The sequence below is a fragment of the Scyliorhinus canicula genome, chromosome 10, assembly GCF_902713615.1.
Source record: "Scyliorhinus canicula chromosome 10, sScyCan1.1, whole genome shotgun sequence".
Lineage (NCBI taxonomy): Eukaryota > Metazoa > Chordata > Chondrichthyes > Carcharhiniformes > Scyliorhinidae > Scyliorhinus > Scyliorhinus canicula.
The window spans coordinates 40,703,066-41,564,325 of NC_052155.1; the positions used below are offsets into that span (position 1 = coordinate 40,703,066).

Here is an 861,260-nt window from a genome sequence, read left to right on the forward strand (position 1 = left end):
TCTCTCCATCCCCCCTCACCTTCAAAACCGGCTCTCCCCACACTCCCCCCACCCCCCTCACCTTCAACACCAAGGCTCCCCCCACCATCAGGACTCTCCCCATACCCCCTCACCTTCAACACCAAGGCTCTCCCCACACTTCTCCCCCCTCACTTTCAACATCAGGGCTCCCCCCCACCCCCTCCACCATCAGTACTCTCCCCATACTCCCTGACCTTCAACACCAAGGCTTTCCCCACACCTCCCCTCCTCAACACCAAGGCATTCCCCACACTGCTAGCCTCACCTTCAACAGCAAGGCTCTCCCCTCACCTTTAGCATTGGTGTTCTCACCACTCTGCAGCCCCCCCCCCCCCCCCCTCCCAAAAAGCATCTGCAACGGAGGTTCCTCCCCCCCCCCCCCATCCCAGCAAACATAATGTGAACTCCGTCCCCAACTGGATTCCCCAGATGGTCCGCCCCAACACTGTCCCGGCACAGACCGGCGTTGACAACCTGGCAATATGATGCCATGTCAGCGAGGTATGCCTATTCAGTGAGGGGGGGGGGGGGGGGGTGGTCATGTGGAGAGGGGGCTCGACAAGTATATTTCAGTGTGGATCCTACCATTTCTGGGCGTGAACCTCGTTATGTCACCGGCAAGGGGCATGAAAAATCGGAAAGTGTGAACTCAGCGGCAAGAATCGCACTTTCCGAGGGATTTTCCGCCCGCGGTGTCGCTCTCACTGACGGCTGACGCAGGTTCAACAGCGCCTCCATGAGTTTGGTTTTATTTTTCGAAAATAAAACTCAGTGATCTCCTCTGAGCTTTCAGGAATGTATAGGATAATGTTCACTATGTTGAAAGTTTAAAGTTCCGGAAATCACAAGTTTTAAGAATTGGGGAGCTGGAAAAAAGGAGGTAAATCTGGACAATTTTGTCACTCAGAAGATAATGGAATATGTTACCAGGGAAAGACACTAAAGGGAGCTCATCAATCGGTTCAAGTGACACCATAATGTATTTCTAGACAGCATTGGCTGCTGGAATATGATGATAGTAAAGGTAATCAAGCAAAGTTAATCATTAAATAAGGATTACATTTGAGCAACTGTTTCTTTTTTTGAGAATTTATATGCTTTGAAGTGCCTTAAAATAAAAGCTCACACAAGACCTTTCAAATTGCATCTTTAATGTCATGGGTACTCTTATAAGTGGAATTAAATAGATTTTCTTTATTAAAGTATTCCTTTACATATATAGTACTGTGTCCCTGATAACAACTTTTAGACTTTTGTTTCATTTCACTTTCACTGTGTTGAAGCACCATCATGACATCATTATACAGTGCAACTAATTCACCCCATGGACTTAAATTAACCGAAGGGGACAGGAGAGGGCATAATGGGCGGGATTCTCCGTCCCACCCTATTTCTGGCACAGTGCGCCCCAGTCTGCTGTCGGGAAACCCGAGGGCGTGGGTGCGCTGCCAGCGACACGGAGGAACCTGCCAACAGAAAATCCCGCAGCATATGCATGATGAATATTCACCCACAACTCACATTATTTTACTTTCAACATTTTTTGTTTGTTTACCTCTGTCCCACCAATCTCTGAGTGCTTTCCATTCTTAGATTGTCATCTTTTACCAGGGGTAAGGGGTGAGGACCATGGCTCAAGTTTGAAGTTTGAGTTGCCTGCTTTAAAACTCAATTGAAAAATCTGGTAAGTAATGTTACATCATGGCAAGATGTGGGGTGGGGAGGGGGGAGCACCTTCTATGTTAAAGATTAGACCTTCAGCACCTTGTATTGAATCACAGAAATACGGATTATATAGGCCAAGAGACAAATCACAATGATCAAAGGACAGCACCAAAGAGGTCCCTTTGGATGTTTATCCGTACGCTGTTTATAACTTGAGCACTGACTGTAGTATTGCCCTCACCATCTCCAAAAATCCACCATGTCATGAACTGGGGCTAAAGCATTTGTAAAGGAGTAACCTTCTTCAAAAGCAAAGAAGTGATACCTTACAATCTAAAGTAATCAATCATGCATCACCTCTATTAGAGGAATAACGATGCACATCATTGTTCATCTGTAAAATACACCATCTTAAGGAAACTTGGCTCAACTGCATCCATTTTAGTTCACTATTGATCATGGACTTAAATAAATGTTTTGTTTTAGCAAAGGAGTAGATGACTGAACCTTGCAAATTGGATGTCACTTTTTAAAAATAAATTTAGAGTAGCCAATTCACTTTTTCCAATTAAGGGGCAATTTAGCGTGACCAATCCACCTAGCCTGCACATCTTTGGGTTGTGGGAGTGAAACCCATGCAAACACGGGGAGAATGTGCAAACTCCACACGGACAGTGACCCAGAGCTGGGATCAAACCTGGGACCTTGGCGCAAATTGGATGTCACTTTAAAGGAAGAAGTGCTTTGTGAGGTGCGTACGTTGCAACAAATATCTCTGCTGACTCTGGCAAGGCCTTAAAGGACTGCAAGATTGCTTCTGAATCTGAATGCTTTGATAACATCTTCTGAACTCTGCAGCTCACTGGAAAACTTTATCTTTTTATTTATTTTATTCACAACCAAGGTTCATAGAGGGTAGATGGACAATTTTAATCTGTTTATCTCACCCTTTTGTTTGGAAGTGAATAGCTCCAAAATAAGCAAGTAAGCCTTATCAGTATAAATGTTTGCCTGGAAAACACTCACTTCAAACAAATGCACTGACTGTGAACTTCAGGGTGACTAAAGTGCTGTGTAAGTAAGAGCTTTTGGCCATTTCTCAACTCAGAAGAGGTAGATTTCGCCTGGACACATGGCTAAAATAATTAGTTAAAAGTTTTTTTGGGCTCCTTTGCATTCCCATCATTTTAATTAATTATTTATTTTTCCCATGTGCAAGGAGAAGGGGAGTGCTGTTTCTCTTGCAATTAGCTGACATGGATACAGTGGGGAGAATGGCCTTCATCAATGCTGTAACCATCTATGATTAAAACAAAGGGGCAATCAGTTTTACACAAGTGCTGAGCAACGGCACATAGATCAGGGGCAAACTGGGAAATGTACAGAGGAGCTGTGCTGTGCTGGGCTGATTGACAGGTAAAAGCGTGAGTTTTTCCTTGTATCATTCTGATCCCTTACAAGGGCCAAGGAATAATCCTCCCCAAAGTTTCTATGGGAATGTAGTTTTGCAAATAAATCATGCCACGGAGTAATAAGGACAAAAACAACCTTGATTGTTAAATAAACTTTGCCACCTGGATATTCACAATGATGTCGAGCTTCTCCATGTTTGTGAACAGGGTGGAAGAGGCTGAAATCTGGAGGTCCCATCATCGAATACAGCACCTACTATTTCTGTGGGGGAGGGGTGGACTCGCCTGGGTTAGAATTTCCACACATGCATCTCGCAGAGGTAGCTGTCCATATAAAACAGCAGCTGCCCCCAGTCATATCTGATTTTCGTTGGCCAGGGGTGGGAGTCCTTGGAGAGGCAAAGCATCCTTTTGGAGAATCAGGTCCCAGGACACCTTTGAGGAGGTCAGGTGCTCCTTTGAAGAGGTAGTGTACCCCTTGGGATTATTAAAAGTAGGCATGCATGTGTGTAAAAAGTGCATAATTAATTGCCTAGCTCACCAGAACCATCGAAAGTGTTAAAATGAACTATCAAAGGCAAATGTCACGTTGTCAATGCATTTAAAATTTCTGCCCTTTAAATCTTTGAAAAAAAAAGTCCGGAAGGTTTAAAAAATATTACTTTGCTATTTCACACAATTTGTTGACATAAGCCTGAACGCTACTATTACTGGAGTGACTTGGACTGATGTCACAACATTTTATTATCATGGTAGGGTACCTTCCATTTCATAATTTGATTGATAGTTTTGGGTGACTCTTTGAAGTGGCACTATGAATTCCAATGTTTGTTTTCATATGGGATTAAGCTCTTGAATGAAATGTTTGTTTTTATAAGGATGTAATTGAAGGAATGTAAATGTTATGAGTGAGTTTTACGAATGAGAATTTTAAAAAATAAAGTCCGCAATCGACACTTCAGACTTTATTGCATACAGCCTCAGCACAGGTTCTGATGTCTGCCATGGTAGATAATGGGCATGTTGTCATGGTAGGTGTGAGGGAAAAGAGTGCTGGTTGGAGGTCATTATTTGTCATGGAGGTTACAAAGAGCCATGGAAGGTGGGTTTGAATGCATAGGTTCGCATAGAAGGTATTGGCCCATAGTGGGTGCGTGAAGAGGCAGAAAATGGCATGTGTTTACATGGGTGGGGCATGAGGAGTGAGTGTGGGTGAGGGGAATGAGCTATGAGTGCTTGAATGTTTTGTAATTTATTGCTCTTTTTAAAACTCATGGTCACAGCACTGGAGTCCAGAGGAAGGCCCTCTGCTCAGTCCACCTCTACACCCAGCAGCCTCTCCTCTCATTCTGGGGTCATCGGGCCCGACCCCAGAAAACTCTGTCACCCCAGAATGAAAATCCCAACATCCGGAGCACTTTTTCCTCGGCTGGGTTTATGGAGATGAGAATTGTCCTGACTATATGCTCGTGTCCTGAAAGGGGAAATCCAGGCCTACATTTTCTGAGTTTTAAGATCAAAGATCTGTACTGAATGAATTGATCTTAGTGTAAGAATGTAATAGATGCAGGAATGGGCCACTTGCCCCTCAGGTGCAACAACTGAACTATAGCTAACACCATTAGATGTTAATAATACCATGGAATCTTAATACTTTACTTGAATGGGAAATCAAGGAATCAAATTAAGTTTTCAACTGAATAGCTGAAAATTGCGCAGCAATATATGCACGCCTCTGAGCAAATAGGTTTTTAACAAGTCTCTGTCTTCAGCTTTGTAATGCAGAGGCTTGGGGTGGGATTGTCCGGTCTGCCAGCCGCGTTTTCCAGTGCGGCGCACCAATGCGGCAGTGGGAGTCTCCCTTCCTGCAGCCGGCCAATGGGGTTTCCCATTATGGCCACCCCATGCCATCGGGAAACCTGAGGGCGTTGGTGCACTGCCAGCAGACCGGAGGATCCTGCCGATGGAGATTTCCGCTGATGATTCCTACCAAGGCGGTCTTGTTCAAGTCCCGCTCTGGGACTCGATGGCCAAGTAAGGTGTTTCCATAATGGCAAAATCCTTCCAACGCACAGCAGGTGGCAAAGGTGGGAGACTCCTGGTCAGCCATGCTTGATGTGGAATGGTGCCTCTGGTGACAGGCTAGCGACCTGTCTCAGGAAGAACCTCGCTCTGGGAACAGATGAAAGTCCGCCTTGTGCCCACTAGATGTCGGACAACCAACAACAGTGATCCCTACTGAGAAAGTGGTTTAAAGACACCAGTGCGAAAAATAAGAAATGGCAGGCTACTCAGTGGAATGCATTTCTCTTTTAAGGCAATTGACTAAAATATTAAAGTGACAGCACATCAAATAAAGTTTTCCTCATACTTTCTGTTCGACATTTTCAGAGATGAAATAAATTTGCTTCTTTAGTAGAAAATGCTAATTTCTTGTAATTTTCAGGCAATTAACTCATGGGTGGCAGGTTCAAGATTGCCATCGTTTCCTCAGGGTAAAATATGTTTTCCTCTTTTCCTACTTCAATTGTCAGTCAATCGAAGAACATACATTCTTAAAAGCTTAATTTGCGATTTCAGAGTAGGTGGGATAGTATGACAGATCTGCAAAAATGTCATTGGGGTTCTTGCATCTCAAATTGCAGTAGCAGGAGTTTATCCACATCAGATTCTTGGAGAAGCCCAGGCCGTCGGGGCAGTCAAAATTCACCTCGATGGTCTTCGACTTCTGGGGCGTGCAGCATCGGTCGTCCGTGCAGACACCGCAATACTTTGGCTGGTAGGTGCGGCGGCTCACACAGCCAGACAAGGTGAAGTTCATGGGTTCGACCTGCTTCAGGATGCTGAGGCACTTCTTCCCTTCCTAAGGAGAAAAAGACACCCACCACAGTGAGCAATGTGCTTTGAAAATCTTCTGTCAATTCCCCTCACAAACTGGAGGAGCTCTGTTAGACCAATCCAAAACTTTCCTTTATCCCCCAACAAAACACGACCAACTTCCCCGACCACAACTCATTGCAGTTATAAGTGACATTGTTTTTTATTATTTCTCTCCCCCCCCCCCCCCCACCCCCCCCCCCCCCCCCCCCCCCCCCCCCCCACCCCACCCACAGAACCAACAAGATCAATTAACGTCAAACTGATGGGCCATTGGAAAGCATTGCCGATCTTCTGACCTATCTTCAGGATGACAGCGATATGTTGTAGTCATTCTGATTTGTGCGCAATTTGAATGGAATTTCTGATGTTTGAATGAATGGCGATGATATTTAGGTCAGGTTGGCCTTCATGGACATCCGGTGGCGGCTGTGAAGACACAGGGTGGCTCCTGTTTGAAGGCATTGGTTTTGGCCCCTTTTATCCGAACTTGGGGGAATTTTGGCAGAAACATTGTGCACAGTGTGGCGGGGATCAGTTCTCGCCCAGATGGACATTTCTGTGGGTTACCAAACCCGACAGAAGACACAGAGTTAGCTAAAGAGTTGGAGGAGGCTCGTGATGCAGCTTCAATTGCAAGCGTGGCAGAGAGGGAAAGGATTGTCCTCGATTGGAAAGCTGCCAATGAAACAGTTGATGAGTTTCATTAAGGACGAATTTTGACAGCATCATACAGAAAAGCAGAGTGACTGGTCAACAACGATTGAGGGGGGAGTGACACCTCTTCGCGGGACTTTGGAATGGGTGGAGAAGAGCCTGAAGGTGCAGGAGGTGATGATCCAGGAGGTGTAGAGGGTAGTATCTGACCAGAGATTATGTCGCTGGAAGCAGAGATAGCGATCCTGGGGGACATGGGTAAGACACTGAGAGCAAAGATGGAGGACCAGGAGAACAGGTCCAGGCAGCAGAACCTTTGGATTGTTTGCCTACCAGAGGGATTGGAGGGAACGAGTACTATGGGCTATATCACGAGGTTGCTGGGCGAGAAGGTGCTGGACAAGGCCCCCAAGGTAGATCGAGCTAATACTTGTATATAACTTTGGTAAGGCTGCACTTGGAATATTGCACACAATTCTGGTCACCACACTACCAGAAGGATGTAGAGGCTTTGCAGAGGGTGCAGAGAAGGTTTACCAGGATGTTACCTGGTCTGGAGGGTGTTAACTATACGGAGAGGCTGAATAGACTCAGACTATTTTCATTAGAACAACGGAGGTTGAGGGCTGACCTGATAGAGGTCTACAAGATTATGAGAGGCATGCATAGAGTGGATGGGCAAGCACTCTTTCCCAGGGTGGAGGGGTCAGTCACTACAGGGCAGAGGTTTAAGGTCTGTGGGGAAAAGTTTAGAGGAGATGTGCGTGGCAGGTATTTTACACAGAGGGTGGCGAGTGCCTGGAACGCGCTGCCAGGGGAGGTTGTGGAAGCAGATACATTAACGTGGTTCAAAAGGCATCTTGACAAATACATGGATAGGATGGGTATAGAAGGATATGGCACAAGGAAATGCTGAGGGCTTTGGCCAAGGGTGGTATCATGAAAAGTACAAGCTTGGAGGGCCCAAGCTGTGTTGTTCTTTGTTCTTCTTTGTCCCTGAGGCAGGGGCCAAAGCATAGAGGCCGCTGTGGGCGTTGATTGTGCGTACACAGGACAAGGAAGAGATTCTGAGGTGGGCCAGAACACAATGGATTGCGATTGGGAAGGAAACCAAATCCGGATTGATCAGGACATTGGTGCGAAGCTGGCAAGAGATGGGCAGGGTTCAACAAGGCCAAGGCAGTGTTGTACCGGTGCCAGATTCAGTTTGGGGTGCTGTACCCAGCCAGACATTGGGTCACTTTCAATGGCCAGAAATATTACTTTGGGGCCCCAGAGGAGGCAAATGACTTATTTAAGGAACTTAAACGGGGGGGGGGGGGGGGGGGGGGGGCAGAGCAGAACGGGGAACATGGGGGAATTTCTGTCTCTGTAAAATTTTGTTACCTGTTTCTGTTTGGAGGAGGCTGATATGGGTCGGTTTTTAGATGGGTTGGACTTTGCAGAGTTGGAGGAGACAGGTGCTGGAGGAGCCAGTAGGGCTGAAGGAAGTGATGGAGTGTACTGGCATGATACAGTCCGGTAAGGTGCCGGGGCCGGATGGCTTCCCAGTGGAACTATATAAGCAGTTTGCAGTGGAGTTGACCCCACCTTTTGGGCATGTTTAATGAAGCAGTAGAGAAGGGGGAGATGCGGCTACGCTGGCGCAGGCACTGATTTCACTGATCCTGAAAAAGGGGAAAGATCCATTGGAGTGCGGGTCCTATAGGCCCACCTCGCTGCTGAATACGGATGTGAAAGTCCTGGCAAAGGTATTGGCAAGAAGGTTGGAGGGGTGTGTACCGGAAGTGGTCTCGGAGGATCATACGGGGTTTGTGAAGGCGAGGCAGATCTCTAGTAACATTAGGAGGTTGTTAAACGTAATAATGACCCCGTCAGGGGGACGAGTCCCCAAGGTGATTGTGTCACTGGACGCAGAGAAGGCCTTTGACCGGGTAGAGTGGAGGTATTTGAAATCCTGGGGAAGTTTGTGTTCAGGTCGAGGTTTGTGGTGTGGGCTCGGTTGCTGAATGGTAAGTCTGCGAACAAATGAGATGAACTCGGGGTATTTTGAGTTGCCCGGGGGACCGAGGCAGGGGTGTCCATTGTCCTTACTGTTGGTAGCGATGGGGGGGAGGGGTGGGGGGCGCAGATTGGGTCAGGTTAGAGGAGGAGGCTTGCAAGTGGATGAGTAATCCACTCTGTTTTGAGTAATACAGAGTAATGAGCTCTGGTAATGGCCCGACTGCTGTTCACCCTGAGGCCATATGTGAGGAGTCCGGTGATGGAGTCATCTATACAAATATTGCAACCAGCTGAGGAGGCACTTTAAACTGGATCACATGTCAGTGATGACTCCGCTGTGTGGGAATTATAGCTTTATGCCGGGGGGAATGGATGGGATGTATAGGAACTGGAGGGAGGAGGGTTTAGTGCGGATCAGGGGCATGTTTGCGGAGAGGAAGTTTGTTGAGTTAGAGGAACTGCGGGGGAGATTCGAGCTACCAAGGGGGAGTGAGTTTAGACATTGGCAGGTGCGGGTCTTTGCACGCAAGCAGCTGCCTTAGTTCCCTCAGGCACTGGAGAATAGGCTTTTGGACAAAATGTTGCTCCCGGATGAGCGAGGTGGTGATAGGATTGGAGACATATATGGATGTTTGGGAGAGCTGGGCACAGCCTTAGTGAAAAGGATCAAGCAGAAGTGGGAGGAAGAGTTGGGAAGGAGGATAGGATGGGGACCTTGGTGCAAAGTAATGTGCCAAGTGAACTCAACCTCCTCCTGCACAAGGATGAGTCTTATACAACTTAAGGTGAGATGTGAAGATGCTGGCGTTGGACTGGGGTGGGCACAGTAAGAAGTCTTACAACACTAGGTTAAACTCTAACAGATTTATTTTGAAATCACTAGCTTTTGGAGCGCAGCTGAGGAAGGAGCTATGCTCCGAAAGCTAGTGATTCGAAACAAACCTGTTGGACTTTAACCTGGTGTTGTAAGACTGCTTACAATTTAAGGTGGTGCACAGGGTTCACATGTCCCGGGCCCGGATGAGTGGGCTTTTCCCGGAGGTAGTGGATGGGTGCGAGAGGTATGGAAGGGGGCTGGCGAACTATGCCCTCATGTTCTGGTGGCGTGAGGAGTTGGAGAGCTTTAGGGAGACGGTGTTTGGGATCCTATTGAGGATTGTAGGGGCTGAGATGAAGCCAGACTCTATTCGGTGGCGATCTTTGGGGTGTTGGAGATGCCGGAGGGGATGCGGGTCGATGTTGTAGCCTCCGCCTCTCTAATTGTCGGGCGACGGATACTTGGAGGTTGGCCACACCGCCGGGGGTTGCGGCATGGTTGGGAGACTTGTACGAGTTTCTTAGGCTGGAGATAATTAAATTTGCCTTAAGGCCATTCATGGCTATATTTGAGGAGCTGTTTGTCATGAGGGGGGGGAGTAAATGGGGAAAATGTACAAAGTGTATTCTCTGTTGGCTGCTAAGGCTGTGTTATTATGTTGAATATGTTTGGAATAAAATATCTTTGAAACAAAAGTTGGCCTTCATGGTAATACAACATGCCATTTCAAGGTTGAATCAATGAACACATGTTAGGATTTTTGTTGGATGGAGAAATGTGCCTGGTTAACCAGTGGCAGATTAACATTCCACCTGACAAAACAAACAACCGATTCCATCAGTTCCCAATGGGCAACTTGGGTTGAAATAATCCCCAAGGTAACACCCGCTTGACTGTGAGATTTCTCGTTTGATGGCATGGGGCGATAGATGACCACAAAGGGGAGGGGGAAAGTTTTTTCTATCTTGGTGGGGGAGGGGGTGGTGATAATGGTCATTTGTAAGCCATGGCAAGCATAGTAAGCCACGAGATAGACATATTTCTGATTTTAAAAATGGGTTAAAGGGATATGTTGAATAGGCAGGGAGGTGGATTTGTGACCAGGAAGAGATCAGCCATGATTCCACCTTAGTCGTGAAAATCCAGGCTCCGGAATCTTAGATCTGAGCATGCTCATAAAGTTTGTTCGCCAAAATGATTTATTTTATATTGAGAAATTTTTGCGATTTGATGATATTATCCCATCCTGAGTGTTCCTATTGCCCAATCTCTCCTCGAGAGACCCTGTCAGGAAAGGAATAAAGTGTTCCCCGCGCTCCAATATTCATCCCGTTTTTCCAATTCACCTCTTCTTTGTTTAAGATATTGCCTCCTCTTGGGGTATTCCTCTGCTGCCACTGCAAGCCTTCTAATATCTTGTCAAAATGTTTGACCAGTCTGAGGGAATGAGGCTATCTGGGAGAGTATCAGCGTTGTCTTTGGGTCCAGCAACAATCACTGGGCAGCAATTGAGCAGTAATCCTGCCTGATTATTCCTTTGTGAAGATGGTGGATGGAGTTCCCAGGTCAGCTTCTTTAATCAAACAAGGAACCCTTCTGGACTACTTATGGATCTGAACCATATTTCATTTACCCAGCAAGACACTAGGCCCTGGGAGTAAGAATTTAATGAAATATAATAAGGGAATGTTACCTTGATATGCTTCGTAATGTCAACATTGCAGGGGCGTAAGTAGCAAAGGCGTCTTTCTTTCATCAGTTTGCACTGGCCATTTTCATTTGAAATCCTTGTTGATATTCCCATTCCACAAGATTGTGAGCAAGTGCTCCAAGGTGTAGTTTGCACTAAGCAGTTACGGCGCCACTCTTCCGATTTACCTGTGTAAGCTGGGAGCGGGTAACATGGAGAATTAGTATTATTCTCAAGCCAGGCCTGAAAAAACGTTTTCTGTTCTCTGCTTCCCATATCACTAAAAATGGGGCAACAAGACATCGACTAAGTTTATGATGCAAAACAAATGGTGCCAGAAAGCTTTGCTGAAATCTCGGCCAATTGTGCGGCACTTAGTGCTGCATCTGTAGGTGGTTTTGTAATGCTGATGGAATAATAGTCATACAGCACAGGAGGAGACAATTTGGCCACCATACCTCTGTTGGGTGTTTGAACAATTAACAGACATCCAAGAGCTATCCAATTAGTCCTCCTGCCTTTCCTTTTCCCCATAGTCCTGCAACTCTTTTCACTTTTGAGTATTTATCAAATTGCCTTTTGAACCAAAAAGAAAAATGCATGGTATTCTCCTAAGTCAGGCCGATAAGGAATGTCAGCGACTGACACAGAGCAGAACACCAGGAGAAGGACTGAGGATCTTGAATTTAAGGCCATGGTACCAAAGGTGGAAGATGCCAAATTTAACAATGAAACATGTACATCTCAGAAATATACAAAGTATTTTAGTCTTTCTGGACGGTGATGTGGTCAATTGGGATTCAGAGGGGTCAGTAAGGCAACAGAAGGCTTAGCCTGAGCAACTGGGCATTCAAATATTCAGATCTGCACTTTCACAGTCCCGTGCATGACAGAATCAATTATTGATTGTTCCCTTTATCCCAGATGTCCACACTCTCTTCCCATCCTGATTTAAAACAAATAGCTATATTAGATCTACCACCTTTAAATCTTTATTTTGGACAAGTATTAATCCAGATCTTTTTAAAGGCATCAATTAACCTAAAATTAGTTCATTTTGCAGGTAATCTGTTTCACATCTAGACATATCACTGACATCAGTTATGTCAAAAATATCTTAAACAGTCCAGTTTTGCAGAGGTTATACTTCTCTGGAATGTAAAATTGAGAAACACAGACTGGGAAGGTCCCAGGTTTGTGTCTGGTCTGCTCAGTAAGCTGATCGCAGTTTGGACAAATAAATTGTTGCAAAACTAGTTTCAGAGCCTCTGGCAGGCATGGACGAACAGTCCAGGATTTCCAATTAGAATTAGAATCCCGTGACTTGCTGACACGTGTACATGAGTGGTATCTACTGCAATTATGTTCAAATTAGAGGTAATTTCCCACCCTTGCACCACCCCGCCTGTCAATTGGCCCACGTAGGCTGCTGTGAAACACTACCACCATTCACAAGTGTCGCTTGCACAAGGTACTGGAAGATACTAAAAAATCACTCCAGCAAGCAATAGTGCCTTTAGGGTAAAGCAGCAAAAATGGAGGGGCCGGGGAGCAGATGAATTATAGAGTTGTAGAATGGCACTGCTTAGAAGGAGGCATTAAATGCGCTGTACCTGTGCCAATGCTTTAAAAGAGATCAGTCTCAATGCCCTGCGGTCCTATAAATCTTTCAAGTGTATATCCAATTCTCTTTTGAAAAGTTATTATTGAATCCACTTCCACTCTTTCATTTCTCAGTTTGCAAAGATCTCCAGAAAGCTCCAATGAACTGGGACATGAGTATTCCGCTTCCTGCTTGAATTCTCCTACCTGACATGGACACATGACGAGGGGCAGTCTTTCTGAGCTTCTTCGATTCATCACAGATCCACCGCTCACAGCATTTCCCTGGCATTTTAACACGTCTGGGATTCTGACACCAGACAAGTGGGGGTCGGGACTGTCTGCACTTAGGGATGCAGCCAATAACGCCATTTAAACATGTACATTTGTACTTGCAGTTGGGTTGAAAGCCTTGGCCATTGGCATACCAAACTCCATTGAGCTCACACCCGACTCCAACCGTATCTAAGAGTAATAAAACAAAAGATTAATTTTAAATCTATGAAGTAAGCTCACGTATTACTTACCCTTTAACAATGCAGACAATTAGTTTATTTGATTTGTCATGGTAGTGATAACAGGTCATTCAAATTGATGGTAACAATGATAATTTCTGCTATTCTTAATTCCAACAGAGGATGGCACTATTTCCACTAGGGAGTGGAAAGTAACCTTTTTACGGGGTTTAACAAAAGGACCTCCAGCCGTGAGGACCCAATACGTCCCTGTTCCTGCCCAGAGAAAGGTTCCCTCACTCTTTTAATCCTTTGCTTTACAGCCCCTGATTCTCTTAGATTCTCCAATCTGATGGCAAAGGTGACAACACTTCCCACCAATTTGTTCAGCGACCCTATCAATGAGTCCCAACAGCACTCTGACTGGAAAATGAGGTGGGAGCAGTCACATTTGTTCATCAATGCAATGTGTGCACCTGTTATCACTGCACCCTTGGGCGAACTCTCATAGTTCAAAGTAATAGGGGAGGGCAGCTGCTGTCACAGCTCTCTGTCACCTTGTCCATTCCTCCGTATCTGGGAAGTGCATGTCCTCAGGTATGTAGGAGAGAATTATTCAGGTCACAAATTAATTTGGCTAACCCTGTGCCATGGGAGATTGCCTAATATGGTTTCAGATACAGTATTTCCTGCTTTTTCATTCTTGGGATGTGGGCAAAGCTCATAATTATTGCACATTCCTAAATGCCCTGAGAAGGTAGTACTAATCTTCCCTTAGCTTGTGTTTGATATAGCTGACTGATTGCTAGGCTTTGGAGAGGGCAGTTAAACTCAAACACCTTAGAGTAGGCCTGGAGTCACTTATAGGTCAGAACAGGTGAAGGAAACTGAACAAATTAGTGAATCAATGAGTTTTAATGACATGCTCAACGAATACCTTAAAATGTTTTACACCATTAAAGGTGCTACATATCGCGACACATAATTAAAAAATAAAATTTAGAGTACCCAATTCATTTTTTCCAATTGAGGGGCAATTTAGGTTGTCCAATCCACCCATCCTGCACATCTTTGAGTTGTGGGGGCGAAACCCACACAAACACGGGAAGAATGTGAAAAGTCCACACGGACAGTGACCCAGGGCCGGGATCGAACCTGGAACCTCAGCGCCGTGAGGCAGCAGGGCTAACCCACTGCACCACCGTGCTGTCTATCTTGACACATAAATAAATAAATAGCCAGTAGCCAGGGAGAAGTAGCCAGGACAAGACAGAAAGAGGAACGTGAGGCAGAACCGGGGGGGGTGGTTGGGGGGTGGGTGGGTGGTTGGGTGGGGTGGGTGGGTGGTGGGGGTGTTTGGGGGGGGGGGGGGGGTGAGGTAACAAAACCCGGCAACAAATAAAGAATGGGGAGCAGCAGTGAAGGGAGGGAAGGGGGTTCATGGAGAGGGGAGTTGGGTGGAGCGGGGTGGGGGTGGGGGGGGTGGAGAGAAGATTGTACGCTGAGCCAGACAGACTGTAAATAGAGAAACCTAAGAAGAAGCCTTTCAGTACAATAAATGAGAGCGAACAGCAATGTATATAAAATCGAAAATGCCAATAAAAAGATTCTTTAAAAAAGGTGCTATATATCTAACTGAACAATGGGCAGCCTTTAAAGTACAAATAGTTTGTTCACAGCGAAGGTATATTTCCCACAAAGGGGAAAGGGGAGGCAAACAAATACAGAGCCCCCTGGTTAGTGAAAAAGATAGAGATAAAGATGAAGCAGGAAAAATCATGATGCTCATTTTGAGAGCTGGTAGAAACATAATAGGCCAAATGGCCTTCTGTGCCGTAACAAAAATAAACATGTGTTCATACCAGATATGATACAGACAGAACCAAGCTGAATATTGAAGGCTCACAGAGGAATTGAGAAAGCAAATAAGAGAAACAAAGAAAGTGTATGAGAAGAGACTGGCAGCTAACATAAAAAGTGAATCCAAAAGTCATATAAATAAGTAATGGGTGGAAGAGGTGGCATGAGGCTGATTAGGGTCCAAAAATTTACGCATGGAGGCAGGGGGTACGGCTCTCGCTATTAAATGGATACTCTGTGTCAGTCTTTGTCAAGAATGCTGCCCAATCATGGTGAAGGAGAAGGTCATTTGGACACTTAACGGGTTTAAAATTGACGAGGAGGAGGCACTGGATGTACTTAAGACAGCAGGTCTGGATGGAAGGATGCTGAGAGAAGACAGAATGGGGATTGCGGAGGCACTGACCATAGTATTTCAATATTCCTTAGACTCAGGGGTGCCAGAGGACTGGAGAATAGCACATAGAACACAGAACATAGAACTAACCCTGTATTCAGCGTTCAAATTCGACCTTCCAAAATGAATCACTTCACATGTTACAGCTTTGTTTGAGAAAGGGTGTAATGATAAGCTTAATAACGACTGATTCCTTTTTGTCATTTGTTTATGTTAACATGCGGCCTAATGGTGGGAGGATGAGATCGTTGTTATTGATATGGGGATTGACATTACATTCGTTGCTGATTATTGTTTATTGTTGGGTGTAAATTTGGGAGAAAATGTGAAAAAGGAGGAGAATAAAAAATATTTAAAAATAAAATAACGACAGTTTAACATCAGTGGTGGAGTAGGTTTTAAAATGATCATTTGGGACAAAATTAATAGTCACTTGGTTAATAAAGGAAAGTCAGCACGGATTTGTTAAGGATAAATAATGTTCAATTTACTTGCTTGAGGTTTGTTGAGGAGATAACAGGGAGGGTTAATTAGGGTAATACGGTTGATGTCATGTACATGGACTTGGTGGCTTCAGGGCAGTCTCCAGACCAAGGTCAAAGGACAAAATCCCCTTCACCCTTCATCAATGACCTCCATGATTAGATCAGAAGTTGGGATGTTCACTGATGATTGCACAATATTCAGCATCACTCACAACTCCTCAGATAATAAAGCAGCCCATGTCCAAATGCAGTGAGACGTGGACAATATTCAGGCTTGGGCTGACAAGTGGCAAGTAACATTCGCACCACACAAGTGCCAGGCAATGACCATCTCCAACAAGAGAGAATCTAAGCCTTGACATTCAATGGCATTGCCAATACCGAGTCCTCCACTATCAAAATTCCGGGAGTCACATAGAAACTGAACTGGACTAGCCACATTAATACTGTGGTGACAGGAGCAGATCAGAGGCTAAGAATCCTGCAGCAAGTAACTTTCCCCCTGATTCCAGAAAGCCTGTCCACCAACTACAAGGTACAAGTCAACAGTGTGAAGGAATAGTCTCCATTTGCCTCGATGGGTGCAGCTCCAAATATACTAAAGATGTCCAGCACCATCTGAGACAAAGCAGCTTACTTGATTGGCACTCCATCCACAAGCATTCACTCCATCCACCACCAATGCACAGTGGCAACCGTGTGTACCATCTAAAAGATGCAGGTACTCACCAAAGTTCCTTAGGCAGCACCTTCCAAACCAATGACAACTACCATCTAGAAGGACAAGGGCAGCAGACTCATGGGGACACCATCACCTGGAGATTCCCCATCAAGCCTGGCTTGGAAATATAATGCCATCCTTTCACCGTCGCTGGGTCAATGTCCTGTGATTCCCTGCCTACAGCACTGTGGATGTACCAACACTACACGGACTGCAGCGGTTCAAGAAGACTGCTCACCACCACATTCTGAAGAGTATTTAGGGATGGGCAATAAATGCGGGCCTAACCTGTGATGCTAAAGAATTAATTTTTAAAAAATGATCCCATTGGTGGAAGAATCAAGAGGGCACAGATTTAAGAAACGATGGTGTCATGATGAAAATGTTTTCCTGCAGTGAGTGTTTAGGATCAGAAACGTTCTGCACTTCCGGTGGCGGCTATAATGGAGTAGGTCGCACATTTGGTGGTTCCCGCTCGGGTCGGACCTTTGGACCTTTTCCCCCGATTTGTTATCGGATTTGACTTGGAAAATTGATGATAGAGGCAATTGTGGAGTGGATTCCCAGATCGGTGCATGGAGAGGAGGACTAGCAGTGCTCGCAAAGGAAGGAACAGACGAACAGAGAAGGCCTGGGCTGAAGCTGCAGCGGGAGAAAGCATGGCAGATGACTGGGGCCCTGATTTGTCGACCCAGCGGTCAATGGAGCAGTTTATTCAGGAGGGCTTCGCCAAGCAGAAGCAGGAATGCTTGGACCCGATTAAAGAATCAATTGCGCGGCTGGAGCTCAGATTGGATGCCCAAGATCGGGCGACCCAGAAAGTAGAGAAGGCACTTGCTGAGCAGGAGGAACATCAAACTGCAGTGGAGCTGGAGGTGGGGATGCTGTGCGACCAGCAGAAGAAGCTCCTGGAGAAGGTGGAGGACCTAGAGAATAGGTCCCGCTGGCAGAACTTGATAATCGTGGGTCTCCCGGAGGTGTCCGAAGGAGCGGACGCTGGGGCATACATAGCGGGCATGTTCGAGAAGTTTCTGGGGGATGGGACGTTCTCCCGATCCTTGGAGGTGGACAGGGCTCACACAGCGCTCGCGAGGAAGCTGCGAGTGGAGGACTCCTCGAGGGCAACGGTGGTGAGATTCCACAGGTACTTGGACAAGGAGTGTATTTTACGGTGGACCAGGCAGACACGGAGTTGTAAATGGGAGAACAATATCCTGCGGATCCATCAGGATCTGAGTGCAGACGTGGCCAGGAGAAGAGTGGGGTTCAATCAGATAAGGTAGACCCTTTTTAAGAAAGAGGTGAAGTTTGGACTGCTGTATCCGGCCCGTTTCTGGGTCACGTATGAGGAGCAACATTTTTATTTTGAGTCGCCCGAGGAAGCGATGGACTTCACGAGAAGTAAAGGACTGATGGCGGACTGAGGACTTTGAACATTGCTGCAGCGTTCACGTTAAAAAAGTTTCTTGTTTTTTTGGTCATTATTTGTAATGCCGTCTGTACTGATTTGGGGCCCGTTGCAGAGCTCAGTGAGTTAAAGTTTACATTTGCACTGATGGGGATGGAGGTGTGTTTGTTAGATGCTGGATCTTCTGCTTGATCTTTTCTTTGTTTATCGGAATTATTTTTGGGGCAATTGTGTTGGGGCTGGTTTTGGTTTGAATATGTGTGTCTGAGTGGGGGTAGGGAAACATAGGTGGGAGAATATCTGGCGCCACGGGCGGGGGTCACCAAGCTAGCTGGGCGGGCTAGCACAGTGGGGGGGGGGGTGTGTAGATGTTATGCTTGTTGAAGGGGTTGGTTTACATCGTGCTGTTACTGAGGGGGGAAGGGGGGAAAACGTTCTGCTGACAGGGGAAGGACTTTTGCTGTGGGACAGAAAGGATGTCGGGGGCGGAGGCTGCCTGGGGGTGGGCCAGTGGAGGCGTGGGTCACAGGCTGGACACTGGCCCAAGAAAGGTGATGGCTGATCGGCGAAGGGGGGTTCGATGAGCCCCCCAACTCGGCTGATCACATGGAATGCGAGAGGGCTAAATGGGCCGGTTAGAGGGCATGCGCGATTTGAGAGGACTGAAGTCGGACGTGGTAATGTTACAGGAGACGTACCTTAGAGTCGCTGATCAGATCAGATTAAGGAAGGGATGGGTCAGACAGATTTTTCACTCGGGGCTGGACTCGAAGACTAGAGGGGTCGCGATCCTGATTAATAAGCGAGTGGTGTTTGAGGTGGGAAGAATAGTTACGGATGTGGAGGCTGGTACATCATGGTCAGTGGGAAACTGGAGGGGTTGGCAGGTGGTACTAATAAATGTGTATGCAACAAATTGGGATGATGTGGAGTTTATAAAGAGGATGCTGGGGAATAACCCGGACCTGATTCGCATAAATTGGTCATGGGAGGGGACTTTAACACAGTTATTAACCCTGGGTTAGACCGGTCAAGATGGGCATGGTGCCAGCAATGGCAAAGGAGCTAAAGGGGTTCATGGAGCAGATGGGGGGGTGGACCCATGGAGATTTGGGCAGCCAAGAGTGAAGGAGTTTTCCTTCTACTCGCATGTGCATAAAATGTACTCCCGGATTGACTTTTTTATCCTGAACAGGGCCTTACTGACAGGGGTAGTGGACACTGGGTATTCAGCAATCACGATCTCGGTCTATGCCCCGCATTGGGTTGACCTACAGGTGAGCAAGGAGAGTAGCCAGTGCCCGCACTGGAGGCTGGATGTTGGACTTTTAGCCAATGAGGAGGTGTGCGGGCGGCTGATGAAATGTATTCGGAACTACCAGGAAGTCAACGACACGGGTGAAGTTTCGGCAGCGGTGACCTGGGAGGCATTAAAGGCGGTGATTAAAGGGGAGATGATCTCGGTACGGGCCCATAGGGAGAAGGCAGACAGGGCAGAGACAGACCGGCTGATAAAGGAGATATTGCAGGTTGATAGGAGGTATGTGGAGACCCCAGAGGCAGGGCTTTTAAGGGAACGACGGAGGCTACAGGTGGAGTTCGGCTTGTTAACCACAGGGAGGGCGGTGGAGCAGCTGAGAAAGGCGAGGGGGCGATCTATGAGCATGGGGAGAAGGCCAGCAGAATGTTTGCACAGCATCTTAGAAAGAGGGAGGCAGCCAGGGAGATAGGGAAAGTAAAGACTGGGGACGGAAGCCTGGTTGGAGACTCAGCAGGGGTGAATAAGGCGGTCAAGGAGTTTTACAATAGGCTGTATGAGTCGGAACCCCCAGCTGGGCCGGAGGGGATGAGGCACTTCTTAGGGGGACTGAATTTCTCGACAGGGGGTTGGTAGAAGGGCAGGGGGCCCCGATCGGGTTGGAAGAGATAGCGGAGGGTCTGAAGGCCATGCAGTCGGGTAAAGTCCCAGGGCCTGATGGGTACCCAGTGGAGTTCTATAAAATGTTCTCTGGGATATTGGGGCCGCTGTTGATGAGGACATTCAATGAGGCAAGAGAGCGTGGGGTGCTTCCCCCGACGATGTCACAGGCCACAATCTCATTGATCCTGAAGCGGGCCAAGAACCTGGAGCTGTGTGGGTCTGACAGGCTGATATCCCTGTTGAATGTGGACGCCAAACTGCTGGCCAAAATCTTGTCCTCTAGGAATGAAGATTGTGTTCCGGACGTTATTGGAGAGGACCAGACTGGGTTTGTTAAGGGTAGGCAGTTGGTGGCCAATGTAAGAAGGTTGTTAAATGTGATCATGATGCCCCCGGAAGGTAGGGAGGTGGAGGTAGTGGTCGCAATGGATGCAGAGAAGGCTTTTGATCGGGTAGAATGGAATTATCTGTGGGAGGTACTGGGACGGTTCGGATTTGGGCGGGGCTGTATTGACTAGGTCAGGTTGTTGTTTCAGGCTCCTGTTGTTGCGAGCGTACGGACGAACAGGACAACATCGGACTATTTTAGGCTGCATCGGGGGACGAGACAGGGATGCCCCCTCTCCCCACTGTTGTTCGTGTTAGACATAGAGCCGCTGGCAATTGCGCTGCTGGAAGGGGCTGGGGGGGGAGTGGAACACAAAGCCTCGCTTTACGCAGAAAACCTGCTCCTGTATGTATTGGACCCATTAAAGGGGATGGAAGAAATTATGAGGATTCTGGGGGAATTTCTCCAGTTTTCGTGGTATAAACTAAATATGGGGGAAAGTGAGATGTTTGCGGTCCAGGCAAGGGGGCAGGAGAGGCGATTGGGGGAGCCGCCGTTTAGGGTGGTAGGAGGAAGCTTTTGGTACCTAGGCATCCAGGTGGAGCGGGAATAGGAACATCTGCACAAGTTAAATCTGGCCCGACTGGTAAACCAAATGACGGAGGGTTTTTGGAGGTGGGACACGCTCCCGTTGTCACTAGCTGGGAGGGTGCAGACAGTGAAAATGACGGTCCTCCTGAGATTCCTGTTTGTGTTTCAGTGTCTCTCCATCTTTATTCTACGGTCCTTTTTTAAACGGGTCAATAGGTAATCACTGACTTTGTATGGGCGGGTAAGACACCGCGAGTAAGGAAGGTAATGCTTGAGTGGAGATGGTGGAGGGAGGGCGGGCTGGCACTGCCGAACTTCAGTAATTACTATTGGGCAGCGAATATAGCTATGATCAGGAAGTGGGTGGTGGGGGAAGGGTCAGTATGGGAGCGTATGGAGGCGGCTTCATGCAAGGGCACCAGCTTGGGGGCGTTGATAACAGCGCCTCTGCCGTTCCCGCCGGCACGGTACTCCACCAGCCCTGTGGTGGTGGCGGCCCTGAGGATCTGGGGGCAGTGGAGGAGGCATGAGGGAGCGGAGGGAGCATCGGTGTGGTCCCCAATCTGTAATAATCACCTGTTTGCCCCGGGAAGGCTGGATGGAGGGTTTCGGAGATGGCAGATAGCAGGGATTGAGAGGATGGGGTATATGTTTATAGAGGGGAGCTTTCCTAGCCTGAGGGAGCTGGAGGAGAAATTTGGATTGGCGAGGGGAAATTAATTTTGGTACCTGCAGGTGCGGGACTTCCTACGCAGGCAAGTTTCAACCTCCCGCTTCTACCACCAAGGGGGATACAGTTTCTGGGTGGGCGAAGGGAGGGTCTCTGACATTTGCAAGGAACTCATGGGGTCAGAGGAGACGCAGACCGAGGAGCTGAAATGCAAGTGGGAAGAGGAGCTGGGAGGAGAGATAGAGGATGGTCTCTGGGTGGACGGGTTGAGTAGAGTGAACGCGTCCACAACATGTGCCAGGCTCAGCCTGATACAATTCGAAGGTTGTTCACTGGGCTCACATGACAGTGGCCATGATGAACAGGTTCTTTGGGGGAGAAGATAGGTGCGCAAGGTGTGCGAGAGGGCTAGCGAACCATGTCCACATGTTCTGGGCATGCCCGAAGTTTAGGGGATTCTGGGAGGGCTTTGTGGATGCCATGTCCAAGGTATTAAAACAAGGGTGGCACCAAGTCCAGAGGTGACGATTTTCGGAGTGTCGGAAGACCTGGGAATCCAGGAGGAGAAAGAGGCAGACGTCCTGGCCTTTGCTTCCCTGGTAGCCCGGAGATGGATACTATTAGTTTGGAGGGACTCAAAGACACCGAAGTCGGAGACCTGGCTATCGGACATGTCTAGCTTTCTCTGTTTGGAGAAAATCAAGTTCCCCTTGAGAGGGTCACTGTTAGGGTTCGCCCGGAGGTGGCAGCAGTTTGTCGACCTCTGCGGAAAATTAACCGTCAGCAGAGGGGGGGGGGGGGGGGGGGGGGGGGGGGGGGGATGGCTGCTGGGGGTTAGCTTAGTTTACAGTAGGGGGTTAGTAAAGATGGGACCTGTAAGGGAGGAAGACGGCTTTTGCACTATGTTTATAAATTCATGTGCATTATTTATTTTCTTGTCGTAAAACCATAAATGCCTCAATAAAATGTTTATAAGAAAAAAGAAAAGTTCTGCAGCAGAGTGTGGTTGAGACAGGGACAACTGAGGCTGTCAAAAGGGAATTGGATCATGATCTGAAAAGGAAATAATTGCAAGGTAATGGGGAAAAGGGAAGGGAGTGGCACGAGATGAATTACTCGCTCAGAGGGCCAGCACAGAAATGATAGGCTGAATGTCCTCCTTCTGTGCTGTGATGATTCTATAAATCTGTTTATATTTTGGATTTATGAGCATGTCAATCCTGCATGATGTTGGAACATGGCTGTACTTCATCACGATTGCTTATAAACTGCCTGAGCTTCGCCCAGACTAGTCGTTTGAAAGATCAAGTAAAAATGCTTAAGGAAGTCGCAAAGCATATAACTAGATCAATGAAAACCAATAACAGATCGATGAATGTCAATTTGACCAGCCCAGTTTCAGAACAAACAGTCCGTTTTTAACATTTCCATGCAATCTCTTCCAGGTCAAGGTTCAAGTCCTGATCTCAACTAAATTAGATAATCTTACCCAGAACAGTCATACTGTTCATGCTGAAATAGCTTATCTTACCGAAGATAGCCTAAATGTTACACTCATCATTAGAGGTGGGTGGAGGATGTAGTGTGTGGTGAATCATAATAGCATAATTCACACTGTTATCACACATGTTGTACCATGTCTCTGTAAGCTCGGCACACGAGCAGTGCGCGGCTTTGCCCCTAGGGGGAGGTGTACTGGGAATGTACAGAAGTTTGTACTGGGCTCCACCCTTGGCTCCGCCCATGACTTCTCCCCCCCCCACTGGTTGTATAAAGCTTGGCAGCCGGAGCCTGCCTGCCAGTTCATCTAGAGTTCATCTCAGTCACAGGCAGGCTCTGTAGTAAGACGATTAAAACCACTGTTCACTTCTAACCACATGTCGCAGTGAATTGATGGTCTCATCAATTTAATCGTCTTAAGAAACAGTAAGGAACGACTATGGAATCAGCCCTCAAGCCTGATCGACTGGAACTCGACCCACAGGATGCAGAGGCGAAATAAATCTTTTCGCATTGGCTCCGATGTTTTAAGGCCTACCTGGCTGAAGCAAGCACCCCAGAAACGACGGAGGAGCAGAAACTCAGCCTACTGCACGCAAGGGTGAGCCATCGTATATCTACTCAGTTAAATTGTACCGGCTCACATACAGAGGCCTGGCCCTACTCGACAAAATGTATGTGAGGCCCGTCAATGAGGTCTACGCGTGCCACGTTTTTACAACTCGCCGCCAGCACCCCACAGAATCGCTAGAAGAATTTCTAAGAGACTTAAAAACCTTTCCCGGGACTGTAATTACCAGGCAGTAAATGCTGCTGAACATAGAGAACTTGCTGTCCGCGATGTCTTTGTTGCAGGCCTTAGATCGAATTACGTGCCCCAGCGACTGCTGGAGAAAGGGGCTCAAAATTTAGAAGAAACTGTTGAACACGTTACAACTATGGAGGTCTCGTTTCATAGCCTCACCTCGTTTCCTGCGGACTCCGTGACCCCGTCATGGGCCCCCAAACAGCGACTGCCCCAGGCCTGCGCCGCGTGGCCGCCCAGCCACCATGCTGCCCCAGCCTGCCACATTTATGGCCAGTCCCAGCACCCGTGGCAGCACTGCACGGCCCACAACGCGACCTGCAGCAGCTGCAGGTGAAAAGGTCACTACGCCAGAGAGTGTCTGGCAGGGAAGGCCCCAGCCCCTAACCCTCCCGCGGCACAAAGCAACCACTCTCTGCACTCGCAGGCCCGCAGGCCCCGGAACGCTGCGGCCTATACGCCGACTCCGCCCCCACCCACCACGTGCGATCCATGGGGGCCGCCATCTTGATGGACCCCCACCACGCGGCCGACCTTGTGCGACTCATGGGGGCCGCCATCTTGGACGGCATCTTCCTCGCTGCCCACCATGTGCGATCCACGGGGGCGGCCATCTTGGGCTCCATCCTCTCCAAACTCGGAAAATTTGATTGAAGACTGCGACCTCAGCGGGCACTCATCGCGGGGCCATCCCAGCGCAGCCGACTGAGCTGCCGGCGACCCGCAGCTCAACGCAGTTACACTGGACCAATCGCGCCCAAAACATCTCCACAACTCTATGACGACGGTCCAAATCAACGGGTACAGTACACCGTGCCTTTTCAACTCCGGGAGCACTGAGAGCTTCGTACACCCAGATCTGGTAAGACGCTATTCGCTCCCAGTTTTTCCTGCACGGCAAACTATCTCCGTCGCTTCGGGTTCCCACTCTGTCCACATCCAAGGACGCACCGTCGCGACTCTAATGATCCAAGGTGCTAGTTACTCTAATTTTCAACTATACGTCCTGCCCGAACTCTGCGCCCCACTCTTACTGGGACTCGATTTTCAGTGCAATCTCAAGAGTCTCACCCTCAGCTTCGGTGGACCTCTACCCCCGCTCACTATCTGCAGCCTAACCGCGAATCCCCCCCCTCCTCTCTTTGCCAATCTCACTCCGGACTGTAAACCTGTAGCCACTCGCAGCAGGCGGTACAGCCTACAGGACAGGGTGTTCATTCGAACCGAGGTCCGGAGGCTCCTACGTGAGGGGATCATAGCGGCCAGTAACAGGCCGATGGCCTCTTCCACTTTCTCCGGGTTCCTTTTGGCGTCACAAATGGGGTCTCGGTGTTCCAATGAGCAATGGACCGAATGGTGGACCAGTACAGGCTGCGGGCCACCTTTCCGTACTTGGATAACGTCACCATCTGAGGCTATGACCAGCAGGACCACGATGCCAACATCAATCGATTTCTCCAGACGGCCCAGAAGCTTAATCTCACGGACAACAAGGAGAAATGCGTTTTCCGCACAACCAGACTAGCCATCCTCGGCTATGTCATGGAAAACGGAGTCCTGGGCCCCGACCAGGACCGTATGCGCCCCCTCTTAGAACTCCCTCTCCCTCATTGTCCCAGGGCCCTCAAACGGTGCCTGGGGTTCTTTTCATATTATGCCCAGTGGGTCCCTCAATATGCGGACAAAGCCCGCCCACTCTGTAAGGCCAAACTTTTTCCCCTGTCAGCTGAGGCACGTCAGGCCTTCAACTGCATCAAGGAGGATATCGCCAAAGCGGCCATGCGGGCGGTGGATGAATCCGTCCCTTTCCAGGTTGAGAGCGACGCCTCAGAGGTCGCTCTTGCAGCCACATTAAATCAGGCAGGGAGACCAGTCGCATTTTTCTCCCATACCCTCTCCGCTTCGGAACTTCAACACTCCTCGGTCGAAAAGGAAGCACAAGCCATTGTGGAGGCTATTCATCACTGAAGGCACTACCTTGCAGGTAGAAGATTCACCCTCATCACCGACCAAAGATCGGTTGCCTTCATGTTTGACAACTCGCAAAGGGCTAAAATTAAAAATGATAAAATTCTGAGGTGGAGGATCGAGCTCTCCACCTACAAATACAAAATTTTGTATCGACCGGGGAAGCTCAACGAGCCCCCAGATGCCCTGTCCCACGGCACGTGCGCCAGCATGCAGAGCGGCCGCTTAAAAGCCATCCACAATGACCTCTGCCACCCGGGGGTCACCCGGCTCGCCCACTACATCGAAGCCCGAAATCTGCCTTTCTCCACCGAGGAGGTAAAAGCCGTCACCAGGGATTGCCCGATCTGCGCGGAGTACAAACCGCACTTTTATAGACCAGACAGGGCCCACCTGATCAAGGCTTCTCGGCCCTTTGAACGCCTCGCTATCGATTTCAAAGGGCCACTCCCCTCGACTAACCGGAATGTGTACTTCCTAAATGTCATCGACGAGTTCTCCCGATTCCCTTTTGCTATCCCGTGCCCCGACATGACCTCCCACACAGTCATTAGGGCCCTGCATAGTATCTTCACCCTGTTTGGTTTCCCCAGCTATGTACACAGCGACGGGGTTCGTCCTTCATGAGCGACGAGCTGCGTCAGTACCTGCTCGACAAGGGCATCGCCTCGAGCTGGACTACCAGCTATAACCCCAGGGGGAACGGGCAGGTGGAGAGGGAGAATGCAACGGTCTGGAAGACCGTCCTACTGACCTTCCGGTCCAGGAATCTCCTGATCTCCCATTGGCAAGAAGTCCTCCCAGACGCGCTCCACGTTATTAGGTCCCTCTTGTTTACCGTCACCAATCAGACCCCTCACGAGCAGCTCTTTACCTTTTCCAGGGGTACTACCATGGGGGTTTCGCTTCTAGCATGGTTGAAGACACCGGGCCCAGTGCTCCTCAGGAAGCACGTCAGGGCACACAAAACTGACCCGCTTGTGGAAAATGTGCTCCTCCTACACTCAAACCCCCAATACCCCTTCATAGAGTTCCCTAACGGGAACCTAGCGCCTGCAGGATCAAACCCCACCACTACCACCGCCAAGGTACCTCTCACACTACATCCCACCCAACTCGCAGCACCCCACGTCCCCGCGCCTACCAGTTCACTACACATGTTCCGCGCGCTCGCACCCACAAGCTCCCAGTGCCCCCACTCCCCAGTCGAACCAGACGGGTACGAAGCTCGGACAGAATCACCCCGGAGTCCGTCATCGTACCCCACCCGACCGTGATCATCCAGCCACCAGAAGAGACTTCAACCCCGGTGCTCCGCCGATCACAACGGACAACTCGACCACCGGACAGGCTCAATCTGTAAACCATCACCCCCGCCGGACTTGATTTTTTTACAGGGGGTGAATGTGGTGAATCATAATAGCATAATTCACACTGTTATCACACATGTTGTACCATGCCCTTGTAAGCTCGGCACACGAGTAGTTGCACGGCTCTGCCCCTAGGGGGAGGTGTACTGGGAATGTACGGAAGTTTGTACTGGGCTCCACCCTTGGCTCCGCCCATGACTCGTCCCCCCCCCCACTGGGTGTATAAAGCTTGGCAGTCGGAGCCTGCCTGCCAGTTCATCTAGAGTTCATCTCGTCACAGGCAGGCTCTGTTGTAAGACGATTAAAACCACTGTTCACTTCTAACCACATGTCGCATGAATTGATGGTCTCATCATAGTGATTTGTATATTGATGAGACCATCAATTCACAAGACACGTGGTTGGAAGTGAACAGTGGTTTTAATTGTCTTACAACTGAGCCTGCCTGCGATGAGATGAACTGGCAGCAGGCACACAACTGCAGATCTTTATACTTCCGGTTAGTGGGAGGAGCCATGGGCGGAACCATGGGCGGAGCCAAGAGTGGAGCCCAGTACAAACTCCTCAACTCCCCCTATGGGCAGAGCCGCGCAACTGCTCGTATACCGAGCATACATAGACACAACACATACAATATAACACAGTGTGAATTACTAGGGTTGTGATTCAGCACATATATATAGAGACATGTAAAGGGTTAATGATTACATTATCGTGTAACACAAGAGGGCAACCCTAGATTCCACTATATATATGAGAACTCAAAGGATCTTGGGTCTCTTCCAACCAGGAGTGACCAGCCAACAGAGAGTTAGAGAGATAGATCACAGCATAGTTAGAACGTGTAGTTTAAATTAGTTAATACTTTAATATAGATTACTTGATTACTAGTTATAGTTCTGTAGATAGTGCAAACTCAATATTAATCAATTTGTAATTCAATAAATCTGTTTTGCTTTAAGTTGAAGATTGGTGGTTTCTTAAGAATTACACCATCAGACCATTCTGGATATATAAAGCAAAGAGTAACGATATATTACCAAAGAGTAATATAACAGAGGAGACAATGATAAGGCTGGGTTCCTGCTACTGATCACTATCTAATGACCCATGCTGTAAAATGTGTACATGTGTGAATATTTGGTGAGGCCATGATTGAGGTGAGAGGCTCAAGTGTGAGGCTTTCTATGGTTAAATAGCCTGTCAATGGTCATTCATATAAATGAAGGCATGTTGCTATGGTGATGGATTGGTGGGCTACCAGAATGGCTCCAGTAGCAGTTGACATTTTCAGCAGAGGACGTCACTAACTTTAATGGGGGGGAGGTGGGGGGGGAAATATCCTGATGAAGGGGCTTGATAGGGAAGACAGAGTGAAGATATTTCAATTTATGGGGGAGACTAGGGGCCATGAATGTAAAATATTCATGACTAAATCCTCTCAATAGAAAATTCTGAAGAAATGTGTTTACCGAAAGAGCTGTATAAATTTGGAGCTCACTGACACATGGAATGGTTGAGGTGAATTTTCAGTGGTAATGGGAATATAGATAAGCACATGTGAGAGCAAGGAATTGATGAATATGTTGATAGGGTTAGAGAGGTGGGCGGAAATTTGAGTGGAACATATGCACTGGCATAGACCAATTGGCTCAGGTCGTGGTGTAAATTCTGTACGTTATAGCCAGTTTACACTTTCTGACTGCAATGGCTCTGCTTTTATTCCCAGGTCTCCTTAAGCCTCTTCCTTCGTTAGTTGAAAACCATTCAGTAACTCTGCATCCCATTTTTCCTTCCAATGTGTTTCTGAATCCCGGTTGCTTACACAGAGCAGGAACAGTCAAGGCTGTAGCATCAATGACCAGGGAACCTTACCCCTGCAGTTCCTTAGCCCGAAATCACACCCTTAATTCTGCACCCCTTCTTTCAATGATTTCCTTATCCATGTACGAGTTTACCCAGAGGTTCCCATTGCCTTAAACTATGTCGCAAGCCTTTCATGTAGCATTCATTGAAGGTTTACTGAAAGTTGATAAGTAGTTAATAGTTGCCACGTCCAGCCTTTGTTTTTTTAAATAAATTTAAAGTACCCAATTCATTTTTTCCAACTAAGGGGCAATTTAGCGTGGCGAATCCAACTACCCTGCACATCATTGGGATTGTGGGGGCGAAACACACGCAAAAACGGGGAGAATGTGCAAACTCCACATGGACAGTGACCCAGAGCCAGGATCGAACATGGGACCTCGGCGCCGTGAGGCTTCAGGGCTAACCCACTGCGCCACCGTGCAGCTCCTGAGCCTTTCGAATTAGCACTTCAGATTGACTGAACAGCCCTTATCCCCCAAATGTGACGTATTCCTTTAAATTGCTCATATATGTTTTGATTTTGTAAGTTACCTGTCTATATATTTCACTTACATGCACAAAGTCCTACTTCGTATTTAGGGGCGTCCTGACTGTAGTCACAGTACAGTCCTTTGTGGTAATCACAGGTGTCTGCTTCTGTGCAGTTCTCCCGCAGCTGCTTGGCACATGCCTTACAACACTCGCAGCCATCCATCACCAAGCTCACTCCAGGTGGACACCTAGGCATACGTTTCGGACACTGGCAGGGCCAGTGACAATATTGCGTGCGGTTATACGGGTGGACAAAGTCTATTGAGTTCTCGTTGCCCTCTGAAGCTTCCTTGGAATTCTGGGTGAGACCCTGTGTGGAAGAGATAACAGAGTTAAAAACGGTGAGGTGTTGAGCTGCAACAGAGCCTTCAGTGACAGCTCAGTCCCTGGAACATGTCAGGTTGTATCCCTAGCCTGAGTTAACTAATATCAGCTGGGTTCAGGAATTGAGATTTTACAAACCATAGATCTATTGAGACTGTGAAAAGGGGAGGGAGAGCAGGTAGGATGATCACTCCTGATCATGATCCAGAGTTATAATAGCACAGCAGGAGGCCATTCATCCCATCAACTCCATTGTGGCTCTCTGTAGAGAAAACCAATCAGTCCCATTCCCCCACACTCTCCCTGTAGCTCTGTAAGTTTATTTCCCTCAATTACTCGAGTTTCCCTTTGAAATCATTCATTGTCTCTGCTTCCTGCACACTCGTAGGCAATGCCACTCACTGCATAAAGTCAAATGCCACATAAAGACGTTATTGCACCATTTTAAGTAATGATCATTTCAATGAGGTACCAGAAATTGGTTGGTCATCTTCCCTCGCACGACTCAACATCTATAGAGGAAGAGAGGAACTAGGAACAAGAGGAAGGCTGAGTATCTAAATTAAGTACCGGGCCCAGTGTTCATCCATGGCCAGTGAGTAGAGCTCCTGCCTCAGAGTCAGATGGTTCAGGTCCCACTTTGGAGACTTGAAAATAAAATCCATTCTAGTGATGCTTCGAGTACACAGTCAGAGTATTGTCTTTCAGATTAAGCTTCAAACCGAAGTTCTGTCTGCCCTCTAAGTGGACACTGTTTCATGATGCTTGTAGAAGAAGCGCGGTAGAAATCTCCCCAGTGTACAATATTTATCTCCACAACCAACATATTCACATTGAGGGATAAGGTGGCATAATTACTACCTGTCCTTTCACTTCAGAATCCAACCCCGACTTTTTCCCTGTGGTTCCTCTGTTAATTTTTTAAAAAATAATTTACCAGATGTGAGCTTTGCTGGCTGGGCGAGCCAGTACTGCCCAACTCCAACTGCCCTCCATTTCAGAGGGCACGTCAGAGTCAACCACACTGCTGGATCTGGAGTCATTTGAAAACTGCTTATTGTCACAAGTTGGCTTCAAATGAAGTTACTGTGAAAAGCCCCTAGTCGCCACATTCCGGCACCTGTTTGGGGAGGCTGGCACGGGAATTGAACTGTGCTGCTGGCCTGCCTTGGTCTGCTTTCAAAGCCAGCGATTTAGCCCTGTGCTAAACCAGCCCCTAATTGTAGGCCAGACCAGGTAAGGTAGACAGATTTTATTTCCTAAAGGACATTAGTGAACCTGACACGTTTTTACAACGATTCACTATGGTCACCATTATACTTCTAAACTGCAGATTTTTAAATTCAATTCGGATTTCACCATCTGCCGGGATGGGGTTTGAAGCGGGGTCCCCAGATGTTTCCCAATTGTCTAGTGACAATACCGCTATTCCACTGCCTCCCCTTTTATAAATTCGTGCAGGCTCCACCCAGTCTTCACATCACAAAACTGTGCTCAAATTTACACTAGAGCTGTTTCAGGGAATATATAGGAGGCAATTATCCAATATGGAGCCCAAGTGTTCGTGCCGTCGTGAACGCCGTCGCGTTTCACGACGGCGCTAACCAGGCCCGGGTACGACCGATTCTGGCCCCCACAGGCCGCCCTTGGTGAATGAGCCCCCCTCCCCACAGGCCGCCCCCCGACCGTTCGCACAGAGTTCCCGCCGGCAGCGACCAGGGGTGAATGGCGCCGGTGGGTCTCTGTCGGATCTGCGCGTCCACTCAGCCCATCCGGGCCGGAGAATCGGCGGCCCCACCGAATCCAGCGGCCCACGGCCGGCATTGCGCCAAACCCGCCGGCGCAAATGGTGCCGATTCTATGCACCTCTGGGAATCACGCGCCGGCGTCGGGGCGTCGTGGCGTGGTTGCAGCGATTCTCTGGCCCGGCGCGGGGCTCGGAGAATCGCCCCCATAATCTCAGATTACCACTATTATTGTGCCAACACAAATTCCCATACCAGTCAGTCTGAGTCAGATAGGGTGATGTGGAAGCTGGTAATGTCCCACTTGTGCAACAGTGGGTATTCTTAACAGGGAAGTGGGACAGCGTTACTCAGTGCTGAATATAAGAGTGTTACTACCTGACCTGGGAATGTTTGATGCTGACAGAAAAATGTCTGAACTTCCATTCCCCACCACTGATAACTTTAATAAGCATAAACAGATAGATAAAACTCCCATGTGACTAGAATGTATCAGTTCACGCCTGCTCTGTTTATGAAAGTAATGTAACAGATAATAACTGCCTATGTTCACCATTGCACTATTCTGCAGTGCACTGAAACTGGTAACCTCTATCAATCTGAACATATGTCCATGCGAAACAGAAGCAGAAGTTGGCTGTTCGGCCCCTCAAGCCTGCTCTGTCATTCAATAAGATCATGGCTGATGTTTTAAAAATAAATCTGGTAATCCTGATTTTGTTCGGGTTAAATTCACATGGTAAAATGAATAACACCTTGGTGTGAGGGTTCTGAGAATTGACGTTGCAGGCTGGTGCACCTTGCAGCAATGGGGTAATGTTCTGGTCACGGATAGAATTGTAAGGACCCCAGTTCTCGGATTCACTCTTTATTCATAATTTTGAAGGCATGAAAAAGATTTATTTTTATAAAATGTCACTAAAGATCATACAGTCACTGCTACATTTTGATTTGATTTATTATTGTCATATGTATTAGTATATAGTGAAAAGTGTTGTTTCTTGCATGCTGTACAGACACTGCATACCCTACATAGGGTAGTAAGGAGAGACTGCAGAATATAATGTTACAGTGATAGCTAGGGTGTAGAGAAAAGATCAACTTAATACGAGGTAGGTCCATTCAAAAGTCTGATGGCAGCAGGGAAGAAGCTGTACTTGAGTCTGTTGGTACTTGACCTCAAACTTTGGTATCTTTTTCCTGACGGAAGAAGGTGGAAGAGAGTATGTCCAGAGTGCGTGGGGTCCTTAATTATGCTGGCTGCCTTTCCGAGGCAGAGGGAATAATAGATAGAGTCAATGGATGGGAGGCTGATTTGCATGATGGATGGGGCTACATTCACATTCCCCAGCAAAATCTGTTGCCACATTCAAATATGGTCCCAGTGGCAGGACTTGTCCTCCGCCCAACTGTGCCATCGCCTATTAGCTGGCACATGATTCCAAAACCCTTTTAGATCTGATGCCCGAAAAATCCAGCTGCAACGTAAAATTGTGTTGTGGACAATCTTAATGACTCATTAATTCATTTTAAAAAATGGCCGGAGGGCTAATTTCAGAGTCTGCCCCACTCCCGTACTATCAGAGGCCAGTTGGCAACCCAACATCATCACGCCATATTTTACATAAGTATTGGGAGGGGAAATGGGTGGGAGCGCGCTCGACATCCAAACCTAAAAATGCACCCTATGACACCAGCTGCTGATTGAATTAGAATGATTTCAATAAAATAACAAGAGTTTTATTTGATTGGGTGTTCCTTTCACTTGGCAGATGTAAATGGTGGAGATGTGCGTCAACATTAGTGACAGCAGGCTCTTTGGGTCATTGTTTCATTTTTTTCACCAAATCATTCTGGTTTTGGCTCCTTATCTGCAATGAGTGAGGTGATCTCAGTCAGGTCACAATGACTTGGCCTCAGTGCCTCTGGCCTAGGGAGGGCAGAAGGAAGAAATATTCAGAGCTCCCCTATCTCTAATTGTTATCTTGTTGACTTTGTGTGAGGACATTCCAAGGCTTCAGGGAGGGTCAAGAAAACTGGGAATAAAAGCTGAATCAACCTTTGCATAAAAAAAGATTGCAAGTGCATGGAAGAAAAACACATTGGACTGGATTGTGGTCCCCCATCTGCCTGATTCTCAGCGGCACGCCATTCGCTGGTGGCGGGATTCTCGCTTCCCGTCACTTGTTAATGGGATTTTCCATTGAAGTTACCCCATGCCGCTGAGAAACCCGTGGACGGGGTTGTGCTGCTGCCAAGAAAAGAGAATCCTGTCGTCATTAGTAATAAGTAGATTTTAATTTTGCATTTATAGACTATTGTAGTGAATACAGAAAATGCAATCCACTGAGGAATGGCAATGACTACATAAAATCATTCAGCAAATATGTAAGAATAGACAGGATTGAGCAGACAGCCCCAGCCAATCTCGAAATTGTTACAAAAAAATTACAGACTGCACTATCTCTGCTAGCTCTCAATTGTGTTCCAGGGTTTGACCACATAATTGAGGCTATTTGGTGCTGTATTGTTGAAGGTGCCACCTTTCAGCTGGGATGTGAAACTTTTCAGGTGGATAGAACAGCTGAGACTGCAGAGAAAAGCCAAACTAGAGGTTATTGTATAAGATGGTCACCAAGAGAGCAAATAGGGAATCCAGAAGAAACCTCTTTCACCCAGTGAGTGGTACGAGTGCGGAACTTGCTACAGCAAGGAGTGAAGGTGAATAGTACAAATGCTTATGATGGAGAAGGAAATTGACTGATATGGAGGAGGTGTGAGATGTGCAAGATGGCCAGCAAGGACTTGTTGGGCCTGCTTCTGGGCCTGTTTCTGTGCTGTACATTCTATGCATTTCCATGTAAAAAAAATCCTAAGGCACTATTCAAAGAATATCATCATTCATGAAAAGCAAGTGGCACTCCTTCTTGAATTACTACTTCAAGAGTAAAGAGGATGGCAACTATAATGAATGCCATATTTTGCAAGGAGGTCCTTGTGTAGACATATCCATAGGATATAAATTTAAACACAAAACAGCCCTGGTGAATTCTGTGCTCATGAAGATGCGATACTTAAGATGGGAAATCTAATGTTTTCTCAGCTTCTGCATTCAGTGTCAGAGTCAAGCCAGAATCAAGGGGCTGGTTTAGCTCACTTGGCTAAATCGCTGGCTTTTAAAGCAGACCAAACAGGCCAGCAGCACGGTTCGATTCCCGTACCAGCCTCCCCGGACAGGCACCGGAATGTGGCGACTAGGGGCTTTTCACAGTAACTTCATTGAAGCCTACTCGTGACAATAAGCGATTTTCATTTCATTTCTAGAACAAATAGAGCATAAGTTAGCTGCAGAGTGAAGCTCCCTCGACTTTATCCTTGCAATGTGGTAAAGCTATAAACTCAGAGAGCATCACTTATTGTACTAACATTAAATAGTGCCGTTGAGTACAAAACCAGGGAAGTTATGCTGAATATTTATAAAGCTCTGGTTAGGCCACAACTAGATTATTGCGTCCAGTTCTGGTGACCGCACTTTAGAGAGGATGTGATTGGGCAGCATTTAGACAACAATCTGCTGCGTGTTTTATGGTGGCCGGAGGCAGTCCTCCATTGGCTGGGGAAGGGATCTCCTGGTCCTGCCGATGTCAATGGGGATTCCCGTTGAATTCACCCTTGTCGCCAGGAAACCCGTGGCGATCGTGCGCTGTCGGCGGGATTGGGAGATCCCACCAGCATGAGTGGCCAGAAAATCTCGCCCAATGTCTTTGGGAGGATGGAGAGGGGATTGACCAGAATGATTCGAAGGATGAGGGATTTTAGCTCGAAGGTTAGGGTGGCAAAAGTCCTTGAAGTAAAGAAGATCATGGGGGAGATCTGAGAGAGGCATACAAGATTATGACAGGTTAAGGTAGCCAAAGAAAAGCTGTTCACAAAGTGCATGGACCAGAAGATACAGATTTAAGGTTTTTAGGCAAGGGATGCGGGGGATGTGAGAGAAAGCCTTTTTTCTGCAGTGAGTGGCTATGACCCTGAACCTGCTGGCTAAGAGGGTGGTGGATGTGAAGGGGAAGAAAGCTACAAGAGTGAAAATATTGTGCTATAAAAGAGCACTGAGCGCATGACTCGTTTGATGATTCCTCAGGAACATTGAAACCACACTTGTACCACCTGTACTGGAAAGCTGGCTGAGAATGGAGATGATTGACTAAGGAGAGGAAAGAGAAATTCACCCAGTCTCCAGTAGATTCCAGGCCAAATGTCTGTCACTTAACTTCGTCCATGAATAAAATTCAGTCAGTCAGGAAGAAAACCATAGATCCCCATAGCTGATCAGAGCCAAAAACCACTCAAAACACTAACCTGTTTTCTCATTCAGATCCTGACTCATCAGCTATGAATTGCCAATATTTGCTGTGCATATGGTTTATTTACAATCCAATGTGTTTGAGCTGCATCCTGACACAGCCAGTACACAATTAGCTTGAGGACACAACTTGTGACTCTGCCAGTACTGCTGATCTGCTGTACTCCAATTGGCCAGTAGCTCTCGAGGTGGGAGTTCCTACTGGACGGGGGCAGAGCTCTTGTCTCATAAGAATTAAAAGCCTGTTGGCCAATAAATTAAAGGACACGCCAGCTGTTTGGAGCTATGCTCATTCTTGTCACGGGTCGTGGCTAGCCCACCCTCAATGTTTAATCAACTGTTATTTCTGTTTCTCCGTCCACAGATACTGCCTGACCTGCTGAGTGTTTCCAGCATTTTCTGTTTTTCTTTCAGATTTCCAGCATCCACAGTATTTTGCTTCCATTATAAATCCGCCCTGTTGCTGTCCTCTGACATGGAGCTGTGATTTTGTATCCCCGGTGCTTTTGAATTTAATCTCAACCCATCTTCCTCAACCTCCAATTACTTTTGTGTCTTCTTCACTTCCTTCAACTTCATCTTCCAATTCCACTCCTCGCCCATACACATACCCCTCTCCTGGATCTCAATAAGGCACACGGGGTCTGAAATCTCGAAGATCCCTTTCACTGATGGAGTTCCCATAGAGCAGGGGATCTATAATGTGGATTATATAACACTGGTTTGACTCAGGTAATGGTTGCGAATAATACAATATTTCACAAATTCCTGTGTCATGAAACTGAGCTTTTGACAAATAATGCTTTTTATTCCCCTGGCAGGAAGAATGAATTGACACTTTAAAAACAAGCTTTTCAAAACACATACAAAAGGTGGCTTGAGATCACAATCTAAGATGGGCGGCACGGCGGCACAGTGGTTAGCACTGCGGTCTCACAGCTCCAGAGGCCCGGGTTCAATTCCTGCCTTGGGAAACTCTCTGTGTGGAGTTTGCACGTTCACTCCGTGTCTGTGTTGATTTCCTCCGGGTGCTGCGGTTTACCCCCACAGTCCTCCCATCGTAATTAATTCCAGATAACATCTCATTGTTTTTCCTAGTACAACAGTTACTTCTGGGTCCTACGTCTGTGGGCTGGAACCTCAAATGCACTTGATAAGCAATCAATCTAGTTTGAGCACCTCAAGATTTCTTATTATTTCTTCTCCAAGACCAAGTCAAACATTTCCCCCCTTATTCAGCCACTTACCTTTAAGTCATAAAATGTTACCAATAAGGAGGCCATGCACACTCTCCTGTTCAAATACGGAGTAACAATACCCTTAAATGTCTTATACTGATTCCGGCGTCTACCTTGGATGTTAGCTAGAGTTCATGTGGTTTACTTAACATAAACTGAAGTCTATTCATATTCTATGAAATTTAATAGTTATTATAAATATATACTACCTGAAAATAAAATGATAATCACTACATATTACATAGAATATTCAGTTACTCTCCATAAATTGAAGGAAAATATATATTATATAGATGGCTGAGTTATACAATATCAGTGGGGCAAATAGGTACTATACTTGACTTGAAGTTTCCCAGACTTCAGAGGGAAAAGTACTATATACTGCACCCAGCCATGACTACCTTACTGCTGGTTATGCAACTTTGAAAACATCCTGCAGCCATGCAAATCATGAATGAAGGCCCAGAGGCAGTGATTCTGTGCAATTCTATGCCACAAATGAGTAGCTGGCTGTCTGAAAGTCAGCCCCAGGCCATAATTCAGAAGTAGGGTGAGAGAGCAGCGTGCAGTAACAACAAACACAGAATAGAAGAAAACAATACTTCAAAGGTGGGCGTGGAGAGGTGGTGATGTCAGAATTAAGCTTGCGGTGAAATCCATTAGTGACCTGCAGTGTCATTTAACATCTACATCTGTTCCGTGTTTCATGCAACTGTCAGTAAATCTCTATCAGACCGGAGCAGATTAATCAAGACAAAGGTCATCAAGCAAGACAGTGATTAGTTATTCCACCATTATTTGGTCACTCCAAATAATTTGCTTTCATTTAGGATTAAGAGTCAGAAAACACTGGTCTTCCTGACCTAGTGATGCACTAAGGTAGACATTCATCAGTTTCCCTGCTTGGTATCCCTGGAACAGGTTGCTAGTCTGTTGACGGAAGTTTATAGCTTGAGGGCCGCCAATCTGCATCAAGTATGGCTGACCAGGAGTCTCTCCCGCTCTTACTGCCATTGGTATGCTGGAAGGATTTGCAGGTTGACACTCAACCTGTTTGGCCGTGTTACGAATACACCTTCCTTGGCCATTAAGTCCCGGAATTGGACTGGAACCCAGAGCTTCTGGCTGAGAGGCAGGGGCACTACCCACCATGCCACAAGACTTCCCCAGAAAATACTGGTAGAATACTATAGGCCCCCCTAACAGTAGTTATATTGTTGGGAAGAGCATTAATCAAGAAATTATTCGAGCCTGTAAGGAAAGAAATATAATAATTCTGGAGGACTTTTACCCTCATATAGACTGGGACAATCAAGAATGGTCTGGAAGATGAGTTTGCAGAATGTTTCTGTGATGGTTTCTTGGAGCAGTATGCAATGGAATAGACGAGGGATAAACCAATCTTAGAACTAGCATTGTGTAATGAAGTTAATTAGAAATGTCATAGTAAAAGATCCACTAAGAAATAGTGACCATAATAACATTCAATTCCAAGTAAAGTTTGAATGTGAGACACTCCAATCGCAGAGAAAAATCTTAAATGTAGCCAAAGCCAATTACATAGCTATGAGGTGAGAACTGACTAAGGCTTATTGGGGAAATAGACTGAAATGTATGAACAATGAAATGAATAGTGGGAAGCATGTAAAGATCAGGAAACCTGCTGTTGGCTGATGTAAAACTGATTGCATCCCAATAATAGGATGCAGATTAAGGCCTGACCAGAATCTTCCACCACACCCGATTCTCTGTGACACCAGTGGGAAAACAAGTTGGTCCATAACATGTCTGGAACAACATGGTGTGTGGAAGTTGGGACTTATCTGACCAGTGCCTGAGACTGCCTCCAGAGGTCAGGAAGGAGGCCACCAGCAACCCTGGATCCTGGAACACAACAGCAGTAGATGGGGGAGCAGCTTCTTTTTCAATCGGTGGGGGCAGCACGGTAGCATTGTGGATAGCACAATCGCTTCACAGCTCCAGGGTCCCAGGTTCGATTCCGGCTTGGGTCACTGTCTGTGTGGAGTCTGCACATCCTCCCCGTGTGTGCGTGGGTTTCCTCCGGGTGCTCCGGTTTCCTCCCACAGTCCAAAGATGTGCGGGTTAGGTGGATTGACCATGATAAATTGCCCTTAGTGTCCAAAATTGCCCTTAGTGTTGGATGGGGTTACTGTGTTATGGGGATAGGGTGGAGGTGTGGACCTTGGGTAGGGTGCTCTTTCCAAGAGCCGGTGCAGGCTCGATGGGCCGAATGGCCTCCTTCTGCACTGTAAATTCTATGTAATCTATGTAATCTATGTAATAGGTCCATCTTCTTTCTTAAAAGGTGGGTCGGTGATGTCGGGCACTTTCTCAATACGACATCCAGATATGATGGCGGAATGTGCCGTGGAAAAAGACGCAAACCCCCAGGTACATAATTAATGACATTGGGGTCAGATGATATGATCTGGATTCCCACCTTCCTCCTCAGTTCCCGCCTCTGACACAGGACTTAGTCCCAGAGGGAAGAATTCAGCTTTGCTGTCTGACACAAGGGGCGGAATTCTCCGACCCCCCGCCGGGTTGGAGCATCGGCACGGCGCCGTGCGAATCGCGCCACGCCGCCCCGATGCCGGGATGCAATTCTCCGCAATCCAGAGAATTGGCCGGTCAGGGTATGCACTGACTCTCCATCCTGGGCTGGTGCCGTTCTAACATCCTCTGAACCGGCGGGACCCCGGCGTTGAATGGTCCGGGTGCGGCCTGTGGGGGAGGAGGGCCGTATGACCCGGGGTGGGGGGGGGGGGGGCTCCGTAGTGGCCTGGCACGTGATCGGGGCCCACCAATCGGCCGGCCGGCCTCTCTGCCCCCCGGCCTCCTTTCCTCCACGCTGGCTCCTGTCGCCCTGCGCCATTTGACTTCCGGGCCGCCACGGGGAAGTAGGCCACTGTGCATGCACTATTTGCCGCCGGCTCAACTGCGCATACGCGGACCCCGCGGCGCCGGGTTCAGGCTGAGATCGGCAGCTGGGATGGCAGAGACCGCTCAGCGCTGTCCAACCCCCCTGTGGGCCGCAGAATGGGGTCCCGGAACGGGCGCCGACGCTGGAGTAAAACACTCCCGTTTTTACTCTGGCGTCGGCACTTAGCCGCCCATTGGGAGAATCCCACCTAGGTTCTATACTAGAAACAGGGCATAATATATCAGAAATAACCTAGGGCTAAAAAGACTGAGGATAACAGCAGAGATAAAGTATTGGGGAAACATAACTGACAAAAATCTGACAAATCCTCAGGTCCCAACAGCCTACAGCTTAGGGTTCTGAAAGAGATGGCTGCAGAGATAATGGATGTACCAGCTATGAGTTTCCAAAATTCCTTAGATTCAAGGATGGTCCAACTAGATTGGGAGTTGGTAAATGTTGGTAAACTCCCAATCTAGTGGGACCATTCTGCTTTTCAAGAAAGGAAGGAGAGAGAAAGCAGTGAACTACAGGCCAGTTATAGATACCAAAATCAGAAAATGCTATAATTTATTATTAAAGAAGTCTCAGCAATGCACTTAGAAAAGTATAATATGATTCGAACAAGCTAACATGGTATTGCCAAAGGGAAATCCTATTTGGCAAATTTATTAAGAGTTTTCAGAGGATGAAACTAATAATAATCTTTATTATTGTCACAAGTAGGTTTACATTAACACTGCACTGACATTACTGAGAAAATCCCCTAATTGCCGCACTCAGGCGCCTGTTCGGGTACACAGAGGGAGAATTCAGAATGTCCAATTCAGCTAACAAACACATCTTTCGGGACTTGTGGTAGTAGGGTAGATAAAGGGGAATCAATTTAGCTCACTTGGCTAGTCAGCTGGTTTGTGATGTAGAACAAGGCCAGCAGTGTGGGTTCACGTTCCTCGACCAGCAATATCCATTCTCAACCTTACCCCTCACTTGAGGTGCGGTGATTCTCAGGTTAAATCACCACCAGTTAGCTCTCCCCCTCAAAGGGGAAAGCAGCCTATGGTCATCTGGGACTATGGAGTCTTTACCTTTATAGATGTAGTATACCTGGATTTCCAAAAGGCATTCGCTAAGGTGACACACAAAAGAGTAACAGGCACAATAAGGGCTCACGAAGTTTGGGGTAAAATATTTGCATGGATAGAGGATAGTTTAATGGATAAAAAAAGAGAGTGGGAATAAATAGGGCTTTTTCAACTTGGCAGGCAGTGAATGGTGGAGTGCCACAAGATCAGTGGATCGAGCCTTAGCTATTTACAATCAATATTAATGACTCAGATAAAGAGACAGTGAGTGATGTATCTACGTTTGCTGAAGATACCAAACAAGGTAGAAAGTAAGCTGTGGGGATCACACAGAGGCTGCAAAGAGACATGGACAGGTTAGGTGAGTGGGCAACAAGATGGCAGATGGAGTATAATATAGTGAAGTTATTTACTTCTGTCGTAAGAATAGAAAAGCAAAATATTTTTCAAAGAAGGGTGAGAAATTTGTACATGTTATTTTTCAAAGAAACTTGGGTGTGCCAAAAGAAGGAACGCAATCAGTTAGCTTCAGGTGCAGCAAGCAATCAGGAAGGCAATTGGCACCTTGGTCTTTATTGCAAGGGGATTAGAGCACAGGAATAAAGAAGTCTTGCCAGAGTTGTACAGGGTTTTGGTGAGAATGCAGCAGGAATACTGTGTGCAGTTTTGGTCTTCACGTTTAAGAAAGGAAATACTTGCATTAGAGGTGGTACAAGTGAGGGTTTACTAAATCAGTCCCTGGAGTGAGGGTGTTATCCTGTGATGAGAGGCTGAGTAAATTGGGTTTATTTTCTCAGGAGTTTAGAAAAATGAGAGGCAACTTCATTGAAACATACAAAATTCTGATGATGCTTGACAGGGTGGACCCTGGGAAACGGTTTCCATTGGACGGGGAATCTAAAACACAGGGCACAGCCTCAGGAGAAGGGGCTGATCATTTAGGATTGAAATGAGGAGAAATGTCTTCACTTTAAGGGTTGTGAATCTTTGGAATTCTCTGCCCCCCGGGGGCTATGGACGGTCCAATGTTGAATACAGTTAAAGCTGGGATAATAAAGGTTTTGGCCTCTCACAGAATCGAGCGATATGGTGAATTGGCGAATCAGTGGAGTTGGAGACGAAGATCAGCCAATGATCATATTGAATGGCGGAGCAGGCTGTATGAGCCTTGTGGTCTACTCCTGCTCCTAATTTATATGGCCTTATGTTCCTAAAAGTGTAAACCAGTGCATTGGGTGAGCACAGTGAAATACATTAAGCTTAAAATTAAAATGTTGTACAACACTTTGGACTCCAGCATTCTTCCCTTCTTGAAGGTGTAGATGCTTCACTGCAGAGTGGTCCCACAGGAGCTAGCTGCTATCTAGTATTTCACACCTTCTTCCTGCATGTGGCAGCCTGTACCAGCGTGGATGTAAATGGGGAATGTAAACCACACCCGATATCTACACACTTTGCAGCAGGGATCACTGCGTGAAGAAAAGGAGCAGAAACCGTATTTAACTCTCATCTTACTAATGCACAGACCATGGTCAATGACAGAACTCTGAACCTGGGACCTTACTGATCTGACTGGTTGACCCACTCACTGAGCCACTGATGGATTGGAGCATTCTTGTTTTAACAGCACTATCAGCGCGATATCTTTATTTTGTTCTGTGAAGAAGCGATGAAGCCTTTGGCAACTATCCAGGGTAATGCGTTTGGAATCAAAAGTTCCGCACTTGAGGTCATGTTGCTCCACAGTGCAATGTGTTCAAGTGTCCTATATTACAACAATACTTTATTGGCTGCAAAGTGCTTTTAAAATCTGGAGCTAGTGAAAGGTGTTATATAAGTACTAATATTTACTTTTCAGATTTTAACTATCCAGGGATTAATCCATCTTAATCCAGGTTCCTTTTATAATCAGTGGCACGATTTAACCTTGTCGCTCCTGATTTGGTGTCGGAATTAGGCTGTTGAACCTCGCAAAAGGCGAGATTTGTGACGCTCAAAATGCCTTTAACAAAATCTCTTGAGACATTAAGATCTGGACCTCGCCCTCACTGGGTGTGATCCAGATCTGCCCATTTTAATGATCCATTATACTAATTTAAATGTGTTTGCGGGATACTCCCAGCGCCTGGGACCTCACGCTTGGAGACTTCAACGGGCGCCATTTAGTACTGGTTTCCACAAATGTAGACCAGTCATAATGGCACTGGTTTGGGGGGGGCCCTCGGATCATCAGAAACCCTCGGCTGGTCGGGGACAGGGCCGGGTGGCACCCCAAAACACTCTCTGGCACTGGGCACCTCGGCACTGCCAGCCTGGCACCCTGACAGTGCTACCCTGGTGTAATATGAGACATGCAATGGTCAGTTTGTTCATAGCAAGGTCACACAAAATGTAACAGCAAAAGGACCTTATTATCTATTCCAGCAATGTTGATTAAGGGGTAACTATTGGACAGCATATTATGGATTGGCCAAGATACTTTTTTCTTTTAATAGTGCTGTGGGATCTTTTGCACTCACCTGAGACAATAGACAATACCTCAGTGTGCTTTGTACCTGAAAGGTGGCATTTCTGACAGTGCAGCGGTTCTTCCTGTACCCCATCAAACTGTCAGCTTAGACATTGCACTCAAGTGTCTGGAAGTCAGCTTTGATCTCACAACTTTGGACTCAGGGGAAAGAGTGCTCTGACTGAGCCACAGTTCACACAGCTTTTGAAGAGTTTAACAAAAGACAATGCTGTGAAGTGACTAAAACATCCAAATTGAGCCTGAATTCTGCTTTAATCTGAATTGGCCTAATTAGGCTTGGGCCCACATTTTGGAGGTTAATGCAGGTGTGGTGTAAACGAAGGTTTGACAGCTCGCCCAGATAAACAGGCCTTTTAGTGCTCACGGTGATTGATGTAGTTTAGAAGTCTCGCCAAGTCTGTTGGCATCAGAAAAGCATATGAATCAGGAAGTGTGAAATTCCTCTACTCAAACACATCAGATAAAGGTTTGGATTTTGCCAGCTAGGAACATCTATTTTACAGCATTCGACACAAGAGCTTTACATCTGGTGATAAATGAGTTCCAGTTTTTAATGGGTGGAAACAATTAGGCACTTCTCTGAGTTCTGATAACGACTTAAACCTCAGCTGCCCAGTTTTAGAAATTCCTCTCAGATACATTATTGGCTGTGGTCGAGCTGTGCAGTTTTGCGCTCCATGGATTCTTCCTTATTAATCTGTCCAGAATCTCATTTCATCAAAAAGCCTTACAGTGGGATTTCTGGTGACGGGGATGCACTAAGTGGACGCAGGAAAGGTGGCCCTCCTTCTGGAAGTTTGAATTTCGAATTTTTAGCTCCAAAATAGGTTATTAAGTTTGTGAAAAATTCTCCCATCGTCCTTCAAGATGATCACAGGTACCGAAAAATGCCCTCAAACAATTCTATTGGGCCGAAAAGACGGCAGGATCAGTAAAAGCCGGGAAAGCAAGGAAGGGCCGATGTGACAGGTACGTGGAGTGGGACGGAGCTGGTTGCACCCGAGCAGGCTGAGTCACCAAGGCACATGGCCGACTACCCCCGACAAGCGAATGGATGGACCTCCTAATGCACAGGGACACCATCAAACTAGAGATGATGACAACAGTGAAAGTGACGGTTGCGGACACTCTGGCCCCCTTCAAGGTGGTACTGGAAAAGACGGAGCAATGACTGGAGGCACAGGAGGCAACCATCAGGGAGCTGGAGAAGGCAGCAACCGACCAGTGCAACCAGATCGCCTCATCGGAGATGGAGGTGGCAAAGTTGGTGGCAAACCAGGGGATGCTGAAAGAGAAGGCCGCGGATCAGGAGAACTCACTCTATGCAGACGACCTGCTCCTCTACATCTTGAACCCCCTGGCCAGCATGGAAGGAGTAATGAAACTCCTTAAGATGTTCGGACCCTTCTCAGGTTACAAGCTTAATCTTAGTAAGAGCGAAAACTTCCCTGTGAACACTCAGTGGGGAGGAGCAGAGCTGAGGGGACTGCCAATTCAAACTGGCCCAGACCAAATTCCGCTACCTGGGGATCCAAATAGCCCATGACTGGACACAGATCCACAAATGGAACCTGACCAGTCTGGCGGAGGAAGTTAAAAAGATCTGCAGAGGTGGGGCCCACTGGCATGCTCCCCTGTAGGCAGAATGCAGACGATCAAGATGAACGTGCTGACCAGGTTCCTCGTTCTGTTCAGATCCCTCCCAGTCGACATTCTCAAGGCCTTTTTAACACAGTTGATAAGTTAATCATGCCGTTTGTGTGTGTGTGGGAGAGGTGGGGGGGAGGGGGGGGGGGGCGCAAAAAGGCCAAGGATTAGGACAAAAGTCTTACAAAGGAGGAGAAATGTGGGAGGCCTGGCCCTCCCGAACCTCTAGTTCTACCTCTGGGCGGCCACCACAGAATTAGTACGGGGATGGGTCAAGAAACCGGGAGCAGAGTGGAATCAAACGAGGCAGCACTTTGGACTAACTGAAATGTGCACTATGGACCCCATCTGCAATAATCACAAGTTCACTCCCGCAAGAATGGACGCCTCCTTCATGGGGTGGAGACAGGACGAGGGGACACTGACCGTTAGGAATATGTACACGGATGGGAGAGGAGCTAACCTGGGACAGCTCATGGAGAAGTTTCAACTCCCGAGTGGGCACGACCTGATGTACATACCAGTCAAAAAAGTCCTCCACAAGGAAGCGACGACTTACCCCCAGGTACCAGAACAGTCACTATTAGAAAGACCACTGAGCGGGGGTGACCTAGGGAGGGGAACTGTCTGGACGTGTGTGTGGACGACTGTTAGAAGAGGTACGCTCACCCCGGATTAGACAAAGAAAAAGTGGGAGGAAGAACTAGGCATGGAGATAGGGTGAGCTCTATGGACCGAAGCACTGCACAGGGCGCACTTCACCTTCACATGTGCAGAGCTGAGCTGAAGGGAGCTAAAGGTGGTGCACAGAGAGCACCTAACCAGAACACGAATGAGTGGGTTCCTCCCGGAGGTGAAGGACAAGAACATAAGAACTAGGAGCAGGAGTAGGCCATCTGGCCCGTCGAGCCTTCTCCGCCATTCAATGAGATCATGGCTGATCTTTTGTGGACTCAGCTCCACTTTCCGGCCCGAACACCATAACCCTTAATCACTTTATTCTTCAAAAAACTATCTATCTTTATCTTAAAAACATTTAATGAAGGAGCCTCAACTACTTCACTGGGCAAGGAATTCCATAGATTCACAACCCTTTGGGTGAAGAAGTTCCTCCTAAACTTAGTCCTAAATGTACTTCCCCTTATTTTGAGGCTATGCCCCCTAGTTCTGCTTTCACCCGCCAGTGGAAACAACCTGCCCACATCTATCCTATCTATTCCCTTCATAATTTTATATGTTTCTCTAAGATTCCCCCCTCATCCTTCTAAATTCCGATACAGTCCCAGTCTACTCAACCTCTCCTCATAATCCAACCCCTTCAGCTCTGGGATTAACCTAGTGAATCTCCTTTGCGCACCCTCCAGCGCCTGTACGTCCTTTCTCAGGTAAGAAGACCAAAACTGAACACAATACACCAGGTGTGGCCTCACTAACACCTTATACAATTGCAGCATAACCTCCCTAGTCTTAAAATCCATCTCTCTAGCAATGAAGGACAAAATTCCATTTGCCTTCTTAATCACCTGTTGCACCTGTAAACCAATTTTTTGCGACTCATGCACTAGCACACCCAGGTCTCTCTGCATAGCAGCATGTTTTAATATTTTATCATTTAAATAATAATCCCGTTTGCTGTTATTCCTACCAAAATGGATAACCTCACATTTGTCAACGTTGTATTCCATCTGCCAGACCCTAGCCCATTCACTTAATCTATCCAAGTCCCTCTGCAGACTTCCAGTATCCTCTGCACTTTTTGCTTTACCACTCACCTTAGTGTCGTCTACAAACTTGGACACATTGCCCTTGATCCCCAACTCCAAATCATCTGTGTAAATTGTGAACAATTGTGGACCCAACACTGATCCTGAGGGACACCGCTAGCTACTGAATGTGAACTGTGCCATGGAGGCCCAGCCAACCACACCCACAAGTTCTGGGTGTGCCCCAGACTTGTTGGGCACTGGACGTCCTTCTTCGAGGCCATGTCCAGGGTTGTGAGAGTGAGCCCAAAAGTGGCAGTCTTTGGTGTATCAGAGCAGCCAGAACTCTTCATGGGGAAGGGGGCTGACGTTCTAGCCTTTGCCTCCCTGATCGCCTGCCAGAGACGGTGGCAGGGGAGGTGATGGCGTAGTGGTATTGTCGCGCCCAAATTAACGCTCTGGGGTTCCAGGTTCAAATCCCAACACTGCAGATGGTAAAATTTGAATTCAAGAAAAATCTGGAATTAAAAGTCTAATAATGACCATGAAACCATTGTCGACTATCGTAAAAAGTCATCTGGTTCACTAATGACCTTTAGGGAAGGAAATTTGCCATCCTTATTTGGTCTGGCCTACATATGACTCCAGACCCACAGCAATGTGGTTGACTCTTAACTGCACCTCAAGGGCAATTAAATATGGGCAATAAATGCTGGCACAGCCAGGTGACACCCACATCCCATGAACGAATAAAAAGACTCCTTCTCGTTTGGCGATCGGCAGCACCACCAAAGGCTGCAGATGGGCTGTCCGACCTGGCGGGAGAAGATAAAGTTTGCCATTCATGGGTCGGAAGAAGTCTTTCACACGACGTGGAAGCTGCTCACCTACTTGTTTCAAGACCTGTTCGTAACCAGCAACCAGTAAAGTAGGGAGGAGGGGCGGGTGTGTGTGGGACACGGAGAACATTATGGGACAAGGAAGATGATGACTGCACCCAAGGTAACATGGGAGACAGGCAGAAGGGAGGGAATCCAGAAGAGACCAGGTTACTGGCAAATTAATGCATGAACCACAATATACATAAACTACTGTGTTTTGGCCAAGTCTGTCAATGTAAAATCTGCAGAAGTATTTTCATTAAGGGGAGGCTATTGTTACAGTTAGAACATAGAACATAGAACAGTACAGCACAATACAGGCTCTTCGGCCCACGATGTTGTGCCGACCATTTATCCTAATCTAATATCAACCTAACATCCACCCCTTCAATTTACTGCTGTCCATGTGCCTGTCCAAGAGTCGCTTAAATGTCCCTAATGACTCTGACTCCACCACCTCCGCTGGCAGTGCATTCCATGCACCTACCACTGTCTGTGTAAAGAATATACCTCTAACATCTCCCTTATACCTTCCTCCAATCATCTTAAAATTATGTCCCCTTGTGACAGCCATTTCCGCCCCGGGGAAAAGTCTCTGACTATCCACTCCATCCATGCTTCTCATCGCCTTGTGCACCTCTATCATGTCGCCTCTCTTCCTTCTTCGCTCCTGTGAGAAAAGCTCTAGCTCCCTCAACCTTTCTTCATAAGACATGCCCTCCAGTCCAGGCAGCATCCTGGTAATCTCCTCTGCACCCTCTCCAAAGCATCCACATCCCTCCTATAATGAGGCGACCAGAACTGGACGCAATATTCCAAGTGTGGTCTAACCAGGGTTTTATAAAGCTGGAGTAAATCCTTGAGGCTCTTGAACTCAATCCCCCTGTTAATGAAAGCCAACACATCATACGCTTTCTTAACAACCCCATCAACCTGGGTGGTAACTTTGAGGGATCTATGTACGTGGACCCCAAGATCCCTCTGTTCCTCCACACTGCCAAGAATCCTGCCTTTAACCCTGCATTCAGCATTCAAATTCGACCTTCCAAAATGAATCACTTCGCATTTATCTAGGTTGAACTCAATCTGCCACTTCTCAGCCCAGCTCTGCATCCTGTCAATGTAACCTGCAACAGCCCTCAACATTATCTACAACTCCACCAACCTTTGTGTCATCAGCAAACTTACTAACCCACCCTTCCACTTCCTCATCCAAGTCATTTATAAAAACCACAAACAGCAGAGGTCCCAGAACAGATCCATACGGGACACCACTGGTCACCGACCTCCAGGTGGAATAATTTCCATCCACTACCACTCGCTGTCTTCTTTCAGCCAGCCGATTTTGTATCCGTACAGCCAAATTTCCCTCTCTCCGGTGCCCCCGGACTTTCTGAATGAGCCTACCATGGGGACCCTTATCAAATGCCTTACTGAAATCCATATAGACCACATCCACTGCCCGACCTTCATCAATGTGTCGTGTCACATCCTCAAAGAATTCAATGAGGCGTGTGAGGCATGACCTGCCCCTCACAAAGCTATGCTGACTATCTTTAATCAAACAATGTTTTTCTAAATAATCATAAATCCTGGGCGCGATTCTCCGCTCCCCACTCCGGGTGGGAGAATCATGGGAGGGCCGGGCGAATCACAACACGCCGCCCTGGCACCCCCCGCGATTCTCCCACCCGACATGGGGAGCGGAGAATCGCGCCCTGGATTTATGATTATCTTGGGTATATCCTGTCTGGTCCAGGGGACTTATCTATCCTGATGCTTTTCAAAATTTCCAGCACATCCTCCTTCTTAATATCAACCTGTTCGAGTCTATTGACCTGTTTCACACTGTTTTCATGAGCAACAAGGTCCCTCTCTCCAGTGAATACTGAAGAAAAATATTCATTTAGGGCCTCCCCTACCTCCTCAGACTCTAGGCACAAGTTCCCTCCACTATCCCTGATCGGCCCTACTCTCACTCTGATCATCCTCTTATTTCTCACATAAGTGTAGAACACCTTGGGGTTTTTCCTAATCCTTCCTGCCCGGGCTTTTTTATGCCCCCTTTTAGCTCTTCTAAGTCCATTTTTTAGTCCCTTCCTGACTACCTTGTAACCCTCTAGAGCCATGCCAGATCCTTGCTTCCTCAACCTTACATAAGCTTCCTTCTTCCTCTTGACTAGAAGCTCCACTTCTCTTGTCACCCAAGGCACCTTCACCTTACCATTCCTTACTTGTCTCAGTGGGACAAAACTATCTAGCACTCGCAGCAAGTGCTCCTTAAAGTTGTCGGCTGGAACATCCTCTTGTTGTTGATATATGTAGTGGTCTTGTGAATGTGAGATATAAAATGTTAAAAACTCAACAAAAAATACTTTTATAAAAAGCCTGACAGTGACCTAAATGGTTCAAACTTCACCACAGGTTGATGTAGACACCTGGAATGTCCTCTTCAGTCAATGTTACGTGCACAATATTTAGTTTGTAAACATTCATTAGAAAGTTCAGCAATAAGATGAAAAGCAATCAGATCCAGGCATTGCCTCCCTGTCACACTAACAGGAAGAACCACCAGAGGTGGGACACTTATACATGGCAGCCTGACAGTGACCCAGAGTCCACAACATTAACTATGGACTTCAGCAAGTCTCATGGTTTAGGTCAAACAACATGAAAGAATACCCTCCCCCAAACTGATGAATTATTACTCTTCCATGTGACATATCACTTGAAGTAGGCTCTGTGGGGCTTACAAGGGGATGGTGGATCTTAGATGTGGTTCAGTGGAATTGTGTTCACAATGTTTCACACAAACGGAATAATTCTAAACAGACCAACAACCTGCTTCCTCCCAGTCATCAGTAAAGTAGTAGAAGTGGTCATCAATACTGGCATCAAGTGACCCAATTTCATGAATAATCTGCTCGCTGAAGCTCAATTCAGATCCAAACTACCTAGCAAATGCCCTTGATCTAGTTTGGGTATAAGCATTGACTCACATGAGGTGAAATGACATCATGAGGTCATCTGAGATTAACTAAATTGATGAACCAGGATTTTTGTTGTTTTTATTTGTGCTTCGGACTTGTGCATTGCTGGATAGGCCAGCATTTATTGCCCTTCCTTAATTTCCTTTGAGAAGGTGGTGGTGAGCTGCCTTCTTGAACTACTGCAGTCCATCTGGTATCGGTACATCCACGACGCTGTTATAGAGGGCGTTCCGGGATAGTGACCTAGCAAACAGTGAAGGAATGGCGATATGCTACCAAGTCAGGATGGTGCATGGCTTGGAGGTGATGTTCCTATGTATGTGCAGCCCTTGTCTTTCTGGGTGGTAAAGGTTTGTAAGGTGCTGCTGAAGCACACTCAGTGAGTTTGTGCAGTCCACCACTGACCCATCGGTAGTGGAAGAGTGAATATTTAAAGTGGTGGATTGGATGCTAATAAAACGGGGCTGCTTTGACCTGGATGGTATTGAGTTTCTTGAGTGTTGTTGAAGCCGCACTCAACCAGGCAAAGTGGAGAGTATTCCATCACACTGAAGATGTTATGACTTGTGGATGGTGGACAATCTGTGGGGAGTCAGGCAGTGAGTTTCCCATTGCTGATATTTTCAGTTTCTGACCTGCTCTTGTAGCTTTGCCAAAGCAAGAAGCAGCAGAGAGGCATCTCAGACCTCATGTGACAACAGCAAGTCAGAGTACAGGAGGGAGATAGTGGCAATGACAATAATCTAATGCCTCAAAGTCAGCAAAATTAAGGAGTTGGTCATCGACTTCAGGAAGCAAAGTGTCATACATATCCTATCTGCATCAATGGTGCTAAGGTGGAGATGCTTGACAGCTTCAAATTCCTAGGTGTAAACATCACCAACAATTTGTCCCTGTCCACGCACATCAGTGCTTTGACCAAGAAACCACAACAGCGTCTATACTTCCTCAGGAAATTAAGGAAATTCAGCATGTCCACAGCGACTCTTTCCAATTTCTATAGATGTACTATAGAAAGCATCCTATCTAGCTGCATCACAGACTGGTTCGGCAACTGCTTGGCCCAAGATGGTAAGAAACTACAGAGAGTCGAGAACACAGCCAGTCCATCAAGCGAGCCCGCCTCCCATCCATTGACTCTGTCTGCACCTCCCGCTGCCTTTGGGAAGATCCCTCCCACCTGAGTTAGTCTCTCTTCCAACCTCTTCCATCGGGCAGAAGATACAAAAGTTTGAGAATACGCACTAATAGTTTCAAAAATAGCTTCTTCGCCACTGTTACCAGACTCCTGGGTGGCCCTATTATGAACTGAACTGATCTTTCTACACATCTCTACAATTGTGGCGCTATATACTGCATACTTCACCCCCGCTGTCATGTTCATGTATTTTCATTATGTATCCTTATGTAATTATCGTTTGTTCTATTTTTTCATGTATGGAACAATCTGTCTGGACTGTACACAGAACAATACTTTTCACTGTACCTCGGTACATGTGACAATAAATCTAAACGGGCCTCACGGTAGCATGGTGGTTAGCATCAATGCTTCACAGCTCCAGGGTCCCAGGTTCGATTCCCGGCTGGGTCACTGTCTGTGTGGAGTCTGCACGTCCTCCCCGTGTGTGCGTGGGTTTCCTCCGGGTGCTCCGGTTTCCTCCCACAGTCCAAAGATGTGCAGGTTAGGTGGATTGGCCATGCTAAATTGCCCGTAGTGTAAGGTTAATGGGGGGATTGTTGGGTTACTGGTATACGGGTTACGTGGGTTTAAGTGGGGTGATGATTGCTCGGCACAACATCGAGGGCCGAAGGGCCTGTTCTGTGCTGTACTGTTCTATGTTCTATGTTCTAAAACAGGACTCATTTTTAACTTGTTCAGATTAGTGTATGTGCTCTTGGTTTTTTGACCACAATTACTGCAGTAGGAGAGAGATAGTTAAAATATGTTACATTTAAGGGAGATGTTTTTTGGTGACCAGAATTGGGAACTGTGTTAGGAAGGACAAACTTCTAAGACCATATTTTATACCATGATGCACCGAGAAATGCTCACTTTGAAACAAGAGGTATGTGTGCTATTTTATGTTGGAATGGGCTCGATTGATGGAAAGTTACCAGGAATAAGAAAGTAAATTCTAATCGGAGACAAGCTCCTCACTGAGGATTAATATTTGGATATAAAAGGATCAGATTTGGAAACCAGATTTGCAGTGAAATATGCAGTGAAATATGTCCATTATTTTAATTTGCTGAATGCCATATGACTGTTTTATACCTCTGGACATTGGGCCTCGCCCCCTCTCTCCCTCTGGACCTTGGGCCCAGCCCCCTCTCCCTCTGGACATTGGGCCTCGCCCCCTCTCTCCCTCCCGACCTTGGGCCCAGCCACCTCTCTCTCTGGACATTGGGCCCAGCCCCCTCTCCCTCTGGACATTGGGCCCAGCCCCCACTCCCTCTGGACATTGGGCCCAGCCCCCTCTCCCTCTGGACCTTGGGCCCAGCCCCCTCTCCCTTTGGACCTTGGGCCCAGCCCCCTCACCCTCTGGACATTGGACCCAGCCCCCACTCCCTCTGGACCTTGGGCCCAGCCCCCTCTCCCTCTGGACATTGGACCCAGCCCCCACTCCCTCTGGACCTTGGGCCCAGCCCCCTCTCCCTCTGGACCTTGGGCCCAGCCCCCTCTCCCTCTGGACCTTGGGCCCAGCCCCCTCTCCCTCAGGACCTTGGCCCAGCCCTCTCTCCCTCTGGACCTTGGGCCCAACCCCCTCTCCCTCTGGACATTGGACCCAGCCACCTCTTCCTCTGGACATTGGGCCCAGCCCCCTCTCCCTCTGGACATTGGGCCCAGCCCCCTCTCCCTCTGGACATTGGGCCCAGCCCCCTCTCCCTCTGGACCTTGGGCCCAGCCCCCTCTCCCTCTGGACCTTGGGCCCAGCCCCCTCTCCCTCTGGACATTGGGCCCAGCCCCCTCTCCATCTGGACCTTGGGCCCAGCCCCCTCTCCCTCTGGACCTTGGGCCCAGCCCCCACTCCCTCTGGACCTTGGGCCCAGTCCCCTCTCCCTCTGGACCTTGGGCCCAGCCCCCACTCCCTCTGGACCTTGGGCCAAGCTCCCACTCCCTCTGGACATTGGGCCCAGCCCCCACTCCCTCTGGACATTGGGCCCAGCCCACTCACCTCTGGACATTGGGCCCAGCCCTCACTCCCTCTGGACCCTGGGCCCAACCCCTCTCCCTCTGGACATTGGGCCCAACCCACTCTCCCTCTGGACCCTGGCCCAACCCCCTCTCTCTCTGGACCTTGGGCCTAGCCCCCACTCCCTCTGGACATTGGGCCCCAGCCCCCACTCCCTCTGGACATTGGGCCCAGCCCCCTCTCCCTCTGGACATTGGGCCCAGCCCCCTCTCCCTCTGGTCATTGGGCCCAGCCCCCTCTCCATCTGGACCCTGGGCCCAGCCCGCTCACCCTTACAGTCCTGGGCCCAGCCCCCTCACCCACTGGACATTGGGCCTAGCCCCCTCTCCCTCTGGACCTAGGCCCAGCCCCCTCTCCCTCAGGACCTTGGGCCCAGCCCCCTCTTCTCTGGACATTGGGCCCAGCCCCCTCTCCATCTGGACTCTGGGCCCAGCCCCCTCTCCCTCTGGACCCTGGACACAGCCCCCTCTCCATCTGGACCCTGGGCCCAGCCCGCTCACCCTTAGAGTCCTGGGCCCATTCCTAATTTCTTCCGGACCCTGGACCCAGCCCCCTTTCCCTCTGTATCCTGGGCCCAGCCCCCTCACCTCTGAGTCCTGGGCCCATTCCTCATTTATTCTGCACCCTCTGACCTGCCTTTGTAGCTCAAGAAATAAAACTTCATAAGTAACATTGCACAAAAATGCCATGGAATACAGGTTCTCTGCTGGTCTACGTTAGTGCAGAACTTTCTGTACTGCACTGTTAAGCCAAGGATCGAATCTGTCTTGCAAAAAACAAAAATGCAATAAATGGTCTCTCATATTTCTTTTCAGAAATAGAATGTATAAAATATGCCAAACTTATTATAGTAGCTGGAACTCAAAGGTGGTCTTGACAGTAGAATGAAAAACAACAGGACAGGCATTTGGAAAAGAAACGCTCGCAAATCATCGAGTTTTCTTAGGAAAGCAGAAATGAAGCACCCAATTAAAATCATTTTTATAGTTTTCCAAGGAATCCATGCTTTCCCTCCCCTCACTGCTTACTTGCAAAGAAAAAAAATGTCTCATCTGCTTCTCATATTAGGCAGAGGGCCTGATGTTCAGGGTTTCTGCCTGGCTCTCTGGGAAGACATTCCTGTCAAATCACCGACTGAAAGTTTTACAATTCCCATAGAACCTCTCCCATCACAGCTGCTTCACAGCATGTTGGCAGTTGTGAGATTATTTGCTTTCATTTAAATGACAATAAAACCTGACCAAAGATGACTTTGTTAATGATCAGGTCCGATAAGGTCTCTAATGGGAAGGTTTATCTCTCACCACAGATGCTGCCTCGCCTACTGTGTGTTTCCAATATTTCTGCATCCATATATGCAGGTTTTATCTACTTGTATCACTTCTTTTTTTAAAAATGGAAACATTGGGATGGAATATTGTGGGCACGATTTAACGCGCAGAAAGGAGTCCCGTTTAGGGTATGTATAGCGGGGTGTTTCTCGGCGCTAAAACCTACCCCACTATCTAACGGGACTCTTCCTTAAAGAAAATTACGTCCAGAAGACAAACACTCTGTTTGCAAGGCATGTACTCGCCACTCGCGTACAACTACCTGGTGAGTCGATTGAAGACTTCTGGCGGGCCCTTATCCCTCTAGTACGGGACTGTGACTGTCAGGCCGTCACAGCCACGGAATATTCCAATCTCCTCATGCGTGATGCATTCGTGACGGGGATTGCATCGGACCCCATCCGGCTATGACTGCTGGAAGGGGCCGCACTCGACCTAACGGCGACAAAAACTTTTGCGCTCTCCATGACGGTCGCTTCCCGTAATGTACAGTCCTACCCCGCCCGTCGCTCGGCCCACCCATCCTACCCCTCGTGGACCCCGCAACCGACCCCCCCGACTGGAGCCGTTCCCCACATTACGCCTGCGCTGCTCGCCACACCGCGCACTCTGTGGGTCCCCGCTGCTACTTCTGCGGCCAACAGAAGCATTCCCGCCAGCGCTGCCCGGCCCGCGCCGCCACCTGTAAATCCTGTGGCAAGAAAGGCCATTTTGCGGCGGTGTGTCAGGCCCACGCAGTTGCCGCTATCGCGCCGGACTTCTCTCCCTTCCATCGGCCGATCGCACAATGGCCGCCGCCATCCTCTGCTCCCGGGCCCACGTGCGACCAGTGGGCGCTGCCATCTTCTCCCCCCAAGTCCACGTGCGGCCCATGGGTGCCGTCATCTTGCGTCGCCCCCACAACGTGCACACCATGGGCGCCGCAATCTTCCCCCTCCAGGTCCACGTGCGGCCAGTGGCCGCTGCCATCTTGCCCCGCCCCCACAACGTGCGCCCCATGGGCGCCGCCATCTTGCCCCGGGCCCGCAACGTGCGCTGCATGGGCGCCGCCATCTTCTTCCCCACAGGTACTTCGGACGCCGCCATTTTGTCCTCCCCTCGGGACTGAACCGCGGGACCCGGGTCGCTGCTGCTCCTCGTCGGAATCCTCGGACGATCGCCTGCTGTTCGCTTTCATGAAGCTAGACCAGTCCCGTCCTCACAACCTGGCTACCGCTTCGATGACGGTTCTCATCAACGGCCACGTGACTTTCTGCCTACTGGACTCCGGTAGCACCGATAGCTTCATCCACCCGGACACGGTATGGCGCTGCTCCCTCGCGGTCCATCCCGCCAACCAGCGGATCTCCCTGGCTGCCAGATCCCACTCTGTCCCGATCCGGGGTTTCTGTCTGGTCAACCTCACCGTACAAGGCGTTGAATTCAGCGGTTTCCGCCTGTACGTTCTCCCCAACCTCTGCTACACTGTTACTGGGCCTGGATTTCCAATGTAACCTCCAGAGTCTCACCCTCAAATTCAGCGGGCTCCTACCCCCACTCACCGTTTGCGGCCTCACGACCCTCAAGGTTGACCCTCCCTCTCTCTTTGCCAAACTGACTGCAGATTGCAAGCCAGTCGCCACCAGGAGCAGACGGTACAGCACCCAGGACAAGACCTTCATCAGGTCCGAAGGCCAGCGACTGCTTCGGGAGGGTATTATCGAGGCCAGCAACAGCCCCTGGAGAGCCCAAGTGGTGGTGGTTAAAACTGGGGAGAAACACAGGATAGTCGTGGACTACAGCCAGACCATCAATCGGTACACGCAGCTCGACGCGTACCCCCTCCCTCGCATGTCTGATATGGTCAATCAGATTGCACAGTTCCGGGTCTTCTCAACGATTGACCTTAAATCCGCCTACCACCAGCTCCCCATCCGCAAATCGGACCGTCCCTACACTGCCTTCGAGGCGGACGGTCGCCTCTATCAATTTCTTAGGGTTCCCTTCGGGGTCACTAATGGGGTCTCGGTACTCCAAAGAGAAATGGACCGAATGGTTGACTGGTACGGACTGCGGGCCACATTTCCGTACTTAGACAATGTCACCATCTGCGGCCATGACCAACAGGACCACGACGCCAACCTTGCCAAATTTCTCCACACCACATCTCTCCTCAACCTCACTTATAACAAGGAGAAGTGCGTATTCAGCACGAACCGCTTAGCCATCCTCAGCTACGTAGTCCAAAACAGACTCCGAAGACCCGATCCCGACCGCATGCGCCCCCTTATGGAGCTCCCCCTTCCCCACTGCCCCAAGGCCCTCAAACGCTGCCTGGAGTTCTTCTCCTACTACGCCCAGTGGGTCCCACAATATGCGGACAAGACCCGCCCACTGATATAGTCCACTCACTTTCCCCTCATGGCCGAGGCACAACAGGCCTTCGCCCGTTTTCGCTCAGACATAGCCAAGGCCGGGATGCATGCAATAGATGAGTCACTGCCCTTTCAAGTAGAGTGGGACGCTTCAGATGTCGCCCTTGCCGCCACTCTAAACCAGGCAGGCAGAGCCGTGGCATTCTTTTCCCGCACACTCCATGCCTCCGAAATTCGACATTCGTCTGTTGAAAAGGAGGCCCAGGCAATCGTTGAAGCGGTGCGGCACTGGAGGCATTACCTGGCCGGCAGGAGATTCACTCTCTTCACTGACCAGTGGTCGGTAGCCTTAATGTTCAACAACACGCAGCGGGGCAAGATCAAAAATGATAAAATCTTGAGAGGGAGAATCGAGCTCTCCACCTATAATTACGAGATCTTGTATCACCCCGGCAAACTGAACGAGCCCCCAGACGCCCTCTCCCGAGGTACATGTGCCAGCGCACAAGTGGAGCAGCTCCGTGCCCTGCACGACATCCTTTGCCACCCGGGGGGTCACTCGGTTGTACCACCTAGTCAAAGCCCGCAATCTGCCCTACTCCGTCGAGGAAGTACGGACAATCACCAGAGACTGCCAGGTCTGTGCTGAGTGCAAGCCGCACTTCTACCGGCCAGACCGCGTGCGCCTGGTGAAAGCGTCACGACCCTTTGAACGCCTCAGTGTGGATTTCAAAGGGCCCCTCCCCTCCACCGACCGCAACACATATATCCTTAGTGTGGTCGATGAATTCTCCAGGTTCCCCTTCGCGTCCCATGCCCAGATATGACGTCTGCCACCGTCATCAAGGCCCTCGACTCCATATTCGCTCTGTTCGGTTTCCCCAACTATGTCCACAGTGACAGGGGATCCTCTTTCATGAGCGATGAGCTGCGTCAGTTCCTGCTCAGCAGGGGTATAGCCTCCAGCAGGACGACCAGCTACAACTCCCGGGGAAACGGGCAGGTAGAGAGGGAGAACGGGACGGTTTGGTGGGCCGTCCAGCTGGCCCTACGGTCCAGAAACCTCCCAGCCACTCGCTGGCAGCAGATCCTCCGGATGCTTTGCACTCCATCCGGTCTCTACTATGCACCGCCACGAATAGCACGCCCCATGAACGTGTTTTTATCTTCTCTAGGAAGTCTACATCCGGGGTGTCGCTCCCGACTTAGCTCGCAGCTCCAGAGCCGTTCTTACTGCATAGGCATGTCCGACTCCACAAGGCGGACCCTTTGGTGGACAGGGTACGCCTGCTCCACGCAAACCCCCAGTATGCCTACGTGGAGTTCCCCGACGGCCGGCAGGATACAGTCTCGCTCAGGGACCTGGCTCCCTCGAATGCCGATCCCACTCCCACACACCTCCCCACCCACGCGCCATCCTCCCCTCCCCCGGCGCTCCCAGCATCAGCCCCACCAGGTCCATCCCTCCTTCCCCTGCCACGCTAGAGGACATGGAAGAATTCGGCACGCTCCCGGAGTCATCCAGCCACTGGCCAGCACCAACACCGCCAGCACGGACGCCGTCGATGCCGACACCGCCTGTACAGACGTCGCCACTACTGCTGCGTCGCTCTCAATGAACCGTCAGACCACCGGACAGACTTAACCTCTGATGGGCACCGGGTTGCAAGATGGACACTTAATTTTTTCCCCCTCCCCTCTGTAAATAATTCACTGATTCTGTATATAGTTCCACGTCACCCCCGCTGGACTCATTTTTAACAGGGGATGAATGTGGTGATCCACCACTGTGTAATTGTATGTGTGCCTGTATTAGGGGATGTACAGCAGTACCTGTATTACAGGTTCGTCGGTAGCCCCTGCCAGCTAGCTCCGCCCACAGGGAGCCGTATAAATATATATGAGTTCTCCTGAGCTGCCATTCTACCAGCTGCAGTCGAAGGATAAACATCTCACTGTAATAAAGCCTCTCTTGTACCGATTCGAGTCTTTAAGTGCAATTGATAGCGCATCAGAGCTCAGCTCAGCTTGTCAGTGCAGGAAGAAGACGCGCGGATCAATGCACCGTTTTTAAAGGCTGCTTTATCTTTCGACCCCCCCTCTGCTCCTCCACAAAGGTCTCCGGACACACCAACTTAACTCTTAGGGGGTCCTTGAGCTCCCCCGTGCCCAATTTCTTAAGGGCAGGGCACCCCTCGGCCCAATGCCTGGAAGGGGCAACCTGGCTCTTGGGCACCTTGACATTGCCAGTCTGGCACCTTGGCAGTGTCCCTGGCAGCCTGGCAGTGCCAAGTTGCATCAGTGCCAGGGGGAGTGCCCTGTCCACAGCCCGACCACCCAGGGGCCTCCAATGATCTAACTGACCCCCCCAGGTGCCATTAGCCTGGTCCACGTTTGTATGGACCAGTGCTAAACGTTACCATGGTGAGGTCTCCCAGGTGAGGCCATTAGTTCCCAGAATCTTGGGCAAATCCATCAGAGACATACTTAAGTGAGCCTTACGGTTCACTTAAATATGTTAATCTTGACCTTACCCAGTGAGGGCGAGATCCAGATCGTGATGTCTCGTGAGATCTCATTCCGAGTATCACAAAATCTCACGAGAGGCCTATCACGAGATTTAACTGCCTCATCGCTTCACCAAGTCGAGTGTGACTCATTGGACCGTGCCCTGTTTTACTTGCACAAATGGTTTCACGAATGGGATGATTTTAATTTACACTTTCTGCATTCATAGCAGTAGCATGCAGTTTCCAATATGGTTCGGTACACTGAGGTAGATTCAAAGAAGTAGCCACCCACATTTCACACAAAGTTGGAGTGAGACTCTTTCTGATGTCCCGGGTGGTTGGCAGGGGGGTGGGGAGGGAGGGTAGTGTGGGGGTGGTGGGGGTGATAAATACCTGTTTTTAGCACATTTGGCATCAAGATTCACCACCGTTATATCTTTAGAAATTCATTCTTGTGAAGTGGCCATCATTTATTGTCCATCCTTAGCTTCCCTTGAAAACGTGGCAGGCAATGTTCTGGTGGTTCAGTGGTAAGCTTACAGCAAATGTGGCAAAGTGTCCAGTTTTCCATTTTGGCCACAATAATCCTAATTCATATCGATGGCCAGCCTTTAGCACATTCAACCATTGGAAAGGTCTGTGACTATTGCAAGAAATTTGAAGTTTAAGAATCATGTGGCTCCTGCAGGACAGTGGGCAAAAACTGTTTTTGAACGCTGAATGCATCCTTTTTGAGTCAGGATGTTAGTGTTTATCTTAAACTCTATAAGCAGCTGGTACACCCACATCTGGGGCGAAATTCTCTGACCCCACGCAGGGTCGGAGAATTGGCGGGAAGCGGCGTTATTTCCGCTCCCGCAGGTTTTCGAATTCTCCCGCCGGTAAAAAACCGGCGTTGTGCAAATCCCGCCGGCAGCCTGTGAAAACAGCTGGCGGCGGCGGGATTTCATTTTTTTTGCACTGACCTTAAATCTCCGGCCCGGATGGGCCGAAGTCCCGCCGACGTGGCCACGGGTCACGTCGGCGAAAATCACAGTTGATTTAAAACGGCGTCAACCATTGATGATGGTTGACGCCGTTCAGTGTCGGGGGTGGGTTGCGGCATCGGGGGGGGGGGGGGGGGGGGGGGCGGGGGGTGGGTTGCGGCATCGGGGGAGGGGGCGGGGGGTGGGTTGCGGCATCGGGGGGGGGGAGTGGGTTGCGGCATCGGGGAGTGGGTTGCGGCATCGGGGGAGTGGGTTGCGGCCATCGGGGGAGTGGGTTGCGGCCATCGGGGGAGTGGGTTGCGGCCATCGGGGGAGTGGGTTGCGGCCATCGGGAGTGGGTTGCGGCCATCGGGGGAGTGGGTTGCGGCCATCGGGGGAGTGGGTTGCGGCCATCGGGGGAGTGGGTTGCGGCCATCGGGGGGGGCATCGGGGGAGTGGGTTGCGGCATCGGGGGGGTTTGGGGGCAGCGGCGGGCAGAGAGGGGGGGCGACGGATGCCCGGGGCCAACGCACCGTCGCCCCCCCCTCTGTACGCCGCTGCCCCCTACCCCAACCACCCCCCCTCACCACCCCTACCTCCCTCCAACGCCCCTACCCCCCTCCCCACCACCCCTACCCCCCTCCAATGCCGCCCCCCATCTCTCGCAACGCCACAACCCCCCCCCCCTTAACACCGGGTCCCCCCCCCCTCAACGCCGGGTCCCCCCCCCCCTCAACGCCGGGTCCCCCCCCCCTCAACGCCGGTACCCACACCCCGTCCCCCTCCCTCTGAAGGCCGGTACCCACACCCCCCCTCTCTCCTCCTCCTCCCCCCTCTCTCCTCCTCCTCCCCCCTCCTTCCTCCTCCCCCCACTTCCTTCCTCCTCCCCCCTCCTTCCTCCTCCCCCCTCCTTCCTCCTCCCCCCCTCCTTCCTTCCTCCGTTCCCCCCTTCCTTCCTCCGTCCCCCCCCTTCCTTCCTCCCCCCCTTCCTTCCTCACCCCCCCCCTTCCTTCCCCCCCCCCTTCCTTCCTCCCTCCTTCCTTCCTCTGTTAGTGGGGGGGGGTGCGGCGTTAGTGGGGGGTGGGGGGTGAGGGGGGTGCGGCGTTGGAGGGGGGTAGGGGTGGTGAAGGGGGTAGGGGTGGTGAGGGGAGGGGGTTGGGGTAGGGGCAGCGGCGTGCAGAGGAGGGGGGCGACGGATGCCCGGGGCCAACGCACCGTCGCCCCCCCTCTGCACGCAGCTGCCCCTACCCCAACCCCCCCCCCCACCCCACAAAATGCCGGGTCTCACACCCCCCCCAAAATGCCGGGTCTCACACCCCCCCCAAAAGGCCGGGTCTCACCCCCCCCCCCCAAATGCCGGGCCTCACCCCCCCCCCCCCCCAAATGCCGGGTCTCACACCCCCCCCCCCCCAAATGCCGGGTCTCACACCCCCCCCCCCCCAAATGCCGGGTCTCACACCCCCCCCCCCCCAAATGCCGGGTCTCACACCCCCCCCCCCCCAAATGCCGGGTCTCACACACACCCCCCCCACCCACCACCCCCAAAATGCCGGGTCTCACACCCCAACCCCCCCAAAATGCCGAGTCTGTCTCTCTCCTCCTCCTCCTCCAAAAAACGCCGGGTCTCACCACTTCCGCAGCTGGTGAAACTGACGCGTATCGCGTCAGTCAGCTGCTGGCCCTTCCGGGACCGGAGATTGCCAGCTTAAAAGAAGGCCCGGACGCCGGAGTCATGCGCACCGATTTTTTTCGCAGGCAACCCGCGTTATGAAGGCCTACGGAGAATCCAGCCCCTGGAGTGTGCACCCACAGTTTGGAGCCCACACTTACAGAAAGATTATACAGTTTATAGAAAGAGTGCAAAGACAGGTTACCAGGAAAATGGAAGGCGTGGGGGGAATAACATTTGGAGAGCATTTAAGAATTCTTGAATTACAATCTTTAAAGAGAAGATTGATTTTTGATCTAGTTGAAGTTTATAATTTAATACATGGCCTTACTACCACTAAGCCTGAAAAGTTCTTTGATCATAATTACAGTATTTTGCATTGTCATCAGCATAAAGGACACGGTAGCACAATGGTTAGCATTGTTGCTTCACAGTGCCAGGGTCCCAGGTTTGATTCCTGGCTTGGATCACTTTGTGTGTTTCTCTCTGCGCATTCTCCCTGTGTCTGTGTGGGTTTCCTCCAGGTGCTCCGGTTTCCTTCCACATGTCCGAAAGGATGTGCTGTTAGGTGAATTGGATATTCTGAATTCTCCCACTGTGTACCTGAACAGGCGCTGGAATGTGGTGACTAGGGGCTTTTCACAGTAACTTCATTGCAGTGTTAATGTAAGCCTACTTGTGGCAGTAATAAAGATTATAATATTGATTATTATAAAACTACAGATAGTTGGTTCACGTCTTACTATTCGTATAAAAAAACGTTCACATAGAATTGTTGATACTTGGAATGATTTGCCTGATCTTGTTGTGAATGCTGAAAATATCATGAATATAAACATCTAGCTATGATCGATAGGTCCTCACCACATCAAGAGAAAAACAGGAAGTGAAAGAATTTATTTCCTAGCATTTTGTTATGGTCAGTCTTATGCCAACTGGATTTGAGATCACTTCACTTCAAGCAGAATTTCTGAATCATATCTGATGCAAATCAGATCTCAAAACAATTAGTTTTACTTTGCTGGAACATCAATTCCCTTGTGCCTTCCAAACCCCACACTATTTTCAATTGGCCTTTTGGTGGCCCAGGAAGGCCTTGGGTGCGAAAAGCACATGCACTTCGTTCAAAGTCGGGGTCCTCAGTGTGAGGGCTGAAGGTAAACTGTATCTCCTCCTACACTCTAATTCTGTGTACTACTGTGGGTGTTGAAATACCTAATAAAATGAACACACCGCCTTTCTGAAAAGTAAGTGTAAAATGTTCTTACACCTTCAATGTTAGATGTTATATTGTAATGTAGATGTGTTTTTAATGCATTGATTTATCATAAGGATCTGTCCTGTAAAAGTTAGCTGACCCTTACATTGACCAACATTGTGTATTTGTTGTCATACATCATACAAAGAACAAAGAACAACACAGCACAGGAACACACCTTTCGGCCCTCCAAGCCTGTACTGGTCATGATACCAACCTTTGCCAAAACCCTCAGCACTTCCTTGTGCTGTATCCCTCTATACCCATCCTATCCAAGTGTTTGCCAACATGCCTTTTGAACACCGTGCTGCTGGCCTGCTTGGTCTGCTTTGAAAGCCAGTGATTTAGCCCTGTGCTAAACAGCCCCGTCCCTGGCAACCCATTCCAGGCACGGGGCTGTTTAGCACAGGGCTAAATCACTGGCTTTCAAAGCAGACCAAGCAGGCCAGCAGCACGGTTCAATTCCCGTAACAGCCTTCCCGAACAGGTGCTGGAATGTGGCGACTAGGGGCTTTTCACAGTAACTTCATTTGACGCCTACTCGTGACAATAAGCAATTTTCATTTCATTTCATTTCTCACCACCCTCTGCATAAATAATGTTATAATTTTCTTCCAATAGTCAAAAGTGCCCAATGCTTTAAAACATGTAAATAAAAGTCCTGTCAGCCTCTGTAATCATGTTTTGTGTTTTCATTTAAATCAGCTGACACCGTTGGCTGTTTAAAAAACACTCTGATTTTGAAAAGATGAAGAAAATCTCTGACCTGTTGGCCTCCATTGATTGACAGGCACTCTGCTTTGAAATGGAAATGAGGCATTGTTCCATTCCCTCACTTGTAGCAAGCTAACCTGAAAATTTAACCTAATAGGCACTTAAAACGATTACTGTTTTCTCCCCCTTTTCAGTATCAAGTGTGGTGGAATTCCACAATTTTGTTAGATTGAAAGAGGTTTAATTTTTTTCCATTATTAAATTCTCCCTCAAAATAATGAGAATTAGTGGTTTTCATAATGAATGATTTGCAAAAATGCATTTTTATTAAAAGTACCTTAATTACAGAGATTCTTATAGTTTTTATTAAAGGAGGAATTTCACCCCTGACATGCCAGTTGGAGACACTGCATTGGACTTATGTTTTTGTTCTTGTCTGTGTGTTACTGGGAGCTGGGTTCTCACTGAGGAGATTGTACTTTCCTAAGAAAATATACGATGTAACTGCACGCATAAGTGAATATGTGGAATAGCCTATCCAGGGATGTAAAGGAATGTTGTAACTGTTTGAAAGGTGACGATAGATTTATGGCAGACAGAGCTATCGAAAGAGCTAGAGAGGAAGTGGGTTATGAAGTCAAATCATTTTGGAATTGATCCAATTATAGTGGCGACCTATGCTGGCCCTGTGAAGTCTTCTGTTCTTTTTTTAAAATGTATTTTATTGGGTTTTTTGTACATGGTATATTTACAGGTGTCCACAAAGCGAAACAAAAAATTGAGGATAAAAAAAACACAATATAGATTAAACAAAAACACATAAATAAAAAAACCAAGGCGTGGGAAAGAAAAGTCTTCTGTTCTTAAGGTCATTGGGGTGTTTTGAAGTGGAGGTCAGCTGACCGTAAATCATAATGTTTTTAAAATCCACAGGCTTCTGGTGAAAGCATAATCTCTTGTGAATCGGGGTATGCTGCAGAGGAGAGGAAAATTTAGAGCAAAATTAAAATAAAATGCTAGTTAGCAAGGTTAGGCCATTCCACGACCAGCTGAAGGCAGATTGTTGATTCTCCTATCCTACTTCACGAGGTCTTCTTATCACTAATAATGATAATAATAATTTTTATCATTGTCGCAAGTAGGATGACATTAACGCTGAAATAAAGTTACTACGGCGCCTGTTCGGGTACACTGAGGGAGAATTCAAAATGTCCAATTCACCCAACAGCACGTCTTTCAGGACTTGCGGGAGGAAACTGAATCACCCGGAGGAACCCACGCAGACACGGGGAGAACGTGCAGACTCCGCAAAGGTAGTGACCCAAGCCGGGAATCGAACCAGGGATCCTGGCGCTGTGAAGCAACAACGCTAACCACTGTGCCACCATGCCGCCTGAATTCCCCTTTGACTGAATTTATATCAATACTCCCATTGATCCTGTTATTACCTATCACATTTACGGAAGTCGTCTCACTATCATTCCCATTTAACAGGTTCCAGTTGGAGCTGGATTGGGCATAAGAATATCTGTTGAAAGGGTGATAAGAACGAATAAGGATAATAGAGGAAATAGCTGTCAGAAAATGTAAATTGTAACTTAAATGTAAATATGATTCTTTTTCATGTGTTATTGCAAAAAATAAACAAATGTGTTTTGAATTGGAACATCCTTTACTTACACACACACTACGCTCTGCCCTGTCCATGACATTGAACATTAGCAGAAAGATACATGCTAGTCTCTGAATATGCCAATTACATTTTGTTTAATTCATTTGTTCATGACATATCGGCATTGCTGACTGGGCCACCATTTATTGCCCATCCCTAATTGCTCTTGAGAAGATGGTGGTGAGCCCCGTTCATGAAGTGCTGCATACCATGTTGTGTAGGTACAGTGCTGTTAGGAAGGACAGTGAAGGAATGGCGATATAAGTCCAAGACATGGTATGTGGCTTGGAGAAGAACCTGCAGGTTGTAATGTCCCATGCACCTGCTCTTCTTGTGCTTTGGGCTAACATGTGTTGCAGGTTTGGAAGGTGCTACATAGATATATAAACATAAAGTGCAGAAGGAGGCCATTCAGCCCATTGAGTCTGCACAGACCCACATAAGCCCTCACTTCCACCCTATCCCCATAACTCAATAACCCCTCCTAACCTTTTTGGACACTAAGGGCAATTTAGCATGGCAATCCACCTAACATGCACATCTTTGGACTGTGGAGGAAACCGGAGCACCCGGAGGAAACCCACGCAGACACGGGGAGCACGTTCAGACTCCGCATAGACAGTGACCCAGCGGGGAATCGAACCTGGGACACTGGCGCTGTGAAGCCACAGTGCTATCCACGTGTGCTACCGTGCTGCCTGTGTTATTGAAGGAGCCTTGCTGCAGTACATCTTGTAAATGGTACTGTGGTGAATGTAACTCTGTAATTCACACTGTGATATATATATATGAGACCGTACGATTGTAAGCGCAGTTGTGTTGCCTGACCACTAGGGGGAGTAGCTCTGGGAATGCTTAGGAGTTTGTACAGGGCTCCACCCTTGGCTCCGCCCACGGCTCCTCCCCCTGGACTGCTGTATAAATATCGATGCCCAGAGCCAGCCGACCAGTTCATCGAGAGTTCAACATGTAACAGGCTGGCTCTGTAGTAAGTAGATTAAAACCACTGTTCATATCTCAAAGCACATGTCTAGTGAATTGATGGTCTCATCAATTTAATCTACTTAAGAAACAGTCAGGATCAATCATGGAATCAGCCCTCAAGCCTGAGCGACTGGAACTCGACCCACAGGATGCAGAGGCAAAAGAATTTTTTTCTCATTGGCTCCGGTGTTTTAAAGCCTACCTGGCGGAATCAAGCACAGCCGAAACAACGGAGGAACAGAAACTGAGCCTACTGCACGCGAGGGTGAGCCACAGAATCTCTACTCAACTAAACTGTGCCGGTTCGTATACTGAAGCCCTAGCTCGACAAAATGTATGTGAGGCCTGTTAATGAAGTCTATGCATGGCACGTGTTCACTATTCGCCGCCAGCGGCCTACGGAATCGCTCGCAGAATTCCTGAGAGAGCTTAAAACTTTATCTAGTGACTGTAATTACCAGGTGGTTACCGCGGCAGAACATAGAGAATTTGCTGTACGCGATGCCTTTGTTACGGGCCTTAGGTCAAATTACGTGCGCCAGCAACTGCTGGAAAAGGGGGCCCTAAATCTTGAAGCGACTGTTGAACTTGCTACCACTATGGAGGTCTCCTTCCGCAGCCTCACCTCGTTTCCCGCGGACCCGGCGACCCTGTCATGGGCCCCCGACCAGGGACTCCCCCAGGCCTGACCCGTGCGGCCGCCCAGCCTCAATGCTGCCCCAGTCTGCCACTTTTGCGGCCAGAATCAGCACTCGCGGCAGCACTGCCCGGCTCGCATCGCGACCTGCAGCAGCTGTGGGCGAAAAGGGCACTATGCCAGAGTGTGTCTGCCTCTAACCCTTCCACGGCTCAAAGCACTCATTCCGCACCAGCCTCTAACCCTCCCACGGCTCAAAGCACTCGTTCCCTGAACTCACAGGCCCGCAGGCCCCGAAATGCTGCAGCCTGTATGCCGACTCCGCCCCCACCCGACAGGTGCGACTCATGGGGGCGGCCATCTTGGCAATCCTCCTCCATGCGACCGGCCATGTGCGACTCATGAGGGCAGCCATCTTGGCAATCCTCATCTATGCGGCCGGCCATGTGCGACTCATGGGGGCGGCCATCTTGGGATCCATCCCCTTCAAACTCTGAAACTCACCTCGACGACTACGAACTCAGAGGGAAGTCATCACGGGGCCACTCCAGCACAGCTGATCGAGCCACCGACTACCCGCAACTCAGCGCAGTCACTCTGGACCAATCGCGCCCGAAGCATCTGCGAAACTCGATGGCAACGGTCCAAATTAACTGGTACAGCACCCCGTGCCTTTTCGACTTCGGGAGCACTGAGAGCTTCGTACACCCAGATCTGGTAAGACGCAGTTCACTCCCCGTTTTCCCCGCGCGGCAAACTATCTCCCTTGCTTCGGGCTCCCACTCTATCCAGATCCAAGGGCGCACCACCGCGATACTCACAATCCGTGGCGCTAGCTATGCCAAATTCCAGCTCTACGTCCTGCCCGAACTCTGCGCCCCACTCTTATTGGCCTAGATTTTCAATGTAACCTCAAGAGTCTCACCCTCAGTTTCGGCGGGCCCCTACCCCCACTCACTATATGCAGCCTAGCCACGCAGCGAATCTGCCCCTCCTCTCTTTGCCAATCTCACTCAGGACTGTAAACCCGTAGCCACTCGCAGCAGGCGGTACAGCCTGCAGGATAGGGTGTTCATCAGATCAGAGGTCCGAAGGCTTCTCAGGAGGGGATCATAGAGGCCAGCAACAGCCCCTGGAGAGCTCAGGTGGTGGTCTTCAAGACCGGGGAAAAATTCCACATTGTCGTAGACTATAGTCAGACCATTAATAGGTTTACGCTCCTCGACGCGTACCCCCTCCCCAGGATTGCAGACATGGTAAATCAGATCGCCCAGTATTGGCTCTTTTCCACGGTGGATCTGAAGTCTGCATACCACCAGCTCCCAATCCGCCCGGCAGATCGCCACTACACGGCATTCGAGGCCGATGGCCGCCTCTTCCATTTCCTCCGGGTTCCCTTCGGTGTCACTAATGGGGTATCGGTGTTCCAACGAGCAATGGACCAAATGGTGGACCAGTACGGGCTGCGGGCCATGTTCCCGTACTTGGATAACGTTACCACCTGCGGCTATGACCAGCAGGACCACGACGCCAACCTCTACCGTTTTCTCCAGACGGCTCAGAAACTAAACCTCACCTATAACAAGGAGAAATGCGTTTTCCGCACGACCAGACTAGCCATCCTCGGCTATGCCGTGGAAAACGGAGTCCTGGGTCCCGACCCGGACCGTATGCGTCCCCTCTTAGAACTCCATCTCCCTCATTGTCCCAAGACCCTCAAACGGTGTTTGGGATTCTTTTCGTATTACGCCCAGTGGGTCCCTCAATATGCGAACAAAGCCCGCCCACTCTTTAAGGCCACACTATTTCCCCTGTCAGCTGAGGCGCGCCAGGCCTTCAACTGCATCAAGGAGGACATCGCCAAAGCGGCCATGCGGGCGGTGGATGAATCCACCCCCTTTCAGGTTGAGAGCGACGCCTCAGAGGTAGCTCTTGCAGCCAATTTAACCAGTCGCATTCTTCTCCCGTACCCTCTCCGCTTCAGAACTCCGACACTCCTCAGTCGAAAAAGAAGCACAAGCCATTGTGGAGGCTATCCATCACTGGAGGCACTACCTCGCAGGTAGGAGGTTCACCCTCATCACTGACCAAAGATCGGTTGCCTTCACGTTTGCCAACTCGCAAAGGGGCAAAATTTAGAATGATAAAATTCTGCGGTGGAGAATAGAACTCTCCACCTATAGCTACGATATTAAGTATCGACCGGGGAAGCTTAACGAGTCCCCAGATGCCCTATCCCGCGGGACGTGCACCAGCGTGCAGAACGACCGCCTGAAAGTCATCCACAATGACCTCTGTCACCCGGGGGTCACCCGGCTCGCCCACTACATCAAAGCCCAAAATCTGCCTTTCTCCACTGAGGAGGTAAAAGCTGTCACCAGAGACTGCCCGATCTGCGCGGAGTGCAAACCACACTTCTATAGACCAGACAGGGCCCACCTGGTTAAGGCTTCTAGGCCCTTTGAACGCCTCGCGATCGATTTCAAAGGGCCGCTCCCCTCAACTAACAGGAACGTTTACTTCCTAAAAGTCATAGATGAGTTCTCCCGCTTCCCCTTTGCTATCCCATGCCCTGATATGACCTCCCACACAGTCATTAGGGCCCTGCATAGTGTCTTCACCCTGTTTGGTTTCCCCAGCTACGTACACAGCGACCGGGGTTCGTCCTTCATGATCGACGAGCTGTGTCAGTACCTGCTCGACAAGGGCATCGCCTCGAGCAGAACTACCAGCTACAACCCCAGGGGGAACAGGCAGGTGGAGAGGGAGAATGTGACGGTCTGGAAGACCGTCCTACTGACCCTCCAGTCCAGGAATCTCCCAGTCTCCCATTGACAGGATGTCCTCCCAGACGCGCTCCACGCTATTAGGTCACTCTTATGCACCGCGACCAACCAGACCCCTCACGAGAGGATCTTTATCTTTTCCAAGGGCACTACCATGGGGGTCTCACTCCCGGCATGGCTGAAGACACCGGGCCCTGTACTCGTCAGGAAGCACGTCAGGACGCATAAAACCGACCCCCTTGTTGAGAAGGTGCGCCTGCTTCACTCAAACCCCCAGTACGCCTTTGTAGCGTTCCCTGACGGCCGTCAGGACACCTCCGGGACCTAGCACCCGCCGGGTCCAGCATCCCCTCTATCACTGCAGAGGTACCCCTCACTCTACACCCCACCCAGCCGCCCCCTCGCGCTCCTGAGCCCACTAGCTTGCTACATTTGATTTGCGCACCCGCACCGGCTAACCCCCAGCGCCCCCAGTCCCCAGTCGAACCAGACGGGTATGGAGCTCGGACGGAATCACCCCCGCAGTCCGCCATCGTACCCCAACCCACAACACCCATCCAGCCACCACAAGAGGCTGCAACCCTGGTGCTCCGCAGCTCGCAGTGGACAACTCGACTTCCGGACAGACTCAATTTATGAACCACCACCCCCGCCGGACTTGATTTTTTTTGTAGGGGGTGAACGTGGTGAATGTAACTCTGTAATTCACACTGTGATATATATATGAGACTGTACGATTGTAAGCGCAGTTGCGTTGCCCGACCACTAGGGGGGGGGGGGGGTAGCTCTGGGAATGCTTAGGAGTTTGTACAGGGCTCCACCCATGGCTCCACCCATGGCTCCTCCCCCTGGACTGCTGTATAAATATTGATGCCCAGAGCCAGCCGACCAGTTCATCGAGAGTTCAACGTGTAACAGGCTGGCTCTGTAGTAAGTAGATTAAAACCACTGTTCATATCTCAAAGCACGTGTCTAGTGAATTGATGGTCTCATCAGGTACACACTGCTGCCATTGTGCATTAGTGGTGGTATTGTACTGAGGACAGGTGGACATAGGGCAAAAGACATATAGGCCGAAAACTGGAACTACCAAATAAGGCACTAGCTTGAATGGATATTGGCCATCTGCCAGAGCACTCAAGTCAGCACAGAAACTCATTATCACTAAATGGAACTTCATGATCATCCAATTACAATATTTACCACGTTAACACAAAAGGACAAATAAACATGCTATGAATATGTAACTAACTTTGAGACAGTAAAAAATAACTTTGCAAGAGGAAAAATGACAAACAAAAAGGGCATCTGGCTTCATAATTGGCTAATGGCTGTCAGGCATGAGTGTCTCAGAGGGCAATGGATCTTGATTAAATCACCCTGATTAAACAGGTTTATTTCTACTGATGAGTTTAAGTCTTGATGAGACAACAGAACTCAGGCGAAGTGTGTATCATTTCTCAACAATAGCAGAACCTGGATAAAATAAGAAGCATCGGGACAGATCGTCACGGACAACCTAGGAACCACCATCGCAGAGGAGGAGCCCTGAGCGCAGAGTTTAGATATGAAGAGATCTACACTGAGTGATTGGAGCCTAACCAGCCTCCTTCACTAGTGCTGGAAATACTTAGATCTCAGCAGTGAGTCTGATTTGTCTTTGTATTATAGTTTCAGAAATTACGATTATGCTAGTTCTTCTGAATAAAGTATATTGTGCTAAATTCAGGTATCTTTATTGTGTCTGTCTAAGCCGATCAAGTAGGATCTCGGTGAACAGTGGAGAAAGTGAATGTTTAAATTGGTGGATAGGGTGCCAATGAAGCAGGCTGCTGTTAAGCTTCTTGAGTGTTGTTAGATCTGCACTCATCCAGACAAGTGGAGAGTATTCCATCACATTCTTAAGTTGTGCCTTTTAGATGGTGGTCAGGCTTTGGGGAGTCAAGAGGTGAGATACTGCCCTCAGAATTTCAAGCCTCTGCTTTTGTACCCACAGTATTCATAAGACTTCAGTTCAGTTCAAGATTAAAGGGAAATGGTTAGTTTCTCTCTTGCTGGAGTTGGTAATTGCTTGGCACTTGCGAGGCGTAAAGTTTACTTGCTGCTTACCCACCCATCCCTGATTGATGTCCAGGTCTTGCTGCATATGGATAAGCACTGCTTCAGAATCTGAGGAGTTGCAAATTGTGCTGAATATTGTGCAATAAATAAATTATTCAACTTTGAACTTCAATAAAAGAAACTGTACGTTTTAAATTGGTTGCTATAAGATTCAAATTATTCAATGAAGAAAGCTATTCTTGGAGAGTAGCTCAGACTTCCTGTTGTGATTTCAGTCAATAAATATGTTCTTGTAAACTAACCAAAATATCTGGCTATTTTGGTGTGTTTTCATAAGTTACTTCACTTGACTGTTATGACGATGTGTTGATTGTATTTAGAATACTAATCTTTAGCTCCATCCACTGGTATAATGCCTTGGATTGTTTGAAATATGGAAACAAACAACGAGAACTGCAAAGACTGTTTTTAAAATGGTTGGAGAAGCCACTTTCAAATTGGCCAACTTTACGGAACTTTGAAATTGGATTGTTAGGGGCACGTCTGGGCAGTTTCCCTGATGGGCATCACCCCTGTCACTATCTAAACTCTGTGAAAAACATACGGACAATAGGCACCGGACTTCCTGACTCCAGAAATGGCCAAGAACAAAGAAAGTCTAATGAAACTCATGATGTAATTTAATTGGTGATGGGTTGAAGGGCTATGGAGAGCGGGCAAGACAGTGGAGTTAAGGCCAGGATGAGATCAGGTGTAATCGAATGGCGGGGCAGACTCGATGGGCCAAATGGCCTAAATCTGCTCCTATACCTTATGTAGGGAAGGTACCAAGGGTCCCTGTTTCAATGGCAGCTTGATAGCTTTGACAATGGGAGATCGAAGCTCCTTCATTAATATGGTTTGTCTTCCATTGTGTGTCAATAGCCAGCTGCCACATAATCGAAACACCACTTGTGAAAAGCTATGTTTAAAAGCTTGTCTGTTTGTTACTGCAGAGGTGAATCTGTAGAATGCAGCAGTAACATTAAGAAGATTGCAGAATGTAGCATTACCTCTCTCTCTAATAGCCTCAAGTTTGGGACCCTATCACTGTTACATTTCTGAATACATCACAGAGATGGAGAATTTTAAGCAAAAAGAATATCAAAGTTACGCCTCACATTGCACCCACTTTGAGAAAAGATGGATTACAGCTTAAAAGAGATTTGTCGCCAGAAAAACAACCAGCTTTCATCAGCCACAACACCACTGGGATTTCAAAATCACCAAAGGAACATTGAAATGTATATTTCTTTTTTTTCTTATGGACTTCAACTTTGTTCTGTTTTTCACACTTGTGCATGTGAGAAACATCTGCAGCACCAGGATACATCAAAAAAAAATCATAGCTGAAAGTCTTCTAATGCAGCCAAAGTACTGCACTTGTTCTAGCTTATTAACTGTTGCGGGGAAAATTTTCATCAGTGCATTGCGGTCACCGTATCTTGAAGGTGGTTTGTGGAGGAGCTGTTGTCAAGGGGCGCAGTGGTTACTGAGTGAGTGCTTGCTGAGAAGGGGAGTAAATTTAAAAAAACTTACTGTTGGGAGTTTCCAGCTGAATCCGGTCGGAATGAGGACAGAGTGACTGCTGGGTAAGGAGTAAAGATTTAAATTGTTTGCGCGGACCCATAACAGCTGATTCCTGTTATTGTGCGGGGTGCAGTGGTTGCTGGTTAAGTGCTTTGCAGTGGTTGCTGGTTAAGTGCTTTATTTTTACCTGTATTTAAGTTGGGCGGTTCCTATACCCGAGCCACTACACTTAACCTAAGGGGTAGAGTGAATAACAGGTAAGCTCTTTCTTTTTCTTTTTTTTATCTAGAGGGGATGGCAGGGAAGGCAGTGCAATGTTCCTCCTGCAGAATGTTTGAAGTGAGTGACGCCGTCTGTGTCACTGCTGATTTCACTTGTGGGAAGTGCACCCATCTCCAGCTCCTCAGAAACCGCATTAGGGAACTGGAGCTGGAGCTGGATTAACTTCGGATTATTCGGGAGGCAGAGGTGGCCATAGATAGTAGCTTCAGGGATGTCGTTCCTCCGAAGAATCAAGATAGATGGGTGACGGTGAGAGGAGCTGGGAGGAAGCAGTCAGTGCAGGGTTCCTCTGTAGTCGTTCCCCTCAGTAACAAGTATACCGTTTTGGATACTGTTGAGGGAGACGACCTACCAGGGGTAAGCCACGGTGAACGGATCTCCAGCACTGAGTCCGTCCCTGGGGCTCAGAAAGGAAGGAGAAAGAGAAGGAGAGCAATAGTTATTGGAGACTTGATAGTTAGAGGGAGATATAGACGGTTCTGTGGCAGCGACAGAGACTCACGGATGGTATGTTGCCTCCCGGGTGCCAGGGTCCGTGACGTCGCGGACCGTGTTTTCAGAATCCTTAAGGGTGAGGGGGAACAGTCACAAGTCGTGGCACACGTTTTCATCTCTGGTTTCTTGCCGGTTCCACATGCTAGTGAGGTGAGGAACAGGGAGAGAATGCAGATAAACACGTGGCTGCAGGAATGGTGTAGGAGGGAGGGTTTCAGGTACGCGGATAATTGGAACACATTCTGGGGAAGGTGGGACCTGTACAGACAGGACGGTTTGCACCTGAACCAGGGGGCACCAATATCCTGGGAGGGAAATTTGCTACAGCTTTTCGGAGGGATTTGTCAGGGGGCTGGGAAAACGAGCTATAGTCCAGAAGCCAGTGTTGAGAGTAGTGAGATACTGAGGAGGGTATCAATGTCGCAGGAGTGTACTGGCAGACAGAAATGTGAGTTGAAGTGTGTCTACTTCAATGCAAGGAGCATCCGGAATAAGGTAGGTGAACCTGGAGCGTGGATTGGTACTTGGAACTACGATGTTGTGGCCATTACGGAGACATGGGGCGAAATTCTCCGACCCCCAGCAGGGTTGGAGAATCGCCTGGGGCCGCCTAAAATCCCGCCCCCGCCGTGGCAGAGATTCTCCGCCACCCGGGAAGTGGCAGTGGCGGGAATCTCGCCACCCCGATCAGCGAGGCCCCTGCGGTGATTCTCCGGCCCGGATGTGCCGAAGTCCCGCCGCTGGGAGGCCTCTCCCGCCGCTGAGGTTTGAACCACCTGTGTAACGGCGGGATCAGCGGCGCGAGCGGGCCCCCGGGGTCCTGGGGGGGGCGGGGGGGCGATCGGACCCCGGGGGGTGCCCCCACGGTGGCCAGGCCCACGATCGGGGCCCCCCGCTCAGACTCCAGGCCAGTGCCCTGGGTGCACTATTTCTCTTCCGCGGCCGCCAAGGCCTCTGCCATGGCAGAAGCGGAAGAGAAACCCACATCGCGCATGCGCCGACCGGCGAAAGCCTTTCGGCCAGCCCCGCTGCCGGGGGCGCCGGTTTTTTGCGCCAGTCTTCTGGTACAAACCGCTCCGGCGTGGGGCTGGCCCCCAAAGGTGGGGAGAATTCCCCACCTTTGGGGAGGCCCGACCCCTGAGTGGTTGGCGCTACTCCCCTACGCCGGCACCCTCCGTCACGCCGGGTAGGAGAGAATGCCGCCCCTGGTTAGAACAGGGACAGGAATGGTTGTTGGAAATTCCGGGGTATAGATGTTTCAGTAAGAGTAGGGAAGGTGGTAAAAGAGGTGGAGGAGTAGCATTGTTAATCAAGGATAGTTTAACGGCTGCAGAAAGGCAGTTTGAAGGGGATCTGCCTACTGAGGTAATATGGGCCGAAGTTAGAAATAGGAAAGGAGCGGTCATATTGTTAGGCGTTTTCTATAGGCCCCCAAATAGTAATAGAGATGTGGAGGAAGAAATTTCAAAACAGAGATTATGGATAGGTGTGGAGGTCTCAGGGTAGTTGTCATGGGTAACTTTAACTTTCCAAATATTGATTGGAACCTCTATAGGTCGAACAGTTCGGATGGGGCAGTTTTTGTACAGTGTGTGCAGGAGGGTTTCCTGACACAATATGTGGATAGGCCGACAAGAGGTGGGGGGCACATTGGATTTAGTTCTGGGTAATGAACCAGGCCAAGTGTTAGATTTGTTTGTGGGAGAGCACTTTGGAGATAGTGACCACAATCCGGTGTCTTTCACTATTGCACTGGAGAGGGATAGGGCCATACGGCAGGCAGGGCAAGGTTTATAATTGGGGGAAGGGTAATTATGATGCGATTAGGCAAGAATTTGGGAGCGTAAGATGGGAACAGAAACTGTCAGGCAAAGGCACAAATGAAAAGTGGAGCTAGTTCAAGGAACAAATACTGCGTGTCCTTGATAGGTATGTCCCTGTCAGGCAGGGAGGAATTGGCCGTGTGAGAGAACCATGGTTCACAAAAGGGGTTGAATGTCTTGTCAAGAGGAAAAAGGAAGAGTATGTAAGGATGAGAAAACAAGGTTCAGTTGGGTCTCTTGAGGGTTACAAGGTAGCAAGGAATGAGCTTAAAAAAAAAGGGCTTAGGAGAGCTCGGAGGGAACATGAGAAGTCCTTGGCGGGTCGGATCAAGGAAAACCCCAAGGCTTTTTACTCTTATGTGAGAAATGAAAGAATGACCAGGGTGAGGTTAGGGCCGGTCATGGACGGTAGTGGGAACTTGTGCATGGAGTCAGAAGAAATAGGAGAGGAGTTGAATGAATACTTTTCTTCAGTGTTCACCAAGGAGAGGGGCCATGTTTTTGAGGATGTGAGAGTGTGATACACGCGGGTAGGCTGGAGGAGGTAGATGTTCTGAGGAAGGATGTATTAGCAATTTTGAAAAACCTGAGGGTCGACAAGTCCCCTGGGCCAGATGGGATATATCCAAGGATTCTTTGGGAGGCAAGGGATGAGATTGCAAAGCCTTTGGCTTTGATCTTTAGGTCCTCACTGTCCACGGCGATAGTGCCAGAGAACTGGAGAGTGGCAAATGTTGTTCCTCTGTTCAGGAAAGGGAATAGGAATGACCCTGGTAATTATCGGCCAGTTCGTCTTACTTCGATGGTCGGTAAGTTAATGGAAAAGGTCCTGAAGGATAGGATTTATGACCATTTGGAAAGATGCAGCTTAATCCGGTATAGTCAACACGGATTCGTGAAGAGTAAGTCTTGCCTCACAAATTTGATTGAATTATTTGGGGAGGTAACTAAGTGTGTAGATGAAGGTAGAGCAGTTGATGTTGTATACATGGATTTTAGTAAGGCGTTTGATAAGGTTCCCCATGGTCGGCTTATGAAGAAAGTAAGAAGGTGTGGGATAGAGGGAAATTTGGCGAATTGGATAAGGAACTGGCTATCACATAGAAGACAGAGGGTGGTGGTGGATGGAAAATATTCAGACTGGAGACCAGTTACCAGCGGTGTACCACAGGGATCAGTGCTGGGTCCTCTGCTATTTGTGATTTTTATCAATGACTTGGAGGAGGGGGCTGAAGGGTGAGTCAGTAAATTTGCTGATGACACCAAGATTGGTGGAGTAGTGGATGAGGTGGAGGGCTGCTGTAGGCTGCAAAGAGACATTGATAGGATGCAGAGCTGGGCCGAAAAATGGCAGATGGAGTTTAACCCTGATAAGCGCGAGGTGATTCATTTTGGTAGAAAAAATTTGAATGCGGATTACAGGGTCAACGGCAGGGTTCTGAGGAATGTGGAGGAACAGAGAGATCTTGGGCTTCATGTCCACAGATCTCTGAAGGTTGCCACTCAAGTGGATAGAGCCATGAAGAAGGCTTATAGTGTGTTATCGTTTATTAACAGGGGGCTTGAGTTTAAGAGCCTCGGGGTTATGCTGCAACTATACATGACCCTGGTGAGACCACATTTGGAGTATTGTGTGCAGTTCTGGTCACCTCATTATAGGAAGGATGTGGAAGCATTGGAAAGGGTGCAAAGGAGATTTACCAGGATGCTGCCTGGTTTGCAGGATAGGTCTTATGAGGAAAGGTTGAGGAAGCTTTTCTCTTTGGAGCTGAGGACAATGAGAGGTGACTTAATAGAGGTTTATAAGATGATGAGGGGGATAGATAGCGTGGACATTCAGAGACTATTACCTCGGGTGGATGTAGCTGTTACAAGGGGGCATAGCTATAAGATTCAGGGTGGGAGATATAGGAGGGATATCGGAGGTAGGTGGAATCGACTGCCTGCTTAATTAGGCGGTCTCTGGAGCAAGGGTCACTTTAATTGGGGTGGGGGGAGGCGGAGCGGAGCGGGGTGTGACCCAGAAATTCTCTGGGGTAGGGAGCTGAATTGCATTAATGGGGGAGGGGCGAGGGGGAACCCAGCCGACAGACCATGCCACCAGGCCACCCGTTCAAAATGGTGGCCCCAATAGCAGGATTCTTTAGGAAATTTCTCACAATCCTCACCATGTAAAAATGTCCAAGACTAAGGATTGGGAATTGCCTCCTGATTTGCGCTCCCAGCGTGAGCATAAATCAGGTGCCATTCAGCTCCAGCGGGAATAGTTTTGCAAACAGATTATCCTGTCCTGTGTCTTCCATAGTCTGTCTCATTGCCGATCGGCTAATTTGTGTCACAAATGCTGTCGGGAAGGAATGTTTTCCCAGGAACATTTTTAAAGCCTCTGACATTTGTTCCAACAGGATGTGCCTTTCTGCAAATTTAACTCTTCTCAAAACCAGAAGCCTATTCATTTTTGTAACTTTAGTACAGTCTAATAATTTAAGCGCCAGTACTGATTATGGGATTTCTTGATGGAATTTTTGAAGTCTAGTATATAGTCTGCTGAATTCCATTATATACTCTTCTAAGGAGGTATTCTCTTACTTTCTAAATCTGACCAGACCTCATAAGACGTCCTTTTGGCAAATTCTATCCACAAAAGTTATTAATGTATCCAAACCTTCACTGAGCCCGACTGATCTGAATCCAATTTAGAGGATACCTTGGGCGAAATTCTCCCAACAGGAGACTAAGTGCCGACGCCGGAGTGAAAACCGGAGTGTTTCACTCGGCGTCGGAGGCCGCTCCTCGCCCCCTATTCTCCCACCGCCAGGGGGCTAGGAGCGTCAATTACGCGCGCCCGGCCTTGGCGCCGTGGCTGGCGGCGCTCAAATGATGTCACCCGCACATGTGCGGTTGCCGCCCTCCGCGCGGGCGCCCCGCAAGACATGCAGGATTGATCTTGCAGGGTGGCGGTGGAAAAGAATGCGTCCTTTAGAGACGCCGGCCCGCCGATTGGTGGGCACGATCGCAGGCCAGACCCCTACTGAGCGCCCCCCTGGTGCTCGATCCTCCCCCCCCCCACAGGCCGCACACGCGGCGTTCGCGCGCTGTTCACGCCAGCAGCGACCAGGTGTGGTTGCCGCTGGCATGAACCCCTCGGATTGGGCAGGCCGCTCGGCACATCCAGGCTGGAGAATCGGCGCTCGCCTGTTAGAAACGGCGAGCGGCGTTTCTCCGAGCGGCGTGTCGTGAAACGCCATTTTGGGGGGGGTGGGAGAATCGCGTGCGGGTGCCAGGGCGGCGTGGCGGAAATCGCCCGGCACTCCCGCGATTCTCCCACCCGGCGTGGGGGTCAGAGAATCGCGCCCCTTGCAGCTTATTTGGCTTTTGCATGGTAGGGAAAGTACAAGGGCCATTCCTTGTTATTTCTTGGACAAGGACATAACCCATGACCACATGGTGGGTGGAATTCGCCGACCACACGCCGGGTTGGCGATTCGCGGCGGGTGGGCGCAGTGACCGGAGAATCGGCGCCATCGCGTCCAGCCGGGGTCTGTTGAAAGCGCCCCCCCCCCCACCCCGGCGATTCACATTGTGCGATGGGCTCACCGAGTTAGGCCGAGTCTCGCCGGTGTCGTTCTCGTATGGTCCTACCCAGCGGGACCTTGGCATTCATGTTGCGGGGGGCGGCCTGGTGGAGGGGGAGGGGGGATCCAACCCCGGGGGGGGGGCTCCACGGTGGCCTGGCCCGCGATAGGGGCTACCGATTGGTGGGCGGGCTTATCCTGATGGGGGCCTATGTTCCTCCCCACCGGGCTCCTGTAGCTATCCGCCATGTTGTGTCAAGGAAACCCACGCGCATCTGCAAACTCGCGCCGGTCATAGAACTCGCGCTGGCCATTGCGCACATGCACGGACCAGCGGCGCCTGTTCTGATGCCGGTATCAGCAGTTGGAGCAGCGCGAGGCTCCCCAGTGCCGTGCTGGGTCTCTGTGCGGCGCAGGATCGCTGATCCTAGCGGCCAGATGATGCTGTCGTAAAACGCTTCAGTGTTTACAGAATCCCGCCAGGTAACTTCATTCTTCCATTGGACAGAGGGTTGACACTCATCAAACAAGGGTTGGTCGTCATATTCTGACATTCTACAATTGAATTCAGCCATTTGATTTCCAAGTTTATCTAAATCACCTTTCTGGATTCTGAATACATTCTTTCATCTGAAGATCTTAGTTTGCAATCCTTTTTACTTACTGGCAGAAACCATCCTTTGTTGCCATTGTTAAGACCCAATGCTATCACTGTAATAAGAACTAGAAAGCAAGATTTGATTTCTTCAACTCAAAATTTGTGTTCTACAATCTCTTCTCTTCCAACCTCACAGTGTCACCTGTGTCCCCTTATATATATATATATATATGTGCGGTCTATCAAACAATCAGTGTGGTCTATTAAACAATTAAAGCTCTGATGGAACCATCAATTCACTAGACACGTGCTTTAAGATATGAACAATGGTTTTAATCTACTTACAACAGAGCCAGCCTGTTCCACGTTGAACTCTCGATGAACTGAACGACTGGCTCTGAGCATTGGTATTTATACAGCAGCCCAGGGGGAGGAGTCGTGGATGGAGCCAAGGATGGAGCCCTGTACAAACTCCTAAGCATTCCCAGCGCTATTCCCCCTAGTGGTCGGGCAACGCAACTGCGCTTATCAATGCATGGTCTCATGTATATACAATACAGTGTGAATTACGGAGTTACATTCACCACAAGCTCCAATTCTAATTTAAGCATCAGGGAACATTAACTCTTTCCTAACATCAAGTTCACCTGGGACCCAACCTTCTGGTTCTTTGGCTGCAAGAAGCTTTGAAGTTGAATGAGAATCCTTTTTTTCTGAAAGACCTTCATACCAACTCAACTAAGAAGATGACAAAGAACAAACAAAAAAGAAAACTACAGCACAGGAACAGACCCTTCGGCCCTCCAAGCCCGTGCCGACCATGCTGCCCGTCTAAACTAAAATCTTCTACACATCTAGGGTCCGTATCCCTCTATTCCCATCCTATTCATGTATTTGTCCAGATGCCCCTTAAATGTCACTATCGTCCCTGCATCCACCACCTCCTCCGGCAGCGAGTTCCAGGCACCCACTACGCTCTGTGTAACAAAACTTGCCTCCTAAAAGAACAAAAAGACAATTCCATTTTGCTAATTACGGCTTTAACTTTATCTCACACACAAAGAGTAGATACAGAGGGTATGAGTGAGATGAGTGATTGAGATGTTGGGTGTGACTTTATGGAGCTGTTAGACGTGGGTGCAAATCCTGTAATGGCTCCAAACTCTCGTGAGAGGCCAAAAATGCGATATGCTACTGCAAGATTTCCCTTTGCAATGTTCCCAGGGAGGGTGAGAACCTGATTTGCATCAAATTGAATCAATTGAGTGGCATGGTGGCACAGTGGTTTGCACTGCTGCCTCACAGCGCCAGGGACCCGGGTTCAATTCCAGCCTTGGGTCACTGCCTGTGCGGAGTCTGCACGTCCTCCCCATGTGTGCGTGGGTTTCCTCCGGGTGCTCCGGTTTCCTCCCACAGTCCAATGATGTGCGGGTTAGGTGGATTGGCCATGCTAAATTGCCCGTAGTGTCCTAATAAAAGTAAGGTTAAGGGGGGGGGTTGTTGGGTTACAGGTATAGGGTGGATACGTGGGTTTGAGTAGGGTGATCATGGCTCGGCACAACATTGAGGGCCGAAGGGCCTGTTCTGTGCTGTACTGTTCTATGTTCTATGTTCTATGTTCTCCCTGTCTCTGCATCAGTTTCCTCCGGGTGCTCCGGTTTCCTCCCACAGTCCAAAGATGTGCACGTTAGGTGGATTGGCCATGATAAATTGCTCCTTTAATGTACAGAAGGATTGGTGGGGTTACTGGGTTATGGGGATAGGGTGTGGGCCGAGGTAGAGTACTCTTTCAGATGGGCTGAATGGTCTCCTTCTGCACTGTAGGGTTTCAATGATTCTATGAACTTCAATATATATTCGCGAGTTTATAGTTGATTCTCCTGACCTAATTGAATCTTCCCGCCCACTAGTGGGATGTCACACAGCGTGATTCACTACTGCTTCTCAAAAACAGGAACCAGTCATAATGACCACGCCAGGGGTGGGGAGATGCCTGGAGATCCCGGGCTTGCGAGCAGAGGCTGGGAAGTACCCCTGGCACCCTGACTGCCAGGGTGTACAGACGGGTGGCAAACCATTCTCTATTGGGGGAATGGGGTCTTCCCCTTATGTCTGGTGAGGGGAGGGGGTGCATGCCGGAGTACGTATGGGGGGGTGGGTAGAAAGAATGCCCCTCATTACATCCATGGTGGGGGGTGGTCGACCCAACACTTGTGGGAGGAGTCCTCCATGGCCATAGGGGGTGCAGATTGGGGAGCATTTTAAAGATGGCACCCCGATCTCTGGGTTCTATGAGGTCCTGACCTCCCCACCAGAGTGACGGCGCTAAACATGCCCACTGATTTTTTTTTTTTCCCGACAAAATGTCAGAAGATCTGATTATGGATTGGCAGGAACCATACAAATCCTGTCCGTAACACAACCTTAACCCAAAATGTTTAAAATAAAATGGGTTAGGTTTGATCCATGCTTTGTATTGAATAGGTTAACCCAGGACAGGATGGAAGGAGCAGCATTATATTTAACCTCAGTAGCTCTATACGGGCTGCAAAAGCAGCCAGACTGCTGTTCTTTATTGTAGTCTGGTGACTCTCAGGGGAAAGGTGCAGCTACGTGAATGTTGGGTGATGTCATTATGCCTTGATATAGATTGAAGGGATCATTCTGTCTAGCCTCTTTCTCATCAACTTAACTTGTTCTGCAGCATAGAACATAGAACAGAACATAGAACAGTACAGCACAGAACAGGCCCTTCGGCCCTCAATGTTGTGCCGAGCAATGATCACCCCACTCAAACCCACGTATCCACCCTATACCCGTAACCCAACAACCCCCCCTAACCTTACTTTTTTTTAGGACACTACGGGCAATTTAGCATGGCCTATCCACCTAACCCGCACATCTTTGGACTGTGGGAGGAAACCGGAGCACCCGGAGGAAACCCACGCACACACGGGGAGGACGTGCAGACTCCGCACAGACAGTGACCCAGCCGGGAACCGAACCTGGGACCCTGGAGCTGTGAAGCATTTATGCTAACCACCATGCTACCGTGCTGCCCCAGGCTTTGCCTTCTTTTGCTTTCTGTGCCTTCTCTTGCTTTCTGTTCCTTCTTCATATCAATAACTCCTGGTGCATATCAATAAATTATGTACACCCGCAGTAAATCAGTGCCACAACCTCCTGTTCTAAGCGCCAAGACCAGCTCATTATTTTTGACTTCCTCCATGTCCTTCCATTCAGCAGGAAGATCTTGTTCTATTCACCAACAGCAATGGGGAGTCACTGATGGTGCCCCTCCCACCAGCTCCCCCAATATCCATGTGGGTGCCTGAAAGCAATTGTGGAACTTCTGCATTCTAAGTCAAGTTTATCACAGGGCTCAGATGCCATGAGGCAAATGCAGCCTCAATCCTATTGCTGCCCTGTAGCCAGCTTCCTCACTTACTGCTGCCAGGACCCAGCACTTAAACAGCCCATCACATTAGTCAAAAGGACATAGTCAGCCTTTCCTTAGTGGCAACTTTTTCCCTGTGAGTCAGAGACGTCTCCTCTCGAGTTCCACTCCAGACATATAAATTAGGCAGGCACTTCAGTACCAATGGGGACTGCACTGTTGGAGATGTCATCTTTCATAAGACCATAGGACATAGGAGCAGAATTAGGTCACTTGGCCCATCGAGTCTGTTCCGCCATTCAATCATGGCTGATTTTTCTCATCCACATTCTCCTGCCTTCTCCCCATAACCCCTCATCCCCTTATTGATCAAAAACCGATCTATCTCTGTCGTAAAGATAGTCAGTGACTTGGCCTCCACAACCTTCTGCGGCAAAGAGTTCCACAGATTCACCACTCTCTGGCTGAAGAGATTCCTCCTCATCTCTGTTTTAAATGATCGTTCCTTTAGTCTGAGATTGTGTCCTCCGCTTGTAGTTTTTCCTACAAGTGGAAACATCCTCTCCACATCCACTCTATCCAGCCACGGAGTACCCTGTAAGTTTCAATAAGATCCCCCTTCGTCCTTCTAAACTCCAATGAGTATAGACCCAGAGTCCTCAACCGTTCCTCATACGACAAGTTCTTCATTCCAGGGATCATTCTTTTGAACCTCCTCTGGACCCTTTCTAAGCCAGCACATCCTTCCTTAGATATAGGGCCCAAAACTGCTCACAATATTCCAATACTTTCAGATGAGAAGTTAAACTGCCCTCTGAAGTGGTGCAAAATAAAATACTGCGATACTATTGGATGAAGAGCAGTTAAGTTCTCACTGGTGTCCTGGGCAACGTTTACCGAGTGAGAGCACATGGAATCGGAGGCAACGTATTGTCTTTGCTAGGGAACTGAGAAGGAGGTAGGAGCTAGAGAGCAGGTACAATGAGGATGTGCTCAAAATTGGCAATATGTTGTAGCCACCTGGGTTGGCCACTTCCCGACTTTAAAATGGAGATTCGCTAAGAATGCAGGGAAATTCAGCCAAGGACAGAAAAACAAGCAGGTGCAAAATCTCCTGTATATTAGAACTTGCAGAACCCAGATAGCACTGAAACTGACGGCCATCTACATATTGATGAGCGATCCCCGGGAACAATTGAAACAGTTAAGATAATCAAGGCCAAGCCAGACTCCTCGGCGCCAGCAGGAGCCAAGACAAAGGAAGGCCAACGGACACTTAGGAACCGCCCAGCGATCAGGGAACAGCTCCAGTATTGGAGAAATCAATTCAAATGATCAGAACTTAGTCCTATCAATTGGAACCAGGTACAGGGTCCGCCCACAAGTGCACGAAACCCCTGGGGACTATAAAATAGAGTCCCCAAGTTCAGTTTGTTCTTCTTGGCACTTGGCTCTCAGCGAGGAGAGACCGGCCTAACAGCTTCTTGGCAGCTCTCAAAGAACTCTTGACTGTGACTCTCAACTCGGAGAGACTTGCCTAGCAGCTGCACCAACAAGTAAGTGTCCAGTCAACACACGCTACGAGATAGGCGCTCCTAACCATTAGTCCATACTAGCTGGAAGCACTTGAACTTGAACCTCGTGGTGGTATCATAAAGATACCTGGCGACTCTAGAGCAAGGTGATTAAACAGAGAAATTAAGTGTAAAGCACACTTAGCAAAATTAGCAACAATGTGACGCAGTATTTCCGAGGGATTTACTCTGAGGCCACAACTTGGACAAATAGTATGTTTTATAGCTCAGTGGGCTGACAACATAGGTAGGGGGGCACATTTAAGTAATATAGATGGGAGCAGACAGTCACATTCAAGTGAATGTGAAAAACTGTAGCAGATACAGTTTACTATAGAATGCGTGAGATCTTCCATTTTGGACCAAAGAAAGATAAATCAGAGTATTTTCTAAACAATGAGAAGCTACTGACTGCAAATGAGTGGAAAATGTGGGGTCTAAGTACAGAAATCATTCCTTGTTAGTGAATAGCTACAATAAAATAATTGAAAAGCTTTTGGAATGTTGGTGTTTATATTATGAGGACTGGATTACGAAATGGTGGAAGTTATGTTACAGATGTAGAGAGCTCTGGTTAGACCACATCTGGTGTACTGGATTTGGGTCTGGGCAAAGCACCTCAAGAAAGATTTATTGGCCTTTGGTGGGGTACAGGCATATTCAACAGAATAGACCCTGGGCTAAAATAATCAATTTATGAAGCTATGTAACAAGGATTAGACTTGTATTCCCCTAAATGTAAAACAATGAATGAATTAGATGGGAAAGATGGAAAGAAACTTTTTATTTGGTGGAAGAGTCTAGAAGGAGTTCTTGCAGTGGGTTGCATCGCATGCCTCTGAGCTGTAAGGATCTGGGTTCTAATTCCACTCCAGGGCTTAGTGGCCAGGGAAGATGTGTTCATAACATGGACCAATAAAGTTGAGTATAGACCTGCAATTCCTTCCATTTTCTCCATGTCGTTTGTGTAATTTTTCTGGGCACGATTTAACGCCCAAAAAAGAGTCCCATTTTGGGCATGTATAGCGGGGTCTTTCTCGCACCTGTGTTGCTGAGCATGACCCCCACTATCAAACGGGACTCTGTTGTTTTTTCTGGCCTCTGTCAGGAACATCCTGCCGAGGCCACAATTACTTCATTTCCTGCACTGATGAGCTTGGGGTGCCATTTTAAAATGGCATCCTGATCTCTCGACCCCCCCCCCCCCCCTCGGACACTACACCGCGGCCTCCGGACTCCCCCACTGCCCCAGCTTACTTGCCAGGGTAAGCCTCACCCCACTTCTTAAGGGCAAGGCATTCCCGGGTCCGATCCCAGGCATGGGCAACCTGGCACCTGGACACCTTGGCATCCTGTCAGTGCCCCTGTCAGCCTGGCAGTGCCACCCAGGCACCTGGCAGATCCCCCACCAAAATGGCCTAGCTGCCCACTCAGAACCAGGGCAAATATGGATGGGCAACAAATGCTGGCCCAGACAGCGAACCCAAGAACGAATATTTAAAAAAATACATTGCAGCATGGTGGTTAGCACTGCTGCCTCACAGCGCCAGGGATTGGGTTCAATTTCCATGTGTCTGTATGGGTTTCCTCCAGGTGCTCTGGTTTCCGCCTTCAGTCTAAAGATGTGCAGGTTAGGTGGTTTGGCCTTGCTAAAATTGCCCCTCAGTGTCCAGGAATGTGCAGGTTAGGTGTGGTTACTGGGTTGCAGGGATAGGGTGTATTTCTGGAGCGTTGGTGCCGACTCGATGGACCAAGTGGCCTCTTCACTGTAGGGATTCTATGATCATCAAGCTTTACATAGGGCTCCTGTACAAGAGCTGCACAAATCTTGCTGGAGCTAAAAGACCCTCTTCTGCTGCCTCCTGATGCTCGTCCACCTCTGACGGTTTCCTTCCTGCACCCCACTGCCTCCATAATGGATAGAGGTTGTGGAGAAGGTTACAGCACAGAAAGCAGACAGTGACAGTCCGGGCAATCCTCTCTATCCTGTATTGAAGGATGGTGTCCAGTGTTGCTGAGGCCATTTAAAATTCAAATAGTCCAAAAGGCCTGCAGAATCAATCACTACAATTCGTTCTTCTTTCACCTCTGGTCTCTGCGGCCTACAGCACTTAAACTTTGACCCTACCCACACTCCTTGGTTGAGTCCATGAACCTGGCTGAAAATGCGTTAATGGTGGGTTTGGAAGAAGGCCGGGTCTTTGGAGCAGGCAGAGGTGCTGCTGCACCAGAAATGTGTCCCTATGCAGAAACCCCAGGCATCCATGTGGTTATGGGCAGGAAGATAATCAGGCTTGGTCGTGATGGCCCCATCAGTTGAACAGTCTGCCGGCTCTGAATGATAAATGTGGAATGGCCCCTTGCGAGAGGTTGTTACGAGCGCTGTTCAAATATACAGAGAAGGGAGGAAACGTGGGAAAACGTAATTGACTGACGATTTCAGAAAGGGAATCCTTCATCCATTTATTCCCCGTTTTCTAATTTGAGGTCTGGGCTTAGCTCAGTTGTTTGATTCCCATTCTGGCTGAGATGGACTCGGGTCTTACCTTTGCCTCCCAAACAGAGAAAGAAAAACATGCCCCTTTCCCATGGTTCAGTAAATAATCTCCATGGACCTGCTTTCAGGCATAGAGCTCAAGAGAAATTCTAGAAATAAAAACAGAAAGTGCTGGAAATACTCATCTGTAGAGGAATGCTGTCAGACCGACTGACTATTTCCAGCGTTTTGTTTTAGATTTCCAGCATCTGCAGTATTTTATTTTAATTATTAAGAATTCTAGGTTGAACTTCTCGACTAGACCATCAGAGGGCAATGTTGTCCAGGAGCTGAAAGGGATCCAAACCACAAGAATTTTAGTTGGAGATAGGACCATATTTTCATCTGTTTACCAGTTAATGTTGGTGTGAAGTGGTAATACTATGTTGGATGGAGCTATGCCTTTGCTCAAGTAAAGAAATAAACTTACCCAATGTAACTACTAACTGTCTGAGAACTGAGATGAACATTCTGCTTCAAACACCTGGAAACCGAATAAGTTTATTATTTGCGCAAAGACAATCTCCAAAAACACTGAAAATGAAGTAATGGGGAGGTGAGAGTGACTGCCTTTCACATCAAAGCAGCCCATGATCTAGTGAGGCATCAAGAAGACCTAGGGGTCAATGGGAATCAGGGAAAACTCTCCACTAGGGTGGCACGGTAGCACAGTGGTTAGCACTGTTGCTTCACAGCTCCAGGGTCCCAGGTTCGATTCCCGGCTTGGGTCACTGTGGGGAGTCTGCATGTTCTCCCCATGTCTGCGATGGGTTTCCTGCGGGTGCTCCGGTTTCCTCTCTCAGTCCAAAGATGTGCAGGCTAGGTGGATTGGCCATGCTAAATTGCCCTTAGTGTCCAAAAGGTTTCGGTGGGGTTGCTGGGTTACGGGGATGGGAGGAGATGTGGGCCTAGACAGGGTTTTCTTTCCAAGGGCCAGTGCAGACTCGATGGGCAGGGTGGCCTCCTTCTGCACTGTAAATTCTATGATTCTAGTTGGGAGTCATGGCTAGCACAATGCAAGATAATTGTGGTTGTTGGGGGGCAATCATCTCAGTCCAGGACATCGCTGCAAGACTTTCTGAGGATAGTGTCCCAAAAGCTGAGCATTTTGTTATACCTCCCTCTCTGCTGCCCTCTCCCTCTCTGCTGCCCTCTCTGTTGGGGAGGTGCAAATGCCTGTGAGGAGGGAGGATTGATTCCCGTGAGAGGAGCACCCCAATACTTGTGTGTTGGGGGTGGGGGCGTGATGCCCTAACACTTGCCTGGGGGTGGGTGGGCCTGATACTTGCATTTTGGGAGCTGGAATGTCTTGATTCTTTCGGGGTCTTCCGTGTCCACGAGGGGGTGGGGGGGGGGGGGGGGGAGGGAAGCTTATTCTCAGAGCAGATTGGGGTGCGCTTTGAAGGTAATGCTCCAATCTCTGTGGAGCCGGCCTTGCTGGCTCTATCAGGTCCTCCCTGCCCTGCCCCACCAGAATGATGGTGCAAATCACACCTCCAGATTTTCTGTCCACTGATTACCAGAACATCTAGAGTGAAAACTCAGCAATGCACCTGGGGAAATACACACCGGCTTTCAGTACATGACACTTGACCAGGTCGTGGGAAAATTCTGCTCCGTGAATATGGTGACCGAGAATGATACTTACACAATGCCAACTAGTGAAGATTTGTTTATTTTCAAGTTAGCAAACGGAAAGGTATTTGGTAAGAGTGTTGTCAATTGCATATTTACAATTAGAATTAACTGACAAGAACAAGGAATTGCTCACCATTCATGCACACAGAGGGCTGTGCCAGTATGAAAGGTTACCATTTGGGGTGTATGCCGGTCCTGCGGTGTTCTACAGCATAATGAATCCGGGAGCGTGCGCTTCTTAGATAACACACTAATTACCAGTAAGACAGAGAAAGAACACCTTGTAAAGTTGAATTAAGCCCTCGATCAACTTCAAGAGAGCGGCAAGGTTAAAAAGCACAAGTACTGCTTCATGCTATCAAGTGCAACAAAGAAGATTTAGAACATTCAGAGAGATCATTGTGTATTATTCCAAGTTCATCCCTGTTAGACGACCCACCTCACTCCATTGTATCAACTGCTTGTTGTGAACCACTGTGCACCTGTATTAGGGGATGTAAGGTAGGACCTGCACTACAGGTTCGCCGGTAGCCCCTGCCGGCTAGCTCCGCCCACAAGGAGCCATATAAATATGCGTGACCTCCTCCTGATCAGCCATTTCACCAGCTGCAGCAGGAGGCCACGCATCTGACTGTAATAAAGCCACAGTTGTACCAATCTGAGTCTTTCGTGCAATTGATCATGCGTCACTGCTCAAAGGTGGAGTAGGTTGGGAGTGGCATATGCAGTGTCAGAAAGCATTTGAAAAAGTGAAAACATATTGGCCAGTGATGCTGTTTTGATCACTGTGATCCTAAGAAAGACCTGCTGGTTTTAGCGTGTGATGTCTCACCACAGGGGTTAGGTGTGGTGTTGTCTCATGCACTGGAAGGTGTTGTGGAGAAGCAAGTTGCAGATGCTTCATGTACTTTAACGAAGTCAGAGTAAAATTACTCAAGCTGAGTAAGAGGCATTGAGTGATCACTTATGATGTTACTAAGTTCTGCAAATACTTGTAGAGTGGGAAGTTCACTTTGTCAACTATCACCAGGCCCTTACTATTATATTCGGTTCAAAGAAGGGAGTGCCATCCCGGTTTTAGAGATGGGCATTGATTTTGATCAATAAATTCATGACCATAAGGTGTAGAAGCAGAAATAGGCCATTTGGCCCATCGAGTCTGCTCCGCCATTCAACGAGCTCATGGCTGATCTGATATAATCCTCAACTCCACTTTCCGTCTTTTACCCACAACCCTCAATTCCCTTACTGATTAAAAATCTGCTATCTCAGTCTTGAACATACTTAATAGCCCAGCCTCTACAGCTCTCTGTGATGAAGAATTCCACAGATTCACTACATTCTCAGAGAAGAAATTCCTCTTCATCGCTGTCTTAAATGGCTGACCTCTTATGCAATATTAAATTTCATCAGTGAGCAGATCTTGGAAATACAGACAGTCTTTTGAGAATTAAAACCATTTTATGGGATGTGTGCATCACTGGTTAGGCCAACATTTATTGCCCATCCCCAGCTGCCCTTCAAAAGGTACTGCCTTCTTGAACATCTGCATTCCCTGAGGTGTAGGAACACTCACAGTGCTGTTAGGGAGGGAATTCCAAGAATTTGACCCGGAACGGTGAAGGAATGGCGATATATTTCCAATCGGGGTGATGAATGACTTGGAGGGGAACCTCCAGGTGATGGTGTTCCAGGGTATCTGCTGCTCTTGTGATTAGTGATTATGGGTTTGATAGGTACTGCCGAAGGAACCTTGGTGAGTTTCTGCAGTGCAGGGCTGGTTTAGCTCAGTGGGCTAGACAGCTGGTTTGTAATGCAGAACAAGGCCAGCAGCACGGGTTCAATTCCCGTACCAGCTTACCCGAACAGGCGCCGGAATGTGGCGACGAGGCACTTGTCACATTTAGGGGCTGGTTTAGCTCACTGGGCTAAATCACTGGCTTTTCAAGCAGACCAAGTAGGCCAGCAGCACAGTTCGATTCCCGTACCAGCCTCCCCGGACAGGCGCCGGAATGTGGCGACTAGGGGCTTTTCACAGTAACTTCATTGAAGCCTACTCGTGACAATAAGCAATTTTCATTTCATTTTCATTTCATCTTGTAGATGGTACACACAGTGCCACTGTTTGGCAGTAGTAGAGGGAGAGAATGTTTGTGGAAGGGGGGGCAATCAAGCGGCTGCTTTAGCCCGATGGTGTTGAGCTTCTTGAGTGTTGTTGGAGCTCCACTCATGCAGGCAAGAGAAGAGTATTCCATTACAATCCTGACTTGTGTCTTGTTGGTGGTGGACAGACTTTGGGGAGTCAGGAATGAGTTACTCGCTGCAGGATTCCTAACTTTAACTTGCTCTTCTAGCCACAGTATTTATATGGCTAGTCCAGTTCAGTTTCTAATCAATGGTAACCCCCAGGATGTTGATGGTGAGGGATTTCGCAATGGTAATGCCATTGAATGTCAAGGGGCGATGATTAGGTCCTCTCGTGTTGGCAATGGTCATTGCCTGGCACTTGTGTGGCATGAATGTTACATGCCACTGGTCAGCCCTAAACTGGATATTGTCCAGGATTTGCTGCATTTGGACACGGACTGGTCAGTATCCGAGGAGTCGCGAATAGTGCTGAACTTTGTGCGGTCATTTGCATGGATGGAAGGTCATTGATAAAGCAGCTGAAGATGGTTGGGCCTGGGACGCTACTCTGAGGAACTCCTTCAGTGATGTCTCGGAGCTGAGATCTTTGACCGCCAACCACATCCATCGTCCTTTGTGCCAGGCATGACTCCAGCCAATAGAGGGGTTTCCCCCAGATTCCCATTGACTGCAGTTTTGCTGGGGCTTCTTGATGCCATACTTGGTCAAATGCTGCTTTGATGTCAAGGGCAGTCATTCTCACCTCACCTCTGGCATTTGCTCTTTTGTCCATTTCTGAACAAAGGCTGTAATGAGGTCAGGAGCTGAGTGACCTTGGCAGAACCCAAACTGAGCATCCATGAGCAGGTTATTGTTGAGAAAGCGCCGTTTGATAGCACTGTTGACTCCTTCCAGAGTAGACTGATGGGGCAGTAATTGGCCGAGTTATATTTGTCCTGTTACTTATGTACAGGACATACCAGGCAGATGTCAATGTTGTAGCTATACTGGAACAGCTTGGTTAGGATGGGGCAAGATCTGGACCACATGTGTTCAGGAATTTTGCCAGGATATTGTCAGGGCCCATAGCTCTTTGTGTACCCAATGCCGTCAGCCGTTTCTGCTATCACGTGGAGTGAATTAAATTGGCTGAAGACTGACATTGGTGATGCTGCGGCCTCTGGAGGAGACCAAGATGGATCATCCACTTGATACTTCTGGCTGAAGGTTGCTGCGAATGCTTCAGCCTTGTCTTTTTCACTGATGTCCTGGGCTCCTCCATCATTGAGGATGGGGATATTTGTGGAGCTGCCTCCATTGAGTTGTTTAAGTGGATTGGTTAGGTGGATTGGCCATGATAAATTACCCTTAGTGACCAAAAAGATTAGATGGGGTTATTGGGTTACGGGGATAGGGTGGAATTGAGGGCTTAGTGGATTGGTGCAGACTCGATGGGCCGAATGGCCTCCTGCACTGTATATTCTATGTTCCATGTTATGCTGTTTGGCATAGAACATAGAACATAGAACAGTACAGCACAGAACAGGCCCTTCAGCCCTCAATGTTGTGCCGAGCCATGATCACCCTACTCAAACCCACGTATCCACCCTATACCCATAACCCAACAACCCCCCCCTTAACCTTACTTTTATTAGGACACTACGGGCAATTTAGCATGACCAATCCACCTAACCCGCACATCTTTGGACTGTGGGAGGAAACCGGAGCACCCGGAGGAAACCCACGCACACAGGGGGAGGACGTGCAGACTCCACACAGACAGTGACCCAGCCGGGAATCGAACCTGGGACCCTGGAGCTGTGAAGCATTTATGCTAACCACCATGCTACCCGGCATGCCAGCTGTGTTGTAGCTTCACCAGGTTGACACCTTTTTAGCTATGCCTGGTGTTGCTACTGGAATGCCCTCCTGCACTTTTTTCATTGATCCCCTACCTTGGCGGTAATGGTAGAGTGGGGGATATGCTCGGCCATGAAGTTGCAGATAGTGGCTGAGTACAATTCTGCTGCTGCTGATAGCCCACAGCGCCGCTTGGATGCCCAGTCTTGAGTTGTTAGATTTGTTCAAAATCTATCCCATTTGGCACGGTGGTAGTGCCACACAACACAATGGAGGGTATCCTCAATGTGAAGATGGGACTTTGTCTCCATCAGGGCCATGCGATATTTGCTCTTACCTATATTGTCATGGGCAGATGCATCTGTGGCAGGCAGTTTTGTGAGTATCAATGGGGCGCGATTCTCCGCCCCCCACGCTAGGTGGGAGAATAACGGGAGGGCCTCCCGACATTTTTCACGCCCTCCCGCTATTCTCCCCCCCCCCACGCCATGAATCGCCGCTCGCCGTTTTTTACGGCGAGCGGCGATTCTCCGAGGCTGATGGGCCGAGCGGCCAGCTCGTCACGCCCGTTTCACCACGGCAGCAAACACACCTGCTCACTGCCATCGTGAAACGGGCAGCAGATGCCCGTTTGGGGCATCTAGAGGCCCGATTGGCACAGGAGCACCACGACTGTGCTCGGGAGGGGACAGGCCTGCGATCGGTGCCCACCGATCATTGGGCCAGCGTCCAAAACAGACGCACTCTTTCCCCTCCACCGCCCGGCAAGATGATGCCGCCACGTCTTGCCGGTCGGCTGAGGAGAAAGACGCCAACTGCGCATGCGCGGGTTGCCGTTGTCCAACCTGCGCATGCGCAGCTGACGTCATCGGCCGTGTCATCCGCCGTGACGCTTGACGTGCGGCCTTGACGACGGTCGTCAAGGCCGCGCCGCTGTGACGCATGGGGCCGCGCTCCTAGCCCCGCCCGGGGGGGGAGAATCGGCTCCGGAAGTGGCCGTGAAGGCTGCCGTGGGTCACGGCCTGTCCCACGGCAGTTTTTACGATTCTCCGCATTTGCGGAGAATCTCGCCCACGTTTTTTCCTAGTTGGAACAAAATAACATGATATGATCGGCCATTGGTGCAGCCAAATTAACAATCTATCCTATCAGCCTGTTGAGTGAACATCTTTCCAATGAAACTCTTGATTGTTTGTACCTTCATGGGCTGCAAGGCTTTCCTATAAAAATACCACAGGGCTGGTTTGACGTTGTTGTTTCCGGTGCCTAGGTTAATACTGGGTGATTTATCTAGTTTCATTCCTTTTGTAGCGGCTGGATACTATTGAGTGACTTGCTAGGCCATTTAAGAGTTAACCACATTGCTGTGAGTCTGGAGTCCAGACCATGTCTCTAAAGGGGGTTAGTAAACCAGTTTTTACGACAATCGACTCATGGTCACCATTCGACTTTTAATTCCAGATGTTTTATTGGGTTTAAATTCCACCATCTGCCATAGTGAGCTTTCAAACTGAATTACCCTGGGCCTTTAGATTACTAGTCCAGTGGTAATACCACTGTGCCACCACCTCCCCATAGGTTAACCATAAAGACTGATTAACTTCTAGCCACTGAGTTATCTGTGAATTACTGTACATATACAAATGACATGTGATTAATAAGGGGATGAGGGGTTATGGGTAAAAGGCAGGAGAACGGGGATGAGAAAATATCAGCCATGATTGAATAGCGGAGCAGACTCGATGGGCCGAGTGGCCTAATTCTGCTCCTATGTCTTACAGTCTTATGGACATGCCAGTGTCTGCCACAAAAACTAATGAAGAAACTCATAAGGGCATAGTGCTCAGTGAAGTGCTCAATATTGTCATCATGGCTGGCCATGTAATGATGACGAATTGCATGTGTGCATATGTGAAACACTAAAAGTCATTATTCTGCCAAGAGTTTCAGAAAGATTATTGGAGCACCTTCATTAAATGCACAGGAATAGTCCATGTGACAACAACGGCAAGAAACTAATTTTGGTATCCAAAGGTAGATAGAGATATTGAAGAGCTGGTGAAAAACTGTGTAGTGTGTCAACCAAGGTTCCTTTCGTTCCACAGTCAAACACAACAAAGCCGTGGAAATTAGTACTTGTTCATTTATCTGAAGTGGAAGAGAAAGAGTACTTTTTTTTGATCGATAGCATCAGCAAATGGTTAAATGTTGAGTCTATGCCCAATATCATGTGTCAAAACTATTTTTGTTTTGAGAAGTTGATTTGCAATTTATGGTGCCACAGGTGCAAGAGATGCTGATGCCAGTTAATGGTCCATAGATAACATCAAAAAACTTTGATATATTTCTGTGCAAGAGTAGATTTAAACACATTCTAAGACCACATATCAGCCAGCATAAAATGGTGCTGCAGAAAGAAATGTACAGATTGTGAAGAGGTATTTGCAGATGTGACAAGCTAGGCAGTAATTTACATGTTTCACTTTGACACAGGCTAGGCGACTGTCTGTCCTCTTGCAGGATGATCCCACAGTCTACAACAGGTATCCTCACCTTACGAGTTAGTTTTAAACATGCTCCGAGGACAAAGGGTAGTTCATTTAAGCCTGATGTCAATAGAAAAGTAAGAAAAAAGCAAGACAAAGTGAATGATAAACGGACATGAAGCTTAGAGAGTTCAGTGTTGGTCAGAGGGTCATGGTGATACGGTGAAGCAGTTGAATGGAGTTGCTACAAAGAAACTTGGAAAGAGTCTCTATAAGTGTCATGTAGGTAATTTGCTTGAAAGAGGGCACGTGGCGAAGGGAGAGCATGAGAAACATCCAAATTCCTGCTACAATCCCAAGGAAAAGTCAGAAAGAAAGCAAAATCACAAAGAAACTGAAAGTTTGCCAGTATCACAAAATCCACTGGTGCAGAAAAGTGAGTCAGGGCTTTGATTAAGACTATTCAACCATTGCCACAGTCCTAGACATTAAGTGAAGCTGCTAATCAAAGTTCACGGTTCACACAGTCAGGGATATTGAGAGAACAGAGTTGAGCAAGGAGAAACCCAGTTAGAAACCCAGTTAGAAAGAGAAGGAAGCCAGATATGTTAATTGAATGTATGTAGGAAGGAAGAATAAAAGGCTATTCTTTTCATTCCTTGTTAAACATGTACTGGTGCTGAGGAAACATTTTCTTTAAACATGTAAATTACTCTGGTAATCTTGAACTTATGTGTTTTTTGTGAAATTGTATTTTTGGAAATTATGGCATGTACCATTTTACATTTTAATGTACAAGTTGTTTTGTAAGTTTGGAAGAAGTATAATATATTGTAATAGTTTGTTACCATTTCCAGCAAGACCTGGATAACATTCAGGCTCAAACTGATAAGTGGGAAGTAACACAAATGGCAGGCAACAGCAGAGAATCTAAACATCTCCCCTGTCATTACCATCCCTGCCTGGAGTTACCACTGACCAGAAACTGAACTGGACCAACCATAGAAATACTGTTGCTACAACACCAAGTCAGAGACTGGGAATTTTTCAGAGAGTAACTCAGATCCTGAATCCCACCGCCCCCCTCTCTTTCCCCCAAAAGCCTGTCCACCATCTGCAAGGCAAAAGTTGGGAGTGCAATGGAATATCTCCACTTACCCTTGAGTGCAAATCCAACAACACTCAAGAACCTTGATACACTTGGAAGCATAAGGACTGAAAATGTAAAACTACCAAGGACCGTCTTGTTTGCTTTCTACCATCCTTGTAGTGGTGCAATATAATCAGAGCAATCTAATTCTATCATTTTTTGTACAACAGGCCCAACCACAATGGTTGTATCAGTGTGTGGGGAGTATTCCTGGATTCAATGTTTTTCCTCGAAAGCTTCCACTATAAATATAGCAGCCCAAATGTTCGGCACCATATCCACCACCAGCATGCACTCGTTCCACCATTGACGCACAGTGGGCTGGTTTAGCTCAGTGGGCTGGACAGCTGGTTTGTGATGCAGAACAAGGCCAGGAGCGCGGGTTCAATTCCCATACCAGCTTACCCGAACAGGCGCCTGAATGTGGCAACTAGGGGCTTTTCACAGTAACTTCATACTTGTGACAATAAAAGGTTATTATGACAGCGGTGTGTACGATCCACAAGCTGCACTGCGACAACTCACCAAGGCTTATTTGACAGCACCTTCGAAACCCGCAACTGCCACCACATACAAGGACAAGGGCAGCAGGTGCATGGGGTTACCACCACCTGCAAGTTCCTCTCTTATGGAACCACGTTAATCCATTGTTGGTGGATCGATATCCTGGAACTCCCTTCCGAACAATGCTATCTCACATCTCAAGAATGAATATTAAAAATAATATTGACTTGACTCATTTTTCCTACTATTGTATAGCATTGGCACCAAGTAATAAATTATGAGTTGTAACATTGGTTTAATCAATGGCTAGGACAATCAGATCTAAACCCTCTGGTGCTTTTCACAACTTGCGCAGTGACTCAAAGCTCAAGGATTGAAGAATGACTGACCTTCTACTACGTAAACAGATTTTAATGTCTAATGTTATGGATCATGTGAGTTCATTATTCCTAAGAAAACAAGTAACGGGTGATCCCTCAACCAGGGTCATTTCCTTATATTCCCATCAGGAGAGTTCAATGGGGGTAGGGTCTGTTAATGCACTAGCTATGCTCGTGCTCGTTCTGTCATATCTCTACCATTTGCAAAAATATAGCTCCTATTAACATATCGTGACTTTAAAAGAAAAACAAGCCGAGCTCATGTGCAAAGCTGGCGTGTTGCCTGCCCAGAGCAACTCTTCTCTGTGGGGCCCCCACTTACATTGTTTTCTCTCTCTTATAAAATGGATTGCAGCTTTAATGAAGGGTCACACTTGAAACATGAAACGATCATTGACTCATGATCTTTATGAGCCTGCTGCACACCCACATTTTCTATTTTCATTTCAACATTCACGTAAATGCTGCTCCCAAGATTGCACCCTTTGCATCAATACTGATTTTCTTTCCAAAAAGCTGGAGATTGCCTGTCCAAAGAGATATCTCTCTCCCTGTTTTCCTCTCCTATCATTTCCTCTGCTCTCTTTGCTTTAAAAATTGGTCAGAATATGTTACCTCCTGTCCATGAACTGTGTTCGATTGGCATCCCATTAGTACAATGTTGATATCTCGATCATATTGGAGCTTGGATCAATGGAGTACCTCACTCTGCTCAAGGACTCTAGTATAGGTCATTTATTCCTGAGTGGCGTGTCTCTTCTTGTGAGCTCTGATATATTTCACAAAGCCATGGAGTAGTGTTGTTTCCCTTTCTTCCTGTTACACAAGGATCTTACTATATTTTTTCAAACTGTCAGACTCAGACTGAAAACCAGCTACTGCACAGACCATTTTTCACTCCAGCCTCTTTGAGGAAAAAAAAGAGTGGCCGTGGTTTACACCAACATTCTGGCGGGGTGGAGCCAGCACTTGGCTCCATCGATATCGGGGTGCCCATCTATAATGGGTGCCCCGATCAGCACTGAAGAGCAACTTTGTCTCCACTCCTTTGCCCCAACTACTGAGGTATCGGGGGCTCCCGCTCCGACCCCAACAGTTATCACGGGTTCCACCCTATCACCACCATGGAGGTATCGCCAACATTACCCCCTCAGTGCCCACAAGTACCCCCTCATTGCCTGTTCTCCACCTCCCCCACCCACCACACAAAACTGGAAACAACTCCACCCCCCATGGGAACCCCGGCACTGCCCTTGCACAGATTGGCACTGGAAGGGTGGCACTATGCCAAGCTGTGCCAAGGAATAGTGTCAGGGTGCCGTGTCAGGGAGCAGTGTCAAGGGGCAGTGCATGTTCCGCTCCCCTGGGGGCTTATACCTATCTTTGTGGGCCCCCCCCCACCCAAAGAGATCCCTTTGACTGAATCTCATCTTTCAAAACCTGTTGCAAACCTCGCTGACGTGATGTCACGTTGGCGAGGTTTCAATATTCAGGAAGGGGGGAATCATGTGGCGGGGTGCGGCAGGGTAACGATATTTAAATGTATTCAAATCCATTAAAATAAGGTTCTCACCCATTCTGGGCATGAACCTTAGGACGTTACCAGCGAGGGATGGGGAAAAATCAAATCAGGAAACGCTATCTCTCCTGATTCTCTCCGGATTCTCTGCACGCATGGCCATTCTCTCTGAGGGAAACATATGCTGAAAACCACCCCAAACGTCATCCATCTCTTGTAACACAGGCTATTGTGTTATAAACCACTCTGCAATATTCTAATTTAGGATGAGGTCCAAAGTATTTGCATCGGCATGAAAAAGCTGGGTATGTCAATTCTCCCAATATACATTAAACACAGAGGAAAATCAAATGAGTTGGTTTAATTCAAGTTATACAATACCCTTGGCTATTAGTTCAGGGCTTTGGCTGGATTAAGATCTTCAATCTTAGATCATTCTTTTGAGGTTTCTTTTGAAGTACATTGTATAATGGTAAACGGTAAGATTTTTTTTTAATAAACAATTTTATTGAGGTAGTTTTTGGCTTTATAAACAATTACAGACATCATCAGAAAGAAAGCAAAAAAGGCAAAAATGTGCAAACATCCACGTACTTTCAATACTTCCATCGTAACATATTGCACAAGCCCGCTCCTCTCCCACCGGTACTACCTCCCATATTTTCCCTCCTACTCTACTCTACTCCCCCCCTCCCCCTCCCACCCCCCTGCTGACGCTCACTCTCCCGCAAAGAAGTCAATAAATGGTTGCCACCTCCGGGTGAACCCTTGCACAGATCCCTCAAGGCGAACTTAATTTTTTCCATCCCCAGGAAACTCGACATGTCCGCAAGCCACCACTCAGTCTTCGGGGGCTTTGAGTCCCTCCACGCCAATAATATTAGTCGCCGGGCTATTAGGGAAGCAAAGGCCAAGACATCGGCCTCTTTCTCCCCCTGGATGCCCGGGTCTTCCGAAACCCCAAAAATTGCCACCCCTGGACTCATCACCACCCTTGTTTTTAGCACCTGGGACATGACCCCCGCAAATCCCTCCCAGTACCCCCTCAGCTTAGGGCATGCCCAAAACATGTGAACATGGTTCGCTGGTCCTCCCGCGCACCTAGCGCATTTGTCCTCTATCCCGAAAAATATGCTCATCCGAGCCACCGTCATATGGGCCCGGTGAACAACCTTAAATTAGATCAGCCCAAGCCTAGCACATGTCGCGGTCGTATTTACCCTACTCAGGGCCTCTGCTCACAGCCCATCCTCCATTTCCCCGCCTAGCTCCTCCTCCCATTTAAGTTTCAGTTCCTCTGTCTGGGACCCTTTCTCCCTCATGAGCACCTTATATATACCCGAGACTCTGCCCTCCCCTTCTTCCCTCCTAGAGACTATTCTGTCGAGGATTCCCATTGGCGGGAGGCGTGGGAAAGATGGGACCTGTCTACGAACAAAGTTCCGCAACTGTAGGTATCTAAAATCATTTCCCCTTACCAACCCAAATTTCTCCTCCAAGCTCCTCAAACTCGCGAAGCTCCCTTCCAGGAACATATCACCCACCCTTCCCGCCCCTGCTCGCTGCCATACTCGGAACCCCCCATCCATACTGCCGGGGGCAAACCGATGGTTGTCGCAGATTGGCGCCCAGACAGACGCCCCCATCTCCCCCACATGCCTCCTCCACTGGCCCCATATCTGCAGGGTCGCCACCACTACCGGGCTGGTGGTGTACTTGGCCGGCGGCAGCGATAGAGGAGCCGTGACCAGGGCTTCCAAGCTGGAGCCCCTGCACGAAGCCGCCTCCACCCGCTCCCAAATAGACCCCGTACCCACCATCCACTTCCTTATCATAGCGATGTTGGCCGCCCAGTAATAATTGATCAGACTCGGCAAAGCCAGCCCTCCCTCGCTGCGGTTCCTCTCTAACATCGCCTTCTTCACCCGCGGGGATTTACCCGCCCAGACAAAGCTCATGATCAGCCCGTTAACTCTTTTGAAGAAGGACTGTGGGATAAAGATCGGGAGGCACTGAAAAATAAACAAAAATCGAGGGAGGATTGTCATCTTTACAGTCTGCACCCTCCCTGCAGCGCCGGCCCTAGGGTTGCTGGCGCCCCGGGCAAGCTGAACTTCGGCGCCCTTGGGGGGGGGGGGGGGGGGGGGCCGAGAGGGGGTGCCGAGAGAGGGGGGGGCGGGGCCGAGAGGAGGGGGGGGGCCAAGAGGAGGGGGGGCGGGGCCGAGAGGAGGGGGGGCGGGGCCGAGAGGAGGGGCGGGGACCCGGGGGGGCGGGGACCCCAGGGGGGCGGGGACCCGGGGGGGGGAGCGGACCGAGCGGGGGGCGGACCGGGGAGCGGACCGAGCGGGGGCGGACCGGGGGAGCGGACCGAGCGGGGGCGGACCGGGGGAGCGGACCAAGCGGGGGGCGGACCGAGGGGGGGCGGACCGGGGGAGCGGACCGAGCGGGGGGCGGACCGAGGGGGGGCGGACCGGGGGAGCGGACCGAGCGGGGGGCGGACAGAGGGGGGGCGCCCTGGGGGAGGGCGGCCACCGCGCATGCGCTGGTTGGCACCGGCCCAACTGCGCATGCGCGGGACCCGAGTCTTTGGCGCCCCCTAGCACATGGCGCCCCGGGCGACGGCCCGTGTTGCCGGTGCCTTGAGCCGGCCCTGCCTCCCTGCCAGCGACAGCGGGAGTGCATCCCATCTCCGAAACTCTCCCTTCATTTGCTCCACCACCCTGGCCAAATTTAACTTATGCAGCCTGCCCCAGTCTCGTGCCACCTGGATTCCCAAATACCGGAAATTTTTCTCAACCAGCCTAAACGGTAGTCCTCTCAATCTGTTCTCCTGGCCCCTTGCCTGTACCACAAACATTTCACTCTTGACCGTATTTAATTTGTATCCTGAGAACTGGCCGAACTTCCTCAGCATTCCCAGTATAGTTCCCATCCCGGCCACTGGGACCGACACGTACAGGAGCAGGTCGTCTGCATAAAGAGAAACCCTGTGTTCAACCCCGCCCCTCACCATCCCCTTCCAACCCTCTGCGGCTCTCAGCGCAATCGCCAGCGGCTCTATGGCCAGCGCAAACAGCAGCGGGGAGAGCGGGCAGCCCTGTCTGGTCCCATGGTACAACCTAAAGTACTCCAACACTTCTCTGTTGGTCCTGACGCTGGCCCTCGGGGCCTGATATAATCATTTGATCCAATCCACCAATCCCTCCCTGAACTCAAACCGTCCGAGCACCTCCCATAGATAGTCCCACTCCACCCGGTCAAAGGCCTTCTCGGCGTCCATTGCCACCACTACCTCCACCTCCCTACCCGCCGGGGGCATCATTATCACATTGAGCAGTCTCCTCAGATTGGCCGCCAGCTGCCTACCTTTCACAAACCCCGTTTGATCCTCCCCAATCACCTCCGGTACACAGTCCTCCATTCTACCCGCCAGTACCTTTGCCAGGAGCTTGGCGTCTACATTAATCAGGGAGATATAAAACTCTACTGGGTATCCATCCGGCCCCGGGGACTTCCCCGACTGCATGGCCTTTAGGCCCCCCAATACCTCCTCTACTCTAATCGGGGCCCCCAGCTCTTCCACTCGCCCCCCACCAACTGTTGGGAATGTTAACCCGTCCAGAAACCTTTTCATCCCCTCCGGTTCTTCCGGCGGCTCCGAAGCATACAGCTTACGAGAGAAGTCCCGGAATACCCTATTCAATTCTGCTGGGTCCTCCACTTTGCGCCCCCCCTCGTCCCTCACTCTACCTATTTCCCTGGCCGCCTCCCTCCTCCTGAGTTGCTGCGCTAACAGTCTGCTAGCCTTTTCCCCATGCTCGTACACCACTCCCCTCGCCTTCCTAAGCTGTTCCACGGCCCTGCTCGTGGATAGTGCCCCCAGTTCCGCCTGTAGTCTCTGCCTCTCCCTGAGTAAAACCTCCCCCAGGGACTCCGCGTGCTCTTCATCTATCCGACCCATTTCCCTGACCAATCTAGCCATCTCTGCCCGGTCTGCCTTGGCTCTATGGGCCCCAATTGAAATCAGCTCCCCCCGCACTACTGCCTTTAGCGCCTCCCACAGGGTCGCCGCTGAGACCGCCCCCGTGTCATTCACCTGCAGGTAATTTTTTATACATTTCCGAAGCCTCTCGCAGATCCCCTCCTCCGACAGCAGTCCCACATCTAGCCTCCATTGCGGGTGTTGATAGCTCGCTCCCCCGAACTGCAGGTCCACCCAATGCGGGGCATGGTCTGAAATGGTAATTGCTGAGTATTCCGTGTTCTTTACCTCCCCCATACAGTCCCTGCTTAGTACAAAGAAATCTATCCTGGAATATGCTTTATGGACGTGCGAGTAAAACGAGTAGCCCCTTCCTGTTGGCTGTCTATCTCTCCAGGGGTCCACTGCCCCCGTTTGCTCCATAAACCCTTTCAGCTCCCTTGCCATTGCTGAGAGTCTACCCGTTCTGGGACACGACCGATCCAAAGTCGGGTCAAGGACCATGTTAAAGTTCCCTCCCATTATTAGCCTGCGAGAATCCAGGTCCGGGATCTTCCCCAGCACTCTTTTAATGAAGTCCAGCGGCACGGTAGCATTGTGGATAGCATAATTGCTTCACAGCTCCAGGGTCCCAGGTTCGATTCCGGCTTGGGTCACTGTCTGTGTGGAGTCTGCACATCCACCCCGTGTGTGCGTGGGTTTCCTCCGGGTGCTCCGGTTTCCTCCCACAGTCCAAAGATGTGCAGGTTAGGTGGATTGGCCATGATAAATTGCCCTTAGTGTCCAAAATTGCCCTTAGTGTTGGGTGAGGTTTATGGGGCTAGGGTGGAGGTGTTGACCTCGGGTAGGGTGCTCTTTCCAAGAGCCGGTGCAGACTCGATGGGCCAAGTGGCCTCCTTCTGCACTGTAAATTCTATGATAATCCCAGTTCGGGGCATATATATTCACCAGCACCACTCTTCTCCCCTCCAGTCTGCCCCGTACCATCAGGTATCTGCCCCCCCTGTCTGCGGATATGCCCTCTGCCTCAAATTGCACGCGCTTGTTGATCATGATTGTCACCCCTCTGGACTTCGAGTCCAAGTCCGAGTGGAAGACCTGGCTAATCCAGCCCTTCCTTAGCCTGGTCTGGTCCGACACTTTCAGATGTGTCTCCTGCAACATAATTACGTCTGCCCTCAGGGCCCGCAAGTGCGCGAACACCCGCGCCCTCTTAACCGGCCCATTCAGTCCCTTGACGTTCCAGGTGATCAACCTGGTCGGGGGGCACATCCCCCCCCCCCCCCCCCCCCCCCCCACCCCCCCCCCCCCCCACTTCGCCGGTCAGCCATAGCCTTTCTCGGGCTGGCCCCTGGCCCGTGCGTCGCGCCATTCCTGGCCCGCCCTTTGGCTGCCTCCACCCTCGACCTCCTTTCCAGTGCCTATTTCAAGTCCCTCTCCCGTCAGCAGAACAACCCCCCCCTCCCCTAACCCCATCCCCCGATACCCCCACCCCTGCCATCTACTGGCTGTAACTTCAACGGTAAGATTTTAAACAAAATAGAATAGAGATATTTGTGTGCAGAGACACAGCGTCTATAGAAGCGAATCACAAAATGGAATTCCTGGTTTTCTGATCAGAATAAAAATTGAGGAGGTAATTTGGAACTGTAGGAAATCTTAGTTGGGCAGTGGCTGGAGTATCACATACAGTTTAGCATTCCATTATAGGAAGGATATCAGAGTTTTAGAAAAAGTGCATGTTGGATTCACTAATTGTTTGGGGTTGCAGTCATAAATGAGTGGAGAAATACGTTTTTTTTTTCATTAGGTCAGTGAAGATGTAGCGTTGACCGAATGGAGGTTTTCAATTCAAGATTAAAATAGACAATGGTGGACTGTTTCTGTCAGTGACGAGAAGATGCCAAAGTACCAGCTGAGAGTTTGCAATGATTACAATGCCAGCATTACTGTCATTACTCCACTGAAACTGATGGACATGAGTGAGTCCGCACATGCTCAGAACAAGCCCGTCATCCAGAAGGGTAGGCGGTGGCGCAGCGGTATTGTCACTGGACTAGTAGCCCAGGTTCAAATCCCGCCACTGCAGATGGTGAAATTTGAATTCAATAAAGATCTGGTATCAAAAGTCTAATGATGACCATGACAACATTGTCAATTGTCGTAAAAACCCATCTACTGCACTAATGTCCTTTAGGGACTTACTTGGTTTGGTCTACATGTGACTCCAGACCCACAGCAATGTGGTTGACTCTTAACTTTCCCCTCAAGGGCAATTGGGATGGGCAATAAATACTGGCACTGCCTGTGATGCCCATGTCTCATGAAGGAATAAAAAAAAAGTTACTGTCCATGTTTCTCCAGATAATGTACTGTTGAGACAGCCCAGACTGCAATCAATGGGAAATCTGAGAGTGGATGGGAACTTTCAATCTTACTCCTGTTAGTCTCACTGTAAAAACCCTTGGAAAAGTTACATTGTGTTGGATGACTTCATAACTTTATTAACTTCATAAATACTTCTAAAGACCCTCCCTGGCCTTGAAAAGCAAACTCTATATTTGTGGAACGCCAGTTTTCTCCATAATGGATAAACATTCCACATGTTAAAATAATGATAAATTAAAAGATTTTTTGCATTGATATTTTAGCTTCTATCTAAATCCAATCATTACCATTTATTTCACTATCTGAAAACTCCAATTGTAAATGAAGAGTAAAGTCATTTTAACTTATTGGTTTGCTGATTGTGAGAATAATTCAATGTGATTGGCTGCTTACTCAGCTTGTTGATACCACTGCTGCTGCACAGCTGGAGGACCTCCTGATTTAGGCGCCAGATTTGCTATTGTGAAAGGGGAAATCCACACCAACAAGACCACTCGATCTTGGTGAGCAATTTTCTTCAAGACTAGTGGCGATTGTTGCTTCGTTGCTGACCGTAAATTCAGTGGAAGAACGGTGTAAATGGCACAGGTGTTCGTTCTACCCCCATCAGGACAGCTGGACAAGGTGAATATACAAAGAACAAAGGACAATACAGCACAGGAACTTCGAAGGGCAATATAGCCCTTCGGCCCTCCAAGCCTGTACCGGTCACGATACCAACCTTTGCCAACACCCTAAAGAGATGAACAAAGAACAATACAGTTGCTTGATTAGAACTTAAGAACAGAAATAGGCATTTCAAAGCCTCTAGACTGTTACATCATCCAATCACATCACAGCTGATCTGTACTTCAACGCCATTAATTTGCCTATGATGCTCTTTCCTAATAATTTTTAAAAGAATCTTTGTCTTTATCACAAAGACTGTGGAAATTGCCCAGGAGGAGAAACAAAAGTCAACCACGATTTCCATTTCTGATCACTTTCTAGTGTCATGTGTTGGACCAGTTCACATGCGAATTCCAGGTGAGGCCAAAGTCAGGGAACAAGTGAGATGCCCCCCTCATAATTCCCCCAAATTAAAAGTTGCCAACACCCACAATCAAGGAAGAGAGAGGAATGATGGTGTCAGGAGATGTTGGGATGAAGTGTAGCATTCCCTAACGTAAGGCAAAATCAACAACTGTTGTAGAAGCGATGCCCATAATGGAATCATTTATCAACTCCCGAGTGGAGGTACGTTTGATCGGCTGATGAGCTTTCCTCGCTTCCTATTTTAAAATGGCTGTTTCAGGAGTGCTGCTGATAGCTGTAGAACCAAACATCAATCCCATCTTTAGGAGTCTGAACAAAAACAGAAGATAAAGGAGAAGCAGAGGCTTCTCAATTTTCATTTCTGAAATACTTTGAATAAGTTGGTTACTTTGTAATCCCAACGAACAAGCATGGTTTTAACCTCAGCAGCTCCCTCATCAACCATCCAGTGAAGTTACATCCAGTGAGTACATATTTTGTTTGATCTTACACATATACATATCTATGATCTGTGTTCATTTATATGTTTCTTGTCACCACTAAATATTTGCTGTGTGTCTGGTTATAAAATATGCCTCCCTTGTATCAGCTGAACAGAAGGAGGGACTTAACAGGAGTGCAAAGTTGAAGGGTTAGACGAAGAATTTTAAAAAGTAGCGAAAATGACAGACAAATAAATGCTGTGGTGAGTTAGAAATTGTTCTTGTGGCTCTACGACCTGGTTCAGAATCTAATCCTCGACAAATTGATCAAGTTTCCTGTGCTTAATGGCTATATTAGCCCTATGTTAAGTGAGTATTGGCCATCTCAATCCAGTCCCTAGTGTTTGTGGCTCAATACTGATTGGCAAACTTTGTCGGAGAAGCCACAAGCTGGTTGGTGTGGGAGTCAGATTGCCATAAACTGTTTAATAGAAACATAGAAACTAAGAGCAGGAGGAGGCCATTTGGCCCTTCAGGCCTGCTGCATCATTCATTATGATTATGGCTGATTATCCAACTCAATAGTTGGAATGTGTTGAAATCCTGTCATGGTACAATCATGGGGGAACACAATTAATTCATCTATTCAATGAAATAATAAAAATCTGGAGTTGCAATATAGTTAGTTTCATGGCACCAAGCACCAACGTTGAGATTAATATTGATTGTTGTTAAGAACTCATCTGGTCCACTAATGTCCTTCAGAGAAGGAAATTTGCCGTCCTTACCTGGCCTCGCCTACTTGCGACTACATTTGACACAGCAATGTGGTTGACAGCAGATGCAGCGTGCATAAACAGAGTAAAATGATCCCATAACAAATGGGTCGATTCTAAGCCCTGCATCCTGCCACATCCAGTCGTGAATGATGGTGGACAATTCTACAAGTAACAGGAGGAAGAGGCTCTACAAATATACCCAACCCCGATGAGGCGGGGGGTGGGGGGGTGGGGGGGGGGGGGGGGGGGGGGGGGGGGTGAGACCCAGCACATCATCGCATTTGCAACCACCTTAGACAGATGTTCCATCTTGGCCTCTTCCTGAGTTCTCCAGCATTACGGGCAACGGTCTTCAGTCAATTTGATCCCCTCCAAATGGCATCAAGAAATGGCTGAAGGCACTGGATACTGAAAAGGCTATGTGGCTCGACACATCCGGCAACAGTACTGAAGAAATGTCCTTCAGAACTAGCTGTGTCCCTAGCCAAGCTGATCCAGTACAGCTGCAACACTGGCATCTATCTGTCACTGTGTAATTATCCAGCAAAAGCAGGTTAAATTCAATCCAGCAAATTACAGTGTGAGCAGCAAAGTGACGAACAGCTGTGAACAGTGCGATCATGTGACGCTTACAAAATTGTGGAGGCTGGGTCTTTAAATTTAATTAAGGCACGGTTCTTTTTGTGATAGACAAGGTTTATGGGGGGGGGGGGGGGGGTGTAGAGAAGGTGGTGGAGCTGAGACTACAGCCGGATCAGCCATGATCATATTGAACGGGAGAGCAAACCCGAAAGGCCAAATGGCCTACTGCTACTTGTAATTCCTATGTTATATAACAATAACCTGGGTCACTTGGTTCCTGATCCTATCATGGCATTGTCCAAACATGGACAAAAGGGCTGAATTACAGAGAGGGTCGAGAGTGAATGTCCTTGACATCAAGGTAGCATTTGACCGACTGTGGCATCAACGAGTCCTGATAAAATTGAAGTCAATGGGAATTAAGGGGAAACCTGGTTGGAGTTATAGCTAGCACAAAGAAAGATGATTGTATCATGGAGCCATATAGTTTTACAGCACAGAAAGAAGACCTTCAGCCCATCGTGTCTGTGCCGGTCATCATGCCGGCCATCAAGCACCTACCTAGTCGAATCCCATTTTCCAGCACTTGGTCCGTAGCCTTGTATGCTATGGCATTTTATGTGCTCATCAACATACTTCTAAAACATTCTGAGGGTTCCTTTCTCTATCACTTTCAGGCAGTGAGTTCCAGATTCCCACCACTCCCTGGGTGAAAAAGCATTTCCTCAAATCTCCAAATCTAGAAACTCATTACCTTAAATCTATGCCTCCTGTTACTGACTCCTCAACTAAGAGGAAAGTTTCTTCACAACTTTGTACACCTCAATCAGGTCCATCCCCTATATACAAGCTGCACTGCAGCAACTCACCCAAGGCTTCTTGGACAGTAACTTCCAAACCCAGAATCTCTACCACCTAAAAGGACAAGGGAAGCAGACACATGGGACCACCACCACCTGCAAGTTTTCCCCCAAGCCACACAACAATTTGACTTGAAATATATCCATGTTTCTTCTCTGTCACTGGTTCAAAATCATGGAACTCTCTTCCTAACATATTACATCATGGGGACTACAGCAGTCAAGAGGGCAGCTCACCACTACGTTCTCAAGGACAATTAGGGGTGGGCAATAAATTCTGGCCTTGCCAACGATACCCATCCTGACACTGAGCAGAAATAAAGTATGGCAATTGTCTTCTGCATTGATAAGCTCACCTGTAAATATTGCAATGTACAATTCCAGAAGAGAAAAATTGCACATCTGTATTTATTGTAGTTGAGAATGTTGACATAAATGATATAGAACCAAATGTTGTTGGTTGATTGGTAATTGTTCCTCGAGACCGTTGAGGTTTTTACATTGAATATCTTTGCTAACAACATTTTACTGCATCAAGAATGAATTGGTTTAGCTGTGCTGTTTGACAAGAAATTGCAATTCCTGGTTAACTTGCCTGGTAATACTCGACAATGTAACGGCTCCTAGATTAGATGACTTCACTTTTTTTCACCCTAAATTCAATCCTAAATTTAATTATGTTGTGCAGGTGAACTGGAATGAATGGCTCTAAAATAACCCAATTCAGTGATCAGGTAGATCTTGTCAGATTAGTAAACTGTGGCCAAACTATGTCACAGATTACAGGGCAATCTGTCACATTGCCACAAGGTGCCAAAAGTGGGAAAGAGAACCATTCGATGGTGCTGAAATCCCTAGGTTTGAAAAGGACACAGGTGCACAAAAATATGTTCTCTACATTAAAAATAATGGGTTTCAATCTAAATACAGTGCACACTCGCACAGAAATAACAACTAACTTTTCCCTAGCATTTTGGACATACTATCCAATTGATTGTTTAAAAAAGGCATAACGTTTGATGTATTTTGACAATAATGAGAAGATGTCTGCAGTGGGTATTTATGTTGGCACAAGTGAAAAATGGATATTAAAGCCAATGTATTTGACTTCACTATTGAGCTCAGACTATATAATTGCCTTTTGGACTGAATACTTTTAGCCCCATTATCTGCTCGTTTCTTGAATTCATAGCTGTCAAAATGAAGCAGAATAATAAAGCAATAAGTATGACGGTATACGAATTTGAGAACACAGCTAAGGGTTTTCTAATGCAAAAGATTTCATCATCATTAGCCATAAGAGTCTAATTACTAGCTAATATCTTCATGCCTACAATTTAAGGCCAAGCAAACAGATGGAACGAGAGTCCGAAAACCAGCTGAGGGTACAGCTTTTGAGTTGAGACCTGGCAGAACGTTTGCACATTTGATCATCAGAGTTTTCCAAGAGAAACATCAAGTCACCACAACAGTGAGTGATGGCTCGACCCAGGGAACTACTCTATGGTGAGTGGTTTGAACAATCCAAAAGGAGGGACTGGGGAATACTATTTTGTTCGCTGTACAACCCCAATATTGTGCCTTAGCTGGAACCCAAGAAAATCTCCCTCTACCTCATCAGTGGGAATTATTTTATTTTCCAACCAATGGGGCTGAATGAATTGCCTTAATGTCAATTTTTGGACCAAATTGAATCATGCTGTGGAGCTAGTTTGGAAATGCCTTTAACTTTAACCAGAACCCTCGCAACGGAAATAAAAAGGATCAGAATGTAGAAGCCATTGTCACTTCAGTGCGAAGTGTATGGATGAAATCAATTACACTCAGTCCACACCATAAACTTGGCTGCCCTGCTGCTAAGTGGATGCGGTTTGTGAGTTTGCATTGCAATAGTTATTTCTTCTTGTGTAGTGAAACCTTTCTGGTGGATTTCATTTTGCATTTAGCTGAGGTTTAATCTGGGGCACATGACATTGCAATACTGCATTTTACTTAATCCGTTCTCCACCTTCAACATGAGGTCTCAACTTTTGACTGTTTTGGACACTCCTTTGAAACTCTGTAGGCTGCCCCATTACATTAAAGGTGTTGTGTAGTTGTAAGTTGTACTAACTCAGGGGCATTGATTTAATTTGGTAGTGATCTGGTAAATGCATTCATGTAAAGTTGCTGGGCTGGATTCTCCGGTCGCCGATGCCGAAATCACGTTCAGCGATCGGCTGGAGAATCACAGTTCCCAACCAAATCGGGGTCAGTGCCACTTTCGTGATGCTCCGCCCCTTCCAAAGCGGCGTACTCGGACAGTGCGCCATGCCACGTATCAATTGCCTTAGGACATTGCCTGAGGCCCGCCCCTCCCCTGATGCTCTGCCCCCGACCGGCCAAGTTCCCGACGGCATCGGTTGCGTGTGGTGTCATCCGTCGGGAACTCTGCATGGCGGCTGCAGATTCAGTCCAGAGCCCATGGTATGGCCACTGCCATGCGCATGCGCGGCCGCAGACCCGGAGATTCTCTGAGCCGTACCGGCAGCTAGAGCCGGGTGCTCTGCGCTGCCGGCATGCTAGCCCCCAGCAAAACGGGGATCAGTAGCTGTTTTACATCATTTTCTCTGGGGTAAAATGACGCCTTTCCCACGCCGGGGTGGGGACATAGCCTCAGAATCAGAGAATCCAGCCCCCTTTATGAGCTACTTCAATTAAGTAGTCAACTCATTTGCAGTGACCGCACCAAACACCCCTTTTCCAAGGATGCTCACTTGGCTTGGGCTCTGGAAGACTGGTATTCAAGAGCCAATTTATGTTTACGATGCCCTTAGCCTGACATGGTCCAGGTTCTTTTCGAGGGCTTCTAATTCTGCCTGCATCAGGGTAGCTAGTTTTAGTCATGTAAACACATGAAACTGACTCACAAACACGTGCCTTTCAGAATCCAAACTTAATCATAGAACATAGAACATAGAACAGTACAGCACAGAACAGGCCCTTCGGCCCTCGATGTTGTGCCGAGCAATGATCACCCCGCTTAAACCCACGTAACCCGTATCCCAACAATCCCCCCATTAACCTTACACTACGGGCAATTTTAGCATGGCCAATCCACCTAACCCGCACATCTTTGGACTGTGGGAGGAAACCGGAGCACCCGGAGGAAACCCACGCACACACGGGGAGGACGTGCAGACTCCACACAGACAGTGACCCAGCCGGGAATCGAACCTGGGACCCTGGAGCTGTGAAGCATTGATGCTAACCACCATGCTACCGTGAGGCCCCATGTTGAAATAAGAATAGCACACCCAAAATATTTTGGTGCTGGGATACCAAAGCAAGCTAAAGCTCTCAGTGTGCTCTGCCAAATGACAATGTGCTCTCCGCAGGCCCATATTGATAAGCTCCCTCCCAAAACTATTTACTAGAATGCCCCCCCCCCCCCCCCCCCCCCTTTCCAGTAACTCAATTGTGGTTCGATGTCAAATTTAATCATGCTCGTGATGCACTTTGGGACGTTTTACTGCGTCAAAGGTGCTATACAAATGCAAGTTGTTATTGTGTGGCATATTATTAACACTTTTAAGAAGCAACTCATATCCTGGGTGCAATAACAATCTTGCTCATATTAACTGCAGATCCCACAGCAGCTGCAATTAGAAATGTGCACATGCGGCTATTTTTTAATTCATGAGTCTTCATAGTTGTTTCTGCCCACTATGGTTTCTCCAACAGGAATGCAAGATCACATAAGCCAGCAGTCAGTCAGTCAGCAAGAACAACTACCTCAATCTGCGTTACCCTTTTGGTCTTCAACTACCACTTAACAAAAAGCAGCTCAGGAAAAGGCAATTTAAAGCTAAAACATGCTTGCTATTTTAGCATGGCTCTGCAGTAGCATTCCCAGGCTTTGCCTCAGATGGTAAAGGCTTTGAATCCCTCTTGATATAGTCCTGGCAGGAGACCGGAGATTCTGCTCCGAATTCTGGGCTTGTGCCCCGCTGGGTGAGTGGCTCCCTCCCCATTTAATGGACTGTGGAAGCCCAAAAAACCCACCAGTGTGAACATAAGAATACAAGAACTAGGAGCCAGAATAGACCCACTCCACCATTCAAAGTGGACATGTCTGATCTTGGGCTCAAACTCCATATTCGCACCTGCTCCCCGTATCCCTTCATTCCCCGAGACAGCAACTATCTGCCTTATCCCAGCCTTAAAATGTGTTCAGTTTCGGAGCATCCACAACCTTCTGGGGTAGAGCATTCAAGAGGAGCCCATCAACTGGTGTAAAGATGGCAGAGGTCACGCTGCAGCCTGTCACACTGTTGATCAGTCTGTGAACCTTTCCACTATTCTCCAAAAGAATGTGACGGCATATTCTATTAGCCAATAGTCAGCCAAAGGCGTCAAAAAGGTACACAAAAGAATCGCACAGAGAAATGTCAATTACTAGCTAATATTCTATTTTTTTCTGGACTTCATGTGTCTGATGCCTTTGATATGTGTCGCCTTAAGAAGGACCTGAGAAACTAATTATGTTGCTGGGTCTCTCGCCCAAAGACAGCATGCTATTTTGTTTATTTTACTGCACTGTTACCAACAGTAACGCCATAGTCAGTAGCAGTGAGCCAAAGTGGAGCTCTGTTAAAGATCTTAGTGTTTATGAGGGTGAAAAAAAACACATCTGCATTGTTTTACAAACAACATCATTTAAGTATATATGTATTTGTTCTTGGGTGACAAGATCTCATTTATTGTCCACTCCGAAAATATAAACACTGTTGGACTCCTCACCCCAGGCAACATCAGTGGCAGGAAGAAAAATAGCTCTGGTTTCTCCCACTCGGAACTTTTCCATGTATCACTTTTCCCTCCCTTAGAAAAGATCAAGCTGCACACTAGCAGGATTAAAAGTTCAGCTTGTACAGCACACACACATCACATATTCTCCATGGGCTCTCCTTACTTTTGTTTCCTGCCATGAAATATTCCACTAAGGAATTTTTTTGAGGGTGAGTCTCGATTGAAAAAAACAACGGTAATGAAGGCATTAAATCACCCATGCCCGTTGAACCACTGGGAAACTGAGGTTGAAGCTTGGCCGTTTTAACAAGTCCTCCGGCAGACAGCTGTGACTGCCCCAACCTGGCAACCACACAGAGCACTTTACACAGATTTCCAAGATACTTTTCAATCCACCCTCCCCGCAAGAATAGTCGAGGAATCCAAATACTTCCTTGACACCAATTTAAATCGGAAAGGGCATGACATCCAGTAGCCACTAAATCTTCCTGATTTAATATTTCCCCAGATAACAATGTTGCCACTTTAGTGCAATTGAAACATTCCTCCAGGCGGCGTGCCCTTACACTCAGCTTCACTCTCCAGCTCTTCTGTCAGATCCTCCAAGTGATAGCTAATCCATTTCTCGATGTTGTCCCCCTCCTTTTATAAAAACTAATCTCGACCCCCCCCCCCCCCCCCCCCCCCCCTCCTCCCCGCCATCCGTCACCTCGAATCAACTTCTCTGCAATGAAACTTTGTTTGGACAGAGGGACTCCCAGCACAGGACACCCACACTCACCTGGATGATATTGCTTGCCACTAGAATCCAGAGCAGCAGCCACTTCATTCCTGTACAACGGTTGTAAATTCATTGAACCTTGAAGTTGAGACTTGTGCAGGTTCACAAAGTCAGGATTGCAGCAGTTTGCATTGCCGAACACGCAGTGTGATGAATGCAAATCCTCCCTGAATTTCTCCTCTGCAAAGTTAGCCTTTATTAATTCTCATGTGACGTCTGGATAACTGACGAGTCTACATACATATATGTACCCCCCCTCTCTCTTCCCTCCATCTCCCCTCCCCTCCCCTCCCCTGGGTGTCTATCCCGCTCTACCCACCTCCTGTCACACACTCGGTGCATTGCTGAGAGAGCTCGGACTTCTTAAAGGGACACCGCGCCCAGCAAACGGGGACGGACTGTTCCTGTTCTGGCTGCAACTGAATTGGAGACAGATTCCGAACGGGAGACGGACAAGGGAAATACCTGGAAAAGTTTGTCTTTTTTAATGTATCGAGAAAGTCCGGCAAATTAGGAACGGGAGGTTAAGTGTGAAAATCACAGGCAGGATGAGGTATACACACATTGTCCACATCTAAAAGGTGCAGACACACACATCTGACCAAATGCCACTTGCGTTAGGCTATGTCATTGTTCCTGTGCCCCTCCTGATGTCGGTACATCTTCCCCAACAGTGAAGGGAGGCGACCGGTGCCTCAACCACGTTGCAGCAAGTGGAAAATATTCCCGGCAGGATCCAAATGTTGGTGCCGGCAGAGCCTCAAGCGGCTGGGAAGCTAGTTAGTGGGATGTCAGGTAGGATGAAAAATCAGGAAAGTTAAGGCTGGAGTGGGGGTGCGAAGGGGGGGGGGGGGGGGTGGTGGTGTGAATTAAAGAGCGAAGGGAGTGCGATGGGGGGAGTGGGGCGGCAAATGGAGGGATGGAGAAAAGGGCGAAGGAAAAAGTACAAACACAAACAGGACCGAGGGAACAGAACGTGAAGGGTGAAACGGAGAGGGGGAATGATGAATGTGAAAGAAATGGAAGGCAAGAGGTGACGAGATAAATGGAGGAATGAATACAACAAAATACATTTTATTTAAAATCTGTTAGAAATGATTTTGTTTAGTCCTCCCAGCCGGGACTGTGATGGGGAGAGGAGACTGCACAGTCCCCGCTGTCTGCCTGCTCACCCCCCACTCAACTGGCTGAAGGCTGCATTTTCTCGGCAGTTAAAAAGGCGGTAACTCAATCTTGGAGGAAGAGAGGAGGAATAAAGGGGGAAGAGAGGGGGACGAGGAAGAGAGGGGGAAGGGGAAGAGAGAGGGGAGGAAGAGGAGAAAGGAGGGGGAGGGGGAAGAGCGAGGAGAGGAGGAGGAAGAGAGGGGGAAGGGGAAGAGACGGGGGGAAAAGAGAAGGGGAAGAGACAGGGGAGGAAGCGAAGAGGGGGAGGAGGAGGGAGAGAAAGGGGAGTGGAAGGGGTAGTGGTCACACCAGTGGCAGGGAACCTGCCGCCCAAGGTGTGTATTTCCATGAACCCTCTACAGGATCATCACATTCTAATTTTCCAAAATTGAAAACGTTTTTAAAATTAGTCTCCAATACGATAAAACATACTCCATGCTTTAAACTGAGAAGTTTTCAAATTCTATGTACGGCTTCTAAATGTGTTCAGGAGCAGGAGAGTTAGTTTAGGGAACATCTCCAAAAATAGTCCCATCTCTTCTGTTAAAGAAAAGGCGATCAAAAGATTACCTTACTGATTGTAATCCCTGGGGACGATTCGACATAAAACGGGAATAATAAACGTTAAAAGTAAAAGGGCGCCGGTTCCAATCGGTGAAACCGCCCACCCACATGAACATCATTTGGAGACGTCCCCTTGCTTTACAGCTGGTTATGAATCGAAGAGCTCACACATTTGAAATGATTTTTGTGTCAGCCTGGTCAGAAACAGTACACGCTCCTGTCAAAAAAAAAGGCTGGTGGGATTACTTCTCTTTCAGCACTCTCAGTGCTAGCAAATCCCACTGGCGATTTAAGCACAAATTCTGTCCTACTGAGGGAGCGCCTTTGAGGCGAATTGTGCTGTCTACCCTCTGAGATCATTGTAAAATATCCAATAGAGCTATTTTGAAGAAGAGCAGAGCAGCTCTCCTGTGCCCTGGTCAACCTTTATTCCTGAACCAACACCATTAAAACAGTCTTTCTGGCTATTGTCATGTGATTGTTTCCAGGACTTTGCTGTGCCCAAATTGACTGCCATATTTCCTACTTTACAGGGCAGCACAGCGGCGCAGTGGTTAGCACTGCTGACTCATGGCGCTGAGGTCCCAGGTTTGATCCCGACTCTGGGTCACTGTCCGTGTGGAGTTTGCACATTCTCCCCGTGTTTGCGTGGGTTTCGTCCCCACAACCCAAAGATGTGCAGGGTAGGTGGATTGGCCACACTAAATTGCCCCTTAATTGGAAATAATGAATTGGGTACTCTAAAAATTTTTTTAAATGTTTCCTACCTTATAACAATGCCAACACTTCAAAAGTATTTCATTGGGTACAATTATTTGGGGAATCCTGAGGCCAATAAATGCGGGTCTCTTTTTGTCAGAAATCGTAAGCAATTGTATGGGAACAAACACAATAACCAATAAAGGGTGGAAAACAAAGGGGAAAAATCCCCTTTGCTCTTACAGTACATAATCCTTAGTAAAGCACTTCCAGGGTTTCCCCGTCAATTTCTGGGAATTAGCTTTCGGGTTAACACCAGTGTCTGAATCAGAAGGTCTACTGGCAGTTTTGAATTGTGAAATCTGAAATATAAACACAAAAAGGCTAGAAGTACTCAGCAGTTGAGGCAGCAACCGTGGAGAGAGAAACAAAGTTAATTTTTCAAGTTGATGATCTTAAGAGCAACTCTTAATTTTGGTTTGACATCCATTTTCAGACTTCCCTCTCTGGCTATGGATGGCAGCTCCTCACTGAGATTTAGTATTGGTCGTGGGAGGGTGTAAGATCCCCCACCCCCTATCTACAACTAACTACACTATTGGCTGGTATAAAGATGGCCATAGAGGAATTATTTCTCTACTTCACACAATTCTCCAAGGGGAGTGTGAAGAACACAACAACGTGCACTACTATCACGGAAAGCGTGGCGATTACCGTTTGTCTGAACATCTGTGAAAAACATGTAACTAGTAACACATAATCAACTGAGGGCAGGCACCCCCTGTTTTTAAGAAACATGCAAATGCATAATATATTCTGTGCCATTTGTAATGCTATTTTCCTGCTGAATTGCAGATTACAGCTTTGCATTAATCATACATTATATTTAAGTTGTGTGTCAGCTACAAGATGTTGCTGTGCACTATGTTGCCTTCTTAATCCATTGATTAAGAGGGAAGCAGCACCATCAAATAGTTCAGGTGGCAGTAGTTCTGATTAAACTAAAAAAAGAAACCGGAGATGTTTCCTGAGTATTGATCTCTAGTCAGAAGTGGAAACTGAGATATAAGAAGTACAGGCTGTCTCATTTTCTGATTTTTAGTGCCGACAAAGAGTACGCACCCTAGATGTTGGTCAGTTCAGGATCTCAGCTTTGCAGAATAGTGCCTCTCCATTCATTCCAGCCTTCTAATTGTTTCTAACACAACTCAATCAGGGAGGATTGGATGAAGTAGAGTGTAAGCTGCAAATGGTACGGTGGCCTGAGCAAATTGCACTTTGATTGCTATGTCCACGGAGATGAGGTGGAATTTCCTCTCTCAGACGATTGTTAGTGTTTGGTATTTACTACCCCAGAGAGCAGTGGAGGTGGAGTCAGACAGAGTTTTGATACACAAGGGAGTCAAAGGTCAAGGGGGGCAAGCAGGAAAGTGTGGTTAAAGCCACAATCAGATTAGCTATGATCTTATTGAATGGCGGAGCAGGTTTGAAGGGCCAAATTACCTATTCCTATTTTTTATGTTCTAATGTTCTTAGTTTTGTTCAGTGAGTGACCCAAGTTCTGAGGAAATTCAAGAAAGAGCCACAGGCTAATTACTAATTTCACATAGGATTAGGTTACAATGGACTACTGAAGAGAGGACATGTGGACATATGAATTAGGAGCAGGAGTAGGCCACCCAGCCCTTCATGCCTGCTCCGCCATTCAATAAGATCACGACTGATCTAAGTTGAACAACAACTTCACATTCCTGCCTCCTCCGTGAACCGTTCACACCCTTGCTCATCAAGATTCTCTCTCCTGTGTTAAAGATATTCACAGATACTGCTGCAACTACCTTTTCCAACAGAGAATTCCAAAGTCCCACACCCCTCTGAGAGGAAAAATCTCCATTTGTGTCTTAAATAAGTGACCCCTTATTTTGAAACCATTATTCACATCCACCCTGTCTTGTCCCCTCAGGATCTTATAAGTTATCTCTTAGTCTTCTAAACTACAATCCAGTCTGCCCATAGCCCGCTTTTCCAAAAGGGAGGTAGAGAAAAAACAGGAAACTATAGACCAGTGAGCCTAACATCAATAGTAGGTAAGTTGCTGCAGTCCATTATCAAGGATTTCAGAGCACAGCATTTGGAAAACAGTGGTATAATCAAAGTCAGCATGCATTTACAAAAGGAAAATCAAACTTGACAAATCTACTAGAACATTTTGAAGATGTAACTAGAAGAGTTGACCAGGGAGAACTGGTAGATTTGGTTTATTTAGACTTTCAGAAGACTTTTGACAAGATCTCACATAGCAGATTAATATGTAAAGTTAGAGCGCATGGGATTCCGGGTAGTGTCTTGAGATGGATAGAAAGCTGGTTGGCAGAGAGGAAGCAAAAAGTTGGAATAAATGGGTCTTTTTCTGATTGGCAGGCAGTGACTACTGTGGTACTGCAGGGATCTGTGCGAGGACCCCAAATGTTCACATTATATATTAATGATTTGGACGAGGAAACTAAATGTATTATCTCCAGATTTGCAGATGATATAAAGTTGGGTGGGAGGGTGAGCTGTGAGGAGGATGCAGAGATGCTTCAGTGGAATTTGGACAGGCTGAGTGAGTGGGCACATGCATGGCAGATGCAATATACTGTGGATAAATATGGAATTATCTGCTTTTGTAGCAAAAATAGGAAGGCAGATTATTATTTGAATGGGTGTAAATTGAGAGAGGAGGATACTCAGCGAGACCTTGGTTACCCATTCATCAGTCACTGAAAGTAAGCGTGCAGTTACAGCAGGCAGTAAAGAAGGCAAATGGTATGTTGGCCTTCATAGCGAGAGGATTTGAGTGTAGAAATTGAGATGTTTTGCTCAATTGTGTAAGGCATTGGTGAGGCCACAGCTGGGGTATTGTGTGCAGTTTTGGTGTCCTTATCTGAGGAAGGGTGTGCTTGCTATGGAGGGAGTGCAGCGCAGGTTTACCAGGCTGATTCCCGGGATGGGGGGACTGTCATATGAGGAGAGACTAAATCGGTTAGGATTATGTTGATTGGAGTTTCGAAGAGTGAGAGAGGATCTCATAGAAACTTACAAAATTCTAACAGGATTAGATAGGATAGATTCAGAAAGAATGTTCCCGATGGTGGGGGAGTCCAGAACTATGGGTCGCAGTTTGAGGGTAAGGACTAAACCTTTTAGAACGGAGGTGAGGAGAACTTTCTTCACTCGGAGAGTGGTGAATCTGTGGAATTCGCAGATTTCACAGTTGTAAAGTAGTTGAGGCCAAAATGTTGTGTAATTTCAAGAAGGAATTAGATACAGCTCTTGGGGCTAAAGGGATCAAGGGATATGGGGAGAAAGCGGGATCAGGGTATTAAACTTGATAATCAGCCATGATCATAAGTATGATAGAGGAGGCTCGAAGGGCTCAATGGCCTCCTCCTGCTTCTATTTTCTATATTTCCATGTTTTCTCGTAAGACAACCTGCCCATTCCAGTCAACCTTCTCTGAATTGAGAAAGGAATTATTGGCTATCTAGTGCGAGACCTCTTGGGGATGAGCGACCATAATATGTTAGAATTTTTCATCAAGGTGGAGAGTGAAGTAGTTGATTCTGAGACTAGAGCCCTGAATCTAAATAAAATAAACTACAATTACATGAGGCACGAGTTGGCTATGATGGATTGGGACACGTTACTTAAAGGAATGACAGTGGATAGGCAACAGCAAATATTCAAAGAGCGCTTGGGTGAACTGCAGCAATTGTTTATTCCTACCTAGCACAAAAGTAAAATGGGAAAGGTAGTCAAACCATGGCTTACAAAGGAAATTAGGGATAGTATTCGATAAAAGGAAGAAGCATACAAATTGGCCAAGTAAAAAAACAGACTTGAGGATTGGGAGCAGTTTAAAATTCAGCAAAGGAGGACCAAGGGATTGATTAAGATGGGGAAATAAAGTATGAGAGTAGCTTGTGGGGAACATAAAAACTGACCGTAAAAGTTTCTGTAGGCAACTGAAGAGAAAAAAGATTGATGAAGAGAAATCTTGGTCCCTCACAGTCAGAATTGGGAATCTATAATGCAGGAACAAAGAAATGAATGACCAACTAAATACATACTTTGGTTCTGTCTTCACAAAGGAGGACACAAATATCATTCTAGAAATGTTGGGGAGCACAGGGTTTAATGAGAGGGAGGAACTGACGGACATCATGAAAATGAAAATGAAAATCGCTTATTGTCACGAGTAGGCTTCAAATGAAGTTACTGTGAAAAGCCCCTAGTCGCCACATTCCGGCGCCTGTTCGGGGAGGCTGGTACAGGAATCGGACCGTGCTGCTGGCTTGCCCTGGTCTGCTTTCAAAGCCAGCGATTAGCCCTGTGAGCTAAACAGCCCCTATCAGTATTAGTAGAGAAACGATACTTGGGAAACTGGTGGAAATGAAGGCCGATAAATCTCCAGTGTTGATAATCTACATCCCAGAGTACTTAAGGAAGTGGCCCTAGAAATAATGGATGCATTGATGGTCATCTTCCAAGATTCTGGAACAGTTCCCACAGATTGGAGGATAGCTATTGTAACTCCACTGTTTAAAAAGGGAGGTAGAGAGAAAACAGGGAATTATAGACCAGTAAGCCTGACATCAGTAGTGGGGAAAGTCCTAGATTCAATTACCAAAGATTTAATAGCGGGGCACTTGGAAAACAATGACAGGATTGGACAGGGTTAGCATGGCTTTACAAAAGGAAATCATGCTTGATAAATCTACTGGAATTCTTTGAGGAGTGATAGTAATCAACTATTTCCTGATAGATCTGATAGGTAAAAGAAGGCTATTTAGTGTAAATATTAAGCCCCCCAATTTTAATACCCATTTTAGAATGAGGATTTCAGCACTCATAACCTCAGGTCATGATAAAACACAACAGCTTCAATAGAGACACAAGAAGCCTGACACATGTATAAACTAATTGAAGATTAAAACAACATATTTACCAAGCAAGATGACAAAGCTATTGTTCTAATAAACATATTTTCAAAGACAGTTTGACATTAAGAAATGAGCTGTACCAGTAATCAGATCAAGGACGAAGCAGGCATCATAGCAACACAAAGGCACCATTGTTCATAATGTGGATAAAGCAAAGTCAGCAGAAAACCGGTAGAAACCAGTCTTGATAATAGCGCAGAATCGCATTCCATAACATACACAAATATTCAAACATGAAACATCCAGAACTTATGTTGCGCATTAAGGATTGACAGCTAACCATCAAATCAAATACATTTGATTCTCCCCAAACCAATTAGAATGACATAGAGGTGTAGATAGATGGCTCAAGACTGATAAGATTTCCTATAAACATGATGGTCCGTGTGAAAGCCATCTTTATTCCGGGATCATCCTATACTTTGACCTAACTATTCGCTATCTCTATTTTTCATATTTTCACTTTTCCACTCTAACTCTTGAAGTAAATGCAAGCTGTTTTACCATAAGCAAGAAACCATTTCTGTATTATTTTGAAAGTTAAATTGTGTACAAGTTATTTCTCTTTAAGTCCTTTCGCTAGCCGTCCTTAATTGAGATTAGATTTAAGTTTCTCCTAATCATAATCAAATAGAGAAAATAAAGATTCTAGTTTGCATCCGAGAAGTTTAACTCAAGAAGTTTTAGTGTCGCAAGACCTCACTAATTCCGCGTGGTAGATCTGATCAAGGATGTAACTAATAGTGTTGATGAGAGGGAGCCAGTGGATGTGGTTTATTTGGACTTTCAGAAGCCTTTTGACAAGTCCCACATCAGAGATTAATGTGTAAAATTAGAGTGCATAGGATTGGGGGTCATGTATTGAGATGGATAGAAAGCTGATTGGCAGATAGGAAACAAAGAATAGAAATAAACAGGTCTTTTTACAAATGGCAGTCAGTGACTAGTGGAGTACCGCATAGAACAGTGCTGCGAGCCCAAATATTCACAAAATATATTAATGATTTAGATGAGGGAATGAACTGTAATATCTCCACATTTGCAGATGAAAGAAAACTGGGTGGGATGGTGAGCTGTGAGGAGGATGCAAAGATTCTTCAGGGTGACTTGGACAAGTTAAGTGAGTGGGCAAATGAATGACAGATGCAGTATAATGTGGATAAATGTGAGGTTATTCACTTTGTTGGCAAAAATGGGACGGCAGATTAGTATGCAATTGGCCGAAAATTAGAAGGAACATATAACGAGACCTGTGTGTCCTCGCAAACCAGTTGCTGAAGGTAAGCATGTCGGTGCAATAGACGGTAAAGAAGGCAAATGGTATGTAGAGAGAGGATTCGAGTACAGGATCAGGGATATCCTGCTGCAATTATAACAGGGCCTTGGTGAGGCCACAACTGAAATAGTGAGAGGGATTTACTAGCTGTTCACACCGGTGGGAAATTCCGATCCTATGCTGGTGCATAGGTTTCCCGGCGATAAGGGATGCTGTCACCAGGAAATCCCGTTGACAACGGTGAGAATTGTAGATCCCACTGGTGGGTCACCTCCGCCGCCAAATCATGCGGTGGGGTGGTCGGTAAATCCTGTTGGTCGTTCTGGGTGAGTGTGCTTAACACTCAATTTGGCTTTGTTTCTTTTCTAGGCTCTGGAGTCGTCAGGTGTCGTTAAGACACCGCCACAAGCTTCAAGGTGAAGTTCAAAGAAATAAAACCGTACACCAATTAGTAAGTCCAAACAACTGAGTTTATTATAATATAATTATAATAACTACCCATGCACACGCTTAAAGGATGAAACTTATTCCTACCGCTAAATAAACGAATACTTATCTCGAAGGAACTGCTGGGTCAGGGAACAAGGCCTCTTGCTCTGCTCTGGTCTGCAGAATTCAGGTTGGTATAAGTTAAAAGGGGTCAGGAGTGCCTATCCCTGGTAGCGATCGTTGTGAGGCACTTACTTGTTGGCGGCTGCTGTTCGAACCCTCTCCTCTCTCTCGTTCAAGATCTTCTTGGCAAAAGCTGGTCCACGGAGGAGTGTTGGTCAAAGAGAGAGAAGGGCTGGAGGGCCGGATCAGAAGACTGAACCATGTGTGGGACCTGTCTTTTATAGGTCCCAGGGGATCCGCACCCCTTTGGGCGGACTCCTTTACCTGCTTGGAATCGATTGGGTCTCTTCCCAATCGATATGTTTGAACCCCCCAATCATGGGGCAGTTCCTCGGTCACTGGGGTGGTTCTTGGGACTTATTGTTTTGGGCTTCTCTGGCGCCGAAAGGTCTGGCCTTCCATTCAATGTATCGATTTGTGTTTAACTTGTTTCCATTGTATCTGGGGATCGCCCGGTATCGCCTCATTAGTATGTTAACTGGTTTCTTTTCACAGTGCTGTCTGGTTTCTGCAGCAGTCAAAACTGGTTTCTGCAGCCGTCCCAATATACAAGCGCTTTGCAAGCTGCTTGCTTTACAACATGTCCATTTTCCCTGCATTCCTTGCAATCTTCCATTTTGTGTTGGGCAGTGGCCACCCCAGGTGGCTACAATCCGGCCCATTGTGTGCAGTTTTGGTCTCCTTATCTGAGGAAGGATGTTCTTGCTATAGAGGGAGTGCAGAGGAGGAGGTTTACCAGACTGACTCTTTGGATGGCACGACTGACATATGAGGTGAGATTGAGTCGGTTAGAATTGTATTTGCTTGCCCTTGTCCCTATTTATATCTGTAAAGAAGATTTCTAAAAGCCATACTCCAGGCAATTCTTCAAACTTCAGCATTGCTGTTTTAACACTTTGCTTTCTGGTATGTGAGGCATCTCCCTCATTGTGACTTTGCCTATGCTCTTCCGGTGTCGGCGGGGACTTCCAGTGGCGGCAGGCGGGAGGCAGCCGCACAATGGAGGGCTCCCATTCGGGAACGGCATTTTCGGAGCTTTAAGACCGGTCCCAGGGTCCACTGAGGCGGCAAAAGCAGGGAGAAGGCACAGAGGATGCACAGTGAAGGCACATTAAAGGAAAATGTGAGCAAAAAAACGGCCGTAAAAAAAAACAGCTGAAGGTCCGTCGGGGAGTGGAAATGTCACCGCGGGGTCACCAAGGAAAATGGAGGCTGGAGCACCAGGGGAGGCCGCATTGCTTACGGCTGAAGAAATGACTAAGGTGATGGCTGCGGAATTCGAAAGGCAGTTTACAAAACACATGAAGACGATGAGGGAGGTTTTGAGTGTGCTGGTGGAGGAGGCGATTTCCCCGGTGACGACGGCGGTGGCAAGCGCAGTGGCGGAGGTGCGGGAGCAAGGGGAGGCGCTGAAGGAAGTGGAGGAGACATTATTGTAGCACGGTGATCAACTTACCTCGATGGGGAACGAGATGCGGAAGGTGATGGAGATTAATAGGGATCTGGGAGGAAAAATGGAAGACCTGGAAAACAGATCTAGGCGACAGAATTTGAGGATTGTGGGGCTGCCCGAAGGAGTTGAAGGACTGAGGCCGACTGAGTATTTTGCCTCGATGCTGGCAAAACTATTGGGGGAGGGGGAGGATCCCTCCCGATATGAACTGATCGGGCTCATCGGTCATGGAGGCCTGTACCAAAGGTCAGTGAGCCGCCAAGGGTAGTGACTCTGTGCTTCCGTAGGTACAGTGTGAAGGAGAAGGTCCTGTGCTGGGCCAAGCAGAAGCGGGTGGCGCAGTGGGCTGGAGCTGGTATACGTGTATACCAGGACATTACGGTGCACCTGGCGAGGAGGCGGGCTGCCTTCAACCGGGTGAAGAGGGCACTGTACATTAGCAAGGTGCAGTGTGGCATTGTATATCCAGCGAAGCGGAGGATGACTTACAAGCTCAAGGACTTTTATTTAGGAACGGCGGAAGCAGCGGAGGAGTTTGCGAAGGCAGAAGGACTGTGGCAGAACTGATAATTGAGAAATGGCCATGTGCCAATGTAACCTCATGACTGTATTTTCTTCTTTTTTTGTTTCACTGCGTGTGGGTGTATGGGCTAAATGAACCAATGTTGTATATATTTGGACAAGGGAAGTGATGGGACTTTCACTCAAAATGAGGGCTCTTTGGCTGTAGGTGGATATGCGGGGTTTGTGTGTTAAAAGGGGATTTCTGGGCTTTCCTAGGGCCGGGCAACGGCGAAAGGGTCCCGGGCGGGGACCTCCACGCTGCCCGGTTTAAGCCGGTCAGTGAATGGGAGTGAGGTGGGGGGAGGGGCTGCGGCCATCGGAGCCTGGCAGAACAGGGTCCGAGGGGTCTAGCCAGGAGGGAAAGTTGGGGGGAAGGAACCGAGGTTGAGGGAGTTTTACAAGAGGCAGTGGAGGGGAGGAGTTGGAGAGGGGGGGGGGGGGGGTGTTTACAACTCTTGGGTATCATGTACGGTACTTTTTCAGAGGCTGGATGGCATTGAGTGTGGGGGTGGTGGGGGAGTGGACTCTATAGGTTAATGGTGACCATGGGCGGTCCCGGACTCCTTTTTCTTTTTCTCCTTTGTTTTTTGTTTCCACCGTGGGAGGGTTTGTTTTGTTGGATGCAGATATTGACAGATGGGCCATTGTTTGGGGTGGTGGGAGGATGGGATCGGTGTTATTGTTAAAGGGATTGATTTTGTATTTATTACCATTTACTGTCTGTTGGTGGGGTGTAAATTTTGAAGGAAAATGTGAAAATGGAGAATAAAAACATTTAAAAAAAAAAGATTTGAATTTGCTTGAGTTCAGAAGAATGAAGGGGGGCATCTCATAGAAACCAGTAAAATTCTAACAGGACTAGACAGGGTTGATGCAAGAAGGATGTACCTGATGGTGGGGGTGACCAGAACAAGAAGTTATAGTCTGAGGATACACGATTTAGGTGTGAGATGAGGAGAAATTTCTTCAGCCAGAGAGTGGTCGGCCTGTGGAATTCACTACCGCAGAAAGCAGTTGAGGCCAACACGCTGGACGAGTTTCTCCGTCCTGACGCACCAGATTTCTGCAATAGTTTTTTGATGAGGCAAATGCTTTCGGAAATCTTTTAAAAAATAAATTTAGAGTACCCAATTCATTTTTTCCAATTAAGGGGCAATTCAGCGTGGCCAATCCACCTAGCCTGCACATCTTTGGGTTGTGGGGGCGAAACCCACGCAAACACGGGGAGAATGTGCAAACTCCACACGGACAGTGACCCAGGGCCAGGATCGAACCTGGTACCTCGGCGCCATGAGGCAGCAGGGCTAACCACTGCGCTACTGTGCTGCCCAGCTTTTGGAAATCTAAATACAGCACATCCACCGGTTCCCCTTTACATGTTACTTCTCCAAAAAAAACAATATATTGTTTAAAAACAATTTTCCTTTCACAAAACCATTTTGACTCTGCCTGATTATATTGAAATGATCCAAGTGCCCTCTTATAACATCTTTGATGATAGCATCTAGCATTTTCCCTCTGACAGATATTAAGCTAACTGGCCTGTAGTTTCCTGCTGTCTGTTCCTATGCCTTTTTGCATAAAGGAGTAACCTAATGGCATCTTCCCGGAATGGAGTGAAGTTTGGAAAATTAAAACCAACTCATCAACTATTGCCCTAGCAACTTCTTTTAAGACCCCAGGTTGAAGAGTGCCCCCTGATACTTCTGTGGTGGGGTGGGGCATTACACCGAAGCTTGAGGTGGGCAGGACTCCTCCATGGCCATGGGGGTGGGAGGGAGTTAGCCGGGCTTGTCAGCTTATTAAGCCCCGCCCCGCCACAGTGATGGTTATAACCATACCCCTGGTTCTCTTTTCGATGGAATGTCAAAGAACTGGGGTGGGATTCTCCATTACCTAACGCCGAAATTGTAATCGGCGATCGGATGGAAAATCCCTGCTTACGACCGAATCGAGGGTGGTGCCTGTTTTTGGATGCTCCCTTCCCTCCAAAACGGCGTCATCGAGGAGTGCGGCGCATGCTGTTGGGATGGCCTCAGGACGTTACCTGAAGGCCCTCCCCCGATGCTTCGCCCCCATGGTGCCAAGTTCCTTACGGTGCGGAGGACGTGTGCTCTCAGTTTACGTGAACCCAACATGACGGCTGCGGACTGCGTCCAGCGGCGCCATAGTCAGATGGGGAGCCATGCTGCTCGCCGGGGAGGGCTTCGGCGAGGGTTGGGGGGACTGGTGGGAGGTGGCCTGGGGGTGACGAAGGGGTGTCCGGGGGGCACAATCTGGCAGATCTGGTCCACGCACGGCCCTCGCCAAGGCAGCAGTCCCATCCTGCCTGACGAAATACACATCCTGCCCAATGGTGGTAGCCACACTGAGGACATAGATTCTGATGAGGCAACATGTCGGTCTGACCAAGATAGCCCCCATTTGTGGAAACATAAGTTCCCACCAGCCATGCTAGACACCAAGAAATGGAGACAGAACGGGGGTCGCTAACAGTCAGGAACGTTTACATGGGGGACAGGCTAGCGACACTGGGAGAACTGACGGAGGAGCTGGAACTACCAACTGACGGAGGAGCTGGAACTACCAACAGGACAAGAACTTAGACACTTACAGGTAAAGCACTTTCTCTGCAAGGAGACAGTAGGATACCCCAGGCCCCCGGAGACCACATTACTAGGAGGCCTGATGAATATGGATAATAAGGAAGGGGTAAACTGCGGGAAAATGTACGGACAGCTACTGGACAGGGCTTGAATGCCACTGAACGAAGCCAGACAGAAATGGGGAAATGAAATGTGAACAAAAGTGGGCTGGGGACTCTGGAGCGAAGCACTGAACAAGGCCAACTCCACCTCCTCCTGCGCAAGGCCCTGCCTCATGCAGTTCAAAGTGGTGCACAGAGTGTACCTAACCAGAACCAGAATGAGCAGGTTCTTCACAGAGGTGGAGGATAAATGTGAACGGTGCCAGAGAGGCCGGCCAACTACACCCACATGTTTTGGGCCTGCTCCAAACTTGTAGAGTTCTGGACAACCTTTTCCGAGGCAATGTCCAAAGCTGTGGGGGTGAGGGTGGAGCCATGCCCAAGAGTGTCAATCTTCAGGGTATCCAAACAGCCAGAATTACACTTGGGGAAGAGGGCGACGCCCTAGCTTTCGCTTTCCTAATCGCACACCGGAGAATCCTACTCGGCTGGCAATCAGCAGCGCCACAGCTGCAGACTGGCTGGCAGACCTGGCAGAATTTCTCCACTTGGAGAAGATCAAATACACCATCCGAGGGTCAGAAGAAGGCTTCCGCAAAGCATGGGGACAATTCGTCGGTCTGTTCTGAGACCTGTTTGAAGTAAACAGCGAGTAGGAGAAAAAGTGAGAGATGGGAGAAGACAGACAGGAACACACAACTCTGGGGGAAGAGGGGAGGAAGAGAGAAGGGAAGTCAGGGGAACTACAGGGAGAAGCACAGAGGGAGGGGGAGGGGCAGAAGCCCCCCCCCCCCCCCCCACCCAAACCCGCAAGGCAGGCGGCTGAAAACATAAAGGAAGGGGGGGGGGGGGAAGGGGAGAATAGGAGCCAGGGGACAGTACACCCTGAATGAAAAAGGGGGTTCCAAGGATGGGTGGGGGGGGGGGGGGGGGGGGGGAGACGGGAAGGGGGGGGGTGAGGAAAACACATCAAGACGGACAAAATCAATATGTATATAGGAACCACACGGGGTGCAAATATTAAACGTAAAGTGTAACTGTGTATAAGTTGAAAATAACAATATTCTTTACAAACATGGATACTCATTTACATGCATCATTGCCATCTAATGCAAACATTTCATCTGGCAACACATTTCACTTTCCCGTCAATCACTATGTGAGTAGTTGTTTGGTCTGTTGGTGTTTTGTTTTTAATTCTGCGCATCCTAACTAACCTGTTATGATTTTAAAGAACTCGATCAGCTATCCCCTGAGGCTTCTCTTTTCCAGAGCAATAAACCTCCAGTTTACTCAATTCATTGTCTCAGTTCTTATAACATCCTCAGGAATCGTTCCTGCATTTTCTCCAGTGCTTCATTATATTTTTTATAGTATGACAGTCAGAACTAACAGCGTGACTTAATTTATTAATTTATGATTTGACATTAAAACAACTGAAAATTTAACCACTGTACAAACCAGTTTGGGGTCTAATATTATTGTGTCAATGATAAAACAACAATCTGAGAGAGATTGCAACATGGAACATCACAGAATTATTTCGTGCACATTGACCTTTGAGGATGGAGGCTTGGATGTTTACACAACATGAAACTCCGGAGGTCTGGAGTAGCCAACTGCTTGGAGATGTCATGTTTACTCAGTTTAACTTGGAATCAGGGTACCTCTTAAATGTCTGAGAATTCCTTACACCACTACATAGTTGCCAGTTTTCCTAAGTTGTGCGTTACCCAATCCAAAACACAGTAAAGCTTTGAAGGGTATAGAAGGCCAACAAGCGCATCGAGTGAAGTGAAACTTCAAATCAATAATTATGCTTGTATAACTGACTTTTCTTTCTCTGAATTCCTTCCTCTCTGGTCTAAGGGCAGCAACTTATGCTGGGTCTCCACGGTTTGTGTTGGCTTCCATGTCATAGAGTTTTAGAGTTTTTACACCATGGAAAGAGGCCCATCACGCCGGCCATCAAGCACCTCTTTACTCTAATCCCATTTTCCAGCACTTGGTCCGTAGGCTTGTATGTTGTGGCATTTCATGTGCTCATCTAAATACTTATTAAATTTTGTGAGGGTTCCCACCTCAACCACACTTTCAGGCAGTGAGTTCCAGATTCCCACCACCCTCTGGGTGAATCATTTTTCCTCACATTCCCTCTAAATCTCCTGACCCTTACCTTAAATCTATGCCCCCTGATTAGTGACCCCTCTGCTGAGGGGAAAAGGTCCTTCCTATCAACCATATCTATGCCTCTCATAAATTTATACACCTCAATCAGGTCCCCCCCCCCCTCCCCCACAGCCTTCTCTTCTACAAGGAAAACAACCCCAGCCTATCCAGTCTCTCTTGACAGCTGAGATGCTCCAGCCCAAGTGACATCCTGGTGAATCTCCTCTGCACCCTCTCCAGTGTAATCACTTCCTTCCTATAGTGTGGAGACCACGGGATGGATTCTCCACCGGCGGGATGCTCCGTTTTTCCGGCAGGCCGGGGGTTTCCCGACAGCGTGGGGTTGCCCCACAATGGGAAACCCTATTGACTAGCCGGTGTAACGGAGCACCTTGCCGGCAAGGTGAAACAGAAATGTGGCACGGCGGGGTGGAGAATCCAGCCCCAGAACTGCACACTGTACTCCAGCTGTTGCCTAACCAGCATTTTCGACAGCATTTCATACATGTGTCATGGTCGAGACTGAAAGATAAAAGAATGTGTATCAGCTGGACTATTTTATAAAGTCCTTTTTTTGTGCTTTTTCAAAATCGACGCTGACCCTCATCAAACCTCGAGATTTACTCGTTCTACGTTCCTTCTCAATTTCCGTTCCTTCTCTTGTCGTGATAGACTTCCTCTGGGAAAATGGCACATTCTACAATCAACCAACCTTCCCTCAGACGGAACATTCCAGATGGCTTCTAATTCTTGACTCTGGTCACATATAAAACCCTTACTTGTATTTTATTGGGGTGATTGATGCGACCATCAATTCACTCAGAGACACGAATTGAAGTAAACTGTGGCTTTAATCGGCTTACAACTGAGCCTGCCTGCGACTGTACTGAACTGAGGACGAACTCACAGGACCACAACACTTATACTTCCTGATGGGGGCGGAGCCAAGGGCGGAGCCCTGTACATGCTCCTCATCTCCCCCTGTGGGCAGAGCCGCGCAACGGCTCACAGATAGAGCCCACAGGGACACAGTAATGTACAGTGTGAATTATAGTGGTTACACATTCACCACAGTGATGTATGAACCCCCTTCCTTTTCCCTTTTGCCCCATTTATTGTGTCAGTGTAAAAAGGGGTAAACATTACAAAACCTCCTGTGTGTGTGTGAGTGTGCGTATGAGTGTGTGTGAGTGTGTAAGTACAAATAAATCAACCCTTTTGTTTTTACCTTACCTCGAAAGTGCTGTGCAAGTTATTAATAGAGGATTGTAACATTTCCAAATTTAAGAGATGGGGAAATTGCACCATGTATAAAAGGGGAAATTGAAATAAAAAAAACCTTTCTGTTACGGCTCGGAGAGAGTGGGTAAATCAGGGCAGTTTAAATTGACACCCCTCCTGACTGTGACAGAAACTAGGGGCTTGTCCGGGATGTATCCAATTTGGATTTGAGCAGAGTTCAAATTAGGAGACAACCAAAATTAGGGAGGAAAGAACCAATTGGAAACCAGGGAAACTCAGTGGCTGGAATTTATTTTAAGAAAAGTAACAAACTCTTTTAGAGCAACTTGAAAATTTATATTACAAATGGGTATGGAGGCACAAACCAGTGAAATCCTACTATGCCTAAGTCAGGGAGAATTATTGTTTTTATCCAGGAAACTGCTCATTACCTTTTCTCCTGTGCCCCAAAATCTGAAATACTCCAATTACTTTTGGAGAAGTTAGACCTCAGTCCCTCTCCAAAACAGGTAGGAGAATCAGAAGTGAGCAGTGATTGGAGACCTGTACTCTGGCCGCAAAACGGTTGTTAGAGTTGGGAAAGAGGGAGCTAGTGAAAGAGTTCCAGAAAAGATAAAGGGAAGCTCAAGAGAGGGAAAGAGAGAGAGAGAGAGAGAGAGACAATGGGCTCACCAGCAAAGGATGGAGATGATATTAAAAGTTCCAGGAGCAGAGAGGAAATTCAAAGAGGTGATGAGGGAGATAGCTAAAATGCAGGAAAATGCCTTGGTGAGGTCCCAAGCTTTGTGCCCCAAGAAGCCAAAACAGTCCAAAGAGACTGAACAACCCGGCCAATTGCAAAAATATTCTGCCATGTGACAGAGAGCTGGAAAAGGTCCGGAGGCCCTGCAGCGAGTGAAAGAGCCACTCAGAAGGTTGCTCCTCGATTTTAAAAAGCTGTGATTCCAGCAGAAAAATTAATAGAAGCCAAGACCCAGCAGCAGAAATCTGCAGAAGAGCAGAAAGCTGGCAACAGTCAAGCACCACTAAACGGTAGGGTAGCCTCCATAGTCCTTGGACGAGAGCTACTCCCTGGGGCAGCAGGGTAGCATGGTGGTTAGCATAAATGCTTCACAGCTCCAGGGTCCCAGGTTCGATTCCCGGCTGGGTCACTGTCTGTGTGGAGTCTGCACGTCCTCCCCCTGTGTGCGTGGGTTTCCTCCGGGTGCTCCGGTTTCCTCCCACAGTCCAAAGATGTGTGGGTTAGGTGGATTGGCCATGCTAAATTGCCCGTAGTGTCCTAATAAAAGTAAGGTTAAGGGGGGGTTGTTGGGTTACGGGTATAGGGTGGATACGTGGGTTTGAGTAGGGTGATCATGGCTCGGCACAACATTGAGGGCCGAAGGGCCTGTTCTGTGCTGTGCTGTTCTATGTTCTATGTAGCAAGGCCAATTCAAGGTCAGAACATTTAAACCAGGTCAAGAAAAGGTCCCTAGAGTCAAAAATCGTTTTTCCAATAATCCCCAAGCTGAATAAGGATCAGAGAAGTCCTCTAGCGGGGGAAGATATAGTGAGGTAGATGCCCCATATTGCCAAACAACCAGCCAATTTTAAAAGAAGGAAGCTTGTACCCCTGCTGGAGAAGCAGCAGGTCTGGCTGTCCAACATCTTCTTTTCCTTTTTAGAAGCTGGAGGTCTGGAAAGTTCCTGAAGATATCCTCATTTGGTGGGGAATGCACCTTGCCCAGAGTCAAAACAAAGGAAGTCCGTACCCCTCTTGAACTTGCAGGAGGTCTGGCTCCCCAAACCCACCTTTTCAAAGTTGGAGGGACGCGTGAAGGGTTCCCAAATATCCCCAGATGGGGTGAGGAATCTGCCTCCGCCTATTGAAAAGCCCCCAGAGAACAAAGCTGGGGCTACATCTCCACTAGAGGGCAGTGGTATGCCAGGAGCATGTTAGAATGCACCCGCTTCAAACCCAAAGGCCCTGGCCAAGAAGCCAGTGACGGATTTTGTAAATCACTTTGAGGCGACGATAACTGTGGAGCTGAAAAATTCCCAAATTCATCCAGGAGTGAGGGTGACACCTTCCTTAATTGATAAACCACCTGGAGGTACAGCAGGGGCTCAATGTTCCCCAGAGGACAGTAGTGTCCCCAAAGACACAGAAACTATCAGCTAACACGCCAGCAGAAGGACCCCAACCAGATTGGACCCTATGTTTACCCCATCAGGTTACTGCACTGTGACCATGCCCAATATGGATAAGGGAGAGACCCTAGCCAGAAGGTCCTCTACTTGTCAACCCACCTCAGAAAGGATGACCCAAGTTCAAGGGCCAACTAACACCATTCTCTGATTCTGCTAGCTCTTGAACCGGGATCCCCTAAAGCGGTCAAAGGCCCTTTGAATTCTCCCACTCTCCTGACATTAGGCCTATCTCCCGTCCATGGGTCCAAAGGTCATCCAAGCTAAGTAGGACAAGAGCAGTTCAATCCTATGATCCCAGGGCCTTGCAACTGCAGAGTGAGATGTCCAGCATTCCCCTATGCATCACGCAGAGCAGCTTAACCCACAATTGACCCCTCAGGGTTCATCGCCCTGGAAAACCCCAGACCCAGTTGAAGATACAGGAGGGTGAATTGCCTGACCTCCCCAACAGACGGAAGTCGAAGTCAGAGTTTTTCCACTAAGTAGGCTTCAGCAGGCGGATGAAATTCAAATCCTCCCCTGATTACTTACCTTGCCGAAAAGAACAAAGCCTTTGCACACGCCCAGAGTCTAAAGCTCAAGACAACGATGCAGTGGAAACTGCTATTTTTGCTGTTAACTGAGTTTTTCAATTTCCTGTGAGAATGGAGGCATGCCTGTGTTCTAAGTAAGTTCTAAGTTTCCTTGTCCTTCCTTCCTATGATCGCACTGGGAAAAAAAATGAAATGAAATAGAATTCATTAATTTTCACAAGGGGAAAGGTGTGTCATGGTCGAGACGTGAAAGATAAAAAAAAATCATCAGCTGGACTATTTTATAATGTCCTTTTTTGTGCCTTTTCAAAATGGACAATGGCTGAGTGGACAAAATGGTTTAGACGGTCACTTGATGTCTTGAAGCAGTTTTAAAGTAACAAAGGCTATGTGAATGGTGAGTTTGCTCCAGCCACATTTGAACAAAGATAAACCCTCACAGGCTTGACCTCCCATAATGGTGCTAATGGCCGAAGCATTAGCAGTCCTAACACAATGATTTTGCCATGAGAGTCTGTTTAGCAATGAAACCAGTGTCGCCGGGAACAAAGGCATCCAAACTCTAATTAAACACCTCAAGATTCCAGCCATGGGGATATACCACCTGTGCCCAACATTGAGGAGGTATGTCACATGACCTCTCCCAAGGTGTAATGTCATATCATCCAGTGGAACTAAATTACAGCAGTTGCTGTCTGATCCCCAACGTGAACAGAACTCCAAGAAACAGCATGTGCTGTCTACCAGCAAGCCGCTGACAGGGTCAAAATCCTGGAATAACCTCCCTAACAGCACTGTGGACGTACTTACACTTCAGGGACTGCCGCGGTTCGAGAAGGCAAGTCACCACCACTTTCTGAAGGGCAACTAGGGATGGGCAATAAATGCTGGCTGAGCCATCGATGCCCACATGCTGTAACTGAATAAAAAAAGGCAGTAAGAACTCTGACCCTTGTCAACCCTGCCAATTGCTGGAACCTTGAAACTCGTGCCTCCAGACCAACTCATCCGACATTCCTTCTCATGTTGTGGAAGTCTCGCTCTGGGAAGACGGAGCATTCTACAATCAGCCAACTTGCCCTCGGAAGGAAAATTCCAGTTGGCTTCTGATTCTCGACTCTGGACATAAGTAAAATCCATACTTGAATATTATTGTGATCTTGCCCTGAACCCTCTTCCTTTTTCCTTATCACCCCATTTATCATGCGATTGTAAAAAGGGGTGAACACTGCAAAACCCCTCTCGCACGTGTGTGTAAAAATAATCCAACCCTTTTATTTTCATCTTACCTCCAGTTTGCTGCACAAGTTTTTCATAGAGGATTGGAATGTATCCAAATTTAAGAGTTTGGGAAAATATGTCAATATTTATAAAGAGGGAATTTAGAATAAAAACACTTTCTGTTCACAGACGGTGGGAAATCAGGGCAGTTTAAATTGACCCTCGTCCTTTCCGTAACACATGTGGGGCTTCACATATTAGACTTATTAACATTCTTCTGAGATTCATGCCCAAGTGTAGACTTGCCCTCATTCTAGTCCTTCTCAAATATTAATTTCTTTAGTAATCTGGAGTGGGACACTTCGTAACCATTCCCTTCACCAGGCCCAGGCTCCAAAGTGCCTAAGCTGGGAAAACTGTTATCACCTGTACTGCCCCATTGCAGTCTCACCTAAGATTGCCTATCTCAATTCAGATTGAGGAAGTTTGTACCTCAGGACCACAACATGTAGTATAGTTAGGCATCTATCTGATCTCCAGGGAGTAAGAGAAGATCGACAGGAGGGGAAAATGATTAATTTTCTCAATGAAGAAAGATGCCCAGTGTCTCCTATGCCAGTTGCGTTGAGATGAGAACTCACCATTGGTGAGAAATTGTGAGCCACCAGGGGTGATTTTCTGTCACGTCCGCCATGGAATCCTCAAATAAGATTCTCGCCAGCGTGATCTCGATTCCCGATTTTCCCCGATTTTCCACGCCCCATGCTGGTGTTGCAATGAAGTTCCCACCCATAAAGGGCGAGAACATCAATGTTACACATTTAAATAAATTTTATATAATTAACAAGCACACCCTCCAAACACCTTCACTTCTTATTCATTTCGAACAGTTATATAAAGTTGTAAATCAGTCAAAGGGAGTTTAGTTTTAGTTGCGTTCTGTGTCCCCTTTAAAGACCCTTTAAAGATGGCGCCCCGATCACTGTGATGCTGGTCTTGTCAACTCTATCCTGCCCCGCTCCACCACAATGATGGCGTAAACCATGGGCGGGAGTCTCCGATCCTCCGAGCCGAAATCACGCGCGGAGCATGGGCGTCAGACCCGCAATCAGGTCCAGGTACCGGAGAATCGCAGCCAGTACTGTACGCGCAGTCGACGCGGTGCAGGTTGGGAGCCATTGAAAGAGGCCCCCGTGGCGATTCTCCACCAACAACTGGCCGAGTTACCACCAGCGTGGTTCACTCATGGTTCCACCTAGTGGGAGCTCGGAGTAGCGGTTGCAGACCCAGTCCGTGGCCACCCTGGTTGGGCCTCCAGGAAGGCCAGGCCCACGATCAGGCGCGCACAATGTCATGGGGCCTATATTGTAGAGGCCAGTCGGCAAATTCTTTTGTTCAGAGTGTCAGAAGATCTGGTCTGAAAACTTAATTGTGTATGTGGAGTGATATACGCCGGTTTTCAGTCAAAATCTGACAGTTTTGCCTAATTATGAGATAATTCCATGCAGCATTTCTACGTTGGTAATGGATTAGTAAATCAATCTGATTGTGCTGTTGGGCTGCCCATTCTCCAGGTTTATGTATAAATCTCGATGTTCACCAGCCCATCTATGCAGAGCTGCCAACAAGAATTGCCTCCTTGGGTTGGCTTGCCAATTAATGATGGTATCTTATATGCTCGGAATGAAATGAGCAGAAACACTGTGGCATGCTGTGGAGCTCCCAGTTGGAAATTGGTTGGTTGTAGGGGGGACGGAATGTAGACGGAGTCCTCAGTGAATTACCCCGGCTGACTGATGATCTGGGATTCCATTATCCGTTCCTAATCCTTTGCATTTTCTGTGTTATGGATTGTGGAAATATCCACAAGCCTGTGAAGAGTAAACAATTAACAATTGTGGAAAAGAACATTATGAGGACAGCTGTGCCTTGAGAGTGATGCCAAAATTGTGCCAAATTTCTCAGCAGACTCTGTGTAATTTTGTTTGGCCATCTCAGTATGAACATCAATTGTACAGTTTACTGTGTGCTATGGATAGTGTAATGTGGAAAGGAAACAATCCAGACATTGGTTAGATAAATATGTTGATATGCCACTTGAACATGCACCATTGTTCCTCAATGAACCCAATTTTAGGAGATTTTTCCTTGTGCTGGTGAAATAGTTGCAATACTTGAGTTAGTCATGACTTACGGGGTGCAGTTCTCTAACTGTGAGAGATGGGAGGCCTGTGACATTTCCATCATTCCGGATGACTCCATCTGCAGGAAGTGCACCCAATGGCAGCTCCTCACAGACCACGTGGTTCGGTTGGAGCAGCAATTGGATGCACTTGACAGCATGCAGATGGTGGAAAGTATTATAGACAGGAGTTATAGAGACATGGTCACAACCAAGGTGCAGGCAGACAGATGGGTGACAGCTAGAAAGGGCAGGCAGTCAGTTCAGGAATCCCCCGTGACTGTCCCCCTCTCTAGCAAGTATACCGTTTTGGTACTGTTGGGGGGGCTGACCTATTGGGGGAAAAGAATAGCAGCGTCCAGAACAGTGGCACCACGGCTGGTTTAGTGTTCAGCAGGGAAGGTCAAGACGCAGACGAACAATAGTCATCGGAGACTCCATAGCCAGGGGCACAGATAGGCCCTTCAGTAGTCGTGATCAGGAATAGTCAGCATGGCTTTGCCGAAGTTAAGTCATGCCTAACAAATTTGATTAAGTTTTTTGAGAACGTGACTCAATGTGTTTAAGGTGAGGGTAGTGCAGTTGATGTAGTTTACATGGATTTCAGCAAAGCATTTGAAAAGGTCCCACATGGGAGACTTATAAAGCAGGCACATGTGATACAGGGGAACTTGATGTGGTGGATTCAAAGGTGGCTGAGCTGTAGGAAACAAAGGGTTGTGACAGACGGCTGCTTTAGTGGCTAGAAGCCAGATTCCAGTGGCGTACCGCAGGGATTTGTACTAGGTCCTCTATTGTTCGTCATTTATAAAAATGACTTAGATGACCATGTGGGAAGTAGGATCAGTAAGTTTGCAGATGACACAAAGGTAGGCCGGGTGATTAACAGTGAGGCTGAGAGCATATCATGTTGCAGACACACACTGATGGACATACACTGGGACCAATCAACATGCACAAACACCGCAGCCAATCACCAGTTAGAATACACACACTATAAAGTCAGAGGGCACCACGGTTCCCGCTCATTCTGGGTGCTGCCTCTCAGTAGAACAAGAGCTCATCCAGCCCAGCACAGACTCACACCACGTGTTGAGAGATTCAACTGGTTCGGATAGGCTTAGGTCTCTAGTTAAACTAGCATCGTTTAAACCCACAGTTCTCGCATGTCGATTAGTTCATAATTAGTTAATGAAATAGAGTTGAATCTTCCTCAGTGTTGGTGGTATATGTTAACCTCGCAAGTCTACATTACCCAACACTTCAAGAGTCTTGGGTTACAGGAAGATATAGACGGGATGATCAAATGGGCAGAAAATTGGCAGATGGAATTTAACCCTGAAAAGTGTGAGGATTTACACTTTGGAAGGAGTAATTTGATGAGGAAATATTCAATGAATGGCACCACACTAGGGAGTCCTGACGAACAAAGAGACCTTGGCGTGTTTCTAAATAGATCTCTGAAGGCAGAAGGGCAGGTTAATAGGATGTTGAAAAAGGCATATGGTACACTTGCCTTTATCAATAGAGGAATAGATTACAAAAGCAAGGAAGTCATGTTGGAGTTATATAGAACATTGATGAGGCCACAGCTGGAGTACTGTGTGCAGTTCTGGTCACCACATTATAGGAAGGATGTGATTGTGCTGGACCGGATGCAGAGGCTTTCACCAGGATGTTGCCTGGGATGGAACATTTAAATTATGAAGAGAGGTTGGATAGGTTTGTTTTCGCTGGAGCAGAGAAGACTGAGGGGGCGACCTGATCGAGATGCACAAGATTATGAGGGGTAAGGATAGGGTGGATAGGGAACAGCTGTTCTTAGTTGAAGGGTTGGTCACGAGAGGACACAATTTCAAGGTGAGGGGCAAGAGGTTCAGGGGGGATTTGAGGAAAAACCTTTTTACCCAGAAGGTGGTTACGGTCTGGAATGCACTGCCTGGGAGGGTGAGAGAGGCGGGTTGCCTCATATCCTTTGAAAAGTACATGAATGAGTATTTGGCATGTTATAACATTCAAGAGTGTGGACCAACTGCTGGAAAATGGGATTAGGATTGGCAGATCAGGTGCCTTTCATGCGACGGTGCAGATTCGATGGGCCGAAGGGCCTTTTCTGTACTGTATTTTTCTGCGATTCTCGGAATGAGTTATCAATGTTTTAATTCATGTGAACTTGGTGCAAAGGCCAAGGCGGGTGAGGTGATAGTGAGAGGGGTTGAGTTGAGTGGTAGTAAGGGGAATAGCCTACTGCAGTGGCTCCCAAACCTTTCCTTTATGTGGACTATAGATCGTCATCAAACGCTTTTGCAGATCACATCATATGCAAGCTATTTTTAACATTATTAACATAATTTAAGGCTGACAGGAGTCAAGGAAGGTGGTGATGTAGTGGTATTGTCGCTGGACTAGTAATCCAAAGTCCCAGGATAATGACTCAGCCGCAGTCTTCAATGGCATGCCCGGTCTTTGAATGACAGGCGCTGCCGATATACGCAAGGCCTCATGCGATGCCTCCTTTGCACCTCCTCCTCCTCGGTCTGTTGGGCGTCTGGCTCTCCAATCTGACCTCATTACAGCCTTGGTTCAAACATGGACAAAAGAGCAGAATGCCAGAGGTGAGGTGAGAGTAACGGCCCTTAACATCAAGGCAGCATTTGACTGAGTATGGGATCAAGGAGCCCTAATTAAACTGGATCAATGGGAATCAGGGGGAAAACTCTCCGCTGGTTGGAGTCATAGCTGGTATAAAGTAAGACGGTTGTGGCGGTTCATCTCTGACTTGGAAATACATCACCCTTCCTTCACTGTCGCTGGGTCAAAATCCTGGAACTCCCTCCCTAACAGCACAGTGGGTGCACCTACACCTCAAGGTCTGCAGCGGTTCAAGAAGGCAATTCACCACCACCTTCTGAAGGTGCAACCAGGAATGGGCAATAAATGCTGGCCAAACCGGCGACACCCACATCCCATAAATGGATTTTAAAAAGTCAAGCTTTGCTTTGTATACGTGATTTTTATGCTTCTCAACTCATTCCTAATTGATGATGTCCTTGCCACCTCAAGGACATTTCCCACTTTCCAACACAACAGTGTTGCCACCCCACTTTCCTTTTTTCCTTCTCCATCTTTTCTGAACACTTTCTATTGTTGTCGTTGTTTATTACGAATCATAAAACTGCTACAGTGTAGAAGGAGGCCATTCGGCCCATAGAGTCTGCGCTGATCCTCTGAAAGAGCACCCGACTTAGGCCCACTCCCACGCCCTATCCCCACAACCAAACCTTTTCATCCCTGAATACTAAGGGATCAATTCACCTGACCTGCACATCTTTGGACTGTGGGAGGAAACCGAAGCACCCGGAGGAAACCCACACAGACACGGGGAGAGAGTGGAAACTCCACACAGTCTCCCAGGGCCAGAATTGAACCTGGGTCTCTAGCACTGTGAGGCAGCAGTGCTAACCACTGTGCCACTGTGCTGCCCTCTCCTTTCTATCCCAACCTACCCTCATTAATTTTAAGCCACAATTCTGTTATTGCCACTACATCATACACCTAACTGTCTATCTGCGATTTTACCTCACCAACCTTCTTTATCACATTTGGTGCCTTTACGTACACTCAATGTAATCCTGAGTTTGGATTCCTCACATTCCTTCTTAGTCTTCTGCAATCTACCATGGCACTTCTTCCTTCTGTAGTGCTGTCCAACAATCTCACTTCATGCACTTTTCAATTTCTATACGTTGGTATCCACGCCCTTACCAATTTAGTTTAAACGTACCCCAACTACACTAGAGAACACCCCTGCAAGGATATTCGTCCCAGTAATTTTGAAGTACAACTCGTCCCTTTTGAATAGCTGCTGTCTGTCCCAGAACTGATCCCAATGCCTCAATAATTCAAAGCCCTTCCTTCTGGACCATGCTTCAATCGACAAAGTTATCCTCCCTAATTCTACCCTGGCTAGCACATGGCACTGGGTGTAATCGGCAGAGGTTCTACTTTTTTTTATCTTCCTCCCTAACTGCTGAAAATCTGGGATTAGGATGTCAATGACTGCTATGTTGTTAGTACCAATGTGTTCACAACTTCTGGCTCACTCCTTATATTCAGCATCCGCTCCATGATGTCTTTGCAAACAGGGAGAGTACACATCATGCAGACCTGTGATGCCAGTTACAGAAATGCCTGTCTGTCCCCCAAACAATGGAATCACCCATAACAACAACATAACTCTGCTTTCTTGTTCCCTCCTGTACAGTCACTTGTCCGTCAGTTTGGACTGCAGTCCTTCGGTTATTATCATTCTCAGCTATCTCTTATATAGAGTGGCCGGAGTTCATCAGTTGGGAGACTGTGGGCCGGATTCTCCGAATCTACAGCTATGTCCGCACGATCCGTCTGGTCTTACCACCAAAAAGTCAGCACCGCCCCCGTACCGATCCTCCACCCGGTGGGGGGCTAGCAGCCGCGCCACATAAAGCCCCAGCTTTACCTGCGGATATGGCTGCAGAATGGCCGGGTACGTGGCCGCGCATGCGCACGGTGGTGGCCTGCGGCTCGTGGACCCAGCATGCCAAAAACTGCCCCCCCGTAACCGCCCTCGCCACCCCCGGACTACACCCACCAGTCCCCCCACCCCCCTACCGAAGCCCCCCCCCCCCCCGCCAGCGGAGCGGCTCCCTCCCGACTGTGGCAGCACTGGACACAGTCCACTTTTTAGGGGGCGGAGCATCACGAAAGCGGCGCCGCCCCTGATTTTGGCATCATCGGGGATTCTCTGCCCTCTCGCTGATTTTGGCGTCGGGGAGAAAAGAATCCAGCCCATGGTGAATCAAGTAAATCCAAACCTGGGTCCAGAAAATAAGGGATCTGGCTCAGTGAGTAGGTCGCAGTGTCACAGCAAACCAGTTTACTCCTTGTAACCAGTTTAATAAGGATACAGGGCATCCACACCAATAAAATAAAAGAAACAACATTTTTATTTACAGCACAATATATACACAGACTGGTAGATTCCTACCAGCTTCGTTTCTCATCGGTGACTTAGGGGCCAACCTTTTATACAGTGGGCAATAGAGTTCCCTCGCCCCTAGCCGGGGAGTCCGTCCTCTGCAAGGGCAATGGGAAGATAATCATTCCCACCTCGCAGACCCTATGTGGAATATCACAGTGAGATCGAGTAAACTCTCATCCTTCATGATGTTCTGCAATGGCTCCAGCTACCCCACCAGTTTGGAAATCTTGAGCTCAAGCTTAAGTAACTGAACCCCCTTCCTTTTTAAAAATAAATTTAGGGTACCCAATTATTTTTTCCAATTAAGGGCAATTTAGCGTGGCCAATCCGCCTAACCTGCACATTTTTGGGTTGTGGGGGTGAAACCCAAGCAAACATGGGGAGAACGTGCAAACTCCACACAGACAGTGATCCGGGGCCGGGATTCGAACCCGGGTCCTCAGCGCCTTAGGCAGCAATGCTAACCACTGTGCCACCGTGCTGCCCCCGAACCCCCTTCCTAAGCACCAAGTCACCCAAGACATGTGAAGTATTTTGAAGTTGCCACATGGTGCAGGAATTGCGAGAAATGGTCTCAGAAGGCCATCCATGATGCAAAAAAAAACTTTGTTCCCAGTTTATGCTCTATTTGACAATAAGTAAATACCTTCAGTTAAGCTCCGTGTTTACACTCATTGATTCACTTCCTGTGCTATTAACCATGTTTGTATTCTTTTAGTTTTGCAAATGTGAATGAGGCCACAAGTTAGAGAGAAAAAAGATGTCACATTTTGATTTTCGATAGAACATAGTTGGTTCGTCATGAATCTAAAATCTCACCCTGCTCCCTCCCACCCTGCTCCCTGCCATACAGCTCCCTGTCACACTGCCCCCCCCCACCCTGCCCCTTCACACTGCCTCCCACCCTGCCCCCCCACCCTGCCCCCTCACACTGTCCCCCCACCCTGCCCCCTCATCCTGCCCCCCCACACTGCACCCCCTCACCCTGCTCCCCCCACCCTGCTCCCTGCCATACAGCTCCCTGTCACACTGCCCCCTCACACTGCCCCCACACCCTGCCCCTTCACACTGCCCCCCCCCACCCTGCCCCCTCACACTGCCCCCTCATCCTGCCCCCCCACACTGCACCCCCTCACCCTGCTCCCCCACCCTGCTCCCTGCCATACAGCTCCCTGTCACACTGCCCCACTCACCCTGCCCCCCCCACCCTGCCCCCCCCACCCTGCTCCCTCCCACCCTGCTCCCTTCCACCCTGCTCCCTACCATACAGCTCCCTCTCACTCTGCTCCCCTCACCCTGCCCCCTCACCCTGCTCCCTCACCCTGCCCCCTCACTCTGCTCCCCCTCACCCTGCCCCCTCACCCTGCTCCCCCACTCTGCCCCCCACACCTTGCTCCCCCCACCCTGCTCCCCTCACCCTGCTCCCCCTCACCCTGCTCTCCCTCACACTGCTCCCCCTCACCCGCCCCATCACTGCTCCCCTCACTCTGCCACCCTCCCTTACCCTGCCCCCCTCATCCTGCCTCCCTCACCCTGCCCCCCCACCCTGCCCCCCTCATGCTGCCTCCCCTCACCCTGCCCCCTCACCCTGCCCCCCTCACCCTGTCCCCCTCACCCTGTCCCCCTCACACCCTCACCCTGTCCCCCTCACCCTGCCTCCCACACCCTGCCCACCCCTCCCTACTCCCCCTTACCCTGCCCCCCACACTGCCCCCTCACCCTGCCCCTTCACCCTGCCTCTCACACCCTGCCCAACCCTCCCTACTCCCCCTCACCCTGCTCCCCCTCACCTTCCCCCTTCATCCTGTTCCCTCACCCTGCCCCCCTCAGCCTTCCCCTTCACCCTGCCCCCCCTCAGCCTTCCCCCTTCACCCTGCCCACCCCTCCCTGCCCCCTCACGCTGCTCCCCCTCACCCTGCCCGCACTCACCCTACTCCCCCTCACCCTGCCCGCACTCACCCTGCTCCCCCTCACCCTGCCCGCACTCACCCTGCTCCCCCTCACTCTGCTCCCCCTCACCCTGCCCCCTCACCCTGCTCCCCCACTCTGCCCCCCACACCTTGCTCCCCCCACCCTGCTCCCCTCACCCTGCTCCCCCTCACCCTGCTCTCCCTCACACTGCTCCCCCTCACCCGCCCCATCACTGCTCCCCTCACTCTGCCACCCTCCCTTACCCTGCCCCCCTCATCCTGCCTCCCTCACCCTGCCCCCCCCACCCTGCCCCCCTCATGCTGCCTCCCCTCACCCTGCCCCCTCACCCTGCCCCCTCACCCTGCCCCCTCACCCTGCCCCCCTCACACTGCCCCCTCACCCTGCCCCCCTCACCCTGCCTCCCACACCCTGCCCACCCCTCCCTACTCCCCCTTACCCTGCCCCCCACACTGCCCCCTCACCCTGCCCCTTCACCCTGCCTCTCACACCCTGCCCAACCCTCCCTACTCCCCCTCACCCTGCTCCCCCTCACCTTCCCCCTTCATCCTGTTCCCTCACCCTGCCCCCCTCAGCCTTCCCCTTCACCCTGCCCCCCCTCAGCCTTCCCCCTTCACCCTGCCCACCCCTCCCTGCCCCCTCACGCTGCTCCCCCTCACCCTGCCCGCACTCACCCTACTCCCCCTCACCCTGCCCGCACTCACCCTGCTCCCCCTCACCCTGCCCGCACTCACCCTGCTCCCCCTCACCCTGCCCGCACTCACCCTGACCGCACTCACCCTGCTGGCACTGACACTCAGAGAGTGATTGCTCCTGAAGGATTTTCATGTTTATCTTTGTTGTATATTGGAAAGAAATGCTTTAAAGTTTCCAGAGGGCGTGTTTCCTGTCATCAATGTTAAACAACTCTGGGACCACTTTACACGATGCTTCATTATTAAGTTAACATATTTGAGCAGATTGTCAGCAGCTTGGTCAAAGTGGTAAGTTTTAAGCAGCATATTGAAGGAGGACAGAGTAGTGAATCAGAGAGATTTATGGAGGGGATTTCATTTGAAGGCCTTGTCAACTGAAAGCATGATTGTGGAGTGGCTAAAATAGGGGTTGTGAGACAGGCCACAATTGGAAGAGTATAATAATTCTGGAGGGCTGGTTTTCCGAGAGGGGGGGGGGGGGGCGGTTGTGACAGAAAGAAGGACAGACAAGGCCAGGGAGGAATTTAAAGTAAATTTCTGTTCATCTGGTGCTGGAACAAGCAGCGTGGCAGATCAGAGATAGTGGAGGCGTCAAGGGTGTAACGGTGTCATCAGTGCACACAAACATAGTTGCTGTCCTCAATGTATATGCGGAACATAATGCATTTCCATTGATGTTTCCAAGGGGCAGCAAGCAGATAAGAAATGCAAGAGGGTAGAGGTTAAATTCTTGAGGATACCAGAGGTAGCAGTGGGAGTGTGTTTGGGAAGAGAATCCAGGCGGTATTCTATCTACAACAATAAATAAAATTGGAACAAGGTGGATGCCGTCTCATCCAGCTGGATGATGAAGTGGTTTTGGAGGATGAAGAGTCCTGTCAATATGATTTATATATATACATTGTAACAGCTCCATAAAAATCAATACAGCGCAGAAGGAGGCCATTCGGCCCACCAAGCCTACACGACCCTCGAAAGAGCACCCTACTTAAGCCCACTCCCCCGTCCTATTCCCGTGACCCCACCTAACCTGTATATATTTGGACTGTGGGAGGAAACCAGAGCACCCGAAGGAAACACACACAGAGAGGGGAGATATGCAAACCCCAGACGGACAGTCACCCAAGACCGGAATTGAACTCGGGTCCCTGGTGCTGTGAGGCAGCAGTGCCAATCACTGTGCCACCGTGCTGCCCTCTGTGCCGCTTCTGCCATGTTCCAAATGTCAATGGGCAATGTATTCCCAAATGACCCATCGCATGTTAACTGGATGACTTGATTTTGACAAGAGCGGATGATTCAGGACATCTGCCAACTCGAAAGCCCTATTTAGCAGTTGAATAATTGCCCAATACAATTTGAAGGACGAAAATGCTCTGATCGTGGAAGCCCTTCCGTTCAGAAGCTGAGATTTATTTACATCTGAAGAAGACTGAAGCTGACTTGGAAGCAGCTCCACATGAAAATCTAGCACAAATAATCTTTGCTTCAGCATTTGAATGACTACAGCATATTCTTTCTGAATTTGTCAGCTGGCTCTCTTAGTGGTTTGCTTTCAGACCTTTTGTTCCTTTAGTAATTTTCAGCAGTGACAAGTTCTGTACACACTGGAGCAATGGCTCCCTCGTGCCATATTTCATTGTACATACTTGAATACTGTAGCATGTTTATCTCAAACACTGAACTTTCCAGAAGTAAATTACTTATGAGCTGGAGAGGAAGCAATAGCTGCCTTATTTGGTTTGCAGAAATTGCTTGTTTAACATCCAGCACTGGGTAAGTTCCAACGTACTGCAACTAAACTATGAGGATATCTGTCTTACAAAGACATGAGTGAGGGAGCCTAGCACAGAAGACAGTGGAACAGCAATGGCAAGGGTTTTGGGGGGTTATTCAAGAGTCACAACAGAAATGCATCCCAAGGATGAGGAAACATGCTAAGGGGAGTTTGAGGCATCCATGGCTGACGAGGGAAGTCAAGCATATAAAGTGCGAGGATTAGTGGGAAGCCAGAGGATTGGGAAGCCTTTAAAAGTGAGCAGAGGACAACTAAAAAAACAATAAAGGCGAAGAAGTTGAAAATATGAGTGTAAGCTAGCTAGTGATATAAAAGAAGATAGGACAAGTGTTTTTCAATATATAAAAGGTAAGAGAGAGGCAAAAATAGACATTGGATCACTGCAAAATGAGGCTGGAGAAGCAATAGGAAACAAAGAAATGGCAGAGGAACTGAATAGTTACTTTGCACCAGTCTTCACGGTGGATGACACCAGTGGATGCCAGAGTTCCAGGAGAATCGGGGGCAGAGGTGAGTGCAGTGACCATTACTAAGGAGAAGGTTCTGGGTAAACTGAAAGGTCTGAAGGTGGATAGGTCACCTGGACTGGGTGGACTACACCCCATGGTTCTAAAAGTGGTAGCTGAGGAGATTGTGGAGGCATTGGTGGTGATCTTTCAGGAATTACTGGAGGCAGGGAGGGTCCCAGAGGACTGGAAAGTGGCTAATTTAACACTGCTGTTTAAGAAGGGTAGGAGGCAGAAGATGGGAAAATATAGGCCGGTTAGCCTGACTCCGGTCATTGGTAAGATTTTAGAGTCCATTATTAAAGAGGAGATCGCGGAGTTCTTGGAAGTGCATGATAAAATAGGACTGATTCAGCTCGGCTTTGTCAAGGGGAGGTCATGTCTGACAAATCTGTTAGAGTTCTTTGAGGAGGTAACAAGGAAGTTAGACAAAGGAGAACCAGTGGACGTGATTTATTTAGATTTCCAGAAGGCCTTTGACACTGTGCCGCATAGGAGACTGTTCAATAAGTTCAAAGCCCATGGTGTTATGGGTAAGATACTGGCATGGATAGAGGGTTGGCTGACTGGCAGAAGATAGAGAGTGGGAATAAAGGGATATTTTTCAGGATGGTAGCCGGTGACTCGTGATGTGCCTCAGGGGTCAGTGCTGGGACCACAACTTTTCACAATATACATTAATGATCTGGAAGAAGGAACTGAATGCACTGTTGCTAGGTTTGCAGATGAGACAAAGATATGTAGAGGGACAGGTAGTATTGAGGAAGCAAGGGAGCTGCAGAAGGACTTGGACAGGTTAGGAGAGTGAGCAAAGAAATGGCAGATGGAATACAATGTGGAAAAGTGAGAGGTTATGCACTTTGGAAGGAGGAATGGAGGCATAGACTATTTTCTAAATGGGGAAATGCTTAGGAAATCAGAAGCACAAAGGAACATTTTGAGTCCTTGTTCAAAATTCTCTTAAGGTTAACATGAAGTTCAGTCGACTGTTAGGAAGGCAAATGCAATGTTAGCATTCATGTCGAGAGGGCTAGAATACAAGACCAGGATGTACTTCTGAGGTTGAATAAGGCTCTCGTCAGACCCCATTAGAGTATTGTGAGCAGCTTTGGGCACCGTATCTAAGGAAGGATGTACTGACCTTGGAAAGGGTCCAGAGGAGGTTCACAAGAATGATCCCTGGAATGAAGAGCTTGTTATATGAGGAACGGTTGAGGACTCTGGGTCTGTACTTATTGCAGTTTAGAAGAGTGAGGGGGGGGATCTTATTGAAACTTACAGGATACTGCAAGGCCTGGATAGAGTGGACATGGAGAGGATGTTTGCACTTGTAGGAAAAACTAGAACCAGAGGACACCATCTCTGAATCTGTGGAACTCTTTGCTGCAGAAGGCTGTGGAGGCCAAATAACTGAGTGTCTTTAAGACAGAGATAAATATGTTCTTGATTAATAAGGGGATCAGGGGTTATGGGGAGAAGGCAGGAGATTGAGGGTGAGAAAATATCAGCCATGATTGAATGGCGGAGTAAACTCGATTGGCAAATTCTGCTCCTATGTCTTATGGTCTTCAGCCCCTGTCAAAAATCTGTCCTCTCATCACCAACTCCAGCCTGCCCTGTCAGGCTGAAGTGAATTTTGGCGACTCTGATGCCTTGTATGACCTTAAATGAAGTTTTCAAACTCAGATTTTCTCCATTACAAAGCTCTTATCCCTGTCTGACCTCTGCCCTTATCTCAGTCTATCTGCTGCCAGAGTCTTTGTGCACTTCTTTGTCGTGTCTGGATTTGGCAAATCGAAGGATCCCCAGATCCACCTTTCATTTTCTGCCTTCCAGAAACTTCAGCTCACACAAAGCTCTACTGCCCTTTACCTATCCTGCAGCAAGTCCCACTCATCCATCAGTCTCATCTTCACTGGCTTACATTTGCTCCTGATTCCCAAAACGTCAAATTTAAGATTGTCATCCTTGTGCCTAATTGGATGACGCCTTCTCCCTTTTAATTGCTGTAACCCTCCTCCACCCTGACAATTGATCTGCTTCCACTTTCGGACGTGAGTGTTGCAAATTGTCATCAGCCCATGCCAGATTCTGGTCAGGAAGGCAGTAAGCAGATTTTGTGCTGTCTCCTCATTTAATTGATTGGAGTGCCAGCTGAGTGCAATCCATGCTGCCGACTAGTTGGTTACTCAACAGGGGCCCAGCAGCATGTGTGGTGAGCATATATCTCAGCAAGCAACTGCTTAACCTCGTACAGAATCTACCGCTGTCTCCCTTGTGCGACTGGCTCGATGGAGAATGACTCCAAATGGAACAATAACAAAGAGAGTGTTCCTGGATTATAGGACGTGACCCTGGAGGCCTTAGCTTGGGATACAACAGAATTAAACAATCCATGATTCCACAGGAGCCAAGAGGTCCACCTGGAACATCCTGAGAAGGGAATGTGAGCTGATGGGGAAGAGAGGTCAAGCCTGGGAGTTAAATGCCCGGCGTCTCTTCCTAAGAACATGGCTGAAGTGCCGCAAGACGTTCAATGACCTCACACAAGTGGTGAAGGTCAGTGGATGCATCTTCAAATGACACCTCCTGTCCACCACAAAATCATGTTGCTCAATGCACCGCACCTCTGCCATTGAGCCTTTATTTGTTCCCAGCAGTCAGGGCTCTCATTCAGATGCACCAACTCACCTCACACGCCCAGCAATGTTTCCAGCCTCACATCCAGCCTCTCGCTGCTTCCACGTACCTCCAGCAACTCACCTGTAAGTGGCACACCACCCATTGTCACGCACCTACTTCTATTCTGCCTTCTCCCTTGGTTTGACTGAGGTAGTTACACTTGGCACCACCGAGAATATTTTGAATGGTAGTATATTCCTGCCTCTTGGCCATTCACAAATCCCACCTCACTCTCATCCTGCTATCTGAGCTGCAGATTGTGTGTCAATGGACCACTTGTTTTTTGTCCCACCCACCTTTCCCTTGCTGAATTTCTGCTTTCAGATACCGGCCATCCACAGCAGCCTCATGAGGAAGAGCAAGAGCAGCACCACATGTCTGATGAAGAAGCAGCAACACTTGATCTAACACTCACAGCCACCAGCACAGGCACGGACACTGCATGCACCTCACAGGGTAGTACAAAGTCAGAACGGTCACATAGGGAGTCATCACGTATGAGTGGGGAGAAAGGGCAGTTTGTTTTCCAGTCCCCCGGAGGGTGAGGTTGTACACGGGTTCTGCTGCAGCAATTTGGAGGATTTTCATAGAGGAGAATGCTGATGACCAGGTTCACTGAGATTTTTGGTGCATTGTCAGGACTGCCATCCACCCTCTTGTCATGATCAAGGATCATGGGCAAATCCAGCTCCAAATTGGCACAGGGCTTCCTGCAGAGCTTAGAGTCCAACCTTTCCAGTGTGGATTTGGTGGCCAACTCCATTGTGGCACTTACGGACCTGGCAGGAATGCAGCACCTGGTGAACAATTTCGCAGCTACCATCGCAGAACAGGGGAAAGCCACTCAATGTCTCAGTATTGTGCTGGTAGCAAAGATGGAGATCATGAGAGCCATGCTTGGTGTCACACAGGCTCAGACATGTTCAATGGAACATGAATCCTCTTGTCATCTCTCAAGATGGCAGAATTTGTGCATCTACTACTCCGACTGCCCCCTTGCTGTTTACTATAGTCAGCAGATCCTGACTGCTGCTGCCCATGCTGAGGATGTGCAGTCTGAAGCCGAGCTGACAAGGCCCAAAGCTGCTTGAGGACACCCTGCAAGGTCAGCTTGGCAGCAAGGTGGCAGTGGTTAGCACTGCTGCCTCACAGCGGCAGATACCCGGATTTGATTCCGACTTTGGGTGGCTGTGCGGAGTCTGCACGTTTTCCCCGTGTCTGCGTGGGTTTCCTCCAGGTGCTCCGGTTTCCTCCCACAGTCCAAAGATGTGCAGTTTAGATGGATTGGCCGTGCTAAATTGGCCTTAGGTGGATAGGGCAGTGAGTTGGGCTTAGGTAGCGTGCCTTTCAGAGGGTCGATGCAGACTCGATGGGCCAAATAGCCTCCTTCTGCACTGTAGGAATTCTTTGATTCTATGATCTGTAGTCTCAACTAATGAAAGTCAACAACCTTCCAACAGCCATGCTGCAGCTACTGGGCACAGTGGAGGAAGCAGTAGGCCAAGCAAAGCCAATAAGAGAGTGCAGAGAGTAAATAGTTCAAGTTTTGGATGCATAATTGTATACAGTGTTGGATACAGCTATTATGGAATCATTTTTATTGGTGCTGCTTATTTTTGCTAAGAGGATGTTGTGATGGGACATTGCAGATGGTTTGAATGGTGGGGAATCGTGGAACAATGGTGGTGATAGGATGACACCCTAAGTGAGTTAGAGTTTCAGTAGGTTGTTTCTTCCCTACCTCCTACTCCTTCCTCTTCCTCCTCCATTCACTTCCTCCTCCTCCTCCCCAAGGCGACCTCTAAATGACTGGTAGCAAGGGCTGAGTGTAGCCAATACAGAGAAAGACAGCAGGATTCTGAGAGTGCAATGCTTGGCGAATAACATATTCAATACACAAGGCTAGGAAAGGCCTTTCATTTGTCAAGCTAAGTCAGAAAGAACCCTTTCATGACTCACTCTATAAAAGTGGTATTGAGACTTCTATAAATAGGAGCTTAACAGTTATTTTTCAACAAGGGGGTCATGATGGCAAGCCTCTTTAAGACGTGCAAAACAGTTATTTCCTTGTTGGCTCACAACACAAAGCACTCCAGATACTTTCAGTATATATTTGGAATGGAGGTAAAAATATTGCCTTCTCCCTGTGCCATGTGGAATTCAGAATTTATCATGTTTATAGTTGGAGAATTTATTTCTCTCTCTCTCTCCAGTTTGCCACGAAGGAATGTTTTGCATTCCTTTCTCATCTTCTGCGATGAGCAATTGAGACCGATGAGGCCCTGTTGTAATATAAGAATTTGGACAGGCTGCGGCCTCACTTTCAGCCTCGTCTTTATTTTCAGTCTTCTTGGCCAATTTCTAAGCATGGAGTAAATGAGGCCAGGCCACGTAAACACAAAAGAGAAGAAATAAACTAATCCAGTTTCTGTTGGAAGTCAACATGATTTACTCTCAGAAAAACTTGCCAAACCTATTAAATTGTGGTCAAATTATGCGGAAAGCTTAAGGAAAATTGTTGACTTTGAGATGACCTAATTTAAGTGTATGAAGAGGATTAACAAAATTGATGCAAACAAATCACTCACTTTGATGAACGGTTCCAATACTGAGGGGAATAAATTAAAAATCAGGAAGCTAGCAATAAGAAGTGAAGTTTTTACCTAATGCAGTTGGGAAATAAGTTATCAGGGGACGCCACCAAAATAGAACATAGAACATTACAGCGCAGTACAGGCCCTTCGGCCCACGATGTTGCTCCGTCCTGTGAAACCCCTCTAAAGTCCCTCTACACTATTCCCTTATCGTCCATATGCCTATCCAATGACCATTTGAATGCGTTTAGTGTTGGCGAGTCCACTACTGTTGCAGGCAGGGCATTCCACGCCCTTACTACTCTCTGAGTAAAGAGCCTACCTCTGACATCTGTCCTATATCTATTGCCCCTCAATTTAAAGCTATGTCCCCTCGTGCTGGACATCACCATCCGAGGAAAAAGGCTCTCACTGTCCACCCTATCTAATCCTCTGATCATCTTGTATGCCTCAATTAAGTCACCTCTTAACCTTCTTCTCTCTAACAAAAACAGCCTCAAGTCCTTCAGCCTTTCCTCCTATGATCTTCCCTCCATACCAGACAACATTCTTGTAAATCTCCTCTATACCCTTTCCAATGCTTCCACATCCTTCCTATAAAGTGGCGACCAGAACTGCACACAATACTCCAAATGCGGCCGCACCAGAGTTTTGTACAACTGCAACATGACCTCATGGCTACGAAACTCAATTCCTCTACCAATAAAAGCTAACACACCGTACGCCTTCTTAACAACCCTCTCAACCTGGGTGGCAACTTTCAGGGATCAATGGACATGGACACCGAGATCTCTCTGCTCGTCCACACTACCAAGAATCTTACCACTAGCCCAGTACTCTGCCTTTCTGTTATTCCTTCCAAAATGAATCACCTCACACTTTTCTGCATTAAACTCCATTTTCCACCTGTCAGCCCAGCTCTGCAGCTTATTTATGTCCCTCTGTAACTTGTAACATCTGCACTGTCCACAACTCCACCGACCTTAATGTCATCTGCAAATTTACTCACCCATCCTTCTACGCCCTCCTCCAGGTCATTTATAAAAATAACAAACAGCAACGGCCCCAAAACAGATCCTTGTGGCACACCACTAGTAACTGGACACCAGTCAGAGCATTTCCCATCAACCACCACTCTTTGTCTTCTATCAGCTAGCCAATTTCTGATCCAAACTGCTAAATCACTCTGAATCCCATGCCTCTGTATTTTCTGCAATAGCCTACCGTGGGGAACCTTATCAAACGCTTTACAGAAATCCATATACACCACATCAACTGCTTTACCCTCATCCACCTGTTTGGTCACCTTCTCAAAGAACTCAATGAGGTTTGTGAGGCACGACCTACCCTTCACAAAACCATGTTGACTATCTCTAATCAAATTATTCCTTTCCAGATGATTATACATCCTATCTCTTATAAACCTTTCCAAGACTTTTCCCACAACAGAAGTAAGGCTCACTGGTCTATAGTTACCGGGGTTATCTCTACTCCCCTTCTTGTACAAGGGGACAACATTTGCTATCCTCCAGTCCTCTGGCACTATTCCTGTAGACAAAGATGACTTAAAGATCAAAGCCAAAGGCTCAGCAATCTCCTCCCTAGCTTCCCAGAGAATCCTAGGATAAATACCATCCGGCCCAGGGGACTTATCTATTTTCACACTTTCCAGAATCGCTAACACCTCCTCCTTATGAACCTCAAGCCCTTCTAGTCTAGTAGCCTGTATCTCAGTATTCTCCTCGACAACTTTGTCTTTTTCCTGTGTGAATACTGACAAAACATCCTCATTTAGCACCTCTCCTATCTCCTCGGACTCTACGCACAACTTCCCACTACTGTCCTTGGCTGGCCCTACTCTTACCTTAGTCATTCTTTTATTCCTGACATACCTATAGAAAGCTTTAGGGTTATCCTTGATCCTACCTGCCAAAGACTTCTCATGTCCTCGCTTGGCTCTTCTTAGCTCTCTCTTTAGAGCCTTCCAACTGAACCATCACGTCTCATCTTCACATAAGCCTCCTTCTTCCTCTTGACAAGTGATTCAACTACTTTAGTAACCCATGGTTCCCTCACTCGACCACTTCCTCCCTGCCTAACAGGTACATACTTATCAAGGACACACAGTAGCTGTTCCTTGAACATGCTCCACATTTCCATTGTGTCCATCCCCTGCAGTTTTCCTCTCCAGGCGATGCATCCTAAATCTTGCCTCATCGCATCATAATTGCCTTTCCCCCAGCAATAACTCTTGCCCTGCGGTTTATACCTATCCCTTTCCATCGCTAAAGTAAACGTAATCGAATTGTGGTCACTATCACCAAAATGCTCACCTACCTCCAAATCTAACACCTGTCCTGGTTCATTACCCAGTACCAAATCCAATATGGCCTCGCCTCTTGTTGGCCTATCTACATACTGCATCAGGAAACCCTCCAGCACACATTGGACAAAAACGGATCCATCTAAAGTACTCGAACTATAGTGTTTCCAGTCAATATTTGGAAAGTTAAAGTCCCCCATAACAACTACCCTGTTATTTTCGCTCCTATCCAGAATCATCTTTGCAATCCTTTCCTCTACATCTCTGGAACTTTTCGGAGGCCTATAGAAAAGCCCTAACAGGGTGACCGCTCCTTTCCTGTTTCTTAACTCAGCCCATACTACCTCAGTATTCGAGTCCTCATCAAATGTCCTCTCAGCCACCGTAATACTGTCCTTGACTAGCAATGCCACCCCTCCCCCTCTCTTACCACCTTCCCTGAACTTACTGAAATATCTAAACCCCGGCACCTGCAACAACCATTCCTCGCCCTGCTCTATCCATGTCTCCGAAATGGCCACAACATCGAAGTCCCAGGCACTAACCCATGCCGCAAGCTCACCCACCTTATTCCGGATGCTCCTGGCATTGAAGTAGACGCACTTTAGACGACCTTCCTTCCTGCTGGTACACTCCTGCAACTTTGAAACCTTACTCATGACCTCACTACTCTCAGCTTCTTGTGTACTGGAGCTACAATTCAGGTTCCCAATCCCCTGCTAAACTAGTTTAAACCCTCCCGAAGAGCATTAGCAAACCTCCCCCTGAGGATATTAGTACCCCTCTGGTCCAGGTGTAGACCATCCCGTTTGTAGAGGTCCCACCTACCCCAGAATGAGCCCCAATTGTCCAGGAATCTGAAACCCTCCCTCCTGCACCATCCCTGCAGCCACGTGTTCAACTGCTCTCTCTCCCTATTCCTCGACTCGCTAGCACGTGGCACGGGTAACAACCCAGAGATAATAACTCTGTTTGTTCTAGCTCTAAGTTTCCACCCTAGCTCCCTGAATTCCTGCCTTACATCCCTATCCCTTTTCCTACCTATGTCGTTGGTACCTATGTGGACCACGACTTGGGGCTGCTCCCCCTCCCCCTTAAGGATCCGGAAAACACGATCTGAATTTGTGTGAACACGAAAAATCGAACAACTGGAGTTGGGTTCAATGTCTAGGTCATCGGTCTCCCTCCTTTTGCCCTTTCCAATTGCCTCCCCCCTAGGACCAATATCAGGGCGAATATCAGTGAAGCAGTAGCCTTAGGCCCAGTTCTGATTTTGCGGCATGCTTCCTGAGGACTTTGGCTTATTGAACTCCTTCAAATGAGGCCTCTCTTTTCCAATGCAAACCAATTTCTAGGGAAGGTGATCCTGATGCCCTGATAAATATTTTCTGCTCAGCGTCAAAAATGCTGACAGTGCTGCAAAATTCTGGAACATTCCGGGGCCTGCTCTCTCAAGGTGGGAAGAGGCCGATTTCTGACCTCTCGGAAAATATGTCCCTTCATGCTCTCCTTATATGAGGATAATCCTACTGTCAAGGATTCTTGAAATCAGGTGTTGTCCTCCTGGATTTCTCTTTTGATGAATTTTGTCTGTGCCCCTGGAGGCAAGATGACAGTCCAATTTCCCACGGCAATGTACTCTCCTTGAACACATCATCTGAATGGGCACTGCAGGGCAGTACTGAACGATCACTGCACTAAAGAGCTTTTGTCCTTCAGCTGAGTCATTAAACTTAGATCCCAATTTGTCCTATGAAATGGATGAAAATTATCTGATGGCACTAATTCAAAGAAGAGTAGTGGAACTCCCAAATATCCTGACCAATAGTTATCTCAACAAACTTTACTACAAGGAAAGCTATTACAGACTCTACCTTATGTTGTTTATACCAATTAGGAGCAGGAGAAGGCCATTCGACTCCAGGAGTCTGCTCCACTATTCCATACGATCAGAGCTCATCTGATTGAGGCCTGTATTTTCCTGTCTACTTTGACTCCCTTGTCACTTAAGAATCTATCTAACTCAGCCTTAAAAAAATTTAATGGCCTGGTCTCTACCGCTCTCTGGAGAAGAGCATTGCAAAGATACATTACCTTCTGAGAGAAAGTAATTCTCCTTGTTTCTGTCTTAAATGTTGTTATGACATCCTGGGTGAGTACACGGTGTAGCCACCTGGGGTGGCCACTGCCCAACACAAAATGGAAGATTGCAAGGAATGCAGGGAAAATGGACATGTTGGAAAGCAAGCAGCTTGCAAGGCGATTGTATATTGGGACGACTGCAGAAACCAGCTTTGACTGTTGCAGAAACCAGACAGCACGTGAAAAGAAACCAGTTAACATACTAATGAGGCAATACCAGGTGAGTCCCAGATACAATGGACACAAGTTAAGCACAAATCGATACATTGAATGGAAGGCCAGACCCTGTGGCGCCAGAGAAGCCCAAAACAATAGGTCCCAAGAACCGCCCCAGTGACCGAGGAACTGCCCTATGATTGGGGGGTTCAAACATAATCGATTGGGAAGAGACCCAATCGATTCCAAGCAGGTAAGGGAGTCCGCCCAAAGGGGCGCGGATCCCCTGGGACCTATAAAAGAAAGGTCCCACACATGGTTCAGTCTCCTGTCTCCTGTCTCCTACTCCAGCCGTCGAGCAGCAGCCACCAACAAGTAAGTGCCTAACGACGACCACTACCAGAAATAGGCACTCCTGACCCCCTTTTCAATTGATAACAATCTGAAGTCTGTAGACCAGAGCAAAACAAGAGGCCTTGTTCCCTGACCCAGCAGTTCCTTCGAGATAAGTATTAGTTGTTTATCGGTAGGAGTAAGTTTAATCCTTTAGCGGGTGCATGGGTAGTTATTATAATTGTATTATAATAAACTCTAGTTGTTTGGACTTACTAATTGGTGTACGGTTTTATTGCTTTGAACTTCACCTTGAAGCTTGTGGTGGTGTCTTAACGGCACCTGGCGACTCCAGAGCTTAGAACAAGAAACAGAGCCAAATTGAGTGTTGAGCACACTCACCCAGAACGGGCAACAACGGTCAATTCCAGCCCCACAGACCCCGGTGTCCACAAGTGAATTAACCAATAATTTGTATAAAGTTTCTGAGAACCTTGGCCCTTGACTGCTCCAATGACTTACAGGCACCAGGTTTGTAAGTGAAACACAACAATAGTGTTTATTTATAACAACCATAGAGATAAGACATGCAACAATTATAATAGAATAATAGCCAGCTAAACTACTACTCTTCCCTTTTACCATCCGACGGTCTACCTAAACTCACACAAGACATACACACACACAGGAGGGGAATAATAAAAAAAAAGAGGATTATTATGGGATGGAAGTTGTGTGTCCTTGCTTTGGATGTTGAAGTTGTTTTTTTCAGCAGGCTGTTCTTCCAGGTTGGATTGCTAATGAGGATCTTCTGGATGCAACATTCAGGCAGAATGTTCAGGCAGAACTCCTAGGCTGAGAGATCCCCTCTGGGGAATTGCTTTAACTTTTATTAACCTGGGCCTTCATTCAAAAGAACAGCCTCAGGCCTGTATAATTCTTTTTTTTTACTTTATTTTTTCCAATTAAGGGGAATTTGGTGTGGCCAATCCACCTACTCTGCACATATTTGGGTTGTGGGGGTGAGACCAATGCAGTCACGGGGAGAATGTGCAAACTCCACAGTGACCCGGTGCTGGGATCGAACCCGGGTCCTGTGGCGCTAACCACTGCGCTACAATGCTGCCCCAGGCCTGTATAATTCCTATTTGCTTCCAAATCTACCAGAGTATCTAACTGCTGGAAAGACTCAGCAGGTCTGGCAGCATCTGTAAGGAGGGAAACAGAGTTAATATTTTGCGTCCTTATGAATCTTCTTCAAGGCAAGAAGAAGAGCTATACATTATAATGTAAAGGTGTTCAGCCAAGAAAGCGTTAACATAGGACTGGGGAGGGACACCACCCTTGATGTGATGTCTGCAGTCACATAGCTAGAGACTCTCAGAGAACAGTTCTGAAGCAATACTCTGTAGGCAGCCAGCCTGCAGGGTGGAGCACCACCACACATGATCATACTTTAGAAATTTAAAAAGTGAAAGCCTACCAATAAAGTGTAAATGTTTAAGCACACAAGTCTAAAGATCTCATCAATGAGCCACCACCGCACCAGGGCTGGGATTCTCTGTTGCGAGTCCACCCTGCTACTGTTGCTAGTGAGGACGGATAATTTGGCACTCAGCCAAATCTCCCATTCACTGTAGCAGGTCCGGAGAATCCTGCTGCTGTGAATGGATGGAGAATCCTGCCCCTCATCATTATAATTTTTTTTAAAATTTAGAGTACCCAATTCATTGTTTCCAATTAAGGGGCAATTTAGCGTGGCCAATCCACCTACCTTGCACATTTTTGGGTTGTGGGGGCGAAACCCACGCAAACACGGGGAGAATGTGCAAACTCCACACGGACAGTGACCTAGAGCCGGGATCGAACCTGGGACCTCGGCGCCGTGAGGCCGCAGTGCTCCCACTGCGCCACCGTGCTGCCCCTCTCATCATTATAATTGATATCAGTGCCCCAGCACTGATCTCTGTGGCACTCCATTTGTTAAATCTGGCCAACCCAAAAATGACCCAAATATGCATACTCTCTGTTTCTTGTCAGCTAAGCAACCCTTTATCCATGCTAATATATTACCCCTTATAACACATGCTCTTATTTTGTGTCGGAACCGTTGGCCTATGAAAACTTTCTGTGATCCAGTTAACACTCCAAGATATTTTATTGGTTGTAAAGTGCTTGGGAAATCCCAATGTCATGAAAAATAGAGTACAAGAACAAACTTTATTTCCTTTCATGCCCTATAGACACAACAATGCAAATCTTGGAGACCCATCTTTTGATTATTTCCATGTAAAAGTTTCCATTATCAGGAATACCATCTCGGCAGGTCATGCCTAGTTTAGCTATCACTATCCATCTAGATGTTGGTGGAATATGGATGTTAGTCTGTGATGCTGACACGAGTAAAGCAAAGTAGAAACAGAAGGGCCCTCTCCTTCTGAGAAGCCAGCTACTGTTGAATATGGATGAATAATCTGTGTAGATATAAAAGTGGCTGAAGAACGTATGATTTTAGATTGGAATGATCTGAGGGAGTATTTTAAAAAGTAATGCAACCTAAGATGAAGCACACGATTACTTTATGGAATGCATAGTATTGAACCATAGCCATGTGATTGATTCATTCTGTGGTGGGTCTTTGGCAGACATGTAATTATGAACCTTCGATTTCCTTTGCTTGAATTCCACTCATGCAATTTCCCCAAAATGTTTTTTTTAAAATAAATTAAACTCATCAAAGCCAGCCGCCTGTTGGCACACCAGCTGAGCAAAGCCAGCCGCCTGTTGGCACACCAGCTGAGAAAGCAGGCAGCCACCAGAGAAATTGGGCAAATCAGGGGTACCAGAGGCTCGTTACGGGGGTTTGATGGCTAGCTAAGGCCCAAAACCAAACTAAATAAATGCCAATAAACATGTTGGGGAATGTAAAATATGTATGCCGGCGAAAAGGGGGAGGCCACAGTTATTACTACGAAGATGCTCACCTGTAAATATATATGTTAATTTTTGCGTGTTCTTTTTTTTTTCTCTCTCTCTAACAATTTGTAATTTGTTCAATATAAAACATGAAAACTGAATAAAAAACATTTATAAAAAATAAATAAATTAAACTTATGAGAACATTTACACTTCTTGATCGCCCATTGCCAAATACGTTCAATTTGAAATTAAGAAGTTACAACCCTCTCATCTTCTCCCTTCACCTGAATGTTAATTTTCTCCCTGTCTTTTCCCTTCGGTTTCTACATTCCTCTCCTGTAGATGCTGACTAAGGTTGCACTGCATCGACACTCATTTTACACATCATCCAGAGCATTTCTTCTCTATGTGAGAGATCACCGACAGGCTACAAACTCTGGGGGGCATCACTGCTTAGATCAATCCTGTATGCTATACAGTGCAATCTGTGTATTACTCACTCTGTCCTGTGTTTGATCCTGTCTGTATTGAACTCTGGCCTGCATTTTTTCTCTGTGAAACACATAACAACCTGTATTCTATCCTGTATGTGATATACTCCAGACTTTGTGCACATTTGTATACCTGTAGTGAATTAGTTAACTGGTATGGACACATGAGTTTCATTCTCTTATCAGCTTTGTCAGGCTTCAACATTAGATTACGTTAGGATATACGGCACAGAAACAGGCATATTTCTTCATCTAAATCTAGCCATTATTCCCTTCTCCCTCAAATGTATGTCTAGCTTCCCCTTTTATCCATCAACACCATTCACTGCAACTACTCCCCATCTAGTGAATTCCACATCCTCACTACTTTTTTTTGAGTAAAGAGGTTTCTTCTATTGGACTACTTGGTGACTATCCTATATCGACCAACTAACCAGTTTCAGGTTGCTAAGTCTCCCTAACTGCCCCAGTTAGGTTCCTAGTCCCACTGCTGAAAACCATGTTGGTGTCTCTATGCCCCTCACTAAGTCTGGTTATTGTTTACATGCATCGCTCATACATTCAGAGCAATGACTTCTGGGTACAACAAATTCTGACTCCACCACATTCCAAAGCAGCAACTCTTTCCAGGCTGCGACTCTGACTGATTAAAATTCTAAAAATGTGATAAATGTCACGTCAAATAATTAAAAGGAATAATATAAGCAACATAAGGTTCTGCAGAGGCCTATTGCTTTATTCCAAGTATCAGTCTGCAGTTCTAAGAATGTTCTTTGGCTCTTTAATCATGGAGGATAGTTTTTTGGGGTCCAAATGTTTCCTCGTTTAGGAGCATAAGTCATTGAATAGTGATTAGGAAAAAAGATGATTTTTTTTTTGAATATATAAAATAGGAGCAGAATAGGCCATTCGTCCCTTCGAGCCTGCTCTGCCATTCAATAAGATTGTGGCTGATTTGTTTGTGTTTTGAGTTCCACATTCCCATCTGCCCCTGATAACCTTTGATTCCCTTGCCTAAAAAGAATGCATCTATCTCTGCCTTAAAAATATTCAGTGTCCCCGCAACCACTGCCTTCTGAAGCAGAGAGTTCCAAAGTAGCACAACCTCTCAGGGAAAAAAAAATCCCCACCTCTGTACTATATATATACCCCTAATTTTAAAACAGTGCCCCCAAGTTCTGGACTCACCTGTTGTGTTTCGTCTGCTATACCTTACGAAGGACTCCACCAAAAACCTAGACTTGTCCAAACCAGGATATTTATTGAGTCTCTTGTGGTAAGATAGCAATCTGTTACAGAGCACGTTATCATGGAGTCTACTTATTACTCCTCTGGAACTATACCTATCATCGACCATTCACTTGTATGTCTTACTACCATCTGCAATCTTCTGATGATGGCCGGATGTGTCTCCCCTTATATGGGAGTCACTGGTCACATGACCAATGCCTTGAGACTGCATGGGGTGTCTGCACCGCCACCTGCTGGTTGGATGCAAGCCACCATCCATCTATGTTATTGCCCATAGTCATATCACCACATCACCCACAAGATGAAACATCTTTTCCATGTCCACGTTGTGAATACCTTTCAGGATCTTATATTCTCCAATCAAGCCACCCCCTCACTCTTCTAAACTCCAATGGAAACAAGACCGGCCTTTCCAACCTATCCTCATAAGACAACCCACTCATTTCAGGTATCAATTTAGTAAAAATCCTCTGAATCACCTCCAATGCAATTACATCCTTTGTTAAATAGGGAGATCAAAGCTCAGTATTCAAGATGCTATTTCACCAATGCCCTGGGTAATTGAAGAATAACATCCTTACTTTTATGTTCAATTCCTCTTGTATTAAAGGATAGAATTCTATTAGCCTTATTGATTGCATTCTTCTCAATCATAGTGTAAGTCAAGTCACTTGTTTTGTTCCAAATTTTGCCTTCTGAGATGACCCTTCTGAGCATAGGGTGTTACATCATACTATGGAGCAATTTGATCATGTACTCGTTGGAGTTTAGTAGGATGAGGGGGGATCTTATTGAAACTTACAGGATACTACGAGGCCTGGATAGAGTGGATGTGGAGAGGATGTTTCCACTTGTAGGAAAAACCAGAACCAGAGGACACAATCTCAGACTAAAGGGACAATCCTTTAAAACAGAGATGAGGAGCAATTTCTTCAGGCAGAGGGTGGTGAATCTGTGGAACTCTTTGCCGCAGAAGGCTGTGGAGGCCAAATCACTGAGTGTCTTTAAGATAGAGATAGATAGATTCTTGATTAATAAGGGGATCAGGGGTTATGGGGAGAAGGCAGAAGAATGGGGATGAGAAACATATCAGCCATGATTGAATGGTGGAGCAGACCCGATGAGCTGAGTGGCCTAATTCTGCTTGTATGTCTTATGGTCTTATAAGGGATAAAGATCTGGTAATGCATTGCAGCTAGCCTGATGGTGCATCCAGAGTCAGAGTCAGAAGATTACGGGTTCAAGTCTCACTCCAAAGAGTGAAAATTAATTGAGGAAGTGCTGTTGTGAAGCACCAATTTTCAGATGATATAAATGAGGATTCTGATTCTGATTTTCGCTCCTTAGGCAGGGGTGCAGAATTGGGAAAATTCCTGGCTCAGTGCACCCATCTAAGGAGAAGCAGCCACGTGCAGCTGGTTTACTAGTCCAGTGACAATACCACCTGCCCCAAATTTGCTCTTATTTATTTGTTGATTTTTCTACCCTTTCCCTTACACAAATAAAAGCAAACATTTGTATTTAGAGTCCCATATGAAAGACAACTAATCATATAACTCCTTTCAGATGTTAAACAAACTGTGAATTTACAGGCCCCCAACAGTGATAATGACAAGTTGTGGTAGCAGTCAAGCTATGATATAGTCCTTAGAGTTATGTCAACAAACAGCTGTTGAAATTGAAAACGCCATTTTGTTCAACTCAGTCATAGGAAGCTGTTTTTTTCTGAAAATTTAAAGAGCAAGGGTTTAAATAACATGACAAGTTGACAGTTTCCCGGCCATGCCCATCTTTTATGCACGTTCATGTCTATTCTCAGGAAACAGACCACTTTCCAGCAAGTATGGGTCTTTTTGAACTCAGCACTGTGTTCAAAAGGCCCTGTTGAATTTGGGCTTCCACCATGAATGAATTACATCCTGCCACTTCCCCCGGGCAGGATTCTTCCGTAATCGGAAGGGCGGGCAACTTGGCGGGACAGAGTGGTATGAACCACTCCGGCGTCGGGCCGCCCCAAAGGTGCGGAGGATTCCGCACCTTCAGGGGCTAGGTCCGCCCCCGGAGTGGTTTGCGCCACACCGGCCGGCAGGAAAGGGGCTTGGCGCCACGCCAACCGGTGCCGAAGGGCCTCTGCCGGCCGGCCGGCGCGAGTTGGTGCATGCGCGGGATGCCAGCGCGTGCTGGCGTAATCCCTGCGCATGCGCAGAGGGCTTTGTTTCCGCACCGGCAATGGCGGACTGCTACAGCCACCGGTGCGGAACAGTAGTGTCCCTACGGCACAGGCCCACCCGCTGATCAATGGGCCAGGCCACTGTGGGGGCACCTCCCAGGGCCAGATCCCCCCATGCCCACCCCCCCCCCCCCAAGAACCCCGGAGGCCACTCGCGCCGCCAGGTTCCGCCGGTAAAGCCCTACTCCAATTTACGCCGGCAGGACTGGCAGAAGATGGGCGGGACTTCAACCCATCACAGGCTGGAGAATTCGGGCAGCCCTGGGGCCTATTTAGTCGTGCCGGATCCCGCCATTCTCCGAGGCGGGCGGCGCGACTCACGCCGGGCCCATTTTGGGGGGACGGGAGAATTTGGAGGACGGCGGGGGCGGGATTCACACCGACCTGCAGCGATTCTCCGACCCGGCGGGGGATCAGAGAATCCCGCCGATATATCAGAAATGAGGGGCGGGACCTCTGGATCCATTTTGACGAAGGCGCTGTGACACCATAAAAAGATCTCAAGGCTCTATCTGAAGAAGAACCAGACGCATTTACCAGGTTGCTGGTCAACATTCAATCCTCTCTTTGGTAGTAAATGGTGACTCTCATTACACAGAAAATCTCAGACTCTATGATGTACTTAGAATGCTTAAAGTGAATCAGTGAGGAGCCATGGGCTGCGCCAATGCTGATTTTCCCCAGCTACTGAGGGAAGATCTAGTAACTGGATTCCAAAATAATTCAACAGAAATCAGGAAAGAGAAAAGGCGTTTAAAACTCGAAAATCTCAATTACAACATCCTTCCCATTGTGTCATCTCATTGTATTTTGAATAAGTAATTTATGGTAGATTATTCCAAATGGTTCCTTCTCTTTTGAGTATTTTTTCCTTCTATTTGTTTTCAAAAATCTGTTTTTAATTAATTCCGTTTTACCCTCAGGTTATACTGTCTTAAGATAAGTAATAACTGAGTTTTTCACATCTACACCACAATAAGATACCAGATATGTGGTAACATTGCCTGCATGCAGTCAGAGGAGATGAAGAAATGTGACAGGAATTAAGTCTGGTGTTTGTAGAGAGTTCACACTATTGACAATGTTTTATTAAGAAAAATATAGGTTGGAACAGGGGTAAGCCATTCAATCCCTTGCAGCCTGTCTCTTCATTTAATTAGATTGTAGCTGATCTGTATTTTAAATCAATTTGGCACCCTCACCCTCCCCCCAACCACCAAACTTGGTTCTATCCTCTAATCACACAGGCCAACAAAAACCGAAAACCTATGAGCTTCAGTTTTGAAATTTTCAATTGGCTCAGCCTCCACAGTTTTTTGGAGGGAAAGAACTCCAAATTTCCACTTGTGAAACCATTTCCTGGCATTATCCCTAGCTGGCTCTGAGTTTAAGAGCCCCTTGTTCTTTGCTCTCCCACAAGTGGAAATAACTTTTCACTATTAAATCCTACCATCATCTTGAACCTCAATTCACCCTTAATCTCCTATACTCAAAGGCATACAAATCTATGCAATCTCACCTCATAGTTTAACCCTTTTAACCATGGCAGCATTCTGATAAACCCACACTTCACTCCTTCCGAATGCGACATTCCCGTTGCCAGTCTAACCAACCTTCTACAAGCGTAATATAACTTTCAATTAGAACATAGAACAGTACAGCACAGAACAGGCCCTTCGGCCCTCGATGTTGTGCCGAGCATTGTGCGAAACCAAGATCAAGCTATCCAACTCCCTGTCGTTCTGGTGTGCTCCATGTGCCTATCCAATAACCGCTTGAAAGTTCCTAAAGTGTCCGACTCCACTATCACAGTAGGCAGCCCATTCCACACCCTAACCACTCTCTGAGTAAAGAGCCTACTTCGGATATCCCTCCGATATCTCCCACCCTGAATCTTACAGTTATGCCCCCTTGTAACAGCTACATCCACCTGAGGAAATAGTCTCTGAACTATCTATCCCCCTCATCATCTTATAAACCTCTATTAAGTCGCCTCTCATCCTCCTCCGCTCCAAAGAGAAAAGCCCTAGCTCCCTCAACCTTTCCTCATAAAACCTATCCTGAAAACCAGGCAGCATCCTGGTAAATCTCCTTTGCACCCTTTCCAATTCTTCCACATCCTTCCTATAATGAGGTGACCAGAACTGCACACACTACTCCAAATGTGGTCTCACCAGGGTCATGTACAGTTGCAGCATAACCCCACGGCTCTTAAACTCAAGCCCCCTGTTAATAAATGCTAACACACTATAAGCCTTCTTCACGGCTCCATCCACTTGAGTGGCAACCTTCAGAGATCTGTGGACATGAACCCCAAGATCTCCCTGTTCCTCCTCATTCCTCAGAACTCTGCCCTGTAATCCGCATTCTAATTGTTTTCTACCAAAATGAATCACCTCGCACTTATCAGGATTAAACTCCATCTGCCATTTTTCGGCCCAGATCTACATCCTATCAATGTCTCTTTGCAGCCTACAACAGCCCTCCACCTCATCCACTACTCCACCAATCTTGGTGTCATCAGCAAATTTACTGACCCACCCTTCAGCCCCTTCCTCCAAGTCATTAATAAAAATCACAAATAGCAGAGGACCCAGCACTGATCCCTGTGGTACACTGGTCTTCAGTCTGAAAATTTTCCATCCACCACCACCCTCTATCTTCTATGTGATAGCCAGTTACTTATCCAATTGGCCAAATTTCCCTCTATCCCACACCTCCTTACTTTCTTCATGAGCCAACCATGGGGAACCTTATCAAACGCCTTACTAAAATCCACGTAAATCCATGTATATGACGTCAACTGCTCTACCTACACCTACACACTTAGTTACCTCCTCAAAGAATTCAATCAAATTTGTGAGGCAGACTTACCCTTCACAAATCCGTGTTGACTGTCCTGGATTAAGCTGCATCTTTCCAAATGGTCATAAATCCTATCCTTCAGGACCTTTTCCATTAACGTACCGACCACCGAAGTAAGACTAACTGGCCTATAATTACCAAGGTCATTCCTATTCCCTTTCTTGAACAGAGGAACGACATTCGCCACTCTCCAGTCCTCTGGCACTATCCCCGTGGACAGTGAGGACCCAAAGATCAAAGCCAAAGGCTCTGCAATCTCATCCCTTGCCTCCCAAAGAATCCTTGGATATATCGCATCTGGCCCAGGGGACTTGTCGACCCTCAGGTTTTTTTCAAAATTGCTAATACATCCTTCGTCAGTGCATCTACCTCCTCCAGCCTACCCGCCTGTATGACACTCTCATCCTCAAAAACATGGCCCCTCTCCTTGGTGAACACTGATGAAAAGCATTCATTCAACGCCTCTCCTATTTCTTCTGACTCCATGTACAAGTTCTCACTACCGTCCTTGACTGGCCCTACCCTCACCATGGTCATTCTTTTATTTCTCACATAAGAGTAAAAAGACTTGAGGTTTTCCTTGATCCGACCAGCCAAGGACTTCTCATGCCTCCTCCTAGCTCTCATAAGCTCTTTTTTTTAGCTCATTCCTTGCTACCTTGTAACCCTCAAGTGACCCAACTGAACCTTGTTTTCTCATCCTTACATACTCTTTCCTTTCATCTTCTCAAGACAATCAAACTCTTTTGTGAACCATGGTTCCCTCACACGGCCATTTCCTCCCTGCCTGACAGGGACATGCCTATCAAGGACACGCAGTATTTGTTCCTTGAACAAGCTCCACTTTTCATTTGTGCCTTTCCATGACAGTTTCTGTTCCCATCTTATGCTTCCTAATTCTTGCCTAATCACATCATAATTACCCTTCCCCCAATTATAAACCTTGCCCTGCCATATGGCCCTATCCCTCTCCATTGCCAAAGTGAAAGACACTGAATTGTGGTCACTATCTCCAAAGTGCTCTCCCACAAACAAATCTAACACTTGGCCCGGTTTATTACCCAGTACCAAATCCAATGTGGCCTCCCCTCTTGTCGGCCTGTCCACATATTGTGTCAGGAAACGCTTCTGCACACACTGTACAAAAACTGCCCCATCCGAACTGTGCGACCTATAAAAGTTCCAATCAATATTTGGAAAGTTAAAGTCACCCATATTCCATTTGCCTGAAGATAAATATTAATATTCCATTAGGATTTGTTTGTGTGTACCAAGCAACTAGTTTCTAGCGATCACTGTACATATACCGCTAAACCTCTCCACTCTTGCACAGTTTGTAGCTTCTCACCATTTTGAAATTTAATCTAATCTATCTTTTTTCCTATTGAACTCATATTAGACTCTTACTTAATCCATCAGTGTCCCCATTGTAACTTTCTGTTCTCACCCGCACGACTTGCCCTGCCACCTTTCTTGGTACAGTCAGGATGGGAAAAGACTGAAAATGAACAAATCGTCACACCCTCAAGTCTTCAGATAGTCTTTCAATCAGCGGTATCAGCATTGGTGTTTCAGTACCTCTGTTTGAAGGCATGTATCGCACTGCATCTGACCTGGGTGCACTTGGCAATGCCATCGGGTGAGCAGAATAAAAATAGTTTTCTTGCATTGATGTGGCTGCCACTGATAAAGTGATTCACACAGAAAATAACAGGTGGCCATGTTAAATAAGCTCACCGCTCCGTGAAAGTGAGCTACTTTTCCATTACGTACTTTCCAATTGTGCTCGATTTGTTTACCTATATTTTCAACTCTTAATCACACGGCTTGCTTGAATTGTTGTTTGGAAACCTGTTATCAGTGTTTTAGACCATCTGGCATATAGCAGTGGGTGTCACCACACCCACATAATGGGCTGGCAGCTTTGCAGATAGATGAACAAGTGTGCAGCATTAAAACCTCCATTCCTCGGATAAAAGATTCTTCTTCAGAGATTTTCTGAATGTCAGCAAATCTGCAAGACTGCAACTGTTAGCATTTAAATTAGCTTTGGTTAGTTCAAAATCTGACAGATATGTCTATGTATATATTCTTTTTGTATATTTTTAAAAATAAATTTAAAGTACCCAATTATTTTTTTTTCCAATTAAAGGGCAATTTAGCATGGCCAGTCCACCTACCCTGCACATCTTTGGGTTGTTTGTTGGGGTAAGACCATGCAGACATGGGGATAATGTGCAAACTCTACATAGACAGTGACCCCAGCAGGAATCGAACCTGGGTCCTCGGTGCTGTGAGTTAGCATAGCTAACCATTGCACCACCCTGCCGCCCTTTCTTTACATGTAATATTAAATGTAATGCCATTAGATCCATGCTTGGAAGCTTTGAGTCTTTAGTATGCTAAGTCATTAATATCTATTGTTCCTAATTTAATATCTAAGTCAAGGGCCAAGGCCATGACGAAAGTGATGTAATAGCTTTTTAGTTCAGTTTAAAATACAAGAAAATTGTAAATAAGTTAGCAGGAGGAAGGGAAGGAGGAGAGAGGGAAGAGAGAAAGCCAGACTCAGCTGGCTGTAATATGCATTCTTTTGCATCATATCTTTCTGAATCTTCATGTTTGTGCATATGTACAGACTCCACCTCAAGACCCTGGAGAGGTATCATCCACTCTGTCTGAGAGGAATTTTCCGCATGAACTGTCAGGACAGGTGTACTAACATCAGTATCCTTGAAGGAGTCAAAAGAACCAGCATTGAAGCTATGATCAGCTGAAACCAACTCCACTGGGCCGGCCACATGCTTAGGATATCAGAGTCCTGACTGCCAAAGTAATTCTTCTCTTCCTAGTTTAAGGAAGGCTTCCAAACAAGAGAAGGACAAAGGAGATGCTTCAAAGACACCCAGAAGGCATACCTCAAGAAATGCAACATAGACATCAACGCCTGGGAGACCTTTGCTGAGAAGAGACCTACTTGGAGGAACCTCCTGATTGAAGGGACACAATTCTTCGAGGACCTTTGATGTTTGTAGTATACATAAATGATTTGGAGGAAAATGTAACCACTTTGATTAGTAAGTTTGCAGACGACACAAAGGGTGGTGGAATTTCGAATAGCAATGAGGACCGTCAGAGGATACAGCAGGATATAGATTGGTTGGAGACATGGGCGGAGAGAAGGCAAATGGAGGTTAATCTGGACAAATGTGAGGTAATGCATTTTGGAAGTTCTAATACAGGTGGGAAATATACAGTAAATAGCAGAACCCTTCAGAGTATTGGCAGGCAGAGGGATCTAGGTGTACAGGCCCACAGGTCACTGAAAGTGGCAACGCAGATGGAGAAGGTAGTCAAGAAGGCATATGACATGCTTGTCTTCATCGGCCGGGGCATTGGAGTTTAAAAATTGGCAAGTCATGTTGCAGCTGTATAGGACCTTAGTCAGGCCACGCTTGGAATATAGTGTTCAATTCTGGTTGCCACACTACCAGAAGGATGTGGAGGCTTTAGAGAGGGTGAACAAGAGGTTTACCAGGATGTTGCCTGGTAAGGAGGGCATTAGCTATGAGGAGAGGTTGGATAAACTCTGTTTGTTCTCAGTAGAACAATGGAGGTTGAGGAGCAACTTGACAGAAGTCGACAAAATTCTGAGGGGCATGGACAGAGTGCATAGTCAGAAGCTTTTTCCCAGGGTGGAAAAGTCAATTACATAGGGTACATAGGTTTAAGGTGCAAGGAGCAAAGTTTAGAAGAGATGTGCAAGGGAAGTTTTTTACACAGAGGGTAGTGGGTGCCTGGAACCCACTGCCGGAAGAGGTGGTGGAAGCAGGGACGGTAGTGGCGTTTAAAGGCTGTCTTTACAAATACGTTAATAGGTTGGGAATAGAGGGATAAGGACCCCAAAAATGTAGACGGTTTTAAGTTAGATGGGCAGCATGGTCTGCACAGGCTTGGAGGGCGAAGAGCCTATTCCTGTGCTGTACTTTTCTTTATTCTTTGTTTTTTGACACCTAACAGCAAGAGTCCCATTAAAAGAGCCTGAGAAAAGAATACCAGCGATCTAGAGTCCAAGGGCCAATCCCACCTCCTGGAAACACCTGCCAAGTGTGAGGTTAAAGATATGGCTCTAGGATTGGGCTCATCAGCCATGTGTGAAGAAACATAACCCTTGACTATTAGCACAGAGTTTCTTCAGTGGACAATCAAACTCGTCAGCGAGTGATCACTGAAGAATAAGACTAAACTGAAAGCATTTATACCCAAACATTCATGTTTAACATATAAGCACAGGACACCAGCCTTTGGTTGAATAAACATGGTTTGTTCTCACTGGAACGATGGAGGTTGAAGGGCGACCCGATAGAGGTGTACAAAATTATGAGGGGCATAGACAGAGTGAATAGTCAGAGACTTTTTCCCAGGGTAGAGGGGTCAATTACTAGGGGGCATAGGTTTAAGGTGCGAGAGGCAAGGTTTAGAAGAGATATACGAGGCAAGTTTTTTACACAAAGGGTAGTGGGTGCCTGGAACTCGCTGCAGGAGGAGGTGGTGGAAGCAGGAACGATAGTGATGTTTCAGGGGCAATCTTGACAAATACATGAAAAGGATGGGAATAGAGGGATACAGACCCCGGAATTGTAGAAGATTTTAGTTTAGACAGGCAACATGGTCGGCGCAGGCTTGGAGGGCCGAAGGGCCTGTTCCTGTGCTGTACTTTCCTTTGTGCTTTGTACAAAGATACACACCCAAAAAATGACTGCCTACAGGTGAAGGGGGGTAGTATTAGTGGTTGGCACAGAGTAACTCTCACACAATCTTGTCTGATTGATCTACCTTTCCTTCATTCATCCACCTCAGAAAAGGACGATCCATTGGGAAATTCTTTTTGTATCAGTGATAGCAACAAGAGCAAAAGAGAAATAACTGACAATGGTTCATGGGAACTTAAATACCACTGAAGAAAATAAAAACAGCAAAGCAAAGTTGTCCAAAGACAGTTAAAAAATTAAATATGCACCCCGTCACATGACTGTTTCCTGTTCATACACTTATTTTTGTCAAATAACTCTGGCCACCTATTTTACATGAGCAATATTTAAATTTGTTGTTCTGCATACTGGAATGACAGAAAGTCTCACACACAAATGAATCTTCAGATAGGTTCCTCGCTGTTCAAGGCAGACTTACCCTCACACCCTCTATCAGTCATGCCAATAGAAGCAGGGAGTTCTGGGACAGAACTCTGACTCATTTTCCCAATTGAGCCAAGCGCCCTCCTGTCCTCATTTTATACTTACAAAAAAAAAGTCTGGATCAGAAAAGCTAAACTTCACTGTCAAGATTTATGCATGGATTCTAAACATTTGGTCAACCTACCAGAGATTAATCTGGATCTCGAGTCAGGAGGGATGGAGGAGGAGAAAATTGGCGGCCCAAAATTGGTGAGAATGTTGCAGTTTAGTGTGAAGCTTTGAACTTTATAACATTGGAATATAAAACAAATAGCAGACTGGAAAAGAATCTGCGATTGATTTTGTTTCAATAACTTGTTAAAATATCTTTCCAACTTCCCCTTAACACTTTCCTTGACGTACATCAGACATTTAACTTCTGAGCAAAGCAGTTAAATTTATATTGTGCAGGCTCTCCATTCTACACTCTGGAGAGAGAGAGGAAGAAGACGGGAGTTGCCGGCCTCAACTAATTCATAGAGTTCGAGGAGCCGGCAGTCAAGCTTGCAGGGGAAGAACTCGACTCAGCCTGGGTAGATGGAGAAATCGGCGGGTGGCGTCCATCCAACGGGGATCCATGCATGATCATATAGAAAGCTAAGGGTCATGTGTTCCTCCATGTTGGAGGCAGTTCTTGTAATAACTCACTGTCTCGCCTCTGATTTAAATATGCTGGCACCAAGAGGGAAAGGCCAGAAGAATAACCCTTGCTGAACAGTACCTCCAGCCCACAGTGGAGGAAGAAAGTACACCTTCAGTGTCTTCACAACAGCCAGTAGCGCAGAGCCTCAGACCTCGGAGGGTACGAGATCAGGCAGAATCTCACATTCTGATGCTCGCTGCTCCTCTGGGATTAGTGTTGCATGGGATGCTGGAGATGCAGAAAGAGGTGGGTTTTATGCATCAGTGAATACATCCGTGCTGATAAAACATGATGTGATGTAGTGATGTCAGCAGTGTTTGCGCGGGCTTTGCAGTTCTCCATCTTAGATTAAATGAACAACACCTCATAAACCTGGCAGCGTGTTTTGAAATAATCTGGAGGGTGGACACCTCTTTGCAGCAACAAAGAATATAACAGAAGTGAAAAATGCCGACCAGGACTGAGGCAAGAATAATCGCTGGAGGAAGAAATTTGTCGACTAAACAGTGAGGACGACATCGAAGCGAGGGAAGATTCTTGGGACTGGACTCACACAGACACGGCAGGCGAAGCATGTCTGCCGATGCTGAAGTATTAAAAAATATATGACCGCAACTCTGAGTAAAGAAGACTGATGGTTGGGGAAAACATGCTTGCCATTGAAGTGAGTCGGGCCTGGGCAGTAGGGACTGCGCAGTGGCAAATTTAAACAGGTTACAGGAAGAGGATTTCAAAGTCTGCTGACTCTGCACGGGTCACTACTCAGGGAAAAAGATCAAACTGCAGGCAGGCAAAATAGATACAAATTCTAGTTGCTTGTAATAAAGGGGATCATTTATGTCATACTTTCCATAAAAATCAGAAAGGAGGAAGCTGGTTGAAGTACAGACTCCAGAAGCCGGGATCCCAAATTATGGGAAAAACGGGTGCCTTGAATTCATTTGATGAAGACAGAGACTTGGAACTCATACAAGGAAAGATTCCAGTTATACCTCTTAGCAAACCATACACCAGAGGTTGCAACATTTCTCAGTTCAGTAGGGCGTTAAACTTTTACGCTGCTACAACATTTAGTTCACCCAGCAAAACCAGAGATAAGTTCTACACTTTAAAAATCATTTGTGGGATGTGTCGCTGGTTAGACCAACATTCATTACCCATCTCTAGTTGCCCTTCAGGTGGTGGTGGGTTGCCTTCTTGAACCGCTGCAATCATTCAGGTGTAGGTACACCCACTATGCTGTTAGGGAGGGAGTTCCAGGATTTTGCCCCAGCGACAGTGAAGGAACGGCGATATATTTCCAAGTCAGGGTGATGAGTGACTTGGAGGGGAACCTCCAGGCGGTGGGGTTCCCAGGTATATGCTGCTCTTGTCCTTCTAGATGGTAGTGGTTGTGGGTTTGGAAGATGCTGTCTAAGGAACTTTGGTGACTTACTGCAGTGCATCTTGTAGATGGTACACACGACTGCCACTGTTCATTGGTGGTGGAGGGTTTGAATGTTTGTGGAAGGAGAAGCAATCTAGCGGGCTGCTTTGTCCTGGACGGTGTCAAGCTTCATGAATGTTGTTTGAGCTGCATCCATCCAGGCAAGTGGAGAGTATTCCATTACACTCCTGATTTGTGCCTTGTAGATGGTAGGCACGCTTTTGGTGGGGGGGGGGGGGGGGGGGGAGGTCAAGAGGTGAGTTACTTGCTGTAGGATTCCGAGCCTTTTTCCTGCCCTGGTAGCCACAGTATTAATGTGGCTAGTCCAGTTCAGTTTCTGATCAATGGTAACCCCCAGGATGTTGATCGTGTGAGATTCAGTGATGGTAATACCATTGAATGTCAAGGGGCGATGGTCAGATCCTCTAATTGAATTAATGAAAATGAAAATCTTACAGGGGCATTTCTCTCCTGGACCATTATCGATTGCAGAAAGATTTTGTTTACATCGCCGTAGTTAGGAAGGAGATAAAAACATTTTATACTTCGTAGTGACTTTAAGAATATTAGCAAAATATTGCAAATTTGGTGCAGCACTTGATACTTTTTGTGATTGGCTGGTATATTCCGCAGTTACGTTATTCAGAAGACGTTGCTTACTGTTCGCGATTGAACTCTAAAAGATGCTGTGGAAGCTGCCACATCTTTGGAGATTGCAATGAAAGAAGCTTCACAGATAGGGGCTGGAGCAAAGATTCACAAAATGGATACCACAAGTAACAAGGCTGCAAGGGTGCAACTGTTTCACCAATGTACACAAGTTGGACACTCAGTGGAGGAATGCTGGAGTAAAACAAATACATGCAAGAACTGTGGTAAGAAGGGCCACATTGCCAAAGCGTGCTGGGCTCAGAAAACCTCTCCTCCCCCAAGAATGTACAAGAAAAAAACACATCTAAAAAGACCAGCTGTGCCTATAAATTAGTAGATGAAGCTCAAGATCACTCAAAACTCAACGTAACCGAACTACTGCAGGAGCTAAAACTAGGGGCAGGATTCTCTGATCCTGAGGCTAAGTGTTGACACAGTTGTAAACGCCATCGCGTTTTACAACAGCGTCAACAAGCCCCTAAGAGCAGCGATCCTGCGCCTCACAGGGGGCCAGCACGGCACTGGAGCAACCCACGCAGCTCCAGCTGCCGATACCAGCGTCAGAACAGGCGCCGCGGGTCTGCGCATGCACGCTACAGCCGCCGTGAATTCATGCATGCGCACTACGACCAGCGCAAACTCGCGCATGTGCACCAGTTGCCTTCCCCGTGCTGGCCCCGTCGCAACATGGCGGAGAGCTACAGGGGTTCGGCGCGGAGCAACATAGGCCCCCACAAGGAGAAGCCGGCCTGCCGATCGGGAGGCCCCGATTGTGGGCCAGGCCACTGTGGAGGCCCCACCCCCCAGGGTCAGATCCCCCCTCCTCCCCCACCAGACTACCGAGGTCCCGCCGGATAGGACCACATGTGAACGCTGTGGCGGGTATCGGTCTATCTCGGCGGCCACTCAGCCCAATGCGCGTGGTCAGTGGAGAATTAGTGGAGCGGCATCGGAGCAGCGTCACGTGAATTGCACACCCCCCTGGCAATTCTCCAACCCGGCCCGCGGTCGGAGAATCCCACCCCCAGGTGTCTTGTCAATTTGGGACGATCGCGGCGCATATCCAAAACTTAAAGGTTATGAAATTAAAATGGAAGTACATATGAGCGCAGCAGTATCCTTTATACCTGAGACAGTTTACCATCAAAAGCTAAAGCATGAAAACCGACAAATAATACATCCTAAGGATGTACGCTGAAGAGGATGTAGCATTAAAATTATGCATTATGTTGACAGCAGAAGCTAATGGACAGATGACAGATGCCTCTTCATGTTGTCCATGGACATTTACCTGCTCTATTTGGCAGATCATGGTTGGCAAAGATTTGGCTTAACTGGGAAGCAGTAAATCAACTGTGGATTCAAAGAGCAACTTGCATCAACTTCTGATGAAGTACAAGAAGGTCTTCAGAGATTTTATAGGCTCTATGGCTGGAGTTGAGGCACACCTAAAAATCATGCCATACAGCATTCCCAAATGTCTCAAAGCTAGAACCGTACCATATGCCATGAGGCCAAAAGCTGAAGAAGAATTAGAAAGGCTGGTATCAATAGGAGTCATCGGACTTGTTGTCACAAGTGATTGGGTAACACCAATGGTTCCTGTATTGAAACATGATGGCTCAGTGAGAATTTGAGGAGATTTAAAACAACTATTAGCCAATTATTGTGTGCAGATCATTATCAACTACCGCTGATTGAAGACTAGGTTGCTGGACTTTCTGGAAAGCAAAAGTTCAGTAAAAGGGATCTTTCACTGGCATATTTGCAGATGAATGTGGCTGCAAAATCATAGCCACTCTCACCATCGTGACACAAAAAGGTTTGTTTTCTTAAAGAAGATTTCCTTTCAGAATAACATCTGCACCTGCTGTTTTTCAAAGATCCATGTGGGCTGAATGGAATGCAATGTTATTTAGATGACATACTCATCACCGTTCAAGTGAACAGGAACACTTGGAGAACTCGGAAGCTACCCTGAAGCGTTTACAGAGCTACAATCTGAGAGTTAGAAAGAAAAAGTGTGACCTTTTTAAGTCAACCATAAATTACCTTGATCATATCATTGACAAAGATGGTTTACACAAGAAGCCGAAGAAAAGTTAGCAATCTTAGAAGAATCATGATCTCAAAATGTTACATAATTAAGGTTGTTTCTAGGATTGATCAATTATTATGGTAAATTTGTGCCACATTTCACAGAAGCCTTTAAATACTTACTATGTGTCAAACAGGCATGGCACTGGTCAGAAGAATGTGAAAATGCATACAAAATGAAAATCGCTTATTGTCACGAGCAGGCTTCAATGAAGTTACTGTGAAAAGCCCCTAGTCGCCACATTCCAGCGCCTGTCCGGGGAGGCTGGCACGGGAATCGAACCGTGCTGCTTTAAAAGCCAGTGATTTAGCCCAGTGAGCTAAACCAGCCCCTGATGGGTAAACGATGACTTACTGAAGTCAGAGATGTTGGTTCACAATAATCTCAAGCTGAAGTTGCAAATTGTTTGCGATGCCTCACCCGATGGGGTTGGTGCAGTTGTTTTGTACATAATGCCTTCAGGAGAGGAACAGCCAATAGCATTTGCTTCACACACTCTTACTGGCACAAAAACAAAGTATGCTCAGCTACAAAAAGAGGCACTGAGCGTCATTTTCAGGGTAGGAAGGTTCCACTATTACGTTTAAGGGCACCTTTTCACACTTTTGTCGGATCATCAACCCTTGGCCACAATTTTGGGCCGTATAAAGGTATATCTTCTTTGGCAGTAGTAGATTGTAAAGATGGTGAGGGTGAAGGAACTGGCGCACAGTTATTTTTGGTGGCCAGAATTATTTGCTCAGATTGATGAGAAAGTAGGGCAATGTCAATCCTGTCCAAAACGAAGGAACAGTCCACGATTACAACCATCACATCCATGTGCTGATACAACAATGGCAGAGGATACATATTGTTTATGCTGGCACACTGGAGGGTCACATGTTCTTAGTGATTGTGGACTCATAAATGACCAGAAGTAGTGATAATGAAGGTAACGCCGACGGAGCGGACCATTGAAAAATTAGACAAAACATTTGCAAGATTTGGAACACTGGAGCAGATGTCAGTGATAATGGTACGCAATTTACTTCAAAGGAGTTTGAGGACTTCTTGAAGGGGAATGATAGACACCATATCAAGTCAGTTCCGTATCATCCAGCAATGAATGGATTAGGCAAATGTTTTGTGCAAGCATTAAAGCATTCTATCAAAGCATCGATTGACTAGGGGATATTGGCGAGAAGCGTAATCACATTTCTAATATTCTATAGGAACACTGTACACACTACAACACAGAGTTTATCAGCAAAGCTGCTGTTCAAAAGGAAACTACTCAATTTGATTTGTTAACTCCACCTGACGCTGATTTGTCAAATGACAAAACAAGCATAAAACATTAGGAGGGTGCAAAATTCTAAAACATGAGTGTTCAACCAGGGTGAGAGAGTGTTGGGTAGGAGCTACATCAACGATAAATGGGTACTTGCTGTGATCGAGCATAGGTCATACACCGTTCAGACAGATAATGGAAGAGTTTGGTGCCGTTATGCTTATCAGCTACTTGCTTCACAGAATGAATTGACCAAAACTTCTCAAAAGTTTCTTCTTATGGAAAATCTAGAGGGCGATACTTCTGAACAGAGGCCAGGCACAGTGACAAGCCGAGGTGTTTCTGAGGGCTTTCCAATACCTAAACTGGCAGCCACTGGAGTTACCTCTCAGGAAAAGCCATCAACTAAAGGGAATGAGGACTTTTCCACAGTCTCGAGTATAGAATTATGGAATCATAGAATTTACAGTGTATTCCGCAGTGATAGAGCACCCTACGTAAGCACACCCTTTCATCCTATCCCCGTAACCCAGTAACCCCAACCAACCTTTTGGGACACTAAGGGCAATTTAGCATGGCCAATCCACCTAACCCGCACATCTTTGGACTCTGGGAGGAAACCGGAGCACCCGGAGGAAACCCACATAGACATCGGGAGAAAGTGCAAACACCACACAGAGTGACCCAAGCCGGGAATCGAACCTGGGACCCTGGAGCTGTGAAGCAACTGTGCTAACTACTGTGCCCCCCCCCCCCCCCACGTAGCCAAGTTCAAGATTGCCGAACTCAACCAAAAAAGAATAGAGACTGTCCATCAGAGTATTATTAAATTGTATATTTCTATAAGTGGATCTGTGTATAAATGTTAATTGTTGTACAAACGAAGAAAAGGGGAAAGGGTGTTATGTACCGGAGAGTACATCCATGTTGGTAATGCATCACGTGATGTGTAGTAGTCAGCAGTGTGTTTGTGCGGGCTTTGCTGTTCTCCATCTTAGATTGCATGAGTAACTCCTCTTAATAAACCTCTCCGCCATTTGAAATAATCCAGAGTGTGGGCACCTCCATACCTTTTCCCTTTGTGTCAACAAAGAAATATAACAGTTAGGAACATCAGACAGAGGTGGCAGATGCCCTTAACTGAGGGACCACTGAAGCAGAAGAGCTTATCCACCTACTCCAGGCTGAAGTGGTTCCGACCCATGCACACATAAATGTGTCCATGGGGAGGATGACGAATGCTATGGATAACCTCGTCCAGCAGAACGGTAAGTTTCTTTTGAAGATGTGTGCAAACCTGCGCTCTATCGCTGTAGCCGTCAGATCTTGCTCTGACTATGCAAAAGCATTATGGGTATCTTCCAAATGCCATTTCCCCTGATTTTAGCAGAATATATTTTCCCTGCACACTGTTGAACAATATTTCAAATATTTCCCATTTTTGTCGTTCATTGCTGTTTGCCATACAGTTCACCATTTTATTTTCCTGGGGTGGGGGTTGTTTGGCTGGTCTTACCATATGCAGTCTTAAATCCTCTCTAAGTGCTGACCCTGCACCTGTTCTTTCTGGGAAGTTCTTCAGAACAAAGAAAGAGAAAACCTATTTCTTAAAAGGAAACTCTCATGAGAAAAACAGTTACTCAGAAGAGGAAGTACTTTGGATTAATGGTCCTGTAGAGCTATATAAATAAACAACAGTAATCCTCCATTTGAAACTGCCTAGACCTGTCAATCAAAATACTTTTTAAAGGCAATGCACCGTGAAATTGAATGTAAACAATGCAGTTCAAAGCTTTTAGGCTTCTCGACATGCAAACAGGTCTGAAAAATTTAAAGGGCAATGAAATTGGGTGTAAAAAAGTTCAAAGGTTTCCAGAACATAAAAAAGAATACTTTCATCTTCATCTCACAGATCTTTGAACCTGGCACATTGACAGACTGTTAAAAGGGTTTAAGGCTGCAGGAAGACTTTCACTTTATTCTCAGATAAGTTTAATATTGACTTGCTGACAGACAATCTAAAGGGTTTAAGCTGCAGAAAGGAAGACATTTGATTTACTCTCAGGGACCTTTAATATTGACATGCTGACACAGTTTAAAGGGTTTAAAGGTTGCAGATGGGAAGGCTAGCCAAAATATCCCCATCCCAAGAAAGACCCCTGACCTGAGCCTCTCCAGCCCAGCCAAGATCGCCAATGCCCACCTCCCATGAGGGACCCCCTTCGGCACTATGGAGGAAAATGTAGGCAGGGTACTCACTCCCTTGTCACCCCTGGAGTGCAAGGTTGGCACTACCAAAGGGCGGGGCTTGAAGAGGGGAATGAGGTGAGCCTAAAGAGGGGAACCGGGGAGAGTTGAGAGGGGAATTGTGGGGGCTGTATGGGAGAATGGAGGCTCTGAAGGGTGAACTGGCTGAGGGGGAAATAGGGGGGCTGAAGGAGCGGACATAGTGAGAGGGCTGAGTGGGAGACTGAGGGGGGTCCTTTGTCAACAACTATCATAGAGTCATAGAATTTACAGTGCAGAAAAAGTGCTTTCAGCCCATCAAGTCTGCACCAGCCCTTGGAAAGAGCACCAGACCTAAGCCCACACCTCCACACTATCCCCGTAACCCAGCAACCCCACCCAACCACTGTGGACATTAAGGGCAATTTAGAATGGCTAATCCACCTAACCTGCACATCTTTGGACTGTTGGAGGAAACCGGATAACCCGGATGAAATGGTAGGGCAGGCCCGAAGGGCAGAGTGGCTGCTTTATAATTCATCTTTTCTGAGGGCTTTGTGAGCAATTTGAGAGGCTGCTGCAACGGTATTCTGAGATCTGTGCGCTCTTTAAAAAGGGCACCCCGATCTCTTGAGGAGCAGGACCTGTCAGAGAGACCGCTCCCAAGTCCAGTGAAAACCCAGATGTACCATTGAATGGCACAATAACCCAATGCTGAGTTTTCCAAGTTCCATTGAATGGGAGGTCAGGTTTGGTCCGAGCACCAGTGGGAAACATTCTGGTTCTCCCGCTGGTGTGAGCATTTAGTCTTAAATCAGGGGAATTGCAGCCAGTAATTCCAATAGCAAATGTTCCCTTGTTGGTGTTTTCTACATAATAGGTTATAAAGGAGTTCTGAGCACACTGTATGAACATTCTCATATTCCCTTTACCCACCCCTTCTGTCTAATTAATATCATGATAATTGAAGTCCCTCATGATTATTATTTGAGGTATTTTACTGAATTCTCTAATCTGTTTGCATATATCTCCTTCCACCTCCTTTCTATTCTTAGACGGTCTCTAGACTACAGTTGGTATGATTGATCCTTTACTATCTCTTATCTCTTTTATATGGATTCTATTTTAATCTTGTTTGAGCTGTGTCCCTTTTCCACCGCTATTATGTTACTCTGATTAAGTACAGCTACTCCACCTAACAGTTTTCTCTATCTTTTCTAAATATGTTATATCCTACAATGTTTAAATCCCAGTCGTCGAGTCTTAGAATTTTTACAGCACAGAAAGAGGCCCTTCGGCCCATTGTGTCTGCACCGATCATCAACCACCTGTCTATTCTAATCCTATTTTCCAGCACTTGGTCCATAGCTTTGTGTGCTATGGAGTTTCAAGTGCTCATCTAAATGTTTCTCAATGTATGTGAAAAATTGTCAGCAGACAATTTTCTGTGATGTTTCATGATGTAATACGGTGTATTGTTTAATCACAGTGTTTCCTGATACCGACTATTCCCATAAAATTAGAAAGTTTGATAATTGCTGGATGCAAGATCTGGTAATGAACAGTGTTCCAAATAAGCAAGCAAGTCCATTATTTGTTGACAGTTTTTTATTCGCTCATCTTCAGAAGCATCAATTAAACAGCAAATACGTTTTAGACATCTGTTTCTTCACACAAGGGAATGAAAACAATTAATGAGCTAGTTACTGAGTAGGCTCAACAGTGGTAAATCTGACCACCGGTTCAGTTTATGTAATTGAGGTCGGTGTTGATACCTTGACACAGGATCCACACAGTAACCACAAATTTTTAACGATGAATGATTTATTGCACTATTTTCTATTCTCTTTTCTGCAAGTTACATTGAAAGTCTTTAAGACATATCTGAATTAGTGTTGCGAAATCACCTGAGGTGATTTAATTTTAATTATAAACTTTGTTTGCCTGTTCCGGCTGTGCTTGTGTGACTGATTGTTGGAGCCTTGGCTCATGTTGATCTCTGCTCAGCTCATCCTCAGTGGCATTGCCTGGAATATAAAATATGGGTTAAAGTCACAGGCCAGAGTGGTACTTTCATGACAGGTTTAGTTAATGGTCTACGTGATACAGGGTGCACCATTGGGTCTCTCACTAACCATTTACAATGATCTAATGCACTGAATTCTGAATTCTCCCTCTGTGTACCCGAACAGGCGCCGCAATGTGGCGACTAGGAGCTTTTTCACAGTAACTTCATTGCAGTGTTAATGTAAGCCTACTTGTGACAATAAAGATTATTATTAATGAATTAAGTCACATAAATCCAAACTTTTCTTTCTTTCACAAGCACCCACAGAGGATGAACGTAAACAATGGGTATGACATATACTCTGGGCTGTATTCTCTGCCCCGCCGCACCACATATCTGTTTCACCCCGCCAGTGGGATGCTCCGTTACGCTGGCTGGCCAATGGGGTTTCCCATTGTGGAGCAGCTCCACGGCGTCGGGAAACCGCAGGGCTGCCGGCAAAACGGAGCATCCCGCCGGCAGAGAATCCAGCTGCCTATATTTGGTTTTGCAATCATCCATTATAGCTTATCTTCCGACCATATATGTATCATTGTTACCATGCTTACAACTCACTTCCAGATAAAATATGAGAAAAACATTGAGGTCACTGAGTTCATTTATATCACAGGCCATGTGCAAACTCCTGTATTTCTGCCCAGACTGTTTTACTCTCCTGAGGGAAATGCTGCATAAGTGTTTTCTAAAAACGTATTAGTTGTTCTTTAATCACACTGCCCCTCCCGTGCTTCTTTTCCAGTTTGGACTTGTTTTCGCTCTTTCCTTCACAAAACATTTAAAATATTTATCTCATGAGGGTGCTGCATAAATACCTGTTGTGACGCTGGGTGTCTGTTCTACATATCCACCGTCTGCGTGAGAAGAAACTATTTTTTCTTAGGTTGAAGGATCAAACTTGTGTTCGCAATAGAGAGCTGTGTTCAAGGAGAGAGGGGTGGTGATGGGGGTGCAGGGTGTGGGAGGGGGCACTGCTACAGTGTTATAGATTTATCGCTAAACTCCCCGTTGCAGCATGAGATTTCTTAATTTAATCAGCAATCTCTAACCAGACTTGCTTTCTTTTCAACACGAGTGACAGACATATTCTGTGCCTCACCTGACTGGTACTGGAGCTTACAGAGCACTCATAGGGGAGCACATTTTCCTACTCCTACACAGCAGCACAGTGGTTAGCACTGCTGCCTCACCGCGCCAGGGACCCAGGTTCAATTCCAACCTTGGGTACTGTCCATGTGTAATTTGCACTTTCTCCCCCTGTCCACGTGGCTTTCCTCCGGTGCTCCAGTTCCCTCCTACAGTCCAAAGATCTGCAGGTTAGATAGATTGGACATGCTAAATTGCCCTTTTGTGTCTGAAGATGTGCAGGCTAGCTGGGATTATGGGGACAGGGCAGGGGAATAGGCCTAGGTAGGGTGTTCTCTCTGAGGGTCAATGCAGACTCGATGGGCTGAGTTGTGTCCTTCTGCACTGGAGGGATTCTGTGGACTTAAGTACAATCGGCACTGCAAGAAATGTTAGCTTTCCCTCTCTGGCTGCGGCCAGCTAACTGTACAGGCCAAGAGTCAACATCCCAGTGAGATTAACCCAGAACATGAAGAAAAAGTACGTGGGCGTGGAATCAATCTCACTGGGATGATGACTCCTGACCTGTAGTCAGCGATCACAGTCAGAGAGGGAGGACTATCATTGCTCACAGTGCTCAGGTTGCAGATTGTGTTTAAGTCCCATAGAATTTCATACAGTGCAGAAGGGAGGCCACTCAGCCCATCGAGTCTACACCAACCCTCTGAAAGAGCACTCTACCTAGGCCCACTCACCCACCCCAACCCTGCGCATTGATCAATGGCCAATCTACCTCACCTGCCGATCTTTGGACTCTGGGAGGAGCACCCGGAGGAAAACCCACGCAGACACAGGGAAAAGTGCAAACTCCCACACAGACAGTCATCCAAGGGCGGAATCGAACCTGGGTCCCTGTGAGGCAGCAGTGCTAACCACTGTGCCAACCTATATTCCTGGAGATTTTACATCTGAAGTGTATTCCTGGAAATGTAATCACATGACTTGTTCCCATGCTCCAGCGTTAGTCAGCCAACACATCCATTGGAAAGCAAAAAGATTCTTTACCCAATTGGGATAATTGCCAGACTGACAGGCAAACAGCCTTTTTTTCCCCCATTTTTCAATATTTAATACCTGTGAAAGAGAATGTTCACAGAAAATGATTTTAAAAATATTTTCAACATTAGTAGTTGTGTCCTGGAGATTGAACTTCAATTCCGGAAGATTCCAGGCCAATCCGGCGGGATGGCTGCTGCTACTTAATCATTATAGATTGATTGTGAAGAAAAGAGGAACTGGAATTTTTTTAATTTTGAATTGCTATCCAAGTGAGTGCTATTTTTTCCAAATCTTTTCTTCTGCATGTCTGGCACAGGCTTGGAGGGCTGAAGGGCCTGTTCCTGTGCTGTACTTTTCTTTTTTCTTATACCACCTACAAACTGAAAACCTACTCGATTATTATAATGCTTGATGTATTAATACACAAATGTTGAATATATTAACATTTCAATCACTTTCCCCAAGAAGAAGGGAACATAGAAACTTAGGGATTGCTGGATGGGTAAATTCAAGGTTCATCTAATTTGCCTTCTACCATCCTGGTCATCACATGTTACAACGATAATGGAATTGTCCATTAATCATAACAATCAATCTCTATAAATTTGTTCACAACAAACACAGACATAAGATGGACAACCTCCCAATGGTGGAGAAGGTTGGCACTGCAAATCCCAAGTCCTGTTTTGCTCCCAAGCTTACTGCACTCAACCCTTGTCATGTTTCAAATTACATAGTGAGCAAAATATTATTTTCTGAATCAAATCTCTATGCCTATCTCTATGTGATTCTCGTACTTTAGAATCATTAAACAAAAACGTACGGAAGTAAGCCATTCAGCCCCATCATGATGGTGCTAGGTCTTTGAAAGAGCTATCAATTTGTTGCATTTCCTTTACACTTTGCCCAATGCCCTCCAATTTATTTTCCCCTTCAAGTATTTATCCAATAATCCTAACCCTTTGAAAGTATTACTAAATCAACTTCTACCAGCCTTTTTAAATCATTCATTCCAGATTATGGGAACAGGACCACATAAAAGTATCGGCCCTATCTAGCCTTTCATTCTTTCGCTGATATTTAAAATAAATTTAAAGTACCCAATTTTTTTCCCCAATTAAGGGGCAATTTAGCATGTGCCAATCTGCATATCCTGCACATTTTGGGTTGAGACTCACGCATACACAGGGAAAATGTGCAAACTCCACCGGACAGTGATCCGTGGTCGGGTTTCGAACCCGGGTCCTCGGCGGCATTAATCACTGCGCTACCATACTGCCCTCTTTTGCTGATTATTTACTCTGTGAAAGAACCCTACATGATTTTAAACATCTCTATTAAATCATCCCTTAACCTTCTTTGCTCTTCATGTAATTGAAGTCCCGCATCCCTGCTCGCATTCTAGTTAAAAACAGAAAATGCTGGAAAACCTCAGCAGGTCGGACAGCATCTGTGGCAAGGAAACAGAGGGAACATTTTGAGTTCATGTGGCTCTTGACAGAGAGTCATATGGATTAGAAATTATAACTCTGTTTCTCTCTCCACAGATGGTGCCTGACCTGCTGAGCTTTTCCAATATATTTTTGTTTTTATTTCCAATTTCCAGCATCCATAGTAGTTTACTCTTATTACCATTCTAGCTAAGCTCCTCTGCGCCCTCTCTCAGGACTTGTTTGCTTCCTAAAATGTGGTTCCTAGAATTGGACACAATACTTCAGATGGATTACTGAAATACAGCAAGAATAATTTCCAGTATGTGGGATTTGGGAATTGGGACGGGTTTTGCAACTTGACGATCAAAACACAGTGCTTCATGTGGCAAATATGTACCTAGGAGATTTGAGACTGAAGGTCAGTATACCCAATTCAGGGCCTGCACACTTTATACCACCCATTCATTTTAATGAACAGAAAACCATGCAGGTCATGAACTAGGTGCACTTACCACGGTCTCCAAGCTCCTGAGATGCATTCCCGTGAAACTCTGCAACACAAGAATTAGAATTAACTCATTATTTCCAGTATGCAGGTTGTGCAATATTATTTCCAGCATTATGTTGCTATTCATGAAAGGAAGAAGTTGAATGTATAGAGCACCTGCCAGGAAAGTACTTTTGATGTTTGATCATTTTTGCAATGCAGGAAAATGTGGCAAGCAATTTCACAGAATGACAGAATTGTTGCAGCGCAGAAGGAAGCCATTCAACCCATCGGGTCGGCACTCGCTCCACGAATGAGCAATCCCTTAATGCCATTCTCCAGCCTTCTCCCCGTAACCCACATATTCATCCTTTTCGCATCATAGTCCAATTTTCTTTTGATTGAACCTGCCTCCACCACACTCAGGTAGTGCACTCCAGACCGCAACCACTCACTGTGTGAAATTTTATTTTTCTCGTATTACTTACACAGAAACAGGAGTGAGATCATTGGCCAGATATTAGGGGCAGCAGGGTAGCATGGTGGTTAGCATAAATGCTTCACAGCTCCAGGATCCCAGGTTCGATTCCTGGCTGGGTCACTGTCTGTGTGGAGTCTGCACGTCCTCACCCTGTGTGCGTGGGTTTCCTCCGGGTGCTCCGGTTTCCTCCCACAGTCCAAAGATGTGCGGGTTAGGTGGATTGGCCATGCTAAATTGCCCGTAGTGTCCTAATAAAAGTACGGTTAAGAGGGGGGTTGTTGGGTCACGGGTATAGGGTGGATACGTGGGTTTGAGTGGGGTGATCATGGCTCGGCACAACATTGAGGGCCGAAGGGCCTGTTCTGTGCTGTACTGTTCTATGTTCTATGTTCTATATTCAGTTTACTTAAAAACTGAAAGAGAAGAGTTGTTTAAGTGTTCCAGCAGCCATTACATTCATATTTCAGCGCATACCCGAGTAGATTCTCTGTTTTCAAGGTTGCATTTCACAAAACATTCCTTTCGTGCTTTTGACTTTTCTGTTTGTGTACCACTTCCAAATAGTAACTCTACTGGTGTCAACCTCCACAAAAACTACCTCCATTAGCAGCACTGTGGGAGAATTATTTACATTATCATGTCATCAGAGCTCAGTTAACTTTGGCTGCACCCATCTCAGCCGTCAGGGGATGGAGAGTATCGCTTTCAATTTATCACAAAATTCTATTGTTAATAAAATAATAAGCTTGACTGGTACGAAAGCACAGATTAGGAAATAGGGTGGCTCTTAATTTGTTAGAGTATAAAAGAGGTGATCGTGTGTTAGCAGCCCGGAGCGAAAATAAAAATTGGGAGAAATGCAAAACGGGCTGCCAACTCCCGACCACCTATTTTACATTAAAGTTCAAGTCAAGCACTAACCCAAACTATGCTGTTTCACATTTAAAAAGAAAGAAACAAGGAAAAACTTGCATTTATATAGCGTCTTTCATAATTTCAGGGCACCCCGAATTGCTTTACAACCAATGAAGCTCTTTGTGAAGTGGGGTCACTATTGTGACATAGGAAACAAGACAGCCAGTTTGCACGCAAAAATCTCCCGCAGATAGAATTGAAATAAATCACAGATCATCTCAAAACATAGGGCTGCATTACAGGCTGAGTGCCGGCTACCCGCACCCCAGCCAATGTTTCAGGGGTGAGCCCACCTCTGCTTCGCTGGCTCGACCTGCTTTAATGTTTTGGGTGGCACCCCTTTAATTAGTTGAAATGGGATTTCCGTCCATCTCCAGAAAGATATCCCGCCTCATAGGGCTGACTCTGCACACTGGCAGTGCTAAGCAGGAGTATTGGATACCACTGGTACTGCAGGTATGTCAAGGAGGTGGCATTCAACAATAGACCTGGTCATTCAGGTAAGAGATCTCAGTGGGGCCATTCTGACAGGCCAAAGTGAGGGTTGGAGAGGGGGGGGGGTGACATCAGGGGGCAAAACTGTAGGAGGAGGAGCCTCCAATTGACACAGGGGCCCAGGAAACAGGCACCTCCCCCCCTTTAACTGTTCAACAGTTCACATGGTTAAACCTGCCAATGTACAGGCCCTTCCAGCTGCCAGTTATATCAGAGTGATGGCAGGTTGAAGTCTTAATTGGGCATTATTTGCACACTTAAGGACACAAGTGGGTCAGGGCAGACAACCCATTCGAAGCCTCCCCGGCTGCCTTTAAAACCATGGAGAGTTTTGGTTGGGGCGTTCGTGGAGGGAGGTGTGTGTGCAGCCCGACCGGCGGTGGGTGCGCCACCACTGACACAGTGCCCTAATTTGCAGATGCACCCACCCTTTTTCCTGCCTGAAGATGGCCTTTAAATTCAATACATTGAATCACGGAATATTGACAGCATATTGAGTCCCTTATAAAACCATACGATATAGGAGCAGAATTAGGTCATTCAGCCCATCGTGCTCTGCCATTCAATCATGACTGACATGTTTGTCATCCCCATTCTCCTGCCTTCTCCCATAACCACTGATCTCCTTATTAATCAAGAATCTATCTATGTCTATATTAAAGACACTCAGTGATTTGGCCTTCACAGCCTTTTACGGCAATGAGTTCCACAAATTCACCACCCTCTGGCTGCAGAAATTCCTCATCATTTCTGTTTTAAAGGATCGTCCCTTCAATCTGAGGCTGTGCCCTCAGGTTCTGTTTCTCCTACCGTGCAAACATCTTCTCCACGTCCACTCTATCTAAACCTCTCGGTATTCTGTGAGTTTCGATAAGAGCCCCCCCATCCTTCTAAACTCCATCGAGTAGAGTACTCAACTGCTCCTCATATGACAAGCCCTTCATTACCGGGTTCATTCTTGTGAGCCTCCTCTGAATCCTCTCCAAGCCCAGCACATCCTTCCTGAGATTCGGTGCCCAAAACTGCTCACAATACTTCAAATGGGGTCTGGCCAGAGCCTTATACAGCCTCGGAAGTACACTCCTACTCTTGGATTCTAGCCCTCTTGACATGAAAGCTAACTGCCAACTGAATCTGCATGTTAACATTAAGAGAATCCTGAAGTAGGACTCAAGTCCCTAGATGCTTCAGATTTCTGAAATCTTTCCCCATGTTTGCCTCTATTCTTCCTACCAAAGTGCATAACCTCACACTTTTCCACATTGTATTCCATCTGCCACTTCTTTGCCCATTCTCCTAACCTGTCCAAGTCCTTCTGCAGTCCCCCTGCTTCCTCAATACTACCTGTCCCTCTCCAGATCTTTGTGCCATCTGTAAACTTAGCAACAATGCCCTCAGTTCCTTCTTCCAGATCATTAATGTATATCGTGAATAGGTGTTGTCCCAACATTGTTCCCTGTGGAACACCACTAGTCACCGGCTGCCATCCTGAAAAAAGACCCTTTTATCCCCACTCTCTGCCAGCTGCCAGTCAATTCTCTATCCATGCCAGTACCTTGCCCCTAACACCATTGGCTCTTATGTTTAGCAGCCTCCTGTACGGCACCTTGTCAAGGCTTTCTGAAATCCAAATAGATAATGTCCACTGGCTCTCCTTTGTCTAGCTTCCTTGTTACCTCCTCAAAGAATTCTAATAGATTTGTCAAGCATGACCACAAAGCCGTGGTGATTCAGCCCCATTTTAGCATGCACTTCTAAGTATTCCGCAATTTCATCCTTAATAATAGACTCTGAAATATTACCAATGACCGAAGTCAGTTTAACCAGCCTACAATTTCCTGCCTTTTGCCTCCCTCCCTTCTTAATCAGGGGTGTTACATTAGCCATTTTCCAGTCCTCTGGGCCCATCCCGGACTCCAGTGATCCCTGAAAGATGACCACCAATGCCTCCGCAATCTCCCCAGCTATCTCCTTCAGAACCCTGGGATGTAGTCCACCTGGACCAGGTGATTTATCCATCTTCAGACCTTTCATCAGCAACTTCTCCTTGATGGCCACTACACTCACCATTGACCCCTGACTCTCTTGAAGTTCTGATATACCACTGGTGTCTTCCATCATGCAGACTGATGCAAAGTATCTATTCAGTTCTTCTGTCATTCCTTTGTTCCCTATTATTACTTCTCCAGCCTCATTTTCCAGTGGTCCAATGTCCATTCTTGCCTCTCTCTTTTATATATCGAAGAAACCTCTTGCAATCTTCTTTTATATTACTAGCTAGCTTGCACTCCTATTTCACCTGCTCCCCCCGATTTCATCTTTAGTTGTCCTCTGCTTGCTTTTAAAAACGTCCCAATCCTCTGGCTTCCCATTAATCCTTCCAACCGTGTATGCTTATTCTTTTGATTCTATGCTGCCCTTCACTTCCCTTGTCAGCCATGGTGCCTCATCCTCCCCTTAACATTTTTCCTTCTCCTTGGGATGAATTTCTGTTGTGCCTCCCAAATAATCCCCAAAATCCCCTGCTACTGTTATTAACTGTTTTCCCTGCTAGGCTCCTTTCCCAATCAACTCTGGCCAGCTCCTCCCTCATGTCTTTGTAGTTACCCTTATTTAATTTTAATACCGTTACATCTGATTCCAGCTTCTCCCTCTCAAACTGCAGGGTAAATTCTATCATATTGTGGTCACTGCTCCCTAAGGGTTCCTTCACCTTAAGTTCCCTAATCAAGTCTGCCTCATTACACATCACCAAATCCAGAATTGCCTGTTCTTTAGTGAACTCTACCACAAGCTGCTCCACAAAAACATCTCTTAAACATTCCACAAATTCCTTTTTTTGGGATCTGCTACCAACCTGATTTTCCCAGTCAACCTGCATATTGAAGTCCCCCATGATTATTGTAATATTGCCTTTTTTACATGCCTTTTCTATCACCTGATTTATTTTCTGCCCCACATCCCGACTACTGCTCTGGGGCCTGTACATAACTCCCATCAGGGTCTTTATTCCTTTGCGATTCCTCCACTCTACCCACAGAGATTCAATGCCTCCTGATCTTATATCGCTTCTTGCTATCGATTTAATTTCATTTCTTGCTAAAAAGACAACCCTGACCCTCTGCCCATAATTTCAATAGGACACACATCCTTGAATATTTAATCCCAGCTCTGATCCCCTTGCAGCCAATTGAACCGGCCAATTTCAATGTGCACTACAAGCTCATTTACCTTGTTTCATATACTGCGTACATTTAGGTACAACATCCTCAGTCCTGCGTTGACCACCCCCTTCTCATAGTTGCCGCCTTAGCTGCTGCTTCCCCCCACTGTTTAGTTTATAGCCTATGTGTTTCATGTGCCTATGTCAGCTCAAAAGGTACCATCCAGCTTAATCACACTTTTCAGTTCTTAGTCTGTAGGCATTTAGGTTACGGCTCTTCAAATACATACCCAAGTTCTTTTTGAATGTGCTGAGGATTCCTGCCTCCAGTACCCTTTCACACAGTGAGTTCCAGACCCTACCACCCACTGCTTGAAAGAAAATTATCCACAACACCCGACCAATCCTCTGCCAATTATTTTATCTCTATGCCCACTGTTTATTGAATTTTCTGCTCAGAGAATTAGGTTCCTTCCTATCCATTCTATGTAAGCACCTTGTAATGTTTTGCATTTCACTTAAATCTCTCCTTAGTTTCCTCTGTTTCTAAGAAAATAACCCCAGCCTATCCAACCTTTCCTCATGGCTGAATACTCCAATCCTGGCAATATCCTCGTAAATCTCCTTTGTATCCTCTCTTCTGCGATTGCATCCTTCCTTCAATGAAGTGACCTAAATTATACGCTACAGTCTAGCTGTGTCTTAACTGCTATTGTATTCAGTTCTAGCATAACCTGCCTGTTTTTATATTTTATGCCTCAACTAATAAATTTGCCTTCTTAAGCACCTTAACTGTTTGTTCTGCTGCCTTTAAGAATGTAGGCTCAGGCACTCCAAGATCCCTCAATTATTTTACTCTGCTCATTATCCTCCCATTCGATGGACATTCCCTTGCCTTGTTCGTCCTCCCCAAGCACATTACCTCCTACTTCTCCGGATTGAACGCAGTTTGCCTTCTTTTTGCCCACCTGACTAGGCCACTGATACCTTCTGCAGTCTAAAGCTTTCTTCCTCACTATCAACCGCACAACCAATTTTTGTATCATCTGTAAACTTCATAATGATGGCCCCTTACATTTAAATCTGTTGTAGTTGGTATAGTTAGTTAATGCATAAATGTTGGCCAGTACATTGGGAGAAATTCCCCTGCTCTTCTTCAAATCGGACCACAGGATCTTTTAGTCCCACCTGTAAAAGAGATAGGTCTTCGGTTTCACATCTGTCCCGAAATTTGGAAAGTGCAGACTGTGCACTTTGCTTACCCATGGATGCCAGGAATGTCTGAACGTAGTCATTCCAGAAGGAGCACTCTGCGGTCATCAATCCTTTTTTGTTTTTCAGGGCAGATGAAAACTCTTTGTAGTTACTGCCACTGGTGCTTTCGAAGAAGCTGGGCCATGGAGGCAGGGTCTCACTGGTGGAGCGTCTAGAGAAGGCGAAGGGATAGTTGGGGTTGCTGAAAAAAACAAAATTGGAAAAGATGCAGATTGAAGAGCACAGGAATGATTTGCTGAACTTGCATCACCATTTTATATCCCTGCTGACTGGCCACACACATCAGGAATTTGAAGATGAAAATCACCCTCCATTTCCTTCTTCATAACTGGAACTTTCTGGATGGATTTATTGGGCAGACGCTCCCAACTGTGATCAATGTTCAAAGTGAATGTATGATTTCTCAGGGGCAGCTAGGATTGGGCAACAGATGCTGACTGCGATGCTCACCTCCAATGGAAGAATGAAAAAAAAGCTTGAGAATTGGTATTGCAGTGCTGTAGGGCCCGATCTAACGGGACAGAAACAGAGTCCTGTTTTAGGTGTGTTTAGTGGGTGTTTCTCAGCGACGGCAGCGTCGAGAGCAACACCACTATTTAACAGCACTTTGTCTTTTTTTTGGCTTCAACTTGCCAGTGCAGGAAAGGTATTCGCTGATCGGGGCGCCATTTTTAAAGGCAGCCCTATCTTTCAAACCCCCCTCAGCGAACCCACAGTGGCCTCCAGAACCCCCCCCCCCCCCCCCCCCCCCCACTGTACACAACGTACTTCTTATGGGGTCCTTGAGCCCCCCCCTCAACCCACCCCTTAAGGGCAAAGCACCCCCAGGCCTGACCTCTGGCATGGGCAACTTGGCACCGCCAGTCTGGCACCTTGGCAGTGCCCCGGCATCCTGGCTGTTCCACCCAGATACCATGCCTGGGTGACAGTGCCAAGATGCCAGGCTGGCAGTGCCAAGGAGCTGAGATGCCAAGTGGAGTGCCACCCTGCCCAATGCTCAACCACCCCGGGATCTCCATTGGCCTGGAAGACCCCCAGGTGCCATTACGCCTGGTCCATGTTGTGTGGACCAATACTAAATGGTGCCCTGGCGAGATCTCCCAGGCACAACCGGTGAATCCAGGCCCTGGGTGAAACTGGCGAACGCATATTTAAATCAGTGTAATGGCATCAAGTTGGATGTGACGAGGGGACGAGGGGAAATGCACACCTCAGGGATATGCTGGTTCGGTTATGGAGATAGGGCAGGGTGGGCTGGGGAGTAGGCCTAGGTAGAGTGTTCTTTTGGAGGGTCGGTGCAGAGTCGATGATCCGAATGGGCTCGTTCTGCACTTCAGTGATTTATGATTTGATGAATGACATCGCATTCAGAATGATAATTTGCGTTTCTATAGCAAGGTTAACATAATAAATACTAAAAGGTGCCTCACGGGAGAGAAAAGAGATCATACAGTTGTAGAATCCCGACAGTGCAGAAGGAGATCATTTGGTCCATCGAGTCTGCACTGACCCTCTAAAAGAATGCTCTACCTAGGTCGAATCCCCCACCCATCCCACCCTATCCCCGTAACCTAACCTGTACATCTTTGGACTGTGGGAGGAAACCGGAGCACCCGGAGGAAACCTACGCAGACAAACGGAGAACGTGCAAACTCCACACAGTAACCCAAGGTCGGAATTGAACCCAAGTCCCTGGCACTGTGAGGAAGCAATGCTAACCATTGTGCCACTGTGCCACCTTGGAAGCATGTTTGAAAAATATAAATGGAAGATGAATGAAAGCATGCTCGAAAAGATGGCTGTTGAGGAGGACTTTAGCTTATTTTAAGTGGGTTAAAGAGTCTGTCAAGGAAACAAAGAGATTTTCAGATCAATATCTCTGTGGTTGATGCCTTTGGGACAATTTCAGAGCCACTGAGACTTGTCCATTATGGGGAAATAGTACACCATCACTTTCCTTCCCTTCTTTGTCTCTCCCTCTCATTATGCCTCTCTATTTCTGCACCCTTTTACTCTCTATTTCACTCTGCATGTTCCCTTCTTCTTTCTGCCTGCCAGTTATACTTCACGGGCAATGTAATAATTGTGAAACATTTCATTGCTCACCCCGACTTGACAAAGTTGGCAATGTACTGGATGATTGCGAGCGACAGACTCCGCTCCTGCACCGTGAACAGCTGCTCCGATTCTGGGTGGAGAGGCAGTCCGAAGATCAACTGCACATCCGACGGAAGACTTGCACTGAAGCAGGAAAAGAACACATTCACATGAGTACATGGTAACCAAAAAAGTGCTGTTGGTAACGCACTGCCAAATATAGACATGAACCAGGCAGACAACAGCCCATTGTAGCCCGGGAACTGGCCTCAGTACCAGGGGAATATGGAAGAGTGGGAGGGGGTGGGGAGGGAGAATCAATTCTTAATCACTATGCAATGGATCCTGTTGAACCGCGTACATGTCCAGAAACAGTATGAGGACAAGATGGGCTGGATATACAAATAATTCAACAGCCTGCTGCCACTCACTCTTTTAGCTCAAACATGGCCTCTCGCAGGAGGTACTGAAGAACCAGAAGCTTTGAAGAAATCACAGGCGAGCAGCTGTTACTTTCCATTCTTCAAAGATATTAGGGTTGAATCAGTCACTCTGGCAAAAATCCTCGTGGAGCACAGTAAACATGTCTCTTACTTAAGGTTAAGCAGGGAGCATAATGAATGGGGCCCTGTGGAATTCCAAACATGCTGTCCTTTAAGTTCAGCTTCCCAAAATTAAAGTAATCGCTGAAAGGCAAGTAACTATGAGTGTGAATCTCCCAAAAAGTGACTCAGTGTCATTGTGGGTGAGTGTGGCGAAGTGTTTCCTGTTACCGTTTTGGGTGAGATCCAGCCAGTCAGTTTTTGGAGGCTTGGAGAGTTTCTTCCGGTCTAGCCCAGCTGAACACGCCGGCAGGACCGGCTTCTCAGAGTTCGGGGCATCAATTTCATAGTGTGTCCCAATCACGAAGGGAACTTGAGGGTACCCTACATTCCCCAGCCACAGACAGTGCCACTCCCCGCAGATATGGAAATTACTTCACTCAAAGGAATTCTCTACCCCAGAGGATTGTGGATACTCCATCCTTGGACATATCTAAGGCTGGGAAAGACACAGTTTTGGTCTCTCAGGGAGTCGTGGGATATGGGGAATAGGCAGGGAAGTAGAGTTGGAAGTCCAAGTTCGGCTAATGATCACATGGAATGACAGAGCAGGCTTGATGGGCCTTATGGTCCAATCCTGTTCCGACATCTTATGCTCTCATGCATATCTGTACCCCATCATGGTCAAAGTCATGAAGTCATTTACAACTAAATCCTCTCATTCTCACATCTTTCACAGAAAATGTAAACAATAAATATATTTTTTAATGTCCCGTTGCTTTTACTCCAGGGTTGCACATAGCAGTGTGAATTTTTGGTCCCGCTAGCAGCAGGCAGGATAGGAATATTTGGAGTGCGGCCAAAAGTCAATTGTCCCAGCCGTGACTTTTCCCGCCGCTGATGGAAGTGCAATTTATCGGTGGGATGTGGGTTTCATTGGCAAGGCCAGCATCTTTTCCCCCTCCCTAATTGCCCTTGAAGAGGTATTAATGAGCTGCCTTCTTGAATCGCTGCAGTCATGTGGTGTTAAAGAGGGAGTTCCAGGATATTTACATGGCAACAGCGATATATAGGATGGTGAGTGACTTGGAGGGGAATTTCCAGGTTGTGGAGTTCCCATGTGGATTTGGAAGGTGCTGCCGAAGAAGCCTTGGTGAATTCCAGCACTGCATCCTGTAGAAGGTTTACACTGCTGTCACTGTGTGCCAGTGGTGGAGGGACTGAATGTTTGTGGATAGTGTGCCAATCAAGCAGGCTGCTTTGTCCTGGATGGTGTCATGCTTCTTGAGTGTTGTTAGATCTGTGCTAATCCAAACAAGAGGAGAGTATTCCATCACACTGCTGACTTGTACATTGTAGATGGTGGACAGGCTTTGGGGAGTCAGTAGGTGAGTTACTTGCCAAAAGATTCCTAGCCTGCTGTTGTAACCACAGTATTTATATGACTGGTCAAGTTCAGTTTACGGTCAATAGTAACCCCCAGGATGTTGATAGCGGGGGATTTGGCAATGGAGCAATCCACTGTTTCAAATTTCAAATGGGTTGTCAACAGATTAATCCCACAGAATTGTGCTAGCTGTTGATTCAAATCTTTTTGCATCGTATTTGGGACTTTAATGAGGCTCATGTATGAAGTTGACACAAACATCTCAGCACACTGAGAATAGAAGAGTGCTTAATTTCAGCTCTTCCACTGCAACAGATCCCTTCCAATGCACAAGATCACTGAATCAACCCCATCATTTCTTCACAGCTCTTATAGTGTAACCATCAGGTATATTGTTTATTAATCTTAACAGCACCAACAGTCTCCCTTCATTTATCAACATCAATGTAACCTTGAGTGATTTGCTGCATCTCTACTGCGAAGGCTCCTGCTAAAAAAATGTAGTTTCCTGCCATTGACTGTCAAGGGGTGATGGTTAGATTCTCTCTTGTTGGAGATGGTCATTGCTTGGCCCCTGTGTGGCACGGATGTTACCTACCACTTGTCAACCCAAGCCTGGATCTTGTCCAAGTCTTGAGACCTTTGGACCTGGACTGCTTCAGAATCTGAGCAGTTGCAAGTGGTGCTGAACACGGCGCAGTCATCAGCAAACAACCCCACTTCTTTTTTAAAAAATGTTTCTATTGATATTTTGGTACACAAAACAAATATAAATATGAATAAACATTAGGAGACAAATAAAAAAAAAGAAACCAGAATAAAAATAAAAAGTTGAAACTATTTACACCTACATCGGCTTCAACTATACACATTCATACATCACAGTTTCCTTCCTTTTTCTTACAGTATTAGCAGTGGCAGTTGTGGTCCCCTGCCTTTTGCTTCCCAGCGGTTTTCTCTTTGACTTTTCCTCTTTCTCCTTTGGTTCAGATTGTTGTACCTGCTTCCCCCCCCCCCCCCCCCCCCGTGTCTCATGATTCTCTTGTTGGGGCCTGGTTGAGCTTCATGTTTTCCTACCCCCCGACCCCCCATCTTCTTTACTGTGCCGTGACTACCCCCTCCCGTTCTTTGGCTTCCTAGTTGTTGGCTACAAACAGGTCTCAGCACAGCCGAGTGAATGACCCCCCACGTTTTATGGAAGCCTTCCTCCGACCCTCGGATGGCGAATTTAATTTTCTCCATTTGGAGAAATTCCGACAGGCCGTCAGCAGCTGTGGGTGGCACTGCTGACCGCCAGCTGAGCAGGATCTTCCGGCAGGCGATTAGGGAGGCAAAGGCAAGGGCGTTGGCCCTCTTCCCCATGAAGAAATCTGGCTGTTCTGATACCCCGAAGACTGCCATTCTCGGCCATGGCTCCACCCTCACCTCCACCACCTTGCCTCGAAGGAGGCTGTCCAGAACCTAATAAGTCTGGGGCAAGACCAGAACATGTTGGCGTGGTTGGCCAGACCTCCTTGGCACCGTTCGCATCTATCCCCCACCTCCAGGAAGAACCTGCTTAATCAGGTTCTGGTTAAGTGAGCTTGGTGTACCACATTTAGTTGGATTAGGCTTAGCCTTGCACATGTGGAGGTGGAGGTGACCCTGTGCAGTGCTTCGCTCCAGAGTCCCTACCTTATTTCAAACCCCAAGTCCTCCTCCCACTTCTCCCTTGTCTTGTCCAATTGTGTGTTGCCCCCCCCCCCCTTAGCAGTCGTCCATACATGTTGAACCGTTCCTTTTCCTTAAGATGTCCGCATCCAACAGGTCCTCTAGCAGTGATTGTCATTGTGGTCACTGGTGCATCCTTGTTTCACTTCGTAGGAAATCTTTCATTTGTAAGCGCCTGAGCTTGTTGGCCCCCCCCACCCCCTCCCCCCCTCCCCCCCCACCCCTCTGTCAGCTGGAATCTTTCTGTCAGCTCTTCGAGCTTTGTTAGCCTGTTGTTGGTGTAAAAGTTCCTGACAGTCAGTGTCCCCCTGTCCTGTCTCCACCTTTTAAAGGTGGCGTCCATAGTCGCCGGCGTGAACCTGTGGTTATTGCAGATGGGGCTTTATCAGACATCTTGGTTAGCCAAAATGCTGCCACAGTTATTTCCACAACCAGAGCATTGCTACCACCACTGGGCAGGTTGAATATTTATTATGTGGAGATGGCAGTACCGTTTTGGCTAGGGCCTGGAAGGAGATCCCTCTGCAGGAGCCCTCCTCCATGAGCACCCACTCAGTTCCTGGCTTCTTTATCTACCTCTTTACTCTCTCTGCAGTTGTTGCCCAGTGATAACTTTGCAGGTTTGGGAGGGCTAGTCCCCCATGGATCTTGTGCTCTGCAGTAATCACTTTGGGATCCTTGCATTCTTCCCTCCACCGCCTCTATATAAACACCATAATCAGTTTGTCCAGTGAGTTGAAAAAGACCTTGAGGATGTAGATTGGGAGGGATCCAAACAGGAAGAGGAACCTGGACAGTACATTCATTTTGATTGTCTGCACCCTCCCCGCTAGGGAGAATGGGAGTGTGTTCCATCTCTGCAGGTTCTTTTTAACTTCCTCCGTCAGGCTGGTCAGGTTCCACTTGTGGGCAATTTGGATCCCCAGGTAGCAGAATTTGTGTCTAGCCTGTTTAAACGGAAGCCCCTCCAGCTCTGCCCCTCCCCCTTGAGGGTTCACCAGGAAAATCCCACTTTTGTTCAGGTTAAGTTTGTAGCCTGAGAGGGCTCCAAACACTTTCAAGAAGGCCTTCCTTCCATGCTGCATCACGGGTCTGAGATGTAGAGGAGCAGGTCATCCGCATAGAGCAAGACTCTGTGCTCTCTGCCTCCTCTCTGGAACCCGTTCCAGTTCTTTGCCACCCTGAGTGCAATCACTAGTGGCCAGATCGCTGGGGTGAACAGCAGCTGTGATAACAGGCATCCCCCCCCCCTTGTGCCTCTATGCAGCTGGAAGTACTTAGAACTGGTGGTGTTTGTCCATACATTCGCCGTGGGAGCATTGTACAGGAGTTTCACCCACGCGGTGAATCCTGTTCCTAGCTCAAACCGCTGCAATACCTCTATGAGGTACTTCCATTCGACTCTGTCAAAGGCCTTTTCAGCTCCAGGGAGACAATCACCTCAGGTGTTCTCTCCCCAGATGGGGTCTTGATCACATTCAGCAGGTGCCTGATGTTCGATGTCAGCTTAACATCGATGTTAGCCCGTCTGGTCTTCTGTTCCACCTCTGGTATGCAGTCCTCCAGCCTTTTGGCTAGGATTTTGGACAATATTTTCGCTTCTGCATTGAGCAGCAAGATGGGTCTGTAGGAATCACTTTGTTGGGTCTTTGTGGTTTTTCAGGTATTTTCGAGATGGAGGCTGGTGCTAGCATCTGTCTCTCACAGGTGGGGGGTCAGTGAATCTTCTGTAGAAGTCTGCCGGGAAACCGTCCATTTCCAGCACCCTCCCGCCTGCATGGAGCTAATACTCTCAACGACCTCTCCCAGTTCTAGTGGTACTTCCAGGCCCAGTTCTAGTGGTGCTTCCAGGCCCATTTCCTGTCCACAACTGACATGTCCAATCCATCAAGGAACTGCTTCATCCCGACTCCCATGCTGGGGGCTCCGAGGTGTACAGCCCCTGGTAGAAGGTCTCAAAAGCCTTGTTGACATTGTCTGGCTCCGCTACTAACTTGCCTTTGCTATCCTTAATCTGGTCAATTTCCCTGTGGTTGCTTGCTTTCTCAGCTGGTGAGCCAGCAGGTGGCTGGCCTTGTCTCTGTCTTCGTACAGGATCCCCTGTGCCTGGCGCAGTTGGTGCACTGCTTTCCTCGTGAAGAGTAGGTCAAAGTCCCTCTAACTTTTCCTCTCTACCAGGAGCTCTATGGTTGGGTCCTCGGAGTATCACTGGTCTACCTCCAGTCTGGAGTCGACTATCTGTTGACTACCCACCCTCTCCTCCCTGTCTCTCTGTGACTTGTAGGCTACAATTTCACTCCCGATCACAGCCTTCAGCGCCTCCCAGAACGTGGAGGGTTAGACATCCTCATTCTGGATATTAGTAATGTACTCATCTATGGCTTGTGATATTTTCTAGCAGAAAGTCTCAATTTTCTCGCAGATAGCCTCATCGGCCAGGAGGGCCGTGCCCAAACCAAACTCCATGGGGAGGCGTGGGGCACGGCCCGTCTTCCCACCACCCCGCGATCAGTATGATCAGTAGGTGTGTATCAATGTCGGGGATTTCTGTCACGGTCTTCTTTATGAATTTCATATCATGCCATTTGGGAGCGTACACGTTAACGAGGACTAACGGTGCCCCATCTAGGACACCACTGACCAGGTTGTACCATCCCCCTTGGTCCGTAACCTTTGTCACCATGAACATCGTCCTCTTATTTAGTGGAATGGTTACCCCCCTCGAATGGTAGGTCTGTCCCACCCAGCCCTTCGTTATTCACAGTCAGTCCTTCTCCCTCAGGTAGGTCTCTTGGAAGAGGACTATGCCGGCTTTCATACTTTTCAGGTGGGTGAAGACTCTGGAACTATTGGGGGCCATTAAGTCCCCTGACGTTCCAGGTAACTATCCTGATGGGGGGTTTTTGTCCCCCATTCCTTCGGGATCAACCATATTTAACTGTTGGACATGCCCCTGCACTCCAGGGTTTCCCTTTGTTAGAGGGCTGTCCAGAATGGCCGCGGTCACCATTCTCACCATGAGGTCGGGCTCTTGCATTCCGGGGTTTCCCTATGTCCAGGGGGCACCCAACATGGCCGCAAACTGTGAGTTCGCCATGTGGGTGAGGCCCTGCACCCTGGGGTTTCCCTTTGTCCAGGGACCCTCCAAAGTGGTTGTGTGCAACACCATTTTGTTCCAAGTTGCCACGTGTGGCCTGTTGCAGCCAGCTTAATGTCCTTCATATTTCTTCTCCTATTTCTCCCTTACAATAGGTTCTCTCCCCCCCACCCCCCCGTGTTCTTTCCCCCCTACCCCGTAGCTAATCCCTCCTTCCCCTTCCCCCCCCCCCCCCGTTCCTTACCATAATTATCCCTCCATACCCATTGTCTCCCCCCACCCCCACCAGGTGCCTATCCCCTTGCGGGGGATACACTCTCTTGTTCTCCTGCATGAATTCCAGTGCTAGCTACCGGGCTAGTGCGCACCCCCCCCCCCCCCCCCCCCCCCCCCCACCCACTCAGACTTGGAGATATCTTTAACACATTTATTAAACTGTTAACAAATCTCCTACTTGGATTCGACTCTTCTGTTAATCCTGCTATAGCTACTCAGACTGACGAACCAGTCTGCTACACGCCAGGTGGTGGGTGTGATATGTTACAAATCAACCCTGTGTACACACTGAGTGTCTCCACTGGAAAGAGACTGAGCATGTGTGCTGTGTCCCTTTATCTGGGTTGGTGTAATGCCCTCCTGTGGTCGTGTCACCTCTGTGTGTGTCGTGAATGCCCATTGCTCGTGTCCTATCTTACTGACCTATTGGATGAATGTCTGTGTGTCATGTCTCTGTGTTCCCTCTAGTGCCCGTACCAGCCTCCCCGGACAGGCGCCGGAATGTGGCGACTAGGGGCTTTTCACAGTAACTTCATTGAAGCCTACTCGTGACAATAAGCGATTTTCATTTCATTTTCATAGTGTCTAGCTAGTCTACGTGTATTTACATTAACCCCTTGTGTATTTACAGTGATGCATATCACCACAGTCTACAGTTGGTTGGACAGAATGTAAAGGGAATTTTTTTTTCACACTGTACTATAAGAGTCTCACTCTGCGGATTTCTTTGCTGCCCCTGCTGTCACTTCGGCAATCCGTTCTCTGCGACGAATTGTCTGCATCCATGAGAAAGTGCTTCCTGCCTTGATACGTGACCCAGAGCTTGGGTGGGTACAGCATTCCGAATCTCACACCGTTTCTGTTCAGCGCAGCCTTCACTTTGTTAGATTCAGTCTGCCGCTTCGTCAGGTCAGCCCCAATGTCCTGGTCGATCCGGAACTTGTGACCTTCCCAGCTGCAAGTTTTGGACTGCCTGCCCCAGCGTAGGGTTCTTTCCCGGTCCCGGTATTGGTGCATCTTAGAAATTATCACGCACGGCTGTTCCCCGGATTTGGGCTTTGGTCAGAGCAACTGTTGCGCTCTGTCAATTCCTGGTGGCTTGGGGAAGCTGTCCCTTCCCACCAGGTTGGCCAGCATTTGGGCCACATAGTCTGTGGCGTTCCTACCTTCGATCTCCTCCGGTAGGACGACGATTCGTAGGTTCTGCCGCCTCGACCAGTTCTCCTGGTCCTTGACCTTTCCTCTCAGGTTGCCTTGTGTCACAACCAGCCTTGCCAATTCCTTTTCCAGGGCGAAAATACGGTCGCCCTGGTCAGTTGCAGCACTTTCCAGATCTTTAATAATAATGATAGCTTATTGTCACAAGTAAGCTTCAATGAAGTTACTGAGAAAAGCCCTTGTTTAATTGCTGCCTCCTGGGCTGCCAGTCACCTTTCCGCCTTATCCAGGGCTACCGGCATGGTCGCCATAGCTTTGGCCACCGCATTCTTCACCGCAGCTAGTATGACAGATTTTGTTTCTTCTCGATGTTCCCTCAATTTCCTGGTGTGGGGGGCCTTCTCGTGCGACAGGACAGTTCCTCTCACTCTGGCGACGTTCATGTTTTGCCACCTCGTGTGTCGGCCAGTTTGGTCGTTTGCTGTTTGTCCAGGCCTTTCCAATCCTGGTCTCCACTCATCCTGTGGACTGGCTGTTTGGCATACTTTCCTCCTTCTGTGATTTGTTAGTGATGTGGGGATGATTTGAGATGTTTGCGGGCGTTTTTCAGGCAAAAAGTTCCTATTTTTCAGGTTGGCGGGCCATGAATAATCCACTGCTCCAATTTGAAATGGGTGGTCAAGAGGCTAATCCAACAGAATTGTTCCAGCTGTTTGCATCCAATCTGGGGCTTTAATGAGGCTCATGTATGAAGTTGACACAAACACCTCAAGCTCACTGAAAATAGAAGAGAGTTGAATTTCAACCCTCCCTCTGCAACAGCTGCCTACCAATGCACAAGATCGTCCAATCAACCCCATAATTTATTCACAGCTCAGGTGTATTGCTTATTAACTTTAATAGCGCCGACAATATCTCTCTCTTCATCTGTCAACAGTCTAAGCCTTAGTAGCACCCTATAACCTTGAGTGATATTGCCACATCTCGATTGCTAAAGCTCTTGTCAAGAAGTTGAGTTTCCTGTTTCATTTATTTCCAAATCGACAACTCATCTTCCGTAAAGCTCCACTGAGTTTAAAACCCCTCTTCCCATAACTGCAAGGGCTACTGCACTCCAGAACAGCATCAGGTGAAAAAATGTCTCAAATGCAATCCTTCTTTCCCCTCTAACCTCCAAGTTCACTCTCCATCAATCAGAATTTTTGTTGTCACTTTCCACTGATGGTCTCTTCCAAACTGTACTCTTCATGTTCCTCCGAAATTCCAAATTCGCTTTCAAACAACTGCATTGGGTTAATCAAAATGTTAATTTTATATGCCCCCATGGGCATTGCACATTGCCTATATAGTGCAATGCAGATATGCTGACAATAATGTTTTGATACGTGTTGCTGGATGGCTTTTGCTCACAAAATTACGACCTCCCATCACGAACTGTCTCTATCCTGAAAGTTCTTGGCCGGAATTCTCCATCCAAACACGCTGGCGGGATTCACCGGTATCGTTGCAGTGAATTAAGTTTTGGCTGAGCGACAAATTCTTCGTTCTTAATTGTGGAGGTGGCGGGGTGAATTCGGATTGGAGAATCACGGCCCTCACCTCCTTCAGTCTTGACCGCCTCTTGAATTTATTCTTAGATTTTGATAGCTTCCTATCATCATTCCACGGGTATATCCAGCCCTTTAGACTATTGTAACCCTTTATTTAGGTTGAGAAAAATAAATTTGCCTCTTTAGGAGTGTAGCACTTTTGAAGAAAGTTGATTCGGAGGCGAAGATAGAAACTCGAGCTGACGTGTTAACCCACAGCTAAAACCCCCATCAAAGCCACCCCCCCCCCCCCCACTTCGATACCGCAAGTTCGATAATAATCGCCCTTTCACTTCAGAAGAACAGAATCCCTTCCTGCTTTTTAATCATCAGTTCCATGCACAGAATGGTGATTTCTGATAGTTTGTGAGAACCTCATCCCATTCAACAGTGATTTCTGACATCAGGATTCTCCAGTTTCAAAGATACGTTCCATGAATGGGAAGGACAGGTTTTTCCTCAGACGTTGCCCAAATTCCTCTATGCTCACCAATCACATTTGGCCTCTTTATGGTTTCCCTCAACGGATTAAATTGTGTTGAAAATTAACCATTAAAATGAATGGAATTGTCAATGAATAACGGATTTATGGCAGATTAATTGTGTGAGGAGGTACTGCAGGTATTTTAATAGCAATTAGCTTTAAAGAGGATGTGCTGTGAATTGTCACATAATCCTGGATATTATTAATATCTATAAACTTAAAGACATATCTCCACCGGCGGGATCCTCCGCCCCTTTGGGAGCGCACCCACGCCTACGCGTTTCCCGCCTATGTGCAGAGTTGCCACATTCTGCTGGTTTCCATCCGTGTAACCTTTTCCTACCTTTATGACTGAAGTGATACGCGTGTAAAGCAGGACAAGTAAAGCGAGGTATGTGCTGACTGCTCACAGCATTGACTGTGAGAGCCGTGCGCTCCCTCTGCCTCCAAAGTGTCAATCTTTCTTTTGCTACTACCATGAAGTTGCCGATATTTCGATTAATATATGAAGGATTAAGCACTTTCAATAACTTATCATGGTTAGTAAACATGCTGATTTCAATCTAGCAGCCCACTGAGATAAAGGAGGGCCACTCATGTAGCTCACTCACGAACCTAGGTTGCTCATTACTGGTCTAGGGTCATCTTAGAGGGAGCTGAACTCTGCCCTAAATCTCTCTCCTCACTCCACAATTTCACAATTTCACTTGTGACAAGAATGAAGCAAATCAGGCTTCCCTGCAATCTTAGTTGAACTTTGCTGTGATCCCTGTCTTTCTCTCTCTCTCTACTTTCCCTCTCACACCATTTTGTGCCAAGCTTATCTCATAATGACCCACTTCCTGCTTCCCTGATCCCTTTCCTACTCAACTCCTGACCATTCATATTCCCTTCCAGGCTCCCATACCAGCTAATACCGCAAGAGGTTGCGTTTTCTGAGAGCGCTTTCTCCCCCCTTTACACTACCATGATCATTTTAAGGGGAGGCGATGTCACTGGGCTAGAAATCCAGCATACTGTTCCGGGGACCCGGGTTTGAATCCCCTCATGGCAGATGTTGAAACTTGAATTCAATAAAAGTCTGCAATCAAAGATTTAATGCATAAAAGGAGGCCATTCGACCCCTCGAGTGCACTGACCCTCTGAAAGAGCACTCTGCCTTGGGCCACTAACCCACCCTATCTCCGTAACCCAGCGAATTGATCACGGTCAATCTAACCTGCACATCTCTGGACAGAGAGAAGAAACTGGAGCACCCGGAGGAAACCAACGCAAACATGGAGAGAAGGTGCAAACTCCACACAGTTAGGTAATTTGGACATTCTGAATTCTCCCTCCGAGTACCCGAACTGGAGTGTGGCGACGAGGGGATTTTCACAGTAACTTAATTGCAGTGTTAATATAAGCTTGCTTGTAACAACAATGAAGATTATTATTACTAGTCACCTAAGGCCAGAATCAATCCTGGGTTCCTAGCGCTGTAATGCAGCAGTGCTAACCACTGTGCCATGCCCATGAAACCATAAAAAGCCATCTGGTTCACTAATGCCCTTTAGGGAAGGAAATCTGCCATCCTTATCTGGTTTGCCCTACATGTGACTCCAGATCAACAGCAATGTGGTTGACATTAAATGTCCTCTGAAATGGTCTTGCAAGCCACTCAGTCCAAGGACAGTTAGGGATGGGCAATAAATGCTGGCCCAGCTAGCAATGCCCACATCCCATGAATTAATTTATAAAAAAGCCCAGTTCTTAAAAAATACGTTAACCCCTCTCTATTATCAAACCATTTTCAATGAGTAAACCGGAGCACCCCGGTTTCCTCCGGGTGCTCCGGTTTCCTCCCACAGTCCAAAAATGTGCTGGCTAAGTGGATCGGCCTGGCTAGGTGGATTGGCCATGCTAAATTACCACTAAATGTCCAAATGTCAGATGGTGTTACAGGGATAAAATGGGAGATTGGGCCTCGGTAGGGTGGTCTTTTGCAGACCAGATAGGCTGAATGGCCTCCTTCTGCACTTTAGGGATTCTATGATTCTTTTTTCTGTTCTTGCTGCAAGATATATATACATCTGGCCTTCAGCTACTCAGTCAGTATGGTTTCCTAATCAAAACAATACTTGCAAATTCAGTTTCTGCATCATTTAGCCTGTCAGTTCTGAGTTGCAAGAATTTACAACAGGTACCAGTTCAGGCCTATCCATTCAATCACTTATCACGGTGTCAAATAGCAGCTCCCTATTCCCTCCATACAACACTGGAAGTCCTTCAGTTTGTTATTGTAGATTCTTGCTCAATTTTTTCTGCCATATTTGGTTTGAAGTGTTCCAAGAAGGTGTCACCAGCCCTCCAACATTGAAAGCCCTAACAGATATAGAGAAATACAGCACAGAACAGGCCCTTTGGCCCACGATGTTGCGCCGAACTTTTGTCCTAGGTTAATCATAGAATTTTGGACAATTTTTCATGGCCAATCCACCCAACCTGCACATCTTTGGACTGTGGGAGGAAACCGGAGTACCCGGAGGAAACCCACGCAGTCACGGGGAGGATGTGCAGACTCCACACAGACAGTGACCCAAGCCGGAATCGAACTTGGGACCCTGGAGCTGTGAAGCAATTGTGCTATCCACAATGCTACCGTGCTGCCCTTAAGAAGTTAACCTACACTCCCTTATTCTACCCTAATCCAAGTACCTATCCAATAGCCGCTTGAAGGTCCATAAATTTTCCGACTCAACTACTACCACAGGCAGTGCATTCCATGCCCCCACTACTCTCTGGGTAAAGAACCTACCTCTGACATCCCCTCTATATCTTCCACCATTTATCTTAAATTTATGTCCCCTTGTAATGGTGTGTTCCACCCGGGGAAAAAGTCTCTGACTGTCTACTCTATCTATTCCCCTGATCATCTTATAAACCTCTATCAAGTCACCCCTCATCCTTCTCCGTTCTAATGAGAAAAGGCCTAGCACCCTCAACCTTTCCTCGTATGACCTACTCTCCATTCCAGGCAACATCCAAGTAAATCTCCTTTGCACCTTTTCCAAAGCTTCCACATCCTTCCTAAAATGAGGTGACCAGAACTGCACACAGTACTCCAAATGTGGCCTGACCAAGGTTTTGTACAGCTGCATCATCACCTCACGGCTCTTAAATTCAATCCCTCTGCTAATGAACGCTAGCACACCATAGGCCTTCTTCACAGCTCTATCCACTTGAGTGGCAACTTTCAAAGAACTATGAACATAGACCCCAAGATCTCTCTGCTCCTCCACATTGCCAAGAACCCTACCATTAACCCTGTATTCCGCATTCAGATTTGTCCTTCCAAAATGGACAACCTCACACTTGTCAGGGTTAAACTCCATCTGCCACTTCTCAGCCCAGCTCTGCATTCTATCTATGTCTCTTTGAAGCCGACAACAGCCCTCCTCACTATCCACAACTCCACCAATCTTCGTATCATCTGCAAATTTACTGACCCACCCTTCAACTCCCTCATCCAAGTCGTTAATGAAAATCACAAACAGCAGAGGACCCAGAACTGATCCCTGCGGTACGCCACTGATAACTGGACTCCAGGCTGAATATTTGCCATCCACCACCACTCTCTGTCTTCTATCGGTTAGCCAGTTTGTTATCCAACTGGCCAAATTTCCCACTATCCCATGCCTCCTTACTTTCTGCATAAGCCTACCATGGGGAACCTTATCAAATGCCTTACTAAAATCCATGTACACTACATCCACTGCTTTACCTTCATCCACATGCTTGGTCACCTCCTCAAAGAATTCAATAAGACTTGTAAGGCAAGACCTACCCCTCACAATTCCGTGCTGACTATCCCTAATCAAGCAATGCCTTTCCAGATGCTCAGAAATCCTATCCCTCAGTACCCTTTCCATTACTTTGCCTACCACCGAAGTAAGACTAACTGGCCTGTAATTCCCAGGGTTATCCCTATTCCCTTTTTTGAACAGGGGCACGACATTCACCACTCTCCAATCCTCTGGTACCACCCCTGTTGACAGCGAGGATGAAAAGATCATTGCCAACGGCTCTGCAATTTCATTTCTTGCTTCCCATAGAATCCTTGGATATATCCCGTCAGGCCCGGGGGACTTGTCTATCCTCAAGTTTTTCAAAACGCGCAACACATCTTCCTTCCTGACAAGTATCTCCTCAAGCTTATCAGTCTGCTTCACGCTGTCCTCTCCAACAATATGGCCCCTCTCGTTTGTAAATACTGAAGAAAAATACTTGTTCAAGACCTCTCCTATCTCTTCAGACTCAATACACAATCTCCCGCTACTGTCCTTAATCGGACCTACCCTCGCTGTAGTCATTCTCATATTTCTCACATATGTGTAAAAGGCCTTGGGGTTTTCCTTGATCCTACCCGCCAAAGATTTTTCATGCCCTCTCTTAGCTCTCCTAATCCCTTTCTTCAGTTCCCTCCTGGCTATCTTGTATCCCTCCAGCGCCCTGTCTGAACCTTGTTTCTTCAGCCTTACATAAGTCTCCTTCTTCCTCTTAACAAGACATTCAACCTCTCTTGTCAACCATGGTTCCCTCACTCGACCATCTCTTCCCTGCCTGACAGGGACATACATATCAAAGACACGCAGTACCTGTTCCTTGAACAAGTTCCACATTTCACTTGTGTCCTTCCCTGACAGCCTATGTTCCCAACTTCTGCACTTCAATTCTTGTCTGACAGCATTGTATTTAGATATCATGAAGATTCCCTTTCGACTATAGGTCCATTTTATCTCGTCATGCTCTTGATCTCTCTGTAGTTCTTGATAGATTCTGCCTTGTAATTCTCTTCCAACACTATTCTTCAACACAATCTGATTGCCCTTGCTTGGCTCCACTCTTAGCTGTCTGATTGTGGCCATAAAACACAGGAGCAGAACTAAGCCCCTCAGCCCATCGAATCTGCTCTGCCATTCAAGCATAGCTGATATTTTTCTCACCGCCATTCTCCTGCCTTCTCCCCATAACCCATGATCCCTTCATTAACCAAGAACATATCTATCTCTGTCTCAAAGACACTCAGTGATTTGACTTCCACAGCGTTCTGCAGCAAGGAGTTCCACAGATTCCCCACCCTCTGGCTGAAGAAATTCCTCCTCATCTCAGTTTTAAAGGATCGTCCCTTCAGTCTGAGGCTGTGCCCTCTGGTTCTAGTTTCTCCTACTGGTGGAAACATCCTCTCCATGTACACTCTATCTAGGCCTCTCGGTATCCTGTAATGGCTAAGCACTGTCTTCCCAGCCCCATATTGTCAGTGTAGGAACTCACAAGGATCCATCGATCCAAGTTTTACCATGGGCCTCGGTTCCTGACGTCAGATGAAACGCGATCATGAGCCAACAGTTACCATCAGTGGGACCGACAGAGCAATTCTACCACCGCTGGCCCCATAATCCACCCCCAGCAGGCCCGATGTCAGATTATAATACCCACCTTGGACAGTTTTTTCAGGCTGAATCAGACAGCTAATTACTTTCACATCCCATTCTAATCATTCTGCCCCTCGCTTAGGCTGTTTGCATCACTTTTTCATAACATTCACCTCGGTCCATCAGCTGCTCAGCTCATTAGCCATGCTTTGATGATTTTAAAAATAAAATTCTTTCATGGGATGTGGACATCACTGGCAAGGCTACCATTTGTTGGCCATCCTTAATTGCCCTTAAACTGAGTGGTTTTTTTAAAAGACCATTTCAGAGGGCAGTAAAGAGTCAACCGCTGGGAATTTGGAGTGACATGTAGGCCAAGGATGGCAGATTTCCTTCCCGAATGGACATCAGTGAACCTGACGGTTTTTTTTTTACAACAATCCTTTATATTTGTTACTGCCACCATTATTGAGACTAGCTTTATCTTCCAGGCTTATTAATTGAATTAAATTCCACTAGCTGCCGTGGTGAACCCTTATCCACAGAGCATTAATAATAATAATCTTTATTGTCACAAGTAGGCTTACATTAACACTGTAATGACGTTACTGTGAAAATCCCCTAGTCGCCACATTCCGGCGCCTGTGGTCCAGGACATAGGGAGAGTTCTGAATGTCCAAATTACACAACAGCTCTTCTTTCGGGATTTGTGGGTGAAAACCGGAGCCCCTGGAGGAAGCCCACGCAGACACGAGGAGAACATGCAGGCTCCGCACAGTGACCCAAGCTGGGAATCGAACCTGGTGCCCTGGTGCTGTGAAGCAACAGTGCTAACCACTGTGCTACCGGGCCGTACTGTACCATTAGCCTGGGCCTCTGGATCACGAGTCCGGTGACATTGCCACTGCACCACCAAAGTTGATTTGTCAAATGTTCCCCTGGTTGGTTTCCTCACCTCACAATCCATAAAGTACATCTCACCCAAATCTTTCCTGCCCGTGGTGTGGGAGATGGACACCAGCTTGCAAGAACCTAAATGGGTATTGCAGGAAAGGTGCTAATCCCGGTCCTTGCTAATCCGATGCCTCAAATTTATAATCTTTATGATAGAAATTCACCCGGGTAGGTTTCCTCACTGATCACAGTGAAGCGACCCAGTTGCCTGGGGTGCTGCCTGGCCCTGGAGAATCAATGCAGTTTGTGTGGAGCAGTGCTCCAGGAATAAATTTCTCCCTCCTTGTGTATGAATCCTTCCAAGGCCTCGCAATCACAGTCAGGCCCTCCAGTGTTGCAAACTCTTGGGGCCTTACATTCTGGTGATTCTGGTCTGTACTGCGACCCTCTACTATACTGCACCATGTGCTTTCAACTACCTCTCTTAATTCCCCATCTGTCCAACTTCCTCCCTTACAAACAGATCCTCATTAAATCTACCTTTTTACCAAAGCTTTGGTCGTCTCTCTCCTGATATCTCTTTTATCCACTTGTGAAGCATTTTCAGATCTTTTTCTATATTGCTGGTATGAAATAAGTGCAAGGTGATTGTTAAAATGCTGAAGTGAGACTTTCGAGGCAAAATCATAAACTTACCCTCAAAGTCTCAGGGTGCAACCTAACTGAATTGGAACTGAATCCCATAACGAGCGTGTCTAGCCAGGTGTGCCCCGATGCTCAGAGCGCCGAGAAATCCCACACTATTGAACGGAACTCTGTTCTGATTCAGATAGAGGAACTCCCCGGCGAGGCCTCATTGTGTCGCGTTTCCTGCACTGAAGAGCATCCTGATCTCTCGACCCCTCCCCAACGCAACCCCCAAATCTCCCCAAAGCCCCATCTCACCTATAAGGGGGTCCGCAGGACCCCCTGCAAACCCCATGCACCTGCATAGCGCAGCCCCGGGCCCGATTCCCTTCATAGGAAAAATGCCAGCTTGGCACCCTGGCAGTTCCCTGCCAGCTGGCAGTGCCACATAGGTATCTTGGCAGTGCCAGGCTGGCACCCAGGTGGCAGTGTCAGGGTGCCAACCTGCCCAAAGAGCCAGGGGTATCCTGCGCAGCTGTTGGGGGGAGGGGGTTACAATGGGCCCTGGGACTCCCTCATGGTGAGTTGGGCTTTGGTGGGTGGGGGGAGGTCAGGAATTGCGTCGGGGGCTCCAAAGATTGGGTCGCCATTTAAAAATGGCGTCCCGATCTCTCATTACAGTTAGGAATTCTGACGAGTGGAGCTCCTCAGCACAGAACACGGGGCCATATGCGGCCTCGACCGCCTGTTCACTACTGAGGCTCGCTATCTAACCTGACTGCTGTTCCATAGCATTATGTCTCTCGGCACTGCGAGTGTTGCAAAACACCTGGCTAAACGCGCTCGCCATGGGACTTTGATCCCATTTAGTTAAATAACACCCTTAGAATTATTTTCATCACTGGGGAGCTGAACCCGCTGGACAGACCGGCTCCTTGGAGATCGGGCCATCATTTTGAAACAGTGTTCTGATCTCTAAGTGGACTTGTAGGTCCTCCACACCCTCCACCCACAGGCAAAGTCGCCCCACACACACACATCCCAAGTGATGACACGCTATGGGATAGCTGAGGGCCCCTCCTTTTCAAGACTTTCCCCCCCCCCCCCCTAATCCAGGTCTCCTATCCTTCACCCCCTCTCCAACCTTCCAGACGCCCCTTCATACTATACGGGGCAGTACTGAACGGCGTCTGACCGGGGGCTCCCCGGGGAGGTGGTAGATGCCAGGAGCCCGATAGATAACCTTCTTAGGCTTTAAACCTACTTATGGGCCAATTTAGCTCAGTGGGCTGACAGCTGGTTTGTAACACAGAAGAAGGCCAGCAGTGCGGGTTCAATTCCCATACCGGCTTAACCGAACAGGCACCGGAATGTGGTGACTAGGGGCTTTTCACAGTAACTTCATACTTGTGACAATGAAAGATTATTATTATTACTTAGGTGTGCGAGGCTTGGACCCGCCCATGGTGGGTGGGATCCTGATTACGACATCTCGTGAAGTCTGTGTAGCTCTTGGGAGGCACCTTTCGGCTGCGTTGCGCTACGTTTGGCTGCAACACGGTTGGTAGAATAATCTCTATTTCCGTGTTCATCAACATGATACAGGGTTTCAGGCCTGGAAATCAAAAAACCTCACCATTTGAAAGAAATTGCCATCTTTGAATTAACTTGATGATCAGGAGCTGACAAATGATCTATCATCATTTTGAACTCAATTTGACTCATCGCTACATATTATTGCTGGCTACTAATGTTTTCCTGATGTTTTGATTGAAATCTTTCATCTTACCATGTTGTTCAATTTTTATACAAAAACTCGCCCCTCTTCTTTCCCCAGAATTATCTGGAAATAATAAACTATGACTTGAAGCCCAAACAATAATCCTCATGAGAGATTTCCCACTTGTAGCTCGCTGTGCCAAATCTCCATTTCAGCAATATTTTGCTTCCTTTACTGGGCCTTTCATTGTATCCGCTGCTTCATGTCTGGTTCACCTTAAAACAAAGAGTTCTTTTAATTCACCCGCTCTAAGTCAGCTTTCTTTCTTATCTCTCCAATCTAACTAGCAACAGACATCCCAGATTTTTACAAAGTTTAGTTTGCTTTCTTTCCGAAATTTTGCCTTAATTTACAATATTATAAAAAACAAATTAGACAAATAATGCGATCCTTGCTGCCTGTGGTGTTGAAGGACGTTGCATTGGCTCCCTGCATAATGGGACTACACAGCTTTGAGGTGAGCTCATCGCCCCGATTGCACAATATGCTACTTTCTTCCCAGAAACACCTGTGAGGCTCAGTGGCAGCAGACTTGTGTTCACTCGGCTTATGGTGCTGAATGTTATTCAAATTCCGCAGAAACGTTGTCAAACAAATGCTGGCATTGAGATGCCCAGATATATGAGGGTTGGGATTCTCTGGGGCTGCCAGCCAGTGGAGTGAATCCCAATGGCCCACTGAATGGGACCTCGGACCACAAATTATATTCGCGCCGGCATCAAACCTGTTGCGAGTCTCCTGGCCCGCTCTATAATAAAAATCTTGATTGTCACAAATAGGCATACATTAACACTGCAGTGAGGTAACCATGAAAAGCCCCTGGTTGCCACATTCCGGCGCCTGTTCAGGTACACAGGGAGAATTCAGAATGCCCAAATTACCTAACAAGCTCGTCTTTCGCGATTTGTGGGAGGAAATTGGAGCAACCGGAGGAAACCCAAAGACATGGGGAGAACGTGCAGACTCCGTACAGACAGTGACCCAAGCCAGTAATCAAATCTGGGACCCTGGTGCTGTGAAGCAACAGTGCTGACCACTGTGCTACCGTGCCGCCCATACGGATCTGCATTCATTTGAGTGCAACCATCAGGTTAGAAGCTCGATTCAACTGTCACTTGTGAGGCCCCGCCCACCCCCCAACTTGGAGTCATGTGGGGGGTGATTTGGTGCAAGTGTTCAGAAACGGGTTCCTGCCGCCATAGACTCCAAGGTGGGAGCAAGGGGGTAAGTGCCTTTCCAAATGTATTCTGGCTGGCAGAGAGAGTGTTTTGTCTGTTTAGCTGAGAGTTGTGGGATGCGCATGGTGACAAGCGGTTGTACTTGGAGGTGAGGGGTGGGTGGTCCCCCTCGAGATGGTGGTGTTGTCACTGAACCTCTGAATGGTGCTGTGAAAGACGAGCAAATCATTCCTTGGATGTAACTTTCAGGCACCTGGCCAGTAACGCTGATGAATGCTGTCATTTTCATTGAAGAGGTGTGAGCTCTGCTGCACATGTAGATTTCCATGCACCCAGCCCAACTGGAGACCCTCATAATTGTATCAGCACTCTGATCAAAGGGATGAACATGGCTATGGTCTCAGGACCACCAGGTGTTGAGATACTTCATTGCAGTCCTTAGAAGCACAGCTCCACATCAGAGGAAGCAGGGGGTAAGCAGAGCTTAGTTCACACAAATACCAGATGCATCCTGCTCTTTCTAGATGTCCCCCCCCCCCCATGATGCATATCAGAAGTGGAGGCGGCCTGCTGCTTTTCACGCCCTCTGGCCCATGATGCCCTTGGCGGGCGTCTTCTCGTGAATCTGGACCAGGAGGGACCCAGCCGACATTCGGGTGTCACAGTTAATGACGTGTCAGCCTGTTCTGCTACCCTGGAGCTGTGCCAGTGTCAGGAGGTGGGATTCAGAAGGGCTGGAAACTTCCAGTGTCTCCCTAGCGGGAACCCCCGGAATGGGCTCCATCACTTCCTCCTCCATCAGGGTTGATGCCAGTCCTGGATGCCTGCCCTTGTCTGAGCCATGTTACTGCCTTCAGACATGGTGCTCTATGACAGGGACATATCTCTCAGTGAGTCGGCCAAGTCCCTAAGAAATGTCCCTCTGTGACTGGTACATGTCCCTCAATGGATGGTCCATGTTTTTGATGCCCTCAGCCATGGCCCTTTGTTACTTGGCCAAGCTCAGGAGCACCGCAGCAAGGTTCACCTGCATCTGGGACTTGTTCATGTGTGACTGGGACTTCCTGTCCTGCGCCTAAGCCATGGACATCACAGTGTAACCCACGCCTTGGATGTCCTGACACATGGCTCAGATGCCTTACCCCAAGCTTTCCACTATGAACTCTACCCTTGCAGTGTTGGCCTGGGTGACATGCAATGCCGGCATCATCTCCTGCACCTAAAGGCTTTGGACTCCTCCAGTTGGACTTACTAGCTCAGGAATGTTGCCTACACCCTGCCTGTAAAGTCTGGGTCTAAATTTGCATTTGCACCAGTGATGGGATAACCCTTTCCAGAGGTGAAACATCTGTCCTGAGGGCAGCTGTTCTCTGGGATCATGCAGCCCTCTGACTGACCGCTCCCTTGGAAGTCCCACCCACACCTCTCCTGCAGATGTATGGTGCCCCAGATGTCTGTCTGCTAACATGTCCCACCAAGTTGATTGTTTCTGCAGCACTGGTGGAAGGTTTTGGTGAAAGATGTTCATCCCGGAGTTCTGCTCCTGGGTTATCTGAGAGGTTAGATGGGAACCTTTGGCCTCGGACAGCCTAGCCTCATCTGGCGGAGATCGTGGAAGACAAAGGACATGGAGTCAACTTTTGGGAATGAGAAGGCTGTGGGAGAGGAGAGATTAGCTTGAGATAGGATATATGGATTGAAGTAAACGGCAAAGGGGCGTCCAAGGAATTCCTAAGAAAGACATTTATTCAGCATAACAGCAGTATTTACACAGAACTCAGTTCCACATCTCAAGGTCCTCACTCCTTCCTGCCAGCTGCTACAGCAGCTGACCTGTTATACTAGTGCTGGTTAACCCATAACCCAATCAGCACTAGGGAACAATCATCCCCAGCTGGATGAGTCCCATGCAGGGTTATAACTCCCCACACCCACAATGTCCAAAACTCACAAAAATGACCATGGAGGAGAGGCCAAAAATAAATTTGAAGAGAACAAAGACAAAGCTGCAATGGCCAAACAACAACAAAAAGCGTCACAGGCCCAACAAGGCACCACAAAAAACAGGGGAACAGGACGGACTGGCGTACACTGCGTCTAACATTACATCTGGCTCAACACCCCCACCAAGCACACAAAGGGCGAAACCTCTAACGGCCAAGCCTGGGGACGGTGCACACCATCGCGTCTGACCCATTGACAGAAGGGCTTACCGGCACCGTGCAATTTTGAGCCACAAGGGGACTAGGCGGTGGTGGGGGGGGGGGGGGGGTGGAGAGAATCATCAGACAACGCTCGACACTACACCCTTTTCACCGCAAAAGCACCCACCTCGGCGTACAGAAAAAACAAAGGGGAATTAACGGCGCCCAAACACCCAGGGAGCTGTTGCCCCAGAATCTATATAGTACTGATTCAGTCAGGCACATCACACAAAAAACAATACAGGGTCCACACATCCGAACAGTGTCTGCAGGAAAAAGCCTGCAGCCATGCAGCAACATCAATAGCTATGTAAAATACCACTGCGGTCCAACTTGTAGTCTCAACCTTCGTGGAGCAGTCTTTCAAAATCAACGCCGCCTCATAAACCCAATGACAGTCCAAAAGGGCAGTGGCCAACTCCAATAAGGACTCCCCAGTAAATCAGTCTGCCACAGCAAGCCAGCATCGCAAAAAGGCCACAAATGGAAAACGGACAAAAGCATTGTGCGACCATCACCAGACGTCACCCTGATAATGTTACCTCCAGTACTACCGGATACAGCAGACCCCGGAACTCTCCCTCCACAGGCCCTCCACAAGCCGGCATCAATCCTCGGTCCACCGCTCATCTGCTATTCCAACACAGGTTCAAAAACAAAAGGCCTCGCAACGACAAACTTCCGTACCTAAGTCTACGAGCACAGTGAGAAGGCCAGCAGGATGCTTGCACAGCAGCTCAGAAAGAGGGAGGCAGCTAGAGGAAGGGAAAGTTATTAACGGGGATGGGAACTTGGTTGGGGGTTCGGCAGGGGTGAGTAAGGCGTTTGGGGATTTCTACAGCAGGCTGTACAGGTCGGAACCCCCTGTGGGGCCAGAGGGGATGAGGCACTTCCTGGAGGGGCTGGCTTACGAAGGTGGATGGGGAGCTGGTAGAAGGACAGGGGCCAACGTTCGGGTTGGAAGAGATAGTGGAGGGCTTGAAGGCCATGCAGTCGGGTAAGGCCCCAGGACCAGACGGGTACCCAGCGGAGTTCTACAAAAAGTTCTCTGGGATACTTGGACCGGTGCTGATGAAGGTGTTTAATGAGGCAAGGGAAAGAGGGGTGCTGCCCCCGACGATGTCACAGGCCACGATTTTGCTGATTCTGAAGTGGGACAAGAACCCGGAGCTATGTGGGTCTCCAAAGTTTTGTCCTCCAGGATTGAGGATTGTGTACTAAATGTCATTGTGGAGGATCAGATGGGGTTCGTTAAGGGTAGGCAGCTAGTGGCCAATGTAAGAGGGGCTAGTTTAGCACACCAGGGGCTAGTTTAGCACACTGGGCTAAATCGCTGGCTTTTAAAGCAGACCAAGGCAGGCCAGCAGCACGGTTCAATTCCCGTACCAGCCTCCCCGGACAGGCGCCGGAATGTGGTGACTAGGGGCTTTTCACAGTAACTTCACTGAAGCCTACTCGTGACAATAAGCAATTTTCATTTCATTTTTCAAGAAGGCTGTTAAATGTGATCATGATGCTCCCGGAAAGTAGGGAGGTGGAGGTAGTGGTCGCAATGAATGCGGAAAAAGCTTTTGACCGGGTTGAGTGGGATTATTTATGGGAGGTTCTGGGGCGGTTCAGATTTGGGAGGGGCTTTATTGACTGGGTCAGGTTGCTGTACCAGGCTCCTGTGGCAAGTGTACGGATGAACAGAATGACTTTGGACTATTTAGACTGCACCAGGGGACGAGAAGGGATGCCCCCTCTCCCCAATGCAGTTTGCGCTAGCCATCGAGTTCTGGCAACTGCACAGAGTCTCGCTGAATGCAGATGACCTGGTTCTGTTTGTTTCTGATCCAATTGAGGGGATGGAAGAAATCATGGGAATTTTAGGGGAATTTGGCGGTTTTCAGGGTATAAGCTTAACATGGTGAAGAGCGAGATGTTTGCAGTCCAGGCGAGGGGTCAGGAGAAACGACTGGGGGAACTGCTGTTTAGATTGGTCGGGGACAGCTTCAGGTACCTAGATATTCAAGTGGCGCGGGATTGGGACCGGCTACGTAAATTGAACTTGGCCCGGTTGGTTGATCAGATGAAAGATAATTTCCGGAGATGGGATGCGCTCACATTGTCACGAGCTGGGAGAGTCCAAACAGTGAAAATGACGATCCTCCCGAGATTCCTGTTTGTATTTCAATCTTTCCCTATATTTATTCCGCGGTACATTTTTAAGTGGGTCAATAAAGTTATTGCGGGCTTCGGGTGGGGGGGGGGCAAGTCCCCACGAGTGAGGAGGGTAATGCTTGAGCGGAGTCGGGGTGAGGGTGGGCTGGCGCTGCCAAACTTTAGCAATTATTACTGGACGGCTAACATAGCCATGATTCGGAAGGGGCTGGTGGGGGGGGGGGGGGGGGGCAAGGGCACACGTTCGGGGGCGCTGGTAACTGCGCCTCTGCCGTTCCACCTGCCCTGTAGTGTTGGCGGCCCTGAGAGTCTGGGGGCAATGGAGGAGTTATGTAAGAGCATCGGTCTGGTTCCCAAACTCCAATAATTATCAGTTTGCCTGGGGAGTATGGATGGGGGGTTCCGAATATGGCAGAGAGCGGGGATTGAGAGGAAGGGGGATTTGTTTATAGAGGGGAGCTTTCCGAATATGAGAGCGCTGGAGGAGAAATTTGCATTGGTGGGGGGGAAACAAATTTAGATATCTGCAGATGCAGGACTTTCTGCGTAGCCAGGTATCAACCTTCCCACTCCTGCCGCTAAGGGGGATTCAGGACAGGGTAGTTTCCAGAGGAATGGGTAGGAGAGAGGGGCGTCTCTGACATTTACAAGGAACTTATGGGGTTAGGGGAGACGCAGACTGAGGAGCTGAAGAGCAAGTGGGAGGAGGAGCTGGGAGGAGAGATAGAGGAGGGTATTTTGGCGGACGCGTTGAGTAGAGTCAACGCGATCGCAACTTGTGCCAGGATCAGCCTGATTCAATTCAAGGTCGTTCACCAGGCCCACATGACAATGGCCCTGATGAGCAGATTATTTGGGGTGGAAGACAGGGTGTGCAAAATGTGCGGGAGGACCAGCAAACCATGTCCACATGTTCTGGACATGTCCAAAGCTGAGGGGATTTTGACAAGGGTTTGCTGATGTCATGTCCACGGTGTTAAAAACAAAGGTGGCGCTGAGTCCAGAGGTGACGATCTTCGGGGTGTCGCAGGATCTGGGAATCCAGGAGGAGAAAGAGGCAGATGTTCTGGCCTTTGCTTCCCTGGTAGCCCGGAGGCGGATACTCTTAGCTTGGAGGGACTCAAAGCCCCTGAAGTCGGAGACCTGGCTATTGGACATGGCTAGCTTTCTCTGTTTGGAGAAAATCACCATTAGGGTTCGCCCGGAGGTGGCAACCATTCATCAACTTCTTCGTGGAAAATTAATCATCAGCAGAGGGGGAGGGGGTGAAGGCGGTTAGGTTAGCTTAGATTAGGGGGTTAATTAATGGTGGGACCTGCTGGGGAGGGAGGTGGTATTTGCACTATGTTTATATTCTCATGTACTTGTTTATATTGCTGCTGTTACAATGCCAAAGGAAATCTCAATAAAATGTTTATTAAAAAAAAGAAAGACATTTATTCAGCAGTACTTACACAGAACTCAGTTACACATCTCAAGGTCCTCACTCCTTCCTGCCAGCTGCTACAGCAGCTGACCTGTTATACTAGTGCTGGTTAACCCATAACCCAATCAGCGCTAGGGAACAATCATCCCCAGCTGGATGAGTCCCATGCAGGGTTATAACATGAATAAAGTCAACATCTGCCACTACTCACTCCTTGGCCTCCCCTGTAAGTTTCTTGGCCCCCTCAAAGGGGTGAGGATGCATATCTCGGGCATGCCCCTTCCCACCCGTCTTCTCACATTATCTCCTGTTATGCCCTGTCTTATCCTTGGGAACATGAAAAGGACATTGTGAGGCGCTGGCTAAGCCAGCTTTGGGGGCGTTATAGCAGGTGGCATGTGTGGGCAAGGTGCCTCACCACAGAGTGGATGGATTATGCTGGGTATTCTTGGGGGGTGGGTTCTGAGGGTTATACTGATAAGTGGTGTGTTCGAGGGTTGCAAGGGTTTAGGGTCAGATGGCAGCGGTTAAGGATGGGAATGATGTCAGGGGCATGGAGGTGGGTACTAACCCTGGCAGATCGAAGGAGGTCATTCATCTTCTTCCGACATTGCAGGCCGATCCTCCTAGTCATGCTGCCGGCACGTATGGACTCTGCCACCTCATCCCAGATATTGGGTCACAACATAAGCTTGGTCTCTTCTGCCCATCCTGGGGAATAGGATGTCCCTCCTCTCCTCCACAGCGCCCAGTATCCTATTGATGTTCACATCCAGGAACCTTGCTGCAGCTCCTCTTGCAGCCACCTTCTTGGCCAGAATGACAGTCTGTGCTGAGGGGAGCGTTTAAAAGCTGCTCCAGCTCGTCAAGGAGTCCAGCGAATCACTCACCTAGGGAATCTGGAATCCCTAGATTCACATGGGCAGACTGATTGCAGTGGACTGAATCCCACCTTTACAGTCCTCTTGAAGGAGGATGAAAGTCGAGTTTTCAGGTAACAAAGGCATGGATGGTGGTCTCAGCAGCAGATGAGCAGAGATGGGAGGGGATGGGCAACGCTGCGGAAGGCGATGTCGACAGTCTTGATAATGGAGAGGATATGGGTTTGAAAACCCAGCTCAGGGTCAAACAGGCAGCAAGGTTTCAAATGGTCCAGCCCAGCCCCAGACATTGGCCATAGGTAGGGATAGAATGAGCAAGTGAGGAATGGAGCAACGATTGCTCCATGCCGTTTGGCAACTGGCAAGGAGAGGCCTTAAATAAAACTAATTTCCCTCCCAACTGACCCTCTTCTTTCTGAGGCTGCCATTTGTTGTTCCATCTCTATTATCATCAACCCCAAAGATCACTCCTTCCAAGGAATTGAAACACATCTGCAGGTTAATGAGAAAAAAAGCTGATGTTTTAAGCCCAAAATAAAAAAGACTTGAATGGAGCCTTTCAGAGTTCCAAGGCATTGCAAACACCATTACAACCAACGATGAGCTTTTGGAGTGTCGTCACTGTTTTATTGTAGGAACTGCAATACTGAATTTGCAGACAATATGGTTCCATAAACAGCAATGAGATCAAGACCAGAGTACCGGTGTTTAATGATATTGGTTATGGTTTTACATTGGCTGAGGAGATCTCTCCTGTTCTATGAAATAGTGCCTTGCTACCCTACGTCTCATCTAAAGGACAGGAACTCCTAAAATGTCGCCCTGGAGTACCAGTGAATTCTTTGCTTCACTCTCTGGAATGGAATTGGAACCCACAATCTTATGACTCAGAGGTAGGAATGCTATAATTGAGGTAGATCTGACACACACTTTTCTGGGTGCTGCTTCTGGTCACCAGAACCTCGTACCACTCCCAATACATCATCCGGGATGCTCTGAAAGCACCACAAAAGAAATCTCATCCCAGATAATTGTATCAGTGATGAGGACATCAGTTAGGTTGATAGATTGACAAAGTGCCGGGGGTGCGGGGGGGGGGGGGGGGGGGGGGGGGGGGAGGGGGGGGTGGGGTGTTCTCATTGCAGAACAGAAGGCTGACAGGACATTTGATAGAGGTGTTAGAAATAGTGAGGATCTGAACAGAGTAGATAGTGAGAAGCTGTTCCGACAGACAGAAGGGTTGAGACAAAGTTTTGGAAAGCACTGCCGAAGAATGTGATGGAGGGAGATTCAATTGTGACTTCTAGGAAGCAATAGGATAAATATCTGAAGAGATAAGATTTGCAGGGCTAGGGGGAAAAACACAGGCGCATGGAATTAGGTGAGTAGTTCTTCCAGAAAGCTGGCACAAATGTGGGTTGGATTCTCCGCACCCTGCCGCCAAAATAGCAGGCGCAAAGAATCCATGTTCTCTCACGGCGCTGGTTCCCCTGATTCTGCGGCCCCCGAAATACGCCGCGTCACCTCGGACCTACCTAGGACTTACCTGAGGCCATTGCTGGAGGCCCGCTCCGCCATTCTCTGCCCCCGACCGGCCGAAGTCCCGACGGTGTCGACCTAATGTGGTGCAGCCGGTCGGGGAACTAGCGTGGCGGCTGCGGACTCAGTCTGCTGCCTCCCTGGTCGGGGGCGGGCCAATCGGAGGGCAGGGGGGGGGGCCGTATATGTGGTTGGGAAATATTTGTGCAGGCGGACAGGGTCAGGCGCGTGGCCGATCGGAGGGTCTATTTTCAGGGTCCAGCTCTGCGGTCCGAGTCCGCTATGGAGCCCTGCTCGCCCCCTGCAGGGCTAGGAATATGTGGCCTTTCACATCAGTTTTACTGGTGTGAAACTCCACAGTTTTGAAGCTGGGCTGGGGACATAATCCCAATAACGGAGAATCCAGCCCATGATCTCAGATAATCTTAAGGACTGTTCAGGGGCTCACAGAAGCACAGAATTGCTATGGTGGAAAAGGAGGCCATTCGGTCCATCATGTCTGCACCAGCTCTCCAAATGAACATCATGCTTAGTGCCATTTGCCTGCCTTTTCCCCGTACCCCTGCACATTGTTTCTATTCAAATAATCATCAATGCCCTCTTGACTGCTTCAATTGAACCTGCCTCCACCACATTTCCAGGCAGTGCATTCCAGAGCCAAACCATTCATCTGTACAAAATTCTCTCACCTCATATTTGCTTCTTTTACAGATCACTTTCAATCTGTGCCCTCATGTTCTTGATCCTTTTACGAGTGGGAAGTTTCTCCCGATGTACTCTGTCCAGTCCCCTCCAAGGAGAACAATCCCAACTTTTTCAATCTATCTTCACACTGGCGTTTCTCAACTCTTGAATCCATTCTACCTCTTATGCACCCTCTCCACATCCTTCCCATATTGTGGCTCCCAGAACTGTACACAGTACTCCAGCTGAGATCTAACTAGTGTCTTGTATAAATTCAGCATAACCTCCTTGCTCTTGTACTCTATGGCCCTATTAATAAAGCTCAGGATGCTGTCCACTTTATTAACTGCTCTCTCCACCTGTCCTGCCATCTTCAATGATCTATGCACATATGTACCCAGGTCCCTGTGCTGCACTCCTTTAAGAATTTTACCCCTTATTTTATATTGTCTCTCCATGTTCTCATCGCCACCTTCTCAAGGGCAATTAGGAATGGGTAATAAATACTGGCCTTGTCAGCAATATCCACTTCCTATGAATAAATAGCAAAATGAATTAAAATGCTTCTGAACTGCAGTCACTGTTATTATGTTGAAACGTGGCAGCCAATTTTTAAAGCAGCACCCACAGAGAGCAATTGGCCAATGATTAGATAATCTGTTTTTTTTATAAGTGATGTTGGTTGAGGGATATGCATTGGCCAGGTATCAATGTTTAGCTGAGAGTTTGGGATATAATTGTTGGCTCTACTTGTTGGAATGTTTCCTCTCTCCTTGTTAGAAAGTTTCTCTCCTCTGACACCTCTTCATTGAAGCATGGCTGAGGCCATGTCACGGTCGGATCAAGCTTTGAAGGTAAGCAAGTCAGTAAATACTGCCACTGTACCCTACACAGTTATCCCTACTTCATGAAACGGAGCCGGCTTCAAATAACAGAAAGAATATCCGATCCATAGAGCGAGGGAGCAGCCACTAAAACAGGCTGGACAAAATGCCTATAAATTTCAGTTGAAGATATCTGATTTAAAATGGATCTAGTTTTGCCAAGAACGACAGTGAACGGATATCTAAATATACCCCAGAACAAGCAACCACGGATTAAGTTAATAGCCCTGTACTTTTGAGGTTGGTGGGATGTGGCTGGGAATGAGGCATCTAAAGAATGACGAACATGTCCTAAAGTAACTGACTGTATGTTTGGGTCATGAGATTGCCTCTTCTTGACAAAATAAATCTCCGAACTACGTTCCAGAGACCATGCCACTTGTTCTGGCACCTGACTACTTCCATCACAAAATACTATCGGCAGGATTATCATACTTGAAACAAAGTTGTGAAAATACCACACAAGTTCTTTTCCAATAATGCCTATCCAATAAACAATGAGTGGTGGGGATTCAGGCCAAAATATGTTTGTGTAAATAAATAAAAATATTCATTCACAGCTGGTGAATGAACACAGTTCCCTGAAATTAGTTTCAAGGAAATTGCGAGATTCCACTGTTTGATGCCAGGTTGGAGATGGGATTAAAACATTGCTGCCCCAGTAATGTGCCCCATACTCGCATCCCCCATGGCTCTTTGCTGGGAATAACTCCTCAGAATTTCTGTCCCATAATTTTTTGAATGATTGAAGTGTACATTGAGGTGGGTAGCACAAAGTAAAATTGATCAAGACGTTTATTTCTATTTCTGTCTAGGACATTCGCTCTGCACAGATGCTGCCTGAGCTGCTGAGTGTTTCCAGCGTTTTCTGTTTTTGTTTAGTGCCCTTTTCATTTGTTACATCTGCCAAAGTTGAAAGAAAGGTTTGCTAAATGCATATTTTTGAAGAGTGGTGTTAATGTTTAATTTCTTTTTTATTTTTCCAATTAAGATGCCGTTTTAGCGTGGCCAATCCACCTACCCTCCATATGATGGGTTGTGGGGATGAGACCTACACAGACATGGGGGGAATGTTCAAACTCCACACGGACAGTGACCCCAGGCCGGGATCGAACTTGGTTCCTCGGCTCCGTGAGGCAGCAGCGCTAACCATTGCACCACCGTGCCGTCCTTTAGAGTGGTGTTAATAATGAAAGTTCACAAGGTAAAGGAGGGAATGGCTTAAATTAAATATTCTGGAATATTCTGCAATCTAAGAGTAGTTCTCAGGCATTTCGACCTCCATGGAGAGCTTTAAACTGTGGCACTGGATATCAAATGACTCCCTTTACAACAAGCCCCAAAGGTGCTGTCAAAACTTTCAGATGTGAGGTGTGTTGGGGGAGAGGGTGACGGTGTCAAGGACCAGGCCAATACACCTTGTGAACCCTTTCCATTTCTGCCAGCGAGAAAGACAGATTTGTAAAGTCCCTTTCAAAAGAAAGAGACAGCACATATTTATGTTACTTTGAAAATTCCAACTGCATATTGCTGATATTAAAGCAATGTGGGGTGTCACAATAAGGAACACAAAGATCTAAAAAAGAAAAATATTTTCTTTCCACACAATTTGCTGGTTGCTATCAATTACGCAGAAACAGGCATTTTATTGGAATAATGTGATGAGAGATAGAGAGCCAAGAGACTGTCACTTGAAGCCTGGAGGTTAATAATAAAAATGTGTTGCGAATTTAACATAATGAAATTTCACTGGCTGTCAATAAGGAGATGGAAAAATATTCATAATCTCTGTCTCTGGTTTTTCACTGTCATCATCTTTCTCTCTCTTTCCCTTTCTGTCTGCCCCTCTCCAGTTCTCTGGTATATTTTGAACTGCTTCTGTATTGTGTTTCATGACTGAGTATTCACAGGATTATATTCATACTGCGGGATAATCCATCGGCGGGATCCACCGCTTCGCCGGCAGCGCACCCACACCTGCTTGTTTCCCGACGGCCTGGGGTGGCCACAATGGGAAACTCCTTTGGCCTGCCTTGGTAATGGAGAATCCCGCTCTCGGCGGGAAAACGGGGCAATCCCCTTTATTTCAGGGACCACAAAGAAAACAGTGCCTTATTCATGGACGAGTCTCAGGACAGCTAAGATATCTTTATTAATAATGGGTTGCACCTGATTTCCCGAGTTCCTGATTTCTAAGCACCTTGCTGTCGTGAGCAGCCGTCAAGTGAAAGCCAGGAAATTCCTCAGCTCCTAGTAACCAAGGGAAGCTCTTCTACTTCCAGTGATTTCTAGGATAACAGCATTTCATTGTCCAGATACAATAGATTGAATACTGCTTCCGACAGCTAGGTGAGCTATGAGGGAGGTACAAGAACGTCAAAAGCATAGCTCTCTGATGGACCTCCATGGACTACATTTTGCCATGACTAAGCTTTGCGATATAAACCTCAGTGGGTAACAAAGATTGATTATCTTTTCAGAAGCCACCCACCATTTGCCGATGAACAAAGTTTGCTCCAGGACCCGGTACTGGTTCATGTGACAACATATTTGTGACAATATGTCACATGTGACAATTTGATAAATAAAGATGACGTTACACTCACCAGCTCTGAGCAGCGTGTGCTAAAGTTGAGGGTGACATCTTGCTATTGTAAATCACGTGATCGGTTTGTTTAAAATTTACCTCTGCAATAATCAACCACTATTTCCACCTCCAAAATGTTCTTCCTTACCTACCATATTGGGATGTCATTCTGTGAGGATTGTTAGACAAAGTAAACGGGGCATTGTCTCTTGACAAACTATTAGCCTGTGTGAAATATCACAGTCAAGTCCAATCCTATCCTCAGCCAGTACACATACAAAGCCACACACACATGCACATAAAGATTTAATTCCATCAGGGATCACTTGACAACAATTAACGGTTGGAAGCTTCACTGATTATATGTATATTATTTATCTTTCCAGCGTAGGGATATCAATGCGTGCAGCATTTTATATCTTTAGTTGACTCTTAGGATGTGGGCATTGCTGAAAAGACTAGCGTTTATTGCCCATCCTTAGTTGCTGTGAGAAAATAGCTTATTTTAACCAGTATAGTTTGCATTGCTTTGGTCAAACCCCATGGGTTAGGCCTTTTCAGAGTGAATAATGGCAGTGAAGTAACCAGGTAAACACAACAGATTTGCTTCCCTAAAGGGCATGGATGACCTATTGGATTTTTCTGACAATCCAACATTCTCACAGCCACATTTCAGGATTTAAAAAAAAGTTGAATTCAAGTTCTCTAACGACCATGGTAAGATCTGAACTCAGGTTCTCTGGATTACTTGGCCAGTAACATAACTGCAACGGTGCCCATTTCCAGCACTGCTTCAGCTGAGATCAGACAACACAGCACAGACCTGGCATCAAACCTGGGATTTCCCTGCTCTGTGTGAGAGAGGTTCAAACCACAAGATGAGTGCGTTCAAAGCTGAAATGGACCACCCGGTTAATTGATACCTCTCAAGTCACCAAATCGCAGTTTTCTGAGCATTGACGGGGCAGTTGAAGTAGTAATCAGCAACAGCATACACATAGACTCAACAATTTCTAACTATAGGGCAGAACTGCAGCCCTGTTCAATGTGGCAGGAATAAGAATGAGAAAGGGAAGTAACAGGAAGGTTTGCACTAAATCAAGGATGAACATCTTGTCTGAAGTATATTACAAAACAAAATCTGCAATCTATTAATCATAGAATTTACAGTGCAGAAGGAGGCTATTCGGCCCATTGAGTCTGCATCGGCCCTTGAAAAGAGCACCCCACTTAAGCCCACATCTCTACCCGATCCCCGTAATCCAGTAACCCCACCTAACTTTTTTGGACACTAAGGGCAATTTAGCACGGCCAATACACCTAACCTGCACATCTTTGGACTGTGGGAGGAAACCGAAGCACCCTGGAGGAAACCGACGCACACACATGGAGAACGTGCAGACTCCGCATAGACAGTGACCCAAGCTGGGAATTGAACCAGAGACCCTGGAGCTGTGAAGTAACTGTGCTAACCACTGTGCTACCGTGCTGCCCATTAATAATCAGTAATAACATTTGGCTACCTACCTTAGGTCGTACTAGATGCATCTATGGAGGGATGTTGGTTTAGGTTGGATAGATTACAGAGTTATCCAGTAGACTTATGCAATCACCTTAAGGGGTTAGAACTTAATCTCCTGAAAGATTTTACTTCAGAAGTTGGTGTGATGACGAGAGTCCATGATCAGATGAATTGTACATGTCCAAAGAAAGGCCTTGATGGTTCAAATACCCATTTCTTATTCCGTGCTTTATTATTTTATGCTGGACTATTAAGATTACAGTTGGAATCATAATTGAGTGCATACAAGAAAATTAAGTCCTAGATACGGAGCTGCACACAGAAGGAGATCATGTTGGGAATTCAGTTGTGAAGGTCAGCAGGCTGCATTCAGTTTTTCCTTCATATGACATTGTGTGTGTCAAGGTATAAGCCATAGATATAGAGAAAGGAAATGGAGGACTGTTGTCAGGGGAGGTGGATGGTATCACAAAGACAGTGACTGGTGTATCCCAGCGATTCATGCTTCAGCATTAATAGCTGATCCAGTCAGTTTAATCACAGGTGTTCATGGAGGGAGTTAATATTTCACAAAGACAGCTCGACCAGGTTCGCACCTGTGGATCATGTGTTATCATCAATGAAGAGGTTTTGGGATTTACTTTCCACTGCCCTTTTAATATATCAAAATTGTAGTTGCTGCCAAGGGAAGATATTGCTGGCAAGCAACTCATTAATATATATTTCTTGCCAGTTTTCAGTGCTCAGAATAGGCACCACCTGCCACTAAAGCACATCGCTGCTATGGACACCGATCATTTCCTGGGCCCCATGACCTGTATGCACCATAATGTGAACATTGCTGAATTCAATTACAAAAGTTGGTTAGATGGCAACAGAAAAAAAAAACATAGGGATGGTTCTAGAAAAACATTTTGCCTGGGACGAGATACTGCCACAAAAATGTTTGGGTGGGACACAACCGCAGATTGCCAAATGAGTGCTCTGCTCTGTTTATTCTATCAAAAAGCCAAAACTAATTGCTAGCTCTCTGTACTCCAGACTCCTTGGCTCAGGCTGAAGAAGGAGTTGGTGCATTACCTGTCTATATGACCCTCACCCCCTGCTCGCATTGAGCAAAACCTTTGCAGTCTGTCTCACTCACCATTTACTTCAATCTGTAAGTCACATTAAAAATAAAATCTCACTAAGTGTGTTTTCCACACTGTGCATAATTAGAGATCATTATTTTGCTATAAACTGTTATTGGTTTATAATGATAGCTTTGTAAATACTCTTGACTGTCAGCTTGGTTCATATCTCACCTCTTGATTAGAAAGTTGTGGGTTTACAAAGTTCAGTGCAGATGAGGTAATTTGCAATATGTTGGCTCTTAACATCATGTCACGTCTAACTCTTTTCAGGGTGTGTAAGGTTCAATTTTAACCATTAAGATATATTTAACTTTTTTTTAGTTCAGTGGTCCAGTACTGTCCTTTCATAGAAATCCATGATATCCCCTCCCACCACAGCATTTCAGCATGGATCGTTGATTATTCTCACTGAGCACAACAACGGCATAAATTCGTATGGTGCCTTGAAATGTAGTAAAATATTCTGAGATATTTCTCAGGAACATAGTCAGACAAACAGGCACAAAAACAGATCCTGAATCAAATAAGAAGACATTAGGACAGGTAACAAAAAGCTGTCAAAGATGTTGACGTGAAGGAGCACCTTTAAAGAGAAAGAAGTGGAAAGATGATAAGGGAATTCCAAAGCTTCGGGCCTGGACAATTGAAGGCAGGTCTGCCTTTGGTGGACTGAAGGACATGCCAGATGCACAAGAGGCAAGATTTGGAGGAATGATGGGTTTTCAAAAGTTTGTAGGGCTGGAGGGGGCTCACTCGTGCCTGACACTGTGTCGCCCCCTCACCCCCTCTGGGGGACTCCCGGAATCTGATACATCATAATTGAAGGTTCTTTTGTTATTCTGCCTCCGTAGATAGTTCAGACAGTGTGCTATTGGGCCCTCCTCCACCAATACCTTGACTCCCTCCCTCCCCACCACCCTCCTTTGCCCTCTCTCTCCATCCTCCTTCCTTTCCCTTATGTTGGTACAGAGATGAGGGTATCTGGTCTCTCCAGCGCAAAGTTTAGTGTGTGTACCATTTGGTTTTCTTTTGTACAACTGTGTTGTGAACTGTTTTAAAATTCAGAGTATCCCCCCCCCCCCCCCCCCCCCCCCCACCCCCCCCCCCCCCCCCCCCCCCCGTACTTTAGTACCTTGTTTATCCAAGACAAAATTAGTGTTTGTACCGTTTGGCCTTGTATATATTTTTTATTGTTTTAATAAAAAGATATGTAGGGCTAGAGGATGTTACAGAGATTGTGTGTGGCGGGTGGGGGCAGAAATGTCATGGAGGGGCTTGAACACAAGGATCAGAATTTTCAAATTGAAGTGCTGAGGGGCTGGTTTAGCTCACTGGGCTAAATCGCTGGCTTTTAAAGCAGACCAAGCAGGCCAGCAGCATGGTTCGATTCCTGTACCAGCCTCCCCGGACAGGCACCGGAATGTGGCAACTAGGGGCTTTTCACAGTAACTTCATTGAAGCCTACTTGTGACAATAAAGCGATTTTCATTTCATTTCATTTTGGGCCGGGATCTAGTGTAGGTCAAGTTGCACAGGTATGCTCGGTGGAGAGGGCTTGATGTTGAGATGAAAGGTTGTGAGTTCTTCTTCAGTAACATAAAGAGTGAAACTCTGCCCCTCAGAGTAAAGTCAAATGAAGGGTGTATGTATATGTCAACTTGGCAGTGATGTTGAGTCATATGAAAGTGATCATTTGCGAAGACCAATTTACACCAAAACCAAAGCATCCCTCTGGCAGGAATCCAGAACTGTTTCTAGGAACACTTAGGAGCTGAATTTTTGTGAAGTTCCTGCTGCTCATCGGTGCCCGACTTCAGGAAGAAGAGCTGCAAAAATGCCCACTAAAAGGGCTAAAGTACCATTTCCGTCATATTCTCTTGGCTTCCATGCAAAGTATGGTGGATAAATGAGAGAACTTCCATGAAAATTCACTTTTAATAGGCCTTTACTCAAAATTGCACCAGTTGGCAACTGATGCACCACCCACAGGCAAACATAGTTAGTGACAAGATCCTGACATTAACTGGGAAATCTGTTAGGAGCAGCAGGATATGATATAGTGTGGGGAACCTGAATATATGTTCGGCCCATCTTTTTAACTCAGCCATCTCACTTTATCTTTACTTCAGCAACAGGTGTGATGGTGACCTGCATGATGCAATCTCAGCTCCTGTATTTGAAGGACCAATCCAAAGATGCAATTTGGAGAAGTTGAAGTTGAAAAGAAGTGAGAAGCAACTTCAACAACGGAGGCCAAATAGTTGAGGGCTGTGGTGACTTTGACAACCACGTGTTACATTTGGCCACCAAGTACAGTCAGCAGCAGTTCCTCTCCTAGGAAGTTACAGGCATTTGCCACCACCTGATGTAGCAACCGGAGTCTCCTGAAATACAATGGACTGGCTTTTACGTGGTTGTGGTGATTCTGCTGACTAGCTGAACAGATGGCGCCAAGCCCGGTGGAAGCCAAATTTTTTGGTCAACAGGCATTTAATTATCTGAGGTTGGGGCTTCTGCCCCCATTGTATCAGACGGCCGGCAGCACTCCCATCCCAGCAGCACCCACTGGGAGCGGTGGCCACTGCTAGGGCAGCAGTCAGTGTTGATGAGGTTGGTCGCTGAAGACTGACTGCAAGGTAAGCTGGGTGGCTTTGCTGGGGCCTGTCGGGAGATCCCACCGGGGCCATTCAGGCAGATTGTGGCAAGGTGGGAGTCCACGATTTGTAGTCTTTGGGTGGTGGTGGGGGGTGGTGGATCATGCAGAGGTGGCCCTTTCCTGGGTTTACCAGGAGTGGGGTCATGCCTGCCACAGGTAAAATATCAGCGGTGGTCGGAGGAGTCCCTTAAGTGGCTATTAATTAGTCAGTTAACAACCTTGATTGGCCAAAGGGTGGGCGGGCAAGGGTGGGTGGGCAGTCCATCACCTCCCCTGCACCTGGTAAAATTCCAGTGCAGGTGGGTAGGTGATGTGGATACCCAACCCCTCACCCGCCCCCAGCCCTATCATCCCGCCTTTACTCTTCATCATTTTAATTGATCTGCGTTTGATTATATGAATCTCTTAATTGATCTTTACTCACAGTACTTGATTGGTTAAGCCTGGGTGTGGACTCAAAACAAAGTAAGCAGACACCACTGAAGCGACCAGGAACTTATCTATAAGCATAAGTGTGGAAATTTCATGATTGTAGAGATATTTTAAAACGCTAAACCTGTTGCACACTTTAAAACTAGTGACTACTCTGGATTTCTTTGAGATTTAGAAAATATAAATCATCTAATTTTATGGTCCGACCTGAATGCTCCCTGGGGGCTTTTTCTGGGGGTGGGGGGTGGGAGAAAGGGCGACACAACTCAGGAATGTCAAGGATAATTAGCTGCCACTTGTAGAAACTGTTTCACTGTCTGTGACTCCTGAGAGGTGAACTGACCCTGGTTCTCACTCTCTGCTGCTCTCCTTCTTGCTGTCTAGTACAGGTCTCTGAATTGCAGACTGGTGGGCAGCACGGTAGCACAATGGATAGCACTGTGGCTTCACAGCGCCAGGGTCCCAGGTTCGATTCCCTGCTGGGTCACTGTCTGCACGTTCTCCCCGTGTCTGCGTGGGTTTCCTCCCGGTGCTCCGGTTTCCTCCCACAGTCCAAAGATGTGTTAGGTGAATTGGCCATGCTAGATTGGCCTTAGTGTTGGCCATGCTAGATTGCCCTTGGTTATTGGGTTACTGGGATAGGGTGGAAGTGAGGGCTTATTGTGGGTCGGTGCAGACTCGATGGGCCAAATGGCCTCCTTCTGCACTGTATGTTCAATGTTCTATGGTGCTGTCACTGGCTATGATCATGTTGGGCCTCATACAAAGTCCAAGCTCTAGCACGCAAGCCATGAATGCACCATTAAATTTGAACGTGAGTTGAAGAATCGCTCTTATTGAACAATTGACCTGCCTCCCCCAACAGGGTTACACACAAAGAGCAGAATGTGCTCCAGTTAAATCTGGAAAGTGGGTTTATGCTGGCTTTTCAATGTGCTGACATTTTCACCTCCCACCTGCACCCAAACCCATTTGATTCTTCATTTTAACACTCTGCTCAAAGATTCCAATCTTATTTTATATTGCTTGGTTGCTTTACAAAGAATGATATATATATAAATGAAAACTAATTGGCTGAAATGCCTCAGCTGTTCCATCAAGTCTGCCCACACTCCGATGAACCCCATAGTGGGAAAAAAATGGTTCGATTATGTTCTTTAGGGAAGAAAACTGAGCTGCCCTTAACTGCTCCAGCCTCGGTCTGACTCCAGAGCCACACTAAGTGAGGAACTTATGACTACTCTCTGCAACAAACCCCTCAGTTGTATCAAATGCTTGCACTTCAAGAAGAAGGTCTAGCCCCAGATCAACCATCCCCACTTGTGAAAATGAAAAACAAAAAAGATGTTTGGAAGGTCCCTTGACGCCTTGCTGTAGGTTCCTTACCTGTGCTGAGAAAGGCTTCCTGGTACGTGGTACATGAAGATATTTGCTTGTGTGCTGTTGGCCCAGTGAGCAGCCATCTTTACAACAGGGCAAATGATGAAATAGTCCCTGTAAAGAAATCATACAAATAACTGACTTTATTAGACCAAATGAAGGAATATAGGAGGAGACCTTCAGTATTTGCTAAAACAAATTGACATTTGTGTTGAAACTTTTTTATCTTGTACTCATCAGAACATTCACAGGAGTACAATGTAAGGCAAATGAACACATTTAATAAAGTATGAGGAGAGAGTGCTGATTGGTTGGCAAGTCTACTCTGATTTGTAGAAGCGTTGCCATGGAGAATGCATCAGTTGATGATGACTGACATATATTAAGACACAGGATATTGTTCTATGCAGACAGAAAGAACACACATACATATTGTGCCTGTTTAAAATAAGTGATAGCCATTCGCTGGTTCATTCCTCAGGGTAATACTTTGACCAATCGGGCTCCAGTTGCCTAGTTTAAATTTGAAATGCCTGGCAGTTAACTGTCGGTCATTATTAATGGGTGCATTCTCCATGGCAACAGCTCTGCCAATCAGAGTCCACTTGCCAACCAATCAGCAGTCTTTATCATACAGTATATATTTATTGATTTCCATTACATTGTATTCTTTGCAATGTCCTGATGAAGGCAAGATCCAAACCTTCAACAATAAATGCATTTTTCAACAAAACAAATATAGGAACATAGGATCAGGACCATTCAGCCCCTCTAAGATAATTGGCAGCCAGCATTTCGTTAAAGGGACCATTGACAAGGCAAGTTCAATCTTTTTTATTTACATCATTGTGGAGCTAGAAACATCAACAGTGCTCCTCATGGCTCAACATTAAGTGCACAGGCCACTGCCAGTAACAACTTATACCCCACTTCCAATACCCACTAGCCTCATTCTTGTTGAACTCAGTCAGTTTATGAGTTAATTGATCTTTCTGCCTTTTCCTAAAAAAATAAACGCAAAATACTGCAAGATGCCGGAAATCTGAAATAAAAACAGAAAATGCTGGGTAAACTCAGCAGGTCTGACAGTATCTGTGGAGAGAGAAACAGACTTAACGTTTCGAGTCTGTATGATTTTTCTACAGAATAGTTTACCTGAGGCGTGATTTAATGGGGAAAAAAAGTCCCATTTTGGGCGCGATTAGCGGGGTGTTTCTCGGTGCTATCAAACGGCACTCTGTTTTTTTTCAGGCCTAGGTGAGGAATGCCCTGCCAAGGCCGCACTTACCTTAATTTCCTGCACTGACGAGCACAGGAAGAGATTGTGGTGCTGTTTTTTAAATGGCGTCTCGTGCTCTCGACTCCCCACCGCAGCCTCTGTAACCCCCCTCCCCCCCAGCACCCCAACCTTCTTGCTAGGGGTCCTAGAGCCCCACTCACCCCACCTCATAAGGGCAGGGCACCCCTGGGCCCAATCCCCAACATGGGAAACCTGCCACCCGGGCACCTTGACACTGCAAGTCTGGCACCCTGGTGGTGCCCCTGACAGCTTGGCAGTGGGAGTGCCAGGGTACCACCCTGCCCAGAGCCCAACCACCCAGGGGACTCTGACGTCCTGGCAGACCCGCCGAAGTGCCGTTATGACAGGTTCACGTTTGTTTGAACCAGTGCTAAAAGGCACCATGGTTAGGTCTCCCAGGCACAAGTGCCCAATCCCGGGCCTTGGGAGACTCGGACATGTTTAAGTGAGACTAACTTAAATAAACAAATCTGGATCCTGCCCAATGAGAGCGCGATCCAGATCGCAATTCTTGCGAGATCTCGTGAGGCATCCCGAGCATCACATTTAACGGCCTTGTCGTGTCCGGAATTGGGTGTGACAAGACTGTATGTATGATCGCCCCCCCCCTCCAGTTTCTCTCTTCACAAATGTTGCCGGACCTGCTGAGGTTATCCAGCATTTTCTATTTCTATTTCTACCTTTCATGTCCGGTAAATTACCTCTGAAGTTGTGAAACCACAACGAAGTGAGAACCTCTGAACTTTAACTAAATTTGACAATCTTAGTAACCTTATTTGGGTAACCTTATTTAAGCAGTTGTTTGCACAGCCACATTGCAGAACATTTGGAGTTTTATTTATGGAATGTGGTGAGGAAAGGGAACAAATTTATTGCTTTATTTATCTAACTTCCGCGAGGAAGCAAAGAAAACCATTATTTTCTTTCAAAACACTTCATTCTCATTTAATCATTTTCCAATCTTTCCAGTGGCTGTATTTGTCCATCCCTCAATTCTTCCACATGTCAGCCCACTTTGGGGGCGTTCTGAACAATACTTAGGATGAAGAAAACTAATTGACTCATCTTAATCTGTCCATCCAGAACAATACCCAGATTGCTTTGTCCAATTGCATCTTAAATGATTGTTAAGTTGTTACAATTACGACTTTTCTCTTTGTAAACAACTTTCTAGTATCAGCCTTTAAGTTACTTTTTATCGATTTGTGGCTAGGTCCCATAGTCCTGTTTCCACTGTTTAATCATTTTCTATACTATTCACTATCTGATACACCTTCTTAAGATGATCCGGTAAAGCATGGAGGTAGCCATTGCCTGGACTTATTCACTTAACAGCCCAAGTCTGAATGTTGTGCAGGTCTGGCTTCAGTGTCTGAGGCATTGTGAATGGCGGTGAATTACTGCAATCATCAGCTAACGTCCACAGCTCTGCACTTATATTGGATGGAAGGAAGTTGAAGATGGTTGGGCCTCGGATTAAACACTGAGGAATTCCTGCAGTAATGTCCTGGGACTAAAATGATGGGTGTGATCTAACCTTAAAAAGAGTGCGTTCTGACCGTCCCGCCGAGGCCGGACTTAGCATCAATTGCTGCACTGAGGAGTCCTGACGAGCGGAGCTCCCCAAAATGTCTCTCGAGCCTCTAACATGACCCCGGGAACCCCCCCCCCCCAACCCCAACTCACTTATAAGGGAGTCCCCAAGCACCCACAACCCACCTCATTTGGGCAGGACACCCCCGATCCCTGGCATGGGTAAAATGCCAGTTTTGCACATTGGCACTGCCAGCCTGTCACCCGGAAAGCGGTGGATCTCGCGAGGCCTAACGACCATCGGGAATCCCGTAAAAAGCCGGTCCCGGGGTCTGCTGGCTCCGTTCTGTCCTGATTCTGGCGCGACAGGACCGATAAGTATTCAACAACCGCAACCATTTTCCGTTGTGCTCCAAACACATTAGAATAGCCCAGCTTAGATATGAAAGTCAGGACCTATCCCAAAATGATTAAAAGTGTTGCATTTGGCATATCGATAGTGTGCTGCACTCTGAAGTGAGTGGTTCCCATTGAATTGAATGTTGTTCCGGCTAATTGATACCACACTCAGTCAAATGCTGCCTTGTTGTCAGGAACAGTCACTCTCAACTTTCCTCTGGAATTCAACTATTTTGTTCACATTGAACAACGGCTGTAATGAGTTCTGGAGCTGTGTGTTCCAAACTGAGCATCAGTGAGCAGGTCATTGGTGAATAGATACTGCCAGAGAGTGCTGCCAATGACATTTCCATCTCTTTATTGGTGATATGTCAGTAGACTGATGGGATGGTGGTTGGCTGGATTGGGTTTGTCTCACTTTTCGTGTCCTAAAATCCAAAATTTCTATCCAGCTGTTCCCCTTTCTCTCTTTCCTATATGCATTTTTTATTTTACATTGACTCCATCACCAATCCAGATTTAGCACATTGACCCCAAGCAACATTACAAAGGCCAGTAACCCGTGCAACAGAATATATTTTATGTACCAGCAGAAAAAAAAAGAAATATTTGCATTTATGTGATGGCTTTCCATAATTCTCCAATAGAAATGTACCACAAACAGCAGTGAGATAACTAGAAAGCTAATTTGCTTTTTTGATGTATTGTTTGAGGCAGGAATATTGGCCCCGGCATTAGGAAAACTCAACAATCTTCCTTTTCCACATGCACCTGGCAGGCAGATGGAACCTTGGTTTCACGTCCCAAAAAAAAGTGCCTCCAACAACAGAGCAGCATATTTCCAGACACAATTAGGAGCTCAGATGCCAGAATGGGGATGAAATCCAAATCCTCTGTTCTAAAATTGAGAGCGCTACAGAGCAAGTCTAGTTGAGAGAGAGAGAGATGAGTATTGGATGTAAAATTCTCTTTAGATTTTCCACCTCCCTACTTGCAGAAAAATGGGTGATCTCTGATTGGAGCCAATCAAAAACAAGGGGGGGGGCGATTCTCCGATATGGAGGCCAAGTGTTTGCACCGTCGTGAACGCCGTCGCATTTCACGATGGCGCGAGCAGGGCCCCACAGGGGGCCATCACTGCGCTGGAGCCGTTCACGCCGTTCCAGCATCCAGCCAACCCACGCATGCACAGCTGGGCCAGCTCAAACCTGCGCTTGCACAGTTGGGCTGTGCCATCCTGCGCATGCGCGGGGAACTTCTTATGCGCGCCGGCCCTGACCCAACATGGGGTCGGTGTTCAGGGGCCGGCTGAGCCGGAAAGTAGGCCCGGGGGGAGAGAGGCCGGCCCGCCGATCGGTGGGCCCCGATTGCGGGTCAGGCCCCATCGGAGCCCCCCCCCCCTGTGAAGGAGCCCCCCTACCACCCCCACAGGCCACCCCCCGCCGAGCGTTCCCGCAGAGTTCCCGCTGGCAGTGACCGGGGTGAATGGCGCCGGCGGGACTCTGTCATATCGGGGCGGCCGCTCGGCCCATCCGGGCTGATTCCAGCGGCCCACAGCTGGCGCCGCGCCAGTGCAAATGGAGCTGATTCTCCGCACCTCGGAGAATCGCCCGCCAGCGTTGGGGCATTGTGGCACGGTTGCGGCGATTCTCCGGCCCGGCGCGGGGCTCGGAGAATTGCCCCCAAGAGATTTATATTATGAAACTCACTGACATGGGAGGAAATTGAATTCGTGGACGCGATCACTGGCCATGCTACGCTGGAAAAGCAGCTCGCCGCGGTGCAGCGTGGCCGTTGAAAGTCGGGAGACCCCGCTCACAATTTTGCGAGACTTTGTGAGCTGAATCCCGTCCGTAACATTTTGGCAAATCTGCATATCAGAACGAGGCAGTAAGCCTTACACAGAGATGCAGATTCCCGATGTATCTGAGGTTTGAGATTCAATATCTTCACCTCGGGTGAGCGCCATTTAGCACTAGTCCCCACCAACGGGGACTAGATGGAATGGCAATCGTGGGGGTCTCCAAGGGGATTGGAGGCCCCCAGCTGCATGCTCTTTGGGCAGAGTGGTGCCCAGGCACTGCTGGTGCCAACTGGGTACCCTGACAGTGCAAGCCTGGCACCTTGGCAGGGTCAGCCTGGCACCTTGGAAGTGCTACCTGGGTGCCAGCTTGACACTGTCAAGGTGCCAGGTGACATTGCAGGGGCAGGGGCACTGACAAGGTGGCATTTTCTGTGCAAGCGTGATCGGGCTGGAGTTGCCCGGCATGCATCTTGGGGACCCTCCCATATTGCGTTCAGGTTGGGGGGGGGAAAGGGGGGGAGGATTGGGGTTTCTTATGTGGGCCTCAGAGATTGGGACGCCATTTAAATATGGCATCCCAATCTCTTGCTACAATGGGGAATTCCGGTGAGTGGAACAGGGCTATGTGCGGCCTCGGCTGCACGTTCCCCATTTAGGCTCCTTATTCAACACGAACAGCCATGTGTTTCTCTGCATTGCGAGCGCCAGGAAACACGCAGCTAAACAAGCTTGCGAGGGGTCATTGTTACCTTTTGAGAAGATCGCGACCTGTATTCCTCAATTCCTGGCATTATGTTGAATCACACAAACGTAAATGTTCTTCAGTGACTGTAACAGTCTTGCTTTTGGCCAAATTTTAATATTTATAAAGTGTCCTGCTTGTTAAACTTGAAAGCTCTTTCATCCCCCTGAATATCCTTTAAACGTACAATTCAAGCAGGTATTTTTGGTGCAAATGATGTGCTTCAGAGAAGTACAAGGCTGAAAATGTCATGTTAATGAGGGTGCCCGCTGCTTTTGATTACAGCAACATGCGAGTCTGCCCTAACTACACACAGCATCTGAGTTGGGACGTAAACAGTTCCAGATGAATGGTTCTAGTGATCACCCTGGGAACCTGGTCTTCCCTGCCAACAGTTCCATGCTGACGCCAAACTTTGGAAGAGAGCCAGTCACAAGGTGAAGAGAAAACCCACAGGTGATGAGAATTCAATGTCGAAGTGCTTTCTTTTCATGCCCTTGAGTAATTTTCTGCAAATTGTAACTGCAGTCTAAAATTAATAAAGTATTTAATTTCAACATGGATTTGTATTTCTTTATCAGTGCAGCGTTTTCTTTTCCACCAAAACTGTCTCCTTCATCCTATTTTCACTAGGGCAAGGAGGAACGTTAGAAAAGGTTTTGTCCAGTGGGCTACTGGAGCTGAGGAAAACAGCAACTGGTCCCCTGGTCTCGACCTTAGTTACAGAGAAGTCCATGAACTCCTTGCACTTGTTGTTGGAAATTAGGGTGATGGAGGCAAGGAAGGGTTTAAGGAGATTGGCAATTTAAAATTGACGTTTATTGGCATGGACAAAATGGATGAATGGTCTTCTTCTGTTCGGTAGCCATTCTATTCCCAACCCACCCCTGTCACCACCTCCTCCTCTGCCCCCGCCCGCCCACAAGAGCATTGTAGATGTGACATTTAATATCTACAGATGCACTGCTCAATTTGCAAGGGTAATTTGACAACACTTCCCTCCGCTGTGATCTTTACCACTGGAAAAACAAGTTAGAACATGAATCTCCTTCCTGATGAGTTCCCTTAAGCAGGGGTCAACACCGACCCACCCTGCCTGCACTCTCCTACTCCCACTCACCAGCAGGAGTTATTGAAAATCTAGCCTCACACTATCCTCAGAATATGCCTGATTTTCTGATGAAAATTCTCAGCTCTGTATAGTTGGCTGAAGACAAAAATATATATCATGGAATCCTTCCAAACCAAACGTCAGGCCCCATCCATATTCCTTTTTCTCTATTAATCACATCTGTTGTGTCATTAGGAATGCTTAAATAACAGTGATGTATGTCCAAACCCCAAGAATGTCAAGCAACTTGGATATTTGGAGGTGCTATTATCGAGGCATTGTTGCTTTTGCTTACATATAGCACTCTTAGAGAAGGCTTTTCAACCTCCTTGTCTGTCCCAGTTATTTTAAAGATCGATCCAATTAATTCCACTTTGTTGCTCTTTCTCCGCAGCCCTGCAAATATTCACTTTCCGAGTATTTATCTTAATCATTTTTGAAAGATGCTATTAAACCTTCTTCGACAACCTCTTCTGATGGCACATTCACCTTAAATTGCTCCACGGAGAAACATTCCCCTCAACTCCCCTCTGGTTCTTTTGCAAATTATCATAAATTAATACCCTACGGGTATTCATCCTCATGCCAATTAAATATCAACAGGGTTTTAGCCCCTAATGGGGAAAGCATGGAGAGGGGTGGGTGTGAAAATTGCAACTCTGGTGTGCAGCCATTACCAGAAGTGAGATGGTTGGGGTGCGGGGCTGTGGGGGGCGGGGCTGGATCGGTGAGAGGCTGCCATATGGCCACTAACTGGTCGATTCAGGGGAAATCGCTGCTGGATGACAGTTCCCCACACAGTGTGGGATTGTGATCTCCATTTGGCCATCCAATTCCCCAACTACCTTCTCCTTAATTATGGCTTGGGCAGCAACTTATATGATAATGATAGGCTCACAGTCTAGAATTCTCACCAAGTCGCAAAAGCTTCATCCTTTTGCAAAAATGGCACCAAACTCACATTCAGGAAGTCCCGCCCCTGACCCCACACCTACCATTTTTGCTTAGGGGAGAAGGGGAGGGGGGGGGGGGGGGGCGGTAGTTGTTGGGAGGGGCTTTAAACCAATGGAAGGAAATGTTTCACAAGTCCATGGCTCATAGAGGCAGCAGCACATTTAAAAGTGTTGCCTTGCCTCAGAAGCAATTCCATCTGTCAGGTTTTTAAAACACAACTTGTGGGCTTTAAACCTACTGGAGTTCTCTGGAGAATTCATGTACGCTTTTGGAGAGCTCAGTTACTCTTTCGTAGAGGTCCTGTACCCTTTTGGAGAGTTTAGGTACCCTTTTGGTGAGGTAAGGTACACTTTTGTAAAGGTTAGGAGGCTTTTTGGAGAGGGCAGGTATCTTTTTGGAGAAATCAGGTGCCCTTTTGGAGAGATCCCGTATGCTTTTGGAGAGATAAGGTACACTTTTGGAGATGTCAGGTGCCCTTTCCGTGGGGTCCAGGTATTCTGTCTGAGAGGTGCAGTCCCCTTTTGGGATTGCTAACAATAGATGTTAATGTGCACAAAAGGAAGCTCTCTAATCATTTAAAACCCCTTCCATTTAAATTCAGAAGGAAACTAGCCTGATGTAACAGTTGAAAAATTATAAGCGCTCGCAATTTTAATAAATGTTTGCTGTCAAAATATGAAGGCATATAGGATAGGTGGGCACAGCACGGTAGCATTGTGGATAGCATAATTGCTTCACAGCTCCAGGGTCCCAGGTTCGATTCCGGCTTGGGTCACTGTCTGTGAGGAGTCTGCACATCCTCCCCAGGTGTGCGTGGGTTTCCTCCGGGTGCTCCGGTTTCCTCCCACAGTCCAAAGATGTGCAGGTTAGATGGATTGGTCATGATAAATTGCCCTTAGTGTCCAAAATTTCCCTTAGTGTTGGGTGGGGTTACTGGGTTATGGGGATAGGGTGGAGGTGTTGACCTTCGGTAGGGTGCTCTTTCCAAGAGCCGGTGCAGACTTGATGGGCCGAATGGCCTCCTTCTGCACTGTAAACGCTATGATTAATGCTGCCTGACTGCTTTGGCAACCTATCATTAGGGGCGGTACGGCGGCACAGTGGTTAGCATTGTTGCCTCACAGCTCCAGGGACCCGGGTTCAATTCCGGCTTCAGGTGACTGTCTGTGTGGAGTTTGCACTTTCGCCCCCATGTCTGTGTGGGTTTTCTCCGGTTGCTCCGCTTTCCTCCCACTGTCCAAAGATGTGCAGTTTGGGTGGATTGACTGTGCTAAATTGCCCCTTAGTGTCCACAAGGTTAAATCATTATAGGGATAAGGTGGAGGCATAAGCTTAAGTAGGGTGCTCTTTCCAAGGGCCAGTGCAGACTCGATGGGTCAAATGGCCTCCTTGTGCACTGTAAATTCTACGATTCTATGATTCTATGATCATTATCATGATGGAGGGCCTGTAAACCTAGCTTCAAGTGATGATAAAGGAATTAGCTGTCTTTGATGTGGGGCTATGAATAAAAATGTTTGTCTATAATAAGGGGTTAAATATTTAAATGAAATGTTTATTTTTATGAAGATTGTACACTTGAAATATATTAAATGGTCTTAGAAATGTATATTGAAAGCTGAACGAGATATTTAGAACTTTATTTTATTTCATCGTAGCATGGCTCCTGACATCTTCCCATGGTGGTTACAGGGTGAGTTGTATGGTGGGCACTAAGTTGGCATTGGGGCTATAAAATGGTATTGCCGAGACGACAGGAAATTGTGGCTGCGTGAGATCTCCCTAATAAAACACATATTGAACTGTTTAAAGAGGATCTTTTCTTTCAAAAGATACAAGAAAAGACAGCGACCATAAGTGGCTGCCATGAATCACCTGGCATCTGGAATTGCAAGCTGGCTTTTTCTGGAAAGTACTATATGGATTGCAATGCTGACATGTTGCTCATAGCATTCCATACCCTCGGGTGTCATGGTCCACTTCAAAAGGGACTCTTCAGAGGAAGGTATTAAAAATTCAAGGGGCGTGATTCTCCGTTGTCACGCCGGTTGGGAGAATAGCGGGCCGCGCCAGTTTTTCACGCGACGCCGGTCCGACGCGCTCCCGCTATTCTCCCAAACGGCCAAATTTGTCTCATCGTGTTTCGCACGCAAAAACACGGAGAATCGCCCGATGCAGCCAAAACGGCGATTCTCCGGCACCCCCACTATTCTCCGGCCCGGATGGGCCGAAGTCCCGACGTCGTGACGCCAGGTCACGCCGTCGCCGTCCACACCTGCTTTTTAAAGTCGTCAGCCAGTCGTGCTGGCTGGCGAGGAGTGAGGAGGTGAGCGGACCGTCCCGGAGTCTCCGCAAACTGGGGAAGGCATTCCCGAGAACGCAGCGGCCAGTGGGAGGGGGGGGGGGGAGAGAGGTGGGAGGGGGGGGGGAGAGAGGAGAAGTGGGAGGGGGGGAGAGAGGGAGAAGTGGGGGGGAGAGGGGAGAAGTGGGAGGGGGAGAGGGAGAAGTGGGGGGGGAGAGAGAGGGAGAAGTGGGGGGGGGGAGAGAGGGGAGAAGTGGGGGGGGGAGCGGGAGAAGTGGGGGGGGGAGAGAGAGGGAGAAGTGCGGGGGGGAGAGAGGGAGAAGTGGGAGGGGGGAGAGGGAGAAGTGGGGGGGGGAGAGAGGGAGAAGGGTGGGGGAGAGAGGAGAAGTGGGGGGGAGAGAGGGAGAAGTGGGGGGGGAGAGAGGAGAAGTGGGGGGGGGAGAGAGGGAGAAGTGGGGGGGGGAGGAGAGAGGAGAAGTGGGAGGGGGGGAGAGGGAGAAGTGGGGGGAGAGAGGGAGAAGTGGGGGGGGAGAGAGGGGAGAAGTGGGAGGGGGGTGGAGAGGGAGAAGAGGAGGGGGAGAGGGAGAAGTGGGGGGGGGGGAGAGAGGGAGAAGTGCGGAGGGGAGAGAGGGAGAAGTGGGAGGGGGGGGAGAGGGAGAAGTGGGGGGGAGAGAGGGAGAAGTGGAGGGGAGAGAGGGAGAATGTGGGGGGGAGAGAGGGAGAAGTGGGGGGGAGAGAGGGAGAAGTGGGGGGAGAGAGAGAGAGGGAGAAGTGGGGGGAGAGCGAGTAGTGGGGGGGGGGGAGAGGGAGTGAGCGGAGTGGGTCGTCCACCCCCGGATGCAACATCTCAGCCGCCCTGCCATGGCAGGACGGTGACGAGGACACGGCCGCTGGTTGCCCTGTGGCTGATGGGCACAGCCCACTGATGCACAGGTGAGGAGGACATTGTTAACTGCCAGTTGGATGCAGAAAGTGACCAGGGGTTAGGCTGGCTGCGTGTCAGCAACGCGACCAGGCCACCGGGACACACGGGTATCCCATGGCAGGCGACTGCCGAGTTGTCGAATAACCTCCGTCTAACATGTTGTTTCTCTGCCCCCCACCACCCTTCTGTAGGTGACGATAATGTATTCTAACCGAACGGCTATGTTCAACGCAGTGGTTGGGGCCGCTGCACTGCAGTTGGAAATCCAGCAGCGTCCACAGCTACATCCCACAGTGGTTGCAGGGGCAGCTGCAGCAGCAGAGGGAATGGCCGCGGAGTGGCCCGTCGTCGAGCAGCATGGGGGGGAGGAGGAGACATTGATGGTGGAGCCAGGGCGCCAGAGGCGACGACCGAGGCCTAGGGTGTACCGTGGCCGGATCTCTTTCGAGATAATGCCGGACATCACCTACAGGAGGAGACTCCGGTTGAGCAGAGAGACGGTCACACATATCTGTCACCTCGTGGCGCACCTCACCCCACGAGGAATGGGAGGACACGCGATCCCGATTGCCGTCAAGGTGACGGTGGCACTTAACTTTTATGCTACTGGCTCCTTCCAGTCTCCGAGCAGGGACCTCTCCGGGATCTAGCAGGCATCGGTGCACAGGTGCATCCGGGATGTGACCGACGCCCTCTATGCCATCGCCGAAGCTACATCACCTTTCCCGAGGACCGAGCAAATCAAGAAGCACGAGCCCGTGGATTTGCCAACGTGGCCGGGATGCCGATGGTCCAGGGAGTCATTGATTGTGTTCACGTCCCCATGCGCCCGCTTGCAGGCAACAGGGAAGTGTTCGCAAACAGGAGGGGGACATACTCCATGAACATCCAGGTGGTATGCGACCCCCACATGTAGATCATGCACGTGGGCGCAAGGTTCCCTGGAAGTGTGCATGATGCGTACATTCTTGCGCAGTCATTGATCCCTGCTCTGTTTGAGGGATGGCCCCCCCGGCTGAGGGGCTGGTTGCTGGGCGACAGGGGTTATCCACTGAGGTCTTGGCTGATGATGCCCATACGGAGGCCTCAGACCAACGCGGAAACCCGATACAATGAGGCCCATGCAGCAACCAGGGGTGTGGTGGAGCGCTGCTTTGGTCTGCTGAAAATGAGATTCAGGTGCCTGGACCGCTCCGGAGGGGCCCTGTAGTACCAGTCTGAGAGGGTCGATCGCATTGTCGTGGTCTGCTGTGCGCTGCACAACATCGCGATGCAGAGGGGAGATGCCTTGGTGGAGGAGTCGGAGGGAGAAGCCACTGGCAGTGGTGCCAACATGGAGATGGAGGAGGAGGAGGAGCAGGTTGGTGGTGTGTCAGGCACAGCACACAGACACGACCCGGGTGTTAGTAATGTCGAGGAGGCTGCACGACGGCACCAGCGAGGACAGCGGGCACGCGACGCCTTGGTGGCAGCAAGATTCACACGCCACGTGCGACGGCACCGCTGAACACTACCACTACCACCTGCATCGCCAGTCATGCAGACGGTCAGCACACAACTCCCACCCCCCCCGCACCCCTGCTCTGCGTACACTGCTCCACTTCGAGATCACCCTTACCACAATGGTATGGCACAACATTGATGGCTGTGTCAGCGGGTGTGATCAGTGCCATGTTGAATGATGACAGCCCGCTCTGCGACGAGCTGTGAGCTCAGAATCGTTAGACAAAGTCTGACTCATGGCAATAGCTGAACCATCCATCTCGGTGGTCGCTGAGTTCATCAGGGACACTCCATCACGTGCCCGCGTGGGGTAGCTGTGGGAGGGGGCGGGAGGGAAGAGACTGCACACCCGGCACCGAAGTTACACCCCTCGTCAACCCCAGCGACACTCGGTCACCATCACGATTCCCGTGGCAACGGAAAAATCACAGTCTTACAAGTTAGGTGCAACAGTGAGTTTAATGGTGAACTGATGGAACCATCAATTCACCAGACATGTGCTTTCCGATATGAACAGTGGTTTTGATCGACTTACTACAGAGCCAGCCTGTTACCTGTTGATGAATTCTCGGTGAACTGCAGGCTGACTCTGGACAAGGGTATTTATACAGCAGCACAAGGGGGAGGAGTTGTGGGCGGAGCCAAGGGTGGAGCCCCGTACAAACTCCTGAGCATTCCCAGAGCTACTCCCCCTAGTGGTCGGATAACGCTACTGCACTTACAAAGACACAGTGTGAATTACCAAGTTACATTCACCACATGAACATTATGTACAGATGCCCTAACCCCTACAACTAAACTGTGCCCTTCACCCATGCCAACTTACTATGTGTCCCTCTTCATTGCCTTACGGACCCTACCACTACGTCTAAGTGAATCCCCAGATGGTACAGCAGGAATGGAGGCGGACTGCTGAGAATCACTCCCCGTGACAGGTCTCCCCGTCGGCACTCGTTTCCTGGGGCGACCCGGCCTTGATGGGCCAGGCTGCTCCACGGGCGTTTCGGATGACGTGGTGCCACCCTGCTTTGCCCGCTGCCCACCCGATGCACCAGGGATGGGACGGGGGGAGGCCGAGCATTCAGGGACGTCCCGTGATGGAGTTAATGGGACGGGCCCCGGAACCTCCTCCTCCCTCGGGGAGCCCGGTGGCCCCCGGGCCTCACTGTGCGACGGAGGTGCGAGCGGTGAGGTGCCCCGTCGCCCCACCGACACCTGGCGCTGCCAGTCCTGGAGGCCTCCAACTGTATCGACCAGGGTCCGAAGGTTCGCTGTGATGGAGTCCAGGGAGTGAGACATTCCCGCCAGGGACTGTGCGACCTCAACCTGTGAGTGCGCGACATCATCCAGCACGTGTGTCAGGCGGTCGATGCTCTCCGCGACTGACTGCTGGGACTGTGCCATGGCCTGCTGGGACTGTGCCATGGCCTGGTGAGACTGTGCCATGGCCTGGTGAGACTCGGCCAGGGCCCATAGCGCGCCAGCAATGTCGTTTTGGCTCTGGCGCATTGCTGCCTGTGAGAGGGCAGCCCTCTCCAGGGCTGAGGATGACGCGTGCACATTAAGCCCAACACCTTGCATAACCTGACCCATGACCGTAACCGTTTCACCCATTGCCTCAACCGCGGATGCCACCCGTGCGGTGTTGGCCTGGGTGGCTGCCATTAGCGGCACCACTCCCTGTTCCTGGACGCGGTTTGACTCCTCTAACTGCGTCTGCAGCTGCTGGAAGATGGTCCTCATCCCGTCATTGTGTCCCTGGGTTTCAAAATGCATCGGCTGTCCACGTGGGTCGAGTAAATCCAGGAACCCGGGAAACGTCTGGGAGCCAGCTGAATGCTGGGCCTGGGCTGCCCTCTGACCGTCCAGCCCCTCGGCTGCTCCGGCCTCCACCTGCTGTACCTGCTCAGCTGTGTGGTGCACACCAGACCGTGACCCAGGAGCCTCATCACTTAATTGGCCAACCGAGGTGAGTGTCTCTGGGATGGTGGATGGTGTGGGAGACAGCAGTGCCGCAAGCTCTAGGTCCTCGTCCGTCATAAAATCAGCAGTGTCCTCGTCCCAGTCATACCCGATCGCAGGGCGCACGCGGCGCATGTCTGGTTGTGCATCAGGTGAGTCTGTTGACTGCGTCGACATCCTCTGTGCGTCTTGCTCGACAGTCCCGGGTTGGGAGGATGGCACTCCTGGCTGACCTCCTGCCACCCTCTGGCGTGCGGCCCTGGGTGCGGTGGTCGTGGCGGATGGGCACCTGTGTGTGGCAGCAGACGGCCCTGGACGTTCGTCAGCTCGTCCCAGGGAACAGAATAATACGGGGTTAGCTAGACACGCTCGGCCGGGCGTAGGATGGTCCAGTGGGTAGAGTGTGAGGGGACAGAGGATGGGGGGGTCCAGTGGGCAGAGTGTGAGGGGACAGAGGATGGGTTGTCCAGTGGGCAGAGTGTGAGGGGACAGAGGATGGGCTGGGGGGGGGGGGGGGGGGGTTGTCATGCAGGGTTGTCTCACTTGGTTCTGCACCTCCAACCTCACATTGCGTGACCTCCCGGGTGGCAGGTCCCCCAGCAAGATCCAGTGCCCTCTGTTCAAAGACTGCCAGGGGGTGCAGAATGGGTGAACCCCCACCGGTCCTGTTCCGCTCCCGGTTGTTGTGAGCAGTCTTGTCCTGTTGGGGGGGGGGGGCATAGATAGATTAGCACAATTCGGCAGGGATCATCAGGGCGTTCAGATATTGTCACAGGTTGGGGGGAAAGTTGCAGCTACACCATGGCATCTCTCCAGGGGGTCGCAGTGCTCCTGTGGGTCTGTGACAACTTTGTTAACCACCCTCCACTCACTCTCGCCCCCCCCCTCCCCCTCCTCCTCGTGCCCAGGGGGGAGGTGGGTGATGAGGGACATGGGGGAGGGGCATGGTTGTGACCAGGGGGCACCCTCGTGGCACTTACTCTGGCAGCCCTGGTGAGGTCGTGGAGCTTCTTGCGGCACTGCTCCCCAGACCGAAGGCTCTGCCCCACAGCACTGACTGCCATGCCCACCTCACGCCAGGCCCGTCGCACGGTGCTGGAAGGGTGGCGATGCTCTCGTCCTGCGACACTGCCGAATGGGGCCGTTTTGCGCCGTCGTGGAACTCGGCCGAGTTCACGACGGCCTTCCCGATGCCACGCGGCATCGGAGAATCGCGTCCAAGGTGCTGGACAATAATCAACTGTAATTCTGTCAAGACAATGGGAACTGCTAACCAGTCAGAAAGATCCCAATTGAATGTGTTAGACATTTCTGAGATGAAGGACTGATTACTTATTTACAACAATGGCTGCAAGACATGTTAACCAAATTCATTCTTGGAATATACATATGGGAGGTTTAAGAATTGGTTCTGCCAAGCCAGAAACACAGATAAATCAAAATTGTCTAGAAACACTGCTGAAGGAAGCAAGAAGCAATCTCCATTTGCCTCTCTCGCTGAAGCTAAATTTGTCTCCAGCAAATGGCAGTCAACTGAACTTCAATTCCACTCCAGGATTTTAAAGAAAACCAGCTAACCTCAAGTGGCCACAAAGTTCGACAATCTATGCCTCAAGGACCAGCAAAGAATTTAATTGTATATTCTTTTAACTTCAATTTGGACTCTAACTTTTCATACTTCTGAGATCTGTGTGCGCTATCATGCATTTTATTGTTTTTCCTTGGGGTTTGGTAGCTGATAAACTTACTCTTTCTTTGACTCAGGAAAACCTGGTTTAATTGGCCTTCTATTAACAGGCAAATACATTTGGATTGGAAAAGGCATCTATGGGGAAAATAACATTTAAAAATCCCTTTAGTGCGAACAATCAAGGGGTTTGAATAAAATGGAACCAATTCACTCCTCCTCACCGAGTTGTTACAGTATGGTGATGTGTTAGGGGGTAATGGGTTAGGTTGAGTTGTTACAGTATGGTGATGAGTTAGGGGGGTAATGGGTTGGGTTGAGTTGTTACAGTATGGTGATGAGTTAGGGGGTAATGGGTTGGGTTGAGTTGTTACAGTATGGTGATGAGTTAGGGGGTAATGGGTTGGGTTGAGTCTTTACAGTATGGTGATGAGTTAGGGGGTAATGGGTTTGGTTGAGTTGTTACAGTATGGTGATGAGTTAGGAGGTAATGGGTTGGGTTGAGGTGTTACAGTATGGTGATGAGTTAGGGGGTAATGGGTTGGGTTGGGTTGTTACAGTATGGTGATGAGTTAGGGGGTAATGGGTTGGGTTGAGTTGTTGCAGTATGGTGATGAGTTAGGGGGTAATGGGTTGGGTTGAGTTGTTACAGTATGGTGATGAGTTAGGGGGTAATGGGTTGGGTTGGGTTGTTACAGTATGGTGATGAGTTAGGGGGTAATGGGTTGGGTTGGGTTGTTACAGTATGGTGATGAGTTAGGGAGTAATGGGTTGGGTTGAGTTGTTACAGTATGGTGATGAGTTAGGGGGTAATGGGTTGGGTTGAGTTGTTACAGTATGGTGATGAGTTAGGGGGTAATGGGTTGGGTTGAGTTGTTACAGTATGGTGATGAGTTAGGGGGTAATGGGTTGGGTTGAGTTGTTACAGTATGGTGATGAGTTAGGGGGTAATGGGTTGGGTTGAGTTGTTACAGTATGGTGATGAGTTAGGGGGTAATGGGTTGGGTTGAGTTGTTACAGTATGGTGATGAGTTAGGGGGTAATGGGTTGGGTTGAGGTGTTACAGTATGGTGATGAGTTAGGGGATAATGGGTTGGGTTGAGTTGTTACAGTATGGTGATGAGTTAGGGGGTAATGGGTTGGGTTGAGTTGTTACAGTATGGTGATGAGTTAGGGGGTAATGGGTTGGGTTGAGTTGTTACAGTATGGTGATGAGTTAGGGGGTAATGGGTTGGGTTGAGTTGTTACAGTATGGTGATGAGTTAAGGGGGTAATGGGTTGGGTTGAGTTGTTACAGTATGGTGATGAGTTAGGGGGTAATGGGTTGGGTTGAGTTGTTACAGTATGGTGATGAGTTAGGGGGTAATGGGTTGGGTTGAGTTGTTACAGTATGGTGATGAGTTAGGGGGTAATGGGTTGGGTTGAGGTGTTACAGTATGGTGATGAGTTAGGGGATAATGGGTTGGGTTGAGTTTGAATTGAAATGGAGTTATGAAAGGCCATGGATGGTGGGTGGAGGAGCACAGGTTGGCATGGAGGGTATCAGGGGACGTGGAGGTGAGTTTGGGCAGGAGCTTGCATGCTTTGGTATGGATAGGGCATGGTAGTGGCTATAGGTGAGGGCCTTACTATTTTTATTATAACTGGGACAAAGTTCCAGAGCACCAATGCAGGCCTTTTGAGCAGCTCAGTTTGATATTCAGAAGCTCCTGTAGCTCCCTCTGCTCTGTTTCTGGGGAAGGATATCCCCCCTCCTCCCCCTGACAGAATGTCAATCAAACCATTCGAGAAAGTTCTCCCAGGTGGTGTTAACAGAGCCGGTTATTTTCAGGCATCGGGAGTGAAAATTCGACCCTGAGATCATAGCTGTGTATTCTGCCTTCATTCAAGAATTCCCTCTTTGAGCTCCACCTCTCCTTTTACCATTCTTTTACTATTTCTATGACCAAAGGAGACTTTCCGATTCCTTTTATGTTAGTTGCCAGTTTCTTCTCATACTTTTTCCTTGTTTCTCTTAGTGCCTTTTACATTTCCCCTCTGAAATTTCTAAGTTCATCCTACTCCTGAATTGCATCATCTCTCATAAACATGCTCTCTCTGCCTTATCTGATTCTCTTTCATTGCCATCATTCAGGGGGCTCTGGATTTGTTTGTCATACCCCCTTGTGGTAGTTGCCTCACCTGTACCCAAAGTATCTTTTCTTGCGAATTGTTGAAAAAGACGTGCTGTCGACGTTTTTCAATACCAAAACTTAAAGGGAACAGCAATTTAAACAGCATGAGATAGGGGGCTGATTTGTGGGTAGATAAAATCAGATTGGTCAGGGAATTGCCCAGGGAATTGCCATGCGGAATAAAGCAGAGAATGGCTATCCACCAACCTTTTGTTTAGTTGAATAAAGTACAATGCATGGAGTTCTTTTTCTTTGTGAAGAACAAGGTCCTGTGTATTATAAGGGTCCTTCCGGTTTATTTCCTTATTTCCCCTTTATTTTGCCGTTATCATTTTTGATCCATGGATGATTGATGGCCATGTGCCTGGGATTGCCCTGTCTAGTTATAATATCAACTGGGATCATAACAGTGAGCCACTGTGAGTGTTGTGTATTCATGTTTGTTCCTAATTGGAACAAGGCCACTTTAAGATGTTGATCATGGGATGTATTTGGGCCAAGTAACACTCAGTCTAGTCCAGCAGTCGGTGGAAAGACACCTTTCCAATAAAGCTCTTGTCTGTTTGTTACCTTAGTGATCTGCAAGCCTATCCTTTACAAATGAAAATTGCATATTGTCATAGGTAGGCTTCAAATTAAGTTACTGTGAAAAGCCCCTAGTCACCTGTTTGGGGAGGCTGGTACGGGAATTGAACAGTGCTGCTGGCCTGCCTTGTTCTGCTTTAAAAGCCAGCGATTTAGCCCAGTATGCTAAACCAGCCCCCAATAAACCAAGTACCACAGTGAACCTGACTGATAATCTTAAATTTGTTGTTAGTATAATTTTTAGCAGAATCAAATTTGTTTAGTAAGTGCGATCATATTATAGAATCACATCTAATGTTGGAATCTACGATTTGAGTTTCGCAGGCACAGGCTGGTTAAGTACAGTCAGTACTTTGGTGGTTGCAAACTGCACCTCTTTCATACTCTTTGGTGCTCTTTGATAAGATCCACCAATCTCTGGTCCATATGGCCCACATACCTGGAATCAGACTGGTACTCAATATAGGCAGAAGATCTTTTTGGTTTGATGCCAGCATCCTATTAGTGGAGCATACCACTCGTGTAGCTATTGCATAGCAGCAGTGTGAAACGGCTAGTCTCATCTGTTGTTCAAATTTCTGAGACACCTTCACCTTTCAGGGTAATCAGAGGTAGATTGGGCACTTTTCCGGACTGAAAGTAGCCATTTTCGGCCCATTTATGAGATTGCACGATATACAATGAGCAACGATATGATTGGGGTAGACATCATCACGCAGGATAGCTTTGATGTGCCTTATTTCTGCATCAAGCTTGCAAGTTTTGAAGATAGTCCCTTCTTCCATTACAGCGTTGCCACTTAGATTCCAATTCACATGGGCCATATATGTTCTCACTACACTGACTACTTGCGTGCTAAACAGGTATACACAACCCAGCGATTCCACAACCAATGGATTAAATCCAAGCTCTGCAGTCCTACCACATCCTGTCATAAGTGGTAGATGACAATTCAACAACTTACTGGAGGAGGAAGCTCCACAAATATCCCTATACTTTATGAAGGAGGAGTACAGCATGTCAAGGCTAAAGGTAAGGTTAAAGCATTTGCAATGATCTTCAGCCAGAAGTGCAGAGGCAATAATCTATCTTAGCGTCCTCCAGAGATTTCCAGCATTACAGATGCCAATTTTCAGCTAATTCGATTCAATTCACGTTATACAAAGATACGCCTGAAGGCAATGGATATTGCAAAGACTATGGGCGCAATTCTCCGCACTCACGACGGTGCGGAGAATAGCGGGGGTCGTAAATTTTTACGGCCACGCTAGTCCGACGCCCTCCCGCTATTCTCCCCCCCCCCCCACGCCCAACTCCCGACACGAATCGCTGCCGCCGTTTTTTTACGGCCAGCAGCGATTCTCAGCTGGCCGATGGGCCGAATTCCAAGCCCTTTACGGCCGTTTTTACGAACGGCAAACACACCTGGTCTGGCCGTTCGTAAAAACGGCCGTAAAGTCCCGATCTTGGCAACCATGGCACCAATTGGCACGGCAGTACCACGGCCGTGCCAAGGGTGCCATGGGCCCGCGATCGGTGGGCACCGATCGTGGGCAGCGGGTCCGATTCCCGCGCACTCTTTGTCCTTCCGCCGCCCCGCTGTATCACTTCGCGGGGCGGCTGAGGGGCATCCCGGCCCGCGCATGCACGGGTTTCGCGCAAATGCGCGATGACGTCATCCGCGCATGCGCGGGTTGGAGTCTTCCAATCTGCGCATGCGCGGCTGACGTCATGTGACGCGTCAGCCAGCGCAAACTCTGGCAAGCGGGCTTAACGAAATTCGTTAAGCCCGCGATGCCGGAGTTCACGGCCGCGGCATACTAGCCCTGACCGGGGACCAGAATCGGTTCCCGGTCGGGGAGGGGGAGGCTGGCGTCAAACCCGCCCGGTTTTGACGCCAGCCTTACGATTTCTCCCTGTCTGGGAGAATCGCGCCCTATGTGTCCTGACAATATTTCGCAAATAGTGCTGAAGATTTGTGCTCCAGAATTTGCTGTGCCCCTAGAAAGCTGTTCCAGGACAGCTACAATACTGGTTTCCACCCAGATTCCAGGTGGAACGTAGCCCAGATGTGTCCTGAACACAAAAATCCAACCGGATTAATTACTGTCCCATCAGTCTGCACTCGATCATCAGTGAAGTGATAAAGATTCTGTGTCTACAAGAATAGGTCAGAGGCTGGGAATCCTGTGGCAAGTAACTCACCTCCTAACTCCCCAAAGCCTGTCCACTAACTACAATGTGGAGATGCCAGCATTGGACTGGGTGGACACAGTAAGAAGTCTTACATACCAGGTGAAAGTCCAACAGGTTTGTTTGGAATCACTAGCTTTCGGAGCACAGCTCCTTCATGAGGTGTGCCCACTATTTACAAGGCATATACAAGTATTGTGAGGGAGTATTCTCGATTTGCTTGGATGAATGCAGCTCCAACAACACTCAAGAAACTCAACATCATCCAGACCAAAGCCTACTGAACTGGCACCCCTTCCATGAACATTCACTCTCTCCACCACCAATGAACAGTGGCAGCTGTATGTACCATCCTCAGCTCCTTAATCACCACATTCCAACCACACGACTTCTATCTAGGAGGACAAGAGCAGCAGCCACATGGGGCCACCACCACCTGGAGCTTCCCTTCCAAGTCGCTCACCATTCTGACTTGGAAATATATTGCTGTCCCTTCACTGTCACTGGGTCAATATCCTGGAACTCCTTGCCTAAGAGCACTGTGGGTGTACCTACACCACATGGGCTGCAGCGCTTCAAGAAGGCAACTCAGCACCACCTTCTCAAGGGAAGTTACGAATAGGCAGTGACACCCACCTCGCATGAATGAATAAATAAAAAAGGAATCAGGAACTAGAAGTGGCCATATTGGGCGAAATGGCTTCTGTTTTTATAGTAACAGGAAATTATTTATAAAATAGTTTATTGGAGCACTAACTCGAAATGAGCACAATAATATTTCCATATGCATTAGGAACTGGATTGAGGCAACCCAACCTGAGGAGTTTCTTGGATTGGGTTGGATTATATGGGAGCAGGGTCATATTTGAGCCGCACGGTAGCATGGTGGTTAGCATAAATGCTTCACAGCTCCAGGGTCCCAGGTTCGGTTCCCGGCTGGGTCACTGTCTGTGCGGAGTCTGCACGTCCTCCCCGTGTGTGCGTGGGTTTCCTCCGGGTGCTCCGGTTTCCTCCCACAGTCCAAAGATGTGCGGGTTAGGTGGATTGGCCATGCTGAATTGCCCGTAGTGTCCTAAAAAGTAAGGTTGGGGGGGGTTACGGGTATAGGGTGGATACGTGGGTTTGAGTAGGGTGATCATTGCTCGGCACAACATCGAGGGCCGAAGGGCCTGTTCTGTGCTGTACTGTCCTATGTCAAAATAATGTGATGCAAAATTCTGCTTTGATGTAGCTGCAAGCCTCAAAGTCTAAATTGATCTGACACAGAGAGTTGGTGGAGGGAGGTGTCTGGGTGGACTCAATTTAATCCTTATTAGCTACAGATGCACAGGCCATAACCATTTACCAATGTACAAAAAGTGCTAACCAATTTATACGCCGCTATTTTCTTGGAACTGAGCACATTTCAGACTAAAGAAACAGGAAAATTACAAGAATGACTAAACTTTAGAATTATAGAATCTCTACAGTGCAGAAGGCGGCCATTCAGCCCATCGAGTATGCAGCAACCCTCCGAAAGAGCACCACACCCAGGCCCAAGCCCCAACTCTATTCCCGTAATCCCACCTAACCTTTGGACACTAAGGGGCAATTTAGCATGGCCAATTCACCGAACTGCACATCTTTGGACTGTGGGAGGAAACCGAAGGAAACCCACGCAGACATGGGGAGAACTTGCAAATTCCACAGTCACCCAAGGCCAAATAGAGTCCCTGGCACAGTGAGGCAGCAGTGCTAACTATTGTGCCACCGTGCCACCCTTTACCCATATCAAACTTTTCAGTAAGGGGATGTGGCCTCCAAAACGTAAGAAAGCGTGAAATGAGAGGGGAAAAAACATATTTAAATAATTTCTTTCCACAGACTATGTGCAATGCATTTAATCTCATGCGAGAATATATTCTGAGTAAATAGTCCCCAGCTGGAAAAAGTAATAATAAATTACTAAAAGACATTTGAAATTTTTCATACTTTCTGTAATTGAATATTTAAGTTTCAGACATTAAGGGCTGGATTCTCCGATCCTGCAGCTATGTCCGCAGGATCGGTATTACAACCAGAAAGTCGGCAGCGCCCCCGCACCGATACTCCATCGGTGGGGGGCTAGCAGCCACGCAGCCGCGCAGCGTAATGCCCCCGGCTTTACCTGCGGATACGGCCGTACAATGGTCGGGTCTGTGGCCGCGCATGCGCATGGCGGCGGCCTGCGACGGCTGTGCCGTGCAACATGACGCCGGCCGTGCGCGGACCTGGCCGTCAAAAATTGCCCCCCTGTAACAAGCTCGTGACTGCCGGACCACTCCCACCTGTCCCCGAAGCCCCCACCGATGCCAGCGGAACAGCCCCCCCCCCCAACTGTGAGAACACGGCCCCACGCCGTCGGGGACTCGGCTCATCAGAGGGGTAGTATCGGGGAAGGGTCTCAGGTGACGTCCTGAGGTCGTCCATAAGGCGTGTGGCGTATTCCCCTGGTACGTCCCTGATTCCAGCCGAAACATGGATTCTCCGGCCAATCATCGAACGCGATTTCGGCGCTGCCGATTGGAGAATCCAGCCCCTGATGATTTTCATTGACCTCATTAAGTTCAGTTCTCACATTTCCCATGGATGGAATGCTGTTTAGTTAGACATCCAAAATGATCTTCCAACTTCCCAAAGCAAGGTAGACAGTGTCAGGTGCAATTTTGAGCCCCTCTATTCTGCTTCAATAATGTACTTGAATCTCATTTTAAGTCGAGTGAGATGCAAATTTTGACACTTGCGTATAAATCAGTCACAGCAGAGCTACATACTCCTGCAGGTGGTCCAGCCATGTTGGAGGGAAAATTGAATCGCGCCCAAAAATTGGTGCAGGAATTGCAAAGCACAACTAATCGGCACATGTAGCTTCCAACACCGGCAGCGTGCAAACCACTGATGCCGGCTCACATCAATGAATGCTGCATACAGCCCATCGCTAATTGCGCTGTTCCCCCTCAGCAGGAGGCCCAGACATTCTGGGCAGAAGACTGCCCAATAGTATAGTAGGTGAGAGAATGTGCTCCAAGGTTCTCAGGTGCAGCACTGGGGACCTGGACGAAGGAGATGGACAGGAAGCCCAAGGTACAGACATTGCATTGACAGTGGGACAAGGCAGCCATCACGGCCAATGCAAGTAGTGTAGCTCCTAGGATCTAGACACTTTTATAACATTGCATAAGCTAAACAGCAGCTCTATTAATGTCGCATTCGTTCTGATTTATACGATGTACTCAGCTCCTGGAAAAGCACTTGAGCTCATAACTTACTGACTGGGTGACTAAATATCAATTACTGAACCAAAGCTGGCATGATGTCAACCTTGTCTCTTCACAAAATTAGATCAACAACTTCCTCTTGAATTACAGGACTCTCAGCTGATGATAAAATGCTTGTGTGGAAATCAGCTGACCTGCTGAAAAATCCAGGACAAGTTCGTTTACATAGTTCTGTGCTCATTCCTATTGAAGGTTGCCATTGTCAAATGGGAGTCCTGACAGACAACGAAAAGGGACACTGAGCATAGGAGAGAATGGGAAGCAAGAAACCAGGTGAGGGCTGCTCATGCACTGTAGATCTAACATGGAACATAAGACCATAAGGAGCAAAGGTAGGCCATTTGGCCCACTGAGTCTGCTCCGTCATTCAATGAGATCATGACTGATCTGATCTGGGGCTGGTTTAGCACAGTACGGTAAAAAGCTGGCTTGTAATGCAGAACAAGGCCATCAGCGCGGGTTCACGTCCCGTACCAGCCTCCCCGAACAGGCACCGGAATGTGGTGACTAGGGACTTTTCACAGTAACTTCATTGAAGCCTACTTGTGACAATATTATTATTATCTGATACCCCTTATTCTCATGACTCCCTTACAAATTAAAAATCTGACTATATCTCAACCTTGAACATACTTAATGACCCAGCACCTACAGCTCTCTGCAGTAACGAATTCCACAGATTCACTACATTCAGAGAAGAAATTCGTCCTCACCTTTGTCTTAAATGGGCGACCCCTTACTCTGAGATCATAACTTCTGGTCCTAGACTCTCTCACAGGGGAAACCAATCGCTCAGCATCTACCCTGTCAAGCCTCCTGTGAATTCTATCTGTCTCAATAAGGTCACCTCTCATTCTTCTAAACTCCAATGAAATTAGGCCCAACCTACTCAACTTCTGCTCATAAAATAAATCCCTCCATACCCGGGATCAACCTAGTGAACCTTCTCTGGACTGCCTCCAATGCCAGTCTATCTTTCCTTAGATAAGGGGACCAAAACTATTCACAGAATTCCAGGTGTGGCCTTGTATAATTTGAGCAAGACTTCCCTATTGTTATGCTCCATTCCCTTTCAGATAAAGGCCAACATACCATTTGGCTTCCCAATTACCTGCAGAACCTGCATGTTAGCTTTTTGTGATTTATTCACAATGACCCCCAAATCCCTCTGCGCTGCAGTTTTCTCCATTTCAATAATATTCAGCTCCTTTATTCTTCCTCCCAAAGTGCATAACTTCACATTTTCCGAGATTATATTCCATCTGACAAGTCTTTTCCCACTCACTTTTCCTGGATATAATCCTCTGTAGGCTCTTTGTGGCGCCCTCACCACTTCCCCTCCCACCTGCAGGGGATCTGTCATCTGCAAACTTGGCAAGAGTACATTCATTAGAACAGGGCCTAATTCACAGCAAAGCCAGGGCTTTTAATGATCCTAGCACCTGACTTGTGCATGGGTCAGGTACACCTGCCTTCAACACCCCCGCTGTGGATTGTTGGACACCCCAAGCACTTTGGGCCTCTCGTCCAGTCAAGCAGGGGCGTTGATGCTCAATGCCTCTCACTCTACTGGAAACGCACCACTACATTATTTGCACCTAAAGAGGTTTAATTTTTTAAATTTATTCAAGGCATTTTCATATAAACAAATAAAAGCAGAACAACCAAACAACATTACAAACAACCAACACCCAGTCCCCTCCGTGCTCCCTTAATGCCGTCCATTTCTCCCATCCCATCTTCCCCATTTTAACCCCCTTACCCCTCCCCCATTCTCCCCCCCCCCCACCATGCTGACCCGTCAAACCTGAAAAAAAATCAACAAACGGCTTCCACCTCCGAGTGAAACCATCCACCGACCCCCTCAAGACGAACCTGACCCTCTCCAGCATCGCAAATTCTGCAAGGTCGCTCACCCACACCCCCGCTTTCAGCAGCTCAGAGTCCTGCCACCCCGAGCAAGATCCGTCTGCGGGCTATCAGGAAGGCAAAGGCCAAAATTTCAGCATCTCTCACCCCCTGGCCTCCTGGGTCTGCACATAAGAGTTTTAAAAATCAGCTGATAGTTAGCCCACATGAGAAGACATAACCCACCTGAGTTTGACTCTTTTGGTAAAAGGAAGAAGTGCTTGAGAATTACCAATGACTTTAAAGTGGCTGCTGAAAATGATCCTCATGTCAACTCCCATTTTAAATTGACATTCACTAAACAATTTTTAAAAAGGAGACCATATGGTGCTACTTTCTTATGCGAAGAGAATCAATTGACATACCACCTTATTTCGGAGCAGTTATGGTGCCATAATTCTGCTTTTAAAAGGGTTCTTAGAACATAGAACATAGAACATAGAACAGTACAGCACAGAACAGGCCCTTCGGCCCTCAATGTTGTGCCGAGCCATGATCACCCTACTCAAACCCACGTATCCACCCTATACCCGTAACCCAACAACCTTACTTTATTAACCTTACTTTATTAGGACACTACGGGCAATTTAGCATGGCCAATCCACCTAACCTGCACATCTTTGGACTGTGGGAGGAAACCGGAGCACCCGGAGGAAACCCACGCAAACAGGGGGAGGACGTGCAGACTCCACACAGACAGTGACCCAGCCGGGAATCGAACCTGGGACTCTGGAGCTGTGAAGCATTTATGCTAACCACCATGCTACCCTGCTGCCCCAAAGGGTTCTTGATGCTGAAACCCTCTTTAAGATGAATTTTAAATAGATTTGGGCCTCTTATGAAAATAGTCTGTGTCCTGGTACTACACAATTTCGATGAGCTAATCCATCATATCTGATTAATAATGGAGCTTTGTTGGTTTCTCAAGCCTGAAGCAAATTTCTGCCTGAGCCTTTCAGGATATCGTTTACTTAAACAGGTTCGGAGTTTTGATTCATTAAATTGTTCCTGTTCAGACAGATAACTGACATTGAATAACATGAACGGGTTGCATGACTTGGCAATATAACAGGAAATTACTAAAACCAGAGCCTTCCAGGGATTAATGGAGACCGAGAGAGACTCCAGTCCTTTAACCGATATCCAGGGAAACACTTCGAAAATATCCCCACTATAGGACTTTAGCAATAGCATAACCTGACATTCCAGTGCAGCAATAAGAGAATGTAGCACTATCAGAGATCCTGGTCGGAATTCTCCAGTCATCGGGATTCATTTTTCCCGCCGGGAGTACATACTGCCAGTGGGTTTTGCAGTGGCGCCGGATAGTTTCAATGGGAATTTCCATTGACAAGCCGTGGGAGGATAGGATCCCGTCATCAGTGAAGTAATACGCGGCTGGGGGATCGGAGATCCTGCCCTCTATCTTTCAGATGAGATATTAAACACTGTCAGCGTTTTTTGGTGAACATTTTGAAAGAAGAGTAGAACTACTTTGAAAGAGTTCTTCCAATGTTCTCAATGATAGTCTTTCAGTAAACAAACCCATCCCAAAAAATTGAGAAATCCAGCTCCTTGGATTTGGATCCTGCTGTGTTCAAAATAGCTTCCATGGTAGAATCTCATACCCGTCGCAATAGTCAGCATTGAGAGGTGGGCATCTAAGCAAGATGGGGACTCCGCTACCTTCCCACCTCCATCCCAATAAAATAAGTAGTATTAATGAGTTAAAGGGGCCAATTAATGCCAATATAAAGGTCTACTCCTGCCGCCATTGGAATTACCCAGCAGTGGGGAAGGCTTACCATGCAGAGGGCATGACAAGCAAATCCTGGCATGTTTGCTTGCAGGCTTCTGGGCAGGCTAGTGCCCTCATTCAAAGCACTCAATGTCCAATTGAGGGTCCAGGCACCTGGAAGGAGAGTTTCTGCTGAATGCCACCCCTCCCGCCATCACTCACAAATGCCTAGATTCTTCCTCAGCCCGAGGCTTTCTGTAGGTTTGTAATATTGACAGCAGATATTATGACCCTGTTGAGCACAGTAGAGCTGCCGACCTCTGATTAACTAGCAGCACTTGGTGGACGGGACTTGCAGCTCGGAGATTCTGGATCCGGGGAAGCCCTGTCGCAAGCCTGTTCAGTGCCTGAGTGACACAACATGTGGCGGGCTTCCCAAAAAGAGGCGAAAGAGTGGTCTTGCCATCTCTCCAGCCAACGGCCAAGACCCCCCATGTCTAGGGACAGCAGTCCCACGTCTAGCCTCCATTGCAGGCGTTGGTAGCTCCCCCCCCCCCCCCCCCCCCCCCCCCGGATCTGCAGGTCTACCCAGTGCGGGGCATGGTCTGAGATAGTAATTGCCGAATATTCCGTGTTCTTTACCTTCCCTATACAATCCCTGCTTAGTACGAAGAAATCTATCCTAGAATATACTTTATGGACGTGCGAGTAAAACGAGTAGCCCCTACCTGTCGGCTGTCTGGCTCTCCAGGGGTACACTGCCCCCATTTGCTCCATAAACCCTTTCAGCTCCCTTGCCATTGCTGGGAGTCTACCCGTTCTGGGACACGACCGATCCAAAGCCGGGTCAAGAACCATGTTAAAGTCCCCCCCATTATTAGCCTGCGAGAGTCCAGGCCCGGGATCTTCCCCAGCACTCTTTTAATGAAGTCCACGTCATCCCAGTTCGGAGCATATATATTCACCAGCACCACTCTTCTCCCCTCCAACCAGCCCCGTACCATCAGGTATCAGCTCCCCCTGTCTGCGGCTATGCCCTCCACCTCAAATTGCACCCGCTTGTTGATCATGATTGCCACCCCCCTGGACTTCGAGTCCAAAACCTGGCTAATCCAGCCCTTCCTTAGCCTGGTCTGGTCTGACACTTTCAGATGTGTCTCCTGCAACATAATTACGTCCGCCCTCAGAGCCCGCAAGTGCGCGAACACCTGCGCCCTCTTAACCGGTTCATTCAGTCCCCTGATGTTCCAGGTGATCAGCCTGGTCGGGGGGCACAACCCCCCCCCACGCTGGTCAGCCATAGCCTTTCTCGGGCCGCCCCCCGGCCCATGCGTCGCGCCAATCCTGGCCCGCCCTTTGACTGCCTCCACCCTCGACCTCCTTTCCAGTGCCTATTTCAAGTCCCTCCCATGTCAGCAGAACAACCCCCCCTAACAACATCCCCCGATACCCCCACCCCTGCCATCCACCGGCTGTGATCTCCCCCCCCACCTGACTCCCTTGACTAGCCAATCTGCTAGCCCGGTGATTCAACACTCCTGCGCCTTCCTGTCTCATTCCCATTGTTTCCCCGTCCTCCTCCCCACTCCCCGGCACCCCATCCCCCTCTCCAACCCACTGGAGCAAACTCACTGGCACAGGAAGGCATGGACATCAACAAAACAAAAAAAAAACCCCAACCCACGTCCTTGGACCCCCTTGCTGACCGGCCCCCCTTCGTTACCGTGCCGGCTCCAGTACAAATCCGATCAAAAAGGGAAAAACAGAAAAAAGAGGAAAAAACAAAAACATAAGAGAAAAAACAAACAAAAAAAAAACCCAAACCAATGTCCATGAACAAAGGAAAGAGTCCCAAATGTTCTGCTTGGCACCTTTGACCCAGCAACCCGTTGACCAGCAGTCCAGGCCCATTCGGCGTACCTTCCTACGGTAGTCCTCGGGCCCTAATTCGCGTCCGTGGGGCCTCTTTTCGGGACCAGCCCCTGATCCCTCACAAAGTCCATCGCTTCTTCAGACTCGGAGAAGTAGTGTTGCTGACCCTGGTGCGTGACCCATAAACGAGCCGGGAACAGAGACCAAACTTCACGTGCTTCTTGAACAGCACCTCCTTGACATTCTTAAAGGCTGCTCACCACCGAGCCACCTCCTGGCTTAGGCCCTGGTAAATGCGGAGGACACTGTTGTTCCACGCGCTGATCCTGGCGCTCTTTGCCCACCGCAGCGCCCGCTCCTTGTCCACGAACCTGTGGAACCTACTCATCATCGGGCGGGGGGGTCCGCCTGGCCGCCCCCACCTCGCCTGCACTCTGTGTGCCCCCTCCAGCTCCGACGGTCGCGGAAAGGCTTCGCCCCCCCCATCAGCTGCATCAATAGGTCTGCTACAAACGCTGCGGCAACAGCTCCCTCAGGGAGGCCGACCATCCTCAGGTTGTTCCTGCGGGCAGGCTCTATTCTCCAGCTCCTTCACTCTGTCCAGCAGTCTTCGCTGCCGCTCCTTCAGCCCGTCAACTTCTAGCGCCGCAACCGTCTGCGCATCCGCCTGCTCCTCCACCGCCTCTCCCAGCTCCTTAACTTTAACATCTTGCACATCCAGCCTCTGGTTCAGCTGATCCACCGCTCTCTGGATTGGGTCCAAGCTGTCCCGCTTCAGCGCTTCAAAACTGGACTTCATTACCTGGAGCATGTTATCCAGCGCCTGTTGGATTGCTGAGTCCGGGGTCCGTGTGTCCGCCATCTTAGGTTCCAGCTAAGTTTCTTCAGGTCCTTGTCTCTGTCCCTTTTTCTCTCTTTTCTTCTGCCTCCTGGACTCCCGTTGTTCTATGTGCCGCAGCCCGCTCCTCAGCACTTTCGCTGCCGCCTTCCTTCAGGTCCGTTGTCCCACTATCGCGGGGAATCAGCCCCTAAACACCCGCCGGAGTGAGAGTGAGAGCCCGCCGAATGTGCGGCTCACTCGGAGATCGTCGCCACCGGAAGTCCCCAAGCTCGCCTCTGATCATGAGACTTTACCTTTTGTACCAGTCTGCCTTGAGGGACCTTGTCAAAGGCCTAACTGAAGTTCATGTAGACAACTTCCACTGCCTTTCCCTCATCAATCATCTTTGTCATTTACTCGAAAAACTCAATCAAGTTAGTGAGACACGACCTCCCCTTCACAAAACCATGCTGCTTATCGTTAATAAGTCCATTTGTTTCCAAATGTGAGTAAATCCTGTCTCTAAGAACCTTTTCCAATAATTTCCCTAACACTGAAGTAAGGCTCACCGGCTGATAATTTCCTGGATTATCCCTTTTTCCCTTCTTAAACAAAGGAACATTGGATATTCTCCAGTCCTCTAGGACCTCACCTGTAGCCAAAGATTTCTGTCATGGACCCAGCAACTTCCTCCCCTGCCTCCCTCAGCATTGTGGGGTAGATCCCATCAAGCCCTGGGGACTTATCCACTTTGATGCTTTTTATGATTCCCAACACCTCCTTTTTAATATCTACATGACCCAGAATATGTACACACCTTCCCCTAGACTCATCATCCACTAAGTCCTTCTTTTTGGTGAATACTGATGGAAGTATTCATTGAGTACCTTGCCCATTTCCTCTGGCTCCACGCATAGATTACCTCCTCTGTCCTTGAGTGGGCCAACCCTTTCCCTGGTTCCCATCTTGCTCTTTATATACGTAGAAAATGCCTTGGGATTCTCCTCAATCCTGTTTTCCAAGGACTTTTCAAGACCCCTTTTAGCTTTCCTAACTCCTTGCTTAAGTTCCTTCCTACTTTCTTTATATTCTTCAATGGCTTCATCTGTTCTCAGACTTCTAGACCTTACGAACGCTTGCGTTTTCTTTTTGACTAGGCTCACAATATCCCTCGTTAGTCAAGGTTCCCGAAACTTACCATACTTATCCTTCATCTTCACAGGAACACTGTATGTGAAACTTATGTGATAGGAAAAGATGCAATATACTCATAAATCCTTCAAGTTTCTTCAGCAATAGTAAGGTGATTATTAAATGTCCGCATGGTCTTGTTTTCAAAACCCATTTGCTTCCTGAAGTTCTTTGGAAAGGTAACTTTGTTGAGTTGTCCTCTCCCTAACCTTGCCAAGCTCAATAACAAGTATGATTATCTAACTGATACCTGTAAGGTACTGAATGTTTAATATTCAATATTACTGCAAATTTAATATCTCTATGCAGCAGTATTGAGTCACCGAGAACACTGGAGGCATTTCCTCTCTTATAAAATGTGAAATCTGATATAGAGATTGAGTCTTATTTGAGATTCCTGTTTGAAAACCACATTGATGAAAAGGGATTAGGATTAATGTGAGAAAGTCTGCAAATTACAAGGCGAATTAGCCCACCGAGCTCGCTCTGTCCAGAGAATATGTACAACCTGTCCATCATGGACTCGTCCCCAATCGTTTCTTCACAGTCTGGCCTTTCAGGCGAGTGCGGTTCCTATGGCTCTTTTCAAAGAGGAACAGGAGATTACTCCCTGATAGCCTGGCCAATATCCCGCAATCTACAGCATTAAAATAGAATACTTGGGCATTATCACAGCTGCACACTCTTTGGCTGCCATCTTTCTTTCACTGTAAAAGTGGTTAATTGATTGGTAAAATGCTTTAAGATGTCCTGATGCTGTGAAAGGTATCATATAAATCTGTCTTCCTGTCTTTCCTTCTTTCTTTTGTGGAATTGTTGTCATGTACCTGTATCTGTTACCATGTGTATGTGCATGCCTTTGTGCCCACGCGTGTAAGTGTGTGGCCGCATATATTTCCGCATGTGTGGGTGTGCGTGCATGTGTGTGTCTACATAGTTTTTCTTTTGGTTTTAAACCTGTGTCTGCAAGTTCAGTGCTCACATTTCCGAACCTCTATCACCGTTAAACTTTGTTTTCTTTAGTTCTGATCAATTCCTTTTGGTGGCCAAAGGATAAGTACTTATTTTAGCTCCAACGTCAGTAACTGAGGCCTTTGGCCTTCATCTCACAACCTGATACATGAATGGCCTCCCATGACTGTTCAATCCAGCCCAATAAGCGCTATCTGCCCAGGGCGATATTTCCAGTGTCACTTCTGCAAAATACCGCAGAAATCATTTAAACCAAAGATCTGCTCAAATTAACAGCTCAACTGACATAAACCGAGACCCACACCCAGGAAGTGATGTAATGGAATTAATCCTCAAGTGATACCAATCTTTCCCACAATGCGAGTAAACTTTGACCTTCACAGGGCAAAACAGATTGTACTTTTGACAAATCAACCACAGCAGATAAGAGACTTTAAATATAGCAGATAAGATTTGTCGTGAGTCTGGTGGCTTTGCTGCTGGTAACTTTTTGAAGGCAACGTTTTCCCAATTTTCAGTTCTCTTAATTTTCTCCCATTTCCAAATGACACTGACACAACACTACATTTGCAAAAACACACGGAGATCTCTGGTGCCTGGTCTAAGTGGCTAGTCTTTGCACATTTCATGCCATGAGCACCTGTAAGCTATTTTATATCGGAGTTGATGATTTTAAGTAGGCGAGGTTTTCTTAAAATGACTTGCAATTGGGTGCCTGACACTGTCCACACATGTAAAGGCAATTAGACAGAAAAATCTACTCAACCTTTTTTAATTGACAAGATTGTTGAGAACTATAAAACACCCCTAACCACCTTACAAATGGAACATATAAACTGACTCAATTGTTATTAAGTTAGATCGTAACTACAGGGATGCATGTTTCAGTCCAACAGATCTTGCATTTTTTTAAATGGCTATGCTTGATCAACATGACTCAGTTGATACTACTCTTCATTGTTGGTCAAAAGATTGTAGGTTTAAGCTCTATTTTTTTCATTTGTTCATGGGTCATGGGTGTCACAGGCTGTGCCAGCATTTATTGCCCATCCCTAATTTCCCCTGAGGGGGCAGTTGAGAGTCAACAATATTGCTGAGAGTCTGGAGTCACATGTAGGCCAGACCAGGTAAGGACGACAGATTTCCTTCCCTAAAGGACATTAGTGAACCTAATGGGTTTTTATGACAATCGACAATAGTTTCATGATCATTAGACTTTTAATTCCAGATGTTTATCAAATTCAAATTTCACCATCTGCAGTGGCAGGATTTGAACCTGGTTCCCCAGAGCATTACTGGATCTTGGCTTTCCTAGTCCAGTGAGGTTGAGCTTATTTAAGCCAATGCCCTGGTATAATGCTGAGTATTGCTGTCCGTGGCAGGCATGAGCACTTGAACCACAATCCATCAGTCAGTGGCTGTTAAAAATCCCAAGGTACTATTTAAAAAAAAGAGTGAGTCCTCCTGTTGACCTTGTCAATATTCCTCCTTCTACTCCTCCTTCAGCTGAGAAATGTACCCGCCAATCATAAAAATAACCATAGAATCTTACAGGCAAGAGGGCCATTCAGCCTATCATGCCAGTTTTGGCTCTTGGAAAGATCTATCACATTAGTCTGATCCCCTTCCCTTCCCCACTAAAAGCAGACTTAACGTAAGAACATGAGGAGTAGGGCAGGAGTGAAGCGTACAGCCCTTCGAGTCTGCTCTGCCATTCAGATGGTTGCAGTTTTCTCTCAACTCCACTTTCCTGCCTCATCCATAATCCCTTTAATCCCTGAGGGACCACAGATCTATTGTCATAGATTTTCCAGCCACGGAACGGTGAGTGGCATGGTGGGACAGTGTTTAGCACTACTGCCACACTTGGGTGACTGCCCATGTGGAGTTTGCCCATTCTCCCTATGACTGTGTAGGTTTCCCCTGGGTGCTCTGGTTTCCTCCCACAGTTCAAATATATGCAGGTTAGGTGGATTGACCACGCTAAATTGCTCATTAGTGTCCAAATATATGCAAGTTAGGTGGATTGACCATGCTAAATTGCTCAGTAGTGTCCAAAGGTGTGCAGGTGAGGTGGGGTTATGCGTTTATGGGGTTAGGATGGGGGAGTGGGCCTAGGTAGGGTGCTCAGAGCACCGTAGGGATTCTATGGTACTATGATTGGTGTGAGTGACTTATCTTATGTGTATACACTAAGGCTGTTTGTGGGATTACATCATGTACAAATTGATTGCTGCATTTGTCAGCTGAGAAATGTACCCGCCAATCATAAAAATAACCATAGAATCTTACAGGCAAGAGGGCCATTCAGCCTATCATGCCAGTTTTTGCTCTTGGAAAGACCTATCACATTAGTCTGATCCCCTTCCCTTCCCCATGAGCCTGCACATTTTTCATTTTCAAATATATATATCCAATTTTCTCTTGAAAGTCATGATTAAATCTGCTTATCAAATCTTTCAGGCAGTGCATTTCAAATCATAACAGCTTGCTGCAAAAAGAAAAATCTCATCTGTTGTTCGGTTATTCTTGCAAATTAGTTTAAATAGTAGTTTTTCTGTTCTTACTGTTTTCAGACTGTGACCCCTTGTTCCATTGTCATACTTTTAAATTGAACTGGTATTCCTGACTTAACATAGAAAACTGCACAGCAGAGTTACGTACCTCGAAAAGGCCAGTTCTTGGTCCACTCCTATCAAAGCTGACAAACCCAAATTTCTAAAGCTTCGTAACATTTCTTCAATCCATGGAATCTGTACTACAGCTCTCTGAATTGCTGCTACACTATGAGTGTTTGTTATGCCTCGGGGAGTTCAAAATAATTTACGATGATATCCACTGTCTTGTACTCTAATTTGCTACCTTGACATTTCAGAATTTTATCGGTTTTGCTGTTGTTGCTTCACAAATAGCCACCATTCTGCCTAAGTAAATGCCTTTCCTGTCTCTAGGGTTGCCACAACCAGGCGCAACATTCCCACCTCTGTGACTGAACTAAATCTCAATCACTGCCTCTCCTCCTGCTTTCCCACAACAGATGCTCTTTCCTTACCTTAACTACGAGACCAAATTACATTACATGACAATATCGATCCGTAATTATAGTACAGCAAATACTGAGCGTCACCAATATAACTGACAGGTTTCTATTTCACCAGATCTATGCTGAAGAAAGTTTACAGGTTCTGTTTCTCAATTTATAGAAGAAAATTTAATTTACTAAAACATCTTGGATGGTTTAATCTTGGATGGTTTGTGTTTCTGCCAGATCCCATTTTGCCTGGAGTGACCCAAGGCTGGGATTCGACTCATTCACGGGGGAAACCCCAACTCAGCAGGGCCTTTTGATTCCAATGTTCAGTTCAGTTTTTGCCATGGTAAGGATCTTCACCCACAGTATGTGAGTAACAAATTATTATTTTTTTTTAAAATAATTTTTATTCAAATTTTTCAACAACAAATTTTCTCCCAACAATAAAGTAAACAAGGTGTAGAAATAAACAGAAAGAGAAATCCCCCCCCCCCCCCCCAGTGCAAAGCAATAAATTAATAACTTAATAACAATACAAAAAAAAAAATAGCAAACACACCGTCGCAAAAACAAACCCCCTTGACAGACTCCTAACCCATCCCCCCTCCCCCCCGGGTTGCTGCTGAGATTAACCACCCTCTAACCCTCCGGCAGAAGATCAAGAAAGGGCTGCCACCGCCGGAAGAACCCTTGTACCGACCCCCTCAGGGCAAACTTAACCTTCTCCAGCCTGATGAACCCGGCCATGTCATTGATCCAGGCCTCCGGGCTCGGGGGCTTCGCGTCCCTCCACTGTAAGAGAATCCTACGCCGGGCTACTAGAGACGCAAAGGCCAGGGTACCGGCCTCTCTCGCCTCCTGCACTCCCGGCTCCGATTCTACCCCAAAGGTTGCGAGCCCCCAGCCCGGCTCCACCCTGGACCCGACCACCTTGGACAAAGTCCCCGCCACCGCCTTCCAAAACCCCTCCAATGCTGGACACGCCCAGAACATGTGGGTGTGGTTCACCAGACCTCCCACACCTGTCCTCTGCCCCAAAGAACAGGCTCATCCTAGCCCCAGTCATGTGCGCCCTATGCAGCACCTTAAGCTGAATTAAGCTGAGCCGTGCGCAAGAAGAGGACGAGTTCACCCTCCCCAGGGCATCCGCCCACGTCCCATTGTCGATCTCTTCCCCGAGCTCCTCCTCTCACTTTGCTTTCAACTCTTCCACCGAGGCCTCCTCCTCTTAAAAATTTTTTTTTTAAAAATTAAATCGCTTATTGTCACGAGTAGGCTTCAATGAAGTTACTGTGAAAAGCCCCTAGTTGCCACATTCCGGCACCTGTCCAGGGAGGCTGGTATGGGAATTGAACCGTGCTGCTGGCCTGCTTTAAAAGCCAGCGATTTAGCCCAGTGAGCTAAACCAGCCCCTCGTGAACTAAACCAGCCCCTCTTCCTGCATCATCTGATAAATTGCCAAGATCCTACCCTCACCGACCCACGTCCCCGAGAACACCCTATCCTGCACGCCCCTAGGCGGCAATAGCGGAAACTCCGCCACCTGCCGCTTAACAAACGCCCTAATCTGCATATACCTGAAAGTATTCCCGGGGAGAGGCCCCACTTCCCCTCCAACTCCTCTAAAGTCGCAAACTTCCCATCGAGGAAAAGGTCCCCCATCCGCCTGATGCCTGCCCTATGCCAACTCAAAAACCCACCATCCATTCTCCCTGGTGCAAACCGGTGATTGCCCCGTATCGGGGCCCACACTGAGGCCTTCACTTCCCACCTATGCCGCCTCCACTGCCCCAAAATTTTGAGGGACGCCACCACTACCGGACTCGTAGAGTACCTTGCCGGGGGGAGTGGGAGCGGGGCTGTCACCAATGCCTCCAAACTCGTACCCACACAGGACGCCATCTCCAACCTCTTCCATGCGGCACCCTCCCCCTCCATCACCCACCTACGAATCATTGCCACGTTCGCAGTCCAGTAATACCCACACAAGTTGGGAAACGCCAAGCCGCCTACCTCCCTTCCTCGCTCCAGGAATACCCTCCTCACTCTCAGGGTCTTCCGCGCCCACACGAACCCCAGAGTGCTCTGACTAACCCTCTTAAAAAAAGCCTTTGGAATCAATATGGGGAGGCACTTGAAAAGAAACAAAAACTTCGGGAGCACCGTCATAGAACATAGAACATTACAGCGCAGTACGGGCCCTTCGGCCCTCGATGTTGCGCCGACCTGTGAAACCATCTGAAGCCTATCTGACCTACACTATTCCATTTTCATCCATATGTCTATCGAGTGACCACTTAACGCCCTTAAAGTTGGCGAGTCTACTACTGTTGCAGGCAGGGCGTTCCACACCCCTACTACTCTCTGAGTAAAGAAACTGCCTCTGATATCTGTCCTATATCTACCACCCCTCAATTTAAAGCTATGTCCCCTCGTGTTGGTCATCACCATCTGAAGAAAAAGACTCTCACTGTCCACCCTATCTAACCCTCTGACTATCTTATATGTCTCTATTAAGTCACCTCTCAGCCTTCTCCTCTAACGAAAACAACCTCAATTCCCTGAGCCTTTCCTCGTAAGACCTTCCCTCCATACCAGGCAACATCCTAGTAAATCTCCTCTGAACCCTTTCCAAAGCTTCCACATCCTTCCTATAATGTGGTGACCAGAACTGCACGCAGTACTCCAGGAGCGGCCGCACCAGAGTTATGTACAGCTGCAGCATGACCTTGTGGCTCCGAAACTCAATCCCCCTACTGATAAAGGCAAGCACACCATATGCCTTCTTAACAGCCCTATTAACCTGGGTGGCAACTTTCAGGGATATATGTACCTGGATGCCGAGATCTCTCTGTTCATCTACACTACCAAGAATCTTGCCATTAGCCCAGTATTCTGCATTCCTGTTACTCCTTCCAAAGTGAACCACCTCACACTTTTCCGCATTAAACTCCATCTGCCACCTCTCAGCCCAGCTCTGCAGCCTATCTATGTCCCTCTGTATCCTGTAACATCCTTCAGCACTATCCACAACTCCACCAACCTTCGTGTCATCTGCAAATTTACTAACCCATCCTTCTACACCCTCTTCCAGGTCATTTATAAAAATGACAAACAGCAGTGGCCCCAAAACAGATCCTTGCGGTACACTACTAGTAACTGAACTCCATGATGAACATTTGCCATCAACCACCACCTTCTGTCTTCTTTCAGCTAGCCAATTACTGATCCAAACCGCTTGTAGGGCAGCACGGTAGCATGGTGGTTAGCATAATGCTTCACAGCTCCAGGGTCCCAGGTTTGATTCCCGGCTGGGTCACTGTCTGTGCGGAGTCTGCACGTCCTCCCCGTGTGTGCGTGGGTTTCCTCCGGGTGCTCCGGTTTCCTCCCACAGTCCAAAGATGTGCAGGTTAGGTGGATTGGCTATGCTAAATTGCCCATAGTGTCCTAAAAAGTAAGGTTAAGAGGGGGGTTGTTGGGTTACTGGTATAGGTATACGTGGGCTTGAGTAGGGTGATCATTGCTCGGCACAACATCGAGGGCCGAAGGGCCTGTTCTGTGCTGTACTGTTCTAATTCTAATTCTAAATCACCTTCAATCCCATACTTCCTTATTTTCTGCAATAGCCTACCGTGGGGAACCTTATCAAACGCCTTACTGAAATCCACATACACCACATCAACTGCTTTACCCTCATCCACCTGTTTAGTCACCTTCTCAAAAAACTCAATAAGGTTTGTGAGGCATGACCTACCCTTCACAAAACCGCGTTGACTATCGCTAATCAACTTGTTCTTTTCAAGATGATTATAAACCCTATCTCTTATAACCTTTTCCAACATTTTACCCACAACCGAAGTAAGGCTCACAGGTCTATAATTACCAGGATTGTCTCTACTCCCCTTCTTTAACAAGGGGACAACATTTGCTATCCTCCAGTCTTCCGGCACTATTCCTGTCGACAAAGACGACATAAAGATCAAGGACAAAGGCTCTGCAATCTCCTCCCTGGCTTCCCAGAGAATCCTAGGATAAATCCCATCTGGCCCAGGGGACTTATCTATTTTGACATTTTCCAAAATTGATAACACCTCCTCCTTTTGAACCTCAATTCCATCTAGCCCGGTCGACTGAACCTGAGTATTCTCCTCGACAACATTGTCTTTCTCCAGTGTAAACACTGATGAAAAATATCCATTTAACGCTTCCCCTATCTCCTCTGATTCCACACACAACTTTCCACTACTATCCTTGATTGGCCCTAATCTTACTCTAGTCATTCTTTTGTTCCTGATATACCTATAGAAAGCCTTAGGGTTTTCCTTGATCCTATCCGCCAACGACTTTTCGTGTCCTCTCCTCGCTCTTCTTAACTCTCCCTTTAGGTCCTTCCTGGCTAACTTGTAACTCTCAAGTGCCCTAACTGAGCCTTCATGTCTCATCCTAACATAAGCCTTCTTCTTCCTCTTGACAAGTGCTTCAACTTCCTTAGTAAACCACGGTTCCCTTGCTCGACAACTTCCTCCCTGCCAGACAGGTACATACTTATCAAGGACACGCAGTAGCTGTTCCTTGAAAAAGCTCCACATTTCGATTGTACCCATCCCCTGCAGTTTCCTTCCCCATCCCATACATCCTAAATCTTGCCTAATAGCATCATAATTGCCTTTCCCCCAGCTATAATTCTTGCCTTGCGGTATATACCTATCCCTGCCCAGTGCTAAAGTAAACATAACCGAATTGTGATCACTATCACCAAAGTGCTCACCTACATCTAAATCTAACACCTGGCCGGGTTCATTACCCAGTTCCAAATCCAATGTGGCCTCGCCCCTTGTTGGCCTGTCTACATACTGTGTCAGAAAACCCTCCTGCACACACTGCACAAAAACTGACCCATCTATAGTACTCGAACTATAGTATTTCCAGTCAATATTTGGAAAGTTAAAGTCCCCCATAACAACTACCCTGTTACTCTCGCTCCTGTCGAGAATCATCTTTGCAATCCTTTCCTCTACATCTCTGGAACTGACTGGACCCTACACGCCAAAGAGAGTGGCAGCGCGTCCCACCTCCTGAACTCCTCCTCCATCTGTTCCACCAGCCTTGAAAAGTTTAGCCTATGCAGGGCCCCCCAGCTCCTAGCTATCTGGACCCCAAGGTACCTAAAGCTCCTCTCCGCCCTTTTCAACGGGAGCTCTCCTATCTCCCTCTTCTGGTCCCCCAGGTGCAGCACAAACAGCTCACTCTTCCCCACGTTGAGCTTGTAGCCCGAGAAATCCCCAAACTCCCCAAGTACCTTCAACACTTCTGGCATCCCCCCACCGCCAGATCCGCGATGTACAACAGTAAATCATCTGCGTACAGTGACAACCGGTGCTCCTCCCCCCCCCCCCCCCCCCCCCCCCCCCCCCCCCCCCCCCCCCCGCACAATCCCCCTCCAGTTCTTCGAATCCCTCAGCGCCATGGCGAAGGGCTCAATCACTAACGCGAAGAGCAGGGGAGACAAGGGGCACCCCTGCCTCGTCCCCCGGGAAAGCCGAAAGTCCTCTGACCTCCTCCCATTCGTCACCACACTCGCTACCGGGGAGCTATACAGCAACCTCACCCAGCTGATGAATCCCTCACCAAACCCAAACCTCCTCAGCATTTCCCACAGGTAGCTCCACTCCACCCTGTCAAACGCTTTCTCCGCATCCATCGATGCTACTATTTCCGCCTCCCCAGCCGCCGACGCCATCATCATAACATTGAGAAGCCGCCGTACATTGACATTCAGCTGCCTCACCTTCACAAACCCCGTTTGGTCCTCATAGATAACCATCGGGACCACATCTTCCACCCTCCTGGACAGTACCTTAGCCAACAACTTTGCATTCACGTTGAGGAGCGAAATCGGCCTGTAAGACTCACATCGGAGGGGGTCCTTATCCCGCTTCAGGATCAGTGAGATTATTGCTCTAGACATCGTCGGGGGCAGAGCCCCCCCTTCCCTCGCCTCATTCAGGGTCCAGCAGATCTGAAAACATCTTATAAAACTCCACCGGGAACCCGTCAGGTCCCGGTGCTTTCCCTGTCTGCATGCTCCCCAGCGCCTCCATCAGCTCCTTCAACTCGATTGGGGCCCTCAGATCCTCCACCTGTCCACCTCCCTGGGGGCACCGACCGGTACAGCCCTCGTAAAAGGATCTGAACACCCCATTAATGTCCCTACCACTCCGCACAAGGTTCCCTCCTGCATCTCTGACTCTTCCTATCTCTCTCGCTGCCTCCCGCTTCCGGAGCCGGTGGGCCAGCATCCGGCTTGCCTTCTCCCCGTACTCATATACCGCCCCCTGCGCCCTCTTCCACTGCGCCTCCGCCTTCCGGGTGGTCAGTATATCGAACTCCGCTTGGAGACTGCGATGCTTCCTCAAAAGCCATTCCTCCAGGACATCCGCATACCTCCTGTCCACCCTTACCTTTTCTTCCACCAGCCTCTCCCTCTCAACCCTCTCCCACCCTCTCCTGTGCGCCCGAATAGATATCAGCTCCCTTCTAACCACCGCCTTCAGCGCTTCCCAGACCACCCCAACTTGCACCTCTCCATTGTCATTAGCTTCCAAATACCCCTCTATGCACCTACGGACCCGCCCACATACTTCCTCCTCTGACAGAAGCCCCACATCTAACCTCCACAGCAGGCACTGATCCTTCCCCTCCCCCAGCTCCAGGTCCACCCAATGCGGAGCATGGTCAGATATGGCTATCGCCGAATACTCCGCCCCCACCACTCTCGGGATTAGCGCCCTGCTGAGAACAAAAAAGTCAATCCGGGAATAAGCCTTGTGGACATGGGAGAAAAAGGAGAACTCCTACCACCCGGCTTCAAAAACCTCCAAGGGTCTACCCCTCCCATCTGATCCATGAACCCCCTCAGCACCAAGGCCGCCGCCGGCCTCTTACCCGTCCTAGACTTCAGATGATCCAGAGCCGGATCCAACACAGTATTAAAGTCCCCTCCCAAGATCCAGGTCCGGGATCCGGCTCAACATTCGCCGCATGAAGCCTGCATTGTGCCAGTTGGGGGCGTAAACATTGACCAGAACCACCTGCTCCCCCTGAAGTCTACCACTCACCATTACATATCTACCTGCACTGTCCACCAGCACACTCGACGCAACAAACAACAAGCTCTTGCCAACTAAGATCGCCACCCCTCGATTCTTCGCATCAAGCCCCGATTGAAACACCTGCCCCACCCAGCCTCTTCTCAGCCTCACCTGATCCGCCACCTTAAGGTGCGTCTCCTGGAGCATAGCTACGTCCGCTCCCAGCCCATTCAGGTGCGCCAAGACCCGGGACCGCTTCACCGGTCCATTCAGCCCCCTCACGTTCCATGTGACCAGCCGGATCTGGGGGGTCTTTCCCCTCCCTCCGCGTCGGTCAGCCATAGCTCTCCCTCGGCTCACCACGTGCCCGGAGAACCCCCCAGGCCCGTTCCCACGGTGGCAGACCCCCCCCAAACTCCCCCTTCACCAGCTGTTCCCCTATGGCCCCTGCAGCAGCAACCCGGTACCCCCCCACTCCCCCCCCCACCCCCGAGCACCCCCAAGCTAGGGCCCCCCTAGCTGCGTAACCCCTACCATTGTATTTCCGTAAGTCAGCCGACTCCTGCTGACCCCGGCTGCTCCCACCATCCCGACGACCCCCCCCCTCGCCCCCCCCCCACTGATGCAACACAACCACCATTCCCCCTTCCCAGTGCCGGCCCCGCCCACTACTCCTCCAGCGCAGGAAGAAAGCCCGCGCTTCCATCCCAAACCCCGCCCCCCCCCGACCCAACATGCAGGAAAAAGAGGGGCACATGACCCAGCGGGACCGCAAACAGCTCCCCAACCCTCCACCAGTGAAAAAATGAAAAATAACCCAAATAAATAAATAACAGCCCCAAAAAGCGAAAAAGCAGAACAGCAAAAAGGCAACATCAAACACAGCCAATAAAAATGAAAGGATACCAAGGAGGACAGAGTCTCCGGACTATGTACATCATTCCCCAGCCCCACAGTCCTCAGTTTGAGTCCAATTTCTCTGCCTGGACAAAGGCCCAGGCATCTTCCGGAGAATCAAAGTAGAGCTGGCGGTCCTTGTAAGTGACCCAGAGGCGAGCCGGCTGTAGCAGGCCAAACTCCACCCCCTTCCTGTGAAGCACTCCCTTCGCCCGATTGAAACCAGCCCTTCTCTTCGCCACCTCTGCGCTCCAGTCCTGATAGATCCTGATCTCTACGTTCTCCCACCTGCTGCTCCTTTCCTTCTTCGCCCATCTCAGCATGTACTCTCGGTCAACGAAGCGGTGAAAGCGGACCAGCACCGCCCTAGGCGGCTCGTTCGGCCTGGGCTTCCTCAACAGCACTCGATGGGCCCCCTCCAGCTCCAAGGGTCCTTGGAATGACCCCGCGCCCATTAACAAATTCAGCATCACAACCACGTAGGCCCCCAAATCCGAACCTTCCAGCCCCTCCGAGAGGCCCAGAATCTGCTGGTTCTTCCAACGGGAGCGGTTCTCCATCTCCTCCATCCTTGCCAGCCATTTCTTGTGAAGCGCCTCGTGCGACTCCACCTTCACTGCCAGGCCCAGGAGTTCGTCCTCGCTCTCCGAGGCCTTTTGCTGTAGCTCTCGGATCTCCGCACCCTGAGCCGTCTGAGTCGCCATGAGCTTGTCCAGTGAGGCCTTAAACGGTTCCAGGATCTCAGCCTTCAGCTCTCTGAAGCAGCGATGGAGCAGCTCCTGCGCCCACTGCTGCCACGCTGCCGGTTCCCCGCCCGCCGCCATCTTGTTTTTCCTGCCTCGCACCTTTCTCTGCTCCAAAGCCGATTTTTTGACGGCTCCGCTCCTGGTCCAGTCCATCCACTGGCAGATAAGCACCGTGGATGTGTTCCCACCCAGGGAAAAGTCCAACCAGCACCGCTGCGGGCCCTTAAAAGAGCCCAAAAGACCAAAAATAGCAGGAGCTACCGAACGTGCAGCTTAGCTCCGCATCACCGCAACCGGAAGTCAACAAATTATTTTTTAAAGAGTCATCATAAATGCTCTTTAAGGGTAGGTAAGGTCAGCTTGTGTACTGTTTATTTTGAACTCACCGAGGCGTAACAAACACTCATAGTGTAGCAGCAATTCAGAGAGCTGCAGGACAGATTCCATGGATTGAAGAAGTGCTATGAAGCTGTGAAATGGTTCAGTGCAAATTGGTTAGCACTGGGACTACGGTGCTGAGGACCCGGGTTCGAATCCCAGCCCTGGGTCACTGTCCATGTGGAGTTTGCACATTCTCCCCGTGTCTGCGTGGGTTTCACCCCTTCAAGATGTGCAGGTTAGGTGTACTGGCCATGCCAAATTGCCCCTTAATCGGAAAGAAAACAATTGGCTACTCTAAATTTTTTTTTTTTTAAATAATAAAGGCTGCCCACGTGAGGGAAAGTTGAAAAAATATGATCTAAATTTACAAAAGATGTTTGTTTACATTACCCCAAGGGCTATCATTTTATTTTTAATACTTGGCGGCTTTCCACATCTTATCATTACCTTAGTTTACAGTTCCTAAGTTCATATCTTGATTGACAGCTCAAGGAAGTTATTAAAGGATTAGCTGTCTTTAATTTTGGGCTATGATTTTTAGTCTGTTTATTTTTATTAGTGATTAGGTATTTGAGGGAATTTTAATTTAATTTTTAAAAAAAATTTAGAGTACTCAATTCATTTTCCAATTAAAGAGCAATTTAGATTGGCCAATCCACCTACCCTGCACATCTTTGGGTTGTGGGGGCAAAACCCACACAAACACGGGGAGAATGTGCAAACTCCACACAGACAGTGACCCAGAGCTGTGATCGAACCTGGGACCTCAGTGCCGTGAGGCTGCAGTGCTACCACTGCGCCACTGTGCTGCCCGCATTTTAATTTTATTGATGGGCTTTCATAAATGGAAGTATTTTCTAATATTGTGAAGATAATAGATATTTATTTCATCTCAACATGGCTCCTGATATCTGCTCATGGTGGATACAGGATGAGCTTGCAAGAAGGATGAAAGGGCAATGAGTGGATGTTGGGTTTGAATGAGTTGTCATTGATCTATCAGGGGCCATGGGGAGGTGGTGCGGAACATGTGATAAAAAGAAGTAATCAGCGGCAATTGGGGATTTAACAAAACAAATGGTACAAAGTCTCGGAGGACTGAGTTGAGTCTTTCAAACAATCCACCTCAGTACTTGGCCACTCCTGTGGCCACCTCCAATAGGCATCTGGAGGCGATGTCAGTACTCCATCCACATCCCTCCCCAGAACCAAGATCCTGCAATTCAGGTGAATTTCTTCCGAGGCAGGTACGGCAAGCTAGGAAATTTTCCAACTCATGCTGCCTAACTTGGGATGAAAGATCTGGGCCTTGTTTGATGTATAGACTTTAAGCGAATTTTGTTAATGGGGTTTTGAAACATTTTACCATCATATCTTTACTGTAGAACCAAATAAACTATTTGGTTCGATTGTAATTTTGAGTGATAATGTAAGACATATTGACAGTCTCCCTTAAATCTCTCCCAATTTTTATTCCCATTGATGCCAAATGAAATAATGCAGGGACAATTGTAAAATGATCATTCATAGCATTGCTGGAAAAATGGATCTGGAAAATATCTTGGCTAAAAGATCCAGTTTTCTTTTCTTCACAAATACTTCCTGAAGATAAAAGATACTGAGCCTAAATTTCTGCAGGAGTTGTTTTCATCTCCTGCTGGAACTTCTATGAGTGATTCACAGAACCTCTGGAGAAACATCTGGATAGCTCTACTTGAGTGTGGTGAAGGCAGATTCAATTGAAGCATTCCAAAGAGATTAGACAATTATCAAAAAGGATGAATGTGCAGGGTTACAGGAAGAAGGCAGGAGAATGACATTAAATGAATTGCGCATTCAGAGAGCTGGTGCAGACATGATGGGCCAAATGGCCTCCTTATCCACTGTAGTAATTCTATGTTTCTGTGATACAACATAAAAAATAATTTCTCGAGAAATTCTGCCTGTTTGCTCCTGGACTGATGGCCAGAGATTGAGAGAATCCATACCAAAACACAGGGTCCTGCGCGTCACTGTTCCAAGGCTAAGATGGAACCTCACCAACATTCCTCCCTCAACCAACATCACCAGGAATCATAAACCAGCCTAAACTCCTTAATGCTCGAATGGACCATGATTCTGTTGCCATGCAGCAATGCCAACCTGGCGTCTCCATGGAACTCAACAGTAGGGACGTAACCAGTTTTGATCTATGTTGAGGTCCATAGATAAGTCCAGCCAGGTGTATCTGCAATCAAAAGTGGAGTGTGGTGGTGGGAGCAGTGAAGGGGTTAATGAAGAGTGACAGCAGCCGACCATTACTTTGTGGATCCAGGAGCAGTACGTCTGCCATTTTCAGGTCCACAAATTAACAAAGTTTTTTGGGGGGTTCTTCGTGTTTTTTTTCCCCAAGTGTCCTCTTTAAGGACAATTGCTTCAGCTGCTCGTTCTTGGAAATACCAGTCAAAGCTCATGCATCAGTGCAGAGCTCCAAACTCACGACTGCTACTACCTAGAAGAGCAGCAGATACCTGGGAACCCCGCCACCTGGAGGTTCCCCTCCAAGCCTTGGAAATACATTGTTGTTCCTTCACTGTCGCTGGGGCAAAATCCTGGAAATGCCTTCCTAACAACACAGTGTGTGTCTACACTTCTGGGACTACAGTGGTTCAAGAAGGCAGCTCATAACCACCTTCTGAAAGCCAACTAGGGATGGGGCCTAACCAGTGACGTCAACATCTGTAAAGGAGTTTAAAAAAAACTGGTGCATACAAATTTACCAATCTGGGTTGGAATTTTAAAAAATAAATTTAGAGTATCCATTTTATTTTCCAATTAAATGGGAATTTAGCGTGGCCAATCCACCCACCCTACACATCTTTTTGGGTTGTGGGGGTGAGACCCACACAGCCATGGGGAGAACGTGCAAATTCCTCACGGACAGTGACCCAGGGCCGGGGTCGAATCAAGGACCTTGGCGCTGTGAGGCAGCAGTGCTAACCACTGCGCCATTGTGCCGCCCTGGATTGGAAATAAATACAAAAGCCTCACTTCAATATTGGAATAAAGCCTGGGCTTGAGGCTACCTAAAAAAATGACCTTGCCCAATTTAGTCCTGAACACCCTTGGGGTGTTTGGGTCTTGCAACTCACAATATGGCTGCTGAATTTGCTGACATAATATCAAGTAATGTAAGTAATTCTTTGTGTATTTCTGAGATGCGAGAGTGCCACTTCTATTTGAGGGTAAATTTATAGTATGGACATGTCTAAGTCATCTGGCCATGGAGAGATCTATGTCAGAACATGTTTCCTGGTAGTTTAAATATATTGCTACTGGTACTATTCCAGTATTTATAATAACTATGTGATGTTTACATTATTTGCAAAGACATCATATTAGGAGATTAGCTGACTAACATACACCAATTAACACAATTGTCATGGACTGAACCTTGTCTGAATAAGCTAGACTTCTTGCCACTGATGCCATTTAGGCAAAGTGAAGTCTGGAGGGAGAGGGATTTTCTTTTCCACGCCCTCCCTCCTTGCCTTGAAAAACAAGCCTGCTAATATAGTTTGCTAGCTGGTAGAAAACCTTTTTTGCAGCAGCTTCGTAGAGAGTATCATTTTAGGTTTCAAATTCTTCTTCGCTGCTCCATTATTATGAGTTGTTGCACGATTAATGTCCCAAACCATTAATTCAGAGAATGTGAATTCAAAATTCCACCACACAGTTTGAGAGCCTGAAAATGCTACTGCTCCTTCCCAGGCAGCAGGGAACCCCATCTGTTCCTCTGGCTGAAGCTCATGAATTTTCATTTCAAGAGATAGAACTCACTGCCTGGCACATTTCTGGGCCTCACACCGTACTGCGGCAACATACTGATGCATCGCAATTTTCAAAGGGTAGCCACTAATGGACCCGGAGGTAAGTTTAGTGCCCAATTAGGGGCGCAAGCATGAGCATATTGTAGGAGCTAGGCATGAAGGGATAATTTGAAAGGCAAATGGCATCCATGACTGGGCCTGCTGTTACCTGGGAAATGGATGAGCTGGAAGTGCGGAAGGCCAGTTGCTGATGTCTCTCCTGAGGCCCTGATCGAGGCTGCGGTGAAGAAGAGAACTGTACTCTCCCTACCTTCGGGAAGAAGAGCTCCACTGAGCCAGTCCAATAGGTGGCTTAGAGTGTCAGCAGCTTCATGTTCCTCTTGATTCCAAACAGTTTCTCCTCACAAAATCAGACCTTTCAGCTCCAGCAAGGGAACTATCCCTGAGCAATTTTCGCACTCACTTTTTAAGCAGGTTTTTCACACTGCAGTCTTAAGTGCTTGTGTTCCCGACAACTATGGTCAAAAGTGTCCCAAACCCTTTGTATTTTCCGTGCCTACAAATTCCTAATTGTTGTTCCCCATAATGTTGAGTTTTACAAGAAGCTCAACAAGTAATTCATTGCAGTAGTTTGGGATGCTGGCTCCCCCTCAAGTCCTCCTTTTGAAAATCGAAACATGTCAGTGAGGAACCAGTGACACTTTCAGAGCAGGTGATTTTCCAGACCTACCTGAACTTGAACATAGGCAACTGAAAATCCATCCCTAGGTATCTCTAGTGGCATGAGGCCAGGTTTGGGGAGGTGTCGATTAGCACAGATGGCTGCTTCGTGACACGGCGACGGCACCAACAGCATGGGTTCATTCCCGCACCGCCTGGGGTTATCCAGGAAGGCCCCGCCTTCTCAACCCAGCTGCTCGCCTGCGGTGTGGTGACCCTCAGATTAAATCACTACCAGCCAGCTCTCACTTTCAAAGGGAAGAGCAGCATTTGGTCCTCTGGGGCTTCGGCGACTTTCACTTTTCTTCAAGTGGTCAGGTACAGTTAGTGGTAGCTCTATACCATAAATCAACGATTAGGTAGAATATGACCTCAAAAAACCCTGAAACACTTGATAAAATTGGTGGCAATACATACAAGAACTTCAGCTTTAAAAATAACGGTAAAAATAACTGGTTAAAACTCAGTTGATGTATGGTGCTAATTTTTGATACCGCACTTTCAGAAAGATGTCTAGACCATAAAGACCGGGCAGAGATTTCTCAAATTGCACCAAGGCTGAGAACTTTCACTTATCTGGGCAGGCTGGAGAACCTGAAATTGTTCTTTTTTACAGCAAATATGGGCTGGATTCTCCGCACCCGACTAGTCAGTAGTTCCTTCAGAGAGCCACCAGAGGCATGATCGGCTGAATAGCCTCTTTCTGTACTGACCTGACCCCAGCACAGCCATAAATAAATAAAACTCAGAGCTGCAATTTTGGTAGTTTAAGAACGATTAGCTCTGAAGGTTTCATCAGATGTAAATATGTCTGTGGTAAAGCTAAACTTACAAGAATGTGGGATCTCGTTATGGATTTGCAGCTGAGGGCATCGGAGCCTTGAGACTTGCCCTACACACAGTTTCCAGGCTGGGAGCAGTGGCCAACATGATGGTTCTGCTCTGCTTTCACATGTGGTTATGGCTCAGTATAAAATATTTGGGAAACATCCCAATGGTATATCGTCCAGGAAAGATTGAATCGTCAGGAGTGAGGATGAGCATTTTAAGCGGAGGTGGCATTTTCAGCCAAGACTCAGGTCCTGGAATAACGCAGCAAGAAATGGTTCTCCCTGCGGATTGTATTGTTTCCGGCTTCACAGCAATGGTATCCAAACTTCCTGGGTGGGATTCTCTCTTTTTTAAAAATAATTTTTATTCAAATTTTCAACAAATTTTAACCAACAAAACAAAGAAAAACAGTAACCTCCCCCAACACAAAAGCAATAAATTAACAAAAATAATGAGCATGAAACCATGAAACCACACACCCATTCTCCCATAGCGAACAAGTAACCCCCCCCGGGTTGCTGCTGAAGTTGACCACCCCCTAATGCTCCGCCAGGAAGTCTAGAAAGGGCTGCCACCGCCGGAAGAACCCTTGCACCGACCCCCTTAGGGCAAACTTGACCCTCTCAAGTTTGATGAACCCAGCCATGTCGTTGATCCAGGATTCCGCGCTTGGAGGCTTCGCATCCTTCCACTGTAGAAGAATGGCCACGATGGCCTGGCCCGCGATCGGGGCCCACCAATCTGCAGGCGGACATGTGCCGTGGGGGCACTTCTTCCTTCCGCGCCAGTCGCTGTTGGACTCCGCTATGGCCGGCGCGGAGAAGACACCCCCCCTGCACATGCGCCAGAATACGTTGGCCGGTCTGCACATAGGTTAACTCGCGCAGTCACTTTGGAGTCGGCTGACGCAGCGCCAACCCCTCTGGCGCCGGCGTAGCCCCCGGAAGTGCGGGGAATTCCGCAACTTCCGGTCGGCCCGATGCCGGAGTGGTTGGCATTCAGGCCATCGTGCCGGAATGGGAGAATCCCACCTCCAGTCTTTGGAAGCCACTTGGGTCCGCCCATCCCATTGATCCCCAGGAGCCACATAAAGTTTACACACATGCTCCTTATCATTTACCATTTACAAAGTTGCTAACAAGAAGAATTTATACAGCACCTTCCACGACCTCAAGATATCAGGAAGTAATTTACAGCCAATCAAACCCTTTCGGGAATCTAAGAGGGTAGGTGGTTTAAGAAAAGGCAGCATTCTGACAGTGCAGCCCTCCCACAGTACTGCATTGGTGTTCTAACTCAGATTATGTGTTCACATCTTTGAAGTGCCTCAGAGGCAGAAGAGCAGCAATGGAACCATGGCTGGCATCAAGAAAGTGAGGCGAAGGAAAAAACAACGGGTGTAGAGGGCCTTCGGGGGTCTGGCAAGTTTATTTTACAAGTTGACTTTGTCTGCTTGAGTTTCATCCGAGATTTGTTAATTTAGCTCAAGATCTCTAATGCCTGAAGGGGGGTCTGTCCAAAACGTCCGCTCCAGTGACTTATACTGGCCAGTAGGCTATCTTTAGGCCTATAGGCGGTGAAATCTAACAACCATTATTCTGTTGAAGATGAGATAAATGATCCAAGCAAAATGCACCCATGAGAGGATTTTCATCCTCAAGCCAGGTAGTGGCAGTTGGAAAATTCCCAGCTCTGCCGACCTGCCTCTGCAGAAAGTGATCTCAAAGATGGGATTTTCATTGTGGTGAGGCAGGTGCCGGCTGCAGTCAGGTCTGTTGATCTGGGAATAGGTTCGGAGGAAGAAATTGGGGCTGCGGGGTACAGAGGATGGCTGGTTAAATGGCCCACGTCTGTGCAGTGGGACTTGAAAATGAAAATCGCTTATTGTCATGAGTAGGCTTCAATGAAGTTACTGTGAAAAGCCCCTAGTCGCCACATTCCGGCGCCTGTCCGGGGAGGCTGGTACGGGAATCGAACCGTGCTGCTGGCCTGCTTGGTCTGCTTTAAAAGCCAGCAATTTAACTGAGTGAGCTAAACCAGCCCCACTGGGACTTGGGTCCCAGTTATAATGAAAAAGATAATGCCTCATCCATGCATACTTCCTATGTGCCATCCATGCCACCTCATGCCCCTACCCACTTTTATGTCCCCTCATCATAGAATTATCATAGAATTTACAGTGCAGAAGGAGGCCATTCGGCCCACCGAGTCTGCACCGGCTCTTGGAAAGAGCACCCTACCCAAGGTCAACATCTCCACCCTATCCCCATAGCCCCACCCAACAGTAAGGACAATTTTGGACACCAAGGGCAATTTATCATGGCCAATCCACCTAACCTGCACATCTTTGGACTGTGGGAGGAAACCGAAGCACCCGGAGGAAACCCACGCACACATGTGGAGGATGTGCAGACTCCACACAGACAGTGACCCAAGCCGGAATCGAACCTGGGACCCTGGCGCTGTGAAGCAATTATGCTATCCACAATGCTACCGTGCCAAACCACAATGCTACCAAACCAAGCTATGCCCCTAAGCAACCCCTGTGCCCCTCATGCCCTCAATGCTAAAGTATGCCCTCAAACAACCCTTTTGGCCCCTCATTCTACGAAAGGTATGCAATAGCATTTTCATGTCCATTTTATGCACTTATAGAATGGATCAACCCTATAATGATAGCAGGCTATGTGGAAAAAGCTTTAAAAAAGTAATTCACTGATAGTTTTCTACTTTTTAAAAACACTCCCTTTTACTACATCCCAATAAATCTGCCAATCATCCAGACCCTTTAAAGTATCATTAGCAGAAACTGAAAGCAATTGAAATCTCTTCATATTGTAGACCATAAGATATAAGAGCAGAGTTACACTATTCGGCCCATCAAGTCTGCTCCGCCATTTGATCACAACTGGTACGTTCCTCTTCCCTATTCTCCTGCCTTTTCCCCTGAACCCTTGATCTCCATATTAATCAAGAAATCCCCTTATTAATCAAGAAGACCAGATTTGTGCTTGAGATGCTGCTGCCTTCAGAGCTACAGACCAAGAGCTGGAAGGTGGAATTAGGCAAAATTGTTCTTTCTTAGAACATAAGAATTAGGAGCAGAAGTAGGCAATTTAGTCTCTCTAACCTGCTCCAGTGTTCAATATAATCATGGCTGATCTTGTCATGACCTCAACTTCACTGTCCTGCCCATTCTCCGCAACCCTTCAACCCATCACTAATTAAAAATCTGTCTAACTCCTCCTTTAATTTACTCACTGTCCCAGCATCCACTGGATTCTGGGGTAGCCAATTCCACAGATCCACAACCCTTTGGGAGAAGTAGTTTTTCCTCATCTCTGTTTTCAATTTGCCTTCTCTTATTCTCAGATTATGATCTCCCATTCTAGAATGCCCCATAGAAGCAAGTATTTGCTCCATGTCTACTTTATCCACACCTTTTATCATCTTATATACCTCAATTTGATCTCCCCTCATTCTCCTAAACCCTAGAGAATATAGGCTTAAACTGTTCAATCTCTCTTCATATGACAAACCCCTCATCCCTGTATTCAATCTAGTGAACCTCCTCTGTAATGCCTCCAATGCCACTACATCTTTCCTCAAATAAGGGTACCAAAGCTGTGCACAATACCCCAGGTACAGTCTCACCGATACCTTGTGTAGTTGAAACAACACTTCCTTACCTTCATACTCAATTTCTTTAGCTAGAAATGCCAACATTCCATACATTTTCTTTATTACCTGCTGTACCTGCATGCGTTTTCTGCGACTCTTGCACAGGGACACCCAGATCTCTCTGCACCAGAGCACCCCAAAATCTCTTCCCATTTAGATAATCAGTTGCCTTACCATTTTCCCGACTAAAATGGATGACCTCACACTTATCCACGTTAAACTCCATCTGCCACATTTTGGCCCACTCTCTTAACCTATCTATATACATTTGTAAGGTACTTATTTCCTCATTGCAATTTACTGTCCCACTTATTTTAGTGTCATCTGCAAATTTGGTTGTAGAACCTTCTATCCCTGTCTCCAAGTTGTTAATATATATTTTAAATAGTTGGGGCCCAAGGACCAAACCCTGTGGCACCCCACTAGTCACATCTTGCCATCCAGAAAATGACCTATTTATCCCAACTCTCTGTCTTCTGTCCGTCAGACAGTCTTCTATCCTAGCTAATAAATTACCCCTAACCCCATGTGTTCCAACCTTGTATATTAACCTTCTGTGTGGCACCTTATCAAACGATTTCTGGAAGTCCAGATATACTACATATACAGGATCCCTATTGTCCACTTGGCATGGTACATCTTCGAAGAACTTGGCAAATTAGTCAAACATGAATTACCCTTCATAAAACCATGCTGACTCTGATGGGTTGCGTTTTGACTTTCCAAATGCCCTGACATTACTTCCTTAATAATGGATTCTAACAATTTCCCAACAGATGTTAAACTAGCCGGTATATAATTTCCTACATTCTGTCTCCCTTCCTTTTTGAGCAAGCATTAGCAGTTTCCAATCCACTGAAATCTATTGCAGTTTAGAAGAATGCCCCACCAGGGCATTTTTGAATATTCAATTGGATTCACTATCTCCACTGCCACTTCCTTTAACCATCCTAGGATGTAAGCCATCAGGCCCTGGGGACTTGTCTGCCTTCAATCCCAATACTTTGTTGAGTACCGTTTCCCTATTGATGCAAATTGTTCTAAGTTCCACCTGTTCTATTATGTCATGTATTTGAGAGGTGCAAACAAATATTAGGAAATTGACAGCATAAATCAGAGCCAAAGCTGTCAAGCAATATTTTCCCTGGGGCCCAGCTGTTTAAAAAGACTAATGGATTTACATGCATGCAAATTAGGAGCAGGAGTAGACCACACAATGGCCCTGAAGATAACCTTCTTATTTTAATAAAGTTGAAATTTATGACTACTTTAAAAAGTTTTTTTTACACTTTTTGCACTTCAGGGTTCATTGGTTCAATGGGCATGGGAGTGCCAAAACTTGGCACGGAGGCATGAGAGACCATGGGGATGTTCGGTAGAGCATAGCTTGGCATGACAGTGCACGAGGGGCTAAAGGGGATGTTTTGGGGAGCACCAAGTGAGCCTTTTGAATGTATCTTTCAAAAGGCCCTCTCATGCAGATTATGATCATGAGGTGCCACACACGACTCTGAAAAGCTGGCCGAACCAATGGAAATTGCGGATAACACAACATGCCAATCCCTGCAATGGAGCCAGCCAGGTCAAGAGTCAGGGTGCAGACTCTCATCCTGAATCAGCCCTCATCCTTAAAAGGCACTCTTGCAAATCAGAAACCCAGGGAATGTGGTCAGGATTCCTGAAATCATATCCCAGCCGCCATTTTTAAAGGGCTGCTGAGTCTCTTAACTCAGCAAAAATCCAACTTGATGTTTTGAAGCAGGAAATGTCCTTTGGAGAGTGTCTGCTCTCTTCTTCCACTGAAAACCCCCATGAAACCAACGTGAGAGAAACCTAGCTATCTTCTTCGTGGTGCACTTACCGTGTGGCATTTTTCAAAGCCCTAGAGAAGGCAGAATAATCAGCCAGCGAGTGCTGTAGCGAGTAAAACCAAGTTGCCGCAGCTTTGATGAGTGAGTTTGACGATTCTCCGCCCAGCGAATTCTGAAGAGCTTGGTAGAAAGCTGTTTTACTCTCTGATTTTCCGGAAGCTTCTCCAAATTTCTGAATGATAGAAAACAACAAGAGCAAACAATGTTTGAATAATTTAGCATTCTTTTCAAAATATATTCGGACATTTGAAAAGAATGTTCTGCGCTCATCGACCTGAGAGGTGTCACACGCCCCCAGCTGCTCAGTTTTGAAAATGCAAACAAGTGGAATTGAGCCCGGAAAAGGCCAGGTTTGCTCCTCGATTTGATTTATCTGATCTCTGCGCTGCACTTGACAGCAGCACACATGGGTGTGATGGAGGGAAGAATGATACAGGGATTCCTCCCCTGATCATTTTGGCACCATGGACTGCATTTGTCTCCAATTTATGAGGTGGTAAATTTCATTCTGGGAAATGTTCGTCTGTGGACACCAGGGGCTGAATATTTGATCAGAGGTCAGAGAGTTAGACCTTTTTTCAACCCCAGATTAGGCTGTGATTAAGGGCAGCTCATCCACTTGCCAGATATCCCACTGATGTTGATGTTCAAGCAAAGAATACCCTCAGCAAGCCTTCAATGCATAAGAAGAGAAAGCAGGAGCAAGTAGATAATAATAATCTTTATTCTCACAAGTAGGCTTACGTTAACACTGCAATGAAGTTACTGTGAAAAGCCCCTAGTCGCCACATTCCGGCGCCTGTTCGGGTACACAGAGGGAGAATACAGAATGTCCAAATTACCTAACTTCAGGACCTGTGGGAGGAAACCGGAGCACCCGGAGGAAACCCACGCAGACACGCGGAGAACGTGCAGTCTCCATACAGACAGTGACCTAAGACAGGAATCAAAACTGGGACACTGGAGCTGTGAAGCAACAGTGCTATCCACTGTGCTACTGTGCTTCCCTAATGTGTCATTAGGTCTCCAGCAGCAATAGAAAGGTGAAAGAAATGCAATGGCCTGGTTCTTCTCAGCAGTGCCAATGGTTGTGGGATTGCTGCTGCATATGTAAATTCCCATGCTGCTCCATATTTCTTCCCGTACCTTGCGAGCCTAGCTTTCCCAGAATTGCACAGCGCAGTTTTCATCAGAGACCTCTGTCAGAATAAAGCAGTCGGGTGAAGAGTTCCAAACCTCTACCATCCTTTGAATCCCACCCAAACGATTTGCACTGCTTGGGGATTCGAAGACTAGGGGGGCGTCGTCTAAAAATTAGGGCTAGACCATTCCCCCCCCCCCCCAAAAAAAGCACTGCCTGCCCATGCCTCCTCGAGCAGAACCCCCCTCTCCACGCTATCTCTCCCCCCCCCCCCCCCCCAACAGGGGCCTTTGTAATAGGGGGAACCTCCCTAAGCACCAATATAATAGGGGGACCTCACACAGGGATTCCGGTAATAGGGGAACCCCCCTAGAGACCCCATAATAGGGAGACCCCCCCACAGGGACCACTGCAATAGGGGGACCCCTATAATAGGTAGAACCCAGGGACCGCTGTAATAGGAGGACACCTCACAGGGCCCCCTGCAATGGGGGAACCCCCTATGGACTCGTATAATAGGGGGAACCCAGGGACCCCTGTAATAGGGAGATTCCCCACAAGGGCCCTTGCCCAAAGGAACTCCCCAACACACAGAATCCCCCACACACAGAACCACACATCCCCCAGAAAAGGTACACATGGCTGGAAGAGAGGGGGCAGTCCTGAGAGGAGCATGGGAAGTATAGCTGTAACACGTTCCTTACAGCTCCACATGTCAGTTCTTCGAAGGAAGGCAGCTGTGCCTGCGTCTGGCTCGACACATTTTTAAAATTAAAAAAATTAATTTACGGGTCCTAGGCGTTGCTGGTTAGGTTAGCATTTATTGCCCATCCTCGATCCATTAGGTGCAAGCCATTCAAAGCTTTCGAGTAGTAGTCTGTGATTGACAGCTTGTAATAACCATCTGCAGCTTTGATCCATTCATATCCCGCTTCAGTGGTGAAACCCCAATGTTTGTAAACATTAATGTGGAGATGCCGGCACTGGACTGGGGTTAGCACAGTAAGAACTTGTTCATTTTGGCAGAAAGTATAAAAAAGCAGCATATTATTTAGATGGGGAGAAATGACAGAGTCTGGGGCTGGATTCTCCCCTACCCAGTGGGGCGGGGGGCCCAGGCGTGATGGAGTGGTGTGAACCACTCCGGCGCGGGCCACCCCAAGCCCTCACCTTCAGGGGCTAGTCCCACGGCGGCAGCCGGCAGGAAAGGCCTTTGGCGCCACGCCAGCCAGGGACGAAGGGACTTCGCCGGCCGGCGGAAGTCCGGGCATGTGCGGGAGCGTCAGCGGCTGCTGATGTCATCCCTGCGCATGCGCAGGAGGGTCATCTCCGCGCCGGCCATTGCGGAGACTGTTGCCCGACGCAGAAGGAAAAGAGTGCCCCCACGGCACAGGCCCGCCCGCGGATCGGTGGATCCCGATCGCGGGCCAGGCCACCATGGGGGCACCTTCCGGGGCCAGATTGCCCCGTACCCCCCCAGGACCCCGGAGCCCGCCCACGCCACCAGTCCCGCCGATAAGGGAGGTGGTTTGATTCATGCTGGCGGGACCGGCATAACAGCAGTGGGACTTCTGTCCATCGCGGGCCGGAGAATCGGCGGGGGGGGGGGGGGGGGGGCGCCGACCGGCACGGCGCGATTCCCACCCCCACCGAATATCCGATGCCAGAGAATTCGGCGGCCGACGGGGGTGGGATTCACGGCAGGGGGTCGGAGAATCCAGCCCCTGATGTGCAGAGGAACCTGTGCGTCCTGGTACATGAGTCACAAAACGTTAGTATGCAGGTACTGCAAGTAATTAGGAAGGCAAGTAAAATGTAGCAGTTTATTACAAGGGCAATGAAATATAAAAGTGGGAATGTTTTGCTACAGTTGCAGAGGGTATTGTTGAAACCTCCGCCGGGGTTCTCCATTGCGAGTCTGCCCGCTACCATTGCTAGCGAGGACGGAGAATATGGTGCTCCGCCAAATCTACCACTCACTATAGCCGGACCGGAGAAACCCTCTGCCATGAACGGACGGAGAATCCTGCCGTACATCTACAGTACTGTGTAGAGTTTTGGTCTCCTCATTTAAGAAAATATATAAATGCATTGGAAGCAGTTCACTTGACTAATTACTGGGCCAAGAGAGTTATCCTATAAGGAAAGTTTGGACATGTTGGGCCTGTATCTATTGCAATTTAGTAATCTTATTGAAACATAAAGGATCCTGAGGGGACTTGACAAGATGGGGGCTGAAAGGATGTTTTCCATTGTGGGGAGAGACTAGAACTAAGTGTCACATTTTAAAAATAAGAGGCTGGATTCTTCATTTGGGCTCCTGCTGGAGCTGAATTGCACCAGTTTTACGATTCCCTTGAGGTCGTAAAGCGGAATGCAATTCAATGTCCCACGCCAATTTATGCATGGCGAGGAATATGAGGGATTCCCAGGGAATCCCACTATCGGGCCACCACCTTGAGAAGGTGGCCCGACAGCAAGGTCCCATGGCCGTCGACACCCCCGCCCTCCCCCCCCAAACCACCCCACCCCAGATTGCCTGGGTGCACCCTCCACCCCCAAGTGCAGGGATGACCCGACACCCCCGGGACCCCTGTAATAGGGGGATCGCCCACATGCACCCCTGTAAAAGGGTGACTCCCCACATGGATCCCTGTAATAGGGGGACCCCCAAAGGGACCCCTGTAATAGAGGGAAATCCCACATCAACCTGCTTCAAGGATCCCCCTCCACAGATGCCCCCACACACAGACCGCTCCCCTTACACACAACCCCCCCCCCCAGAAAAGGGACCTCTGTCTGGAAGCTAAAGAACTGTCCAGATGTAGCAGTGAGAAGCATTATAGCTGTGAAACCCCAATGTTTGTAAAATTGACCACAGCAAAGAGAGGTAAGTGCAGTGGAATCTCACGATTTAGTGATTGGAATGCACTTAGTGCTTGCAATGCACTTACTTCTCTTTGATGTGGTCAATGTTTACAAAGTAACAGGTCTTACAACACCAGGTTAAAGTCCAACAGGTTTGTTTCAAATCACTCGCTTTTGGAGCACTGCTCCTTCATTCACCTGAGGAGACTAAAACTCTACACAATACTCTAGATTTGAGGCACTATTCCCTGTCCGTTCATGGCAGAGGGATTCACTATAACATCCCAGAAATAATTGGACCTCAAAACATGAGTGGGACGGAGGAACTTAAAACAATTACAATCACCAGGGCAAGAGTCCGTCTATAGTGAGTGGTAGATTTGGCTGAGCACCAAATTCTCCGTCCTCGCTAGGAATGGTATCAGGGCAGACTCGCAATGGAGAACCCTGGTGGCGGTCTCAACAATACCCTCTACAATTGTAGCGAAACATCCCCATTTTTATATTTCATTGCCATTGTAATAAACTGCTACATTTCACTTGCCTTCGTAATTACTTGCTCTATCTGCAGACTAACTTTTTGTAATTCATGTACCTGGACGCCCGGGTCCCTCTGCACCTCAGAGCTCTGTAATTTCTCCCCATCTATATAATATGCCTCTTTTTATCCTTTCTGCCAAAATTAACGAGTTCACATTTTCCCACATTATACTCCATCTGCCAAATGTTTGCCCACTCACTTAACCCAGCCATGTTCCCTTTGCAGGCTCCTGTGTGGTCTTAACAACGTACTTTCCTACCTATCTTTGTGTCATCATCAAATTTAACAGCTACACAATCAGTACCTCCATCCAGGTCAGTGATATAGATTGTAAATAGTTGAAGCCCCAGCACTGATCTTTGCGATACTCCACTCGCTAAAGCCCAGCACTGATCTTCGCGAGACTCCACTCGCTAAAGCGTGCCAACCTGAAAATGACCCATTTATGCTTCCTCTCCATTTCCTGTAGCTAATCTATCGTTTATCCATGCTAATGTGTTATCACCTACGCAATCAGCGCTTATATTGTGTAATAACCTTTGATGTGGCACCTTGTCAATTGTCTTCTCGAAATCTGAGTACACCACAACAGTGGGTTTCCCCTTTATTCACATTGCTTGTGATTTCCTAAAAGAACTTGAACAAATTAGTCAAACACTATTTCCCTTTCACAAAACCTACTTGCCTTTTCCTGACTGCATTGAGATTTCCTGGATGTCTTCCTGTAATCTCCTAATAATTCCTAGCATTTTCCCAATAAAAGATGTTGAGCTAACTGACCTGAATTTTCATGCTTTCTGTCTCTTTCTTATCTTGAATAGAAGAGTTCTATGGACTATTTCCCATTATGATGGGACCTTACCAAAACTTAAGGAATTTTGAAAAACTAAAACCTTTGCACTGACTGTCTTCGCAGTTACTTCTCTAATGATCCAAAGATGAAGTTCATTAGGACCTTTTAGTTCTTTAGTCAGCTTTTAGTTCTCATAATTTTCTCAGTACTCTTGCTCTGGCGATTATAATTGTTTTAAGTTCCTCCGTCCTACTCATGTTTTGATGTCCAATTATTTCTGGAAGTTATTTTGTTCTTCTACAGTGGGTGAGTGGGTGGGTGGGTGAGATAAGTGCATAGGTGATCTAGGTTGGTGGGAGAGTGGATAGGTGAGTGAGATGAGTAAGTAGCCAAATGGGTGAGGTAGGTAGGGTGGGTGAGGTAGGTAGGGTTGGTGAGTGCTGGGGGTGAGGTTGATAGGTGGGAAAGTTGGATAGGTGGGTAGGGTGAATAGTTGGGTGAAATGGGTAGAATGGGCGAGTGGGTAAATGGATAGGGTTGGCAGGTGCCTCAGTGGGTGTGGTACATAAGTGGGTGGGGTATGTGGGGTGGGTGGGTAGGGGGCTTCGGGATATGTAAGTGAGGTTTATAGGTGGAGGTGGGTAGGTAGGCTAGGGTGTAGTTGGGTCCGGTGGAGGGTAGTTATAGTCAGGTTCAGGGTGGGATAGTTACATTGGGTCAAGAGGGGTAGTCAGTTTGGGGAGTAATTACATCTGGTCATAGTTAGGTCAGTTCATCAGGACTGGTCAGAGAGGTAGTCAGGTCTGGTGGTCAGAGAGGTAGTCAGGTCTGGTGGTCAGAGAGGTAGTCAGGTCAGGTGGTCAGGACTGGTTGGGTGGTAGTTGGTGGCTGAGGGGCTAGTCAGGGCAGGGAGTCGCCTGGTCTGAGGGATAGTTGGGTTGGGTTGAGAGGGTAGTCGGCTGGTGAGAGGCAGTCAGATCTGGTTGGAGAGTGGTCCACTGTTTGAGGCTATGTGTGAGTGATTGGGTGGGGTCAGTTCTGGAGTTACTAGGGTTTTATCTGTCTAATATATCCTGGGTAGCTTTTTAAAAATGTATTCTTTCATGGGATGTGTGCTTTACTGACAATTGCTTTACTGAACCCCTAATTGACCTTGAAGTGAGTGATTTGTGAGGCCATTTCAGAGGGTAGTTAAGAATTAACCACATTGCTGAGGGTCTGGTGTCACACGTAGGCCAGATAGTGTGAGGATAGCAGATTTCCTTCTTTAAAGGGCATTAGTGAACCAGTGGGCTTTTAGCAACAATTAATGATTGTTCATGGTTATCATTACTGAGTCCAGGTTATTAATTCCAAACTCATTAAGTGAATTCAAACTTCATCAGTTGGCGTGATGAGATTTGAACCGTGTCCCCGGGTCTTGAGCCTACACCTCTGAATTACTAGTCCAGTGACAGTACCACTACATCAAAAAGAGTGAGAGAGGAGCCACGAGTTCAAAAAGAGCGAGAGAGGAGCCGGGATTTCAAAAATAGCGAGAGAGGAGCCAGGAGTTTAAAAATAGCGAGAGAGGAGCTGGGAGATTAAAAAGATCGAGAGAGGAGCCGGAATTCAATAAGAGCGAGAGAGGAGGCAGGAGTTTAAGAAGAGCGAGAGAGCAGCCGGGAGTTTAAGAAGAGTGAGAGAGGAGCCGGGAGTTTAAGAAGAGCGAGAGAGCAGCCGGGAGTTTAAAAAGAGCGAGAGAGGAGCCGAGAGATTAAAAAGAGCAAGAGAAGAGCCGGGAGTTTAAAAAGAGTGAGAGAGGAGCCGGGAGATTAAAAAGAGCGAGAGAAGAGCCGGGAGTTTAAAAAGTGCAGACTGCTGCTGGTGGTGAGTCACCAATTAGATTTGCAGAAAATGTAAGAGAAGCAGCCAAGTAGTTCAGGAATCCCCCGAGGCTATCCCGCTCTCTAACTGTTGATGAGATGGTTCCTTGGGGGACTGTAGCAAGCGCCAAGCGTGTGGCATGTTGGCTCCGCTGCACAGGAGCAGAGGAGGAAGAGTGGAAATGCTATGGTGATGGAGGATTCCACAGTTGGAGGAGCAGACCAGTGTTAATACAGCCATACACGTGACTTCAGGATTCAATGTTGCCTTCATGGTGCCAGAGTCAAAGAACAAACAAAGAACAAAGAAAAGTACAGCACATGAACAGGCCCTTTGGCCCTCCAAGCCTGTACCGACCATGCCTGATGCACGATCAATGACTACTGAAACGAGGATGTAGTCCGAATTGAAGGCTTTAATCAACAAGATGTTTCCCCAGCAGCTCGAGCACAGAAAGAACGCCGGCTGCTAGGAACCACGGGTTCTTATACCCCGCCTCACTGGGCGGAACTACCTTACGTTGCACCCACCCAATGAAATGCAAACACTTGGGCCAATGAGCAGCGAGCCTCCTCCACCAATGGTAGCTCACACTCCCAGGTACCGTAGTACCTCTAGTCATACTACCACATTCACCCCTTGTTGAGAAAGGAACCGGGTGGGGGGGGGTTGGTGCTTGGGCGTCCAGCCATGACTAGTAGTCCAGTGCGGGTGGGATAATTTACTGGTAGTATGGCTAGTGATATGGGACCATACCTCGCTCGAACGGTGGCTGCCCACTGGCCCGTAACTACGTACAGAGTCAGGAATTGTGTTATCAACATGGCGCACTGGCCCGTAACTATTTACAGAGACAGAAAAAACATACATTAAGTATGTTAACATCGACTCGATCAGACGATCGGGGGCCTTGGACGTCCTCTGCGACCAATGGAGCTTCGGCGGAGATGTTGATGGAGATGCGGGCATCCATGACTCCGGGAGCGATGATCCGGTCTTGTGGCGGTTTCAACACCCCTAGACGGCGCTGGTGAGGGCCGGGCCCGGGGGGGGGGGGGGGGGTGTCTAGTCCTCCAGGCGGCGCAGGCAAGGGGGTTGGCGGGCCGGGGGGGAGCACCTGCATGGTGCAGTTGCGGTTGGGGGGGGTCCCACCATAGCCTGTGTGGGGGGTGGGTGGGGCTGGTGACAAGGGGGATGGCAGGGATCCGGCGGGCGCCAGGTCCCGTAGAGAGGCCATGTCTTGTCGGCTGTCGGGGTACTCCACATACGCATATTGCGGGTTAGCGTGGAGCAGCTGGACCCTCTTGACCAACGGATCCGATTTGTCCGACCGCATGTGCTTCCGGAGCAGGATGGGCCCGGGGACTGCCAGCCAGGTCAGGAGCGGGGTCCCGGAGGAAGACTTCCTGGGGAAGACAAGAAGGTGGTCGTGGGGAGTTTGATTAGGAGAAGTGCAGAGTAGAGACCGGATGGAGTGGAGGACGTCTGGGAGGATCTCCTGCCAGCGGGAGACTGGGAGATTTCTGGACCGTAGGGCCAGTAGAACGGTTTTCCAGACCGTACTGTTCTCCCTCTCGACCTGTCCGTTACCCCGAGGGTTATAACTGGTCGTCCTGCTTGAGGCAATGCCCCTGCTGAGCAGGAATTGACGCTGTTCGTCACTCATAAAGGAGGACGCCCTATCACTGTGTATGTAAGCGGGGAATCCGAACAGGAGAAAATGCTGTGGAGGGCTTTTATGATGGTGGGTGTGGTCATGTCGGGGCAGGGGATGGCGAACGGGAAGTGGAAGTACTCGTCAATCACATTGAGGAAGTACGTGTTGAGGTTGGTAGAGGGGAGGGGACTTTTGAAGTCCATGCTGAGGCGTTCAAAGGGGCGGGAAGCCTTTATCAGATGCGCTTTTTCGGGGCGGTAGAAGTGCGGCTTGCACTCCGCGCAGATGTGGCAGTCCCTAGTCACTGTCCTGACCTCCTCGATGGAGTAGGGCAGGTTGCGGGTCTTCACGAAATGGAAGAAGCGGGTGACCCCCAGGTGGCAGAGGTCCTCGTGGAGGGCTCGGAGGCGGTCCACCTGTGCGTTGGCACAGGTGCCGCGGGACAGGGCATCGGGAGGCTCGTTGAGCTTCCCCGGACGATACAAGATGTCAGAGTTTACATAGAATTTACAGTGCAGAAGGAGGCCATTCAGCCCATCGAGTCTGCACCGGCTCTTGGAAAGAGCACCCTACCCAAGGTCAACACCTCCACCCTATCCCCATAACCCAGTAACCCCACGCAACACTAAGGGCAATTTTGGACACTAAGGGCAATTTATCATGGCCAATCCACCTAACCTGTACATCTTTGGACTGTGGGAGGAAACCGGAGCACCCGGAGGAAACCCACGCACACACGGGGAGGATGTGCAGACTCCACACAGACAGTCACCCAAGCCAGAATCGAACCTGGGACCCTGGAGCTGTGAAGCAATTGTGCTATCCACAATGCTACCGTGCTTTGTAGGTGGATAACTCGATCCTCCACCGCAAGATCTTGTCGTTTTTAAACTTGCCCCGCTGTGCATTGTCAAACATGAAGGCCACCGACTGTTGGTCTGTGAGGAGGGTAAACCTCTTGCCGGCCAGGTAATGCCTCCAATGTTGCACAGCTTCTACTATGGCCTGTGCTTCCTTCTCGACCGAGGAGTGGCGGATTTCGGAAGCATGGAGGGTGTGCGAGAAGAAGGCCACGGGTCTGCCCGCTTGGTTGACGGTGGCCGCCAGAACTACGCCAGACGCATCGCTCTCGACCTGGAAGGGGAGGGACTCGTCGATGGCGCGCATCGTGGCCTTTGCGATATCCGCTTTGATGCGGCTGAAGGCCTGGCGGGCCTCCGTCGACAGGGGAATGTGGTAGTTTGTATGAGGGGACGGGCTTTGTCGGCGTAGTTGGGGACCCACTGAGCGTAATAAGAGAAGAACCCGAGGCAGCGCTTCAGGGCCTTGGAGCAGTGGGGGAGGGGGAGCTCCATCAGGGGGCGCATGCGCACCAGGTCAGGGCCTATCACTCCATTTCGCACAACGAAGCCGAGGATTGCTAGGCGGTCGGTGCTGAATACGCATTTTCTTTTGTTATAGGTCAAATTCAGGAGTTTTGCGGTTTGGAGGAATTTGCGGAGGTTGGTGTCATGGTCCTGCTGATTGTGGCCACAGATGGTGACATTATCGACATACGGAAAAGTTGCCCATAAACTGTATCGGTCGACCATTCGGTCCATCTCTCGTTGGAAGACCGAGACCCCGTTTGTGACACCGAAGGGAACCCTTAAAAAGTGGTAGAGCCGCCTGTCCGCCTCGAACGCAGTGTACTTGCGATCGCTCGCGCGGATGGGGAGCTGGTGGAAGGCAGACTTCAGGTCTACCGTGGAGAAGACCTTGTACTGTGCGATCCTGTTGACCAGGTCGGAAAAATGGGGGAGAGGGTACGCGTCCAGCTGCGTAAACCTGTTGATGGTCTGACTGTAGTCTATGACCATCCTATTCTTCTCCCCGGTCTTTACCACCAGAACTTGTGATCGCCAGGGGCTGTTACTAGCCTCGATGACCCCTTCCTTCATAAACCATTGGACCTCGGACCTGATGAAGACCCGGTCCTGGGCACTGTATCGTCTGCTCCAAGTGGCGACAGGTTTGCAATCCGGGGTGAGGTTTGCAAACAAGGACGAGGGATCGACCTTGAGGGACGTGAGGCTGCAGACAGTGAGGGGAGGTATAGGGCCGCCGAATTTAACAGTTAGGCTCTGGAGGTTACACTGGAAGTCTAACCCCAGGCATGTGGCCATGCAGAGGTGGGGGAAGACGTAGAGCCTGTACTTTTTAAACTCCCTCCCCTGGACCGTGAGGTCCGCTATACAATACCCCGTGATCTCAACCAAATGGGAGCGAGAGACCAGGGCGATTTTCTGCTTTACGGGATAGACAGGAAGGGAGCAGCGACTTACCGTGGCAGGGTGTATGAAACTCTCTGTGCTCCCGAGTCCAGCAGGCAGGTCGTTTTATGCCCGTTGAGCCGGACCTTCGTCGTCGCCGTAGAGAGGGTGCGGGGTCGAGACTGGTCCAAGGTGACTGAAGCGAGTCGTGGCAGAAGATCGGAGTCGTCATCGGGCGATGCGTAGTCACCCACGCCAGGTTCCTCGGAGCCGATCCAAGATGGCGGCACCCACTGGTCGCACATGGTGGGGGATGGACAAAATGGCAGCGCCCATCCCCCGCACGTGGCACGGAAACACAAGATGGCAGCGCCTGGAGGCCGCACGTGGTGTTGGGGGATGGGGACGGAGGAGTTCGCAGGCCGCACGGGGCCTTCGGAGAGAAACGGGGTGATGTCCCGCAGTCGCTGCTCAGGACCGCAGCGACCGCCTTCGCATGGCAAACCAACAGAAAATGGCCCTTCTTACCGCAGCCCTTGCACGTTGCCGATCGGGCTGGGTAACACTGTCGGGGGTGTTTTGCCTAACCACAAAAATAGCAACGAGGCCCAGCGGGGTTTCCAGGGCGTCTTGCAGCACAGGCCTGAGGTGATTCAGAGTCCGTAGGGGAAGGGGAAGCTGAATTTCACGCTGCCCAGGGGGCCGCCGCGCGGTCGGGGGCGTATGAACGGGTGTTTATGTTCGCAACATCTAGAGAGTTTGCGAGGGCCCGTGCCTCTGTGAGGCTCAAAGTTTCCTTCTCTAACAGTCTCTGGCGGATTTTTGCGGACTGCATACCCGCAACAAAGACGTCTCGGATTAAGAGTTCGGTGTGCTCATTAGCGAAAACATGCGGGCAGCTGCAGTTCCTCCCCAGTATAAGGAGCGCACGGTAAAAATCGTCTAACGACTCACCAGGGATCTGCTGCCTTGTCGCCAGCAAGTGCCGAGCATCAACTTGATTTACCGGCCGGATGAAGTGTCCTTTAAGCAGTTCCATGGCGGAGTCGTAGTCGGACGTGTCCTCGATGAGCGTGTAGATGGCGGTGCCGACGCACAAGTGGAGGATGTGTAGCTTCTGCTCCCTCGTCGGTACGTTTACCGCCGTGCTGAGGTAGCTATTAAAACAAGTTAGCCAATGCTTGAATGTATCTGCTGCATTAGCTGCGTGGGGGCTGAGTCGTAGATACTCCGGCTTGATGTGGAGCTCCATCCTTTAAAATCTTGTTGATTAAATTGATGCCCGATCAATAACTACTGAAACCGAATTGAAGGCTTTAATCAACAAGTTGATTCCCCAGCAGCACGAGTACAGAAAGAAGGCCGGCTGCTAGGAAACACTGGTTCTTAGACCCCGCCTCACTGGGCGGTGCTACCTTATGTTCCGACCAATGAAATGCAAACACTTGGGCCAATGAGCAGCGAGTCGTCTCCACCAATGGTAGCTCACACTCCCAGGTACCGTAGTACCTCTAGTCATACTACCACACTGCCCATCTAAACTAAAATCTTCTACACTTCCTGGGTCCGTATCCCTCTATTCCCATCCTATTCATGTATTTGTCAAGATGCCCCTTAAATGTCACTATCGCCCCTGCTTCCACCACCTCCTCCGGCAGTGAGTTCCAGGCACCCACTACCCTCTGTGTAAAAAACTTGCCTCGTACATCTCCTCTAAACCTTGCCCCTTGCACCTTAAACCTATGCCCCCTAGTAATTGACCTCTCTACCCTGGGAAAAAGCCTCTGACTATCCACTCTGCCTATGCCCCTCATAATTTTGTAGACAATGTTGTCACAGAATGACTGCAGGACATTCTGTTGGAGGAGCATACAGCCAGAGGTCGTGGTTCACATAGGTTGGATTGAGGATGAAGATCTGGAAGTGGATTTCAGGGATCTGGAAGGGAAGAAAAGCAGGACCTCAAGAGCAGTTAACTCATGATTACTCCCCATGCTACATGTTAGTGAGAATAAGAATAGGAAGATTGAGCAGTTCAACATGCAACTGGACAAATGGAGTAGGAGGGAGGGTGTTAGATATCTGAGGCATTGGGACTGGGACAAATGTCCTTACAGGGACACTTGCTGTTGGGGGGAGGGTTAAACTAGATTGGCGGGGGACGGGAATCTGAAAGGACATTCAGAAGAGAGAAGGTAAACTGGCAGTGGGAAGGAGAAGAGTATTAACTGATCAGGAGGATATATCAGAGAGCAGCATCAAAGTAAATAGAATACTTGGAGAGTTTGATAGAACTAGAGTAGACTACAGTAAGTCATTAGATGGGGTGAGAGTAAGGGAGAACGTTTTAAGAGCCTAAATCATGGTTAATGTGAATTTATGTGAATGCACAGATTGTGGTTAATGAGACTGGTGAACTACAGGCACAGGTTGACAAATGGAACTGCGATAATATTGCTATAACACAGACCTGACTTAAAGAAATACAGGATTGGTTATTAAATATTCCAGGGTACACAAGATGTTTAGGAGAGACAAGAATGGCAGAGAGGAAGGGATGGGGGTTAGTGGCTGGTTGTGAGGAGGCATGGAGTGGCAGAATTGATTAAAGCAGCAAGGTGGCACAGTGGGTAGCACTGCTGTCTCACAGCTCCAGGGACCCAGGTTCGATTCCGACCTCGGGTGACTGTCTGTGTGGGTTTACCCGGGTGTTCTGGTTTTCTCCCACAGTCCAAAGACATGCAGGTTAGGTGCATTGGCAATGCCAAATTGCCCTTAAGTATCCAAAGGTTTGGTGGGGTTGAGGGGATCGGGCGGGAGGGGATTGGGTCTAGGTAGGATGCTCTTTCAGAGGATTGATGCAGACTTGATGGGCTTAATGGCCTCCTTCTGCTCTGAAGGGATTCTATGAGTCTATTCTATGAGTCTAAAATTGGTGTTACAGTACTGGAGAGAAAGGATGTTCCAGAGGAGTCAAGAACAGTATCTCTCTGGCTCAAGGTAAGGAATGGAAAAGGTGCAATAACATTGATGGACCAACAAGTGGAAGGGATGTAGAGTAATACATTTGAAGAGAAATTGCAGAGAGGACCAAGAATTATAGTGTAATTATAGTGTGAGACTTCAATTACCCAAATATGGACTGCAGTATGAATAGTGCAAAGGGACAACAGCACTGAGGGTTCCTGGAATGTGTTCAAGATAATTTTCTGCAGCAGTATGTCTCCAGGAGAGCAGGCACTGCTGTACCTGGTTCTGGGGAATGAGTGGGCCCCAAGCAGATCAAATATCAGTGGGAGAGCAGTTAGGGGACAGTGACCAGTGTATCATAAGGTTTAGGATGGCCATTCCAGTGCAGGGCTAATTAATTGGGGGAAAAGTCAACTTAGATGGGATGATAATGCATCAGAGTCGAATGAGTTGGAATCAAATGTTGACAGTGACTCAACAAAGGGCCACCTTCAAAGAGATTGCATTGCAGGCGATGTGAGGTTATATTCTCTTGAAGGGAAAAATAGGACAAATAAATCTAGAACACCCTGGATGACAAGAGAAAGATGAAAAGGAAGAAGTGCGCGTACGACAAATGTCGGATAGAAAATACAATGGAGAATCAAGTTAAATATAGATGGATTGGAGAGGAAATGTAATATGTACACTCCTCAAGACATGACGATTTATTTCCCAAACTTCCCTAACATTCATGCCTTTCTCAACAGTAAATACCGATGACAAATATTCACTTAGGATCTCACTCATCTCTTGTGGATCTGCATACATAGACAACCGTATTTGTGGTTGAATTTCAATGATACAGAGCAGCAGAACTCATCCAATGGTTCTCCCAGCTGGAGGCAGTGTTCGAAAAGCAAGAGTAGGGTGGTGGCACCCTCAAAATTAGACAAATAACTGGATCAATCCAGTAGGATGCTGCCACTCTACAAACCCAGCTGCAAAAGATTGGTGACGTTTCCTGGAAGGATCTGTTTGAGAGGGAACCTCTGAACCTCCTATTACAAGGAGTTGCACACCAGATTTAGAATAGAATCATAGAATCCCTACATTGCAGCAAGAGGCCATTCAGCCCATGGAGTCAGCACCGACCCTCTGAAAGTGCACCCTGCCTAGGCCCACTCCCCCACCCTATCCCCCTAATGCCATAACCCCACCCAACCTGCACATCTTTGGACACTAAGGGGCAATTTAGCATGGCCAATCCATCTAACCTGCACATCTTTGGACTGTGGGAACCACCCGGAGAAAGTGCAAACTTCACACAAACAAACACCCAAGGCCAGAGCTGAACCCGGGCACTGTGAGGCAACAGGGCTAACCACTGGTTAGGCAATACTAAGTTATGAAATTATACGACAATCTTTGAAAAATAAGAGCTGATACCGCTTTGTCTGATATGCAGCCAGCAGCCTATCAGCATTTCCATTGAGGCAAGATTGCTGACAAGTTCTAGAATTCCTCTGAACATTTGGGTTTTAGTTGATTAAAAGTCATGCATTGTGACACTGAAATGCAGCAATCCTTCTACTCAAACATTAGCAAAGCAACATTATTGGGACACTAATAGTAAACTAACAATGTAAATATTAGCCCTGAACAAAATGCTGCAAAAACTCAGCAGGTCAGGAAACATCTGTAGAGAGAAACAGTTAATATTTCAGGTCCAGATGACACTTAATGAGTCACAGGTTATCTGGACTGTTATCAGTGTTTCTCTCTGCACTGATGCTGCCTGACCTGCTGAGTATTTGCAGTAAATCTTTGATTTTATTTCCGATTTCCAGCATCTGCAGTATTTTGCTTTTGTATTAACGCCAATGTCTACTTATAAATAAAAATAACATTTAAGTACTCAGTACATTTTCATTCAATATTCTTTCTTGTCTTTTTTTATTTTCTGAACACAGGAGGGTGGTAGCTTTTAACGTCCTCTTCAGAGAGCTCATTATATCAGTTCTTTATTCTTGGCACTAGGGGAAATTTTATGCCTTTAGCTAATTTGAATGTGTTCCTCCTTACGAAGGAGCCAGATCCAGATTCCGGAGTCTCTGCTCATGATTTAGAGCTATAAGACATGAATGGTGGTCAGTTGTCTTCTAGGTTTATGTGAGCTAACAATCGCACTAGCTGGCTGGGCAAATATTTCACAGGAAGGAGAAGTGGTAGGTGACAATCCCGTTGAGGACATTCTGTCTTAGCTTCCTGAATTGGGACAAAATATTACTGCAGCTGCTCTCAGGTTTCTGAATGTGTGTGGTGTCATGTTTCACCAGTCACTACTTGACACAGACAGCGGGTTGGGAGGGTGAATGTGAGACTCAAGAATTAAAATAGCCTCAAACTAATGCCGTTGAAGCGAGGCATTGACACCTGTCCTGTCCCCTGCCTAGCCGAAACCTGCTGGCAGTTAAAATCCCCCTAAATATCCAACAGGAATAATTTCAAGTCACTAAAATAATGGCACAATTTGATGTGTGCCACTGAGTATTGTGACATGTTTCACTTCCCTTTCTTTTGCCAAGAATTGGAATAAACACAGATTTCACTAATTCAGTGGCTGGGAGCATTGTGTTAAAGTGCAACTTCACTTCTGGGAGCGAGATTCAAATGTAACCCTGATGAAGAATCTGAAGCCGCAACAATCCTAAGTCAAAACAGTTTGGGCAACGTTAAAGCAGTCTGAAGTGGTCAGAAATTAGTGAAATAAAATTGGCTGTTACACTCAGAGGTGTCATTAAGGTGATGGTGCGTGTGAAATGGAATAGATTGGTAGAGCAAGGGTTGCTTTTTTAGGCAGGGATAGGGCCAGGATGTAGCGCAACTATAAAATCCATGGAATTTCTATCCCTCTTCAGTTCTGAAGAAGGGCTAAACAGACTCAACATGTTAATTCTGTTTCGCTCTCCACAGACACTGCTGCACCTGCTGAGTTTATCCAGCATTTTCTGTTTTTTCTTCAGATTTTTACTTCAAATTTCCAACATCCACATTATTTTGCTTTTATTTTAATAATAAAGGCGGCCACAGGTTGCAGGAATTGGAGAATGTGCATTAAAACCTGATAATGATAATAATAATAATCGCTTATTGTCACGAGTAGGCTTCAATTAAGTTACTGTGAAAAACCCCTAGTCGCCACATTCCGGCGCCTGTTCGGGGAGGCCGGTACGGGAATTGAACCTGTGCTGCTGGCATTGTTCTGCGTTATAAGCCAGCTGTTTAGTCCGCTGTTTAGCCCACTGTGCTACACCCTCGTGGGTAGATAATAATAATCTTTATTAGATGAATAGGTTTGGACAATGTCACGACTAACAGTCTGATACAAATTGATACAATATGATAAACTATTGTCTCATCCAGTCCATTATCCAGGATGTCCATTGGACTTGAGAAATGAAGGCTGCAATTCTCTGGGCGTTCACCTGCGGTGGGAATCTCTAGTGCCAGCGGCAGCGCACCCCCACCCATGGGTTTCCTGGTGGCGTGGGCTGGTTTCAATGGAATTCCCATTGACAGCAGTACGTGCAGAGAATCTCACCCGCCAGCGAATGGTTTGCCAAAAAGCATGTGGCTGGGAGGCCATGAATCCTGCCCTAATTGCCCTAATTGGTTCATTGTATGCAGCTAAATTGCATTAAATGTTGTAAGGAGGGTGATTCTATTCATGTGGGCACTCATGAGGTGGCTGTGAGGAATATCTGGGAGGTGGGAGTCATGTGTCTGGTTGACAGAGCTATTGGTGATCATGGTGATCTCTGGAATCATGTTCAAGAGACTGTCATGTTCTTAAGGAAGGACTGCAGTATATATTGGCCTGAAACTGGAAGCAAAAAAGTCAAATAAATCCTGCAATGAAAGAGTCAGAGCAAAAACGAGACACTGGGGGCGGAATTCTCCGCTCCCCACGCCGGGTGGGAGAATCGCGGGAGGGCCGGGCGACTCACGACACGCCGCCCTGGCACCCCCCGTGATTCTCCCACCCCCCGCTCGGAGAATCGCCGCTCGCCGTGAACCGCCGCTTCTCCGGCCCGGATGGGCCAAGCGGCCTGATGTCCCTGACCTGTTCCACCAGCGGCAACCACACCTGGTCGCTGCCGTCATGAACATGGCGGCAAAGCTTCATTTGTGGCTTGTGGGGGGCGGAGAGGGGAGTGAGCACCACGGCCGTGCTCAGGAGGGGACTGGCCCGCAATCGGTGCCCACCTATCGTCGGGCCGGTGTCTCCAAGGGACGCACTCTTTCCCCTTCCACCGCCTCGCAAGATCAAGCCGCCACGTCTTGCGGGGACAATGGAGGGGAAGACGGCAACCGCGCATGTGCGGGTTGGAGCTGGGCAACCGCGCATGTGCGGGTTGGAGCTGGCCAACCTGCGCATGCGCAGCTGACGTCACTTAGGCGCTGCCGACGCGTCATTCTCGGCGCGCCGCCTTGACGCTTGCGTCAAGGCCCGGCGGCCGAGATTTACGGTACGCCGCTTCTAGCCCCCTGGGGCGGGGGTGAATAGGGTGCGAGGAGCAGCCTCCGAGGCCGTCGTGAAACTCGGGCGAGTTCACGACGGCCTTCCCGATGCCGCGTGGGAGCGGAGAATTTCGCCCTGGCGCGGCTCAACTCGGTTAAGTGACGAGGCCGTTGAATCTCACGAGAGGCCTCTTGTGAGATTTGCGACACTCAAAACAACTTGTGAGATTTAACGAGATCTCGCAAGACATCGCCATCTGAATCTCAACCTCGCTGGGCGAGATCCATATTAATATATTTAAGGGCTCATTTAAATATGTATGCACCGTATTCACCAGGAGACCTCGGCAGGATGCCATTTTGCACTGGTTTCCACAATCGTGAACCAGACTTAATGGCACCCTGGCGTTTAGACATCCTCGGGTAGTCGGTACAGGGTAGGGTGTTACCCTGGCTCTCCTGTTGGCACCCGGGCACATTGGCACTTTTCTATGCCCTGATGCCGCTCCGACCTACTTGCTGGATCTTCTAAACCTAACTTCTTCAGAGATTCTCGAAGCAGAGTCCATTGAAGATCTCCATCACAGCACTGTCGCATTAGTGAGGAATGGGGGAGGGCGGTAGGGGGAAACAGGCCACACACACCCATTCACAGCATTAACTGTCTTATGGTAAGTTTAAAAGGTCCAGTATAAATATTTGTGACTGGATGAATAAGTGAGTGAGTAAATGGTTAAGGTGGTAAAGCGAGCAGTGTAGGTGAGGTAAGTGGGTAGGATGGCAGAGGTGGCAGGTGGTTTGGCAGTGGGTGGGTGAGGTGTGTAGATGGGTGAGTGGATGGGTGCGTGAGTGTGCAGGTGTTTCAGTGCGGTGGACAGCTAAGTGGATAGGTAGGCTATGGGGTGGTGAGTGACTGGATAGGTGGGTGAGGTGCCAGGTGGTAACATGGTAGGGTGGCATGTTGGTAGGGTAGCAAGTGGGTAGATGGCAGGTAAGTGAGGTGGCAGGGCTGAGCTGGTAGGTGGGTGATGTGGGCAGGTGCATGCATGGGTAGGTGGGAGCATGGATAGGTGGTTGGTTGAGGTGAGTGGATGGATGAGTGGGTACGTGGGTGAGAGGGTAGGCGTGTAAGAGAGTAGGTGACCCGGGAATTAATATGGTTGGAATGGGAGGGGTTGTCATGTCTAGTTGGGGGTGGGGGGATTAGTCAGTTTGCTGGTGGCATAGTTTTGCTGTGTTGCGGGGTCAAGGGGCAGTTGGTGGTGTTATGGGGGTTGTAGGGTTGGGTCAGGTCATGGTGTTGGGATTGTAATCGGGGTGGGGTGGGGGTGGTTTTTTCAGTAGGGAGTGATTTGGCGGGTTGGTTCTACAGTTATTCAGGAGTTCGGCGAGGAATTTTCTGTCTAACATTTGCTGTGTTATTATCCAGGTTAGGAGCGCTGGTGTGTCTTAAGTCTCTGATGCCAACTCAGAGTCAGAGACATTCATGGAGGTTCCCTGGGAGCAGGGGAATTGCAGGGAAATGCAAACTTCCCACACAATTCCCAAGGAGGTCAGTGCGTCGAGTACTCCGCAGGATCCTGACCACATCTTGAGTCGTATGTCTCAAGATCTGAGTCATTACTGCATTTAAATGCAGAACTAAGTAATGAAAAGATTCTTGGATTATTGGGAACCTGGTTTATGTTTAAAAGGTCATGAATTAGACTTGCTTTCTATGGTATAGGAGGTGTTTTGCCATATGAATTTTATGTGGATTCTCTTGATTGTCTGCTGTAACTTCAGTTGAAAGATCAGTGGTAATTCTGCAAAACAACATAATGGTACTTCAACTATTCTGTGGAATGCACAGCACCCTCCACAGCATTTGTGTTGGATAATTGGGGAAACCCAAAAATGAGATTCAATTTTTTTGAGTTGAACTGGTTACAGATCCAGATAAACTGTTCGCTATGGAGAAAGGTTCCAAAAATAGGTAAAAATGATTAATAAGAAGGGAAGCCAGAGAAAACATTTTAGCACAGGGATTTGTGAAATCAAGTTACCAAAGAAAACTACTCAGTCAGAAAAGTGGGCAGAAATTATGGTTAAATCTTAAGAATTAGTTCTCCCGGCACACAGCTTCAACATATCAGGCATTCTGTTGCAAATATCAAAGCACTTTGTACCATTTTAAAGTTAATAATGTAAGAAGCACTAAATTCCCAAAATATGCTCCGCTCAGTCTTGCATCAAGCGCTGTGCTGTGAACCCAGTTTATAGGAACACATAACAAAGTTTTGGAGAGAAAGAAGAGATTGAAGAGTAGGACGAGGTTATGAGCAAGGTCAGTCAGCCCCTCAAACCTGTTTTGCTATTTAATAAGGTCATAGCTGATCTGATAGTTAAGCTCAAATCTGCAACCTGCCTATCCCCGATAACCAATCAATCTATTGCTTAGCAAGCATCTATACATTTCTGCCTTAAAAATATTCAATGTCTCTGCTTCCACCATCTTTTCAAGAAGAGAGTTCCAAAGACACACGGCCCTTTAAGAGAAAGAATTTCACCTCATCTCCATTTTAAATGAGTGATCTCTTATTTTTGAACCCCCAGTTCGAGATTCTCCCACAAGAGGAGACATCCTCTCCACATCCACCCTGTCAAGATCCTTCAGGTTGTTACATGTTTCACTCAAGTCACCTCTTACTCTTCTGAACTCCAGTGGATACAAGCCTAGCCTGTCCAACCTTTCTTCATCAGGCAACCCACCCATTCCAGATCTTAGTCTGGTAAACCCTCTCTTCCAACCTATTTGCATCCTTCCTTAAATAAGGTGACCAATACTATGAGAGGTTAGTTTGTCGGCTTGGGATCAGTGAGTTGAATCTTCCAAGGTGTGGCAATCACCGTTGGATTAACACTCTGCTCATATTTACTTGCCTCGCACTGGAGTTGCACATTCCTCGCCTAGGCGTCTGAACTCGGCATCTTGAGAAATGTGGAGTACACCTGCTCTTGGAGTCCTTCCCTCATACTGCTGGAGGGTGGGAGAAACCAAGTCATGCGCTCTTTTTTGGGGCACTAGCATTCTAGTGAGTGTGAATGTCCCTTTGTTTAAATGCTACTTTCAGAAGCTACGGAGAGAAGGTAAGTGTGGAAGGTAAATGGGTGGGGGTTAGGGTGAATCATAGGATGGGGTAGTGAGAGGTAGTCGAGGGCCTAGTTGGGGTTTGGGGTACAGGAGGGTAATTGGCAGCAGTTGGAGGGCCGTTGGGGGGGCATCAAGATGGGAGTTGGGATAGTCGATTTAGGTATTCAGAGGATCGGGGGATGGTTTATGGAATGTGGGGGCAGGGTCAGTAGGAAAGAGATAGAACTGATCTTAATCCTTCTAACCTTTCCTGAGAAAATATTTGCAAAGTGAGTCGGATCCATCTGAAATCTCCACCTTTAAGCCCAGGTTTTGGAGGGTTCTAGATGCTGGGAATTGCCCAAAGGATGCTGAAATTTCCTGGGAAATTCACATTTAGTCACTGCGTGGGGGCATCCGAGGAGCCCGCCAGCACACCTTTAGGGATAACTCCAGGGTACGACCATCAGTATACCAGAAGATGCAGGCCACTGAGAATGCTGTGCCTTTTCCTGAACTCTTTTACTTACCTAGGATGTTATAATTGAATGACAATTTGAATAAACTGTGGCTCATAAAAGATAATGAGCTATTTGCAAACTTTTATGCTGCAGCCTATTAAAGTTCTCATCTAGTGAGTATGAACAAAAACATACTTTATATCAAAGGATCAATGTAACTGTTAACCGTGCTGTATTTGCCTGCTGGGTACTGGAAACCAAATAATTAAGGGAATGTTATATGCCAGGATTAAAACTCTGTTATTTACATATCATCCATAATTCTAGGAACTAAGTGAATGTCTTTTGGTCTATCAGAATGCTTGCACCAGTAAGAATTTTATTTAATTATGAACGACTGGGGGCCAAATTAGACAATCCCCTCAAAATGAGTGCGTGAACTGCGATGCATGTTAACTGCATGCCTATTCAATGCAATGCAGCCAGCTAGACTGTAGAAGAATGGAGATGGTGCAATGCTTGTCGCATTGGGGAGCCTGCCAGAAAGATTGTATTCAATGTCAAGCAACATGGAGGAGTCTGGCATCAGATTGCACAGAACTTTGTGCAGAACTTGGAGTTGAATCCTTTCCAGCACAGAATTTCATCAACCGGCATGTGAACTGAATCATGATGTAGCATCTCATGGCTAATGTTTCAGTTTCCATTGCAGCACAAGCAGCCCCCACCAAAAGTCTAGGTGCTGGAATGGAAGTCATGCAAGCTCAGAATTCTGCCACCTTGGCTGTGGCTACCAGTGTTAAAAGAGCTTGCAGAGTGTCACAGCAAATGGTTGCCAGGATTAACTAGGTAGGAGTGCACTCAGGACTGCTGTCCTCTCTCAGGCTGGTAGTATTTGTTCTCCATCATTGCTACTTCTCGCTTTTGCTCGTCAGTCAGCAATCCCAGACTGCTGAGGCCCATCCACAGATGGGGCAGGATCTATCTGGGTCTTCTAGATTCAGAGCTGTTTGAGGTTGTCCTCTAAGCCCAATCAGGGTAGCACTGCGCAGAAGCACCGGGACAGGCAAAGAGGCAAAGACACACGGAAGACAGGCTCCGAGGGAAGGCACTTCAAATTTGAAAGCAATATGGTATGGTTTCAATTATAAATTTGGTTTTGATGGTTTATTGTGAGTTGGGGTTTTGTTTTTGCATTGTGGCTAAGAGGACAATGTAATGGTCAATGACATATTGCAGGTAAGGATTGTGCTAGAGTTGAGATTATCGCTCTTGAATGAGTTCTTCACATACAGCTCAGTCAGAAGGGGGCTGCCCATATTTCAGCTCCCTTTTTATTGTTCCTCTTCTGCCTTCTCCTCTTTCAAGTCCCCCTCTTCTTCTTCTTCCTCCTCATATTCCTGCTCCTCCGTCTGATGGCTTATTCACGCCTGATGTCCAAGTTGTGCGCCATGCATCATACCACAATGAATCTTGAGGCCAGCTCAGCAATATACTACAAAGCTACTCAACAGCAGTTGAGGTAATGGCATAATTGTTTTAGCACCCCGGTGGTCTTCTCTATCACATTTCTTATGGCAGAATGACTCTCATTGTATGCGTGTTGCACATGAGTGCATGAATTGTGAACTGGAACCACAAGCCATGTCATAGTAGGTAAGCCTTGTCATTCAATAATCACCCTTTGTTTTAACTTGGTGGCTGACACAGCGTACTGCAGCGGAATGAAGCATCATGATTGCTTCCAGGATATTGAGCATAAACTTGCTCAATGCATTGCATATGGTCACACGCTAATTAGACATTTTGGGTTCTGGTAGATGGCAGAGTTGACATGTAGTGCCTGCAAAGCAATGTGTGTGACAAGAATGGGACTTTGTACCATGGGGAAGCTTGCAACCTTAACTCTCTTGTTCCGTCTGCTTTCTCATCAACAGTTTGTGAGAATTTGGTAATACCTCCTGAAGTCTAACAAAGTTGGCGTGCAACCTGCCTCTAATGCTGTGCCAATGCAGCTCCTGTGCCAGTTAAAAGGCGAGCAAGAAAAATCCCCTGCTGTCTTGGTGTTTGAATTTTACTTCCTTCCCTGTAGGGCGCAAACCCTTGGCAGGTTTTACACAAATGGGGAAATTTAACCTATCATATGTCACAATGACAAAGGTATGGCAATGTCAACATAGCAGTCTTCCTGTGGTTCACTTATTTCTTGACAGGATGATAATGGAGATTATTTAGATGCTTCCTGTGACCCAAAAGGGCTACCATTTCCTGGCACTAATACAGAACACATCATATTGCGTGTGCTTGCTTCTGACAGGAAGGATTTTATCAGCACCTTGCTGAGCAAGCATCTGTAAACTCCAGCTTATAAAGCATCAAAGCCTTCCTTTAATGAGCTAGTCTCGTGCCTCTGTGTTGTTCACAATCAATACATATGTTTACCAGCCCAGGATGTAAGACTGGACTGAATCCCTCCAGTTTGAATGAGGGAGATAAAAGTAAAGCATATTTATTTTCTAAAACTTAAGGCCAAAATTGGATAAATGTGATTACACGTACAATAAAAGTTGCAAGTGATTGTGCCCCATTTAGCGGTTGGAGGAATTTAAATCAACATGTTAGTCATTGTTCACTAATAGCCCATCTTTAAGTTTTAGGGCCGTACTTTCTCCAACTACCATCCATTGTCCAAATTAAGCACACGGAGCCTGTTAATTCAAGGAACTCAAAGGAGACTGGGTGGAGGGGCTGCCGAGAGAAATGTCAGGAGATTGGTAAAGACATTGAAGGAAGGGGGAGCAGATATGGGGGAGGGGATAGGTGAGTTGTGAGTTTACTGAGAAACTATAGGCTCAATTCAGTCCTTCAAGCGGGGAGTCATGGTCAAACAACACTATTGCAGATTGTCTGCCCTGAACTCCTTTCGAGCTCCCCATTGCGAGCATTGTAGCTCTGATACATTGTGATTTGGGGTAACAAGTAGACAGCTGAACAAAGTTGCAGAGAGAGCAGCAAAATTAAAGTCTGAAGGAAAGAGAGTAAATTAGTGGAGTCAAAGGAATGAAGAGAGAGAAGGAATAGAGGGAGTGGGGCATAAATCACTGGAAGTTCCCAATTGCTTTGAGCTTTGAGTATGATTTTATCAAATCTTGAACTGAATCAATGATTTTCTTTTACAGCTGCTATCAATCCCAAGTTCCTTCAGCGATCAGAGACATGGAAAATTAGACAACTATGAGAGGGGACAATTGCTCTCACTGTTGATTGTGAGACTGGATAGATGTCACTAAATCGCTTTTGGTATAGTGAAATAACATTTAACGAAGGGATAGGGTCCATGGCAGTTTAGATTGTGCATGATCCATGGAAGGACTGATTCTGATTGGTCTAATAGCTGCATCAGGTTTTCCCAAAGACACTGAATCTCACTGCCTACATCCACATAAGTATATAAAAACAGAAGGACAAAGAGACACACGGGCACAGCAGGAATCATTGGCTGGCTACTTGGAATAGGAACTTAGCTGATCTTTCCTCCTTAGACTATTAAGGCAAGGTCAGTTGTAAGACTTTGATTTCAAGCTCTGCTGACTAACTAACTCAATGTTAATTTGGAGAATTCCTGGTCTGCAGGAATCAGGCACACTCTCGACAGTGAACTGACTAACTGAACCACCATACCTTATTATCTGATTAACATTGTTTCAACCCACACGGGGTCAATCGTTCAGCAACAAAGAATACTTTCCAGCATTCTTAAAACATTTACTGCGACCACCCTACCTTGATTGCTTTTGCTCTTCTAACAAGTCCATCTTCCTCTGCGCTCCCGATCAGTAAGTCCACCTTTTGATGCCGGCCACTACTTAGGGTCGCGAGAGGGGTTTCCTGCAGGTAAATCCCATCAACTATGGGAGCCCATGACTGGAAAGGTCCGCTGACAGCTAAGAGCTGTGGAATAACAAAAGAAACCAATATGCAAGTCAGCACTAAGCCTGAATACAGAGACTTGTCATGTAGGTTACGCTATGCTATTGAATTTACATAGGAATGTAGGAAATGGCAGATGGAAAAAGACCAAAGTTCATCAAATTTCCTTGAGTCACCTGATAAAATAATGGGACAACAATACTCGGACAACAATAATGGGCAGCACAGTGGCACAGTGTTTAGCACTGCTGCCTCACAGCGCCAGGGACATGGGTTCAATTCTGGCCTTGTTTGACAGTTTGTGTGGAGTTTGCACATTCTCCCCGTGTCTGCGTAGATTTCCTCTAGGTGCTCGGATTTCCTCCCACAGTCCAAAGATGGGTTTACGGGGTTACAGGGATAGGGTGGGTACAGACTCGATGGGTCGAATGGCCTCCTTCCATACTGTGCAGATTCTATGATTCTATTAATCTTATTAATTAGTATCAAAAGATAATTTGGGACAAGCCCAAGTGCAGAGCTTCCTCTAAATGTGTAATACATGCCTTGTTTGAAATTACTCAAATACAGTATTCCAAAACTTTATTTTCTTAAAGAATCATATTTCATTGTTTGACTGAAATAGCAATCTTGTGTATGATGTGATGGGTAGGCCTGGTCTAGGTGGACTGCGTTTGATGCAGTATAGCGAGAGACAAACTTCCAACACTTGATGAGATGTGACACGATTTTATTTAACAGCTAACTATTTACATATCCGACTGTGGGTTGACACTATGCTGACTTGACTGGAGACCTGATGCTAGCCTGGCCAGACTAACTGACTACCACATGGTGTTTGCATTGACTATGTTCATGAGCTCTGACTGTCCCAGTGGCTGGATCCCGAAAGAGCGGGAAAGCTGTGCCCTCTGGCTTTATAGTGGTCGTGTCCTATCTGGTGATTGGCTGCTGTGTTCTGTGTGTTTACTGGCCATCCTGTGTGTCAATCAGTGCCTGTCTGCAATCCATTATATACATAGATGTATATTATGACATCTCCCCCCCTTTTCTTTCTTAAAAAAAAGGCTTGTGTTTGAGGGTGCAATCTCAGGCAGGAGAATGGGGATGAGAAAAATATCAGCTATGATTGAATGGCGGAGCAGACTCAATGGGCAAAGTGGTCTAATTCTACTCCGATGTCTTATGGTCTGACAAACACACTCCTCCAATCACACTACATCCTGACCCTCCTCCAATCACACTGCACGCTGACCCTCCTCCAATCACACTGCACCCTGACCCTCCTACACTCACACTGCACCCTGACCCTCCTCCAATCATACTGCACCCTGACCCTCTTACACTCACCCTGCAATCTGACATCCTCCAATCTCACTGCACCCTGAACTTCCTTCAATCACACTGCAGCGTAATCGTCTTCCAATCACACTGCAGCCTGACATCCTTCTCCAATCATACTGCACCCTGACATCCACCAATCATACTGCAACCTGTGACACCCTCCTCCAATCATACAGCACCCTGTGACACCCTCCTTCAATCACACAGCAAACTGACCCTCCTCCAATCACAGTGCACCCTGACACCCTCCTCCAATCATACTGCCCCCTGGCACCCTCCTCAAAGCACACTGCACACTGACCCTCCTTCAATCACACTGCACCCTGATCCTCCTCCAATCACAATGAACACTGACCCTCCTCCAATCAAACTGCACCCTGACACCCTCCTCCAATCATACAGCACCCTGACCCTCCTCCAAACACTTTGCACTCTGACCCTCCTCCAATCACACTGAACACTGACCCTCCTCCAATCAAACTGCACCCTGACACCCTCCTCCAATCATACTGCCCCCTGACACCCTCCTCCAATCACACTGCACACTGACCCTCCTTCAATCACACTGCACCCTGACCCTCTTCCAATCACACTGCACCCTGACCCTCCTCCAATCACACTGCACACTGACCCTCCTCCAATCACACTGCCCCCTGACACCCTCCTCCAATCACACTGCACACTGACCCTCCTTCAATCACACTGCACCCTGACCCTCCTCCAATCACACTGAACACTGACCCTCCTCCAAACACTTTGCACCCTGACCCTCCTCCAATCGTACTGCACCCTGACCCTCCTCCAAACACTTTGCACCCTGACCCTCCTCCAATCACACTGTATCGTAACCCTCCTCCAATCACACTGCACCCGGCCCCACCCCCCAATCATACTGCACCCTAACCCTCCTCCAATAGCAGTGCAGTCTGATGCTCCTCCAATCATGCTGCACCCTGACACCCTCCACCAATCACAGTGCGCCCTGACCCCCTCCTTCAATCATACTGCACCCTGACACCCTTCTCCAATCACACTGCACCTCACGCCCTTCTCCAATCACACTGCACCCCGACGCTCCTCCAATCACACTGCACCCCGACGCTCCTCCAATTACACTGCACCCCGACGCTCCTCCAATCACACTGCACCCCGACGCTCCTCCAATTACACTGCACCCCGACGCTCCTCCAATCACACTGCACCCCGACGCTCCTCCAATTACACTGCACCCTGACGCTCCTCCAATTACACTGCACCCCGACGCTCCTCCAATCACACTGCACCCCGACGCTCCTCCAATTACACTGCACCCCGACGCTCCTCCAATTACACTGCAACCTGACCCTCCTCCAATCACACTGCACCCCGACGCTCCTCCAATTACACTGCACCCCGACGCTCCTCCAATCACACTGCACCCCGCGCTCCTCCAATCACACTGCAACCTGACCCTCCTCCAATCACACTGCACCCCGACGCTCCTCCAATTACACTGCACCCCGACGCTCCACCAATCATACTGCACTCTGACCTCCCACCAATCACACTGCACCCTGACCTTCCTCCAATCACAGTGCACCCTTACCCTCATCCAATCATATTTTAAGACCATAAGATATAGGAGCTGAATTAGGCCACTCGGCCCATCGAGTCTGCTCCGCCATTCAATCATGGTTAATATTTTCTCCTCCACATTCTCCTGTCTTCTCCCCAAACAGCACCCTGACACCCTCCTCCAATCACTGCATCCTGACACCTTCCAGTCACACTGTACCCTGACTCTCGTCCAATCACTGCATCCTGACACCCTGCAATCACACTGCACCCTGACCCTCCTCCAATCACAGTGCACCCTGACCATCCTCTAATCACACTGCAGCCTGTCACCCTCCTCCAATCACACTGTACCCTGACCATCCTCTAATCACACTGCAGCCTGTCACCCTCCTCCAATCACACTGCATCCTGACCTTTGTCCAATCACTGTATCCTGACACCCTCCAATCACACTGCACTCTGACCCTCCTCCAATGACACTGCACCCTGACCCTCCTACACTCACACTGCACTCTGACCCTCCTCCAATGACACTGCAACCTGACCCTCCTCCAATCATTTTGTACTCTGACCCTTCTCCAATCACACTGTACCTTGACCCTCCTCCAATCACTGCATTCTGACACCCTCCAATCACACTGCACCCTGACATCCTCCTCGAATCACACTGCACTCTGACCCTCCTGGCTGCGAGCTAAACCAGCCCCCTCCTAGGGGCTGGTTTAGCTCACAAGGCTAAATCGCTGGCTTTTAAAGCAGACCAAGGCAGGCCAGCAGCACGGTTCGATTCCCGTACCAGCCTCCCCGGACAGGCGCCGGAATCTGGCGACTAGGGGCTTTTCACAGTAACTTCATTGCAGCCTACTCGTGACAATAAGCGATTTTCATTTTTTCATTTTTCCTCCAATCACACTGCACCCTGACCCTCCTCCAATCACACTGCATTCTGACTCTCCTCTAATCACACTGCACTTTGATACCCTCCTCCAATCACACTGCACCCTGACACCCTCCTCCCATCACACTGCACTCTGACACCCTCCAATCACACTGCACCCTGACCCTCCTCCAATCACACTGCATTCTGACTCTCCTCTAATCACACTGCACTTTGATACCCTCCTCCAATCACACTGCACCCTGACACCCTCCTCCCATCACACTGCACTCTGACACCCTCCAATCACACTGCACCATGACACCCTCCTCCAATCACAGTGCACCCTGACCCTCCTCCAATTACACTGCACCCTGACACTCTCCTCCAATCACACTGCACCCTGACCCTCCTCAAATCACACTGCACCCTGATACTCCTCCAATCAGACTGCACCCTGACATCCTCCTCCAATCACACTGCACCCTGATACTCCTCCAATCACACTGCACCCTGACATCGTCCTTCAATCACACTACACCCTGACCCTCCTCCAATAAAACTGCACCCTGTCCCCCCTACAATGACACTGAACCCTGACCCTCCTCCAATCACACTGCACCCTGACACCCTCCTCCAGTCACAGTGCACCCTGACCCTCCTCCAATTAGACTGCACCCTGACACTCCTCCAATCAAACTGTACCCTGACCCTCCTCCAATCACACTGCACCCTGATACTCCTCCAATCACACTGCACCCTGACATCCTCCTCCAATCACACTGCACCCTGACATCGTCCTCCAGTCACATTGCACCCTGACCCTCCTCCAATCACACTGCACCCTGTACCTCCTCCAATCACACTGCACCCTGTCCCTCCTCCAATCACACTGCACCCTGACCCTCCTCCAATCACACTGCACCCTGTCCCTCCTCCAATCACACTACACCCTGACACCCTCCTCCAATCACACTGCATCCTTAACCTCCTCCAATCACACTGCACCCTGAAACCCTCCAATCACACTGCTCTTTGATACCCTCCGGTAATCATGCTGCACCCTGACACTCTCCTCCAATCAGACTGCACCCTATCACCCTCCTCCAATCACACTGCACCCTGACACCCTCCTCCAGTCATAATGCACCCTGACCCTCCTCAAATTACACTGCACCCTGACACCCTCCTCCAATCACACTGCACCTGGCCTCCTCCAATCACGCTGCACCCTGACACTTCTCCAATTACACTGCACCCTGACATCCTCCTCCAATCACACTGCATCCTGAAACTCCTCCAATCACACTTCACCCTGTCACCTTCCTCCAATCACACTGCACCCCGATACTCCTCCAATCATACTGCACCCTGACATCCTCCTCCAATCGAACTGCACCCTGATGCTCCTCCAATCACGCTGCACCCTAACACCCTCCTCCAATCACACTGCACCTCGACACTCTCCAATCGCACTGCACCCTGACACCCTCCTCCTATCATATTGCACCCTGAAATCCTCCTCATGTCATACCTCCTTCAGTGCAATCTGTTTTTTACTATGTTGGGTATGAAATATGTTAGGAACAATAATATCAATAAGTACTATTGGGTCATGTCAGGAACAGTTTAGATTCACAAAGATGCTCCTTTTTCAAAAACAATGGGCTCAGTGATTTTTTTTTCTTTTTGAAATAAATTTGAAGCACCCATTTTTTTTACAATTAGGGCACAATTTAACTCGCCCATCCACCTACCCTGCACATCTGTGGGTTGTGGGGTTGAGACCCACGCAGACACAGGGAGAATGTGCAAACTCCACACGACATTGACCCGGGGCCTGGAGGCAGCAGTGCTTAGCACAGAGCCACTGTGCTGCCCCTGGCTTGGTGCATTGAACATTGAATTTTCTTTAATTTCTTTCTCATGTTATTATGAGTCCTTCCTGCATAATGTAATTGGATGTCAATGGACTAATTATTAATCTAAATAAATAACTATTTTTTGGGGGGTGAAGGTTTAAGTCTGAAAGAAATGTTTCCTGGCCCAATCCTGCCTCTAATCATCTGGCTTTAATGGAGGCTCTAAGTTGTCCAACTGGGCAACCAATCCAGTCCATGGAAGAGAATCGCAACTTTAAACATTGTGATACCCAGTAAGGACTTCATCTTATTATTAGAGACTGCTGATCAGAATCCTGAAAAACAATGAGCTCACTGAAAAGAAACTGCAAGACGTGGTATTTCCTGGAGTATTTTACAGTAACAGCACCACAACAGAACTTATTACATTTGGAGCTGGAGATGTCCCCACCAGGAGGTGGATCCATTGTGTCCTATTGTGTAGAATAGGACAAGAGATCAGAGGCACTAGCTATCGGCCGTTCAGCAAGAAGGGTCCAGGAAACAAATTGATTCACAGAACAATGGGTGCAATTCTCCCAAAACACTTCCATGTGTGGTCTCCAGGGGGAAATGAGGTGTGATTCCCGTTGAGTGATTTGGCACGATCCAGATTGCAATCCACTCACATCACAGTTTGTTAGGAGCGAGGGGTGATCCATGCCAATGTGTTCTGTGGGACTCCAAGACACCGACAAGGCCGGATCCTCAGAGAATCCATTAAAAAGTGTTGCCTGGTCTCAGATTAACTCTACTGCCACCCCCCCCCCCCTACTTCTCACCAGCAAAGATCCCCCTTCTCACCGCATCGCTGTCATCAGCTCCCCCCACCAAGTGAGCGACACTCCACTACGGGGTTGCTAAAGGCCCCTCCCTCTTCAGGGCCAAATTCAGGCCCCCTCCCCCTCAGTCTCCCCCTTCAGACCCCACGTGCCAGGTTGGCACTACCATGGTGCCAGAGGGCAGTGCAAGGCCACTGTCCAGTCATGCCCCTGACCATCTGGGGGGCTACAAAAGCCTGAGGCCACTGTCCAGTCATGTCCCTGACCATCTGGAGGGCTACAAAAGCCTGTGAGTCCCCCCCCCCCCCCCCCCGGCTTGGTTATCCCGCCTATTCAGAGAATTCAACAGTGGCTCCAAGGATGTCCTCATTAAGGAACTCTCGCATTTTAATGTTTAAGTGGTACCAGATGCTTCTATAGTGGAAAAGTACCTCCAGTGCAGGCATGCTGTTCAGGCACCACAGGCTGAAAAAGATTCAGTCTAAAATAGATCCAGTCTAAAATAAATGCTTTCAGACTGAGCATCTATATAGGAACCATTTCAAGCATTAAACAAACCTACTGCGAAAGAAATGCACTCAGACAGTGCTCAAACGATGAAGCTTTTCAGAACTAATGATCCGTGAAGTGCTACAAGAACAAACAAAGCCAACCCTCCTTTGAGATAGCCTTCAGCTGTCAATCAAGAGTAATGTAAAAGTCAATGGGATGTGGCATTCAATGTGAACAGCCAAGTACAAAGGGATAAATGCAGGCACACTGCAACAGTGAAACCGCAGAGTATCTCAAAAGTCAATGGGTGTGAAAGTCAATGGGAAAAAAACTGTATAAAGAGATAAAAGAAGGCATGCTGCAACAATGCAACCACAAAGCCTATTGAAACATCAAGGGGAGTGAAATTCTACTCCAAAAGACAAGCTGCAGCATGGCTCTGTCCTGTGAGAGGATTTTAGGACAGACAGGCTGCCGTTATTGATGATAAACATGAAAGAGAGTAGGCTTTAAGGCTTCACAGACCCAAATCGACCCCCATCCCAGGGGATACCCTTACCCGGCCCCCTTCAGCCCTTCCCGATGCCCCCAAATCCCAGCTCCCTTGAAGGACTCCCCACGGCATTTGGCTGTGCCTTGTGCTCGCTGGAAGTAAGTGGAGAGGTGTACTCGCCTCCTTGTTCCGCTTCGGAGCCATGATGCCTGGTCCACTGCTTTTAGGGAATTATACTCAGGTGACTTCTCGCTGGGAGTGGGAGGGGGAGCATAGCTGGAAGCTGTTGCGTTTTTATCTTAATCTTACTGTTGAGATTTAAATGAATGCAAATAAGCTCTGATCAGAATCTTGCAATCCTGATCATGACAGCTGGACCGGAACGGGAGCATCGGAAACTATTTTGCACCCAGTGCAAATGCCGTTTCGGGCTTCTCCCAGAATTCTCACGATGTAGCGGGACTTGCACCGGGGGCAACGAGGCTGCAAAATTGCCCCAATATTCGTAAGTCGAATTCCAGTGGCTGGGAAGAAAGGAGGATAAAACAAGGCTTACAATCGCCCAGGCAGGAAAACCTACAGAGAGGGAGAGAGAGATCCATGCACCAGGCCTGATTAACCTGAGGACAGATGTGTAATATCACACACACACACGCACACACACGAGAATAGTTTTGGTTTATGTAATACAGTATTTTGTTAGTAAGTTGCTTTTAATGCAATAAATCAGCATGATGGTTTAAACTGAAATTTATGTCTCGGGGCTGTTACTCGATACCACTGACAAACGGTGGAACATGCTTCCAGACACAGGTCCACAATATGACAATGATGCAGCAAGCCTCACGTCACTCAGATTTGTAACTTTAACCCTGATTGACGGAGTTTCCCGAGTCCCAGATAACCTGCAATTATGTTGAGAAATGGACATGTTGTATTTAGGGGATGAGTGCCTTTACCTCTTGGATCAAGGGGCCTCTCTGTGAAATCTCCGTGATCAGTGGTCCTTCCTTCTGGGTTATTCCTCTGATTCCACCATCATGGCCCCTCTTTCCTCTTTTTCCCACCCCCCTCCCACCCACCTGCTTTTATCCCTTTGTACACTGTTCACATTGAATTGCACACCCCATTGACTTTGAAATCCTCTTGATGGACAGCTGAAGGCTATCTCAAAGGAGGGTTGGCTTTGTTTGTTCTAATAGCACTTCACGGACCATTAATCTTTTGATTTGATTTGATTTATTATTGTCACATGTATTAGTATACAGTGAAAAATGTTGTTTCCTGCATGCTATACAGACAACGCACACTGTGCATAGGGAAGGAAGGAGAGACTACAGAATGTAATGTTACAGTCATAGCTAGGGTGTAGAGAAAAGATCACTTAATACGAGGAAGGTCCATTCAAAAGTCTGATGGCAGCAGGGAAGAAGCTATTCTTGAGTCAGATAGTACGTGACCTCAAACTTTTGTATCGTTCTCCTGATGGAAGAAGGTGGGAGAGAGTATGTCCAGGGAGTGGGGGGTCCTTAATTATGCTGTTTGCCTTTCCAAGGTAGCGGTAATTATAGATAGAGTCAATGGATGGGAGGCTGGTTTGCATGATGGACTGAGCTACATTCGCAGTCTTTTGTATTTTCCTGCGGTCTTGGGCAGAGCAGGAACAATACCAAGCTGTGATACAACCTGAAAGAATGCTTTCAATGGAGCTTTTGTAAAAGTTGGTGAGAGTCATAGCTGACATGCCAAATTTCCTTAGTCTTCGGAGAAAGTAGAGTCGTTGGTGGGCTTTCTTAACTATATTGTCGCATGGGGAGACCAGGACGGAATCATAGAATAGAATCATAGAATTTACAGTGGAGAAGGAGGCCATTCGGCCCATTGAGTCTGCACCGGCCCTTACAAAGAGCATCCTACTCAAGCCCACGTCTCTACCCAATCCCTGTAACCCAGTAAACCCCACTTAACGTTTTTATTTTGACACTAAGGCAATTTGGCATGGCCAATCCACCTAACCCGCACATCTTTGGACTGTGGGAGGAAACCGGAGCACCGGGAGGAAACCCACGCAGACATGGTGAGAACGTGTAGACTCCGCAGTGATCCAAGCTGGGAATCGAACCTAGGATCCTGGAGCTTTAAAGCAACTGTGCTAACCACTATGCTACCATGCTGCCCCAACAGGTTGTTGGTAATCTGTACACCTAAAAACTTGAAGCTCTCGACCCTTTCTACTTCGTTCCCATTGATGTAGACAGGGGCATGTTCTTCTTTATGCTTTCTGAAGTCGATGACAATCTCCTTCATTTTGTTGACATTGAGGGAGAGATTATTGTCGGCGCACCAGTTCACCAGATTCTCTATCCCATTCTTGTACTCTGTTTCGTCATCGTTTGAAATCCGACCCACTACGGTGGTGTCATCAGCAAATTTGAGAATCGAGTTGGAGGGGAATTTGGCCACACAGTCATAGGTATAAAATGAGTATAGTAGGGGGCTGAGGACACAGCCTTGTAGGGCACCGGTGTTGAGGATGATCGTGGAGGAGGTGTTGTTGCCTATCCTTACTGATTGTGGCCTATGGGGCAGGAAGTCCAGGATCCAGTCACAGATGGAGGCGCCGAATCTCCCCCCCCCCCCCGCCCCGCCCCGCCCCCACCGGCACTTTTGCCTCAATATCACCTCAGCTCCAAGTCACCCGCCAACATGAAACCATTGATCCCCCGCCCCAACCTTCAAACCCACATTCCTTTTCTGCAACTGACCCCAACGTCCCCTCCGCTGCCCCAAACCATCTGATCACCCCTCAGGTCTGCCCCCCTGGATCTCTTCCCTTAGGCCACTTTGGGACTGGGAGCCTACCCTTGTAGTGGAATGGGTTAACTCTAATAATAGCTATTGAGCATGTGCGTGAGGAGCTATGTCACAATGATGTCGGCTCACTGAGAGAAGATGAATGAGAAGCACCTTAGACAGGAGCTGTAGCCCTGAAATCCTGACCAACCGTCTCCCCATTTCCCCTTTACTGTTTGACGCCCTCGCCCTCAACTTCCTCCCGACTCCGCAATCACGATGACTTTTGTCTTCAGCCTCCCCTATTGAGGCTACTTGAATGCGATCCTGCATTGTGGGCTTCTCATCACTTTCTGATGAATCCTAGCACAGGGCTAAATCGCTGGCTTTTAAAGCAGACCAAGGCAGGCCAGCAGCACAGTTCAATTCCCGTGCCAGCCTCCCTGAACAGGCGCCGGAATGTGGCGACTAGGGGCTTTTCATAGTAACTTCATTTGAAGTCTACCTGTGACAATAAGCAATTTTCATTTCATTTCATTTTTCATTTCAATCCATTCCCTGTAGGAGAGCTCCACCACAGCCTCACAATACTGCGGCTGCATATCACCTCCATTGCTCATATCACATAATCATGCACCTTTTTTTATCCAAGCTGTTTTCAAGGGATTTAGGGATAAGGTTTATGATTTGACACAGAGCTTTGCTTGACAGGAGTGCTAAAATTGTAAAATGTACAAGTGTTCCAACTGCCAATTTGTACACAAATATGGGTTGTTTAATGTTAAACTGAAAACTCACTGAAGCTGCCCAGACTCATTTCACTAACAATGCTTCCATTTGGCAGAGATTCATTCTCTCTGTCTGGCCTGTATTTAATCCCAGCAACCAGGTGCAAAGTGTTATTGCCCTATTTCTAATCGGCTGCGTCACTCAGTTGACATTAAGTAAAAATAAACTTAGATTCTTCTGCAGCTCGTAGGGTTTTTTTTTGCCCGGGTGTTTTCTTTCTCAACATTTAGAACCGTTTAGAACTTGAGATGGCCCAGGCTGTAGACCTCTCCCTGTGATTGTTGAGTGCTAGATGTCCCCTCTCTCGAATGTGGCACGTTAGCACTGTACCATTTTGCAGTTAGCTGTCCATCTGAGACTGTCCAAGGCTTAACCCTTGAAAGAAACTGTCCCTTGGGACCATGGGCATCAAGCGTGTAACCTTCTCAAGTACCTCCTACCAATGAAGCATAAAATGATACAGGATGAGTCTATTTGGCCAACACTACCCGTGTCAGCGTTTAGAAAGAACGATCAAATTATTTCCACTCCTTTGCCCTTTCCCTTGCAAACTTTTCTCCTTCCAAGTATTTATTAAACAACCTCTTGAAAGTTGCTGTTGAGTCTACCTCCGCCACCTTTTCAGACAGCAAATCCCAAATCAGAACGGCTTGCTGTCCAAAAGAAGATACTCCTCACCTCACCTCTGGTTCTTCTACCAGTTGACACAGGAAAACTGATGGAAGACATTCACGGACCAATGCATAATAAACAAAGAACAAAGAAAATTACAGCACAGGAACAGGCCCTTTGGCCCTCCCAGCCTGCACCAATCCAGTTCCTTTATCTAAACCTGTCACCTATTTTCCAAGGATCTACATCCCTCTGTTCCCCGCCCGTTCATATATCTGTCTAGATGCATGTTAAATGATGCTATCATGCCCGCCTCTACCACCTCCGCTGGCAAAGCGTTCCAGGCACCCACCACCCTCTGCGTAAAAAACTTTCCATGCACATCTCCCTTAAACTTTCCCCCTCTCACCTTGAAATTGTGAGCCCTTGTAATTGACACCCTTACTCTTGGAAAAAGCTTGTTGCTATCCACCCTGTCCATACCTCTCATAATTTTGTAGACCTCAATCAGGTCCTCCCTCAATCTCCGTCTTTTCAACGAAAACAATCCTAATGCACTCAACCTTTCTTCATAGCTAGCACCCTCCATACCAGGCAACATCCTGGTGAACCTCCTCTGCACCCTCTCTAAAGCATCCACATCCTTCTGGTAATGTGGCGACCAGGACTGCACGCAGTATTCCAAATGTGGCCTAACCAAAGTCCTATACAACTGCAACATGACCTGCCAACTCTTGTACTTAATACTCCGTCCGATGAAGGCAAGCATGCTGTATGCCTTCTTGACCACTCTATCAACCTGCGTTGCCACCTTCAGGGTACAATGGACCTGAACCCCCAGATCTCGCTGTACATCAATTTTCTCCAGGACTCTTCCATTGACCGTATAGTCCGCTCTTGGATTGTATCTTCCAAAATGCATCACCTAATGCTGGATATCAAGTCAAAAGCATGACCCAAAAATCATGATCGCTGAAATTAAAGTTTCTGGGGAGGAATGCATGATTAACAGAATATTTACTGTACTGTTACTGACCTTAGTCTGTGCGGTGTTCAGGGTTAGTGCAGGTAGAGCTCGGAGGCAGGATAAAAGGGATGTTTTGCTAAATGTTGTGCAGCCAACCTCTTCAGCCAAATTGATCATTTGCTCCTGTGCTCTCTTCTTACTCGTCACTGCGTTCGGAGACAAGGCCGATCCTCCCTTAACAATTCAAAAGAAGTTAAAAGAGTAAAAGCTGAACTAGTATTGAAGTAGAATGATACTAATTTGCATATTTTAACCAGCTTGTTTACTAGTAAGTCAGACAGCAAAAAGAGAACGCCAACGTGCATCATGTCAAGCCACAGCTACTGTGTTATAAGCTTTATTTTATCTCTACCCCTATTCTCCCTGAAGCAGTCAGTAAACGTTATAAACCTGTCAGATACTGTAGTAGGAGGAATGGAAAGTGAAGGAGATATAAAGAATCGATATAGCAGGGAAGAAGGCCAGTTTGGCTCATTGTCTTTATGGTGGCTTGAGACATGCACTGGAGGTTTTCAGTAATAAGCAAAGGGGTTTATTTTTTTTTAACAAACATTTTATTAAGGCATTTATGGTTTTATAACTACAAAAGATACAGTAAACATAATTCAGTGAGTAACACCCCCCCCAAACCAACAACCATTCCCCCGTCAACTTGGCTTATACACACACTCGCCGAGTCCCTCCATCCCTTCTAAGAAAGGGGTTTATTGATGAAAGGCAAAGATAGTTAGATGACAGGCACAGAACACTATACAACAGAAGCTGGATTCTCCGCACCCTGCACCAAAATCGAGTTCGGCAACGGGGCAGAGAATCCGTTTTCCCGCATGAAATTGGGCCCGGCGCTGGTTCCGCTATTCTCCATCCCCCGAAAAGCACCGTACTCGGGGAGTATGCCGTGCTGAGTATCCACCACCTCAGGCCATTGCCTGAGGCCCGCCCTGCTATTCTCCATCCCCGACCGGCCGAATTCCCGACGGCGTCGTTCTAATCTGGTCATGCTGTTCGGGAACCTCGCGTGGCGGATGCAGACTCAGTCCAGGGCCCCCACAGGCGGCGGAGTGTCAATCGGCAGTTTTCCTGGTGTAAAAGAGCACAGTTTTCACAACGGCTTGGGGACGTAGTCCCAAAATCGGAGAATCCAGCCCCAGGACTTTAAACTTCAGCTCCCTTGTCCACACAGCCTGGGGTCCTGCTCCCAGGCCTCGCGCAAACACCCCATTGGCCAGTGTTCGCGTGCTCCAAATCAGATTGAAGGAGAGTCTGAGGGAGAGACAGTGTTCCTGCTTCAACAGTGATTGAACGGAACCTTCATTCCCAGCTACTTTATCCGTCCGCCGTACAGCATCCTTATATCCTGCTCCATCGTCATGAGTTCCCAAGTCCGACAGAATTATCACCCTGACTGCGAGGCCGCCATCAGCCGACAGATCAACCTGGAGTTCTATGCGTCTTATGTCTACCTCTCTATATCCTTCTACTTTGATCGGGATGACATTGCATTGAAGAACTTTGCCAAATTATTTCTGGAGGAATCTCATGAAGAGCGTGAACATGCTGAGAAACTCATGAAACTACAGAACCAGTGAGGAGGGCTCATCTTGCTCCAGGATATCAAGAAACCAGATTGTGACGAATGGGGAAGTGGCTTGGATGCAATGGTGTGCTCTCGGGAACTGGAGAAGAGTGTGAACCAGTCACATTTAGAATTGCATAAACTGGCTACAGACAGGAATGACCCACATCTCTGTGATTTTTTGGTGACCCACTACCTGGATGAACAGGTCAAATCAATCAAGCTACTTGGAGACCATGTAACCAACCTGCGGAGATTGGGTGCTCCTGAAAACGGAATGGCTGAGCACTTATTTGACAAGCACACCTTGGGTAAAGACAGCAGTTGAACACCTGAACTGTCTATCCCTTGCTGCTTTCAGCACTCTAAAGCTCTGTGCATGTTTAATTCATGTTTGTAGTCTGTCCCAATTATGTAATTGATTGTACCAACGTAAACTTGAATGGTTCGATTAAGCTATATATTGGTGGATTTTGAAGTGTACTTGTAGAAAGTGTTCTTTGGCTTATCTCCAAATAAAGCAATTTGAACAGAAAAAAAAAAGGGTTCGCGCGCTCCTGTGCGAATGGTCCTGAGCCGGTCATGTGGTCTGTGAAGCCTAGCCCTGCAAAGGGGCCATTTTACCACAGTGTCCATGCTGGCACTCCTAAGGAACAATTCACATACTACCACACCCCACCCCACTTTCTCCCCACATCCCTGCACATTCCTCCTTTTCAGATATTTAGAAAACTGAGAAAATGTAGGGAAAATTAGAGCAGAAAAAATACAGAAGTTAGAGTTCGTGAAAAATAATGAAGTTGAGTGGGAGCCTCTTCCTCTTAAGGCATGTCACAATTTCCGTTCGCTTAACAGCTGTATGTGCTGTACTTTGACCGATATCTGAAAATGTAACACAGGCCACACCACACATCTCCTGACTGAAAATGTAGTAACCACACATATTTCCCTTCAATCAGAGCTGTGGAGAGCTGAACATGAAGGTATGTGTCACAGGTTATTGGAGTGATGTTTTGTACACTTTTTAAAATCAGTCTCAGGATGTCGGCGACATTGGTAAAGCTGGAATTTACTGGCCATGTCTCTTTGATCTTGAGGAAGTGGTGTTGTGTCTTCTTCAACATACAGTCCTCATAATGAAGGTGCCCCCACAGTGCTTTCAGGGAGGGAATTTGAGGATTTTGATCCAGCGACAATGTAAGAGCAGTTTTATAGGAGGATATGCGACTTGGAGAAGAATTTGTAGGGATGGCGTATCCATGCATGTTTTCCCCTTGTCCTTTTGGATATAATCATAGAATCATTGAATTTACAATGCAGAAGGAGGCCATTCGGCCCATCGAGTCTGCACCGGCTCCCAAGCCCACACCACCCTATCCCCGTAACCCCATAACTTAACCAAATGGATCCAGTTACACAATAAAACGTGAACATGGAACTGGAGCAATCCATAAATGTCATCCCCAGTTTGCAAGCTACCTGTGACTTCTTGGGCTCTTCCAGATTTTAGGTTTTTTGATGTGTCGCCTCACTCAGTATCTGCCACTTGCATTGTGTTACTGCTACCAATTTGTCAGTGAAATCTCTGAAAGTGACACTGCAACAACTTGCGATGCCCCACCATCAGAAACTTGAGAGTGAGTGAATCATATTCCAAACTTACTGCCATCCATTGGTCATCAAATATAACTATACTGGACCAATGTTAAGTTTCCTTTTTTCTTATTGCCTTGAGGTAAGTATCATCACTGATAATATTTAAGCAGACAGGATAATGCTTATATTCAAACCAGAGGAACTAAGGTTGAATCTTTCATCTGTACTGTTTGAGCTTATTTCAGATACAGCCCAAATTCTCTCAAACTAAGAAGATGAACAAGAATTAGAAAGCATTTCCACTATCCTGTGGAAAGGGAAATCCTAAGATAAGAACAGAATATTCCTCTATGGGCAAATGACCTGCTGACACTCTCTTCCACACCACTGAGGATGACCCAAAGAAATGCACCTCAGTCAGACTTCTCCCATGGTAGCATAGTGGTTAGCACAATTGCTTCACAGCTCCAGGGTCCCAGGTTCGATTCCTGGCTGGGTCACTGTCTGTGCGGAGTCTGCGCATGTTCTCCCCGTGTGTGCATGGGTTTTCTCCGGTTGCTCCGGTTTCCTCCCACAGTCCAAAGATGTGCAGGTTAGGTGGATCGGCCATGATAAATTGCCCTCAGTGTCAAAAACGTTTAATTGGGGTTACTGGGTTAAGGGGATGGGGTGGAGTAGGCGTGAGTTTGAGTGGGGTGCTCTTTCCAAGGGTCGGTGCAAACTCGATGGGCTGAATGGCCTCCTTCTGGACTGTAAATTCTATGATTCACCGAGACGTTCTATCATGAATAAAAACAAAATATCTTTTACCCAACAAAAACAGGCCACACTGGAAATAGCCTTGGGCATCAATTTGTTTATTAAGCAGCACCAATTATAACCAAATAACGTAAAACAGCAAACTTCACAGAATCACACAGTGCAGAAGAGGCCCTTCGGCCCATCGAGTCTGCACCGACACATGAAAAACACCTGAGCTACCTACATAACCCCATTTACCAGCACTTAGCCCATAGCCTTGAATGTTATGACGTGTCAAGTGCTTATCCGGGTACCTTTAAAGGATGTGAGGCAACCCTCCCAGGCAGTGCATTCCAGACCATCACCACGCTCACCCCTATTAGGCAGTCTGCTGCCAGGCCATAGAATTCCCAATTCTTTGAACATGAACTTCCTGCCTTTGGGAGCTTCTAGCCAATCAAAGGCCAGCAGCTCGTCAGTACCAAGCACCAGCGGAATGGGTGGTCACTGTCGATCATGGAGGTAGGCCCCAGGAGGAGACGTTTTGCTGGAGTCCTGAAACACAAATAAATGGTGGAGTCCCTGCGGGTCATTCAGGCAGGTGACAAGTGAGGGGGCGGGTGAGGCGGTGCTGGTGACTAAAGGAGTTAGTGTAAGAGGCAGAACCAGCCCTTGTCACTGCTAAGTCCTTCCATTGGGCAGAGGCTGCCTGAGGAGGGGGGACCTCTCATCAAGGCTGCAGCCATGCCCACCAGAGTATACCTAGTGCCGTGCTACATGGCATGGATGACCATCACACTCCCTTCCCCCCCCCCACCATCATCATCATCACCACTACTTGCTTTAGTTGAGGGCTTTAGGCAGCCTCAATTAGCCTCCCACTGGGAAAGCTGTTCTTGCCACTTCCCACGGCACAATAAATTGGTAGAGTCAAGAGGGCAACGGGCTCTCTACTATGAACCTTCCCACTTCTTTAGATACATTAATGTTGTTCAAAAGGCATCTTGACAAACACGTGGGTAGGATGGGTATAGAGGGAGTTTTGGCAAAGGTTGGTATCTTGACTATTACAGACTTGGAGGGCCAAAGGGCCTGTACCTGTGCTTTATTGTTCTTTGTTCTCTGGGATATAAGCCCTGCCCCCACCATGCAGCCTACTTCTGAGGGAGCATTAATTTCTGCCCTTTGTCAGTGTCAAGTGCGCCCAGGTTAGATATAGATTAAAAAATTATTTATTATAATGTAAGCATAATTCCAGCATTTGTAAATGCCCTTCAGAACTTGGTGGTGAACCTTCTTGGACCACTGCTGTCTAACTGGTACAGGTACACCTACAGTGCTGTCTGGAAGGGGGTTCTGGGATTGTGGCCCGGTTATGATAAAGTAATGGTGATCTCTTTCCAAGTCAGGATGGTGTGTGGCTTGGAGAACGTGTAGGTGCTGCTGTTCCCATGGACCTGCTCTGCTTGTGCTTTTTGGTGGCAAAGGTTGGAGTTTGGAAGGTTCTGTCGAAGGAGCCTCTGTGAGTTGCTGCACTGCATCTTGTAAATGATACACACTGCTGCAAATGTGCATCGGTAGTGGAAGGAGTGAATGTTTAAGTTAGTGAATGGAGTGCCAATCAAGCAGACTGTTTTGTCTTGGATGGTGTTGAGCTTCTTGAGTGTTGGTGGAACCATCCTCATTCAAGCAAGTGAAGGGTATTCCATCACACATATAACTTGTGCTTTGTAGATGGCAGATTTTGAGGAGTCAAGTGGTGAATTACTCACCTCAGAGTTCCCATCCTCTGACCCATTATTTTAGGCATAATATTTGTACGGCTAGTGCAGTTAAGTTGCTTTTCAATGATAACCCACAGAGTGTTGATATTGGGGGATTCAGGAATGGTAATGCTACAGAATGTCACGAGAAGATGGTTAGATTTTCTCTTGTTAGAGGTGATCATTGCCTGGCAAATGTTACTTTCCACTCATTAGCCCAAACCTGAAAGTTGTCCAGGTCTTGCTGCATATTGGCACGGAATGGTTCAATATCTGAGGAGTCAGGAATGGTGCTGAATATTGTGCAATCATAGAACATAGAAGGAGGCTATTCGGCCCATCGAGTCTGCACCGACCCACCTAAGCCCTCACTTCCACCCTATCCTGGTAACCCAATAACCCCATCTAACCTTTTTGGACACTAAGGGCAATTTAGCATGGCCAATCCACCTAACCTGCACATCTCTGGATTGTGGGAGGAAGCTGGAGCACCCGGAGGAAACCCACGCAGACATGGGGAGAACGTGCAGACTCCGCACAGCCAGAGACCCAGCGGGGAATCAAACCTGTGAAGCCACAGTGCTTTCCACTTGTGCTACCGTGCTGCCCACAATCATCATCAGTAAATATACCCACTTCTGACCCAAGTGCAACACTTCTATTTCTATTTCTATTTCCCATTGTCACAATTGCTGAATGACACTGCCATTCTCTAGGGACAATCTATGGTAAAGTATGGAAAGTCTGTCAGATCCTTTTGCTCTAGCATATACATTGCTCCAAGCCATGTTTGCCAACTCTCGCTGGAGTTTTGACTGTAAAATCTCTCTGTCTCTAATTTCTGCCCTCCTGCTTCCACCATTGGTCACACAACATGTCCATCCTTTCCATGCACTATGTTCTCACACCAATTGGAATGGGAACCTCACTACCAGACTGCATGATATCTTGGCTGCCAATCAAACCTCTTCTTCCTCACCAATATATTTATAACTGATTAAAACAGGAAGGTCTTTTTTATAAATTTAAAGTACCCAATTCATTTTTTTTTTCAATTAAGGGGCAATTTAGCATGGCCAATCCACCTACCCTGCACATATTTGGGTTGTGAGGGTGAGACCCACACAGACACGGGGAGAATGTGCAAACTCCACACAGACAGTGACCTGGGGTCGGTATCGAACCCGGGTCATAAGAACGAGGAGCAGCAGTATGCCATCTGGTCCCTTGAGCCTGCTCCGCCATTCAATGAGATCATGGCTGATCTTTTTGTGGACTCATCTCCACTTACCCGCCCGCTCCGTAACCTTGTATTCCTTGTATTCCTTTACTGTTCACAAATTTATCTATCTTTGCCTTAAAAACATTTAACAAGGTAGCCTCAACTGCTTCACTGGGCAGAGAATTCCACATATTCACGATCCTTTAGGTGAAGATGTTCCTCCTCAACTCAGTCCTAAATCCACTCCCCCTTATTTTGAGGCTATGCCCTCTAGTTCTAGTTTCACCTGTCAGTGGAAACAACCTTCATGATTCTATCCTATCTCTTCCCTTCATAATTTTATATGTTTCTACAAGATCCCCCCTCATTCTTCTAAATTCCAATGAGTATAGTTCCAGTCTACTCAGTCTCTCCTCATAAGCCAATCCTCTCAACTCCGGAGTCAACCTCGTGAAACTCCTCTGCAACCCCCCCCCACCCCCCCACCCCCAGTGCCAGTACATCCTTTCTGAAGTAAGAAGACCAAAACTGTACACAGTACTCCAGGTGTGGCCTCACCAGCGCCCTATACAGCTGCAACATAACCTCCCAGTTTTTAAACTCCATCCCTCTAGCAACGAAAGACAAAACTACATTTGCCTTCTTAATTAATTGCACCACCTGCAAACCAACGTTTTGCGTTTCATGCACAAGGACACCCAGGTCCCTCTACACAGCAGCATGCTGCCGTGAGACATTAGTGCTAACCAATGCACCACCGTGCCGTCCCATAACTGATTAAAACAAATGTAGAAAGAAACTTTATTTTGTATGTCTGCTCTGACTTTACCTGGAGATTTGCCTTCAGTTCTTGGAAACTCTAAGGTTATTCTGGAGGGTTGGCAACTCATGTCAAATAGGAGTTGATGCAGCCAGCAGTGAGAGGAAACTTTCAAACTGTCAGTCCGGGCTAGATTCATGCAATGATCTATAAACTGAAAGTTTAAGGCGGTGTGCACCATTCTGGGCCCTCAACAATTTAACTTCGCAAAAATAAGTCAACTAAATGACAAGATGCTGAAACGGTGAAGCAAGAGAATGGAAACATGTGTCAAAGAAAGCAATTGAAAAAGAAAACAAAGAAAGTAACATGCCTGAAATAATTAAAAACAGATGAAATATCAGCAGCTTTATCTAGTCCCCTTCCCCCAGTTTTCTGTAGAGGGAGGTGATTCATTCCAGGTTTAAAGATTCACAAGTGACCATTTTTTCAGTGGAAGCTATTCCACCTCTGGGGGCTTCATACAATCCTGTCCTCACACTCATTTTCAGTTAGCAGCAGGAAGTTTAATTAAGTTTTTGGTTCCCAATTCTAGTCTAGTTGCACTTAAGCTACAAGTAGTTTATTAACTAATTTTATTAACTCATTTTAACATTACTCTCAGAACTTAGGGGTCAGACCTCGCTCATCGCAGTACTACATGTCTCACTATGGCACCACCTGATGCGCTTTTCCATTGTGTTTGTTTATATGCGTTGGGGTAAGGCATTATCATTACATACAATCTGGTAGAATGATTCACTTGCTCTACATCCAATCAAAATGGCGGGTTCTGTTCGATATCGGAAGGAATTATTACTCATGCGATGAATACAAAAATATGCTCTATTATTCATCATTTTTAAATATTAAATTATTAAAGATGGCATGAACTAAAATGATGTATAAGTCTGTTGGTCCTCATCTTCATCCCTGGTATGTCAGTAAAATGATTCCTCAGCACTTTTGAATGCCTGGATTTCATCCCAAAGTGTGGTCAAGTTATGTTATCTCAATTGAACAATAATTATCCATGTGTGAGCTTCAAAATTGAGTTAATGCAGCCACTGAGAATGTTACAATTAATTATCGCACCACAACTCTATCAGATATCTGATAACCTGGGAGTACCTGGTCTGTATAGTTAAGCTATAGTAACAGGATAAACCTGTTCGACCATAGGAAGGTCATTAAGGTCATTGAGTCTCCTTTGCCAATCAATGAGTTCATGACTGATCGGATATGATATTCCTCAACAACACTTTCTTGCCTTATTGCCATTACCCTTGATTTCCTTACTGATTAAAACTCTGTCTATCTCAGCCTTGAATACACTTGATGACCCGACCTGTACAGCCCTCTGCGGTAAAGAATTCCACAGATTCACTACCCTCTGAAAGATGAAATTCCTCCTCATCTTTGTCATAAATGGGTTACATCTTACTCTGAGATTGTGCCCTCTAGTCCTAGACTCCCCCACAAAGGGAAACGACCTGTTAGCATTAACCCTGTCAAGCTCCATGAGAATCCTATATATCTCAATAAAGTCGTCGCTCATTCTTCTCAACTCCAATGAGTGCAGAACCAACCTATTCAGCCTCTCCTCATAAGTAAATCCTTCCATGCACAAAATTAACCTAGTGAACCTTCTCTGGACTGCCTCCAATGTCAATGTTGATCCATCAGGAGTCGTTAAATACTTTTGCATGAAGATATTTCCCCTGTAAAGTAGACCAATGAAATCTATTTTGCTGGCTCCCCTCTCCTTGTCCCTTCTTGCATTTCCTACGTTTTGGCAGAGATGCTGCATACTTTAAAATCAGTATGAATTTTCACAACAGCAGTACATATTGTGCAAGCGAGGAGATAAATCTTTTATTTATCCCATTTAATGTAGCCGTTTTCATGCACCATTGATCTGCAGACCCACAAATAAGTCACTCTGCCAACTGAAAGGCTTATATTTATTTAAGATCAAGTCCTTATCACCCATATGTATCTATTTGGACAGGCTCACTCTGTTTATGTTAAACTGAGGCCTCAAAGGACATTTCATGCTAATGAAAATAATTGTTAGTAACTAGAGTACTCGACTGTAACAGTCTCTGGCACAGTATGATCAGAGATTGTTTTAAGGTTCCCTCACTAAACCCAACCCAGCATAAACTACTCATTCTGTAATGGTCCTGCATTACGTTGGCTGTTAAGTACAGTGCTCCTGGCAACCAAAGTGTTCTGCCCTCTCGCGATCCTAAAATTATCTCTAATTTAATAAGGGGACATTATTATTGTTTTGTGCTCATTGAGATAGTTTTTACAAATTAGCGCTCCTGGCACATATCACGGTTCAGACAATTAGTTAGAGAATATGGAAGACAGATTTTTAAGAGAATTTTTTGCTTCATCCCTTGTTGACACCATTCAATTTAGCAATTTAGAAAACTTTATTTCTCTACTTTTTCTTCATAAAATCATCAATTGCAACATCATCGGTAAAGTCTTAAAAATATTCACTTTCAAGCATCAATATATAGCCATGCAACCTTCCATCACCCGACGTTAAAGCTCAGCACCCCATATTGCAAAGTTTTCCATGTCACGTCAAAACAATAAACAGAAAATGCCTGGAATTTCATATTAGGTCAGACAGCATCCGAAAGCAGTTTTGTTGAAGGGTCATTAACCTGTACTTTCTCTTTCAAAACGAGAAGCAGAGATAGCTGAACTGCTATCCATTTGCTGCATTTTCCAGTTTTTCCTTGTTCCTTTTTGCGATGCAGGTGGTGAAAGGGACAACATTTAATACCCATCCCTAGTTTCCCTGAAAAGTTGGGATGGACCTCCTTTATTATAATACTTTGATCCAACTGCTTAATAAGCTAGTTTGCTGGGCTATTTTAGAGAGCAGTAAAGTGTCAATGAGGTCAATGTGGGACTGGAAATAAATCCTGGTCAAACATGGTCAGGACAGCAGATTTCCTCGGCTAAAGGACATTAGTAAATCAGTTACGTTTTCATGACAATCTCACAGTTTCGGGGCCACTTTGAACTGACAAGTCTTTTATTTCCATATTTAAAAAAAAACTGAATTCAAATTCTCAAAACACCAGGGTGGGATTTGGACTGACATTGTGTGGATTATTAGACCTGGGCTCTGAGTTATTAGCTCTAAGATACAACTTACCATATATTAAGGATGACTTCTTTCCCAATAAGAGAATTCTTATTCAAACTAAAAGTAAAGTCAATTGCGTGCTGTACCTGTAACATGTTCTAATGTAACAAACGCTACTTACAGCTCGCCCATTTATTAGAGGCCACATATAAATCACCTTGTTTAATAACATTCTCTGTACGTAGTCTGTTATGTTAAGGATGCTGATGTAATGGTTATGGCTTATAGCAGCTCCCAGTCTGACATGGGTTCCAATAAGCTATAGGCTCACATTCAAAAACATGTTGAATTATAAAATTATTGCTGACATAATGAACACTGCTTACAGTTCTCTCTGTATTAGTTGCTCTTTTCACCATTTGATCCTCTGAGATAACAAAATTATTATTAAATTACTTTGAAAATTTATCCCCATTGAAAACCCCACGTAAGCCATTCATTCTGTAATGCAAATTGTCACCAATAGTCTACCACTCTCCCCAAGTTCTGATATTAAATAATTCCTGGCAGAAATAACCATCGTTTCCAACTTTGTATCCAATAGAGGACATGCTTTAAATCACCCGTGATCTCGGAGTTTTCATTAGGCTCTGGCTCATCAATCTGTAGGACTGTGATAGATTGTGGTACTGAGCAGTAATTTTGAATATTTTTAGTAGCATCAGCCATTCTAATTTGATTTCCAGTATTAATCTGCAATCGCAGATCAGAGTAAAAACAGGAAAGGTATACAGTACTGCAGCAGGAGCGTGTTGTGAAATGTCTCCAGTCCTGCTGATTTTTCATTCTTTTTCTGTGAATTTCTCATGATGGTCTCAACTCAGTGCCAACTCAGTCTGGCGCAGTCCACATTCGCAATTCACTGCAGTTGAGAAGGGATTATTAGTAATGACCATAATTTAACTGGAACTGATTACATCCCACTGCATCAACATAAAGTCTGCGGTTCTGATGGGAATATGTGTTTTACATGTTCCTCTGTCAACTTTCCTTGCGCTACCTCTAGTTACACTGGGTAGGATTCTCCAGTCCGTCAGCCATTTCTCACCGTTTCTCGGTGGCATGTCATTCGCTGGCAGAGGGACACTATGCTCCCATCGCTTGTCAAGCGGATTTTCCATTGTAGCCACCACACACCGCCGGGAAACACGCTGGTGGGGGTGCACTGTCGGCGGGAAAGTGAATTGCAATGACCTGGAGAATTCCAGCCATTATTTTTTTTCTTGCACCTCCTCTGGTATCTCAACCCCTTCCGTAGCTTTCCCATCAGTATCTGTCCGAAATGCTGTTTTAAACATTGTAGGCAAGCCTTTGGCCCTTTCTAAGCTCTCAAACAGTGGTGGACTTACACTTTGTGGGGCCCCACACCCACCTTCATTTTGACCCCCCCCCCCCCCCCCCTCCCCCCCCCCCCCCCCACGATATCACACCCCTCCCCTCCAATGATGTTACATCCCTCCCGACCCTCTCCCCACAGAAGGCAAAGGTGTCACAAAAATACACAAATTGATCACTGTAGCCACCTGGGGTGGCCACTTCCCGATTCCAAAATGGAGGCTCGCAAAGAATACAGGGAAAATCGGCCAGGTACAGGAAAACAAGCAGGTGCAAGGTTTCCTGTGTATTAAGACTTGCAGAACCCAGACAGAACCGAAACCAGTAGCCATCTACATATTAATGAGCAATCCCCAGAAACAATTAGAAACATTGAAGCATGAATCGGGACCAAACCAGACTCCCCGCCGCCAGCGGGAGCCAGGACAAAGGAAGGCCAATGGACACATAGGAACCGCCCAGCTATCAGGGAACAGCTCCAGTATTGGAGAAATCAATTGAAATGATTGGGACATGGTCCAATTAATTGGGACCAGGTCCGGGATCCACCCAAAAGGGCGCGAAACCCCTGGGGACTATAAAATAGAGTCCCCAAGTTCAGTTCGCTCTCTTGGCAGCTCTCAAAGAACTCTTGACCGTGACTCTCAACAAGGAGAGACCTGCCTAGCAGCTGCACCAACCAAGTAAGTCTCCAGTCAACGCACGCTACGAGATACTATTCCATACCAGCTTGAAACCTGCAGACTCAGAACCGGACAAGGGCCATTGTTCCTCTGACCTGGTGGGCCATTTGAAAGCTAAGTACAGGCCTTTAGTTATAGCGATAGTCTAGTAAGTAGAGTTTTATGCCTGAGTAGTGATTGACTGTGTGTATAATAAATGTGTTTTGATTTGAAACTTACTAACTGGTGTATTGAGTTATTGATCAGCACTTGGCTTTGATCCTCGTGGTGGTATCAGAAAGATACCTGGCGACTCTCGAGCAAAGGTTATTAAAACAGAGCAATTCAGTAAAAGCAGCACACTGAGCAACATCACTGCTTAACTGCTTTAGTAAAAATATGCCTGTGTGAACAATTGCTGAATTGAAATCCATCTTATCTCTTGTCAGAATGACAGTATAGATGGTCATGGGTGGAGTGTCCAGTGAGTCCAAGTGTAATATCAGTTAGTCTGCCTGCAGGATTCTGTTCTTTGTCCTCGAGGAGACTTTCTGACAGTCTTATGATGATTGGAACTATCAACATGTGACCAGCTGCAGCCATTATATCAGACCAGCAATGGCCCATTTTGAAGTACAGAATTTAAAGAAGAGAATGTGGAAGACAGATTTTAAAAAGATTTTCTTGCTTCAACCCTTGTTGACATGGTAATTTAGAAAACTTTATTTCTATACTTTTTCTTTACAGGTAAAATTTTATAAATACTTTCAAGCATCAATACTGTTGAATTTGTCAAATGTTCCTGACCTACCGTACTTTGCAAATAATTTTTAACTCTTTTCAATCCAGAAAAAGAGGGTTCACCGGAAGCAATTGTAACAGGTATTGTTGAAAATATTTTCTGATTGATTTCCCCATTTATAAAGGTTGCCTGTAAACGATCACGTACAAGTCTGTACAAATCACCTGGTGATCTTGAAGCACAGAGCTCATCGATATCGATTAAATGAATTAATTGTTTCACTTCATCATCAAAAGGATTTGGGTCAATGTCCTCCCAGTAGAATTCACTTAATTTCTTACTGCAGTGACTTTTAGTATTCTCATCCAAACTTCGGTTGAAAAGCAAGCAAAATAAATCAACCCTTTCCTTCAGATATTCAGTTCTACTCTGCAATTGCACCACTAAATTGTCACAAACAATACTGGCAGTCTCAACGATGATCTTCTCTTTCCCTTTTAAAATGATTTTATTGTCACTTTCATCAAAAAATAACTTCCTGCGCCTTGTACGCTGATCATCATCATTGGGGCCTAAATTTGTTTGCTAATGTTAGTACCTCTGCTATAATAATTTTGAACTTCCAGGACAAAACATTTAACTGAGGCCGATAATTGTGCAGCATTCAATAAAGTTGTATTAACATTTTGCAGCGAATTTGTGGTGGCATTAATTCTTTGCAGTAAGAGGTTCCACAAAAGAGTAAAAACAGCAATATTGTACTTTTCAAAATTCTCTGCAAAGGATTTTGCTTCAGTTTTCACACGAGATTTTTTTTCTGAATATGACGCAGTAGTAATATATAATTTTCCTTTTTCAGCATTTTCAAAGCCAAAACAGCATCTGCACAAGCGGACCAACTGGTGTCAAAAATCCTTTTGCCCGTCATATATTTTCCATTTGCCTGCTCCAAGCATGATTGCCACACATTCCACCAAAAAAAAAGGCAGACACGTTTTGAACAAAGTCAAAAAAATGTACAGCCCCGGCACAGGATTCAGCTGCAACTTTTCAGGTTAAATTCAAGAAGTGACTGGAACAGTGGGATGATTCACAGGGGCTTGCATTGTCCTGTCTTGCTTGTAGACCTGAATATTTTCCTGCTATAGTTGTGGCATTATCGAAGCTCTGCCCACAACCATTTCTGATGTCCAAGTCTAAATTTGAAATGATTTCTAAAACCTTCAGGCACTCAGACGTGTGGGAATGTAGCTGGACAAACAGAGAAATCACCCAACAACTTCACCATCACTGGTCACATATTTCAAATGTTAATTGGTCCACATGTCTCACATCTGGGGCGGGATTCTCCGACCCCACGCAGGGTCGGAGAATTGGCGGGAAGCGGCGTCATTTCCGCTCCCGCAGGTTTTCGAATTCTCCCGCCGGTAAAAAACCGGCGTTGTGCAAATCCCGTCGGCAGCCTGTGAAAACAGCTGGCGCCGGCGGGATTTCATTTTATTTGCACTGACCTGAAATCTCCGGCCCGGATGGGCCGAAGTCCCGCCGACGTGGCCACGGGTCACGTCGGCGAAAATCACAGTTGATTTAAAACGGCGTCAACCATTGATGATGGTTGACGCCGTTCAGTGTCGGGGGTGGGTTGAGGCATTGGGGGGGGGGGGTGGGTTGCGGCCATCGGGGGGTTGCGGCCATCGGGGGAGTGGGTTGCAGCATCGGGGGAGTGGGTTGCGGCCATCGGGGGAGTGGGTTGCAGCATCGGGGGAGTGGGTAGCGGCCATCGGGGGAGGGGGTTGCGGCCATCGGGGGAGTGGGTTGCGGCCATCGGGGGAGTGGGTTGCGGCCATCGGGGGAGGGGGTTGCGGCCATCGGGGGAGTGGGTTGCGGCCATCGGGGGAGTGGGTTGCAGCATCGGGGGAGTGGGTAGCGGCCATCGGGGGAGTGGGTTGCGGCCATCGGGGGAGTGGGTTGCGGCCATCGGGGGAGGGGGTTGCGGCCATCGGGGGAGGGGGTTGCGGCCATCGGGGGAGTGGGTAGCGGCCATCGGGGGAGTGGGTTGCGGCCATCGGGGGAGTGGGTTGCGGCCATCGGGGGAGTGGGTAGCGGCCATCGGGGGAGTGGGTTGCGGCCATCGGGGGAGTGGGTTGCGGCCATCGGGGGAGGGGGTTGCGGCCATCGGGGGAGGGGGTTGCGGCCATCGGGGGAGGGGGTTGCGGCCATCGGGGGGAGGGGGTTGCGGCCATCGGGGGAGTGGGTAGCGGCCATCGGGGGAGTGGGTTGCGGCCATCGGGGGAGTGGGTTGCGGCCATCGGGGGAGTGGGTAGCGGCCATCGGGGAGTGGGTTGCGGCCATCGGGGGAGTGGGTTGCGGCCATCGGGGGGGTGGGTTGCGGCATCGGGGGGTTGCGGCCATCGGGGGGGGGTGGGTTGCAGCATCGGGGGGTTGCGGCCATCGGGGGAGTTGCGGCCATCGGGGGGGTTTGGGGGCAGCGGCGGGCAGAGAGGGGGGGGGGCGACGGATGCCCGGGGCCAATGCACCGTCGCCCCCCCCCTCTGTACGCCGCTGCCCCCTACCCTAACCACCCCCCCTCACCATCCCAACCTCCCTCCAACGCCCCTACCCCCCTCCCCACCACCCCTACCCCCCTCCAACGCCGCCCCCCATCTCTCGCAACGCCGGGACCCCCCCCCCCCTCAACGCCGGGACCCCCCCCCCCCTCAACGCCGGGTCCCCCCCCCCTCAACGCCGGGTTCCCCCGCCCCCTCAACGCCGGGTTCCCCCCCCCCTCAACGCCGGGTTCCCCCCCCCCTCAACGCCGGGTTTCCCCCCCCCCTCAACGCCGGGTTCCCTCCCCCCCTCAACGCCGGGTCCCCCCCCCCTCAACGCCGCAACCCCCCACCCTCAACGCCGCAACCCACACCCCGTCCCCCTCCCTCTGAAGGCCGGTACCCACACCCCCCCCCCCTCTCTCCTCCTCCCCCCCTTCCTTCCTCCTCCCCCCCTTCCTTCCTCCTCCCCCCCTTCCTTCCTCCTCCCCCCTCCTCCCCCCCTTCCTTCCTCCTCCCCCCTTCCTTCCTCCGTTGGTTGGGGGGGGGGGGTGCGGCGTTAGTGGGGTGTGGGGGTGCGGCGTTGGAGGAGGGTAGGGGTGGTGAAGGGGGTAGGGGTGGTGAGGGGAGGGGGTTGGAGTAGGGGCAGCGGCGTGCAGAGGAGGGGGGCGACGGATGCCCGGGGCCAACGCACCGTCGCCCCCCCTCTGCACGCAGCTGCCCCTACCCCAACCCCCTCCCTTCACCACCCCTACCCCCTTCACCACCCCTACCCTCCTCCAACGCCGCACCCCCACACCCCCACTAACGCCGCACCCCCCCCCCCCACTAACAGAGGAAGGAAGGGGGGGGGAGGAGAGAGGGAAGGGGGGGGGGAGGAGGAGAGAGGGGGGGGTGTGTGGGTACCGGCCTTCAGAGGGAGGGGGACGGGGTGTGGGTACCAGCATTGAGGGGGGGGGGGACCCGGCGTTGAGGGGGGGGGGACCCGGCGTTGAGGGGGGGGGGACCCGGCGTTGAGGGGGGGGGGACGACCCGGCGTTGGAGGGGGGTAGGGGTGGTGGGGAGGGAGGGAGGTAGGGGTGGTGGGGAGGGAGGTAGGGGTGGTGGGGAGGGAGGTAGGGGTGGTGGGGAGGGAGGTAGGGGTGGTGGGGAGGGAGGTAGGGGTGGTGAGGGGGGGTTGAGGTAGGGGTGGTGAGGGGGGGGGTTGGGGTAGGGGGCAGCGGCGTACAGAGGGGGGGGGGCGACGGTGCGTTGGCCCCGGGCATCCGTCGCCCCCCCTCTCTGCCCGCCGCTGCCCCCAAACCCCCCCCCCCAAATGCCGAACACACCCCCCCCCCAAATGCCGGAACACACCCCCCCCCCAAATGCCGGAACACACCCCCCCCCCAAATGCCGGAACACACACCCCCCCCCCCCAAATGCCGGAACACACACCCCACCCCCAAAATTGCCGGAACACAACCCCCCCCCCCAAAATGCCGGAACACACACCGCCCCCCCACCACAAAATGCCGGAACACACACCCCCCCCCCCACCACAAAATGCCGGAACACACCCCCCCCCCCCAAAAATGCCGGAACACACACCCCCCCCCCCCAAAATGCCGGGACACACCCCCCCCCCAAAATGCCGGACACACCCCTCCCCAAAATGCCGGGACACACCCCCCCCCCCAAAATGCCGGGACACCACCCCCCCCCCAAAATGCCGGGACACACCCCCCCCCCCCCAAAATGCCGGGACACCCCCCCCCCCCAAAATGCCGGGGACAACCCCCCCCCCCAAATGCCGGGACACACCCCCCCCCCAAAATGCCGGGACACCCCCCCCCCCCAAAATGCCGGGACACACCCCCCCCCCAAAATGCCGGGACACACCCCCCCCCCCAAAATGCCGGGACACCCCCCCCCCAAAATGCCGGGACAACCCCCCCCCCAAAATGCCGGGACACACCCCCCCCCCCAAAATGCCTGGACACACCCCCCCCCCAAAATGCCGGGACACACCCCCCCCCCCAAAATGCCGGGACACACCCCCCCCCCCAAAATACCCCAACCCCCCCCTCACCACCCCTACCTCAACCCCCCCTCACCACCCCTACCTCCCTCCCCACCACCACCACCGACGTATCGCGTCAGTCAGCTGCTAGCCCCTCCGGGAACGGAGAATAGCGGCCTTAAAGAAGGCCCCGGCGCCGGAGTGATTAACACCGATTTTTTTCGCAGGCAACCCGCGTTACGAAGGGCTACGGAGAATCCCGCCCCCGGTGTTGAATCAACTATTATGGAATAGCATTCGGCATCTTTGACTTCATTAGTGAATTGGTTTCTGAGGCGCTCTGCCATTATAGCGATGAAGTCATCGCAGGTTCTGTGCATTAAAAAGTTGGTCTTCCCTGAGCCACAATATTGATAACTTTTCAAATGCTCTTTGAGAAGCTCATCAAATTCACTGAGATATTCAAGGCAGGTTAAAAAAATACCTCTTCGAGTTGACAATTACGACTCATCGTGTCCTCTCAGAGGTAGTCCCAAAGAAGACAGCAGTTTAACTGTGGCAACAGCATATCTCAGCACTTTCCTCCAGTAAGAACATTTCTTTTCAAACTGAGCTGAGAATACAGAATCAATTTTTCTGGATAATTTACATTTTGAACGAACGCATAGTTTTAACATGAGCTTTAGATGTTTCATGATCAGCAATATCTCTTCCACCATTTCTCCAGTTAGAGTACTGATCAACACATGCTTGTTTCCCATTACTAGGATCATGGAATAATTTGCAATCATAACAGAAAACTGCCTTGGAGTCATTCCATTTCCCTTCACCCTCGGAAAATGGGTCTTACGACAATTTCTAACCCGCTTTCGGCCTCCAACTTCAAACTCTTTTCTCAAATTTTCCATAGCACTTATGTTTTCTGGTCTATTTAGTACAAAATATTCTACCACACTCAGTAGAACAGATTTTGGCCATAAGGCAATGTCCTCAGGGCAGGTTTCTTCTCCCACTTCAACAGAAGAAATATCTTGTAGTTCCATTGTCATTCCAGATTCCATTTTTTGTTCAACTTTTTCAGGCAATGTGGTATCTCTGGAAATCAGCAAGTCGCAGTCATCAGATAACTCACCCATGCTTTGGTGGATGAGGATGAATGTGCAGTTCGTGCACTGTTCAATGTAAAATTACGAATTTTTGCCTAGCTTCGTCCTCTTGCCTCGCTTCCGAATTTCTGCATTTTTGACTGCCAGATTGATAATGTTGTTTCATATTAACTAATCTTTCTTGATTTTAATGAAGATCAATTTTCTCAAAAGAGCAGGCTTTTTTGCCCTTCCTAGCCCTGGGGATCGAGGCACCCCTGCACCCCTTGCTGCTTGACGACAGCTACCCCAAATCGGTTGACTCGCCAGCTCCCTTGAGGCTTTTTTCGCCATTTTGCCTGGCCCCGGTGGGACCTTGCCATGTGCCAGCTGCATGGCTATGGCTGGCACCAGCCCTCCTTACTCCTGGCCTGGGGATGGAGTCACCTCCTGCTCCCTTGACGACAGCTTTCTTCCAAAGTTCCAAACAGCTGGTTGGCTCACCAACGTGGTTTTTTTGTGCCAATTCGCACAGCCCTAGCAGCGCTTCACAACTCATCTCGATGACCTCACGTCGCTGCTGGCTTGGCTGCCTCTTTATTGCCTGCCTGGCCTTTCTCATACCTGGCCTGGGGGTTGAGTCACCCATGCCAACCTCGACAATGGCTTCCTTCTGAGACCGGCTGGTTGGCTAACCACCGCTTCCCCTGTCCTCCTGCCCCCTCGTCCCCTGAGACCTGCATGGCTTTTATTGCCACTCATAGAAGGACCCAACTGCCAGAGTGGTGCTCTCCCCACTTCAAAGACTGTACATTCATTTGACCCGCAGTCTGGTAGGAATGGACGAGAGACAGGACAGAGTTAAGAGAGGACTGGTAAACAACGCAGCCACAGCATATGGGGCAGGAGTGTCCGCTATTAACTCTCTCGATTTGGCTAATTTGGATATGAACTTAGACTCCTGACCCAACAGGTTAAACTGGCTCTAAATTCTATCAATGAGGACAATCAGCAAGATGCTGAGGCGGAACTGACCGGGAACGCAGCTAACAGCCACATGGTCGCTGTATTAGAGGAACATGCGAGGACCATCAACCAAATTATCCGGGAGAAATTGGAAGAGAAGAGAATGACCAGCAGCAAAGCTGGACCCTGTGTTGTGCATATGGACAGTGGATGATAGAGCAGCTGAGAGAGAATCTAGATCAGATACATAGATGGCAGGTTCCATCTTAGATCAGTGATAGCAGATGGAACATTCATACACCTGGAACAAACATCCAAAATTATCTGGCTACCAAATGAGACAGTTAACCAAAGTCTGGTTCAATGACGACTGCAGGGGGACAAAGAGAACAAAGAACAAAGAAAATTACAGCACAGGAACAGGCCCTTCGGCCCTCCCAGCCTGCGCCGATCCAGATCCTTTATCTAAACCTGTATCCTATTTTCCAAGGTCTACTTCCCTCTGTTCCCGCCCATTCATATACCTGTCTAGATGCTTCTTAAATGATGCTATCGTGCCCGCCTCTACCACCTCCGCTGATAAAGCGTTCCAGGCACCCACCACCCTCTGCGTAAAAAACTTCCCACGCACATCTCCCTTAAACTTTCCCCCTCTCACTTTGAAATTGTGACCCCTTGTAACTGACACCCCCACTCTTGGGAAAAGCTTGTTGCTATCCACCCTGTCCATACCTCTCATAATTTTGTAGACCTCAATCAGGTCCCCCCTCAACCTCCATCTTTCCAACGAAAACAATCCTAATCTACTCAACCTTTCTTCATAGCTAGCACCCTCCATACCAGGCAACATCCTGGTGAACCTCCTCTGCACCCTCTCCAAGGTATCCACATCCTTCTGGTAATGTGGCGACCAGAACTGCACGCAGTATTCCAAATGTGGCCGAACCAAAGTCCTATACAACTGTAATATGACCTGCCAACTCTTGTACTCAATACCCCGTCCGATGAAGGCAAGCATGCTGTATGCCTTCTTGACCACTCTATCAACCTGCGTTGCCACCTTCAGGGTACAATGGACCTGAACTCCCAGATCTCTCTGCACATCAATTTTCCCCAAGACCCTTCAATTGACCATATAGTCCGCTCTTGAATTTGACCTTCCAAAATGCATCACCTCGCATTTGCCTGGATTAACTCCATCTGCCATTTCTCTGCTCAACTCTCCAATCTATCTATATTTTGTTGTATTCTCTGACAGTCCTCCTCGCTGTCTGCAACTCCACCAATCTTAGTATCATCTGCAAACTTGCTAATCAGACCACCTATACCTTCCTCCAGGTCATTTATTGTGATCACAAACAACAGTGGTCCGAGCACGGATCCCTGTGGAACACCACTAGTCACCTTCTCCATTTTGAGACACTCCCTTCCACCACTACTCTCTGTCTCCTGTTGCCCAGCCAGTTCTTTATCCATTTAGCTAGTACACCCTGAACCCCATACGACTTCACTTTTTCCATCAACCTGCCATGGGAAACCTTATCAAACTCCTTACTAAAGTCCATGTATACGACATCTACAGCCCTTCCCTCATCAATTAACTTTGTCACTTCCTCAAAGAATTCTATTAGGTTTGTAAGACATGACCTTCCCTGCACAAAACCATGCTGCGTATCACTGATAAGTCTATTTTCTTCCAGATGTGAATAGATCCTATCCCTCAGTATCTTCTCCAACAGTTTGCCTACCACTGACGTCAAGCTCACAGGTCTATAATTCCCTGGATTATCGCTGCTACACTTCTTAAACAAAGGGACAATATTAGCAATTCTCCAGTCCTCCGGGACCTCACCCGTGCTCAAGGATGCTGCAAAGATATCGGTCAAGGCCCCAGCTATTTCGACCCTCGCATCCCTCAGTAATCTGGGATAGATCCCATCGGTCCTGGGGACTTCTCCACCTTAATGTCTTTTAGAATACCCAAAACGTCCCCCTTCCGTATGACAACTTGACCGAGAGTGTTTAAACATCCATCCCTAGCCTCAACATCCGTCTTGTCCCTCTCCTTTGTGAATACCGATGCAAAGTACTCATTAAGAATCTCACCCATTTCTTCTGAGTCCACGCATAAATTTCCTCTTTTGTCTTTAAGTGGGCCAATCCTTTCTCTAGTTACCCTCTTGCTCCTTACATACAAATAAAATGCTTTGGGATTTTCCTTAACCCTGTTAGCCAAAGATATTTCATGACCCCTTTTAGCCCTCTTTATTGCGCGTTTGAGATTTGTCCTACTTTCCCGATATTCCTCCAAAGCGTCATCAGTTTTGAGTTGCCTCGATCCTATGTATGCTTCCTTTTTCATCTTAGCTAGTCTCACAATTTCACCCGTCATCCATGGTTCCCTAATCTTGCCATTTCTATCTTTCATTTTCACAGGAACATGTCTGTCCTGCACTCTAATCAACCTTTCCTTAAAAGACTTCCACATTTCAAATGTGGATTTACCCTTAAACAGTTGCTCCCAATCCACGTTCCCTAGCTCCTGCCGAATTTTGTTATACTCTGCCTTTCCCCAATTTAGCACTCTTCCTTTCGGACCCCTCCTGTCCTTGTCCATGAGTATTCTAAAACTTACGGAAATGTGATCGCTATTCCCAAAGTAATCACCGACTGAAACATCAACCACCTGGCTGGGATCATTCCCCAATACCAGGTCCAGTATGGTCCCTTCTTGAGTTGTACTATTTACATACTGCTCTAAAAAACTCTCCTGCATGCTCCTGACAAAGTTTGCTCCATCTACGCCTCCAACACTACACAAATCCCATTCAATGTTGGGGAAGTTAAAATCTCCCATCACAACCACCCTATTGCTCCTACATTTTTCTATAATCTGTCTGCATATTTGTACCTCTACTTCATGCTCGCTTTTGGGAGGCCTGTAGTAAAGTCCCAACAATGTTCCTATTTCTCAGCTCCACCCATATTGCCTCAGTGCTCGAATCTTCCATCGTGCCCTCCTTAATCACAGCTGTGATATCATCTCTGACGAGTAATGCAACTCCTCCACCCCTTCTACCTCCCTCTCTTTTCCTCCTGAAGCATCTATACCCTGGGATATTCAGTTGCCAGTCCTGCCCTTCCCTCAACCAAGTCTCAGTAATATCAATAGCATCATATTGCATGGGACACCATGCAAAGCTCTGGGAATGATCTTAGGGCTTCCCATCATCACTGATGACCGAATTGGATTAAGGGTTTTTGAGGTGGACGTAATAGGGACCATCCATGAGGACATTTGGATAGGGCACGACGGCACTCTACCGTACACAGTAGAAAAAGGGCAAGTCATAGGAACTACTCTGGACAGATGCCAGCAAACTGACAAGATAATTGCATGCCCATACCCAGTCTATCTGAATGAGCATGCACTGTGTGGCTTCCGAACAAATCCCACTTTAAACTGCACCATAGAGGCACGCAGCCTGGACACAGACATCACTCGGGCAGCATACAAGGGAGCAGGTGAGTACTGCTTGACCACCTCCCTGAAACAGCATCAGTATGGCACAACACAATGCGACAGTCACAACAGCACATTCTGTATTAAACCAGACATACCAGCCAGGGTGGACCTCATCCCATTAATTGACATACACAAGAAGGAAAGGGTGGATGTAAATGCCACTGATGAGCTCCGGCAGAACTTGAGGGAATATTACGAAGAATACGACACTGAGTTAAAACCCTTACCTGAGGAACTACACCAAATTCGGCTAAAATTGGTGACTGCACACAAAACCTTTACTAAAGTAATCCAACAAACTCAGGACAAATTACAGAAATTAAATCAATGGGTTGATTTTTGGAACTTGGGCTCAAACATCCAAAGACACCCATTTGTTTGCCTCATATCATACTTGGCTTTAATCCTGATCCTGTTCACTTTAATGTACCTCATCATCCACACAGTCAGATTCTGCCGATGGAAAGCGAAAATTACTCAGCACCAGAATATGGGACTTATGCTTGCAACATGGGCTCCTCTGATTATGCCAAATTAAAGAGCCCTTCAGGACTCCTACCTTAATTTGCACTATTGTATGGAAACTTAGCGTGTGCCTCAAAATATGAATGTATGATGCCATTTGTAAATGTATGTAGCCTTAGAACATTCTTCATTTTTTGTATGATTTTACATTTTATTTGTGTGTATGTAACTTTAAAATTTTAGGAGTAGTTGTATTGTAAATATGTTATTGAACTTAGTGTAAATGTACTGGGCCTTACTTGACTGACAAGTGACTATGGATGCTGGGCAGGTATTGGTCCTGAGTCTGTGATTCACCATGCTTCGCTTTTAGGATATAAGAGGAGGGATATGCGGCCACCTTAAATGGCATCCGGCAAGGGATGCTGGGAAAAGTGGCCAAGTTCTAGGATAATCAGGCTGAAGCTCTGAATAAACAAAAGCTGCAGTCCAGACCTTGCAAAGTAACACAGGAAAAAGGCCATCAAAAGGCCATGTCAGAACAATGGGCTTAAATGCAAATTGCTTCCAAAGTATCAGACTCAATGATAGCTACTTTCCTTATTTGGAAAAGCCTACGTGCATCGGACACTAACGCACATGGCCATAAGAACACGCCCTACCATCAAGGTAACGGGACATGATTGGACTTAATCGATCAGGGTGATCAAGCCCTGATTGATTGATTAGTAGCCCAACTGGGACCACCCAAAAGGGTGCAAAATCCCCAGGGATAAAAGGTGCTGCGCAACCCCTCGATCTCGCTCTGCACAGCAGCAACCAACAATGGTGACCCTTCACCTCCGAAGAGGAAGACTATCCACCCAATTGCAGAAGGAAGACGAGAGGCAAGAACGAGGAAGTCCAACAACCAACCATCGAGGACTGCAAGACTGCGGGTCACAGATAAAGGCCTTTATCTGCCCGGTACTTGTCGATCACTTGAGGTTAAAGCGAACTTACTTTGTAGTTTAGCTTATCTTGTGTGTGTGTATGATTGAGCAACATTAACAATTGGGTGCTAGTAAAAAAATATTGACTTTTTCATGAAACAGACTTGTTGTCATTTATCCACCATATATAGGTTAAGACACACCCGTTTAGGCACAACAGAGTCTAACAGCTCGGCGCTACCCGGTCCTCAGCTGACGTTCACTTTCCAGCTGTGTTCACTAGCTAACAACCATGAATGGGAGCTCTCGAAAATTTCCTAAATCAATGGTACTGAGGTAAATATAGCATTGCTTTCCCACCATCTCTTCCCCCCCCCCCACCCCCCCCCCCCCCGGCCGTCACCTTGGCTACTGATGTGGTCAGCTAACTCAGCATCAGACTAAACCCAGAACTTCCTTCCTCAGCACTGTAACCAGCAGTATTTGCAGCCATAGTTAAGGAACCTATCCATTTCGTTTAGCTTTGCACACAGCAAGGTAAAGAATATCTGTACTCTGGAAATAGAACATTTTTCAAATTCTTACATTCAGTGGCAGCATCAACCAATCCCAAGTCTGGGATAGAGACAGAGTAAAACTCCCTCAGGTTCTGTTTCAACACTGTGCAGTTGATTGAATTTTCCATTTCTCACACCACCTATTCTTACGTCCCCTCCCCTGCACAGTTCTAAGGTTATTAGTTTGAGACCATTGGCACCTACTATTGACCAATACTTCTGCTTTTGGATCATGCTGTGGTCACGCATCTTTACTCGCACACTCTGGCGTAGAGCGTCACTCAGAGGGGCAACAAAAGGAGTGGTAGAGAAAAACTAGCAGCAGCAGTCACCGGCTTGTAGAGAAAAACAATTATTTTAGTTAAGCACATTCACTATTATATACAGCTCCAGTAGTTCCCTATTGGGTCTTCTCTTGTTGATGGCTGACTGGCCAACTCTTTGTACATGAACTTAGTTAAGGGTCCTGTACTCTGCAAGCTCCACAGGTGGTGGATCATACCAATCCGGTAAGACCCGTGCGGGTTATAATAGCACCCAAATCTGGTTACATCTTTGCCAGTGCTGAAATGATGGAACAGCCAGGCCAGGTGGTAGACGTTTCAGTAGGGGAGCATTTCGGGAACAGTGACCACAATTTAGTAAGTTTTAAAGTGCTAGTGGACAAGGCAACCCTCAAGAGGATTGAAAGTCAGAGAGATCTAGGTGTACAGGTCCACAGGTCACTGACAGGGGGAACACAGGTGGAGAAGGTAGTCAAGAAGGCATACGGCATGCTTGCCTTTATTGGCCAGGGCATTGAGTATAAGAATTGGCAAGTCATGTTGCAGCTGTATAGAACCTTAGTTAGACCACACTTGGAGTATAGTGTTCAATTCTGGTCGCCACACTACCAGAAGGATGTGGAGGCTTTAGAGAGGGTGCAGAAGAGATTTACCAGTCTGTTGCCTGGTATGGAGGGCATTAGCTATGAGGAGCGGTTGAATAAACTTGGTTTGTTCTCATTGGAACAACGGACGTTGAGGGGCAACCTGATAGAGCTCTACAAAATTATGAGGGGTATAGACAGAGTGGATAGTCAGAGGCTTTTCCCAAGGGTAGAGGGGTCAATTACTAGGGAGCATAGGTTTAAGGTGCGAGGGGCAAGGTTTAGAGGAGATGTACGAGGCAAGTTTTTTTACACAGAGCGTAGTGGGTGCCTGGAACCCGCTGCCGGAGGAGGTGGTGGAAGCAGGGACGATAGTGACATTTAAGGGGCATCTTGACAAATACATGAATAGGATGGGAATAGAGGGATACGGACCCAGGAAGTGTCGAAGATTTTAGTTTAGTCGGGCAGCATGGTTGGCACGAGCTTGGAGGGCCGAAGGGCCTGTTCCTGTGCTGTACTTTTCTTTGTTCTTTGTTCTTTGTTCAGCTGCTTGTTTCTTGCTGCTGAAATGCTTAAATGGAAGTGTTGCTCAGTGAGTAAGAAGCCATGGCGTTATGAGACATTCTTCTGCTCCGTACTCAGTTCAGAAAGTTCACTCACTAATTGCACGCCGATTTTGTGTAAATATGGTGTGAACATTCACTGCATTATATGAAAGCTGTGGGGTAAAAGGGGAACAATCCAAACTTCTCCAGTCTCCTCACAGAACTGAAGTTCCTCCTACCTGGTACCATTCCAGTAAATCTCCTCTGCACTCTCTCCTGGGCCTTGACATCCTTTTTTTAAATATACACTTTAGCTGAGGACTAAATAATTACTTATAAACATTTAGCTTACTTTTGTGCTCTTTGCCTTTACTTATAAATCCAAGGATTTGAATGCTTTCCCAGCAACCAGAACCAGCAAGATGACGCCGGAGCGTGGCGATTCTCTGCGAGCTCTTCCTAACTGATCCCCTTTTCACTTATCTTACGATCGTTCTAATCTTTTAACTTGTATTGCCCTATTATTTTCTATTCTTTTCATGCACTTAATGATCTGTTGAGCTGCTCGCGGAAAAATACTTTTCACTGTACCGCGGTACACGTGACAATAAACAAAATCCAATCCAATCTTATCAACTTGTCCTCCCAAGGCCAGCACGGTGGAGCAAGTGGTTAGCACGGCTGCCTCACGGCGCCAAGGTCCCAGGTTCGATCCCAGCTCTGGGTCACTGACCGTGTGGAGTTTGCACATTCTCCCTGTGTTAGAACAGTACAGCACAGAACAGGCCCTTCGGCCCTCGATGTTGTGCCGAGCAATGATCACCCTACTTAAACCCACGTAACCCGTATACCCGTAACCCAACAATCCCCACCATTAACCTTACACTACGGGCAATTTAGCATGGCCAATCCACCTAACCTGCACATCTTTGGACTGTGGGAGGAAACCGGAGCACCCGGAGGAAACCCACGCACACACGGGGAGGACGTGCAGACTCCACACAGACAGTGACCCAGCTGGGAATCGAACCTGGGACCCTGGAGCTGTGAAGCATTGATGCTAACCACCATGCTACCGTGTTTGCGTGGGTTTCGCCCCTTAATTGGAAAAAATTGAATTGGATACCCTAAATTTTAAAAAAACTTGTCCTCCCACATTCAATGATTTGTGAAAGTTAAAATTACTCAGTTAACAATTTTTTTTTAATGTTGCTAACAGCAAGAACTATTTTCAGTTTTTTAGTTCCTTTAAAAGAAAAAAAAGACTGGCATTTAAAAAGCACTTTTCGCATTCACCAGATGTCTCAATGTGCTTTACAGCCAATTAAATACTTTTGGGGATTTTTAACACTTTAAGGGGATCAGGGGTTTTGGGGACAAGGCAGAAGAATTGGGATGAGAAACATATCAGCTATGACTGAATGGCAGAACTGCCCCGATGGGCTGAATGGCCAAATTCTGCACCTGTGTCAAATGGTCTTGTGGGAATGTAACCACTGTTGTAATGTAGGGAACCCAGCAGCGCATTTCCACTAAGAAAAAACCTACAAACAGCTATGTTATTATGACCAGATTATCTGTTTTTGTGATGTTGATAGAAAGATAAATATTGGCCAGGACATTGGAGACAATTCGCTCGCTCCGCTTCAAAATAGTGCCATGAGATCTTTTATAATCATCTGATCAGGCAGGTGGGACAAATGCCTCATCAAAAAGAAGGGCACCTCCAACAGTGCAGCGTTCCGCAGTACTGAACTGGTGTGTCAGCTCAAACCCTGGGGCAGAACTATACATGGTGCATGTTGGTCAGGAGCCTGCCCATGAAAAGGCCGACTCTCCTGCAGCCATTTTACGCTTGGAGGGGTGTTAATTGGCTCAGGTGAAAATTTTTGACCCAGTAAGTGGAAAATCCCGAGAGAGATGCTGGCCATTCTTGTCACATGTCCCTGCATCACAACAGTGACTGCACTTCATTGCCTAAACACTTTGGAATATCCGGAGATCCTGAAAAGTGCTATTTAATTGAGGTTCTCGCTTTCAACATGAGGTGGCACAGAATGGAGAAGAGGGCAGGGCAGCTCTGATAGTAAAGGATGACATATGGACATTGGTGAGGAAGGTTTTTTGGCTCAGAAGATCATGAAGTGGAATCAGTATGCATGGAAATTTGGAATTGCAAAAGTCTCAAAACAAATAGGCCTCCTAACAGTAGTTATACTGCTGGACAGAGCTTTCAACAAGAAATGATTGGAGTGTGCAACAAATACTTTAATCTTCATATAGCTTGGACTAGGGCGGCATGGTGGCGCAGTGGTTAGCACTGACGCAAAGTAAAAGTCCTAGAGAAATTTAAAGAACTAAAATACGACAAAGCCTAGGGTGTGATGACCGACATCCTCAGGCTCTAAAAGAGACAGCTGCAGAGATTGTTGATGGGCTGAGTATGATTTTTCAAAATTCCCTAGATTCTGGATGGATTCCAGCAGATTTAAAGTTAACAAATGTAACAACGCTTATCAAGAGAGGGAGAGAAACAGGAAACTACAGTCAGTGAGCTTGATATTAGTCATCAGCAAAGTGCTAGAATCTATTATTAAGGATATCTTAACAATGCACTTAGAAAAGATTGGTATGATCAGACAAAGTCAACATGGTTTCATGAAAGGGAAATCCTGTTTGACAAATTTATTAGACTTTTATGAGGATGAGGTAGCACGGTGGCACCATGGTTAGAGCTGCTGCCTCACTGCGCCAGGGACCTGGGTTCAATTCCAGCCATGGGTCACTGTCTGTGTGGAGTTTGTACCTTCTCCCCGTGTCTGTGTGGGTTTCCTCCGGGTGTTCAGGTTTCCTCCCACAGTCCAAAGATACGCAGGTTACGTGGATTGACCATGATAAATTGCCCCTTTGTGTCCAGGATGTGCAGGTTAGGTTATGGGGTTATGGGATAGGATGGGGTGGACAGGGGAGTGGATATAGGTAGAGTGCTCGTTTGACAGGCCAGTGCAGACTCAATGGGCTGAATGGCCTCCTTCTGCACTGTAGGGATTCTATGATTCTATTCTATTATTCTTTGTAATTAGTAGGGTAGATGAAGGAGAACCAGTGGATGTAGTAGACCTGGATTTCCAAAAGACATTATATAAGGTGCCACACTGAAGGTTAATAATAGCCAAGATAAAGGCTCAAGGAAGTGTGAGTAATATACTAGCATGGACAGAGGTTTGCTTAATGGACAGGAAGCAAAGAGTAGGCAGAAATGGGCATTTTCAAGTTGGCAAGCAGTGACTGGTAGTTTCCACAAGGATCAGTATTGGGGTCTCAACTATTTACGATCTATGATGATGACTTAGAAAAAGAGACATGTTTGCTGATTATACCAAGCTAGGTGAAAAGGTAGATTGTGACAAAGGCATAAAGGGGCTGCAAGCGGGTATAGGCTGGTTAAGTGTGTGGGCAACAAGATGGAGTATAATCATAGAATGATAGATCATAGAATTTAAAGTGCAAAAGGAGGCCATTCAGCCCATCTAGTCTGCACCGGCCCTTGGAAAGAGCACACTTCCTAAGCCCACACCTCCACCCTATCCCTGTAACCCAGTAACCCCACCTATACTTTTTTGACACAAAGGGCGATTTAGAATGGCCAATCCACCTAACCTGCACATCTTTGGACTGTGAAAGGAAACTGGATCATCCGGAGGAAATCCCGTGGAGAAAGTGCAAACTCCGCACAGATAGTGACCCAAGCTGTGAATAGAACCTGGGACCCTGGAGCTGTGAAGCAACAGTGCTAACCACTGTGTTACCGCCCCCCCCCCCAGAAAAGTGGAAAAGTGTAAAGTTGACTTTAAGAATAGAAGAGTAGAAAAGCATAATTATTTTTCAAAAGGGTGTGAAAATTCAAAATGTTCATGTTCAGAAATACGTGGATGTGCTTGTACAAGAAACTGATAATTAGCTTGCAAGTATACCAAGAAATTAGGAATGTAAATGGAATTTTGGCCTTTGTTGCAAGGTGATTGGAGTACAGGAATAAAGTATTCTTATTACATCTGGTGAGACCACATCTGGAACGGTGTGCAATTTTGGTTGCTATAAGTAAGCTAAAATATAGTACAAAATAGTGTAGAACCTTTGCAAAAAATGTAGCAATTGCAGCCCTAACAGGAAGATTAATAGCCACAATTCGCAGCAGATAGACAGCCCGGTAGCATAGTGGTTAGCACAATTGCTTCACAGCTCCAGGGTCCCAGGTTCGATTCCCGGCTTGGGTCACTGTCTGTGCGGAGTCAGGACGTTCTCCCCGTTTGTGCGAGGGTTTCCTCTGGGTGCTCCGGTTTCCTCCCACAGTCCAAAGATGTGCAGGTTAGGTGGATTGGCTATGCTAAATTGCCCTTAGTGTCCAAAATTGCCCTTAGTGTTGGGTGGGGTTACTAGGTTATGGCGATAGGGTGGAGGTGTGGGTTTGGGTAGGGTATTCTTTCCAAGAGTCGGCGCAGACTCGATGGGCCAAATGGCCTCCTTCTGCATTGTAAATTCTATGATCTATGACTTACTCGGGGCAGAGGTGGAAAGGTGGCAGGACCTTCACGTGGCACTCTCTCGCCTGCTTTATTACCCCTTGTGCCACCAAACTCTCCATGGAGGAGGCCATTAACGAATAACCTCAGCCGGGACTGGAATTGAACCCGTGCTGTAGGTTGTGCTGCATCACAAACCAGCTGTCCAGCCAACTGAGCTAAACCAGCAGCCTATTCTATCTACCCTAGGCAGTGGCATAGTGGTATTGTCACTGGACTAGAAACTAGAAACCCAGGGTAATGCTCTGGGGACCGGGATTCGAATCCCGCCACTGCAGATGGTGAAATTTGAATTCAATAAAAATCTGGAATTAAAAGTCTAATGATGACCATGAAACCATTGTCAATTGTCATAAAAACCCATCTGGTTCACTAATGTCCTTTGGGGACAGCTACCGGGCTGTCTATCTGCTGCGAATTGTGGCTATTAATCTTCCTGTTAGGGCTGCAATTGCTACATTTTTTGCAAAGGTTCTACACTATCCTTACCTGGTCTGGCCTACATGTGACTCCAGGCCCACAGCAATGCCCCCTCTTAAATGCCCCCTCAAGGACAATTAGGGATGGGCAACAAATGGTGGCCCCTTGAACGAATAAAAAAAAATTATGTTCTTCCTAATTTGGTACACCTCAGTCAGCTCTGCTTTAAGGAAGACAAACTCAGCCTAACCAGCCTCTATTTGTGGCTAAAATGCTCGAGCGCAGGAAACAGGAATCTTCTCTGCACGATTTTTAATGCAATCATATCCTTCCTGTACTGTGGTGACCAGAACTGCACATAGTATTCTAGCTGCAGCCTAACGGGCGTTTTATACAGCTCCATCATAAACTCCCTGCTCTTTTTGTTTATGCCTCAGATAATAAAGGCAAGTACCCCATATGCCTTCTTAACCACCTTATCTACCTGTCCTGCTGCCTTCAGAGACCTTTGAACTTGCATTCCAAGGTACCTCTGGTCCTCTGTACTTCCTAGCATCTTACTGTTCATTGTGTATTCGCTTGGCTTGTTAGTCCTTCCAAAATGTATCACCTCATACTTTTCAGGGTTAAATTCCATTTACTACTGTTCTGTCTGTTTGACCAGCCCATCTATATTGTCCTGTAATCTAAGGCTTTCCTCCTCACTATTTACCACACCGCCAATTAATGCATCATCTGCAAACCTACTGCTCCTACCTCCCACATTCGCATCTAGTTCAGTAATGTACACTACAAACAAGAAGGGACCCAGCACCAATCCCTGCAGTACACCACTGGAATACAGGCTTCCTGTCACAAAAACAACCTTCGACCATCATCCTCTGCCTCCTGCCACTAAGAAAATTTTGGCCAGTTTGTCAAATTGCCCTGGATCCCATGGGCTCTTACCTTTTTGATCAGTCTCCCATGTGGGATCTCGCCAAAGCCTTACTGAAGTCCATACAGACTACATCAACTACACTGCCCTCATCCACACATCTAATCAGCTTGCCTCACACAGCAGTCTCGGATACATCTCACCTGAGCCTGGGAATTTATCCACTTTTAAGCCTTCTAAAACCACTAACACCTCGTCCCTCTCAATGCTAATCTGTTCAATTATATCACAGTCCCGCTTCCTGCTTTCTATACCTACACGCCCTTCTCTGTAGTGAACACAGAGGCAAAATATTCATTTTCTACCTCACGTATGTCTTTTGGCTCCACACACAGGTTGCGACAGGTTCCCAATGGGCCCGAGCTTTCCCTCTTGCCCTTAACATACATTAAATAAAACACCTTGGGACCTTCCTTTATTTTGCCCACCAGTGGTATTTCCTGCCCCCTCCTCACTCTCCTAATTTCTTTTTTAAATACCCCTGCATTTTCCATACTCCTCTTGGGCATCCACTATTTACAGCCCCAGTATCTGTCACAAGCCTCCCTTATTTCCTTGCCAATCTTGTATTTCCCCTGACATCCAGGATTCTCTGGAATTTCTTGTCCCATCCTTCACTTTACAGGAACATGTTGGCTTTGTTTCTTTTTGAATGACTCCCACCACTCTGATGTGGATTTTCCTACAAATTTTCCATCTGGGAATGCATCAGTATTGACAGGGAATCTCAAACCTAGAAAGATTTGTAAACCATGGTAGATAAAAAAGATCCGTACAGCTAACAAACAACATACAGCACTAAATTATTTTACAGTTTGTATTCTGCATCTTTCTCTTATCAACCTTTAGCTGTAGAGGATGTCTAAACATTTCCTGATGATATGGAGATGCAGTCACGTTATTAGAGCAACAGCGATTGTATCTGCAGTTGATTAAGATAATCAACACTGCAAAACACACCACTGCTCCAGCCCACTTACTTGTCAGTGATCAAAATGTTCAGAGTTTTTGATCCTCGGTCTGTGCGGTGTTAGTTGTACTCAGTTGGAGCATTAGGAAAGATGGCTAAATTAGCCCTTCTCTCATGGAAATTATGGGGAAGATTAGGCAAGATTCTTATTGCGGTTGCTTTGGAAGTGGATGTTGGGGACAATCTTGAATAGCCCACTGACGAATGCTGTCAATGGTCACTAACAATTCACTACAGTTACACTTTTACCCAAGGAACCAGACGTCAACATGCTGGTGTCAATGGTGTAAAAGAGGATTGCAGGGAATTGGTGGAGAACGTTAATAAGGAAAAAATAGGACTTTGATTTATATCTATGTGTGGTTATCTATCCACAGGACATACATGTCCCTCACCACCCGGGGGCCATAGTCATCTCCACGCCCCCGATGTGGTCATCACAACTGATTTCATTTTGGACAATTCACTATTCAGTTTAAATCCTCTCTGTTTCCCTGGTTATGCGGTTCACAAGGGCACTGATCCCAGGATGGTTCACGTGTGGGCTGTCTCACTTTCCCCAGTACAGGTGCCAGTGCCCCACACACCGGAACCCACTTCTCTCATCCCAATCTTTGAGCCACATATTTGTCTCTCTAACATGCCAGTTTTCACATGGCTTAGGGATTAAGGTTATTATTTGTAATTTCGTGCCTAGCTCCTCATTCTCCATGTAGTGCTTCTTTCTTAATGCTACCTATGTCGTTTGTACCTACATGGACCATGACAACAAAATCCTCCCGCTCCCCGCTCCCAATACATGTCTTTCTCCAGCCCTGAGCAGATGTCCCAAACCCTGGCGTTCGGCAGGCAGCACGGCTACTTCCTGTCCCTTATCAAGGCTAATGGAAGTTCTAGCCCACCTGGAACCCTGGCACTGCCAACCTACCCATGTTTGTACATTTCTAGTTAGTTCCCGCTTCATAATTTAATTTCTTTCTTATAGTTAACCTGAGGTTCCACATGAATTGGGGGGGGGGGGGGCACAATGGCTAGCACTGCTGCCTCACTGCGCCAGGTACCCTGTTTCAATTCCGGCCTCGGGTGACTGTCTGTGTGGAGTTTGTATGTTCTCCCTGTGTCTGCGTGGGTTTCCTTTGGGTGCTCGGCTTTCGTCCCACAGTCCAAAGATCTGCAGGTTAGGTGAACTGGTAATGATAAATTGCCAGTAGTGTCCAAAGGTTAGGTGGGGTTATGGGGTTACTAGGATAGGATGGGGTAGTGGACCTGGATGGGGTGTTCTTTCTGAGGGTCGGTGTAGACTTGATGGGCCGAATGGTCTCCTTCTGCGCAGTAGAGATTCTATGATTCCATGATTTAAAAAGGAAAAGTGTATGTAAAGTGAGTGTTGGTCCTCCAGAGAGTGAGAATGTAGGGTTAATAGCAGAAAGTAAGGAAATAGTGGGTGAAATGAACAAATATTTTGCATCAGTAACAGGCGTAAATCAGGAAGTGGGAGGGAGAGAGGAACCTGGTGAAATTACAATTAGGAGGGAAGCAGTACTGAGGAAGTTGATTGATTTTCAAAAGTGTTAATTTTCGAAGGTTGTCTAGATTCTGTTGTAGCCATCTAAGATGGACACTGGGCTACAAAATGGAGAACTGCTAAGACTGCAGGGAAAAACAGTCATAGTGAGGACAAACAGCTTGCAGAAGACTGTTTTGCATTCTGCACGTACAGAAACCAGTTTCTGGCCAGGTGCAGAGTTTCAGCCAAAGGTGCAAATGGGAAACAGATCTGCATAGTAATGAGGTGATCGGACAATAGAAACATTTAAGTATCAATGGATACTTTTCCATAGACGCCCAGACAGAATGGCGCCAAAGCAACCAACACAAAGAGCCGTAGGGACCGCCCCACCCATCGAGGAACGACCCTCAGATTGGGGAGTTTGAAAGATATCGATTGGGAAAGACCCAATCGATACCTAGCAGGTGAAAGAGCCCGCCCCAAGGGGCACGAACTTCTAGGACCTATAAAGAGAAGGTCAAGCACATGACTCAGTCTGATGCTTCCAGACTCCGGCCCAGACCTGTTCCATCGCATCCTGACTCCAGTTTCATCACCGGCCATTGAGCATCAGCCATCGAACTGTAAGTGCCAACACAACGATTGCTACGTGATCCAGACCTTACTACCTCTTGACAGCTTTGCCAATCAGAAAGTTACAGACCAAGAACGGGACGAAAGCCTTGCTCCCTGACCTTGCCTGTTCCTGTCTAGATAAGTATTTAGTTGTTTAGTATTAGAAGTAAGTTAGTCTCTTTAGCATATGCATGTGTATTTATTATATTTGTTATAATAAACACCAATCGTTTGGACTTACTAATCGGTGTACGGATTTATTACTTTGAACCTGACCTTGATATACTTGTGACGGTGTCTCAATACGGCACCTGGCGACTCCGAGCATAATTACACATACAGAGCCATAGTAGTGTTAAGCACACGGCCTTTAAACGGAGGCGTGTTAATCACACTCCAGTAAAACAAACAACACTGTAAAGTAGCAAATATAACCCCTCTTGCAAGAAAGGAGGGGTGCAGAAAACGGGAAATGACAGGTTAGTTAGCTTGACGTCTTTCATGGGAAAGGTATTAGAATCAGTTTTTAAAGAGATTCAAGCTGGGTACTTAAAACCCAAGGTGATCGGGAAGAGTCAGCATGGTTTTCTGAAGCGGTAATCATGTTTGACCAATTTATAGAATGTCTTTGAAGAATGTACTCTGGATAAAGGGAAACCTGAAGATGTACTGTACTTAGATTTCCAGAAGGCATTTGATAAATTTCCACATCAAAGGTTATTGCAGAAAATAAAAGCTCTGGCGCGGGATTCTCCATTTCTGAGAATAAATGTTGATGCTAACGCAGAATTCGTGGACTTTCACGACAGTAAAACTGGCACCGCAACTGGACCAATTCTGCTACTGTTAAGGGGTTAGAACTGGCGCAACGTGGAACACAATTGATTCGAATGAGAAACGGTACCAGACATGCCGGTTCTGCGATTGACATTCAGGAGGCTGACAAGCTGCAGCAGCATATACACACTTCACTGCCCACACACACCATCCCAGCCAACAAGATGACAGCGAGGAGAGCAGCCCCGCCCAAGACTTACCGATACTGAATTGGACACCCACTTGGTCACAGTGGAGGAGAGGCAGATGACCCTGTACCCTGGCCCGTGAAGGAGGCAGCCAGTCGTGCCGTTTGCCGTGCCTGGGCACAGATGGCAGGGGCTGTCTGTGCTGTGGGAAACACCATCTGGAATGGCTAGCAGTGCCATAAAAAACTGCACAACCTCCTCAGGGTGCTCCTGGCACTAATATCCATAATCCCACCCCCCCCAACCTGGAAGACGGCCCATCCCCCACCCTGCACCACATGCCGGCACCCATACCAGCCACCATGACCGGGTGCCCTGGCCATTAACTTCACCGAAGGCCAGGACAAGACAAAGTTTCAGACCATCCTGGACAAGTTCGATAGTCACTGTGAAGTGGACACCAATGAAATCGTCTAGCGTTACATATTCAAACGTCTTCTAGGTAAAGATGAATCTTTCAATGCCTTCTTAACTAGCCTCCGCCTGCTCGCGCTGTCCTGCAACTTTGATGATACTGCTGATTCCATGATCAGAGACCAAATCATGTTTGGAGTTTACTCTGATCCACTGAAAGAGCAGCTCTTAAAAATCAAGCATGTGACCCTGCCAGTCGCGATTGAAACATGCACAGTGCATCAGTACGCAAAAAATCGGTATTCTCAATACAAATCGGCTGAAAATGAGAAACTTGCCTCCCACGAGGCAGTGAGTGTGCAGGCCATCTCCTGGATGCAGCGCCTCAGCATTGAAGACAGCAGCCTTTTTGCACGCTTTTCCCGGGGCCCCACGCATGCGCAATGCGAACGTGATAACGAAGCGGCCGACACCCACACTGTGCAGGTGCAGACATCTGCCGACTGCACTGCGCATGTGCAAAAACGTACCCCGCGTCACAAAGTCGACATCATGACTTGCCCGAACTGTGGCAACACCCACTTAAAGGGACACTGCCCTGAAAGAGGCAGATGATGTTTAAACTGCGGGAAGCCTGGACACTATGCAGCCTTGTGCAGGTCTGCACCACCAGTCAGAGACCAGAGCTCCCAATTCCGAAGACGGCGCATCCAGAATGTGCAACGACGATTACAGGATTCTGATCCTGCCAGTACAATGGATCCTGATGACGAGTGCCTGGAGTGTGCCTACCAAGTGGGTATCATTACCACACGTGAACATGCCACACCTAGCTCATCTCGCATTCAGCCCATCCTCGCTGGAGATTCGGAGGACGAATGGTGTGCGGTGATGCAGGTCAACCGCTGCTCCATCCAGTTCAAGCTGGACACAGGTGCTTTTGCCAATCTCCTGTCACAGGCAGACTTCAAACGCATCAGGAAGCCCCCCAAGGTCCATCCAGCAGCCTGCCAGCCCCTGGACTATAACGGTAATGCCGTATCGGCACTGGGGTCCTGCCATCTACTCGTCTACAACCACAGCATCCATGCAAGGCTAAGATTTGAAATTGTCAAGCCGGACAGGGCATCCCTACTGGACGCACATGCCTGCAAAAAGCTAAACCTGATGCAGCGGATTTATTCAACGACATCCTCCAATGTGGATCTTCAAGCTGGCATTGGCGACATCCTCGTTCAGTATCCAGATGTGTTTGACGGGAGGGCACTTTGCCTTATCGGTACAAGATCCTACTGCGAATTGATGCCAAGCCAGTGGTCCATGGGACCTGCGCATCTGCATTGATCCCAAGGATCTCAACCAGAATATAATGCGTGAACACTACCCCATCCTGAAGCGGGAGGAACTCACCAGTGAGATGGCACATGCACGGTTTTTCACGAAGTTAGATGTGTCACAGGGACTCTGGCAAATCCAGCTGGATGTGTCCAGCAGAATGCTCTGCACCTTCAACACGCCGTTTGGAAGGTACTACTATAACCGTATGCCATTCGGCATTGACTTGGCATGGGAGATATTTCAACGCATCATGGAACAGATGATGGAGGGCATCGAAGGGGTTCGTGTGTACGTGGATGACGCCATCATATGGTCCACGGCCCCTGAGGAGCATGTTTCCCGTCTCCAGCAGGTATTCTGCCATGTCCACGCCAATGGCCTGAAGCTGAACAGGGCCAAATATTGCTTTGGCATGTCGACACTCAAGTTCCGCGGAGACCAGGGGCAGGATTCTCCGACCCCCCGCCGGGTCGGAGAATTGCTGGGGGGCGGCATGAATACCGCCCCCGCAGACCGCCACATTCTCTGGCACCGGAGATTCTGCGGGGGCGGCAATCGCGCCGGTCGGCGGCCCCCCCCCCTCCCCCCCGGCGATTCTCCAGGCCGCGATGGTTCAATGCCGGTCGCGCCGGTCAGCGCCCCCCCCCCCCCCCCCCCCCCCCCCCCCCCCCCGGCGATTCTCCAGGCCGCGATGGTTCAATGCCAGTCGCACCGGCGTAAATTGGACTAGGTCCCTTACCGGCGGGACCTGGCGGCGCAGGTGGGCTCCGGGGTCCTGTAGGGGGCGCGGGGCGATCTGGCCCCGGGGGGTGCCCCCTCGGTGGCCTGGCCCGCGATCGGGGCCCACCGATCTGCGGGCGGGCCTGTACCACGGGGGCACTCTTTTCCTACGCGCCGGCCATGTCAGCCTCCGCCATGGCCGATGCGTAAGTGAACCACCCCCCCACGTATGCGCGGGGATGACGTTCAGCAGCCGCTGATGCTCCCGCATGCGCGGACCCGCGCTGGTCGGCGGAGTCCATTCGGCCGGCCCCAGCTGGCGTGGCGCCAAAGGCCTTCCACGCCAGCTGGCGGGGCGCCAACCACTCCGGGGCCAGCCTAGCCCCTAAAGGTGCGGAGGATTCCGCACCTTTGGGGCGGCCCGACGCCGGAGAGGTTCACGCCTCTCCGTCCCGCCGGGACCCCCCGGGAGAATCCCGCCACAGATCTCTCAGCAGGGCGTGTGCCCCAACACAGACAAGGTCAGGGACATCACAGCCATGAAGGTCCCGGAAGACAAGAAGGTGGTATTGCTCTTCCTGGGCATGGTCAATGTTCTGGGCAAGTTCATCCCAGACATGGCCTCAGATACCACGGCCCTATGAAACCTAGTGAAGACGTCCACTACCTTCAAATGGAAAGCGGTCCATCAGGCAGAGTGGTTGGAGCTGAAAGCCAAGCTCACCACTGCACCTGTATTGGCATTTTTCGACCCAGACATGGAAATGAAAATCTCGACAGATGCGAGCCAGGATGGCATCGGCGCGATACTACTGCAATGTGATGACACTTCATCCTGGGCACTGGTTGTCTACGCATCAAGGGCAATGACACCCACCGAACAAAGGTACGCACAAATTGAAAAGAGATGCCTGGGCCTTCTCACTGCCATTTTCAAGTTTCACGACTATGTCTACGGCCTGCCAACATTCACAGTCGAGACGGATCACAGGCCCCTGGTCCATATTATCCACAAGGACCTTAATGGCATGATGCCTCGGTTGCAGCGCATCCTCCTCGAACTCAAACGGTACAACTTTGACCTGGTCTACATGCCTGGCAAGGAGCTCATCATTGCCGATACACTGTCCCGCTCCATCACCGTGCCTAGTGAACCACTGAACGTCATCCGGCAAATTGAGTCACAGGTTGAGTCACAGGTGCAGCTGTGTGCTAGCACCCTCCCGGCATCTGATGAGAAGGTGATTCGTATCCGTGAGGAGACAGCCAAAGACCCCCTCCTGCAGCGTGTTATGCAACACCTAGCCAATGGCTGGCAAAAAAGGACAGTGTCCTCAATTTTTCAATGTAAAGGACGCCCTGACGGTGGTCGATGGTATCTTCCTCAAACTGGATCGGATTGTACTTCCACACAGTCTCCAGAGCTTGGTGCTCCGTCAAATCCATGAGGGCCACCTGGGTGTGGAAAAGTGCAGATGCAGAGCCAGGCAGGCTGTCTGCAGGCTGGGATAAGCCAGGACATCGCAAACATGGTCCTTAACTGTGAGTCCTGTCAACGCTTCCAACCAGCGCAGAGTAAGGAGACACTTCAGCAGCATGAAATCGAAACCTCTCCGTGGTCCAAGGTTGGCATCGACCTCTTTCATGCAAATGGTCGTGATTGCGTGCTAATCATTGATTACTTTTCCAATTACCCTGAGGTGGTGAAGTTCTCAGACCTCACATCTCAGACCGTATCCAAGGCCTGTAAGGAGACGTTCTCCAGGCATGGTATCCCACTCACTATCATGAGTGACAATGGCCCGTGCTTCAGCAGCTATGAATTGTCTCTGTTTGCCCAGTCGTATCAGTTCAAACACGTCACTTCCAGCCCACACTATCCGCATCAAACAGAAAAGTTGAGAAAGGGGTGCACATAGTGAAGCAGCTCATCTGCAAGGCTGCGGATTCTGCGTCTGACATTCACCTTGCGCTGCTTGCGTACAGGGTGACCCCACTATCCACTGGCATGTCACCGGCTCAACTCCTGATGAACAAGGACCTGCGAACGACACTTCCAGCCATACACTTGCCCGACCTGGATCACCTCCCTATGCTGCAGAAGGTGCAGCAACTCCGAGACCGGCAAAAACAGGGCTATGATGCTCATGCCACCGATTTGCCCGTGTTATCCCCGTCAGACACTGTTCGGGTCAAGATCCCTGATGGAGGCTGGTCAGCTCCAGCTGTCGTTGTTCGACAGGCTGCCTCCCACTCGTATGTTGTGCGTCTGGCTGATGGTTCTGTTGTGCGACGAAACAGACGTGCACTGCGCAAAGTTGCCTGCCCGCAACCACATTCTTCTCCATTTCTTTCTGTTGTTTTGCCACCTCCTGATACCTCGACTCACGAGGCCACCAGTCAGGCTTCAATCCCGCCCATCAAGGCACTGTCGTCCCCACCACCACCTCTCCGGCGGTCGACCAGGATCAGACGCAAGCCACAGAGACTGGACTTATGAACGTTTGTTCTGTTTGCTATTTTCTGTGTTCTCACATTAGACAGCTGTTTACACATGTACATATGTTCACACCCACTGCATGTATGTATGTTAATATTGGCCTATTCTTGTAAATGCACTCACATATGTCATCCAAACATAGAAAAAGGGAGATGTCATGACATGCACGCACACACACACGCACACACACACACACACACACACATAATGATATACAGATAAGCAGCTAATGGACACAGAGAACAGGACATGACCAATAAGCAGGCAGGACACTCAGGGGTGGGATCTGACTATAAAAGACACGAGGCACTCACACTCCGCCTCTTTCCACTGATGAACATCTAGAGAGTCAGTCAAGGGTGTTGTTACAATCTCACACCTCCACCACGTGGCTAAGAGCTAGTCTGGTTTAGTCAGACAGAGTAACCACATTTAAGTTAGCAGAGAGTCGAACTCACAGACAATTGTGCTAACTGGGCCATTAGTTCAATAAACCTGATTGAACTAACTTCAAGGTCTGGAGTATCTTTCTGATCTAAACTGCATCCAGTTGCAGCCAGTGTTGGACCAGTGTACCTAACGCGACATAAGTCTGGCAGTGCCAGGTAGTGAGGGAGCCTCAGGGGAGCTCCTTACGCACCCCTGTCCCATGGAGTAACCCGGGGCCATCTGGCACCCCAACGGAGGATGAGGTGATGGGGCCCATGCCAGTGACTCCCGCAAGGGAGGTGTCGGAACACCACAGCACCTCAGACTCCTCCACCCCCTCCTGTCACTGGTGCATCTGGTGGGCAGCAGGCAAAACGGGTGGCACCTCGCCACCCAGGACACCCTAGCAGCTGCCTGGCCAATCCAGGCCCAGTCGCCCCAGAAGGTACCTGCCAACAGGGACCCAGGCCACAGGGCAGGAATCACAGTAGGCTGCCTCCACTCCTGCTATACCATGTGGGGAACCATCTAGTAGTAGCATTCAGGCCCATAATGCCAGCAATTTAGACACCAGTTAATTTGGCATGGGTGCAGATCAGAATTTAGTTATAGAGATTAGGGCGTTCTCCATTGTCTGTGTCTCGCCCGTGGCGATCTTGTGGTGGACGAGTCAGAAGAATCTAGCCCCACATCTCAAATACTATATGAAGCTTTTATCTCCTTATTTAAGGAAGGATGTAAATGCATTGGAGACAGTTCAGAGGAGGTTCACTAACTTGATACCTGGAATGAGCGGGTTGTCTATTGAGGAAAGGTTGGATCAGCTGGCCTTGTTTCCACTGGAGTTCAGAAGAGTGAAAGGTGACTTGATTTAAGTATATAAGATCCTGAATAGTCATGAGAATAATAATAATAATCACTTATTATCACAAGTAGGCTTCAATGAAGTTACTGTGAAAAGCCACATTTCGACGCCTGTTCAGGGAGGCCGGTACGGGAATTGAACCCGCGCTGCTGGCATTGATCTGCAATACAAGCCAGGTGTTTAGCCCACTGTGCTAGCTGTGGAAAGAATGTTTCCGCTTGTGGGTGAGTCCAGAACTAGTGGGCACCATTTTAAAACTAGGTCACCCTTATAAGACCGAGATGAGGAGATTTTTTGTTATTTTTTAAAAATTTAGTATTTCTAATTAAGGGGCAATTTAGCGTTGCCAATCTACGTAACCTGCACATCTTTGGTTCTGGAACCCACGCAGACACGGGGAGAATGTGCAAACTTCACAGTGACCAAACCCGGGTCCCCAACGCCGTAGGCAGCAATACTACCCACTGCACCACCGTGCCGCACAAGTGGGCCAGCATTTATTGACCAACCCTGATGGCATTTAAGAGTCAACATTGCTGTGGATCTGGAGTCATTCATAGGCTAGACCAGGTAGAGATGACAGATTTCTTCCCTAAAGGACATTAGTGAACCAGATGGGTTTTTACGACAATCGATAATTGTTTCATGTTTAGACATTTAATTCCAGATTTTATTGAATTCACTATCTGCCATAGCGGGATTTGAACCCGTGGCACCAGAGCATGACTGTAGGCCTTTGGATTACTAGTCCAGCGACAATACATCACTGCCTCCCCTATGTGACTTTGGAACTCTCTGCCTCAGAAGGTGGTGGAGACGGGATCACTGAATGTTCTTAAGGCATAGGTGGATAGATTCTTGTTGGGCAAGGTAACCAATGGGATCAGGGGTAAATGGGAATGTGGAATTTGAAACAGAAACATATCAGCAATGATCTTACTGAATGGTGGAGCAGGCTCGAGGAGGGTTGGTGCAGACTTGATGGGACGAATGGCCTCCTTCTGCAGTGTAGAGGTTCAATGGCTATTCAAACCCTCAAGCCTGTTTTGCCTTCAATTAGAAAATGACTGATCGATATCACAATTCCATTTATCTGCCTTTTGAATGTTATGCTCTGTTATCTTTACATAACAAAGGTTTATCTACCTGAATTAATGCAACAATTTTGGAAACGAGGGTTCCAACATCTTCCTAACTTTGTGTAATTTCAATCCAAAATGGCCGAGCTCCAATTTTGAAATCATGCCCTCTTATTCTGGATTTCCCCCACCAGGGCAATGGCACGTATTATTCACTCATTTATGCAACCTTTGCAGTCTTATGTACAGGAAACATGTTATTGGCCAATCTACAGCACCACACTTGAGCTATCACTTCTGCAAATTTCAATGTCATGTTTATCTTAACTAGGTCAAATTCTCTATCCATAACATGTATAGGAATAAAACGATCAACAATACTGAAATTGCGATTGAAAGCTACATTACGAATATGCTGCAGATGTCGATGTATAAGCCGATCCTTGAAGCTTCCAAAATTCTTCCAAAAAAACGGAGTTGGCTTATACATCTGGTGTGGTTGCCAATTTCAAATATGATAATCATAGAATTTACAGTGCAGAAGGAGGCCATTCGAACCATCGTGTCTGCACCAGCCCTTAGAAAGAGCACCCCACTTGAGCCTGCACCTCCACCCGATCCCCGCAACCCCACCTAACATTTTGTTTGGACACTAAGGGCAATTTAGTATGGCCAATCCACCTAACCATGGACTGTGGGAGGAAACCGAAGCACCCGGAGGGAACCCACGCAGACACAGACAAACTCCACACAGGCAGTCAACCGAGACCGGAATTGAATCCGGGTACCCGACACTGTGAGGCAACAGTGTAAAATGTAAAATTCATGTTAAATTAGTTTGGCATGATTTATCAAAATAATTTTAACCTTTTGGAGGTCTTGTGGTGCAGTGCGTAGTGTCCCTATCTCTGAGCAGGAAGCTCTGGGTTCAATTCCCACCCCAACATGAAGGTGAAAGTGCATGTTTCCACAGCAACTCTGATTCCCTAAGTGAACCCCACCACCTTTAACCACAATGATGCACTTTAAAACCAGTCAGATTTATTATCTTCAGCATCTCATGTAAAGAGTTCATGAAATTCATTCGGAGTCAACTTGGCAATGGTTTGAAGTAAGGATGCCGCTCTGGATCAGATTTAATATTTTCAGTTTCAGAACCATCCATCAATCACAAATCATCTTCTTCTCTTCCATTTGAATTGTCATGCCACATTTTCCGAACAATCTGCTGATAGTTTGTACACGAAAAGCATCCCATGATTTGATGACAAAACCACACAAAATATCGAGCGGAGCAGTGTACATATTTCCCCTCTTTGTGAAGGTTTCTTCTCCATCAACCATCCACTTATTCCATTCAGTGCAAACTATGGGCGGGATTCTCCGGTATCTGGCGGGCGGGCCGTACCGGTGCCAAAGAGTGGCGTGAATCACTCCGGCGTGGGCCGTCTGGAAGGTGCAGAATCCTCCGCACCTTCGGGGCCTAGGCCGGCGCTGGAGTGATTGGCGCCGTGCCAACTGGCGCCGAAGGGCCTCCGCCGGCCGGCACGAGTTGGCGCTTGCGCAGGAGTGCCAGCGTGTTTCCAGAACCGTTGGCATGATTCCTGCGTATGCGCAGGGGTTTTCTTCTCCGCGCCGACCGTGGCGGAGCTTTACACAGGCCGCGTGGAGGGAAGAGTTTCCCCACGGCACAGGCCCACCCGCAGATCGGTGGGCCCTCTATCGCGGACCAGGCCGCCATGGAGGACCCCCCCCGGGTGCGGATCCCCCTGCGCTCGCCCGAGGACTCCGCAGGCCGCCCTCAGAGCCAGGTCCCGCCGGTACAAACCTTGTGCAATTCACGCCGGCAGGACTGGCCGAAAATGGACGGCCGCTCGGCGAATCTCCAACCCGGCAGGTGGTCGGAGAATCACGCCCATGATCTTTGAAATATTTGTTCAGGCACTGATCCAAAGGTTGAAGTACAGACCTAGAGCTGCAATATGTGCGTTATTCCTTCACATGTGCCACTTGACTCTTGATCTCCTTGGTTATATGGAATCTGAACATTGCCACAAATATCCCTAAAGTTGCATTCTTTACTTAGGCCACTGGGACACATGATTGGTCTATAATTTCACTCCATCCTTATTGATCCAGACCTGAAAGGTGAGCTCCGTTCTCTCTCCACAGATGGTGTGGGACCTGCTGGGATTGTCGAGCATTTTTCTCTTTTGTTTCAGATTCCAGAATCTGCAATAATTTGCTTTTCAAATGGTCTTCTGCCACAATGCTAGATCTTTTCTTTATATAAAGCAGATCCACTAACTAGCTGTTGTTTTGAAATATTTACTGGCCTCAAGGTTTGATTTGGCCCACTTAAGTATGAATATGAATATGAATTGTATTTGTGAGGACAATGAAACCATTCCGACAAATGCTTCTCAAGATCAGGCCAGTGACTGTTCTCTGTTCTTATTGTCCATTTGATTTTAGGCATCTTCAGGGTGGAACCCTTCTTCATCTATTCTTGGACCATTTTTTCAGGGACACCGAATTTCCCAGCAGTTATTTGATGCGGCAGCAAATTTCACGACTTATATCTTGAAAGCAGCATCATGCTTCATTCATTTATGCTGGAAGACTTATTTCTCTTCATTGCTCACCATGGGGGGCCGGGTGGGGGGGGGGGGGGGGGGGGGGGGGGGTTTGCTCTGTGGTGGCAAGTCTTGAATTCCCACACATCTTTGTGACACAGTTGGTATGGCCTGCACAATCCCTTGCACTCATTTATGAGGTAAGCAAAACACGTATTTGTGGGGCGCAAAATCGAGGCCGGCTGCACTGGGGTTTTGGTTTATATATCAACATATTCAAAAAGACAATATTTGAAGCTGGAAAAATTGGATTGTCTTATACGCCTGGTCAATATTACACTAATACTCAGAGGTATGAAAACTTAATCAAAATTCGCAGCGAGCAAAATGCGATGAACAAAACAGCAAGAAGAACAGGAACTGATGAAAGTCTTGGCAGCGACTTCAAAAAGCAGCTATAAAAATAAAAGCACTGAAATTCGACTCTTGTCTGTACTTCAGTAGCAGGCAATTCATCTGCTCAAGTCCCAGAGTGAGGCTTGAATCTATAACATTCAAATGAATCAAGCTGTGTTCACACCTTACAAGGGGAGAAAGAAAATATTCAAAGGTCAAGCTACTTGAGAACTCTATTTTTTTTAAACTTAAATTCTACCTTTCTTGTGTTACTTACTTAGCCTCATTCAAATTTGCGTGCAAAATTATGTTTGATTTATAAGTAGACTTTATTACCTAATAAATGTCCATTATTGCTGACATTTCTCCTAACTGAATATTACGTTATATTTTAAAGGCACATAGAATTATTTTTACGGTGCATTCTCTCCTTTCCTTAAAGTGCAGTCTCAGCATGGCCAACTTCACAGAACTCTGTCTCCAAATCAGAAAGTTGCAACTTCACACTCTGTTCTGGACTCGAGTACATAAATCAAATATGCTGCTACAGCAGCATTATTAGAGGTACAGCCTCTTAGGTGAGACATTACCCCAAGGCTATAATTATTCATTTAAATTAATGCTAATTTAATTTAACGTCCAAACACACAACCTCTACCACCGAGAAGGACAAGGGCAGCAGACGGATAGGAACAGCAGCACCTGCAGGTCCCCCTCCAAGCTGCATACCATCCTGCTGTGAAACTATGTCGCCCTTCCTTCACTGGTCAAGATCTTGGAACTCCCTCCCTCAGAGCACTGTGGGTGTTCCTCCAACACATGGACTGCAGCAGTTTAAGAGGGCAGCTCACCACCAACTTCTTAAGGCAAATAGGGATGGGTAATAAATGTTGGCCTAGTCAGCGACACCCTCAACCCGTGAAAGAATTTTTAAAATGCTTCAACTTTTTTGTTATGAAGGGAGGGATGGAAAGGAGGGTGAGTCACTGATAACACTGACACATTTGTGTAGGTAAGTTCATAAGTTCATAATATATAGGAGTAGAATTAGGCCATTCGTCCCATCAAGTCTGCTCCACCATTCTATCATGGCTGATATGTTCCTCATCTGCTACCTACAATGCTGCAGACCAAGAGCTGGAAAGCGAAATCAGCCAGAGCATCTCCTCCCTAGAACACATGGCCTGGGAGCAATTTAGCCTCCCGAGCTTAAATACCCTCAATGTAAACATGGCTGATCCCATCCTGGCCTCAACTCCACTGTCCTACCCATTCTCCATAACCCTTCAACCCATTTCCAATTAAAAATCTGTCGAACTCCTCCTTAAACTTACTCACTGTCCCAGCATCCATCGCACTCTGGGGTAGTGAATTCAACAGATTCACAACCCTTTGGGAGAAGTAGTTTTTCCTCAAATCTGTTTTAAATTTGCTACCTCTTATTCTAAGATTATGACCTCTCGTTTTAGAATGCCCCACAAGATGAAGCAGCGGCACGTTACCTTTTAGCATCTTGTATAGTTCAATTAGATCTCCTCTCATTCCTCTCAACTCTAGATAACATAGACCAAAACTGTTCAAACTCTCCTCGTACGACAAACCCCTCATCTCTGGAATCAATCTAGTGAACTTTCTCTGAACTGCCTCCAATGCCACTACATCTTTCTTCAAATAAGGGGCCCAAAACTGTGCACAATACTCCAGGTGCAGTCTTAACAATTACCTCCTAAACAAACTCCCGTTTTGCAAGCTAACCAAATAAAATCGGTGCAGAAAATATTGTTATTGTCACATGGCAAGTAATAAAATATAGAAAGTGTTGAGACAAGGGATTTCTTGTCATACTACGTTCATAATACAGGTCCTGTTTGGTTCCAAGTCAACAAATCTGTGGAATTTATCAACCATTTGAAGACATGCGCTCTGTAGAACTCAAATGAAGATCTATCCATGCAATTAGTGCTCGCCACTATTCTACCATGAGAGGCACAACTGCAGCACAAACCTAATGTTGCCATCTGGATATTTTACAGTAATCAGAAATGGAAATACTGGCTAGGCGGCCCTCACCACAACCACCTCCCCCAACGCGAACACCAACAAACATGATATCAACTGTTATGCCCAGTGGCACGTCAACTGAAGTTAGTTAAGACAGCTGGTGAATTTGAAATTCAAGTAATAAAAATCTGGAATTGAAAGTAACAGTGACCACAAAACTATCATAAATTGTTGTTTAAAAACTCATCTGCTTCACAAATGCCCTTTAGGGGCAGCACAGTGGCCCAGTGGTTAGCATTGCTGCCTCACGGCGCTGAAGTCCCAGGTTCGATCCCAGCTCTGGGTCACTGTCCGTGTGGAGTTTGCACATTCTTCCCGTGTTTCCGTGGGTTTTGCTCCACACAACCCAAAGATGTGCAGGGTAGGTGGATTGACCACACTAAAAATTGCCCCTTAGTTAGAAAAAATGAATTGGGTACTCGAAATTTAAAAAAACAAACAAAAAAAAAAACAAATGCACTTTCGGGAAGTAAATCTGCCAACCTTACCTGGTCTGGGTTATATGTAAGAAGTCTTACAACACCAGGTTAAAGTCCAACAGGTTTGATTCAAACACGAGCTTTGGAGCGCAGCTCCTTCCTCAGGTGAATGGCGAGGTATGGCATACCTCGCCATTCACCTGAGGAAGGAGCTGCGCTCCGAAAGCTCGTGTTTGAATCAAACCTGTTGGACTTTAACCTGGTGTTGTAAGACTTCTTACTGTGCTCACCCCAGTCCAACGCCGGCATCTCCACATCATGGGTTATATGTGACTCCCAACCAAAGCAAACTGGTTGACTCTTACCCGCGATTTGAAATGGAATACATCAAGCCACTCAGTTCAAGAGCAAATAGGGATGGGCAACAAATGCGGCCCTTCCCAGCAATGCTCACATCCCATAGAAGAATCAATTAAAAAAATTTACAGCGCACAGGTCACGGAATTACACCTTGCATCATCTGATATCTCTGCTTCAATGTTATACTGGACCTTTCAGTTCAGTTCCCGCAACAGCCTCCCAGAACAGGCGCCGGAATGTGGCGACTAGGGGCTTTTCACAGCAACTTCATTTGAAGCCTACTCGTGACAATAAGCGATTTTCATTTTTCATTTTCAGTTACCAATTGAACAGTAGAGATCGACCAAAGTTTGAAAAGTATGAAGCAAAACCTTCACAGAGGATGCCTCTTTGTTTTTCTTCTGTATGGTTTAAGATTGCACTCAAGAATAATCTTGAAACAAAGACTTTGGATCGGAGCATCGGTACATAGGAACAGGCTTACACCGTTCAAACTCTTGAGCCTTCTCTGCCATTCAATTAGGTAATAGTTAATCTGTGTTTGAATTCCAGCTACTCACTTTGGTGCAGTAACCCCTTGCCAAACAATAATCTATCAATCTCAGGTTTGAATTTTTCATCTCCAGTTTTTTTTGGAAGAGTGAGTTCCATTCACTACTTTTGTGTCAATGTATATAATCCATTGTGCACTCATCGTGTTAAAAATCACCTCTCCTGTAACGGCAACAAAGTGTAATAGGATTGGGAAACAGACAACACACCTTTCATCACACAATAGACTAGACACGATTGTGTGCTTCAGGGTTGTCTCCAGCCCACAATTTGGAACTTTTCGACAGATCAACACAAGAAGGCGGGTACACAGCAGTAATCATGAAGGCATCTCTGTTTAGAAGAAACAGGAACAAATGTAGATTACTCCACTTCCCTTTGAAATGAACATTGTTCCACTTGTTTGTTCATGTCGAAAGCTCAGGACATCTTCTGTCTGCCATATTACATGATGTTTATGATTGCAATGATGCACCAGACCACAGGAAACTAGAAACTGTCATAAACATGTCAGAATTCAGAACAGCAGAATTAAAAGTGGTGGTGTTACTTACGACATTTGATGTCGTAATGTGTTATCTGTGTTGGTCTAACATCGAATGCAACTGGATGCAGTAAAACGAGAAACAGGCTTCCGACACAGGAGATGGTCCAACACTGTTTTATTGAACCTGTTGATTGCTGTACATAATCTGCTGTGGGTTGACACTCTATTAACCTAACTGATAACCTCCTACTGGCTTGACCAGACTAGCTCTCTATCACATGGTGATGATGTTCATTGACCTGTGCACTGCGACTATCTCCCTAGCCGTATCCTGTGAGAGAGAGAGAGCCTTAATGCCTTGTGGGCTTTATCGTGGTGGTGTCCTGTCTGGTGATTGATTGTTCTGTGTTGTGTGTGTTCATTGGTTATCCTGTGTGTCAATCACTGCCTGTCTGCATCTCATGATATACATGAGTGGATATTATGACAGTAATGAGATTCACAGATGTCATCAGTAATAACTGACAAATATAGAAAATTAACGAGCAGGGAAAGAGCCTGGGTCAATTGTCCCTGTCTCACAACAAGGCAGCATTACCATTGCGGATAAACATCTCTTTCCTCCTCCGGTTAACGGCCAATAAGGAGAAACAAAACACACTAGAAATTCTATTCCGACCTCCTCGGTAATCAAAGCCATCGCATAAGAGTATATGGACCAAGAGATTTTCCCGAGGCAGAGTAGTCTGGGGTCTTCTGTGGTTGCTCATAATGCTCTTGAGACAAAGGAGGGCAAATCAATGGAGGTTTTGGTTCTGATTGCTACCGTTACAGTCTCAGTCTGTAGGCACAGGATTAGGCTTGACTTTTAGCCAATATTTATTGATCAATCAAATAGTTAACAACTTGGCTGAAGCCCTGACAGCTCTGAGATAGGGTTGCCAACTGTGATCAAATGTATTCCAGGAGGTTCAGTCACATGACTTTTCCCCATGCGCCAACCATTAGTTGGTCAACACATGCCTCCTTTAGACTGACCTCCTACAGCAATTGGAAAGCAAAAAGACTCATTACCCAATTGGATGGTGCTTGACTGTTCGCCAAGCCGTTCCCCCATTTTCACTATTTTTATACCTGGTAAAAAGAAATGTTCAAGGAGAATGGCAAATAATTTTCTCCAGGGTTGCACACAACGGTGTCCTGGAGATTGTTCTTCTATTCCTGGAGACTCCAGGCCTATCTTGGAGAGTTGGCAACCCTACCCTGCACGTATAAAGCTGTCCTCCATCATGACTCAGTCCCTTTCTTTCACAGCTAATTAATTAGTACTTTTAGAAGTGTAGTCACTGCTTGCAGGAAAATGCTACAGCTAATTTATACACAGATCCCATAAATAGCAATCAGATAAACAATCAGTTCATTTGTCTCTTGGAGGTGTTAAATTGAGGGATAGATACTTACTGGGGCATGTGAAGAATTCCCCTGTTAGAACCATTGAAAGTTACAGGACAGAAGGAGGCCATTCGGCCCATCTTGTCAATGCCAGCCTGAGGACACATCTGGCGCCCTTTCTAATCCCACCTTCCTGCACCCAGTCCATAGCCCTGTATCTTACAGCATTTAAGGTGAAGATCCAGGTACCTTTAAAAGAGTTTAGGGTCTCTGCCTCGCAACTCGGACTCCCACTATCCTCTGTGTAAAAAAGTTCTTCCTCATGTTCCCTCTGCACCTTCTGCCACTGAGCTTGAATCTATGTCCTGTTTCTAGAATTCTCCTCCAAAGGAAACAATTTTATCCTGTCCACTCTATCTCTTCCCTTCAGAATTTTGTACACCTCAATTAAGTCACCCCACAGCCTTCTTTGTTCCAAGGAAAATAACCCCCAACCTATCTGATCTCTCCACATAGCTACACTTTTCTAGCCTTGGCAACATTCCTATAAACCTCCTCTCCACATCCTGCCTGTAATGCGGTGACCAGAACTGCACCAATACTCCAGTTGTAACCTCACCAGTGTCTTACACAATCTTGAATAGTACACACAGGATATTTTAGACAAGCAGACAGGGAGAATCATGGTTTGCTATCTCATTGCAGTATCATCGGCAGAGCAGCACTCCCTCATTAATATGCTGATGTACCAACCTGTGATCATGGGCGCGATTTAATGGCCGTGAGCAAGATCGCAACCAGGCTGCTAAATTGCGGAGAGGCCAAAATCGAGAACCGCACCGGGCCCCGATCTGTTTGCAATCAAACCGGCATGCTCCCATTGTCGAAACCAGGATCCCATGGTAACGTGGCGAGAAACCAATAATATAATCACCACTTAATCGGCATACAATTAACGGGACCAAATCCCTATCTAACGGCCCCCCATGATCTAATGGCCTCCCAAGCAGGTGGTCACGTGGGCGCTGATCAGTACTCCTATTTAAAAACGTGAAGCTGATGGACGGGCTGCTGCGGGGACACGAGGTGGTGAGGAGCCATCTTCGCTCCAGAACAATGAGTCCAGGGCACTGGGGTTGCTACCCCAGTGCCAGAAGGGGGATGGACAAGCTACTGGGGGACAAGTCTTGGTCAGGGTGGGCTGCCATCAGTTGGTGGGGAAGTTGCGGAGCAGTGGGGTGGCAACCCATGGCCTGGGCTGCGCTTGCGGAGGGGGGGGGAATGGATGACTGTCTTAGTGCCCGTGGGTCTGCCATGCCAACACCTGGATTGTGCGGTCCTGTTCCGGGGTCAATCCAAGCCCGCCTGCCCCACCGACCACCCATAGCTCCCACTGACTGTGAAGGCCTGTGGCCGTGTGGCTGAATGCTATTGGGAATTACCAATCATAGTTAAATGAGCATTACACAGCTGCTAAGTGGATCCCCGTGGGTAGGTGTGTAATGCAGCATGTGGAAATTATTTCCTTGCATCCCAGTCAGACCATAATGCCTGGACTGTGCCTGAGCACTGCGGGAGGCAACACCTAGGATACACCCACCAACGTCCGAGCATGTAGGGGCTGGACCCCAGCACCGGGGACATTTTCGTGAGCAGAGGGTGGGTGTGTCCACCGGGGAGGGGACCAGCACCTGGTCTAGGTAACGGTACGGGCGGATGTCTGGGGTTCACTGAGCAGAGGCCCCCGGTGTGGCCAGGGGTGCCTTGTCTGGGTGTGCCAGGTGTGGCACCTATACCATGTCCTTACAGACTTGGCACCTCGGGGAGGGCACCCACTCCAAGTGGATGTGAACGTCACAACAGCCTTGAACATGTATGCCTCAGGAGCATTCCAGGGCTCGAGTGGGGTCTTGTGTGACGTCTCACCAACTGCAGCCCAAAAGTGCATCCGTGAAGTCACAGATGCCATATCTGCCCGGGCAGACAAATATATAAACTTTGATATTGACCAGGCCCAACAAAATGCCCAGGCAGCAGGATTCTCCGTCCTCAACAGGATGCCCCAGGTCCAGGGGCTAATAGATGGCATGCATGTCGCCTTGAGTGCACTGGGGCATCAGGCAGTGCCCGACATCAATAGCAAGGGTTTCCACCCCCTGAACATCCAGCTCTAGTGCGACCACCACGCGAAGATGTGTGCACGCTTTCAAGGGTGTGTGCACAACACCTATGTCCTGGGGCAGTCGGACATCCCCTGCCTCTTCAAGGACATCCCCAAGATGGCCGGTTGGCGCTTGGGGAATAAGGCGTACCCATTGAGGACCTGGCTAATCATGCCAGTACAGAGGATGGTGACCGATGCAGCCACCCGATACAACAAGGCCCATTTGGCCACCCAGTCTGTCATTGAGTGGTGTATCGGACTTCCAAAATGCAGTTCCAATGCCTTGACCGCTCTGGTGGTGTACTGCAGTACGTCCCCTGGAAGGTTACCCGCTTTGTGCTAGTCTGCTATGTCCTCCACAACCTAGCACAGCAGCGGGGTGGCGGGCTGGAAGTGGAGGGGGAGGAATATGTGGGCACCGAGGAGGAAAAGGACAAGGTCATGCTGCGTATCACCTCATAAAAGTCCAACAGGTATAGGGTGATGTCCCCCAGCAACTGGGACATGCTGTTCAGGCGCTCAGCCATGGCTGTCACAGACTGAGCCAAGCCTTGGATGCCGCCACTAATGCTGCCCTCGTTGTGCATCAGGCTCTCCACTGTGTTCAGCCTCAGCAGCTGTGGGGTGTTCAGCACAACGTGCGCCGGGGGCCTGACCACAACTATTGCCCACTGAGGTGTGTGTCTCTGCGCTGGTGGAGGGTGGGGTTGATAGCTGTGCCACAATAACACTGGCTTCCAAGGAGCTCCCCTCCAACGTATTCTCTTTGGAGGCAGGGTGGGGGACCATCGCAGATGGGCCAACACCATCAGCTGCAGGTCCTGTGGGAGAATGGACATGTGGTCAGTGGGAGGGATAGGTCAGTCTGTATGGCATTAACAATTCACATTTGACAGGTCAACTGGTGGGGGCCGATGGATCCTCACCTCTGCACTGTGCGCCAACCTTTACAGTGGTCACTAATTTATCATCGGCCATCCCACAACCTCCAGGGCCCATTTCTCATTGGGGGTGAGAATTTTGATGTCAGGCACCCCGCCACCCCTCTGGGCCCTCTGCCATCAGTTGTGGGCCAGCTTCTCCTGTGAGGACACAGAGGGGGCATCATTAGCAGCACATCTCGTTCATCGCAGGGCTGGGGGAGGGTGCTTTGGGGGGGGGGGGGGAATAGTCAGTATGGGGGGGTAAATGGGGTGGTGTAGGCAGTGCAGCTGACCATGGGTGGGCTGGGGCATGGAGCGGTGCTGGGCGGGGGTGGTGCCAATCCATTCTCTTGGGGGGAGGATGCAGTTGGCGGTCCAGTGCAAACTCAACTGAGCGGCCTGGTGGAGGTTGTTGACCTTCTTACAGCACTGGATGGCGGTCCTCTTGGTCACTCTCCCTGAACTAACTATCGCTGCCACTTCCTCTCGAATGGCACTGGCTGCCCTGTGGCTGATCCTCTGAGACCCTCCGGGGAACAGAGCATCCAGTCTGGCCTCGACTGTTTCAAGTAGTTTGCCCGGGTCTGCATCCCCAAATCGTGGGCTTCTTCTCCTCGGAGGCATGGCTGCGAGCTGAGTGGGGTCGATTGTGCAGGATCGGTTTAAGTGCTGCTCTCGCTTGTTAGCGGGGGGCTGGCGACTACGATCCCAACGAATCAGCTCATGACAGTTCCCGCCCGCTACCATATTTAGAAACATTTCTGTTAAATCGCGCCCTGTTCTTATATTTTGTAACGGGGTCTGAACGCACAATCTTCTCATTCAGAGGCAAGTGTAGTACCAATGAGTCCAGCATGGCCATTTCGAGAAGAGTATGGAGCAAATCTAGCACCTATTACATCATCCCTGTGTTTAAAATAACTTGTTCTCACAAACTGCCAGGATTGGAAACACCAGCATTTATTATCTACCCTTGGTTTCCATTGAGAAAGCCTTACTGAGCTGCATCTTTATGGCTGTGGTTCAAGAGGAAAGCCCACCACCATCTTCGCAAGGACAACTAAGCATGGGCAGTTAAATGTTCGCATTGCCAGTAAAACTCACAAACCAGGAATTAATTGAAAAGTATCGCAGCAGGAAAGGAGAGGTAGGAAAAGCAAAAATGAACGCTGCTTGTGCTGGTTAGATTTAGCTCACTGTGACTACATGGCTGTTGTGTGGGTTGCTGCCTCATGCTGGCTTGCACATTATCCTTCTCTTTTTTCAGTAAAAGCCACAGAGAGGAACCATTCGGAGACCGTTTCGTCAGTGCAACTGCTTAAATATGGCATTACCACATACGGTGTTGGATTGGTTTAAATGAGCCACATTTAACAGGTATTGCAGAGGTGGCCCAATCACCTCATTTGCCATCCCAGGCACAGCTGTTCAGACGAGGGACAAGCTTCCTTACATGCAGGGACGTTGCCTTGTGTTGCTGATCACCCTTGACTGCAGCTGAGAGAGGCAAGAAAACGCGAAAGGTGAGTCAGCCTCTGCAGATTGTTCTAGCACATTCTGCATCGACCAATATGGAGTGCCAATAACGAGTGCCAAGAATACTGGTGACCTGTCCGTTGATGCAGGTGTGAATTACATTTAGAAAGGATACTAGAAGAAACTTCTTTAGCCTGGAGAGATAAATGCTTAGAATGCTCTACCAAGCAAGGGAAGAAAAGCAGATGAGTCTATCAAAAGTACAATTTACCTTACCGTATATCATGGGAGAGAGAGAGAGAGAGAGAGATTTTTTGTGGTGATTAGTATCATCCTCATTCCTGACCTTTGTCATTTGGTGAGTGGTGTTTGCCATGTTCCAGTCTCGGCAAAGCTCCTTTAATTGTGTCCATTTTGATTTGTATACACCTTTGCCCTGAAATATTATTTCTTGTTAAAGGTGCTGCACAAATGTAAGTTGTTGTTGTATAAAGGCTGCACAGATATCACGTTATTACATTTAGAAGGGATTCAGAGGAAATACATGTTTGAAATCTGCGAAGGGAGGAACATATCCTGAGCGAATCCCAAATTCTCATGGCTCAATGAATAAATGAAAAAATGAATTTGGGGGCAGCATGGTAGCATGGTGGTTAGCATAAATGCTTCACAGCTCCAGGGTCCCAGGTTCGATACCCGGCTGGGTCACTGTCTGTGTGGAGTCTGCACGTCCTCCCCGTGTGTGCGTGGGTTTCCTCCGGGTGCTCCGGTTTCCTCCCACAGTCCAAAGATGTGCGGGTTAGGTGGATTGGCCATACTAAATTGCCCTTAGTGTCCTAATAGTAAGGTAAAGGGGTGAGTTGTTGGGTTATGGGTATAGGGTGGATACGTGGGTTTGAGTAGGGTGATCATTGCTCGGCACAACATCGAGGGCCGAAGGGCCTGTTCTGTGCTGTACTGTTCTATGTAAATGCACTATGTGACATTGTGCCACAGACACTCAGGCTAAAAATAGGAAAGAAAAATCAGCCTGGATCCTCATTTCACTGACCCCTTCTGGAAAGTGACAAAAATGGATTTTATGCCATGCTGAATTTTTAACATGTATCTCTGGTGACACGTAATAGCATGCAAGCTGTTGAAACTATATAATCTGACAAGGTATTTCTTGAAGAAGAACTAATGAGCTCAAATATCAGACATTGCTGGCTATGGTAGCTGATACAGTATTAAGTATCAAAAAAGCACTTTAAGATTGTTGTGTTCTGCTGCTTCGGATAACACAGGCTGCTACTTGATGCAGTCTTAACTAAAAGATGCTCCAGACTCTGAAATGAGTTCAACGTGATTATTGAGCTATTAACATAGTTCTCAAATGAGTTCAACTCTCTGCCAATCTAACTGCAGTAACTCAGTCTAACTGTACCAGCTTGCTCTAAGCCACGTGCTGCGGTGTGATGCTGCTGATCAACCCTGTCTAACTCTCAATATGTCTGTCTGTGGAAAGAGGCAGGGTGTGAGTGCCTCATCCCTTTTATAGTGTTTATGTCATGCCCCCTTGTGGTGATGCCACCTCTGAGTGTCCTGACTGCCCATTGGTTGTGTCCTATTCTGAGTGTTCATTGGTTGCATGTTTGCATATCATGACAAAGATGTTACATACTTAAAAACAGAGAGCCATTGCAGACAATCATAGACTTCCTTGCCACTGTCAAAGGTAAGAGAATGTAGAGCCTTCATATTTGTGTATTCTGGGCCTACATGGTTACCAATTTGGATAGATCATCAAACTGTTTTCATTTTGACTGACAGCTAATCGTCACCAATTATTATATATTATAGAAAGCTTAATTGCTTTCTTCAATGGTCAGTTTTCAGTTAACTACTCCACAAGAAAATTATATTCCGTTTGACTCCATTGCAGATGCTATATGAACGAACGTTGTTGTAATTGTTTCCTGGCTGGGTCAGTTTAAAGGAACAGCAATTTTTACAACATAAAAAATGATCCACTGTTTCAAATTCTATTGTCTGAATCAGGCTTCTGTTCCCATCAAAGCATTGCAGACGTATCAAAATCACAAAGCGCATCTTAATTGCAACCGTTATAGCATATCCCTCATACTTCTTGACTTTTCTGCAGCCTTTGACATGTTTGAACACACTATCCTCCTCCAATGCCCAGCTGGGTAGGAATTCCTTCCCTCGGTTCCATTCTGATCAATCATGTTATAGCCAGAGAATCGTTCGCAACATCGTCTCTTCTTGCTCCTGCACCGTCATATTTGCTGTCCCCTTTCTATTTCTCATCTTTCATCCAAAAATATGTCAGGACCGACATGAAAACTACTAACATTCATCTCTATCTAACTACTCACTCTCGTGAAATCTTCACTGTTTCTGGTTGGTCACATTACTCCCCCCAATTCCAGACCTGGAGGAGCATACATTTCCTCCAACTAAGCATTGTGAAGATGAAAGCCACTGTCTTCAATCCCTGCCATAAGCTCTGACAACATTTGTGGAGAGGGAAGGGAGCTAATGTTTCGAGTCTGGATGACTCTTTGTCAAAGCTAGAGGGAAGTGGCAATGGGGTCAGATTTATACTGTAGTGGAGGGGCATGGAACAGGGGCTGGATAGGGGGCCAGCAATAGGTGGAGATTGACAAAACAAATGTAACTGGCTGATTAAGGCAAAGAGGGGTGCTGATAGTGGCACATAAAGAGATTAGAATGTGTGAATGGCAGAACAAAGGTGAGCAGTGTGTGAAAGGGGAACTAGGAATAGTTGGTCCAAGTGGTGTAGGGGGGAGGGGAAACAATGGTGAGGGAAAAACAGATCAATGGAAGAAATTAAAATACATTGATAGAAATAAAAATGGGGTGAAGGTGGAGGAGAGAGTTCACAGACTGAAGTTGTTGAACTCAATGTTAAGTCTGGAAGGCTGCAATGTGACCTTATCTCCTCGAAGGAACAAATGGCTTCCTCCTGCTTCTACTTTCTTTGTATGTTTCTATGTAAATGCTTCTAAAGCACACGAGTAGCTAAAGTGAGTGTTGGTCCCTTAGATAGATGGCTCAATCTAATCAAATTAAGAAGTCTTACAACACCAGGTTAAAGTCCAACATGTTCGTTTCAAACACTAGATTTCGGAGCACTGCTCCTTCCTCAGGTGAATTTCTTACTGTGCTCACCCCAGTCCAACGCCGGCATCTCCACATCATGGCTAATCAAATTAAAACAGAGTGCAATTCTGGGCAGGATTAGCAGAGTTGTTCCCAGTGCAACAAGTGTCAGGAACAACCCCACTTTCTATCAGCATTCTGTCTTGTTTTTGTGCCCTGCCCCCCATCTCTAGGTGACAAATAGCCTCATTTCCATTGAGCGAAGCTCCTCAGTTCAGGAAGGGATTGGGACGCCATTTTAAAATGCCGCCCCAATCTCAGAACCCCCCCAAAGCAACACCCAGCCAACCACCCCCCCTCCCCCACAAGGCTCGACTCACCTGCCTGGGGGTCCCTGGGCCCACCTCACCCCACCACATATGAGAAAGGCACCCCTGGGTTTGATCCCCACAGCGGGGTAGATTCAGAAAGAATGAACTGAAGGCAGCACTTCCTCTGCCAGCCAGGTAGTGCCAAGGTGTCTGGCAGCACCAATAGTGACAGGAGATGTCCCCAGGTACCAGTCCACCTGGTCCTCCTTTGTGGGGTCGAGTACTGAACGGGGCCCGGCTAGAGTCCCCCGGGCGAGGCCAGTAGATGCCGGGTGGCCATTTGATCTGGCGAAGGCACAGATAAGTCAGATTCTAAGCTGACTTCACTCTGCGAGGCTGAATACTGCCTATTGTGAGCACGATCCAGATTGCAACATCTCACAAGATCTGGTTAGATCTCACGAGGCACAATGGCTGTCGGGAAGCCTGGGGAGGCCGCTCCCAGAATTTACTGGCCACATCGTTACCCCATTTGAGCCCAACGCAGCCCATAGATCATGCCCAGAGAGACTAGAGAATTAGGAATGGGAAACAAGGAAACGGCAGAGCCTTTGAACCACTATTTAGAATTTGCCTTTGCAGTAGAAGACACAGAAAGCATTCCAAAGATGGTATAAAAGTAGGGAATAAAAGGGATAGAGGAACATAAAACTATCACAATCACTAGAGGAAAAAGTACCAGGAAAACTAATGACACTAAAGGCGGGCAAGTTCCCTGGCCCCAGTGGCCTGCATGCTCATGGTGTTGCAGCATGGACGCATATTATCATGGATAGAGGATTAACTAATTAACAGGAAGCAGAGAGTCAAAATAAATGTTTCATTTTCAGGTTGGCGAACTGCAAGTAGTGGAGTGCCACGTGATCAGTGCTGTGGCCTCAATTATTTACAATCTCTATTGATGACTTGGATGAAGGGACATACTGTGTTGCAGTCAGATTTTCTGATGGTACAAAGATAGGAGGAAAGCAAGTTATGAAGCTGATACAAAGAGTTTGCAAAGGACCACACAGGGGTTAAGCGGGTGTGCAAAACCTTTGTGAGGTAAAGTATAATGTTATCAGGAAGAATAGAACAGCAGAATATTATTTCAATGAAGAGAGACTGCAGAATGCTGGGGTTCTGAGGGACCTGGGTATCCTTGTATACGAATCACAAAAGGTCATACAGGTACAACAAATAACGAGTATTGTGAGCAGTTTTGGGCCTCGTATCTAAGGAAGGATGTGCTGGCCTTAGAAGTTCACAAGAATGATCACTGGAATTAAAAGCTTGTCGTGTGAGGAACAGTTGAGGACTCTGGGTCTGTACTCGTAGGAATTTAGAAGGATGAGGGGGGATGTTATTGAAACTTGCAGGATACTGCGAGGCCTGGATAGAGTCGACTTGGAGAGGACATTTCCACTTGTAGGAAAAACTAGAACCAGAGGACACAATCTCAGACTAAGGGACGATCCTTTAAAACAGAGATGAGGAGGAATTCTTTCAGACAGAGGCTGGTGAATCTGTGTAACTCTGCGGAGGCCAGACAGAGATAGATAGGTTGTTGATTAATAAGGGGATCAGGGGTTATGGGGAAAAGGCAGGAGAATAGGGATGAGAAAAATATCAGCCATGATTGAATGGCAGAGCACACTCGAAGGGCCAAGGGGCCTAATTCTGCTCCTATGTCTTATCGTCTTATAGGATGGCAAGTAGAATATTTGCTTTTATTGCAAGGGGATAGATATAAAAGTGGGGAAGCATTGTAACAGTAATACAGTGCATTGGTGAGATGACGACTTGTGTTCTGTGTATAGTTTTGGCCTCCTTACTTAAAGTGGTGGGGGGGACAAAACTCCATTGGAAGCTTTTCAGAAAAGGTTCACTGGGCTGATTTCTCAGATGAAGGGGTTACCAGATGAGGAAAGTTGATAACGTTGGGCCTCCACTCACTGGAGTTTAAAAGAATGGGAGGTGATCTTATTGAAACATATAAGGTTCCGAGGGGGTTTGACAGGGTAGGTGAACAAAGAACAAAGAAAAGTACACACAGGAACAGGCCCTTCGGCCCTCCAAGCCGGCCCCAACCATGCTGCCCATCGAAACTAAAATCTTCTACACTTCCGAGGTCCGTATCCCTCTATTCCCATCCTATTCATGTATTTGTCAAGATGCCCCTTAAATGTCACTATCGTCACTGTTTCCACCACATCACCCGACAGCGATTTCCAGGCACCCACTACCCTCTGTGTAAAAACTTACCTCGTACATCTCCTCTAAACCTTGCCCCTTGCACCTTAAACCTATGCCCCCTAATAATTGACCCCTCCACCTTGAGAAAAAGTCTCTGACTATCCACTCTGTCTATGCCCCTCATGATTCTGCAGACCTCTATCAGGTCGCCCCTCAACCTCCTTCCTTCCAGTGAGAACAAACCAAGTTTATTCTACCTCTCCTCGTAGCTAATGCCCTCCCTACCGGGCAACCTCCTGGTAAATCTCTTCTACACCCTCTCTAAAGCCTCCACATCCTTCTGGTAGTGTGGCGACCAGAATTGAACACTATACTCCAAGTGTGGCCTAACTAAGGTTCTGTGCAGCTGCAACATGACTTGCCAATTTTATACTCAATGCCCCAGCCAATGAAGGCAAGCATGCCGTCTGTCTTCTTGACTACCTTCTCCACCTGGGTTTTATATTGAATTAAATTCCATTAGCTGCCATGGTGGGATCTGAACACATTTCCTGCAGCACTAGCCTGGGCCTCTGAATTACTAGTCCAGTGACATTATTATTATAGAATCATAGAATTTTTACGGGCCAGGGTTTAGAGAACCCCAAAGTATCATGGAGTTCACCTGACCCACAACTTTTAATAGATTGTGGTATGGGGAGCACACGGCCCACTCTACAGGTGTGGTACAGCAGAAATCGAAAAGTATTTTTAAAAGCAAAACAATGTTTATTCTATGAACTCAAGTTAACCTTTTTTAAAACATGCAGTGAACATCTTAGCAACCATCAATTCAAATACAACCCCAAAGAATACAACACTAAGTAATCCTTCCTAACTTCCCAAACAACATCCAGAAGACAAAAGAAACACCTTTTTACAGAAGCACATTAGCTTTACATTCACTACTGAGAACATTTATAATTCTGAATTCACCAAATGATCAAGAGATAGTCTTTTCATGGGAGAGTGAACAGCAGTACACCTGCTATGTCTGGCTTTAGCTCCAACAGTGAAAACGAAACTAAAACACACCCTGCAGCAAACAGCCTAAAATGAAAGTAAAAAGCTGACAGACAGCCCCGCTCCACCCACACTCTGAAATCACTGATAAACACCCATTTCTTAAAGGGACATTTCTTAAACACCCATTGGTGGTTTTCAAATGTAAATTGGATAGTTTGCTGAAGATAAAAAGAAATTGCAGGGCTATGGGGGAAAAGGCAGGGGGGTGGGACTAGCTGAGTAGTTCTTACGGAGATCAGGCATGAAGACAACTGGAGAATTTGCTGTGCTTCTGTGCTGTGGCCATTCTATCATTTGATGAATCTATGGTTTGATCACGATAATTGTGGGAATCCTGTCAATTGGTCTCACTTAAATCTTTCACCATGCTGCAATAAAGTAAATTCCTCGCATCTTTAAATAACACTGCGAAATTAGGCTAGGAACGCATGAGTCTGTAAACTATTCCTGACAACATCACGGTTCAGTGAGCTTTGACAAAGAACCATCCAGACTCAAAACATTAGCTCCCTTCTCTCTCCCCAGATGCTGTCAGACCTGCTGCGATTGTCCAGTATTTTCTGCTTTTGTTTCAGATTCCAGCATCCACAGTAATTTGCCTCTATCTTATGGTTCAGTGAGGACTCTGTAGTAAAATTGGAGGGAAGGAGAGTCATATTTTTACGGGAAGTGTTTCTTAAATTAAATTACTGACCTGCTTTGAACCTGTTAAACACGTAAATTTGGTGACACTGCTATTGGTACTGATTTAGTCAATAGCTGCTTGTAATGAATGATTTCTCTGGTTTCCGGCACCAAAATCGCGTTTGGCGATTGGCTGGAGAATCTGTTTTTACGCCGAAATCAGGGGCAGCGCCGTCTTTCGGATGCTCCACCCCCTCAAAAGCGGCATCATCACTGAGTACTTCGCAAGATGTTGGGAAGGCCTCAGGACGTCACCTGAGGCCTTCCCCCGATACTCTGCGCCCGATGGACCAACGTCCCGACAGCTTTGGGGTGCGTGTGCTCACAGTTTTCGGGGACCTTGCGTAGCGCCTGCGGACCGTGTCCAGCGCCGCCACAATTGGTGGGGGGCGGGGGAGAGGAGTTGTTCCGCTGGTCGGGGGGGGGGGGCTTCGGCAGGGGCTGGGGGTACTAGTGGGGTGTTGTCAGGGGGTGGCGAACGGGGTTACAGGGGGGCACTATCCGGCAGGCAGGCCAGCGCAATGTTGTACGGCGCGATCACTGCAGGTCACCGCTGTGCGCATGTACGGCCACGGACCTGGCAATTCTCCGTCCGTATCTGCAGTTAAAGCCGTGTGGCGCAGCTGCTGGCCCCCACCGGGCAACGCATTGGTGCGGGGGCAGCACCGACGTTTTGGTCGTAAGGCTAGACACATGTTCCGGTCATAGCCTCAAACTCAGAGAATCCAGCCCGATATCTTTAACACTCTTTGGATATGTATGATTAACAGGCAAACTTTAAATACATTGAAAACAATTGAGTTGACATGCACCAGAACGCGAGTGGAATTCTATAATTTTGCTTGGCAGAAGTACTGCAATGGTTTGCTGTTGTCTTCTGCAGTATGATTTGACCTGCTCTTACCACCTGCCTTGAGGCACATTGGAAGGATTTACACGCTGTTTTGCCATGTCGTCCATGCAACTTCCATGGTCCACAGTGTGAATTGAACCCAGAGCTAGGGACATTGCCACTGTGCTGCAGGACCATCCCCGATCACTGAAATAGTCCTCAGAATGTTACTCTTTGTCATGACCTGTTTTCTTAAAAGCAGCATTGAAACACTAGAATCGTGGGTGTGGGTTGGGTGGGAGGGTGGGGAACTGGACAAAGGTGAAAGAAATTGAGGTGAAATTGGTTCGACTGGGCAGGAATAGACTCAAACAATGGGGGAGATTTTGGGCCTTCTCTTTCCGTCAATGAGAAAGTCGGCATGGCTTGAAAGCCGGAAAATAAATAAGGGTCCTTTCCAACGTGATTGGCCTTTGGAACCCCCCTCCCTAGTGGGATAGTACGAGTCGCACGAAGCGAGTCCGGGAAACCCATTTTAAAACATTACCGTGTCATTAGCGAGCGCTCACTCCAGACCCTCACAAAATCTTGACCCGGCCCAGCATGACATCACATCAGGGTCATTTCCACCATGTCTGTTCAGGCATGCCGGGGGAGCGGGGGGGGGGGGGGGGGGGGGGGGGGCTGGAGCGGGGGAGAGCCCAGAGTTCGCCGAAAAATCCGTGATTTACTCCATTTTTCCTGCCAGGACTGACACTTTGTTGATTTTTGGTATGATTCCACCCAATGTGCCTAAAACGGCAGCGTCCTATTTGTGGGTGTTAGGAAGGAATTAGAAGTGGACAGTTTGGGGTTGGGTGACTGTGAGGTTGAAAGTTGTGGAGATGAGCCAATGGCAGCCTTGGAAACGATGGCGGTGCTCGGCGATGGGGTCAGGGGGAAGAGAGTTGGTGCTTGAGAACACTGCCCTAAACCAATCACATTAATATTTCATTCTGAGATCAGCTTATTTAGCACATGTTGGGAAAGGAGGTTGAACATTGGAAAGTGATGGTTTGTACAAGTCAGGCAAATGCATTTGCCCAGCAGACCTTGTAGGGTTAATAAAATATTTCTCTATCTGCATGCATTCATCTTTGTACCAGCCACAAGTGTCCTTGTGATATAATCTATATAGCGTACTTTTACTCTTTTTATCGCCACAGTGCAGAAAGAGGGCATGTGGCTCATCGGGTCTGCACTGACCCTTTGAAAGACCATCCAATTCCTGCAGCTAAGTTGCACCCTGCACCCTAAGGGTCAAGTTAGCATGTCCAATCCACCTAACCAACACATTTTTGGACTGTGGGAGGAAACCCACACAGACACGGGAAGAACGTGCAAACTCCACACTGACAGTCACACAAGGTCGGAATCGAACCTGGGTCCTTGGCGCTGTGAGGCAACAGAGCTAACCACTATATCATGTGCCGCCCAGGCACATTCACATAAATGTTTCCAATGTAGCTGCTCAATGTTGTCTGCAGACTGATTGTGTATGTACAAAGTTTATATAGCACAGATCTTGTGATGTGGTTTTGACTCTAATTATCACCAAGTGATACAATTCTATCCCTAACATTTAATGATATTATCAGATGGGGTGATGCCAACAAATAGCAACATCAACTGCACATATTAATTAGAAGAACCAAAAAATATATAGTGGCAGAAAGGGACAGGCAAGATTCCTCATAAAAACATGGTGAACTTTCCCTTCGGTTAAATAACACACACAGCTGCTGTGGCTTGATCTTCAATGTGTATTTAAAGTATATTTTTACACAAATTATTGGCTATTCGGTCTGGATTCGACTGTAGTCAGGGAGTGAAGGGGTGGGGCTTCATATGTGGTAGCTAGCTGCTTTAGACTGGTTGACACAAACATACAAAACATCAAAGACAGATACAAATAGATTAAATAAAAACAGAAAATGCTGAAAATTCCCAATGGTCCAGCAGCCCGCATGGAGGGAGAAACAGAGTTAACATTTTGAGCCCAATGTGACTCTTCGGTGGAACTAGTTTTGAGGAGGCGTTCGATAATGGTAATTAAATCAATTAATGGTCATTCAAGTGCCTCAACCTGTCCCCACTGCTATTTTAGCCATGGCAGAGGAAGGCCCATGCCAGGTAGCTAGCCCAGCAGCTTTGACTGGTCAAGCTGGTGTCAGACAATTGTTATGGGGGATGGAGACTCCTGCACCTATAAACCTTAGAGGCCATACCACTCTACCTTCCCCTCCTTTGGCCATTTCTCTTGGCCTCTCACACCCACCCCCCTCCTCTTCCTTTGGCCTATCAACCAGGCCTCACTAATACCCAGGATGTACCTGATGTTTGGCCTCCGCTACCTCCTCTTCTTCGGGGACTGGCTGCAGTCCCAGCATTGGCCACTTCTCGAACCCAGCACTGTTGGGACTGCAGGAGTGCAGCTAATCCTGCTAACAGCTCTCTGAGGCGGGGCTTCCTCGCCAGATAGGGTGGAGGTCTCGCCTTAGCCAATGAATGCATTGCTGATAGTTAAATGGCCGCCGATGCGCTGCAACAGCCCGCCAAGCCTCCTTCAGCACCATCCCGTTGTGGAACAATATCGCTGTTCCATCACTGTCATTGGTTCAAAATTCTGGCACGCTCTAATGGAACTGTTGAGGTACCTGCACCAGCTGCCTTCTCAAACCACTGCAGTCAATATGCTGTAGGGTGTTGTCAAATTAGGGATGGGAAATAAATGTTGGCATTGCCAGTGACGTCCACATTCCAAGAACAAAACAATAAATAAAAGCGGTATCACCATTAGTGCTGGTAGAACAAAGAACAAAGACAAAGAACAAAGAACATTACAGCACAGGAACAGGCCCTTCGGCCCTCCCAGTCTGTGCTGATCCAGATCCTTTATCTAAACCTGCCACCTATTTTCCAAAGATCTACATCCCTCTGTTCCCCGCCCGTTCATATATCTGTCTAGATGCATCTTAAATGATGCTATCGTGTCCGCCTCTACCACCTCCGCTGGCAAAGCATTCCAGGCACCCACCACCCTCTGCGCAAAAATCTTTCCACGCACATCACCCTTAAACTTTCCCCTTCTCACCTTGAAATCGTGACCCCTTGTAATTAACACCCCCACTCTTGGAAAAAGCTTGTTGCTATCCACCCTGTCAATACCTCTCATAATTTTGTAGACCTCAATGAGGTCCCCCCTCAACCTCCGTCTTTCCAACGAAAACAATCCTCATCTACTCAACCTTTCTTCATAGCTAGCACCCTCCATATCAGGCAACATCCTGGTGAACCTCCTCTGCACCCTCTCTAAAGCATCCACATCCTTCTGGTAATGTGGCGACCAGAACTGCACACAGTATTCCAAATGTTGCCTAACCAAAGTCCTATACAACTGTAACATGACCTGCCGACTCTTGTACTCAATACCCCGTCCGATGAAGGCACACATGCTGTATGCCTTCTTCACCACTCTATCGACCTGCGTTGCCACCTTCAGGGTACAATGGATCTGAACTCCCAGATCTCTCTGTACATCAATTTTCCCCGGGACTCTTCCATTGACATATAGTCCGCTCTTGAATTAGATCTTCCAAAATGCATCACCTCGCATTTGTCTGGATTAAACTCCATCTGCCATTTCTCTGCCCAACTCTCCAATCTATCTATATTTTGCTGTATTCTCTGACAGTCCTCCTCGCTATCTGCAACTCCACCAATCTTGGTATCATCTGCAAACTTGCTAATCAGACCACCTATACCTTTGTCCAGATCATTTATATTTATCACAAACAATAGTGGTCCGAGCACGGATCCCTGTGGAACACCACTAGTCACCTTTCTCCATTTTGAGACACTCCCTTCCACCACTACTCTCTGTCTCCTGTTGCCCAGCCAGTTCTTTTATCCATCTAGCTGGTACACCCTGAACCCCACACAACTTCACTTTTTCCGTGCCAGTGACGTCCACATGCCAAGAACAAAATATTAAACAAAAGCAGTATCACCATTAGTGCTGGTAGAAGTGTAGAAATGTAGTGTGGAGATGTTTATCAATGCTTTTGGCATATTAGAGCATAACATATATTCTCTCTTAACTTGGAAACTGGGTTAGCATGGTACATACAGTAACCAGAAATCCTGGAACTCTCTCCCTAACAGCACCCTGGGTGTACCTACACCTCAGGACTGCAGCGGTTCAAGGCGGCAGCTCACCACCACCTTCTCAAGGGCAACTAGGGATGGGCAAAAAAAGATGCTGGTCGAACCAGTGACTCCCACATCCTGTAAAATGAGTTTTAAGAAATAAATAAATAAACAACCCAATATATAATTAATCATAACAAAACTGCTTCATTTTTGTCACACACAGACCCGACCGTTAAGACAAAGCTACCTAGAGGCATTGACACACACACACGCACAATTACGCACAGAGGCATTAAGAAATCCTGACATGCATGCAGGCAGCAAGACACTTAAAAGAAGTTACAAGCTTACGTGGATATTTTTAGCGGGGTAACCAAACTCAAATAGACCTCAAACCGAAAAAAAATGAAGGAAAAGCAGAAACCGCACCAAGTGTTGCTGCCATCTGTAACAGGAAGCATGTGGAAAACAGAGCAACCAAAACTCATTCTGACATCACAATTTCAAAAAAAACAAGCGCTGTTGATCGGCAGTTCACACTGGCTGCCGCCCCAAATTCCGCTCAGCGCAAACAGCTCACGAGAACAACAAGGATCACATCTGCCGCTCCACTTTACTTTGGGAGGTTTGGCTGCACCTCCTAGCATGATGATTGCCCCTCGAACGGATTGCAATTCACCTATAATGTCATAAGGAAGGCGTGTTGTTCCAAAGGTAGATATTTCTCCTTTTTTTTTGGTAATTTGCTGACAGGGAGCTTTATTTCTATTGTCAAATACAGACAAGTAGGGTTGTGCTGTACAGCCTTCAAACTTGATCTGTTTTCAAATCGTTCTATGGCTTCCCTGTTTCTGTTACCTCCTCCAGCCCAATAACCCTCCAACGTATCTGTGCTCCTCTAATTCTAGCCTCTTACACATCCTTGATTTTAATCATTCAACAGCCTTGGTCCTAAATTCCGGAATTCCTTCTCTAAAATTTCTACTCTCTACCCTTCTGTCCTACTTTAAGATGCTCCTCTAAACCTCTCTTTGACCAGTCTTTTGGCCACCAACCTTGATATCTCCCTTCTGTGGCTTGGGGCCACAAATGCTTTCATTGATAACTCTTTTGTGAGCTACCTTGGGATGTTCTGCTACATTAAAGATGGTTTGTAAATGCAAGTTGTTGTTGTTGATTCTCTCCTCGTCTCCTGAAGGCACCGACTCCTGCTGGGGTCCAGTGGTGCCAGTATTACCTCGGGGTATTATCTCGCTCAACTGAGCTCAGACGAGTACGTGCAAGCTGCCAGCCCTCTAGGCCATACAAATGTGTATCTAAATGTTTTTGTTTGGTTACCTTTGGAGTTGTAGGAAAACTGTTACAGAATATTCCCAGGAGGAGACAACACTTGGTGAAGTGGATGGCAAGGCTGGGGCTCAATTGTTTTACATTATCCTATTTCTGTTGTTATAACCTCCTCATTATGCTGGTTTACAGGCTGGCAGGTAGTGCTTTTGTAACAAGGCTTGTCAATTGTTAATTATTTTAAATTTAAAAAACAATTTTTTGTGCAAGGCAGATAAGTAAGTGTATTTACATGGGTGGAAATCACTCCGCAGTATTTGTAACAAATGGGTGGCACAGTGGTTAGCACTATTGCTCTACAGCACCAGGGTCCCAGGTTCGATTGCCACTTGGGTCACTGTCTGTGCGGAGTCTGCACGTTCACCCCGTGTCCGTGCGGAGTCTGCACATTCTGCCAGTGTCTGCGCGGGTTTCATCCGGGTGCTCCGGTTTCCTCCCACAAGTCCCAAAAGGCATGCTCTAAGGCAATTTGGACATTCTGAATTTTCCCTCTGTGTATCCGAACAGGCGTCGGAATGTGGCAAGTAGGGGCTTTTCACAGTAACTTCATTGCAGTGTTAATGTAAGCCTACTTGTGACAGTAATAAAGATTATTATGATTATTAAATGTGATGGTGGTGGGTTTTCTGCTTAAACTGCTGTAGGTAAAGGCGCTCCCACACTGCGATTAAGTAGGGAGCTCCAGGATTTTGATCTAGAGATGATGAAAGAATGGTAATATATTCTCAGTTCAGGATCGTGAGTATTGTAAATCACAGACAGTTCCTCACAAGAAGAAGCCGCTCAATAATTCATTAAATGTTGCTCTCCAAGTTTCTCCTGACACTTCTAACTTATGTTCTCTGAATTATTAGACCAAGCCTCTCCATTACTACTCCAGTACCATATATATCCCGAGACTGCAGTGATTGTAATCAAATGCACCAGGTACAAATTCAAGATCCCGCAAAGAGTAATGACATGAATGAACCATACACTCACTGTCTGTTGGGGAGTGATTTGACTGAGACATTGGGAGAATCGGAGAAGCTTACGGCGCATAGAAAGGACATTCAGGCCTTTGTATTTGTACTGGCTCTTTGAAAAGGCATCATGCTTAGACTTCCATCCACACTTTAAGTTCCTCATCCTCAACACACATGTCCACCACCATTACAGGCAGAGCTCCAGATCATGATGATTCCCTGAGTGAAAAGAAAATCACCTCATCTTCCCTCCAGATCTTTTGCCAATGATTTCAAAACTATGGTTACTGACCTCCCCGTCAGAGGCGATAATTTTCCTTATATCTCTATCAAAAACCCTGTGCATCTTGAAAACCTCTACAGGTCACACCTTAACCTCTAGTCTAAGGAGCACAATCATAACTTTTCCAACCTCGCCTCGATACCTGAAGTTCCCTCATCCCCTACTAATATCTTGGTAAGCTTCCTCATGACCGTTTCTAAAGCCAGGAGTGTAGAGCCCAGGATTGTTCACAGTATTTCTGCTGAGGTCTAACTAGAGATCTACAAAGTTCTAAAATTATCTCCATGCTTTCTGGGGAGATGGTGGCGTAGTTAGAACATCACTGAATTAGTAATCTAGAGACCTGGGCTAATAATTTGGGGACAGGAGTTCAAATTCCTTCACGGCCGTTGGTGGAATTTAAATTCAATGAATAAACTGGAATTGAAAAATTAGTCTCAGTAATGGTGATTGGCAAACCATTATCGATTGCCATAAAAGCCCATCTGGCTCACTAATCGCCTGTGGTGAAGGAATTCTGCTGTCCTGAGCTAGCCTGGCCTACATGCGGTTCCAGATCCACAGAAATGGGGTTGATTTTTGGTGTGGCAGCCCATTCAGTTCAAGGGCAATTAGGGATGGGCCAGCAATGCTCACATCCCATGAAAGATTAAAGAAAAAATATTCCTTGCTTCTATTTATAAATCCAAGTAACATGTTTTTTTTAAATCGCCTTTGCCTTGTACCGTTAACAGTTTGTCTATTTGGACGTCAAGGTCCTCCTGTTCATGTACACTTTTCAAAATTATACCCTTCATAGTCCCATTTTAGTCCTCCAAAAGTCCTTCACACTTCATCACATCGAACTCCATCTGTCATGTTGCTGTCCAATTTAACAACCTGTCTAGGCTGTTATCCGGAGACCTGTAACTCTCCTCATCTATCTACTGCATTGTCAAGTTTTGCATCGTCTACAAACTTCAATACGCTCCTCCCGGCACCCGAGTCTAGAATGCTTATCGAAACTGATGATCCGAAACTGATGCTTGGAAAACAATACTGCAAGCCCTCTCACAGCCTGAAAGATATCCATCTATCACTATCCTCAGTTTCCTGTCACTGGGCCAATTCTGCATCCATACTTTCATTTTCCCCTTAACCCATTGCTTCAGTTTTCTGAACAAAGCTGTTGAATACCTTTTGAAAGTCCACACATATAACATCCACCTTCTGCTCTTCTTCAAAGAGTGCAATGGAAATTGTGACACGTGAACTACCTGGATAGGTAGATGATGGAACCACAATAAAATGTCGAACCCAGTGTTATTGAACAATCCCTCAGTACTGCACTAAAGTGCCAGCCTGGATTATGCTCTTAAGTCTTGGAAGTGGGGGAAGGGGAGCTTGAACCCACAACCTCCTGAATTAGATGGTGGCATATTGGGACTGTCACTGGACTAGCAATCGGGATGCCCAGGCTCATACTCTCAAAACCCACCATGCAGCAGATGGAATTTTAAATCAATTAATAAATCTGGAATATTATGCGAGCCTCAATAATGGTGATGATGAGAAGTATCATCGACTCTTGTAAAATGTCCTTGAGTGAAGGAAATCTGCCACCCTTACCTGGTCTGGCCTACATAGGAGCCCAGATCAGCGGCAATGTGGCCTTCTCTCCGAGATGGCTGAAAAACCACTCAGTTCAAGGGCAATGGAATGGATAACAAATTCTGAACCTGCCAACAATGCTCGCACCACATGAGAGAATAAAGAAAAAAAACATTTTAAACGTTAGCTGAGCATTAGCAGCAATCAGCATGTAACTGCGTATTTTGTCACTACACCCTCCGTTCTGCTGGGGAAGGTTAGCAACTGGAATACCTGGCTGACCTGTGCAAGTAGATTCTGCCTTTGGTGTGACACAGGATGGAAAGTGTAGCCCAGCATCAAGGATGGTGACTTTTACATTGTTTTTGGAAATGACAGGAAAATTAATAGACTACCAGAGACCGAACAGTGTTGACTCAACAACACTGCAGTCAAAAACAAAATCCCATCATCAGGAGTTCCCTTTTAAAGAACACTGTTTGTTCAGTCCCATTTTAAGAAGGAAGTCTCACTATCTTAGACTTAAAGTGTTTCTGTAGAATCAGAAGCCACAGAAGGAGATCATCTGGGCCATCATGCATGTGACAACTCTCAAAGTATTAGCCCCATTCTTCTGTTCCTTACCCAGGACTGAGAAAAAAAGTCCATTTAATGTACTTATCTGATTCCCTTTAGAAAATTACTGATGAATCTGCTTTGTGATCTTCAGACAGCGCATCCTAGACAACACCAATTCGCAACGTGAAAAAATTCCTCCTCATCTCACCCCTGGTTCTTCTGCCAAATACCTTCAATCTGTATCCTCAGGTTATTGACACTTCTGCCAATAGAAACAGTTTCTCCTTAATTAATCTATGAAAATGCTTTATGATTTCGAATGGCTCTGCTAAATTGCCCTTTATGCTTCTCTTCTCACGGTAGCACAGTGGTGAGCACTGTTGCTTTACAGCACCAGCGTCCCAGGTTCGATTCCCGGCTTGGTTCACTGTCTACGAGGAGTCTGCACGTTCTCCCCATTCCGGTTTCCTCCCACAAGTCACAAAAGGCATGCTGTTAGGTAATTTGGACATTCTGAATTCTCCCTCTGTGTACCCGAACAGGCACCGGCGTATGACAATTAGGGACTTTTCACAGTAACTTCATTGCAGTGTTAATGTAAGCCTACTTGTGACAATAAGAAAGATTATTATCTAAGACATAGAACATAGAACAGTACAGCACAGAACAGGCCCTTCGGCCCTCGATGTTGTGCCGAACAATGATCACCGTACCCAAACCCACGCATCCACCCTATACCCGTAACCCAACAACTCCCCCCCTTAACCTTACTATTAGGACACTACGGGCAATTTAGCATGGCCAATCCACCTAACCCGCACATCTTTGGACTGTGGGAGGAAACCGGAGCACCCGGAGGAAACCCACGCACACACGGGGAGGACGTGCAGACTCCACACAGACAGTGACCCAGCCGGGAATCGAACCTGGGACCCTGGAGCTGTGAAGCATTTATGCTAACCACCATGCTACCATGCTACCCCCAGCTCCGAGTTTCAGTTTAGAAAACTTGCTTCCCTGCACCTTCTCCTTCTTAAACTGTGATTCCAAGAACTGAACATAACGTTCTAGCTAAATGCAAATTACTGCTGATGCTGGAATTTAAAACAAAAACAGAAAATACTGGACAATCTCGCCAGGTCTGCCAGCATCGGTGGAGAGAAAAGGGAGCTAATATTTCGAGTCTGGATGACTTTGACAAAGAGTCATCCAGAGAGTCAAAACAATGTTCTAGCTGGTAGCCAAGGTAATTTGGAAATCTTTTGCCCAACATCCTTGCTTTTGTACTCTAGAGACTGGGTATTAATAGGGGTGGGTTGCATAAGCAATGTGCGGGAAGGGAGAGTGTTTCCATTGGGACTTGGTAAGATTTCCCAGGATGTTGCTGAGTTTTAAGTACACTGCAGGTGCGATTCACCAATATAGAGCCCAAGTGTTCGCGCCAACAGATTCTGGCCCCGACAGGGGGTCAGCACGGCACTGGAATGGTTCACGCCGCTCCAGCCTCCTTTCCCATTGCCAAATGGGCGCCGCCCCAACCCATACATGCGCAGTTGGGCCGCGCCAACATGCGTATGCGCGGGGGACATCTTTAGCGTGCCAGCCGCGACTCAAGATGGCGTCAGTGTTCAGGGGCCGGGCGCACCAGAAAGTAGGCCCAGTTGGGGGGGGGGGGGGAAAGAGGCCGGCCCGCCGATCAGTGGGCCCCGATTGTGGGCTAGACCCCATTGAAGGCCCCACCCGGTGAAGGAGCCCCCCTCCTCCCCCCACAGGCCGCCCCCCCCCCCCGACCGTTCGCGCAGAGTTCCCGCCGGCAGCGACCAGGGGTGAACGACGCCGGTGGGACCCTTTTGTATCCGCGTGGCCGCTCGGCCCATCCAGGCCGGAGAATCGGCGGCTCTGCCGATTCGAGCAGCCCGCGGCCGGTGCAGTGCCAAACGCGCCACCGCAAATGATGCCGATTCTCCGCACCTCAGAGAATCGCGCGCCAGCATCGGGGCATCGTGGTGCGGTTACAACGATTCTCCGGCCCGACGCCGGGCTCGGAGAATCGCCCCGTGCATTTGCCATTGCAGACTCCCCACTGCAATTCAGTCTGACTGACTGATGTGCATTCCAGCTGGGTAGGGAAGACTCCAGAGCAGGCCAGAGGAGGAAACAGGTCCAATTGACAACTCCAAGAGAGGTGGGAATCTGATCCAAGGGGTGCCTGATCCCTTACTCCATGTGGGGCCCAGTCCCATGGCATGGAGTCTGATTCGGAGTCTTTGAATGGGATGGGGTTCCGATTCTGGGCTGCCTAGGGTTGACACACGTGGAAAGCACTGCTCCAGCTCTTGCTGCGAAAGGACCTTCTTTTCAAAATTGTCCTTGCCTCCCTTCAGCTGCCTAGTTTCCTGAAGCTTGGGAGCTATAAAGCAGAATTACCACAGAGGCCAGTATAAAACCTGAAAAGTCGGTCGAAACAAAAGTCAGTCAAATCAAAGGCTGCCAGCCTCATTAAAATATTTAAATTGGCAATCCTCTCCTGGGAATTGGTATTCTCTGCTTTCTGTCTGAGTCAATTTTGTATTCAAGCTGCTACTGCCCTTCTAAACATCCGGGTTTCAATATTTCCAGTAACTCTATTGCGCAGTGCTTTATCAAACCTCTTTCAAAAGTCCGTGTGCAGAACATCATTCACACTACCCTCATCATCCCAGAAAATTGCATTTGGATCTTTCTCAAGAAGATAACCTTATCCATCAGGGACCACTACAGCAGAGGGACTCTGTCAAGAATACAGGGACTACCTCTTTAAATCTTCCAATCTTTTAAAAAAAATAATTGACGGGATGTGGACATCGCTGGTTAGGCCAGCATTTATTGCCCATCCCTAGTTGCCCTTCAGAAGGTGGTGGTGGGTTGCCTTCTTAAACCGCTGAAATCCTTGAGAAAATGTTTGCCGTGCAGCTTCTTTTTAAAGGGGAAATAACAATATTAATGTATCTTTCACAATGGAAGTCTTGCTTCACAGCATTTTTACTTAATGGATTATTACCATCAAGACTGCCTTTAAAGATGAGCTATTGGTGTCAAGGAGCCTTTTGAAATGAGGACCACCATCATCAATGCCTTTTTTAAGCAGTGAATCATACTAGCAATATCAGAATTTGATGGTGGGAGGAACTAGGTTAATTTAAATACTGGGTGCTTTTAGAGACCTACAAATCGAAGCCCTGCTAGCGACGTAATACTAAATATAGTCCAGCTGAATTGCCAATTAAAGTAATTACAGATGGAACAAAGCACTGTCAAATGGGGAGGAAGGAAAGAATTACACAAGGATGTTGAGAAGCTCCAACGCAGTGTTGCCCAAGAGTGTCATGTAGATAGAGCATGACATCCCTCAAGGGAGCTTTACGGAACATAACCTTACCAGCATTACACAGGGGACCTCGGTGGAAAGAGAGCAGCAAGGCAGAATTATCACAGAGCAAAGTGTTCAAGAGATATAAACATAGCACATTCGTCTCTTTGAGAAGTGCGTTTGTGTTTGGCTCCCCATACCCAAATATACCACAGATTTTCCATTTCTATTCAAGCTTAATTTGCATCCCCAAGAAAAGCACTGACATTCTCTGTTGTCGACATCAGCAGAATTTGCATACCATGGCAACAAACTCATAAGGTCTGATTTCAACCCTGTCTGCCTAGTTGCAAAGTGCTCAGATTCACACTTAAATTCAGGGCAATGACAGCCCTTTCCATTCCTTTTGGGCAAGGGAGGGATCCTTCTGTGAATATACGGGCCAGAACCTGGAGCCCAACTGCAATTTTAACTCCAGGTTTCAGTGCGAAAGACCACTGCGGTTTCCTGCCAGACCAATTGATTGGCAACTGGGATCCAAAGCCATGGGCTTCTCTTAGCGACACCCCAAACCCCCTTCAGTGCTGTAAATTTCTTCCTACTCTTCACCAATGCAGTTATCTGGGCTCCTGGCAATGGCCTCGTGCCACTTGAAATCTAATTCTTGCATGTTGAATAGGTTTAGGTTGACAGTTGACTAAAACACGCAGATGAGGTACAGGATAAAAGTTCCCTTGGCCCTAGATGTAGGGGGCCACATGGTGTGCCGCCTGTCTCGGCACCACTCCACCACAATTCTCACCAGACATCGACATTTAAGCTTTAGTACGAAAGGGACAATGGTGGAAAATCTCAGCAAGTCTGGCAGCATCTCTAGGGAGAGAAAAGAGCTAACGTTTCGAGTCCGATGACTCTTTGTCAAAGCTCAAAGAGTCATTGGACTAGAAACGTTCGCTCTTTTCTCTCCCTACAGATGCTGCCAGACTTGCTGAGATTTTCCAGCATTTTCCCTTTAGTTTCAGATTCCAGCATCCGCAGTAATTTGCTTTTATTTAAGCTTTAGTATATGTTTTTGATAATATGAACAGCGTTCCGCCTCTACCGTTATTCAGTAGGCAAATGCATCATGTGGTATATTAGTGAGTCACACAGGTAGGTGGCGGCCTGTGCTGCTCTCAGCTGGAATGCAATTTCTAATTGGCCACAGTGCCCTTTGGTGGAGTTAGGTGGGACAAGTTGCTACAACTGATGAAAAGAAAGAAAGAGGCAAGAACCTGCACTCCATACAGCACCTTGCATGGTTTCACAGCATCCTAAATACAGCCAATTAAGTACTTTTGAAGTATAATCACTGCTGTAATGTACGCAATGCAGCATACCATACACAGGAAGATCAGGAAGCACAGTAATGTGTTAAATTATGTGATAATCTTCTTCAACCCATGACCATCTGACAGAGATAAGAGTCGCTAAAACACTACTGATGGCTGGTGCAGGCCCAGTGGCCACTACCCTGTGAGGGAAATTCAATCTTCTGGCTCTCTGCCAGCCACCTCCACTTTGTGAACTTCCATTGAATGTGGCATTGACTGTTCAATATATTCCCAGATATGCATAGGCATAGTGAAATAGGAATCCATTATAAAGCATATCCATCATAAGTACCAAGGCCAACCCTTGATGGGAAAAGCCTTGTAGACTATTACATTATTGCATTTGCCTTGGATACCCTATGGGCAGGCGATGCTGCCAAGACGTGGAGCAATGAGTTCCATTGCTCTTCCATGGCAAATCCTCCAACACGCAGAGGAATTTTGTTAGCGGTCTGCCAAAATCATCCTTAAATACACATGTAAAAAAAAAATCAGCAAATACAGAATGGAAAGAATAAGGAGGACAAATAAGAGTATGTTACAGGAACAATAAGCGAAGCATTAACATGGTTAGAGTGGGGCACTAATTTGCTCAAGATGCAGCATATATGTTCTTCTGAGCCTGGGATTAAGACAAAGATCGCACAGAGCTTTACACTGAATCTAAGAGGTGCTCGATGACTGAAGTGAATGATTCTTTTGTATCTGACAGTCAGCACATGATGCTGACACGTGACACGAAAAGGGGAGAAAATATACAATTCACAAACGTTAATTCCCTAAATATAGAAGATTTGAAACATTGTTTATGAATGCAGCTGAGTTGAATCAGATCATTTTCTTGGCACTGGATTATCTCCAGCTGTTTGCAGTACAGAAGCTGCAACACAATCAGCAGTGTGCCTTGTCAAAACAAGAAGTACATTGCCCGGTCAGAGTGTAGGCAGAATTCTGTTTCATGTGAGTTATCACTTGGTGCGACACTGTTAAATTATCAAACTATTGAATGACCACAGAAACATTTCCGTTCCTTTCATCTGTAATGTAGCTTTTCACTCACCAACATGGAAGAAATGCAAGTCTTCCTTTATGCCCGCTCAAGGGTTTCAACGAAGGGACACCCAGCTGATGGAATTCCAAAATCAGCATTATTAGATGCTACAGTGGGGTGTCAGTCCATTTATCCCCTCATATCTACACCACTGATTTTGGGCACAATTCAGAGGATAGAGTCCACTTAGGGGAGCATTTGGTGGGGTGATTCACCCCACTATTCAAGTGCATAGTGCCATTTTTTGTGGCCTGCGGCAGTTTCTCCCTTCTGTGGCCACACCCAGAGGGATTTCCTGCTGACTAACCCATCTCGCCAGCAGCAATGGTTGTTCGCAGACCGGGGTGCCATTTTGATTGGCAGCCCCAATCGTCTCCCTCCCCCCCTTCAGGCCCTCCCTTCAACCCCAACCTTTCTGAGGCCCTTGGGAACTGCCCTCACCCCCTCCCATGGGCAAGCCCCACCCTGGCCCAAACTGCTTTTCCTGTTATTTATAAATGAGCTGGATTTTGGTAGAGTACAATTTAGACGTCTGTAGTTAGAATATGCAACGGAGACAGTGGCATAGTGGTATTGCCACTGGTCGAATAATCCAGAGACTCAGGGCAATGCTCTGGTGACCTGGATTCAAATCCCACCAGGGCAGCTGGTGAAATTTGAAGTCAATAAAAACCTGGAATTAAAGTCTAATGATGACCATGGAACCATTGTCAATTGGCGTAAAAACCTATCTAGTTCACTAATGTCCTTTACAGGAGGAAATCTGCCATCCTTACCTGGTCTGACCTATACGCGATTTCAGACCCACAGCCACTCAGTTTGAAGGCAATTACAGATGTGCAATAAATGCTGGCCCAGCCAGCGAAATCCACATCTGATTAATTGATTAAGACAAATAGAATTTGTTAATGTAGTAAATAATGAACAGGTTAATAATAGGCTTCAGAAAGATATAGACAGACTGGTGAAACAGGATGCCTCACGGCAGGTACAATGTGGATATTTATGAAATGATACATTTTGGGAGGAACAATGTGGGAATCTAAGTAGCACTATTTTGAAGGGGCGCAAAAGCAAAAATCTGATTCAAAAACCTTTTGAAGTTGGCAGGGAAAAGTGAAAGTGTAAAAGATCGCTGGTGTTGTAAAGTAGGGACATTGAATACAGAAACAAAAATGTCATGCTGAATCTTTATAATTACTGGTTAGGCGGCAGCTAGAGTGTAATGTACAATTACGAGTACCATACACTGGGAATGAGGTCAGGGCTTTGAAGGGGGAACAGAGGAGATTTATGTGGATAACACCAGGGATGTGAGACTTCAGTGATGAGAGGCAATTGAAGAAGCTGGTATTGTTCACCTGAGGGAGAGAAGGTTAAGGGGACACCTGATAGAGGAATTCAAAATTCTGGGAGGTTTGACGTAGGAAGAAGCTGCTTTTTTTCTGGCAAATGGGTCAGTAATTAGAGATCGTATAATTAAGATAATTGGCAAAAGTAGTAGAGGAGAAATCAGGGAACATTTGTTCACATGGAGGCCTTTTATATCTGGAATAAACCACCTGAAAGAACGGCAGGAGCAAATTCCATCGGAACTTTTAATGGGCTAATTGTAATTGGGAATAAGCTGATGTGTAGGGCTTAATTGTACAACATCCAATGAGCCAACACTGGCACAATTTGTCAAATGACTTCCTTTTATATTATTATTCTATAATTCACCTCATTACAAGATCTGATAGTGAAGTTCTTTATTTCCATCTACTTAGAGGAAGTTACTGCTGTCTGCTCATTGCTCTTCTACGCTCTCGAGAACGCAGTATTTCTTACATCCGCCATTGAAGGTGGGCGGAAACAATGTTTTTGCCTGTTAGTCTGCAAACAATATAGCTCAAAAAGTAACAGGTAGATTTCAAGGAAACTTGGCACACAGATTGGGAACAGCCCAAGGAATAACTGATTTGCTTTTAGTAAAGATGCAAATCTGTATCCTCAAATTTTTTAAAGAATTAGCAATAGAAGATAGGTGGAATTTAATTTATTTTTAAGACTTATTTAAATTTTCAAAAATTAGAGAATTGCTTCAGCTGTCAGAATGTGAACAGACTTTTCAGAGCGGGTTGTTGGATGAAGCCTCCCCAGTGAGATGGAAAGTCATAATAAAACAAAATACTTTTTAGCTTCATATTTACAGAACACCAACCAGGCAGGGAAAAGTCTCAAGGAAGCGCTTCATAATTATTATCATAGCATGCTGGAGGTATGTGTTTTATTGAGCACTCTCTTCACTTGATACCTCCACCACTAAAGGATGAAACATTTTCACCCTCGATACTCTGTCTGCAAACAATGGCCGTGATTCTCCGTCCTGCCACACCAGATGTCTGGTGCGGCGCTCCCCCGGGATTCTCCTATTGTAGGCAACCCCACGCCATCAGGAAACACCTGGGCTGCCAGCGCAACAGAGAATCCCTAGAGCAGAGAATCCAACACAATGTCTTTCAAAAGCTACTGAACATATTTCAACAAGATGTGCTACATAGATAGGGTATGCACCAACGAAAGATAGATTCATTTTTGCCAATGATGCTGGATTTTTTTAAAGGACGCATTAACATTGGGAGATAATGTGAACTGACTTTTTTTCATAATAACATTTCTTTATTTGTAAATTAGCCTCAGTTGAGTTGGCTGCTGGTGCGGGTCCGCTGTCACAAGTGTTTCGTTCTATCACCATCTTTTTATATATTTTTTAACTAAACCAATTCGCATACCCATATGATGGCTGAGGAAGTATCAACGGAACGTGGTAAAGAAAAATTTGTTCATAACGGATTCCTTTACGTCTTTGACAAAACAAGCAAAGGTGACAGCGAAGTGAAATTTTGGCGTTGTGAGCAAAAAAACCGGTGCAAAGCACGGCTCCATACTAAAGCTGCAAACGTGGTGAGGCAGCTGAACAGCCATTCGCATGATGCTTCTGCTGCACAAGTAGAGGTTGCACTCGTGAAAACTAAAATAAAAAAAGAGAGCACAGGAAACCCTTGAGGCACCGACTGTAGTTGTTAATGAACGTTTGACAGACATATCCCAAGCTAGTCTACCAGCCATTCCTAATATATCTGCTTTGAGGAGAATGATAAGCAGAAAGCGTAATTATGTATTGAACACCAATCCAAGTGATTTACAACAATTGATTGTGCCAGAATGCTACAGGATATATGTCCCTCAACCAGGAGTGGAAGAAATGTTTTTACTTTGTGATAGCGGACCAGGTCACGACCGGATATTAATCTTCGGAAGACAGAGCTGGCTACAGCACTTATTGACATCTGATATGTGGTTTGCAGATGGAACATTCAGTACTGCTCCCAGCCTCTTTTCTCAGATTTATGTAATTATGGTAAAAAAACACGGAGGAGTTACTCCTACGGTTTATGCTCTTTTGCCCAACAAGCAACGCACCACATATGCGAGAATGTTCGCATTATTGAAAGAAATCGAACCCAACTTGAAACCCAGTTCAATCGTCTGTGATTATGAACAAGCTGCACACAGTGCTATGAAAGACATATTCCCTGATGTTCAAATAAAAGGATGTTTTTTTCATTTAGCTCAAAATATGCAAAAACATCTAGCTAGTATGGGGTTCCGTAGTTTGTCTAACACTGATCCAGATTTCGCGTTAAAAGCTAAAATGATTATTGCCATTGCCTTTGTACCTTTGAACAAAATCAATGAATATCTGGATGCTTTAGCGACCCAACTGCCGCAAGAACTTCAAGATTTACTCAACTGGTTTGAAGATACATATGTTGGTCGTCTGAACAGACGAGGAAATGGTAGACGAACACCTTTATTTCGCCCTGAGATTTGGAACCTTTATCAGAGAACATTAAACGGGGAAGACCGCACAAACAATAATGCGGAGGCAGCCCACCGTCGATTGAAACTAAAAAAAGTATATAGATGCAGATAAAAGAATACATGAAACTGTTCTTAAATTTGAAAACATGGATGCTATCGAGTACTTGAGGAGCCTTGCTCATAATTACCAAATGAATTAAACTAAATGAACTAATTTAAGGTTTTTAACTAAATGAACTAATTTAAGGTTTTTAATTTACAATAAAGTTAGTTTAAAAACTTTTTAAAGCTCATCTTTTAATTTACAGTTTTAAGCTTGCTTTTAAGTCCTTCCTTCGAATGATACTGAATCTTGCAACGATTTACTTGCAACAATTTACTAGCCACAAAACTAAAAAAAATTCTGTCGTCTGCGCCCAAGTGGCCGCGCCAAATTGGCTGCGTCCAATTGTCCCATGGCGCCCAAACGGCTGCGTCCAAACGGCCACGCCAAAATGGCCACGCCCAATTGTCCCATACCGAATTCCGCAACACTCGGCAGAAGAAACTTTGTAAACCCAACTTGAAATTAAAGTTGGTTAAAATGTTGTTTCCATCCATCTCTCATTGTATGTAAAGCAGATATTTGGGGCTGGTTTAGCTCAATTAGCTAGACAACTGGTTCGTGATGCAAAGCAGGGCCAGCAGCCTGGGTTCAATTCCTGTACTGGCTGAGGTATTTCATGAAGGCCTCCCTTCTTAACCTTGCCCCTCTCCTGAAGTGTGGTCATCCTCAGGTTAAATCACCACCAGTCAGCTCTCCCTCTCAAGGGAGAAGCAGCCCACAGTCATTTGGGACAATGGCGACTTTACTTTACTTAGTGGCTTAAAGGAAGGTAACATTTTATTTCCATATTTACCATTATATACCTTATAAACACATGAGGCACAACAGTATAATGGTTATTTTACTGAACATATCACACAATTCCCCCCCTCCCTCAATTAAAGTCAATAATTATTAACCTTCTTCCACAAATCTTGCTATCTAAGACAGAAAGTTGTTGAATAAAACTGTTGAAGCAGCCAGTATATACTGGCTCAAGAGACAGATAGATATGCACTTTGAGAGAAAATAAACTGAGATGATAGGAGGGTGAAAATCACACCCAGAGCCCTCACCAGATCCGGTGTTCAAACTGTTAATGGAATTTCATTTAAAAGTGTTAAGATTGTCAATGGTGATAGCAGGACTAGGGGTGCATTGTCAAACGGCTGAATTAATTCTGGTAAATATAGTGCAGAGAAGCTATCTGAATTTGCTGTGTTAATTTTATTTACGCATAGTATTTTGTTACTTTTCATTTGAGTGCAGGCGGAACGGTAGCACAATGGTTAGCACCCGGCTTGGGTCACTGCCTGTGTGGAGTCTACACGTTCTCCCCATGTCTGCGTTTCCTCCCACAACTGCTTGTTAGGCGAATTAGATATTCTGAATTCTCCCTCTGTGTACCCGAACAGGCGCCGGAGTGTGGCGGCTAGAGGATTTTAACAGTAACTTAATTGCAGTGTTAATGTAAGCCTACCTGTGACACTAATAAAGATTATTCTTATTATATTGTGATATGATTTGCATTATTATGAATGTAAAATTCTACAGCCCTATCTCCTTGTGCATTTAAATGTTAATCTCATCTCAATGTTGTAATTGATTCAATTTTATAATTTCTCCTGGTAACATATTATTTACAATAATAGCTCAAAAGTCACCCCAAAGCTCCTCTTCCAGCAGTAAATCTGATGCTTCCTTGATACTGAGTAACTGAACTGTAAGATTTTGCTATTTACCTTTTCATACCTTTGCATAATTTTAAACATGCTTCTTAACCTTCTTGGAGTAGGGATCAGTGAACGGTATAGCATTTAGTAGGCAATGCATAGAAACTAACAATGGGCGCGTTTCAACTAATTGGGACCAAAGTCCCATAGCGAGCATGTTTAGGCACATGTTTCCCGGCACTCAGTTCCGAGAAACACATGGCTATACAACGCGACTTGAGTTGTATAAGGGGCCTCAGCAGGGAACGCATGACCAAGGCCGCACATAGACCCGTTTTGTATACCGGGGAACTCCGCTCGCCAGACCTCTCCAGTTTAGCGGGAGGCTGGGACAGCAGTTCTAATGGTGTCCCGAGGCCTCCGAGGTGACCCCTAACACCCGCAGTTCGATTGCACAAGGGGAGAGTCTCAGCCACCCCGTACCGCCCAACACCACACAGGATACCCCAGGCTCAATCGCAAGCGTGCAAAAAAATGCCAGCCTGGCGCCTTGGCAATGCAAGGCTGGCACTGAGGTGACACTGCCATTGTGCCAGGCTTCCACTGCCAGGGTGCCACAATGCCCAAAGGGCATGCAGCCAGGGGTCACCAATCCCTTGGGAGACCCCCACAAGTGCCCTGTTTGTGGAGACCAGTACCAAATGACACTCACCCAAGGTTTCCAAGGCAAAGGGGATGAATCCCAATGCCTCTCGGGAATCTGCACATTAACGCGAGACTAGCTGTCTCACTCTAATATGCAGATTTGCCAAAAAAGTGATCCCACCGATAATGGAAGGCATTTATATCATAACACCTTGCGAGGTCGCATTAGATCTCGGGAGGCGTTGCGAGCCGGGTAGTCCCGGGAGTGGTGTCCCCCTGCTTTTCTCGGCCATACTGCGCCATGGTCAGCTGCCCTTCCAGCACAACATGACCATTGAATCACACCCAATATATTTTGAATTTCCATTAAGCTTCCTAAGTGAATAAAGTTAATTTGATGGCAATTTTGTTGAAATGAAAAATGAAAAAATGCATCCATTGATCTATAGCCTTGGAGAAAGGAAACTGTGGTGTCGGTTTGGGGGAGGGTTGATTACAGGGCGGAAGGGTTGGTTGGTGTTGTTTGGGGGAGAGAAAGAAGAGGGAAGCATAGCTTTAATGAAGTCTGCATTCCAATAACTGTAGCTTTAACCTGCTGATGTTCCCTCCCTCCCATCACTGAAGGCAGCAATTGCTGATGTGGCCTTGTAATATCACCTCACAGTATCTTTGATCTCATGTCACATGAGCTGCATATCTTTCACAAATAGATTCAGAACTATGCTGAGACACTTGATGTAACACTGATAAAGTCTAAGAGTCAGAAACAAAAAAGAAACAAACCCCAACATGGACGATTCTAGCATATACACAACATGGTGCAGTATAATAATCCCACATTGGAATATGCCCTGAACCCCATTTATTCATCACTGAATGCACATTAAACATGGTCACACACATTTACAGGATACATTGCAGCAGCTCGTCAAGACTTCTTTCAACAGAAAATCCAAAACCTGTGACTTCCACCATTTCAATCTCTCTCATTTCTAATCAGCACACAAGCACACATAAACATATTTAAAGAGGTAGGATTACAGGGCTGTGGGGCAAAGGTGAATTCCTCTTGAAGAGAGACAGCACAGATCCAATGGGCTGAATTAAGTCCTTGTAACCATTCTGTGATTCCATATACAAGTCAGAAGTGAGGAAGGACCCTGAGGAAGGAGCAGTGCTCTGAAAACTAGTGATTTGAAACAAACCCATTGGACTTGAACCTGGTGTTGTAAGACGTCTTACTGTGCTCACCCCAGTCCAACGCTGGCATCTCCACATCAAGTCAGAAGTGTGATACAATACTCTTCATCTGATTGGATGGGTGTGACTACAACGCTAAAGATATTTGACACCATCCAGGACAATGTAGTCCACTTGATTGACACTCCATCCACCACCTGAAACATCCATCACAGTGCACCCTGTACAATCTACAGGATACATTGCAGCAACTCGTCAAGACTTCTTTCAACAGAAAATCCAGAACCTGTGACTTCCACCATCTCAAAGCGGAAGGTCATTGGAACACTATCGCCTCCTTGTTTCCCCCCCCAAATCTCACACTATCCCAATGTGACATAGGATATATGAGGAAGATGGTGGCACAGTAATAGCAATATCTTGTTTCCATCACTATTTCATGTGTGATGATGGCGTGTTACAAATCACTCAGGGAGTCGGAGTTGTTGTGGCAACATGCACGTTTTTGTGCATATTGCAGTCTGGAGCTATGGATAGTGATGGTAGAGGATCCACAGCTGTCCTTCTATCACATGGCTGACCAGCTCCTGCTCTTACCACCTGCTATTGGCATGTGTTGGAAGGATGAACCATCTTTGAGTGCGCTATGAATGCACTTGCCTTGGTCATCGAGTCCTGAGGCTGTACTTGAATCCAGAGATTCTGATTTAGGGGCAAGAATTCTACCCAATGTGCCACAAGTTCTCCTTTTCTTGTGTGTCACATACCATTTAAGGATAGTTAAGGGTCTGGACAACGGCTTTTAATACAGAACCCTGACCAAATCTATTATTATGGGGGCAGACGAAGGGGATCTTCGCTCTGCATCAAACCCAGTGTACCAGACCTAAAGAGTCCTTGAGACTGACACTGGTTGTCCAAAATCAAAAATATTCTGCTCTTCAGGATGGACATTTCATTAGCTCTTCAGACATATTTTTGAAAACCGTTTTTAAAAAAGGAACAAGAAAATAAAACTAAAATCAAGTTGAATGTTTTAAAAAAACGGAAGAGAAACATTGCAACTTCGACTTTCTGTTGAATCCCATTTCCATTCTTCTTACTACAAACTCACACCCCAAAAGCACATGAAAATATATCGAGAGAAAAGGGGCTGATTTTTTAATAGTTGTTAAAAATGAGCATGCGGTAGCTTTTAAAGCCTGATAAATAAAGTCTGCATATATGCAGCACTGCTGTTTTTTTTCAGAACTGGACCAATGGAAACTTTGGTCAGCAGTACAGCTCCACTTCCCTATTTAAGGTTCAGTCTGATGCATCTGATAACACAGTAGCTACAGCTGGGAAACCAGCCATGATCTTTTGTTTAAAAATAGGGACTGACATTCTTTTTCTGCTATGTTTTTTCTAGTTGGTTTTCGTTTTCTCTCTAATCTACTTTTAACACACCGGTTAATGCATTCACCTCAACCTGTTCAGAAGAAAGAGAGACTTACAAACAGAAACTTCTGGAAATATTCTGCAGGTGTGGTCACATCACTAGAGGGAGAGAGAGTTAAAGCTTCAGGGTGATGGTATCACTCACTTAGAATGGAACCATAGAATTCCTACGGTGCTGATGCCAGTCGCTCCATCCAATCTGCACCAACCCTCTAAATGAGCATCTTACCTAGGCCCAGGCCCTTGCCCTAGCCCCGTAACCCCACCTAACCTGCACATCTTTGGATACGAAGGGCAATTTAACATGGCTCATGCACCTAACCTGCACATCTTTGGACTGTGGGAAGAAACCGGAGCACCCGGCAGAAACCCACACAGAAACTGGGAGAAAGTGCAAACTCCCGACAGCCAACCAAGGCTGGAATTTGCCCATGGTCTCTGGCACTATGAGTCATCAGTGCTAACCACTGTATGCTTCCCCAAGACTTGAATCATTAACTCTGTTTCTCTCTCCACAATTACTGCCAGCCCTGTTGAGTATTTCCAACATTTTCTGCTTTCATTTCAGATTTCCCGTATCCACAATATTTAGCTTTTTTAAGAAAGATTTGCACTTGTGTCCCACCTTTTACAACCTCAGCATGTCCCAAAGTGCTTCACGGTCAACCAAAGTGTTGTCACTTTTGCAATGCAGGAAATACAGCAGTCATTTGACACATATAGCAAACTCCCACATCAGCAATGCAGCTTGTATATTTTTATTAACGGTGACAAAGGGGTAAATATTGACCAGGAGCAGGAGAACTCTCTTGAAAAAAATTTCGCCGGATCTTCTACTCTCAGCTATGAGTGAAGACAAGACCTTGGTTCATCATCCACTCTAAAGACAGCAACTCCGAAGGTGGACACTGGAGCATCAGCTTAAATTACATTCCCAAATATCTGGAAAGCCCATGAAGCCATCTGGCTTATCATTGTCCTTTAGGGAAGGAAATCTGTTATCCTTGCCTGGGGCTGGATTCTGGGCTGCTTCCCACCAGTATTGCAGTTCCAATGTGGTGGAGAATCAGGCGTTGTGAACAAAACAGGTTCAGTTCCCTTCCTCCCGCTGGTGGGGAGATCGAGGTTCGCACCCACACACCAGGCCGAGGATGTAAGTGGGAGACCAATTTGCACCCACTTTGTGGGTTGGGTCCACGTGATTCTCCAGTACTCTGGGCCGGGAAGCACGTGGACGGGATTTATTATTGGTATTTCCCAGTGTGACCCTGAGTTTGAGGACATCGCGGTGAGTCAAGTGGATAACTCCTTAAGGGAGCTGCCCCCAAAGTCCATCCAAGAGTCTCCTTATTTATGTGATCTATGTGAGGGTCCCTTTATTTAGGGGGTTTCTGGGGAGGTCCCTTTATTTAGAAGGTCACCAAAGGATCCTTCTATCTAGGAGGTTTCTAGCGGGATACTTTTACTTAGGGGGCCTCTGCAGGGGGGGGGGGGGGGGGGGGGGGGGTTCGGTCACACCTGTACTTCGGGGAAGTGGGGGAATAGTGAATCGCTTCCTGATCTGCTCTCCCAGAGGGAACATGAATCAATTGCTACTTACCACCGCTGGGAGAACATACTCAAATGGAGAATCTCGCCCCCTGGTCTAGCCTACATTTGACTCAGGATCCACAGCAATATGGATGACTCCTAATTGCCCTCAGGATTGGACAATAAATGCTGCCCCAGCCAGTGATGCCTGCACCCCATGAACATATTTTTTTAAAAGGCAAAAAGCTTTAAAAAAGCCTCCAACTCAGAGATAAGGTCTACCGCTAAGTTACAGTTAAAAGACAGAAATCTGCAAATGCAGAAGTGTTGGAGAAATATATCCGGAAATTGAAGACCTAACATTTAACATTTAAGTAAAATTGGATGTGTGGTCTAAGGTGCATAATTTTGAGTGAAAAATCAATATTTAACCCAGTGCTATCTCCGTACTGTGAACATCATGAGATGAAGCACTCACAGGACAAGCATAGTAGACAGATATGCTGGCAAGTTCCATCTCGAAGGTTCTTTGCATAAGTTTGCAATTGTGCAAGTCAGTGTTTATTGCATAACATAGTGTGATCAAGCACTTGTTTAAAACTAAACAATGCAAAAACAATTTTAGATCCCTGCTTCTCTAAAGTACTTTCTCATGAAAACTTCAACCAGAGGAACATTTCTTCATAGTTCTTTTTTCAGCGTTTGCACTTAACAGGGTGAAGCTAAACAGAACGCTTGTCCATTTAAGCACTCAGTGCATGTGTCAAGAGCCCAAAGATAGGCTGAATTCTCCCAAAATGGGGCTATGTCCCCATGCTGATGTAAAAGCGCTGCCGTTGCACTCCCCAGTTTCCTGCAAAAAGTAAAAGGCGATTCACTTACCTTCTGGGGCTATCAGGGACCCGGGGAGCTTCACGCGGTTTTGGCTGTGGATACGGGCCCCAGCACTTGCGGTTCCGAATCCACGCAAGTGCACGGCAGCGGCCTCCACTGCGCCGACCGCCATGGTGGACTTGGACCACAGACCATCACGGACAATGTAGGCCCCCCCCCCTCGGCCACGGGCTGCTGCATCGGACTGGCTCGATCGCGGCCCCGGCCACCCATAAGGCCCCCTCCCCAGTGCTCGATCCCCCGCCCACCACCAGGGCGACCGTGGATTGAGTCCACAGCCGCCACGCTAGAGTCCCGACCGACCATACCACATTAGTTCCACGCCGTCGAGAGCAGAGTATCGTTGGGAGGGCCTCTGGCAATGGCCCCCCAGCCGCGCGACTTAATTCGTGGACAAGCGATTGTCTTGGGCCCGGAGAATCGCCAAAGCGGCGCCAGCCCGATTCGGTTGGCAATTTTGATTCTCCGCCCCCGCACCAAACCCAATTTTGGCACGGGGCTGCGGAGAATCCAGCCCAGGAAATAGCAACAGTGGAAACAGAGTAAAGGTCAAACGAGTGTCTTGTATAGTTTCAGTAAGAATTCCCTATTTTTATACTCCATTCCCTTTGAAATCAAGGCCAACGTTCCATTTGCCTTCCCTATCACCTGCTGAACTTTCATGCTAGCTTTTTATGATTTATGCACAAGGACCTCCACATCCCTCTGTGCTGCAGTTTTCTGCCGTCTTTCTCCATTTAAATAATATTCAGCTCCTTTATTCTTCCTACCAAAGTGCATAACTTCACATTTTACTACATTATATGCCATTTGCCAAATTTTTGCCCACTCACTTAACCTGTCTATACCCCTCTGTTGAATTTTTATCATCCTCACCACTTGCCTTCCCACCTATTTTTGTGTCATCCACAAATTTGGCAATAGTACATTCACTTCCCTCGTCAAAGTCATTAACATATATTGTAAATAATTGTGGCCCCAGCAGTGATTCTTGTGGCACTCAACTAGTTACAGGTTGCCATCCTGAAAACACCTCTTATTCCAACCCTCTGTCTTCTACCAGTTAGCCAATCCTCTGTCCATGCTAATATTCTACCTCTAAAACCACGATCTCTTATCTTATTAAGTAGCCTTTTGTGCGCTACCTTATTGAACACTTTTTGGAAATCCAAGTATGTCACATCTACTTGTTCCCTTTATCCTTCCTGCTCATTACCATCTCAAACAGTTCTAATAAATTTTTCAGGAATGATTTCCTCTTCCTGAAGCCATGCCAACTCTGCTTGATTATATTGTGTATTTCTAAATGCCCTGCTATTACATCCTTTATAATGGACTCTAACATTTTCCCAATGATAGATGTTAAACTAACTGGTCTGTCGTTGCCTGTTTTTAGGCTCCCTCACTTTTTGAAAAAGGGCAGTTTTCCAATCCTCTGGGACTTTTCCAGAATTTCAGAATTCTTGGACGATTACTACCAGTGCTTCCACTATCTCTGCAGATACTTCCTTTAATATCCGAGGATGCAGCCATCAGGTCCCGGCGACCTATCAGCCAATCGCCCCATTGGTTCCCCTGGTACCTTTTCCCTAATGATTGTTATTGTATTTATTTCCTCCCCCCCGCAACCTTTTGCCCTTGATTATTTGTTTTTGGAATGTAATGAAGACTGATGCAAAATATTTATTTAACTCCTCTGCCATTTCCTGGTTCCCCATTATTATTTCCCGAGTCTCATTCTCTAAGGAGCTTATGTTCACTTTGGCCTCTCTCTTCCTTTTTATATATTTAAAGAACCTTTTACTGCCTGCTTTTATATTACTTGCTAGTTAACTCTCCTGGTTTATCTTCTCCCACTTTATTTATTTTTTGGTACCTTTTTGTTGGCCTATAAAACTTTCTCAGTCCTTTGGCTTACCATTAATCTTTGCCACATTGCATGTCTTTTCTTTAAGTTTAATACTATCCTTAACTTCATTGGTTAACCATGGTTGATTTATCCTCTTCCTCGAATCCTTCTTCCTCACTGAGATGTATCTTTGTTGTGAGTCAGGAACTATTTTCATAAATGTCAACCATTGCTGATCAGCAATCTTTTCGGTTAAACTCCTTTCCCAGTCCTCTCCAGCCAACTCTGCTCTCATTCATTGGCAATTAAGTTTAGCACAGTTGTTCCTGACCCACGTTTCTCACTCTCAAACTTAATGCTAAAGTCTACCATGTGATGGTCGATGTTCCTCTGAGGATTGTTTACTCTGAGATTGTTTATTAAACCTGCCTCATTACACATTACCAGATCTAAAATAGCCAGATCCCTGGTTGGATCCACAATATGTTGTTCTAGGGAACTGTCCTGAATACAATCTATGAATTTGTCCTCATGGTTACCTCTGCCAAATTGATTTTACCTAATCAACATGAAGATTAAAGTCACCCTTGATTAATGTACTGCCATTTTCATATGGCCTCATTATTTCCTGATTTTTTTCTACAGTTTAGCTACTATTAGACCTGTAAATACTCCCACCAGTGTCTACTTCCCCTTGTTAGGGCGGCACAGTAGCACAGTGGTGAGCATTGTTGCTTCACAGCGCCAGGCTCCCAGGTTCGATTCCTGGCTTCGGTCACTGTCTGTGCGGAGTCTGCATATTCTCCCTGTGTCTGCATGGGTTTCCTCCAGGTGTCCTGAAAGACATGCTTGTTAGGTGAATTGGACATTCTGAATTCTCCCTCAGTGTACCTGAACAAGCGCCGGAGTGTGGCGACGGGGGAATTTTCACAGTAACTTCACTGCAGTGTTAATGTAAGCCTACTTGTGACATTAATAAAGATTATTATTATAATTTCTTACCTCCACCCATATGGATTCTACATCTTCCAATCCACTATCTTTTCTTGCTGTCACATTTATTCCACAAAGCTACCCCACCATTCTTTGTCTGTCCTTACGGAAAAAAAATCACACAACCCTGAATATTTATTTCCCATTCCTTGTAAACATGTCTCTTTAATCTCAGAGGAATCTCAGTTGAACAGTTCATCTATAAAATGGCACCTCTGACAGTGAACCACTTTTCAGTCCTGTACTGAAGTGTCAGCCTGGATTTTTCACCCAAATCTCTGGAGTGAGATCTTAGGCCACAAGCCTCTGACTCAGAAGAGAGATCTGCTACTGATATCTTAATTAATGCCAAATTCACTTTATGCCATAAACACAAGCTGGTCCATGACTAGCTTGCAATTGTCAAAACCCATTCCACAAAGGACCCCCCCTATCATCCTATGGAGAGAGAAATTTTAATAACAAGATTTGCTTTTGTTTGGACTGTTGCTGCTTCCCAGTGCCATTTTTTGATTGTGAAGTGCCTTGAGATAATCTGATAAACACACAAATTATTTATTTTTCTATTTCGGGATGCAGTACATGCATCATATGGTAAGTGGTGCATGTTAGGGAGGAAAGGATGATCATGGGTCATGGGGAGCGGGCAGGAGAATGGGGATGAGAAACATATCAGCTATGATTGAATGGCGGAACTGGCTCGATGGGCCGAATGGCCTAAATCTGCTCTTATGTCTTATGGTCTAAAAGGAGACCTTTGGACCTATGGTTTCCAAACTTTCCACCACTGAGAATTTTATTGCCTCATGTCTGCATCTCTTGTATATTTATCGATAGAGATTAATTGACATGACAAGCCAGCTCTCTTATTGTTGTATCATGTGACGATGGAAGAAGGTAGAGATGGACCTTTCAGCATAGCCAATTCAAAGCTATCATGTTTTTTGATTAGCCGGAGTGATCCAGGAAAATGTCTTGAATACTGAATTATCCAGGTACATACTATTTTATACCCTGTACCACACAGATAAACAAACCTGGTTTCAGTAATTCTATATGTGACTCATAGAACTCATAGACTCATAGAATACCTACAGTGCAGATGGTATTTGGCCGAGTTTGCACCGACCTCCGAAAGAGCACCCCACCCACGCAACCCCAGCTAATCTTTAGATGCTAAGGGGAAAGTTAACATGGCCAATCCAACTAGTCTGCATATCTTTGGACTGTGGGAGGAAATCGGACCACCCGGAGGAAACCCATGCAGACATGGGGAGAAAGTGCAAACTGCACACAGACAGTCAGCCATGATCTGATTGAATGACGGAGCAAGCTCGGAGGGCTGAATTGCCTACTTCTGCTCCTAATTCCTATGTTCCTGTGTATTCATATGTCTCTATGTCACCCAATCGAACCAGGGTCCGTGGCCCTGTGAGGCAGCAGTATTAAGTAACTACTGTGCCACCGTGCCGCTCTTAGCCATGACTGTACAGTTGGACAGTTTAATTTATTTGACGACTGGCTTTCTTCTGATTTAGAATATCTCATTTTTCTGCTTACAGTGCTTACGTACAAATATTGAGGATTCAGACATGGGAAACACCTTTAGGTCTGCAACTGAGAAAGAACCAGCTTTTCAGAAACCCTTTACCGGTAAGATGTGGCTCAATGCTATGGCTGAATGATAAACACAGATGAGGAAAATGAATTAATAGATACTCTGAAATATCTAGTTTTACTATCATATTTTGTTCTCTAAAGCTCCTATGAAGTGCCTTGTGGTTTTATATTACATTTAAAGTACCATACAAATAGAGGTAATTTTGTAACTCACTAAATATCCATTAATGGGGACGTTTTCAAGCAGCGCCCTATCAATGGCAATTTGCAAGAGTATTTCACCAGAAAGTGATAAGGAACACATTCGTATTTGCAGTTACGCACAGCAAATTCCTCATTTCAAACAGGCCACTCAAAAATATTTTCTGAGCCATCAAAATCAGGGCCCACAAACAGCAATTGTTAATCATCAGTTTTTGTTCTGATTCAAGTATTGAGTTTTTACAAAAGGTCTTCGCACTGAAATGCTGAGCGGGATGCTTCGGTCACCGACGCCGAAATCGCGTTAGCTGATCGGCCGGAGGATCCCGGTTTGTGCCAAAATCGTGGGCGCCACCGCTTTTGCGATGCTCCGCCCCCTCAAAAAGGGCATACTCAAAGACTATGCCGCATGCCGTCGGGACCCAATGGGCCGAGTTCCCAACGGTATGGAACACTTATCCTTCTTTTTGTGGACCACGCGTGGCGGCTGTGGACTGAGTCCAGCGGCGCCAGTCGGGGAGGAGCCATTCCGCGGGCAGGGGGGGGCTTCGGCGGGGGCTTCGGGGACCGGTGGAAGGTGGTCTGGGGGTGGTGAAGCTGGTGTTTCGGCAGGCTGGGTCTGCGTGAGGCTGGCGTCATGTTGTACGGCGCGGCCGCCGCAGACCGATGTCTTGCACATGTGCGGCCGCGGACCTGACAATTCTCCGGCCATATCCGCAGGTAAGGGCTTTATGTTGCGCGGCTGCTAGCCCCCCCCCACCAGATAGAGGATCGGTGCAGCTTTTGCGCCATTTTTCTGGCGTAAAACGCCACTATTCCCACACCAGCGTCAGCACTCATTCTGCAAATCGGAGAATCCAGCTCGCTAATTCTACTCCCTCAACACAGGCTGCATGACTCTCTGAGTGCACCTGCACTATTTTGATTTTGTGATCTGCTTTTGTGATGATGAGGTACAGAAATTCACCGAAACACCAGAAATAGCACCTCTGATCATCTTTGGAATAGTGTCATGGATGTCTTCCATCCACCAGAGAGAGCAGACGTGGATTGACATTTGGTATGAAAGCCAGTTGGTGCAGCATCCTTTCAGTACTGCCCTGAGGCTGGCTTCTTCGCTTCACCAGCCGTGTGTTTCTCGGCGGCCACGTGTCAAAGGAATTTCCCATTGAAGCCACCCCACTGCTGCCAGTCAACCTGCGGGAGGGGGGGGGGGGGGGGGGGCTGCTAGCGGGAAAAGAGAATCCTGGAGAATTCCGGCCCTGGTGTGTCAGTCTGATTTAGTGCCCATGTCTGGAATTAAATTTAGAAGAGTAAGACATTATTTGGTGGAAACATACAAGATCCGGGATCTTGACAGGGTAGATGTGGAGAGGAAGGTTCCTCTTATGTGAGAATCTCAAATTGAGGAGTGGGGGGGGGGGGGTCACTGTTTAGAAATAAGGCGTTGCCCATTTAAAATAAAGATTAAACAATTTTTTTTCTCACAGACGGTCATGAGTCATTGAAACTCTCTTCCTGAAATGGTAGTAGAATATTTTTAAGGCGGGGTGGATAGATTCTTGGCAAGCAGAGGGGGGGGGGGGGGGGGGGGGGGGGGGGGGTGATAGGTTATCGGGATTAGGCGGGATGAAGATTTGAGGTTACTATCAGATCAGCCATGACTTTATAAAATGGCGGAGCAGGATCGAAGGGGGCGAATGGCCTGCTTCTGTTCCTTGTTCATATATTCGTAACCCACAAACGCCTGTGCAAAATTTAGAGCTGCACCAGTCGCAACAAATAGATTTAGACCCATTGGTAGCTTTACCTAAAAAAAATTTATCAACCTCAGTCTTGAAAATTTCTATTGGCTCAGGATCACCAGCCTTTTGGGGAGAGGATTACAGATTTTCCTTTTCCTTTGCGTGAAAAAAGTGCTTCATAAATCACCCTTAAAATCACCCCATCCCGTCTTGTTCAGCAGCCCCCCACCTGAGGCAATAGCTTCTCGATGTCTGCTCTGAGGGCTGAATTTTCACCTTAGAGTTGGGTTGTGGAACAAGGTAAATTTCCCAGCTTGGCGTGCCCACCTCAAGAGAAAGTACCTGCAATGTGGGATTTTCGTTCTGTGTATTAGGGAGGAAGGGGGGGTGGGGGGTGGGAGAGGGGTGGCAGTGGGGGGAGGGGGGGGGGGAACTGGAGTTGGGCTTTCCGCTGACAGAATGAATTTGGAGGCAGCCACAGGGGGCGCCGATGCGGGTTATTTGAAAGGCCTGCCACAATGCTGTGTGACTTTGTCTCAGCCACAATAAAATCGATAAAACAGAAGCGCCGCTCAGGCTCTCATGGCCCCTCAAGCCCCACATACTCTCCATGCCCCATCCATACCAACGCATGCTGCCTCATGCCACCCGCCCATCCCCCATGGAATCTAGCATCCCATATAGGTACATAGATACATAGAACATACAGTGCAGAAGGAGGCCATTCGGCCCATCAAGTCTGCACCGACCCACTTAAGCACGCACTTCCACCCTATCCCCGTAACCCAATAATCCTTCCTAACCTTTTTGGTCACTAAGGGCAATTTATCATGGTCAATCCACCTAACCTGCCCGTCTTTGGACTGTGGGAGGAAACCGGAGCACCCGGAGGAAACCCACGCAGACACAGGGAGAACGTGCAGACTCCGCACAGACAGTGACCCAGCGGGGAATCGAACATTGGACCCTGGCGCTGTGAAGCCACAGTGCTATCCACTTGTGCTACCGTGCTGCCATATAATTCAGCACAATTAATGCTGCTTTGCACTGGAGTGCTGAACTTGTGGCATTTGAGTGCTACAGTGAGAGTTTGGTGACTGAGGGAGTATAAGGGTTCATTTTTATTTAAAGCCTAGTATTTCTTTTATTTAGTTAATTAACTTAAAAGTTGCTGTTTGGTCCATAAGAAGGTGAATTTTGAATCAGCTTTAAACAAGGTTCTACTTGGACTTACTTGCAGCTGGAGCTTGTTAATTAGTTAATTGCATTAGGCCAGTTTTCAGAAGCTAGAGTCACAGTATAAATAGGAGCTAGTTACAGTGCAGACTTTGTTTGCACTGGAGTGCTGAACTTGTGGCATTTGAGTGCTACAGTGAGAGTTTGGTGACTGAGGGAGTGCTACAGTGAGAGTTTGGTGACTGAGGGAGTGCTACAGTGAGAGTTTGGTGACTGAGGGAGTGCTACAGTGAGAGTTTGGTGACTGAGGGAGTGCTACAGTGAGAGTTTGGTGACTGAGGGAGTGCTACAGTGAGAGTTTGGTGACTGAGGGAGTGCTGAGCTTGTGGCATTTGAGTGCTACAGTGAGAGTTTGGTGACTGAGGGAGTTAAGTGAGGAGGGAGTAAGGTGCTCCTTTCATTTCATTTCCTATATTTATCAAAGAGCGTGAAGGGAGCCAGGAGTTTAGAGTACAGCTGACTGGAAGCAGAGTCGGAGGGCAGAGGTCCAGTTGGTCCAAGGGGCAGCTAATTCTGTAAAGTAAGAGGGGATGGAGGCTAGGGCAGTTGCCTGCTCCTCCTGTAGGATGTGGGTGGTGAGGGAAACCACTGGTGTCCCCGCTGACTATACCTGCGGGAAGTGCACCCAACCCCAGCTCCTCAGAGACCGTGTTAAGGTACTGGAGCTGGAGCTGGATGAACTTCGGATCATCCGGGAGGCAGAGGGGGTTATAGAGAAGAGTTACAGGGAAGTAGCCACACCAAAGGTACTGGACAAGAGTAGCTGGGTTACAGTCAGGGGAAAGAAAACTAACAGGCAGACAGTGCAGGGATCCCTCGTGGCTGTTCCCCTTCAAAACAAGTATACCGTTTTGGATGCTGTTGGGGGGGATGACCTACCGGGGGAAGGCCCCAGCGGCCAGGTCTCTGGCACTGAGTCTGGCTCTGGGGCTCAGAAGGGAAGGGGGGAGCATTGAAAAGCAATAGTAATAGGAGATTCAATGGTTAGGGGAATAGATAGGAGATTCTGTGGTCGCGAGCAAGACTCCCAAAAGGTATGTTGCCTCCCGGGTGCCAGGGATGTCTCGGATTGTGTCTTCAGGATCCTGAAGGGGGAGGGTGAGCAGCCAGAAGTCGTGGTGCACATTGGTACCAACGATGTAGGTAGGAAAAAGGGTGTGGAGGTAATAAACAAGTTTAGGGAGTTAGGCTGGAAGTTAAAGGCCAGGACAGACAGAGTTGTCATCTCTGGTTTGTTGCCGGTGCCACGTGATAGCGAGGCTAGGAATAGGGAGAGAGTGCAGTTGAACACATGGCTGCAGGAATGGTGTCGGAGGGAGGGCTTCAGGTATTTGGATAATTGGAGCGCATTCTGGGGAAGGTGGGACCTGTACAAGCAGGACGGGTTGCATCTGAACCAGAGGGGCACCAATATCCTGGGGGAGAGGTTTTCTAGTACTCTTCGGGAGGATTTAAACTAATTTGGCAGGGGAATGGGAACCGGATCTGTAGTCCAGCAACTAAGGAAGACGATAGTCAGGATGCCAAAGCACATAGTGATGCAGTGGGGAAGGTAACAATGACAAAGGAGAGTACTTGCAGGCAAGGAGATGGGTTGAAGTGTGTATACTTTAATGCAAGAAGCATCAGGAATAAGGTGGGTGAACTTAAGGCATGGATCGGTACCTGGGACTACAATGTGGTGGCCATCACGGAAACTTGGATAGAAGAGGGGCAGAAATGGTTGTTGGAGGTCCCTGGTTATAGATGTTTCAACAAGATTAGGGAGGATGGTAAAAGAGGTGGGGGGAGGGGGGATGCCATTGTTAATTAGAGATAGTATAACAGCTGCAGAAAGGCAGTTCGAGGGGGATCTGCCTACTGAGGTAATATGGGTTGAAGTCAGAAATAGGAAAGGAGCAGTCACCTTGTTGGGAGTTTTCTATAGGCCCCCCAGTAGCAGCAGAGATGTGGAGGAACAGATTGGGAAACAGATTTTGGAAAGGTGCAGAAGTCACAGGGTAGTAGTCATGGGTGACTTCAACTTCCCAAACATTGAGTGGAAACTCTTTAGATCAAATAGTTTGGATGGAGTAGTGTTTATGCAGTGTGTCCAGGAAGCTTTTCTAACACAGTATGTAGATTGTCCGACCAGAGGGGAGGCCATATTGGATTTAGTACTTGGTAATGAACCAGGCAAGGTGATAGATTTGTTAGTCTGGGAGCATTTTGAAGGTAGTGACCACAATTCTGTGACTTTCACTTTAGTTATGGAGAGGGATAGGTGCGTGCAACAGGGCAAGGTTTATAATTGGGGGAAGGGTAAATACAATGCTGTCAGACAAGAATTGAAGTGCAGAAGTTGGGAACATAGGCTGTCAGGGAAGGACACAAGTGAAATGTGGAACTTGTTCAAGGAACAGGTACTGCGTATCTTTGATATGTATGTCCCTGTCAGGCAGGGAAGAGATGGTCGAGTGAGGGAACCATGGTTGACAAGAGAGGTTGACTGTCTTGTTAAGAGGAAGAAGGAGACTTATGTAAGGCTGAAGAAACAAGGTTCAGACAGGGCGCTGGAGGGATACAAGATAGCCAGAAGGGAACTGAAGAAAGGGATTAGGAGAGCTAAGAGAGGGCATGAAAAATCTTTGGCGGGTAGGATCAAGGAAAACCCCAAGGCCTTTTACACATATGTGAGAAAAATGAGAATGACTAGAGCGAGGGTAGGTCCGATTTAAGGACAGTAGCGGGAGATTGTGTATTGAGTCTGAAGAGATAGGAGAGGTCTTGAACAAGTATTTTTCTTCAGTATTTACAAACGAGAGGGGCCTTATTGTTGGAGAGGACAGCGTGAAGCAGACTGATAAGCTTGAGGAGTTAGTTGTCAGGAAGGAAGATGTGTTGCGCGTTTTGAAAAACTTGAGGATAGACAAGTCCCCCAGGCCTGACGGGAAGCAAGAAATGAAATTGCAGAGCCGTTGGCAATGATCTTTTCGTCCTCGCTGCCAACAGGGGTGGTACCAGAGGATTGGAGAGTGGCGAATGTCATGCCCCTGTTCAAAAAAGGGAATAGGGATAACCCTGGGAATTACAGGCCAGTTAGTCTTACTTCGGTGGTAGGCAAAGTAATGGAAAGGGTACTGAGGGATAGGATTTCTGAGCATCTGGAAAGACACTGCTTGATTAGGGATAGTCAGCACGGATTTGTGAGGGGTAGGTCTTGCCTTACAAGTCTTATTGACTTCTTTGAGGAGGTGACCAAGCATGTGGATGAAGGTAAAGCAGTGGATGTAGTGTACATGGATTTTAGTAAGGCATTTGATAAGGTTCCCCATGGTAGGCTTATGCAGAAAGTAAGGAGGCATGGGATAGTGGGAAATTTGGCCAGTTGGATAACAAACTGGCTAACCGATAGAAGACAGAGTGGTGGTGGATGGCAAATATTCAGCCTGGAGCCCAGTTATCAGTGGCGTACCGCAGGGATCAGTTCTGGGTCCTCTGCTGTTTGTGATTTTCATTAACGACTTGGATGAGGGAGTTGAAGGGTGGGTCAGTAAATTTGCAGATGATACGAAGATTGGTGGAGTTGTGGATAGTGAGGAGGGCTGTTGTCGGCTTCAAAGAGACATAGATAGAATGCAGAGCTGGGCTGAGAAGTGGCAGATGGAGTTTAACCCTGACAAGTGTGAGGTTGTCCATTTTGGAACGACAAATATGAATGCGGAATACAGGGTTAATGGTAGGGTTCTTGGCAATGTGGAGGAGCAGAGATCTTGGGGTCTATGTTCATAGATCTTTGAAAGTTGCCGCTCAAGTGGATAGAGCTGTGAGGAAGGCCTATGGTGTGCTAGCGTTCATTAGCAGAGGGATTGAATTTAAGAGCCGTGAGGTGATGATGCAGCTGTACAAAACCTTGGTCAGGCCACATTTGGAGTACTGTGTGCAGTTCTGGTCACCTCATTTTAGGAAGGATGTGGAAGCTTTGGAAAAGGTGCAAAGGAGATTTACCAGGATGTTGCCTGGAATGGAGAGTAGGTCATACGAGGACAGGTTGAGGGTGCTAGGCCTTTTCTCATTAGAACAGAGAAGGATGAGGGGCGACTTGATAGAGGTTTATAAGATGATTAGGGGAATAGATAGACAGTCAGAGACTTTTTCCCCGGGTGGAACACACCATTACAAGGGGACATAAATTTAAGATAAATGGTAGGAGATATAGAGGGGATGTCAGAGGTAGGTTCTTTACCCAGAGTGTAGTGGGGGCATGGAATGCACTGCCTGTGGAAGTAGTTGAGTCGGAAAAGTTAGGGACCTTTAAGCGGCTATTGGATAGGTACATGGATTAGGGTAGAATAATGGAGTGTAGGTTAACTTCTTAAGGGCAGCATGGTAGCATTGTGGATAGCACAATTGCTTCACAGCTCCAGGGTCCCAAGTTCGATTTCGACTTGGGTCGCTGTCTGTGTGGAGTCTGCACATCCTCCCCATGACTGCGTGGGTTTCCTCCGGGTGCTCCGGTTTCCTCCCACAGTCCAAAGATGTGCAGGTTGGGTGGATTGGCCATGAAAAATTGTCCAAAATTCTTTAATTAACCTAGGACAAAAGTTCGGCGCAACATCGTGGGCCGAAGGGCCTGTTCTGTGCTGTATTTCTCTATCTATCTAACACCTCAAAATGATTTAATTAACTGTAAAGTTCTATCTAAGTGTATGTTTTTTTTCCTTTATCTATTGGCTGTTTGTTGGACCTTGCTATGTGATGGTTAACTAACTCCTAAATTCATTGGTTGTTACATGTTTTGGGATGCCTTGAGGCCATAAATGTACATTCTTCCTTTCTTTAAACTGTTTTGGGCGACAAATTCACCACAGGTTTCATCCATATTTCCCTCTTTTTCAGCAGACAGCAATGATATGCTTGTAACGATCTATGACTACCCACCCGCAACAATAAGCCAGCCTATCTTCAGGATAGGGGAGAAGCTGCGCATTGTAACAGAGTAAGTAAAACCCTACCCATAAATAACACAGAGAGAAGCCTCAGTAATGATCATTGTCGGAATTCTATCCTATGGTTCAACCTCTTCTGGGCTGTGGCTCTCAGGTATGTTCTGCCACTGTAGAGAGTGGAAATGCAGAAGAAAGGGGAACAACGCTCAGCCCATGCAAGGGTGTGTATTTCCAACTCGTATTTGCAACATTTCCAGTTAGGAACTGCTGTATCTCAGCTAAAAAGAAGTTCAATCCAGGGAGTTTCAAAGCATGTATCTTGGAAGTGGCACAAACAAGTGAGGTCGCGATGAGGTAGGCATAAACCAGTTATGTGCAAAGTTCCTGGAGAATAACCGACGTGACACTTGACTAATGTTGAAGTTAGACAGAAACTTTCCAGGAAATTCCTGACCACTGAGTCTCACGATAGTCAAAAAAAAAATCAAAGATTTATTGCTGTGGTAATGACTAAATTTGAAACCTCTGTTTAGATTCAAGTCTTGTAACTCAAACTCAGGGTCCCATTACTCGACATAAAAATGAGAAATAACTTGAATCTATACAACATCTTTATTATCCTCAAAAATCCCAAATAATTTCACCGTCTTTGAAATACTTTTGGAGCCAATATTGCAGGCTACCTGACACTAATATAAGAGGGTCTCACAGGCTGTAACAATGTATGAGATAATCTATTTTTGTGGTGTTGGATGAGAGGCAAAACTTGGCCAGGACACAGGGAGAAATGCCCTGTCAAATGACATAAAGTGACTTTTAATAATGGACTGACTGGACCTGTGTTTAACACCTTGCTCAAAATATCAGGTGATATATATACACACGCGTTCCATTTAGTGTGTGTCTATAGGTAGGCATAAACCAGTTATGTGCAAAGTTCCTGGGGAATAACCAACATGACACTTGACTAATATTGAAGTTAGACAGAAACTTTCCAGGAAATTCCTGACCACTGAGTCTCAATTGGACTAGTTTCAATTGGACAATAAATCCTCTGCATGCTTGCTTGGCCTTGTTTTTTTTAAAGAAGTTCCAGGTGATTACATGGCTGTTGGTGGATATGGATGCCTAATCATGCTGCCCTGGGTTTTTCATGCCCATCAGTTTCAGTATGTTTGCATCTCATTGAAAAGATGGCACATGCAGCAGTATGGCACTCCCACAGCGCTGCACTTGACGTATCAGATCAAATTATGTGATCGAGCCTCCAAAATGGGACTTGGAATACATGACGCTCTAACTTAGAGGTGAATGTGTTACTGAGCCAGATTGACATTATAGCATTGAAACACGTGCCAAATACTTTTGTTCCTTCGTAAAGTCAATGCCCCACTCACGCAACTCTCTTTCTTGTTTCCAGAGAAGGTGATTGGTGGAGGGTGCGGTCCATCAATGCTGAATGTGAGAACTACATCCCACGTGCCTGTGCCGCTCGAGTTTACCATGGGTAGGTAATCAAATGCAGTCCACCTTTACTTGTTTGTTTGACAAACATTTCCTGCCTCCAACAACAGCTGTTTTAACTTATGACATGCCCTCAATGCAGCAAAGCAGTGAAGCCTTATCCAACAAAATTTGACATCGAGGCACCTCAGCAGATATTAGAACAGGTGACCAAAGAACTTGGTCAAAGAGGTAGGTTTTCAAGACCTTCTTAAATGACAGAATAGAGGTAAAGTCAGAAAGGTCTAGTGATGGAGCATCAGGCCTAGGCCGCTAAAAGCACCAACAATGGTGGAGCGATAAAAATCAGGGGATTCTCATGAGGCGGGTATTGGAGGAACATAAGAGATCTTGGGGGTTATTGACATGTAAGAGGTGACAAAGGTAAGGAGCAGTGAGGCCAGGAAGACAATTCAGCTCCACATTCAGTCACAAAGTTAAGCTTGGACAAAGAGTCATTCAGAATCGAAATGTTACTGCCTTTTCTCTCCACAGAGGTTGTCAGACCTGCTGAGATGGTCCAATATTTTCTGTTTTTGTTTCAGATTCCAGCATCCACAGTAATTTGCTTTTATATAAGTCAAGCTATTTTGGGCAGCACGGTAGCATTGTGGTTAGCACAATTGCTTCACAGCTCCAGGGTCCCAGGTTCGATTCCCGGCTTGGGTCACTGTCTGGGCGGAGTCTGCACATCCTCCCCGTGTGTGCGTGGGTTTCCTCTGGGTGCTCCGGTTTCCTCCCACAGTCCAAAGATGTGCAGGTTAGGTGGATTGGTCATGCTCAATTGTCCTTAGTGTCCAAAATTGCCCTTAGTGTTGGGTGTGATTACTGGCTAATGGGGATAAGGTGGCGGTGTGGGCTTGGGTAGGATGCTCTTTCCAAGAGCCAGTGCTGGGTCGATGGGCCGAATGGCCTCCTTCTGCACTGTAAATACTATGAAATTCTATTTTGAAAGATAGATCCATCATCATCTGATGCTGCGACCAACTCAGTTGCTTCTTTGATTGGCTTAAAATTACTTTCACACAAGGTGCTATCCAATTTCATGGTCTATGATGAGTAAATTGATCATGATCAAGGTTCTAGAACCAGGCTCAGGATCCCGAGGGTTAATGAGGGAGGAAAGTCAATCAATATTTCTTCTCTTGAATACCTTCAAGTATCTCTTAGTGGAAAGTGTATTATTTGAGGACACTTGGCAAGATTATTTAAGCTCTGCTGAGATGCAGTTCCACATTAAATACTCTGATATCACTATTATCTAGGCCCATACATGAAGGATTATCACTGATAATTCCCATGGAACAATAACATATCATAAAATGACTTTTGATGGGCTGACGTGTTTGTTCAAAATATCAGGTGATATATAAATTCTCAAGTTTTTGGTTGCTTGGCCTTGTTTGGTAATTTTTTTAAGAAAGTTCCAGGTGATTACATGGTTGTTGGTGGGCATGGATGCCTAATCATGCTGCCATAGGTTTTTCCTGCCCATCGGTTTCTGTATGTCTGCGTCTTATTCAAAAGGAGGCACATGCAGCAGTATGGCACTCCCTCACTGCTGCACTTGAAGTATCAGATCAAATTAAAACAAGACTAAAAGTGTGGGCAGGTGGGCAGCAAATAAAGTATGGTACCTTGGCTGCAAACACACTCTCTTTCTGCTTCTGAAATTTAAATGGTGTTGGCCAGGTTTCCGAAGCATCAGGGAACCTAGTAGCTTCCTCAAGGAGAGGACTTGGTGGATTCAGGAGGCAAGTGCCTTAACTACTTACACTCCAGGTTTTGGTGTCCTGCCTGTGGAGCCTCTGAGCCCAACCCCACCATGAGCTCCCCCCCCCAATCTACCTAAAGTCCTCCAATCTACCTTCACTAAACCCACCTGGTCCTCATCTCCCAATCCCAACCAGATCCCGATCCACTTCCTCCACAAAGGCCTCCGATGTGTTCTCTAAATTCATTGTTCTCCTATGCCTATACTACAAACCTTGAATTTCTATTGTATTCTTTATGGTTTTCCTTATCTGTTTTCAGAGGATTGTTTATTTGAACCTCTAGTTCTCATTGTACATTCTTTTCGTCAAGTTAATGGAAAATAAAATTGGACAAGCTATATAAATCACGACAGATTTGCTGTTATCCAATTTGTGTCCACCGTTGGAGTGAAAATTAATCTCAGGAAGTACTGCATTGTAGGAAATTCTGTCTTTCAAAGGAACTATTTAAGTCTTGCCTGCCTGTTCAGATGAACGGAAAATATGTTATGCAGCATGTTTGGAAGATTTGAAGAAGGCATCCGAGCCAACATTCCTCCCTCAACCCAAATCCTTTAATAAAAACAGAAAATGTTGGAAAAACTCAGCAGGCCTGGCAGCATCTGTGGCAAGGGAAACAGTTAACATTTCAAATCAGTGTGACAATCATCTCCTTCTTTATCTCCTTTGATGTTTCTCCAATTTCTCCTTACCTAACAATGACTACAAGATTTCTCGGGGATGTGCAATGGTGCCCCGATCAAATGAGAGGTCTTTCTAATGAATATTTAAAATATTTTTCAAAATATTGTAATTCATTCATGACCAGATTTTATAGATTGATTGCACAAGCAGGGAGGTCATGTTGGAGTTGTATAGAACTTTGGTGAGGCCACAGGTGGAGTACTGCATGCAGTTCTGGTCGCCACATTATAGGAAGGTTGTGATTGCAGTGGCAGGGTGCAGAGGTGATTCACCAAGATGTTACCTGGGATGGAGCATTTAAGTTATGAAGAGAGGTTGGATAGGCTTGGGTTGTTTTCGTTGGAGCAGAGAAGACTGAGGGGCAGCCTGATCGAGGTGTACAAGGTTATTAGGAGCAGACTCAATGGGCCGAAGGGCCTCTTTTACACTGAGATTCTGTGAAGTTGAGCCCTCCTTGCCTTACCTATCTGGTGATTGATCATTGGTGCCATGTTCTTTACACAGTTGGCTCTTTGAAGGAATCGGGAGACAGAAGGCCGAAGAATTGCTACAGCTTCCTGGCAATAGAATGGGCTCGTTCTTGATAAGGCAAAGTGAAAGCCAAAAAGGTAGGTTCATATCTGTCTTATTGCGCATAAAGTGCATATGCTAAAAGTTAAAACACAGAATAGACCATTGTGCCAATCAGGATTGTTTAGATATTGGCGTTTTTCACCATTTAATTCATCCAATCTGATTCCACTCTGCTCCTTCTTGACTTTTAATATGCTCCCTTTTAAGAAATTAATACCCTTTGAAAGTACTTACGTATTCTGCTTTGCTTCAACTTGTGTAGTCTATGGCAGGGATTCCACATTCTAACCATCCTCTGTCTAAATATCAACTTTTTATCATGTTGCAATTGTGCCATCCATGGCAGTTGGTGGGATTTAAATTCAATTAATAACATCTGGAATTGAAAGCTTTTCGCAGTAATGGTGAGCATAAAACTATCATCGATTGTCATAAAATCCATCTGCTTCACTAATAAACTTTAGGGAAGGATATCTGCCATCCTTACCTGGTCTGGCCTACATTTGACTCCAGATACACAGTGATGTGGTTAACTATTAACCTGCCTCTGAAAGGGCCTAGCACGCCACTCAGTTCAAGAGCAATGAGGAATGGGCAACAAAATGCTGGCCTTGTCATCGACACTTGAATTTTTCTGCAAAAATTAATTTTTAAAAAGTTTTTTAAATAATGGGAAGCAATCTATTAATATTAATGCTATCCTTTATCAGGAAGCATGGTGGCACAGTGGTTAGCACTGCTGCCTCACAGCGGCAGGGATCCAGGTTCAATTCCAGCCTCAGGTGACTGTCTGTGTGGAGTTTGTACTTTCTCCCCATGTCTGTCTGGGTTTCCTCCGGGGGCTCCAGTTTCCTCTCACAGACAAGCCCTGTATCGATCGATGAGAGGTGACAAGGACAGGACAGTGAGAACTGGAAGTCCCTAACTTTGGACCAGCACATAGGCAGTTGAGTTTGATTCAGTCATATCGTTCTTGGAATCGGAACAGCGATTCAACAGCTTTCTTCACAACTGAGCAGCCCTCTTAATAAGTCACTCTGCGGGGTCGGGGAACTGCCTTTATTGCCCATGAACTTAGGCTCTGCAACATTGGCCTTGCAAGTGGTCTGAAGGGTAGACAAAGGGCAGCTAAGGGAAGAAGGTGGTGGTTACACTTCTTCTGGATCTCAACTCTTGATGCCTATGAAGAGACCAAAGCAGGGTTTCAAATCAAACTCACCAACATTCCTAAGGAAGATAAATGTCCTCTTTGGAGACTTCAATTCCAGGGTGGAAGCAATGCCCAACTCTGAAAAGGAAACATCGGAAAGGAAGGAGTTGGAAATTGCAACTCCAATGTGGTTGTCCTGCTCACCAAATGCACAGAATACCAGTTTGTCATTACTAACACACTGTTCCACCAAAAAAGACAATTTCAGGACTTTCTGGAGACAATTAAAGCCCTGGGACATGGTCAACTAGTCATCATCCAGTTCTGAGACCAAAAGGGTGCCCTTGTCACCAAAGTGATGACCAGTGCAGATGACTGCTGGACAGACCACTGGCTCATCCGCTCCTGGTATGTCTATAAAATTCCACCAGAAGCAGCAGAACATTAATAATAGCTCGGAAAAAAGATCAACGTTGAACATCTTCAAGAGCCAAGTATGCGAGTGAACTTCCAATGATGTCTTCACCAAAATCTCCAAAGTGTCCACTCTAATGGATTGGAGGAATACTGGAAAGACAGCTATCGTCTCAATCTGCGACGGAACCATCAGCTACAAGATCAGGAAACACTAAGACTGGTTCGTCGAAAACAACCACACCATCCAAGATATCATGGACAGGAAGAGGTAAGCTCTCTATGCCTGGAAAAATAACATCATCAGCAAGGCAAAGAGGAGGGCTCAACAATCCGCAACGGCAGAGGCACAAAGAAGTACTAGAGAAATCAAGAACCAGTGATGGACTGAGAAAGTTAAAGAGCTCCGACTCCACGCCGCCAAGTACAACACCCGAGGCTTCTTCAGTTCCACCAAGGCAATATGTGGACCCAACACCTTCGGCCTCAAACCGGTGTGGAGTAAGGACGGAACCCTTCTGAGAGACAGAAAAAGCATCATCCTTCGCCTCACGGGAAGGGCTGGAAAATCCGGCCCTGTATCTATTTGATTGGAGCCAAGGAACAGAAAAGCACTGTTGCATCGCTTGGTATTTACAACGAGCCCACATTCACCACCCATCCTCACACCCCCAACCCCACATCATACCAAAGAGGAGGTAGAGGAGCAAATCTGTAGGCAAGTGTCAGATAAATGTAAAAATAATAAGAAATAATAAAACAATAAAAGGAAAAATTCTATTACACTTACTGGAGAAAAATAATGTAAAGAACAAAGAGGAAGGAGAGTTCCTAAAATGTGTATAGAAGAACTTTTTCATCAGTTTGTTTCTTTCACAATGTGTATCAGCATGCCAAGCTTCCTTCTGCCTCTTCTCCATTTAATTCTTTTTATTGAAGCTGCATTTAATATTCCCATTCTCATCTTCAAAATATTTTTCCATAATAAGTTGCATCTGCCATCTCGCCATCCATCCACGCAACCTCTATCCATCCTTGTACATCCTTTCACAATCTTTTTTTGATGTTTTTCGGAATAATGAAGGGCTGGGCAGAGTAGATGGGGAGAAACTGTTCCCACATGTGAAAGGATCGAGAATGAGAGGGCACAGATTTAACGTAATCAGTGAAGGAAGGAAAAAGTGATATGAGGGAAAACCTTTTCAGGAAGCGAGTGGTTAGGATTTGGAGTGCATTGCCTAAGAGTGTAGTGGAGGCAAGTTCAACTGAAAAGGAAGAATGTGCAGGGTTATATGGAAAAGATGGGGAATGGCATTGGGTGAGTTGCTCATTTGGAGAGCTAGTGCAGACGCGATGGGCCAAATGGTCTCCTTCTGCACTTTAACAATTCTGTGATTACGTTAAAATTTCTATTACCCTACAATTTAGTACCAGCAAGTTTTGATATGGTTCCTTCAGTTTCTAAATCCACATCATTCACATATACAAGGGGTTATTGTGATCATTGCTCCAATCTAGAGATACTAATGTCAGGAATTTAGGTTACATTTTCCAAGATTTTCTAGCCATTAAAATAAATTCAAAAGAAACACGTTACGGCTGGAAATCTCCAGCTGTTCGCTGGCGGTGGACTCTCTTTTCCCGCCGGCAGCGCACGCCCGCCCGTGGGTTTCCCAGTGGCATGGGGTGGATTCAATGGGAATTCTCATTGACTGCGGCGGGAGCAGAAAATCCTGTCACCAACAAACACCACACTGCCGCCGAGAAACATGCAGCTGGGAAGCGGAGAACTTCGCCCTAATGCTTACGTTAAAACCAACCAAGCTAAAATTCAGTACATTTCCATTCTATGCTGTTCTTTTTTGAATGGCTAGATGATCTAAAATGTGTTGAATGGGCTTCCTCAACTATATTCACCTGTGATCAAATACTGCAACCCAACTCTACAACCTTCCTGAGATCTCTGTATTCATACAATTCTGATCGCTTGCCTATCGCCAGTTGTACAGCAGTGCTTTCAGATGCCTAAGCCCTAAGATCTGGAGGTCCCTGAACCCTTTTCTATCTCTCCATTTTTCCCATCTCATACTACTTTCTCAACGCAATTTACTCCCACACAAAGCACTATTTGGTCTTATTTCATTCATTCCGTAACAAATTGGAAGACGGAACTTTTATAGCCTGTCCTCCCATCTCAGCCCTCTGTACCACGCCTCACAGTACCACGCTGAATCCTGTCCAAAGCTTGACTATTTCCCTTGTGTCTTGGTGGGGGAAAAATACTTGAGTTTACATGGTACTTTTCATGATCACAGGAAGTCCCAGAGGGCTTTACGGCCAATGAGGTTTTGTTGAAGTGTTGTCACAGAGGAAATTCAGCAGCCAATTTGCACACAGCAAACTCCCACAAGTGGAAATGTTATAATAACCAGATCATCTGTTTTTTTAATTGTTGCTTGAGGGATAGAAATTGGCCAGGATAGGGGATAACTCTTCTGCTCTTTTTTCAAAATAGTGCTGAGAAATCGGAAATGTGGACTTGACCACACACTTCACATCTAACACTCCAGCGCAGTACTGAGGGAATGTTGCACTGCTGGAGTTGTGCCTTTTGGATGCAACGTTAAACTGAGACCCCCATCTAGTTGGACTTAGAATACACTGCAGTTCCCAAAGCATGCATTGTTCACAGCAGTGTACAGCTGAGGACTCTTAGACTGAAGGGATAATCCTTCAAAACTGAGATGAGGAGGAATTTCATCAGCCAGAGGGTGGTGAATCTGTGGAACTCATTACCACAGAAGGCTGTGGAGGCCAAGTCACTGAGCGTCTTTAAGACAGAGATAGATAGGTTCTTGATTAATAAGGGGATCAGAGGAAACGGGGATAAGGTCGGAGAATGGGAATGAGAAACATACCAGCCATGATCGAATGGCAGAGCAGGCTCGAAGGGCCGAATGGCCCAATTCAGCTCCTAAATCTTATGGTCTTAAAGATAATGAGATTCATACTCTATAGATTGGTAAAGTAGTTAAAAAGCTCTTTCACATAGATTAAGACTTATTTTTATAATGCAGAACATGCAGTAGAATTTTGCTATACCTGATTCCTTCATTTAAATATGAATCGCTGTTTGTTTATTATCATCAGGATAACAACAATTTATTTTTTAGATAGAGCAGGTTTCCTCTTATCCATATTAAAATTTCAAGCATCCCCTAGGCATTACTAATACTGGTGTGTGATTAGGTAGTTGTTACCAATGTTTCCTATCTTAATATCTAACATTCCGTCAAACAAAACTAACCTCTTCCTCACTGTGAAGGCCATTTCAATTCCTTCCACTGGTTTTCCACCGCACGTCATTGATTCAGGTTGTCACCTTATCTGGCTTTCTGGCTGGTACTCTCACTTCTTAGATTAAAAGGTCACAACTCACACTGGGATTTGAGAAACATATTTAAAGACAGGTCTCCAACACAGAAGTAAGGAAATACTTTGGGCCAAATCTAAATGAAGCCCCAACCTGCCTGGCTCGGCAGATGTTGAAGATCCTATGGTACTAATAAAATAAGAGAAAACAAAGGATACTCTTCTGTCAGTCAATATCTCCAAGAGACAACTGCAACTCCTTGACGCCCATCATTTTTGCTGACGTAACACCAATTATTGTATGCCAACTGTACACCACCAAGTTTTCCCACGATGTTTAGGAAGATATATGTGCCGCCCCCCATCTTCATAAAAACCCCATCACATTTGTTCATGCCTTAATGCACCAAGTTCATTTGTTTTGAGACAAGGTCTGTTCATTTGTCTTTAAAAATAAGACGGTTTAAATCTGAGTACCAACACATCACCACCATGATTCAATTGGTAAATATACTTCCTAATTGCATCCCGGGCCATAAAGGTCAAGAATATCCGAGTTTAATTTCCTGGGGCGAAATTCTCCGACCCCAAGCAGGGTCGGAGAATCGCCTGGGGCCGCCTAAAATCCCGCCCCCGCCGTGGCAGAGATTCTCCACCACCCGGGATGTGGCGGCGGCGGAATCTCGCCACTCCGATTGGAGAGGCCCCTGCGGTGATTCTCCGGCCCGGATGGGCCGAAGTCCCGCCGCTGGGAGGCCTCTCCCGCCGCCGAGGTTTAAACCACCTCTGGAACGGCAGCATTAGCGGCAACGAGCAGGCCCCGGGGTCCTGGGGGAGGTGGGGGGCGATCGAACCCCGGGGGGTGCCCCCACGGTGGCCTGGCCCGCAATCGGGGCCCCCCGCTCAGACTCCAGGCCAGTACCCTGGGTGCACTCTTTTCCGCCGCGGCTGCCGAAGAGAACCCCACATTGCGCATGCGCCGGCAGTGATATCAGCGGCCAGCTGCCGCTGACGTCACATTCGGCGCATGTGCCGACCGGCGAAAGCCTTTCGGCCAGCCCTGCTGCCGGGGGCGCCGGTTTTTTGCGCCAGTCTTCTGGTGCAAACCGCTCCGGCGCGGGGCTGGCCCCCAAAGGTGGGGAGAATTCCCCACCTTTAGGGAGGCCCGACCCCTGAGTGGTTGGCGCTACTCCCCTATGCCGGCACCCTCCGTCACGCCGGGTTATGGAGAATGCCGCCCCTGGTTTGTGATCAGATAAGCTATTCTCCAGCCGGGACTGTGGTTGGCCTTAATAGGTTTGAGTGGGAAAATGAATGGAGGCCTGGGGCGAAATTCTCCCATCGGGAGACTGAGTGCCGACGCCGGAGTGAAACCCGGAGTTTTCACAACGGCGTTGGAGGCCGCTCCTCACACCCTATTCTCCCCCACCCCCAGGGGGCTAGGAGCGGCGGTTCATGAATCCCGAACGGCCGCCCTTGATGCTTGCGTCAAAGCGGCGCGCCGGGAATGATGCAGCCGGCGGCGCCGAGGTGACGTCTGCCGCGCATGCGCAGGTTGGCCGGCTCCAACCCGTGCATGCGCGGTTGCCGTCTTCCCCTCCGCTGACCCGCAAGACATGGCGGCTTGATCTTGCGGGGCGGCGGAGGGAAAAGAGTGCGTCTCTTAGAGACGCCGGCCCGACGATCGGTGGGCACTGATCGCGGGCCTCTCACCTCATGAGCACACCCGTGGTGCTCGATCCTCCCTCCGCCCCCCACAGGCCCCACACATACCTGTCGCGCGCTGTTCATGACGGCAGCGACCAGGTGTGGTTGCCGGCGGCGTGAACCGGTCGGGTTCATCAGGCCGCTCGGCTCATCCGGGCCGGGCATGAAAAACGGTGAGCGTCGATTCTCCGAGCGGCGTGTCGAAAAACGTGATACGCCATTTCTGGGGGGGTGGGAGAATCGCGGGGGGTGCCAGGGGGGCGTGTCATGATTTGCCCGGCCCTCCCGCGATTCTCCCACCCGGCGTGGGGAGCGGAGAATCGCGCCCCAATTGCCGACGGCGGAGTGAAAACCGGAGTGCTTCACTCCAGCGTCGGAGGCTGCTCCTCACCCCCTAGACTCCCACCCCCTAGACTCCCACCCCCAGGGGGCTAGGAGCGGCGCTGCGTCAATTACATGTGCTGGGCCTTGGCGCCGCGTGAAAGCGGCGCCGCCTTTATTACACGGCTAGTACCGCGTAAATGACATCACCCGCGCATGTGCAGGTTGGCCGGCACCAAACCCACGCATTCGCGGTTGCCGTCCTCTCTGTGGGCGCCCCACAAGACATGGAGGATTGATCTTGCGGGGCGGCGGAGGAAAAGAGAGCGTCCTTCAGAGATCGTGGGCCAGACCCCTAATGAGCGCCCCCCTGGTGCTCGATCCTCCCTCCGCTCCCCACAGGCCGCACACGCAGCGTTTGCGCGCTGTTCACGCCGGCAGCGACCAGGTGTGGTTGGCGCCGGCGTGAACCCGTCGGATTGGGCAGGCCACTCGGCCCATCCGGGTCAGAGAATCGCCGCTCGCCTGCTACAAACGGCGAGCGGCGATTCTCTGAGTGGCCTGTCATGAAACGCGGCACGCCATTTTGGGGTGGTGGGAGAATCGCGTGCGGGTGCCAGGGCAGCGTGGCGGGAATCGCCTGGCACTCCCACGATTCTCCCACCCGGCGTGGGGGTCGGAGAATTGCGTCCCTGGTATATACACAAGGGTGGACATGTGACGATATAATTCCTTTTGCCCTTAAGTTGATTGAAGCATCTGGTGTGATTTCCCAATTTATAGTAATACTAATTTAACTTTGTTACAGAGTTATTAATAGGAGAACCTCTCTCAGATAAGGAGATATTTGAATGTGGGTGCAAAACCCAGCAGCTAAGAAGAACCTCAATCTTTACTTGCAGTTTCTCGAACTATACATTCACACCTGTTCACTGCCTATCTATGAATGTCTTGAAATTTACATATATTGAGAACAGGTAGCAGTGTGTCTTTATATTTATCGTGGATTACACAGGATAAACCTTGCTATTTATTTTGTGTGATGTGCATCTTTTGCAGGAACATATTGCCTATCTGTCAGGCACTACAGTGATATACCTCAGAAACTAGTGAAGCACTACCGGATCTTCCGTTTGCCCAATAAATGGTATTATATCCAAGAACGTCTCACCTTCCAGTGTTTAGAAGATCTGGTGAACCACTACTGCGGTTAGTATCCCAATAACCTCCATTAAACCACTCCAAAAAAGATGTAACTTTGAAATTAAGGTCACTGGATGGAACCGGTGGGTTAGCCCACCGCTTTTCCAAAATTACCCTGGACCAAATTTCAAATTCGGACTAGAGGAAAACATCTTTCATTTTTTATTTCATTTTTATAGTACGTGTCGGATAAAAGTAGTAAAATATCGTAAAACTAAAGAGAAAATTAAAGGGTTGGATTTGTTTTCTTTGGAAACATTAGCTACAAAGATCTGCGAACATTGTATAAGATTTAGGACACATTCAGCGCAGGCGGAAATTAAAGCAGGACTCGGGTCTCTGCCCAGGAGACTCCTGGGGCGGAATTCTCCGATCCCCCGGGGGGTCAGAGAATCGCCCGGGGTCGGCGTCAATCCCGCCCCCGCCGTGGCCCAAATTCTCCGCCACCCGGGAATCGGCGGGGGCGGGAATCGCGCCGCGTCGGTCGGTGGGCCCCCCGCGGCGATTCTCCGGCACGCGATGGGCCGAAGTCCCGCCGCTGACAAGCCAAACCCGCCAGTGGGTATCAAAGCACATCTGGTGCCTGCGGGATTGGCGGTGTGGGCGGGCGCCGGGGTCCTGGGGCGGGGCGATCTGGTCCCGGGGGGGTGCCCCCACGGTGGCCTGGCCCGCGATCGGGGCCCACCGATCGGCGGGCGCGCCTGTGCCGTGGGGGCACTCTTTTTCTTCCGCCTTCGCCATGGTCTTCAACATGGCGGATGCGAAAGAGACCCCCTCCCCTGCGCATGCGCCGGGATGATGTCAGCAGCCGCTGACACACCGGCGCATGCGCGGACTTCCGTCGGCTGGCAGGGTACCAAAGGCCGTTCACGCCAGCCGGCGGAGTTGGAGCCACTCCGGCGCGGGCCTAGCCCCTAAAAGGTGCGGAGAATCCCGCACCTTTGGGGAGGCCCGGTGCCGGAGTGGTTCACGCCACTCCATCCCGCTGGGGAGGGGAGAATCCCAGCCAAGGTCTGTGATATCAGAGGAGGTGGGACCAAACAAGTAGCTGACCCACGCCAGAAATTCTTTAAGGCTCAGTCTCCCTTGCATCCATTAATCTGGACACAGAAGAATCTGGGATATAGAGAAGCTTAAAGATGTAATCCTGTGTTACATGTCTGGACACCCCTGTCGGAGCAAGTCATATGGGTCCATCATATGGAGGGTCAATTGGTCAAAACCTGAAAAAGCACCTTCCAAATCAAAGGTAGCAACTGATCTGCAAAGCAACTTGCGAGTGCCGTGTATTCTGCTCCCTCCCCCTCATTATGTACCCAGACTGGTGCAGGTGACCTCTGAAGATGAGATGATCTCACCCTGGCCATGGGCAGGAAGAGTCAGGATAGACATTAGTGCTTCTGAATCCACCACACTTAAATCAGCAGAGGACTTGGGACCTTTGCAGCCATCTTATTCGGGGCATGAAGCATAATTCCTGGCACAAATTCTTATTATTCATTAGCTTACTCTAAATTTGCTCTAAAATGAATAATCACCATCATAGACACCTCAGAGCTGATGTATTAAATCTCTCCTATTCAGAGATAGCAGATGGTCTTTGCTGTTTGCTCACCCATCCTTGTCTGGCTCAGCTTGGCACCGAAAGTTCTCCTGAACAACCTGTCATCCTACGTCGCAACCAATTCAGTTGGAGAAACGTGAGAAGGTAACTGGACTAAAATATTCTGCAACATCTCTTTAGAAGCAATCCAGGAAGCTATGGGGTTGTGGTGCAGGGGGGGGGGGGGGGGAGGGGGGGGGGGAGGAGGGGGGGGGGGGAGGAGGGGGGGGGAGGAGGGGGGGGGGGGGGGGGGGGGGGTCCCCAACGAAGCAGGGTCTGGATTTTAAAAATCATTACTCTGGAGTTAGAAGTGATTTTTTTCCTCTTACGCTTTCAAAGTAACTATCAGGGTAAAAGTGGCAGGACCATCCAGAGTTGGTGATTTAAACCTGGAATCGCATGTTGGTCAGACTAGGTAAAGATTTTTTCTCATTATGCTGAAGACCATGACGCCCAGATAAAAATCTTTACCTTGTGGTCTACATGTGGCTCTAGATCCAGATGTTAGATATCCTTACTTTCAGGGCATTAGTGAAACATATAGGTTTTTAGTGACAAGTGATGATAGTTCTCCCAGAACTGATACTAGCTTTCAACTCCAGTCTTTATTAATTGAATTTAAGTTCTGCCAGCTGCTGTGGTGGGATTTGAATCTGTTTGTAGAGGATTAACCCGGGCTTCTGGATTACTAGTCCAGTGATATTCAATTCCCGTACCAGCCTCCCCGAACAGGCGCCGGAATGTGGCGACTAAGGGCTTTTCACAGTAACTTCATTGAAGCCTACTCGTGACAATAAGCGAATTTCATTTCATTTTCATTTTACCATTAGGCTTCCATCTCTTCAGAAATAGTTTATTTTTGGGGGATTGATCAATGAACTGACAGACTTATTGAATTTTCTGATCAATGGAGACTTAATGGTACAAGATGCTGGAGCAGTGCCACAATTTACCTCATTTCCTGTACTGACAACCTCAGCTCATCAGTGCAGGAAGAGATCGGGTACCGTTTTTAAAATGCCGCCCCAAACTCTTGACCCCCCTCGGAAACCACACCATGGCCTGCAGACGCCCCGCCCCCCACTGGCACACTACCTCTAAGGGGGTCCTCGAGCCCCCCCCCCCTCCTCCAACTCTTAAGGGCAGAGGACCCCCAGGCCCAATTCCTGGCACGGGCAACCTGGCACCCAGGCACCTTAGCACGGCCATCCTGGCACCTGGGTAGTGTCCCTGCTAGCTTGGCAGTGCCAGGATGGCACTTCAAGGGTGTCAGGTTGGCAATTCCAGGTGGCAGCGGGAATGCCAGGGTACCACCCTATCTAGAGTCCGACTACCCAGGGGCCTCCAATGACCTGAGAAACCCCAGTTGCCGTTATGCCTGATCCATGTTGCAGATCCAGTGCAGAGAATTCCGCAACTTCCAGTCGGCCCAACTCCGGAGTGATTTGCGCAATTTTTTGCGGCGGCGTCGGGCCACCTCGTTGAGCCGGGAGAATCCCGCCAAATGTCCCTTTTCAGCACATAAAATGATTGTGGTTAAATATGCAATTAGCACTGGACCCAAGTTAGTGGGCGGGATTCTCTGACCCTTCGCGCTGAAATCACACTGAGCGCGGGGGCGGTGAATTACCTAAAATATGCTCCCATGCCAGCACGCGATTCTCCAGCGACCGGAGAATCACCGCCAGTCGCACGCGATCGACACGGTATCGGTCGGGGGTCGTTGAAAGCGGCCCCACGGCGATTCTCTGTGCTCGAGGGGCCGAGTGCCCACCGAGTCCCGCCAGCGTTGTTCATATGTGGTCCCACCCGGCGGGACCTCGCCGTTCTGGCTACGGGGGCCGTCCTGGTGGGGGCGGGGGGATCCAACTCTGGGGGGGGGACATCCATAGTGGCCAGGGCCACGATTGGTGGCTACCGATCGGCGGGTGTGCTGATTCCAGGGGGGTGGTGCCAGGCCCCAGTAGGGCTTCACCATGTTGCACGGGGGCCAGCGCGAAGACGGGCATCATGCGCAGACCTGCGGCTGGCTGCCGTGCGCATGTGCGGCCGCGCGGGTGTAAATGCAGGGCCCCGCCAGCAGCCGGAGTTGCAGGCGTACGCCAGGGCCAGGCTGGATGGAGAATCACCCCGGACTTTGTAGGAAAAAGTCTGGAGTGAGTCCTGCCCATTTTCCGGCAGGGGTGGGGACTTAGTCCCCTGAAGGGAGATTCCCGCCCAGTGTCTGTGGGTTTCTGCTCAGAATTTCCCTTGGCGATTATCAGATGTGAGACTCCAAATTTCACTCCCAACATTAAAATCTTCTCTCGTAATAATGCTTTCCCTTAGCGGCTTGCATTCCAAATTCCAGTCCAGGTTTTATAAATAACTCTTTTAACCCAAGCTTCCACTCAGCTTTTAACAATGAATCCAGTCCCCTTTTAGGTTTACTTTGTCTTAACTGCTTTTGAACAAACTCTGAGATCCAACCATCTTTTTCCATAGTAGTTTCAACTCTCATTCCATTGGCTGTAGTAAAATCTCATTAACCTGAAAGTCACTTCAAATATCTTTCTGGCATCTCAGCCTTCTTCTCAGCTCAGTCGGTATTTACTGAACAGTTCTATATTCCAGCACCTTTAACCTCAGATTTCTTGGAAACTTCTACTCACTTCTCTAGTTTCTTTAACTAGCTGCACTTCTTCCCTGAACCATTGCTCCATGGCATGCATTTTCTTCTGGCAAAGCTGAGAATGATATTATCTTTCTAGTCTACTAAACCAACTGATTCTAGCAGAGCTGTGAGAGCTCTCTCTCTCACTACTCATCTCCAACTGTAATCAAATTAGCTAAACTAAAATCCTCTGTACCGTAAAAAGCCTCAGTTGCTGAGAAACCACTGCTGATTCATTTATTCTTCACGCCGTCGCCCTCTCTAAGCTAATAGAAACACAGCTGGATCTTAACCAACCCCCACATATACAAACCCCTTTGTCCAGCATTAATCTAACTATAAGGTTTACCCTTCCAGTCACAGAAGCATTAAATTAATCCCACTTAAAACTATACCTTATTTCCAAATATAAATCCCTTAAAACTACTTTTGTTTTCCTAACAGCATTATACCTCTTCCAATACCAATGTATCCTTAATATGCAAAGCTAAATGCAGTTCTTCAGCCTGACCAAGGTTCTATACAACACCAGGTTAAAGTCCAACAGGTTTGTTTTGAATCACTAGCTTTCGGAATGTAGCTCCTTCATCAGGTGATGAATTAATAATCTGATTAACTATTCAGATTAATAAACAAACCTGTTGGACTTTAAACTGATGTTGTGAGGCTTCTTACTATGCCCACCCCAGTCCAACACCAGCATCTCCACATCAACGTTCTGTACAACTGAGGAAAGCATTCTCAATTTATTAATTAGCATTTGGAAATTATGTTTTATACCTGTGCATCAGTTTTAGTGATATATTTATGTGGACACTTAAGTCACTTCACTTCTCCACAGTTCCAGGTTTCTCCACATTAAGAAATATTCTGATTTGCCAAGTGGATTACCTCACACCTCCCCACATTCAACTCCAGCTGGTACAGTTCCCCCCCACTGCTGTCGTCCCTCTCTGTCCCTTTGTAACTTCCTGCTTCCACCAATCAAAGGAAGAAAGAAAAGTAATTGAGAACGACATGTTGAGTCTATTGTGACGTTCCCCGTCTCCTCTCCTCCATCAGTGGCACAGGCTGCACCCGTCATGTGGAGCTTAGTCCACTGTGCATTCTTCTGCCTCCCTTCCTCCAGTGGTGGCACAGCCCACAGTCATCATACCCCAGCGAGTGGAATAAACTGCTCCACCTCATCACATCTGCCTCAACCTTTTTAAAACATCACCACAACATATTGTTTGAAGAAATTCATGCCTCTTTAACCAAGTTTCTGGTCAACTGTCCTAATATCACCTTTTGCATCTCAGTGTCAGATTTTATTTGATAATTCCGCTTGTGAAGCACTTTGGTATGTATTAGTACATTCAAGGAACGGTATAAAGGCAAGTTGTTGTTGGGCAGTTACACAACATATAATAGACAGGAGATAGTGAATTATCTGTGGGTTCTGAAGAGGGGATTATTTCATTTTTCTTATGGTTTGGTTCGCAGGGCTGAACTGCTGAGCACAAACTCACCGTCCAGAGATGAAGCCTTCGTCAGTTATGGGCTACGGCATAGCATCGCGTCCTACATGACCATGTCACAGGTGGATGATGACTCGTTACATGGCGGCAGCAAGAAGAGATGGTTTCATCCATCAGATCCAGTGCTCAGAATCGGCATACCTGCCTCCTCACCACAACACTGAGGGACCAGTACGACGATGACTTTGAATGAAGGCACACTCCCCAGCGGCTTGTGGCATACTTGCACTTTAGCGAGTCATTAAGTGTCATGCCAGTAACCCTCAGTGTTTCATCGCAAATCAGAGGATGCTACTCTCCATGTGCGTTCACTGATGGCCTGTTCCTTCTTGCAACATCTGTACAAATCTGACAGATTTATTTGAGCAGGATTCCAGCCTTCTGAAGAAATTTGAACCTCTTTACCTGTCCAGTGCCAAATTTTGTTTGATAATTACCCCTGTGAAGTACCTTGGCACGTATTACCACATTGAAGGTACTGGAAAATTCCAAATTGATACATTATTGTTGCCCAAGTATACTTCACCCCTCACCCATACTGACCCTGAGATCATTGCTTTGTATATATATTTAAATTACACAATGGCATGCTTTTCTAATTTGGATCCTTGTTTCGGGAAGGGTCTCTGTTCTAAGGAAATAATTCAGTGAAATGATTTTTCAATGATGAAATTTTGTGTCTTGTATCTTTTTAAGTCGCGTATTTATATTACTCAAATTGAGTTTAAACGTTGCCATGCAGACTATGTCCCTTGGCTGGTGCTTGTCCCAACACAGAACAGCACAGGCAGTAGCTGGGGGTTGGATGAACTTCTTTGCCGATCTCCGTTCCATGTTTGGGAGAATAATTGATCTTTAATTTCCTTTCTAACATGTAAGATCCTCATGTGACGTCCACCTCCTAACCAGGCCAGGAGCAGTTCTGGATTTACCCTATACGGGATAGCGTTAATGCAGACTCGGAAAGCTACATCCTCACTCAGAAAACTACATCCTGCAGTGTGCTTTCCCAGCTGTCCTGAAATGGCGCAGGGCGCCTATGCTATTGTAAGTCGCTCTGAGGTGCTGTCAGTTATCGATAATGCTGGGATAGCCAAGCACAAAAGAATGAGCCTACTCCAAAAACTGAAAGCGTTTTAAGGCAAGGCTTTTATTTTCTTTGAAATAACTTTGAAAGTTACTTTGAGAAAAAAAATATAAGAATTTCCGCATCTCCCTCCTTCACAACCCCCTCTAATGAGGAAACAGTTTACGATGGCAATGTCTCCTTTGATAAAAGCCCGTCATGCTCTTGGGTTTAGAAAATAGGGCCACTTGCTAGATGGTCAGCCAGAAGTGTGGAGATGCAGACTCTAATAGCAGTGAGGGAAAGCATACCTATTGCCCATATTTAATTGTAATGATGGGATCAAGCGACAAAAACTTTAGCAGGAGCTTGCCAAAAATTGGTTGTGGGTTGGCAGCAAGGCAGTCAGAAGCCCCAACCACCAATGTAAGACTAGAGCGATCCCAGCCCAGAGGAAAATCCCGGTGATAACATTGAAACATATCAAAGGTTTGCGATTTAGCTCACAATTATCTTCAATGTGAACCCACTGTTTAAAGTCAGCACAACCACGTGCCAGCCATACTCTCCAGAATGCAACAAAACACTGCCACCCACTCTTCCCAACCTAATACAAAGGCAGTTCCTTATTATTTCAGGATCCATAGGATTTCATCCAAAAGTCAGATGAGTTTCAAAAAAATGATTTTAAATGGTTGAAACCCTAGGACCAACAATGTTCATTGACCCTAAACCTGGTTTAGCTCGGGGATGTTTTCGCACACTGGGCTAAATAGCTGGCTTTTAAAGCAGACCAAGGCAGGCCAGCAGCACGGTTCAATTCCCGTACCAGCCTCCCCGAAAAGGTCCCAGAATGTGGCGACTAGGAGCTTTTCACAGTAACTTCATTTGAAGCCTACTTGTGACAATAAGCGATTTTCATTTCATTCCATTTCACCTATAATTCTGGTTTCCCTAATTTTATTGAGCTCTTGTTTATCAGTACGAAAGGAATTAATAATCAAATTAATCTCAATAAATCAATACAAATTACAACAATCTAGAACAACACCGCTCATCTAGGTACAGCAGTATCATGTACCAGTTTAAGTTAAATAAAAATATCTATAATTAAACACACTCTACAAGTTAGGACAGAACAATCTCACTTAAACCCTACTGACTAATCTCCATCCACACTTGCGTCTTTACTTCTTTAGGCCGCTGCAGTGAGGTATCATAACTGGGTTTTTCGATAATCTGTGCTGCTATTGGATTGGCCATCTACCATACGCAAATATTGCAAGTAATCTGGTCTGTCCAGTTTTACGTTAACATAGTTCCCAATTTCCCCCCTACTCTAAACCTTCAGGGCCCAACAAGACACACTGTTCAGAGAATGAGGGCTGACCTACTTCAGCAAATGGAGTTCTTCACCTGGTCATGGCACAATGCATCATAAGTAGGCAGGGGCAGCTTCCTCTCCCGCACAATCAGAAATTACTCAGTAAAGTCTCACCCCTGTCCAGAGTAGCATTGGGCACTCTGTAGTATGGGAGAGGGTGACAGGGTGTGGAAGGGCGAGCTGTGGGAAAAACCCTTCAAATATGTTACATCACAAAATGTTCCAACTCCAAGTGACAGCCAAAGCACTGTTAGCAGCTGTGAAGGAATCTCAATCCAGCTGAAAAGAGATGCTGGACGGCAATATTCTTTAAACCATTCCCATTCAGCTGCCAGAACTCGACTGGAATATAATGGAGGCTCCAGGTACATGAGAAAATATGGTTTCCACTGCACATTTGGCAAAGTTAGAGAGATAGAGAAGTCTTGAAGAGGTTCCTAGCCTTAAATGCAACAGAGCCTTCCTGTTATAGAGACATTTCCAAAATGGGGCCTTGTGTGTCAAGTCATCTGAAGCATGTCACAAGGAATTATTTGTTTGTTCGTACATCAAAGTATCATTTTAAGCAATACATTATGCCCTACTTCCTCAAAACGTCAATAAGATTGTTTCTTACCAGTAGCATGGCTCTTTTGAAAAGTCTGGTGCCAGATGTAGCGACGAGGTGCATGCTGGTGATGTCAGCCCCACTGCGGTCCGCAGTGATTGTGATTTGAGATGGAGATCCTCCAAAGTAACCAATGTTTCTCTGCAACCACTGTAACACGGCCACTTGATCCAACAGACCCCAGTTTCCAGTCATCATCTCAGTGTCTGCAAAGAGTGAGAAATTTCTGTTTGTATAAATCTTTTTCTCCCCAAAATATTTTAGTTCCTCCTCCCTTTCCAAAGCTGCAGACTCCTGCTGCAGTTTGGTTCCACTGAAACTGGAAGGCCTCCGCCACCTTAAACCAGCAGCAGCTTTTCACCGCCTCCCATCTTTCACCCTCCAAAACGCTGTTCTCATTCGAAAATTCTATGCTCGCATCCTGACTCGCACTAAGTCCCGTTCACCATCACGCATGTGCTCTATGACCTATGGCAGCCATTGACACCACAATTAAAAAATTCCCATCCAGACTTTGAAAGACTTTGAAATCTGTCCTTGGCCTTCTCCCTCCCTATCTCTGCCGCCTCCAGGCCTATAGTATTTCAACAGTTCTGCCCTCTAAACCTGGTCTTGTGCATCTCTGATTTTCCACTTTTGGTAGCCATGCCTTCAAATGTCTAATTCTTGGGAATTCCTTCTCACAGCCTCTGTGCCTTTCTCTCTTCTTTTAATACTCCCCTTATAACCTATCCCATTGACTAAGCTTTTAGTCAATCATCCAATTTGTTTCTTCGGCTTGGTCTCACTTTACACCCTTTGGGACATTTTCATATGTTGAAAGGTTTTATGTGCAAATACCGTTGAGTGTCAGCAGTTTTCAATTATGAATTTGCCCATGCATACACATATACACACACATACATCCAGGAACACACATCCAGCAACATGCATGCAGGAGCACACACTTTATTTACCAGTATTAGTCATTGGAAGGTAATAAATTGTGGGGACTGTAACTGAATTTTTTCCAATTTTTGAATTCCAGGGCTAGCACAATTAGACAACATGGGTGAGATTTTCCAGCTGTTCCCACCAGCGAGATCCTCCGGTCCCGCCATGGTGTATACCCGCCATGGGTTTCTTGGCAACTTGGGGTGGATTCAATGGGAAATCCCACTGACAGCGGCGGGATAAGAAGACCCTGCCAAAACAGCCAATAGCGGGCCACCTCTCGCCACCAAGAAACACACTGCGAGAGGACTAGAGAATCCCGGCCCATAGCTATGATGTTGGGTGGAATTCTATGGCCCCTCCCAGTGGTGAGATTTACTGGTTCTGCCAAAGTCAATGGACTTTGGAATAGAAAGCAATATTCAATAATCCATAGATTTCAATGGTTATGAAAAATGTGTAGGTTTAGAACTAGGCCACCCTAATCTTCAGGCCGAGTTCCTAACCTGCATTCCTGTTCTATGCAGCTGCGCGTTGGGAAGACTAAGATGTGAAGTTTACATCAATAGATTTATTTATTTGGGCAGCATGGTAGCATTATGGATAGCACAATTGCTTCACAGCTCCAGGGTCCCAGGTTCAATTCCAGCTTGGGTGACTGTCTGTGCGGAGTCTGCACATCCTCCCCGTGTGTGCGTAGGTTTCCTCCGGGTGCTCCGGTTTCCGCCCACAGTCCAAAGATGTGCAGGTTAGGTGGATTGGCCAGGATAAATTGCCCTTAGTGTCCAAAATTGCCCTTAGCGTTGGGTGGGGTTACTGGATTATGGGAATAGGGTGGAGGTGTTGACCTTGGGTAGGGTGCTCTTTCCAAGAGCCGGTGCAAACCCGATGGGCCGAATGGCCTCCTTCTGCACTGTAAATTCTATGATAATCTATGATGAAATGCAATTTTACTGTTTCATCCAAAGTCTTAAAATAAATAAGTTCACAATTTACCACTGGGCTTACCGTCACTTAGGAATCCAAACACTCCGACCCTATAGTTTGCAGTCACAACCAGGATGTTTCCAACAGATGCCAGGTAAGACCCGTCAATGTTCGTCTGCTTCTCTCTGTAATCTGCAGCACTGTTGTGGAAGAAGACCAGCGCAGAGTTGTTCCCAGTCTATCGTGCAACAAAATTCAGGATTAGTAATGATTCAAGAAATCAGAACCGTGGTTCCTTTATTTATTTGGGTTCAGTCTTTCTCTTTTTGCCCATTAATGAAGCTGTGAGGAAGGAGGTTTCCCAAATGCTAACGATACTCAGGCATCTTGAGCTCTTCACCCATGTGCCTTCGTTATTGTGTCACGTACGAGCATATTATAAACTTTCAGTCAATAATTTATATATATATTTTTTCTGTTTTTATAAATTTAGAGTACCCAATTCAATTTTCCAATTAAGGGGTAAGTTAGTGTGGCCAGTCCACCTACACTGTACATCTTTGGATTGTGGGGGCGAAACCCATGCAAACACGGGGAGAATGTACAAACTCCACACGGATAGTGACCCAGAGCCGGGATCAAACCTGGGACCTCGGCGCCGTGAGGCACTGCGCCACCGTGCTGCCCAATAATTTATATTTTTAAAAGCTGAACAAAAGGCAGCAAAAGATAGCGTCCAAGGGACACTTGACGTATTTTAGTGATTGAAGCCATTCCGTTGTCTCAACAAAAGGAATCTTCCAGACTGACCAATGTCCTTTCCTGAAACTAGGGGTCATTTAAAATTAAATGGGCCATTCAAACACAAAGTCGCTGGACAGAATTTTCCAGCCCCATTCCCCAGCGGGATATTCAGGACCCGGCGAAGTCAATGGACTTTTGCTTGGCTCCACCACACCAGGGCAAGAGAATCCCAGCCATTGACTGTCTCCAACTTTCAAGGTGTCAAATAATGAGAAACAATTTTGGAAGTCTACTCTTGAAAGCAGAGAAGCTGCTTGCACATAGACGGAATTTCACCGGAATCCATCAAACAAGCTTCAAGTCATCCAACCAGCAAAACCATCCAAAAACCTTTTAACAAATGAAATCAAAATCTGGTTTTGGGGGCCTATGATGCATCCTAGCCCCCATGGTGCCCATTAGTCATGGAAGGTCTCATTCGGGCCAGAGATAGCTGGCAGCCAACATAGTCATGGCAAACAGTTGGGTCAGATGATGCCCATGATCGCCTGCTGTCTGGACCTATTAATGTCCAACTTGGCCAGGCCCAAGTGCAGGTTCGCAAAGAGGTCCTCTCCCCGCCCTGCACCCTCTTGGCACTAGGTGCCCAAGGATTAGGAGCATGGGACAGAAGTGTAACAAAAATCTAATTAAAAAGTTCCTCAGAAAATTAAATAAGAGGTGCAAACATCCACAACCTGTACACAGTTTCTCTTTATATGCTTAACCAATGAATCTCTAATTATTAATCACTTGTTTCCTATTTACTATTTCCAATCCTAACAGGGGGGAAACATTCCGTCCATGACAACTGAGGTTCAGAGAAACCTACCCTCTTCACTACTTGAAAGCCACTTATTACCTACTATTCATATTAATATGTTGTCAATTGCGATTTATCAAATGTAAAGGTGGAAAGTTATGGCGAATGGGTGTATAAACCATGCGGCTGAAAAGTCTGCACAGGCAGTACGCCCATTTGGAAGGTCGTCTACTCATGCGGGCACCCTATGATTCTAACTCCATAGGAAATAGGTGCAAGTTGCCAGAGTGCCCGTTTTGCAATTCCCAAGGAGTTCAAGAATTTAACCAGCTAAAACTGTGCAGCCCCACAGCTGAGAATATAAACGTGCACTTCTGGATTTGTCTTCTTTCTCATCTACATGCTGCCCTTAGGTTGCATCCTGTAAATACATGGGGTTAATATTTAACCTGTGATGGGACATATCTTAACAAGCGGACAGCCTGCCCAATTACCTTTCCTACTTGAAATGTTCTCACCTCCCTGTCTAATTCCTCCCATCCATATCTTGTGCCTTGGTCCACAGATCCCCAGCAACGTGGTCCAAATTACTGGGCAGCCACTCCGAGCCAATGTTACCCTAGTTTCAGCTGCCTTTCAGTGGGGTTGGCTAATTGTTAGGCCTCCTTCATGTCAGGTACCTAAACCCTCAGTCTTCAATGAGAAGCATGCAGATGAGCAAAAGAACAGAGTCGATATGTATTTTGGAGTACTTTAGAAGTAATCATGCATGGAATTGAAGAGCAGCCAATGCTGACAATGCTTGAGCAGGGATTTAATATGTTAAACCAGGTAAGCATAGCCCCATTCGGTTGGTCAATAAAGGAGAGGCTTTTCGCCAGGATGATGCAGTAGGCCCTATCAAGAGAGGGATAATGTACCACGGTCACAGTCACAAAACCTCTTACGATTTTTTTGAAGAGCATTTCAGTTGTGGCAGGATGATAAACCTGATTGTAGAGATTCAAACACAGAGCTGCGGAAAAGATAGGTATTATGTGGGAGACAGCAGCACATGTAAGGTTTGTGGAGCGGAAAAGTAGATTAGAGATTGGTGATAGTTTGCAAGGGCAGAGTGGTCAAGCACGATTTGTGGATGAGGAGACAGCCAGGGTTTCAACAAAGAACTTTGATATAAGGGGTGGGATGCTCCATTCCCAGCCGTGTGTTTCCTGATGGTGAGCTGTTCGCTGACTTGTCAATGGGATTGTCCAGTAAAACTACCCCACGCCATTGGGAAGCCCGTGTACGGGGGTGAGCTGCCGACAGGAAAAGAGAATCCCAATGGCCAGAGAATTCCAGCCAAGCTTTATGAGCTTTGGTTGTTCCCCTATAAAAATCAGCAGAATTAGAAGTCTGGAGAATAACATTTATTGGGACATTTCAAGAATAAAATAAATCCTGATCTTTTATGTCTTTCATGATTCACTCCTTTACCTAGTAAATGCTCGCTCCAGCTCTTGAGGCTAACACCTCTTACCAGTTGTGCTGGCCTCTAAGTTAATTGGCCTTCTTAAACATAGAAAATAAGAGTAGAGGGAGGCCATTCGGCCCTTCATGCCACTCCGTCATTAATTATGATCATGGCTGATCATCCAACTCAATAGCCTGATTCCCCCCCACATCCCTTGATCTCCTTCACCCCAAGTGCTATTACTAACTTCTTCTTGAAAACATATATTTTGGCCTCAACTACTTTCTGTGGGAGCGAACGCCACAGACACAGCTCTGGGTGAAGAAATTTCCCTTCTTCTCTGACCTAAACGGTCTACCCCGTATCCTCACACTGTGACCCCTGGTTCTGGACACACTCACCATCGGAAACATCCTTCTTGCATCTACCCTGTCTAGTCCTGTTAGAATTTTATAGGTTTCTATGAGACTCCCCCCTCGTTCTTCTGGCTACCTATGTTCCAAGAATGAATAAACAAGACGTATCAATATTTCTCCCCAGTCAAGATAGTTCTGATTGTAGGCATCTTTAATATCACTCTATTACTGACTGAAAGAAATAAGAGAAAATAAAGGGCAATTCTACAGCCAATATATCTTCCTGCCTTGAAGGGGAGAGATGGTTTCTGCTCGGTATTCCTCATACTGACACAAGGGAGCCTACTAACTCAGTATGCAAGTACAGAGCATCGTCTCCCCATTATGTGACATAGGACATCAGCAGCAAAACCCGAGGTTTACTGTTGTTTAGGTTTTATTACTCACAATGGTCTTTGGGACAAATATATTTAGGTAGAGACAATCTTCGTCCACAGTAGAGTAAACGGCCTTTGCATCTCCTGGTTGTATGCAACTGGGCCTAAAACAAAAGAGATTGTGAAAATTAAATTCTTGTTATAACTCTCTGGGGCTAGTTTTAAGTTCAGCAATGGTGTAAAAGGGATGACATCCAATTGGCTGTGAGTTATATGATTACCTGATTTTCCCTTTGCACCAGGTTGTCCAATATACATGACATTCAGTTGTCTATTGGAAACCTAGACAAATAACTAGATTTGGTATTAATGGGTGGAATTTTCCCAAAAAAATGGCAAGTGTCAGGTTCAGAAACCGGGCGTGTTTCACCCTAGAGGAACAGGCAGGTTTCCCGGCGAGATCTTCCCACATACAAGTTGTTTCCATTAGCAGGGGAGACTAGGACGCGGGGGCACAGCCTTAGAATAAAAGGGAGTCACTTTAGAACAGAGATGAGGAGAAATTTCTTCAGCCAGAGAGTGGTAGGTCTGTGGAATTCATTGCCACAGAGGGCGGTGGAGGCCGGGACGTTGAGTGTCTTTAAGACAGAAATTGATAAATTCTTGATTTCTCGAGGAATTAAGGGCTATGGGGAGAGAGCGGGTAAATGGAGTTGAAATCAACCATGATTGAATGGTGGAGTGGACTCGATGGGCCGAATGGCCTTACTTCCGCTCCTATATCTTATGGTCTTATACTGCCATATTTGTGAAGGGAAGGGCATGTTGGGGAGGAGTGGGGCCTAATTGTGCCTGCAAGCCGGCTTCACAGATATCGGTGCATCATTTTCAAGGGTTCCCTGAACTTAAAATTAAATCGATGACCCCCGCCTCCGTCATAGACATCGGCAGACACCCCCCCCCCCCCATTGAATGCATGTTTCCCACCCTCTACTCCCTGCATTCCCCATCCCCTGCATGCCTTGCCCACTTCAGGCCCTGTCCCTTGGCACTGCCCCCTTGTACCCATGGCATAGCCAACCTGGCAGTGCCAGTTCATCACTGTCAAGTTGGTGCCACTGGTTGGCACTGCCACAGGGCCATGTCCCTGATCACCCGGGGCTAAAATATACTCTGAGGCCCCCGGCGTAGTCAACATATCTGGTCTCCATTTGTTCATGTCACACCGATGGGTGAGATCATAGCACATTCCTGGAAGATTCAACATGAAGCCACCTTTGCGTATTATAATGAATTTAAACGCATGGTAATTAGTTTCATGCCCTCACTGGGCGTAAACTTGATTATGTTTGCTGGAAGGGCCAGAGAACATTGCAAACTGTTTGGCGCCCAGCGCAAAACTTGTTTTGGGGCTCTCCTGGTATTTTCCTGAAATAGTGGGGTTTACACCAGGCGAAATGCAGTCATAAAATTGCCCTAATATTGCTCGCTTTGATGGCCTTTCCTGGCAATCTGTTTTATTCTGCCAGGCTTATCTTTTCATTCCTATTTTTCTAATTTTTAAATGATGTTCACCTGGCTCAAATTTATAAACTTTCCTTTATAATGTTCCAAACTTCACTTAGGTTACCTCAAGTCATTCCTGTTTCTAAAGAGACCATGCCCAGCTTCCCTAACCTTTCCCCCTTGGTTTAAATTCTTGACAGCCAGGAGTATATTTCTTGCTTTTCTCTGTATCCTTTTTAAGCAATGGTATCCTGTATGTGATTAGGTGATCAGAACTGGACATGACTCCCGATGTTTTGTGGTAGCTGTTCAGAAAGAAAGAAAAATAGAAGAATTAAATAATAGCCAACAGGAAAGACCATGTTCACCTGTAGAAAGTGGCATTCCATTCTCCAGTCCAATGAAACGATGCTGGGGTTTTGAATCGGCCTTCACCAGTGGGAGGAGCTGCATATGGGACACCCAGGAAACGATTAACTCTCTTCCATTCCACACCAACCTGGATCAGTTGAGATTTTCCAAACAGGATTCCATGACCCGGAATGAAAATAGAGGTCAATTGGGGTTGGGTTTCTGTTAAGGAAGGGTCTGAATAGAAAAGAATTTTAAAAAACCCATCAGAACAGGTGGAAAGGTGAAACGAGAAGAAAAGCCTTGCGGATTGTCAAGACCTCAACATACTCTGTACATACACCATGATGAGCTTGACCTTATTTCCCACTGCAGCAATTGTTTGTGGGCAGTCCGGGGAAGGTTACTCACTTACCAGCACAGGTATGAATGTCGGGGCAACAATCGGCATAATCCTCACATTTCAAGTTACACTGACAGGCCTCATCAGGTTGGTACTTCCCACAACGATCAGCGCAAGACCCTCCTATAACTGAGGTAACACAAAAAATATTTTGTTTGATCAAAGAATTTTAGCTGTGGCTTATAAGTTACAAGTTTGAACTCAAAAACAAAGCAAACAGGTGTAAATGAAGATTCAATCATTACAGTTTTTTCTTAACTACAGGGGGCCACTTTGACGTTGGACAAGAGGGGAAAATAGGAAATATTGAATAAGCTGCTCAATTGAATATTAAATAAACTCTTTAAATTTTATTTCCTATAAAAATTCAAATAAAGTGAGGTGCATAGATGTCTGATATAATATCAGCAGTACGGTAGCACAGTGGTTAGCATAGTTGCTTCACAGCTCCAGGGTCCCAGGTTCAATTCCTGGCTTAGGTCACTGTGCGGAGTCTGCACGTTCTCCCCGTGTCTGCATGTGTTTCCTCCGGGTGCTTTGGTTTCCTCCCACAGTCCAAAGATGTGCTGGTTAGGTGGATTGGCCATGATAAATCGCCCTTGGTGTACAAAAAATGATTGGATGGGGCTACTGGGATAGGGTGGAAGGTGTGGGCTTAGGTAGGGTGCTCTTTCCAAGGGACGGTGCAGACTTGATGGGTCGAATGGACTCCTTCTACACTGTAAATTCTATGATTCTATGAATATGGCCCATTTTAATCTATTACCCAAAATGAAATTTAGAATAGAATAGAATAGAACAATACAGCACAGAACAGGCCCTTTGGCCCTCGATGTTGTGCCGAGCAATGATCACCCTACTCAAACCCACGTATCCACCCTATACCCGTAACCCAACAACCCCCCCCTTAACCTTACTTTTTAGGACACTACGGGCAATTTATCATGGCCAATCCACCTAACCCGCACATCTTTGGACTATGGGAGGAAACCGGAGCACCCGGAGGAAACCCACGCACACACGGGGAGGACGTGCAGACTCCACACAGACAGTGACCCAGCCGGGAATCGAGCCTGGGACCCTGGAGCTGTGAAGTATTTATGCTAACCACCATGCTACCATGCTGCCCTAAATTACTCCCAGGTTTCTTCCTGTACCCATCTGTGGGGCTTTAAAATACCACTAAAAAAAGGGCCAAACTTTCCAACATGTAGCAAGATGTGTGTTTTCAAGAACTGCTGAACATTGTCAAATTTCCTCATCTTCCTTCTTTAAGGTCTTGAAACTTTTCATGGTCCAATTCCTCCACTAATTGCGTATTCTTCAAGTGTGAGCCTGAAAGACTGATTATGGTCTGGTTATTTCACTCTATTGCAATCCCGGACCAGACTCCAATAGTTACTAGGAAACCAGGCAGAAAATTCAATATGTTGTATAATTTGTAAGACTGTGAGGAAAGGATACTTCGCTCCAGGAGTGATTTCACACACAAATAGGGATGTGGTATATCAAGACAGACTTTATTACTAATACAGGGTTAAAATAGCTTTAACATCATATGAGAAAATAGCTTACAATTACCCTTTAAACAAAGCTTAATAAAGACAATGAAACACAAACTCCTAACTGCTATCTTTTATCTCCACGCAAGCCATACTCACCTCAGATCAAAACCCACTTTTAAATACAATTAGCAAACCCAGGAATACTATCTGTAGAGAGATACCTTGAATAAACTACTTTGAGAGAGAGATCCTTCAGGAACCAGCTTTCAGATTCATGCCTGTGTCAAACTACTGTTTAAGCTGCCAGTCTTTTCAGAAACTGCTGTTCTGTTCACAGGCAAAATCTGTTTAACTAAACTGCTTTGAGAGAAACTGATAAACTGTTCATAGGGAGATCTTTAACTGAACTCCAAAACTCAACACTTAACTCCTCCTATTAACTACATGATCTTATTAAAGCTAAACAAAATGTTTCTAATTATAAGTTCATAGGTTCATAAGATATAGCAGAATTAGGCCATTCGATCATGGCTGATCTCATCCTGGCTTTAACTCCACCTTCTTGCCCATTCTCCATAACCCTTCAACCTATTACCAATTAATAATAATAATCTTTATTGTCACACATTAACACTGTGTTATGGGCCAGGGATTAGAGAACCCCAAAGTGTATCATGGAGTTCACCTGACACACAACTGTTAATAGATTGTGGTATGGGGAGCACACGGCCCACTCTACAGGTGTGGTACAGCAGAAATGGGAAAATATTTTTTAAAGCAAAACAATGTTTATTCTATGAACTCAAGTTAATCTTTTTAAAACATACAGTGAACATCTTAGCAACCATTAATTCGAATACAAACCCCAAAGAATACAACACTAAGTAATCTTTAAGCTGTCCTTTAAACATCTAGAAGACTTTTAAAAAACCTTTAAACAGAAGCACATCAGGTTAAAGTCACTACTGAGAGCAGTTATTTGTTTTAAATCACCAAAGGATTGATTTACAGTCTTCAGATTACTGAGAGAGAAACTAATACCCCTTCTGGCTGTGACTGCAGCTATCCAGCTCTGAAAACGAAACTAAAACACACCCTGCAGCAAACAGCCTAAAACGAAAGTAAAAAGCTGACAGACAGCCCAGCTCCACCCACACTCTGATATCACTGATAAACACCCATTTCTTAAAGGTACATTTCTTAAACACCCATTTCTTAAAGGTACTCGCACATGACAACTGCAATGAAGTTACTGTGAAAAGCCCCTAGTCGCCACATCCCGGCGACTGTTCAGGTACACTGCGGGAGAATTCAGAATGTCCAATTCACCGAACAGCACATCTTTTGGGACTTGTGGAAGGAAATGGGAGCACCCAGAGGAAACCCACACAGACACGGATGATCATGCAGAGTCCGCACAGACAGTGACCCAAGCGGGAATCGAACCTGGGACCTTGGCACTGTGAAGCAACAGTACTAACCACTGTACTACCATGCTGTCTAAAAATCTGTCCAACTCCTCTTTAAATGTACTCACTGTCCCAGCATCCACCGCACTGTGGAGTAGTGAATTCCACAGATTCACAATCCTTTAGAAGAAGTAGTTTCTCCTCAACTCTGATTTGAATTTGCTACCTCATGTGCTAAGACTATGAACTCTCGTTCTAGAATGCCCCACAAGAGGAAGCATCCTCTCCATGTCTCCTTTATCCATATCTTTTATCATCTTGTATGCCTCAATCAGATCTCCCCTCATTCGTCTAAACACCTAGAGCCTATAAGCCTAAACTGGTCAATCTCTCTTCTTACAACAAACCCCTCATCTCTGGGATCAATCTAGTGAGCTTCCTCTAAACTGCCTCCAATGACACTCCATCTTTCCTCAAATAAGGGCACCAAAACTGTGCAAAATACCCCAGGTATGCTATCACCAATACTTTGTATGTTGCAACAACACTTCCTTCCCTTTATGCTTTATTCATTTAGCTATAAATGCCAACATTTCATTCACTTTCTTTATTATCTGCTGTACCTGCATGCTAGTTTTCTGTGACTCAAAACAAGGACCCCCAGATCCCTCTGCAGCAGAGTACCGAAAAGTCTCTCCCTATTTAGATAATAAATTGCCTTCCCATTTTTCCAACCAAAATGCATGACATCACACTTATCCACGTTAAACTCCATCCACCATATTTTGGCCCACTCTCTTAACCTATCTATATGCATTTGTAAGGTTCTTATTTCCTCATTGCAACTTACTGCCCCACCTATTTTTATGTCGTCTGCAAATTTGGCCAGAACCTTATCCCAGAGAACACCTTTCTATAAACAAAATTCCATTAGCCCTACTTCAGGTAAATAATATAGGTGCTTGGAATGAATGATGATTTCATTTTTATGATGCTTTAATTGCAGCTCTGTAGCCAAAGCATCTGCTGGTCTTGTAAACAAGGATTTAAAAATCAACACTGCTGCAACAGTGATACACACACTAACCCAGAGTGTGTGGTGGGAATCAGATTGTTATTTGAAAAGGAAGAATATGTAGCATTATGGGGAAAAAGGGGGGGGGGGGGGGAGTGGCCCGAGATAACTTGCTTCAATAGAGTGTGACACAGATACGATGGGCCGAATCGCCTCCTTCCGCACATAACAATTCTGTGATTCTGGTAAGGTCAGGTTCTGTACCTACCCTTACCCTTACCAGCACCCAATCAACTAACTCAGCATGCAACAGTGATCAAACGTGAGTCTTTTCTACCTGTGTCATTCAGTACTATATTTGTAAATATGTTTTTAGTCTAGTTCAATAAATTAGCTACAGTGATATGCACAATCAATTGTACATGTAAATATGCTTGACCTCCAACCACTAGATGGCAGGCAAGTGAGACCATGTGACACTGTAACCTAGAGGGTTTCTGTTGGAGAAGTTGTGGTTAGTTGTGTTTTTGATTGTTCCAGTTTGTTAGTATTAGTTTTCAACCCACGGTTTGTTATACAATAATAAATTTGACTAGTCTAGAACTAGATGTTCTTTGGTGCACTGACTCAGTCATTGTCACAGTACTAGAAAATAACATTAGCCTGAATTTTATGTTAATAATAATGTTCAGACTCTCACTACTAGTATGGAGTAAATCAAGCAGCAAATTCAGGGCCAGAATTTTACACTTCCACCATTCTCACTCCGAGGTGAAGAGGGAAGAGTAAAATTGCAGAATTCCCTCTGAGATCATGCTCCATCAGAGGGCACCACACTGGATCAGGCAATGAATCGGAGCAAGTCTCTACTCAAACTTTTACAAAAGCCCTTTTTTTTTCTTTTTTTTTCCGGGAAAAGTACCATCCTGGATGGGATTTTATGAGCATGAGGGAAATATTTAGATAGTGGCTAATTCCCATCATGTCCTTGACAATGCCCATCCTGGTCTCTGTGGGAAGCTCACGGCGAAGTGAACAACAAGAACTCGCCCTTCAGTGTTCACTGCTAAATTCAGGCCAATGTATTTAATATTTTTGTGCTGGATATGATCAGTTGGAAGATTTAATACCACAGGAATCTGGTGCAAAGAACAATACGTAAAACGTACTCAACTCTTTTTTATAAATGATATTTTATTCTAAACATATTGAACATAATAACATAACTTTAACATCCACCAGAGTATATAATTTGCAAATGTTTTCCCCATTTACCCCTCCCCCCCCCCCCCCCCCCCCCCACCGTGACAAACAGCCACTCAAATATAGCCATGAACAGCTTCCACTGTACTTCGAAGCTCTCCTCTGACCCCGAAGGGCAAATTTGATTTTCTCAAAACTGAGAAACCTGTACACGTCTCCCAACCATGCCGCAATGCGTAGCAACGTGGCAGACCTCCAATTCAAAAGTGTCCGTCGCCAAACAGTGAGGCGAAGGCCACGACATCGGCCCCCTTCGCCTCCAGCAGCTCCGGCACCCCAAAGGGTCCAGCTTCATCTCAACCCCTACAATCCACGATAAGTTCCCGAAAACCACCTGCCAAAAGCTCTCCAACTCCTCACATCCCCAGAACACATGGGCATGGTTCACTGCCCCCTCCACTCAATTCTTTTAAATAACAGTTTATCTTTAACCTTCTTTCACCTTTATAAATACTGCTTCACGTGTCAACATTTGCCATAGATTTCACTGAGCTGTAAGGATGAAATCCACGTTCTGTGGTTGCATCAGAAAAGGCCAAATTGAAAACTTTTGCTTAGTTCATCAATTGTAGCCAGCAGTAGCAGTAAAAGTGCTGCAGTTAGCTTTAGCATCCTTATGCGAAGAAAGAAAAACATTATGGATGTTCCTGGCTCTAATCGGTGGCCAATGATCCACTTTAAGAAGTGCTCAGGGGCCAACATTGGGTGAAGACACTCACCATCAAGGCTCAAATCTGAAAATGGACAAGTAACAAGTTCCTTGAGTTGAGTTCCTACAGTGCTGTGAGCACTGTAAGGGGAGAAGAGAAAATATACTTATGGGCTGTGAACATATGAAAGAGGAGGAGCTGAAATAGGCCATTTGGTCCCTCCAACCTGCTCCGCTATTCAATAAGATCTGTTTGAACTGCTTGCGTTTCACGTTCCCATCCACATCTGGGACTGGATTCTCCGATTCCGAGAACAAATGCTGACCCCTGCGTCAGAACGGTGGCGCTTTACGACTGAAAAATTGGCGCAAAATGGCCACCGATCTGGTGGGGAGCTAGCAGGCACGCAGCGCAGAGCACCGGGCTCTAGCTGCGGATACAGCCGGAGAATTGTCGAGTCTGTGGCTGTGCATGCGCACGGCGGCGGCCTGCAGTGGCCGTGCCATGCAACGTGGCGCCAGCTGCATGCGGACCCAGCCTGCCAAATAGTGACCCCCTTTGGCCAGGCTCGCCACCACTGGACCAATCCCCACCAGTGCCCCCAGCCCCTGCCAAAGCCCCCTTTGCCTGCTGTTATGAGCTAGGGTTTAGAAAACTCCAAAGTATATTATGGAGTTCACCTGACCTATAACTGTTTGTTGATTTTGGCAAGGATGAGCACAAGAGCCTGCCTTTCAGGTGTTATTCAATAGGCTTCTTTGGCGCTTTCAATCAAAAAACAAGCATTATTCTAAGAATTTAGTTAACATTTGTATAAACACATACAGCAAGAACTTTTATCAATTACAAACACAAATACCCCACAGAGCTACAGTAATGTCTGTATAACACTTAATGAATTCCTCCTTAACTGTTCCAATTCAGTAACAAAATCCAAGTAAAACCAGAAACCCCTTTTCAAAGGCATGGCCCAGCACACGGCATTCTCAGTGGTGTAAGACTGTTGCCGTTGTTATTGACACTTTGTTCCCCTTTTCAAACAGCAGGTTTGAATTCCTTCCAGAAAGCAATTATCTCTTTTAAGTTATCAAGCTGTCTGGAAACAGCTTTTAAAATGAAGATAGAGAGATACTTCTTTCAACCTGTGCAGTTCAAACCAGTCCAAAACTCAAAGCAAAAGCAAAAACTCTTACCCGATGGAAGAGGTTGGAAGAGAGAATAACCCGGGCGGGAGGGGTCTTTGATTATGCTGTCCACATTCCCAAGACAGTGGGAGATGTAGACAGAGTCAATGGATGGGCGGCAGCTTCACGTGATGGACTGGGCTGTGTTCACGACTCTCTAGTTTCTTACGGTCTTGGGCCGAGCAGTTGCCATACCAAGCTGTGATGCAGCCAAATAGGATACTTTCTATGGTACACCTGTAAAAATTGGTAAGAGTCACTGTTGGACATGCCAAATTTCCTTAGTTTCCTGAGGAAGTATAGGCACTGTTGTGCTTTCATGGCCGTAGCTTCGACGTGGGTGGGTAAACCAGGACAGATTGTTGGTGATGTGCACACCTAGGAATTTGAAGCTATCAACCATCTCCACCTTGGCACCATTGATGCAGACAGCAGTTTTATAAAATACTTTGCTTCCTGAAGTCAATGACCAGCTCTTTAGTTTTGCTAGCGTTGAGGGAGAGATTGTTGTCATTACACCACGGCACCAGGTTCTCCATCTCCCTCCTGTACTCTTGACTCATTGTTGTTTGAGATCCGACCCAGTACGGCATTTCATCAGCAAACTTGTAGGTGGAGTTGGAGCCAGGTTTTGCCACACAGTCGTGTGTGTGTGTGTAGTACAGTAGGAGGTTGAGTACGCAGCCTTGCAGGGCCCTGGTATTGAGGACTATAGTGGAGGAGGTGTTGTTGTTTATCCTTACTGATTGTGGTCTATGGGTCAGGACGTCGAGGATCCAGTTGCAGAGGGAGGAGCCTAGTCCTAGGTTTTGGAGTTTTGATATGAGGTTGGCTGGGATTATGGTGTTGGAGGCGGAACTGTAGTCAAGGAATAGGAGTCTGATGTAGGAGTCTTTGTGCTGATGCTCCAGAAATGAATGTAGGGCCATTAGGATGGTGTCTGCTGTGGACCAGTTGTGGCAGTATGCAAATTACAGTGGATCAAGGCATTCTTGGAGTATGGAGTTGATGTGTCTCATCACCAACCTCACGAAGCCCTTCATAATGATCGATGTCAAGGCCAATGGAGGGTCGTCATTGAGGCACATTGCCTGGTTCTTCTTTGGCACCGGTATGATGGTGGTCTTCTTGATGCACGTGGGAACCTCGGAATGGAGTAGGAAGAGGTTGAAGATGTCCAAGAATACACCCACCAGTTGGTCCATGCAGGACTTGAGTGCACGACCAGGGACTCCATCAGGACCCGTTGCTTTCTCAGGGTTCACTTTCAAGAAGGCTGATGGAAGCTGTGACAATAGATATGGATGTGTCTGAGGCTGCTGGGGCAGTTGCCAATGGTTTGTTGGTTTCCTGCTCGAAAGGAGCATATAATGCATTGATTTCATCGGGGAGGGGTGTGCTGCTGCCGGAGGTTCTACTCGGCTTTGCTTTGTAGCACGTCATGTTGTCTAAGCCTTGCCACAACCGACAAGAGTCCGTGTCATTAGTCTGTGACTATTCGCGTAGTCTGGTATTGTCTCTTGGCATCCTGATGGCTTTGCGGAAGTCATACCTGAATTTCTTGCATAGGTCAGGGTTGCCTGTCTTGAACACCTCAGACCTGGCTTTAAGTAGGGAGTGAATCTCCGTGGAAATCGTGGTTTCCGGTTGGGGAGTGTACGTACTACCTTCTTTGGCACACAATCTTCTATACATTTGCTGATGAAGTTTGTGATGGTGGTGGCATATTCAGTTAGGTTGGCTGCTGAGTTGTTGAATATGCACCACTCCACTGACTCTAAGCAGTTGCATAGGAGTTTTTCTGTTGCCTCCTTCCAGCATTGCACGACCTTCTTAACCGGATTCTCCCGCTTATGTTTCTGCTTGTATGCCGGGAGAAGGAGCACCATTTTATGGTCTGATTTTCTGAAGTGCGTTCGGGGGATGGATTGGTAGATGCCCTTGATGTTTGTGTAGCAGTGGTCAAGGATGTTGTCGCCCTGGTGGGACAGGAGATGTGTTGGCGGAATTTTGGCAGTATGCTCTTGAAGTTGGCTTGGTTGAAGTCCACGGCCATGATGAACAAGGCCTCCGGGTATTCTGTTTCATTGGTCTCACCAATGCCCTGTATAACTGATGCATAACATCCTTGTTTTTATGTTCAATTCCTCTCTTGATAAAGGATAGTATTCCATTAGCCTTTTTAATTACTTGCTGTACCTACATACTAACTTTTGCGACTCATGCACGGCACCTATATTCCTGTGCGCCTTGAATTCTGAAGTAGTTCTCTGTTTAAGTAATACTTTACGTTTTCATTCTTCCTTCCAAAATGAGCATCCTCACATTTTCCCACATTTTGGGCTGGATTCTCCTGCCCCTCCCACCGCAAGAATGCCATGGGCGAGCTGCGTACAATGGAGGACTCCATTGACTTTGGGCGGGATTCTCCAGTCGCCGGCAAACCCGGCCGGAGCTTCCCGCCCTATACTTCCGAGTGCCGAGAAATATATTGGGGGGGGGGGGGGGGGGGGGGGGGGGGGGGGAAGGCCAGGGAATCATACCACTTACATTCTCTTCACAACATACTTTCCAACCTATCTTAGTGTCACCTGCAAGTTTAGTGACCATGCCTCCGCTCCCCTCATCTAAGTAATTGATATAAACTTGTAAAAACTGAGACCCCAGTCACGACCTCTGTGGGACTCTATTCATAACACCCTGCTTTGTGGGGCGCAAAAATTAAAATGGTGTCAAATAAATAATAAATAATAAATAAATATAAATAACGTAATAAATAAACGTGCACTGTTGAGAGAACTCACCCTTCTTGTAGTAAATCTCTTCTGCTGCTTCCTTGAGCAGGATTCGACAGTCATGGCCTTGTAGTCCATGTCGGCAGCTGTGCGTGTCAGGGTAAAAGAGGCATCGGACCCCCGATGGCTGAGGCTGAAGAGAAACTGTGACACAGGCACGGCTGGAAACACATGCTGTCCAGGAAAGAAGCAGAAACTGGTAAGGGACAGTCGACCATTCCAACTATTCCCTTCCCTAGGTACAATAGCTGCGCATAACCCTTGGCATTCCCATTTTAATAGCAACTTCTTTGTCTGAAGTGGAGTCACAGAGAGATTCAGCAAAGGTGATAAAACCCAAACCCTACACTGAATTATTCGCCTACCCCAAGCAGCAAACCCACTCCAACACTTTTGACACACCGCAGACTAAGAGCCAGGAAGCAAAGAGTCCTTGTCCACATCAACTGAAGAAATATTGGCATCCAGCCTCACTCCGAGGCAAGAGGTAGATTTAAACTTTATATGATATTTTGACTTTGGGCATCGAATTCGAAAACAACAAAGTCATATTAAAACTTTACAATCTCTGTTTAGCCCTTAGCTGCAGTACTGTGCACAATGCTGAATATCTCACTTTCAGAAGGATGTCAAGGATTTGGACAGGGTACAAACCAGAAGATAACAGGGGTGAGGGCCTTCAATTTTGTGGAGTACTGAGATTGTTCTCCAGAGAGCAAAGAAGGTTGAGGGACATTAATAATAATAATCTATAATAATCTTTATCAGTGTCACAAGTAGGCATACATCAACACTGCAATGAAGTTACTGTGAAAACCCCCTCGTCGCCACACTCTGCCACACTGTTTTGGGTACACTGAGGGAGAATTCAGAATGATCAATTCACCTAACAAGCAGGCCCTTTGGGACTTGTGGAAGGAAACCAGAGCACCTGGAGGAAACCCACGCAGAGAGGAGAACGTACAGACATCGCACAGTGACCCAAGCCAGGAGTCGAACCCGAGTGCTAACCACTGTGCTACCATGCTACCAGTCATGGCAGACTGGTACAAAAGGTGAAGTCACACAGGTGAGCTGGCAAGGTGGACACAGAACTGGCTCGGTCACAGAGGGTAGCGGTGGAAGTGTGGTTTTCTGAATGGAAGGCTGGGATCAGTGGTGTTTCACAGGGAGCTGTGCTGGGACCTTTGTTGTTCATGGTATATAGAAATGATTTGGAGGAAAATGTAGCTGGTCGGATTAATAAGTTTGTGAATGACACATAGATTGCTGGAGGTGCAGATAGTGAAGAAGATTGGCAGAGTGCTAACCAGAATGCTACCTTGCCGCCCATGTGGAGGCGTAGATGTATAGAGGTGTTTAAAATTATTAAGGGTTTTCAATAGAGAAAGTAGGAAGAGTAATTCCTCTGGCAACTGGATTGCTGATCAGAGGTCATAGAATTAAAGAACTGGCAAAACAACGAGGGGAAACAAGGAGAAACCTCTTCATATGGCAGATTTTTAAGATAGGGAACACACCACGTGAAAGGGTCGTGAAATTAGATTCCATTGGAACATTGGACATATGTTTGAAGAGGACTAATTTGCGGGTTAGGGAACAATAGCTGAAGTATGGAGTTAAATTATTGGACAAATCCATCAACGAGACGAGACAACACAGGCACAATGGGCTGATTAACCTCCTTCTCGACCAGAAGCTTCTGTGACATTGCAAGTGGGTGCTGAGGAATCTGAAGCCTGTTTAACATTTCTCCTGATGTCTATGTCATACTGTAGCCCAAAAGTGAGTCAGGACTGTGCGTTCTAGTCTTTAAAAACGAGTATTTTCCGGAAATGTCGTCCTGCCCGCACTTTATCATGGGCCATATCACACCAATTCGACATTACATTCCTGACCCTGAGCAATCTTTGGGGAGGCTGGGCTAGGGTCAGAATGGAAAGTGGTGGATAGCCAATGGAGAATAATTAGATCCAGTTACAGGGCTTCTCCAAACTGACTGGAATTTCTAATTGGCAATGTAGGCAAGAGACATTGGTCTGGATGCAGTGAACTATGGAGGGATCATATTGGGGAGGCTGGAGGGGTGGTTGTGGTGCTGGTGGTGCTGTGACAGTGATTAATCTTGCCCAGGACACCCATACTTGCACCAGTCATGGCTGCCAGGCTATCGTACAGCCATTAGCTGTCCTGTGGAAGAGATGTTTCTCCACAATCGTAACTAGGCACCTTGGGCCATTTCAAATTTTTTTTAAATCTGATCTCTTCCTCAGAAGCATTATGAGACACCCTTTCTGCATTGCAAATTGGCAGCTCACACCTCAGCCAGTGGGGCTACTGAATATTAGTGCTTGAGGCTCCCACCCCATTGGCCCTCCAACCGCGAGAGCCTGCCTGCTGTACTTAGATAGCGAGCTTACTCCCTGCGGTTAATTGGCTTGGTCCTTCAGAACTCCAGGAGAGTGGGTCTGGAACATGCTGTGTAAGGTCAGGACCAGGAACTGAACCAGCAGCTGGGTTCCTGGCCATAATGTGGGCTTCACTGGCAGGGCTGGCATTTGTTGTCCTACTCCAGTTGCCCTGAGAATTTGATGGAAGCATTCTTTGTCACAACTGAGAGACTTGCTAAGATACTTCACAGGGTACTTAAGACTTAATTACGTAGGGCCTGCAGTCACTTTTTGCCAGTTGGGGAAAGATCATTAGTGAATCATTTGGGCTGTTATGACAATCCAAAAACTTCAAGGTTACTTTTACTGACACCAACTTTTCATTTCAAAATTTAACTTTACGGATCTGATTTAAATTCTCAAACTGTCTAGGCAGAAGTTGTTCTCTGGATTACCAGCCCTATAATATTATTACAAGATTGCTGTTACACAACCCTGATATTATGAGCCTAAAATAGGAATTGTCCATTCATCATTTCAGAATCCATAATTTAGATGTTTCAGGCGGAAAAGAGGGGGATGTAAAAGGGGTGGGGGAGTTGCACTATGGGTTATGGAGAATATCACGACTGCACTGTGGGAGGACACCTCAGCGGGCTTATGCAGCGAGGCAATATGAGTAGAACTCAGGAGCAGGAAGGGTGTAGTCACAATGTTGGGGGTTTACTACAGGCCTCCCAACGCCAGTGGGAGATAGAGGAGCAGATATGTAGGCAGATTTTGGAACTGTTTAAAAGCAACAAGATTGTTGTGGTGGGTGATTTTAACTTCCCCTACATTGACTGGGACACACTTAGTGCGAGGGGCTTGGAAGGGGCAGAGTTTGGAAGGAGCATCCAGGAGGGTTTCTTGAAACAATATGTAGATAGTCCAACTAGGGAAGGGGCTGTATTGGATCAGGTATTGGGGAATAAGCCCAACCAGATGGTCGAAGTTTCAGTAGGGGAGTATTTCGGGAACAGTGATCATAATTCAATAAGTTTTAAGGTACTGTTGGATAAAGAGTAGTCCTCGGGGGAAGATGCTAAATTCTGGGAAGGCTAATCATAACAATGTTCAGGAGCTGAAGAACCTATATTGGGGATGGGTGTTTGAGGGTAAATCAGCATCTGGCATGTGGGAGGCTTTCAAATGTCAGTTGATAGGAATTCAGGACCAGCATGTTCCTGTGAGGAAGACTGATAAGTATGGCAAGTTTCAGGAACCTTGGATAACGACGGATATTGTGAGCCTAGTCAAAAAGAAAACGGAAGCATTTGTAAGAGCTAGAAGGCTTGGAACAGACAAAGCCCATGAGGAATATAAGGAAAGTAGGAAGGAACTTAAGCAAGGAGTCAGGAGGGCTAAAAGGGGTCATGAAAAGTCCTTAGCAAACAGGTTTAAGGAAAATCCCAAGGCTTTTTACACATATATAAAGAACAAGAGAGTAGCAAGGGAAAAGGTTGGCCCACTCAAGGACAGGGGAGGGAATCAATGCGTAGAACCAGACGAAATGGACGAGGTAAAGAATGAGTACTTTGCATCAGTATTCACCAAAGGGAAGGACTTGGTGGATGATGAGTCTGGGGAAGGGTGTATAGATAGTCAGGGTCACATTAAGATCAAAAAGGAGGAGGGGTTGAGCGTCTTAAAAAACATTAATGTAGATAAGGCCCCAGGGCCTTATGGGATCTACCCCAGAATACTGAGGGATGCAAAGGGGGAAATTGCTGGGGCCTTCACAGAAATCTTTGTATGGTCACTGGTGAGGTTCCAGAGGACTGCAGATTAGCTAAAGTTCCTTTATTTAAGAAGGGTAGCAAGGATAATCCAGGAAATTACAAGCCGGTGAGTCTTATGTCAGTGGTTGGGAAATTATTGGAGAGGGTTCTTCGAGACTGGATTAACTCCCATTTGGAAGCAAATGGACATATTAGCGAGAGGCAGCATGGTTTTATGAAGGGGAGGGCATGTCACACTAACTTGATCAAGTTTTTCAAGGAAGTGACGGAGATAATTGACGAGGATAGGGCAGCGGATGTTGTATACATGGACTTCAGTAAGACCTATGACAAAGTCCCTCATGGCAGACTGGTACAGAAGGTGAAGTCACACGGGGTCAGAGATGAGTTGGCAAGATGGTACAAAACTGGGTCGGTCGAGAGTTGGCAAATGAAGTTTAATCCAGACAAATATGAGGTAATGCATTTTGGAAGGTCTAATACAGGTGGGAAATGTACAGTAAATGGCAGAACCCTTAAGAATTGACAAGCAGGGGGATCTGGGTGTACAGGTCCACAGATCACTAAAAGTGGCAACACAGGTGGAGAAGGTAGTCAAGAAGGCATACACCAGGTCTCCCTCTGTCAGTGACGGGTCGGGTACAGGCGGTTAAAATGAACGTGTTGCCGCGATTTCTGTTTATTTTTCAATGTCTGACGATTTTCCTGCCAAAGGCTTTTTTCAGAGAGATGGAGGGAAGGATTACGTCATTCATATGGGGAGGGAAGGTGGCCAGAGTTAGAAAGGTGCTATTACAGAGGGGAAGGCAGGCAGGGGGTTTGGTCTTCCGAACCTGATGTATTACTACTGAGCAGCGAATGTGGGGAAGGTGCGGAGCTGGGTCAGAGGGGTTGATTCCCAGTGGGTCAGAATGGAGGAGAGTTTGTGCAGGGGGTCAGCACTAGCAACAGCGCCGCTCCCGATAGCCCCGGGGAAGTACTGAGAGAGTCCGGTAATAATAGCTTCATTGAAAATTTGGAGGCAGTTCCGCCAACACTTCAGGTTGGGGGCAGGGTCAAGGGAAATGCCGACTCGGGGGAACCACAGATTTGAGCCAGGTAAGTGGGATGGAAATTTTTGGAAATGGGAGGAGAAGGGGATTAAAACACTAAAAGATTTGTTTCTTAGGGGTCGGTTTGCAGGATTGAAGGAGCTGGAAGCGAAGTATGGGCTGGAGCTGGGGGAAATGTTTAGATACATGCAGGTTCAAGATTTTGCTAGAAAGGAGATACAGAGCCTCCCGGTGGAGCCGGCCTCCACATTGCTGGAGGAGGTGCTGACAACAAGGGCACTGGAGAAGGGGGTTGTGTCAGCGGTCTATGGAGCTATTTTGGAGGAGGAGAAGGCACCGCTGGAAGGGATCAAAGCAAAGTGAGAGGAAGAGTTGGGAGAGGAATTGGAGGAGGGGTTCTGGTGTGAGGTGCTCCGGAGAGTGAATTCCTCCACCTCGTGCACGAGGTTGGGGCTGATGCAGCTGAAGGTGGAATACAGAGCACACCTCACAAGGGCGACGATGAGCCGATTCTTCAAAGGAGTAGAAGAAGTGTGAGAACGTTGCGAGGGGGGCCCCGCAAATCACGTTCATATGTTTTGGTCCTGTCCAAAGCTAGAGGATTACTGGAAGGAGGTTTTTAGGATAATTTCTAAAGTGTTGCATGTGAAACTGGACCCGGCCCCCCGGCAGGTCATATTCGGGGTGTCGGACCAGCCAGGTGTGGAGGCAGATGTTGTAGCCTTCGCCTCGTTGATCAGCCGAAGGCGGATCCTGATGGGATGGAGAGCAACCTCTCTACCCTGTACCCTGGTATGGCAGGGGGACCTGTTGGAATTCTTGACTCTTGAGAAGGTTAAGTTTGAACTGAGGGGAAGGACAGAGGGGTTCTATAATTCATGGGCATTATTAATTATGCACTTTCAAGAACGGGATAACATCGAACATTAGTTGGGGGGGGTGGGTGGGAGGGGGGGCAATGGGTGTTAATGGGGGCTATGGAGTATTCCTGATTCCTTTTTGTCAGTTGTTTATGTGAACATGTGGGTGAATGTTTGGGGTTTGGTGGGAGGATGGGATTGTTGTTATTGATATGGGGATTGCCATATTTGTTACTGATTATTGATTATTGTTGTTGGGTGTAAATTGGGGAGAAAATGTGAAAACGAGGCGAATAAAGAAATATTTTTTAAAAAAAGAAGGCATACACCATGCTTGCCTTCATAGGCCGGGTTGAGTATTGAGTATCAAAATTAGCAAGTCATGCTGCAGCTGTACAGAACTTTAGTTAGGCCACACTTGGAATATAATGTTCAATTCTTTTCACCACACCATCAGATGGCTTTGGAGAGAGTACAGATGAGGTTGAGGCTGCTTGGTATGGAGGGCATTAGCTATGATGAGATGTTGGATAAACTCGGTTTGTTCTCACTGGAACAAAGGAGGTTGAGAGGTAACATGTTGGAAGTCGACAAAATTATGAGGGGCATGAACAGAGTGGATAGTAAAAAGCTTTTTCCCAGGGTGGAAGAGTCAATTACTAGGGGCCATAGGTTTAAAGTGCAAGGGCAAAGTTTAGAGATATGTGATGTAAGTTTTTTTATGCAGAGGATAGTGGGTGCCTGGAACTCCCTGCCGGAGGGGGTGGTGGAAGTAGGTACGATAGTGACATTTAAGAGAAGTCTTGAAAATACATGAATAGGATGCGAATAAAGGGATACGGACCTCGGAAGTGGAGAAGGTCTTAGGTTAGGCAGGCAGCATGGTCGGCGCAGACTTGGGGGGGGGGGGGCGGCGAAGGGCCTGTTCCTGTGCTGTACTTTCCTTTGTTCTTTGTTCTGAATCATAGAATCATAGGATTTACATTGCAAAAGGAGGCCATTCAGCCATCGAGTCTGCACCGGCCCTTGGAAAGAGCACCCGACCCAAACCCACACTCTACCCTATCCCTGTAACCCCACCTAACCTTTTGTTTTGGACAGCAAGGGCAATTTAGCATAGCCAATCCACCTAACTTGCACATCTTTGGACTGTGGGAGGGAACCGGAAAACCCGGAGGAAACCAGACACGGGTAGAACGTGCAGACCTCGCACAGACAGTGACCCAAGCTGAGAATCAAACCAGGGACCCTGCAGCTGTGAAGCTACTGTGCTAACCACTGTGTTACCGCGCTGCCCCACAATGCACCCCACTGCACCCCACAAAAAGGTAGAAATTAAATAGAAAAAAATGAACTAAATTTACCCACAAAAACACGCATTAATCTGCCTGTCCGTAATGAGTTGTCCTTTGAATAGAAATCTGACTTTTGTTAGAGATCTTCCCTCAATGCAAACACAATGAACACAGTCTCAGCGCTTACTGGGAACTTAAGAGCTATTAGACAGGGTCAATGTGTTAAGTAAGATGTTGAATAAATTCAGCATCACCTCTCATACATACATATAGGGCACTATCTTCTTTTGACAAAGTCATTCTCTAATATCAATATAGCATGAAGTTCCTTCTCATAGAGATCGACTATTTGTGTATATTCACCTGACAGACACCGGTCCCTGGCATTGTTCCTGAAATCTTTAGTCATCACAGAAGTGTCGCTATCAATGTGTAAAACATCGAAGGAGGTTATTGTGGGATCAAGGTCTGGAGACGTCTTGAGGATGTGCCAGTTATTCAGTGACACTGCAATCAAACCATAAGATTAAAATCAATGATAAGCTAAAAATATATTGACTGTCACAGAACTTAAATATAAGACTGGATTCTCCGTTCCTGACACTAAGTGTTGACACCGGGGACAGGATTAATGGACTTCCACGACAACAAAACTGGTGCTGAAACTGGACCGGTTCAGTGACTGAGGAGGGGCTAGCACCGGTGCCACGTGGAACACAATCGATTCCAATGAAAAAGAGTACCAGATTCGGTGTGTCCGTGATTGACACTCAGGAGGCTGACAAGCTGCAGCCCCATAAACACATTACAATCCCCACACACGCATCCCAAGCAACAAGGTGGCACTGGTTGTGTTGGAGCTCTCCCATCCCGCTGATGGGTCGGCTGGGGCCAGAGGGTACCTGGAGGGGCACCCATATGACCTGTGGCCCTAAGTTCACAGTGAGCAGTCAGTGGCATGCGCAGCTGCATGGCTGTCTTGCAGCCCGCGGCAATGGTGCTCGATGCCTGTCCACCCCGACTCCACAACCCACCTCCTGGTCATCCCATGCTACACCCACCAACCTTGGCAGAAGCCCCCCCCCCCCCTCCTGCACTGCCAGTGCCAGCAAATTATGGCAATGTTGGACGCTTTCCATACCCCCCCTCTCTCCCTCATCAGCCACGACACCGATTTTACAATTTTTAAAAGCACAAGTAAAAGCGCCATCGAGTATTTGGCCCAACAAAGGCAGAGCACGTGGAGTCCCCGGACAATACCAGGCCAGGCCCGCTAATGATAAGCAAACGGTGTTTACTGTACGTGCGTTCCAGAACGCATTAGCGCCACTGTCGAGGTGACAGAGAATTGCGATTTGTCATCAAATCAATGCCAGTCACAATTTTGGCGTTGGGGGACAGATTTTCTGCCCCATTGTGTTTCTCAATTTCGGCGTCAGCTGACGGAGAATCCCACCCAGATGCTTTCATTCCTAAGAGGTGTTGAGAATGGTGTGTGATATGTTTCAGCTTTGTCTCCTTAATGGTAAAGGTCTTCTCAAATCGACATGTATAATGGGCGAAAGAAAAGGTGAACAGAGAGAGAGAAAGAGAGGAGAAAAAACAAAGAAGAGAAAGAAAAAGAAATGGAAAGAAATTTATCATTCAGACCAAAAATGTAATTAGTTTACATAAGTATCATGATTACTGATTGGTTTAGTGACTTCCTTCCAGTGCATCATACAGATCAGGGCGATGTCTCCAAAGTGGAAACCACAGGGATGTTCAGGCACCTACAGTGAGACTAAAATGAATTGACCACACCCTGACTTCCAGGAAAGTCAGGAGCTTAGGATGCAATGCATTGAGATTCCTGTTCTTCCATACATGCTTTTGGTGACAGAGCAGAACTGAAGAGTCTCATCCTTAGAGATACGAATTGCAATTTAAAAAGTTTAAATAGGTATTTTTTTTTCAGATTGGAGCAAGGTAGAACATTTCTGTTCTGGGAGGATCAGCGCTGGGGAAACTGTTATTCATAATTTACATACAGTTTGGACTTAGAAACAAGGAACAAGACAGCAATAGAAAATTGAAGACCGGACAGTTAAGTTAAATAAACTTTAATGTAGGGAAATGAGAGGTGATACACTTTGGTAGGAAAGATAGAAATCACTTATGTCTGAAGAAATTAGGAACAGAATGGGGTCAAACAGGAAAGAGATTTGGAATACAGGTGAAAGGTGAACTAATCAGCTCGGCTAGCAATTGAAATGCTATCAAAGCCCTGGGTTTTATTTCTAGGAGTGTAGAATTCAAAAGTAGTGAAGTTGGACTTGTAGAGAACCCTGGGTCAGGTCACATTTAGAGTGCTGAGCATAATGTTAGTCTCCATGCTGTAAAGAGACACAAAATGCACTGGAGAAAGTGCAATGATAATTTATAAAACTTGTATCAGAATTGAGAGATTACAGCTATTGGGAGAGATTGAACAGGTCGGTCCTTTTTCAAAGAATTAGAAGTGACTTGATAGATGTGGTACATGTGGAACTGGGCTGGACTTTACGTGGCACCATATTTCCTGCAATCCAAATGATTAAAAGGTTGGCATGGAACCTATCCACTAGAAAAGCTAGTTTCCTTGCAGCCATTTGATGCTGGAAGAAAAATGAATTGTCTCTGGGTGAGACCTCTGCCCCCACCTTGGGAGGAAATCCAGCTTTAGAGTGCTGCTGGCCAATATGATTGGCCAACAGATCCAGCATACCAATATACAAATTAGGAAAAGGAGTAGGCCATTCAGCCCCTCAAGCCCTGCCATTCATAAGGTCATGGCTGATCTGATTGTGGCCTCAACCCCACATCTTGCCTAGCCCTTTGACTTCCTTGTTGGTCAAGAATCTATATACCAGGGCAGCACGGTGGCCTAGTGGTTAGCACAGCTGCCTCACGGCGCTGAGGTCCCAGGTTCGAACCCGGCTCTGGGTCACTGTCCGTGTGGAGTTTGCACATTCTCCCCGTGTCTGCGTGGGTTTCGCCCCCACAACCCAAAAATGTGCAGAGTAGGTGGATTGGCCACACTAAATTGACCCTTAATTGGAAAAAATAATTGGGTAATCTAAATTTATAAAAAAAGGAAAAAAAAGAATCCATATACCTATGCCTTAAAAATATTCATTGAACCTGCCTCCACCACTCTCTGGGGAAGAGAGTTCTAAACATTCAGAACCCTCCGAGACTCATCTCCATTTTAAATGGGAGACCCCTTTGTGAATCTGTGTCTCTCCATCAAGGGGAACATCATTTTAGCATCCACCCTGTCAAGTCCCATCAGGATATTATGGGCGGAAATGCCCAACCTACTTCGGGACCAGAATTTCCCGCCCAAGGTCAATAGGCCTTTTGCTGGTCCATTGAATTCTCTGTGACGATTTTCGCACCATTGGGACTGGACGATTTAGGCCCATATACTTCAATACAATCGCCTCTCAATCTTCTAAACTCCAATGGATATAGGCCTAGCATGTCCAACCTTTCCTCGTACAGTAGCTGCCCAATGATGATTTGGAGTTGGGGACCAAGAGCAATGTGTCCAAGTTTGCAGATGACACTAAGATAAGTGGTAAAGCAAAAAGTGCAGAGAATACTGGAAGTCTGCAGAGGGATTTGGATAGGTTAAGTGAATGGGCTAGGGTCTGGCAGATGGAATACAATGTTGACAAATGTGAGGTTATCCATTTTGGTAGGAATAACAGCAAACGGGATTATTATTTAAACAATAAAATATTAAAGCATGCCGCTGTGCAGAGAGACCTGGGTGTGCTAGTGCATGAGTCACAGAAAGTTGGTTTACAGGTGCAACAGGTGATTAAGAAGGCAAAGGGAATTTTGTCCTTCATTGCTAGAGGGATGGAGTTTAAGACTAGGGACGTTATGTTGCAATTGTATAAGGTGTTAGTGAGGCCACACCTGGAGTATTGTGTTCAGTTTTGGTCTCCTTACTTGAGAAAAGACATAGTGGCACTGGAGGGTGTCCAGAGGGGATTCACTAGGTTAATCCCAGATCTGAAGGGGTTGGATTATGAGGAGAGGTTGAGTAGACTGGGACTGTACTCATTGGAATTTAGAAGGATGAGGGGGGATCTTATAGAAACATTTAAAATTATGAAGGGATTAGATAGGATAGATGTGGGCAGGTTGTTTCCACTGGTGGGTGAAAGCAGAACTAGGGGACATAGCCTCAAAATAAGGGGAAGTAGATTTAGGACTGAGTTTAGGAGGAACTTCTTCACCCAAAGGGTTGTGAATCAAGGAATTCCTTGCCCAGTGAAGCAATTGAGGCTCCTTCATTAAATGTTTTTAAGGTAAAGATAGATAGTTTTTTTGAAGAATAAAGTGATTAAGGGTTCTGGTGTTCGGGCCGGAAAGTGGAGCTGAGTCCACAAAAGATCAGCCATGATCTCATTGAATGGCGGAGCAGGCTCGAGGGGCCAGATGGCCTACTCCTGCTCCTAGTTCTTATGTTCTTATGTTAACCCCTTAAACCCTGATCCCAGGTATCAGCCGAGTGAACCTTCCCTGAACTGCTTCTAAAGTATTTATAGCCCTTTTTTTAAAATAAGGAGACCAAAACTATACTCAGTACTCTAGATGTGGACTCACAACACCCTGTACAACTGGAACAAAGAATCCCACTTTTTAATATTCCAATCTCCTTGCAATTAATAACAACAACTAATTTGCCTTCCTAATCACTTGTTGCACCTGCACACTAAAGTTTCCTGATTCAAGTACCAAATCCCTCTGTACCTCTGAGTTTTGCAATCTCTCGCCACCAAAATACCATGTTGCTTCTCTATTCTTCCTGCCAAAGTGGACAAGTTCACATTTTCCCACACTACTATTTCTGCCAGATTTTTCCTATTTATATTTCTTTGCAGGCTCCTTATGTCCGCTTCACAAATTACTTTCCCACCTATCTTTGTGTCATCAGTACATTTATCAATGATACATTTGCTCCTTTCATCAAAGTCATTGATATAAACTGTAAACAGTTGAGACCCCAGCGCTGATTCCTGTGACACTCCATTCGCCACACCTTGCCAATCTGAAAAAGCCCCATTTATCCCTACTCTCTTCTTTCTAATGGCTAACACATCTTCTATACATGCTAATGTGTCATCCCAAGCCTTGAGCTCTTATTTTGTGCAGTAACCTTTGATGTAGCTCAAGGGGATTTTGGAAAATTAGAACAAATGCATCTACTATCTCAGCAGCCACTTCTCTTAATACCCTAAGATAAAGTCCATCAGGACTTGGGGACCTATCAGCTTTTATTTCTAATAATGCTCTCTGTACCCTTTCCTGGTGATTGCAATTGTTATACAATCCTCCCTCCTTTTCACCTACTCATTCACAATTATTTCTGGGATGTTATTTGTATAATCTGCACTGAAAACAGGTGCAAAATATCAGTTCAATTCATTCACCATTCCTTTATTTTCCATTATTAATTCCCCATTCCCCTCTCTAGAGGACGAACACTCACTTTATTTACTCACTTCCTTTTTAAATACCCGTAGAAACTCTTATTATCTGTTTCCATATTTCTAGCTAGCTTTCTCTCCTACTCTAATTTTTCCCTCCCTATTAATCTTTTAGTCATTCTTTGCTGTTCTTTATATTTCTCTAATATCCTGACCTGCTACTCACCTTTGTGGAATTCTACACTTTTTATTTCAATTTTAACTTCTTTTGTTAGCCACGGAAGGTGCTTCCTTCCCTTTGTCTTTCTTTCTCACTGGAATGTATATTTTCTAAGTCTTGTGAAATATCTCCTTAAATGTCTGCCTATTGCTTCTGACCTATTGCATAACCTAAGTTCCCAGTTCACTTTAGTTAGCTCTGTCTTCATGCCCCCATAATTGTCCTTATTTAAGTTTAAAACACTTTAGAATTTAGAACATAGAACAGTACAGCACAGAACAGGCCCTTCGGCCCTCGATGTAGTGCCGAGCAATGATCACCCTACTCAAACTCACGTATCCACCCTATACCCGTAACCCAACAACTCCCCCTTAACCTTACTTTCTTGTGCTAGGTCCATTCCTCTCTCCCTCAAACTGAATGTGAACTTCAACCATATTGGTAGTGATGCAGTGGACTCAGGCTGAAGTCCACTGAACGGCACATTTAGCGGCTGTTTCTCAGCGGCTGCAGTGGGAAGAAAAATCCCGCTATCCAACTGCATTTTGCCCATTTTTGGCCTCGGGAAGTTTCTCCCAGCAGAGGCCGCCCTTGGTGGGATTTCCTGCTGGCGAGCTGAAGCTCACCAACAGGAAAGGCGCCTCATAGATTGGGGCACCATTTCTGAAGGCTGGCCCGAACTTTCTCCCTCTTCAGGCCCCTCTCCCCACTCTTTAAACCCCCCCCACCCCTCAACCCCGCAGCCTTGGGTAGGACCTCGGAAACTTCAGCTCACTCCCCCTCTATCTGGCAAGGCCCCGCCCGAGCCTAACATCTGGCAGTGCCAACCTGACACCTGAGCATCCTGCCAAAGTGGCACTACCAGGATGCCCGGATGGCACAGGAGCGGTAAAGGTAAAATCCCCATATTCCCAGATGACCATCGGCAGCTTTCCCCTTTGAGAGGGAGAACTGACTGGTAGTGGTTTATCCTGAGGATCCCCAGATCTCAGGTAAGGGGCAAAGGCAGGGCCTTCTAGAATAACATCAGCCGGTACGGAAATTGAACCCGCGATGCTGGCCTTATTCTGCATGTCAAACCAGCTGTGTAGCCCACTGAGCTAAACCAGCTCCCCATGGTAAGTAGCACTGCTGCCTCATAGCGCCAGGGACCCAGGTTCAATTCTGGCTTTGGGAGACATCTGCGTGGAGTTTGCACTTTCTCCCTGTATCTGCGTGGGTTTCCTCTGGGTGTTCAGATTTCCTCCCAAAGGTATGTCTGCGGTATCAACTGGTCCTGGCAGGCAAACACCGGCGAGGGAGTGGGTGCTGGGTTTGAGTGATCGGGTGGGGGGGTCTGTCCCCTGGTATGGGTAAATTAGCAGCAGAGGCAGAATGTGGCTCTTAAATAGCTATTAATCGGCCACTTAAGGGCTTCAATAGTTCCAAGGGTGGGCGGGCAGACTGACATTTTCCCACCCACTGTAAAATGGGAAATTGGTCTGGTGGACCGGAAGGTGGTGGGAATGCAACGTGTTGCATTTTACAATGTCAACCGCAAGCCTACTTTCACTGGTCAGTTTGCATGAGTTCCTACAGCTCCATGAGCTATAAGATTGGCCTCATCAGAAAGTTCATAAATTGGGCCCAGGCCATTTCCTCACCATACAAGCTTGATGCTGAAATAGGGGGCATCAAAACTATCCTGCAGGATAATGGCTACCCCAATCATTTCATTTCTCGCTGTTTACCGCCAGAATGGGCCTCAGGTCACCACTCTTCAGCCTGAAAAGTGCAAACTCTACCTGAAATTACCCTCGCAGGGTAAGGCGACTCAAAACCCTGAGCAACAGGTCAAGCTAGATGCTTCACACCACAATTATGCAAAAGCAACATGAATGGTATTTCCACTAACAGAGTCCTGCTGTCAAGCCAGAAAAGCATTCTGTCTCCCCTGAAGGATGACAATGGGTTAATTCTTTGAGATTCTTCTGGAGTTACAAATTTCGATGGGAGCAGAGAACCATTGCTCAATTTGAAGTAAGGCGCAATAAACATTTGTGCCCCACACCGACAATGGGGGAAGACATAAGCGCCCGATGACCTCAAGAATCAGACGATGGAAGGAGATGAGCTCCAATGTGGTGTTAATATAAGAATCAGAGGTGTCAGCCTGGCCTCTGAGGTCAAATATCAGCAGGAAAAAGGCAACTTGTGTCGTTCACAGAAAACGGTTTAAAAAGGGGAATATCAAGGATGAGATCATAAGGGTTGGAGTATTGCCAAATTTGGAGGATGAGCAGAAATGGCATAAATGGAAACAGAAATCCGAGGAAACCACTGTTACTGCAGGCAGCCAAGGACGTCGGCAGGGTCTGGTCAGTTCCACCGAGGAACCTACAATGCCATGTGAAGTATTAAGTTAGGATATAAAGTTAGATATTGAGTTCGGAGACCGTGCGGGGATTTAGCCTTTAATAGGACAGAGTTCCGGGTAACGTAACTTCGGTTATAACTGTACTTTCTGATTGCTGAGTGCGAACTTTCCATGAGCCCTGTGGGTAATTCAATAAAGCACTTGTAAATTATCAGAAGAAACTTGTCTCCTTGGTCATTTTGTTCAAGCAGTACACTTGTCAATCTGATGTCATGATTTAGAGTGCGGGGAGGGTCTCTGAGGGCAAAAGGGCACCCGCCCTACACCCCAACAAATGAGTGTATGAATTTCAATGCCAGTGCAACTCCAGGTCTGTAAGTCATATGTCCCAACGGCTGGTAAATTGTATCAAATTTGGTTATTCGCAATAGGCAGAGTAATGACTGTACTCAACCAACCCATGCTTGCAAAACTCAGGAATATAACGCCAGGATACAAATATACATTTGAGCATCACCCAGGGATGCAGATTGCGAATGCAAATGCGTTGAGCAGGTTCCCGCTGCCGACATGCCACCGTCCCCTGCCAGAATGGACAAATTTGACACCATGCTGAATTTCATGGAAAATGTCCCAGTTACCACTGTCCAGACCAGCAATTGGGTGCAAAAAGACCCGGGGCGGGATTCTCTGATCGCCGATGGTGAAATTGCATTTGCCGATCGGCCAGAGAATCCACATTTACACTGGAATCGGGGGTGGCGCCACTTTTGCAATACTCCGCCCCCTCAAAAACTGCATACTCAAGGAATACGTCGCACGCCATATGGATGGCCTCAGTACGTCAGCTGAGGCCCTCCCCCAATGCTCTGCCTCCGATGGGCTGAGTCCCAGATGGCGTGGGGCACGTGTGCTCACAACTTTCAGGGACTTCGCATCGCAGCTGCGGACTGTGCCCAGCGCTGCCACAGTCGGGGAGCAGCCGTTCTGCTGGCAGGGGGTGTTCGGGGGTGGGGGTGGGGGGAATGTGGGGGGGGGTGGCGAGGGAGGTTACAATGGGGAAGCTTTTGGCAAGCCAGGTCCACACGCATCTGGCGCCATGTTGCACAGCGCGGCCGCTGCAGGCTGCCGCTATGCGTATGCGCGGCCACGGACCCGGACATTCTGCGTCCATATCCAAAGGTAAACCGGCGGCTTTAAGGTGCGCAGCTGCTAGAACCCCACCGGGCGGAGGATCGGTGCAGAGGCGGCGCCGGCTTTCTGGTCATAAGAACGGACGGATCTGGAGGACATAGCCACAGAATCGGAGAATCCAGCCCCCAATGTTATCAAAAGTCCTCCACGTGGTATTGTACGAAGAACGGCACTGAATTCTGCCCGAAGATGTGCGGCTCTTTGCGACCAAGGTTTGGAATGCATTGTCGAGGACTACATTCTCCTGTGGGGGCCTGCGTTGTGGTCCCTTACCAAGGCCGAGACCCCATATTATGGGATTTACAGAATAGGCACCCAGATGTCTCAAAAATGACAATACTGACCCATAGTTACATGTGGTGGCCCGGCCTGGATGGAGAAATAGAAAAGCTGGCTCAGCAATACAACATCTGCCAAGAGCAGCAGAAACATCCGCCCGCTGCGCAACTTCACCTTCGGGAATGGCCGGGCTGCTGATGTCGCTGGGCCTTTCCAGGGGTCCATGTTCCTGCTTATAGTAGATGCACATTTTAAGTGGCTGGAAGTCCAGTAAATGTCCTCCACCATATCAAAAGCGACGGTCGAGAAGCTCCGGCTCTCTTTAGCACGCATGGCATTCCGGAGGTGCCAGTTACAGATGACGGCACCTCATTTACCAAAGTATTTGACGGTTTTATGTTTTATTGATGCGTGTGGACCCGGCTTGCCAAAAGCTTCCCCATTGTAACCTCCCTCGCCACCCCCCCCCACATTCCCCCCACCCCCACCCCCGAACACCCCCTGCCAGATGTGGGTGTACCACATCTGCATGGCCTCGTACCACCTGTCCTCAAATGGGATGACCGAAAGGGTGGTGCAAACTTTTCAAAGAGGCTTACAGGAGCAGACGTCCGGGTCCTTGGACACAAAGCTGTCTAGGTTTCTATTTTGCCCAGGTGCAGGTTCTCCGTGCCAGAGATCAGGCCCGGTGATGCCCTTCCCTAATGAGGTGGGGTGAGGAGGGGCACGAGGATTTCATAATCGGTAAGTTGAGGCAGTGGGGAGGAGGGGGCGGGGGTGGGATCCAGAGGCTACGGTTGGTGTAGAAAGATCGGGAAAACATTTAGAAATGGCTTGTCAGTGCAGGAATTGAAGCTAAGTTCGGCCTTGGCAGGGCATTCCTCATTGAGGCCGGAAATAAAAACGGAATCCCGTTTGATAGCGGGGTCGATTAACGCCAAGAAACGCCCCACTAACCGTACCCAGAATGGGACTTTGATTTTTTTCCCCCCCATTAAATTATGCCCCTTGTCTGTTTTCGAGAAGGAGTTAGATTTTTCTCTTGGGGCTAAAGGGATCAAAGGGATCAAATAGGGAAAGGCAGGAATAGCTGACTGAGTTGAATGCTCAGCCATGATCATAATAAATGGCAGAGCAGACTCAAAGGGTCAAATGGCCTACTCCTATTCATATTTTCCCATTTCTATGCCACTACGTGCTTATCTAATCTATATTTATACAATCTACCACTTCATAGTTGCTCCTGGGGAGGGGTAGGGGAATGACACAACTCCCACTACAGTCTTAAATCCTTTTCTATTCTTTAATATTACCCATTACATCTCCACTGCCTTCTTCCATCTCACTGAGCTAGATTCTTCCACCTTTCCCGCCGCAAAGATGCCACGGGCGAGACGCCGACTAACCTCGGGCAAGATTCTCCGCTTGGCGGGCAGACATGGCCAGCGAATCCCACCATCCTGCCCACTATCACTGAAGAGATTTCATCCTTCGTCAATGAGACTATTCCCCCTCTCCACCATTTTCACTATTTCCAGTGCACCTTGCAACCTTATAAGGACTGGGTCCATTTTTCGGAAAATATATCCCTTCCCCAATTTTATTCCTTCCTCTCACAGAAACAGTTGGGTTTGATAGGTACCAACTGCCCTCCAAAGCATCACTTAAGACATTACTCTTGATGTTTGAGTTGATTTTAATTTGTTCGCAAGGTGGGCTTTCTTGATAATGCTCATCCTCAAGTTGTAGAGGAGTTTATTTTTGAATAGTTGCAGAGTTTTGGTGATGGGGCTTTCACAGTGAGGATATGTAATGAATTCCAGCATCATGGCCTAGTGTTCAACTCAGGGGGAACTTGGGAAATACCAGTGCTATGTGCTACATTGAAGGACTTTGATGATTGCTATGTAGACAAATGTATCAGCCATCGAGAATCCACAAGCAACAATGAATTGAATCACCAGATTACATTGGTCACATGAAGAATGCAGGCATGACTACCAGACGAACTCACTGCTTTTCTTTACATTGTGCCACTGGATCTTTAACATCCATCTGAACTATCAGAAGCAGGCATTAATTATCTCATTTATTGAGGTTTACAGGAATGTTTTATGAACAGCAAAGAAAGTTCAGCCATGATCTAATTGAATGGCGGAGCAGGCTCGAGGGGCCAGATGGCCTACTCCTGCTCCTAGTTCTTATGTTCTAAAGGCTCAGGCCAACTTCTTTTTGATCCAGCCCTCTATCTGATTTTTTGCCCTTGACAATGGAAAGTCAGGGCGCAACAAGAGTTGTCACACTACCACTTCAAATACACATTTATTGAATTTGTTTGCTCTTTGAGCAGAAAAGTAATCATGTAAAACCTTTAAGTGTACCTTTTCGAGGAAGTGGAGGCCGGCTAACAGGGGGCCAAATAGTGCCTGCACAATTCCATCGACTCACTACAAAGAAAAATGGAGAGAAAAGTTAGAGGACAATTCATAAACTGAGAAACTGACCTTCGCAATTCTTCTGTGTTGCTTTTATTTCCCCTCTTCTCATGAAGACATCTCTTTTTTACATATTGCTCAATAATGCTTCACCCAAGCAACTGTTCTTTCTGTGTGATCCTGGACGGGAAGTGTTACTCACTTACTTTACTTTGTGTAGGCTAAGATTGATCCTCAACCAAAGCCCACACTTTCCACCAGGGGCTCATTGGACAGAGGTGAATAGTTGGATCCTGGATTTTTTTTTTGGTGCCCCTCCCCACTCCCTCTGCTTCCCATGCACAGCGGTTAATAGCTCCGATTGGACACGGAAGCATTCCTGGTCTATATTGCTTTATTCCACTGTCTTAAATAGCTGCTTTTTCTGTAAGTTGGAGCAATGGTTCTTCAAGGGGAGGATTTCTAGCTAAACCAGTGGTATATTTATCATCGGTGAACTGAATTGGGGTGCAAGATTCAAATGTTGCAGCTTGACTCCCAGCTTTGTTCCAAATGAGTGGTTCCTTCCTCATAGCCAATTCTTGGTTCTTGCTTATTGTTGTGCAATATTATGGGAAACACATTTAGAGATACTGGAAATTTCTAGGCCCCAAAATAAATCTTTACACATTTCAAAGTGGTGATGTAAGTGCTGTCAGGAACTGATGAAGTAGCCAATAAATGTCTCACAACGTCTCCCCTTTCGAGTTAATGCAAAGTACTACCAGATGCCCTTGTCAGATCAGCCAAACCGTGCCATAAATTTTTACACCAAAGGGTGGAATTTCCTACATGTTTACCCCCAACGACATGCACAATTTCAATTCTAAAATATATATCCAGAGTATTAATATTGAACAATCCTGGCCACGTGGTAAAAGGTCAAGCTCAGATGGGTGTGTTTAGCTATGCCGTAATTCCTTCATTCTTTTGCACAAGTCTTTCAGTTCCTGTGCCAAATGTAATCCTGGCTCATTGTAATGACTCCATCTCACAGCTAAAGAGCAGGTACGTGTGAATTGCCTCCAATTGCACTGGTTCAAGACGAGTGTAAAAGTACCTCCAAAATTTTAGTCCAAAACAGAAATCTAAGTAATTTTCCTGACACTTTTAATGTGATTTTTTTTTAAAAGCCATTTATTGAAAAACCTCTCCTCACTGAGATCTCCAATGTATATTCAGATTCTATGAATATCTTTTATCTCCTCAGTATGAGTCCATTTTCCAGCCTCCTGTGGCGGCTCTGTTTGGAGGTGGGGGCAGCTCACCACTGGCCGCAGGCGGGATCTTCCTGTTCCGCCAATGTCTGTGCTGTTTTGCATGGCTCACCCATCCTGCTGCCAGGGAATCCGCCATATGGGTCACCTCCGGCGGGACGAGAAGTTCCTGCCAGCTTTGCATCAGTCTTCACGGTGGAAGACACCAGTGGGATGCCAGAGCTCCAGGTAGTATGTGTAATGGTGCAGTGACCGTTACTAAGGAGAAGGTTCTGGGGAAACTGAAAGGTGTGAAGGTGGATAAGTCACCTAGACCAATGGACCTCCAGGGTCCTAAAAGAGATAGCTGAGGAAATTGTGGAAGCATTAGTGATGATCTTTCAGGAATCACTGGAGGCAGGAAGGATCCCAGAGGACTGGAAGGTGGCGAATGTAACACCACTGTTTAGGAAGGGAGGTAGGCAGAAGATGGGAAATTATAGGCCGGTTAGCCTGACTTCGGCCATTGCTAAGATTTTAGAGTCTGTTATTAAAGACGAAATCGCGAAGCACTTGGAAGTGTCTGACAAATCTGTTAGAGTTCTTTGAGGAGGTAAAAGCAAGTTAGACAAAGGAGAATAAGTGGACATGATTTATTTAGATTTCCAGAAGGCCTTTGACAAGGTACCGCATAGGAGACTGTTAAATAAGTTAAAAGCCCATGGTGTTAAGGGTAAGATCCAGGCATGGATAGAGGATTGGAGACTGGCAGAAGGCAAAGAGTGGGGATAAGGGAGTCTTTTTCAGAATGGCAGCCGGTGGTTAGTGGTGTGCCTCGGGGGTCTGTGCTGGGACCACAACATTTTACAATATACATTAATGATCTGGAAGAAGGTACTGAAGGCACTGTTGCTAAGTTTGCAGATGATACAAAGATCTGTAGAGGAACAGGTAGTATTGAGGAAGCAAGGGGGCTGCAGAAGGAGTTGGACAAGCTAGGAGAGTGGGAAATGAAGTGGAAAATAAAATACAATGTGGAAAACTGTGAGGTTCTGCACTTTGGAAGGAGGAATCTAGGCATAGACTATTTTCTAAATATGGAAATGCTTTGGAAAGCAGAAGAACAAAGGGAATTGGGAGTCCTTGTTCACGATTCTCTTAAGGTTAATCTGCAGGTTCGGTCGGCAGTTAGGAAGGCAAATGCAATGTTAGCATTCATGTCAAGAGGGCTAGAATACAAGACTAGGGATGTACTTCTGAGGCTGTATAAGGCTCTGGTCAGACCCCATTTGGAGTACTGTGAGTAGTTTTGGGCCCCATATCTAAGGAAGGATGTGCTGGCCTTGGAAATGGTCCAGAGAAGGTTCACAAGATTGATCCCTGGAATGAAGAACTTGTTGTATGAGGAACGTTTGAGGACTCTGGGTCTGTATTCGTTGGAGTTTAGAAGGATGAGAGGGGATCTTATTTAAACGTACAAGATACTGCGAGGCCTGGATAGAGTGGACGTGGAGAGGATGTTTCCACTTGTAGGAAAAACTAGAACCAGAGGACACCACCTCAGATTAAAGGGATGGTTCTTTAAAACAGAGATGAGGAGAAATTCTTTGAGCCAGAGGGTGGTGAATCTGTGGAACTCTTTGCCGAAGAAGGCTGTGGAAGCCAATTCACTGAGTGTCTTTAAGACAGAGATAAGGTTAGTGATTAATAAGGGGATCAGGGGTTCTGGCGAGAAGGCAGGAGAAAATATCAGCCATGATTGAATGGCGGAGCGGACTCGATGGGCCGAGTGGCCTAATTCTGCTCCTATGCCTTATGGTCTTATGGACGTGCTTGAAAACCCCACCCCACAGATTCTAATGATGGTTATGTGGCTTGAAGTTTCAATTTTCATACTTAAAAAAGGATAGTGATTATTTGTTTCTCTCCACTTTCTGGCATATGCTGGTAAGATTGCCAGAAATTCAGAGTAAATCAATTGGGTGAGCGGATGGGCAAAGGCCCTGTCACAGGAAATGTTATTCCTTAATTCTAAATTGGCTGCTACTATATAGGAGGCACGGTAGCACAGTGGTTAGCACAGTTACTTCACAGCTCCAGGTTCGATTCCCGGCTTGGGTCACTGTTTGTGAGGAGTCTGCACATCCTCCCCATGTGTGCGTGGGTTTCACCCGGGTGATCCGGTTTCCTCCCACAGTCAAAGATGTGCAGGTTAGGTGGATTGGCCAATCTAAAATTGGGGTTACTGGGTTATGGGGATGGGTTGGAGGTGTGGGCTTGGGTAGGGTGCTCTTTCCAAGAGCTGGTGCAGACTCGATGGGCCGAATGGCCTCGTTCTGCAATGTAAAATTCTATATCTTCCAACAAGGAAGTTACCCTCAATGCCTGTCTTGAGGGAGGGAGTCAAGTATTGTAGCCATGGAGGAAAGGGCTGCTGGTGCAGGAAATTGGAACACACTCCTGCTTTGGAAATGCAGAATCAGCAGCAGATAACTGTTGATGAAGTAAGCACATCACAGATAGAGCATGTCTCGCCCGCCCAACAATTGGCCTCCTTGCTTTTGGGATTGTGAGTTGTTGCAGGTTGATGGAATTAATGTAAACAAATTAAAAGAAAAACAAGATAAATCTGGAAATGTAGAGTTCATTACATACCAGGCTTCTGGTACCATCCAAATGGATAGGTCAGTGTGTCCACCTCAGCTGACTCACAATCCAGGATATGCCAGCTCTGAGTTTCCTCACTGCAGGATTGCACTCCGAGGCTACTGAGCGTCAGACACGTCATCTCCAAATCTATCAAATGGATTTGATAATGAATGTTAATATTAAAGGAGAATGTTTCACTCCTCCCCAGCTAGGTCTTACAGGCAATGCTTACCTCATACTTCACTTCCATCCCCGAGTGGTCAGTTTGGTCTTGGGCTCTGAGTATTAGTAGGCATTTCACTGTGTGAGTAAATAACAGGCAAACCTCACCCTGTCCTCACCCAACCATCACATTCACACATTTCCAGCAGACCACACTGGGTACTAATCAGGAGAAGGATGAGTGACTACTTGAGTGACTATTTTTTTTTGCCAACCTTCGCCAAAGTCACTACTCTCACTCTAAACAGCTATTTAAGCAACAACTGTGAACCATTGCCGAGACCTTCTCAACCATTCTGCATGAATGAACCACATTAAGAAATTAGCAGCCGAGTGACAAGAAGGCCTCAGTGCAACATTTCATCTGACTGCCAATGAAATATAAGATAAATCAGGACAAAGATACAATGTTAGATGAACAATGAAAACCATGCCAACTGGTTGCATGGATGAAGGAGGTTGTGTGGTTTATAATAGTGCCTATAGGTAAGGTAAGGTAAAGTCGCTGTAATCCCAGATGACCACAGGCTTCTTTCCACTTTGAGGGGGAGAGCTGGTTGGTGGTTTAAACTGAGGGTCACCACGCCTCAGGCGATGGGCAAGGTTGAGATTGTGGGGGTCTTCATGAATAACCTTAGCCGGTACGGGAATTGAAACCACGCTGCTGACTTTGCTCTGCGTCACGAACCAGCTGTCTAGCCAATTGAGCTAAACTGACCCACCCTTGTCAAGGACAATTAGGAATGGACAATGAAGGCTGGCCTAACTAATGAAGTCCACATTACCTTTTTAAAAATGTTATGCAATTTTGCTTCAAATATATTTGGTACCATTCTGTTGATGCAATTGAACAAGGTGGGAATTATGTTCCTCTGCTCTTTACTCAGCCTTAGTCTCTAGGATCATGGCATATTTTGCCATATTTTCGCGACTATTGCCCACCAGTACATCAGTGGGCACAAGGAATTTATCAAATGGCTTTAATCAAAGCATGTATTTCGATGGTACTTATCTATTCACTTATACAGTTCAGGACTTACAAGCTTTCCTTCTAGGTGCACAGTCTGTTACACTCTCCTCATTGATAATAATAATAATAATCTTTATTGTCACAAGTATGCTTACATTAACATTGCAATGAAGTGACTGTGAAAATCCCCTGGTCGCCACACGTGCCTGTTCGGGTACACTGGGGGAAATTCAGAATGTCCAATTCACCTAACAAGCATGTGTCAAGGGACTTGTGGGAGGAAACTGGAGCACCCGGAGGAAACCCAGGCAGACACAGGGAGAACGTGCAGACTCTGCACAGACTGTGACTCACCGCTGTGCTACCGTGCCACCCTATTATTCATCGATAGTCAATACCTGGTATCAGTGGATCTTTCAGAAATCCGAAGCCTTTGCAACAGGAATCTTCATCGCACAAACGTTCACATTCAAAGAACCTTGAAGTACAAAGATGTAGTGACTCAGTTCAGCAGGATTCTTTACAGCAATATTACTCAAACACTTTGCCAATGGTCACAACCCGACCAACCCTAGCACCTTCAGGGGCTAGGCCAGCACCGGAGAGGTTTCGCCCCGCTGGCTGGCGTGGAAGGCCTTTGGTGCCACGCTAGCCAGGGCCGAAGGGACTCCGCCGGCCGGCAAGAGACCGCGCATGCGCGGGTGCGTCAGCGGCTGCTGATGTCATCCCCACGCATGCGCAGGGCAGGGGACACCTACGTGTCGGCCATCGCGGAGGCTGACACGGCCGACGCGTAGTAAAAGAGTGCCCCCACGGCACAGGCCCGCCCACCGATCAGTGAGCCCCGATCGCGGGCCAGGCTACCATGGGGGCACCCCCCCGGGGCCAGATCGCCCCGCCCCCCCCCCTCCCCCAGGACCCCGGAGCCCGCCCACGCCACCAGGTCCCGCCGTTAAGGGACCTAGTCTGATCCACGCCGGCGGGACTGGCAAAAAACGAGGGGATCTTCGGCCCATCAGGGGCCGGAGACTTTGGGCAGCCCTGAGGCCCATTGAGTTGCGCTGGTCCCAACCATTCTCCAGGGCGGGCGGCACGGCTCACGCCTCGCCGACTTTTGGAGGGCCGGAGAATTCGGTGGCCGACGGGGGCGGGATTCACGCCGACCCCCAGCGATTCTCCGACCCGGCGGGGGGTCAGAGAATCCCGCCCCTTATTTCTAATAGTTAACAATACAAATATAGATCACTTAAAACTACCTCTATTTTCCTGACTGAAGTTAAATGCCAACACTTAATAATTTTATTTTAATTAGTCTTTTCACTTGTTGTATATTGGTGGAACAGTCTTGGGGTGAATTTTGCATCTGCACTTGGCAAATTTGGAAGAGGATGCAAAATGCATTTCCTGCCGCAATCATAATTTCATGCTGGCTGACCGATTAACGGTCAGGCAGTGTGAAACAGGCGCTGAGGAAGGCTCAACGCTGGAGTTGAGGGAGGGGAGGGTGAGCGCCAAGAAAAGGGAGGGTGTAGGCCAGTGGTTTGAATGGGCAGCCTCCAGGTGGACAGCTGCTGCAGAGCTGTGTCAGGGAGATGCTGACCTTTACAAATTAAATCCCAAAGAAACAAACACAGCAAACTGTGGTAAAGGCAGCACATTCAAACGCCTGACAGCAGAACTAAGAGAACCTCAGCCCCTGCCAACTTGGCCATCTGCTATTCAGAACAGTAAATGGGCCACGTAAAATCAGTTTGATTGACTCCTTAATAGGTTTAACGTCACGCACACGACATCTTCTCGCACAATTTCATATACTTGCAGGTTGAGCGCGTGCCCACCAGGGCAATGTAATATTCTGGCCATTGTTTCCTTTTGCGTTTCGTTTTGCCAAAGTGGAAGTGGAAAAGAAATAGCGGTGAATCGGAACAGTCAGTTTCCCAAAGCAAGTCAGTTGTGGATGAGAGGCAAAAGCAAGAGGAACGGTGTCTGTTAGGTCCCGTGGGTGAAAGAGAGGTGGTCTACAGTTGACACCCAGCCTCTATTATAAATAGGTGATCTTAATGGTGAGTTGCATGGATAGTCCAGGGGTCTGTGGCAAAAAACTTCCAAAAGTTCCCAACATGGGCAGTTCCAAAAGTGTCTAAATGTTGAGCAATTAAACAAAGAAAGACAGAACATTTATCTGCATCTGAAAAGGGTGAGGATAATGCAATACCAAAAGGAGGCTGTGCTATTTCAATTGCACACTGCCTGGTTCAGACCTCATTTGAGAGTCACATTCAGTTCTGTACTTTCTACGTATTTTTATGGAGTCATGGAGACTTTGCGGACCTATAAAAATGACAATGGGGCACTTATCTGGAAGTCCCTCCCTCAATTGCAGCAGATCCCATTTTCACTCGCAGGGGAAGGGAAGCAGGTGTGTAGCGCAGAAGTGAATTAGGAATTGTTTGGTTTATTTCAACGCATTGCAACCCCCCGCTGGGTCGGAGAATCGGCAGGCGGTGGCGTGAATCCCGCCCCCGCCGTCACCCGAAGTCTCCAGCACCAGAGATTTGGCGGGTCGGGAATCACGCCGCGCCTATCAGCGCCCCCCCCCCCCCCCCCGGCAATTCTCCGGCCCGCGATGGACCGAAGTCCCGCTGCTGTAATGCCTTTCCCGCCGGCATGAATCAAAACACCTCCCTTACCGGCGGGACTGGCGGCATGGGCGGGATCCGGGGTCCTGTGGGGGGGGGGGGGGCGCAGGCGATCTGGCCCCAGGGGTGCCCCCACGGTGACCTGGCCCACGATCGGGGCCCACCGATCGGCGGTCGGGCCTGTGCCATGGGGGCACTCTTTTCCTTCCGCGTTGGCCATAGCCTTCACGATGGCAGACGCGGAAGTGACCCCCTCCCCTGCGCATGCGCGGAGATGACATCAGCAGACGCTGACGCTCCAGCGCATGTGCGGACTTCCGCCGGCCGGCGAAGTCCCTCGGCCCCGGCTGACATGGTGCCAAAGGCCGTTCCCGCCAGCCGGCAGGGTGCTAACCACTCCGGCGCGGGCCTAGCCCCTCAAGGTTAGGGCTTGGCCCCTAAAGGTGCGGAGAAATCTGCACCTTTGGGGCGGCCTGAAGCCGGAGTGGTTCAGGCCACTCCATCCCGCTGGGAACCCCCACCTCGCCGCGTAGGGGAGAATCCCGGCCAGGGTATGTGCAACTGTTAAGTTGTCAAGTTACTTAAATCCTCTATCCTATAAAATTGGAAATTATTGTGCCTGTGACGTCAAATAATTATTCTGCAGTTTCAATAGATGTTTGTTGACATAACTCTAAGTGCAATCAACAGAACATTATTATAACTTGAATGTTTCCTCAACCTGTCATTATCGCTGTGTGTGTGTGTAGGGGATGGGGAGGTGTGCTACATGTTCACAGTTTAATTGTCAGATCAAGGAGGTTATTAAAGGAATAGATATCGTTGATATGGAGTTATGAATACAACTGTTTGTTTTATAACAGATTAAGTGCTTGAGGATTTAAATGTATTGAATGAGCTTTCATGAATGAGAGAGGTTTTTATATATGTATATTTTATATATATATTTTGTGAATTCTGCAATACCTAATTGGAACTATTTTGTTACATCTCAGCATAACTCTTGAGGTCTGCCCATGGTGGATTCAGAATGAGTAGGGATGAAGGATGTAGGGCAATGAATGTTGGCTTAGGGTCATGAATTGGAACTAAGTTGGCATAGGGCTATGAGATGCCATCAGTCTGGTGTAGAGGTCTGGGTTGACATGGAGAGTGTCCGGGGCCATTGTGGGTAGGCGGAGGAGCATAGATTAGCATGGGTTGGTATGTATGGCCATGAGAGGTAAAGGTCAGAGGACTTAATATTTAACAAAACAACTGGGACAAAGTCCCAGAGAACCAAGATAGCCTTCTAACCAGCTTGCCTCTCCTCTTAGAAGTCCAAATGGCCGTACCTCATCCATGTCTGGAGGTGACGATCCTGACTCTATCCCACATCTGCAACCCAGAACTAATGCCACGCTATTTGAGCCACTTTCTCCTAAGCATGATGTTGCAAATCGAAAGATTTGCTGATTTGGAACCTGCTTTGATTCTGAAAATCCGGCTTATATCTTGGAACGAATGTAGTGGCCTTGGTAGTGGTGATGGTGTCATGCATATTCAACAAAATGACGTTAGCGTTTAAAACAATAATTTATGAGGACAGGGTGCATAAACTTAGCTTGGATTCCGTTGATAAAATTGAGGTGAGTACAATAATGAAGACCTACGTTGCAGGATAGGGGTAATCCAGAACAAATAGACATAATCCTGGAGCCAAACCAATTTAGAAATGAAATCAGAAAGCATTTCTTTCACAGAAAAAGTTAGTTCATATGTTCTTTTCCCTTTAAAGGCTGTGAATGCTCAGAGAATTGGAATATTCAAAACTGAGAGCACTATGGGCGCGATTCTCCGCTGCCCACGACGGGTCGGAGAATAGCGGGAGGGCCTTCCCGACATTTTTCCCGACCTCCCGCTATTCTCTCCCCCACCCCCCACGGCTGCCCCACGACACAAATTGCTGCTCGCCGTTTTTTACGGCGAACAGCGATTCTCCCCTGGCCGATGGGCCGAGTTCCCAGGCCTTTACGGCCGTTTTCACGAACGCAAACACGCCTGCTCTCACCGTTCGTGAAAACGGCCGCAAAGTGCCGTTCTGGACAACCATGGCACCGATTGGCACGGCCGCACCACGGCCGTGCCAAGGGCCTGTGATCGGTGGGCACCGATCGCGGGCAGCGGGTCCGATACCCGCGCACTCTTTGTTCTTCCGCCGCCCCGCAGGATCAGTCCGCGGGGCGGCTGAGGGGCATGACGGCCCTCGCATGCGCGGGTTTGACGCATATGCCTGATGACGTCATCCGCGCATGCGCGGGACCCGCGCATGCACGGCTGATGTCATCGTGCGCATCAGCCGCCGTGACGCTTGGCGACGGTCGCTAAGCCCGCGATGCCGTGCTTCGCGGGGCCGCGCTGCTAGCCCCCCCTGGGGGGGAGAATCGAGTCCCGGGAGGGGGCGCGGAGGCTGCCGTGAAACACGGCCAGTTTCACGGCAGCCTTTACGACTCTCCGCGTTTGCGGAGAATCGCGCCCTATGTTTTTGTTAGGTAAGCTTATCGAGGAATATTGAACTAAGGTGGGTAAATGAAGTGAGGTATAGCTCTGCAATGGTAGAGGGGGTGAGTCAATACCTTTGTGAAGTTCATTATAAATAATGTGCCAAAGGATGAGTACCTACCCAGTTTGGATCCCTCTTGCAGTAACATTCAGCCTGTTCTTTACGGAGATTCCCCACAGCTCACGAAATGGCAAGTGGCTATAGAAATTTTTCACACTTCCTCCTAGCACATCTGTAGGAAAGAAAGTGTTATTCAGATTGATTGTTGACTTCCTGAACTATTGCTACCCTCTGAAATAATGGATTTCCTTCTAAGTAGCAATGGTCCATTTGCCCTCATGTGGCTAGTCTGAAAATTATCTTCACAGTATTGCAATAAAGTTGTTCAACATTGGGTATCGCAGTGCTCCCCTGAAAGCCAGCACATTCCAGTAAATGCACAGGATGAGGTCTGTTGCAAACAGGATAACAGGTGAAATGTGTTACACACCATGAAAATTGTTCAATTAAATTTGATCATGCTACACCACAGAGGAGGCGAGATTTTCCAGTGTCTGTACCGAGGCATAACTGATCACTTGGGTAAAGTGATCAAATGCCAGCGGTGGCTCAGCAGTGACTGTCTTGCTTCAATGTAGGAGGTCACTCTTCAGCACATGGAGCGGGATTCTCTCAGCCCGGGGCTGGGCCGGAGAATCCCCGCAACCGGGCCATGCTGACCGGATTGGCCATGCTAAATTGCCCGTAGTGTCCTAAAAAGTAAGGTTGGGGAGGGGGGGGGGGGGGGGGGGGGGGGGGGGTGTTGGGTTACGGGTATAGGGTGGATATGTGGGTTTGAGTAGGGTGATCATTGCTCGGCACAACATTGAGGGCCGAAGGGCCTGTTCTGTGCTGTACTGTTCTATGACCCTACGCAGAGCGGAGAATCGGCACCATTGGCGCTGGCTTGGTTGGCATGGTGCCGGTCACGGAGTGGTCTATATGGCTGGCGCACCGATTCTCGGGCCAGGATGGGCTGATTTATAAAATAAATACTGATTTATTACCTCATTGCCATGCCCTGCCATTTTCCCTGCATTATAACAGTTACCACACTACAAAAACACCTTTTTAATTGGCTGTAAGGTTCTTTGGGATATCAGGAATACTTTAAAGCAGATCCTGCTCCCTCCTGAGCTGCAATGCAAGATCTTTCTTTCTTCAGACTCTCATGTTTGTGTTGCTGCAAAGAGCAGACTTTCCTGCCTGTCCCTAATTTCCTTGGGAGGATAGTGGCACATGTAGGTTGCCGATTTCCTAACTGCATGCATCTGTCATATGCCAAAAGACTTGCAGCTATAGAAATTACAGAAGAAACAGGCCATTATGCAAGCAGAGTTATGCTGATGTTTATTATCCTAAAACACCTTCTTTACTGCCCCACCGGCCTGGCAATTTTAGTGCCCTTCCCCAATTTCCCTATTTACTGGAACCCTCCCTAATTCTCCCATTTACTGGAACCCTCCCCCAATTCCCCGATTTACTCCTGCCCTCTCTTAATCCCTACTTTGGTTGTTATAACCTGAAATACGCTGCCTGAAAGGTCGGTGAAAACAGATTCAAAAGCAACTTTCAAATATATAACATTTAAAAGTTATATGATTAAAAAGAAACATTTTCTGGGTTTTGCAGAAAGAGCAGGGAGTGGGACTTCGGGCAGCACTTTGAAAAGGGAGCGTTTTTACGATAGGTATCCATGATGCCCAAACTTCCTGCCGCATTCCCTTTCCTGTCACACCACTGGAATAAAATAATCAATCCTGACCCACTGTTAACAACATGGCAGGAGGTTTTCTGGTACGATATTCAAAACTGAAGCACAGAGAGATCACATTGTTCATCGGCAAAGGTCTAAATTCAGGATAGCTACTTAACAATTCTTGCCCACCGACCGGGCAAGGGAAGGGAACAATTTAGAAAAGCAATGAAGTTTTTTCTGGATAAGCTGATGAAGAGGAAGCCTAGCATCAGCATCACGCACTCCTAGGTTTGATATAGAACAGCGTGATGCAACATAAAATTCCTTCTTTGCTTTATCTCAGCAGAACGCACCAATAATTGGGGGAATTGCTGTAAATATTCTGCTCAAGCAATGTGCCTCAGCTCCAATTCAGAAGGCACCAAGTGTTTTTGCCATTTCCACATCCCTACAATTCCATGGGCCTTTTGAGTGAGATTACCAATCTGGTACCAAACTGAGGGCAGTTGACTATTGCGAGTCATACTTGCCAGGCACTGCATGAAAAATTTCCGCACTTATTTCGTCGAGGAATTACACTACCATTAGAGGGTGAGGACTTTCATCTACTCAGTTTGAGCCCCATTCATCAATGATAAAAGGCTGCTATCTCATTCAATATGCCTTTCATTATAAATCTCTGAATATGTCACCACAAAATTCAATACATCGTGTGCGTTTTCTAAAATTTCTTGGAGACGAGTCTCATTTTGAGATGCTAGCTCATCACTTTTGTGCTTGTAAACACTTAATTAAAGCAAAGGGCTGTCTGGAGACATGAAGCCCGACTCAGTGATTCCTGGCATCGCAAAGGTGCAGCATCTGCGCGTCTGAAGGAAGTTTTGACTCTACACAAGGGAAGGCAGCTTGGAAACTATTTTCAGCTTTGGTGTGCTTGTAAAATTTGGGTATTTCTGCAACCGAGGCTAACTGTCTTGTTAGGCAAGTCTCTTGTTAAACATATACATCCACAAAAACAAACACAAATCGGAGGACAAATCATTGAGTGTCTTTAAGTCAGAGGTAGACAGGTTCTTGATTAATAAGGGGATCAGGGATTATGGGGAGAAGGCAAGGGAATGGGTATGAGAAACATATCAGCCATGATTGAATGCAGAAGGTGCTCGATGGGCCAAGTGGCCTAATTCTGCTCCTATGTCTAATGGTCTTATAAATAACGTCTTCCATGTACACAGGATCTTTAGCAAAACATTTAAAGGTGTTTCAAAAGAGCATGAGAAATTCAACAGAAAGTCATACAAATGCATGTAAGCATGCATACACACACATACATGCAATGATACACATGCACATGTACATATATGCATCCAGACAAGTATAGTAATAAAAAGATGGTGACTAGGGGCAATGTTAAAGACAGATGACAAATTGAATGACCCTGTTTTCTGGGTATGGGGTGGTCACGATTCATGACTTCCCATGCTGACTTCAAACGTGCGTTTGGTGCAACCACCTCATTTCCATGGTTATGGAGTTGCCCTGAGCAGCTCCCTCGCTGTACTGCCCTCTGTACCACCTGATGAGTCCCTGGGTGAATGAGAATTGCAGCCAAATTAGTAGAACAGGCCAGCTTGCATGCAAATTCCCCAGAGGATGAGGTGGTAGATAAGCCACAGGAGACTTGCATGAGGAGTCTTTGGGGCAGAAAATTGAAAAGACTAATGATGACACACACCAAGCTGCTGGGCACTTTGGCGGGCCTGCCAGCCAGTTTCCAGTCACTGGCTAGGAGCATGGAGGAATCTGTTCCAAGAAGTTGCAACTAATACTAAATCCATGGCAATAATGCCGGTGTATTAGTCATTGAGAAAAGGAGAGTCACAAATAGTTTATTTACTACTCACGCTACGAAATACAACAACAAAGTAACAGTGCAAGTCTCAACTGGGACAATCCTGAGATGCCGGCTCCTTCTGGGGCGGCTTTTTATCTAAGGAATTAACAAGCCTTCTGTTAGGCCTCTGCCCCCTCAGTGTAGGTTGCCCCCATTTGTCTCTTGGGGGCTACAGCCAGAATGACATATAATGAAGCATCATACTGGCTGCTGTCCTGGCTTTCACTGCAGCACAGGCTGAGGTCTCCTGATTTGTCAGTGCTATAGTGGAAGCTTAAACCAAAACTGTGAGATCCTGGCTGCCGACATCCAGGTTCAGGTTTTTCATAATACTTTGTTCTATATCGCCTGCTTCCTTTTTGCTTTTAGCCTTGTTGAACCAAATCTTGCGTGAGCCAAAACAAAAACTTTAGTTTGACATATCGGTTATATTTGATCTATTCAATTTTAATTTGTTTGTTGCAGTAAAAGTTTAAAAAGTGAAATCTTGCCCATTGGTTTCTTTCCACAGCACCAGGGAGATTCCTTTCTTTGCTAAAGTTAGCAGTCTCTACAGGGATCCAGCACACCCATAACTTAAAGTCAACAAGGCTAATCGTAGTAACCCTTACCGTCACCATGGCTAACTCATCACAGATGAGAAATTGAACTAGCCACCTTCAACTAATGAATGGATAAACTCTCTGAACTACTTTCTAAATTACTCTTCAGCTGTAAGAGGTATGTGATCCGAAGATTGAGAAAGGAAAATTTCAGAATTAAATCAAAATTCAGAGTAGAACAATAAGAGAAAGATATTGCTGTTGAATATTGGAGGTGATTTAAACTGAATATTTTATTCTCAATGATCATCTCCCAAGGAGTCTGTACTGAATATACCTCCCCTATCTCCTGCTAGTCCTCCAGTGCCTTAGCCTTTGATTTAACTGTACGCCAGAGATTGGAATTTCAACATAAGTGGCTATTGCCACCCCCAAGACTGGGTAAATCTCATCTTTCATGTTACAGGGAGCCATAAAAGGGGAAGACCCCAGGGGTGAAATTGATTTTGGTGAGCAGTGGAAAACAGGCTCGAGGCGAATCAGCAGCTGATTTTTGACCGTGACAATTTTCTTTTCACTGAAGTTCACAGAATAATAGTTCAAACGCTTTTGAGGGAATTGTTTCTCAGCGGTTAGAGAAACTCCATCAGCAATCCCTCTGTGTGTTGGTAGTGAAGGGAGAGAACATTTAAGTTGGTGAATGGGGTGGCATTTAAGTGGAGTAATTTGTCCTAGATGGTATGGAGCTACTGCAGTGTTGTTGGAGCTGCACTCATCCAGGCAAGTGGAGAGTATTCTGCCACGCTCCTGACTTCTGCCTTGTAAATGGTGGATAGTTTGTGAAGTAAGGAAGTGAATTACTCGCCACAGAATTCTTAGCCCCTGATCTGCTCTTGTAGAAACAGCATTTATGTGGCTGGTACAGTTCAGTTTCTGGTCAATGGTAACCCCCGGAAGTTAAGAGAAGGGGAATCAGCATTGGTAATGTCATTGAATGTCAAGAGCAGATTGTTAGACTCTTTCTTGTTGAAGATGCACATTGCCTGGCACTTGCGTGGTGTGAATGTTACTTGCCTTTTATCAGCCCATGCCTGAATATTGTCCAGGTCTTTCTGCATATGGATACGGACTGCGTCAGTATCTAAGGTGTCAGGATTGGTGTTGAACTACGTGCAATTGTCAACGAACATTCCCACTTCTGACTTTATGATGGAGGGAAGGTAAGTGATAAAGCAGCTAAAGATGGTTTGTCCCTGGACACCACCCTGAGGAACCCTTGCTGTGATGACCCAAGATGATTGACCTCTATAACCAAAACCATCTTCCTTTGTACCAGATATGACTCCAACCAGCCAAATTCTCCACCCGATTCCCATTCTCTTCAATTTTTCCAGGGCTCCTGGTTGGCGCAATCAGTCAAATGCGACCTTGATATCAAGGACAGTCACTCTCACCTTATCTCTTGAGTTCAGCTGTTTTATCCATGTTTGGACCAAGGCTGTAATGAAATCAGGATCTGAATGTCCCCGGTGGAAACCAAGCTGTACACTAGTGAGCAGGTTTTTGAAGCCAGCTCTACAAGTATTCAAGAAAAACTCTTGCAACATTAACTCTAATAGACTGGCCGTCTGCTGGCCGTCTATCTGATGTCTGGATGCCAGATCTTGTTTTGAGAATCAAATAGCCAGTATTCCAGAGGAATGGAAAGTAAATGCTTCAAAGACCGAAGTTCTCCCTAAAACACAGCAGCACTGACATCAATTGCTAGGAGGCTCTTGCTACCAATTGTTCAATACAGTGATGAATTGTACGTCAATCTCCATTGTTATTTTATGGAGGTGTGTTGACGTCAAATGTTAAATTTGAAACTCAGACACATAAATGGAACCTTTTTAAATGGAATCTTCAACTGTTGTTCAACATTTGGGAGACAATAGGCAGTGTTCTCCATTGGCTGACGCTGAAATCGGGAAACGTGATTGGGCTGAGAATTGGTTCCAACGCCAAAATCGCAGCGTCGCCAATTTGACGCCAAATCACAATTCTCCGTCACCTCGACAGCGGCATCAATGCGGTCCGGAACGCATGCACAACATACACACTTTGCATATTATTAGCAGGCCAGACCCGTTATTCTCCGGGGCCTCCGCGACTCCCATGTTTGGTGACAGATAACCTCTGACATTCACAATAAAGGATCATATACGAACAAAGGGCAAAGGAGCCAGAGACCTGCAAGTATATATGGACACAACAAGAATTATATAGAATATATGGCACTGAAACAGGCTTTTGGCCCAACCCATGCCTGCATTTGTGCTCCACTCACACCATCTCCTATCTTTCTTCATCGAAATCTATCATCGAAACCGTCTATTCCCTTCTCATATGCGTATCCAGTTTCCCCTTAAATGCATCTACAGTATTCACTTCAACTACTCCCTATGGTGGCATTATTCTCACCACTCTTCTGAATTCATATTAGATAACTTGGTGACTATCTTATATTGATGTCATCAGTGACAGCACTCAGAGTTTATCTGCCACCAAACATGGTCTCGCTCCCATCCAGAGCTCTGACATGGACTTTCCATCTGAAGTTTCGGGGCACATTGGATCGTTGGCAGATAAAGCCACACCTCACCATTCCTGTTTCCCAAACACTGAGGCAAATTGTGGTGCCATTCTTCCATTTTGACTCCCAATCAAGGCCCCCCTCTACCCTTTTAGCTGGGGGTAAAAGATCCCATGTTATTACTTCAAAGAACAGGTGATTTCTCGCCGGTGTGCTGAGCAATACTTACCCCTCGACCAGCACCTAAGACAAGATCTGATCACTTACTTCATTGCTGCATGTGGGAGCTTACTGAGCCCACATCAGCTGCAGCCTTTCCTACATTACAAGAATTGCAACACTTCAGAAGGTATTTTATTGGTTGTAAAATGCTGGGACATCCTGGGGTTGTCAAAGACTCAAATTAATATTGATTCTTTATTTAAATTATTGCCTTCAGAAGAAGGGGGATAGGAATCAGTTATGTGGCCTATTTGGGGTGAAACTGGATTTGAAATAAATGGAAAGAAACAATCAGCTGCTGGCATTCATTATCATCTCTATTTTAAAGTAAAGTTGCCAGAGTCCCAGATAACCATAGGCTGTTTTCCCCATTGAGGGGGCAGCTGACTGAAGGTTATTTAACCTGAGGATCACCACGCTTCAGGCGAAGGGCAAGATTTAGAAGGTGGGAACCAGGGTTCAATTCCAGCTTCGGGTGTCTGTGTGGAGTTTGCACTTTCTCCCCGTGTTTGCCTGAGTTTTCTTCCGGGAGCTCCGGTTTCCTCCCACAGTCCAAAGATGTGCAGGTTAGGTGGAATGGCCATGCTAAATTGCCCTTAGTGTCCAAAAAGGTTAGGTGGGGAAACTGGGCTATTGGGGTTGGGTGGAGGCATGGGCTTAACTAGGGTGCTCTTTTCGGTGCAGACACAATGGGCCAAATAGCCTCCTTCTGCTCTGTAAATTCTATGATTGTGTGAATATTCCCAGCCAGTACAGGAATTGAACCCACAATGTTGGCCTCACAAACCAGCTGTGCAGCCAACTGAACTAAACCGACCCCCACCCACATTTTATATAATGGTAAAGGCCAATTCCACATCCTGTGCCTCCAATAAAAAAGAAAGAGAATAAAACCTTTTTCAGAGGTTCCTACAGTCAAAAGCGTTTCATCCCTTTCGGTCTATAAATAGTTAATTATGTTCTGGGGTGCTTTACAACTGTGCTTTGGAGATTTCAAACGGAAAAGGGAAATCTCAGCAAGAGTAGGATTTACCTCAGGCAGTCTCTGTCTTTCAGTCTGACCTTCCTGCATCTTTCCATCCCCTCAGAGGCACTTTCATCCTTTAATCAGAACCATCACAGCCAGAGAAACCCGTTGCTGTAAAATCCTATGTGCTATAAAACCTCAGATGAAAGAAGCCTTGCTGCAGACTGATATCATTCTCCCCAAAGTAACGTGGCTGGGGCTAATGATACAAGGCTGTAAATTTTGAAAATAATGATATTTAATGCAAATACCTCGCATTGTTAGAATCCAAATTTTTATACAATATGATGACAAATGAATGGGCAAATGAATGAAAGCTGACAGAAAGCAAACATAAAATGGTCTCTTATTAGACACCATCCAAGGTCTGGGCATTTATTTGGGCCTACTTCACAAGCGGAAGAAAACATTTTAGGGAAATCTTCAATGGATGCCACAATGTCCGGCTGCTGAAAAAATAATTTCAATGTAGGAAAACCAAAGAAATACAAATCATTTCCTACTCAACTCCACAAGGTCCAGTCATGAAGGATGGTGGATGATTAACATTAGGACGAGGCTCTTCAATGATGCGGGAGCCCAGCATGTCAGGTCAAAAGACTGTGCCAAAACAACTATCTTCAGAAGTGCTTAGTGGATGGTCCATTTCAGCCTCCTCCTGTGGTCCAGTGTCAGGTGCCAGTCTTCAGGCAATTTGATTCACTCCAAATGACATAAAGAAATGGCTGAGCATACTGGATACTGCAAGGGCTTTTGGGCTCAGCAACACCTAGGCTGTAAAACCTGAGCTCCAGAAAAGGCCAGGCCTCTAGCCAAGGTGTTCCAGGGCAACCATAATGTGGGCTTCCCTCCAACAATGTGGAAAATTTCACAGGTATGTCCTGTCCACAAAAGTAGGACAAATCCAATTTGGCCAATTACTGCCCCATCAGTTTACTCTAAATCATCAATGATGGAAGGTCAGCAGCATTTACCCAAGAATTAATTGGTCATCAATGCTCAGTTTAACTTCTACCAGGAACATGTGGTTCTAGACTCCATTACAGCCTTGGTTCAAACATTGAACAAAAGCATTAAATTCCAGAAATGAGGTGAGAATAATATCAAGGCAGTATGTGACTGAACATGGCCTCAAGGTGCCCTAGCATTACTGAAGTCAATGCAAATCAGGGTAAATCCCGTCACTGGCTAGATCCGCACCTAGCACAAAGGGACGTAGTTGTTGAAGGCCACTTACTTCACCCCCAGGATATTGGTGCAGGGATTCCTCTGGACAATAACTTGGGCCTAACTACCTTCAGCTGCTTCAGCAATCACCATCCCTCGATCATAATGTGAGAAATGGAAAGATTTTTGGATGAGTGTACAACATTCAGTTCCATTTGCAACTCCTCAGATACTAAAGCAGTCCATGCCTCGATTCAGCAGAAGCTGCACAACATTCAGATTAGAGCTGAGATTCACATCACATATGTGCTAGACAATGACCATCTCCAACAAAATTGAGTTAACAATCTCTCTTTGATATTCAGAGGCACTGCTAAATCCCCCACCATCAAATTCCTGGAGGTGACCATTCACCAGAAACTTAACTGGACCAGACAGATAAATATTGTGAATACAAAAACAGTTTAGAGGCTGGAAATTCTGAAGTTCCCATCCTGACTCCCCAACGCCTCCCCAGCATCTACGAAGTAAGAGTGTGATGGAATACTCTCCAGGTGTCTGGATGAGTGCAGCTCCGGCAACACTCAAGAAATACGATGCAATTGGGCCAAACCATTTGCTTAATCTGCACTCCACCCATTACCTGAAATTTTTCACTCCCTCCATATCACCAGCGTACAATGGCGGCAGTGTGCATCATCTTCAAGATACACTGCGGCAACTCACCAGGCCTCCTTCATCACTGCAATGCCCCCTCCAAGCCATGCACCATATCGGCTTACATCTATTAACTATTTGATGTCACGAGGTAAAAATCCTGAACTCTCTCTCTATCTGTACTGTACCTATGCCACATGGACTCCAGCAGCTTGAGAAAATAGCTGACCAGCCCCTCACCACCAGCAAATCCCACATCCCATAAGCAAATTTAAAAACAGTTTAAATCTCACTGGTGAAGGAGATGAAGTGTTGGTCTCACTGTTCACTAATATCTCAGATGCCTGATGCCCTAGCCACGCTGTTGTCAGCTTACACTTTAAGCACAAAAGACATTTTAGGCAGAGAAAAACGTTGTAGGAAAAGGACACGCCACGAGGTGCATGTTTCCAGCCAGATCTAGCCCAACGCTTTGTCACGGAAGACACAATCCCTTCAAAAAGCAGGCCTTGTGCTGCTTTAGTGCTCCCAGATGCTAATTATTGCTGACATCATGTGATGTGGCAATGAAAAAACACAGTTATTTCGTGGCACCGATTTCTAGATTATCAAGATCCTTTGCTGTTTTCATCTTGGCATGTTCCACCTCCTCAAACAAACAAAATCTGAAACCGGATTGGCTTTTGGAGACTGCGCTACCTCAAAATCATAAACTGGGTATAAACCTAATACACTGACAGAGGTCTGACTTCCAACATAACTATGTTTTGTGCTGCTAAGGCTACCAAGCTTCAGGATAACTATTGCCATCAAATGACTTGGAATTGTTCAAGGAAACTGATCCCAGCTGTTTAAATAAGAATGAAAATGCTTCTCCGTCTCCATGGGCAACGCATAAAAACAAGATTTGAGTTTGTGTCGGTGCAGGAAGGGGGGGGGGGGGGAATTTTGGCTGGTGTGGTGGGTGAAGAGGAGGGGGTTTCCTTTCAACATTGATCAGATTATTTAAAATTGTAATGGCACAACATGTGAGAGAATGAAACTGGGGAAATTTGAGATCCTGTCCATGTCTGCCTAGATCAATAAAGCGGGAATGGGTGGAAGAGGAGAGGGTGAGAAGACACTACACAAAATACTATGTCGACAATATTAAGGGCTCAGGATCTGGAACAGTTGTAAATCATGCTCCAACTGACAATTTATTCCAAACACCCGTAACATACGCATTATGTTTTCCAGCATTAAGCTAAGGAAATAGAATTCAAGTACAGGCCACAGTGCTTTAAAGGGATAGAACACTCACAAAGTAGCACAAGTTGAATGGGTGACTCAGTGGAGGAGTACACAGGGCATTGTGATACTGGGCAACATACATGGGAAATCACAATATAGAGTCATATAAATAGTGTCCATGTGATACTGAAACACCCCGGCACACATACACACACCTAGACACATACCCAGACACACACACACACACACTCTGGCCAGTATGATACTGTAGCGCACACACACACTAGCCAGTGTGATAGTGGAGCGCGCACACACACACACACACACTGGCCAGTGTGATACTGTAGCACACACACACTGGCTGTTAAGCTCTGATGGTAACTATATAAGAACTAGAAAGCAAGTCTTGACTTCTTTGACTCAAGTTTATTGTGTTCAGTAATCACTTCTCCAACAGTAAAACAGTGCCACCTGAATCCCCTTTATGTGTTGGTGCAGTGTGTTAAACAATAAGTGTGATGCATTAAACAATTAAAGTCCCAGTTCTAACTTAAATACTAGGGAGCATAAACTCTAGCTGAACAGATGTCCCCTCTTAAAAGAAGAAAAAGTCTTTAATTTTGATGTAAATTACAACATACTATTACACAAATATATAGATATATATTTTTCTTCTAAAATAAATGCAGCTTTTTCCCCTTTTTTCACTTATATAGCTCTTCCTTACAGGAAAAGATGCCCCTCTTTAATAATTTCTGATAACTTCTTCCAGCTAGCCCCTCTCGTCATCAAACAGTCTGATAGTTAGGAGCTGCTATCAACCTGCTTGATCCCATTTTTCCCATTTTAGAAGTCCCAATCTCCTTTTGTGAGGCCCTAACATGAATAATTGCTATTGGGTTAATATTTTCCAAGTAAGGCTGTTGATGTAGATTGACATGCGGACCAGAGGCCTGACTTCCAATCTTGAACTCCATTCTAAGCCCATTAATAACAGTATTTTGAAATTCGCTACTACCACCCCACAGAAAATCATCTACATGCATCATGAAAATGCCTGAAATTTTTTGCATGGTGCCAATAAAACATCACAGGGTCTGCTTTCAACTGAAGACAGCCCAACGTTAACAAAACCAACCTCATGGAGAAATACCAAATAATGGTGTCATTCAACATATTTATTTAATTTCCGGAGTCCCCTTTCTGTGTTTTGTGTCTCTTTCAGAGGCAGCAAAAAAAAATCTTTGAAGTTGATGTTCCTGTAAGAACACAGCTTTAATATCTATCTACTTGTATTCCTAAGCATTTGTGGCTAACAGTGCCATCGGTGAATCTACCTTTACATCTTGGTCACTGAAGGTTTCTTCAAAACCTTGTGCCACCAGCCTGACTTTGGCCTTATAAGTTCCATCAGGAAGTACTTTTTCCATGCATAATCGTCTGTGAGATAGAACTCGTGGTCCCCTATCTGGGTTCTCGGTGTACACCCCAAATTCTTTCCAATTTTGCAGTTTTTGCTGTTTTGCTTGTTTTGTTAATTTATCATCTAATTTGTTAAAGCCACGAAGACCTCTCGATCATATGGGCTTCTGCTCCTTGTAGTATTCCTAGTCTGTACCATATTTCTTGACTATGTTGAGCTGTGCCCTCTATCCTGCCTTATACCTTGTTCTGGACTGCTACCGTGCGATCTCAACTTCCTATCATAAGATATTTTTTGAACAATTCTTGATCGCTTCCTATGGGCATGTTCACTGCCAGACCTACTGCCCAAACTGACACTATGGCCTGGATTCTCCCTGACATCATGGACCTTGTCATGGGTCAAGGGGGTAACCCTAGAGATCCCCTAAAACAGGAGACACCCACTGAGACACCCAAAATAGGGAGATCCAGCACAGATAACCCCTAACTAAAGGGACCCCACCAAGATCCTAGCTAAAAGGACCCTCCTAAGACTTACTAGCTAAAGAGACCTCCCCCAGTGACCACTTGACTAAAGGGACTCCAACAGAGACCCCCTAACTAAAGGAATCCCCTCACTGACCCCCATAAAAGAGACCCCTCTCTGGAAGCTGGAGAGCAGTGCAGATAGGGACAATGAAAAAATAACGACTGTTGTAACACTCAACTGGACATACACCAGCTGACTCAGATAGTGGAAGCACCACGTGCCCATTCCGGGAAAGAGAAAAGCAGTGACCTATGTTTAAACCCCTCAGATCCTTTAGCTACAAGCCATTCATTCATTCCTCTTTGCGGGTTATGATTGACAGCTTCCACAAACACAGCTGGGAACCTGGCTTCATTCATCTTCCTTTATGGATGAGTAACTCTGTGTTAACCACAATGTGTACAAACATCAACCACTTCAAGAACAGCTTCTTCCCTACTGCCATCGGACTTTTGAATGGACCTACCTCATATTAAGTTGATCTTCTCTCTACACCTTGCTATAACTGTAACATTATATTCTGCAGTCTCTTCTTCCTTCCTTATGTACAGTATGCATTGTTTGTACAGCATGCAAGAAACAATACTTTTCAATGTATACTAATACATGTGACAATAATAAATCAAAATCAAATTCAAAGAGAGTTGAGTGCTGTCAATTTCCAGCTCAGCACTTCAAAATCACTCAAGCATGGGGGTGGGTGGGGTGATTGGAGTGCACGTAACTCTCTTTGAGGTGGTTGATGTTTGTAAACATTATGGTTAGAGCACTTCAGAGTTATTCATTCTTGAAGGGAGATGACTGAGACAAGGCTAATGACTTGAATGGATGACTTGCAGCTAAAGGATCTGAGGGTTTAAACACAGGTGACCACTTTTCACTGGGGTGTCATTAGTTAGGGAGTCATTGTGGATGTGTCCATTTAGTTAGGCAGTCTCTTCAGATACCTGACCCTCATAATTCTGTAAAGTATGTGTATGAGAAGTAACGGTTCCTCAGCACATTCAACAACCCCTTTTGAATCTGCAAATTTATAATCTTTGCCTGCTAATTATGATGAGTGTCCCCAAACAGCCTGGTTTTCATGCTGCAAAATGACTGTTTGACCATCTGCACATATACCTTTTCCTGGTCCTTTCCACTCATTAAATCCATCTCTTTTGTAGTATGCCATGTCTCCCTGTGTGGAAAATAGTCTCTGATCGCTGTATATTGTGCCTCCGAATTCTTTCTGTGATTTCTGTTTTAAGGAATGCTCTTCTGCCCACTCTGCCCATTCAAATGCTCAAAAAAGGTAAAGCTAATCGTAATCTCCTCCCAAACATGACTTCATGGCTGACGGAATTTGGGGATTTCTCCCAAAACCAACTGATATGGCCTGTAGCCTCCAAACTTCTGTAGTGAATTCTTTGCATGGATGGTCCATGCTGAAGCAAAAGTTAATTAACAACTTGGCCTACCTGCCAAAATTTCATAAGAATTTCATCGATCACAGCATGATTTCTCTCTCACACCTGGTTACTAAATGGGCTTTCTATAACTGTATTCGTAACTATTATATTCATGTTCTCACACATATCCCAAAATTCATCATTCAAAATTCCCCCCTATTATCAGTGAGGAACTTTGCCGGTTTCCACAATCCAGTCACTATACATTTTTCCATTATCTGTTCCATAATTATTTTCCTTTCTTTATTACGTATAATCGTTGACTGACTAAAACCTTGTTGACAAGTCTACAAAGTGTTAAATGAAAATACTCTTTTCCTTATCCAACACCTTAAGATCCATAGCCACAACTTCATTAAAATCTGTTGCGAAGGACATATTCACGATGGGTTGCGCTGGTGTTCTTCTATATTTCTTACATATGTCATATCTATAGCTTATCTGTTCTATAAGTTTGGTGTATTCTTCATCTTTTCTACCCGTATCCCTGAGCATAATTTTTAATCTTTGGGAAGACAGATGGATAAATTGCTGATGCATCTTTAACACAATAAACTTTGTTTTCTAGACTCCAGGGGTGGGATTCTCCCGTACCCGGCGGAGGGGGGGGGGGGGTCCTGGCGGGACGGAGTGGCGTTAACCACTCCAGCGTCGGGCTGCCCCAAAGGTGCGGAATCCTCCGCACCTTCAGGGGCTAGGCCGGCGGCGTGATGGTTTGCGCCCCGCCGGCCAGCGTGGAAGGCCTTTGACGCCGTGCCAGCAGGGGCCGAAGGGACTCCGCCGGCCGGCGCAGGTCCGCGCGGGAGCGTAAGTGCAGGGTTGGGTTCACCTTCACGCCGGCCATCGTGGAGGCCTACATGGCCGGCGTGTAGGAAAAGAGTGCCCCCACGGCACAGGCCTGCCCGCGGATTGGTGGGCCATGATCGTGGGCCAGGCCACTGTGGGGGAACCCCCCCCCCCCCGGGCCAGATCGGCCCGCGCCACCCCCAGGACCCCGGAGCCCGCCCGCGCCGCCAGGTCCCGCCGGTAAGGGATCTAGTCCCATTTACGCCGGCGCGGGACCTGCATAGAACGAGCGGAAATTCGGCCCATCGCGGGTCGGAGAATTGCCGGGGGGGTGAGGGGGGTCGCTGCGAGCAACCGCCAAATCTCCAGCGCCGGCGGGGGGGTCGGAGAATCCCACCCAAGTTGTCCAGAAAAGGCTGCCATCGTTTATAGAACCCTTGTATTGATCCTCTCAGGGCAAATTTGACCCTTTCCAGTTTTATAAATCCCGCCATGTCACTGATCCAGGTCTCCACACTTGGGGGCCTCACATCCTTCCACTGTAGCAGAATCCTTCGACGGGCTACTAGGGACGCAAAGGTCAGGACACCGGCCTCTTTTGCCTCCTGCACTCCCGGCTCTACCGCAACTCCAAAAATCGCGAGTCCCCACCCTGGTTTGACCCTGGATCCAACCACCCTCGCCACCGTCCCCGCCACCCCCTTCCAGAATTCTCCCAGTGCTGGGCATGCCCAGAACATATGGGCGTGGTTCGCTGGGCTCCCCGAACATCTGGTGCACCTATCCTCACACCCAAAGAACCTACTCATCCTAGTCCCGGACATGTGGGGCCGGTGCAGCACCTTAAATTGGATGAGACTAAGCCTCGCACATGAGGAGGAAGAGTTGACTCTCTCCAAGGCATCCTCCCAAGTCCCGTCCTCTATCTGCTCCCCGAGTTCCTCCTCCCATTTAGGCCATGTCATTTTCCATGTCAAGTTTCATATGTGCTTTCTTCATCAATGGTTGGCTCAATAATAATGGTATTTCACTGTTAATAAAATGATCCCTTCCGGCAATTTTGTAAGGTATCATTACTCTTTTTAGTGATTTAAAGGTATTATCATCCCTGAATGTGAAATTCTTTAACCAAATTCTTTAACACTGAACCGATCTTTGTCATTCAAAGAGTCCAGGTAACATTTTAACCAGTCCATTCCACATACTGTACATGTACATCTGCTGTCTAATACAACACATTGAAGCACTCTGTGACCAGCACATTCATCACCTGCCTGAGGCTTATAATAATAACAATCTTTTATTGTCACAAGTATGAAGTTACTGTGAAAAGCCCCTAGTCACCACATTCTGCCGCCTGCTCGGTAAGCTGGTACGGGAATTGAACCCGCGCTGCTGTCCTTGTTCTGCATTACAAACCTGTCTGGCCTACTGAGCTAAGCCAGCCCTGCTTCACGTTACAAAGACAATGCCTTCTCTTTGGTTAATATCTTCCTCTTCTCTTCAGTGGCTTCTGTCTTGTTTCAAACACCCTACAGTATAACTCTTCGGACAGTTTATTGCAATGATGGAATTTTGGATCAGACCTGAAACACTGACTGACCACATCCTAGGAATTTCTGGGGTTAATGTTTCTGTTGAAATTTCCCAATTCATTCCTCCTGCCATAATTGTTGAAGGTGTTCATTCTTTTTCAAAGAATGACACAGTGCAGAAGAGGCCTGTCGGTCCATCGAGTCTGCACCAACAGGTGAAAATTGTGAGTTATAAATCTTGATTCTGGCCCTTGATTTTCCACCTAACACTTTTCTTATTCCTCTTACTATCTATTGTTCTTGTCCTTGATTTCTCTCCTCTGACTCCTTGCACCCCATTCCCCTGCCACTTTAGTTCAAAGCAAACCCTCCCCAACTACTCTGGCAAATAATGTCCCAGGTGAAAAGTTTAAGGGAGATGTGTGTGGAAAGTTTTTTACGCAGTGGGTGGTGGGTGCCTGGAACGCTTTACCAGCGGAGGTGGTAGAGGCGGGTACGATAGCATCATTTAAGATGCACCTGGACAGGTATATGAACGGGTGGGGAACAGAGAGAAGTAGACCTTGGAAAATAGGAGACAGGTTTAGATAAAGGATCTGGATCGGCGCAGGCTGGGAGGGCCGAAGGGTCTGTTCCTGTGCTGTAATTTTCTTTGTTCTTTGACTCTGAAACTATCCCCTCACACCATCTCTCCAGCCATGTATTTATCCAATATATCCTGTTATTTCTACTCTGACTAGCATGAGGCACTGGTAGTAACCCTGAGATCACTGCCTTTAAGGTCCTACTTTTCAACGTACTTCCTAACTTCTCATATTCTGCTTATAGGAGCTCATCACTTTTTTTAACCTATGTCGTTCGTACCAATGTGTACCATAGCCACTAGCAGTTCACCCTTCCACTTCTGAATGTCCTGTAACTGCTCCGAGACATCCTTGACCCTAGCACCAGTGAGGCAACATCCCATCCTAGAGTCTCGTTAACGACCTCAGACACACCTGCCTATTCCCCATACAATTGAATCCACCATAATTATTGTATTCCCACACTTTTCACTCTCCCGTGTAGCAGAATTTGGCTGTAGCTTTCCCATGAGGCCATTCCCCTTAACAGTATTCAAAATGGTATATCGGTTTTACGGGGAAATAGCCAAAGGAGATTCTTGCATTAACTGCCCTGTCCTTGTAATGTACCTGGTGGTCACCCATTCCCTTCACGCCTGTGGACCAACTCTCTATACTTGCTATCCACGATACTCATGCCTCATGGATGCTCCACAGTGTCGCCAGCTGGCGCTCCAGATCTCGAAACCCAAGTTTCTAGGAGTTGTATCTGGAGACACTTTCTGCACACATGCTCGCCCCGGGCAATGGAAATGTTTCTGGCCTCCCACATATAGCAGGAAGAGCACACCACTGCTTTGAGCTCTCCTGCCATGGCTTACACCTTTTAATTAAATTAAACCTTTTGGAAGATACTTACTATCAAATAATATCAATTACTCTCGGGCCTTTCTTCCTTGCTCTTCATTGTTACAGAATATAGCCATTACAAATGATGAATCACAAAATAAGACTTTGAAAACTATAAGCGATAAATGCAGTATTTTAAATATTGCCCTACTGGACTCATAGTATCAGCTGCTTCCACTTGCCCTGCATCACTTTTGAATCCTGACGTTGCTTCAGGAGCTCCAAACTAGCACCCCACTCTCAGTCTCACTCTATTTTGCACTCCAGTAGCCACTGATTCCACTCTCAGTCTACTCTTTCTGCCGCTCCTTTATCCACCTGACTCCGCTCTCAATCTCGCTCTTTCTGTCGCTCCTTTATCCACCTGACTCCTCTCTCAGTCTCTCTCTTTCTATCACTCCTTTGTCCACCTGACTCCTCTCTCAGGCTCTCTCTATTTAAACTGCAGAGCAGGTAGTCAAGTGTTTTTTTTTAACTTATACAAAATAGCCTGTCAATCAATGCAGCCAAAGACAGGGCGTTCTTTTTTTAAAACTCTGACAGTTTCAAATTTAAAGAGTAAGAGGTTTTTTAAAAATTCAGATCGTGACACATAAACAGACCTCATTCATCTTTCAAGAGTGTCTATGTCTCGTCCATCAATTTGTGACTTGCACACGAGGAAGGTCCGTTGAATGGCCAAAATGGGTCTGTTTGAACAGAGTGCTGCGTTGACATCGTCATGCCATTTCCCTCGACTTTCAGAACATTTATCTGTCACAAATGGGGTACAGACATCCACACTCGTGTCCTGCCAAAACCTATACAGGTCCAAGGAGCTTTTATGACTCTGACATAAAACATCACCTCTGCATGCCTGTCTTGTCACATTTTTATCCATGCCCTTCTTAGCAAGAGTTACTGAATAATAGCTGGGTGACAGAACTCCTGGTGACTTTATCTGTATCCCTCCCCCTTGACCACTTTTTAGCCCACGGTTTGGTTAACAACTTTATTATCCCTGTCACCTCAAATGCAGTCAGCTTGGCTGATATAAATAGCATTACATGGAAATTAAATAGAATTATATACAATTGCATACTCTGACATCAAATTATATAGAAAGTATATACAATTTAAACGTGGAAACAGGTCTTTCTCCTCAGCTAGTCCATGCTGGTGTCTATCCTTAAACAAGCAATTGTCTTAATCCCACGTTCCCACCCTGCTCTCATATATCCTTTACTCCCTTTTCCTTCAACCACGTATTCATAAACATTGGCAATCAGAAACTATGGTAGTTTATTCCATTGCTTCATAATACAGTGGGAAAAAATTCCTTTGCTCTCTGTCTTAAATTCTTTCAACAATGCAAGACTCACACTTCTTCTTGAACAGTATATTTGGTTCCTCAGGTAGGACAAGGCCACAGTTCATTGCAGGAAAATTAGGGTCACGACTTGGTTGACAAAGTTGCGTGTCTGGGTACAATACACATTCATAATGCAGGGCTGCACTGACCCGGAAGGTTGTCACTTTACAGAAGTTCTCCTCTGTGCACCCTGAAATAAAAATGGAAAACTGGGCTCAGTGAACAACAAAACCACCAGTCACCCTTATTCCATCTTAATTTGGGTCAGTGTGAACACTCTCAAGGACAGTTCACACACCAGACGTGAGCCTAGTCACTTTGAGCACAATGCTCTGCATTTCCTGTACCCTGGAAGAATTGGAACTTGAGCTAAGGTGCCAAATACGGCTCAGTGTGCAGCACACTGGCCCCTATGTCAAACGTTGTGGGTTTTCCCTGGTGTCCCCAGCAATGTTTAATTGTCAAACTACATCAAAGCAAAACTGATTATCCGATCATTTTATTTATTTATTTATTTATTTATTTATTTTTTTTAATTTAGTGTACTCAATTCATTTTTTCCAATTAAGGGGCAATTTAGAGTGGCCAATTCACCTACCCTGCACATCTTTGGGTTGTGGGGGCGAAACCCACGCAAACACGGGGAGAATGTGCAAACTCCACACGGACAGTGACCCAGAGCCGGGATCGAACCTGGGACCTCAGCGCCGTGAGGCAGCAGGGCTAACCCACTGAGCCACCGTGATGCCTTTGATTATCCGATCATTATCAGTAATGTTTATGGATCTGCTGCACGTCCCAAAGTGACGAGGCATGAATGGTACATCCTTGGCTGCAAAATATTTTGGGAAATCCTGAACACTGGAGCGATTCCGTTTCAGTTTTATAATCAGGGATAGAAACACAATACCTGTTCAAAATAAATAAGAGTTGGATGTAAATTGTGTTACTTACGTGTCAGGCACCACAGCTCTGCCTGTGCAGTTGGAAACTGGTGCTTGAAGAGCTGGTAACGTTGGTTTGGAACAGACTGGTTCAGATCTATTTGGACAAGCTTGGGGTCCATTACTGAGAAAAGATCTCTGGTGGTTTCTAATCAACACAGAAAATAACTTTTCAATTTTTGTTGTTTGTTAAACTGATGCCTGAAAGCTTTTGCATATTGGTGACCACCATCTTTTTCATGCACCCAAAAAAGTAAGAACATCTGAGTCGGAAAACATCTGGACCTGGAACGTGCAACCACATTCCTAGGAATTCCTGGCTCCCTACACCCATTCCCACACTCCTCCCAGAAACATAAGGGTCTATTTGCCTGTTATTCCAGTAACTATGTTAACCAACTTTAAATTCTATTCCTAAAATAGCAAATAAAAGGACTTATAATCATTTAAGATTGAATGGACGTTTTCAAAATTATGATTGACTTAGACAAGGTAAATGGAGAAAATTGATCTCCTCTGGTTTGTGAGCCAACAATTAGAGGTTGTGAATTCAAGATGTTCTAAAGAATCAAGGAAAACGTTGAGGTCATTCTTTTACACAGATATTTGGTCGGTCCAAGAAGTACCAAGGCAGAAAAATGTTTAAAAGGGATGCGGATAAATAATTGTAAAAGAAAATCTTGGAGGTGAATGGAGAAAGGGCAGTGGAATGGGACGAAGTGGACAACTCTTCCAAAAAACCAGTAAAGAACTAAGTGGCCTTCTTTTCTGCTGACAAAATCAATAACTCCTTTGAGAATTAGCTAAGTGCTTACATGCCATCATTACACAGGACAATTTTCCAGGCTATAAAATCTATAATAAAAGGCAGTATGGTAGGGAAACTGGCTGAGGCACCTGAATAACCTCCCGGATCCAATGCTTCCTATCATGTGAGGAGGTACCTAGTAGAGCTCAAGTGTTCCCTCACCGGGTGGCTAGGAAAACAAGGTGAAAACTTTCTGCTTTCAGCTTAACTTTGCTGAAAACCTGAATGTTCTGTTTGCTGTTAGAGGGAGGTGGACAGTAAAGAGGGAAAACAGGGTAAATATTACAGGTATGTCACTAACCCAAGTGAAGAAGAAGAAAGGTTTCAGCGGCTAAGGAGTAACCAACCCCTTTCTAAACTGCTTCCACAATCACTTGCTCCCAGAAGGGATTATTGGTCATGGACCACGCGTTGGGAGTTGATGACTCATAATTTCCCATCCATTTCTGCTCGATAGAAAATTAAGGGCTGCAAGTCTCTATTTTCTGATCCAGCATTCAATGTGAACAACAATCCTTATCAAGAACACGTGGTCGGAGAATTAGCCATTCACCTGAATTTTCCGATCCAGTGGGAATTGTTCTTTTCTACCTCCAGATTGATGGTGGGAGCTATTTCATCTCAGCCTGTTTGATCGCTGAAATGAATGGATCTCCAAAGGTCAGGGGGGGGGGGGGGGGATGACTGCAGTGTCTGCCTCAGTGAAGCTCTGCTGGCAACATCAGCAGAATAAAAAGATATTGGATGTTTTTTAACTTTTTGAAAATCTTCCAGTTGCCCCTTTGATCCATTGTAGAAAGCAAGGGAATCTTTTAAATCTCCTTTACTGTGCTCCCCAATCTTAACACCCCAGGAGATGCTAGCCTATTGATATCTTATTGGCAATAGGTAGGGTAAAGGACATTTCTCCATCATTAATGTGTAACTTAAATAAGGCTATCTATATTTTGATGTCCATCCTCATTTTGTGTTGGTAACACATGCAGGTAAGTAACCCTTAACTGTCCTCTGAAGTGAATTAGCAAGCAATCAATTGTGTCAAACCTCTCACAGCAACAAGGATGGAGAATAAATGCTGCCCTTTCCAGCAATGAATAAATCCTGTGAATAAATCAGAACGTAGGTAAAATGAGTTGGCTATTCAGCGGCTTGAGTCCACTCTGCCATCCAATTAGATCATAGCTGAGCTGCACCTCAACTCTCTATACTCGCCTTAGCTCGATATCTTTTGCTGCCTATACTTAGCAGTCTTTTTCAGCCTTAAAAGCTCCAATCATCCCAGATATCATCTGAAATTTGTCAAAGAATATTCCTTTGTTTGCCTTAGCATTACAAGTACCTGGTAGTTGTGGGGCCTGTTGATCCTGTGGAATTTTCCCAGTACAATCAGGGGTTGATTTCAGCCGTGTGTTCATGTTGGAATCTGAAAATCATGTGGAACAATCACTTTAGTTCAAATAATGTGGGATTTTTAGGATAAATGTGCCTGGAAACTCATGAACCAGAAAAGCAAGTGATATTGTGCTGCAAAGCTGCAGGTGACTCCGGGTATCTTATCAATCCTGTGCCACGATGGCCAAATGGTGATTCTCCACATGCATCTTATTCTTGGAACAGCCAAATCACTGTGCCGGGTATTGCTAAGAAACCATCCATTTGCAATGTATGGCCTTGAGTTCAGGAATTGTTAGCCATAACTCTGAAAACTCAGACAACCTATTGAAGTGACGTTTGGCCTTCAGAGAAAACCATAGTTTCTCTCTCTTAATCTCTCTATAACAACTGTCTACATAAGAACATAAGAACTAGGAGCAGGAGTAGGCCATCTGGCCCCTCGAGCCTGCTCCGCCATTCAATGAGATCATGGCTGATCTTTTATGGACTCAGCTCCACTTTCCGGCCTGAACACCATAACCCTTAATCCCTTTATTCTTCAAAAAACTATCTATCTTTATCTTAAAAACATTTAATGAAGGAGCCTCTACTGCTTCATTGGGCAAGGAATTCCACAGATTCACAACCCTTTGGGTGAAGAAGTTCCTCCTAAACTCAGTCCTAAATCTACTTCCCCTTATTCTGAGGCTATACCCCTTAGTTCTACTTTCACCCACCAGTGGAAACAACCTGCCCGCATCTATCCTATCTATTCCCTTCATAATTTTATATGTTTCTATAAGATCCCCCCTCATCCTTCTAAATTCCAACGAGTACAGTCCCAGTCTACTCAACCTCTCCTCGTAATCCAACCCCTTCAGCTCTGGGATTAACCTAGTGAATCCCCTTTGCACACCCTCCAGTGCCAGTACGTCCTTTCTCAAGTAAGGAGACCAAATCTGAACACAATACTCCAGGTGTGGCCTCACTAACACCTTATACAATTGCAGCATAACCTCCCTAGTCTTAACTCCATCCCTGTAGCAATGAAGGACAAAATTCCATTCGCCTTCTTAATCACCTGTTGCACCTGTAAACCAACATTTTGCGACTCATGCACTAGCACACCCAGGTCTCTCTGCACAGCAGGATGCTTTAATATTTTATCATTTAAATAATAATCCCATTTGCTGTTATTCCTGGTAATTCTAAAATAAAATATCTGTTGTGATATATATACAAATATCTTCAAACGTGGATATTAGTCCCATCCTGAGGGCATTAAACTCAAGTGCCCGTCCTAAACCATGGCAATTAAACGAGCATTCTAATGGATGGACAATCAGGTATGGGAGGAAAAGGCACTGGCCTCCACATATAAATTCCTGATGTGTTTGTGTTGGGAACGCTGATTCATGCAAATATGCCTCTCTGTGAGAATCAGACAAGGTTTAGCAGCTATTCCATCTTAGCTCACCAAGATATTGAAAGGAGTTAAATAGAAATTGTTGGCCTCCATGATTCACTGTGAGTGTGATGCACTATCAATTACGACGAGATGAGAGTAGACTGTAATCGAGGCTTTATTAAGCAGAGATGTGTAGCCTCCCGCAGCTGCTGCCGAAATGGCTACAGCTCGGTGAGCCCACACATTTATACTCCGCCTGCTGGGCGGAGCCAGCAGGCAGGGATCAACCCCCGTACCTGTAGTACAGGAGCCTTACCGTATTACACCTCATATGTGATATATATACAACAGTGGTGACTACCACAGTGTGTTTGGTGACACACAGACTAGGGAGGCCAAAGGTTCTATCCCTGATCTATAATAACTCAACTCATCTCAGGCAGCATGGTGCTGAGGAAGCTATTCCTTTTTATTGTCACTGTAATTAGACTTGGTTCCAGCACTTAATTGACTGGGAATAATCACTTGGGGGAGGCACCATAGAACTGCTGTTATCCTGGAGTTGCAGCCAATATGTGATGGAAGGTGTTAGTGGTGAAAAGGATCAAACAAGATTAGCACAGCAACAACACATTTGAAGAATGCTTATGTACAGCAAAGCAGAATCTAAAGCTTACCCTGCCAGAGATAGATCCGCTGGAAATGATTAAATGATCTTTGAATTTCTTCCTTCATGTCTGGAGACAGTTCAGTTGAGTACTCAGCATCCACAAAGCTCTTTGCTAAGAGTGCATACGCTGCATAGAAGGAAAATACCTTTGTTTATTTCAGTAATCTTCTATATGGCAGTGAAATGTTCTTTCATGTGACTTGTGCTCCTTTGGAAAGTTGTGAGCCTTTCCTTGTGCACAAGAGAGAGATGAAGAAAATGATCTTCCAGCATTTTCAAAAAGCAGTTAGATGTAGCATTTGGACGAAGGAGATTAAAGGATAAAAGGCAAGGCGGGATCAGGCTATTGAGTAGGGTGATCAGCCCTGGTCATAATGAATGGCGGAGCAGGCTCGAAGGGCCAAATGGCCTCCTCCTATTCCTATTTTCTGTGCTTCTATGTTTCTATGTGTACAGGACAGAATCAGACACACACCAGGCACTGTGCTAATGATGGAAAATATGGAGCAAAGCACGAGAGAATTTTCTGTAATATTCTTACTGTGCTCAGTATTATTGAAAGGAACAGTACTATTCTCAGAGGACAAGAACAAAAGGCAGAAAGGGGAATAAGAAAAGCGGTGGGCAGAGAAATTCAAGGCCAGAATCAAACAGGGCCACAGTGAAAAATAGTGGGAACGGGACAACCAATGTTTAAAAAAAAGCCTTACGGTTTTGTGTCTTAACACTCGGAACATTCGCAATAAAGTGGATTAATTAATCGTGCAATTAGATGTCAGCAGGTATGATATAGTCGGGAATACACAGACATGGTTGTAGGGTGATCAGGGATAGCAACTGAACATCCAGGGGTATTCAGTATTTAGGAAAGATAGACAAAAAGTAAAATGAGTTGCATTGCTGGTTAAAAAGGAAATTAACACTATAGTGAAGAAAGACAATGTGGAATCTGTAACGGTAAAGTTGAAAAACTCTAAGTGGCAAAAAACATTAGTGGGGGTTATAGTGATGATGTTGGTAATGGCATTCAACATGAAATTAGAGACACATGCAATAAAGGAACATCTGTAATTACTTTAATCTGCTTACAGATTGGGAAAATCAAATTAGTAACAATACCGTAGACGAGAAATTCCTCGAATATGTAGGGAATTCCTGGAATGTGTAATGGTTTTCTGAGCCAATACATTGAGGAACCAACTAGGGAAGAGGCCATCATAGACTGAGTATTATGTAATGAGAAAGGAATAATTGTCAATTTAAATGTGCGAGATCCCATGGGGATAAGCGACCATAATACGATAGAATTCTTCAGCAAGATGGAGAGCGATGTAGTTGATACTGAGACTAGGGTCCTGAATCTTAAAGGAAACTATGATGGTATGAGGCGCGAGTTGGCTATGATAGATTGGGATCCCACTCCCTGTTATTCTGGTGTGCTCCATGTGCCCATTCAATAACCGCTTGAAAGTTCCTAAAGTGTCCGACTCCACTATCACAGCAGGCAGTCCATTCCACACCCTAACCACTCTTTGAGTAAAGAACCTACCTCGGACATCCCTCCGATATCTCCCACCCTGAACCTTATAGTTATGCCCCCTTGTAACAGCTACATCCACCCGAGGAAATAGTCTCTGAAAGTCCACTCTATCTATCCCCCTCATCATCTTATAAACCTCTATGAAGTCACCTCTCATCCTCCTCTGCTCCAAAGAGAAAAGCCCTAGCTCCCTCAACCTTTCCTCATAAGACCTATCCTGCAAACCAGGCAACATCCTGGTAAATCTCCTTTGCACCCTTTCCAATACTTCCACATCCTTCCTATAGTGAGGTGACCAGAACTGCACACAATACTCCAAATCATGTTGCACACAATACTCCACCAGATCATGTACAGTTGCAGCATAACCCCGCGGCTCTTAAACTCAAGCCCCCTGTTAATAAACGCTAACACACTATAGGCCTTCTTCACAGCTCTATCCACTTCAGTGTCAACCTTCACAGATCTGTGGACATGAACCCCAAGATCTCTTTGTTCCTCCACATTCCTAAGAACCCTGCCGTTGACCCTGTAATCCGCATTCAAATGTTTTCTACCAAAATGAATCACCTCGCACTTATCAGGGTTAAACTCCATCTGCCATTTTTCAGCCCAGTTCTGCATCCTATCAATGTATCTTTGCAGCCTACAACAGCCCTTCACCTCATCAACTACTCCTCCAATCTTGGTGTCATCAGCAAATTTACTGACTCACCCTTCAGGCCCCTCCTCCAAGTCATTGATAAATATCACAAATAGCACAGGACCCAGCACTGATCACTGTGGTACACCACTGGTAACTGGTCTCCAGTCTGAAAATTTTCCATCCACCACCACCCTCTGTCTTCTATGTGATGGCCAGTTCCTTATCCAATTGGCCAAATTTCCCTCTATCCCACACCTTCTTACTTTCTTCATGAGCCAACCACGGGGAACCTTATCAAACGTTTTACTAAAATCCATGTATACGACATCAACTGATCTACCTTCATCTACAAAATTAGTTACCTCCTCAAAGAATTCAATCAAATTTGTGAGGCAAGACTTACCTTTCACAAATCCGTGTTGACTATTCCGGATTAAGCTGCATCTTTCCAAATGGTCATAAATCCTGTCCTTCAGGACCTTTTCCATTAACTTACTGACCACCGAAGTAAGACTAACCAGCCTATAATTACCAGGGTCATTCCTATTCCCTTTCTTGAACAGACGAACAACATTCGCCACCCTCCAGTCCTCTGGCACTATCTCCATGGACAGCGAGGACCCAAAGATCAAAGCTCTGCAATCTCATCCCTTGCCTCCCAAAGAATCCTAGGATATATCCCATCTGGCCCAGCGGACCTGTCGACCATAAGGTTTTTCAAAATTGCTAATACATCCTTCCTCAGAACATTTACCTCCTCCAGCCTACCCCCCTGTATCATAGTCTCATCCTCAAAAACATGGCTCCTCTCCTTGGTGAACACTAAAGAAAAGTATTCATTCAACGCCTCTCCTATCTCTTCTGACTCCATGTACAAGTTCCCACTACTGTCCTCGACCGGCCCTAACCTCACCCTGGTCATTCTTTTATTTCTAACATAAGAGTAAAAAGCATTGGGGTTTTCCTTGATCCGATCCACCAAGGACTTCTCATGCCCCTTCCTAGTTCTCCTAAGCCCTTTTCATAGCCCATTCCTTGCTACCTTGTAACCCTCAAGCGACCCAACTGAACCTTGTTTTCTCATCCTTACATATGCTTCCTTTTTCCTCTTGACAAGATATTCAACCTCTTTTGTGAACCATGGTTCCCTTACACGGCCATTTCCTCCCTGCCTGACAGGGACATACCTATCAAGGACACACAGTATTTGCTTCTAGAACAAGCTCCACTTTTCATTTGTGCCTTTCCCTGACATTTTCTGTTCCCATCTTATGCTCCCTAATTCTTGCCTAATCGCATCATAATTACCCCTCCCCCAATTATAAACCTTGCCCTGCCGTATGGCCCTATCCCTTTCCATTGCAATAGTGAAAGGCACCAAATTGTGGTCACTATCTCCAAAGTGCTCTCCCACAAACAAATCTAATACTTGGCCCGGTTCATTACCCAGTACCAAATCCAATGTGGCCCTCCCTCTTGTCGGCATATCCACATATTGTGTCATGAAATGCTCCTCCACACACTGTACAAAATCTGCCCCATCCGAACTGTTCGACCTATAGAGTTCCAGTCAATATTTGGAAAGTTAAAGTCACCCATGACAACTACCCTGAGACCTCCACACCTATCCATAATCTGTTCGGCAATTTCTTCCTCCACATCTCTATTACTATTTGGGGGCCTATAGAAAACTCCTAACAATGTGACCGCTCCTTTCCTATTTTTAACTTCGGCCCATATTACCTCAGTAGGCAGATCCCCTTCAAACTGCCTTTCTGCAGCCGTTAAACTATCCTTGATTAACAATGCTACTTCACCACCTCTTTTACCACCTTCCCTACTCTTACTGAAACATCTATACCCCAACAACCATTCCTGTCCCTGTTCTAACCATGTCTCCGTAATGGCCACAACATCGTAGTCCCAAGTACCAATCCACGCTCCAAGTTCACCTACCTTATTCCGGATGCTCCTTGCATTGAAGTAGACACACTTCAACCCACCTTTCTGTCTGCCGGTACACACCTGCGACCTTGATACCCTCCTCAGTACCTCACTACTCTCAACACTGGCTTCTGGAGTACAGCTCGTTTTCCCAGCCCCCTGACAAACTAATTTAAATCCCCCCCGAAGAGCCGTAGTAAATTTCCCTCCCAGGATATTGGTGTCCCTCTGGTACAGGTGCAACCCGTCCTGTCTGTACAGGTCCCACCTTGCCCAGAATGATCCGAGGATGTGGTATATAAATTGGCCAGGAAAAATAACACACCTGAGGATTGGGAGCAGTTTAGAATTCAGCAAAGGAGGACCAAGAGATTGATTAAGGAGAAATAGAGTATGAGAGAAAGGCTTAAGGAAACATAAAAACTGACTGTAAACGTTTTTATAGGTATATGAAGAGAAGGGGATTGGTGAAGACAAATGTAGGTCTCTTACAGTCGGAAACAGGGGAATTTATGATGGGGATCAAAGAAATGGCTGACCAACTGAATACATACATTGGTTCTTTCTTGACAAAGGAGGACACGAGTAACATACCTGAAATGTTGAGGAACTTAATGTGTAGTAAGAGGGAGGAACTGAAAGAAATTAGTATTAGTAGAGAAATGGTGTTGGGGAAATTGATGGGATTGAGTGCCGATAAATCCCCAGGGTCTGATAAACTGCATCCAAGAGTATTTAAAGAAGCAGCTCTAGAAACAGTGGATGCATTAGTGGTCATCTTCCAAGGTTCTACAGACTCTGGAACAGTTCCTACAGATTGGAAGGTGGCTAATGTAACTCCACTGTTTAAAAAGAGAGCTAGACAGAAAACAGGGAATTATAGACCAGTGAGCCTGACGTCGGTAGTGGGGGAAATTCTAGAGTCCAATGTCACAGATTTTATAGCAGAGCATTTGGAAAACAGTGGCAGAATCGGGCAGAATCATCAAGGATTTACAAAAGGTAAAGGATACTTGACAAATCTACTGAAATTGTTCGAGGATGTAACCAGTAGAGTTGATGAGAGGGAGCCAGTGGATGAGTTTATTTGGATTGAGTGGGTTAGAATTCTATTCGCTGGAGTTCAGAAGAATGAGGCGGGATCTCATAGAAACCAATAAAATTCGAAGAGGACCAGACAATGTAGATGCAGGAAGGATGTCCTGATGGTGGGAGAGTCCAGAACCAAGGATCATAGTCTGAGGATATGGGGCAAAACGTTTCTTACTGTGATGAGGAGAAATTTCTTCACCCAGAGAGTGGCCAGCCTGTGGAATTTGCTACCACAGAAAGCAGTTGAGGCCAAAACATTGTATGTTTTCAAAAAGGAGATAGAGATAGCACTTGGGTTAAAGGGATTAAAGGATATGGGGGAAGTCAGAGCATGTTATTGAGTCTGCCATGATCATATTGAATGGCCGAGCAGGTGGAAGGGCCGAATGGCCTACTCCTGCTCCTATTTTATATGTTTCGCAAACCAGCGTGTTGCTCTCGTGCAGCACAGCCTGATTTCCTCCTCGGATCATCTGGTACTCTGTGCAGGGAAAATCTGGAGGCGTGGCCCATGCCTTCACTGTGGTGAGTGGGGCATGATAGAGCTGGCGAAAGGGTGCCCCAATCTGCGCTAAAATAAACCCACCCCCACCCCACAGATGAAGGGCAGCTGCTCCCACCGTGGATATGGGCAAACCTCTGACACCTGAGGGGGAACCCCCAGTGAAGCTCCACAAAGATGTCATCTTGGCCCTATTCCCTGGCACTGCCCCTGCTGTGCCAGGAGGAAGTTCCACAGTGCCAGGATGCCAGAGGCAGTGCTACGGTGCTACGCCAGAGGTCAGTGTCAAGATACTGCCCGGAGTTAGGCTTACTTATGTCTCGGCTAACTTATTGTTTCCTGCTTTCTGCCTCCCATCTTTTTTTGAATAGAGGTGTTACATCTGCGGCTTTCCAATCCACTGGAATCTTTCTGGATCCAGAGAATTGGTATGCGTTTCAGTCCAGCACGCACCAGCACACAGTGACCCTTGGCAGAAAACAATTATCTTGCTGCTATCTGCCTCAGGCTCCCATTCCTTTTACAGCCCAATGCACACTCATAAAGCCCTGGCTGCATTCAACGACAATGCAGTTATTTTGATTTACCCCACATTTAGATGTGGATTATGCCTTGGGCCCTTGGTGGATGAATGGAATTTAAGTGCAAATCATAATGATCTAATTGAACACTGGAGCAGGCTTGAGGTGCGTCCAGCATATTATTGTCCCTATGTTTTACCATATCTCTCAGAAATGCCATCAGGTTGGATAGGGGCAGAGCACAGGCTCCAAAGCTGCTGGCCCACTGCATCACCCAGCCTCTCCAACGTCTTAGGTAAGCATACCCGGGGGGGGGAGGGGGGGGAGGTAGAAGCTACAGTTGATGTTGGAAAGTCCGATAAGGAACTGTTGGCCCAAAGCCTAAGGATTTCAGGGGTCGATGCCTGGTCAAAGAAAGAATTGGGCCTCGCTGTTGCAACAAATGGCAAGGATCCAGCTTTAAAAATTAACTTGTTCCCACAATAATTTGTCAAACTACAGTCTCTTCAATGCAACAATAATGAATTAGATCTACATGTTACGGAGAGGCATTATTCATGGATGTTTATCTGTCTAATTGAATGTCATTTGCTTTTACGAGACATTAAGCAGAACTTGGTATTCACATAAATTCATGCAGATTGTTCGCATTCTTTGGGAGGGGTCCACGAGTGGAGATTTGCTTATCTGTACAGTTTGAATTGATGCAGAATGATTCTGGCTCTGTGTCGAAGCAAGCTGTGCAGTATAACTGGGGCCTGAAGAGGGGCCAGGTCACATTTAGTCCAATAGTTGTGAGAACATGGTTCAGAGTCTCATACCTTTTCACACATTCACTGCTGTCTCACTACAATTTCATAGAATTTACAGTGCAGGAGGAGGCCATTTGGCCCATCAAGTCTGCACTGGCTCTTGGAAAGAGCACCCTACCCAAGGTCCACACCTCCACCCTATCCTCATAACCCAGTAACCCCACCCAACACTAAGGGCAATTTTGGACACTATGGGCAATTTAACATGGCCAATCCACCTAACCTGCACATCTTTAAACTGTGGGGGGAAACCGGAGCACCCGGAGGAAACCCACACACACACGGGGAGAATGTACAGACTCCGCACAGACAGTGACCCAAGCCGGGAATCGAACCTTGGACCCTGGAGCTGTGAAGCAAATGTGCTAACCACTATGCTCCTGTGCTGCCCAATTGTGGGACAGCACAATTGTATGAAAACAATTTTGAGCTTCAGATTACCAATCCATACCACTAACTCGATACCCCCACCATCCCAACTATTTCCTCAGGATGATCCCATCTATGTTAAAAGCTTTACATCCTCATCCCAACATTTTAGGCCCGACTTTTGCTCTCGTGTCAGGGAATCAGAGACAGAAATATTCCCAACTCCACAAACATGGTTCATGTAAAGGCATCCCAGATGTTCTAATTTTCATTCCTGGTTTGGGGATGGGAAAGAGGTGTGACTGGAATCAGACCTGCTGCTCCGGATAAAGAATTTGGAGGCAGCCACAGGGGTTGCCAGGCACAGAAGTGGGCTGTAAGAAAGGCCAACTCTAGGACTGTATGGAAAGAAATAAAAGAACAGGCCTCTTGCCCTCATCTCTCACACGCCCTCACCCCCCACAAACTCTCCATGTCCCATCAATGCTAACCTATGCTGCCTCATGCCTCCCATCCCCACATAATCCCACATTCCCTCCATGCCAATCTATGCATTCACTCACACCCCATAGCCCTTTATAACCCCTATTCTAACTCGGTGCCAAGTTTTGATAAGCTATTCCCCCCCCCCCCCCCCCCCCCCCCCCCACCCCACCCCCTGCTACCCACCATCCTTTTCCTTTATAGCACCATGCCGATTCACCCAGTATCCACCTTAGGCAGACCTCAGAGCCATGTTAAGATTAAATTAAATAAAGTTCCCAGTGAATATTGCAAACTTTATAAGAAAACACCCTCATTCGTACAAAACTATTTGTTATATTTATATTCCTTCAACTGCATTATCGCTTATAATAACAAACATTTCATTCAATTGTGTTTACCTTTATAAAAACTAACACTGGAATTCATAACTGCACTTCAAATAATCCATGCCCATTTGGAGCTGCCAATCAAACTGTGAAATGGCAGACACCCTATTGTGATAAAGGACCATTGTGAAATCAGGCATGCAGCACGAATGGTCACCCTAAGGTTCAATTCTACAGGCAGAATGAAAAAACAAGCAATCATTTTTTTAAACACTCCAGACAATTTATTTTTCAAAGAATTAATGGGCAGGAGTTTTAAGTACCCTGAAAACTTGAGAGTCTCTTTGACATTTGTTTCTGACAGCTCCTCTTGATAGTTCATCTTGACACTTTTAAAAGTTGTTTATCACAATTCCTCTTGACATTTTTCACAGTTAATTTTGAAATTTCCAATTTTGATAGTTCCAATGCATTTCTCAACTTTTCAACATTTTCATGCCTGCTTTTCACAATCCCAAAGGATATCTGAACTCCCCAAAGATGTTCTATGACCATATCCAAAGAAGTACCATATCTCTCTCAAAAGGTCCTCATGGTATCCAAACAAATTCACAAAATTTAGACCTGCTCCTATCAGGTGTAATCTGTGAATGTTGACTTTCAAACACCACTCACACCAAATCACGTGAGTGGAGGCAGCTGCTGCTTTCTATGGGCATGTGCTTCCGCAAAATGTGCTTGTATGAAATGCAATGCGACCCCATTAACACCCCCACAAGATTGGTAGGTGACAGGTTCAGGAGCAGGACTTCCAGTTTTTGGGCTCGCCTGCCATTTTTCCAATGACAGACGGGCTCTCTGCTGTTGTGAAAATCAGGCCTAAGTATCCATTACAGACCTTTTTTTAAAAACACTCTCATTCATGAAAACCTATTTAATATATTTAAATTTCTTCAGCTACTTAATCGCACATAAGAATAAGCATTTGCATTCATCTTCTTTGGCGATCACTCGCTAACGAGGATGATTGTCCACCCAAGAAACGCTGTGTTATTGGTTATGGGTCCTGTAGGTTCTTGCATGGCTGATGAGCCCAATGCTAGAGCCTATTTGTATTCATAGTCCTACATCAAAGACTTTATTACCACTTGGAGCTGAAAATCAAATGGTGAACTGACAGGCACCCCACTGTGATGAAAGGTTGTGGAATCCATCATGTAACACAAATAGAATGATACTCTTCAGGTTTATAGCTTCAGACAGAGTGAATTTATAAGGACTGTTGTTTTTTAAACACCAGACTGTTTTTTTTAATTTAAAGGGCAGGAGATTTAATACCTCGAAAGCGTATTCGTTTTTACACATATTCATGATTACTCTTACCAATCCCAAAGAGCACCTGATGTCTCCCAAAGGAGTACCTCGTTTACCTCTCTCTTTCCTATCTGTCCTTCCCTTCCCAGTAATATTGCAATCACTTCAATCAGATTTGTCAGTTATGACTTTTGCTTTACAAATCCATACTTGGTCTTTCTTATCAACAGAAAACATTCTAGGTGCTCAGTCACTCTATTCTCAATTACAGACTAGTAATTTTCTAACACTAAATTTTAAATGGTCTAAAACAGGCCAGTGTCATGCACAAATTTTCCAATCTAAATGAAAGGTTACAAAATCAAGCAAACTTTAGAAAGTTATAGTTATGCCATTTGTAATGATCTAACCTACTTCCTGACCTAGAGTTGGATCATTGCTGGATCAGGAACTATCCAGATCCGAAAACTGTTTACTTACTGCCGATGAAGTCCAGTCCTCCAAAGCTGAACATGAATGTTTTCTTCTTTGTGTTGGACTTCACACCTCTGCAAACGCCCTCTCCACCAAGCAGTGATGTTGCCTGCCAGTCATTATCATTGCAAAGCAAAACATCTGGATAACTGATCAGACCACAGAGGAGGGTCCCTGAAAACAAGCATAGGAACTCAGGTAAGTTTCATTGACACTCTTACTGCCCCAGTCAATTTCATGCAGTGTATTTGCAAAATAGACCTCAACTGATGAATGAAAGGTAAGAGTAGAGAAAGGCCTACATGGGTTGTGTGTAGAGGGATGTGCTTTTGACATTGTAGTCTCAATACTGACCATCAGGAGTATTAATTTCAATACAAAAATTTTTTTTTTTATTTTTTTTAAATTTTTTTTTTTAAATTTAGATTACCCAATTATTTTTTCCAATTAAGGGGCAATTTAGCGTAGCCAATCCACCTACTCTGCACATTTTTGGGTTGTGGGGGCGAAACCCACGCAGACACGGGGAGAATATGCAAACTCCACACGGACAGTGACCCAGAGCCGGGATCGAACCTGGGACCTCAGCGCCGTGAGGCGGTTGTGCTAACCACTAGGCCACCGTGCTGCCCTAATTTCAATACAAAAATAAAAATATATTGGAGTTAATACTCGGAAATAGGCAATTCAGTCCAAACCAGTTTTACATCACTTTGGGCAAAGCACGTTTTGAAGTTCAGGGTTCTACAATGGCAGAAAATTTAAGTGATATGCTTCAAATACAATTTATCCAGAAGATGTGGATCTCTATTGAATTGAATAATTGCAGATTGTACATTTGGTAAGAAATTGCTACATATGATGTTATGAATTAAAGTACTATCTGTACAGAAATCAATTGTGCTGCTTCTCTATCCAAAAATATACTTTAAAAAAAATCAGGATAAAGGTTATTCCATTAATTCATGGAATAGTTGACCACAGAAGGGGCCACTAAGCTCAAAGTTACCATGCTGACTCTTTGAACGCTATCTAATTATCTTGCTTCCCCTCCTTTTCCCAAGCCTGAAATTTTCTCTATTCAAGCATTTAGGGTGGCACAGTGGCTAGCACTGCTGCTTCACAGCTCCAGGGACCTGGGTTCAATTCTGCGGTGATTGTGTGGAGTTAACACTTTCTCCCCATGTCTGTGTGGGTTTCCTCTGGGTGCTCTGGTTTCCTACCACAGTCCAAAGATGTGCAGGGTAGGTGGATTGCAAATGCTAAATTGCCCCTTAGGGTGAGGTTACTGGGCAGGCGATAGGGCCTAGGTAGAGTGGTCTTTCAAAGGGTCGGTACAGACTCAATGGGCAGAATGGCTTCTTTCTGTACTGTAGGGATTCTACGATTAATCCAATTTCCTTTTGAAAGTTACAATTGTATCTACTTCCATCATCCTTTCATGCAATGCAATCTAGAGCATAGCAACTGAGAATCAAATTCACAGAATGGCCGTCATAGTACTGAAGGAGGCCATTTGGCTTGCCGTGTCTCTGTCAGCTCTCTGTGGGAGCCGTTTACCTAGTACCACTCTCCAGCCTTCTCCCTGCGTCCCTGAACATTCTTCATTTTCAGATAACAGTCCAATTCCTCTCAATTGACTCTTCCTCCAGCACAGGCTGCTCTTTCCAGATCCTAACCACTGGCTGCATGTATACATTTTTCCTTATGTCACCATTGCTTTTTTGCCAATGACCTGAAATTTGTGCCCTCTTGTTCATGACCCTTCCACCAGTGGGAACACAAAGATCATGAAATTTCTCATCTTCCTTCTGGTTCTTTCCCTACTGGTGGGACAATATTTCCAGTGCCATTGGCAGATGAGAGGACAAAATTGGTAAAGAAAAGAAAAGAAAATGATTTTTTCTTGAGGTATGATTTACCTTGAGGTATTTCCAAAAAATCCAACACCCAGACCAAACTGAAATGCATAATGTCATGGGAATGGCCGCAAATTTGTGGTTTCAGCAGTCTTCAGCACAGTCAGATGTCCAGACACCATGGTAAAATGTTATAGGTGTTCCAGAGTACTGGTTATCCAAACCCTTTTTCAGTTAATCTCAATACAAACTAGACTGCCAAAAACCATTGCCTCTTTGAAACTATTTTTTGAAAAGAATGTAACAATTGTTATTTCAAGAATTTTTCCCACAATTTCTTGTGGCTGATTCACACTCATTTAGAGCATGATAAATTGCTTCCATGACCTGAGACCCAGCATATTCTGCATAGCTCTAAAGCATGATGGTGCATTTTATGAGCATGACTGAACTTTCCTGCAGTAAACAGACTGCAAATTATCCCTATAACCTTGTTATTTACACTCTACGTGTTGTGCAAAGCTCCCAAAAGTATTGCTGTAAGTCAGCAACTAGGCTCCCTCTAGAGCTGATATGGAATTCCCTGTTACAGGATGCTATCTGAAACATACCTCTCTGTTTCAAATGTACTATCAATCTGTAGGGAGTCCACCCAACCCAGAAGTTCTGCCCGAATGTAGTTCCCAGTCCATGGGATCTCCCCTATGTAATGCAATATGGCTCAGGGCTGGTTTGGCACACTGCTAAATCGCTGGCTTTGAAAGCAGACCAAGGCAGGCCAGCAGCACGGTTCAATTCCCGTACAAGCCTTCCTGTGGCGACTAGGGGCTTTTCACATTAACTTCATTTGAAGCCTACTTGTGACAATAAGCAATTTTCATTTTCATTAATTTACTAAGGCCTTGCAGCACAGTGGCAGCGCCCCTACCGCTGGAGCAAATGCTCCAGGTTCGAGGCCAATGCCAGGACTTGTTGGTCATGGAAGGAGCATTCAAGGTAGCTCAACAGGCTAATCAGCTCAGACATCCTTCCACCACTTCCCCACTATCCCCCAAAGAGTAAAAAACAGTAAATGTGTGTGATGATGTGCTAACAGCAATAATGTAGTACAGAGTCTGGGTTATCTCCTTTATATAATTTTCTCAGTGTTAAAGCTGTCTCCATATAATTAATTACCTCAGTCCAAGGGATTTCCTATGTAATGCAGTACCTGGTCTGGGTTATCATATATCCTTTATATAATGTAGTATTGAGTACAGGACCTCTTTCTTACATAATGTATTATTCCATTCAGAGGCTCTCCTATACAATGTGATACATCACACCGGTGACTGCACCAAAATAAAATTGCTTGATAAAGTGCTTTTGTGCATCCCTGAGGCATGTGGTGAATTTCCATACAAATGCAAGTTTTTTTCTTTTAAAGGCTCATTTTACCTCCGCCAATTGTTATCTGACTCAACATGAAGCCATCACAGCAATTCTCCTTGCCGCAGGTCTGCCTGCAGAAATGATGTACATCTGTTAAGCTCGAACCGACTGCAGAAAAAGCCATTGTCTGGTATACGCCTGTAAGCACATTGTGAAAATCCGTCCGCGCGAAGGTCTTGCGAAATGATGTTGTGAATTCCTGACCTGCAGAAAAGTAAGAACATAGAATAGAGTCATAGGACCTAATAATATGAAAGAAAGGTGTGCATTCGGCTGATCATGTGTGTACTGAGACTTTGAAAGAACCATCCAATTCATCCCACTCCCCTGCTCTTTCCACTCAGCCTTGAAGAATGTCCTTTTCCAATATTTATCCGCTTCCCTTTTGAAAGCTCTGATTGTGAATCTGCTTCCACCAGCCTTTCAGGCAGTACGTTGCAGATCATACCATAAAATGAACACATTAAGGTAAGATCCGTTGAGCCATTATACCTGTGCTATCTCCACAATCCAATACTGGAGAAGCAAACTGAAAAGGAAGATGATCCTTGGTCTATGATGGGAAATTATAGTCAGGGATACGACTGAATTCTTCAAATGAAGTTTTCTCACTCCTTGGTGAAAGACTCTCCATTTTCTCTAAGGAGACTTATGGTTCCACAAAACAGCTTGTATCTTGGGACTGCAAGTTCAGACCAACCTCAGAACAAATTTTTATGCCCTAAAACCTTGAAATGTATGACATCGGCTACGTAACAGTGCGTGTACTTTCGCCCGGATAGGTTTGAATTTGCAGCTCCCTCTCAAAAGGAGGTGTTCCCAAATATAAGCCAGCTTGCTCCACCAGCAGGTGCAAAAGGAAGTAAAGCTAAAAAGGCTAAGCAGCCAGAATTAAACATTTTTATTTCAATAATTTTGCATTCAATATTCTCTCTTTACACATACACATTGGGGCTATGTATGTGCTCCATATATGTTTGTTCCAAGACAAAGAATGTGGAAAATCAGAGATAAAACATCTAACCGAAAACTGCAGAATTCTTGGAACTGTTCTGCAAAACCTAGACATAACTTGTCATGTTTAACATGTTCCTACAATCATGATGGATGCAACGATTGTTGAGGTAGTGTCCATGCCATTTGTAAAAAAAACATGTTTTAAAATTTGTTTAAATTTGCTGTGGATATGAGCTGACAAGTCGCAGAACATATTACCACACACTTCAGAAACCAATCAAAGACTGCCAATTGATTGTCTCAGAGGAGCATACCATGAGAGTTACCATGCAGCCAAATCTTTGAAATCAGGCCCAAAAACCACTAATCGAGTCAGCACTGTCGGGAGTGAGAGCATCAACAGGAGAGTTGATGCAAATTGGTCCCAGTCAGATCGAATCCAATTGGACTGCAGCCAACCTAGTCAAGAAGGTAACTATGTTTTGAATCATTTCGTATTGTTTCCAAGTTTAATAAAGGGAATAAAGCTGTTGGATTTACAGTGAAATTGCATCAGTTGTGATTCTCAATCTCTTGGACGTTACATGCTCCTGTTCACTTCTGGTGTGGTCCAAGCCACCACATTCCATCTAGGTGACTGTGTTAGCATAATTCTGCAAAGGTCACAGACCTGAGGTCACTGCTTCTTCCATACTCAAACAAAGAGGAACAAAGCTCTGCATGAAACCATGTGTTAAGTTTGAGTTGGACGCCTCCATTCTCTGTTTCAGTGACAACATAATTTTTGTCAGGCCTGACAAAGGCACAGCTTGTGTCATAGACGTCCTCAAAGTCAATCAATGTCCATTTAAGGGGAGCACAGTAACAAGTTTACAATACCAGGTTAAAGTCCAACAGGTTTGTTTCAAACACTAGCTTTCGGCGCACTGCTCCTTCCTCGGGTGAAAGAAAAGGTATGTTCCAGAAACATATATATAGACAAATTCAAAGATGCCAGGCAATGCTTAGAATGCGAGCATTTGCAGGTAATTAAGTGTTTACAGAACCAAGGATAGGGGTAACCCCAGGTTAAAGAGGTGTGAATTGTCTCAAGCCAGGACAGTTGGTAGGCTTTCGTAAACCCAGGCCAGATGGTGGGGGGTGAATGTAATGCAACATGAATCCCAGGTCCCGGTTGAGGCCGCACTCATGTGTGCAGAACTTGGTTATAGGTTTCTGCTCGGCGATTCTGCTTTGTCAGCGTCCTGAAGGCAGCCTTGGAGAACGCATACCTGGAGATCAGAGGCTGAATGTCCTTGACTGCTGAAGTGTCCTCGACTGGAAGGGAACATTCTTTTTTTAATAAACAATTTTATTGAGGTAGTTTTTGGCTTTATAAACAGTTACAGACATCATCAGAAAGGAAGCAAAAAAAGGCAAAAATGTGCAAACATCCACGTACTTTCAATACTTCCATCGTACCGTATTGCACAAGCCCGCTCCCCTCCCACCCGTACTACCCGCCATATTTTCCCTCCTACTCTACTCTACCCCCCCCCCCCTCCCCCACCTCCCTGCTGACGCTCACTCTCCCGCAAAGAAGTCAATAAATGGTTGCCACCTCCGGGTGAACCCCTGCACAGATCCCCTCAAGGCGAACTTAATTTTTTCCATCCCCAGGAAACTTGACATGTCCGCAAGCCACCACTCAGTCTTCGGGGGCTTTGAGTCCCTCCACGCCAATAATATTCGTCGCCGGGCTATCAGGGAAGCAAAGGCCAGCACATCGGCCGCTTTCTCCCCCTGGACGCCCGGGTCTTCCGAAACCCCAAAAATTGCCACCCCTGGACTCATCACCACCCTTGTTTTTAGCACCTGGGACATGACCCCCGCAAATCCCTCCCAGTACCCCCTCAGCTCGGGGCATGCCCAAAATATGTGCACATGGTTCGCTGGTCCTCCCGCGCACCTAGCGCATTTGTCCTCTATCCCGAAAAATTTGCTCATCCGAGCCACCGTCATATGGGCCCGGTGAACGACCTTAAATTGGATCAGCCCGAGCCTTGCACATGTCGCGGTCGAGTTTACCCTACTCAGGGCCTCTGCCCACAGCCCTTCCTCCATTTCCCCGCCTAGCTCCTCCTCCCATTTAAGTTTCAGTTCCTCTGTCTGGGACCCTTCCTCCCTCATGAGCACCTTATAAATACCCGAGACTCTACCCTCCCCTTCGTCCCTCCCAGAGACTATTCTGTCTAGGATCCCCATTGGCGGGAGGCGCGGGAAAGATGGGACCTGTCTACGAACAAAGTCCCGCAGCTGTAGGTATCTAAAATCATTTCCCCTTACCAACCCAAATTTCTCCTCCAAGCTCCTCAAACTCGCGAAGCTCCCTTCCAGGAACATATCACCCACCCTTCCCGCCCCTGCTCGCCGCCATACTCGGAACCCCCCATCCATACTGCCGGGGGCAAACCGATGGTTGTCGCAGATTGGCGCCCAGACAGACGCCCCCATCTCCCCCACATGGCCTCCTCCACTGGCCCCATATCCGCAGGGTCGCCACCACTACCGGGCTGGTGGTGTACTTGGCCGGCGGCAGCGGTAGAGGAGCCGTGACCAGGGCTTCCAAACTGGAGCCCCTGCACGAAGCCGCCTCCACCCGCTCCCAAATAGACCCCGTACCCACCATCCACTTCCTTATCATAGCGATGTTGGCCGCCCAGTAATAATTGACCAGACTCGGCAACGCCAGCCCCCCCTCGCTACGGTTCCTCTCCAACATTGCCTTCTTCACCCGCGGAGACTTTCCCGCCCAAACAAAGCTCATGATCAGCCCGTTAACTCTTTTGAAGAAGGACTGTGGGATAAAGATCGGGAGGCACTGAAAAATAAACAAAAATCGAGGGAGGATTGTCATCTTTACAGTCTGCACCCTCCCTGCCAACGACAGCGGGAGTGCATCCCATCTCCGAAACTCTCCCTTCATTTGCTCCACCACCCTGGCCAAATTTAACTTATGCAGCCTGCCCCAGTCTCGTGCCACCTGGATTCCCAAATACCGGAAATTTTCCTCAACTAACCTAAACGGTAGCCCTCTCAATCTGTTCTCCTGGCCCCTTGCCTGTACCACAAACATTTCACTCTTGACCGTATTTAATTTGTATCCTGAGAACTGGCCGAACTCCCTCAGCATTCCCAGTATAGTTCCCATCCCGGCCACTGGGTCCGACACGTACAGGAGCAGGTCGTCTGCATAAAGAGAAACCCTATGTTCAACCCCGCCCCTCACCATCCCCTTCCAACCCTCTGCGGCTCTCAGCGCAATCGCCAGCGGCTCTATGGCCAGCGCAAACAGCAGCGGGGAGAGCGGGCAGCCCTGCCTGGTCCCTCGGTACAACCTAAAGTACTCCGACACTTCTCTGTTGGTCCTGACGCTGGCCCTCGGGGCCTGATATAATAATTTGATCCAATCCACCAATCCCTCCCCGAACCCAAACCGTCCGAGCACCTCCCATAGATATTCCCACTCCACCCGGTCAAAGGCCTTCTCGGCGTCCATAGCCACCACTACCTCCACCTCTCTACCCGCCGGGGGCATCATTATCACATTGAGCAATCTCCTCAGATTGGCCGCCAGCTGCCTACCTTTCACGAACCCCGTTTGATCCTCCCCAATCACCTCCGGTACACAGTCCTCCATTCTACCCGCCAGTACCTTTGCCAGGAGCTTGGCATCTACATTAATCAGGGAGATTGGCCTGTAGGACCCGCACACCTCCAGGTCTTTACCCCGCTTTAATATCAGAGATATGGTGGCTTGAGACATCGTCGGCGGCAGGGTCCCTCTGTCCCTTGCCTCATTGAAAACCCTCGCCAAGACCGGGCCCACCAGCTCCGAGAACTTCCTATAAAACTCTACTGGGTATCCATCCGGCCCCGGGGACTTCCCCGACTGCATGGCCTTTAGGCCCCCCAATACCTCCTCTACTCTAATCGGGGCCCCCAGCTCTTCCACTCGCCCCCCCCCAACTGTTGGGAATGTTAACCCATCCAGAAACCTTTTCATCCCCTCCGGTTCTTCTGGCGGCTCCGAAGTATACAGCTTACGATAGAAGTCCCGGAATACCCTATTCAATTCTGCCGGATCCTCCACTTTGTGCCCCCCCTCGTCCCTCACTCTACCTATTTCCCTGGCCACCTCCCTCCTCCTAAGTTGCTGCGCTAACAGTCTGCTAGCCTTTTCCCCATACTCGTACACCACTCCCCTCGCCTTCCTAAGCTGTTCCACGGCCCTGCTCGTGGATAGTGCCCCCAGTTCCGCCTGTAGCCTCTGCCTCTCCCTGAGTAAAACCTCCCCCGGGGACTCCGCGTGCTCTTCATCTATCCGGCCCATTTCCCTGACCAATCTGTCCATCTCTGCCCGGTCTGCCTTGGCTCTATGGGCCCCAATTGAAATCAGCTCCCCCCGCACTACTGCCTTTAGCGCCTCCCACACGGTCGCCGCTGAGACCTCCCCAGTGTTATTCACCTGCAGGTAATTTTTTATACATTTCCGAAGCCTCTCGCAGATCCCCTCCTCCGACAGCAATCCCACATCTAGCCTCCATTGCGGGCGTTGATAACTCGCTCCCCCTAACTGCAGGTCCACCCAATGCGGGGCATGGTCTGAAATGGTAATTGCTGAGTATTCCGTGTTCTTTACCTCCCCCCTACAGTCCCTGCTTAGCACAAAGAAATCTATCCTGGAATATACTTTGTGGACGTGCGAGTAAAACGAGTAGCCCCTTCCTGTTGGCTGTCCCTCCCTCCAGGGGTCCACTGCCCCCATTTGCTCCATAAACCCTTTCAGCTCCCTTGCCATTGCTGAGAGTCTACCCGTTCTGGGACACGGCCGATCCAAAGTCGGGTCAAGGACCATGTTAAAGTCCCCTCCCATTATTAGCCTGCGAGAATCCAAGTCCGGGATCTTCCCCAGCACTCTTTTAATGAAGTCCACGTCATCCCAGTTCGGGGCATATATATTCACCAGCACCACACTTCTCCCCTCCAGCCTGCCCCGTACCATCAGGTATCTGCCCCCCCTGTCTGCGGATATGCCCTCTGCCTCAAATTGCACACGCTTGTTGATCATGATTGCCACCCCCCTGGACTTCGAGTCCAAGTCCGAGTGGAAGACCTGGCTAATCCAGCCCTTCCTTAGCCTGGTCTGGTCTGACACTTTCAGATGTGTCTCCTGCAACATAATTACGTCCGCCCTCAGGGCCCGCAAGTGCGCGAACACCCGCGCCCTCTTAACCGGCCCATTCAGTCCCTTGACGTTCCAGGTGATCAGCCTGGTCGGGGGGCACATCCCACCCCCCCCCACCCCGCCGGTCAGCCATAGCCTTTCTCGGGCCGGCCCCTGACCCATGCGTCGCGCCCTTCCTGGCCCGCCCTATAGCTGCCTCCACCCTCGACCTCCTTTCCAGTGCCTATTTCAAGTCCCTCTCCCGTCAGCAGAACAACCCCCCCCTCCCCTAACCCCATCTCCCGATACCCCCACCCCTGCCATCTACTGGCTATAGCTTTCCCCCCCATCTGACTTCCTTGACTAGCCAATCTGCTAGCCCGGTGACTCAACACTCCGGCGCCTTCCTGTCCCATTCCCCTTGTTTCCCCGCCCTCCTCCCCACCCACTGGGGCAAGCCGGCTCCAGTGTCTTCCGCGAGCTGCACAAAAAGCCCAAACAGAAAAAAAAAAGGGAAAAAACATAGAAAAAAGAGAAAAAGCACATAAATGTCCATGAACAAAGGAAAGAGTCTCAAATGTTCCACTTGGCCCCATTGGCCCAGCAAACCGTTGAGCAGCAGTCCAGGCACATTCGGCGTTCCTCCCCACAGAAATCCTCGGGCCCTAACTCGCGTCCTTGGGGCCTCCTTTCGGGACCAGCCCCAGGTCCCTCACAAAATCCATCGCTTCTTCGGGCTCGGAAAAGTAGTGGTGTTGACCCTGGTGCGTGACCCATAGCCGAGCTGGGAACAGCAGACCAAACTTCACGTGCTTCTTGAACAGCACCTCCTTGACATTCTTAAAGGCTGCTCGCCGCCGAGCCACCTCCTGGCTTAGGTCCTGATAGATGCGGAGCACACTGTTATTCCACGTGCTGCTCCTGGCGCTCTTTGCCCACTGCAGCACCCGCTCCTTGTCCACGAACCTGTAGAACCTAATCACCATCGGGCGGGGGGGGTCCGCCCAGCCGCCCCTGCCTTGCCTGCACCCTGTGTGCCCCCTCCAGCTCCAGCGGTCGCGGAAAGGCTTCGGCCCCCATCAGCTGCTTCAGCAGGTCTGCTACAAACGCTGCAGCATCAGCTCCCTCCGCCCCCTCCGGGAGGCCGACCATCCTCAGATTGTTCCTGCGGACTCTATTCTCCAGCTCCTCCACTCTGTCCAGCAGTCTTCTCTGCCGCTCTTTCAGGCCGTCCATTTCTAGCGCTGCAACCGTTTGCGCATCCGCCTGCTCCTCCACCGCTTCTCCCAGCTCCTTAACTTTAACATCCTGGGCGTCCAGCCTCTGGTTCAGCTGATCCACCGCTTTCTGGATTGGGTCCAAGCTGTCCCGCTTCAGCGCTTCAAAACTGGACTTCATTACCTGGAGCATGTTATCCAGCGCCAGCTGGATTGCTGAGTCCGGGTTCCGTGTGTCCGCCATCTTAGGTCCCAGGTAATTTTCTTCCGGTCCTTGTCTCTGTCCCTTTTTCTCCTTCTTCTTCTGCCTTCTGGAATCCCGCTGTTCCATATGCCGCAGCCCGCTCCTCAGCGCCTCCGCTGCCGCTTTCCTTCGCCCAGCTCCTTCAATTTTACCTCCTGGGCATCTGAAGTGGGTCCAAGCTGTCCCTCCTCAGCAACTCCAAACTTTTTCTTTTTCCCTTTGTCCTGGAGGAAGGAAGGTCCGTGGGTCCGCCATCTTACCCTGCAGGTCAGCTTCCTCCTTCTCTCTCTCTCTCCTTCTTCCTCACCTGCTGGCCTCCCACACTTACATCATCTGCAGCCCGCTCTCCTCCTCTGTTCCAGGCAGCCTTTCTGCCGCCTCCGTAGTCCCGCTATCGCGGGGAAACAGCTGTTCCAGCCGGCCGGAGTGAGAGCCCACCGAATGTGCGGCTCACTCGGACATCGCCGCCACCGGAACCCTGGAAGGGAACATTCTGACCAGCGCGGCGCGATTCCCGCCCCCGCCAATTCCCGGGTGGCGGAGAATTCCGGCCACGGCGGGGGCGGGATTTACGCCGGTCCCGGGCGATTCTCCGACCGCCCAGGTGGTCGGAGAATTGTGCCCCATGTCTCAGTGATGTTTATCATTAACTACCATTCATTGCTGTAATACCTCATCTGGTTCAATAATGTCCTTTAGGGAAGGAAATCTGCAGTCCTTATCTGGTCTAGCCTCCATGTGACTCCAGGAATGTGGCTGACTCTTAATTGCCCCTGAAATGGCTGAGCAAGCCACCCAGATTCATGGGAAATTTAGAGATGGCTAACAATTTCCGACCTTGCCAGCGACGCCCACATCCCATGAAAGAATAACAAAAAGTCCTCATCTGAATCCTTTGCAGGAGAGCTTGGCTGTGACCTAGTCTTCTGGGACATTGGCACGCGGGCTAACTTTCCCCCCTACCCTAACTGCAGAACTTTCATGACTGGTAACTCAACACATGCAGGCCCCGCCTCTTGGTTAGCCTCTAAATTTCACAAGGTGTCAGCATCTGAGCTGGAGGCTCAAGTGCAAGATCGAATGATGGTGTTTCGCCTTCATCAGTTTCTTGCTCCTCCAGGACTTGAGCCTCTTGCACCGCATCACGATATGGCCTGACAGCAGTCCTTGTGTAACCGAAAGCACAAAGATGAAAGGCACAAACACTAAGGTGAGGGAAGTAGCGGGATGTATGCTTACATGTACCTGGAGCCCGTAAGTCAGGAGAGATTGTCGGATGAGAGAGGTGTGGGATGTGGGAAGGTTGATTAGATAGGAATATATCGCTATCTTCTATGGTTCCAGTCCTGCCGCTGACCACAGCTATTACTCTACTAATTACTTCCAGCACTATACCCTCCATAGACGAGGGCATGCAGCCATGTTTGTTCCTCGCTGGTTCATGCTGTTGCCACCAATTGTCAACCACCTTTTCCTGTAAAGAGTGATGGAGGTGTGTCAGTGAATAAGGCTTTTTTAATGCATTTTATGGGATGTTGGCTTTGCTGGCTAGGCCAGCATTTATTGCCATTGCCCAGTTTCCCTTAAGAAGGTGTTCTTGAGCTGTCTTCTTGAACCGCAGCAGTCCCTGAAGTGTCAGTACACCAACAGTGCTGTTGGGGAGGGAATTCCAGGATTTTGACCCAGCAACAATGAAAGGCCAGTGATATATTCTGAGTCAGAATGATGAGTGGCTTGGAGGGGAACCATTGCCACAAACATAATTAGCAGAAATTGGGTCAACATCAAATATTACCTCCAAACATTACCATTACTGAGAAACTTCAACTCTTAGATTTTCCTTTCTCATTTGTTTACCTACTTCACCACCATCTCTTGGTTATTGCCACACTGTCAAACTGTTTGTCCTGTTAGACATGCCATTCTACATGAGCCACAATTTTCTCCAATTAAGCATTGGGAAGATTGAAAGCAATGTTATTCCAACTGCCCTCCATCTTCCACCTTCCATAATCATGAGCTCATTCAACTCATTTGATCCTAACCCATTCACCCATGTGTCCCATTCACCATCGATCAACATTTAGTCCAGGGCCATCACTAGCTGCTTTTTGTAATCCTGTCCCCAGAGTTCACAACCCACAACTTTCTATACAGACCCCTGAGAACCCTGTATACATTAGACCAGGGGTGGGCAAACTTTTCCGTGCAAGGGCCACATTCAGAAATTCACAATTTTAAAGGGCCGCATAGTATATTAAGTAAAATAATTACTTCACCCGGTTATGATTCTGGGTGCCTCATATAGGACATAGAACAGTACAGCACAGAACAGGCCCTTCGGCCCTCGACATTGTGCCGAGCAATGATCACCCTACTCAAGTCAACGTATCCACCCTATACCAGTAAGTAACCCAACAGCCTCCCCCATTAACCTTAAAAAAATAATAAAAAATTAAAAAAAAAAAAAATTTTAAATTTTTTTTAAAAAATGACTTGGTGGGCCGCATAAAGACCTTTGGCGGGCCGCATGCGGCCCGCGGGCCGTAGTTTGCCCACCCCTGCATTAGACTCTCCTTCTTGCACTTTATCACTGCCCTTGCTCCAGCATTGACGGTTATGCCTTCAACTGTCTAATCCGGAAGGTCCAAAATTTCCTCTTTCATCCTCATCACTTCGCCTCCACTCGCTCTTCCTTAAAAGTGACCTCCTTGATAAAATGCTTCGTAACACAGCATAACATTGCCTAACTTGGCTGGGTGTCAATTATTGTCTGATTATGATAATTTGGAATGTTTTACTATATTAAAGATACAAATGTAAAAAGCTACCATGGGCAGCATGGTAGCATAGTGGTCAGCACAGCTGCTTCACAGCTCCAGGGTCCCTGGTTCTATTCCCAGCTTGGGTCACTGACTGTGTGGGGTCTGCATGTTCTACCCGCGTGTGCGTGGGTTTCCTCCCACAGTCCAAAGAGGTGCAGGTTAGGTGGATTGGCCATGCTAAATTGCCCTGAGTATCCAAAAAGGTTGGGTGGGGTTACTGGGTTAAGGGGATAGAATGATTTTGTGGGCTTGGGTAGGGTGCTCTTTCCAAGGGCTGGTGCAGACTCGATGGGCCAAATGGCCTCTTTCTGCACTGTAAATTCTATGATTCTATCGTTTTTCATAGGATCTTAATACAGGATTTTCTTGCCTTCCCAAATTTCTCGAACTACCTTCAGATTGTTAAAAGTTGAGCTTGTTGTCACATAGTTACCACTAACTGATATACTCTATGTTCTCCCTTACCCAGTAACACTGGGTAGTGTCCAGCACTGAGAGTCTTATTGCTTCATGTAGGTCTCAATTTTTTTTTAAATGATGCGAGCATGCAGCCAAACGCTGCAAAGGCATCCTCTGCCAAAAATAACCAGACTATCGAAAGGACAGCTCAGTTGATTTTGGATTTCACTTTACCCATTTCCATTTTTTTCTGTTATTAGTATAAACATTCCCAGCATAACCACTGAGACATTACTTCCACTCTGTTTCCTGACAAGAATTTGTTTGCTTGTTTGAAAGGATGCATCAAAAATATAAATGTTCCTAATTTTGAATGTTTAAACAGCGAAGCAATTCCCATGATCCAAGTGCATGTTGGTCCTTTCTTATTATTCTAAGTACTCGCGCATGGAGAGCAGAAACATTTTTTGTTGAGAACTACTTCACACAAGCAACTAGATCCTTGCGGGAGAACCAATCGAAAGGAAGTTGTCCATAGATTTGTGCAGGGCACACGATCACAACAGTGGGTAACGGTTTTCGAGAGACCGACGAGAAAGGAGAGAAAACATCTATAAATACTTATTCTCCGCCCTCAAAAGGACTAAAACCATGTTCACAGTCTGATGAGGCTATATTTTGATTTAACATGTAAGAAGTCTTACAACACCAGGTTGAAGTCCAACAGGTTTATTTGGAATAACTAGCTTTTGGAGTGTAGCTCCTTCATCACTCACCTGAGAGAGGTAGGGTGCCTTTTCGGAGAAATAGGGTATCCTTTTGGAAAGGTCAAATGCCCTTAGGGATTGCTTAAAGTCAACACAAATGTATGTAAAATGTGAATGAACGCATTGAAATTATCAAGTTTTCGAGGCATTTAAATCTCCAAGCTCTTTAATTTACATATAAAAACCCCACGCTTCAACTGATTGCAATTTCACTGAAGGTTATCCATTATTGTTCCATGATGATTCCATAACCTATCATTAAATGGTTAGCACTGTTGCTTCATAGCACCAGGGACCCGGGTTCAATTCCAGGCTTGGGTCACTGTCCGTGCGGAGTCTGCACATTTTCCCCGTGTCTGCATGGGTTTCCTCCGGGTGCTCCAGTTTCCTCCCACAAGTCCAAAATGACGTGCCATTAGGTGAATTGGATATTTTGAATTCTCCCTCAGCTACCCGAACAGGCGCTGGAGTGTGGCAACTAGGTGATTTTCACAGTACTTTATTGCAGTGTTAATGTAAACTTACTTGCAACGTTAATAAATATTATTATTATCATCACAGTAGGAGGGAGATTTCACAATTTAATTGACAGATCCAAGTCTTTGATGTGGTGCTATGGATATAAATGTGTGTTTTCATAAAGGATTAAGTTCTAGAAGGAATTTCACTGCATTGCATAGGTTCCTTTTAAATCAAGGAGAGTGATTTATTAAATTGGTGAGGTTATAATAGACACTTACAGGGCAGCACGGTGGTACAGTGGTTAGCACTGCTGCCTCACGGTGCCGAGAACCCAGGTTCAATCCCGGCCCTGGGTCATTGCCCGTGTAGAGTTTGCACATTCTCCCTGTGTCTGCATGGGTCTCACCCCCACAACCCAATGATGTTCAGGATAGATGGATTGACCACACTAAATTGCCCCTTAATTGGAAAATAAAAGAATTGGGTATTCAATTTTATTTTTTCCAATAGACATTTCGGAGTTTATTTTATTTAATCTCAGAATGGCTCCTGAGGTCTACCCATGATGGATACTGGGTAAGTTGGCATGGACATTGCAAGAGCAAAGGATAGTGGGTCGGGATATAGGTTGGCATGAGTTGGTAGTGTTGGCAAACAGGATATAAAGGCAGAGGCTAGAATGGTAAGGCTGACATGGAGGATACAAGGGGCCACCGGGTACATGGAGGGGCATGTGTTGGCAGGGAGGACTTGGGCTATGGAAGATAGATGGGAGAAACAAGCTGACATGAGTTGGCATGGAAAGGGTGCAGGGAGTTTGCGTATAGTAAGGAGGTGCGAGGACTAGAGGACTGTTTGTACCTTTATTGTATTTTTCCCATCTTGGGCAAAGGCAAATTTCCTTTCTGCACCCTAAAGCTCTCGTCTCTGCACTGTTTCTGGGGTTAACGAGTCTGACTCAGGGTGACATCACCCTCGCCCCAGGAATGAAAATCTAAGTGCCTGGGGTATTTTCTCCTGAGTCGGGTTTGTGAGGCCTGGAATTTTCTCAACTCTATGCTTGCGGTCCAGGGGCAAAAATACAGCGCTCTGTCTCCATTCATAATGCCCAGGATCTCATATGTTTCATTAACTGCTTCATTAACCCATCCTGCCACCTTCAAAGATTTTTTCACAAAACCCCCCAGGTTTTCTGTTCTTTCACCCCCTTTAAAATTGGGAGCTGTGGCTTTTTTCACAATTTTCCGTAGGTGGACAATTAGCGTGAGTTCATAACATCCCACTTGTGATCAAACAATGGCATTGACTGGTGTTACTGTTTGTCTAGATACATAACGTCTGGAATATTTTGAGAATGGCTCATTTATTTGCCAACTGTGGTAATATCCAAAAGATGTCATCTGCACTATGACGCCGTCTGACTGACCATACAGTGAGTCTTTGTACTCTAATTAGGAAAATGAAGCAGAAACTTGCTATTCTGCACTCAACCATCACAACTCCTCGACAATGTTTACATTTTCATTCCACCAAGAGGATAAAATGGATCAACCCATAAGAAAACCTGATTGGAAGAGTGTGGAATAGTGAAGCAGGTGGGTGTCAAAGGGTTGGAAATGTTCTTGTATTCAGAGACAAGGCTGAGTGAGATGGAATTGAGGGGGTGGTGTGAAAATGGTTAAGAGGGTTTATACAGAGAGAGATGTTGGTGAAGGGAGTGAAATCACAGGAGAAAGGATCTGTTCTGCAGGTCTGCAGGTTTTAAAGGCAGGCAGCCTGCTGGAATCCGGTGCATTTTGATGAAGAGTGCAGGAGAGCATGCCAGAAGCAACAGCAGGCATACCAAAAAATGAGGTGTCAACCTGGTGAAGAGACAACACAGGGCTACTTGTGTGCCAAACAGCATAAGCGGTAAGTAATAGACGGAGCTAAACAATTCCACAACCAATGGATCAGATCTAAGCTCTACAGTCCTGCCACATCCAGCCGTGAATGATGGTAGACAATTAAACAACTCATTGGAGGAGGAGGCTCCACAAATATCCCCAGCTTCAATGATGGAGGAGCCCAGCACATCTGTGCAAAAGACAAGACTGAGGCATTTGCAACAATCTTCAACCAAAAGTGCCAAGTGGATGATCCATCTCGGTCAGCTCCGGAAGTCCCCAGCATTACAGTTGTCAGTCTTCAGCCTATACTATGCTATGGGCCCTGACAATATTCCGGCAATAGTACTGAAGACTTGTGCTCTAGAACTGACCGTAACCCTAGCCAAGCTGTTCCAGTGCAGCTACAACACTGGCATCTACCCGGCAATGTTGCCCAAATGTGTCCTATACACAGGAAACAGGAAAAATCCAACCCAGGCAATTACCGCCCTATCAGACTACTCTCCATCAGCAAAGTGATGGAAGGAGTCATCAACAGTGCTATCAAGCGGCCCTTACTCAGCAATAACCGGCTCATGGGCGTTCAGTTTGGATTCCGCCAGGGTCACTCAGCTCCTGACCGCATTACAGCCTTGGTACTTGCCCTGGTACAGCCTTGGTTCAAACATGGACAAAAGACCTGAATGCCAGAAGTGAGGTGTGAGTGACTGCCCTTGACATCAAGGCAGCATTTGACCGAGTATAGCATCAAGGAGCCCAAGCTAACCTGGAGTCAATGGGATTCAGAGGGACAACTCTCCACTGATTGGAGTCACACCTGGCACAAAGGAAGATAGTTGTGGCGGTTGGACGTTAATCATCTCAGCACCAGAACGTCACTCAGGATACTGCTGGACTAGCCATATTAATACTATGGCTACCAGGGCAGGTCAAAGGCTAGGAATCCCATGGCGAGTAACAAACCTCCTAACCCCCCAAAGCCAATGGAGCGGAGATCCTCAGGGCAGGGAGAGATGGGGAGCCATTTTTAAATGGCGGCCCAATCACCCGAATCACCAACAGGATCCCCAGGCCCTCCCAACGCTCCAACTCATCGGCTAGAGAGTCCATGGGCCCCACGCACCTGATCGCACATGGGCAGGGTACCCCAGGCCAGATCACCAGAGGGGGGCAAAATGCCACCTGGGCACCTTGGCACTGCTTTTGAATTTTTGACGAAAGTCTGTCAGTTGATGTTTTAGGATTGGGAGGCTCCCTTTGGATTGAAAGTTTATTCAGGTCAACAACAGGGCAGCACAAAGTCCCAGGTTCAAACCCGGCTCTGGGTCACTGTCCGTGTGGAGTTTGCACATTCTCCCCGTGTTTGCGCGGGCTTTGCCCCCACAATCCAAAGATGTGCAGGCTAGGTGGATTGGCCACGCTAAATTGCCCCTTAATTGGAAAAGGTTAATTGGGTACTCAAAATTTATATTTTAAAAAATACAGGTCAACAACATCAAATAAATTGCGAGTATTTCCAGTTTTTTCTGGTTTTGTTTTCAAATTGCCAGCACATTCACTATTTTACTTTTTGTACAGATAATAATAATAAAATAATCTTTTATTGTCACAAGTACGCTTACATTAACACTGCAATGAAGTTACTGTGAAAAGCCCCTAGAATAATGGTAACGTAATATACGGTATATTCCATTCAAGGGATTCACGGAATATCATAAGCCATGACAACAAAAGCAGTTGGAGAAATCCACCAATTCCAGGCAGAATAATAATGAGTCTGTGATTATTTTTGACTGTCAACTTGCTTAACATGCATTTATATTCCTTGTTAGTTTGATAGATGGAGGCCGGTTAGCACAGTTGGCAGGAGAGCTGGTTCGTGACACAGAGCGACACCAACAGCGCGGGTTCAATTCCCATACTGGCTGAGGTAACTGAAGGCCCTGTCTTCTCAACCTTGTCCCTCGCCTTACGTGTGATGACCCTAGGGTTAAATCACCACCAGTCAGCTCTCTCTCAAAGGGGGAGCAGCCTATGGTCCTCTGGCACTATGGCGGCTTTCACATTCACCTTATCCCCTGTATGGACTAGCAATGTAAGGTGACTCACATTTGGGTAGTACATTCTTTTTGCTTTATTATTACACAATGTTTAGAATTGTTCGATTTTTTTTTCATTCTAGAAAATTAAAAAAGCTGACAGCTCATGCATTAAAATGTTTCCTCACCTACAGATGGCCCATTTCCATTTAATTCTCAGAAAACTCACCTTTCTTCCTGTAGACGCTCAGATTCCGCTCACCCCCACCTCTGATTCTGAGCTGGCAACTAATCCCTTCATATTTGGCAGTAGCTGAATTTCCCAGGAATCCTTGACTCTATAAATAGAATAAGATACAGATAGAATAATGATCAGCAAACAAGTTGAATTACAAACAGTATGCAAGTCATCAATAAGCATTGCTCTTTAGGGTTTTGGCCAAGGGTGTTGTCATAACCGGTCCAGGCTTGGAGGGTTGAAGGGCTTGTTCCTGTGCTGTGCTGTTTTTGTTCTTTATGGATGATGGTACATGGCTGTCAATGAATTACACAGCTCTTTATAAATGGCTGCAAATATGGATCTTAATGTAAATTGAGGATAATAAACAGTTGGCAATGTTGTCTGAATATCTTGATATTAAATTTCTACTCATGTTCAAATTCCTAATTGCATCACCCCTCCCTCCCTATCTTTACAGGCCCCGCAATCCACCATGGATTATGAATTTCTCTGAAGTTTGTGGAGCCCCATTTCCTGTCTGTGACCATCAACTGGTGCATTCTCCATGGCAACGCCTCTAGCAATCAGAGTCCACTTGCCAACTAATCAGCACGCTCTTCTCACACAGCATAAGTCTGTTGATTTCCTTTACCTTTATTTCCTTTTGAATATCCTGATGAGCGCTGGATGAAAAGCTTTGCCAGAAAATGTTTCTTTTTTGCAGATACTAAATACTAGGGTAGATCTAAAACACCGCTTTAAAAAAATGAAATAATACTTTTTATATTCAGTCTGGGGCTATGGACAATTCTGGCAATGCAACATTTGATTCCCATCCCCTACTTTTCCTGAGAAGGTGGTGGTGGGTCTTCTTGTGGAACCAACGGCACTGGTTTCATTTGACTTGCTTCAGAGGACAGGCAAGAGTCAACTACTTTGAGCATGGGACTGGAGTCATGTATAGGTCAGACAGACAAGGCAGATTTCTTTCATAAAGGACATCGATGAACTAGCTGACACTGATATCAGCACATTCTTCACAAAAGTATGATTAACACTTTGAATTGGTTCCAGATGAGTTAGTGGAAGTTAAAGTCTTGCAATAATTCACATAGATGATGAAATGTCAATTTTCCAGATTTTTCTGAATGGGTAAATGGCCTTCCTCATCTGTACCCATATTGTGAAAACCGCCCCCACTGAAATGTTGCCTGAATAGGTTTATATTCCTTCAATTATGCAGTTGAAATCTTCTTTTGACTAGATAAAGGCTCCTCATGGAGGGAAGATAAACATTATAGAAGTGTTTTTAACCAAAAGAATTGCTAGGAAAGATGTCGAAGGTTTCATCTGAGTAAACAAGACAAAGATTTCACTGTGGGAGGTGACTGAGTTAGAGACTGGATTAAAAACCAAGATTTCCCATTGAAGTGGACAGAAAAATCAGGCAGTGCATCTTGAAGCATTTAAAAAGCCTCACAGCATCAATTGAATAATACCATTACTGAAGATTCAGCGATGAGATTCCAGCACAACAAGGTGCATGTCATGTAAAGGAGAAATAAAATAAAATTTAAAATTGCATTCTAAATCTACCAATTAGAATAGATTACCAATGAAAAGAGTCAGGGAGAGAAGTGTGTTGACATACCATTTCTCATGGCACTATGTAGACTCCCATAGAATCCTTGTGGGCAGGCAGTGCTTTGGGCACCTCCCAGCGTGTCACAAGCGGGTTTTTTATTTAAACTGCACTATGCCAACATACCTATATTCATATGGTAGAACTAGTTGTGAAGGAAATTGTTGTGTTTATCCCCTTGATGGGGTGATCTGCTAAGAGGGGCGCGTGACCTGAGTAACCAATCAGGGACAAGGGTGGGGATCATAGAATCAGCATAAAAATCATAGAATTTACAGTGCAGAAGGAGGCCATTCAGCCCATCGAGTCTGCAGTGGCTCTTGGAAAGAGCACCCTACTTAAGTCCACACCTCCACCCTGTCCCCGTAACCCAGCAACCCCATGTAACCCAAGGGCAATTTAGCGTGGCCAATCCACCTCACCTACACATCTCTGGACTGTGGGAGGAAACCGGAGCACCCAAAGGAAACCCACACAGACACGGGGAGAATGTGCAAATTCCGCACAGACAGTAACCCAAGCCGGGAATCAAACCTGCGACCCTGGATTTGTGAAGCGACTGTGCTAACCACTGTGCTACTGTACCGTGCTAGGATCATGCTGGCATGCGTTGGTTTTGGTATCAGTCGGTCCTGGAAGCTGACTGGCAGCCACGAGGCTACAAGCCTCTGCATTGTAGTTCCTTGCAAATAATAAGTTCCTTGCAGTTGTTAGTTACCTAACTGGTGAATGGGAAATATTACAGAAATGAACTGTCTCTGAATTTAGTAAGGTGTAGATAATCTTGGCTTGCTTCTTTCTAAAATGGCCTGCCTCATCTGTACCCATATCTGTACCCATATTACTCTGTCTTCAAGGCTCATTTCCCACCTCCTACTTTAATTTCCACCGACAGCTTGAATTGTGGAAGTACGTACTCTTTACTCTCCCGACTTTTCACCTATAATCTACATACTGCTCCTCACCAGCTCCTGGGTTAAATCCAATCCGTTGAAATTTTTTTTGCCCTGTACTATTGATCTTGAGAGGGTGGAAGTAGCCGGGTTGCTCTTGTGGAGAGCAGCCACATGTAAGTTGAGTTGAATGGCCTTCATCCATGTTGTAACCATTCATCATTCCATGATCGTTTGACTATCTTTCTCAAGTTAAAAGAAAGAGGACTTTGAGGAAGTTGAACATGGATTGTATGGGTTCTGAGAAAGTACTGCATAGTGGGATTTGCTGTATGTGCCTTTTTCCATTTCTGCAATCTGATGATTGGCGGCAAACACATTAGGATGACACAGGATGTCACGGAACAACATTGACAAATTAGATATAAGATTTTGAAAAACATCACCCCTACCTGTCCAAAGGTTTTGCAGAGTAAATTGGACTGTGAGCTATTATAAAGTTCACACTGGAACAGCTCTCCTCTGCTGAACGTCAGGAAGTTACACATCTCATTTCCAGAGCATTCTGCAAAGGGAGAGATTTAAGTTTTCTCTGTGCATGAATTCATGGTTTATATTAACTCTTTTAAAATTAAATATTTTAACAAGAAAGACATAAGGGAAACAAGGAGGTTTATATGTTCAGCAAACATATACAAGTAGAGAAGTGTTGTTGTAATTGTATAGGGTGTTGGTGAGACCACATCTGGAGTATTGTGTCCAGTTTTGGTCTCCTTTTTTGAGGAAGGATGTGGTGGCATTGGAGGCAGTTCAGAGGAGGTTCATCAGTTTGATTCCAGGGATGAAAGGGTTGACGTATGAGGAGGGATTGAGCAGTTTGAGCTTATACTCGCTAAAATTTAGAAGGATGAGTGCGGTGTATAAAATACTAAATGGAATTGATAAAGTAAACATGGACCAAATGTGCCCCCTTGTGAGGCAATCTAGCACAAGAGGTCACAAATATAGGTTGAGAGGTGGTAGATTTAGAACTGAGATGAGAAGGAACTACTTCTCGCAGAGAATGGTGAATTTGTGGAACTCACTGCCCCATAGTATGGTGGAATCTGAATCATTAAATGGTTTCAAGAAAGAGATAGATATATTTTTGATTTAAAAAAAACAGGTTAAAGGAGATGGATATGAGACCAGGGAGAGATCAGCCATGATCTGATTGAATGATGGAGCAGGCTCGAAGGGCTGAATTGCCTACTTCTGCCCCTAATTTCTATGGCTGGTTTAGCACAGTGGGATAAACAGCTGGCTTGTAATGCAGAACAAGGCCAGCAGCGCTGGTTCAATTTCCGTACTGGCCTCCCCAAACAGACTCTAGAACGTGGCGACTAGCGGCTTTTCACAGTAACTTAATTGAAGCCTACATATGACAATAAGCAATTATTATTATTTTCCTATGTAAACACCTCAGAAACCTTTGTACATTGAAGAGTGGGCATTCCAGTTTGAATAAGTTCCAATCACACCTACAACTTATGGGGCCAAATCAAAAACAAGCTAATGGAACAAACATCTCCATCGCCGCTGCGTGTAATGGTCTAAGTGAGCAGTGTTTGCAAACTGACAAAGAATCAAGGATGAAGAGTAACAACAAGTTGTGTTCTGGAATGCAATGCGGAAGCAAGATCCAATAGTAACTTTTAAAAGCAAATCGGATACATATTTGACCTTATAAAGGGCTTTAAAATTGTGAAGGAGTTTGATAGGGTAGATATAGAGTTGTTTCCACTTGTGAAGAGCCCAAGAGTCATACATATAACACAGTCACTCATGAAACCAAATAAGAAATTCAGGGGGAAAAAGTCTTTACTCAGAGAGTGATAGAGCGTAGGACGTGTTTGCTATTGGGATAGTTGAGGCAAACAGCAAGGACATATTCAAAGGGAAATGTAGAGAAGCACACAAATGGGAGAGGAATTGAAGGACAAGCTGACATGGTTCAGGGTTGGGGGGGGGGTGGGGAGGAGAGGGGGGGTGGTTAGTAGAGTGGGAAGAGGTTTGTGTGGAGCATAAGTGCTGATGTACCAGTTGGGCCAAATGGCCAGTTTTAAGGCTGTAAATTCTATTCAAAGAAAGAAAAGGCAGAGCTATGGGGAAAGAAGGGAAAATAGAATTAATTGAATGCTTCTTCAAAGGGAAGACACAGACACCTTTAGCAGAATTGCCTCCTCCGCTAGGGGCTGGTTTAGCTCACTCGGCTAAATCGCTGGCTTTTAAAGCAGACCAAGCAGGCCAGCAGCACGGTTCAATTCCCGTACCAGCCTCCCCGGACAGGCGCCGGAATGTGGCGACTAGGGGCTTTTCACAGTAACTTCATTGAAGCCTACTCGTGACAATAAGCGATTTTCATTTTCATTTCATTTTCCTGCACTTTACAATTCTGTGAGTTTTTTGCTTGAATGGAGTGTCAGGGGAGTCCATTCAGGATGGGGCTATTTTAGAAAATGGAATTGTCTCATTGGTGGAGTGTAAGATGATTTTCCGATGATAGGGTTTTTCAAAATAAAATTAGATTTCCATTCCGATTATTTCTTAGTAGAAAGGATCTATATATCAAGACCTACACACTGCAGTCCACATGGCTTTCACTAGTCACCTAATGGGTGGAATGTCGTTGAGACTGGATTCTCCGCAGACCTGCGCCGAAATCGCGTTTGGCGTGGGGGTGGAGAATCCACTTTTACACGAGAATTGAGCCCGGCGCCGATCCCGCGATTCTCCAATCCCCGGAGAATCACTCGTGCGTGATTTACGCGGCATGGCTGGGGGGCCATTGCCAGAGGCTCTCCCAGCGATGCTCCGGTCCCGACCGGCTGAATCCCCGATGGCGTGGTTCTAACCACATATGGCCGGCTGGGACTCTCGTTCAGTGGCTGCGGACTCAGTCTGCGGCTGCCCTAGTGGGAAGCGGGGAGATCAAGTACTGGGGGGGTGGAGGGCTTTATGGGCGGTCGGGGCGGCGATCGGGCGAGTTGGATGGAGTGGCATAGGGCAGATCGTTGGGACCATGTTTGGTGGTCCAGGTCCGTCAGCTGAGTCGCCATCGCGTTCGGCTCGGCCACTGGAGACCGCTGCCGTGCGCATGCACAGACTTGGAATCGGATCCATAGCTGCAGCCATATCTGCAGCCAAAGCTGCGTGAAGCACCCCAGGGTCCTGCCAGCCCCCTGCAGGTAGGAAAACAGCTGTATATTTTTTTAAGGAAAGTCTGGAGTATAACAGAAGCATTTTTATGCCGGTGTGGAGACATAGCCCCATTTTTGGAGAATCCAGCCCGGGGTGTCTTGCCTGCTGGCTGGAGAGCAAATAAGAGATAGGTGCTGTCTCTTTTCAGGAAAGCTCACTGAATCACAAGCCGATCAGGCAGTGATGAGGCCAGTGGTGGGCCTTCCCCGGAATCAAGTCCCCCGGGGCAGAGGTAGTGCCTACCAAGAACTGAAGGCAATCAGAGCCCAGCAGCTCTTGTGCTCAACAGCACCACAAGGGATGCGTTGACTGTTACAGGAAAAACACATATCAGAGCCCCAGGATTGTGGAGCCACTCAGGCCACGAATAAGTAATGCGAAGGTGAGGAGGATTCCGGGGTGGAGGTCACTGGGAGAGGAGTGTAGGGGGGTCAGCAGCAGGGACAGAGAGATGGCTCTCAATGGGCCCACTCCGCTTCCAGATGCCTAGTTCCTCAATGAGGCACTGGGTGCCTCATCAAGGGATTTGCCCCCTTCTGGAGATGGCAAGTTTGCCGCACAGTTTTAGCTACCATGCACGCTGCATTTCAACATGCCTGCCCGCCACAGGATTAATACCAGTGGCAGCAGGGTGAAGTCCTTGTGATGTCATTAATTAACCACGTAACAACTTCAATAAGCTGCAGGATAGGAAGGGCGATTATGGGCCTTCCCACTCAGAACCTAATTTTAAAAGTTAAGTGTTTCACTTCTTTTTCTCATCAGAAAACACTTAACTGCTTTTGATATGGTAAGGAGCTGTCAATCAAAGCTAAATGTTTATAAACAGTAAGGTTCAAATTGGGGTACTTGGGGGAAGATCGCATTTTAACAGACCTAAAATAGGAAGTCAAAGAATGAATGAATCCTTGTTAAAATTATCCTCATCATAATAGCCACAACTGAATTGATTTTCTACAAACATGTCAAACGATCTGAGAATGTGACCGGCAGAGCCACATTAAATGCTCATTCTTATTACCCTGTAAAGATGGTGGCAGATCTTCCTTAACCCTTGCAGTGCTTCTGGCGGTGTGCCTTGTGATAGTAACATTGTTTGTTGAAATGTTTTTTTACCATGCCATCCATCAAATAGTTTTAACCCTCAAAAAGAATCTTTCAACTGGTGAAAGCTATGATTCACCAGGGGTGTACAGTCTGGGCCATGTCTATGGCACTGTGGGCTGCTGAGATATATGTGTGGCTGAAGGAAGATTGGAACGCAACTGTGATAATGAATTTAGGGGAACTGAGAGGCATATCTCTGGTGCAGTCATGGATTCACGATCGTATGGTGCCTCCCTGCTGTCAGGTTCGAGGATGTCACTGACTCTTGTATTTTAACCATTTTATAATTCGCATTCCAATATTCTTGTTAAATGAATTAATGAGATAATCAGAGCAAACAAGACCTTAACTCACCTGTGAGACAATCCAGAAGCTGCCTCTGACGATCGGCATGTGCTGTTAAAACGTTGATGATTTCCGTATCTTCAGAATTCAGGATTAGCTGGGATCGATTGGTACTGTCAAACTGTCGGAATACTTCAGGTAGGAAAATAAAGGACTGCGTGTTAAGAAATATAAGAAGCTGTGGTCATTCACCCCAGAGATTGACCCTTGCCATGCTCTGCTGGGTGATCCAGGTTGTATACATTGAAAGGGATCATCAGGCAGGGCACAGTATGTGCCAATTGATGGAGAGTTTCTTTACATCAACTTTACATAATTTTCTCTGTACTTTACCACAGGCAAGTGATCCCTCATCCTTCCTACTACAATCTATTTCTACCTTGTCACCTATTAAATACTGTCAATCCTCAAAGGATACGACACAAATTACCAGAATATTGACCCATCCTCAAAATCTTCACAAATCAACCCCTGACTTGCTGTCTTGATAAGTAACATCCTGCCCACGCTGGACCAATCTAACTCTCGAGTTATTTATTCATCTAAACACCTCTAGATCCATTCCCAGATATTTATTTAGCTTCATTCCTCTCCGTCAACGTGCTTCACAAACTGGAATATCCAAAGACTTAGCACCTCACATTGCACACATCAAGCAAAGTCAACTGATTTCATTGGTTTTGGGAAAGTTCATATTTAAATACATTAAGATTTACTTCTTACTGTATCAGGAAGTGTACATTTCCAGATGCACTATTATTCTGGACACTTCCAAATAATTAGTCAGTAGCAGCTCTTTCATGTTCTGTTATAAACACAGAGTAGACATGGACGTGGCTGGATCTACAATGTGGCCACATTAATTATTTCTTAGAAAATCAATTTATCTATGGATAGGCTACAAAACAAGGCCAGGCGGAATCTCTGGGGCTGGAGCATCCCTCCCCAATGAACTGAACAAGTTCTCTGCCCGCTTTGAACAGTCAGCCAATATATCAGTGCCACCCACCCAAACAGCCTTGGACACACGCATACCCACTATTACAGCCTTGGAGATACGAGCTGCCTTCTTGAAAGTAAACCCGTGGAAAGCGACGGGCCCCGACAGAGCCCCTGGGCAAGCACTCAGAGCCTGCGCTGACCAGCTGGTGAGTGTATTCGCAGATATCTTCAACACCTCACTTCTCCGCTCCGAGGTCCCTACCTGCTTCAAGAAGGCCACCACAATACCAATACCAAAGAAGAACAAGCTAGCGTGCCTCAATGGCTACCGACCGGTGGCCCTAACGTCTGTTATCATGAAATGCTTCGAGCGGCTAGTCATGAGATGGATCAATGGCAGCCTCCCAGACGGTCTTGATCCATTGCAGTTCGCCTACCGCGGCAACCGATCCACAGCAGATGCTATCTCTCTGGCCCTACAATCAACTCTTGAACATCTCGACAACAAGGACACCTACATCAGACTGCGTTCATAGACTACAGCTCTGCCTTTAACACCATCATCCCAACAAGACTAATAACCAAACTCTGCAACCTTGGACTTGGCCCCTCCCGGTGCAGCTGGATCCTTGATTTCCTCACCAACAAACCGCAATCTGTCAGGATAGGTAACAATACCTCCTCCACAATAGTCCTCAACATCAGGGACCCGCAAGGATGTGTGCTCAGTCGTCTACTGCACTCCCTATACACACACGACTCTATGACAAGATTCAATTCTAATTCAATCTATAAGTTTGCAGATGATACTATTGTGGTGGATCATTTCTCAAACAATGCTGAATCAGACAACAGAAGGGAGATAGATCACTTGGTTGCATGGTGTACCGAAAACAACCTCTCTCTAAATGCTGGAAAAACCAAGGAACTGATCATCGACTTCACAAAGCGCAGCACGACACCCCCCCCCCCCACCCCCCACCCCCCATCCCACCCCCCACCCCACCCCCCAAGCCCCGTCCCCGTCTACATCAATGGCTCCAAATTAGAGACGGTTGATAGCTTTAAATTCCTGGGGTCACCATCACCAACAGTCTGCCCTGGTCCACTCATTTTGATGCAACAGTCAAGAAAACCCAACACCATCTCTACTTGGATTGGGCTGGATTGGATTTGTTTATTGTCACGTGTACCAAGGTACAGTGAAAAGTATTTTTCTGCAAGCAGCTCAACAGATCATTCAATACATGGGAAGAAAAGGGAATTAAACAAAATTCAAGAAAATAATAGGGCAACACAAGATATATAATGTAACTACATAAGCATTGGCATCGGATGAAGCATACAGGGTGTAGTGTTAACGAGGTCAGTCAATAAAAGGGTCATTTAGGAGTCTGGTGACAGTGGGGAAGAAGCTGCTTTTGAGTCTGTTCGTGCGTGTTCTCAGACTTCTGTATCTCCTGCCCGATGGAAGAAGTTGGAAAAATGAGTTAGCCGGGTGGGAGGGATCCTTGATTATGCTGCCCGCTTTTCCCCGGCAGCGGGAGGTTTAGATGGAGTCCATGGATGGGAGGCAGGTTCGTGTGATGCACTGGGCAGTATTCACGACTCTCTGAAGTTCCTTGCGGTCCTGGGCCGAGCAGTTACCATACCAGGCTGTGATGCAGCCCGATAGGATGCTTTCTATGGTGCATCTGTAAAAGTTGGTAAGGGTTAATGTGGACATGCCGAATTTCCTTAGTTTCCTGAGGAAGTATAGGCGCTGTTGTGCTTTCTTGGTGATAGCGTCGACGTGAGTGGACCAGGACAGATTTTTGGTGATGTGCACCCCTAGGAATTTGAAACTGCTAACCATCTCCACCTTGGCCCCATTGATGCTGACAGGGGTGTGTACAGTACTTTGCTTCCTGAAGTCAATGACCAACTCTTTAGTTTTGCTGGCATTGAGGGAGAGATTGTTGTCGTTACACCACTCCACCAGGTTCTCTATCTCCCTCCTGTATTCTGACTCGTCGTTATTCGAGATCCAGCCCACTATGGTCGTATCATCAGCAAACTTGTAGATGGAGTTGGAACCAAGTTTTGCCACGCAGTCATGTGTGTACAGGGAGTAGAGTAGGGAGCTAAGTACGCAGCCTTGCGGGGCACCGGTATTGAGGACTATTGTGGAGGAGGTGTTGGTGTTCATTCTTACTGATTGTTTTGTTACTCATTCTTACTCATTCCTACGGAAGCTAAAGAAATTAGTATGTCTATATCGACGCTCACGAACTTCTACAGATGTGCCATAGAGAACATCCTATCTGGCTGTAATACAGCTTAGTATGGCAACTGCTCAGCCCAAGGTCGCAAGAAACTGCGGAGTGTGGTGAACTCAGCCCAACGCCATCACACAAGCTTGCCATCCTCTCTTTCATTCTGTGTACACCTCCCGATGGCTCAGAAAGGCAGACAGCATTGTCAGAGTCCCCTCATACCCAGGCTTTGCCTTCTTCCAGACCCTTCCATCAGGCAGAAGATACAGAAGTCTGAAGACCCGCACATCCAGACATAGGAACAGCTTCTTCCCCACAGCTACTAGACACCTCAACGACTCTCACTTGGACTGATCATTTCCCTCCTATTCACAACACCCTATGCTGTTCTTGTTTGGCCTTTGTTCCGCACTGTAACCGATCACTATTTGTTGATGTACCATTGTCAATGTACTCTGTTGATTATTCTTTTGTCTACAATGTACGTACTGTGTATATTAACTTGGCTGCAGAAAAATACTTTTCACTGTACTTCTCACTGTGACAATAAATATCAATCAATAAACGTCACCCATTAATAGTGTTTCACTGCAACAACACAAAAAGGATTTGAATAACCTAAAATAAAGCTACTCACCCATACAATCTGATTCAGTGAGGGTTCCATTGGTTTCACTCCAAGATAATCGCTCTCCAGTCGCAGTGACACAGAAAGATATCGGAGTGTTGGTATCTTGCTGAGCTGCTCTGAACTGTCCTTCTGGGTCACACTTTGGATTCCAGGGACTGGCTTCACATTCTGTCAAACCTGTTAGTGTCATATTGGTAAATGTATGTAACAACTGGGATTTGGTTGACAGTGTGAAGTAGGTTTCTTAACTTAGAATGTTTATTTTTTTCCTATCAGTAGGAAAACAGCAAGCATTCTGCACTGGAGTGCTGCTCTGGTTGCAGTAGAGTGCTTAAGTTGAAGTTTAGTGACTGAGAGAGTTCAGTGAGGAGGAAAGAAGGTGAACCTTTGTGTATAGTTAGTGATCCTCAGAGCAATACGAGTATAGTTGCATAGGTATTTACTACTTCTATCACTTTAAGTTTTTAAAGTCTTAATTTGTGTTTCAAGGAGGAAAGCAGCTTATTATTTGAATGGCTATAAATTGAGAGAGGGGAATGTGCAATAAGGTTTGGGTGTCCTCATACACCAGTCGCTGAAGGTAAGCATATAGGTGCAGCAGGAGGTAAAGAAGGCCAATTGGTATATTGGCCTTCATAGCGAGAAGATTAGAGTACAGGAGCTGGGATATCTTGGTACAATTATGCAGGGCCTTGGTAAGTTCACCCATTGAATATTGTGTGCTGTTTTGGTCTCCTTATCTGCAGAAGGATGTTTTTGCTATTGAGAGAGTTCAGAGAAGGCTTACCAGACTGATCCCTGGGATGGCAGGACCGACATGTGGGGAGAGATTGAGTGGGTTAGGATTATATTCGTTGGAGTTCAGAAGAAGGATCTCATAGAAACCTATAAACTTCTAACAGGACTAGACAGGGTAGTTGCAGGAAGGGTGTCCCGATGGTGGGGGAGTCCAAAACCAGAGTTCATAGTCTGAGGATATGGGGTAAACCATTTAGGACTGAGATATGGAGAAACTTCTCCACCCAGAGAGTGGTGACTCTCTGGAATTCGCCATCACAGAAAGCAGTTGAGGCAAAACATTGCATGTTTTCAAGAATGAGTTAGATAAAGCTCTTGGATGAAAAGGATCACAGGATATGAAGAGGAAGGTGGGAACAGGCTATTGAATTGGATGATCAGCCATGATCATACTGAGTGGCAGAGTAGGCTTGAGGGGCCGAATGGCCTACTCCTGCTCCTATTTTATATGTGTTTACGTATATTCCCCACTCCGTTGCGGCCAAGCTCTGGTTTTGATGGTAGGTGAAGCTCACGTTGGACACTGGCAGGAGCCTCATTGGAAAAAAATCAAATTGAGGTATTATGACTGATGGCAGTTTAATCTGTACCTAAGCAAAGCGTACACTTCGCCTGTCCTGCTGGTGAAGTTGTCAGGAAACCAGCAAAGGAAATTAAAATCTTACCTCCGTGCTGTCCGGAGCAGCAGGAGTGACAAGCAAAGTCTGTGGCCTCTGTTTCCTGGTAGTTATTTAGGAACCTAAGTGCAGCAGTAGACCATTTGGCCCCTTAAGGTTGCTCCGCCATTCAACTAGATCATGGCTGATCTTCTACTTCAAAATCATTTTCCCGCACTATCCCCATGTTTCTTGATATCTTTAACATGTAGAAGTCTATCGATCTCAGTCTTGAACATACTCAAATACTGAGCCTCCACAGCCCTCAGGGGTAGAGAATTCAAAAGATTCACCACCCTTTGAGTGAAGAAATTTGCCCTCATCTCAGTCCTAAATGTCCTACCATGTTTCCAAAACCTTCATTGCACCCTCTATGGAAAGCATACCATCCACTCCACCTCCCTTTTAACTGCAAGGTCCTGCTCCACGCACTTCCATCAGTTCCAGGAATCCTGCCTTTAATCCTGTATTCAGCATTCAAATTCGACCTTCCAAAATGAATCACTTCACATTTATCAAGGTTGAACTCCATCTGCCACTTCTCAGCCCAGCTCTGCATCCTGTCACTGTTAAATTGCCCTCGTTGTCCAAAAAAAAGGTAGGGCCGGTGCAGACTTGATGGGCCGAATAGCCTCCTTCTACGATCTATGATCTATGATTTATGATCTAGTTGCCATTTTTCACAAGGAATTACCAGGAAGTGAACAGGGAGACATTCAGATAAGGTCACGCTTTTAATGTATGCCAGGCTACTGGATTCAGCGATGATAATGTCATTGAAGTTCAAGGGGCAATGGTTAAATTCTTCTTGGAAACGGTTCTTGTCTGACACTTGTTTGGCATGAATGTCACTTGCCACTTGTCAGCCAAGCCTGGATATTGTCCAGGTTTTGCTGCATTTGTACATGGACTGTTTCAGTATCTGATGAATCAAGAATGGTGCTGAATATTGCGCAATCATCAGTGAACTTATGATGGAGGGAAGGTCATAGAAACGTAGAAAGTATACATCTACTGGTTCTCCCTTATCTATTCTACTAGTGATATCCTCAAAAATCTCCCGCTGATTTGTCAAACAGAGTTCCCTTTCATGGGCCCACGTTGACTTGTCTAATCCCGATTATATTTTCTATCAGTGGGATTTTTCAGCCGTTCCTGCCAGTCCTGCCGACAGTGACCCTCTGTCGCAGGTTCCCTGGCAGCTAAGGGTGTGAACAACAGGAACACCTGTTGATATCCAATGGCGGGGCTGACTCCACGGCCACAGAACACAATGCAGAGGGTGAGGAAATTCCCACCCTAAGTGTCCTGTTATCACATCACTCATAATAGACTCTAGCATTTCTGGATATTGCTCCATTTGGACACGGACTGCTTCAGTATCTAAGGAGTCTTAACGTTTTGTGAACATCAGAAAGCATAATCGCTTCTGATCTTACGAAGAATGGAAGCTCATTGATGAAGCAGCTGAAGATGTTGGGCCTACGACTCCACCCTGAGGAACTCCTGTAGTTGGGATGATTGATCGCCAACCATCACAACCATTTTCCTTTGTCCCAAATATATCTTCAAAGTCCCCCTGATTCCCATTGGCTCCAGTTTTGATGCCAAACTCAGTTTGGGGGACTGGTTTAGCTTAGCTAGCTAGACGGCTGGTTTGTGATGCAGAGAAAGGCCAATTGTCCGGGTTCAATTTCCGTATCGGCTGAGGTTATTCATGAAGGCCCGCCTTCTCAACCTTGCCCCTCACTTGACGTGTAATGTACCTCAGGTTAAATCAATCTCTCTCCCTCAAAGAAGAAAGTAGCCAATGGCCATCTGGGAAATGGCGACTATCTCACCTTTATTCAGTCAAATAATGCCTGGATGTCAAGAGCAGGTTGCCTGAATATGTGGATAGACTAGGTGGAGGTTCCTGTCTTACCAAGTTGGTTATCATAATAACTGCTTCAGGTCCATAAATTGGCTGCTACCCTGTTCAATTTAGGCCACTGGCTTTCCATGGGTTAAAGTGAAATATCAGCCTTGATTCCCACTCCTGTGGCAGGATTCTCTGACCCACACAGTGGCCTGGCCCGCGATCGGGGCCCACCGATCTTCACTATGGCGGAGGCGGAAGTGACTCCCTCCCCTGCGCATGCGCGGGGATAACGTAAGCAGCCGCTGACGCTCAGGCACATGCGCGGACTTCCGCCCCGGCTGGCATGGCGCCAAAGGTCGTTCCCGCCAGCCGGCGGAGCGCCAACCACTCCGGCGCGAGCCTAGCCCTCAAGGTGAGGGCTTGGCCCCTAAAGGTGTAGAGACATCCGCATCTTTGGGGCGGCCCAACGCCGGAGTGGTTCATGCCACTCCATCACGCCAGGACTCCCCACCCGCCGGGTAGGGGAGAATCCCGGCCTTGATCTCTATCCAGAAAATTCATGGGCACAAGTTGCGAACAATTGACGATGGCACCAACAGCAGTTTGCATCATACCAACATTCAGAGTCAAAGGTCTAAAAAGAAGGGCTCCTTGGGGGAAGCCACTCAGCATTTCTGAAAGGGAAGTACAAAATGAATTCTTGCCTTCTGGAGAAGAGGATGGCACAAAAGAAAAACATTCAGGGGAAAGAAAAGATCTTGAAAAATAAATGAAAGTGTCTTCAACAGTTCGATGCTGATCATGCCACATTTCCACAGCTAAGATCAACAACCATTTCAGGAATTAATTACTGCTGTTCTTTGAAGGCTGTGGAAGGCAGATTGTACACTCCCTGTGTGGCCATAGCCCAGAATACCAGATGACTGGATCCTGCTTCCAATTTTTAAACCATTCGCAACTTACAACAGGATAATTCCTGCAGGCCTTGTGGTCCCTGGTTTGTCAATAATGAAACTTGAGAAATGTCGATCAAGCAGCTCAACAGACACTTACATTATTCAGAAAAGATGACTCCCAACATTTATCCCTCAACCGATATCACCAACACAGATTGTCTGGTTATTGATCTAACTGCTCTTTGATATGTATAAATTGGGTACAATACTGTGTTTGCTGACATTACAGCAGTGACTACATAGCACAGGTACATAAATAGATGTGAAGAACTAAGGGGCATGATAGAAGATGCTATATGAAAGTCAGTTTTTTAAAATGATTTTCCTTCTTTGTCAGATATTTTCAGTGAAATATTTTGACTGTCATAAACGTACTCTAAGAGTCCAGGGCTGTGGTTGAGGTGTAACGATATCAAAGGCCAGGCCAGGGAGAGAGATTGAAATAACGTTAAATCGGGTGAGGGGGAAAAGATTGGAGGCGGTTTGAGGGTGGGGGAGAGGGAGATTGAAGGTTGGGTCGAAGGTTGCGGTTTGAAGTAAGAGTGGCTAGGAGAGAGATCAGCGGCTGATGGGGAGAGAGATCAGAGGCTAGCGGCAAAGGTGGGGTGGTGGCAAAATGGAAAGTGTAGGGTGGAAAGATCAGATGATGGAACAGGAGAGAGATCAGAGGGAACTTAGAGATGCTAAGGCAGGGAACTAGAAAAGCGAAAATGTACTCAAAATGTGGGGCAGCACGGTGGCACAGTGGTTAGCACTGCTACCTCACGGTGCCGAGGTCCCAGGTTCGATCCCGGCTCTGGGTCACTGCCATGCGGAGTTTGTACATTCTCCCCTTATTTGCCTGAGGTTTAAGGGCAGTACGTGACGCACTGGGACTGCGGCACTGAGTACCCGGGTTCAAAACCCGGCCCTGGGTCACTGTCCGTGCGGAGTTTGCAGATTCTCCCCATGTCTGCGTGGGTTTCACCCCAACATCCCAAAGATGTGCAGGTGGATTGGCCACACTAAATTGCCCCTGAATTGGAAAAAATAAAAATAATTGGGTACTGTAGATTTTTTTTTAAAAGTATTTGCCTGGGTTTTGCACCCCCCCACACACCGCCACCCAAAGATGTTCGTTCAGGGTAGGTGGATTGCCCACAGTAAATTGCCGCTTAATTTGAAAAAATGAATTGAGTACTCTAAATTTTTTTTTTAATATACTCAAAAATGAATTGAAATAAAATACTTACACAGGTGGGCTGAAAAAGCTCCGGGAGACAGCGTCTTTTTTCCTATTGGGCATTTGCTACACTTGAAGCTTCCTGTGACTTCCTGATAAAATCCACGTGGGCACGGAATACAGCTGCCACCCTGAGAAAAGCTGCCAGCTGGGCACAAAACTATGAAAGGAAAGGACGACAATTATTCATCTGTTTTCAGAATGAATAAGAAAACCAGCCTCACACAACAGAAATGTTATGTTAAATTAATTGCTGGAGGTTATTTTGTGTTTAACCAGGTCAGGAATGTCAGCTTTCACATATTTTGCTCAAGGGTCTTGTACACATCAAACGTCCCTCTGCACTATCTCACTGAGCACTGACAGGTCAGGTGCGATTATCGATCATGGATAGAATAAACCTCGCTCTACATTATCTCACTGAGCATATAGATGGGGGATAATGCTAATTATATACTTCTTAAAATTTATTCTTGAGATGTGGGCAAAGTCAGCATTTATTGTGAGTTGCTTTCGTTAACCACTGGAGCCTAGCTGATGTAGGAACTCCCACTGTGCTGTGAGAAGGGGAGTTCCAGGATTTTGACCCAGCAACAGTGACGGAATGGTGATATATTTCCAAGCCAGGGTGCTGTATGACTTGGAGGAGGAATTGTAGGTGGTGGTGTCCCATGCTCACAGTGCCCTTATCCTTCTAGGTGGCAACGGTCACAGTTTTGATGGCACTGGCAAAGGAGCATTGACAATTTGCATCTTGTAGACTGCTTCTAACGTGCACTGGTGGTAGAGGATGGAGTGTGTAAGGTGGTGAGTAGAGTGCTGATCAAGCAGGCTACTTTATCCTGGATGGTATCAAACTTCTTGAATGTTGTTGGAGCCGGGCTCATCTAGGCATGTGGAGAGCATTCCTTCGCACTCCTGACTTCCACCTTGTAAATGGTGGACAGACTTTGGGGAGTTGACAGGTGAGTCACTTGCGTATGAATTCCCAGCCCCTGACTTGCTCTTGTAACCACAGTGCTTATATGGTTAGTCCACTTCAGTTTCTGGTCCAATGAAGCACACAGGATGTAGATAGTAGGGATCCACCTATGATAATTGAATGTCAAGAGGAAAAATCGAATCTCTCTGTGGGAGACAGTCATTGCCTGACACTTAAGTAGCCTGAATGTTTTTTGCCACTGAGCAGCTCAAATTTTGTTGCATGTGGCTTCAATAGCTGAGGATTTGCAAATGGCACTGGGCACTGTGAAATGATCAGCGAAACTCCCCACTTCTGACCATGTGATGGAGGGAAAGTCATTGATGAATGAGCTGAAGGTGGTTGGGTTCAGGCCACTACCAAGGGGAACTCCTGCAGGGATGATAAAAGCAAATTGCTGCGGACACTGGAATCTGACATAAAAAAAAGAAATATTGGACAATCCAGCAGAACTGAAAGCACCTTTGGAGAGAGAAGGGAGCTAATGTTTTGAGTCTGGATGACAAAGAGTCATCTGTCAGATGCTGTCAGACCCCTGCTTTTCCTGATGTATATTAATGACCTCGACCTTGGTGTATCGGGACCAACTTCAAAGTTTGTGGATGGTGCAAAACTTGGAATATTGCAAACTGTGAGAAGGATAGGGCCCAATTTAAAAAGGACATAGAAAAGTTGGTGGAATGAGTAAACAGGTGGAAGGTGGAGTTCATTGCAGAGAATTGTGAAGTGATCCATTATGGTAGGAAGAACATAAAGAGACAGTATAAAATAAATGGTACGATTCAAAATGGGGTGCAGGAGCACGTCATTAAAAGTGGCAGGACAGCTTGAGAGAGTTGTTAATATAGCATACAGTATCCCAGGCTTTATTAATAGGCTCATAGAGCAGTAGAGCAAAGAGGTTATGTTGAACTTGTATAAGACACTAGTTTGGCATCATCTGGAGTATTGCATCCAGTTCTGGGTGCTTGACTTTAGGAAGAATTTGAAGGTATTGGAGAGAGTGCAGAAAAGATTCCCAAGAATGCTTCCAGGTTTGAAGATCTTTAATTGTGAAAATAGATTGGAAAAATTAGACCCATTTTCCTTGGGAAGAAGAAGGCTGAGAGGAGGTTTGATGGACATACTCAAATTCATGGGGAGTCTGAAGAGAATAGATAGGGAGAAACAGTTCCCACTTGTGAAAGGATTGACAATGAGAGGGCACAATTTAAAATAATTGCCAAAAGAAGCAACAGAAAAATCTTTTTCATGCAGCAAGTTGTTAAGGTCAGAATGCTCTGCCTGAAAGTGTGGCGGAGGCCGGTTCAATTGAAGCATTCCAAAGGGAGTTAAACTGTAAACTGTAAATAAAGAATGTGTAAGGTTATGGAGAGAAGGCAGGAGAATGGGAATTGCTCTTTCAGAGAATCGGTGCAGACACAAGAGGCCAAATAGCCACTTTCTGCATTAAACAATTCTATGATTTTGTGGGATCTTCTAGTTTTTCATTGTTTATTCATGAGATGTGGGTATCGCTGGCCATGCAATTTATCCCTCATCCTTAATTGCCCTCAAGAATGTGGTGATGAGCCACCTTCTTAAAACTTTGAAGTCCATGTGGGGCAGGTACACCCATAGTGCTGTTAGGGAGGGAAGTTCAGGATTTTGACCGAGCAATATAGATCCAAGTCAGGATGGTTTCCACTTGAGGGGCCAGAACGGTTTGATGTTTCATCTGACAGACTACTGTTCTACCGCAGTGTTGCACTATCATCTTTTTTTTATTCGTTCATAGGATGTGGGCATCGCTGGCTGGGGCAGCATTTATTGATCATCACCGAGGGCATTTAAGAATCAACCACATTACTGTGGGTCTGGAATCATGGGCTGAATTCTCCCCTACCCGGCGGGGCGGAGGGTCCCGGCGGGATGGAGTGGCGTGAACCGCTCCGGCGTCGGGCCGCCCAAAGGTGCGGAATCCTCCGCACCTTTAGGGGCCAAGCCCTTACCTTTAGGGGCTAGACATGTCCACACATGTGCGGGAGCGTCAGCGGCTGCTGACGTCATCCCAATGCATGCTTGGGGGGGGGGGTCACCTCCACGCCAGCCATTGCGGAGACTGATGCCCGACGCGGAAGGAAAAGAGTGCCCCCACGGCACAGGCCCGCTCGCGGATCATTGGGCCCCGATCGCAGGTCAGGCCACCGTGGGGCACCCCCAGGGGCCAGATCGGCCCATGACCCCCCCCCCCAAGGACCCCGGAGCCCGCCTGGTCACGCCGGTAAATACCTTAGTTAATTCATGCTGGCAGGACCGGCATAACAACAGCGGGACTTCAGCCCATCATGGGCCGGAGAATCGCCGGGATTTTATTCTGGCTGTAAGGGTTCCATTGAGAATAAGTCTGGGGTAGTCTCAGTTGGAGCAATAATCCTACATCAGAAAAGTGGCTGTACCTGGCTACTAAAAAGACATCAAGTACTGAAACAGCACTTAATTCATATTTTTTCTTTGTTCTTTCATGGCACGTGAGCATCACTGGCAAGGCCTACCCTTAATTTCCCCTGTACTGAGTGGTGTGCTCTGCCATTTCAGAGGGCAGTTAAGAGTTAACCACATTGCTGAAGGTTTGGAGTCTATGTCAATATTTACAAAAGTCTTTGCTGTAATCATGTCGGCCAGACTGGGTAAGGATGGCAGATTTCCTTTCTTTGAACAAATTTACAACAATTGATGATGGTTGTCATGGTCACCATTACTGAGGGTAGCTTTAAATTCCAGAGTTTTTAACTGAATTTAAATTCTAACAGCTGGCATATTCAAATCTATCTCCCTCAGAGGATTAGCCTAGATATCTGGATTACAATCTAGTGACATTAATTCAATAAAAAAATCTGGAATTAAAAGTCAAAAATGACCATGAACCCATTGTCGTAAATACCCATCTGGTTCATTAATGTCCTTTAGGGATGGAAATCTGCCGTCCTTGCCTGGTCTGGCCTGCATGTGACTCTAGATCCAGCAATGTGGTTGACTCTTAAAATGCTTTGCAGTTCGAGGGCAATTAGGAATGGGCAACACATACTTGCCTTGCCCTCCACACCCACATCCCATGAAAGAATAAAGAAAAATAAAATCCAGCATCAGCAGCAAAATCAATTATAAGCAAAGTTAATGTAAGTTCCAATTTGGGAAGAGCATCCCATATACTGAATCAGTGTAACAATTCTCTCACACCAACTATCCTTCAGCCAACATCCTGAAACTTAGATCTAATACAGGGGTAGTTTTGTTTCTTAGAACTGATTGAAACTCTCCAGACTCCTATAATTCTACCTTGAGCCAATATGTGACGTTGAAGAGCCTGGGACTGTTTACTCTGGAGAGGCGATGTCAGGGAAGAGGAGATAATATTCAAGTCTTTAAGGTTCTGAAGGAAATAGACGAACTGAATCTCGATAAGAAAGAAAATGTTTATTTATAGAGCAGCTTTCATGGAAAATGAAGTACTCTATGAAGTACAGAGTGTTGCAATGTAGGGAACCTATGGCAGCCAATATGTGTACAGCATAGTACGACAAACAACAACAAAACAATTACCAATCTGTTTTAAGTGTGGACTAAGGGTTAAATGTTGGCTAGAATGCCAGAAGTAATTGCTCTTGGAATGAGGCAATAGGATCTGTTACATCGACATGAAAGGAAAAATGTTGGTCTTATAAACAGCTTCAACAGTATAGCACTCCCATAGTATTAGGCTGCATTGCCAGCCTTAATTATGTGTTCGGGTCTCAGGACTGGGGCTTCAACAGGCAACTCCTAACTCAGAGACCAAGAATGCTATCACTGAGTTAAGGCTCAATGTGTTTAACAATGCCCTAATTATAAAACTAGGAGGTATAGGTTGAAAGTTGAAAGAGCTTATGTTACCTTATGGAAAGTCAGCTCACCATTTATGGATTTTCAGGGTTGCATGCAAAACCTTCCTGCGTCAGATGGCTGGACAGCAGCTTTGTGATGCAGAACAACGCCAACAGCGTGGTTTCAATTCCTGTACAGGCTGAGGTTATTCATAAAGGCCCCGCCATCTCAACCTTGCCCCTCGTCTAAGGTCTGGTGACCCTCCGGTATAATCACCACCAGTCAGTCCTCTCTCAAAAGAGGAGAAGCAGCCTATGGTCCTCGAGGACTATGGCGACCTTCGTTTCATTTCAGTTAGTGCAAGGAATTACTTAAAGGGCTTACTTACCGCACCCACCAACACCGTGGCCACCTTTCTGACTGTCCAAAATCCTTGTGTAGCCATTACTGCATCCAAGGTGAACAGAGGATGAGAAGTCATGGCTTTCGTCTGTGGGAAAAGCGGTGAAGACATCGGCTGGAAACTGCTTGGAATCCAGGGTGAGGTGGTAGTTTCCACTGTTCATCAGTTCACTGAAACGTTGGAACAGCCCCTCCCCCAACAGAGCATTTTCTGTATATTAATAAAAACGACATTGTCAATATTTACAAAAGTCTTTGCTATAATCATAATTGTCATACAGTACAGAAGGAGAATCTTTATATATTGTGCCTGTGCCTTTGAAAGGCCAAATCCAATTAATCCCCTGTTCTTTCCCAATGACCCTGCACATTTTTCCTTCCCCACTACATATCCAATTTCCTGTTAGAAGTTAAAACTTGAACCAGTTCCCATCCATTCCAGATTGCAACAACTCACGGTCTGGGACCGCAGCAGTGTGTTTACCACTTCGAGCAAGGCGAATATTTAGATTCACTGATTATCATCAGAAACAACAAACGATACATCTAATTGAGGAGATTGAAATCTTTGATTGCTTTTAATGCCTGCTTTGCTGATGTACTTTAGAATAATGTCTTGAATGTTGCCTTGCTGCGAGATGTGATCAAAATAAAAAGTTAATGTAGTGTAGCCTCTTAAAGTGAAGGTTCCAACTGACAGGTTGGTCACTAAGTGTGGAGGACACAGATTGAAGGAAATTGGCAAAAGAACCAGAGGGGACACAATGGAGATGGAAAGATGTTTTTCTTGCATATGTTGCAAGCTGTTATATTGAATACACTGATGGTAGAAACAGATTTAATAGTAACTTGAAAAGGAATAGGAAATGTACCTGAGATAGAAAATTTGCCGCCAGGTTATTGGGAAAGAGCACGAGAGTGGGAAAAAGTAGTTAACTCTTCCAAAGAGTGAGCACACTCATGATGTTCTTCCCGTGTTGTAAAATCCTATGATGTGGACCGAGTTATCCAGACTAGGGAGATCAATTTCCCATCTGTGTTGAGTTAATGTGACAGCAGTAGGGTTGCTCAGGATAGAACTGGGGAAATGTTATCTATTACAGATGGCTTTCTATTTGTTCCTGTTAGTGAGTACACATGTGTTGATGTTCAATGAGATCAGGAACAGGTTCAGACAGAAAGGTCTGGGGTAATATATGTCTTGGGTAACACATGAAGAAAATTAGCTGACACAATATAACAGCACAGCTGAGCACTTCCACAACAGAAGGGGCAGAATTTAATGTAACTGACATGGGGGGGGGGGGGGGGGGGGCTAGCCCACCAATTGCAGAACTGGTGGAAGACCCGTGTCACGTCAGTCAGGCGCTTAAATGACCAGCATCGGACCTTTCCAGTGATTCAGCGATCCTGGGGGTGGAAATCCAACCCACCAAGAGCTGCCAGGAAGTCAGATGGAGCGATGGCTGCTGTCGGTAGTTCTCCAGTGTCTTCACCAGAGATCATAATAATAATCTTTATTGTCACAACTAGCCTTACATTAACACTGCAATGAAGTTACTGTGAAATGCCCCTAGTCGCCACATTCCAGTGCCTGTTCGGGTACACAGGGAAAATTCAGAATGTCCGATTCACCTAACAGCATGTCTTTCGGGACTTGTGGGAGGAAACCGGAGCACATGGAGGAAATGCACACAGACACTGGGAGAACATGCAGACTCCACACAGACAGTGACCCAAGCCAAGAATTGAACCTGGGACCATGGAGCTGTGAAGCAACAGCACTACCCACTGTGCTACCGTGCTGCCCTTGGACAGATCCTTGGACTGAGGTGAGTGAGGACGGGGATGTAGGCCAAGGGGAAGCGGGGGGCGTGGTGCAGTAGTGGAAGAGGGAATGTAAGGGGATGGCTTTGAGTGGCTATCCTCCTTCCCAAGGCTGCACGCTTTGAAAAAGAGGCCTCCCAGAAGGCTGACAGAAATTGTCTGGTGGCTTCGGAAGGCATCCCATTTCTTTTCTCTTTGTCATATTCCTAGTTTTAAAATGAAATACCTTCATTTTAATTCTATTTATATTCGGTAAAATTTGAAATGCATTGATCCAGAGAGAAGTAACCTCCAAACAAAAGATGCTCCCTGTGGCACCTTGCTCAATCAAGTGTAAATGGGTTTTTGAAAGTGGTCTCAACCCAATAGGTATCGCTGGACAACAGAACTGCACCAGAAAAAATATGTTTTCATTTGATCAGTGTTGTTAAATGTTGACTATATTTTTAAATAATTTCTTAATTATTTATTTCAAGGTCTTTCATGATATCTCGGCCGGGATTCTCCCCTACCTGGCGAGGCGGGGGGTCCCGACGGGATGGAGTGGCGTGAACCACTCCGGCGTTGGGCCTCTCCAAAGGTACAGAATTCTCCGCACCTTTAGGGGCTAGGCCCGCACCGGAGTGGTTTCTGCCCCACCGGCCGCCGCGAATGGCCTTTGGCGCCCCGCCAGCCGGGGCCAAAAGGCCTTCGCCAGCCGGCGGAAGTCCGCGCGTGCGCTGGAGCGTCAGTGGCTGCTGATGCCATACCGGCGCATGCACAGGGGAGGGGGTCTCTTCCGCCCCTGCCATGATGAAGGCCATGGTGGGGGGGAAGAAAAAGAGTGCCCCCACAGCCCAGGCCCGCCCGCTGATCGGTGGGCCCCAATCACGGGCCAGGTCACTGTGGGGGAACCCCCCGGGGTCAGATCGCCCCGCGCCCCCCCACAGGACCTCGGAGCTCGCCCGCGGCACCAATCCCACCGGTACCAGAGGTGGTTTAAACCACGCCGGCGAGAAAGGCCAGTCAGCGGCGGGACTTCAGCCCATCGCGGGCCGGAGATTCGCCGCGGGGGCCCCGCCGACCGGCGCGGCACAATTTCCGCCCCTGCCGAATCTCGGGGGGCGGAGAATTCGGGACACAGTGGGTGCGGGATTGCGCCGGCCCTGGGAATTCCGCCCCTCAGCTTTTACCTTCATTGTATCAAATATTTTGATTTTAGTGCCTTTTATTTTCTGAATGCCTGTCTGTGAGAATTCTTTCATGTGACTGGCTGATTGGACAATTTAATGACACCACAATACCCACCAGGAATCCCCATTATACAATGCTATATTAATTGCACGGCAACAAGAAAGGTGGAGCTCTCGCCACAGACAGCACTAACTTTATCAACAAGTCTTTTTTTGTGGTTAATGGCAAGGACCCTTATTTCACCATGGCTGAAAGATCCAGGCCCTAAAGTTGTTACATACTGCAGGTCCTCAGGAACACTTTCTATCAACATCACCAGATATGAGACCCCAAACAATTGGGAGCTTTTGCAAGTATCTGAATTTCTTTCTCTTTGTTGTGTTGAGCATTGGAAGATCTGGGCAATGAGGAATAAAACACTTTTCTCATTTTGAGATTCTTTACAGAGTATTTTCAGGATAGGTGTGGCATGGGTAAAGTGCAGAACAAAACTCAAATATTCTCCCATAATTTACACTCAGTTTGGATACGATAAAGAATAAAATTCTTTCTATTCTACCCTATCAGGAACTGCAAGTCCGGTGCAGAATATATGCGGCGGAATTCTCCGTTCCTGAGAATCCCGCCACTGACGCTCCGGCGCATGCGCGGACTTACGCCGGCCAGCGAAGTCCTTTCGGCCCCGGCTGGCGTGGCGCCAAAGGCCGTTCACGCCAGCCGGTGGAGCGGGAACCACTCCGACCTGGGCCTAGCCCCTCAATGTGAGGGCTTGGCCCCTAAAGGTGCGGAGACTTGGGTAGGGGAGAATCCCGGCCATGATGTCATGCCAGCAGGAATCAGTACTGCTCACCAGCAGTCGAGATGCCCATGCCAGGGGTGTGGGGCCAGTGTAGCCTCCCAGGTAGTCAGGGACATGGCTAGGACCCTGGCACTACCCGGTTGGCAAGTCAGGGGCAAGGCCAGGGACCAGGGGGCAGGGCGTCCATGGGAGTGCCCACTAAGTGGGGATGCTGGCAATGGTGGTGGGTGGGTGTCTCTGAAGCTCCGATACTGGCAATGGTGGTGCGGGATGGGTGGCGGGGGGGGGGGCTTTACATCCACTTTGAGGCCGGGGCACCCTTTAAAAATGTCGGCCCGATCTCTGTCGAGCCGGTTTGCTGACTCTATGAGGCCTCACCCTGCCAGAACGACGGTGGTAAGCACACACCCCTGTTTTTTTTTAAACAAAGTGTCAGAAGATCTGGAGGGAAACCTGGGTGTTTCTCTTTTCAATCAGATCCAGAAACCGTGCCATTTTCTGGGGAGAATTCCACCCTTAAAGTGAGCTGCACAGTTATATTTATAATCACCATCACAGCTCTTCCTTGGAAAGTTCAAGTCTCCCAATTGCTCAATCCTTTACCTTATTTTCTTGGATGTTCAAAATCATTTTCAAGTAGCATATTAAAATTGTTCATTGATGTTTCCCCGATAAGTGTGATTTGATGCCCAAATTTTGAAGCAATGCAGCTTACCTATGTCATGCAGGTCAGGAAGAATGGATGCTGGGATCTCCTTCAGCTGAACCTTCCAAGTAACGTTCACTCCTAAACTGTCTGTGCTCAAGCATCCAACTGATACAGCAGAGTCATCACAGGCTGGGATCAACAATATTTCGCCGGGAACAGTCACCTAAAAAAAAAACAACAGGGATATTCAGTGCTCCCAATTTCTCCTTGGAGTTGTTTTGACGAGCTTTTTTTTTTATTTTTGAAAGATGAGCTGGTGCTTTAAGAGGATGAAGACCGCCAGCACTAGAAATGGAATTCCTTTCCAGTTTGGGGACCCCGTATCCAGGACTATCCAGGTCACCTCCGGCACAGGTTAAATAGAGAATAAAGCTGATCTGTCCCAATGTACAAGTTCACACATAGCACATGGTAAATGCAGAATAAGGAATCCCCTTATTCACTCTTAATGTGCCTCAATGTTAACTTTGAGAGAACATCATCTACTACACTATCTGTGAAATCTTCCATTTCCAGTTTTACTTATTGCCTCCCTTTAGTGCCTCCGCTTGTGTAAAAACAATGTACATCCTTTTGTTATCATTCTCAAGATCGAGACAGCACAGACAAGGGACTGGATTCTCCAAAAATGGGGCTATGTCCCCACGCCAGCTCCTATGTCTTATGGTCTTCTGGGTTATACAAGCCCAGCTCTTCTATTTGATAGTAAAGCATCTACAAGTTCCTAGCTTTGGTCGAGGAAAGGGGTAAAACAGATCAGAGTTTAGCTGCTGATCATTATCCAGGGACCTGTGCTGCAAAATATTAAAGTTCAGGCATTGGGCAAGCTAAGTTCAGATGTCAAAGAGTAAGTTAATAACACTATAGGGTTCCTATGCAAGATGCCAAAAGAGCTGCCAAGGTCTATGTAATACCACACGCAAAGCAACATCTTGAGAAGAAAGGAGAAAATTGAAAAGCAAAATAATATTTTTATATAAGCACCTGAATGTGACATAATCCTCTGGCTCGCAGATCATCAGCAATGAAGGTATTAAATGCCTTCAGTAATCCTGAATAATCATTGCTGCATGCTTTTCCAGAAGGTAGCCCGAGTCGAAACTGTCTTTGGGCCTTAGCCACTTGGAATAGGTTGATTTCTGTGAGGTAAAACACAACTTTCATAAAGGATGTTTCTAAAATCAGTCTTCTAAACCACATGCTCTTACTGCAGAACACCCATCAAGATAATACTGGAGTATTGTATTTGATTCTTCTCATTGACACTGAGGGACACTGTACCAAAAGTCTCAAATTAAATAAGTTGCATTATTGGAGTCACAGTTCCAACAACCAGGGAGATTAATTTCGACATAGAAATAGAAATACACAGAAGTTACAAGATGGAAACAAACCATTTGACCAAATTAGTCCCTATTAGCATTTACCTTCTATGTAAGCAAAGAGTTCTATTTAATTGGCTTGCCCTTTTACCCCTTCAAGCCCTGTTCCTCCATTCACCTACATAATCTAATTGCAATTATTGACAAAGTTCTGCCTCAACTAACTCTGGAAATGAATTCTACAGCCTTGCTATTCACTGTATTGAGAAGTTTCTTGTGTGCTTTATATCACCATCATTTCAGATTTTATTTATGACTCTCAATTTTGCTCCATGACCAGTTGACTGGAAGAGTAATTCTGTGGTATCAAAGATTTTGGTTAATTTTCCCCTCCCCATGCCCCGTGAAACATTGAGTCACCTGGGAATTATATTACCCAGTGAAATCTAGGGTGAAATTCTCCCATCTGGGACTAAGTCCCGTGGCAGGACAGGAACATGGAATGTTTCGCACTGCGGAGGCTTGGGGGGGAAACAACGTCATATTTTCTGGCCCCGACCTCAATAATCACGCACCTGGGGGCTTTGCGCTGTATTCCATGGTGGGGTGGGAATGAAGAGGCGGGTCCCACCTTCACATCTGGATGTCATATTGAAAAAGGCGGCGTAGTGCTTAGCACTGCTGCCTCACAACACCAGGGACACAAGTTCAATTCCTGCCTTGCGTGAGTGTCTGTGTGAAGTTTGTCTTTCTCCTCGTGTCCGCGGGGTTTTCTTCCGGATGCTCCAGTTTCCTCCCATAGTCCAAAGATGTGCATGTTCGGTGGATTGGCCGTGATAAAATTGCCCCTAGGGCAGCATGGTGGCGCAGTGGGTTAGCCCTGCTGCCTCGCAGTGCCGAGGTCCCAAGTTCGATCCCGGCTCTGGGTCACTGTCCGTGTGGAATTTGCATATTCTCCTGTGTTGCGAAGGTTTTGCCCCCACAACCCAAAGATGTGCAAGGTAGGTGGATTGAACATGCTAAATTGCCCCTTAATTGGAAAAACAATGAATTGGGTACACTAAATGTATTTTCTTTTAATTTTTAAAGAAAAAATAAAATTGTCCCTAAGTGTCCAAAGATGTGCAGGTTAGGTGGGGTTACTGGGGAGTTGGCTTGGGTAGGGTGCTCTTTCAGAGGGTTGGTACAGACTCGATGGGCCGAATGGCCTCCTTCTGCATTGTAGAGATTCTATGATTCTCTGAAGACGCATAACATTGTGTACCCAATGTTGAAGAAAAAGATCAATCCCCTAAAGAAGATGGATCTCCAGGAACACTCTGCAACTGGAAGATGGAACTCCTCATGACACTGAACCAAGTGCTCATGATGCTGAGCTGGGAAGGTGAGTAGTGACTTCAACCTTGACTTGAACGGTCTCTTTACCCTGGAATAGCCACGTGCTTCACAGACACTGGCAACTAAATCAGGACGAGGTACGGGGGGAAAGGCTGATAAGTAAGCAAGAGGAGCAGAGGGGATTTGGGAAGAGGGTCGAGTGACTGAGTGACTGAGTAAGGGTTTGAGAAGAGGGGCTCAGAGTGAGTTAGTGGGGAGATGGGGATTGGGATGAAGATTGGTGTATGTGTGTGTGTGTGGGTGGGTGTGTTCTGTCATCAGGCAATATGGAGGGTTTGGCTGAAACCCACATAAAGTAATGGCATGTTTACAATGCGCTTTAAAAAGAACAAATGTTCATATTTATATGATACATATAATATATGAACTTTATCAATTATATCCTCAATGTTACTATGCTGCTTTGTTGCTGATTTGTTTTTTCTGGCATTTGTGGTCACATTAATTTTCAGGTGTTAAAATAGGGTCACATTGGAAAGTAGTTTGGAGCACTGTTGTAGCTAGTGCTTGAAAGGAGTGGGCCTGTGGAAATGAAAGGCTTTCATTTGTTCACTGATTTCACATGTTATAGACTTTTGAAGTAAAACTAATGGTACTTACTCTGGCAGGCCGCTGGGTGTGGGAATTCTGTCATCCACATTCCATTCTGTACATTACATACAAACCTTCCCCCATTAAATGCACTATGATAGCCTTGACGACATTTTAGCTGGCAACGCTGCAGAGACTGTCCAGTGGGAAAATCCTTACATAAAACAATGCCATCTGATACAGCAAGGGCATCGAAGGGTAGTGCACACTGAGGGCCTGGGGAAACAAAACAGTGTGAGTTTGGCAACCACTCATAATTAGACCCCTCATTCAAAAAATAATCGCATATCTATTTCCATCAGTGAAAGATTAAGTAGATTTTCTCCGTGAGTTCTCCCCATTTCTCACAAATTGTGGTGGTATGGATATGAGCACTGCCATTGGTGCAGAGCACTGGCTTCCCATTGGCTCTGGCTGGTCATGTGCCTCTCGTCCGATTGGTTGGGACTAGTCATGTGACTGCTGTCCAATTGGTCGAGAGGCACGTAGTCCCCGCCTCCGAGGTGGGATATAAGTACCCAGAGTTCCCGGCGGTCGGCCATTCTCTGTAGTCGACCACCGGGCTAACAACTAGCTGATTAAAACCACAGTTCGGATCCTAATTGTGTCTTGAGTCGAATTGATGGTACATCACAAATGATGGTGCTGTTCCATGGAGATACATGTTGAAGTTATTCTGATAGATGCGTCGATCGCTCATAGAATTCTACACAAATATTCCGGGCTGGATTCTCCATTATTGGACTATGTCCCAATTCCGGCGTCAAAACGGTAGTGTTTTAGGCCAGAAAAACGTCGATCAAAAACATTTGAAAATGACTTGAACATCAAAAAATTCTGGCGGCTAAGGACAAAAGGACCCAAAAAACAAAAACAGTTCAGAACAGTATCCTTCTTTCCCCATGTTTTATTCTGAGCAGCCCCAACAAAATCAGATCATTCATCCTTGCCTGCACTGTGTAAAGCCATACAGGTCTGCAGCCACGTGAGAAAACACAACAGATGCATGCAGGAAACAGCCATTTTGATAATGAAGGAAAACGGGGGCAGATGACCAAAAGCTTGGTCCAAGGGGTAGGTTTTAAGGAATATCTTAAACGAACAAAGAGAGGTACAGAGAGAATTCCAGAGCTGAAGGCATGGCCACCGGTTGTGGAGCAATTAAAATTAGGGATACTCAAGAAGTCAGGAATAAAAGAGCGGCGATTTCTCACAGCTTTGTAAGGTTGGAGGAAACTACAGAGTTAAGGAGGGACACGACCATGAAGAAATTTGAAAACAAGGATGAGGGTTTGGTGCAAGTTATGTCAAAGACAGCAGAGTTTGGCACTGCATAGGGTCAACTCCACCTCCACGTGCGCAAGGCTCAGCCTGACGCAACTAAAAGTGGTACATAGAGCCCACTTAACAAGAACCCGTATGAGTAGGTTCTTCCCGGAGGTGGAAGACAGATGTGAACGGTGCCAAAGAGGCCCGGCCAACCACGCCCACATGTTCTGGTCTTGCCCCAGACTCGTGGAGTACTGGACAGCCTTCTTCGAGGTAATGTCCAAAGTGGTGGGAGTGAGGGTGGAGCCATGCCCGATAGTGGCGGTCTTCGGGGTTTCAGAACAGCCAGATCTATTCCTGGGGAGGAGGGCGGATGCCCTTGCCTTTGCCTCCCTGATCGCCCGCCGTAGAATCCTGTTTGGCTGGCGGTCAGCAGCACCGCCCAGAGCTGCGGACTGGCTGTCCGACCTCTCGGAATCTCTCCAAATGGAGAAAATCAAATTTGCCATCCGAGGGTCGGACGACGGCTTCCACAGAACGTGGGAGCCATTCATGCAACTGTTCCGGGACCTATTTGTGGCCAATGTACAAGAGGAAGAATAGTCGGAGGAAGGTAGCGGGGGGGGGGGGGGGCTACAGGTTCGTTACGGGGGGTCGATGGCTAGCTAAGGCCCAAAACCAAGCTAAATAAACATGTTGAGGGGGGGGGGGGGGGGGGGCGCAGTTACTACTACGAAGATGCTTACCTGTAAATATGTATGTTAATTTTTGCGTGTTTGTTTTTGTTTGTTTTTTTTTTTTGTTTCTCTCTCCTAACAATTTGTAATTTGTTCAATATAAAATACGAAAACTGAATAAAAACATTTATAAAAAAAAAAAGACAGCAGAGTTTTGGGTGGCCTCTTATTTACAGAGGGTAAAATGTGGAAGATCAATCAGGAATGCATTGGAATCGGCAAGTCTAGAAGTAACAGAGGCATGGACGAGGGTTTCAGCAGCAGATGAGTTAAAGCAGGGAAATGCTCCAGAGCTGAAAATGGGTGGTATTAGTGATGGTGTGGACATGTGGTTGGAAACTTATCTCAGGGTTAAATATGACATCAAGGTTGTGAACGGTGTGATTCAGCCTCAGACAATTGCTCGATTGAGAGATGGAATCTGAGACCAGGGTGAGGGGCTTGTGATGGAGACCAAAGTGTAATTGAAGGAAATTTCCACCCACCAATACCGGATGTTGGGCAATCAGTCTAACAATTTATAGACAAGGGAAGAGTTGGGAGAGGTTAATCTGGGTATCTGAATGCGGGAATTGACATTGGCCCATAACTTCCGACGGACTTACCCGTGCTAGGATTGCAAACCCCTTCCTCACTCAGGCTGGGTGTGACAGGAGCAGTGAAGCACACCCCAGGCTACATCGGCACGGATTAACTGGGGCGCAGACAAGTACGAAATGCTCCCTTTACTAGTTGCCGTAATGGAGATGTTTAAGGGATAGTTAAAAGTTAAGTGGTCTGGAAACTGTGGGGGGAAATTGACTGAAGGGGGGGGCAATCCGGTGAGGGCTAGGGGTCACTCTAGGAGAGCCGAGAGGAGGGGCAGACTGGAAGGTGGAGGGAGGGGAGATTCGGACTGAGGTGGGGGGGGGGGGGGGGGGGGGGGGTAGTCCAGAAGGGAGAGAGGTGGAACCAGAGGAGGGTCTGGGAGAGACTGAGGGTCAGTCTGGGAGAAGGGGTGGTGTCAGCCCGGGAGAGAGAGGGTGGTCAGTGCAGGAGAGGAGGGATCAGTTCAGAAGGGGGAGGATTCCTATATGCAGAGCTGAGGAACCAGGAAGTTATGGGTCAATGTATTTTCTGTTGATGTCACCGAGGAGCAGCTTGGAGATAAGAAATTGAAGGGAGTTGATCCATCAGAGCCACCAGAGGTAAATGCTGGAGTGGAAGAAGAAACCCATTGCAGGTGATCCTTGGACTGCCAATACATAGTTAAGAATGGAACCAGCTATATGACGTCCCACCCATCTGACTGAAGATGACAGCTTCATTAGCTACTTTCCACCATCATCATAGGCCCATCAGATATTCTCTATTATATTACTATCACACCATCACTGGATTCTCTCCACCTCTCCAGGAGATCCAGGCGACTTACGTTTGCAAGCAGGTTTTAATCCATTTGTTGTGTTGATTTGTGTTTCAGGGATTTCTTCCCCATTTGTAAAGACACACCAGCATCTCCCTTTGTCCTGATCACACTGTACGGCTGAGAAGGAAGCTTCAAACTCTTCACAAACTGGGATGTACCCAATCCCCACTTCCTGGTGCATAACTTGGTTTTTCAGGATTTCACATCTGCTTGGACCTAGTGGTTGGGAAAGGAGGAGAACATTGGTTTGAGTTTGTATTAGTTCATTTAAGAGTTCACTAATAGGATTGGTTATGATGATTACCAGGATGTTGTCTGGTATGGAGTGTATTAGCTATGAGGAGAGATTGAATAAACTGGGATTGTTCTCCCTAGAAAGACGGAGGCTGAGGGGGCGACCTAATAGAGGTTTCTAAAACTATGAGGGGTATAGGTAGGGTGAACAGTTGGAGGTTTTTCCCAGTACAGAAATGACAATTACAAGGGGGCGCAAGTTCAAGGTGAGGGGGATAGGTTCAGTGGAGATGTGCAGGGGATGTTTTTTATACAGAGGGTGATGGCGCCCTGGAATGCTCTGCCAAGTGAGGTGGTTGAGGCAGATACATTAGTGATCTTTGAGACTTATCTAGAAAGACACATGAGCAGACCAGGGAGAGAAGGATACAGGCGATTGGCCGAGATAGGGCACGTGACTGACGCAGGCTTGGAGGAACAAAGGGTCTGTTCCTGTGCTGTACTGTTCTTTGTACTTTGAACAGCATTCAGGCTTAGACTGATAAATAGCAAGTAACATTTGTGCTACCTAAGTGCCAGGCAATGACCATCTCCAACAAGAGAGAATCTAATCATCTGCCCTTGGACAGAAAGTGGGAAACTATAGGCCAGTTAGCTGAACATCTGTCATCGGAAAAATATTAGAAGCTACTATTAAATAAGTTATAGTAAGAAGTCTGACAACACCAGGTTAAAATCCAACAGGTTTGTTTTGAATCACTAGCTTTCGGAGCGCTGCTTCTTCCTCAGGTGTAAATACGTTATAGCGGCACTTGGATAAGCTCAAGGTAATCAGGCAGAGTCAAAATGGTTTTCTGAAAGGGATATCATGTTTAAGCAACTTATTGGAGTTCTTTGAGGAAGAACATGTGCTGTGGATAAAGGGGAACAGGTGGATGTACTATACTTATATTTCCAAGAAGCATTTAATAAAGTTCTACATCAAAGGTCATTGCAGAAAATAAAAACTGCTAGCGAGGTTGGAGAATTTGACAATCAATGAGATTTTGGGGAGACAGTGATCATGAAGAAACACTGTCACTTGCTCTTATATTCACATCCACCAGGACAGACAATGACACTCAATTTACTTTAGAGGATAACTGGGAGGCATAACCTTCAAGCGATGAGACACCGAGAATTAATGGCCTTGGAGCAGGGCAGGGTGCAAGGTGCCTGCGGGCCATGTCATCCTCACATCAAACTGCAGAGCATCAGAAAGGGGCTATATTGGTTACCTTCCCCCGTCCTGACACCCCCTTCATCCTCTTCCTTTACCATGGTATTGTAGCACAGTGGTTATCACTGCTGCCTCACAGTGCCAGGGATCTGGGTTCGAATCGGGCCAGAAGGCCAATGGCTAGCCACCTCCAGCACCAGAATACATGCCGTGGGGGGATAGTCCAGCACCATGCTCTCATTTTATTGCCATTCTTTGAAACCTCTAACTTTTCTGAAGAACAGTGACTAAGACTAATTGCTGTACTCGAAGTGGTGATCGCGCCAATTTGTTTTGTGTCCATAAAGCCTCCTTAGATTTAGTGTTACAACCCAAATTTCTGTTTGCTTTGGCATTTGCTCCCTTTCAATTTGGCAACATATCCCATGCTTGACTAACTAACAGAGCTAATATTTTGATTTGCACTTTGTTTAATAAGCTGCAGGAGCAGTATTATCCATTAATGTGTAAGCGGCCCATTCATTAATGTACGTCAGATTCACGGGAATCCCCAGGGTGAACATGAAGTTAAAAAAGAAATGAAAAAATGAAAAATGAAAATCGCTTATTGTCACGAGTAGGCTTCAATGAAGTTACTGTGAAAAGCCCCTAGTCACCACATTCCGGCGCCTGTCCGGGGAGGCTGGTACGGGAATCGAACCGTGCGGCTGGCCTGCTTGGTCTGCTTTAAAAGCCAGCGATTTAGCTGAGTGAGCTAAACCAGCCCCTAAAATCACTTATTGTCACGAGTAGGCTTCAATGAAGTTACTGTGAAAAGCCCCTAGTCGCCACATTCCGGCGCCTGTTCGGGGAGGCTGTTACGGGAATCGAACCGTGCTGCTGGCCTGCCTTGGTCTGCTTTCAAAGCCAGCGATTTAGCCCAGTGTGCTAAACAGCCCCAACCCTTAACTTTGTCAGTTGTAACTTTGCAGGGCATAAATAATTACTCCCTTCCCCTTGCCACCTCAACCTGAAAATATTGTTGACTTCCAAATGTTTCAGCAAGAACCATTGCGACATGTGTACAAAAAATTGATTTTATCATGTCAGATACGTGAGCCAGATCCTGTTTGCCTCTCCAGCCTAAGAGTGCAATGAACTCCGATTGACACTTGGTTGGAGAAGACACTGCTGTTACACTCAAGCCAAATGAGTGAGTTACTGTGGCAAAATATAACTGTTGGTTATATTTAATGATAGACTGTTGCTCCGACACAGCTATGAAGTTGCTCCAAAGCTATTGTACACAGCACTTCCTACTGTTTATCACAGGCTTATCAAGAGTGCTGTGTGACTTATTGTCTGCTGTACTGCACATATTTCTGTGAGCAAAATTCTTGCTGGCTACACAAGCTTCATTCGATACAGGCTGAAGAGAAGCTGAGGAAAAATAATCCATGACTAAATTTTATCTACGAACAATCCTTATCCCTTAATGGCAAGAAAAAACATCCCTGAGGATGGAAATGGTCATTTTATCAATAATTAGCCAGTAATTTCTTCAGCGATGACACAGCCAAGTATGGCCAAAATGGAGCTTCTTTGATTAATCCTTAACCAATATCACCTGACACCCACACGCCAAGAAAGAAACAGCCAGATTGTTCGTATCATCTGCGTCAGTTTGACTCAGCAGGTTGGAAGACTGTTGTTTCAAGCTCACAACTAAGTTGATGTTACAGCAGGGCAACAGAAGATAGCTGCATTGTTGAAGGGCTCGTCCTCCAGATGAGATGGAATTTTGATGTTCCATTTCCATGTTTAAATGCATGTTAAAAAGTCAATCTTGTTTTTTGAAATAGAGAAGGGAGTATTCATCATGTCCAAACCAAAGATTTTACCCCAGATAATAGAATCAAGAGTCCAGTTCATTTCCTTGCTCTCTCCCTGAAACCTTTATCTTCATCTGTTTTAAGGATTTATTTACTCTTCATCTAAATAGGCTCTGTGCAAACCACTCCCATGTGGTAAAACATTTCATACTCCAGCATCCCTCTGCAGACAGAGTTACTCTATTCTCTGTGCTCACTTCTGCTTCAATGCGGCACGGTAGCATAGTGGTTAGCACTGTTGCTTCACAGGGCCAGAGTCCCAGGTTTGATTCCCGGCTTGTCATCACTGTGCAGTCAGCAAGTTCTCCCTCTGTCTGCGTGGGCTTCCTTCGGGTGCTCCAGTTTCCTCCCACAAGTCCCAAAAGACGTGCTGTTAGATAATTTGGACATTCTGAATTGTCCCTCCGTGTACCCGAACAGGCACCGGAATGTGGCGACAAGGGGCTTTTCACAGTAACTTCATTACAGTGTTAATGCATTACAATAAAGTATTACCTACTTGTTACAATAAAGATTATTATTATTAATATTGATGGAGCAAAAACAGAAAATCCTGGACATTCTCAGCAGGCCTGACAGCATCTGTTCAGAGAGAAGGGAGCTAACGTTTTGAGTCTGAATGACTCTGTCGAAGCTGGAGAGTAATGGAAATAGGATCAGATTTATACAGTTGTGGGGGGCCATGGAGCAATGGGGGCCAGTGACAGGTGGCGATTGACAAAGATGTTGGGGACCAAAAGACAAAGTGAATGTAAATGGGGGTGATTAAGGCTAAGAAGGGTGCAGATAATGACACATTAAGAGATTAGAATGTGTTAATGGCAGAACAAAGGTGAACAGTGTGTGTCAAAGAGCAACTAGGAACAGTTGGCCCAAGTGGAGTGGGGCCAGGGGAATAATGGTGAGCAAAAAACAGGGGCTGGATTCTCCATTGTCCGATGCCGATATTGTAACATTGACTCCGATGCCCAAATCGGAGCCAGCGCCAGTTTGTCGATGGTCAGCCATGCTCTGTTCCCTCAGAAATGGCGTAATTTGCGTCACGCACCGCATGCCATTGGAATGGCGCGTTATCGGCAGGCCCTCCTATGATGCTCCGGCCTAGTGGGCTGTGTTCCTGACGGCGTGGGACACGCGAGGTCACAGCGGTCGGGAACCCGGCATGGCAGCTGCAGACTGTGTCCAGCGCCGCCACACTCGGTCGGGATCCGGGCCGCTAACCGGGGGGACGGGAGCTTCCGTGAGGCTGGGGGGACTGGTGGGAAATGGCCAGGGGGTGGCCTGTGGGGTTGCGGATGGCGGGCGGGTCCACACACGGCCAGCGCCATGCTGTACGGCGCAACCGCTGCTCGTCTTCAGCCATGCGCATGTGCGGCCAGCGACCCGGCCATTTTTCGGCCGTTTTCGGTGCGGGAGCAGGGAGTTTCACCTGGCGCCGCTGCTAGCCCCTCACTGGTCCCGGAAGCAGTGAGGGGTCAGCGCCTATTTTCCCATCGTAAACATCCCACGCTTTCTCCGTTCGAGTTGGCACTTAGCCGCTGAAACGGAGAATCCAGCCACTGATCTATGGAAGAAATTAAGATAAATTGATAGAAACAAAAATGGGGTGAAGGTGGAGGAGAGAGTTCACAGTCTGAAGTTGTTGAACTCAATGTTAAGTCCAGAAGGAGTTAACATACCTAATCGGAAGATGAGGTGCTGTTCCTCTGGTTTATACTGGGATTAGCTTGAGCATTGCAGCAGGCCAAGGACGGACATGTGGACCGGAGAGCAGGACAGTGAGCTGAAAGTTGAGTATTGAGTATTGGTGGAGTAGTGCACTGTCAGAGGCACTGCCTTTGGGATAAGACATTGAACTGAGGTCCATCTGCCCTCACTGGTGGATATGGAAGTTCCTATGGTTCCATTCAAAGATAATTAGGGAACTTATTCCCCTTGGCCAATATTTAGTTCTTAATGAACATCACTAAAATAGATTATCTCGTCTAGCATCCTACAGGTTTTAGAATCTGCAGTGTAAAAATTGACTGCATTTTTCACCGCATTAAAACAGTAACTACAAATCAGAAATAGTTAATTGGTTTTAAAAGGATTCGGGAATGTCCTGAGATCCTGATGGAAAAGGTGCAATATAAATGCAAGTTCTTTCGTTATCTGTAAACAATTGGGCGGAATTCTCCGCAACCGGAAAAATCGGCAAAGCCGTCGTGAACTCGGCCGAGTTTCACGACGGCCGCGGAGGCCGCTCCTCGCCCCCTATCCTCCCCTACCGGCGGGGATAGGAGGGCCGTGCCGGGAAACTCGGCCGCCGGGCCTTGTCCCTGGCGTCAAGACCCGGTGTGCCAAGAATGACGCCACGGCGGCGCCTAATGATATCAGCCGCGCATGCGCGGGGTGGGCAGCTCAAACCCGTGCATGCGCGGTTGCCATCTTTTCCCTCAGCTGCCCCGCAAGACATGGCGGCTTGATCTTGCGGGGCGGCGGAGGGGAAAGAGTGCGTCTCTTAGAGACGCCGGCCCGACGATATGTGGGCGCGAGGCGATCGGACCCCAGGGGGTGCCCCCACGGTGGCCAGGCCCGCGATCGGGGCCCACCGATCGGCGGGGGGGGGGCCAGTGCCGTGGGGGCACTCTTTCTCTTCCGCCACTGCCACGGCCTACACCACGGTGGAGGCGGAAGAGAATCCCCCACCGGCGCATGCGCGAACCGACGAAGGCCTTTCGGCCAGCCCCGGAGCCGGGCGGCGGGCATCAAAGGCCGTTGGTGCCGGTTTTGGCACCAGTCGGCGTGGTGCCAACTGCTCCGGCGCGGGCCTAGCCTCCAAAGGTGCAGAGAATTCCGCACCTTTGGAGAGGCCCGACGCCGGAGTGGTTGGCGCCACTCCGCTACGCCGGAACCCCCCGCCCCACCGGGTAGGGGAGAATCCCGCCCCAGGTGTGGTTGCTGCCTTCATGAACAGGTCGGAAACAGCATGCCACTCGGCCCATCCAGGCCGGGGGATAGCGGGGGTGCTGGAGAGTCGCCATTCTGCCTCCATCGGGCGACTCTCCCTGGCTTTCCGCGAGTATGCCGACCACGGACATTTGGCCGGTGGGGAGAATAGCGGGAGCACGTCGGACCGCGTTGTGGGACAAAACGGCACGGCCTGCTATTCTCCCACCCATCGCGGCTGCGGAGAATCGCACCCATTGAGTTTGACATTACTTCCCCACTCGATCTCCACACCGTTTTTAACACTCCCCTTTTCACAAACATTCTCCTAACTCAATTTCAAAACAACTTAAGGACTCATTTCAACAAATTAAACAGTTCAACTAAACTAAATGTACAGATTATTTTCTAACTGTCCCTCAAGTGTCACTCCCTGAGAATACAGTCACATACTACCCTTCCCAGTTGCTAATAATTGTTATTGTTGGAGATCGCAACAAATCTGTGAGTAGCTTCATAAATTATCCTGAGGAACTCCAGATGGAAATAAAGGAATTTCTAGGAAATGATGGTTGCACTCACTCACCCTCATATGGCCCACTACATTCCTCCCCTTCAAACTTGGCAAGCCCTGAGCTTTTTAAAGAATTGAAACAATCCCACATTGGATGTTCAACCTGCTTATTACTAATGTTGCAGGGATTATTACAATCTTCAATTCCAATGCTTAGAGGGCAATGGAACCATCGCAGGAGAGAAAAGGAGCAGAATTGCCGTGGCTCATTTTCTTTTGACACAATGGTATTTCTTGATACAATGGGGTATGTTTCCAATTTGGCAACTAACCTTGCCGAGATCAACTAAATTTCTTTAATCTCCCCATTTAACTGATGTTCCTCATTCCCGGTACGAATCGAGTAAAACTCCTTTGCATCCTCTTGACAAATTTCCTAAAGTGCAATGCTCAGCATTGGACACAGGTCTCCAGCTGAGGTCCCACCACTGATTCACATAGGTTCAGCATGGCTTCCTTGCCTTTGTGCTTAATGGGCTGGAGTTTCATTCTCAAGGCGGGAAGCGGGAGTCGGGAAACATCTCGGCTCAATCTGCCTGACACAGGAAAAGCTGCCAGAAAGGTCATTATTTTCATTCCAAGGTAGGGAGGTTGCGGGTTGCAGTCTGACCAGGGAAACTGTTCAGAGGCAGCCATACGGACTGCCCGCTGAAGGGGCAGGCTGTTTAAAAAACCCTCCTCCGTATTGTGGGACTTTGTCCCAATCATATTGAAATCAGCAATTCCCTCCAGCCCTCACCCCCACATTCTTTCACTTCTATACCTTCATCCACCCCCCCCCCCTACACCCCACATACTCTCATGCCCCATCCAGGTTACCTCATGTCCCCCAACTGACGATTGCCTCTCATGCCCCCATGCCACCAACCACTTCTTATGACTCCTCTTGCCCTGCATGTCAAGCTATGGCATTTCTATGCTGTGTAACCTGGTGTAAAGTGTATAGAACCAATTAACCAATCAATAGTATGTGTAAAAAAAAAACTTTTAAAAAGTTATTCATTGCTAACTTCCCACTTTCTTAATAAAAATAATTTTTGCTTCAGCCCAACAAAAGTGTCAATCATCCAGACATTTTGAAAGTGAGAGCCTCGACATTCATTAAAGTAATGAACCGCTTGCGTGTCAATGAAAACATTGTTTGATTAACAGTTCTATCTCTCTGAAGTATGCTGTCAATTGCACAATGTTTAATTATACACGGCAAAGAAGTTTCAAGTACTTGCGGTTACTGCTAGTGATACTTGAACACCAATCTCAGCCATACTAACAAACACAGGCTGGGTGGGATTTAAGGCGAGAAAGATCATAAAATGTGTTTAGGTTATTTAGTGACAACACATCAGAAAGAGTGATCATTGTATCATAATGTTCAGGTTAGTAATTGGAAAGCGCAAGGAACAATCTAAAGTAAAACTTCCAATTGAAACAGGGCTAACTTCAATGAATCATCCAGAATTATAGGGCAGGATTTTGACTGGCCTCACGGTGGCAGGCTAGAAGGTGGGAGGCTGCGAAAATGGCAGGAGCAAGGGGCCACCTAGCCGGGGTAAAATAAAACCAAGGTGTGGCAAGAGAAAACTGTAAATGAACAATGGGTGATCTTTAAGGAAGAGATATTTTAGATGCAGGTGAGGTATATTCCAACCAGAGAGAAAAGAAGGGGGGCCAAAGTCAGAGCTTCTTGGATGACATGGGAGGTAAAGAATATGATGAAACAAAAAAGAGAGTGCATGAAACATGTCAGGTGAATTCTTCAAGTAAGAAGCAGCCCAAATATAATAAGTTGAGAGAGAAACTGAAATAGGAAATAAAACAACCAAAGAAAGAATATGAAAATAATATGGCGGTTCATATAAAAAGTAAGCCAAAAATCTTCTAGCAGCATGAAACCCATCCGGGTAAATAATGTCCTTTAGGAAAGGAAATCTACCATCCTTACCTGGTACAGCCGACATGTGGCTCCAGATCAACAACACTGCGGTTGATTCTCAACTTTGCTCCAAAATGAAAAAGCCAATCAGTTCTCGGATAGTTAGGGATGGGCAAGAAAGGCTGGCCTTGCCAGCCACCCCCAAATCTCATGAAAGAATTGAAAAAAATAAAGAACCATGATGGGGGTCCGCAACCTGTACTCCAGCAGCGGCCTCCTAATTGGCCTACTTCATGCTCACTGTCCATTTAAGGATGGCAAGTGGGACATGGATGCTTCAGGCCCAATTAAAGAGCCGGCAATCCTGGTATCTGGACAGCCCCATCAGGAGAGGTAGGTGCAGGTGATGTAGATCAGGGGTTGAGATTGTATCTCAGCATAAACTGCTCAGACCAAGCTGTGAAAATCAGTTTGAAATCAGAGGGCCAGGCAAGGAGGCAGCCTTCAGTGGCAGGAAGTCCACACCCCCACTGGCAAAATGCCAGTGGTCCTGGAACTCTGCCCTTACTGGGGCGTGCAATCATTTTAATTTGCTCATGCTATTTTCTCAACCTCCCATCTTTCAGCCTGCCACCGCAAAGCCAGTATATCCTGCCCTATGATTCGAGATGCACTTCCCAGAGTGCAGCTCAAAATGACATTACCTGAGATTGCAAGGAAACGTTATCCTGTTTGACAATGACATGAGACCTAGAAATTGGAAGGAGTCTCACACCAAATTAAAAATCAGCATCCCGACTACATCTGGAAATTCCATTCTTGAATTTCCCTAACCTCACACACCCTCACTCTGCTCAGATCTAGTGGCTGTACTCACACTGTGGCTGCCCATCTGAGTCTGTTCCAGCCAGTTGAAAAGCTTTCCCTGTCGCTGGGTCAACGCACCAAGCTTCACCATCTCTCGAGTCGGACCATTGCAAGATATTGTATTCTCCAGTCTGCAAAACAGGACATAAACATCATTGTGTAAGAGTGACAAATGTAGGAGCTGAGACAGGGTATAATGTTCAAAATCTACTTTTGGAAAAATTTACATTTTGTTAACTGTTTGAACAAAATATATTCCCTATTTTATCTCGTTAATTTCTTGAATGATTCAACTAAGTGTTCAGAGGTCCTTCATCCAGATCTTTTAGTTCAGAAAATGTAGTTTTGTGAGGGTTACAAATACACCAGAAATGTATATTTGATCGGTGGTGTGTTAGTTGATGGGCCACGTTTGAAGCCCAGGATCTTGGTGCAGCCTAGACTAAAGGGGCGAAAGTCTCTGCTGACTTTGTGGGCTGTACATGAAAAGAGCAGTGGATAGCTTCAACCAAATTTCTAGTAGACCTGAGTTGCAGCAAAAGTTGTCCCTAATTGGCAACAAATTGATAAAGGGAACATATCACACAGGTACCGAAGCTGGCTGATTGGCCTTCTTTACAGGAGGGCCAATCAAAATACCTCCCAGTAGAATTCCCAGGGATCCCACTTCAACACAAACAGGCAAGAAGGTCCTATAACAGGCACATGACTCTCTGATGGATTCTTCTCTTTGCACTCCACTGAGGTAATGCCTAACACCTAGGTAGTAACGGTGGATATTTACTCCATACTCTAGCTTCTGTTGATGTCTGCTCATGAAAGAAGATTGTGATGAAGTATAGAAACATAGAAAATAGGAGCAAGACTAGGCTATTCAGTCCTTCGGGCCTGCTCAGACATTCAATATGATTATGGCTGATCCTCTGTCTCAACACCTTACTCCTGCACGCTCCCCATTCCCCTTAACACCTTTAAAGACTAGAAATCTATCTAATTCCTTCTTAAATATAGTCAGTAATTTGGCCCCCACAGCCTCATCTGCTAGAGAACTGCAGAGGTTCATCACCCTCTGAGTGACGGTGGTTCTCCTCGTCTCAGTCCTAATTGGCCTACCCCATATCCTGAGACTGTGACCCCTTGTTCCAGAAACTCCAGCCAGAATGAAAAAATATCCCTGCATTCAATATGTCCAGCCTTGTCAGAATTTCATACATTTCAATCAGATCCTCTCGCATTCTTCTAAATTCCAGTGAATACAGGCCCAGTCAACCCTTTGCTGCACTTCATCTACGGCAAGTATATCCTTTCTTAGATAAGGAGACCAAAACTGAACACAATACTCCAAGTGTTGTCTCACGAAGGCTGTGTACAGCTGCAGTAAGATATCCTTGCTCCTGCACTGAAGTCCTCTTACAATGAAGGCCAACACTGCTGCCTCACAGCGCCAGGGAACTTGGTTTGATTCTGATCTCGGGTGACCGTCTGTGGGAACTTTGTACTTTCTCCCCCTATCTGCGTGCGTGTCCTCCAGGTGCTCCAGTTTCCTCCCACAGTCCAAAAATGTGCTGATTACGTTTATTGGACATGCTAAATTGCCCCTTAGTGTCCAACGGTTAGGTGGTGTGGCGGGGATTGGGTATCGGTGGGTTGTTCTTTCAGATACTCGATGCAGACTCAATGGGCCGAATGGACTCCTTCTGCACTGTAGAGATTATAAGATATGTACATACCATTTGCCTTCCTAATTGCTTGCAGTACCTGCACGCTTGCCTTCAGTGGCTGGTGCACTAGGACATCCAAGTCCTTCTGTATGTAAACATTTTTCAATCCATCACCATTTAAATAATACTTAATCATTCTGTTTCTCTATCCAAAGTGGATAAATTCACATTTATCCAAGTTATACTGCATACCCAAGTGTTTGTCCACTGACTCAACTTGTCTAAATCACTCTGAAGCCTCTTAACATGCTTCTCACCACTCACAATCCCACCAAATTTCATGTTCAACTTGGAAATATTACATTTGGTTCCTATTATAACCCGCAAGTATCTTATGGGATGGGAACGATTAATTCCCCATGAACCTTGTCGAATACTGCAGCATCCCTACCCGATGATCTGAACAAGTTCTCTGCCCGCTTTGAGCAGTCAGCCAATGGATCAGTGCCACCTGTCCCAACAGACCTGGACACATCCATACCCACTCTTACAGCCTCAGAGGTAAGAGCTGCCTTCTTGAAAGTGAATCCACGGAAAGCAACGGGCCCCGACGGAGTCCCTGGGCGAGTACTCAGAGCCTGCGCAGACCAGCTAATGAGTGTAGATATCACAGGTATCTTCAACACCTCACTCCTCCGCTCTGAAGTCCCCACCTCCTTCAAAAAGACCACCATAATACCAGTAACAAAGAAGAACAAGATAGCCTCCCTCAACGACTACCGACCGGTGGCCCTGACGTCTGTTATCATGAAATGCTTCGAGCGGCTAGTCATGAGATGGATCACTGCCAGCCTCCCAGATGGTCTCGATCCACTGCAATTTGCCTATCACTGCAACTGGTCCACAGCAGATGCTATCTTTCTCGCTCTACAATCAACACTCGAACACCTTGACAACAAGGACACCTATGTAAGACTTTTGTTCATCGACTACAGCTCCGCCTTCAACACCATTATCCCGACAAGACTAATAACCAAACTCCGCAATCTTGGACTTGACCCTTCCCTGTGCAGCTGAATCCTTGATTTCCTCACCAACAGACTGCAAACTGTCTAGACAGGCAACAGCACCTCCTCCACAATAGTCCTCAACACCAGGGCCCCGCAAGGATGTGTGCTCAGTCCTCTACTGTACTCCCTATACACACATGACTGTGTGGCAAGATTTAACTCGAACTCAATCTATAAGTTTGCGGATGATACGACTGTGGTGGGCCGTATCTCAAACAACGACGAATCAGACTACAGGAGGGGGATAAATCACTTGGTTGCATGGTGTACCGAAAACAACCTCTCTCTAAATGTCAGAAAGACCAAGGGGCTGATCATTGACTTCAGGAAGTGCAGCACGACACACACTCCCATCTGCATCAATGGCTCCGAAGTGGAGATGGTCAATAGCTTTAAGTTCCTGGGGGTCGCCATCACCAACAGTCTGTCCTGGTCCACTCACGTTGTTGCAACAGTCAAGAAAGCCCAACAACGTCTCTACTTCCTACGGAAGCTAAAGAAATTCAGCTGTCTGCATCGACTCCCACAAACTTCTACTGATGTGTGATAGAGAGCATCCTATCCGGCTGCATCACAGCTTGGTATGGCAACTGCTCGGTCCAAGATCGCAAAATACTGCAGAGTGTGGTAAACTCAGCCCAGCACATCACAACGCTTGCCACCCCCACATTGATTCTGTATACACCTCCCGCTACCTCAGGAAGGCAGACAGCATTATCAGAGACCCCTCCCACCCAGGCATTGCCTTCTTCCAGACCCTTCTATCAGGCAGCAGGTACAGAAGTCTGAAGACCCGCACATTCAGACAGAGGAACAGCTTCTTCCCCACAGCTACAAGACTTCTCAATGACTCCCCCTCAGACTGACCTGTTCCCTGTAAGAACACTATTCCCTGTAAGAAAACTATGAGCTCTTGCTCATGTATTTGCTTTGTTTGGGCCTTTGTTCCGCACCATACCCAATCACTGTTTGTCGATGTACCATTTGTCAATGTTCTCTGTTGATTATTCTCTTTGTCTACTGTGTAGAGTACTGTGTACGTTCCCTCGGCCGCAGGAAAATACTTTTCACTGTACTTCAGTACACGTGGCAATAAATCAAATCAAATTAAATCAAATATAAGCTCCCACATTAAGGGGGTGGGGGACCTATGAACAGTGAATGGTTGTATGGCATATAAAGCCAGCCAGTTAGGCATCAGCATGGCAGCCCCAGTTGGGATCTACCGTGTGTTGTATATAATAATTATTGCGAATAAATTAAGTTTCTCTGAAATACTTGGTGTGGACACTTTTGTAGCTTTACAAAAGTTCTCTCATTAAAATCGTTGATGCATATTGTGAATAGCTGGGGTTCAAGGACTGATCCCTGTGGAACCCCATTAGTCACTGCCTGCCACTTTGAAAAGGATCCATTTATTCCGACGTTTTGTTTCTTGTCTGCTAATCAATTCTCAATTCATGCAATATATTACCTCCAATCCCATGCGTTTTAATTTTGCACACTAGCCTCTTATGTGGGACTTTGTCAAAAGCTTTCTGAAAATCAAATACACCACAGCCACTGGTTCACCCTTATCTATTCTAATAGTTACATCCTCAAAAAACACCAGTAGGTTTGTCAAACATGATTTCCCTTTTATGAATCCATATTGATTTTATCTATTCCTATTGATATTTTCTCGGGGTCTTGTTATCACACTCTTTATAATAGACTCTCGTATTTTCCCTAGGACTGATGTCAGGCTAACCAGTCTGTAATTCACTGTTTTCTCCCGGCCTCCTTTCTTAAATAGTGGGGTTGCATTTGCCACCCTCCAATCCGCCGGGACTGTTCCAGAATCATCCAGAATAATAGAACATAGAACAGTACAGCACAGAACAGGCCTTTCATCCCTCGATGTTGTGCCGAGCTTTGTCCGAAACCAAGATCAAGCTATCCCTAAACTATCAAGTTCCTAAAGTGTCCGACTCCACTATCACAACAGGCAGTCCATTCCACACTAACCAGTCTCTGAGTAAAGAACCTACCTAGGACATCCCTCCTATATCTCCCACTCCGAACCTTATAGTTATGCCCCCTTGTAACAGCTACATCCACCCGAGGAAATAGTCTCTGAACATCTACTCTATCTATCCCCCTCATCATCTTCGAAACCTCTATTAAGTCGCCTCTCATCCTCCTTCACTCCAATGAGAAAAGCCCTAGCTTCCTCAAACTTTCTTCATAAGACCTACCCTCCAATGCAGGCTGCACCCTGGTAAATCTCCTTTGCACCCTTTCCAATGCTTCCACATCCTTCCTATAATGAGGTGACCAGAACTGCACACACTACTCCAAATGTGGTCTCACCAAGGTCATGTACAGTTGCAGCATAACCCCACGGCTCTTAAACTCAAGCCCCCTGTTAATAAATGCTAACACACTATAGGCCTTCTTCATGGCTCCATCCACTTGAGTGGCAACCTTCAGAGATCTGTGGACATGAAGCCCAAGATCTCTTTGTTCCTCCACATTCCTAAGAACCCTGCCGTTGACCCTGTAATCTGCATTCAGGATCCGGATGGGCCGAGCGGCCTGCCATTCACGGCCGTTTCACGACGGCGGCAAACACACCTGGTCGCTGCCATCGTGAAACGGGAGTGAGAAACCCGTTTGGGGCTTGTAGGTGGCCTAGGAAGGAAAGAGCACCACGACTGTGCTCGGGAGGGGACAGGCCCCCGATCGGACGCACTATTTCCCCTCCGCCGCCCCGCAAGGTCAAGCCGCCACATCTTGCGGGGCAGCTGATGGGAAAGAAGGCCACCGCGTATGCGCGGGTTCATGCCATCAGCGTCATGACATCAGCCGCGCATGCGCGGGTTGGAGCCGGCCAACCTGCGCATGCGCGGCTGACATTATTAGGCGTGCCGGCCGCGTCATTCTTGGAGTGACGCCCCCGCGGCCGAGGGTTACGGAGCGCTGCTCCTAGCCCCGCTGGGAGGGGAGAATAGGGGGCGAGGAGCGGCCTCCGAGGCCATCGTGAAACTTGGCCGAGTTCACGATGGCCCTCCCGATTTTTCCCGGGAGATCCCCCGAACTGCCTTTCTGCAGCCGTTAAACTATCCTTGATTAACAATGCTACTCCTCCACCTCTTTTACCACCTTCCCTACTCTTACTGGAACATCTATACTCCAGAACATCCAACAACCATTCCTGTCCCTGTTCTAACCATGTCTCCATAATGGCCAAAACATCATAGTCCCAAGTACCAATCCACCCTCCAAGTTCACCTACATTATTCCGGATGCTCCTTGCATTGAAGTAGACACACTTCAACCCACCTTCCTGCCTGTACATATTTTTTCTAAAAGAAGATCCTAATGGTGAGCGTATATTTCTAAAAGGGGCACTGGCAATTATGTCTCCCCCGAAATGATGTTTTATTGCTATCTCTTTATCAGATCCTCATGGTCAATCTGCCTCTAATAAAGATTGTCGATGCTGACACTGCCTCTTTAAAAGAGGGACGACTGAAGGTGAACAAAACAACAATAAGAACTTGTTCTCTTGCGAAGCACTTTTAAAAGGCAATGGTGAGTCAGATCAAAACTTGATATTGGTCTGTTTAAAATGGTGTTAGCAAGAAGTCTCTCTGGGATTTCTAATAAATTCCCTTTGATCTGTGATTTACTCGGTTTGTGCATTGCTAATTAATGATGTCGGCCGTAATGCAATCACCCGGAACTATTGCTAAATTAATGGTAAGTATCCATCAATTTAGCTCATTCTGTCACCTCACCATCTTATCTGATGCAGATGTCTGAACATTATTCTGGTTTGTCAATAATGTTCCTAGTATTTTTGGTAGTGTTGCTATGAAGTTGCATTTTAGTATCTGAACTGTTTGAAGTCCACAGCTGGTTTGATTTCAGAGCTGGCTGAACAAATTAAACTCCATTAAGTGCTGTGTGTTATAATTGATGGTATTTTATATGGCCAGCTAAGATTTAAACTTCAAAGCAAACTATGATTCAGAAATGATGAGAAGCACTCTCTTTCAAAGGGGACACAATGGTGAGCCTCCTTCCTCCAGAAGGGTGTCTGAATGGGGTTCTTTTCCTCTCTTTTAAAGAGATTGTGATGACCTCCTGTTAAAAGGGGCCTTAATGATGAGACTATTTCCTTCAGAGAGATGCCTAAAGGTAAATCGCTCTTTTTAATTGGAGCCAGAATGACATGATGGCTTTTAATATGGTTTGTAAGGGAATTACTCCAACTTTAAGGGGAATCCTAATGGATAAATTTCTTCTTTGAAAATGAGTCGTCAATAAAATGGCAACGATGGTGGTAGGGTACCTCAATATTCTGTTTCAAAATTACCTCAGTACAATTTGGAGAGAATAAATCTCTGGTAGTGGTATTAAGCTGGAGGCCCAGATGCTTCCATCCAGCCAGAGCTGCATTGGTCTGAGAGCGTTGGCATGGCGTCTGACCTGCAAAAGGAAGAGTGAAACACTAACTGCAACATTTTAATGGATAGTTATTGTCATATACATCAACTATCCCCACTCCAATGTGACTCCAGAATTCAGAATTGAGAGAGATGAAACCCAAGCCAAGTAAGTTACGGATATGCAGAGGCAACTCTCTTTGTGATGAGTTAGTAATCTGAGTCGGAGAGAGAAAGGGAGATGTCACGGAGACACTGTTGGTCACAGCTCCGTTACCAATTTTACAATCTCCCTATCATTTGCGCAGTATGTGACTCTTGAAGACCTGAGTCTAAGGAAAATAAAGAAAACAGACATTTTTTTAAAGTGAGTGGGCTTCCTCAACAGGTCAATGAGTTGGTGTTACGTTAGCAGCTGAGTCCTATAGATTAGGAAGGACGCAAATGTTATCTCTAAACCATGCTCAATTGGCTGTCCTCGGCCACATTAGTATAGGTACGGACAAAGTATTCCCACTTGTGAAAGGATCAAGAATGTGAGGACACAGGTTTAAAGTAATCAGTGAAAGAAACAATAGTTTATGCAGGAAGATTTTTTTACACAGCAAGTGGTTAAGGTGTGGATACGCTGCCTGAGAGTGTGGTGGAGGCAGGTTAAATTGAAGCATTCAAAGAGGAATTACACTGTTATCTGAACAAAGAGAATGCACAGGATTACAGGGAGAAGGTGGAAAAATGGAATTAGGTGAGGTGAACATTTGGAAGGCCAGTGCAGACATGATGGGCCATTGATCTCTTTCTACAGCGTGACAATTCTGTGACTCTGTATACTTCTCCCTTCAAGTTCGGGAGAAGTCAGGTAAAGAAAGTATTGGACTCTGTTGTGATGCCCCCCGTAGTGGAATAGCGTATTGACACGCGTTACATAACCCCAGTGAGAGCTCAGTGCCTTCAGCATGGGAAGGCTTCAGCAAAAACTAAAACAGATTTCTCTGACCACCCTAATTCAAAGAAAAAAGAAAATGTTGAAAAATTCCATAAATCTTTTTGAAAGAGGATTAAGTTGATGATTGGATGGCACGGTGGCACAGTGGTTAGCACTGCTGCCTCACTGCGCCAGAGACCGGCCTTGGGACACTGTCTGTATGGAGTTTGACATTCTCCCAGTGTCGGCGTGGGTTTCCTCCTGGAGCTCCGGTTTCCTCCCACAGTCCAAAGATGTGTAGGTTAGGTGGATTGGCCATGCTAAATTGCCCCGACGTGTCCAAAGGTTAGGTGGGATCATGGGGATAGGGCGGGGATTGGGCCTAGATGGGGTGTTCTTTTGGAGAGTCGGTGCTGACTCGATGGGCCAAATGGCCTCCTTCTGCTCTGTAGGGATTCTATGAGTCTATGAAAAGGTGAATAATAAATGATATGAAATCGAGCGAAAGAGTGAGTGAACTCAATAGGTGTGATTTTCCGGACGTTCCCGTTGGAAGATCCCACCAATGGTGGTCTGCCTCTGCTGCCGCAAAACATGCAGCGGGGAATGCAGAAAATCCCACACTATAGTTTGTAGAAACATAAAGAAAGTGGTAACATTTATATAATGAAATTCACAACCCAGGATTCCCAAAAGTACTTTTCAGCCAATTAAGTAATTTAGGAGTGGAAGGTCTGATTCTAACTGCAGGCTTGTTTTCAGTGGGAGAGTAACAATGTGAATTAGGTGGTAAAATTCAACGTGGCTACCCATTCAGGGAGCAGATTTAAAATTGCATTCAGGTCTCAGGATTCAATATGCATTTGTGAAGAAGAACGCTACCAACTTTGGTGGGCACCCTTGCCACCTGCTCAGTTGAACAACAGCTTGTATATATATAACACTTGTAAGGCATGACAAGATACTTCCCATGAGCAGGTAGCAAATAACATTTGACACCAAGCCACATGATGTGACAGTACTGTATTTAACTTAGGCTTGGTCAAAGAGGTAGGATATAAGAAGCATCTTAAAAGACGAAGAGATGGAGAGGCAGAGGTTTAGGGATAGAAGTCGAGAGCTTAGTATCCTGGCAGATAAAGGCACGGATATTATTGATGGAAAAAGGAAACTAGAGAAGGTGCAACAAGCAAGAATTGGAGGAATGCATAGTTTCTAGAGGGTTGCAGGGCTGGAGGAAGTTACAGATAGAGAGCAGTAAAATCTTTTAAAACCATCTACCTAACCCTCTTTTCAACATTTCTTTTGCTAATTATGGGGGTCTGAGATATCTGTTTTAGTTTTTTTTGTGGGATTTTAACGCAAGGATGAGAATTCTAAATTTGATGCATTGCCTGTGGAGGATCTAATGCATCCCTGGGGTGATGGGTGAATGGGACTGGGTGTGTTAGGATATGCGCAGCAGGATTTTGTACAACTTCCAACTTACATTGAGGTATCTGGGTCAAGCGATGAACCAGTGAACCATGAACATAACTTCCGATCTCATCCACACACCAACAGTGACCTGTAGTGAACAAAATAGAATTTCAGTATTGAAGAAAAAAAGGGTCCAGTCCATAGAATCCCTACAGTGCAGAAGGTGGCCATTCAGCCCATCGAGTCTGCACCGACCCTCCGAAAGAGCACCCTACCTAGGTCCACGCCCCACCCTATCCCCATAACCCTACCTAACCTGCACATCGTTTAGACACAAAGGGGCAATTTAGCATGGCCAATCCATCTAACTTGCACATCTGTGGGCTGTGGGAAGAAACCGGAGCACCCGGAGGAAACCCACACAGACACTGGGGAGAACGTGCAAACTTCACACAGTCACCCAAGGCCAGAATTGAACCTGGTTCCCTGGTGCTAACCATTGCACCAGAGAATGATGAATGACAAAATAGAATCCCATCAAGGTTTCAAATGGTGTGTGCTTACAGAATAATTGGAATTGAGAAACTGACAAATGAGATAATGGAGGTTGTTATATTTTCCCTTCTTCACATTGTTGCTGCTCCCTTTTAAGCCAGCTCACCAGTCCAAGCTCAACTAACACTGAATTCCTAGAAGTGAAATTTTATTATGCTAACTGACTATACTATCCAGCTTCCCTCACGTTTAATGACAAGTTTTCTCATACTTTTAGTGTAAATGATGAAAGCAGCAACTGCTGCATGCACAGAGCAATACCTGAAAGATCATTGTTTTACTTAATTCATGGGATGTTGGCATCGCTGACAAGACCAGCATTTATTGCCCACCCCGATATGCCCTTGAAAATGTGGTGGTGAGCCGCCTTCTTGAGCTGCTGCAGTTCATGTGGTGTCGGTACATTAACTTATCTTTCTGTCTCATACGTTGATTAACCCATTGTGCCTGACCTCTAATGATCTAACAGTCTTTGGAACTCTTTCATAAAAGCATTGTGTCTTGGCACCGCTCTTTCTTCCTTCAGGAGCCTTTCTGAACAAACATTTTGTTGGTGCCCCATTTAATCACTCCCATCTCCCTCTTGCCTTTTCCATTGTCTATGCAAAATCCTGCCTCACATCTATACTTTCAGATGCTCCCCTTCAAGGGGAATTACAGAAAAACAAGTTAGTGTTGTGATGCAATTCTATCATTTTCTACCACCCTCTGGCTCCCTAGTGAAATGTCTTAGTTTTCTATACTGTGGGTGATATGTTCAAGTTAAATCACTGCACTCACCAGTGCTCTCATAGCATTGAGTTGGTTTCCAGTTTCCAAGGCCATCGCATTGAGGAATGTAGGGGTTGTAACCTTTTACAGTCAACTCACCAAGAATCCCTTTCTTGATCAATTGATTTCTCCTGTTGAAATGCAGGGCTGTTTGGAAGTATCTCATTAGCAAACTCAGGTAGAACATGGAACAAGATCTTGACACGCAAGTGACTTTAACACAGAAAACACTGAGCTGGTTAACAACACAATTCTCCAAAGCGTAGCATGCAAAAGTCACCTGGCTGTCACTAATCAGTTATCTGCCCTGCTTCCGGTATCTAAAACTCCCGATTTGCTTTTATTGATGAGATTTTGTTAACTGCTGGTAGTTTTCTCATGATGCATGGTTCTTACATCTTTATCATAGTGACCCATAAATTAGCTGCTTAAAGAACAGCAAGACTATTGGCACCGCCATTATTTATGCAGGAATGTTATAGGGGGGCATTTTCCACCACCATTCTCAGGGGATGAGAATGGTGAAGGGGGCAGAGAATCGAGTGGGAGAGACCCAAAATGGCTTTACGCCGGCAGGATTTCCCAGACCAATTGTCCCCGTCCTCCACCAATGAGGTAACAGGAATCCCGACTTAAAAGTCAGAATCTCCATTTACATCTTATTGAATATGCATATCAGGCATTTATGCATGTTTATCCCCCCTCTCCCCAACCCCCCTCCCCACCACCCTACCTTCCCCATGTTAGGCTGTCCATTCACATTGGTGTTAAGCACACCAACATGAATCACGACAGGGTCCCCACAACGTACGCCTGACAAACAACCCGGCACAGACACACAGACAAGTACAGACCCTATGGGGGAGAGGGTCATACTCGGGTAATACCAGGGGACAACGCTGGTGGTGAGTTCCATTGGGGAAGTGCCACGGGTTGCCACAGCCTAAGTTGCTGGTGGGGCAGGTTCATTCAGAGTCTCAGCAGCATGCAGTTCGCTGACAGCGGGGATCTCTCTTCTTGCCACTCGTCAATTGGATTTCACATTGAAGCCACCCCCTACCACTGGGAAACCCGTGAGCAGGGGTGTGCTACTGGCAGGTAAAGTAAATCACAAAAAACTGGAAAATTAAAGCCCTAATTTTTCTCCGCATTTATTTGTCTGGTAACTCATTTGGCAATGAACTCATCAATTCTAAATACTCTTCTTTCTCATGCATTATGTAACCCTTCAATATGATTGCTTCAGAATGTACACAATTGTTTGCCCTTTTTCACTCAATCCCAGATGTCTGGATTTCCCTCACTGCTTTATTATCATCTCACACTTACACTAACTTGCCACGAACAGCATTGAAACCTAAATGCACAGGGCCAACTGTAAATAATGGCAAATGTGGCTGGATGGTGCCAAAGCAAAATTAAAGCCTAATTGTTTCCTTTCTTGGGAAATCAGTGAATGTTGGATCAACTTTATTCCAAGTTGATAAAGTTGAGGCAATTAGCCAAAGTCAAGGAGGAAGCAGAGCCATCTTTCCCCGAGAGAGAACCAAGTGGTTACATAGCTTGAGAGGCATCATTTTGTGTCAAGCATGGGGTGAGGTAAGGAGACTGTCCTCCATGAACTACCACTACCAATATAAGAATTGAGCCCATGTCATTGGGTATCATTCTGCACTGCACCCTCGCCATCTCACCAACTGAGCTAAACAAACCCCAATGCTGAGTTAGAGAAGGCGATACTAGGGATGATGGTCAAAAGGTAAGTTTTAAGGAGGGTCTTGAATAGGTGGCGAGGCAAAGGGGTTAAGGGTGAAAAATCCAGAGGGTAAGCTGAGTCGGGTAAAGGCATAGCCTCCGGTGGTGAGAAAAAAGAAGAGATGCACACAAGCTGGAGAGACACATAGATCTGGGAGGCAAGTAGATAAGGCTGTAAGGTTGTTTGTCATAGAAGTGGATCATTGAGCTTCTCAGGCGTGGTCAACCATTCAGTTAACTCGTATCTGATATGTTGCTGATTCTCATTGTCTTTGCTCCGTATCTCTTAACCTAACAAAAAGATCAATCTTGAAAACGTTGATTAACCCAGATCCACAGTCCTTTAGGGAATACAACCACACATTTCCACTCCAAAATGACTTAGCTCTCTATAGCTGGAGGAGGCCACAGAGGGATGGAGGGAGTGGTGAAGCTACAAAAGGATTTAAGCATCAGGATGAGAAGTTTTAATTGGAGTTATTTGGAAACCATGAATCCATGTAGGTCAGCAAGGGCAGGAATATTGTGTGAGTGGGAATTGGTGTGGGATGGGATAGTGTTCCAGACTTGACTCACTAAATTTGTACAATTAACAGATCTGATCACAGGATCGGGATGATAATACAGATTTACTCATAAAGGTCAGCGCAATAACATATACATACAGACATTAAATCAATTTACTCACTGGATTGGACAGCCAATCGAACAGCATAGTCAGATCCACTCAACAAAATTTCAGAAAAGGAAGGGCCACTTTGGAACATTCCAGAAGGCTGAAGCAGTTCGTTCTCAGTCAGTTGTATTCCACTAGCTAATAAGAAACCCTGAGTAAAGGAAATATTGGAATTGTTTGAGGCCAAAATCAGTTCCTCTGCCTGACCAATGAACTGAAAGACTTGCTGAGTAGCCCGATCACAGGGTCCTGGACCTAGAACGTAACACACAAGGATGGCACATTATGTAAATGTAACACAATGATCATACACAACACAACCATAACACATCAGCTATAAACTGAACAGAAATTCAAATAACTAATGTTTACTGTGTACAGTATGCAGGAAATACCGATTTCTTATTTCTCCACAGTTCAATGGAAGTTGCCACATATATATGCAACACCTCCATATTTTGGTAAAATTCATACTTAGAGGTAAGGGATTGTTTTAAGAGTGGAATAATTAGGGCAGCACGGTGGCGCAGTGGGTTACCCCTGCTGCCTCATGGCGCTGAGGTCCCAGGTTCGATCCCGGCTCTGGGTCACTGTCCATGTGGAGTTTGCACATCCTCCCCATGTCTGTGTGGGTTTCGTCCCCACAACCCAAAGATGTGCAGGCTAGGTGGATTGGCCACGCTAAATTGCCCCTTAATTGGAAAAAATGAATTGGGCTCTCTAAATTTATTTTAAAAAGAGTGGAATAATTGGCAGGTTCAGTCTTCCATTAGCTACATCCAGGCCAGGGACAATGGGCACCACATACAGAGTAATGCTTCCTCTAATATCCGCTGAGAAAATACAGCCTATGTTGTCCATCAAATATTCCCAAATCAGGAACAGGAGTGAATGCTGAGCGAAGCAGAACAAAACTAATCCTTATTTTTCTAGTGTACATCATCAGGGTACAAATGGTGCATCATGGAGGACCGAAGTGGTCATTGTTTTAACATAATACACTGATACCATCAATCCTAAAGAAAAGGTCCAAATTCTACACCATTTAATTGGTTCATATTAAATTTAAAATATTTTCAAACTTGTCTAACCCAGAAAGGCTCAAGGTTAAATAAAAGCAAAATACTGTGGAGGCTTAAATTCTGAAATAAGAACAGAGAGTGCTGGAAGATGGTGCAGAAGGAGACAGTACTGGCCCTTCAAACGAGCGTCTGACATAGTGCCATTCTCCTGACTTTGCCCAGTACCCCTGCACATTGTTTCTATTCAAATAATCATCAATGCCCTCTTGAATGCCTCGATTGAATCTGCCTCCACCACACTTCCAGGCAGTGCATTCCAGACCTGAGCCACTCACTGTGTGAAAAAGTTTTTCTCATGTCGCATTTGCCTCTTTGACAAGTCACTTTAAATCTGGGCCCTCTCGTTCTTGATAATTTTATGAGCGGGAACAGTTTCTCTCCCTCCACTCTGTTTAGCCCCCTCATGATTTAGCAGGAATAGAGGAGTAAAAATAATATTCTTGTGGAAACATTTTATTCCATTAAAGCTTGGCCAGTGAAAAAAGTAACAAAGACCTCACATAATAAAATTCAGTTTAATCACATCAGTATATCTCAAAATGTTCCATATCCAATAAAGCACTTTTTGAAGCTAGACTGGAATATATGGCCATTCTCAGCCAGAAACATTCCACAAACAGTAACGTGATGACTCACCAGCCAATCATCTTTTGATGGTTTGAGCTCAGGGTTTAATATATATGGGGATAATGTTTCCCTTACTACTTTTAAAACTATTGCATTACTGTCAAATTAAACATAAAACCGAGGCCATGCATGTCTACCCTATCAGGTGAACATAGAAGAGGGTTGAATCTGAAAAAGATGAGGGGATAGCTCTCCCATACCTTGACCCATATATATCCCTCAAGAAACACCTAGAAAGTGAATGATATGATCACTTGTTTCATGAAATGAAAATGGCTTGTCACAAGCAGGCTTCAAATGAAGTTACTGTGAAAGCCCCCAGTCGCCACATTTTGGCGCCTGTTCGGGGAGGTTGGTACGGGAATTGAACCTTGCTGCTGGCCTGCCTTGGTCTGCTTTCAAAGCTAGCGATTTAGCCCTGTGCTAAACCAGCCCTGGATGCTGTTGATGGGAACTTGCTGTTTGCAAATTGGCTGCCACGTTGCCTAAATTGCAACAGAGACTACTTTTCAAAAGTGTCTCATTAAAGTAAGTGCTTTAAAGAAAAAGCTGTAAAGTGCTTTGGGATCCCCAAAGTCAAACAAGATGCTATCAATTGCGATTTACCAAACCACAGACAATAGATGCGATTCCCCACCACAAACATCTGATCTGATTCATGTCGTGGTGGAGGGAGGCACCAAGTGGATAACTGATGCATTAGTTCCGGGAGCGGGTGAACGTCAAGGGGTAGGTATACGATGTGAAACTTTCTCAAGGCCACTCTTGAGAAGCTAAAGTGCAAAGTCGGCAGGTGCCTGCAAACAGGTCATGAACTGCCATCATCAATGAAGTTTCAACATTCAGTTCATAAATAGGGGAAAGTATTGTAAATTTGGGGAAATAGTCTCAACTGAGGCCTACATCTCAATACCCTCTTTCATTTGTATCATCTCGCATTGTCTGACAATTGCAGAGGATTTTCACTCTGCTGAAATCCACAGTGAAAATGATTCTGCCTCCCTGTTGAGCTGAAGCATGTGTGCCAGCCAGGAGGGAATACGAGCAAAGCAAGAAAGCCCTTTATCTCAAGGAGATTTGAATGCAAAATTGAGGATGTTATACTTCAGTTGTTCAAAATGCTTGCCTAAACATTTGAGGCGAGGCCGGGAAATAGGGGCAAGAGTGGGCTTCCTATCCGACGCCCTGTCTGCCCCACTGTAAAATTGTGTCTGGATCAGGGCATGTGGGAACCCATACACTCACCACAGCCTCAAAATCCACTGGGATGGGGCAGCATAAAACTCTGGCATCTGCCTCTGTAAGTCAACCAATGTTATATCCATGCTACTACTGTTCCCTTTAGTTCATGAGCTCTATATCTTCTTACTAACCAGTTGTGTGGCACTTTAGTAAATTCCTTTTGGACATCCATGTATACTACATCAACAGCATTACCTTTATTCGATCACTCTGTTGCTTCATTGAGAAACTCAAGTAAATTAGTTTAACATGATTTCCCCTTACTAAATCCATGCTGTTTTTCCTTAATCAACCTGAACCTTTCCAAGCAAATATCAATTTTGTCCCAAAATATAATTTCAAAAATCTTTCCCATTACTGGCGTTAAACTGACTGGCCTGTAGTTGTTGAGCTTATCTTTACTCCCTCTTTTTAAGAAGAGTATAACATTTGCAATTCTACAGTCCTCTGGCACACCCCTGAGTCAAGGAAGGTTAGAAAATTATGGCCCATGCTTTCGCAATTGCAGTCTTACTTCATTCAGTACTCTTGGATGCATCTCATCCAGTCCTGGTGCCTTATCAACTGTAAGTACAAAGAGCCCAGCTAATACCTCTGCTTACCAATTCTAAACCTGTTAAGTGTCTGATCTATCTCCTCCTTTTCTGTGATTTGGACAGCATCTTATTCCTTGGTAAGAACAGATACAAATGATTCATTTAGTACCTCAGCCATGCCCCCAGTCTCCAACATGAATCATTTTTGGTCCCTAATTAGCCCCACTCCTCATCTTACCATCTTAAATGAACCTTTTTTACTATTTTATGTCGATAGAAGACTTTTGAAATCTTCTTTTATGTTCGCTGCCAGTCTCTTCTTATACTCTCTCACCAGGACTTAGACAATTTAACTATGAGGCCAGGTTGCATAATCTTGGTTTGCACATTCTTGAGATTAGAAGGTGTTGGGGAGATATAATCAAGGGCATTAGAGAGATAAATACATTTTCAAAGATGGATGCAGATAAAACATCATATGGGAGGGAAATCCAGAACAAGGGGTCACAATATGAAAATTAGAGCTTGGAATTTCGCAAGAGTAATCAGAAGAAACGTTTTTTTGAATGAAGAATAGTGGAAATTTGGAACTCCTGTAAGGAGCTAAATGCTTGAGCCAATTGGAACTTACAAGGTAGAGTAAATGCGCTCATCGTGAATCAGCTTAGAATATGGATGGAGTATGGACACAAAAAAGACAAAAATAATGGTAATTAGAAGTAACATATCAAAGGGAACATGAGTGAAGATTTAAATGGATGGTGTCACATTGGAATAAGTAGATACGTTTGTCTGTTGAACAACAATAGCAGAAATGATCGATGCTGAAGTCAGAAGAAGGATAGTAATAGTCAAAAATAATTTTGTGAAGGTGAAGAACGTGTTCACAAGAAAACGCAAGGTTGTAACAAGGAAAAAAATGCTATATTCCATCTACTTCCCTGCATGGCCCAGAAACCTGGACAATCAGTAAAGATCTGACGAAGAAAGTAGAGACCTGCGAAATGGGAATGTTAAGACGAATGCTTAAAATTCCATACACAGATTATAAATCAAATGAAGAGGTGATTGAATTACAAGAGAAAAAAAGAACATAAATAGCGACGTCCCGAAAAGAAAATGCTACAGCGATTATTCTGGAGGGCAAAGGCAGCTGTAGAAGGGGTCAGTCACAACCAGGCATAGTTGGATGGTCGACATCACAGAGCGATTGCAGGTGAGCTGCAGTAGATGTGTGATGGCGCAAGACAATAGCCAGTTTTAAATGATGTTTGATTTTGTAAAATCTGGCACGGTGTAAAATGGTGGCTCTTGATTCATGATGACCCATCTTGGGCTCCTAGCAAAGACCAATTTCGCACTTATGAAGACTAGTGATCGCACAAGAGGGATGGGGATGAGAAGAAAAGTGAGAAGAATATATTGACAGAAAGAAGGATAGAAAGGATAAAAATGGTATGGAAGAGCAAACAATGGAGGTTAAGTTAAGGGACAGGGAAGGAGAGTCATAGATGGTCAATAGAAGAGTGAAGAAAAATATGGGTGATGGAGACAGGAAAGAAAGGATTGACAGAGGAATTAAGAAGAGAAGAGTGACAGAAGGAATGAACAAGTGCACTTGAAATAAATTCTAACTGGAATATTGCTTACATTGTGGAAATCGACTTATTTCAGTTTTAGTCCCTCGCAGCTCTTGTCCTTTGTCGTCAACGCACCAGCACCTCCGCAGTTCCATGTTATCTAGTTTCACACTGAAATCAGAATATGAACCAGGATAGTGCATTATGGTGCCAAACAGCAATTTCCAAAACACATAGGGGTTCAGCAAGATATTGGTGCCCGGTTCAGATGTGACAATAGCTGCAAAATCATCATCAGAAATAGAATCAAATGTTGGGTATCTAGAGAACACGGAGAAGACATGCTGATGCTCCTTGTCATAGAGTTCCTTGACAAACACCTCAAAACTCCTGGAAGCGGGAGATGACTCGCGGTATCCACTGATCTCATTTAAGACGGCAGTGAATGGCAGCTCCTGGCCTCCATTATTTTGAGAAATCCACTGTTGATAAAATTCAATAGCTTGTTGTGGTGGGCCATCACACTGGACTTGGCGCCAGTCTCCATTGTCTTGGCACTGAGCTGTGTAGACTGCAGGTCCCACGAATGAGCTTCGATCTGACAGCAGTATTTCAACTGTCTTTATGAAACTCTCAGCTGCGGACAACTGGCAAGAACTGGGACCTGGAAAGAGAAAAGGATATCTGAAACAATCTGAACCACTTTCCCAACAAACCATTCCAGCTATGTGTGAAGATATAGGGCGGGATTCTCCGCCGGCGTGATTCTCCGTTTTGCCGGCGCCCGGGGGTTTCCCGACGGCGTGGGGCTGCCCCACAGTTTAACTTCGGTAATAGGGAAGATGCTGGAATCTATCATCAAGGAAGAAATTGCGAGGCACCTGGATAGAAATTGTCCCATTGGGCAGACGCAGCATGGGTTCGTAAAAGGCAGGTCGTGCCTAACTAATTTAGTGGAATTTTTTGAGGACATTACCAGTGCAGTAGATAACGGGGAGCCGATGGATGTGGTATATCTGGATTTCCAGAAAGCCTTTGACAAGGTGCCACACAAAAGGTTGCTGCATAAGATAAAGATGCATGGCATTAAGGGTAAAGTAGTAGCATGGATAGAGGATTGGTTAATTAATAGAAAGCACAGAGTTGGGATAAATGGGTGTTTCTCTGGTTGGCAATCAGTAGCTAGTGGTGTCCCTCAGGGATCCGTGTTGGGCCCACAATTGTTCACAATTTACATTGATGATTTGGAGTTGGGGACCAAGGGCAATGTGTCCAAGTTTGCAGATGACACTAAGATGAGTGGTAAAGCGAAAAGTGCAGAGGATACTGGAAGTCTGCAGAGGGATTTGGATAGGTTAAGTGAATGGGCTCGGGTCTGGCAGATGGAATACAATGTTGACAAATGTGAGGTTATCCATTTTGGTAGGAATAACAGCAAACGGGATTATTATTTAAACGATAAAATATTAAAGCATGCCGCTGTTCAGAGAGACTTGGGTGTACTAGTGCATGAGTCACAGAAGGTTGGTTTACAAGTGCAACAGGTGATTAAGAAGGCAAATGGAATTTTGTCCTTCATTGCTAGAGGGATGGAGTTTAAGACTAGGGAGGTTATGTTGCAATTGTATAAGGTGTTAGTGCGGCCACACCTGGAGTATTGTGTTCAGTTTTGGTCTCCTTACTTGAGAAAGGACGTACTGGCGCTGGAGGGTATGCAGAGGAGATTCACTAGGTTAATCCCAGAGCTGAAGGGGTTGGATTATGAGGAGAGGTTGAGTAGACTGGGACTGTACTCGTTGGAATTTAGAAGGATGAGGGGGGATCTTATAGAAACATTTAAAATTATGAAGGGAATAGATAGGATAGATGCGGGCAGGTTGTTTCCACTGGCGGGTGACAGCAGAACTAGGGGGCATAGCCTCAAAATAAGGGGAAGTAGATTTAGGACTGAGTTTAGGAGGAACTTCTTCACCCAAAGGGTTGTGAATCTATGGAATTCCTTGCCCAGTGAAGCAGTTGAGGCTCCTTCATTACATGTTTTTAAGGTAAAGATAGATAGTTTTTTGAAGAATAAAGGGATTAAGGGTTATGGTGTTCGGGCCGGAAAGTGGAGCTGAGTCCACAAAAGATCAGCCATGATCTAATTGAATGGCGGAGCAGGCTCGAGGGGCCAGATGGCCTACTCCTGCTCCTAGTTCTTATGTTCTTATGTTCTTATGTTCTTATGAATGCGTGGCTAAGAATTGGTGCAGGGGGCAGGGATTCGGATTCTTAGATTATTGGGATTTTTTCTGGGGCAGAGGTGACCTGTTTAAGAGGGACGGGTTGCATCTGAGCTGGAGGGGGATCAATATCCTGGAGGGAAGATTTGCTCGTGCTACAAGGGAGGGTTTAAACTAGATTGGCAAGAGGGTGGGATCCTCAGCAGCAGGGAAGCAGAGGGGCTGAAAGGAGATGCAGTACTCAGCAAAGGCAAGCTGAATAGACATGATAGGCAGGAGCATGGCAGGGAGCGGGGAAACATGCTGGATTAAATTTCATCTATTTCAATGCAAGAGGGCTGACAAGTCAGGTGGATAAACTCAGGGCATGGATAGGTATGTGGGACTGGGATATTATAGCCATAATTGAAACATGGCTAAGGTACGTGGGACAGGACTGGCGGCTTAATGTTCCAGGGTACAGGTGATTTAGGCGAGACAGAGGTGGAGGAAAGACAGGAGGGGGAGTTGCATTTTTGATAAAGGGGAGCATCATAGCAGTCATCCGATGAAATAACCAAGGGATCATCCAGCGAGGCTTTGTGGATGCAACTAAGAAATAAGAAGGGGATGGTGACCTTATAGGGGTTGTACTACAGGCCCCCAAATAGTCAATGGTAATTAGAAGAACAAATATGCGGGGAGATTGGGGAGACTCGCAGGAGTAATAAGGTTGTCATAGTAGGGGATTTTATTTTTCCTAACATAGACTGGGAGAGCCAGAGTGTTAAGGGCTCAGATGGGGTGAAATTTGTTCAGTGTGTTCGGGAAGGTTTCCTCAGGCAGTACGTGGAGGGTCCTACTCGGGAAAGGGCAAAACCTGACCCACACTGGGGAAATAGGGCAGGGCAAATGATTGAGGTGATGGTGGGGGACCACTTTGGGACCAGTGACCATGGTTCTATTAATTTTAAAACAGTTATGGAAAGGGGCAAAACTGGTCCACAGGGCTAATCTATCAGGAAAGGGTGAACTGACATAGCCTATTTTCTCCTGAACGTACAAAGCTAAAGGCTGGCGCAGTAGAAGTCTTTAAAATTATGAAAGATTTTGATGGAGCAGACACAGAGATTCCATCTGTGGGACGAGCAAAACTAGAGGCCAGCAATACAGTATAGTTACTAAGAAATCAAATGGAGAATTCAAAAGAAACTCCTATATCCAAAACAGTGATGAGATGTGGAACTCACTATCATAGGGAGTGGTTGAAATGAATAGTATAGATACATTTCAAGGATGGCTAAAGAAACACATGAGTGATAAGGGACTTGAATATTATGCTGATTGAGTTAGATGAGGAAAGATAGGAGGAGGAGGCTTGAGCAACCATAAATGTTGGCATGAGCTGGACAAGGTGAATGGCCTTTATCTGTGCTGTATATCCTACATAATCCAATGTAAAACAAAAAAATATTCAACATAAAATAAGTCAGAACTTACACTGAATGCCTCCTCCAGCTGGTTTCCTTATTGCAGGTATCTCCCTGCCCTGCAAATCCACACAAATGCAGTTCACCCCATCACATTGCATGGACTGAAAACTGCCATCATCTCCACATGAAGGAATGAACACATCAGATCCTGCTGGTTGGCGTCTTTTAAAGTCTATTGAACTCTTGCGTTCTTGTTCACATTTGGTAGGACATTGTGGCCTTTGACCCTGGACTCTTGATTTTGAAACTTCCATCCCTTGACTGTCCACACACCAGCAGTCTGTGCCTTGGCACTGAACTTCTTCATACCTTCCATCGCCAGTGCACCTTGGAACAAAGAGGTTCGAAGTCTGACGGTCACAGGTACCAACTCTGGTACTTCTTAAAACCAGTCGGACTGTTTCAGCTAAGTTAGCGTCATCTGCACCAAACCAGGTGATGATTTCATGCAACGCTGTAAGGATATTCCGACGTTCGAATAGAGATAGTACTAACTTTACAATATTCTGGTTCTCCTGGAGGTTTACTGGTCGCCCAAAATTGTCTTCAATTGTCTGGTTCAAGTTGAAGGTGTCCTTGGCGAATTCTGATGTTTCTTTGGAGAAGTAGGAGTCTTCAATGGGGGAAAACAATTTGGCAAGTTCTACAAAGTTCCCTCCGCTGTACATTCCTGTTAAGCCAATCTGCTGGAAGAACTGACTGAAATCAAACGTTCCCCTGTTCCCGAGACTCCCAGTGAAATTGAACTGGCCCAGGTTTTTCAGAAATTTGCCTCCAAACAAATTTTCAACAAAGGATTTGGGGGACATAGAAAATTGAAGAGCAGTGAGTGCTAACTCCTTGGAGAGTAACGTTCCTTGCACAAACTCACTAAGAATCACGTCTAGGTCGACCTGACCAATGTTCAGAGGAGTAAACTGAGGGATGAAAACCAAGATTCCAGATTTTATAAACAACTGCTTCAGTTCGGGGCTGCAATGGCTCAAAGAATCACCAATCTTTTCCAATGTTGGGCTCAGAGATGTTGGTGCAGCAAAGACATTCTTTTGACTGAAGTGACCAACAGGTCCATAGAAAAGTCGTGACAGCTTGCGTTTTCTCTCCGATATACAATCATTTCCACCACTCCCTGGAATTAAAAGAGTTAAACCATTGGAAGATTTAACCACAGGCGTAAGGCCATTCAGTCCCTTGAACTTGCTCCATTATTCAATTAGATTAGAACCCCATTTACCCATTTTTACGCTATATCTCCTCTTATGCTGAGATAAGAAACATCCAGGGCAGCACGGTGGTGCAGTGGTTAGCACTGCTGCCTCACAGCGCCTAGGTCCCAGGTTCAATCCCGGCCCTGGGCCACTGTCCGTGTGGAATTTGCACATTCTTGCCGCGTTTGCATGGAATTCACACCCCAAAGGTGTGCAGAGTAGGTGGATTGTCCACCCTAAATTGCCCCTTAATTGGAAAAAATGAATTGGATACTCTAAATTTCTTTTTTGAAAAGATAATAAACATCTATCTATCTGAGACATAAGAGCCCCAATTGACCTGCTACTCAAAACCCTTTGAGGGATTGAGTTCCAAAGTTCTACCACTATTTTTGTGAGTAAGTAGTCTCGCTCTTGAAAAGCCTAGCTCTAATTAACTTGTGAACAAGGAAGAAATAGGGCTAACGTTGACTATGTTTGGGTGTTAAAATGCAACAGTACTACTGTACAAAGATCTGCAGGTTAGATGCGGTTGCAGGGTTAGGGCAGGGGAGTGGGCTTAGGTAGGGTGCTCTTTCGGATGGTCAGTGCTGACTCGATGGGCCAAATGGTCTCCTTCTGCATTTTAGCGATTCTATGGATACATGTCCTATCGTGCTTGCGGTAGTCATGTGACCTTTGCCATGAGAGAATCTCTGTAAGCTGCCATCTTACAATCGGTTCAGTACAAACCTCTACCTGAGATAGACACTGAAGAAGCAAAGCAGTCTTTAAATACAAAACAGACTATATGATCCCTCGAACCTGCTCCATTCAACGTGATCAAGGCTGAGCCTCCACCTCAACTCCACTTTCCTGCCTGTAAGCCTTAATTCCCTGCCAAAATAAAACCTGTCTATCTCAGCAATATATACATTCAACGATGAAGCATCCACACCCTTCCAATGATTTAAAACCCGTTGGGTGAGAAATTTCTTCTCATCACAATCCTAAATGATAGACCCTTTATCTTGTTCTGGTTTCCTCAGCCAGGAAGAAACTTTCCATTGTCATTTTGTCAAGCCCCTTCAGAAACCTGAATGTTTCAACTAAATTACCTCTAATTTTTCTAAACTCGAGCAAGAATATAACTCAGCCCAGGAAAGAATCTAGCAAACATTCACTATACCAGCCCAAGACAAGTATACCCTACTTGAGTGTGAAGACCAAAACTGCATACTAACCTCGGTATGGTCTCAAATGTAGCAAGAACTCCTATTATTATTTTCGAATCTCCTTCAATAAAGGACAACATGCAATTTGCTTTCCCAAATGCTTGCTTTGCCTCTATGCTAACTTGCTTTTTTTCTTGCACAAATACACCCAAGTCTATCTGGACATTAATATTTAAGAGATTTAAAACATGGGGCGGTTTAGCTCAGTTGGCTGGACAGCTGGTTTGTGATGCAGAGCGAGGTCAACAGCACAGGCTCAATTCCTGTCCAGCTGAGGTTATTCATGAAGGCCCTGCCTTCTCAACCCTGCCCCTAGCCTGAGGTGTGGTGATCTCAGGTTAAATCAATCATCTCCTTTCCCAAAGGGGAACGCAGCCTATGGTCACCTGGGACTATGGTGACTTTACTTATAAAGGATCCTGTTCTTATTTAGCATTTTCCTTTTTGTACACTTGCAAAAGCGCTTACAGTTTTATGATTATTTTCCATTTTTCTTGTTTCCCGACCAATGGAAAATAATTTTTCCATGTTTACATTGTTATTTTCTAAACAACTTCTGCAAATTTTCTAAACAACTTCTGCAAAATTCTGCCTTTGCTCAAAATAACTCAACTCAAATCGTTCAATGGTAATATTGTAAAGTGTTTCTTTATATTCATGCAAGTGCTCGCAAAATGAAAAACATTCTCTTTGGGGTCTAGAAACACATGCAAAGAGTTGATCACTTTTTCAGACAAAAATTATGAAGTTGCAAGTTCTCAGGAGGGTCAGCAAGTAGCCCATAGCAGAAAATCAATGGTCCCTACGCATACTTTTTCAACAAATTCAGTGACTGGCATATGGAGTGGCAAAAGTTGCACCAAGAATTCTGCACTCAAACCCAAAGCTCAGACTTCTACTCATTTTTTTATACTTAAGCTGCCTTGTTTGGCTGTCACAGTTTAATTGGAAGTTGTTTTTTTGGGAGCCTGGAATGTGTTTTCAGTTGTGTGTGTTCTCAGAAGGCACAGGGTGAGTACTGTATGTTGTTCCTGTCTTGTTGCAGAGATTTTCACAGCTTAGTGTCGGGCAGTTAAGCACTGTTAATATAACTGTGATGATCTGAAAATTTACTGCTGCTGTGTCGAAGTGGCCAGAACACAAACATACAGCATGGTACAGTAGGAAGTCTTACAACACCAGGTTAAAGTCCAACAGGTTTGTTTCAAACACTAGCTTTCGGAGCACTGCTCCTTCCTCGGGTGAATGAGGACCTGAGGAAGGAGCAGTGCTCTGAAAGCTAGTGTTTGAAACAAACCTGTTGGACTTTAACCTGGTGTTGTAAGACTTCTTACTGTGCTCACCCCAGTCCAATGCTGGCATCTCCACATACAGCATGGTACATAGTAGTTAGCACTGCAGCCTCACAGTGCCAGGCGCAATTTAGCATGCCCAATTCCCCTGACCTACACATCTTTGTACCTGGGTGAAAATTCCGACCAGGTACAATTCCAACCTCGGGTGACTGTCTGTGTGGTGTTTGTACATTCTCCTGGTGTCTGCATGGGTTTCATCCGGGTGCTCCGGTTTCCTCCCATAGTCCAAAAATGTGTACATTAGGTGGATTAGCCATGCTAAATTGTCCCTTAATGTGGAGTTGCAGGAACATGGCGGGGGATTGGGCCTAGGTTGGGTGCTCTTTCAAAGGGTCAGTGCAGACTCAATGGGCCGAATGATCTCTTTCTGCACTGTAAGAATTCTATGATCTTCTATGATATACGAGTTTCACAGTAGAAGTTAGATAAGAGATATTTTTAATGAATGTGTTTCAAAGATTGAGGATTTTTATAAATAAGAAGAAACTATTTCCAACTATCAGTAACCAGAATATACGGTTACAACATTTGTCAAAAGAATGGGGGTAGGGGATGGAAAGATGAGTATTGTAATGTTCTTGTCGGATGGCCTGATTTATTACAAGAACACTTGTAGCTAAAGCTATAAACAATTTCTTGACATTAACTTTGGGTACATTATATACAAACCAATGGATTAATAACAATGAAATCATGTACAAACAATCGCCCTCCAGCCAGTCTGAGGTCAGCTGACTTTAACATTCACTTATATAGTAGTGAGACTCCTTGTGGTCAGTCGGTGAATTACAACACAACCATTATGTCACTCCAACTATAACATTTTTTATGATGGAAATTATAATCTGAAAATCATTATCTGAATGCGAGACCTAAATAGATTTAATAGTAATTTTAAAAAGGGAACTGAGAATATATTTGAAAAGGAAACATTTGCTTGGTATAGGGAGAGAGCTATGGGGCTGAATTTTTCAGTGGGAGGAAGTCCTGTTCCCAACACATGAGTCAGTGCAGACTCGATGGACTGAATGGCCTGGCCCCCTTCTGCACTGTCAGGATTCTATGATCTCACATTTCCTCACTTGAGTTCCATTTACCACAGGCTTGTGCACTCATGTAATTTACTGACATTCTTCTGAAACTTCCTGCCTCCTATCTGAGTGGCACCTGAAAACATGGCTATGTTTACCTGTACCCTGATCCCGCATCAGTGAAAATTTGGGACATCAGGAGTGGGTTCAGGAATCCCAGAACCGAGTCTTGCCTGACATTTTTAAATGGTTCTGGAGTCATTACAACTGTAGGAAAATCAATGCATCTGCCTCCTCCCTCCCAACCAATTATCAACCTATGTCAAAAGATTACCTCCCATTTTAATTATTGCTTGTAATTATTTGTGCAGAAATTTATCTTCTGGCCTTCTGGAAACTGATGTGGACAACATTCACAAACACCCCAAAACTGAATTTGAGTTGCCAAGGTGGCATTTGGACTCACAGGACACTGGTTACAATAAGTCCAATAATTGAAGCACAACATTACCACGTCCATCCAATCCAACTCTTTTTCTGAAACAATCTGAACCACTTTCCCAACAAACCATTCCAGCTATGTGTGAAGATATAGGGCGGGATTCTCCGCCGGCGTGATTCTCCGTTTTGCCGGCGCCCGGGGGTTTCCCGACGGCGTGGGGCTGCCCCACAATGGGAAACCCCATTGACCGGCCAGCGTAATGGAGAATCCCGCCAGCAGGTCGGGGCAGAAATGTGGCATGGCGGGGCAGAGAATCCCGCCCATATTTCCTGTTATTTTTCTAGTATTTAGCACAAGTAAGACTGTGATCGTATGTGATTTTCTTGGATTGGATATTTATCTTAACTTGGGTAAATTGTTGAAGAACTGCCATTGCAATTGGGACCAAATATTGTTCGATATATAGAATGGAGGAATCCATAGAAACCCGGCAGTTCAGAAGGAGGCCGTTTGGCCCATCGAGTCCACACCAATCCTCCAAAGGAGCACTCTACCAAGCCCCACTCCCCTGCCCTATCCCTGTAACCCTGCGCATTATTCATGGCCAATCCATTTAACCTGCACATCTTTGGGCTGTGAGAGGATGCAGGAGCACCCAGAGGAAACCCACGCAGATACGGGGAGAACGGGCAAACTTCTAGTTTCCTTTTGCAAAATCTACCATTAGCGATAATTTAGTAGGTTCAATGTTGCCTAGTCTGAATTAATAATTATCACCTGAATTACTTATTCAGAAGCTGAATGTATTTGTTTGTGTTGTTTATGCATAACAACATCAAGGAGCTACCATATGATCAGGCTTCGCCAGAATACAAATCTACTGTATAATAATAATCATTTAAAGTAGTATTAAAAAGGACCCTTAGGGGCTTGGAGGACATATAGGACATCATGTGGTAATAAAGCAATTCCATTGCATGTGTGTTCTGCCCAAAGGCAAGTCCTTAGTTCACTGCCTGTTAATGTTTCATACTGAACTGTTTCCTTGGCAGTCTTTGTCAATGGTGGTTTGCCATTGTCTTCCATTCTCAGAGGCATAGCCAAAGCCTACCTAAGCTAGAGGCGTTGCTCTCTTTCCTCAAGTCAAATCCATCCCTCCTTCACAAATAGCAAAGCCATTCTTGAACCAGCTAATTTTTGATTTGATTGAGACATAATTAATAGTCAGGGCACTAGAGGAAAACCTTCCCAACTTCAAATGGTGCCAGAGGAACTGCTACATCCACCTGTTTGGCAGATGGCCTCAGTTTAGCATCTCATCCAAAAGGATGCACCTCTGATAGTGCAGCACTCCTCAGTACTACACTAAAGAAGTGCTCAAGTCTCTGGAGTGAGATTTTAATCTCCCACTCCATCTTCTGACTCAAAGGCAAGTGCATTTCCATTGGCACTTGTGCTTTGGTAAGGAAATTCTGCACCATTAGATCTATGCAAATTATATCATCTGCGTATTATACTATGTGTTGAGTAGTGAAAGATGAAACAATCAGCAGATACTCACCACAATCAGGTGCCTTTCCTTGCTGCCTTGTTCCAAAGATCTCTTGTCCATTGGAATCTGTGCACCAACACTGACCCCCTGTCTGACACTGGGCAGGCAGATAGTTTCCATTATCGTCACATAAGGGAGTGACGACACTACCAAATGAGGAAGCTGTAAACCTCTCGACTTCACATTTTGTTGGGCCTGTAAAAAAGGGTAAAACTGAGAGTTAAATCCTGAATGTTAATATACCAGTGACAAAATAATATGTTTAATGTCTTTTTACTCGTTTATTTTTTGCCTTGATATTTTTGAAATGTCAGACTACTCTTGTAGGTGAATCCTCACTCTACATATCCCAGAGAGGGTTCCACTTGTCTATACATCTAGGTACAATTCATAACATGCTCAGGAAATGACCAAGAACCATCTCAAAGAGCTGAATAGTATACACCTGCTATTTCCAATTTCTTAGCATCTTTGAGTTTATGTCAGCTATGATTTGACCATGTACCCTGACATGATTCTGTCTTTGGAAGGTTACAGAATAAAGCCCAGGAATTTGGGCTGTAAATGTCATCTCAACTTTCCAAAATGGAAGACCCGAGATATCAGGACGGCCCCATATCGATCCAGATGTGGAGCTGGGAGCTGTGCTCCCTCCGACCCCACATTTAAAGCCCGACACCATCCACTATTTGGTCCATCAAGTCTGCACCGACTCTCTGAAAGAGAACGCTACCTCGGCCCACTCTCCCACCCTATCCCCATAATTGTATGACCCCACCTAACCTGTACATCCTGGATACTAAGTGGCAATTTAGCATGGCCAATATGCCTCACCTGCACATCTCTGGACTGTGAGAGAAATATGGAGCACCTGGAGGAAACCCACACAGACACAGGGAGAAAGTGCAAACTCCGCACAGACAATGCCCAAGGCCAGAACTGAACCCGGGTCTCTGGTGCTGTAGGGCAGCAGTGCTAACCACAGCACCACTATGCCACCCCATCTTTATTCTATATATATCACATATATTTATAGTAATTTTATGTTTCACTAGCGTCTTAAGTATTATAACATAATCATAGAATCATAGAATTTACAGTGCAGAAGGAGGCCATTCGGTCCATCGAGTCTGCACAGCCCTTGGAAAGAGCACCCTACTTAAGCCCACGCCTCCACCCTACCCCCGTAACCCAGTAACCCGACCTATCCTTTTGGACACTAAGGGGCAATTTAGCATGGCCAATCCTCCGAACCTGCACACCTTTGTTTAAATAGTTTGTAGAAATAGTTTGGAAGAATATCTTAATGTAGTCACTCCTTTCTTTCCCCTGTCATCTGTGCAAATTATCTGACCTGACTATACTCCTTCAAAGGTTTGATAAAGATAGTTAGATAATGCCTTCAAAAATTGTCAGCGATACAGTAAAAAAATGAACTATGACTCCAAAATATATTTGGGCAAGTACATACAAAATGATCCAAAAATATTAGATTTGGATGTCCGTCCAACAAAAACTATTGACTTGGCAACAATTATATAAAAACTGAGTTGGAACATTCTTCTGAATGAGGTCTTATGTCCCGTAGTGGAATGTCAAATTCAAACTCATAACTAATTAAATCTTGCACAAAATGCTTTGAACTTGACACAAATAATAAATACTTCATTTGTGATTTAAAAGATCAAAGATGTTGCTGCTGGAGAAGGAAAGCTTTTAATTTCAGGAAACCAGCATCAAAATTCAAATTCATTGAAATAAAAACAGAAAATGCTGGGAATATTCAGCAGGTCTGGCAGCATCTGTGGAGAGGGGAAACAGAGTTAACTTTTTGAGTCCATCAAAATGTTTGGTGTTGCTAGATTGCTGAATTTTTCCAGCATTTTCTATTTTTAGTTCAGATTTCCAGCATCCTCAGTGACTTTACTCCAAATTCACTGACTGCCCTAATTAATAATCATGAAATAGGCACCTAAGTGTACAGTATGGTGTACAGCGTGCATGTGACGTTGGGGAAAGGTTAGCGGTGGAGTGGGGTGGTGCCAGCGGAAGAACAGTTTGATGCAGTGCAGAAAAAAACAAAGGGAGATAAAGAAGTAGGAACACTGTGCAAAAAGTTTGGAAGCTACAAAGAAAGAATTGTGTTCTGCCATCCAGATATGACATGGGAAGTATGTAGCACACATTGTTATGTGAATTTCTTCCTGAACTTTAACTGACGGGTATAAATCTGACCTGCCTTTCTCTTCATGGAGCTGCTGCGTAATTGAACTTCATTGTCCAATTCTGGGGTAAGGGGTCTATCTGTACCAGAAGTGCAATTCTGGCATGTTGGTAAAGACTGAAGGAAAGGCATCCAGGGTCTTCCTAAAATTGTTTGCATATGCAGGTAGTGTTCCTTCTGGTGCCAGTAGTGTGGGAACTTCCTTCTGTGCAGGCTGCAGTTTAATGTTAATGAGGAACTGAAACAGGGAAATGTGAATTCACTGTAAATGCGCGGTTAAGGAGGTAGAGAAATGGACGTTGAACTGGCATCCATCCTTGTAACCACATCATAAACAACAAAATGGTTAAGAGTTCACACCAACAATGGGATCGAAATTCATTTGCTTACTGCCACTTCAAGCAGTACCAGTCAGATTTACTGTGATTCCTGGCGGCCGGCAGCAATGTGGATTGCTACTTACAGAGTGCACATGGTTTTCTTCATTGATAGGCTTGTGTGGTGCTGCTTGAAAATGAATTTCTGCCCCAATACCCCTCGCCACTTGTAAGGCAGAAAGAAACATCCATGGCAGAGCAATTTATTTACCCCTGCTATTATACTTTGGTTCTGTCTTCACAAAAGAGGACACAAATCAGATACCAGAAATGTTGGAGAATGAAAGGTTTAGTGAGATGGAGAAACTGAGGGAGATCAACATTAGTAGAGAAATGGTGCTGGGAAAACTGATGGGGTTGAAGGCAGATAAATCCCCAGGGCCTGAGAATCTACATCCCAGAGTGTCTGGAAATAGTGGATGCATTGGTGGTCATCTTCCGGGATTCTATAGACTCTAGAGCAGTCCCTGCAGATTGGAGGGTAGCTCACGTCACTCCGATATTCAAAAAGGGAGGTAGAGTGAAAGCAGGGAATTGTAGATCAGTAAGCCTAACATCGGCAGTGGGGAAAATTCTTGAATCCATTATCAAGGACTTTATAGTGGAATATTTAAAAAGCAGTGCCATGATCAGTCAGAGTCAGTGTGGATTTATGAAGGGGAAATCATGCTTGACAAATCTGTTGGAATTCTTTAAAGATGTAACCAGTGCAGTTGACAAGGGGGAGCCAGTTGATGTGGTATATTTGGATTTTCAGAAGGCGTTTGACAAAATCCCACATAAGAGATTATTGTGCAAAATTAAAGGGCATGGGATTGGGGGAAGTTTATTGAGGTGGATAGAAAATTGGTTGGCAGAGAGAAAACAAAGAGTAGGAATTAATGGGTCCTTTTCAAATTGGCAGGCAGGTACCAAGTTGGGTGGGAGGGTAAACTGTGACGAGAATGCAAGGATCCTACAGCATGAACTGGACAGGTTGGGCGAGTGGGCAAATCAATGGAAGATGCAGTAAAATTTGGATAAGTGTGAGGTTATTCATTTTGGAAGCAAAAACAGGAAGGCAGATTACTGCCTCAATGATTGTAAATTGGGAGAGGTGAGTGTGCAGCAGGACCTGGGTGTCCTTGTGCACCAGCCGCTGAAGGTAAGCATGCAGGTGCAGCAGGCGGTAAAGAAGGCTAATAGTATGTTGGCCTTCATTGCGAGAGGTTTCGAGTATAGAAGCAGGGATGTGTTGCTGCCATTATACAGGGACTTGGTGAGGCTGCACCTAAAATATTGTGAGCAGTTTTAGTCTCCTTTTCTGAGGAAGGATGTTCTTGTTCTCGAGGGAATGCAGCGAAGGTTTACCAGACTGATTCCAGGGATGGCGGGACTGCCATATGAGGAGAGATTGACTTGGTTTGATTGTTCTCACTGGAGTTCAGAAGAATCAGGGGTGATCTCAGACAGACTTATAAAATTCTAACAGGTCTAGGCAGGGTAGATGCAGGGAAGACGTTACCAATGATGGGTGTGTCCAGAACCAGGGGTCACAGTCTGAGGATTCAGTGTAAAGCATTTCGGACAGAGATTAAGAGACATTTCTGCACCCAAAGAGTGGTGAGCCTGTGGAATTCATTACCACAGGAAGTAGTTGATGCTAAAACATTGAATATATTCAAGAGGTGGCTAGATATAGCACTTGGGAGAATGGGATGAAAGGATATGGCGAGAAAACAGGATTGGGCTATTGATTTGGATGATCAGCCATGGGCATGATAAATGGCAAAGCAGGCTCGAAGGCCCAAAGGGCCTCCTCCTGCTCCTATCTTCTATGTATCTTCGGAGCTGGTTTAGCACGGTGGGCTAAATAGCTGGTTTGTAATGCAGAATAATGTCAGCAGCACGGGTTCAATTCCCGTACCGGCCTCCCCGTACAGGCGCCGGGATGTGGCGACTAGGGACTTTTCACAGTAACTTCATTGAAGCCTACTTGTGTCAATAAGCAATTATTATTATTATTATCTATGTATTAGACTCAGCTTTCATCTCGAGTGTAATTTTGTTACAGTATACATCAACTTGCTGAATGAGGGGAGACAGGATGGTGTAATGGTAGTGTCACTGGACTGGTAATCCAGAGGCCAGAGGCCTCTAATCCAGAGGCCCAGGCTAATGCTCTGGGGACATGGATTCAAATCCCACCCTGGCAACTGGTGGAATTTAAATTTAATTAATAATAGAATAATAGAATCCCTACAGTGCAGAAGGAATCCATTTGCCCCATTGAATCTACACCGACTCTTTGAAAGAGCTGTAGAATACAAAACTAGTCTCATTAATGAAGACCGTGAAACTATCGGCAATGGTGGTACATGGTTCACTATTCCCTTTGGTAAACTGATGGGTTCACTAATGTCCTTACCTGGTCTGGCCTGCATGTGACTCCAGGCCACATGCTAATGTAGAGGACTCTGACATGACCGAGCAAATTACTCAGTTCAAGGACTAGTAGGGGCTATAGGCACATCACATGAAAGAAAAAATTGTTGCAGAACACTTCCCTCTGTATGTCGAGAAAAATCATGGGAACACTATCCCTTCCAATTCACACGTTAACACCACTTGGCCAATCTATCAATGTCTTGAAATGCCCTGTTGTGGGAGTGTCATCAGCGAATGGACTGCAGACGTTCAAGGAGAAAGCCAAGTCAATACCCAGCAGGAAAAACAAGGATAATTATGCGAGATCTGAGGCACTATCAAGCTGCAAACATGTCTTCAGATTACACTTTTCCCGCAAAGTACTGTGGCTCTGAGGGAAGCAAACATGACACCAGTTAAAAATTTAACATCAAATTATGAATATCCATTGTAACTCCATATCCACGAGAGAATGGATAGAGTTCGCCCAGAAATGTTTTGACAACTCGACAGCCAGGAAGGTGCCATCGATTAAAACAAGGGCAGAGGGTGGAAACCCTTCAGCAAACGAGGCGCAATAATCCAGTAAAACATTAATGGCTAATGTTATCCGTAAGCACTTACATCTGAATCTGCCGGTGATCAGCAGGCGCACAGCAAGGAATCGCCGCTGCAAAATCCGATAGATGCCAGTGTCCGTAAACGAGTACCCAAGTTGTGAGTTAGCAAAGATCGTGTCATAGATTTCATCCAATAACAACTCCAAACCTGACAAATAAAGAAGGGAAATAAGACCAGGCAGGGTGAATAGCTACAAAGCACAATATTCACTTTAACTGAGTGATCAGGGGCGCGATTCTCCGCTGCCCATGACGGGTCGGAGAATAGCGGGAGGGCCTTCCCGACATTTTTCCCGCCCTCCCGCTATCCCCCCCACCCCCCCCCCCCCCCCCCCACGGCCGCCCCACGACACGAATCGCTGCTCGCCGTTTTTTATCTTTATCAAAGGCCTTACTGAAGTCCATGTAAACCACATCAACCGCATTACCCTCATCTAAATATTTTGTTACCTTCTCAAAAAACTCAATTAAATTAGACAGGATCTCCCACCAACAAATCATGTAGTCATTGTTGTGTGCAGAAAATGTGGGAACCAAATTGCACACAGCAAATTCTGACAAGCAGCAGTGTGATAATGACCAGATCATCTATTTTTGCCATGTTGATAAATATTGGTCAGAAAATACTGGTGATAATGCCCCTATTCTTCTTTGAAATGCTACCATGGGTTCTTTTTTAATAATAATAATCTTTAGTGTCACAAGTAGATGAATGGTATCATCTGCAATTTCTGATGCTGAATCACTTATTCCGAAGCCTAAATTATGAATGTATGTCATGATCCCGGCACTTTCGACCATCCTCCAATCTGAATAACTACCCCTCACCCCGTACCCTTTGCTTTCTATACCTTAGTCAGCTTGCTATCCATTCCGCTATTTGTCCACTAGCTCTATATACCCAAAGCTTCAGTCATAAGCTTACAGTGCAGTAACATCTGGGAGGCATTCTTCAAATCCAAATACATGGCATCACTGCATTACCTTGGTTCATTTGTTCCATTACCTCTTCAAAACATTCTAATCAACTTAGTTAAGCTTGACTTAGCCTTTCTAGATTCATTCTATCTCTTAATGTCTGTCTCTAGATATATTTTTTTAAATCACTTGTAGTACAGATTCCAGTATCAGTGATATTCTTCCTCTGATTCCCTGTGACTATGTGGTGTAAAATATGCAGATTAGGTGGATTGGCCAAAATTGCCCCTTCATGTCCAAAGGTGTACAGGTTACATAGGGTTCCGGGGTTACTGGGATATGGCATGGGAGTAGGCCTAGGTACAGTTCTCTTTCTGAGGATCGGTGCAGACTCAATGGGTTAAATGGTCTCCTTCTGCACTGTAGAGATTCAATGGATATCCCTATCAGGGTGGTGGATTCCCTCTTATAATGTAACTCAATCCATAACAGACAGACAACAGAGAATAGGAATAGGTGAGTCATTCTCAGGTTGGCAGGCTGTTACTGGTTGGGTACCCTAAGGATCAGTACTTTGGCCCCAGCTGTTCACAATCTATATCAAGGATTTGGACATGGGGACCAAGTGTAGTATTTCCAAGTTTGTGGATAGAAAAAAACAAATTAGGAAGGCGCATTGTGAGGATGATGAAAAGAGGCTTCAAAGGGACTTGAAGTAGGCAATAACATAGCAGATGGAACATGTGGATAAGTGTAAAGGCATCCACTTTGATTGAAGGAATGAAGGTGCAGAGTGTTAAATGGTGAGAGATTGGGAAGTGTTGATGTCCAAAAGGGTCTGAGAGTCCTTGTTCATAAGTCACTGAAAGATAATGTGGGTACAGTAAACAAATAGGGAGGCAAATTATATGTTGGGCTTTATTGCAAGACAATTTGATTACAAGTCTAAAAATGTCTTTCTTCAATTATATAGAACCTCAGTGAGACCACACCTGGAATACAGTGTACAGTTTTGGTCTCCTTACCTTCAGGAAGGATATACTTGCCAATGAGGGAGTGCAGCGGATATTCACCAGAGTGATTCCTGGGATGGCGGGACAGTCCTATGAAGAGGGATTGAGGAGACTGGGCCGGTATACTCTAGGGTTTCGAGGAATGAGAGGTGAAACTCACAAAATTCTGAAAGGACTGGGCAGAGTAGAAACAGAAAGATTGTTTCCCCTGGCTGGGGTGTCTGGAGCCAAGGGTCACAGTCTCAGGATTAAGGAATTTCTTCACTCAGACGTTTATGTATCTTTGGAATTCTGTATTCCAGAGGGTTGTAGAAGCTCAGTCATTGAGCGTATTTAAGACAAAGATCAATATATTTCTACATATTAATGACATCAAAAGATATGATGTAGATGATCAGCCATTATCTAGTTGAATGGTGGAGCAGGCTTGAGGGGCTGAATGGCCTACTCCTGCGGCTCTGTTCCTATAAGGCCATCCTTTTGATTTTTTTTCCTTTTGCCTTTATGTTACAACTAATAGAACATAGAACATTACAGCACAGTACAGGCCCTTCGGCCCTCGAAGTTGCGCCGACCTGTGAAAACACTCTACAGCCCATCTACACCATTCCCTTATCATCCATATGTTTATCCAATGACCATTTAAATGCCTTTAATGTTGGTGAGTCCACTACTGTTGCAGGCAGGGCATTCCACGCCCTTACTACTCTCTGAGTAAAGAACTTACCTCTGACATCTGTCCTATATCTATCTCCCCTCAATTTAAAGCTATGTCCCCTCGTGCTAGCCATCACCATCCAAGGAAAAAGGCTCTCACTGTCCACCCTATCTAATCCTCTGATCATCTTGCATGCTCAATTAAGTCATCTCTTAACCTTCTTCTCTCCAACGATAACAGCCTTAGGTCCCTTAGCCTTTCCTCATAAGATCTTCCCTCCATACCAGGCAACATTGTGGTAAATCTCCTCTGCACCCTTTCCAATGCTTCCACATCCTTCCTGTAATGCGGCGACCAGAACTGCACGCAATACTCCAAATGCGGCCGCACCAGAGTTTTGTACAGCTGCAACATGACCTCATGGCTCCGAAACTCAATCCCTCTGCCAATAAAAGCTAACACACCGTACGCCTTCTTAACAACCCTCTCAACCTGGGTGGCAACTTTCAGGGATCTATGTACATGGACACTGAGATCTCTCTGCTCATCCACACTACCAAGAATCTTATCATTAGCCCAGTACTCTGTCTTCCTGTTACTCCTTCCAAAATGAATTACCTCACACTTTTCTGCATTAAACTCCATTTTACACCTCTGAGCCCAGCTCTGCAGCTTATCTATGTCCCTCTGTAACCTGCAACATCCTTCCGCACTGTCCACAACTCCACCGACTTTAGTGCAAATTTATTCACCCATCCTTCTATGCCCTCCTCCAGATCATTTATAAAAATGACAAACAGCAGTGGCCCCAAAACAGATCCTTATGGTACACCACTAGTAACTGAACTCCAGGCTGAACATTTCCCATCAACCACCATCCTCTGTCTTCTTACAGTGAGCCAATTTCTGATCCAAACTGGTGAATCACCCTGAATCCCATGCCTCCATATTTTCTGCAATAGCCTACCATGGGGAACCTTATCAAACACTTTACTGAAATCCATATGCACCACATCAACTGCTTTACCCTCGTCCATTTGTTTGGTCACCTTCTCAAAGAACTCAATAAGGTTTGTGAGGCACGACCTAACCTTCACAAAACCGTATTGACTATCCCTAATCAAATTATTCCTTTCTAAATGATTATAAATCCTATCTCTTATAAACCTTTCCAAGACTTTACCCACAACAGAAGTAAGGCTCACTGGTCTATAGTTACCGGGGTTGCCTCTACTCCCCTTCTTGAACAAGGGGACAACATTTGCTATCCTCCAGTCTTCTGGCACTATTCCTGTAAACAATGACGACATAAAGATCAAAGCCAAAGGCTCAGCAATCTCCTCACTTGCTTCCCAGAGAATCCGAGGATAAATCCCATCCGGCCCAGGGGACTTATCTATTTTCACACTTTCCAGAATTGCTAACACCTCCTCCTTATGAACCTCAAGCCCTTCTAGTCTAGTAGCCTGTATCTTAGTATTCTCCTCGACAACATTGTATTTTTCCTGTGTGAATACTGACGAAAAATATCATTTAGCACCTCTCCTATCTCCTCGGACTCCACGCACAACTTCCCACTCCTGTCCTTGACTGGCCTTACTCTTACCCTAGTCATTCTTTTATTCCTGACATACCTATAGAAACCTTTAGGGTTATCCTTGATCCCACCTGTCAAAGACTTCTCATGCCCCTCCTGGCTCTTCTTAGCTCTCTCTTTCGGTCCTTCCTAGCTAACTTGTAACTCTTGAGCGCCCTAACTGAACCTTCACGTCTCACCTTTACATAAGCCTTCTTCTTCCTAATATAGCTACTCCACTGCTCCACCCATCCACCCTTTCTCTTCCCTTTCTAAATGTGTAAGTGTTCAGCTGCCAGTTCTGTTCCCTACAAGGCTATTTTCAGTAATCCCTTTGATATCTGCATCCTCCTCCCTACAAATTATTGCCTCCAATTTATCAATTTCATTTTGCACATTGGATACATTGCATTACCAGCAGTTTAGATGTTTTTTTTCTTTATTGACCCAGATAATCTGGTCTCTGGATTATTGGAAACCGGACATACAACCCAAGATGCACACCGGGACTCTGTGGAAGTCCCCTCACGCTGTCCTCCATCGGATTTACCCAGGGAATTTGAAGCTCTGTTGGACAATTCCCCAGTTTCCCAGATTCTTTGCAAAAGTCTTTACCTCTGAACAAGGGTCAGAGGCTTCGGACAGGTCTGTGGTATTTACCTCATTAGTTACCCAGGCAATATTCAACAGATTCAAATTCAGCCTAACTCCGAGGTACCTACAAAACTGACTCCCCAATCACTGAAGATGATGCCCCTGACTCCTCCCTTGAACTCCCCAACAAACACCCTCAATTCCCTAACTACACCCTCAATCCAGTCTGACCGGCCCCCACCCTGACTACTCACCCTGACCAACCAATCCGACTAGCCAGCTACCCACTCATTTGCCCACCAAACCACCTGCTGTCCTACCCACTTACTTACCTCGCCAACCCTACCCACTTACTTCATCTCCCTACCCATCCTATTACAATACCCATTCACTCATTCATCCATTCAACTGGACATTTAAACTTACAATACAGCAGCTCGTGCTTTAAAAAGGGACCATGTCCCACCACCTCCTCCATCCCCCCCCCCCCCCCCCCCCCCCCCCCCCCCAACATTACTGCAATGGGATTCTTTAATGAACTCTGGAGAATCCAGACCCAGAAGATCCAGAAAGAAATGTATAACAGGTTTGAGAAATGAAAAGTTTGAGTCGAGTATTAATCTAACGATGATTGCCACTCGGTGGAAGATCCAGATCACTATTTCTTTATTTTTAGTAATTATTTTACCTTTATGCTCTACATGTTATAACTTTGTCTCTGATCATTTCTGTTATCTTTATTTCTTTTGTTGTTTACTTTCATTTCCTGCTTCCTTTTTCTTTGTTACCACATTTTAGTAGTGTCCTCACTCTATGTTATGTGTCTCACCTGCAGCCCTAGTTATCCTTTGCATTAGGAGCCCTGTACCATATGGGCCCCCATTGCAAGGATATTACGCTCCCATTTAACTCTCTAATGTCAATGTATTGCACTAAAGAGGAGGGCGAATACACTTTCTACAGAGCATTCTGCTGTAATACAATATCAAGAGGATTAACTTCAGAATACACATTGCATAATTTTGTCAATCCTGGTTCAGTAGGCAGTACTCACACCTTGGAATAAGAAAGTAATGGGTTCCAGTCTCGTTTTTGATGCTAGTTCCCGCTAGACTACAAAAACTTAAAGAAACCGCAATGACTTGGGTTTTTATAGATTAACTGATGGAAACATCCCCAAGACGTTTGAGTCGGGCATCTTTACAATTATAACTGGCCAAACTCAAGGTGAGCCTTGAAGCCCTGGAAACTGAAGATACGACCAAAGAAATTGTCCAGGCACGTTGATAGGAGATAGCTGCAGCAGTCATTTTACTGGAATGCGTTAAGTCAATGCAGAATATGAAAATAAAATTGGGTGCTGAAGTTGGAAAATCTATAGATTATCTTTGAGGATACACCTTCCAAACCTTTTTTCTGTTCATTCATGGGATGCGGCTGGCTGGGCTAGCATTTATTGCCTATTCCTATTTGCCCTGGAACTGAATTCATTGTATGTTTACAAAAAGTAGTTAGATATAGATATAGATAGGGTGAAGGGGATCAAGGGAGATGGGGGGGGGGGGGGGGGGGGGGGGGAGGGGTGAGGCAAGATCAGGCTATTGAGTTGGATGGTCCGCCATGATCATAATGAATGGTGTAGCAGACTCAAAGGGTTGTATGCCCTCCTCCTGCTCCTATGTTCTATGTTTCTGTTTCAGCGGCCATTTGAAGAGTGAATACATGTAGGCCAGACCAGGTACGGATGACAGATTTCCTGAAGGACATTAGTGAACCAGATGGGTCTTTACAATAATCAGCAAAGGTTTTGTGGTCAATTTTAGACTTTCATTTCAGATTTTGTTTAAATTGATTTCAAAATTCACTATCTGCCGTGGCAGGATTCGAACCGGGGCCCCCAGAGCATTACCCCGGTTCTCTGGATTACTAGTCCAGCGACAGTACCACTATGCCTCCCTGCAATCTCTACCACCTAGAGAGACAAGGGGATCTGTTGCATGGAAATACCTCCACCTTCTAACCTGCCCTCCAAGCCACTCATTCTCCTGACTCAAAACAGTATTGTCATTCCTTCACTGTCGCTGGGTCCCACTACATGAACTGCTGTGATTCGAGAAGGCATTTCTTCATGGCCTCTTCAGGGCAACTAGGGATGGGGCCAATAAATGCTGGCCTAGCTAGGGGTGTCCACATCCTGTGAAAGAACAAAAGGTACAGCCATCTCTTCTTGCTGCCCTGAAGCATCAGTAAAGCCTGACACTGAGCAATATGGTGTGCTACCCTCTCCAATCCACCAAGTGCCAGTTTTGGTTAAAAATACAGATCTCTGTCTCTGCTTAGTCAATTGTAATTGGGTATTACAGTTTTCCTTTGGGCCCCTGGAAGAAGAGGTGAGAGGGGTAGATTTCAGCCAGAGTTCCCAATCTTGACCACTGTCCGTGACCCAAGGTGCAAAGTGTGGACATGTGAGTGTAGGCTGACAGATGCTTCCTCATCCCAACAATGGTCAAACAGTCTTCACTGATTAGGCTTACATATTTAGAAGTGTCTCGTGGTACCTGACAGCTGCCATGACAGTATAGCTGTAGACCAGCAGAGAATGATTTGAGGGGAAAATAAGGAAAAGAATATTAATGCCACGTTTTAAGAACCTTCCAGTGAATCATGATCACTCACCTGTACCCTGAAGCTCCCGTCCCAAGCTGTCAGCACAATAACAGTAAGCAGAAACATCAACAAAATTCCTCCTGAAGGCACTGAATGTGTGGAATGCACCTGGGAATCTGGGAGGGAAAGTGAACAAGTAATGTCTCAAATCCCATTTAACTAAAAATAAACTGAGAATAAAAACGTTATTCACAAATTAGCACTGCTTTATTTTTAGATTTGTTGTTTTGAGAACATCATGTGCTTGTTCTGGCAAATCATACTCAGAACCAATAAATAAACAGGACCTTTTTAATTTGGATCTACTGTGCAATGTTTAATGAAAAACAAATATTTTAATCGGTTCCAATCATTATTTATTCAAGTGCACCTCCCTCCCATTCTGTCCTCCCAAAAATATTAAATATGGCTGGAATACATTTTGTGATCTTGGCAGTAAATTGATACCTAAACACGTGACCTAACAGATTTGAGATTCAGGTTCTCCCTGGTGCTGTGGCAATTAATTATTCCTTTACTGGCATTACTGAAACAAGTTATCTAATTATGGGAGCATGTTATGTGTAATGTGGCTGCCATATTTCCCACATTACAACTCTGATGCTGCTTCAAAAGTGCTTCCTTGGCTGGGAAGGCATCGTGAGATGGTGAAAAGCGCTATAGAAACCAACGTTTATTTTCTTTCTGAACTGTTGTCAGGCTTTCTGGCATTTGGACAAAGCTCAATCCCATCCTCACCCGAACCTACTCTTATACGTGGGAGTGGAGAAGGTTTGCGTTGCCGGCCAGCATGCTGGTTTTCCAGCTCTGTCCCACCCCAGGCCATTTTCCCAGAAGCGCAATGGAGAGGGCATGTCTGTCCATACGTAGCAGGTAGGCAATTGAGGGTATTTAAAGGCTAATTAAAAAGGTTGGAGCGAGGTATCCTCCATCTTGAGACACCCTCTCTCGCTCTTATCTGAAAATACAGCCCTCTGCTTCTCCAGTACTGGAAGGCCTCCTACTGTCCCTCCATGTTCGGGAGCTCACCCACCACCCTTAATTGAATGGTGAACCCCACTTCCCCCCCCCCCCCCCCCCCACCCACCTCCAACAACTAATTGACCAATTTGGGGAAAATCACTGCAGGGTAACTGTTCCCCACACAGTGCAGGGATCTCACCCACATTGAACTCTGACATGGGGGTCCTGAAACCTGTGAGGAAAATTATGTCCATGGTCTCTACCCCTTGACCCATGTGAGCGAAGTAGCTCCAAGCTGTGAGACGATGCCAAGATAGAGCAAAGAAAGAATTTGCATTTATCGCCTTAATTGCCCCACGGCATTTTGCAACCAAAAACCTTTGAAGTGCAGTCACTCTTGCAATATGGAAATTGGAGCAGTAAAATTGTGGCACAGCATGACCCCACAACTAATAGCGATTAGATCATCTGTGTTAATTATTGATTGAGAAATAAATGCTGCCCATTCACCAGATGGTCTCTCTCACTTCTTCAAACAGTTCAAATAGGGAGGACAGATAAACTTCAGTTTAACATTTAACTTCTCTCTCTGTCTCACTCATGTGTCAGTCTAGATTATGTAATTAGGTGAGAATGCTACCAATGAGCCAAAGGCTGACACCACAAACACATGAAAACCAGGGCCAGAAAAGAGCAAGGGCATTTCAAGCCGACACAATAAATACATCCATACACTGTTCACCAACCCACTGACCACACAATCTCTGTGATGGAGAAACAACTCAGCAATCAATTCTTGAAAAACCGAGATATTCCTCTCCCAGGTTCCCGAGGCAGTTAAGCAAGACCCAGGTGAAATGATGATTCATAATTCCTCACCGTCCTCATTAATGAGGAACTCATTTGTTACTACGAGAAATGTGTTTTTTGTCTAGTAAAGTTCTCTATAGGGGTTGTAGAGTTGGCGAGATTGATAGAATGTGATGCAGAATGACACCAATGGCACAAGTTTATGGAGGCCTGCCTCCTCGACTTTCCCCTAGCTTGTGGAGTGATTCTCGTTAAGCCACATATATTTTACCATTTGCCTCTCTAAAACTAAAGAGTTGGTCATTAACTTTAGGAAGTAAAGCACTGTACACGCCCTTGTCTGCATTAAACGGGGCTGAGGTGGAGATGGTTGACAACTTCAAATTCCTAGGTGTGCACATCACCAAAATTCTGTCCTGGTTCACCCACGTCAAAAGCATAACAGCACCTATACTTCCTCAGGAAACTAAGGAAATTCGGCATGTCCACACTGACTCTCACCAACTTTTACAGATGCATCATAGAAAGCATCCTATCTGGCTGCATCAGAGTCTGATATGGCAACTGCTTGGCCCAAGACTGGAGGAAACTACAGAGAATCGTGAACACCGCCCAGTCCATCGCACACACCCGCCTCCCATCCATCCACTCTGTCTACACCTCCCGCTGCCTTGGGAAAGTAGGCAGCATAATCAAAGACCTCTTACTCACTCTTCCAACTTCTTCTATCAGACAGGAGATACAAAAGTCTGTGAACACGCACTAACAGATTCAAAAATAGCTTCTTCCCCGCTGTTACCAGACTCCTAAATGATCCTCTTATGGACCGACCTGATTAATAGTATACTCCTGTATGCTTCACCCGATGCCTATTTACATTGTGTATTTTATGCTTGCCCTAGTATGTATCTTCTTTTCATGTACGGAATGATCTGATTGAGCGGTACGCAGAACAATAATTTTCACTGAACCTCGGAACACGTGACAATAAATAAATCCAATCCAAATCCAAATAATGCTCAATGGTACTTTATGGACTACGGCTAATTATTTTATCAAAGGACTGGGGAGACTCCTTAACCCACAGTGTGGTTGGACAGTTATTTCAGGAGTACTGTCTCCAAGCTGCCCATGGGTCAGCAATAAATCCACAGCGAGGCGCGATTCTTCATTCGAAAGGCCCGAGCTGATTTCAGCAAAGATGTGGAGAGGCCGGCGTTGGACTGGGGTGAGCACAGTAAGAAGTCTTACAACACCAGGTTAAAGTCCAACAGGTTTGTTTCAAACACGAGCTTTCGGAGCGCAGCTCCTTCCTCAGGTACCTGAGGACCTGATCCTCCTACCTGAGGAAGGAGCTGCGCTCCGAAAGCTCGTGTTTGAAACAAACCTGTTGGACTTTAACCTGGTGTTGTAAGACTTCTTACTGATTTCAGCAAGGGCAGCGCTCAGGATCACTGGGGAACGCAAAACAACCACAATATCAACTTGTATTTGCAAAGCCTTTAATGTAATGAAACATCAAAAAGGTACTACACAGGAGCATTATCAAACAAGATTTGACACTGAGCAACATAATGAACTTTTAAGTGCTGATGACCAAAACCTTGGTCAGAAGGAAGTTTTAAGAAGTGCCTAGACTGCCATCATGTGGCCGATGCTGGAAATTGTTAAAATTGAACATCTGATCATAGAGAGTTGGTTTAGTTGTAATGCCCCATGCCGCCTCTCACCCCACCCTCACCAAATACCACCCCCACCCCCAGGTCGAACAACTCAGCTCATGTCTTTGCAAAAGCACTTTGCCGATGGTACCCTAACTGCATGGATTAAGATAGGAGGGGGCAAATTTTCCAGTTCAAAGTTTCAATTTATTTTCCTACAATTTTGTTTGCAAAAGTGCAGTACCCTTAAAGTACACATCTACACCCACTTTTCTCGTTATGCAATCTGCTCCTTTACGCTGGTAGAGTTTTATAGCAATCTGAAATGGGCATTAACGTCAGATAGGCTTATAGCACAGCGGACCCCACCAATGTGTACGCCCTCTTTCAGCTTACACCTTGTCCATGTGACAGGTTTTGAGTTTGGTCTTTTGTTTTTGTGCTTGAAAATCAAGATCAGCCATGATCCTATTAAATGGTGGAGCAGGCTCGATGGACCATGTGGTCTACTCCTGCTTTTGTTTCTTGCCTTGTGATCTTCCAAAATTAATTGTGCATCACCCCCTCGTGGAGGGATGAATAACAGCAGCTATAATTTTAGCTCTGCCATGCTGTTTTCAGTGCGTACTTCTAAATGATGATTTATTTTACTTAAGTAAGAAAATTATTATCTTTTCAAAATTTTGTTGTTCAATTTGCCAGTGTTACAGGGTAGCATGAGACCTTATTAAATACAGGGGGTGGGTTTCTCTCTCCCGCCACACCAAATTACTGGTGCGGCATGTCGTCGGGATTCTCCGTTTTACCAACCAGTCAATGGGGTTTCCCATCGTGGGGCAGCCCAATGCCGTCGGGAAACCCCCAGGCTGCCGGCAAAATGGAGGATCCCGACAGCGGAGAATACTCTCAGTAGGCTTCCCCCGTTACACCCTCTGTAAAGTTGGGCTCATCTTGCCAATTTCTCAACTTGGACCAAGTCTCATTCACAGATCACCTATGTGCTCTCTGAGCTACACTGGCTTCCAATCCGGCAATTTAAAATCACTTAAGCTCTATATCCTCTCTCTTACCTGTTAAAGTTATTGACTAAGTCAAAGACCATCATATCGGTTGTATTGACAAACCTGCACTGGACAGGTAAAAAATTTCCGTCTTTAGAACACTGGGGTGGTGTCTTCACCCCAGCACCATGGAGAACCCACCGATCTTGAATCTCACAGCTTGCAGGACCTTTATACAAAATAATGTGAGTAAGAAAATAAAAGTTTAATCTCAGTAGAACAAAGAACAAGAAAAATTACAGCACAGGAACAGGCCCTTCGGCCCTCCCAGCCTGCGTCGATCCAGATCCTTTATCTCAACCTGTCTCCTATTTTCTAAGGATCTACTTCCCTCTGTTCCCCGCCCGTTCATATATCGGTCTAGATGCATCTTAAATGATGCTATCGTGCCCGCCTCTACCACCTCCGCTGGCAAAGCGTTCCAGGCACCCACCACCCTCTGCGTAAAAAACTTCCCACGCACATCTCCCTTAAACTTTCCCCCTCTCACCTTGAAATCGTGACCCCTTGTAATTGACACCCCCACTCTTGAAAAAGTTTGTTGCTATCCACCCTGTCCATACCTCTCATAATTGTGTAGACCTCAATCAGGTCCCCCCTCAACCACCATCTTTCCAACAAAAACAATCTTAATCTACTCATCCTTTCTTCATAGCTAGCACCCTCCATACCAGGCAACATCCTGGTGAACCTCCTCTGCACCCTCTCTAAAGCGTCCACATCCTTCTGGTAATGTGGTGACCAGAACTGCACGCAGTATTCCAAATGTGGCCTAACCAAAGTCATATACAACTGTAACATGACCTGCCGACTCTTGTACTCAATACCCCGTCCGATGAAGGCAAGCATGTTGTATGCCTTCTTGACCACTCTATCAACCTGCGTTGCCACCTTCAGGGTACAATGGACCTGAACTCCCAGATCTCTGTACATCAATTTTCCCAGGACTCTTCCATTGACCGTATAGTCCACTCTTGAATTAGATCTTCCAAAATGCATCACCTCGCATTTGCCTGGATTGAACTCCATCTGCCATTTCTCTGCCAACTCTCCAATCTATCTATATGTTGCTGTATTCTCTGACAGTCCTCCTCGCTATCTGGAACTCCACTAATATTAGTATCATCTGCAAACTTGCTAATCAGACCATCTATACCTTCCTCCAGATCATTTATGCATATCACAAACAACAGTGGTCCGAGCACGGATCCCTGTGGAACACCACTAGTCACCTTTCTCCATTTTGAGACACTCCCTTCCACCACTACTCTCTGTCTCCTGTTGGCCAGCCAGTTCTTTATCCATCTAGCTAGTACACCCTGAACCCCATACAACTTCACTTTTTCCATTAACCTGCCATGGGAAACTTTATCAAACGCCTTACTGAAGTCCATGTATATGACATCTACAGCCCTTCCCTCATCAATTAACTTTCTCACTTCTCAAAGAATTCTATTAGGTTTGTAAGACATGACCTTCCCTGCACAAAACCATGCTGCCTATCACTGATAAGTCTATTTTCTTCCAAATGTGAATAGATCCTATCCCTCAGTATCTTCTCCAACAGTTTGCCTACCACTGGCGTCAAGCTGACAGGCCTATAATTCCCTGGATTATCCCTGCTACCCTTCTTAAACAAGGGGACAACATTAGCAATTCTCCAGTCCTCTGGGACCTCACCCGTGCTCAAGATTGCTGCAAAGATGTCTGTTAAGGCCCCTGTTATTTTGTCCCTCGCTTCCCTCAGTAACCTGGGATAAACCCCATCCGGACCTGGGGACTTGTCCACCTTAATGCCTTTTAGAATACCCAAAACTTCCCCCTTCCTTATGCCGACTTGACCTAGAGTATTTAAACATCCATCCCCAGCCTCAACATTTGTCGTGTCCCTCTCCTTGGTGCATACTGATGCAAAGTACTCATTAAGAATCTCACCCATTTCCTCTGACTCCACGCATAAATTTCCTCTTTTGTCTTTGAGTAGGCCAATCATTTCTCTAGTTACCCTCTTGCTCCTTATATAACAAATAAAAGGCTTTGGGATTTTCCTTAATCCTGTTAGCCAAAGATATTTCATGACCCCTTTTAGCCCTCTTTATTGCGCGGTTGAGATTTGTCCTACTTTCCCGATATTCCTCCAAAGCTTCATCAGTTTTAAGTTGCCTAGATCTTATGTATGCTTCCTTTTTCATCTTAGCTAGTCTCACAATTCCACCCGTCATCCATGGTTCCCTAATCTTGCCATTTCTATCCCTCATTTTCACAGGGACATGTCTATCCTGCACTCTAATCAACCTTTCCTTAAAAGACTCCCACATTTCAAATGTGGATTTACCCTTAAAGAGCTGCTTCCAATCCACACTCCCTAGCTCCTGCCGAATTTTATTATACTTGGCCTTTCCCCAATTTAGCACTCTTCCTTTAGGACCACTCTCGTCTTTGTCCATGAGTATTCTAAAACTTACGGAATTGCGATCGCAATTCCCAAAATAATCACCGACTGAAACGTCAACCACCTGGCCGGGATCATTTCCCAATACCAGGTCCAGTATGGCCCCTTCCCAAGTTGGACAATTTACATACTGCTCTAAAAAAAACTCTCCTGGATGCTCCTTACAAACTCTGCTCCATCTACGCCTCCAACACTACAAGAGTCCCATTCAATGTTGGGGAAGTTAAAATCTCCTATCATGATCACCCTATTGCTCCTACATTTTTCTGTAATCTGTCTACATATTTGTACCTCTACTTCACGCTTGCTTTTGGGAGGCCTGTAGTAAAGTCCCAACAATGTTACTGCACCCTTCCTATTTCTTAGCTCTATCCATATTGCCTCAGTGTTCGAATCCTCCATCGTACCCTTCTTAATCACAGCTGTGATATCATCTCTAACCAGTAATGCAACTCCTCCACCCTTTTTACCTCCCTCTCTATCCCTCCTGAAGCATTTATACCCTGGGATATTTAGTTGCCAGTCTTGTCCTTACCTCAACCAAGTCTCAGTAATACCAATAACATCATATTCGCAGGTACGAATCCAAGCCCTAAATTCATCTGCCTTACCTGCTACACTTCTCGCATTAAAACAAATGCACCTCAGACCATCTGTCCATTTGTGTTCATCATCTCTTCCCTGTCTACTCTTCCCCTTAGTCACATTGAGTTTATTAACTAGTACCTTACTGGCTTTAGTTGCTGCCTCTTTTCTGACCTCTAACTTCCTAATCTGGTTCCCATCCCCCTGCCACATTAGTTTAATGTGAGTAATTCTGGAAAACTTCCCTCTCAATTCAGAGCCTTGCCAATGGCATCTAAATCGGCCTATAAAATTGCCCTGATTTTCTGACACACTGTTAGAAAGATTTCTGGGATTTCCGAATGTTCTGCCACCATGTTAGTCATATTAGTTCAATTAAGAGGGGTGAGTATCTCGTGGGTTAGTTTCACAACAAAGCTCTTTCTACTCGGGTAATTAGCCATAGTCCATTAAAGACTGTGGGCCTCTCTCTGTTAGAGAGATACAACTGACTAAATAATTTGAGGGGCACCGCTTCACACAGCTATTAATGGCTTTAACACACATTGGGCCAGGCAGTGAAAATTCATCCTTCACTGTTCAGTGGCCTAAGTGGTGAAACCCCAATGTTTACAAACATTGACCACCACAAAGAGAGGTAAGTACAGTGCAATCACATACTTGAGTGATTGGAATGCACTTAGTGCTTGGAATGTACTTGCCTCTCTTTATCCCACTAAATGGATACAAATGTGTTATTAAGACCCAGTTGCATTAATTTACCTGCCCCCGTTGGTACGCCATCGGGGAATGCTATCTGGGCATCCTGGGACAAAGAATCCCACCCATAGTCTCCCAAACGGAGAATCCTGCCCATTGACTCTGTTTCTCACTCTGCAGATGCAGCCAGACTTGATGAGTTTTTCTGAGACTTTCTGTTTTTATTTAAAAATCTTTGACTCTTTGATTTGAGGGAAAATACGAAGACTTACATTGAACTGGGCGCTTGGCTTGCCGTGTGCCATAAATCTCCATCCCAACGCTGTCGACACACCAGCATTGTCCAGGGTCAGTGTCACACTGCACAGCTTTGTAATCCCCTGTTTGTGTACATTGTGGGATATAGGAGGTACTGCTGCTGTTTACATACCCGCTCACCAAAACCTGCTGCCGATGGAGCTGGCAGAATGACAAGCCTGCAGAAAAACAAAGAAAGGGTAATATAATAGCAGAAGTAAAACCATATCATTGAAGGAAATGCAAAACCCTGAAAGGTAATGAACCACGGTCATCACAGAGAGTTACTGGAAACTATTTGAGGGGTTCAGTGATTAGCTATAAAATAATGGTTACTTGGGAGTGAGTTTCAAGTGGGAATTGAGGCTTTTAGATGGATTGGCTATAGAGTAGAGGTTAGCCGGGAGTGACATATAAGGTAGAATCTAATGGAAAGAGTCAGTAGCATGTTTAGAAAAAGTGGTTACACTGCAGCTAAGAAGTACACAAGCAGAGAAGGAATGAGTGGCCACCATAATATCTCAGGGAAGCAGTCAGATAGTACAGGAATACCCCTGAGACTATCTTTCTCTCAGACCGCTTTACCATTTTGGATAATGGTGAGCAATATGGTTCCTCAGAGGTCTGTAGCAAGGGCCAAGATTATGGCACCATGGGTGGCTCAGCTGCACAGGAGGAGAGGCGGAAGAGTGTAAGTGCTATAGTGGTAGGTGATCCATAATTAGGGGAGCAGACAGACCTTTCTGTGAGTCCGGGATGGTCTGTTGCCTCCCTGGTACCAGGGTCAAGAATGTCTCTGACCGGCTGCAGGACATTATTTTGGGGGAGGGGGCACAGCCTGAGGTTGTGGTCCACATTGGGACCAATGACATAGATAGGTGATGAAGTTCCAAAAGCAGATTCCAGGAATATGGAAGGGAATGAAAAAGCAGGACTTCAGGAGCAGTTATTTCAGGATTACTCCCATGGATTACAGTGCCATGTGCTAGTGAGCATAGGAATAGGAAGATTGAGCAGCTCAACATGTGGCTGGAGAAACTGAGCAGGAGGGAGGGCGTTAGAACCTGCTGGCGATGGAGCTGGCAGAAGGACTAGTTCTGGGCCAGGTGTGACCTGTACAGGAAGGATGGGTTACACCTTAACAGGACTGGGACTAATACCCTTGCAGGGACATTTGCTAGTCCTGTTGGGCAGGGTTTAAATTAGATTGGCAGAGGGTTGGGAACTGAAAGGAAATTCAGAAGAGAGGAGGAAAACTGTCAGTGGGAAGTAAAGGAGTATTAACTGATCAGGAGGATATATCAGAGAGCAGCATCAAAGTAAATAGAATACTTGGAGAGTTTGATAGAACTAGAGTAGGCTACAGTAAGTCATTAGATGGGGTGAGAGTAACGTTAAAGAGCCAAAATTACAGTTAATGAAAATTTATGTGAATGCACAGATTTTGGTTAATAAGACTGGTGACCTACAGACACAGGTTAACAAATGGAACTGTGATATTATTGCTATAACACAGACGTGACTTAAAGAAGGACAGGACTGGCCATTAAATATTCCCGGATACAAGGAAAGGCAGGAAAAGAAGAAATTTGGGGGAATGGCAGTATTGATTAAAGGTGGGATTACTGGAGAAAGAGGATGTTCCAGAGGTGTCAAGAAGTAAGAAATGAAAAAGGTACAATAAGATTGATCAGTGTGGCATATAGTCCGGCCAACTGATAGAAGGGATGTAGAGAAATAAATTTGCAAAGAATTACAGAGAGGAGAGAGAATTATAGAGTAATTATAATGTGAGACTTCAATTATTCAAATCTCGACTGGGTTACGATTAGTGGAAAGGGACAAGAGTTCCGGGAGTGTGTTCAAGATAATTTTCTGCAGCAGTATGTCTCCAGTCCAACAAGCGGGCAGGCACTGCTGGACCTGGTTCTGGGGAAGTCCCAAGTTGTTGAAATATCAGTGAGAGAGCATTTATGGAACAGTAACCATTGTATCATAAGGTTTAGTTAGGCCACTCCAGAGGAAGCATAATTAATTGGGGGAAAGCGAATTTCGGTAGGATGAGAATGTATCTGAGCCAAGTGAGTTGGAACAAATATTGGCAGAAAAGAAAGTTGCTGAACAATGGGTCACCTTCAAAGCAAAAGTATTGCAGGCAATGTGAGGGGATTCTTTTAAGGGGAAAGATACGACAAATAAATCCAAAGCACCCTGCATGGCGAGATTTGGAGGTGAAGGTGAAAAGGAAGTATGCATACGATAGATGCCAGATAGAAATACAATAGAGAATCAGGTGAAATATAGAAGGGCCAGTGGGGAAATGAACTAACTAATGAGAAGAACAAGGAGAGAATGAAAAGAGACTGGTAGTTAACAAACAAGGGAATCCCAAGATCTTCTATAAACATATAAATAATAAAGTGTGGTAAAAGAAAGAGTAGGACCAATTAAGGATAAAAAGGGTACTTGCATGTGGAGGCAGGGAAAATGGTGGTGGTATTAAACAAGTATTTGCATCTGTCTTTACAGAATAAGAAGATGCTACTTAGGCTGAGGTGAGTGACGAGATAACTGTTATACTTGTGGAATTGATAATTGAGAAGGAGGAGGTGTTAGAAAGGCTATCTTTACTTAAAAGTGATAAGTTACCAGGACAGGATGAGATATGAGGACCAGATGAGATACATGCAAGGATACTGAGCAAGGTGAAAGTGGAAATGACAGAGACACTGATGATAATCTTCCATTTTCCTTAGACACAATAGTGGTACTTGAGGACTAGAGAATTTCAAATGTTACACCCTTGTTCAAAAAGGATAAAGCCAGCAACTACAGACCAACCAATTTAACTTAACAGACTGTGAACTCTTTCCATGACATTTACCCATTTTTATTTCTATCAATTTTATTTTATTTTCATTTCTCTCATTGATCTGTATTTCCCTCACCATTGTTCCCCTCCCCTCTCCTATTCCACTTGGGCCAATTGTTCCTAGTTGCCGTTTACACACTGCTCACCTTTATTCTGCCATTTGCACATTCTAATCTCTTGATGTGCCACTATCGGCACCCTTCTTTGCCTTAATCACCCCCAATTCCTTTTATCTTCTGTCCTCAACATCTTTCTCTATCTCCATGTATTGCTGGCCCCTTATCCAGATCTACCGCTCCACCCCCGCCCCACTACAGAATAAATCTGACCCCATCTCCACTTCTCTCCAGCTTTGAGAAAGAGTCATCCAGACTCGAAACGCTAGCTCTCTTTTCTCTCCACAGATGCTGTCAGACCTGCTGAGATTGTCCAGTATTTTCTGTTTTGTTTCAGATTCCACAATACGCAGTTACTCTTTTAATTTAACTTCAGTGCTTGGGAGAAATCTGGAAACTATAGTTGGGGATAGAATTAATAGTCACTTGGACAAGTGCAAGATAATTAAGGGAAGCCAGTATTGATTCATTATGGGAAGATGTTTAACTTGCTGGAGGTTTTTGAGGAAGTAGATAATGCAACGCTGTTGATGTGGTGTATTTGGATTTTCAAAAGGCATTTGATAAAATGCCACACAACAGACTTGTGAGCAGAATTCTAGCTCATGGAATAAAAGGGAAAGTAGGCACTTGGACAAGAAATTGGTTGAGAGGCAGGAAACAGAGAGTAGATATAAATTGTTATTTTTCAAATTGGAGGAAGGTTTGTAATACGATTCCCCAGGAGTCAGTGTTGGGGCCCTTGCTCTTCCTGATATATATTAATGACCTAGACTGTGGTGTTCAGGGCATGATTTCAAAATTTACAGATGACATGGAGATTGGAAACATTGTCAATTGTGATGAGGATGATCTTGAATTTCAAACATGGACATGTTGGTGGATTGGGTAGACAAGTGGCAGACAAAATTCAATACAGAGAAGTGTGAGGTGATTCATATTGGCAGGAAAAATATGAAGAGACAGTCTAAAATAAAGGGAGAAACTCTAAAGGAGGTGCAGGAACATGTATAGAAGTATATGTATATGTATAGAAGTAATTGAAGGTGGCAGGGCCTGTTGAGAGATGCATTAAAAAAACATAGTATCTTAGGCTTTATTAATAACAGTATTGAAAACAAGAGTAAGGCAGTCATTCTGAATTTGTATAAGACACCAGTTAGACGTCATCTGCAGAACTGCATCCAGTTTTGGGTGCTATCCTTGAGGAAGGATGTGAGGGCATTGGAGAGTGTACAGAGGAAATTCGCAGGGATGGATCATCCTATGAATAAAGAACAGTCGCTATGCAGATAAATTGGAGAACAATAGGCCTGAGAGGTGACTTGATGGAGTTATTCAAAATCCTGAGGAGTATGGGCAGAGTAAACTATGAGAAATTGTTCCCACTCGGGAGAGCATCAAGAACTGGAGGGCACAGATTCAAAATAACTGGCAAAAAGGGTAACAGTGATGTGATGAAAACATTTTTCACCCAGAGGGTGGTTGAAGTCTGGAACAAACTTCCTGAGAGGATGGTGGAGGCAGTTTCAATTGTGGTATTCCAAAAGAGGATTGCATTGCTATCTGGAAAGTAAGAACGTTGAAGGTTGCAGGGATGAGGCAGGGGAGTGGGACTCTGTTCTTTCGGAGAGCCTGTGCAGACTCGAGGGCTGAATGGCCTCTTTCTACACTGTAAAAATTCTGTGATTCTGAGCTGGTTTCTCTGTAAAATAAGGCTATGTTTATACCCAACAGCTCTACCATCACCCATGGCACCTTCCCATGCAATCGCAGAAGGTATAATACCTGCCGCTTTACCACTTCCATACTTAACATCCCAGGCCCCAAACACACATTCTAGGTTGAGCAGCGTTTCACTTGCACCTCCTTCAATTTGGTCTACTGCATTCACTGCTCCCAATGTGGTCTCCTCTATATCGGAGAGACCAAAAGCAGACTGGGTGATCGTTTGCTGAGCATCTTCGGTCTGTGCGCATTCAGGACCCTGACCTTCCTGATGCTTGCCATTTTAACACAATACCCTGCCCCCAGCCCGCATGTCTGTCCTTGGCCTGCTGCAATGTTTCAGTGAAGCTCAACGCAAACTGGAGGAACAACATCTCATCTTCCGGTTAGGCAAGCTACAGCCTTCCGGTCTCAACATCGAATTCAACAACTTCAGGTGATTAGCCCACCTCGGCCCCTCTGTTTTCATCCCATTTCATTTTACCCGTCTTTTACCATTTCTTTCTTTCTTGTCTTTCTTTGTATATATTCAACCCCCCTATCTTATCCCCCCTTTCTTTGACTTTTCTACCCTTTGCTTCCTCCTTTCCCTTCCCCCACATCTACATCTGTCACAGTTTACCCTCTGATGTTAGCTTTTCTGCTGTTTGGCCGTTCACACCTTTTGTTCTCTCTCGGGACTGCCATGAGCACTCTTTCCCCATGGTTTCTGTGATTGTTAGCACCCTGTTCCCTTGGTTTCTGTGGCTATGACTCACCTTTCATTCTCACTCCACAGTATAAATATTTCCTGCTTTCTCTGTCTTTTAGCTTTGACAAAAGGTTATCTGGACTCGAAGACACTGAAGTCCAAAGATGTGCAGGTTAGGTGGATTGGCCATGATAAATTGCCCTTAGTGTCCAAAATTTCCCTTAGTGTTAGGTGGGGTTACTGGGTTATGGGGATAGGGTGGAGGTGTTGACCTTGGGTAGGGTGCTCTTTCCAAGAGCCGGTGCAGACTCGATGGACCGAATGGCCTCCTTCTGCACTGTAAATTCTCTGAAACGTTAGCTCTTTTCTCTCCCTACAGATGCTGCCAGACCTACTGAGGCTCAAGTGGTTTTTATATAGAATAATGGTGACCTCGGAGTGAGTTACAGGCTGAAATCTAATCATGTGGATCTTTAACATTTATATTTCTCAGTAGGGCCCAATTTTAACTCCCTCAAAATGGCCAACATTGGGAATGGAGTCAGGAATCTGGCCAAACTCATATAATTTTTTTTAGGCAGCAATGTGATACAGTGGTCAGCACTACTGCCTCACAGCGCCAAGGACCCAGGTTCGATCCTGGTCCCGGGTCACTGCCCATGTGGAGTTTGCACATTCTCCCCGTGTCTGCATGGGTCTCACCCTACAGTCCAAGGTAGATTGGCCACGCAAAATTGCCCCTTAATTGGAAAATAAAACCTCATGATATTTGGGGCCCCCTCGGCGAGGCCCAAAGATTCAGCCCCAAGGTTCAACCTAATTCCAGGGATGTGTGTCAATACAGGAATTGTATTAAAATGATACAAGTTTTTCCAGGAGACTCCTCCGCGCAGTAAAACTTTAAAGCCGAGCACATGAATACAAGGAGAATCAAAAAGTTGATCCCTGTCAAATTGTCCACTATGGTGAAAGGTTCAAATATCAAGAGGTGTGGAGCACAGCTAACAAAATTGGTTTGGTTATAAATAAAAAAGGCTAAAAAAAGTTATATACAAGAAGAAGGAAAGCCTAGCTATTATTGTTCTCTTAACTGGTGATTATTTAGAGTATTCTCAGATACTTACAGGCAGTTACTGGTGTGGTTCGATTGAGGCCTGACACCTCATCACCTTCATTGTTGACACACCAGCAGGATTGTCCATCCTTTGTGCATTGCACATTCCTGCATCCAAGAAACATGTTATTAAACAATGGCAAACAAGTTTTCACATATTACAACAATCATGGAATAATGGATAGCTTTGGCACAGAGTTTCACTGGACCACAGCACAGATCACAGAATGTTCTGTAGAAGTACAGGCCCATCTTGAGGAGGACCTGTCTTTCCAGATGCTTACTTAACACCTGAAAAATCCAAGGTGCCTTGAATCCAACTCACAGACATCTATCCCTGATTTCTTAGATCTCCGAACTGGGTGAGTGAATCTCCACATCAGGGTTGAAGCTTCATAGTTTGGACTAGAATCATAGAATTCCTACAGTGCATAAGAAGGCCATTTGGCCCTTCGAGTCTGCACCGGCCCTCTGGACAGAGGACCCTACCGAGGCCCACTCCCCCATCCTATCCCCACAATCCCGCCTAACCTGCACATCTTTGGACATCAGGGGTCAATTTAGCACGGTCAATCCACCTAACCGGCATATCTTTGGACATCAGGGGTCAATTTAGCACGGCCAATCCACCTAACCGGCATATCTTTGGACATCGGGGTCAATTTAGCACGGCCAATCCACCTAACCGGCATATCTTTGGACATCAGGGGTCAATTTATCATGGCCAATCCACCTAACCTGCATATCTTTGGACATCAGGGGTCAATTTATCATGGCCAATCCATCTAACCTGCATATCTTTGGACTGTGGGAGGAAACCGGAGCAGCCGGCGGAAATCCATGCAGACACGGGGAGAACTTGCAAACCTGTGTTCCTGGTGCTGTGAGCCAGCAGTGCTAACCACTGTGCCACCGTGTCGCCCCTAGCTAGACTTGTGTTCCCTCAAGTATCACAGATTAAGGGGTGATATATTCAAGTTGAATAAAGGATTTGTTAGAATACATGGGGAGAAACTATTTCCCCTGGTGGGGAAGTTTAGAATAAGGGGCATCTTATCACAACATTGGAGCTGGGCCATTCAGGGTGATGTTCGGGAGCAGTTCAAGTTATATTGAAAATCTTCAACACTCTCCCCCAAAAATTGGGACAAATTCTGCAAATTCCAAAACTGAGATCAATTAATGTTTTTAGCCAAGTGTGTTAAAGGTTATGGAACCAAAGCAGGTAGATTAGTTAAGATACTTTGATTTTGTATGGCTTGCGAAGCAGTTACAATCTGATGTTCAGGTCATTCAACAACTTCAAGCTGACACAGTGTGAATGGTTGTTGTACCTAAAACTAGCTTTCATGGCCCTATATCCTCCTCTACTATTGTCATTGTCACAATGGGCTTATTTTTAAAAAAAATCAGTGATACAAATACTTTGTCAATCTTGGGTTCTGAGCTGATAGACTGCATTTAAACTTAACAGAACCACACTGAACATGTAAATCCCCTTCCCTGATCTCTCCCTATACTGGCTCATGTGCTCGAAAGAAACACGGTAAACTGAATGGGTCTTCCTACCTGTACTTGCCATCTTGGGTACACTGGGGAATGTAGGTGTTGATTTTCTGCGAGGCTCCTCTCTTCAGCTCACATGAGGTCAGATGCTGGGACCCCTGCTGGTATTCTACAGTTCAGCACATTTAAGAATCAACTCAAAAATGAAAGAGGACGTTATAGAAACATGTTTCTTTATATTGAGATAAACCTGGCAATAATTGCCTGCATTGACTGCGATACCCATTATACAGAATAAATGTTGAAAAATGAACTTATGTATTTATTAAATGATTTATCATTGGGATGAGAATGTCACTGGCAAGGCCTCAATTTCTTGCCCATCCTTATTTGCTCTCGGAAGGTTCAAGTGGGCCTTTCCCTCGAATTACTGGGAGAGTTTTATTATAATCAAGTGGCCTGCTAGGCCACCTCAGAGAATAGTCAAGAGTCCTATTTTGGCCAGATGAGGTAAAGGTGTCCAGATTCCTTCCCAAAAAGACGTTCACGAACCAGTTGGGATTTTTTTTTGCAAAAATGTAAAAGCTTAATGTTCACAATATCTAAACTGAATACAAACTTACATACTGCCAAATGGCAGAATTTGAACCCACATTCTCTGAATCATAGAATCGCAGAGTGCAGAAAAGGCCATTCAGCCCATCAAGCCTGGCCCAACCCTCTGAAAGAGCGCCTTACTTAGGCCCACTCCCCTGCCCTATCCTTGTAACCCCACCTAACCTTTGGAAACTAAGGGGCAATTTAACTCGGCCAATCCACCTAACCTGCACATCTCTGGACTGTGGGAGGAAACCAAAGCATCCCGGAGAAAACCCCAGCAGATGCGGGGAGAACGTGCAGACTCTGCACAGACAGTGTCCCAAGGCTGGAATTGAACCCGGGTCCCTGGTGCTGTGAGGCCACAATGCTGCCCCCAAATTACTATCTGATTTACCAGTCTAGTATCACTACACTACCATACTCATTCTTAATATAAAAATACTTTCATGGGTATACCTCCGATTAAATATTTGAACATTATTGTTAACACTAGTTTAGATGGCCCGATTATTAATTCAGAATGCAGATCTTCCAACATTTATCATTTACTCTGATGAGATTCTTTCAACCTGTCGGTAACAGGACATTGATTTATCAAGAGCTCTTCTAGTGTGTGTAAGGATGTCTCAGAGCAACTAGCTGAGAAGACGACACACAATAGATATTCACAGGAGGAAGATGGAGGAAACCTGCATGGCAAATTGAAGGAATGTTTGAAGAAGAGGGTTTTGAAAGCATGGTGGGAAATGAGAGAGAACCGGAAATGGAGTTTCAGAGGAAAACGCTGGAGTGAAATGGAATGAGAAAAATGAAAAGTATTATACGAGCCGATAGAGATGGGCTGAAGAGATGACTTTTGTTGAAAGGGAAGAGCGAGTGGGCAGCGTGGTGGCACAGTGGGTTATCCCTGATGCCTCACGGCGCCGATCCCGACTCTGGGTCACTGTCTGTGTGGTTCGATCCCGGCTCTGCGTCACTGTCTGTGTGGAGTTTGCACGTTCTCCCCATGTTTGCGTGGGTTTTGCCCCCACAACCCAAAGATTAGGTGGATTGGCCACGCTAAATTGCCCCTTAATTGGAAAAAAAAATGAATTGGGTACTCTAAATTTATTTTAAAAGAAAAAATAAAAATATAAAAAATAAATAAATAAAGGGGAAGAGCGTAGATACAGATAAGCTTTCTTTAAAATAAGAAAGATTTGCATTTATATAGCACCTATCATAACCACAGGATGTCCCAAAGTGCTTTACAGTCAATGAAGGACTTTTGAAGTGTAATTCCTGTTATAATGTAGGAAATGTGGCCACCACCTGGCACACAGTAAACTCCCACAAACAGCAATGAGATTATGACCAGATATTTATTTTTTGCAATGTGGAATAAGGGATGAATATTGGCAAGGACACGGGATAAATCCCCTTTTGTTTCAAAATAATGCCGTGGGATATTTTACCTCCAGCGGAGGGTGTAGACAATGTCCAACCAAAAAAACTGCACCTCCGAAAGCGTAGCACTGAAGGCCGAATTGAACCCGAGTCCCTGGCACTGTGTGGCAGCAGTGCTAACCACTGTGCCACCGTGGAACCTTGTATTTGTGAGGATGCTCACTGCAGCTATTTGAATGAGAGTCACGACAAGAGGCAGCAAGGAATGTAGAGTAGAAATCTGTGCTTTGGATCAAGCAGTGCACCATTGATTCTGGGGACGGAATTCTCCATTAGCCAACGCCAAAATCGAGAGAGGCACTGATTTGATGCCAAATCGCAATGCTCCAGCATCTCGACAGACGCATCAATGCTTTCCGGAATGCATGTACAGTAGACACCATTTGCATATCATTATTACCGGGCCCATCCAGCTATTCTGCGGGGCCTCCACGATTCTCCACCTCCGATGGGCACGGTTCACTTGTGCTTTTAAAAAGCATGAAACCAGCGTGGCAGCTACTGAGGGAGAGAGAGGGGGTACGGAAGGTGTCCAACATCACCATAGTTTACTGACATTTGCGCTGCTGGCCAGGGGGGTTCTGCCAGGGCTGGGGGTTGTGATGTGGGGTCGGGGTTGGTGGGCAGGGAACACCATTGCTACAGCCGGCAAGGCAGCCATGCAGCTGCCCATACCGTTCACAGCCCACTTTGAACTCAATGTCACGGGTCGTATAGGTGTTGCCCCAAGGCACCTCCCCGGGTGCCTTCTGGACCCAGCTGACTGTATGGGCACGCTCCAGTTCAGGGGTATGAAGACCAATTGTAGCTCTTCAAAATAAGTCAAATCTTCATTGACCAGGGTCAAATGGTCTGTATGGGTCCATACTAACTTCACAAGTAAATAATCAGGGGGCCTATCCTCAGTGATTAGAAAAAAATACTCCTACTATTTCTCCTCCATGTCAGACAGTATTTGATGCTACCTTACCAGAAATCACAGCTGCTGCAATGCAGATGCAGTGGAGGGCGACTATGACCGTTCCTATCTGTCCCATTGCTTCTCCTGCTCGTCCGATGAAGCAGGCATTCAACCTAGCTAGCTGTCTCCTTTTATATAGAGTCGATAGGTTTGTCAAGCTAAACGTTGTTGGAAACGAGTGAGGTGCATCCAGTGTTTCAGAATGAAGCACGAGAGCTGTTTGACGCAGGTTCGGTGACTTGAAACTAAACAATACTTAAGTGGATCATGTAGAGTCTCCTGAATGCTCACTAATCCAGAGAAAAAAGCCTTTCCACTTCAAATTCCATTTAGAGAATCTTGAGTTCTTAACCCCTTTGCCACTGTGCAAATCCACTGCAGTTGGTTACTCTTTTTGAATTTTATGCAGGACACAGTTTATTGGAATCCAGAGGTCAGATATAGTTCAGCTTCAGTATTCCAAGGCCATGCATGGTTTGGTTTTGTGTAAAGTAAAGCCTACTCTGCCCTTCCCAATCTCACAAGAACATCCCTCCTGTAACAGTGAGATTTCTTTTCACAAAAGCTTCCTCTATGTGGCTCTAAGCATCTTTGTTGAAACGAGAACTGCACAGTGGCACAGTGGTTAGCATTGCTGCCTATGGCGCTGAGGACCCGGGTTTGAATCCCAGGTCACTGTCCGGGTGGAGCTGGCACATTCTCCCTGTGTCTGCGTGGGTTTCACTCCCACACCCCCAAAGATGTGCAGGGTAGGTAGATTGGCCATGCTATATTGTCCCTCAAATGGAAAAAATAATTGGGTACTCTAAATTTATAAAAAAACAAATCTTAATTGAAACGGTGTTGGTATTCTAAATCCACTTTCTACTAATCACATGGCCACTGCACAACACGGAATTGGAAATACATAGTCAATCTCACTCAGAGAGGCTGCAGGTTGGCAGATGTAGAAAAATTTCAAGGGTACAAGCTATGAAGCAACGTTAGAAATTCTGATGACTTGAAAGACAGTACGTAAATATAAATGTCAACCTTGCCTCGGTGATAGTGCTCTTGCCTGAGTCAAAAGGTTATGAGTCCAAGTACATTGTAGAAATCTGAGTGTAAAATCCAGGCTGACTCCTCATTGTAGTACTGAGGATGTTCTTCAGTTGAGGTGTTAGTCAACGCCTTGTCTGCCGGTAGATGTAAAGATCCCAATCCCTTTACTGAACAAGAACAGGGGAGGTCTCATGGCCAGTATTTAACCTTACTCAGTGCTCACAGCAGATGGTCAGGCTATTTATTCAACTAGGGTTGTGGGAGCTTGCTGTGCAAAAAATGGCTGCTGTATGTTCTACATTACAACAGTGACTGCACTTCAAAGGTGCATTCATTGGCTGTAAAATGCTTTTGGACATTCTGAATGATGTTATATAAAATGAATTCTTCCTTTCTATAAAAATGAAAGTTCTTTATTAATCTTACCCACACATTCTAAGTCAATATATTCCTGCACCTGCTGAAGACATTGTTTCCCCCCATATTTGCTGACGGTACAAAGATAGGTAGGATGCAAATTGTGAGTAGGACATGAGAATTCTGCAAAGGGATATAGATAGGTTAATTGAGTGGGCAAAAATTTGGCAGATGGACTATAATGTGGGAAAATATCAAATTATCCACACTGGCAGGAAGAATAGAAAAACGGAATATTATTTAAATTGTGAGAGACTGCAGAATACTGAGGGGAATCTGGGCATCATCTTATATGAATCTAAAATGTTGGCTTGCTAGTACGATAATTAATTAGGAAGGGAAAATGGAATGTTGGTCATCATGGAATGAGCGGGAATCTCATAGAAAGCTATAAAATTCTAACAGGACAGGACAAGAAGGATGTTCCAGATGGTGGGGGGCGACCAGAACCCAGGGGAGCAGTCTGAGGATACGGGATAGACCATTTAGGACTGAAGTGAGAAGAAATTTCTTCACCCAGAGAGCGGTGAGTCTGTGAAATTCGCTACCACAGGAAGTAGTGTATGCTTTCAAGAAGCAGTTAGATATAGCACTTGGGGTGAAGGATCAAAGGATACTGGGGAGAGGTGGTATCAGGCTCTTGAGTTGGATAATCAGCTATGATCATAATGAATGGCAAAGCAGGCTCAAAGGGCCTCCTCTTGCTCCTATTTTCTACATTTCTATGTTTATTGCAAGAGGGCGGAGTAAATAGGGAGGTCATGTTGCAACTGTACAGGGCATTGGTGAGAACTTACCTATAGTTTTGATCACCTTACTTAAGGAGATATACTTTCACTGGAAGCAGTTCATAGAAGGTTCACTAGCTTGATTCCTGCATAAAGGGATTGTCTCATCAGGAAAGTTTGAGAAGGTTTGGCTTGTACTCATTGAAGTTCAGAAGAATGAGAGTTGATCTTATTGAAACATATAAGATGCTGAGTGGGCTTGAAAGGGCAGATGCTGAAATAATGTTTCTCTTTGTAGAAGACTCTAGAATTGGGGGCACAATTGCAGAATAAGGAGTTTCCCATTAAATGAAAAGAGGAATTTCTTCTTTCAGAGGATTGTTGATTTTTACAATTCTCTATCCCGGAGAACAGTGGAGGCTTTCTCATTGAATATATTCAAGGGAGAGTTAGCCAAATTTTTTTTGTTAAATTTAGAGTACCCAATTATTTTTCTTCCAATTAAGAGGCAATTTAGCGTGGCCAACCCAACGACCCTGCACAGTTTTAGTTGTGGGGGCAAAACCCACGCAAACACGGGGAGAATGTGCAAACTCCACACAGACAGTGACCCAGAGCCAGGATCGAATCTGGGACCTCGGCTCCGTGAGGCCGCAGTGCTAACCCACTGCACCACCGTGCTGCCCTGTTGGACAATTTTTAATCTAAAAGGAAGTAAAGGATTGTGGAGGGCAGGAAGGAAAGTAGAGTCAGGGCCACATTTATCGGGCAGCACAATAGCACAAGTGGATAGCACTGTGGCTTCACAGCGCCAGGGTCCCAGGTTCAATTCCCCTCTGGGTCACTGTCTGTGCGGAATCTGCACGTTCTCCCTGAGTCTGCATGGGTTTCCTCCGGGTGCTCCGGTTTCGTCCCACAGTCCAAAGACGTGCAGGTTAGGTGGATTGGCCATGCTAAATTGCCCTTAGTGACTAAAAAAGGTTAGGAAGGGTTATTGGGTTATGAGGATAGGGTGGAAGTGAGAGAAGTGGGTCGGTGCAGACTCGATGGGCTGAATGGCCTCCTTTTGCACTGTATGTTCTATGTTCCAGTCAGATTAGCCATGATCTTATTGAATGGAGTAGCAGACTCCGGGAGCCAAATGGCTTCCTCCTGAACCTATTCCTTGTGATCAACTTTTTTTATTAGAGATGAGTTCATATAATTAGGAGAAATTAGTCTTTATTTCGACAATGAAAATAATTGACAAGCAAACAAATGGTACAAATTTAGTCAGTGAAAAAAGATTTGAAAGTGTAAATAATTTTTCCTTCAAAAATGAGGGAAAATGACTGTGATAAAACAAAGGATTCTGTTCTGATACTGGAAAAATCTGTCTCCTTGTCTTTGTAACACATGAATTACTTAAATAAATATGTTCCGTAATGTTTGAGTGTGCTATCACTAAGTCAGTGAACAATGAAGACCCAAATCTCAAGAGCCTGTCTACTTGTGGAGTTACAAAGAGCAATGACGCATTTGTGAACAGACACTTGATCTTTCAAGATTTTTGGAGATGTTTGAGAGGGTGATCATACCACATGCTGCTAGGGGTAGGGATGTTGACCAATGAGACTGGGTGACCATCAACATACAAGGCAGGAAGCAGCAGGTGAGAGTACATTAGATAATCTGAGGACCTGAAAACCAATCTCAGTAGCAGGGATGTGGACAAAAAGAATGACACAGAGCCAGATAATTATCAGTGATTACAAAGTATTGGAAAATGAGTATTTTTTCATTCATTCATGGGATATTGGGTATTGCTGGCAAGGCTATCATTTGTTGACCACTCCTAATTACCCTTGAGAGGGTGGTGTTGAACTGTATTCTTAAACCATGTAGGATTTGGGAACGGTTACTCAGATAATGGTTCTGTACACAAATGCCTCACTCCTGTTCTTAATTTACAGATCCTAAAGCACCAGCAGCCATCCATAATCTACTTTCCAGCTAAGGCTATTGCATAATGATGTGATTGCACCAGAAAGGGTGCAGAGGAGATTCACCAGGATGTTGCCTTGGCTGGAGCATTTCAGCTATGAAGAGAGGCTGTTTAGGTAGGGGCTGCTTTCCTTAGGCAGAGAAGGCTGTGAGGGGGCAAGATAGAGGTGTACAGAATTATGAGGGACAGAGGTAGGATAGATAGGAAATAACTTTTCCCCTTAGTAGAGGGGTCAATAACCAAGGGCCATAGATTTAGGGTAAAGATCAGGAAATTTGGAGGTGATTTGAGGAAAAACTTTTTCACCCACACAGATGGTGGGAATCTGGAACTAACTACCTGAAAGGGTGGTAGAGGCAGGAACCCTCACACTAAGGCATTTAGATAAGCACTTGAAATGCCATAGCATACAAGGCTACAGACCAAGTGCTGGAAAATGGGATTAGAATGGACAGGTGGTTGATGGTAGACGGAGACGATGGGCCCAAGGGCCTCTTTCTGTGCTGTGAAACTCTATAATCAACCACTGCAGTCATGTAGTGATGGTATTCCTATAGTGTTGTTAATGAGCTAATTCCAGGATTTGATCCAGCATCAACAAGGGAATGGTAATATATTTTTATGTCAGAATTGGAGTGGAACTTACAGGTAGTGATGTTCCCAAATATTCCCATTCCTCGTACACCAATGGGCAAACAAAGATACTTGTAAGAATAGGAGAGTGGCCATTGTGGGAGGTTCTATAGCAGGGCGAATAGTTTCTATTATAGATATGATCCAGAATCCTGAATGATACGCCTCTTCCCAGGTGTCAGGCTCCAGCACATTGTCATGTGAGAGTACCTTTAAGAAATGGATGTTTAAGCAATGTACCTTTAAGAAATGGATGTTTAAGCAATGTACCTTTAAGAAATGGATGTTTAAGCAATGTACCTTTCAGAAATGGAGCAGCTCATATTACTGAAGCGATGTCAGAGGGTGGGGGGGGGGGGGGGGGAGCTGAGCTGAGCTCACTTCTGCTTTTTGGGAGTTTTGGTTTCAGTTTGAGAGAGTAGCTGAAAAGTGCCTGGCTGGTTTGCTGTGAGCTTTTTGAAAGGAGAAAGCCAGGTTTTGAGGAAAAGAGCTTGGGTGTGTCTGTGTTTGCAGTGAGCTGGATCTGCGGTGATCTCTGCCAGGAAAGACGATCCCTGAATCATTTGGGTGATTTAAACTCATAATAGTAATGTCTTTAACCTGATGTGTTTGTTTAAAGTCTTTTGGAGGTTTGAAGGAACATTTTGAGGGATTATTTAGTATTGCATTATTTTCAGGGTTATCTTTGAAGTAAGGGGTGGTAAGTGATCCAATGTTTATTTAAAAAGGTTAAATTGAATTCATGGAATAAACATTGTTTTGTGTTTAAAAACCCACGTGTCCATAATTATAATACCACACCTGGAGACCAAGCCGTGTGCTTCAAAAGTAACAATACATTAAAGGGAGAGGTTGGTTGAATTGCATGATACATTTTGGGGTTCTGAAAACGCCGCTCCCGTAACAATTGAGGGCTCGAGGGGGATAAAGTATCTATTGGATTGGCTTTTGTGAACTTAAAAGACAGTGAAGGATTGTTGCTTTTCCGGTGTGTATTTTAGTTTAAGTGGGGAGAGTGTTGTGAACAATGGCTCTTTCAGAGGCTCAGAAGTTTTTGGGGGTGGAGAATGTCACACGCAGGACCTTAAACAGGCAGAGACGAAAAGCAAACTGTTAGATTTGGCAAAAAAATTGCAGTTAACATTACCTGACAAAATGCGAAAAGATGGGGTAATTATGGCGGTGGTTAAGCATTTAAAGTTGCCTGAGATAAGAGTCTGACTCATTGGAAACGGCAATAATTCAGTTGCAAATTAAACAAATGGAACATGAGAAAGAATTAAAGTGGCTTGAATACAAAAGAGAGGAAAAAGGAGAGAGAGAGAGGAAAAAGAAAAGGAGTGAGAAGAAAGGAGAAAAGAAAGAATAGCCCTAGCAGAAAAAGAAAGGGAGATACAGATTAGGGAAAAAGATAAAGAGAGGGAGTTTGAACTTCAGAAAATGGCCATGAAACATGAAAGTCAATTAAAATTGGCAGACATAAAGGGAAACGTACAGTTGGATGATAGTGATGAGGATAGTGAGAATCCTTAGAATAAGTCAAAATGTTTAAGAATAAAAGCATCAACACGTATGTGTTGAATCCAGGTGGGGTATCCACTTTCCAGCTGCGGCTAGTACGTAGCAATCACCAGAGGAAGTTCTGGCTAAATTTGCACTTTCTGAACTTAGGGATGTTGAAGTGCTACAGCCTCATAATTTCCCCAGCATAAATCATCTCCAACACAGAATCAAATGGGCTCTTCCCATTCTCTTTGCCTTCGTACTAGAGATTATTTATCCATTTAGTTTGTAACAGGGGACAACACCAGTTACACGGTTTGCACAACGCTAGCCCCTACCCTGAAATACCACATTATAAGACTACAATTCATACATCCCGTGGTTTCAAAAGGGGTTATATGAATATAATTTTTTTTCTTTCTTTCTCACATGTCAGTAAGAACAAAGACGGGGGTCACAGAGATTATGTCAGCAGAACAAATATAGCAGAAGGGCCAATAACCAGGGGCATACATTTAAAGGAATTGGTAGAATTAAAAGGAAATTGAGAATTTTGTTCCCCTCAGCAGGTAGTGGAGGTCCAGAACTCACTGTCTGAAATGATTGAGATACAAATTTTCATCATTTGAAGAGTCTTAACCAACAAGGGCAAGAACCAAGAGCTGGAAAGTGGGATTAGGCTGTATAGTTTCCTTTTAGCCAGGAGAAAGTTTTAATGTCACCCTTCTGTGTTATAAATTTATGAGCACCTTGCAAAAAAAAAAAAGTGCAGAAAAGTTAAATGGCCAACATGAGCAACATTGTGGCACCTGAAGCAAGGTTATATTTATATGAAAAGAAAGGACTTGCACTTGCTATTGCCTTTCAAGATAAAGGATGCACAGTGGTTAGCACTGCTTCCTCACAGCACCAGAGACCCGGGTTTAATTCCAACCTCGGGTGACTGTCTGCTGGGAGTTTGCACGTTCTCTGCATGTGTTTCCTCCGGGTGCTCCAGGTTCCTCCCACAGATGTGCAGGTTAGGTAGATTGGCCATGGTAAATTGCTCCTAGGTGGGGTTACAGGGATAGGGTGGGGAATTGGACCGAAATAGGGTGCTCTTTCAGAGTGTCAGCGGAGACTCAATGGGCCGAATGGCCTCCTTTTGCACTGTCGGTATTCTATGATGATTCTTCTGTGAAGACCTCAGTGTTATACTGCTAACAAACAACGCGCTCTGCATCAGAAATGCTGAATGCTATTCTGGTAACAATATTATTTCGGAATGAAAATGTTGTGGATTTAAGGAACAATTTAGGACCGCAGAACATAATCTGGGCTAATATTCCAATGCACGACACAGGGAGTAGTAAATTGCCAGAGATGTTGTTCTTCGGACTTTGGAAGAGTCATTAACTGCCTATTCCAGAGAGCCAGGTGATCAATAAGTTCCCATTGCACTACTTTGTGGAAAAGCATCAAGATTTCCCTGGTATTTTTGTGCAACATTCTTTTACTTCAACCAATTGTTTATGCACCTCAGCACTATTTATCCTTTGGAGTACAAAATGTTTGCCATATTTGTGAACTGTATTTCATAGTCATTCCATGTATAAAATGCTTTGAGATGTTTCTGAGAGGTGTGATAGAGTATTACATATATTGCAATTCTTTTTTATGATTTGTTTAAAGATTCATTCTTGAAATATGGTGCTTTTGGCAAGGTCAACATTTATCGCCGACCACCTGAGAAGCTGATGAGCTGCCTTCTTGAACCGCTGTACTCATTGTGGTAAAGGTGCTCCCATAATTGCTTGTTAGAGAGTTTAGGATTTTGAGCCAGTGACAATCATGAGCAATATGTGTCCCAGATGGGTTGATCAGACTTGAAAGTGAAGTTGGATGCGATGAATTTCTAGTCCCATTTCTAAGTGGTGGACATCATGGATTTGGATTGATGGAGGCATGGCAATTTGAGACAGTGCATATGATACTCACTCAAGCCACGGTATCATGGCGGTGGAGGATATGTATGTTTAAGTTGGAGAATGGGAATCGTGGACTGTTTTGTCTTGGATAGCTTTAAGCATCTTCAGTTTCAGTGCAGCTTATTTATGTGGCGCAAATGTTACTTGCCACTTATCAGCCCAAACCTGGATGTTGTCTAAGTCTTGTTGGATGTGGGCATGGACTGCTTCACTGTTTGAGGAATTGTCAATGTAGATGAACACTGTGTGATTATCAGCAAACAACCAGATAGCAGACCTCATAATGGAGGGAAGCTCATTACCGAAGGTAATTCAGACTAGCTCAGATTTGGATGCTGCCCTGATGAAATCCCGCAGCGATGTCCTGTGGCTGAAATTATTGGCCTTCAACAACTGCATAGATCTTCCTTTGTGACTGGCATGACTCCATGATGTATTGCATTAGTTTGAGTAGATAGAGTATTACATAAAACATGGAAAAGTGCACCTCAGGTAGTTCTCGCTGCTTCTTACGAGCATTAACTCCAACTGTTCCATCTTCGTCTTTGTTAACATTCCCACATAGCCAAGCATGAACTTTCGGTGCTTTTAAAAATTTTTTTAAGAGTACCCAATTATTTTTTTTCCAATTAAGGGGAAATTTAGCATGGCCAATCCACCTAGCCTGCACATTTTTGGGTTGTGGGGGCGAAACCCACGCAAACACGGGGAGAATGTGCAAACTCCACATGGACAGTGACCCAGAGCCGGGATTGAACCTGGGACCTCGGCGTCGTGAGGCAGCAGGGCTAACCCACTGCGCCACCCTTTTCGGTGCTTTTATAAAATTCATTTACGGGATGTTGGTGCCGCTGGTTAGGCCAGCATTTATTTCCCATCCCTCATTGCCCTTCAGAAAGTGGTGATGAGTTGCCTTCTTGAACCGCTGCAGTCCTTGAGGTGTAGGTACATGCACTGTACTATTAGGGATGGATGCTGCCCCAGCGACAGTGAAGGAGCGGCGATATATTTCCAAGTCAGGTGTGTGACTTGGAGGGGAATCTCCAGATGGTGGGGTTCCCAGGTATCTGCTGCTCTTGTCCTAGATGGTAGTGGTCTTGGGCTTGGAAGGTGTTGCCTAAGGAACCTTGGTGAGTTACTGCAGTGCATCTTGTAGATGGTACACATGGCTGCCACTGTTCGTCGGTGGTGGAGGGTTTGAATGTTTGTGGAAGTGGGAGCAATCAAGCGGGCTGCCTTGTGTCTTGCAGATGGTGGACAGGCTTTGGGGGTCAGGAGATGATTTACTCGCCGTAGGATTCCTCGCTTTTGACCTGCCCTGTTAGCCACAGTATTAATGTGACTAGTCCAGTTTAATGATCAATGGTAACCCCCAGGATGTTGATTGTGGGGGATTCAGCGATAGTAATGCCACTGAATGTCAAAGAACGATGGTTAGATCCTCACTTGTAGGAGATGGTCATTTGCTGGCACTCGGGTGGCGTAAATGTAACTTGCCACTTATTAGCCCAAGCCTGGATATTGTCCAGGTCTTGCTGCATTTGGACATGGACTGCTTCATTATCTGAGGAGTCACGAATGGTGCTGAACATTGTGCAGAGATCCGCAAACATCCCCACTTCTGACTTTATGACAGAAGAGAGGTCATTGATGAAGCAGTTGAAGCTGGTTGGGCCTAGGACACTACCCTGAGAAACTGCTGCTGTGATGTCCTGGAGTTGAGATGATTGACCTCCAACCACCGCAACCATCTTCCTTTGTGCCAGGTATGACTCCAACCAGCGGAGAGTTTTCTCCCGATTCCCATTGACTCCAGTTTAGCTAGGGCTCCTTGATGCCATACTTGGCCAAATGCTGCCATGATGTCAAGGGCAGTCACTCTCACCTCACGTCGGACATTCAGCACTTTTGTCCTTGTTTGAACTAAGGTAACGAGATCAGGAGCTGAGTGACCCTGGCGGAACTCAAACTGAGCATCAGTGAGCAGGTTATTGCCGAGTAAGTGCCACTTGATAGCACTGTTGATGACTCATTCCATCACTTTGCTGATGATGGAGAGTAGACTGAAAGGACGGTAATTGGCTGGGTTAGATTTGTCCTGTTTTTTATGTATAGGACACAACTGGGCAATTTTCCACATTGGCGGGTAGATGCCAGTGTTGGAGCCAGTGTCAGTGCATGGAGTGATTGATTTACATCGTGCAAATTTAGCCACGCTTACTTAGTTTAAGCATGAGATGGGGCAGTTGCAGTGTCCATATGACATCCATAACTACTAAATAGCACAATAGATATATTCTGTTGCTTAAACATTTATTGTCTATTAAAAAAAAACACCTGAATGAATTGTTTTATACACAGAAATGAAATGAAAAGGGGAGGAACTTCAGCTTCCAAAACTTTATACACATAAGCCAAATATACACTTTGTTGAGATATACACACAGTCAACACACACCCTGATAGCAAATATTTCCTGCCTGGCACACAATTCCTTTTTTGTTATAGGTCATATGTTTCTGAACAACAGCAGCTGAATATTCTGGGCAGGTAAAACAGTGAGACCTATCCTGCAACCCTGTACACTTTATAAACTGATTTCATCTGTACTACTTTCAAATTTCATATCTTTTTTTTTTAAATTTAACCACATCAAGATTGTGATTGTTGCAAAGAACATGGTTACAGATGTGAGTCCCAATCAATCGTTTCTGGTGCAACCACTGGTCAGCAAGCCCTTACAGGTTTCTGCGCGCAAATCCCTGATTCCATGCACTTTCCTGACTCTACCTATTTTGCATGCCCTTAATTTTAAGCACCATTTTGAGAAACAAGTTAATTGTGGGTATACAAGACAGTTGTTTTGGGACGAAAAAAGATTCAGGGAGGTCTGGATTTTATTTGCATATTCACCATCCTGCCAATGACTGGTGCTTGGGTCCAAATGGCAGCATGAACAAGTGCCTCATGGAGTGTGATGGTACTTTTCAAAGTAACTGGGGTCCAGGCTATTTACAAGCCAACCTTTCAGTTTAGATTCCTCACAATATATTGCTATATGAGATAATACCACACAAATCTACAGACTTATCATAACAGAGGAGTTCAGATCTTCACGAATTGCATTCATTTTGCAAAATGATCTCTGATCTGGATGGGTGCAAAATACCAAGGTCTCCTGCAATACTGTACACCGTATACATTTTCAAATCTTTTACTAATTGTTATGTGTCTGAGACTATTATAGGGTGATTGCACAGGGATTCCACAGTCACATTTTTGACCAGGAATTGGGCCCTCAGCAAAGGTCTGTATTCTCTACCTCCAGCTCCCCTTCGATCTCTCAAAAAGCCAGAACATTTCAATATATTTCATCAGGGTTTCTTCTTCTCTTCAAATGAGCAATAAGTACTGTGTTGAGAATTCACATTGGATTTAACATTTGGCTGCAGGAAACTGCAGGAGTTGGAAAGTCGCATGTCCACAATGCAATGCCAAATTACTTCTTCCTAAATTGTTCCTGGGACAACTTAGTCAACCTACCACAAAAAATACATAATTAATATCACTGCAGTGATTTAAAAGGCTCGATTTGAGCCCATAAGCTGCTCATCTCTGCATTATTTCATTGCATATCATATAATTAAGTTATGAATCAGGAAAGTGATCTTTCTCCAGCACCTGACTTCGGAGCTGCACTCTTCTGATATATTTCTAGCCTTTATAACAAATGCTAGAGTCAGTTACACTCTCAATCACAAAAAGCTGCTGACCCCATTGTGTTATCCTGCTTCCATTGCTCATTTTGCAGTCAAGAGCCCTTGCACAACTGTAATTAAGGAACTCACGACCAGTTAGGAAAGAGTGTGAGCACACTTGATCAGTGATTAGGATGCTCTACGTACTGTATGCAAGGGCTCATAACATAATGGGCTCACTTTATGCTGGCAAGTGCTGTGAATGGAAGTGAAGCTTTGCCTTAAGCCTGAAGTTATAGGATGTCAAAGACGTCCATCTTTTTTTCCAATCCAGTCTCTTCCTTGCCTCCAAGTTTGCTATCGGAACTTAAATCCTTCTACACACAAGTTGCAGAAACATTAACTTCTCAATGGTTCCACTCTACTCCCGTTGAATGGTTTTCATTTAGTTCCATCCTTTTTCCGTCAACCCCCCCTCCCCCCACCATCAACCAATGATCGTTTTCTCAAAGAGAGCAGCAGGTTGCCATTTGCTCTACTTTCGCCAAGTCTTTCAGGAGTTGCTTGATGTGCCGTTTCAGCTGCGGAAGTCGTGCAAGCGGTTCCGGCGATTCAAGATCCCCCGAAAATTCCAGCCAACTTTCCAGAACTGGGAGATTGCACAGGTGGAAGCAAGAGGAAAGAACAAAAAACTGTGTTACAAATTCAACCGGGGGTTAAACATACAAAAGGGAACTTTAAAAACATATTAAGTTTAACTATAAATAAAAAAGGGAACAAAGGACACATTCCTATGTTAAATATTTTTAGTCATCTTGCTTTGTTGGAGCTTTATATCAGTATTAACACTTCAAAGAAGAATGTTTGCTTTATATTTCCAATACTATCTTCTCTCCCATGGCACTGTACACAGAATGTTAATGCCGAGTGTCGTCATAACTCAATCCCCATTGTAAAGGATACATTTAATCCTAATGTCACACCATACTTTCACTTGATATTATTAGCAGATAAATAGCACAGTGTCAGGGACTAAGGCTCAATTCCGACCTTGGGTGACTATCTGTTTGGAATTTATACATTCTCCCATGTCTGTATGGGTTTCGTCTGGGTGCTCCGGTTTCCTCCCAGTCTAACCATGTGCACGTTAGGTGGAATGGCCATGCTAAATTGCCCCTTAGTGTCTAAAGGTTTAGGTGAGATTACAGGGATAGGGAGGCAGCTTGGAACTAGGTAGGGTGCTCCTTCGGAGAGTCAATAATAATAATAATAATTGCTTATTGTCACAAGTAGGCTTCAATGAAATTACTGTCAAAAGCCCCTGCTGAATGGCTTCCTTGTGCACTGTACGGATTCTATTATTCTATGAAAACCTGTAGAATTTTAGGGAGCAGAGTAGATTGGAGTGTACATATTTCTCTGCAATTCACAAAGAAAAGAAACTGATACACTACAGTATCACCACTGGGGATAGATAGCATTTCTGCAGCCCGTCAGATTTAACAATTCCTACTGTAAATATGGACACCTAAGTGTGCCAGGAACTATGGTTTTGCATGCAAGATATGCAGCCAGTACAGTTGAGAAGTCTGTATCTCAAGTCTGTTTTCCCATCATTGTTCCATCTTCCTTAATACTATCAACAGAAATCTATCATCTCAGTCTTGAGGGTTTCAACTGTTCCAGCATTTCTGTGGGAATGAGTTCCAGAATTCCACTACTCCTTGGGGTGAAAATCTTCTTGATTTCATTTCTAAATGGCATAACTGTAATGTTAAGATTGTGCCACATTGTTCTGGATTCCTCCACCAGAAAAAATAGTTCCACTATATCCACCCTATCCAATTTGCTTATCATTTTAAACAGCTAAATTGGATCGCCCCTCAATCTTCTAAATTTAACGGGTTAAAGACCAAATTTATCCAACCTTTAATGCTCAAGTGAATCTGACAAAGTCTCATATTTGACCGGAATGTAAAAAAGCAAGAAGATTTATAGTCGCAGTGCTGATTTTACCATCCAGCTCTTTCTCAATGAAGTCCATTCTGCTGTTTACTTCATTCTGCACATCCTCAATGTGTGTCAGTAGGTTCAGCTGCCATGGAAACTGTGGACTGACATGCTCCTCTCCTGCCATCCCATCGCAGCTGCCATCATTTGAGACAGTAACCATCTCTTTAATCTCGGTAGACCCCTGTTGTTAATGCAGTGATAGAGAAATATCGTGGGTTACAGCAGGTAATTTTCAGTAAACGGCTTCGCTCATTTCAGAGAAAATCAACGGGAGCAGCTCTATTTCTGCAGTCAAAATGATTTCAGCTGATTTCAAAAAGCAGCACAATGTGTGAAGGCATCCAGCGCAGGGACATTCTGAGTTTCAGCTCACATTGCGCATACAGAGCAGAGAGTTCCCAGATTTTGAGTACAGGTCTGTGCTGAGATCCTGATAGAACATAGAACAGTACAGCACAGAACAGGCCCTTCGGCCCTCAATGTTGTGCCGAGCCATGATCACCCTACTCAAACCCACGTATCCACCCTATACCCGTAACCCAACAACCCCCCCTTAACCTTACTTTTATTAGGACACTACGGGCAATTTAGCATGGCCAATCCACCTAACCCGCACATCTTTGGACTGTGGGAGGAAACCGGAGCACCCGGAGGAAACCCACGCACACAGGGGGAGGACGTGCAGACTCCACAAAGACAGTGACCCAGCCAGGAATCGAACCTGGGATCCTGGAGCTGTGAGCATTTATGCTAACCACCATGCTACCCTGCTGCCCATCAATCTTTTGGTGCTTTAGATATTTTAGCGATGAGGGAAAAATTGGCTCACTAGCAGCCAGCACTAAAAACAATTCCAAGCCGGCTAGATTTGTGTGGCGTGAATGTTACTTGTCATTTACCAGCCCAAGCCTGGATGTTATCAAAGTCTGGCTGCACATGGGCATGGGCCCCTTCATTACCTGAGGAATTGCAAACGGAGCTGAGCATGGCTTTGAGAAAGCCAGCTGATACTCAAGTGTTCACTTCTGAAGAATGGACATCTGGGTTTGGCATTTGTATAGCCACACCGTTGAAAGAGGAGATAGGAATTGGCAGGAAGAAAACACAACATAAAAATCAACAGAACCTGATAAGAAAAGTCAGACTTGCATTTCCAGCGCAGCCTCCATGATCCCAGGACATTTGAAAGAACTTTACAGCCAATGAAGCACTTGTAGAGTATGGTCACTGTTGGAATGTAGGAAGTGCCGAAACTCGTGCACAGACTTCCAAAAACGGCAAAGTGGTAATGACCTGGTAACCAGCTTCGTTTTTAGGCAATTATTTTTTTCAGGAATAAATATTGACCAGGACACTGGATGAAATCCCATGTGCTTCTTCAAAATAGTGTCATGGGATCTTTTATATTCACATGAGAAGTCAGATCAGGCCTCAGTTTAAGCTCTCACCTGAAAGATGACACCTCTGACAGTGCAGCACTCCCTCAGTGCTGCCGCACTGCAGTGTCAACCTAGATTGCGTCATTTGAGAGGGTGATATACTGAAATGAATGTAGAAACCACAACCTTGTGATTCAGAGGTAAGTGTACTGCCCCCTTGGCTACAGCTAACATTCTACCGTAATTCATCCCAAAACACGGGAATTACTTGCAGGTAAAGTCTGAGAATTTAAAGGAATCATTGCACCATTGGCTGCAATTATTAAAAAGTTAGAAAATAGCAGTGCCGAGACAAATTTGCACATCAGTGCAAAAGAGAAGGTTTGCAATTGTCTTCAGCCAGAAGTGTTGAGTGGATTATCTTTCTCAGTCTCCTCATGAGGCTCCCAGCATCACAGATGCCAATCCGTTGGTCAATTCAATTCACTCTGCGTAATGTCAAGTAACAGCTGAAGGCACTGAACACAGCAAAGGCTTTGGGCCCTGACAACCATCTGACATTAATACCGGGATTTCCTCAATGCTGAGGACTCGTGCTCCAGAACTAGCTTTGCCTCTAGAACATACAGTGCAGAAGGAGGCCATTCGGCCCATCGAGTCTGCACTGACCCACATTAAGCCCTCACTTCCACCCTATCCCAGTAACCCAATAACTCCTAATCTTTTTGGACACTAAGGGCAATTTAGCATGGCCAATCCACCTAACCTGCACGTCTTTGGACTGTGGGAGGAAACCGGAGCATCCGGAGGAAACTCACGCACACACGGGGAGAACGTGCAGACTCCTCACAGACAGTGACCCAGCGAGGAATCGAACCTGGGACCCTGGCGCTGTGAAGCCACAGTGCTATCCACTTGTGCTACCATGCTGCCCTGCTCTAGTCAGGATGTTGTGGTACAGCTACCAGCCAATGTGGAAAAGGGCCCAGATATGTCCATAAAAAGCAAGGCAGACCCAATTCAGCCTATTACCGTCCCATCATCTATTCTTGATCATCAGTAAAGTGATGGAATGTGTTGTCAACAGTGCTATCAAGCAGCACCTACTCAACATGATCTTCTCCAAGGGTCAGTTTGGGTTCTGTCAGGTCACTCAGTTCCAAACCTCATTACACCCTTGATCCAAACTGGGAGAAAAGAACTGAACTCAAGAAGTGAGCTGAAAGTTACTGCCCTTGACATCAAGGCAGCATTTAACTGAGTGTGGCATCAATGAGCCCGAACAAAACTGAATCAATGGTATTCAGGGGGGAAACTCCACTGCTTGGAGTCATACCTATGTGATAGACTCTAAGACATCACACTGTATACTTCTATAAAAATATATATAGATATCCTCATGGCTGTTTCAAAAATTTTAAAAGCTGAACCAAGATCCTTAAAATGGCTGAAACTGTGTTTGTCTGTGATCCCAGGACAAAAGAAGCCACTTTGCAGTTTCGGAAATCTCACACCTAATTCTCTCGGAGGAGCCATCAGTGACCTTCTGTGGACGGTACAGCCCAACCTCGAAGCTATACAAAGACCACCAGCATTTAATAACCCCGGCTGACCAGAAGGAGATGGATCGTCTGCTAAGATAAAAGTCCCACATACTTTTAATTCCTAATGGCTAAGACACTTTGGAATCCAGCCAATGGATACACATCCTTTGGAAAAGATAGTGGAGAGTGGGAGTCATGTGACATGGGCCTCTGGCTTGTGGAACAAGTAATACTGCTATGTCTTATTTCCTGCATAGGTCAGTCTCCTGTTTACTATCTAACTGGCAGCTTTATAAAAAAGGAGCTCTGCCAATGTTGAACGCCTAACCCTATCTACATTGTTTCTGCTGGAAGTTCTGTGCCATCGCTGACACAACAGATAAATTTCTGCATGCTTAGCTCGTCGTGTGAAGTCAACACCACTGTAACAGTGAATTTCACATCGGTTTTCAGCTTGCTGACATCTGTGAAGGAATACCTCATTGGACTTTGATCCTGGACTCCGGAACCTACATGAAACAACATTTATTTCTGCTGTGGTCTCTGTACTGTCCATCTTTCTTTTCTTTACCCCTGTCTTTACTGTGTGACGGTAAAGGGAACAATGCAAACTCTTTTTTATTAACTCTTTGAGTTCACCCTATCATGAGTGCTGTGGGGTTATTACTAGAAAATTGGATCACAAGAAAACTGAGGGGTTGGGAAATATGCTACTCATTATAAAGAGGGAAACAAATCAAAACCCCTTTCTGTTTACTGACCGGTGATGAGAGGAGAAATTTAAATTACCCCCTTCTCTGCCTCCTATCTTTAAAACCTAGCATAAAGAAAGATGGGCGTGGCTATTGGAGATCAATCACCTCAGTTCCAGGACACCGTTGTATAAAGAACAAAGGACAAAGAAAAGTACAGCACAGGAGCAGGCCCTTCGGCCCTCCAAGCCTGTGCCGATCATGCTGCCTGTCTAAACTAAAATCTTCTCCACTTCCTGGGTCCGTATCCCTCTATTCCCATCCTATTCATGTATTTGTCAAGATGCCCCTTAAATGTCTCTATCGTCGTCCTTGCTTCCACCACCTCCTCCGGCAGCAAATTGCAGGCACCCAGTACCCTCTGTGTAAAAAAACCTGCCTCGTACATCTCCTCTAAACCTTCCCCTCACACCTTAAATCTATGCCCCCTAGTAATTGACCCCTCTGCCCTGGGAAAAAGCCTCTGACTATCCACTCTGTCAATGCCCCTCATAATTTTGTAGACCTCTATCAGGTCGCCCCTCAACCTTTGTCATTCCAGTGAGAACAAACTGAGTTTATTCAACCGCTCCTCATAGCTAATGCCCTCCATACCCGGCAACATCCTGGTAAATCTCTTCTGCACCCTCTCTAAAACCTCCACATCCTTCTGGTAGTGTGGCGACCAGAATTGAACACTATACTCAAAGTGTGGCCTAACTAGGGTTCTATACAGCTGCAACAGGACTTGCCAATTCTTATACTCAATGCCCCGGCCAATGAAGGCAAGCATGCCGTATGCCTTCTTGACTACCTTCTCCACCTGTGTTGCCCCTTTCAGTGACCTGTGGACCTGTACACCTAGATCTCTCTATCAATACTCTTGAGGTTTCTATCATTCACTGTATAATGGTAGGAGTTACTTCGGGTAGAGTCCTACCCCCAATCATCTCAGCTGCTTCAGCAATGTACTTTCCTCCATCATGGGGTCAGATGTGGGAATGTTTGCTGATGATTGCATAACGTCCAGCACCATTTTCAACTCCTCAGATACTGAGGCAGTCCACACCCAAATGCATCAAGCCCTTAGGTGACTGCCAATGTGGAGTTTGTACGTTCTCCCGGTGTCTGCGTGGGTTTCCTCCGGGTGCTCCGGTTCCCTCCCACAGTCCAAAGATGTGCAAGTTAGGTGGATTGGCCATGCTAAAATTGCCCCCAGTGTTCAAAAGATGTGAAGGTTAGATGGGGTTGCAAGGTTACGGGGATAGGGTGGGGGAGTGGGCCTGTGTGGGGTGGTCTTTCATAGAATTTACAGTGCAGAAGGAGGCCATTTGGCCCATCGAGTCTGCACCGGCTCTTGGAAAGAGCACCCTACCCCTACCAAGGTCAACACCTCCACCCTATCCCCATAACCCAGTAACCCCACCCAACACTAAGGGCAATTTATCATGGCCAATCCACCTAACCCGCACATCTTTGGACTGTGGGAGGAAACCGGAGCACCTGGAGGAAACCCACGCAGACACGGGGGAGGATGTGCAGACTCCGCACAGACAGTGACCCATGACGAAATCGAACCTGGGACCCTGGCGCTGTGAAGCGATTGTGCTATCCACAATGCTACCGTGCTATCCTTTCGGAGGGTTGGTGCAGACTAGATGGGCCGAATGGCCTCCTTCTGCACCGTAGGGATTCTATGGTACTATGTTCCTGGACAACATTCAGGCTTGGACTGATAAGTGACACTTAACATTCAGCCAGAGAAGGATCAGGCAATGACCATCTCCACCCTGCAAGAATCTAACCATCTCCCCTTGACATTCAATGGCATTACGATCGCTGAACCCCACACTATCAAAATCCAGGGCATATCATTGACAAGAAACTGAACTGGACCAGCAGGGCGGCACGATTGCACAATGGTTAGCACTGCTGCCTCACAGCGCCAGGGACCCGGGTTCGATTCCAGCCTTGGGTCACTGTCTTTGTGGAGTTTGTACGTTCTCCCTGTATCTGAGTGGGTTTCCCCCGGTTTCGTCACACAGTCCAAAGATATGCAGGTTAGGTGGATTGACCATGATAAATTGGGTCCTCGTGTCCAGGGAGGTGCAGGTTATGTTATGGGGTTACGGGGATAGGGGGGAGTGGGCATGGGTAGAGTGCTCATTCGAAGGGCCAGTGCAGACTCGATGGGCTGAATGGTCACCTTCTGCACTGTAGGGATTTTATGATATAAATACTGTGGCTGCATGCGCAGGCAGAAGCTGGGAATTCTGTGGAGAGTAACTTACCTCCTGACTCCCCAATGCCTGGCCACTATCTACAAGGCACAAATCAGGTGTGTAATGGAATATTCTCTATTGTCTGACTTACTCAAGAAGCTCGACACCATCCAGGACAAAGCAACCCCCTTGATTGGCACTCCATCCACCACCTTAAATACTCACTCCCTCCACTACTGGTGTACAGTGGCAGCAGTGTGTACCATCTGCAAGATGCACAACAGCAACTCACCAAGGCTCCTTGACCTTCCAAACCTGCAAAATCACCTAGAAGGACAATGGAATATAGCACCATCTGCAAGTTTCCCTCCAAGCCGCACATCATTCTGACTTGGAACTATATTGCCACTTGTTCATTGTTGCCGGGTCAAAATGGTTAAAGGAGGTGGCTCATCTCTGTCCCTCAAGGGCAATAAATGCTGGTTTGCCACTTCCCGTGAAAGAATTTAAAAAAAAAATCAACTTCAGAGGAAATTCATCCAACCTCCAGACTTAAAAGCAGGGTCACTGGATAGTGACCAATAGTGGGAAGCCTGCCTGATATTCTCACTAACCCAAAGGCACTGAGCCAAATTGTGGGGCATCCCTGATTAGATTCGCTAACTCAGTATGGGCCAGAGATTGAATCCTGTTTCCAATTTAAAATTCTCACCTTTGTGTTTAAATCCCTCCATTGGCTCGCCCCTTGCTACTGCTGCAACCTTCTCCTTCACAGGCTGGGCGGTCATTAGTTTCTGATCACCCACTCCTTGAAACACCTTGGCTTTTTTTGAAAGGTAAGGGACACTATAAATGTCCACTGTTGCATGGAGTAGCAATTGCATTATAAGTGATGCTGAAGGCCCCACCTGTGGGGATGCTTTTCAATTGATGCAGCTAATGTAGAGGAACCAAATTACAAGCAACATCGAGAAACCTAAAGAGGAGGTATAACACAATCGTGAGCTAACAAAACAGCAAATACAACATACCTGTCCAGATAGACAGTCCTCTTCCTGAACAGTGCATCTTTCAGTTGTGTTGAATGCAGGACTCTGAACTTCTTCATATTCTAACCTATTGGTATCGTCATCCTCTGAGCTGTCTTGATCTATTGTGGTGTTTTGCTCCAGGCTGCAGCCCTGAGGCTTCTGGTAGCTATGCTCGCTGGTGATGTAGGCTCCCTCTACTCTTTCGCTGGGACTCGATTTTTCTCTATATCTCTGATTATGACAGGTATTTTCAGGCTGCTGGAGACCGTCCATATGTTCCGTGTCCTTATTTTTTCCTGTAGTTTGCTCTTGAGTAGACTTGATGCATGATTGAGCCCAGAGATGTAGATCAGGATGTTTTTTGCTCCTTGAGATTGAAAAGACAGGAAGATGTCATACCACTCTAATTCTGTGTGAAGACAACTAGCTGTCTCATAACATCTTTTGCACATGCCATAATTGTAGCTTGTTCAATCATAACATCAAGACGGAGAAGTAACAACAGATACGCCCCATTCAATATGCATTTTACTCAAGACAACCATAGAGTAATTGGTCAGAGTAAGAAAAAAATAAGATTTCTTGGTTGAGTCTGAGGTATGTTATTTGTGTACGCCAGCATGAAATTATATTCCGCATTTAATTTCTTGTAATGTTTCGTCTACATATGAAAATACACACTCACGTGACAACTTCTATATCTACAACCCGCAAACTGGTCATAGACCACATCTGAATCATAGAATCCCTACAGTGCAGAAGGAGGCTATTCAGCCCATCGAATCTGCACCGGCCCATGGAAAGAGCACTCTATTTAAGCCCACATATGGACTCAAAACGGTAACTCTATTTTCTCTCTCTACAGATGCTACCAGACCTGCTGAGATTTTCCAGCATTTTCTGTTTTTGTGGTTAACCATTCTCTGCTGTGGGAGTTCTGCGTAATTCCACTTTGCATTCACTGTGCAAGATTCACATTGGTGTGAGCAGTCTAAGGTCGGCGCTGATGCTGAACCTGGACCGTGCACAGTGAATGTTGCAATCCAAACTGATAAAAGCAAAGTGCAACAAGCCTTATTCCTCTTAAAGAAATCTCACACTCTCTGTGTATCAGGCGTGTCTTGACTCTGATTCATGGAGCATTTAAACAGCTGCAGCTTAGGTGTAAAGCAAAACCGTGTTATCACTGATGCTGCAATTGAAGTCTATGTTGTCGCGCCTGTGTTGATACGTATACTTACTGGAGAGTATTGATTTTCATTTGAAGTCCACGGAGCACTTCAGTCACACTGTACACATCAGCCAGGAGCTGGTGTGTTGATACTATTTTCTTAGAATTCTGCTGGGAATAATTCTCCTTCAGGAAGGACAGCCCATACATATGTCCATTCTTTAACCATTCCTTGTCGTAGCAATATTTGGCACTCCATTTCTGACCTCCAGGAATAAAGGACATTTTAATTATGTAACATCCCGCTTCTACCTTCTGGATACCTCAAAACACTTTACATTCAATGAGCTACGTCTGAAAGTGCACCGAGCAGATTTACTAGAACGATACTCCAGGGATTAGGGACTTCAGTTACGTAGAGAGATTTGGGATTATTCTCCTTGAGCATAGCAGGTTAAAGGAAAATTTAACAGAGGTGTTCAAAATTACAAAACATCCTGACATAGCAAATAATGTGACCACTGGCAGGAGGGTTGGTAACTAGAGGGCACAGATTTAAGATAATTGTCAAAAGAATCAGAGGGGACCAGAAGGGATTTTTTAATGCATGGAATTATGATGCTCGGAAATGCATGGCCTGAAAGGAGGGGAGAGGCAAATTTAATAGTAACTTTCAAAATGCAAAGTTGAAGGCATACAGCAAAGGATGATGGCTGAGTGGACTGCTGTTTAAAGAGCAGGGACAGGCGTAATGACCTGAATGGCCCCCTTCTTTGCTGAAATTCCAGTTACTGTTGTAAGAAGAGGAAGCCAATTTAAGCATCTAACCCGCCAAACAGCAAATGAGATGAATCATCAGCTGAACAGTTTTGAGACAGAATTAAGGGAAGAATGTTGGCCAGGGCACCAAGAGAACTTTATGCTTTGCTCCCCCAGTTGTGTCAACAGAATATCTAATATTCATGGCAAGAGGAAAGATAGAAACATAGAAAATAGGAGCAGGAGGCCATTCAGCCCTTCGAACCTGCTTCGCCATTCATTATGATCATGGTTGATCATCCAATTCAATAGCCTGTTCACACCTTCCCCACATATCCTTTGATCCCCTTCGCATAAATGCTAGACCTAACTGCTCCTTGAAAGCATACAATGTTTTGGCTTCAACTACTTCCTGTGGAAACAAATTCCACAGGCTCACCACTTTCTGGGTGAAGAAATTTGCCCTCATCTCCTTATCCTTTCCTTCCCTTTTAAAAATCCCACATGAAAATATAACCCTGTCAGTAACTGAATAATTGCACTTCGACTGCTTGCTGTTATATTACTACCATAGGTATAATTTTACTCATACTTTCAACCTTCACAAACTACTAGGATTTCCATTATATATCAGGTGAGTAGATGGGGAGGAATTGTCTGATGAAGCTGTTCCTTTTTACAGGATATGTGATCCGTGCTGGATATTTGTCATTTATATAAATGACATAGATGACTGTGTGGGGGTACAATCAGTAAGTTTGCAGATGACACAAAGATAGACTGGGTGGTTAAGAGTGAGGTTCGAAACCAAAAAATACCGCAATAAAATGTTTATTAAAAAAACAGTGAGGTTGAGTGTCTTGGGTTACAGGAAGATATTGATGGGATGGTCAAATGGGCGGATAAGTGGCAGATGGAATTTAACTCTGAAAAGTGTGAGGTGATACACTTTGGAAGGAGTAATTTAACAAAGAAGCATACTCTGAAAGGTTTGACACTGGGGAGTTCCGTAGAACAAAGGGACCTTGCTATGTTTATCCGTAGATCTCTGAAGCTAGTAGGGCAAGGTAATAGGGTGGTGAAAATTGCATATGGGACACTCGCTTTTATCACTAGAGGCATAGATTACAAAAACTGGGAGGTCATGTTGGAGCTGTATAGAACATTGGTGAGGCCACAGCTGGAGTACTGGGTGAAATTCTTGTCGCCACATTATAGGAAGGATGTGATTGCACTGGAGGGGTTGCAGAGAAGATTCACCAGGATGTTGCCTGGGATGGAACATTTGAGTTATGAAGGGAGGTTGGTCGGCTTGGGTTGTTTTCCCTGTAATAGAAAAGACTGAGGGGTGACCTCAGCACGGTAGCATAATGGTTACCACAGTTGCTTCTCAGCTCCAGGGTCCCAGGTTCGATTCCCGGCTGAGTCACTGTCTGTGCGGAGTCTGCACGTTCTCCCTGTGTCTGCGTGCCTTTCCTCCGGGTGCTCCGGTTTCCTCCCACAGTCCACAAATGTGCGGATTAGGTGGATTGGCCATGATAAATTGCCCTTTGTGTTCAAAAAGTGTTAAGTGGGGGTTACTGGGTTACGGCGATAGGATAGATACGTGGGCTTCAGTCGGGTGCTCTTTGTAAGGGCCAGTGCTGACTCGATGGGCTGAATGGCCTCCTTCTCTATTGCAAATTCTATGATTCTATGACCTGATTGAGGTGTACAAGATTACGAGAGGCATGGACAGGGTGGATAGGAAGCAATGGTTCTCTCAGTTGAATGACTAGTTACACAGGGACACAATTTCAAAGTGAGAGGTGGGTGGTTTTGGGGGGATTTTTACCCAGAGAGTGGTGACGATCTGGAATGCACTGCCTGGGAGGGTGGTAGAGGCAGGATGCCTCACATCCTTTAAAAAGTACCTGGATGAGTATTTGGCACCCCGTAACATTCAAGGCTATGGGCCAAGCGCTGGCAAGTGGGATTAGGTGGGCAGGTCAGGGCATTTCATGCATCGATGCAGACTCAATGGGCCGAAGGGCCTCTTCTGCACTGTAGTATTCTGTGATTCCGTGATATCTTTGTTGAGTGAACTTCTGGTTCGCTGGTTCTTAAGCTTAACTCTATACAACATCCTTAATGTTCAATTTGACCCTAGCTGAGCTACTGAACATACGTTCCCTCAATCACAAAGATGACCTACTTCCACTTCAACCTGTTTCATCCCTTGCCTCAGGCCATCCAAAGCCCACAATCACGTTTGTATTACACCCAGACTCAATTATTCTATTCCTCTCCTCAATTTTGAAATTCTGATCCTTAAATTCCCCTCACCCTTCCTTACTTTTCCAGCCCAACAACCTTGCAAGGCATCTTCAAGGGGATGCAGTCTTGTTAAACTGTACAGGACATTGATGAGGCCACACCTGGAGTATTGAGTACAGTTTTGGTCTCATTTAATAAAGGATGTACTTGTATTGGAGATGGCCTCCTTCTGCACTGTAGGAATTCTATGGAAAGGCTATGGAAAGGTTCATCAGGTTGTTTTTTTGGGATGACGGAGTTGTCTTATGAGGAAAGACTGAACACAGGTTGCATCTATACCCATTGAAGTTCAAAAGCATGATAGGTGATCTTATTGAAGATATGTATAGTGGCACTCAATAGAGATCAGAGATGACTTAACCAGAGTTAATCCACCTAAAGGTACATTAAAATCTCCGATAAAATAATAAACAAAAATTGAAGCTTTCATCAGTGGAGAAAATTACATTTTTGAAATTGCAATTTCAGTAAGAAATCAATCAAAATTCTGAAACCCTTTTGCAGGGTGAAAAGTGTAAGAACCCAAGCAAAATACTGCATCTGCTGCTAGTAATTCATAATAAAAACAGAAAATGCCGGAAATATTCGGCACGTCAGGCAATTTCGGTGGAGTGGGAAACAGAGTTCACCTTTCAGGTTGATGATGGGACCCTGGAGCTGTGAAGCAAAAGTGCTAACCACTGTGCTGCCCCATCTGCTGACGGATTGACAGAACTGCGCCGACCCGAATTCTTTGAGCAAATCTGTTCACAGAGGCCGCAACCACAGCAGTGAAGACTCATTTCAAACTTTTCCCTTTAATCCCCATTTCTTTTCTGATCCTCTTCAACCCTTAGTTTGTTTCTGTCTTGTGTGTGTCTCCGTAGGGGGAGGAACGGGGTTTGGGGAATAGGTAGATTGGTAGACCACTGTTTTGTTATAAATTCATATTTTCCACTTGTTATTCATGAACAGTTTGATACTGTTTTACTTATAAATCTGGTGTCTGTAACTCATTGGAGCAGTCGAGAGTAAAAGATCTCAAGAAAAAACAAATCATTGGTTAATTTGCCAATGTTGGGACTCCGGAGTCTGTGGGGCTGGATCTGATCGCACACTCGCCCAGGGTGTCATAACATTCTCTCCACAGTTGCTGTCTGACCTGCTAAATATTACCAGCATTGTCCGTTTTCATCTTACATAAAAACCGTATGCAATTCTGCACAACTAAATGATTTCACATTGGACATTTAAAGCCAGTGCAGGGAGGAAACTTCCCTTCATCAGTTTGTTAACCAAAGAATGTATTTAAATTATTAACTTTGAATAGATATGCAGGTGTTCACAATTATTTTATCTTGTGTACCATCTTTTGAGGTAGACAAATAGCTATCCAGTGAAACAGCAACATGTTAATATATCATTAAGAATCCATTTTAAATGCATTTCCAAAATAGCGACATAAACAAAAGAGGATAATTTCTATTTGAGATGCACCAACAACTTAAATCTGATATTAGCAGATACCTGTAGGATCCCGGCAGATGTAGCAGATATACTGATCTGGAATGCTGTCTTCCAGTAACCCCATACAGATGCTGTGCTGCCAGCAAAGGCACTCTTCACACTTCAATGAGTGGGAGACAGCGGAAAATAAAACACAAAAGAAATTAACAAGGACCAACAAAAGACAAGAAAATACAAAATTATGTTAAAATGCAGTACATTATTATTTCATTCCTAGTTTATGCTTTCAAGTTCATCGCTAGGCCACCGCCTCTCAACTTTTCTCTCGGAAAATACTGACACACCTGAGGATTGCACTATTAAGGCCTGAAAAACAGCATCAACTACCCAAAAGGAACAAATACAGAGCAAAAATAGATATGCATATTTATACTGCAGGGCTATGGGGAAAGAGGAGAGTGGGTCTCATTAGATAACTCTTTCACAGAACTGACATGGGTACAATAGACCGAATATCCACCTTTGTGCTTGATCGATATTATTAGCACAGTGCCTTGCAAATTTTAAAACATATAGAAAATAACATTTATGAGGGACTCTGATTATATGTGTGGCATGCCCAGTTCCAAGTAGGCAAATATCAAAAGGCCTTGAGGGCACATCCTTTCACCTTCACAACATGAAAGGGAAATACTGAGGGTGCTAGAAATCTGGAATAAAATCAGACAAGGCCAGAAATCATGGAATGGTTACAGAACAGAAAGAGGCCATTAGGCCCGTCACGTCCATGCTGATTCTCTGAAAGAGCAGCTCAGTTAGTCCCACACCCCCATCCTTTCCCACGTAGACCTGAAAAATCTTTCTCTTCATATAATTATCTAATTTCCTTTTGGACACCACGTTTGAATCGGCCTCCAACACACGCTCAGGTTGTGCATTCCAGATTCTAACAACCACTGCGTAAAAAAATGTTTTTCTCATGTTACCTTTGATCTTTTTGCAAATCACAATTTCCAAATCGGTATCCTCTGACTCTCGATATTTCCGCCAATGGGGTAATTTTCTCTTTAACCACTATGCCTTGCCCTCATGATTTTGAATACCTCTGTCCAATCTCATCTTAACTTTCTCTTCTCTAAGGAGTACAACCCCAGTTTCTCCACCTAACTTAAGCCCTTCATTCCTATGACCATCCTCGTAATTATTTTCCGCACTCTTTCTAATGCCTTCACTTTCGACCTAAAGTGTGGTGCCCAGAATTGGACGCGATACTCCACTTGGGGGACCGACCGTGTTTTAGGGAGGCCCGCCATAACATCCTTGCTTTTGTAACCTGGCTCTCTATTGATAAAGCCACGGCTCCTGTATTACTAATGATTGCATTATTAATCGCTTTCTCAAGCTGGCCGACCATCTTCAATAGTTTGTGCACACCTACTCCAGGTCTCTTTGTTCCTGCACTCCCTTCAGAATTGTACCCTTTATTTTGTATTGCCTTTCCTGACTCTTCCAACCAAAATGTACTGCTTCACATTTCTCTGCATTAAATTTCATCGGTCACATGTCCACCCATTCAGCCAGGCATTGCCCTCTTGCGGTCTATGGCTGGCCTTTCACAGTTCACAATACTTCCGAGCGGGATGAGGTGGTAGCGGGTCGATCTCTTGTGTCAGCTAACACTATAAAAATAGATTATTTGATTATTCATTTCATTTGCTGTTTGTGCAGGCTTGTTATGCATGAGCTGGGCTGTCTTATTTACCTACTCAGCCTCCGATGCCCGTGTCATGGTTTGGAATATCCTGAGGCCATGAAGTAAATATTTTCTCATTTCTTTTAAAAAGCGCTTTCAAGATTCCTCAACCGCCTAGAATCTTCACCATGAATCACCCCAACTTGATCTACCTGACAGCATCGATCAATTTTTGAGGGAGAAAGAAAGGGAGTTCTGGAACTTTTTCAGAGGTTGCCTCTAAAAGAGGTGCACCTAAAGACAATCAGCAGCTTAGGTCTGAAATGGCAAAGTGTCAAAGCACCAGCAGAACATCTGAACACCAAAACTGAACACAAACATGTTGAAATTTTGACTACCTGAATCATAAATCCATTTTCTTCATCCATTCCACAGACACATCGCACTGTTGCATTGCTATCATCCTCCTCTTGAGACTCCTCCGCAGTGCTTGAGACGTCCAGATCCTGACTGTAATCGTCGCTCATCAGGGCACTCTCCGTTGAGGAACCATCGAAGAACTCGTCATCAGAAAGACCTGCTGTAAAAACAGTGCTGTAAAGTTACCTCCAAGTATTGCTCATAAGAATTTTCACAAATCTCAATCCACCCTATAGGCACAAGTTGCCTAAATTCAAGAATTGGTTATTATGGAACGTAATATTTACAAATGGAAAAAGATCAACAACTCTGTCCATTCCTCGCATGTCTCTATCCATAAATAGCTATCGTCCCACCACATTTTTTTACTTTTCTCTCTCCAGAAACGCATATTCGTCTCTTGAATCCATTAAGTGTTTATTTTTTTAAGCATGTTCTCCAAGCAACCATGGCTGTGTAATGGGAACTTCCATTTGGAAAAAGTAGTGCTTTATTGTCCTCCAGTAATTTGCTCCATTATCTTCAGTGTTAAAAACTTCTGCCTGACTTATTTTATTCCTAAGATAGCAATATTTACTTTGTTTCTTATTCACGCTCAGGATATGGGTATCGCTGGCAAGGCTGACATTTATTACCAATCCTTAACTGCCTTTGAGAATATGGTACTGAGTTTTCTTCTTGATCTGCTGTCCATGTGGTGCAGATATTCCAATAATGCTGTTAGCTAGAGAGTTCCAGGATTTTGACCTGATAACAACAAAGAAGAGTGATATTCTCCAAGTCAGGTGACCTGCAAGGGAAGTTGGAACTGACGGATTGGCCATGCACCTCCACTCTTGTACTTCTTGATGGGACGTCACTGGTTTGGGAGGTGCAATATCCACTGACATTTGGATTTTTCAGCACCGTGAACAATTTATCTAAACTATAATCTTACAGAATGATTAGGAAACCTCATATAGCACAAATTATCATCCATTACTGCAAGGAAGTGATTAGAAAAGAAGACTTGGAACTTCTCAATGAGACAGTGCGTGACACAGGGGTGAGCACTGCTACCTCACAACGCCAGGGACCCAGGTTCAATTCCGGCCTTGGGTGACTGTATGGAGGAACTACTTTCTCTGTGTCTGCATGGGTTTTTCCGGGTGCTCCGGTTTCCTCCCACAAGCAAGCAATATTTGTATTACAATGCCAAACCACTAATATTATTGAAGGCATGTGCAGCAGGGATAATGAGTCATATCCTGGAAATAGTAAATTATTATTTATTAATGAATAGTAAAGACTGCTATTCTACCAAAGACCCATTCATTCCATGTAAGTTTAGCACTTACACTCATGTCTAGGAGTGTGATCCATGCTGAGCTCCAGCAACGATCCAGAGGACAGAAGAGATTTTGGTGATAGGTATGCTGGTTTTACCACTGATCCACATCGCAAGGCAAGGGAACTTCCGGGTTTGGTTATGGGAGATGGACATCTTTCCAAAAATTCCAGGGAAATATCTTTGAAACCTTCACACTCTGTAAAATCTGAGAAGAAAGGAAGGTTAGTAAGTTGAAAAGAGCTGCTTCAGCTAGTTCGGATGAGGACACTGGTGAATTTTCAACTTAAATCAATATCATTCAATTGCAAATTGGGCGACAGTGGCACAGTGGTTAGCACTGCTGCATCTCAGCTCCAGGGACCCGGGTTCAATTCCAACCTCGGGTGACTGTCTGTGTGGAGTTTGCATTTTCTCCCCGTGTCTGCATGGGTTCCCTCCAGTTTCTCCGGTTTTTCTCCCAAAGTCCAGGTTAGGTGAATTGGCCATGCCAAATTTCCCCTTAGTGTCCAAAAGATTAGGTGGGATTACTGCTACGGGGATATAGTTGGAATGTGCGTTGAGGTAGGGCACTCTTTTTAAGGGCCGGTGCAGACTCGATAGGCCAAATGGCCTCATCTGCACTGTAGAGATTCTACGATTCAAATGATTAGGAACTGAAGATCGGGTTATGGCATTCACCTTGAGCCCGTACTTTGAAAGCGTTTTTTCTGTCTGCTCGTGCAACAATATGGATTCTATCAGGATTAATTTATCTGCTCACTGTCACCTCAGATTAGCAACAGCAAATAGAATTTAATACTGGTTGGCAAGCAGATTACTTAATCCTTATTATCTAGCACAATGAAGGACTGCCCCATTCTTGATTTTGGCCTTCTATGAGATGTCCTGAAATAATACAAACAGAGAAGATGCAATCTGTTTCCCTTTCTTTCTTGAAAATTATAAGTAATCCATGTATCACGACAATACAACAAGAATGTGAGGAAACAGGGCTCATTAACTCCTAAGAGGAACCTGATTTTATTCCATTCATGTTTTTTGAGTCTGTCAAAGGCGCCATCTATTTTCCCGATGTCTGTTTTGAGTTCTGCACTAAAAGGCAGATTGTCTGTCACTGTGGACCCAAGTCCGCAGAATGTGCTAATAATTTCCAGCAAAATCACGAACGTAGCAGGCACTCAAAGGTGAAGTTCCCGATTATCTTGGCACTCATCAAGCAGAGGTGATTTTGCTAGCTCAGGCACGGTCACAGGGCAGAAGCTTGTAGGAGCCTCTCCTACTCAACTCACTTGGGGAAATCTTTCCAGTTTCACCGCCCTTTGATGTACGAGGCAGAAGAGAGAATTTTTCACTGGTGCTTTTATTTTTCATGCTCAGTCGAGGAGAAGTGACAGTGCAGGTGAATGGGATACCTGTTACATATTGAGGGCTGGAAGGTTAGATATTATGTGGTTTTAATACACAGTAAAGTCGCATACCTACGGGTTTTTTTGTTTGGCGAAATAGCCAGGGTCAGATGACGAGCTTCAAGAATGCATGCAGGCATGACATAAAGGCCCTAAACAACAATTCTTGCACGTGGGATAGATTAGCGGACAACAAAGGAAAGTGGCCCAATTATCGGTGCGTTGGTGTGTGCGTGCCACCATAATGATCAGTGGCTACAACAGCTTGGCAATAGGCACCAACACCAAAAACACCAACCCACAACGAAACCTGATAACCACTTCATATGCAGCACTGACACTTACGGATTGGTCTCTTCAACTATCAGCAAACGCGCACTATATTAAGCTCCCCCATTCCCAACTGATTTGATTTGGTGCATCCACCGTATTACACAGATGAAGAATGCCGAGGGTTAGAATGGAGGGGTCCACACACTCGTGAATATTGAAAATGTGAAAATAATAAATAAGAATTATTTTGTTGCTTTCCTCCTGTCAGCAAAATCAAGTGAAGATTATAGATATTGAAAGCCAAGGCATGAGGAGGTAGGTTTGAGAGAAATTTTGTAGAGATGCAATAAGGTGGAAGGGTTTAGGAATAGAATTTAAGTGCACAAAGCCAAAGCAAGTGATAACACTGTATAATAATGTCCCTCTCATCAGTTTCTCAAATTTAATCTTGAATGTGTTCCACATTTTGACCCTTTTGATTGTTCTTTTATAACTCAAGTCCATATGGTACCAGCGCTCAACTAAAATACAACATGGGAGTTTTATTGGGCCTAAATGACACCTGTTTCACTTGCCTTCAATTCACAATGAAGAACTGACAAGAAAAAGAAACCATTTCGGCCAATGGCAAATTTATCATTAAATGAAGGCCTCGAGAAGCACAAGCCTCTTCCACTCAACTCACCTGTGGAGATTTTTAAAAATTCAGTCATGGGATGTGGGCATCACTAGCTAGGCCAGCATTTATTGCCCTTGAGAAGGCGGTGAGCTGCCTTCTTGAACCTCAGAAGTCCATATGGTGTAGGTACACTCACAGTGCTGTTAGGGAGGTAGTTCCAGTACTTTGACCCAGTGACAGTGAACGAACGGCAGATATATTTCCAAGTCAAGATGGCGAGTTGCTTGGAGGGGAACTTCCAGATGGTGGTGTTCCCATGTGTCTGCTACCTTTGTCCTTTTAGACGGTAAGGGTGATGGGTTTGGAAGGTACTGTCTAAGGATGTTTCTATTTTCACTGCCCATTGATTTACAAGGCCGAAGATTGAATTTTTCATTGGGACATATTTTTAATGCTCAGTCAAGGCGAGGAATGTCAGTGCGGGTGAGTGGAATACCCATTTCACACTGAGGGCTGGAAATATAATGTGTGGCTTTGAGCACAGTAATGCTATCTATTATCTGTCCCAGCATCGTGTTTTTCCTATACTTAGTTTATAGTTAGAATAACAAGCCACATTTGCTTTTCTCCCCTTCCATTTCCTTCATCAGTCATCCTAATGATTACTTTCAGATAAACAAAAAATTAGTAGTAAAGCTAGGAATCTTGCTTTGAGGGTCTACTCTCAGTGTACCCAAACAGGGACCGGAGTTTGGCTACTAGGGGATTTTCACAGTAACTTTATTGCAGTGTTAATGTAAGCCTACTTGTGACACTAATAAAGGTTATTATTACAATGACTGGCTCAGGTCATGAAAACATATTCAATATAGCGGCTTTTACCAAGAATTCCAAGTGTGTTGTTGTTTCATGCCCTCATGGAACTGGTTTGAACAGTCTCAGTTCATTTAATTGCATCCTCCCACAGTGTGCCGAGGGAATGGAGTTTATCACAACATCAGGAAAGATTGGGTTTGACACCAAGTCTTAGATGTAACTCGGTATTGTGCTCACCAACTGCTCCATGCAATCACCCCCGATTCTTAGAGATTTCTATTTATTTGTATTGCAGTGGAAACAAAATTAAGGAGCAACAAATGCTCCACTCCCTTCATGCCATCATTGCCGGCCAGGCCTCTACCTGCCTAGTGACATGTCAATAAGGCATGGAAGAAATCATAAATGATGTAAATCAAACTTCATTCTTTATGCTTATTTAAAAATGGACTTTACTGATGAGGAATGGCTGGAGGGACCCCCGGTTGAATCCCCAGCTACCAGACTGGCAAACAGTGGAGTACTGGCCGAAGAACACAGCAAATGTCTTCACCCTGTTCAAAAAAAGGTGAAGTGATTTGTAGGGGCCAACCAGGGCACACGACGTGGACGTAAGAGACAGCCCACCAATGGAACAAAACCGTTAACTGGAAAATTGTAGTATGCTGAGAACTGAATGTGAGCAACAATTGAAATGGCGAGTGGAAGGAATGCCGGGGTCATGCTTGCAAAACTGTTCCACAAAGTGGTCACCCAGTCTGCGCTTAATTTACCAAGAGTAAAGTGTGTCATGAGCAGCGAATACAGTGGACTATTTTGAAAGACGTGCAAATAAATAGCAGAGGATGACCTGTGAATAAGGTGACTGGTGGGATGGAAAATTAGTACAAGGAAAACCCTATCACAGTTGAGGGCTCTGTCATCCACAGTGGGGTGGGGGGGGGGGGGGGGGGGGGGGGGGGGGGGGGGGGGGGAAGATGAGAGACATGCCAGAAGCGCCATTGGCAGATTCAATAGAGACAAAGAAACTGAGACTGTGTGTGTGGTGTGGCTGCGTTGTGTGGTATGGGTGGGTGGGTGTGTGTTGGACTAATTTAGGAAAATGTTGCAAGCCTGCACATCCAATGGCAGGCTGGTTTACCCATGCTTTTGGCTGTTGGCATGCTATCTGATGAGCCAATCAGCAGCCAATACAGGAAGGAACCAGCCTAAACAAGCCAAACGCAGTCAGTTGCCACGCAAATGTAATTATTGGTTGCAGCGTGAGGAGCTCAGAGAAGCTACAACAGGTTGCGGTGGCGACGTTGGAGTCAGGCGATGTTGGAGTCAGGGAGTCAGAGGCCGGCAGCGGTGTGGGGGAGGGGGGGGGGGGGGGGCTGCACAGTGTGTGTGCGGAGGTGGGCGGAACATACGCCTGTGGAGGGGTGGGTGAAGTGTGTGTGTAGGGGGGCAGAGTATGTGTGGAGTGAGGAGCACTGTGTGCATGCAGGCACGTGTGCCTGAGTGCGTGAGTGTGTGTGTGTAGAATGAGTGCAGTGTGTGTGTTGGGAAGGTGATATGTGTGTGTGTGTGTGTGTGTGTGTGTGTGTGTGTGAGTGGAGGGAGGGCGATGCGTGAGTGGAGGGAGGGCGATGTGTGTGTGGAAGGTGTGTATGTGTGTGGAGGGAGGGCGATGTGCATATGTGGAGGGGCAATGGCAGTGTTTGCGTGTGTGGGGAGTGGGTGCAGTGTGTCTATGTGGAGGGAGGGGCAGTGTGTGTGTGGACGGAGAGGAAATGTGTGTGGGGGAGGTGTGTATGTGACTCCCACAGTCCAAAGATGTGCATGTTAGGTGGACTGGCCATGATAAATTTTCCCCTTAGTGTACAGGTTAGGTGGGGCTGAGACGGGGGAGTGGGCCTGGGTGGGGGGTGCTCTTTTGGAGGGCCGGTACAGACTCGATGGGCCGGGTGGCTCCCTTCTGCACTGTAGAGTTTTTCTGATTCTGAACTGGAAATCATTGAAATTACATCAGAAGAATCATGAATGTAGGTGGGAAGAGGCTGGATAAGGCGAGAGGAAACCGAGTCCAGATGGGAAGATACAAGTTCAGTGGACCAGGAACAGGCTTAAATGATGAGTCTACCTGGACAGATCTAATTGAGGATGTTGGGAAGGAAGTAGAAGAGGGCTGTGTGGGGTTGGAGGACTGTGAGGTTGGAGGCTGTGAAGAGAAGATCTCCAGAGGAGATGAGGTCAGTGACAGTCCTGGAAACAATGGTTTGATTTTCGGTGGTAGGGTCATGGTCCTGGAGAAGGTAGGAAACAATGTCTGAGAATTTGTGCTCAGCCTCTGCAAGGCAGATGTTGGTACACCAGACACCAACAGCACCACCCTTGTCAGCAGGATTTTCGTTTTGCAAATGTCAGCTCTGCTTACCGTGTTTGGATTTCTTTTTCTTCTTTTTCTTTTTCTTCTGTTTTAGTTTAACGTGCTCCTTGCCTTTCTTCTCTTTACCCCTCTCCTTCTTTTTACCTTTAGGAAAAGAAAATAACCTTTTTTCTCTCCAGTTTTCCAGAGTTATTCAAAGTACATCAATTCCTCCCTTGCTTTCCTTCTCCCAGAAATGTTCAGTGAATACATAAGAACATAAGAACTCGGAGAAGGAGTGGGCAATTCAGCTCCTCGAGTTCACTCAGCCATTCAATACGATCATGGATGATCAAGTTTCGGCCTCAACTCCACTTTTCTGCCCGCTCTCCATAACCCTTCAACCCTTTACTAATTAAAAATCCATCAATCTCTTCCTTAGATTTACTCAATGTCCCGATATCCACTACGCTCTGATGTAATGAATTACATAGATTCACTGAGAGAAGTAATTTATTCTCATTTCTGTTTTAAAATCTGCTACCCTTATCCTAAAACTATGAGCTCTCGTTCTAGATTGCCCCACAAGAGGAAGCAGCTACTTCTACTTTGTCAATACTTTTTATCATCTTATGGACCTCAATTAGATCTCCTCCCATTTTCCTGAACTCAAGAGAGTATAGGCCTGAACTGCTCAATCTCTCTTCATAGAACAAACTCCTCATCTCTGGAATCAATCCAGTGGATCTCCTCCGACCGAACCTCTTCCAATGAAACTATATCCCTCCTCAAATAAGGGGACCAAAATGTACACAGTATTCCAGATGGGGTTTCACCAATACCTTGTACAGTTGCAGCAACACTCACTTTTTTTAAAAGAAAATGTATATTGAAGGTTTTCCTTGCAACAAATCCACCAAATCCCTAACAGCTGATGGTGTCTAGATCTTTGAAAAAGAGACAAACGGTTGCCATCTCAGGTAGTATCTCTCAACAGAATCCCCGATGGAAAATTTAATTTTCTTCAAATGTAAAAAGGACATTAAGTCCCCTAACCAGCCAGAGGCACAAGGCAGAACGGGAGACATCCAACTGAGCAGTATCTGCCTCCGGGCTATCAATGAAGCAAAGGCGATAACGTCCGCCTCTACCCCAGAGTGGACTGCCGGGCAGTCTGAAACACCAAATATGGCCACCAGCGGGCATGGCTGTAAATCTAATCGCAGAATATTAGACATAGCATTAAAAAAGGAAGTCCTGAAGCTGACAAGTCTGGGGCAGGACCAAAACGTCTGTGTATGATCTGTGGGGGCAAGCAAACAGCGGTCTCAACATTCAGGAAAAACCCGCTTATCCTTGCCTTGGTCAAGTATGTCCTATGCAGCACTTTGAACTGAATTAGGTTTAACCGGGCATATGTGGACATGGAGTTGACCCTGTACAGGGCGCCTCTCCAAACCTCGCTTGTGAGTGTAGGGCCCAGTTCACTCGCCCGTTTCACCCTCACCCCATCCTGTGGGGAGGGATCAGATGAGAAGATGTGGCCATATAGGTCTGAGATAGGCCCCCTGCCCAGCTGAGCCGAGGATAGAATCCTCTCCAGTAAGGTGGGAGGCGGAACCAGAGGAAAGGAAGGAAAAGCCACGTGGGTGAAATTGTGAACTTGAAAAGGAGTGGAAAAGACTAATTTGGGTAGCTGAAATTTACCCGCTAATTCCCTAAAGCTGGCAAACCTCCCCTCCATGAATAAGTTACCAAAGTGCTCGAGTCCCCTCAATTTCCACAAGTTAAAGGTTGAGTCCAGCCCTGAAGGTAAGATAAGGTGGTTGTTACAGATAGGGGCCAGTGAAGCCAAGGACAGGAGTTTAAAATGTTGTCGGAACTGTTTCCAGATCCTAAGAGAGGCGACCACCACCGGGTTGGAAGAAAATCTAGCTGGAGAAAAGGGCAATGGTGCAGTAACTATGGCTAAGAGAGTGGATGTAGTACAAGAGCGAGCCTTCATTTGGCCCCAGATTGAACTGAAATCGCTGATCCACAGTAGGATTTTTTTGATATTTTCAGCCCAGTCATAAAACAATAAGTTTGGGAGGGCCAAGCCCCCTGTCTGTCTTTCCCGATGGAGTAGATCGCTGCGGAGTCTGGTACACTTGCCCACACGGATGAAAGGCAGATGTCAATTTATTAACCTTGATATAAAAGGATTTGGGCAGGAAAATGGGGAGGAACGGAAAGAAAAAGAAAAACCTAGGGAGTATGTTCATTTTTATTGTTTGAATCCTGCCAGCCAAGGATAAAGGAGGATTGTTCCATCTCTGTAGGCCTGTTCTAACATTGTTGATCAGGCTGAAATAATTCAATTTGTGGAGAGAGACACAATTGTGGGCCACCCTGATCCCCAAGTAATCAAAACTTGGGGGGGGGGGGGGGGGGGTAATGTGCTTAAATGAGCTTGTCTTCCAGGGAGGTTGACATTCATTCTAACCTAGATTTAATTACTAACCAGAGAAGGTGCCAAAACTATTAAGTGTCTTCATCATGACATTGATGGAGGGAGTTGGGTCTGTAATGTATAAAAGTAGGTCACCTGCATAAAGAGATATCTGATGTTCCACCCCCATCTCGGTTAATACTCCGCCATTGATTGGAAGCTCTCAAGGCTATAGAGAGAGGTTCTATTGCTTGGGCGAATAAAAATGGAGAGTGTGGGCAGCCCTGACTAGTGCCCATATTCAGTGGGAAGTAGATTATAGAGTATTCGTGTGTATGCTGGCAGGAGGGGTATTGTATAGCAAATGGATCCATGAGACAAATCTTTGGCCAAATCCAAATATTCCAAGAATCTCAAATGAATTATCCCATTCTACCCTGTTAAATGCATTCAGTGCGTCGAGATACAGGTGCACGAGAGGGGGGGAAATAAAACATTTAAAAGGCAGGGCAGCACGGTGGCGCCGAGGTCCCAGGTTCGATCCCGGCTCTGGGTCGCTGTCCGTGTGGAGTTTGCACATTCTCCCCGTGTTTGCTTGGGTTTTCGCCCCCACAACCCAAAGATGTGCAGGTTAGGTGGATTGGCCACATTAAATTGCCCCTTAATTGGAAAAAATGAATTGGAAATGAATCTAAAAATGTTTTTAAAAGATTATAAAAAACATTTAAAAGGCGACATTTACTGGTTGATAACTGACGACCCTTTACAAAACCTGTTTGGTCCTCTGAAATTATGCTTGGAAGGTAAGGTTCCAACCGGAGTGCCAGAATCTTCGCAAGCAGCTTCACATCTGCGTCCAAGAGTGAGATGGCTCAGTAGGCACCGCACTCAGTCAGGTCCTTGTCCTTCTTAAGGAGCAAGGAAAGAGAGGCTTGAGTAAGGGTTGGAAACAATGAACCACAGGATAGGGAGTCATTGAACATATCTAACAGCAAAGGTGTAAATTGTTCCAAGAATTTCTTATAAAACCCGATCGGAAAGTCATCCAGGCGAGCGGCCTTACCAGCCTACATAAGACCAATGTATTTTAAAATCTCGTTATATAGGGGAGTCCAACTCACAACTCTTGACTATTTTGACAGTTGGGATGGGCAGGGTGTCCAGAAAATCAGCCATGAGCAGACTTGCCTGCAGGTGGCTCAGATTTATACAGGTCACGGTAGTAAGGATGTAATGGTCGTAATGACCTGGAGAGGGCAGAAACAAGGTTGCAGCCCAGGTTGAGTATCTAGAGTATCACAGGAGTTTAGGTTGGTGTGCTAAAAGATGACTGGCCTTGTCCCCATACTTGTAGAAAATACCCCTGGAAGTCTGTAGCACGTCTGGACCTCTTGGTGGTTAGTAGATCAAAATGGGTCTGCACTTTTATCTGCTTGCATGTCATTCCAGTATGGGATCGAGTGAGTACTGATCATCAATGGAGTGCGCCAGCCTCTGTTCTTCTAATTACTTCATCTTTAGCACATGTGCACTCTAAGAAATAATTCCCCCCCACCCCCACCCCCCCAGGCTGGCCTTAAGAGCCTCCCACGGTGTGGAAGGGGAAATTAAGTCAGACTTATTTAATTTAATGTAGTCATCAACAGAGGTGGATAGGCATTTGCAAAACTTATAGAACATAAAACATAGAACACTACATGAGCCAGCAAAGCACATAGTATCCAACCTCCAGGGAGGATGTTGCGTGGGGCTGTGCCCCATCAACAGATTAACGAAGGGGGGGGGGGGAGGGGGAGAAGTGGTCAGAGATTACAAGGGACAGCACGGTACCACAGTGGTTAGCACAGTTGCTTCACAGCTCTAGTGTCCCAGGTTTGATTCCCGGCTTGGGTCACTGTCTGTGCGGTGTCTGCACGTTCTCCCGTGTGTGTGTGGGTTTCCTCCGGGTGCTCCGGTTTCCTCCCACAGTCCAAAGATGTGCAGGTCAGGTGGATTGGCTATGCTAAATTGCCCTTAGTGTTTAAAAAAAAGGTTAGGTGGGGTTACTGGGATAGGTTGGAAGTGTGGGCTTAAGTGGATTGCTCTTTCCAAGGGCCGGTGCAGACACGATGGGCCGAATGGCCTCCTTCTGCACTGTAAATTCTATGATCTATGAATTGCTGAGTACTCAGCTGCCACCAACGAAGGGAGGAGAACCCTAACTAGATCGCAAAAATCAATTTGAGAGTACACATGGTGAACATGAGGGAAAAGGAGAAATCCCTGACATTTAGATGTAAAAACTGCCAGGGATCTACCCCTTCCATCAGAGCCATGAAGGAAGACAAAGCCCTGTCCATTCCCGAAAGGACGAAAGATTTGCGTTTTGATCGGTCCGATTTTGGGTCCAGAACACAGTTCAGGTCGCCTCCTAAAATCAGATGGTGTGTGTTGAAGTTGGGGAGGGAAGATGACAAAAAGTTGATGAAATTCGTGTCATCCCAATTCGGGGCATAGCCGTTGACCAAAACTACTGGGCTGTTTAATAGGGAGCCGCATATGATTATATATCGACCGCTTGGGTCAGTCACAATCTGGGATGAGGAGAATTGGACACTTTTGTTGATTAAAACCACTGTGCCCCGGCCCTGCAGTTAAAACCAGAATGAAAACTTGCCTAACCCATCTTTTGCGCAGCCTGGCCTAACATTAGTGCACAAAAATCAGAATTTAGGCTCTTCCAAGATGCACAAATGCTCTTGATCATTTTACAGGGCCATTCAATCCCCTAAAGTTCCAGGTAATTATTCAGATTGGAGATCTACTGCCACCCCGTAAACCAGAGCCAGCTATTGCCAAGGACAGATGTTAAACAAGGGGCACTGAGAAGACAAAGCAAAAAGATCAATCCAAGATGGCCACCGAGCCAAGTCAGGTGACTCGACAAAGAGAGACCAGCAGACACCGCCAGCAAACACAAGTTAAAACAAACCTCACCCCACTTTCCCCCTTCCCCAACCCAAAGGTGCCATCACTGTCGAGCATAACCACACCAAAAAGCAAATGGAACGGTGAAAAACAATAGCTTAATCTAAAACCTACAAATAACAGAACACAATCCAACACAAACTCCAAGCTCATTTTTAAAACTATTATGAGCTGCAGAAAACCCATTAATATCACTCCCGTTAACTAACACATCTTGTTGGCAGGGAGACTCCCAACTGGGGAGCAAAAACCTATTTAACTTAGAGCGGCACGAGGGCGTCTGAAAGTCACACCAAATGGCAATAACGAAAAGAAAGAAAAAAAAAGGTTATTGAAAGGTGCGAACTGTAGAAATCCTTTATATATAGAATAAGCACATACAACAAACATGAAAAGTGCCCAAACAACGAGCCATAGATCAGATTAAACGGAGCACAAATTGTGCTTCTGGACAAAGAAGTCAGCACTTCCGGTGCGTCAAAAAAATTGTCTTTTTCAAAAATCTGATAAGAAGGTGGGCTGGATAAATCATCCCGAGTTGACTCCATTCTTATATAGGGAGGATTTCACTTTGTTAAAGGCAGCCCTTTCCTGACTCGGTCTGCACTCATGTCCTGGTATAATCTGATAGAGTGGCCATTCCACATAAAGTTCTGGTGCTCTCTTGCCCAAAGGAGTACCAACCCTTTCTCCTTAAAAGTGAGAAACCTTGCAATTACTGCACGAGGAGGATCTCCAGAGCGAGGCTTGGGTTGAAGCGAACGGTGGGCCCGGTCGAGTTCTGGGTGGGGGGGGGGGGGGGGGTGTGGAAGGAGACGGTGCTGAGCTACCATCTTGAACTGTTGCAGTCCGTGCTGTAGGTACACCCACAATGCTGTTAGGGACACGTCTCAGGATTTTTTTCCCAGCGAGAGTGAAGGACTATATTTTCAAGTCAGGATGGTGAGAGATTGGAGGGGAACATCAGGTGGTGGTGCGTCTGCTATCCTTCGTGACGCCTGAAACGTTAAATCTTTCTTTTCCCTATTCAGATGTTAATGTGTTCTGGCATTCCTTCATTTAATCTCAGATTTTAAGTATTGAGTTTTGCAACAAAACATTTTTGTACGGTAAATGAAACATGGCAGGCTTGCTAGACAGGGACAATTTGGAGAACCAGGGTATATCATTACCACAGTCTCATCTGGCAACTGTCTACCAGAAGCAAACTCTTATTGAACTTGCTCTTAAGAATCTTGCCTCTTGCATTACGTGGACGCAGAGGAGGGCACAAAAGTTAACACCAGCCTTAAATATTGTAACATTGCTTCATACCAGGCATTGAGTTCTTCTCTTCATACTTCATCTTCTTTTCGCTTTTCATTCCTGTAGGAAGCACTGATAGTTTAATCTGCCGCCTTCAGGCAGATTCTCAACATTATCGAGTATCTACAGAAACACACTTGCGAAAAATTACCATTAAAACAAAAATCATTGTAATTCTATTTTGAAATATTTCCCTGGACTATGCAAGTTTATATATTTTAAAAGTCTGCTCAGCCTAACGCCGAACCACAAAAACCAGGATGTTCAATCCCATTACATATGCCTAGATTTTTGATGTTAGCTCTGGTGATAGAAGGAGTGCTACAATTAGTTATAGTAAGTCGCGACTGTAAGGGGAAAGGCAAATAAAAATTCAAGCATGTTGCTGTTCAGTACTCCTGCTGGTAATGGTTGCATCTGCTTGTTGGGCAAGGACAGGATTGGACTCAAATTGTGTTTTCCCCCACACACAGAGTCCAGAGTCACAGAGTCTGTCAACACTCACTGTCGAGGCTCACCCATGAGGAATGGCCACTTGGGTAAAGTACCGGAGTGCTGCTGACGTCCATGGAACTGTGCTCCTAAGATGAACCTTCAGAAGATAAGGTGGAAAATTAGATTAAGAGAACATAAATCAAAAACAATGATACTGAATCTCAAAATCCAGGATGCTTCTGAATGTATCTTCAGCTGTCATTAATAACTAAACTGAGAGTTAAAGAAGCAGTCCCCACAAATGAGGAAAATCTCACTTGGGTTTTCCACTCACCTACAAAAAAAAAGCAAATTGATTCTTAATTTTCGAGTGTCTTATGACATGTGATCGCTCATTTAATTTGTCAGCGATGCACTCTCCAGCCAATATCACATCCTACTTTTTGTTTCTCATCTCGGTGGCAGTACAGAGTCACAAAGAATTGTCATGTGCTGTGGTCCATGACAACTGTTCCATCCCAGTTGCTTAACTATTTTGAATCCCAGGCAACAGCACAGAGGGCCAATCATAGATTTCTGTTGAACACACATCATCCAGATAACCCCCCCTTTAATTTAAGTATTCGAGAAGTTACCTAAGTCTTATGGCTATCAACATAATATACCAGACAATGCTGGCATTGAGAACATGCTCTCGCAAGTCTAGGGGTCTCTAGGCTTTTCTTCAGAGATTGCTGAAGACTTGATTTAGCCGGCAAATTCAGAGGCAAATTCATTCACCTCAGCTGTGCTTCAAATACATGTGAGCAGGCACTATTGGCAATTTGTGATGTTAGGTGAAAATTTGTTCGGAAAACGATTTCCATATATAAAGATTCACTATGAATACAGGTAATATCAATGACTAGTTAATTTGTGAATGGAAGGGGAAGTTGTATAAATTTCAAGCAGAATTGTTTTCAACAAGGTTAATCACCGTAAGTCTGTTCCTGCTTCTATGGAATAACAGAAATGGTTTTTACCAACTTCTGCATTTCTGTCTCTGTCGACACATTTCCTAAGTATCTTCTCATGCACAGTTTCCACGCTCTTCTCCTTCACAGAGGGGATGGGATGATTGTTGGTTCCTTCGGTGCTGAATGACGCAGATGATCGCTTCTTCTTGCAGACCTTGGAGGGTTTGTGGCTGATGTCGAGAGGCATCTCTAGCTGCAAGGCGGGGAGATTGGAAGATGGTGCTGGGGGATTAGAATAGAGAGCAATTGTAAAATACAAAGCACTGTCTTTTGCAGCTGAGTATGCAAGACAAAGGTTAATAAGTACTTACACTGAAATTCTTAATTCGAGCAGCACTTCCATGGTCGTGTGCTGAGCAGAGGGCAAACAGCCCTTCCCGCCACCTATTCACCCTCTGCTAACACTAGGAAACAAGATAACTTCCACTTCAACTATAAACATTCACTAGTCAGGGAGAGTTAAACTTTCCCTTTTATCCAACCACAAACTCAGTATAGTAGCCAGAATGCTGTTTTCCTCCCATTTTCAAAAACCATCAACATTTAGTACCACGGTGAAGGTAGTTTCATGTCTGGTTCCACTAAGAAATGCTTTGAGATTGTTTAAGCTGATTTCTCCAAAGATGATCAAGCATTGAAGGGACTATGATACCAACCTGGGCTGGATTTGAGCCGAGAGATGCAAGGTGGCCTGCACTCTGCCTTTTTAATGAAAAAACACTATTTATCTGTCACTTTCTTGAAATTTCAATATTTCTGGCAGAATGAAGGACCTTCAAGTAGACTTTCATTCCAACCTGATCACCTCAGTTTACTCCAATTATCGGTGTCCTAGATCAGCTCCACTACTGGGGGTTCCTGAAAGAGAAGCACTTCTAACCTCAGGAATCCATGCTGCAACATGCAAAATGTTCATTTCCCATTGATGCACATGGAGCTGCTTCAAGATGTGTCCAAAATTTGACATAGCCAGGATGGCTGCCCCATATGGCAGCTTTCACGGCAGAAGAAAAAACAATCACAACATCTGCAAACATGCAGAGCCTTTCATGCATCCCAAGGCACATCACGATACGTTATAATGTTCAACACCTTTCCTTCCATTTAAGCTTGCGCTGACATATTACTTAGCCTACAGATTTCTCCCTCATTTACTGAAATTGTAAACTCTTACTCAGGCATACCATCTTACATGTGTGTCTGAACTTTGAGACCTGAAATAACATTGAGCATTGAAACATGCCCCACCCAATATTCACACATGTAGAGTTTCCCAGCAACAGTCATTGGATATCATTAGGTGATTAGGGGGGTAAGGATGGTGGGGAGGCCAGAAATCCTAATTATTTCTCCACACCTTCCCCTTTACAAGCTTAGGGATGAGGAGGCCATTCGAGATGGCCAAGTGGTCCATATAGCCAAGATTAAATAGGAAACTTTAATTTGGCTTCTTTAGCACTATACGAGTGTGCGTTAACTGCAAGAGGCTATCGGAATAATATGGGCCGGAATCTTCCCTTCAGGGTTGGAAAGCCTGATCAGGCAAAAAAAAATACACACTTCGCTTTCTCCCATTTTTCAGGGCAATCTACCGATGGAGGAACCTGTAGGACCTAATCAGTGCAGGTAACCTGGAATGGAGCAGGCAAACATGTTTGTGCAGAAGCGCCGTTCCCTTTTTATGGTGCTAGCTGCCGTATTCTGGTAAGTAACAACGTCCCAAAGCTAAACTGAAAAGCTATGGCGAAGTTAATTCCGAAAAAAGGTAGGGTGGGTGGGGGAGGGGGGGTAAGGTAGGAGGGTAGTCTGAGGGTCAGGGGAATTCAGGGATAGTCAGGGGGGTAAGAGGCGGAGTAGCTGAGAGGGGTTTTCAGTTTGAGTGATTGGGGAGTCAGTTCTATAGTTATCCAGGTGTCAGACTAGATTTTAAACTTAGACACTTTCTGTGCAGCTATCCAGGTAAGTAAGTCAGAACCGTCTGAAGCACTGGTGGACAAACTGCGACCCATCAGGGTTCTGAGTGCAGCCCAAGAGACATTTTGTTGACTGTTGCCAGATTTTGCTGGTTTCCATCCGCATAGAATTTTTCCTATCGGTACAACTGAAGGGATATGCGTGTAAAATAAGGGCATGAGAAGTGTATGCTGACTGCACACAACATTGACTGTGAGAGCTGCACACTCTCTCTGCATCCAATCAAAGCATAAATATTTCTTTTACTTTTACCATTTAAAGTTGACAGCAGTTCTTTTAATGTATAAACGATTAAGCATTTTCTATAACTTATGAAATATTCAGCATGTATTAAATGCTCTTAATCTTACTAAAGGGTGATAGTTAGTAAACATGTCTGATTTCAACCTTGCGGCCCACTGAGGTGATGGGAGGGCCACCCATGTGGCCCACTCACTAGCCCATCATTAATCTGAAGTCCCTGACTCTAACTCAACGTTGAAAAGTTATTTGGTGGATCCCAGAGGTCACGGTAATTGCCCATTGGAATTGAAATTTCCCAGAAAATTCCCAGAGAGTGATTGCGTTCGGACGTCCGAGAGATCCTGTAGCATATCTTTTGGGAGAGAGTGGGCTATGTCTGGTCGCTGACTATCTGGAGACTGGAAGATCTGGGCCACAGCCTTCTTAAATCATTAATAATAATAATAATAATAATAATAATAATAATCGCTTAATGTCACAAGTAGGCTCCAATGCAGTTACTGTGAAAAGCTCCGAGTCACCACATTCCAGTGCCTGTTCGGGGAGGCTGGTACGGGAATTGAACCGTGCTGCTGGCCTGCCTTGGTCTGCTTTAAAAGCCAGCTATTTAGCCTTGTGCTAAACCAGCCCCGAGAACATACAACATACAGTGCAAAAGGAGGCCATTTGGTCTTTCGTGTCCGCACCGACCCACTTAAGCCCTCACTTCCACCCTATCGCCGTAACCTAATAACCCCTCCTAACCTTTTTTGGTCATTAAGGGCAATTTATCATGGCCAATCCACTTAACCTACACGTCTTTGGGCTGTGGGAGGAAACCGGAGCACCCAGAGGAAACCCACGCAGATACGGGGAGAACATGCAGACTCCCCACAGACAGTGACCCAGCGGGGAATCGAACCTGGGACCCTGGCGCTGTGAAGCCACAGTGCTATCCATTTGTGTTACCGTGCTGCCCTTTTCTGCTACTTGCCAGTGTTGCACGGTTCAGAACATTTGACCCATCGGCAACCCAATTTTGGAAACTCAGTCTATGGTTTGTATATATTGAACAAAAAATTCAAAAGCACCACACTTTACTCAAACTCAGTGACAATGGCAGCACTGGCAGATCTTCCTGGAAAGCATAAATCCACCCTATTTTATGTATAATTTTAGACTTTGGGTTTTGACTGAAGCTTCAAAACACAAAAAAAACCCCAGCATTATTAGCTGGTTCTGCAACAGCCTACTGACTGGATTTATGGATCAAGTGAGTTTCACAGACAACACAAGTGTCGTGCATGATTGCTAGTTTTGTCAAAAGTGCTGAAAGACATTGTCAGAGAAATAATGGTGTTTACATAATCTCAGTGGTGTATCCACACAACACAGCCAGTCCCTCAAGGTCTCAATGGGATTAGGTTTACAGTCTTGAGCCGTGTAATTGAAGCTTGATTTTACAGACAAGTTAATTGCTCTAGTTTTAAAACACAAACCAACAAGTCACACCCTATTACTTTCACAATGCTTGAGTGAAAGTACAGAATTCTAAACTTTATTTCCAAGCATCCACCCACATATAGTACTAATACCCTAAAACATGCAAAGCTAAAAATCAGGGAAAGGATTGGTGGTTGGGGGGACCCACAAGGAGGAGGGATGACCGGGAGGGGGCAGGACGGACTGGACAGGAAGGGGCAGACCGATGCCAAAACTGATCAAAACTGATGAAGCTTTGGAGGAATATCGGGAAAGTAGGACGAATCTCAAACGCGCCATGAAGAGGGCTAAAAAGGGTCATGAAATATCTTTGGCTAACAGGGTTAAGGAAAATCCCAAAGCATTTTATTCGTATGTAAGGAGCAAGAGGGTAACTAGAGAAAGGATTGGCCCACTTAAAGACAAAATAGGGAATTTATGCGTGGACTCAAAGGAAATGGGTGAGATTCTTAATGAGTACTTTGCATCGGTATTCACAAAGGAGAGGGACAAGATGGATGTTGAGGCTAGGGATGGATGTTTAAATACTCTCCGTCAAGTTGTCATACGGAAGGGGGAAGTTTTGGGTATTCTGAAAGACATTAAGGTGGACAAGTCCCCAGGACCGGATGGGATCTATCCCAGGTTACTGAGGGAAGCGAGGGTCGAAATAGCTGGGGCCTTAACAGATCTCTTTGCAGCATCCTTGAGCATAGGTGAGGTCCCGGGGGACTGGAGAATTGCTAATGTTGTCCCTTTGTTTAAGAAGGGTAGCAGGGATAATCCAGGGAATTATAGACCTGTGAGCTTGACGTCAGTGGTAGGCAAACTGTTGGAGAAGATACTGAGGGATAGGATCTATTCACATCTGGAAGAAAATAGACTTATCAGTGATAGGCAGCATGGTTTTGTGCAGGGAAGGTCATGTCTTACAAACCTAATATAATTCTTTGAGGAAGTGACAAAGTTAATTGATGAGGGAAGGGCTGTAAATGTCGTATACATGGACTTTAGTAAGGTGTTTGATAAGGTTTCCCATGGCAGGTTGATGGAAAAAGTGAAGTTGTTTGGGGTTCAGGGTGTACTAGCTAGATGGATAAAGAACTGGTTGGGCAACAGGGGACAGAGGGTAGTGGTGGAAGGGAGTGTCTCAAAATGGAGAAGGGTGACTAGTGGTGTTCCACAGGGATCTGTGCTCGGACCACTGATGTTTGTGATCTACATAAATGACCTGGAGGAAGGTATAGGTGGTCTGATTAGCAAGTTTGCAGATGATACTAAGATTGGTGGAGTTGCAGATAGCGAGGAGGACTGTCAGAGAATACAACAAAATATAGATAGATTGGAGAGTTGGGCAGAGAAATGGCAGATGGAGTTCAATCCAGGCAAATGCGAGGTGATGCATTTTGGAAGATCAAATTCAGGAGTGGACTATATGGTCAATGGAAGGGTCTTGGGGAAAATTGATGTGCAGAGAGATCTGGGAGTTCAGGTCCATTGTACCCTGAAGGTGGCAACGCAGGTTGATTGAGTGGTCAAGAAGGCATACAGCATGCTTGCCTTCATTGGACGGGTATTGAGTACAAGAGTTGGCAGGTCATGTTGCAGTTGTATAGGACTTTGGTTCGGCCACATTTGGAATACTGCGTGCAGTTCTGGTCGCCACATTACCAGAAGGATGTGGATGCCTTGGAGAGGGTGCAGAGGAGGTTCACCAGGATGTTGCCTGGTATGGAGGGTGCTAGCTATGAAGAAAGGTTGAGTAGATTAGGATTGTTTTCGTTGGAAAGACGGAGGTTGAGGGGGGACCTCATTGAGGTCTACACAATTATGAGAGGTATGGACAGGGTGGATAGCAACAAGCTTTTCCCAAGAGTGGGGGTGTCAAGGGGTAACGATTTCAAGGTGAGAGGGGGAAAGTTTAAGGAAGATGTGCGTGGAAAGTTTTTTACGCAGAGGGTGGTGGGTGCCTGGAACGCTTTACCAGCGGAGGTGGTAGAGGCGGGCACAATAGCATCATTTAAGAAGCATCTAGACAGGTATATGAATGGGCGGGAACAGAGGGAAGTAGACCTTGGAAAATAGGAGACAGGTTTAGATAAAGGATCTGGATCGTCGCAGGCTGGGAGGGCCGAAGGGCCTATTCCTGTGCTGTAATTTTCTTTGTTCTTTGATCAGGAAGGGGTGGGGTGGATCAGACAGGAGGGGAGGATTGAAAATAGAGGAGGGGCAATTTAAGGGGGTTCAGCCAGGTGGGTGGGCAGGGTGAAGGTTTGGGAAGAGGGGGTAGGGTTGTTGGGGGGGGGCTATGATCGAATGGGTCCCCTGGGGGTGCCGTCGATGTGCAGGGTCTCCTGTGCGAGGCTGTGCCTGGTGTTTCAAATAGTAACTCTGGCGTTAGAAGTGATTTTTTTCCTTCTAACTCGGGAATGATCAGAGTAAAATAGGCAGAACTACATGAGGTTAGCTATTTAAATCGCTTCTGTCATTTGGATCCCAGCCCAGCTCAATTGTCCAGGGGAAGTTAACTCTCCTGGGCAATTGCTGGGTGAACCCTTACATGGAAACTACCTAGAGGGAATCCTCAGTGTATCACTGGGATACTCCTAAATGTGACGCTGTGGAACCAGGACATTATGGGCCAATCTCTTACTTAATTTGAGGCACACCTTTCCACACAAACATGGGAAAGGCAAGGAGGCAGGCCTTCTTGGGGATGGCCAGTACAGAAATTGAACCTTCAATCTACTGGCGCCATTCTGCACCACACTCTAGCCATCTAGTCAATTGAGATAACTAAACTGGGCGGCACGATGGGGCCATTTCTTGATCCTGATGTGTGAAAACTATAGCAGTGTGTTCCCTTCATTAGAAGCAGATTATCAATAAAATCAAGTAGTGGTTAGCACTGCTGCCTTACAATGCTGAGGACCCGGGTTCAATCCCGGCCCCGGGTCACTGTCTGTGTGGAGTTTGTACGTTTCCATGTCTGCGTGGGTCTCACCCCCACAACCCAAAGATGTGCAGGATAGGTGGATTGGCCACGCTAAATGGTCCTTTAATTAAAATATAAATTGAGTTAAGCAAACGCTGCTTTTCAATCTATCATTTTCACTTTATAAATGCTGGAATTCTTCAAGAAACAGTTGAATAATATAATAGATGTCATTTATGTATCTATCTATCCAGTGATTTTATTGATAATCTGCTTCTAATGAAGAGAACACACTGCTATAGTTTTCACATATCAGGATCAAGTAATGGAGTTTTTGACCAGTCATATAATGGAGCTGTTCTCAATCTTAACAATCAATCTCCATCAATTCATCTAAAAAAGACAAATGACACGAGGGGAAACCCCAGCGGTTGAGAGTTTTCAGAACCATGGTTTAAGATTCATTTGTTGCTCCCATGCATGCTCCATCTAATACATCAGGTTTTCTAGCACATTTCACTATCCGAAAGATCACAATTTGATTAAAATTGTTTCGAGTTACACTACGAAGAGAAATAACTCATATTCATGGTCCTTCATGTCCTCGGATGTACAGAAGCACTTTTTTCTAAATTTTAGAGTACCCAATAATTTTCTTTCCAATTCAGGGGCAATTTAGCATGACCAATCCACCTAAACTGCATATCTTTGGGTTGTGGGGTGAAACCCACGCAGACACGGAGACAATGTGCAAACTCCACACAGACATTGACCCGGGGCCGGGATTGAACCGTCCTCAGTGCCGTAGGCAGCAGTGCGCGGATGGAGGTGGCTAACACGAGGGGACATAGCCTTAAATTGAGGGGTAATAGATATAGGACAGAGGTCAGAGGTAGGTTTTTTATGCAAAGAGTGGTGAGGCCGTGGAATGCCCTACCTGCAACAGTAGTGAACTCGCCAACATTGAGGGCATTTAAAAGTGTATTGGACAAGCATATGGATGATAATGGCATAGTGTAGGTTAGATGGCCTTTAGTTTTTGACTTCCCATGTCGGTGCAACATCGTGGGCCGAAGGGCCTGCACTGCGCTGTATCGTTCTATGTTCTATGCTAACCACTGTGCCGCCACACTTAAGCATTTCACAACAATTAAATAGTTTTAAAATAAAAAGCTTTGGTCACTCTTGTTGTGCTGGAAAATGTGATGGCTAATTTGCACGTGGATAAATATCACAATAATTGGGGAGAATATTGTCCAGGACACTGAAAGAATTCTTCACTCTTCTTCATGTGCAGCCATGGTATTTTTATAATCCACTTGAACAGACACATGGCATGGAGATCTTATGGCCTAGGCATTCCATAATGCACAGTATTGGGTTCATGTTGGTTGCGGGGGCGGGGGGGGGGGGGGCACTCCAGAGACAGAGTTTCTGGTGTGAACACTTTGACCTAGAAGTAGTTCACTAAGCAATGTTTGTCATTTCTTTAAAACTTCTGTGGATCTGCTATTATTTTGAAGAATGTTTGAAAAACACTTTTAAAAATTTGTATTAATCGTAAAGGGATCAATTGTAGTTTTCATCAAAAATAAGAAATACTAGTCCATGTGACCTGACACACAGATGCAGAGCTCCTGAGGCACTGTACAAACAGGCTAAAACCTGGAAGGTTGTGTGATTCGCTCAGGGATACTTAAAAGGCTGGTGTCTTACTAGAAGAGGCTAAACCATGAACCCAGGTACTGATAGTTGTTCGGTTGATAAGGATCTCTGGAAAGTTACACCATCAGGATTCTTGTGACCTGAGAAAGGGAGGGTTCATAGAATCGTGCCGAACAGATGATAATCATACCTACGAAGCTCAGCGGTGAAAGATTATGGCAGATAGGACTCTTGACTTACCCTGCGTGAATAAAAAACAGCATATTGTGCAACTGTGTAGCACCGCTGTGTTAAATGTCAGAGGGGAGTGACATGGGTGCCTGTAAGATGTATCTTTTTATTTGAAGTTTATTTGCCATTTAATCCATGTCTCATTTACAGTGATTCTGATTTGTTTTAAAGTAAAACTTGTGAAAAGTAACAGTGAAAGTTCGTTGACAATTTCCTTCATTGTTTGGTGGGGAGAGAGAGTGCTGATCTGGCAAGGTGGGATGGTCTTTCTGTCACCGGTGGGTCGGGTACAGCCGGTTAAAATAAACATGTTGTCGCGATTTCTGTTTGTTTTCCAATGCCTGTCGATTTTCCTGCCAAAGGCATTTTTCAGAGAGATTGAAGGAATGATTACCTCATTCATATGAGGAGGGAAGATGGCCAGAGTTAGAAAGGTGCTGCTACAGAGGGGAAAGCAGGCAGGGGGTTTGGGTCTTCCCAACCTGATGTATTATTACTGGGCGGCGAACGTGGAGAAGGTGCGGAGCTGGATCAGAGGGGTTGATTCCCAGTGGGTCAGTAGGTATAGGGGGTTGGGAATGAAGACGCTAGCAACAGCGCCGCTCCCGATGGCCCCAGGGAAATACTCAAGGGGTCCGGTAATAATAGCTTCATTGAGAATTTGGAGGCAGTTTCGCCAACACTTCGGGTTGGGGGCAGGGTCAAGGAAATGCCGATTCGGGGGAACCACAGATTTGAGCCAGGGAAGTGGGACAGGAATTTTCAGAAATGGGAGGAAAAGGGGATTAAGACACTAAAAGATTTGTTTCTTGGAGGTCGGTTTGCAGGATTGAAGGAGCTGGGAGCGAAGTATGGGCTGGAGCAGGGGGGAATGTTTAGATACATGCAGGTTCGAGATTTTGCCAGGAAGGAGATAAAGAGCTTCCCAGTGGAGCCGGCTTCCACATTGCTGGAGGAGGTGCTGACGACAGGAGGATTGGAGAAGGGGTTAGTGCCGGTGGTTTATGGGTCTATTTTAGAAGAGGAGAAGGCACCACTGGAAGGATCAATGCAAAGTGGGAAGAAGAGTTGGGAGAGGGTATGGAGGTGGGGTTCTGGTTTGAGGTGCTTCGGAGAGTGAACACCTCCACCTCGAGGTTGGGGCTGATACAGATGAAGGTGGTATATAGAGCACACCTCACAAGGGCGAGGATGAGCCGGCTCTTTGAGGGGGTAGAGGGTGTGTGTGAACGTTGCGGGGGGGGGGCAAATCGCATTCATATGTTTTTGTCCTGTCCAAAGCTGGAGGATTACTAGAAGGAGGTTTTTAGGGCAATCTCTAAAGTGGTGCACGTGAAACTGGACCCGGGCCCTTGGGAGGCCATATTCAGTGTGTCGGACCAGTCGGGATTGGAAACGGGTGTGGAGGCAGATGTTGTAGCCTTCGTCTCGTTGTTCGCCCGAAGGCGGATCCTGTTGGGATGGAAATCAACCTCTCCACGCTGTGCCCTGACGTGGCTGGGGGACCTGTTGGAATTCTTGACTCTTGAGAATTTTAAGTTTGAACTGAGGGGAAGGATGGAGGGGTTCTACAATTCATGGGCGTTATTCATTATGCACTTTCAAGAATTGGATAACATCCAACATTAGTTTGGGGGGGGGGGGGGGGGGGGGGGGCGGGGAGGGTTGGGGGAGGGGGAACTGTATGTGTTAATGGTGACTATGGGTGATTCCTGATTCCTTTTTGTTATTTGTTTATGTTAACATGTGGACAGTTGTTTGAGGGTTGGTGGGAGGGGGATTATTGTTGTTGATATGGGGATTGACATTATATTCGTTACTGCTTATTGTTTATTGTTGGTGGGTGCAAATTTGGGGGGAAATGTGAAAAAGGAGAATAAAATATATATTTAAAAATAGGTGGCTGAGGAGGATGGGAAAGACTCTGTTGACATCTTCAGAGTAGCCTTCCGCTGACTGCATAACCTGGTAGCATGACATAAATGGATGATATGAATTGCTTGCAACAGAACATTGATAGGCTTGCAGAATGGGTAGACAAGTGGATTTTAAAAGTGTGAGGTGTGTGCATTTTGGCAGAAAGGATAGGAAGGGGTGAGTTAATTGTAAAAACACAGTTCTAAAGAGTGTACAGGAGGCAGTAGGGCCTGGGGGTTCATTAACATAGATCTTCGAAGGTAGCAGTATATATTGTGGGAAGGGTTATGAAAGCATATGGGAACTTGGGATTCAGAAATAAAGATATCGAGTACAAAAGTAGGAAGGTTAAGCCAAACCTTCATAAAGTTCTGGTTGGATCAGAATTAGAGTATCACATCAAGTTTCAGTCACCATATTTAGGAAGGGTATGAGTGTCCTAGAGAGGCTGCAGAGGAGATTTACCAGAATGGTATCAGGGATGAGGCAAAGGTGGAGAAGCTGGGTATTCTCTTTGAAACAAAGAAGGTTGAAAGGAAGTCTCATTCAGATTTAGATAACATAGACAAATAAATGCTGTTGCAATTAGCTGACAGTACAAGGAGTAAAGGGATACCGGTTTAAGGTTTTGGATAAGAGATGCAGGGGGAATTTGAAACCAAACTTTTTATGCAGCAAGTGCTATTGTAACTCTCTGCCCAGGAGGCTGGCGGAAGCAGACTTAATGGAAATAAAGCTACATGAGTATGAGGATAGAGCAAGAGGATTGGAACAAACTGGTTTGCTCCACAGAGAGTATGAGCATGATGGGCCAAACAGCCTCCTTCCATGGCGTTAGCTTATGATTCCATACTTCATGAAGTTGCATCATGGCATCAGGCCGTGTGGCTATTGGAGCCGGAAGCTCAAGGCTGCAGGCAGGAAAGGCCGCATCTTTGGGATTCCCCTTTATTGGGGGGGCTACTGGCTTAAGCATATTTTTAAATTCGATGAATGGCTCTAAATGTACCTGAATCTGTGGATCTCCGTTTCCTTAGCAGCAGCCTCGTCTGCAGGAAGGGCTGCTGGCCTTCCAAAGCTGCAGACCGTCTGACTGGTTCTACAGAAACCCACCCGCCACCTTGAATTAAATAGAGGGAGAGATAGTCTCTTAATTGGCTGCTGCTGGAAGATTGCATGGATGGGTGGGACTCACAGACCATCGGGTTCGGTGACCACGCCCCAACGGAAAAATATTTTGAATTGACGGGCAGTAAGATTCTGTTCTGACTCTGTTCATACCGCGCAGCCTGGACCCTGAGAAAGCTACAATGCCGGACAAGTGGTGCTCTCTCATCCTGCCTCGTTCTGTCCATGATGTAAATGATGAAGATTTTCCTCCTGGCATAGAGGGCATCAATGACATCCCTGATACAATGATGGGCTGCAAACTGGGGCATGTTGCTGAAAGTGCCAGTTGCATGAACGTTTCGGGACACGGTGATGTTCACAGCCACAGGCAGTGCTTTCATGCCATGTTTCGAGGCTCTAGCTGGAATAGGTGTAGCCCTTTCAGCTCCTCAAGCCTGTTCTGCCAACCAGTTAGTATGGCTGATTGGTACCACACCTCCATTTATCTGCAGTCGTTCTATATCCCTTGGCAACCAAAGTCCTGAATGCTTCAATTGACCCTGCATCCACAGCCTTTGGGAGACAGAATTCCAGATAATTACTGCTTTTTGTGTGACAAAGTGTTTTTAATATCGTTCCTGACTGACCCAAATTTAATTGTAACACTTAAGCCCTCTTGTTCTGAATTCAATTAGATCACACCTCAAATTCTTTACAAACCAAGTCTCTCCAATCTATCTTCTTAACTAACCTGGTCTAGTCTCACTCAGTAACCTTTTCTAGACCCTTTTCCAAAAAAAAGTCAATGCGAGCTTAAAAATATTTTAAAATCTGGACTGATTGAAATTTACTACACAGGGATAAATGAATATAGAGGCACGGCAGGAAGGTGGAATTAAGATATAGGCCAACCATAATGCAAATTAATTGTGCTCAAGGGGGTGAATGGCTCAATCCTGTATTTATATCATTCTGTGCTGCACCCCTTTCAAGGTCAATATATCTTTCCTGAGATGCAGTGTCCATAACTGAACGCAGTACTTCAGCTGAGGGCTGACCAAGTATCCGCACAACTCAAGCATAACATCCTCTACTTTGTATTCCAATCTTCTTGAAATAAAAGCCAACATTCCATTAACCTTTTGATTGCTTTTTTTATACCTGTCTGCCAGTTTTTAGTGATTTGTGCACACGGACACTCCAATCTCTTGGCTCCTCAACAATTCCTATTTTGTCAGCATTTAGAAAATACTTCAATTTGTCTTTCTTGGAACTTGGCGACTCCCTCTCCTCCTTCAGCCCCAAATGCAGCTCTAATGGACCACCCAGGACTCTAGTGAAATTGAAATTGGCAGCAGTTGAAAGCAGTGCAATACCAGCAAAAAGGCCTCTCCTCAGAAGTAGGAATTTAGTTACGGATGGCTGAAAATAGATCAACACACAGCCGGACGTTAACTCGCAAGCTCAAAGGACAAAGCAGCAACTAACTATATATAGTGGATGGACCTTAGTGTTCCTCAAGGATACTGAATAGTTAGTGCTACAAGTTGCTGCTGAGTGAGTTTACCATGCGGTGAGTCGAGTGTTTGGCCAGGCCAATACAGCAAAGGGTCCTACAATAAACATAGGATCTGTAATTAAATAATTTAATGAGCGCTTTGAATGCTTCCAGTTTGGTCTCTGGACATCTACAGAAAAGCTTTATGATGGGTGGTGAATTCTGGTACAGGATGAGTGTGTGCACCTGTGCCATACTGGACAGTTAGGCACAGGAATTAGGCATGTAAAACAGGCATGGTGGCAACACATTTCTTGCATCAATGTCTTATACAAAAGACAGCACTGTCAATAATGCAATACTTATCTTGGAGATTGGTTGTCACCTTTGCTCCTTTAAATAGGCAAAGTCAAGTTAATTGTAATGATCAATAAATTGCTGGCATCAATCAATGAACAGGTGTAAACTTTAAGGTTCCTGGTCAATAACTGGTTTTCCTTCTCTTTTTCTAAATTGTTTGCAGTTGCAGTGTACAAGTGCCACAACCAGGTGGGACCTCCAACCTGTGATATCAGGTGTTTGATGCAAACACTCAACACAAAAGATCACAACATTTCTGCGCAGCATACATTTTGAACATCACACGTCTGATGACACATTTGGACATCATAATTTTCTAAATCCATGTCTAACTTTTAACTATCTATTGAAAAAAAGGAAGGAAATCAATTATTTATAGTCTACAAAGAAGCACGTCCGGCAAAAGGAAATGGTGCATCTACCATGGTGCATGTAGTCCCTAAATCACCTCAGGATTTGCAATTTTAAAAAGTGAACAAAAAAGTCAATCTGACCTCTAACTAACCCAAGCATCTGCATTTTGAGTAATTATACCTTGAAGGAACACATTAGCATCAGAATATATTGTGCATTATATGGTTCAACACTTCTGTCTTCATAAAATAATACATCCTCTGCCTGTGAGAGGCACCATTGTCCCATTAGACTCCCATCCATTCTGAAAACAGCCAAATGTATTCAGTGACAAGGGTGGTCTTGCAATAAAAAAGGATGTGCATGTGCTACTATATGATCAACTAGTTCAAATGTTTGAACCGTTCAAAAGGAACTTCTTCCACTCATTTTTACATTCGCATGTAATTCACCTTGAGAATATCTCTACCGATCCAAATACATCTTCTATACTTACAAGAGGAACTTGACAGAGGCCTCCGTCCCTTTAGCCCCAGGCTGTCCACAGGTGATGCTGGCATGTTGGCTGAGGTGGCACGAGTCCGCATCCCACTCTCTAGTGAGCTAGTCTCCGTGTCGGATCCTTTCTCTGTATTGTGGTAATACTTTACGTGGTAATCTAGCAGCTTGGCTTTACGGAAAGCCTTGAAGCACCTGGGAAACTTGCACTTGAACTTGTTGTGGTCGAGTTCAATGACCAGTTCTTTGGGAGCTAATGGATCCTCTGTTTTTTTGGCATTAGTTACTGAAATGAGGGCAGAAAAAAGGAAACGCCACATTAAAATGAGGAAAATAAGTTAAAGAATATTTCAAAATCACAAATTCAGATGAAGAATGTCCTTAGGTTAATTTGATTTAATCATGCAACATAGTGTTCTGTCTTACACCATTCTACTTTTTCTGGGGGAGTTAACCCCTCCTGACCAGCCCATTGAGTTGGTGAAAACTTTCTCTCCTAAACTTGCCCATCTCAAGACACAACCTCCCCATCTCATGCTGCATCCACAGCATATCGAAAATTTGCATTATTTTGGGGTTTTCTCTCTCCTGTTACCCATCCTATTGTATGTTAGGTTCCTAAGCACAAAGACAAAGGTTAGCCAATGTCGCTTTTAGCACTAACATCTTCCAATTTTGTTTCTAGCATAGAAACAGGCCATTCTGCCCAACCAGTCCATCCTTCCATTTATGCTCTACTCGAGTCTTCTTCATCTTTCCTCATCTACATCTACTATTGTATTATTGTACCATTCTATTCCTTTCTCCCTCTGTCACTTGTCTAGCTTCTCCAAAAATGCATCTATAATATCCGTGTCAATCACTCTGAGGTAGCCAATTCCATATTCTTACCATTTTTTGGGTAAAGATGTTTCTTCCACTTTGGGTACTGTTGAGGGAAATTGCCTCTCTGGGGAAAGCAGCAACAGCCAAATTCATTGCACCAGAGTTGGTTCTGCTGCAGGGGGGATGAGTAAAAAGTGCGGGAATGCAACAGTTGCAGGGGATTTAATTGTAAGGGGAATAAATGGGTGTTTCTGTGGTCTCAAACGAGACTCCAGGATGGTATGTTGCCTCCCTGGTGCTAGAATCAAGGATGTCTTGGCGCAGTTACAAGACATTCTGGAGGGGGTGGAACAGCCAGTAGTCGTGGTGCGCATCGGTAGCAATGACATTGGTTAAAATAAAGGAATGAGGGCCTAAAAGCAGAATATAGGAAGTTAGGAAGAAAGTTGAGAAGTTGGACCTCAAAGGTAGTGATCTCAGGGTTATTACCGGTGCCACGTGTGAGTCAGCAGAAGTAGCAGGATATATCGTATGAATATGTTGTTGAAGAGATGGTGAGAGGGGGAGGGTTTCAGATTCCAGGGAGGGGGAGGGTTTCAGATTCCAGGGGCATTAGGACCAGCTCTGGGGGAGGTGGCACTAGTACAACCTGGGCAGGACCAGGACTGATGTCCTAGAGGGAATATTTGCTCGAGTGGCTGGGGAGTGTTTGAATTAAAAAGGCAGAGGGATGGGAACCTAAGCAAGGAGTCAGAGGAGGAGGAAACAAGGACAAAAACAAAAATACAGAAAGGGGAATAAGGTAAGTGATAGGCAGAGAAACCAAGGACCGGATTCAAACAGGGCCACAGTGAAAAATATTGGGAGCGGGACAAGTAATGTTAAAAAGACAAGCTGAAAGGCTTTATGCCTTAATGCATTCACAATAAAGCATTAATTGCATTCGCAATAAAGCGGATGAACTAATCGCACAAAAAGATGTAAACCGATATGATACAACTGAGATTACTGAGACATGGCTGCAGGGTGACCAGGAATGGGAACTGAATATCCAGGAATATTCAGTATTTAGGAAGGACAGACAAAAAGGAAAAGGCGGTAGAGTTGCAGTGTCAGTTAAAGATGAAATTAACGCAATAGTGAGGAAGGATATTAACATCGACAATGTGGAATTTGTATGGGTGGAGCTGAAAAAGACCAAGGGGCAAAAAACGTTAGTGCCAGTTGTATATAGACACCCAAACTGCAGTAGTGATGTTGGGAATGGCATTAAATTGGAAATTAGAGACCTATGCAATAAAGGAACATCTGTAATTATGGGCGATTTTAATCTGTATACAGATTAGGCAAATCAAGTTAATCACAATACCGTAGAGGAGGAAGTCCTGGAGTATAAAGGGGATGGTTTTCTGGTCGAATACATTGAGGATTCAACTAGAGAACAGACCATCCTAGACTGGATACTGTGTAATGAGAACGGAATCATGGGAAATCTAGTTATGCAAAACAAATTGGGGGTGAAAGACCATAATATGATAGAATTTTTCATTTGATTCTGAGACGAGGGTCCTAAATCTTAATAAAGGAAACGACTTTGATATGAGGCGTGAGTTGGCTATGATCAATTGGGAAACGTTACTTAAAGGGATGACTGTGGACAGTGGACAGGCAACGGCAAACATTCAAGGAGCGCTGAGGGGAATTGCAACAATTGCTTGTTCTTATCTGGCACAAAAGTAAAACAGGAGTAGTGGCCAATCCATGGCTTACAAGGGAAATTAGAGATGGTATTCGATCCAAGGAAGAAGCATACAAATTGGTCAAGAAAAACAACAGATCTGAGGATTGGGAGCAGTTTAGAATTCAGCAAAGAAGGACCAAATATTTGGTTGAGAAGGGGAAAATAGAGTACGAGGGTAAGCTTGCAGGGAACATAAAAACGGACTGTAAAAGTTTCTATATGTACGCAAACAGAAAAAAAATTGGTGAAATTCCCTTAGTCAGCAACAGGAGAATTTACAATTGAGGGGGACACAAAGAAATGACTGAGCAACTAAATACATACTTTGGTTCTGTCTTCACAAATGAGAACACTGATAAGATACCAGAAATGCTGGGGGACGCAGGATTTAGTGAGAGGGCCGAACTGAAGGTGATCAATATCAGTACAGAAATGGTGTTGGGGAAATTAATGGGATTGAAGGCTGATAAAGGGATCAAAGGAAATGGGGGAAAGGCAGGATTAGGCTATTGAGTTAGATGACCAGCCGTGGTCATAATGAATTGCGGAGCAGGCTCAAATGGCCTCCTCCTTCTCCTATTTTCTATGTTTCTGAATTCCCTATTGGTTCTCTAGGTTATTATCTTATATTGATGGCCTTGAGTTACGTTCTTCTCCACAAGAGAAAACATTCTGTATCAACTCAAACAAAATATTTCATACATTTTAAAGACCTCCATTAGGTCAACCCTCAGCCTTTTGTCAAGAGAAAAATATGCAACTTTCTGCACCTTCGCCAGTGCCTCTGAATCCTTTTTATAATATGGCATGCTGTTCTCGAAGTGTGCTCCAACCAAGGTTTGATATGGGTTTAGAATAACCTCCGTACTTTGGAGAACTGAGGCCAGAGGAAGAATGTCTGGTTGTCAGACTGCCAGCAGTGGAGGGTAAGACTCCTGTTAAGTTCTTTGGGAGCCAGTTACCATATTTCCTTCAGCTGGATGTGAAGGCCGGGTGTTTCAAATTAGAAAGGGCGCACTGTGTCCAGTTTTTGAGGCTTAGGGACAATCAATGCCCCAAGCACATTATCATTCAATTTAGCAACTTTAAAGATGGGAAGAAGGTTTTGGAGACGGTGAGGTCTGCTGGGACTTGGTTCCATGAAGGGACGAGGATCTCCTTTTTCCAGGACGTTTTAGCAAAGTGTCATGGCTTTGATGAAGTTCAAAAAAAGCTCAAGGCGGCTGGAATGAATTTTGCCCTGCATTATCCTACGAGCCTGAGAGTGATATGTGATGACTCCGTTAATGTAGTATCCAGGCCTTCGTTAAGTCCATAGAAGACGAGGACTTGGACTGACGGTCTGTAGCTTGGTGAAATTTGAAATTCGGACCTTGTCATATTGTTTTATGTCTGATTTTATATTAAGTTTTAACATTTGAGGACTGTAATGAATGACTTATCCTTAAGAATCTCAGGGACTTTCATTCGTGGTAGCTGTGCAGCGTGCTAATTATCCATCTTTTCTTTTCTTATCCATATCTTTATGATGGTAACACTGGTTGTTTGGTATCCTCTCTTTAGTCATGACAGAACTAAGTGGTGCCATTGCGGGGCGATGACTAGAAGGTTTCGGTCTTCATGGGTGGGTTCATTTGGCTCACATTCGCTTGTTTGCTTTTTTCTTCTCCGCTCTGTTGAGGAGGATGTACCATGATGGTAATGATACTATGGCCGTGGGTTAAGCCTTATGGGACCTCACCTATGTTGAGGAATGTCCATTTAGAACTAATGTGACAGAGATTCTTTTGTATTTTTGTTGTGTTGGGGTTTGTATGTTGTTGATTAAATCCTGTATTGCTGCACAGGTCTTTTATCCAAGAGATGATCATTTTAGGGATATTCTGTTGCCTCTGGTGTAACTTGATGGGGGAGGTGTGTTGTGGGTGCACACCATATTTTATTTTTGGTAATCTGCAATGGCAGTAATGAATTTATGTTCCTGGAATGTGTGGGGAATTCATCGTCCTATCAGAGCCTTGTTACAGGAGACTCATTTGCATGACAAGGACCACTTAAAGTTCAAGCAGGAATGGGTGCGGCAGGACATCTTTGCCTTGTTTTCAATGAGCAGTAGGGGAGTAGCAATTTTGGGCAACAAAGATGTTCCCTTCAAGGTGGAGAATTGTGTGCAGATAAGGGGGGTGGTAGATCTGCGATTGTTAGGGGGTTTGTACATGGTGACTCTGTCTCAGTAATGAATGTGTATGGCTTGCCAAATTATTCCCCGGAGTTTGTCACTAAAGTCTTTATTGACTTTGCAGAGCTGGCTTTGGCCAATCCTTTTTTGGAGGAGACTTTAATTGTCATCAGATTCCCTCTATCTAGGTCATGGCATTTCGATGCCTCCCTGCTCAGGGATAAATCCTTTACTACAGTTTTTAAGAAGGAGCTTGCATTTTTTTACTTGGCTAATTCCCCCTTGAATGTTACCCCATGTATTCTGTGGGATACCTGCAAGGCGTATGCTTATACAGCCAACAAAAGGCAGAGAATGCTGGAAGACCAATGCCAGTTGGAGGTTAGATTGTCTGTAGCGGCGGAGGAATGTAGGATGTTTTTGGGTGTGAGTTTTACAAGGAATTTAAGGACCTTTTAATAGTTTCATTAGAGGATACGTACAGATCTGCTACCACCAACACTATGCAAGTGACTAATTTCTTGATTTTGAAGACAGGCAAGAACCTAGAGGAGTGCACCTCCTGTAGGCCAATCTTGCTTTTAAATGATTGAAATTGCTGTCAACTGGAGGGAATTCTCCCAATGATCATCCAGGAGGACCAGACTGGGTTCAGGAAGGGTCAGTTTTCTAGCAATGCCATACGGTCACTGAATATGATCCAAGTTTTCCAGAAGCTGATGTTGGATGGGTTAGTGATCTCCTTGGATGCAGAGAAAGCTTTTGATAGGGTGGAGTTGAATTACTTAATTTGTATATTGTGGAGATTTGGGTTGGGTGAAGAATATGTCAAGTGTTTTCAGGTGTTGGGCCGCAGGCCCTTGTACCGCAGGCCCTTGGTGGCAGTGCCCATGAATGGTAACAGATCTGAGAATTTGGGTCTTCAGAGGGGGATTAGGCAGGGCAGCCCCGTCCCCCTTGCTGTTCGCACTGTCCACAGAGCCTTTTACGGGGGCTACAAGGCTATATCTCTTGATATCTAGGGTATGCCGTGGGGGGAAGCAGCATAAGGTCATGCGCTATGTTGACGATGTGCTGCTATTTGTGTCAAAGGCGGATGTTTCAGTTCTCGCTATCATTGACGTGGTAGATAGATTTAGCGCCTTCTTTAGTTACAAGATTAATTGAACAAAGTCAGAAGCTGTGCTGGTGGGAGAGTTGAAGGATAAACCCCCCTTTGTTAATTTTCCTTTTAGATGGTCTCCATCAGGGTTCACTTATCTTTGTTGCAATTACCCCATTTATCAAACTATGGAGCCACTTTTACTTAGTTAATTGCATCTATTAGATGGAACTTGACTCGTTGGTCCTCCCTGCCGGTATCGTGGTTGGGTAGGATTGCTTTGATTAAGATGAATGTGTTGCCTAGAGTGCTACATCCCATGCAGATGTTGCCAATCTTGATGTCTGCTAGAGTCTTAAAAGAGATTAATGGAATGATTAGCTTGGTTATTTGAAATGAAAAGAAGCCTGGTCTGAAGTTCACCAAGCTGCAGCCCTCAGGTTCCAAGGAGGAGGTCTAAGGGTCCTGAATATTAGACTGTACCAATTAACCTCTCATCTTAGGTTTACAAGGGACTGGGTTAAAAAGGAACCCACCTCCATTTGGCTTGATATTGAAGCAGACCTGTCCGCTTACCCTTCGTAGGTCTTGTTATTTTATGGGGACCTTAAGTCGGGTTCTGCTAGCTGCAAAAATCCTATTATTATTAATACTTTGCATGGAGTATGATCCGTCAAGTAGAAGGGAGATCTAAACTGATTTCCACTTTCTCACATCCAGGGCAGCCGGGACTTCCTACCAGGTCTTATGGATCATATGAAATAAAAATCGCTTGTCATGAGTAGGCTTCAATGATGTTACTGTGAAAAGCCCCTAGTCGCCACATTCCGGCGCCTGTCCGGGGAGGCTGGTACGGGAATCGAACCGTGCTGCTGGCCTGCTTGGTCTGCTTTAAAAGCCAGCGATTTAGCCTGGTGAGCTGGGAGAGAGGCATTTGTAGGAGATATGTTCAGTGGTGCTTCCTTGTCATCCTTTGAGCAGCTATGCTCAACAATTTGACATTCTAAGACACTCGCTTTTTAAAAATATCTGCAACTTAGTGACTTTATCCTTTGCAAGACAACTTTGCGTCTTGATTCCAATTTTCCCGATGGAAAGCATCCGATTTTGTGGAGCCTAGAGAATTAATTAGCAAGATTTATGAACCTTGTGTTCTAAATCCTGTGTTAGTTCATTGGGTACCGTGCAGTCTTGGTCTTGCTAACTAATATTGAGGAGGAGACATGGGGTAGTATATGAAATTATGGCAATAACATTTTGGTATCCAATAGAATGAAGGACACTCAGTTTAAAATACTGCGGCGCTTGCATTTCTTACTGAGTTTGAGTCACCCGTTTAATCCTGCTATATCCCCGTTGTGCCTAAAGTACCTGGTATTCAAGGAATCATAGAATTTACAGGGCAGGAGGCCATTCGGCCCATCGAGTCTACACCAGCCCTTGAAAGAGTACGCTAATTAAGCTCATGCCTCCACCCTATCCTTGTAACCCAACCTAACCTTTGGACATGAAGAGTTAATTTAGCGTAGCCAATCCACCTAGCCTGCACATCTTTGGACTGTGGGAGGAAACCCACATAGACACAGGGACAAAGTGCAAACTCCACACAGGCAGTCACCAGAGCCAGAATTGAACCCGGGTCCCTGGAGCTGTGAGGCAGCACTGTCGAGGGGGATAATATACACTACGTATGGATCTGTGTCAAATTCAATCCTATTTGTCTGGTGTAGTTAAGGAGCTTGAGAGGATATTGACAGGGCCTTAGAATTTGATTCTTTGTTCTTAATTCTGAGTCTTCCAGATAGGAGAATTATTGATGTCAATGTAAAAAGGATGTATAACATCCTAGCTCTTGCACCTCGTGAAAAGATCCTCTACCCCTGGATCAGTGACAAGTATCCTTCAATTCAAAACAGTCATAAAAGTCATGCTCCTGCAAGGTTTCCCATGACCATATTGCAAGTAGCAATCTCGCTATACCAGAAATGTGTGCAGCTGGATATATTATCCAATCTTGTTTATACGGCCTTATTATCTTTCTCCCCTATTTTATGATTGATCCAGTGTTAAAATTGGAGGCACTAGTTCTGAAGGACCATTGTTCTGCATTTGTCCTGTCTTGCTTTTTCTTACATTTGCAGAAATATTTGTTCTGTATTGTACCAGTTGTGCTTTTGAAAATATTGTTGCGTTACTTGTAAAACTCTAATACAATATATTTTTAAAATAAATAAAGCATTGTGCTTGGTATGCATTATTTCTGGCCTTGCTAATCTGCTATGCAAGATTTAATGATAGATGTATTTCCCTTTGTTCCTAATCTCCACCTAGACTCACACCTTCCAAGCAATAAGCGACCTCCCTATTCTATTCTTCCTACCAAAATGTACAAACGTACATTCATCTTTATTGAATCTCATTTGCCATTTTTTCCCCATTCTGCAAATGATTAATGTCCTCCTGTAAGTTGGTGCAAAACTCCTCATTATTGACTTTCTACCTCACCTCTAATTTTGTGTCATCCACAAACTTAGAAATAGTGCTTTAATTCCAAAATGCAAATTGTTCATGTAAATTGTGAATGGCAGTGATCCCAGCACTGATCCAGGAGGAATGGTACTTCACATTGTCTGCCACTCTAAATATCTACCCTTTATTCCCAATCTTCGCTTTTGATCTCAAAGCCAGCTAGAAATCCATTCTGCCACTTGTCCCGACTCCATATTCTCTGGCATTATTCATTAGTCCACTATGGGGCATCTTATTCAAAGACCTTTTAAAAGTCCTGATGAATTACATGTACCAAAATTCAGCAAGATTGATCTCAAGCAAGATTTTCCCTTTTGAACCCCATGGTGACTGTTTGTTATATTTATAATTTCTACATTTTCTTATCTTGTCTTTATTATGGATTCCAATATTTGGCCTACCGCTAATGTGAAGCCTATGAAGGTCTATAATTCCGGAGACATTTCTGTCTCACTTCCTGATGTCAGGTCGGAGAGAGAGGGGGGGGGGGGGGGGGGGGGGGGGGGGGCTAGGACACACACACACCACCACACACACGAGATTGTGTTTCTGCAAGGGAAGTTTCAGCCTAATCGACCGAATAAATATACCAAAATAGAACTCGCCCCAAACAGGCTAGATAGACTCCCTGTAAAACGAACATTTCCCATCAACAATAGGGATTGTCTCTATCTCTTTTGGAAGGTTCCCTTCAGCTAATCTAATGTTCCTGGAAGGTGTCAGCAACATGACCGTACGTGGAGGCGGTGCTGCAGAAATGACCAGCCCATAACTGTCATGGCTAAACTGACAGTTTCTCAGAAGAAATAGATTGGCACAAGTACTGCTGTGCTAACTCAGTTTGAAGATGATCAATAACTGAAACAAATCAACCCACTATGGAAAGCAGATGAACCACAATCCAGTTATAAAATGAATTTAAATTACTGTACAGAGTGATGTCCAATAATAATAATAATCATAATAATCTTTATTGTTGCAAGTAGGCTTGCATTAACACTGCAATGAAGTTACTGTGAAAGTCCCCTAGCCGCCACACTCCGACGTGTGTTCGGATACACAGAGGGAGAATTCAGAATGTCTAATTCATCTAACAAGCACATCTTTCGGGACTTGTGGGAGGAAACCGGAGCGCCTGGAGAAAACCCAAGCAGACGTGGGGAGAATGTGCAGTCTCCACACAGACAGTGACCCAAGCTGGGAGTAGAAGCCGGGTTCCTGGCGCTGTGAAGCAACAGTGCTAACCACTGTGCTGCCATGCCACCCATTATTCATCCTGGCGCCCTTATAAGTCCGCAAACCAATCCGTAAAAGTGGTATTTCCAGCCAATATTTACTACTTAAATTTGGGATTCAAATGTATAGTATCATGGCTAATGTATACATTTTTTTGAAAACTGGACAAAGCCTTTAAGCTGCGGCTGGTCTTGACTCAAGCAATAGGAACATTCCAGCATTCAGAAGAGTATAAAGAGATACTCATAACCCTTATGACTGCAGCGACCAAATTCCAAAAGAATTGTTCAGAGGCCATTTACATTTCTTAGATCAGTTCTGGCCAAGGGAGATGATCAGTCTGTAAGAACAAATAACCCTGAAATCTCTTTAAATTATTAATGGTTTAAACATTAACCTTCTCAAGACTTAGAGGGTGCGGAATTCTTAAAGAGCATCCAGGAGAGCTTAGAATAAAATCATAGAATCCCAACAGTGCAGGAAGCCATTCAGCCCATCGAGTCTGCACCGACCCTCTGAAAGAGCACCCCACCCAGGCCCACTTCTCCGCCCGATCCCTGCAGCTCCACCCAATCTTTGGACACTGAGGGGCAATTTAGCATGGCCAATTCACCTAACTAATTCACATTTATGGTCTGTGGGAGGAAACGCATGCAGATACCTGAGAGAACATACAAACTCCACAGAGTCACCCAAAGGAGTCAAACCCAGGTTCCTGGTGCTGGGGCAGCAGTGCTAACCACTGTGTCACTGTGGCGCCCTAAACAGTCTGAGGTTGTTCTCCTCAGAGCAGATAAACCTGAGGGGGGCCTGATTGAAGTGTACTAAATTATGAAGGGCACAGATAGGAAGAAATATTTCCCTCGGTGAGGGGTCACTAACCTGGGGACATAAATTTATTACAATGGGAGCAGCAGATTTAGAGGGGATTTGAGGAAAGATGTTTTCATCCAGAGGGTGATGGGAATCTGGAATTCACTGTCTGAAAGGGTGGTAGAAGTGGGAACCCTTACAATATTTAAGAAGCATTTAGATGAGCACTTGAAACACCCAATGGCATACAAGGCTACGGACCAAGTGTTGGAAAATGGGATTAGGATAGGTGCTTGATAGCCGGCACAGACATGATGGGCCAAAAAGTGTCTCTTTCTGTGCTGTAAAATTCTATGACTCTAATCCACACAGCCTCTGTCCAAGTCAAAATTGGGTGGGTGGTAGGAGTCACATCAACCTCACCATCATGCTTGGGAACAGGTAATACTGCCAAGCTCAGGCTCCATTTGCCATCCAGCAGGCGGCAGCTCAGACAAAGGGCTCCCTTCAGGTTTGAATACATGGTTCTTCTACCTACACTGTTTGAACTGGAACTTTTGAACTTCTGTACCAGTGCCTACAAGACTAACTAATACCTACGTGTCAATTCCATCGTGGAAATCATCTCTACTGCAAAAGTGAATTATCCAGCATCAGTCTGCAACCTGTGACTCTGGGAAATAATACACCATTGGAATTTGTTTCTGGACTTTGGAATCACGTGAAACAATTCTTATGGTGTCTATGATCTTTGCCCTGTACCACTTTCCTTTTGCTATCCCATCTTTATTGTGGGAATGAAGGAAAAAGCATATAAAGTGGCAAAGATTGGTGGGAGACTAGAGGACTGGGAAATCTTTAGGGGGCAACAGAAAGCTACTAAAAAAGCTATAAAGAAGAGTAAGATAGAGTACGAGAGTAAACTTGCTCAGAATATAAAAACAGACAGCAAAAGTTTTTACAAATATATAAAACAAAAAAGAGTGGCTAAGGTAAATATTGGTCCTTTAGAGGATGAGAAGATTCAAAACAGAGGTAAAAAGATTCAAAACAGAGGTAAAAAAAACCAACATAAGTGTACTTTACCTGAATGCTCGTAGTATTCGGAATAAAGTAAATGAGTTGGTGGCACAAATCATTGTAAATGACTATGATTTAGTGGCCATTACTGAAACATGGTTAAAGGATGGTCACGACTGGGAGTTAAATATCCGAGGGTATCAAACTATTCGGAAGGACAGAGTGGATGGTAAGGGAGGTGGTGTTGCTCTGTTATTTAAGGATGACATCCGGGCAATAGTAAGGGATGACATCGGTGCTATGGAGGATAAGGTTGAATCCATTTGGGTGGAAATCAGGAATAGTAAGGCGAAAAAGTCACTGATAGGAGTAGTCTATCGGCCACCAAATAGTAACGAGATGGTGGGGCAGTCAATAAACAAAGAAATAACTGATGCATGTAGAAATGGTACAGCAGTTATCATGGGGGATTTTAATTTACATGTCGATTGGTTTAACCAGGTCGGTCAAGGCAACCGTGAGGAGGAGTTTATAGAATGTATCCGCGATAGTTTCCTAGAACAGTATGTAATGGAACCTACGAGGGAACAAGCGGTCCTAGATCTTGTCCTGTGTAATGAGACAGAATTGATTCATGATCTCATAGTTAGGGATCCTCTCGGAAGGAGCAATCACAATATGGTGGAATTTAAAATACAGATGGAGGGTGAGAAAGTAAAATCAAATACTAGTGTTTAGTGTTTAAACAAAGGAGATTACAATGGGATGAGAGAAGAACTAGCTAAGGTAGACTGGGAGCTAGGACTTTATGGTGGAACAGTTGAGGAACAGTGGAGAACCTTCCAAGCGATTTTTCACAGTGCTCAGCAAAGGTTTATACCAACAAAAAGGAAGGACGGAAGAAAGAGGGAAAATCGACCGTAGATATCTAAGGAAATAAGGGAGAGTATCAAATTGAAGGAAAAAGCATATAAAGTGGCAAAGATTGCTGGGAGATTAGAGGACTGGGAAATCTTTAGGGGGCAACAGAAAGCTACTAAAAAAGCTATAAAGAAGAGTAAGATAGAGTATGAGAGTAAACTTGCTCAGAATATAAAAACAGACAGTAAAAGTTTTTACAAATATATAAGACAAAAAAGAGTGGCTAAGGTAAATATTGGTCCTTTAGAGGATGAGAAGGGAGCTTTAATAATGGGAAATGAGGAAATGGCTGAGGAACTGAACAGGTTTTTTGGGTCGGTCTTCACAGTGGAAGACACAAATAACATGCCAGCGACTGATAGAAATGAGGCTATGACAGGTGAGGACCTTGAGAGGATTGTTATCACTAAGGAGGGAGTGATGGGCAAGCTAATGGGGCTAAAGGTAGACAAGTCTCCTGGCCCTGATGGAATGCATCCCAGAGTGCTAAAAGAGATGGCTAGGGAAATTGCAGATGCACTAGTGATAATTTACCGAAATTCACTAGACTCTGGGGTGGTCCCGGTGGATTGGAAATTAGCAAACGTGACGCCACTGTTTAAAAAAGGAGGTAGGCAGAAAGCAGGAAATTATAGGCTAGTGAGTTTAACTTCGGTAATAGGGAAGATGCTGGAATCTATCATCAAGGAAGAAATTGCGAGGCATCTGGATAGAAATTGTCCCATTGGGCAGGCGCAGCATGGGTTCGTTAAAGGCAGGTCATGCCTAACTAATTTAGTGGAATTTTTTGAGGACATTACCAGTGCAGTAGATAACGGGGAGCCGATGGATGTGGTATATCTGGATTTCCAGAAAGCCTTTGACAAGGTGCCACACAAAAGGTCGCTGCATAAGATAAAGATGCATGGCATTAAGGGTAAAGTAGTAGCATGGATAGAGGATTGGTTAATTAATAGAAAGCAAAGAGTTGGGATAAATGGGTGTTTCTCTGGTTGGCAATCAGTAGCTATAGGTGTCCCTCAGGGATCCGTATTGGGCCCACAATTGTTCACAATTTACATTGATGATTTGGAGTTGGGGACCAAGGGCAATGTGTCCAAGTTTGCAGATGACACTAAGATGAGTGGTAAAGGGAAAAGTGCAGAGGATACTGGAAGTCTGCAGAGGGATTTGGATAGGTTAAGTGAATGGGCTCGGGTCTGGCAGATGGAATACAATGTTGACAAATGTGAGGTTATCCATTTTGGTAGGAATAACAGCAAACGGGATTATTATTTAAACGATAAAATATTAAAGCATGCCGCTGTTCAGAGAGACTTGGGTGTGCTAGTGCACGAGTCACAGAAGGTTGGTTTACAAGTGCAACAGGTGATTAAGAAGGCAAATGGAATTTTGTCCTTCATTGCTAGAGGGATGGAGTTTAAGACTAGGGAGGTCATGTTGCAATTGTATAAGGTGTTAGTGCGGCCACACCTGGAGTATTGTGTTCAGTTTTGGTCTCCTTACTTGAGAAAGGACGTACTGGCGCTGGAGGGTGTGCAGAGGAGATTCACTAGGTTAATCCCAGAGCTGAAGGGGTTGGATTATGAGAAGAGGTTGAGTAGACTGGGACTGTACTCGTTGGAATTTAGAAGGATGAGGGGGGATCTTATAGAAACATTTAAAATTATGAAGGGAATAGATAGGATAGATGCGGGCAGGTTGTTTCCACTGGCGGGTGACAGCAGAACTAGGGGGCATAGCCTCAAAATAAGGGGAAGTAGATTTAGGACTGAGTTTAGGAGGAACTTCTTCACCCAAAGGGTTGTGAATCTATGGAATTCCTTGCCCAGTGAAGCAGTTGAGGCTCCTTCATTACATGTTTTTAAGGTAAAGATAGATAGTTTTTTGAAGAATAAAGGGATTAAGGGTTATGGTGTTCGGGCCGGAAAGTGGAGCTGAGTCCACAAAAGATCAGCCATGATCTAATTGAATGGCGGAGCAGGCTCGAGGGGCCAGATGGCCTACTCCTGCTCCTAGTTCTTATTATGTTCTTAAGGGAGTTTTAATAATGGGAGATGAGGAAATGGCTGAGGAACTGAACAGGTTTTTTGGGTCGGTCTTCACAGTGGAAGACACAAATAAAATGCCAGTGACCGATAGAAATGAGGCTACGGCAGGTGAGGACCTTGAGAGGATTGTTATCACTAAGGAGGTAGTGATGGGCAAGCTAATGGGGCTAAAGATAGACAAGTCTCCTGGCCCTGATGGAATGCATCCCAGAGTGCTAAAAGAAATGGCTAGTGAAATTGCAGATGCACTAATGATGATTTACCAAAATTCACTAGACTCTGGGGTGGTCCCGGTGGATTGGAAATTAGCAAACGTGACTCCACTGTTTAAAAAAGGAGGTAGGCAGAGAGCAGGAAATTATAGGCCAGTGAGCTTAACTTCGGTAGTAGGGAAGATGCTGGAATCTATCATCAAGGAAGAAATAGCGAGGCATCTGGATAGAAATTGTCCCATTGGGCAGACGCAGCATGGGTTCATAAAGGGCAGGTCGTGCCGAACTAATTTAGTGGAATTTTTTGAGGACATTACCAGTGCAGTAGATAACGGGGAGCCAATGGATGTGGTATATCTGGATTTCCAGAAAGCCTTTGACAAGGTGCCACACAAAAGGTCGCTGCATAAGATAAAGATGCATGGCATTAAGGGTAAAGTAGTAGCATGGATAGAGGATTGGTTAATTAATAGAAAGCAAAGAGTGGGGATTAATGGGTGTTTCTCTGGTTGGCAATCAGTAGCTAGTGGTGTCCCTCAGGGATCCGTGTTGGGCCCACAATTGTTCACAATTTACATAGATGGTTTGGAGTTGGGGACCAGGGGCAATGTGTCCAAGTTTGCAGATGACACTAAGATGAGTGGTAAAGCGAAAAGTGCAGAGGATACTGGAATTCTGCAGAGGGATTTGGATAGGTTAAGTGAATGGGCTAGGGTCTGGCAGATGGAATACAATGTTGACAAATGTGAGGTTATCCATTTTGGTAGGAATAACAGCAAACAGGATTATTATTTAAACGATAAAATATTAAAGCATGCCGCTGTGCAGAGAGACCTGGGTGTGCTAGTGCATGAGTCACAGAAAGTTGGTTTACAAGTGCAACAGGTGATTAAGAAGGCAAATGGAATTTTGTCCTTCATTGCTAGAGGGATGGAGTTTAAGACTAGGGAGGTTATGTTGCAATTGTATAAGGTGTTAGTGAGGCCACACCTGGAGTATTGTGTTCAGTTTTGGTCTCCTTACTTGAGAAAGGACATACTGGCACTGGAGGGTGTGCAGAGGAGATTCACTAGGTTAATTCCAGAGCTGAAGGGGTTGGATTATGAGGAGAGGTTGAGTAGACTGGGACTGTATTCGTTGGAATTTAGAAGGATGAGGGGGGATCTTATAGAAACATTTAAAATTATGAAGGGAATAGATAGGATAGATGTGGGCAGGTTGTTTCCACTGGCGGGTGAAAGCAGAACTAGGGGACATAGCCTCAAAATAAGGGGAAGTAGATTTAGGACTGAGTTTAGGAGGAACTTCTTCACCCAAAGGGTTGTGAATCTATGGAATTCCTTGCCGAGTGAAGCAGTTGAGGCTCCTTCATTACATGTTTTTAAGGTAAAGATAGATAGTTTTTTGAAGAATAAAGGGATTAAGGGTTATGGTGTTCGGGCCGGAAAGTGGAGCTGAGTCCACAAAAGATCAGCCATGATCTCATTGAATGGTGGAGCAGGCTCGAGGGGCCAGATGGCCTACTCCTGCTCCTAGTTCTTATGTTCTTATGTTTATGAAAAGGAGGCCACGTTGCTACCTTCCTCATACGTTTCGAGTATGTGCAAATAAATGCACCCTTTTAGTTCAGCCTATCTCGAGTTTTCTGGGGTTTATTAATACAGAATTGGGTCACACCAAAACAGAGGGATCGGGAAATATGCCACTGCTGAAAAAGGGGGAAAGTAAAAATCAAAGACATCATTCTGTTTATGGACTAGAATTAGGGCTGGTTAAATTAAACCCCCTCCTACTTGTAACATTAAATAGGAGGAATTACTGAGATTCCCGTCCTCTGGAACAACATATTTTTCTAACAAATTATTTCATATAAGCAGGGTTGCCTCCGCAAACTCTTCTTTAGATTCCTTGAAAAGTGTTTTTCAAACTTCTTTTCCTTGGACCCACTTTTTCCACTGGCCTGTCTTTGAGACCCACGCCGGACACGTTACGTCCGCTTACCCAGTCTATCCCGGGTTAAGGCAGTGTTTGGGACACTAAAGCTTTCTTGCCCCAGACAAGAGAGGGAAATAAATCATCTAGTTTTCTTGTTCTTAATCACTATCCAGCAATCCTGGTTCATTGAATTTATGACAGCATTGAATGGGGGCAGGATCAGACATACCCGTGATGTCCTCCTATCTATAAATGTTAACTGCTCAGGGTCACACATGAAGAATAGTTACTCATGAGAGATACTGGAGGGCCACCAATGATTGTGAACCTGCATTTATCGTGGGACACTGCTTCAAGGAAAAAAGGCGAAGGAAGAAGACTGAGGAGGTGAACAAAGAACAGATATCACTGGGAGAGAGCCATATGTGGTTCTTGCTAATAAAACAGCTATAAATCTGAAGATAGTGATTTATAATTTACTTAAATGCAATTCAATTACTTGATACAAGTTTATTCAACTTCAAAGTGCACTATTAGAAACAGGTTAATCAATATTGGTGAATTCTGACAACACTGCTGCCTAACAGACAATTGCAAACTAACAGAGGGGGTTGTCATTAATCAGACAGAATGGACATTGAACAAAGTTTTCTCAGATATTCATTATTTGCTCAACATCTTCCTATTTAGTATTGTTGAGTATACTTACTATACATTCCACCTGGCGGGTTTCTTTATCCATAGCATACCACCTAATACTTGAAAGACAGCCTCCGTCTTATTCACCGGGGGATGGATTAATTTGGTCACCTAACAATTTGTATTGTTTTTTTAAAAACACAATTCGAGTCAAATCTCTCTGGTGAAGTTTCCGCCATCTTTACTTTCTGTGGCATCCAGTGAGTAAACACGCAGCCCTCTCCTCAATGCCCTCCCCCACTGTGGGGCCAGCCATAAAGCAAACGCATCTCGGAGCCAGCTGTTGACAAAAACCGTGCAAACAATGCATCATATAATCTGCAAGAGGTTACAGGCGACTTGGTGGTCATGTCTGCCTGTCCTATGGGTAGCTTTCTGTATTTGCTCGCTTACTGACCTGTTATTTTTAGTGATGTCCTGATATTGCTGTACACTAAGAATGCCTATATTCGACCATCATGACACCATTGGGATCACTGCCATTGCCTTTAAAAAGTTGTTAGCATTTAATAGGGGCCCCACTTGTGTGACATATGAAAACCGTTGCTCCGCGACCCTTCTGACACCTGCCCACAATCCACTCACAGGTCGCAAGCCCACTTTGAACAAGTGTGCTTTAAAATATGTGAATTCAATCCATCTGGCCAGTGGAATTCAACCTCTGAGTTTATTTAGTTTACATAATAGGTCCCTTTTTAAAAATCATCTCTTTATTCATCCATGGAGTCCAACCAGTGTTTGGTTTGTTCTTTCCTTTAGCTGAATATATTTTTCCTGCAGTCTGTTAAAAATCTTTTAAAAATGTTTTCCATTGTTGTACATTGTTGCTTGCCAATGATATTGCCCATTTTCTTTTCCTATGTTATGTTAGAGTCACTATTGCCTAGATATTTCCTTTCTTTTATCTGCTCTGGTTCATTCCCATTATTAGATCCAATAGCAATTTTTAAAAATCCATTTTGCTTATTGGGTTACAGATAGTCCTGGACACATTGAAGGAACTCCATCCTCCTAGCCCATTGAAAGGTCATTGTAAGAGTTCTTCCTGTCTATTTCCTTTGCTCCCATTTCTTTTGTTTTATTTTATAGTTTTGGTCTGTGGATCAATAATTGGGATGTATCTTTAAGTAGAGAGAAGAAAGCAGAACTCTCAAACAGCCTTCTTGCCAGTATACTGTATTCTCAGGCTGTGTGTTTGGGAGACGAAGCCAGACTCTGCGGTACCAAGTCATTGGGCATAACCGGTTTTAGAGGGCATGAGTTTGATAGGTTTACTGGCAACCAATAGTTTGGCCAGGGACAGTGTGCCTGACAACAGTCTGTGATTGGTTTCTGGGGAGGTGATGTTTCTGAGAGAACCTCCCAGAATGATCGGACCTAAGAAGTGAAGGGAACTGTTTTCTCTCTCTGCTGCCTGCTTCCTGTAGGTGGAAGCTGAAGATCTTTTAAGTGCAACAAAACCAGAAGTTTGTTGCGCTTCAGAGGATGAAGTAAAATAACTGCTCTATTGTTTTGAAAGCAGTGAGTGTCCAGCATATCCTTTGCTGTGAATCTGAACTGATTCAGAGTGCAGGGAAGGTAGACAACCTCCGCTGAGATCATCGTATCAAGCCTGGCAGAGCATCTGTACGTACGTACATATTTACATAAAAAAAACTGGGGTGAGTTAGAAAAGTGGGGGGGTTGGGAAATGGTTTGTAGATAACCACCTACATTTTCTGTCTGTTTAATTCAAGGTAGTGTTCATAATTGGGGCTGGTTTAGCTCACCAGGCTAAATCGCTGGCTTTTAAAGCAGACTACGCAGGCCAGCAGCACGGTTCGATTCCCGTACCAGCCTCCCCGGACAGGCGCCGGAATGTGGCGACTAGGGGCTTTTCACAGTAACTTCATTGAAGCCTACTCGTGATAATAAGCGATTTTCATTTCATTTTTCATTTCACAACAAAAAGTTACTCGTGTTTTAAAGTTACAAACCTGGTGATTGTAGTTTATAATAATAATAATAATCGCTTATTGTCACAAATTGGCTTCAATTAATTTACAGTGAAAGGCCCCAGTCGGCACATTCTGGCGGCTGTTCGGGGAGGCCGGTACAGGAATTTAACCCGCGCTGCTGGCCTTGTTCTGCATTACAAGCCAGCTATTTAGCCGACTGTTCTAAACCAGCCCCTTTATTGGACTCAACCAAAGATCTTGGATATTTAAATACATCTGATTTCACTGGTGTTGCAACTCCAGGTCAAGTGGGGCTGGAATTGACCACGCACTAACCCAGCGTGTCGTGACCAAGATCCAATAGCAAATCTTTCCTTGCTAAGATTTTTACTTATTGGGTTGCAGAGGAATCCTGGACACATTGGTGGAACTGTATTCCCTCATCCCCAACGAAAGGCCATTGACCTGAACCACTGGGCTGGATTTAATGAATGAAATGAAAATCGCTTATTGTCACAAGTAGGCTTCAAATGAAGTTACTGTGAAAAGCCCCTAGTCGCCACATTCCAGCGCCTGTTCGGGGGCTGGTACGGGAATTGAACTGTGCGGCTGGCCTGCCTTGGTCTGCTTTAAAAGCCAGCGATTTAGCCCAGTGTGCTAAACCAGCCCCATGCAATGCTCGCCCGCAATGGATTTGAAGATGGGGGGGGCTGTGTTAAATACAGCAGGCACCTTCCCTGCAATTATACCAGCAGCCAGGGTGGCTTTGGGCAGCCCCACATCAGAGGGTAAATTGAGTTCCTCACCACAACTTTGTGGGGACCAATGTGCCTCATATAATTCAGTCCATAAACTCTGTTCCTTCTCTCCACAAGTGGCTGAGTACAATCCAGCATTTACTATATTTATTTCAGTTTTTGGTACTGATGCTTTAACTCTCCATGGCTTTAGACATTTGGCCAGATTTTACTGTAGGGAATAGCAATTTCAGGATTGGACCCCAAGACTCTAGTACAAGAATATGGAATAAGAAAGGCACTCGTTAATCATGTCCCATCTTTCCACAAATTAAATCTAACCTCACTCTACAGGTAAGGAGTTAGGCAGCTCCTTGAATAAAAGAAAACAACACATGAGAGTTCAATCAATCCGTCAAGCCTTTGCCAATGTTTTTCTCCTGGAGTCACTCCATCCACTATAATTGTATTTCTCCCTCTACACAGCATTTAATATTCCTCTTTTATCCAACCAATCCAACTAAAAGAAACACAGAAGTGCAAGTCACCCTAAGCTACTCCTAGAATTAGTTCTTACTGAGAATCACGAAACATTATTTTACACAAAATGTAGTGGAAATCTTGAATTGCCTCAGTCAAATGCGGTGAATGCTAGGACAAATGAAATTTCCCAAGATTGATAGATTTTTGTCAGCTCAGGTATAAGGAATAAAAGCAGGTAAAAGTAGTTGAATACAGATGAACCATGATCTGATGGAATGGTGTAAGCAGGCTCAAGGCTGGTCCTGTTCCGATGTAAATTCAAAAACGAAAGAACAATGAAAAAGGACTGTAGAGTGAGGGGCATGGTTTCACACTGATCACCCAATGGAATGCACTCAAATGGCCATCATACATGTATAACGTTTGAAGTAAGTAATTTAGCTGCACTGAACTTATTGGCACCCATCCAAGGTTTCCATAACCTGCACTTTCAATGATGATCCCTGGATCACAGGCCCAGCTGGAAGCCCTCACATGCACACAGGCCCACTGGCACTTTTGCCTCCACAGCTTAAAATTATAAACAGCCAAAGAGCCAACAAGATTAAACCTGGAACAGTGCGTAGCTAGGATACTTACTGGATGAACTCAATTAGCTTTGTTTTTAGCTTTCTACACTAAAATAAGTTTTCTTAGTCTTTGTTCATTGGGATGCTAGTCATCATCATCAGCTAATTCGGTGACTTTCACATGAATTATCTGCACAGGCTAATTGTGCTTCATTCGAAGAATTGGAGCGATTCCCCATTTACAGCTGGTCTTAACCGGAACCAGAAGCCTTCCTGCTGGGAACGAAGAATTGCTGCCTTAAATTATTAGCAAGCAGAATGATGTAGTAGGGAAAACTTGCATTTCAACTGAGGATAGAGCCATTTTTGATCAGTTTATAAAAAAAATACATTTAGTGCTTCCATATGTACAATCTGGAGATCCGTTATACAGAAAGTCATACATCAATTGGACTCTGCCCCTGCTGAGCAGTTGCTTCTGTGACGTCTTATATTCCTGATGGATCAAACATTGAGTGTTACAGTATTACATTCAACCCCTTCCCCATGAACAATAGACACCAGGTGGGCTAGTAGATTACACAGCTGACAGAATTTTTTCTTTGACTACTTTGAAACTGTGAAATGGACGGATGAATAAAGACCTTGGATGCTGCTCAAAGTAAACCCAGCTGGGATCATCAAAAGCCAACAGACCATTTATGTTGCACAATTGGAGGGGCACAATTTCAGGAGAAAAAAAAACTGTTGAACCCTTTATAATCTGTGCAAGGAGAAATACATGGGGACAGGAAGGGTGCAGGGTGCTGTGTATATTCATGACATTTTAAAAACAGGCTCTGCACATTCGCTAAAGATAAAGCACTAATGAGAACAAGGCTGAGTTTTAAAGGGTTCAATTATGAAAACAGATTGCATAAATTTGATCTGCAATCCCTTGAATACAGAAGATTGACCAATGATCGAGTGAAGGCCTTTAAAAGATTCAATAGGATAGAAACAGGGAAACTATTTCCTCTAGTGAAGGAATCATGAACGAAAGAACATAATTAAAAATTGGATCAAGTCCATTCATCAGCAAAATTAGGAAGCATTTGCTTTTAAACACAAAGGCTATTATAAATTTGGAACTTTATTCGCCACCCTCCCCACCGCCCCTTCACAAAAATATAGACTGAGGGTTGTGAGGCAATTGGTGCTTGCAGGACTGAAATTCTTCAGCATTTTCCTCAGCAAGGTCAAGAGATATGGAGTTAAGGCGGATAAATTCATCAGTCATGATCTAACTGAATGGTAGAACAGGTTTGAAGGGGCAGAATGGTGTACTCCTGTTCCATCAAGACAGCATTATCATCAGAATAAATTGCAAAAACAAAATCCTCTTTGTTTAAATAAAATAAATTTCAAAGCATTAAAAAAGGGGGTTTCTATAAAAGAACATTTACCTCAACCCACTATCCTTTCGAGACAATCAAATACTTTACAATTAATATTCTAGTTGTATAATGACACCCAACATTTCATGTACTCATACTGCCTATCCTATACTAGTAATTTACTACCGAAAGCCATGACATCGTCGTGGGAAAGAAGAGGGAAAGCACACATTTACAGTGCGAACAATGTTTAAGCCACAGAGTTTCTCTTAAAGCTGGGGACTTCCCTCAGTGATTCACTGGATTTCCCCCGTCAGCAGCTGAGCTCCTTCAACTAGGATCATGAATGAAATGAAATGACATTTCATGACAGCAGAAGAAGTGTTAAAACTGGGCAGAGGTTCCCAAGTTGGAAGAGGAGGAGAGGGGGATCAGGTCTTGATCACTCTTAACGTACCAGCATGGCCACGCTGAGGACAGGATCAGCATCAGTGGTCAGATAGTTTGCTAACCCCATTAGTGACCAACTGGGAAAGGTATCAGCAGGCTGTAATACCTAGCATCAACACATTTATGAAAGGATGAGTGGGGCTGGATGAGATAAGTAGGGGACAGTTGGGATAAATAAAAGCAGTTGGTTTGCAATAGTAGCTTATCTGCATTGTGGTTTTAATTTCTGACTTCCATTAATGTACCTTCTGCACTGTAAATGTACACGGCAGTGAATAGTGTTTTATTTATTTTCTGTAGAAAAGAAATTTAAAGTGCTTGGTAGCATACATCACCAAATACATCAGAATTTGCCACCATGTATATAATCTACACCGTAACAGGTACCTCAGTAAATTCCAGTCTGCAGTACAACCCAGGGCCAGATAGAAAACTAAAACCACTCTGGCAATTTAGGCTATTAATTCTTGTTTTATGGTGAGCTGCCCACTTAATTTTCCTCGACACATAAATGCCAAAAATATGTTCTATTAACTCTATACGCCTCAGTAGTCACCATTCAAATATGAGCCCTGACAGTGCAGACTTGGCCAGAGAGCAAGGTAGCAGCTGACAGCAGCATAAGTTGGGTCCGTCAGCCATGTATTGCTCTCCCTTCCAAAAATTCTCGCATTCGTATACAGCCTAAAATCAGAGCATCGTCAACAAAATTTTTTCGATCCTAGGCCAGGACCAATTGAATTTTTGGAAAATTCCTTGCCCATTTTACCCCACCCACCAGCAACCCTTCCGGCCCGCTACCTTCCCCAAAACCCACACACACTTTACTGTCAGGAACCAAAACCAACCTGATGAAGAGGAAGCCACGCTCACATCAGTAATTATTTTAGAATGAGGTTTCATTGTTTGTTCTTTTCCAGGGAGTTGAAGAGAAGAAACAGATGCTGAGGTCTTGTGCCTAGAATGCTGGGAGAGGTCAAGAGGCACCAGGTCACTGAACTCAAAGACATTGGACTCTCTGGGTAGAAACTGGTAACCGTCAGAATCTGAACCAAAACAGAAACAGCACAAGTGAATGGTGTTGTAGTTTCCCCAGTGAAATGTTTATGTAGTACAGTCGGCATTGTCAATTGTTTGAAAACTCACATAGGCTATCAGTGTAATAAGTATGCCAAACAAAAATTAACTACTCCCAACAGTACACTTAGAAGAGCTCAACAAAATGATAAACAACTATAATAATAATCGTTATTAGTGTGACAAGTAGGCTTACATTAAACGCTGCAATGAAGTTACTGTGAAAATCCCCTAGTCGTCACACTCGGCGCTTGTTCGGGTACACAAAGGGAGAATTCAGAATGTCCAATTCACCCAACAAGCTCGTCTTTCGGGACTTGTGGGAGGAAACTGGGGCATCGGAGGAAACCCATGCAGACGTGGGGAGAACATGCAGACTCTGCGCACAGACAGTGACCCGAGATGGGAATCGAACCCGGGTCCCTGACGCTATGAAGCAACAGTGCTAACCATAAAAGTATTATGAGAAGCTACGGTAGCCATATAAATAGGGGCATCATCTCACAACATACAGCACCACATAATTTAGTCTGCACAGCATAGTAGCCCAAGGGTTGGAAATATGGAAGCACGAATCTATGCTCAAAAGGTCAGAGGTGCACAGCTGAGTGGTAAAAGGCAACCCCCGAAACTTAACATACGGGAAGAAAAACAGAAAATGCATGAAATGCACAATCAGCATCTGGGGACAAAAGATAGGTTAGCAGTTCAGACGGCCAGTTACAACAACTCGTTCCATTTGCATCACTGAGATTTATGCCCTGATCCTGCTAATGTTTCCAGCATTTTCTTGTTTATTATTCCAGATTTCCAGGGCAGCATGTGGCACAGTGGATAGCACTGTGACTGCAGCACTGAGGACCTGGGTTCGAATCCCGGCCCTGGGTCACTGTCCGTGTGGAGTTTGCACATTCTCCCCATGTCTGCGAGGGTTTCACCCCCACAACCCAAAGATGTGCAGGCTAGGTGGATTGGCCACGCTAAATGGCCCCTTAATTGGAAAATTAAAAAAATAATAATTGGGTACTCTAAATTTATTTTTTAAAAATCCAGATTTCAAGCAATTGCGTTTTTTCTTTTCATTACTAAACTCCCACCATTGGTCCCAGCCATGGTCATTTTGTTGGTGCCGCAGAACTTGTGAATATTCTCAATATATTAAATATCATCCGAGAAACATGCCAGAACCAATCTAGCTGAAGCTACAGTGATCAGGTTGTCCATATGAAGAACTTGAGCAGAAAAGTGCATGTCAAAATGGGAATCAGTCCAATTCATCCAACTGTCTAATGGAATGATGGCAAAGCTTGCGAGTGGAAGATGATTTATTTCCTCCTGCTTGTCCCACATTATCTTCAGTAACTCTAATACTCGATGAAGGCCAAATTTATCTAGGACTGGAATGCTGTTTCCATGAATGAGAGACATTGCTAATAACTCTCAATATTCCTGAAACAGTTTGGCGTGGGACAAGATGGCCCAGTTCTCTTTCTTACCCTCTTGATGTTACAATCATAACCATTTTGTTCTAACTGCTTGCTCCTCCAATTGTGCAAATTTTTACTGCGTAAAATCAAGGTTTATTACATAGCCTGTACATCACTGGTCATGAAGCACATTAGAATACCCGAAAATACTATGTAAATGAAAATTATTTTCCTTGTTTCTGCTACTCAGAGTTTGACCTTGGGCTGGATTCTCCGTTCCCCCAGCCGCGTGTTTCTCGGCGGCGCACCAGTTGCTGACGGCAGGATTCTCTACTCCCTCCATTTGTTAATGGGATTTCCCATTGAAGCCACCCCACGCTGCCGGGAAACCAGTGGAACAGAGAATCTCAATGGTTGGAGAAATCCAGCCCTTACCTAGGACCTCAGTACATTGGGATTCCTTACTTTCTTTGGTCTTCCTTTCTTCTGCAAGTTCTAGGCATTTAAAAACCAAGCCTGGTGTCACCATTTCACAAGCTTAATGCTTTACCTTCTTATCATTTCATTTGTTTCTTAAATTTAAAAAAAATAAGCCTGTTCTGGTCAGCCATACTGCAGAATCCACTCAACATTACTGTGCATTCTGAGAATTCTCTCTAACAGCAACAAAAAGTGCATGCGCAAACAGCAATATGAACAAACCACACTCAGTATCCAGTGCATGGCTGAATAATGTGCATTGAGAATAAAAATAGATTTATGTAATTTAGTTTTATATAGAAACAAACATTCTTAAACTGGGCAAATTTCTTCTATTCACTGCCTTTATCTAAAACACTTCTAGAGAGACAATTTCCCAATTTAAGAGAGTTTGCACAATGACTTGTTTGATTCCAATTTGCAATGGCCTGACTTACACTGTTATCTGGTATAAATAACATTTCTTTAGTGTAACGCCTCAGTAATAGACTGCTTAACCATCCTCTGGAACAAGAACAATGCTCAAAATATGCAAGGGTTTCTAACCTCTCAGGTGAGTGTCTTACAGGACAGTTCTAATGAAGCGTCCTACCTGAAATTATCACCCATCTTTCTCTTTCAGATGCTGACCAAGCATTTCCTGCTATAATTTTAGATTTCTATCATTTACATATGAACATGGAATTAAGAGCAAGGGTAGGCCATTCCAACCTACAAATGATAAGATCATGGCTACTACTTTCTTGTCTACCCCCTCAACTCCCTTGTCAGTCAAGAATCACATCAGCTCAAGTCTTAAAAATATTCAATGATCCTGTTTCCAACACCGTCTGGTGAAGAGAATTCCACAGATTAACGACCCTCAAAAGAAAACAATTTTCCTCATCTCCATCTTAGATGGGAGACCCTTTCTTTTTAAACTGTGTCTCATAGTTCTGGTCTCTCCCACAAGAGGAAACATCCTTTTAGCCTGTCAAGTTCCCTCTGGATCTTATGTTTCAATAAAATTACTTCTCATTCTTCTGAAGTACAATGGTTATAGGCCCAACCTATCCAACTCCTTCATCCCAGGAGTCAGCTGGGTGAACTTTCTCTGCACTTCTCACACAATTATGTCCGTTCTTGAATAAAGAGACCCAAGTTATTTGCAATACACTAACGTGGTCTCACCAACACTGTACAACTGGAGCAAAGATTCCGTCCTTTTATATTATATTCCCTTGCAATAAACAACATTCCATTTGTCTTTCCAATCACTTGCTGTACCTGCGCACTAACTTTTTGCAATTCATGTACCTGCACACCCAGTTCCCTCTGTACAAAGAGAAAAAAGAAAAATTACAGCACAGGAACAGGTTCTTCTGCCTTCCAAGCCTGCGTCGATCCAGTTCCTCTATCTAAAACTGTCGCCTATTTTCTAAGGATCTGTATCCCTCTGCTCCCTGCCCATTCATGTATCTGTATAGATACATCTTAAATGACGCTATCATGCTCGCCTCTACCACCTTCGCCGGCAATGCGTTCCAGGCACCCACCACCCTCTGCACAAAGAACTTTCCACCGACATCTCCCTGAAACTTTTCCCCTCTCACCTTGAACTCGTGACCCCTAGTAATCGAGTCCCCCACTCTGGGAAAAAGCTTCTTGCTATCCACCATGTCTATACCTCTCAATATTTTGTAGACCTCAATGAGGTCCTCCCACAACCTACGTCTTTCTAATGAAAATAATCCTAATCTACTCAACCTCTCTTCATAGCTAGCGCCCTCCATACCAGGCAACATCCTGGTGAACCTCCTCTGCACCCTCTCCAACGCATCCACATCCTTTTGGCAATGTGGCCACCAGAATTGTACGCAGTATTCCAAATGTGGCCGAACCAAAGTCACAAACAACTGTCCTGCCAACTCTTGTACTCAATACCCCTTCCAATGAAGTAAAGCATGCCGTATGCCTTCTTGACCACTCAACCTGCGTTGCCACCTTCAGGGTACAATGGACCTGAACACCCAGATCTCTCTGTACATCAATTTTCCCCAGGGCTTTTTCATTTACCGTATAGTTCGCTCTTGAATTGGATCTTCCAAAATGCATCACTTCACATTTGCCCGGATTGAACTCCATCTGCCATTTCTCTGCCCAACTCTCCAATCTATCTATATTCTGCTGTATTCTCTGACAGTCCGCAAAAGGTGCTGCAGTCTCTCTGCATTTAAATGACATACTGCTTTTCTATTTTCCCTGCCAGAGTGGACAGGTTCACATTTTCCCACATCATACTCAATCAGCCAAATTTCTGCCCCTCCCTTAACCCATCTATATCTCTTTGCAGGCTCCTTATGTCCTCCTCACAACTTACTCTCCTACCTATTTTGCATCATCAGCAAATTTAGCAACCATACATTCGGTCCCTTCAACAAAGCCATTGATGTAAACTCTAAACGGTTGAGGCCCCAGCACTGATCCCAGTGGTACTTGTCACATCTTTCCAACCCAGAAATGACCCATTGATGCTGACTCTCTTGTTTCCTGCCAGCTAACCAATCTCCTAAACCAGGAACTCTTATTTTGTGTAACAAACTCTGATGTGGATTGGCCATGGTAAATTGTCCTTTGTCCTTAAATGTCCAAAAAAGTTAGGTGGGGTTGCTGGGTTGTGGGGATAGGGTGAGGGTGTGAGTTTAAGTGGGGTGCTCTTTCAAAGGGCTGGTGCAGATCCTATGGGTCGAATGGCCTCCTTCTACACTGTAAATTCTATGATTGAGGAAATGCTGGCATTTATTATTAAGGAAAATCTCAATGCGATCAGACAGTCAACATTGTCACTTTGTCAAATGCCTTCTAGGAATTCAAGTGCACCAGACATCTATAGGTTCCCATTAATCTGCATTTCTTGTTACATCTTCAAAGAATTTGTGGGAGGAATAAAACAGCCAAATACTATTTCCCTTTCACAGAACATGTTGACTGTCTGATCGCATTGAGATTTTCTAAGTGCCCTGCAATAACCTCCTTAATAATAAATGCCAGCATTTCCCCAATCATAGAATTTACAGTGTAGAAGGAGACCATTCGGCCCATAGGATCTGCACCAGCCCTTTGAAAGAGCACCCCACTTAAACTCACACCCCCACCCTATCCCCACAACCCAGCAACCCCACCTAACTTTTTTGGACATTTCAGGGCAAAGGACAATTTACCATGGCCAATCCACCTAGCCTGCACATCTTTGGACTGTGGGGGGAACCGGAGCACCCAGAGGAAACTCATGCATACATGGGGAGAACATGCAGACGTTGCGTAATCAGTGACCCAAGCCAGGAATCGAACCTGACGCTGTGATGCAACAGTCCTAACCACTGTGCCGCCGTGATGACAAGATGTTATGCTAACTGCCCTATAGTTCCCTGTTTTCTGTCTTCCTTCTTTCTTGAACAGAGGAATTACATTCATTATTTTCCAATCTGATGAATTCCAAACTAGAGAATTTTGGAAAATTAAAACCAACGCACTTACTATTTCAACAACCACCTTTAGTTAAATAGGCAAACCTTTATTTTTTTAAAAAGTGATTTTTAGATTCTAGATTCCCTCACGAGAGGAAACATCCTCAGGATCTTATGTTTCATCCAAGTTGCCCCTTGCTCTTCTAAACTCCAGCAGATACAAACAGACTGTCCAACCTCACCGCATAACACAACCCACCCATTAAATCTTCTCTGAACCGCTTCAATAGCATTGACAGCCTTCCTTAAATAAGGAGACTAGTTCTGTACACAGTACTCCAGGTGTGGTCACACAAATGCCCTGTATAACTGAAACATATCTCTATTAAATTTTCTAGCAATTCTAATAACAGTTCTAATAATTTTCTCAGTACCCTTTCCCTGATGATTGCAATTGTTTTACGTTACTCCATCCTTTTTACCTCTTGAATTACAATCATTTCAGAGATATTATTTGCACCTTCTACAATGAAGACAAAACATCTCTTCTGTTTTCCACAGCAGCTTTCTGACAATTAAAACAGCACAAATGCAAATAGAAGGGTTTCCATCTCAACACAATTGTTCATATTTAGTAAAAAGCTATTATTTTGGAAACATGCCGTTATTAGGAATCCTAGTATCAGGTGCAGAACATGGGAGGCATCATTAAAAGTTACCCCAATCTGTAACTGGTGTACAAAGCACCAAGCGCCTAATGTGACTTGGGTGAAGTGACCGTATGTATATTGCTATACTTGCTGAAAGATAAAGACATCAGCATTTAGATGAACTAGGCATATTCGGGGTCGGCTTCGGCAAATCAGTCCCGTCCTCTTCACTTTTTGAAATGACTGTCTCAAGTTGGGTCGCGATTCTACAGGGGACCTCGCAATAACTATCCAGTCGCCAAAAGTGTTGGCAGTTATTGAGCTGCAAGGGGCATTTTGGAACCTGATCTTACGCGACATCCACAAATGTTTTCCAGTAAATGTCACTGGATGAGAATCAAAAGCAGGATGCAGCCTGATCTGTTCTCCTCCTTTCGACCACGTACTCCAAAACCCACCTTCTACCTCGGGCGAGATCAGCTGACTCAACGGGTCAGCTTAGTTCCACACGAGACCATGCATGCATCCACTAAGCTATTGGAAGAACCTCTGTGGACTACTATTGAAACAGCAGGGGTGAAGCACCTTCTTGTATTTTTATTACGGTGCAAGAGATATATATATATATTTATGTGGCAGAATTATTTTTCACAGACAATTAATTACTTTCGAAGTATAAAACAACAGTGACTATATATTGCAAATGTTATTCATTGGCAGAAAGCACTTTTGGATTTGCTGAGGACTGAAAAGTGTTATATGAACTCAAGTTCTTTCCATCTCAAAATGTTGATGCCTGCCACAATCTAATTCACACCCAAAAGATTACCTCCATTTCGCTGCTTTAACCTTTAATGAAACCCACATGCAGCCGTGCCAGCAACAAGCAAGATTCAAACTCCACTGGCACAGCTATACATGGGCCCTTATCGTCACCTTCTCAAATGTACAGGGTACAAACTTGAGCATGCCTATCCTATAACCAGTTTAATAAGCTGCTTTTGGTACAAACCCCTTCAAGCTTTACAACCAGGCTGGGAGGCAAAGATTATCCCAGGCACTTTTTTCAGCCACAAAAACTTGTGCAAACATGCAGCAGCCCCCCCCCCCCCCCCCCCCCCCCCCCCCAACCACCACCACCATCTTTAAAAAGTTCAAGGAACTTGCAGTTCAGAAAAAAAAGAGACCATGCCATAGAGAGGATATAGGCTATTGTGACCATTTGTCTGTGAGGAGCATAAACTGCAACCCAGGTTGGTTGTGTGGTTTGCTGGATGCTATGCTGGAACTAATGTGTATTTCTGTGTTTCTGATGAGCTGCCTCTTCAGTTCTTCCCCTTCCCATCACGCCAAAACCCTCACCAGTCCGTTCTACCAATTCCTGAACCATTCTGGAAATCTGAAACCTTCGCTTAAGTTCATTTTGTCCATGGGATAGACCTTCAGCTTCCACAACCCCATTCTAAACTATTGGCCATCCAACCTCCCTTCCCAAGCTTGTGGTCACCCCTCCTAGATTTTCCCCCTATGGCTTTGCGCCAGTTTTTTCTTGCACCTCTTGAAATAACCCGAGACATTCATGTCAGTTGCACTCCACAAGTGTCTAGCATAATCATAGTAAGAAGTCTTACAACACCAGGTTAAAGTCCAACAGGTTTATTTCAAACACGAGCTTTCGGAGCGCAGCTCCTTCCTCAGGTGAAGGAGCTGCGCTCCGAAAGCTCGTGTTTGAAACAAACCTGTTGGACTTTAACCTGGTGTTGTAAGACTTCTTACTGTGCTCACCCCAGTCCAATGCCGGCATCTCCACATCATAGCATAATCATGGCAGTAGTGGTCAGAGTACCTACTGCCACCTTATTGTTTGGTGAAATTACTCTCGCTGGCATCAAATGGAACAGACATCTTCTCCATTTGTAAAGCGATCTTGGAAGGTTTTCTTGTCCAAGTGAAACACATTTTCCTCTGACAGCTCCCTCTCCCTCATTCTTCAAACAACCCAAACAGCTATAGTAGTTTGGAAACTGCTCTCATCTTCCGCCTAACCAACAAGATGCAAAAAATAAAAATACTTGATAATTTTCCACTATCCATAAGCCTTCAAACATTCTTTCCCTACTGCCATCTTTCTGTTGTGTTAATTCACTATGATGGTGATTGTTTCTCTGAATTTCCCTTCAATGTTCTTCCTCTGGTACACCACCTCTGTTCATCGTTGCATAGGACTTCACTCGCCCTTTCCTTCTCAACTAAAAGCCTAGTTTCAAATCTTCTAAACACTACTACCTGTATTTAATTTCCCTGACTTCAACAGTGTTGTCTTGCATAGTGGGCCTTGGTCCTTCACCCAGGTTTCTGAATTTTAACAAAAATATCAGTGCATTATAGTATCAACTGAAGACATTTTAAGCAAAATAAAAAACAGGCATTTCCAATTATCAGGATTTTCCTTTGAGATATAGTTCAATCTTAATAAATTATGACATTCATTTGAATCTTAAAGTAATTAAGAGAAATAAAAATTCCAACTTTAGCACCCTGTATTAAATTCAACAGTTGGGAATGTTTCTGTAACTTTACAACTGAAGAAAAAAAACCCTGTTAATGCTGCAGTTCCTGTCATTTGTTCAACTAAAGCTTCTAGTCACATACCAAAAAACGTGGAAATCACCTGGTTTCAGAATCAGAAATCTATCAGAAACACCGCCCACACCACAGTCAGACTAAGTTTTAGAAAGAAAGCATGCATATGGATATTGCAAAATGAATTTAAGGCTGGAGAAAATCTTTAACTTTTTTGTGACTAAGAGATTCCACAGACTTTTGGTCAAACTACCACCGTTATCTCAACAATCATAGTGTTGGCCATGAATATGCAGAGCTCGTATACCATCCCCACTTTGAGTGGACGACTGTGTTTGATTTGTGTTTCCGCTACTACGGCAAGAGAAAAAGGTTCCTGTAAAATGAGCGAGCTTTACCAGTCCTTTAAAAGTCTCACATAGTTGATCGCAAAAGTAAGCTTCAATCAGTGCTGGAAAGTAACAACAGATGTAAGGAATGTGCACCAGGATATCTTCACACTTGAGGTGGCTTGATTGATGCTATAAATTACAAAAGGAATCTTTAAAAATTTTGAAAAATCCAATATTTATTTCTCATGAACTTTTCCAGTAGAGTTTAATCATGGAGTTCTTACGTTCCATTGCTAACTTCCAAGTTGCCACTGAGAATGCAGCGTTCTGTGTGATCTTCAGTCATGAGTCAGAAAGAAAGTTTTAAAATATTGCTACATTAGACCTGGGCTTTGATGGCACCAACTGCTGGAAGAGGTTTTAACAGCAGGAATGCACTTTTAGAAAGTTCCACTACGTCATTCCATGTATTTTAAATATATTTGTCAGGGTAAAAGTGCTTATAGAATGTGAAAACCACAGTACTTTTTTTGGAACAGCAAGTGTGTGGGGGACGGGGTAAGGGGTTGGTGAGGGTTGTCACTCGTCATTCCTATATTCTCCTCCTAAACATGGCTGCTATTCCCATAACGCCAAAGCTCCCCCCACCTGCAAAAACTATTTTAATTTGACTAATCAATTTTAACTCCCAACTGCTCTGCCGCTACACTCACTATGACAAAACGTCTAAGACAGAGGGGCAAAAATAAGTCAGAGTGGGGCAGCAGCCATTTTAGAGGCTAAGAACCCTGATGTTGAAGCCATCCTTGTGACTGCCAGTATTACATCCCACTCTTTTTGTTAGAAATTTAGGCATTTGAACCTTTGAACATGTGATATACTTTTGTGTTGTAACCGTTTAAATATCAAACCTCAAGTTTTTAAACTAACAAAAAAAAGACAAACAGCAAGGGTTCTGCAATCCAACATTGTCATAACTTTTATTTTTTTTCCTTTGTTTCGCAAGACAGTATTTTCCTCTTTTACAAAAAAGTATAGCAGAATAAGTAATTAAAGTTTTGTAAAAATTCTTCATGAGGTAGTGTACTTGGCAACAAAGCTCCCTGCACTACTGCACACACTTGGTCCCGATGCACATATCCAGCGGTTTTCTTTCAGCGAATCGTAACACTACCTCGTGACGGATTTTTTAAAAATTGCTTTAAAAAAGATGTACAACACATTGAATAAGTTCCTTGACAAAACAACCTCCTCTTCTGCCACTAATATGATCAATAGCTTACATTGACTTGACGTCAAAGACATCATGCGACTTATAGCCTTCACGCACCGACATCAAATGGCACGACTATAACATTGCTCAACAACATCAGAAGAGTACATTCAATTCAAGTAAGCACCAATGGCATTGAGTGAGTTACAAGGCAGTAACACCAATCGTAGGCTTCAGATCAGGGTTCGTACTAGGAATTTTACGGTTTTTTTCAAAAAAGGAAAACAACTCATCTTTAATCCCCTCAAAGAGAAGAAAAAAAAGCCTTTGGTTGCAAATAATCTTTTCATCAAAGTTCATCTTATTCTCTTATCCTCCCTCTCTCTACCCATTTCATGTTCTATTTAGCCTAAAATAATCAGTCAACTAAAAACGTCACAGTGGTTGAGTGCATGATTTCAGTCTAAAAGGAAGTGAGGAGGTGGGAGGTATGGGAAAAAGAAACAGAATTTTCAAACAAATCCATTGTCCAAGTCAAGCTATGCATTTCAGTATCAAGAGCAGCAATGACAGGTCTCTGTAGGTCACCTGTCTACCCTCTCAAAACTTAGAAATAATGCTAGGCACAGGAGCTGAAAAACCTAAAGGGAAGAAGGAGAAAAATTAAAGCTTAAAAAATAAATCACAGGGACTTAATTAAAAATGCATAAACACAAATGGAAAACTCCATTATAAGCAGTTTTGGGTAGCAATAATTTAAAAAGGCAAGCCTGATTCATGTAATCTGAACCTCTTGATTTGGGCAAGTATTCTTCCAGCTCACTACGAGCCATCCTACTATTGTCTGTCAGCTGTTCGGTTTTCAGTGCTGAAAGTCATTAATTACATGGTGTGATTGTTTCTTTGGGAGAGGGAAGAGAGAAAGTATAGCAAGAAGAAGAAAAATATTCACCAAGTTAGTTACAATATGACTTTTAATTGGGTTAACAAACAGCTGAAAACGCTGACTGATGAAAATAACGTTAGTATTTAAGCTAGTTCTAAGATTATGCAGGTGCTGTTCCTGGATCAAATTAACACCTACTCTGCTCCATCCCTTTAGAGTCTACATTTTTTGGTAAAGACTTTGTTCAGCCGCTCTTTCCTAATTAGCGAGAAAACATCCATCCAAAATATCTATAAAAATAGCAAGGTAGAGATGTGCTCTCTTCTTCATTTTCCTACTTTGGACATGCTAACAAGTACACAGCATAAGCCAGAGACTTCCATCTGCTCACTGCTTGGACTACAGCCAATTACAAACTTCCAAATTCAACGATTTGGGTCTGTTTGACCCACTGCCGAAATTTCTATTTTTTTTTAAATCACCGGTGCTTCTCGATCACAAATGGTCAAACCACAACAAGACTATTTTAAATAAACAGTCAAGAGCTCCCAATGATCCCTTGTGAAAGTGTCAAGACGACACTGGAGAACACTTCCACTCAGAGCTGCAGCTCATGCAGCTATGCCACTGAGCACTAGTTTTGCTCAACAAAACGTTACAGCCAAACTGAGGCCACATACGCGTCAGCATCAACTCGAGCCCCTTCTCAAGAAACTGATACACTCCTCCTCCCCTCTCTGCCATTTCATTAAAAAAATATATATTCAAGATATAAAATTTTAAAAGGTAAATTTTCTCTCAGAACAGGAACCGCAGCATAAGCAGAATGTATGTCAAAGTTCCAAATTATACAATATTTATCCAAAATAGAACGGGTTTGATTGAGTAACGCATGTGCATCCTGCTCATCCTGTGCACTATTATTTGGTTTAGAGAAATCCCCGCTGGATAAATACCATACCCAGTGGAACTCAGATGTTCACCTATTAGGTAGTTAGTTTTATTCTCACCCTCTGGTGTGTTGCTGTCTGTCAGATTATTGGAATTGCCCGACTGTCCTGTCATATCACTGGATGGAGAAGGTAAATACTCTTGGTCAGTGGGACCATCAATCCCTGCAGCATTTGCTAATCGTGCAGAGCGTCTCCTACGTTGGGAATTTTCTAACCAAGTGGATGGACTGCTGGGCTGGAAAGGGCCTTTGGGAAGAAGAGATGCTCAATTAGCCTTCTTTTTCTTAAATGGCTTTGGTTGCTTTGTCGTGGTAGCCTATTTTAATATCAGCTTTTGATAGTACGACACAATTCAGTGATAGAAACAGTTGTTTTGTACCCCTTTCAACCCAGATTGTTTTTAAAATGGAACTCATTTTTTAAAAATAAGTTGGGACAGCTGATAAGCTGGTTGTGCCAAGCCAACTATGACCAAAGGAAATTAATTTTAGTTGGAACTTCTTTTTTTTTTTTTAAAAAGAGGCCCATGTTGAGGGTGATACAAAGTCAAGAGTTAAGAAATCTGACCAGTTTCCTTCATGAGCAAATATGGACAAATTCTTGGAATTAAGGTCAGGCTTCTATTTCCATCAGCTGTGCGCGTTTAAAAGTTGAATGCATTTTTTTTTTACCTTAGTAGGAACCATGATCTCAGCATCTATGGTGCAGCCTAACCCATGAGCAGTAAAGTGGAGGAACTTGCATGCATCACATCACTTATTAAAATTACCGAAAAATTTTAAAAGGAAAAGCTTTACATAACTAAACATGCTGACATACCTGAAAATACCAGTTTACATGTGGTTTTCAAAGAAAAACAACAAAATCTTCATAATTCTTTCAACACAATTAACAGCCACGACTAGAAGCTAAGTAGCTTTTTGCTTTAAAACCCCTCTAGGCAAGACTCACTAAGCAACGCACTAACCAGTCTGAGGGATATCTGAAGGTGGAGGTGGGGGTAATGTCTGAGGAAATTCTATATTGTGCAACTCCTTGCCCTGAGGTACAGTTGGGGTAGGAGCAGGGTCTGAAGCCTTTATATTCCCGGATGGCTCCTCAGGCTTTGTTTTCCGTGTTCGGAATTTCGTTGAAGGTGGAGATGAAGAGAATGGATCACTTTTTTGATTCAGAGGACATGAGTCGCCGCTGCTCACTTCAGTCTTCAGCTGGTCAGTGGTATAAGTGGGTGACAGCTGGATAAAATTATAGGCCAACAATTAATTATGTGATAATCTACTTTGAACAACAATTACGATTATTAATGCCCTGAGTTATAGTGCCATTTTTACACCAAAAAATAAAATCAAGTTAAACACAATTTAGCCATATGATAATGCAATATAATATCTTTCCTTACAGGTTATACAATGTCCACTTCCACACTTCTTACACCAGTATTAACACTGAACCCTCACTGGTAAAGTTATATATGGGTTAAATCAACATCACCTCAAGAAGCACTCTTGTATCAGAGTTAGGGTTATGCATAAAAAAACTCTCTTTATACCGCAGAAGATAGAATTGCAGATTGGACTGGCTGTAAAGCACCATTTATGTTTCCGAATGACTGGGAGCCTTCTTGGTACCAATCTTAAACATATTTATTTTAATCTTGACAAGTGAATGCCTTTTGATCCAGAAGGTAAAGTAATCTGAATAATTGTATTTAGGGCAGTCAGGCCATCATTACCTGTCCTAGACTATATTTTTCTCCAATTTTCTCCTACCTCTTAAACTTCTGGCTAATAAATACATTGAAACTGGTAGTTTAGTGGGCCAAACAAGTAGAAATTCTTCTAGTGCAAACCTAGACACAGTGCTTTGGCAGAATATTTGCTCATGATGGATCTCTCACCCTCCACCTGATTTGGTTGCTGTCAATATTCCACGTGTGTCACTGGTGATCGGGACCAGGAATCCTGGCTATTTCTCTCCCCTCTCAGAGTTGAGTGTCATTAAGGTCTATCACAGCACTCCATTTTCTGACTAGGATTGCTCGAGAGATCAATCATAAAACTCTATTCTGCATGAATGTGCTCAGCCTGATGATGCCTTTATAAATTAGGTAAATTAAACTGTACTTCTCTTCAGTTTCCTTTCTATTCTGACCTCTTACTTATAACCATTGATGCCTCACATTTTTCTTTAAATAATGCAAGATGCACACAGAGAATCATTGAATTTCAATATTAATAGGATAAAATAGAATACGGTACAATGCCAGATACGTTGGCTCTAATTCTCATAAGATTGGCTGACCAAATTAAATAACATGCTCTTCCGGCTGTTTGGAATAGTCAGAGAACAGACCATACTCAACTAGCCCATGCTTTCAAAACCCAGAACAAAATGGCTACTGTTAGATGCAATTCCGCAACTGGGCAACACTTTCTGAACAATCCCGAATGTGCTAATAGCGACACTAACAACCCAGTCAAGCTTGTAACGTGGCTCATTTACGCTCGCGAAAAGTGACATATTCATATGCGGCGACACATTCGTTGAAAACAAGAGGAATATGCTCAAGCTCCATGCCTTTTTTTAACTACTCAATCAAAGGGAGCTTTTAATTGCCAGTTACTTTCTCCATGACAACATCTCGACCAAAGTAGACTTGCCAATCAATCAGAACCCCTTTTCTTCTAATAGTATAAATTGTTTTGATTGTTTGAAATTGGCATTCTTACATTTGTCTGGATGAGTGCAAGACAAAAATCTTGGCAACGTCCTTTTTCCAGCAGTATTCAAGAATCATATATGCAAGATTTGATTTGCCATTTCCAAAGTCTCACCCAACTTTGTTAGGGCTAAAACAGGACTAAGGTTTTGCTCATGAAAACACTAAAAAAAGTTAATCTTTTGGCAATTTGACGAACACCAAATTGCAAGCAGCATTACCTGATTAAAATCTAAAATGTCTACGAGGATGAACCAGACTGCTGCACATAGGTATGTGTCACTCAGGTCGATCACTCATCTACTCCTTTCTCTCCAAACTCTCGTCACCGACACCATGGTCCTCCCTAGCTACTGATTGCAACTGCTTACACCTTGGTGTGCTTTAACCTGAAGCTGAGCTTCAGACCCAAAAGTCTTTCCATTAAAAAAGGTCCACTTTAACCTGTGTAACCTTGTCTGTCTATGAATGTGATACCCTTTGAATATTCACACGTCAGGGCATATAACATTGATATCTAAACATGAAAACTTCTGTTGAATGTGGCAAAAGAACCCAATCTGCTTCATTAAGGAAAATGGGGTGCATTTTAGGCTGTCACCCTCTTGTCATGTGCCAGGTTGATAACTCCTCTGGCCAGTCTCCCATCTATTATCGCACAATGCAAGGCTCTGTCATTCTCACCCTTAACAACAAACCGTGTTCAATCACCCTTGTTCTTGCTGACCTATATCTTTATCCTCTGAACTTACCAATGTTTCAAATGTAAACTTCCATTCTTGTGCTTAAACCCTTTGGTGGACCCACCCCGAACTATAATTGTAACCTCTTCCAGCTATCCACCGCCCTAAATTCTGTCCTCTCACACTATCTACCAATGATAGACTTGTTTTTGTTTGCTAGGCCCTATGCTGCCTTAACCACCTTGTGCCTCTCCTCCCTCCCTTTAAAACCTTCCTTAAAGCCCACAACTTTGATCAAGCTTTAGGCCAATGCATCCCATTTTCCTTAATGAAGCAGATTGGGTTCTTTTGCCCCATTCAACAGAAGTTTTCATGTTTAGATATCAATGTTATATGCCCTGACGCGTGAATATTCAAAGGGTATCACATTCATTTGAAAATTAATTTTGAAGACCCTATTCAAACTATAAATCTGCTAATCAGCACAAAATAATGACTGTTTGATGCGCCAGTTACCCAGGTATTAAACTATGTAAGAAACAAAGAGTGCTATTTTTTTCAAATAAAATTTATTTAGCCAAGTTCACTCAGCATGTGCAAGGAAAGACTGATTACTATTTCAGGAAGGACCTGATCCTGATGGAGGGCTCTCAATTGCAAGATTAGCCAGCATTATGTTTAGATAGATGCCCTTAAAAGGAGTGATGATGTGGAGGTGCCGGCACTGGACTGGGGTGAGCACAGTAAGAAGTCTTACAACACCAGGTTAACGTCCAACATGTTTGTTTCAAACACTAGCTGTCGGAGCACTGCTCCTTGCTCAGGTGAATGAAGAGGTATGTTCCAGAATCATATATATAGACAAATTCAAAGATGCCAGATGATGCTTAGAATGCGATCATTTGCAGGTAATTAAATCTTTACAGATCCAAAGATAGTGGTAACCCTAGGTTAAAGATGTGTGAATTGTCTCAAGCCAGGACAGTTGGTTGGATTTCGCAAGCCCAGGCCAGATGGTGGGGGATGAATATCATGCGACATGAATCCCAGGTCCCGGTTTAGGCCGCACTCATGTGTGCGGAACTTGGCTATAAGTTTCTGCTCAGCGATTCTGCGTTGTCGCGCGTCCTGAAGGCCGCCTTGGAGAACGCTTACCCGGAGATCAGAGGCTGAATGCCCTTGACTGCTGAAGTGTTCCCCGGCTGGAAGGGAACATTCCTGCCTGGTGGTTGTCACATGAGGTCCGTTCATTCGTTGTCGCAGCGTCTGGGGAACATACCTCTTCATTCACCTGAGGAAGGAGCAGTGCTCTAAAAGCTAGTGCTTGAAACAAACATGTTGGACTTTAACCTGGTGTTGTAAGACTTCTTACTTAAAAGGAGTGGCTGATTAGTGCATTGCAGAGGGTAATTAAAAAATTGCTGAACGAAAGCAGTGTTCATTCCAATATTGGTACTTTGAAACTTTGTCAATTTCTTTGTTTGCACTACCTGTCCTTAGTTAAGTAGAACATTATGTAACTGAAGAAAATAATTTGATTTTACTGGACATTTTCAGCATTTCCCCAACTGAATACTTCACCATGGGAGGGGGTGGGGGGGGGGGGGGTGTGTGGTGGTGGTGGAAGAGAGAGAGAGAGAGAGAGATGTGGCCTTGTTTCAAGGCAACACCTCTGACAATGCAACACTCCATCAATATTGTACTGGAGTCAGCCTTTAACCCTCAACTTTGTGACTAAGAGACAAAAGTGTTACAAGATGAGCCAGAGCAGACAAGGCTAATGAATGAGGCAGTAAGTTTAAGTGGGCAGCATGGTAGCACAGTGGTTAGCACTGCTGCTTCACATCTCCAGGGTCCCAGGTTAGATTCCCAGCTTGGGTCAGAATGACCTCCTTCTGCACTGTAAATTCTATGATTCTAATTGGCCAGATCTACTAGTCAACATAGGTACAAATGAGATGAATAGCCAATTCTGTGCTGTTTCATTCCAATGATTTATGATTTGAGAACCAAACTTTAAAAAGTGCATCTCCATTGTGAATGCCAGCTAACTTCTCACCAACGTCAATGTCCAAACCACTGGACATCATCGAACACGGCTTTATTGTCCCTGACTAGAGGGGAGGATAAAGCAGGCAATATCTAACAACAGATATAAACTGGCACCAGTGTAACAGCAGATTTTGTTAACAAGATATATTTGTCTGTTAAGATAAACTCTGATTGGGAATATCCCAAATTCAGCTGGTCCCTAAGCTCAATAATTATCTGGTCAAGTTTCAAAAATGCCAGATTGTTTTTTAATAAAGCAAAGAGGTTCTCCAAGTTAGACATAATACTGAGCAATGAAAAGAACCCATGACATTGCTTCTTTTACTCTGCATTCATACTACATTGGTGAAGTATTCAGTTGGGGAAATGCTGAAAATGTCTTGTAAAATCTCATTATTTTCTTCAGTTACATAATGTTCTACTTAACTAAGGACAGGTAGTGCAAACAAAGAAATTGACAAAGTTTCAAAAGTACCAATATTGGAATGAACACTGCTTTCCTTCAGCAATTTTTTTTCCCTTCACTTATGTAACTTAGGTTTGTGATATGACTGCCCAATCAACAGCCAACAAAAAGCTCTCTTCAAACTGGTAGAAATACACTGAAGGTGGATAATGTCATGTTTCTTTTAAACAAGTGCAACTCTTTGTAAAGAAGAGTTTTACAATCTCATCAATGTCATCAGTCGTCTCCTAGCTTATGGCAAAGTAGTCAGCAAATCTGGATTGGGCATTTCCAAGCCGTCCCAAACTTGTTTGTGAACCTCAATGATCCAGCATGTTCCCCATTTCAAAGTTCCATCAATGGCTGCCTTTTGTTCCTGCCCATGCTGCCTCATGGCAATAAAGAAAAATTCTGAATAGAAGGGGCAGCACAGTGGCACAGTGGTTAGCACTGCTACCTCATGGCACCGAGGACCCAGGTTCAATCTCGGCCCCGGGTCACTGTATGGAGTTTACACATTCTCCCAGTGTTTGCTTGGGTCTCACCTGCACAACCTAAAAAGATGTGCAGGGTAGATGGACTGGTCATGCTAAATTGCCCCTTAATTGGAAAAAAATAATTGGGTACTCTAAATTTATTTATTTTTTAAAAAAGAAAACAGCCAATGCAATTGGGCTGGTTTAGCTCACTAGGCTAAATCGCTGGCTTTTAAAGCAGACCAAGCAGGCCAGCAGCACGGTTTGATATCCGTACCAGCCTCCCCGGACAGGCGCCGGAATGTGGCGACTAGGGACTTTTCACAGTAACTTCATTGAAGCCTACTCGTGGCAATAAGCGATTTTCTATTTCTATTTCAATTCTGATTCAATTGCATTTCAGCAAAGTTGCCCTCTTTTGGTATATTCTTACATTGATGTTGCCTATGTGCAGAAATTCATTGTGGCAGGTTACCCGATCTCTGCAAAAGTCCTTACTTGAAATGGCAAAGGAAATTGTGGAAAACTTCATCTCTAATCTTGCCCAATTAGGAATCACAAAGCAAAGGCACAGTGGGGTGGAAATTCAGAGGGCAAAAATCAGAATGTTACACCTGCAATTACACCCATTCATGCACACATCTTGCCAATTCTTAAATGTCTTGCAAGTCTCATCAGCACATGACAGAATGTAAAAATAGGAACACACAAGCAGAAATCAACAAAAATAATCCAGTTTCAAGGAAACGGCCAATGGTGTACCATATATTCCTTTTTAAGCATGAAAATTAAACATGGCATTGAATGAGGTGAGAAATGAGGTAATTGCATTTAAATTAACAAAAAAAAGAGGATGTGTTCAATAAGAATGACTTCAAAACGACAAAAGTCCCTGGTCCTGATGAGCTGCATCAATGTTTTTTTTTAATGAATCTAGCCAAGAGACAGCAGAGGCACAACTACTCATATTGAATAACCTGTCAGAAAAAAGGTATAGTGCCAAACATCTGGCAGATAGTTAATGTAATTCCTATATTTAAGGGGCAGAATATGTTTATGGAATTACAGACCAGTCAATTTAATCAATGATAGGAAAAACAATGGGATCCTTACTTAAGGGGAGAATAGAAGAACATCTAGAAATGAGATCTATTAATGAATAGTCAGCATGGATTTCAAAAGGGAAAATCTTGCCTCACCAGCCTTGGTGAACCTTTTTAAAGATGCACATAGAGACTAGACAGTGGCAATGCAGTATGATCTAATTTATCTGAATTTTCACAAGGTGTTTGATAAGATATCTCATCAGAGGCTAATGAATAAGGTTAGATAATTTGGAGTCATGAGACATGGCAGAATGGATTGCTAGTTGGCTTCAGGATGGAAAGCAGACATTGGGAGCAAAGGATAATAGGTATTCAGAATGGCAGAAGATGGGAAGTGTTGTTCAACAAGTATCAATGCTGGAATCACTGCTCTTCACGAGTTACATCATTAATTTGACCTTTGGAATCAAAACAATTTCTAAATTTGGAGGACACTAAATTGGGGGGATGGGAGGGGTGGTGTGTGAAGGATAATTATTATGGTGGAAGACTGCAGCAAGTTACAGGAGGGCATTAATAAACCTGCAGAAAGGGAAAATAATTGGTAAATGAAGTTCAACACAGATAAAAGAGAGGTGGTACATATTGGTAGGACGAATAAGGAGGTCTCACATAAGTCAGACATTGCAAGTGTAGGCTGGGTAACTAAACGTTGAGCTACTGATTAGCAAGAGCATAAAAAGCAAACCAAGCACAAGGGTTGGTTTCCAGAGGGATAGAATTTAAAAATAGGTAAGTTATGCGGAACCTGTATTGAACTATGGTTGGACCACATGTAGAATCCATATATTCCCTACAGTGCAGAAAGAAGCCATTTGGCCCATTGAGTCTGCATCGACCCTCTGAAAGAGCTTCCTACCTAGGCCCACTGCATCGCCCTATCCTTGTAACCCCATAACTCCACCTAACCTGCAAATGTTTGGACATTAATAGGGCAATTTAACATGGCCAATCCATCTAACCTGAACATCTTTGGACTGTGGGTGGAAACTGGAACACACAAAGGAAATCCACACAGTCACTTGCAGAATGCGCAAACTCCACACAGATAGTCAGCCAAGGACGGAATTGAATCCAGAGTCTCTGGCACTGTGAGGCAGCAGTATCACAGTATCGCCCATTTACTGTGTGAAGTTCTGGTCAACATATCATAAGGAAGATGTAGAGGTCCTGGAGAGAAATGATTCAAAAGGAGGTACCAGAAAAATCTGGACTACACATTGGAAAGGTTCATTAGGCTCAGTCTCTTCTCTTGTGGGAAAAGACAGCTAAGAGGTTACTTAACAGCGGTCTTCTAAAATTCTAAAAGATTTTGATAAGTGTATACAAAATGGTTCCTCTTGTACGGGAGAACATAACTGGAGGCCATCAATATAAGACAGTCACCAAGGAATCAAAAGGAAAATTCTCCACCAAAGATTGATAACAATCTGGAACTCAGTGCCACGTGGAGTGTTTGAAGCGAAAAACCATTGCATTTGAGGGGGAACTAGACAAGCATGGGAGGGAAGGGTAGAGGGGGTTGTAATGAGGAAAGACAGGGGGAAGCTCAAGTAAAGCATAAACACAGCATGGACTGGTTGAACTGAATGGTTTGTTTCTGGTGGGCAGCACAGTACCATAGTGGTTAGCACTATGGCTTCACAGCTCCAGGGTCCCAGCTTAGGTCACTGTCTGTGCGGAGTCTGCATGTTCTCCCAGTGTCTGCATGGGTTTCCTCCGGATGCTCCAGTTTCCTACCACAAGTCTCAAAAGATGTACCTGTTAGGTGAATTGGACATTCTGAATTCTCCCTCTATTTACCCGATCAGGTGCCGGAATGTGGTGACTAGGAGCTTTTTGCAGTAAATGCAAGCCTACTTGTGACAATAAAGATTATTATAAAGTATATCATATGAAGTATGCCTCCAGACTTGTCCATGTACCTGAAGAGCAACTTGGGTATGCCAATGGTTTGCTTGCTGATACATCTAGTTACATGGCTCGCATTGTAGCACTCCCAGCATATATCTGCAGGGTTCCTCAGAGGTACCATGAGCAAGATTTGAAGATTTGCTAAAGAACAGCCACTGTTTAAGCCTGATTCCACATCTGAGCACACGTGAGGGATGTTGGGCTGCTGCGATAGAAAAGCATGGCTACTTTCAGGGTATCTGACTGAACAGTCTTTTGCACACAAGCTCAACTTTGACAGTATGAAATATATTGATTTGGATTGGCCATGCTAAATATACACTGACTTGAAATTCTCTGGTTACCACATGCATGCGGCTGATGGCACCTTGCACCTGTAGGTAGCCAGCTCATTCTAGCTAACGTCATCATCAGGAAAGTTTACATAACCCCCAGCTATGAAAAATAATCAGATACCTACCTAATGCATTTTACAGTTGACTATGAGACCGTTGCTATGTCACTGATAGAGCCCAGGAAAGGATCAGAGGAGAATAAATTGAATTGAAATTGGCTCTCATGACCACTGGTAATGCATGGCCAACAGGCCCAGTAGATGGGTCACTTTCGGTCAATGTTTGACCACCAGGCGTGACAACTGCAACTCTTGGAAGCACTTGTCCTTTACGAGGTCAAAGAAACTGAGCCTCTGTGTAAATCATTAGGATGGTGCCTCTTGCGACATTTCTTTGTACATCACATGGCTCCCTTCTCTGTTTTCCACCTGCAACTCCCTCTACGGCATGCCCGTGTTGTTCTCATTCTCTTGCTCACGCAAAGTCCAACCTGAAGCAGCAATGGCATCACTCATCGTAATGCTGTGTGTGAAACACTTCCACACTATAGACGTAAGTCTCTAACAACAAGTTCTCTAACCCCAAACAATTTTCCCAGAGTGGAGCAGGAAAGCAGCTGTGCACAACAAACCTTTATTCAGATCTCCCCATTTCGCCTTTGAATACAGGAATAAAGTGCCACTGAATCTAGTCTTGGTTTCACTGTAGGGTTCCCCTAAACAGTTCAACTGTTGTTAATTTTTTGTAGAATTCACAATTGCATTATAGAAGCCTGATTTAAGTATGCTAATGATGGGAAAGACAGACAAATATTCTGACATCTGCCAATGATGGATGACACACCGAATATGAAATGAGGGAGTGGGTCATTGAGGCATTAAAATCAAGGCCCTGCCTTTCCATTCAAGTGTACGTAAAAGATTCAATGACATGCAGATGGATAGGTTTTCCACAGTTTCCTGACTGATATTCATTCCTCAACTAGCATCATTAAGAGATTATTTGGTCATAATCATTGTTGCTTGAGGAATTGTGTTGTGCAAATTGGCTACAATGTTTCCTACACTACACCAATAATTACAGTTCAAAGAGTACTCGATTGCCAGTAAAGAGACTGGGAATTTTGCAGAGACCAACTCATCTCCTGATTCCCCAAAGCCTGTTGATCATCTACAAGGCACACATCAGGAGTGTCATGGAATATTCTCCACTTGCCTGGATGAGTGCAGCTCGAACACTCAAGAAGCTCAACACATTCCAGGCCAATGCAGCTCGCTTGACTGGCACCCAATCCTTCAACATCCACTCCCTCCACCAGCAATGCACAGTGGCAGCAATGCGTACCATCAACAAGATGCAATGCAGCGACTCACCAAGGCTCCTTCAATAGTACCTTCCAAATCTGCAACCTATACCACTGGAAGGACAAGGGCAGCAGATGCATAGGAACACCACCACCTCCAATTTTTCCTCCCAGACACAAGTGACATGGAACTACAATCGCCGTTCCTTCACCATCACTGGGTCAAAATCTTGGAACTACATCCCTTACAGCACTGTGGGTATGTAAGCAGCACACGGCATGCAGAGACTCAAGGTGGCAGCTCACAACCATATTCTCAGGGACAACTGGGGATGGAAAATAAAAAATGCTAGCCTAGCCAGCGATGCCCATGTCCCATGAAAAATAATTTTTTAGTGCTTTGGGACGGCCAGAATATAAATGTAAATATAAATATAAAGGCTGGCTTTTCTGTCTTCTGCAATTAAGCGTTTTCCCAATATAGAACATAGAACAGTACAGCACAGAACAGGCCCTTCGGCCCTCGATGTTGTGCCGAGCCACAAAATATATTTTGTGTTTACTGAAAAAAGATAGCTTCCATTATAAGAACAGAAAACATTGGAAGCGCTCAGAAGGTCTGACAGCAGCTGTGGAGGGAGAAAGTGTCAAATGTTTCAGGCCTGTGACTTTTTAAATCAGAAGGAAAAGCTAGAAATATAATAGGTTTCAAGCAGGTTAAAGTTGGGGGAAAAAGGTCTGATTTTAGGGTGGAATGAGAAGAGCCCACATGACAAACGTGCGAAGAGAGTGGTAGAGTTCAAGTAAAGAAATAAAAAAAGGAGGTGGCAGGGTGATGAACAGTTGCAATCCCAAAACAAAAACAGAAAAAAGTGAAGAGGAAAACCAGAATCTGCAAAGAGAATCGGGGGAATAAATTGCAATTTGAAATTGTTGAACTGTGTTGAGTCCAGGAGGCTCTGGTCTGCTCAGTGCTGTAAAGAGGTCAGCGTGGGAGCAAAGTGGAAAATTAAAATGACATGGAAGTTCAGGATAATGCTTGCATATCAAATGGAATTGTTCCACAAAATGATCACCCACCTGCACTTCATCTCCCCAATGTAGAGCACACAGTATTGTGAGCAGCAAATATGTGCACCAAGTTGAACAACGTACACAATTTTACACTGGAAGCAGTGTTTGGGGCCATGGATGGTGAGGAGAGAAGAGGTGAGGGGGCAGATTTTCATCTTGTGCACGGAGAGCTGACCTGGGAAGAGGAGTACTGGGATTGATTGAGAGGTGGACCACGATTCTCTGGTGGGTATGGGCCCTTCTAAATGGGATGGGGGAGGGGAAGATGTGTGATGTTGGCCCCACACTGGAGGTGACAGAAGTGGCAAATGGTGATCTGTTGAACACGAAGGCTGGAATGGAAAGTGAGAATGAGTGAAACATTTAGCGTAGTTCTAGGTTATAGGAGGATGGACTTGGTCAATGGCCCTTCAACCACGATGCAAAGAAATTCTCAGTTGAGGCAAAAAGACATAAGTGTTGCTATGGAAGGTTGCATCTTTAGGACAATAGCAATAGAGATGGAGAAATTGAGAGACTGAAAAATGAAATGAAAATCACTTATTGTCACAAGTAGGCTTCAAATGAAGTTACTGTGAAATTTACTGTTACTGTTAGTCGCCACATTCCGGCGCCTGTTCGGGGAGGCTGGTACAGGAATTGAACCGTGCTGCTGGCCTGCCTTGGTCTGCTTTCAAAGCCAGCAATTTAGCCCTGTGCTAAACCAGCCCCTAAACCAGACTGGAATACAGTCCTCATTGGAAATAGGGTGCAAGGGAGCGTAGTCAAGGTAGCTGAGGGAATTAGTGAATATTTCTCAATAGCCTACCAGCAGGAATGGAGACACAAGGCGTGGGGGGTGTCATGTGATGCAGGTGTGGGAATAGCAGCCTTTCCATGTGCTTTGGCTACTACTCATCCTAATCCTTTCATTAATCATGCTTACATGGCCCACATACACCTAATTTGGGAGTTAATACTCCATAGTATGTCCCTGGAAATCTTTGGCTAAACACTGGCGACAAAATGCCAAGGAGTCCTAAGAAAATCATCGACTTGATCCTCGAACAGACTTTCGATCCGTCACTCTCGAAGGTATTACAGCTGATGACAGCTAATATTACTGAAGTCATTTACTACAAACTTGGCTCGTTGGCTCAGAATATCAGTGCTCATGAGATTGAACTGCAGAATATTAGTAAGAGGCTCATTGAAGCGGAGGAGAATCTCGTCAAAAATGTAACTTCCTCAGTTGAAGCCCACTTGCAATCCTTGGAAAACCAACTACATAATTTGTCAGAGATCCTGGATGATCTGGACAACCAAGGCCAGAAGAAAATGTCCAGGTTGTCGGTTTACCAGAAGGAGTGGAGGGCAAGCTCTCCATTTTGAGAACCGGCTGCTACGCTTTATTAAGCTGGAAAGATGGGCATGTTGGTTAGAAAGGGCACATCGTATCCAGTCTTTGTGGCCTGGGTGGGCAATCAGCATCCCCAGCCCGTAATTATTAATTTTCATAACTTCAGAGATCACCAAAGCGTATTGGAAACAGCGAAGCATGGTGGGGCCTTGCTGCATGAAGGGGTGAAGCTCCCTTTCTTCCAAGATTTCTCAGCTGCAATGTAACGGAATAAGTGTAGAGGCTTTGATCAAGTTAGAATGCGACTCCAGGCGGTTGGGACTGCTTTATCCTGATACACTGAGGGTGGCATCTGACAACTCTGTAAAGACATTCAACAACCTGCCTAATGCTTAATGAACTCTGTGGAAGGCAATAACCTGGAGTAACAATCTGCAGTTCACTATACACTCCAGACTCTATCCCTTGTTATTATATTTCCTGCCTGATCTTATGCTATTTGTCATGTTAGCTGAGATGCATTAGCAAGCGAGCACTATAATGAAAGTTATATCCTCGAGAACCTTAAGGACTTCCATTTATTTTGAATGGAAAACACTCCTCAGCATGCTCCTTCTAGTTAAGGGGAGCGCTGTCTGGATGGTATGGTACTAGGGCTGTGTGTTAGACCTGTCTTTTCTTCTTATCCATACATTCATGATGGTAATCTATGCTTTATGATCTCCTTGCCGTAATCATGATAAATATGAGTAGTGTCACTGCCGGAGGGTGGACAAGTGGTTTAAGTCCGAATGGGTGGATCAGAATGAGGGAACAGTATTAAGTACTCATCCTTATTCTGGCACATTTTATCTCCTCTTTTTGAGGAGAATGACTCTGAGGTGTAATGAAGGAAAAATTGTAGGGGTAGCCCTATAGGTGTGTTGAGGAATGTCCCCTTAAAACTAATGTCATGGTGAATGTTTTCTATTTTTTTTTTCATTTTGGGAGGAAAGAACATCACTAACTGGTTCTTGCAATGTACAGGCAGGTCTACTTTCTGAGAAAAATATGTCAATGTGTCACTGATACCTCTGGCATAACTGGAAATGGGGGCAATATGTTTCGGGGCACACCCGAATTGGGTGGGAAAAGCTCATCCTATACTTTCTTTGGTGGACTGAACAATGGCGGTAACTACTTTGAAAATTTGGAAATGTGCGGCGCATACATCATCCTGTTGAGAAAAAAAGATCTTTTCTTTCCTTAAAAAAGAAAAAGTTGACATAGCTTTGTTGCAGGAAACTTATTTAGATGGCAATGAGCACTTAAAGCTGAAGAGTGGCTGGGTGGGGTTATTTGACTCGTTCTTGGCCAGTAGTCAGGATGTTGCAGTGTTAGTCAATAAAAATGTGTCGTTCAAACTGGAGGACTGTGAAGGACAAGGAGGGTACGGATGTGATTGTCCAGGGAGTTTTATATGGGGAATTTGTCTCAATAACGAATGTGTATATCCACCAAATTATTCCCCTGATTTTGTGGCTTCATGGACTTTGCTGATTTAGCGTTGGCTAATTCCTTTTATCAGTGGGGACGTTAACGGTCATTTAACCCCTTGGTGGGCAAACTCCCAGTAACCAGAAATCCTCCCACCCAACAAGCAAGGGCTCGAGCGTCAGTTTGCACAGAGATGGGGTATTCAGATGTGTGGCAAAAACTATACCCTAAGGATTCTGTTCTGCTCCCACCAATGTTATACTAGAACTGTTATACTAGAACCGTATCCCTCTATTCCCATCCTATTCACGTATTTGTCAAGATGTCCCTTAGACATCACTATTGTACCTGCTTCCACCATGTCCTCCGGCAGCGAATTCCAGGCACCCACAAACCTCTGTGTACAAAAACATATCCTGCATATCTCCTCTAAACTTTGCCCCTCGCACCTTAAACCTATGTCCCCATGTAATTGACTCTTCAATCCCTGGAAAAAGCTTCTGACTATCAACTTTGTCCATGCCCTTCATAATTTTGTAGACCTCTATCAGGTCACCCCTCACCCTTCATCGTTGCAGTGAGAACAAACAGAGTTTATCCGACCTGTCCTCACAGCTAATACCCTCCATACCAGGCAACATCCTGGTAAACCTCTTCTGTACCCTCTCCAAAGCCTCCACACCTTTCTGGTAGTGTGACGACCAGAATTGAACACTATATCCCAAGTGTGGCCTAACTAAGGTTCTGTACAGCTGCAGCATGACTTGCTAAGCTTTATACTCAATGCCCCGGCCGATGAAAGCATGTTGTATGCATTCTTGACTACCTTCTCCATCTACGTTGCTACTTTCAGTGATCTGTGGACCTGTACATCCAGATCCCTCTGCCTGTCAATACTCTCAAGGGTTCAGCCATTTACTGTATATTTACCACCCGTAAATACGACCTTCCAAAATGCATTACCTCACTTTTGTCTGGATTAAACGCCATCTGTCATCTGTCCACCCAAGTCTCCACTGATCTACATCCTGCTATATCCTCTTCATCGCTGTCTGCAATTCCACCAACCTTTGTGCTGTCCGCAAACTTACTAATCAGACCAGTTACATTTCCACCAAATCATTTATAGATACTACAAACTATACTACAAACAGCAACGGACCTAGCACTGATCCCTGCGGAATTGACACTTTCTTCATGCCAAAAACAATTCTAAACTTGATGGCTTCCTGCACCATAGGTAGTACTGTGATCTCTGAACATGCATCTGTTTTTCTATCATTTCTAAACTTAAGGCGGCTCCCCCCATCCTGAACCTAGGTTTTCTAGATTTGGTGTGTCTTTGTTTGGAGATAGTTTTTTTTTTACCTCGCACATTAAGACTGAATGTGATCACCGTTACTCAGTCAATTCCCTCTCTGATGTAAGCCCCTCAATCCTGTGGGAAACTGGTAAGGCTCATGCTAGGGGGCTAGTCATTTCATGTATGGCCAAGAAAAGACGCAAAATGTTGGAGCGACAGCGTCGGTTGGAAGTAAAATTGACTGAAACAGAGAGGGATTATGGCAGTAATCCTAACCGTTGGCTAAAATAAATTAATGCAATTCAAACAGCGCTGGATTCCTTGTTAACTGAACCTGCTGAGAGTTTAAAGTTTAGCAAACAAAAGTTATCGCAATTTGGAAACAAACCGAGTAGATTTCTGGCTATTCTAACTAGGAAGAGGGTGACACCATAGGGCTATACTTTCTGTCATGGACACCAAGTGAAAGAGAACGATTAAAACAGAGAACATCAAGGTATTTAAAGGTTTTTAATGCCGATTTATATAAAACAGGCCAGTCTGGGGATGCATTGACACTTCTCCTCCCTTAAACTCCCAACACCTCCGAGAACCAAAGGTTGGTCCAGAATGATCCAATTTCTAGAGGGCAAGTGACTCTTGCTTTGAAGGAGCTTCAATCTGGTAAGGTCCTAGGCCCACTGGTTTTGGATGTGAATTTTATAAGGAATTTAAGCACTTGCTAATGGATCTGCTGATGTACATGTAAAATCACCCATATGAAGCAGGTATGCAACCACAGAACCTCAGAGAAGCAACAGAAGAATTAGAAGAAGGAGCATGCCACCAGGCCCTTCCAGCCTGCTACACCATTCAACATGATCATGGCTGTTCTATGCTGGTCTCAACTCCTTTTCATAGAATCAGAATCAAACAGTGCAGGAGGGCATTCCGCCCGAGTCTGCACCGGCCCTTGGAAAGAGCACCCTACTTACGCCCACGCCTCCACCCTATCCCCTTAACCCAGTAACTCTACTAAGGGGCAATTTAGCATGGTCAATCCACCTAACCTGCACCACATCTTTGGACTCTGGGAGGAACCGAAACACCCGGAGGAAACCTACGCAGACACGGGGAGCAAGTGCAAACTCCACACAGACAGTCACCCGAGGCCGGAATTGAACCCAGGTGTCTGGAGCTGTGAGGCAGCAGTATTAACCACTGTGCCGCCCCAACTACTTTTCTGTACCATTTCCCCACAGCCCTCCATTCCTCGATCTACCAAATATTTACCCACCTCCACTTGAAATGCTTCTAATGATCCAGCTTCCGCCACCCTCCAGGACAGAGAATTCCAGAGATTCACCACCCTCTGCGGGAAGAAATTTCTGCTCATCTCAGTTTTAAATGACCGGCGCTTTATCTTGTAGCTATGTACCCTTGTTTCAGATTCCCTCACCAGTGAAAAAAATCTCACCATCTACCTTGTGAATCCACCTAAGGATTTTATATGCTTGAATAAGGTAACCCCTCAGTATTCTAACATCAAAGGAATACAGACCAAAACAATTTAGTCTCTCGTGATAGGCCAACCCTCTCTTCCCACGAATTAGCAAATATTTTCTTAATTCTGAAGCCAGGCAAGAATTCTGAAGTATGTGCATCCTATAGCTAATCTCATTCCCGAATGTAGATTTGAAATTGTTGTCTAAAGTGTTGGCGCAGCGCTAAAAAGGATTTCTCCCTATGATCCAGAGCAATCAAACTGGGCTCATAAAGGACCAAATTTGTGTAACAATGTGAGGAGATTATTAAATGTCATTCGAGTTGATTAAAAGCAGACGTTATATAGGTTGATGATCTCCTTAGATGCAGCGAAAACTTTTGATTGGTTAGAACAAAATTACGGGCGGCACGGTAGCACAGTGGTTAGCAGTTGCTTCACAGCACGAGGGTCCCGGATTCGATTCCTGGCTTGGGTCGCTGCCTGTACGGACACGAATAAAGATTATTATTATTTATTTTATCTGCTGCAGAAGTTTGGTTTGGGAGAGAAGTATGTTTTGTGGATACAGATGCAAGTCCTCTGGCAGCACTTCTTACAAGCAGTTACAGATCTGAGAATTTCTGTCTCCTGCGAGGAACTAGGCAGGGTTGCCCGTTATTTATCCCCGTTACCGTTCGCAATAGCTATTGAGCCCCTAGCGAAAGCAATTACACAAGACAGATGTAAATTCACCAGAACAGCACCACCCTCATCAGCAGATTCAAAAGAGAATCTTAGAGAAAGGAATGCAGCAAGTTTAGAAGGAGACAGCTGTGAGGGAAACTGAGAAATTGAGTCACCATCGTGATTTTGGTGGTTCGCAATGAAAATATCTGAGAGCGCAGAAGAGACCAGAGGAAGACACTCAGGTGGAGACAGAATATTAAAAACTCATTAAAGGGTCCTGTATACTGGTAGACACCTTGCCAAAGAAATGGGTGCAGAAGTGATGGCAATAGAGGGAGAGTTCAGCATCATGTCGAGCTTGAAATTCACTGAAGTGAAGGTAAGGAGATGAAGCTGAGTCCTTTGATGAAGGTCATGGTCAGAGGGCAGAAAATCAGAGGTTATTGCAAACGTATGGCAAGAGGTTAAAATAAGAGGGATCAGGTCAGAGGCAAGTGAAGGGGGAAGGATTTGGAGGTGTACTGACACACAAGTTGCTGAAGCTCACTTCATACCCAAAATAAATATTTTTTTGTTGAAAGATCAGATGAGATGAAACTGCAGAGCAGGAGAGCTTTGAGATAGAAAGTGTCAGTTTTGCTAACACATGGCATTGAGTGTGAATTTTCGGGTGCAGTAAGAACAGCGGTTTGAGGAATGTTGAATGTCTAGGATATATCTCGAATCAGGGATGGATCCAAAACAAAGGTCAGAATTGGAGTCTTAGTTCCTTATTCTGTGATTCACGTTTCGAGTTTGTATGATTTTTCTTCAGAACTTCGCAGTCATACGGGATTCTAAACGGTAACTGTTTCATTCTCCACAAGTGCTGCCAGACCTGCTGAATTCTTCCAGCATTTTCGGTTTTTATTTATGTTCAAGCTGATGAACAGCACCTAATCTTTTGATTAGTAAATAACCTCTGCTCTCATTTCCTTTGGAGATTTGCTTTTATATTCAGACAGCAGCTGTTCATCATTCTGCCATTCACACCTCCTCCAGACACATCTTTTGTTTCTTGTGCCATTACAATTTCCTTTGTCCTTACACTTTTTTTTTGTCTTCCACCCTATCACAGACCTTTCCTTTTGTTCTTTCACCCATCTTCCCTTAATGTACTTGTTTAAAGCCTGTCCAACATCACAGCCTGAATGAGCAAACCTATCCACTTTTGAATTCACACTAAAATACTTCACACACTAACTGGATTCTGAGCAAATTCAGTGCCCTGTATGAACTGGAGCAAAGCTTTACATTCTCCTTGCCAAAACTGCCTCTGTCCATCTCCATAACATTGGGCACGATTTACCAGTCACATCGCACCGGAATTAGGGCAGGCATCAACCGGTAGAACCCAGGAGACACTTCTCCCGGGATTCGCGATGCTCGTTGCGCCTCGCGAGATGCAACCAGATCTCACTAGTCGTCACGATCTGGGTTCCCCCCCACCCCCAGAGTCAAGTGAGTTTAGAAGCCCACATAACTCAGCTGATGCTGGATCGAACAGCCACTACGCATCTGCCAGCCTCGCCGAGGAGGCCTCAGCCGGGTGCAGTTCAGCACTGGTCCCCACAAACGGGGATCAGATGAATGGCACTGGGTGAGAGTTGGTTGGGGGGGGAGAGAGAGAGTGAGAGTGAGAGTGAGAGTGAGAGTGAGAGTGAGAGTGAGAGTGAGAGTGAGAGAGAGAGAGAGAGAGAGAGAGAGAGAGAGGTTGCCACTTATCAACCCAAGTCTGAATATTGTCCCGGTCTTGCTACATATGGACACAGACTGCTTCAGTATTTGCGTCGTGAATGGTGCTGAATGTTACGTAATCATCCATGAACATCCCCACTTCTGGCTTGTGATGGAGCGAAGGTGATGAATGAAACAGCTGAAGGCGGTTGGGCCTAGGACACTACCCTGAGGAACTCCTGTTGTCATGTCCTGGGAAGGAGATGATTGACCTGCAATAACTACAACCAGCTCACTTGTGACACTGTGATCTCCATGATCAGACTTCATAAACTGCAGAAATGTAAATGTACAGAGAGCTTCCCTCCAAATGATTAATGTACTAGCAACTATTTAAGTATTCCACTTTGCGAAGCAAAACCTTGTAGTCAATTTTCTGCAAGGACACTACGAAATCTATCACCTGGCAACCTTGTGTCATGAAGGACAGGTGCAGGGTCTCACACAGGAAGTTCAACTAATGCAGGCATACCTTGTTCAAGGTTTCTTACGTAAGCTGTAAGATCGGCACCATGGAGTTTATCATAATTGTCCACAAAGTTCAAAATTCAAAACCTTCCTTCCGGAGATTCAGTAAATGTAAGGGTGGGTACAGTGACTTGTATAAGGTCTACCCAAGAGCTGGATTGAGTAGAGTTTGCCATGTCACATTTTTAACGAAATTCATAGCAACACTAAATCCTTGGAACCTGTTTTAGAAAACGTAACAAAATTCTGGCATAAAGGGTTGTTCTTTCATTGTTTACTCAAGGGCTACTCCAGTGTCAAATTCCTACAGGTTAACCACAAGACCTTTTGCTTCCTGTTACAATGGCTACTGGAGATACATTAGATGCAGTAATCTATTCATTTATTTACAGCTCTTAATTCTCATCCACATAGTGACCCCTCTGTTACATCACAGAAACACAATATTCAAATATTATAATAATAATCTTTATTAGTATCACAAGTAAGCTTCCATTAACACTGCAATCAGGCTCTGTGAAAATCCCATAGTCGTCACACTGTTCGTGTACACGGAGGGAGAATTCAGAATGTCCAATTCACCTAACAAGATCGTCTTTCGGGACTTGTGGGAAAAAACCAGAGCACCCGGAGGAAACCCACGCAGACACGGAGAGAACGTGCCGACTTCGCACAGAGAGTGACCCAAGCCTGGAATCGAACCTGGGACACTGGTGCTGTGAAGCAACTGTGCAAACCACTGTGCTCCCATGCCGCAATACATCTTCGCCGTGGTTAGCACTTTTGCTTCACACCACCAGGGACCTGGGTTTGATTCCTACTTGGGCTACTGTCTGAGCGGAGTCTGCACGTTCTCACCGTGGGTTTCCTCTAGGTGCACCGGTTTCCTCCCAAAGTCCAAAGGTGTAGGTTAGGTGGATTGGCCATGCTAAATTGCTCCTAGTGTCCAAAATGGTTAGGTGGGTTACTGGGTTACGGTGATAGGGTGGAGGTGTGGGCTTGGGTAGGGTGTTCTTTCCAAGGGCTGGTGCAGACCCGATATGCCGAATGGCTTCCTTCTGCACTCTAGATTTTTTGATCTACATCTCAACCTTTGATTCCTTCATCATCACAAAAGACTGTTATTCAACATTTGTGCTGGATGAGAATTTCCACTCAATTAAATATTGGGAAGGCCAAATTTATTGTCCACAGTCCCGCTACAAATTCCATTCCCCAGCTACTGAACCCTTCCCTCTTCCCAGTAACTGTCTCAGGCTGAACCCTGGCATCATATGTGACCCTGAATATATCACCTTATATATTCACCTTGTATCTCAGCATTAAAAACACCTATTTATATCCCCAGTAACAGTAACATCTAGCTCAACCAATGCCTCAGCTAATTTTCTGTTGAGACTCCCATCTATGCCTTTTTTACCTGAAGCCGTGACTATTTCAGCAAAGCCTTCGACAAGGTCCCACGTGGGAGACTTGTCAAGAAGGCAAATACACATGGGATATAGGATCATTTGTTACGGTAGATTCAAAATTGGATTAGTTGGAATAGTCAGAGGGTGATGACAGACGGCTGCTTTAATGACTGGAAGTGAGTGACCAGTGGCGTACCACAGGGATCTGTGCTAGGTCCCTTATTATTCGCCATTTATATAAACGACATAGATCACTATGTGGGGGGTGGGATCAGAAAGTTTGCAGGTGACAAAGATTGGCTCGGTGGTTGACGGTGAGGCTGAGTGTCCTCGGTTACATATAGATGGGATGTTCAAATGGACAGATAAGTGGCAGATGGAATCGAATCCTGAAAAGTGAGAGGTGATACACATTAGAAGTAATGTGACAAGGAAGTATTCAATAAATGATATGACACTGGGAAGTTCTGAGGAATAAAGGGAACTTGGCGTGTTCATCTTTGGATCTCTGAAGGAGGAATGGCAGGTTAATAGGGTGGTGAAAAAGGCTTTTTGGACACATGCCTTTACCAATTAAGGCATAGATTACAAAAGTAGGGAGGTCATGCTGGAGTTGCATAGAACTTTGGTACGGCCACAGCTGGAGTACTGTGTGCAAGACTGGTCGCTACATTATAGGAAGGATGTAATTGCACCCGATGTGTTGCACCCAAGGGGGTACAGAAGTGATGTTGCCTGGGATGAAATATTTAAGTAACGAAAAAAGGTTGGATAGGCTTGGGTTATTTTTGTTGGAGCAGAGAAGACTGAGGGGAGACCTGATTGAGGTGTACAAGATTTTGAGGGGCATGGACAGGGAGCAGCTGTTCCCTTCAATTGAAGGATCAGTCACAAGGGGACAAGTTCAAGGTCAGGGAGGGCAGCACAGTGGTGCAGTGGTTAGCACTGCTGCTTCACTGCACCGAGGACCCAGCCCGTGTGCAGTTTGCACATTCTCCCCATAGCCCAAAAGATGTGCACAGTAGGTGGATTGGCCATGCTAAATTACCCTTTAATTGAAAAGAAAATAATTGGGTAGTCTAAGTTGATTTTTGTTTTAAAGTTCAAGGTGAGGTGCAGGAGGTTGAGGAGAGATATGAGGAAAACCTCAGAGTGAATAAGGAGCAGCTGTTCCCCTTAGTTGAAGGGTCAGTTACGAGGGGACACGTTCAAAGTGAGGGGTGGGAGTTTGGGGGGGGGGAGGGATTTACCCAGAAGGTGGCGACGGCCTGGAATGCACTGTCTGGGAGGGTGGTAAAGGCCGGTTGCCTCACATCCTTTAAGTATCTGGATGAGCCCTTGGCATGTCATAACAATCAAGGCAATGGGTCAAGTGCTGGCAAATGGATTAGCTCGGTAGCTCAGATGTTTTTCATGTGTCGGTGCGGACTCGATGGGCCGAAGGGCCTCTTCTGCACTTAATTTTCTTTGATTATTACAATGCCTTTCTCGCCGGGCTCCCAAATTCTATCATCCGTACATTTGAGGTCATCCAAAACTCTCTTGCCAGTGTTCTTACTTGCCCAAGTCCTGTGCTCAGTGACTTAGAATGATTTCCTGGTTAGGCAACAACTCCATCTTTGTTTTAAAATTCCTCCATGGCTTGTCGTCTCTAGAAGCTCCTCCACCCTTAAATCTCCAATTTTAAGTGCTTCATCATTGATGCCTGTGCCTTACCGTAAGCTCTGGAATTCCCTTCTTAAACCTGTCTCTTGACCTGTCCTGTCCCCTTTAAGATGCTCTTTGAAACCTACCTCCTCGACCAAGCTTTTGTTTGTCAGCTCTAATTTCACCTATCAGGGCTCAACCAGCACCAAAGCTTGCTTTATAACACTATGAAGCATCTGGGACATTTAATTACACTATATAAGCACCAGTTGTTGTTGTCCTGAAAGTATAATTTCTGAAAATACTCTTATTTTCCTTCTTTTCTCCAACAAAAGTTTCCACTGATCTCAGAAAAACAGCTCGCAAGATCCAAATTGAAGGCAACTTGTTCTTTGCTGTAAATTATGTTTAATTTTAAATTGCAAACCTGAACAATTTTAAGACAAAATAGGGAGAAGGGTTTCAATGCTGATAATCAGACAAGGCAAAACCTCAGATATGCAGTCCTCCTCTACATTCCAATATTTCAATAGTGACTATGCTTCAAAGATACATTCACCAGCTGGAAAATGCGGGCCACCGAAGGTCGAGAAAGAGGTTACATAAATGCAAGTCTTCCCTTCCCACTCTTTTCTTCCTCCCTTTTTTTTTGCATCGCACTGAAAATAAAACTAATCGAGCCAAGTAACTCTAATGCCCTTTTCCCCCGGGAACCCAAAACGCAGATAATGCATTGTTGCAAAAATTCATTATTTTGTTCACAGCATGTTCATTCCCCGTCAATACAAGGGTTAAAACCAGCTTCTCTCATTGAGATCAAACACTTAAGTGAACACAACCGCTCCAACAACTGGCTTGTTTGAGACTGATACATACGGTTGGGTGAGAGGGGTGAATGCCACTCAAATCAACCGCAAACCTCTTTTGAAAATGCTTCAAATATGCGCTTTAAAAAGTAAGTATTTACATTCAGTTGCTTCATGTTACTTTTTTGGAAAACATTATTAGTGTGTCTTTTTTCAAATTTGCTACTCTGTAGCTTGGAAGAGATAAAAGCCAGGTAATTTTTTCTAAATGATGTGAAAGGAAAATAACCTATCTATTCTGTAAAAATACAACATATGCCATAATTCTGTACAACAGTCAAGAGCCAGCATTTTCTACAACATAAAGAGCCAAGTTTAATAACTAACTCAAAAATAAGTATGTGTCCTGATAATATGAACTTATTTTCCTGTTTAATAAAATGTCTTGGCAGTTAAACCCTGTGGCGTTATTATAACACATTTCCACAACCAATAAAAGATCACTGAAAGACATAAGATAAGTCAACGAGCTACAATAAACCGAATAGTGTCCCATGTTCATGGGGTGCAACAGATTTATCTTAATACGTGGGTAGTCGAAAAACTAGAAGTCTAGGATATCAAGAGTAAGAATAAGTCCCAAAAATACAACACTATTCACTCTGAAATTCATAGGCTTTTGGTCCTCCACCTAGCCAAACTATATTTAAAAACGGTTTCATACCTGATCAGGCACATGGTGGCTTCCAATACCATCTTCCAGCATTTCTGAACCATCTCCACTCACAGCTTTTGATGCCAATAGACCTGCGGAACAGACCATTTGTGTACTCATTTATGAAACAAGGCCACTGTCAGCATATTTACTCACTTCCAGTCAAGAATTAAACAAAAACATTGCACGAGGGAGAGGGTTTCAGATTCCTGGGGCGCTGGGCCTGGTTTTGGGGGAGGTGGGACCTGTACAAATTGGCTAGGTTACCCCGGGCAGGACGGGGACTGATGTCCTTGGGGGTGTACTTGCTAGAGTGGTTGGGGAGGGTTTAAACTAACATGACAGGGGGATGAGAACCGTTGTAAGGATTCAGAGCAGGGGAATCAAGAACAAGAGAAAAAGACAGCAAGGAGAATAAGAAAAGTGATAGGCAGAGAAATCAAGGACATGTATCAGATAAGATACTGTAATAAAACAGTTAGGACGTAGGTACCTGAATGTGCGGAGCATTCAAAATAAAATGGATGAATTAGTTGTGCAGATAGATGTAAAGGGATATGATATAGTTGGGATTATGGAGGCATGACTCCAAGGATGGGAACGAAACATTGTGGGCTATTCAGTTTTTAGGAAGGATAGACAAAGGAAAAGGTGGAGGAGTTGCACTGTTGATTAAAGAAGATATTGATACAATATTGAGGAAATATATTAGTACAAATGATGTCTGGGTCAAGTTCAGAAACATCAAGCAGCAAAAAACATTTGTTGGGGGGGGTATACAGACCACCAATCATCCATGATTGAATGGCGGATCAGACTTGATGGGCTGAATGGCCTAATTCTGCTCCGATGTCTAATCGTCTTATGTAGTTTATATAGATTTCAGCAAAGCCTTTGATAAGGTCCCACATGGGAGACTTATTAAGGCGACAAATGCACTTGGGATACAGGGTGGTTTAATATGGTGAATTTATAATTGGCTTATCGGTAGGAGAAAGAGGGTGACACAGACTGCTGCTTTAGTGTCTGGAAGCCAGGGTTTAGTGGCGTACCACAGGGATCCGTGCTGGGACCCTATGGTTTGTCATTTATATAAATGGCATAGATGATAATGTGGGTGGTGTGATCAGTAAGTTTGCAGATGACACAAAGATTGACCAGGTGGTTAACAGTGAGGTTGAGTGTCTTGGGTTACAGGAAGATATAGACGGGATGGTCAAATAGGCAGATAAGTGGCAGATGGAATTTAATCCTGAGAAGTGTGAGGTGATACACTTTGGAAGGAGTAATTTAACAAGAAAGTATATCATGAAAGGTCTGACACTGGGAAGTTCCAAAGAACAAAAGGACCTTGGCTTGTTTGTCCACAGATCCACAGGTTAATAGGGTTGTGAAAAAGGCATATGGGACACTCGCGTTTGTCAATCGGGACATAGATTACAAAAGCAGGGAGGTCATGTTGGAGCTGTATAGAGCATTGGTGAGGCCACAGCTGGAGTACTGTGTGCAATTCTGGTCGCTACATTATAGGAAGGATGTAATTACACTGGAGGGGGTGCAGAGAAGATTCACCAGGATGTTACCTGGGATGGAACATTTGAGTTATGAAGGGAGGTTGATAGGCTTGGGTTGTTTTCGTTGGAACAGAGAAGACCGAGGGGTGACCTCAGCACGGTAGCATAGGAAGGATGTGATTGCACTGGAGGGGGTGCAGAGAAGATTTACCAAAACTTTACCGGAGACGGTACATTTAAGTGATATTGAGAGATTGGATAGGCTTGGGTTGTTTTCTCTGGAACAGAGAAGACTGAGGGGTGACGTGATTGAGGTGTACACGGTTATGGAGGGGCATGGACAGCTGATCCCCTTAGTTGGAAGGGTCAGTTACGAGGGGACACAAGTTCAAACTGAGATGTGGGAGGTTTAGGGGAAATTTGAAGAAAAATGTTTTTACCCACAGTGTGGTGACGTTCTGGAAAGCAATGCCTGGGAGTGGTAGAGGCAGGATGCCTCACATCCTTTAAAAAGTATCTGGATGAGTATTTGGCACGCCATAACATTCAAGGCTATGGGCCAAGTGCTGGCAAGTAGGATTAGGTGGGCAGGTCAGGGCCTTTCATGCGTCGGTGCAGACCCGATTGGACGAATTGCCTCTTCTGCACTGTAGTATTAGTGATTCTGTGATGGTGGGGTGATGGAAGGTGAGCTCAAGGTATTGAACTTGGATGATCAACCATGATCATAATGAATTATGGAGCAGGCTCAAAGGGCCGAATGGCCATCTCCTGCTTCTATTTTCTATGTTTCTAAAACAATTTCAATAGCCCATTAAATCATCAAAAAAGATTATTGCCAAAAAGTCTACAGATGAAATAACAAGAAGTTCTTATGTTTTGGTGATTCTGATCTGAAATGCATTTGCTGAAAGGTAGCAGAAGCAGATTCATTCCTAACATAATTACAAAACCTTACGTGGAAAACAAATGTAATTCATTGGCACTTGCAAAGAGTCAGTACAGGCGTGATGAACTGAATGGCCTCTTTCTGTTCAATAAGGTTCAATATTGATGGGACAACAGGCCGCTAACCCCTCAAGCAGCTAAGATGGACTCTGTCGTGATAGTCAGGCTGTAGCAGTTATCTACAAAGTGTGTAGAAATTGGCTAGCTGCATTACAACAATAACTGCACTTCAAAGACTTCATTTATTATAAAGCACTTTGGGATGCCCCATGGTTGTGAAAGATGCGATTTGAATCCAAGTGTTTCTTTCTTGGTTTTGATGTTGAATAACAGTGAAACCTGACGGTGTTACATCTTTGACATTCAGGTCTGAAATCTAACAAGTGTCTGATACCGAACAAGTGGAAAAACTGGCTACAAGAGCCAGATTTTATCCAAGCGAAAATTCTAGAGTAGCTTCTCCCTCCTCCAAAATCAGGAGGTGACCAGGGATAAAATGCACAATAAATATTTTCGCTAGGAAAAAAAGGACAATAAATAGATTGGGAACACCAAGTATAACAGAGAAAGATAGCGATAAAAATGCACAAAAGAAAAATGGACAGGAGGCAGCGTGAATCCCGCCCCCGCCGAATTCTCCAGCACCGAAGATTCGACAGGGGCGGGAATCGTGCCGCGCGGTCCCCCCCCCCCCCCCCCCCCCCCCCCGTAATTCTCCAGCCCGCGATGGGCCGAAATCCCGCTGCTGTAATGCCTGTCCCGCTGGCGTGAATCAAACCACCTCCCTTACCGGCGGGACTGGCGGCGTGCCGGGGCGATCTGGCCCCGGGGTGTGCCCCCACGGTGGCCTGGCCAGTGATCGGGGCACACCGATCCGCGGGCAGGCCTGTGCCGTGGGGGCACTCTTTTCCCTCCGCATCGGCCGTGTCAGCCTCCGCGATGGCCGACGCAGAAATGACCCCCCCCTGCGCATGGGCGGGGATGACGTTAGCAGCCGGTGATGCTCCCGCACATGCAACGACTTCTGCCGGCTGGCGGAGTCCCTTCGGCCCCAGCTGGCGTGGCACCAAAGGCCTTCCACGCAGCCGGCGGGGCGCCAACCACTCCGGCGTGGGCCTAGTCCCTCAAGTTGAGGGCTTGGCCCCTAAAGGTGCGGAGAAATCCGCACTTTTGGGGCTGCCCAACGCCGGAGCGGTTCCCGCCACTCCATCCCGCCAGGACACCCCGCCCCGCCGGGTAGGGGAGAATCCCGGCCCAGACAACAGAATTCTGAAGTAAGCCTGACCAACTTCATCAATGTAAAGAAGTGGTTTTGCTTCATAATGATCCTACTGTACATTATTGGCACGGCCACTGATTTTCCATGTTCATTTGAAAATTGAAAACATTGCAGACTACCAAATAAAAATTTCTGCTTCAAATGTAAATTTATTCTAAACCATTAGCCTGGCAGCTGGCAATTAAGGCATCATACTGCATTTGAATTATAAGTTGACCCTTCGAGCCTTCGTCGATTTGATGTGATGACTGTGTCCAGCGCCGCCTCACACGCCTGGGATCCGTGCCACTGGTGGGGTGGGGGTGGTCAGGGGAATGGCCTGTGGGGTCGCGGATGGTGGGTCATGTCTGTGCACGGCCGGTGCCATGTTGTACGGCGCTGTAGGTCATCGCTATGCGCATGCGCAGCCAGGGGCCCCAGCCATTCTCCGGCAGTTATCGGCGCGGGATCCGGGAGTTTCACCCGGCACCGCTGCTAGCCCCTCACTGGCCTGGGAATCGGTGAGGGGTCAGCACCAATTTTTAAGTCGTAAAACACCCACAAATTCTTCGTTCGAGCCAGCACTTAGCCGCTGAAACAGAGAATCCAGCCCATGGTCTCTCCTTCCAGTCCATTCCTTAAACCGTTTTAGTTCCTCGTCAGCCACGAATCGATCTAACTCAGCCTTAAAAACATTTAATCGCCCTGGCTCCACCACTCTCTGGCGAAGAGAATTCCACAGATTAAGAAAGTAAGAGAAACATTTCTCCTCATTGATCTTAAATGGGAGATCACTTATTTTTAAACTTTCTCTCAAGTCCAAAAGGGACTCTTCCCAAAAGGAGACACATTTCTTCATCATCCACATTGTCTAGGTCTCTGGGGATTTTATATGTTTTGATAAAATATCCTTTCATTCTTCTAAACTCAAATCGGTCCAAGATCAAGCTGTCCAACCTTCCCTCATAGGAAAACTCCTTTCTCAGAATCAGTTGTGTGAACATTCTCTGCACTCTTTCCAATGCAATTATGTCCTTTCTTAAATAAGGAGACCAAAACTGTACACAGTACTCTCAATGTGGTCTCACCATCAACCGATATAACTGGAGCAAAAAACTTCCTGTATCCCATTCCCCTCACAATAAGCAACAACACTTTATTTGCTTTTCTAATTACTCGCTGTACCTGCATACTAACTTTGTTACTAATGTACCAGGATACCCTTCACCACAAAGTTCTGCACTCTCTCTCCATTAAAACAATATGCTGCTTTTCTATTCTGACCAAAGTGGTCAAGTTCACATTTTCCCACTTGTATTCCTTCTCCCAAATGTTTTACTCACTCAGTTATCTATGTTACGGGCTCCTAATGCCCTTTTCACAATTTCATCTCCAATCTATCTTTGCAGCATCAGCAATTTTAGTCACTATACATTTGGACCCTTCATCCAAACCACCGCTACAGATTATAAATAATTGAGGACCCACCACCGATCCTGTGGCACTCCTCGTTAAACCTGGTCAACTCAAAAATGACTCATTTATGTCTGCTCTCTGTCTCCTGTTAGCTAAGCAATCCTCTACCCGTGCACTAAGCATTGGACCAGTCAACATGCACCCAAGCTCTTCATACGTAGCTAACTTTATTTTTATTTATTCACAAGATGTGGATGTCGCTGGCTAGGCCAGCATTCATTGTCCTCAACTGTTCTTGAGAAAGTGGCACTGCTTTCTTGAGAAACTGCCTTCTTGAATCACTGCAGTCCATGTGCTGTGTTCCTATGGGGAAGAGACACAGTACCTCAAATGTGACAAACAAAACGCCTCTGGTGAATTTCTCAACAATTTGTTTTGGAAATTCAAAACATGTTGTTGGGTTTTCCACACAGCAGACATCCACCTGACCAAAAAATAAAATAGGCCTGCATTTGCTTGAGGGATAAACTCTAAAATATACTTGTGCTGGAACGGTCAGCATTTTCCATTTGTTCTAACCTGTGATTTTGTTGAGACGTGCTCTTTTTGCCTGAAATGAGCAGGTAACGCTGGCTTTTCTCTTTCTCGCTCCTGATGTTTCTGCCTGTCCTGAAGTCTGCTTTGGCTCATCAAAGGTCAATGGCTCAGAGTTTCCTGGGTAATATAAACACAGCCATTAGGTTCAGCATATTGGCACAGAATTATACTGAAATTAGTTCAGATTGAAAATTAATTACTTTGAATAGAGGCCACTAAACTCTTATAGTGCAATCTTTCACTGCAGCAATCATTCTGATCTTTGAGAATTAAACAGATCAATTGTGACATTCTTTTTGCTGCCTCACCGGAAAGCAACAAAGTCATATCCATATCATCCACCTTCATAGAATCCCTACAGTGCAGAAGGAGACCATTCGGCCCATCAAGTCTGCACCGGCTCTTGGAAAGAGCACCCTACTTAAGCCCACACCTCCACTCTATGCCTGTAACCCTACCTAACCTTTTGACACCAAGGGGCAATTTATCATGGCCAATCCACCTAACCTGCACAACTTTGGACTGTGGGAGGAAACCGGCGGACCCGGAGGAAACCCACACAGACACGTGGAGGAAGTGCAAACTCCACAAAGACATCACCCAAGGCCGGAATTGAACCAGGTCCCCTGGAGCTGTAATGCAACAGTGCTAACCACTGTGTCGCCTTGCATCTTGTCCTAATATCTATTCTTCATGGTAACCTGGCCAAATCCAATCACTTCCATTTCCCTGAAAACTACTGAACACATATCCAATTTATTTATCCCCTAACAGATCGCCTACATTGATCTGGCAGTTACAAGGCTAAAGTAGTTCAGCAGCCATTGTATTCTATTTAATCATCTCTATTCTTCATTTGTTCTCAAAGTCCTGATCATACATTCAAAAAGAAACTTTGTGCTCTACATCTTAGCATACACCTCTGCTGAGTGTTGACTCTTTAAAGCTCTACAATCCCACAGGTGCTGCTTACCCTTTGCTACCTTAACCAAATCAATTCAACTTTTGTACACCAAACCTAGAGTGTGTGCCAGTGCAGTAGTCAATCAGAACTAAATCTGTAAGTGTTTATGCAAGTAAGTGTACTTAAAAAGAGCTATGGATCAGACAATCAAAACATCTTTCTGGGTTATTACAAATTTGTAAACCAAATGTTTACTCCCTTTTACTCAGCTCACTAGCAGCTGAGCCACACATATTTGGACTGCATCTACTCCCTGGGAATAATGACAGAAGCCACCTCAGGGGGTTCTCGATAAATACAGCAGCGGTTCTGGCAGACACATTAATAGATGAACCTGAAGGGCTACAAAGCAGACGCTTATTTTTTTTTTTAAATATAAATTTAGAGAACCCAATTCATTGTTTCCAATTAAGGGGCAATTTAGCATGGCCAATCCACCTAGCCTGCACATCTTTGGGTTGTGGGAGCGAAACCCATGCAAACACGGAGAGAATGTGCAAACTCCACACGGGCAATGACCCAGAGCCAAGATTGAACCTGGGACCTCAGCGCTGTGATGCAACAGGGCTAACCCACTGCGCCACCATGCTGCCCAAGCAGACCCTCATTTAAAAAGTTAGAAAACCAACCAAAAGAAATGTCCGTGACATTTCCTGGATTCTTAGCCTTAATTAACTGCCTAAACAAAATCTGCTGCCATCTTTGAGAAATTCTAACATGAGCTTTTCATTCCATCATCTCAGTTAAAAAACAGGTGTTTCCAGAGGTTAGTAAACCTTGGACACAAATCAATTACAATGGCATTTTATAGCTTGAAAAGTATAGAGAGTACAGATGGCCTGATAATGCTAACTCGGCTCAGTTGCCTGTGTTCATGTTGCAAGTCAGAAGTAGCAGGTTCAAGTCCCACCCCAGTCAGAGAGCACGTAATCTAGATAGATGCTCTCCTGTTTTATTGAAGGAATGTTGTACTGTCACAGATGCTACCTTTTGAGAGATTAGCCAATCATTTTTCTGGATGGAAATTGATTCTCACCTTTGCCTACAGAATTTAAAAGCAAAAATACTGCAGATGCTGGAAATCTAAAATAAAAACAAATTGGCTAAAGTACTCAGAAGGCCAGTGTAATTAATGTGCTGAAAATGAAGTGTTCTGGGACAGCCCAAGGATATGAAAGATACTGTGTAAATGCAAATTATTTTATATTAGATTGCTTTTCTTGCCTTCAGCTGACTAGACCATAAACACTGGCATTCCATCCCTAAATCTTTTACTGGTCACGTGCTTTAAGGTGCTTCTTAAAATCTACCTTTGACCAAGTTTTCAATCACATGTTCTAATATCTCAATGGCTGTGTCAAATTTCAATTGAAAATGTTTCTCGCGAAAGGTAATTATTTATTTGTATCTACATTTTAGAATTATTTTATCACTGTGGGAACATATAAAATATACAACACAGGAGGCAGCCATTTGACCCAACACGTCTGTGGGGTCCGGCAAATAATGAGTAATCCAGCCTGATCCCATCTTCCAATAGAAGCATGTCAAGACATTAATTACATAGTGTCTCAAAATATTAAATTGAAGAGACTATAATACTCCGTTTATGCAGCCTGTCTTCACAATATAACCCTTCAAAAGTCCTGTTATGATAGGATGCATTTGTGCTACTATCCCACCAATACCATTATTTTCAGAGGTTTGGTGCCAAAACTGAGCATATTGCTTCTGTAGAGGTTAAATATCAAGAGGGATTGAGTGAGTTGAATGGCCCATTACTGGCTGCAAATTTGTAGCTCCTGACTCTTAGGACCTGATTCAATTGTGTTCTAAATTGTGCCACTTAAAAATTGTTAGAGATCGAGTCGTACAGCGCAGAAAAGTACCATCGGCCCATCAACTCTGCACCGACAATAACTGCTCCTAATAAGAACATAAGAACTAGGAGCAATAGGCCATCTGGCCCCTCGAGCCTGCTCCGCCATTCAATGAGATCATGGCTGATCTTTTGGGGACTCAGCTCCACTCTCCGGCCCGAACTAATCTCACGCTAATCCCATTTACTAACACTTGTGCCATATCCTTAAATATGGTGGTGTTTCAAGTGCTCACCCAAATGGACATTGTGAGATTTCCAGCCTCCCCTACCTTCCCAGGCACCACCCTCCGAGTGAAAATATCTTTTCTCAAATCCCCTCAGAATCTTCTGCCCCTCACAGTAAAACTATACCCCTTGTGATTGACCCCTTAACCAAGGGGAACATATGCTTCCTATTTACCCTGCCCAAACCCCTCAATCTTATACATCACAATTATATACCCCTTGGCCTTCTCTGCTCTAAAGAAAATAATCCAAGCCTATCCATCTCTCCTGTTCAGACACTCCGTCCCAGGCAACATCCTGGTGAATCTGGTCTGGACCCCTTCCAATGCAATCAGCTCCTTCCTATCGTGAGGTGATCAGAACTTCACACAGTATTTCAGCTAACCAATGTCTATACAGCTCCAACATAACCTCCTTACTCTTATATTCTTTGACAGGATTAATAAAGGAAGTGTCTCATATGCTTTAACTACCCTATTCACCTGCTCTGCCACCTTCAGGCATCTGTGAACAAGTACCCCGAGATCCACCTATCCCTCTGAGCTTCTTAAGAGTCCTGACATTCAATATATACTCTCTTTTTCTGTTTTCTTCTTCCAAAGTGCATCACCTTTCACTTATCAGGGCTAAATACTATCTGCCACTGCTCTGCCCATCTGACCAATCCATCTGTATCTTCCTGTAAAACTACGACCGACCCTCTTCACTTTTAAAAAATATATATTTTTATTCACATGTATACACAGAATATCAGAAGAATGACACATCAATCCAATAAACAACCACATTAATCCAATAAACGACCACAACCCTCCAACCCCCCCTGACACTAACGCCCCGCCACCACCTTGCTTGAAGAAATTAATGAACGGTTTCCAGCTCCAGGCGAACTCCTCTACCGATCCCGCGGAGCGAACTAGACTTTTCTAACCACAGGAATTCAGCCAGATCACTCACCCAGACCCCAACTCGGCGGCTCAGAGTCCTTCCAGCCCAACAAAATCCATCTCCGGGCTATCAGGGAGGCAAAGGACAATACATCTGCCTCTCTTTCACACGCCCCCCTGTACTCCAGGGTTTCCCGACAGACCAAATATCGCCACCTCCAGACTCGGAACCACCCCCCCACACCCAGCACCTAGGACGTCACGTCCGAGAACCACTGCCAGAACACCCCCAGCCTTGGACACGCCAAGAACATGTGGATATGGTTCGGGGGCCGCCCTGCCCATCTTCCATCCCCGCAAAGAACCTGCTCATCCTCGCCATCACGTGGGGCCTTTGTATCACTGTAAACTGGATGAGACTCACCCTCGCACACAACGAGGACGCATTCACCCTCCCCACAAGGACTCCACCCACGCCTCAGCCTATACCTCCCCATCCAGCTCCTCCTCCCACTTGCACTTAATATCCTCCCCCGGGGTGCCCTCCCTCCCCATCCCCTATCTCGTCCTCCGATAACAGCTGGTCTTGCAACACCAGAGGTGGCAGCCCTGGGAAGGACAGCACATCGCTTCTTACAAAATCCTTCACCTGCAGGTACCCAAATTCATTCCCCTAGGGCAGCTCATACAATTCCTCCAACCCCACAAATTTGCCGCCGATAAACAAGTCCGTGAAATACTCAATCCCCACCTGCCGCCACCCCCGAAACCTCGCGTCCAGCCCCACTGGCACAAACCTATGATTGTCGCAGATGGCACCCACAACAACATACCCTCCAGCCCATAATGCAGCCTACACTGGTCCCACAACTTTAAAGCCAACACCACCACTAGGCTTAGAATATCTGGCCTGCGAGAACGGCAAAGGCTACAACAATGCCGTCAAACCTGTTCACCGACACAACACCGCCTCCACCCGCCCCCCAGACCGACCTCTCCTCCACAGCCCACTTCCTCACCAACACAATATTTCCCGCCTAATTATAATTTACCAAAGTCGACAATGCCAGCACCCCCACCCATCCACCCTGTTCCAAAAACATCGGCTGTACCCCACTGGACCTTCCCTGCTTACACAAACCCAGAGATCAGCCATTGGCTTTCCTAAAAGACTTGGGGCAAAGATAGGGAGGTTCTGAAACACAAACAGAACCCTCGGCAGCACGTCATTTTCACTGGCTGCACCCACAAAGCCAGCGACAGCGGCATAACATCCCATTTCCTAAAATCCGCATTCATCCCCTCCACCAATCGAGCCAAGTTCAATCTCTGCAGCTGGCTCAGCTCCGCGCCACTTGATTACCTTACTACCTGGAGCTTGCCCCCCCCCCCCCCCACCGATCCTAAACGGCAACTCCCGTAATCTCCTATCTTGCTCTCTGGCATTGATCAAGAACACCCCATTCTTTCCCATGTTCAATTTATATCCTGAAAACTGACCAAATTCCCCCAAAATCTCCATAATCCTCCCAATGCTGCCCCATCGGTTAGGGTTAACAAATCATCTGCATATAGCAAAACACTTTTTCGGCAAATCCCCCTCCCGCTCAATCACTTTCCAATCCCTCAACGCCCTAAGCGCCATTGCCAATGGCTCTATCGCCAAGGCGAAAAGTAACGGGGGAAAGCGTACACCCCTCTTTTTCACGTTTTACCACCCTACCAATCTTGGTGTCATCTGCAAATTTATTCTCCCCGTGCTCTCATCTTTATCATATATATATATATATATATATTATATATATTATATATATTATATATATTATATATATGCACCAGGTTTGGATCCATGTCAACAAGTTTTCTTGAATTCCATGTGCTTCAACCTTCTCAATTAGTCTCCCACATGGGACCTTGTCAAAGGCTTTGCTGAAATCCATATAAACTACATAACTACACTTTCCTCTTCAACATACTTGGACACTTCCAAAAAACGCGCTCAAATTTGTTAGAACATAAGAACATAAGAACTAGGAGCAGGAGTAGGAGTAGGTCATCTGGCCCCTCGAGCCTGCTCCGCCATTCAATTAGATCATGGCTGATCTTTTGTGGACTCAGCTCCACTTTCCGGCCCTAAAACCATAACCCTTAATTCTTCAAAAAAGTATCTCTCTTTACCTTAAAAACATGTAATGAAGGAGCCTCAACTGCTTCACTGGGCAAGGAATTCCATAGATTCACAAGCCTTTGGGTGAAGAAGTTCCTCCTAAACTCAGTCCTAAATCTACTTCCCCTTATTTTGAGGCTATGTCCCCTAGTTCTGCTGTCACCCGCCAGTGGAAACAACCTGCCCGCATCTATCCTATCTATTCCCTTCATAATTTTAAATGTTTCTATAAGATCCCCCCTCATCCTTCTAAATTTCAACGAGTACAGTCCCAGTCTACTCAACCTCTCCTCATACTCCAACCCCTTCAGCTCTGGGATTAACCTAGTGAATCTCCTCTGCACACCCTCCAGCGCCAGTACGTCCTTTCTCAAGTAAGGAGACCAAAACTGAACACAATACTCCAGGTGTGGCCGCACTAACACCTTATACAATTGCAACATAACCTCCCTAGTCTTAAACTCCATCCCTCTAGCAATGAAGGACAAAATTCCATTTGCCTTCTTAATCACCTGTTGCACTTGTAAACCAACCTTCTGTGACTCATGCACTAGCACACCCAAGTCTCTCTGAACAGCGGCATGCTTTAATATTTTATCGTTTAAATAATAATCCCGTTTGCTGTTATTCCTACCAAAATGGATAACCTCACATTTGTCAACATTGTATTCCATCTGCCAGACCCTAGCCCATTCACTTAACCTATCCAAATCCCTCTGCAGACTTCCAGTATCCTCTGCACTTTTCGCTTTACCACTCATCTTAGTGTCATCTGCAAACTTGGACACATTGCTCTTGGTCATGCTGCGTCTGCCCAATGGGACAATTTCTATCCAGATGCCTCGCAATTTCTTCCTTGATGATAGATTCCAGCATCTTCCCTACTACCGAAGTTAAGCTCACTGGCCTATAATTTCCTGCTTTCTGCCTACCTCCTTTTTTAAACAGTGGCGTCACGTTTGCTAAATTCCAATCTACCGGGACCACCCCAGAGTCTAGTGAATTTCAGTAAATTATCACTAGTGCATCTGCAATTTCCCTAGCCATCTCTTTTAGCACTCTGGGTTGCATTCCATCAGGGCCAGGAGACTTGTCTACCTTTAGCCCCATTAGCTTGCCCATCACTCCCTCCTTAGTGATAACAATCCTCTCAAGGTCCTCACCTGTCATAGCCTCATTTCTATCAGTCGCTGGCATGTTATTTGTGTCTTCCACTGTGAAGACCGACCCAAAAAACCTGTTCAGTTCCTCAGCCATTTCCTCATTTCCCATTATTAAAACTCCCTTCTCATCCTCTAAAGGACCAATATTTACCTTAGCCACTCTTTTTTGTCTTATATTTTGTAAAAACTTTTACTGTCTGTTTTTATATTCTGAGCATGTTTACTCTCATACTCTATCTTACTCTTCTTTATAGCTTTTTTTAGTAGCTTTCTGTTGCCTCCTAAAGATTTCCCAGTCCTCTAATCTCCCAGCAATCTTTGCCACTTTATATGCTTTTTCCTTCAATTTGATACTCTCCCTTATTTCCTTAGATATCCACGGTCGATTTTCCCTCTTTCTTCCGTCCTTCTAGTTAGGCATGACCTCCCCCTGACAAAGCCATGCTGACTATCCCTAACCATCTCATACCTTTCCAAGTGGAAATTAATTCTCTCCTTCAGAACTTTCTCCAATAGTTTCCCTCGCACTGATGAGAACCTCACCGGTCTGTAATTCCCTGGCTGATCTTCACCACCCTTCTTGAAACATGGAACAACATTAGCTATTCTCAGTCCTCTGGCACTTCCGCCTTGGCCAGAGAGAAATTAAAAATTTGTGGCAGAGCTCCTATAATTTCCTGCTTTGCTTCCCACAGCAGCCTGGGATGCATCTCATCCGGGTCTGGGGATTTGTCTATTTTTAAGCCTGTCAAAGCCTCCAATACCTCCTCACTTCCTATGTCAAACTGCTCAAGGTCCTCACAGCATAATTTCCTGAATTCTGTACCTACATCCTCCTTCTCCTGCGTCAAGACCAATGGGATGTATTCATTTAACACCCTAGCAATGCCCTGCGGCTTCACACATAGATTGACCCCTTGGGCCTTACTCTCTCCCTGGTTAATCTCTTCCCCTTAATATATTTGTAGAATATCTTAGGGTTCTCCCTAATCGTACTCACAAGTCCTTTTTCATGCCTCCTTTTTGCTCTTCTAATTCCTTTAAGTTTCCTCTTGCACTTCCTATATTCCTCTAGGGCCGCAGTTGAATTTCGTTTTGCATTTGCTCAGCATTCTTCTTCCTCATAATCCAGTCTGGATTGTCCTAGGAATCCAGGGTTCCCTGAATTTATTGCTCCTACATTTCCCCACATTGGACCTGTACCCCCCCCCCCCCCCCCCCCCCCCCCCCATTTCCTTTTTGAATGCCCTTTACTGCTCAGCTGTAGAGTTTCCTGCAAGAAGCTGTTCCTAGTCAACTTTGGCCAGATCCTGCCTTATTTTAGTAAAATCTGCCTGACCCTAATCCAAAACCGTATTTTGCAGGTCATCTTTTTCCTTGTCCATATCAAACTTGAACTGAACCATGTTGTGGTCGCTATCACTAAAATGCTCCCCCACTGCCACATTGAAGAATTTTCCATCTTTGTTCCGCAGAACCAGCACTGCCCCATCTCTTGTTGGCTCTTCTACATATTGATACAAGAAACATTTCCCTGAATACATTCAAAGAAATCCGCCCCCCCCTCCCCTCACAAAAAACTCTTTACACTATGACTACCCCAATTTATGTTGAGAAAGTTGAAATCTCTAGTATAATTACCCGATTATTCTTACACATCTCAGTAAATTGCCTACATATCTGTTCCTGTTTCCCAATGACTCTTTGGGGGCTTAAAATACACTCCTAGTAATATGGCTGCCTTCTTTGCATTCCTACGTTCTACCCATAAAGACTCATTTGAAGACCCTTGCAAGATATCATCTCTCCTCATTGCAGTAATGGATTCCTTAATTAATAGTGCCACACCACCTCCCTTGGTACATCCTCCTCTCTTGCCTAAAGATCCTATACCCAAAATATTAAGTTGTCAGTCCTGCCCTTCCCTTAACCGTGTCTCTATGATAGCAATGTCACAATTCCATGTGTCAACCCAGGCCCTTAACTCATCAGTTTTACCTATTACACTCCTAGCATTAAAGACTATCCACCCTTGTCATACTCTCTCGTCATTGAACATAGCTGAATTTAATCTGACTTGCTTCCTTTACTTTCAGCTGCCTAGGCCCCAAGTTCTGGGATTTTCTCCCTCACCATTTCAATACCTCTCTCCTTCATGACATATCTTAAACCTAATTCACTGACTAATCTTTTGGTCATCTGTTCCAATATCACTTTTTACGGCTCAGTGTTAAATTCTGTCTCGTGTTACATGTACAATATAAATTAAAGTTACTGTTACACTAACCTGAGATAGCAACAGGTGCAAGCCCTTCTGGTGTTTTGTGTGCTTCATCTTCTGTCTCTTTAACTTCTGACATCACTCTCTCTTTCTTGAAGTGGGATCCTCTCCCCATTTTCCTCTCCACCTTTTCCTTATGCACACGGTGCTTACTGACTGTCTTATTCTTTGCAGCAGCTGCTGCTGTTGCAGCTTTAACAAGAGCTAACCAGTCCTATAAAGAAAATGTTCCATCATTCAGAATAATTTCTTTTGCAAGAGGAGGATAAAAAAAAGAATGTGCAACCCTGGAGTCCCTACAAGTTTCTTGTCAAGGTCTGAATAAGTTTATCCACTAAGATTTTAAATTGAATCTTTGGAGTAGCTGTGCCCTGGTTCAAGAGAAAACATCAGCCCGGTCTGTTGTTCCGATGTCATTACCATAGCTGAAGATGCATACGTGCTTTACATAAAGCCAAAATTGGGCTCAACTCAATTACTCAACACTGCTACTAGTGGAAACTATTGGAACCATATTTAAAACATTTTCGGCTTGGAGAGAACTGGTGAAAAAAAATGAGCAGCATTGTGTATTCCAGTTTGTCACCATAAGAATGTACTCAGGGAAGAAAACCTGCCACAAATCAGGACTGCGTTACATATGTTCTATGTGACTTCAGACAAAAAATGCATGTTTGACTCTGACTACATGAAGGAAACCCACGCAGACACGGGGAGAACGTGCAGACGTCGCACAGACAGTGGCCCAAGCGGAAATCGAACCCAGGACCCTGGGTTCTGTGAAGCAATAGTGCTAACCACTGTGCTACCGTGCCACCCGTGAGGATAATCAGTGAAGAAGTTAAAAAATGCACTCCAGTCCCTTGGAAGGTCTTGCTATTGAGTAGCCAAAACAACATACCAGGGAGATATTGGGTTCAAAAGTCAGTCGGTATTGCATTAGCTAGAGTAATGGTAGAGATGTCCAGAAGTTACTTTGGGGTAGGGGCAGATGGAGTGGGTGAATAGGCCGCAGCTTCCTCCTGATCACTAAACAAATCCCTCTTCAGCACTTATGGATGTGGAAATCATCCAAGGACAGTTAGCCTGCAAAAACCAAGTTCACGTAGAAATAGTGGTCACTTAGATGAACAAAGAGCATAGAGTAACCACACAACTGGATCCCATGGCAGCAACATAATTTTTTAGAAGAAGGAGGTGTGACAAATAGGGAGAAATAGGAAGAAATACAACTGCAACAAGAATTTTAAAATTATAGCATGTTAGACCTGTCAACAAATCTTTCGCAATCAACCGATCAAAGGGCTTACCTGCCCTTTTGCGTCTTCAGGCATTGATTTTATATGCATTCGCTTCAGAGAGCGTATAACTCCATCATAAAACTGCACTGTGTAAGTACCTATGAAGAATCAATTAAAGCATCATAATCAGTTCATTAGGAGAACACATTACAAGATAAACAGGAATGGAGGTCATAGATGTTACAGTGCAGTAGGAGGCCATTCGGCCCATCGAGTCTGCACTGGCTCTTGGAAAGAGCACCCTACCCAAGCCCATACCTCCACCCTATTCCCATAATCCCATAACGCAGTAACCCCACCCAACAATAAAGGCAATTTTGGACACTAAGGGCAATTTGGCATGGCCAATCCACCTAACCTGCACATCTTTGGACTGTGGGAGGAAACCGGAACACCCGGAGGAAACCCACACACACACACGGGGAGAACGTGCAGACTCCACACAGACAGTGACCCAAGCCGGGAATCAAACCTGGGACCTTGGAGCTGTGAAGCAATTGTGCTAACCACTATGCGACCGTGCTGCCCCAGGAAGCACTGTATCTTTGTTCAGTAAACCACAAAAAAGGTTTAATTTGAAATATTTTATCAAACTATTTTATTCTTATGACTCTGATCGCATCAGCAATCCCAACTGCAGACAGATCAGGTCAGGTCAGGTATTGATTGATTACAAAAGCCACATGCTGCACAGCAAGTCTGAAAATACAACCCACTCAATTTTTTTGTTAATGCAAGCCTTTACAATAAAGTTTAGCTCTGATCATTTTCTATTACTGCATGGTGGAAATAGTAAACATCAACAACAAAAAATGCTGTAGGATACTAAACATAGAAGAAACTTCAAGGTGTAGAGGTTTAAGGAAAACAGTAGCCTAACATCTATTGTTGGAAAATTGTTGGAATCAATTATTAAGAAAGTAATAGTAGATCCTCAGGTTAAATCACCACCAGTCAGCTCCCCCCCACCTCCCTCAAAGGGGAAAGCAGCCTATAGTCATCTGGGGCTACAGCAACTTTACCTTTTACCCAATAACACATTTGGAAAATTATAATCTAATCAAGCAGAGTCAGCATAGGAAAGGGAAATCGTGTCTGACTAATTGAAAGGAGGATTTCATGGAAGTCTCAATCAGAGTGGATAGAGAGAAACCAGTAGATATGTTGTATTTGGACTTCCAGAAGGTGTTTGAAAAAGGTACCTAACAAAGTCATAAAATGGTGTTGGGAAGTAGTATATTTGCATGGATAGAGAATTAGCTATTGGAAGGAAACAGCAAGTGGGGAAAGGGGGTTATTTTTCAGGGTGGTGACCTGTAACCAGTGGGGTTCCACAGGAATAAGTGCTGGAGCTGCAACTGCTTACAATATATATTAATGACTTGTAAGAAGGAAGCAAATGTACTGCAGCCAGATTTGTGACAGTACAAAATCAGGTGGGCGAAAAGGCATGTTGCAAGAGTGATACAGTTTGCAAAGAGATAGTGATAGGTTAAGTAAGCGTGCAAAAAGTTGTCAAAGAGTGTAATGTGGGACTTCCGGTGGCGCCCTCGAGGAGGCAGGTCGCAGGTCGGATCGCTCCCGCCCGAGATGGGCAAACGGACCTTTGTTTACGGACTTTTTAGGTACCGGGCAGCCTGAATCGGTGGAGGAGACGACAGGGAAGAGGCTTTCTTCCCGGGGTATGGGCGGCTGGACCAGAAGCGGTCGAGTGGAGCGGCAAGGATCGAAGCGGGAGCAGCGGGGAACCCAGGCCGGGCGGCCAAGCATGGCGGACGGCGGGGACCGAGGAGCGGAGGCTCACTGGCCAAGGGAGGAGCAGATGGAGTTTTTCAAGAACTGCTTCGCCGAGCTGAGGAGGGACACGCTGGACCCGATGAGAGCGGTGATGGACCGAATGGTCGAGACACAGGCGGCCCAAGGGAAGGCGCTCAGGGAGGTCGAGGCGAAGCTCTCCAGTCAGGAGGGCACGGTAACGGAGCTGGAGCACGAGGTGGAGGAGCTGAACGCCCGTCAGAGAAGGATGCAGGAGCAGCTTGAAGAGCTGGGGAACAGAGCCAGGAGGCAGAATTTAAGAATCGTTGGCCTCCCCGAGGGCTGCGAGGGGTCGGATGTGGGCGCATACGTGACGGGTATGCTTGAGGCGCTGATGGGACCGGAGGCCTTCCCTCGACCCCTGGAGTTGGATGGGGCACATAGAGCCCCCGCAAGGAAGCCCAGGATGGGCGACCGACCGAGGGCCTTGGTGGTCCGCTTTCACCGGCTTGCTGACAGGGAACGTGTGCTGCGATGGGCCAAGGCGGAGGGGAGCAGCAGATGGGAGAACTGCGAGGTGCGCATTTACCAGGACTTGGGACCGGAGCTGGCCAAGAGGCGTGCAGGATTCATCAAGGTAAAGGCAGCCCTCTACAAAAAGGAGGTGAGGTTTGGAATGCTATATCCTGCAAAGCTTTGGGTTACGTTTGAGGAACTCCACTACTACTTTGAGACACCAGAACAGGTTTGGACCTTTATTAAAGACAAGAAGCTGGACTTGAACTAATGGGCACTGAGTTCTTTCAGTGCTGTACAGTGGCGGCGGTCTGTTAACTTAAAGTTGCTCTGACTAGGACTTTTACTAAGAAAAAGAAGCTGGACTGGAACTAAAGGACTCGGGGCTTTCAGACATTTTGTGTGGCGGCGGTTTGTTAAACTATCCTGTACTGTAATGTTTTATCTAAGATTGTTTTCAGCCTGGACAGAGAGTGGGGGTTGGAGGGCGCACTGTTTAGGGTCCTTTGGGGGGATCGCAATGGGGGGGGGGGGGGGGGGGGGGGGGGGCTTGTGTTTGGTACCTTCTGGTGCGAGATCGGGGCCTCTGATGGGGGGATGGGCTAGGGGCTAGTCACGGGACTTGAAAGGGCTCGGTGGGATACAATTAGGTTAATGGGTCCCTGGTGGGTGGGGGGAGGGCCTGAGCGCTGGGACGGGAGACAGGTAGGCGCCAAGGGCAGGGGTCAGTGTGACTAGCGTAGGTCAGGGGGCACCAGGGAGATCGGAGGGGGGGCGGGGCGGGCTAGGGCCAAGCGCAGGGCTGACCTGGCAGGCCAGGCCTGGGGGAGTAGGGGAGACCAGGCGGGGGGGGGGGGGGGGGGGGGGGGCGGGGGGGGAGAAGAGGGTTAGGGCCACGTTAGCTTAGTGTAGTGGAACACGTGTGGCATGGGTAAACAGAGCTGGCAGGGAAAGTGCCGTATGGAAGGATTTTTGGTTTCAACATTTATTAACATGTTTAGTCTTTCCCACTGTTCGTTTTCACTATGTTAAGGCTCTTTGCACAGGGCCATTTTTCGCTTTGTAACTGTTACAAATTTGTGTTAAATAAAAAACTTCAAAAAAAAAAAAAAAAAAAAAAAAGAGTGTAATGTGGGAAAATGTGAAGTTGTTCATTTTTGGAAGGGAGAACAAAAGAACAGGGTATTATTTAAACGGAGAAAAACAGCAGAAAGCTGCAACACAAACAAACTAGGAGAATACTTGTGCACAAAACACAGAAAGCTAGCACACAGGGGCAGCAGGTAATCAGGAAGGTTAATGTAATGTTTGCCTTTATTTCAAAGGGATTACAGTACAAGAGTAGGGGTGTCTTGTTGCAACTGGACAACTGTACAAGTGTGAGACCACATTTGGAGCACTGTGTGCAGTTTTGGTCCCCTTATTTAAGGAAAGATATTATTTCATTGTAGGTGGCTCAGAAAAGGTTCACTCAGACGATCCCCCGTATGAAGGGTTGTCTTATGAGCAAATGTTGAACAGGTTGGAACTCTACTCATTAGAATTTAGAAGAATGAAAGGTGATCTCATTGAACCATATAGGATTCTTAAAGGGCTCGACAGGGTAAATGCTGAGAGAATGCTTCCCCTCATGGGAGAGTCTAGGACCAGAGGGCATAGTCTCAGAATAAAGGGGGTGCCAATTTATGACTGAGATGAAGAGGAATTTCTTCTTTCAGAGGGTTGAGAGTCTTTGGAACTCCTTACCATAGGGAGCTATGGGGGGGTAGAGTTTTTGCGTATATTTAAGACTGAGATAGATAGATTCTTGATTAGTAAGGGAATCAAGGATCACGGGGGGAGGGCAGGAAAATAGACGTTAGGAATGTCGGATCAGTCATGATCCTAGTGAATGGCAGAGCAGGCTGGAGGGACCGAACAGCCTACTCCTGTTCCTATTTCTTACGGTCTCACTATGGCAGAACCAAAAGGAGATGCACATATGACCAAATCATTGATCAACGGGTCGAGTTTTAAACAGAATTTACAGGAAGAAAACGGGGTTCCAAAGCATGGGGCCAGATAGCTAAAGGCACAGTCGCCAATAGTAGAGTGAGGGAAAGGAAGTTGTACACTTGAGAAACCCAAAGAGTGTGGGGAGAGTTGGTTGAAGGGAACATTTTGCTATAGGTAGTTAAAGAGGTAGACAGGGATTTTAAACATGAACAAAATACAACACGAGATATCGGGAAACTGAAAACCAATGTAGGCCAAGCAGGACAGAAGTGATGATCAAGCAGAACGGGAAACAGTCCAGAGTGTTTCGGTTGAGGTGAAGGTTTCAAAGGCTGAAAAATCACCACCGAAATAATTATACCTGCAGTTAACAAGGGAATGGTTGAGAGGGTTAGCGGCTGATAGGCGTGGAAGAGAGATTTGAGAGATAGAAGACAACAATCATTGCTGGAAAACAAAATACATATTTTGTCAAAGCTTTATGTCTTGCACGCTTCAAGACACTTCGCAGAATACCACTGCAAGAGAAATCAACAAATCTACACTGTCTGAGAAGAGAATGCTGATCGATGGCAAGTTGACCCTGATTGGTAGAGGCACTGCCATGGAGAATACACCAGTTGATGGTGATTAACAGTTAACTGCCAAGCATTGTTTGAAATTTAAACCAGGCTGTTTGACTCTGATTTGTCATGGCATTGTCAAAAGGAATGAACCAGCAAATGGCTGTCACTTATTTTGTTTAGCTGAAACGGGCACAATGTTCTTTCTGTCTGCATATGTAGCTTCTAGTTCATTCAAATGCATCACCTTGTGACCAAAAAAGTAATTCCCCTCCATGCTCCCATTTTGACTTTTATCCTTGGCATCCTAAATGTGTTTCAGTGAAGCCACGGACAACCTATTTCTGACTTGTCGACTTTCGATGACAGGGATGTGCTGAGCAGACTCGGGAAAGGTGGAATTCCTCCTGGAAACTTGAAATTAGGAAACCTGAAAGGGCGGCACGGTAGCACAGTGGTAGGTACTGTTGCTTCACAGCAGCAGAGTCCCAGGTTCAATTCCCGGCTTGGGTCACCCTGTGCAGAGTCTGCATGTTCTCCCAGTGTCTGTATGGATTTCGTCCGGGTGTGGCAGTTTCCTCACAAAAGTCCCGAAAGATGTGCTTGTCAGGTGAATTAGAGAATTTACAGTGCAGAAGGTGGCCATTCGGCCCATCGAGTCTGCACCGGCTCCTGGAAAGAGCACCCTACCCAAGGTTAACACCTCCACCCTATCCCCATAACCCAGTAACCCCACCCAACACTAAGGGCAATTTTGGACACTAAGGGCAATTTATCATGGACAATCCACCTGACCTGCACATCTTTGGACTGTGGGAGGAAACCGGAGCACCCGGAGGAAACCCACGCACAGACGGGGAGGATGTGCAGACTCTGCACAGACAGTGACCCAAGCCGGAATCGAACCTGGGACCCTGGAGCTGTGAAGCGATTGTGCTATCCACAATGCTACCGTGCTGCCCCTTGGACATTCTGAATTCTCCCTCAGTGTACCCGGACAGGCTCCGGAGTGTGGCGACTAGGGGCATTGCAGCAATCCAAGAAAACAATATCGAAGCATCAGCTTAAATCATGAGCTAAACATTTTTGTTGGAGGCTTGAACTTTATTTTTCCTGTGTAGAGTGAGAAAGCTGCAACTGAGTCAAATTAAAATTAGAATTGAAGGAGGAAATATTGTGAGGGATGTTCAGGTCCAAATGTAAATTGGCACCATGTAAAGATGTCGTTCAGCGAATTGTACACTTGCATCGAAGAATAGCCACTTAGACCCATAAATCAGCAAAACAGCACGTGCAGCAGAGTTGGGGAGGAAATCAAGGAAAAGCTCATTTCTTACCCTCCTCACTAATGTCTTCAATCTTGGCAGGGTAGTAGCGACAATCCGTCCAGCGGGCCAGAACTTCATCTCCAGTTTTGAAATCCTGCACAGAGGAAACACTTTTTCAGAAATTGCCAAGTTTATTTGGAACTTAAATACAAAAAAAGCTTAAATTAGTGGGGCTTTCCAATAGATTTTGTAAAATTATCTTGATGGTTGCACTGATATTTTGCAAACCATGCAATGGTTCCTAACCCTTATCCCACTGCCTACTCAACATCTGATCATGCCAGTGAAATGGATCCATATCGGTGTGTGTGAATTGAGTAAGAGAGGAGTAACCAAAGAACAAAAAGAATGAGAAGATAGGACATGGCGATTGAGGAGGAGATGAAGTGCAGGCATGAGAGGGAAGAGGTAGGAGGGAAGGATTGAGGCAGACCGTAAGAAAGCACATTAAAAACACACAAAGAGAGAAGTACAGAATGTAAGTCGGAGAGATTTGCATTTATATAACTGCTTTCATGTCATAAGAATGTTCGCAGTGCTTCACAGCCAATGAAGTCACTGTAAAGCAGGCAAGCACGGCAGTCAATTAGAGCGCGCGAGAGAGAGAGAGCGAGAGCGAAGAGAGAGAGATTGAGAGATGGACAGAGAGAAAATCATGGAGGGTAATAGGACATGACTAAGGAAAGAAAGTATTAGTCACAGTCAGAAAATAAGAGATAGAAAGCGACATAAGATATACGCACACACACACATACACACAAAGTGGAGACACTAAAGTAACTGATAAGAACAGACATGAACATTAAAAAAACCCACAAGCTTCTCCCAGAATGCTAATTCTGCACAATAATATCAGTGATATTCCCAATAGAATGGTATTTCATTGTCTATCGAGATGTTACTATAAAACCTCTGTAAAAGTTTGATTTTCTGTTCTTCCTGGATCACCTGTGCCAAAGCCGGTATTCATTATTCTCATGTTGGCTAATCAGACATGACAGCCACCTAAATCCTTCCCCCCCATCCAGGTTGCGTTTACATGGAATCACAGAATAGTACAACACCCCCTCCATTGGGTATAATCTCTCAAAGTCCAATTCATCACACTGCCCCGTTATATGGAAATTCAAGAGGGGGGGGGTGTTGGTGATGTATTTACTTTGTTTTGTAATGTTGTGCATGCTCAATGTAAAAATGTAAAAATTTAAATTAAAATACTTTTCATAAAAATATAGGAGTTCAATTGGGAGGAGAACATAAAGCATGGGGAATATCTTTCACCATTTCAAGACAGCATTCACACTCCTGCCAATCAAAAAATAAATCCCACTGCAGGTCAGATAATAGTTACCTAATTTTTTCCGGATGTTTTTTAACCTTTGCAAGTAACACCAACTGACTGGAGAAAAGTTGGGGAAGAAAGAGGCAACTAATTCCAAGATAAATACAACTGACATTGTGCAGCAAGAGCTCTTCCCATTGACAATAGCCAAGTGCTCTTGGCATCAGATCTACTTCTGGAAAAGCCGCCTGGTCTAAAAATCTTCACTTACTGTAATCTCTTCATCGTCTTTGAGTGCTTCTTTTCGTAGTGACTGTCCCTCCAGAGGTCGTAGGCGATGACTATCCCAGTAAATCCACTCATTGTACCGATGGCTCCATCTCTCAAAGTGAATCAGCATTTTTCCTTCCTCATAGTCGATCTTTTCGATTCGTGATGTATACCTTCAGGTGATACAAAAGGGGAGGAAAATTATTTATTAATTATGAAATGCAACGTTGTTTTTATAATAATCTGCTGCCAACGGAGATTATAGTTTTAAACACAATTAACCATATATCTCTAAATCATAAACTCCCACAATAGCCTAATGAGGAAATGCTTCGATCTGGAGATGGAAAAAAAGAGACACCAGAAAGAAAGTAAGGTGAGAATTTTGATGGCTTGAATCTATACAGAGCTGGTCCTTGCCTCAAATATTAAGGCCATTTGTTTTCCTTTGTGGTTTGCTTGGGTATATTTAGAGATCATCAATGGCAAAATCGAAAGTTAATGGGGATCAAGGGGAAAATTGTCTAGTGGCTTGAGTCATGACTGGCACAAAAGATGGCTGGGCTTGTTGAAAGGCTGACCATTTCAGTGCCAGAAGTTTTTCACGGTAATGTTTTGGGTACACCAATTTTAGCTGCCTCATTGGAGGCCTTTAACGGCATCATACCAAAAGTGAGGCTTTTCACTGATGACTGCAGTGTTTAGCTCTTCACTATTTCTCAGTTAATGAAACAGCTCATGCCTACTTGCAGAAAGACCTGGATGACAGGTTCAGCAGCCAAAGGACAAGTAGCCTTTGTGCCTCATACAGCTGGATAACGACAATCTCTGACAAGAGACTGCTTAAACACCTCTCATTATTAATATTGAATGGCACTAACATCACCAAATATATCACCATTGGCATGTCACCATTAACAACCAGAAGGGTCACCATTGGCCAGAACTCAACTGACAGCAACAGAAATGTCATGGGTAATGAAGGTCAGAGTCTGGGTATTGTGTCACGAGTGGTGCACCTCCGAACTCCTCAGAGCTTCTCAATACCCTGCACTTGACTGGAAATGCAAGTTGTAACGCAAGCTGGATTCCATACAAATGAAATGAAATGAAAATGAAAATGAAAATCGCTCATTGTCACGAGTAGGCTTCAATGAACTTACTGTGCAAAGCCCCTAGTCGCCACATTCCGGCGCCTGTCCGGGGAGGCTGGTACGGGAACAAAGCATTCCTCTTCATCAGTATTCCATCTACCAGCTTAAACATCCCTTCCTTCCACCACTTAAAAGTACCATGGCTGCAGAATGGCAACTCCGAAAGGCTGTTTCAACAGCACCTCACAAAGCAGTAACCACCAGCGCCCAGGACCACAACAGCAGGTGTATGGGACACAGTCACCTCCAACTTATCCACTGAGTCCCACAACATTCTGACTTGGATTATGTGTTACCGTCAATTCTTTATTACTGGATCAAAATCCTGGAACTTGCTACCTAACAACATTGTGCGAGTACCTTCACCAGAAGGACAGCAGAGGTTTAAAAAGGTCCACGGTCACCTTCTCAAGGATAACCAGGTGATAAATGAAGGTTTTGTCAGTGACACCTACATTCTGAGACTGAATTAAAAATAGACCATAGATGCCGAGTATACATGGCAACTCAGTTTGGTCTTGCTTCTAAATGTTTATGAACTAACCCAGTTACTCGAGCCAACCCCGGAGCGACAGGTACCCGCCCGGAAGGTGAACCCAACCTCGCAGCCCCACGAAACCAGACTCGCCCACGGACATCCCCTCCAGCGACTCTGACACCGCCACCATCATCCACGACTCCTCCGAACGCAATCACCTACCTTACGCAAAGCCAGCCCTGCCAGCCGAGAGCAGCCGCCGACCCAGGAAGATGGGAAAACGTGCCGGCCTGAAGATGAAACTTAAATTACACAGCTTCAAGACTCCTCTCCCCAGCGTACACCTGGCGAACGTCAAAGCGATTGAGAACAAGCTGGATGACCTCAACGCTAGACGTACCTCCCAGAGTGAAGTGAGAAACTGCTGTATGCTCTGCTTCACCGAGACATGGCTCACTCCAGCCACACCAGACTGTGCCATGCAACCCGAAGATTTTTCAATCCACTGAATGGACCGCACAAAGGCCTCAGGCAAGTCGAAAGGCGGGGGTGTTTGCCTCCTGATCAACACTTCCTGGTGCTCGGATGTGGTATCCCTAGCGTGCCATTGCTCCCCAGACCTAGAATACCTAACCATGAAGTGTTGCCCCTTCTACCTCTCACTTCAATTCACCTCTGTACTCATCACAGCAGTCTACATCCCACCCCAGGCGGAAGTGAAGAAAGCACTTACGAACTACTTTCCACCATCAACAACCAAGAAACAAATCACCCCGAAGCCCTGACAATCATGGCTGGAGACTTCAACCAGGTCAACCTCAGGAAGGGCCTACCCAAACTCCATCAACATATCTCCTGCTCCACCAGAGGTGCAAACACCTGGGCCACTGCTCACTGCTACATGAGCATCAAAGGAGCCACCTGCTCCATTCCCCGACCTCACTTTGGGAAATCGGACCACAAGTCGGTATTCCTACTTCTGGCTTACAAACAGCAACTCAAGTGTGCTGAGCCAGTCAAGAAAACCGTGCAGTGCTGGTCTGAGGAATCCGAGACATCCTCCGTGACTGCTTGGAGACTGTGGACTGGCCCATAGTCAAGGCCTTTAGAACATAGAGTGCAGAAGGAGGCCATTCGGCCCATCGAGTCTGCACCGACCCACTTAGGCCCTCACTTGCACCCTATCCCCATAACCCCTCCTAACCTTTTTTGGACTCAAAGGGCAATTTATCATGGCCAATCCACCTAACCTGCACGTCTTTGGACTGTGGGAGGAAACCGGAGCACTCGGAGGAAACCCACGCACACACGGGGAGAACGTGCAGACTCCGCACAGACAGTGACCCAGCAGGGAATCAAACCTGGGACTCTGGCGCTGTGCAGCCATAGTGCTAATCACTTGTGCTACCGTGCGGACCGAAGGCCGCGGCAGCTAACCTGGCTGAGTACGCAACCACCATCACAGACATTCTCAGTAAAAGTGTTGAGGACTGTGTACCAAAGACGACAATGCGGGTATTCCTGAATCGGAAACCCTGGCTCAACCAAAAGGTTCACTCCCTGCTGAATTTCTGGAAGGAGGCTTTCAAGTCTGATGACCCTGACCCATATAAGAAATCCAGGTATGACGTACGGAAGACATCAGGGATGCAAAAAGACAATACCGCACAAAATAGAGTCCCAGGCCAACTACGCTAATCCACAATGACTATGGCAGGGCCTACACAATTGCACAGGCTACAAAGCAAGGCCAGGCGGAATATCTGGGGCTGGAGCATCCCTACCTGATGATCTGAACAAGTCTATGCCCACTTTGAGCAGTCAGCCAATGCATCAGTGCCACCTGCCCCAACAGCCCAGGACACACCCATACCCACTATTACAGCCTCAGAGGTAAGAGCTGCCTTCTTGGAAGTGAATCCGCGGAAAGCGATGGGCCCCGACGGAGTCCCTGGGCAAGCATTCAAGAGCCTGCGCAGACCAGCTGGCAAGTGTATTTGCAGACATCTTCACCACCTCCCTCCTCCGCTCTGAGGGCCCCACCTCCTTCAAGAAGACCACCATAATACCAGTACCAAAGAAGAACAAGGTAGCCTGTCTCACCGACTACCGACTGGTGGCCCTAACGTCTGTTATCATGAAATGCTTCGAGCAACTAGTCATGAGACAGATCACTGCCAGCCTCCCAGACAGTCTCGATCCACTGCAGTTTGCCTATCACCGCTGACGCTAGCTCACTGGCTCTGCAATCAACACTTGAACAACAAGGACACCTGTGTAAGACTGCTGTTTATAGACTACAGGTCCGCCTTCAACACCATTATCCCAACAACACTAATAATAAAACTCCGCAATCTTGGACTTGATCCCTCCCTGTGCAACTGGATCCTCGACTTCCTCACCAACAGACCGCAATCTGTCAGGATAGGCAACAGCGCTTCCTCCACAACAGTCCTCAACACCGGGGCCCTGCAAGGATGTGTGCTCAGTCCTCTACTGTACTCCCTATACACACATGACTGTGTGGCAAGATTTAACTCCAACTCAATCTATAAGTTTGCGGATGATACGAATGTGGTGGGCCGCATCTCAAACAACGACGAATCAGACAACAGGAGGGGGATAAATCACTTGGTTGCATGGTGTACCGAAAACAACCTCTCTCTAAATGTTGGAAAGACCAAGGAGCTGATCATCGACTTCAGGAAGTGCAGCACGACACACAGTCCCGTCTGCATCAATGGCTCCGAAGTGGAGATGGTCGATAGCTTTAGGTTCCTGGGGCTCATCATCACCAACAGTCTGTCCTGGTCCACTCACGTTGATGCAACAGTCAAGAAAGCCCAACAACGTCTCTACTTCCTACGGAAGCTAAAGAAATGCAGCTGTCTGCATCGACTCTCACAAACTTCATGTGTGATAGAGAGCATCCTATCCGGCTGCATCACAGCTTGGTATGGCAACTGCTCGGTCCAAGATTACAAGAAACTGCAGAGTGTGGTGAACTCAGCCCAGCACATCACACAGGCTTGCCACACCCACATTGATTCTGTATACACCTCCCGCTGCCTCAGGAAGGCAGACATCATTATCAGACACCCCTCCCAAACCAGGCATTGCCTTCTTCCAAACCCTTCCATCAGGCAGAAGGTACAGAAGTCTGAAGACCCGCACATCCAGACAGAGGAACAGCTTCTTCCCCACAGCTACAAGACTCAACGACTGCCCCTCGGACTGATCTGCTCCCTGTAAGAACACTATTCACGATGCCCTTTGCTGCTCTTGCTCATGTATTTGCTTTGTTTGGCTCCTTGTAACCAATCACTGTTTGTCGATGTACCATTTGTCAATTTTCTCTGTTGATTATTCTTGTGTCTACTATGTACATACTGTGTATGTTTCTCGGCTGCAGAAAAATACTTTTCACTGTACTTCGGTACATGTGACAATAAATCAAATCCTCGACTTAATGAGGTATGCCCCAATTATGGGGAGGTGTCTGCAGTAATGCAATTAGAAGCAGATGCTAAAAGGATAGAGGTCACATGTTTGACTGCAGTGCAATGGTTTTGCGAGTTCGAACAGTAGCAGCACACCTGGTTATTTCTTATCACTGGACAAATGACGGTAGAATTTATTTTTGCAAATATTTTTAACCTGTTAATCCAGTGAAGGAAATTGTCACTCCTTCCATTTTGGATGTTGGGTACCAGCTTCAGGTGCACCAGGGTATTATACATAGCAAACCACTTCTACTCTGTCCTCAACCGAATACATTAGTTTCAACATCCAAAAATACTCAATGTAGTTTCTCACATCAACTTCTTGTAGCTTCAGAGGCTAAATGCCAAATTTTGTGCTTAGCAGGCAACAACTTAGGGAAAGTCTGAACCTAGATTAATTCCCAAAAAGACCCTCACAGACAGAGGAAAATCTCATCAAGCGTTCTGGATTGGGTAAATCAAGTTTTGCAGGAAATTCAAATTTGGACACATACCATTTCTGCAGATAATCCTGGGCCTCCAAACGAGCTCCCACCGCAAACACAATTCCTGGCCGACTTGGAGGATTTCTGCTCATCCTTGTCTCTCCTCCTTTTATTAATCACCCTTTTCTGCTGCCTAAAAAAAAAAAATTTTGTTTTATTAAATAGCTTGTTAGATTTTCTTTTCCGGAAAAGCATAATATCACGCAGGTGATGGAGGTTGCGAGCTAAAGCTGATGAAGGCTGGAATTATTTGGATGGCAGCTAGCAATAATTTGAAAGGAAGCAAATGTAAGTAAGTAAAATAGAGACAGGCAGACCTTGAAAGTGCAACATGTACATTTAATGCTTTACAAAGTAAGTCTGCGTCACCCACGCACAAAGAACTACATAATATTGAAAGCACTAGTGTGCAGTAACATCAATTTTATAGCACATATAATGAAACGAAAAAAATGCCAAAGCATTTATTTATTTTTTTTAAAAAGGCAGTTGCTAAGCCACGGAGGAAAAGATGATAACCAAAACATCTGGCCCCAAAAGTGTATTTTAGGTTTGCAAAAGACAGAATGATATTAAAATTTAGTGAAGATGTTCCAGAGAGTGGAGAAAATACCTTACCAAAGATCAGGTTGACAGGAGGAGAGGACACAAAGTGCTTCAAGAGTATGCTCAAGGAAGGACTGGATTAGAATTTCAAAAGATGAGGAACGCAAGCATACTGGGCAGAAAGGCACTCCAGGCAACAGACTGAATGACTTGGGAGGGGGGGGGGGGGGGGGGGGGGGGGGGGGGGGGCTCCGGCCAGACAAGGGGGGGGGGGGGCAAGCAAGCAGCCCTTCGGCCGGACAAGTGAGGCCGTCGGGCAAACAGCCCTCCAGCCGGACAAGTGAGGCGCCTGGGCAAGTAGCCTACCGGCCGGACAAGTGGGGCTGCCAGGCAAGCAGCTCTCCGGCCAGACAAGTGGGGCAGCCGGGCAAGCAGCTCTCCGGCCGGACAAGTGGGGCCAGAGGGCTGTAGCCAGGCACACAGCCTTCCGGCCGGACAAGTGGGGCAGCCAGGGAAGTAGCCCTCCGGCCAGACAAGTGGAACGCATTCTCATAATTTCATACTCTAACCCCCATTACAATTATGTGAATTCACACTGTACTTTCAGCAATGCCAAGATATCCTTCAAGGTTTTGGTATGCATAACTAAATGAAGCACTCAAATTATGGTCTAACGCGTTGTTGCATAACTTGCACCCCTTTGTATTCCCTAAAAATGATGGATAACTTTCAATTAACCTTTTAAATTCATTTTCTGTAGCTGTCGACTTGGTTTAATTATTTTTCCAAATGGACCCGTAAATCTCTCTTTGGTCCTTCAGTTTGTAGCTTCTCACCGTTTAAAAATACTCTGACCTACATTTCTTCAGTCAAATGTGAATGACCTCACCCGTCCCCACATTGAATTCCATCTTCCATTTTGGTCCACTCACATCAGTGTCACTAAGTTTCTGCTCCCATATACAATATTTACTGTGCCACCTACATACTTTCATCAACAAAGTTGTATATGCGGCTCTCGATCCCTTCATGAGTCACTGATAAATAGTGACAATCTAACGGCCCAAATACGAATTAGGAGTAGGCCACCCAGTCCCTCGAGCCTGCTCTGCCATTCAATAAGATCATGGCCTCTCAGATCTCAATCCACATTGTTGCTTACCCCCAATAACCTTTCACTCCCTTGTTAATCAAGATTCTATCTAGCTCTGTCTTAAAAATATTCAAAAATTCTGCTTCCACCGCCTTTTGAGTAAGAAAGTTCCAAAGACTCACAACCTACCAAGAAAAGATTTTTCCTCATCTCCATCTTAAATGAATGGCCCCTTATTTTTAAACGGTGACCCTTAATTCTAGATTCTCTGATAAGAAGAAATATCCTCTCCACATGATTTGAGGGAGGCAAATGTTGTTCCCCTGTCCAAGAAAGTGAAGAGGGAAATCCCTGGGAATTACAGACCCATCAGTCTTACATCTCTGGTGAGCAAAATACTGGAAATGATTCTGAGAGATAGGATTTCTGATTATTTAGAGAAACATAGTTTGATTAAAGATAATCAGCATGGCTTTCTGAGGGGCAGGCCATGCCTCAAAAGTCTTGCTGAATTCCTTGAGGATGTGACGAGATACACTGATGAAGGTCGGGCGATGGATGTCGTGTTTCTGGATTTCAGTAAGGCATTTGAGAAGGTTCCCCCATCAGAAAGTCAGGGGGTTTGGGATACAGGGAAATTTGGCTGTCTGGATACAGAATTGGTTGGCCGAAAGAAGACAGCGAGTGGTAGTGGATGGCAAATATTCCGCCTGGAGGTCGGTGACCAGGTCGGTGTCCCGCAGGGATCTGTTCTGGGACCTCAGCTCTTTGTGGTTTTTATAAATGACTTGGATGAGGAAGTAGAAGGGTGGGTTAGTAAGTTTGCCGATGATACAAAGGTTGGTGGAATTGTAGACAGTGTTGAGGGTTATTACAGGTTACAACAGGACATTGACAGGATGCAGAGCTGGGCTGAGAAGTGGCAGATGGAGTTCAACCTAGATAAATGTGAAGTGATTCATTTGGGAAGGTATAACTTGAATGCTGAATACAGGAGTAAAGGCAGGATTCTTGGAAGTGTGGAGGAACAGAGAGATCTTGGGGCCCACGTACATAGATCCCACAAAGTTACCACCCAGGTTGATAGGGTTGTTAAGAAGGCGTATGGTGTGTTGGCTTTCATTAACAGGGGGATTGAGTTTAAGAGCCATGAGGTTTTGCTGCAGCTTTATAAAACCCTGGTTAGACCACACTTGGAATATTGTGTCCAGTTATGGTCACCTCATTTATAGGAAGGATGTGGGTGCTTTGGAGAGGGTACAGAGGAGATTTACCAGGATGCTGCCTGGAATAGAGGGCATGTCTTATGAAGAAAGATTGAGGGAGCTAGGGCTTTTCTCACAGGAGCGAAGAAGGAAGTGAGGTGACTTGATAGAGGTGTACAAGGTGATGAGAGATATGAATAGAGTGGATAGCCAGAGACTTTTCCCCGGGCAGAAACGGCTGTCATGAGTGGACACAATTTTAAGGTGATTGGAGGAAGGTATAAGGGAACTGTCAGAGGTTGGTTCTTTACACAGAGAGTGGTGGGTGGGTGAAAGCACTACCAGCAGAGGTGGTGGAATCAGAATCATTCGGGACATTTAAGCAACTCTTGGACAAGCACATGGACAGCAGTAAATTGAAGGGGTGTACGTTAGATTGATCTTAGATTAGGATAAGTAACCGGCACAACATTGTGGGCCGAAGGGCCTGTATTGTGCTGTACTGTTCTATGTTCTATCCACCCTATCAATATCCCTCAAGCGCTCAAAGGTTTTGATCAAGTCGCCTCTTACACTTCTAAAGCCTAGTGGATACAACCCGAACCTCTGCAACCTTTCCTCGTAAGACATTCCTGCTTCTAACGTATTTACATCTTTGTTTAAATAAGGAGACCAATACTGTGCACAATACTCCATTTGTGGTTTCACCAATGCTCTGTACAACTGAAGCATAACGACCGTACTTTTGTAATAATAATCTTTATTATTGTCACAAGTAGGCTTACATTAACACTGCAATGAAGTTACTGTGAAAATCAATTTTCTTTACAATAATAACATTCCATTAACATTCCTTTTTTATAAAAAATGTTTTTATTGGTTGTCACATTTTTATGTTACACATCCCCATTCGTACTTCTATTTTGCCCATTTTGCCTTTGTTGGACTCCCAATGTTGGCCCCAGCGTGTATTGCCCAGTGTGCTGATGTTGTGTCTGTTATTCCTGCTTATCCTCGGGCCCGTCCTCTGCAGCTATGCCGCCTGTGTCCCGTGGTCCTATTGTATTGGGTTTTTTTGCCCCTCCCCCTTTTCCTTTGCATTTTGTACCTCATCTGTGCCTCTCTCTCTCTCTCCACACCACCCCCCCCGCCGCACACTACTGGTTGTTGACTACAAACGGGTCTTGGAACAAGTCATGAACGACTTCTACTTCCTGTGGAAGCTCACTTCCGACCCATGGATGGCGAATTTTACCTTCTCCAGTTGGAGGAATTCCGACAGGTCCTACAGCAAAGTCTGCAGCTTTGGGCGGTGCTGCCGATCGCCGGCCGACCAGGATTCTTCAGCGGGTAATTAGGGAGGCAAAGGCTAGGGCGTCAGCCTCCCTCCCCATAAAGAGTTCTGGCTACTGGGAGACCCCGAAGATCGCCACTTTTAGACATGGCTCTACCCTCTCCCCCACAACCGTGGACATACCTCGAAGAAGGTCGGCCAGAACCCCACAATTCTGAGGCAGTCCAAGAACATGTGGGTGAGATTAGCCAGGCCTCCCTGGCACAATTTGCAATTGTCCTCTATCTCCAGGAAGAACCTGTTCATTCAGGTTCTGGTTAGGTGCGTTCTGTGCACCTCCTTTAGCTGCACTAGGCTTAGCCCTCCGCATGTGGAGGTGGAGTTTGCCCTGTTTAGTGTTTCAATCGAGAGTCCCCCTGTACTTCTATGCCTAGTTCTTCCTCCTATTTTGCTCTTGTCCCGTCCAGGGGGAGCATACCTCCTCCAACTGTCGTCCGTACAGGTCCCCACCGCTCCCCAAGTTGCCAGCATCCAACAGTTCCTCACCTTGCAAATGACTTGGCATCCAGGGGCACATCATCGTTTCCCTACGGAGGAAGTTTTTGACCTGTATGTACCTTAATTCGGTCCCTTTGGGTAGTTGGAACCTCTCCACGAGTTTCTCCAGAGTCACCAGTTTGTCATCTGCGTACATGTTCCTAAATGTCAATGTCCCCCGTCCTGTTTCCACCTTCGAAGGTGGCGCCCATTGTTGCTGGCATGAACCCGTGGTTGTTATAGATGGGGGCCATGGTGGTCATCTCGGTCAGCCCGAAGTGCTGTCTCATTGGATACCTCGTTCGGAGTTTGGCTACCACCACTGGGCTTTTGAATGTTTGGTTAGATGAGATGACTGCTGTTGTGACGAGGGCTCAGAGGGAGGTCCCTATGCAGGAACCCTCCTCCATCTTCACCCATTCCGCACCAGTTCCTTCATCCATCCCCTTGCTCTTGCCCAGTGGTAGAGCTGTAGGTTCGGGAGGGCCAGGTGGCCCATATTTTTCCTGAGTAGAACCCTTTTTTGGATACTCAGGTTCTTCCCCCCCCCGCCAAACACAAACACCATGATTAGTTTATCCACCATGTTGAAGGCGGCCTTGGGGATGTTAATCGGAGGGATCTGAACAGGAAGTGGAACCTTGGCAGCATGTTCATTTTGATCATCTGCACTTTCCCTGCCAGCGAGGGTGGGACTGTGTCCTACCTCTACAGGTCCTTTTTTACTTCCTCCACCAGACTCATGTGGATGTGTGTCCAGTCATGAGCTGTTTGGATCCCCAGGTAGCAGAATTTGTTTTGGGCTTCTTTGAACGGTAATCCCACCAGCTCTGTCATCCTTCCTTGCGCATTCGCCAGGAAGAGTTCACTCTTGCTCAGGCTGAGTTTGTAATCTGAGCAGGTTCCAAGAACTTCATGATCCCTTCCATACTGGGATTAGACTTCCGGTCGGTGAGCGGATTGGCGCACTGAGAGGAGCTCCCGCAGGGTAACAAAGTCGGGGCCTTTCTCTCCGCAGCGGCAAACGACGCAGGCCAGGAGAGGAGCGGCGAGGACCGAAGCGGGGCCCAGCCGGCGGTACGGAGGGCGCGGAGGAGCGATCAGCGACCTAACCACCCCCACCAGGAGGTCGCGGGGTGCGACAGCCCGAACGGAGCAGCGGGGACCGACCCAACCCCCCGCCCCCACCTCCCTCCCCCAACCGGCAGCGACCACCACGAGGCAAGGACAAAGAGACTCTGGACAAAAGCCTCTCTCTCTCTCTCTATCCTGGGTGAGTGAGGGGAAAGGAAGAAAAAAGGACTTTTACAAAAACAAAACCCAAAAGAAAACTGTTAAAGAGAGGGGGAAATATATTATTTTCTCTCGTTTTACACTCTCCTCTCCCATCCAAAACATGCCCACCCGAGAGGAGTTGTATAAAAGAGGGAAAAAAAATAAAGTGGTAAAGGAAAGAAGCGAAGAGAGAAGAAAAAGGGAAGAGACAAAAAGATAAAATAAAAATAGGGTGCGGAAAAGAAAAACAAGGGGAGAAGAAAAGATGAAAGGGAAGGGGGAGGAAAAACTACCAGAAGGGAGCCAAGGCAGAGGAAGAAAGGACACCAGAGCAGACGGGACAAGGGGCAAGCCAGCTCAGGCGAGCGAATCAGCGCACAAAGCGGCGGAACGGATGTATCGTTGCATCAAAAAGAGCTGGACAGATGGGCAGCACGGTGGCGCAGTGGGTTAGCACTGTGGCCTTACGGCGCTGAGGTCCCAGGTTCAATCCTGGCTCTGGGTCACTGTCCGTGTGGAGTTTGCACATTCTCCCCGTGTTTGCGTGGGTTTCGACCCCACAACCCAAAAATGTGCAGGGTAGGTGGATTGGCCATGCTAAATTGCCCCTTAATTGGAAAATAATGAATTGGGTACTCTAAATTTTTTTAAAAAGAGCTGGACAGACAGGTGCCCTCTCCCCTGGGGCCAGAGGGGGCCTGGAATTGGAAGGCAGCCTTTACCGAGGCACTGAGGGATCAGCTGCAGGTAATCAAGGCAGAGTTGAAAGCAGAAATAGAAGCCGCAGTGCAGGCAGCAGTGGCCAGGGCCATGTCAGGGGTGCAGCAGGCTCTGGCCAGACTGGAGGAGGAATTGGATGCCCAAGGGGAGAAACTGGAAGCCCAGGAGGCGACCACTAAGGAGCTGGAGAAAGCAGCGACCGACATGAGCGACCGGGTCACGGCCCTGGAGAGGGAAGTGGCGAGACTGGGCGCAACACAGGGGAGCCTGAAGGGCAGAGTGGACGACCAGGAAAACTGCTCGAGAAGGCAAAATGTAAGGATAGTGGGCCTGCCAGAGGGGATCGAGGGTAGAAACCCCACAGCATACGTGGCTGAGATGCTGGGCAACTTAGTGGGGAAGACAACTTTCCACAACCCACCAGAATTGGACAGAGCGCATCGGTCGCTGCGCCTGAAGCCCAAGGCAGGTGACCACCCGAGAGCAGTCATAACTAAACTGCACAGATACCAGGATAGGGAGACAATCCTGCGCTGGGCCAAGAAAAATAGAGCCTGCAAATGGGAAGGCCACGCCATTCGAATTCATGAGGATCTTGGGGCAGATATAGCCAGGAGACGGGCTGAGTTCAACAGGGCGAAAGCAGCTCTCCACAAGAGCAATGTGCGTTTTGGTATGCTGTACCCAGCGAAACTCTGGGTCACATACCAAAACAGGGAGCACTTCTTTACAACCCCCGCTGAGCCAAACAGGTTCATCGAGAAGCACGGGCTGGAAAACCACCAGCGAGGGTAGGGACGAGGGGCCCCTGGCAAGGGGCAACGACACGCCGAGGGGGGGGGGGGGGGGGGGGGGAGGCAAGGCCAGGCCCCCCCCCGCCACGGCAAGAACACCCAGAACAAAGAGCAAATCACTGCCCGTGGGACCACTCCAGTTGGGAGGCCAGGCCCCAGCGCAAGGGAACGAGATCAATGGAGAAGGGAGAGCAAGCGGGAGGGGTGCAGGGTAGGATGGGGGAGGAACGGGCAGAAAACCGTAGAGGCCAGGTGGGGGAGAAGCGAGACAATAACCCCCGAGAGGGGGGCCACCGTACTAGCAGGAAAGCTAGCGCCGGGGGCACGCAACAAAGCAGGGCCGCAGCGCGCCCCCAACGGGGGGGGGGGGGGGGGGGGGGGGGGGGAGGCACCAGGCAGGGGATGGGAGGGGGGGGACCCGTCAGAGCAAATGGGGACAGGAATAGGGGAAAGGGGGGCAAAGGAGGGGAATACGGGGAAGGAGGAAGAAGGGAGAGACCCCGGGGGGGGGGGGGGGGGTGGACACAGGGAGCAAGAGACCGGGGAGGGGGGATGCAGGGAAGGAGGAACAAAGGAGGCTAGAAAAGGAACAGGACTACAAAGTGCCACAACCAAGGGACCGAAACAAGGAACTGCTGCAAGCACCCACCCAGTACGGTCTTTGGGCGAAGGGAGACCCCAGAGTGCAGGGGACTACCTGCATGGCAGACATAGTGGACGGCCATGGCGGGTGCCCCCGGGACAAGGGGAAACCCCGGAGCGCAAAGACCCGACCGCGTGGAGAGAGCAGCAATAGCGGCCATCCTGGACGGCCCCCCAACAAAGAGAAACCCTGGAGGGCAGGGGCGCGTCCACCAGATAAGCGCGGTTAATCCCACAGGAGCGAGGGGTCAGAAGCCCCCCACCAGGATAGTCATCTGGAACATAAAGGGACTTAATGGCCCAGTGAAGAGATCCAGAGTCCTCACCCACCTCAGAAATATGAACGCCGACATAGTCTTCCTCCAAGAGACGCATCTGAGGGAGCAGGACCAAATGCGGGCAAGGAAGGGCTGGGTGGGACAAACCTACCATTCCTGCTATGGCACAAGGGCTAGGGGGGGTGGCGATCTTGATCGGCCAGAGGACGATGTTTAGGGCGACAAGGACGGTTACAGACCCGGGGGGGACGGTACGTCATGGTCAGCGGGTTTCTGGATGGGGCACCGGTGGTACTAGTCAACGTGTACCCGCCCAACTGGGACGACACGAGTTTCATCAAAAAGACCATGGCAGAAATCCCAGACATAGCGACGCATCGACTAATTATGGGGGGGGGGGGGGGGGGGGGGGGGGGGGGGGGGGGAGGAGAGGAGAGACGGGGACTTCAACTGTGCACAGGACCCAAAGACGGACAGATCAAACCCCAAAATGGGGAAAACCTCAAGCATGGCAAGGGAACTCGGTCACTTTATGGAGCAGATGGGAGCGGTGGACCCCTGGAGGTTCGCCCACCCGGAGGAGACGGAATTCTCCTTCTCCCCAGTACACAACGTATACACCAGAATTTACTTCTTTGTGGTGGGGAAGACGGTGCTTCCACGGATAGACAAAGTGGAGTACTCCGCAATTGTGATATCAGACCACGCTCCACATTACATGGACGTGCGGCTAGAGACGGGAAGGGCCCAGCGCCCCACATGGAGGTTGGACGGTGCCTTACTAGCTGACAAGGCCTTCAGCGAAAGGATAGTGCGGGCCATAGCAGAGTGCACGGAGAACATCCAAAACGGGGCGGTCTCTCCCTCCACGTTCTGGGAAGCGCTAAAGGCCATACGAAGAGGGGAAATCATCGCTTTCAAAGTGCGAAGAGATAGGGAGGAAAGGGTGGCTAGGCAGCAGCTGGTCGACTCCATACTGGAGGTAGACCGTAAATACTCCGAGGCCCGACCTTGGAGCTCCTGGCAGAGAGGAAAGAACTACAAAGGAACTTTGACCTGCTCTCCACCAGGAAAGCAGTGCACCAACTCCGCCAGACGCGCGGGACCCTGTACGAACACGGAGACAAAGCCAGCCACCTGTTGGCACACCAGCTGAGAAAGCAGGCAGCCACCAAAGAAATTGCACAAATCAGGGGTACCGGAGGCACGTTGGAAACAGAACCAGAAAAGATTAACAAAACCTTCATGGCCTTCTACCAAGAGCTGTACACCTCAGAGCCCCCAAGGGGGGAGTCCGGGGTGAAACGGTTTCTGGATGGACTGGACATTCCAGTCGTGGGGGAGGGCAGAAAACGGGGCCTGGAAGCACCACTAGCACTGGGAGAGATCATGGACAGCATTAGTTCCATGCAGACGGGGAAGGCGCCGGGACCGGACGGATTCCCGGCGGACTTCTACAAAAAATTTGCGACAGCGCTGGCCCCGCACCTGCGGGAGATGTTCATAGACTCGCTAGCTAGGGGCACACTGCCACCCACGCTAGCACAGGCCTCAATCTCACTGATACCTAAGAAAGACAAAGACCCAACGGAATGTGGGTCATACAGACCCATCTCACTGCTAAACGCAGACGCCAAAATACTGGCCAAAATCCTAGCCAAAAGGCTAGAAGACTGTACCTGAGGTGGTCACAGAGGACCAGACGGGCTTCGTCAAAGGTAGACAGCTTACCTCGAACATCAGGCACCTGCTGAACGTGATAATGACCCCCTCCGGGGAGAGACCACAAGAGGTGGTTGTCTCCCTGGACGCAGAAAAGGCCTTCGACAGAGTCGAATGGAAATACCTCATAGAGGTACTGGAGCGGTTCGGGCTTGGAACAAGGTTCACCTCTTGGGTAAAGCTCCTATACAACGCTCCCATGGCGAGCGTACGGACCAACAATACCAACTCCCAATACTTCCAACTGTACAGGGGCACCAGACAAGGATGCCCATTGTCCCCGCTGCTGTTCGCCCTAGCGATCGAACAGCTAGCAATCGCGCTCAGGGCAGCAAAAAGTTGGAGGGGGATCCGAAGGGGAGGCAGAGAGCACAGAGTCTCACGCTATGCAGATGACCTGCTCCTCTACATTTCGGACCCACAGAGCAGCTTGGACGGGATAATTGCACTGCTGAAAGAGCTTGGACCCTTCTCGGGCTACAAACTCAACATGAGCAAAAGCGAGATCTTCCCATTACACCAGCAATTGGGGGGGGCAGCACTAAAGGGGCTGCCACTTAAACAAGCCCGACACAAATTCCGCTACCTGGAGATCCAAATAGCCCATGACTGGAAAGGGATCCACAAATGGAACCTCACCAGTCTGACGGAGGAAGTAAAAAAGGACCTGCAAAGATGGAACACACTCCCACTCTCCCTCGTGGGGAGAGTCCAGACAATCAAAATGAACATAGTGCCCAGGTTCCTCTTCCTGTTTAGATCCATCCCGATCTACATCCCCAAGGCCTTTTTCGAAATGCTGGACAAACTAATCATGACGTTCGTATCGGGGGGGGGGGGGGGGGGGGGGGGGGGGGGGGGGGGTAAACATGCTAGGATCCCAAAGAATGTCCTACAAAAAACAAAATCCAGTTAGCCCTCCCAAACCTACAATTCTACCACTGGGTGGCAACAGCCGAGCGAGTAAGGGGATGGATCCAGGAGCCAGAGGCCGAGTGGGTGCGCGCGGAGGCCTCCTGCGTGGGGACCTCCCTCCGGGCCCTCACCACGGCAGCACTCCCATCCCCACACAAAAAACACTCCACCAGCCCAGTGGTGATAGCCACCCTCCAATCCTGGAACCAACTGCGGCAGCAATTTGGCCTGACCAAAATGCCTGACAAAGCTCCCATTTGCAACAACCATAGGTTCACACCAGCACTGACTGACAGCACCTTCAAAAGGTGGAGGCAGGACGGAGGGACTCTGACAGTCAGGGACCTATACACGGACGGCAGGATCGCAACACTGGACGAACTAACAGAGAAATTTTGGCTAGCCAGGGGGAACGAGCTATGGTATCTGCAGCTCAAAAACTTCTTACGAAAGGAGACAAGGACGTACCCACAACCGCCACGCCCACATGTTCTGGTCTTGCCCCAGACTGGTGGAGTACTGGACAGCCTTCTTCGAGGCAATGTCCAAAGTGGTGAGGGTGAGGGTGGAGCCATGCCCGAAAGTGGCAGTCTTTGGGGTCTCGGACCAGCCAGATCTATTCCTGGGGAGGAGGACGGACACCCTTGCCTTTGCCTCCCTGATCGCCCGCCGTTGAATTCTGTTTGGCTGGCGGTCAGCAGCACCACCCAGAGCTGCAGACTGGCTGTCCGACCTCTTGGAATCTCTCCATATGGAGAAAATCAAATTCTCCACCCGAGGGTCGGACGACGGCTTCCACAGAACGTGGGAGCCATTCACGCGACTGTTCCGGGAACTGTTTGTGGCCAACGAACAAGAGGAAGAATAGCCAGGTAGCCAAGAATCAGGGGAACTTAGTCAAGAACCAGGGGAGGGTAGCCAAGGCATGAAAGGGAGAGAGGGACTGGGAGGGAGGGGCGGCTAAACCTGAAGAAAGGCAAACCATGGGGGGGGGGGGGGGGGTGGTGTGAACCGTGGAGAGAGGGGGGACAGGAGAGGTGAACCAGCGGGATGGGTGGGGGGCAGGGAAACGGGAGCCGGAAGGAAGGCACGGGTGCCAAAACGTGCATAACATCTCCAGGAGCGGGGAACGAGGAGGTTGGGGATGGAGGATGGGAGGAGCAGCGGAGGCGAGCGGGGGACGGCGGCGAGAGCCGTCCGGGAGAGGCGGGCGACAGCGGCCCGCGACCCGGCCAGGTGTCGCACACTGTGGTTAACTCCCCGGCACCCAAATGTATATTTGCCCCCCCTCCCCCAGTCCCCGCCACCCCTGCCCACCCTTCCCCCCACCCCACCCCCCGCAAACAGTCGCATACTTACGTGGTGTAAATAATTCTGCCAGATGCACAGAGCTGCTGCTGTCGAGCTGGTGCACAGTACCCCACCAGTTAGTCTAATTATACCTTGTTCAAAAACCCAATAAAAACATTTATTAAAAAAAAATGATCCCTTCCATACTGGCTTGTGGATTAGAGATGTAGAGGAGCATGTCATCTGCATAGAGCGAGACTATGTGCTCTGACTCCCCTCGAGATACCTCTCCAGCCTTTTGACGTTCCAAGGGTGATCGCCAGTGGCTCAATTGCCAGGACAGCTGGCATCCCTGCCTCGTGCCTCTGTGCAGCTGGAAGTATTTTGAGCTAATGGTGTTAGTCCGTACACTCGCCATGGAAACTCTATACAATAATTTAACCCAGGCAGTGAACCCTGCTCCAAGCCCAAATCGCTCCAGTATCTCTATGAGGTACTTCCTCTCGACTCGGTCGAAGGCCTTTTCTGCCTCCAGGGAGATGATCACTTCTGGTGTTTCTCTCCCCATTATCACATTCAGCAGGCACCTGATGTTTGATGTTAGCTGCCTGCTCTTGACAAAGCCCATCTGGTCCTCAGCTCTCCAGCCGCCTAGCCAGGGTTTTGCATCTACATTGAGCAGCAAGATGGGTCTGTAGGACCTGCACTCAGTCAGATCTTTGTCTTTCTTGGGTATCAGCGATATTGAGGCTTGTGACAGTGTTGGTGTCAGGGAGTCCCTTGCCAGCAAATACATCTCCCGCAAGTGCGGAGCCAATGCTGGTCTGCTGGGAATCCATCCAGCCCCAGTGCCTTCCCAGTCTGCATGGAGTTGATACTCTCCATGACTTCCCCCAGTCCTAATGGTGCCTCCAGGACCCGTCCCCCATCTTCCTCCTGGACTGGCATGTCCAGTCCATCGAGGAACTGCTTCATCTTCGAGTCCCCCTCAGGGAGCTCGGAGGTGTACAGCCCCCGTTAAAGACCTTGAATACCTCATTGACCTTTTCTGGTTCGACTACCAACCTACCGTTATTGCTTCTAACCTGCGCTATTTCCCTTGTGGCTGCCTACTTCCTCAGTTGGTGAGAAAGCAGGCGGCTAGTTGTCTCCATGTACATAGAAGATTCCCCAGTGTCTGGTGGAACTGGGGCACTGCTTTCCTCATGGAGAGCTCAAGCGCTACGATCTGGGCCGCGGAGTACCGCCAGTCCACCTCCAGTATGGAGTCGACCAGTTGTTGCCTTGCCGCCCTCTCCTTCCGGTCTCTGAGCACTCTATGCAATAATCTCTCCTCTGATCACAGCCTTCAGAGCCTCCCAGAACGTGGAGGGCGAGACCTCCACATTCTAATAATATACCCACTCTCCAAACTCTCATCAATGTAGTGTGGTCAGATTTTACAACTGCAGAGTATTCCACTTTTTTTACCCCTATAAAGAAGTCGACCTAGTGGTAGATCCTGTGTATCTGAGAGAAGAACTCCTTCCCTGGGTGTGCGATCTCTCTGTCCATGGCTCTTGTACACAGTTAAAGTCCTCCCCCATGATGAGTTGGTGAGTCTATGTCAGGGATTTTTGTATGGTCTTCTTTATTAATTCCATGTTGTCCCAGCTGAGAGCGTACACGTTAACAAGGACCACTGGTCCCCCTTCCAGAACCCAACTAATCATGATGTACCGTAACCATCCTCGTTGCTGTAAACACCATCTTCTTACTGAGCAGTATGGCTACCCCTCCTAGCTTTCGTCCCGTAACACAAATGGTATGTCTGACCCACCCAGCTCTTTCTTACCCGCAGTAGGTCCTTCTCTCAGATGTGTCTCTCAGAGGAAGACGAAATTGGCCCTTATACATTTTAGGTGGGTGAAAACTCTGGATCATTTCACTGGGCCGCTAAGTCCCCTGACATTCAAGGTGACTATTCTGATGCTGAGGGTTTCCAGAAAAAGATCCATTTAATGCAACCTGTTTACTGTTAGTTCGCAAATCTTCAATCCATGCCAGTATGTTACCCCTACACCAAGAGCTTTTATTTTTCGTAATAACCTTTGATGTAGCACCTTATCAAATGCCTTCTGGAAATCTAAGAACAGTATATTCACCGATTCCCCTTTATCCTTCAAACAACTCCAAGAAATTCGTTAAACATGATTTTCCTTTCACAAAACCATGTTGACGCTGCTTGAATTTTTCAAGTTCTCTACTATGACATCTTTAACAACTGCTTCTAATATTTTCCCTGTGACAGATGTTAGGCTAACTAGCCTGTAGTTTCCTGCTTTGTCTGCTTCCCTTCTTGAATAAAGGGGCTACAATTGCGATCTTCCAATCTAATGGAACCTTCCCCAAATCAAGGAGGATTTTGGAAAATTAAAACCAATACACCAACTATCTCATCAGCCACTTTTTCAACATGTTAGGGTGAAGTCCATCCAGACCCAGAGATTTGTCTGCCACAGAACCAATAATTTGGGGAGTGGTGGCACAGTTGTATTGTCGCTGGATTAATAATCCAGAGATAATCCAGGGGCTGGTTTAGCTCACTGGGCTAAATCGCTGGCTTTTAAAGCAGACCAAGCAGGCCGGTTCGATTCCCGTACCAGCCTCCCCGGACAGGCGCCGGAATGTGGCGACTAGGGGCTTTTCACAGTAACTTCATTGAAGCCTACTCGTGACAATAAGCGATTTTCATTTCATTTCAGATCCAGGGTAATGTTCTGGTGACCAGGTTCGAATCCCACTATGGCAGAATATGAATTCAATAAAAACCTGGAATTAGCCTTTTTTTTTTTAAATTTAGAGTACCCAATTATTTTTTCCAATTTAGGGGCAATTTAGCATGACCAATCCACCTATCCTGCACATCTTTGGGTTGTGGGGGTGAAATCCACGCAGATACGGGGAGAATATGCAAACTCCACACAGCCAGTGACCCAGGGCCAGGATTCGAACCCGGGCCCTCAGCGCCGTAGGCAGCAATGCTAACCATTGTGCCACCGTGCTGCCCCGGAATTAGCCATTGTTGATCGTTGTTAAAAAAATCCATCTTGCTTATGAATATCCTTCCTTTAGGGAAGGAAGCCTGCCTTGGTCTGGACTACATGAGACTCCAGGCCCACAGCAATGACTCTTTTTTTAAAAAATAATTTTAATTCAAATTTTCACATTTTCACAGAAAAGAAAACTGTAACAGAGAATCCAAAGAACAAAAAGAACAAAACAAACCCCCCCCCCCATACATACAAAAGAGAAACAATAAATAAACGCCCGTTGTGCGCAAAGATTCAACCCAAAACAAAAACACAGCAATGACTCTTATTGCCCTCTGAAACGGCCCAGTAAGCCACTCAGTCGCATTCAACTGCTACAAAGACAACAAAAAGAAATGAAACTGGATGACGGGTAGTCCATTGACCTAGGCACCAAATACGTCAATGGTAAACCATTCCTGCAAAGTCCTCTTTACTAACATCTGGGGGCTTGTGCCAAAATTGGGAGATCTGCCTCACAGACTAATCAAGCAACAGCCTGACATACTCACACTCACACAATCATACCTTACAGTTAATGAACCAGACACCACCATCACCATTCCTGGGTATGTTCCACTGACAGAACAGACCCAGCAGGGGCGGAAGCAGTGGTATACAGTTGAGATTTAGTTGGTCTGGAGTGCCCAACATTGACTCTGGATCCAATGAAATCTCATAGCATGAAATAGGGAGAAGGAAACCTCTTGCTGATTATGACACACTGTCCTCCCTCAGCTGATGAATCAGTGCTCCTACATGCTGAACACCATTTGGAGGAAGCACTGAGGGTGGCAATTACGCAGAATCCGCCAGAGACCAAGCTGGTCGGGCCATAAAGTGCAAAAGATAAGGCTAAAACATTCACAACAATCTTCAGCCAGAAGTGCCAAGTGGATGATCCATCACTGCTTCCTCCAGAGATCCCCAGCATCACTTATGTCAGTTTTCAGCCAAGTCAATTTACTCCACCTGAAGGCACTGGAAATTGCAATGGCTATGGACCCTGACAATATTCTGGCCATCGTACTGAAGACTTGTGCTCCAGAACTTGCCGTGCCCCTAGCCAAGCTATTCCTGTACAGCTACAACACTGGCATCTAACCGGCAATGTGAAAATTGGCCAGTTATGTCCTGTGCACAAGAAACAAACAAATCCAACCTGGCCAATTACCGCCCCTTCAGTTTACACTCAATCATCAATAAAGTAGGGCAGCACAGTGGCGCAGTGGGTTAGCCCTGCTGCCTCACGGCTCCGAGGTCCCAGGTTCGATCCCAGCTCTGGGTCACTGTCTGTGTGGAGTTTGCCAACCCAAAGATGTGCAGGCTAGGTGGATTGGCCTCGCTAAATTGTCCCTTAATTGGAAAAAAAATGAATTGGTTACTCTAAATTTATTTTTTAAAATCATCAATAAAGTGATGGAAGGGGGTCATCAACAGCATTATAACATGTTAGTTCCTTAATAATAACCTACTCACTGACAGTCAGTTTGGGTTCCACCAGGGTCACTCAGCTCCTGACCTCATTCTTGCCCTGGTTCAAACGCGGACAAAAGAGCTGAACTGAGGTGAGGTGAGAGTGACTGCCCTTGACATCAAGACGGCATTTGATCGAGTATATCATCAAGGAGCCTGAGTAAAACTGGTGTCAATGGGAATCAGGAGGAAAACCCTTGAATGGCTGGAGTCATACATAGCACAAAGAAGATGTTTGTGGTGGTTAGATGTCAGTCATCTAATTTCCAGGACATCACTGTAGGAGTTACTCAGGGTAGTGCCCCAGGCCCAATCATCTTTAGCAGCTTCATAAGATCAGACGGGAGCATGCTCACCACCATTTAAGACTCCTCAGATACTAAAGCTGTCCATATTCAAATACAGCATGAATCATGTAATATCCAGGCATGGGCTGACAAGTGACAAATAACATTCGCACCACACAAATGCCAGGCAATGACCATCTCCAACATGCTTTTGATATTCAACAGCATTGCCATTGCAGAACATTCCCTAGTTTCCTAGGGGTTACCATTGACCAGTAACTGATCTGGACAAGCAATTTGAATACTGTGGCTACCAGAGCAGATCAGAGGCTAGGAATTCTGTGATGAGTATCTTACCTCCTGACTCTCCAAAGTCTGTCCACCATCTGCAAGGCACAAGTCAGGAGTGTAGTGGAACAATCTCCACTTTCCTGGATGAGTGCAGTGCCAACACTCAAGAAGTTAAACACCATCCAGGACAAAGTAGACTGCTTGATTGGCACCCCTCCCACAAACATGTACTCTCTCTACCACCAACGGACAGTAGCAGCACCTTTCAAACCCACGACTGGTACCATCTGGAAAGACGAGGGCAGTAGATACCTGGGGACATCACCACCTGTCATTCACTATCCAGAATAGGAAATATATTGCTGCTCCTTTACTATTGCTGGGTCAAAATCCTCAGATTCCCTCCCTAACAGGTATACCAACACCTCAGGGACTGCAGCAGTTCAAAAAGGCAACTCATCACCAACTTCTTATGGGCGACTAGGGAAGGGCAATAAATACTGGCTTAGCCAGTATGAATTAATAAAAAGAAATTGCTCAATACCACTTTCATGGAATACCTATAGTGCAGAAGGAGGCTATTCAGCCCATCAAGTCTACACTGGCTCTCTTAGAGTACTCCACCCAAGCCCACTTCCCCTCCCTATTCGTATAATCCTTAAACTTAACCTACACATTCCTGGACACAAAGGGACAATTTAGCATGGCCAACCCATCTAACCTGCACATCTTTGGACTGTGGGAGGAAATCGGAGCACCCGGAGGAAACCCATGCAGACATGGGGAGAAAGTGCAAACTCCACACAGTTTATGATAATCTTTATTGTCACAAGTATGCTTCAATTAACACTGCAATGAAGTAAACTGTGAAAAGCCCCGAATCGTCACATGCCTGCGTCTGTTCGGGTACACAAGAGGGAAAATTCAGAATGTCCAAATTACCGAACAGCATGTCTTTCAGGACTTGAGAGAGGAAACTGGAACGCCCGGAGGAATCCCACGGAGACACAGGAAGAACGTGCAGTCTCTGAGCAAACAGTGATGACACCCAAGGCTGGAATTGAACCAGAGTCCCTGGCACTGTGAGGCAGCAGTGCAAACCACTGTGCCGCCTGGCGATTCTAATTTTCCTGAGTATGTCCCTTTCATTTCCTGATTTACTGCTATTTCTGGAATGTTACTTCTGTCTTCTATAATGAAGACCAATGCAAAATATTGCTTTAATTAATCCGCCATAGCCCTGCTTTCCATTATCAATTTCCCAGATGCCATTTCAATAGGACTAACGTTCACTTGATAACATTTCGTTTTTATTTTAAATGCCAATAGAAACTCTTACTCTCCATCTTTACATTACTAGCTAGCTTGAACTCTTCTGCCCTTATCAATCTTTTTGTCACTTTTAATGTGCTCTGCATTCTTTCCAATCTTCTGACCGGTGCTCGTCTTTGCACGAATATATAATTTTTCTTTAAGTTTGATACTATCCTTATCTTTCGTAGTTAACCACAGATGATGGGCCATTCCCTTGGAATTTTTCTTACTCACTGGATCGTGTTTATTCTGAGTATTCTGAAATATCCCTTTAAATCTACCCCTTGAACATATTTGCCAGTTTACTTCAGCTGGTTCTGCTTTCATACCCTCATAATTGCCCTTACTTAAGTTTAAAATACTAGTCTTGGGCACGCTCTTGTCTCCCTCAAATTGAATGTAAAATATAGATCCCTCGGGGATGTCACAAAGTCATATTCTGTCAGTGCAGAGCTATTATCCATACTCAGTGACCTACACATCAAAAGCTGGATTCTTATCATGTGCTTTCATTTTTGTGAATAGTTTCTTATGGAACTTTACTGAAATCCTTCGGAAAGACCATATAAATAATATCCATAGACACTCATGTTAGCGACTGCTGTGTAGTCCTAGTGTTTTTAGTGTTTCTTCACAAGCAGCCTTGGAGCTGAACAGGGGCGTGACGTCGTCAGAGATTACATCACTGGCCATTTGCACAGGCAAACAGGCACTCTAATATTACAACCTGTAGTGTTAACATCTTCTAAATAACGCCCTATGTTTTAGTTGAACCTCCAAGAATTGTACACTCAATCTTGAGTCCACCACGTAAAGACTGGCGAGGAGATAGGCTGACAGCATTTGTCAGCACCCGAAAAAAAACTAAATTAAAATCGTAGCTACGTGAAAGCTAGCGATGTGTCGGGAGAGGGGGGCAAACATTAGTTGTAGCCACCAGTGGAACCGAAAAATCCAAAGGAAACAACCTTGGATAAAAGCCCGTCATGCTCTCCACCCAAACGAACCAGGGAGCCATGTGTAACAACAAATTTAGAACTGGGTCTTGCAAAACACAGACGAAAACAGGTTGAGCTCGGGTTGTGCCAGGTTTTGGGGAGGAAGCAAGGTAGTGCTAAAAATCCATGACTCATTATGTACACGCAGGTCCTCCCTTTGGAAAAAATGGTGGGGGGTTGTGGCGCCATGGGACCATTTGATGAGAATACAGAGCAATGGAGCTCATATACAAAACAAATGAAGTGCATAATGGTGATATTTAAACTCCTTAGGAGTCTGGTACAGCCAGAAAGACCAGGGACAAAAACATACCTAGAAATAGTGCACATTTTGCAGGGCCACCATTCACCAAAATCACAGAACGTTTTAGGCTTCAGAGTCACAACCAAGAAGAGGGTGAATCGATGACACAGTTTGTAGCTACCCTGAAAAGAGGTGAACACTGTAAATTCGGAGTGTTAAAACGCTACTATCAGACACAGCCCAAAGATGTGCAGGTTAGATGGATTGGCCATGCTAAATTGCCCCTTAGTATCCAAAAAGGTTAGGTGGGGTTACTGGGTTACATGGATAGGGTGGAGGTGTACACACACACTCACGATCGAGTATCATCAGTCAAACCTTCATGCGAGTGCAAATGGACTCTCCCAACGTCAATAAGCAGTTCGCATGGAAACATTTTCTATTCGAGCAAGTAGATTACACTCCTGTAACCACAAGAAAGGTGAAGAAGCGTACCAAAAGTGATCCAGTACCGTCAGAGGGTATGGATATAGTGCATCGAGGCAAGTCTTCAGCAACACATCCAGCGATAAAGTCACATTTCACCTGAAGACGCGGGTTATCTGTACAGACTGGTTGTCTCCACCAGTATTAAGAAAACTAACCCAATTATATGAAGGCCATGGTATTGTAAAGATGAAGGAGATAGCCAGGAACTATTTTTAGTGGCCGCAGCTAGATGCTGACATCAAGAAAGCGGGAATATATTTGACTTGTGCCAAAGGATGGAACCTGTCACCATTAACCCCACCGCCGCCATGGGAAAGGGCAGAAGAAGTCTGACAGTGGGTACATGTTGATTATGCCCAAACATTTGAAGGGGGCATATTTCTCATTCTAGTCGATGCTCACTCAAAGTGGCCTGAAGTTGTCTTCATGAGGTCAGTCATCAGAAAGAGATTGGGTGAAATCTTCAGCAGTTTTGCTTACCCTGAACCACCAGTGAACGATAATGGACCACAGTTCATATCTCAAGAGTTCATAAACTACTTATCCCAAGAGTTCATAAACTACTTGAAGGAGAATGGAATTCAAGACACCCAGTTCGATCCTGATCACTCTGCCACAAATGGGCTGGCAGAATGTTTTGTACAGACGATGAAACATTTGTTAAAGGTGGCCAGAGAACAAGATTCATTGCCTAAATGTTTGAGTCAATTCCTGCTCACATATAGGAATACTGCACACACAACAACCCAAGTTTCTCTGGCATTGCTAATGGTTAAACATTAACTAAGCACAGGATTTGATTTGCTGAAACCATCCAAGACAAAATAAATTGTTGAGAAAAAGCAGCAGGATTAGGTTATACAGTAGAAGAACAAGGCAAAACGTCCTGTTTTCTGCCTGGATCAAGAAGTTCCTGCAAGAAATTATACCACATATGAAAAGTGGATTCCTGCCACCATCTGAGCACTGATGGGACCGGTCCCCCACACCGTATAAACCCGAGACAATGTAATATGGAGGCTCAACCAGTTTCCATCGACTGCCACCCTCTTCTGCCTGGTTGAACTTGTTCTCTCATTGAACAGTTTTTCTTTTAATTCATCTGACTTGCTCCAAATAAAGGTGTTTGCTTTGGGTACATGTATGGACCCTAGCTAGGTCCTATTTTCTAGAGTATGTGGAACAACAACTCCAAATCTACTTGTGTCCTATCCCTCAACTCTTCTAGTACATTGTTGATTCTCGCCCTGAATTGTAAAACGTCTTCAACTTTGTTTCCAATTTACATTCTTGTTTCAATTTTGCATAGTCCATCTCAAACTCTTCTTTTCCTCAACTTCCCAGTCTCTGTTTCAGCTATCAATTAATATTCATTACAAGTCCACTAACTTCCTGTTACCTCAAATACATTTCCACACACCCTACACCCCGTAGAGACTCAATTCCATTCTCCCAGTTCCTCTACTCCATTGCATTGTTCCGATCATGCACTCTTCCACAACAACGATTGAGATGTCCTCTTTTTTCCTCAATTGAGGTTTCTCTCCCATAGAGACTAATAGGGCCCTTGACCATGTTTACCAAATTTCCCACAATACTGCTCTCACACCCCCCCCCCCCCCCCCACTGTCCTCACTTTCCACCCCACCAGTTTCCATATTCAACAGATCATTTTCTGTCATTTCCACTACCTCCACCAAATTCATCTTCCACGCCCCACCCCATTCAGCATTCTTGAAAGACTGTGGGGTAGGTGATGGTGTAGTGATAATGGAAGAAGGAACTGAATAATAATAATAATTGCTTATTGTCACAAGTAGGCTTCAATGAAGTTACTGTGAAAAGCCCCTAGTCGCCACATTCCGGCACCTGTTCGGAAGGCCGGTACGGGAATTGAACCCACGCTGCTGGCATTGTTCTGCATTACAAGCCAGCTGTTTAGCCTACTGCGATGCTAAGTTTGAGGATAACAAAGCTATGTAGAGGGACAGGTAGTATTGAGGAAGCTGGCTGCAGAAGGATTTGGACAGGCTAGGAGAGTGGGCAAAGAAGTGTCAGATGGAATACAATGTGGAAAAGTGGAAGGAGGAATGGAGGCAAAGACTATTTTCTAAATGGGGAAATGCTTAGGAAATCAGAAGCACAAACGGACTTGGGAGTCCTTGATCAAGATTCTTTTACGGTTAACATGCAGGTTCAGTCAGCAGTTAGGAAGGCAAATACAATGTTAGCATTCATGTCGAGAAGGCTAGAATACAAGAGCAGGAATATACTTCGGAGGCTGTATACAGCTCTGCTCAGACCCAATTTGGAGTATTGTGAGCAGTTTTGGTCCCATACCTCAGAAAGGATGAGCTGGCCTTGGAAAGGGTCCAGAGGAGGTTCACAAGAATGATCCCTTGAACGAAGAGCTTGTCGTATGAGGAATGGTTGAGGACTCTGGGTCTGTACTCATCGGAGTTTAGAAGGATGGGGGGGGGGGTGTGTAAAACAGAGATGAGGAGGAATTTCTTCAGCCAGAGGGTGGTGATTCTGTGGAACTTTTTGCCGCAGAAGGTTGTGGAGGCCAAATCAGAGTGTCCTTAAGACAGGGATAGATAGGTTCTTGATTAATAAGGGGATCAGGGGTTATGGGGAGAAGGCAGGAGATTGAGGGTGAGAAAAATGGCAGAGTAGACTCGATGGCCCGAGTGGCCTAATTTTGCTCTGATGTTGTCTTGTCTTATGTTCTAATGACATTGGACAGGAGACCCTGGGAACACAATTTCAATTGCCACCATGGCAACTGGTGGAATTTAAATTCAATTAATAAAATCAGGAAACTGAAAACTAATCTCAGTAATGGTGACCATGAAACTGTCACCGATCATCACAAAAAAACTAACTGTTTCATTAATCACCTTTAGGGAATGAAATCAGCCTACCTTTCCTGTTCCTGCCTACATGTTATTCCAGATCCACAGCAGTGTGATTGACTCTTATCTACCCTCCGAAATGGCCAAGCAAGCCACTCAGTTCAAGGGCACTTAGGGATGGGCAACACATGCTGTTCTTTACAGCTATGCCTAAATTGCATGAACGAATTGACAATTTCCTCCATTATGCCCTGGTTCATTCCTCAATCAGCCCCAATTCACCATTCCTTCCCATGAAAACAGAGATGTAACACCTTCTCTTTGACCTTTCTCTTCACCATCCACGGCCCCAAAAACTCCTTCCAGGCAAAACAGCAAGTTGGGTGCACTAACCTTCAATTTAGCCTACTGTATCTGCTGCTCACAATGCAGACTCTTCTATACTGGGAAGGCTAAATGCAAATTGAGTGAGGGTGACCGTTATGTGGAACACCTATATTCAATCCGTAAGCCTGACCTCGAGCTCCAAATGGCCTGCCGTTTTAATTTTCCACCATGCTCTTACGCGGACATCTCTGCCCTTGTTCCCGTGAAGCTCAAAGTAATCTTGAGAAACAGCACCTCATCTTTCAATTAGACACCTAAAGACTTCTAAACTTAACACTGAGCTCAGGAATTTTAGACTTGAAACTCTACTCCCCCTATATTGTTCCCTTTTCTTTATGCGTTTCGGTCCTTTCAGACACAGCACACGTGCACTTCGCACATCTTGTGTATCCTGGTTTCTTTTCTTGCCCCATCACCATTCTATTTCGCCCTACAAGACTAATTCTTCTATCATTCAATCTCTTCTGCCTTCCACCCTCTCACAGACCTTCCTTTTGTCCTTGTCTCACCCATTCCTTCTTCAAAATCAATTATATCTCTAACTTTTCCCTTTCTGATGAAAGGTCAGAGATCTGAAACATTAACTGTTTTACTCTCCAGAGATGCGCCCCAACCAGAGTATTTCCAGCATTTTCTGTTTTTATTTCAGATTTCCAGCATTGGCAATATACTGCTTTCTGAATTAACTATCCATTGGTCACGCCACTCCTGATCCGTTGCTCAGCTCACTGCGCCTCAATATTTCCAGCAACTGTTGTGCAAATTTGCATCGGGAACATAGTCTAACTTTTGGTATTTGCTGCCAACATTGCCAAGCAGCAAATTTCAGACACAAGATTACATTGAACAACGGAAATAAAAATAGATTTATTTTATTGGAGGGCAGAAGAGGCCAATTACTCCATTGCATTGGTGCTATTTCCAAAAGCAGTCTAAAATTGTCAGGTTCTGCCCCCATAACCCAGTATCTTCCACTGCTTCCAAGCAGTGAGCAAAAAGGCAGGAAAAGGCAAAACGAGGGGAGGGAAATTCAGAACGTAAAAACACATCCAGAGCAAGAGCATTGGACGCAGAGTGCAAAGCACTGACAAAGGGAGAAACTGATCAACCGCATCTGTCAGACATTCATAGGGAAAATTTTAGGAATGCCAATTGCAGAGCATTTCAAGGCAGATGAGAGCAAATACTATCACACTAATGGCTCCAGTGCCCTCTGAACTGCTGTTAAGGTGGCCACCGTACTCACCAGTACCTCTATCTTCATTTCTTATTGAACAATTTTTTTCCCATCATACATCAATGCAGCAGCGAGAGTTGGTTACATCGAAAGACATCCCTACAAAAGAAAACTCTTTTTTACAACTTAAATTACTGTAGGATATAGTTTCATAATTATCATAATCAACCATGATCAATGTATGAAGTATTAGCAGATTATAAATATTTGTACTTTCCACTGACAGCAAATGCTTGCGGCAGGTTTGCAAATTGAATGTATCTGAACCATGCACACCCCATTTAATTTGGTCCTCTCAACAACGCAAGTCATAAAATGCATAAAAAGAGAGGATATGGGGCTTGTGGCCAGGGGATCTGTGGTTATATTGTCGTGTTTTTTTGTGTTCGTTGAAATTTGATTTTAAAAATTGTTAAAATTATAAATGCCTCAAGAAAATATTTTCTAAAAAAAAAGGGGATACAATAAACCATCAGAACCACTGGTCCATCCCACCCATGAGCGATGGCATAATGGTCATTTTGCTCGTTAAAGAGCCAGGTTAATACTCTGGCGACCTCAATTCAAATCCCACTATGGCAGCTGGTGAATTTAATTCAATTGATTAATAAATCTGGAATTAAAAGTCTCACTAATGGTGACCATGAAGGGAAGGAACTCTGCAGTCCTTACCTGATCTGGCCTACATGTTGGTACAGACCCACAGTGTAGTGGAGTCTTAACTGCCCTTTGAAATGGTTTAGCGAGCCACAAAGTTGTACTAAACCTACACCAGATAGAGTGCAGCAGTTCCAGAAGGTAGTTTACACCTTCCCAAGGGTCACTAGGGATGGATAACAAATGCTGGTATTTCCAGCAACATTCAAATTCCATGAAAGAATATAAAGAATTCAAACCCTTCTACCCAACTCTTAACTCCACAATCAAGGGATAAAAGGAAAAAAAACAGGGGGAAAAACATAGCCAATTCAGCAAAATTTCTGGAAAATTCAAGTTAATCAAGCAAGCTTCAGGAGACAATTAATAATCAGCAATTGACAACTTGCCTAACTCTTAGTCCTGTTTCCTTTAACTCTCCTTAAAACATTCTTCAATGCTCACGTGATCTCTGCTACAATTGCTAACTTTGGCGGTGTATTCCACACCTCTTGGTAAAAATAATTCCTCCTGCTGTGGGTTGCCAATCTTCAGTGTCCCCTTACTCAATGACTGGAAACACCATGTCGCCAACTACTCTTTCCCATTGCTTAATGATTTGAAACACCTCTAACAAACCACTCCAAGTTCTTTAGAGGAGCTTAAAGAGGTCAGAGGTGTTCAAAGAAAAGCACAGCCCCAAAAAGCTAATAAAAATGAGTACAGGCCCTTCCTGCGTAACATTTTCTTCATAAGACAACACCTTCATCATAGGAATTCACCAGGTGAACCTTCTCTAAGTCACCTCCATAAATAAGGATGCCAAAACTATATGCAATCCTCGAAATAAAAAGCAAATTACTGCGGATGCGGAATCTGAAATGAAAGGGAGAGAAAAGAGCTAACGTTTCGAGTCCAATGACTCTTTGTCTTTGACAGCTTTGACAAAGAGTCATCGGACTCGAAATGTTAGCTCCTTTCTCTCTCTACAGATGCTGCCAGACTTGCTGAGATTTTCCAGCATTTTCCCTTTCGTGCAATCCTCTAGGTGTGGTCATGCCAAAGTTATACCACGCAAGGCTTTTCTTCTTTTATACTCCAACTCCTTCCAATAAAGACCAATATTGTACAGTATTTGCTTTAATAGCTTACTGCATCTGCATGCTAACATTATATGTATCGTGTACAATACTTTAGGTTTGAGGCAAGTATAGAGGTAGTGAAAGCATGGGGCAAAAGAACAATAAGAAAGATCTGTGATGAGGTGGAAGGCAGGATTGTTTAAAATTACAAAAGGGAAGCATCGATGCAAAAGGGGATAGAATGGGACAAGTAAATAAATTTAAAATGGGTCTAGATTAGGTGCAAATGGAGAATAGGAGTATCATCGCAAACTGCCGTCTGAGAAAATAGAGCCGAAGGGTTTTTGATAATTGTTAACTCAAGATTGAATATAGAAGACTGCAAAGGAAAAGTGAGGTGCTGTTCCTCAAGCATAAATTGTCTTGTACCTTATTCTAGTGAAGCCCAGGGGACAAAGAGATCAAAGTGGGGCGGAGAATTAAAGTGACAGGTGACTGGAATCTCAGGGTCACATCTGCCAAGTGTGCGTATCACAGCAGTCACCCAAACTACATTTGATTTTTCCAGTATAGAGCACAGCACACTGTAAGCAGTGAATGCAATATACTAAATTAAAAGAAGTGCTGTTTTATCCACCAGGAGCATTTGGAACGCCTGAAGGTCAGATAGTGCATCTTTTGCAGTTGCTTTGGAAGTTACCATGGGAATATTATTTTATTTTAAAACAAAGTGCATCATCCATATTTACTGAATTACTCAAACACGGGCGAGGAACTTGATCAGGATGTTACTACTGTTCAACGGATCGACAAGTCACTGCCTAGACTCGTATATGCAGAATGTACCCAAAATACTCAAAAGGCAGCTAGTAACTGTAGAAATACATTTGAGCACAAATCACTGCCTATAGGCATGGAAATGATGGCTGTGGGGAATTAAGAAACTCATCACGCAGGACAGGATCGAAGTAACAATCACTCCACTTTCCCAAGTCTAGATATTAAAATGAACCCCTTAACTTCATTACATCAATTCCAATGAAAATCTTGTTCTGGCTCATCTTGTTAATGAGTCACTTGACATCCTGCATATCTGGAAAATCCCAAATTATTTCCCTGGCCTTGAATGAGTTAGTTGATGTCTGAAGTTGTTGCAGAGAGCAGCATTACTTTTGGTTTCTATAATATTTGTACGTGGATTGGATTTGCTGTGATGCTTTGGTTTCTCAACACCTATTGGCCAGATTTAAACTTGAAAAAAGACCATACTCAAATTATCTGAGGCCGACAGACATCTGGGACCCAAAGCTGCTCTGAACTCTAAGTATATGGTTACACAGACGCATCACTGAAAAATAACCCTCAGAGATCACATCATCTCGCTCTATACCATATCACTATGCTCAGCAACAGGTGTCAAGTTAGTTACAGTATGAATAAAACGAGAAGCAATTCACTTTTTCACTCATTTATAGTAATTTGAAAAGCCCAGTGACTTGGTTAATAGAATTATTACAATCCTTTAACATAGTTCTCTGCTGTTAGTTGCACACACATTTTATTGCTCACGTTTGCGCACATTTGTATAAAAGGCCTACACCTCAGGTGTGGGAAAATTATTCATCACAAAAGAGAAACAGTCAAAAGGTCTGTCCCAATTGTAAAGTCTCAAAGTGACAGAAACTATTCTGACTGGCTCAAATTACATATTTAACATCACAAATACTTTGGTTGAAGATTTACTCTGGCGGATTATCTTCAAATCCAATCATGCACCTCACCTTCAACCACATATTCTGCTCGCAAAATCATATCCCTTCAGAAATCAGTATCTGACAACTTACAGAGATCAATATAATGGGAGAAATGCTGACATGGTTACAACTCCCATCTTTTTTAATTAATGCATGGTTTTTATACATGTTCTGTTTTTCATTTTCAGATTTTTCTACAATAGTGTAGCCTCAAGATATTTTTCAGTACGCCTTGTATATTTTACCACCTACCAAGTGCGGTTTCAGAAAACCCACTTTCTAAATATATTAAACACCCGTACAACGTACAATTTTGACTTGGCATCCAAAATTTGTATTTGAACATAGACTTGGGAGCAGGGGCTGGCCATTCAGCCCTTAAAGCCTGCTGTGCCATTGGATAAGATCATGGTTGATCTGGTTGTGGCCTTAACTCCACTTTCTCATTTGTCACCTCCCCCCCCCCCCCCCCCCCCCCCCTCTCCCCTCCTCCTCCTTCCCTCCCTCCTCGACTTTCGTCTGTCAAAAAAAAAATTTAACTCCGAGCCAAGAAATTCACTGACACAGCCCACCCTGCTTTCTGGGGAAAATATTTACCACTACAACCAACTGCATTCGTGGGACCGACCACCCAGACGGCCTGCCTATACCTTTCCATCATGTATGTACATGTGAACTCGCTTTATATTTTCCATTCATTTAAAAATAATAATTCTCCGCGAGAAACACATGATTCTCTGCACATTTTTTTTTTGCCCACCCACATATGCATATAAAATAATTAAATGATTATGTTGCACATTAATTTATTTCATTTGCTGGGTATAATTTTGTTGCATGCGGGGCAGTGAGTAAATGCTGCGAGGGTGCTGAGTGGGCGCCCCATCTCTCTGGTGCTCCAACTCTGGGAGTCTGGAGCCAGGCTGCCTGAGGCCTTCTCCCTTCCCTTCTTCTTCCTTTCCTTACCTTCCCCCCCTCATATTCCGCTCGGCCTCTCCCGCTCACACGGCTCCCGGGACCGAGGCCCCCAGCACCGCTGCCTTCGAAATGGGTTTCCGGCGCTCGGAGCGGGCCTGGCGGTGGCTGCACGGCTTCTCGCTGCCCATCAATCGCCCCTTCCCCTCCCCCAGCTCTCTCCTGCTCCTCCTCTGCTGCCGCCACCCCCCACCCTTCGTCCTCCGCCACCACCTCCTCTCCTTTTTTTTTCCTCTTCCTCCTTTCAAAACAGCGCGACGTCAACACACACGCACGCACACGTCCGTGACGTCAGCGCACGCCGCCCGTGCGTCAGGACGTTCCCTGTGAGGGAGGGGGGGCGGTTTGGTTGAAGAGCCAAGTTGATGGTAGAATGGTCAACCCAGCTGAACTTACTGCCAACTCTGCTCCTCACTCCACAGACACCTGTCAGAATGTTCCCAACATTTTCATATATATATTTTTTTAATGTACCGCTGAGGACTTGGCCTCAAGTAGAGGGCGCGGACTGGATGCTTCCTCTTGCGGGACAATCTAGAACATTCTCAAGGTCTCCGTTTCGGGATAAGGGGCAGCAGATTTAAAACAGGGAAGAGGAGAAATTACTTCTCTCTAAAGGGCCGTGGATTTGCGGAATTCACAACCCCAGAGCACATTGGATGCCGGGACATCTAAATTTGAGGAGGTGTTTGATGGATTTTTAATGAGCAATGGGTAGAAGGGTTACGGAGGACGGGCAGGAAAGTGGGAGTTGAGGCCAAGAGGAGATAAGCCATGATCATTTACATAGAATTTACAGTGCAGAAGGAGGCTACTCGGCCCATCAAGTCTGCACCGGCTCTTCGAAAGAGCACCCTTCCCAAGGTCAACACCTCCACCCTGTCCCCATAACCCAGTAACCCCACCCAACACTAAGGGCAATTTTGGACACTAATGGCAATTTATCATGGCCAATCCACCTAACCTGCACATCTTTGGACTGTGGGAGGAAATCGGAGCACCCGGAGGAAACCCATGCACACATGGGGAGGATGTGCAGACTCCGCACAGACAGTGACCCAAGCTGGGATTCGAACCTGGGACCCTAGAGCTGTGAAGCAATTGTGCTAACCACAATGCTACCGTGCAGGCTCAAGGGGTTGAATTGCCTACTCCTGCTCCTAGTTCTTATGCTCCAAATGTCTTTTGCAATTCTTTCACTGTTGAATTTGTACGTTCCTCCGTGTCTGCATAGGTTTCCTCCGGGTGCTCCAGTTTCCCTCCACAGTCCAAAGACATGCAGGTTAGATGGATTGGCCATGCTAAATTGTCCAGGGATATGCAGTTTAGGTTACAGGGATTGGGTGGGTTGGGCAAGGGAGTGGACCTGGGTACAGTTTTCTTTAGGTGGGTTGGTGCAGACTTGATAGGTTGAAAGGCCTCCTGCACTATCGGGATTCTGTAGATTATGGATGTCTGCTAGACGTCTCAAAGAGCTTTACAGCCAATTAAGTACTTTACTGAAGCTCTGTCACTGTTTGGAGGGAAGCAACGCGGCAGCCAGGTTGCACACTGCAAACTCCGACAGTGATAATCACCACTTAATTCATATTTTTTGATGTGGTTTGAGAGATAAATATTGGCCAGCATATTGGTGGTAACAACCCGCCCCCCAACTTGCTCTTCTGCAAAATAATTCCATAAGATCTTTCACATCCATACGAACATGCAGATGCAAACCTTTTTTAATGTCTCATCCAAAACACAACACCTCCATCTGTACTGAACTGGAGTGTCTGCTTTTGGGGGAACATGCCCAAATAGTTGTTCCTTTCCCAAAGAAGTCATTGACCTCCTGGCTGGGGTGAAGCTCTGAAGGAAATGTCTTGCCATGAGCTCATTACTCATATGTGAGATTTGGCAGTGAGTTTAAGCAGGTCATTATGGGAATCAAACCAAGAACAATCCATTTTTTACTGTATTATTAAAGTACAATTACTGCAACAAAGTTTGGAGTTTGTAATGAAAATAAAGCAGCAATCAAAGTCAATATTGAACATTGAACCACATTGCCACAATAATAGTCGTCTTCACAGCAATGGTATGCAAGGTTACCGTGTCTTCTAGGAGACGATAAATGTCTTCCCGGGCCAGCGTGTGCGTCTGAGAGGAAAGACAGGGCTTCAGTTTAACATTCCATCAAAAGATAGTACCTCGAAAAGAGGACCTTTGGGACTGCACTGGAGTCCATACAATCCCTGAAGTGCAAAAGAAGGCTCTTTGACTCATTGAGTCTGCACCGATCGTCTGAAAGACCACCCTAACAAGGCCCACTCCTCCACCCTAACCCTACCCCATCAGTGATCGTGGTCAATACACCAAACCTGTACATCTTTGGACTGTGGGAGCAAACTGGAGCACCCAGAAGAAACGTATGCAGACATGGGGAGAATGTGCAAACACCACACAGTCACCCAAGGCCAAAATCAAACCTGGATCCCTGGCGCTGTGAGGCAGCAGTGCTAACCACTGTACTACCATGCCACCCTAAATTTTAAAGTGTCAGTCTAGATTTTTGTGCTCAAACGCCTGGAGGGGTCTTGAATCCACAACCTTCTGACAGAGAGGTGAGAGTGGTGTGCCCTGAAACCTTAGCTGAAACATTTCAGTTAAAATATTGTTGGAATACACTCCTAAATATTAGAGTTACTAAACATCTTCCTCTGGAGGGTGTTCACAGAATTGTTACAGCTCGGAAGGAGACCGTTCGGCCTGTCTTGTCTGCGCCAGCTCTCTAAATGAGCAATTCATCTCATGCCATACCACTGCCTTCTCCCTTAACTCTGCAATTCTTCCTTTTCAGGTAATCTAATTAACTCATGAATGATTTGTTTTAATTTGCCTCCAACTTATTCCAGACTTCTATCACTCACTACATGAAAAAGTTTCTCCTCATGTGTCCATTGCTCCTTTTGCCAATTATATTAAATCTGTGCCCTCTGGTCCTTGATCCTTCTACCAATGGGAACAGTTCCTCCATATCCTACTCTGTCTATACCCCTTATGGTTTTGAATACCTCTATCAAATCTCCTCTCAACCTTCTCCAAGGAAAACAATCTCACCTTGTCCAATCTAGATGGCAACTGAAGTTCCCCATCCCTGCAACCATTCTTGTGAATCTTTTCCGCACTCTGTCTAATGTTTCATGTACACAGCCAAATGTATCTGAATTATAACTGAAAGTTGCTGACTTCTTCTCACACAAGTGTTTTCACTGAATATGAGACTAGCCATTTAATCGCCTGGTAAAAAGTCGCAATATGTGCTGCGGATATGCTGCACTGAATTTTGCAAAAGGAGCCATAAGCAGGCATGTCCTGGATGACTACCTAAGAAGTCTTTACCAATATTGTAGATGGTGCTGTTCCTGCATCGATGGAGTTGTAAAACATAGGTAACATCATTACCCAATTTCTTGATCAATATCCCTCATGCGACTCTGGTAGCACAGTGGTTAGCACTGTTGCTTCACAGCGCCAGGGTCCCAGGTTCGATTCCTGGTTTGGGTCACTGTCTGTGCGGAGTCCGCACGTACTCCCCGTGTCTGCACGGGTTTCCTCCGGGTCCTCCAGTTTCCTCCCACAAGTCCCAAAAGACGTGCTGTTAGGTAATTTGGACATTCTGAATTCTGCCTCCATGTAGGCTAAAGGCCCCGGAATGTGGTGACTAGGGGCTTTTCACAGTAACTTCATTGCAGTGTTAATGTATGCCCACTTGTGAAAATAAGGATTATTATATACATCAAGGTGAGGAGTTAAGGTAAGTCTGGCAGCCTGGCAGAAAATTGGAAGTGGTGCTCCTCTGGAATGTGTGCTGAGACCACTATTGTATATCACATACATAAATGATTAGGACTCTTTGGATTTGGAGGCATGGTGGTGAAATTTGCAAATGACATTAAATTAGGAAGGGCACAGCTAAAAAAGAGAATAGCACCAAAATATAGGAAGGCAGGCTTGCAGTTCAGCGAAACCTGTGAGTAAATGACAAATTGAATTCAATATAATGAAATGTGAAATGGTTCATTTTGTTAGCCTATCTTTCAATCCATTCTGCTTCTTGGTCCCTGGTTTCACATGTCACATAAAGAGACCTTATCGAAACGTCCCTGTCGTCGGGCATGACACATCTGCAACATTATCTTGGTTTTCGACTTTTTGTTCCTTCTTCAATTTTTTTTCCCGGCAGGCTGTCTACTTCATAAAATGAGAGTAAAAGAACATGAGATACTTTATTCAATCAACTGCAAACAGGTCCCCATCCATTTTGATCCTAGGCATTTTTGATACATGAGGGTATATATATATATTCATCTAACCAGTTGCATTGAACATTAATACCATCCAAGTAAAACTCTGGTGATTTTATTATACATTAGGGAGCCCGAAATAATGTTGAAGCCTCTACTCCATAATTAGTTGTGAGCTTTCAACCAAGGGATTTGAATCCCCTCACTGCCAAAAAGATCCTAAATAAGTTGTTCCCTTAAGTGGGTTCCAGTCTGTCTGGCTGTTAACAGAGCAGTGCCTTTATTGGGGAAATCAGCAGGAATCCTGTGCGAAGGCTATACCATCTGCAGAATATATATACTCCAGACTCCAGGTTAATGAAAGGCAGATGTGCAAACCCCCAATGGCTGAGCTCAGGTTAAGAATTGAATCCGTGCAACAAAGAAAATGCATTGAATATTCCAGCATTCATTTAGACTAGAACGCTGAAGTCAAAATTCTGAGAGCAATCAGTCTGTTTACTGCAGTTTTACCTCTGGGTCTTGGAATCACATTCAGCCAAGGCCAAGAGTGAAGATTTTCTCACTCCCTGCTGTAAGAATGCAACATGGCTAAAGCCTCAAACAGACTTAGACATGAAGTCTAAGACATGTACTTACAACACACACAGTCCATATTGGTCAGTAATCGACACTCAACAGGAAATTGTAACCAGGAGAGGGCATAATAATAAACAGAGTCAGAGGACTTACACTTCTGGGGACCCCAGGCTCTCCCTCTTTGCGAGGCCCCTGTATCACACCCCGCTCCCTGGTGACGTGACAGCCTGCCCCAAAGACGTCAAGCCCTGCCCCAATGACATCAATCCACACCCCAATTATATTGAGGCCTGCCACCAACATCAATGCCCTCCTGACCCCACCCACCCTCAGCTCACACAATGCAAGGTACAGAAACCCCAAATTACTGATTCATTGCTGTAATGCTCCTTAAGTTAATACAACAACAAGCCTGTACTGTAATTGATAAATTGAAATCCAAGGCTACCTGTTATCAGCGTGACAGGAGAGATGGCAAATATTGCGATCTTTGTGTCTTGAAGCGAGCAAGCATGGACTGGTTGATGAGCAATGGGACAGAGAAATCAGCTGATGATATGACTGCAGCACAGCAAGGCTTCCGGTGGCAGCTATGTGGTGAGCAGTCGCACAGGCGATGGCTCCCGCCAGGGTACATAGTTTTTAGCTCTTTTTGCACGGTTTATGGTTGACCTTTTGGAGGAAATTGGAATAAGGTTCCCTCGTACGAATAATGACCTGTAAATATAACACTTGGCAGAAGTCGGTAAGGGACCCTCGCCAGACTCAGAAGTTTCTCAGCAGGGGAGGAAATGGCGGAAGCTTCTGCCGCTGGCCCCTCAGTGGTTGTCTGAGACGTGGTCAGCTTCTTGACCAACTAATTTAAGAAGCAGCAGCAGGCAGTCACCGAGGATCTGGAGAAAGCAATGGGGGGCTTTGGCCCCAATTCGGGTTGCCATGGACAAGGTGGACCAGCAGATAGAGGTACATGGGGCGACGATATAGACGGTGGAGGTGGAACTTTCTGACCATAATGATCGGAATGTCTCCCTGGAGGCAGAGATGGCGTTGCTGGCTGAGGAACGAAGAGTCTTAAAGGACATGGTAGATGATCTGGAGAACCGCTCCAGGCAGCAAAACGTAACAATCGTTGGGCTGCCACAGGGCTTGGTGGGCTCATTCTCTATGAACTATGGGCAGGATTCTCCGTTGGCTGATGCCAAAATCGGGAAACACAATTGGCGGAGAATAGATTCTGACACTGAAATCGCAGCGGGCACCAATTTGACGGCAAATCGCAATTCTCCATTACCTCAACAGCTGCATCAATACATTCCTGAATGCATGGACAGTAAAGATTGTTTGCATGTTATTAGCGCGCCTGACCCGGTATTCTCCAGGGCCTCTGCGATTCTCCTCCTCCGATGAGCCGAGTTCCCAACGGTTCACTTCTGCTTTTAAAAACTGTGAAACCGGCGACGTGGTTGATGAGGGAGAAAGAGGAGGTGGGACACAAAGAGGCAAGACTGCGGACTGCCAGGCAAGACATTGGCCAGGCTGGTTGGGTTGGGGGGGTGGCCCTGCCAGGGTCGGGGAAGGTGGGATGACGGGATAACAGGCCGAGAGGCCGGGGTGACCCCCACGGGTATGGGGTGGTGTCCAGTAATGGACTGCCATTACCACGGCCTTTAAGGCAGCCACCTTGCTAGGCACTCACTGACCACCCACCTTGGCATATGGTTCTGCAGAGTTACACCGTTCACAGGATGCCCCCACACCCCCAACCCACCCTTCGCCACATGCCCCCCAACCCGGCCGCCAGCGCTGGCGGCCCGCAGTAGTCCCTACAGGGGCGCCAGCCGATGGCACTCCTGGTATCGGGGGCAGGCGCCAGGGCCAAGGGCCCCCATGGTGCCGGGCAGCGACGGAGCCAGGTGCCAGGGGATGGGGGGGGGGGGGGGGGTGGGGTTTGGGGGGGGGACCTTCTGAGGCAGAGTCTGCAGTGCCAACCGGGGTCACCATGTAGCCCGGTTGACCTGGTTGGGCACGGGGGGGGGGGGGGGTATGCACCACGCTAACATATTGGCCTTTTAACCCTTGCAGTGGAGCGTGCTGCAGAGGAACAGGAGGCAGCTGCCCAGGATAGAGAGCCGGCTGCCGAACAGGGGGAGGATAAAGTGCCAAGGAGGCACCGCATGAGGCCTTGTGTGTACCGGCAGCACCTTTCATGTGAGGACTTACCGGACCACGAATGCCGTCGAAGTCTCGGGCTGAGCAGAGAGACGGTGCACCATATCTGCCAGAAGATGGCACACTTGTGGTAGGACACCCGCTCTCCGTGGCCACCAAGGTGAAGGTCGCCCTAAACGTTAACACAATGGGACCTCTCCAGGCGCCGAATGGGAACCTGTCCGGGATCTCACAGACCTCGGTGCACAGGTGAATCCGCACCATCACGGAGGCCCTACATTACCAGGTATCTCATTACATCCATTTCAATTTGGACCGAGCCTACCAGAATGCCCAGGCAGCAGGGTTCACCGCCATCAACTGGATGCCCTGGATCCAGGTGTTATGAGCCAGGGTTTAGAGAACCCCAAAGTGTATCATGGAGTTCACCTGACCCACAACTTTTAATAGATTGTGGTATGGGGAGCACACGGCCCACTATACAGGTGTGGTACAGCAGAAATGGAAAAGTATTTTTAAAAGTAAAACAATGTTTATTCTATGAACTCAAGTGAACCTTTTTAAAACATACAGTGAACACCTTAGCAACCATCAATTCAAATATAACCCCCAAAGAATACAACACTAAGTAATCCTTAATAACTTCCCGAATAACATCCAGAAGACTTAAAACACCTTTTACCAGAAGTACATTAGGTTTACATTCACTACTGAGAATACAAGCCGCATGACACAGACTGAAAAGGATACCACTCGATGAACGTGCAGCTGATATCTGACCATAAGCCGTGCATCATTCACCTCTGCGCCCGATACCCGGGCAGTGTGCATAACGGCTCCAACATGGCACATTTGACAATTCCTGACATTTTTGAGATCCCCCCCCCCTTGCTGGGGGTGAACTCCTGGGTGACAGGGGTTATCCACTGCAGCCTTGGCTGATGACGCCTACCCTATGTCACAGGCCAATGTAGAGACCCACTGCAACAATGCCCATACAGCGATCAGTTCCATGATCGAGCAGTGCTTCGGCCTCCTGAAGATGCGATTCAGTTGCCTGGACCACTCTGGACTGGCCATCCAATATGCTGCTGAGAGTGTCGCCCGCATCATGGTGGCTTGCTGCTTCCTCCACAACATCGTGCAGCAGAGGGGCGATGTGCTGGAGGAGGAAGAGGAATACCAGGCCTCGTCCGACGAGGAGGTTGCAGGGGAGGGCGAGGGTGGCAGGACATGGTGCCCAGCAGGCACAGGAGGCCGCACGACGTGTACGCCAGCGTCAATATGCATGGGACGCTCTGATCGCCTGCAGGTTCACCAAGCCGGGGGGGGGGGGGGGGGGGGGGGGGGGGGATGGCCAGGGTCACGGACACCACTCCGACCCCGATAACCACCCCTGGCCAGCCCCCGTCTGCAACCCCCTCCGTGATTCAGACCTGCCGTGCTACCGGTGTGGGTCCTAGGTTGGCAGTATCAGCGGGTTTGGTCCCTGGGGTGGAGGATGACAACCTGCTCTGTGATGGGCTCTGGTGCTCCGCATCGTATGCCGACATCTGACTCCTGCCCACAGTAGCACTTTCCACCACCCACCTGGGTGATCCCGGCATAAGAGCTGGCCATTCCTTCACATGATTGAATCGCTGGGGTGACGGTGGTGGTGATGGTCAGGGAGCGGGGTGGAGGGGAGTGGCGCCAGGCCACCCACAACGTCTGCCCATTCATCCCTGTGATTAATGTGCGCACGTATATGCAGATACGTGCCCCAGTCCCTCTAACTAAATTGTGCCTTGCATCATGCCAACTTAACTGATGTCTAACCTTCTGGCGATACAGGTTCTAACACTACATCTAGGTCATTCCCCAGATGGTACAACAGGAGTGGAGGCTGCCTGCTGTAAGTCCCGCCTTGTGACCTGGGTCCCCTTTGGAGGACGTCTTTTGGGGCGACAGGGCCTAGATGGGCCCGTCTGCTGCTTGGGTGTCCCAGGTGGCGTAGTGCCGCCCTGTTCTGCCTGCTGCCCACCAGATGCGCCAGGGACAGGAGGGGCAGATTTCGAGGTGCTGCGGTATTCCGGCACCTCCCCTGCAGGAGTCACCGGCAGAGGCCCCATCACCTCCTCCTCCCTCGGGGTGCCTGATGGCCCCCGGGCTACTCCATGGGATGGAGGTACGAGCAGAGCTATCCTCTGAGGCGCTTTCTTGTACTGCCAGTTCTCGGAGCCCGCTCTGGTCTCGACCCGAACGCCCGTGGCCATGGAGCACAGGGAGTGGACCATCTCCGTCTGGGACTGCGCCACATCACGCATTGACTTTGCCACCACCTTCTGGGTTTGTGTCATCTCTCTCTGGGACTGGACCACCATCCCTTTGTCTGCGCTGTAATGATATGTATATAGGTATGCCAGTGAAGGATTAATTATTGCATCTCAGTGTAATTCAAACACTAGATGGCACCATCAGTTCCCAGTACAAATATCAGATCTCAGGGAATGTTGGGTAGTTAGCACAGGAGAAGTATTGATCACAGCATGTCTAGTTTAGATTAGAGAGAGAGAAAACACTGGGCCATCATTAGTTAATACTAGAATTTGTCCAGGTGTGGCGCCAGTTTTGCTGTGTCGGCGTCAATACTAAGTCTCAGAAATGGAGACCGATTCTGCTACTGCTAAGGGGCTAACATTGGTGCCACGTGGAACACAATTGATTCTAATGAGAAACGGTGCCGGATTTGCCGGTTTCGTGATTGACACACAGGAGGCTGACAAGCTGCAGTCGCATTTATACATATCACTCCCCACACACACCACCCCACTATATGTCCAAGATGTTTGGAAAGTTGATGGGGGAGGGGGGTCTTCCGAGCCCTCCTGAGTTGGACTGGGCCCACCAGTCCCTGAGGCAGATGCCCAGAATTGGGGAGCCAGCACGGGTGACCGTGGTCAAGTTTCATCGATACTGGAGAAGGAGCATGTCCTGAAGTAGGCGAAGGACCATTGAGACTGTAGATGGGAGGACCATGCCATCGGAATATATCAATGCGTGGGAGCAGAGTTGGCGAGAAGGCATGCAGCATTTAATAAGGCCGAGGCCGCACTGTACAAGAGCAACTGAGGTTTGGTGTGGTGTACCCGGCTCGTCTTCAGGTGACTTTCAAGGACGGAGACTATTATTTCGATGCACCGGGGGATGTGAATGAGTTTGTCAAGAATCATGGACTGGGAGTGAATGAAAGTGCTTAAGGACTATGGAGTTTGTTATTTGTTCTTTGTTAAGTTCATCTGAATTTGTATTTTTTGTGGGATTTTTGTAATGTGGGGAAGGGCTTGGGAATGTACACGTATGGACCTGTTTTATTAGAATTTAGAGCGCCCAATTATGGGGTTTTTTTTTTCAATTAAGGGGCAATTTAGCATGGCCATTCCACCTAAACTGCACGTTTTTGGGTTGTGGGGGTGAAACCCACCCAGACACGGGGAGAATGTGCAAACTCCACACGGACAGTGACCCACGGCTGGGATGCGAACTCGGATCTGTGCATGGACACGTTGATGCTGGTTCTTCTGGATGAAGTTGGGTTTTGAATATTGCGCTGTTGGAGTTTTTTGGTGGGAGGAATATTGATTTTCCTCTATTGTTCAGTTTGGTTTGGGCAGGGGCCGATCGTTGATATACTGTTCAGTTGATTTTGATTTCTACCCTGTGCAGGGTCACCCTGCTAGCAGTATAGTGAGTTAACGGGAACGGAGAGAGGACGATGCCTGCAGCTGGTTACCATGGGAGTGGCTTTTTGTGTTTCCTTTTTAAAAAAAAGATATTTAGAATAGCCAATTTTTTTTTTCCACTTAAGGGGCAACTTTAGCGTGGCCAGTCCACCTACCCTACACATCTTGGGTTGTGGGGGTGAGATCCACGCAGACACGGGGAGAATGTGCAAGCTCCACACAGACAGTTACCCAGGGTCAGGATCGAGCCCGGGTCCTCGGTGCTGTGAGGCAGCTGTGCTAACCACTGCGTCACCGTGCCGCATGTTTTTTTGTATTTTCTTAAGGTAACAAACTTACGCTTTTTGTTTCTGTTTGATTTGGGGACAGGTTGGGAGGAGGGAGGGGGTTGTTTTTCTGTTGGTTGATTGTTTAATTTTCAGGGTGGGATGGAGCTGGGAGGGGAGAGGAAGAGGAGGGGTGGACTCCTGATGGGAATGTTTCCGTTGTTTTTGAACTGGATATTTGGAGGATGTGGTGGCCATCTTGGGTGGGCCCGGAGCTGGTGCTGGGTGCCTTGCAGGGAGGTTATGGCTGAACCTGAGTTGGGGGTGTGGGGGTGTGGGGGGGGGGGGGGGGGGGGCGGAAGGAGGTGGTCAGAGGCCATCGGTCATGTTGATAATTTGGAATGTGAGGGGGTTAAATTGCCCAGTTAAAAGGTCTCGTATGCTTGCGCACCTGAGAAGTCTGAAGGCAGATGTGGTTTTTCTGCAGGAATTTGCATATCAAGGATTAAACAAGGATGCGGAAGGGATAGGTGGGGCAGATATATCACTCGGGCTTTGATTGTAAGGCACAGGCAGTCAATGCATTGATTAAAAAGAAGGCGGCTTTTTCTGTGATTATTATATTGGCAGAGGCAGGTGGGAAGTACATAATCATCAGTGGGTCTTTGGCGGGCACGCTGGTGGTGTTGGGCAATGTATATGCACCAAATTGGGACAACTCGGCATTTATTGATAAGGTGCTGATGTCTATCCCTGATCTCGATTTACATTGGCTAATTATGGGGCGGGGGGGGGGGGGGGGGTGGACTTCAAATGTGTTTTGGATCCTAGGTCAAGTCCCAAGTCTCTTGAATCCATCTGGGGTAGAGAATGAGTTATTGGTGTTCATGGAACATATGGGGGGGTGGGGGGGGGGGGGGGGGCAGGCCTGTGGAGATTTAATTTTTTACGAGTGATAAGAGGTTTTCTTTTTTTCTTCCACGTCCATCAGGTATATTCCCGGATTTACTTCCTCGTGGCAGTCAGGTCTCTTCTTCCTGGCGTGAGGGGGGAGGGGGGGTGAGGCGGTGTACTCAGCGATCGTTATCTCGGATCATGTTCTGTATTTTGTAGGCTTGATGTTGGAGCCGTGTCACTCTCAGAGATCCTCATGGAGATTGGACGCAGCGTTGCCCACGGAGAAGGGATTTTGTAAGCGTGTATGCTCTGACATTGGGGAGTACATTGAGTTCAGCAGGAATGAGGCGGTTTCACCTTCTATTATGGGGAGCATAGTGGTTAGCACTGTGGCTTCACAGCACCAGAGTCCTAGGTTTGATTCCCGGCTTGGGTCACTGTCTGTGCGGAGTCTGCACGTTCTCCCCGTGTCTGCGTGGGCTTCCTACGGGTGCTCCGGTTTCCTCCCAGAAGTCCCGAAAAATGTGCCGTTATGTGAATTGGGCATTCTGAATTCTCCCTCTGTGTACCCGAACAGGTGCCGGAATGTGGCGACGAGAGGCTTTTCACAGTAACTTCATTGCAGTGTTAACGCAAGCCTACTTGTGTCAATAAAGATTATTATTATTATGCTCTAGAAAGCCCTGAAGGCGGTTATCAGGGAGGACATAATCGCTGATAAGGTGCATAGGGATAAGTCTGGGACGGTGGAGTGGCAGAAGCTGGTGGACGCAATTCTTGAGGTGGACCGCCAGTACTTGATCGTCCCGACACAAAAATATTGCAAATGGAATTTGGTATTGGGGGAGGGGGTTTTGGTCTCTGTATTTTGATGAAGGTTTGTTTTTTGTCTGGGGGGAGGGGGGTAAGGGTAAGGGGATTGGTTAGGTGTTGTATTGGTGTCGTTTGTGATATAATGAAAATGAAATGAAAATCGCTTATTGGCATGAGTAGGCTTCAATGAAGTTACTGTGAAAAGCCCCTAGTCGCCACATTCAGGCGCCTGTCCGGGAGGCTGGTGCGGGAATTGAACCGTGCTGCTGGCCTGCCTTGGTCTGCTTTAAAAGCCAGCAATTTAGCCCTGTGCTAAACCAGCCCTGGATGCTGTTAATGGGAACTTGCTGTTTGCAAATTGGCTGCCACGTTGTCTAAATTACAACAGAGACTAGATTTCAAAAGTGTCTCATTAAAGTAGGTGCTTTAAAGTAAAAGCTGTAAAGTGCTTTGGGCTCCTGTACGTGTCGGACCCAGTGGCCGGGATGGGAAGTATACTGGGAATGCTGAGTAGGTTCGGCCAGTTCTCAGGATACAAATTAAATATGGCCAAGAGTGAAATGTTTGTGGTACAGGCAAGGGGCCAGGAGAACAGATTGAGAGGACTACCGTTTAGGCTGGTTGAGGAAAATTTCCGGTATTTGGGAATCCAGGTGGCACGAGACTGGGGCAGGCTGCACAAGTTAAATTTGGCCAGGGTGGTGGAGCAAATGAAGGGAGAGTTTCAGAGATGGGATGCACTCCCGCTGTCGCTGGCAGGGAGGGTGCAGACTGTAAAGATGACAATCCTCCCTAGATTTCTGTTTATTTTTCAGTGCCTCCCGATCTTTATCCCACAGTCCTTCTTCAAAAGAGTTAACAGGATGATCATGAGCTTTGTCTGGGCGGGAAAATCCCCGCGGGTGAAGAAGGCGATGCTTGAGAGGAGCCGCAGCGAGGGAGGGCTGGCTTTGCCGAGTCTGATTAATTATTACTGGGCGGACAACATCGCTATGATAAGGAAGTGGATGGTAGGTACGGGGTCTATTTGGGAGCGGGTGGAGGCGGCTTTGTGCAGGGGCTCCAGTTTGGCAGCCCTGGTCACAGCTCCTCTACCGCTGCCGCCGGCCAAGTACACCACCAGCCCGGTAGTGATGGCGACCCTGCGGATATGGGGCCAGTGGAGGAGGCATGTACGGGAGATGGGAGCGTCTGTCTGGGCGCCAATCTGCGACAACCATCAGTTTGCCCCCGGGAGTATGGACGGCGGGTTCCGAGTATGGCGGCAGGCGGGGGTGGGAAGGGTGGGTGATATGTTCCTGGAAGGGAGCTTTGCGAGTTTGAGGAGCTTGGAGGAGAAATTTGTGTTGGTAAGGGGAAATGATTTTAGGTACCTACAGTTGCGGGACTTTGTTCGTAGACAGGTCCCATCTTTCCCACGCCTCCCGCCAATGGGGATCCTAGACAGAATAGTCTCTAGGGGGGAAGAAGGGGAGGGTAGAGTCTCGGGTATTTATAAGGTGCTCATGAGGGAGGAAGGGTCCCAGACAGAGGAACTGAAACTTAAATGGGAGGAGGAGCTAGGCGGGGAAATGGAGGACGGGCTGTGGGCAGAGGCCCTGAGTAGGGTAAATTCGACCGTGACATGTGCTAGGCTCGGGCTGATCCAATTTAAGGTCGTTCACCGGGCCTATATGACGGTGGCTCGGATGAGCAAATTCTTTGGGATAGAGGACAAATGCTCTAGGTGAGCGGGAGGACCAGCGAACCACGTTCACATGTTTTGGGCATGCCCTAAGCTGAGGGGGTACTGGGAGGGATTTGCGGGGATCATGCCCCAGGTGCTAAAAACAAGGGTGGTGATGAGTCCAGGGGTGGCATTTTTTGGAGTTTCGGAGGACCCGGGAGTCCAGGGGGAGAAAGAGGCCGATGTTTTGGCCTTTGCTTCCCTGATAGCCCGGCGACTAATACTATTGGCATGGAGGGACTCAAAGCCCCCGAAGACTGAGTTGTGGCTTGCAGACATGTCGAGTTTCCTGGGTATGGAAAAAATTAAGTTCGCCTTGAGGGGATCTGTACAGGGGTTCACCCGGAGGTGGCAACCATTTATTGACTTCTTTGCGGGAGAGTGAGTGTCAGCAGGGGGTGGGGGTAGAGTAGAGTAGAGTAGGAGGGAAAAAATGGCGGGTAGTACCGGAGGGAGGGGAGCGGGCTTGTGCAGTATGTTACGATTCAAGTATTGAAAGTAAATGGATGTTTGCACATTTTTGCCTTTTTTGCTTTCTTTCTGTTGATGTTTGTAACTGTTTACAAAGCCAAAAACTACCTCAATAAAATTGTTTGTTAAAAAAAAAGACGGATTTGCTGTAACCGAGGCATCATGTCATTTAAATCCTGCTGGATTATGTGGACTAGTGGCCTGTGGTCTGTTTCTACCGTGAATTTTGGCAGTCCATAGACATAGTCGTGAAACTTTTGATTCCCGTTAGGAGGCCCAGACATTCCTTCTCAATCTGAGCGTACCGTTGCTCAGGACGAGGAGTCATCTCGTTGGAGGAGCACCGCCCCAATGCCACCCTGGCTTGCGTCAGTGGAAATCTTGGTCTCCTTGGTTGGGTCGAAGAACGCCAGAACCGGGGCTGTGGTGAGCTTCGCCCTCAACTCACACCATTCCTTCTCATGCGCGGGCAGCCACTGGAATTCCGTTGACTTTTTGACGAGATGGTGGAGGGCTGTGGTGTGGGACGCCATATTGGGAATGAATTTCCCGAGGAAATTGACCATTCCAAGAAAGCGGAGGACCACTTTCTTGTCCTCCGGGGTCTTCATGGCGTTGATCGCCGAAACCTTGTCAGCATCTGGCCGCACGCCTTGCTGCGAGATGTGGTCACCAAGGATTTTGATGTCTGATTGATCGAACGAGCACTTGGCCCTGTTGAGTTGGAGGCCATGCTCATGGATTCTCTGGAGTACCTGCTTGAGGCGAGCGATGTGTTCTTGGGGAGTGGTGGACCAGATGATGACATCGTCAACATACACTCGCACCCCCTCGATACCCTCCATCATCTGTTCCATGATGCGGTGAAATACCTCTGAGGCAGAGATGATGCCAAAGGGTATCCGGTTGTAGCAGTAGCGACCGAACGGGGTATTGAATGTGCACAGCTTGCGACTGGATGCGTCCAGCTGTATTTGCCAGAACCCCTTGGAGGCATCCAGCTTCATAAAGAATTTGGCATGAGCCATCTCACTGGTCAACTCTTCACGTTTTGGTATCGGGTAATGCTCCTGCATGATGTTGCGGTTTAGATCCTTGAGGTCGATGCAGATCCGAAGCTCCCCTGACGGCTTCTTGACGCAGACCATGGAGCTGACCCAGTCCGTGGGTTCTGTGACCTTTGATATGATGCCCTGGTCCTGGAGGTCCTGTAATTGCTGCTTGAGGCGATCCTTGAGGGGTGCCGGCACCCGACATGGTGCATGAATTACAGGGGTGGCGTTCGGTTTGAGCAGGATTTTATATCGGTATGGGAGCATGCCCATTCCATCGAACATGCTGTGGTACTGCGTGATGATGTCATCAATATCAGCCTGGAAGTTTTCATCTGGTGAGGCCATCGCCTGTGAGGATGACATGGTGTGGACTCGCTGAACCAGGTTCAGGAGCTTGCAGGCCCGAGCACCGAGTAAGGATGCTCTGTTAGGTCCGACAATCTCAAACCGCAGCGCGCTTTAATCGACTTATTGGACACTCCAGGTTGGCACGAGCCACTGGCAGCTATGGCATTGCCATTGTAGTCAAGGAGCTGGCAGGCCGGTGGAAGAATACTTGGTCTGACGTGGATGGTGTCGAGATCAGATTTCGAGATGAGGTTCGCCAATGTGCCGGTGTCCAGTTTGAACCGCATGCGAGCCTTGTTAACTGTGAGGAAAGCACACCACTCATCGTCAGGATCCACGCTGAGGATCGAGAGGTGCTTCATTATCTTGGAGAAAGGCAGCGCATGCTTCGTAATGATGCCCACCCAGTATGGGGATTTGAGGCACTCAGCATCAGGATCTGTTGGGCTGTCGGGGTCGGAATCTGGCATGCCTTGCTGTAGTGAACGGACACTTCTGCGCCATGGCTGGGATTGCTGGCTGCTGGGCAGTGGAGCAGATCTGCAAAGGGCTGCGTAGTGGCCAAGCTTGCCACACTGTAGACACCGTCGTGCTTTTGCTGGACATTGCCGCTTTAAGTGGGTGGAGCCACAATTCGGACACGTCATGACGCCAACGTCAGCGCGTTCCATGCGCCATCGCGCATGTGCATTGCGGTCGAATCACGAACGCACCTACGCAGTCTGGTCGTCGGTCTCGCCGTCCCCTCGGTCATGGCACGCAGGGGCCCGGGAAAAGCGCGCAAAATGGCCACTCCCGTCGATGCTTAGGCCCTGCATTTGTGCGATAGCCTGCACCCGTTCCGCCTCGTGGGAGGCTAGCTTTGCATTCTCTGCCGCCCTGATGTGGGAGTACCGATTCTTAGCATGCTCGTGAAGAACGCACGTTTCGATAGCGGTGGTAAGGGTGAGCTGCTTGACTTTCAGGAGCTGCTGGTGAAGGGAATGGGAGTGGACCCCGAAAACGATCTGATCCCGGATCATGGAATCAGCTGTCGAGTCATAGTTACATGACTGCGCGAGGATGCGGAGATGGGTTAAAAAGGACTGAAAAGGTTCATCCTTACCCTGAAGCCTCTGCTGGAAAACGTACCATTCAAAGCTCTCATTAACTCAATGTCGCAGTTGGTGTCGAACTTCAGCAGGACTGTTTTAAATGTTGTCTTGTCTTCGCCTTCAGCGAATGTAAGGGAGTTGTAGATGTGGATGGCGTGGTCCCCCGCTGTGGAGAGGAATAGTGCGATCTTCCTGGCATCCTATGTTACCTCGAGGTCGGTGGCTTGGATATATAGGAGGAACTTTTGTTTGAAGATCTTCCAATTTGCACCGAGGTTGCCGGTGATGCAGAGCTGCGGAGGAGAGTGGACATTTTCCATGTCACCGGATGGCTGTTTGCTGGTCAACGCAGAGTCACTCAAGGTAGGTCCGTCAAATTGCAGTATCACTCACTGATATCATGATGTGTTGGGCAGGCTGCGTCGACGTGGACTGCACTTGATGGAGTGTAGCGAGAGACAGACCTCCAACACTTGATAAGGTGCAACACAGTTTTATTTAATGTCTTAACTAATATACATGCTCAACTGTGGGTTGACACTATACTGACTTGACTGGAGACCTAGTACTAGCCTGACCAGACTTACTAGCTACCGCATGGTGTTTGCACTGGCTAGCTCACAAACTCTGACTGTCCTAGTGGCTGGGTCCCGAGAGAGCGGGAAGCCTGGTGCCCTCTGGCTTTATAGTGGTAGTGTCCTGCTCTGTTCTGTGTGCCACTGGTCATCCTGCGTGTCAGTCACTGCCTGTCTGCACTCCATTATATACATAGATGTATATTATGACAGGAGCGGGCTCCGATGCCGGAGTGAAACACTCCGGTTTTCACTCCGGCGTCGGGATTTTGTCTCCATTTCGGAGAATCGTGCCCCATAGCTCTGTATTCTAACCTGGTTAATAGGTTAACTATGGAGGCGATGGTGTAGTGGTATTGTCAATGAACTAGAACCAGACACCTGGGTTCAAATCCCACCATTGCAGATGGTAACATTTGAATTAAAAACAAATGAAATTAAAAGTCCAATAGAGCCATTGTTGATTGTCTTAAAAATACCAACCACCCTGGGTCTGGCCAACTCAGCAAGGTATTAGGTTGACTCTTAACTGCCCTCTGAAATGAGGCAAGGCACTCAGTTGCAATTAGGCGTGGGCAATAAATGCTGGTCCAGCCAGTAGTGCCCACAATCTATAAATTAATCGAAAAAATGCTGCACCCCAATTCAAATTGGGGAATTTTGTGGACATTTTGCCATTGTCTCTTTGATCTTTAGTCCCTGGGATGAGTATCACTGTAGCCGCTTTTGTGTGCTTTGCCAAAGCACAGCCAATTATAATTGCCACCGTCTTTGGCCCAATTTTTATGGCTATCGATCTGACCCATCCCTGGTCATCTCCTGACTGAGCTAAGCCGATGCTGGTCCTCTTAATGCGCTGTCCCACTCACTGAATGACAGGCTTTACATTGCAATCTCACCATGAGGATGTTTACCAGCTCTTTGCATGAGCACTGTATCTATAGCGTCAGCTCACTGCAGTCTCAATATTCTCCAACACTTCAACTTTGTTGCAGTCCAAAACAAAAACACTAAGTGTGTCACATGCCATGTAGCAAAATGTAAGATTGCTTACCATCTCATACCTGTTCTGAATTGTGCTGTCTGGCTGAGAACCATGTCATCCACGTCATTTATAAAGCATCACTGGTGCATTCATACCATGTTTTATCATGATATAAAGGCCCCAATCACTCATTGGAGATTAAGAAAACACCCTGGGCGCGATTCTCTGCAAATGCGGAGAGTCGTGAAGGCGGCCGTGAAACCAGCCGTGTTTCCCGGCAGCCTCCGCGCCCCCTGCCGGGACCCGATTCTGCTCCCCGGTCGGGGCTAGCAGCGGGGCCCCGTGAACCTCGGCATCGCAG

General features: G+C 46.3%; 4 protein-coding genes and 1 pseudogene across 9 annotated transcripts; 2 read left to right on the forward strand and 3 right to left on the reverse strand.

The window, feature by feature from the left end:
- Positions 1-1,152: 1,152 nt before the first annotated feature.
- On the reverse strand, positions 1,153-116,551 carry LOC119972311 (CCN family member 4-like). Its single transcript, XM_038808815.1, has 5 exons — positions 116,343-116,551; positions 29,646-29,934; positions 12,953-13,210; positions 11,147-11,340; positions 1,153-5,961 (listed from the first exon to the last, which is right to left on the reverse strand). The coding sequence occupies exons 1-5, from the start codon at positions 116,388-116,390 to the stop codon at positions 5,662-5,664; spliced, it is 1,089 nt and encodes a 362-aa protein (XP_038664743.1). The 5' UTR covers positions 116,391-116,551; the 3' UTR covers positions 1,153-5,661.
- Positions 116,552-184,975: 68,424 nt separating this feature from the next.
- tg (thyroglobulin) lies at positions 184,976-660,897 on the reverse strand. The gene is made up of 50 exons (XM_038808459.1): positions 660,876-660,897; positions 660,675-660,780; positions 659,116-659,213; positions 652,560-652,763; positions 648,561-648,720; positions 644,066-644,172; positions 636,635-636,778; positions 631,013-631,198; positions 624,209-625,330; positions 620,578-621,171; positions 615,453-615,695; positions 613,019-613,156; positions 611,754-611,831; positions 609,270-609,382; positions 602,186-602,306; positions 592,613-592,822; positions 589,202-589,408; positions 586,866-587,020; positions 585,888-586,044; positions 581,360-581,584; positions 576,157-576,306; positions 570,660-570,830; positions 566,835-566,957; positions 562,586-562,698; positions 559,608-559,716; positions 543,380-543,577; positions 540,090-540,257; positions 530,065-530,184; positions 527,945-528,028; positions 525,808-525,945; positions 524,864-525,043; positions 505,370-505,481; positions 500,467-500,546; positions 498,883-499,023; positions 494,939-495,004; positions 483,407-483,550; positions 475,675-475,839; positions 465,857-465,973; positions 465,459-465,678; positions 463,655-463,748; positions 459,934-460,090; positions 458,002-458,198; positions 332,347-332,511; positions 319,524-319,691; positions 293,567-293,748; positions 237,554-237,661; positions 197,930-198,064; positions 195,811-196,004; positions 189,520-189,558; positions 184,976-185,412 (listed from the first exon to the last, which is right to left on the reverse strand). The coding sequence occupies exons 1-50, from the start codon at positions 660,895-660,897 to the stop codon at positions 185,309-185,311; spliced, it is 8,532 nt and encodes a 2,843-aa protein (XP_038664387.1). The 3' UTR covers positions 184,976-185,308.
- Positions 333,577-334,457, forward strand: LOC119972313 (annotated as a pseudogene).
- LOC119972312 (src-like-adapter) lies at positions 402,552-455,607 on the forward strand. The gene is given in 9 exon segments (XM_038808816.1): positions 402,552-402,749; positions 428,290-428,380; positions 436,408-436,507; positions 437,878-437,964; positions 440,924-441,027; positions 449,016-449,165; positions 450,744-450,867; positions 454,901-455,037; positions 455,040-455,607. Coding segments are annotated over 8 exon segments (852 nt in total). The 5' UTR covers positions 402,552-402,749; positions 428,290-428,319; the 3' UTR covers positions 455,129-455,607.
- Positions 660,898-674,187: 13,290 nt separating the features above from the next.
- phf20l1 (PHD finger protein 20 like 1) lies at positions 674,188-842,100 on the reverse strand. Of its 6 annotated transcripts, none has more exons than XM_038808819.1 (25): positions 841,902-842,100; positions 837,473-837,562; positions 812,513-812,636; positions 806,885-807,056; positions 805,341-805,425; positions 799,184-799,272; positions 797,880-798,087; positions 788,287-788,421; positions 782,581-782,663; positions 774,872-774,946; positions 758,338-758,605; positions 757,428-757,616; positions 745,172-745,369; positions 721,507-721,794; positions 707,223-707,484; positions 706,330-706,403; positions 705,821-705,871; positions 699,178-699,273; positions 693,652-693,849; positions 692,293-692,471; positions 690,262-690,361; positions 685,751-685,946; positions 684,510-684,876; positions 677,606-677,783; positions 674,188-676,238 (listed from the first exon to the last, which is right to left on the reverse strand). In XM_038808819.1, exons 3-25 carry the CDS (start codon positions 812,593-812,595, stop codon positions 676,096-676,098), a joined length of 3,717 nt encoding a protein of 1,238 aa, XP_038664747.1. In that variant the 5' UTR covers positions 812,596-812,636; positions 837,473-837,562; positions 841,902-842,100; the 3' UTR covers positions 674,188-676,095. The 6 variants fall into 6 exon arrangements, with proteins under 6 accessions (XP_038664747.1, XP_038664745.1, XP_038664746.1 ...); XM_038808817.1 differs by having other exon boundaries at positions 692,293-692,474; positions 841,902-842,099; XM_038808818.1 differs by lacking the exon at positions 837,473-837,562 and having other exon boundaries at positions 692,293-692,474; positions 841,902-842,099.
- Between the last annotated feature and the right edge of the window lie 19,160 nt (positions 842,101-861,260).

Bases quoted from the DNA above. Each gene is read 5' to 3' on its own strand.
- phf20l1 (XM_038808818.1), bottom strand. From the start codon at position 812,595: ATGAGCAGAAATCCTCCAAGTCGGCCAGGAATTGTGTTTGCGGTGGGA. The intron at 757,617-758,337 runs GTTAGTGCGTTG...TTCTTCCCAAAG, and splicing joins TTCAGATATCCCTCAGACTG to GCCCTTTCCAGCCCAGCAGT. The intron at 693,850-699,177 runs GTAAGCAGAGCT...CTTTCTTCTCAG, and splicing joins GAAAAAGAAATCCAAACACG to ATTTTACAGAGTGTGAAGGT.
- tg (XM_038808459.1), bottom strand. From the start codon at position 660,897: ATGGGTATCGCAGTCAATGCAG. The intron at 660,781-660,875 runs GCAATTATTGCC...GCTGAACTGTAG, and splicing joins GGGTATCGCAGTCAATGCAG to AATACCAGCAGGGGTCCCAG. The intron at 505,482-524,863 runs GTGAGTCTTGCA...TCTTTCCTACAG, and splicing joins TATACTGTTCAAGAAGAAGT to ATGTGCTAGGAGGAAGTGTG.
- LOC119972311 (XM_038808815.1), bottom strand. From the start codon at position 116,390: ATGAAGTGGCTGCTGCTCTGGATTCTAGTGGCAAGCAATATCATCCAG. The intron at 29,935-116,342 runs GTGAGTGTGGGT...TCTTCCACACAG, and splicing joins TGGCAAGCAATATCATCCAG to GGTCTCACCCAGAATTCCAA. The intron at 11,341-12,952 runs GTAGGAGAATTC...ACCCGCTCCCAG, and splicing joins TCGTCATGTGTCCATGTCAG to CTTACACAGGTAAATCGGAA.